Below are 1,153,433 nucleotides of genomic sequence, written 5' to 3' on the forward strand. Positions count from 1 at the left end.
CACCTGTTGGGAATATTTACAGATCATTTCTTGGATTACATTTAGTCTTTAGAAAATATGTGATTCAATCAAACAGCATTACTTGGTATGGTGTAGAGAAAACAAAAATGTCATAACAATTTCAGTTTTCAGTCTGTCTTATAAGATTTAACCCAAACCACAGTGGGAAAACTACATAATTAGTCAATAAATTATGAGCCCAAAGTCTGTCTTCAACCAATGTAATCATGCACATATGAAACAATATCAAAGACTAGAGAAACAATTTATGACATGAGATCAAAGGTGATTCTGAATCAACAGAATTTTATTTTTCTTTTACCATGGCCCAAGTAATGTTTGAAGTAAACTTGCTTGGGAAGCTTTGTTGAATTGACACAAACAAGCACAGAAATACACCAATAAGCACATACCAAAGTCAATTCTGAAATGAGTTACAAAACTGTTCAGTGGTGGTCTTCCCATTGTAAAAGCTGATTTCATGGCTATGTGGAATCATTGGTTGGACAGGTAAAATGAGAGAATGTAGATGCGAGCCCTTTGCTGCTGGCAAAGCTTTAAAAATATGTTATTATTTTGTCATTATCTGTATTTCCTCATAGCTGCTCCTCTTAAAGATGGTAAGTCAGAATTCACTTGTTTATAAAAGAGGTAGTAATAACATACTACCTGGGCTAGGAGCAGGAAGTTGAAGCATGTTTATGTTTAATTTTTATTTTATTTTTTCATCTGTAAATAAAGTCATATTATTTGTGAAAGACCAAGGCCAAGGATCTTGCACCTCATTCTATAATGAGGTCATCTCATATTATTTGTTGTAAAAATCCCATAAATTAATTATATTTGGGTATCATTGAAGGGCATGGGCCAGAGATATGCATACAGAAATTGTCCCTCTAGCCTTCCTTTCATGACATGCATGAACTCTAGCAGTGGCTAGAAGGAAATTAATCGTTTGGGAGGTTGAGCAACAGACTTTGAGAGTTAATTCTAAGTATCCTACATATATCTGTTAGCTGTGAAGGAAGACAAAAATTGACCTTTATTCTAGTATCCTTCTTCTAACTATGGCTGAAGATAGCTCTGTTATGTCAAATAAAACCACAGATTTTCTTTTACTGTAGAGCTGAATAAGAAAGAAAAAAGAAAGAAAGAAGGAAAGAAAGAAAAATATCTATCAATCCTGAAAAGAGTGAATCTAGACAGATCACACGGTAAAAATACAAACTGAAATCCATCAGCTAAGGGTATAATTGGTCAGGGGAGTATAGGTGGTGCATGCCTTTAATAATAGTTTAAGATATTAAATAATTAAATGGATAATAGGAACCACTATTATTTATTGGCTTTTGTTGCTTTTTCTCCAAGCAAATTTGGAATGTTTTCACCTGACATAAATTATTTTACTTAGGTTATCTTTATTTGAGTGAGAGACTTGTCATTAATGTGCAGCAAAATTTACAAGTCACCATTCTTCCAAATACAAGACTGAATTTTTTAGAGTTTTTTTTTAAGTGTTGTGTGTGTGTGTGTGTGTGTTGGTTTGTTTGTTTTCATTTTGAGACAGAGCCTTGCTCTGTTTTCCAGGCTGGAGTGCAGTGGCATAATCTCTGCTTACCGAAACCTCTGACTCCCAGATTCAAGCGATTCATCTGCCTCAGTCTCCTGAGTAGATAGAACCACAGGCGTGCCCTACCACACTCAGATAATTTTTTGTATTCTTAGTAGAAATGGGGTTTCACCATGTTGGTCAGGCTGGTCTTGAGCTCCTGATCTCAGGAGTTCTTGGCCTCCCAAAGTGCTGGGATTACAGGCATTAGCCACAGCGCCCGGCCGGTTTTTAAAGTGTTTCATACAGTGTAACTCTAAGCTGTCAGAAAAACCTGTATCTCAAATTCATTTAACTTTTCTATGAAGCAATCTTCTTATTTTCTCAGACATAAAAATTATCATAATACTTTACATTGAGTCTCTACAGTTGACTATATCCTGTGAAGGACATAAATACCTGTGAGAAACAATTAATTGATATTTTTTATACTAACTAGAAAGCACCAAGTTATTTAACTGATAAATAAACAAAGTTAATTTTATATACCTGTTTGGTGAGTGTTGGCAAGTATGAATTCATCTTCAAAAAATTCACTTACAACTAGCAATTTTAAGGACTTAAAGGTTAATTTTATTATTAAAAGGGTATGATTATTTTTACTAAAATTAATAAAAAAGATTAACTGTTATCATTAAATTAAAGCTCCTTCAAAAACTGATAAGTGTATTCTTTAGAGAGTTAAAAAGTAGTAGCAATACATTTTTATTTTAGTTAAGCTTACTTAACTAATGATCAAATAGATTAAGTTATATAAAATTGTACAAACTTTATATTTTTGCATATACTTATCTTCCTGGCATTTTTGAAATAAGAAAAGTACAAGTGTGTGGGGCAGAGGAGGCGATTCAGTTACTTCTGCTATGTTATTAAATCTCTGGTAACCATTTAATACAATACAATACAATACAATACAATACAATACAATACAATACAATACAATACAATACACTACACTACAATACAATACCTGTAGACTCAGCATCCAAACTATATTTTACCTTCGAGTTCTACCTGATAAAGTGTTGGAATAAAGATGGTATTTTCCGTAACTGTTTAATAATAATCACATGTTTTATACCCTTTACTTTGAAGAAGAAACCTTGAGCAACTAGAAATGTCAATCTAAAAGGCAGAAAAGCTGGAAAAAACTCATGAAGACTAAAAGATTTATGCTCATAAGATCATTTAAATTTAGTTGGATATGCTAAAAAAATAGGGGGTATAAAATCTAAAGTTTGGTAAATCTTTGCTTTATGGGACTTCAAGTAATAGAATTTCGTTTCCCTTTCTCTTCCCCTTTCTCTCTCTCTCTTTTTTATTTTTGCCATTTCTTCTCAGGAGCCCTGCAATTTCAAACCTTGGAATTGAATTGGATTTGAGGAGGAAAATCCATATTCAGCTTTAATCCAAATGAATTTTACTACTTTAGACAAAGGTACAATACTCTATTCAAAAAAGTTATTGAAATCACATCTTTAAATCTGACACAGTCACTTGAATAAATAAGTTGTGTTGTAGTTTCTCAGAGCAACTTCCGTTCATCGTTCACTCACCTTAACAATTTCTCACTGTTTTCTGCTCTTTTTTTTTTTTTTTTTTCTATTTTCTGCTTGCTGAAATTCAGATCAATATTCATTGCTTTCTTCTGGGTTAACTCTTTCTTATGTTAACTGAATCAATTTTGACTTTGTTTCTTTATGAAATTACTTTTAAATAAAGTATTGATATTGTCATTTATCAATTTTATTATAAGTCTTTTGCTTATTAAAGGATTAAAATCCACATCTAAACTTATTTAGATCAAGGTCAGTTTTTTTACTCTTCTGTAGAATTGTAAATATAATATCCTATTCTCCTTTTCTTACAGTTTTATTGTGAAGATCTGTGCAAATTGCTATATAAGATGCAATTTGGTATTAAAGAAAATTGTTGCACTGACTACATTGATTAGAGTCTAATTTTTGGAAAATATACTTTGCTTTTTCAGTAATTTTATTATTCTGTCTGTGGCGGCTGCAGTGTATCACTAGCCAGCCCTGTGCAGACTTACAAAGGACTACCCACTAAGAACAAAAACCTGATACAACTTGAAGAAATTTCCATCAAACGTCTTTGTCTTATCCCCTTCTTATACAGACAAAGATGACAAGGGCCAAAAAGGAAGTGATTTTCTCGTTGAATAAGAGAATCTGAACAGCATCGAGGATATCTAATGTTGGGGAGAAAATTGAGAGAAGATAGAATTTCAAGTCTGAATTATGACTTCACTACTGTGTCATCACTGGTAGAATAAGGATAACAATACTTATCACACAGATTTGTGGTCTGAATCATGTGAGAGACATATATGAAAAATGTAAAACAAGAATTAGCATGTGATATACTCTCAGCAAATCAATTAATCCTTCATTCCTTTTCTCTCCCCTTACTCCTTTGATTTTTAAACTAATTTAGATCATGATTATAGGCTTGTGTGCCACCCATTATTCATATGTAGAATGGGTTGCATTATCCCCTCCTTGGAAATATCTTTCCAAGTGGGTAACGGGAAAACTACTTTGAAGACTGTGCTGAAGGAATTGATAGCAGGAACAACTCTAGATATTTTTTGTTTATTTGGATATGACATGAATGGGTCCATACCATAAACTCCTATTAAGCTGAATCACCAAAAAAATTTGATATGAAAGTTATACATTGAAAAAATTCACTCTTACCACTGATTTGATTGATACTGAGCCTGTAAATATTCATTTATATGATGTTTGGCACTTTATTTTATGAAAGTACCCTTTACTTAAAATAAATCATTTTATTCACATAACTTTCCAGGACACTATACATTTTTAAACAAGACAATCAATGTACTATTTAAAAAACAAAGTCATAGTCACCTCAATGACTTTCTGACTATAAATTAGAAAACAATATTCTCCTTGTAATATATGTGCCACCAGGGCAAGAATTACAAATTGAGAGCAGGTAAGAAAATGGTTGTTGACTCTCATTAGTATTCTAATGCTCCTTCAGTCAGATTTATAAAGTATGACCTATAGCATCCAACTCCATCATTTTCCAATCATTCTTGAGACTGTCAACTCTATGGGCATTGTTTAGCAGCCTCAAAACACTGAACTTTTTACAGTCTTATTAGAGAGAAAAACACATTAAATGATCAATCTTTTATGAGCTCAGAAAAAAAATGCCTAACATGAACATTTAAGTATCTTCTGTTTCTGTGATTTCCATTTTTGGAGAGCAAAAATGTAAGAAACAAAGGGAATGTGTCTGGGGATGGTACTAATAATACTGGGATTTTACAATTTAGGTTATAATCAAGATAATTATATATATAAACTATATAATTATATATGGTATAGTTTCAATTTCTAATCTTTTATCATCATCTACCACATAACTCCTCCTATATTCTCTTTTTCTGACTGTGGCCTAGTACCTCAAGAATATTGTATATGCTTGTCACTATATAAACTTCACCCTAAGGAAATTTCTATGTCAGGTACAATAAGGGCAACAGAAGAAAATGTATCAAACCACATTTCCAATTTATTTGAATATTTTTGGCCTAACCTTGTTTGCAAGACAGTTCCCACTTTGTATTATAATAGGCAAATGGATATACACTTTTCATTTCTTCTAAATAATAGATTATTATAGTCAGGAGGTTTGGATTGGCAGCTATTAAATATAATTTGAAAACATGGGATTTTATTAGGATTCTAAGGTTATTCTGTGATGATGGAACTCATGACATAAGAGTCGATTACTCATTGTCAAAAATCATTGCCCATCATATCAAAGCAGTGAGACCGTGTGCTGTCTCCAGTTTTATTCATTTCTTTGGTGTATATGAGTGGAAAGTGTAGTAAACACAACAGTAGAATATACCTACAGTCCCCTTAGAAACTCTTAAATCTTCAATTTATAAAAGTCATCCTAAAACATTAAAAATAACTTAGGAAAGGATAAATTCCAATGTCAATGAGTGAGATGTGCTCTAGCTAGTGTGTACAGAAGAGAATGTGGAGTTAGAATAATTATTGTAGGACTGTAGATTGTCATCTCAAGATCAATGTCAAATACATTCATTCATGTAGTATTTTCACATGCATTCTGGTCTAAATATCCCACCATATCTTTCGTTTTGAGATCTGCAGAACAAAGTCAATGTCTGAATTTAGAGACTACTTTGACCATTTTGTTCAAATGTGTGAAGGCTAAACCAGAACAATTTACAACATCCAATGAAGTAAAATTATATAATTAATTAGACAATAAAATATTAACAATAATTGAACATTGTTTACTTTTTTATCCTCACAAAAACTCAATATGATATGTATGGTTATTACTAAATGTATTATACAAATCACATTTGTCAAATAAGGAATGGCTGAATTAAATGATTGAATGAAAGAGTGAAAGATGTAGATTGTTTAAATACATTCAACTTGTAATGAACTGTAAACTTCACCCATAACATTATTAATATATCAGTGCTATCAACTACATTTTACATAGGATGAAAAAATCATTATTTTTATTAATCCCAAGATATTTTATTTTATTATATAAATGAAATAATTTATCTATTATAAAGACTTTTATTTTTGTTCCACTCATTAAAGAACATGGTAAGACTGTTGTGTAATTGACTGGATAGGTAAGTCCAAATGGGTAAATAGCTGTTTATGTTAGTATCGCAGAATAGCTATTTGATAATGAAATATATTTTTCTTACCTACTTTCAAAAAGATTACATAAACAAGTATTTCATAGAATTCAAACACTGATTTTTTTAGTAGCAAATTGTCCAAAATAATTTAATTAATATAAACTTAATAAATTCACTTAAACAACTATTTACATGCAAAAGTAATATTTTTATTGCCCATTTGGAAAATAGTTTTGCTTTCTGGTTTATAAGGAACTTTTACTAGTTTAATTATTCGGGTGCTTTCAAATGTTTTTTGGAGGCTATTACAAAATCACATCCTTAAATTTTAAATTGGAAACATTGTAAGAATTGAATTTTTAACTCCTCATAAATAGTTTAAAAGTACACATTGTTCCATGGCTTTTGCATTTAGAATAAATACAACATTTTTATGTAGAAAAATATTCTTGTAATATAACTAGCACATAGTCAGTGTTTCTTAACCATTTTGAGGCCCTGAAAATTTTTGATAGTGATGAAAGCACAGACATGCTATCAAGAAAATTTAACCACATAGCAACACACACACATACACATAGACACACACAGAGTTTGCTTATAAGCTCAGGAAGTTTAAAGATCTGCTGAAGATTATTCTTGGGTTTGCCATGAATAATAAATACCAAGTCAAATACCTTTGAATTTGATTCTTAACAAATCTTTGTGGCTGAGAAACCATGAGACCTTGGGATGTCCCCAGAATGTAATTATCAATGAACAATAGTCATTGAAAAAATCTGAACAGATATTACTGAGTCTCAAGATTGTTTAATGGCACAGATAATGTAATTCAAATCATGATCCCAGGGCCGATGAAGCCTTGTTTTAACATGTAAGTGGGATGGGGCATGGGAGAGAGAAAATAAAATAATTATTTATGTTAAATCATACATAAACAGTAAAGCCAACGCAGTAAGTAAAATAAGAGAAAGTAGAATGCTGGGGAGGTCATATGTTTCAAACGAATGCATACACAAAAGAGTACGCAACAGGATACATTAAGAATAAAATGGGAAAAAATCATATTGGGTAAGTAGTATCACCCCAAAGTGATAGCCAAAAGTACCTATGTTTGCCTAGTTCTCAGATTATAACTATGATGATAATTAGATAAATCAAACAAGCAGAAAAAAAAAACTATAGAAAAAATGTCAAAGTGACATAAAATAATTACTGGTGTTTCAATGGAAAGAAAAGCAATATCAGGAGTTATCAAATATATGAAAAATTATGAAAGATTATATAATGCCAATGATTAGATTACGTTATTATAAAGATGCTATGAAGATATACTAAATGATATTCTTTTCATCTGTGGGTACTGCTAAAAAATTCTTTCACAGAAACTATTGGATTTTGAAATAGTTTAATTCCAAAATATTTTCTCTATTTTGCAAAATTGTAAAATAAATGTATGGGATATTTTTCTCTGTAGTTACATAAGGATTTATTATCACATTGGCCAAAGAATACACAGAATGCTAGTTTTGAAGAAAATTTTAGAGATTTTAATACCAGGATGAAATAATAGTATCATTCTATTTCAGGTTCTTAAGCAACATTTCTAAGACTAGAACCTTATCTTGAAAAATTATGCTTTTAAACATAAGGGAATTCAAGTAAAGGAAACTGACTAGATTAAGGCAAATATATCATGTTTACTGATGAAGTTAACATTATTTAAGGAAGGTAAGATATTCTTATTCTATATATACGCCAGAAAAATTTCTTCTCCTCTGAAAATTACAATTATATTTGCCCAATATTGTAGCTTAGTTTTAAGTTTTTCTGTACTGTTTCTTCTGACAGTTCTGTGGTAAGGAAGAAATATTATAGGCAGCATTTTCTTTTTTCCTACAGAGTCTGCCATATGGAGAAGTAGAATGAGAGGCCACCTAGGTAACGTGATTTATTAAAACTTCTCCATCCCAAAATAGATATCCCATCTGTGGGCTAATGTCTGAAATTCCTATTATTAAACTCATTTTTATGTAAGATAGTGAGGCCCCAGAGAGTCCTTGAGAAACGTAAATAAACTATCACTGATCTCTCTTGGATTATGATGAAAACCATGGAGTCTTTCTATTCTCTGTCAAATGTGGAGGTCATGGATCCTTCTTGGCACCTAAGGTTAAAACTCATAGAACATGCTTCAACTTCTGAGACGTTGAATCTTAAGAGGACACTATTTATAAAATTTATTGCTTGTAAGATTTGTTTGTTGCACTCTTACTGTTATGAAAATCATGAACTTGGAAATAAGGACACTGAACAATTGAACAAGACTACACTGAAAGGCAGAGAAGAAGTAATTATGAACAAATTGTGCCTTTCATGAAGTGATCAATTGAATTTGAAACAGAAATTTTCCTAGCTTCTAAATGATTGGAAATTTCAGCTTTGGCTTAACTTAAAAACTTAACATTGTCAATTCTGTCCAAGTCTCTGAGTCATGTACAGAATTCAAATTATTACATCATTTGTTCACTTATCTGTATTATTTCTTCATTTAAAAGTGGACAAATTTTTATACTATATCCTAATAATGATACGAAGTGACTTGTAGGACTCTGGATAGAAAGAGATGGGCTAGGATACAGAGGACATTCCTTAAACAGTTGCCAAATAAATGACATTAAAAATGTATAAAAAGGTATGTTAAGTAATTAAAAGTGTCAGACATTATTTTCCTATTATGAGACATTTTATATTATGGTTATTCATTGTAATTACATCCAAAAAAATTCATAAAACATTTATTTTTGTATTATTAAAAATCTAAACAATAATAACAAGATGGAGGGAAATGATACTATCTGACTTAATTATTAACTTGAAGGCCAGTTTCTACAACTTATTCTCATTTACCTTTATCTGATTTGGCCACAGTTTCTTATTTTCTCACATTTCGCTAAGCTTGTGGATGAAGCTGCAGGTCTCTTTTTTTTTTAAGCTGGAATATAACTTTGTCACTCTATTTAATTATTTCTCATTATCTACCTACTTTGAAACTTTGGAGATTTTATAAAAATAATGAGTATTTAATCAAAGTTGCCTCTTCATCATTTGTCAGTGAAAATATCAAACCTGACTGTTTTATTCTATTGTGCACTCTAATTACATAACCAAAATCTTTTTAAAAATTCTTAGTTCTTTGAAAATATAGTTTTTTTGAATTCACAAACTTGCAGAATGATGAAAAAAGTTATTAGATCCTGAAGAAATAACATTGATTTGTCTTTTCTTATTTTATATCAGTTAGTAGTAAAATTGTGACCAAATCTGGTAAATCTTTTGGTGTTGCAGGTTCATAATCTGTTAATTGAGAGTATTCAACTATAAATTGCTTTAATTAAGCAATGTTTGCCTAAGAACAAGTTTCATTTCATCTCATGAAAAAGTGTTATTTTTTATATTAATCAGTGGAATGTTTAAAGAAAAAAACTGGTTATCTTGAAGCTATCAAATAATTATAAGAAATCTCTATACGTTATGCTTTAAAATATATAAAACCCATAAATTCAAGCTTATTAGTTTCCATTTTCAGCAAGGTTTGTATGAGAAAATAAGTAATACAAATGAGCTTTCCAGAAAATCTAATTTTATGCAGATCAAATCTGAAAATCATGAGTCCAAGATGAAACTGATCTCAAATTATTATTTTGATGTGTTTCCATTTGTTAAAAAAAATGCCTCATTTTAGCTAGCAACAATGTGTAGAATATTATTTTAAATAAGACAGGGCATTAAAATAATGTATTTGTTGATCTCAAAAAGAATAGATGATCAGATTTTTAAGAAGTGATTTTAATTAAATGGACATGTTTCTCTTTAGCCAGATACGACTGAGGAATTTTGAGTTGGAATTGATATAGGGGAATCCTTGGAATTATGTGTGAATATGTGTGTGTGAATTATGTGTGTGTATTTACATAATTTACACTATTCGCGGTCTTTGCTTTTCTTGACTCTTAAGTTTCTCTTAAGTTTCGTACACATTTTTAGATATCTGTGTAATTATGTTATTTCCTTGGTGGAAATATATTGAGGCCTATATCAATAACCTCAAACCTTTTAAACACTTAAAGTAAGTCAATGTGCTTGTTCTGTTTCAGCTATCTGAAATTTAAAAATTTGGCAAATACATTTTTAAAGTACCCAGTTATTGGAAGAAGAAAAACAAATAAATTGGTGATTTGGATCATATGGACTATGACTAAATGAGACAAGGCATACGTGCTGACTTTTGAAGGATTTATGAAAAAAAGCCCACTAAGGAAAACTGATAGTTTTTCTCCTTCTTTCTTGAATTCATTTACTTAATTTTATGGAAAGAGGAAGGTAGTTCAGCTTATGAACACCAGTGGGTTGAAGGCAATGCTGTTTATATTCTTGAATATAGATATCTACAAATATGTCATCATTAGATTTTATGTGTTAAAAAGTGGATTTATAGTCTCTAATTAATAAGGTACAAATGTCAAGACTCAGGAAAACAGATCACTTATGTAGTTCTCTAAAAATAAGAGTCCCAGATTCAGTAGGAAGGCATGCAGAGTTTCTCTATAAACCCAACAAAGCCATAAAAATTGACTGGAATTTTTATTTTTCAGTACAGCAATAGTAGTATTGAAATACCTAAAAAGGGCAGGAAGCAACACAGAATAATCTACACTTGTCATCATATTTTCTCAATCTATAATCTTTTCAAACTGGGTAAATGAGAAGTTTTGCAATTTTACTGTGGTACAGTCTTTCTTAGTTCCTCTGTGGTTATCAAATCTGTCTGCACATTAGAATCACTTAGGAAGAATTTTAAAAGTATGCTGATGCCTGAAAACTCCAGAACAATTATGATAACTCTGAGCATAGAGCTCAGGAATGGGTGAAATTCTTCCCCAGAGATGTTAATGAACAGCCAGACTTAAAAACTAGTAATTTAGACAAATGTGAGCAGAGGTTAATAATGTTGAGATGAACTGGGCTTAAGATTTTACTAACAAGGTCAGAGTTTTGATGCATCACTTAACTCAAACTTTGAGATTCTTCATCATTGAAGTAGCAATAATAGTAGTCATTTCTATTTTAATACTTCACAGACTTGGAAGGATTTAATGCGGTGTTTCTAAAAGGAGTGAATGCACAATCTGCATCAGTATTATCTAAAATACATTAAAAGTGCCAATTCCTAGATCTATCCTAGATTTACAGGGAAGAATTCAGTAGTCTGAAACACACATTTTAAATACATTGAATAGGTGATTCTTTTGCATAATGACTTGTTATAATCATTACTTTAATAGGTAATGGAAATACCGATTAGGAGAGTACCAAATACATATTAAACACTCAGTACATGTAAACTACAGGCCAATAAATACAACTCTGGGGTTTGCTGATGTTTTCCAACATCGGAAATAATAGCTGAAATTTAGAAACATAGTTAATCACACAAAAAATGTTGCAAACATGTTGTCTAACTACCAATTTGTCATGCTTGGGGCTGGTGTTATGAAAGACTATTATGTGATTAACACAAAGTTATAATTTTTGGAATCTTTTAGTGTACCCAGAGCCCATGAGTTTTAATTTTATTTTTGGAATAACAGAAATTAGGTTGTGTTTCGGTGAAATTACAGAAGCAAGTTTTTTAGATGTTCAAGTTTAAAAAATGAGAAAAAAATGTTTTATATGAAGAAACTACCAATTATTTAAATTCATTTTTCAGCTATTTAATGTTATTTTAATATAGTCATATCTTCCATAAAATCCTATCTTAGACAAATGAGTTTTCAATAAATTATTATTATAGTTATGAGGCAATGTATAATAGTGATAAGCAGCATAGATTTTGAATTACACAAACCTGAAATCCAATCCTCTCTGTTTCATTTATCGGTTATGTGACCTTGGACAAGTTAGTAAAACCCTGTTTTTCATACTCTCTTTAGCTTTGTTAATAGCTCTTACCTTATATGGTTGTTTATTAAATAAGATAGTGAAATGAACACAAAATCTTCACATAGTGTATCATAATGTCTCCGAACATATTTATGTAGTAAGCATTGTTCTTGGCGCTGAGCCTACATTAAGTGATCAGTAAATTAGAAGGAATTTGTTATATTTGTTTCCTTTCCTTGTTGCCCTAGATGCCTCTTCTCTGCACCTAGATAATTTAGTCTCACTCTGTGGCCTTTACCCTTCAATCAATATGGATTATTAATAAATTTAATTATGTAATTCCAAAGGAAATATTAATTCATAAAGATTAATCGTCAAATGGAACTGAGTATCTTTGCCAAGTCACACAAATTGATTAAATTAGATTCATTTTTCCATTGATTTTGTTTATATAAATAGTAGCAAATTATTTATATTCTTATTTATTCTAGTAGATTGACAGGCAGTTTTATTAAGAAATGCATCAAATGGTAAATTTTGAATCATCTGGTAAAAATTGACAAAATTTAGTTTTATCTTGTGGTCTGGAAATATACCCTAAATTATTGTGTCGACTTAGTGAAGGCTGTTAAATTGATTATGAACATAAGCACATTACTTATAGATCCCCTTACGCTCCCTTAAAATCTGTGAATGTTTAGTGTTATCCAACTATAACTCTTCTAAATATGTCTTGTAATTTTTAAGTTTGCATGAAAATAACTACCATCCTGAGTATACTCATTTCAATAAATTATTTGTCTTGAGCCTATTGTAAGAAATTTAGTAAGGTATTAATTGAATTTACTGTGATTAGACTGTTACAAATTCACTTTACCATTCAGATATTATTTTGCTTTGAAGTCAAATAGAGGAACCTTAAAGAATTTAAATAAAAATAATTAATGTTTTTATTAAAGTTTATACAGCAAGATAATAAATTCACTAATCTGAAATGTTGACAAGGTATGTACAACTTGTTTCTTAAGGTACTAAAAATGTGTTTTCCTACCTACATAATGTCTATCTCTAATTGCTTCTAACATGTGAGTAGCTAAAATTGCAAACTTAATCACATAAATAGTGAGATTAAAGTTAAAATGAAAAAGTGGCATGAGGACTATTGTTTGTGTTAAGTGAAATTGTACCTTGTAAAATTTCATATTATGAGAGCAATATGTAAATTTCATTGCAACAATAGTTATTCAATTTACTGATGAAAATCAGAAGAATGTTGGAAAATTAGTGTATTTGTAAGCTTACTTATTTGTAATAAAATTGAACATTTATATAATATAATACATATATTCACAGGAATAAAATAGATATCAAAATAATTAAACAAATTTCACTTTCTTCTTATAAAATAAAATAATTTTTAAGGTAACTAATTTTAGTAGTGCATCAGATCGACACTATTGAGCACCCACTTATTTGGTGGTATACCGAGTGATAATACGTAGCTTTATCTACATTACATTGGTTTGGACAACCGAAAAATTTGCTAGGAAACAATTTTATTACAAACTATGTTGTTAACTTTTCAAAGATGATCAGTTTAGATTGCTTTAACTTGAAGGACACTTATATTTTGTATCACTTTTATAGCAAACACATGACTCATCATTGCCCAAATCAATTGCCCAAATCAATTCAAACATCTCATTGTAGTTCATCCCATGGCAGAAAATGTATTTATCCATTTAGTAAAATGGGTAACACAAGAGCTTCAGGTTTAATTTGAAATATTAACTTCATTAAGAATAAACTTGACCTGTTTGTTCAAGTAAGTAAAAACACTAAATATGTACCGAAATTGTCTTTTGACTCTCACAGGGAGTCAAATTTTGATTTGCTTGAATACAAGCAAGTCGAGCCATCTTAATTTGCAGTGCTGACAGGAAAGAAGAATTTGCTTGAGGCAAAATCGTGAAGTACAACTTTTCCTTTGCATCCTTTTACCTCATGTTTGTAACATTTCCCCTGTTGTTATTTTTACACATCTGGATGCTCAGCAAGGCCTACTTACCATAGTAATTGAAAGAAGTACTCTGTCAATAGTCAGAATTAAATGAGAGACAGGTTGTTGGGAATATTCTGGGTGAATGTGTCTTTTCTACTTTGACTCTATTTACGACTGACTACAGTAACTCAGCAGAAAGTTAGAGGGTAGAATACATACATTGGTTTATGGGTTTAACTGAAAGTATCCCCAACCATTACATTACAGACAATTCATATACATGTCTTGAAAATCTTCTTGACAATTTGTGACAAATTTTCTGAATGTGTTTCCAAAAATAGTTGGTTCTTGTAAGTGATGTTGGTCATGACTGATTACCAAATTATGGTGGGTAAAGATGCCACATGCAATAAAAAAAGTGTCTAATTATGTTTTTTTCAGAGTTTAAGAAATGTTAAGAAGACAAGTTACAACTGCATTAATAGGATTTTAATTTTTATTCAAAATGGAAAACTTATGTACTTCTGCACAGAGTTAAGCTTATAGATATTTTCATTTAGAGAAAAACTGTTCATTTTATTAGCAGATATCAAGTGCCCTTTTGAAAATTGAGACTGATTTCTAAATCAAAAGAATGACTTTTTTGGAGGTTTAATTATTTTTAACATATTGCTTCTTTACTAAAAAGAAAGATATAATCCTTCAAGGTCATTCAATAGTATTAATTGTTAAAGTGTGCAATATAGTTTACATTACCGAGTTTATTTTCTAAGGGTAGTGAATAACTCCTGACAACTACTGATATCATGTCAAGTGGTCCTTTAGTGACCAAAAATGCACAGTTGTAAGATTGCAAGTGTTACTTGTATTGAAAACCAGATTGCATTAAAGGATGGACAATTATGATAAAGGATCTGAGATAATTATTCTAACTTTTGGAACTATACTTTCACTCATTGACAAAGCAAGTAAACAATGTGGAATAACAAAGTTTAAGTGTGTCAGAAAATACATACATATGTTTAAAAGTAGGGAAAATTGTATCAATTATTAAAGATGGAAAAAATAGGACTACGTCAAATAGTTAAACAAATGTGGGGTACTTTATGGGAAAAAAGAAGTATGTACTACTTTAAACATTTTCCAATTGAGAACATTTTCCAATTGAGAACAAGAGGCATGTACTACTTTAAACATTTTCCAATTGACAGATTGTTATTCAATGAGAAACCCAACACAGATGAAATTACAATAAAAGTACTTTTTAAATATCTAGTTTCTAATACAGTTAGAGCTTTATTGATTGAGATGTATGGAACTGCCACATATCTCTGTGTTATACTTTAGGTACCTTCATAATAAATGGTAAAGTGAGGGAAAGGGTGGGAGAGACAAATCTCTACATCTCTTCCAGAACTTTGAGTGCACTATAAATTAAATATTTAAAATATTTTTGCAATAGTTAGCTTTCAATTATGAACACTCTCACCTCTATTGCTTTATATATGCATTGATTTTGGGAATTTTTGTGCATCAAAACTATAATTACCTGTATTTGGGCAGAATGATTTAGATTATGCCAGCTATTGTGGTTGAAGCTGTAGTAACTTACAGTACATTGAAATTATAGACTAAGCTTCTGAATATTGGTAATTCACTATTGTTGTGCACCCTTAAACAACTCTTAAGGTAATGTAAAGTAAATTAAATTCTACATATTAAATTTAACGTATGTGTGCCTCATGGAAACTTTTATTTTATAGAAAAATATTGAATATCTTATTATTTCTTTGGCTCACCTACTTTAAGGAGATGGCTACTTAGGGTACTTTTAAATCCAATACTATGTGAAAATGTGATCATGCTATATTCTTAATGTAATGGTACCTCTCTGGTCATATACAATTTACCTATCACTTTATCACATGATCAATTTAACTTTTGGGTAAATCTTCCAAGAGAGCATCTAGACAGAGTGAAATGAAAGCTGAAGCAACAGTCAAATCAAAAACTGCTTTCATCTCAAATCCATGTTTTTCAGAAAGGATATTCAGATCCAGTTATCTGGCAAATGATCTCAAACACACATTTCAATTTCAGTGTTAAAAGTAGGATATTAAACATCTCAGAAAATATTGGGATTATTGAAGTAAATTCTACCCTGGACTTGGAGTAAGCATGATGAACAGATTAATGAGGTGGAAGGGACTGGAACTTTGGGAAAGTGCAACCTTGTTATCTTAATATTTTTGTAGCTTAGAAAGAGAATGCTTTGCAGCTCATATTTTGATCTTTAAATGTTAAGGAATTCAAATAAAAACTATAAACCTGAAACTCTAAAAGACAAATTCTGTTTTGAGAGAGATGGCCTCCTCTAGTAAACTTTTAAGAAATTTAAAGTATCTAAAAGGATGCACAAAGATCTCTAATGTGCTATGCTTTTCAGAGGATGTTATGTATAAAATATGTGAGTGAGAACATGAAAGCAAAAGTAAGTTCAGAAGAGGAACACAACCAGGAGGACAGTGTGTCTGAAAAATCCAAGAATAAGTGGAGGTGCAAAGGCTAAAAAATAATGGAAATGGTGCCTATCTTTCTGTCTCTCTCTCTCACACACACGGACACACTTATACAACACATATACAAATATATACATGTATACATGCATATATATTATATATACACACATATTCACATAATATTCAAGTATGTATACATATATACACACATATACATACACATACGTATACATACGTATATATACATACAGATTGAGAGATTAACTATATGTAGATACACACATGCACATATGCAATAATGAAATCGTTTCATAACATGCCAAAAATATAATAAAAGATATATCCTCTGGGATTAAAAAAAGTTTAAAAGCAAACAAAAAATAAATGGCAATAACTAATCACATTGAATTTTGTTTTGGTCTTTTTCTTCCTAAAAAGAATAACCCCAATCTGAACAAAGAAATTCAAAGCAATGGAAAACTCAACAATTAAACTCAAAGTAGACTAGGAGATAAGACATCTGTTTTAAACATCACTGCCAAGGTAATTTATAGGTCAGTGCATTGATAACTTTTGCCAATGATAGAAAAGATGCCAGAGAGCCGGACCCTGACATTAAAAAAACAAAAATAAAAAAAGTAAAATGATTCTGAAGACTGCATCTCTGAGCTTAAGGTAAATTCTAAACGAAATCTTGGAAATTAGAAAATGACTTTATGTTTCTTTGTTTTTCAATGTAAATGGATTGAGGTTTCTTAAAACAGAAATGAATATTATTATTTGTAATGAGAGCACTAGGAGCAATTTTGATATTTTTGAAAAGGTTTCTAGAGTGATAAATTAGAATGACAGGAATATATGTTGATTTTAGAAAAGTGTTTATATAATTCCACATGACATTCTCCGGACAAAATATAAAAAGGAAGGCTGAGTAACATTTTTAAAGGGCAGTAAATCTTATAATTGTTATTGATTAGGATGAAGGCCTTTGGTAATGTTTTCCAGGGTCATATTCTGTTACATATACATGACATGGATAAAAAAGAAACCAATATTTACTGTGTGTTTAGTTTATGTTATCTCGATTCCACCTCTACAAGGAGCTACAATGTAAAATTGCTACCTTTAAAAACCTACGAGGTAAAATTATTCCTATTCACAGATGTAGAAACTGAGTTTCCAGAAAGTTAAGTAAATTTTCTCATATCTGGAGGCTAGTAATGCAGAACTGGGTGTCAAAATCACGTCTGCATGAACCTTCTGTTTTGTCTCCCATGAAGACAAAAAGCATGAATATAAAATTTGTTGAAACACAAAGCTAGGAAGGTGTAATAAGACATGGAATGACAGAAGCAAGATCTAGAAAGTTTGGGATCATGAATCAAAAGAAACAGGATAAAATTATCCTAAAATTAATATTAAATCCTACAAGAAACTCATCCAAATCAGCTGAATTTGTACAAAACGGTAAATCATTTTATCAGCAGATCCAATAATAAATATTATAAAGTTTAAGTGTGAGCTCTGTTACTCAGTAGTATGGTACCATTACTATACTGATGGATGTATTGCCAAGGAAAAGGAAGAGAATTACACACTGTCTCCTTCAATTGTTATATGACACTGGATGTACTGTTTTCAGTGTTAATCGTGGTATCATGTTCTTTGCCATAAACTTGTTGACAAATTGGCAAATATTGACAGGAAGTATGCTATTAGAGCATCTAAAAATATAGGTGCTTTCCCTACTGCATCATATATTATAATTTGCAAACGTTTGTTTCATTTATATACCATTATTATACAGAAAGGGTTTTCTATGATAGCATTATAAAAATTCCCAGAGAATACTGGCCCAGTAAGAAATGGAATGTTCAAAACTCATAGTATAGCTATATGAAAGAAATACATCTAAATGACACGTTGGTTTCCAAATTATATTTTCATACCTGGAAAATATCTACTTTATAAATAGCACAAGGTTACAGTTTTCAAAGAGTAGGAAAAAGTTCTTGCATTAACATATTTTATGTATGTTTTTGTATCCACATTTGTGATTTCCACTAAAATGTGTATTTTTAAAAAATGTGTATTTTCTGAATTTCATTGTGCTTTTACAAGACACGTTTTTCTTTGATGTTCATAAATGCTGAAAAGGCTCCCCTAAGGAGAATTTTAAGTGTAAGTAAGGTTTTTGGTCAGTTTAAATTATACAATTCTGAGGCATTATTTAAGGTACATACTGTATTTTTTGTTTGAAATCTGTCAGCATTTTATTTGTATGGCAATTAAATGACTCAACCACTCATGTCTCAAATGCCGGTCTTTGTCAATTGCTATTTTTAACAAAGAAAATTATATACATATATGTGTTATATATGTATATAAATATATAAACTTACAGCAAAAATGTTTAAAAATAGCAAATAGATTGAGTATAGTTAAACCTAATAATTGTATTTTTGTTTCTATGACTCTGAGACAAGATTACTAGACCCTTATTCAAAGTTTCTAAATATAGGAAATAGAACATCGGACCATGCTAAAAAAAAATGGTTCAGATTTTCTTTTGAAAGAGAAGAGTTATTTTTCCTCTTGACCCCTAATGAAGAAGCTTTATTTGTCAAGGGGTTTTCCTTAGAAAATTGACCCAATGTCAACTGTAAAGAAAGCACAGAAGATCCTTGGATGATTGACCAACTTATCCAAACACAGGTTTAGTAAAGAGAGGATATTAAGATAAAATGTGAAATGACCTCTCTGAGTCACATTTGTTTTCATAATTTCCTAGCAAACATCCAACTTCACTGCTACCCTCAGCAATCTTTCCTGAAATATTTTTAAGACTTTGATAGACACCAACAGCTGATCTTCAGAAAGTCATCCCCAGAAGAATATGTAAAATGTTACAACTCATTTCAGGGAGTCTGCCTAGCTCTTGATATTATGTATCTTTGGCATACAGTTGTGTATCTTTTATCATTGACAGTGAAGAAAATAATGCCATTTATAACTTCTGAGATATACACACAATGCTATCAACTAGCCAGTTAAAAAAGATAAGAAAAATAAAGAAAATAGAACATTTTTAGGTGTCTGGCAAGTATCCTCTAAATCAAGGTAAAGGCAATAGTTTAGTGGCAGTGTTCACATTTTCCTATGACTGTTAAGATTTAGATGCCTTACAAAATATTAATATTTAGACTTCTATGAAAGGTTCATTTTTCTTCTAACACTTTAGTAGCTGGATACAAAGAAAATATACAACAGCTGTTTATAAATGAAGAAAAAATTTCCATTTTTTATCCGAGTTTCTCATTTATTTGTAGAGAATGAATAAAATAAAAATATTCTAGTGTTGTTTGGGCCACAGCATACCAGTAAATCTCAAGGACTGTGTTTCAGTATGAAAAGGAAGAGCAGGAAGATTTTCTCATTCCTTCTTACTAGCAAAAGTCTAGCCTTCACACACACACCAACACACACACACTCAAAAACACACAGAGTCATCTATATAAACATGTACTTGAGTTTCTTGAACATATATGAAGCACCTTCCATTTCCTTTTATAATAAATCCCTGTTTTTGCTGTTCATTACAAAACAAAAAGGATGAAACAAGCTCAGGACATTCTGAAAACCAATGTCTTTAGGACACACTAAGGTGTCCTGAATTACTTTAATGGACACATTATAAAGACACACTCTCCAATCCCTATTAGGAAAAGTTTAGTCAAGTTTGCTTACTATTTGGGTACATATACCAAAAAAGTATCATTTAGGACATTATTTAGGATAATATTATTTATGCAAGAATTGTACCACCTATTTCCAGATGGTATAACTTATTATCTGAGAGTCACATAGCAAATACAACACAGAAAGCATAAACTGTGTCAGGAGAAATCATACGAGAAAAAGAGCATTGTCTGGTTATCAGAATATCAGATCTCTCATTCTGGCCTTGCTAGGAAATAGATCTTTGATTCCAGAAAAGTCAATTACTTTCTATGGTCCTTTATAATATACCCATTTAAATTCCAAAAAAAGTATATGATAAATCGCAATAATTTCAATCACATGGATTTTAATACAAAATGTATAAAATCAATTTCCCAAAATTTTCTGCATATACTGAAAATGTCTGTACGAATGAGCTAACTACTATAGGCCTTCCCTAATTTATTCTATTAAATGTGGGTACTTAATGTAACCTGAAAATATTGAGCTTAACTATTCTTTTCTCTTTTTTTGCAAAAGGGAAACTAGAAAAAGACAGCTTCCCCCAGAAAATTTATCAACAATAGGTGCTCAATTAAATATTTTTAAACAATGAACAATGTCCCCTTTCATATAAATAATCAGGGGAGATATATTTTTAAGTCTTTTTTTTTCTTTTTCCATAGCCTCACTTAACACAAAAAATATGTTGTAAAGACACCACTTCTATGAGGAGGTATTCATTGTAGATGTACAGAAGTCAATGGAAACCTAAGTTTACACACACACAAAAAAATTATCATTCCACCCAACTGTATATTCCCACAGATGCTTAATAAAAGCTATCTGATGATATAATGAATTATCGATTCTTGAGGAAGTATATACAGTTGATGACTAATTTTCAAAAACCATCAACCAACAAGCTAATTTGTTGATTTAAAATTTTTCATATTACCCTTTTGACAATCAGTTGAAATTTAAAAACTAAGAGCATTTAAATATATAAAGGAAAATAGCATTAGCTATAGACTTATATTCAACTTCAGACGTTAAAATAAATACAAGTGTGTATTAAGAGTAAAATTATGTCAACAGTGTATAAATGAAAACTACCAATGTAATTAATGTTTCTTTTAACATATCCCATCCATTGCTTTCCCTCCAAATGACAACGGTAGCAAAAGAGGAAACAGGAAGACCTGTTTCAGAAACTGAACATACTGATTTAATTGGCTAAGAAGTCCAAATGCTAATACTCCTAATAATTAGCCATTCCTTTTGTGTTTTGGTGACATATATCCTCATACAATGTATATCAAATGGAATTTTTTGATTCACACCTGACATTTCAAAGTTTCCATTTTTGAATTCTCCTAGTCTTAAGTAGGTAGAACATTGTCTCCTTCGTTTGCTAGGCATAACGTTTTCCCCAACATCTAGTGCTCCATGATGCAAAATATCATTTTGTCGATCTTCTGTTCCAGTATTTACTTTAATTTTTTTAATTATAATTGGATTTTCAAATACAATCACAAAAACATCTCCTGTTGAAGGTGGTTTCCCCCAAAAGTACTCGTCAACACTACTGTAAGCCTTGCTTGCTTCATAATTTTCAAACACATTCATGTTGGTGTACAGACTTGCAGGGGGGTTATCAGGAATGTCAAATGACTCCTCTTCAAAATCATCATCCTTTAGCTTATTCTCTGTCCCTTTGTATGATGAATAATAGCCCATGTGCTGAAAGAGAGATGGTTTAAAACGGATCACATTTTTCTGAGCCAAGAGACCCCGGAAATGAGTCAATAGCCAATCACAAGGCATTTCTTGATAAAACATTAATAAAAAATGTGCCAAACGTGGGAGATCATGAGAATGATACAGTTTACCAATGTAGCCAAGCTTAGAGAATTCAAGAGTTACCCAGTAAGTTCCTTCTAGGGATGCAATGACTTTCTTGATGGCAGTTAAGAAATTTTTTGAACACCGAACATCATCTTCAAGCATTACATAATAGTCAGAAGTATTGGCACAAAAATTAAGCAGAAAAGCATAATCTACGTTTTGCTTTGAACGAAATTTGACTCTATCTTCTGGATCATTGTAATTTCTTTTAAGGCCATCCAGGATTGGGTAATACTCCTCTGGGGCATGTATAACCATTAATCTTCCTGCAATAATATGGTGCGCAAATTTCTGTGTAATATCCTGGACCATGGCATCACGCCAGGAAGAATTAAAGTCTGCTAGATGAACCACCACTGAAATTTCTTTCAGTTCTTCGTAACTGGACTGCTCAAAAATTGACTTAATTGTCTCAAGTAAGTAGTTTCCTTTTTTTCGCTTTACTGAAGAAAGTCCAATTGTAAGATACCCTGCAAAAAAGATTTCAGAAAGAATACAAATGTGAACTAGAAATGCAGAAAAAGAAAAAGAGAGAAGATATTTATTCCTTAGACTTGCTACTTATTATGTATTAAGTAAATATAGTAAATGACTATGCACAGAACATTTTATGATGAAAGTAATAAGCTAAATATATAAAGGCTGTAAGTGCTTGGTACATAATTTATATTTTCTATGAAAAATAAATAGCATCTTAAGCATAATAATGTATGAGTCCTATTACTGTGAACATTTATTGATGAAATTGTAAAATGAAATGGTTTTAAGCGTTCTGCAGCTTAATATCCTCATATACGCCCACTAGAGAAGGTAGACAGGTATTTAGATAGCATGCAAGTTCCTTTTAAAAATAAAGTAAATAAAATGCTTTTTCTCTTTTGCAAAAAGAGAAGAGTATTCACAGTTAAGTCTGACAAATTAGTTTCAAATGATACAAAATAAAAATAAGGGTAAGTCTTTCAATCATCTTTAAATTTTTTATAGAACACCTCACATATTTTCAGTTTTCTTTTTTTTTTTTTTGCTCTCATTATCTTGTACTACACTTCATAATTGGACTTCACAATTTTATCCCGAAATGCACTTATTATATTAATTAGAAAGCAAACAATATTATAAGACACATTCAAAAAACTTTAATGCTACATTGTTCCAAGACACACAAGCATCACGTAAAAAAATTTTTGAAACGCATTTTATAGTAATTTTGCTTGAATAAATTTTTATTCAGACATTTAAAATCTAAAATTAGGAATTAGATATATTTAGAGAATAAAATAAAACCCTGAGAAAAGACAGCTTGCCTCTGAGAAGGGTTAGAAGTCTTTCTATTAAAATATTTTTTAAAGCTCATTCTCATATGAATCAGAATTGAATAACATTTCTAAGCCACTATTTAGAAAATGGGGAAATCTATATACAACAAGATCATTGTTTTAATACAGGCACCTGTATAATGTGGTTTGTATGATACTGAAAAAAGTCCCATTCAAAAAAAGAATTCTTACTAGTTCATCAGAGAGGTTGTGATTTACACATTTCATTTAAATACCTTGGCTTACAACTCAGACTTCTATTGAAACACAATATGTTATCTAGTACCATTAAACTTGAAGCCACCAAACTTCATTAATAATAATAGTCAACGCTTATGAAATACTGTCTACATAAGAGGCAGGAGTTTGGGCATTTTATCTGTAATATGCATCTTAAATGTTCAAAACGGTCTTTTGGGGTAGGTTTGCTATTACCATCATTCTGCTTTACAGATGAGGACACTAGGTCATGGTGAGATGATGTGACTCATGCAAAGTGGTACACTTAGTAGGTGATGTTGTGTCAGGATTCAAAGTGTCCCACTCTTTTATCCTCTGTGTTACATTGCCTCTGGTAGAAAGCAGTTGGCATGTGTGCCAATAAACGTTGGTAAATTTAGCACGGGAAAGGGAAATCAGTAATGTTCAAGCCAAGGTGGTGTAACAGAGATGAAAAATGAATGGCAGTCTTAGACAATTAGAAAGAAGCCTAAGAACAGTAGACATTTCAAATGGTAGAATGAAAGGAAATGAGATCTAAAGAAATCTAAATTAATTTAACAATTTCCTCAACCTAGTGATAATAAATACGCTCACATAAACAAGTCTTACACGAGAGGCCAATTTTTGTGGTCTCCACATAATTTATTAAGATCATGATAGCACTGTATTTTATTCTAAGATTCATGGTTTTTGTTTTTGTTTTTTTGAAATGGAGTCTTGCTCTGTCGCCCAGGCTGGAACGCAGTTCCACCTCCCAGGTTCAGGCGATTCTGCTGTTTCGGCCTCCTCAGCCTCCCGAGTAGCTGGAATTACAGGTGTACACGATCATGCCCAGCTAATTTTTGTATTTTTAGTAAAGAAGGGATTTCACTATGTTGGCCAGGCTGGTCTTGAACTCCTGGCCTCAAGTGATTCACTCTCCTTGGCCTCCCAAAGTGCTGGGATTATAGGCATGAGCCACCAAACCCAGCCTAAGATGTATATTTTACGCATTGAAACATTTAAAAATCAGGCTGCATACTGCAATCAATAGCGTTATAATTAAAATTGGTAATGCTTATATTTTCTTAGTGGTATGCTAATTAGATAATGGTACTTTTTGTAAGCTATGGTGTCTTAGAAATGTAGTATGTCATTTCTTGGCTCCAATTTTTTTTTTTTTTTTTTTTTTACCAGATTGTAGTGTGTTCAACAGTTTCCTCCAAAAATTCATGTCTACTTGGAACCTCAGAATGTAATTTTATTAGTAAATTTGATCTTTGCAGATATAATTAGTTAAGGATCTTGAGATGCAATAATTCTGGATTTAGATGTGGACTCTAAATTCAGTAACTTGTGTCTTTATAAAAAGAGGACAAGACACAGAAAGACAAGGAGAAGGCCACTGATGATGGAGGCAGGAATTGGAGTGATGCTGCAAAGCCAAAGAGTACCAGAAGCGAAGCCACCGGAAGCTGAAAGAGGCGAGGATTCTCCCTTAGAACTTTTGGAGGGAGGAAGTGGGGCCCTGCCAGCACCTTGATTTCAACCTCTGGCTTCCAGAACCATGAGAGAATAAATTGCTCTTTTTTTAAAGCCAGTTACTTTGTGGTAATTCGTTATGGCAGACCTAGGAAACTAAAACACTGAGTTTCATTAATTAAAAAGTTGTGGCAAGTCATAAAACCAAACTGTTAGAGGTTAAAAAACGTAGCAATATGAACATAGAAATTTTTTAAAAGTTACCTTCTAAATTTTAAAGTAAATTGATTTTTTTCTAGTCACTCTACAACATCCTACAACAAAATCTCAAAAGACTCACGATTAGGCATTTTATTTAATTTTTTTGTTATTAAAGGTACTGGGTCAATGAGTATAGTAGTTGGCAATTTGTGAAGAAACATTGAAGTTTTCTCCAAATAATTTATTATATGAGTAAAGCCCTTAAGCCTTTTTACTATACATGTGAAACAAATTATCATTATTTTAATGCAAAATATTTTTTGTATTCCTTATTTAAATGCTTAAGGATACTTACGCTTTCTTTGTAAAGGTGTGGCAGCTAGGTAGCGATAGGTGACATTTATGGCTCCTGAGAAATTAGACAAATCCTTAAAAGTATGAACATAGCGTTCTGAATTCAGTTGATGTGTGGATGTTTCCCTTATAAGTTGTTTGTCTCCTTCCTAAATGCCAAGAAAGAGGCAAGAAAAATACATAAATAATAGATGGTCATGGATTAAATAAAGTTTCTTTTTTACACAATAAATGTATGACTACAATATATAGTATGCAGGGTTATATAAACCTCAATTACTGACATCATAAGCTATAGCTCATCATCACTCACCTCATTTTTTACCTGGAGGTTCTGCTCCAGTAGCTCGCTGGCCTATTTTACTGTATATACAATTACACTTGTTTTTCTACAGGACCCATTAATAAAGGCAATCTATTAAAAAAAGAATTGCTACATGAAAACTCCCACTGCCATTATGCTACTTTTCAAATTTTTGACAATTATTTAGGGATCTCAAAATTGACAGTAACCTATTTTATAGTTTAATTTAAGGCTAGTTCCTACCATATTGCCTGATTTACTCTTCTTCAAGCACTCTCAGATAAAAAGATCACAGTGTCTCCATGATTATGAAACTACAGGAATGATTAGGAAGATGCAGTAGTGGACATAATATTTGCATTTTGGATACTTTATTAAATAAGTCACTTATGTGGCTACTATCTATCTGTTGAGAAGAGCTAGTTACGGGTGATATGGCAGTAATTTTTTTCATATATCCTAAAGTAACCTCAAATAGGACACATTTGCACCAAATTAAGGTAATGTGTAGAGATCTAGAACTAATACTTCTCATGATAGTTTCTGTGTGTGTGAGAGAGAGAGAGATTCTATTGGATGTAATGCCCAATCCTTTCATATTTTAGATCCATTTTATTTATTTGGTGTTGGATTTTGCATGTCATTAAATCTTCAGGAAGGTTAATAGTCAAGAAAACATATTCATATTCAGATTAAAATATGTCCTTTACCCATTAATTGTCCTTCTTTGATATAATCTAAATGGTAAATTTTGATTATCTAATCATCATTTGATCAAGCCTTTATTGGTCATACACTATTAGGAAAATGACTATTTGTTTGACTCAGACGTGATTTACTAGAATTGGTAGAATACGTTTGAGAACAACCTAATTAGAAAGAAATGTTTGTCTCTCTCTCTTTTTTTTCAAAATGTGCACTCTACTATGTGGTTTTATTCATTTATTTTAATTAATTTTTTTTGAGATGGAGTCTGGATCTGTTGCCCAGGCTGGAGTGCAGTGGCATGATCTCAACTCACTGCAGCCTCCGCCTCCTGGGTTCAAGCCATTCTCTTGCCTCAGTCTCCCAAGTAGCTGGGATTACAGGCACACACCACCAGGCCCAGCTAATTTTAGTATTTTTTAGTAGAGACTACATTTCGCCATGTTGGCCAGGCTGGTCTCAACCTCCTGACCTCAAGTGATCCACTCAGCTTGGCCTCCCAAAGTGCTGGGATTATAGGTGTGAGCCAGTGCACCTGGCCTTATGTGGATTTATTTTATTCAGTATAGAAAGTCAAGCTAGGCATGTGCTAGCTATTAAGACTATAGAGAAAGTAAATGGATTAAATAACTTTGGTCCTGCTATTTTTTTCTGTGGTCAAAATGTTAATTAAAGCCTTGTTCTAAAAAATTAGACAAAGCTCAGATACAAGTTTGACAACGAAAACATTCAATACTTCGCATCAATCTCAAGTGCCAGTGAAAAAGATGACTAACTCAAACTTTCAAATCTATGGCCAGACGTGACTATTCTTAGAATGAAAACTGAAAGTAGGGATCTTAACTAGAGGCTTCCAATATGGTCCTTACTAAATCAAGATTCATTCTGAATATCTTTTCTGTATATCCAATTATGTTTATAAATCTAAATTTGGTATTTAATAGTGTATTTCTCTATTTTATACTGCCTCTGATAATTTGGACCAAGAAATACTTTAGTCCTTTATAAGGTTCACAATGTGTAAAAGTGTGACTTTGTGTGGCTTTTACACAATGCCGTGGGTAAAAACCATAAACTTTCAAAGTACTTGAGATTAAACCTTAGATTCTAAATTACTTAGAAATATACTAATTGACTATCCACTGAATTCTGATTATTTCAAGTTCTTTATACATAAATATTTTCATTGGTGTCTATCTGCAAACCTATAAAACATCATTAAAGTTTAAAATAAACAAATTTAGAACTGCCAAAAAGTAACTAGTGACTCAATTTAGTATCAATTATTTTAATAGTAATGTAATGGTGTACATAATTAATAATGCCTGGAAGAAATTTCTATAAAAAGTACAGTACTTACAGCACTAAATTCATTTTACCATTCTGTTCTTAGTTGATGTTACATTCTAAAGTAGGTGCAGGATATTGAATATCTCTTTAAAAATTCTATCCTGAACACATAAAATCTAGAAATTTTGTGTTATAAGATGGAGTGCATTCAGCCTGATTTAAGGACATAACAGAATATAAAAAGAAATGGAACTTATATGAAATCACTTTATTACATTCTCAAGAACAAGCTTTTTTACACTTTTCAGCATAAATAAATAATGCAACTTTCACCTGAGTCAGCCTTGTTGGCTGCTTTCCAGAGGCATCTACCTGAACAGTCAGGATCTCCCTGGATACCTTCTTTCTGTAGCTACTATGCTGTAGTATATTTCTCAGTAATAAGACAAGGCTTTACGACAATCATTTTCTGGAAAGGAATGCAATTCAATGAACTAGCTACAGACTAAATATATACCCTTGTGGCTACTTTGAAGATGTTCACAGCCAAGAGGCTAAGTTGATTGGGCATGCAGTGTCTCTTCTACTTAGTTTGCCTTGTAACAGTGTTTGTCTCTTACACTAAGCACAGCTTCCTTTTTCACTTAAAGGCACATATATCTCTAATACATAAGCAAATATGCTAAACTGCTAATATGCCTAGGGTTTCAGGCCACAAATGGATTTTCTAACAAAAAGAGGAGAATAGAATGTGTTAACTAACTCCAGAGACCTTACTAGTTCTAACTATCCACCTGATATCTCCAAGGTAGAAGTATTATTTCCCAGTATTTAAAAAGGAAGACGAAAAAGAAAGACCTACTAATGTCTGTGCTTAGCAAATTGCATACATTGTGATAATCGGGAAGAAAGAAGAAAAAATGAGTTCAGATAATTTTATAAAAAAATGAAATAAACACAGCTAAAAAGATCAAAAGGGAGATGTGTTAAAAAGAAATTGCTTTATATTCTTGGAAGAGGCCAGTTTCCCATGGATATTATTCAATTTTGGAAGAATAATTATAATGCAATTTAATATTAATCACTGAAAAAGTTTTCAATTTATAGCCATGAAGCAAAATTCAGCTAAAATGCAATTTGGTTAAAAAACATCAGTCAGTAAATAGTAAATTGTTAAATAATAATAATACTATCATCAAACATAGAACAAGGGATGAGTGCTGGAATTTAGCAATCATTTTAACTCATTTTTTCCAACTTTTGTAAGTATTTTAAAATAATAACTTTTAAAAGCTAAGAAGCAATCTGTTTTCTGCACCTGGACTGATTTGTAAATTTAAGTAGATATATTCCTAATACAATCAGAGAAATTTCATTGAGAAAGTAGCTTTAGTAGAAGAGCTACTTCATTAAATCATACTATCTACATTTGATGGCTAGGACCAATGTTTAAATAGCACTGTAAAAATTTGCAAAACAGGAAAATAGCATTTTAGTTTCTAATTGACATAAACTCTACTACTTCTTACTCATTTTACAGTGAATTTAAACAGGTTCTATTTCAAGACACAAGGGCGTTTGGCACATTCAATGGTCCTTTGGGTTTGTTGAAAGTGAAAGATTAAAATTGCACTGGAAACTGCCTTTTAAATTCAATGAGTCATTGAACATAGCAAGCCTCCAAACAATAACATGTGTTTGATTTACAAGATTTTATTTACTTCTACCAGTAGACACAGAATCAACAAATATATTTTTATTATAAAATTGAATCATTAATCAAGAGAATCTCTAGTTAACTTGTGATGTTTCATTATCTTAAGAAAAAAATAGCAAGAACACATGGGCCTTGTTCTGTTGTCCTTATTATATCTCACATAACTAATAGGTTTTAAAAATATTCAAAAAAGCATAACGTTAGTATGTTTCTCCTATTTGCTAAGTTTGCCTAAATGATGCCTACTCAAATCCTGTTTAATCTTTGGTGATTTCAACCATTGTGCATCGAATGTGTACAGAAACACGAAGGGTCCACAACATCAGAACTGCTATTTGAAGACAAAAAGCCTAGGCAAAGTCAAAATCTAGGATTCTGGCACAATTTCACCATCAAAGAACAGAGCTAAAGGATGCAAGATGTTTTACAGAGGACTTCTTAGGAATATATGTACCAACCAACAAATATGGTTGGATCATAGGATATAGCATAGTATCTGGCAAACAATAGTTAATAAATCATCTAAAGTGTTTTTTTTTTTTTTTGAAATACTCTGTCTCTTTTAAGACACTAATTTAAACTCTCAGCATTTTTGCATGTGAAAATCACTTTTTAGTTCCTGTTAGTTGTAAAGGTTTTGATTTCTGAAATATGTAAACTGTAATCAGGTTTTGATTTTCTGAAATCTATAAATATTAATAATAACATACAAATTAGGACAGATATTTTAGGCTCCATTAAGATAGAAAAAGTGAATAGCAATAATGTCTATATTAATCTTATCAGATATGAAATGATGTGACAATAACAATAAGAAAAAAAGTCAAAACTAGCACATTAATTTTCATAATTAGTCAGAATAAGCCCTTTTGCATATTGTCATATTTTCCCTAAAAAAAACCTATTCATATGTAATCACCTACCAATATTTGGCATCTCATTTTAACTACTGAATAATTTACACATCAATATCTTTATCTCTTGAGATCTTTTCAGTGGGTATAAATATAAAACAGAGTGGCCATCTAGGTCTATTCAAAATCCAAATAAGATATTACACATTGTAATAAAATATTACTTATACAAATAGCACAATTAAAAAGCATTGTTAATTAGACAATGGAATTTTGAAAATTTCAGTGATAATATAGAAAAGTAGAGGAAGCAAGGAGTAATACTTTCTAATCAGATTTCGTTCATTCTATACATTTCAAATGGAAAACCCAAAATCTTAATGGTTCCACATAATATTAATTCTGCATAGTGATGATAGCTAACTTATTTGTAATTATATGTACACACTTGGAGCACAAACTAAACAGCATTAAAAATATTGGAAAATAATTCAATACAAGTGTAATGTTGATGTATGGTTAATATAAAAAATAGACAATATACATGTTATAATTTTGCTCAAACTAAGTCTTCTCCAATAGCTTGAGACTGAAGTTAGATTACAGTGGGACTATTTCTTGTTTGACTTATGCCTTATTTTGAAGAAAAGACAATTAACCACCAAAACTTACCAGAACATAGCTATCTTCAATGTACAAGTTCATAAAAAGGAGAAAAATGACAAGAACTCCCAAGAATGACACTGTGGAACGTTTTCGCAGGCATCTCATTTTATCAAGTATTTCAAAAATATGTTTCATTTGATGAAATTTAAACATTCTCTTCTGTGGAAAAGAGGCACAGAATTACTAGCAGTTGGTTTTGGATGAAAATATTTCTTTATCAGATATATAGAAGTCAGGTCCTTGTAAAATCTTATCTTTCAAATGTTTGAATTAAAATTCTGTTCCCAATTTCAAACATAAGTTTGGCACAGATCATTAATTAATATATAAACATAAGATCAATGCAGTGGTTTATATTGATGTGAGTAAATAAAAATAAAAAGCAAGCCTCATAGTTACTGATGAAAAAAAGACGAACTTTGGTCATAATAATGTAAAAAAACAGGCCTCTGATGAGAAACAGTACAAAAGCCCAACAGAAAAACAGTCAAGTCCACTGTCATCAGTGAGGTATAACTGTAAGGTAATATTTACCTCTCATATTGTAGCATAATGAAAATGAAAAAAAGCAGAATTATGGACCTAATATTAATCTCAGAGTAGATGTCAACTGAAAATATTTAACTGGGAATCTGGGTGGAGTAAAGAAAAGTGACAAAGAAGTTAAGGCTGTGGGGTAAATCCAAACACATGTTTGAAAGCTTCTGGGTTACAATTGTTTTGCTTATTTTTCCAATGATTCTTGTTAAATCAGGGCGAATCCTGTAGTATTATATTAACATTTCCTTGATATCTACTAATTAGTAGTTCAGCTGTTTGAAATAATTCATGTACTACACAAAGGCAAAATGAGAGTCAGAATGATTTGTGAAAACCTAATTTAAAAAATTTTACTCTTTTCTATTTTGTATTATTTTCCAACCAAAGATTCCTTTACATTATTCACTGTTTTATAAAAAAGTATAAACATATCTGAAGTGCTCAACGAACTAGAAAAGTCACAATTTGTCTAAAATCAACACATTGATAACCTGAAAATAGAGCCATTTAGAGTTGTGTAATGAATCTCCTTGGGTTTATCTTTATGATGAAGTATTTATGTGTAAGGAAGACTTTAGAAAGTGAAAAATGTTTGTCCCCTATAATCTTAGAACTATGCCTACAACATAGCTGGCAAATCTTCTCTTCAATGAATTAATGTAAGGGAGAATTCATGGGTCCTTATAAATTATAGTAAAAATATTAAAAATTAGAAGACAGTCTTAATATATGTGAAGAACAAAATAATTCTAAAAAATAAAGAATTATGAAAATGTTATACCTATTACTGTCCATTTTCTTTGATCATATTTTTCTTAAAGGTTATTTTTCTTATTAATTTGTAGAAATTGTAAAGATGTATATAAATATGCAAACATAGATGCACATAAATGTATATCCTGAGGATTTGGGTGATATATAACATTTCAAATAGTATGAGAACTGGTAAATAATGCTTTGGAGGCAATACTGTAGTTCTGTTATGGGATCTTTGGAATGTTGCTTTTCTGATCAGAAACCGCTGTGGCTGGTGGCATCTTGCCAAAGTCCTTGTCCTGCATCCAGGAAGAATGAGGTATCCAGACAAGTGGAGGTTGAGCAAGATGAAGAGGAGCTTTATTGAGTGTTAGAACCACTCAGACAAGACCCGCAGTGGGTAGGTCCTCTCTGTCAACAGGTCGACCTGTCAAGTGTTCAGCACTTAGTAGAGAGGGTAGTTCCTCTCTGTTTCTGGTTGATCCATCCTCTTCTCAGCAGACGGGGTAGCCTTTCTCTGCAGGTGACCACCCCATCATCTCTCTATCCTCTCTGCTCTGGCTGAACATGGGGCTTTTATGGGCCTCAGAGGGGAGGAAGCACATGTCAACTGATCCATGGACAACCATGGGCAGGTCCAGAAAAGGTACCACAAGTTCCCAGTCTGGTCTGCAGGACTGGCAGTTTGGCCCCCAGGCTTCAGGCCTTTACTGGCCTGAAGGTGGGGCTTCACTGGGGACCCACCCTGTTTCCCCTCCAGAAGTCTGTCTGCCTCCCAGTACTGTCCATAACCTCCAGGTTGCTCACACCAATGGGCACCTGCAGGTCAGTGACAAGACACCCTCAGCACCCTCCTTGGTTATCCTATCCACACTCATGGGTGCCCAAAGCCTGGAGGGTGCTGAGATGACAAGCGGCTGGCATGTCAACACTGCCCAGAGCTGACATTACAGGCGTGAGTCTGAGATGTTGTGCCTTGGGGGAACTCAGTTTCTAGGCATGGTGGCTCATGCCTCAAATCCCAGCTTTTAGGGGGGCAGAGGTAAGAAGATAGCTTGAGCCCAGGAGTATGAGACCTGCTTGGGCAATATAGTGAGACCCCATTCTCCACAAAAAGGAAAAAGTTTACTTCACAGTTTCTAGGTGAGATTTCATCAGAGCAGGTCCTGGAAGTTTCCACCATCCTGATGACAATATGGCAGGGATGGTGACCACCAAGACATCTTCAGAAGTGGCCCTACCTTTTCAAAGAGCAGACAAAGGCACCACCAGTCACATACGTTTCTGGCCAGAAAAGCAACACCCCAAAGATCCTGTAACATTTTGGGGGCTCATCCAGGGTCTGCGGAAAGGTAAATAAAAGTGGATCTGCTTTTACTGTCCTTTTTTTGGAGTCTCTAAATTCCACAGCAGTCAAAATGAAAGAAAAATACTGGACCTTTGTCAGTCAGTTAAAAGCGACTAGCACAGCTACCAGGACTCAAGACATGGAGAACAGACTTTCTGGGGAGGACATTGTCAATCCTCCATCACCCTCAGGTGTTGAGAATGTTGGCTTTGTTTCAATCCAGTTTCTTTTCATGAATATCTAGCTGTCACATAGGACTGAAAGAAAATCTTGGCGCAACTGAGGTTATCTGGCCAAGGCTACACCTTGTGTTATCCAAAGGCCTCTGGACTAACTCCAGTCTCCGAGTGCCCATTAGGGTGTTGGCACTTGGACCTCAGTTTTACCTATCATTCTTTCTTTCTTTCTTTTGTGGTTGTCAAGGTTCCCATCTCTTCTTTATATACAATGTTAAATGTTAAACATGTTGTTGCAAACCAGAGATATTACTGGGTAGAATGTGGAATTGGCTTAGTCATCAAAAGTATAAAATGGAAAGTTAAGAACACCACAGACAAAGCAAACTGTGCATTGGCATCTGCACATACATTTGTGGCAAACATGTTTTTGTCATTTCCTTTGTTGCCAACTTAGTGTCAAGCACCTTGCAGTATCAAACAGAAACATGGCCTCAGGAAGAAATCTGTTCTGTGAATGTGAGGGCAAATGGTCCAAGGTCCCATATGTGCAGGCCTTCTTTGCCTTGCAGGGCAATTCGGACCTTTGTCAAGATTGTAGGATTAATTAAGCCCTCCTAGTGGACATCTCAGGAGAGGCTGCAAGAGAAAGTCCCAGGGAAATAGGGAAGCAAACCCCAGAGGTGCCTCCAGCAGGGGAATCAACCTCCTTTGCTCTTTCCTATGTGGGTTCTCTCTTAAGCTTGCCCCAGCCTAAAAATCTTCGTTTTAGGCAGATCCCAGTCTCAACTGCTCCAATAACAGATGCCTGGTGAATATGGCACCATTAAGGTCCAGGTTCCCTTTTCAAATTAAAGGGGGTCTTGGCAAGTTTCCAGATGGTCCTGACAGATATATAGAGGCTTTCTAGAACTTAACCTAAGTGTTTGAGCTCTCCTGGAAGGATTCATATTACTTTTGAGTCAAACCCTGACCACCACTGAAAAGCAGGGAATCCTGCAAGTGGCAGAGAATTTTGGAAATGAGCTTTATATCTTATATAGGGCCATGGATGGGGAGGAGTTGGAAGAATGGCAGTACCACTGGCAGACCAGTTGGAAGAATGGCAGTATCACTGGAGGACTCAAAATGAGCCCCCAATGATAAAATGAGAGAAAGGAGGAGGAAACACTTTTAAGTTTGCACACTAGAAGGCTCACAAGGGACTGGGTCCAGCCTCTTAATAGAACTGAGCTATCCATGGTAGACCAGGGATTTGATGGGAGTCACACATTTGATGGGAGTTCATCAAGGGGCTGGAGGGGCATTGGTGAAGTGTGATTCTCCATCTCCTGATTTGGTTAAGGGACAGCTGGTTCTAGGGGATGAGTTAATCGCACAGGTGGCCCCTGATGTCAGGAGGGCCTGCAGAAATGGGCTGTGTGACCAGATAGTACTTTGGAGGGCCTGCTGGGAGTGGCCACTTCAGTATTTCACAGTGGGAACCATGAGGAAATCCAGAAAAGAGAGGGGAGATACAGTAAAAAGGCAGAGGCTTCCAGTAACCACCTTGTGGACTCGTGGACCCCAGAGTCCCCAAGATGCATTTGTTGATTGCTGCAAATGTGGTAGGAGGGACTGTCTAGACAGCAGGAGGAGGCCAGGTAGTGGGGGCAGGCATCCCTGAGCCTGTGTAGATGGTGGCATGGGGTCCTTTCTGGGTCCCCAAAGGTGCAGACTGCAGAGAAGTCTGGATTCTGCACCTGGGAGGGCAGCTGCAGTGGCTCCTAGGGAAGGCGAGGCTTCTGCCCAAGCAGTGGCATGGGAGGTCTGGGCCAGCCTCCCTGCTGCAGCTGGCATCTTGGCAGCAGTCACTCTTGATGGGCCATTGCTACCATTAGTTCTTTCTGCAATAATGTGAAATAGAATAAAACAACAACAAAACCCTAGGATATAATTCCCAAGAGTTGACAAAGAAATACAGAAGTCCTTAGAGAATAATGATGGTCTTCTAAATTCTAACATCCAAATCCTGCAAATTGTAATCCTCCCAAATCCATTCACAATACAGAATAGAAATTCACTTTCCATGGTGTATACCCCCAGAGTAACTATGATACAGACAATTAGCACAAACTTTAACTTTCATTTAATTGAGAACATTTACACCCAGGGTCATCAGACTAGGCGGAGAAGCCCAAACCAGAGCAAACAAAAGATCAAAAGACATAACAAAATAAATGTCATTTATTAAGCAAATTATGCTAGACTGCAGACCATTAAAAGTTAAAGAAGCTAATAAAGTCTTTCACAATCCTCCCCCACCTCAAACATAATTATATTCTACACCTTGGTTCAGGAAAGGTTTTTTAAAAAGTTCCCTCCCCACCCCCCCAAAAAAAACACTCAGACACCCAAAATCAGACTGACAAAATTACTATGAAAAGGAAAACAAAATAGCTGATTTCAAGTAGGGAGAAGGGACTCTGGGATTAGGCCATCTTTTCGTTGTGACATGAAGCAAGAAAGCTCTCAAGATTAGTGGAGACGTATCTAAAGGACATAGAAAATGGCTTGAAAAGGCTTCCATTAAGGAATTTTGGGAAAACTGAAGATAAAAAAATAATGGGCTATGATTGATAGCAAAATATTGAATAAATATAAATTAATGATGAGATGGCAATTATAAATGGAAAAGAAAGAAAAAGTAAGACACCTCATTTACTACTACTGACGGTGAAAACTTTACCATCTTCAGTCACTAGAAATTGGTAATTGAAAGTATTAACATTTTTACCTAGCATTTCTAGAAGAAACTATGTTTTATCCACAGTTGATAATTTTTTTTCTAATATTGGACAACAGACAGCACAGGGCAATATCGCCAAGTAAAGAAACCAGATAGGTAAGCCCTGTGATTTTTTCTGCTTGCTGTCAAGAGGCAGTTTCCAAAAGGCAGTACAGGGAGAGTGAATCCAAACAGAACGTAGAGATCCTGCCAATTAGGAGACAGAAATAATAATTTGGGGGAGATAAAGGTACCTAGAATTTGAGGGGCAGAATATTTAAGAGAACAAGTGACAGAAGAGAGACTCAGAATTCTGCAGAGGGCCTCTTCGAATCTTTGAGTTGATACTGATATGTCATGTGTGTCATGAAACTCCATAAGACTAGAGAAAGAACCATAAAAAAGTAGTAGGCCAAAGAGTTCCTGAAGCTTATACAGTGTTGGAGACAGTTTGTGTGTCCATAAGCCAAGTTTGTGTGTCCATCACCCAGCAGGATAGACCTGAACATTAAAAAGAATACTCAGAGGCCAGTTGCGGTGCCTCATGCCTGTAACCTCAAAACTTTGGAAGGCTGAGGCAGAAGGAGAGCTTGAGCCCAGGACATTGAAACCATCCTGGGCAACATAGTGAGACCCCGTCTTTACAAAATATAAGAAAACTAGCCAGCTCCAGTGGTGCACACCTGTAGTCCCAGCTACTTGGGAGACTGAGGCAGGAGCATTGCTTGAGCCTGGGAGGTCAAGCCTGCATGCAGTGAGCTGTAATTGTGCCACTGCACTCCAGCCTATGCAACAGAGTAATACCCTGTTTCAAAACAAACAACAACAAAAAGAATACTCAGAAGCATATTACCTTAGTATTTGGGCCAATAATCTAAGCCTGTCCTAAAGAAAGCTTAACAATAAGCATCAATAGCATCAAATAATTTTACATAACTTAACTCCATACTAGTACAAAGTACAGCACTCTTTAAACACATAAGACAATGTCTAGAATTTAAGAACATAACAATTACAATATCCACGATCCAGCAAAAATTACCATTTAAATCAAGGACAATATAGTCTATAACTAGGCTGAAACTAAACAGAGAGAAAAAAAAATCAAGAAATAATTGAGATGATAGAATTAAAAGAAAAAGGATAGAATTAAAAAGAAAAAGGATAGAATTAAAAGAAAAAGACTATCATAAATATGTCCCATAGGTGCAAAGTAGAAGAACAATGATAATTTTAAGGACAGAAATGAAATATTTCAATAAAAACAAAAACAGAATTTCTAGAGATGAAAAATATGTGCGAAATGCAAATATACTGGCTAGTAGATAAGGAATAGCAGGAGAAAAGATGAGCCACTGAAGATACAACAGTAGAAATAATACAAATTAAGCACAGAGAGGGACAAACATCCAGCCAAACTGCTGTCTAAATTATGAGTCACAGGAAAAGTGAGATCAAAAATGTTTTAAGGCATTAAATTTCAGAGTGTTTTCTTTGGCAACATTAGATAACTGATACAGCTATCTACAGGAAACTCATTTTAATGATAAAGACAAAAATGAGTTAATAATAAAGGGAAGAATAGGGATAAATATTAATCAAAGGAAAGCTGGACCAGATATATTAATATCATACAAAGTAAACATTTAGTAATTGATGAATATTAATTTTTTGAAGGAAGCATAAATGTGCATGCGCTACATAAGAGTTTCAAAATACCTGAAGCAAATCTGACATAAGGGAAAGGAGAATAAAGGGAATAAATAAAGGAGGAAGAAAGGAAAGAAAGAGAATAAATAAATTCATTCATTTTCAATAAATGAATATTGAAGTCCTCTATTTCAATATTCATCCCTCAGTAATTGACTGAATATGCAAACACAAAACCAGTAAATATCAAAGATATTTAAAACACTATCAAATAAATTAATCTACTTGGGATTTATGAAACACTCCACCAAACAATAGCAGTCTATAAATCTGTTTTCATGCTGCTGATAAAGATATACACAAGAGAGTGCAATTTACAAAAGAAAGAGGTTTAATGGACTTACAGTTCCACATGGCTGGGAGGCCTCACAATCATGGTGGAAGGCAAGAAGGAGCAAGTCACATATTACACGGATGGCAAAGAGAGAGATTTTGCAGGGGAACTCCTCTTTATAAAACCATCATATATTGTGAGACTTATTCACTATTATGAGAACAGCACAAGAAAGACCTGCCCTCGTGATTCAATTACCTTCCCCTTGGCCCTTGCCTTGATATGCAGGAATTGTGGGAGTTACAATTCAAGATGAGATTTGGGTGGGGAACCAGCCAAACCATATCATTCCACCTCCCAAATCTCATGTCCTCACATTCCAAAAAAGCTCGCCTTCCCAACAGTCCCTCAAAGTATAAACTCATTTCAGCATTACCTCAAAAGTCCATGAAAGTCTCATCTGAGACAAGGCAAGTACTTTCAGCCTATGAGACTGTAAAATCAAACCAAGTTAATTACTGCCTAGATACAATGGAGGTACAGGCATTGGGTAAATACAGCCATTCCAAATGGAAGAAATTGGCCAAAACAAAGGGGGTACAGGCCCCATGCATGTCCAAAATCCAGCAAGACAGTCAAATCTTAAGGCTCTGAAATTATCTCCTTTGACTCAAGGTCTCACATCCAGGTCATGCTGATGCAAAAGGTTGGTTCTCATGGTCTTGGATGGCCTTGGGTAGCTCTGCCCCAATGGCTTTGCAAGGTACAGCCTCCCTCCTGGCTGCCATCATGGGTTGGCATAAAGTGTCTGTGGCTTTTCCAGGTGCGCAGTGCAAGCTGTCAGTGGATCTACCATTCTGGGGTCTGGAGGATCGTGGCCCTCTTCTCACAGCACCACTACATGGTGCCCCAGTAAGGACTCAGTGTGTGGGCTCTGACCCCACATTTCACTTCTGCACTGCCCTAGTGGAGGTTCTCTATGAGGGCCCCACTGCTGCAGCAAACTTCTGCCTGGACATCCAGGCATTTCCATACATCCTCTGAAATCTGTGCAGAGGTTCCCAAACCCCGATTATTTACTACTGTGCACTGTCAGGCTCAATACCACATGGAAGCTGCCAAGGATTGGGGCTTGCACTCTCTGAAGCCATGGCCCAAACTCTATGTTGGTCCCTTTCAGCCACGGCTGGAGCAACAGGGATTCAGGGCACCTAGTTCCTAGACTGCACACAGCTCTGGGAATCTGGGTTTCACCTATGAAACCTTTTTTTTTCCTCCTGGGCCTCCAGGCCTGTGATGGAAGGGGCTGCCATGAAGACCTCTGACTTGACCTGGAGACATTTTCCCCATTGTCTTGGTGATTAAATTCAGCTCCTCATTACTTATGCAAATTTCTGCAGCCAGCTTGAATTTCTCTCTAGAAAATGGGATTTTGTTTCCTATCGCATTGTCAGGCTGCAAATTTTCTGAACTTTTATGCTTTGCTTCCCTTATAAAACTGAATGCCTTTAACAGCACACAAGTCACCTCTTGAATGCCTCGCTTCTTAGAAATTTCTTCTACTAGATACACACTAAATCATCTCTCTCAAGTTCAAAGTTCCATAAATCTCTAGGGCAGGGACAAAATACTGCTGGTTGCTTTCCTAAAACATAACAAGAGTCACTTTTGCTCCAGTTCCCAACAAGTTCTTCTTTTCAAATGCACATAGAAAATTTATACACACACATACACACACACACACACAATGGAATACTATTTAGCCATAAAATAGAAGGAAATCCTGTCATTTGCAGCAACACGGATGAACCTAGAGTACATTATGTTAAGTGAAATAAGCCAGGCACACAAAAACAAAGACTGCATGATCTAACTTATTTGTGAAATCTAAAAAAGTTGAACTCGTAAAAGCAGAAAGTAGAATAGTGATTACCAGAGGCTGGGAGGGGAGATGCAAGCTGAGCTGGTAAGAGGCACAGTTAGAATTAGACAGTAAGTATAAGTTATTGCAGTCTATTACACATTAGGGTGACTACAGATAATAACAATGCAGTGTATATATCAAGATATCCTGAAGCGAAGATTTAGAATGTTATCATCAAAAAAACTGTTTAAGGTGACAGATATGCTAATTACCTTAATGTGATCATTGTACAAGGTATACACAATCATTGAAATATCACACTGTACCACAGAAATATGTAAAATTGTGTCAATTATAAATACAAATAATTGTAAAAGAGATTAGAAAAAAAAGGGCAAACTATCTCCAAAGTAAGCTACAGAAGAGCAAATTAGGCAAAAAGTAAACAGACAAAAACAACAAAAGTAAGAGTAAAAATCAATGAATAACAAAAAAATAGAAACAAATGCTGGTCCTTCAAAAAGATCAATAAAATATATATTCCTCTAGCCATATTGATCAAGAAAAAAGAAAAGACATTATTAATATCATGAATGAGACACGTGTCATATCACTAAAGATTCTACAGGATAATTGTATGTTTTGAAAAAATATGCTAATAAGTTTGACAACTTAAATGAAATGGATAAATTCCTTGCAACACAGAATAATTATTTATGTATTAATAAAATTGAATAAGCAGTTAAAACATCCCTCTCAAAACACTCCTTGTCCATATGGCTTCACTAGTGAATTCTACCAAATATTTTAAGGAAAAAGTACACCTACTCTACACAAGCTACTCCAGAAAATAGAAGAGAAGTAAATAATTTGTATTGTCTAGATCTAATAAAGCATTTTTATCAAATTTTATTTGATAATATTTTAAGAAATTTTATGAATAGTAGGAATAAAAATGATTATGTTGAAACAACTTTATTAGAAATATTGTTAAGCATCTAAACATAGCTAAATAAGATTTTCTTTCTAATTTTTCCAATTTTAAAAGTATATGCCTACCAAATCTACAATGCCTTATCAACTGCTCCCCAATCATCATGCCAGAACCTGCAACATACCCTTCTTGTAAGCTGTGATTTCATATTTCTAGTATATTTCTAACAGGCTCATGCTTATCACTACTTTGGATTCTTCTTGCGTTTGCACCATGAAGACACTATACCCTTGGGAATTTCAATGGCTCATAATTTTGTTGAAGAGAGGACAATTTGCTTATCCTGTCAAATCAGTTTAGCCAGAATCCCCTATCTTCCATATCCGATCCCTCAATATCTGATCAAATTGCTCACCCACCACTATCCCCTAGGTAATATATGATCTCCCTGCCCTGCCATCAGTAAAAATCCTTTTAAGTCAGTTTCGCAAAAAATGATCTATCTTCTTCATGATTTTCAATACACTAACTTGCATTCTTCTCCTTGGCTATAAATTCCCAATTTGTCTTTGATGTATTCAGCATTGAGAACAATCTCTTTCTCCTACTTCAATACCTCATGGCAGCAGACCCTTGAAATCCCTTGAATAAAGTCTAAACTGCCATCTTTAACAAGTGTTATTATTTTTCCTTTAACAGTTTTTGTTGCTGTGACTTGTATAGTATAGGATCAAATTCATTATTAGATTCCCAATCTTCTGACCCAGAATCCCAAGCACCTACCTTTGAAGCTATTGTCTTCACTTCTGGTTGATTGATGGATGAGCCCTTGGCGATTTAGACTGCTGAGCCAGTGCTCCAAATGATAGTCTGTTGAAGTACAGTTAATGTAGAGACAGTCTGAGTACACTATACAAAGGCTGAGTTAGTCCTGTTTCTTTTTTTAAGAAGTTGGTTTAGTCACAGGTTTCTTTGTTAGGAAGGTACTGGCTGGATTGTTAAGTCTTACTTCCTGTTTCTGTCTTTGAGTGGGAATTTACTTCTTGAATCCCTGAGCTGAAATATTTTCCTTGATTATTTGTGAGGCCACTCTGTTCTATTTGATCCTATTTCTCCCATGGTAACTTTTTAGTCAACAGAAACCCCCTTCTTAAACCCTTACTGATCGTATACTCCACTTCCTTACTTGTGGTCATGGTTTTGCTAAGGATAATTTGAGACTTCAGGATCTCTTTGGGAAACTGAAGATTTTCCCGAAGTGAGTCTTCTGAGATCTCTTCCTTCCCATTGTTTCTGCTCCCCATTCATCCTTTTACTACCTTCAATCTACCCTTCAACTTTCTTGAATCTTTTGACACGTGCCTTTTCAGACCTCTTCCCTCTGCCTACCTGTCCTCCCAGACGTTTTTCCTTCCTGCTTCAGCCATTCAATCACCTGAACTTTAGGTCTCCTATTTCCATCATAACTTTCAAGGGACTCTAGGACCCCAAAAGCAATTGTCTGAGGTTGAAAAAGGGGGAAAAAAAAGACTGATTGAAAAATAGTTTGGATATTTTATCCAGATGAGGCTTTGAAGACATCCAGATAGGTGCTTGATGTTCTTTCAGTCTCTTGCCTAAAATGTAGTCACAGCCTCCATAATATTGCATATATGGGCAAAAGAAAATCTTAAATGTGTCTTCTATTGAGAAGGTAACCTTAACTTGTTGCATCTGTCAGAAACGCAATGGATAAAACTATAAAGTAGAGGACATAAGAGAGTATTACTGTGTTGTCTAACTCCTGGCTAAAGTTTTAGAATAAAACCTTTACGATCTCTTATAATATATGTATACATTACATTATATATATGCAATATATATTCATATATAATACCTATATGTATAGAATATATATATCCCATTCTGTAAATCGAGAGAATATATATTATATATGTATATGTAGTATACATGATAATATATATCATAATATATATGAGATTTCTCTATGGATGGTATTATCAAATTACTTAGTACTTTCTTTTTGTTTTTTAGAGACAGATTCTCACTCTGTCACTCAGACTAGAGTGCAGTGGTGCAATCACAACTCACTGTAGACTCAGATTCCTGCGTTCAAGGGATACTCCTGCCTCAGCGTCCCAAGTAGCTGGGACTACAGGCATGTGCAACCATGCCAAGTTAATTTTCAATTTTTTTTCTAGAGGTGGGGTCTCACCATGCTGTCCAGGCAGGTCTAGAACTCCTGGGCTCAAGCAATCCTCCTACCTTTGTCTCCCAAAGTGTCAGGATTACAGGTGTGAGCCACCACACCTGGCCTAAATTTTCTTAAGTTCTATTCCAATTTTCAGAGATAAATTTGTGCTTATATAAGGCAAATATTTCTAAAACTCTCAGTAACTAATTCAAATACTTTTCAAATTCACATGAAATGGATGTATATTTGACAATTAATACTAGCTTCATATTGTTTGTTTCGTAAAAACAACTACATTTTCTGGTATATCAGCATTCAGTATAATATGAACATACATTTTTATTCTACTTGGGCTTACTAGTTGAATCAGGTAATATGTCTTCTAGATATTTAGGAATATAAACAATTATCAGTTTGACCTTAGAATAAATATACAAGTAAAGGAACAGTAAAGAAGAGTTGTTTGATGCCCATTACTTCATATTTCTCAAGACAGCCATAAAACCCAAAACTGCGTGTTTAACTTCGTTGGTTTTTGCTTTTGTGATGCTTGCCTACCATGATGATGTTAACTGTAAAAACAGTTAACAGGGAAGTAAGTTGAGATTGCGGCTAGCTTTGCCTTGTATTACAATATCGTTGCCAAAAACAGTTTCCAAATTATTTTTGTTAACTTGAAGCTTTAAAGTTTTTCTAAGCTGTATTAAGTAATAAATATCCATTAAATATCTAGGTCATTTCTAAGTAATATGAACTACTGAAACACTAATTGTTAAGCATTAGGTTTAATTTTATAGATTTTTTAGCATTTTATTTTTAAAATGAGACTAAAGATATTTGGACCTGTTAATAAACATGTTATTTTGTCACATAAAAATTGTGCTATGAGGAGGCATGAACCTATAAGAAATTTTGAGATGATGCATTCATAAAATTTGCTAGTCTGCTACATAATGCAAGACAGACAACTTACAGTCATCTTCTTCCTAGTTTTCTCAGTCAAAAGAAATATTACTAATGGTCAAAAGCGATCATCAATATATGTAATTAAAACTACTAGAAATAACAACCATGAAGAGAAACATCTTTGTATGTAGAGTATGCAAGGATATTACGATATGTTTTCAAGAAAAATAATTCGATGTATGAAGAATGTATTTTTTGTCAAGGGAACAGGAGGGTAATTTTGTCCTAAAGTAAAATGATTAGTTGTGCCAAATCAGAAAAAAAAGAGAGAGAAGGACAAAAGCTAAACAGATATAGAAAGTTGTAAAAAGTTCATGGAAGAAAGAATTTTATATGTTTAAGCTGGTAAGATTGAACAGATTTATTTACAAAGTTTTGTAAAAGAAGAAGAAGAAGAAGCAGCAGCAGAAGGAGGAGGAGGAGGAGAAGGAGAAGGAGAAGAAGAAAAAGAAGAGAGCCCAATGCTATAATAATGCAAAACTAGTTTGTTTTTTTTTTTTTTCTGTTGAAAATGCCCGTTTTCTTGGATTACAGTAAAAGGTCTTTTTGTTTGTTTTACCTTTTAAGTAATCTTCCTAGGAAGCCAAGATTTTGTGTCTTATCAAGATAGTTTTCTGTGTTTATGTTAACCTTTACCATTGGCCTTGATTATTTAAGAGAACTGAGAGCTTGCAATTTAAAAGCACTAAAACATTTTACCTGTTTTACAGTGTTGCCTTTTCAAAACAAATCTTAAGCAAAATCTTGTTCTCGAACTGGTCTTGAAATTTCTCGAAGGGACCCTGAATAATTTCAAAAAAATTGTTTTTTCACCTTGTAAAGAGAAATGCTAAAAATAGTTTGGTTTATTTAATTGATACATTGCATTGCATGAAAAAACACTTTCAAATAAGATACTTTAACCTTCCCTAAATTATATTTTTTTATGGGCAAACATTAGGCATTTTAGAAATTACATAAAATTCCTAGAAATTTGTCAACATCCCTTCTGTCCACAATATATCTTGGTATAATATCATTAGGGGTGGCTCTAATTTTTATTTAAAATATTATATGCCTCAAAAATAGCCAAATTATCTTGTCCTTTGGGTCATTTTTATATTGAACTCTCATTACATGTTAATTTCCATTTTAAATTTTTTGTCATTCACTCATATTCTGATTCTTTCCAAAAATATTTGCAATCAGCTACAAGTCATAATGCTTCACGATGGTGTTGATTAATTTAGAGACCATAGTATAGTACTGAATTAAGGATTTTCAGAACTAGAGTAGAGAAGGCAATGGGTTTATGAAATTCCTAACCCAAGAGCAAGGAGAACAAAAATTATTTGTTCTGATGGATGATAATGAACTGAAGAAAAGTGATTATGGTTTTGTTTGAAAGTTTGTTGGTTCTTTAATGCTCTACTTTCTGGATATAAGCACTCTTTTCATTTTTCTCATATTTATGGAACCACAGAACAAGCCCAATCTGGTTCAACTTTGAATAATAAAATGGTGAGTTATTTTTCAGTTGCCATGGATTCTGGGTTGCAATTATGTAAACTGCTTATGTTCAGATAAACCACGTGTAACTGTAGTCAGAAACTAAATTCTAGGATCACAAATCAGGGACTTAATTAAGAAGGGGATATCTCATGACATAATCCAATCAGATCAAGTCCTGACACTACCCCATGGCACAATCCAGTCAGATCATGCCTCATGGCATCATCTCATTGTAAGATCCAATCAGCTCACACCTTGTTACCCTCTGCTTATAAAACCTGCCCCAGTCCCCAGTCTTCAGAGGCAGATTTGATCACTGGCTTATGTCTCCTTGCCAATTAACTCACAATAAAACCTTTATTTTCTCAAATACTTGTGCCACATTGGGCAGAGAAGCCATTGCTTACTCAGTAACATTTACACTTGTAAAAATCAGTAGATTATACTTTTGTAAATATAATATTTTCTCCCCGATCCTTCTAGAATTTGTAAACTATTGAGTATTCTTATTTTCCTGGCAATACAGTTATTTACCTGAATTTAATAAGAATCTGTTCTCTTTGTAACAGAACACAATTGGAAACATTGGTTATATTTATAATGCTTTGCCTTCAATGTCATATTTGAGAATGATGTGTATAGAATCCAAGTTATGGAATTGAAGTTAGTTTTATAGAACCAATTTTTACAAAGCTATCTTGAAAAAGCTGGCCCAATAATAATTGGCTTCTAGGGTTCCTAGCCTTACAGATGAGTAAGGAAGATCACTTCCTAGCAGGCCCAGGGAAGATGGGCTATCTTGGGAACCTCAAGAAGAGAGGAATTCATTCAAATCTATAAGTACCAGAAGTGAAGTCTGATGGCCAGTTCTTGGCTTGATTTATTAGCTTCAAAAGGTTTTTGAAATTATAACCTGAGTTTCCTTATGAAAAGTTCCAGCAAAGATAAGCAACTTCAGCAAAGTCTCAGGATACAAAATTAATGTGCAAAAATCACAAGCATTCTTATATACCAGTAACAGACAAACAGCCAAATCATGAATGAACTTCCATTCACAATTGCTTCAAAGAGAATAAAATACCTAGGAATACAACTTACAAGGGATGTAAAGGACCTCTTCAAGGAGAACTACAAACCACTGCTCAGTGAAATAAAAGAGGACACAAACAAATGGAAGAACATACCATGCTCATGGATAGGAAGAATCAATATCGTGAAAATGGCCATACTGCCCAAGGTAATTTATAGATTCAATGCCATTCCCATCAAGCTACCAATGAGTTTCTTCACAGAATTGGAAAAAAATGCTTTAAAGTTCATATGGAACCAAAAAAGAGCCTGCATCTCCAAGACAATCCTAAGTCAAAAGAACAAAGCTGGAGGCATCACGCTACCTGACTTCAAACTATACTACAAGGCTACAGTAACCAAAACAGCATGGTACTGGTACCAAAACAGAGATATAGACCAATGGAACAGAAGAGAGTCCTCACAAATAATACCACACATCTACAGCCATCTGATCTTTGACAAACCTGAGAGAAACAAGAAATGGGGAAAGGATTCCCTATTTAATAAATGGTGCTGGGAAAATTGGCTAGCCATAAGTAGAAAGTAGAAACTGGATCCTTTCCTTACTCCTTATATGAAAATTAATTCAAGATGGATTAGAGACTTAAATGTTAGACCTAATACCATAAAAATCCTAGAGGAAAACCTAGGTAGTACCATTCAGGACATAGGCATGGGCAAAGACTTCATGTCTAAAACACCAAAAGCAATGACAGCAAAAGTCAAAATTGACAAATGGGATCTAATTAAACTAAAGAGCTTCTGCACAGCAAAAGAAACTACCATCAGAGTGAACAGGCAACCTACAGAATGGGAGAAAATTTTTGCAATCTACTCATCTGACAAAGGGCTAATATCCAGAACCTACAAAGAACTCAAACAAATTTATAAGAAAAAAACAAACAACCCCATCAAAAAGTGGGCAAAGGATATGAAAAGACACTTCTCAAAAGAAGACATTCATACAGCCAACAGACACATGAAAAAATGCTCATCATCACTGGCCATCAGAGAAATGCAAATCAAAACCACAATGAGATACCATCTCACACCAGTTAGAATGGCAATCATTAAAAAGTCAGGAAACAACAGGTGCTGGAGAGGATGTGGAGAAATAGGAACACTTTTACACTGTTGGTGGGACCGTAAACTAGTTCAACCATTATGGAAAACAGTATGGCGATTCCTCAAGGATCTAGAACTAGATGTACTATATGACCCAGCCATCCCATTACTGGGTATATACCCAAAGGATTATAAATCATGCTGCTATAAAGACACATGCACATGTATGTTTATTGTGGCACTATTCACAATAGCAAAGACTTGGAATCAACCCAAATGTCCATCAGTGACAGACTGGATTAAGAAAATGTGGCACATATACACCATGGAATACTATGCAGCCATAAAAAAGGATGAGTTTGTGTCCTTTGTAGGGACATGGATGCAGCTGGAAACCATCATTCTCAGCAAACTATCACAAGAACAGAAAACCAAACACTGCATGTTCTCACTCATAGGTGGGAACTGAACAATGAGATCACTTGGACTCGGGAAGGGGAACATCACCTACCGGGGCCTATCATGGGGAGGGGGGAGGGGGGAGGGATGGCATTGGGAGTTATACCTGATGTAAATGACGAGTTGATGGATGCTGATGAGTTGATGGGTGCAGCACACCAACATGGCACAAGTATACATATGTAACAAACCTGCACGTTATGCACATGTACCCTAGAACTTAAAGTATAATAATAATAATAATTAAAAAAAAAAAGTTCCAGCAAAGAAAACTCAAAAAGACCTATGTGGTAAGTTACCATTCTTCCTTTCCTTATGTAAATAATCAGGTCAAATCTAATGAGACCAGATTTATTTTGTCTTTTAAAATAGAATAACCTCACTTTAGTTATCTTTGATAAAAAATGAGCGTGACTAGAAAGATGCATTTTATGTTTCAGTGGAAAAATACAGTGCACCTTTGTGAGTTCTCGATTATTCTAGCTTTTTTCCAGTATCCATCTACAACTTCCAATTTTCTCTCACCCTCCTGACTTGGAGTCAATGAGATGTAAAACCATCCTTTTTTCAAAACTTTGCAAGCTGAAGCTCGACTATGTGATATAAACTTCATGGAAATCACTGTAACAGATTATGAATAGACAGCCTTTTTGCTTGTTGCTGTGTGGGCCATGCAGAATGTTCATGGAAACACTTCATGCTATCATTGAAAACATTCAACCTGCAAACCCAGAAACTTTGTCAGTTTGCCACTGCCATCCCCACTTCACTACCTAAAGATGCTTCAAACTCAAATCAAGATGTCTTCTTGAATGGCAGCCCTGTGGAATCAGAAACTGGATTTCTAACCATTAATTTTTTACAAAATTTTCACAGAAATTCCCCTCATTAAATTCCTGACTGCTAACCCATCCAGCAAATATACTATACTACCATCTCCCAACAGGTGCTTCAGCTTGTCCTCAATGAGCAAAAGATAACTCAAAAAGAAATGGACTTGTTTTGTTCAATGGAAAAACAATATTTCTTTTCTTGAACAAGAGGAGGGACTGACAAAGAATCTTTTCTTGACCAAACTTTAATCAGTCTCCTCTGAGCCAAACTAGGCCCCATGTTGGGCATATCCTCCAAGAGCCTAGTTTTAGCACTTATCCTGTAGAGTCAGCTTAATCCCTTGCTCTCCACATTTCATCCCTCTCAATATCTGATCAAATTTTTTATCCACCACCATCCCTCAAGTAATGACTGATAAATCTATCTTGCATTAAGCAAGAAACTTGCTGGGTCATTCTTGCAAATAATTACTCTACTCTCTTAGTGATTTTTTCCATCCACTGACTCACATCCTACTCCTTGGCTATAACCTTCTACTTTTTGTATTCAGAGTTTAGCCCAATCTATCTCCCCTACTACAAAACCCATTGCATTAGTCCCCATGTAGTTACTTGAATAAAATCTACTTTATGTTTAATAAGGGTCATCATGAATAATTTTCTTTCTTTAACAGCATCTAAGAATCTGATTCATCTAATAATTGTGAATTATATAATTCTCTAATAATTATGACTAATATAAAGAGTATCTTCCTCTATTTATATTTTTCTCTTTATCATTATCATAGGAAAATTAAAAATTCTGCATTGTCAACTGTGTTCAATGAATGGTTGAATACACAGATTAAAGGATAATGTCTTTAGAATTTTACTTACCTACTTGAAAGACTGCAGTACTTTGGGCAGCACAATACCAATAGTGAAGAATACTATCCTGAAATGGTTCATTATTTCAATACCGCATCTTCTACTTAGATGAGTCCATTATTCTTCCGTTTTTCTAATTATTTCAATCTGTGCTTTAGCATGGTTAGAATAATTTATGTGTGATGAAATACTCTCTATTAACATGAAATAGTAAAATATTTCAAGATATAAAAAATATAAGATCACCATGATCTGGTAGTATATCATAAGATTTACAAAAAGGTCTAATGGGCTCATATGCTAATTATAATTTATAATGAATGTGCCATTTAAACAAGAATAAGTATTCCCTTTTTTTGTCTGGTAGAATTCCAATGAAGTATAAATATCATCATACATCAAACTTTAAAACAAAAAATGTGTTTAAACAAACAGACGAAAAAACCAATAAAAACAAAAAACTAATTGGTTTCAACAGACTCTGATGATTTATCAAAGGTGAACAGTATTTTTTGATGAGCAGCCATTTTTAATGTTGATGATAAAGTCAAGTTCATTAACTTTTTTGGTATCGCTTTTGTGTATTCTAACCATTGCTTAATTAGTATAATGGAAATATTCTCATATGCTTTCTTCCAGGGGCTTTATAATTTTAGTTTTTAGGGTAGGTATAATAACTATCTTAAATTAAGTGTATGGTGTGAAGAAGAGGATGAAGTCCCTTTTCTACCCTATTTATTCAGTCATATTGGGTGCCTACATAAAATCAATTGTGTATATATGTGTGGTTATATATTTGAAGTCTCTATTAGGTATATGTCTCTATTTTTCCTTATATCAATATCATACTCTCTGGATTACTATCTGAAATATGATGATGTCAGTCATTTGCATTATTATGGAAGTTTTATCATCAATTGTCAATTTTGACAAAAACAAACCAGAATTTTAATTAAAAATTTGTTGGGTCTGTAAATTATACAATCCACTTACCAATTTCTACTAAAAAACTATTTAGAATTTGAGAATTTGCTGGAAGCACAAATAAATTATTTGAATCTAAAAATATATTTTTCTCAACATGGTATTTATTTATATTTATTCAAGTCATCTTTAATTTGAGCAATGGTTTTATTTTTTCAGTGATTCTGACATCTTTCATGGCTTGTAAAATTTATTCCTAATAATTTTGTCTTTTTTCTATTATTACAAGTGATTTTTGCACATATGTTTGCTGCTACTACATAAAAATACAATTTATTTTTGTATATTGATGCCTTGGATCCTGTGACCTTGTTAAATTTAACTATCATGATATTGACAAGCAATAAACAGATTTAATACTTCTTTTCCAATCTCTAAGACTTTAACATTTTGTTGCTGTTATTGCTGCCTTATTTCCATGGCAATAAATAAATGGGCTTCCAGTCACATGTTAAATAGAAGTTATTAAAACAAACTTCTGTGCTTTGTTATGATGTTAGGAAGAAAGCATTAAGTATTTCAATATAAGGTAAGAAGACAGCGGTAGTTTTCTTACAGATGCACCTTATCACACTGAGGACATTTCCTTCTATTCCTGGATTGATGAAGTTTGATATTGAGAATAACTGTGGGGTGAATTTTGTCAAATATTTTTTCTCCATCTGTTGAATTTAGGGAGCTTTTTTTCTCCTTTATTGTGCTATATGATGGATTATACTTGCTGGTTTTGTAATTTAAACCAAATAGAAGTATACATTAAGTAATTATACAATTATTTTTATATACTGTTGATTTGCTAAGATTCTCTTTCTGCATTTATGTTCTTCAGAAATATTGATACGTAATTTTTTTTTTTTTTATTTTCCAAAATCTTTGTCAGCTTTTGCTATTGGAGTGCCAATCTCAGAGAAACCTTCAGTCTAGGGCTAATTTTGCCTTATAGCCAAGGCATACCCTTCTGAGTACTCTAATGACCCACATATTACAAACTTTTTCATTTCAGTTAACAGAAATAAGAATTAGTCTTCTTTTCTGTGTGTGTTGCAGAAGACATTGCAACTGTTCCTTTCCAGTGATTCTTTAGCAACCTTGAATAGTTTGTTCACACACATGCCATGATAAATGTTCAGACGTAAAATAATCCCTTTCTCTCTCTCCCTCTCTGCAGTTGTGTTTTCCATGCAGCTTTCTCCTCTCCAGTATCTGCTTGACAATTATAATTGTCAAGCAAGAATCCAAGTATCTTAGCTATGTCTCTTCAACTCAGAGAGATCAGTTGTCTCTTTGACTTCACTCTGCTTGTATTGCAACCCAGAAACTGTAGCCAGTAAGATATAAAAATAACCTCATTTCCACCCTCCACCCGTCAGGAATCATTGTCTTGTTCTGCCTATTTTATGTCTAAATTTTGTTTTACATATATTAATTCTACTTCTTTTTTTAGTTGTTTAAGGATAGAAGTAAATCTGATCCCTATTTCTCCATCATGGTAAGAAGCATCTTTCTGGTTATAAGATTATTTGCCTACACATTCTTTCCTTTATTTTCTTGAAAACATTGCTCCATTATTGTCTTGCTTTCTGTGTTACTGCTGAAAAGTCTAATCTTGCCTGCTTTTCTTTCCATTATAAATGACTTGTCAAACATGAATGAGTTGGTTGTGTAGCTTAGAGGCTTGCTGAATATTTTATCTTTAAAGTGGAATCATATATGTTTTGGGGTTGTCAATTCTTGGTTAAGTACTCAAGAATTACTGAAGAAAATCAGAAAAATCACTCTTGATCACTTGATATTTAATTGTGTGTTTTATTCTAAACAGAACATAGGGAATATAGTGTAAGAAGAATGCATAAATATTATACATTCTGATAATGCCAGAAAATACCCAACTAAAAATACAAGGAGATAGAAAGGGGGAAGTAGTATAAACTAATACATCTACACTGTATAGATAATAGGTGTAAGTCATAAACTATTATTTAAAGCAAAACAGACATTAGAAGCAAAGTTAGAAAACGAGACTAATGAAATAAAGATAATTGTAAAAGCTAACTACTTAAACAAAACTGCAAGAGTTCCTAAATACCAAAAGGAATACAAGAAAAATATCTGCAAAACTACTAGTGCTATGGCTTGAATGTCTGTCTCTTTTAAAACCCATGTTGAGGATGGGAGCAGTGGCTCATGCCTATAATCCCAGCACTTTGAAAGGCCGAGGCGGGCAGATCACGGGGTCAGGAGTTCGAGACCAGCCTGGCCAACGTGGCGAAATCCCGCCTCTACTTAAAATACAAAAAGTAGTCAGGGGTGGTTGTAGGTGCCTATAGTCCCAGCTACTCAGGAGGCTGAGACAGGAGAATTGCTTGAACCCCTGAGGCAGAAGTTGCAGTAAGCCAAGGTTGTGCCATTGCACACCAGCCTGAGCAACAGAGCAAGACTCTGTCTCAAACAAACAAAACCCATGTTGAAAGATAATCCCCAGTGTAACAGTATTAAGAGGTGAGGCCCTTAAGAGGTGATTGGATCATGAGGCTTCTGCCTTTGTGAATGGATTAATCTATTCATGGATCAATGGGCTAATGGATTAATGGGTTATCACAGGAGGGGTTAGTTATCACAAGAGTGGGTCTATTATAAAAGTTAGCTTGACTCTCTTGTGCCCTTTTAGCCTTGTGATGCCTTTTGCCATGTTGTGATGTAGCATGAGGCCCTCACCGGAAGCCAACCAGATACTGCTACCTGATATTGGATTTCCCAGACTCCAGAACTGTAAAAAATACATTTCTGTCTGTATAAATTACCCAGTCTCTGTATTCTGAGATGGCAACAGAAAACACACCAACACAATCACAAAGGGAAATATAATACAATGAGCAACTTTCTAAATCAGAAACACAGAAGGTGCAAGAAGTCAAAATTCCTAATAATAGGGGCCTTTAATTTTCACAGTTCAATATAGGTCAAGAGGCCAAAAATTGCCAAATATCACCACAGTAAATTGCATGAGCCAAGAACTTTTAGAGACATAAGCACAAGTTTATGGGTTCAAAAACACAGTGAAGGAAATTAATATTCTTCTCTCAGAATTTCCTAGTTTGAATAGTTTAAACATTAACAAAGACAGAGAATATAAAAAATCCAAAGTTATCTTTTAGAATTTTAATTTTGTGTGAGTTTTGGTCAACAAAGTACATATGATAGGTAGAGATTAAAAAAATATTTCATACCTGACCATAAACCAGTATAATTCAGAATATTACAACAGAGGAGAGAACCACATTACATGAGAGAGATGTTGTTGGCTTATAATAGTATAGTAGAAAATGAGATGAGAGAATTGAAGATATTTGGAAGCAAGTTAATTCCTAGGTAGTAGGATAGGACTAATAGGCAGACATTTAAATTTATATTTTACATCCATAGATGCAGTAAAAACATTAGTAACTTAGGGTACCAGTGTAAAAAATGTATGTTAATATAATTTGTGAATAATACTGATTACTAGGAATAAACACTACATTGAACGTGGCAGACACAAACTCAAGATTCTTTACTAGCTCCAAGTGTTAAAAGAAAGTAAAATTTTGGTCTCAAATTTGTAACCAGGTGAGCATACCCTGATAATATAAACTTCCATGTCACAAGCTACTGCCTGAAAATATCATTCATGCAAATGAAGATGACTTACTTGAGCAGTAGATTTTGGTTCCATGTTCAAATAACATTTTATCTGCTAGAATTTTTTTGTTTTGTTTTGGAATTATATTACAAAGGACAAGTATGTTTTTCTTTTAAGGCCATGAGTTGATTGTTACAGATTAGGTTCATTTGAAAAGTGGTAACTCATATTATCTTGATTTGAGTGAACTGTTTCTCAGGATGATACATCATCTTTATATATCCTGAATGTCATAGACATTTGTGTGCTAACAGCATATCCCACAATACCTTTTATTTCTTTCACACCCAATGGGAAATCATGAGGGTATTTTGTTTACTAATTATGTTGCGTTTTCAAAAACAGCTTCATCACAACTTTCTGATCCAAGGCTATTGATTACAGGACACAGTTATGGAAGCAAGGCTGTAACAATATCCTTACTTCTCTGTACCAAATATATGCAGCATTGGCATGCCTACTTCAATAAGACTTAATCAGTTTTTGTTTGAATTACATGCGTTTTCAGAGAACTGGGTGAGGCCAGGAGCAATACTCAAGCCTGTAATCCTAGCAATTTGGGAGGCTGAGGCATGTGGATCACCTGTGGTCAAGAGCTTGAGACCAGCCTGGCCAACATGGAAAAACCCCATCTCTACTAAAAATACCAAAAAAAAAAAAAAAAAAAAAAAAAAAAAAATTAGCCAGGAATGGTGGCGGGCACCTGTAATCCCAGCTACTCGGGTGGGGGCTGAGGCAGGAGAATCGCTTGAACCCGGGAGGCGGAGGTGACAGTGAGCTGAGATCACACCATTGCACTGCAGCCTGGGCAATAAGAGAGAAACTCCATCTCAAACAACAACAACAACAACAACAAAAACAAAAACAAAAAAACCTGGGTAGTGGGCCTGCTGCAGTGGCTCATGCTAATAATCCCAGCACTTTGGGAGGGCTGAGTTGGGAGGATTGCTTCAGGACAGGTGTTTGCAACCAGCTTAGGCAACATAGTGAGGCATCATCTCCACAAAAATTAAAAAAAAAATAGCCAGGCTTGGTGGCACATGCCTGTGGTACTAGCTACTTGGAAGACTGAAAGACTGAGGTGGGAGGATTGCTTGAACCCAGGCAAACAAGGCTGCAAAGAACTATTATCACACTACTGCACACCTGGGTAATGAAGAATTAAGACCTTGTCTCTTCCGGAAAAAAAAAGTAAAAAGATACAGATGAGTGATGAATGTTCATTTACATCAAAGTAATATTTCAAAATATAAACATTAAAATTATTTTGAAGTGATACTGTACCAAGTAATTCATTTTTAAAATAGAAATAAATCATTTTGCTCTGTAGTTCCCCTCATAAAAGACTATTATATGTGGATATATGGATAAATATACTAACATAAAAATACATATTATATATTCATGCATTTACACTTAATTTTGAAATTATACATAATGTGGCATATATTCCTATACATATAAATGCACAATTATACATATATAAATAGAGCTATATTCACTTATAAATCTGTGAGCATGTACTATTCTTCTGCACCATTTAGTACCAGTCCTACCTGAATTTTACCTACTGTTTACAAACTACTAACAAAAAGAATATACGGCTTTTCTAGTGTCATGACGGTCCACAGAATCTTGGTTAAAAAACAAACAAAAAAATACTTTCTTAGTAAACTCTTTTCTCTCCTACTCCCATAAATATTATCATTTTCCATCATTCTATCCAAGCTTTTCTTCTTTTTCTTCGTTGCAATATTTTTGGTATTACAGAACTTCTCCTACAGCCATATTTAGAGCTTCAGCTAGGACTCCTTCCTGAATCCCAGTATCAGCTTTTGAATGACTATTCTCTTTACCTATTTTTTCTGCTGACCAATAAAACACAATGCATCTAAAACTGTAATTTTCCTTTCCTGCCAGCTTCTCCTTCCAGATTCTTATTTTTGGTAGGCTCAGTTTTCTCAGGGCTAATTTTATACCTTTTATTCTCTCATAATTAGAGACATGCCAAGTCCTCTCGTCCTCAATATCTCACCTGCTACAATGTTTCCTATTTAGTTATCACTGCCATAATCAAAGTTCCCGTTAATACTTCCTTTAACTTTGGCAACAGCATTACATTATTGATGGTTTTCCCTACCTGTTCATTACAATTTTGAAGCATCAACCCCTAAACCGGAAGTGGGAAACTAGTTTTGGACGTTCCATCCCTAAACCAGAAGAGGGATGATCCGCCCTTGAGAAGAGATCTTGATGCACTCCCAGCCTACAAGCTTTAAGCAGATGCCTGCTTGACGATATTAATGGGAGAAACGTAACAATCCTGCCTTGCTGTGCTGCGATGTGAATCAAGAAGGCTGCCTGCAAATGATCTCAGTTAACTCAGTAAGAAACAGTTATGGCAACATCATGTGTTAGCGTGCACCTCAGCCAGCCCTGTTCGGAGCTCCAGGGGGAGGTCCTTTCAGGTCAGGGTTTCCCCGGACCTCATAATTTATGCTCTGAAAATTGTGCAGAAGTCGGTCTGCTTTCGCCCTGCTCTTGGCAAGAACTGGGGGAAGAAACCTAATGCCCCTTCGAAAGTATGTATTAATTTTTCAGGGCCTGGAATTTGCTGAGCTTGTATTTGTATTCTGCATTTTATGAAAAAAATGACAATGAGGAGCACTAAGGAGTACTTGGGAACGTGGAGGGCTTGAACAATTTATTATTATTATTATTATCATCATCATCATCATTATTATTTATTTTGAGACAGGATCTCTCGCCAGGTTGGAGGGTTCAAATGATCCTCCCACTTCAGCCTCCTGAGTAGCTGGGACTACTGGCATGTGCCACCATGCCAAGCTAATTTTTCTTTATTTTTCACTTTCTTTTTCTTTTTCTTTTTTTTGGAGAGGCGGGGTTTTGCCATGTTGTCCAGGCTGGTCTTGAACTTCTGAGCGCCAGTGATCAGCCTCAGCTTCCTGAAGTGCTGGGAGTACAGGTGTGAGCCACCACACCCGGCCTCTGTGTCCTACTTCTGTTTTTTTCACTTCTGATGTGAAATAAACAAAGTTTATTCTGTTTTGTAATAATAAGAGTAGTTATATTAAATAATAGTAAGGCTGGTGCAAAAGTAATTGTGAAAAAAGCGCAATTACTTTTGCACCAACGTGTGTGTGTGCGTGCGGGTGGTGTGCAATTTTTTTTTTCTTCTGGGAAATAAAAAAAAGGAACTGGGGCCCAGTGTCCTGGAAACTGGAGTACTTCTAGCACTGTCTCCCTTTGCTGCCTCCCAACAAGCTGTTTGTGCTGTGGTCATGCCAATCAGCTGGGCTTTGAGGAGGAACTGGAGGACCAGGTATGAATGCACTGTGAGCGAGCATCTCCCATCTTGACTGTATGGAAGGCAGAGGTCTGGCATCCTTTGTGTCAGGACACTGAAATTTATCCAGATTAAGTATAACCTTTGCCCAAATCCACCTGGCTGGAAGAAGCACATTGCACAGTTGCCACCACAGTAAGTCTTGGATTGCTTGAGACAGGAGTTTTAGCAATTGCTGCTATAAATGGAGGAAGAAATAAAAATCCTTAGCAGCTTCATATAGAGAGTTTCAAGATGGTGACTCAGGATCTGAGCTGTCAACTCCAACAGTTCCCTCTGATTTTTAATGACCTTAAAGTGCTTTCATTTAGTGCCTTTCTTGTATATAATCTCACATATTTTGTAAATGCAAAGCAAGTAAGCACTTTCAAGGGCTATTGATCAATTACTTTTATTTCTTTGAGGTTCTGCACAATTGAACATCCCTGTGTTTTGGACACTTGAAGCTGGTAGGTGAGTGGTAGTAAGTATACAATTCCAAATAAATGGGCTACATTCCTTTCTCATGCACAGCACCTAACCTACTATTATTTCACATTGAACGCCAGTGGAATTATTCATAATTTCCAGGTGGGCTCACATAGAATAGGCAAGGATTGAGATTTGCTTGTAGGATCAACAGGAAAAAAAGAAATCAAGCATAACTTAAAAGTAATTACCCTTTTTAGGGAATGGAGCCCCAAATCTTTGATGAATTGTCATCACATATCAACTAAATGTACTCAACTGGGCCAATTCTTTTTCTAGAAGGAAACACTAATGTAGTTTATTAGGACACTACTCTAAAAGACAAATGCGATGTTCCTGTGTCATCAAGTTTTGTCACAGGGTTGAAATGACCTATCCCAGTGAAATTTCAGAGCCAGAAGATTTTCAAGTACCTATATGGAACCAGAGGAAGATAGAATGACCTTGCCAGGACTTGGACTTGTTTGGCAGAAGCCCTGGTTAAAGCCAGACCCAAGCTGTGGAAACTAATATTTTGTGCAGACAGGATAGTTCCAAGGAAGCTGTGCATTTTCCTGATACCAATGTTATCATCCCTGTGCCTGTGCCTGAATGTGTCTCCTGGGAAAATGCAGCAGATATCTAGGAAAGTTCTGTTGGACTAACCTTTGCAATTCAGAATTGAGTGGTAGCAGTCCTGTATTCAAGGTAAGGAGACACTTAACACAGAAGTAAAAAGCCAATCTGTATGTTAGTTCTAGATTCCCCACTCCTAATTAGAAAAATTTAGGGATTCAACTACTTAGAAGCACGTAAAGCTGAGAAGGATGTTATTGGTGCAACACAGTGTATATTCATTCTCAAAGGCCTACGTGTACATTTTTTTTTTTTTTTTGGTATGCAGACAGGTTTTTCTACACAATTTCTTTCCACCTTAGGTGTGCTACATTTCTGTGCATTAGCTTAAGAACACTAATGTTCTCCACATTTGTCTCTCATTTTAATATCCAGGGATTTGCTCTCTTCTTTTATCAATTCTCTCATTTTAAAAGTTAATATTTAAGTCAGCAAAATGTTACCTTATTACTGAAGATGCCTCTGAAGCCTATTTTCAGTCAGAAGTTGTTGTTCATTTTTTTGAACTCATACCATTTTATCTGTACATCTCTTAGTTTCCTTAATACTTTCTACTTCTTAGAATTGTCATCTGTATGTCTTATTTCCCCTTGGATTCTGATCTTCTTAAATTTGAAAATACTTAAAAAAAAACTTTTATTATATCACTTGAGTACATAGAGGAGTGTTTAAAAAGATTACAGCTACCACTCTGGTTTGAGTGTGTGTGTGTGTGTGTGTATTTACATTGCAGGAATCTTGAACGTGGAGCTATATGACAAACTATCAGCCATGAAGATTTGTATTTATTATTTATAGCACAGCACCCCTTGAAAACTTGCTTAAGTCTTTCCCTGATATGACCCAGATCTGTAAAGTTATTTTGGGACTCTTTAATTGAAAAATCACAAATGAGCATATCAAACTTAACTTTGTCTACTAAGAAGGTACCATACATTTCTCTTTATTTGTTTATAACTTATTTAAGTGAGAAGTGAGGATAATGTCGCTTGTTAAATTACATAATAAATATAAACATCTTTTAACTGCTATAAATAAAAATATTGTAAGATATTAAAAATGTAGCAGAAAAAAATATTGACACTGTGTACAGTTAGAAGATTAACAGCAAAACTGAGTACTGGGGGAAACTCAGACATGTAATCTAATCTGTCTAATATCAAAATTCATATATGATACAAAGTTTGAGGAGTCTCACAATTTAGGGACAGATATTTTTGGAATCTGCTGGGCCATCTACTTGTCTTCACTGCCTCATAAATATATATATATATATATGTAGAGAAATAATATTTTTAACTATTCTATTTGTCATTGGGACACAATGAATGTCTATTATTTACCTCTAATCATTGTTCATGAAGGCAGATAAAGTATTAGTTATACAAATGTTATTACATTTCTTCTTGGGAAGATAATGTGTGGGAACTTGTTAGTTTTCATCAACTCAAGAAAAATGCTCACTTATTAAGGAATTGATTCTGATATGCAATGACAAGTGAATTATTACACTGTAGAGTGCTTTGCTTAGAATGCATATGACTGTGCATGTAATCACAAATTCCTCAGGTTTCTGGAGTGTTACTTGGACTACATGCAACAAACCACCAAACATCAATGAGCTCAATTCTTTTCCTTCAGCTCTTCAAGGTTGCACTTCCTCAGTGCAAACTGTTCTGTGGCCCTATGTAAAAGTGGGAAAGAAGAAAAACAAAATTCTACCCATCTAAATGAAAGTGGCAACGTTAATCTACCCCAAGGCACTAAACTGTAGTATTTTATTTAATCATTTATTTTAAAATCAACAGAATGCAACAGTAAATTACATTCCCCAAATCATAAGGGCTGGTATTCAACACTTAACCTCAAGTCAGGGAAAACATAAGTGTTGCAGTCAACTCTTCATCTGTCTGACATGGTCCACTGTATGTATCGGACTTGCTTTGCTTGCTTTTTTAAATGCTTGCCCAATTTGTTTTTCGACTTTGCTTTGTGGAAGGCTGCGTATGCCCTCAGGGCAGTATTCAGTACTTTCTGACAAACAGAAAGAATGTTGCTGACATAGCAAAATCTTCAGAAAGCCAGAAAAATGAAAAGTTTTTTCCGAAACATAGTTATAATTACATTGTGTACAAAAATCTCAGATATTGATAGGAGCACATGTAATTGTTTCACTGTTTCGTATTGTTTTTACAGTCCCAAGTTGTATGTTCATCTATAGTATAGGTGGTAATGAAATAGAAAACATATATATATAAGGGGAGAGAGACAGAGAGAGAGAGAGAGAGAGAGAGAGAGAGAGAGAGAGAGAGAGAGGCTAGAGTATCCCACAATGATGTCCAGCAAGATTTATATTAAGTTTCAGTTTAAGCTTCAACATAAATAGAAAACGTGTGGCATTGACAGGATCGAGATTTCCTGCCACTGATTACAGAAATAATAAAAGTTGAGATGAGAGTTGAGAAGAGACAGTAAGCTCTTCCAATAATAAAGTTAATTGAGACAAGTTATGTTGTAACTTATTTACCAACTTCTCTTTTACACTATCATTCTCTTAAATATTTCCTTTTTTTTTTTTTTTTTCCCTGTGAGCTAAAAAAAGGCCTGGTTAGAATAGAATCAGTAGTAGCAAACATTGAACTAACTACATCAGCAAGAGAACAGGAATTAACTCATTCTGAGAAAAGTTATGACTGTGAACACTGTTTTGATTTGTGGTGGGGAAGAGAAGAGTGACAATGATGATGAAAATAACTTAAGTCTTTCAAAGGGCTATAAAACATGCTTTGTTAAATCCTCCATAAAACTCATGAGGTAGGTAAAAATATATTCATGAATATTCTTACACTACAAATACAAACTGAACTAAGATAGTTTTAGTGGTGTGCCCCAGTATAATACATAGTAAGTATGCTGTCATACCTATGTGTGATAAATGGCAATTCGGTTTCAACACAGGTCTTTGTAAATAAATCTCTGATGTTTTACACATCTTAGTCTACACAGAGTTTATCAGAGAGATAACAATTAGGTGCTTCAAAGTCAAGTTAAAAATTGGTTAAGCAAATAATATTCAAGAACACTAGCAATCATGTTTCCACCATTAATGTTAAGACATGATACTTAAGATTATTATCTTTCCTTAAAGGATGGTATAAGCATTTATGTACAACCACTAGTATAGTATAAAAGTCAATAATATATTGTCTCAATAATATTGTCCCACATTTTCATTGTACATTTTCATATAATAATAGATCAGGTAAACTTATTTGAATTCGGTAGTACCAAATAACAAATTTGGGTAGATTTAATGCATGCATTAATATACTTTTACATTTAAGTAATATGCTCAGATTACAAATTATTTTCCTGTTTAAGTGTTGTTTTTCCTAAGCTTATTATTAAATTCTAAAAATAATAAGAATTTTGTTACTGATAAATCATTACCATTCATTTATTATTTCACTCAAACATTTAATGAGCTTATACTAGGTACCAGATACTTGTGCTATGCACAATGACTGCAATTTAATATGCAGCTTAACTAGAACAGAAAAATATTACAGAGGAAGTGCAGTATAAACACATGTGGCTAGAAATGCTTTTAATACTTTCCTTATAGCTGTTATGAAGAATTTTTAAAAACATTTTAAATGGCTACTCAGTCTGTATTGCCCAAGACATTAAGTATTGCCTTAATTCTTTCTGCACTTACTGAAGCCCTACTACGCACATGGCATTGTGCTAAAAAGAAAAGTAAATATTAATTTAAAGTCCATGTTCTTTCTGGTCCTGGTGGCTCACCGTCTGTAATTTCAGTGTTTTGGGAGGCTGAGGTGGGAGGATGACTTGAGGCCAGGAGCTTGACACCAGCCTGGGCAACATAGTGAGAACTTATCTCTATGAAAAATGATAAAAAATAATTGCTGCTCATAGTGGTGCACACCTGTAGTCCCAGATACTTGACAGGCTAAGATAGAGGATCACTTGAGCACAAGAGTTCAAGGTTGAGCCATGATTGTGCCATGTACTTCAGCCTGAGTGACAGACTGAGACCCTGTCTCTAAAATAAAATAAGTCTCTGTTCTTGCACTAATGTCTAGTGCAAGGCAAAAGGAAGGTAAATGTGCCCAAAAGTAGATCCACAAATTGTTAGAGACATGATGTTACAAAAACGCACAGGTTATAATAGAAACATAAAATAGGGAAATAAGGTACTTTTCTACTGGGGACTTAGCTGTTTTCAGAGAATATTACATAGAAGAGATGAAAGCAGACAGGGAGTAAGACAAGAGTGGGAAAGACCCCAAGGTAAGAGTTTGGCAAAAAAAAAAAAAAAAAAAAAAAAAGTGACTTAAGGAGTGTAACATTTCTATATTATAAAGTTGTTGATATTTCCTGTTTTCTTAAAATCTCACCACCATCTAAGTGGAAATCGTATAAATTAATGCATTATAGAGCTCATGATAAACAAAATGAACAGCCTGGTTTCAGATTTATATTCTGTAATAATTTTATTAAATGAGAAGATAATAAGAAAATACCTTGAAATTTTTGAAGGGAAATGTTATGTTATTGTTCCATAATTGTAATTCACAAAAGTTCTCTTTATTTTGCGGAGGCAAAGTAAATTTTTTTTCTGATAGGTAAGGTCTTCAGAAATAAAGTCTTGATTGATCTTCCTCTTTAGAAAATAATTAAAATTTCCACCAAGTCATTTTAGAGATGAATTAAGAACCAAGAATGGAGAGACTATGGTGAAAAGTGACTGCAGTTTTTTCTTACTTAATTTTGATTCCAAATTCAAGAAACCAGTAGGATTTAGGTATCCTCACGTTGCTTTTAAAGCTAAGCAGTGAAGCTAGATTTTTATATTAAGTACTATTTAAGACTTTATATTAAGCTTGGTTCCTGTTTTGTAACTTTAAATTTTGTAGAATCACAAAATATATTATATATATTATATAAATACTTATGCAATTGTATATGTTTATATTATACAAATATTTATTATTATATATGTATAATAAAAAACTGCATCCAAGCTTCAAATAGAACACATAATATTGTTGTTTGTAGCCACTTTGAAGCAGTAACTAGCTTTTTTTCCATTCATGAACTTACTGAAAATGACTATAATATTTGCATAGTTTGTAGTTTATAAGAATAATTACAAAGTGTTTGTTCTTGTTTATCCCATTTAGAAAGTTAGAGCTGAGCTGGGCAATTTAAAGGTCAATTCCATGTTGAGAAACTTGAGAAAAGATTTTTTTATTTATCTTTAAAATTCTTCCTGAATGAACAAGTATCATATGTATCAAAAAAACTCCACGTATTATCTTGCATCTAAGACCTCTAAATGTTCTTATATGTTTAATATGTAAAACTTTAACTATGAAAAGATGTATACAGAGGAAGACTAAAGAACTACAATGACATATCAATAGTGATAGTATGCATTTTGTACAATTCGGGATGTTTGTTACTTTTTTCTTTATATCTTTCTATATTTTCTAATTTTTAAAATGTTTATGTACCCATTAACCATCCCTTCTTTCCAGCTTCAGGTAATCATCATTCTACTCTGTATATGGGTAAATAATGTTAAACAGGGATACAGAATAGAATAATGGTTTTACTTTTGACACTTCCTTTTGTCTTTTCTCAATTAATTTTTTCTATTCAAAAAATACATATATAGCTTATATTTAGAAAAATGTATTTGAAAAAGCCCTAAAATTCTGTATATATTATCAAAATTATGCAAAAAATACAGAGCAAAAATTCTAGAAGGGACTAGATCTAAAGTTAAAAATGGTCTTCCAAGCCTAACAGGGTTTTACTTCTTTCCCTTTGTACTCTGTAAAATTACTGCTCTTATATTGATTTTATAGAAGATATAATTTTCATTTATATAAAGACTCTTAAAGCTGCACTCTAACATCTGAATTGACAAATCAGGCCACAGAATTGTACATCATAGTACATGAATGACAAGTAATTTCAGATTGACTCAAGTTGGTAATTCAGGTTTAAGAAGAAAGATGTCATTGGCGATAATTCAGATAAAAGAAGAAAAATGTCATTAACTATCCTACAGCCTACTCCCAATGAGATTGAAGGAGTAATTTCCATAGTCAAATGGTCAAATGTGAAGAATAAGCATCTGTGTTCTAAGGACATTTATAGTAATGGTATAATTAACATTTAAAAAATGCATTTTAAAGTGTCAATTCCCGTTTTTTGAGTTATCAAATCTTAAACATTTCAAATACTCGAACTAGTTTTTTTTTTTTTCTATTTTCAGACTCAAGTTTAGGATTAAACCTTGTTATATTAACAACTGTATGACAATCTTGATTCATTTGGCTTACTTAAGATGAAACCGGAATTCAAATGTTGTCTTTTCCTGTTGGTCACAGATTCCTTAAAGTAAATTATCAAGTGATTTTTATAAAGAAATAACTGAATTTTAAAATAGACATAACCTAGATTTATTACCAGGTCCCTAAACATAATTTTTATACCAACATTTCAGTATATCTTTTTTTTTTTTTTTAATTTCCCCCATGGTATAAATTACTTTATCGATTAGGAAAGAAGTCCTGGTTTGAGAGCACAATAAAAATCTGCAATGAAAAACTCTTTCTAGAAAGAAATTAATAATTTCAACAGTGAAAATCAATTTTCCTATGTTCAATCTTATAATCTATTTTGCATTATTTCCCTTGTGTAATCGAAACATCATTGATTCATGGCATTATGTAGATAATCAACTAAAATGAAAGAATGACATAAGATATATTTCTCTATGACTATCCCCTAGCTGTCTCATACTAAAATACTTAAATTTCTATATTCAATAACTAAAGATGTCATGAGAGAATTAAACAGTTTTAAAAATTTATCCATTGTTGAAAAACCCATAAAACAATATTTTTATATGTTGTTTCAAATATTTATAACTGATAAAGATAAGAAGAATAGGCTATTAATAAGAACTATGAAGAAACACTAAAATTCTAAATTCTAAGGGAACTCATTTTATGATAGGCTGTGGGACTCTCTACATGCATTATCTATTTTAATCCTCCTAGGACTCCAATTACTAGATATTATCATATCTATTTACTTATCAAGGAAAAAATGAGGCTTTAGGGGATGTTTAATGAACTCTTCCAGGATTTCATAACTATTGGGACGAGGTGTATCTGACTCCCCAGACTGTGGTGTTGGACATCATGCTATGTTGTCTCTCTTCAAATAATGAAAATAATTAATCATCAACTCAATCTTAATGCTTACGGCTCTTGATATATACATACATATATGTTTTTAATCTGATAAATGGTTCAATATTAGTGAATATACAATGATACATTATAATACTTGTAATACTGTAGATACATCCTGCAGTTATGATGATGTATTTATGTCATCCGTCCTGAAATTTCATGTTCTTGCTAACACCAAAATTTTTAAAAATACTATGGTAACAAAGTAAGTGTCCAAGTCCTATTCATAAGAAGTGGGGATATAAAATAAGAATAATTTTACTTTTATTTTTAATTACAAAAGCAATGCAAGAATGTAGAAAAAATAGAAGCAGTTGAATATTCTCCTCTACTCCCATCACTGTAATTCCTACTACTGATTACCTTTACTGCTACAATTTGTTTTTTAGGACCTTTTCTGTGCATTTGTGTGCACATACACACACAGATGCACACACAAATACTAAACACACACACACACGTTTAAAAATAACACATAAGTTGAACCATATCATGTTTTTGTTTATTTCACTATATCTTGAAAATCTTTCCATATCAGCAAAAATAGGTTCACTTTACTCTTTCAAATTGCTGAAGAGTCTAGTTGAAACATGTATTTATTTAACCCACTCCCTTAGTTCCAAATATTACCTTACAAAAATGATACAATTAAAATTTGTATAAGATATCTTTGTGCCTAATTTTTTGATATAAACATATTAGTAAAATTTATGGGTCAAAAGGTAGTCTCATTTATGAGAGCTACTTCCAGCTCCCCTTAGTCTTGTAATATATTCTTGTGCATTGACTGTAACATTACAAGTGGTTCAGTGTTTATTTTTTGCATTTCAAATAGATCTTCCCCCAGTAAATTTAAGCAGATCTGAGATATTGCTGTTGACAGCTTAGTTAAATAAGATTTCTCAGCTCTTCCAATTTGTGTGTGTATAATTTCTCTAGAGTCCAGAGGATTACTAAAAGGGATCCTTTTCAATTAAAGTAGCAACAGTGAAGCATTTGTGTATGATACCATTTATTAAGTGGAAGGTAATCCTTATGAAAAGTACACTTGTTGCAATCTATTTGGATTTAATTTCCAAAGTCATTATTAACCAGTTCTCAGTATGCTATAAGTAGGTCCATATTCTAAAAGGAAAAATAGTGACAACATATAACTGCAATGAATTATTATTAGGAAATCTTCAGGAAATAATGAATTTTTCACTGTCACAGTGTACCTCACTTCATAAGCAAACCAAACGTAATAGTATCGTAATAGAAGAGGAAAGGGCTACCTGGAGACCTCTGGGAAGCGTATTCATGGGGATTTTCCTGGTTGTTGGCTCTTCTGATAACTAAACTTTTGCTGTATTCCATGTTTTCTCAAAGACAATGGTTGTCACTAAGTTAAAATATCCTAGCATAAAGCATTATTTAAACCTAATTAAAAATTTTTATATTTTAAGTAATTTCATTACATTTTCATTTTGAAAATTATAATTTTCTGTTTTATTGGCTACTCTAATATTGAATGTTTAATTATTTAGATCAAATATTATAATATGATGTACTATATTTCTGGCCCAGAGAACAGAATAGAAAAAATTTATTTTAAAATATACATGGTTTTTCATGAAATTAATATGATGAAAAACATTAACATAAAGTATAGGTCATTATATACTGCACATTATAACTGTATTTTATCTGATTAAGAATTGTGGTCCAGTTAAAATAGTTTGGTTAACAGGAAATTATCCATTTTAAAGACACATTTTGGAGTTTATGTGAATACATGTAATGCTGAAATATGTTAAGCATAATTTAATATTTCACGGTTTATCAAATAGTTCAAAAGCTTTCAATGCCCCATGGCCCTCATTATAGCTTTTACTATAATTTTCCAGAGATCTGACTAATTTCTAAAGTTCACTTCACTTTGCTAAATTCATCGTTGAACTAACAGTGATGATCCATAATCATTTCATTTTTCCTAGAAAAAATATTTTATATATACAGTAATTATTTATCATCAGTATAAAATATTATAGATCATAATAGCTTACCACCAACATCATATTGTATTTTATACATTTTCCATTGACCTACGCTGTATACATTCTCCAGCCTTTGAAAATCAAGGGCATCAAGTCAAAAAATTATCAAACACATGCTGTTAAATCTTCCATCAACTACCTTTTCTAAATAATACCTTGCATCTTCTGGATCCCTTTGCCACACTCCTCTGCACAGTCTTTCTTAAAACAAATCTGACCATGTCCTTCCCAAGCATGAGACATTCCAAGATTCCATCTGCTCATGGCAAAAAGTGCAAAATCTTTTTCATTGTTATTAAAAGCTCCTATTACCTTCTCTTGCCCTAGTAATTGGCAGCATTCCATTGCAACACCATGCCCTTTGTCTGCTGACATACCCTGAACTCCTCATCGTGGCAGGGCAAGCGATGCTCTCACTATGAAGTATTGCCGATTTCTCTCCTATAGGTAAGAAGTGATCAGTACTTCTTTGTGGTCTGGTATCTAACTTGCAGCTTGTCCATCACATCACCTTTAACACTTTCTTACCCTTATTTCTGTACACAACTTTTTTTTCCCTGGTAAACTCTGGGATCACTGAAGGCAAGAAATTAGGCCCAGGTATGCCTCAGAAATGTTCCCTAACAGTTTTGATTAGAATTTTAATTGGTAAATTTTACCATTTGAGAACACAGAGTCATCTCTTTAATTAAAATTTGAGAAACCTTTAGTAGAACGTCAAGGAAATTGTTTCTGTTAGTAAGACACTATGTTGCCATTCTGTCAGCTATGTTGTGTGGAAAAATACAGGTTAGGTTTTGATCCTGGTTCCTAGAGATTATAAATATTGGGGGTAGGGTTACCTTATTAAAACAAAAGCACTGAGAAAGAAAATAAGTGGGGGAATCCATATTATAACTAAGAAATGATATAAGATCTCACATTACATATTCCAATTATCTATATTTTCACTGTACATGTAATTATTGTGCTTACTATTTTATTGCTTTATCATTCAAACTGGGGTAGTATGCACTATCTTTTATATTTTCTAATTATTGTTTGCAGTATTTATTATCGAGATGGTCTTATGGCTGATATTTATAAAAGACTGAAATGATTAAAGACAAAACATAGTAAATGCCTGATGCTATTTAATGGACAATAGTATAAGCACTAAAGCCTGATGATCTCCAGTATTATATATATAACCAGCATATTTAACTTTTAGTATGTGTCAGGCTCTATGTAAGATGTTTACATGCTTCTAATTTTCATTAAAACTTGTTATATGTCAATATCGGATCAAAAAGGACAGTCGAAATCTAGAACGAGTCATGGGAAAGAAAGAAGTACTAAACATCAGTATGCAGCCAATTTGAGCGTAGGGCTGGATCTGCTCTCACTTATGAGAAAAACTATAACAGAAAGGTTGCTAATGCCCTACTGACCTTACTATGCTTTTTAAATAGTATATTTAAATACATATAAACTTATTTAAACTGGTTGGACAGAGATCTAACTTGCTAAAAACCAGCAGAGTAAAATCTTTTCACAGTGTGAGAATGAGAATACAAACTTCCCTTTCAGCTTCTTTCCTTAATCACAATTTCCTGCCTTAAAGAAAATGTCAGGAGGCTAGATCTACCCAAAAAAGTAGAGAGGAGAACCCGCTTAAATATTTCTTGACCATTATAAATTAATTTATTATTTTCTCTATTTTCATTTTCTTCAGCGAGGAGGGAGCCACTCTTCTAATTTAATACCGTTGCCCATGATATGAGTGATGACACTTTATTTATACCTAATGAGGAACTTTACAGGATAGATATATTGCAATTAGATCCTGTCTCAGGGTTTTCTCTTTATTCATTGATGAATGTGTGTAATTCAAGAACATTAAAAACAACTGTGAAAGTATAATTATTACAGATGAGAAAGTGTCTGGGGATTAATTTTATTACATAAAACCGTATTTGGAGGGACAGTATAGAAACAGTCATTTATACCGCTGGGCGCGGTGGCTCAAGCCTGTAATCCCAGCACTTTGGGAGGCCAAGACGGGCGGATCACGAGGTCAGAATACCGAGACCATCCTGGCTAACACGGTGAAACCCCGTCTCTACTAAAAAATACAAAAAACTAGCCAGGCGAGGTGGCGGGCGCCTGTAGTCCCAGCTACTCGGGAGGCTGAGACAGGAGAATGGCGTAAACCTGGGAGGCGGAGCTTGCAGTGAGCTGAGATCTGGCCACTGCACTCCAGCCTGGGCGCCAGAGCGAGACACCGTCTCAAAAAAAAAAAAAAAAAGAAACAGTCATTTAGTAATAAACATTAAGTTTCTTAACAAGAAGTAGCAATTGACTTGGTCAAATGTCTGTTGTGCTTATTAAAAAGAGCACATTAAAAATCAGGTAAAAATTACATCAAGCACATTTTTTCCCTGTAGTGGAAATACCATATTTCATGACAAAGACTTATAAATGAAGGAAGAAAAGAGATGGCAATACGTGTGAGTTGTGCCATTTTACAAGAGAGACACAGGCGTCTCAGAGATTGAAATAATCTTCCCACGTAGATACAACTGTTAAGTCACAGAGTAAAATTTGTACTTAGGTTTGTACATCTTGGAATCTCATGCCAACTGGTTAAAAAAATTCATGTGAACAATTTGTATGAGGCTTATGTGTATAGAATGACACTGGGGTTGAAATCAGTATAATTGTGGAATTGAAAAGATGACAGTCTATGCCAGAATTCTTCACTTTATAGACTAAATATGAGATGATGTCTATTCTATGACTTAATATTAGTGAGTATGACTACATTTACGGACTGTTACATGAGATAAATGAAAAGGTTCATTGGTACACTTGTATCAAAGACTAACAATAATAAACAGTGAAAAGGTTTACTGGTATCAAGCACTTGTTGAGAAATCTATTAGTTGTAAAACATTGGATTGGGAGTTTTTAAAACAAGGTTAAAGAGGCAAGATTGAAATTTCATTAGATGTTATAAATATTTATGCATTGTTTCCCAATGGGATATTACTTATATTCTAATCCAGAAGGAAATGTTTGTCATTTACTCAATAGTTCAAAGCATATTTTATTAAATTATGAGAAATGGGCTAAAACTGATAATCACAGAATAATGAAGCCAGAAAAAAAGTAAAGATTATTAGTTCAATTACAACTTTATGCAGAAGAAAAGTTCAATGCCAAAATAATCCAAGTGACCAATTTAATTTGTTATTGATAGGACAAAAACTAGCCAGAGGTTTCTTGAAGTTTGATGTAGTATATTTGAAAGAATGCAAAATTGTACTTAGAGTCTACGGTAATAGTGTTTCTTGTAACCATTACATTTAGTCACCAACAAAAGCATAAAACATGTATAATCAAATATGGGAGTAATAGCATGTTGGTGCCACACTTAATATTGACATTCTTTCTCAAATCTATCATAGTTAGTCGTTCTCTTCACATTATGAATAATTGTGTTTTTTCCTAAAAAAATCAACTCGGGTTGCAACATCATGTATGAAATACATGCATCTTAAGCACTAGAATCACAGTGTGGTAAGAGGTTAAGTAGGAACCAATAATAACTGAGTGAATAGTAGATTCACATCCAACATTTAATTTTCAGGGTCACAGTGGGATAAACCAAGTGAAACGACGGCCAAAATGGTGTGCATAGAAATTTATATAAAACATTATTTCTGTCTCTGCTGCATTCTTTTTATCTGGTTTCGCTGACCTTTTATAGTGGTATTTATTTCAGTTAAATTTGCTTACGTTGTTCTTACACTTTAATGCATGAGAGCAAAATATTACATAAATATTTAAAGAGACTAGATTATGAATATGCATGAATATATTAACATCAATAACAAAGCAATATATCAGTTGGAAAAAGACCTGAAAAATAGGAATTTTATTGCAACACCTGCAATGTTCAATGATGTAAGGTTCACAAAAATAGCAACCAGAAGGGAAATCAACATTCTAGCAGCATTAATGTGGTCTACACAATATGCAAAAATGGAGCAATTTCAGATAAGTATCTGGAGTTCTCTTGTGTTTTTACTTTATTCCATTTTATTTATTTATATACTTACTTGTTAACTTTTATCTTAGGTTCGGGGTACATGTGCAAGTTTGTCTCATAGGTTAATTGTGTGTCACTGGAGTTTAGTGTAGAGATTATTTCATTACCCAGGTAATACGCATAGCACCTGATAGGTAGTTTTTTGATCCTCACCCTTCTCTTATCGTACACCTCAAGTGGGCCCTAGTTTCTGTTGTTCTCTTATCTGTGTCCATATGAGCTAAATGTTTAGTTCCCACTTACAAGTGAGAACAGGTGGTATTTGGTTTTCTGTTCTTGTGTTGGTTCACTTAGTATAATGGCCTCCATCTCCATCTGTGTTGCTGCAAAGGACATAAACTCATTCTTTATGGCTGTGTAAGGTTCTTTATATATTCTACCATTGATGGACATTTAGATTTATTCCATGTCTTTCCTTTTGAGAACAGTGCCACAATGAATATATCTGTGTTTTTATGGTAGAATGATTTATTTTCCTTTGAGTATGTACCGAATAATAGGATTGCTGGGTTGAACAGCAGAATTACCATTTTGAGATATTTGAGAAATCGCCACACTGCTTTCCACAGTGACTGAACTAATTTACATTTACCAACAGTGTACAAGCGTTACCTTTTCTCTGCAACCTTGCCAGCATCTGTCATTTTTTGACTTTTTAATAATAGCCATTATGACTGGCGTGAGTTGGTATCTCATTGTGAGGTTGATTTGCATTTCTCTAATTATTAGTAATTTTGAGCAGTTTTTCGTATGTTTTTTGGCCACATGTATGTCTTCTTTTGAAAAGTGTCTGTGTTCTTTGCCCACTAAATAATGGAGTTGCTTGTTTTTGCTTATTAATTTGTTTAAGTTCCTTACAGATTCTGGATATTAGACATTTGCTAGATGCATAGTATGCAAATATTTTCTACTATTTTTGGTTGGTTGTTTAACTTTGTTGATAGTTTCTTTCACTGTGCAGAAGCTTTTCAGTATAATTAGGTCCAATTTGTCAATTTTTGTTTTTGTTGCAATTGTTTTTAGCATCTTTGTCATGAAATCTTTGCCAAGTCCTATGTCCAGAATGGTATTTCCTAGGTTATTTTCTACAGTTATATCGTTTAGGTTTAACATTTAAGTCTTTAAATCATCTTGAGTTGATTTTTGTATATGGTGTCTATATTTAGTTTTTAGCATATGGCTAGCTAGTTATCCCAGAACCATTTGTTGAATAGGGAGTCCTTTCTCCATAGCTTGTTTTTGTAGACTTTGTTCAAGGTCAGATGGTTTTAGCTATGCAGCATTATTTCTGGGATCTCTATTCTGTTCCTTGGTCTATGTGTCTGTTTTTGTACCAGAACCATGCTGTTTTGGTTGCTGTATCCCTGTAGTGTAGTTTAAGTTGGGTAATGTGATGCCTCCACCTTTGTTCTTTTTGCTTAGGATTGCCTGGGCTATGCAGGCTCTTTTTTATTTCATATGGCTTTTCAAATAGTTTTTTCCTCTAGTTTTGTAAAGAATGCCATTGGTAATTAGATAGTTGAATCTTTAGATTGCTTTGGGCAGTATGACTATTTTAAAATATCAATTCTTTCTATTTATGAGCATGGAATGTTTTTCCATTTGTTTATATTGTCTTTGATTTCTTAGAGCAGTATTTTATCTCTCACTGTGAAAGTCTTTCACTTCCCTAGTTAGCTGTATTTCTGGGTATTTTTTTTCTTTTGGTGGCTGTTGTAAATGGGATTGCATTCGTGATTTGGCTCTCAGCTTGGATGTTGTTATTGTATAGAAATGCTACTGATTTTGCTACATTTGTTTCATATCCTGAAACTTTGCTGAAGTTGTTTATCAGATCAAAGAGTTTTGGGGAAGAGACGATGGGGTTTTCTAAGAATAAAATCATATTCTCTGTAAAAAGGGATAGTTTGACTTCCTCTCTTTCAATTCCTATGCCTTTTATTTCTTTCTTTTGCCTGATTACTCTGGCTAATACTTGTAGTACCATGTTGAATAGGAGTGGTGAAAGAGGGTATCCTTTTCTTGTTCCAGTTCCCAAAAGCTTCCAACTCTTGCCCTTTCATTATGATGTTGGCTGTGGGCTTTTATTTTAATTTTTGATGGCTCTTATTTTTTTAATATATTCCTTCAATACATAGTATTTTTAACATGAAGGGATACTGAATTTTATTGAATGCTTTTTTCTGTATCTGATGAGATGATCATGTATTTTTGTTTTTAGTTCTGTTTATATGACAAATCACATTTATTGATTTGCATATGTTGAACCAACCTTGCATCTCAGGGATGAATCCTGATTGATAATGATGGATTAGCTTTAGACGTGCTGCTGGATTCAGTTTGCTAGTATTTTGATGTGGATTTTTGCATCTGTGTTTACCAAGGATATTGTCATGAAGTTTTCTGTTTTTGTTGCGTCTCTACCAGGTTTCAGTGTCAGGATGATGCTAGCCTCCTAGAATGAGTTAGGAAGGAGTCCCTTCTCTTCAAATTTTTGGAGCAGTTTCAGAAGGAATAGTAACCATTCTTCTTTATACATTGGTAGAATTTGGCTGTGAATCCATCTAGTCATGGACTTTCTGATTTACAGACTTTTTATTACTTATCCCATATTGGAAGTCATTATTGGTCTCCAGGTATTCATTTTCTTTCTGGTTCAATTTGTGAGGTTATGTCTCTCAGAACTGACCTATATTTTTTTCCAGATTTTCTACCTTGTGTGCATAGAAATGTGCATAGTAGTCTCTGAGGGGTTTTTGTTGTTGTTGTTTTAAATTTTTTTTTATTATACTTTAAGTTCTGGAGTACATGTGCAGAAAATGCAGGTCCATTACAGTAGTATACACATGCCATAGGGGTTTGCTACACCCATCAACCTGTCATCTACATTAGGTATTTCTCCTAATGCTATCCCTACCCTAGCCCCTGACACCCCAACAGGCCCCAGTGTGTGATGCTCCCCATCCTGTGTCCATGTGTTCTCATTGTTCAACTCCCACTTTCGTGTGAAACATACGGTGCATGGTTTTCTGTTTTTGCATTAGTTTGCTGAGAATGATGGTTTCCAGCTTCATCCATGTACCTACAAAGAACATGAACTCATCCTTTTTTATGACTGCATAGTATTCTATAGTGTATATGTGACACATTTCCTTCATCTAGTCTATCATTGATGGGCATTTGGGTTGGTTCCAAGTCCTTGCTATTGTGAACAATGCCACAGTAAACATACGAATGCATGTGTCTTTATAGTACAATGATTTATAAGCTTTTGGGTATATACCCAGTAATGGGATTGCTGGGTTGTATGGTATTTCTAGTTCTAGATCCTTCAGAAATTTCCACCCTGTCTTCCACAATAGTTGAACTAATTTACACTCCTACCAACAGTGTACCAACATTTCCATTTCTCCACATCCTCTTCAGCATCTGTTGCTTCCTGACTTTTTAATGATCACCCTTCTAACTAGCATGAAACGGCATCTTGGTATCTCATTGTGGTTTTGCTTTGCGTTTCTCTAATGACCAGTGATGATGAGCATTTTTTCACGTGTCTGTTGGCTGCATAAATGTCTTCTTTTGAGAAGTATCTGTTCATATCCTTTGCGCACTTCTGTTGGGGTTGTTTTTTTTCTTGTAAATTTGTTTGCGTTCTTTGTAGGTTCTGGATATTAGCCCTTTGTCAGATGAGTAGATTGCAAACATTTTCTCCCATTCTGTAGGTTGTCTGTTCACTCTGATGGTAGTTTCTTTTGCTGTGCAGAAGCTCTTTAGTTTAATTAGATCCCATCTGTCAATTTTGGCTTTTGTTGCCGTTGCTTTTGGTGTTTTAGAAATGAAGTCCTTGCCCATGCCTATGTCCTGAATGATATTACCTAGGTTTTCTTCTAGGGTTTTTATGGTTTTAGGTCTAACATTTAAGTCTCTAATCCATCTTGAATTAACTTTCATATAAGGAGTAAGGAAAGGATCCAGTTTTCGCTTTCTACTTATGATTAGCCAATTTACCCAGCACCATTTATTAAATAGGGAATCCTTTCCCCATTTCTTGTTTTTCTCAGGTTTGTCAAAGATCAGATGGCTGTAGATGTATAGTATTATTTCTGAGGGCTCTGTTCTGTTCCATTGGTCTATATCTCTGTTTTGGTACCAGTACCATGCTGTTTTGGTTACTGTAGCCTTGTAGTATAGTTTGAAGTCAGGTAGCATGATGTCTCCAGCTCTTTTGGCTTAGGATTGTCTTGGCAATGTAGGCTCTTTTTTGGTTCCATATGAATTTTAAAGCAGGTTTTTCCCAATTCTGTGAAGAAAGTCATTGGTAGCTTAATGAGGATGGCATTGAATCTACAAATTACCTTGGGCAGTGTGGCCATTTTCACAATATTAATTCTTCCTATCCATGAGCATGGTATCTTCTTCCATGTGTTTGTGTCCTCTTTTATTTCACTGAGCAGTGGTTTGTAGTTCTCCTTGAAGAGGTCTTTCACATCCCTTGTAAGTTGGATTCCTAGTTATTTTATTCTCTTTGAAGCAATTGTGAATGGGAGTTCATTCATGATTTGGCTCCACATCCCTTTTAAGTTGTGTTCCTAGGTATTTTATTCTCTTCATAGCAATTGTGAATGGGAGTTCACTCATGATTTGGCTCACTGTTTGTCTGTTATTGGTGTACAGGAATGCTTGTAATTTTTGCATATTGATTTTATATCCTGAGACTTCACTGAAGTTGCTTAACAGCTTAAGGAGATTTTAGGTTGAGACAATGGGGTTTCTAAATATATAACCATGTCATCTGCAAACAGAGATAATTTGACTTCCTCTTTTCCTAATTGAATACCCTTTATTTCTTTCTCTTGCCTGATTGTCCTAGCCAGAACTTCTAATACTAGGTTGAATAGGGGTGGTGAGAGAGGGCGTCCGTGTCTTGTGCCGGTTTTCAAAGGGAATGCTTCCAGTTTTTGCCCATTCAGTATGATATTGGCTGTGGGTTTGTCACAAATAGCTCTTACTATTTTGAGATACATTCAATAAATACCTAGTTTATTGAGAATTTTCAGCATGACTATTGAGTTTTGACAAAGGCCTTTCCTCATCTATTGATATAATCTTGCGTTTTTTGTCATTGGTTCTGTTTATGTGATAGATTATGTTTATTGATTTGCATATTTTGAAACAGCCTTGCATCCCCAGGATGAAACCAACTTGATTGTGGTGGATAAGCTTTTTGATGTGCTGCTGGATTTGGTTTCCAGTATTTTATTGATTTTCACATCAATGTTCATCAGGGATACTGGCCTGAAATTTTCTTTATTTGTTTTGTCTCTGCCAGGTTTTGGTATTAGGATGACCCTGGCCTTATAAAATGAGTTAGGGAGGAGTCCCTCTTTTTCTGTTGTTTGGAATAGTTTCCGAAGGAATGGTACAAGCTTCTCTTTGTGACTCTGGTAGAATTTGGCTGTGAATCTGTCTGGTCCTGGACTTTTTTTGGTTGGTAGGCTATTAATTACTGCTTCAATTTCAGAACTTGTTATTGGTCTATTCAGGGATTCAACTTCTTCCCGGTTTAGTATTGGGAGGGTGTATGTGTCCAGGAACTTATCCATTTATTCTGTTTTTCTGGTTTATTTTTCTATAGGTGTTTATCGTATTTTCTAATGGTAGTTTGTATTTCTGTGAGATCGGTGGTGATATTCTCTTGATCATTTTTTATTGCATCTATTTGATTCTTGTCTCTTTTCTTCTATATTAGTCTGGCTAGCAGTTTATCTATTTTGCTGATCTTTTAAAAAATCCAGCTCCTGGATTCATTGATTTTTTTTGAAGAGTTATCTGTGTTTCTATCTCCTTCAGTTCTGCTCTAGTCTTAGTTTTTTTTTTGCCTTATGCTAGCTTTTGAATTTGTTTTCTCCTGCTCCTCTAGTTCTTTTAAAGGTGATGTTAGGGTATCAATTTTAGATCTTTCTTGCTTTCTCTTGTTGGCATCTACTGCTATAAATTTCCCTCTATACATTGCTTTAAATGTGTCCCAGAGATTCTAGTATGTTTTGTCTTTGTTCTCATTGGTTTCAAAGAACATCTTTATTTCTGCCTGCATTTCATTATTTACCCAGTAGTCATTCAAGAGCAGGTTGTTCAGTTTCTATGTAGTTGTGAGGTTTTGAGTGAGTTTCTTAATCCTGAGTTGTAATTTGATTGCACTGTGGTCTGAGAGAGTGCTTGTTATTATTTCCGTTCTTTTGTATTTGCTTAGGAGTGTTTTACTTCCAATTATTTGGTAAATTTTAGAATATGTGGGATGTGGTGCTGAGAAGAATGTATATTCTGTTGATTTGGGGTGGAGAGTTCTGTAGACGTATATTAGATCTGCTTGGTCCAGAGAAGCTTTCAAGTCCTGGATATCTTGTTAATTTTGTTTTGTTGATCTGTCTAATATTGACAGTGGGGTATTAAAGTCTTCCACTATTATTATGTGGGAGTCTAAGTGTTGGGGTGATCAGACTCAACCCCAGGTCGTGAGGGTGATAAAGTCTGGTGGAGTCAAAGGAATTTGAAGTGACAGTTTGAGAGAGAAAGTGGGTCCAGGGGGCCAATGCGAGTATGCAGGCTGCGAAGGCCCTGAGTTCTGGAAGTCCACACTTTTTATTGGTGATCAAACAAAGAAATAGGTAGTGAGAATGTGGGGGTCAAAAGGGCAAGCGTGTGATCTACAGCTGTGATGGTTTAGCATTTCCTTTGAAGCATATGGAACATATTCTGCTACTTGAGATAATGGGGAGCATGTTCTTCTAGTTTAAGCTAGAAACAAGGAGTCAGCAAGTCTAGACTCATTCCAGAGGTCACAAGGGGTTTTATGTCCTGAGCCCTGGACATTATATCAGACATGCAAGCCCTGCCTCAGCCTTTTTCTCAACACTATGTCTCTTTGTAGGTCTCTAAAAACTTGTTTTATGAATCTCTGTGCTCCTGTGTTGGGTGCATATATATTTAGGATACTTAGCTCTTCTTGTTGCATCGATTCCCTTTACCATTATGTAATGCCCTTCTTTGCCTCTTTTGATCTCTGTTGGCTTAAAGTCTGTTTTATCAGAGACTATGATTTCAACTCTTCTTTTTTTTTTCTTTCCATTTGCTTGGTAAATATTCCTCCATCCCTTTATTTTGAGCCTATGTGTGTCCCTGCATGTGAGATGGTCTCTTGAGTACAGCACACCAATGGGTCTTGACTCTATCCATTTTGCAAGTCTTTGTCTTTTAATTGTGGTATTTAGCCAATTTAGATTTAAGGTTAATATTGCTATGTGAGTTTGTTCCTGCCATTATAATGCTAGCTGGTTATTTTGCCCATTAGTTGATGCATTTTCTTCATAATGTTGATGGTCTTTACAATTTGGTATGTTTTTGCAGTGGCTGGTACCAGTTGATCCTTTCCATATTTAATGCTTCCTTCAGGAGCTCTTGTAAGGCAGGCCTGGTGGTGAGAAAATCTCTCAGCATTTGCTTGTCTGTAAAAGATTTTCTTTTCTCCTTCGCTTAGTTTGGGTGGATATAAAATTCTGGGTTGAAAATTCTTTTCTTTAAGAATATTGAATATTGGCCCCACTTTCTTCTACGTTGTAGGGTTTCTGCAGAGAGATCCACTGTTAGTCTGATGGGCTTCCCTTTATGGGTAACCCAACCTTTCTCTCTGGCTTCCTTAATATTTTTTCCTTCATTTCAACCTTGGTGAATCTGATGATTATGTGTTTTGGGGTTGCTCTTCTCGAGGAATATCTTTATGATGTTCTCTGTATTTCCCAAATTTGAATTTTGGCCTGCCTTGCTAAGTTGGAGAAGTTCTCCTGGATAATATCCTGAAGAACGTTTTCCAACTTGATTCCATTCTCCCCGTGACTTTCAGGTACATCAATCAAATGTAGATTTGGTATTTTCACATAGTCCCATATTTCTCGGAGGCTTTGTTTGTTTCTTTTCACTCTTTTTTCTCTGATCTTGTCTTCTCACTTTATTTTATTGAGTTGATCTTCAATCTCTGATATCCTTTCTTCTACTTGATCTATTCAGCTATTGATAATTTTGTATGCTTCATGAAGTTCTCGTGCTGTGTTTTTCAGCTCCATTAGGTCTTTTATGTTCTTCTCTAAACTGGATATTCTAGTTAACAATTCATCTAACCTTTTTTTAAGGAACTTAGCTTCCTTGCAGTTGGTTAGAACATGTTCCTTTAGCTCAGAGGAGTTTGTTATTACTCACCTTCTGAAGTCTACTTCTGTTAATTCATCAAACTCATTCTCCATCCAGTTTTGTTCCCTTGCTAGCAAGGAGTTGTTATCCTTTGAAAGAAAAGAGGAGTCCTGGTTTTTGGAATTTTCAGCCTTTTTGCACTGGTTTTTCCCCTTTGTTGTGGATTTATCTACCTTTGGTCTTTGAGATCGGTGACCTTCAGTTGGGGTCTCTGAGTGGATGTCTTTTTTGTTGATGTTGATACTATTCCTTTCTGTTTGTTAATTTTCCTTCTAGCAGTCAGGACCTTCTGCTGCAGGTCTGATGGAGTTTGCTGGAAGTCCACTGCAGACCCCGTTTGCCTGAGCACCACTGGTGCACACTGCAGAACAGTCAAGATTGCTGCCTCTTCCTTCCTTTGGAAAACTCATCCCAGTGGGGCACTTGCCAGATGCCAGTCAGAGCTCTCCTCTATGAAGTGTCTGTCGGCCCCTACTGGGAAGAGTCTCCCAGTCAGGATTCACAGGGGTCAAGGACCCACTTGAGGAGGCAGTGTATCCCTTATCAGAGCTTGAATGCTGTCTTGGGAGATCTGCTGCTCTCTTCAGAGCTGACAGGCAGGGAAGTTTAAGTCTGCTGAAGTTGTGCCCCCAACCACCTTTTCCCCTAGATGTTCTGTCCCAGGGAGGTGGGGCTTTTATCTGTAAGTTTCTGACTGGGGCTGCTCCCTTTTTTTCAGAGATGCCCTGCCCAACGAGGAAGGAATCTGGCGAGGCAGTCTGGCCTCAGTGACCTTGCTGACCTGTGGTGGGCTCTGCCCAGTTCGAACCTCCCGATAGCTCTGTTTGCACTGTGAGTGTAAAACCACTTAAACCTCAGCAGTGGTGAATGCCCCTCTCCCCACCAAGCTTGAGTGTCCCAGGTAGAGTTCAGACTGCTGTGCTAGCAGCAAGAATTTCAAGCCAGTGAGTCTTAGCTTGCTGGGCTTCATGGGGGTGGGAACTGCCAAGCCAGACCACTTGGCTCCCTGGCTTCAGCCCCCTTTCCAGGGGAGTGAACAATTCTGCCTTGCTGGCATTCTGGGCACCACTGGGGTATAAACAAACAAACAACAAAAAGAAACCTCCTGTGGCTAGCTCAGTGTCTGCCCAAACTGCTGCAGAGTTTTGTGCTGGAAACCCAGGACCCTGGTGATGTGGGCACTGGAGTAAATCTCCTGGTCTGTGGTTTGTGGAGACCATGGGAAAAGCACAGTATCTGGGCTGGAGTGCATGGTACAGTCCTAATGGCTTCCCTTGACTGGGAGAGGGAGTTCCCTGACCCCTTGTGCTTCCCAGGTGAGGCGATGACCCATCCTGCTTCAGCTCACCCTCCTTGGGCTGCACCCACTGTCCAACCAGTCCCAGTGAGATGAACTGGGTACCTTAGTTGGAAATGCTGACATCACCCGCCTTCTGCATTAATCTAGCTGGTTGCTGCAGACCAGAGCTTTTCCTATGCAGCCATCTTGCCTTTTTTTTTTTTTTTTTTTTTCCTATTAGCTCAGTGGTAATGTCCCATTTGCCATTGTTAATTGTGTTCATTTGGATCATCTTTCTTTTTTATTAGTATAGCTACTTGTCTGTCAATCTTATTTACTCTCTCAAAAAATAAATTCCTAATTTGATACTTTGCTGTTGTTTCTGCAGTCCCCCTAGGTCTGATGTTATGTTATTAATTTTAAATCTTTCTAATTTTTGATGTGGGTGTTTAGCACCATAAGTTTCCCTCTTAACATTATTTCTGCTTTGTCCCAGAGATTCTGGTATGTTGTATCTTTGTTCTCATAAGTTTCAAATAATTTATTGATTTCTGCCTTAATCTCACTGTTTACCCACAAGTCATTCAGGAGTAGGTTGTTTAATTTCCATGTAATTATATAGCTTTGAGTTATTTTCTTAGTATTGACTTAAATTCTTATAGTGCTGTGGTCTGATTCTGTGGTTAGCATGATTTTGCTTTTTAGACTTTCCTGAGGATTGCTTTATGGCCAATTATGCAGTCAATTTCAGAGTATATGCCAGTGCACATGAAAAGAATGTATATTCTGTTGTTTTTGGATGGAGATTTCTGTAGGTGTCTATTAGGTCCATTTGGTTGAGCTCAGGTCCTGAATGTCTTCGTTAGTTTTCTGCTCCGATAATCTCTCTAATGTGCTCAGTGGGGTGTTGAAACCTCCCACTGTTATTGTGTGGCTATCTCACTCTCTTCATAGGTCTCTAAGCACTTGCTTTATGAATCTGAGTGCTCCTGTGTTGGGTGTATATATTTTCGGAATAATTAGGTCTTCTTGTTGAATTAATTCCTCTACCATTATGTAATACACTTCTTTGCCTTTTTGAACTTTTTTAGTTTAAGGTCTGTTTTGTCTGGAATTAGAATAGCAACGTCTGCTTTTTTGTTTACATTTTCTTGGCAGATTTTTCTCCATCCGTTAACTTTAAGCCTATGGATGACATTGTATGTGAGATGGGTTTCTTGAAGACAGCATATCATTGGGTCTCGCCTCTTTATCCAACCTGCCACTTTGTGCCTTTTAATTCAGGCCTTTAGCCTGGTTACATTCAAGGTTAATACTGATATGTGCAGATTTGATCCTGTCATTGTGTTGTTAGCTTGTTTTTATGCAAACTTGTTTGTGTAGTTGCTTTATAGTGTCAATGGTTTCTGTAGTTAAATATGTTTTTGTTGTATCTGGTTGCAGTCTTTCCTATCCATATTTGGCACTACCTTCAGGACCTCTTGTAAGACAGGTCCAATGCAAGGAATTCCCCTAGCATTTGCTTATCTGGAAAGAATCTTACATGTCCTTTGCTTATGAAGCTAAGTTTGGCTAGATACGAAATTCTTTGTTGGAATTTCATTAAGCATGCTGAATGGGAGGCTGAGGTGGGCAGATCACAGGGTTAGGAAATCGAAACCATCCTGGCTAATATGGTGAAACCCCGTCTCTACTAAAAAAAAATACAAAGAATTAGCCAGGCATGGTGGCAGGTGTCTGTAGTCACAGCTACTTGGGAGGCTGAGGCAGGAGAATGGTGTGAACTCAGAAGGCAGAGCTTGTAGTGAGCCGAGATCATACCACTGCACTCCAGCCTGGGATACAGAGAAAGACTCCATCATATATATATAAATAAATAATAATGCTAAATATAGGCCCCTGACATTTTCTGGCTTATAGGGTTTCTGTCAAAAAGTCTACTGTTAGCCTTATGGTGTTCCCATTGCAAGTGACCTTCTCTCTAGCTGCATTTCACCTTTTTTTCTTTCATTTCAATCTTAGAGAATCTAATGACTATGAGTCTTGGGGATGGTCATCTTATGTAGTATGTCACAGGGTTCTCTGCATTTTCTGAATTTGAATATTGTGTCCTCTCTAGTGAAGTTGGGGAAATTTTCATGGTTATATAATCTGTATTAGTCAGGGTTCCTTAGAGAGAAAGTACTAATACGATAGATGTATATATAAAAGGGAGTTTATTAAGGAATTTTGACTTACATAATCACAAGGTGAAGTCTCACGATAAGTCATCTGCAAACTGAGGAGCAAGTCAGTCCAAGTTCAAAACCTCAAAAATAGGAAAACAGTGTAGCCTTCAGTCTGTGTTTGAAGGCCTGAGAGCCCCTGGCAAACCATTGGTGTAGGCCCAAGAGTTTAAAAGCTGAAGAACTTGGAGTCTAATGTTCAAGGGCAGGAAGCATCCAGCAGAGGTAAAAGAAGGATGTCAGAAGACTCAGTCAGTCTAGTCCTTCCACATTCTTCTACTTGCTTTTATTCTAGCCATGTTGGCAACTGATTAGATTGTGCCCACCCAGATTGAGAATGGGTCTGCCTTTCTCTGTCCATTGACTCAAATATTAATCTCCTTTGGCATCACCCTCACAGACACACACAGGAATACTATTTTACATCCTTCAATCAAATCTAGTAGACACTTGATATTAACCATCACATCCTCCAATATGGTTTTCGAGTTGTTTGCTTTCTCTCCCTCTCTTTCAGGGATGTCAATGAGTCAATAAATTTGGTCTCTTTACATTTTTGCATCTCTTAGAATACTTGAATTGGGTTTTGACTTTCTCCTGAATCTTCTTTCCTGTCCATGATCTGAATTCTATTTTTGTCATTTCAGCCATTTCAGCCTTGTTAAGAACCATTGCTAGGGAACCAGTGTAGGTCATTTTGAGGTGAGAGGACACTTTAGTTTTTTGAGTTGCTAGAGTTCTTTCTCTGTTTTTTTTCTCATCTGTGCAGGCTGATATTCCTCCAATCTTAGAAGTTGCTATCCTTTGAAAGGGTTTTGTTTTTATCTTGTTTGATGCCCTTGAGGGTTTGATTGTGGTCTAAGGTGGTTTCAGTTGACTGGATTTCTTTCTGGAAGATTTTAGGGGTCTAAGGCTTAGTTCAGCACTCTTGAGCTGTGTGCTCTAACTTTGAGGGAATGATACCAGGCTCCCAGCTTTGTTCTCTGGCCCGTCAAGCTTAGGGATCTGCGGTGCTGGAGGGACTGAGCTGTTTCCAGACAGCAGTCTGTAACAATCCAATGGATGGTGAAAGTGCTTTGTCTGAGTGGTGATAGAAGAATTCATGTTTGTTTGCACATGCCAGCAGCAGTGGCAGCATGGTGGGTTACATGTTCATTGGTCTGGCTGGGATGCTGGTGGGTTTGTGGCTGCCAGCCTCTGTGTGCATGTTTGCTCTGTGGGCAGTGGTGTGAGGGGATGCATGCATACACATATTCTGGCAGAGGAGGGGAGACAAGTTCCACTTGCATGCATGCACACTGGAAGGACAGTGGGGTGAGTGACAGTGGGCAAGTGAGTGCTGGCAAAGCAGCATGGGGGAGGCTGTGGTAGGGGTAAGGGGCAGGTGAGCTGGTGTGTGTTAGCAGGGGCTGCTCTGCCAGAGCTCTCTGATGGTCAGGCACAGTCAGCTGATGAAGGAGCTATAATGTGGGCCCCTGGGAAGCACTTGGTTGACTCTCCATCATTGCACTGCAAGTGAGCTCTGCCAGGCTGGGGCCCTGGAACAGACCTAGCTGTGTTTTACTGCAGATGTTCCCACACCATACTCCCTGAGTTCAGCACAGGATAGAGTCCTGCTCCTATCAACTCTCTACACAGCTTTCCCTGCCAGCTCAAGTGTCCATGGGTGTTGTGGTATCTCTGGTTGCCAGGATTCCAGAAAGGTTCATGGTGAGGGCAGGTTGCTCCTCACCTGTTCAATTCACTCATTCCCCAAGAGTTGTTAGGAGCCAGGAATAAGTTGTGGTGCAAGGTAGCCCTGTTCAGGGTTCCCAGTCTCCTCCTCCTTCAGCCCAGGGTCTGTGTCCTCCCTCTGTCCACCTTCAATGCCTTCCCTCTGAAGATATGCTCATAGTGTACCAGTTTGCCCTATGTCCCAGTCACTTGGTGGCAGATGTTCCTCCTGGGTGTGTCTAGTCAGGCATCTTTCTGAGACAACCTTCTTTTGTTTTTAAAATCAAAATATGTAGTAATAATGGATTTTCATTCCTACATAGCAGCGATTGACAGGACCTAAGTAAAAGCTAATACTATTTATATCAGGAAGGCTTATCCTAGTTGCCTACACTCCTCTCTCTCCACAAGTACTTGACATTTTACTGCTGAACTATGTCACTGATTTACATTACTTGCATTACTCTAGACATTTGAGGAATATGTAACATCTGATCCAGAGGAAAGGGAGCCAAGCTATAAAATTTTGATATTTCTCCTCTTAATGGTGTGATTATCTTTGAGGTGGAGAGAAATGTTGTATACATGCTTTAAACATTTTCCATTCTGTTAGAAAAAGGAAACGCAAAACCAAAACCCCCAAATTGTTATCATTAAATACAGCTTTCTTAGCTTGATGTTGTTAAAGTTTTACTTATCTGATCTTCTATGTCTATTTTGATAATCAGAGAACAACAGTCTGATTTCTATATTTGTCTATGTGTAAGGAGGAAATATGCTCAAATATGTATTTTGTTTATTTCTTGTCTTTGTAAAAGTGCATTAATGACAGCAGCATATTCATAACATTCTTGGTGTTACTTGACTATAGTGAGAGATTTTGCTGATTATTTCCGCAGAAAATTCCATCTCAAGTAATATCTATATTTTTTATTGTGAGTTAAAAAATTAGTAATATTAATATTGTCATCAGTATCAATTTATCATGTATTTTATTAGTGTGATCCTGTCTCTCAGGGCCTGGTTATATCCAAGGTTATGGTTTTACCTGAGCACTTGCAGTATAGAGCCCAAACTAATGAATTTTAGGTGACAGCAGTATTATTTCTTAACATGTCCTTACAGATTTCTATAGTATCCATGGTGAAGTTAAATCATTTGAAGATGAGGAAAGAAAACGGTTTACCTTGTTTCTGTGTTGAGAATATAAGATGCTGTGGAAGACTGATTGACAAAATGTCTTGTATTGTTCATGCTCTGTATGTACCCCATTTCTGGTATGACTTTGTAACTTCTCCCATCAAGAAGTGAAATCTGTTCCCCACACATGAGTTCAAGCTGACTTTTTAATATGTTTGCACCAAAAGAATGCAGTAGAACTGACAGCCTAAAATTTTAAGCCTAGGACTTAAGAATGATTTTATACTTCAACTCTCCCTTGTGAAACCCTTCCCCGACTGCCACAGAAACAGAGCAAGGCATGCTTGGTAGAGGTACAGAGTTCATATGGAGTGAGGTGCTAATCATCTTAGCCAAGATCATTCTAGAGCAGCCAGCCTTTAGACAACCCAATAGCTGACTAGAAACATATTAGTAAGCTGTGTGAGATGAGTCAAGTCCAGCCCAGACTGAATTACCAGGTTCAGTAGAATTACCCACGGAACCTATAGACTCATGGGGCAAATTGTTGTAAGCTATTAAGTCAGTAGTTTTCAAAGTGTGATTTAGGGTCTCCTGTGGATCCCCAGCAACTTTTGAAAACAACTACAATATCAAACCTATTTCCACAATGATGCTAAGATATTATTTGTCTTAATTCTAATTCTGTCACAATACACAGGGAAGTTTTTCAAAGACTACATGATGTTTGGTATCAAAACAGAGTGGATACAGAAGTAGGTACAACACTCCAGCAGTCTTCTATTGAGTTTTCTCTTGAATCGCACATGAAAGAGATTAGCAAAAATACAAAGCAGTGCTAAACTTCTGATTAATTTTTGTTTTGTTTAAAAAATGCAGTTATTTTTCATAAAAAATACACTATTTCTGTTACAGGTAATGGGTTTATTCTTAGTGGTAGAGGAAATAAATATTTTAAAATTTCTATTTTAGTTTACAATACAGCAAATATTAATGGATGAAAATCCTCAAAACAAAGCTGTTTGGAGTCCTTAATAATTCTCAAGAAACTGATATTCTGAAAGCGAAATGTTTAAGAACTGATGCACTTTTTTTCTGCAACATTTCTTTATTCTGAGTATAGCAGTTGTTTATAGAGAAATCACTATAAGTTTTTCTTCATGACTGTCTCCAAAATGTAAAGAATCAAATATTAGCATCTTTAGAAATCAAAAACATTTACTTTTCTGCTTCAAGCCTGCATATTGGATCTATCTAACCAGAGTAAAGTTACTGATGAAAAAACAATTAAAATAAAATTACATATACACACATGTGTATGTACATTATAAGAATCTTTGATTTTGCATGAAGGAAAAAAATGTACAAATACTAAGATAACAATAAAAGCAGAAACCCTGAGAGGTGAAGTAATCACCAAAGCTAGCTTCCTGTGTGAAAAGTCCTACCAAACCTTAGAATGTTTGAGATTACATTTTGATGGCTTCACAATGAACGGAATGCAGGAGATAAACCTTGTGGCCCATCCAAAGTGGAAAGTATAATAGAAAACGCTATCCCTCATAAAATGAGAAACAAATCTCATGGAGAAAAAGGGTCTGAAAAGAAATATTCATTCCTGAGTGCTGCCTGGAGAAAATAAAACCAAAACAAAGAACTTACGAAAACACATTAATCCTCATTAAAGATCTGAGATCTGAATGAATTCATGCTATTTGTTTGCTCAAAAATCGAAAGCAAAGAAGTTAGTATAAAATTGGTCTTGGGTTGATATTGCTCCTTAGTGACTGGCAGAAGCAAAAAATTTAAGAGTAGAACTTCAAGTCTCACCTCAAAGAATTTTCATAGTCACATTTTATGTGTGTGCAATCATAGTTAAAACAACAGTGAAAACACACATGGAAAATAATATTCCATGAGTGTAACTGATCATGAACAACACAGAGTGTAAATAGAATCGCAAGTAAAATAGAAACTTGGATTGAACATAAGAACAAGAAAAAACAGATGAATGAATTTTTAAAAGACTCAAACAGAATTTCTTAACACAAATGGAATACTCTGTCACCATAAAAAACAAAAGCACGTCCTTTGCAGCAACATGGATGCTGCTGGAGACCATCATCCTAAGTGAATTAACAAAGGAACAGAAAACAATATACTCTATGTTTTCAGTTATAAGTGGGGACTAAACATTGAGTACACATGGACATAAAGATATCAGCAACAGACACCAGAGACTACTAGAGCAGAGAGTGTGGGAGGGAGGGAGTGAGGGTTAAAAAACTACTACATCAGGTACTATGCTTACTACCTGAGTGAATGTGGTCATTCCTATACCAAACCACAGTGACACACAGTTCACCCATGTAACAGACCTGCACATGTACCTCATGAACCTAAAGTAATATTTCAAAATATACTAATACAAATTAGAATATTAAAAAAGATTAAATGAAAATGTATCACCAACGCAGATAAAATCAGTGAACTGGATATAGATTCAAAGTAATAAATAATGAAATGATGTGAAAAAAGGAAGAGGTATGGAAAATAAAGAAATGGAAGAGGTTACATTAAAGGACATGCTGACAGAGGAGTTCCAGAATTGCTGGAAACATCTACTGACAGTTTCAAGAAGGCTAACACATCTAAAGTGGGATGCATAACATATCCAGTCATATCACAACCAGTTTCAGATCACTAAAGATTAAGAGAAGACTTTAAAAGCAACAAGAAGAAATGCCAATTACCCAGACAGGTGTAACAACTGTCTGAGTTCTTACAATGAAAACAATTGAGTTTTCATTAATAAATGGAATCCAGGAAGCAACATAATAAACTATTCAGTGGTGCAAGCAAAATTACTGACAATCTAGATTCACAATGGGGGAAATTATTTTTCAAGAGTAAGAGTAAAATAAAAACACTTTCAGACAAAGAAAACTTGACAATTCTTTACTAATGGAAATGATAAAGTATATACTTTTAGCAGATAGATAAAGTGTAAAGTCTGATAAGAAGTGGTAAAAAAAGGAGTAAATGTGTGAGTAAATCTCATATGACTATCTTATAATACAATAATAAAAATTGCTAACTCTTGGAATAATAAAGAAGATAGAGCAAAACTACTCATTAACACAACAATCTGGAGGGCTTTTGAGAATTGTAAGATTCTAATGGACTTGTATTTTAGGAGAAAGTTACAAATATTAATCACCATCCTCTGTGTGTGTGTGTCTGTGTGTGTGTGTGTACCTGCACAAGTGCATGCACTCTCTGAGAGATGCCTTAATTGTATTAGTTGTATTAGAATGTTTTGCTGTTGTTCTCTAACTTGATTTTCTTATATGGTTAACATATTTCCAAGTTTTAATCAAAGTATCAAGTTACACGGTTTGTACTCAGAAATGTCCAAGAAATGTTTAGAGTTTATCATGAAAACAGTACTATTGAAGAAATAGATTTATGTACATAAAATTGATGAGAAAATATTTTCAATTTAGGAATGTGTAGCTACTCCAGGATAATTTTACTTATGAAATATTGTTGATAATACATTAAAAAAATGTGTAGTCGCTTAGAAAACTACCATGAATGACATCCAATCTCACCTTAAGGAAGAAGCTGTCATAATCTGTGCTGTACAGAAACCGTTGATACCCTGGAAAAAAGAAAGTCTAATATTACTAACACGACCCACTGGTTTCTTGCTGATAAAAGTAAAATAAAAAGTATTCCCTGTAATAATTTGCTATTTTCCATCTAACTGCATTATGATCGTATTTATAAAATCTTTCTAACTTGACAGAAAAATATAGACCAAACATTTTAACGTAATTTATCCGTGTATGCATATTATGGAATAGACATACCTTTGTATTATGTTAAATTTTTCATTAAAAGTATCAAATTAATTATTTGAATTATATATAGCATAATATAAAGATACATACATATAAGTCTCTTTTAATATTACCATTGATGTCTGTGTTAGTAAATAAATATATTTTATAATATTCCACTTAAGCATAAAGTTATTTTACTTAAGAATGTATTTCAGTCCATATCACTAAACTTCACTTCACCAAAAAGGTGCACAGGCTAGTTTGTTACACATTTATCCATGTTATTGATTTTTCCATCATATATAAAGGGTTACAACATTCAAGAGATTGTTCCTGTTACAACAGTATAAATTCATTGCCTGGAACACAGTTTGCTATTGAATGTCTGCCAGACTGTGTTAACAAGGGTATTCAGAAGAAAACTGTGCAGGTATGAGACAATAAGTAAGTGAATAAAATTCTCTAAAGACAACATGCCTCTAAAATTATGTGCATTTTCTTTAAGCAAAGGTAGTCTGAGAAAATAAATATATTCTTATTTTGCATTGCCTTTTTCCACTATACATAAACTTATATTTATATTTTTAAAAATTCAGTGCTACTCTGAGGCTATTTAAGTACCTCTGAGTAGAACCAATTATGCTGTTTTTCAAAGTTTGGTGTTATGCAAACATTATTCTTTCAGACAAGAGTCAATTTTGAACATTTATATGCTCTTGAGGCACAGTTTCCTCCAGCTCTCCTGATATCTCGCCATCAGCATTTCTCCCTCTACTTAAATGTGCTGTGGTCAACTTAAACACATTTTGTCTTCTTCCATAGCCTTCACAGACACCAAGAATAGTTACAATTGGAGACTGACATTTTGAAACAGTAGTAGGTATTTTGGGATTCTCATGTCACATAAACTCATTTTGTAACATGAAGTTATCTTCACAGCCAATTAGTTATATCACAGAACACAGAGGTTAGGACCTAAAACCAGATCTCAGTCATTGGCATGGAGCAGAAAGAAAGCAGGACTTAAGGAGACCCAATGATAGATCCCAAGAAATTTGCTATTCAGAAGGCTATAGCAACAATTGGTTGAATCCCATGCAAGCATTGGGTATTTGGTCACAGCAAGGTGTTTGGTTTATGGAGTTTATGTTTTCAATATTATACATTTGGCACATTGATGAAGAGAATCTAAACATTAGAGATGATCATCAGATGATCAGGCAATCAGGAAAAATGGCATTGATTTTGAAAATATTATAACAATATTCATGACCAGAAGTGTTGTAATGGGTCTTTTGACTCTATTTACTAGTGATGAGACTTTAAATATAATTCTGAATACGTTTTAACAGCGGCTGATTTTTTACAAAGATTTCATGAATTTTGTGAAAGACTGATGGACAAAATGGAATTGCTGATTTATCTTTGTATGGCTATCATCAACTAGAAACTTTAACACACTGTAGGCACAGGACCTTAAAATCTCGTTAGTGGTTTATGAAGTTTATATTTGGCTGATAATTTCTCATAGACACTGATGAAAAATATCATGTACCTGAGAAGAGATAGTTAGTAAGCCAGATATTCAGTTAAATAAAAAGCAATTCAATTAAATAAAAAGTAATTAAGGAAAGATAATTTCATCTGGTTAAATTATATATTTTTTTATAAATATTTTGTTATCAAATCAAAATAGTTATTAGAATGTGTTCTATTTAGGTAGAAAAAAGTATGAATGAAAAATAATATTTTATTTTTCTAATTATTAATATTTAACAAATTAGGTAGTATCTTCAATGTGAATAAAATTATAATAGATATAATTTAGTTGATTTTGGATCCATTCTTGTGTGACTATCTCCTTTCTGAAGCATTGTTGTTAAAATGGTTAGTTTTTTGTACTATCACTCTGTAGCATAATGAAAAATATTTTGAGTCATGTTGCAAATAATTGTGCTAGCATAAAATATTTCAAAGAGTTTTTAAAACAATTGGAGATATATTTCATTTAGAATTTTCTATAAATTGGCTAATGGAAGTATTTTATTATTTTCAAGAAATTTCTAATATTCAAATATCTCATAAATACCTACATATGTGTTCCTAAATATATGTAACATAATACAATGAATCAGGTTGCCATAATAAGATAATTATACATTTTTATCATCTTTAGATTTTATAAATGTAAACTTTGTTTCTGTGTAAAAGGAAAATACATGTTTAAAAAATTTCAGATTAATGGTAATTGATTTGCTGCCTCAAAAAGAGGGCCCAGAATTTTTTCCTCAACAAAAAAAGGTAAGTGACCAAGCCTTCTACAGAGAGAGTAACCTAAAAATTATTGTTGATTTGTAATGGTTATAAAAAAGTTTTCAAGATAATAAAACCGACAAGTGAAAGTGAAATTCTTCATTAATATATATTTTTGAATACATATTCAATAAATTTCCAATTTTGAGATAAACGAACTGTTTCACTCATATAAATGTCAGGTATTGCTAAATTATATGTTCAATTAAAAAATAAGAAATGCATACTTCCTGTATTATTCACATAAAAGCAATTTCCTACATGAGCACATGAACAGCTTCAAGAATCAAATCGACCACACTACATCACTCAGCAAAATGTATTGCAGATTGGGAACACAAAACATGAAAGAAAATGAAAGACAGAAAGATAACCTTTCCCTTAAATCTATGCTCATCTGAATCTTAAATCATGTATTATTTTCCCTTTATATAATTCTTGAAGGGAGTCTTACAGAAAAAAAAAAAATGAGTTAAACTGACAGTTCTTCACTGTCAAGAGAAACCTATGGTCAGGGATATATATAATTCCCAGAGCTTTCATCATTAATATTTTATGAGTCTTGCTGATCTGTCCCATCTGGAAGAAAAATTTATCTTTCATTTGTGCAAGCGGTGCCTGCCGAGTAATAGATTTCATCTCTATAAGCTGAGTGGTGAAATGCAAACGGCAGTAAAGGTACTAGGAGGCAACGTGTTCACTTTATTTCTTTTACTGGAGTCTGGATGCACTTTACTGGAGTTGCAGAGACAGCCAAGCAAAGCGAAAGATCTTTGGGGAACTACAAATGTCAATTCCTTGCCAATATACCTCAGCTTACACATGTGAATGCCCACGTGTTCAATCTGACTTTTAAATGAGGTGATTAGCCACAGTGATTTTTTTTTTTTTTAACATAAACATATACAAGAAGATTTGGTGACTGGCGCATTGGAAAACCATTAGCTGAGTATTTGACTGTGTGTGTGTGTGTGTGTGTGTGTACACATTAGATGACTAAGAGACAAATTAGTAATTTTTGGACACTTCTAACTTAAAAGGCAGGATGTTCTGTCCCTTGGTTGAGCATGACTTGCCTTAGCTGAGCTAAGAATTTTGTGTAGGTTCATCTGTGACACTGGAGCTGAGTATCCTCTGGGCAGTATTCCAACACAGAAAAGCAAGCAGAGAAAGTGTTATAGGACCCCCTTTCAAAGACATAAACACTGGGACAATCTCTATAGCATTGGTCTGGACAATGACTTTTTTGGGGGGATTAAGACCCCAAAAGCATAGAAAACAAAAGCAAAAAATAGACAAATGGGATTATATCAAATTAGAAAGCTCTAAACAGCAGGAGAAACAATGAACAAAACAAAAACATAGCCTACAAAATGGCAAAAAAATTGTAACCATGTATCTCATAAGTTAATATTCTAAATGTATAAGGAAGTCAAACAAACTATTAGCAAGAAAACAAATGGCCCAGTTAAAAATGGGCCAAGGACAGGAATAAACATTTCTCAAAAGAAGACATAAAATGACCAACAGGTATATATAAAAAAATGCTCAGCATAACTCATTAGCAGAGAAATGCAAATAAAATTCACAATGAGTTATCACCTGGCCCCTGTTAGAATGGCTATTATAAAAAAGATGAAAAATAAGTGTTGAGGAGGATATGGAGAAAAAGTGAATGATGGTGGGAATGTAAATTAGTACGGCCACTATGGAAAACAGTGCGGTAGTTTCTCAAAAATCAGAAAAAAAAAAAAAAGAAGTACCTTATGATCTAGCCATCCCACTACTAGATATATAATGAAATGAAATGAAATCAGTATGTCAAAGAGATACCTGCACTCCCATGTTTATTGCAGCACTATTCATAATAGCCAAGATATGGAGTCGACCCAAGTCTCCAGCAATGGATAAATGGATAAAGAAAAACTATTCAGTCTTGAAGAAAAGGGAATCCTGTAATTTGCCATATCATGGATGAACCCAAGGATATTGTGCTAAGTGAATTAAGCCCAGCACAGAGACAGATATCACATGTTCTCACTAGTATATGGGAGTTATAAAAAAGCTGAACTCATAAAAGTAAAGGAGAGTAGAATAGTAGTTACCAGGGGCTGGAGTGGAGGTGTGGAGATAGAGAGATGTTCTTTGAAGGTTATACAATTTCAATTAGACAGGAGAAATAAGTTCAAGAGCTCTATTGTACAACACAGTGACTATAGTTAATAACAGCATATTGTATACTTGAAAATTGCTAAGACTGTAAAATGATAAGCATGTGACGTAATGCATATGTTAATTAGCTCAATTTAGTCATTCCACAATGTATATATTTTATTTTATTATTATTATTTTTTTTGAGACGGAGTCTTGCTCTGTCGTCCAGGCTGGAGTGCAGTGGCCACATCTCAGCTCACTGCAAGCTCCGCCTCCCGGGTTCTCGCCATTCTCCTGCCTCAGCCTCCAGAGTAGCTGGGACTACAGGCGCCCGCCACTGCGCCCGGCTAGTTTTTTTTTTGTATTTTTAGTAGAGACGGGGTTTCACCGTGTTAGCCAGGATGGTCTCGATCTCCTGACCTCGTGATCCGCCCATCTCGGCCTCCCAAAGTGCTGGGATTACAGGCTTGAGCCACCGCGCCCGGCCAGTGTATATATTTTAAAACATCATGTTGTACAACATAAATATATCCATTTTTATTTATCAGTTAAAAAATAATGATACATTAGCTTAAAAAATAAAACAATAACAACAAAAGCCAGAAACACAGTGAGTTTATCTAGTTCATAGGTCAACCATGAGTGAAGTGTGGGTCCCTCATTCGGATGAAAAGAAATTTCTGGAGAAATGTATTTAGTGCATAATCAGAAAAAAACATACTGGTTTTAGAGGAGAATTTTCCTTCATTAAAGAATCTAGAATTTAAAACTCCTTGAAACAGTTTCTCTTTTCTTCAACAACCTTATTTTAATTTTTAATGAAATATTAAGGAGTGTGATTATTTAACATCTTTCTGATCTTTTAGAGCATAAGACCCTTTCTATTTTCTGCAAAATTGTATCCCCAGAGTCTTGCACACTGTTGACAAGAAGTAAATATTCAGTAAGTTTTTGTTGAAAGATTTGCATATTTTTCATTTTTATCAGTAGCTTCCAACATGTTCTAACATAATAAGCCTCAACAAGGCTTGGGGTAAGAGTGATGATTTACTCAAACTACAGCTACTAATCATAAATTTACATAAAGCTCTGTGGTAGAAATCGAGTGATACTAAAATGCCTAAGATTAATTTCTGGGCTTCAGAGAGTTAACCGTCTAGTTGAGGGAATAAGATGTGTGTGTAAAAATAATGCCAAATGTGAAGTATTAAGTGACTAGAGAATATATGAGCTGAAATTGTACATTAGACAAAAGAAATAAAAGGACATTCCTGATAAGGAGAACCACATGAGTAAATACATTAATATCAAAAGTCTCTAAACCATAAATCATATAAGTGATGTTGAGGATGATGGAGATTAGAATGACTGACAAGAGAACACTATCCCTGTCTATAAGAACTATCTACTTCCCATTCTTTAATTGATTTGTCTATTTACTCTTTGTCATAGAAAAGCATGCGATTTCCATGTATGGAAAGGATCAACACTGAATACTCATGTTAATATAATATTACCACAAATGTATAAGGACTTTTTTTTTTCTGACATTCAACTGGCAGCTGGGTGCTTCAAACTTTTTGAATCTTTACCATCCTAAAATGGGTGAAAGTAAAGGGAGAATGGTATCTTGTTTTCATTTGAGCTTTACTTATGATTTAAGTATGTTTTCATGTCTTCATTCTCTCTTTCAGCCTCAGCTCTTTTTCCATTCCCCTGTTATCCAATTCATTTGCCTGACTCCTTGGCATCATTCCAGGCTATGCAATCACAAGTGGAGCAGATAGTCATTTTCAGAGAAAAGTAGTCATTCATTGATACTCTCTAACTAAGTAAAATGGTTACTAGTTGTTACTCTTAAATGGCTTGGCTATACCACTAGTTTTAACAAGTTAGAAAAAATTATTCCAGGCATTCTTCTGGATAATTTTAATGAGTTCTGTGCTCACTAAAGCCTTTATTTTGCCATTAACTTGTTAGCTCTATTATTAGCTAAATTTTATGTCACTTTGAGAAAACTATTATTTGAACTTAAAAAGCAGGCCATATGTGAAATGAACGATCTACTTATTTATTTTATTTTGTAAATTATACTTTAAGTTCTAGGGTACATGTGCACAATGTACAGGTTGGTTACATATGTATACATGTGCCACGTTGGTGTGCTGCACCACCAACTCTTCATTTACGTTAGATATTTCTCCTAATGCTATCCCTTCCCCTGCTCCCCACCCCAGGACAGGTCCCAGAGTGTGATGTTCCCCACTCTGTGTCCAAGTTGTTCTCATTGTTCATTTCCCACCTATGAGTGAGAACATGCAGTGTTTGGTTTTCTTCCCTTGTGGTAGTTTGCTCAGAATGATGGTTTCCAGCTGCATCCATGTCCCTGCAAAGCACATAAACTCATCCTTTTTTTATGGTTGCATAGTATTCCATGGTGCATACATGCCACATTTTCTTAATCCAGTCTATCATTGATGGGCATATGGGTTAGTTCCAAGTCTTTGCTATTGTGAATAGTGCTGCAATAAACATATGTGTGCATGTGTCTTTATGGCAGCATGATTTATAATCCTTTGGGTACACACCCAGTAATGGGATCCCTGGATCAAATGGTATTTCAGTTCTCGATCCTTGAGGAATTGCCACACTGTCTTCCACAATGGTTGAACTAGTTTACACTCCTACCAACAGTGTAAAAGTGTTCCTATTTCTCCACATCCTCTCTGGCATCTGTTGTTTCCTAACTTTTCAATGAATGAATGATCTATTTAAAGTGATAATATAAAAATTTAAAGTTACGTAGGAAAATAAACATGCTAATATTGGAGAAAATATTTCTGTATTTCCTTGATTTTAAAATCAAAGTAGTTTTCTTTAAAGCTAATATCAAATTAGTTGAACTTACATTATTTTCATTTAAAACGATCTTTTATATCCTTTAGATCTCAAAAAATTTTGAAATTTGCAGATTCCATAATAATGTATGTCTAAAATTATGTAAACTCTTTTACTAATTATTATGATTTACTTTTTTAGAGACAGGGTCTTGCTCTGTGGTTCAGGCTGGAGCACAGTGGTGCAATCATGGCTCACAGTATCCTCAAATTCCTGGGCTGTCATAGTATCTATGCTTTTGGTCTTTTCAGTACATTTCTTTCCAATTATGTAAGTGAATGAAACTCTGCTGCCAAAAGGAACTTCTGGTCAGATCCCTCTTGTTTCTGATCCCTTTATTGGTTTCTTATTGTTTGAATAAATACATTTCTTAGCCATATATTTTACTCCCACCAATAACTCTATCCTGAAACTACACTGAACTACCTGCCATTTTCCAAACATATTTCATGTGAGCTTTCATGCTTCAGTGACTTTGAACATATATTCCATTTTTCTAGACAATACTTTGATTAACTGTCACCTCTGCAGGAATGGCTGTGACCCCTATAGCGATCTTGGTCTCTCTGTCTTCTTGGGACTACAATTAGAGAACTAAGTCCATCTTACTGCAATCTTTGTGTGAATGCCAGTATCTACCCAATGCTATAACCTCAAGGGCAGAAATCATAGCATGCCATTTTTGTGTTTGGAATACAGTAGATCTTCAACAATTGTTTGCTAAATGACTAGTATAATAAATTCATAAAACATTTTCCCACTAATTGGAGATTTTAAGGGAACTACTTTAATTCAACAAGATTTCTATAGCAGACAGATCTTTGACTTCTATACACTGCTATTTAAGAAACTAATTTTGATTTGACAGTTGTTTCTGGATGTCTCAAATAATGTATTATTATAGATTTACTTAAATGTAAAGGCTTTTTAAATGTAGATTTTAACCTACATTACCACACTTCTTTGCTTAATGATTAAATGCACTGTTGCTTAGATTTTTATAAGAGAAAAGAGGCAGTAAATAAAATGCACATTTAATTAACACAGTGAATATTTTTTGTATCTACATATTTTAGTTGTTAATGGGATTTCATGACCTAAATTGGCCAGAAAACTGTAATATTATTTTATAACACTCATGCATATAAATGCTATAATAAATCTGCTAGAAAGAGAGATAATGCAATCAAATTTAAAAGCCTCACCAGAAAGATGACAGTTTTCTTTCTGGTCATTTCTTTGAGTAGTTTGTATAAGTGGTATAAATCTCCACAAATCTATAAAATATTTTACAGTCTGCCAAATAAAATGTTCAAATTCCTCTCATGACTTCTTTCTGCAAGAAAAATGAACTCAATATTATGCTAATAGTAAAAAATATTTTCCCTAGTAGTTTATATAATATTCAAAAAAGTTTACAATTAATTATGCCTACAATTTACAGTTCTTTAAAACTGGGAAATGCTTTAAGCATATTATTTTAATCGACTCGTACAATAGTTTTATGAAGCAAGTATAACAATTTGTGATATTAACTTTATCTTTCTTACTGAGAAGTGAAGCCCTAAAAGATTTGATAACTTATCCAAAGTAACATATATATGTCTTCTAGGTTTGCAATGAAATTAACTCGTGGTATATAGTGTAGAAAAACATCTTTCTTTTATTGACATGGTGTTTCTATGATTTTAATAAAAAAGTAAAAGTTAATTCAACTCCAACAAAACAGGCTTGAACATCTAATTTAACATTTTATTTATCTTTTAGATGTAAAAATGTCTCATTTTTTTCAAGTTTCACCCTCAAATTCTCCCCAATTCCAATCTTACTAATCAATGGTCTTACATGTATACAAAGCATTTACAAAGATATGCACATTATTTTTTTAGGAATATAAGTAGATTTAAAGAATATAACATTTTACACCAACATCTTACTCAATTCATATGCCACAACATTCCATTTCCCTGGAAGATCGAACATGTTTTTTGTTTTTATTTGTTTAGTTTTGTTTTTTGAAACAGAGTTTCACTTTGTCTCCCAGGCTGGACTTCAGTGGCATGATTTTGGCTTATCGCAACCTTCACCTCCCAGGTTCAGGCAATTCTTGTATGCCTCGGCCAACCGAGTAGCTGGGATTACAGGTGCCTGCCACCACATCTGGCTAATTTTTGCATTTTTAGTAGAGATGGGGTTTCTCCATGTTGGCCAGTCTTGAATTCCTGACTTCAAGTGATCCGCCTGCCTCTGCCTCCCAAAGTGCTGGGATTACAGGCATGAGCCACCACACCCAGCCTTAACATGTCTTCTTAATGTTCACACCAGCCCTTTCTTCATCATTTATTCATCTCTTTGTTTTAATCTTTGATTATCCCTTTGTTGTTTTCAGAAGAAACCATAGTTCTCTGGAGGAGCTGGGCTCAGACCAGTGTTTCCAGTTTCCTTTCTGCTGGTTGGAAACTGACCTGTCTTCTGTGTTCTTTGTAAGATACAGATAGCGCATGCTACCCCTTTTCTCCCTTTTGGAAGATACATCTCCTGCTGTCAGGGAAGACTAAGGATATTTAAAGCCTCAATCTGAAGTGGCCTGTATAGTTGACAGAGGCTACGTAGGTTGTAGTAGACAGATCTTTTTGCACAACCACAGTGGGAAACTTCAATGTAGCTGATTACAAGGAGCTAAAGTGAGAAGGGTTCTGTCCCTTTGGTTCTTGCTCCTTTCACTAGACCATCTCTCTGTATCAAGAACACCAGAGCAGCAACCCCTAACACAGGACTCTAACACTGTGTAAGATAAGTTTTCAACCCAACACTGTCTACCTTATAATATAAGTCAGCACACTGAAACTAACGAGAGGAATAAGAGACAAAGATCTGATACAGAATGAGAACAGGAATAAGGCAGAAAGATAAAGAAAAGACAGAAAGCATTTTCTTTCAAGACTTGTTTTCTTTTGCTATTTCTTGGAGGGAGAAAAGGAAACATGCAAATATGGCTATCTACTAGGATTAATTTAGTTAGATATAATATCAAATGAGGACTAGAACTTCAGTTTTTTTAAAAATTTTATTATTTTATTTTTATTATACTTTAAGTTCTAGGGTACATGTGGATAACATGCAGATTTGTTACACATGTATACTTGTGCCATGTTGGTGTGCTGCACCCATCAACTCGTCAGCACCCACCAACTCGTCATTTACATCAGGTATAACTCTCAATGCAATCCCTCCCCCCTCCCCCCTCCCCATGATAGGCCCCGGTGTGTAATGTTCCCCTTCCCGAGTGCAAGTGATCTCATTGTTCAGTTCCCACCTATGAGTGAGAACATGCGGTGTTTGGTTTTCTGTTCTTGCGATAGTTTGCTGAGAATGATGGTTTCCAGCTGCATCCGTGTCCCTACAAAGGACACAAACTCATCCTTTTTTATGGCTGCATAGTATTCCATGGTGTATATGTGCCACATTTTCTTAATCCAGTCTGTCACTGATGGACATTTGGGTTGATTCCAAGTCTTTGCTATTGTGAATAGTGCCGCAATAAACATATGTGTGCATGTGTCTTTATAGCAGCATGATTTATAATCCTTTGGGTATATACCCAGTAATGGGATGGCTGGGTCATATGGTACATCTAGTTCTAGATCCTTGAGGAATCGCCATATTGTTTTCCATAATGGTTGAACTAGTTTACAATCCCACCAACAGTGTAAAAGTGTTCCTATTTCTCCACATCCTCTCCAGCACCTGTTGTTTCCTGACTTTTGAATGATTGCCATTCTAACTGGTGTGAGATGGTATCTCATTGTGGTTTTAATTTGCATTTCTCTGATGGCCAGTGATGATGAGCATTTTTTCATGTGTCTGTTGGCTGTATGAATATCTTCTTTTGAAATCTGTCTGTTCATATCCTTTGCCCACTTTTCGATGGGGTTGTTTGTTTTTTTCTTGTAAATTTGTTTGAGTTCTTTGTAGGTTCTGGATATTAGCCCTTTGTCAGATGAGTAGATTGCAAAAATTTTCTCCCATTCTGTAGGTTGCCTGTTCACTCTGATGGTAGTTTCTTTTGCTGTGCAGAAGCTCTTTAGTTTAATTAGATCCCATTTGTCAATTTTGGCTTTTGTTGCCATTGCTTTTGGTGTTTTAGACATGAAGTCCTTGCCCATGCCTATGTCTTGAATGGTATTACCTAGGTTTTCTTCTAGGGTTTTTATGGTATTAGGTCTAACATTTACGTCTCTAATCCATCTCGAATTAATTTTCGTATAAGGAGTAAAGAAAGCATCCAGTTTCAGCTTTCTACTTATGGCTAGCCAATTTTCCCAGCACCATGTATTAAATAGGGAATCCTTTCCCCATTTCTTGTTTTAGCAGAACTGAAGGAGATAGAGACACAAAAATCCCTCCAAAAAATCAATGAATCCAGGAGTTGGTTTTTTGAAAAGATCCACAAAATTGATAGACCGCTAGCAAGACTAATAAAGAAGAAAAGAGAGAAGAATCAAATAGATGCAATAAAAAATGATAAAGGGGATATCACCACTGACCCCACAGAAATACAAACTACCATCAGAGAATACTATAAATGCAAATAAACTAGAAAATCTAGAAGAAATGGATAATTTCCTGGACTCTTACACTCTCCCAAGACTAAACCAGGAAGAAGCTGAATTCCTGAACAGATCAATAGCAGACTCTGAAATTGAGGCAATAATTAATAGCCTATCAACGAAAAAAAGTCCAGGACCAGATGGATTCACAGCTGAATTCTACCAGAGGTACAAGGAGGAGCTGGTACCATTCCTTCTGAAACTATTCCAATCAATAGTAAAAGAGGGAATCCTCCCTAACTCATTTTATGAAGCCAACATCATCCTGATACCAAAGCCTGGCAGAGACACAACAAAAAAAGACAATTTTAGACCAATATCCCTGATGAACATCGATGCAAAAATCCTCAATAAAATACTGGCAAACCAGATCCAGCAGCATATCAAAAAGCTTATCCACCATGATCAAGTGGGCTTCATCCCTGGGATGCAAGGCTGGTTCAACATACACAAGTCAATAAATGTAATCCAGCATATAAACAGAACCAAAGACAAAAACCACATGATTACCTCAATAGATGCAGAAAAGGCTTTTGACAAAATTCAACAGCCCTTCATGCTAAAAACTCTCAATAAATTCGGTATTGATGGAACGTATCTCAAAATCATAAGAGCTATTTATGACAAACCCACAGCCAATATCATACTGAATGGGCAAAAACTGGAAAAATTCCCTTTGAAAACTGGCACAAGACAGGGATGCCCTCTCTTACCACTCCTGTTCAACATAGTGTTGGAAGTTCTGGCTAGGGCAATCAGGCAAGAGAAAGAAATCAAGGGGATTCAGTTAGGAAAAGAAGAAGTCAAATTGTCCCTCTTTGCAGATGACATGATTGTATATTTAGAAAACCCCATTGTCTCAGCCCAAAATCTCCTTAAGCTGATAAGCAACTTCAGCAAAGTCTCAGGATACAAAATTAATGTGCAAAAATCACAAGCATTCTTATACACCAGTAACAGACAAACAGAGAGCCAAATCATGAATGAACTTCCATTCACAATTGCTTCAAAGAGAATGAAATACCTAGGAATCCAACTTACTAGGGATGTAAAGGACCTCTTCAAGGAGAACTACAAACCACTGCTCAGTGAAATAAAAGAGGACACAAACAAATGGAAGAACATACCATGCTCATGGATAGGAAGAATGAATATCGTGAAAATGGCCATACTGCCCAAGGTAATTTATAGATTCAATGCCATCCCCATCGAGCTACCAAAGAGTTTCTTCACAGAATTGGAAAAAACTGCTTTAAAGTTCATATGGAACCAAAAAAGAGCCCGCATTGCCAAGACAATCCTAAGTCAAAAGAACAAAGCTGGAGGCATCACACTACCTGACTTCAAACTATACTACAAGGCTACAGTAACCAAAACAGCATGGTACTGGTACCAAAACAGAGATATAGACCAATGGAACAGAACAGAGTCCTCACAAATAATACCACACATCTACAGCCATCTGATCTTTGACAAACCTCAGTAGAACTTCAGTTTTTCAAAAAAAAAAAAAAAAAAAAAATGGAGAACTTGGGGTATGCCAGATCTATTTGTAGGTCAAGGACTCTACTAAGCTTTCTCACACACAAAGGTAGGCCTCTAGGTAGACTGACCTCTTCTAAATTGTCATTTCATTGAAAGGATAAAGAATTGTTTTTCAATTATAGCATTTTCTGAGGCCTGCACGTCTTTTTTGTTTGTTTATTTAAACAATAAATGTATTTAGGAAAAGTTCAAGCAACTTTTACAATTGTTTTATAAAGAGTTAGGAAAAGAATGGCTTCCACAGTTTAAAAAATTATCTAGTTGTTTAATTATGCAAATTACCTATTATAGCTTATGTTTATGGTTGGCTATTTCATCACATCATGATATAATACTTGCAATAAAATACAATCTAAGGGGTCTAATAAAGTGGAAATAGTTCATTCATACAACCCTAATTAATCAATAATCTTTAATTAGAAAATTATATGCTAGGAATTAACATTTTTTTCAACCCTCGCATTGAGCAAATGTGTATAATCTTTTAATTTATAGTTGTTACAATCAAAGAGAGATAACAAAATGACTGAAGAAAAGAAATAGAAACATTTATTGCTTAGATTCTGTATCTTCAGAGGAAAATTTATCTATAGAATTCTGCCCAAAAGTGGACTCATTTCTCTTTTCAGGAAGTAGTTGCAAGGAGTGAAATCCTTGGTTTAAAGAAGGATCTTAAGAAAACCCCATGGTGGCCAGACATTTCTGGTGCTACTGGGGGACTGAACTGGCCAGGAAAATTCCATTCTGGAAACTAATAGGGGAAATTTCATATGCTTCTTGGGGGAAGATGTAGGGAGGAAGGAAATCCTGCTCCCATCAACTCAGCCAATTTTTTCATTACCAATATGGGCTTTCAAATTGGTAATAGGGTAGAGGAAGGAAGCCTTGGTCAGGGGCTTCACTTTCAAGAAAAGAGACAGATACCATCTTTGGTGGCTGAGTGGGAACAGCTCTGGTCTGCAGCTCCCAGCGAGATCAACCCAGAAGGGGGGTAATTTCTGCATTTCCAACTGATGTACCTGGTTCATCTTATTGGGCTGGTTGGACAGTGGGTGCAGCTCAAGGAGGGCAAGCTGAAGCAGGGTGGGGCATCGCCTAACCCAGGAAGTGCAAGGAGTTGGGAAATTCTCTCCCCTACCCAAAGGAAGCCGTGAGGTACTGTGCCTTGAGGAACGGTGCACTCCAGCCCAGATACTGCACTTTTCCCACGATTTTCACAACTCGCAGACCAGGAGATTCCCTCAGTGCCTATGCCACCAGGGCCCTGGGTTTCAAGCACAAAACTCGGTAGCAGTTTGGGCAGACACCGAGCTAACTACAGGGGTCTTTTTTTTTTTTTTTTTTTTTTTAAATTTTTCCATGCCCCAGTGGTGCCTGGAACACCAGCTAGAAAGAACTGTTCCCTCCTCTGGAAAGAGGGCTGAAGTCTGGGAGCTAAGTGGATTGGCTTGGCAGGTCACACCCCCATGGAGCCCAGCAAGCTAAGATCCACTGGCTTGAAATTCTCACTGCCAGCACAGCAATCTGAGGTCGACCTGGGATGCTCAAGCTTGGTGGGGGGAGGGGTGTCCACCATTGCTGAGGCTTGAGTAGGCAGTTTTACCTTCACTGTGTAAACAAAGTTGCTAGGAAGTTTGAACTGGGTGGAGCCCACCACAGCTCAGCAAAGCCACTGTATTCAGACTGCCTCTCTAGATTTCTCCTCTCTGGGTTGGCCATCTCTGAAAAAAAGGCAGCAGCCTCAGTCAGGGACCTATAGATAAAATCCCCACCTCCCTGTGACAGAGCATCTGGGGGAAGGGGCAGCTGTAGGTATAGCTTCAGCACACTTAAACTTCCCTGCCTGACAGCTCTGAAGACAGCAGTGGATCTCCCAGCACAGCACTCTAGCTCTGCTAAGGAACAGAGGGCCTCGTCAAGGGGGTCCCTGACCCCCATGTATCCTGATTGGGAGACACCACCCAGTAGGTGCCAACAGACACCTCATTTAGTAGAGCTCTGGCTGGCACCTGGCAGGTGCCCCATCAAAATTAAAAAGAACTAGAGAAGCAGGAGCAAACACATTCAAAACCTAGCAGAAGGCAAAAAATACCTGAGATCAGAGCAAAACTGAAGGAGACAGAGACATGAAATCCCTTCAAAAAATAAATGAATCCAGGAGCTGGTTTTTTGAAAAGATCAACAAAATAGACCACTAACCAGACTAATAAAGAAGAAGAGAGAGAAGAATAAATAGACGCAATACAAAATGATTAAGGGGATATCATCACTGATCTCACAGAAATACAAACTGACATCAGAGAATACTATAAACACCTCTATGCAAATAAACTAGAAAATCTAGAAGAAATGGATAAATTTCTGGACACATACACCCTCCCAAGGCTATACTAGGAACAAATTGAATCCCTGAATAGACCAATAACAAGTTCTGAAATTGAGACAGTAATTAATAGCCTACCAACCAGAAAAAGTCCAGGACTAGACAGATTCACAGCCACATTCTACCAGAGGTACAAGGGGGAGCTAGTACCATTCCTTCTGAAACTATTCCAAACAATAGAAAAAGAGGGACTCCTCCCTAACACATTTTATGAGCTCAGCATTATCCTAATACCAAAACATGGCAGAGACACAACACATAAAGAAAATTTCAGGCTAACATTCCTGATGAGCATAGATGAAAAAATCCTCAATAAAATACTGGCAAACTGAATCCAGGAGCACGTCAAAGCTTATCCACCACCATCAAGTCAGCTTAATACCTGGGATGCAAGGCTGGTTCAACATACACAAATCAATAATCATAATACATCACATAAACAGAACCAATGACAAAAACCACATGATTATCTCAGTAGATGCAGGAAAGGCCTTTGACAACATTCCACACCCCTTCATGCTAAAAACTCTCAATAAACTACATATTGATGGAACGTATATCAAAACAATAAGAGCTATTTATGACAAACTGCCAGCCAATATTATATTGAGTGGGCAAAAACTGGAAGCATTCCCTTTGAAAAACGGGAGAAGACAAGGGTGCCCTCTCTCACCACTCCTATTCAACATTGTAATTGGAAATTCTTGTCAGGGCAATCAGGCAAAAGAAAGAAATAAAGGGTATTCAATTAGGAAAAGAGGAAGTAAAATTATTTCTGTTTGCAGATGACATGATTGTATATTTGGAAAACCCCATCATCTCAGCCCAAAATCTCCTTAAGTTGCTGAAAAGCAACTTCAGCAATGTCTCAGGATACAAAATCAATGTGCAAAAATTACAAGCATTTCTATACACCAGTAACAGACAAAGAGCCAAATCATGAGTGAACTCCCATTCACAACTGCTACAAAGAGAATAAAATACCTACAAATCCAACTTACAAGGGATATGAAGGACCTCTTCAAGGAGAACTACAAAGCAGTGCCCAAGGAAATAAGAGATGACACAAACAAACGATAAAACATTCCTTGCTCAGGAAGAAGAAGAATCAATATCATGAAAATGGCCATACTGCCCAGAGTAATTTATAGATTCAATGCTATCCTCATCAAGGTACCATTGACTTTCTTCACAGAATTAGACAAAACTACTTTAAATTTCATATGGAACCAAAAAAGAGCCCACATAGCCAAGATAATCCTAAGCAAAAAGAACAAAGCTGGATACATCACGCTACCTGACCTCAAACTGTACTACAAGGCTACAGTAACAAAAACAATGTTGTACTGGTACCAAAACAGATATATAGACCAATGGAACAGAACAGAGGCCTTAGAAATAACACCATACATCTTCAAAAGAATAATTATTGAACACCTTCAGTGTTTTGGGCACTAATTCTTAGTATTAGGAAATGGCGAGAAACATAAAAGCCCATCTCTTACTCTCATTAGCTTTTATTTCTGTGAAGATAATCAGACCATAAGTAACAGTTAATGCATAGGGTGTGTCTGTGTGTGTGTGTGTGTGTGTGTGTGTGTGTTCCAACCACTGTTCAAATCGCTTTAAAAATATTAACACATTCAGTCCTCACAACAGCCATTTGAGATAGTTGCCATGATTATTCCTCTTTTACAGGTGATAAAACTGAGGGCAAAAGGGTTAAATGATATGCCCTGAGGTCACAGAACTAGCAAAACACATTTTCCCTACTCTCAAATAGAGGACTGTCACTAAACTAATTACACAGAAAAGTCTTTCTGAAGAAAGTGAAGTAAGAGCTCCTTTAGAATTTCCTAATTTTTTTAGCTTCTTTTTTTTCCCCAAAACACTTTAAAATCCCAGGACAACCCATGCTTTTTTATTGCCATCCACATGAAAGAAGAGAAGAAAAAATTACAAGTAATTAATGAAAAATAAAGAGCCAAGTGTGTCTACAAGTATACAACATGCATCTGTATCTATATTTATATCTGTAAGGCTCTTTCTGGATAGAAAGACACAGACAAGCCAAATACATGCATTTTTTCCCCTTTTTGTACAATTCATATATTTTACACAATGAAGCAAAGGATGGATGAAAGGATGTTTGGATAGATGAATAGATGGATTGATTAGATGAGTAAGCAGGTAGATGGAGAGGAAAACAGAGTGGGGGAGGATGGAATGAAGAAAGTTGCGGGGGAGAGAGATTTACAGCTTGAACAAAAGAAATATACAACAGAATATAATTGAAAAGTAACTACACCAATATTTTTTACACCCCTTTTATACTGTGATAATAGATTTATGAGAATTATCTAGTTTCTTAGATCCTTATTCAGGTAGCTTTCTTGTTTGGAGAAGAAAAATGTTTGAGATTCATTAATCTTTACCTGATATCTCACATCATTAACAGTATTGTGATTCTGGAACACATGAGAGGACTAGGAGTTACATTTCTTTCCTTTATGCAATGCATACTCCAAAACAAGTGATGTGCTTTGGCTGTGCCCTCACACAAATCTCATCTTGAATTTTAACTCCCTTAGTTTCCACATGTTGTGAGAGGGACCTGGTGGGAGACAACTGAATCATGGGAGCACTTTTCTTCATACTGTTCATGTGGTAGTGAATAAGTCTCACGAGATATGATGGTTTTATAAGGGGAAACCCTTTTCACTTGGCTCTCAATTCTCTCTTGTCTGCCGCCATGTAAGACAGCTTTCACCTTCTGCCATGACTGTGAGGCCTTCTCAGCCATGTGGAACTGTGAGTCCATTAAACATCTTTTTCTTTATAAATTACCCAGTCTTGAGTATGTCTGTATCACCAGCACAAGAACAGACTAATACAGTAAATTGGTACCATAGATTGGGGTGCTGCTCTAAAAATATCTGAAAATGTGGAAGCGACTTTGGAACTGGGTAACAGGTAGAGGTTGGAACAGTTTGAAGAACCTGGAAGAAGACAGGAAAATGTGGGAAAGTTTGGAGCTTCCTGAAGACTTGTTGAATGGCTTTGAACAAAATGCTGATAGTGATATGGAAAATAAAGTTCAGGCTGAGGTAGTCTCAGATGGAGATCAGAAATTTAGGAACCGGAGTTAAGGTGACTCTCTAAAAATCTGGCTATTCCACTGGATTTTGGACTTTCATGGACCCTGTAACTTCTTTGTTTTGGCCAATTTCTCCCGTTTGGAATGGTTGTATTTACCTGATACCCATAACCCACATTGTACCTAGGAAGAAACTAACTTACTTTTGATATTACAGGCTCTTAGGTGGAAGGGAATTGCCTTTTCTCAGATAGCACTATGGACTGTGGATTTTTGGGCTAATGCTGAAATGTGTTAAGACGTTGGGGGACTGTTGGGAAGTCACAGTTGGTTTTGAAATGTGTGAGGACATGAGATTTGGAGGGGCCAGGGGTGAAATGATATTGTTTGGCTATGTCCTCACCCAAATCTCAGTTTGAATTGTTATCTCCCAGAATTTTCATGTGTCATGGGAGGGATCGGGGGAGGTTATTGAATGATGGGGACCTGTCTTTCCCATGCTATTCTCGTGATAGTGAATAAGTCTCACAAGATCTGATGGGTTTATCAGGAGTTTCCGCTTTTGCATTTTCCTCATTTTACTCTTGCCACTGCCATGTAAGAAGTGCCTTTCACCTCCCACCATGATTCTGAGGCCTCCCTAGCCATATAGAACCGTAAGTCCAATTACATCTCTTTTTGTTCCCAGTTTCAGGTATGTCTTTATCAGCAGTGTGAAAACGAACTAATACATGGGACCTTGTAATCGTGTGAGTTAACACTTAATAAATATATATATATTCCATTACTTCTGTCCCTCTAGAGAACCCTGACTAATACAATCTCCATTACTGAATAGTATATCTTAATAAACATTTGGAGTTTGCACGTTGTAGAATAATCCATATTTTTATAGAAGTGAGTGCAAGTATAATGACACTCTATGTAAATCTCTTCTATGTCTCTTACAGTACTTTGGAGCCCTCAAAAATGGAATCACTGGCTGTTTTTCTTAATTCTTTCATATGGACCTGTATTAGTTTGTTTTCATGTTGTTGATAAAGACATACCCAAGACTGGGTAATTTATAAAGAAAAAGAGGTTTAATGCACTCACAGTTCCACGTGGCTGGGAAGGCCTCACGATCATTACAGAAGGTGAAAGTCACATCCTACATGGTTGCAAATAAGAGACAATTGAGAGCCAAGGAAAAGAAATTTTCCCTTATAAAAGCATCAGATCTCATGAGACTTATTCACTACCATGAAAACAGTATGAGGAAAACTGTCCCCATGATTCAATTATCTCCTACCAGATCCCTCCCACAACATGGAATTATGGAAGCTACAATTCAAAATGAGATTTGGGTGGGGACACAGCCAAATCATATCGTTGTACCCCTGGCCCCACCCAGATCTCATGTCCTCACATTTCAATACCAATCATGCTTTCTCAACAGTCCCCCAGTCTTAACTCATTTCATCATTAAACCAAAAGTCCACAGTCCAAAGTCTCATCTGAAATAAGGAAAGTTGCTTCCACATATGAGCCTGTAATATCAAAAGCAAGCTTGTTACCTGCTAGATACAATGGGGGATACAGGTATCGGGTAAATAAGGCCATTCCAAAGAGAGAAATTGGCCAAAGCAAAGGGGTTACAGGACCCATGCAAGTCTGAAATCCAGTGGTGCAGTCAAATTTTAAAGCCCCAAAATGATCTCTCTTGACTCCAGGTCTCACATCCAGATCATACTGATACAAGAGATGGGTTCCCATGGTCTTGGGCAGCTCTGCTCCTGTGTCTTTTCAGGGTACAGCCTCCCTCCCCAGCTGCTTTCCCACGCTGGCATTGACTGCCTGCTGCTTTTCCAAGTACATGGATAAAGTTCTCGGTGGATCTACCATTCTGGGGTCTGGAGGACAGTGACCCTCTTCTCACAGCTCCACCAGGCTGTGCCTCAGTAGGTACTCCATGTGAGGGCTCTGATCCCACACTTCCCTTCTGCACTGCCCTAGCAGAGTTTCTCCATGAGGGCCCCACCCCTGCAGCAAACTTTTGCCTGGGAATCCAGGTGTTTCCATTCATCTTCTGAAATCTAGGCGGAGGTTCCCAAAACTCAAGTCTTGACTTCTGTGCATCTGCAGGCTCAGCACCACGTGGAAGCTGCAGGCCTGGGGCTTCCATTCTCTGAAGCCACAGCCCAAGCTCTAAGTTGACCCCTTTCAGCCACAGCTGGAGCAGCTGGGACACAGGGCCCTGCCCACAAAACCACCTTTTCCTCCTGGGCCTCTGGACCTGTGATGGGAGGGACTGCCGACCTCTGACATGCTCTGGAGACATTTTCCCTATGGTCTTGGTGATTAACATTGGGCTCCTTGCTAAGTATGCAAATTTCTGCAGCCAGCTGAATTTCTCCCTGTAAAATGAATTTTTCTTTTCTACCATATAGTCAGAAAAGTTTGTGAACTTTTATGCTCTGTTTCCTTTTAAAACTGAATGCCTTTAACAGCACCCAAGTCACCACTTGAATGTTTTGCTGCTTAGAAATTTATTTTGCCAGATAATCTAAGTCATCTCTCTGAAGTTCAAAGTTTCACAAATCTCTAGTACAGGGGCAAAATGACACAAGTATCTCTACTAAAACATAAGAAGAGTCACCTTTGCTTCAGTTCCCAACAAGTTCCTCATCTCCACCTGAAACCACCTCAGTCTGAATCTTATTGTTCTTTTTGCAATCAGTATTTTGGGCAAAGTCATTCAACAAATCTCTAGGAAGTTTCAAACTTTTCCACATTTTCCTGTTTTCTTCTGAGCTCTCCAAACTGTTCTAAGCTCTGCCTGTTACCCAATTCCAAAGACGCTTCCACATTTTCAGGTATCTTTTCAGTAATGCCCCACTCTGGTGGTACCAATTTCTGTATTAGTTTGTTTCATGCTGCTGATAAAGACATACCTGAAACTGGGAAAAAAAAGAAGTTTAGTTGTACTTACAGTTCCACATGGCTGGGGAGGCCTCATAATCATGGCAGGAGGCAAAACACACTTCTTACAGGGCAGTGGAAAGAGAAAAATGAGGAAGAGGCAAAAGTGGAAACCCCTGACAAACCCATCAGATATTGTGGGTCTCATTCACCATCATGAGAATAGCATGGGAAAGACCGACCTCCATAATTCAATTACCTCCCCCTGCGTCACAACTACAACATGTGGGAATTCTGGGAGATACAATTCAAGTTGAGATTTGGGTGGAGATATAGCTTAACCATATCATCACACAATAAGCCATCTGCAGGCTGAGGAGCAAGGAGAGCCAGTCCGAGTTCCCAAACTGAAGAACATGGAGTCCGATTTTCTAAGGCAGGAAGCATCCAGCACAGGAGAAAGATATAGGCTGGGAGGCTAGGCCAGTCTCTCTTTTCACCTTTTTTCTGCTATCTTACATTCTAGCCCTGCTGGCAACTGATTAGACTGTGCCCACCTAGATTAAGAATGGGTCTGCCTTTCACAACTCACTGACTCAAACGTTAATCTCTTTTGGTAACACTCTCATAGACAAACACAGGATTAGAACTTTGTATCCTTCTATCCAATCAAATTGACACTCAGTATTAACCATCACAAGTCCACCATACACATCTCCTGAGATTATACATAATCTTCAAATAAAGAAAATAATAAGTTCATAATTATAGCTGACATAATACAACTATCCTTCATTCAATCAGAAATGCACCATTCCTGAACCCAATTACTATTACAGGAAGTCAAAAATACTTAAATGCTGATGTGAAGTTAATACATCTTATATTACATGATAAAAAAGGAAATAAAATGAAGATACTTTCTTAGATACATGGTACAAAGATAGTTTTAACAAAAGGAGTAGGAAATACTCATGACAATTACAGTCCTCATTTCTGGAGTTGCTCCTTGTTTCTGCAGCTGGTCACACGGTCATAGCTGGTATTGATGACTATTTTTTTCTACTCCCCATTTTGAATACCCTTTACCTTCAGCAAGCACCTCAGCAGGTCATGGATTTTTCCTGGTGGAGTGACCCAAACCTTCACTTCTGAAGGGTCCAAGCCATTTGTAGTCCTACCTGGATTGGGCTGTTGTAGTTTCCCACTGACCTTAATCACAGGGCATGGTAATAATACGAAATTCCCAAATGGATCTCCTGTATTCCATACATACTCTTCCTTATCTCTGTTATGGAGTAGTAGACTGATTTCTTCTTATAAGTCCAGGTCAATCACTCCAGCCAACACTGTATCTCCCATCTTAGCCTGTTGACTTAAATGTAGAAGAAGTCCAAAGTGTCCAGGTGGTAATCTTAACTTCCAGTTTAATGGAATCATTGTTGTGTCTCCTGGTGGTAGCATTCCTCCCTCTGGAACTAAGACCTCTAGGCCAGCAAAACATAAAATTATGGGAACAGGAAGCAAAAATTTTGCTGGTGCATCACTGGGGGTGATGGTGAGTGCTGCCACATACACTTCCACCCCTTGATTCCTGGGCCCATAAATCCTGGCTACGGGAGAAACAGTATTATATATTTGATGTTGATTCAGAGCATCAGCCTTCTAGAGAACTTTGCCTCAGCCCTGCTAAGTATTGTCACCTAGCTGGCATTGTAATTGTGACTTCTATCAATCAAGCTGCTTCAGGATGAAGAGGAACATGGTAAGACCAGTGAATTCCATGAGCAATGTCCCACTGCTGCACTTCTTTAGGGAGCGCCTTGATCAGAGGCAATGCTGTGTGGAATACCATGATGGTGGATAAGGTATTCTGTGAGTCCACAGATGATAGTCTTGGCAGAAGCATTGCATGCAGGACAGGCAAACCTATATCTAGAATAAGTGTTTATTCTAATGAGGACACACTGCTTCCTTTTCCAGGATGGAAGAGGTCCAATATAATTAACCTGCCACCAGGTGGTTGGCTTATCACTCCAAGGAATGGTGCAATATTGAAGGCTCAGTGTTGGTCTCTGCTGCTGGCAAATTGGGCACTCAGTAGTGGATGTAGCCAGGTCAGCCTTGGTGAGTGGAAGTTCATGTTGCTGAGCTCATGCATAACCTCTATCCCTGCCACCATGGCCACTTTGTTCATGGCCCACTGGGTGATGATAGGGGTGGCTGGGGAAAGAGGCTGATTGGTGTCCAGAGAATAGGTCATTCTATCTACTTGATTATTAAAATCCTCCTCTGCTGAGGTCACCCATTGGTGAGCACTCTCATGGGATACAAATATTTTCACATCTGACATGCATGTTCTTAGTGTATTACTTCTTTTATGTATACAAGCTATTTTGTAATACAAGCAAACACTTAAACTCATTGTATTAATATCTTAGTTGAATTCCTTTTTAAAATTAGACCTAGATGAGAACAGAGCTTAGAAGGAAGACCACACAAAGTAGAAAAGGCTTAGTAATAAAAATATGGTGTGGGATGAAAAGGCACTGATTATTTGAGAAAAAAAAATAATGTTGGTATAGTGGTCAGAGCAGGTGGAATGTCCTGGTTGAAAGGAGTAGCATTTGTATGTTGGGTATGTAGTCAAATCCTGGCATAGATGTAGTACTTAGTTAATATGGGTTTTTAATAAATCAGAATAGAGGGATTTACTCCATGGAATTAAAAAGCACAGAAAACAACCTTAGTATGTCCTAGAGTTTTAAAGGGCCCAGGAGACCTTTCTCCTTTTAATTCATTTAAGAGTGGTACCTGGATATAGCCAACCTCGAGGCAAAGTGAGGAAACCCTGGTTAACTTGCTGAAGGGTTAGGAAACAGCCTTAAATTCTGGACTATGAGATCAAAAGAGCAAGGTCAAACTGTGAGTCCAGAATGGCACATTTGGAAGTCTCCTTAAAATATCTAAGGACACCCAATGGTCATCATTAAGTATCACTAGATAGTATGGTCTTGTCTGATGAGAACATAAGGGTTGGAATGAGGGTGGATTCTATGTTCAGCAAGGAAAATAGGAATTTCCATGGAAAATTACCCCAAAAACATTCCTACTTACTCAAAAACTGCATACTATAAATGATTTATGTATATAAGTTTAAACAATAATGTGTATGGGTAAATGGATTATTTGTATAAGTGTGTAAAAATAATATATATTATATATATATAAAATACAAACATATTTCTGAATCTTTAAACACTAGAAATATTCAAACATTAAGAATAAAGTGAAACGGAGACTACTGAGAGCAAATTTACAGCTCTTAACTCACTATCATTCCAGGTCGTGCTCACTGAAAGAAATGATTAACTCATTTTGCTAGGCCTCTCTCTCTCTTTTTCTCTGTCACCTTCTTTCCATTTTTCTTTTTTTCTTTATACTTGATCCCCTACTCTACTCCTGCCTAGACAGGTCTGAAGTTCTCCCTGCTGTGTTCTGTTACACTAGGGGGGCCGCAGCTAAGATTCCCTCACCAAGCACGACTCATAGTGCCAGTGCTATGCTTCCATGCCACCTGTTTATCTCATTTTCTGTTTTGTTTCTGCCTATTATTTTTCCTTCTCCCTTCCTCTGCATTTTGCCTCCTGTTGTATCTATTAATAAATATTCTGGCTTTAGCTACAGAGATTGCTTTGTCTTACCAAATAAAACATATTTCTTGTGTCTGGGCAAGCAGTTATACTCACTATTCTGGGTAACTTATTTGTGTTATTTTAACCCCTAGTAACTAACTCCAGCTTTTATCACACACTTTTAAAAAATGTTTTCTTTATATTTTTAGCTTTTCTATTCTATCTTGATTACTATAGAAAATAGGCAACATGTATTTTCACACTGGAAATTATCAAATAGAGCATTTACCAAACACCTGAAAATATGTGAAGTGCTACAACAGCAACAATAAAAATAACATAAAGTGTCCCCCCAACTGTTTGTGCTTCAATCTGGTTATAAAAACATGTCAGAGCACGTGCACGCGTGTACCAAGACATTGCAACCAGAGTTTAATGTCTAGTGCTGTAACAATGGCTGATGATTACAGCTATGTATTTTACTCAAAATTAATAGGCATGAAAGAAAAGAAAGAAAGACGGACTTATTAGCTGAAGGGAGGATATATCCAAGTCAATGTGCTACCCCATGAAGCTATTGTCCCAGCGTGAGCATAATTAAAAACACAATTATGGTTTTACATTATAAAGTATTTTTGGATAACAAAAGTAAACAATTTAATTTTTAAAATAGAAATTATGTGTTCAGCATGAAAATACACTTTCAAAAGAAATTATACATTTAATCAAGTCTATAAATAATGCATATGTTTTCTAAGCATTCAACTTAAAGGAAAAAGGTAAAAAGAGAATGGCATTTAGTTGATGTGAATAGGTTACCATTTGTTTCTCTATGATCCAAGGGGAAATAACCAGAGGAAGTATGCACTTGAACACAGTTTTAGCATTATGTGTCTGAGGAAACAAACATGGTTATTGTGGGTAAGAAAACAATAATAGTGAAATATTTAAAAAAAAGATACTTGAACAGTTCCTGAATAATGAATTTTACTCCCAAGATGCATCCTGGCACACTATAGATGGTAAGGAACAATAATGAATTGACTTTTATTGTTATTGATTTGTTGCTATGGTGACTTTTTGGGACAACGGGAGTCAGCATAGTCAAAGTGATTCTAATTTGGGAGTCTGTGATCCAAATCAGAGACAAATGAATTTGTACAGAAATTAGGGACCTCATTTTAGTCTCCTATAGATGCTGTTTGTTATAGTATTACATTTGTTTTGATAGCTTTTGTTTGTTTGTTTTTTGTTTTGTTTTGTTCACAGAAATTTACAAATTCACCATTAATCCATTTTGGAATATTCAAGAGCTAGTGTTCATCTAGCACAACTGATAACACTAGGAAACAACACCTAAAATAGCTTTTGGAACATAGAATGCAGAATATTTATTACAAGAATTGAATGAAGTCTGGGGGGTGACAACTTAGTGACAATTTGCCCTATTGCTATGCATGAAGCTTGTACATTGAGGCCTTGTTCAGTTGCTCAGCTACAGAAAGGACTGAAAAGAACATGCTGATATATAAAAGAAAAAAGGAAAAAAACAAAAAAAAAAAGTGCTCTAAACAAATAAAGCCAACTATCTGGAACTATCCCCCTGCTGTCCTAAGATATAACGTTGCTGAATGTGACAGGCTGCGGTTCCTATCTCATGGGATGTGGTGCAAAGAGTAGACAACTGAAATGCTTGCTTAAAATCTTCATTTAAAAAAGTCCACATTATAAAGCCTCCATGTCACTAGAGAATGGAGACATTAAGTAGCTCATTATAGTTTGTGCAGCATACTGTCTAGGGACCCCTTGCCCAGTGGGAGCTCTTAGTAGCAGAATCCTTGGCAGGCATTTTTCTTCAGGGAAAGTATTTCTGTTGGAAACATTGTGAATCATGCATAAACACTTTATAAGAACCCCCTTTCAGAAATGTCACAAAATGGACAATGGCACAGTATAAGCAAAAACACACTAGACTGAGAACCAGAAGACAGTATTTCTAAGTCTGGCAATGCCATTCATTAAACAATCTAGCTGACCTTAGGTGACCTTCGGTTGGCCTCACTTTCCTCAGTTGCAAAGTGAAGGCTTTGGATTAAATCATCTCTAAGCTCTTTCACCTCAAAAATCTTAACGATTCTTTTCAGCATTGCTGTGTGTATTTCTTTCCCCAGAGAGTGTCTCCTTGGACTAATTGGAAATAAGGTAAAGGTTTATACTGAAAAAGGAATTGGTAGGTGACAATTCATTTGTATTACTATGTTTCTTCAGAGACAATCTGGAACATATCTTTTTTGTCAAATGTGAGATTTACCTTTAAAAGAGATTTAGTGCAACAGAGATCAACCACAATTTAGCCATCTTCAGGGAAAAGAGAAAATAAACACAGTTGTGAGTAGTAAATGGCATATTGTAAGTTTCAGCACAAAATGATCCAACAGAAAGTCTAATATAGGTATCAAACTATTACATATGATATGATATTTATTTACAACTTTTCTCTCCATAAAATACATTTCTATTGGGGTTTATTCATTATAAAAAGTAGTGGTATGGGAAAAAATGGAAGGGTTTTTACAAATCCAAAGTTAATTTGGATTTTTCAACAGTAAAATAATTCTAACATGCTTTATTGATATATACTTTTTTTTTTTTTTTGCTTTTTACTCTTTGTCAAGAGGAATACCTTTTATTTAAGTTATCAGTGCCAATGGAAAAAGACAAGAAAATTATTTTCAAAGAGTATATCATATCTTCATGTATCTATAATCACATAAAAACTACAATTGTTTCTTTCAAAGATGACTCAGTCTCAATCTACCCACAAATGAACTCAAATTCTCCTTCCCAACCATCCTCCTCCTTATGTATCCTTTAATGGTGTCATTACCTACCTGTCATCTAGTCAGAAGCTTCATTTCATCATAAACCTCTACTTTTGCTCCATTGCCATCTAAATAATTTGACAGCCTAAGGTCAATTTTAACCCTTTTACAAATTTTAAAGATATCATCTCCTCTTCATTCATAGGCACATTGACTTACTCTAGACATTCATACTTTCTCATCTGAAATAATTAAGGCCTTTACCTAGCTGATGTCTCTGCCCCTGGACTCAACTTTCTCTCATTGATTCTCAATACTGCTACCAGACTGTTTCAAAATAAGAATGATCATGCCACTATTTGGCTTAACAGTGTCTGATGACTTACTATTTCCTTCAGGATAAGATTCAGTTTTATAGTACTGTCCGCAGGGTTCTTTATGATCAGAATATTGTCTGCCCCTCTTCACTGTCCTTTCCTCACTTCCTGTCATTTCCTCACAAGTATCTGCACTCTAGTTAAAATAATTCAGAAATCCTCATCAGCTTGTGAGTACAAATAAAATCACAGAAACACGATTGAGGATGGGCCGTACTAGATAACAATAATCATTGATGGTTAAAACAGAATGGACTCATACACAGAGTGAATTATATCCGAGCTATATCCTAAATCAACATATCCTGGCTTATCACCATAATGTTCCTTGCCAAGTCTTCCTGCTCAGCTACATAGCTGTCTCATTATCTGATTATTAGCTTTCATTCATCTTCAGAAGATTTATTTCTCTGGTAGCTTATGAGCAATATGAATCTCTAGAATCTAAGGTTGGCAAGTTGCAAAAAGAGAAGGAATGTTCAACACCTGTCCAGGATCTATGTCTTCCCAGAATAATTGAGAGAAGAGATGTTTACCACAGTTAGTAAAAATTCTACTAATGTTGAACAGAGGTGTAGCTCTCCCATGGACCCCAAAAAAGAAGAATGTGAGAGAAAGCTCCCAAGCACATGGCTTAGCCTTGGAAGTTTAGTACTGAGGTGATTTTTCATTCAACAACTATTTCTGAACATCAACTACTTATAAAATTTTGTCCCAGGAACTGAGAATAGAAGAAATCCCTGCTCTCTAAAAACTAACATTTCATTTTTGGTGACTAACAGGATAAAAATAAAGCAATAACTATAATGCAGGTAGTGGTGAGCATTACATAGAAAAATAATTTTGGGCAAGGGGTTAGAACCGGATAGGGTAAAAAGGCATTTATTTTGGGGAAGGTGGTTAGAAAATGAAGCGTGAAATTAATTTTCCTGCAGTATATGAGGTATTGTACCAGAGTATTAAAAGATATGTAATATTTTATTGGTAAATCTATCCTTTAAAAGGAATACATTTTAGGATGTCATTTTGATGTGAATCGTGTAAACGTTTATAATAGGCTGTGTATTATACATTCAGTGTTTCAAGAGATTCACTTAATTGCCTTTTTGACATGTATATTATGTGTTCTATTTGCAACTGTTTTTTAAAAAAATGACATTAGAAGAATAGTTATGTAGAGAAACATTAGTGGATATTAATTGTCTCCCCACCTATATTTATGGGTGTTAGTGCAACTGCTTTTCTAGTAGCAAAGCTGTATTATCAGAGTAAAAGTGTATTTGTATACTATATGGCAACTAAAAATTAAGATTAAAACATTTTCTTATTTTAAAAAAGCAAAAGAAAAAGAAGTCTGAGCAAATGAAGTTTGAGCAGATGCCTGAATGAAGTAAGGAAGTCCTATGAGACTATTTGGGGTGGCTAGATTTTGCTTGGAATGAAAAGTAAGTACATGTTTCTGAAACAGAAATTATCTTTGAGTGTTTGAAGGATGGTTGTAAAGTCAGTGTAACCTGAGTAGAACAGGTCACAGTAAGGGAAATAGTAAGAGAGGCAGTGAGGAACTACAAGATACTGGGTCTGATAGACATTGGTTAAGATTTTGTGTTTTGTTCTAAGTTATGAGGATGTGTGTGTAATACTTTTTAATATCTGAAAAGCCATGCACTCTCACAATTTCTATTTCAAAATATCTATACATTCTCTCATATAGTTTATTTTTTATTTATTTTTAAATGTTTTCTGTTTTGTTCTTTCTTAAAAAGTTATGGATAGTTTCTTTTACTATACAGAAGCTCTTTAGTTTAATTAGATCCCATTTGTCAATTTTGGCTTTTGTTGCAATTGCTTTTGGTGTTTTAGTCATGAAGTCTTTGCCTATGCCTATGTCCTGAATGGTATTGCCTAGATTTTCTTCTAGGGTTTTTATGGTTTTAGGTCTTACATTTAAATCTGTAATCCACCTTAAGTTAATTTTTGTATAAGGTGTAAGGAAGGAGTTCAATTTCAGTTTTCTGCATATGGCAAGTCAATTTTTCCAACACCGTTTATTAAATAGGGAATCCTTTCCCCATTGTTTGTTTCTGTCAGGTTTGTCAAAGATCAGATGATTGTAGATGTGTGGTGTTATTTCTGAGGCCTCTTTTCTGTTCCTATATATCTGTTTTGATACCAGTACCATGCTATCATCAGAGTGAACAGGCAACCTACAGAATGGGAGAAAATTTTTTCAATCTATCTATTTCACAAATGGGTAATATCCAGAATCTGCAAGGAACTTAAACAAATTTTCAAGAAAAACAAAACAAAACAAAACAACAACAACAACAAAAAAAACTCCATCAAAAAGTGGGCAAAGTATATGAACAGACACTTTTCAAAAGAAGATATTTATGCAGCCAACAAGCATATGAGAAAAAGCCATAATCACTGGTCATTAGAGAAATCCAAATCAAAACCACAATGAGATACCATCTCACACCAGTTAGAATGGTGATCATTAAAAAGTTAGGAAACAACAGATGCTGGAGAGGACATGGAGAAATAGGAATGCTTTTACACGGTTGGTGGGAGCTTAAATTAGTTCAACCATTATGGAAGATGGTGTGGCAATTCCTCAAGGATATAGAACTAGGAATACCATTTGACCCAGCAATTCCATTACTGGGTATATACCCAAAATATTATAAATCATTCTACTATAAAGACACATGCACAAATATGTTTATTGCAGCACTATTCACAATAAAAAGACTTGGACCCAACCCAAATGCCCATCAATGTTAGACTGCATAAAGAAAATGTGGCAGATATACACCATGGAATACTATGCAATCATAAAAATGAATGAGTTCACGTCTTTTGCAAGGACATGGATGAAGCTGGAAACCATCATTGTCAGCAAACTAACACAAGAACAGAAAACCAAACACCACATGTTCTCAGTCATTAGTGGGAGTTGAACAATGAGAATATATGGGCACAGGGAGAGGAACATCACACACCAGGGCTTGTTGGGGGTAGGGAGGAAGGGAAGAAACAGCATTAGGAGAAAAACCTAATGTAGATGACAGGTTGAAGGGTGCAGCAAACCCCTGTGGCAGATGTATACCTACATAACAAACCTGCATGTCTGCACATGTATCCCAGAATTTAAAGTATAATAATAAAAAAGTTATGGATATGTAATAGTTATACATATTTACGGGGTACATGTGAGATTTTGGTACAAGCAGTATATAATAATCCAATTAGTGTAACTGAAGTATCCATTTCCTCAAGCATTTATCATTTCTTTATGTTAGGAACATTCTAATTCCACTCTTTTAGTTTTGTGAAATATACGATAAAATATTTTTAACTATAGTCACTTTAATGTGTTACTGTACATGAGATATTATGTCTATCTAGAAGTATTTTTGTATTCGTTTGTCATACCCTCTTTATCCTCCTCTCCCATTATATTTCCAAGTTTCTGGTAACCATCACTCTACTCTCTATTTCCCTGAATTCAGTTTTTCTTTTAGCTCCCACATATGAGTGAGAATATGAGATACTTGCTTTCCTATGTCTGGTTTAATTCACTTTACATAAGGTCCTCCAGTTTCATCCATGTCATTGTTAACGACAGGACCTTATTCTTTCTTATGGATAAATAATATTTTATTGTGTATATATGCCACATTTTCTTTATCCATTGAACCACTGATGGGCACTTAGGTTGATTCTATATCTTGACTATTGTGAATAGTGCTGCAGGAAACATGAGAGTGCAGATATCTCTTCCATATACTGATTTCCTTTCTATTGGATATATACCCAGCAATGGGATTCCTGGGTACTTCTATCTTCAGTGTTTTGAAGAATCTCAATACTGTTCTCCATAGTGGCTGTAACTTCATTTTCCAGTTATTTTATATTTCTGTTAAAGTTGTATCTTTTTGTATCTTTTAATTTTTTTCTCATTTAAGTTATTTGGTTGCTTCTGTAAAATATTCTTTGATTTATTTATCTTATGTTCAGTACATTCTAATGCTTATACTATTTCTAGTATTTAATTAACTTATTTTACAACACCACCATATAGTCTATAAGTAATGGTAAATTAGTCTCTTCTTGATTAGAATTTATCACTTATTTTGACTTGGCTCTCAGCCTGGACATTGCTGGTGTATAGAAATGCTTCTGATTTTTGTACATTTATTTTGTATCCTGAAACTTTGCTGAAGTTGTTTATCAGATCTAGGAGCTTTTAGGCTGAGACTATGGGGAAACACAGTGGAGTTCACAGCAGGCACAAAAATAATAAAATACCTCGGAATACAGCTAAACAGGGAGGTGAAAGATCTCTACAATGAAAATTACAAAACACTGCTCAAAGAAATCAGAGATTTCACAGACAAATGGGAAAACATTCCATGCTTGTGGATAGGAAGAATCAATAATACTGCCCAAAGCAATTTACAGATTTATTGCTATTTCTGTCAAACTAACAATGATACTCTTCACAAAAATAGAAAAAAAACAACAACAACACTATTTTAAAATTCATACGGAACCAAAAAAGAGCTTGAATAGCCAAGGCAACACTAAGCAAAAAGAACAAAGTTGGAGTCATTACATTACCCAACCTCAAAGTATATTATGAGTGTACGGTAATTAAAACATGGTACTGGCACAAAATCAGTCACATAGACCAAAAGAACAGAACAGAACCAAGAAATAAGCCTGAATACCACAAATATTTGTACTTCTATAAAGTCAACAAAAACAAGCAATGGGGAAAGGTGCTTCAATAAATGGTGCTGGGATAACTGGCTAGCCATATGCAGAAGACTGAAACTAGACCCCTTTCTTATACCACATACAAAAATCAACTCAAGATGAATTAAAGACTTAAATGTAAAACCTAAAACTATAAAAACTCTGGATGATAACCTAGGAATTACCATTCTGGACACAGGCCCTGGCAGATATTTCATAACAAAGATGCCAAAAGCAATTGCAACAAAAACAAAAATTGACAAGTGGGACCTAACTAAAGAGCTTCTGCACAGCAAAAGAAACTATCAACAGAGTAACCAGATAACCTACAGAATAGTGGAAAATATTATATTTGCAAACTATCTAGCAAAAGTCTAATATCCAGAATCTATAAGGAACCTAAATTTACAAGCAGAAAACAAGAAACTCTATTAAAAAGTGGGCAAAGGACACAAACAGACACTTTTCAAGAGAAGACATATACACAGAGCCAACAAGCCTATAGGAAAATGCTCAACATCCCTAATCATTAGAGAAATGAAAATCAAAACCGCAATGGGATACCATCTCATATTAAAAGGGCCAACTATGTTAATAGGGCTACTATTAAAAGGGCCAACAATAACAGATGCTGGAGATGTTGCAGAGAAAAAGAAACACTTATACACTGCTAGTGGGAGTGTAAACGAGTTCAGCCATTGTGGAAAGCAGTGTAGTGATTCCTCAAGGACCTAAAAGTAGAACTTATTTTGCTGTCTTTTCCTTTTATGGCTTAAAGTCTTCAGCTTATAGTTTATATTATAGCAATTGTATGTATCGTTGTCTTGTTCTTATTTCATTGAGGGGCACTTTAGATTTAAGCCATTTCATATGTTTCATAAGGTTTGCTGATGGTTTCTAATGCATACTCTTCTTTATGTCAAATATTATAGTAAAAGAGATTTAATACTAACATAGATGAATCACAGTTTAGGCATCTTCAGGTAAAAGAAAACCTCAGCAAAATTATAAATGGTATATTTTAAGTTCAATGCAAAGTTATCAAACAGAAAGCCTAATATAAGTATAAAGCTATTAACATATGAAATACACGTAAACGCTTCCTTTTCCCTTTTGTTTATAACTTGTTTAAGTAATTGTTGAAGAATATTTTGAAAAGCATTTCTATTTTATTGTGTTTTTATTAAAAGATGTATCCTCTACCTGTTAATACAGTGAAAATGTGTTAAAGTTTTATTTGTGTGCAATTATATATTCAGATTTTGTATCTGTTTTTTAAACATAGTACAATAACTCACACACGCAGTTATAGATTGAGCTTGTTGAGTTTTTCTATAAAAATTGTTCATGTCTTTCTCCTCCTCTATCCCACTGGTTGAATTGTCAGTTCTCAGGAAAACATCTTACAATTTTCTATTATGTTTATTGATTTAGCAATTTCTCTGTTTATTTCTAAAGTGTTTTGGTTTGTTTATGTCTTGTCCTGATGATCATCTTGATGGGTTGCCCTATTATTAAAATTATTCTTCTTTTTACTATTTAAGCTTTTGTCCTCAAATGACATTATATCAAATTGAAAATTAATAACCACATTTTTGTCTATCATTTATTTTCAAGTCACGTTTTGCCATTTTGCTTTAGGTATGTTTCTCCTTGGCAGATTTTACAGTTTGTATTTGTTTAGTCAAAACTGAATCTTTATCTTTGAATAGCATATTATTTATCAACTCTTTTTCATGGGTGATGTAGTTGATTTCATTTCTTTGATAACATGTATTTGTTCCCATATTTTAAAATGCACTATAAACATATTATTTATTTTTTCTTCTTTCCTGGAAAAATATTGACTGATTGATTGGGTTTTCTAAAGTTCTATTTATCTCTACAAATATTGCTGCTCACAAACACAGTATTCTCTTCTATTTGGGATTAACCAAAATTTTGAATATACAATTATAATATAGAATTGCAAGTGTCATTGTCTTGTTCTTAATTTCATTCAGGGGCACTTTAGATTTTAGCCATTTCATAGAATGTTTGCTAATAGTTTCTAAGGAATTATCTGTTTATGTCAAATATTATGTTAAAAGAGATTTAGTACTAACATATATGATGGTACTAAACATATTTCTCATGCCATATTCATAAAGTTTATGCATATATTAATTTATAAACTTCATAAATTTATATTTCTCCTAAACACTATTTCTTATACTCAGTGTATTCCACCTTGAGATATTTCAATTTATTTTATTTTCATTTGGGTGGAGCTGGTCTTCTAGTAATTATCACCCAGAAAACTCAGGAGCAATATACTTTCTGAATAATTTTACATTATATTGTACCTACTTTTAGCCCTTAAATATGTATCATACATTGGCTGAGTGTAAATATTAATGTTGCAGTACTTTTCTCTCATGTTTCTGCAAATATTCTTTACTTTTTTCTAGATTCTAACACTGCAGTGAGAATTCTAATACCAGTCTATGTATTTTTTCCAGAGTGCCAGGTTTAGTTCAAGGCTAGCAATTCTTTTGTGATCATACATACCTCTAAACAACGACAACTTACTCACACTGTTTCTTGAAAACCCAAAGTCACAATGAGCTTGGACTTATTCTCCATATTAGTTAAATCACAGTTTAACTACTTTCTTTATACATTTTGTTTGTTTGTTTGTTTGTTTAGAAGGTAGAAGGATAAGGAATAAGGAGCACATGCTTGGGCTACCTTCCTAGATTCTTTCTAAAGTATGTTTTTAAAAATCCTGACAGCCAAAACCAATTGTTTAATTTATCATTTAAGAAGAATAATTTAGAAGGAAACAAAAGTCAATTTATTTACTTGTAATGATTTACATAAAAAATTAAACACGTGGTTTTATCTTCCCTTTTCCTGTAAAATGTCACATAATGGACCAAGTGAAAGGAGAAAACAATAAAAACGTTAAAAAACTGAAAGGAAAGAATCTGAAATACGTTGAACTACCCACACAAGAAATATTCTAATTTTTTTTTTTTTTTTTTTTTTTTTTTTTTTTGAGACAGAGTCTCTCTCTGTCGCCCAGGCTGGAGTGCAGTGTCCGGATCTCATCTCACTGCAAGCTCCGCCTCCCAGGTTCACGCCATTGTCCTGCCTCAGCCTCCCAAGTAGCTGCAACTACAGGCGCCCGCCACCTCGCCCGGCTAGTTTTTTGTATTTTTAGTAGAGACGGGGTTTCACCATGTTAGCCAGGATGGTCTCGATCTCCTGACCTTGTGATCCGCCCATCTCGGCCTCCCAAAGTGCTGGGATTACAGGCTTGAGCCACCGTGCCCGGCCAAGAAATATTCTAATTCTTAGTGCTTCAGTAGAAATATTTTAAAATAAAAACATGTTACCTTGGACATTTCCTTAAAAAATGGATTTATTAGGAAGGAAAGCATAAAAGCAGTATGCTTGAACAATAACTTCCTAAGATTTGAGTAAATGAGGCAGAAACACACAACCTCAATGTATAATTGTCAAAATTTCATAACATGAATATTGTGATGGGCTGTTAACCATTTCCCCCCCACTGGTCTCAGATATTAACATTACCATGAGAATACATATGATATTTTTTGTTGTTTATGAAGCATGAATGCATTTTGATATCACTAGCCAAATACAAAAGAAAGCAGAGCATAAAGTGGCTAATCAGGCAGGAGGAATTTAAATACCAATGTCAGCATCTAGAGAATATTCGATTTTTGTTCTGAAATGGCTTAAAGTCTTAGGCAAATAATAAACAGCAAACTCAGAGAAATGCTGAGGGATTGAAAGTCATAGCTTTATAATACCTCTTTTATTTTATGCTATTCTATTGAAAAGTGACTTAAATATAGAATTGCAGAAGAAAATAAGATGATGTTCCTTGACACAAAGGTATGTTTCTGTATATCTCCTAACTCGATGGAGAGCCCTTGAAGTATATCATAACATCTCTGTACTAACACAGGAGCTTCACATAACCTGCAAGTTCCTGCCTCTGGCATTCACCAGAGACACAAAGACATTATGAGAGGAAAGCTAGCCTTCCCTTTATCTAATAACAGTTCCCTTGAGAGAATCCCAAAGGTACTAAGGCATGCTCTCTAATATCACAGGAAGAACCAGAAATTGCCTTTCCTTTTCTTTTTTAACTCCATTCTCTGCAGCAAGAACTAAGTATAGTTTTTCTCTTGTCGCCCTAAAGTAACCTTTGGCCCTTCAGTCTTCTCTGATATATGACAGGATAAAAATACCTACAAAAATGTCAAGTGACCTTTTTTTTATTATTGCAGATCAGAATTCTCTCAAATAACACACAACTACCTCATGCTCGAACTGAAATTAGTGATGGTTAGCTGCAAGCAAAAGTTTTTAAATTGCCAGCTGACATGCAGAAGCAATCATTGCACATAGCATACTTCACTTTCAACATGTTTGATTAAGTAGTAATATCTATATATCTTGGAAAGAGCTGGAAGAAAGATGGAGATAAATTACTATTATCCTATTGTTTTAATTATCCTATTTATTTATATAAATTACTATTATCCTATTGTTTTAAATTACTATTATCCTATTGCTATCCGAGGCCCAGAGGGTTTAAGTCATTTATTTCACAAGAACACAGTTATAATTAGTGATCCAAAACACTAAAAAAGGATGCTAAAATATTATATTATTAACATTGGAACTATGAATATGCAAAATATGTGTGCCCCAGGGAAATTTAGCACTTAGATTTAGTGCTAAAATTTCAACTAAGTTCTCAATTAACTCTGTTTTTCATTTATTTTAGAGTTCCAAGAGGATGCTGCATCTTAACTTTAACTTTAACCATTATTCTCAAGCGTCTAGATTCATCTTCTTTTTATCATTATATTTAGTTTAACTGACTCTTAAGTGCCTGCAGGGCATTGGCATCTAAAGAGTTATGACAAGAGCACAGTATCTAGAAGGTATATGATGGTTCCTTTAACTCATCATTTAAAGCTATCCCTCCAATCACCCTCTTTTTTTTTTTTTTAATTATACTTTAAGTTCTAAGGTGCGTGTGCAGAATTTGCAGGTTTGTTATACAGGTATACATGTGCCATGGTGGTTTGCTTCTCCCATCAACCCGTCATCTACATTAGGTATTTCTCCTAATGCCATCCTTCCCCTAGCCCCTCACCCCTTGACAGACCCCTGTGTGTGATATTCTCCTCTCTGTGTTCATGTGCCAATCACCCTCTTAATCTCATTGAAACTTTGTCTCTATTCATGCTTTTATCTATCTACTGTATAATATCAGAAAGAAATGAATATGTCCTTCTTTCAAAGCTGACCCTAAGCTTTCATCTGTTCCCCTTCAAAACATCACTTCCCTTATTATTAAATCTTCTTTTGAATTTTATCACTATGTTCCTTTCTACTGACTCTTTCCACTCTGACATCATATAGCTAAAGTTCTCATATTTTTTCAAATTATTTTACTTCATTGATTCTGCATAAGCAACTTTCTCTCTTAACCCAGGATTCTGTTTAATACTTTGACAGTATGCCTTCACTAAGCATTCCTAAATGCTTATGTAAGTTATTCACAGCCCTTAAAAGGTCCTTTTAAGGCCAGGTGCAGTGGCTCACGCCTGTAATCCCAAAACTTTGGGAGGCCGAGGCAGGTGGATCACCTGAGCTCAGGAGTGAGAGATCAGTTTGGCCAACATGGTGAAACCCTGTCTCTACTAAAAATACAAAATTAGCTGGGTGTGGTGGTACTCGACTGTAGTTCCAGTTACTTGGGAGGCTGAGACAGGAGAATCGCTTGAACCCGGTGGGCGGAGGCTGCAGTGAGCTGTGATCGCACCACTGCACTCTAGCCTTGGCAAGGCAGAGCGAGACTCTGTCTAAAAACAGCAACAACAACAAGGTCCTTTTAAATTGCTCTTATTTACCTGGGAAACATTTCATGTTTTCTCATTCTACAAATAGGTCACCTCCTTAAACGTAGTCTTAAATTCCTTGGGCAAAGTTAGTTGCTACTATTTCTGTGCTTCTTCAATATGCTATATATTTGCTATATATTTTCTATATATTTTACATTTCTTGCATATTCTTGTAATTATTAGTTTACTTTATGTCTTACTCATAGACATTGAAGTTTCTTCAAATGTATTCAACATATTTATTTCAAATTGCAAGGTGAATAGGATACTACCAGCTTTAGAGATTGTGTAAAATATGTTTAATGAAGGAAACAAAAAAGGGGAAAACGGGTAATGTGTTGATGCAAGTGAGAGTTCGATGAAATAATGTGTGAATCATGGAAGGACAGAAGAATTGAGCAATGTTATATGTACAAAACGAAAGGAGAGAGAAAAAAAGGTTGTAAAATTACACTGAAAAAGAGGATCTTGAAGATATTGGCCAACAAAAGGAACTGTAATGTTGGCATGCCACGATTTTTGTTCCAAAAAATTGATAGAAAAGACCAGTAAATAAATAATTTTTAAATATTCTCAAATGGGTGGAAAGGAAGGTGTCATGCATAAGTTATCCCCAATTGAAAGTAAGCTTGATGAAAACTCTGTTGTATCTTTGTAAATGTCATCTATATCTTATAATATTGATAGATGTGAATATGTATACATAGGCCTTCTACACTGCTAAACATTTTATATACTATTTTTAAAAGACAAAAGTATATCCCAGAATTAAGCTATTCACCTAATGCATTGGCAGATATTCTCATCTTTTTAAATCTCTTTTATTAAAAAAATAGGATTACACAAAGCCTTCTGCTCACATGAATTTTACGAAGATATCTTTTTATTAAAACTATTTTTTAATAAGTATCTTTCTTTCATTTCTCCTGAGTATGAGGCCTGGAAATTTGTGGTTGCTGTTTTTTTTTTTGCTTGGTATCATCTTATGCCCTTTGTCCCTGTGAGGAATGATGTGGATTTATTCTTCTTACAAAGACTCAATTAGCACACTGTCTAACTTTCCTTGAACACTGAGTTATAGATTAAAGGATTACAGAGCCAATTCTTCCTTTAGAAAGAGACAAGAGTAGAGGCCAAGATACCTGCTCACTGTCACAGAATTCACTCAGCAAAAGCTGTGGTGGCGGAGAATGTGAGCTATGTTCCCAATATCCATTCTCCCCTTCTTCCTTAGTTTCAGAAATCCAAGATGAGGAGGTAGTGGCATTGTACTCAGATTTAAGAGTAATACATTTTCTAGATTTACATACCGATATAAATGACGTATGTTTAAGTTTCGACTAATGAGATATAAGTTGTTGGTTGCACTTTGGGGAAAAACTTTATAAGGAGACTTGATGACTAGTGCATGCTCTTCATAGGAACGATGCTTGGAGATCCAGCAGTTATCTTGAAAGAATGAGGAAAAATGCCCTACTTTAAAGTATATATACTCTGAGGGATGAATACAGTCAAATTAAAATTTTTTAAATTAATTAAAATATTTTTGTCTGGTATGGTTCTGAATGCATATTAAGTATATTTTGTTATCTTATTTTTTTATTTGAAAGGATACTTTTTAATTGCTTTTAACAATTATGAACAATATTTACCTGGTTTTAGAATCTTAGCTGATGTTCTTTGAACATATTTCCTTTTACTGGCAACCACTTTAAAATGTTTTAAATGAGTTTTTCATGCATTATTTAGGCATGATTGCATTTTATTCTAGGGGCTACCTATCTACTCATGCTTTATGCATGCTTTTAGCTTTCCTTTCTTTTTGAGTAGCGAGGACTATTTTCTTTGTTCTTCTTTTCCTTCTTGTAAGGAATACAGGAATTCGTGGGTAACTTCTTTTTACTACTTCTCTCCCTCTCCATGTCATCTAATTTGAAGTAATGTCCTACTCCTATTCAATTCCCGTAAGTCAAACGTTAAGCTTATTCTACTTTTCTTATATTCATCTCCTGTGATTTTTGTTATTTGTGTTCATTGTGTCAGAATATACAATCATTCCATTTTATGTTGACTATCACTTAGTCTTAAAATATAGACAAATACATATTTAATTATTACCAACACTGTTTACATTGATATTTCTCCAATCATTTGGTTGCCTAAAGGGTAGAGCTCATTAGAACAATATTTCTGAAATTTTCCATGTTTATAGCAGTTTGCCTGTCACCTCTATATGTGAATCAACTTTGGCTAGTTATAAAATTCTTGGCTTACATTTTATATCCCTAGTTATCTAAAATATATTACTCCATTGTTCCTGGCAAAAAGAAAAGTTTGCTCTCAAAGATTTAGTAGCAGTATCTGTTTTCCTTATAAGTAGTCTTATCATTTTTGCCTTAATGCCTTTCTAAAAAATTTTCTTAAGTTCAGTAGTTTTACTAGAACTGGTGTTATTTCTGGCCATTAGAGGTCACATACATGGCATGACCTGTCAATATGTAGTTTCTTATTTCAATTTTTAAACTTTTTAAAAAATTTTATATTTGTTTTGCTCCTTTACTTTGGTATTCTTCTATTACTCGCCTATCTTCCATATTTTTTACTTCTTCTTGAATTAACTTCCACCTTCTCTTCCCTCCCACCCTCCCCTCCCCTCTCCTCCCATTCCCTTCCTTTCCTTTTTTTTCTTTCTTTCATATTAAAAAAATCCCTATTCCATCTTCTAATTTTAAGTCATTCTTGTGTTTCTTCAAGTTTTACCTTCACTTGTGAAATATTTTTCTAAAATAAATTTTTTGAATTACTTTTTTTCTTCAAATCTTTTTTTATGATCAATTTATCATTGAGTTTTTCTAATTCGGATTTATGTTGTTCTTTTATATCCTCTATCTCTTTTTACATTTAGTTACTTGAAAAGCAGAGGTATTTTTTTTTTTTCCTGCTGTTGGGATGCTATTCTGTTCCTTATTCTCTTTTCTTTATAATAATGTCATAGAGAATATGACTAAGATCCTTGCAAAGTTCTATTACCCTAGTTTATCTGTGGAGGGGATTCTTCCACCTAAATCCCATATAATATGTTTGTGGTTGTCTCAATCATCTGTTTGAAATGCCAATTTACCTGTCTTCTTAGAGTCTTTGTCTTTTTGTAATATCTCGGACTTAGTTCATTTATTTTGCTACTTTTCCAATTTATATACTATATGTATGTTGTAGATTCTTATTTCTTCAGAACTGTATATCCATGAAGCATACATTCATCTACCAGTCCTTATATAACCAAACTCTGAGCTTTCTTTCAAGTTCAAGTATATTATAATATATTATCTTCAGCTGGCATGTTTGCATACAATCTTGGTCTCAAAATTTCATCACTTGAAATTGTTTTGTCAAGTACTGACTCAACAGTCTGTTGCTATAAAGAGTGTTGCACTTACTGGGGCTATTTAAGTGTTGTATTGCAAAAGCCATTGATAAGAGGAAAGTTATAAGGAGAAAAATAACATATATTAACTTTTGTAGGAAATAATTTGGCTTGAATTGACCACTTGTTTGCCAGAAAGGCACCACACTGACTTTAGAATAACAAAAAAATTGGCATCCTTGCTATAATCGTGGATACTAAGATAACATGTTGATTAATTACAGGTATCAACATTTCTTCTAGACATTACTCTTTTCAATATAATATTTTTAGTTTGCTTAATATAAATGGTTATGACATAAAAATACTCCATTTGCAAAGTCTTTGGAAGATTTCCATAGAAATATATACTGGAAATTACCATAAGACTAGAGAGTATATATCTTTGATAACTTGTCATGGATTTAGAAATTTCATTATATTTCAGCATTTGTAATTCATTTAAAATTAGCCTATTATTTGCATTATTACAAGTAATTTTATGAGAAATTTTATTCAACCTAATTTCTGCAACAATGGAAAGCCCCAGGTACCTATTAAGTAAGAAATATTCTCTACCTTGAAATGCTTGTGTTGTATATTCTATTACTGCATCTTCCCTTGGAAAAATCTTTTAACTTTTCAACCAGCTAGTGTCTCATTTCCAAGATAATTCTAATGAGAATTTTAGTAAAATAGAGGGCAGCAACCTGTTATTTGACACTTATCCTGAAGGAAGGAACTCCTGTCTGAATTACATTTAGTATCAGTTAATAGACTCTTTCTCTACACTTTTCAAATGGCTCGGTGTTTAGAAAAACACTTCCTAAGAGAAGCATTTCCTGTACTCAAGTCATATTATATGTAATACGTAAATTATAATTTACAGTGTTTACTAAAAGATGACAATATTCCTATGAAAAAGTTAAAGTCATTACAGTTTATTGTCCTTCTTCCTCCTGTTATGTGGCCCCTCATCAGTTTTTCCTATTTTAACCTTTAATACTGGAATATGTGTTTTCAAGGTAATTTGTTATTTTGTTTCTTTTTGCTATCAGTTATGAATCTGTCTGAAATGATTTGGCCACATATTATGAAAAAAGTTTTGATGCAACTACCTGTAAATTTACATTATGTTGGAACCATTGAGGCATGTGTGATTGAGTGCCAATGAGACGTTCTGGCACCATCATATATTGGCTTCTTTTTGTGTATTGTTTCATTTTGGTTCATCTTGTTTCCACAGTGTATGAATGGCTAGAAGATAGAGACTATATATTAGATGCTTTTTGCAATCCTGTATTTCTGCTACAGCTTTAGGTGACATATTAAGTAGTCCTCCTTCACTTCCTGTCCTTCATCACTAATTTCTCCACAACTAACACAGATCTTTTTAAAATATAAATGGAATTTACTATGTATATGTGTATGTGTGTACATAAATAAAACATTTTGGTGCTTCCAAACTTATATATTCCATGTATTCCTCTGAATAACTTAAAACTATTGCACATAATGTTTGTGAGAGATGTATGTATATACCACTTTCTCAAGTGAATAGCAATTTTCTATAAGTTATTTATCTTTTCATAGACAATGTCATGCCAACCTAAGAAAACTCAAATCGTAAAATATTCCATTCAGTTATAGATAACTTTTCTTCTTACTTAAAACTACTTAGAATAGTTAGAAGAGAATAGTTAGGCATTTATAGAAACTCTATCTTTTTAAAATAAATTATATTATAATTCATTTATAATTTATATGAGTTTATATCAGAATGCTCTAATTATTTTTTTAAATGTTTTATATATCTGTGCCAGTAAGTCTTTTATTCATTACATGTTGTGTGTCATATTTTTATGGTTTGTGCTTAGAGAAAATTTACATAGCTTTCCAAATTCCACCAGAAAGTGTTTGCTCACCATTTTAAGACTTTTTAATGTCTGTCAGTGTGGATTGGCATTTTCATTTTTATTTTATTTTTCATATAGGACTTCCATCTTTTCTTTTGAGAATTGTTCCTCGCTGTTTTTTGGTTTGGCTGGATTCCATTGTTATTTGTATTCAAAACTTTTTTGAATACAAAAACTTTTTGGTTATTAATTTCTTTTTTTTCTTTTTGGATGAAAGAAGTTCTTCCTTCTACTTCCTTCCTTCATTCCTTCGTTCCTTCCCTCCCACCCTCCCTCCCTTCCCCTCTCTCTCTCTCTTTCTTTCTTTCTTTCTTTCTTTCTTTCTTTCTTTCTTTCTTTCTTTCTTTCTTTCTTTCTTTCTTTCTTTCTTTCTTTCTTTCTTTCTTTCTTTCTTTCTTTCTTTCTTTCTTTCTTTCTTTCTTTCTCTTTCTTTCTCTCTCTCTCTCTCTTTCTTTTCTTTTCTTTTCTTTTCTTTCTTTCTTTCTTTCTTTCTTTCTTTCTTTCTTTCTTTCTTTCTTTCTTTCTTTCTTTCCTTTTTTTTCTTTCCTTTCTTTCTTTCTCTCTCTTTCTTTTTCTTTCTTTCTTTCATTACATTTTAAGTTCCTGGATACATATGCAGAACGTGAAGGTTCTACAAAGAACTTAAACAAATTTACAAGAAAAAAAAAAAAAAACATCGAAAAGTGGGCAAAGGATATGAACAGAAACTTCTCAAAAGAAGACATTTATGCAGCCAACAGACATATGGCTATTAATTTCTGAAGAAGCTGTTGTCTTGACTTTTTTCTTTTCTTAAAGTAAGAAATCAGTTAAAAGGAAATTTCCCTTTGAATTTTTATAGTGTGTACATTTATTGGTTATTTTTTTCATAGACTCTAATTCCAATTTTTAGTTATGTTTTTGCCACAAGACCTGAAAAGTGTGGTTTCTTCAGGATATGTTGCATTTTTTTGTGGCATGAAACATGGCCAATTTTCATGAATATTTTAGGATTTATTTTTAAAATTGACACTGTTAGTTAATTTTTTAGGTGTGTTCTTAATCTGATTTAGGGGAAATGTAAGTTTTTCTATTAAACATGAATTATCATTTACCATTTTCTCATTTCATTTATATTAGTGTTTGCTCTCTGCATTATGAAACTACATTAAAAGTGCACAAAACTTTTTACTGCCTTAGTTTTTTGAATCTTTTATTCTATTAAATTTGAATAGCATTTCTATTTATTATCTTTATGTTTAATCTGTATTCCACTTTATTTCATGCATGTCTCCAGAAAATAATGTATGCCAGAAATTTTTTATCCTAATGTAAATTTTCTTATTCAGAGAATTCATTCATATTCAGGTTTATTACTATTACAATGCATTGGACTCAGCAATGAAATCCTGTTTCGTATCACTTATTCACTCTTTCCTGTTTGTGCTTTCTTGTTTCATTTTGTTTGATTGACCAAGGATTTTGAAGTAGTAACTTATTTTTATTTGAATAATTTATAATTTCTACAACTAATTTCTGCTGTTCTTAAAGTTACCGTTAAATCATTAAACATAAAATTTTAAAATAGATTTTACATCAACATTCAAAGTTAATGATTATTTACAGGCTAATTCCAAAAAAGACAAGATTTTCCCCTTTTCCCTGCTCCCAATGCCCACCACCAATTCCATGTTGACATCAGCTATAACTTTTGTTAATTTAAAATATATAATGTTATAGAAATTACTTTGACATATACGGTGGTTTGCTACTTTCATTATTCTCCACTATTCATTGTGTAGAGTGTATATATTCATAATTGGTAAATTTAAATGTGTATAAATTTAAAATTTTTTTGTAACTATTCTTATTTTCTATCTCCAGGGTCCAGTTCTAGTTACTGTAAGGAACAATATTGTCACTTCCAGACAAACATGGTCAAATAAAATTTTGGATTTTTTTCCACCTGTGTCTTTACTGACAAATATTCGTAACTGGGGCTAGCACAATAATTGAATGTTATTAGAGAAAAGGGAGGAAAAAGATAGACTATATACTTCTAGACACTTGTGGAATACATAATTGCAAGATTATCTTCATAATTTATGCATCAAATCTAAACTACTGCATAAAATTTAAGCCACTCACATTGATTAAGTGGTAACTAATAAGATGCAAGTGTATTTTTCCTGTTGTTTTTTTTTTTCTATTCACTCTCAACTGTAATGTAGAAATAGATTTCATATTCTTTTTCATTCTTTGCTAAAGAGACACTATTTTTTTTCAGAGATTCATTAAAAATAAATATTTACTGAGGATCTGCAGCATTCATTTTTACTTTGTAAGACATAGTTGCTGCCTTCAAGATACTTAGATTTTGGTCAGTAAGATAAGGGATAAGACTGAAAAACTGAAAAGTTAATGAACAAGGGCTTAAGTAATACTTTGGAACGTCAATGAAAGAATTCATGTAAACATTCAAAATTTACTGTGACACTGTTGATTACACAGAGGGTGTCTGTTAGTGGAGTTCAAAAGAGGGCAAGACCATTGACCTTCACAAAGAATAAGTATTAAAGCAAAAACCTTAACTGTTGCTTGAAATACATCAAGGATGGCTAGAGATCTTTTTAGATGAGGGAGTTGAGATAGTAAAGATAAAATAATTCAAGAGATTAAAAAAAATCCAAATTCTCAGTGTAAAATTATCTTTTAAACACGTCTTTCTAAACTTAGAGATTGCTAATTATGCATAGTCCTCCTTAGAGACACATAGTATCAACTTGACTGCTCCTGTCTGATTAAAGCACAGTGGATAATTCACAATCATCTATGTAGGTAGCCAAAATGGTAGTACAGTAAAAGCTGCATTTAGTTTAGGGTGGTGCTGGTGTGAGAGAAGTGTAGCAGAGACATGATTTAGTCTAAATACTCAGAAAATTAATGCACCCCTGCTACCCCGCCAACTGACTTGGAATTCAATGAAAATGTGTATGCATACAGATTTAAAGGCTATGCATTATGAATTTTTGTCTTTATGAACGAAAATTCATAGAATCAAAGTCTTAAATTCCCAAGTTGAAAACCTCCTACTGAATTTCAGATAACAAACAATATTTTTCCCAATCCTTTTTCTGATGAAAACTTCTCTTTGGAAAGAATAATGTTTGCTATCCAAAATGTAGGCTGACAGCTGGCCTAATTAATCACAAATGACAGAGAAGAGAAACAAAATAAATTATAAATGTTTAAAACCTTTTATATCTCATTTGAAAGATTTAACCATCGCACTTCATTAGAATATAAACAGTGGGAGAGGAACCAAATGCTGATGTAAACTTGAATAACTAAAATATAGGATATCAAAAAATACCTGCATGTTGATGTAGAAATGGAATGAACACTTTTTGTAATGACAATTCAAACTTCATTAAAGCTGAAGATAAATTAAAGAGCCAAAGCTTTCCAAAAAATGTAGCATTAGCTGTTCTCCTAGTGATCTTAAATATTTATTTTTACTTAAGAAAAATTACTTTAACTGCAGTAATATATGTTATCTAAAGTCATATCATTAATCTAGTAAAAACAAAACAAAACAAACAAAAAGCTCAGAAAGTATATTTACCTTTATGAGAAATTTTCAAAGCAACTCAAAAGTAACACCTATTGAAGTAAAAATTAATGAATGGAATATGGCATTAAGCTAATAAGTTCATATTAGGACATCAAAGTAATTTAGAAATGAAGTATTTTTAGTTCTCTAATCCATTAGTTTGACAAACGGTTTAACAGCTGAAAAGAGAAATCTCCTGGACAGTATCAACTAACCCAAAAATCAAATGTAAGATCCTCATAAAGGAGAAAGAGGTGAAAGATATCATTCTAATACAATTATTCTTAGTAGTCTTACCCAACACTAATCAATCTTTAAAAAATAGTATTTTTTATGTTGAAGACTGCATTATAATTCTCATACATCTAATGTTTACCATTTTAACATGTACCAGTTTTTATAGACTTGATTGTTTTTAGAATAGCCCTTCAAATTTAATAATTCTTAATTTATTTTTGCAACATGCAATAGAGAAATAGGAAAGTTAGCACAAATGTATCCGATATTTTGCATTTGCTTATATTGGTTGAAATGGCAAATATAATAAAGTATTTATAAAAAGAAACAAGTTCCTAATATTATGTATTTTTATTTTAAGAAGAAGAGCTGCATTTCAAGTATTTTTAGCATTTTGACGCAGTGAATGTTGCCTGCATTGGCTCCATATTCTGATTGGAGATACAGCTGGTACCTTGACTGACTTAGGTAATAAAGGTTAGCTGAGGAGTTAAATCCCGGTGGGGGCTAAATGGTAGTCAAAAAAATCTATGTTCTAAACCCTGGAAACTAGGAATCTTACCTTATAAGGCAAAAGAATGAATAATATTTTACATAGCAAAAAATATATATAATTAAATACAATAAAGCAGATTGAGACAAGGGAATTATCCAGTGGCCCTAAGTATACTCATGGATTTCTTTCTAAGAGAGAGGCTAAGCAAGCTTTGAGACAAATACACAGAAAAGAACACACACAGAAAAGGAAGAGACAATGTGACTACAGAGCCAGAGACTGGAGTGCAACAAGTCAAGAAATGCCAACTACCAGAAACTGGAAGAGGCAAAGAACAGATGATTCTTCAGAGACTCTGTAGGGAGTGCCACTTTGCTGATGTCTTGATCTTAGACTTCTGATCTTATGCCACCTGGTTTGCACCAATTTGTTATGGCAGCCACAGGAAGCTGACTGATACACATCCTTTTTGTTTTTTTCTTTTGTCTGTCTAAACTAATACCCTCTTGTGTCCTATGGTTTGAACTCGAGCTGCCATCTTCTCAAGATGGGGGAGGGAGAGGACATCTGACCCAAGCTATACCAATAATAAGATTCTTTCCTCGCTCATGAAGCCATAGTCAATTAGGCGATCTGCTTAAATTTGAGATCCTCTAGTATAAGATTCTCACATTATTCATCTTTCATTTATTGTTGCATCTCTAGAACTTAGTTATGCCAGCCATATAGTAGGCATTTAATAAAAATTTGATGAACAAATTATTTGTCTAAATCAGTTTTTCTTCAGTGTGAATTCTGGCTTTGACAAATTATTGGAAGGTCTTTTAAAAGACCTCAAAAAGTAAACATAGACATTTAAGGAGATCCCAAGTCCAGAGATTTGAATTTCCTCTGTCTGGGCTCTTTATTTTTTATCAGCTTTATTGGACAAAACAGGAGACACTAATCCAAATTTGGAAGTTGGGATAGATCATGTTTTGAAAACATTGTCTCTAAAGCCTGTAATCTCAGCACTTTGGGAGGCTGAGGTGGGCATGAATTGCTTGAGCCCAGGAGATACAGACATGCCTGGGCAACATGGCAAAACTCTGTCTCTACTTAAAAAAAAAAAAAATACAAAAAGTTAGGCAGGCATGGTGAGTCAACGCCTGTAGTCCCAGCTCCTCGGGTGGTGGAGGTGTGAGAGTCGACTGAGCCCAGGAGACAGAGGTTACAGTGAGCCGAGATTGTGCCACTGCACTCCAGCCTGGGTGACAGAGCAAGACCCTGTCTCAAGAACAAACAAACAAATAACAACAACAAAAATTGTCTCATAATATTTAATATTATTTTTCTAAAACTCTTGAGTAAGTTGATTTCTGGGGAGCAGGAGATGGACTAAAAGAGGTAACATATAACAAGCAGGAAGAAAAAGATAACTTTTGTTTTCAGTCTTAGTATCTTCAGAGTTCAGTTTCACAATGCTCTCAATATTAAACATTCATACTTACCCTTTGCAATTGAAATTGCAATTTTACAGAAAATAAAAATGAGTCATAGGCATTTGTTGAGTAGTTCATATATAAGTGAAGTATGTTTTCTGAATTGAAAATAACCTTGCCATTAATGCAGATTATATATCACCTTCTAATTTTATACACATTAGTTATCAGAACACTTAGGTAACATTAAATTCAAAATTACATGACAAACATGATTTTTTTTTTTTTTTACAGACTGTGTTCCTGAGTTGATGCATAGTTAATAGACTCCAATACTTTTAACAGGGTTCAGAGTTAGACACTGTGTTTTGTTCCATCTATCCTCACCTCACCTATCTGTGGTACTAAATTTAGAACAGAGATGGACTTAATTACAAAGGCCGTTACATCTTATTTAAATTTACATTCCTTTTTCATGAAAAATTCATATGTAAAGGTAGGTAAAATGTGATACATTAAATCAATCATATCAAGGCAAATAGTAAAATTACATTATCCACATTTTTCACAACTATTTCATCTTGGACCTAAAAATACATTGTTTAAATATCTGAGGAGTGATCGTTTTGAAATTTAGGGAATCTATTTTCTTCCTCCAGTAAGATTTGGGTTTATAAACTCTGGGGTAAAGGGCAGGGGAGTCTGATTCAATATCAGACAATGTCTTAAAAACAAAACATTATGAAACAAGAAAACCAAAAACCACATAATCTTCCAAAATCACATTAAGTATATCATCTTATAGGAAAAATATTGTATGTATGATTTTCTAATTTCTCACACAGGCCTCATTAGCATACATGTTATCAAAAACAATAAATTAATAGCAGTTAAATTCTTATCTCAAATAACTTATATTGATTGAGTTACATATATTGTGCAGCATCTATCTCACTTCCTATAAAAGAGAGGGAAGAACAGAATTGTGAGAAATACCAGCAAGCTACATATCAGAAAATGAATTCCATACTGTACTTTTTATTAATGCAAGTACAAATTAAGGAAAAATTATTAGCCACACACAACTCATGCTTTTATCTTCCATGTTAATAACTATTCCTTTATCATTCAATTCAGTAAGTAAATTTTTATAGATTATTTGCCATATAAAGTAATATATTTCTATTCCATTAGGATAATGGTTGGCAAAGAAAGTAAAATATGGTGGAATATTCTATCAACATAAGGGTTCTGCCCCAAATAGTTAAAGGCAATAATTATTTTGTGCACTTACTTTACAAATGTCCTCTGTCACTTATTTTACACATATTGAGTAAACTACACTGCAGTGGGTCTGGGGAGTGGAAGACAACAAAATACTTTTAAAGTCTGAACCTAAATGGTAAATGACAGCTATAATCTGCAACATCATCTTCAGAAAAAAAAAGTAATAATGTTATATTCTTTCTAGTTTGAACTCCAAACCTTTCACAAATTCCTTTATGCATGGAATATTTACTAATAGTGCTTCCTCAATTGTTTTACTTTCATGCATTATTTTTCTTGTTCTCACAATTACTGAACTCTGGATGATTCTAATAGGTGAGTTTTTATCTTTTTTTGACTGATTTGCCATCTGATCTGGTGCTTGAAATATTTCTCTTTTTTTTTTTTTTTTTTTTTTTTTTCATGTAAAGCAGCACTCTTCTTTAGTTTAGTTTTGTTTAGTTTGGTTTTCGAGATCCAGTGTCTGTTGCTCTGGCTAGAGTGCAGTGGCACAATCCTGGCTTACTGCAAACTCCGTTTCTCAGGCTCAAGCAGTCCTTTCACATCAGCCTCTCTAGTCACTGAGACTGCATACCCCTGCCAGGATGGCTGGCTAATTTTTTGTATTATTTGGTAAAGACAGGGTTTCCTCATGTTACCTAGGCTGTTCTTGAACTTCTGGGCTCAAGCAATCCTCTCACCTCAGCCTCCTAAACTGTTGGGATTACAGGCGTGAGCCATCACACCTGCCTTTTCTCTTAAAGAGTATTCTCTTGCTTTGAATGTGTCAATGTTGTTTCATTTTTTTTTTTCCTTTGAGTGACTTAATTTTTGCCCTAATCCTTTAGTTATGTGTTTGTTTCTTTCCATATGTGAGGTGTTGACTTAGAAAAATTTACTCTCATTTTAATGTCTACTAAATTCAATTTCTTCTATTGGTCATGAGAATACATCTTCTGCTAAGTAGGACCTTGCTTGATTTTGTATTTGAAGTAGATTGAGAAGAATAAGTTTTTCATATTTTCCAAATCCACATTTTCCTTAGAGAAAAAGCAAGAAGAATCAATATTCTGCAGAGTTTTTGTGAAGTGGAGCAGTCCTTGGTTTCCCCAGACAGTGGCCTGAGTCTCCGTGAATGAAAAGCACTCTTTTGTTAGGACTACTAAGCCCTCAAGATTCACTTTTGTGGACCTGAAACCTAAGTATTTTCCTTAGTAAAATAAAAAAAGTTTTTAAAAAAGCTTTTATACTTACAGATTTTGCTTCAGTAAATGTGTATCTTGAAATTGAGAATTTAACGGGGCTGGATAATCTAGCTCGCATCTTCAGGTTAATCTCAAATTAGAAGTTTTAGTTGTATGAGCCTTGTACTTTAAAAATTGTTGTTTCAAATATATTTTAAAATCAAATGCATTGGTAACTGGGGTCAAAGGCTGAGTAATAACAGTTTATGAATTCAAAGCCAGTGCTCTTTTCTGAAGTAGAATCCTGAAAATCATTGTGTGTGTGTGTGTGTTTAATTTTTAAGGAATAAGATGATAATCCAGATGTAATGTTGACACACACTTAACACTACAGAATAAGTGTAAATCAGTTATATTATTTTGAGCAAACCAAATATAACAGAATAAAATATGAAACGTATATGCTCTGTTTTTCAGTATTCATATTTTCAGCACAGTTGAAACAAAAGATGTCAATATAACAAGGTTTTTCTTAGGCTTGGTAGCAAGTCCCTCCATTAATTAGAGAACAAAATGTTGTACAACATCTCATGTGTTTTTGGCTTGGTAGTTGTTACTAATATGCTATATTTTCTGAATTTTACGTAAAATTGTTCTTAGTACATGGATTACCTTTTCTGGTTACTGGCAGAACCAACCGAAGTTGACGACAGATTTTCTTAATGAAGTCATGATGCAAATTGCATTATAGGAAATTTCCAAAAAATATATTAAAAGTGCTTATTTTAAATGACTAAAAATGTTATATATTTTAAAAAATGTCTTAAGTGTCTTTGGATTTTGGAATTATCACAAATGCTATTGTGGAAATGTTATTCTGATTGGATTATATTAAATAAATTTATTCTAGGGCAAATCAACATGAAGTTGAATAAAGCAGAGGCAGAATTAATCAACTGATGATGTTTTTTCCCTGTATGGAAAAGTTGAAAAACTTAACCCTCTAGAGTAGCTTTCACATCTCAGGTGGAGAACTGGAAAAATTAACTAAAAATAAAATCTAAGCCCTCCCATTCACCGAAAACTTCTTGTGGCCAAGGGGACCACAGAAAAGGCTTAAAACTGAATTATCAGTCATGATGAGATGGGAGGTCAGAAAAGCCCCCTAATACCCTGTTCCTTTGGCATCTAGACACAATGACTGGTCCTCATTAATCTTAAAATAGCGATTATAAGACTGAGGGAAAACACTCTTTGTAGCAATAAGATACCAAATTATAAACAGGGTGTAAGGCCATGCCAGGCAACGGTTAAGTCACATACTCCTACATTTAAAGAACAAACTATATTCTAACTCCTCAAGGCTTTTCTTTTTTTTCTAGAAGCTAAATAACACTGACCTCAAGATAAACAATATTAAAATGATTACAACTCATTCAGCTTACAAAGGCTGACTAACTGACCCCCTGTTCTGCCAGCCATAATTACAGACAAGAAACTGATGTTGGTAACTCTCTCCAGATAGGAAGAATACCCACCATGGATTGGTTCTGGCCAGGTTTACAGAGGCTGACACTTGAGTGACTTTGTGTCTTGAAAAGACTTTTTGACATATAGGGCCTAATTGTAGTATAGGTAAATGTTAAGCCTCCACTCTACTTAACATGGATGTATGTTGCATGGCTGTTTCACTCAAAATGCATGCCTCGGGACCACCATCATGAATATTTATAGCTTCCCTTATAACCTGTTCAGCATAAAGCTTCTACCCCAACTCTTCCTCCTTCAAAGTATCTGTCTTCGGTCTTTACCAGAGACACACTTCCCAGCCTACAAGATGGCCACCTGTAGGCTGTAACCCTTCACAACAAAGAAAAATTCCATTCTCAATTTATAAATTATTATTTTCTTAAAGTTAACAAGAATCACACAGATGACTATATAGAATATATATATTCTTTCTCTCTCTATATATAGACTATATATATATATATATATATGGGAGCAGAGATCCTGTATGGTCAGTAAATCTACAACATGAGATTTAAATCAGCACTATTGATCATCTGTAGATCAGCAGCAGTCATAAATTTGTCAGGTACTCTTCCTATCAAATATCCTTCAAAAATATATGTAATTAATTAGACACTAGCACCAAAGTTTTTCTATTTGTGTCTTCCAAGGCAATTTGTAATAACAACAACAACAGCAACAACAACAACAAAAAATAATAGGTCACCTCTTTTTGTGGAGAGTTTCCAGAGAAACTGATATATAGCATGTATTGTAAATTAATATAGCCTTTTTAGGAAGTTATTTGGGGCAATACAAAAATGTCATATTCTTATACTAGCTATTGTTTCTGAGTTTTCTTAAAGAGTTAAACAGAAGAAAACAGAAATCTACATGAATATATTCTTATCAATGCATCTATAAGGTCAGATATTAATGTTTAATTCAAAATTAATGTTTTGAATATCTATATAGATTAGCTTTGTAAACGATGTTATATCAGTATTATTATTATCATCATAGTTATCATTATTATTCTGATTAATTCATTTGAAGTGATAACTGTTTACAAACATGGAAAAATATTTATGGTATAATACTAGGTAGAAAAAGGAGAATGCAAATTATATTGACTCATTATTTTGACAAATATTTATTATGTCTACCATGTGGCTAGTCACACACTTTTTTTAAAAAAAGTGGTAGGCAAAATGTATGAAATCCCTAACTTTATGGAGCTTTTACTTGTGGTGGGTGCATATGAAAAAAAATGACCACATTGAGTTAATCCATTTCAACAGTACTGAGTGGTACTGAGGAAAGAGACAGGACCTCTGAGTGGATGTAACAGGAGAATCTAAATGAGCCTAAGATGAAAAAAAGCTTTTGTGGGAAAGGTGACTGGAGACTGAATAGGCGTTATTCAGATGAAGAAGTGTGGAAAGTGTTCCAAGTAGAAGAAAAGTCATGGTCAAAGGTCCTGTAAAAGTTATAACTTCAGGAATTTTGAGGGTCAGAAGAAGGCCGAAATGATTGTATAATAGAGAGTCAGGGAGGACTGCTGTTACCCCAGGGTAGCACTAGATCAAGCAAGATATTTTAGGTAACGTGTTAGGAGTTTAGTATCCAAATAATAGTAGCAATGGAAGTATTTTAAATTAAGCAAGTATATGCATTATGATTCTATCTCTGTAAAACAATAAATGAATATATATATATTCATTTGAATATATATAATATGACCATATATATGATTATATATGCCTATATATATAGATAGATATAGTGAAGGGGTTGAAATGAAATTAGCAATGATTCTAAAGGCAAAGGCAGAATTTGGGGGAATTTCTTTTTATAAGAGAAAACTAAACTATTATATATGATGCCACATCAAGTCTTCAATTACATTTAAATTTGAGTGAAAAAATATGGTTTTCTAAATGCAAATTAAGTGCTTTTAAAGTTCTTTAATGTCATTTTTAGGACATTAAACATTATGAGAAATTCTAACAATGCATTATACAAAATAATTCCTAAGCCTCATAATCGATTTCTTCAGTTTTAATAAAACATTTCTCTAAAAAGTGTATATTTATGTTTTTAATATAAAGTATAATCATGAAATATTTGAAAAGTCTAAAGGAACTTTGAGATCAAAGCTTTGTTTATAGGATTTATAATACCCAGTTGAGGATAAGAATCACAGTTATATTACTATGTTACTATTGCATAGTTGTATATACAAATACTAATTTATGTGATTATATATAACTATGAAAATGTATAACTATTATGCAGTTATATATACTACTGTGAAATTGAGATATGCAGACTGCAGTGAGACTATTTTTTGTTACAATGAATTCTCTTAAAAATTTAAAGATGCTAATGATACTTATTTTTCATGTATTTGAAATGAATTATTTTTATCTCATATTAAAATATAAGCAGTAGAACACTTTGCTTTAACAAATGCTAATTTATTTTATGAATTTAATAAAATGTTAAGGTAACTTTTATAGTTTTTAAACCATAGACAGTTTCTGGCATTTTAGGGAGACTAATTTTCTCTATATATTTAAAGCAATGATGTTGTCACATTGCACAAGAAACTTTATTATGCAGGTATAAAAATATAAATACATCAGTAAACTAACCTAAAAGTTAATGGCATAAGAAAATGAAGATGGGAATATGTGTAGTGTCTATCAAGCATTTGTCAGTATTTCACAATCAAATAAGAAATGTTGCTATTTGTGGCTGTGTGGATAACATCATGTCTCACTATCCTGTTGTATTTGCAAAATGATATCAGTGTTTTATATATATATACATAATACAATACTATGGCACAAGAATTTGGCTCATTACATTTAAAGTGATATAAATTCAGATTTCATTTCTCAGTTTTCCAGAGAGATGACAAATATGCCTATCAATCCTCTATTTTAGAGAAACAGATTTTAAAAATATTTTAAACAAAAGAACTAAAAATTACTTTTCCTGCACTGTATATATGTGTTTGACTCCCTTTAGGATTAGTGAGAGTCATTTGTGCATGTTAAAGGAAGTCTACAACGTAAGCCTCAATTCCAAAAGCACTTTTTGAAAGCTTAACTAGAGTGGCTACATGCTTTTAACCCACACTTATGTTCAAACACTTTCAAGGGGACCACACTTACTTTAAAAACCTAAAATCATATCCTTTGCCCACTTTTTGATGGGGTTGTTTGTTTTTTTCTTGTAAATTTGTTTGAGTTCTTTGTAGGTTCTGGATATTAGCCCTTTGTCAGATGAGTAGATTGCAAAAATTTTCTCCCATTCTGTAGGTTGCCTGTTCACTCTGATGGTAGTTTCTTTTGCTGTGCAGAAGCTCTTTAGTTTAATGAGATCCCATTTGTCAATTTTGACTTTTGCTGCCGTTGCTTTTGGTGTTTTAGACATGAAGTCTTTGCCCATGCCTATGTCCTGAATGGCAAAGGATATGAACAGACATTTCTCAAAAGAAGACATTCATACAGCCAACAGACACATGAAAAAATGCTCATCATCACTGGCCATCAGAGAAATGCAAATCAAAACCACAATGAGATACCATCTCACACCAGTTAGAATGGCGATCATTCAAAAGTCAGGAAACAACAGGTGCTGGAGAGGATGTGGAGAAATAGGAACACTTTTACACTGTTGGTGGGATTGTAAACTAGTTCAACCATTATGGAAAACAGTATGGCGATTCCTCAAGGATCTAGAACTAGATGTACCATATGACCCAGCCATCCCATTACTGGGTATATACCCAAAGGATTATAAATTATGCTGCTATAAAGACACATGCACACATATGTTTATTGCAGCACTATTCACAATAGCAAAGACTTGGAATCAACCCAAATGTCCATCAGTGACAGATTGGATTAAGAAAATGTGGCACATATACACCATGGAATACTATGCAGCCATAAAAAAGGATGAGTTTGTGTCCTTTGTAGGGACATGGATGCAGCTGGAAACCATCATTCTTAGCAAACTATCACAAGAACAGAAAACCAAACACCGCATGTTCTCACTCATAGGCGGGAACTGAACAATGAGATCACCTGGACTCGGGAAGGGGAACATCACACACCGGGGCCTATCATGGGGAGGGGGGAGGGGGGAGGGATTGCATTGGGAGTTATACCTGATGTAAATGACGAGTTGATGGGTGCAGCACACCAACATGGCACAAGTATACATATGTAGCAAACCTGCACGTTGCGCACATGTACCCTACAACTTAAAGTTTAATAATAATAAATAAATTTAAAAAAAAAAAAACCTAAAATCACTGAATCATGTCACATTAGCCAAGTTAAATAAAAGATAACCACAAATGGAATGCAAAATATCTTTTCAATCTTTCTGTAATCACTTTTGAATGGTAAGACAGCCTTCTGAGGGTTAATGTGTATCACCAGTCATTTTAGTAATGCAATTATTTGAAAAATGTAACTACTGGAAAATGCTGTTGGCATAAAATGCCAAATATGTATGCACATGTGTATATTGTACAAGTATACAAATGTATATCAGTAGAATCCACAATCTCACTACCTGTGAGTATAGGCTAAATACAGTGGACAAGATGAAGACTGAAGTGCATATCATCTATGTATTTTTCATGCTTGAAAAATCTTATAATCAGGGATAATAGTTATTGAAGTGAGATTCAGGTTTATGGCAACGTTTAGTTCTCTGTAGATAAAATCTCTATCACCTTGAAAGGGTGGATGACATTTCAATATCCCCTAAGTGGTGCTATGTAATCTCGCATCTCTTACTTATTTCTAGTCGTTTCCCTCCCCACCCACCTTTTTTGGTTGTTGTTGTTACATTGAATGCGATAGACGCACTTAATGTCGTTGTAGAGCTCATCTTTCTCTACAGAGACAGTTGGAAAATGCCATGAGTATCTTGGGAAACATCAACAGTGGTAGAGAGCATTACCCCATTCCTTATTCACATTTGCAGGGAAGCTTGATACTGATTAGCCAGATGTTATATATTAAAGCACCTATTATATGCCTCTTATTGTGCTAACCACTGAGAACAACAGAAATAAGAAAAATGGTTTCCACTATATACTATTTATTTTTAGCAAATGAATGTGCATAAAATAATGACCAACGAAGTATTAGCTGGGTAATAAACAGGATAAATACAATACAAGTTTGACAATTAGGGAGATGATTGTGGGTTGTAGTAGCCATGAAATAATTAATGAACTAGACATGTCCTCTAAAACAGCTAGGAGGAAACAGAGTGAGTAAAGGAATGAAGATAGCATTGATGAGTGACAATGGAGTGATAAGTCTTTTGAAACAAAGCTTATATTGGGGAGTGCCATATTATAGGAAACAAAAAGAAAGGTAGGGGCTTGAAATGCAAAGGTGTTTGGGGGAAAATAGGAAGCCAGTGAAATTCTAGTGGGGTAGTGATACACATTACTAAGTGTTTTCCTATCATTCATCTAGGAGTGTTAGAGAAAATACAACTGAAGCTGGAAACAAAAAATAAATAAATAAAGAGACCACCATAACAATCTTGGCATGAAACATTGAGATCCTGACTTCAGGTGGAATTAATGGAAATTGCCAAAATAAGAGAAAAACATAACCTTGATTAGCAGTAACAAAATTGTTTGCCTATATGTTCAGGTCTTATTAAGCAAAATAAACTTGTTCCTTATTTTATTTTTAAACTCTCATTTTGATTCAGAAACCTGAGGCTATAAATCCATAGCATTTTATCCGAAAAAAAATGTCAAGAACAAATGCTTAAGAATTATGAAGAGTGACTTAAGCAGTATTGATGTAGAGAAAATATTGTCACAAAATCCAAGTGTTGTGCAATGTCTGCTTTTCTGCCTGAGCTGATTATTAGGCATAAAAAATCAAGAGCAAGTTATTTTTTACTTGGCTAAAGGTGATTTTGGGGGATTTTTTGTATGGATTCTAAAAAGTTTATATTCAAGGATGGGAATTCTTTAGGTAAGATAGAATAAATATTACAGAATTTAAAAATTAAAGCATGAAAAAGAATACAAACATGAAAAAGAAAAGGAGAAGTAGAACATTAAAGCCAGTAAAACTATGCAGTTTTTACTAAAATTTGGAGATTTAGGGTTTTGTGAGAATCTAGAACAGAAAGAAAAGTGAACTAGTAGAAAAACTAGATGCATCCTTGTCTGTATTTGAGAAACTTGGGTGAACAAGGGTAAAAGCAACCACTCCTTAGTAAATTAAGATGCCTGCGCTAGTTGATTTCTCATTGTCTCATTTTAATTAAGATTTCACACTGCAAGAAACCAAGATGCATCCAGGTTAGTTCAGATAATAGATTGAAAATAACAAAACAAAACAGAAACATTTCCAGGAAAGTAAGAGAGACAGGAAAAGTCTCAAAAGACCTAGAGTAGGTCTCATGAGGAAAGGAAAAATCACTCATTCATCTTTTACAATACAACAGGAATCTTAGCAGTCCAAAGCATGCTGTCGCCTCTAAAACCTTTTATTGGGTTGATAAGATTGTGAGTTCTCTATATCTGCTTCTTTGTCTACATTTTGCACCTGATTATCAACTAACTTCTCTAAGTATTTTTTCTAGGTGAGGAACTCTGCCTAATCATACATCTCCTCTTATAGCTTCAATTTCCTCATGATTGATTTTTGTTTATTTTTATTAATATCCTGGTGTGTCGTCCCTTCTCTGGCCTCACGTTCTGGGCTGGCTTCTTCTTTTGGTATTCCTTAAATAGTTTTGTCATTCATCAAAAAGGACACCTGTTGAAATCTGGTATACCTCAGAAGTCAATAGGTGGTTTATGGGTATGAATTCTTATTACTGTGACCTGAGTAGAGGGACTATGTTCTCCAGAGCATGGCAACCAATCTGTGTTAGCTCTTCAATAGAGGTTTGCACGCATGACATGCAACATGACATTTATTTAAAAAATAAAAATAAAAAATTATAGTTACAACGAACAAGGTCATGATAGGATCTGTTTCCTATGGGCTCGCTTGATTTTTTTCCAAAATGAAAAGCAATAGAAATCATCATTAATTAGGCATTTATAATTTTTCTCAGACAGTATGTTAAATGCTTCAATGTATACTATCTGCAATTTTAATAGCAACGCATGCCAATTTAGTTTACTCATGCTGTATTAGAAATGCAGAAATAGTTTCAGAGTTGTTCTCTGAGGTGCCCCAAGGCAAAATAATTGATATTAGACAGCTGAGATATGACAAACCATGTCTCTGACTCTAAAGGTCTACTGTTTCATTTCTCTTCCATTCCCCTCCTTCATCTTTCCTTTTTTTATTGTGGTTTTAAAGATGTTAAAATCTATCACCTACCCTCAGGAAATAATGTGATATTTGGTGACAAGAAAGCTACTGAGATTTATGGAGGTAGTTTGGGGTAACCAGGCATTATAAATCATCTTTGAACCCACACCTGGAAATAGCAGATAGCCTAACAGAATTAATCTGTTTTACTGTTTACTGACACCCTTATTTTATGGAGAACATGATACAATCAGAAGATCTCGTATGGGTAATCTCAAAGATTTGGGTTGTAGGTGGCATTTCGGTACCATTTCTTTGGGTACCAGTTGACAAAGGAAGAGTGGTACATACATTTAGCACATATCTCATTCTTTTAAGATAAAGATAAGGTTGTTAATGAAGATATTAAAAATAATATAAAGACAGGAGAAAAAGCTGAGTATGACAGTGTGGAGATAATGATATTTTATGGATAAGAAAGGTTCACTGAGATTAAGAACAAACTGATTCAGGAGTGGAAAACGGAGGAAAAATTCAGGAAGACTTGTTAATTCAATTAGGTCAAATACTTAAGATATGGGGTACAACTAAAGATAGTTTAATGATACAATATTAATTTAAATGACAATATCTTATATTCACATATTAAAAAAACAATATTAATACAATAGACTAAAAGAATAGTATTCATTTGTGTGAAAGTAAGATGGTAAGGTTTCAATTGATTATAGAGAACATTAACTGTTGTTTTAAGGTAAATACAACTCTAAGTAGTGTTAATTAATCTAGGTCACTATAAATAATGGTCCCAATCTTCTCAGTGACAAAGTCATCTTAGAATAATTCATTACAAGTTTCTTATTTCAAAGGGGGATATAAATGAGATGTCAAGAGTTCTGAAATAATACATTAGAAGGAAGATAGAAGAAATTCAAGATGTCCGTTCTGGGGAAGAAGACAAGTAAGTGATATGGTAGGAAGACAGAGCACTGATCTTTTAACACTTATTTATTGAACATCTATCTACCTTGTGATAGGATTTAATGAACAAGGCAGCCAACATCCTGAATTGATTAAGGTCCACCATGATCTCATTTTAACTTAATTGCTTCTTTAAACTTTCTCTCTCTAAGAGCAGCCACATTCTGAGAACCGAGGGTTAGGATTTCAATATATGAATTTTGGGGTGACACAATTCAGTCCATAGCAGTAGCCATGTGAAGAATTTGCAATAATATTCCAGAAAGAAAGAACATCCCCAAGAAAGGCATATATGCTTGATATGTCAAAGAATAGCATAAAGGCTGCTCTGGTCCGAGTATAGCAGTAAAAATGACAGATAGTGCAGTTTAATTGATAGTCAGGGACCAGATCACATTGGGCCTTAGAGGAAGGAGCCAGTATTTCACTTTCTTCTCAATGGGAAGCAAGCATAGGGGTAGAAGTCGGGCATAATCTGAATTATGCATTAATGGGCACTCTGACTTCTCTATGAACAATAAAATACAGGAGCAAGTATTATCAGTCAGGAGTTGCTGCAGTAAGTAATCCAGATAGAAAAAGATAAAATGATACTGGCTTGGACTAAGCAGCTGTAAATTTGGTGAGAAGTGGCCAGATTAGAGATTTTTTTAAGGTGAAACCAACAAGACATATTAGATTAGATGTTAAATAGAAGGCTAATGGAAGAAGTAAGAGTAATTATTCACTTTTGCCTCAGCTCTTAAATTGGAAAACAGAAGAAAATCCTAGATTACTGTGGAAAATTTAATAAGGACTGGTATGAAACTCATTTACAAGTAGATCTAATCAGAGTTTAGGAAATCTTTTTTTAACTCAAATTGTCCAGTATTGGAATGAATTACAGCATGGGAAAATAAGCATTTGTCAGTCAAGGTGAGCAAGATGGGGGTAGGGGGGATGAAATCCAACTGTTTTTAATGTTAAGATGTATGGTTGAAAGAAATATCTCCAGATATAATACTCATGATAACATACATGAGCTATTGACATCAATACTTTAGAGACCATTTTGAATGGATAAATATCAATGCAATCGAACATCAGAAGATCAAAATTTTAATTTGTATATAACAGGAAAATGTTTCAATTAAAACATTGTTAGGTAAATTTGTATTTTCTATCAGTGTAAGGAGAGAAAGTTTATTTGTTTGAGTAATATTAATGACAAATTATTTATTGAGGATTCTGAGAGTCTATATATGATAGTATCTTATACTTTAATCATTGCTAAAAAAAGTTGCACTATGCAACTGCATAGGTTCTATTAATTTCACAAGGGAATGTTTGCTCTACTCAAAGGTATACCTCACTTCTCATTTCCTTCAGACCAAAAAGTAAACCAGGCCATACGTTATCTTGAGTACAAAATTATATCATGGGCTAAAGAAGAAAACCATATTCATACTGAAAAAATTGCATAACCTTACTAATACATACTGAAGTGAACTAGAAAAACATATGTGAGAGTGTATCAGGGATTTTGAGCAGGAAGGAGAATATAAGACAGGACAAGTGAAAATGTATTATTTGAAAAAGCACCTTTCCATTTCTTATGCCATAAGGATATCTGGAGCTCGTCTTATTACACCACTGGAATGTTTTTTTGAAGCTTACACCTGATGATGGACTATGGCACATTAGAGAAGATGCATAAAATACCTTGACAAAATGTTAAGGATAGGATCAGAAAATGCAGAGATACAGGAACGTTAGAATGAATTTATTATGTGAATGGAGAACCATCACTCTACCAAATTTCTCAAGGGCATAAATAAAACTCCTTTCACGAAAACATTAAGGACTGCACTGGTAATGAGACTACTGGCATCATTGAGAAGGAGAGAGTGACTGATTTCTAGAAACTGAGGTTAAGAATAGGAGAAGCTGACAAGCTTATCATCATTAGGGCTAGTAGGACTCCAGAATGTTCATGGTCAAGTGGTACTAATTCATCCATCAGAGATAAAGTAGACTTAATCAACATAATGAGCTTCATGGCCAGAATGGTAGTCAAACTGCCTGGAAATAAAGGAATTTGTGGTGATGACTAATGGGTCATGATGTTCCTAGTGGTAAGAGAGATGAACAGCTGCCTAAATTGATTTTGACTTTCATAACTAGAAAAAAATCACAAACTAGAAAAAAGGCAGACTAGTCATCAAAAAAGAAAATTGCAATTTTTCACTCAAGTTGTAGATCAAAGTAAGTTCGACTAACTATATTCAAATAACTAGAAGAAAAGGTTGCAAAATTATTTCTAAAATACATGAATAACATTTTCTGATTATTTCCCAAGGGGATTGAATGCCATTTCCTAGTGTAGCTGGACACTGGGCAAGGGAAAAACAAAACAAAACAAAACAAACAAAAAAAAACTATTTTATGAGCCTTTGAAGGAGAAGTAGCCTGAAGAATGGGTACTCAAGACTTCCAGGAAGTTTGCAATGGCTTATCCTATTGTTCAGGGTCCTGCAAGGAACAAGATCCAAATGTTATAGATGACAAAAAAATTCTGGGAGGGAGGCATTTTGGTAGGCACAGAGCACATGGATCTTTGTATTTTATGTTAGTGCCCATTGAAGAGCATCTATCTCAGAAGAGCTGCTTAGTAATAATGTGGGCAACATGAAACATTCTGTGAATGTCAGCCAATCCTTATCCTTGACTATGCAGTACTGTTGCAATGGGGCCATGAAAAGATTAGCCATGGGAACAGAGACATGTGAGAGAGAGGAAGGCCAATACCAGGGATTTCTTATCAAGCCATGGCCAATGCTGAATGCCAAAACTGAGCCATTTTTTATTAGTGAAAAATTATATGTTTATAAACCAAGGGCTTGTGACATTAAATTTGATATGTTGCTATATTAGATTTTTAAAAATGATGGTTTATACCAACTTTAAAAATAAATAGAGATCACTATGAGCTATTGTAGGTAATAAAAATGGAATTATAACAAATAAAATGCATTTCTTTTGTATTGATAAAATTACTAAAACATTAGATGACCAGAAAGCAATATAATTATGTTATAGTCTCTGGGAAGAGTATTTTCATGCTTTTCCTAATATTTTATGTAGATCAAAAATGATAATTTATTAGTCTAAAATGTATGTATAATTTCAATAGATGAGCCATTTTCAGTAACAAAATTGAATTCATCATATTCTAAGAGTTGACTATGAAAAATGTGGTGATTATCACATTAAGAAATCACATTAACAGTAGAACTCAAGAGAGCCTAATTTATACAATGAAAGAATGTTATACAGTTTTACTTTAAGTGATATGATAAAACTTGAGATAAAACAAGGTTTAAAGTATTAAATACAAATTAAGATATCATTTTTAATGAAATGAGCCTAAAATTATCTTCATATTTTAATTTTTATATCAGTATATATTTATATAACAGTAGGAGATGGGGCCTAGGCATCCAGAGGAAAAGACCCACTTCCGGAGCAAAATTCCTAAGAAGATAGGATTATAGGTATATTTTATTTACTAACATCCATTACTAAATTTCATAGATAGCATTTATTCTAAACTACATATTCTGTGAGGAGTGACAAACTCCCATTTTCATTAAGTATTTTTCTTCCTCTTTTTTTTTTTTTGAAACGGAGTCTTGTTGCAGTGCAGTGGCATGATCTGCAACCTCCACCTCCTGGGTTTAAGTGATTCTTCTGCCTCAGCTTCCAGAGTAGCTGGGATTACAGATGTCCACCTCCATGCCTGGCTAATTTTTTGTATTTTTAGTAGAGATGGGATTTCACCATGTTGTCCAGGCTAGTCTCAAACTTCTGACCTCAGATGATCCACCAGCCTTGGCCTCCCAAAGTGCTGGAATTACAGGTGTGAGCCACCATGCCTGGCCCCCTCCCCCCATCCTTTTTTTTTTTTTTTAATAGAAATAGGAGTCTTGCTATATTGCCCAGGCTGAACTCAAACTCCTGTGCTTAAGCAATCCTCCCATCTCAGTCTCCCAAGCAGCTGGGACTTCAGGCATGATCCACTGCATCTGACTTTGCCTTTTAATAATATAGTAAAGTGAATAAAACTGGGTTCCAGGAAAGTGTCAAAAGGAAATGCCATTTGAATAACGTCACTGTAGTAATATTTCCTTTATTTGGTGTTATATCATGAATTAAACTACTCACATTATTCAAACCTTATATAAAAAAATGCCTTGGACATTGTTTTGCTTATGTTTTACAATGCTAACAATTCATACAAGTTCAGCTTTTCTGGGTCTCAGTCTTGTGATTAAATATATGTTATCTTTAAAGAAAAAAGTAGGTAAGAAACATAGGCCATATGTTTGTAACAAGAGAAAATATATACATTAAAAGTAGATCACTTTTTTAATTATGATTTTTATTTATTTATTTTTTTATTATACTTTAAGTTCTAGGGTACACATGCACAGCATGCAGGTTTTGCCTGCCTCCGTAGACTCCACCTCTAGGGGCAGGGCATAGCTGAACAAAAGGCAGCAGAAACTTCTGCAGACTTAAATGTCCCTGTCTTTACAGCTTTGAAGAGAGTAGTAGTTCTCCCAGCACCGAGTCTGAGATCTGAGAACAGACAGACTGCCTCCTCAAGTGGGTCCCTGACTCCCGAGTAGCCTAACTGGGAGACATCTCCCAGTAGAGGCCAACTGACATCTCATACTGCTGAGTTCCCCTCTGAGATGAAGCTTCCAGAGGAAGGATCAGGCAGCAACATTTGTCATTCTGCAATCTGTTCTGCAGCCTCCACTGGTGATACCCAGGTAAACAGGGTCTGGAGTGGACCTCCAGAAAACTCCAACAGACCTGCAGCTGAGGGTCCTGACTGTTAGAAGGAAAACTAACAAACAGAAAGGACATCCACACCAAAACCCCATCTGTATGTCACCATCATCGAAGACCAAAGGTAGATAAAACCACAAAGATGGGGAGAAACCAGAGCAGAAAAGCTGAAAATTCTAAAAACCAGAGAGGAAACATGTGAAAAGGTTTTATAAGAGTAGTGACATTAGAGATAGTCCTCGAGAAATGAATATGATTTTCACATGTATGTATTAATTCATTCACTTCTCTAGTTCTTTGTTTATTTAGTATGTAATTGTTGAAACTATATGGTGTACCCACACTACACTAGCCATTGAGGATGGGATGGTGAGCATGATGGAACTTGCAGTCTAGGTAAGGACATAGACATTAATCCAATGATCACATATATGTGTCATTACCAATGACTATAACTATTACATATTAAGAAATGTTTAACCTTTGTGGAAAGCAGTGTGGCAATTTCTCAAATAACTTAAAACATAATTACCATTGAACCCAGCAATCCCATTATTGGGTATATAGCCAAAAGAATATAATTTGTTCTACCATAAAGATATATACACATGCATGTTTTTTGCAGGACCATTCACAACAGCAAAGACATGGAAATACCCTAAATGCCCATTATTAGTAGACTGAATAAAGAAAATTTGGTACCTATACACAATGGAGTACTATGCAACCATAAAAAAGAACAAGATTATAACCTTTGCAGCAAAATGGAAGGCAATGGAAACCATTATCCTAAGTAAACTAACAAAGGAAAAAAAAACTAAATACTGTATGTTCTCAGTTGTAAATGGGAGCTAAACAGAAAGAATGCATGGATACAAAGAGGAGAAAACAGATACCAGGTCTGCTTGAGGGTGGAGGGGGGGAGGGAGAGGATAAAAAGATACCTTTTGGGTATTATGGTTTTTACTTGGGTGACAATAATCTGTATAACAAACCCCTGTGACATGTAGTTTACCTATATGACAATCCTCCACATGTACCCCCAAACCTAAAATAAAAGCTAAAAGACAAAAAAAAAAAAAAAAAAAAAAAAATTCAGAGCACCTCTTCTCCTCCAAAGGAATGCAGCTCCTTGCCAGCAATGGAACAAAACTGGATAGAGAATGTCTTTGGTGAGTTGAAAGAAGAAGACTTCAGACAATCAGTAATAGCAAACTTCTCCGAGCTAAAGGAGGATGTTCGAACCCATTGCAAAGAAGCTAAAAACCTTGAAAAAAGATTAGAAAAATGGCTAACTAGAATAAACAGCATAGAGAATACCTTAAATGACCTGATGGAGCTGAAAACCATGGCACGAGAACTACGTGATGCATGCACAAGCTTCTGTAGCCGATTCGATCAAGTGGAAGAAAGGGTATCAGTGATTGAAGATCAAATGAATGAAATGAAGTGAGAAGAGAAGTTTAGAGAAAAAAGAGTAAGAAGAAACAAACAAAGCCTCTAAGAAATATGGGACTATGTGAAAAGACCAAATGTATGTTTGACTGGTGTACCTGAAAGTGATGGGGAGAATGGAACCATGTTGAAAAACATTCTTCAGGACATTATCCAGGAGAACTTCCCCAACCAAGCAAGGCAGGCCAACATTCAAATTCAGGAAATATAGAGAATGCCACAAAGATACTCCTCAAGAAGAGCAACTCCAAGACACATAATTGTCAGATTCACCAAAGTTGAGATGAAGAAAAAAATGTTAAGAGCAGTCAGAGGGAAAGGTTGGGTTACCCACTAAGGGAAGTCCATCAGAATAACAGTGGATCTCTTAGCAGAAACCCGATAAGCCAGAAAAGAGTGGGGGCCAATATTCAACATTCTTAAAGAAAAGAATTTTCAACCCAGAATTTCATATTCAGCCATACTAAGTTTCATAAGCAAAAGAGAAATAAAATCCTTTACAGACAAGCAAATGTTGAGAGATTTTGTCACCACCAGGCCTGCCTTACAAGAGCTCCTGAAGGAAGCAGTAAACATGGAAAGGAACAACTGGTACCAGCCACTGCAAAAACATACCAATAGCAGATCACTTTTTAACCTCCTGTGTACATGTAATGAATTGTTCCCATTTAATTAAAGAAAGCTTCCATAGCTTTGGAATAGATTTTCCCCCAAGGGTCATACAAATTATTAATTTTAACAATATTTCACAATTGTGATCATAATAGCTCAAAAGAAAACAAATAATGCATGTAAAACATTAACACAAGTATATTCTCTTTTAATTATTTGTTGTTTAGTTTTATTGAAATTGCTCAGAAATAACTAAAATTTGAAAAATAACTGTAGTCTTCAAACTCGAGGTACTATAATTATAAACTGTTGACATACTATGTCATTGTTAATCATTGGAAAATCAATACCATGTTTCTGAAAAGCCAATATATTTGTAATAATTTAGAAACTCCATTGCATATAAGTTATGATACAAATAATTAAATGTACTCATTTTTAAAATGTATGCTTTTTTGTTAGTAAAAACACACATTATACCCTTCAGGCACCATAAAAGAATGTGCTCTTTCTTGGTTATTACTTACTTTCAACAGCCTAACATGTAAAATCTAATACATTTGTGCCACTGTTATTATTACTGTCTTCTGTATTCTAAAGTATTTTTATGTGTCAACTTCACATTTTCCTTATACACTTTTACTATAATTACAGCTATGCAAAAAGTTATTATAATTGTAGTATTTAAAATTTATATGACACTTTTCATCTTATCTAAGTTATAACTAATTAAATAGGTAATTCATCTATAACATCTCTAAAGTGGTGTGCAAGCATTTCATCTACATTAATTATACAAACGATGAAAGTAAACATTATACTACATATATATAAACACTGCAAGATGATCTAGTCAGATGGAAATGGTTCTATTAAGCTTCCAATTAATCTGCTAGGAAATGCTATAAAGTGCATAGAAGAGGAATCAACAAAACAATAAACAGAAACATATGAAAATACTTGAAAGTTCTTTTAATGTGTGTGTATGTGTATATATTCATGTGTGTGTATATATATATGTATAAGTATGCACAAAATGATAGTATTCTTAATACATCAAAGGTGATACAAATTGTGTCAACACAGATAAATTTGTATTTTTACCTATTTCTAAGTAATTAATTTTAAAAAGAAAGGGAGATGCGTAATGCATTGATAATTGAATTAAAATATATATTGGGGAAAGATGGCCAGTAGGATATCACTGCTTTTGGTTGTATCTAGACAAGCCAATATTAGTCATGATTAAGTCATTCATTCTACAAATATTTAATGAACTTCTACTCTGTGCTAGGCTCTGCTGTATGTGCTGAATGCAAAGTGCCCACTCTCACAGAAATTACTTTCTAGTGGCCACTCAAGATTTCTTTGTGAATGATGTTTCTCCTTAAGCCATCTCATAAAAATAACAGATGAAAAAGAAAAGTTGTGGAATCCATAAACGACTGTCAAAGTTTGGTCCTAGATGACTGCAGGGTCCTGAGAGATTTGACAGTATAAGTTCTAGGAGTGATTTGAAACAAAAAGTATATTATTACTGTTATTAAGAGTATTTTTCGTGGGAGATTATGTCAGATGCATGATGGTAGGCTCAACTGTGGAAAAAAATATTATCCTTAGTTGTTGGGCTTCAGATATATTCATAAACATCTGAATGTAGCTTGAGCACAGAGAATCTATGACTTCAGCCTTTTTTATCTTACACACATAATACCAAATCTACAACTGTATTTGCTATACTGGAGGATTGTTAGAATTAATAATAATGACAAGAATATCTAACATTTATTACTGAGTGCTTGTTATTTACTAGCTACTGTTTTAAGTACATTTCATGAATTATCTAATTGGATGTTCACATTTCTTTGAAATTCAAGTGTGAGATTTTTCTTTATCTGTAAATGTCTTTATAGTAAAAACCATTTGAGTCCTAGACATGGCATGCTTGGTTCAGTTTTCATTCAATTATTCCAGCAATTCATTACCTTGTTACATATTTGATGCACTTAGGCCGGGCGCGGTGGCTCACGCCTGTAATCCCAGCACTTTGGGAGGCCGAGACGGGCGGATCACGAGGTCAGGAGATCGAGACCATCCTGGCTAACACAGTGAAACCCCGTCTCTACTAAAAAATACAAAAAACTAGCCGGGTGAGGTGGCGGGCGCCTGTAGTCCCAGCTACTCGGGAGGCTGAGGCAGGAGAATGGCGTGAACCCGGGAGGCGGAGCTTGCAGTGAGCTGAGATTGCGCCACTGCACTCCAGCCTGGGCGGCAGAGCGAGACTCCGTCTCAAAAAAAAAAAAAAAAAAAAAAAAAAAGAATTTTGAAATGCCTCGATAAGGTTATTTTATAAAACACAGAGGAAGGATAGGCTTTAATTTCTATTATGAAATTACTAGGAAATACTTGTATGTGTATTTCACTTATTTAATTCAACTATGAAATGAGATGTAGGAAAAAAATAGTCCCATTGTTATCCTTAAATTCCACTTTTAGTCATTCCCCAAATGATTCTACCCCTCTACTGATAGGACAAAATCAAAGTAAAATAAGCCAAAAGAAATAGATGGTGAACCTTTTTTCACTTCCTGAAGATATTGAGAGTGATTTAAGAATTTTTCAAAGATAACATGGACTGTACACACTTTTCAAAATTATGAGCTAATTTAAAAATACAACTTCTGAATTACATAAAATATTACTACACTACTTGTGTCATTAGCATCTGCTGCTCTCAAAAACAGATTTGTATTCTCCAAACTCACCAGTCTATCATGTACACTTAAAGCTAAAGTTACAAGAAGTAAAAATATTAATGATAATTTACTAGTAGGATAGACTACTTAAAACATGCCAAGTGTTATGCTAAGTGCAGAACAGAACAAGAAAACACAAAATAATGGAAAGCTATAACAATACTGTAAGTTAGTGAAAGATACATTTCACATTCTAAGAATTTTAAGGAATCTTTGATAGAAGTATAAATATAAAAGTTGGTTGGTTTGGGAAGTCCCATCCTGGTAAAACTCACAAAACATCCTAATTTGTAGGGCAAGTACTAATGATCAGTGGAGCAGATGTGGCTCATAAAATGTGGGCTGAATATGACTATAATCATCAGTCTTAGAAAACAGTAGCATTCAGAGGTCTCTGTGGTCTTATACCAGATAGGCTATTCAGAGAGGTGGAAGAGGTTGCTTCAGGCACTAGGATGGAGTTTTGGGAGACTTACAGTTTCTATCTGGCACAGAGGGTCATACAGTAAATCTGGTGCATTCCTTTAGTGCTATAATGTTACCAGGCATGGAGAAGACATAATGCTGAAATAAATTTCCCTGTAGAGGTGAGGGCATATTTCTGGGTCTATCCTCAGTCTGTTGTTGTTGATAATATTTGTATCAGTCCTAAAAACCAGGAAAAGATGATATCCACATTCTATATACTTGAAGAAAAATAAGACGCTGTACAAGAGTGAGTGGAAATGTGACCAGAATGAAGAAAGAGCTTACACAGCCTGTAACTCACCTGTTTGTATCTGACAACTGCTCTTATTAGGAAAGTTGTCCAGATTCTGACTAAACCTCAATAATTATCTTATTTGGAAGGATGAAGGCTGGATCTGACAGTGTTCCAGTGTGTGTATAGAGAAGAGTTGTGGGAACAATGTGTTTGGTTATAAATCTGAATCTCACCAACACCTCTGGAACACACATCAGCTATTGGAGATCATATCAAGCAGGGATTACTCCATATACACTAGACATATATACTGTAGCTATCAAAGAGAACTAGCATTTTACTTATAGTAGTTCTAGGCTGCTACATCCCACACAGGGAAAAAAGGTATAACAAAAAGTAAATGCTCACTGTTTATGGTACCTTTGGGTCTCATTCATTTTTATATTACTGCATCTGTGAACTGATGTGGTTCAGCCAGGTGAAATAACTATTCCCATTTTTTCCCTTCTTGACTCATATAATGTTACAGATCATCTCAAGACATCAGATGACCCCATAAACAAAGATGAAGATAAACAGCAAATAAAAATGGCAAACAGTAAAATTACTAGGCATATGAAAACAAAGAGACTACATTACAGAAAAAGAATAGTTTCCTTTCAATGAAATAGAATTATTACAAGAAACAGGAGGGCATTTTAGAAAATGTCTAATTTTTCTGAAAATATAATTGGAGAGGACAGAATACCAAGAAATCTCGAGCAAGTTATATGTGATAAACTAAAATCTTGAAATGTGAAAGGCTTAATAGAGACAGAAAAAGTAATATCAAATTTTAAAATAATAATCCCAAACGGAAGCAATGAGTGACAGCTGCATAAATTAAAAAAGAAGTTTAATATGAGTCTGAAAATTTCTATTGGAAATCAAATTTTTCTTATTTATTCACTAAAAGAAAATATATTGCACATAAAAATAAAAGAAAAAAAGCGAGAAAATCAAGTTAAAAATCAGAAAACATTAAATTACACAGAAGATTGAATCTACTAGTTATTAGTATACAGGAATCAGTTAAAATTACCTATGGAAAGGCAAAGATTTCCAGATTTGGTTGCTAAACAAAATTAACTATACATCATTTATTAAAAGTAGAATAAAATGTTTAAAAATTAACTTCAAACAAAGCCTACTGAAAATGCTATATGTAACTGCAGTATTAATATTTAATATTGAATAAAGTTGACTTTAAAAGTAAATGAAAGTGTCTCATATTACTAATAAAGAAAAAAGAGGAAACTATAATGAATTAAAAGCCATTAGAGCACAGCAGATAATATTAAAAATAAAAAGAGAATTTAACAAAAGTAAGTATAGTGAATGACTCTAGTGCATAACTTATTAGTCCTTAAGACATCAACAAAGAAGACAGACTACCTTAATTACACAATTAAAAAAAAACTATTTAACTGTTGTGCTAAATTTAGCACGGAACACACCAGGAATAAACATATATTCCAAAAACTATTGCACCAAGTCAAATATAGAAATAAGATAACTCAGTTTTTCACATTGTGATAAAGCTGGATAATACAAGTTTTAACAAACCAAAACTTCAAATACTGATAAATGCATATCAAAAATCACTATCTTAAATAATTCAATTTAAAGATAAACTCAAAACTATGATATGCAGACTAGTTAGAAATAATAGTAGACATATACAGTCATGTACAGCTTAACAACGGGAATATGTTCTGAGAAAAGGCATTGTTAGGCAATTTTGTCATTATGTGAATGTCATATTGTGTACTAATATGAATCTAGATGGTATAGCCCAGTGGTCCCCAAAATTTATGGCTCCTGGGACCAGTTTTGAGGAAGACAATTTTTCCATGGATGGATGGGGTGGGCAGTGGTGGGGTAGATAGCGGGGATGGTTTCAGGATGAAACTGTTTCACCTCAGATTATCAGGCATAATAGATTCTTACAAGGAACACACAACCTAGATCCCTCACATGTGCAGTTCACAGTAGGGTTCACGCTCCTGTGAGAATCTAATGCTGCAGGTGATCTTACAGGAGGTGGAGCAGTAAGGCTCACTAGGTGGCGGCTCACCACCTGCTGTATGACCCAGTTCTGAACAGGCCACTGACTGGTACAGACCAGCAGCACAGGGGTTAGGGACTCTGGGCTAGCCCACTACATAACTAGGCTATACAGTATAGCCTATTGCTCCTAGGCTACAAACCTGTATAGTATATTACTGTAGTAAATAGTATAGGCAGTTGTAACACAGTGGTAAGTATTTGTGTATCCAAACATATCTAAACACAGAAAAGGTACAATAAAAGTATGATATAAAAAATTAAAAAAATGGCTCAGCTGTTTGGGCAATTATTATAAATTAACTTTGTAGGACTGGAAGTTGGTCTAGGTGACTAGTGAGTAAATGTGAAGGCCTAGGACATTACTGTCCACCACTGCAGACTTCATAAGCGCTATATGCTTAAGCTATGCTATATTTATAAAAAATAATTTTCTTCCTTCAATAATAGCTAATTACTTCAACTTACTTTATAAACATTTTAATTGTTTTTAATTTTTTTGCCTCTTTTATAATGACAGCTCAAAACACAACCACATTATGCAGCTTTACAAAAATATTTTCTTTATATTCTTATTCTATAAGCTTTTTTATATTTTTTAAATTTTTTACTCTGTAAACATTGTGTTAAAAACTAAGACAAATACACACAGATTAGCCTAGTATGAAACAGGGTCAGGATCGTCTATGCAGTGTTTTCCAGCTCCACATCTTGTCCCACCGGAAGGTCTTTGGGGCAGTAACACAAATGGAGCTGTCATCTCCTACGGGAACAATTCCTTCTCTTCTTTTCTAATACCTCCTGAAGGACATGCCAGAGACTATTTTACAGTTAGCTTTAAAAAAATAGTACACTCTAAAATCATGCTTAAAAGTATAATAAATACATAAACCAGTACAATAATTGTTCTTTAGCAGTATCAAGTATTCTGCACTGTACATAATTTTATGTGCTATATTTTCAAACGACAGGCAGTGCAATATATTTGTTTACACCAGTATCATTGCTGACACGTGAGGAATGCTTGTCGTTCTGACAGCTAAGGCTTTATTAGGCGACAGGAATTTTTTAGCTCCATTATAATCTTATGGGATCACTTTCATACATGCCATCCTTTGCTGACTGAAATATTATGCAACACATGATAATATGGTTTGGCTCTGTGTCCCCACCCAAATATCACCTTGAATTGTACTCCCATAATTCCTATGTGCTGTGGGAGGGACCCGGTGAGAAATAATTTGAATTATGGGAGTGGTTTTCCTCATACTGTTCTCATGGTAGTGAATAAGTCTCATGAGATCTGATGGGTTCATCAGGGGTTTCTGCTTTTGCATCTTCCTCATTTTTTCTTGTTGCCACGATGTAAGAAGTGCCTTTTGCCTTTCGCCTCCTGCCATGATTCTGAGGTCTCCCCAGCCTTGTGGAACTGTAAGTCCCATTAAATATCTTTTTCTTCCCAGTCTCAGGTATGTCTTTATCGCCAGTGAGAAAACAAACAGACTAATACACATGACTATATATATCCAAATACATGGATCTGTGTTCAAAGAATGATAAAGAAGGAAAATGCAGCTCTATAAACTACAGAAGGCCAAAATAACACATTATTTTCTTCAAAATATGAGCCAGAGTTTAGTACTTCTGCTGCATTTAATAAAGTATTATGGGTTTTTTCCAAAGTTATATTTTCAGAATTTTTATAGATTCAGGTCTTAGGTGTAAGCCCTTAATCCCTATTGAGTTGATTTTTGTATAAGGTGAGAGATGAGGAACCAGTTTCATTCTCCTACATTTGGGTAGCCAATTACCCAACACCATTTGTTGAAAAGGGTGTCCTTTCCTCACTTTAGGTTTTGTGTTTGCTTTGTCGAAGACCAGTTGGCTGTAAGTATTTGGGTTTATTTCTAGGTTCTCTATTCTGTTCCATTGGTCTATGTGCCTACATTCACCTCTGAGCAACAGGTGAATGGGATATGCTGACTAACTTTGCTGCAGAATAATTAAGGAATCAGAGAGACTGAGGGGTTGAGGAGGAATTATTTAATTATTTGGGTGAACTGACCCAGTTGGATTAACATTCAAAGGACTGAGCCCCAAACAGCAAAGTTACCTTTTAAGCATTTCGTGGGGTGGGGGGAGTTCTGTGCAGGGGGAAGCGTATTACAGAAGTGAGAAACGAAGACAGTTATTCAATTAAGACATGCATTACATTATTTCTTACTTTTCAAGGAACAACATGTTTTGCTACTTGAGATTATCTGTCTAGTGACCTTGCAGCTGCACAGCTAGAGAAACAGAGTCTTCACAATGCCTGGGAAAGGGAGAGATAAGGCTCACTAGCCACAGAGAGAAAAACAGGCAGTTAATTTTAAAGGACTCCAGTCCTTTTCTTTTCCTCAAGGGGAATTGGGTTTTCTTACATACAATTGAGTTTTTGCTTACACAGTCTTTAATTTCTTTTAATTCCTGTTCCAACTTAAGCAAGTCAGTCTACCCCTACAACAGAAAGCACATGCACTGTGTGAAAAATGCCTGAGACACTCTGGAATTGGGATACTTTTACTAAGAGACAGAGGGCAGTAAATCCGAGGAGTGATGAAAGTTGGTTATGTAGGATGTAATTAAGTTAAAGTTTTTAAACAAGTATCTACGATTGCCTATAGTGATGGAACTATATTCCCTGAAAAACAGATAAACCATTTTATTTTATTTTTACGGCCCAAACAATAGCTGACACCTGAACCTGTGGGTTTTTTAACAAATAATTTTCATCAAAAATGTAAACACTTAAATTTAGTCTTATAAAGTATTCATTTCTTTGACAATGTTGGTTAGTACTGACTAATAAACATTAAAGAGTGTTATCACAAAAATAAAGAAAGTACCCTACATAAATCCATACTGAATATGAAATATAAGAAATGTGAGAATGATTGTTTCCATGCCAAATGTAATAAAATGGCTCACAATACAATTTTAGAAGGATAAGTAACATGTGTTTTGGAATTCTGATTTCTTAGGGTAACTATAAGAAAAATAATATCTGTATTTTATAAAAAGTAGATAATATAAGGCAATGCTTTCCTAATTCAATACACATGGCTGCCTTGAACATGATATCTGAATAAGAAAATTATCTAGTGTTGCTTTTCTTCTTTATTAAGAAAAATAAAAAATAAAAAATGGGTTATGCTACTATCAGGCACAAGAAACCCATGATTAAATTAAAAATTGGAGGATGAAAGATGGTCCTTAAATGTATAAAACCCTAATTACAACAAAAACCACACCATATCAAAAAAATATTTCTTTTTCCAAACAAACCTTTTTATAGTGGGGTTAGGGTGGGAGATCCTGCAAGAAAAAATAACTTTAAAACTATAATAGCTAAAATTTAAAGTGAATATAGACAGTAAGAAATTTATGTAGTCTTATAATATTCTTGACATTTAAAATAAATATTGAATCCAGATATCAATATAAATTTTTAAGATTATGTAATGGATGTATTATTATAACTCATACCTATTTCAAAAAAAAATCACTGAAAACATTACTTCTACTGGAGTCTAAATTACTATATTAATCTTATATTTACTTTTTGTACATATGAATTTGTATCTACCAGTCTGAGCAAGTTTGTACACTTTTATTTTCATGCTGAAATTAAAAACGAAAACCTCTTTGTCTTGAAATTAACGTGAATGTATTCAATGGGTACTCAACAAATACTTTCTGATTTTCTGTCTGAAACATTTGAAATATTTTCTTTATTTGGAAGCAAATATAAGATGTGACTTATAACAGAATGGAATGAGCAGTTACGTACCAAGGAGAATACGAACTTTGCTTTTTCAATATAAATTGATTCTAAAATTCAACAGCATTTAGATGTTTTTTTTTTGCGTGAATTTTTCTATTGAGCTTATGAGTTAGAATAATTCTTCCTTTCATCACTTCTTCCACAATCTTATGAAATTATAAAACAATTACACTATTTGTAGAAACATTCTTGTAATTAAAACACAAGTGAAAAATTGACAGTAGTGTTAAATGTTATTATTTCTCAAAAAGATCCCAAATTGGTATATCAAATTAAATCAAAGTACACATTTACTTCTAAACATGGCACCACTCATTTTTTCGTTATACTGATGGATTCAGTTTCTTTACTGAGTCTATATATTTTCTTAGTTCATAAACAAAGTGACTTGTTCTTTACATTACTCTCCTTGGGAGAAACATCTGCTAACTATTTGAGACTTAAGTATTTTTCTGTGTCTAGAAGAAGTATCTTTGTTATTGCTTTGCTTCATACCTATATTTGCATAATTTTGTTTAACAGAAGTATACTTTCTTTTCCAGTTATTACCTATTAGAAAAATTATTAGAAAAATGAGCAGATAATATGTACTTAGAAAGTACATGTTGAGTAATTTCCTCATTTATATTTGATTAGATTGCTCCTTAATTGTATCTGGGAAGGTTTAGAGTGTAGAGTGGGAAACAAATACGTAGCATTGCAGTAGCCTGCCACCCATCAAAATCAAGTCACTTCTTAAATGTCTAGTATCCTTATTTGTAAATGAGGACTTTGTTACTTTTCTTGCCTTATAAGCTTTTGGAAGCATTTTAGAGTAAATGAGTTTATTGATAAAGCACTGCAAATTTAAGATCAGTTTGATAATTTTCTCTAATTTAAATGTACAATAAAAGATGGACAGCTTATCTTCTATAAAGATTCCTTAAAAGCTCTAAATACAATCAGGGTTACTTCGTTGGATTAATAGACAGAATTAAGTCAGTGTTTATTACACTAACTTCCTACATTTATTATAATGCAGATTATTACCTATGGTAACTTCTTTGATTTAAAATCCATATGTGTAAAGATCCAAGGAGCTGCAATTTACAATGAAAAACCATTTTGTGCTTAATAAATCTCCTTTAATAAGCATTCAGTTAAGTATTAAAATTTTGGTAAAAATATCTGTAAGAAGTTATTCATGACGTTGCTGTACACCTTTTGGATGACACATATTAAATTAGGGAAAAACAAGATAAAACAGAAACAAAGTAAACATCTTATTCTGTGGAGAACTTAGAAATAGGAAATTTAGTTGCTAAATTTAGGTTTTATTTCAAACTTAGAAGATTTTATTCCTAATTTTAAGTCACTATAACAATAACTAAAAAATACTAAAAAGTTCAAATGCTACATTTGCATTTTTTATTTTTTCTTGAATTCAAGAACAGAAAGCAGTATATAATTAATCACAGTAATCCTAGTTATGTGTTTTACAATTCTTTATTACTCATAAATCGTGACCATTTTTGTTTTCAGTTAGGATAGCCTCTTAGTTAGATTCAAATGTTTTCTAATATTCCTGTCTAAATAATTCACAAACAGGATCCACAGGTTCCAAAATGCAATATTTTATTTGATTAACCGGTAATTTTTAGTCCTTATTTTTGTCTGGACATAACTTTTGTCAAGGACATTATAGGAGTATATAAATTTCTTACTGTCTATATTCACTTCAAAATTTTAGCTAATATAGATTTAAAGTTATTTTTTCTTGCAGAATCTCCCGCCCTAACCCCACTATAAAATGGTTTGTTTGGAAAAAGAAATATTTTTTTGATATGCTGTGTTTTTTGTTGTAATTAGGGTTTATACATTTAAGTACCATTCTTCATCCTCCAATTTTTAATTTAATCATGGATTTCTTGTTCCTGATAGAAGCATAACCCATTTTTAAATTTTTCTCTTCCTTTGTCACCCTCACGAATGAAACTGGTAATAGTCCTGAACCCCATGCCGTTTTGTCATGTAGTTACAGCTTGTCCTTTTATAAAAGAAAATTATAAAACTGCTGAGTGTTATAGATATTAATGGTTGTTAGAAAAGCATAATAAAAGCCTCTCTTTCTGGAGCATTGCTAAGCTTTTATGTCATTATTCATGAGTGACTAATGCATTCAAAGAAGAGTGCTGATCTCAAAGGCTGGGATGATGAACAGTGGAGAGGGACAGAATGGCTAAGAGAAAGTCGTTTGTCATATGTGAAGATTTAATAACAGGCTTGCCTACAATGAGATATTTCAGCTGAACTTAGAAAAAGAAATTTTTTTACATATGAGGTTATTATTCATGGTATTTCAAATCACCAAAGACAAATCTATAGGATACCTTTGTTTAAATGGATATTTTTCAGGAACACACACAACCTCAAAATCCAGAAAGTAATAGCGTCTTATGAAATGCCATTAAACTATACCTGTTTTATTTCTTTTATCATACCATATCACTTACATATTGCTCAATTTGTGGGTAGTTAAAATAATCATAAATAGAGCATCTGAATTTGTTGGTGTTCTTTGACTGTAAGCAATGAAAACAAACTCAGGGTTTATATAAAACATGAGGTTATTAGAAGGATATAAAGTAGCTTTTGGAATCCTAGGAAAGTCTGAAAATCAAGAAGGACAGGATCAAAGATGTTTCTAGAAGCATGGTAGGAGGAATTAATGGGCAGTCTCATCAGGGTACTGCCATTAGTAAAAATCACCTCCCAACATTTTTGTTTTAAATGCTTTTCAGTTCAAATTTCAAATTCCAAAGACAGACAGCCATATGACTATCAGGGGAGAGTATGTGCATGATCTTATTTGTAAGGTTTCAGGCAAAGGCTGGATGGTGTAATTACACAAGAAAATATTGAGATAGTATTACTTAAAAAAGGAAAGGGGCGGACAAGATAAACACTGGGAAGATAAAAGGATAGTTATGAACTATACCTGCCTTCTGAATATCTCTCAAGTCTATTTATTTTCTTTTTCTGCAACAAACACAAAATCATACTGACCATTTACACAGTGCCCTAAACTACATGCTTTCCTATGACACTGATTAGAATCTAGCCCTTAGAGAATGTCAGCATCATCTTTCATTTAGCAGCATCTAAATATAGAAGTGTAACAACTTACCAACTGCAGGATAAAATATGTTTTTCAGATTAAGGTGATCAACAATCTCTAATTCCAAACACATTATTGCTAAATTAAGATGCATGTGAAATCTGGATACAGGTTAACTACTGATTAATTTATTGTGACTCGCTTAGCTTAGGGATACAGTTTAACCATGGAAAGATAATAGAAGAAAACTATTTTGTTCATTTGGACTAAAAGTTTTGGTTTCTTTAGAATAATTCAAGAATGTATATTATTATTGGAGAACTAGTTTTTGCTTCATTTTCTCATAGATCAGGAATACATAAAGGGAATTTGATTTTGCAAACATTATTGTTTAAAATGTCAATAAATAGATCTATAAAATAATCACCCTATTAGTCTGCTAGATATATCAGTTATCCATTAATTCAATTAAGCATTATTGAGTCTTTTATGTTCTAAGAAGTGTTCTAAAAACAGAAGTTCTATTTGGTGGGAAAAACAAAATAAAACTCTGTCTTTATGTAGCTTACATTCTACTGGAAATATATAAGATAAATATACCCACAAATATATAATAAAATGCCAGCTAGTTGCATGTGCTGTGAAGAAAAAAAGAAAGCATGGAGATGGAGAATAATGGATGTGGGGGTGGTGACATGGAGGACAAATATTTTAGATAGAGTGGTTAGTAAGGGTCTCTATAAGTGTGTCCTTTGAATAGAGATGACTAAGAAGATTAGACAAGCAATTACATCACAAAGATATTATGAAATGTGAAAGAGTTGGTCAATTCATATCTGATAGAGTTTCATTATTCTTTAAGTGTTATATTACTCAAGTTTCCATCAGTTATTTTGTTTCCTACCCTGCAAACATTTCCTACATTCTCTTATCCACTCATATCTTTTTTTGTTTGTTTGTTTTGTTTTTAGGTGGAGTTTTGCTCTTGTCATCCAGTGAGGAGTACAATGGTGTGATCTTAGCTCACTGCAACCTCTGCCTCCCAGGTTCAAGTGATTTCCTGCCTCAGCCTACCAAGCAGCTGGAGTTACAGGTGCACGCTACCATGCCTGGCGAATTTTTGCAATTTTAGTAGAGATGAGGTTTCACCATGTTGGCCAGGCTGGTCTTGAACTCCTGACCTTGTGATCCATCCACCTCAGCCTTCCAAAGTGCTGGGATTACAGGCATGAGTTTCTACACCCGGCTCACTCATATTTTTGACTATAAAAATATGATAAGATTATTATATGCAAAATCCTATCTGGTGTCCTGAACTCCATTACAAACTTCAGAATTCAACTGTTTAGTGTCTATCAGGATACCAGAATGTCCCAGAGTCACCTTATATACATTCTTTCCAAGTTGAAATGAATTATTTTCAGCATCCCATTCATATTCCTCTCTTAACTCAGTAATCACATACAGAAACCTATAGCCATTTTTGACTACTTTTTCCTCATGGAAACATAAGACTCAATTTATTTTGTATCTTAAATATTTCATAAATAAAAAATGCTATGTCTGTTCATTCTGACTACCCTCATCCTTTATCATCGATTACTTGCACTTTTGCAACAGCTTCCCATATATTTTCCTAGGCTTCAATTAAATAGCCTCATCTGTCCTTCTACTGACCTTATTGAGATAATTGTGTATATGACTTTGTCAGGCTCCTTCTTAAAACTATTCAGTGACTCTTATTGCCTAAAGTCCAAGCTCCTTATAAAACATTACTTCTTATATAATCAGTCCGAAGTTTAAACAAGCCCTTTGATTAAATCTAATAAAGTCTTATCAGTTCTTTACTCACCTTATACTCTCAAGAAAAGTATTTAGCAAAATTGACCACGTCTAGGAACTCTCTTTGGATTCTGTGATGCCATATTTTGCAGACATTTGTGGGTGACATGGCCAGATTCCTTCTGATTACTTTGATCATATCTGCATACCTATACTCCCCTTCCATGAAACTTTCTTCTAACTTCCTGCATTTGCAATTAAATTTTAAGGACTACCTACAGACAACTGTGACCCTTTTTCAGAGAACAGACAGTACATGGGAGCCAATAACCACATGGAGCTGACTTCGGCAAATACCCTATGAGAGTATAAAAGTTCAGCTCATTTGCATGAAGTTGGGAAAAATTCTGAGGAGCATTTTACCCTTCAGTTCTTGCCTAAGGAAGCAGGCTACAGTTGGGATTTTTTGAACAATCACACACTTACATGATTTCTTCCTCTTCCCAACTCCCTTACCAATTTCTCCAGGAATACTTTTCTAATAAATCACCAGAACGTGAATCACGATCTGAAAGGCCTGCTTCTGAAGACATGACCTAATACCCCACTCTATCCTATTTCCTTTATTCTGCCTGGCTCCTCTTCCTTGCTCTCCACTACCAGCTTTTCCTTCTTCATCCAACATATAAATTCCTGAGTTCCTCAGCACTCAACCTCAGACTCATTTCTCATTGCACTTTATACCCCCTCCTTAGGCAATTTTGCCCATACCTATGACTAATGTTACAATCACTTTTTTTTCACTACCCTAGACTTTTCTTCTCAGGGTTAAACAATATACCTAACTGCCTCCTCAGGATTCCCACTTGGATATCAGGCAACTCAAACTCAATGAATCTCAATGATCTGGCTCAACTCCCCTTGTGTGTGTGTGTGTGTGTGTGTGTGTGTGTTTATATATATAACAAATTATCTCTATAGTAGGTACTCACACTATGGAGGAAAATTAACAAGAGAACTGCTGGCATAAGCAGGTATTCAGACTTGGAGGAGGAAGGTAGAAAGTTGTTTTGGACTGGTGTCAGGAAGAGAGGTACTTTCCTTATAAATTAGCAGCCACAGACAGCCTGCCTTGTATCAAGAGGGGTGGAAAGGAACAGTTAGACAATAATATTCCATGTAAGAGGATGTGGGGAGGAACAGCAGGAAGATCATGTGTGAAAGGCTACAGTGGAAAATGCTGAGTCCTTTAGAGTCTCTGGCAACATCATCTTCCCTGGTCCTCTTAACTTCCCTCCATCTTATTTGCCTCACCCTAGAGTAATTAATTATATTTCTACTGAATTGTTCTGATAATTTGCAAAACATTTTCTGTGCATCTAATCGTATCCTTCTATGATGTGTTTTACAGTGGTTTTATTAAGTATTTAGAAATTATAAAAACATTAAAAGTTATAAAAGATAAGGCTAACATGCCAAATGACTGCTTTATCCAGCAGCTTAAGAAACCTCCTGGGTACTTCTCTCTTTCCTCAAGCATGACCATTTTTGTGATTTTTAGTTTCATCAGCCATTCCCTTGATTTCCTTAAAATTTTATCATTTCTGTCTGTATCCCTAAAATATACTGTTTATTTTTCCTGTATGTTTAAAATACTTAACTATAAAATAATAATGTATGTATTCTTCTATGACAACTTTTTCACTCAAAATGACGTTCCTTATCTTCATATATGTTATATAAATCTTCTGTTTTTTAAAATTTTCACTGGGTTATAATATTTCATTACATATGTAAAATATAACTTGTTTACGCATTCCAATGTTGATGGGTATTTGGGAACTTTTTGATTTCTAAAGATTAATTTAATAACTAACACGAATCATTAACTAATTTACATTTATAGAAAGGCAATTTCAATGAAAATTTGTATATATGCTTTCTGATATAAAAATGTAAGAGTTTCTTCAAACACTTAAGAACAGAAAAAAAACGGTTCTTTGAGGATATGACTTAAACTTTACTAGACAATGCCAAATAATTTTCCACAGCATTTGTACCAACTGTATATTCATAATCCTACCTGCAGTGCATGAGAATTTTAGCTGCTCTGCATTTGCAATAAGACTAATCCATTCCTCATCCAGCAGTTACTATGACCTTTTACAAATACAAATCTGATTAAGTCACCTAAACCTTGCCTAAAAGCCTTTAATGGTTTCTCAATGATCCTAAAATAAATTCTAAAAGTTTAACATTGTTGAAGGATTCTTTTTGCCCTGACCTCTCCCTCATTTAGTATTTTATATCATTCTTCTTGCCTTCTATCTCTGTACTGGCTTTAAGTTTCTTTTTTTCTGCCCTAAGGCCTTAATATGATAAACTTCTTCCTGGAACTCTTTAATTCTACCTGTTCCTCTGATTAACTTTTCTCCTTTAGTCATATATTAAATGTCATTACAGCAAGGAAGCTTTTCTGGACTCTTCAGAATTGATTAACTCCCCTCATATTGCTGTAATTGTACATTTTCTAAATATAACATTTATCTCAAAAATAATGAAGAAACAATTGTGGTTTAAACTGTGCCCCTATGTCCTTTACAGGGACATGAATGAAGCTGGAAACCATCATTCTCAGCAAACTAACAAAGGAACAGAAAACCAAACACCGCTTGTTCTCACCGCATTATCTCCTATAAGTGAGAGGTGAACAATGAGAACATGTGGACACAGGGAGGAGAACATCACACACCGGGGCCTGTTGGGAGGTGGGGTCTAGAGAAGGGATTGCTTTAGGAGAAATACCTAATGTAGATGACGGGTTGATGGGTGCAGCAAACTGCAATGGCACGTGTATACCTATGTAACTTGCACTTTCTGCACATGTATCCAAGAACTTAAAGTATAATAAAAATAAAATAAAATAAAATAAAACAAAATAAGATGTGCCCCCTACTAACCTTTACATTCAATGGGTCCAATCATAGTTTCTTGTTCTGTGTTGTTCACAGATTTATTTAGAGCAACTAGAAAGTACTTGACAAATAGTCAATGTTCATTATACATGTTGAATGAGAATGACTAATCTCAACACATACACATTATACTTTATATTAATTTTCATTCTAGAAGAGATACATTTCTATTCAACTCATAGTTATGTTATTTTTTTCTTTGAATACTCCCAACTTCCAAGTGAGTGGTATGCTTTTCTGTGCCATTGATGCCATGATCTTCTTTGGCCAATGAAACATGCAGGGTATCATGAAATCAGAAAGGTGAAATGTGCTCGTTCTTCTAGGTGTGCCTTATTTCCTTCCACTGGCACCATGAGAGAGGAATATGATTGAGCTAGCTTGCTGGTCTCTGAAAAATAAGTGTCACGTGAGACAAGTGTAGATAAGCCAAATACCATCTGACTGACAAATTCAGAGATAAATACTTCTTTTTGAATGCCTCTGAGATTTGGTGGTTATTTGTAGACAGGAAAAGTTAACACACAGAGTAGATAAATTTTTACAAGGGATACAATTCTTAGAAGGACACAAGCTTAACAGAGACGAGTTTCTCAAGGAATTATCAATAAAATAAAGTTAATTCAATTTAAGTTGAAATATAAATAGCTGCTCAAATCAATTTTTTCAAAATAACTTAGATGAAAATGAAATACAAAGTTAAACATTGGAAAATTTGAGTGAAAAACTTGATTTTAAATTGATTATAAGCCTTTTATCACATAAATCTTTTCATGTGTCTGGTCATAAAACAGTAAGGATCATGGCTGTCATCAGCTATGAATGACAATTTCCCTTAATGTTGTACGGGCCAGCTTTAAACTGAACAGTTTCTATTCGCTGTACAGAAAGGGTTTTGTAATCTTTTCTGGAATGACCCCTATTTTTCAAAGCTGAAATATAAAATGCTGTTAACCAATTACCAGCTATACCTAATGTTCAAGTTTAGCTTTTTAGTCATAAAGAAAAATAGCCTTTTAAGTTTCAGAGGCAGTGAATATATAATAACTAAAAGCATATAATTTAACTCATGTAGATTATGCAATTCAAGTGCAATTTATACCCACTAAGACTATTCCTGGTGGCTTTAACGACTGGAAATACCTCTAATCTCATAGGCCAAGAAGAGACCCGACACCTGTCAGTGTAAGCTTGATGTCAGAATGTTCTTCCTTTATTAGGAGAGTTAGTGTCCTTTTCTTACAGGGGAGTGGTCTTACGTTAGGATCCAAACAACACTAACATGTGGAAACAGGGATTCTAAGGAAGCCTCATAAACTTTATTACTGATTCCCCTGGCTTTAGTCAGTCCTACTAAGGACAAACCTCTGACTTCAGTTAAGCAAGTCTGATTCTTTCTTGAAAACTGAGCATGGAAATTCAGGTTTAGCTAATTAGGTCCATGGTTTATGCCCAGAATTTAAGTGATGTAAGCAGGAAGGTGGTCACGTGGATGTAAAGAGAGAAGTGAGGCCGTGCACAGAGAGAGACGAAAATCAAGCCAATATAGCACACATGTGTAGGTTAAAGATGGAGCCTCCTGCCTAGGCTCTGAACAGCTGTCAATCCAATTTTCTCCCTTGTCAAGAGGTCAGTGTACCCATGTTTATTTTAATGTAATTAAAGTGAGGTAAGAACTCAGATCTCTGGGTTGCTCATTTTCCTGTCAAACTTTGCGATGATCAAATGAGATATTTCACATCAGAATCTAATATCTGTAATCTCAGCAATTAACTACTAGGAAATGTCTCAGTATATATCAATCCTGCTTTCTCTCATTTTCATAGCTGTAGTTCTGTGCAAAATCTAATTCTTTACAGCTGAATATGTAGTAGGGGACTGTTTATATATTTCTATTACGTATTTAGATATTGGTGGTTACAATAACTACATAGGTAGGGATGGTGAGAGGCATTGTGGTCGATTCTTTTTGTTGTTGTTGTTGTGGAGGGTTGGGGGTTGTTGAGACTTAAGTTGGGATTTTCTTTTTTATAACCAAAATATATTACTGTGGATTGAATTGTGTCCCTCTCAAAATTCATACGTTAAGGCACTAACCACCAATGCAACTATATTTGGTGATAGGTCTTATAAGGAGGTAATTAAGTGAGGTCAGAAATGTGAGGACCTCGTTCAAAAGGATTAATGTCCCCTTGTAAGAAGAGACTCCAGAGAACCCGCTTATTGTCTTCACACTTCCACAAATGAACGCTGTGTAAGAACACTGCCAAAGAGCGATTGTCTATGAGCCAGAAACAGAACCTTTACCAGAAACTAAATTTGTTGGCACCTTAATCATGGCCTTTCAACCTCCAGAACTGTAAGAAAGAAATTTGTGTTGGTTAAGCCACCCAGCTTATGGTATTTTTATATAACAGTGAATCCCATGCCTGAGGGGGACCAATAGTTAGCTGGGATCCTCCGAATTTCTACATAGTGAAGGCAGATGACACAGCAACTTGTAAGTTGTCTTAGTTTCAGAATCATCTCCACTGAGATACAGATCTATCATAAAAAGCACACCTGCTTTCATAGCATGGCTTAAGGGTGAAATTTTCCCTGGACAAAACCAATTTACGTTTAATTTATTACTACCCAGAAGTATGTCTTACTTTCTGATTTAGAGGAGGTTGTCATGCAGAAAAAGAGGGAAACTCATAAATAACAGTCTATGACAATGTAATAGAGGTATAGATAGCTTGTTATAGGAGAACAAAAGAGTGACTCATTGGCAATAAAGGGGAAATTTACACTTAGGATACTTTTGGGAAAAGTGTAACCTTTCTCACTTGAACAACAGGACTTCAGGTATTTAAGGTTCTTTGCTATTATGAGATTTTTACTTTGGTTTACCTAATCAGCCTTAGTGTGTTAAAGAGAGGGATTAAAAAAAACAATGCAGGATATTCCGATAAAACACAGATACTTGAAAGCTTGAGTGGCAGAAGTTAGAAGTAAGAAGAAAAGAAAGAAGTGAAAAGTGTTTTTAATCAGAAACCCTGAATACTAAACATACTATTTTAGCAGGCTGTAGATATTGTTGAACCCAGCACATGAAGGCAATAGAAACTAATATGTGGAGGGCAGAGAAATAAAAAGAACATAGGCTAGTAAGTGATTTAGGTGCTTCACTTTTATGGCATTCTTTTCCAGGATGGGAATAATGTTGATTTATCCTTTGTGATGTCAGCCCCTAGCACAGTGCCTAGCACATAATATGTGTTAAGTAAATTCCAGTCATAGGGATGATGTGCACAAGGAAGTCCAAGTATGTGGTTTGCTGAAGAGGGACCCACTAGGTGACTGGGCATCCAGGAGAGACCACTAGGACAAATGCAAAAAGAGAGGACAGAAAACACCTTTCATGTACTTTACATTTTTTATATAAGCCTAGATATAATTCTTTTATATATCCTGGTACCATATCAAGCCTTAAAATTAATATTTTTTATTTCGCTTTAATATGCAGTCACTGTAGGCCATGTTAATAAATATCCTTTATTTTAATAAGTAAAATATGTCTTTTACTAGGAAAGCTATAAGCAGTGAAAATGCTGATAGATTCTCCTAATTGAAATTACATAGCTAGTTATACCCTCAAGTATAGTTCTTTTATCTACTTAGTATAGGATGCTAAGAATCATGACACTATTATTAAAATAGAGACACATTATTCTTCAGGTCAGAAAAAAATTGGTGTGACCAAGGGGATTATACATTACATTTCATCGCAACATTGTCACTCTTATGATACAGTGCAGAACACTAAAAGCTATTGTTTCCATGAATTATAACCCCAAATACTTTCACTCTGCAGATTCATTTTATCAGGACCTCAGTATTATACATCGCCACTGTAATGTGTAACATATTTTCAGTACATATCTTTATTGTACATTATAGGCTAAAATAGCATAATTATCATTATAGTAAGGTTTTACAAGAGATTTTATGTTTTAATTTTTATGTTCAAAGTTATTTAAGTAGTCACTGCAAGAAGAATGTTAAAAAAATACTCATAAGTTATACTATAAAATCAGTCCTTGGAGATTTTAAATTATTTTCAATTTTTAGGAGGTCTTTTATGAGAAGAAATATTTTATCAATAAGGGAGTAAACATTTTCAATGCATGCTCTTCATTTCACATTGCTTCAGCTTGCACCAAATGGCTATTTTTCAGGAAAGCAAAACAAAACAAAAAAAATATTAAAGCCTCAACTCTACTGCACTAAAGTAAATCAAAAGCAACTGCAGAAACAAAAACCTGCTTAAATGCAAAACCTTGCTAAGTTTTCTGTCAGGCTATACACCTTTAAATGGTGTCTAAATATTTTAAACATAATAAGAAATGGATCTCTAAAACTTATATCGCTATTCACCTCTAGCTTCTGAGATAAATTCTGGCCTGGCTAACCATTAGTAGATAATTATAAATGAAACAGGAGATTCAACATTCAACACAGACTTTCTTTTTTCTTTTTTTTTTTTTTTTGGCTTAGGAGCCTCCTTTATGCAAATTGGTAGGAGACCATTTTCATGCATTTCTGGCAATCAGTACTTAATTTGTTGATAACCTTAACAGTTGTGGCCAGAGTATAATTGGTATGCGCCCTTGTGCAAAAAAATAAATTGGGTTGTGCACAAAACTAAACAACATAATTACCAACAATTAGAAGTTAATTACAAAGTAGCAGATTCTCAAACCTTTCTCCTGAATTTGGCCAAAGCTGCTAGACCTAATTATATTTTAATGTTGTGAAAACATCCATGTGCCTGAGATAATCAAGTGTTCTGAAGATGCCTTCTGTAGATATGGGGTATGTTATGGATTCTCATGTCAAGAAATTAAATATGTTTATATTTGGGCTGATCTAATAATCACGGAAAAGTTGGTGAGGTGGGATTTGTGCTAATTTGGTAGTCATTTATCTACTTTACCTATTTAATTTGATCACTTCTGAAAAGAAAGAACAGAAAGATTTTGCTCAGGCAAAAATAGAGCTTCTCCAAGTATCTTTCACTATAACAAAGAAACCTTTTCCAATATTAGACCCTAGGGGAACACAGCTACAGCCACAGTCTGCATAACAGGTTTTTACTACTAGATGTGACATGAAAAGTATTTATACCAAAAAATTAGCAGATCAAATATTATAACTAATAACAAAAAAAGTCTAAGACTTTTTGGGGATCACTAAAAATATTTTGCAGACATTCCTTGTGATCAGAAACATAGAATAATATTATCAAATTTTAACAGCATAGCAATATCTAAATAAACATTTTCTTACTTCGTTTTCTCGGATCTGAAGACCTGAAACCAAGGTCTAAGGGTTGTCCTACCAGGGAGTAGTGCTAAAATCCACTTATTTTCTTACACTTATATTCTAATTATGGCTGACAGGTTATTCTGTGCTAAGCTCACAGGTAAAATTAACTTTTTTGCATTCTTGACGGAATCCACATGTCCCATTGTGTTTTCACTTCAACACGTATTTGTTTATTCAATTAGTTAGGAGATGCACACACCATTCTCTGAGGAAAATGAAATACAGTTTTCTTATTTTCTTTTTTATATTAATCTTCCTGCTTTTTCATCTTCCATTCACTCCCTTGGATTGATAATTGGAAGTTAATTTTGAAAGTAATTTTAATAAAAGGTTATCTACTGGTTTCTGTTCCATATTCTGTTATTCTATTTCAATCTCTCTAAGAACTTGCAAGTTATCCGATCTAATGGCCTCTTTAAGGTCTTCATGCTAGACACTGCAGCACTGGATATTTTTGAGATTTTCCTATTTCTTGAAAGCTCCTCTTCCCATGAATTTTATAATATTATTTTATTTATTAATTAAAAATTTGATGTCTTCCCAATAGTAATCAGCAAAATGTGAAGGTTACCATCATAGAGATTCAAATCTTTACAACTGCACAACAATCTACCTTATTTGGTACTTGCTTTATACATTCTAATCCTCTCCTTTTTTTTTTTCCAGATTATAACATGTACTTTCATATTCATTTACCTGTATCCTTGCATTTTCCACGCCTGGTAATGTCCTACATATATTAAACTGGACCTACTCTGTAAAGTTTGGAAGTAATTCTACTGCACAACACTCATCAAACAGACTAAATTATCAGACCATCTAAACAACACTGGATGGATTTTTTCTTATCTTTAGAATGTCTAGAAAAATATATGGAACACATACAATTATGAAATGTGTGTGTGTGTGTTTATGATTTGTACTTATTTGTTTTCAGCTAGAAGGGCATGCATGTGTTGGACCTATATATGTCTTAGAAAAGTGGGTTGAGTTTTCTAAGACTAGATGAGGTGAGGGTAAAGAGAAGAAATAAGACAGCAGAAATCTATTATTATTATTATTATTATTATTTGAGATGGAGTCTCACTGTGTCACTCAGGATGGAGTGCAGTGTCACGATATCAGGTCACTGCAAGCTCCACCTCCTGAGTTCATGCCATTCTCCTGCTTCAGTCTCCCAAGTACGTGGGACTACAGGCGCCTGCCTCCACGCCCGGCTAATTTTTTGTATTTCTGGTAGAGACGGGGTTTCACCATATTAGCCAGGATGGTCTTGATCTCCTGACCTCGTGATCTGCCCGTCTCGGCCTCCCAAAGTGCTGGGATTACAGGCATGAGCCACCGTGTCCGGCCTATTAAATGTTTTAACAGTACATTTTTATCTATTACTTAGGATAGTTTTTCCTCCTAAATAATATATGTCTGGATGAAATATAATCCTAATTTGAGTGGAGCATTGGAGATATTTACAGAAGGAAAGTTGGTTCTCCTTTAAAGTTGGACAAATTGCTATAGTCTGATGAACTACTAGAGAGGAGGAAAAAATGGAAATCACATTGACTGACAGTTTTTCTATTTAAGGAAATAAATCAGTAGTATAATTACTTATGTTTACACTAATATTAGTAACTTATAAAGAAGACACTGTAGATTATGATATACAGGTAAGGGATCCATTATTTGGACAGCATAGAAGCACATACAGAAAAATAAAGTGGTCTCTCTAAGACAATCTTTGAGAGACAAATCTAAGGCTAAATTTAAAGTCTCTTGATTTCAGAACAAAATATTTACTGGGTTCCAGTGAGAGCAAAACAAAGAAGAGAAAAATTTGAAGAACCAAAACAAAATAATATAAACAAAAACTACACCCATATTGAAGAATTTCATAAAGAACTACTAATTTTGATAATAATAAAGTGAATGACTAATTAAACGGTGCATTTTTAAAAGACTTCTTGCAAACACTCTTTTTGCTGTCACTTAAAATTGGTGCTCCTTGGAAAGTGGAAGGAGAGAATGAGGAATCATTAAGCCTAGTACCATAATGAAATGCCTGGGTGATGAAATAATCTGTACAACAAGTCTCCATGATGCAGGTTTACCTGTGTAACAAGCCTGCTCTTGTACCCCTGAACTTACAATATCAGTTAAAATATTGTGTGCTTATCATAATTTCTTGAAACTAATTGCATATGCAAAACTGTGCCTCTGCATCTGTTACAATTACCCTGATTGGCCACTCACATTCTTAGAGAGAAGGGCATAGAGCTAACTGACCTTGCCAGAGACCAAGTGTACCTACTGTGTTTTAATTTGGTGTGCAATTCTGTGTGCAAATTTCTCATGCCAATTATTGCACTTCAAAAAATCTGCATCCTACCAACATCTTTGCAACTGAACAGAAAGAGGAGAGAACATTCTCTAAACAATGCAATTAAAGCAGTATAGGCAATTAACTTTGCTATTTAGTCTAAAGTAGAGAGCACTAGAGACAAAGTAATAAATGTTCACAAACACTTTACCATTATATGGAATTGCAGAATAGACACACATTTTTAATACACAATACAGGCAGTCATATTATTAAACTTAATGACATCTGAGAAATGATGAAACGCTAAGAGCCTTGAGCTTGTAATGAGATAAACTTGTAGCCTGATCAGCTTGCATACAAATCATCTCATCTAAATAAAATTAATGTTGGATTTTTATATCTCTCCTCAAGCACTGCTGTGCCCCCCTATTCATTTTATGAACAATTATTGAAAAGAAAATAAAAGTTTAGCCGTGATATGATGTATCAGTGGGAGGATCTACAAAACATGACATTTTAAGTTCTTATTTCTGTTGTTGAATGTAAAATTTCTTATAGGTTAAAAATTGAAGAATGAATTACTGATGCTAAATACAATGTGAGAAATATTTTAAAGCTTTTAAATGAATACAGAAACTGTTTAGTTTTTTTTCATAAAAATGTTTACTTTAAAAATTTTTTTCATACTCCTAATAACAGCATGCCAGTATTTAATGTTAAATTTTTTTAAATTTTAATTGTGTTTCCATCTAAAAAGTATACAATTGTGTTTACATCTAAAAAAAAGCTATTCCCTCTAAATCCTCATTTTAAAATTATAATATTAAAGGAGATAAATGTGACATGGCTATGTCATTTCAATATCAGTCAAAATAGAAAAATTGTGTACTTCATTTTAACTTACGTAACTAAAGTTTACATTTTAAGATAAATTGCAAGCATCTCAGGGCAGGATATTGCCCTCTTCTCTCACATTTTGTACAGCGTCTAGTAACATTTAGCATTCCATGGCTATGAAAGAGTAAAAAGCACAAAATCTAAATTTTCACTACAAATCTTAACTGACAAAGAAAGTTGTAAAGGAATTATCTAAACTAGATGCTCCTTGTGGGTTGATATCTTAGAAGATAATTCTTCAACAGGGGTCTCATATTATATTCATCCAAAACATGACTTACAGTTATTTGAAATATCAGTATGAAAATGTATCTTCAAAGACAACATTATGAAGAACTACCATGGCTCTCAATAAAGAGAAAATTTAAGCCATTCATAAATTAAAGAGAGTATTTTAGGAAAAGTAGATAAAAAGGTAAATTAAAAACTCGAATTTCTTTCTTGAAGTATCCTAGTTTACTTTTCGATATTCATTTCACTGTATTTGTGCAGACATCTAAGTCAGTGGTCCCCAACTTTTTGTCACCAGGGACGGGTTCCACGGGAGACAATTTTTCCATGAATCGGGTGGTGGATGGGTGGAAGATGGTTTCAGGATGAAACTGTTCCACCTCAGATCATCAGGCATTAGTTAGATTCTCATAAGAAGTCCACAACCTAAATCCCTCTTACGGGCAGTTCACAATAGTGTTCTTGCTTCTGTGAGAATCTAACGCCCCTGCTGATCTTACAAGACATGAACAGACAGTAAAGCTCACTCACTCTCCACTCACCTCTGGCTGTGTGGCCTCGCTCCTAACAGGCCAGGGTACCAGTCTGTGGAGCAGGGGTTAGGGACCCTTGATCTAAATAACATAATTGAGTATTAAATAGGTTGAAACATTTCAAGGCATACAATACTGCCTGGCGAATAGTACACGTTCAATAAGTGTTAGTTATTACTCAAGAAGTGTCCCTGCACGTCCACTCCCTTTAGTACTTTTATGCCCACCAAAAACCACTTGTGCTAGTTTGCATACATAGTTTTTGCAAGGTGAACTTTTCCCTTAATTCAAAAATTATAAAATTTGGAAAGAATCTGCAGTCAGATTCCAGGTTCTATTAAGTGTTCCTTCTTCAAAGAAACAAAACCTGGAAATAATGGATGGTGTGGTATGTGGTGGTTTATATAGAAAATTGTGTTGGAGGTCCTGAAGATAACTTCAGGCCCAATAATTTGCTTGAAAATCTCACAGGATTCAGAAATCTCCTATGTTTATGGTTTATCACAGAGAAAATACAGATTAAAAGCAACAAAGGGAAAAGGTGCAAGGAAGGAATTCCAAGAGAAACCTGTAGAAGCCACCTCAGGGGTCCTCTCCCAGTGGAGTCTCATGGTGATGCATTTAATCCTCTCAGCAATGATGTGTTATAATGCATGATAAGTGCTGCTAATTAGAGAAGCTCACTCAAGCTTTGGCATCCAGGGTTTTTACTGGGGGTCAGTAATGCAAGCATGCAATGCCAGTGAAATTGAACTCAGCTACTCTCCCCTCCCTCAGAGCAAAAACAGGCATTCACCATAAATCACATTCTTAGCATAACCTTTACTGCTCAAACTGGTGAAGTGTGTCCCAAGACCCCAGGTATATAAAAATATTCTTATCAGGTAGTATATTTCAAGTTTTCAGAGATTATTTCCTAAGATTCAGCCAAAAGTCAATACTAAAGACAGACCCTTCTTTGGAATGTGCAGTCTGTGAGCAACCAAGACTGCTGCGTTAACCTTTTTCTGCCTGAAATTATAAAACAGAATTGAAATCAGTGCCCCAGAACACACAGCAGAAAAAAAAATCTTGACGCTATGTGTAAAGATTAGTCAATGAACACATCCATATGTTTTATTAAAATAAAATCTTGTTACCTAATTATAATCTTTTAAAATATCATGTTTTTATTACTTTTCTGACTAATGAACAATTTCAGGAACCCAGGTGGTTCTTTCAAGATTGAGTATGGCTCACAGTCGTAGTTTATGCCCTGGTTTATGCTTTAATGCCCTGGTTCCTAAGGCAGAGCCTTACGTTGTTCCTATCACTAAGGCTATTCTATAACCTTGTTTTCTTCAAATTCCTGTATGAAAATTTAAGGCTGTGGGCCAGATGTCCCAGCTTGGTACACTAACTAATGCGATCCAGTCTGCCTTCCTGGTCCCACACCTGACACCATGCTCACGTCTATCAAGTTCAGCAGTCCTGTTGGTACAACGACTTGTTGCTGGAACTCCCTGAGACTGCCTTCCTGAGTTGCCACTCTCACTCCAACACATCAGTCCCTGCTGCATCACTTGACATATGGGGCTCCTTCCAAATCCCTGTAATTTTTCCTCAAGCTTTACCCTACCATGGTAAGTAAGCTTACTGTCTTAGTCTGTTTGTGCTGCTATAACAAAACGTCTGAGACTGAGTAGTGTATAAAACCAGAAATTTACTTCTCACAATTCTAGAGGCTGGAAGTCCAAGATCAAGGTGCTGGCAGGTTCAGTGACTGGTGAGAACCTGACCTCTGCTTCCAAGATGGCACCTCATTGTGTGTCCACTAGAGAGGCAAATGCTGTGTCCTCACATGGCAGAACAGTGGAGGAAAGCAAAGCCACTCCCTCTAGCCTTTCTACAAGGGCCATAATTCCATCCCTGAGGATTCTGCCCTCATGACTTAATCACCTTCTAAAGGTCTCACCTCTTAATACTATTGTACTGGTGATTCAGTTTCAACATTTCAATTTTGGGGAGCACATTCAAGCCACAGCACCTACTTGCTGTTTCCATGTCCTCACATGGATCTCTCTTTTCCCATCGTATATCACATAGGGCTACTCTGTTCATAGAGAAATCTATCTTTTATTCACGTGACATGCATTCAACATGTATTTAGTGATTTAGTGAGTGGCCATTACATACCAGGTACTGTTCTACTATTAGGAAATATGAGAATATGTAGTTCTATCCAAGTAATGTCCTTGTTAACATATATGCATTTTTATAAAACACACAAATCCAAATATAAAGTCCAAGTCTTTCCCTTAATAAACAAAAAAGGGTCAGAATATAAAAATGACTTCCAAAGTATCCTCTCTCGCTCTTTTTTTTCCTTTCAGACATCTGTGGGTCTATCTGTCTATCTATAATGTGTCCAGTCCAGTTCAGATCACTTTTTAGTCCTCCTAATAATATTACACTCTGATCCTGTAAGTACAAACTTACATTTTCCACTTCACAGATCCCAATCTGCACCACTGATTGTGAAACAAATATTCTTTGTTCCTGAATAACTGTAGATGTGGTGGAGAGTACCAAAGGGCCATAGCCTCTCTCACACTAAAAACAAGAATGAAGCAGTGAGTTGCCTTCTCTCAATTCAAACAGCTATAAACCCAACAAGTACATGACCTTTAATTCTCCTACTCCTGGAGGAAATCTCTTGACTGCACTTACATTTAGGCCATTAAGGGGAAAAAAGCTACCCTCATATTAATATATCAGCACACAATAGAAATATACAACAAAGTAAAATATTTAATAAATTGTTTGAGGTAAATCATGAAAGTATAACCCTAAAAATCCCAAAATAGACATAGCATTGAACCTTTTGAAGACTCAATTTATAGTCCATCTCATGTGTTCAGTTATAAATTACAAAAACAGTTACGTCTAAAATATTGTTAAAGAATCAAAAGGGTCCATGATATGGTTTGGCTGTGTGTCCCCACCCAAATCTCATCTCACATTGTAATCACCATATGTCCAGGGAGGGACCTGTAACCTCTATGTGTCAAGGGAGGGAAGTGATTGTATTATAAGGAGGTTCCCCCATGTTCTTCTTGTGATAATGAGTGAGTTCTCATGAGATCCAATAGTTTTATAAATAACACTTTTTCCTGTGCTCTCACTTCTCTCTCCTGCTGCCTTGTGAAGAAGGTGCTTGCTTCTCCCTTTGTCTTCTGCCATGATTGTAAGTTTCCTGAGGCCTCCTCAGCCATGTGGAGCTGTGAGTCAATTAAACCTCTTTCTTTTATAGATTTCCCAGTTTGGTTATGTCTTTACAGTAGTGTGAAAACTAACTAATACACTCCCCATGCTCCATTCTTATTGTGAGCATTTTTTTCTTTATAGCAAAAAAATAGATTATGATGCTATAAACACATTTCAGGGATGTAGAACATTATCAATCAAAAGTCGCTGAAAAGAGAAAAGGCAAGTTATAGGGATTCATATTGAGACAAAACACACTTATCATCATAAAGTAGTACTTGCTTGATATTGAGTACTTTTTGAGTACATTCCAAAGTTCATTATCATGAATCGTATTTGAGAAAGTGCAAGGCAGTTCTCTGGGTGACCTTGGACTGACTCAGTTCTCCCCCCACCATTTCTTGCTTGTAGTTCTCATGAATAAGTATAAAATAGGCTAGGAATTCAACACCCTGAGATAAGGGGGAATTGGCCAGAACAGCCTGGGCTTTGTTTCAGTCTATCCTGGAAAAGAGATGTTCATCAATGCTGTAGCCTCTGACGGTGAGGCATTGTCCCTTAGGTACATAATTGGGAGTGGGCTGCCTTTCAGGACCCCTCAGCTCCAGTGTAAGTCAGGCAAGTGCAGGCAAAATGCCATTCACTGTGGTGAATGAGCCTTGGTGAATTCTATGCTTCTGTTGGCCCTCACTGCCTATCTATAAATAATAAACTTGCTTATTGTAACTTCTTTTGTGTGTGGATGTTCTCTCTCACCAGGCTGAGATCAGTTGGTAAGCTGTGCACACTGAATCTGCCCAACTGAAATGGATATATTGGTTCTCACATTATACTTTAATTGCAATTTGAGTCACATCTAGAGCAAAAAAAAAAAAAAAAAAAAAAAAAAAAAGGATAAATAAGTGAATTTCGTTATTGGCACACCAACCATTTTCTGCACCAAGAACCTTACTTTTATGTAGGACTAAGCAATATCTAGTACTTCATCTGTATCAATTATTCATTTTATCTATCTATCATTATGTGTTGAGAGCTTCCCACATGCCTGACCCTGTCCCAGATATTGAGGAGACTGTGCTGAATCAGACAGATAAGACAGCTATGCCCATGGAGCTCATATTACAGTGGAAATAAGACCAACAAATTAAAAAGTAAGCTATAAATGTGTGTGTTCTGAAGAAAATAAAGTGGGATGGCATGATAGAGAGTAATGAGAGAGTGATAATTTAAATTAAGTGGTCAGGGAAGGCCTCTATTAAGACGTGATACTTAAACAAAGGTACAAACAGAAGATGATCCTGGATGTGAGAAATACAGCAAGAGGGAATTAACTATTTATCAGGTGGGGAAGAGCTTGGAGAATTTAGAAATCAAAAATATCAATGTGGCTGTAGTACAGTGAGTATGTAGTAGGAATAATACAAGATGAACTTGGCAAGTTAGTTCAGAGACATTTCATAGAACCTTGTAGGCAAGGGTAATAATATGGTATCAAAGTATAATGAATAGCCATTAGGTGGTTTAGATATGTGTGTGGAAAATGGACGGGAAGAAATGAAGTTTGGAAGCTATGGTGCAGCAGTAATATGCGTGAAAGATGATGGCACCATGGAATAGAAGGTATAGTAACAGAAAAAACACAAAATAGATACATTTGTAATGTGGTCTGGGTGCTCTCAACAGGACATGATTATGGTAGTCTGTGGGTTTAAAGGAAAATAAATTATTAAAGGATCAAAGATGATCTTAGATTTGGGGCTTCAGTACATGGAGAGGTGGTGGCATTATTTACTGATATGCAGAGCTATGAAGGAATGGGTTGAGTGCATTTGTGTGTTTCAGAAATGTTACAACAGATGACACTGCTAGATTGCCAATTGGAAATATCAAATAGGTGAAAACATTTATATATTCTATACAATTTTGTATTTGTGTGCGCCTCTAAACTTATGTGTGTATGTATATATACACACAAAATATGATGAAAGAAAGGTAACAAAAAATATTCTAAAGTTGGAAATGGGGAAAAGAGACATTTGGTGTCCTTTTAATCCAGTGCTGGCCTTGACTTTCTACTGACTAGGCCATTTTCCAACTCTGTAGGGATGGAGGCTAACCTACACATTTGCTGTTGCTATTGTGTAATTATGAATATAATTTTAGTTTAGTGAAATAAAAAAAGTTACAGCTTATTGCCCTGGAAAATATTGATCACTTTTGTCCTCAACCTGGAAATCTTAAAATTTCTTTATTAAATTGCATATTGTATTAATACATGCATACATGTACACATACATAAACACACATATATAGTTATCTTCTCATATGCTCTTTGGGTCAGTTTCAATATCTTGTTATTAATTAATGAGTTAAATGGAATCTTTGGCATGTGTTTATTTCATATTTGCCAGAGATTATTGTTTATCTTTTTGAAAATTATAATTAAATAGATATGAAGGTTAACATATTAATCTGAGAGTTACTGACATGTGGATGATAGCTATGAAACTGATGAAATCACTTTTTTTTTCTTTGAGATGGAGTTCTGCTCTTGTTGTCCAGGCTGGAGTGCAATGGCACAATCTTGGCTCACTGCAACCTCCACATCCCAGGTTCAAGTGATTCTCCTGCCTCAGCCTCCCGAGTAGCTGGGTTACAGGCATGTGCCACCACGCCTGTCTAATTTTGTATTTTTAGTAGAGATGGGGTTTCTCTGTGTTGGTCAGGCTGGTCTCAAATTCCCGACCTCAGGTGATCCGCCCACCTTGGCCTCCCAAAGTGCTGGGAATACAGGTGTGAGCCACCGCATCTCGCTGAGATTACATTTTTTAAAAATACATAAAAACATGATTCGTTTTGGTTCCAGAGAATAGAGAACATAAATATGATGTCACTATTTGTTTAGAAAAACTCTGTAAGGTTTTGATATGTTCATTTTTCTACTGAGTAAATTATGGCTCAGAAAACTTGAGTAGCTCTCTCAGGGCTTCACATCTAAAAAATGTTAGCAAATGTAGCCCTGGTCAGTCTAACTCAAAAATTTATTTTTTTTCCACAAAAGCAAGATAATTCTCCAGAAGAAAATAGCTTAATTTTTTTTATAAAGCTAATGGGCAATTTAGGCAATTTCCCTTTCTTTATTCCCATCCCCCTCCTGGTGTGTGTGATTACTATAATTTAGGCCCTGGATACTGCAGAAATATTTCTTAACCTGTATAATCTCACCCAAAAGAGACATTTCAAAATGGTAAGTATAGATCATGTCAGAAATGCAAGTACTATCATGATATAAGGCATTTTGCTTTAGGCAAAATATGAAAAAAACAATTTTCACATATTGTAATATTTTAAATATACACATTTTTAATTTTTTTAACTGAAAGTGCATTCATGAACAAAGTAGATGATTATGTTTTCCTCTTTTTAGCTTAGGACTTTCCATTATGTAATTATAAGTAAATGCATTAATGATCATTGGTTGATCCTGAATCTTAAAGTATAATCAATTATATCCACATGGAATTTAAAATATAATAATTTAAAAATATTATTTAAGTGAAATAATTCATAATGAGATTAAAGGCAATGCACAAAGAACATATTATGTAATGCAAATTAAATGTGTCATTATTACCCTATTATTCACCACATTTTTAGTATGCATGTTCTTGTTATGTAGGTAGATAAAAATCATGTTAAAGGGCATATAAAAATAATAAATCCCCTGTTATTAATAAATTTTTACACTACTATTAACAACTACCTGAGACTGGGTCATTTATAAAGAAAAGAAAAGAAGAAAAAAAGAAAAGATATTTAATTGATGTACAATTCCACATGGTTTGGGATTCCTCAGGAAACTTACAATCATGGAGCAAGGAGAAGGAGAGGAAAGGCACATCTTACATGGTGGCAGGAGAGAGACAGTGGGTGAAGAAGGACGTGCCACAGTTTTAAACCACCAGATATCCTGAGAATTTACTATCATGAGAACAGCATGGGGGAAACCGCCCCAATAATCCTATAACTTCCCATCAGGCTCCTCCTCTGACATGTGGGGATTATAATTCCAGATGAGATTTGGGTGGGGACACAGAACCAACCATATCATCCCTCTATGATTTCTATAATTCAGTAATAAAGATATTAAACAACTGAAAAATATATTTTATTCAAGAAGCAGCAATGATTGAAAGTGATTGAAAATAATAAATCATATTGCCCAAATAAAAGTTTTAAAATATAATATCAATTATATTGAAAATGATACATTTAGCTAGATGTTGGATCATTATTTTACATATACATCTCCTTCAAATAAACTACAACCCTTTGAGGGCAGGCAAGGATCATAATCATATTGAACTGTGAGTTTCCAAAGCACATAAGGAGACTCTCATAAAAATACATGAATGTAGTCTATGTCTTACACATCATAAATCCATAGCCTAAATCTTACTAGAACTCTAAAAATATAACATTTATAACAGAATAAAATTCAAATTTTGACCTTTTTTTACCTTTTAGAGATGTTTATTAATTATTTGTTAACCATTATGCATTTTTAAATTAAAGCAAATCAAGGTTGGAATTTGGCTGCTCTAAACTAGGAATAAAATACTGAAATATAACTGTTAAAGTTATGGAATATGTAAATGTTCAATACAACAAATAAGTAAAAATTTAAGAATTGTAACTTTATTTCTTTCTCTTATTTCATGTCTTTTGTTTTAAAATAATCAACAACACAGAACTAGATGCTGAGGGTCTATAACGTTTTATTCCCATTTAAATGAACTGTAAACTATTGCATATAATGTGAAAAATTCAGATTAGGAAATTTTATAAAAACAATGAAGGCCATATGTAAGTTATACCATTAGAGAAAATTAAATATCCAAAATTTACTGTAATTATTCACAAATTATAATTAGATTATATCTCCTTGGTTAGCTATATTCCTAGATATCTCATCTGCTTTATGGCTATTGTAAGGATTCCTTTCTTGATTTCACTATCAGTCTAGACAGTGTTAGTGTATGGAAATGTTAATGACTTTTGTACCCCTATTTTGTATCCTAAAACTTTACTAAAATTGTTTATCAATTCTAGGAGTCTTTAGATAGAATATAGGATTTTCTAGGTATAGGATCATATCCTCAGCAAAGAGAGACAGTTTGACTTATTTTCCTATTTTGGTGGATTTTATTTATTTTTCTTGCCTGACTGCTCTGGCCTGGACTTCTAGTACTATGTAGAATAGGAGTGGTGAGAGTAGGCATCCTTGTCTTTTTCCAGTTCTCAAGGGAAATGGTTTGAGCTTTTACTCATTTAGTATGTTGTAGTCCGTGGGTTTGTCATGCATAGCTCTTATCATTTTGAGATATGTTCCTTTGATGCCTAGTGTCTTGAGAGTTTTTATCATGACGGGATGCTGAATTTTATCACATCATTTTCTGAGTATTGAGACTATATGGTTTGATTTTGATTTTTTTACACAGTGAATCACATTTATTGATTTGCATATGTTGAACCTGCCTCACATCTCAGGAATAAAGTCCAGTTGATCATGCTGAATTAACATCTTGGTATGCTGCTGGATTCAATTTGTTAGTTGTTTATTATTATTATTATTATTATTATTATTATTATTATTGAGGATTTTTGTGTCTATGTTCATGAGGGATTTTGGTCTGCACTTTTCTTTTTTCACTGTGTCTCTGCCAGATTTTAGTGTCAAGGTGATGCTGCCTTCATAGAAAGGATTAGGGAGGAGCTCCTCCTCCTCAACTTTTTGGAATGGTTTTAGTAGAACTGGTATGATTTTTTTTTTTTCTTTTTATACATCTGGTAGAATTTGGCTGTAAATTCACCTCAAGAGGGCTTTCGTTTTGGTTGGCAGGTTCTTTATTACTGATTCAATTTCAGAAGTTGATATTGGTTTATTCAAGGTTTCATTCTCTTCCTTATTCAATCTTGGGAGATTGTGTGCTTCCAGGTGTTTACTAATTTCCTCTAGATATTCTAATTTATGTGCATAGTTGTCCACAGTCATCTCTGAGTATATTTGGGTTCTGAGCATATATTTGTGGGATCAATTGTAGTATCACCTTTGTCATTTCTGATTGGGCTTTATTTGGGTCTTCTTTTTCTTTCTCTTTGTTCATATAGCCAGGAGGCATATCAATCTTATTTATTTGTTTGAAAAACCAATTCTTGGTTACATTGATCTTTTTATAGATTTTTACATCTCAATTTCTTTAAGTTATTTTTTAATTTTAGTTATTTATTTTCTTCTGCTAGCTTTGGAGTTTATTTGCTCTTTTTTTCTAGTTCCTTTAGGTACAAAGTTACATTGTTAATTTGAGACCTTTCTATTTTCCTGATAAAGGCAGTTGGGACTATGAACTTTCCTCTTAACACTGCTTTTGCTGCATCCAAGAGATTTTCGTGAGTTTTTTCCCCTGTTTTCATAAATTTCAAAGAAGTTTTTTATTTCTCCCTTAATTTCAATGTTTTCTCAACAGTTATTTAGGAATAAGCTGTTTAATTTTCATGTATTTGTGTAGTATTGGGAGATTTGTGTAGTATTGGGAGTATTATGTAGTATTAAGAAATCAATAGGTATTGATTTCTATTTTCATTGCACTAAAATTGTACTTGGTCTAAGAGTGGTCTAAGAGTGTACTTGGCATGATTTCAATTTGTTTTGAGTGGATTGGTGCTTGCTTTATGAGCGAGCATGTGATCAATATTAGAATACGTTCTGTGTGCAGATGAGAAGACTGAGTATTTTGTGGTCATTGGGTGGTGTGTTCTGTAGATGTTTGTTAGGTCTAACTGGTCAAGTGCCAAGATGAAGTCTAGAGTTTCTTTGTTAGTTTTCTGTCTCAATGATCTATTTAACACAGTCAGTGGGGTGTTAAAGTCTCCTACAATTATCGTGTGGTTTCTAAGTCTTTATAGGCCAAGAAGAAGTTGTTTTATGAATCTAGGCACTCCAATGTTGGGTGCATATGTATTTAGGAGACTTAAGGCTTCTTACTGAATTGTACTCTTTATCATCAATGTCCTTCACTGTCCTTTTTAATTTTTACTGGTTTAAAGTCTGATATATCTGATATAACATTACCAACTCCTGCTTTTTTGTGTGTTTTCTGTATGCATAGTGGATCTTACTCTACTCTTACTTTTAGCCTGTGGGTGTCATTACATGTGAGATGAGTCTCTTGAATACAACAGATGCCAGGGTTAAGAAAAATAAATGGGAAAACATTCCATGCTCATGGATTGGAAGAATCATTATTGTAAAAATGGCCATGCTGCCCAAAGCAATTGAAAGCTACAATGCTCTTTCTTTCAAACTACCGATATAATTATTCACAGAATTAGAAAAAATGATTCCAAAATTCACATGTCAATAAAAAAGAGCCCAAAAGCCAGAACAATCCTAAACAAAAAGAACAAAACTGGAGCTATCATAGTACTTGATTTCAAACTGCACTGTAAAGCCACAACAACCCTAACAGATTGGTACTGGTACCAAAAACAGACACATAAACCAACAGATCAGAATTTTAAGAACTCAGAAAGTCACATACCTACAACCATTCTTTGACCAAGCTTACAAAAAAAGGCAGTAAGAAAAGGAATCTCTATTCAATAGATGGTACTGGGATAACTGGCTAGTCATATGCAGAAGATTGAAGCCAGACCCTGCCTTTCATCATATACAAAAATTAACTCAAAACGGATTAAAGATTTAAATGTTAAAATGTGAAACTATAAAAATCCTGGAAGACAACATAAGATATACTCTTCTTGACACTGGCCTTGGTAAATAATTTTTTGGCTAAGTTCACAAAATCAATTGCAATTAAAAAAAATGACAAGTGGGACCTAACTAAACTAAAGAGCTTCTGCATAGCAAAATAAACTGTTACCAGAGCAAACAGACAACTTACTGAATGGGAGAAGATATTTGCAAAATAGGCATTCAACAAAGGCCTAATACTCAGAATCTATAGGGGACTTAAATCAACAAGCAAAGAATAATCTCATTAAAAAATGGACAAAGGACATGAACTGACATTTTGCAGAAGAAGGTACACAGGTTGCCAAGAAACACATGAAAAATTGTTCAGCATCTCTAATCATCAGAGAAATGTAAATCAAAACTACAGTGAGATACCATCTCACACCAGTCAGAATGGCTATTAATAAGACATCAAAAAACAAGAGATGCTGGTGAGGTTTCAGAGACAAGGGAATACTTACACACCGTTTATAGTAATATAAATTGGTCCTGCCACTAGAAAGCAGTCTGGAGATTTCACAAATAACTTAAAACAGAGCTACCTTTTGACTGAGCAATCCTATTACTGGGTGTATACTCAATGGGAAATAAATCATTCTACCAAAAAGACACGCACTCACGTGCTTATTGCTGTACTATTCAAAATAGCAAAGACATGAAATCAACCCAGGTGCCCATCAATAATAGATTGGATAAAGAAAATGTGGTATGGTACACCATGGAACACTATGTAGCCATAATATAGAATGAAATCATGTCTTTGCAGCATCATGGATGGAGCTGGAGGCCATAATCTTAAGCAAATTAATGAAGAAGAGAAATCCAAATACCACATATCCTCACTTATGAGTGGGAGCTAAACATTGGATACACATGGACATAAATATTGGAATAATAGAGAGTAGTGACAACTAGAGGGTGGAGGGGGAGTGGGTTAAAAAACCACCTATTGGGTATTATGCTCACTATTTGGATGATGGGATTCATACTGCAAACCTCAGTATCATACAATATTCCCATGTAACAAATCTATACATGTACTACCTGTATCTAAAATGAAGCTTGAAGTAAAAATTATAATATTAATAATAGATTATAAAGCCTTTAATATGTCAGGTCAGCATATAGCTATTGACAGCCAATGCATCTTTAGCAAATGTTGTTAACTAGGAAAGCAATTACTCATTAAAATAAATTAAATTAGCATAGAGACTAAATGACTTGTTTGTTTTAATGGTTTTATCTACAGCCAAAAATAATTGGAAGTTTCTCCTATCACTGATACTTTGTGGGACATTCTACTCAGATTTTCCACAAATGTAGAAAGCAAACTTTATTTCTTATTTCCAAATACTATATACACTTAGTTCTTAGGATAAAAGTTGTATAGCTGTATTAAATTAATGCATGTCTGTTATACACTCATGGAGCTTCTGATATCAGTAAGTCTGGGATGGGGTCTAGAAATTTGCATTTCAGATCTCATGAAAATCTGATTCTAGTACTCTGTGGAGCCTTCTGTGAGCAAAATCACTACAGTCAGTACCTAAATTCTGCTTTTACCAGACAGCTTCTGCACACTAACTTTCCTCATGATACTGACATTACAGAACAACAATTAGTAATCATCCCCTCCTCACGTTTTTTTTTCTTTTTTTTTTTTTTAATTTATTTATTATTATTAAACTTCAAGTTGTAGGGTACATGTGCACAATGTGCAGGTTTGCTACATATGTATACTTGTGCCATGTTGGTGTGCTGCACCCATCAACCCGTCATTTACATAAGGTATAACTCCCAATGCAATCCCTCCCCCCTCCCCCCTCCCCATGATAGGCCCCGGTGTGTGATGTTCCCCTTCCCGAGTCCAAGTGATCTCATTGTTCAGTTCCCGCCTATGAGTGAGAACATGCGGTGTTTGGTTTTCTGTTCTTGTGATAGTTTGCTAAGAATGATGGTTTCCAGCTGCATCCATGTCCCTACAAAGGACACAAACTCATCCTTTTTTATGGCTGCATAGTATTCCATGGTGTATATGTGCCACATTTTCTTAATCCAATCTGTCACTGATGGACATTTGGGTTGATTCCAAGTCTTTGCTATTGTGAATAGTGCTGCAATAAACATACGTGTGCATGTGTCTTTATAGCAGCATAATTTATAATCCTTTGGGTATATACCTAGTAATGGGATGGCTGGGTCATATGGTACATCTAGTTCTAGATCCTTGAGGAATCGCCATACTGTTTTCCATAATGGTTGAACTAGTTTACAATCCCACCAACAGTGTAAAAGTGTTCCTATTTCTCCACATCCTCTCCAGCACCTGTTGTTTCCTGACTTTTGAATGATCGCCATTCTAACTGGTGTGAGATGGTATCTCATTGTGGTTTTGATTTGCATTTCTCTGATGGCCAGTGATGATGAGCATTTTTTCATGTGTCTGTTGGCTGTATGAATGTCTTCTTTTGAGAAATGTCTGTTCATATCCTTTGCCCACTTTTGGATGGGGTTGTTTGTTTTTTTCTTGTAAATTTGTTTGAGTTCTTTGTAGGTTCTGGATATTAGCCCTTTGTCAGATGAGTAGATTGCAAAAATTTTCTCCCATTCTGTAGGTTGCCTGTTCACTCTGATGGTAGTTTCTTTTGCTGTGCAGAAGCTCTTTAGTTTAATGAGATCCCATTTGTCAATTTTGGCTTTTGCTGCTGTTGCTTTTGGTGTTTTAGACATGAAGTCTTTGCCCATGCCTATGTCCTGAATGGTACTACCTAGGTTTTCCTCTAGGATTTTTATGGTATTAGGTCTAACATTTAAGTCTCTAATCCATCTTGAATTAATTTTCGTATAAGGAGTAAGGAAAGGATCCAGTTTCAGCTTTCTACTTTTGGCTAGCCAATTTTCCCAGCACCATTTATTAAATAGGGAATCCTTTCCCCATTTCTTGTTTCTCTCAGGTTTGTCAAAGATCAGATGGCTGTAGATGTGTGGTATTATTTCTGAGGACTCTATTCTGTTCCATTGGTCTATATCTCTGTTTTGGTACCAGTACCATGCTGTTTTGGTTACTGTAGCCTTGTAGTATAGTTTGAAGTCAGGTAGCGTGATGCCTCCAGCTTTGTTCTTTTGACTTAGGATTGTCTTGGAGATGCGGGCTCTTTTTTGGTTCCATATGAACTTTAAAGCAGTTTTTTCCAATTCTGTGAAGAAGCTCATTGGTAGCTTGATGGGGATGGCATTGAATCTATAAATTACCTTGGGCAGTATGGCCATTTTCACGATATTGATTCTTCCTATCCATGAGCATGGTATGTTCTTCCATTTGTTTGTGTCCTCTTTGATTTCACTGAGCAGTGGTTTGTAGTTCTCCTTGAAGAGGTCCTTTACATCCCTTGTAAGTTGGATTCCTAGGTATTTTATTCTCTTTGAAGCAATTGTGAATGGAAGTTCATTCCTGATTTGGCTCTCTGTTTGTCTGTTACTGGTGTATAAGAATGCTTGTGATTTTTGCACATTAATTTTGTATCCTGAGACTTTGCTGAAGTTGCTTATCAGCTTAAGGAGATTTGGGGCTGAGACAATGGGGTTTTCTAAATATACAATCATGTCATCTGCAAACAGGGACAATTTGACTTCTTCTTTTCCTAACTGAATACCCTTGATTTCTTTCTCTTGCCTGATTGCCCTAGCCAGAACTTCCAACACTATGTTGAATAGGAGTGGTGAGAGAGGGCATCCCTGTCTTGTGCCAGTTTTCAAAGGGAATTTTTCCAGTTTTTGCCCATTCAGTATGATATTGGCTGTGGGTTTGTCATAAATAGCTCTTATTATTTTGAGGTACGTTCCATCAATACCGAATTTATTGAGCGTTTTTAGCATGAAGGGTTGTTGAATTTTGTCAAAAGCCTTTTCTGCATCTATTGAGATAATGATGTGGTTCTTGTCTTTGGTTCTGTTTATATGCTGGATTATGTTTATTGATTTGCGAATGTTGAACCAGCCTTGCATCCCAGGGATGAAGCCCACTTGATCATGGTGGATAAGCTTTTTGATGTGCTGCTGAATCCGGTTTGCCAGTATTTTATTGAGGATTTTTGCATCGATGTTCATCAGGGATATTGGTCTAAAATTCTCTTTTTTTGTTGTGTCTCTGCCAGGCTTTGGTATCAGGATGATGTTGGCCTCATAAAATGAGTTAGGGAGGATTCCCTCTTTTTCTATTGATTGGAATAGTTTCAGAAGGAATGGTACCAGCTCCTCCTTGTACCTCTGGTAGAATTCAGCTGTGAATCCATCTGGTCCTGGACTTTTTTTGGTTGGTAGGCTATTAATTATTGCCTCAATTTCAGAGCCTACTATTGGTCTATTCAGGGATTCAACTTCTTCCTGGTTTAGTCTTGGAAGAGTGTAAGTGTCCAGGAAATTATCCATTTCTTCTAGATTTTCCAGTTTATTTGTGTAGAGGTGTTTATAGTATTCTCTGATGGTAGTTTGTATTTCTGTGGGGTTGGTGGTGATATCCCCTTTATCATTTTTAATTGCGTCGATTTGATTCTTCTCTCTTTTCTTCTTTATTAGTCTTGCTAGTGGTCTGTCAATTTTGTTGATCTTTTCAAAAAACCAACTCCTGGATTCATTGATTTTTTGGAGGGTTTTTTGTATCTCTATCTCCTTCAGTTCTGCTCTGATCTTAGTCATTTCTTGCCTTCTGCTAGCTTTCGAATGTGTTTGCTCTTGCTTCTCTAGTTCTTTTAATTGCGATGTTAGAGTGTCAATTTTAGATCTTTCCTGCTTTCTCTTGTGGGCATTTAGTGCTATAAATTTCCCTCACACACTGCTTTAAATGTGTCCCAGAGATTCTGGTATGTTGTATCTTTGTTCTCATTGGTTTCAAAGAACATCTTTATTTCTGCCTTCATTTCGTTACGTACCCAGTAGTCATTCAGGAGCAGGTTGTTCAGTTTCCATGTAGTTGAGCGGTTTTGATTGAGTTTCTTAGTCCTGAGTTCTAATTTGATTGCACTGTGGTCTGAGAGACAGTTTGTTATAATTTCTGTTCTTGTACATTTGCTGAGGAGTGCTTTACTTCCAATTACGTGGTCAATTTTGGAGTAAGTACGATGTGGTGCTGAGAAGAATGTATATTCTGTTGATTTGGGGTGGAGAGTTCTATAGATGTCTATTAGGTCTGCTTGCTGCAGAGATGAGTTCAATTCCTGGATATCCTTGTTAACTTTCTGTCTCGTTGATCTGTCTAATGTTGACAGGGGAGTGTTGAAGTCTCCCATTATTATTGTATGGGAGTCTAAATCTCTTTGTAAGTCTCTAAGGACTTGCTTTATGAATCTGGGTGCTCCTGTATTGGGTGCATATATATTTAGGATAGTTAGCTCTTCCTGTTGTATTGATCCCTTTACCATTATGTAATGGCCTTCTTTGTCTCTTTTGATCTTTGATGGTTTAAAGTCTGTTTTATCAGAGACTAGTATTGCAACCCCCGCTTTTTTTTGTTCTCCATTTGCTTGGTAAATCTTCCTCCATCCCTTTATTTTGAGCCTATGTATGTCTCTGCGTGTGAGATGGGTCTCCTGAATACAGCAGACTGATGGATCTTGACTCTTTATCCAGTTTGCCAGTCTGTGTCTTTTAATTGGAGCATTTAGTCCATTTACATTTAAGGTTAAGATTGTTATGTGTGAACTTGATCCTGCCATTATGATATTAACTGGTTATTTTGCTCGTTAGTTGATGCAGTTTCTTCCTAGCCTTGATGGTCTTTACATTTTGGCATGTTTTTGCAATGGCTGGTACCGGTTGTTCCTTTCCATGTTTAGTGCTTCCTTCAGGGTCTCTTGTAAGGCAGGCCTAGTGGTGACAAAATCTCTAAGCATTTGCTTATCTGTAAAGGATTTTATTTCTCCTTCACTTATGAAACTTAGTTTGGCTGGATATAAAATTCTGGGTTTAAAATTCTTTTCTTTAAGAATGTTGAATATTGGCCCCCACTCTCTTCTGGCTTGAAGAGTTTCTGCCGAGAGATCTGCTGTTAGTCTGATGGGCTTCCCTTTGTGGGTAACCCGACCTTTCTCTCTGGCTGCCCTTAAGATTTTTTCCTTCATTTCAACTTTGGTGAATCTGGCAATTATGTGTCTTGGAGTTGCTCTTCTCGAGGAGTATCTTTGTGGCGTTCTCTGTATTTCCTGGATTTGAATGTTGGCCTGCCCTACTAGGTTGGGGAAGTTCTCCTGGATGATATCCTGAAGAGTGTTTTCCAACTTGGTTCCATTTTCCCCCTCACTTTCAGGCACCCCAATCAGACGTAGATTTGGTCTTTTTACATAATCCCATACTTCTTGCAGGCTTTGTTCATTTCTTTTTCTTCTTTTTTCTTTTGGTTTCTCTTCTCGCTTCATTTCATTCATTTGATCCTCCATCGCTGACATTCTTTCTTCCAGTTGATCGAGTCGGTTACTGAAGCTTGTGCATTTGTCACGTATTTCTCGTGCCATGGTTTTCATCTCTTTCATTTCGTTTGTGAGCTTGTCTGCATTAATTACTCTAGCCATCAATTCTTCCACTTTTTTTTCAAGATTTTTAGTTTCTTTGCACTGGGTACGTAATTCCTCCTTTAGCTCTGAGAAATTTGATGGACTGAAGCCTTCTTCTCTCATGTCGTCAAAGTCATTCTCCGTCCAGCTTTGATCCGTTGCTGGCGATGAGCTGCGCTCCTTTGCCAGGGGAGATGCGCTCTTATTTTTTGAATTTCCAGCTTTTCTGCCCTGCTTTTTCCCCATCTTTGTGGTTTTATCTGCCTCTGGTCTTTGATGATGGTGATGTACTGATGGGGTTTTGGTGTAGGTGTCCTTCCTGTTTGATAGCTTTCCTTCTAACAGTCAGGATCCTCAGCTGTAGGTTGTAGCTGTAGGAGATTGCTTGAGGTCCACTCCAGACCCTGTTTGCCTGGGTATCAGCAGCAGAGGCTCAGTTGAAAATGCAGAAATCACCGGTCTTCTGTGTCGCTCGCGCTGGGAGTTGGAGACTGGAGCTGTTCCTATTCCTTTTTTTTTTCTTTTTGTGACAGGGTCTCACTCTGCCACCAAGGCTGGAGTACAGTGAGCAAACCTACCGCAGGCTTCCTGGGCTCAAGCAATCCTTCTGCCTCTCGAGTAGCTAGGACCATAGGCACACACCACCATGTCAGGTTAATTTTAAAAACATTTTGTAGAGGCATGTCTTGCTATGTTGCCCAGGCAGGTCTTGAACGACTGTCCTGAAGCAATGTTCCCACCTCAGCCTCCAAAACTGCTGGGATGGTAGGAGTGAGCCACTGTGCCTGGACAATAACCAAAATTTCTTAGGAAAACAGACCTTCTCCGTTTCACAAACTTTTATACCTTTTACAGTGATCCCTTGCCTAAAACACAAAAATCCATGTTATCATTAGATCAGTCTTTTAAATAAAATTACTGCTTTAAACAGATCGTTCTCTGTATAAGAATGCTTAATAAAAAAAAAACTTTATGAAATTCTAACTTGATAACGTGAAACGTTTTTGAACTAGATGGAATAAGACATCACATGAACCACTCAACCCTTATTTGTACCAAGGTTATGTTTCATAATTCCATAATTTCCATCTATCAATCAACTTATATTCTGCAAATCCTTATTAGGAAACTTAACTCGTCATAACCCTTACTCATATGACACTTAAAAATCTAATTGTAAAATACATATAGGCACATCAAGATATGAAAGTACGCAATACAGTAGATAGCAAATTTGCAGTTCTATGTATTTATATATGTGCAGTAGAGGGCAATTAGCATACCTGAGTAGGTTTTAAATGATAGTTAGAATTAAATAAGCAAAGAGGGAAGAAGAGTTTCATAGACATGGTGAAATATAAGACTGTCAGATGCCTTCGAAAGAGAGTAAATCAGCTTAACAAAAACAGAAGGTTTATAGAGAGTTAATGTGTGAAATAAGTTTTAAAGGACAGCTTTTAAAAGGTAGCTGTGTTTTAAGAGACTTATGAGTACCAGGCTGAAAGATCTGAAGTTTAACCGATAGGCTCTGTGCTTCCTTGATGATTTTAGTAAAGGTAAGTTGCCAGCAAAGTGATGTGAATTAGGTGATGTCCAATATCTTTAAAATCGAAAATGAAATACTTTGCAAAGCTGAAATGCATGTATTTTACTATTTAATCATACATATTTAATCAATAACTGTTTACTGCATTCTGAGTTTATCCTGTGCACTCTGCCAAGCAATGGGGGTGCAAAGTTGAGCAATAACATGTACATAAGATTTAAAGTCTAATGGGAGAGATAGACATTAATCAACTAGTCACTAAATAGTCAAACCATTCTAACTGGTAGTTTTTCTATGGAAAAGTGAGTGATGTTTTAAGAGCGTATGTTAGGGATGGTTTCTCTGAATAAGTGGCTTTGAGTTCAGTTCTGAATAAAGAATTAGGACACAGATAATTATGGGCAGATGAAGGAGCATGTGCAATTGCTTGATGGGCCACAGAGCATGGTACCCTTTGGGATTTGAAAAAATGTTAGTGTTGCAGAATGTGAGGGTGAGACAAGTTATGTGGCTAGAGAGGAAGGCAGCAGCCCAATTAGTAGGGCCATTTAGGCCATTTTAATGAGATTGGTCATGAAAAGACCACTGGTGGTGAGGATTTATTAAAATCTCTCAGTTCCTGCTAGTAATTAAAGGATTTTAATAAAATGTTGACATTGAACTAAAAAATTCATTTAAGGCTAAAATGTAGGAAGGGAATATTGAATATCTGGGACATACAGTTGTTAAAATGAGTAGTCCATTCAGGTTTAAAATTACATTAAACTTTGAATATAATAATTTGGTAGAAACAAGGAGGCAGATTTAAAGGATGTTTAAAATAAACTTTAGTCGTCACATACTGACTATTGGAAGTTAGATAAAAAGGAGATTTCAATGATAACAACTAGGTTTTAAGCTAGGATAATTAGATTGATTATGGGCTAATTCATTAAGACAACTAAATACATGTATAAAATAATTAATGTAGATATAAATAATGCATTTGTTGACAACATCATAAATATACATAGTTAATATACTCTTTAAAAACTAAACATTCCACAGGCATATAAATTATGGGTTCTCTTTTTTAATATCACATGCAATCTAAGCATAATTTTAGAATAGTTTATTATTATTTTACATGTATTTTGATAACACATTATCCTACAGTATATTCTTATGAATATCAAAGTCTATCTATGAGCTAAACATTTTGTTTCTTCCAAAGCATTTCCATTTGTTCATACATTCACAAAGGAAACTGTTTAGGTGAAGCTTCACAATATATTCAAGTATGTGGTAGGACAATTCTCTCTTCATTATTCTCAAATTACTTTTTGCCTTTATAGGCTGATCTATTATTTAAATCACTTTGAAAATTTTATTGTCAAGTGCTACTAAAATTGCCAATGGAACTTAACTGAAATCAATTTAAAACTATGATATAAATGAGAGATATCTGATATTTTTATAATATTATATTTCTGAAACTTATTTTGACACGAAAAACACTATAATTGGAAAATGTAATGGTAAACAACTCATATTTGTTATTTAATTAATAAAATAGGTAGCTTCATTTGTTTTCCTAAGTGCATAAAATTGTGATACAGACAGAAATTTAGTGGACATAGTAGAGCTGATCCTGGCTTCATCAATGTCAGGATCTGAAACAGCTAAATGCTTATAAATTATTACATATGTCAAAATCACTAAATTTAAAACTTAAGCGGCATCTAAATCACACTCTTAATTTTGAAAGTGTACTATACATGCAAGAAAATAAATGTGCTTTAAGAATCTATATACTACTTTGCTGTCTGCAACTTGTTACTTTTATTATCTTTGAGTCAGAGCAAAAATTATCTACATGTATTGAAAATTGAGGAATAAGTAGACTACATATATATAGAATTATAGTCAACTGTAATGGATTTACAATCTTTTCTGACAGGTTGCAAACCATTTACAAAATTATTAAGGTAATAAAATGCATCTTAAATTTTAAACTATTACTGATTCCAAACATGATGTAGCATTTCCAAGGTTGAATTTTACTTCCAAAAGGGAAACAAACAAACAAACAAACAAAAACCAACAACTATGTACTACAATAAAATCTGACTACTAAGCCGGGTGTGGTGGCTCACTCCTGTAATCCCAGTACCTTGGAAGGCCAAGGTGGGCAGATTGCTTGATGCCGGGAATTCGAGACCAGCCTGGCCAGTATGGCAAAACCCCATCTCTATTAAAATTACAAAAATTAGTTGGCTGTGGTGGCGCAGGCTTGTAATCTCAGCTACTCAGGAGACTGAGGCACGAGAATAATTTGAACCCAGGAGGCAGAGGTTGCAGTGAGATGGGATCATGTCACCGCACTTTAGCCTGAGAGACAGTGAGATGGTCTCAAAAAAAAAAAAAAAGTATATTAAATAGCTATTGTTAGACATTTCTTAATATGGATGTTGTAACAATACGTGAAAATCTATATAATCCTTACCTTCCTATCCTTCTATAAGTATAGCTGCAGCAGATTATACAATGTACATAAAAAATTAAATAAAGCAAAACAAATCAAACGTAAAAAGAATAACTCATGAAAATGATGACCAATATTCATATTAATTAACACTATAAAATAAAAGACAGCCAACTTGAAATATTAAACTTATATTTGGCAAGTATGCATAATTATGAAATAATATATTTAACTTCATTTGCTGACTTGTAATTAAAATTATATATCTCACACTTTGGTAAATTATCTCATATACTTTAGTTCTCTCAACAACTCTGCTTATGAAGAAATGAAGACTATTGAGTTTATGCGAAGTGCTTAAAGTGACACTTCTAGAAAGACACAAATACAAGACATAAAACTAAGTTTATTATTCTATCAACAAAACTCATTTACTCAATAATTACTCTATGGCAAGTTTGGTGTTGAAAAATACATTTCCACTAAGAAATGTTAAATTGGAATTATAAAATGTGACAAATGAGAAAATAACTGAATAATCATGATAGCTATAGTCATATAAAATTGTACATTTTTCAGGGCAGAAATCATTTCTTCTTTTTCATTTCACAGTTTTTATTACAAATGTTTTGAGAAGCACTGATGTAGATGGTGGGTAATAATTGTTTACTGAATTAGGCAACACAGTGAAACCTCATTAGTTTAAACTAAATAGAGAAAGCTTAATCTGAATCAGTGAATATTTTAGTCTGTTTCGTGCTGCTATAACAGAATACCACAAACTGGACAATTTATAATGAACACAAATTTATTTGGCTCACAGTTCTTGAGGCTGATAAGTCGAAGATCTATTGAGAGGCTGCATCTGGTGAGGACCATCCCATAGTAGAAGGTATAAAGTCAAGAGAGCAAACACAGTTATATATGAGGGAGAAAGAGAGCGGCAAACTCACTTTTATAACAGGTCCACTCTCTGGAGCCCATTCCTGAGATAATAATATTAATCGATTCATAAAGGCAGAGTCCTCATGACCCAAACACCTGTTGAAGCTCCCTCCTATCAACACTGATGCATTGAAGATTAAATTTCGACACATGAACTTTGGAGGATCCATTCAAACCACAGCAGTGTTCATTTTCAATTTAAGACTATCTTCTTAAAAGCATAACTAAGTTCTACTAAAACATTTATTTCAAAAAATCTATGATCTACCTTTTGAGTCAAATAGTGAATAAGGTATGCTGTCTTCTGTCAGTGAGCTCACAACCTAACTCAAGTATGTTATGTCTTATGATAAAAGTTTTCATAAGAAGGTAGAACAACTAGGATGCCTTTTAATGATAAAACTAATTGGATTTCAATATTCAAAACTCAGCATTCTCTTTATCAAATACCATTTGTGATAAATTTAGAATTTATTCAAGAAATATTCAAAATATTCAAAATACCACTGCTTTATAGTTATAAATCCCTTTTGTTCAAGTAAAAATCCATATAAATTGTCTCTTTTCATGTGCACATATAGTACAAGTCAAATTAACCCTAGTTTAGTCTCCTTAACTGGGAAACTTAAACTCCCCAACTAAAAGTTATCATGTTAAATTATTGAATTACTTCTTGAGAAATTATCACCAGTAATGAAACAAATCAAGACATGTGCCTTCCAATATGATGTACAGCATCACTTATTCAGTATTTTTTCTGTTACCATAATTAGAAAATTGATATGAGGTAACATTACCCAAGTTCATATTGAGGGATATTGTATAAAGCAGCTATGAACTCTTCAAAAATGTCAGAGCCAGAGATAGAAAACCAAAAACAAACAAACAAACAAACAAAAAACCCAGAAAGATTCAGGAAGTATGTGAGACTGAAATAAATTACAATAGGATAACTGGCTGCAATGCATCATTCTGAATTTTCCTGTTCAATAAAGGACATTATGGAGACAAATGGAGAAATAAATAAAATCTGTAGATTAGATGATCATGTTGTAAAGGTGTTAATTTTCTAATTCTAATAGTTGTACTGTGATTATGTGCTTTCCACTGTTCCTGTTGCCTAGAAAAAAAGAGTGGATGAAACCATGTGAGAATTTAGTAAATACAGATGACCTGACATACAGTGTCTCAAGTAATATTTTTATAATTACTTCAGAAAAAAAAGAATCTTTTATTTTGCTGTAGTCCAGTTCCCATGCCATTACAGCTTCGTTTCCTTCTTGGCTGAGTACAACCTTATGAAATCTAAGTAGCATCGATAACTATGTTATTGATTATTCATTTGTATTGTTTTGTGTAATTTTTAAAATGAGTTTCATGTTGGAGATAATATTGTAAAAAAATATGGGGGAAAACTGCCCCCAAAGCATGTCAACGTCTCTTGATAAATTCAGGTACGAGAAGTTGTCACTGTCTCTTATTATCTGAGTATCTTACTCATTAATAAATAGTGATATTAGCAAAGATAATGCATAACTTCCTTCTGTGGTTTCCACTCCTGGACTATTAAGTTTTGATACCATGAAAGAATGAGGAGACAAGCAGAGTAAAGATAAAGGTAAAAAAAACATACAAGGGTTTCCTCATGTCTTGGGTCTTCATAAGTCTGCCCTTGCCAGACTTCTAGCTCAATTTCTTATTGAGTCTTACCTTTCTTCTTCTCCTATGCTATATCCGTCCTAAGTTACTTGCATTTGTCTGAACCATCAGAATGTCTTATAGCCACCATCTAGTTATCTCTCAGTAGAAATAATCATTTATACTCTTCAAATTTCTTGTAACTGAAGGACAGTTATTCATTTTGCAACTCAAGTTCAAACTTCATCTCAATTTAATCATTTTGTTTTATTTTTCTTGCACAGGCAGATACATATCCAACAATTTATTCTATATTCTTTTACGTTTTGGTACTCCATTGGTGTAGTTTCATTATTAATTCATCTCTCTACTCCCTACAACCTAACAGAGAGCCAAGCATATAGCAGATGCTTCACGGGTGACTGAATAAATCAGGAGGAGAGGCACAGAACACACAGCGATAAAATACACATCAACAATTCAGACCAACCTCTTCTGATAGACTTTCCTTTTACCTTTGAGGGGAAAACTGGAGTATATTTCACCCTCAAAGTCTACCAAAGCCCAGAAAGAGAAAAGATATGGAGAAACCAGGATTTTTAAAAGTTCATGGAATGAAAAGTATATCAAAAAGGAGTTGCCTATTTAATGGTATCCTCATTTTACAAATATTTCCCCTATCAAAATTTAGCAAAGGAAATGTAGACAGCAAAACAAACAAACAAAAAGCATGCTATTTCTTACCAGGCCAGAGGCATTCCGATGTAAATTTAGTTCTTCCAAAAACCAGTATATGATTTAGAAAGGAGGAACTGATTGGGAACTTTTTACTCTCAGATGTGTTGCAGAAAGCAGAAGAGCCAGTATTATTAGTTGTTTGGCTAAAGGTTTCTTAAATGAATAGAGTTTTTGAACATTCGTGACCCAGTTTCAATGCTGAGACTGGGACTGTCCTGAGCAAAAAGGGTAGTTGGTCATGCTATGAGAATCCTCATGAAAACAGCTGGACTTAGGAATTCGAAGTGTTTTTTATAACAGCTCAAAAATGTTCCTCTCACCTCCTAGATCATGTCATTTGAAACTTGATACTTTCAGAAAGTCTTCTGTCAGAGTTCCTGTTCTATGTTAAAGGGCAGATTCCCTGGAAATTCTGTGTTTTGATGTCATTAACACATTGTTAATAAGTTAATTCTTTTAGTGAATATTTATTGTTTAAATTATCTATGTAGAATATTATGTATTAGTACTGTGTGCCAACTGGTTTGCAAACATTGTTTCATGTCATGTAAAAAGCTAATGAAGTAGTCACTAATATTATTTTTGACATGAGCAATGCAAAGTTAAAGAAACTAATTTTCCAAAGATAACAGACCTAAAAAATGATTATTCCTATGTTTAATAATGGTTATATAGGTCGGGCATGGTAGCTCACACCTGTAATCCCAGCACTTTGGGAAGCCGAGGCAGGTGGATTCCTTGAGCTCAGAAGGTCGAGACCAGCCTGGGCAGGCAGCAAGGCAAAACCCTGTCTCTATAAAAAATGGAAAAAATAGCTGGGCATGTTGGTGTACACCTGGAGTCCGAGCCACTAGAGAGGCTGAGGTTGGAGGATTGCTTGAGCCCAGACTGGGCGATAGAGTGGGACCCTGTTTCAAAAGAAAAGAAAAGAAAAGAAAAGAAAAGAAAAGAAAAGAAAAGAAAAGAAAAAAAAATGGAAGGAAGGAAGGAAGGAAGGGGATAATGGTTATATATTTTAATCATAAAATATCTGAATTTGAATACCTGAACATTCTGTTCTCTGAGGTATATTGTAAGTACGAAGCATCTTGCTGGATACACTGAGACTTTCCAAGATGCATGATGCACTGTTCTTAAGATGTTTACTATCTTACGGCCGGGCACGGTGACTCACACCTGTAATCCCAGCACTTTGGGAGGCTGAGGCGGGTGGATCACAAGGCCAGGAGTTCAAGACCAGCCTGACCAACATGGAGTAACTCCATCTATACTAAAAATACAAAATAAACTGGGAGTGGTGGTACTCGCCAGTAATCCCAGCTACTTGGGAGGCTGAGGCAGGAGAATTGCTTGAACCCAGGAGGCGGAGGTTGCGGTGAGCCGGGATCATGCCATTGCACTCCAGCCTGGGCAACAAGAGTGAAACCTCATCTCAAAATAATAATAATAATAATAAATAAATGAAAAGATGTTTACTATCTTACATGGGGATCCAACATGCAAATAAATAGCTAAGATATTACTGAAAATTTGCATAGCACTTTGATGTACACAACCCCTTCACAAACAGTAAGTCAATTGACCGTTCTAACAGCTCATTAAAACAAGCATAACAGGAGTTTATAACTTCCATTTAGCAGATCAAGAAGCTGAGGTTCAGATAAACTAAATGACTGTTCAATGGCTATTGATACTGTAGCAGGGGTTTAAAATCCAGACGTTTTCCTTAAAGACTGATGTTCATTTTACTTTATTATGTGGCTTCAAATACACATTACCAAGTCATAATTACATTATAGAAATTTCCCTTTGGCTCATGAATTTCAGCAACCTTTGTGATCTGCAACCCTAGTCACATCATACTTTTGAAACGTCATATATGTTTTTTGGATGAATGAATCTGTATTTCCAGATAGTCTCACCCTTAGAATGTATTTTATCCACAATCAGTAACAATTTAGAGAACCACAAAGCAATCACCTTATTCATAAACAGAAATGAACATCTTGAAAAGCTGTAAAGTTGAGCGGCTAAAAAATCTTGAGCGAGACTGGCTTTATAATTGAGCTCTTCAGCTCTCTGCTGTGGTGAGTATGAGGAGGTTACTTACCATAACATTTCTTTTGAACCTTTCCTCAATATCTCCTCTGGTACAATTAGAGAAATATTCTAGCTATCTCAGGAGGTTGTTATATGAATTAAATGAAGTAATATGAGTACAAATCTGAGAACAGGATCTGGCACTTAGTATTATATATATCAGCTACTATTATCATGGACATAATAATTATTATTTTACTCAGAAACCAGAAAAAATAATATAGGTCCAGACACTTGTTTTATCTGGGGAATATTATTTTCACCAAGATAAATTTCTTCATCTACATAATTGGACAATATTCAAATTAATATGCCAAAAACATTTGTTCAGTGTTAACACAATATAATTGTCCAATAACATTTCTATATTTTTATTTCATTTTAGCAAATATTGAGTAAATACAGTATGCCAGGTCTTTTGTTAATCACTTGGGATGGAACAGATTTTAAAACAGATAAAATTCATTTTTTTCTTTTATTTTAATGGGGGATACGGACATAACACAGAAATAAACTAGTTTCACAAATAAATTACATATACTGAATCTATACTCAGCCAGAACACTTAGAGCTAAAATATGCCACATACAATTTATCATTCATTTAACTTTTGAATTATGGTGTTTATTCAGTTGTCTGTACATCCTATAAGTTTGCTAAGAGTATAAATTAGAGTTTCAACTCAGAGCAGAGACCACTTTACAGATAATATGTTTTTTAATGATTAGCACTTAATTTTTTTAGATTAGTGATGGTAAAACAAAAATGAGATCACTTTTAATGTTGCTGACAGAGTCCCAAACCCAAGTGTTCTGAGTCAATGTATTCTATAAATCCTTTTAATAATTAATATTAATGATGAACTTTATTAAAGTTATTAGAGCCATTGATGACTTTTCCAGGTTTAAAATTATAGAGTCATTACATTTTAAAATACAATCATAAAATTATATGCATACAGGGCCATGCATATACAATTTTGAACATGAAACTGTCATAGGGATAAATGTTAGCTAGCAAAATCTACATTAATGCAAGCATTAACGTTCTGCAAGAGACTTCCAGTTCAGGCTGGGATAAATTGTGATCATAGTGCTAAATCACTTGGCAAGAGACAGAATAACCTAACCGGGATTCATATATTTCTTAGAAGAGCTTCCTGTTATCCCTCAACTAATAGTGATTTTTATTACTAAGAACACTTAATTTAACTCTGTATCAGCAACTTTCATACTGGGCAACTATATTTATTATAATTGAACATTTATCTATTCTGCAGATTGCTAAAACAATGACTTTCTTGTCAATTACTACATGAAGAGATATATATTTTTAGAAATGCTGATTTAAATGTTGTAATTATTATCATACCTCAAGCAGGAATGCCCATAATAGAACAATTATTAAAGGATATTTCAATTAACTACTTTATTTTTATTAAAAATGTTGTTTATTTTAAAAATGATATGCAGCAGATCAGCAGGAATTAATCGTAATGAGCCACAGTATTTTTCACAATTATAAATATATCACATTTATTTGCATTTCCAAAAATATACTTTTGCTCAAAAATAGTAATCCAATATTTTATTCGACTTTCTCCAGTGTTGTTTTCAAACAGTAGAACACTTTGCTATTCATTTGATAGGGTAATATTATATAACTTAACAAAGCTCTACATAAATGTATGTGTGGGATATGTTATGCTGGGATACATTTTTTGTATATATAGTCTTGAACTGAAAAAAAAGGGATGGGGATTTCATTTATATTTCTTGTATGTGTCTTTTTCCCATTCATGACTTTACATTTCATTTTTGAGAGCTACATAGTTATATGATCTCCAGAATTGCATTGGGTTTTTCCTTCCTTCTCTCTTTTTTATGTCCAAGCTTGCTTGTCCTGTGATGTAACTGTGTTGTCTTAAACACCTAATATTGTCATTCTGTGTCCAGTTAACGCAATATTGTCACATTCACATACAGAAAGGAAAATAGCCAGTAGCACAGTATTTAGTAAATGCCCCAAATGCCATGATCTGTGTTTTTTACAGTAAAATTAAAAGTAGGTTATTCTTACCAAAAAAAGATACACACACACACACACACACACACATAGAGAGAGAAAGAATAAAAAACTGAATTAAATGCATCTTCGTTTTTTGATATTTCTATTTTCCTTGATTTTATTATTGCACGGAATTTACCTTAGTCTGTATGTACTTCCCTAGTCACTTCTTTTTCATTTTTTTTTTTTTTTTTGGCAAGATAATAACAAATGGTTGCTAAGGACTCAGAAGCAGAAACATTTGTATACAAACTCCAGTTGTTTTTATCTTTCCAGTTGTGTGAATTGCGTAAGTGATGGAAGTCTTAATTTTGTTATGTGCAAAATTTAGATAATAAATATTGCCCCGTAATTAGTGGTTTACTGAAACGTTAAATGTGACAATGCATATGACATTTTCAACAGTTGGTGAGCATCACTAGTACATGTATTATCATTGACTTGTGCCCCTCTTCCTGTTGTTGAAATCCAAGCATTATTTAAGGTTCTACCATTTATTGCTCTCTTCTATTTTTATGGCTCCAGTATGTAGCTCCACTCATTGTCAAAACATTAGTAATTCCAATAATCAAAACATTCTCAATGAAGTGATATTAAAACAAACTTTATAAAACTCCACCTTAGGATTAAAGTGGTATCACTGATTTTAAAAGTTTGAGAGGTAAAAATAAATTTGTTATTTTGGAAACAAAAGATAAAGAAGAAAATGCATTGGTACTCACTCATATTTATATTTTATTCAGTAAGCTTAGGACTCACATTAGTTCAGTGACTTTGAAAGAATGTTAATTTAGCATTTAGCCTGCTTGGTATTTGGAATTAATGAATATAAAAATTAATAATCACTTTCATTTGTCTACAAAAATGATTTCAAGATATATCTGCTGATAAATAGAATTGCCATGTAGAGTGTAAATTTCTATAAATGAGAAACTCAGTAATCATCTAAATTATTGTAGATACATTTGCCTTAAATCAAAGAATGTATAGAAATTTATGGTATAATCAAGTTTTTGCAGTCCTTGTAAAAAAGAATATGTAAATTGATAATACATACTAATAGTACTTGAGAGTATATATATTAAATAATTGCCTGAATAATATGACTGGTTTACTTTATTTGCAAGGCTAGAACACTAGAAATCAATTAAAATTCCTTCCTTTACCTTATCCTTCTATGTCTGTCTGTTCAAACATAGATTTTACATCCTAAATTCCTCTTAAATCCACTCAATCCTCTATATAAATGTATTTAGTACATTATTTCAGAAACTCATCAGTTCTCACCTGGACTAATGAAATATTATTAAATTCATTCTTTTGTTTTTATTTATGTCTTCTGGTGAATCTGCCAAAGGATTATTCTAGAGTTTACATATTCAGGCTTCTCTCTCAGCTTTGTAAGTACGTGGCTTTGTAATGACAGACGTATATCAAACATTTTAGTGTGGTAGTTCTCAAACTTTAACATGTATCAGGGTCACCTGGAGGGCTTCTTAAAAACAAATAATTTTGGCTGGGCGTGGTGGCTCACACCTGTAATCCCAGCACTTTGGGAGGCCAAGGCGGGCAGATCACGAGGTCAGGAGATCGAGACCATCCTGGCTAATACGGTGAAACTCCGTCTCTACTAAAAATACAAAAATTAGCCGGGTGTGGTGGCGGACACCTGTAGTCCCAGCTGTTTGGGAGGCTGAGGAAAGAGAATGGCGTGAACCCGGGAGGCGGAGCTTGCAGTGAGGCGAGATCGTGCCACTGCACTCCAGCCTGGGAGACAGAGCAAGACTCAAAACAAACAAACAAACAAACAAACAAACAAACAAACGAATAATTTCCTGGGATTTTTTTCCAGAGTCTCTTATGCAGTAGTTTTGGGTGAATCTTGGAAAGGTGCAATTCTAACAAGTTTCCTGGTGATGCCAATATAGCTAATCCTGTAATCAAACTTTGAAAATCACTGCTTTAGTCTGACTTAACACGTTCTCCATGACTTCTCTTGCTTGTTTCTCAAACCTAATTTCTCATCACTTTCTCAAACTTATTCACATTTCATAAGCAGGCCTAGTGTGAGCTCTTGTACATTTCCTTACAGGATCATATGTTCATTCTTTCTAGAACATCCTTTATTTCACTACTCCATTGCTTTGCAAACATGTTTACCTGGGTTACTGATAATCAAATTCAAGATTCAGCACAAACATAGTTTCAGCTTGGACACCTTCCCAAACTCTTATTTTGTGTAACCTTCTCATATGTAAGGGAGTCCCTGTGCATACATATATCCCAATACTTACCAAAATGCAATTGGCTATTTTTTTCTGTTTCTCGTATAATTTTTGTGAGCTCCTCATCTTATTTATTCCTATATATTCAGAAACGTATCTGGCAATTGGACTCTATAGATATTTATCATAAAGTAAAATATGTATATGTCAATCACTGGAAGGAATATTAAAAATAATAAGTAAAAATATATCCATTACAGTAATGATGTGCTTGTGTGTTTTCTCCTTTAATAGTTTAAGGATATTCTGATTTTTTATAAATAAAGATAATTTCTTATATGTTGTGAATTTTAACAATGACATTAAAATATTGATGATATTATATAGTGTGTTCTGTATAATCCTTTTTTAGGGTAAGGCCAAATTATACTTGCTGTTTTATTTTTCTTATCTAGTATGTGTTGAAGTGGTAAGAAGAGATAATATTTCTTATGTATTAAGTGACTGTTCATTAATTTACTAAATTAAGGAATACGTATCAAAAGCTTACTATGTAGCAAGCACCGTTTAAAGTTATGTAATTTCCCCAAACTCAAAGAGATAACAGTAAACAGTGAAGCAGCAGGTCAGTATATCTGACCCATTGCCATTTCACTGTCTGTTCTTCTCCCTATGTACTCTGGTTGGTAAAATTTGTATCAGAATACCAGCTTACTAATCAATGAAATTGACCTGCAACTCTCTCAAGAAATATTTGTGCTAAGTGTAGGTCCTAGCAGAAGAATACGGCTACTGGGAAATTCTCAGCAATAGAGCAGAGGATGCAAGTGAAATGTAAGACAATTGGGCAGCCTAATTGAGAAAGTAATAATGATACTCAGTATGAAAATAGATATGATGATGGGATTACCTTCCCTAGGATATTCTCACACTAATCCATGATATTTCTAAAGATGTATGAAGTGTTTTCACTATCTTTTACCATAATTGATGTAGAAAACATTTAATAGAATAAGAAAAATTTTCAATGTGTACATAAACAAAAAATTTTGAAAACAAACTCAAAACATTCACAGAAATTTTTTCAAGTAAGCTTGCAAACTAGAACAGAATTATCTTAATAATTATTAGATTTCACCCAATATCTAAGAAATAGAGATGGGGCATAATCTTTTTATACATATAGAAATCATAAAATCAGTGATTTATTATCCATGTCACCAACACCCTATATTTAATATAATACATATGCCAAAAGGATTTCTTGAGAAAAAGTAAAGTATTACTCATAAAATAATTACTATGCTGAAAGGGGATTTGCAAAAACAAATCCTATGATTACAGTGTCTAATATAATATATTTTGGATTATATCTCTACTAATCATTTCCATATGAATCTTAGCTTTACATTTCCTGCTTATAAGGACAGATTCTTATATTGTGATTAGCCCACAAGACTGGATTTATAATTTAATATTAAATAAAAATCCTAGCCTATTAGGGATAGGCATTCAAATATATATATTCATTTACTACTAATACTGTAGAAGTTAGTTTTACTTATTATTGAAAAATAATTTCACATTTTTATGATGATGCGAGAATATGAAAATAAAATGAAATTATAGTAAATACTTTGATAGAAGATTAATTTGATAATTTGCATAGAGCATGTTGGCTGGGTGGAGCATTTGTAATCTCTATAGTCCTTGATTGAGGGCATGGATGTTCACATTTATGCTGAGAATTTAATTATAAGCAGAATGTTGACTTTTTTATCCTCCCTGCTTTTACTATTTTCAGAAGATTAAAATGACATTTCTTGCCCTACCACATTCTGTTTATTCATCACATTTTTATTGTTACTGGATTTATTTGTAGTTAAGTAAGTCTGCAGAAATCTTCCTCCCAAACTCTTCTCCCTTAATCAGAGATGCCTGCTGATCCCGTTGTGGTGATTAGTTAAGCTAATGACTGCTTGTCTTTAGATTTGGGTGCAGGGAGAAACACATTTAAAACTCTTGTTATGAAATCATTAAATTAATCTTAAGATACTCATATTAAAATAAAAATTAGCTTGTCATTTCATTACCAGTCATGTCCTCAGCTTTTTAATTTTTGGGCCAGTATGTTTCTCAATAATGCCTAGCTTATTTTACTCATAGATCCCTATCTTCTTGACCAATGCCCCCTAACTCTGCTGTGATCTTTATGATTTCACCTTTATAAGATTCTGCTTTCTGATTTTTCTCCTGAATCTTTAGATTCAACCTATTTGCCTGCTATTTGCTTTTTTCAATACGACACTATTCACATTTTCGGATTATACCTGTAATATGGTTTGGCTGTGTCCCTAACCAAATCTCAACTTGAATTGTATCTCCCAGAATTCCCACATGTTGTGGGAGGGACCCAGGGGAGGTAATTAAATCATGGTGGCCGGTCTTTCTTGTGCTATTCTACTGATACTGAATACATCTCATGAGTTCTGATGGGTTTATCAGGGGTTCCTGCTTTTGCTTCTTCCTCAATTTTCTCTTGCTACTGCCAGGTAAGAAGTGCCTTTTGCCTCCCACCATGATTCTGAGGCCTCCCCAGCCATGTGGAACTGTTAAGTCCAATTAAATCTCTTTTGGCTCCCAGTTTTGGGTATGGCTTCATCAGCAGTGTGAAAACAAACTAATACAGTAAGTTGGTACGAGGGTGGGATGTTACTGAAAAGATAACTGAAAATGTGGAAGCAACTTTGGAACTGGGTAATAGGCAGAAGTTGGAACAGTTTGGAGGGCTCAGAAGAAGACAGGAAAATGTGGGAAAGTTTGGAACCTCCTAGAGACTTGTTGAATGGCTTTGACAAAAATAGTGATATAAACAATTACAGGCTGAGATGGTTTCAGATGCAGATGAGGAACTTGTTGGGAACTGGAGCAGAGGTAACTCGTTATGTTTTAGCAAAGAGACTGGTGGCATTTTGTCCCTGCCCTAGAGATTTGTGGAACTTCGAACTTGACAGAGATGATTTAGGGTATCTGGCAGAAGAAATTTCTAAGGAGCAAAGCCTTCAAAAGTGACTTGGGTGCTGTTAAAAGCATTCCATTTTAAAAGAGAAACAGAGAATAAAATTTCAGAAAATTTGCAGCCTGGCAATGCAATAGAAAAGAAACACCCATTTTTTGAGGAGAAATTCAAGCCATCTGCAGAAATTTGCATAAGTAGCAAAGAGACTAATGTTAATCCTCAAGAGAATGGGGAAAATGTCTCCAGGCCATGTCAGCAACCTTCATGACAGCCCCATCACAGGCCCAGAGGCCCAGGAGGAAAAGGTGGTTTTGTGGGCCAGGCCAGGGTCCCTGTGATGTGTGCACCCTAGGGACTTGGTGCCCTGTGTCCCTGCTGCTCCAGCCATGGCTGAATGGGGCCAATGTAGAGCTTGGGCTCTGGCTTTAGAGGGTGGAAGCCCCAAGCCTTGGCAGCTTTCACTTGGTGTTGAGCCTGTGGGTTCACAGAAGTGAAAAATTGAAGTTTGGGAACCTCTGCCTAGATTTCAGAAGATGTATGCAAATGCCTAGATGCTCAGGCAAATGTTTGCTGCAGAGGTGGGGCCCTCATGGACAACCTCTGCTAGGGCAGTGCAGAGGGAAATATGGAGTTGAATCTCCACACAGAGTCCCTCCTGGGGCACTGCCTAAAGGAGCTGTGAGAAGAAGAGGCAAACGTCCTCCAGACCCCAGAGTGGTAGATACACAGGCAGCTTGCACTGTGCACCTGGAAAAGCCTCAGACACTCATTGCCAGCCCATGAAAGCAGCCAGGAGTGAGGCTGTACCCTGTAAGGACACAGGGGCAGAGCTGCCCAAGACTATGGGAACCCACCTCTTACATCAACATGACCTGAATGTGAGATCTGAAGTCAAAGGAGATCATTTTGGAGCTCTAAGATTCGACTGCCCTGCTGAATTTCAGCCTAGCATAGGCCCTGTTACCCCTATGTTTTGGCCAATTTCTCCCATTTGGAATGGCTGTATTTACTTAATACCTGTACCCCCATTGTATCTAGGAAATAACTAGCTTGCTTTTGATTTTCAGGCAGAAGGAACTTGCCTTGTCTCAGATGAGACTTTGGACTGTGGACTTTTTAGTTAATGCTTAAATGAGTTAAACCTTTGGGGGACTGTTGAGAAGGCATGATTGGTTTTCAAATGTGAGGACATGAGATTTGGAAGGGCTGGGATGGAATGATATGGTTTGGCCGTGTCCCCACCCAAGTCTCAACTTGGATTATTTCTCTCAGAATTCCCACGTGTTGTGGGAGGGACCAAGGGGGAGGTAATTGAATCATGGGGGCTAGTTTTTCCCATGCTATTCTCATGACAGTGAATAAGTCTCGAGATCTAATTGGCTAATAGAGGTTTCTGCTTTTGCTTCTTCCTCATTTTTCTCTTGCCACTGCCATGTAAGAAGTGCCTTTTGCCTCCTGCCATGATTCTGAGGCCTCCCCACCCATGTGGAACTATAAGTCCAATTAAACCTCTTTTTGTTCCCAGTTTTGGGTATGTCTTTTTTAGCAGTGTGAAAACAAACTAATACAACCTGTTTCTATATTAAAGTCTATTTTGATGGTAACTTAACATTTAGCCCAGAGTTGATACTGATGTTGGTATAAAATCTGAAGGAGACATAGAATTTTGGTACAATTTGGGGTAAGAAGTGGAAGTACTTGGGCAAAATTCAACAGATAAGCAGTCAATTAGCACATTAAGCTATATAGTATATAAAATTATTCATTACAGTAATCAATATTACAAACAACTTTTCTAGGGGATCTTTGAAATGATGAATGATCAAGGATCCTAAGCATATGAACCTATACAATGCAAATTTTAACAACTTATGTAAGCAATTCTACATCTATTTATCATGAATTTCCATTATAAGAAAACATCATTTTTAATATGAATATCAGAGTCATCTAAACTTTTACAGGCAAAGAAATAGATTGTGGAATAAATTTTTTCAACAAAACCAAATGTTTATAATTTTGCTCATTTTTTTTTTTTTTTGTTTCAGCAAATAAAAGCAATAGGTCTCTTTTCTTTTCAGCATTCAATTTTTCAATTAATTTTGATTGATGTGTTATGGATTGTTTTTCTATTAAAATACATAGTTTTAAACCCTTCTGAACTTTCCAGTATACTTTAATATTATTTTATATCAATTATAGTCTCATAATTGAGTTAGATCATTTCCTCTATTGTTTAACCAACCACAGTTTGAATATTTTTTAAATGTTAACACCACTCTATCTACTGCATTGTACTGCATTTTGCATAATAATTATATATTAAAACACTTTTCTAATATTGATTTTCTAAGTTGATTTTTTAATATCTAATTTCCTAAGTTGAAATTTGTCTTCCCCATCCTCTTGGACATTGAATAAAATGATGACTTAGACGATCAACATTTTATATTCCTTAAATATTTGAAGATAGCCTTCATTTCTCTCTTCTGTCTTTGTTTCCCTGGGCTAACCATTCTCATTTTTTTCTCTTCTGTCTTTTGACTCTCATCATCATTGTCTCCCTTGTGTTGGGGCCTATTTTCAAATAAAGCAGGTTATGTGCAATATTAAATATACTGTAGTTAACAACTTTCTTAATTTGAACTCTATATTTCAACAAATGCAACTGAATTTTTATTAGATTCATGGTAACAAGTTTACATTTGTTTTTAACTAAAATTTCCTGAAGCTTGTTCACACATGCTAATGGTAAATCCCACCTTTCCCATTCTGTCTTGCCTATTATATCCCTATCCATTTGTCTTCTTTCCTCTCCTTTCCTACTTGCTTTCCTCTCTCTTCCTCCCTTCCTTTCTTCTTCTTCTCTTTCTTCATGTTCTTCCTATTCTCCCTTCCTATTTAGTTATTTTCTTTATTTCTTTCCCCATTTTGTTTATCCTTTCTTTCTGCATGACCACCCTGTTGACAAAAGTCAATAATAGCTTAAATTGACCTAAAGACAGCCACAAACAGCAATAGAGTATATCAAACAGTGCATTTTTATAAAATATGAAGAAGGAAGTTAGTATGGTCATGATATATAACAGTGAGAGCTACAGGATTATCTAAATCCTCACCATCATGTAGACAGTTACTGATTTTATCTGAGTTAGGGATACATAGATCTCCTGGAAAATTATCTCCACAACTTCAGGACCCGGCACTATATATCTGTACATTAGAATGGAACAGTTTTTTAAATGGGGGTGGTTTAGATTTGTGCCAGGGTTATCTCTGGGGTCTATTCTGATTATACAGTACTATAAAAAACTGTACTCTCAGCCATTTTTCTTCATCATGTTCAGTTTTGCCAGGCTATACTACTTGGTAAAAGTAGATTTCTGATTTTCCTTCTGTGGAACTCATGCTTTATATGTTTTCACATATATTTTCTTTATACACTTTGAATTTCTCTCTTATGCTTTTCACATTATTGTGTTTGATTTTGATATTTTGCTTGTTCTGGAAAGGATCTGTATCTTTCAATGTATTCAGCATCTGTTTCCATCTTCGGAAGAAACTATTTAGAAAAAATACAGATCTCAAAATGCAAGAACTGAGGACTGGCTCTGTTACATATTAGTCCTGTAACTTGAGCTAGTTATTTAATCTCTCCTATGCTTCAGTTTCTTAATCTGAGAAAAGGATAAAGATAATACTAATCTCATGTATTTTTATGATAATTAAAATACATAGTTTATTTCCAGTATCCAGCAAACTATCTGATACAGATACAAAACTTAATAAAAATAGCAATTAGTTTGATCAATTTGCCATTGTTTTAATCAGCTCAGGCTACTATAACAAGAATATCATAAACTGGGTTGCATAAACAACAGAAATTTATTTCCCCAAGTTCTGGAGGCTGCGAATTCCATAATCAAAGGACTGGCCAATTTGGTTCCTGGTGAAGTCTCTTTTCCTGGCTTACAGGCGGTGGCCTTCTAACTTACATGCTGGCTTGACCTCATCATGGTGTATGCATGCAAAAAGACAGAAAAATCTCTCTCTCTCTCTCTTGTTCTTCTTATAAAGCCATAAATTCTATCAACTTAAGATCCCCCACTCTATGACCTCATTTAAACCTAATTATCTGCTAAGAGCTCTGTCTTCTAATAAAATCACATTGAGAGTTTGGGCTTCAACATATTCTTTGGAGGGACAAAATTCTGCCTGTATCAGTTAACAAACCATTGCATCAAGCCATTTTAAAAATGTAAAGAGAACAAGGATTTGGTGGTCTGTGTGTATTTCACATGGATATACATACATAGATCACACTTTCAGACCAACAAATGTGAATTCTCCTCTTTTCACAATTTGCCAATCACTAGTCAATTTTTATGAGGTATTTTGTTGTAGCATTGATTTTTTTGACATTTAGAAAATGATATTCCATTTCTTTTTCTTACTATAATTACTAATCAATTAAAACAAGTTTTTGGTCTCTACTAAAAATAAAAATTAGCTGGTCGTGGTGGCAGGTATGCCTATAATGCCAGGTACTTGGGAGGCTGAGGCAGGAGAATTGCTTGCACCTGGGAGGCAGAGGTTGCAGTGAGCTGAGATTGTGCACTGCACTCCAGCCTGGGAGACAAAGAGAGACTGTTTTTTTTTTTTTTTTTTTTTTTTTTAAAAAAAAAAGGTTTTGCTTTTATTTACCATGTGCCAGGACATTATTCTAAGAATTTTCACAGGAAACAATTAAATTTTACAGGTTTTATACTCCTTTGTCTTTTTTTCTTGAAATTTTAATAATTTCTGTGTATCATTCTTGGGTCACCTCTTGCTGTGAGGCCATATAGAGGGGTGGAAAGAGTTATTAGTTTTGAAGTCAACTGGATATACATTGCTTAGTTTGTTGAATAAATTATTACTTTTTTTTCCTCTTCCTTCCATTCTCCTTTCCTTTCTCTTTTTGTTGGTTTCTTTTGTTTTCTTCTTTCCTACACTATTCCTTCCTTATTTCTTTTTCTCCTGTTAAAAAAATTAAAAAAAGAAAACCATGGGAGGCCATTGTTTTGGACCAGCCTCCTGCACTAGGCTCCTGAAGACCAGACAAAACAGAAAGCAGTCATTTGTGCTAAGTGCATATAATAAAGCTGAACTTTGAAATGGGCCAGTTTTCAAAAAAAAAATCTAGATAGTCCCATCAACCTATGTCAACGTAACAAAATAGCTCCCACTCTGTCTTAACTCTGTAAGGAAAGTCACTTTGAAATTACCAATCTACTTTTCATTTCCTGTTTCTGTCTCTTCAGCCCTTTTCTGCCCATAAAGCCAACTTCCCCTGCTCAGCTCATGAGAACACTCATTCTAATTTATAGAATGTGGTTTTGCCCAACTCTGGAATACGCAATAAAAGCCAATTAGATCTTTAAACACAATTTGTTATAATTTTGTCTTTTGACACTCCTTTCCTCCTTTTGTGTGACTATATTCATTGTTATTTCCTTACTTGCTTGTCTTTACTCTCTGTAGGTAGTACAGCTTTATTTCTTGTATTTACTATCTTCATTTTGGTAAGTAATTTAATCTTTTCATCATTTTTAAAAATGGGGATAATATATACAGTATACACAAAATATGTCCGATGCATTGTAGGCAATTCTTAAAGTTTATTGAGAAAAGTTTAACGCTTGTATTTGAAAATTATCTCAGTATTTTGAATGAGACTTTTGTGAGTAATCAGCATTTAGCAATTCTTGAGAGCATAAGTCTTTCAGGTTCTCTGTAGATATACACATAAGCATATGTTCTTAAAAACAAACAATGAGAACAAACAAAAAAAGAGCACAGTTTCAAACATGATCTAATTCTGCCCCACTCTAATTGTGGATACTCACTGATGACCAAATATCACTTAAACGCATATGTGACATCTTTACTATGACTTGAAATCAGCAATTAATTGCAGATTGAAAAATTTGAATCCATATGCCAACTTAATTTACATAACTAAATTATCTTAAGGATTCTCTCTAATATTTCTCTATTTTGTTTTATCTTTCTCCATCAAACAACTTTTATTGTAAGAGCACAAGTATTTTACAAAATTCAGGACCAAATCAGCAAACACATTTCTTAGGCAAAGAAATGAGAGTTGCTCAGGAAAATTTAACAGGAGGCATGTTAAATACAATTTGTCCTCCCCACCCTGCAAAAAAAAAAGAAAAAAAAGGCATTAAGGAGACTTAGCAGATAATCACTCAGACTTGATATCTATTTTCAACATCATATAAAATTAGTAAGACAAAGCCTGATTGGCTCAACCTAGATGATTTGAAGAGAATGAAATCATTTAGCTATGGCCGGATGGCCAGAGGACTCAGACTTATAGGAGAGAGAAGGATACAGAAAGCTCTCAAATAAGAGGTACCTGTTGGACAGACCAATCAACCTGACACTACTGCCTTCCAACCATAAGACAACAATACCATACCTACTGTGACATATTTGACATGTCACCATATGTGAAATTTCAAGATCCTTTGTTTAAGCAAAAATGCAGGTATTATAAACAATGAACCCAAGTCCAAGCTAACACCAATCCCAAAGCCACATCCCCAAAAGGCAAATCTGCTCATATCAATAAATAACTGACATGCTGAGGTCACTCACTGAGTTTAAATCATCCACATAGTGTTTGTGGCTTTCACAGAATTGTTGTGACTCTTTCAGATTCAGAAACCTATGGGCTAAATATTGTATGTAAATGCTGCAAATACAAAACTTTACATACTAATTGAAGAATCAAGCACACCAATTTACCAAGCTGTAAAACACATTGCTCATTACCCCTAATACAGAAATTATTCCCCTTGAGCTCTAAAATCTAAAAACATTTGAGTGAGGAGTGCTCATCTTTAATCATGGGAGGTTCAATGCTCAACCATGACCCCTAGTTGCACAGGAGAAGCATAGGTGCTTAGGTCTTGCCTAAAACCATATTCCACATTCTTTGGGCCAACAACTTGACTGTATAATCTATAGTTTCAAGCTCATCATGAGTAGAGTTTGCAATAGGCTTTTCCAGTATTCTGTAAGACTAGTTACATCTAACTGAAGGGAAGAATAAGAAAGAGCCCACTGTTGTTCTTTCCTCAAATTAATAAACGGGAGTACAGTAGGTCTTCATGTGAATAAGAAGATGCAAGGGAAGCTTGGCAAACCAACTCAAAGCTATAGTGTTATCTGGCCGGCTTGGCAGCCATCAATAATCTATATATTGTATTACTGGAGTCAGAACAATGGGCAAAATCCAGACGAATCTAAGGAGATAATTCTAAGTGTATAGGCATGCATACATTCTGCATATTGTTTTCATGCTTTATATGAGGCTTTTACACTAAATTTTTAAAACACAGGATGTGATTCCTGACATTCTATCAACCATTTTATTAGGTGATATGTATCATAAATCATAAAGATCAAATCTCTACTATAACCCTACCACCCTGAATGCACCCAATCTAGTCTAGTATTTCTCTATTTTAATTCCACACAGGTGGAGCCCTCCATTATTATGAGTTTAAAGTTTTGTAAATCTTCCCTTTTTGTTTATTTAGGTAATATTTATATATAGTGAAATTCAGTCCTTTTAAAGTATATGATTTACTGAATCTTGATGAACTTACATAATAGTGTAACCACCACCAAAATCAAAATGAAAAATATTTCCATTGTCCGAACCAGGGTCTTCATTACCATCTGCAGTCTCTCCTTTTTTCCTACATCACTCCAAGAATGTGGCAACTACTGGTATAATTACCTTCCTTTTAGATTTACCTTTTCTAGAATGTCATGTAATAATAAGTCTTTCCTTTCTATAGTGACTAGTTCATTGTTACTAAAAAAGGGCCTAAAATGGGCAAATAAGCAGAAGAAAAATGTTCTAATCAGACCTAGTACTACTACTTGGCTGTTGGCTGTTAGGCATTATGTCTTCCGGCCTTCAAACTGTAAAAAAAAAAAAAAAAGTCATTTTTTAGGGCTCTAGGCTTGAACATATTAAACATTGGTTGTTTATCTAAGGTGCACTTCACTAAAAAATATTTCATACAACTCAAGAATTAGTTATCTCAAGATATTCAAAGATATTCTTGAATTAGGAGGAAATTATCTCGACAAATGGCCACCAAAAGACCATTTTACCTGATGGTTCCTAGATGAGGTGACCAAAGCATTCACATCCAAAATGTACTGAGAGTGAGAATGAGATATGTGTCCTGCTGAGATAAGAACCTGATACCTGATGGGCCTTTGCCTGTATTAAAGTAAATTCCTTTTAGTAGAGATTGGCTTTCTCTTTTCTGCTATGATTTTTCTGCTCAAGTTATACTAGAAAAGTATTTTTCAAATAGTAGTATAAAACAACTAGCCAGAATGATGATGAGAAATGATTAAGAATTCTAGTGATTTTAAGGGAATAGAGTTTATATTACCCACTCAAGCATAGTGATGGTTTTCTAGTGGGGAAAATAGAACTGGAACTGCATATGTTGTGATAGTTTGGTGGCAGGATACAAAAGAAATTCTTTGAAACGGCATTTAAAATTCCCTCAGGAGTATAAACATTATTTCTTCCTTGCCTGTGGGCAGCAGGGTGTAACATATGGGACATACATACAATATGAGAGAAAACTGACAAACAGGAGGGACATGCTCATTCCCTCTCTGTGGTGCCAGTTTGGTCTTTAGATTCTTAGGCACTATTCCCACTCTAGACAAGCTGGAAATAGATTTAGAATACAGAAACATATGTGTTAGAGGAATATCCACAGAACTTTAAGTTCAAAAGAAATAAGAAATTATGTAGCTTCCAATTATTCTGAGAAAAAAAAAAACTTTCTATACATGTTGTATTATGTGATACAAAATATGTGATATTACGGAAGTTTGAACAATTGATTTATGCATTTTACTTTATATTTATGACCTTAAGGAAAATTCATTAACTAATAAATTTTGTTAACTCTCTAAACTGCTGATAAAGAGCAAGGGACACTGTGAACTTTTGATTCATTTGAGTTTATTGGAATGGAAAAAAAGTCACTAAAAATCCATGATAATGAAATTGCTAAAAGAATATTGAATAACCTATGATAAGTTATGGGTATAAATTTAGTAAATGCTACATTTTAAGTAAATAACATAAATAAGTTTATAAATAATGCCTTTGAGTAAATCATAAAGCATATGCTTTAAAATAAGAGTGGTTAGGGTAACTAGAGAGGTTTTTCTATGTTTTACACGGAGATAGACCGGTGCATTTTAGAAATTAACGACTTTCTCTATAAAGTTAAGTCAAGAGATTATTTTAATTTTTTCCCTTTATGGTTAAGACTCATAAAATATTGTTTTATTTCTAGAAATAGGGTTGATTTTTATTGTCTTTTCCTTTTGAAAAATAACACTCCAAAGAGAACACTAGATTTTCTGCATCACTTTTCAACTTCTCAACCCATTTTAGAGGATAATTCTGCCAAAACACCTTAAATTTCTCATAAAATTATTTTTACATTTTGTTGCTAGTCAAATGTCACCTAAAACATTTTCATATAAATTATTTATTAAGGTAACTGGATTCTCAAGGATGTAATATATTCATGTCTAACCTATAGCCCTTCATATTACAGTAGCAGCCTCACTTTGTAAAAAAAATCACAATAAGCTGAAAAAAATACAAAAATAAATTAGCATTGTGACAGCAAAAACAAGGAGCACTAGGAAAATTAGGAAATAAAATGACACTGAAAAACACTGTATCTTTTTAAATTTTTCTATTGTAGCCCTTCTTAGTAGAAGTTGCAATTAAAGCTACTGATTTCCCAATAGCAAATAAGGGAAACAGTCTAAGAGCACCTGAAAACTGGAAAATCTTTTATTTCTTAAAATTTCTTTACCTTTGAAAACATCTTCATATGCAAACTTATAAACCCATTTTAAATGACTAATCCAATTATCTTCGTTGAAAGCAAAACAAAAAACAAAAACCAAAGAGAATACTGAAGTTGTGGAAAAACATGGGTAGTCTTGTAGTTCACTCTCTAAGTCCTTTCGTATTCCCTCCAAAGCCATTATTTGTGGTTTCAGATAGAAAATACATTCAGGCAGCCAATCATGCATTCCTTTTGATTGTATAATGTGATAATCCTCAAAAGGATCTCAGCTCCCCCTTGTTCATATTTATACAATTAACTCATCCTTTAAATGCTTAATATATCTCAAAATAAAGGCTAAATATTTCATTTTCATAGGATTTCATTTGATTGGAATTTTGATTGTGAAGGACATTTGGTGACAACTTTTCTTTTCATGTCTAAATTGCAGCTTATCAGTGGGAATTTCCACTTAGCTCTCAACAAATTTGGGGAATAAAGGCCAAAATAAGAAAACATTAAGGAAATGGAAAAGTCCTAACAATATTATAGGGTTGATAGCACCTTTTTAAAATTACACCAGGGATTACTGAGAGGCAATGCAGTTTTCACCTTTTTCTAAGTCTTTATTTGCTATTACAGTTTAAAAAATCAATTAGAAAGATTATGTCATTCAATAATTATGATCAAAAGTAAAGAGGATAATTCAACTTTTCCAGGTTTGCTTTGATAATCAAATTGGCATAATTAAAGTGTGTTTCTCCTGTTAATTACAATATTCAAGTAATAATAATAACCAATAATGAACAAATTTTCACATTTATGGATGGTATAATTTCATCAGATCATACATCATTCCTTCAACCATCTCTGGAGTTGTTATCAGCCTTTGCTGACCATTGCTGCGCTGCCCTCTCAGTTGCTTTCCTCACAACAAATATACTATTTCTATGGGAATTTTGACTTGAGCTTGCAATAGCACATGTGACACCTATTTGAATATATGGCCATTTTTGAGCTCCCAATTTTACTTCTAAGTAAATACTCTGTGATGATGAATATTACACATCAATTTGGCTAGAATAAGACAAATAACGTGTCTTTTTGGTCACACCCTAGTTTAGATGTGAAGATATTTTGTAGATAGGACTAATATTTACTTTAAACAACTCTACCTTAACACTTATTTTAAGTTGATTTAAAGCAAAGATATAATCCTCAGTAATTTGGATAGGCCTCATCTAGTCAGTTAAATGTTTTACCAGCAAAAACTGAGGTTTTCCAGATAAGAAGGAATTCTGCCCCAAGACTGTAATTTAGAAATCATTTCCCAGTTTCCAGACTGCCAGTCTGAGCTAAACGTCAACTCTTAGCTGAGTTTCCAGCTTGCTGGCCTGCCTCACAAATGTTGGATTTTCCAGGCCCTACAATCAAGAGCCAATTTCTTAAAATCTCTCTCTCTCTCTACACACCACACACACACACACACACACACACACACACACACACCCCTAGAGGTTCTGTTTCTCTAAAGAATGCTGAGTGATACAAATTTTGGTACTGGGAATGGTTCTAGAAGAACAGACTCTTCAGAAAAAATGTTCTGAATTGATTCTGGGATTTTCTAGAATTGGTGCTCAATCTGGTTAGATACAAAGGTACCAATTGCTCTATTTCTAGTAGTAAAGAGAACACTGATGTTTTGTGGTGTGATGTGGCAAGAAAACTATGCAAAATGTCTCCATTGATTACAATGGAAATATTAAAAAAAATTGAAAATATCTCCTAATCAAATACAAGAGGAAAGGTTCTGGATGATCATGTATTTGATATTTTAGGACATTCTATCAAACTAACAAGTAAAAAAAGATTAGCTGATTGCTCCTAATTGTTCTGGACAAAGTGGGCACAGAAAAGGATGAGCTCAGGGTTTCAAATTCTCAGCTCAAGTACCACATACATGATCTGAAAATTTCTCTATCTACCCTGAAACACACACACACACACACACACAAATACACACACACACCCTTATCTCCTGTAGCAAACTTAACCCATATTCTCATCCTGTAAGTAGCTGAATTTCAACAAAAATATAATTTCCAAAATCAAAGGGTGTCTGCTTTAATACGAGGGCACTGATGAGGAAGAAATGGAATCCTCAAAATTAGAGTGGGATATATGAGCAGTTTTAATGAAGCCGAGGACACTGAATTCCAAAATACTGCAGTCATCTTTGGCAGCAGCCCTTCCACACCTGTTTGAGGACATTAAACCTGCTTTAACTGAGGCAATTAAATGGACTTTGAGTTGCCTTGCAAGACTTTGCTAATTCTACTCATAATCCACTCCCATCACCCACCTTGCTTCTAGATCTCTATCTAGACTCAAATCCTAGATGACCCAAAAAGGTGAAGTGCAAAGTGTAGCCCATGAAGAGTTGCACTATATTGCAAAAGAACCACATGGTTTTTCTAACTCATACAGAGAAATTTGAGGAATGTGTTTATTATTTAACATGTTTAACATTTTGGGTGATTTTTTTGTTGTTGATATTGAGGTATCTTCTACATACTTATGGTTTTTGTTGTTTTTCCCTCAACAAGAACATGATATGTGTTAAAATCTCCCATTATTATGGTAAGTTTGTCTATTTTCATTTTTAGTTATTTTCTTTAGGTACATTCAAACTTAGCATTCTAATCTTTCCCTTGGATAAGTTATTGTAGCACTATGAAATGTGTCATCATCTGATATTATTACTCTATCAAATCTTTGTTGGGGTTGTGGAGCTTATCTTCTATTATTATTTCACTTTTCACTTTTGTATATATTTATTTTCAATTGTATCTCCTGTAAACAGCATCAGTCTGGTTTATTTCTATTAATTATTTTAAACTTCAACTTTTATATGGAGTGCTTAATCTATTCAGATTGAATAAAAATCAGATATATTTGACATTAAATTTAACACTTTATTTTTTCATTATTTCCAGTTTTTGCTCATTTGATTATCTTTCTTAGAACCCATGAAATTCTTTTTTTATTTTCCCCTTTATTAGCGTACTTTTACTATATTTTACTTTTACTTTTAGCCTAAAAATTATAGCATACTTCCTTGTTTTAATATATTTATATAAATTAGTACATTTTTCACTTTAAACAACAAAAGGACCATAGAATTCCTCTCTCCACTTGCCCCACTATCTATTTTTACTTTTTCCTAAGTTCCTAGCTTCAGTGTTATATTGTCATGCATTTTAATTTTATATTTATCTACCATTATCATTGGTTTTTATTCTTCCCGGTATTTCTGTGTTTTCAGTTGTAATTATTTTCCTTTGCAGGAAAAAAACTCACTTGACTTGAAACAGCTGAAATAAATTATCTCAATTTTTGTTTTGACATAAATTATTTTCTTTTTATTTGGAGGATGTTTCTTTTAGGTGCAGTATTCTAGTTTGGCAGTTTTATTTTTTAGCTCTCTAGTAACAGCGTCATATTATCTTCTAGTTTCCACTGCTTATGTTATAAAGTCAGCTATCGATGACATTGTTGCTCTTTCAGAGATAATGTGCCTTTTGTTTAAATCAAAATATTCCCTATATATTTGACTTTCAGCAAATTGAGGTTTCATTTGTATATATTCTGCTTTAAGTACATAGTTCCTTTGAACTTTGAGCTTTCTTGTCTCATTTTTTTGGGAAAATTTCTAGCCACTGTTTTCACTTAATGCTTTTGCTTCATTATTCTCTTACCTCACATCGTATCATCTTACCTAACCTCACTTTCTCTTATTTCTCTCTCTCCTTTTATTTGGGGTATTTAGAAGAGATGCTAAACCTTTTGAAAATGTCTAATAAATCTTGTATGCTTTGTAATGTATTTTCAAGGCTTTTTTTCTGTTATCTACTCCATTTTCTGATGACTCATCTTCCTGTTCACTAACTCTTACTCTATGTTATTAATGTTATTTCTAGAATTACCATGTGATTCATACTATCAATGCAAGAAATCTGCTGACATTATTTATCATAAACCTTGTTGCATACATTAATCATAGTTATTTAAAAATATACTTCTAGAAAGTCCAATAACCCTTGTTCTTGTTTGTTTGTTTGTTTGTTTGTTTTTAATCACTGGGTTTCAGTGACATAGTCCTGCATCCTTTTACATCTGCTAGGTTTTGAGAAAATGTTGAATACTGTGTATGAAAAGTTAGAAAGGTAATCTGAGATTTTTAAATGTAGGTATTTTCAGCCATAAGTGATTCTCTTTTGTTTTTAGGAGGTAGGAGAGTAGGAGCAAATCATTTTGTTTGTTTGTTTGTTTGCTTGCTTGTTTTTTGAGACAGAGTTTCGCTCTTGTCACCCAGGCTGGAGTGAAATGGCACGATCTTGGCTCACTGCTACCTCCACCTCCTGGGGTTAAGCAATTCTCCTACCTTAGTCTCCCTAGTAGCTGGGATTACAGGCACCTGCCACCATGCCCAGCTAATTGTTGTTGTTGTTGTTGCATTTTTAATAGAGATTGGGTTTCACCATGTTGGCCATGATGATCTCGAACTCCTGACTTTAGGTAATCTCTCTGCCTTGGTCTCCCAAAGTGTTGGGATTACAGGCATGAGTCACCACACCCGGTTGAAGCAAATCAATTTTTATGAGCCTGTAATAAGATTGATTCAAAGCTGGATTTCTGCCTTTGCAAATGGGCTTATTTGGGTTTGCTCTAATGCCAGTTGAAAGCCTGAAGTGTTTACTGAAGCCCATCTTCTTTGGCAGGTCTTGAACTAAATGTTTGTTTCTGCTACCCATGAAATTGGCAAACCTCCATTCAGCTTCTTAGCATTTTGGCTAAAATTAAAATATCAGCAAATGTTTAGAAAAGTGCCAAGTGTGAGGCTCCCCTCTTAGCATTCCTCTTGCTTTTTGGGATCTTGGTGATGCAAGTTCTGGCTATGCTGGTAAACATCAATCATTATTTTCACTTTTCTTATCCCAAGGTACTGTCCAAGGCTCTGATTGACTTCTTAGTACCTAGACCCTTTACACAAATAAGCAAGGGAAAGGTGGCACAGACATTTGGGCACTGCTTAGTATAATTCTTCTCTGCAAGTTCTTGGTTCCTCAAAGACCAGTTGCTTAAGTAGTTCTTTAATATTTGATAATAATTAAAATCATGTTTTAAGTTTTTATAATTGTTCTTCATGATCTGTTTTGTCTTCTGTAGGCTAGTGTTTCCTTATTGGATTATAGTGATTTTATTAAGCTATCAGTAAAGAAAACAAGGTATTTTTTAAAGGAAACATTGAATCACTCTATAAAATACCAAATAAACTCTTTTTTGATTAAAGTCTATGTTTACAAGCATTCAATTATTTGCAAAATCATTATTGTAAAATATAATAATACATACTTGAAAATGAAAAGGCTAAAATATAAAGATTTATTGGTTCTATCCCCTGAAAAGACAGCACCAATTTTATCACACACAGATACAGGTATCTATCTTCCTATAGATCATACTTAATATTCTCAGAGTTGATAATATATTAGAGAATTATAATGCATATCATATATGTATCTCTCGGCTTACAGAAATTTCAAATGGTGTAGTAAAATTAATTTTTTGAGGTCCAGAAGATTATCAGATTAACTGAATCATAAGGTGACTCACAAAATATATGAGATTAAACAATTAATATAGTAGAAAAAAATCTGCTTTTATTTTTGAATCATGCATTTACTCTACCTAGATGCAAATCTTTTCCCCAGTCTACCTGTTTCCCATCTCTTCCTCTGTCTCTCCATATATATGTAAATGTTTCTATATAGACATGTATATAGAAATATATAAACACACACATGCATTAGTCTGTATTTATGTATGTGTGTTAGTCTGCCTGAGGCTGTTATAACAAAACCTCACAGACTGTGTAGCTTAAACAACAGAAATTTAGTTTCTCACAACTCTGGAGTTTAGAAGTCCAAGATTAAGGTGCCAGCAGGGTTGGTTTCTGGTGAGGCCTCTCTCTCCTTGATTTGTAGAAAGCACCTTCTTGCTGTGTCCTCACATGGTCATTCTCTGTAAGAGAGAGCTCTTGTCTCTTTACCAACTTAAAAGGACAGCAGCCCTATTGAATCAGGCCTCACCCTAATGATCGCATTTAACTTTAATTACCTCTTTAAAGTTTCTAACTCCAAATACAGCCTTATTGGGAGTTAAGGCTTTAATATACAAATTTTGGGTGGATAAATTTCAATTCATAACATTCTGTCCTCTGCCCCCACCCAAAGCTTATGTCTTTCTTGCATGCAAAATGCTTTCACCCTCATCCCAACATCCCCCAAAGTCTTAACTCATTTCAGCGTCATTTCCAAGTCTCAAATCTCATCGAAACATCATCAAAATCAGGTAACGGTGAGAATCAATGTATAATTCATCCTGAGGCAAAATTCCTCCTCAGTTATGAACCTGTGAAACTGGAAAAGTTATATGCTTTCAAAATGCAATGCTAAGATAAGTACAGGGTAGGCATTCTGATTCCAAAAATGGAGAAATGTGAAAGAACAAAGGAGTTAGACATCCCAAACAAGTCCAAAATCTAACAAGGGTAAATTCCGTTAGATCTTAAGGCTCACGAATAATCCTCTTTGGTCTGATGCTCTGCCCTTTGGGTCCACCGGGGTGATAGCTTCACCTCTCCTACTTTGCACAGAAGCCCCGTCCCTGTGGCCTGGGCAGCCCTGCCTCTGAGGTACCGGGCGATGGCATTCTGGTCTGCTGAAACCTAGGAGGAGGCCCTCTCCCTCTGAGACCAAAGAGAAAACATCTTTGCCTTGTTGGGTATGTGATGGGAGTAGCAACCTTGGTGCTCTCTGAATCACTTTCAGGGCTATTCTTCCTGTTTCTTGAAGGATAATGCATGTTTGAAGCCAGTAAATTCTATTGTCTTGTTCTGCAGAGTCCCAGAAGTCTGACAGCCTTCCTTTATTACATCCAATTCTCTCTGTTTTGTTTATTCCAGCTGTCAGTGCTTCTGCTGATGTAATTCCATCTCTGTTTCTGTCCTCAGCTGAGATGGCTGATTAAATCCATAGGTAATCTCTTTAAGGAGCAAATTTCCAGCCACATACTTGGTCTCTCTAGAACACACTTTCCATTTTTTGCAATATAGTTAGTCTGATAATTTTCCAAACCTTCACATCCTGGTTTCATCTTGCTTAAGCATTTCTTCAATTTGTTTATCTTCTCTCACATTTTACTATAAGCAATAAGGAAAAATCCAGCCTCACCTTCAATATTGTGCTTATACATCTATTCTGCTAAATATCCGAGGACATCACTCACATATTTTACCTTCCACAAAAGATTAGAACACAATTCAGATAAGTTGCCACTTTATGACAAGACTGCCTTTCCTCCAATTTCCAATAACATTTATTCATATATCTACCAATATTCTGTTTAGGATAATATAAGTATTCTCTAAGATGAGACATTTTCTCTAAAGAGCTTCTTATTTATCTGTATGTATGTACATGTGTGTACATATATACATATACATTTATACACATAAACACACACACACACAAATTCTCACCTTCAGTCTGACATATTAGATGGGATCTTTGGGATGAAATTAGGTCGCAGGGTGGAGCCCTCATAATTGAAATTAGCACCCTTATAAAAGGAACTCAGAATTCTTTTGCCCTCTTTCTGCCACGTGAAGGTACAAGAAAATGGTGGTCCGCAGAGAGCACTCACCAAAACCTGATTACGTTGGCACCCTTATCCCAGACTTCCAGGCTCCAAAACTGTGAGGAAATAAATTTCTGTTTTTATAAGCCACCCTACTCTATGAAACATTGTTATAGCAGTTGAAACTAAGATAGACAGACAGATAGATACGTGGACACATAGATAGATGATAGCACATTTTTAACTGGAAACATCATCATCTTTTTAACTCAAAAAAGTAAAAGATACATTCTTAGTAGTACTGTAGTGGTAATGCTACTAGTAATTCTATACAGGGGAGACACCTGCCTCTATCCCTTCAAATGTATAGTCTAACTTCAGCAAGAATATCTCTGTAGGAGTAATTGTAACATCTGGTAAATAGTAAACATAGTTTATTGCTTAAGAGAGATTTACATTAATGCATACTTGAACAGAAATTAAAAAATATATCAATGAAAATATTGTTACAATAAACAACTCAGGAAATGGGAATTGTAAAGCTCATGGCTCCCTATGTTTCATTTAAGTAAGATCAAAATTTTTAGAATACTTCATTTTAAATGATGCATATTCAGAACACTGGCTAATGGAATAAGGTTTAGTAATATATTTTTAATATGCAGTTTCAAAAATGTTATCACTATGAAACATATAAAAACAACCAGCAGTATTTAATTTGAAAACACAGTCTAAGTGGATGTACATATACATAGCCCATTACAAAGTCCTAAAACAGAAATTATTTCATTTTATCATTAGAGTCTGAAGGCTATTCAGCCATTTGTTTTTCCCCTGGGACATTAGCACTATTGCAAAACCCAAAATGAATATTTTTTCCACAATCTAATTTTTTGTTGACTAATCTGTTTGACTTGCTGACACTACCTTTCCATTTTTTAGTAACCTTCTCTACAGTTATAAAACATTGTTTCTTTTAGATGAATTTATAATAAAAATTATTTTGATAAATTTTATGATATATTTGTCTCACATTTTCATTGTTCACATGCATAGAAATTGCTTCCTATTCCATCAGACCTTCTCATTTTACTGGGGTATTTTTAAGTCAGTTTGAATAGTTGTTCATAAACTTTTAGTTTTATAAATTGTGACACTCTTGTGGGTAAAATTTACACTTTAATTAGGAATGATGGTTCACTATAGAATGATGCTTTTGTGACAGTTGTGATTTGAGAGCATGTCTCTGTTAACTTTAATTCCATCTCTTTTTTTTTCTTTCCCTGTAATGCTCAAAATGCCAATACATCTTCATTTGCCAGTTGAAAATTTCTGTTCCCAAGGCACCAAGGGTCTACTAAAGAGTATGTCACTAAGAATGTTGCATTTTTGCAAGCTTGGGCATCACATGTGGCTCACACTAGACTGAGATAGCTGTGTGGAGCAAATGCTCAAATCTGTGCCAGAATTTGTTCATTTTAACATCACTGGGACTTTCGAAGAACAAATACCATGTATGTGAAATAAAACACTATTAAAGGATTTGATAGTGTTACTCATAATGGTTATCTTAATGATCATGCTGAATTCATCTATTCTGAAATTTATTCCAGATTAAAACATCTTGATAGACTGTTGCTGCTACTGCTGCTGTTGCTGCATCCCTAGATTTTTCTTCATATAGCTATTACTTTTGATATGCCAATAGGAACCATATCAGTGACAGAAGAATAATGCTTGTGGAATCCTCAGGGGTAGAAGCAGCAGTATGTAGCAGCTGGAGTATGAAGGCTTATGGCAGAGGCAGCAGTGAGTGGAGGCAGAGACACAAAGAAAGGATCCAGGGAAGTGCAGGATTAGCAGGAGAGATGACAACGTTAAGGGACAGTTTAAGGGAAAAAGGTAGAATTTTGTTCTAAATAAGCTGCATATTCTGATTTCAGTGCTTAGTCCATTGCATTTTTTTAAGTTAAAAAAAAATTCCAAGTTATGTTTTATTTCACCATTCATAATATAACAATAAGCACATATTAATATTTAATGTGTGTTTATTTTATGCCCTAGCTCTGTTGTATATATTGGAGATATACTGTAAATTAATGAAATATTTTTAAAATGTCTTCCTAATTGAAGTTGGCATTCTGGTCTATGAAATCATATACTATAAAACATGCATATATATTGTCATAATTAATACAATAAATGTAAAATACTTAGTGAAATACATAATGTAAATATTAATCTCTAAATAAACGTAACATTGTTATTTTTGAAAAATGTATATCACTAATGTCATATCAAAGAGCTAAAAACTCAAATACGTAAACCACCTGCTAAAACTTACCACTGAATATTTTATGTTTATGAATTAATGTTAATATTTACATATAATGAAATGCGAAACTCGTAAGTATGTATTAAGATGAGCTTTGACACATGAATGCACAGTGCAAGTAATAACCAAATCAGAATATAGAACATTTCCATCACCAGAGAATTTCCTTATGACCCCTCCCTGTGAAGCTCTTCTCTACCCAAGCCCTCTATGTTTATATTTCTTTCCCATAAATAAATCTAGCTTGCTCTGTAACTTCATCACAATGGCACAAATAGTATGCTTTTGTTGTTGTTGTTTTGAGACAGAGTCTTGATCTATCACCCAGGCTAGAGTGCCATGGTGGGATCTTGGCTCACTGAAACCTCCTCCTCTTGAGTTCAAGTGATTCTCCTCCCTCAGCCTCCAGAGCAGCTGGGATTACAGGAGCATGCCATCACAACAGGCTAATTTTTGTATTTTTAGTAGAGATGGGGTTTTGCCATGTTGGCCAGACTGGCCTCAAACTCCTGACCTCAGGTGATATCCCTGCCTTGGCCTCCCAAAGTGCTGCAATTATAGGCATGAGCCACCACACCCGACTGGCTCCTTATGCTCACCATAATAGTATTAAGATATATCCATGTTGTTGATTTTATTACGGAATGTATTATTTCATTCCATTTTTTGAATATACTATAATTTTTAAATCCATTATTCTATTAAGGAACATTTGGTAGTTTCTAGTCTTTGACTCTTATCTATAAAGCTTTCTAAATGTCCTTGTACAAGTAGTTTTATAAACATGTATTTTCACTCTTTAGTAAATACCTAGCTGCATCATGGTGCTTTTTAGGAAACTACCAGATACTTTTCCAAAATGTTTGAAAATTGTATACACTACCAGTATATTAAAAGAGTTTATGTTGCTGCACTTCCTCCACAAATTGATTTATCAGTTGTTTTAATTTCAAGCCTTCCAGTAGATAAAAGGCCATAGTCACAGCTCATTGTGGTTTCAATTATTTATTTCCCTGCTGCCCTATGAAATAGCACCCTTTGATATTCTTACTGGGCGTTTGTGTAGATTTTGCTCATTTTTTCATCAGGTTTGATTTTTCTATGCATTTTACATACAATTTGTCAGAGAGATGGTGTTACAGGCTGAACTGTGTCCTCCAATATCCATATGCTGAAACCTAAAATCACCAATGTGACTGTATTTAGAAATATGTATAAGGAGGTAATAAAGGTTAAATGAGGTCACGAAAGTCTTAATCTAATAAAACTGGTTTCCTCATAAAAAGAACAAACACCAGACTTTTCTTTCCCTTTCTGAACAGGCACAGAGAAAAGGCCATATGAGGATGCCATGAGAAGGCAGCCATCTACAAGCCAAGAAGAGAGGCTTAATCAGAAACCGATCCTGGTGGCACTTTGATGTTTGACTTTTAACCTCCAGAAATATAAGAAAATAAATTTCTGTTGTTTGAAATACCCACTCTGTGATATTTTATTATGAAAGCTCTAGCAGACTAATACAGATTTTTAGCAAATACTTTTCTTCTAGGCTGTGGCTTATGTTTTCAAGGGTGCAAAGTTATTTCCCTTATTTTTTCTTCTAGAAACTATTATTTTAATCACTCTGCATGTATGCATGACCCATGCCAAAATATTTTTTATATGATGTGAGATTTTACCATTAAATGATCACAACAACTTTGTTGAAAGCCAATTAGATTGTGCATCTCTACAGAGTAAGTGTAGACTTCCTACTCTGATCTGTTGTTTTACTTGTTCATCATTGTGTCAATAACACCCTGTCTTGATTAATAAAGATATATTATAAGTCTTATACTATTATTTTATATTTTTATTTTAAAATTTATATTTAGATATCTAATACATTTTTATATTATTATATTTATATAACATATACTATTTTATTGCATTTTTATATTAAATTTAAAATTTATATTTTATGTAGTTTTATATATTAAATACATAAATATAATTCTTATTATAAGAAATCAGGCAATATATGTCCTCCAAATTTATGGTTGCTTTTAGTGTTGTTTTGACTATTCTAGGTCCTTTGAATTTCCAGAATAATTGGTTAGTCTACTTGTAACAAATTGGTTGTTGGGATTTTTTATTGTGGTTTCTTTGAATCTATAGAATAATTCGATAACAAACATTCTAACAGTATTGAATCCTCCAATCTGTGAAAGTGATTTATCTTGCCCTAGACCTTCTTTACTTTCTCCCAGAAATGGTTTTAATGTTTAGCGCAGACACATTGCATGCTGTCCACTGAATTCATTGCTAGGATTTTATTGTTTTTATACCATGGCAAATGGTATTGTGCTTCAATTAAATTTTCCACTTGTTTATCGCTATTACATACAATTGTTCCTTTATATATTGACCATGTATCTAGTGACTTTGAAAAAAATTAAATGTTTATTACATTTATTAAATATATTTCTCATGATTTTTCACAAATCCAATCATTTCATGTGTGTGTAAAGAGAGGTTTACTTCCTTTTCAGTCATGATTTTGCTGGATAGCACTGGGAAGACTTCTAATAAAATGTTAAATAAAGCAATGAGAACTCACATCCTTGCCTTATTTGAAATCTTAGTAAGAATGCATCAATATTTTGCTATTACATATGATGTTAGCTCTAGGTTTTTCAGAAAAAATACTTCATCAGATAGAGGACATTTTCATTTATTCTCATTTTACTCTGAGCTATTAACATGACTAGGTATTAAAGATTGTTTAATGATGTACTCATAATATTTCTCTTTTATTAGAGCTGCATTTTGGATTAATTGCTCTTCAAAAGTTAAACCAATCCTGCATTCAATAGATATGTTCCACACGGTAATGGATTATACTTTATAGTTATTATTGGATTCAATTTGCCAATATTTTCTTTAAAATATTTTTATATTTGTGTGTTTCACTGAATTTCTAGATGTATAGGTTGATATTTGTCACCAGTTTGACAAGTTTTAAGACATTATTACTTTCAATATTTTTCTCTATTTTTCTGTCTTCTAGAACCACACTCATTGCTATATTACTTGATATTTTCCTATATATTACTAAATCTTCATTTAATTATTTTATTATTTTGGAATCTTCACTTTAGATTTCTATTGATCTGTCATCGACTTCACTTATTCTTTTTTCTCTACTGTCTAATAAGCCGTTTAACCCATTCAATGAATTTTCTTTCATTTATTGTACTTTTTTAGTATTTTCATTTTCTTTTTATAGTTTTCATTCTTTTGCAATTTCAAAATTATTCCTTCAAATGTCCAAATTTTTATTTACTTTCCTTAAATATATTTTGACAATTATATTACATCCTTTTGCTAACTCAAAATCGGTCTCATCTGGTAATCCACTTTTACTGACTGCTTTTGCTGCTAAGTATATGTCACATTTTCCTGTTTTGTTTTTTTTTTTTTTACATAGCTGGTCCATTTTTTGAAATTCTGCATATTGTCAATGTTCAATGTTACCTTAAAAGGAGAGATAATTTATTTCTTTATATGGTACTGATTTGTTCTGACAATAAAACCCTAACAGATCTTCTGTATTTTATTAAGCTTTATTTATGATTAGTTAGGATGACTTTATTTTTGTTGTCTTCTTAATTCAAGGGCTATATTCTGATTCAAAGGTGGTGTCCTTATCTTTATAAAACTTTCTGGGTTCTTACATAAATTTCCAAGGGTAGGCTAGAACTCTAATGGCTCTAGTACTGTATGACCTCTTATATTTTCCAGTCAGATGCGAGCTGAACAGGAGCTACTGTCTACAAGGTAACAAGCAAAGTGCTCAGCATGAACATATGAAGCTCAGTTATTAGGTGAGTGCTCTCAAACATTTCCAGGAAGAACTTTGGAATCCTTCTTTTGCAGAATTATGTATCTTCTGTCTCCCTGATCAAATTCTAGGTGTTTTGGTAGCTCCAAACTAATTTTTTTCTCTATATCAATGTGCACCAGATAAAATGCCAGATTGAATGTGGAGCTTGTCTGTATGTAGTTTCCTTCTTTCAAGGACATTTCAAGAAATATATATAGCCAGGCGTGGTGGCTCATGCCTGTAATCCCAGCACTTTGGGAGGCTGAGGCGGGTGGATCACCTGAGGTCGGGAGTTCGAGATCAAACTGACCAACGTGGTGAAACCCCATCTGCACTACAAATACAAAATTAGCCGTGCATGGTGGTGCATGCCTGTAATCCCAGCTACTCGGGATGCTGAGGCACGAGAATCACTTGAACCCGGGAAGTGGAGGTTGCAGTGAGCTGAGATTGTGCCATTGTACTCCAGACTGGGCAACAAGAGCAAAAATCCCTCTCAAAAAAAAAAAAAAATAAATAAATTAATTAATTAATGCCTTATAGCTAACTTCTAGAGTAACAATGATAAAAAAAAATTAGAAGCAGAGGGACAAAGATAAATTTACTTCAAAGAGCCAACAGATGGTAGCAAACTTCTTCACAAAAATATGTTACAAGGAACAGTCAGATAAAAAGTGTTCAGACAACCAAAAATTGAGAAATGTTTCCACAAGCAGACACCTCACTCTAAAAAACTTTGAAGATGGGATATTTAATTAGAAGAAAAATTTTTCCTGATGAAATTATTGAGATATAAGAAAAAAAATTTTAAAGAACACCAAAAGGTTAAGGTATGTGAGTGAATTTACACCAATATTGATGATATAAAATAATTCTCATTGTATATTTTGGAGTTCAAGAGAAAGAATAAAAGCAAAGTAGAATTAAGATAAAAATAACTACTGCAAAGAAGCTTATAGAGAAAAATGATGTTAAAATGTTCTAAGATCTTAGATCATGTAAGAGGAGGAAAAACACTGATAGGTATATTATAAAATTAAGCACATATATTTCAATGACTAGAGTAACATCAAAACCATTGGAAACAGCATACAACTTTCAAATAGATAGGAGTTTCCTGTGGATGCTCTTTTGGCTGAAATTTATGCTACTTTCTGTTCAAAGTATCTTATTTTCTATATTCTGAGTTACTTTAACTTCAGGCTGATCATTTTCCTTATGATTTTATTTGTATAAACATTTAAGATCCAAGATGATGGTGGGTCCCTACAGGAAAGGTGTGTAAATGTTTCTACCATTTACTTTGGAATTACAAGATATGTCAACACATGTAAAGTGTCAACAAAGTAAATAAATGCCAGATGTGAAAACTTTTAAGTAAAAACATTATTAAAAACTCCAAAGCATACGGATACACACATTTTTTTACAAAGAAAACAATGATAATTCAGATCATAGACTTTTTAAAAATAGTTGTTACATTTGTAAAGTAAGTTATATGTTAAGAATCACATACAATATAAAATAATTGAAAAAAAATTGCATAATGGCACAGACAAAAATGTTGATCCTTGTACACATTACTAGTACAGTAACTCTATTCTACATGTATATAAAAATAAAAATGTAAAAATTTGGATTCTAGATATTTACTGGAGCAAAAATATTAATGCTCAGAGCAGAAAGTTAGAAAACTCAGCAGTTTTATAACTCATGAAACATTTTTAATTAAATTGAAATGTAACATTATGAAATCTTGAGATAGTAGAAATGAAGTGTGATTAAACAATTTTAAATTTAGCCAAGATTCATATTCACATAGGCATTGAAAAATTATACCTTTTTCTACATTTGATTCTAGAAAATTATAATTAGTTTTAAATATTTATTTTTTCAGTGATTTTGTCACATTTAAAATTCCCCCTTGAAAAATTGCTTTCCTAAAGTACAATATTTGAATATGGAGTTTGAAGAGTAACAAATAATTTGTCTTATAATCAGTTGTAAAACATACATAATTTTCAACATTAGTTTAGTATCTACATGTATTTTAATCCTCTAAAAGCAATATTTTTATCGTAACCAGAAATTAGATATTCATAATGCTAACAGATTTTTAAATAATATAGCTATTAGTGTATATAACTTAAATAATATTTCTAATGTTTGAAATTTTCTATAAAACTGGTTCTTAAACCCTTCAACTACTAGAAGACTTTAATGCAGATTGATAAATGTGTACTTTACTTAATTTATAATAAATATGGCATACTTAGTACATTTTCTTGCTTGAGATGGTATTTCCAGAATTTTAATTCAGATTTTCATATGAATCAGAGAATTATTTATTTGACCTAAAATTAATTTGAAACTCCCTACAATGGTACTTTGTGAACTTCATGTTTTTAGTTATTTCAGTTTCTGACATTTGTGTATCAATATTTTTAAAGTTAGTTTATGTTCTTACATGTGTTCTATTCAGCACACTTCTATCAAAAAAAAGAAAAAAATAAGCAATTATGGCTTTCTTCCATTTAGAAAATGTCGGCAGGTCTGTGGGATAGTACAGAAGGTATATGTCATCTCAAACATAAACAGGAAGCCAATGTGTTACGGAATGAATGTTTGACCTCTGTGAAACTCATGTTGAAACTTAATCCCCAATGTGGCAGTATTGAGAGGTGGGGTCTGAATTAATTAATGTAAATTCCAGTAGACTCAAAACACTGGCATCAACAAAATGGCAACAATTTTTACAAACCACTTATATTTTCAATACCTGTTATCCTTTTTGAAATAACAAGGACAGAGAATGTAAAAGGAAGTGGAAAAGCACAGTGTGGTTAAGAGATTCATAAAATTGTGTTTGGATTATAAAACACTTTAAAATACCTTCAGACATTTTTGAACCAAAGTTTGTCAGAAATATCTGTACGCATGCAGATAATGACAACTGTAAGTAAGCTAAGACAGGCTGGGCAGAGAAGGTGGTAGCAGGCATTAGGTTTTGGGGGCAGAAGTCTTTGCAGAATGTAGAGTATAATAGGATAGACGGTGTTTCAGTGGAAACCTACTGATTTTTTGTTTTGTTTTCCTGCATTCCTTTCACTTTCCTGTCTGTCACTCTTATTTCTTTCAATCCTCTTTGGACTTTTTTGCTCTTTTCCTTTTATTTCTCCTCTCTTGTTCTCCTACCCTCTCTCTCACACACTCTTCTTCCCACAGTACCTTCATCCCTCTTTCTTCTTTACCCCATCCCTTTCAGAAACCTTTATTGAAGATATATTATGTGAAAAGTATGAGGTATTCACATTGAAGATTATCTTTTAAGTTTCATTTTGGCATATGCCATATTCATGTTCAGCCTCTGGCAGCACACTCGTAAAATATATGGTCAAAGCACAAATTGAAGAATAAACAAAACGTTCACTTCACCTCGGTTTCTTTTTCTTTATTTTTAATAAACATTTGCCAAATAACTGCCATATACCAGGTACTTTTCCACGGTACTGAATGTAAAAAGAGAATTACAAATTGAATTTTGAGTATTTAGTAGTAGGGCTAAAGAGTAATGTAAAATCTAAAAAATCTTTACAGTTATAGAAAAAAAGAGGGAAAGAAGAAACCAGCATTTAAATAGAACCTATGTTGGATTATTATTATTATTATTTTTTTTGTAGCTCACTTAATCCTTGCAACTTAATGAAATAGTTATTATTATCTTCACTTTAGATGTGAAGAGAGGCTCACATAGATTAATTACCTTTACAGTGAGATTTCGCATGCATCAAATGCCAAAGACTATTTCCTTATACTCTGCTTTTTCTTTTTCTTTTTTTAAATTTTACTTGAAGTTCTGGGATACATCTGCTGAACGTGCAGGCTTGTTACATAGGTATAATGTGCCATGGTGGTTTGCTGCACCTATCAACCCGTCATCTAGGTTTTAAGTCCTGCATGCATTCAGTATTTGTCCTAATGCTCTCCCTCCCTTTTCCCTCAACCCCCCAACAGGTCCTGGTGTGTGATGTTCCCCTCCCTCTGTCCATGTGTTCTACACTATGCATTTTGAAGAATGAATACAAGTTTGTCAAGCATAAAATATGACGATGATGATGATGATTCCAACAACAAAAATACAATAACATTCTAATGAAGAAGGAGAAAGGAAAAAAAAAACAGCATGAACAAGAATTAAAAAAAAAAATTTGCTAACATTTATACAGCATATACTATATCTAATTATGAGTACTATAAATACAGCAAATAATTTCATTATCCCAATCCTTCAATAACTTATGTAGGTAATATATAGGATTCAAAGTGGCAGAAATAGATTATGTCTAACTTTTTAAAAAAAGCAATGCTAAGAATTTTGATCCTTGTTTTCCTGAAAATGAAGAATTAATAAACATTTGCAATTCATTCAAATCACCAGAAAATATTTTAAAATAATATATATGGGATATAAAAATACATATTTAGTAAGAATCATATTATTCAAGTTAATAAAGTATTATGGTCTTAATTGATATTTTCAAAAATAGTAAACTACCTAAGATCAGATCAATGATGAAGTCCATTTTGGATTTTTTACAAAGCTTATAATTTATCAAGACAGCCTTAATGTTTTCCTAAGCTTGAGTAAACTTTAGATAAGCTTCTTCCTGCCTCTAGGTCTCTGACCTCCTTCTCATCCCAACCCTTATAGAATCCAGATGGCTTAATCACAGAGGTCTCTTTCCTCTCTTAGACCCTTTACTTTAGAAAACCTGTAAATCCAAGCTGGGTGCAGTGGCTTATGCCTGTGATCCCGGCACTTTGGGAGGCCGAGGCGGGCAGATCACTTGAGGTCAGGAGTTCAAGATCAGCCTGGGCAACATGGTAAAACCCTATCTTTACTAAAATATAAAACAATTAGCAGGGTGTGGTGGCGTGCACCTGTAATCCCAGCTACTCAGGCAACTGAGGCAGGAGAATCACTTGAACTCAGGAGACGGAGGTTGCAGTGAACTGAGATGGTACCATTGCACCCTAGCCTGGGTGACAGAATGAGAGTGTCTCAACAACAACGACAATGAAACGTGTAAATTCTTTGTCCCTTTAAGATGCTTTTTTTTTTTTTTTTTTTTTTTTTTTTTTTTTTTTTTTTAAAAGCTTCTTGCCAGGTGTACAAATCAGGAATGCCTTAATGCCTTTACCAAGAACCTGGGAGATCTCCTTTAGAAACACTCAGCAGGGCTGGGTTGAGACTGCTTTCTGATCTCTTTTCTCTACTGTAGTACAGTTTTTTTGTTTTGTTTTGTTTTGTTTTGTTTTTGTTTTTGTTTTTTTTTTAATTTTTTCCCTTTTTAAGTTTGCACCATGCAATTTTGGCTTTGATATAATTACAATCCTCCAAACTCTGAGGACAGTGACATTTTGAAGAGTAGATATCTAGTTTCAACATAATCCCCAAATTCCAAATTCTAACAGTGTATATTATGTTCTTAAATAATAGACTGATTACTCCCAAATTAGATTTACTTAAGTAACTAATAAGAAGCCATGTAAGTACAAAATAAACTCAAAAAGGACCTATACACTCGCTATTTGCTTCTCTAATAACTTTGTCTTAGTTTCAAAAATGATTCTCAATTTTTCATTTGTATGGACCTTTTTGATCCAAATATTGCATTCAAAAATGACTCTACACTTCTCTGATGATAATGTTAGTATCAGTATGCATAAGAACCCTGCATTAATAGATTTTTCTTAGATCCTGTCCACAAATGAAGAAAATATGGCTTAACAAAACCGGATGATATTCTGCATATACAGTTTTTAGAAGAAGTCACATTTCATATCCGCCAATATTATACAATATTAAGAGTTTTTCCATTATTTTTCTCTGAATGTAGATAGCACTTAACGGTATTTGCAAGAATTATGTAATTAAACAATTACATTGTGTTAAAGTCAGATACCACCCTTCTGAAAAAAAAAAAAAAAACTCTACAATAAAATAAAGGTAATTCTATTTTGTGAGTTCTCATAAGTAAGACCTTCAAATCCATAATCTTGTCAGTATTCATTAGCCTAAGGAATTATTTTCCATTTGGAAAAATATGAATGAAAAAAGTCACAACTTTTGACACAGTTATCTTTCAATTTGATTTTTTTTTTTTTTTTTTTTTTGAGACGGAGTCTCGCTCTGTCGCCCAGGCTGGAGTGCAGTGGCGCAATCTCGGCTCACTGCAAGCTCCGCCTCCCAGGTTCACGCCATTCTCCTGCTTCAGCCTCCCGAGTAGCTGGGACTACAGGCGCCCGCCACTGTGCCCGGCTAATTTTTTTCTATTTTTTAGTAGAGACGGGGTTTCACCATGGTCTTGATCTCCTGACCTTGTGATCCGCCCGCCTCGGCCTCCCAAAGTGCTGGTCAATTTGATTCTTATATTGTCAATCATGTTGTCCAAGCTACAATATGTTTAGCAATTTCCAAAATTCTTAATATCTTTAGCATCAGGTTTTGGGACACATGAAATTCTTTTCATCCTCATATTTAATCAAACTAAAGTTAAGCAGATCAATCTACATTTCTCAACATGATTTTGATAAAGGATTCTATATTTTCTATTCATCAGTGGACAGAAGATTCAAAGGCAGGCCTAGTCATTAAAGAGGAAGTGAATGAAGCAAGAGCATCAAAGATCTAGCTTGGCACAAATAAAAAGGTAATTGTTTTCTTCTTCACTGTACCATATATTTCCTAGAGTTCTCAGTTCTCTATTCTACAATTATCCAAAAAGAAGGTGAGGAAGAGTTTTAATTATTATTCTGTAAACAAAAACAACCTCTTAGGTAAAAGTTTTGGAATACCATTTCTATGATTTAAAAATAGAAATTATAATTCCCTCACTCAATTGCCTTTCATTTTTGCCTCTTAATAATTATACAGATTATGTTTCTATTATTCTCTCCAAGATAAGGGCTGCAAATTCAGGCTCAACTGTTTCATTTACCTGTTTCTTGAAACTACTTTTGCTCTCCAATTTATCTTCCTAGCCAATTGATCACCATGACCTATCAATTTCAGAACATGATTTTTGAATCGTGGTCTTATTACACACAGATAAATATGCTTAAGATACATATAGTAGTTTTTTTTCAGGGGATATTCCCTAATCAAGTTGTGGTGTTAGTCACTACCTTAACTATAAATAAAGCCATTTAAAATAAGTGGATTCATCTTGGGGCAGTCACTGGCTTGCAGGTGCAATGTTCAGCAAATTTTTGTTTCAGACAGTAATGTCTAGAAATGCAGTAAACAAAAGTGCACATAATACATTATTTCACTATTAAAAAAAAAAAAAAAACTGTGATATGAGATGTAAGCCCTTGCCTTGTTTTTCATTGTTGACAGCTTTTACATCCTGTGATTGGCATCATCTGACATTCATTCATAAGCTCAGCATTAGTCCAGAGTCAGAAACACTCTAGACCTTGATCCTCAATGATTTCTTGAGTTCTAGGTTAACGGCTTCCAATTAGAAACAGTAAAGTTATCTGGAAGCACTTATGAAAGCGTTTCAATATTTCAAAATACCTCATACACAATCATCACTTACACTTACCTATAAGGCTTCATTTATCTGTAGCTAATTAAAGTGCCAAGCTTTTTTACATTTAATTGGAATTAATATTAACTCCATGTACTTCCATATTACCTCAGGTTTTACTCAAGAGTAACACATATTATTTTGGTTTTGGATGTTTAGCTGATTACCTTATCTCTCTCAGGATAATAGTGTTAAACCTGGCTCATTTATTTGACATATAGTTGATAATAGATTTCAGATCTTTGCTAGGCACTGGGGCTAAAGAAATAATAGACTTCACCTTGCTATCAGTCTGTTTCTAATCTGATTGGAGACGGAAGTAAACCAACAGCTACGATAGAAAGTGATAAGTATATTAGCACAGTGCTAATCAAACATAGAGGATAGACATCTAACTCAGAATATGCAGAAACTGAAAGCAGCACATGTCAGTATACCTCTTTGCTTCCATTTGTCTATCAAGGAAAAATAGCTTCAAACTGCTTCTGTGGGTCTTTGCCTTTTAACTTTGGTTTTGACGGGCAAAACTCCTTGTAAGCGTACACCATGCAGTCCAATACACACACATTGGAATATATACATATTGGACTGCATGGCATATGCTAACAAGAGCTTTTGCCTGTTAAAACCAAAGTTATGGCCAGGTGTGGTGACTCATGCCTGTAATCCCAGCACTTTGGGAGGCCGAGATGGGCGGATCACGAGGTCAGGAGATCGAGACCACCCTGGCTAACACAGTGAAACTCCTTTTCTACTAAAAATACAAAAATAAATAAATAAATAAATAAATAAATAAATAAATAAAATAAAATAAATGAATAAACCAGGCAAGGTGGCAGGCGCCTGTAGTCCCAGCTACTCAGGAGACTGAGGCAGGAGAATGAGGAGAATAGCATGACCCTGGGAGGCGGAGCTTGCAGTGAGATGAGATCGCACTACTACACTCCAGCCTGGGTGACAGAGTGAGACTCTGTCTCAAAAATAAAAAATAAAATAAAATAAAAAATAAACAAAACAAAACTTACATAGCTTATAGCTATTTCCAATTTCAACATTGTCTTCTTAAGTTGGTTGTCTCTGCCAGTGCTTTTCAAGTTCCAACCATTTCCCTTGCTGTTAGTACCCTTCCTCCAGAGAAGCTGATCCATACAGGAGTTGTTGTTGTTGTTGTTGTCTGTTGTTTGTTTTTTTCCTACATGACTTTGTTCTCTCTTTGGAGCTGTTGGAAAGTAAACCCTGCTAATGCGATCTCAGCCATTTTCTTTGTCTACCAAGATAGAATCCTTTCAGATATTATCTTTTACACCATATTTATTCCTTTAACTTTGGAGCTGCTGGACATCTTAGGAGTTGATATTCCAGATGCCTTTTTAGAGATTTGATCTTCTCAGAAAAGAAAAATATCTTATGCTACCTTGTAATGTTTCTATCAAAGAAATACTAACTGACTTTCTAAATCCCAACAGTATAGCCCTAGAATCATCATTACTTTATGGCTAGTGTAGAGATAAGACAAAAGAAAGAATACCCATCTCCTTTACATATCCACTAATCCATTCTTTTCAAGTCAATATAGGTTTTCCTCTAACCAAATAGCATCCCGCCAAATTACCTATGAAGCAACCCTGCTAATATGCTAATCTACTCCACCCAAGGGCAGAGGGTATTATATTGAACTTCTTATAAAATACTTTTATCACAGGTTTCGAACATAGAGAATATATGTATCTTTAAAATACATTATCATTTAAAATAAGTATAGTAATTTTGCATGAAGAGAAGGAAAACATAAGAATGTCACGAAAGTATGCCAGAACCCAAATGTTTTCAAAAATGGAGACAGCAGAAATTTTAATTGTTTTTGTTTATTGGGTTATATTATCATTACATAATTGATATTTCAATGTCCATTCTTATTGGAGTCAGTTATATGAAAGCTTTAAATAGTTACCTAAAAAGAAAAACAAAGGTAACAAAGAACACTTATTAACTGTTAGTGAGATTATTGTCTTTATAAATGGCAGCCAAAGTTACTTTCATGAACAGTGTCTTTAAAAGTAAGCTCTAAATTTTGTGTTTTGTAGATTCAGCTTGCCATATTTCCCAACGGAATTCAGGATGTGACATTTCCTTTACCAACTCAATAGCTACACTCCTGGAATATTAGCTTTGTCTACTGAAGGATAAGAGAATTTGTGGCTGGAGGATATGGTTCTAATTTACTTGAGATTTCCTGATAACTTTGCTTTTCTGGCTTTTGGCATCGGTGATCTAAATTGACAGATCAATTTGGGATAGAAACATGCACTTGTCAAGTTGTTTCCAAAAGTGAATCTGAGACCTAATGCTGCTTCTCAAGAACTGCTGCTGCTCTTCCTATTCCAGGCCACCCCTACTGAGAATCACTGTAATAGATTGATCGGTTCACAGATACAGGGCAAAATAATTGTACAGGGACAAAGTCATGGTGGTATCATCTGGTAAGTCAAGGAAATAAATACCTCTTTAGGCATTGAATAAAATAGTTTTAAACCTCATGGGGAATAGAAATCATGTACAATATCATATTTTTTCACTAATGTATGTAATAGTTATTTTATTATTCTCCACATTTAAAAATAACAACCACAATCATAATTGTTTATGTTTAATGGTTCCTTAACAGCAATTATTTTTTAAAAAGTATATCAATCTGAAAATGCATCAGGATGCTAGTCATTTTTATTTAAAACTTATGCAAGACTATTTATATATTCTATACACATGTTGGACAGTATGGCATATGCTAATAAAGATGTCTGCCTGTCAAAACAGAAGTTAAAAGGGGATAGACCCATAGAAGCAGTTTGAAATGAGCGTATGGTTATATGGAGACAGAGAAAGAAAATTTCTAGAGCAAGTTTCAATTTTCTGTATCTTTATATGACTGCCTGAAATCAAATCCCATCACGCCTTTACTTTAAACTGCTTCCTGCATCTATTGTATGCCCATATGATTTATTCCACACATGGGGGTCTAAGTGATCTTGTAAAGATACAACAGGTCTTACTACATCCCTCTTTAAGTTATCACTGCATTCTTTAAAGTATACCATTTTCTATGGACTCCCAGGCTCTATATCATCTTTTCTTGCATCCAATTCTGTGATATTAGCTGTGACTACACTTCCAATTACACTCCACATTCCAAATGCTATAAATTGAATTTCTCTGTGTTTCTGTACTTCTCCAGGTTTGTCCTCATTTCTGTGTCTTTGTACATCTTGTATCCTCTGCATAGACCCCTTTTCTTCTGGACTATGTGTGTCATTCTCTGCTCAGATCAAAGCATCAGAGATACCTTCCCGTAGTGATACTCAGTTAGGTTACCTATGCTAACCAGTCTCTGTGCCAATACCCAATTTCATTTTCTTCAGAATATTTGTCATTATCTGATTTTTACCTATAGACTATAAATACCTCTTGAAGGTTTTATGAGAACAGAGATTTTGTCTGTCTTTGTCTTATTCCATGTGGGCTACTATAACAAAATGCCATAGACAGGGTGGCATAAACAATAAATGTTAATTTCTCACAGTTCTGGATGCTGAGAAGTCCAAGATCAAAGTGCTATCTTATTTGCTTTGTGAGAGCCCTCCTCGGGGTTTGCAGGTGGCCAGCCTCTTGCTGTGTCCTCACATGGCAGAAAGAGAGATCCTCTCTATTCTCTTCCTAAGAGCTCACTAATTTCGTTATTTCTAATTTCACCATCATTACCTGATAACTTCCTAAAGAACACACCTCCAAATACCATCACATTGAGGATTAAGGCTTCCACATATGAATTTTAGAAGACAAAAATATTTAGTCCATATCAGTCTTATTCACTGCTCTTTTTGTCAGTGTCCACAGCAGTACTTGAAACACAATAAACATATACACAATGGACATTTGTTGAACGATGAATGTAAGTAACTTTCATTTGGTACCAATGAGCTGATACTAAAGTTACATTGCATTATATCAGTTGCTTGTAGAATCAATTTTCCAACCTATTTTCAGATTCTATTTTTCTATAACCTTCACAGGGTCTTCTTGACTTATCTCTATTTCTTAATCCTGGAAAAACCCCACACTAGATTTTCAGTTATGGAGTAGCGATTATTTCCATAAGAATGTTGTAATTAACAAGACCCTCTTACAGTGTTTTCTGGAGCAAGCTAGATTATACATATATTTTAAATTAAAACCCATCCATAGACATATGGAGCCACCTCATCATCTATTTTTCTGTAAGTTGTACATTTTGTATATATAAGTTGTGTGACTTAATTTCTAGGGTTTAAAATAATAATAATCTCTTGCTCATTTCCATGGCTGCATCCATAATCCAAAGCAAGATCCTTGAATAAGAAATGGGGTATCTTTGCAATTTTCATGTTATTTTAAAGTGTTAAATTTTATTTGGCTTATAGCTGTCCCCGCATATAGCAAACTGCAACTTAATTTAGTATGTAAATGAACTGCAATCTAAATTAAGAGTATACTCTTTTAATAAGTAGCAGAATTTTAGCCAATGATAATAGCCATGTTTTAGCCAATCGCAGGTTGCCAACTGATCATACCATGTTCAAATAAAGACAATGATGAGCTGTAACCAATCAAGCTGTTTCTGCATATTTCTTCCTTTTTTCTGTCTCCAAACACTGCCTGTTCACTTTGCTGTGTGTAGCTCTCTGAACTCATTCTAGTTCTGACGTTTTTAGCAACTCGTGACTTGCTCTTTTCTCAGATAAACTCTGCTAAATTTAATTTATCTAGTTTTTTCTTTTAACAGTTTGTATCAAAAGTGGGATCTAAAGTAGACCTCTAGTGACTCCCAGGAACACTGAGAGATCAAGCAAAGGTACCTGTCAGGCCCATTATGCCCCTTGTTATCTTGCAATAACTGGGGTCATGGGTGAGTTCTCCCTCAGATTTGAGCTCCACAGATTTGCTTTTTGTTCTTCAAATTTATTTGAGCAATTTTTACTTAACTGGAATCTAGGATTGAATTGGATTCCATAATTAACTGGATTGAATCCAGCAAGAGGTCTCAGATACCTTAATGAAAATGGGGTTTTTAAATCTAAGGAGTCTGAGACTCCAGGAGTCTAGGACTCCATTTTCTGGGATAGTGGCTAACTTAATGTGCAAAAATTATGAGCCCAGAATTAGTATATTTTTGGAGAAATGGGTTAACCTTATTAATGAAAACACAGAATTATGGTAACAAGTGGGGGGAAGTTTTAACTTAAATGTGTTGGCTTGTGAGGCGAGGTGCCTTAGAAAAGATAGAATCAAAAACACCAAAAAAGCAATAGGGTGCATTCTTTAATTGGTACATAGAGCAATCTAAAAGAATAAAGACTAAAATAATACCACATGAAAAGCTTCCTTACAGAAGGCAAGAAGAAAATCTTAAGTCTGTTTTACAAATATTATTCAAAAGATGTAGCCCTCTGGGCAGAAAATCTTGTTCCATTTGCCAGTAAAACAGGTTGGATCTAGATATTTTTAAAGAAATTAGTGGGTTTTATAGTATTGACTGTGGTACATAACTAACATTTTTAAATTAAAATGATAAGAGCTATTTATGTTTATACATTTATGTATGTCACTATGTATGATATATGTGTAATATTTTTCTATCTTTTTATAATATTGCCAAATTAAATTGTAAAAGAGCTCTATCTAATCTTAAAAATAAGTGCTTATGTAAATCAGGTATTCTTTGAGAAAAACTAACCCAAATGCTTTTCAAATTTACATGACTTGGCTAATCCTTGGTAAAAAAAAAAAAATATTTTGTGTTGATTAAATATGGTATATCTTCAAAGTTGTCAGCATTAAATATACTGCAGACATACAACTTTCCTATCTCAGTTTACTGGTGAAATCAGCTCATGTTATCTTTGTATTACACATTTTTTCAGCAAGAAAAATAACTTAAGATGATGACTAGCTGCTTTGTCTCATCTTTATAAGCAATCCAAGCTCAATAGCTAAATATAAGTAAGTTAAATAGCTATAAGATAAAATTCCTATGTGAAAGTTTCCTCCCTATAGTACAAGGTCTTAACATTCTTATCACCAAAAATTGAAAATTGTGGCTGAGAAAAATCTTTACAAATAATTTAAGTCTCAAGCCTAGCGAAGAAACCAAAAAGACAGTGATAAAATGTTTTCCCTCTACAGTTTCTTTCTTTCTTGTTTTTTTTTTTTGTTTGTTTTTTGTTTTTTGTGAGACAGAGTCTTATTCTGCCACCTAGATTGGAGTGCAGTGGCGCAATCTCAGCTTACTGCAACTTCAGCCTCCCAGGCTCAAGCGGTTCTCCGGCCTCAGCCTCCTGAGTAGTTGGGATTACAGGTGTGTGCCACTACTGCCTGGGTAATGTTTGTATTGTTAGTAGAGACCGGGTTTCACCATGTTGGCCAGGCTGGTCTTGAACTCCTGACCTCAAATGATCCACCTGTCTCGGCCTCCCAAAGTATCCCCTCTACATAAAGATGTCTGTGACTGTTAGTAAACATGTTTTTGCCCACATTGATACATTGTACTATGAGAAAGCACATGCTTCTAGACATCATGATTCATAAATTTGCCAATCTACATATTGTTCTCTGACAGACAGTTTACAATTGCTTGCTTCCCAGTGTTCACTGGAAATGAAGGTTACTACAGTTAAGAATTCTAATTTACAGATGTTGCTTAATTTTTTAAAAAATAACGAGGAAAACAACTCTATATGCAAATATGTAAGGAGGGTAAAATGTGCTTTCGGTAAGAAAAAGCTATCAAGTATGAAGAAATTTTGTTTTAGTCAAGGAAAAAGAAAGTATTTTTAGTCCCAAAGAAGAATGCCTATTGTTTCAAATAAAAGAATATAGAGAAAATAATTGAAGTGATATACGAAAGTTGTAGAAGTCTGGTGGGAGAAGAATCTTGTGAGAGGAATTTAAAATGCAGTCAAGCTGACTAAGATTATAAGAAGATTATCTAGGCTGGGCGCGGTGGCTCAAGCCTGTAATCCCAGCACTTTGGGAGGCCGAGACGGGCGGATCACGAGGTCAGGAGATCGAGACCATCCTGGCTAACATGGTGAAACCCCGTCTCTACTAAAAAATACAAAAAACCAGCCGGGCGTGGTGGCGGCGCCTGTAGTCCCAGCTACTCGGGAGGCTGAGGCAGGAGAATGGCGTAAACCCGGGAGGCGGAGCTTACAGTGAGCTGAGATCCGGCCACTGCACTCCAGCCTGGGCGACAGAGCTAGACTCCGTCTCAAAAAAAAAAAGAAGATTATCTAGAATTTTTTTCTAAAATTTAGTATTAATATCAAAATTAAACAGGTGAAAACTAGAATTTGACCTCTCTACTAAAACAAGAAAGATTTTTTGGAGCATTAGTCTGCTTTTTATAGGAAATTGTGAAAGGTTTTCTTTACCTTTTAGGTAATTGGAAAAAATAAAAAAAGATTTTGCATTTTACCAAGATAACTTTCTATGTTTTATATTATTAGTTTCTGTATCACTTAAGAAAACTGAATCCTAATAAAAGAGTTAAGTTTTTTCCACTACCATGTAACTTTCTGTATTTCCTTTGAAGTCTTTGATTTTCACTGTGGTTAAATGATTTACTATTTTTTCACAGTGACCTGCAATGCTATTTTGATGAACCCTTGATATTTTTGACAAACTTCCCAAAATCAAATTCTGAAATATTTTTTATTGTCCTCAGATTAACTTTGAGATTTTCCAGATGGGTCCTTACAACACCTCAAAAGGCTCTCTCCCCTTAGATAGAGAAGAGTATTAAACTAATTGAGCTTATTTGATATATTACACTATAAGGAAAACACTGTGAAATAATAAGTAATGCTAAAACTTTTTTGAGTTATTTTGGTATGGAGTGTTATTAATGTGTGTTTGAGAAATTGTATGATGTTCGTAGAAATCTTATCATAACATTTAACTGAGTAAGAATTCCCAGAACTCTAATAAAACAACCAAATGTTTTCATGCTAACCCAATTTCAAGCAGAACAAGAATTATTTGATTACCATGCAACTGCTGCGCCTGGTTTTCATGCTAAGTCAGACTATGCTGAAATTGTTAAGATATACAATTGAAATGAACTCTGTAAGATTGATCCAAGTCAAAACAATCTATGTTAAACTATTTAATGAACAGTGTTACGCACTTGAGTTAGAGAAACAAAACTGGTATTTAAAAGTATGTAAATTCAGGCCAGGCGCGGTGGCTCACACCTGTAATCCCAGCACTTTGGGAGGCCTAGGCGGGTGGATCACGAGGTCAAGAGATGGAGACCATCCTGGCAACATGGTGAAACCCCGTCTCTATTAAAAAAATAAAAAATTAGCCGGTGTGGTGGCAGGTAGCTACTCAGGAGGCTGAGGGAGGAGAATCACTAGAACCCGGGGGGTGGAGGTTGCAGTGTGCCGAGATTGCGCCACTGCACTCCAGTCCGGCGACCGAGTGAGACTCCATCTCAAAAAGAAAAGAAAAAGTACGTAAATTCAGTGTTGAGTATGGACTCATGGAGAGCCTTAATGGCTGCCTAATCCTTCCTGAGTATTTAAAGGTTCTGTTCTTCAAAGGTCTGCATTACATGACTCATCATAAAAGACAGAAAATAATATGTTATGAAAAAAATGATGAAGTGACTGTTCTAAAATTGCTAAAATGGTTCATAGCCTATGTTTGATTTGTTAACACATAATTCTGATAAGACAATAAAAACTTCAGGTGGTACATTTCCTGCACCTGTTACATCATTTGAACACTTACAGAAACATTTCATTCAGTTGCCACCTTCAATGCATGTTTTCTGTTTGTATGGAAGATTTCTCTTACAGGAAGGCCAATATTATAACAGTAGCTAAAAGCTTATTAGTATCCCCTTATAGGGCATTTCTGGAAAAATATCCAGTGATAGAGGTCTTCATTTCACTGGACAAGTTGTAAAACAGTCAAATAAAGTATTACAAACACGATGGCATTAGGTGAAGCAAACTGAATCAATTAGATTTCTTTGGTCAAAGGTATTACCAAATGATGGAAGTCAGATTCACTCCTACTGGAAAACGTAAATTGTCCACTTATGAAATAGTTACCAGAAGGTCTATCCCCCTAATAATAATAACTTCATGTGACTTATGCTCTTATGAACTCTGACATGGCTCAATATTTTGAGACCTTAATCCAATATGCCAGTGTATATTTTTTGCAAGATAAAATAAGGTTTACATGCCCCACCAACCGATGACAATCAGACCCTTCATGATCGAGAATCCAGAGATTGGGTTTTTGGAATTAGCACCAGAGAAAGACTGCCCTATAATTTAATTAAAAGGGACTGTAGCAAGTTCTTACCACCTACACATCAGAGCCTCAAGGATTGGCTTCACATTGTCTTAAATGAAGAGAATCTAACTGAAGAGAACCTTAACTCCAGAATCTTGGGACTGTACATTCATTGGGGACCTCAAGGAATAATTAACCAAGGATGTTTCTCCTCAGAAGAAGATGACATCCTAGATGTGGGCAGCTTTCCCAAGATCATGCAATAGGAATTATCTCCTCTATTACCATGAAATCATTGTCCCCTTTCCTTTTTCTCCTGTGTGTTTTCACATGTACATGGCAAGATAATATGATCATTAAGATTTCATGATCAATAGCTTTTGCAGAGAACTTAACTGAATGTTAGATATGACATGTTACTAACAGTAGGCAAAACTTATGGTGAGAGTTTTACAGTTAAATTATTCCAGAAATTTAATAAGAAAGATAATTCAGTGGTTTGTAAACAAATTTACCACCCTAATCCCTTAATTGTCAATAGCCTTCAACCATGCAACGATTTAATAATTGAGCCTTAGACAAATATCACTAGTGCTTCCCTTCTGTGATTCCTAATGCACAAAGCATCCTATCATCTGTTTTGCCTCTCTAATATATGTTTTTGTCTATGTAGGATTTAACAACCAACCCTATGTATGGGCAACTCCATGTCTCAATAAGTGGAAAATAAGGGGCTACTGTGGACTAAATATTCTGACAGTACCATTATCACTCCATAACCAATTGGAAACTGGTCTACACCTTTTAACTTGCACTCTCGAATAAAGAGGAAGTAGATAGCAGGTAATAAATAACTCTGTTGGTAGGATGCTTCTTCCCTGGCTTAGCATAATGTAAGTGAAGTTATGATTAAAAATCTGTCTCAAATATTAGCTACTATAGCTGACTGTACTACAAAGGCTATATTTGCCCAACAAATCTATTTAAATTCTCTTGCTAAAATTGTCTTAGGTAACAGGATTGCTTTGGACTACCTGTTGACTGAATCGGGGGAATGTGTGTGGCAGTTAACACCTTGTGCTAGACTTGGATAAATAAATCTGCTATAGGAGAAACTCAGTTGAACAGAATCAACAGAGAAGCTACTTGGTTAAAACAAGTAGCGTCCTCTTCTGGCTCATTGTTGTTATATTTAATTCTGTTTTACTCATGGGGGCTTCTGTTATGGAGTATATTTCAGTCTCTTGGTATTATCTCCCTGATGACTATCATAATAGTTTTCCTGGTGTGCCATATCCTCTTAAGAGTCTTAAATACTTGTATGTAGCTACCTGTTGCACATCAAGTGGCCTCACAATGGTTAAATGACACAAAAAATGAAGAGAATATGAAGAATCATTCTTTATGTCATCAGTTGTGAATTCCATACTGAGGACCAAACAAGCTCATTTAGTGATTGAGAGTAGCATCATGCCCAAGGATTCAGTCAATCTCTCAAAACTGAGAGACTGACCAAAAGAAGGGAATTGTTAAATTAGTTATGTCCTAAAGCTCTCTCTGTATATAGTGACCTGCAATCTAAGTTAGTGTATATAAACAAGCAGCAACCTGACTTAAGAGTATATTCTTATAACAAGTAGCTGATAGCAGCCAAGCTTCAGCCAATTACAGGCTGTCACTGATCAGACCATGTCCATATAAAATAAATACCTAGCTGTAACCAATCAAGCTGTTTATCTATGCCACATCCTTTTTCTATCTACAAATACTACCTGCCCACATTGCCATGTGAAGCTGTCTGAATCTCTTCTGGTTCTGAGGGCTGCAGGATTCACGGCTTGTTCTTTGTTCAAATAAACTCTGCTAAATTTAATTTGTCTAAAGTTTTGTTTTCTTTAACAACAGTATATAAATACACATATACAAACATACACATATATAAGAACAGTATTTGTAATAAACTTTTTTCATTAGAGAATTATTCAGGATCTTAAATAATTGTTGACTGTATTGATATTGTGATAAACAATGTGAAAGTCAGAAATAGACATTTGCAAAGAAACTCTGTTCTAGTACATATCATACAGACATAATCCACAGTATAAAAACTGAAAATATAAGCTCTTGCTCTCTCTCTGAAAAAGAAAAATATAAGGTCAAAATGCACATTTTTCTTTTAAATCAGAATCATCTTGAAATAAAGGAAAACTACAATACAGATCACAAAGAATTGAAAATGCATTTAAAAATCTGGTGTGGTGCTTTAATGTGTCTCTTTGGGCAGATAGGAAACCAAATTTACAAACTTTTGAACTAAACAATGAGCTTTAGTTAACTGAAAATCGAATTGAAACAAAGGTCTCAAGAAAGACTAAATTTAATTATACTCTGCTCTCCATCAAAAGTGACAGATTTTTCTATTATATTTTCCTGACACTGAATGAAATAAGAAAAAAGTCTCTATTGGCACATTGTTTTATTGAAAAGTCTTTCTATCAACCTAAATTATACCTTTATATTTATATGGAAGTCAAAATTTGAATAACATGTTTGAGTTAATTATGGAACACCATAAAAAAAATCTCAGCTAGCTCAAAGATGAACTATTTGTAATTTTAATCTCTTTAGAAATGATCAAATTCAAAATGAACTTTTAAGATTTTGAAATTCCGTTATAATGCTATTCCTTTTTAACCTCCTAGTTTTTGTTTCTTTTCTAAAATCTATACATATCACAGAAAGATTTTACTTTTGATCTGGTTATTTTAACTTGTGCTCTTTGTAGAGAAGGTTAATGTCAAGAATAACTAAGCAAGAGAGAGAAGAGAAGCAACTCAATTGGCAGGGATTGTCTGGGAGCTGGAAGAAGCTTCTGGATGTGGGGTAATGGCAAAAGAGACACCCACAACTCCACACTCCTGCCGTACCATTTTACAATCCTAACTATGGGAGAATTCCTCGACTTCTGTGGGCTTCAAGACTAACATAGGGCGCTGCCTAGAGATTGCAGAGAGGCATTCTTCAAGAGAGGGAACACATATGGAGTCCCACAGGCATCCAAACCCTGAGCAGGTGCAGTTTGCTACTATTCTGAGATCCAAGTCCCCAAAGGAAGCCAACGCTGCTGCTGTGACTGGGTCAAAAAGATAGAGGAGAAACTGGGAACTTCCATGAACAAATCCCAGCATTGCTGCTGAGGGTTGCTGAGGAACCAAGACATGAGCGAACTGCAATTCCCACAGCTATCTGCCTGTGCTGCTCCAGCTGAAAGGATCGCCATCCTCCCCAGTGGCAAGTCCACGGGCAGCTCCATTCTGAGTTCAGTTGCCAAAAGTCTATGTCCTGCCCTCGGGCTAGTGCAGATGCTGCCACTGCTACCCCAAGGACAAAGAAGGGTAGGGGAGGCCAGGCACTTTCACACACTTCAAGAACAAATTCTACCACAGTAGAATTTGCAGGCTACTGTGATACCGAGGCACCAGGAAACCACAAGACCCACAGCTACCTCGCTAGCCTGCTTCCACTGTGAGTGCCTTACCCTCCCTGGAGGCAGGCCCACTGTACCCACACCTGATTACTCACCCAGTAGCCTGAGAACCAGGCTGCCCTTGCCTAAGATAGCCAGTCCCTGAATTCACTACTGGGAGCCCGAGGACAAGACTGTGGCCTAGTCCTGTTCACTTTGTAATGATGTTCTCACCATCCAGGGGCCTAGAAGTTGTCCAGCCCATTCTAGCCCTGTCAGTGCCTGAACACTCCTTCTAACGTTCCTTCTAAGGTCTGAGGAATGGCAGACCCAACTTGCCCAGACTACTATAGCTTGCACTGACCTGTACATACCACCAGTGAAATGGGGCCTTGGCCTACCCATGCTATTGCAGTCACTACTATCACCAGCACTACCACTTGTGTTCCAGTGAATTGCCCCACCACTACTACAGTCATTGACCACATCACACCAGATGCCCAAGGTGCTGAGAATCTGCCCAAAACCTGGCCAACAACTGCCACTACGACCAGCATCTAAGCAAGACAACTGGATGCCCAAGAATTGGCCCATGTGTACCCACTAACACTACGGCCAGCAAAGCCACCCACTAACACTACAGATCCCAAGACAGGCACACTTATCCCACCTCTGCCACCAGGAGGGCCTAAAGACTGCCCACCTGGCATCCCAACAGATTATAAGTCGAAAACTGAAAAAAAGACAAAGAAGGTCACTATATAATGATAAAGGGATCAATCAGTCAAGAGGATATATCAAATTCTAAATACATATGCACCCAACACTGAAGTACCCAGATTTATAAAGCAAATATTACTAGATCTAAATAAAAAAGATAGACTCCATAAAATAACAGTAGGGGACTTCAACACCCCACCTGCATTAGATGGATCATCTAGACAGGAAAATCAATGGGAAAAAAAAGGATTTAAACTAGGCTCTAGACATTTAGAAAACATCCTATTCCAAAACTGCAGAATATACAGTCATTAATCAGCACATGCAGTATTATTCAGAGTAAACCATATGTTAGACCATAAAACAAGCCTAAATAAATTTTAAGGAATCAAAATGAAGTCAAATACCTTCTCAGACCACAGTGGAGTAAAACTAGAAATCAACAACAGGAAGTACTTTGGAAAGTATACAAATATGTGGAAACTAAACATCGTGCTCTTGAACAATCCCTGGGTTAATAAAGAAATTAAGCAGAAAATTTAAAAATGCTTGAAACCAATGATAATGAAAACACAACATACTGAAACCTATGGGATACAACAAAAGCAGTACTAAGAGGAAAGTGTATAGCAATATATTCCTGCATCAAAAATGTAGAAATATATCAAATAACAATCTTACTTTGTACATTAAGGAACTCGAAAAGCAGGAACAAAGCAAGCTCAAAACTATCAGAAGGAAAGAAATAGTAAAGATCAGAGCATAAAGAAACCAAAATACAGAATTAAAAAATAATACAAAAGATCAGTAAAATGAAAAATTGTTTCTTCAAAAGATAAAATGGATAAATTACTAGCTAGACTAACCAAGAAAGGAAGATCCAAAAGAAAAGAAAATCAGAAATGAAAAAAAGAGATTTTATAACTGACATGAAATAAATACAAAAGATCATCAGAGAGTATTAGGAACAACTGTTATGTGCTAACAAACTGGAAAACCTAGAGAAATTGGGTAAATTACTAAAAACACACCACTTATCAAGACTGAATCAGGAAGCAATAGAAAACCTAAATAGATTAACAACAAGCATGGAAATTTAATCAGTAATAAAAAAGTCTCCAAACAAAGAAAAGCCCAGGACTGGATGAATTCACAGTGAAATTTGACCAAACAAAGACAAACTAATACCAATCTTCCTGAAACTATTTTAAAAAATTGAAAGAGAAGGAATTCTTCCTCACTCATTCTATGAGGCCAACATCACCCCATGACTAACCATCAGACAAGGACACAACATAAAAAGAAAACTGCAGCATGATATCCCTGAACATAGATGCAAAACTCCTCCACAAAACATTACCACACCAAATCCATCAGCACATGAAAAAGACAATGCACCATGATAAAGTGGGATATATTTCACAGATACAAGGGTGGTTCAACATGCAAATCAATCAATGTGATACAGCACATCAATAGATTGAAGGACAAAAATCATATAATTATCTCAGTAGATGCAGAAAAATCATTTGATAAAATTTAATATATTTTTATGATAAAACCCCTCAACAAACTAGGCATTGAAGGAACATACCTTTAAATAATAAAGGCCATATATGACACACCTACAGCTCACATAATATTGAATGGGGAAAAGTTGAACGCATTTCCTCTGGATATTAGAACAAGACAAGGATGCTATTTGTGACATTTGTATCAAACATAGTAGTGGAAGTCCTAGACAAAGCAAACAGGCAAGACAAAGAAATAAAAAGCATCCAAATTGGAAAAGAAGTCAATTTTACCTCTTTGCTGGGAGGAAGCACAAAACAAGGCACTTGCATGTAATAACAGATCTATATAATGTCATAATGTGCAATATTTTACCTATAGCTACTGGACATGTAATATCATCATTAAAAAAAAAAAAACATGTGCGGCTGCTGATATAAAGAAAAGTATATGCACTATAATATAATAAGTGATAGGATTGTGGTGATTTTGATTTTGGGGTTTGCACAGGGAAGACTTCTTGGAATTTAAATTGAGGTGGGAAGAATGGTTAAAAGTTACATAGCTCCCCTATCAGAACCATAGAATTTGCAAAGTCTTAAAATGTGATGTATATTTAAAAAGTATGAAAAAATCAATATGGCTGGAATACAGTGAATGAAATGGAATTCTTTGGAATCTGTATTTACTGGCAAGAAATTCTGTATCAACTCATTTCTCATTTCCCTTCCTGCTTAACACCTAGAAATAACCCCCCGCTGGTAAAACTTGTATCTTCATCTTCTTAAACTTCAAACATTTCCTCTCTCTACTCTCTGTCTTATCTGATATTTTTGTTCTTTGTTTTACTGAGAAAACAGGATAAATTAGATAAGGACTTTTAGATTACTGCCCTCATCGCAACCCAAATGACGAAATCTACTAACCTACATTCACAGTCAGCTACATATTTTGTCATTTCTCGAATTAAAGTAGAGGAATCATGTTCCTAATACCAACTCTCCCACTTTATGATCTGATTTCATCTACTTACACACACTCCCAGACATCTCTTTTACAGTTGGACTCCTCCTTTCTTTTCAGTATTGTCAAAAGTTTTAAAATTCTCTCCTCTCTACTATAATGTCCATATCAGAATATAGTATTGTATACTGTTTCTCAAAAAAGAACTTCTTTGGACCCCCCAACCTACTCCCACTAGTGCTCTCTTTCTGTGTTCCTCTTTATAGAAACACATGTCCACTCCTCTAAAGTGTAGTTTATATTTATCACTTCACTTTGTCTTTATCTACTCTTTAAACTCCTTTCAGTGAACTTTAAACTTCATTGCAAATTTTCCTGTCAAAGCCATTACTAGAATCCAGGCTGACATGTCCAGGGGTCTTTTAATTTTTTTTCCAGACTTTATCTAAATCAGCTCCTCAGCTTTTGACACATTTCATCACTACATGCTTTTTGTTTTCTTTACTTGGCATCAAAGATGTCATTTTTTTTCTTCTCTTTCTCAATAAATGCTATTTTTAGTTTACTTTTTTGACTTTTCTTCATTTTAAAAACTTCCAAATAATGTGGTGGCCCGGCATCAAATCCTAAATTAGAATCAGTATCTAAACACTACATGTAGAATTCAAGCACTTTCCATTAGCTGTTGCTAAGGTCCTAGTTAAGTCACCATCATCTGTCACCTGACTTACTATTTCTCTCTGTATTTGTTTCACTACATATCCAATGACCTCCTTCAGTCCAGCACTTCAAGGCATTTGTTCTCTGTGCCTAAAATATTCTTACCTGGGTGTTTGGATATCACTTCTTTCAAAAGTCACCATGTTAGAGATATCTTCATTTAACATACTATCTAAAATTAGTCATTTTCCTTCTTTATCCTAATTTATTCTCTTCTTAGGACCTGTCATGACCTGATGAAATTATTTGTTCATTGTTTTCCATATAGAGTCACTAGAACATAAAGCACCATAAGAGTGTCTTTGTTTTGCTTTCTGATATATCCACAGACTTCAGAACAGTGCTTAGCACAGGGTTGCCACTCAAAAATTTGAATGTAACTAATCATAATCTAGGTCTCACACAATGGGATAGAAAGGAAGAGAAGATAATTTGGTTCTCTAAAAGGGCTGGGAAAGGGAAAACTAAATAACTGAAAATGAAACAGCCCTTTGCTTCCAACTGAGTTTAGTGTAATCGGATTCTAATGAAACATTCAAACATTCAAAGCTCTTTCTAAGAAAGGTATTGAGTTTACTTATTTCTTTCGTTAACATCAGTTTTCTTCAAACATGACAAGAATGGCTAATGGGACCTTTCTGTGTCTGAAAATAAACAGATTCCTGATAGTAAAGTGTTTCAGACACAAAATAACCTCTTGACTACCCATTACCCCAAATACTACCACTTGCCTACACCATCCCAAACCTCTGACATACACACAATATAAATCCCAAACCTCTGACATACACACAATATAAATGTCTGAGAATGTTTTGAATCACTTGATGACAAGGTTCATGCACTCATGTTAAATTTTTTGCATCATTAACGTCACCAGATGGCCACTGTTTTAAGGAAAGGCCAGCTGCTTAACTCCCTGGGATTTCCAACAGATCAAATTATTTTAGAACTTACATTTAAAAATTTTAAAAGGAATGAATAAAGCCAGTTTAAATATTGTACAATGAATCCTTTTTTTTTTTTTTTTTTTTTTGTAGCTCAAATACATTTGCTATTAACATGCAACGAGGGTAGGAGTTCAAGAAGGCATCTAAGAAAGAGTTCCTGTGGGACCTCATGGCGTATTTGGTTGTAGGGTATGAATTTGACCGTCTAATTGTAGTCATTTTGAATGAAATTGTGCTGCATATGTCAAAGTTATTCCAAATGTTTCTAATTAGCATTTGAAAGCCATCGTGAGTCCAGAAATCACCCTTTAAGACTTGGGATAATTGACCGGGTTCAGTGGCTCATGCCTGTAATCCCAGGACTTTGGGAGGCCAAGATGGGAGGATCACATGGTCAGGAGATGGAGACCATCCTGGCTAACCACTGCGAAACCCCGTTTCTACTAAAAATACAAAAAATTAGCCAGGCATGGTGGCACGTGCCTGTAGTCCCAGCTACTTGGGAGGCTGAGGCAAGAGAATCACTTGAACCCAGCAAGCGGAGGTTGCAGTGTGGAGAGATCACGCCATTGCACTCCAGTCTGGCCGACAGGGACAGACTCCACCTCAAAAAAAAAAAAAAAAAAAAAAAAAAAAGACTTGGGATAATGAGATGGAGTGACACATAAATACAAGTGAGATGCAGAGGTAGTCAGAGCATAAGTTATTTGAATTATGGTAGTTTTGACTAGCTTGATTTGTTTCTTTTAAAAGTATATTATAAGTAGGCAGAAGCCTTTTTTTTTTTTTTTTTGAGACGGGGTCTCGCTCTATCGCCCAGGCTGGAGGACAGTGGTGCGGTCTTGGCTCCCTGCAAGCTCCGCCTCCCGGGTTCACACCATTCTACAGCTTCAGCCTCCCGAGTAGCTGGGACTACAGGCTCCCGCCAAAATGCCTGGCTAATTTTTTTGTATTTTTAGTAGAGACAGGGTTTCATCGTGTTAGCCAGGATGGTCTCGATCTCCTGACTTCGTGATCCACTCACCTCGGCCTCCCAAAGTGCTGGGATTATGGGCGTGAGTCACCGCGCCCTACCGGCAGAAGCATTTTTTAAATGAGAAAATAAATTTAACTGTAGTATAGACAATTTTCAAAATAAAAAATATATACATTTGGCACCATAATGTAAACAATGCTATTTATTAATTTTGGGTAAATAATTCCAAATTCTATTTTTTTCCTATGTATGTTTAAACATATACAATTTATGTTTCCTTTTATCATGTTACTGTGGAAGTAATATATCAAAATGGCTTTCTCTGGATTACCACAATCTACTCATTTTAATATCTCTAGTCTCCTCGAATCCCTTCCCATCTTGTTTTGCTTTTTCCCAGGAAGTGTCTCTCCTATTCACAAAATAATCTCCTTGGTTACCATGTGACTTTTATGATTTTCTTCCTCTCCAGGACAGGCTCATAATTTTCTCTTCTGAGACTCCCTGTGCCACTGATCTTTCCATTTCTTTGGATTCTGAAGCCTGTCTAAGGATGTAATAAAGCTGAGATGCCCACTGAGTACATGTCCCCCAGGAACACTTTTCTCTCAGTGCTTAGAAAATGTCCACTTCATATTCCAATGAATATGGGCGGAGATTGTCATGTCTTGTTCAGCAGCACTGCTGTAATGTTCTTCTTCTTCTTCTTTTTTTTTTTTTTTGAGATGAAGTTTCACTCTTGTCGCCCAGGCTGGAGTGCAGTGGCGCGATCTCAGCTCACTGCAACTTCCACCTCCTGGGTTCAAGAGAGTCTCCTGACTCAGCCTCCTGAGTAGCTGGGATTACAGGCACCTGCCACCACGCCCGGCTAATTTTTTGTATTTTTAGTAGAGACGGGGTTTTGCCATGTTGGGCAGGCTGGTCTAGAGCTCCTAACCTCAAGTGATCTGTCCTCCTCCGCCTCCCAAAGTGCTGGGATTACAGGCGTGAACCACCGCGACTGGCCGCCGTCATATGCTTCTAAAGGTTGACATGTGTTCCCAATTACTCACAGGTGATTTTCTACATACGACTGCTTTATAATCACACCCATTCATTTAAAACAGCAGTAAGTTTCTTGAGGATGGAGTAGCTATACTCCAAGTGACTTGGCTCCCATGTAAGTGAATTCTTGACAGGTCCACGGTGGCAATTCTACTATTGTGAATCAAATTTCAGTATTTTAGCACATGTATAAAATATATTTTCATATTTTGGTTTTTGCTAAATATAGTTATAATATATTGCCCTAATTGCCTTTACTTAACATTACATTATTAGCAACTATCATAAGTCCACATTTGAATGTAATTCCAAAATTTTAATATTTCCATAAATATATTTGAGAGGATACAGTGCAAAAATAGAAATATCTGATACCAAGGATTCTCTATCCTGATGTGGAAACATCATTTTGTGTCTATGACGGCAGAAGTGAAGAATATAATAAATATTTTGACACCAGTGTTTCCTAATGGAATTAAGTGATGTAGTAGTACAGATAGAAATATAAACCAGATTCTTTCCCCATTTTAATATCAGGTTAGAGTTTGCTGTTCCAAGTTTCTGCATCATAGCTTTTGAATATCCCTCATGTACCCCTTTTTCCAAGTATAATAACATATTGTTTCATTAGATGTTGCCTATGATCTCCTTGTATAGCTTATTCAGTTCAATATTTATTGAACTACATTATGCATCAAGTACTGTATCAGATGTTAGGGGTACAAAGGATGAATAAGACATTGTTGCTGCTCTGAGCCACATGGCTACAGTTTTCCTTGGAAACTACATGTCCACATTCATCACTTCTATCTCTTGACTTTTCTGTAGACCAAGAAAAAGAAAATAAAAGAGAGAGAGAGAGAGAAAAAAAAAAAAAAACCACTAATATCTATAGAAAGAGAGGATAAAACAGAAGGGAATCAGTATTCCTCAGGGAAGATTAGCAGTCTAAAATATTACCTGAGTGCAGCTCTATTTTATCTAAAGATTATTTTAATTCAATATGTCTTATATATATATATATCTTATAAACAAATCTAAAATGCATACAATAAATGTGTTTGTAGAAACATTTATCTAAGCCAGTGGAATAAATATATTTGGATTGAACTAAGAAAATACCCTTCAAACACACAAAGAGAGTTTCTGCAGCTTTCAGTGAATCAGAGGAACCTCTTTTGGGGAGGAGGAGGAATCAAGAGAATTCTCACATACGCAGGATTTTTCTGCAGTCTCATAGAATGAACACTGTATTAGTCTCCCAATATTTTCTATGTAAGAGAAATAAGGATTTGCCTTTGTGGAAAAAACATTTTTTATGCTGATAAATCCTGTTTTCTTTTTATGTATGTAAAACTCTAATTTCAAACTAAAAAGACATTTAGTCAGCAAGGAACAGTTAGATATATGTCATTATAGTACTTAGATATTCACTACAGCCAAGAGAATTAATTCTTGTTAAGATCAGCAAAGTGAAACTAAACAAATACAGCTTGTCAACTGACTAACTCTTCAGGGAACAAATATCTACTAGCTGGTAAATGTTATCTGGGATTATCAAAGTCATTGTCAAGAAAATATGAACTTGTGGCTTCTTATGTGTGGAGGGAGCATGAAATGTGTGCAGATTTGGAAAGAAAAAATAATTAGCTTGATGCTTTTTCTAATTTGGCTTCAGATACTATAACTATTATAATGTATAAATTAATGATCAATCTGAATATTAATGACCATGAGGAAGTTCAAATAATTAGAAGGCAAATGAATAACAAAGTTAAAATAATGAATAATTAATTTTACTATAGCCGTTCTCTCTCAAATAATGATATAAGTACTTGCATTCACAAAAATACAGCAATCTAAGTAGATTTATAAATGCTTAATGTCTTAAAACATTGAGTTGCAAGAACAATGTTTAAATATATTTCTATTAATACAATAAATAGCATATTTCAATCTAATGTTTTTTCTTTGTTCTCATGAAAAATTGTTCAGTTACAGAAATCAGAACCTGTAGTTGTCTGTCTACTATATTGGGAGAATATAGGAAGTATAAGATATTTACGTGGACAAAGGCATGTGATCCAAAATTATGCTAAAATTCAAACTGGAAATTGGAGACAAAGAATGAGGAATATTGTGTGTGCATGTGTGTATTCTTGTTGTAATTCCTTGTTTACCTTGGTTATATTCCAACTTAACACAGCAAATATCCATTCAGTATAAGCCACGCCCTGTGTTAGGCTCTATACATAATAGAATAATGACTACAACATAGTTTCTTGCCCATAAGTAGCTTACAATCTAGTAACGGTATAAGGAAGTACATAATTATATACAAGCGAAAAACAAGATGAGCATCTTAAAATGGAGTAAACTTCTGTCAGGGACAGTTAGGAAAAGCTTCATGGTGAATGTGACAAAGAAGAACTTGGATTATATGGTAGGTACCATTATTTTACTTATATAAACTTATATATAACTTTCAGCAAAACACAGTGTTAAGAAACACGATATGGAAATGTAGATGTCCTTTCAGTATGAGCAACGTGAAATGTCTTTATTGCAGGGAGGAGAGAATGCTTCTGTTCTTCCACCACCCTCAAAGTCTGCCGACATATGCCCTTGCAAATTCCCACGGAAAGAGACATTGTCAATGTAACTAATCAGAATCTGAAATATTGCAATTGCTCTCCAATGGAATGCAAGGTACACAGAAGGCAAGAATTTAGTTGGCTTGATGTATGTGTCTACATCCTATGATAGTGTCTAGTATATAATAGGTACTTTACAAATGTGTGTTGAATGAATAAAAAAGCACTAAAAATGGCGGTTATTACTTGTTACTAAGTAGTTGTTTTCCTCTATCAGAATGTGTGTTTTTTGAAGGTAGGGACTACCTCTTACTTAACTATCAGAAATGCATGGTTATTCTGGGCACTGTTTAATGTTTTAGAATGAATGGATGCCAGAAAAAATATTAATGAACAGCCCAACACTCTACATGAAAAGGGCAAATGTCTTGGCATTTCAGATAACATAAATATAAGTAAACAAGCTATCAAACATTTAAAGGAAGTCAAATAGGTTTTGACCTTTTCAATTACATCCATCCTTTAACTCAAAGGCATTATTAGCACTTAAATTACAATGTTGTGTAAACAAATTTCAGTTCAACTAGTCATCTTCTGGAGGAAACAAAATGTGTCCAGTGTAAGTTGATTTAATTATGAAGTAGAAAATTAGAATTTGTCACAAAGGAGAAGCTGATGATGTCAACATATCATTTGCCAGTCTGATCAGGGAAAGGAACACAAAACACAGAAATACATTGCACTTTCATGTGTTTATATGGGAAAGGAAAAACTCCAAAGGGAAAATCCCTGAGCAACACAAAAGGAATTTCACCTCTGCCACTTGCAGGGTAAAACAAAAGATTTTGAATAATGTGTTTCCCCCGATTTGTAGCAAAAATGACTCTGGAAATCTGACCTTTAACAGATGACTACTTCAAACACTCCCCCCTTTTTTTACTTTCTTCCTAATTTATGTGACAAATGGGAAAAGTGATTTCCATTATATTATGAACAGGTCATCCCCTCCCTTACTGCATTTTCTCAGGGTCAACAAAATCATGAGCAGTAATGGATGTCTACTAAAGTTGAGGTGGTAGAAAAGCCGAGTCAAATTGAAATAAAACCCTGACGAAAAATTTATGCCTCGAGTTTTAATATCATCGATGGTCTGGTAATCAGATCTAATGTGTTAGAAATCTGTGGAGATTATAAATCAGATCTTTCTCACTAATAGAAGCTTTCTAAAACATTCCCTTTAGCAAATTATTTTCTTAAGAAGTGGCAGAGATGATATTTTGCACGTATTTGAAAGGAGAACTTATCTGGTGCAAAGCAATTTTTAAGCTAAAAGAGATAACATATGCTTAGGCAAGATCCATTAAAAATGTTTTGATTCTTTTTATGAATTCTCAATATCCCTGGAGTAGAGCAAAACTCCTACTTATTATATTTGTGTACTTAACCAGTGGGTTACATTCTGCCTTTCTAATCATCTGCCTATCTAACTACCCATGTAACACGAACAAAGGATTGGCTTTTTGTAAAGCAGAGGGTTTAATTAATCAAAGAATAATCTAGTTCTGGAAATCAAGTATGTACAACAATCATCACAATCTAAGTGTTAATAAATAATGTCTTTATATTGCTAAGTAGAACTGAGGAACCTCAGAACCTATGTATTTGAATTCCTCTGAACATAGATGTGATATACAGGGTATGTATTCCTCTTTCATTTAAAATTATCTTAGATTCACCCAGTTAACATAGAGTGTAAAATTCTAACATTCATTTTGGTAATATAATAATAGTTCACTGCATTTATATAGAAATGTATTGTTGACAATGAATATGTTCATAATTATATTATTTAATACCAAGTAACAGCCTTCTAAGAAAGACAAATGTCATTAGACATTATAAAATCAAAGCTTAAAGGGGTTAAGTGTGGCTCACGCCTGTCGTTCCAGCATTTTGGTAGGCCGAGGCGGGGTGATCACTTGAGGTCAGGAGTTTGAGATCAGCCTGGCCAAAATGGTGAAACCCTGTTTCTACTAAAAATACAAAAAAAAGTATCTGGGCATGGTGGCATGTGCCTGGAATCCCAGCTACTCAGAAGGCTGAGGCAAGAAAATCACTTGAACCCAGGAGGCCGAGTGAGCTGAGATAGCACCACTGTACTCCAGCCTGGGTGACAGAGCGAGACTCTGTCCCAAAAACGAAAAAAAAAGGCGGGGGGGTGGGGTGGCAGTTAAATAACTTGCTAAAGATTGCCAGTTTCAGCAAGATGATCCCATTTTGATTATTTATGTATATGGAAAAATTTTAAAGTTAAAAATCCTACGCTTGTTTAACAAATATTAGCTTGTTATCTATTATTTTGGTGATTGGTTAAGATAACATTCACAAAAGAGTTTAAGAAATTTTTTTCTCAAATAAATTAACATAAGATATATTACCAACTACTTCAAATGTGGTCAGATTTGGAAAGAAAAACAGTGTAACAGAGTACTTGAGAACACAAGATCTGAGGCCAGTGTGTTTGGGTTTAAACCCTAACTTGGTCATTCACTCTCTGTTCTTAGACTATTTATTCTCTCTTACCTTCAGTAATTTTTCAGATGAATATGGGGAAAATGAACCTAACTCGGAGGGTTATGCTGTGGTTGAATGAAATAAAACATGAATAGATTTAGAAGAGAGCCGAATACAAGTGTTCCACCTACACATTGCCTATGTGTTTATTCATACATCAACAAGGAATGCCAAATAGTTTCCCTCAGCCACTCTCGTATTGAATCAGTGAGTATGTGTGTACATGTTAATGTGTGTGTCAAGGAGAAAAATAATTGGCAGCTGGATAAGAGGAGAAAATCAGTTTCACAAGTTTGAAGTTGAAGATTTGACTGGGAATGTCACCAATTCCTAACACAGAACACAGAACACCTATATCTGGACTCTGGGAGATGCTCTTTGATGTTCTGTGGAGAGAAAAACACTCCCTGATCCCATACAGCAGTCAGTACATGGCATTTCCTATAACATTATAAGTAAAATTTTAATAATTTGTAGAATCAACAGCCGTAATCTGCCAGCAGTGGTGAAAAGACTCATTGAGGCAGGTAATCGCGGAGGCGGTCTCTAGGTCATTCTGTTTTAGATATTTTTTAAGTTAGATTTATTCTGTTGTATCATATGTAGTGTTAGGAATTTTGCATGACTACTGCCCTTGTGGTGCAATGTGAATTAAATGGGTTTTAGAAAAGAAAGTGGTATTTTGCAGGAAACAGTTTTCTTCATAAGCAGCTCATATGCAAGTCTGTTTTCAAAGAAGTAAATTTATATGATGAAGTTTTGGTGCTTACTTGGTAAGCTACTAGGAATTTGGAAGCAAGCCAAGGGGCCAGTACTTAACACATTTAAATCAAAACCAATATTATAGGCTAGCAGACACTTTGATGCTAATGACACATTACATTAGTCTTCAGAACTTTATTTCAAGGACTCCTTGAAGGTGCAGCCTTTGATAGGTGACAGGCTTGCTGGGTTTCAAGGAGTGAAAACTTTGATTCCTCAGAGTTACTAGGTTTCACAGTTGTAGCACCTTGGACTTGATATTTTGTTGGTGAATTCCAGGACAATTTCTTCCTGCTACAAGTACAAAGAAGGGTGAATTAAGCGCCCTTATCAATAGCAAAGCAGAGGAACACAATTTCACTTATATATATATATATTTTTTTCTTTTGAATTTGATTACGAATTCCCTTTCTAAATAGGTATGATGTGAGTATCTAAAAATAGTCATAATTTAAAGAAAAACTCATGAAAATAACTATTTTTGAGCTGAATTATCCTTTGTAATGTTCCCTTGTGAAATAAAATTGCAGTAAGTATATGTATATATTCATTTTATAACAGTTCTTGCTATCAAAATCAGTTAAAGAGCTCAGCTCTGTTTGTTTATTCTATTCTGACTTCAAAAGTTTGTGAATTATTTTCTACTATATACAAGTTTAAAATATGTATTATGTAATGGATTAAATATTTTTATACAGAACTGGATATTTTATTCTCAAGTAATATTTGACATTATTTTAAGTTTTTCAAATAATGTATGCTATCAGAGTAGCAATAGTAATAACAATAAAAAGGCATGAAAATGGGTCAGGATGAACATTTCTTGTTTAGTATATACAGTTCAGATTGAAAAAGCCATCTGGTTTAGTTTTTTGTAAAAACTATATATGTTTCCCTAAAGATGAATTCCAGAGAACATCTGATAATAAGATATTTAAATTGAATTATTTGAAATAGTGATATAACATTATCTTAGACTAATGGAGAGCCAGCATTTGGGGAAAAAATTACAAGTAAAGAAAACAAAGGATTTGAATTGATTTTTCTAAAATGAGAGGTAACTGGAGATTAAGATACTCAGCCTTTTATGTCATGTGGATGTTTATTGAAGAATGACTGTATGCCTAACATTGCACTTTGTATGCACACTTGAGAGAAACTCTCCATCAAGTATGAATCTCTGTGCTGAGTCAGCATGCTGCTGTGGTTTGAGTATCATTCTAAATGCAAAATAGGTACCAATCTGTGTCTGGTAAACAGTGTATGCAAGCATAAGTCCTGGTTTGCACTGACAGTTCTTGGGTACGTAGTCAGAAATCTTGACAACTCATACATCAGTGCAAAGCTCTTGGCCGACACTAGTTGTCCCCTCTACTTAATAACCTCTATTTTCCCCTTCACATTAGTTGCTTGAGTTTTGTCTCCCCTAATTTACTCTAATTCATTCCTAAACCCTTTCTAATTTGTATTCTTCCCACACTACCCCACTGCAACCGCTATTCCCAAGGTCACCAATGACCTCCTTTTTGCTAAAAGCAATCAACATTTCTCAGTTTTTGTTTTTGTTTTTTTCCCACACATGAACTGGTACTTCATCTGACACCATTTCCTCCTTCCATCTTCCTGAAATACATTTTTAAATTCTTGTTACATCTCTTTTAGTGTTTTGTCTACTTATTTGAGCTGTCTTGCTTCATTCTGCCTCTTCTTAAATGTTGATATTTTTAAAAGACCTGTGCTTAGCCTTTTATTTTTTTCTTTTGCTTATAAAACAAACAAAACCTCTCTTATTCCATTGCTGGGTTAGTTCATCCATCTTCATAGGTTTATTTATATTCGTATGGTTCCCAGGGCAGCTTTTTCCCATGAACTCCGGGTCTATAGATTCGGCTCCATAATGCATATTCTTTTGACTCCACTTGCTCAGATTCATCTACTCTTCTTCTTCCCCCTGCTCTCACCTCCTTTAGGTCACATCTTCTCTTTCCTCAATAAATTTTTAATGTACACTTGACCAATCTATCTGTTTTAATATTGTCTAGCTTTAGTCCATCAATAATCAAAAGGGATTTTTTATAAAATATAAATGTATTCATGTCATTTTTCTAATAAAACTAAAACTCTCCAGTGATTTCCTCCTTCAAACAGGTTACAACACAAACTACATACTAAGGTGTTACAAGATTTATTTTGTAATAGTTCCTCTCCTTCCTCTCCTCCCCCTTGTTTCTAACCTCTGTCACCTAACTCAATGCTATTGTCATACTGACTTTTTTCAGGTTGACATGGACTATAAATTGTTTTCTCTGTCTCTGAGTGTTTGTATATGCTGTCTGAAATGCTGCACCATTGTATTTGGCTAATCCTGTTCATTGTTTCAGATTTAATCTTAGAAAGTGCTCTTCTTGGACTACTTGCTCCACACACTGAAGACTAGTTTAAGCACCATTTCTGTGAATCTCAGTACCTAGCTCCTGAGTAGATACTTGCTTCCTTCATGAAAGCGTGATTTCAGAAGGCCAGTACTGAGTCTTACTTATTGTTATTATCCTTAGAGTTTAGCATAGTGACTGGAATAAAGTTGGTGTTAAATAAATATCTACGATGTGATTTCAAAACCACTACTATCAACTACTCCAAAAACCTAAGAAGCAAGTCTACATAACAGAAGGTCAGCATATTTTAAGATATACTCTTGGATTAACATAGCATTTTGTCACAGCTGTATATAAAGATCTAAATCATCTTACAGCATACTGAAAGGTCTAATTTATGGCCACTCAAAACGTGAGCACAGATATCCTACCGACATCACTGAAATACATTGTTCATGTGTCACTGAAAGTGCGTATGTTTTCAATGAAAGCATAAGAAAATAATGAAAAGTACAGTCTAACGTAACAATTTAAAGGCGCAGTGTTTTCAGGGTTGGTTGATGTAGCATCTCTACAAAACTATCAAAGGCCTGGATTCTTTTCAGCACTCATCCCTCCCATACTAATTGTCTTGGTTCTCTGGCTACTTAGAGTTGGTAAGATATTTGTAGTGGTCCCACTAAAGATATTTCATTTATGTGTCTTTATTTTAGGAGAAATAATTATCATTTCCACCCTATCCCAGCAGGTTTCTGCCTATACATTACAAGCAAAAATTAGGTCTCAGTTTTATTTCTAGCAAGGAAGATGGGCTTATAACTATTATCCTAAATTAATAAAGGGAGAAGTATAAATGGATGCCAAGAAGTTAAACATCATTGCTAATACAAAACCAAAGGTCCAAAATGTTGTCACTGTTTAGGGTCTGAATCCAATACCAACACATAGGATGCTTCTTTATTAAGCATATATGTGAACATAATGAATGGAAACAGTCAACAGGGAGTTCTTATATGGTCAGTTAAAATAGTATAATTGCAAGCAGATATGTAACTTACTAAATAATTAAAGGACCATCTCCAGTTCAATTAGAAAAAACACAAAAGTTGATTCTAGAAGTGACAGAAATAATTTAACATAAGCAAAATATTCTGAAGCCATGAGATTACAAAGCAGAGTTATTTAATGTGATTATCTTGGTAAACAGGTCCTGAAGATGATTTCAAAAAATATTAGCCAAATTTGCATACCTGGTAAAGGCTTTATCTTAAACAAGAAAAATATATTATATGTCCCGTTAGCTCAGTCTTTAATATATGATATATAAATATATCGATGTATAAATAAATATTTATAAAATATATTTATATATCTATATATTTATAGATATTTATATATATATTATATATTTATAGATATTTATATATAAATATTTATAAATAAAAATATTTATTATAAATAATATATATAAATATCTATAAATATATTTTATAAATATCTATAAATATATAGATATATAAATATATTTTATAAATATATATTTATACATCAATATATTTATATATCATATATTAAAGTATATAATTTAAAGTATATTAAACTACATATATACATATATTTACATATGTATTCCAGCTCTAAATACATATTTTTAGAGAGGGAAGGTGGTGGAGAGAGAGAAGAAAGAATGTGGATAAACAGTTTAATATAAACATGATAAGGATATAGAAAACACACACACACCACACATATAAATAAACACACACATACAAATGAACAAAATGGCAATCTACTTAATAAAACAGTGTGAATAAAAGTTCTGGATATAGATAACCTACTTATAAGTTGTTTCCCAGCTCTATTATTCACTAGCAGTGTGACTTTCCTAAATAATCCTAGGTTTTCTTATCAATAAAATTGTGATACTTTGCAGTTTAGGATTGTTGGGCAATTAAATGGGAAAATGTGTAAGTGTTCAACACAGTGACTAGCATGCTTTAAATCTCACTTGAAAATTAGCTATTATAAAAAAAATTACAATATTAGACATGCAATATAGCCATCATAAAATTATAAGCTAAATTTTATTCATAAAAATTTTAAAATTGTCTATTAAAACCTTTTATTTAATCAGGTTCAATGAGCCAACTAAAACCATTGCTGCTATAGGTTTAATTTCTTTCCTTTATTCATATCTCTGTGGAAATTAAGCAGACAGATAATGTCATACGGATCAATATCAGAAGAGAAACTTGTGTTGCTTTAAGTTCTTTGAAGCTCACAGTCTACTTACAATAAAGATTTCTGAAAATATGAATCACAGATATGACATTAGGGAAGATAGAAAACAAGAGACCTACAAGAAAACATGAAAAAGTGACATAGTATACTTAACTGTAACAATTAATTAGTAGATAATTTTATCTTTCAATATTGAGGGTAAATAATAACTAAAGTCTACCCAAATTTTCTTCCTTTAAAATCTGTGGTCTTGGCATCTTGCACAAATAAGCTTAAAATATCCACACTGGGGTTGTAGAGTCACTTGAAATATATGGAATTATTTTTGCCAAATTTGAATAGATTTTAGTTATCATTTACTGTGAAGTAAATATATTGCCATCAATAAGTATAATGAGTTTGTTGAGTCATTTCTCTTTACTTTTTGATAAGCTGTATGAACCTAAAATAAAATTAGGAGGTAAAAAAACAAACAAACAAAAAAAAAACAAAACATGCATTAGTGGTTTTTGTTCTCCAATGGAGTCACTGTTAAGGGGTATGCAATCCTGCAGTTAGAGTTAACAAAGCTCATCTTCTGCCAGTACATTGCATAGTCAAGTAATACAAAAGACTGAACACATGGAAGATGCTTTGAGCTGTTTGCAAAGAATGACCCATGATAAAAATAATTTACTTGTCTTGGATGTTACCGTATTTTATTTTAATCATTTTCATAATGTTCTTATTATGCTATCTGATGTTTCCTAATACAATCATCAAGTTTGCAAAATCATTAAAAAAAGTCATTACGGTATAATTGTGGGCACATGCATTCTCAGTCATAGGGTTTATCTGAATTCAGCTTACATGGTTTCAGGGTTAGCAGTTACAAAGCTGTTAGCTGAAGGGGAAGCTCGAACGTACTGGAAAACTTGGACAGCACAGATATAGCTTCATAGTAGATCTAAATTTGTATTGTATGCCATCTTCAAATTGTTGAGCCTTTTTACTCAATAATCGATATTTCATCCAGCACAATAATAAAATATAGAATTATCTATGGTTATAATTAAGGTGTACTTTTTTAGTCACAAGAGGAATGAAAAAGTGACTGGAGAGGTGATGTGATTTAATGAAAAGGCCATTGAATAAGCAGCTAAGGCTCTCAAATGAGATAATGAATGTGAAAGGCTTTGAAAAAAAGATAAAGTATTATGCAAGCTCATAGTATTAATATTAAAAGCCTAAAATGTTCATTTCTAGTAGACCTCATGGGTTTTTTGGCTGTCTATCAGAATCACATTAAAAAGTATTCTATAAAAACAGTAATATTTGGTACCATATGAAAATCTAAGACTCATGTTTTAACGTCAAACTTGGAATTTACTGCTTTTATGATATGAAAGGGTGACCCTTAATATCCGTTTGTATGTATCATAGCAACTGCATTATTAAAACTAGGTAGGTTCCAAAAAGGCTGTCAGAGACCATGACACACTTTGATTCAATCTCATTGGAGTAACTGCATCTAATTGTCCCAAAGTCATCACTTTTGGATGTCTCAATAAATCTGACTTTGATAACATGAAAATTTTTATTTAGGAAAGCTCGTGGAGGAAGGAACATGACACTTTTGCTGTAAAATGCCAAATTACACAGAAACTTCTGAGGGTCAGTGAAAGCCTTAAATTAAGAAGCCAGAAGCGGTCTCTCTCCCTCTCTCTGTTTCTCTCTCTCTCTCTCTCTCTCTCCCTCTCTCTGTTTCTCTCTCTCTCTCTCTCTCTATCTCTCCCTCTCTCTCTGTTTCTACTTCAGCTGAAACGTAAATGTGTTTCAAAGAAGCATGTTTTACAATTAAAATTAATACCGATTACAATTAATATGTATTTCATATCCTTTCAGATATCCTTTCCAAGTGAAGTTCAAAAATCTTCATAAAATAATCCCATTAATCCTTAAAGCATGCTTATGTGGAAAGTAGAAAGAGCAATGTTATTCATCCTTTTATAAAGTGAGAAAAATAAAGTATAAAAGATTTTAGATAAGCTATAACAATTAAGTCAGTGGGAAATCCAGACATACAACAAAGGTTTTATAATTCTTTTTCTTTTATTTTTCTCCAGTAATGGCATTTTTAATTATTTTACTTTTCTTTATTTATTGAAAGATCTTATCCCTCTCTTCTCTAGTAGAACATGTACTCCTGGAAGGCAGGAGATATAAAATATAATTTTAAAATTATATCTCTAATGCATATTCTAATATGCAGAAAGCCATTAATAAATATATTTTAAATTGCATTAAATCAAGTGTGCTTTGTTTTTCATTTCAAGAGTACACACACACACACATACACATATATATAATATATATTATACATATATGTGTTTTGTTTTTATTCAAACATCACAAGAGTCACACAGTGAAAAGCAGATATCTCTCCTATCTAGACATATACGCCCTGACCCAGAGGCAAATGTCTATCACTTTTTTACTTGTCTTGGATGTTACCATATTTTATTTTAATCATTTTCATAATGTTCTTATTATGCTATCTGATGTTTCCTAATACAATCATCAAGTTTGCAAAATCATAAAAAAATTCATTATGGTACAAATGTGGGCACATGCATTCTCAGTCACAGGGTTTATCTGAATTCAGCTTACATGGTTTCAGGGTTAGCAGTTACAAAGCTGTTAGCTGAATCTATCTATCTATATAATTTAATGTAAATTAATGAACATGTGTGTCTTTGTGTTTCTATTTATTTTTGAACAATTGGGAGCAAAATGAATATACTGTTCTACATTTGTGGGTTTTTAACAACAATATTTATCGGGTAACTTTTTAAATAAACTCTTCATTTGGAAATAATTTTAAATTTACCACAAAGTAGCAAAAATTTAAAAAAATGAGGAACATTCATCTACTTTTAACCAACATTCAGATTCTGCTCTTATAAATATTTTACCTTATTGTTTAATCATTTGTTTAATCTTTTTCTTTCTCCCTCCAGCCCCTCCCCTGGCTCTCTTTCTGAAATCATTTGAGGGAGGTTATATACATCATGGTCTATTACTTCTAAATATTTATATTTTTATTGCCTAGAATAACACTTTTATTGTATATTACCACATTAAAATTATCAATATTATATTTAATATTGATATGATAATTTCAACCAATACATGTTTGCATTTCAACTTTTCCAATTGAAATGTTTGCATTTTCACCCCCTCAGTATGGGACCAAGTCTAGAATAAGGTGTTACATTTAGTTATTTCTTTTTAGCTTTCTTTAACCTGAATTATATCAGAGCCTTTCTTTGTCTTTAATGTCATGGATAGGTTTGAAGAATACAAATTCCCCACTCTCTTTTCAATAGATATTCCTCACTTTTAGTTTGTCTGATGTTCATGATTAGTTTTAAATTATGCACTCCTGGCAAAAAATAATACACAGGTGATTTTGTTGTCTGGGAAAAGAATCTGGGGGTACATAATATCCATCTGTACCTCACTGATAATTTTTTTTTATTATACTTTAATTTCTAGGGTACATGTGCAAAACGTGCAGGTTTGTTACATATGTTTACATGTGCCATGTTGGTGTGCTGCACCCATTAACTTGTCATTTACACCAGGTATATCTCCTAATGCTATCCTTCCCCCCTCCTACCTCCCCACAATAGGCCCTGATGTGTGATGATCCCCTTCCTGTGTCCAAGTGATCTCATTGTTCAATTCCCACCTATGAGTGAGAACATGTGGTGTTTGGTTTTCTGTTCTTGCAATAGTTTGCTGAGAATGATGGTTTCCAGCTGCATCCCTGACCCTACAAAGGACACAAACTCATCCTTTTTCATGGCTGCATAGTATTCCATGGTGTATATGTGCCACATTTTCTTAATCCAGTCTGTCACTGATAGACATTTGGGTTGATTCCAAGTCTTTGCTATTGTGAATAGTGCTGCAATAAACATGCGTGTGCATGTGACTTTATAGCAGCATGATTCATAATCCTTTGGGTATATACTCAGTAATGGGATGGCTGGGTCAAATGGTATTTCTAGTTCTAGATCCTTGAGGAATCACCACACTGTTTTCCACAATGGTTGAACTAGTTTACAGTCCCACCAACAGTGTAAAAGTGTTCCTGTTTCTCCAGATCCTCTCCAGCACCTGTTTCCTGACTTTTTAATGATTGTCATTCTAACTGGTGTGAGATGGTATCTCATTATGGTTTTGATTTGCATTTCTCTGATGGCCAGTGATGATGAGCATTTTTTCATGTGTCTGTTGAAAAAAAATGTCTTCTTTTGAGAAGTGTCTGTTCATATCCTTTGCCCACATTTTGATGGGGTTGTTTGTTTTTTTCTTGTAAATTTGTTTAAGTTCTTTGTAGGTTCTGGATATTAGCCCTTTGTCAGATGAGTGGATTGCAAAAAATTTCTCCCATTCTGTAGGTTGCCTGTTCACTCTGATGGTAGTTTCTTTTGCTGTGCAGAAGCTCTTTAGTTTAATTAGATCCCATTTGTCAATTTTGGCTTTTGTTGCCATTGCTTTTGGTGTTTTAGACATGAAGTCCTTGCCCATGCCTATGTCCTGAATGGTATTACCTAGGTTTTGTTCCAGGGTTTTTATGCTTTTAGGTCTAACATTTAAGTCTCTAATCCATCTTGAATTAATTTTCATATAAGGAGTAAGGAAAAGATTCAGTTTCAGCTTTCTACTTATGGCTAGCCAATTTTCCCAGCACCATTTATTAAATAGGGAATTCTTTTCCCATTTCTTGTTTTTGTCAGGTTTGTCAAAGGTCAGATGGCTATAGATGTGTGATATTATTTCTGAGGGCTCTGCTCTGTTCCATTGATCTATATCTCTGTTTTAGTACCAGTACCATGCTGTTTGGGTTACTGCAGCCTTGCAGTATAGTTTGAAGTCAGGTAGCATGATGCCTCCAGATTTGTGCTTTTGACTTAGGATTGTCTTGCCAATGCAGCCTCTTTTTTGGTTCCATATGAACTTTAAAGCACTGATAATATTAATTTTAAAAATGCAATTAACTATTTTCTGGTTTTCCACAGTAATGATTATTTTTATTCTTTCTTGCAACTAATAGGAAGTCCTTGGGAAGTCACTTTATGACTATACATGTATCATGCCCCACAATATAATTAGTCCCTTGATTCAGCGTCCATTGGTGACTCTTTTCTGATCCGATCTTTACTACTATGGAAGCAAAACGACAATTTTCCAAGTGTCTCTCCCTCTGCATTTCTAATTGGCTATGTGAATTCTAATGTTAAAAAAGATTATCTCGTACCCCCTAATTACTATCTCTTTATTATTATTATGGGCTGACAAATTTTATTTTGTTTGACAGCTTGTAATTCATTACTGTTCCAAATTGTTTGGGTTCTGACATTTTTGTAGATTGGGTCATGACCCCATTCTTGAAAGTCTAGAAGGAGCAGAGTGGTCCTCCCTAAGAGGAAAAAAATAGCTGAGCTCAGTAGAGAGTGCATCAGCAGCAGTTGATTTCAGGCTGGCCTCAGATACCAGACCTGTTTGACTGCTTTATGTGGGAAAGCAGTTCATAAAGTGCTTCCTAAAATGCCACGTAACCTCTTCCAACCTTCACTTCAGGTGGTTAACCACATGTCAAAAGGCCTGGTTTCATAATGCTGGCAAGCCTTTTGCTTCATACTCACCACCTGTCTGACTTGGCCCAACAAACCACTCTTCCTGAGCCTTGCCTGAGCCTGCTTTGCCAATCCAGCTCTCAAATCATCTGAGACTAGGGGAGGGGAGGACATTGAGAAAATATCACTGTGTTTACCTTTGGTAGCCTCCCAGTGTCTCAGAAGTTATCCCCACTCTACTGGCAATCTCCATCTTTTCACTATACCATCACACTGCCCAGTTGCCTCCCTTTGCTTGGGTCTTTTCATGACTGAGGCTCTGGGAACATATTTAAGGACTTTGGAGTGATATTTAAATTCTGCCTAGGGCCTCAACCTCAAGTAGAACAAGTTCCCTTTTATGCAATTATGCAGACATTGGTTATAGAGCTGCATCCATTCAATCTAACTCCAGAGAACATGTTAGAAAAACTCCCCAGTTGCAGGATCCTGCAATGCAAAGACATGTAAAACATTCCCCTTCAGCTCACTGGCTGCAAAGCTGGATTTGGTAAACATAGATACTGCCTCAGCTTCAATCTATCTTTCCCTTGAATCTGCATCATTTCTTTTATTTAAGTGGCCTCTCATATTCCTTTATGTTGATACTTTGTCCGTGTGAATAGGCATGGACCCTTTAAACAAGTATCTTTTTTGCTATTTCTTCTATAGAATATTTCACATGTAATGACTTCTTTTTAACTCCTGTACTTTCTGTTTATCGGGACACATTGACTTTGGACTAAAGTTTCAAGAGCCTTTATCAATTTTATTTGATTGTCTGGGGAAGTACTTTAGAGTAGAAAAAAAAAAAATAGGGTATTTCAAGGCAAATAGAAAGAATACAAGAGAAGGAAAAATGGAGGAAGGGGGTTGCTGAAAACCTAGCTCTCCCATCTGAACTTACCTTTATACAATGGCATGAGTAAGGCACTAATCCCCCACTCCCCACCACACATATAATCACACACATGTACACATACAACACACACCTCCCAGTTCCTTATGGGCTCTAATGGCTCCTCAGAACTTTCAGCGATGAAAGTTAAGGGAACTGACTCTAGCTACTAACAGAGCCCAGGAGCAAGAGATCTTTTAGATATTTTGCATTTTTAAGCACATTAACATTAAGGTGGTCCCAAGTGATAAAATCTGCAATGAGACTCTTGACTTTCCTCCTCTTTGACAATGGGTTGAAAATAGGGGTTTCTAACCGAAAATGTACTCTTTCCAAATAGTCTAATTAGTGGCAAACCCTGCAGTCATTTCTCCAGGTCTCCAAACTCAAAATGAGTGCACGAGGGTACAATTTCTTGTTGAGCTCACAGGGTAGGCAGCTGGCCATCTCACCTGGCTCCAATCATCAATTTCTCTTGGTTACTGACAAATTTTTCTCAAGCAAAATTACTCTTGTTGTGTGAGCTCTGCTACTTGCAAGTTTAGGGAAATTAATAGAATATCTCTAACAAATGATTTGGCAGTGGCAGTTGACAATCACTTATAGGTCTCTGAGAATGTTCTGTGATTGTTCCATGTGGTAGACACACCCTGAGGTGACCCTCAATGATTCACATTCTTGTCTTATTCCCTCCCCTTGAGTGTGGGCAGAACCTGTGATTTACAGCCAATAGAACAAGGCAAATGTGATGGGTCACTCCCATGATTTTATTAGACTATGTAAGATTCCATTTTAGCAGACTTAAGCAAGAGATTCTCCTGCTGGCTTTGAAGAAGTAAGCTTCACTGTTATGAAAAGGCCTGTGAAAGAGCCTCCTGGCAAGGAACTAAGGTGGCCTATAGATTCTGAGGGTGGTACCCTACTGAGCCATCAGGAAAAGAGGGACTTCCATTCTACAGCTGCAAGAAACACAATTCTGCCAAAAACTTAATCTGAAAATGAACCCTGAATTCCAGAGATAAAAAAAGATTAGTAGACACCTCTATTCAGCCTCTTGGGACCCATGAATAAAAGACTTATCCAAGCTGTGTCTATATTGCTGGCCCGTAGAAACTGTGAGATAATAAACGTCTATTGTTTTCAGCATCTAAATTTGTAGTAATTTGTTACATGGCAATATAAAACAAATACATTTTTTTATGCAGTGAGAAGAGTCCAGGAGGAGAAAAGACTGTCCACATTAAGCCTGCCCCTGTGACTTTTAAGGCTACGGTGCTGCTGGTGGCGTTTGCCATTTTTCTTACTAAGATAAAAAAGTGAATTAAGATGAAAGAAATGCAAGAGAAATGCTTATAAATATTAAGAACAGCAGCATCTTGCCTAAGTCATACCTACGCCTACATACACACAAGCAGCGTACATCCTATACTTTCTAGAATGCTTTGCACTGTTTAATGTTCCTGGGCAGACATTTGCTAACTACCCTCCAGGCATATTTTTACCAACAAGATTGGGAAAGAGGGTGACTGCCACAGCAGCTCAGGGGTTGTGTCAGAAACTCTCAGGATGTAAGTTGTTTCTACCAACACTGTTGGGGCAGGAGACAGACGGGGATTAGTGAAGGGATGGATTTCATTGCCACCTTCTAAAAGCAGCTTTTTCTCTCACCTCAGACCTTCTAGTTCTGGCTCTACAACTAAGTTCTAATAGAGCACCCCAAATTAAACTCTAATAGAGAAATCCTTTCAGATTATGGCTCCCTAAAGGGATCTAAGCCTGGGGTTTCTCATCATACATTCATTTAATCAACATTTAATGAGCTTCTACTCTGCGTTAGCACTGCTGATATAGCAATGGATAAAACTTATAAAATCCCAAAAGACATAGAGCCTACAGGCTAATGGGGGATACAGAAAAGGCAATGGTCAATTTGAATACATTATAGGGAAAGTAAAAATGCTCTCTGAGCACAAAAGAGGGACACTTCACCCATCAAAGAGGTTCTAGAAAGAAACCCCAAACACCGTAAGTAAAGATGAAAAGGAATTGACATAGCAGACTTCTTCAAACAGAAAGAATATGTGCCAATGCCCAGAGGTGAGTTTCAGGGAGCAGCAGAACTGAAGCATGGGGTTTATGGGTGAGTAATAATAATCATAAGGTACAGCATTTATCCAGCATATACTGGGTCAGTGCAGTATTAAATGGATGGTATGCATTATCTCATTTGATCCTCACTTAATCCCTCTGATGAGGCAACTGAGGCACAGAGAAGTTAAATTCTTTGCTCATAGTCACGACACTGGTTAAGTGGGAAGCCAGGAATTAATTCCTAGCCAACTGACTCCTAAACCCACACTATAATGGCCCAATCTAAACTCAAAAAAATACACCAAATGGTGGGATCAGCCCTCTACCCTTCATCAATAGAAACACCAGCTAAACCTATGGGTACAAATCCACCAAGGTTCTACAACTCCCTGATCTCAGACACTCTGACCAGTCCTCGAGTTCTCTTGCCAAAAACAGAGAGGAATAATTAGGTCTCCTGCAGTTACTGGGTCCCAGGTTAGCATGCCAGGTTTCCAGATTAAGTCTCTGCCCTTCCTAGGCTTCCTGGAAATTATAATCTTGTCTCTGAGTTCAGTCTTCTTGCCTAGATTCTCCTGTCAGACCTCAGACACCATGTTCTGCCTCCTTTTTTGAACTTCTTTATATTTTGGCCCCATGGGCATCCTCAAATTGTTTTTGGGTGTCTATGCTTCTGTCTGGTTTCTAGGGTCTAGTCATCTGCAGTTTAGCCTGAATACAAGAGATTTCTGAATGAATATCTTTGTCACATAGAGGTGACTGTGATCTTTCCTAGGCATAGTATTGTGGCTAACTGTTCTGGTTTCAAAACCCCCTTTTGATCTCAATTTCTTGGAAACCATGGTGCATCCCAGTGCTCCTTCCATGTTAGCTCCTAGGGTTAGTACTCAAATCCTGTTACTTTGTTTTTCAAACTATTTTGGAAAGAGGTAGAATATAATTTTTCACCTCTCTAGATTATTCAAAAATATCTTGTCCTCTTCTACAACAAGAACAAATTAAAGTGATTTCTTTCTAAGTAAATCAGAAATTTCTTGAGAATAAATCTATAATCATCATAGAGCTACCAGAACAAATAGCTCAATGTGTAGCCAAATTTTAAAACAAGTTTCCATCATTATATAGTTTTACATATTTAAACTAAAATAATTTGTATATACATACACATTAATTGTACATTCATATTTATATATTAGAAAGTAGTAGTATTTTCCAATCCAACAGATTTTTAAGCTGTATCTAAAGCATACCTTTCTCCCTTTTGGTTTCCGTTAATTTCGTCAATGTCTTACAGTTTAGGAGCTCTTCTATTTAGCAGGCCATGAATATCTTCTAGTGCATCATTGCTTCTTAGAGTATCCTGCAACCTTTTAGAGGGTCTAGGTCTTCATGCCAGAAGGTTTCTTTGTTTATTTGCCTACACACTCATGAACAGTTTACCATCTGTAAGCATGCTTATAAATGGCTACTGAAAGAGTCATTTTAAAAGAATAAATTAACTGCTGAGTAAATGACTCCCAAAATTTTCTGTATTTTGGGATATATTGCTATCTTTTGTTCTAACTATGCTTGAAATTTTTAAATATAGCTATATGTTCTATAAACATATAGCTTTATTTATTATAAATATGTTTTGTACAAGTTATGAAGACCAATTTACAAAGGTAAATGTTACTTAATAATTCATATATCTGCCCACCAAATAATTTTTTTTCCATTCCTGAAAGAGTTATTATTTGACAGTTCTGACCAGCAAGTCTTTATTCCTTTTCAGTTGGAATGACTTCAACGCCTAAGTATCAATTTCCTCCTGGACTCCTTGCTATCTAATATCTCAAACTACTTTCTTTAAGGCCACCAGTGACCTTCCCTGCAATTTAAAGTGCAGTTTTCTTTGTTCTATATTTTGAGATTTTCTGCAGCCTTTCATATGATGGGACATCACATTCTCAATTACATTCTTTCTAGATTTAGTAGCATCAGTTATACCCTGGTACAACTTTTGTACAAACACACTCACATACACACTCAGTTTCTATGATGAGTCTGTATCTCTTCATATCGTTCAAGTATCTGTGTGTTACAAATGACCATTTGGGTACCATATTTTTTATTATTCTGTGCATAACTCAAAGGGCACAATCTGTTATCTTACTTAAATACTTATATAATTTAGTTATAGGGTTACACACATATTAGAGGGAAGGAGGCTGCAGAGATGGGCACGCATTTTATTTATGCTCTAAGAAAGTCCACTCAAATTTTATTTCTATGATTAACATTTGGTAGCATCTCAGTACTTTGTTGTTGCCAAGTGTAAGTACACTTTTTGCAATCTTCTGTTTACTCACACCATTTATTTACTTGACCATATTTATCTAGCTGATCTCCTTACTCCAGACACTGGAGGTTCAGTGGTGATTTAGAATAGACTCTGGTCATTACTTTCATAAAGATTACAGTCACAAGGGAATGGAAGGGAGGTTATGGGGAAGAGAGGGGAAAGGAGTGTCGTGTTCAGATTTGTATCTCCAGAATAGAAGTTTCAGAGGATTTTCTACCCTCAGCACCATCTTTTCCTTCCTAATCTGAAGTTTTAATAGTCTAGATTTAGTTACCATCCTTATTCAACGGCTCTTTGATTCTGAGTCTCCTTTGTTTGTTCTTCCTCCTCTTCACCAGTTTTAAATAGTGGAATTCCCTAAGGCTTCTTGATAACCAATACCTACGTGTCTTATTTGCTCTTTAGTGGATATCTCAAGCATAGCATGCCTAAAGTACACAAAGAAAAAGAACCTATTTTCCTTCCTTCCTTCCTTTCTTCCTTCCTTCCTTCCTTCCTTCCTTCCTTCCTTCCTTCCTTCCTTCCTTCCTTCCTTCCTTCCTTCTTTCCTTCCTTCCTTCTCTCAGGCAACCAGACATTCATTCAGCAAACTTCTGCTGAACACTTTCCTAGGCCATAGGTATTCAGAAAATAATTAGGGAGAATCTTTGACCTCAAGAGTGTAAAATACCCTCTATGATTTGTTACTACAACCCTGTCTGTGATTTTTTTTTGTACTTTCCCCCAAATATTTACCTTTCTATATCTCCACCTCCCTAATGCCTCACAGTTTATACTATTTTCTACACTCAGGACCATGTTTTCTTTCTCATGCTAAAATTATCACTTGCACACTCTTATGCAAGATTGCTCTGAAAGTTAATATTAAAGATACAGGCAAATGGGAAGCGGTTCCCTTCCAAGTAGATGGGCAACTGTCTTGCCTCTTCTGTCTTGCCTTTTCTGTCCTATTGCCTGTTGTGCTCTGCTATGACACACATTTTCTTGATGCACCACCACCACCATCATTATGTAACTTCACCACCTATCAGAATGCCTATAACACTGTAGATGGGAGAGGTCATACATAAAGCCTAATTCGTTTTGCCCTATTTGAATACCACCTAAATATACTGGAATTTCACTATGATGAAATAAGTGAATAAACTTAGAATAAATTTCTGAGAGACAGCCTAAGAGACAGCTGTGAAACTGGCTAGTGTTAATGCTCTGTTCCCATGCTGAGGACCTCTTTCCATCTTCCCCCATTTATTTGTGTTCACTATAAATCACATGCCACTTGAGAAAATTTTATACCAAGAAAAGAATGACACAATGCTTACTGTTTTCTTTTAAAATAATTATTTAATATATAACCTTTATATAATGTTGTTCAGATAATTTAAAAATAAGTGCAATGAATTGAGTTATTCTATAAGAAGATCCTTTCCCTGGATCTTCCCACTGACCTCAGCCCAATAGTAAAGCATTTGGTCATTCAGCATCATACAGTTCCTATCCTTAGTTCATGTTTGCTTAAGTTCATAAATAGTCAATAAATACTGATTTCAGAAACTCTTTCCCAAACTCTGGTATTCCTCTCAATTATGTCACGTGTGACCCACTTTTATATTCTTGAGTAATTAATCACCCCATCCAATATTATCCATTATTTAAAATAAATTAATAGATTGATATACCTAGTAAAGTTAGTGGAAACTAATGAAGTGGAATGTCTTGACTATTCCTGTTCCTTTGATGTGTCAGACTGCTTTAAATTGTTCCAAATAATCCTGCTTCTTATCTCGTTTAGGAAGCATTCTTCATTTTCTCAAAACCACAGTGATCCATCCCATCACAACCCTTCTAGAGTATTTAAAATTTGAATAACCTAATTTAAACATCCAGCCAAGGTTTAAAGTTATGCAGTCATGACAATTGTCCTTACTGGTTATTTACAACTAGAATCTGTTCTGATACTTTGGTGCAAATTTTTAGCTCTCCCTCACTCCTGCCTTTGCTTATGATAAGCAACTTGACCTTAACCGAACACACTGTGCTTTCTCTTCTCATTTTGACTTTGTTCTTAATGAGGTCCCTCTCTCTGAAATATACTTTGCCCAACTGTACTTGAAAAGGTCTCTAATTTTCCAAAACTTAGCTAAGTGACCGCTTATTTTTAAACATTTTCCAGATTTTTACACATAGAATAAATCACTCCTCGCGTGTGTTCCCTGAGCACTCTGTGCATATCTCTAATGTAAAACTTATCACAATGGATTGTGATTATTTATTTCCAACTTTGTGTTGACCACTAGACCATGAACCCTTGGAGAGCAGCGGTGGTGCTCTGTTCACTGCTGGCATGCCATAAGTGCTCGGTAATTGAGTGGCTGAACTTTAAATAATTTGTAGAATGAGTCAGAGCACTTAAAAGGGAAGGGAAAATACCTTAGGGGAATGAATAGATTTTAAAAAAAATTTTACACATTCATTAATGCCTTGATTCTACAAGATTATAAACCATGGATAAGAATAACCTAACTTAAACATTACATTTTTTATCCTTTTCTATTTGTATCTCTCTTGAAGTAATATTAGGTACATGTTAGATGCTTCATTAAAACAAAACAAACAAGCGACCTACACACACACACACACACACACACACACACACACACACAAATACAGGGTGAGAGAGAGAGAGAGAGAGAAAGAAAGAGACAAAGAGATTTTTAAAATAAAGACATACTTTGCCTCTAATGAGTAGGTTAAGAATACAGAATGTCATAAGTAAAGAAGAATTGAAAAACTTTAACTCAATTCTATACCACTTCATCACCAATATGAGACAATGGACTGTTGAAAAGCAGACTGTTGATCTCTACATATATCAGACAAATAAAACTTTTATAACTCCAGGTTTGAAACTCTCATTGACATCCGAATAATCATAGAATAAAAAGTAGCAAAGTAACAGAGTAAAAGATAAAAGGTAAAGCTATAAGACTTTCTATTTTATTATGTACTTACACTTGTATATATATATGATATCCCATATTATATCATTTAGAATTGGGAAAAGTTCCTAAAATTTATTTAATTCATTTTTTACATCTTACAATAGTTAAAATTAAAACATCAGAAATTTTATATGCAGTAAATGATTAACCCGTGTCTACCGATAAAATCTACAATCAGCATCTAGTTTCAAAAGTAATTAGCATGATTTGTTCCCAACATTGTGTGTTTGTACTATACCAGAGTTTTCATGTTAGTGAATAGCAATTTTTAATGAAACTCCTGAATGAATTGAAAGAAACACCCACACAATACTAAGCAAGTCAGTAACAATGAAAATACTAAAGAGTGGCAATACTAATTGAACATTTACTATAGGCAAGGCATCGTTCTCCATGCTTATAAGATCAGTTCATGAAATTTTCATAACAACCTTATGAGGTAGGTACTTTTATTTCCCCCTCCCTCCTACTTTTTTTTTTTATTATGAAGGCATGAAGCCTGAAAAGGGTGGAACAAGAAGGGGGGACCAGACTACCTGAATATAATTTGCACACAATTATTGCATATTCTTACATGCAACAAGTGCATGCAAACAAACAAGAAAGTGTCTTTAAAAGCATCTGCTCTTTTCTTGCTCTGCTGAGCAAAACTGTTTTCTAGCCTGATCATAGCCTCTTCTGTACTTTGAATTGAGAAAAGTTGCTGGAACTTAACTTTACACCTTGCCTCTCATCACAGTAAATTGTGTCTTTTTTCCCCCCATATTGTTGATTTTACTCAGCTCAATATTTTACCTGACTGACTGCAGTAGCAATATGTATACTCAGTTTTAGGAAAAACACATTTTCCACATTGACCCAAATGTTAGGGTATACCCTTGAGAGTTTTATGGTATGCTATGGCACACAGGTAGAGAGTCACTTACTTGTGAAAATTTACCTAGACAACCTTTATGTTATGCTCAGTTCCATGCCCCTGAGACCAGTATCAAACACCGAGCAATTAATTCTCTGCTTTTGGCAGAATTTAGCATTAAAAAGTACTGTTGTCAGTTTATATTTTCTCATCAAAAATACTATTAAAATTAATTTGTGGATATAAGTAGTTACAAATAGCTAAATCCAAGGCCCAGTGCCTTGTAAAACTTCTTGGAAAAACATCTAGTGCTTAATAGCTCTAGATTATATTTTCATTTTATGCAGTTCTAATGTGAACAAGCTTCTCTGTCTCTAACTCTGAAAGAAGCAGAAAAGTCTTTATAATTTATTAACCCCTGAAAAGGGCACATTCCTTTGTCATAGCTTCAGAGGCAGAGAGAGAAAGCAGATAAAAAAATCACATTCATACTTTCAATTATTGGATTCTAATTTTATTCTCTCATTCTGCATACTTAAAATGGGCATTACTAAAGGGACTAAGTTCAGGGGTATTGTTTTATTATTATGCAATAGTACAAGAGTAAAATATTTTGAGCCAAATCAAGTGTTTTCAGCTAACTTTTGTTGTACAATTTATATGTATGTTCACTAGATAGATTCTTCAGTGGCTAATTAAATGATACTATCTAAAAATGGTTTATCTTCAACTGATAGGTTCTATGTACAGATTGATTTTCTCTGATGAGGTTGTATTTTAGGCTTTTTATTTCTTTTAAGTCACTGAGTATGTGTAAATAAGTTCAGTAGCGAATAAATATCACTTTTAGTGCCATTGTCCTAGGAACTACCATTACCGTCTACCAAGATACTGAAAAAATTGGCCTTAAAAGGTAGATTGTCTCTAGTTTGCTTGTTCAAACACAAACTACTATCATTTGTGAGATATTAAGGTTTTTAATTAAAATAAAAAATTTCTTCACTTTTTTATTCTTTTGCTTAAACTTTAAAGAACCTTATCCAAAGTCAAATAACTGTAAACTTGGCCTACTCTTACCAGCAAATAATTGATTGTAAAATAGACAATAAAAATAAAGCTAGCTTGCTTGAACATACATTATAAATACAAGATAACTTTGTCCAAAAATGCTTAATACTGTTTTTGGGATCCACCACAAACTATTTTATTCTTATAATATTTCAGTGACCACATTTAGAATCAAGTATGAGTTATAAAATATTTGACAGACTTTTCACAAAACCCAAATACAATGTAAAAATCTATTTTAGATTAAAACATACCTGAGAACTTAGAGACACACAGAAACACAAGAAATGCAAACGAGTTTGTCCTTTAAAACATGTTTCCTACTTCCCATAAAGCTTTTGGTTTTAATTAGCCACACCTTAAAATACATTCTACATTTGTAGTAATTTAAAGATGAGAACTTTTCAGGTAGAAAAAAATAATATATGCAAGAACAAGAATTGTTTTTCATTGTTCAGTTATAAATGCCAAGTACCTAGAAGAGTGTCTGGCACGGAGTAGATACTCAAGAAAAGTGACTGATTAGATAATCAGCTGTATTAAGGGAGGGAGGGAGAGAGAAAGAGAAAGAAAATAAGAAGGAGAAATTGATTGATTTGGGGCACCAAAATTTGTAAACTTGTTTCTGGATCCTAGCTCTTGCATTTACTGACTTACTGACTGGGTGATCTTTGGAAACAAGTTACAAATTATCAGTTTCTGTTTCCTTAGTTGCATAATATCAATTATTTTATCGCATATCAATTGTTAAGAATTAAATATATATGTACACAATGTTGATAAAAAGACCTTTTAAACTTTAAAATACATAAAATATTACATTTATGTACCTAAAATATATACCTAAATATCCAGACATTCACGCAGTAAGTCCAAGCTGTCCAAGATGACATCATAGTTACTATATTTTTTGTCTTAAGCCAAAAGTTGGCCTGGAATGCCCAGAATTTCACACTGTCAAGGCAAGCATAGAATTCATGATCATTCAAGTGCTTGAACTGAGAAACCAAAAAAACAAGCAGTATTGTGCATTCAATCACTACAAGAAACTAACAAAGGGGCTTACATTAAACTAAAATCTAGAAAAGTATTAAAACATACAAAAAGAGTATTATTTTGCAATAGGTAAAAACATAATTTGAAGAATAATTTTCAAAAGAAAAAATATATCACCCCCAGTGTATGGAGTATGCGGAGAACTTCAGAAGAGTTAATAAGAATCTTTCCATGGCTATTTTTTTCCATCTCTTCTTAATATTGGTTACATAAATCAGACAAAGATCATATGTATTTAAAAGGAAGGAGATAACACAGTAGTACATGTAACATCACATATCATTTGTTTATGTCACTCTGTACTGAGAAGCCTTCCTAGGAACTTTGTGACATAGGAAATTGCTATGATCCCATTGATGTCCTCTCTTACATTAAAAATAATAACAAAAAAACTTCCTGTGAAATGAATTAAGTCCATTAGCCAGGTAGTTCATATCCTGTGTACTTGCATTGTATAAAGTTGTCCAAAGGAAAAGGAGGAGATAAGCACTTAAACATACTGCAATCACCATCAACATAGTGCATTTGTGACTAGCAAGGCTAATACTGAAAGAATGAATTATACACAGAAAAAAATACATTTAAATGTCTAGATCATTCACAAGCTGAATAAGATTTTCTTCATTGTTGACAGAATGATATAAATAGATTTTTAGAGAATTAATTATTGGGAGACAAATGCTTTTCCCTTAGTTAAGTTTAATCACCTGTGAAAATGACACAGTCAATACCACTGGGTTTTTCAACTCCTCTTTAGAGTACTTAGGGAAAGAAAAAAAAAATCATTTCAAAGCAGTGACTCATTACGCTTTCAAGCTCATATTATCAAAACTTTTAGATTTCAATTTAAATTTTGAAATTCACAGAATATACCAACTTAAATTTTCCTGAGTAAAAAATTAACTCTAGATGTGTATCGGAAGCTTTTTGAGGTTTTGTTGATTATATATGGTTGTGGCTGAGACATTAAGTTCACTTGTTTAGATTTCATTAATACACATCTGACACTTTCTATAAACTTAGTTTTGTTCAGACCTGAATTGACTAAAGGAGACAATTCGAACAACAGTAATGTCTAGAGCTGCCAAACAGGACTGGGCTAGCAGAAGATACAGAGTGTGACATAGCTGAGAAAATCCTGCTGTCTTACAGCTCAACTCGAGAATCTCCAAATCCTGATTTTTAATTATCAAAATTACTAGTTTGCAAAGGCAGAAATATTCTATGTTAAAGGCAGAGTAAAAATAAATCTAAAAAGCATAAGCACATCAACGCTGGATGAACAAGCCATTATTCAAAAGTTTTATTACCCTAGGAGGAATGGAGATGCTATTAAAATAAAAGAGCGTGTTAAATAAAATAACAGCTAATTACACTTTTCTGTGGCTTTATTTCATAAATAACTGCATTCAACTTTAAAATAACAACCGTGTGCTACTTTCTACCATAATAATAGACAACACTTGAAGGGATACGAATATTTTTGAATTCTTCATTCGTTAGCATGTGAACATTCTCAGTCAATTGAAAGCTTTTAGTGTAGTGACTTTTCAGGTTCTCTGTCACATTCAATCACCTATCCATAGCAATTCAACAGCTCTAAATATATTCATTTTGCTACAATATAACAAGATCCTCAGGCATAAATGTTACTACTGACAAATGATTAAATAATATAAAGTACTCTTTTAGGATTTAAATATTTTCTGGCTACGTGAAAGACAGTATTTTATTTTGCACTAAAAAGCATAACAAAATGCAATAAAAGATTTTAATATCTCTTAATTCCAGAAAGAAACCCTTACACACATTCTTAAAATTTTTCGTTATTATTATTTCCTTAGATTTAAATGGTAAATATGAATGTAAAGTCTTACAACTTTATTTCAGAAGCCAGAGCCTTTGCTCACTTGGTAAATTTTGTTTTCCCTATATAAATGCAACTTTGCAAAACTGTCCCAAAGAACTACCATTTAACAATTAGAAACTTTGACTCATTTTAAGTCTACAGCAACACTACTTGGTTGACCATTTCTACCACTATTCTTTAATACTAATAGAAAAATACAGAGAAATGATGCAGAATGATACACATGCACATGTACAGTTTTAAAAACACATCCAAAATTGTGGTCTTGTAATAGCAGTTACTTTCTTTTTTCTAAAGCGAAGCTGAATTTACCTGCCATTCATTTTCTGCTGCAAATTAGTTTGTCAGGTACACGTTAGCAAGCTCTTTCTTCAATTCATTTTGCTAACTCCATAGTCCTTTAAATAATGATAAACATTCCTGAATAAAAGCTTACCAGATAGTAATCCTCTTTGACCCTTATACTACTTCGTCTGTAAGACACATCTACCTTTATTTTAAAAGAGAAGGTAAAACGGAAGAAGCCCTTACCAGAGACAGAGAAAACAATTCGTTCAGCTAGATCCAACAGTGCTCTGTGCAGCCTGGCAGCATGAGTGATCTTTGGGCCTCACACAAAAGCGAGATAATTGGCTCTCAATGAAGAGATGTAAACATCCATCATAATGGCACTGTGCTGAAACTGAACGCCACCTCAGCTGTTCTATGTACTCCGACTGGAAGATGATGTCACAAACATCAACTGGGTGTACTCTCATTGGCTTCTGTTACCTGGAATCATATCTTAACCCTAAACTGTCAGCTGCAAATTAAAATGCTCATTTCTGACTATAATTTCTGCCTTTAAAAGGAGAGTGAAAGTAATGTTGAGCTCCTGGGGGATCACAAACTGAAAATACTGCCCTATAAATATGCTAAGACTGATTTACCTAATTAATTTATCAGAATTAGTGAAAATGTTATTTTTCAAATGTGTTTTGTTAAGTAACAGTGTTTACAAAAGGTATTTGACAGAATGGATATTAAAGGACAAGATGTATGTAATCATAGCATCTGGAATTTTAAATTTTGTAATTACTTTGCATTGATTTTACAGTACTAGCCCCTGAGATTTAAGAAACTCAAATTGAGAAAAATTATAATATAGTCAATTGTACAGTGAAGTTTTTAGTCAATTTTTTCAGAGCAGCCATTTGTGTTTTTAAATCTTCTAATAAAAACACAAAAATGTAAATACATTTTATTCTCTGAGTATTAAGCGCTATCTGCAAAGTTTTGTGTAATAAACCTTAAAGTATGAGATATTAAAAGCACATCATCACTAACATAATAATGTTAACTATTGGTTTTTACAAAGAGTAATTTATAAGTCACTGGAACTTCAGACAATTCCATTTCAGTAATTGAAAGCTACTCTATGATATAGTGCTTTTCTCTTTGAGCACACACGGGGTATAATTATCCATCTCTTACCTTCTACCTGACAAAAGCCCCAGATTTCTCCCTAGGCTTAAATCCAGTGGGAGAGGAGGATAATGGGCTAAGCCGGTTGCAGCAGCGTACTGCCAGAGGGACAAAACTACAATCACCTTGAAATATACCCAAGCTTTCCCCACTGAAAAGAGCTGTCAACCGCATAACTGTGAGATGCAAGAATTACCAGAGCTATTCAGTGACCAGTTCCTTCTAAATCTAGCCCAGCCATATCCCAGGGCAAGCCCTTTGAAAGCTGTGCAGCTCAGCATGCAAACAGAACAAGCACCTGGAGAAAGAGAAAGGAAATTCACTTCAACCACCCCAACTTTAGGGAAAGGAAAGCCACCAACAGTGCGCTTGCCTGCCTTTATGTTATTTCATTTATTTCTGAATAATGGATTCAGGGCAAATACTTGTTGCATTCCCTCTGCATTTCCAATGACAGAAAATTATTTTTACTCAATGGCCTCAATGAGAGTTCAAAAAGTTGATAATATATGAAAATACACTTTCATATGTTCATATTTCCTCCCAAGTTCCGACTTTTATGATAGTCAGTTTATTTGATTACTTTGAGTAGCAAGCTAGCACGTGACATGGGAGCAAGAGTTCTAGACTAGGGTTGAAATGATTTAGGCTCCAGTTCTTGCTCCACCACTTACTATCTGTAAAAACTCTGGTAACTTAACATCTTTTATGTATGGACTGAGAATGGTAATGCTACATACAGCAAAATAATAATAATAGATATAGGGATCAGATGAAACAATGCATAGAAATTTGCTATATAAAATAAAACGTATTACATAAACATAAGATACAATAAATATTATTGTTATAAAAGCAATTAAATGTGTTCATTTTAAAGACACATGGAAGACTTAAAATTTAAAGTTACTTTAGTGCCCTCAAAATAATGTTATAAATATCTTAAATCCTTAAAATTTCAACTCGAAAATAATGTTGCACATTAACTTGATTTATAACACTGACACTGACTCAATGTGGTTTTTTGTTTGTTTGTTTGTTTGTTTTAAGTTTTTAACCCTCCCAGAATAATTTGGAATTTAATCATATTAGTCAAGTGCAAGATTCTAGACTCAAGAAGACTATTTGTCAAAATGTACTTTGGGCCAACGTGAAAGATACTGTTCATTTAATTCTGCCTAAAAACATGGAAGTTTAGATAAAAATGTGTATTAAAAAAGATTCAATGCCAGGCAAAGTGATATAACATTGAATTACAGATCAGAAAGATGAATTTGGACAATGTGAATGTCAACTGTATTTCTGGTAGACGAATGATAAAGCTGAGGTATTACAATTGCTAAGAGGATATGGCAAGCAGAAAAAAAAAGTTTACACATTAAAATATAATCCTATATTGCATACATAATATAAAATTTTAATGGTATAAATATTGGCAGAGATAGAAAGGTAGCAAATTAGATCATATCCTGTTGCATGTAGAAAACATGCTGATATATAGATATATACATTCAGTTAATTTTTAAAGACAAATGTATTTTCTGGTAATTTTAGTGCACACAAATCATAACCTCTCTTATTTGTTTTGCATTTGTTTGGGTGACAGAATGCCACATATAATGTGCCTAGAGAAATACAGCAATATAAAGATTGGGAAACTTAAATACTCCTAGTGCTCTGCAGGCATTTTTGTTTATTTATTTATTTATCTGTCAATTTCCACAGGTATCAATGTATAGGCATTTTGTATCAATAACCCACATCTTACACAAAATTTGTTTATAAGTGAATAAGGTACTTAGTAAAGAATGCTGGTTATTGCCGGGCGCGGTGGCTCACACCTGTAATCCCAGCACTTTGGGAGGCCGAGGCGGGCAGATCATGAAGTTAGGAGATCGAGACCATCCTGCCTAACATGGTGAAACCCCGTCTTTACTAAACATACAAAAAAAAAAAAAAAAAAGAATGCTGGTTATTGTTTTTAAAATATGCCAATGAGATTTTTTAAGAATATAGATTTCAATGCTTAATTTTTTTTTTTTTTTTTTTTGAGACGGAGTCTGGCTCTGTTGCCCAGGCTGGAGTGCAGTGGCACGATCTCGGCTCACTGCAAGCTCCGCCTCCCGGGTTCACGCCATTCTCCTGCCTCAGCCTCCTGAGTAGCTGGGACTACAGGCGCCCGCCACCACGCCCGGCTAATTTTTTGTATTTTTGGTAGAGACGGGGTTTCACCGTGGTCTCGATCTCCTCACCTTGTGATCCGCCCGCCTCGGCCTCCCAAAGTGCTGGGATTACAGGCGTGAGCCACCGCGCCCGGCCTCGATGCTTAAATATTATACAAGATGGAGTCTCTAATCAATTATTTAGTAAAATTTTAAGGAAATACACTTATTACATATGAGAATAATTTTATATTTAAAATTTGAATTGTTTAAAAATTAATAAAATTATTGGTTTACACTTTAATTCCTAGGAAAATTGATAGGGAGAAAAGATAATGTACTAGAAATACTTCATATTAATGTTGGACTAGAATAATTAATGAATCTTTATCGCATATATTAATAAGTAAATCTCAAGTTTTGTTTTTATTTATTAGGACAGAATTTATATTGTAGTTTCAAATAATTACATCTATACACCTAGGAATGTTTCAGATAAATATAGGATATAATAGTTCATATATGAATATCAATTTTATTACTCCAAAGTATGCTTATACATAAGGACAGAAAACATTTATATACATATATTCTCTTACAGTAGGGAGAAATCATTAGAAAGTAATAATTAGTGGAATTTATAAAACTTTTTTGTGATTCTTTAGTGGTATTTCTTTTGGAAGAGTAGAGATACTAAATTTCAAGACTTTTCAGTAATTTTCAGAATGTCCTTTGGAAAAAAGTCTGATGACAGTTGAACATCAGTTTGCACACATATCTGGGTTAAGTTCAAAAATAAGATAGTGTGTATGTGATGTGAACGTTGATAATAAGACATGTAACTATTTTGTACTATACTAAAATAATATTATTAAGAAATGCAACCTGATTACAAAATGTAAAAAATAAACTTCTAAATATAAAAATGTGAAAACATTAGGAAACTACAAGAAAAAATAAAAGGATGGTGTCATTTCTTGAATATTCTATTTAATATACACATGTAGAAAAGTAAAATGCTGCATATAGCTCTAATTTCATAAAGGAATAGTAACAAACACTGCATTTGAGAATGAATTTCCCAACATTGTCTCATTATTTATTACATTCCCCCAACTAAAATGGCCAGCTAGCATTTATGAGTTCAGAGAATATAAAATATTTTAACTTTAATAGTGTGTAAAAGTTTAATATGTGGGGAAAAACACTCTATAGACATCAATTTAGGCTTCATTCTCAGTAAATGTATATTAGTAAATTTTTTTTTTTTTTTTTTTTGAGACGAAGTTTCGTTGTGTTGCCCAGGCTGGAGTGCAGTTGTGTGATCTCGGCTCACTGCAAGCTCCGCCTCCTGGGTTCACGCCATTCTCCTGCCTCAGCCTCCTGAGTAGCTGGGACTACAGGCACCCGCCACTACACCCGGCTAATTTTTTGTATTTTTAGTAGAGACGGGGTTTCACCGTGTTAGCCAGGATGGTCTCGATCTCCTGACCTCATGATCCACCCGCCTCGGCCTCCCAAAGTGCTGGGATCACAGGAGTGAACCACCGTGCCCGGTGTAGTAAGTGTTTTCTAATAGGAAGAAAACTGAATCAATAAAATTATTTTGACAAATCAAGTTGAAGATGTTTTGTAGTTTAAGCCAAGTACATCACAATTTTATTGTGGTACTTACATACTATATATTTCCCAGGAGCTGAAATCATTGCAATATTTAATTGCCTGACAATTATTTCTGTTACATCAATTTTGTGGTTAAACTAATTATTTATATTATCAAAACAAATCAGCACTAGAGGCTAATTAAACTGGAGAAACCATCCTCCAATGTTTCCCAACCTACATATTAATATGGTTTAGTTTATTACTAATTTCAGAAGGAATGAACATGTCCTACAGGTGATAATTTGATAGGCAGAACTTAAGAATTTAAAGAAGTTTAAAACTGTTGTGAACATTATTATCTCCTCTTGAGCAGTTGGGCATATATAGGATTTTGCTACATCTTGCAAGATTGACTGACCCACTACCTAGTTATCCACAAGACGGCAGCTTGATTTATATGGCCACCAACAGGTAATACACTGGTTTATCCTTTTACATTTAACAAAACATAACATGTAAAGTATATAGGTAACTGTTGTGTATGAATGATCACAATTAGGTAATTTTTCAGTTTATAAAGAATAAGCCATGAAAGATGGATATCTATTAAAATCTATTGAAAAGCAGGAGATTTAAAAAGTTCCTGCAGCAATTATTGAAAAAGGCAGAACTTTAAAACACTGAATTTTTACTAACACAAATTCCAACGTTTCATCCCAAATTTATTTCAGAGGTTAGTCTATTTATAATAAATTGCTTTTATTTTGTTTCTACAAAGTCTTATGTTGCTTTTAAAAAATGCAAAGTTAGTCTTCAAAATAACTGTGACTACGTAGCAATGATAACTCACTGTTACAGTAAGAGAGATCCAGGAATTGTATTTTCCATCTAGCAAATTCTAGATATAACTAAACCTCATAAGAATATCTATTTATTGACTTCACTTGAATTGCTTTTCTATACTTAGTCATCTGCACTCTCATTTTTTTTCTCTATGTCTACCTTAAATCTATCATGTGGCAGCTTCAGTATATTACCTTTATTTCTGTTTTCTGTGCAGATAAAAATTCTGAAAATACTTAGAATTATTAGGCCATATCACCTTTCTTTTCTGAGATTGGATAGCCCCAAGACATTTAACTATGTTTATGTGTCAGTAAATTTCACTCTGGAGAAAGAGAAAATGATTTAGTAAGGATGGAGAAAAGTTTTCCTGCTTCTACATTAAAGAAATACCAATTCTTAGACATGAAAGTAAGAAGCTATTGCTGATTTAGTGATTCAGCTTCTTGTTTTTAAATGCAAAGCAAAAACATTATCTTATTAAAAAGACCCCAATTTAACATCAACTTGAGTTTATTTGACTAGGTTTCCTTTGAATGTCATGGTTAACCTTTGTAAAAAATCTAGAGATCGATGAATAGAAAGATTTATTTTTTACCCTGTTCTCTGAACGACGGTGTCTTGTGTTTTCATATTGTTCCTTAACTAAGGACACTTTACTTGCTTTCTTATAAATATATTTTGCTTCATTCTTAATATAAAATCTTACAACTCCACTTGGCACTTTTTTTCATTCACCTCACTACTCTTGCCTTTTGTCTTATGTAACCCAAATTAGATCAAATCAAGAATGACTGACTCCATCTTGGCAAGTTTGGAGCAACATTAGTCTCATAGAAACTTAAAATTGAATTCAGATCTTGATGAGGAGCATATGAACGCAACCACTTTGTGTTATACCAAAACAGGGGTTATTCATATAAAATCTGCTGTGCTCAAACCATTGCTTCAGACATGTGAATGTTTACACATGAGAGTGAAAACCAACTGAAATACTAATGATTGTGTGTTATTTCACCTTTGCAGTAGAAGAGTCTTCAAATCCTTCAAATATATGTTACCATATGGAGAAATGGTATTATTATAATTGTAAAGGAAAAGAAAAAACATCATCATCATCATCATCATCATCATTACCACCAGTTGTTTGCTGATTTGGTGCTAGGCACTGTGCTCAACATTTTTCACTGGTTTCTTAATTCATTTTGTTTTATTTAGTTTGCAACAAATCTATAAGATAGGTCAATGTTAAGATTTTCAAAAGAGTTCTTAAGTACTACAAGCCAGTATTTTCCAACCATGTCCGCTTATTTGAATCTCAACTTGAAATGCCAAAATACAGGGCCCTATCCAACTACCTGAAACAAAATCTTTGAGAATGGGATGTAGGTGAGACTCTTCTATGTTACTCTCCACATGACTTTCTCTGTGGCCAGGTTTAAAAATCACTTCCCAAATCCTCAGGTATGTGAGCCACATGTTTTGATGTGCAACACCAGATTTCACTAAAATAAGTAAATGTGTTCTAAAAAATCTGAAATGAAAACTGTAAAGAAAGTAAAGCACAGTTTTTATGTAAAATAATAGGTCGTAAGGTATATGGAGAAAAATCCAGATTACTCCATCTCACTCAAGTAAAGAGATGGGTGTCAGTGGCATGGTAAGTTTTAGCAAAAACATTAGATGGAGTCTAATCTTGCAGGAAGTCAGTAGGGACAGAGAAAAATAACATGACTAGTAGGAGGGAAACTATATGAACAGGAGCTGATTCAATATGCAGACTGCCCAGTAACATTAGGTTCTAGTACTAGGGAGTCCTATGAAAGCCAGGATATCTACAGTTAGAGTTCATCAGCCCCCATGTGAGTGAAGACTCCTCCTGCACACAATCTAGCACAAGTAATGCTTTTTCTTAACGCAAAACATTATTGAGACTCACCCTAAATATTCTATACTCTTCTTTTCAAAGACCTAGGATGCATACAAATCCACTGACTCAGAAGATGGTACCTAAATGAATGGTGGTTATGTGGAATGAAAAGGTCATAGCATCTGTATTTGGGTAGGGATGGACCCTGTGAAAACCAACTCTATGACAGGAATAACAGATGAATGTTTCTAAAGGACTCTATGATTCCATAGAATTTTATTCATAAACCAAGCTTTGTGTCTGCCATCTGCATTCGCTTTATGTTTCAATTGTACTTGTTCAAATATATACCAGCACTGATATTTCCAGAATTAGTCATTAAGCATCATCTGTAATAAAATATAATGCATTTCTGAAGATGTAAATGAGAATACTGTCCTTGTTATACTCTTGATAATCAAGTACATGTGTCTATTAATCTGTAGATATAATTAAATAAATCTTATAAAAAGTTTTTAAAGAATCGACAATTAGTCAAAAACCAGTTATAGAAATCCTAAAGAATTCTAAGAGTTGTTTTCAATGTCTGGTGCTATATGTGTAACAGGTAGAGTAAGTTTATTTCTCCTTACATTTGAGGATGTTGCAATATATTTATTTTAAAATCAATTGTTTTATTTTTGTTTCATGAGAATCTGTCAACAGCAGCTGTAATTCAACTGTTCATTTAAATCTTACATTATTTCAGCCTTTTTTTCAGGACTTCCTTGTTTTCAGCAATATAAGGCTATGATAACTTTCTGTAAATTTGTTATTTTGTCAAACTTTGTTAAATAATCCTCCTTTTGATTTTGTGTAACTTTTTGCTAATTTTGTTATTAGCTGATATTAGGTAATGCATCTTCCACTACACTTCGCCTGCAACAATTCAGTAAAAGTGTACTCCTACAACCATAGGTCACCAAAACAGAAAATGCCTGGATGCTCCTTTAGCCATTTTTTAAGTGGTTAAATTACAGTCACCCTTTCTGAACACTGTAGCCAGGCAACATAAATTAATGATCTTAGACCAGATCTTGATTGACTGTTGTCCAGGAACACATTATTCACCTTAATACATGAATTCAGCAAAAGTAAATGATTACTCTAATGGCTATGGGAACCTTATGAATTGCCAAGACAAATAACAAGTAGGTACGACTGAAGCCTCTGTGAAATCACTGGCATATTTATCTTTCATCTCTGTCACTCCATGTTTGAAACTGTAGACTTGGAAAATACACTAGCTCTTTCCAGGCTAGATCAGAAAAAAAAAAAAAAAATCACTAGGTGGACACTGTGAAAATGCAGGCGATAACAAGAAATTGCTTTCTTCTGCCAGAGGCTATCTGCTCCTTGTATATCTGAAGGTCAAAGCCTCTTGTAGGCTAGACGGAAGATATTCCTATCTTTTCACCACTCTTGCATTCAAAATCAATTAATAAAATGCTGGTTGAAAACAAATGGCCACACATACATAATGCTTCTTTTAACTACAGACCTTACTGGAATACACAGTCTGACCTATAGGTACTGTATAACCTTCAGGTGCCTGGCCAGGCTCCCAAATGTTCCCCAAATTCCATATCTCAGGATGAGCCAATTGTGGCTCTTGGGACTTTCTGATGTAGAGAGTGGAAGTGGGCTTAGAGTTCATCCTCTTTGTGAAAGGAACTACCCACTTCACCAGGCCTGCTAAATTCTTCTCATGCTCAAACAACTTACTCCTTCCTAAATACTGTCCCTAATATAGAGGTGTCTTTCACTGATTTTAAATTACTCTATTTAAAACCTATATGATCCTCTGTTTAGTCTTGCTCTGTATAAAAACTGCCTCATGTTGCATTTCATACAAAATATGCTTACAGACCTTAAAATTAAAATCATGATATTGGACCAAAAAAAAAAAAAAAAAAAAAAAAAATCCTTCTTGAGATTCCAGGGACCTCTCTCATAGGATGCTTAGGTTATTGCTTCACCAGTCAAAAACCTCTGTGGCTGGCGACAGTTTCTGCCTGAGTATTGCCTGTGCCTGCTGGATTCATTCTGCCCACTTGACTTGGCAGGCTGCACTCAGCTCATACTAACAGCCTGAATCTCGCACCTGCCAAGGGCAAGCCAGGTGCAGAGCGGCAAGGCATGTATGTGCAAGTGATGCGGGGTCTGGCCACTGCATATAGCCAGGCACATCAGCTACTGTGGCAGGTTGAGCAGCTCCACACACCAGCACATGTGCCAGTTCCATGAAAGGCTGTGGCTGGACCAGACGTATTTACTGCGTGAAACTTCGGCTACAGGCACTCACATCTGGATGAGGGGAGCACGGTGGTGCCCAGAAGCCTGGAGATGCAAGGAACCACAGAGCCACAAAGAGGGTGTCACAGGCCTGACTAGGAGAGCTCCCAGGTCTGGACTCTGAGAAGGGCCGCAGCTCTTCTCTCCTTCTCGTCGCCTGTAATGTGGTGAGTGGGAGGGTGCATTTTAGCACTGTTTGTGTCACAGCTCTTTCAGTTCCCCATTTGGTGGGTCCTGAGTTCTTGTCCTGTGTCCAGAAAGAATGAGATACAAAGACAACTGGAGAGCGAGCAAGGCAGAGAGGAGTTTCATTGAACGACAGAACAGCTCTCAGGAGACCCACAGTGGGTACCTCCTTTCTGTGGGCAGATCAGTCCAACGAGTTGAGGAGACCTGAAGTGGGTACCTCCTTCCTGCAGCTGGTAGTCCCCACATCTGTCTGGGGCTGGCTAAGTCTGGGTTTTTCATGAGTTCAGAAAGGAGGAAGTGCATGCTGATTGGTTCATGGGCAGCCATGGGTTGGGCCCAGTAAAATCACAAGTTCTCACTCTGAGCCACAACTCGCCTTGGAATTAGCAGCCTGCTCCCAGGCTTCTGGCTGTCCCTGGCTCGAAGGTGGGGTTTCACTGGGGACCCACCCCTTTCATCCCAGGAGCCTGTCTACTTCCTGTTGCAATCAACATGCCATCTATAGCACCCAGGTTGTTTGTGTGGAGGGTTGCAAATAGGCCCACACTGAGCCACCTATGGCATCCACTGGTATCTCTCCCTAAGCTAGTTGCTGCATAATGTCCGGAGGGGGCCAAGGCAGCAGGGGGCTGGCATGTCCGGAGGGGGCCAAGGCAGCAGGGGACTGGCATGTCAGCGCCTTGCCGAGCATGCTCACACCCAGCTGGGTTGCAGCAGCACTGGGAATCTGCCTCAACTTTGCTCCGAAATGGGAGCAATTGCCAGGAGCAAGGAGGAGCAGAAACAGGCACTTTCCACCCTGTGGGGACAGGGGGGCTTCCCAGGCCCCAAGAGCACAGGGATGTCCCGATTCGGAGCTAGGGCTGGGCCTGGGAGCGTGGGGCTCCCACCCTACCAACTCAGTAGGGGGCAGGGCTCCCACCCTTTTAGGCTGCCCCAGTCATTCCTCCTCCGCTGCAGCTGGTGTCCCCTCATTGGCTGCCCCAAATTGGCCACCACCACCATCACCTCTACCATGATTCTTTCCACAATGGAAACAGAGTCATTTTATGCTATGTGTAATTACTAGAGTTAATCTATTACTGGAAGGACACATATTTCTACATTGATGAAACCTGTGGAGGCCCTAGCAGAATGAAATAAAAAGACTTGAGATTAAAGGGCATTGTTAAAAAATTTTAAATTACTGGGGATAAAGAGAAGATCCTGCAAGTCTAATGTGAAAAAACAAAACAAAACAAAAACGAATCATAAAAATGTTCAGCAGTCAGACCATCACCATTTGCATGTCAGTAAATGGAGGGTGAAGGTATATAGTTTTGTTACTATGTTGAAAGGGTAGGAGAGACCATGGGCAAAAATACAACATTTGGGATTTTTAAAGATAACTGAGGAATTAAATGTATGGTTTCATATGCTTTTCATATATTCAACAGATACTACATAGAATGCTTGAGGTTAAACCTTGATCCTCCATTTGCTGAGAAATTACTTAACATTTAAGTGAGTGAATAGTTCCGTTCTCTTCTTCAACAAAATATAGAAATTCTATGACATGCAACGTACAAGGCACCTAGCATGTAGTAAATGGTCAAGAGATATTAGCTGTAATTTATATTTATATCTATTTCCGTATAAATCAGTTATGCAACTCAGGGTAATTCACTTAGCAACTTAGAGAAACAGATTTGCCTCTAGTATCATGATTATTCTAAAACTCAAATTTATTATTGGATTTCTGAATTATAAATGAGTGAATTTAGGTAGAGCAGCTTCAGTATAACAAGATCCTTTCCATGGTTTTCATAACTCAGCACTCTGACTAGTAACATCATAGCCCCATGTCATAAAATATGCAACACTAGATATGGAATGTCTTATTTTGTTGAAGGTTCTGAATAAAGCCCAGATTATCTACTATAAAACCTTCTTTTTTTTTCCTTTTTTTGAACAACACTGTTACAATTACAACACCTGTAATTCAAGAAAAAACTTTGTTGAATGTGTTGAGAAAAAGCTAACCAATTCCAATGTAGGCATTTTACTATTCATTAGCATTATTTTACTACATAGATACATAATTAACAGATAAATAGGCTTTATTGCATTAGGGTACATTAAAGTTAAATCTGCTCAAAAAATGGAAGGACAAGTTGGAGTACCAAATAAAAATTTATATCAAATCCTTATTAATAGGTTTGCAGAGAATTAGGTGGTAAGAGAATTAAAAACACAAAGACAAAAGACAAACATACCCTTGTAAAAATGCTTGTTGTCCACAGCTGACTCCCACCCGCCTTTTATTGTTTCAACCCCTTGCTCCCACTGAAAGTAAGCATGTATGTGTCCCTTAAAGTACTGTCTTAATTCTTAACTAGTTTCTCAGTTTACCCTGTTTAATGGCTATGTGGTTACTTAGGACCTTTTAAAATTAGAATATGATGCAGACACAGCTATACCCTGATAGCCAGAAATGGCCAGAAGCCTACTACCTTTTATTTTTGAATTTATCAAAGTTAACATTGAATAATTTACAATGTGCTAAACTCCTAATAGAAAGAAACCTCCAAATCAAATTATTTGCATAGTAAGGTGTGTTTCCATAGGAAATGAAACAGAGTTAGGTATTATCTGCATTTACTTTCTCTAGAATCGCTCCACTATTAGAACTGGATCAGAGAATAGAGTGTAAGTCAGAGATTCTTCTGTTCAATTATTGACTCTGTATTTTATGCACCATGACAAAGAGCAAGTTATTTACATTCCCTGAACAATGTTGCCTAACTTGTGATCTTTCTCAAAGGCTTATTGAAGTTATTAAAAAGAGAAATATATTATATGAATTATTTAGATTATTATTTAGTACTTGTTAATTGGTAATTGCTCAAGGGATGAATTTTTCCCTTATCACATTATATTTTTATGTAATAAAAATATTTTTGAAACAGAAACAAAGCTATACATGTTTTTTTTTCCATTAAAGAGAAAGGTGTATATAACTACAACATATATAACTACTCAAATGAAGGTTTTGTTCATTAAACATCATATATAGCTACTCAAAAGTATTAAACAGAACCATGAAGAAGAATGGAGCACATGATAAAGTAAAACTGTGAGAGAAGCAGCATCTGAAAACATTTGTGGGGCAGTTATCAGTACTTGTCTAGCACTATCTTGTTCAGAGTAGTAGCTCATTAAACATGTGTTGAATTGATTTGACATTTTAAGAATTGGTGAACCTCTGCAGCAGAACATATTTAAAAACCAATATTGCATCAACTTCACTTCTATTCATTCAATTGAAGACCTTATATAATGCCAGTCATTGCATTAATTGCTATGATACAAATACGAATACAACTCAAACAACTCATACTTTACTTTCAAGGAATTCTTAGGCAAGGGAGAGCTTGAAACCTTAAATAAAATACACCAGACCAAATTTCTTACTGGTCTGTTAACATAAACGTAAGTTTACCTAGAAGGCTGAAATGTCAAATATTTCTGTTCCTCACTTGAATAAGCAAAAAAAAAAAAAAAATCAGCAAGCTATTAGAAGCAATTTCCTGAGAAAAGTAACTTTTAAGATATATAATAATGTCATGACTGATTCAGACCAATATTTTGCAACCCGTGTATCCATAGTACTCTATTGATTTTCAATATGCACAACCAAGACCAAGAGGCATATCAAGGCACTCAAGTACCTTCTGAATCATCTTGAATTGATTAGGTGTAATAGAGTTCATGATTAATTGAGAGCATACCAGAAGTCTGTTGTACCTTAGGGTTTCACTCTGCCTTGCAAGGAAGTAAGAATCACAGTGAAGGGGAAGTAAGAATCACATTACAGAATGTAAATGAAGGAAACTCTTAACATCCCTCCCCCACCACATTCAGCCTTGCTTAAAATCCTTCAGAAGTTCTTGTTTTTATAAGGAGGAAGGCAATCCCTTTAACCCATTTATGCCTGAGGTTGCAATTTTTTGAATGTGTGCAATCAGACCTTGGCGATGGCATTGAGCAGTAGGATATAAATAACTCCCACATGCTTAGCGTTCCAATATTAGAACAATAGGGATAAATTTAATATAGTTTACAATGTCCTGTATGATGACCACAATCTCTCTAGCCTTACCTTCCACCATCCTTTTCATCTCACTGTTGTTTTTTCTGTTCTCCATCACAAATGACAAGTTTCAGTCCCATTTCTTCCATAATTTATTTTGCTACAGAGCATGTTTATATATCCAGACAGTTGTTTCTACCTGGAATGCTTTCTACCCATTCTTCCTTTCATATTACTCCTTATTCTCACATGTCAAACCATTTGAATCTATAAATCACTTACAGTCATATTGCATCTTTCAGCCACAGGTTCTTTGCATATGCTTTCTATTCTAAATAATCTTCTATGCATGCCATCTTTCTCTTTATCTAGGTGTCTCTACTCATCCCAGATCAGCTATCCATTTTCAAAAAAAATCATTCTTGCCTAACTTATTAAATCAAATCTCTCTTAAGTGACCTTATATCCTGAGAGCTCTCTTTTGTTGCACTTACCATTGCAATAGATTTACTTCTGTGACTTTAAAATGTTTGTATCTTCCACTAGGTTCTTGAAAGCAGACATTCTGTCTGCTTTTGCCTACTCTCTTAGGCATATGATTCATTTTGTAGGCTAAATTCATATATAGATATTCTAGTATACTACACAAAATATGCACATAAGCTTAAAAACTTTGGCATGAAATTAGTATTTATTTTTAATTTTCTAATTTTAAACATCCTTTGTATTTTATAAGCCCTTTAAAAGTAACTTCTACCTGAGGTCAGAATCAGAGAAAAGATAAACCATTTTAATATATTTTCTAGCACTTACTAAAATATTTTACTTATTATTTGTACTTTCAAAATTTTTGACTGACTGGACTTCCATATGGAATATTTTTCAACTTTCACCCTAGATATAGTAATGTTGACTGTAAAAACTTTGTTATTTGTTTGAAAGGTTCTATGTTCTATATTTTCTACTAAAATAGTGATTTTTACCCTACTATATAAAGGTGAAAACTTGATTTTTCAAATGTAACTTAAGGTAGTAACCCCATAAATTGGTAGATGAAACCAAAGATCAGTGATATGGGTCTAGACTGGGAGAGCCAAACAAATATTCTACATTTTTATTTGTGTAAATTTATGGGATATAAGTGCAGTGTTGTTACATGCATCCATCACATAGTGGTCAGTTTAGGGCTTTTAGGGTATCTATCACCCAAATACTTTACATTATACCCATTCAGTAATCTCTCCTCACCCACTCCATCCCATCCTGTCACCCTTCCGAGTCACTATTAGCTATCATTACACTATGTCCATGTCTCTACATTTTTTAGTGCCTATTTATGAGTGAGAATATACAATATTTATCTTTCTGTGTCTGACTTATTTGAGGTAATGTCATCCAGTTTTGTCCATGTTGCTGCAAATGTCATGATTTCATACTTTTTATGGCTGAGTAGTATTCCATTGTGTATGTATACATCAAAGTTTCTTTATCCAATCATCTATTGATGACACTTAAGTTGATTCAACGTGTTTGCTACTGTAAATAGTGCTGCAATAAGCCTATCAGTGTAGATATCTTTTTTATTCATTGATCTTTTTTCTTTTGGGGAGATACCCAGTAGTGTGACTGCTGTATGAAATTATAGTTATACTTTTAGTTCTTTGAGAAATCTCCATACCGTTGTCCATAAAGCTTGTACTAATTTACATTCCCACCAACAGTATATGAGAGTTCCCTTTTCTCTGAATTCTCACTAAAATCTGGTATTTTTATTGTCTTTCTAATAATAGCCATTCTGACTGGAATAATGTTATATTTCATTGTGCTTTCAATTTGCATTTTTCAGATGCTTGTAATAAAATTTGAAATGCTCAACTACTGATATTGAGCATTTTCTTCATATACCTATTGGTCATCTGTATGTCTTCTTTTAATAAGTGTCTATTAATGTCTTTTGCCCACTTTTTAATTGGATTATTTGTTTTGGGGGGGTTGTTGTTGTTGGGTTATTTGAGTTCTTTCTACATACTGGATATCAGTCCCCTGTCAAATGCATGGTTCGCAAATATTTTCTCCCATTCAACAGGTTATCAGTTCTCTCTGTTGATTTTTTTTTGCTGCGCAGAAGCTTTTTAGTTTAAGTTCCATTTGTCTATTTTTGTTGCCTGTACTTTTTGAGGTCTTAGTCATAAATTATTTGTCTAGACCAATATTCAAATGAGTTGTCCTAGGTTTCCTTCTAGTATTTTTATAGTTTCAAGTTTTATGTTTATGTCTTTGATGCATTTTAAATTTATTTTTGTACATGATGAGAGATAGAGGATAGGGGCTCTGTTTTGTTCGTGTGTTTTTATTGTTTGTTTGTTTGTTTTTGAGACGGAGTCTCTCTCTGTTGCCCAGCCTGGAGTGCAATGGTATGATCTCCGCTCATTGCAACCTCTGCCTCCCAGGTTCAAGTGATTCTCTTGCTTCAGCCTCCCAAGTAGCTGGGATTACTGGCATGAGCCACCACACCTGGCTAATTGTTGTATTTTTACTAGAGACGGGTTTTGCCGCGTTGGCCAGGCTGGTCTCGAATTCCCGACCTCGGGTGATCCACCGACCTCGGCCTCCCAGAGTGCTGAGATTACAGGCGTGAGCCACCGGGCCTGGCACAGCGGTCCGGTTTTGATTGCAGCAGAGGCCTGTCTGGAGATGCCACTGCGAAGACGCCGGCTGCAGCGAGTGAGGCAGGGCTAGCGCTGCGCACTCCAGAGCCAAGGGAAGCAAGGAACAGGTGGAAGTCCCGCCCCCTTCGGAGTTAGCTGGGCAGGAGCCTCCTGCTCCCAAGTGAAGCTGCAGCCACCCAGCTGCATGTGCGGACCTGGGCATTTCTGTGCGCTGGGGGGCCAGGAACAGGTGCCCCGCCCCCCGGGGTGCAGCTGCAGCCACCCGAGCCATGGCTACGGACCCGGGCATCTCTGCACTCTCCGGGGCCCGGGAAGCAGCCCCCTGCCCCAGCAGGCTCAGAAGTGCCTGCTGTCACTGCCTGGCCTCTCCCGGCGCCCTCACAGATCTCCGAGCAAAGCTGAAGCCGAGCCCAAGTGCTGTCACAAACCCAGTCGACTTTGCCCACTCTTGGGGCAGTGCTACCACATCAGGCCCCTGCCGCCTCAGCCCCCTCTGGACTTTGGGCACTGAAAGGCACGGGCTGTGACACCCTCTCTGGGGCTCTGCGCTTCCAGGCATCTACAATCTTCTGGGCGCTACTGCGTTCCCTTGTGCCAGCCATCGAAGCTGCTTGCAGTAAGCCTGATCTAACCGCAGCCTCGCAGGGAGCCGGCAACCGTGCGGGCACCTGGAGCAGCCCATCGCCCTACCCGCAGCCGGCATGCCTGGTTGTGCGCAGTGGCCAGACTCCACCTCGCTCCCTCACACATCCCTCACTGCTCCACGCCTGGCTCACCCATGTCAGGTGTGACACCGAGGCCAGTAGCGCGAGCCAAGCCCAGCCCGCCAGGCCAAAACAGGCAGAACGAGCCCAGCAGGCCCCAGCAAAACTCAGGCAAAGGCGTCACCAGCCACAGACGTTCCCAGCTGGCGAAGCAATACCCCAGGGATCCTTTGCCTGAGTTTTCTCAGGCAAGTTTCATTTTTCTGCATGTGGCCATTCAATCTTTCCACCATCGTTTATTGAAAAGAGTGTCCTTTTCCCAATGCGTATTTTTGTTTACTTCGTCAAATATCAGTTGGCTATAAGTATGTGGCTTTATTTCTGGGTTCTCTATTCTGTTCCATTGATTTATATGCCTATTTTTTATACCAGTACCGCGTTGTTCTGGTTACCATAGCCTTGTAATAAAATTGGAAGTCAGGCAAAGTGATGCCTCCAGCTTTTTTCCTTTTGCTTATAATCACTTTGGCCATTCAGGCTCTTTTTGGCTTCATATACATATTAGGTTTGCTTTATCTAATTCTGTGAAAAATGACATTGGTATTTTGATATAGATTTCACTGAATCTGCAGATTCAATGAAAGTATGGTCATTTTAATGATATTTATGTTTCCAGTTCATAAGCATGGGATATTTTTTATTTGTGTCATCTACAATTTCATCAGTGTTTCACCAAAGTAAAGATGTTTTACTTCCTTGGTTACATATATTCTTAGGTATTTATATTTATTTTTGTAGCTATTGTAAATGAGATTGCCTTCTTGATTTGGTTCTAAGCTAAGTTGTTGTTGGTGTATAGAAACACTACCGATTTTTGTATGCTTTTTTGTATCCTTCGAGCTTACTGAATTCATTTATTAAATTTAAGAGCTTTTTCTAAAATTTTTAGGTTTTTCTACCTGTAAGATTATATCTTAAACAGGCAAAGATAACTTGACTTGCTCTTTTCCAGTTTGTATACATTTTATTTCTTTCTCTTGCCTTGTTACTCTGGCTAGGACTTCTAATACTGTGTTGAATAGGAGTCGTGAAAGTGGGCACTCTTGTCTTGCTCCAGTTCTTAGAGGAAGTGCTTTCAACTTTTCCCCATTCAGTATGATATTGGCTATGGGTTTGTCATATATGACCTTTATTATTTTGAGGTATGTTCCTTCAATACCTAGTAAAATGAGGGTTTTATTATGAAAAGATGTTGAATTTTATCAAGTGCTTTATTTGCATCTATTGAGATGATCACAGGATTTTTGTCCTTAATTCTGTTTATGTACTGTATCATATTTACTGGTCAGCATATGTTTAATCGTATTTGCATCCCTGGTGTAAAACCCACTTGATTGTAGTGTATTATCTTTTTGATATGCTGTTGTATTTGGTTTGCTAGTATTCTGTTGAGAATTTTGTGTCTATGATTATAAGGGATATTGTTCTGGAGTGTTGTTGTTATTGTGTCCTTGTCTGGTTTTGTTATCAGGCTGATAATGGCCTCCTAGAATGAGTTAGAAAAAATTTCCCTCTTCCTCAATTTTTGAACAGTTTCAGAAGGATTGTTATTAGTTCTTCATACCTTTGGTAGAATTTGGCTGTAAATCTATCAGGCCCTGGGATTTTCTTTGTTGAAAGATTTCTTTTTTTATTACTGACTCAATCTTGCTGCTCTTTATTGGCCTGCTCAGGCTTTTAAATTTCTTCTTGGTTCAATCTTGGGAATTTGCATGTTTCCAGGAATTTATCTATTTCCTTTAGCCTTTTTTAGTTTGTGAGTATATAGTTGTTCATAATATTCTCTAATGGTCTTTTGTATTTCATATCTCCCTTTTCTCTTTTGATTCTACTTTTATTGTCTCCTGTCTTTTATTGGTTAGTTTTTCAATTTTGTTTGTCTACTCAAATAATCTAGTTTTGTTTTATTTTTTGTAATTTTTTGTTGGTCTTTTTTCATTTAGATCTTCTCTGATTTGTTATTTCTTTTCTTCTGCAGTTTTGGTTTGTTTTTGCTTTTCTAGTCCCTTCAAGTGTATTATTAGATTGTTAATTTGTAATCTTTCTACTTTTTTAATATATGCATTTAAGCTATAAATTTCTCTCTTAGCACTGCTTTGCTGTATCTCACAGGTTTTGGTAGGCTGTGTTTCCATGCTGAGGGAATTCATCATCACTAGACGGGACCTACAAGCAACATTTAAAGGTGTCTTAAACTTGGAAGTGAAAGGTAGATGTTCACCATCATGAAGACACATGAAAGTATACAGATCACTAGTAAAGCAGTTACACAAAGGAAGAGGAGAAAGGGATCAAGTGGCACCACTACAAAATTCTACCAAGACACAAAAACAGACAAAAAGAAACAAAGAATTTATAAATTTTAAATAACATTTAGATTTATTAAATCTATATAGTTCAGAGCTGTCTTTTTAATTCACAGCTGTTCTTTCAAATATTTTTCTATGCACTAGACTGTAGTAATTCAATAAAGGGGGGAATAAATAAACCATAAAGAGAATGGAAACATATAATAATATCTAAAGTCATTACAAGCTAGTAAGTAGGCCTAGACTGGAAAACCATTGATAAAATGCAGAGCAAAGATGAACATATTTTTAAAGTAAAAATTTAGACTTCTCTTGGTTTGGAAAGAAGTATTGTTAAGATCTTAGAACCAGATTTTCACTTATAATATGGAATTCATAGAATTATGTAGACATATTGATTGCAAACAAACAATGCAGTTCCTGAATAACTCTAATGTAATTTTTCTTACCAAAATATGACTAACATAGTGGCAGTAGGACAGAAATAGGTTTTGGTGGCATTAGAATATATTGAAACACACAGCGACATCCCCAGATTACTGGGGTGAAGTTGGCTTTGAATTAACAAGGGATCTCATTAGAGAAGATGCTTAGAAAGATGGTTGTGTACGTCAGCCTTGAATTGTAAGTTCTTTTAAGCCATAAGGAGAATGCTTTCATTAGTCTTACAGACTTATGGAGTTGTACAGCTACTGATGGCCTTAGAAATTATTGATCTCACCATCTCATTCAGCCTACAAATTTTACAGATGTGAAAAATGAAATTTTTAGTCAACTAGCCCAAGGTCTTTCAGCTAAAGACATCCTTAATTGAAAGCCAGACTTTGGACTCTGGCTGTCAGCTCCCCATCTCTTTGTTACATACTTCTCATTGTATTAATATATTCAACTGTCCTGTCACAAAAGACTTACTATGTCGAAATTTTGCTCATATAGATTAGAAAACATTGAAAAATACATGATACATAAAGCAGTTTTTTTTTCCTTCATCTTCTTCACTTCAGTAAATGTATATTGAGATATTTTAGTTTTTCCCTTTTAAACCTACTCTCTACCACACTTTTAGGGATTCATGGATTTTCGAATGGTCCATTAAAAACATTAGTAAAGAGAAGATACAACCTTAATAAAATAATTTGTTGTACTTATTTAGTTGGCTTATTGCTGAAACAAAAGGATATTAATCATATATATACACACATATATACACACCCATATATATACACATATATATGTACACACACATATATATACATACATATATATGTACACATACACATATATTTTTGGGCTCTACCAACAAAAATTTCATTTTTATTGTTTATTTCAGTTTTTATCAATAAATATTATTATTCTGAAAGAAAGTAAAGTGGCACTTTTTTTCTTCTTAGCAATATGCATATACATTTAAAATAAAAAAGAAAGGGGTTTTTTTGTGTGTGTGCCTGAAAAACGAGTAGAGAAGATATTACAGTATCCCTCTCAAACACCATCAACCCACGCTCACACACATATGCATCTCATTTGCCTTTTGTATATATTCTTTCATACCTACATATATATATATGTATGTATATAATTTTCTTTTAATTCTCACACTATGTGGAGTTTTCACTAACCTCATGATATTTTATTTAATTGTTGTGAGCTCCTCATATGCCTTCAACAGATTATGGCAATTTTTGTCTTTTAATTAGAGTGTTTAATCCATTTAGCAGTAATGTTATTATTGACATGGTTATGTCCATCATCTTGTTATTTATTCTTTGCTTGTCTTGTAAATTTTGTGTTTATTTGTTTTCTATTATCCTATCTTCTTTTTGGTTGCATACATTTTTGTTATTTCCTTTTCTGTTGTTTATTGGCTCTTTTTCACTGTGCCCCTCCATTCTTTTGGTAGTTTTTATGACTTACAGTATACGTCTTCTGTTTATCAGAATAGTCTCTCTTGAAATCGATTTTATTAAAAATTTAAGAAACTTACATTGGTATACTTTCATTTTCCTTGCTAAGCCTCTGTGCAATCGTTGTCACACATATGTTTTCTCTATTTTCCACTTCCTATCCCCCATTTCCTTCCCCTTTCCTTCCTCTCTCCATCCCTCTTAATATAAAACACATATCCATTTTGTTTCCTTACATACATAGATATGGATGTAGATCGAAATAGAGATATATCTATCTGTATCTCTGTATATATATCTTCAAAATGTATCATTATTTTTATTAATTATATTTTGTAGAAGTTTTATAAATAATTATTGGGAGACTTCTATATTTAATTTTTAATTTTTCTATTTTTTTAGAGGCAGAGGTCACACTATGTTGCCCAGGCTGGTCTCGAACTCCTTGCTTTTAGTCATCCTCCTGCCTCAGTCTTCTGAATTGCTGTGATACAGGCATAAGCCATGATGTCTGAGGTTTTTTTTTTTTTTTTTTTTTTTGTATAAATTCCAACTTCTATAATGTATCATTGTATTTTAACCCAGCAAACCTGATTCCACATTCTTATCATGCAGTACTGTTTGTGGTAGGTTTTCTGAGATTTTGTTCATAAGAAAATGCTTTTATTTTGCCTTTTTTTGTGAATGCTATTTGAAGGACACTTATTTCTCGAGTATAAATTACATTTCAACAATTATATTTTCCCTTTCTTTAGCCTTTAGTTACATCATTCTATTGTTGTTTTTGTTTAAAGTATGAGACCACAGTCATTATTCTTCCCTATGTAAGTAGAATGTTATTCCCTTCTGCCTGCTCTTAAAATTTTCTTTGTATTTCAACTATCGCATTTTGACTATGTTGTGTACATGGGTGGCTTTTTAAATTTTACTTTGCTCAGTATTTGATGTGATTCTTTCATCACCAGACTAGTGTTTTCTTTCAAATTGCAAAAAGATGTTTTGCCATGAAGTACTTTTCAGCCTCATACAATTTCTCTTTCCACCTGGAATCCCAATGACACATAAATTAGATTGCTTAATATTTCCCACAGTTCCCTGTGGCATTCTTATTTTATTTAACACTCTTTTTCTCTGTGGATTACTTTCAATGATTTACATTTTTCTATCTTCAATCTGACCAATAATTTCTTATACAATATTCTATCTGTTGTTAAACCTAATCCAATGCCTTCTTTTTGGTTTTCAATATTGGAGTTTTCAGTTCTAGAATTTTCATTTAGTTCTTTTTTGTAATAGTTACCATTTTTTTCTACTGAGATTTCTTTTTGTTAATTTATTGTGTTTATGTTTTTCTCTAAATACTCATTTATAATAACAAAATAAAATATTGAAACAGCTAATCCTGATATACTAGTCGTAAGTATTTGTTTCTAATGATGATACTTTTTCCTTGCTTCTTCGGATATCTAGTAAATATTTATTACATATTGTGGATATTATATTGTTGAAATTCTAATTAAGTGTGCTCCTTTAAAGTATTAAATTTGTTCTGGCAATACTTAATCTCCTGATATACAACCTTGATTATTTCCAGTCCTGTTTTTCAACTTTTTGTTCTGTTTTGTTTTTAGTGTGATTCTAGAGTAAAGTTTATTCTAGGACTATTGCAGCCCAAGTACAAAGGCTTTTCTATATTGCATATCTTTTCTGGCCTGTTGATTAAATGATTCAGGTGTTTAGCAAAGCATTTTGTTATATTATACCCAGTGTGTCTTCTAGCACTATGAAACTTTAGATCAAAGCTACTCAGTATTTTTTCTAGGCAAAAACTTTCAATTTTTCATCTTGGGCATGTGCCACTCAGTGCCTGGTGAAAGACACCAAAGCAACATCATGCAAAGTCCTGGAGCCTTTTGTCTTCACACTTTCCATTTCACCATTGTTGAACTCTCATTTCTGCCTCCTCAGCACAATAAGAGCACTATGCTTTTCTTGTCTACCATTCTGTCTTATACCACAATAATAAAAAAAAATTATTCCAAATAGAAAAGTGGTGTAACTGTGAGGTTCACCTCTTGTACTTCTCACATCCCTATTCTGTTTGTTATTCAGATTCTAAACACTGATGCTTCACCTATTTTGTCTGTTCTTACAGTGTTCTATAGTGGTAGAGCTAGCCTGTCATGGACATAAGTGGAAATTATATATTTATATCAAGTTATATTATATATAAACAATTTCCACTGTTCTCTTTAGAAATTCTTCTTCTTCTCTCTTTAACGCTGTACATATTTAGAACTTTTAATCTGATCATTTATTCTAAAAAAAAGACAGGAACTGAGAGAAGAAAAAGATATTTTTAAAAATCTCCAAAATGGAACAAGTTTGGTTTCTTCTTAACTATTCTAGTTTTTATTAATATGATTAAATATGAAATCAAAATATAATAACTTAGCATTTCACATGCTTAGGCTAATTCTGATACAGTGACTATGGGTAACATACTGTTTGTTGATTATTTTTAGATTTTCAAAACTCTGAGATGTAAATGTATTCTGTTTTCAACTATCTGCCAAGAGCATAAATAGTTGAGCTTTAAAATGACACCCGGCTACATCTCTATTTGTCTAAATAAATGTCTGTATGTGATATGTTTACAGCTGTTGGAACACTGCTTTTCTTCACCCTGACGGTTCTGTAGAGACACACTATATCACTATATGGAATTCAAAGCATGTTCAACACTTTGTGCTAAGGCATTGCTGCCTCAAAATGTTTACAATTTGATCCTCTGCTGCATCTATTGAATCTACTACAACCAACATTAAATGTTGCACAGGACTTTATATAGCTGAATAAAAGATAAGCATAACATTTTCTAAGACTTAAGTGTGTTCAAACAAAAATGTATTTGTATCGTCTAAGCTAAATGCACTGGCTAAAATACCTCCAAACTGTTTTTGTGAATAAAGCATAACATACAAATACACTATCCAGGGTTGGGAAATATAAATCAATAATTCTATAGCAGGTTGTTTCATTTAAAAACAAAAATCAAATATACAATACACAAACAGACTTAATAGTAGGTAAAAATAAAGATGTCCTTTAGTCCTCTGAGATGAATGTTTACATATACGAATATATATTAAATGCACATTTGTTCCTCTATCTCTTTACTTTGAGAAAATAAAAAGTAACAATGTGGTCCTTGCAAGGCTTCTCTGGAGACCCTCTTCTAGAAGTAGTGATTTCACCTATTTCTAAGATTTAGCCCAGGATATATATATACACACATATATATACACACACACATATATATATAATTTATTTATTTATTTATTAGATGCTTATACCGAAGTTTAAACTAGTCAGAAAAAATCTGCCAAAAATATACCCACAAAACAAATCATATATCCCTTGTGAAAATATTTTCTAATTCCACCCTTATCCCTTATGTTTATTATGACTTAATAATAGTAGAAGCTGTCTTATTATCAAATACTTTGAATAATTGAAAAGAAACAGTGGAATCAAATAGGAAACCATGAAAAATCATATGTCTGCATTAAACATTTGTTTTGACATAAACCACATAAGTGTACACTTTTTCTAGTTTACATTTAAAACTTCTCCTTGTGGCAATAGTCTGCTGATTAGAGTTCCATGCAGTCTTCTCCCATTTGCAAACAACCATCATGAATATACCATAATCTCCAATTTCTGTTAATTTTAGATGGAAGGAAAATGTAATTCAGAAAATCCTGAGTGCATATGTCATCTGGACAGTCAATTATTTTTTCAGTAATTTTCACCCTTATGTAATAGTATTAATTTTAGCAACTAAACTTTGTTTCTCTAAACATTAGACAACATTTCATAGAAACAAAGTCATATTTCATTTGTGCTCATATTTTTAGTGTATATAATATTCACGAAAGTTCAAAAAAACATAACAGGAATATGTTGGGCAAACACATTTGAGGTCAAACACATTTAAATCTTAATTGAGAAAACAAGTGGAAGGAGCAGAAATGTACATGCTCTCCAGGTACTAGCCTTCCAGTCACAATTGTTGGGCTTCCTATAGATATTAGCCACCATGTTTTGCTGTAGGAATGAAAGGTGTTGATTAAATGAGAGTCAATTATGTAAGGGCCTGTTAAGAGAGCTTAAAGTACCACATTCAATGTTCCTTTTATCGTGTGGAATGTTAAGCTTTGTAAGAGCAGGGAACTTGACTGTTGTGTTCACCACCGTGTCTCCAGTGTGTAGCATTGTGCTTTGCTCGTAATAAAAATCAATATAATTTAATATAGAAAATTCATTTATACAACACACAACATACACACAAAATGCAAATAGCATACAAGAATATTTAACAATACAGTACGTCAAATAATGATTCTGGGAACTATCCAACTATCTAATTTTAACAAAAGTTAGAAAATGATTATTATTGAAATAGAAATGAGGGAGCAACACATTTGTATATTACTGATGGAAGTGTGAATTGATACATTGATTCTGAAAAATGAAATTTTAGAATAATAGATGTGCTCAAAAGCCTCAAAAATATAAACACCCTGATGTCTTTAGAGATGTATGTAAAGATGTGTGTAAGATACTTTTTACAGTTATACTCATGTCCATAAAACATTCCAAATTGCCTAAATATCTAACAGAGGATTTATTAAATAACTTATGTATGGAATAAAATATTATAATGAAATATTATGCATATATTTCAATCATGTATTAATAGATTCTTTAATGACATAAAAATGCTTACCAAACATGAGAAACAGAACTCCATATTTATAAAATCACATTGATTATAAGAAATACCCACACATTCACAAAAGAAATACAACAAACCAGAAATTATTATTTATTTTAAGGGTGATAAAGTATTTGCAAATGTTTATTGTTTCTCTTTATTTTTCTTTTTTCTATAATAAATATACTGCGTAGAAATCAGGGCAATGCCTTTTAAGTCATTAAAAGGCAATTTTTATTTCTTGTATCTTTTTCTTGTCCTTTGAAATATCACCAGGAAACTAGTCTTGATTATTATATTTAGTGAGTTGGAGAGAGGATATGACGTTTTATACTCATTAAAATGCTAGTCTAGCATGACTTTGGCTTAAATTTGAGTGTGTCACATGTGATAAAATGTTAGCAGTAAAAAGAACATTAGAGAGGCCCTAATTAAAATTCCGTCTTTAGCAGTAAGTGGCCATGCACTATGTCCACATTAAGCTTTCCATCAAAATGTGTTTCAAAATTGGTAGTGCTTATACTTGTGTGAGAAAGAGAAATTGCAATACAGAAAATAATACAACTAACCAGCCAATATTTTTCAGACTAATAAGCATGTGCGTTTTAAAATGTGGCAGTAAATGAATATTCATTAGGCATGAAACCTTTACAATTGAATATTCATGACAGTTTGTAGTTTCTAAGTGAAAAGTAAATTTTTCTTTTTAAATTTTATTTTAGGTGCAGGGGTACATGTGCAGGTTTGCTATACTGGTAAGTTGTGTGCTGCAGGGGTTTGATGTACAGATTCTTTTGTCATCCAGGTAATAAGCACAGCTCACAATAGGTCATTTTTCTATTCTCATCCCCTTCACACCCCTGCCCTCAAGTAGGTCCTGGTGTCTGTGGTTTTCTATTGTGTGTCCATATGTACTCAATGTTTAGCTCCAACGTATATGTCAGAACATGTGGTATTTCGTATTCTGTTCCCCTGTAAGTTCTCTTAGGATGATGGCCTCCAGCTCCATCCATGTTTCTGCAAAGGACAAGAACTCATTCTTTTCTGTGGATGCATAGTATTCCATGAGGTATATGTAATACATTTGCTTTATCCAGTCTACCACTGGTGGACATGTAAGGGTGATTCCATGTCTTTACTATTGTGAATAGTGCTGTGATGAACATATGCATGCATGTGGCTTTACAGTAGAGTGAGTTATATTCCTTTGGGTATTCAATAATGAGATTGCAGAGTCAAATGGTAGTTCCTCTTTGAGATCTTTGAGAAATCCCCAAACTGTTTCCCAAAGTGGTGAACTAATTTGCATCCCCACCATACACACACCAGGGAAGTGTATAATTATTCCCCATTTTCCCCAATCTCTCCAGATTCTGTTATTTTTTTACTTTTTTAATAATAGCCATTCTGACTGGTGTGAGATGGTATCTCATTCTGGTTTTGATTTCCATTTCTATTTTTTTTTCTTTCTTCATTCTTTTTTCTTTTTAATTATACTTTAAGTTCTAGGATACATGTGCAGAACATACAGGTTTGTTACATAGATATAAACGTGCCATGGTGGTTTGCTGCACCCATCAACCCATCATCTACATTAGGTATTTCTCCTAATGCTATCCCTCCATTAGCCCCTCCACCCCACCACAGGTCTTGATGTGTAATGTTCCCCTCCCTGTGTCCATGCGTTCTCATTGTTCCACTCCTACTTATGAATGAGAACATGCAGTGTTTGATTTTCTGTTCCTGTGTTAGTTTTCTCAGAATGATGGTTTCCAGCTTCATCCACATCCCTGCAAAGGACATGAACTCATATTTTTTTTTATGGCTGCTTAGTATTCCATGGTTTATATGTGTCACGTTTTCTTTATCCATTATAACATCGATGGGAATTTGGGTTGGTTCTAAGTCTTTGCTATCATGAACAGTGCTGCAGTAAACATATGTGTGCATGTGTCTTTATAGTAGAATGATTTATAATCCTTTGGGTATATATCCAGTAATGGGATTGCTGAGTCAGATGATATTTCTAGTTCTATATCCTTGAGGAATTGCCACACTGTCTTCCACAATGGTTGAACCAAGTTACACTCCCACCAACAGTGTAAAAGTGTTCCTATTTCTCCACATCCTCTCCAGCATCTGTTGTTTCCTGACTTTTTAATGATCACCATTCTAACTGGTGTGAGATGGTATCTCATTGTGGTTTTGATTTGGATTTCTCTAATGACCAGTGATGAAGAGTTTCTTTTCATATGCTTGTTGGTTGTATAAATGTCTTCTTTTGAGAAGTGTCTGTTCATAACCGTCACCCACTTTTTGATGGGGTTGTTTGTTTTTTTCTTGTCAATTTGTTTAAGTTCCTTATAGATTCTGGATATTAGCCTTTTGTCAGATAAATAGATTGCAAAAATTTTCTCTCATTCTGTGGGTTGCCTGCTCACTTTGATGAGAGTTTCTTTTGCTGTGCAGAAGCTCTTTCGTTTAATTAGGTCTCATTTTTCAATTATTTTTTTTCGTCACAGTTGCTTCTGATGTCTTTGTCATGAAATCTTTGTCAGGGCTTATGTTCAGAATGGTATTGCCTAGGTTGTCTCCCAGAGTTTTTATAGTTTTGGTTTTGTATTGAAATCATTAATCCATCTTGATTTTTGTATATGGTGTAAAGAAAGGATCCAGTTTCAATCTTCTGCCTAGAGCTAGCCAGTTATATCAGCACCATTTATTGAATAGGAAGTCTTCTCTCCATTTCTTGTTTTTGTCAACTTTGTTGAAGATTAGATGAGGTGTGTGTCATTATTTCTGGGCTCTCTATTCTGTTTCACTAGTCTATGTGTTTGTTTTTGTACCAATACCAGTTTGTTTTGGTTACTGTTGCCTTGTAGTATAGTTTAAAGTTTGGTAAATGGATGCCTTGGGCTGTGTTCTTTTTGCTTAAGATTACCTTGGCTATTCGGGCTCTTTTTTGTTCCATATGAATTGTAAATGTTTTTTTTCAAGTTATCTGAAAAATGTCCTTGGTAGTTCGATAGGAATAGTAATGAATCTGTAAATTACTTTGGGCCGTATGACCATTTAACAATCTTGATTATTTCTATCCATGAACATGGAATGTGTTTCCATTTGTTTGTGTCTCTTCTGATGTCTTTCAGCAGTGTTTGGTAGTTCTCCTTATAGAGATCATTCACCTCCCTGGCTAGCTGTATTCCTAGGTATTTTATTCTTTTTGTGGCTATTGTGAGTGTGATTGCATTCTAGACTAGGATCTCAGCTTGGATGTTGTTGGTATGTACAAATGCTACTAATTTTTGTACACTGGCTTTGTATCCTGAGACTTTGCTAAAGTGTTATTTTGCTTTACTATTTTTTTAAAATTTTAGGTATTTACTGTTGAGGTAACTGTATTCCCAAATTCATAGTTAACTCATATATCACAGTTTCCTTTGCATTTGCTTTGAAAATGTATAAAATGTTAATAAAATGTGAACTTACAGGCCCACCCATCAACACTCTTTAGGTTAGCATACATGCTTTATATTTTCCTTAAAAAGAGACATCATAGGTCATACTTAAAAGACAATGGAATTACTAGCTAGAAAGATGCTGAATATCTAAATCACTTTTTTTTTTTTTTTTTTTTTTTGAGATGGAGTCTTGCTCTGTCACCCATGCTGGAGTGCAGTGCTGTGCAATCTCTGCTTACGGCAACCTTTGCCTCCCAGGTTCAAGCGATTCTCCTGCCTCAGCCTCTCAAGTAGCTGGGATTACAGGCGTGCACCACTGCGCCCAGCTAATTTTTATATTTTCAGTAGAGACGGGTTTTGCCACATTGGCCAGGCTGGTATTCAACTCCTGGCCTCAGGTGATCTGACTGCCTCGGCCTACCAAGGTGCTGGGATTACAGGTTTGAGCCACCGCACCCAGCCTCTAAAGCACTTTTTAGATAGAAGCTGCCCAGGAGAGCAGCAGCACAATCAATAATATCCCAATTCAAATTTGCATGACAAATATCACAGAGGTTTTAAGATTTGCAGTAGCCAGCATTGAGTATACAGACTAACACAAAAACTGGATCCTTAAAGTGAGATATTGACATAACAAAATTGGAACACATATTATTAACTTAGTAGGGGACAACAGATTGCAAGAAAATAGGTAAAGTAGGTTGGTCACTTGGTGATTGCAATGAAAACACATTTGAAACCATAACCTGACAAAATCATTTGTACATCAAACCCCAATGACATGCAAATTACCCATGTAGCAAACCTGTATATGTAGCCTCTGAAGCTAAAAGTTGAGGAAAAAAAAACAAAAACAAAAAACAAAAAACATAAGAATAAGTTAAGGTAAGCAACAACCACAAGAAAGCATAACCTGTGGTAACTTGGAAGGCAGACCAAGGCTGACTCAGTTTATAGCTCTAAAAGTGTTTGAAAAATACATTCTTGTAAGTATGTATTATTATTATTGATGATTTTAGCAAAGTATTACAAGAAAGAGATGAGCCCAGAAAATAATTAGCAGATTTAAAGAGAAGCGGAAGGGAATAAGGAAGCTTGGAAAAAAGGCTGAAATTTTAAATGCTTTGAACCAAGACCCAGAGAAATTGCTCAGCTGAGCAGTATCTCATATTTGTGCCAAAGATCAGAAAAAGGGCATGCTCTGCCCACTCAAGCTTGATGGCCATAAGCTTATCTGACTTTAAGTTGAGATAGAAATAGGCATGACAGCAAGATAGCGAAGAAATGAAACAGTTGAGAATAATGTCTGGTGGTTTGAGCTACTTGTACCTGAAACTGACTGGAAGCAAATAGTTTGCCAAGTTCTTAAAAGATTTATATTGCCAAATAGCCACAAGTCCAGGTGAAAAAGTATTTGACTCTGCAATCCTAGAAAGAACTCTTGGACATGAGCATGAACATGAGATGACTTCTGTAAGCTGGACAGCCAAGAAATAGATATTTTTCATGTCTAATTGAGATAAGGCATGGAGGATGAGAAAAAATAGCGCTCATTAAATTGTGTTTTCTTAACAAGGTAGTTCCTTCCAGGGAAGATGATCAGATCTAATTGAGAAGCCTTCTTTTTTCACCAGGAAGTGGGTCCTCACAATATGTTCTTAGCTGGATTCCATAAATGCCACGGATCAATGACTTCTGTGTGCCTTCTATTCTCGTGTTTTCCAAATAAGGGTTGTTATTGGTATTACTGTGTCTTTATCTGTCATTATGTATACATGAAGGATCCAGGGGCAGAATAAATGGATTTTTAATTTGCAGATTACAGAAACATGAACATGCTACTACATGTGGACCTAACATAGGTATTAGGTTGGTGCAAAAGTAATGGCAAAACCACAGTTTCTTTTGCACCAACCTAATCACTGCAATTAGTCAAAGATTCCAGAAATAAACTGAATACTGTGATTGAATAAGATTTGGGGGTAAGTGGAAGATAAGAAAAATAGCACTAATGAAATATTGGGTGGCCAAAGGGTAGGCTATAACAAAGATATTGCTCTATGTTTATCAAAGCATATCTATCTCCTTTTGGACTCACAGCTAAAGCTATGATTTCAGGCCCCATTTCAATTAGCTTGGGATCATATGACTAACTTGGGTCCATACAATTTTATGCTTGATTCTCCACATTCATCTCTTTAAGGTAAATACAGAGGCATTAGAAGATGGTAGGAGCCTGTTGTTACTGCTTGGAAGCAAACCACTCAGGAAGGAATTAGTAACAGATGAAGTTTATTAAGCCACTGAGATTTCTGGATGTTTGGTGGTGGGGGTGGGACAGCAATTAGTGTTAATAACTCTGAATAATATAAATACATTTTAGCAAAAATATTGATAATGAAAAATTATAATTTTATAATTAACTATTAAAATATTTTTATTTTAAAAATATATTTTAGATATGTAGACATAACTACTCTTTTAACTTACCACAAAGAGGTTTAAACTTTTGCTATTTCTTTGCAAAGACATCAAAATTCATAATTTTTCACAGTCTATTATTTAAAGAATAAGAAGAAAAATTCTACTACTTTTTTTTAGTGAAGAGATCAGGAGAGCTATTCCATTTGGCAAACATTGATTTTCAGCAGGGCCTATTTTTCCTCAAATTCAAGGAACACAAAACAAGTTAATTCAGAAATGTGGGTATAGATGACTGTCTAGAAATAATTAATGATAACTTCTGAAGAGCTGTCATAGGTAATATGATGTGTTTAAATTAATAACTGTTTACACCACCCATATTGTTTTCCACGAAAGCTGCTGTTCCATTCTATTTGACCTTAATTGGTATAATTGATAACAGCTACAGCTTGGAGTGTCATTTTAATCATGTCGGTAGAGGTCTCCTGACAAAAGAAAATAAAATCGCTGTTGTGAGGTATTTATTATTAGTCGGGAAACAGAAAGGTAAAAGAAATGACTGTTTTATTTTTAACCTGCAACTTTGGGACTTTTAAATTATAACAGGCAATTTACTAATGGGATTAAAGGGTTTGTGCTAATTGCTAAAAAATTAATGAAAAATAGTTCGCATGTAATTTGACATAATAGAAAAAATGAGAAAATTAGTTGGCTGCAGGTTAGAGATATCAATAAACAATTCAAGATGAAGAGAATATTCTAAAATGTTCTAAACGTTAGTATGACCCCTGGTGAATAAGATTTCCATGACAGATATGCTGTTTAGCGCTGATTATTTAAAAGTTTAATTTTTAAATTTGAAGTATAAATTGAAAATTATGCTAGTTATAAATGTGACTATTTCTTGCTGATTTTAATGGGTTATTCAGCGTGTGCATGGTTGCTGTGTGTAACTGTGGTTAAATGTTGAAAAAAATGGATATTGCTAGTTTAATAGTCTTGTTGTGATAAAACACAGAGTCAATAGTGAGTCTCCTAAGTCCTTTTTCTACCAAATATTGCTGAATTATTGCAAGATAATGAGCTGGTCTTTCCAATAAAATATTTTGTCTTTCACCTTTATCACTACTTTCAGAAATTCGTTTCTGTTTTTTAAAAAATAATAGGAAGGCAAAATTTATTTTAACAATAGGAACTCAGGATTTTAATTTTTTGGGCAATTGAAAAATGTGTACTATATCTACCTATTGAAGAAATCTGAATTCTGAGCCATTTCTTCTTTCTTGTTTTGTTCTTGTTTTTTAAATTTGAGTAACATTCATACTCTCCTTTATGACTTGTAACAATTGAGTCATTATGATATGTTTGTATTTTAGTGTGTGATATGGTTTGGCTCTGTGTCCCTATCCAAATCTCATCTTGAATTGTAATCCCCACATGTCAAGGGAGCGCCCAGGTGGAGGTAATTAGATCATGCTGTTCTCGTGATAATGAGTGAGTTCTCACAAGATCTGATGGTTTTATAAGTGTTTGGAAGCTCCACTTGCATTCACTCACTCTATCTTCCTGACCTGTGAAGAAAGCATCTGCTTGTCCTTTGCCTCCTGCCGTGATTAAAGGTTTCTTGAGGCCTCCCCAGCAATGCAGAACTGTGAGTGAACTAAACCTCTTTCCTTTATGAATTAATCCATAACTCAATATTATCTCACTTTTCTTCTTTGATTCTTCTGCTCTAACTCCTAGCAACAAAATTTCCCATGATGCAGTGTTAACTCCACCAGTGCACACAAAGATCATGACAAATATTACAGGACATAGAATGGTGCCTGGCTCATGGCAGTTCAGAAATTTAAAAACAATATAAAAAAAAAAGAAACTATGCAATTCAACTGTAACTTAGACTTCTTTAGAAGCTATTTTACTTAGCTAACTCATAGCTAGTGAAATCACTACAGCAGTGGACATGTTTGGGGGCCTCCTTTCCCATCCCTCTCCTGGATTGTCTCTAATTCAATTCTTACACGTCTTTATCTGTATCTTCTTAGCTTTCGTCTATCATGGGGGAAAAAGCGTTATTCACACTCACTAAAGTTCTTTTTTTTTTTTTTTTTTCTAAATCCTTGCTTTTATCACTTTTCTTATTCCAGAACTTTGCTTCCAAATTTATTATCTTCCTGTCTAGCACCACATGCCTCTTCAATTGCACTTGTTCTCCTCTGCATGCAAATACATGCAGGGCTTGACTTTTCTGAAAATCAAAGCAAAAAGAGAACAAAGTACTTCATTTTATTCAACTGCACTTTCTCCCAGACAATCTGGTTTTCTCCTTTCTGCAATTGTACAAAATTGTAAAACAAGTAATGGGAAATATTCAGTAAAGATTTTATCTCTGGTTTGTAGTCAACACATGTTGGGCAAAAAAAAAAAAAAAAAAAAAAGTTAAATACTTTTAGTTTCCCAGTTGTCTCAAACCTGTGACCCTTATTTCTTGCCCCAGTGTCAGCAGACTATTTGGTTCCTATTTTGCAAATAATAGTATTTATTTATCAGAACTCCCTCAACTCATTACCTCCAAGATTGCAAATTCACCTACATTTGCTCCCACCGTTTTCCCTTCCTTCTCTGTTACAGTGTTAACTATATTTCCTCTTGCCTAAGGTAAAATTTTCACTGGCTACCAGAGTTTTTATCTCCTCCTACTCTCCCAATTCATCCCTGGCAAAATTTTAATTAACTCAAACCTGTACAGTATTTAAAACAAAACAAACAAAATAAGTTAAAAAATAAAACTTTCCCCAGATGCCACATTTGCCTGTCATTTTCCTTTACATGATCAGTTTTTAAAAGAATAATATACACCTTTCAATGATTTCAACTTAGACTTTTATTTTCCTGTTCGTGGGTTTTCTTCTACATTTAAAGTTCTTTTTAGTCTTTTGCAGGCTTTTCTGTTGTCTTTTTTACCAAGAAACAGTGTTATCCATGCTTGTTTCACAGACCCTGTTCTTTCCTCTCTCAATACTTCCTAATTAATCTTGTCCATTTCTTCATCCAGATATAGATTCCTTCATTCAAAAAATGTGTATTAAGTCTAGGCACTACCCTAATTACTGGTGACATGAAATAAGGAAACTATAGTATATATGAGTGATGAAAAGTATGTATATGAAGGATGCCAGATATAATCTTCTATAAAGATCAATAATGAAGTAGCAGCTAGGGTAAAAAATCTAAGATATAAGCATTCTATATTCTAAGCCAGAAAGAAACTTCATGTAGTTTGGCTGCAGTGATGGAAGGTAAGAATAATATGAAGTGATGTTGGAAATATAGGCAGCTCTCAGATCATAGAGGAGGTTTTTCTAGAACTCTGGGTAAGAAACAATTGTGGTTTTACTTCCAAATACATCTAGCTTTCTGCCAGACTTACTTCCTGACTCATATACCCAACTATTTAGTGAGTATCTCATTTGGGTAATATTTAAATAGACCTTGTCACTCTGAAGCCAAACTCATCATCCTTATCCCTAAACATGCCGCTTTCTCTCTTCCCTATCTTAGAATGTGAAACCCCAAAGTTCTGCTGCCTTATCCACAAACCTATGAGTCTTCCATCGTATCTCCTCCTCCTTCTTGCTCACTTGGCCTCCAAAACCAAATTTACCATGAGTGCTACCAATGGCACCTCATAAAGTCTTTGTTCACTTCTGTCCCTCCTAATTTCCACTTTAACAATATTTGTCACAAAAATCTTCTTCAATAATTCCAAAATTTCTCAGTTCGTTTGCTGACTTCCAATCAAGTCACCACAATTGCAAGGAGAATGGTTCTTTAAAGCACAGAATGGTCCTATAATAATAATGCCTTTGCTTAAAATCCCTTAACTACTTATTATTTTATTCAGGCTTTTAATCTCAATATATTTTAGTTCCCTGAAGAAATAGCTGTAAATAATTTATTTAAATAGTATACATATTTCAGTATTAAACATGGGCATTTTGTTCTAGCCTTAGTATTCTCTTAAAATTCAATTTTCAAATCTATAAAATTATTTGTGATAACTTTTATTTTGCATGATTTTGTGAAAGTAACAGCCAAAGGTTAAAATATTTTCTTGTAAAAAAGGCAGATAAAGACAAGTTTTAGTTGTAGATATCTAATTTTCCCTGGAAAAGAAAACATTTCCCGAGTGAAGTAAAAAATTTTAAATCTACAGTAAAATAACTTTACAGAAGATATGACTCCAGTGAAGGAAATAGAAAAGATAAACATGGACGTTTAAGTAAACTTAAACTTAACTTAATATTTAAGTTATTCACTAAAAGTTATTTAATATTCACCATTGACAAGGTGACTTAGACTTTTGAATCCTACAAAAAGCTCTGAATATTTAAGAACAATAACATTAGCTTGTGAATATTTAAGAATCATAGTAATTATATCCTGGAGAGTTTATTCTTGTACAACAGTGGCAGGCAAGATTTTATGTAGTTTAATCTTTGAAGCACAGTAATAGTATGATTTTGCATGTGACATGCAAATGTATATATACTTATATGTTTATACAAAATGTTATTAAAAGAAAAAATACATTTTATATAGAATTTTACCCTACATATTATCTTATTTAAACTACATTTGAGTCTGTGCACATTATTTAAAGGAGAAAATTGTAGAAGCAAGTTAGTTGCAGAATGATTAAGAAACAAAATCTGAGTGTAGACTCTCCAGATCCCTTGTGGATTGATAATGCTATGTATGTGTGAGAGACTAAAGAGATTTCCATTGAAAAACTCTAAGAAACCAAGAGGAGAGTCTGTTCCTAAAAGACAGAGTTGGTGCTGATAAGATTTAAAACTTTGTTGCACCTTTGACTACTATCAACTCATACACAGCTCAGGTTTATGAAAACCTAATTCAGTTTTAACAAAAGAAAAACAAAAAGGGAAGATTGCTCATCCTATCTATTCAGACATACTATAAAGCCATATTAATACAAACATGTTACCAACACACATAAATAAAACAGAATAGAAAGGTCATCATTTAAATATGAGAGCTTGATATTTGATTAAACGTGACGTCAAAAATCAGTGCAGAAATAATGGATTTTAAAGTCAGTGATGGCAGAAAAAAATATTTACTATGTGAAAACATATATATATATAAAGATATGTGGATGTAATTGATAGGTTGATAGTTATGTAAATACATACATGCATAAATACATGCACACAACTAGTAGAAGAGGGTGTAGGGCAATATATCGGTGGTCATGCTTTGGAGAAAAACTTAATAAAAGCCCTAAAGGGAAAAAGCAAAAGTTAAAAAAAAAATCAATGGGTTTAACTGTATCAAAATAATGATTTCTATTCAATGAAGTACAAAATTATGCAAAGACATATTTACAACACAAAAACTGGTAATTATTTACAATCTAGAACGTTAGACTATTTCCAGTAAATGAAAGAGAAAAAAAGAAGAAACGAATAAAAAATGAGCAAAGGCTATAAATTAAAAAATCACAGAATAAGTGATTTAGAAAGCACACTCACTGGTAATCAGAAAACTTTAAAAACTTCTACAGAACCAAACATTGTAAGGATGTGAAGAAATGAAAATTTTCATGCATTGCTACTGGTTTTATATAACCTGGTGAGATTAGGTCTTAAAGTGCAAACTCTAAAACTACTCTGTTATAGATGACATTCAGTAAGAGACAATTCATAGAAGTAAAAATCTAAATGGTTAATAAACATATAAAATATTTGACTTAATCATGAAGAACAAAAATACGATAAAAATGATTTTTTCGTGTTTAAATCATCAAATATTACAAAATAGGATAATATTTATTTCTCACAGGTTTGAAATGAGATGGCAACCTGCATATAGCATTGGAAATCAGGTAAATTTGCTGTCTTTCTGAAAACCGATTTAACATTATACATCAGCAACATTTAAATGTTCAAAATTTATGACCTAGGAATTCTATTTCTAGAATTCTGTCATAAAGGAAGAATCAAAACATGTATAAACAAGTTTCTCATGGCATTATCTTTTATAATAAACACTGGAACAAATCTAAAACCTCAAAAATATGACAAAGCTTAAATAATTAATGATGGTCTTTCAGATAAAGCTGTGAAAAATATTTTTGGATAAATTTTAATGAATTTTTAAAATTCTTATATTAAGTTGGAAAAAATATACTGAGAAACCCTGTTGTGTTGAAAAGAAATAAAATAGTAATAGTGGTAATCTATTTGTTCTGGAAGTCAACTAGTAGACTGTAAGCAAGAAATGAGAATATTGTATTTTACCTCTAAATGATCAACTGTTAGTCCAGCAGTTGGTATAATCTATATCAATCACTTAATAAACAGTTATTAAGATAAAAAATTGTATTTAAATTTATTTATATTTTCTATACTTTTATGTAATCTGGAAATTATCACTAATGAGTGCATATTCTTTTTATAATCATAACGCATAGTACTATTTAAAACAAGTGTTTGTTACAAATCTCGGTAAGGGTTGGGAATAAATATGCTTTTTGCTTTTCTTTGCTGGAGTATAGTTAAAGAATCAGAAAATTTATAGAATACTCTGATCTTTTCAGTAAATTTATTTGTTTGTTTGTTTGTTTGTTTGTTTGTTTTGAGATGGAGTCTGGCTCTGTCACCCAGGCTTGAGTGCAGTGGTTCCATCTCTGCTCACTGCAAACTCCACCTCCCGGGTTCATGCCATTCTCCTGTCTCAGCCTCCCGAGTAGCTGGGACTGCAGGTGCCCGCCACCACACCCGGCAAATTTTTTTTGTATTTTTAGTAGAGACAGGGTTTCACCGTGTTAGCCAGGATGGTCTCAATCTCCTGACCTCGTGATCTGCCTGCCTTGACCTCCCAAAGTGCTAGGATTACAGGAGTGAGCCACTGTGCCCAGCCTCTTTTCAGTAAATTTCTACCTGAAAATGTCTCTTTTATATACTGGTAAATAAATATGTCAATGAGAATTTAGAAATGAAGAGAGCTATGTTTGTCCTTTAGTTTGGGTCAATAGAGACAAACAATTTTTAATACATTAATTCAGCTTTCTCTTTTGGGTTTGTTAGGAATTTTTAATACAATACACTTTTATATTCATGAACTTGATACAGCTCAAATAATGAAATTATATAATATTTAATGTAAAAACTTTCTAATTTACAACTAAACTGTTTTTTTATTCAACATATTACACAACAATATAAAAGGTATTTGCTTTGGGACAATATGCCAAATTATATCTTCTATATCGTGCTATAATTACATAAAGGAGTACATTTTACTTGTGTGTGCAAACTGAGATAAAATTGTTTAAATATTTAACACTCTGTTTTTATTCCCATTTACCTAAGTAATAAGCACTATGTCAGAAAATCAAGTGGAAGAGGAGACTGGAAATAGGCAAGGAATCTGTAACACAAAATCAATATTTAATAAACTTTGCATTTTAAGAAAAGAATGAGTAAAGGATGAAATATGTCCTATGCAGTAGATTTAACTAAAACTTATCAATTTCAGACCTGAATTTCAATTTGCTGAGCAAATTTTCTCTATTTGGACATGTTTTCTTCTTTTCTGGCTCAGCTTTATCTCTACTGATGCCTAAAGGATTTGTGTGAGTTGGTTTACATTTACAAAGCACCCAGTGTGAAATGGCATTTTATTCTCTGTGCATCCAATTTTTTCTATTCTCTTTCTTTGTTGTTAGTTGGAAATTGACAGGAGTTTCACACTGCAATGCAGATCATCAAAAATACCTATCATGGAATAAATACATACTTTCTTTGATTAAAAAGTAAATTGTACCAGAAACTGGTTGTCAGCTGTTGTCACAAAATTTAAAAAATGAAAAGGACTTAGGAAACTCCATCATCACTTAAAGTAAAATAATAAAATTGAACATGGCTATTTAAATCAGTTAATCTGAAATTGATCAAAACCTATCTAGGTATATATAGAGTACGTATTTTAAAATGGAGTGGGAAAGACAGGAAAAAAAAAAGAAAGAGAAGAGTGGTTCCTTCATGACAAGAAGAAATTTGAAGTAATTGTTTTAACTAAGAAGTAATAGCACTACTAAGCAACTTCAAGTTACATATATAATCAGTTTGTCAACATTCTGTTGTTAAAAAGCATTAGCTTGCATTGTAGTTTTTAAAAAAATATATAACCTGCCATGTAGCCAAAGATCCCCCATACTCATCCCCCTCCTCTAAATTTTTATGAAATCTGTTTCACTTGCATTTCATAGACTGAGTATAAAATAAAGTTGTACTGCAAAAAAATAACAAATGAAGTCAAATGGGAGCTACTGAGAGATACAAAGTTATGTTAGATATGATCCTTGATTAGGAATATTTATAAGTCATTTGTTTCAGTCTAAGGAGGGATATCTAAGAACAAGTAAATCAATTCAAAACAGTGGGGAACTTGTTCTAAATCAGTTATTTATTATGTGCTATAGGGTCACAGAAGAGAGACTCAAATTCAATCTTGCAGGAGCAGAAGGGAGCAGTAAGAGATGTTAACTCTTTTTAATTCTACTTTTCAATCCTTTACAATTTATCAAGTGGTAGTGCAATGTGTTGATCCTCTTAACTCATTCACACTCAGGGGCTCACTAACAATGAGAAGTGTGACATACAGACAATCTCAAAGGGTTGCTAGAGGAAAGAGATAACATTAAGCTGGTCTTTGTAACTGAAAGAGTCTTGCAATTACTTTCATAGATAAGAACCATTTATCATGAGCTCATTTATTTTTTATCAGTGATGTTTTCAAGCCTTTAAAAGTTTGCTAAACTTGATTCTTAAATATGATAAATAATTTCCTTGTTTGCATGATCAATTTGCTTGGAAAATGGTTTCTGTTTTATACAACATAGAAAGTCAATTCCAATTCATCATACTATGATTATCATGAGCTACAAATCAGTACTACTCTAAAATACATTGTACTTAATGAGTGATATGTTCCTTGGTATAGAAATATTTCTGCTTTTACATTTGTGTGCTTCTCACCAAATTGATGAAACAGTATTTGTGTGGATGTATCGTCTAGTTGATTTTGTTGTTGTTTTGTTTTGAAAGACAAATTATCCTCTATTTTCATCTGACCTCTGTATATTGATGTGTGATATATCTCAGGATGACTGTACAATTCTGTAATAAAGTGTTTCCACTGTAATAAATAAAAAAAACAATGAAACATACTCTAAAATATCACACTGTATTTCTTCACATATTAAAATGTTTCTCATTTTAATATTTCTCAAATCAAGATCCATCTTAAATTGCTACATGCACTGATGCAGTTTTGCAGACAAAATGTACAATCAAGGTTTATGATGTGTCTTATATTGATGGAATCTTAGAATTGATAACATACAGTATTCACAAGAATATTTGCCTATAGGTGAAAAGTCAACATCAACTCCTGTGACTTCCTAAAGAGAAATTTATGTATGTCCTGCATTGCTGTAATATTTCATTAATCTATTTCAATCACTCATGAAACTCTAGAATAAATCTATTTTTAAATAAATTTTTTTGAATCTTAGCCTCAAAGTAGCTTTAATATTCAGTCATGAGAATTATTCTTTTTCAGAATCAGTGTTTTGCTCCAGTGTGTAAGCACACAAGAATTCAAACTTTATGGCAATAGAAATAGGTTAGATATAAAGACTCTGTAGCATAATTCAAATAAATATAATCCTTGAAACATCTAATTAAATTAAAACAGCTGAAAATTTTTTAAAAATCATCAAATTATAAATAAACCTTAGGAGAATTTGATTGCCTCTATTGTACAAGAATCCATAATTTGTAGGAAATTGACAAGGAGACAGAATAGACAGTTGCAGGGGTCTTTTTGTTTGTTTGTTTGGTTGGTTTGGTTTGGTTTGGTTTTCGAGATAAAGAGTCTCACTCTCTCGCCCACACTGGAGTGCAATGGCGCAACCTCGGCTCACTGCAACCTCTGCCTCCCGGGCTAAAGCGATTCTCCTGCCCCGGCCTGCTGAGTAGGTGGGATTACGGGCACACGCCACCGTGCCCGACTAATTTTTGTATTTTTAGTAGAGACGGGGTTTCACCATGTTCCCCAGGTTGGTCTCAATCTCCTGACCTCAGGTGATCCACCTGCCTTGGCCTCCCAAAGTGCTGGGATTACAGACGTGAGCCACGGCACCAGGCCAGCAGCCTCTTTTATTTGTTGTTGCTATTTACTTACTGATCTCACCCGATTCATTTTCTACCTTAGGAAGATTACAGAATCTGAGACTACCAGTCAACCAGTGATTTCAACAGTTGACACACTTCTGTTAGATCTATTTGAATTGAGGAACGGTGGTATGAGGGATGAAAGCTAAGGGATCAAGGTTCCAAGAAGCAATGACAAGTTTTACCTTGAGGAAAGGAATTCAGGGTTTAACTCTTCCCGCACATTTTGTGAAGATGCAAGTTTCTGCCCCAAGCTCAGAGTAGAACTTCAGCTATTTTCTCCCTTTGTTTTCTGATATTAATTTTACTTCTCTGTTTTTCTCCTTTTTTTACAGTATTCTCACTGTAACGTAACTCAACATTTTAACCTCCATCCTTTGTGGAACTAATTTTAGTTACATTGCTATAATAAAAATGAAGAAATGAGAATTTAGAATTTGATATAAACTGATATACCTATTATTTTAAGGTGAATTAATCTAAGATGTTATTATTTATTGTGTCTGTATTCCTTTCTCCAGAGCTCTGAAACCATGCCAGTCTCTCTGAATTTTCAAATTAAAATGCAAAACATAGAATCTAACAGCATTACTTGGATATATTTATAAACTATTAAATCTTTAAAGGAGACCATTAGCTGCATTGTCCCTATAGAAATAGATGAAATCAGAATCTTATATTAGAGTTCCATTTGAAAACTCTGTTAATATCTCTTCCTACCTTGAGTCAGATCTTATATAGCTGGGATTTTAAACTAAAATTTTATAGGTATACCTTGGGGAATGATTAAAGGAAGACACTTAAAAAAAAAAAGAGTAAAACTACTGCAATCCAGAGTTTAAAAAAAAAATCAAATTCTTTTCTCTGGCCTCATCAAGCTATGTAACCTTAAATAATTCTGGCCCTCGGTTTCTACATATAGTAACGAAGGCTATTATATTGTTACCTTCTGTATACAAGAACATAAAAATTAATCTCTTAAAATTACATTACTTATGATTAATACACTAATTAATTTCATTTTACTTTTGCTAGAACATACTGGTTTTCAATGGATTAAATATCTAAGAATGTGGTAATTTTTACTTTGTTATATTGTGAAAGCCAATGTCTTTCTCTCTCCATCCCTCTCTCTGTCTTCCTCTGTGTGTCTCTTTCTCTTTCTCTCTCTCTCCTTTTTCTCTCTCAACTTCTATATGTCTGTGTCATATTTATTTACGGGAATAGAGAGTAGGCATTCCAAGTAAAGCTTGAGTTGATAATAGGTAAATGTCTCACGAATACACAAGACAAATAAGTTATATTTCCTCATAGAATTTCAGTACTTGGTTAGCAGTTTTTATTCCTTCTTGATGTTACATTTCCATTAGTTTGAAATGAGAAAGTGGATTTTCTAGAATTATAACTAATAATCAAAATATTTGAGGGTGTATTATATCAGTGTTGAAAAACAGAAATTGTTTTCAGCTTTCCAAAATGATTTTTGCTGGCAAATAAGCTTTTTTGTTGCAAACTTGTGTAAGTTCACTCTTTAAGCTGATTTTTTCAATCAATAATGTTCTGCTGATTTTCTGAAACAAGTTGTTATTGCTTTTGGCATTTTTTGAGAGAGCTTGAAAGAAACAATCATTTGCATACTCTACTTTCTATCTGATGGTTTCTAAAGCTATTAGATTAAGAGAAGAAGAAAAAATAGCAAAATCAAAAATGTATACTTATTCCAACTGTCAAAACTTATCTGCATTATCAAATATCCTAATATATTTAAGAAGAAATGACCAAACTTTTAATCATGCCATTGTTTCTTACCTATTCAAAATGGGAAATATATCAAATGTCATGCATCCTATACTATGAGTTTAATTGTGATCTTCCAAAAAACTATGTTTAAATTTTGACCCTATGTACCTGTGAAGATGACCTTGCCTGAAAATAAGTCTTTGTAGATTTAATAAGGTTAAGATGAGATCATTACGGTAATCCTTAATCCAATATGACAGGTGTCCTTATAAAAAGAGAAGAGATGCAGACACATATGGCAATAGAGCCAGAGATTAGAATGCTGAAGATGCAAGTCAAGTGATATTACCAAATGGCAGCAAACCACCAGTAGCTGGGAAGAAGGAAGGAAGAGTTCTCCTCTACAGGTTTCAGGAGCATGGTCCTGCCATCACCTTGATTTCAGACTTGTAGACTTCAAAACTGTGAGACAATAACTTTCTGTTATTTTAAATCACCTAATTTGTGGTACTTGTTATGGTAGCCATTAGGAAATTGATAGATATCATATGGTCTTTATCAAAAATAAATGTAGTTTTAATTTTGATTTAAATTAGGTTTGGTTTAAAACTGAATATAATAATGTCCAACACTTCACTTGAATTAAGAAATGCTGTTAGGCTGGGTATGGTGGCCCATGCCTGTAATCCCAGAACTTTGGGAGACTGAAGTGGGCAGATGACCTGAGGTCGGGAGTTCAAGATAATCCTGACCAACATGGAGAAACCCCATCTCTACTAAAAATACAAGATTAGCTGGGCGTGGTGGTGCATGCCTGTAATCCCAGCTACTCGGGAGAACGAGGCAGGAAAATCGCTTGAACCAAGGAGGCGGATGTTGTAGTAAGCCGAGATTGCACTATTGCACTCCAGCCTGGGCAACAAGAGCAAAACTCCATCTCAAAAAAGAATAAAAAAAGAAAAGAAAAAAAGGAAACGCTGTTATGTTTTGATTATGGGAATAAAGGCTATATTATTTTTAACAAATGTTTTCAGTGTTCTATGAAGCAATTTTAAATTAAATACCTAAAATAGTATATATACTCGTTCCTTGGTGTCTATGTGATATTGGTTCAAAGACTCCCCATGAACACCAAAATCTGCAAATGTTCAAGTCTTTTATGTTAAGTGGTGTAGTATTTGCATATAATCTATGCATATCCTCCTCTATACTTACGTTCATCACTAGATTATTTAGAATACCTAATACAATACAAATTATATGTAAATAGTTTCTATGATGTATTATTACATTTGTAATTTTTATTGTTGTATTGTTATCTTTTATTTATTTATTTATTTTCAATCTGTGATTTGTTGAATCCAGGGAGGTGATATCTGTGGATATGGATGGGTGACTGCACTTACTTACTTTTATATAAAGTTGTTCACATTCAGCCTTTATACATCTTTAAAGGAAATTGTTTTACTTTCAGATGTACATTACATCTTTAATGTATATCTCTCCTTTACCAAGGAAGAAGGAAAGATATATATTGCAAGAAAGGTTGAATTCATATTGATTAGGTAGGAAAGTCTAATTTCCAAATTAGAACTTGATAAAAGAATACAATTAGTGATTATAATCACTTTGAGAAAAAGATCTGGCAGTGTCCTATAAACCCCAAGATACACCTTTCTTATGACCCTACAGTTCCACTCCTAGGAAATTACTCAAGAGAAACAGAAACATAGGTCTACACACACTTATCAAGAAAGTTAATAGCAGATTTAAGCAAAATAGACAAAAACTGAAATCTTCCTAAATTGTTATCATCAGAATGGATAAACAGTGTGTATATAATAAAAAACTGCTTAGCAATAAGAATGAAGTAATTATTGATATACACAATAACATGAATTAATCTCATATAAACCATGCTAAATGAAGGAAATCTCATGCAAGAGAATACATGTAGTACACTTTCATTGATAGGAATTTCTAAAAGAGACAAAATTAATAAAAATCTTGGTTACCTCTGGGGTTGGGTGGTGAAGTGTTTGAAAGTAAAAAAGTATGAAGGTTTTTCCTTTGTGATGATAAAGCATGTTTTGTACCTTGATGGGTATTGGATTGAATAGGTATATGCAATTGTCAAAATTAATGTAATAATATGCCTAGGATTTGTGCATTTTATTCTGTGGAAGTTTTATTGTAAAGTGAATTGTAAACAAATATTGACCTTTACATATATACATGTATACATGCTAAGGTATGTAGGGGAATAGTGCAGTGATTCTACACGTATTTTTTGAAATGTAGAAAATAAGATGATTGAACGATAGATAGGTAAAGGGATACGTGATAAAGAAAGTATAGTACAATGTAGCAAAATATTAATTAGGTATATTATAATATTAGTGAGTGTAAGGGCACTATGAAATTCTATTTTTCAATATGTTCGAAAATTTTCATAACAAAATGTTGAAAAATTTTAATAAGAAAAACTTACACAAATATATGCACAAATCATTTTTAGAGTGATGTTTCTAGTAGATACAATGAAAAATGTCACTTCTATGTCCAAAATTCTTCAATCATATTGATCCAGAGTCATTCATGATAATTATTTAAAATAGAGATATTCCTTGAATTCAAAACAGGTAACTGTCACTTAAGATAGTTTGGTTACTAAAAGGTTCTACTAACGTCTGTATTTATTGTAATAACTATATTAGATTTGTCTCAATAATTATGAGAAATCATTTTTATAGTGTGTGGTAAATGTATAGTTATTAACTAGCAGAATTAGCATGAATTACATAAAATAAATTATTTCTACATCGCTACACTGTTTATAATCTTATTTTAATCTTAATACATGTTTTATATAGTGGATTTTAAATAAATGTTTGTGGAAGAAAAGGATAGAGAGATGCATTCCATTTAAAGTGATAACAAGAATTATCACTATCTAGCCATGAACTAGAAATAATCAAAAGCATCTACTCGGATGCAAAAGCGATGGAGAAATGCTGTTTATGCCTGGGCAGCTGCTTTTCCACAACAATTTTATATTAAATAGAGGAAGATCACGGTTTTCTGTAGAAAATTAGACATCTCGCTCACATTTATTTTGTTTTGAAATATTTTAAAGGCAGTCTTTTTCAGGGGCTTGTTTGGGTACTTTTTTTTGTATTATTTTTGTATAATTTTTATATTTGCATTATCTGTATATTTTTGTATTATGTGTATTATTTAGATGTACAATGTTTGACATCTAAATAAGTATTTGGAAACATAAGTATATTTATGTACATACATTTGCACAGACACACAGACATGTATAATGTATATACAGGACCTTTGAACATCTTTCCTAATGTAATATCTTACTTAAAAAATTTGATGCATTTATTGAATATTTTATTCATTTAGAAAAGAATTTCCAAATGCCTCTTTTGTTCCAAGTGCCTATTAGAGAGAAAAATACAAATAAAACAGTAACCCTATTCCTGCTGTGCTGAGAGTTTTTATCAGTTTCTTTACAAACATAGATTTCTGAAAAGTTTGAATTTATACAATCTCTTAATGCTTATGACCAATAACAAATCCAAATTCTCTTTCACTTAAAAGAGATCTGAGGGAAAGAAAAATAAAAGGACGTTTTCTTCTGCAAAGGAAAAAAAAATAGGGATTTAGGCATTTATTTGATTGTTTGTTGTTTTAAGAAATGCTTGATTGGTTGCTTGGTCATGTTACAGCCTAACAGTGATGGTAATAATTTCAGTAAATAGCTTTTTTTAAAATGGCAAAATACACAAAAACTGAGAAAGAAAGTTAATACAAAGAAAGACATTCTTTCTTCAATCATATACAGGAGTCCCCAGTAGATAATCATATTTTTTTCCATAGTAATATTTAGTATGATCCCACTGTTGTTGACACACTGTGTTAAGTATTTTAGATAGACACATTATTTCACTAGATGTTTACAACAATTTTTGATGTTAGATTGTGATCTCTGTTTTATAGATTTTTTTTTTTTTTTTTTAAAGAAGACTTTGGGGGAAGGGACTTGTCTGGAGTCACCTGTGAAAGTTTGAATTGATTATCTGTAAACAGAGAGCTATATTTATTGAAGAGACTATTTAGTGTTAATATTTAACTTAATAAAAAGAAAAGTAAAATCTAACCTTTATTAATACCCATTCTGCTTCCATAATAATGATAAGGTCTGATTCTATCAAAAAATTCTTACTTTTTGGTTGCTAACATTCAGATGATTACCACTATCCCAGTCTTCTGGTCTTTAAGTGGCTTGTTGATTCAGAAAATAATCAAATAAGTATTTTGGCCTTTCTTTATAAAGTGCTAAATATTGTAGATCTTCTGATGCATGCATAATTGAGCAAAAACGTGGACTCAAGGCAAGTGTATGCAGCTTACCACCACGAAAAACTTAGTTGCCAGATACAAGTGTCCTAGTCCATTTTGTGTTGCTATAAAAGAACACCATAGACTGGGTAATATATTGTAAAGAAAATAAGTTCATTTTTCGTAGTCCAGAGACTATGTGCAGTCCACTATCAAAGTGCAGGCATCTGGCTTGGGCTTTCTTGCTGCATCATAACACACTGGAGGGAAAGAAGGTGAGGATGGGGGGCAAATTCATCCTTTAATCAGGAACCCACTCTGGGAATACCTAACCCACTCCAATGTAACAGCCTAAATTCATGAGGGTTTTGCCCTTATGACTTAATCATTTTCTAAAGATTTCATCTCTCTATGCTATTTCATTGAGAATTAAGTGTCCAAACATGAATTTTTTGGGATACATGCAAACCATTGCAACAGGTTAGTAAAAGCAAACTATAGATTGTTCTAAATTGGCGGTTGCAATATTATAAACTTCCTCTGAAACAATATAACCTAGGGGAAAGCATATTAATAAATGGCTGTGTTGCTTATCTTATTTCTCTGATGACCTCCTTATTCATCAATATATTGTCCAGACTCCAACAGATTTTATCTCAAAAGAGTCCAAAATTTTAAAAATAATTTCTCTCTCTCATGCCTTCTCTTGCATAGTGTGCACAAAAAAATAATTTATAAAATAGGGAAGTGTATAATCTGTATTGGTAGGAGAAGGAGAAGGAAGGAAGATAGGATAAAGCAACAAAAAGAGGACTTTATAATAGAGTACTAGAAGACCCTATTAAAAAAATAAATATAATAGAAAAAGAAGAGGAAGAATTAAAGGGACAGTATGAAATAGAGAAACCAGTGAGCTAAGGGCAAGATGAGGGAGGAGTCAAAGTGTTAAGCTAGGATCTCAAACTCAATTTTTATTTTATTTTTTCCTGAGGTCAGACAGATAATGCGAATGAGTAAATTGGGCTGATTGTAAGAAGAATGTGACCAGCGTTTCATTTATTTTTCTTTTGTTTTTAAATGAGCTTTCTTTCCTTGCATTTGATAGGGAAATAAACATTTCTTTTTGAAATAAACAATAGTAAAAGTGAAATGATTAAAGGTAATGTTCTCGGTCTCTGGAAAACAACAAAGAATGGTGTGGCAAACCAGCATTCATACTGGCCCTGGTAGAGAACCGGTGGTAGGCACCATTCAGCTCTGTCCAGTATTGAAACTATTTTTTAATGAGAAGCTGAAATCCAAATTTTAAGATAAATCTGAAATACTGACAACTCATTAAAAAAAAAATATTTAAGTTAATGTGAGTACTCTCAAAGCCGTTATTGACTCCACCCCTACAGGTTGGGGATTGTGGCCTATAGCTACCAGACTGCATGCTTACTATTAAAAAGTTAACGGGCCGGGCACAGTGGCTCACAGCTGTAATCCCAGCACTTTCAGGGGCTGAGGCGGACGGATTGCCTGAGGTCAGGAGTTTGAGACCAGCCTGGCCAACATGGTGAAAGCCCGTCTTGGCTAAAAATACAAAAAAAATTAGCCAGGTATGGTGGCATGAGCCTGTAATCCCAGCTACTCTGGAGGCTGAGGCAGGGGAATTGCTTGAACCAGGGAGGAGGAGGTTGCAGTGAGATGAGATCGCACCACCACACTCCAGCCTGTGCAACAGAGTGGACTTTATCTCAAAAACAAAACAAAACAAACAAACAAACAAGTTAAGCAGAGGGGAATAAAATGATACTGTAACTTAACCTCTAGCTATTCTCAAGGCCCGATGGGACCTGCTGCTTACTCTGCTCTTCTCCAGATAACTTTTCTATAGGTGAGACTAGCACAAAGCTCTCCATCAGTTACAGTCATGCGTCACGTAACAATAGTGATGTGTTCTGAGAAATGTGTCCTTAGGTGGCTTCGTCACTGTGCAAACATCCCACAGTGTACCTACACAAACCTAAATGGTGTAGCCTACTACACACCTAGGCTATATGGGATAGTCTATTGATCCTTGGCTACAAACCTGTATGGCATGTTACCGTACTAACTCTATAGGCAATTATAACACCGTGTTAAGTATTTGTGTACCTAAATACATCTAAACATAGAAAAGGTACAGTAAAAATAAAGTATTATAATCTTATAGGGTCTCTGTTGTATATGCGGTCTGTCACTGACTGAAACATAATGTGCGTAACAGTACTTGATTTTCAAAAGGGTTTTAGGATTTTGCTTTGGTCTAAACTAATTTTTTTTTTTTTTTTTGAGACGGAGTCTGGCTCTGTCACCCGGGCTGGAGTGCAGTGGCCGAATGTCAGCTCACTGCAAGCTCCGCCTCCCGGGTTTACGCCATTCTCTTGCCTCAGCCTCCCGAGTAGCTGGGACTACAGGCGCCCGCCACCTCGCCCGGCTAATTTTTTGTATTTTTAGTAGAGACGGGGTTTCACCGTGTTAGCCAGGATGGTCTCGATCTCCTGACCTTGTGATCCGCCCATCTTGGCCTCCCAAAGTGCTGGGATTACAGGCTTGAGCCACCCGCGCCCGGCCTGGTCTAAACTAATTTTTTAATGAGAGCCACACAGTGTTCAATTCTGGCTTATTTGTTGTCATCTATTTTCTAAGATCAAGCCTATTCCAAGGAATAAGTCCTACAAACAGAGCTGGCTTCGTGGGTATGGCATCACTGCAGTTGCAAAGGGTTCTGCACTCAGAAAGAATCCCTGTGTTTAGGGTTTAATAAAACTCTGTGAATGTTGTCTTAAAATTATTAATAATTTTATGTTTGTATGTGTTTTAGAAGGTTTGATGGGACATGGATCATGAGCTGGGGCTTAGAGTCTTTGCTCACAGGTTGTCCTGCCTCCTTCTGACCTCCACCATCTCCCCACTTCCCCAGCTTGGGTTCTTGGTTGGCAATGCCCCACTCCCACAAAGATATCACTGGCACTCTCCACTCCAGCACGGGCCTGGACACAGGTATTAGGAGAGTTAGGGTGTGCATATAGATTACACGGACCAACTCATGGGGCTTTGCCCAAGGCACCTGTAAGGCCCGATGATTGAGGGGTCCCAATATTAAATAGGAAATAAAAAATACCACAGCAATTCAAGAAAGACCACTGGAGAAAAAAAAAAGTGAGTTTTGTTTTGTTTTGTCATTTTGCTTTTTGAACAATGTGTCCCATATTTTCATTTTATACTGGACTCTCAAAATAACATAGCCAGCCTTGCTTCTCAGGGTATTTTATTAGTGCTTACCTACTCTTCCCTTTGCACTCCACAAACCTCTTCTTCTTTGCCTAAAACATGCAACATCAAAATAAATGGTCCAGCAAAACCTGACGGTCCTTTAAAACGTAGTTAAAAGAAACAGGAGGCAATTCTATTTAGAAGCAGCCTTATACTCTACCCCAAATCTGGAAAGTGTGAAGAGCAAATGCCAGCATAATAGCTATCATTCTTTGTTGTTAGCACACCTGCTTGTTCACTTTAGTTTTCTCACATATAGTGCATATAAGGCAGAGCTGTGATGTACTCAGACAGATCACATTCAAATTCTCATTCTGCCACTTGCTAAGAGATGACCTTGGGCAAGTTGCTTAACCTTCCTTAGCCAGCTTCACTCTTACAAAACAGTTTTAATAATGAATGTTCTCGCAGTGTTGTTCAAGTTGAATCGTGTAAGATGAAACAAATATGTAGCATAATGCCTAGCATATAATACAAGCACATTCTTATGAAAACCTATATATATATACAATGTTAATAATAATTTATGTTTTTAGTATTTTAATGCACACAGGGTTAACTCCTTTTTGTGTCAGAGAAAAACAAACCTTTAATTTTAGCTGAAATGATTAGAAGTCATTATATAGCATTTCTAAGGTTGTGACTACTGAGTCTGCATTGGCCCATCAACTGTCATTGTGGGGAAGAGATGAGTGGGCTGAGTGCCTTGCAGTAGCAAGCTTAAAGTTAATTTATGGCCTTTGGAAGAAGTGAGCCCCAAGCACAATATTCAAGGTCTTTAATATATCAAAAGGCTTTTTTCATAGATAACAAAAATCTCCTCCAGTTTTTTGATATGTACAATGTTAATGTGCATGAAATGGAACTCTATATTAGCCAACACTGCATGTTTTAATAGTGTTACAGAGGTGGCTAATGTCTATGATAATCAACAGTTAGCAAAACATGAATTTGGATATTTCCACATTTATTATACACACATACAAAAACAGTATTTATGTAATCACAGAAGTTTAAAACACAATAAAATCAAATTCCAAATAAGCCATAATTTTTATCAGGGCACTTTTAAGTAATGTGTGTGAAAACATTGAGGGTACTCACAGATGATGCAACTGATTTCTTCAGTCTTAAAATGAAAACTCACAATTCAGGTAAGAGATATGGATAAACAATTTTTGCAGAGACAAATTTAACTTGTATTAAAATTTTACTATCCTCTTTTCAAAAACATGAAATCAACATATTTAGCGGTAAGTAACTCATATGCTGCTTACTAAAAAATTGTGTCGAAGTCAGTTGGTCAGTGAAGTCTAATGGATCCATTAAAAACACAGATAGCTATTGATTAACAGAAATCAGCAAAGACCTATAAGGTAGTTAACGAAAAGCAGAACAAAACACATTCTTAAAGTGAGAAAAACCAGGAGAAGAATTTTAATTACTCTCTCACGAACTCATAAAAACAAACAAATATGTAATCAGTAGAAAACAGATGTCTGGCCAGGCGCAGTGCCTCGCAACAGTTATCCCAGCACTTTGGGAGGCCGAGGCGGGCGGATCATGAAGTCAGGAAATTGAGACCATCCTGGCTAATGCAGTGAAACCCTGTCTCTACTAAAAAGTACCAAAAAAAAAAAAAAATTAGCGAGGCGTGATGGTGGGCACCTGTAGTCCCAGCTACTCGGGAGACTGAGGCAGGAAAATAGCATGAACCTGGGAGGTGGAGCTTGCAGTGAGCTGATATAGCGCCACTGCACTCCAGCCTGGGCAACAGAGCGATACTCTGTCAAAAAAAAGACATATAAAACAAACAAAACAAAAACAAACAAACAAAAAAACACCAGATGTTTGTCTGTGACTAGGTTAACTAAATTACATCTTAGCAAAGGAGCGAATATGATAAAATTCCTAAGGTCTAAATACCAAGATATTTAGAAATAATTGTGTGCCTGGTGACAAATATTAGAATTAAATAGGAAAAACTTATGAATATCTTAAAAAAAATTCCAAATGATCTACAATGTCTATGGAAAGAGAACTAGTATCATGAAATGAGATGCACAAATGTGAAACAATTTTAAATCATTGCTGAAACTGTAGGGACCTAAGTAGTAGTTGGAATTAATTCCCATCAAAGTAACTAAATGAATTACCTCTGCTTCAATGAATTAAACTGAAATATATTTGCTCTAATTTAGGTTTGTGTCATTTCGTTCTGTATCAATGGAAATGGATAAGTGTTTCCTATATTTACTATTTCAGGAACACAATAAATTCCCTGTCAACTTTCTCAAATGTTGTTTTTCATCTTTTGGCCCCATTCACTCTCCATCTTCTTATAGAGGTTACTTAAAAGCTTAGCACAATGTAATGAAGTTTGTAGGATGTTTTAATATCATATAAATGATTTGATAAAAATAGAGAGATGGAGGAGAGAGAAGGGTAAGAGATAGCCTGAGCGCGGTGGCTCACGCCTGTAATCCCAGCATTTTGGGAGGCCCAGGCGGGCAGATCACGAGGTCAAGGAATCGAGACCATCCTAGCCAACAGAGTGAACTGGAAAAAGCAAGTATGCTCACTCTGAACTCTCCTATTCAACATACCACTGGAAGTCCTAGCCCAGGCAATCAGGCAAGAGAAAAAAGTAAAAGTCATCCAAATAAGAAAAGAAGAAGTCAAACTATCTCTCTTTGCTGACAATGTGATTCTATACCTAGAAAACACTAATGACTCTATCACAAGACTTTTAGAACTGATGAAGGACTTCAGTGAAGTTTTAGGATACAAAGTCAATGTACAAAAATCAGTAGCATTTCTGCCAATAATCAGTAGCATTTCTGGCAAAACCCAGTAGCACTGCTGCCAATAGCATTTCACCAATAACGTTCAAGTTGAAAGCCAAACTAAGAACACAATCCAATTTACAACAACCCCCAACATTAAAATACCTAAGAATACATTTAACTAAGGAGGTGAAAGATCTCTACATGGAGTACTACAAAACACTGCTGAAAGAAATCAGAGATCACTCAAACAAATGGAAAAACATTCCATGCTCATAAATTGGAAGAATCAGTATTGTTAAAATGGCCATACTGCCCAAAGGAATCTACAGATACAACACTATTCCCATCAAACTGCCAATGTCATTTTTCACAGAATTAGAAAAAGTTATTCTCAAATTCATATAGAACTGAAAAAAACAAGTCTGAATAGCCAAACAAACCTTAAAAAAATAAAAATAAAAAACAGAACAAAGCTAGAGGACTCATATTATACTATTTCAAACTATACTATAATGCCTCAGTATCAAAAACAGCATGAGCCTAGGCGACAGAGCAAGACTTGTCTCAAAAAACAACAAGAAAAACAACAACAGCAACAACGACAACAACAACAAACCTAGGAAACAACATTTTGGACATCAGTCTTGGGAAATAATTTTTGATAAAATCCTCAAAAGCAATGTAGCAAAAACAAAAATTGACAAGTGGTACCTCATTAAACTAAAGAGACTGCATAGCAAAAGAAACTATTAACAGAGTATATAGTTTATACTATATATAAATAATGTAAAGAATGAGAGAAAATATTTGCAAACTATGCATCCAACAAAGGTCTAATATCCAGGTCTCTGAGTAACTTAAACAATTCAACAAGCAGAAAGCAATTAATTCCATTAAAAGGTGGCTGACAGACATGAATAGAAATTTTTCAAAAGAATAAATACAAGCAGCCAAAAAACATATGGAAAAGTGATCCACATCACTAATCATCACAGAAATGCAAATGAATACCACAATGAGAGACACCATCTCACCAGTCAGAATGGCTATTACTAAAATGTCAAAAAAACAGCAATGCTGGTGAGGCTGCAGATAAAAGGGAATGCTTATACACTGTTGGTGGGGATGCAAATTAATTTAGTCACTATGGAAAGCAGTTTAAAGATTTCTCAAAGATCGTAAAACAGAACTACCATTCAGCACAGTAATCCAATTACTGGGTATATATCCAAAAGAAAATAAATCGTTTAACTAAAAGGAAACATGCACTCATATGTTCATCACAGCACTCTTCACAATAGCAAAGGCATGGAATCAATCTAGGTGCCCATCAATGGTGAACTGGATAAAGAAAATGTGGTACACATACACCATGGGATACTACGCAACCATAAGAAAGAATGAGATCATGTTCTTTGTAGCAACATAGATGCAGCTGAAGGCCATTATCTTAAGTTAATTAATGCAGGTACAAAACAACAACAAAAAACCCACGTTATAAGTGAAGGATAAACATTGAGTACCAATGGAATTAAAGATGGCAAAAGAGACACTGGGGTCTACTGGTGTGGAGGGATGAAGAAAGCGGGGAAGGATGGAAAACTAACCATTGCGTACTATGCTCACTACTTGGGTGATGGAATCAATCACACCAAAAACCTCAACATCACACAATTTACCCATGTAACAAGCCTGCCTACATACCACCAAATCTAAAATAAACATTGAAATTATGTTATAAAAAGTGAGAAGCCCTAAGTCAAAAAAGTAATGAAATGAAGCAAAAAGTTGTAACTGAAAGATTTAAAAATTAGTGCAATGTTTAAATCAAAATCAAAAAGGAATCAAGGAAAGAAGAAAGGACAGAAAAAAGAAAGGACAAAAGAGGAAGGAAGGAAGGAAAGAAAGAAGGAAGGAAGGTCGGTTTAGAAAAACATAAGTATACAAGAAGAAAAATAAAATAATAATTGGCTCTATTTGAACAAATTTACATAAGGCTAATATTACATACTTTCAACTTTTATAGTCAATCTATTCACAAAAGTTGGAAGACAGTATAGTTTCAGAAGAATATCTGAATATTATTAACAAAAAAAGAGCAAAAAACGTTACTACAGATGACAGAGGTTGTGTGTTAGAAGGGAAGAGAGAGGTGAAGGAAGATACGAGACATAATTTTAAAGAGGAAAGCCAAAAAATAATATCATTAGTTGAAGAAATAAGAAATGCAGGTTTGGATTAAAAATAGGGATATACAGGTCTGGGATGTGTATAAATTTCTGGTAAGAGAAAGGCAGGTATTCTCTAAAAACTGGTAAATAAATTAGATTCAACAATATTTATACATTATTGAGACATTTAAACATGTCAGAAAAAATATAAAAATACACAGGTTTAAAGAAGTAGTGTGTTCTTTTGAATGAGAGATTGAGAATGGGAAGGATGTGTGACTGGGATGGTAGTTCTGACTTTGGGCATACTGTATGTAGATAACAAAGCAAACCTCTACTCTTTTGATAAGTTAGGATGTTTAGTCTGAGAAGTTTGAGTGTGGAGTATGAAGCAACTTTGGCTAAAAATACGGAAGGTTTTCTAATGAATAACACTGGAATAAACCACTTTGTAAAAAAGTGAATTAATAAGATATTTAAGGAAAATTTAATGCATATAAGAGACATTATATTTGAGGTTCTATGGTCTAACATGACTTTAGCAGAAGGATTTTCAAAGAAATGCTACTAGATGGCAAACTCAAGTTATTTTTTAAATATAATATTTTAACTGAGTTTTGGCAATAAGAAATCTCATAGTTATCCTTTTCTTTCTCCATGTTTATCTTGTGTTAAAATAATTCAGCTTTTAGAAATAAAGCAACAAATTTAACTTAAGGCAAAATAAGGCCTCATATTAAATTTTCATGGAAAATAATTTTGATGAAAACCTCTCAGATAAATCAAAGGAAAAAGAAGCTAGAAGTACATAAACAAATTATAAAGTAGAAATTGGTCCTGTGAGGAGAGATTTATTTGGTTTAATTTTCTTTGGGTAATATAAAATATGTAATCTCTTTTATGAAGTTTTTTTGTCATTTTTCATATTCAGTTTGAATTCACACCTGAAAGAACCAGATGAATGTTACTATTTCTTTTGAGCCTGAAATTTCTTTCCAACAGTCCTCACAGAACTGAAACATTAATACTAAGCAGTACTGTCTATGCCTGAAGGAGCAGCCATCATGGAGTTGGGTGACACATCACTGCTCCCTGATGTCTGGCAATGTCTAAAATGCAAGCCAGCCCTCTGGAAGTGCTGGTGCTGGCACCTGTCAGCCCACTTCACTCTTCACAACAATTGTTGGAATTGGAACAGCCTTTCTCATATTGAGCCCAATTCTAGACCACATAAATAAAGTATATGGCTTTTCCTTAAAATATTATGTCTTTTTTTGTAGGGTGAATATTTTTTGTACCTTAAACTTACTGTATAGTTGGCTTCCAGATCTAAGTCACCAACAAAAAAGTCCTGACTGTATTATACTATGTTGTATGATGTTGTTTTAATTATATTATATTATATTATATTATATTATATTAATTATATGTAAAGTAAAATACATCCCCTCTCAGTATTCACCCAACCATACTAATGGCACATCTTTAAGTGGCACAAACTTTCACTGTTTAATTATTTAGGATCATCCCAGGTTTGTTATTAATGGTTTTTAGGCTGCTGTTCTTTATCACTTTCAAAAGGGGAGCCTTCCAGTTTTATCTCTGACTTTTACCTATATGGTCGTATACCTCAGTCATTAAGTGTTAGTGATCAAGACATGTTTTTAAAGTCTATGCTTTTTCCCACTCTTCTTATTTTGCCAGGGATTTCAACGTCTATCACCCAAGCTCTATTTCTCAAGATGTGACAAACACCTTACTACCCTCCTACAAGACTCAGGTAAAACATTTCCTGTGAGAACACGTTTTCTGACAAACCACAGATAACTACTTACTCCTTTCTACTCCTACTGAAGCCCATAATCATGTCTATGAAGGAATAACTTATTACAAGAGGCTCCTAGATGACTTCCTATTTCCTCTATACACCAAATCATGCATAATTTAATAATCTCTTCTCATTGCTTTTAGGATAAAACTCTAAAGATTTAACACATTTAGCGAAATATAAGGCTCTTCATGATGTGATCCCAGACTGCTTCTTTAGATGTATTGATATCCCACATACATGCATAAGAAATCTCTCTCATGTCACCCCAGCAACCCATCCCATTTCCACGTAGTCCATCAAAGAGGCAGTGAATAATTCCTTCAGGTAATTCAGATCTAAGTTTAAATACTTTACTATATTTATTGGTGCATTTATTGACTCCTGTATAAAATGATCTACCCAATCACTCATATCCCAGTTTTATATCACTTAGCATTTATTTCTGTCAAGAACAGTAATGCTTGTTTGCATTTCTCTCTTCCATTAAAAAGCAAGTGGAATGACACTAGGGATGTTGTCTCATTTTCTGCTGAATTCCTAACACTTAAAATGTTGGTTATTTTTTTTTTAAGTGAGGAATGAATGAATGCTGGCTTCATGAAAAATGAAAAGTTTCTTTTCAAGTTACCTAGGAAACATTGTATTAGCATCTTGCATTTCCCCCTTTTCACATCAAGTATCTGAAAGTTGAAACAGGCTGCATTATTACCTCTCCCAAAGTGCCCAATATTTTAGGATTCAATAAATGATAAATTTTTAAAAAATTCACTATAATTGGAAAAGAATAAATGATATTTTAATTGTCATAAATTAGTAAGAAAATAAATTCATGATGTACTGAGTGAATTCAGTTTTACAGAGAAACTGTTCCGTGGTTCTTATTGTTTTTCCTTTGGAATACTGTAAACTTCAAGGAAGGACAGACTGGTATCTGCAGTTCTGCCTTGGGAACCTCTGACCCAGCCCATACCTCCTGATACTACAAGATCTCCTTCATCACATCTACCTCTAAATCCACTTCTCTTGTATTTCTTTTTTCACTCTCAGTTTGGTGAAGGAAACTAATCTGATAATCCTGTCTGAGAAAAAAAAAAAATATTGATATCTGATAATGGCATAATTCATCTTTTACAAAGGTTTGTATGTTTAAACCCAACAGCCAGTAGCCCAAAGGAATGATGAAATAATTTAATCTTTTGATTGTAATTCGCAGTAGGGAAATTGTTATCTTTCTTTCAGCTCCTTGAGTGAAACTATATAAAAAGATGTTCTGCGCAAAGGTGATCTAGATTACCAAAGAGAGGCATTTTCTTTTAATATTATTAGTTTATTAAGAAAATATTTTTCATGGTAAAAATAGTAATAGTAGTAATAATAATAATAATGAGAATTAAAATTTATTGAGAATTTGCCATGTACCAAACATTGTGCCAAATGCTTTTCAAACAGCATCTCATTTCACCATCATAAATGTACTATAGAAAATCACTTTTATCCCAAATTTACAGGTGAAAATGAGACTTCAATAGGTTAAGTAGCATGGTGAAAGTCTCACTGCTGATCAGTGGCGGGTTGGGATTTACATTATGATCTGTATAATTCCAAAAATCATGATTTTCTATAGCCTCTCAAGAAAACCCACACGGTTTTAAAATTGGGTTATGTCTTATCTGTCATTAAACCCTAGGCATGAATCCCTTACTAATAACCTTGAGTGGTGACAAAGCCTTTTCTTTCTGAAAATGAAAAACTAAATGACATCATAAAGTAGCAACTTACTTTTTTATCCAGCTCTAATTGTTACCACATCATTTTTCTTAATGGATCAAAATCTACCAACTATATAATTTGTACTATTTAATCCCATTCTTGATCCTAAACAATTAAGCTAGGAAAAAATTAAAAAAGTACCCTTAAAAAGCTTCTAATTTCATATTTTAAAGATGTATGGAAATATTTTAATAGATAGAAAAAACTAGATAAATCTTAAAACCATCTTTATACATTTTTAAAGTCACTATACTTTTTAAAATTAAAGATGTTAACGTATCAATTTTTCAAACTTTCAAATTTATTACCCAACATTCTCTAAAATCTACGTGTGAAAAATTATTTTAAAAATTTGACAATTAAGAGAAAAAAGACATGATATGAGAATTCTTTAGATAAAAGACCACTTCAGTTACATTAGCAAATATTTTGATTTAACATGTCTGCTAAAGTGTAGCATTCACATCCTTGTATTTCTATCTCTTTATTGTGATTTAATTTGAGATATGTTATGACATAAAATAGATCATTTACACTTGGATGAAGATATAAGAAACCTCTTTTATTTTCCAGAGTAAATGAAACTTTTCAGTTGATTTCTACTGAGTTTCAAGAAGTATTTTGATAGTTTGGGATTTATTTATTGTTTTAATTTTAAGAGCTAATGAGAAAACTAAGACATGCCATTGAAAACAATACAAGCTGAATGCTTTTAAAATGCTGAAAATGGCCATTAGAAAATATATTTATTCAAATACCACTATGTTCTTTTTTAAAAATGTCATCAAGTTTTACTTTTTTAAAAATCAGAGAGCTGCTTACATGTTTCATTCTAAACCATTGGTTTAGCTATTGAACTAACTTTGGTTACTATTACTTTTTTAGACTTATAATCTTAACAGCTTTGTTTCTTTCCTTATTTTTCTAAAAGAATGAAGCCAATATTATATTAATTTATTGTTTAGAAAAAAATGAATATAGAGGTTTCTGAATTTTTTTTTAATTTAAGGCATCTGCTGGTAGAGCTGTCATTGTTCTTAATTCATTGAAAATGGTCAACGGGAAGGCCAATTTAGTTGCTTTGACTTGAAAACACAAACTATTTTCCCTAAATATTACCTTCTAGCATTTTTACAAGTCCAATAATGTGTTTATATATGAGTCATAAAGCATACATTTTTAGATTGCAAAATTATACTAGCATGAGACAAGGTACTTTAGATTTGGATTGTGAAAATATCAGTTTTAAATTTATAGTAATACTTCAGTTTCTGTATATATTGTCAAGTTTATTGCAGGAAATGGGGAGGAGTTAATTTTATATTTTATTCATTATTCAAATAATTATTAAGATGTTTATAAACTCATCACAAGCATTGCTCATTTTTATTGGCTTTCAATCCGTGTTTAAAATCCTATTGTAAAACTCTGCAACACATGAGGTTTGATAGAGAATGTAAGTTTAGAGGAATTTGAAAGATTTCACAAAGCCCACAGAAATACTCTCTTGGAAGTTTTTTTTTTTTTAATGTTAACTATATAATGCTCTTTAGTGATACACTGCTGCTGGCAAAAATTATATATATATAATTTTTATATTTCTCATTGCAAATCTAAATAAATACATATATTATTCAATTTTCTATACAAATTTAGTGTGTAGTTAATATCACATGAATCTCTCTAAAGTTACAAGAAATCAGAGTAAATTATTATAATCATCCATATTTTAATATTCAACTTGCTTTTTGTAGCAGTGGTTAATATAGTAAAGTTTTAATATATTTCATCTTTCTTTCCTAAAATAATATTAAAGGGATGGTAATATGAAAAGAACCACAATAGTTATTTAGGATCGTAAAATAAGATATTTTTCAATATGCAGAAGGCAAAGAAAAACACTAAGTATGTAAAAAGATGATAATACAGTTATATAATTTAAGGAAAATACAATATCCAAATGTCATAGGTGTTCTGTTTCAAATAATTACTTAACGGAAATTCGGAGGAGTAAAACAACATAACTACCTTAGTAAATACATACATATACAAAAATAGACTAAATATAAAATATATCTTATTTTTGTATATTTACTAATACAAATTGTTTTAAAATAGCATTATAGATTTATGCATACCTTCTCATTGAAACATTTTCCAATAAAATTGTTGATGTTTCCAACAATTCCTGTCATAGTAATTTGATATTTAAAATCAAGAACTCTCTAAAGCTACTAAATCTTTGCCACTAGCCTAAATGAGGCAATATTCTTCTATTCCCATGAATTATTCAAGTTTATAAAATGGTGAAATCAGATGACAAAATACTGTATTTTAATATGGACTATGTATTCTTATATAAGCCATTACAAATCAAAAGAAAACTGGAAGTAAAAATGAAGCTTCAATTAGTTGTTTTATTTTTTTTAAATTGATTACCAGAAGCAGAATTTCTTTATTTTTAATTAAATTCAGCAATGTTAATTAAGTATACCATCACAAACTAATTTATCTTAACTAGTAAGTAAAATCTCCATAGTTAAAAACAATAGTAGTTTTTTCTTCTATGGTTATATATTGCCCCTTTGTTTTAGTTATCCATTTTACAAATTTAGGCAGATTCTCATGGGTGGCAAAAGAGTGGTAGATAGCACTGTTTAATGCATCCTCATAAAAAGCAAATACGTATTATGTTGTATTAGGGACCACAAATGAGCTTGGTTTTATTTCATGTTTTGTGTGCATAACTTCCATAATCTTATATTCTTTTAATTATTTTTGTGCATTTTGGTTACTTATTGATTAAATATATTCTACATTAATTTTATTTTATTTTGTTTGATTTTGATATATTTATTATTGCTTTTAATTGAATTTAATAGTAGATTTTATTGCTAAACATGTGATTTAAATCCAGGAGTAATTAGAGCGTATTTCATACGTGCCACTTTTTAAAGTGTAAATTCTAGAGGGAAAATATAACAGTAATTGGTAATTGTACCATTTAGAATATTATAATTTTGTATTAGCAGGCAAAGCAATGAGGATATAGATGCTTTGACAATCTGCAGAGAAATAAGAGGTTTTTTTTTTTCTTCTGCTTGTGCAAAGCAAATTAGAAAAACAATCAATATTTCTTTTCCTGAAGCATTTGCTCTCTGCCCCAGATTTATGTTGGAATGTTTATTTGGTTTGTATCATTCTCAAGAGATGTGGCTTAATAGAATTACTTGGATAACAGTCTTAGAAACCTAATGACAATTGTTTGATTTTCCCAAATAACCACTTCCCAATGATTATTATTGAACCTTTCAGTGTTAAAATGACATGTTCAGTTTTAGATGAGCATTTACAAATTATTTCAGCTATTCTGTTACTTGCTATAAAATAAATGTCAATTTTCTGACCTATGTTAGATGTTCAGAAGCGGTCAATTGTTTTAATATAAATGTTGCATTGTTCACCTATGCTTCACACAGGGATGAACAACAATTTGAAGCTACTAGATCAATTCCATGCATGTTATTTGCAGTAAGTAGACATTAAAGTACAGACCTTTTTTTTTAGATTGGATTGTCTCTTGATATAATTTAATTCACAGTAACTACTAATACTGAGGATTATAAAAAGTTTTGTCCTCCATGTAAACATGTATTGATACTTTTCCAGATTTTTCCACATTAAGTTCTCATTAATCATTGTATATTCCAGCAGCATATCAAAAAATTAATAATTTATTTAGAACTTAGTAGATCTACACTATGTAGAGTGGAAAACAAAATAAAACCTTACCCCAATTCACAAATAAGTATACAATATTATATTGGCACATTTCTAATTTTGCAATAAAAAAGGATTACAGTTCAATTCTGACTTGACTACTTTGTTCTGTGCATGAGCAAATCCAAAGATCTCTATAGCTTATTATCCGTAAGGTGGGCAAAAGAGATGTAGCATTAAAACAATAAAAATAGTGCCGAGGCTGGGCACAGTGGCTCACTCCTGTAATCTCTGCACTTTGGGAGGCTGAAGTAGGTGGATTACTTAAGCTCAGGAGTTCGAGACCAGCCTGGGCAACATGGCAAAGCCCTATCTCTACAAAAAATACAAAAATTAGCCTGGTCTGCTAGTGCAGCCTGTCTCAGCTACCCGAGAGGCTGAAGAGGGAGGATCACTTGAGCCTAGGAGGTCAAGGCTACAAAGAGCAGTGATCATGCCATTGCACTCTTGCCTGGGCAACAGACTGAGACCCTGTCTCCAAAAAGTAAAAAGTAGTAATAATGCTTGACACAGGGCTCCCTATACAGTCATTTTCATTTTATTACTGTTACATTCTTCATGTCAAAATGGCGTGGTTAATATTGCATGGGCTTTAAAGTTAGAAAGACCATCTTGACTCTGCTAGCTATGTAATCGTGAGCAAATTATATTACTGATCTGAGCTTGCCTATTATTTAGCATAAGAATACTATTTTATTTTACATAATATTGTTGGAGGATTACGTGAGATAAAATATATTTTTATATTAAGCAGTCAACAAATATTTGCTTTATTTTTTACCCCATCACTCAACTGAAGAAAAAAATGAGAGATCTAATGTACAGCTTGGTGACTATAGTTAATAATGTAGTGTACACTTAAAATTTGCTAAGAGGGTAGATCTGCAGTATTCTCAACACACACACACACACACACGGTAATTATGTAAGGTGATTTATATGTTAACTAGCTTGATTGTGTTGTTCATTTCACAATGTATACCTATATCAGAACATCACAGTGTACACCATTAATGTGTACAATTTTATTTATCGATTATACTTCAGTAAAGGTGAAAAAAGAAAAAAAAATGAATTACAAAGTGAAATAAAGGATTATAAGCACTTACATCTACTAAGCTTTTTAATAAAATGGTAACATTTTTATTCCAGAAAAGGTAGATGAAATTATTGAAGAGTAAATAACTAGTTTAGATTCTAAATACATGTGGATCATATTTTATGTCACAAAAGGGAAATTTTGTGTTTGTAAAACAAATGTATCTAATCACTTATAAAATCAAGAAAACCACGTAAGCCTTTACATTTGTCAAAGTGTGCATTGTACCATGTTCTATTTCATACGAAAAAAAAATGTGAACAATCAGAAATGAAAGCAGTTAATAAATAACTAAAGGCAAAATATTTTAACTAACAAAAGTCACTTTAAAGGAGCCTTACTCCACTCTTTAAACAATAATAGCAAAAATAAGACACTAAGCTAGTTAAGAAGGATGATTCAGACAATTGGCAATTTGTATTTTGAAGTCAGGAAGCCTTTTATATGACTGCTTGAAATAGCAGAACACTGGTCAGATGGCTCATCCACCCTTTCTAAAACTTTTTGCTAAAATGACTAGAACCATATCTTTATAATTATGTATGTACTCAAGATAATAGACATGTAAGCACGAATGCAAAAAAAAAAAAAAAAATGTAAAATAGGCTTTTACCATTATCTTACTATCCTATTTTTCATTTATCTGTCTTTTTACTTTATTTCCCAGGAATTGCCCTCATTTATCCCCCAGCACTATATTATAGTCCTGTGATAAGCCATATTGGAGCTGAGGCAAAAGGAAAAATCAGTAACATTTATCTTGTGTTTGTTTTAAAATTTATTTTGTTAATTTTGGATTTTTTAATTTTTTATTTTCATTGCATTATATTAAAATATTATTTATTTGGATTGCTGAGTTGATTGATGCATACTCAAACTTTCACTCAAAGTGAGTATCTCACTTGCTTCAGTCTAGTCACTACCCTCCTAACTATTGTTTGGTGTGTACACTTTCTTAAAGTTGGATAAACCTGGTGTTGTTTGAAAACTTGTGATTTATGAGTTTGCTTGTTAATGCAAACCAAGAACATGACATCTACTGTAGTGGAATTGAAATTATATAAATCGAATTTGTTTAAGTGGAAACAAATTGGAGAAAATTGAGATAAAAAGAAAATAAAATTTCAAAACTAAAACTCTGATTAATATATTTAAAGATACAAAATGATATTGTTACCAAGAAGGAAATTCCACCTACCAAAAAAAAAAAAAAATTGAATATGCAGAGAATTGACAGGAGTTCTTGGTTTTCAGTGAATCTGTTTGTTTTCTCCACCCTACTCCATCTTTTATAACCTGCACAAAAGGTATCTTTGCTGCAAGTTCCTGAGACTTTGAGGAATTCCATAGCATGGGATCAATGATACTATTTCTTATCTTTCCTCACTGACAGCTTAAGGTTTACTTTTTTCCAAACATTTATTGTTTACCTCTAGTCCAGAAACTTCCCAGCTAGCAAAATGTTGTTGCATTTTTCTTGACCTCCAACTACCCATTTTGACAGTTTGTGTCTTGAAATGAAAACAAAATACTCTCCAGGGTCATTTTATTGGAGTTCAAGGATGGAAAGTAGATGTAAGTGTTCATTGTGCCACGTTTACCTTAAATTTAACTTTTTAAATGTTTAATGTATTGATAAGATCCTATGACTTTTTCAGTCAAAGAAATACAATGAAATGTAATGAGTCAAAATTGCTACAGTGAGATTCAAGATATTCAAGATATATAAATGTATTCATTTTATTCATTTTTAACAGAAGTTTAAAAGCATCTACTATGTGCCAAGTTCTAATTATACTCTTTATTGAACATATAATCTTTTGCAAAAAATAGACATATAAACTGCATATAAACTGGCATTTTCTATAGATTAATTTTTTTATGTTGGAGAAAAATTTAAAGTTGTTACAGTTAAAAGTAGGGGAGTTTGAATATGGCTCTGTAGTTCAGAGAAGTCTTTCAGAAAAGACCAATACCTAATACCTAAGCTGACTCATTACAGAAATAGGAACTAAGTAGTAAAAGAGGGATGGAGAATGTGAAGATACTATTTCAGCTAAATATAATAGCAATTAATGTGAAATTCTGTGCGAGTGAGAGAACGACAATGAGAGAAGCCTCAAAGTGTTCATTTAGTGTATTTAAGGCTCAGAATAAAAGTCAAGAAGAAATAAAAATTGTGATGATACTTCCTTGAAAGGATAAGTCACCTGTTCCTGACTTTATAAAGTTAAAAGTATCTTTGCCTGGGCGCGGTGGCTCAAGCCTGTAATCCCAGCACTTTGGGAGGCCGAGACGAGCGGATCACAAGGTCAGGAGATCGAGACCATCCTGGCTAACACGGTGAAACCCTGTCTCTACTAAAAATACAAAAAAAAAAAAAAACAAAAAACACTAGCCGGGCAAGGTGGCGGGCGCCTGTAGTCCCAGCTACTCGGGAGGCTGAGGCAGGAGAATGGTGTAAACCCGGGAGGCGGAGCTTGCAGTGAGCTGAGATCCAGCCACTGCACTCCAGCCTGGGCGACAGAGCGAGACTCCGTCTCAAAAAAAAAAAAAAAAAAAAAAAAGTATCTTTACTGAATAGCACTACAAATTGACAATAGAAGGATAAACAAGATTTAAATGGAGGAATTTACTACTTGACTTCCAAACAGTATGACAAATCTATAAATTGTAGGTTTATTTAAGAAGAGTATGTCATATATACTACTAGTATATATTAGTATAGTATTATTAGCAAAGTATACTAATATTCATTTACTATTAGTATAGTATATATTATATACTCTATTCTTAAATATTAGTATAGTATATATACTGTTAGTATATATAACATGTACTCTACAAATATTAGTATAGTATATATTATATATTATACTCTTCTTAAATAAATGTATAATATTAGTATATATTAAGTTTGTATAATATATATTATACAATTATTGTATTATATATCATATATTAATATATATTAGTATTATATATTAGTATAGTATATATTATGTATTATGTTCTTCTCAAATAACTATTTATATAGTATATATTATATACATTACATATAATATATACTATACTAATATATGCTATACTGTATACTATACAAATATATATTATATACTATACTACTCATACATTTTTAAAAATATTCTTATTGATAATATATGTACTCAATATGCAAGAAACCTAAAATTATGCAACTCATGAAATAAACATGAAAAACCAATGTCAAAAATATTCTGTTTTATCTTCTGTGGACTTGATATTAAGATACAATATTGTGTTAGAAAAAACACAGGGGGCATGAGTCAGCTCTTGACTTTTCATTAAGATACTCAGGTTAAGATTTTGTCAAAGCTTTTTAATAAAGTCATATGACCTTCTATACCAGTGGGCATATTTCAGTTCCTTAAACGTATTATTATGGAAAAAACAATCAACCAAAGGAATTCGTAGCAAGCAGAATTATTTTAAACGTCTTGGTTTTCAGAAAGTAAAAGTATATTTCCACCTAGGTGCTAAGTGTTTTGCTTCTGTGATTTATTTATAAAATCAAACAAAACAAAATGGCTAAGAGTTCATATTTCTAAAGGTATTAATAGTGTTTTAATTGCCACCTTCCTGGTGCACTGCTAAGAATAGAATTTGAACATAATTGTTTTCTTCCAATAAATTGTCATGGGTATTTCATTATCTATGTATTCATGATTAACCCTTCATTGGTCCCATTTAAACAATTAATAGAATAGAGATTTTGGCATGTACTTTTAAAATAACTAAATGGTACAAGAATCATACTGTAAGGCACTCAAAATAATTACATTGGGAGTACACATGCAAGGACATGGACAAATAGTTGTATTTTCTTCTGTCTATATAACCATAGAAGTAAGTCTATTCTCTCAAAAAGATATTTTGGTATTAGTTTTAGCATGAATTATATTTACTCAAGCTATTTTCTTCTCACTTGTCCATTATACAAGTAAACAGTCATTTACTCTTGAAAATATCCTATTCATAGAACAGTGCCACTCAAATTGAAATCATACCTTTTTTTCCAAGCTAGAAGAAAACACAAAGAAAGATTTCATTTCCCATTGTGAATATGAGCATTTTTATAGTTGAGAAAAATAATAGAGCTTTTTCTCCATTAAAAATCTTGGTTAAGGATATTATGATGATGATCGTTTCTCTTTTTCCATCATCATTACATTTTTAATACTTCCAGTTACTTAAGTTGTAGATATATTCACAGGACCTTATTCATGAGTATCAGTAGTTTGTTGAGCAAAGAACCTTGATATTCTAGACCTTAACAATATTTATGTTTTGGGACAGTCAGATTTTCACATAATTTTTTCATGTATAAAACGGCCCATTGAACGCCAATGTGCTTATTAGCTGTAAATTCCTATCCATAGATTTTAATTATTTACTCAAGTCTTAAACTCTCTCATTTAAATGTGTATCATTTTTTTATCTTGTAAAACGGAACATTCCATCCAATAGCAACAGAATACACATTCTTCTCAAGCACACGTAGAACATTTCCCATGATAGATCAAAGGCTAGGTCACAAAGAAAGGCTTAAAAAAATTAAGAAGATTGAAAATATTTCAAGTATCTACTCCAACCACAATAAAATGAAACTAGAAATCAATAACAGAAAGAAAATAGTAAAACTCATATACATGGAAATTAAATAACACATTATTGAACAATCACTAGGTCAAATAAGAAATCAAAAAAGAAAAAAAAAATTCTGAGACAAATGAAAATGAAAATATAACATACCAAATCTTATGAGAGGCAGTAAAGTGGTACTCAGGAGGAAATTTTTAGTGATACAGATCTACATTAAGAAAAAAAGAGGCTGGGCGCGGTGGCTCAAGCCTGTAATCCCAGCACTTTGGGAGGCCGAGACGGGCGGATCACGAGGTCAGGAGATCGAGACCATCCTGGCTAACACAGTGAAACCCCGTCTCTACTAAAAAATACAAAAAACTAGTCGGGCGTGGTGGCGGCGCCTGTAGTCCCAGCTACTCGGGAGGCTGAGGCAGGAGAATGGCGTAAACCCGGGAGGCGGAGCTTGCAGTGAGCTGAGATCCGGCCACTGCACTCCAGCCTGGGCGACAGAGCCAGACTCCGTCTCAAAAAAAAAAAAGAAAGATCTCAAATGAACAGCCTAATATTACATGTCAAGAAACTTAAAAAGGACATACTAAGCCCAAATTTGGCAGAAGGAAAGAAATAATAAATATTAGGACATAATAAAAAAGAAAATAGAAAAACAATAGAAAAAACTTGAAACTAGAGTTACCAGTTTAGAGAGGTTGACAAAACTCACAAACCATTACCTTAACTAAGAAAAAAGAGAGAAGACTCAAGTAAATAAAGTCAGAAATGAAAAATGAGGTATTATAACTGCTGACAAATTTTTAAAATAATCACAAGGAACTATTATGAATATTTATGTGCCAATAAGTTGGACAACAAAGAATGGATGAATTCCTAGAAACATACAACCTACCAAGATAGAATCAGAAAGAATGAGGAAGCCTGAACAGATGGATAACAAATAAGGAGACTTAATCTTTAATTAAAAGTCTCCCAATAACAACAACAACAACAACAACAACAAAAGCCTGGGACTAGATGGCTTCACAAGTTAATTCTTCTAAAAATGTAAAGAAAAATTAATAACAATAATTCTTCATCTCTTTCAAAAAATAGAAAAAGAGGGAAGACTTCCTAAATGATTTTATGAAGCCAGCATCAGCCTGATACCAGGGCTATAAAAAGACACTTAAATAAAAATATAGGGCAGTATACCTGATTAAATGAATGCAAAAATTCAATTCAATATACAGATGAAATAGATGAAAAATTTCAATTAACATTTCTGATGAATCGGATGCCAAAATCCTAAGCAACATATTAGCAAGCTGAATTTAAGAGCATATTAAAAGGATCACATCCCAAGCCCAAGGGGGCTTTATATCTGGGACACAAGGATGGTTCAACGTAAGAAAATCAATTAACCTTACCACACAAAGAAAAGTTAAATTAAAATCAGATGATCACCTCAATAGCTACCAAGATAGCATTTGATAATATTCAACACCCTTTCATGCTAAAAACTCTCAACAAATTAGGCATAAAAGAACTTACCTCCGAAAGTAAAGGTCGTATGTGAAAAGCACACAATTACCTTTGTACTCAGTGGTAAAAGGCAAAAACAAATTTTCTAATATTTGTAACAAGGTAAGGATGCCTAGTCTTATCACTTCTATTTATGGTAGTACTAGAAGTCCTACCCAGAGCCAATTAGAAAAGATGAAGAAATAAGAAACAGCAAGATTGTAAGGAAACCATAAAATTTATTTTTGTAGATGACAATTATTTGCAGAAAACATCTAAACATGTTAAAATTAATAAACAAATTCAGTAAAACTGAATTAATATTGCTTCATCATTAATAAACAAATTCAGTAAAGCTGTTATTTGTCTATAGCCATGAAATTAAATTAAAACATTTTTAATGTTTTTAAACATTAAAAATTAATTTCATGGCTATAGACAAATATCAAACCACCCAAAAGTAAATCAAGAAAATAATCACATTTATTACAGCAACAAAAAGAGTAAAACACTTAGGAATACCTTTAACCATGGAGGTGAAAGACTTAAACATTGAAAACTGTCAAACATTGGTGAAGGAAGCAGCTGATTACACAAATAAATGGAATGGTATCTCATGTTCTTGGATGGAAATAATTAATAGTGTGAAAATGTCCGTAGTACCTAAAATAATCTGCAGATCCAATGTAATCCCTATCAAGATCTCTGTGATAATTTTAATTGAAATATAAAAATAATTTTAAAATGTGTATGGAACCACAAATACACCAAATAGCCAAGGCCATTTTGAGCAAGAACAATGTTGGAAGCATCAAAATTTCTGATTTCAAAACATTACTAAACTAAATTATTTAAAACAACATATCACTGGCATAAAAACAGACATACAGACAAACAGAATAAAATAGAGAGCTTAAAAATAAACTCATGCATGTATAGTCAATCATTTGGCAACAATGTCAAGAATACATAATGGTGAAAAAACAGTCTTTTCAATAAATAATTCTGGGAAAATTGAATATCCACATTAAAAGAAATAAAATAGACTTGTCATTTTATAAAATCCACAGAAGCCAACTCCAAATGAATTAAAGACTTAAATGTAAAAGCTACAATTGTAAATCTCCTAAAAGAAAACATAGGGAAAAGCTTCTTGACATTAGCCCTGGCAATGATTTCATGGATAAAACCTCCACAATCACAGGTAACACAAACAAAAATAGAAAAATGGGATTACATCAAAATTTGTGAGATTCACATTATGAAGACTACAAATTGCTTCAACGAGAAATAATATAAGACAAATTAAAGAAGAGGCATATCATCTTCACAAATGAGAAGACTTGATGTTTCTTAACATCTTACTTTGATTTGTTAGCTTTAATGCAATTTTAATCAAAATGTTATAAGAACTTAAAGCAACTCATAAGCTGACTTTAAAATAAAATAGAAAGGGCCAGGCATAGTGGCTCACACCTGTAATCTCAGCAGTTTGGGAAGCCAAGGTGGGCATATGATGAGGTCAGGAGTTCAAGACCCAGCCTGGCCAACATGGTGAAACTCTCTCTCTAATAAAAATACAAAAATTAGCTGAGGGTGGTTGTGGATGTCTGTAATCTCAGCTGCTTGGGAGGCTGAGGCAGGAGAATCACTTGAACCCAGGAGGCAGAGGTTGCAGTGAGCTGAGATCATGTCATTGCACTCCAGCCTGGGCAACAGAGCAAGTTTCTATCTCAGTAAGTAAATAAATAAATAAATAAAGTTAAATAAAATAGAACAAGATTTAGAATAGTAAAAATCATCTTGAAAATGAACACAATTGTTAGAGTTACATAACCTCATTCCAAAACTTGCTCTAATGCAACAAAAATAATGGAAAAATTTGGCCAGGCTTGGTGGCTCATGCCTGTAATCCCAGCACTTTAGGATTTACTTTCTATGCTTCAAAAATGAGAGATGGTTCAGTGGACATAGTTACATTATAGCAGAATCCAAATGCCTTAAGCTAGTATTAATCTTCCACAATCTTGTCCTAATCTACTTTAATATGTAACTTTTATCCATAGCAGCTGTCAAACATAATATTTTCTATCCTTCTACGTTTAGTTGACATGGCTGCCAAAATAGGGAACTAATTCTTACTAAACACTTTCTTCATACCTTTCCTGATTCCATTTCCTATGCCGAGAATCCCTCAGTTTTCTTCAAAACTTAGGTTCAAATCAACATCAGCAATGTACTTTTGCTGCTTCCCTCAGCTGAAAATGAAGTCTCATTCTTTGTATTACTATAAACTTTATAATATACTCTCACATTAAGTAATGCTTAATACCTCTTAATGCATATTGACATTTTAAACTTTCACTTTATAGTTAAAGCTCTACTGCATTTTTAAGTGTATATTAAATTTCCCTACTATGTATCATTTCCATGGTGTTAGAGTTAAAAATTTACAATGGTAAATCCCCTGCAGATCTCTGCACAGTTTCATACATAGTTAATCCTCAACAAATACTTGTAAAATAAATGAATGGATGCTTTTAATAATAATAGGTGTTTGTGTGTTTCTTTAAACTATTTCAAAAGATATCCACAGAAATTTTCATAATTTATCCTAGACAATACTAGTTATGTATTCCATGTGATAGGACACAGGAAATGCTACCTCCAAATATAGAATTATTGAAGACTGAGTATTTTAAGCTGAAGGAAATTAAGAAAACCATAGAAGCTGAAAGATCTCTCTGACTTTCTCCTGTCCCCTCTTTTGAGGACCCTAATGTGATATGCACTTACTCATATCTATACGGTAGGAATCTTACACAGAGAGGTCAAAAAGAATCTGAACAAACAGGCCTTGCCAAGTTACTCCCCAGTTTATTGCCACTAGTATATACCATTTTTATCAAATTATTCTTTTACATAAACTGTCCATTCTTCATTCCAACCCATGGATAAAAATACATTTTTCACCATTTCCCTGGGTCTTTATTGCTGAAGCTTCCTATGTCATGTAAAACTCTGGAAAAATAAATTTGTTATACTTTTCTCTTGTTAATCTGTCAAGCAGTGCCAGCCAGAAATCTTGAGACCAATGAGAAAAATATATTGGCATATATATGGCATTTAATATCTAATAAGTTTTTAGTAGCTTTTGTTGTCTACTGAGGTATGATGCTTACTAAATTCTCTATTTACAAAGTCTATCTGTAAATATTTTGTTAAATAAACCTGTGATTATATAACTTTTGGATCTGTGTGATAGTCTTATTTACAGAATTATCTGGTTTTCATTATCTGATTTCATTCAGTCAACAAAATGTTTTGATTACTTATTATATTCCAGGCACTATGCTAGGCACTGTATATAACATTTAAGTTTTACGGGAGAGATATACAAATAAATGATAAATAATTATATATTTTTATATACTTAATAATTATGGCAAGTGTCATGAAGTGAAAGAATTCTATGAGAGATAATGGCTAGATTGAAATGTTAGAAAAGGCCTTTCCAAAGAGATCTTCAAATTACTTCAGCAGAGTCTGAGAAATAGGGAGCTATCATATAGCAATTAATATCCCTATATATGTATATATATGTTAGCAGTGGTGAATCCATGTGGGTCTGGGGCAACCTCAACTCTGGTCTTCTTAGAAGAAAGAATTCGACCAAGGAGCAAAAGGCAGAGTGAGAGGCCAAGGCAAGTTTTAGAGCAGGGGTGAAAGTTCATTAAAAGTTATAGAGAAGGAAGGTAAGGAATGAAAGGAAGTAAAGTACACTTAGAAGAGGACCAAGCAGGCAACTTGAGAGATTCAAGCGCGTGGCTTGAGCTTTGACTTGGCGTTTTGTACATTGGCATGCATCCAAGCGGTTGCATCCCTTCTCCCTTGATTCTTCCCTTGGGGTGGGCTGTCTGCATGCACAGTGGCTTGCCAGCACTTGGGAGGGGTTGCATGAGCAATGTGTTTACTGAAGTTATATGCATGTACAATTGTGACATTTTCCCCTTACTAGTTGAATGTTTAAACTCCACCATTTTGCTCCTTAGTGACTTGAGGCATTTTTCCCTTCCCAGTTGAGTATTCCTAGAGGAAGCTCATATACCTGTTAAACTATACCATTCTGCCTCTTAGTGTGCATGCTTGAGCACATTTACGCAACTTCTGAGATCTTATTGGGAAGCTGCTGATCACCAGTTTCTGGTGTTTCTATCTATTGGGAGACTGCTTTTCCCTGGCATGGACTGCGACCAATAATTCTTTTAGAGAGACAGTTTAACAACTGCCTGATCATAACCTGATCATCGCCTGGCATTGCTGGTGGTTGGTGGGGAGGGGCCTCTCCTGCCTTGCTCATGTCTGCCTGACTACCTAATGTAACATGTAGAGCAGAGGAAAATTTACGAAAGATAGAGAGAACTATTTAAAAGTACCACTACAATCGGAGCAGCAAAATGTTTGTGAAATCTTTTAAATGTCTCTAACAAATACAACCTAATAGATTGTATATTTATAATGGTATTTATAAAAAGACATAAAAAATAAAGTGTATGGATTTTTTATGTTCTATAGAAAACAAAATTTTAGGATGGAAAGAGCAGGGCAGAAATATGCCTAAGTATATGTACCTTGCAGATGGTATAATAGTATTTTTTTTCATATTTTATGAACTAGTTTTCTTTCTTTACCTTTTTTTCCTTCAGAGAGATGTTTACCAGAAGATTTTGAAGTTCTAAAAAAATTTTATTAAAAATATTGATTTCACCCTCCTGTTTATTAGAAAGCCTTGCAAGACTTTAAGGTCATAGTCTTAATTTAAGAATTGAGAGATGTGAAGAATATCTCATTTAATTATGGTGAATTATGCATGAAAGGTCTAATAGGTTCCCTACAGTAATGCCCTAATTATGCTTTAATTCATCAATAAGAAAATTCTTGTTTATGTTGAATGTTCCACATTTAAACAACTGGGACAAAATTAAAAGATTATACCATGTAAATGCAGCATAAAGTCATCATTTGTATCTACTTGAAAGAGTCTTCTTTGCTACTTCATGAAATGATCGCATTTGTTTTGGATTGCAATACAGAATATAATGAACAATTTTAAACTTAAAAAATAGAAAAAAAAAATCAGTTTATGTTGCTCATTTACCCACAGTAAAGACTTTTGTCATAGCATGCTAAAAATACTTTAGAAAGATTTTACTGATTGCTTTAATTTAACTGCCACTTTGCCATTTATTGGCTTAATTTTGCACAGAATGAAGCACACTTAAAACTCAAGGAAAGATATTAGGTTTTAGTTTTACACAGTCCATCATGAAAATAATAAAATGAAGAAAGGATTTTTTTTTCTTTTTTTAGTATTTGCCAAGTATTTCTCAAAAAAAAAAAAAAAAAAAGCCCTAAATCTCTCAAGTCACTCAAGACAATCTAAACACACAAAAAAAGCATATTTTCCTTTTATATTCCTCCCAAATTCAAACCAATATCTAACTCATTTTACAAGGCATGCCATTGTCTTTCAAAATATATGAAGTAATCAAGTAAAATTTCCACAGTAAAAAGCCATATGGTAATTGGGAAAAATCTTTATTTTTTAAAGGTTTTTGTTTGTTAGTTGGTTTGGTGAGACTTGCTTCAAAGCAGCTCTGCATTTTTTCAGCATAAATTAATGAGCTTAAGTAAATATCCTTTTGTTTAAATAAATAAAGGAGCCATGAAAGTGCATTCATCAAGATCTAGGTCATTAAATTGAAACATATCTATAACTACTTAATTATCAGAATAAATGACTGTGCTAAAAGAGGACAGGTTGATTAACATTTTTTTGTTACAAACACTTGCATATTAAGTGATAGTCAAGTTTTTGTGAATCCTTTTGCTATTCAAATGTTTCAAGGGATCGTCTAACATATGTTCAAGTTACCAGCAGTAAAAGGCTATATGAATCAAGCATACATCATCCAATAGCATGAGTCTTACGACCCCTGAATGTGACCTGCTCCCAGAGGAAACCAATTTAATGCTCTATCGCACACAGAGTAGTATGTATGAATCACAAAGCCTCCTGATAAATTAATGACAGGTACACCTGAACAGGATTCCTTCTAAGTCACTTATCTGCAGCCAGGAAAGCTTGTTTCACCCTCACTTTCAAAGATAAAGCCACATGGCATGTTTCCTTGGCAGATTCTCACAAAGCAAACAGCCCCCATTTGCATTATTGGGGAAAAACATTCCCCTTATTATTTCAGGTACTGTGACAGCAAATGGTATAAAGCGAAAACTATCTTCCAGTTGAAAATTCATCATTTACCCATCTCTCTCAATTATCAGGCCTTATGTCTTCTCTAACCTTCAAGGCTCTGTGCCTCTTGCTCTTTTACTTTTATTTTTGACAGTTCTGCTATCCCAGAGTCGTAGCCATGGCAGGGTTCAAGAACAGAACATCAGGCTATCAAAGACAACTTATCAGAGACCAAACAGTGAGAAGAGATGGCCACCATTAGCAAGTAGCTGAAAGACAGATCGATGACAGATCAAAGAAAAGTGCACTAAGCTTCATCATTAACTGATAGCTTATTCCATTTGGAAAATCCAAGAGAAAAACTGAGATAATAAATATATGTCCTAAGTATTTAGGCATATTAGTCACAGAGATTTTAAAATTATGTTTAAAAAAAAGGCATGGAAAATGTTTATTTGTGAGGGATCTTATTTACACACTTTATCAACCATAAATACATTGGAATATCAAAACCTTGGAAAACCATATGCCTTAAACTGAATATCAGCTAATATCACAAATACATTATCTTCTTCAGAGTTAAGTATCTACTATTCTTTTAAACTAAACAATAAAACAAACATAACAATTCTCACTTTCTGTATTCCTTATAAAAATGCAGAAATTGCACTTAATCAAGACTATCTCATTATATATCTTAAAAATGCCATATCATATCACCAGGGTAGTTATATAGCATAGTAAAATTCAGTAACACAAATCAACAGGACTCACGTTTTAGTTTCTATAGAGATAGCCTTTCTCACGCAGAATCAGGGCTGTGCTTCCAGGGTGAGTCTGTGTTAAATTAAAATGACAAAAATCTTAGTTTCTCATTCCAGGGTCACTTAGAATGCATGCAAATAAACTCCCAGTTAGTCAAGGGGAAAAAAATTGCATTAAAGAGTACTGATTTGTAAATTTGGTCTTTTCAAATGTAGATGATGTTTACCCCTCTCTCTCCCCCAATATCTTTGCAAAATTTCAGCCCAATGAACTCATTACTGTAAAAACTTAACTAAGGCTATGGTCAGTTAACGAAATTCAAGTCTGGGATTAAGCTCCATAAACACACAAAATGGCTGGGCATCTGGAATTGGGAGAGACATGGATGATGCTGGAAAGAAAAAGAAATAAGCCATATAATTTAGAGAATGTACAATATGATCAATTTAGCTAAATTATCTGTTGTCCTATACATGAGGTGGTTCACAGTACCCTAAATGTGTAAGAAATAAAAGCAAAATGCTTTGAAAATATTACCAATACCATATCCAATGATACTTTGTGGGATGTAAATATAGCTACTAAATTTACCTTCTTTGAAATTACACAGGTTTAATTAGATTGGATATATTTTCTTTATAGCCACAATAATTTAAACAAGATTAAACACCATTCAAAATATGAAGGAACTTCAGTTAGTAGGCAATAAAAATTATTATTTCTGGTCTATCTAGCTACTATGTTATAGTGTTACTTGATTTGTGGTGTACTTCAAAGTCATCAGTAATTTCTTAGAAGTTTTAGCAAATGCAGAACTAAGATGTTCAATTAAAACATTAAACTCTACCTGTGAGCCTCCATATTATAATAATGTTATTTTATTTTTTATGAGTTAGAAAAATATAAAAATGTATTCAGAAAAATTCATTTGAATATTTAAAATTTTAAATCCTATGCATTATTCCCCAGTTTATTTAAATTATATAAATGCATAGTCATAATAGTTTTTCCATTATTATATGTCAAGAGTTTTATACTGTATTATGGAATGTTTTTGAATTTTCTGGTTAACTATCCATTAACTCAACAAATATAGATCTAGAACAGGAGGCCCTTAACATTCCCTCTGCTTGACTGAACTATAGATAAGTTTCTTTCTGACTCTAGGCCCCTAACCTCTTTTTTCTTAGAGCATTTATTTTACAACACTTGTTATTGTATTATTTTTCTACCCCTTTGAGATGTAACTCTTCTCTCTGCACTTTGCTAGTTTTACAACCTAGTAAAGTATTTCTCTAGGATCTGGGGAGACATCCCTTTGAAGTGTAAACATAAAGAAAAATAATGACCTGATCTCCCAGTCTCTATGGGAGAGTATAAGCCTAACTTAGACGAGCAATATTAGCAAACACAGATGGCCTAATAACATTGGCAAATCTCCTCACTAATATCCTCTGGTAGAGTGGTTTCTTGGGGTTGGTTCCAGGAACCTCATAGATACCAAAATTTGTAGATGCTCAAGTCCCTTAAAAATCATCTCTAGATTGAGGAGAGTCAAAATTACCTGGTGATCATCCAAAGGCAAAAACTCTTTATCTGAGGAATTCAGAAGTAATTATACTATTATTTAAAGCCCACATCTTGTTCCAGGTTTCTTTGCAAAAAAACATATAGTAACTAGAATTTCTGTACATCTCTGGAATACATGCCTATCAAAACGCATTGTGCAGCCCTTGCTGGCATTAAGGCACCAAAATGTCTACAAATGTAATCATTTATCATGACCTACATGGCTAATATGGTCCAAAATACCCTTAACCTCCCGCTTTAAGGTCCATAAATACCTCTGAAGAAAAATCCGCTGTGGAGTGCTCACTCCTCTCTTGCTGAAGCTTCCCACTGCACTCTTCTGCAGTGTTCTTTCTTTCTAATAAAACCTTCTTTTTGTAAACCTATACTGATGTTGATAAATTCTTACCAACTCTTGAGTCAACCACTTTCCGATGCCTGGACTTTACCACCTCCCTGGCATAGATTGCTTAATACAATGTAAGTGTTATGTAAATAGTTGCTATCTTGTATTGTCTTTTTTTTAATTTGTATTATTTTTATTGTTGTATTGTTACTGTTTTTTGTTTCCCAAGTATTTTTGATTCGCAGTTGTTTGAATCCCATGGATGAGGAACCTGCAGATACAGAGAGACAATTATACTTTCCACTAGTTCATCTAAGCTCTGAACAATTCTACCACCTTGTGTTTCAGTAGAGTTCAGTTCAATATTTCTCCTTTGCAATAAATCTTGAATACGCTATGAATCTTATAAATCTTCCTTGCCTGTTTAACTCTAAGTGCAATTTTTCTTTCACATTCTCAGGTGTCTATTATGTGCCAGCAGGCACTCTGGTAATTCAGTGCTTACAAGTTAAACACTGTATGCCTTGATAATACCTACAGTCCAGTGGAAGACTGAGACAAATAATTTGATATTTAAAGGAGAGTGTCTGGGAAAACAGAAGGGAGGTGCCTGATAAAAGAGGAACAGAGAATAAAAACTATAATAGAAGAAATATCATCAAAGCTAGTCTCTTCATGGTATTATCCAGGCAATTTGCAGTAGGGCAAACACTCCAGGAGGACATCCAGCACATGTGAAAACCTAGAAAGAAGATGAACATTGCAGTATGAAGACAAGAAAAATCAGAATGGCTACAGTGTATTCAGTGAAATGGGAGGGGTGTCAGGAAATGAGGCTAAAACAAAATAAGAGAAAGATAGGGAAGGCACTTATTTTTTAATATTTAATATTTGTATACGAGTTCAGTTTTATTTTAATCAATAGATTAATTAGCAAGACAATATAACTTAATATTCACTGGCAAGGGCTTTGGTGTCAGACTAACAGGTTTTGAAATTTGACTCTATCTCTCATAAGTTGTGTAGCATTAGGCAAGTTGTCTAACCTCTCTAAATGTCAGCTTTTTCATTTCATACATAAGGATAATGCTTGAAGTTTTATGTGGATTAAAGGGAATTGTACCTAAAATATTAACGTAAGTCTTGGTACACAGAAAATGATCCATGATGATGATGATGTGGTGATGACAATAGAAACCAATCTGTGATACTGATAATGAAGTACACATACTATATACCAGGTCCTGGGAGTTATGAGGTGTCTGAAGAAAACAGAAATTGCTGGAGTGTTTTTAAAATGGAAATGTACTATCTAATTTACATTTTTGAAATAAAATTCTGATGTTTTTAAAGTTGGGAAGTGGCTGGGCATGGTGGCTCATGTCTTTAATCTTAGCACTTTGAGAGTCCGAGGAAGGTGGATTGCTTGAGTCTAGGAGTTCAAGACCATCCTGGGCAACATGGTGAAACCCTGCCTCCACAAAAATGTAAAAATTAGCCAGCTGTGGTAGTCCCAGGTACTTGAGAGGCTAAGGCAGGAGAATCATTTGAGTCCAGGAGACAGTGGAGCTTGCAGTGAGCTGAGATAGTGCCATTGTGCTCCAGTCTGCAGGACAGGAATGAAATCCTGCCTTAAAAAAAAAAAAAAAAAAAAAATTGGGAAGTGAATGCTGTAATTCAGACAAGATACAATAGGGGTATGAGAACAGGTAGTAGAAGCTAAAACTTTGAGTAAATATTTGCAGATACATTAACTAAAAGTCGATATGTACTGAAATGATGGGTTTATAATAGAATGGCCTAATAATAGGATCAATGTACTTCTGCTTTTTAACTGTTGTCTCAATGTAATTATTAATAGCAGAGCCTTCTACTTATAAAAGTATCTTTGTTTGGATGATGAACTATATTGTAGAAGTCTTTGTAGGAATCAGTTCATATGTTTTATAAGAGAGTTGTTTAATCGAGCCAATCAATCGAGTGGATGACATCTTCAAAATATAATATAGCAACAATCATAAGACAAAGAGCTTTCAGGACCATGTTATAACCGCCCAATGGATTCACCTTGCCTGCAGCCTAGACAGAGCTGATTTACCAAGACAGGGGAATTGCAATAAAGAAAGAGTAATTCATGCAGAGCCCACTGTGAGGGATACTAGAGTTTTATTATTACTCAAATCAGTCCACCCGAACATTCAGGGAGCAGAGTTTTTAAGGACAACTTAGTGGGTGAGGATAAGCCAGCAAACTGGGAGTGCTGATTGGTCAGAGATGAAATCATAGGGAGTCAAAGCAATCCCTTCATGCTGAGTCAGTTCCTGGGTGGGGGCTACAAGATCACATGGGCCTGTTTATCAATCTGGGTAGTCCCAGTTGATCCATTAAGTGCAGGGTCTGCCAAATATCTCAAGCACTGATCTTGGGAGCAGTTTAGGGAGGGTCAGAATCTTTTAGCTGCCTGACTCCTAAACCATAATTTCTAATCTTCTGGCTAATTTCTTAGTCTTACAAAAGCCGTCGAGTTCCGCAGTAAGGAGGAGGTTTATTTTGGGAAAGAGTTGTTATTGTCTTTGTTTTAAATTATAAACTATAAACTAAATGCCTCCCAAAGTTAGTTCAGCCTATGCACAGTAATGAACAAGGACAGCCTGGAGGTTAGTAGAAAGCTGGAGTCGGTTTGGTTAGATCCCCTTCACTTTGTCAGTCATAATTTTGCAAAGGCAGTTTCAGTGGCTGACACCTTTAATCCCACCACTTTGGGAGGTCCAGGTAGCTGGATCACTTGAGTTCAGGAGTTTGAGACCAGCCTGGCCCACATGGTGAAACCCCACCTCTACAAAAATACAAAAATTAGCCAGGCTTGGTGGCACACACCTGTAGTCCCAGCTACTCAGGAAGCTGAGGCATGAGAATCACCTGAACCCAGGTGGCAGAGGTTGCAGTGAGCTGAGATAGCACCACTGCACTCCAGGCTGGTTGACAGAGCGAGAGTCCATCTCAAAAAAAAAAAAAAAAAAAAAAAAAGAGAGAGAGAGAAAGAGCTATTTTTTATTTGAGCACATTTATCTGTCAGATGATGCTTTTTGCTGATAACATGCATTATATAATTTAATGCTGAAAAAATCCTATTAAGCACATGTTATTGTTATCCCTATTGTACAGACGAGAAAATTGGAGCACAAAGAGGTTAAACAATCTGTTCAAGTTACATAGCAAATGAAGGGACATGTATCCAAACCAGAGCATCTGCCTCCAGAGCCTGTGCATTTAACTCCTATGCAAAAAGTGCCAGAATAGAGTAGTTTTAAGACCAGGCAATGCTCAGATAGGTCTACTATTATCTAAGAAGATAGTAAAGAATCAGAGGAAGAGCTGTGGGCAATAATAGAATAAACTATTTCAGCAAGGTAGAAAGCACAAAGACAATGATATCAGAGTAACTTCAACTAGGAAATGATATTTCAGATAGATTTTAAAGAATGAAAAGAATATTTGTCTCCTTAAAAGGTCTACTTCAAATGAAAATTTATAAAGATACATGTTTTTCCTTTATTATTCCAAGGAAATGTGATCACTCAGTCTTCAAAATGTCTTCGTATTAAACATATATAAAAATATGTTTTCTTACCACAGACAGATCTGAGATCAGCAACATTCTGAGAGACTTCTGTACACTTACATTATTTATATGAAAATTTACAATTCAAACTATTTATCTTAGCCTTTCTGATTAATATTCTATCCTATAGCATATACCCACACACCTACACATGCACACACACACAAAGACACACAGAGCAAAATTTTAGTATCCAAGATACTCTTGCCACAATAGTTTTTCTTTTCCTCAAACACGCCAAACTTTGGCCTTTTTCCTTTCTCTGTTTAATCTTTTTCAAATCTTAGATTGTCAGCTCTTTTCTGATGTTTCTTCTAGGCTATGGTACATGGAACAGCACTTTGGTTTTATTTTTTAAAATCTTCTGGGACAAAGCCTTTCTCTACATATTGCAACTTCTCCTCTGCTCTATTTCCTGTAAAGACTATTGTCCCCATTTGAACACTGAATATATTAATAACTGAGTAGATAAATTTGGTTTAATTCTGAAGTTCTTGTCAACTAATATAAGTTACAATCTCCAGATTAGCCTTTATAAATAACAGAAGTGTTCATTTTGCTTCATGTGCTTTTATTCTTTATCTCAGTCAGATATTAAGTAAACCATCTTAAAGAACATAATTTTTATCTTCAAATTACTTCCATAATTTTTATACACAATGTCTGACACTCAGAAATAATCAAGTAAAAGGGAAGTCAAGGCTTGATTAAATACCAAGAGAAAAATAAAATAACCAGGGAAATTAGAAAATGTTTTGTATCAAATGAATGAAAATAAAGCCGAGTTTTAAAAATGTTTAGCTTGAAAGCCTACATTCGACAAAAAGAATGATTTAAAATAACCAAAGCAGACACATTAAGAAACTAACAAAGAAAGGCTGATCTAATTTCGAAGCAAGAAAATACAAGGAAACCATAGAAATTCTATAGAAAAATAATAAAATAGAAACAGAAAAATAAAAATGTAGGAAAATCAATTAAAGCAAAAGTTGACTCGCTTTTCAGATAAAAACGTTGATAAATTTTGGTTAAACTGGCAAACAGAGAAGACAGAAGACACACATTTTAAGAATCCAAAATGAAAGGATATCATTATTGATGACTCTTTGGAAATAATACAGGTTATAAAGACACTGTGGCTTGGAATTAGAAGACCTACACAGTGGAATAACCAAATAGAAGAATCCTGGGTTCCTCATACAGTGAACATGATAGTGTGTATATACTGGAGAGACATAAAAGAGTTCAGAAGAGGCTTCACAAGAAAACTTTGAGGTTAATCTCTCACCTTATGGCCCAAGTTTAACCTGGTTGATTTTAAGTTCTTTAACAAGAAGTTTCCAAAATATTTAAAAGGACTTATAAAAGTAAATATTGGGGAATGGCCAAGATCGCTGACTGTAAGCAGCTAGTGCTTGTGGCTCTCACGGAGAGGAGCAAAAGGGGCAAGTAAATGCAGCACTTTCAACTGAAACACCCATGTACTCACATTGACATTAATCATAGAAACAACTTGATGCACAGAGAATGAAGCAGAGCAAGACAAGACAATGGCCCACTTGGCAGCAACATGGAATCAGAGGATCCTCCCTAGCCCAGGGAAGCCATGAGTGAATGAACAACCCCAGGAAACTACACTTCTCCCACAGATATGTGCTACCCTAGGGTCAAAAGACCTCCTTGTGAACCCACTCCACCAGGGCCTTCAATCTTCAGTCTGTCAGACAGAGCTACATGAAGTCTCAGCAAAGGAGCTGCGTAGGTGTGCATGGAGACCCTGGAGCCTTAGATACTTTGACTTTCTGGCAAAAGTAGCTGCTGCTCTAGCAAAGTGGGAGGTTAAACTCCTGTACATACCCCCAGGCAAGAGGCTGAATCCAGGGGGCTGAGCAGCAACAGCCCATAGACTGCATTTCCAGAGCACTTCACAAGATTAGACCCACTTGCTTAAAATTACAGTCAGCTACCAGTAGCAGCATTGCACTCACCTAAGAAGGAGCTCCCAGAAGGAGGGTCAGGCTCCCATCTTTGCTGTTCAGGCGACTTTGCCATTCCAGCCTTCAGGCTTTGGAGAGTCTGAGCTGACCCAGGGCAGATGGGATTCCCCCAGACAGCACAGCTGCTCTACCAAAATGTGGCCAGAATGCTGCTTCAAGCAAGCACCCAATCCTGGGCAGGACCTCCCAGTCAAGGCCTTCACACCCACCTGAGCTCTCTAGCCATCAGAGATCTGAATTCTCCTAGGACAGCACTCCTAGAGGAGAAGGTAGGTCGCCGTCTTTGCTGTCTGGGTGACAACCATTCGAGCTTTTGAGCATTGGAGTGTCTGAGGTGACAAAGGACTGAAGTGGATCCCCAGTGCAGCAGAGCAAATCTACCAAAATATGGCCAGACTGCTTTTTTTAGTGAGTCCCTATCTCGTTCCTTCTCTCTGGGTGGGACTTCTCAACTGGGGTCTCCAACAGATGCCTATAGGCACTATTCACAATAGCAAAGACTTGGAATCAACCCAAATGTCCAATAGTGACAGACTGGATTAAGAAAATGTGGCACATATACACCATGGAATACTATGCAGCCATAAAAAAGGTTTTTTTATGTCCTTTGTAGGGACATGGATGTTTGTGTCCTTTGTAGGGACATGGATGCAGCTGGAAACCATCATTCTCAGCAAACTATCGCAAGAACAGAAAACCAAACACTGCATGTTCTCGTTCATAGGTGGGAACTGAACAACGAGATCACCTGGACTCGGGAAGGGGAACATCATACACCGGGGCCTATCATGGGGAGGGGGGAGGGGGGAGGGATTGCATTGGGAGTTATACCTGATGTAAATGACGAGTTGATGGGTGCTGACGAGTTGATGGGTGCAGCACACCAACATGGCACAAGTATACATATGTAACAAACCTGCACGTTATGCGCATGTACCCTAGAATTTAAAGTATAATAATAAAAAAATTAAAAAATAAAATAGGGAAAGCCACAGAGTCCCTGACTGGAAGATACAGGGATGCTCTCGAGTGGCTTGGGGGTGGGATTCAAGGGCTTGTCAGTTATGAAGCCTTCCCTATTACAAACAGGAACGAACAAACCATAAACCAATCAACAAATGAAAAAGGCACTTCTATGTGTTTGCGAGGAATCACACACACACCCAGGGACTCCAGCTTTGGGGGTTGATGCATGCTCCAGCCAAGGTAAAGCAATAGCTGCTACTGAGGATCCGTGGATAATTATTAATGGATGGGGGCTTCCTGTGGCGGAGCTAGAGGCTGGGCTCGGGATCTCTCCACCTCCCCTCACCTGCTTGAGCCAGCTTTGCTTCCTGGAATCCTAACTGCTGTCAACCACTTTCCTCTCTGCCCTCCCCAACCCTGCCTTCCATTCCAGTCACGTTTTCCAGTCCTAGGAATTCACTTTTCTGTCTTCTGGGCCAGGCCCCTCTGATACCAACGAACGAACTGTAGTTGCTTTGCCCTGAGCTCACCTGCCTGATCTGCCTCCCTCCCCCAACCTACCTTGCTATTCCTGTTTCTTTTCAAACCCAGCTCCTGCTCAATCCCTACACCTGTGCTAGTAAGGGCTTACATAGGTGAACTAGAATCCTGCTCTCAGCTCCCTTCTTCTCATTAAAAGAAGGTGGGGAAGAAGACAGACTTGATTCAGTAACTGTAATTTTTATATATATATATATATATATATATATAAAATAAATGATCATAACATGCAGTATTATTATAAATTTCAAAATAAAACCAGCGTTGAAGTTTTTCTGTGCATTGATAAACACAATTAGTATTTTGGTAAGCAATCTTCCGGATATCTTTATCCCCTGCCCTCTTCACCCTACTTCTTCTCCACCCACAAAAACACTCATGCCTTTCTGTATCTCAAATGGGATTATACTATATACCATGTTCTTTGTTTTTTTAAATTTAGAAACTTCAATTATCTCCTCCTTAATGTATGTTTTCTTTTATGTTCAACAACGTGCCTTGTTTTCCTTTCATATTAGTAAATTTAGAATCACATCAGTATTTTATAATTGCATGGGATGACACCTTAACTTATTTAAACATATTCCATTTACAGATATTTTATTCACTTTCAATTCATTTTGTTAGTACTGCTCTACTATTTTACATTATTACTAGTAATATAATAAAAATATGAGAAACAAACAAAAAAAGAAAATGTACCTACACCCCATGGAATATTATGCTACCATAAAAAAGAATGAGATCCTAACTTTTGTGGGAACATTGAGGGAGCTGGGGCTATCATCCTTACCAAACTAACACAAGAACAGGAAACCAAATACTGCATGTTCTCACTTGTAAGTGCAAGCTAAATGATAAGAACTTATGGACACAAAGAAGGAAACAACAGACACTGGGGCCTACTTGAGGAAGGAGGGTGGGAGGAGGGAGAGAAGCAAAAATGATAACTATTGGGTATTGAGCTTAATACCTGGGTGATATGATAATATATACAACAAACTCTGGTGGCAGGTGTTTATCCATGTAACAAAAACTTCACTTGTACTTTCAAACCTAAAATAAAAATTAAAAACAGAAAAAAGATACTATGAACTGTTTTGATCAATACATATAAATATATATAAAGACCAATAAATATAAAGACACACCTTACCAAAACTGACTTAAGCAGAAATGGAAAATATGAATACCTCAATAGTAAGTAAAGAAATTGAATTAATAATATGAAATTATTTTAAATTATTCCACAAAGAAAAGTTCAGACTAAGATGGCTTAAGAATAAATTCTAGCACATACTTAAAGTAGAAATAATACTAAGAATATCAATTCTTCACAAATTTACCAAGAAAATAATAAAAACATAAACATTTCCCAATTCGTTCTATCAGGCCAGTATCAACAAATACCAAAGCCAGAAAAAGATATGATAAAAGAAAACAACAGGGCAATATTTCAATGACTACATATGCAACCTCTTTTCTATTAATTATTTAGTAAATCAAAATCCAGCAACATATATAGAGGATTATACATCAATATCAAATGGGATTTGTCCCTGGAATGAAAGGTTGTTTTAACATTTGAGATTCAATTAATGTACTTCACATAGCAATGCAATAAAGAAGAAAAATCACACCATCAATTAAATAGGCACATAAACACACACACACACTCACACACAAAACAAAAACAAAAACAAAAACAAAAAACTTAAAAAAAAACTAACGTTATGGAAAAAAACTCTCAATAAACTAGGAATAGAAAGTAAATTCCTCCACCTATTAAGGATATTCACAAAAACCTTATTTTAGCATAATCCTTAATAAAGAATCATAGAATGGTATGCCCCATTAGATTGGGCACAAGACAAGGGTGCACTCTACTCACCATTGAAAAAAAAGGCTGAGAGAATTTAAAGAATATCTAAATGAATTGGGATATAGTCTATTTTCATGGATCGGAAATGTCAATAATGTTAACTGGTGATTCTCTTTATAGTTATATATACATATAGTGTAATCTGTATGAAAATGCCAACATACTATTTTTTAATCAATGTCAATGTAAAATATCTACCCAGAAACAGAAAAAGCAAAAATAGCTAAAAAGCTATGAAAAACAACAAAGTTGAAGGACTTGCATTTTACATTTTCAAAACTAACTATAAAGTTATGGTAATCTTGACAGTGGGTTCCTGGCACAAGGATAGATATATTAATCAATGGCACCAATTTGAGAGTCCAAAAATAAATAATTTCATTTATATCCAATCGATGTTTCAGAAACATTTCAACACTACTCAGTGGAAAAATGGTATTTTTTAAAAAGATGCTGCTGGGCCAGTTGGATTTCTCCATGCAAAAAGGTGAATGTAGATTTTTTACTCGTCACCATAAGCAAAAATTAACTCAAATAATAGGCCCAAAAATAATACTCTAAATGATCAGTCTTTTAGAAGAAAATACAGGAGAAAATCTTCAAACTTTATGTTATATAATGTGTTCTTACCTGTAACATAAAAAGCAAAATCCATTTAAGAAATATTAGTTAAATTGGACAGACTTAAAATTATTTTTTTTCTTATATTAAATATAATAGTTTATATATTTACAGGATACACTTGAGTATTTGTTACTTGAATAGAATGTGTAATGATCTGGTCCGGCTATGTGGGGTGTCTTATCACCTTGAGTATTTATCATTTCTATGTATTGGTAACGTTTCAAGTCCTCCCTTCTAGCTACTTTGAAATATAAAATATTATTGCTGCTAACTATACCCCATTCTGCTATAGGACATTAGCACTTATTTCTTCTAACTGTATGTTTGTACTCATGAACCTTTTTTCCATCCACACACCATTCTCAGCCTCTGGTATCCATCATTTGATTCTCTATCTCTATAAAGTCAATTTTTTTAGCTCCCATGTATGAATGAGAACATACAATATTCGTCTTTCGGTGCCCGGCTTATGTAACTTAATATGATGACCTCCAATTCCATGTTATTGCAAAGGAAAATATTTTATTTTTAAAGGCCGAATAGTGTTCCATTGTAAATATATACTACATTTTCTCTATTCATTCTTACATTGATGGACACAAGTTGATTCCATATCTTTTCTACTGTCAATAGTGTTGCAATAAATATGTGAGTGTAGGTATCATTTTGATAAATATATATATATATATATGTTTAGATAAATAACTAATAATGGGAGTGCTGGATTGAATGGTAGTTCTATTTTTAACTTTTTAAGAAATTTTTATGTTGTTTTCTACAGTGGTTTTACTAATTTACATCCTCACCCAAAGTGCCTAAGAGTTCCCTTTTCTCTGCATCCTCATGACCATGTGTGATTGTCTTTTTAATAAGAGCCTTCTAACATGGATAAGATAATATCTCTTTGTGCTTTTGATTTGCTTTTCTCTGATGATTAGTGATGTTGAGTATTTTTTTTTTTTTTTGGTATATCTGTGGGCTATGTGTATGAATTCCTTTGAGAAATCTCTATTCATGTCCTTTAACCATAATTTCATGGGCTTATTAGTTTTTCTTTTTTTAATTGTTGAGTTGTTTGAGTTCCTTTTATTTTTACTCCACTGTCAAAAGAAATAATTGCAAATATTTCCTCCCATTCAACAAATTGTCTCTTTACTCTGTTGATTGTTTCTTTTGCTGTGCAGAAGCTTCGTCTATTTGTCTATTTTGTTATCACTACCTGTGTTTCTGAGGTCTTAGTCATAAAATATCTACCTAAACAAATATTCTGAAGTGTTTTTCTTATGTTTTTTTTTCCTCATAGTTTTATAGTTTCAGGTCTTATGTTTAAGGTTTTTTTGTTTTGTTTTTTTTTCCTAAATATTTTATGTTCTGGTATACATGTGCAGAATGTGCAGGTTTGTTACATAGGTATATACATGCCATGATGGTTTGCTGCACCCATCAACCTGACATCCACATTATGCATCTCTCCTAAAGTTATCCCTCCCCTATCCTCCACCCCCCAACAGGCCCTGGTGTGTAATGTTTCCCTCCCTGTGTCCATGTGTTCTCATTGTTCAATTTCCACTTATGAGTGAGAATATGCGGTGTTTGGTTTTCTGTTCCCTTTAGTTTGCTGAGAATGATGGTTTCCAGCTTCATCCATGTCCCTGCAAAGGACGTGAATTCCTCCATTTTTACGGCAGAATAGTATTCCATGGTATATATGTGCCACATTTTCTTTATCCAGTCTATCATTGATGGGCATTTGGGTTGGTTCCAAGTCTTTACTATTGTGAACAGTGCTGCAATGTTTAGGTTTTTAATTCATCATAGTTGATATCTGTATATGATGAGAGATAATGATCTAGTTTCATTCAGGTATATGGTAATCCAGTTTTCTCAGTACCATTTACTGAGAGTGTATCTATGTTATTGATGACCTTGTGGAAGATCAGTTCATTGTAAATACGTGGATTTATTTTGGGGTTCTCGATTCTGTTCAATTGGACCGTGTGTCTATTTTTATATCAACACCATGCTACTTTAGTTATAATAGCCTTGTAATACAGATTGAAATTAGGCAGTGTGATGCCTGCAACTTTGTTCCTTTTGCTCAGGAGTGCTTTGACTGCTTTGATTCTTTTTTGGTTCTATATGAATTTTAGGACTTTTTTTTTAATCCCTTGGAAAATTACATTGATATTTTGATAGATATTTGAGTCTGTAGATTGCTTTTGTTCATATGGTTATGTTAGCTCTATTAATTTTTCTGATCCATGAGCATGGGATGTATTTGCATTTATTTGTGTCTTTTTACACTTCTTCCTTCAGTGATTTGTAGTTTTCCTTGCAGAGACTGATTACCTCTTTGGTTTAATTTATTCCTTGGTATTATTTGTAGCTATTTTAATGGGGTTGCCCTCTTGATTTCTTTTTTGTCTGTTTCCTTATCCATTATTGGTGTTTAGAAACACTAATGATTTTTGCATGTTGATTTTGTATCTTACAGCCTTACTGGATTTGGTTATCATTTCTAAGAGGCGTTTTGGAGGGTTTTTCTAAATAGAAGCTAATATTGTCTGCAAAGAGGGACAATTTGGCTCCCTCTTTTCCAGTTACAATGCCTTTAATTATTTTCACTAGCCTGGCTAGCACTTTCAGTACTATGTTAAATAGGAGTGGTGAAAGTGGGCATCCTTTTCTTGTTCCAGATCTCGGAAAAAAGGCTATCAACTTTTCCTCATTTGGGATGATATTAACTGTGGATTTGTCCAATATGGACTTTATTATTTTGAGGTATATTCCTTCTTTTCCTACTTTGTTGAGAGTTTTTATCAATAGGAAATGTTGACTATTTTCAAGTGCTTCTTCTGTGTCTATTGAGATGGTCATAGAAATTTTGTTCTTCATTCTGTTGATGTGCTGTGTCACATTTATTGATTTCATTTTGAGCCATCCTTGCATCTCTGGGCTAAATCTCATTTGATCAAACCAACTGTTGAATTTGATTTGCTAGTATTTTGTTGGAGATTTTTGCATCTATATTCTTCAGGGATGGCCTGTAGTTTTCCTCGGTTGTGCCCTTTTCTGGTTTTGGTATCAGGGTAATGCCGATCTCATAGAATGAGTTAGAGAAATTTTCTCCCGTTTTAAATTGTTTGACCAGTTTCAGGAGGATTTGTGTTAGTTCTTCTTTTCTTCATTGACCCTGTAGTCATTCAGGAGCATGTTGCTTAATTTCTGTGTATTTGTATACTTTCCAAAGTTCTTGTTGGTATTAATTTCCAGTTTTATTCCATTTTCATCTGAGAAGATAATTGATATTATTTTAATTTTTAAAAATATATTGAGACTTGCTTTATGGTCTAACATATGGTTTACCCTGGAGAATGTTCTATGTGCTGATAAGAAGGTGTATTCTGCAGTTATTGAATAAAGTGTTTTGTAAATGTCTGGTAGGTTCATTTGACCTAAAGTCCTGTTTAAATCTAATGTTTCTTTGTTAATTTTGTGTCTAGATAATCTGTTGAATGCTGTGAATAGGGTGGTGAAGTTTGCCACTATTATTGTATTGGAATTTATCTCTCTACTTAGATCTAGTACAATTTGTTTTATTAATCTAACGTCTTTAGTGTTGGGTGCATATATATTGAGAGTTGTTATATCCTCTTTCTGGATTGATGCTTTATCATTGTATAATGACTCCCCCCTTTTTATTACTGTTTTTGATTTAGAATCTGATTTTTTTTTCTGATAAATATATAGCTACTCCTGATTGTTTTTGGTTTTTATTTGTGTGGAGTATGTTTATTATAGTGTTCCTTTGAAGGCATTACATTTTCCTGCTTTTTCATGTTTCCTGTGTCCTTATATTGATATCTGTGCATCCAGCATAATTGTCATTTCTTCTACTTTTTTTTTTTTTTTCATTTGTTTTTGTAGGAGAGGACATTTTCCTAAAGTTGTATCTATAGTGTTGGTTGGGTAGGGCACATCAGCTTTGATTCTAGGTACACGTAGTAGGGTAGTATCTGCATGATTTCTTTAGCCGTAAACAGCATCTGTGGTGACTGCAATTTCCTTAGTGGCTTTGGTGCAGTTTTTAGTGGAGGCTGTCCTGAAGTTTTACTAGGGACTGAGATGCTAGATGGGCCAATGTTTGAGCCCCAGTGGTGGCAGCAGTGGGCAAGACTGCATGTGCTGGCACCAGTGCCAGTGGGTCTAGGTAGGCCTGGGCCTTCAGGTAACTTGCTCAGATGCCAGTAGTGTCAAGGGTAGATTGGGTTATTGGGCAGGCTCTTGGACCCCTGGGTGGACGACATGAACTATGGCAGTGCCAGTGGCTGGATAACACTCTGGGTCCTAAACAGTGCTTGCTGGTAGTAGTGAGGGCTGTGATTGTTGGTTGGGATAGTCTCCATGCCTGCATATGGTACATGTAAATAGGCACCAGCTGTAGCGGTAGCTGCAGGGTGGATGGGATTAACCTCAGGCCCCCAGGAAGAGTGCTTAGATGCCAATGGTGGTGGACTTTGCTGGGCAGTCCCTAGGCTTTAGGGCTGTGCACTCTGACATGGAGAGAGTAGCAAAGAAGCTTGGTAGGCTTGTCCTCAGAGCCCTCTGTGGTGTGTGCACGCACCAGCTATGGTATACAGAGGCAGTACAATTCCCAGGCTTCTGGAAAGTTGCTTTGGTGGGAGGTGGTAGGAGCTGCACAGCGGCCCTGCCACTGAGAAGGTTGGGGTTGCCTTCATTGCCTGCAAACTTGGCTGGCTGGTTGGAAATAGGTGCCATGCTTACATTTTAGCTTCAGAGTTGCTTACTAGCTAGATTCAGTGGTTTTAACCTGTGCCTTGCTCACTTGCACCTCAGGTCCATCTGTGGCAGCCCATGACTGACTCTTGCTTCAGCCCCAGAAACAAGAGCTCATACTTTGCTCCCATCTCAGCCCCAGTGCTGTTGAGCACCAGGGCAGGGCATAATCTGTTGTGGGTTGGGTTCAAAAATGGTGCCTTGCTGTAGGCATCTTAGGTCTCAGGATGTGCAAGTGACCCAGCACAAGCTCTCTCTACGAAACAGCAGCCTTGCAGAGTCTCCTGGCAGTCCCACTTCCTGCAAGGGAGAAACTAGAATCTTCATGCATTGCTGATGGCAATGTAAAAGGGTACTGCCATTAAAAAAAACATTTTGGCAGTTACAAAAATATTAAACACAAATTTAGCACATGACTGTCAAATTCACTCCTTGATATCTACTCAAGAGAAATAAAACCTAGGTCATCTAAAGATTCCTATGTGAATGTTCATAGCGGCACTATTTCTAATAGCTACATACTGGGAAAAATCCAAATGTTCATTCCTTGTTAAATGAATGAAAAAAAAGTGCTATAGTCATACAATAAAATAATGTTCAGCAGTAAAGAGCAACAAACTGCTAATACATGTTACAATATGGATGTACCTCAAAAACATTATGCTAAATGTATTAATCCAGATGGAATTGACTACATATTTTTGATTCAATTTACATAAAATATCTAGGAATGTCAAATGTTTTAAGACAGGAGGCAGCTTAGGGCTGAGAGTGAGAGTGAGGATTTGCAGCAGAAAATGACCATGAGAGATCCGTTTAACGCAGTGGAAATATTTTAAACCTCAGTTGTGCTGATGACTACACAAGTCTACAAATTTATTACAAATCAAAACAAACATATTCACTCTCTTTACACTTATTTAACATTGTAATGAATATCCAATGCCATGGTTTGACTCTGTGTCTTCTCTCAAATCTCATCTCAAGTTGTAATCCCTACGTGTCTAGGGAGGGACCTATAATCCTGTATAATGTGAATTAATATAACAACATTAGCAAACTTTTGGACAATACATTAAAATTTGTATACACATGTCTATGTTCCATTTCTAGGAATATACTCTCGAAATGCATTCATATATGTGACAAAAGCATCACTATTTTTAGTAAACCCTAAACTGAGGTGAAACCAAATATCCACTAATAACTAAACAAATAAATAATTGCATATTTACACAATGGAATATCGTACAGCAGTGGAGCAAACCAACTAGGGCTGTGAGCAACAACATGGAGGAATCTCATAAATATAATGTTGATCAAAAATTAGTTTGATTAGTCAGATAGAGCATCCAGAGAAATTTATTTATAGCAACTTGATAAACAAGCAAAAATAATCCTTGCTGTTAAAAGTCAAATTAGTCATTAACTGGGGAGAGTGGTAATGGGGTAATTATTTGGAAGTTTGCTCTGAAGTGTTAGCAATGTTTTATTTATTGGCCATGGTTGTTATTATATGTGGATGGTCATTTTGTTATAATTTGCTGACTCCAATATTTGTAAACTTTTCTGAATATACATTACATGTCAATAAGACATATTTTTAAGAGTGTTTGAGGTGTTGGTCAGGGATCAGTAAGTCACCTATGTTACTTTTGTTATTGTGTTTGTTTTGTTATTCTCATCTCACACTAATAATTTTTTTGAACTCCAATAATCTTTGCCACTTGTTAGTCTTTACACATATTTTTGTCCTGCCTATCTTCTCTTCACCATAAATTCTACTCATCATTCATGCCTACATAATCAACATTTCCCCAGGGCAACATTCTGTGGCCTCCCATACAAGGCCCATGCCTGCCTCCTTTAACAAATCTTAGTCTGTTTGTGCTGTGCATAACATAAAACCTGGGTCATTTATAAAGAACAGGAATTTATTTTCTCATAGTTTTGGAGGCTGGGGAGTTCAAGAACAAGTTGCTAGTAGGTTAGGATATCAAATGAGAGCTACACTCTGCTTCTAAGATGATGGCTTATTGCTGCATCCTCTGTCAGGGAAGGATGCTGTGTCCTCATATGATGAAAGGCAGAAGGGCAAGAGATCCCAACACTGCATGAAGCCTCTTGTATAATCCCATTCATCAGGGAGGAGCCCTCATGGCTTAAGCATGTTATAAAGGCCCCACCTCTTAATACCATTACACTGGGAATCTGAATTTTGGAGGGGGCACATTTAAACCATAGCAACATGGATCTGATAGTGCAGCATCTCTCTCCTTCCTAGCTGGTGTCAAAGTTACCATTTTACATTTGTTTCTATGATTACTGATAAAATTATTACTAGGTACAAGTCCCACAAGGGCAGAGGCCTGCTTTTTTTTTTTTTTTTGAGACGAAGTCTTGTTCTGTCACCCAGGCTGGAGTGCAGTGGCGCAGTCTCTCAGCTCACTGCAAGTTCCGCTTCCTGTGTTCATGTCATTCTCCTGCCTCAGCCTCCCAACTAGCTGGGACTACAGGTGCCCACCATCACGCCTGGCTAATTTTTTGTATTTTTCGTAGAGACAGGGTTTCACCTTGTTAGCCAGGATGATCTCGATCTCCAGACCTGGTGATCCACCCACCTTGGCCTCCCAAAGTTCTGGGATTACAGGCATGAGTCACCGTGCCCAGCCACGGTTATTTTTTATATTGTAATGTATTTCCAGTATCTAATGCAATGTCAGCCTCAATAAATATTTGATGAATGTGACTTGGCAGTTAGCCATGCATTTGCAGTGAATGATTCATAGGAAACACCCAATGCAAACGATTGATTGTAATTACCAAAGAAAGACTGCTGCAAAGAGAATGTATTACATATTATGTTTTCTTCATCATGATGACTGTCTTTACTAGATAGGGTAGAAACATAAGTAATTCAGAAAAACTACAGTGTAGTAAAATGACTCAAATGAGATTGAGATAGAAAGCTCAGGGCTGTTTTGGAAGTTTGTGGTCACTAAGGACTCAGGATTCTTTTTGCTTTGCCACTCTTAGTCAATGGTTTCTACCTTTAAAGTACAGCATTGCTACTTCAGTTCCAGGTAAACTATATAGGTTCCAGAAAGCAGAAGAGAGGAAGAGATGAGGGCAAAAGAAACATACATATACTGGTTGAGCATGTCCAATAAAAAGAACTTTTCTTGACACTGACCCAGTAACTTCAGCTTTACATCTTATTGAAAGCACCTTTCAGAAAGGAAATCGAAATGTAGATGTTTTGATAAGTCTATCGTCACCTCAAACAATATACTGATCTGTTAGTAAGGTAGATAGGAGAAATACAAAGCATTTTTCTCCTCCCTTATGAAATGTGTCCATTTTTAGTTATTTGAGCATATTGCATCCTAAAACTGTTTTTTTTTTTCAAAACCTATTGGAAATATGTCTTGGCAAAATAAATTTTTATTGTATATTTTCCTTTAAGCCTTTTTCCCAAAAACTTTGAACAAGGGAAGTTCAGTATTAGAAATGGATTTATGGTTCAAAATATTTAAAAATTGAGAAATACATTGTGTAAAACCCAAAGTCAAACCTCACCTGGATTCCAGACACAAACATGAAGATGCAACACTATGTATTACACTGTATACATTTTGAAATATATCCTCATCAAAAATCGGATGAGCCATCAACATCTTATCTATCCATCTTCCCCAACCACCCTCTTCTCAACTCTTATGAAGCCTCATTCAGTTAATTTTTTATGTAAAAAACTATTGAAGTTAAGCCATAGCAGCAGGAAAGGTTTTTTTTTTTTTTTTTTCCTTTTCATTTTTGAATGTGTTTTTTATAGGTCTGTGTGCTTACATATGAGTGCATGCCTGCTGTTTGGCCGTTCTTTCACACCAAACAATGAAACCACACAGAGATGACCTGAATTGGGAGTTTAGCCGTGCTGCCATTTCTTCATTCTACCTCTTTGTTTAACTTTTCTGTCACTAGTTCTAAGCTAAAAACAGAATAAATTGCCAGAATAAAGTAAGAATGGCAGATTCTCAAAATTCATACCCTCCCCCATCCAGAAAGATAGTCTGATATTTGAATTTCAAGGGAAATTTCTTCAGAAACATTGAATAAATGGGGTTGAAAAACTGAAGGATGCAAACACTTAAGAAAAGTATAGATGACTCATTAATTTAAAAGAAAAACATTCTAAGGATTCAAGAATGAGTTACATTTTGAAATGAAATCATTTTTATATTTGTGCTTACTTTTAACTTTAGGGACTATTCTATCAAAAGGGACTTTGCTTTTAATTGATTAGGTAAGGCGCTGAAGTACTAAATAGACGCCTCTTTTTATTCCTTGACAGTTTTCTTCAAGAAAGAAAAGCATTCCTGGGCCAAAAGAAAAATGAACTGACTTCTGAAAAATAGCACTTTTAAAATTTTGTCAAACATTGTTAATACAGTTATATGAAATTAAGTTATCTCTCTCTGTTTCTTCCTAGTGTGTCAGAAATACTAAGGTTCCAATAGGTTGTACCATACACACATTGCATAGAGACTATACAAAGTGTTTAAAGATTTGTAAGATATAAAAGACTCATTTAAGAAAACTGTCATTTCCTTTAAGTGTTAAATAGACAGCAATATAGTTCTATCTCTTCTCTCTCTCTGTGTGTGTGTGTGTGTGTGTGTGTGTGTGTGTGTGTGTGGAGAGACAAGAGGGGCATATTGAGAGGAAGCACAAGATTTCTCCAGAGGAAGCCGTTGCCCATTACATTAATACATGTGACATATTGACATACTTGGTACATCAAACATAAGGCTTGCTTCCATTTAGTTTGTGACAATTCGAACAACTATATACGGATAAACACATTCCTGTTAGCTTTGTGTTTTCCACAAACATTCCTAAGGAGAATTAAGATAAAATCACTGAAGAAATATTCCACTATTTATGCATTATGTTTTAATGTGTTCATTTTTTATTTAAAAAATTTAACACAAAATATTTTGAACAGACAAATATGCCACACATTTGATACCCAAGATAATGTAATATACTATAGTTTTAGGAAAATGTTAAGAACATCATACATAAAGTTGTAATTGACCTTACGTTTCTAAAGAGGAATCATACTTGCACTCTCATTACTTGTTTGCTTACTTTTTGTGCTCACTTTCTAAGAATAATATTTCTTACAGAAATAGCAAAAAGGGATTTTAGTGGTTAATTTTATTTCCAAATTTCAACCAAATTTAAATTCTATTTATATAAATTATGCCCACTATTTTAAGTCCTGGCTTGCATTATAATATGCAGCATCAGAAGAAGGCCACCTATCATTTGCTATACAAACATGAGCTATAATACTGGCTAGTTTTTTTTTTTTTTTTTTTTTTTGACAGAGTCTCACTCTGTTGCCCTGTCTGGAGCACAGTGGCGCAACCTCAGCTCACTGCAACCTCTGCCTCTCAGGTTCAAGTGATTCTTCTGCCTCAACCTCCCAAGTAGCTGGAACTACAGACACGCACCACCATCCCTGGCTAATTTTTGTATTTTTAGTAGAGATAGGGTGTCACTATGTTGACCAGGCTGGTCTCGAACTCCTGACCTCAAGTGATCTGCCCACCTCGGTCTCCCAAAGTGCTGGGATTACAGGTGTAAGCCACAGTGCCTCACCAGTAGTTTGTTCTTTGAAGGTAACAAACCACAATTTGTTTAACTATTCATCTGTTGAATGACATTATTATAAATAATTAATCGAAATGAATTTAAAAAAATGCCACTTAAGTAAAATGCTTTTAATTATCACATTGGAGGATAACTGCAAGTTTGTATTACGCCTGGTACGATGGTTAATATTGAGTGTCAACTTGATTAGATTGAAGGATAAGAAGTATTGTTCCTGGGTGTATCTGTGAGGGTGTTGCCAAAGGAGATTAACATTTGAGTTAGTGGACAGAGATAGGAGGCTGATCCTCAATCTGGGTGGGCACCATCCAACCAGCTGCCAGTAGGGCTAGAAAATGTATGTAGAAAAAGGTGGAATAAGCAGACTTGCTGTGTGTTCCGGCCTTCATCTTTCTCCCACACTGGATGCTTACTGCCCTTGAATATTAGACTCCAAGTTCTTTGACTTTTGTACTCTTAGATTTACATCAGTAATTTGCCCGGGGCTCTCGGACCTTTGGCCACAGACTGAAGACTGCACTTTCGGCTTCCCTAGTTTCGAAGTGTTGGTACTTAGACTCATCCACCACTGGCTTATTTGCTCCTCAAATTGCAGACAGCCTATCATGGGACTTTACCTGTAACCATCTGAGTCAATTCTCCATAATAAACTTCCTTTCATATATACATAGATCCTATTAGTTTTATCCCTCTAGAGAACCTGGACTAATACACATGGCATATTTTAAAAACACGGCCACATTAAGACTAATTATGAAATATATAGTATTTGATCACCGAATTCATGACTTGCAGAGAAATATTAAGTATTTAAAATCACACGGCATATTTTTAAAACATGGCCACATTAAGACTAATTACAAAATGTGTAGGTTTTGATCACTGAATTAGTGACTTACAGAGAAATATTAAGTACAAAAAATTACTGATACCTGTCAGTTCTTTGCTTAATTAGGAGAGCCAGTCTCTGTGCACCTTTGGAACAAGCCCCATTTATTTGAGTTCTAAGAGTATACATTGTCAATTACTCATATCCCTAGGAACTTTACTTGCCAATGCTACCTTAGTTGTCAATAAAATTATAAGACGTTTTCATTCTTAAGTACTTGTCACCTCGTATAGAGACATATTTAATTCTAGTTCTGGTGGAAAAGTAGCATGACTAACATTTAAATTATGGTTCATTCACTGGGATAGGCCATTTTACAAAGAGTCAGGAAAATCGGACCATAAGCATAGTCCCCATGTTTCCTAACCCAAAATTCCTGACATTTTTATTACAAAAGCATTAAAGTAAAATTGCTATTTTATTTTAACTCTACCTCTCCTTATTTTCTTTGAACTTTCATGTTCTGTCCTTCTAATTTTAGTTCACATCATGTTGATAATAATCATATTTTATTCTGTAACAATGTGCCTTCCTACCTTTTTCTTTAGGCTTATTCTAAGTGTGCATAACCAAACTAATAAACATTTGCATTATTTGGAAGATACACACACACACTGTGCAAGTGTTTAGAATGATGTGTGTAAATTATACTTCTTCAAATTTAGTCCACTGTTAAACCCTGAACCAATAAAATATTCCTGATATCGAGATGAATTAAGTGATTTTTATTTACACTTACTGTTTGAAATCATTCCACATTTTACTTTACCTCACACTTCAGCAATAAATGTGCTACTTCTAAAAGTTTCCTTGCTTGTTCATAGAGGACTGAAATATTTTTCTTACTTATTACTAATATTATTCACTCCTTAGTCTTTTTCTTCATTTAAAAAAAAGAATTCATTTTTCTATTTAAGATAGTCTTCTTAGATTCCACTGATGTTTTAACTTAAATTCAACTAGCTGATTTCTAGGCCTGTTACCTAGTTGGGATTTTTTTTTTTCCAAATAAATCTTCAGAATGTTTATCATTTCTTGTTGCTATGCATTTCTCTTCCTTGGATTTTGCTGAATTATATTCTTAAGTAATTTCCTCACAAAAGGATGTATTTCAAAGTAAATTGCTTACATTATTGCTACCTAAAACTACATTTATGTGGCCCTGGCTCTTGAATGATAGCTTGTCTGGGGATAGAATTTCAGAATTTCGAAGGCCTTGGATCACCATCTTTCGAAGATTTTACCCAGTGTTTTAGCTATCTGTGTGAATCTCATTCAATAGTACATGGTCTTTTAGTTGTTTAATTTTTTTTTAAACATATTTTTCTCTGTGTAAACTTCTGACTCTTTCAATCATTCATGATGTTTGGTATATTACAATGATGTGTATTTATATGAGCCTTTTATCATTTTTTTGGTACTTGGAAACTTTTCAAAATCTTGTGACAATTTCCTCAATCTGGGAAATTAAAATTGCTCTATTCATAGATTTTATTTTAAATAATTATTATCAACTTCATGGATGTTTCTGTCTTATCACTTTTATTATACTATCACTCAGTTTAAAAAGATGAACCACATCCACTGACTAAAATGAAGCATTTTGTTAGAATTATTCTGTTCGAACTCAATAGCAATAAACAGCTCAATTTAGTTTTCTTGAAACTAAAGTTCTTATTGCTTGGGTTTATTTCCACTGTATTTTATAGATATGTGGTAACCATATCCTTGAAATCTTATTATAAATTAACTTATAAAGAACTGGGATATATTTTCACACATAATGCCAAACAATGGGTGTGGGAAATTAGAACAACACTGTGAATTTATGTTGCTCAGAGAAGCTACTTCCTACCCTTTCTTGGTCAGTAAACTAAGGCAGATCATTTTAATCCAATAGAGCTTGGAGATAATTTAAGGCTAGGTTTTGATCTTTAAGGGGTTCACTATACATCTGGCTCATTTTCACTCCTAGTCGACAGTGTATTGGTATTCCCAACTACGAGCCTGCGCTGTTTACAGAGTCCTCTTCCTTGTAGGTTCCTGAGCTTAAAATATATCTTCCTCACTGTAGCAATGCCAAATCCTCTGCTCTGCTTTCTAGCCACATTCTGCAGAGTCTCTCGTAAACCCTCTGTTTTTGTTTTCTTTCTTTTTTTTTTAATTATTATTATACTTTAAGTTCTAGGGTACATGTGCATAACGTGCAGGTTTGTTACATATGTATACTTGTGCCATGTTGGTGTACTGCATCCATCAACTCGTCAGCACCCATCAACTCGTCATTTACATCAGGTATAACACCCAATGCAACCCCTCCCCGCTCCCCCCTCCCCATGATAGGCCCCGGTGTGTGATGTTCCCCTTCCCGAGTCCAAGTGATCTCATTGTTCAGTTCCCACCTATAGGTGAGAACCTGCGGTGTTTGGTTTTCTGTTCTTGTGATAGTTTGCTGAGAACCATCTAGGAACCGACTAGTGCTTCAATCAGCTAGGAACTCGGCTCATTCTACACTTTAGCAGCGCATTTAGAAAGTACACTTGGCCACGGAAAATTACCAGCTACAAAAATTTCAAGTTAATTACTCTGGATTACATAGCCAGTAAGAAGCAGATTTCATACATTACTCAGTTTTGTTTTGTTTTAACTCCAACTTCCAGTCCATTTTTACTAAGGATTTACTACATAGCTACTGTGACAAATTTCATTTGTTATGAGTTATCTGTTGTCAGTCAATACTATCTGTAATTGTTAAATTTATCAATAAATTCTTTCTAATCTAAAATGTAAATATAATTTATTCCATAAATTCTTTCTAAAGTAAAATGTAAATACAATTCATTCCAATATAAATATAATATATTCCAAAGTTATGTAAATGTTTTAGGAAGTAAGACGATATAACCAAAAACTTTACCTATGTGGTTTTTTTGACCTCTTGTGCTACGTAGTTCTAAGAATTTGGCAAATTCTTTGGGGAGGAAACTCAAAGTTTAGGGCTTGCTTCTCTTATCCTTTCTTTTCCTAGGGATTATTGCCTTTCTATCTTGGATAATTCAGGAACCTTAGACTTTAACATATTTTTCAAGCTCTATATCATTGCTAAAAGCTCTGCAGCCCTTAACTGGTCACCCTCTCTTGCTGCCTGGTATAGCAAATATCCCAAGGAAAAAGAAAGTGGGCTGAATGTTGAACTCACATTAATGGGTTTCTTTTGTTACCAGATTTGGTCACAAGTTCTGTTTTATTCACTATTGTATTCTTACTATGTAGCAGGTCCATAGTACAAGGCAAATATGCAGTAAATGCTTAATAAATAACTAAATGAATGATGAATACCTTCAAATTTATTGTACAGAGCAAGTGTAAGCCTAAAGACAAAGCAAGAAAAATGAAACTATTGACCAATGCTCCTTTCTGCTGCAACTATAGTCTAGATGTTATTTAAGATGATATCAAATGGAATTCAGTTATGCATAAAAGAAAAAAGAACATATGATCATTAGGTTTGTTCCAGAAATGCAAGATTGCTACCTATAAGAATATATATGCAAACATATAGTAAACTGTGCTTTACATATTCAGAAATCAATTTGCATTAACAAAAATCTCTTCAAATATTTGTAATAGCAACAATTAGCAATTTTAAATATATTTTACAATAGACTGAAATGTTTGATATATAATTCTCATAAGATTATGGTGAAACTCACAAAATTAGGCATTTCTGGTGGGAATACAAATTGACACAATCTCTCTTTTTAGGACAACTGTATTTTGTTTATATACTTTGGTAGTTTTTTATTTATCTTTATAGATATGTTGTTTATTTTAATTTTCTTTTTTTCCCACCGTGTGTGTGTACATATATATATATATATGTAAACTCAGTTTAAATATATGATATTGAATATCAAATACATTGATTGATATTAAATATGTGAATATATGATATGATTTGTAAATCCTTCTCTAGTACACAGCAGTAAATAACATGTACTTCAAGTACAATACTTTCATTTCCAAGCAGATCTCTGACCTGGAAAAATGAAGGTTTCTCTAGAAATGTACTAGAAATTGTTTAGTTCCAAACATAGACCAAATTTGCCTCACACATTTCCTTCTTGTGAGACTGTATTATAAGAAACTTGGTTTAATCATGACACACAGCAATAACTGTACTCTTGTCACTCACCGATTTCTGTTACAAAAATAAGTAGAGATGGCAGTAGATATATACATGTATTTTATAAATATTTCTGCAGATACAGAGATAATGTACAGGAATAATCAAGAACAATGAAACTTGCCTAAAGTAGAACCAAATAAGGGAGAGAATGTCAAATACATTTATAAATTATAACAAAATAAATGGAAGTCAAAATTAAAATTAAATCACACGTAATCCTACTATCATATCATAATTATTGCCAGTAAGATAATTTTGAAAAGCAGTTGATGAAAAATTATTAGGAACTATAAATAGAAATATATTTTTTTTTATAATTTCATTTCTGGTAATTAACCCTGAGGAATAAAATCAAATGAAGAATGCTGCTTTGTACATTGACATGTTCAGTTTAACCTTAATTTTAATGGCAAATTGTTAAACAATCTAAATATCTGACTGGGGAAATGGTAAATGATTGCATACCATCTTAATCAGTCCTTAAAATTAAGATCCTAACCATAATAGTTACATGGAAAATGTATTTGATATAATGTAGAAAAAGTCTGTAAAGGCCATCACAGTTAAAAGTAAAATTATTCATTATATGGTTGATAAATGAAAGAGGCTTAACACAGTTTAATGTATGAAAGAGTTACATTAGGATAGTTGGATTGCTGAGTTTCTTGTAATTTTGTCTCCCTCTTCTCATAATAAATGTGCAAAAAATTACGTGAAAAACATAGAAAATTGCATATAAATAAGAAGTGAATTTACTTAAGTAACAACAATTGAATACAGAGCCTATTGGCACTTATTAATTGATACTTATTTGAAATCACTTCTAATGCATATGAAGTTAAATAGATTTTATTTTTACTCTCTAGTGCAAAGTCTGTTATAACAAAAACAATGAAAACAGTTGCCTGGCATACTAATAATGTCTTATTTAACTTGACATGCTTTAAAGTCTAAAACAATGGCTTAAACATGGCAAGTTATTGATAAATACTTATTGATTAAATTTTGAAAAATTTCTTTAAAGTCTAAAACAATGGCTTAAACAGGGCAAATTCTTGATAGATACTTATTGATTAAATTTTGAGACTCTTCAAGAACTACAAACCACTGCTCAATGAAATAAAAGAGGACACAAACAAATGGAAGAACATTCCATGATCATGGATAGGAAGAATCAATATCATGAAAATGGCCATACTGCCCAAGGTAATTTATAGATTCAATGCCATCCCCATCAAGCTACCAATGAATTTCTTCACAGAATTGGAAAAAACTGCTTTAAAGTTCACATGGAACCAAAAAAGAGCCCGCATTGCCAAGACAATCCTAAGTCAAAAGAACAAAGCTGGAGGCATCACACTACCTGACTTCAAACTATACTACAAAGCTACAGTAACCAAAACAGCATGGTACTGGTACCAAAACAGACATATAGACCAATGGAATAGAACAGAGCACTCAGAAATAATACCACACATCTACAACCATCTGTTCTTTGACAAACCTGACAAACCTGACAAAAACAAGAAATGAGGAAAGGATTCCCTATTTAATAAATGGTGCTGGGAACACTGGCTAGCCATATGTAGAGAGCTGAAACTGGATCCCTTTCTTACACCTTATACAAAAATTAATTCAAGGTGGGTTAAAGACTTAAATGTTAGACCAAGAACAATAAAAACCCTAGAAAAAAATCTAGGTAATACCACTCAGGACATAGGCATGGACAAGGACTTCATGACTAAAACACCAAAAGCAATGGCAACAAAAGCTAAAATTGACAAATGGGATCTAATTAAACTAATGAGCTTCTGCACAGCAAAAGAAACTACCATCAGAGTGAACAAGCAACCTACAGAATGGGAGAAAATTTTTACAATCTACCCATCTGACAAAGGGCTAATATCCAGTATCTACAAAGAATTTAAACAAATTGACAAGAAAAAATCACACAACTGTATCAAAAAGTGGACAAAGGATATGAACAGACATTTCTCAAAGGAAGACATTTATGCAGCCATCAGACACATGAAAAAATGCTTCATCACTGATCATCAGAGAAATGCAAAACCACAATGAGATACCATTTCACACCAGTTAGAATGGTAATCATTAAAAAGTCAGGAAACAACAGGTGCTGCAGAGGATGTGGGGAAATAGGAAGACTTTTACACTGTTTGTGGGACTGTAGACTAGTTCAACAATTGTGGAAGACAGTGTGGTGATTCCTCAAGGATCTAGAACTAGAAATACCATTTGACCCAGCCATCCCATTCCTGGGAATATACCCAAAGGATTACAAATCATGCTGCTAAAAAGACGTATGCACACATATGTTTATTGCGGCACTATTCACAATAGCAAAGACTTGGAACCAACCCAAATGTCCATCAATGATAGACTGGATTAAAAAAAATGTGGCACATAAACACCATGGAATACTATGCAGCCCTTAAAAAGGATGAGTTTCATGTCCTTTGTAGGCACATGGATTAAGCTGGAAACCATCATTCTGAGCAAACTATCACAAGGACAGAAAAACAAACACTGCATGTTCTCACTCATAGGTGGGAACTGAACAATGAGAACACTTGACACAGGGTGGGGAAGATCACACATTGGGGCCTGTCGTGGTGTGGCAGGAGGGGGAAGGGATAGCATTAGGAGATATACCTAATATAAATGATGAGTTAATGGGTGCAGCACACCAACATGGCACATATATACAGATGTAACACACCTGCACATTGTGCACACATAATCTAGAACTTAAAGTATAATAAAAAAAAAATAGGCACACCAATTCAAAAGACAGATATTGTCAGATTGGATTAAAACAAGAATAACAAAAAGATACAGTCATACATTCTATAAGAAAAATACTTTAAATATAATAGTGCAAAGAAGTCATACTGGTAACAGCAATTAAAAGAATGTGAGTGTGTGAGGTCAGGAGATCGAGACCATCCTGGCTAACATGGTGAAACCCTATCTCTACTAAAAATACAAAAAAAAAAAAAAAAAAAAAAAAAAAAAAATTAACAATTAGCCAGGCGTGGTGGCGGGCGCCTGTAGTCCCAGCTACTTAGGAGGCTGAGGCAGGAGTTACTTCTTTGAAAAGTTTGATAATTTGATAATACTGAAAAACCTTTTTCCAGATCAACCAAAGAAAGAAACAGAGGGAAAGCCAGAAAGAGAGAAATAGTGAACAAAAATTATTAATATCAGTAGGAAAGAGGGATATTATTAAAAATCCACAGCTATTCAATATGTAATAAAATATAAGAGGATAATAAGAAATATGGACAATTTTATGCCTATAAGTTCAACAACTTAGAGTGAATAAACCAATTCATTAAGAAAAAAAATTACCAATTCTCTCTCTCATTTTCTATCTCTCTCTCTCTCTCTCTCACACACACACACACACACACACACACACAAAATAGATATCTTCAATGGTACTCTATTTGTAAAACCAATTGAGTTAGTAGTTAAGTATCCTCCAAGAAAATTACAGGCCCGGGTAATTTTGTTGGTCCTCTAATTCTAAGAATAATTTATGGAGGAAATTATAGTAATCCTACAGAATTTCTTCCAGAAAATTAAAAAAAAAGAAACATTCCTCAGTTTATTCTTTGAGGCCACCACTGCTTCAATATCAAAATCAGACAAAGCCACTACAACAAATAAAAAGCACAGAACAATATCCCTCATGAACATAGATACCAATATTTAAAAAAAAAATAACATATTGTTGCAATTGCTTCAGCGGCTAAGCATAATTTATTTGCCAATGCAAGTGCCAAGAATGCTATTTCCTAAGTTTTCTTCTAGGATTTTTAGAGTTTGAGGTCTTACATTTAAATCTTTAATCAATGTTAACTTTTTTATATGGTGAGAGATAGGGATCCATCATTTTCATTCTTCTGCATATGGCTAGTCAATTATCCCAGAACCATTTATCGAATAGGGAATCCTTTCATCCTTTCCCCACTGCTTTTTTTACTTTTTATTTATTTATTTATTTTTTCCTGAAGATCAAATGGTTGTAGGTGTGTGGTTTTATTTCTGGGTCCTCTATTATGTTCCATTGGTCTTGTTTCTGTTTTTGCACCAGTACCACACTGTTTTGGTTACTGTCACTGGTAATGTGATACCTTGGGCTTTGCTCTTTTTGCTTAGGATTGCTTTGGTTATTCCAGTGCTGTTTCAGTTCCAAATAAATTTTAGAATAGGTTTTTCTAGTTCTGTGGAAAATGACATTGGTATTTTGATAGGGATAACATTGAATCTGTACATTGCTTTGGACAGTATGGCCACTTTAACAAGATTGATTCTTCCAATCCATGAGCATGAAATGTTTTTCCACTTACTTTTCTCATCTATGATTTCTTTCAGCAGTGTTTTGTACTTGTCCTCGTAGAGCTGTTTCACATCCTTGGTTAGATGAATTCCTAGGTATTTCATTTTGTGTGTGTGCGGCTATTGTAAATGGGATTGTGTTCTTGATTTGGCTGTCAGCTAGAATGTTACTGGTGTGTAGAAATGTTACTGATTTTGTACATTGATTTTGCATCCTGAAACTTTACTCAATTAGTTTTTCAGTTCCAGGAGCAGAGTCTTTAAGGTTTCTATCTAGAGAATCATATCATCATTAAAGAGAGAAATTTTGACTTCTTCTTTTCCTATTTGTATGCCTTTTATTTCTTTCTATTGCCTGATTGCTCCCGCTAGGACTTTTGGTACTATGTTGAAAGAAATGGTTCTGTACGTCATTATCCTAAGCAAATAAATGCAAGAAGAGAAAACCAAAAACCTATGTTCTCACTTGTAAGTGGGAGCTAAACATTGGGTACTCATGGTCATAAAGATGGCAACAATAGACACTGGGGACTACTAGAAGGAGGAGAGTGGAAGGTGGCAAGGATTGAAAAAGTATTTGTTGCATACTGTGCTCACTACCTGGATGGTATCATTTACACCCCAAAACTGAGTGTCACATAATATACACACCTAACAAATCTGAACATGTATCCTTTAATGTATAATAAAGTTGAAATTTTTGTTTAAAAATTAGCACATTAGATCCAGCAATAATCTAGTCATGCAAAGATAATTCATTATTTGAAAATAATTTAATGAAACTTTCCTATTAGCAGACTAAAGGAGAAACAACACATTATCTTAATAATAGATGCAGACAAAGTATTTGAAACAATTAAAAATGTATTCATAAAAATTAACTTCTCAGCAATTTAGGAATATAAATGAACCACTTTAATATGACAAGTAGCATCTACAAAAGTCCTACAGCTGGCGTCATATTTGAAAATGTTAAAAGTAACACCACAAAACTACTTTAAAAAATATAGTGAAATTATATTTTTATAACCTTGGTTATAGAGTAACTGACAGAGCAGGAGCACTGTCATCTCAGACAAACACCACAACTTCAAGTTTCAGCTCCCTTTCTAGCCTCATGCATTTCAAGGAAATCACTTCTGTTCTAACTATAAGCCACCAGAAGGGGCAGATAATAAAACACAGGTAAGATAGTTTGAGCACAAAAGGAAGTGGGGGTAAAGTTTCTTGGGTAACTGCCAAACTTCACCCTCATACAATGGGTCCCAGAAAACAGTGGGCCTTTATAAGCACATTCCTTACCTTTGAGGTCCACCAAGATAGGAAAGTTAAAAGCAGAATCTGATGTTGGGGGGTATGCCAGCAGCTGCAGGAAGATGTTTGGGAACGGACACACAACTTTCCTTCCCAGATAAGCACAACAAACAGAAAGAGAAGCAGTCCAAGCTTCTGATAAACTCTTCAACCATTAATCCTTAAAAACTCTTAGTCTGTAAGAGAGTGGACTCTGACATAACATGGCCAGAAGCCCCTCTCATGTTTGTTTTCTCTAAAATAACCTGTCCTTCATTGTTGAACCACCTTTCAAGTTTCTTTCCCCTTTCTTTAATTCTTACAGTAATTTTAAAAATAATTATTAACTCAGATTATAACATTAAAACACTGAAATTTGCTAACATAAAAATAAAGTTTTGTTTTCTTAGTTGTGTCTTGTGTCTTAGAAGACAGAATTAATATGTGATAAATTAGGAAAATACTTAAAATGTCTGGAATTGTCAAGAATATGATATCTAAAATATGTGATAATATGCATATCAACAATAAAAAGGAAAACAAAAACTAGGCTTACTATTAATTACTATTCACAGAAAGAAATGCCTGTCTAGCTAGGAAGTGGAAGATGAGTCCCCAGTTCACCACTAATCTAAAATACTCAAATTTAAACAAATAAACACTACATTAATCAGATTGGCAATATTAGAATGTCACTTTATACCAAGCATTGTGAACAGATTGAGGGCAAAGCCCATGCAATCAACCTAGAGAGCAATAGGAAATACCTAAGCAAATAATGCGTGCATGCACAACCTAAGACCCAGAAATCCCACTTCATGGCATATGACTCAGGGAAAGAAAATTCTCATGCACGTTTATAAGAGGATTAATTATTATTATTAAATCTTAAATGAGTGTATAATCTATTATTTAGTGAGATCTTCTTACATTTGCAGATTAAAATTTTTAAATCTATTTACAGTGAGTTTAAACCATTTATATTTGATTACTGTTGAGTTTATCTATACATAAATATATTTATTTGATTTTTGTTTTCTATACAGTATGGTTTCATTTCTTATTTATTTTTAATACTTTCTATTTAAATAAATTATTCTTTATTGAAATAGCTATTGGAATAATGTCTCTTTTCATTTGCTCTTTATTGATTTGGATCTTCTTTATTATCTTTCTGTTATTTTAGTGCTTATTCCTAAGTTATAATTTGCACACTGGATTCAACTAAGACTAAAGCTAATTCAGTAGCATATTTCAAGAACTAGAGTCCAAAGAGCCATATCTCTCATATTGATTGGTATGAGAGTCACTATATAATGATAATGTCACTAAATAATGTCACTAAAGTGACACATTGTTCATTAACTTCCTATTAAACAAAATGATTGTTTCGGTTGTTTTTGCTCTTATTCTGCAAGCAAAATGCTTACCAGTTTATTTGCTCAACATTGCTTTTGATTTCAACTTCATTTTTTCTAGGTTCATTCTCTTTCCAATTGAAGTACAAATTTATCTTCAAGTGAGAGTCAGGACATATTTTTTTAGTTCTCTTTTTGAAAATGTATTAATGTTCAAAATAAATTTATTTATTAAATTTATTGAATATATTTGAAAATATATTTGTTTTCCAAAAACTATATATTTGCTCTCACTCTCTTCTCTTCTTCACTTCTCTCATTCCTTCTTCTCTGCAATACTTATTTCCAAGCAGCTACTATGTAGAAGGCATATTCTAGTTCCAGGGGGAGCAGAGGATACAATGGTACACAAACTAAATATACACATAATTTCTTCAAATAGCTTACAGTGTGAGTCCCTGCCCCTTGCAAAGAGCTTTTCTGTCACTTAATAAATCCAGCTTTGCCTTACTCACTCTCACATGTCTGTGTGTCTTATTCTTTTTGATCATGGGATAAGAACCCAGGGCTTGCCAATGGTGGAGTCAAAGAGCTGTAACATTCCCTCCCTCTCACCAAACAATAGGAGTTGTTGTAATACTTGCTTCTTACCTACAGAGGCACTTAGAAGGTCCTGTCTGTCACAATTCCATTTCCCCATTCCCTATGTAAACTTAAAAAAAAACAAAAACAAAAACAAAAAAAAAACACTACATTATTGGGGTATGACTGACATTCAAGAAGGTGTACATATTTAATTTCTTCACTTCCATGTTTATTTCCAAGAAACTACTATGTATAAGGCACATTCTAGTTCCAGGGGAAGCAGATGATACAATGGTACACAAAATAAATAAATAAATACATACATATATACATACATACATATATATATATCCCTGTCTTCACCTAGCTTTGAGTTTAGTTGGGAAGAGTTTTATATGCTTTTACTCAATTTCCTCCCACTAGGTAGTAAACTGCTATTGGAAAGGAAATTATCTCCTCTCCCTGCTCTCCTGAATACAGAATTCCAGGTTTATAGCCATTTCCCTTCAGATATTTGAAGACACTTTATTTATTATTATTATTATTATTATTATTGTTGTTGTTGAGTCACTGCTCTGTTGGCCAGGCTGGAGTACAGTGGCATGATCTCAGCTAACTGCAACCTCTGCCTCCATGGTTCAAGTGATTCTCCTGCCTCAGCATCCCGAGTTGCTGGGATTACAGGTATGTGCCACCACACATGGCTAATTTTTAAATTTTTAATAGAGATGGGGTTTCACCATGTTGGCCAGGCTGATCTCAAACTCCTGACCTCAGGTGGAGGCCTGCCTCGACCTCCCAAAGTGCTAGGATTACAGGCATGAGCCACCATACCTGCCTAAGACACTCTATCTTAAGGACTTTGTTTCATGTGAGAAGTCAGCTCTTGTTAAAATTCTAATATTGTTGTAAAATAAATACCATTTCTGCCCAATTTTTATGTTTTGTGTATTTTTTAGTTTTACTATAAGAAGTTTAAATGTGGCTTTACTATATTTGTTTTCCAGTGAATGCAATATCTGATTCTTCAACCTGAGAATTTATGGCTTACACGTATTCCGGGAAATTGCCATTACAACTTTAAATATTGCATCTCACATATTGTCTGTTTTTAGAAATTCTCTTAGTCATATGTTGGCATTTATAAGCCAATTTTCCATATTTTCTAAACTTTCTTTCATAAATTTCATTTTTAAATTTCTCTATGCTGAATCTTTTGAATTTTCTAAAATTTTTATTATACTTATTTTTTTTTCTATTTAAATATGGCTAATCTGCTATTTAACTTATCAATTAATGTTTTATTTTATTGACAATATATGACATTGCTAAAAGTTCTATTTGGTTGTTTTTCAAATGTGCTCTCCCTCTCTTCCAACAAAAATGCTCTGTCTTTTCATGTGGTCTCTAGTTCTTCCTTTATTTCTTTACACATTTCATTCATTCTTATTTTATAGTCTCTTTCAGACCACTCAGATTTTAGACAGCACAGACTTTATCTATGTTTTTATCTTCTAATTCTCTATTTTCATTTAAAATCTTTTGTTATAAATGTATATTTCATTGGGTTGTGGGAGCTGCATGTACCTTCATGTACCACATAAGTGGCTCTTCAGATTCATTTTGTATTTGCTTCTTTCCTAGATTCCAGGGGTTTTATTAAATGAGGACCAGTTTGTTGTTGTTATTGCTGTAATTAGTGTTATTGTTTGTGATTGTTGTTGACCCCTTGACTTCAAATGCCACATCATACATGTAATGTAAACTTGAATTATGTACCCTAATATGCTATGAACTCATGTTTTCAGAACATTTGTTTTTCCAATAAAGATCACAGAAAAGGGTTCAACTTTCTTGTGAGAGAGGAGAAAGGAAGAAACCAGTGAGGCAGGCAGTTAGGGTGGGTCCTCAGCAAAACTCCTTCAAACCAAGAACAACATGAAAATCAAGCTGCTGGCACCAGATAAGAAAGAACCAGCATCCTTGAATGAAAATCCTACTCTATAAACTCAGATGAACAAATTCCACTCCTTATTTGGACACATTTCTCTCTCCATGGCATGCCTTTATCTCGTTTTACGCGATTCCTCCTGACAGGCCCTTACCTTTCACCTATTTTACATATACCTATCTTTCTGTTATTGGCCGTGGGCCAAATCTTTGTTTGCATAAAGTGTAACATCACTCCAGCCCATGATTGGTTGAAAGTCAAGCCTTCCTCTCTGCCTCCAGTTGGTTCTATTCACTATCATGTCTCTTTCCAAGTGGTGCTTTCTGCAAGATGGACTGCAGAACAGGCAGTGTACTCCTCCACCTTCCTAGTCTATAAAAACTTTGAACTTAGGCCCACAGCTGGCAACCCTCTTTTGGGTCCTCACTCCTTTCTGAGAGCTTTTCTCTCACTTAATAAATCCAGGTCTGCCTTACTCACTCTCTGTTGTCCGTGTGCCTTATTCTTTTTGGTTATGAGACAAGAACCCAGAACTCTCTGACAGCGGGAGTAAAACAGCTGTAACATTCCCTCCTGCTCACTGAATAACGGGGGTGAAAAAGGTGCAACATTTGCTTCTTACCTGCAGAGGCACTTGAAGGTCCTGTCTATCACAATTCCGTTTCCCTATTTCCTATGTGGACTTTAAATAAACTACTTTATTGTGGTATGATTGACATACGAGAAGGTGTACATATTTAATGTATAAACTTGATGAATTTGGAGATAGCTATATACCAGTGAAACCATCCCCAAAGTCTATACCATAAACATATCCATCACCTTCAAAATTTCCTGCAGATCTCTTTATTATTATTGAAAAAAATATTTAATGTAAGATATACCCTTTTAGCAAATTTTTAAATATACAATACAGTGTTGTTAACTAAAGACATTAGGCTATACAGTAGATCTCTAGGACTTATTCATCTTGAATAACTGAAATGTTGTACTCCTTGAAAAATACCTCCCCACTTCCTCCTCCTCACTCCAGTCCTGGGCAACCACCATTCCCCCTTTCTGCTTCTACGGGCCTGACTCTTTTATGTTAGTTATGTAAGTAGTATCATGTAATACTTGCCCTTCTTTGTCGGGCTTATTGCACTTAATATCTTCCACATTCATCCATGTCAAAAATGGCAAGATTTCCTTCATTTTAAAGTTGAAATATATATATATTTGTTCTTGTTCAAAATTGCTTTGACTATTTGGAGCCATAGTTCCATATACATTTAATTTTCTTTCTATTTTAATTAAAAGTGCCATGAGGATGGAATCTATAGATTGCCTTGGGTCATATGGATATTTTAACAACAGTAGTTAATTTTTCCAATTTATGAAAAAAGCTTCCTTTGCCATTTATTTGTGTATGCTTCAATTTCTTTTGTCAACATTTTATGGTTTTCTGTTTTCAAGTCTTTCAACTCCTTTATTAAATATATTTCTAAAGATTTTATTATTTTTAATGTTGGTTTAAATAGAGTTGCTTTCTTAACTTCTTTTTCAGATAGTTCCTTTTTACTATAGAGATTAACAATTCAATTTTGTATGTTTATTTTGTATCCTGCAGTTTTATAGAATTGGTTGATTCCAATAATTTATGTGTGTTTGTGTGTGTAATCTTTAGAGTTTTCTATATATAAGGTCATGATATCTGCAGATAGCGATAGTTTTACTTCTTCCTTTCTGATTTGAGCGCCTTTTATTTATTTTTTTCTTAATTAGTATTTTTGACTGGCACTTCTAGTACTATGTTGAATAGAAGAGGATAAGGCCAGCATCCTGCCTTTTTCAGGATCTTAGAAGAGAAACTTCACATTTTCATCATTGTTATAAAGATATGGGCTTTTCATATATATATTTTTTATTGTGTTGAGGTAAGTTCTTTCTATGCCTAATTTGTTGAGGATATTTATCACAGAAGGGTGTTGAATTTTTTTTTCAAATTATTTTCTGCATCATTAAAATGATCAGGTGATATTTTATCCTTCATTCTGTGACTGGTGTGTATCAACTGTGACTTATTTGCATATGTTGAATCATCCTTGCATCCAACTTGGTTATGACATATAATTTTTTTAATGTTCTGTTAAATTGGGTTTACTAGTAATTTATTGAGGAGTCATGCATCTATTGTTCTTCAGGGATATTGGTATATAATTTTCTTTCCTTGTGGTGTCCTAGTCTGGCTTTGATTTCAGGATGATGCTGACTTCATAAGAAGAGTTGAAAAGTGTTCCATTTTCTACATTTTAGAAGTGTCTAAGAAGTATTGCCATTAATTCTTCTTAAATATTTGGCATAATTTGCCTGTAAAATAGTCTAGCCTGTTTTTTTTTCTTTCTTGGGACATTTTTGATTATTATTGATTTAATATTCTTATTTATTATTGGTCTGTTCAGGTTATTTCTTCTTGCTTCAGTCAAGGTAGGGCATATGTTTTTATAAATTTATCAATTTATTCTAGGTTGTCAATTTGTAGGCAAATAATGCACATAATAATTCTTTATGATATTTTCAAATTTCTGGAGCATCAGTCATGGTGTATCTTCTCACTTTTCTGATTTTATTTACTTGAGTTTTATCTTTTTTTTTCTAGTTTAGTCATGTTAAACGTTTGTTGGTTTTATCTTTCAGCATACTAACTCAGTTTCATTAATTTTTTTCTATTAATTTTCTTTTCTCTATTTATTTTATTTCTGCTTTGATCTTTGCTATTTTCTCACTTCTGTCACATTTAGGCTTGATGTATGTGTGTGTGTGTGTGTGTGTGTGTGTGTGTGTTTCTTTGTGCTATAATTTTAGGTTGTTTATTTGAGGTCTTTTGTCTTTTTTAATGTAGGTGATTATCATTATAAACCTCCATCTTAGCGCTGCTTTTGCAACATCTCATAAGATTCAGTGTGTTGTGTTTTTTTGATTGTTTATTTCTAGACATTTTCTAGTTTCCATTATGATTCCTTTTTTGAGCCAATGGTTGTTCAAAGATATGTTATTGCTGTAAATTTGTAAATTAAAAACTTCTTTCTCTTCTAATGATTTCTAGTTTCATTCCACTGTGCTCAGAAAATGTACTTGGAATGATTTCAATATTCTTAAATTTATTAAAAGTTATTTTGTGGCTTAGCATGTAATCTATACTAAAGAATATTTCATGTGCTCTTGAAAAGAAAATAGATTCTGCTACTATTGGGTGGAATTTCTATATATGCTCATTTCCTCTATAGTGTTGTTCAAGTATGCTGTTTCCTTATTGATTTTCTGCCTGATATGTCCATTGTTGTAAGTGGGCTATTGAAGTTTCCTACTAGTATAGTATTGTTTATTTATCAATTCAGATGTCAATATTTGCTTTATCTATTGACATACTTTGATGTTGGATGCATACATATTTAGAATATTATATCTTTCTTTTGAATTGCCATTTTTATTATTACATAATATCTTTCACCAATGTTTTTTACTTAATGTCTATTTTGTCTGATATAAGTTTAGCCACCCCTTCTCTCATTTGATTTTCTTTTGCATGGAATATCCTTTTCCATCCTTTCCTTTTAAGCCTATATATTTACTTAAATCTAATGTGAGTCTCTTACAGACAGCATATAGTTGGATCTTTTTAAAAATTATATCTTTAATTTGTTAGTTTATTTACATTTATGGTAATTATGGAACTGTAAGAACTTACTATTGCCATTTTGTTGTTTTTGTGTCTTTTTGTAATTTTTTCCTCTCTTTTTCTCTTGCTGTCTTCTTTTGTGTTTTGATAATTTTCTGTAGTGATATTATTTGATTTTTCTTCCTTTATATCATTTTTTGCATCTGATATAGGTTTTTCTAGCGTGGTTAGCATGGGGCTTGTATAACATTTTTTATAGTTGTAACAGTCTTATCAGCTAATAACAACTTCAACACATGCAATAATTTTGCACTTTTACTTTTTCCACATACACTTTATGCTATTGAGGTCAGAATTTACTTTTTTAATTGTGCAGCCATTAATCATTTTTATGGTTATTGTTATTATCGTGTTTCAACAACATTGACAAACTACAAAATAGAATTACATAATGCATTGCTTTATTTTCTTGTTGATTTAAAAAGGTAAAAATGTCTGCCTTTGAATTTCAAGTGCCACCTCTTTTAAATCTGCAATAGACTATTTATATGTATAGTATTTTATGCTGTTTAATTCATTTTGTAAATGCAGATTTAGTACTATTTTCTCTGATTCCAGCTGACTAGATTGTGATTAGGTATTCTAGATTTTACTGAATAGCTTCTTCCTTTTCTATTTTTTTAGCATTAACATATATTTTTTGTTCATTATTATTTTGCTTTTCTTATTTTTCATTTAGAAAATAAAAGAGGCATATGCCATATATAAATAACTATTTTATCAGAAAGGAGGTGAATTGGGACATCAACAAGAAAATTTTCTGTTTATTCAAAAGTGATTATTGAGTGCCAACTTTGTAACATTTACCTCACTAGAAATGTGGTGCAGCTCATAGTCAAAAGTGAAGGACTCATAATATAGATGTTAGAATAAATATACATTATGAAATGGAAAAATAGAGTATTTTATTCAGACAGGGAGTGAAAGGGAAGTTTCCCACCAGGAAGTGATATTTCCATTGAAACTGGAAAGACAAATAGATATCTTCAGCATGAGAAAATAACATGTGCGAAATATCAAGAAGTGAGTAAATATGATGTATGAGAAAAATACAAACATGTTGATATAGCACATGGTATGGAAAAACTTGCCTGGTGATGAGAGTGAATGAGCTTTCAGATGTAAGAAGCTACCAGAGCTTGAATATCTTTTTTATTCTACTAAGGAAGTTGAATATCCTTTGGAAAACAGTAGAAAAGTATAGATAAGTGCTAACAAAGGACATAGCCTGAGTAGATTTACAGATATAAAAGATTGTTATGAAAGCAGAACTGAATAATGAAGGCAAAATGCTATGAATTATTCTTATCACACAATGAAGTAGATCTACTGCTCCCTAATAACCCATTTTCCTACTTTTTTTTTGTTTTCTACTTAATCCCCAAAAGTTATCTGGGTCAATATGTATGCATAATTTCCCAATTAAAGTAATTTTAATAGTATTGACTGTGTCCTACGACAAGCATTGAAATACTAAGTTAAGCACTATAAATACTACCACAAATAAGACCACATCCCAGCCCTTTAAAAGTTTGCTCCTTTAGTGGGATGGCAGAGGGGTGAGGGGTAGCCCTTTCAATACCATATCAAGATGATTTTATACCATTATGCATAGGTTGTTATATGTATGGGAGCAGAGACACTGTGAGCTTAGATCAGTTGATTGAGAAAATATTTCTTTCAGAAAATAAAATTTATACTAAGTCTTATAAGATTAATAAAATTAGAAAAGGTGCTCACATGCCTTGGGTCAGTATTAGTTATTGCTCCAACTAAAGAGGACTAAATATTCGAAAATTCCTCTTCCTTTCCTTCTTGCCCTTCATTCCCAGCATCCTATATCTTATTAGTCACCAAGACTTTTTGTCTATTGGTGTGTATTGTGAAGGGAGAAAGCTTTAACTCAGTCATTTCTTTCAAGTTCTGCTCTTCATTTCCTTCCCACTCTTTAGTTCCTCGCCATCTCTCACTTAAACTTTTGTAATTACTTCACCCTAGAACAATCAATCTTCCATACTGCTGCTAGAGGGATCTTTCCAAAAGATAAATTTGCTCTTATGATTCCCTTGATTAAAAAAATAAAACACCAATGAAAGTGTTCAGCAATCTTCCATTGCCTTCAGGGAGAATCTCAAAACCCTACGCCAGTGGTAGAACACCCTTTACCAGGTGATAGTGACTGGTCTCATCTGTTTTCATGCTGTCTTTTCTTTCACACTCACATACTTTAATTTTTTAAAAAACGTGTTCTTGTTTATAAAGATTCCCTCCCTATCCCATAGGCAGAAGTAGCTAGGACCCTGACTTAGAGCACTTTTCTCTTTGAATGAAATTACTTTTATAAATTCTATACTGTTTCACTTCTAGACTGTGAACATCTGAAGTTGGGAAATGCATGTTATTCATCTTTGATTCCTCAATACTTGGCCAAATTCCTGGGTCAGTTCTTATCATATTGAAAGTATGAAATACATTTTAAAGTAATTTAAATAAAAATAAATCAACTCAGAGTTGAGAAAAAGATCTGGAAGTTAGATAATAAATATGAATAAACACTTTCCTGAAAATCGAAAATATGAAGAATTTTCCTGGAGGATACTTCTACACTTAAGTATTCAACATTTGCCTTTGGGTACTTCAAAGTTAACCAAGATTTTTTTTTTTTCAAGTCCATTAGATGAATTTTAGAAAACAAATTTCAAAAAATATACTATATCAAATAAAATTTTATGTATAGTAATCATATTATTAGGCTTTTAAAAGTGTTGGTTTAATTCAAATCAGAGTATTGGATGTTTGGATAGCTAACCATTTATTTGAATTCAGAATATAGCAGTTCATGTGTTTTACTATTTTTAATATGACATCAAGACACTCCAGGGCACATTTTATTATTCCATTTATTCATGCCTAGGGTATATTATGAGCTGCAAACCTAAAGGCTAAGTACTTTAACCACCCAAATCATGTATTAGTGGATCAATAAAACATACCCTGGAGTATCTTAATTCTATAATATGTCTCCTATTTCTTATTAAAAAGGAAAAAAGCAATTAATCTAGAACAAAACTAATACTTTAAAATCACATCATTCTATTGTTACATATTTTATACAAGGTACAAAGGAAAAACAATGGCAGTTATTTGTTAGGATATTGCTAGGGAAATGATGAATTATGCAGTTCATCTTCTGAAATAATAAAAAGTATTTCTGCTTTAAAAGCTTTTATGGGTATACTGTCTAAGTCTATGTGAAGTATTATATATTCAGAACTGGTAATTCCTTATGGTAGTGGCAATCTAAAAACAAAGGAACTAGACAATGGAATGTTGCATTTAATTAAATGTATCTGGTAAACTGCAACTTGCCATGTATTTAATACAATTTTATATTCAATTGTAATAGCTTGTATCAGCTACAATTTCTTAGTATAGCTTTTTCATTTGCTCTGTGTCTAGTATTTTGTCTAAACACTTTTGTCACTAGATTTGTCGCACCCAAACTATCAATTGGCACATTGTAGATGCTCAACAAGTATACAGTTTAAATAAAAGTATAATTATATTGCTAAACAATCTCAAATTCCATTTTGAAAGTAATTGAATTATAAATAAAATTAATTATAAATACTTACATGTATTATATGAATAATTGATTATAATAAAATTATAATAAAAGGCAAAAGAAGGCAACAATTATTTATATAATTTGATATTAACAGTATTTTGATATATTAACTCATTTAATTTTTATAGGTGCACTATAAACAAAACCTTACTATACTGTCACAAGTGAGAAGTCTGAAGCTAAGAGATATTAAGTGCGTTGCTCATCTTGGTAACTGATAGGGTTAAGATTTAAGAGGAAACAGATCCAGAATCTGTTTGATAACAAATCCTATTTTATTTTTACTGTAACATTTCAAAACTAAATATGCTCAGCCCTTTAATCTTTGTTTAGCAAAACTGATCCATCTTGTATCATTCAGAGATCAGTCTTGGGACTGACCCCATTGTAAACATTTATCATGATTGCACAGTCCTGTAGACAATGAAAGTATAGCAAAGTGAAACTGTCCAGACAGAATTTATATCATCCTTACAATATATACCTCACATTGTATTTTTCTTGACTTTATTTTTCCGTAAATATATACAGCAAAAATCATTTCTTTAAACTTCAGATAAGCAGATCAACAGTATCCCAGAGCAGATTAAAGAAGAAATGTTTAATACTTCTGTATATATTTTTTCAGTCTAAATATTGATTGTAGGGAAATGGGAACTGCCATCACAAAACAGTGGTTTTGTTTGTTTGTTTGTTTGTTTTGATGTAGCATAGTTCTCTGTTACTACTAGTTAACAAACTATAGCAGAGCAGATATGAATATCTGCAAAACATAGTGAAGGGGTCAATAGACAAAAAGCTTGAACTAAGGTTGTTTAGTGGGCAACATCCATTGAACAACACCACCAAAATTATTAAACTTTCTCATTCTACTTCCTTCTGCCCCACAATCCATTCATCTTCTTTTAACATCTTGCTCTTAATTTATTCAGTGAAGTGCTCACATTAACAACCACTGCTATATATAGCTGTAACTTTCATTCTTACATTTACCAAATATACTTTGAATGTGTACTAGGTTTCAAGCATTGTGTTAGGTCCTCATGACACAGAAAGTCCCGAGCCTACCTTGAGAACTTATCTCAAAGTCTAGAGAATTGACATGATTGTAGATTATTTAGCCTATCTAATGGCTTCTCTGTGGAAAATGGTAGAAAAGTCATCATCAAAAACAGACATGAAAAAAATGAGAAATGTTTTAGCTGTAGTGCACCTATCATCAGTGTGAGCTGAGAATAAACAATATATTGAAGCCAGATTACAGATTATTTAAATTTCAAGCAAGGGATTTCAACAAATGATACTGAAACACTGAAGGAAGTTGATTTCTGAAAAAAAAGTGATTGGTTAGAAAGAATAACTTTGTGACTGCACCCAATGCAAAATATCCAGTACTCAAGTTACTTTTATTTTTTGTATATCTAATAGGTGTCTCGCACAGTGCTGCAAAGAGAACAGAGACTTCGCAATCACTGAAGAATCTATTATATTCTTTGTTGAGTTCACATGGTAACACCAACAAGAGCTACAATTTATTAAATACTTACTATGGCAATCAATATATTAAATTTGGCATTGTAAGCATTATATTCCTTATAGGCATCTTACAAGATGTTTACTATTTATTCCATTTTTAAAAAGGAGAAAATTAGGTTCAGTTAAACAATTTGCCAAGCTGAGATCAGAAATGAGGCATTTCTGGATCCATAGTTTGTGCTTCACCATGCCCTTGGCCTTCAAGAAGAAAATGAAGCATTCCTTCAGATTTTGTGGAGGAGTTTCTGCTTAGCAGAATATTTATTGAAGGATTACTGCAATTACTGGAAACATCAATTATTAAGGCTACTAAAGACAAAACTAATTTAGTAGCTTAGGCAAGAACCGGTAAGGCCTGCTTTGCTGGTGTAGTAACATTTCTATTTCAGTCTTTCAGAAAGATGCACTAGATCTAATGAACAAATAATCTCCAGGACATGATAACTCAGCAGGAAATGATCATATTTTTTAATGCTAGGAATGATAATCCACTTCCCTTGACCACACTTTGTTATGTTTAGCACTCCCTACTGTCAGCACATTCCCTCTTACAGTTAAAGTAAATTCGTTTAAGTGTTACTCTTTGTCATTCAATTATGATTTCTCATGAATAGGATTTTTAAAAAGAGCGACTGTTGGCCTATTTAAGAGAAAAAACTCAGTATTCCTATGCCCCCTTTTTCAAGCAACTTTGCATCTTGAAAGAGATATAGAAATAGGAAATACAAAAGAATAGTTCACTCAAGGTTTTGTATTCACCACTGGAAATAATAGTAGAGAGAGAATGGAGAAATTACATGGAGATTCTATGCAAAAAATTCTCTGTTGTGTTGTTACTGAACTGTAGGGAAAATCATTTTCAGATCATCTCAAAAATAAAAAAATGTGAAAAGAAAATAAGTTATGGTTAGACATGCTGTCTACTGATATTAGGTTTATTGCAATTGGTGCTAATAGCTCAAGGTTTATTATTCTTTTTTCTTTATAGTTAACCTAATCAAATCTGTTTCTTAAAGTTCTGGAATGTTCAGAGAAGGAAAAAGAGGAATTTGTATAAGCATAAATAAATATTTGGCAGATTCTTCCAAATTAGGGTACATCATTTTAGGTACTTTACAGAGCCAGATTATTTGTATACCTGCATATAGTTATTTATTTTTCTACTTTCAAATATTAATTTTTAGAAGTTAAACAAAATCATAAAATTAGAAGTTTACAACAATAAATAAACTCTGAAGCAAAAGGAAACTCAAGATTGTCATTAACAATGAGAACTATGCATATCAAAATCTTTGGAATATGTTTTACTAGCAAAATAATAAATACACCTCTAGCAATGCTACTTAAAAATGGAGAGATTATGCAATGCATAATATTTTAAAGTGGGAGAGATAAATATAGATTAATGGAAAATATGGATAGTCAATGATCATAACCATCTATTATAATGTTTGCATTTAAATCTTTGCAAATAGATTGAAAGTTAAGGCAAATTGTTTGGAGAGCACTATAGAACTGTTTTGGAAATAATTATAAGTCTACACTACACTCTAATTTGCGAACGGATAGTTAAATTGAAAAAATAAGGCTGAAGGGTAGCTCATGTCTGTAATCCCAGCAATTTGGGAGACCAAGGAGGGCAGATGGCTTGAGTCCAGGAGTTCAAGCCAGCCCGGGAAACATGGAGAAACCACATGTCTATTAAAAAAAAAAAAAAAAAAAAAAAAAAAAAAAAAAAATTTGTTTGAGTTCTTTGTAGGTTCTGGATATTAGCCCTTTGTCAGATGAGTAGACTGCAAAAATTTTCCCCCATTCTGTAGGTTGCCTGTTCACTCTGATGGTAGTTTCTTTTGCTGTGTAGAAGCTCTTTAGTTTAATGAGATCCCATTTGTCAATTTTGGCTTTTGTTGCCATTGCTTTTGGTGTTTTAGACATGAAGTCCTTGCCCATGCCTATGTCCTGAATGCTATTACCTAGGTTTTCTTCTAGGATTTTTATGGTATTAGGTATAACATTTAAGTCTCCAATCCGTCTTGAACTAATTTTCATATAAGGAGTAAGGAAAGGATCCAGTTTCAGCTTTCTACTTATGGCTAGCCAATTTTCCCAGCACCATTTATTAAATAGGGAATTCTTTCCCCATTTCTAGTTTTTCTCAGGTTTGTCAAAGATCAGATGGCTGTAGATGTGTAGGTGTTATTTCTGAGGGCTCTGTTCTGTTCCACTGGTCTATATCTCTGTTTTGGTACCAGTACCATACTGTTTTGGTTACTGTAGCCTTGTAGTATAGTTTGAAGTCAGGCAGTATGATGCCTCCAGCTTTGTTCTTTTGACTTAGGATTGTCTTGGAGATGCAGGCTCTTTTGTGGTTCCATATGAACATTAAAGCAGTTTTTTCCAATTCTGTGAAGAAACTCACTGGTAGCTTGATGGGGATGGCATTAAATCTATAAATTACCTTGGGCAGTATGGCCATTTTCACAATATTGATTCTACAAAGAACTCAAACAAATTTACAAGGAAAAAACAAACAACCCCATCAAAAAGTGGGCAAAGGATATGAACAGACATTTCTCAAAAGAAGACAGTCATACAGCCAACAGACACATGAAAAAATGCTCGTCATCACTGGCTATCAGAGAAATGCAAATCAAAACCACAATGAGATACCATCTCACACCAGTTAGAATGGCAATCATTAAAAAGTCAGGAAACAACAGGTGCTGGAGAGGATGTGGAGAAATAGGAACACTTTTACACTGTTGGTGGGATTGTAAACTAGTTCAACCATTGTGGAAAACAGTATGGCAATTCCTTAAGGACCTAGAACTAGAAATACTATATGACCCAGCCATCCCATTACTGGGTGTATACCCAAAGGATTATAAATCATGCTGCTATAAAGACACATGCACACGTATGTTTATTGCAGCACTATTCACAATAGCAAAGACTTGGAATCAACCCAAATGTCCATCAGTGACAGACTGGATTAAGAAAATGTGGTACATATATACCATCGAATACTATGCAGCCATAAAAAGGATGAGTTTGTGTCCTTTGTAGGGACATGGATGCAGCTGGAAACTATCATTCTCAGCAAACTATCTCAAGAACAGAAAACCAAACACCACATGTTCTCACTCATAGGTGGGAACTGAACAATGAGAACACTTGCACTCGGAAAGGAGAACATCACACACCGGGGCCTATTATGGGAAGTGGGGAGAGGGAAGGGATGGCATTGGGAGTTATACCTGATGTAAATGACAAGTTGATGGGTGCTGACGAGTTGATGCGTGCAGCACACCAACATGGCACAAGTATACATTTGTAATAAACCTGCCCATTGTGCACATGTCCCCTAGAACTTAAATAATTAAAAAAAAAGGGGGCCGGATGTTGTGGTGCATGCCTGTAGTACCAGCAGCTACCGAGCAGGCTGAGGTGGGAGGATGGCCTGAGCCTACAGGCAAAGGTTGCAGTAAGTGTGAGTTGAGATCCATCCAGTGCACTCCAGCCTGGGTGACAGAGTGAGACCCTGTCTCAGAAAACCAAAAATAAATAAATTTGAAAAATGAAACAAAAGGATTTTTGTGTATATGTATATAATACTATTTTTTTAGTCAGAATGTAAAGACATCTATTTCTGTACATAGCTATGTTTTCCTGTGCCTAGAACAACATATTAGAATCCCAATAAATATGTATTGAATGACTAAATGGGAGAGGCTTTTTTATTTATGGTAAATACAAACAAAAATTAGGTCACATGACAAGACAAAAATAGGAGGAATAAACATAAATTTAGAACCACGAGAAAACGTATTTAACAAAATCATCATGAACTCAATAGGAAAAATATAAATAAGCAGGACTTAAGAGGTAAAAGTGATGACACTCCCTTCCCCATGTATGTACCTACATCAGAGAGAGAGAGAGAGAGAGAGAGAGAAAGAGAGAGAGAGAGAAACAGGAAAAAAGAGAAAGAGAACGGTTGAGATTAAGATTGAGGGAGAGACACATCTTTAAGTTGTTGACACTAGTGGAATTAATGTACTTTATTCTTCTCTTCAACCTTCATTTTCATATTTTTCTACATTTGATTATATAATTCTTTTTGTTAGAAGAAACAAAGGTATTATTTGCTGAGGTTAGGCACTTACTTTTTTTTTTGACATGGAGTTTCACTCTTGTTTCCCGGGCTGGAGTGCAATGGCGCGATCTAAGCTCACCGCAACCTCCGCCTCCTAGGTTCAAGCGATTCTCCTGCCTCAGACTCTGAGTCGCTGGGATTACAGGCATTTGCTGCCACGCTCGGCTAATTTTGTATTTTTAATAGAGATGAAGTTTCTCCATCGTGGTCAGGCTGGTCTCAAACTCACGACCTCAGGTTATCTGCCTGCCTTCCACATCCCAAAGTTCTGGGATTACAGGCTTGAGCCACCGCGCCTGGCCGGCATTTACATAATTAACCCCCAAAAAACTTACTGCTTTTTTCCTATTATTTTAAGATGAAATGGTAATCAACAGTGATAGCAAGTGGCCTTTAACTCAAAAGCAACATGTTTGTGAGAGCATTTAGTATTACAAACAGAATAGCAGCATATATGTTGTGTTCAATGCTTTAATCCCAGCAATGAACTGTTAAATAATGACTTGAACTCTTAACAATGTTTTAATTTTAACAGTGACACACTTAAAAATATAATTAGACTTTTTCATCCCTTTGAATTTTTTCACCAAAGATCAATAATAATTTAATATTTTACTTTTCTACATATTTTTATTGTTGTACAATATAACAACATAAAATCTGCCATCTTAACAGTTTTTAAGTATGCGATTCAGTGATATGACTACAATCACACTGTTGTGCAAGCATCATCACTACCCATCTTCAGAACTTTTCTCAGTTTTTTCCAAACTGAAATCCTGTGCTCATCAAACAGTAACTCTCCATTCTCCCCTTCCCTGGCCCCAAGTCCTTGGCAACCACCATTCTACTTGCTGTCCCTATGAACTTGATTAATACAGATACTTTATATAAGTTGAATCAAATAATATTTGCCCCTTTGTGGCTGGTTTATTTCACATTGCATAATGTCATCAATGTTCAACCATGTCGTCGTATGTGTCAGAATTTCCTTCCTTTTTAAAGTTGAATGATATTCCACTGTGTGTATATACTACATTTATGCACTCATCTGTTGATAGATATTTTGCTTGCTTCCACCTTTCAACTATTGTGAATAATGTTGTTATGAAAATAGGTGTACAAATAGCTCTTCAAGGTCCCATTTTCAATGATTTAGGATATATACCCAGAGTGAAATTGTTGGACTATATGGTAATTCTATTTTTAATTTTTTGAGAAACTACTAAAGAAATATTATTATTGTTATCTGGTTATACAAATGACCACAGTGTGTTGGTATTTACATGGCACTTGAATTTGGAGTCAAAAAAATAAGGGTGTGATTTTTTGTTCTGCTTTAGCTAATTCACAAGAATCTCTAGACATTTGACTTGTATAATAAGGTAGAACAATATAAGCAATATGACGTCAAGTTTGTAAATTCATGTCTGTGAGTTTTAGATTTGGTGGAGGAAATAAAATAAGAGTAAATACAATGACTTCATTTTAACAACATTCTTTTATCTAAGAACTGTGAGCTTAAAGGATTGGGCATAAGCAGTACTCTTAATGTTAATGAGGAAGACATAGAAATAATGACCTACAGAAAGTTTGAATTATAGAGATCCAAATTCGATATGATTTATCCCTGGAAGACAATGTGACATACAAGATTAGCAAGAAGACGAGTAATTCGATCTCACAATATTAATTTAGGAATAATATGCAGTTACTTGGAACTCAAAGTCACGTTGGCTGATGAAGTCACAAGGTAACAGTCTTAAAATGAAGTCCCAAGAAGTATCTAAGGATTCAGACTAGAAAAGTTTACAAAAGTTACGGTGAGGCCAGAAGGGGTTCTGTATCTTTTGCCTGGTGGCTGTATAGATTTAGAACCAATATTGGCGCTCTTAGAATCAACCTGTTTGATTTGAATCTGAGCTCTGTCTTTTGCCAAAAATATATATCAAAACATAATACTGTATTCCATAAATACATACAATAATTATTTGTCCATTAAACATATAATTAAAACTATCTTAAGCAAGTAGTATAACCTTACGATTCTCAGTTTATTTATTTTTAAAACATTGCTAATACTCGTATTTACCTTATAAATTTGTGGAAAAGTTAAATGAATAAATATATGTAAAGTGTTTAGAATAATGCCTAGTTGAGAGTGTTGCATAAATATAAGCTATCATCATTACCTGACTAAAATATAGTCATAGTTGTCCTCTCTCCCATGTGGGCCAAAATGCTACTTTATTACTTTAATCATCTTTTTGCTGCTGTGGAATACATTGGCTAAAAATTGAAATTAGGCATTTTATATAATAGAGCCTAAGAATATTTATTCCACATTCTGCCTTGGTAGGTGAACAAGTTTGTCTCTGAAAATAGCATCCTGCAGTAAGGTTTATATCATTTGCACTAAACAATGTTGCCACCTCTTTCTGGCAAAGGTTATTTGGGAGCAGGGAATATGTCTGACTGATTCATAATTGTATATCTACTGCTTAGAATGGTACATGGCACACAGCATTAGATAAATATTCGACCAGTGAATGAGCAAAGGAAAAAAATCTATTTACTCTCAGTATTCTAATTACAATCTATGTAAAATAATACTTTTTTAGAAAAAGTTTAATACAGGTAACAGTTAATTAAAATTATACTTTCAGTCATTATAATCTAAGGCTTGGCCCTTTCTATTACAAATTTCAATAATCTTATATCTCCTCTTTTATCTTTTTCCTATTTTGTCATTCTTCGATCCAAAATTCTGTTTTATTCGGAGTTAGAGTAAGGTGTTCTTGTTAAAGGTATTCATCTAACATCTCAAAGTAAACTCATAATCAAATAAGTGATTCACAGCATAAAAAAATTTGTGGGGATTCATAAGTGGGTGTTGCATAGGAGGGGCTAATTCAGCCATGCATTATTGTAACCTTTCACTCTATGGCTTTTAAGTGGTATTGTTTTATGGGCCAAAGACTAGAAATGAGTAGGACTAGTACAACTCTGTCTTACATGAGTCATTTTTTATGGTAACATTGACTAATGTGCTGTAACACTGAATACGTTTAAATTGGTTCTGCTTAATAATACTTGATCTACATCACAATACACATTCTTTCTATAGAGTGAAAAGAAATGCTAAGAATCAGAGTCACTACAAAAGGCTTCACTGACATTAAAAATAACACTATAAAGTTGAGAAAATTCACCAAATTTCTGAAAGACTATTTTATCCAGCTTATCTTTCTTTTGGTTAAATAAACTTACTCTGTTAACAATCCTTAACAGAAAAAAACTGAATTTGCCACTGTGGCATTAAATATTGACTGTAACCATGCCATATTGTTTGTATGCCAGAAATAAAAAAAAATAATGCTGGAATAAATTAATGATTATGATGACTTCATTTGGTAGAAAGTAAACTAGACAAGGACATAGATTGTTTCTATTTTAATCAGTGCTGTCTCTTCCATGCCTAAAAGAGTGAAAAAATCATGAAATAAATGTGAAAAATCATGATTAGATCAAACATAAACACTACACAACATACCTACTAAGACCTTTGTGTGTATCATTTCATTTAGTCTTCACGAGAACACAATAAGGAGGAAGCCAATCATAATCCAGAGAGACATAATCTATAAAGCCTTCATTTTATTTAAAAATATGAAGTTTTTGAAGATGCTTTAACCGGGAGATTGGCTAACAATCCCAAGCCCATAATCCCAAATGTTGAAATCCCAAAATATCAAAATGCCTAAAGTCTAAAATCTTGAAAATATAATTCAGGAAAAAATAATGTAAATGTTCTTTAAAGACATGTATTTCCTCTTTTGAAAGGGAATTTATTTGAGAAATATATGAAAATATGAGAAAACACTTCATAGGACAATTTATACAATAAAATAGGCAATAATAACATACCTGTTTTTGCAAGCATAAACACTCAGACATAAACACTGACAGTTTAACAGGTACAACAGTTATGAGCAGGTGAACCATACTCATAAAGAGAAAGCTCAAAAAGTGAAATATAAAAATACACACCACTATAGTTGGAATCATGTGCACCCAGCTTTATAATGGTGTTCATTTGTCATGTGGCTGTCAACCTGAGATTTTTGACAGGATAGATTTAAAAAACCACGAGGGGTTACCACAGTATATGCAGTTACCCAAAGAGCTGAGATCTCAAGATCAAAGATTCAGATTTAGAGAAAAACAAAACAAAACAAAACAAAACCAAAAACATATCTTCATTTATTGTGAAAGTTCCAATGTTTTCACATTGAGAATCCGGGAAGCTGATGGTGTAACTTTCAGTTTGAGGCTGAAAGCCTTATGACCCAGGGGGGGTCTCTGATGTAAGTCCTGGAGTCAAAAGTCCTGTGAGCCTGGGGTTCTGATGTCTAAGGAAGCAGAGGAAAAATCTGTCCGAACTCTCAGAGACAGACCAATTCACTTTCTGTAGAGACTGTGCCTGCCAACAGTGAGGGCAGATCTTTCCCACCTAATACATTCAGACTCACACACTAATCTCTGGAAACATCTTCACAGACACACACGAAAAAATGTTTTTAGGTATTCCTTAATCCAGTCAAACTGACACAAAAAATTGTTCATAAATCCATTCCTTATCAATTAGGCATCTGATGTGGTTTGGCTGTGTCCCCACCCAAATCTCATCTTGAATTCCCATGTGTTATGGGAGGGACCTGGTGGGAGGTAATTGAATAATGGGGGCAGGTCTTTCCTGTGCTGTTCTCGTAATAGTGAATAAGTCTCATGAGATCTGATGGTTTTAAAAATGGGAGTCTCCCTGAACAAGCCATTTTCTCTTGTCTACCACCATGTGTGACATGCCTTTCACCTTCTGCCATGATTGTGATGCCTCCCCAGCCACGTGGAACTTTAACTCCATTAAATCTCCTTCTTTTGTAAATTGCACAATCTTGGGTATGTCTTTATCCCAAAAATGTGGAAGCAACTTTGGAACAGGGTAACAGGCAGAGGTTGGAACAGTTTGGAGGGGTCAGAAGAATACAAGAAAATGTGAGAACGTTTGGAATTCCCCAGAGATTTGTTGAATGGCATTGACCAAAATGCTGATAAAGATTCGGACAATGAAATCCAGGCTGAGGTGCTCTCAGACGGAGATGAAGAACTTGTTGGGAACTAGAGCAAAGATGATTCTTACTATATTTTAGCAAAGAGATTGGTGGCATTTTGCCCCTGCACTAGAGATTTTTGGAATGTTGAACTAGAGAAAGATGATTTAGGGTAACTGGCAGAAGAAATTTCTAAGCAACAAAGCATTCAAGAGGTGACTTGGGTGCTGTTAAATGCATTCAGTTTTAAAAGGGAAGCAGAGCATAAAAGTTCAAAAAATTTGCAGCCTGACAATGCAATAGAAAAGAAAATCAGATTTTCTGAGGAAAAATACAAGCTGGCTGTAGAAATTTGCCTAAGTGATGAGGATGTTAATCATAAAGACAATGGGAAAATGTCTCCAGGGCATGTCAGAGACTTCAACAGCAGCCCCTCCCATTACAGACTCAGGGGTTTAGGAAGAAAAAAAATGGTTTCATGGGCTGGGCCCAGGGTCCCCGTGCTGTGTGCAGTCTAGGGACTTGATGCCCTGCATCCTAGCTGCTCCAGCCAAGTCTGAAAGGGGCAGACATAGAGCTTGGGCCGTGGCTTCAGAAGGTATAATCCCCAAGCTTTGGAAGTTTCCATGAGATGTTAAGCCTGTGAGTGTACAGAAGTCATCAATTGGGGTTTGGGAGCCTTTGACTAGATTTCAAATTTATGAAAATGCCTGGATGGCCAGGCAGGAGTTTGTTCTGCAGGAGCAGAGCTCTCATGGAGAATCTCTGCTAGGGCAGCGCAAAAGAGAAATGTGGGGTCACAACCCCCACACAGAGGGCCTACTGGGGCACCACCTCCTGGAGCTGTGAGAAGAGGGCCACCATCCTTTAAACCTCAGAATGGTAGATACACTGACAGCTTGCACTGTGTTTCTGGAAAAGCCACACACACTCAACACCAGCTCATGGAGCAGCCAGGAGAGGGGCTATACTCTGCAAAGTCACAGAAGGGGAGCTTCCCAAGGCAGTGGGAGCCCATCCCTTGCATCAGAATGACTTGGAATTGAGACATGAAGTCAAAGATCATTTTGGAGATTGAAGATTTGACTACCCTTGCCTGGCTGGGCACAGTGGCTCATGCCTGTAATTACAGCACTTTGGGAGGCCAAGGCAGGCGGATCACCTGAGGTCAAGAGATCGAGACTATCCTGGCCAACATGGTGAAACCCCGTCTCTACTAAAAATACAAAAATTAGCTGGGCATGGTGGCACGCACCTGTAGTCCTAGCTACTCAGAGGGCTAAGGCAGGAGAATCACTTAAACCTACGGGCAGAGGTTGCAGCGAGCCAAGATCACACCACTGCACTCCAGCCTGGTGACAGAGTGACACTCAGTCTCAAAAAAAGAAAAAAAGAAAAGAAAAGAAAAGAAAGAAAGAAAGATTTGACTGCCACGCTGAATTTTGGATCGCAGGAGGCCTGTAGCCCCTTAGTTTTGGCCAATTTCTCTCATTTGGAACAACTGTATTTACCTAATGCCTGTACCTTCAGTGTATCTAGAAAGTAACTAACTTCGTTTTGATTTTACAAGCTGATAGGCAGAATGGACTTGCCTTGTCTCAGATGAAACTTTGGACTGTGGACTTTTAAGTTAATGCTGAAATGAGTTAAGACTTTGGGGGGACTGTTGGAAAGGCATGATTGGTTTTGAAATGTGAGGACATGAGATTTGAGAGGGGCCAGGGGCTCAATGATATTGTTTGGCTGTGTCCCCACCCAAAAATTACCTTGAATTCTCACGTGTTGTGGGAGGGACCTGGTGGGAGGTAATTAAATCGTAGGGGCAGGCCTTTCTCATGCTGTTCTCATGATAGTGAATAAGTCTCATGAGATCCGATGGTTTTAAAAACAGAAGTCTCCCTCACAAGCTCTCTTTTCTTGTCAGCTGCCATGTGAGATATGTCTTTCACCTTCTGCCATTATTGTGAGGTCTCCCCAGCCACGTGGAACTGTAAGTCCATTAAAGCTATTTCTTTTGTAAATTGTCCAGTCTCAGGTATGTTTTTAACAGCAGTGTGTAAACTGATTAATATAGTACACACATGCATCTCCTAAAACCACACTTAATTTCCAAATGAAGGCAGTAACAAGGTAATATTTCTGCCTAAGATGAGACAACTATTCTGTGATTGTAGTCCAAAGGATTTTATACATTAGGGATTTTAGACAGTGGAAATTTAAACTTTAGAGATTTTCATCTTTAGGGATATTGATTGTTCAGGATTTCAATATTTGGGATAAAGTGTTCAGGATTGTGACTTTGGGATTATGATCCCAACCCCAGTAATGCAGGGCTTATCATTATTAATTTAATGTGAGGCTTAAATAAGATAAAATATCTTGCCCAAACTCGTTAGTATTTGATACAGCAAGAAAAAAAAATCTAAATTGTGAAAATATTCATTCTTCCTTTGGGAGAATAACCTTTATTTGTTTTCCTTTATTCAATGTTTGTTAAAAAATAACAAAATATTTATGTATTCTCATTTCCCTTCTGTATCAGAAACATCAAGGTGTTAGCCACATTAACTGAGTGATATAGAATTAGTTTTGTGTTTAGGGCCCAGTAATCTGGGCAGGACAGAGTTTAACACTCTGTGTAAGTTCGTATCTTCTGCTCCCTCTTCAAATGGCCTCTTTTTTGCCGTTTGTCACCAGCTACTCCTCTGCTTCCTTGCCACTATGGATACTTGAGCTGTTAATTGTTTTACTTAGGTAGCTGTTCTTTTTAAGATGGTTAAATTCTACTAATTTCTGACCTACTTAATTTCTCCTAACCCCCATCTTTGCCTAGATTCATTCAAATAGCAGTTTTTCCCATACTAAGAAAAATACTTTGAAAGTTAATGTTACCATTTAAAATACAACTAACAAAAGAATGATTGAACTCAGTATAGTTTCCTACAGTATTCCCCAGCATGACATAGTATTCCTTACACAGTAACTGCTCAATAAACACTTGCTGAAACAATAAATCTGATTGAGTCACATAATTTTTAAATCAGCAACTGACATGCTCTCACAAACCAATTAAAACAAGAATAAGATAAAATAATTTATAATAGTAAGAATCATATATGTGTATCATTTCATCTGGGTCTTTTTCATACTAGAATATTTTCCATGAGGATAAATCCTATTCCTCTTACCTCTTAAATTTTAGCTTTCAAAACTATGTATATATTTTATTATTAAATGTCCTTTATATCAGGCTCTGTTCATATCATGCCATAATTAGTACAACTCCTCCCCTCCAACTGGATGTCAGAGAAAGAAAAGAAAATATTAGCCTGAAATTTTGTTGCTTAACGTCTTTCAATGCCTCCTCAGCTGTCTGTAAGATAAAATCAAATGGCTTATGCACAGCATGTATGACCTTTTGTGGTCTAAGTCTGTCTTGTCAGCCTCATCTCTTGCTACCTACCTCAAAGTGAACTACACTTCAGCCACAGAAAATTACTTAAAATGTGCCATGGGATTGATGAAGTTGAGCCTGTTCAACTGTGGCTCTTCCTGCCAGTCTACCAACACCTGTCTCACTGGGTCTTTTCATTCATTTCACTGTTTCCTCCACACTGTTCAAATTACATTCAGATACTACCTCCTCATGGTATCCTTTCTGTCTTCCAGCCGTGACTAAGATGTGCATCTTCTGTGCTCCCTCTCAATCTTATACAAATGTCACCATTATTCTTATTCATCAACAATTATTTTTGAGACTCAACTAAGTTCAAGGCACTGTGATAGTTCCAGGGAATGCAGAGGATACAGTGCCAAACAAAACAGATGCCTACATTACCAGTCTTCACAGGGCTCAGAGTCCAGCCGGGAAGAGTAACGTGTTTGCTTACCTCCTCCCACTAGGCAATGAATACCTAAAAATTGGGGCCTGCCTCTGATTTCTATGTTCCTAATCACTGGTACATCATAGATAGGAAGTGCTCACTGATGAATAAACTTCCCTTGTCTTATATGGAGGAGTCTCAGACTGTTAATGTTCAGGACTTCACAATCACAGTTGAAACATATTTTATTTTGAAAGATTACCCCAGTGGCACATTGGAAAACAGAATTGTATACATAGCTTATTTGCCTTCATTTCAATTACATTATTTCTGCCTATTTCAATGTTTGTTTCACGTTGTGATCGAAAGTAAAATAAGAAATTGTTTACATTCAAACAAGTTAATATTTTGGACTACTACTCTCAATAGAAAAAAAATATTATGGAATAAAGTCGAGAATAATTACAGGATCTCAGTGGACTTCAGTAAAATATTACTGAAAGTTGAATTTCATTTTTATGTATACAATGTCTTGATAGAAATTGTCTCTTCTTCTATTTGACTTGTTAACTACATGGCACAAATATATTGACGCAAAGTTCAATTTAGCTATTGTGTTTGCATAGCTGACTAATAACACATATCACTTTAAATAAATTTCCTCTCAGAAGTCTAAGCTACCAATTGAATAAAATTTGAAGCAAGTTGCATAGTTGGAATTTGCCATATTTATTCCTCATTTTCTATAAATTGGCTTAAGTATTGTCATAATCTTATGAATATTACAGATCTAATGTCAACATTTCAGACATTGTAATAAGTCTTTCTTCTAACAGACTCCTCTAAATACAAAATGTACATAGTTGTCTGAATTAATTCCTTTATGTCTTCATGAATTTCCCAGTGATCTTGAGCCCACAGCAATGAAAATTTTACTGCATACTTACTTACTAGTCCTAATCTCTCAGAGACAATGATTATGTCACTTCGGACTTCTAGATTCACATATAATATTCGATATTGTAAATAATGTCAATATTCATCCTCTGTTTTCTATTATTGCTATATAAATATGTATATGTTTATATGTATGTATTTCACAGATGTGTAATATTGGTGTTATTATTATCAATCTAGAATTGAAAACAGAATTTTTACAAAACATTCATTTCTTCTGTACAAAATATTATGGAAATATATACGCTTGGATTATATGTTTGCAATATTTACTTATAATAAATTGATAAGCTAAACATGAAGAACTGCTGAAGGAGGAAGCATAGTAAAACTGTATTTAACCAGTGTTCAATGGCATTATTTATAAATGTTGTCAATCAGTTATTTTGTCTAGAATGTGCAATAAAATGGGAAAATATTAACTTAATGGATTCAATAACAAGCTCATTATTACTGAAGCTGTAGTGTGACTTCTGCAGTCCTAAAGATTATAGCTGAGCAGCAGAAGGGGAAAAAAGTAGATCATCCATTACATTGAGCAGTTAATGATATTTTATTGCATTATTTATCAAATACTGTGGATGTTATTTGTAGCTGCAAGCTTGACCTTAGCTAATCATAATTTGATGAATGTATATATCTGAAAGGCACTATGACAAAATACTCTATTGTTTTATGAAGCAGGAACATGAGTTATTATTATGAAATTCAGTAAGTGTGTAGTTTCAAGATATTAATGCTCAGACACTTATGCACAAGACAGAATAGATGCTTGTAATTCAGACATGGCTGCTGAAATTTCTTTCTCTTTTAATAATATAAATATTCAAGCTATCTATCTTAAGTGATTCCTGCAAAGCCATTTTATAAATGCAGTAAGAAGACTATAATGATAATATATTATTAATAGAATAGAGTTGTCATTCTATCAGGAAGATGTGAAGAAAATTAGAAGCTTTTCACAATGTTATTTAGGAGTTTGCATTTAGTTGGATTTGAAATATACATATTTTAGAGAGAAAATATAAAAGTGATAAACAAGTACCAACTGCATAATTTTTAACTTTATCATTCTTCTAGGAAAGGTAATGTATTATAATTTCCAAGATGAGAACAATATTTTATGTTGTACAATTTTCTTAAGGTTGGAATGAGAAGCTAGCTCATTAGAACTTCTTTTCATATGTAAAGAAGCATTGATAACAATGAAGAAATATTTTGAACCAATAATATAACTTGTAAAGCATTTCTTGGATATTGAATCATGCAATTTAATTTACACATAGGCCAATTAAATTTTTCACAGAAAGAGATAAATAAAACTAAATAAGAACAGCCTCTAAACTAAGAGATTTTCCCACTGAACCAAACTGCCTATCAATAACACTTGATCAATAAAGGGTTTTTTTTTTTTGTTTTTTGTTTTTTTTTTTTTTTTTTTTTTTTTTGGCAGAATCTTTCTCTTGTTGCCCAAACTGGAGTGCAGTGGTATGATCTTGGTTCACTGCAACCTCTGCCTCCTGGGGTCAAGCTATTCTCCTGCCTCAGCCTCCTGGGTAGCTGGGATTCCAGGCACCAGCCACCATGCCTGGCTAATTTTTTTTGTATTTTTAGCAGAGACATGGTTTCACCATGTTGGCCAGGCTGGTCTTGAACTCCTGACCTCAGGTGATCTGCCCACCTTGGGCTCCCAAAGTGCTTAGATTACAGGCCTGATCCACCACTCCTGGCTGGTTTCATTCTTGAGCATAGTTTTTTTTTTTCTTCTAGTGTATGGAAAGTACTTACAAATTTTATTTTATTTTTTAACTTTTAAGTTCACAGGTGTAAGTGCAGATTTGTTAGATGGGTAAACTTGTCATGGGGGTTTGTTGTACAGATTATTTCATCACCCAGGTATTAAGACTAGTACCCATTAGTTATTTTTCCTGATCTTCTCCATCCTCCCATTCTGCACCCTCTGGAAGGCCCCATTGTTCATTGTTTTCCTCTACGTGTCCATGTGTTGTCATCATTTAGTTCACACTTATAAGTGAGAACATGCAGTATTTGGTTTTCTGTTCCTGTGTTGTTTGCTAAGGAAAATGGCCTCTAGCTCCTTCCATGTCCCTGGAAAGGACATGATGTCATTCTTTTTAATGGCTGCACAGTATTCCATGGTCTATATGTACCACATTTTCTTTATTCATTCTATCATTGATGGGGTATTTAGGTTGATTCCATGTTTTTGCTGTTGTGAATTGTGCTAAGTGAACATACATGTGCATGAGTCTTTATGACAGAATGATTTATATTCCTTTGGGTATGTGCCCATAATGGAATTGTTGGGTCGAAGGGTATTTCTGTCTTTAGGTTTTTGAGGAATTGCCACAGTCTTCCACAATAACTGAACTAATTTACCTTAACAGTGTATAACCAGAACTTGTAAATTATAAGGTGAATCTCACTGAAACTACTGGGTGTAACAATCAACTTATTATATTTTACAATGTGTTATGTCTAATGCTGAGTGTTCTTTTCCAAATGTGGAAGTCAACATTTTATATTATTTCAAAATTATTCTATGTGATAAATTGAATTATTGTTTCACGAATGTTCATGTTTTCTTTTCTCTCTCTTGGGAGTGCAACATATTTCACCATAACAATGTCTTTGCATGCGATTATGATACTTGTTTTGTCTAGATGAAAGAACATAAAAGTATAGACGTCTTAAGTGTACTTGTGTAATTTGATGTCGGTTATGTGATCCTGGGATCCTTTCTTAAGAGAGCATGCACTTTTTAACAACATTACATTCAGCCAGGCTCCAGAGTGAAACTCATGATTCAGCTGACTTTGACTCAATTGAGGATTCCAGAAACAAGTCCAGTTGACTCACAGCTTATAGTGGAAACACTAAACTGATTCCAAAAGAGCTCAGAAGGGACACTGTTGACTCACAGCCCTGTGAGTTTTGTTGTAAGTCACAGACTTTGAGGTGGTTTGTTTTACAACGTTACTGTTGTATAAATCATAAATACACATACGGGTTTCTGGAGTACTGTTGTTAAGAAACTCTCTTATTTTGTTACATACCATAGTTAAGAAACAAATTTTATTATCATATTAAATTCATATGTTTTCAGACTAATATTTTGTAAATTACTGTTGGATACAGAGTTAGTAACTGAAATCTAGTCTGGGAAAATATTTATGGAAAATGAATAAGTCATAGCAGAAATACTTCATATATTTAAAATTCATTCAACATTTTAAAGAAAATAATATAAGTAAATTCTGTGTACTTATCAATTCACTTTGCAAAAGATAATACATTTGAAAAGAAACTTAAAATCATACTACTCAGACATATAAATCACATCAATGGAGAAATAGCAAACATTCAGAATGCCAGTTTCAACCCAAAATTTGAATCACAAACAAGTAAAGGCTTTTGAAAAAAATTTGGTGACCAGTAGTCACAACCTTTTCTTTATCATGTTTATAAGCTGATAAAGAAAAAACGAACCCCATTCTGCACCTTTCAAATTTTAGTTACCAGGAACAATAATTAGTAATAGAACAAAGAACTAGAGCTTCATATAAGAAATTGAGGCTCAAGAAGATTGATATTAGGCCACAAAATACAGAAATTTACAAGGTGGACCAAGAGTTGACCTAAATTCTTCTAATTCTACAACCCATATTCTACTCATGCATTAATCTCATGGAAATATTTCCTATGAATAAACATACCTGATTTCCAGAAAGAACTTACAGGGTTACAGAATATGGGGTTTCTGAGTCATTTAATTTTTTTTCTTTCTCATTTTGTGGGATGAGGCATTCAAAATCTGTTTTCTCTATAAAATCTCTTGCAATTTTGCAACTGTCAGCAAAGGTAGTCTTGAGTTTTCAAATTTTTATTTAAGGAGCTTTTGGATGATATGAAAAGCAGTTAACGAGTGTGAAATAACTACAGTCTAAAAACACATGAATTCACGGAAAAAAATTTCAATGTATGAGGGAGTATATTTGAGCACTTCGATTTTTAGAGTAAAGGATTTTCTGCTTATCTGACTGGTACTGAGCTCAAAACACAGGACAGTCGTGCAAGGGTTTGTTGCTGTTTTAACAGCATAGGGTTAATCAGAATGTGAAAAGGTAGTGAATTGACATGTAATAATAAACAAATATACATATAAATATATCAGTCTAATTAGAGAAGAAGAAATGTCATTGATTTCTAGATAAAATAGAGGTGTATGTGCTTCCACTTTGTGGATAAGGTCCAGTTGTAATATTTACCGAGCAACTTGGTAACTTTATTCAATCAAAAAGTTGTCATTTATAAGGAGGCTGGCTGGGAAGCAAAGTTAATTTGAGTTCTACTCTAAGTTCTGTTACATGTTAGCAGAACAATAATGAGTAATTTATTATCTTTTAAAATTCTAGTTTATTTACTGATAAATTGAGGATAATAATACCCTGCCTTACAGGATTGTGATGATTTTATATATCTAAATAGTAATTGAATTGTTATGATTATTGGCTAAACTTTACAATGTAACAGTTACAATGTTTGGTACTAGGGATACCAAGATAAAAGTTATGGTCTTCTAGAAGAAGAGCAAGAATTAGGTAATGTCGGCCAGGCACGGTGGTTCAGTCTTATAATCCCAGCACTTTGGGAGGCCAAGGCAGGCGGATCACCTGAGGTCAGGAGTTCGAGACCAGCCAGGTCAACATGAATAAACTCCATCTCTACTAAAAAATACAAAAGATAGCCGGGTGTGGTGGCACGCACCTGTAATCTCAGCTACTTGGGAGGCTGAGGCAAGAGAATCACTTGAACCTGGGAGATGGAGGTTGCAGTGAGCTGAGATTGCACCATTGCACTCCAGCCTGGGCTACAAGAATGAGACTCTGTCAAAAAAAAAAAAAAAAAAAAAAAAGAAAGAAAAGAAAAAGAAGAAAAAAAAGAAAAACAATCAGAAGAATTAGGTACTGTCAATGAGTAATCAGTGTTACAAAAGCCTAAGCAGCACAGGGTGCAATAAAACCAAAAAGGAGGATATTAAATCCAGACAAAGTGGTGAGGGATGACTTTTAGAGCAAGTGATATTTAACTGAGTTTTGAAGGATGTACAGGAATTAAATCTGCAAAACACTGGGTGTTGGGAAATCAAATTCTTCACAATCTGACATATGCATTGCATATTCAGTAAATATTTGACTGATAAATACATAAGTGAACAGATGTGTAAATACATGTTTGAATTAATTAGTTACCTGCTGACAAAATTTATTTTGCCTATGATAATGGTTGAAAGAAATTCATCATCAATTTGTACACTACAATCATATTATTATTGATCCAAATATTAACAGAATATGATACATAAATTATTGAAATGTATACAGTTTCACTGTTATTGTGAAGTATTTTAACCTATAATAAACTAAGAAAACAATTTGCATCTTTAAAAGATGTTAAAGTGTACATACATACAAACATGTAAATTAAAACAAAGCTTAGAAGGTCAATTTTTTTTTCCAGGGAAAATAATATTATCTTTCCGGGTTTTTGAAAATTTACTCTAAAAATACTTATTTAACTTTAGATTTCTTATAATTACAATTATGTAGAGTTTTCTAAATGTATTTGGCATACATGAATAAATAAATGTTATTATTTACTCCTCAGAGATCACTTTGCCCAATACGCTTTGGTGAAAAAGTACAGAAATATGCACAGAAAAACTATTTTACTACAGTATTTGATTTGTATCACTTTCTTAATTACAACATGTCTAATCCACATGATGTAAAAAAAAATGATGTAAAAATGATTTATACACCTGAAGTTTTTTATTTCTAGCTTGGAAGGAATACAAGGAATCATACAATCCAGTATTACTGTTTTAGATATAAGAAAACTGAAGTTTGGAGAGACAAATTTTTTTCCAATAAAACACATTTAGAAAACTAATTGAGATTAAAGCACTTTCTTCTATATTTTCTTTTAAAGAGTGAATATATAAGAAACATAACAAAAATCCGTAACTCAATTGTTTTTAGAGATGTGGCAGACTCCGCTATTCACTTACCCAAGGTAAATCCCATCTGTTCCCTGATAAGTAAAAAAATGAATTCATTCTCTTGGCAAAATATCCAGCATTGGAGAGTATAGTAATCACTGATTCTCAATGGGTGGCAGTGCTGCTCCCCTCCATCATGTATGGAGAATGATGTCTTTCACGGTGATTAGCTATAGGCATTTAATGCCTAGGAATTACGAGACAGTCCTGCACTATAGAGATCAGTATCATCCAAAATGTCAGTGCTGCTAGTTGGAAACACTGGCTTCACTCATCATGCCAATCGTGTCCCTCACTTTGTCAGGATTTAGTGGAGGGATGGGCATGTTAACCAGTTCAGGCCAATGAAACATAAAATGAAGTCTGTGATAGATTCCAATGATTTTTCTTCCTAGTATAAAAGAGGTCAGTGAAGAAAGCTCATCTTTGCTCCTAAACACTTCCTTATGGTTTGTGCCCTCTCCTCCCAGAATAACAATAGCAGATGCTGAGCAGCCACCATGAGACAATGAGGCCTCTAGCATAATAAGGTAAGCAAAGGGATGGCAGAGAAGAGGGAAGGATTACTGAATCAACTTGGGGAACGTATGCCTTCTTAATTCTCAATTGATAAACAACATATAGCCATATGGGCTAAATGCTGTCCATCAGAGTATCCGTTATTTGCTCTTCAAGACATACTAATGGACGAAATAGATACTTTGGGTAAAATTGCTTGTTAAAAATAAGTTAAGTTATATTTTTTGGCTGTTATTAAGTCATTCTAAAGTTAATGCTTGTTCTAAAGAGGCCATATGCTCCACTGAAATTAGTCCACTGAATATTATCATTGTTCTGAAATATTATTAGAAATTAGGTTTATATATATGTACTTTTGTTTTTTGGAGACAGAGTCTCTGTCTGTTGCAGTGGTGTGATCTCGGCTCACTGCAACATTTGCCTCTCGGGTTCAAGCAATTCTCCTGCCTCAGCCTCCTGAGTAGCCGGGATTACAGAATCACACACCACCATGCCCAGCTAATTTTTGTAGTTTTAGTAGAGATGGGCTTTCACCATGTTGGCCAGGCTGGTCTTGAACTCCTGACCTCAGGTGATCTGCCCACCTCAGCCTCCCAAAGTGCTGGGAATACAGGCGTGAGACACCACATCTGGCTTAATTATGGTTATTTGAGGAATATTACATGTAACTTGTTTCACTATTTAAATAATATATCAGAAGTACATTTATGAGTCCCCTTTCTCACTTTTGTTCATATCTTCTTGTTAAGAAACTATATGTCTAAGAGCTTTAGAAAAAAAAAAAAAGAAAAAAATATGGTCTTCAATGATAAGTAGGGATATTACATAATTTAGTAAAGTAATCTAAGGTTAAAAAGATGGAACATAATAAATGACTGTAAGAAAGCAGGCAATCTAGCTAATTCAGGTAACAAAAATTTGAGATCTCAGATCTAATCAGTTTCTTTTGCACATATTAGACAATTTTACTGAATTTTAGGACTGGAAGATATCATCCTTTGCATCATACATAGGTTCTGACTTATTTTAAAAGAATACTTTTATTACTATAATATTATTCATGGTTTACTTATCTTACCATATTAGAGCATTCATAGGGAAAAAAGATTGTAATAGCTAAACCAATATACATTCAGGACATTTTTAAATTCTGCTTTTAAGAAAAGCACAGAAAATGGAAAATGCACTAAGCACCTCAGAACTGTGTATCATCCAACAAGTAAGAGAGAAATGAGGTGAGTTATTAAAGCTTGGATTACACATTTCAAAATTGTATTCAAGGAAAGCTCCTTCAGTAAAAATTTGTTCTTTGTTATACACGTTCAACCAATGTAATTTTTTGATGTGTGGTACTGAGCTCTTGTATTTTAAAAGTGCAGTGGCCTTTTGAATTTACAATTCAGTGCACAGTAGCTATAATACTGTAATAAGTCCTTGATTTTCTTTCCCTTGAAATCTATAACATAGCTTTAAAGTGAATGTCTTCCCAATACAACTTCATCTGGTTTTTTGTGTGTGCTTGTTTGCAGTGATATATTGTATGGATGTAGAATGGGCTAACATATGCCTCAGAGTTTCACAAAAGTAATTTAATTAGTACTAGGAGTTAACAATAAATGCTGCAGAATAACAATATGTGGAAATATAACGACAATTTTACATTTTCTAAGCTGGATATTTTTATTTAGTATAATTTCCTTTATCCTGATCTTCTTATGTCCACGATTTAAATGTACAGTAAATATCACTGTGTTGTGTTTTTTTCTCTTTCACTATAGAATTTTTTCTCAAGGTAATAGCTATGATTCAACAACAATACTTTGGATTCTATAAAAAATCTAAAAGTAAAATTAAGAAGTTTAAACTTTTATGTTCAACTGATGGATCTCAAACCTAGATGCATTAACCTCATTTGGAGTATATTTTAAAATATCAATCCCCAGGCTCCAGTTAAAAAATTCTAAGTTAATGTGAGTTTACTTATTCTGGAGTGAAGCATGTCTCTTAATATTTTTTAAAAACATTCCAGGTGATTCTTATGTATTGCCCAATGTGAGCCTTTTAAAAAATATATTTGTTTTTAATAAATACATGCTTAGAATCAAGGAATTTTTGGCACAAAAGGCTTGGAGATTATCAAGCTGTATACATCTTAAAAGATTACTATGCTAACACATCTCTAGGCAAAAATACACTGCTGCATTTGACCTACAGAAGGAAATTAATGCTATTGACAATTATTTGGATGTCCATCCATCATTTGACTACTCATACTTGTAATGGAAAATTTTATTCATGTTTCAAGTATTATTTTCTAAAAAACAAAACAAAAACACAAACGTGGGGGAGCAGGGAGTGAGATAGGATGCAGAAAAGCAGGAAGTGGCAGATAAGATATGGGGCAGGGAGTGACAAAGATACAATGCATTATGTATTTTACTTTTATATACTTAACGTTTTAGAGTTAATAAAATTAGAAGTAATTGACTCCATTCATGAGAAAAGCACATTTGTAGCTATTATGGTAGCCATAGCTGTTACAATAAAAATACTTTCAGACACTGTATTCAGGGGATTTTCCAACAATATCTTTGCCTACCTATTTTGTATCATATCTGCTAGTCTTCCTTCTTTTTTCTTAATACAAATGTTCCTCAGCATGTACTTATCTAGCTTTTCTACAGAAGCTTCTTTCAATCTACAATTTGAAGATCACTTGTACCCAAACTACTAAAACCTACACATTTCATGACCTCATTGTGACACAGTAAATATAAATTCTCAAAAATGGAGGCCTGTATTTTATTATTATATTGATTATTATACCCGTAGTATTTGGAACATTTGCCTTTACATCACTTGCCGTATTCTATTGAAAATATTCACATTTGAGCAAAATAATTTTATAGAGAGCAGAAAATGAGGTTTTTTTTTCCTGATGTTCCCAGCAACCCTCATAGTATTTAGTACTTTGTACATATTAATATATATGTGTGAAGTAAAAGAATGGCTTAGCCAAGCAACCATCATCATGCTCATTTAGACAGATAACTCAATGCGTCCAAAACCTCCCAAACCCTCTTTTGAATCAACTTGATTTTTTTTGCCTCCAAAACCTTGTTTTAAACCAATTTGATCTTCACTGGTTTCTCCAAGTATGCTTTTGCCTTATAGCCACACCTTTCTTGGATTTTTTTCCCTTGGGTGTTGGATTATTGAATAAAAGGTTAAAAAGCAGTCTATGAATCACGCCAAGCACACCCCTATATCTAGTGTAGATATCTTATGTTTATTAGGCCTACTTCCGCTGTTTACCCCTGCTTTATGTATATTAGCTCCTCATTAAATATTTTTAAAAAATATATTTTGGGTTTTATTAGACTTATATAATAATCAGTCCAGGCACTTTGGCTCACACCTGTAATCCCAGCATTTTGGGAATCCAAGGTGGGAGAAGCGCTTGAGGCCAGGTATTTGAGACTAGCCTGGGCAAAATAGAGAAAGTCATCTCTACAAGAAAAATTTAAAAATTAGCTGGGTATGGTGGAGCGTGCCCGTAGTCCTAGCTATCTGGGAGGCTGAGGTGAGAGGATGGCATGAACCCAGGAGTTTGAAGCTGCAGTGAGCTATGATCACACCACTGCACTCCAGCCTGACTGACAGAGATGCCATCTCTTAATTTTTTTAATTGTGTAATAATTTGTTTGTAAGTTTTAGCATCAGAATATTTGGAAGTTTGTATTCTGAGAAACAATTAGCATTATTTAGTTGAGAACAAAAACAAACAGTATTCGGTGTGTATTTGTTTCCTGATGCCACTATAACAAATGACTGTGAACTTGGTGTTTAAAACCATATACATTTATTTTCTCACAGTGCTGGAAGCCAGAACTTTAAAGTCAGTATCACCAAGCCAGAATGAATGTTTTAGCAGAAGTTTTAGAGAAGAATCAATTTCATGCTTATTCCAGCTTCTGCTGGCTGTTGCTGTTCCTTGATTTGTAGCAACATCACTTCAATCTCTGCCTCCATGGTCACAACGCATATAGAACCTACCTGGATAATCCAAGATAATCTGTCCATCTCAAAATGCTAAATTTTATCACAAAAGTCTGTTCCAATTTAATCTGCAAAGACTGTTCCTTCATCTAAGGTAACATTTACAAGTTACAGAGATAAGAACTTGATTATATACTATCATAGTATATTAACATACATGTGTACCGTATATACTGTAATATAAACCATATATATATGTATATATGTTCTTGTCCACGGTTCCTGACTCATAACTCCCATAGCCCTTTTGATGGTCTTTTGTTATGATGTTTGGGTGCTTTAGGTCTCAGAAGCAGGTCTCAGGAAACAGAATCTCTCTGATATTCTCCTGCCCATCTTTTACTTGCTCCTTTTCCTTCCCAAGGCAGGTCTTAGAAACTAAAAAAATATTCTAATCTTCCACCACCTTTCTGTCTTGGAGTTGGACATAAAAAAAATTATCTCCCCTACTTCGTTTGATTGTAAGTCACAGACTCCCATTTTAGAAGGAGTCCTGCCCCATACCAGAGGGAAAGAATGTCTCACAGGGAGGTTAAGAAGAATCTGAATAGGCAGGCCTGGGATTTCAGCTGTCCAGGCCAGGTATTGGATCACACGTTTTTTGTCCAATTAAATTTCTTTTTATTTATTTATTTATTTATCGGAGTCTCCCTCTGTCATCAGGCTGAAGTGCAGTGGTGCGATCCTGGCTCACTGCAACCTCCTGGATTCAAGCGATTCTGCTGCCTCAGCCTCCTGAGTAGCTGGGACTACAGGCACGTGCCACCACGCTCAACTAATTTTTTTGTATTTTCAGTAGAGACAGGGTTTCACCATATTGGCCAGGATAGTTTCCATCTCTTGACCTCGTGATCTGCCTGCCTTGGCCTCCCAAAGTGCTGGGATTATAGGCGTGAGCCACTGCGCAAGGCCTTTGTCCAATTACATTTCTTTTTTTTCTTTTCTTTCTATTTATTTATTTATTTATTTATTTATTTATTTATTTATTTTGAGACGGAGTCATTCTCTGTCACCCAGGCTGGAGTGCAGTGGCGCGACCTCGGCTCACTGCAAGCTCCGCCCCCCGGGTTTCTGCCATTTTCCTGCCTCAGCCTCCCGAGTAGCTGGGACTACAGGTGCCCGCCACCAGGCCTGGCTAATTTTTTTTTGTATTTTTAGTAGAGATGGGGTTTCACCGTGTTAGTAAGGATGGTCTCGATCTTCTGGCCTGGTAATCCGCCCGCCTTGGCCTCCCAAAGTGCTGGGATTACAGGCATGAGCCACTGCGCCCGGCCTGTCCAATTACATTTCTACACGGTTGTCCTTACTTCAATCATGTCTATCTAATGAAAGGCCCAAGAGGAGAAGGTAAGGTGAGCTTTCTCCATGAAAGGTCAAAGAGGAGAAGGTAAGGTGAGCTTGTAGACAGCTGAACTAGTGGGAGCTTACAGGAAGGTGAACAGGAAGTCATCCACATGCAGGGAGGGTGTTGCACCCAAACTCCACAGCAACAAAAGTTTCTACACACTCAGGACTCTTTCAGACCTTGCCCTATATATAACTTCACCAGGCTGATTGTTTGTGTCCTTTAAAATATCTTTATAATTAACTGGTAACCCTGTTTCTTTGTGTTCTGTGACCCATACAAACAGATTAATCAAATCCAAGGATACGATTATGTTGTGAGATCCCTGATTTATAGCTGGTAGGTCAAAAGCACAAGTAAAGCAATGGGGTTTGTGATTGACACTGGAAGTTCAGGGGAGGCAGTCTTGTGGGACTGAGTCCTGAATCTGTAGGATCTGAGGTTATCTCCAGGTAGATAGTGTCAGAATAAACTGGAGGACACCCAGCTGGTATCTGCTGCAGAATTGATTGCATGCTTGGTAGGTGAGGGCAAAACTCCCCAACCTTTTTGGTCACAGAAGTCTTCTATACTGATGGTTGTGGTGTGAGAACAGAGGGGAACTAATTTGTCTTTTTTCCCGTATGAGTATTATTCACGCTATTACAATGTGGCATGAATAACCTTCCAGTTGTCCCCAACAATTACTTTTCTTTTTATTTCATAGTACTAAGATTCTTACTAAATACTGTATTACCCAACTTCCCTTACTTACAGGTAAAAACATAACAAAGCTTTGACTAATTTTGATGTAGGTAACTTTTGGATCATTCTCTTAAAAGAAAGAAGTAGATGATTTTCTTTTCCTATTCTTCCTGCTTATTGGTTGGAATGCAGATTAGGTGGTGAGCCATTTTAGACTAAGCAAATCACACAAGCCTCCAGGAATAGAAAAGGAAAAACAGAGAAGCATTTGTTCCTGGTGCCATCTTTGAAATGAGCTTTCATACAAACTTGAATGTAAACCTGAGAAAGTAACATCATGTTTAAATTATACTTTTTTGCATTTTCTGTATATTTTCATTAATGAATATTTCAATTAATATGAAGATGTTTTCAGATGTAGCAGGGAATTTTGTAAAGTTAGTGATGGAGCCTAGGTATACTTTTATAGTCAGCAGGTTAATATAGAGGTAGTCATAATGATAAAAACAGTCAAAGCAGGATTTTTTTTAAACTGCATACTGCTGCATGACTTGTAAGTAATTTAGCTTCTCTAGGATTCAGGTATTTATCTACATCTAAAGAGTGGTTAAGTGAGTCTCTAGCATATGTGTCTTGGAGCCTGTGTAGAATGATCTTACAGCAAATTTTAGTGTTTCCTTTTTCCTCCTTGAATAAACAAACTAGAAGGAGAGACTTTACTAAGGAAAAATTGAACCCCCCTATTTATGAAGAAATGGCTGTTTTTAAAAAAACAATTTTTGAATTTATCTCAGTATTTTAAATTAATTTGGTTAATAATAATGTTTATATAGGTAACTTAAATATTTTTGAAATCATGGATTTTTTCTTCATTTTTAGGTGTGAAATTCAGTTTATATAAACTTTCAAAGGTCCCATATTTATGATATTTATTCCTACTAAAGTTATAGATAACATACATATATATATGAGTGTATGTGTGTGCGTGTGTGTGTGTGTTTATATATATATATATTTCTCTTGTGGTTGCTCACAAATATTTATGGGGCCCCTATTAAGTTAATAGCAGAGTAAAAAGCCATAGAATAACAACAGTACATATAATTTTAACAATAACAACAAAAAAAACCACTGGATTTTTCAATGTTACCATGTTATATAACTTAAAAAAAAGTCAGGTAAGGCAAATGGCAATAATTCATTTTAAATTTTACTTATCTCTTCAAAATTTTGTCAAACTAGACAAAAAAGATAATCTATCCCTAAAACCAGCTGATGTTTATTCATTTTTATGCCTATAAGTTCTAAGAGAAGTTTTTAGTTTTTGGTTCTGATTGATGAGACAAAAGTAGAAAGAATTCTTCACATCACATCTTATGACATATTTCTAGCTTCCAGCACATTATAACATTAGGAACATCTCCTTGAGAAATAAAGTTTTTGCATGATAAAATATTATTGCACTTAGTTTTACTAGTTTCAAATATTTGCAACAAAAAAAACCATTTTGTTATTTAAGTACAAGAAACATGAAAATAGTTAACAGTCAAAATTTAGGCTAAAAATGAACCTATACATGGAAAAGTGACATGGAAGAGTTCTAAGAAACAATTTGATAATTTAGCACTCATAGAAGAACTTATAAACATGTTAATGACTGCTGACTTCTTGAAAATATCATTTTTGTAAAACTGCATGTCCTGTATTAATAGTTAATGTCATATTCTATATTGTTAGCAATATTATTGTATTATTATTGTTGAAAAATCTTTGCCCTTTAAAGGTATACTTTAATTTGGTGTAGTCTATTTAAAACACAGTGCAAGCAGAATAATGCTCTTTTCAGTTGAAAAAAATAGGCCAGGCACAGTGGCTCACACATGTAATCCCAGCACTTTGAGAGGCTGAGGCAGGCTGATCACTTGAGGTCAGGAGTTCAAGACCAGCCTGGCTAACATGGTGAAACCCCGGTCTCTACTAAAAATACAAAAACGAAGAAGGCATGGTGGTGTTTGCCTATAATCCCAGCTACTCGGGAGGCTGAGGCAGAAGAATTGCTTGAACCCAGGAGGCAGAGGTTGCAGTGAACCAAGATTGTGCCACTGCACTCCATCCAGCCTGGGCAACAGAACGGGACTCCATCTTAAAATAAATAAATAAAACTATGAGGTTGGAGACAAATTGTTCCCTCCTCCATATTCTCAAACACACTATTTATATTTGTAGTAGAAAAATTATGAGGTTTCATTGTATACAATTTAGTATTCTTGGAAGATAGATAGATAGATAGATAGATAGATAGATAGATAGATAGATATCAGTAGATATATTCTTTTTTGTCTTTGTTCTTCTTGACAATAAACAATGTCTGTTATTTACCATGATTTTTTCTATATTTCCAATACTTTTCAACTTATCCTAGACTCTAACATGTAGTAAGCACTTGATTTATATACTGACTTTAAAAATTAATTTTATCTGGTTATAAAGACAAATCTAAAAGACTATTTCCTCAAGTATTTTGAGCAATTGCAGCATTACTGATGGAATTTCTTTCTTTTAATGTGATTTTAAATTGCAAACTTTAATGAAGTAAGAAAAAGTGGAATTATTATTTATTGAGCATCTTCTCCCAGCTGACTCTGAACTAGGAACTACACATATAATCTTATTTTATAGTCTCACACTAAACTTTTGGGTTTAGGTAATATTAACTAACATGTTTTATGACAAAGTTGAAGCTCTGACATGTTAAATACCTTGCCTAAATTTATATTGGCCATGACTATCAAATTTGAATTCAACATTTCTTGATTCAATGCCCATCTTATTTCTGCTATAGCATTACTGTTATGGCATCTTTGTTTAAAACAGCAATATGTTTTGCTGAGTTATCAGTAACACTTTCTTACATAAATGGTAAAGCTTACCTTCCACCATTGACATTGATTATTATTATTTCCCATAACCTGCCCTAGGGAAAGCTTTATTACAGGGAATGATGCTTTAATACATTTAGACAATGGTCTGTAACCACGTAATGCTGATGGAGATCTCTGGAACCATTCCTATAACACATTTTACTAAGGGAAAATATATGCAAACACCCAGTTGGCAGCTTCTTTTCTTTATAGAAAGCAAATAATCTAATAGAATTTTTGTTAGGGCAGAAGTGATGTACTCACTAGGATTACGGAAATCTCAACCACAAAGAAGGCATAATTCCATGATAGAAAATCTCATTCATTTTAGAAAGTAGGGGTCCCATCTGATGGGTTTTTTTTCTTCTGAATTTTAAAATTTAAATTACGTGCTTCTTTTGGAAATTAGGACCATTTTATGTTTTTGAAATTTTCACTCTTTTAGGAAGAGAGGTAACAGCTACCAACACATGTAATATCTATCCATTACTTAGGCATACATTTTGGAGGGAAGCAGAGGAAGACTAAAATCTCTCAAGCCATATTTTGCCACTGTTATTCTGAAATACTTTTTATTGTCCTGGAAGAATGAAGATAGTTTGACTCCCAATGGGGAGACACTTTTATGATTGGTTAATCTGAAAGCATTCATATAGCAAGGACAGAATCTTAAATAACTTTTATTAAAAATATTAAGTTAGGCAGGATAATTTTTGGTAACAAAATACTTAAGCAATTGAAATCTGTAAAATTGTATATACTAGAAGAACTTGGATTGTGTATATGTGATAATGAGATAATCAGATATTACCAGAAATAATAATGAAGACTATACATTAAAACATTTCACTGGACATGGTGGTGTGCACCTGTAGTCTTTGCTACTTGAGAGGCTGAGGCAGGAGGATTGCTTGAGCCCAGAAATTTGAGATTGCAGTGAGCTATGATTGTACCACCGCACTCCAGCCTAGGCAACAGAGTGAGATCCTGTCTCAAAAAAAAAAAAAAAATCATAATCATAGTTTAACGGACTTGGTGCAAGAACATTTAATAGTATCTCAAAATGACAATAAAAATTACAAGACACTAAATTAATAAAGGCAAGTTTGCTGTATCAGGCTGAACAGTGATTTCCAAGTATATCATATCCTAGTCCTAGGCCTGGTATATTTTACTTATATATGTCTTGTAAAGAAAAAGTGTTTTTGAATATGTGACTAAGGATCTTAAGATGGCGAGATTATCCTGGATTATACAAGAAAATTCTAAAGATGATTCTTTTAAGAGTCCTAAATACATTCTTACAAGAGGGAGGAGAGGGAGACTTCACACACAGAAAAAGAGTAAGCAATGTGACCATGGAGGCAGAAATTAGAATTTCAAAGGCATAAGAGCTCTTTATAGCCCAGTGGTACTAATTTTAAACTTCTGACCTCCAGAACTGTGATAGAAGGAATTTATATTGTTTCACACACTGAGTTGGTGGTAATTTATAACAGTAGACCCAGAAAACTAATACACCCACATTTTAATAAAAAGAAAAGAAAAGTCTGATGTAAAAAACAATTATTGAAAGGAAGATTACCTAATGAATATGAAAGATGATTGATCATCTATGAAAGGCCTTTGAAAGTAAAAATAGATATTTTCTCTTAGGATCATATGCAAACATCAAACTTAATTCAGTCACAAATATAATGTGTAACTAAATGAGACAGGAAAGTAATAATTTATTTTATGTGATTTGACTTCTTTGGATCTTCCTGGTAGAAAGATAGTAGGTTTAATTTTCCTTTAAAATTATGCATTCCATCTCTCTATCTTTAAAGGGGTGAAATTACATAAAATAAACAAGAAAAAAATGTTTTCAAAAGCTATGAAAGATTCCCCAGTATGCTTTTTATCAATAAAATTAAAGTATTTTAAATGTTAATAGTAACATTTGTACTCCTATTCCAAATGGTGATGGAAGTTCTAGCCAGTACAATAAGGCAAGAAATTAAGGGAGAAATAAAACTGTTCCTACTTGAAGATGGAATGTTTATGTAAAATAATCCCAAGGAATCTAAAAAATGTTCCCAGAACTAAGACGTGAGTCCAGAACAGCCAATAAACAGCAGAAGTCAATTATATTTTTATATGCCAGCAATGAACTAGTGGACACCAAAACTAAAAATAAAATACCACTTAGAAACAGTCATAAAAAATACTTAGGAGTACGTATAAGAAGGCTTGCACCAAACTTGTATGCTGAAAACTATACAATACTGATAAAAGAAATAACCAAAGATCTAAAAAATGAAGGAGTATATTGGGTTTATGGATTGATTGACTAAACGTAGTAAAGATGTCAACTCTCTGAACTTGAAATATAGTTGTAAAGAAATTCTTATCACAATTTCTGAATTGTTTTTATATAAAATCAATACAGAAAGACAAATAACCAAATGAGCTAAAATAATCTTGAAAAAGAATAAACAAATAGGTAGAATCAGTCTAACTGATTTACAGATGCAATATATAGCTGCAGTAATCAAAGTGTGCGTTATTGCTGTAGGGACAGAAAATAGTTTGATAGAACAGAATAGAGAGCCCAGAAATTAATTTACACGGATATATCCAATTGATTTTTAATAGAGTTGCAAAGCAATTCAATGAGGGAAAGACTGTCCTTCAACAAATGGTGCTGAAACAACTGGATGTACATAGGGAATATATCTACTTTATATATATATACACACACGCACACAAATATATAATATATATAAATATATACAAATACATATTATATATACTATATTTTATTATATATATGCTAATTTATATTTATATATATATATATAAAACTTTGACTTAAGTTTCACCTGGCAAACAAAAATTAACCCTAAATGGATCATAGAATTAAATGTAAAATATAAAGTGTAAGTAAAAATATTTAGCATCTAGAGCTAGTCAGAAAGTGCTTAGATGACAACAAAAGTATGACACAAATTAAAAAATTGATAAAATGGACTTCTGCCAAGTTAAAACCTTTTGTCCTGTGAATTTCCTTATTAAGAGGGTGAAAAGACAAGTTTCAAAGTGTAGAAAAATGCTTGTAAACTGTATATGTAACAAAAAGCTAGTATCTAAAATATATGAAGAATTCTCAAAACTCAACAAAAAAAGACAATCTGATAAAACAGTTAAAGATATGAAGAGACATTTCACCAAAGATTATATGCAAATGGAAAGTAAGGACATGAAAAGTTGTTCAACATCATTAGCAATTTGGAAAATGCAAATTATATCACTATATACCTATATGCATGTTTGTTTTAGCCATTTAGTAGAATGACTAAAAGAAACAAAGGGAAAAACAGTGATAATAGCAAATGTTGGTGAGAATTCAGAAAAACTGATCCATTCATACATTGTTAGTGGTAATGTAAAATGGTACAGCCACTCTAGAAATCAGTTTGTCAGTTTCCTTAAAAAAAAGAAATGTGCAACTACCATATAATTCAGCACCTGTACTCTGTAAAGAATGAGATAAACTTTTATCTCTCTACTCACACTCAACACGAACACTTCTGTGACCAGACGTGTGAGGGTATTTTACACATGTCAAGTAATTCTCCAGCAGACACCAACCAGGTATCTTCCAATTCAATTCAATTCTAATGCTATCTACCTGGAGATATGTCAGATCCATAGGTTGGGAGTTCAGTCCCATATGATTGTCCCCATTTTAGATGCCAGTTGCAAGTAGTAGGTTGTCATCTATACTTCTGACTGAGTGGTTACAAACTCGGCTTTCCATGATCTCCCCTATGGATTGAATTAATTTGCCATGATGTCTCACAGAACTCAGGGACACATTTATTGGCATGATATAAAATATTATATAAATAATATAGGTGAATAGCCAGGTGAAAAGGTACATAGGGTGAGATCCGCACGGGTCCAAAATGCGGAAACTTTTGTCCCCATGGTTAATATTTATCATTTCTCAACATTGTGCTTTAAAACATATAGTAGAATTTAATATATTTATCAACACTGTTTTCATAGAATATATAATCAAGCATCTTTGCTCAGTATTATAATTTCTGACATTATATATTAAATTATAATGGAGAATGCAATAGAAGATTATACATGTTGTTAACCTGTAACTGAAGCGTGTAGAGAGGAAAAGATTATATTAGAATAAGCATTCTTATTCTAAAGTCAATGTTATAAGAATATTAAGTATGCAGACCTCACTATTTATGGGGAAAAAAAGAAAGTTTGGGTGAAGTTTTTATTTCCTTAAAAATGCATACTCTATTGTGGTTTAGTAGGATTAATGTCATTCTAAAGTGGAGGTTACTAGAGTAGGATATTACTTTTTTTAAGTTTAATCAGTTTGCTGTGTGATTCAACAATCCCCTCAGGTACAATTTGATTCAGTTTCATAAAACTGTTTATTCTGTATGAATTCGTGAATAAATCATACTCCTTGCTTCTCTGTAAGGTTCATTTACTACACATTTGGTAGAAAGACAACGTTTTTTCAAGAAGATGAAGACATATTGTAGCCTTATGTCAGCCATAAGGTTTAAACTCGACACAGGAATTTATAGCTGCTTTTTCTTTTTAGAAGCACAGTCTAGTCAAGCATTAAATGTATAGTTAACAGATATCCAATAGTCACAAGAGAGTTGACAACTTAAATCACTTAGTGATAATGAAGATAAATAGCAATCTAAACATGGGTATATATTGCACCCTGCAATGCAATTGACTCTAATGTTGTTGCCAGGCAACTTCCTTGGATAGATTAAACATTCTTCCTATAATTTGATGGTATCAGGACACACACAAACACACAATTGCAGAAATGACCAAAGCTCTTGTGTTTTAAAAAATAGTGTCTCCATAAAATGTGTCTGAATGCATACATGGGTGACATCAAAATAAAATTCTGTTTTGCAGTATGCTTCATTTTGTAACTCTTTAATAAAAATACGAGCCATCATAGATTTTCAATAACTCACAGTACATTTAAGGATTGAAATCAGTTATTTTCTGAGACGAATTGAGTGTTCTTAAGAGATTTATATGTATGTTTAAGGAGATTTTTTCTGAAGCAAAAATTAATTAGAATGAAGTAACTTTTTTATCATTTATATAACTGGAATAAATTGTTATTACACAGTAAACTCTCTCTATATATATATATGTATATATGTATATATGTGTGTGTATATATATACTCTCTGTGTGTGTGTGTGTGTGTATATATATATTCTTGTATATTGGGCTCTTTTTAACTTTTCTAATTTCATTTTATATTTTTGAAAGTTTATTTTTTGCTTCCCCAACTGGTTTCCTAGAGTCCCTGTCTCTGAAATTCACATACATACATAAGTACTATTGAAAGATTTATAATAATTTTTGGTAGGAAGGGACATTATTAAAAATTCTGCAACATTTGTGACTCAGCAAAACAAGCTTGCCAGCCTATTTTTTTCTCTTTGAAGAAACAGATTGATCTCATTATTTGTTATCAAAAAGGAGAGATAGAACTTCAGTCCCCATTTTTCCAGAATAATATGTCTAGCTATTCCCTTGTTCATTTTTAATGTCTTCTAAATCATATATAACATTTTATTTAAGTTTTAGAAACGGTTCAAGTCTGTGTAGGTTCAGTCATTCAATGACTTTTTGTGAAGATCAGAAAAAGTTTCTAGACATTTTCTTTCTGATTTGCTTTCTTAGGATGCCCCCAGAGTGTGTGTTGGTTGAGTTGTGGTAGTGTAGTAAGGAAACTAAATATCTAAGGCAGAAAGTAATTTTGGGAGAGCAAATTAATCTACTTTATTACACTTCTCTGTGAAGAACTATAAATTCAATGTTACTCATCCTATTAAGCTACTTTATATCTAGAAATTATTTAATGAAAATACTAATAAAAAAATAACTACAGGTTTATTCATTGGGCCAACCAAATTTTATCAAATAAATGATATGTTTTAGGAATGGTAATAGGTGCTGAGAGTAGTAATAATAACAAAAATAATAGTATTCCATAATTAAAGTACTTAAAGAATTCAATGCCAAGAGAGTAATGATAATATATTGGCATTTATAGAAGGTATGAAAGTTTTCAGATTCAAAATGTTGTCACTAATATTAAACACAACCAAAAACCTGTGGCAAATGGAGACAGAGAAGGCCATGAAGTGAGCATTCTCATCTTTGAATATTTGTTAACAAAAACTATTACAAAGGGCTGCCAAAAAAAAAAAAAAAAAAAAAAAAAAAAAGGTTGCACAAAGGACATCACAACCTTACAGAAAAATTACTTCTACAAGGACTTCAACCCAACAACTACCTTTTCAACCTCAAACAGGAATTACCCTGATTATTGATCTTTGTAGCCAAGAATAATTATTTCTGATATGGTTTAGAATTGTGCCTACACCCAAATCTCATGTCTGAATTGTAATCCCCAGTGTTGGAGGAGGGGCCTAGTGACAGGTGATTGGATCATGGAGGTGGACTTCTCCCTTGCTATTCTCGTGATATTGAGTTATCACAAGGCCTGGTTGTTTAAAAGTGTGTAGCACGTCCCACTTTGCTCTCCTCCTCCTGCTCTGGCCACGTAAGACATGTCAGCATCCACTTTACCTTCTGCCATAATTGTAAGTTTCCTGAGGCTTCCCCAGCCATGCTTTCTGTGTAGCCTGTGGAACTGTTAGCCAATTAAATTTCTTTTATTTATAAATTACATAGTATGAAGTAGTTCTTTATATTATGTTGGTGAAAAAAATAGCAATGTGAGAATGGACTAATACAGAAAAAGGTAGTGAGAGTGGAGATTTGCTATAAAGATACCTTAACACATGTAAGCAACTTTGGAACTGGGTAACGGACAGACAGTTTGGAGGACTAAGAAGAAGACAAGAAGATAAGGGAAAGTTTGGAAATTCCTAGAGACTTATTAAATAATTGTGACCAAAATGCTGATAGTGATATGGACAGTGAAGCATTCTGAGGGGGTCTCAGATGACTCAGATGAAAATGAGAAACTTATTAGAAACTGGAGTAAAGACACTCTTACTACGATTTTGAAAAGAGCTTGGCAGCATTGTGCCTCTGAGCTAGGGATTTGTGGAATTTTGAAATTTGGAGAGATGATTTAGGGTATCTGGTGGAAGAAATTTCTAAGCAACAAAACATTCAAGATATATCCTGGTTACTTGTAGCAGCCTATGTTTATATTTTTTAGCAAAGAAATGAACTGGACCTAGAAATTATATTTAAAAGGGAAGCAGACTATAAAAGTGTGGAAAAATTGCAGCCTGGCCATGTAGTAGAAAAGAAAACTCCATTTTCTGGAAAGGAATTAAAACTGGCTACAGACATTTATATAAGTAAAGAGGAGCTAAATGTTAATAGCCAAGACAATGGGTAAAGAGCCTCAGAGGCGTTCACAGCAGCCCCTCCCATCATAGGCCTGGGGGCCTAGGATGGAAGGATGGTTTTTCAGGCCAGACCTAGAGCCCCACTACTCTGTACAACCTTGGGACACTGCTCCCTGCATACCAGCTGCTCCAGCTTCAGCCATGGCTAAAAGGGGTCCTGAAATTTCTCAGACCACTGCTCCAAAGAGTGCCAGCCATAAGGCTTGGTGGCTTCCACATGGTGTTAAGCCTGCAGGTGCACAGAGGTCAAGAATTAAGACTTGGGAGCCTCCAGCTAGATGTCAGAAGATGTATGGAAACACCTGGATGTCTAGTTAGAAGCCTGTAGCAGGGTTGGAGCCCTCATAGAGAACCTCTACTAGGGCAGTGCAGAGGGAAAATGTGGGGTTGGAGCCCCCCCACAGATTTCCCACTGGAGCACTTCCTAGTGGAGCTGTGAGAAGAGGGCCACAATCCTTCAGACACCAGAATAGTATTTCCACCAGCAACTTGCACCATGCACCTGGAAAAGCTGCAAGCACTCAATGTTAGCCCTTGAGAGCAGCCATAGGGGCTGAGCCATGTAGAACGAAAGAGGCAGAGATGCCCAAAGTTTTGGGAGCCTAACCCTTCCTTCAATGTGGCCCGGATGTCAGATGTGGAGTCAAAGGAGATTATTTTGGAGCTTTGAGATTTAATAATTGCCCTATTGAGTTTTGGATTTGCACAGGGCCCTATAGCCCCTTTGTTTTGGCAGATTTTTCTTTTTTGGAATGGAAGTATTTAACCAATGCCTGTACCCACGTTGTATCTTGGAAGTAACTAAATGATTTTGATTTTACAAGGTAGTAGGTGGAAGGGACATGTTTTGTCTCAGGTAGACTTTGGATTGTGGACTTCTGAGTTAATGCTGAAAGAAATTAAGACTTTAGGGGACTACTAAGGAAGGACGATAGTATTTTGCAATTTGAGAAGAACATGAGATTTGAGAGGGACCATGGATCAAATTATGTAGTTTGTATTTTTGTCCCTACCCAAATCTCATGTCTGAATTGTAATCCTCAGTCTTGGAGGAGGGGCCTGGTGGAAGGTGATTGGATCATCAGGGTGGACTTCCTCCTTGCTGTTCTCATGATAGTGAGTGAGTTATCACAAGTTATAAGAGTGAGTTATCTAGTTGTTTAAAAGTTTATAGTACCTCCCCGTTCACTCTCTTCCTCCTGCTTTGGCCACGTAAGGCTGTATTTTTTATATTTATTCCAAGGTATTTGGGTTTTGTGATTGCAAGAAAACAGTGCTTTTTAACTTATTTGTTCTGATTAAATAAAATTTTATGTTAAATTGTGTGTTTGATAAATAATAACAAAATTGACTTTTGTATACTGAAAAAAAAAGTACTTGGAATAAGAATGGAGGGAAAACAGACCAGCTGTAGACATTTCATAGATAGAACTATAATTAATGTGGGAAGTACTATCGAGAAAGAGAAGAGTGAAAGATGACTTCACTCTTCTGAGTTTCAGCTAAAAATCGAAGTGAATAGCTAATAAGAGACAAAGAAGCTTGCTCAGAGGAAAATGAATGAAACAAGATGTTGAGCCTCAAGGTAAAATGCCTAATAAACTGAATACAGGACTTTGAAACTCAGGAGAGTATACAGAGTTAGAATCATAAGTTTGCCAATGAGAAATTGACAGTCATGTTACTAAATTAGGTGAGAAGGGACAAGATCTGTTGTTCAAGATATGCGAATTGTAGATTGGGCCTGTGTGGAAGTTTTCTTCTGAGAGATTTTATTGCTGAAACAGAAAAGGAAGAGGCAACTGAGAATCAGAAGACATGGGAAGTGTTGGAAATTAGAGCAGAGCAGAGATGTTATAAAGTCGAAGATTTGTTAGAGTAATTTTTTCAAGGGGAATAAAGTAGAATGGTAGTGTTACACTAAAGGGGTCTACCTAAATTATTGCTTATGAGTTGAACTTAAACCTGGTCAGCAAGTGTGTGCAGTTTTATTTTGCCATCTTTAGCTTCCCAATTATTGGCATACTTAAATCCAGGGCTGGATTTAACCTGGTGGGAGTTTGGACACGTTAGTGTAATGACAAGGGGTTCGAGGGAGAGTAGAAGTAGGGATAGGGAAAGAGAAGCAGGAGGAGAAGAGAGAATTGTTTTGTTCAGTAACTATTTTTTTAGTAACCAGAATTGTCAGCACATAACATATAGTTAAAACCAAGTTTTTACTGCCTAGAACAAAAAGCATTTCAAGGAAGAAATTGCTCCAGCAAAATGCTACAGCAAGTTTTTTTGTTTTTTTTTTTTTTTTTTTTTTTTTTTTCCCTGAAAGTATATGAAGAGCAACTTGAATAAAGAGTTAAGAAGAGAGATAGGAAAAGGTAAAATTAAAATTCATTTTGATAGTTTTTATTTATCTAAATTCATATTAAGAATGAAAATCTTGAATTAAATTGACTATTGTGGGAAATAAACCTGAAGAAAAAATAAAGAAACATAAAGTTCTAAGAATGGATTTTAATTAGTGTTAAACAAGTTCTCAAACCAGAAAGTCATATGCATTTATCAATATAGTGTAAAGAAAAATTGATTTTTGTTTTTTAATTATTCTCCTCACGGACATAGTGTTTACAATATTATGTGTGATCAGCAAAATGTAGCAAGTTAATCCTATTCTCATAAGAACAATTTCAAACTCAAGAGTCTCCTTTATAAAATGCAGGGCACGTAATGGTTACTTTTTTATTGATTTAGACAATATATGAGTTGTCAGAAAAAATCCCATTTTTAAAATCTACAACATGATTTCCTAACTGTAGGTGTTTTAAAACAATCATTAGTTACTTTTTAGAGCCAAAATAAATTCACTTCATGTTGAAGATCTATAATCCTAATCATTGTGTCTTTTCTTGTTTTTCTAACTAGTGTACCTTAATGGCTGACTGCTCAAAAGGAGATTAGATGTTTTGCTACAAGTGTACTTGTTACAGGGCTGTTTCATTTTGAACCAGATGGGGAAGAACTGCTTATTAATTCAAGCCACTTTTTTTGGACTGACATTTCCCTAATTTCATCAGTAGAAGTAGCAGCTATTTTATGCTGCTGCATTCCGTGTAATTAATGATAGTTCATTTTATAGACCAATGTGCCTTCTCCCTGCAAAACAAGTTTAACTCAATGTGTGACTGAGCACTATTTGTACTACAGCAATAAGCATCTGTAACAATGATTTATGTCAAGATGCATCTTGAGTTTCAACTGGTGATACCAGACAAATCTCTCCTTTTTAAACTTTCCCCCCGCCATTCCAGCAGCAGCAGATAATCCATGGGAAAATTACGGGAGTAGAAAGGAATGAATGAGAGGCAAGGTGACACCTGGACCTCAAGTCTCTCCTGGACTTGTTTATTCTGAATGTCTATAAAAAGAGAATTACCGGCCAGGCGCGGTGGCTCACACCTATAAGCCCAGCACTTTGGGAGGCTGAGGCGGGCAGATCACGAGGTCAGAAAATTGAGACCATCCTGGCTCACATGGTGAAACCCCGTCTCTACTAAAAATATAAAAAAATTAGCCAGGCATGGTGGTGGGTACCTGTAGTCCCAGCTACTTGGGAGGCTGAGGCAGGAGAATGGCATGAACCTGGGAGGTGGAGTTGGCAGTGAGCCGAGATCATGCCACTGCACTCCAGCCTGGGCGACAGAGCGAGACTCTGTCTCAAAAAAAAAGAGAGAATTACCTCTGTACATCAGCAAACATGAATTACAGAGAAGAATTTAGTCAATTCCAGGTGTTGTAATTGTAGTAAAATTGCAATAAGGCCTGGAATGACATGGATATAAGACTTCCTTTCCTGAACTCTCATGCATTCTACATTTATTTATACTAATGGTATGCTAGACCCTACGTTAATAACTAACATACAAAGATAATTACAACATGGTGCCTGTAAGAGGAGGGAATAATAACTGAGAGAAGAGATAATCAGTCAGTGGGCATAAAAACACACAGGAGTATCATGGATATACGAAGAAGTGACTGAACAAGAGCTTAGTGCAGTAGATGAAGCCTGTATCGTTAGGACTTTGAAGCTAATTTAAGTTTGAGGATTTATTTTTTCCTATACACAATGGATTCATCATAAACGATTAAAGATTTTTAAAGCCAGAGAATGATAGCTCAGTATTTGAATTTTAGAAAAATCATCCTGGCAAAACTGTGGAAAGGATCAATGAAGATACAAAACCTTGAAATAGGGAACCTATCAAGAAGAATTCAGAGAGGACTTCACAGGACTCTAAGAAAGAATATTTGGAGCGGTTAAAAGGAAACTAACAATGTATCAGAATAATGGGTATGTCCGTATAACAAATAAAAAACCTATTTTAATTTGTGTTCAACTGTAAGCAAATGTTGATCATTAGCAATCTTTGATATGGCAGTTTCAATAGATTACTGGAGGAAAATCTCTAATTACACAAAAAAGATTTCAGGAAATATAACCAGGTGAGGATGACTCTAAAAGGAATAATAAGCCTAGAAAGAGAATGTCATGAAATGCTATTTAGAGGGGAAAATAGGCTTATATAAAATGCATTTTGAACATTTTTGTATAGAGGGATATGTGAACACATTTGTATATAATAGACCAAAAATCTAATAGAGACAGAGATTGAAAATTGATCAAAAGAAGAAATATTAGTTAACTAAGTTAAGATAACTAAGAAAGAGTAGACAATATGCTAAATCTGTTGGAAATATTTCTTATTCAAGTGAAGGATCATGTTTTCTGGCTGAGATGGAAAAAAATGTGATAAGCTTTTCAGAATAAATTAACTGTGGGATAGAAAAATTTACATTCTGAGATAAAAATTTTTCTTTATAAATCAGTATTTGATTTAATTATGAATCAGGTTTATATTAAAGTTGTAAGGGACTTTTAGACAGAATGCTAGAGATTTGTAAATGACTGTCATACAAAACAGAAGACAGAATAGCTGTGATATTAAGAAATATTGATGAGAGGCACTGGTAATCCAGTTCAGGATTGACACTACACCTGGATATTGGCAGCAATCTTATTCGTTTCAAAAATGTTTCGAGACTATATGGTCGCATTTGGCTAGATTAAAGTGCAAGAGAGTAACTAGATTAGATACTGCAGAATAACAGGAACAAATAAGTAGGAGTATAATGGAAATGGCACTCGATATAGAACTTGTGGGTTTTGGATGAGCACACAAGGAAGTGTAGCCAGGAAGAAGTTGTGAAAAATTAGGAAAAGGACCAAACAAGAAACAGCATGCTCAATGTTATGGGTTGAATCATGTCACTCAAAAGATATGTTGGTGTCTTAACCTTTGGTATCTATGGCTATAACCTTATTTGGCATTAGGGTCTTCATTGCAGATGTAATCAAGGTAAGATGATGTCACTGGGCTGGGCCTTAATTTAATATGAATTCAGAAGCCAGAAAAGGCAAAGAAAGATTATTTCCTACAGGTTTCAAAAGAAACATGGTCCTGCCACCACTTTGATTTCAGACTTTTTTTGCCTCCAGAACCATGAGACAATAAATTTCTATTTTTTTAAGCCATCTTGTTGCGGGAAGTCAGGGATCCCAAATGGGGGGACCTGCTGAAGCCATGACAGAATAACATAAATTGTGAAGATTTCATGGACATTTTTTAGTTCTCCAAATTAATACTTTTATAATTTCCTATGCCTGTCTTTAATCTCTTAATCCCATCATCTTGGTAAACTGAGGATGTATGTCGCCCCATGACCCTGTGATGATTGCGTTAACTGCACAAATTGTTCGTAAAGCATGTGTGTTTGAACAATATGAAATCTGGGCACCTTAAGAACAGGATAACAGCGATTTTCAGGGAACAAGGGAGATAACCTTAAAGTCTGGCTGCCTGTGGGCTGGGTGGGCAGAGCCATATTTCTCTTATTACCAAAAATGGGTAAAAGAAATATTGCTGAACTCTTTCCCCAGTAAGGAATATTAATAATAAACAGCCCTGAGAAATGAATGCATTCCCGGGGGGCCTCTAAAATGGCTGCTCTGGGGGTGTCTGCCTTATGTAGTTGCAGATAAGGGATGAAATACGCCCTGGCCTCCTGCAGCGCCCCCAGGCTTGCTGGGATTAGGACATTCCAGCCTGACGAATTCTAGTCGGACCAGTTCTCTGCTCTTGAACCTTGTTAAGATGTTTATCAATGACGATGTGTGCACAGTGGGACATGGAACTTCATTAGTAATTCTAGTTTCACCCTGACCTTGTGATCTCGCCCTGACCTTCTGCCTTTTGATCTTTTGTCGCCCTTGAAGCATGTGATCTCTGTGACCCACACCCTATTCACAGACTCCCTCCCCTTTGAAAATTGCTTCTAACAACTTGCTGGTTTTACGGCTCAGGGGGCATCACAGAACCTGCTGACATGTGATGTCTCACCCAGACTCCCAGCTTTAAAATTTCTCTCTTTTGTACTCATTCCCTTTATTTCTCAGACTAGCTGACACTTAGGCAAAATAGAAAAGAACCTACATTGAAATATTGGGGGCTGGCTTCCCCCAATATATCTAATGTTACAACAGCACTAGGAAACTAATACAGCCAATAAAAATTATCACCAACAGTCTGCATTGGTCAACTGGTTTTTAGAATGCAGAGACAACTAACTAGTTTAATATTTTATTTCATTTTTCAAAATTGGTTGGTTTATGAGATATATGATAAGAATATAGATAAATGGATTGAGCAATCATTTGCACACTGAAATCTTAAAATATTTTAATGTTTTATATTAAATAAAATGACCACAAGGACCAATAGAATGACCACAGTGTTCTTCAGTGTTGAGTTTAAATTTTCAATACTCTTTTAGGCTAAAGTATACCTTATTAAAATAAAGTAAAAACATAAGTAATCATGTTATATGCTTAAATGTTGAAAAATCTATTGATGGAAATTTAATTGCATTTTCTATCCCAAACAAAGCACATACAACTAATAATTCTATTTATCTGCTGTAGTATAATAGTAATTTAATAAAATTAGAATTTATATACATTAAACAAAATATATTAGAATTAAACATTCACCCTGACTGTGAATGTGGGTACCTGTATATATTTTTGACTTATAAATGCTTGACATAAATGGTTGGCTTAATATTTAAATTTTTATACACTTAAATTAATTAAATGAGATGTATTTATAGGCAGTATTTACAACAGGAAATTTTATTGCAACCATACATTATGTATATTGCAGGGACGAAGAAAAGATAAATACTTTATTTTAATAAGAATATTAATGGTGATGATGATGATAATAACAAGACCTTGGATTTAATTAGTGCTTATTTTCAGATGCTTTACGTGCACTAATTTAATTATAAAAAGCCAAAAAATAAGCAAAACTACAAAGTAGCTACAATTATTATGCTCATTTGCCAATGAAAAAATTGTTGCTTATAAACTGAGTTTCTTGCCTAACATTAGACAACTAAGAAATGGTGGAGACAAGACTGGAGTCCTATCGCATTCCAAAACCTTTATGGTTAGTAAGTATATTATTTGAATACATTTTGTAAATACGTATTCAAAGAGTATACATTATTTGCACAAACTTTTTTCAGCTATTGAAAAATAAAAGCCATTTAAAAGGGCTATTGATAAAATACTCTACAATCTTAATTTTCTCATTTCAAATGCTACCCGTAACTAACTGGAGGTAGACAGAATGATTAGAGCATATGATTTGTGAATCATTCATATAAACAGAAGTCTGGGTTATGCTAGAGTGGTTGATGGATGGCCTGAGTTTTTAACACATAAGAGGTAATAGGGGCTGGGCGCAGTGGCTCATGCCTGTAATCCCAACACTTTGAGAGGGCAAATCACCTGAGGTCAGGAGTTTGAAATCAACCTGACTAACATGGTGAAACTCTGTCTCTACTAAAAATACAGGCATGATAGAGCATGCTTGTAATCTCAGCTACTCAGGAGGCTGGGGCAGGAGAATCTTTTGAACCAGGAAGTGGAGTTTGCAGTGGACCAAGATCCTGCCACTGCAGTCTAGCCTGGGCAACAGAGTGAGACTCCATCTAAATAAATAAATAAATAAATAAATAAATAAATAAATAAAAAGAGGTAATGAATAAGTATTCATTTTTGTTGAAAAAGTGAATAAGTGAAAGTATAAATTAGTATTTAGAGAATATTGCAAAGAACTGAGCTCATCAGCAACTAATCGCAAGGAGGACCAATAAGGAGAAACAAAGTTTAAAAAGAGTAAAGCATCATGTGAGTAGACGGAAGAAAGAGTATTAAAGAAATTGCAAATATAACTAGCTAGGGAAGGAAAGAAAACTGAAGAAAGTTGATTGGATTTTGCCAAGAAATCACTTATGTCATTGTAAAAATAATGGTGGAAAGTTGAGGTCAAATATTCTGCTGAAATTATTTCCTAGAAAAAATGCTCATATTTTTGTTTCACTCACAACTTTCAGACCTTTCTCTAGTTTAAAGAGTTATTATGGTTATTGCAAAACATTTCTGCTACAGAACAGCAAAACAAAATCTTTTCCAAAATTTCATCTATATAGTGTGTTTCAATCAAATGCATTCATGAGGGAAAAATATAACATTATTTCTCCCTCCAACTTTTAAAAGTTCATGATCTGTTATATAATTATTACCTAAATATGAGGTTATTAATATAGAATTTAATAAAATTTTAGGATTTCTCATACTTAAGATAATTTCTTCAACCTTACAGATCTGTTAAAACTTTCTGCTGAAAGTCCTTTATCCAAAACACTAATTCCAAGGACTTTAACCAGTAATATTAAAAATGAACAAAGAAACTTAGTTTTATTTCAGCCTCTTTGAGATATATATACATATATATGTACATATAGCTATACATATATAAATTTTAAATTATATATAAATATATATCACATAGATAATTTAAATTTGAATAATATACAAATTAATATTACCAATTTGGCAACTCAGTGAGTTTTCCAGCTTCCTAAATCAAGGAATAAATTAAGAGGCCTATTCTGAATTCTGAAAGGGGACCAGAAGAATAAAAACATGACATTTTAGTCTTACACAAATTTTCTGAAGGGAGTAAAAAAGAAGTAAAAATAGAGCAATAGATAGTAATATTTTGGTACTCAAGTGGAGATGAATGGACAAGGCCATTTTACTTCCTGAAATTTTCTTGTAGGGGATGGTAATAAAAGAAAAATGAGACCTAAACACTCAAGGAATCAATGTGCTTGTGATATTATGAAGGGTGTGTTTCATAGTACTACAGAAGGTAGGCTAATATTGACCCTATGTATTAAGGGAGTTGTATCAGGGCATAGAAAAAAGCATGGGTAGAGGTTATTTTGTATGCTATGTGTTAAGTGCATCAGCAAATGTGAGGAAAAAAGAGATAGGAAAAAACACTACTTACACATAGCTTAACTATGACTGTCTTTCCCATAGTTTATGCATTGCAATAAAGCCCATATATATATATATATATTTGTTTAAAGTTAACCAGTTTAAGTAGGATTATGAAACTCTGAGTTATTCATGTAGACTTTGAAAAAAAGAAATGCTTTTTACAGGCCTGGTGTGGTGGCTTATACTCATAATCCCAGCACTTTGGGAGGGTGGAGTGAGGGAATTGTTTGACCCCAGGAGTTTGAGACCACCCTGGGCAACACGGCAAAAACTTTTGTCTCTAAGAAAGATTTTTAAAAATTAGCGAAGCATGTTGGCATGTGCCTGCAGCCCCAGTTACTCTTGAGGCGGAAGTGAGCCCAGGAGTTAAAGGCTGCAGTGAACTATGATTGTGCCACTACACTGCAGTCTGGGCTACAAAGCAAGATCCTGTTTCAAAAAGAAAATTAAAAAAAAAATATTAAAAATACATTTTGCAAGTGTTTACTGTTTAAGCTAATGCATAGGTAGCAAGACTATTCATTGGTTCTCTAAATTTGCAATATTTATAGTACCACAAAATAGGCTGGGCCACGTCTTAGCAGCTCATGATATGAAGTCATTGCTGAGATGAATTGCAAATACTACCAGTTCATCTCCATAAGAAATAAACCGTATAAAAATTCATAGTACTTTAAAAACCACATTTTGCTTTGAGATGTATAACAACTTTCATTCCAAGATTCCTAATATTATAGTTTAAAACAGCTTTAGTTTAGAAATATATCCAGTTCCATACAGCTGCTACTTGCACAGTTTGGCCATAAAAAACAAGAATACATATTCTTTCTCTCTCTCTCTCTCTCTCTCTCGTTCTCTCTCTCTCTCTCTCTATATATATATATAATATATATAATTTTTCTTGTAAAATCTGAATTATAGAAGTTATGCTGCATTCCTTTCAAATTGGTTCACATTTCAAAATTCCTTTTAGAGTAATAAAATATAATGAGACATTGTGAACCGATCAAACTTTAATGTGAGGTAGAATTTGAGTAGCTTCTTTGGAAAGTAGAATACACACCTTTAAACTTGGATCTTCTTTGTCCTGGCTTTTGCTGACTTTTGAATGTCTCTACAGGATAGAAGTAAAATTGAGCATTTCTATGTAATAGTATTAATGATCAGATAATAAATTACACACAAAAAAATTGTTTAGGCTATACTTATGGTTCAGATAATTGTTCTACCCCTTGCTGGTAAAGTGACATTTAGATTTGCAGAAGTTAGGCGCATAGTACATTCATCAAATTCATTGTTCTTTACATATTGATTGATTAAACTGAGGCTCATACCTTTTGTTCTCAAAAATCTGTCTTTTTCCAGAGGTATATTTTTTCCCAAATAACCCTATTTAATGATTTGCCAAGCAGCCTATGTTTTTTAAAAGACCTTGGATTCTCTGGGTGCCATGACTCACACTTGTAGTCCCAGGATTTTGGGAGGCCGAGGCAGGCGGATCACTTGAGGTCAGGAGTTCAAGATCAGCCTTGTCAACATGGTGAAACCCCCTCTCTACTAAAAATACAAAAATTTGCCAGGCATGGTGGCAGGTGCGTATAATAAAAGCCACTCAGGGAGACTGAGGAAGAAGAATCGCTTAAACCCAGGAGGCAGAAGTTCCAGTGAGCCAAGATCGCCCCACTGCACTCCAGCTTGGGCGACAGAGAGAGACTCTGTCTCAAACAAACAAACAAACAAACAAAACTTTGGATTAAAAACCAAACATAAAATGTAAAGAGAAAAATGTAAGTCCCACATATCGTGTATCTAGTATACAGTCAAGAAAATAAAAAGTATATAAATTTGAAGCATAAGCAGAAACTGTAAGTCTTCATTTGTAAGTCATTCTGAAGAGTCATACTCAACTTCTTAAATGTATGATAAAATCAGTTTAGGCAGAGAAACTAGGTTACTTACTAGTGGTTTGTTACAAAATATGTTTTCCTTGAATCTAGGCTTAGAAATGGGGTTTTATTCAAAGATAAGACAGAATGATACAAATTGACAGAATGATGAAAATCAAGGAAGACACAACTCTAAAAAAAAATGGAGATAGCATTAATATTAAATATTCAACCATCCCAAAACCTTTTTACTCAAATCTACCCTTTAACCACTCCTATACTTCTTTACTCCTTCTCTCACCCTAGCTTAAACACAAGGTTAACTGAAGTACAAAATTCTGTCAGCAAGTATATAGCCACTGTTCAAAACCTTGGAACTATAAGAAGTCCTGGATTGTTGCCTTAATTATTAAAAATACACTCACGAGAAACTAATTTATTTTCAAAATTTACTCACAGATCAGTTAAAATAACTTCAATAACGATGAAACAGTCATGCATTTGGAAAACTATCATTTTTCAACCCTTGACATCTTAAAATTTGCTATAGCTTATAAAAACAAAAGCAAACCAGTATCTCTGGTTGTAAGAATGTGCTGTAGACTAAATCTTATGGCCAACACGCAACTTCTGTGTCAAAGAAATGACATTTTAAAATCAATTCTCATGCCTATGCGATTTAAATTCAAAAAGAATCTCAAATTAAATTTACAAAGAATTTTAAAAGAATTTAAATTACAATTTAAATTTTAATTTAAAAAGAATCACAACATTTAAAAAGAATCTCCTCTCGCTTCAAGCTCCACCTCCCGGGTTTACGCCATTCTCCCGCCTTAGCCTCCCAAGTAGCTGAGACTACGGACGGCGCCCGTAATTTTGTTTTCGTAATTTTTTGTATTTTTAGTAGAGAGGGGGTTTCACCGTGTTAGCCAGGATGGTCTCGATCTCCTGACTTCGTGATCCGCCCTCCTCGATCTCCCAAAGTGCTGGGATTACAGGCGTGAGCCACTGTGCCCGGCCTCTATTTCCTTTTCATAAAATAACATGGGTCAATATTCTGGCTAATGTGACACAATTCAATAAAGATATTGTAGAATAATTTAAAATGTAATTGTACTGGTAATTAGTTTCCATTTCAATATAATCTTCTGAAATTGCTGTATCTTATTCTGGAAAAAAAAACAGAGTATCTTGGTTACTATGACAAACCAGTTTTTCTGCACTGCATCTCTCCAGCAAGGGCTTAACATATCTGATATGTCATAGTCAACATTCCTGCTAATCTTTCCCACCAGTGTCAAGTGCAGAGAGCTATCGCCTATTCATTTTGTTGTATAGTGGAGGAAGAAAGATGTAGAATGGGCAGAAAGTAATCTGCACAAACATCAGAATAAAATGGGCTTTTTGAGCACAGACACAAAAGAGATGCAAGTAGAATTAGAAAATCAGCTGTTTTCTGAGATTTCTTTTGCAACTCTTTCTTTGCCTGTACTGTTTGCTTGAATGTAAATTACTCTTAATTTTATTATATTACTTAGTTATTGAATGTTGTAACACTAAAAAAAATTTCTATTTGTATCAAAACTTTATATATTTCACTGCATCATAGAGTCAGGGTGCATTAAATAAAACACTATTAAATATTAAATACTTTGATATCTATGAAGCAATACTATTATTGTCATCTAACATATAATTATGGAATATATTAGCATGTGAGTACTCTATTTAAAGAAAAAACTAAGAAGTCTCAGAAAACATAAGGTAACAATAGTGTTTACAATTTTACCAACAGTAATGGAATTTTCTATGATAGAACAACTAAAACTTTGACTATCTACTATACAGTTTCTTCTATTGAGTGTTTTTGTGCAAATGTTTGCATGTATAGCACATGTACATGTATAAATGTATGTGTGTGTGTACAGGGCATATAGTGTAATAATTGAATTATATTTTAACATAATTTTAGTTTAATGATACTGGAAATGACTCATAGTAGAAAGAATTGAAAATAAAAACCAAAAAAGTCCAAAACTTGATGTGTAAAATATCCATTCATAATGTATTGAACATTACATTACATTATTATCCATTCATAATGTCTTACATGTAAGGAACTATTAGTGTGATTCTTCATATTAGAATTGGCACTCTCTTGGTCAATAATGAGAAAGCAAAAATGAAGATCTTTTTTAAAAATGCATCTATTTAGAGCCATACACATACAAGATAGATATTTTTAAAAGGAGCCTCAAAGGGGTAGGACATAGGGAAAATAGGTGTGACTATGCTTTCGAGAGATACAAAATCTTCCACTTGGAAATATTTGCAAAACTAAGTTTTGTTAGTATAGGTTAGCAAATCACACACAGAAAAGGCCTGATTATTTGTGTAAGGATGTAAGAATGCAAATTAAAGAGAGATCTCTCTTCATAGTTTAAACTTCGTTAACCAACATATATAATAAAACCTTTGATAGAAGGAAATAAAAATTAGAAGCATTGTGTTTAAAATTAGAAGAACCTAGGTTACAGAATCATTGCAACCACCTATTAACATCTTTAAACCTCCATTTTGTCATCTGTAAAAGAAGAATCTTAATAGTGCTGATTGTTGCATTGTTGCTGTTAAAAGGTTTAGCCTTTCTCTTTAGATTTTTGTACCCTACTCTTCCAGTCATCACAGGAAGTGCACTATGCCTCCTCCATTTGGTTAGAACCTCTCTTATGTTTTATTCAGTGTTCTTTTTTTAGCCTGAAATAAAATTTCTTACCTTTCTTTTGATATGAAAAAATGTTGGCTGTATACTTTTTCTCTTTCTTTTTCTTTTTTCTTTTTTTTTTTTTTTTTTTTGAGACAGAGTCTCGTTCTGTCGCCCAGGCTGGAGTGCAGTGGCCGGATCTCAGCTCACTGCAAGCTCCGCCTCCCGGGTTTACGCCATTCTCCTGCCTCAGCCTCCCGAGTAGCTGGGACTACAGGCGCCCGCCACCTCGCCTGGCTAGTTTTTTGTATTTTTTTAATAGATACGGGGTTTCACCGTGTGAGCCAGGATGGTCTCGATCTCCTGACCTCGTGATCCGCCGTCTCCGCCTCTTAAAGTGCTGGGATTACAGGCTTGAGCCACTGCGTCCGGCTGGCTATATACTTCTTAAAAATTATATTTAACTGTTAGGATTCAAGGGTACCATTCCACCAATTCACTCACCAAACTAGTTTCAGAGTCAGATCTGAGCAATGGGTGACTGTTCTAAATAATACCTCCCCAGGCTCTGAAGTAATGAAATCCATTGATTCCTAAGTGGGGATGACTGGGCAGCATGAATAGCATCTGCATTATAAATACTTATATAGAGCTTAATCTCTTATGCCAAACACTATTCTAAGAACATATTGATTAAATCAATTAATTCTTATAACAACCCAATAAAGGAGGTACTATTATATATATATGTGTGTGTGTGTATGTGTATACATATGTGTGTGTGTATATATATACTTTAGACAGAGTCTCGCTCTGACACCCAGGCTGGAGTGCAGTGGTGGGATATCTCAGTTCACTGCAACCTCCGCCTCCAGGGTTCAAGCGATTCTCCTGCCTCGCCCTCCCATGTAGCTGGGACTACAGGTGCGTGCCAAACACCCGTATAATTTTTTGTATTTTTAGTAGAGACAGGGTTTCACTATGTTATCCAGGATGATCTTGATCTTCTGACCTCATGATCCACCTGCCTCAGCCTCCCAAACTGCTGGGCTAACAGGCATGAGTCACCGTGCCTGACCCTACATTTTAAAATAAGTCTAGCGTGAGATAAAGTACCTTACTCAAATTCCCATACCCATTAAGTGATAGAATCTGAGTTCAAGCCTAGGCAGCAACGTGGTGGCTCCAGATTTCTTGCTCTGAACATTACACTATGCAGTCTTTCATCATAATTTAAGGAGAATGAGAAATACACTGAGTTGATATTTTCAAAACTGTTTAATATGGTTTGGCTCTGTGTCCCCACCCAAACCTCATCTCTAATTGTGATCTCCACGTATTGAGGGAGAGACCTGGTGGGAAGTGATTGGATCATGGGAGGTGTTTACCCCGTGATGTTCCCATGATAGTGAGTGAGTTCTCACGAGATCTGATAGTTTAAAAGTGTAGCACTTCCTCGCTCTTGCTCTCTTGCTCTCTCTCTCCTGCCAACACGTAAGACGTACCTTGCTACTCCTTCACTTTCTGCCATAACTGTAAGTTTCCTGAGGCCTCTGCAGCCATCCAGAACTGTGAGTCAATTAAACTTGTTTTATTAATAAATTACGCAGTCTCCAGTAGTATCTTTATATTAATGAAAAAACAAATTACCATACTGTTATACATATCATACCTCCATTTGACTACTTGCATCCTAGCACTGTTAAGCTTCAGATAGTATTGAGAACATTTTCTCATGCCTTTGGCTCCAAAATCTTGCACCAGTCAAAATCTTGCACCAGCCAGCAAAGCAAATTACATGATGATCCCTTTCCAATGAGAAGACTGAAATATTGCATGCATATAACTTTATCAATATCTTGGGTATTTCCAAGATGAATGAATGGATATTAACTTATATTTGTATAACTAAAAACTCATTCTGATTATTTCTTCTAATTTGCAAATGACTTACTGTCTTTTAATATTTAAATAGTGTTTTAATAAAATTAATAATTAAAATAATCTATGCCAATATTAATAATCACATACTCCAGAGTATGCTCATATATATTTTATCTCAATAAACTAAAAATTAAAAAGTTTTCCTCTTTTTATGATAGAAGCAAACTATGTTAATGCAATATACATATTTAAATATCTGAGTATATTTCACTTAAGAACTATGTTAGAAGGATACAATTTATTTTGCAGTCATCCAAATAGGTAGTATACTATGGCATCTGCCCCTTAACAAGTCTCCTCTGAATGTGTAGTCCATCAGTCATTGACTCTCTGGGTAAAATTTATTTCAGCAATGTCCTTAGAGTATTAGTGTGTACTTTTAACTCAAGAAAATGGAAAACCTTACACTGCCATTCGTTTACCGATTGGCTCACAAGTTTTCTGCCTTATTACTAGACATTGAGAAGAGTAGACGGTGAACTATAAGAGTAAAATTATAATTATCATATACTGATCATTTATAAGGCACAAGACACTATAATAAACACATTTACCTTCTCAGTTATTTTCACATATAAAAAATAACAATCATATATATAATAAATTATCATTCACCTTATACAAATAAGGAAACAAAGGCTTAGGGACGTGAGGCAATTGCTCAGGCTAATTCAGCTAATCTGTGGCAGAAATGTTTCTGGAAACCAGGTAGACTGATTCAAAGCCTCTGCTCCAAATGCATACTCCATTCAGTGCTATATAAAGGCATGACTACAAGTTCAAGATAAAAAGAGAAATCACATCTAAGTATCCTGCTCAGACCCTCTTACACCATTGTCCTATTTAAGTGTCCATGCCTTATTGATGTCAGTTAACAAGGGAAGGAGGTATTGGTGAAAGAAAGGCCATCACAGGTTCGGGATACTATTGTTATAGGTTTGCTCTATATGCTTCTTGGAGGGAAAAGTGTGTGTTTCCCGAAAGGCCTTCTACCTTTAGTGGGCAGCTTTGATGCTTCCATTCTACATTTACACAAAAATGGACATGTATTTCATAGTACTGTTGCTCTGACTTTGACCATCTAATTACTGGAGAGGTAGAGAGCATTATGCATTATATTATAATGCTACATTAATAGAGTTTGAAATGTGCTAACAATTTTAATTAATTATACATATTATAATTATAATATATATTTTCTTTTCACTTTTCATTTTTTCAAAAGGAAAAGTTAATAATATCATGCTTCTGTACTTAATGAATCATAATTTTGATTAAATTATAGAATTATTTCATTCTCCCATCCACCTTACACACACAGACACAAACACTCTCGCACACACATGCACATATGCACACACCCTCTTATCCATTCAGGAAGATAAGCTTTCACATCCTTAGTAGTCACATTCTTAGTTTTCCCAAAAAAGAAACTCCATTCCATTTATACTTGTGGAAATGAAGTATATCATTGCCATATGTTCTCTAAAATGTCATAAAAGGTGAGCATTTTCATTCACATGGAATATTTAAAAGCTAATATAGGCTGGGCGCGGTGGCTCATGCCTGTTATCCCAGCACTTTGGGAGGCTGAGGCGGGCGGATCACGAGGTCAGGAGATCGAGACCATCCTGGCTAACACAGTGAAACCCCTTCTCTACTAAAAATACACAAAATTAGCCGGGCGTGGTGTCAGGTGCCTGTAGTCCCAGCTACTCAGGAAGCTGAGGCAGGAGAATCGCTTGAACCCAGGAGGCAGAGGTTACTGTGAGCTGAGATCGCGCCCCTGCACTCCAGCCTGAGCCACTCCAGAGACACAGCGAGACTCCATTTCAAAAACAACAACAACAAAACCACAACAACAATCAAAAAAAAAAAAAAAAACGCTAATATAGTATAAAATCATTGTCTCAAAATATCAGATTACAGGAATAAATAATGCAGATATTACATACATTTTAAGATCGAATTATTTATTTAGATTATTTCATTTAATTATATAAAATAGATGTTATTATCTCCATGCTAAAGATGAGGAAATGCAGAGCGTACAGTCTAATTGCTCAAGTTCCTAACAACTGGCAAGTAATATAAGTAGGGTTTGAACTAAGCCTCTCTGATCCTAATGTACTCATTCTTAACCATGTATCTACAGAGAACAAGATTGCAGAGCATAACAGAAAAGAATCTCTGTAAAGCGGGGCTCAGTACCTGACACTACAGGCATGTGCCACCATGCCAGGCTAATTTTTGTGTAATGGTTTTTTCTTTTTTTTTTTTTTTTTTTAGAAAAGGCTTTTTGTCATGGTGCCCAGGCTGATCTTGAACTCCTGGCTTGAGTGATCTGCTTACCTCGGCCTCCAAAAGTGTTGGGATTACAGACATGAGCTACCACTCCCAGTCTCTCCTCTTTGACTTTTTGAAAGAGTTTGAGGACTGGTATCTGCTTTCTTTAAATGTTTGATAGAATTCAGCTGTTAGGGCATAAGGTCCTGGTCTTTTCTTGCTGGGAGACTTTTTCTTACTTATTATATTCCCTTGTTAATAGTTTGTTCAGATTTTCTGTTTACTAATGATTCAGTCCTGGTAGGTTGTATGTGTCTAGGAATTTATCCATTTCTTATACAATATCCAATTTTTTGGCATACAATTGTCAATAGTATTTTCTTATATCCTTTTTATTTCTGTGGTACCTGTTATAATGTCTACTTTTTCATTTCTGATTTTATTTGAATGTTGTCTTTTTTAGTTATTCTAGCTAAAGTTTGACAATTTTGTTTCTTTTCAAAAAATGAGTTACTTTTTTTTTTTTTTTTTTATCTCTTATGCTGTTTTTCTAGTCTTTATTTCATTTTCTTTTCCAATTCACTCTTTATTATTTTTTCCCATGTGCTAACTTTGGGCCTAGTTTGTTCTTTTTCTATTAATAGTTCCTTAAGGTATAATATTACTTGGTTTATTTGAGATCTCTTTCTTCTTTTTTTTGTTGTAGGTACCTATTGCAAGAACTTTGCTATTAGAACTGCTTTTGCTGTATCACATAGATTTAATGTGTTGTGTTTCCATTTGTGCTTGTCTCAAGACTTTTAAAAATTTTTCATTTTAATTGCTTCAGTGACCTTTTGGTTGTTCAGGATCACGTTGCTTAATTTCCATATATTTGTGAATTTTCTAAAATTACTTCTGTTATGAATTTAGTTTCAAACAATTGTGTTTAGAAAATATATTTGATATAATTTACATTTTTTAAAATTTGCTGAGACTTGCTTTGCACCTTAGCATGTGATCTATTCTGAAAAATGTTTTTTTGTGTGTGCTTGAGTAGAATGTATATACTGTTGTGGTTGGATGAAATATTTTGTTTATCTCTGTTAGGTCCATTAAATATAAAATGTTGTTCAAGTCCAATGTTTCCTTACTGATTTTCCGTCTGGATGAATAAAATATTTATGGTTGGCATGCTTTTGTTTTTGTTTTTCTCTTTCAGAACTCTGACTACATGATTCCACTCTCTCCTGGCCTGAAGACTTTCCGTTGAGATATTATTCTGATAGTATCTGATAGTAATATTCATACTCTTTCATATATGATGTGTTTCTTATCGGTTGTCCTCAGAATTTTTTCTTGTCTTTGATTTTTGATTTTTTCATTATTATATGCCTAGTTGTGCTTCTCTTTGGGTTGAATTTGATTGAAGACCTTCATTCTTTCTGTATCTGGTTATTGGCATCTATCCCAGACAAGAAAAGTTTTTAACCATTATTTCTTTAAATATGTTTTATTGCCTTTATTATCATTTATCTCTTTCTGGAACTCCTATTATGTGAAAGTTTAATCTCTTGATGGTGTCCCATAATTACTGTAAACTATATTCCTTTATCTTTCTGCTCCACTTTTCTATTGAATTTTTCATTTCAGTCACTGTATTCTTCATCTCTAAGATTTTTGTCTGGTTCTTTCCTATTGTTTCTATTTGTCTAACTTCTTGCAATTTTGTATATTTTTTCAAATTTTACTAAATTTTATATTCATATTTTCTGGTACTTCATGGAACATCTTTTTTAGTATTATTTTGATTTATCTGCTACCAATTTCTAGATCTCTATTTCTTTAAGGTTCATTATTGAAGCTTTATTAGCTTCTTTTGGAGGTATCATGATTCTTTGATTCTTCATAATCCCGTGTCCTTATGTTGTCTGCGCATTTGAGGGAATAGCCCCTTTCTTGGCCTTTACAGGTGTTCTCTGGCAGGGATACACATGCATTATTTAATCTAGCCTCTGATTTTGGAAAAGCTAGCTGGTGACCTCCTTGGGGAGGCAGAGCTTTCCATGAGATCTCTAGTTAGTGCGCCATTGACTTTGTTTGGGTAGGGTTGCTCTTTGGACTCTGATGTCCTATGGGAACACTGGCTTTGTTTGACTATAAAGTGGAGTTGCTGGGTGAGCACTGTGATGGATTTTGAGGTCAGTCACAAGATATGTACTCTGGTCAGTCAATTATGTTATTGGTGACCTGAAGTTGGGCAGGGCTGGAGGCTGGACTCCAAGGTTAAGTGGAGTCACTACTCTGGACATGTGGATCCAGAGGCTATGGTCCTTAGAAATACACAATTAAGGATGTCCTCCCTGTGAATGTGGAGCCATGAAGTGGTTTTTTTGGCTATGTTGAGAGGATTTGGGAACTCCCAACATCATCACTAGCAGATCTAGACCCTATAATTCTCTGAGATGCATGAAGATGGAAGTCTTCTTATTCGGATGGACTCCTCGGGAGGGCTTATATGTGGAATGAAGATACTACATGATTTTCTGGGTTAAGTAGGTTTAGCCCATTTGCTTCTTTAAAATTCACAGAATTGGGAAGTTCCTTGCCTGGGCAAAGTCACTAGGAGTGTTTCTTGGCTAAGTAAAACTGCTGCTTGTTAAGTTGCCAAGTTTAACTGGTCTAGCCCCTTCTTTTCTTCAAAAAGGGAAGAGATGGGCATGTCCTTGCTTAGGCAGAATTGTTGGGGTCGTCCCCGAGGTGAGGTGAGTTAAAAAGCATATAGGGACTCAAACTAGGTGAAACTTTTCATCATGCTTTTGAAGACACCTTACTCTGTACTGCATGTTGGCTATGAGGTTGACTGGTATCTGCAATTGGGCACCACAGCTAGCAGAAACACAGAGGTCCCACCATGATCCACTCTTGTCACTATGGTCTCTGCCTCTTTTCTTTGGTTCTATTTGGATCTGAGTGGTTTAGCCATATCATTTTCCTTAGAGTTCCCTGTGAGGTAAGGACAGAGCGGGCTTCCTGGAAAGCATCTTAGAGCGCTAGGGACACATCAAAATAAAAACATGGTAAAACCTAATCAAATATATTTCCAGGAGAGAGGGTGTTTTCACTGCTTGACCCCAAATCTCCCTTGACAAGTATACTGATGGTCCTCCATTTGCAATGGTGTTGTTTTCCAATAAACCCATTATAAGTTAAAAATGTTATAAGTCAAAAATGCACTTAACATACTGAACCAACTGAACATCATAGCTTAGCCTCACCTATCATAAATGTTCTCAGAATGCCTCTGTTAGCCTACAGTTGGGCAAACTTGTCTGGCAACACAGTATACTGTAGAGTATCGATTATTTCCCATCATGATTGAGTGACTGACTGGGAGCTGCAGCTTGCTGATGCTACCCTGCACTTCAAGAGGGTATCATACCACTTTCTATTGAATACATATTACCTTTGCACCATTGTACACTGAAAAGTTTCATCTGTATCCATATAGAATCAAGGAATGCATCCAACAATTGATACATGCTATAGGGTTATGCTGTAGACTGCTGATATTTTAAATAACTATAGAAATAAAGACTATAGAGAGAAGAGGAAAGAGCAAGACAGAGAGAGAGAGAGAGAGAGAGAGGAAGTATTAGGTTCATTATTGTGTCCTGAGGAACGCTTAAAAGTATACTCTACTAGAAGAAAAAGCTACCAAAGAAACAGAAAGAGAAAAGAAAAAAAAAATAGGACAGTGTTAAGGAGATAAATGGAAAACTATCTCAAAAGGAATTGAATAGTCACCTCTTAATTACCGGTAGGAAACCAAGAAAACTGAGTGGACTTAGCGACAAGAAGATAATGTAACTACCTCAGAAAATTTGGAAGAATCATGAGGATTGTGCAAATTTAAAGAAAAATGAAGGCAAAACTATGGAAATGGTATCTGGGAAAAAACCAAAACAACAACAACAAAAAACCATTTTAGATGTTTTTGTGAAGTAGCAGATACATGGATGGTATTTAGAGAGGGAGTGTAGTCCCAGCCAAATATTGGTAGAGATGTGTAGTAAATATCAAGCGGTGTTTAATGGGAACAACTTCATGGAGAAAATAGAGGTAAATATTTGGAATAAAAATATTTATCAGGCAGAGGAGTATACCTGAGAAGTCACAAGTAGAAGAGATGGAAGTTGGGGTCATGCAAGTTGGGATACTTCTTCCCATTATAAATAAACGAAAGAGCAGTATGAGGGCAGATTGAGAGGTAAGCTTTGTAGATTTGGAGGCAAAAGAACACAGGGGAACCCATTAAATGACCTGTATCTTCTCAGTGAAATGGAAAGCAACGTTATCAACTATAAGAAAAGGAGAATGAATAAAGCAAAGAAAATTTGAAGAGTAATAAAATTTTTTCTACAAAATATGTCTCTAAAAACCAGATTTCTTAAAATATATCTAAAAGGAAAGAAAGTACAACAAAACTGTCTCATTTTGTTTATAATTAGAAAGCAATGAATTTGCATCCTATTTGTAAACTTTTTGTTTCATAAAATCGAAGTTATAAGAAAATTCCCAAATGAAATAAATCATTTTCCCTGCAGTGGGTATGAGGCTTGATAGGAAGATATCTTCATGTAAAGCAGCCTCTAGTCTGAGCCATATAGTTCAGGTAGAACGTAGACAAGAGACAGTAGAAAAAGCAGCGTTCTCAAGATGAATAGCAAAAGCAAAGGCATGAAAGTAGAAAATGGTAGGATATCCTGCTGTGCCAAACTCATCAGGGGAGTAGAGATGCTATACTCGCTTCTCTTTCCTATCTTCCAAACTAAAGCATGTGTGTGTATGTTAACAATTGTAGTTCCTAAATGTGAAGATAACAATGAAAAGAAAAAAACAACACACACATATATTTATAACTATATATATATAATGATATAACTATATATGTGTGTGCATACATACACACACACACATATGTATATATATTATTAAATGTGGTTCTTACCCTAGAAGGATTTTTTTTTTCTGTCTGAGATTCACTTAAAAGTTGGAAAGATATACACTAAGGGAATTGATACTTTATGTTGTTGTTGCTTGCTGCATGTGCCTATAGCAACAAAAGTCTTTAAGAGTGCAGAAACCACAGAAATTTAAAGCAAATACTATTTTTTTTTTTTTTTTTTTTTTTTTTTACTACATGGATTCATGGTAACATAGTTACTGACTTATTTCCCTTAGCTCTCCTTTAAACTAGAATCTCTTTCGGAGGCAAGACTGTATTTCTTTCAGTGCAAGGTAAACAGGTAAAGATTTCAAATGGATTGGATTGAATGCATGCATAATTTAAATGAGGGCAGAACAAGGGGAAAATGGCATTGCTAAAGTTTTGTAAGCTTGTGCATTAAAGCATAGAATTATATTTTACATCTGAAAAAATAAGTCTCATTGTATTCATTGTCATTACTGACTCCTCCTGACTCTACTATTTGTCCTTAGCCAAACCTTCACTATGAATTTGTTATTTTTATGCATATATGTTAAATCCTCATTAAATCTATACAGATGTTATGTTTCATTTAGTTAAGCTACTTATTTCCTCTCCTCAAAGCTTTTAGCAATGTACATAATCAATAAATACCTATTGAAGTTATCAGATAAGCATGAATTTTTATTGGCAACCTATTAGACAGACATGGCAAGCTGCTTGTAACTTTGAAGGCTGGAAGGCTATCCTGGTGTAAACTCCTGAAAATGATCGTATTTAAATTTCATAGATGTATAAATTAAATCATGGATGTAACTGAGCAACTTAAAAAGAATAAAATCTGAATCATACAAGTTTATTTAAAAAGTAATGTATCTTCAAATGTAGCTGTTTGGTTATAAAGTCTTTTTAATATTTATGTTATTGTTTTCTGAACTAAAGTTTACCAAGAAAATGAAAAGGAAGGGTCATATAAATGAAAATTAAAAGCTATAAATTTCCATAGGGATTACATTGCTTTAATATGCAAATGTTTAATTATCTAAAATTAATTTTCCTCATGTCAAATGTTACTTATATACATGTACATGTTTATATACATGTATATGCTCTCAATATTTATTGTCATTTTAGACTGATATGAATTCAGATAGTTTATAATACATAGAGATTCTCATACAAATGTTGAAGCACATTACAGGCTGAAGAAATTACATGAAAAACAAAATTTTGTACTTTGTATATATGTGCACAGTCTTTAGAGCTAAAGTGAGAAAACTATTCAAATAAACTCATCCAGAATAATCCCCAGCTTTTCCAATTTTAAATATAGAAAGAGATTAGAGTGGTCAAAAATATATGCAAGTGAATCCAAAGGCCGAGTTTGGTGGTGGTGAGCTCCTGGGAATTAATAACACCATTGGTCAGGGGAAAACTTAAACACAAGATTCACTCTCAGCCATGGTATTAGAATACCAATCTTTCTTCACTTCGTGCTGTCCAGGAGATCTACAGTATAAACATAAAATGACCTCACATTTCACTCAACAGAAGAGTAGTTTAAGACTCCCCTATGTCCAATACAAATTTAACATGTGCAATATGACTTAGTGTTTCAGTTTTATCTTGCTATAACATAAAGGCAGAAAGCATAGTGAAAAAAATATTTCAAAGAAAAAACATTTTCTGACTTATATAACAGAGTCTCCTCTCCCTGACCACATTACGGTTTAAAAGGATTTCTTATCAAACTCTCACCATAGCAAAGAAAAAGAAAGCTTCTCTTACCAGAGTGGATAAAGCTTCAATCTTGCTATAGCGTTTTCTGCAGCTCTTGTTTGAAAGACAGATCCACAGCAGCTTTGTGCATACAAGTGATCTGGCTGATCTCCAGTTCCTGCACACACAAAAAAACAGTATAATTGGCTCTCAAAAAGGTGTTATAAACATTCATCATGATGGCACTTGCATGTTGAATCTAGTGACTGTTACTCTAGTAGACTTTCTCCAAACAGGCCAATTACATTTCTACTTTCAATACAAGCTGTTTGGTTTGTCTGCTCGATACTGAGATTAATAGTTTTAAAGAAAGCATGCATTTGTGAGTATCTGTTCTATTACTATGTCTGAAAGTGTACTCTAAGATTAAAAAATATACACACAATTATAAATCAAGATGATATTGTCTGGTACATAAATTTACTTAGCACCTATATGTCTTTATTTTTAAATTTAACAATAATCAGGCCAGTATTAATGTACTAATGAGATATCAGTGTTATTAAGTCTCTTTCATTTACTATTTGATAAAACTCAAATGAACATTCTATATCTCTGCTTTGCAAAACACCCACATCAATAATGCCTCCAACATACCCCAGAGTCTGAGACCAACTGTGCTGCATTTCTAAGTCCATTAAATATTCCACGGTTTCTTTGCCTAAACCTTCAAAGTGGCCCAGACACAATCACATCCTTAAATTTTATGGGCGCAATAAAGAGGTCACAAAGCATTGACTTTTTAAAATTTTTACACATTCAATGTTTCTGGAAGCATTAACTCATTATAACTACAAGTGGTATATTCTTCTTATCAAATGAATATGAACACTAGATCAAAAATTAATTCTCAATAAAAACAGTCTCAATTTGTGCCACTCTTTATAATGATCTAAGCAATACATTGATCTTACAACTATGTGATTATATAATCTTTGCCTTGCTTCCCATGGGTTTAAAGCCTGGTTAAGTGTTATCAGCAGTACCACAATGAAAAATATGAATTAACTGGATAGAGAGATTTTTTCTTTTTGCATTTTTATATCTGGCATCTTATTTTCCATCATGTAAACAAATTAAGCAAGTGCAACAAACAATTTTGTGCAACAATTTATGATTGTAGAAATCTCAAAAAAATGATAACTTATGACAATATAATTCAGAGGATTATAGGTTGATATATACTAGTCTTTCAAGACAACAGATTTCATTAACCTAATTATGTTACTTAGGGAGTCAGAATGTGGGGGGAGAAGACCTATACTGTTTTTTAAAATAGTGTGTATCAGTCAACTATTATCCTTTATTATTATGTAACAATTGTCTTTATAAAATTTTCCACTAACATTTTCATGTTTAGTTATTTTATTAGAACAGTGAAAACAGCATTATTATTCTCCATTATACACATGATATAACTAGGACTCAAAGGATAAGGACTTGAAATTCTTAACTAGAGAATCTTCTGATGTTCAGCTACATCCAAACAACTTTTTTTTAAAAAAACAATATATCTAATATTTTTCTTTAAAAGAGGTTTGTGTGATTTAGTTTGGTGATTTCAATTGGAGAATAGGCATTTAGTGAATTATTATAACATATCCGGAGCTGTGATACATTGAGACCTTTTCCTATGCCTAATTATTTTGGAAATGATCTGCAAATACAGTTCAAAAAGACAATTATATATGATGTTATGTTAAAAATGTTTAAAATTTAAGAATTACCTATTGAATATCTGCTAAGTGACAGGTTCTTTGTTAAGTTCTAATGTTATGGTACTGAATAACATAAATATCTCCACTTTATATAATTTTCAATGTAGAAATGAAGATAATTAGCCCAAGATACAAATTTGTTTGGAACATTTTAGTGGCAGTGAGTTAATTTATAAATTCATTAATAGAAAAAATATCCCTAAGATATCAGAATTTTTATGTCTTCATTACAAAAAATTCTAATCATTATTAAAAACAGTATTGCTGAAACATTGAGCTAATCATTTAAAAATGATTCTGAAATTCTTAATGCTTATATTTTAGAAGAAGATTGTAGACATTTTTACTAGTTATTTTCCAATGTATACAATTTGTATTTATAATATATATGTATATCTACATATACAAATAGTCATATTAAGGTATTGATTAGATAATGAGGTTTGGAACAGTTCAACTATTACATAATATGGTTGTAGGAGTAAATCAAGTTTTCCACTAAAAGTTGTTGATGTCCCCCTCTCCAAATGAATACATTAAAAATAAAATGATGAAGGCAAAATAAAATTATCATAAGGTATCATATTAGTTAAATGACTTATAGCATTTATGTGTTCTAGTTATTTTCAATCTCTTTACAAATATAGGAACACATTGTTTTATTGTGATTTGCTTTATTGCATTTTGTAGATACTGCAGTTTTACAAATTGAACGTTTGTGGTAACTCTGCATTGAATAAATCTATCAGCACCATTTTTCTAATACAAAGTGCTCACTTTGTTCTCTTTGTCGCACTTTGGTCATTCACACAATATATTAAGCTTTTCCATTATTATTCTATACTTTATCTGTTTTGTTATATCTACGATCATTGATGTTACTCCTGTAATTGTTATGGGGCACCACACACCACAACCATATAAGACAGTGAAATGTTGTGTGTGTTCAGACTACCCCACTGACCAGCTGTTATTCATCTTTCTTCTTCTACTGGAGACTCCCTGTTCCCTGAGACACAAAAATATTGAAATTTAGCTGATTGATAGTCCTACAATGGCCTCTAAGTGTTCAACTGAAAGGAAGAGTCATAATCTTTTACTTGAAGTCAAATGGTAGAAATGATTAACTTTAGTGAGGAAGGCATAGAAAGCCAAGATAGGCTAAAAGCTAGGCCTCTTACGCCAAACAGTTAGGCAAGTTGTGAATGCACACGAAAATTCTTAAAAGTGCTAGTCCAGTGAAAACATGAATGATAAGAAATCAAAACAACTGTATTACAGATATGGAGATAGGGTTAGTGGTCTGGATAGAATATCAAACCAGCCACAATATCCACTTAAGATAAAGCCTAATCCAGAGCAAGGCGCTAATTATATTTAATTCTATGAAAGTTGAGAGAGTTGAGGAAGCTGCAGAAGAAAAGTTTGAAGCCAGCAGAGGTTGGTTTATGATATTTAAGATATGATGCCCTTAATGCAAAAGATGATGCAGAAGCTGAAGCAAGTTATCCAGAAGATCAAGCTAAGACAACTGATGAAAGTGGTTATGCTAAACAACAAATTTTGGATGTCGATCAAACAGCCTTCTAATAGAAGATGATATCCCTATAAAACAATAAAACAATGAAGAAAACAAAGTAACTAGGTAACAATCAATATGATGACTGGAACAATATGTCACATCTCATAGTAACTTTGAATGTCAATTATATAAACGCTCCACTTAAATGATACAGATTGTCAGAATGGATACCATAAACACAAACCAAATACTGCTGTCTTCAAGAGACACACCTAACCATGTAAGGATTCTTATAGACTCAAGCTAAAGGGATAGAAAAACATATTCCACACAAATGGAAACCAAGGGCAAGCAGGAGTAGCTATTCCCATATCAGATGAAACAGACACTAAAACAATAAAAGTAAAAAAACAAAAAGATGAAGAAGGTCATTATATAATGATAAAAGGATAATCCAACAAGAAGATGTTATAATCCTAAATATATATGCACTGGAGCTCCCAGATTCACAAAATTATTACTACTAAACCTATGAAAAGAGGCAAACACCAATACAATGATAGAAGCGATTTCAACACTCCACTGACAGCATTAGACAGATCATTGAAGCAGAAATTCAACAAAGAAATGCTGGACTTAAACTGCACTCTAGAGCAAATGAACCTAACAGATATTTATAGCACATTCTAACCAATAACTGCAAAATATACATTATTCTCATCACCCTACAAATCATTCTCCAAGATAGAACACATAACAGACCACAAAGCAAGTCTCAATAAATTTTAAAACTTGAAACAATATCAAGTATCTTCTCAGACTATAGCAGAATGAAATTAGAAATTAATTCCTAAAGGCACCCTCAAGAATATACAAATACATGGAAATTAACCTACTTCTGAACTATGTTTGGGTTAACAATAAAACCAAGGTGAAAATCTAAAAAGTATTAAAAATGAATGATAATAGTGACACAGGTTATCAAAACCTCTGTGATACTGCAAAAGCAATGCTAAGAGGAAAGTCTATATCACTAAATACCTACATCAAAAAGTCCGAAAGATGACAGATTGACAACCTAACATCACACCTCAAGAAACTAGATAAACAAGAAAAAAACAAACCCAAAATTAGCAGAAGATAAACAACAACAACAACAAAGATCAGAGCAGAACTAAGTGAATCTGAAATCAAAAATCAATACAAAAGGTAAATGAAGCAAAAAGTTTTTTCTTTGAAAAGATGAACAAAATTGATAGACCACAAGCCAGATTAACCGAGAGAAGGTTCAAAAATAAACTCAATTAGAAATTAAAATGGAGATATTACAACTGACACCACAAAAATAGAAAAGATCCTTCAAGACCATTATAAACACCTCTATACATACAAACTAGAAAGTCTAGAGAAAGTGGGTAAATTCCTGAAAACATACAACCCTCTTAGCCTGAATTAGGAAGAAATAGAAATCCTGAACAGACCAATAACAAGCAGTGTGATTGAATCAGTGACAAAAACTTTGTCAGCCAACAAAAGTTCAGGGTCAGATGGCTTCACAGCCAATTTCTACCAGACATTCGAAGAGGAATTGATACCTATACTACAGGAATGATTTCAAATGATTGAGAAAGAGGGAATATTCCTAACTCATTCTACAAAGCAAGTATATTCTAATAACAAAGACAGGGAATAATATAACAAAAAAGAAAACTATAGACCAATATTCCTGATGAACATAGATGTAAAAGTCCTCAAAAAAATATTAGCAAACCAAATTCAACAGCACATCAAAATGATAATTCACTATGATTATGTGGGTTTCATTCCAGGGATACAGGGATGATTAAACACACACAAGTTGACAAATGTGATTCACCACAAAAACAGAATTAAAAACAAAAACCACATGATAATCTCAATAGACATAGAAAATCATTCAGTAAAACCCAGCATCGCTTTATGATCAAAACTCTCAGTAACCTAGGCATAGAAGGAACGTACCTCAAAATAATAAAAACCATGTATTACAAACGCACAGCCAACTCATACTGAATGAGGAAAAGAAGAAAACATTCCCTTTAAGAACTGGAAGAATACAGGGATGCCCATTTTCATCACTTCTATTCAACTAGCACTGAAAGTCCTAGCCAGAGCAATCAGGGAAAAGAAATAAATAAGTACATCCAAATTGGAAAATAGGAACTCAACTTATCCATTTACAGTTGATATGATCATATACCTAGGAAACCCTAAAGACTCCTTCAGAAGGCTTCTAGATTTGATAAATAAATTTGATAAAGTCTTGGGTTACAATATCAATGTACACAAATCAGTTGTACTTCTATACACCAATAACAACCAATTTGAAAACAAATCAACAACTCAATCCCTTTTACAATAACTAAAAAAATTCTGGGAATATGCTTAACCAAAGAGGTAAAAGATCTCTAAACCTAGAACTACAAAACACTGCTGAAATAAATAATAGGCAACACAAACACATGGAAATACATCTGATGCTCATGGACTGGAAGGATTAATATCATGAAAATGACTACACTGCCCAAAGCAATCTACAGATCAATGCAATTCCTACCAAAATACCAACATCATTTTCACATAAATAGAAAAAATAATTCAAAAATTTCTTTGGAACCAAGAAAGAGCCTAAATAGTGAAAGCAATTCTAAGCAAAAAGAACAAATCTGGAGCCATGGCATTATCTGACTTCAAAGTATACTACTAGGATATAGTAACCAGGATAGTATGGTACTGATATAAAAGTAAATGCATAGACCAATGAAAAAGAATAGAGAATTCACAGATAAAGACAAATCGACCAACTGATTTTCAACAAAGCATACAAAAACATAAACTGGGGAAATGACTTTATGTTCAATAAATGGTACTGGGAAAACTGGATAGCCATATGTAGAAGAGTTAAACTAGATCCCTATCTCTCACTATATACAAAACTCAACTTAAGTTGGATCAAAAACCTAAATTTAAAATCTGAAAACATAAAAATTCTAGAAGAAAACCTAGGGAAAACTCTTCTGGATATTGGTCTAGGCAAATAGTTCATGATTTACCCCAAAAGCAAAAGCAACAAAAATAAAAATAAACAAATGGAATCTAATTAAACTAACAATCTTCTGTACAGCAAAAGAAATAGTCATCAAAGTCAACACACAAAATATGACCCACAAAAAAGACAATTCACGAAATGGTAAAAACTATTTGCAAACTATGAATCTGACAAATAACTAATATCTAGTATCTACAAGGAACTCAAATCAGCACAAAAAAAAAATCACATCAAAAAGTAAGTAAATAATGTAAGCAGACATTTCTTAAAAGAATATACAAATAGTTAACAAACATATGAAAACGTGCTCAACATCACTAATCATCAAGGAAATGAAAATTAAAACCACAGTGGGAAACCACCTTACCTTGTCCAGAATGACCATTATTAAAAAGTGAAAAAACAATAAATGTTGGAGTTAATGTAGTAAAAAGGGAAATCTTATATACTGCTTGTGGGAATGTAAGTTAGCATAACCTCTATGGAAAACAATATGGAGATTTCTTTAAAAATACTATTCAACCCAGCAATTCAACTGCAGGGCATCTACCCAAATGAAAATTAGTAATTATATAAAAAAGACACCTACATGTGTTTGTTTATTGCGGCACAATTCACAATTGCAAAGATGTGGAACCAACATAAGTGCCCATCAATTGATGAGTGGACAAAGAAAATGTGATACATATACATCATAGAATACTTTTCATCCATAAAAAAGAATGAAAAAAAATGTCTTTGGCAGCAACTTGGATGGAGCTGGAAGTTGTTATTTTAGGTGAAATAATTCAGGAAAACTTTCTACTGATAAGTGAGAGCTAAGCTATGGGTATACAAAGATATACAGAAGGGTGTAATGGACATGAGAGACTTTGAGGAGGAAACAACATATTGGGAACAATGTACACTACTCAAGTGACAAGTACACTAAAATCTCAGACTTCATCACTATACAATTTGTTTATGTAACCAAAAACCACTTGTACCTCTAAAGTTATTGATTTTTTTTTTTTTTTTGAGACGGAGTCTCGCTTTGTCGCCCAGGCTGGAGTGCAGTGGCCGGATCTCAGCTCACTGCAAGCTCCGCCTCCCGGGTTTACGCCATTCTCCTGCCTCGGCCTCCCGAGTAGCTGGGACTACAGGCGCCCACCACCTCGCCCTGCTAGTTTTTTGTATTTTTTTTTTTAGTAGAGACGGGGTTTCACCATATTAGCCAGGATGGTCTCGATCTCCTGACCTCGTGATCCGCCCGTCTCGGCCTCCCAAAGTGCTGGGATTACAGGCTTGAGCCACCGCGCCCGGCCAGGTTATTGATTTTTTTTAAAGATATATTTGTTGACTACCATGTAAAAAGTTGCTATTATATTTTATTAAATCTCCCATCATCCATTGATCTGGATGCTGAAAAAGGAAAGTGAAAATATTCAGTCACCTGGAAAATAAGATACAATTACGTTATTGAAATACAGTGACATACATATTAAATGAAATATGAATAATTTTGTCAAATTTTTAAAGTGAATTTTGCGTCATTAATTGGCCTTATGCAAATAGTACCTTGTGGAGGCCTATAAATGCAGTTTGTCAAAAAATGGTATCATTTACACACCCAGATAGACAGCAATGAGATACTGATGATTTCATTATGATTGACATTAAATGCAAAGCTGAAAGAAAACAAAATAAAAATTTTTCAAGTTCCAACACAAACCAGAAGAAATGCAAAGAAATTATTTCCCTGAAAGAATTTATAAAAAATGAGACCAGAAATAGAAAAATCACTAGACATCTGGGAAGCTTAAGGTGTTGACTGAGCCATCGTGTACACCTCACCTCTCTGGCTTCTCTAAATACCACTGAAATGAAAGAAGAAAAAGGAAAAAAAAAAAAAAAAAAACAAAAAAACAAGGTCCACCATTAACATATCATTTTTTTAAGTGGAAGACAGATTTTTTGAAAAATGGAAGACAGAAATCAGACATGATTGTAATGATATATAAGTAATACAGAGTAAAGCTCAACCAATAACAAACACAGAAGAGGAATGATTCAAATAAGAACCTCTTAAAGGAAATCCCAGATAAACTTTACAGTTGGAATCTACAGGTACAAAAAGTTTCTTTGGGCCTTGGACCGATAACCAGGAAAGCCAGAAATGAAGCTGCTAAGCTCGCTGTCCTCAGGACTAAGCACCCAGAATTGCTCTCTTTTGAATAGCCGAGAGTTTATTCTGGGAGGGTTTCTAATTTGGCTGCTGAGGATAAAGAGAAGCAAAGCATAACTTGAATTTACTTGATCTTCGAGGTGGGTAAAGAGAAGAAAGGATTAAAAAAAATAAGCTTCACTCACTGGTGATATCCAAAAAGCACAGACCACAGAAGAAAATGAAGATGCCATCTAGAACTTTCATAGCCAGAGAGGAAAACTCAATGTCTTGGGTTCAAAGCTTCAAAGGACAGGCTGATGTTCTTGTAGCATCTAATGCAGCTGGTGACCTGAAGGCAACATCCATTTACTATTTTGAAAATAGTAGGGCCCATAAGAATCCTCTGAATCTATTTTACTTGTGTTTTATAAATTGAACAACAAAGCCTTGATGATCACAATGCTTTGCAAATAAACTTCTAAAAGAGAATTTTTGTGATTTTAAAAAATTTAATAATTATCTATTGAGTATTTACTAGGTGACAGGCTCCTTATTAAGTTCTGAGATTACAGTGGTGAATAAAAGAAATATCCTCAGTAACTTTATGTAATTTTCAATGTAGAAATACAATAATGATTCCAAAATACAAGTTTATTTGGAGAATATTAGTGGCCATGCATTATAGTATAAGTTAACTGATAGAAGAAAAGATGCAAAAATTATTAGAATTTTTGTGTCTTTATTACAAAAAATATAGGATGGTTTACTGAATATTTTAAGCCCAATGTTGATACTTACTGCTTAGAAAAAAAGATTTCTTTCTAAATATTACTGCTCTTTGGCAAGGCAGCTGGTTACCTAAAGTTCTGATGGAGATGTTGTTTTACATCTACAATGGAGATCAATGTTGTTTTTTTGCCTAATCATACAACATCCAGTCTGCAGTCCATGGATCAAGGAATAATTTTGACTTTCAAGTCTTATAATTTATAAAATATAATTTGAAAAGGTATAGCAGCTGTAGATTTTGATTTCTCTGATGAATCTAGACAAAGTACATTGAAAACCTTGTGGAAAGAATTTACCATTCTAGATACCATTGAGAATACTTGTGAGTCACAGTAAGAGGTTAAAAAATAAGATTAACAGAAGTTTGGGAGAATTTGATACAAATCCTCATTGATGACCTTGAGAGAGCCAAGACTCGAGTAATTGCAGATGTGGTGGAAATAGCAAAGTAAGTAAAATTAGAAGTGGAGCCTGAAGATGTGACTGAAATGCTACAATTTCATGATGAAACTTGAATGGATAAGAAATTGCTTCATATGCATAAGCAAGGTGTGTTTGTAGATAGGAAAGAAAGAAAGAAAGAAAGAAAGAAAGAAAGAAAGAAAGAAAGAAAGAAAGAAAGAAAGAAAGAAAGAAAGAAAGAAAGAAAGAAAGAAAGAAAGAGAAAGAAAGAAAGAAAGAAAGAGAAAGAAAGAAAGAAAGAAAGAAAGAAAGAAGAAACAGAAAGAAAGAAAGAAAGAAAGAAAGAAAGAAAGAAAGAAAGAAAGAAAGAAAGAAAGAAAGAAAGAAAGAAAGAAAGAAAGAAAGAAGAAACAAAGAAGGTAGGGAGGGAAGGAGGGAGGGAGGGAAGGAAGGAAGGAAGGAAGGAAGGAAGGAAGGAAGGAAGGAAGGAAGGAAGGAAGGAAGGAAGGAAGGAAGGATCTTATCCTAGGGAAGATGCTATGAAATTATTGAAATGACAACAAATAATTTAGAATACTACATAAACTTAGGTAACAAAGCAGCAGCAGAGTTTGAGAAGAATGACTCCAATTTTGAAGGATGTTATAGTGTGGGTAAAATGCTCTCAAACAGTAGCACATGCTGCAGAGAAGTATTTTGTGAAATAAAGAATCAGTGGCCAGGAGCGGTGACTCCCGCCTGTAATCCCAGCACTTTGGGAGGCCGAGGCGGGAGGATCATCTGAGGTCAGGAGTTCAAGACCAGCCTGGCCAACATGGTGGAACCCCATCTCTACTAAAAATACAAAAATTAGTCAGGCATGGTGGCAGGCACCTGTAATCTCAGCTACTTGGGAGGGTGAGACAGGAGAATCGTTTGAACCCAGGAGGCAGAGGTTGCAGTGAGCTGAGATCGTGCCACTGAGCTCCAGATTGGTCAACAAAGAGCAAAACTCTGTCTCAAAAAAAAAAAAAAAAAAAAAAGTAATCAGTCAATGCAACAAACTTAATTGTCGTCTTATTTTCACAAATTGCCATGGTTACCCCAGTCTTCAGCAACCACCACCCTGATCAGTCAACAATCATTGACATTGAGGTAAGATCCACCTCCAGCAGAGAGGATTACAATTGTTAGAGACTCAGATAATACTTAACAGTTTTTAGCAATAAGGTATTTTTAAATTAAGGTGTGTACATTTTTCTTTAGATATAATTCTATTCCAAGGTTAATATACTACAGTATAGCATAAACATAACTATAATACGCACTGGGAAACAACAATTTTGTGGGACTTGCATTACTGCAATATTCATTTTGCAGGTGTCTGGAACCAAACTTGCAATATATATTAAGTATATTTATATTTCCACTGACATTATATATATATATATGTATATACATATATACACATGTACATTTCTGTTAACTCAATACCGTAATTATAGTTTCATGTTATTACATAGGTTTCTCAAACATAATTATCCATTAATGTGGATGTTTTCTATTACAGTGATTAAACTGAAAGTTCAACCACTCATTTTGTCATAGAAGCATGCTGAATAGACCTGGAGAAAAATTTAAAATCCTGAGAATTTTATTACTTTAAATTACTGACCATGAAAAACAAATGAACATTTACTACTGCAAAAAATCTTAATTACAACTGATGGAATAGCCGTAAATTTCAGTGAGAAAACAATAGCCCCTGTGTAGGAGAGCCCAAATGTCAACCCATCCCAACTATCTACCAAACTCTTTTTGTTGTTGTTGTTGTTGTTTGTTTGTTTTTTTGAGACGGAGTCTGGCTCTGTCGCCCAGGCTGGAGTGCAGTGGCGTGATCTTGGCTCACTGCAAGCTCTGCCTCCTGGGTTCACACCATTCTCCTGCCTCAGCCTCCTGAGTAGCTGGGACTACAGGCACCCACCACCACGCCTGGCTAATTTTTTGTATTTTTTAGTGGAGACTGGGTTTCATCGTGTTAGCCAGGGTGGTCTCCATCTCCTGACCTCGTGATCTGCCCGCCTCGGCCTCCCAAAGTGCTGGGATTACAGGAGTGAGCCACCATGCCCGGCCTGTCTACCAAACTCTTTTAACGAAGTTTTACCAAATTTTCTCATGCTAATTCTTCTCATTCATATAAGTTACTCCCTCTGCATTAGTTCATGCTCATCAGTGTTTAATCCTGTCTTAATATTTTCATGCTTCCAAAAATAAACTCCCCTACTACTTTGTCTCTCTAGTAACCATATTTCTACCTTGGAAAATATCTCAAAAATATTTATTTTCTCATTTTACAATATCTTCTCAGCTCACTTTTATAGTACATCCATCCCCCAAGGCACTAAAATAGTCCTCATTTTACCTGGTGTTCTAACAATTAACTGATTCCTTCTTGAACCATCTTCTTCTCTTGTCTCTAGTGATACCATATTCTCCTTATTTCTTTCATACCATGCAAAGTCTTTCTATCCCAGGCTCATTTGCTGGCTCCTTTTCCTCTGTCTGCATAATAGGTTTGGAGAATTTCTTGACTGATCATGGACCCCTTTTTCTTCTCAACCTACAGTTTCCCTGCAGATAATTTTATCTGGTTCCATGGCTTTACATATAATCTTTCTTGTTGACTACCAAATTTAGATCTGCAACCTGACCTTTTTCCACTGCGCTTTAAATATGATTCTCCATCTGCATACTGATCTCAATTCCTGGCTCTCTAACAAGGATTTTAAAATTCAAACATGGCAAAATAGAACAATTGACTCTACCATATCGTTGCAAACCTGCCCTTACTCCAGTCTTCCATATTTTAATATGGAATTCTTTCAGTTAAAATTATTTGAGTTAAAATCAAAGTCTTAAATTTTTATCTTAATGTTTTATTCTAACAAAAATGCATAACATAAAGTTTACCATATTAACTATTTCTGACGTACAGTTCTGTAGTATTAATTATATATTCACTTTGTTGCACAACTAATCTCCAGAACATTTTCATCTTTCAGAACTGAAACTCTATACCCCTTAACTCCCCGACAGGAAAGATTTATTGACATATGCAACAATACAGATAAATTTCTAAATTATACTGAGTGATAGAAGCTAAACAAAAAAATACATACTATATGACTTCTTTTATATAAAGTTCTAAAAATGCAAACTTATCCATAGTGACAGAAAGCAGATCAGCTGTTGCCTGGGAACAAGAAAGGTGGGGGTGGAAGAATTGGTGTGAGGGATTGCAAAGGATCACAAAATTTTTGTGGGTAACAGATGTGTTCATTATTTTGATTGTCATGACGGTTTCAGTAGTATATACACATGTCTACACTTATCACATCACATACTTTAAATATGTGTAGTCTAATTTATGCCAATTATATTGCAAATATGACATTTATAATAAGTTCACAAATAAAACTTCTAAAAATTAGAAAGAAAATAATCCAATATGTAAAGGCAAAATACATGTTCAAAATCTTCACAAAATAAGATATCCAAATGACCAATACTATGTAAGAGAATATTCAATATTATTTCTCATAAAAAATATTCATTCACCATATTGAGTAAAATTTATAAAAATAAACATTTCAAGATTTGAGGGAATGTGAAACTCATATACAACCGAAAGAATTGGAAATTAGCAAAAGCAGTTTGAGAAACTGGCAATACATACTAAAGCTGAAAATATACTCATCTTATGACCCAAGAATTCCACTCCTAGTTTCATATTCAAGAAGTATATGCATATGGCATCAAAAGATACACATTAGATTGCTCATGACAGCTCTCTTTGCAACAGACAAAAACTGGAAATTATCCAAATGTCCACCTGCAGTAAAACTGACGAATATCTTTTAAAGTATTTACATAATAGAATAAAATATATCAATGAGAATGAGCAAACTTTTGCTATACATGACAACATGGGTGAGTCTTAAACCTAATGTTGAGAAATGATGTAATAAACAAATATTATGTCTCATATAATTTTATTTATATAGGCTGCAAAAATGGTTAATTTTATTTTGGTAAAAGTAGTCAATCTACTGATTATCTTTGGGGTAGACTGGGTTTAATAACTAGGAAAAAGTACAAAATAATCTTTCAAATATTGGTAGTATTTTATTTCCTGTTAGAGTTATACTTCATTATAGAGATGTATTCACTGTGCAAATATACTGGGTTGTTCATTTAAGGGTTTGCAATTTCTGGCTATGTGTTATGCTTCAGTAAAACTTTATATGCATATGTGTGTGTGTGTGTAGGTATATATATGAACACATATAGCTACACATAAAATATATCACAAAAATATAGAATAAAATGTATTGTGATTTATGTTCTTTAGAACATATTATTTTTTATAAATATATAACTTGAAATACTTTGTGAAAATTTATTGCTAAGACAAGGACACATTTTTCTCCTGATAATGAAAACAAAACACTTGGATAAGGTGAAAAAGTTCCAGTAAATAAAAAGTCATTTGAATAATTACTCATCCCAGGAAAGCTGCTCCAAATGGCCTTGGTAAAGTACATAATGCATTTATTTTTCTCAAAAGAATACACCATTATAGCACAGATATTTATTTGTATTCATTTCACATTATTTATGAAACTTCTTGAGGCTCTGACTTAGAGAAAGCAACCAGCTGTTTTTGTGATTTGCAAAATCAATGTGTAAAAGAAAAAAAGGCAAAAAGTAGCATTTTATCATTTATATTGTCTTATTGCTTTTTTACTCACTTTCTTAATATGAATACCATGCATTATTTCCTATATTGTCTACTGTTCATATACAATGAAAACTACTATCAGGACTTAAAGTTACATCATGTAACTCATTCTTAAATATATATGGATGTGATTAGCCATGGTGGAAACCGTGTGGATTTCACAACTGTAATGAACAGTTTGAATGTATGTAAATTTGGACAAGCTGCATACTATTGCCATGCCTCTGTTTAATTATCTATGAGAGGGAGATGGTAATACTAAACTTACTGGTATGCAAATGTAAGCATTATATGTAAATATATAAAAATTGTTCTAATCTACATGCTTACCATTACTATGTTATGCACTACTAAGAAGTTTCATTGGGCTATGCATTCCTAGTGTTTTACATCAAAAGATAAGTTTGGAACACATTGATTTAAACATTGATAAAAAGATGAACAATACAAAAGCTAAGGGATTGTAGAACAGTGACCCTTCAACAGGAACAGTATCCCAAAGGAGTGCCCTTTCTAAATGAGCAGCAGAATTCTGTTTTTTGTTTGTTTGTTTGTTTTGAGATGGAATTTCACTCTTGTTTCCCAGGCTGGAGTGCAATGGTGCGATCTTGGCTCACCACAGCCTCTGCCTTCCAGGTGCAAGCAATTATCCTGCCTTAGCCTCCCCAGTAGCTGGGATTACAGACATGCGCCACCACTCCCGGCTAATTTTGTATTTTTAGTAGAGACAGGGTTTCTCCATGTTAGTCAGGCTAGCCTTGAACTCCTGACTTCAGGTGAAGCATCCACCTTGGCCTCCCAAAGTATCATTCTGTTTCTATAACTGCGACTGAGCACTTTGGCCTGAGTAAAAAAGAATGACTGGAAATAACTTGGCTATCAAAGTAACAACAATTGTGTCAATAAACTTAGTTTAAAGATATTTACCAGTGAATAAAATATTTACACTTCATGAGTACCAGTTTTGTTTGTTTATTTTTAAAAGAAGAAGTTTAACAGACTTGTTTACAATGAAAAGCCCACATGTTGACTAGAGTCTGATCTCATTGTAAATTGTACTGATGTTTTAAAAAGATCCTTTTTTTCTACGTAAATATGAAGCAGACTATAAATCAAATCGACTTACATCATAGTCTGCTTCATATTTACGTAGAAAAAAAGGATCTTTTTAAATAATGAGAAGATCCTTATTTAAAAAGAGTAAAAGGGGGATGAGAGGAAAAGAGACAGTTCAGAGAGAAGACGTAAGAAAGATAATTAGAGCAAGAGAGAGCAATAAATAAAATGAACCAAATAATCAATAGGTAAATCTGACTGAGGTTCGTTTTTATTTTTTCTATGACACGCATATGCCATAACATGTTATTATCTCAACTAATTTAGTATTTTCAGAATTTGACTGTATGTGTATAACTAATCATCTCAAACATAATATTCATTTAAAATTGTTTTGTTTCTTTCTAAGAGCAAAACAATTTTTGGACTTTTTTCAGTATGGTTTATTTTTGAATGGCTATATTGTGCCAGAAAGCAGATCAATGATTTGCTGGAGATGGGGCTGGAGTAGAAGTGTTGACTGAAAAAGACACTGTTTAATGTGAGAAAACCATTCCATATTATGATTTGATGGTGGTAACATACTGGCATAAATATATCAATCTGATCAAATTGTACACTTAAAATGGATGCATTTTTTAGTTGTGAATTTTATTTAAATAAAACAAATTAATACTAGAAAATAAATTTACATGGCTAAATCAAGTTATCAATGTAAGTACTTTGTATCTCATATTTTGAATAATTCAGAATCTTCCCTTCTGGTGTCACAGTTTTCAAGTCAATCGCTCTTCATATTAAACTGATTCTGATTAATACTGTGTTCTTACTACTATTAGGAAGACATTGTGCAGATAACTGTTATTAACAGCTACGTAAATAAAACATAAATTCTGTTCTCAACAACTGGCAATCTAGTTTTAAAAAGTAGAGTATGCATAGTAACAAGGAAATGAAAACTATGATGATCTTCGTACTATTATAGTTGGTAAAATGTCTCCCCCATACAGCATTTGGTGTCATTTAGCATAACCATAATGGCAGACTTCAGATAAACGTGTGTTGTTGTTGTTGTTGTTGTTGTTGTTGTTGTTTTCTTTTCAGGAACTCCAGATAAATATGTATTAAGCTTGCATTTAATTTTCAATTAATTGATTTGTTATGTTTTTACTCTCTACATAGAGAGTAAAATAAGTTAGAGAGTAAAATAAATAATAAGAATATATTTAGCTTCTCCTGTACAATAAGAATTGTTCTAACATTTGTATTGGTGAATGAGTATTCCAAAATGATTATGTCAACCATCCAATATATAGACCAAATACAAGTTGAATAATATTATAGCTATAGATGCAAATATAGATATTGAGGTAGATAGAATGAAGCCATTTTTTAACAAGCAATGTTTGCCTACTTAGGTGTTTTGTACTTGCTGATCTCTGCAAGTATACTCCTCCTCCCTATACTGCATAACATTCCCTCTTACCTTTTCCAGGCTTTTGCAAATGTCAGTATGGCAAAGCTTCCCATGCCCTGCCCATTTTCCTTCAGCAATTCTGATTCCCCTACATGTTTGAGACCTTTTGCTGCATGCATCTGAAATGTTGCTTTCATTGGCCAATGGCACGTGATTGACATGCATACAGGTCAGGCCAGAAGGTAAAATATATTCCCCAAAGCAGCCTTCAGTTAATGAGAGAAGGGAATTAGTGGCCAAGTGCCTCCCATTTCCCTCAATCTTTGTATGATAAGATATGAGACATGGTTCACACAATCTCCCAGAATTCCGTAGAAGAATGGAGCCTGGGTTGCCTGTGGCAGTTTCCCGATCATTTGTACACTTTTTATTGGAATCCTTTCCTTCTCAGCACTTCCCTATTTCCTGCCTTGGTTCTTGAGAATCACCACACACAACTTACTTGTACCTAATTTCTTGCTTCAGAGTTAGTTTCCTAGAAATCCTACCTAAGATAGTCACATTCTTAAATGCAAAATTTACTTTCACCACCTTCGGGCGTGGTGGTGGGCGCCTGTAGTCCCAGCTACTCGGGAGGCTGAGGCAGGAGAATGGTGTGAACCCTCGAGGCAGAGCTTCCAGTGAGCCGAGATCGCGCCACTGCTCTCCTGTCTGGGAGACACAGCGAGACTCTGTCTCAAAAAAAAAAAAAAAAAAAAAAAAAAAAAATTGCGACTCCAGCCTAACCCAAGCATAGTCATCTCCTTACCCTATCTTAATATGCTTCACTGCATTGTTATGAAAAGAAAAATTATATCATTTACTCTTTACTTACTACCTGAATCCCTCACTGGAAAGCAAAGCTATGAGAGGAGGAACTTTTGTTTGTTTGGTGTGTCTCTAGTACCTATAATTATACCTGCTGAATGGAAGGTGCTCAGTGAATTATTTTTGAAGAAATAAATTATTAAAATTAATCAGAAAAAAACTAAGCTAACATCAATATTTTCTTCTAAGATTGACCAGGTAGCCTTTGAAACTGGCAAGGAGATAGTGTTTAACTCAACTTTATGTGTCTTCCCCAGACAAATCAAAGAAATATGAGTCTAATATAATGAATGCTAAAACATAGATTTCATTAAAGCTTTGACTATTGCTTAAATGTAATTTTAAACTGTCAAGGAAAGCCAAGAACTGGAACTTTTTATTTTACAACTCAAATAGCTAGGCTTCAGATCTTTATCATTGAGGAGTATATGATTCAAGCAATTATTAAATCTACAGATGTTCAGCTATAAGCTTTACAAGGTCTCTTGTCACTGAAAAGAGAGTAGAGGTATATTGTAGATATAGCAAGAAAAAGTTATTTGGGCTAAGACAAAATGTAACTTAATTTCCATTGTTGGGGGTTACAAAACGTTTAGGTGGTATGTAACAATGTGCTGAATAAGAAAAATAATAATTGAGAATATACAATTAATAATTTTCAGTTATAATATTTATGGCAATGCCTGTTTTCTTATATACTGGAGTTTTTTAAGAAAACATAGTGAGCTTTCAGGTATTACTGTGAAAAAAGAATAGTATGATATTACAGTGTTTGAAGAAGTTTTAGTTATATAGGTTTTGGTTCAAATTCCAACTCTGCAATTTACTAAAGGTACCCTCCTGTATGATTTCAGATTTACCTAATTTTGTTCCTTTTTTTAGTGGGGTAAAATACATAAGGTAATGTGCATAACTCTTAATTGCATAGTTTGATGTATCTTCAAGAAGCTGACACATTCATTGAGATAGCCATTTAGCAAATCAAATTATAGAATATTTCAAAGATCTCAAAAGCCTGCCTTGTGGGCCCTACCAATTATCACTCTAGCCAACCACTCTCTGATAACGACTCTTCTCACTTCTGTCACCATAAAATAACTAAGTCTGTTTTTGAAATTTTTATAGATGTAATAGCACAGTATGTTTTATGTCTAATTTCATTTGCAGAATATTCTATTTATAAGATTTAGTACCATTGTTCCATGTAGTAGCCATTTGATCATTTTCATTTTATGCACTCCCACACTGCATGACCACTTCTAATGGTTTTATGACCACATCTAATTTACCCATTCCAAATTTGATGGAGATGTGAGATATTTTTGTTCATTAATATTTATTTTGCTTTGTTGAATGGGTGCAGAGTTTTCTTTTGTGGTAATGAAATGCTTTTGAACTAGATGGAAATGGTGGTCACACAACATTAAGAATGTGTTGGGTATCACTGAATTGCAACCTTTAAAATAGTTAATTATATGTCATGTGATTTTGTCCTGAATAAAAAGTATTGTGTTGCTTTGAACATTGTATCTCATTTTTGCCCTATTCATACTGTGAAGTATTCATATGTTCAGCTTTAGTATATACTGCCAAGTTTTCTCTGTGGCAGTGCCAGTTTCCACATTCATCGAGAGTAAATGAGATTTCTAGTCCTCCACATCATTGTCAACAGGATTTGTTTTTTCCCATACTCATTGGTTTTAATCTGTATATCACTGGTGATGAATGATGTTGAGCACCTCTACATAAGTTGATTATCTTTTTGGATAGTTTGTTAGCGAAGTGCTTAGTTTTTTTATTAGGTTGTCTTTTCTTACTAATCTGTATAAATTTATGTGTTCTAAATCATTTTCCTCAGATTAACACATTCCTGACAATTATTCAAATTGTCAAAATATTCTCTCATTCTGTGGTTTTGAATTTTACAGTTTTACTCTCCTAAGAGTGAATAGAAGTTCTTACTTTCACCATAGTTCAATTTTCCAGTTTTCCCTTTATACTTAGTGCTTCTTGAGTTTTGTTAACATATATTTAACTATATCAAAGTAACAACCATATCTTGTTATTTTCTGGAGTTTTCATTGTATTACTTTTTACATTTGAGTTTAAGATCCTTGGAATTAATTACCTGGTAGTATGTAACCTGGTAATCAAGTTTCTTTCTTTTTCTATTTTTCCTTCCTTCTTTCCTTCTTACATACACACACACACGTTTATCTATATGTATGAATATATAAATGTGACTATACACATATGTACATATGATTGTTTACATACACGTTTGTATGTACATATGTATGTTTTTATCCATGTATGTGCACATGTATATACATTTATGTATTCATACTTATGTATATGGGTAGATATATTGCAATAGATTTGTATAAATCATCTTCTACATTATGTATTTTGTTATTTTTGTCATATATCTGGTAATTATATAAATATGAGTCAGTTATATCAGTCTTATTTGGTTCCTTTGAAGGTGATGTGGTTTGGATGTATGTCTCACACAAATCTCATATAGAAATGTAATCGCCATTGTTGGAGGTGGGGCCTAGTAGGAGGGGATTAGCTCATGGTGCAGATTTCTCACAAATGGTTTAGCATCATTCCTCTTGGTACTGTCATCATGATAGTGAGGGAGTTCTTGTGAGATCTGGTTGTATAAAAGTATGTAGCACCTCCCCTCTTGCTCTCTCACTCCTGCTTTCGCCATGCAATATACAAGCTCCTGCTTCACCTTCCTCCATGATAAAAAACTGGGAGAGGCCTTCCCAGAAGGAGAGGCACTGTTTCCTGTACACCTGCAGAATCGCGTGCCAACTAAACGTCTTTTCTTATAAATTAGCCAGTCTCAGGTATTTCTTTATAGCAATGTGAGAACAAACTAACACACAAAGCATTATGCCCTTCCTTTATCCTCCTTTTGAAGATATTTTCTCTTTGTTTTGATTTTCAACAGGTTTACTATGAAGTGGTTAGATTTTTGTTGTACTTGGGATTCTTGTAGCTTCTTCAATTTTTGGTACTATGTCTTTTGTCATATTTGAAAAATTATTCACAAGTGGCTCTTTGATTTTATGTTTGCCTATTATTTTCTCTCTTTCCAAAACACTGATTATATATAGATCCCATTTTATGGTCTCTGTTCTTCAAGATGGATAGTCTTTGATTAATTCATTCTTTTAAAATAAGACTATACGTTAATCCTCTCTTCTTCAAAGGCAATCTTCTTTTACACCCACCTACTGAATTATTTATTATGGTTATCAAAAATTTCAGTGCTAGGATTTTCACATTACACACACACACACACACACACACACACACATTTAATTATAGTTCTCTGTTGAATTTTTCAATATTCTATTTTTCAGCATGTATTAATCATAATTGTTTAAAAGTCTGAATTTCATTTCAGTAAACCTGAATAACTATTCTATTACTTAATTTTTATCTTGGTTTTCAATCATTCGACCCCTGTATTCTAGTAGAATCAGTTATTTTTATTTAATTACTGCCAGATAGAAACTCATGGGCAAATCACCTGATTCAGCTGAGGCTGACTTGTTTCTTGCTTGGTTTTCTACAAGGTAGAGCTCTTCTGGCATCCCCACTGAAAGTGTGCAGTACTAACTAGGGCCATTCTTGCTTATTAGTACCTGAACTTCAACTGTTGACTTCCTTGTCTTGTGTGACTGCCAGATTCTCTGCTCTGTTTGTAGCGGCTATTTTCTTCTTGATTTCTATGTATTTAGTCTATGCATTTGTATTTTAGGGGGTGAAAAATGGCTTAATGTATATTACACATAAAATACTAGGCTCAAATTTCTACATTTTATTTTTCTTCTAGAATATTGATTTCCTGAATATAGGGCCAAATTATTGAAAACCAAGAGAAAAATTAAGTAATAGCATCGTCACTCAGGCTTAGTAGATTTTGAAATTATCAAACACAGACTCATAAATAATTATGATTAATACATGCAAAGGTACTGCTTAGTAACTTTGACTCCAGTGTTTGTCTCCCTAGCCCAGTGAGTTTATGGTCAACTGTAGACTGTATTTGTCTATTCAGACTTTATGTCCAAGCCATGGATTAGCAAAAACCATACAGAAGGGAGTGGAAGAGAATGGAGGTAAATGATGGGCTTGCTACAAAGGATATTTTCTCTCTGATCTTGTTCTTCCAATCTTTAATTGCATTGAAATCTTCAGTCACATGAGTTTTGCATGTAAGACTCTTATTGTTGCTCTTAGTGAAGGAGTAAGTCTAATATCTGTTACTACATTATAGACAGAAATGAAAGTCTGAGGAAGTTATTTAAACTCTCCTGGTTTTTCTTTCTTTAAATGAAAATGAATATACCACTCAAAGTGTATATTTAAATTGTAGTTAAGAAGATTTCTTACGTAGAGTTCACTGCAGAGTACATTGTGATTAATAAAGAATAGAGGTTATTATTGTTAGTTTGGTTCATTAATAAACAATAATACTAACTACCATAATAACATTAGAAAGTATACAATACTCAAATATAAAATATATGAAATCATAATACCAAGAAGAGGGTTTCAGTTTTCAGTAGAAACACAATCATATTTCTATAAATATTGCTTATTAAGTTGTTCTGTTCCTGAAACATTCTATTTATGTAAATCTTCTGGACTAATAAGGGAAAACGAACTCATTCAGCTATGAGTCAAATAAACTTAAGAGTAGGAAGCATGATTTTTTTCATGCTGCAATATGTCCAGTAGCAGGTAACCTAGACCAGCATGGTGACTCAAAATGACACTTGGAACTTGACTCTCTCAATCTTGCAGCTCCAGTATTTACACTCTGGCTTTTGTCTGCTTTTCATGTTTGCCTCTTGTTGATAGGAGGGACAAGTCTCCTCCAGCATCATGTATGCAGTATAGGCAAGAATGGGAAGTTGACAGCAAAAATAAGACAATTATTCTTATGTCGGGAAAACACATTTCCCCAGAAATTATGAGGACTTTTGCTTACTGGATTCTTGCAAGAACTTCAACTATAACTGTAAGGACTGTGGAGATATGTAGCTTTTTAGCTATGTGTATCAACTCTCCATATCAAATTTATCCCACAAATGTACTCACATTTGCCATGCACCAGGATTAGATTCTTATTATCTACTTTACTGTTTCACAAATTACCATGAGCCACAAAAAGAAGATGGCATGACCAAACACATTAGGGCATTACTTACATGACTTATATGATAATGTTTTCAAAGAGCCAATAAAAGGCTCAGAAAACTATAGTAGGAAAAAAATAAAAACCTGTTATTTTCCTACAATTTTTTCCGGAAAAGAAACTAAGTTTTGGTAAAATGCCTACAATTATAGCACAGAGCTACTATTCTTTAGAAAAAACTCAGAAAACTATTGATATGTCATAATTTATGTGCAATTATTACATCCTTTTTTATTATTATTATACTTTAAGTTCTAGGGTACATGTGCACAACATGCAGGTTTGTTACATATGTATACATGTGCCATGTTGGTGTGCTGCACCCATTAACTTACATTAGGTATATCTCCTAATGCTATCCCTCATCCCTTCCCCCTCCCCACAATAGGACCCGGTGTGCGATGTCCCCCTTCCTGTGTCCAAGTGATCTCATTGTTCAATTCCCACCTATGAGTGAGAACATGTGGTATTTGGTTTTCTGTTCTTGCGATAGTTTGCTGAGAATGATGGTTTCCAGCTGCATCCATGTCCCTACAAAGGACACAAACTCATCCTTTTTTATGGCTGCATAGTATTCCATGGTGTATATGTGCCATATTTTCTTAATCCAGTCTGTCACCGATGGACATTTGGGTTGATTCCAAGTCTTTGCTATTGTGAATAGTGTTGCAATAAACATACATGTGCATGTGTCTTTATAGCAGCATGACTTATAATCCTTTGGATATATCCCCAGTAATGGGATGGCTGGGTCAAATGGTATTTCTAGTTCTAGATCCTCGAGGAATCGCCATACTGTTTTCCATAATGGTTGAACTAGTTTACAGTTCCACCAACAGTGTAAAAGTGTTCCTATTTCTCCACATCCTCTCCAGCATCTGTTGTTTCCTGATTTTTTAATGATTGCCATTCTAACTGGTGTGAGATGGTATCCCATTGTGGTTTTGATTTGTATTTCTCTGATAGTGAGTGATGATGAACATTTTTTCACGTGTCTGTTGGCTGTATGAATGTCATCTTTTGAGAAGTGTCTGTTCATACCCTTTGCCCACTTTTTGATGGGGTTGTTTTTTTCTTGTAAATTTGATTGAGTTCATTATAGGTTCTAGATATTAGCCCTTTGTCAGATGAGTAGATTGCAAAAATTTTCTCCCATTCTGTAGGTTGCCTGTTCACTCTGATGGTAGTTTCTTTTGCTGTGCAGAAGCTCTTTAGTTTAATTAGATCCTATTTGTCAATTATGGCTTTTGTTGCCATTGCTTTTGGTGTTTTAGACATGAAGTCCTTGCCCATGCCTATGTCCTGAATGGTATTACCTAGGTTTTCTTCTAGGGTTTTTATGGTTTTAGGTCTAACATTTAAATCTCTAACTCATCTTGAATTAATTTTCATATAAGGAGTAAGGAAAGGATCCAGTTTCAGCTTTCTACTTATGGCTAGCCAATTTTCCCAGCACCATTTATTAAATAGGGAGTCCTTTCCTCATTTCTTGTTTTTCTCAGGTTTGTAAAACATCAGATGGCTGTAGATGTGTGGTATTATTTCTGAGGACTCTGTTCTGTTCCATTGGTCTATATCTCTGTTTTGGTACCAGTACCATGCTGTTTTGGTTACTGTAGCCTTGCAGTATAGTTTGAAGTAAGGTAGCGTGATGTCTCCAGCTTTGTTCTTTTGGCTTAGGATTGTCTTGGCAATGCAGGGTCTTTTTTGGTTCCATATGAACTTTAAAGCAGTTTTTTCCCCCCAGTTCTGTGAAGAAAGTCATTGGTAGCTTAATGGGGATGGCATTGAATCTATAAATAACCTTGGGCAGTATGGTCATTTTCACAATATTGATTCTTCCTATCCATGAGCATAGTATGTTCTTCCATTTGTTTGTGTCCTCTTTTATTTCACTGAGCAGTGGTTTGTAGTTCTCTTTGAAGAGGTCCTTCACATCACTTGTAAGTTGGATTCCTAGGTATTTTATTCTCTTTGAAGCTATTGTGAATGGGAGTTCATTCATGATTTGGCTCTCTGTTTGTCTGTTACTGGTGTATAAGAATGCTTGTGATTTTTGCACATTGATTTTGTATCCTGAGACTTTGCTGAAGTTGCTTAAGCAGGGTCTCACCCTCTTGTCCAGGCTGGAATGCAGTGGCACGATCACCACTCACTGCAGCCTTGGCTTTCTGGGCTCAAGCAATTCTCCCACCTCAGCCTCTCAAGTAGCTAGAACTACAGGTTTAAATGGCTACACCTGATTAATTTTTGTATTTTTCGTAGAGATGGGTTTTGCCGCGTTCCCCACACTAGTCTTGAACTCGTGATCAAGAAATGCACCTGCCTCAGCCTCCCAAAATGCTGAGATTACAAGCATGAGTCGCTGTGCCTGGCCTCATACTCATATATACAACTATATAGAAACATAAAGATTGATAGGTAGATAGACAGACAGACACATTGCTACACAAAAACCAGAAAGATTGTATTTACACATCAGTTCAAATGTAGATTTTATATGTCAGCAATGAAATTAATAAAATATTTATTGAATACCTACTGGTTTGGGCACTGGAGAAGTAAGCAAAAAGCAAATTCAATGACATGGGGAAAATTTAATAACAGCAATAGCAGTTTGTTTTTCTCAAATCACAGATTCAGAAAAGCATAAACTTTCTGAAGTTTGAAGACATTCATATGAAATATATGTAAATTCAAAGTCTGAAATAGAGATATTTAATCCAAAAATTTTTATGTTGTTTCTGTCTCTTAACATTATTTTGTCTATTCCTTCTTTTCTCCTAATACATTTTTTTCTTATATACTATTAGATGAATTAATAATGCAAAGAGGCTGGTGCTGCTTTTAAGTTTATCACTAAGTGATTTTATTATACTAATTTTGGTACATTTTCAAGTTACCTGCTTGCATTGATTGTGAATTCTTTTATTCATTATTTAATTTAGGATGCCCTTGTATCATTTTGAAACCTCTATAACTTTAGGAAAAAATATGGGTAGTGGTGTTAGTAAATATGTTTGAATGAAAAGGAATTAGTTTTTGTTCTATTCTAGTATCAAATAATTCAGCAATATATGCAGGACTTCCTTCAAAGGTATGTTACAAGTATTCAACACAATTCTCTGTCATTCCAAAAGGCAGTGGGTGTATATACTAATGAATTAATTAAATCACTCCTTGTGTGGGGAACATCTGTTTGAGGAAAGTTTTTGCTCCTCTGGATGAGGGTAACCCTAGTTCAGTTGCTATTGCCAAATATATGTCCTTGTTAACTAACAGGAAGTTTTAATTCTTTTATGTTATAGAAAAGTGATACTTTTTAAACTTCTTACTATTTCTGAAAATACAGACATTAAAAATGATATAGAAAGGAAATTCCTTCTTCACAGAGCTAATGAAGCCTTTCTAAGCATAATTCTCTGCAAGTAAAACTTGAAGAAAAGAACTTGGTGATAAGCAAAACATAGAAGTCCTACACTTACATCTCAATGGACTCTCTTAATATGTGTTCAAATAAAGTTACAGAAACAATAATGTTGTTAAAATAGAAAATATGCAAGTAAAGTCAAATATTCATTTTGCAGGCAAAAATGTGGGATAACTTTGCAAATTATTTCACAAATGGTATTTTTAATGTCTAAAATTATTAATATCTAGTTTCTAAACATCCAGGTGTATTCCTACCATTATTCGCAAGGTCAGGTGTGGTTCTTTCATTCAGAACCCTGTCAAAAAAGAAAATTTTCAAGACCAGATTTATAACAAAATGGATTCTAATGCTCTGAAAAAAATAGATATTACTTGAACTGCTAAATCATCTTAAATATTAAAGAAAAAGATACATCTACTATTAAACACTAGGAGAATTTAATGCAAGAAAAATATGCTTAAATTATGATTAGCATGAGAAAGTGATTCAATATATCCTTCCTATTCCTCATTCTTCTCATTAAGGCAGTTACAAATAAACGTTTGTTTTATTTAATTTATTGAGGATTTTATTGAGGATATATTTCACTAGGCTGGAAGACAAATGCTGAAGCCAAATTAGCCAAGCTGCCAGAATGTTGGAGGCCAATATCTATCGTTTTTAACATCGTCATCATCATCATCACCATCATGTTACAGAGAAATAAGGATAAAATCTGATTAAAAAATATTTGGGGGGGGGGAAGAGCCACATAATCAATGTTAGTTATCGCATAATCTTTATTAAAATGAGTAATAGAGAACTTAAATAAACTATAGTCATGTGGATAGTAAACGGCAGCCTGGCATTCAGATCTATGTGTTTCAAAAACCATCCTTGTAAACATGATCATATTCTTACTCCCTGGAGCTAAATGATTCAGTTTATCTAAAGGAGGACTTATCAAAATCTGAGTTGGAGAGATCTCCCTTTGGCATTGAGTTCTGGTATTTTAAGAGGGTTTTCAGTATAGAATATAATCTGATAAAGTAAGAGATCATAAACCAGAGGCAGATTTTAATCTATCTTTTTAAAATTTTGGCTCAGGATATGTGTACTTTAGCTACTTCTCTTTAACCCTTTTAGCAAAGAAAGCCTGAAAAGGGGGTAAATTTATCTATATAACCAGGAGATACTTGAGAAAATTAGGAAACTTGAGAAAAGTAGGTTGTCCCAGCTAAAAATGTACATTTTAAAAGATGCATGACATAAAACTTACAGAAATCTTGCATTGTGAACTCTCTATCTTACATCCTGCCAAGAAGGTCTATTAGAACCTTCATCACTACCTGGTAGAATAATGGTTTCCAAAATCAATCTAATGATATGCACTCAAGTAGCTTTGAAAGACAACCCCAGGGAGCATTTTCAAAATCCAGACTCCTGCATCTTCTTCCTGAATAATTGATCTGAAATCTCAGATGGTCCAGGATATCCCTATTTCAAGCAGCTTAAGTGATTGTGACAGTTACCCAGTTGAGAATCCACTGTTCTTGAATGTATAAATACTTTTTCTACTATATTATGAATTCAGACAAGATTTATTTTACTTTTTTTCCTTTGTGTCATTAAATTTAATATATCATCCTTTTTATTTTAATAGAATTAATTTAATAACTAGTAAACTACTTAACCTGCTATAGTGCTTTCTTACCACATTCAGGCATATTATTTTTCATTATTTAATTTTCATTACTTGCTTTTCCAAAGCACATAACATACAGAATCAGTGGGAGGCAGAATGAAAATTATTACCCAATCTTATTCACCTAGTACATATAAAGGAGGATTAAAACAAAATTTTTAAAATAATATACTTTTAAATTATCTCAATGTAAATGCTTGATTTTATTTATGAATAGATTTATTCAGCTTAGCCATACCATAATCTAGGTGAAAAGATAATGCTATTTCTGGTTTACTGTTGTCTCTTTGCTTTCAGGTAATGACAAAAAAAGTATACATGCTGGAGATTTTTTCATGTGGGAAGTTATTTTCAATATAGTTTAGCTGAAATGTCATCTTAGTTTTAAAGGGAAAGAAAACAGCATGTTAATTTATTGAGCAAGAGAGACTTCTGGTCACAGACTTTAGACTCTAGAGACTGTGGCTTGTAATGAAGCTGTCAGCAGTTGCTACTATGCCTACCCACTAAAGAAATGATGGCATTTCTAGGAAAATCAAAACATATTGCTTTAGTAGAATCTTGTTAAGAAAAACAAAATAATAATAAATAAAATCATAAGTTTTTTTTCTTTCACCTCTAACTTCATGTGCTTCAGTACGGAATAATCCATGTAAATAAATGGGATTTTTTATTTTTATAAAATACTTTTAAAGGTAGTATTTTTTTAATTTGATAAATTTTAAAAACTCAAGATTACAAGTCAGAGAATCATAAATTAAAAATTTTTTATCAATACAAAACAAAAAGTAAAACTAAAAGACAAATCACTACTAACAGCAAATAATACAAAATAACTCATAAATCTCTGAACCAACTATTACCTTTGAAGGTGACAATATGCCTTTAGCCACCTAAAGTATTTTAGCAGCTACTTTAAATTTATTTTAGAAGAAAATAAAAAAGTACTTTAAATCATTACAGACGATGAAACTAAGCCATGCCTGATTTTTAAAAATTTTTATGTTGTTCTACATCTCCATCAAGTTGTCTAGTCTTCGCTGCCTCAGATGCCTAAGTTGTCTGCATAAGGATTTCCACACCTTCTCTAAAGTTTTCAAAAGTGCAATCAGCCTTTGGTAATGTCAGATTTCTACCTGGTTTCTCAGTTCTCAGTATGGTATTATCCTGAATCTACCTCAACAATGTTCCTTTGGACTGTATTTGCATTTAATATTTATTCGCAGGGATGGTCATAATTCTCTTTATTTGCAGGGATGGTCATTTGGAAGAATGGAACAAGAATGTAGAAAACAATTATATGTTGGGTGCACTATGTGTGCTGGCCACTATATTACATATTTTCACATGAACTCAGTTTACCCCTCACAATTCTGAAAGACCATATTAAAAGAATGAAGAAACATAAGGAGTTATAACCTATGCAGATGGAATGAATATCACAGTTTGCTTTTAAATTGAGTAAATCATTTTTAAATGAGTAAATTGTAATTATCTCACAAAATTATTAATTTCAGGAAGGCATTTTTTTCTGTTTTTGAAAAAGGTATTTATATGAACATTTATTATAATGTGTAGTATACTTTTGGGATTATGAACACCAATGCCAGGCTAATCACATTTGACTCCAATTTTAGAGATAGTAATGCAAGAAAGGGTGAGGTAAGTTTTTAGATGCCATTTCCAATTTATTTTTTTACTTTTCTAAAAGTAATTTTTCATCATTTCCATAGGCTCATCACTACACTCACTTCATAGAGAAGTCTAATGAAAGGGCATTTTGAGAATTTATGCCAATTCTCTTATATGTATATGCGTATGAATCATATAGGTATAACTGTAGTAACAGAACATGTATAATACATATACAAAATATAAGTTTTCAAAAGACGAGATAAAGTTTAATGAAAAAACATTAATAAACATAGCTTTATGCTATCTTTATTAGTATAACATGTTTCTAAAATGGACTCCAAAATTCCCGCTTCTGGTGTGACACACTGTATAACTCTCTTGAGTGTGGGCAGAATCTGTGAATAGAATGGCAATATCACTCCTGTGATAAGGTTCAAATCAGTTGACTTGGATTTAACAAAGAGGGAGCCTATATTGGGTGGGTGTCAGGGAAATTCCCATCGTTCTAAGGAGGAAGGAGGCATTTGCACTTTACAACCTCGTTGTAAACTGCCTATGGGCCACATAGGAAGGGACTGCAGGTGGCCACTAGTAGCTGAGAATCCTCTCTCACCAACAGCTAGCAAGAAAATTAGAACCTCACTCACGCAGTCAAGGAAATGAAATCTTCCAACAACCAGTTATCTTAGAAGAGAACCCTAAGTTTCAGATGAGAATTATAAATTATTTATGATCATGGTAATATGCTGAGAAAAGGAGCCCCCCCTCAACCTTCCCCAACCCCCCAACCCACAACTTTCCCCGCCCGCCCCCACGACATCCACACCCACACATATGAAAGCTACAGGGTTCCTGGATCTGAGCAACATGAGTTAAGGGGAAGTATCCACAATCTTACCTACAGAAACAAACCCCTTTCTTCTTGTCCTCTTTGCTCTACTCTCACCCTAGGACAGCAAGGAAGTTGATGCTTAAAGGGATTAATAATTTCATCTGAATATGAACTACATGACACTAACTCTTATTTGAATAACAACTTATTATTCAATGTCTCCCAATGCTAACATTTTTATTTCTTTTATAGCATTCAGACATCTTTAGTAAAATATTGATGCTGTACTAACTTTGTAGATTTGTAACGCAAGTTCTTCAAACCTAAAAACATTTTGAGGGGTTGGTGTGATAGTGCCCACCCACGCAGACACTTAAAAGGCTGAGGTGGGAGGACTGCTTGAGCCCATGAGTTTGAATACAGTCTGAGCAACATACTGAGACCCCAGCTCTAATGAAAACCTCAAAAAGTACAAAAAAAAGTTGTGAGTGGTAAAACAGCTGAGTTTGTGTGAAACACACCTGGGCTCCAACTACTTAATCCTCCTGGGGAGAAGTCACAGCAGATGATTAGGCAAACTCTGTGCTATGTTAGGATGAGGTAAACACGTTCCTGTGTTAAGAGTATACTGCCTAATTCAATATCTCAACATTTTGTGGTTGTGATTATGAAACTTAGGAAAACAAAGTTGGATCCACATGTAGTAGTTAGGTAAATCGTTATAAGTCAAACAAAAATAAAAGAGTACTTTATGAAGATCACATTAAAACTCATTATTAATAAATGGCAGTTCTTCTGGTTGAATTTCCATGGCCTTTTTCTGAAAGACTTCATATTATTTTAAAGTATTTGCATCAAATTGCAGGAGAGCATGTGTGTGTCTGTCTGTGTATGCATGTGTGTGTTTATGTGTGTGTCCCTTATCTTTAATAATAAATAATACTATCTTAAAGATTATATCTATATATAGAGAGAGAGCTGATTCAAAAGTAAGAATTTACTCTGTTAGCTTTTTTCTTCCCTGAGAAATGTGTCATAAATACAGTTTGAGAGTCACTAGTCTAATTCACAACAGTTAAATTTAAATTTATTTTCCTTGCCATTTTAAAAAACTTAATACTAAATGTCAATAGTGAACAAGGTTATAGCAGGAATAGCCTACTTTTTAAATTACACTCCTATGGCAATTATGTCTTATTTTATTCAGGAGGTGAAGGAAACATGTTACCTTAACACAATGCAAGAGTTTAAAGTCTTGTCATATTTTTTATGTCAATTCTTGTTTCCTATACTCCTTAAAATACAAATATTTATTATGCTTCATGTCCTTTTCATGTTACAACTCTCTGAAAAATTATAGGTCTCAGAGCCATTCAAGTGTTTATCATGGGAAGAGGTATAGATTTGACAAACACCACAAAATTCCTACTTTATATATTTATAATTATTTTTGCAGTAAATTCCAACGTAGGGAAGCCAAGTAAAGCAGATTTTTGAAAAATTTTTATCTTCTTACCAATAGTTGTATAGACACTATAACTGGTCTCAGTCAACAATTCTTTTGGTGGGCTTTTACATTTCAATACAAAAAAAATCCACAGCAATATTAATAAAGGCTCATAAAGTGCACTAAGAATTCTATAATAGAGACACAAATATTCATTATTTGGGAACTCTACAGAATGTAATAAATTTCTAAAAAAAATTAAAATATTAACAGACAGTTTAACAAAATGGGGGTGGTCAGAATTTTAGTTTATAAATGAAATTTATACTGGGAAAGTCAGTTTTGTGCTGTGGTGAATATTTGACCTTCCACTGTCCTTAGAATAAGGTGATATAGCATGAAACTCTATGTCAGAGATTAGCAGGCTTTCTCCTTTATTTCTTTTTGTAACATAAGGGAGCCCCGTACTAGCTGCATGCAGCATTACTTCAGGAGTGTATAACTGTATTTAAATCATTTATATATTACATTTTACAAATGTAATAGGGAAATGTGTTCTTTTGTATTCATGGTTAAAAGTTGGAACAGATGGCGAAAAGCTCAGTTTAAACAAATATGGGCATTAAAATAACTGATATTGCATGCATTCCTTGATATAACAGAAGTTTAGTTCACTATAAAATGGGCTTATAACTTTCTAGAATATATTAAACATAATGTTTCTTTAGCAACAGTTTTTTCCACATTAGGAATTTTGCTATTAGGATGTATCCAGAATAAATTTTCAAAGTTAAAGAATGTAGTAATTCCTTTAACAAATATTTACTGAGCACTTCCTATTTTCAGGTACTGTGCTTAATATTGAGTTGCTTAAAAAGATTAATAAGGCACGGTTCCTGCTTCAAGATAAGAATATCATCCGATGAAGGAGATGGAGACATTACAAAACACTGACAACACATGGAACATTTGAAACACCTTTGTATTAGTCATGGTTTTCTAGACGGGCAGAACTAACAGGATAGATGTGTAGATAAAGGGGAGTTTATTAAGGAGTATTGACTCACACAATCACAAGGTGAAGTCCCACAATAATTGGATATCTGCAAGTTGAGGAGCAAGGAAGCCAGTCTGAGTCCCAAAACCCCAAAAGTAGGGAAGCCAACAGTGCAGCCTTCAGTCTATAGCTGAAAGCCTGAGAGCCCTTGGCAAGCCACTAGTGTAAGTCCAATAATCCAAAAGCTGAAGAACTTAGACTATGATGTTTGAGTGCGGGAAGCAGCCATTACAGGAGAAAGATGAGACTGGAAGACTCAGCAAGTATGTTCTTTCCATCTTCTTCTGCCTGCTTTATTCCAACTGTGCTGGAAGCTGATTAGACAGTGTCGACCCAGATGGAGAGTGGCTCTGCCTCTCCCGGTCCACTGACTCAAATGTGAATCTCCTTTTTGGTGACACCCTCAAAGACGCAACCAAGAACAGTACTTTCCATCCTTCAATCCAATGAAGTTGACACTCAATATTAAGCATCACAACCTCTATTTGTAGTGACTGTGTCTGTGGTATTTCCATACCACCCAGAATCTGAGCCTTCGATTCTGGCAATTACAGATTGTCAATGGAGCCTACATCTGGAGCCCAGCCCGGACACTCTGTCCTTTTGTGTAGGGATGGATAGCTGAGAATAAATTAATTTATGACTCATACATTTGCTATATCCTTTCCATCAAATAACAGAAGAGTTAAAGAATTTTTTTTTTAAATCACCATTGAGCAATCATTTGAAAATACAAAGAGACCTTTTCACATGATGAACTATTCCACCAGCCACAGTATTTTTCTTGGGATCTTATCTTGCATGTAATCATGCCCCAAGAAGACTATTTTAGTCATATCTTTGAAAAAATTCTTGCAAGGTCCAAATTCTATTAAATTTCTATAGTTCTTACATGCATCTCAAATTTCCCATTCCTCTAGGCTTTTCTAATGTGTTAATTGCCCTGGCCAAGGACACCTGCAAAGAATCATTCCTAATATCTTTCTGTGTCCTTTCTCTTTGTAAACTCTTATTCATGCATCAGAACTTGACTTAAAGGTCACTTTTTCAGGGTATATCTTCCCTGATGTACAAATTAGGTTAGATTCACCTGAAATATCTTTATTTAAAATTCGTCATTTTAAGAGCATTCATTTTTATTTGTTTTAATTCATTGCTTAACACCCATTATGTGCAGCAAGAAAACAAACACAATAATTAGTACATAATTACAGTAGAGAAAACTCTAATATAATCTTCCTCTTATATTAATAAAACACTTTCTTACTTTGCTATATTTTTCTTATATCCGTTTCTATTGGGGATATTGTCTAAAACAGTGATAGGTGAAAAAGAATGCAAAACTTAAGATTTAAAATGCATACTAAAAATTCTTTATTTAAATGAGTACGTTATAGTCTTTCTTGTGATTCACTAGTTATATCTACTTCCTTTTGCTATTTCAGAGATGTTGTTAAAAAAGCAGCACCACAGAGTTAATGTGTTTTTAATTTAGCCAGATTTCTTTCTGAGTGCTTTTTAAGTTTGGTTGATAAACCAATCTAGTTTCTTCACAGGTGCTGCCATACTGTAAGATAGTACTTCGTGACGAGTAGTTTTACATTATTTTTTTCCTTGATGCCTCACTGATGATTCCAAATAAAGTTTACTAGGTAATCTGGAGAATATAGGGCAGTTTAACCACACAGAATGTCATACAGGCTGCTGCTGAGTCTTTCGCTAATCTAATGAAGCTCTCTAAAGTTAGAGGCAAATTGTTTACTTAAAACATTAAAGAATCGTTTTGCAGCATTTAAGTAAAAAGGAGTAAGCAGTGAGAATAGAGAAAATTGCATCTGCAGTTCTTAAAAAGATTTTATATCAAAATCACTGGATATGAAAGTCATGATCATTCAAACGTGCACACCTGCTTACATTTGATGGTAACATCAGTCTTTCAAATAATCATCTATATTCTCCACATACACTAATTCACCTGCACTAAAGTTTTGTTTTGATGACTGCACATTCAAATTTCTGCAGATGTTCTTAGAGCATATATTTATGAAAATAACATCCTAAACAGCCTATCATTTAAAATTTACTTGGATGCAATAACTGTATGTAGGCAAATATATTCATTTCTTTACAAATAAGAATTTATTTTGCTAATTCAATTAGATCTTTTACAAAGGGAGTCTAGTCTATAAAATATGAACACTGACTTAATATTCATGAAAACTATATTAATATTTCTATATTAATGATGAAAGATACATTACATTATGTATTGAACACTAATATCATTACACTTACTTTTGACAAACAAGTGTATGACTTCCATGTAAGAGTTCATTGTTCATAGTCTCCAACTCCCAGCGCGAGCGACACAGAAGACCGGTGATTTCTGCATTTTCAACTGAGGTACTGGGTTCATCTCACTAGGGAGTGCCAGACAATCAGTGCTGGTCAGCTGCTGCAGCCCGACCAGCGAGAGCTGAAGCAGGGCGAGGCATCGCCTCACCTGGGAAGTGCAAGGGGAAAAGGAATCCCTTTTCCTAGCCAGGGGAACTGAGACACACAACACCTGGAAAATCAGGTAACTCCCACCCCAATACTGTGCTTTAAGCAAACAGGCACACCAGGAGACTATATCCCACACCTGGCCGGGAGGGTCCCACACCCACGGAGCCTCCTTCATTGCTAGCACAGCAGTCTGCAATCTGGCGGCAAGGCAGCAGCGAGGCTGGGGGAGGGGCGCCCACCATTGCTGAGGCTTAAGTAGGTAAACAAAGCCACTGGGAAGCTCGAACTGGGTGGAGCTCACAGCAGCTCAAGGAAACCTGCCTGTCTCTGTAGACTCCACCTCTGGGGACAGGGCACAGTAAACAACAACGAAAGCAACAGAAAGCTCTGCAGGCAAACGACTCTGTGTGACAGCTTTGAAGAGAACAGTGGATCTCCGAACACGGAGGTTGAGATCTGAGAAGGGACAGACTGCCTGCTCAAGTGAGTCCCTGACCCCTGTGTAGCCTAACTGGGAGACATCCCCCACGAGGGGCAGTCTGACAACCCACACCTCACAGGGTGGAGTACACCCCTGAGAGGAAGCCTCCAAAGCAAGAATCAGACAGGTACACTCGCTGTTCAGCAATATTCTATCTTCTGCAGCCTCTGCTGCTGACACCCAGGCAAACAGGGTCTGGAGTGTACCTCAAGCAATCTCCAACAGACCTACAGCTGAGGGCCCTGACTGTTAGAAAGAAAACTATCAAACAGGAAGGACACCTACACTAAAACCCCATCAGTACGTCACCATCATCATCAAAGACCAGAGGCAGATAAAACCACAAAGATGGGGAAAAAGCAGGGCAGAAAAGCTGGAAATTCAAAAAATAAGAGCGCATCTCCCCCGGCAAAGGAGCGCAGCTCATCGCCAGCAACAGATCAAAGCTGGACAGAGAATGACTTTGACGAGATGAGAGAAGAAGGCTTCAGTCCATCAAACTTCTCAGAGTTAAAGGAGGAATTACGTACCCAGCGCAAAGAAACTAAAAATCTTGAAAAAAAAGTGGAAGAATTGATGGCTAGAGTAATTAATGCAGAGAAGGTCATAAACGAAATGAAAGAGATGAAAACCATGACACGAGAAATACGTGACAAATGCACAAGCTTCAGTAACCGACTTGATCAACTGGAAGAAAGAGTATCAGTGATTGAGGATCAAATGAACGAAATGAAGCGAGAAGAGAAACCAAAAGAAAAAAGAAGAAAAAGAAATGAACAAAGCCTGCAAGAAGTATGGGATTATGTAAAAAGACCAAATCTACGTCTGACTGGGGTGCCTGAAAGTGAGGGGGAAAATGGAATCAAGTTGGAAAACACTCTTCAGGATATCATCCAGGAGAACTTCCCCAACCTAGTAGGGCAGGCCAACATTCAAATCCAGGAAATACAGAGAACGCCACAAAGATACTCCTCGAGAAGGGCAACTCCAAGACACATAATTGCCAGATTCACCAAAGTTGAAATGAAGGAAAAAATCTTAAGGTCAGCCAGAGAGAAAGGTCGAGTTACCCACAAAGGGAAGCCCATCAGACTAACAGCAGATCTCTCGGCAGAAACTCTACAAGCCAGAAACATTCTTAAAGAAAAGAATTTTAAACCCAGAATTTCATATCCAGCCAAACTAAGTTTCATAAATGAAGGAGAAATAAAATCCTTTACAGATAAGCAAATGCTTAGAGATTTTGTCACCACTAGGCCTGCCTTACAAGAGACCCTGAAGGAAGCACTAAACATGGAAAGGAACAACCGGTACCAGCCATTGCAAAAACATGCCAAAATGTAAAGACCATTTAGGTTAGGAAGAAACTGCATCAACTAACGAGCAAAATAACCAGTTAATATCATAATGGCAGGATCAAGTTCACACATAACAATATTAACCTTAAATGTAAATGGACTAAATGCTCCAATTAAAAGACACAGACTGGCAAACTGGATAAAGAGTCAAGACCCATCAGTCTGCTGTATTCAGGAGACACATCTCACACGCAGAGACATACATAGGCTCAAAATAAAGGGATGGAGGAAGATTTACCAAGCAAATGGAGAACAAAAAAAAGCAGGGGTTGCAATACTAGTCCCTGATAAAACAGACTTTAAACCATCAAAGATCAAAAGAGACAAAGAAGGCCATTACATAATGGTAAAAGGATCAATTCAACAGGAAGAGCTAACTATCCTAAATATATATGCACCCAATACAGGAGCAGCCAGATTCATAAAGCAAGTCCTTAGAGACTTACAAAGAGACTTAGACTCCCATACAATAATAATGGGAGACTTCAACACTCCACTGTCAACATTAGACAGATCAACGAGACAGAAAGTTAACAAGGATATCCAGGAATTGAACTCATCTCTGCAGCAAGCAGACCTAATAGACATCTAGAGAACTCTCCACCCCAAATCAACAGAATATACATTCTTCTCAGCACCACATCGCACTTACTCCAAAATTGACCACATAATTGGAAGTAAAGCACTCCTCAGCAAATGTACAAGAACAGAAATTATAACAAACTGTCTCTCAGACCACAGTGCAATCAAACTAGAACTCAGGACTTAGAAACTCAATCAAAACTGCTCAACTACATGGAAACTGAACAACCTGCTCCTGAATGACTACTGGGTACATAACGAAATGAAGGCAGAAATAAAGATGTTCTTTGAAACCAATGAGAACAAAGATACAACATACCAGAATCTCTGGGACACATTTAAAGCAGTGTGTAGAGGGAAATTTATAGCACTAAATGCCCACAAGAGAAAGCAGGAAAGATCTAAAATTGACACTCTAACATCACAATTGAAAGAACTAGAGAAGCAAGAGCAAACGCATTCAAAAGCTAGCAGAAGGCAAGAAATAACTAAGATCAGAGCAGAACTGAAGGAGATAGAGACACAAAAAACCCTCCAAAAAATCCATGAATCCAGGAGTTGGTTTTTTGAAAAGATCAACAAAATTGAAAGACTGCTAGCAAGACTAATAAAGAAGAAAAGAGAGAAGAATCAAATAGATGCAATAAAAAATGATAAAGGGGATATCACCACCGACCCCACAGAAATACAAACTACCATCAGAAAATACTATAAACACCTCTACGCAAATAAAGTAGAAAATCTAGAAGAAATGGATATTTTCCTGGACACTTACACTCTTCCAAGACTAAACCAGGAAGAAGTTGAATCCCTGAATAGACCAATAGCAGGCTCTGAAATTGAGGCAATAATTAATAGCCTACCAACCAAAAAAAGTCCAGGACCAGATGGATTCACAGCTGAATTCTACCAGAGGTACAAGGAGGAGCTGGTACCATTCCTTCTGAAACTATTCCAATCAATAGAAAAAGAGGGAATCCTCCCTAACTCATTTTATGAGGCCAACATCATCCTGATACCAAAGCCTGGCAGAGACACAACAAAAAAAGAGAATTTTAGACCAACATCCCTGATGAACATCGATGCAAAAATCCTCAATAAAATACTGGCAAACCGGATTCAGCAGCACATCAAAAAGCTTATCCACCATGATCAAGTGGGCTTCATCCCTGGGATGCAAGGCTGGTTCAACATTCGCAAATCAATAAACATAATCCAGCATATAAACAGAACCAAAGACAAGAACCACATCATTATCTCAATAGATGCAGAAAAGGCTTTTGACAAAATTCAACAGCCCTTCATGCTAAAAACGCTCAATAAATTCGGTATTGATGGAACGTACCTCAAAATAATAAGAGCTATTTATGACAAACCCACAGCCAATATCATACTGAATGGGCAAAAACTGGAAAAATTCCCTTTGAAAACTGGCACAGGACAGGGATGCCCTCTCTCACCACTCCTATTCAACATAGTGTTGGAAGTTCTGGCTAGGGCAATCAGGCAAGAGAAAGAAATCAAGGGTATTCAGTTAGGAAAAGAAGTCAAATTGTCCCTCTTTGCAGATGACATGATTGTATATTTAGAAAACTCCATTGTCTCAGCCCAAAATCTCCTTAAGCTGATAAGCAACTTCAGCAAAGTCTCAGGATACAAAATTAATGTGCAAAAGTCACAAGCATTCTTATACACCAGTAACAAACAGAGAGCCAAATCATGAATGAACTTCCATTCACAATTGCTTTGAAGAGAATAAAATACCTAGGAATCCAACTTACAAGGGATGTAAAGGACCTCTTCAAGGAGAACTACAAACCACTGCTCAGTGAAATAAAAGAGGACACAAACAAATGGAAGAACATACCATGCTCATGGATAGGAAGAATCAATATCATGAAAATGGCCATACTGCCCAAGGTTATTTATAGATCCAATGCCATCCCCATTAAGCTACCAATGAGTTTCTTCACAGAATTGGAAAAAACTGCTTTAAAGTTCATAAGGAACCAAAAAAGAGCCCGCATCTCCAAGACAATCCTAAGTCAAAAGAACAAAGCTGGAGGCATCACTCTACCTGACTTCAAACTATACTACAAGGCTACAGTAACCAAAACAGCATGGAACTGGTACCAAAACAGAGATATAGACCAATGGAACAGAACAGAGTCCTCAGAAATAATACCACACATCTACAGCCATCTGATCTTTGACAAACCTGAGAGAAACAAGAAATGGGGAAAGGATTCCCTATTTAATAAATGGTACTGGGAAAATTGGCTAGCTATAAGTAGAAAGCTGAAACTGGATCCTTTCCTTACTCCTTATATGAAAATTAATTCAAGATGGATTAGAGACTTAAATGTTAGACCTAATACCATAAAAACCCTAGAGGAAAACCTAGGTAGTACCATTCAGGACATAGGCATGGGCAAAGACTTCATGTCTAAAACACCAAAAGCAATAGCAACAAAAGCCAAAATTGACAAATGGGATCTCATTAAACTAAAGAGCTTCTGCACAGCAAAAAAAAAACTACCATCAGAGTGAACAGGCAACCTACAGAATAGGAGAAAATTTTTGCAATCTACTCATCTGACAAAGGGCTAATATCCAGAACCTACAAAGAACTCAAACAAATTTATGAGAAAAAAACAAACAACCCCATCAAAAAGTGGGCAAAGGATATGAACAGACATTTCTCAAAAGAAGACATTCATACAGCCAACAGACACATGAAAAAATGCTCATCATCACTGGCCATCAGAGAAATGCAAATCAAAACCACAATGAGATACCATCTCATACCAGTTAGAATGGCGATCATTAAAAAGTCAGGAAACAACAGGTGCTGGAGAGGATGTGGAGAAATAGGAACACTTTTACACTGTTGGTGGGATTGTAAACTAGTTCAACCATTATGGAAAACAGTATGGCGATTCCTCAAGGATCTAGAACTAGATGTCCCATATGACCCAGCCATCCCATTACTGGGTATATACCCAAAGGATTATAAATCATGCTGCTATAAAGACACATGCACATGTATGTTTATTGCAGCACTATTCACAATAGCAAAGACTTGGAATCAACCCAAATGTCCATCAGTGACAGACTGGATTAAGAAAATGTGGCACATATACACCATGGAATACTATGCAGCCATAAAAAAGGATGAGTTTGTGTCCTTTGTAGGGACATGGATGCAGCTGGAAACCATCATTCTTAGCAAACTATCACAAGAACAGAAAACCAAACACCGCATGTTCTCACTCATAGGTGGGAACTGAACAATGAGATCACTTGGACTCGGGAAGGGGAACATCACACACTGGGGCCTATCATGGGGAGGGGGGAGGGGGGAGGGATGGTATTGGGAGTTATACCTGATGTAAATGACGAGTTGATGGGTGCTGACGAGTTGATGGGTGCAGCACACCAACATGGCACAAATATACATATGTAACAAACCTGCAGGTTATGCACATGTACCCTAAAACTTAAAGTATAATAATAATAAAAAATAAATTTAAAAAAAAGTTCATTGTTCATATATGAATAATGCATTATATTTATATGATATACTATAAAACACTTTGATATTCACACTATTTTGTTGGGTTCTAGAAATACTGAACATTTGTAAAAGTACTACTAACTCTATATTGCAAGTAAGGAAACTGAGGCTCAGATCAGTTAGATAATTTATCAGAAGACAAGTAGCTAGTAAATGATTGGGTCATAGATTAACTCTGGTCTTTCTGTTTTCATGGCCTGTACTCTCTCTCCACTGAAAAATATGATTATTCAACAAATGATGCTAAAACAAATGGACATTACATTTAAAAAAAGACTTGAGACATAAGCCATATACCCTTCACAAAATTAACACAAAATGGATAACAGACCTAAATATAAAGTGCAAAACTGTAAAACTCCTAGAACACAGCATAGGTAAAAACTAATATGACCTTAGATATGGTGATGACTTTTTAGATACAATACCAAAGGGAACAATCTATGAAAGAAAGAATAGATATGTTGAACTTCGCTAAAATTAAAACTCCTGCTCTGCAAATAATTCTGCCAAGAAAATGAAATGACAAACCACAGACTGAGAGAAAAATATTTGCAAAAGCCATGTATAATAAAAGACCATTATCCAAAATATTCAATGAAGTCTTAAAACTCAACAATAAAAAGCAAAAAAACTTGAGTTAAAAAAAAAAAATAGTATTTGGCCTGAACACACACCTCATTAAAAAGAATACACAGATGACAAAGAGCATATGAAAAGATGCTCCACAATATATGTCTTTTGGAAACTGCAAAATTAAAACAACAATCAGATAACCTGCAAGCCTATTAGATGGTCAAAAATTCACAGCACTGGCAACATCAAATGCTGGCAAGGATGTGGAGCAACGGGAACTCTCTTTCATTGGTGGTGGGAATGCAAAATTGTACAGCATTTTGGAAGAGAGTTTGGTAATTTTTGGTAAAACTAAAAATTCTCTTACCATATAATCCAATAATAATGCTCCTTGATATCTACCAAAGGAGTTGAAAATATGTCCCATCAAAAACCCAAATGTAGGCCAGGAGCAGTGGCTCATGCCTGTAATCCCAGCTCTTTGGGAGGCCAAGGCGGGCGGATTGCCTGAGGTCGGAAGTTCGAGACCAGCCTGGCCAGCATGATGAAATCCCATCTCTACGAAAAATACAAAAATCAGTCGGGCATGGTGGCAGGCATCTGTAACCTGAGCTACTCGGGAGGCTGAGGCAGGAGAATTGCTTGAACCCAAGAGGCGGAGATTGCAGCGAGCCGAGATAGTGCCATTGCACTCCAGCCTGTGTAACAGATCGATACTCCGTCTCGAAATGTGTGGATATCAAAAAATTTGGATTTTTACAGCAGTTTTATTTGTAATTGCCAAAATTTGAAAACCACCAAGATGACCTTCAGTAGGTTTATGGATAGCTATACTGTGGTACATCCAGTCAACGGAATATTATTCAGCAGTAAAAATAAATGAGCTATCAAGTTATGAAAAAATTTAGAGGAAACTTGAATGTATATTATTAAGTCAGAGTGAATCTGAAAAGGCTAAATACTGACTGTGTAAGTCCCACTATTTGACATTCTGATAAAGGACAGTCTGTGGTGACAGTAAAAATCAGGTGATTGCCAGAGTGTTGTGTGGGAGAGGGATGAATAGGCAGAACACAGAGGAGTTTTAAGGTAGTGAAATTGTTCTATAGAATACTACAATGGTTGACAGATGTCATCATATATTTGTCCAACCCTAGAATATACAACACAAAGACAGAACTCTAATGTAAACTATGGAGTTTGAGTTACTATGATGCATTAATGTAGTAGGCTTGTTAGTTTTAACAAATGAAACACTGACTGGGGATGCAGATAATAAAGGAGTCTATGCATGTTTGGGGCAGGGAGAATATGGGAAATTTCCATATTTTCCCTTCAATTTTTCTGTGAATCTAAAACATTTTCTTAAAAATTACTTTTATTTCTACATGATGCTTAATATTTGGAAAGTCACATAATTTCTACAAATTTCTAGGTTGTATAATTTTTACTAATCTGCTGGCATTTATGTGAATCTGCTATATAAAATATGACATTGATTATTTTATATGTTTTATTCAAAATAAATAAAATGAGGTTTTGCTATAGTTAATGCATCTCAAGATGACATGCAATATAGAAACTAGTAGTTTTCTCTAAAATAATTGATGCAGCTACAGACTATATTACCTATAGTCCCTGAAGCTCAATATGATCAAAGACTAGTTTAAGGCCAGGGAAACGTGAATGGAAGCAACATGTTCTACTTCCTGGCCATGTCCTTAAAAGAACCTTATTCTTTCTCTCTCCTCTGCAAATTATTAGTATGTACATGTTTTTGAGAGTCAGAGAAGCCATTTTGGACCCAGAGAAATAAATTTTTCTCATGAGGATGGCAAAATGACAACAAATTAAACAAAAAATGAAAAACCAAAGTTAAAGAGGCAAAGACCAAGACACCATGGAGTAGGTCCATGTTAGCATTTGGGAATACCTTTGCACTGTAATATGAAAGGGAAAATTCTATCATTTATAACCAATGTTATAATTGGGCCTTTGTAATAGCATCCAGAGCCTATATTCTAATTATATATACACACACATACACAAAATAACGAGGGTTACAACTAATTCAGGAGTTTTTTTTTATGTGTTATAAATGTTATTATACATATATATAATTTAGATACATATTTATTGCAAAAATAAATGCAAATTTTTCAGATGGACAATTTAATGAACTGATAACAGCTTTCTCTTTGAGAAATGTTTATCTTTTTTACTTTGTTTAAATGAGCTTTCTCTGAAAGCAGCTTTCTCTTCAACTGAGAAATGTTTATCTTTTTTACTCTCTTTAGATAATGTTTCCAAGATTCTTGACATAAAGGGTAATAGTTTCTACTGATTCCGAGAAATCTAAATCTACCATGCCTCTCAAGCCAAAACAAGTTACATGGTAGATTGACAAATATCAAATTAACTTGAATTAAATGAAAAAATAAGTGGTTATTTAATCTGAATTAGCTGGTATCTTTTTATACATCATTAATAATGTTGGAATAATCAATGCTTCTATCCTCTACCTCTTCTATTCCCTAGTTACACTTCTATTTTCCAGCTGTACAGTAGCATGTCTCAAATGAATATCCACAGCCAAAAATTATTTCCTTAACTCAAAATTCATATGCCCTACTGTCTACTTGGCTCTTCCACTAAATATATCTAAGATAAAACTCTTCATTCTTTCCACCTAAAACTAAAGCCTACTACAAACACAACCATCCCAATGTTCATTGACAATAACTCCATCCTTCTAGTTTTTATGTCCAATAACCTTGCAGGCAAAACCTTTTGAAATCATGGGGGTTTTTTGTTTTGTTTTGTTTTTCCTTTTCTTTTCATCTTACTACATGTCCAGGCTACCATAAAATATTTTTGATCCTAGTTTAAAGGTTGTCCAGAACACACCCTGTTCTTCATATCTTCATTGCTAGTACTGTGCCCCTATGTCATCTTATCTTCCCAGAGTTATTTCCGTAGCTTTTCAACTGATCTTTCCGCTCCACACCATATCCACCCATAGTATATCTAAATGCAGAAGTCTGAGGTTTTTCTTTTTAAATATAAGTTGGATTACATAAATCCTCTATTCAAAATCCTGTTACTGCCTATCCCTTTACCTAAAATAAAAGTCTAAAGCTTTTAAATAACCCATAAAGCCTTACATGAACATAACCCTTGTTATTTCTCCAACTTTCTCTTCTACAACATTTCCCCTTCCTCGGTTCTAACCACACTGAGTTTCTGGCTGTTTCAGATATAGCAAGCATATTCCCATTTTACTGCCTTTATCCCATCTTTTTCTCTGCCTAGTGTGCTTTTCTTCTAGATATCTATTTCACTAACTGCTTCAGGTCCCTTAAGACTTTGCTTGAATCTTATATTCTCAATGAACACTGTTGTAAATTACATTTTTAATGCCACAACTCATCTCCAGCTTACCATCTGCTCTTTAGATTCTTTCAATTTCCTCTAGTCTTTTTTGCTTATCTCTGTATTCATAACATATATCACCTTTTTACATATTATCTAATTTAATTATTTTGTTTGTCATTCATAGTCTCTCACCTTTCCCCTCATATAAGCAGGGGATTAATGAGGCTTGCTCTTTGATGTATTCTACAGCCTAAAGCACATGATACTTACCGAAAAGTATTTGTTGAAATATACACACTTGCTGTATTTAGTCATACTACTGTATATTTTTAAATATATAATATCAGTTAATCCTGTGGTAGGCAAATTCTAGATGGTTTCAACAATCCCTGCTTTCTGATATTTACCCTGTTGTATAATGCTTCTTGTTGTGTGTGAGCTGTACCTAGAGAATTGCTTTTAATGAATAGAATATGGCAAAAGTGATAGGTTATCACTTCTATGATTGAGTTATGAAAGACTACGACTTCTGTCTTGCTAGCCTCATGTCTTTTGCCAGCACTCTCTCATCTGCTTCCTTTCTCTCATAAATCAAGCTGTCATGTTGTACTCTCTGGAGAGGCACACACAGCAAGGAACTGAAGAAGTCTTCTGGCCCACAGGTCATCAGCAACTGAGGCCTCAGTACAGCCAGCAAGGAAGTGAATCTTGTTAACGGTCATGTGAATCAGGTAGGAGACTGTTAGATTGGTACCAAAGAAATTGCATCTTTTTCCTCCCCTGAAAGTAATGGCAAAGATGGCAATTAACTTTTGTACCAACCTAAATTATCTATCTATCTATCTATCTATCTATCTATCTATCTATCTATCTATCTATCTATCTATTTTTTTCCGGTTGGGACTTCAGATGACTGTGGCCTTGCAAGAGCCCAAGTACCCAAGGAATTAGTACCTAGATTCTTAACCCATAGAAACTGTGAGATAACTGCTATGGTTTTCAGCCACAAATCTTTTGGATTCTTTAGTATGCACCAGTAGATTACCAAAATAATGATCAATATGAAACCATATATTTGCATGAAGACCAAATCCTGCTATAGAAACTGAGGGAACTAATAGTGTTTTAGTTTAGTTTAGTTTAGTTTAGTTTTTTCTCAGTATTTTTATTTCACTTAGCATAATATCCTTTATGGTCATCCATGTTGTTGCAAAAGGTAGAATTTTCTTTTAAAAGCCTAAATAGTATTCCACTGTACGTATAAACCACATTTTGTTTATTTATCTGTTGTTGGAATTTGAGGTTTTTAAAAATATTTTGGCTACTGCAAAACATCTAAATTATCTAATTTAAGGTTTAAATACTGCTGCTTACAAGCAGAACTCTAATTTTATTTTCTCCAAAAAGTAATGTTGCTACCTAAAGAACTATAATTTACAGTCTTGCTTACTTCTAGAGGTGAAGAAGAGAAGTCTTCCAGGAAAGATACTTATGTATAGCTAAGTCATATGGAAATCGTATCCTTTGGTTCTCTGTCTTCCCCCTCCCATTTTTTTTTTTTTACCTATCTGAAATGAAAATATGAGGACTGAACTTTGCCTCTATCTTGGGTGACAAGGAGAACTGAAGTAGGAAGCAATCGTATGCTAAGGGTAAGAGAGAAATAAGACAGCCCACGCTCCACTGCCTTCCCCCACCACCAAATGTGAACCTATCATTCAACCCACAGCAGACTTTATAAATGAGAGACAAATGAATCTCTAATGTGTTCTTGCAGCTTATTTGCTTTTTTATTTTAGGAACTGAATCTTAATTGTAAACCGATACAGTGTCTCTATTTACTTTGCTTTGGTGTCCTAAGTAGAAACTATAAATACTATTTAGACTTATTGCAATAGGCAAAGGGCATATTTTAAATCATATTATGGATATCTGCAACTTTGTATCTTTTAGTTTTACAGCATGTATTGTCATAGTTATTATTGTAATCACAATGCACTAAAACTTTACATAATTTTCAACCATATATTAATACCAAAATAACATAAATACATTATTTTCTCTTTCTCAGCTCCTCTAACTATCTATGTATGTACTTCCTTTATATTATTCTTAACTTCTTAGGTGAGGAACAATGGTTTAAATGACCATGGATTTCTTATCAGACATTTATGACAGTCAGAAGACCATGGAACAGCATCTGGAAAGTACTAAAGGAGAACCACTGAGCCAGAATTCTATATCTAGCAAAAATATATTTCAGAAATGAAGACAAAATAAGAAAATTATCAGGTGAAGGTAAACCAGGAGTATTTATTGTTGACATATCTAAAAGAAATGTTAAAATAAGTTTCTTAGGCTAGAGGGACATAATGCCAAGGGGAAATATGAATCTTCAGAAATAAAGAAAGAAAAACAAAAATGGTAAATATCTAAATTAACATTTTCATTTAACATTTAACATTACATTTAACAAAAGTAGAAAAGACAATTTTTCTACTGTTAGTTTTTTAAAAATATGTATAACTCTTGAAATAAAACATTCTTATCTGGTGGAGTTTTCAATGTACATTCGTGTAATATACATGACAACTATAACATGGAAGCCACTAGGGGATAGTAAAATGATGTATGGAACTATAAGTCTTTCACATCTTACTTGAAATATTACATTTTTAACTCAAGAAAGTGTGATAATTTAGAAACATATATTGTAATCCCTAGAAAAAATACAAAAATATAAAAAAGCCTACAGATTAATTAAACAGTATACTAAATACTTACAAAAAAAGGAGAAAATGAGAAGTAGAGGGACAAAATAAGAATATGTACTATATAGAATATAGTATTTGAATTACTAGACCATAAGTTCTAGCCCATAAAATTAAGTCCGTGATGTTAGAAAATTTTCGCTTAAGAGAAAATGGAGTAAGCCACAGAGTAGAAGATTCAGGGCAGATGAGTGAACCCTTAAAATGATGTAGAGGAGAGAAGCTGAATTGGGTAGACAGTAAATTACAATGAACAAATAGAATATTGCTTTTTGTTTACTATCATTTAAAGTATTATGTTGTATAGTATTACTTGAAAATGCTATGAACCATAGGAGTGGATTTTTCCAAATCATAAAATTCACTAATCTAACTTAATTATGGTGTTTATAAATACTATTGATAATATTAGTAAACACATTTAATACAATTTTTTATCATATAAACATTTTGGTACATGTTATTTATCTTAAGTGCCAATAGTTTTTTGTATTTTAACTGCATCTAGCAAAGTATTTTCCTAAAATATTAGAACATTTATCAATGGTGCATACTTTACCTCTCTGTAAAGTTAAGCTAATGTTCTAATTTTTTAAGTTGTTCCCATTAGGGCACCAATTGTAGGATGTAGTGGAATAAAATGATAATCTCAGAAACTTTAGCCTCTATACTTTGTCTCCTTCCTATGTGTCTGCCTCCAGTAATTGTAGGCCATTTGAAAATTATTGTTGCTGGTATTCTGGTTTCCTAGAAAATGAGACAGATTATAAGGCCTGTGAAAAGACTTTATTTATGTAGAATTTTCATTAAATTTGCTAAAGAGAAGTGCCTTAAGGAGGTTTTCTGTCTTTAGCAAATATATTTATTGGTAACCAGATTCTTTTTTGCCTTACTTTCACAGTTATTTCTCTAACATCTGAGGTTTTGGTAGTCTGATTTTTAGCTAAGTATGGTATTTAATTCAACTCAAAGTCTATATTCATTAAAGAAGGCTTACATTAAGAAAAATGAAGTTCTAATTTATTTTCATCTATCTCTCTATATATTATTTTTGTGTTATATAACTAAAAATCTTATAGTATAGATTTTTTTTCTTCTAGCTTAAAAGTTCTAAGTGTTCTATCTTAGTAATATGATTTATTCTGGAGGAGAGGGATGTTGTAACAAATACTTTCCAGTACAAACTAAGATATTTGTACTTTCAAGTTTTATATTAGAAGCAGTTTTGAGTCTTAGTAGTCTTATGAAATTATGATTAAATGACCAACAGTTATAAATTTTGAGTCACAAATATTTAATTATAGTCAGATGAAAAGAAGAAAGAAAAATAATTGGAAAAAGATCTTTCACAGGAAGCATGTCTTATTGTTAGTACAAAAGAGAAATAAAGGAGAAAGAGAGGAAGAGAGGGAGAAGCTAGGTATTTATTTATTTGTTTATTTATTTAGAGATGGAGTCTCGCTCTGTTACCCAGGCGGGAGTGCAATGCTGCAGTCTCGGCTCATTGTATCTTCTGCCTCCCAGGTTGAAGTGATTCTCCTGCCTCAGCCTTCTAAGTACCTGGTATTGTAAGCATACGCCACCATGTCCGGCTAATTTTTTGTGTTTTTAGAAGCGGCAGCGTTTCACCATGTTGGCCAGGCTAGTCTCGAACTCCTGACGTCAAGTGATCCACCTGCCTCAGCCTCCCAAAGTGTTGAAATTACAAGCGTGAGTCACTGCACTGAGCCTGATTTTTTTTTTTTTTTAATGTAAGTAGGAATGGAGGGCAATAACCAAGAAATCTGAAATGACATCCAGACAGCAAGTAATGCCAACTCTGACAAACCACTGCTGTGATCAGAGTTTGCACCTCTTTAAGATTTCAGGTATTTATTTTTTCTTCAGACATACTCCCATTAGAACATTTATCACTGATAGATATTTCTTTATAGCTAAAAGTTTACTCATTCCCAGAGATTGATGGAGAAAATAATGTTACAATTAAAAAAAAGATCTTGTACCTGTCATAAGAAAAGAGACACCATTTGGAATAAGAAGACCAAGGATCTGCCGTTTACTGCCTTCAAGAGCCTTGAGAAACTGCATAAAGCAGTCTTAAGAGGATGAATTCAAATCATGGCAATATTGTATAATAATGTTATTTTTAAAAGATTAAAAGAAATTCTGCCTGCTGCATCATTATTAAACTGTATATTAAGACTTTCTAAATTTGCTTCCCTAAGATAGAATGATGTTCAATCATTTTTGCTTTAATGAATAAAGTCTATCTTTAACAAGTAATTGCAAGTGGGACAGAATTGGGCCTTTTCATGTCAAATATACTTGAGACATGAGGGTTCACAAAATCTGACTATGGAGAATTTGCATAATAGGATTCACTGTGCAACAGAAAGCAGAAATTTCCATCAATGGATAAATTGAAAAGCAAGATTGTGTCACAGGTTTTTTGTTTCTTTGCTGCTATATAATGCCATACTCCCTTCTGACCCTTGTCCAAAGTCTCCCCAGGGTAGACTATACTAATGAGATCCTTTTTCAGCAAAAGAAAGTCAGGAACAGAAATGTTAAAACCTCCCCCTTGACTAGAAGTAATTAAGTACCTAAACTACAAATACACACCCTTACGTCTGAGGAGGTTAAATTGATTTTATGAATTGTATAAATGACAAGGATTCATACTCTGACTTTTCATGTTTCTTTTTTTATATAAGAAAGCCCATCATTTAACAGTAAATAGAGGTTTTCTAGTGTGTCAAATGGGGATATAGTCATATTAATGGAGAATTCAATGCTACGCATGCTTTGACCCTATCTCTTTGTACTTTTGCAAGATGTGGACACTTTTAAATGCATTAGTTTCTTCCTGCATTGTACAAAGCGAATAAATAGATAAGTTCTTTGCATTCCAACCAGTCAATCATTGAAATATATGCACAAAAAGTAGATGTATAAAAACACATGTAAACTGATCAAGTGTCCTAAAAACACATTTAAAATAAAAATACAAAGTTAAAATTTTAGCACTTAACTGAATATATGTTAACATGCATTATAAAAATAGTAAACTCATATAACAGAGAAAGTATAGCTTGAAAATTAAGGACTAACGTCAGAATGCCTGTTTTCAGCTCCCCAATACTCCTACGTATTTGCAATGTAACATTTGACAAACTTCTCAAACTCGTTAAAACTTAGCTTCCTCAGTTGCAAAATGGAAAGAAATTTATCACTAACTCAAACATTGGTTTTAGTGATTAAATAAAATAGAGTAAAAAGTTTTTAGTAGAATACTCAGGATACAAAATTCTATAAATAATTACCAAATAGAATTCGGTTGCAAAATGGTCACAAAGATAATTGCAGAGAATACTGGAAAAATAATTGACAAAAATTTATATATTATTTAAAAGATTCAAGTTTATAATGCAAGCAGAAAAATGCATAAAGTCATTATAAAATTTAGGTGTTAATGTGATTTTTACTACACAATTTGGAATAACTGCATAATTTCAAATATAATAAATTGTTAGTTATCAATTTGAAAAGATTTATGAAAAAAGCCATGATTTTATGATACAGAATCAATATATTGTTTAGAAAGTATGCATTATATTTCATTTTATTTATGGTCTCTCTTTTCTTGATATACTTAACATTTAAAATATGTTTTCAAGGGTATATTTTTCAATGTCCCTATAAATAATTTATGTTAATAGAAAAGCAGAAACTAAAAATGTGATAGCCAGTATTTTGGGTACAGCAACTTTCATGACAATCATTTATTTTGAATATATCTGTCATAAATAAAAATTGGCACAAAGTAACAATGATAGTGTCATGAATTTTAAACTATTTAATTATCATCATAATTGCCAAGAATTACTGTACAGTCGTTATTTACCAAGCATTTTTGTGTTACTTTTTACTTTGTGTGTTAATTAATGTCAATTTTATAGAACTATTTTATTGTGCATATTTAAGGTGTACAGCATGATGTTTTGATATGCAAGTAGATAATGAAATGATTACTATAGGTAAACACATTCACACATCCATCACCTTCCATAATAATGTCTCATTGTACATGTGTGCATGTGTGTCTGTGTGTTAACAGTAACTAAAAATCTACATTTTATCAAATTTTCAATATAAAATATAATATTATGCAATATTCTTTAAACATTATGTAAAAATGTAGACCAAGGGTAGATTCTCAAGTTATGCATCTGACAAAGGTTTAATATCTAGAATCTAGAAGGAGCTTAAACAATTGAACAAGCAAAATACAAATAACCCCATTAAAAATGGACACCTCTCAAAAGACACTTCCAAAAAGAAGACACACAAGTGGCCAAGAAACATATGAAACAATGCTCCACATCACTAACCATCAGAGAAACGCAAATGAAAACCACAATGAAACACCATCCCACACCAGCCAAAATGGCTATTACTAGAAAATAAAAAATAACAGATGTTTGTGAGGCTTTGGATAAAAGGGAAAGCTTATATACTATTGTTGGGAATATAAATTAGTTCAGTGCCTGTGGAAAGTAGTTTGGAGATTTCTCAAAGAACTTAAAACAGAACTACCATTTGACCCAGCCATCCTACTCCTGGGTTTATATACCTAAAGCCGGGGACAGGGAGAAACATTTTATCAAAAAGACACATGTATTTGTATGTTAAATGCAGAGTTATTCACAATAATAAAGACATGAGATCAACCAAGGTGTCCATCAATGGTGAACTGGACAAAGAAAATATGATACATATATACCATGGAATACTACACAGCCATAAAAAGGAAAAAAAATTATGTCATTTGCGGCAGCATAGATGGAACTGGAGGACATTGTCCTAAGCAAATTAATGCAGGAACAAGAAACAAATATAGCATGTTCTCACATGTAAGTGGGAGCTAAGCCTTGGGCACACATGAACATAAAGATCTTAGCAGCATACACTGGGTAATACTAGACAGAGAAATGATGAAGTGGGGTATGGACTGAAAAACTACCTATTGGGTACTATGCTGACCACCTGGCTGATGGAACCATCCATATCACAAACCTCAGCATCATGCATTATACTCATGCAACAACTCTGCACATTTAACCCCAGAATCCAAAATGAAAAATAAATAAATAAATATTTGTACTTATTTTAAGTGAAAATATACTTAATATTTTCAGATCCTTTATTGATGGTATTTATAAATACAATTGACTTTTGCATATTGAAAAAAATGTTGTCTATATACAACATGGTATACTATGCAGCCATTAAAAAACAAAACAAAACAAAACAGAAAAATCTTGTTCTTTGCAGTGACATGAATGAAACTAGAGGCCATTATCATAAGATAATTAATGCATAAATAGAAAACCAAACACCACATATTCTCACTTATATGTGGGAGCTAAACATTGAGTTCTCATGGACAAAAAGAGGACCACAATAGAAACTGGGGACTACTAGAGGAGGAAGAGAGAAAGGGGTACAAGTGATGAAAAGCTACGTACTGGGTGATAAGATCATTGGTACCCAAGCCTCAGCATCATTAAGTATATCCAGCTAACAAACGTGCACATGTACCCCCCTGAAGCTGAAATAAAAGTTGAAAGAAAAACGCAGATAAAAGGAAATATTTTCTTAAAGCATATTAGTGTATAAAACAGTCTTCAAACTAACTTGGAATTACAAATTTACACATTTTCTTTTAAGAGCATTTCACATTTTCTACTTTACTTCCGAATTTTCAAGTGAGAAATTTTGTTTATAATTTAATTTTCTGTGGATTTTATAAGGCACTATAAGATCATTGTAGATTAAAAATTAAATATTAAATATTCCCTAACTTCAAGTTGTTCATAATTTATCACAGGCACTAAGGTGGATGCCTAAATGGCATACTCATATATAGGAGAGAAGTCAGAGGCCAGTCTAGCAACTGAATTTTGTGGATTGGTCAGTAAGAATTAGAAAAGTAGTTGTGATGTTTATGACAATAGGGTGAAAGAGAGATGTAAAAGATGTCATGTGGGCCGGGCGCAGTGGCTTACGCCCGTAATCCCAGCACTTTGGGAGGCCGAGGTGGGCGGATCACAAGGTCAGGAGATCGAGACCATCCTGGTTAACACAGTGAAACCCCGTCTCCACTAAAAATACAACAAATTAGCCGGGTGCGGTGGTGGGCGCCTGTAGTCCCAGTTACTCGGGAGGCTGAGGCAGGAGAATGGCGTGAACCTGGGAGGCGGAGCTTGCAGTGAGTCGAGATTACTCCACTGCACTCCAGCCTGGGCGACAGAGCGAGACTCCGTCTCAAAAAAAAAAAAAAAAAAAAGAGATGTCATGTGGAGACTGAAAGTTATTTTCCTTTTTGAGTTAGATATAATAGTATGTATTATTTTTCAGTCTGTTTTAAAGCCCTTAGCCATGAACAGCAATGTATTCAGGATCTGTGGAACAGGTAGCAGAACTGCCAGAGCGAGAAGAACCAAGAAGTGGAAAAGAGCAGTGAACTAAGTAAATCCTTAGATCCATGTCATCTCAAATTGGAAAATTTGTTCATATTGTGATTACGTATCAATAATATCAACAAAAATATTGGTAATTCATCTAAATTTGAAAAATTGAGGTTTTCTGTTTTGTTTTGTTTTTTTTTAAAAAAAATCAAAGTCAGTTCCCCACTTACTGCCCGTGGCAATTCAAATTCCCTGATTAACACTGGAATTTTTTGCAAGATTTGAAAATCTTTCTCAAGATCATAATTTATCCAACCTTTGTTTTTAATTTTTCAACTAATTCAAACCTTACAACATTATTGTGCTATTATTAATACCCATTTTAAGGAAACTGAGGAACGGGGATTGAAATCGCTTCTCAAATCTATCCAACTATTAATATTAAGTAATGTGAAAAAGAATAAAACCCAGAATGTCTAAATTATTTAATATCGATTTTTAAAATAAACTATTGAATTATTCCAGAATAAATTATTCTTTAACATAGTCCTAAGATTAAAATTTTTGTTTTGAAATCTCACATACTTGAAGGACATGTGACTTTTTTATACCACATCTTCATACTCTTAGTTTGAGCAGTGGAATTTTGTCTGAATTAATTAGCAAAGGTATTGCAAGCCAAGTCAATAGCATAATAGTGAACACTTCTTCATATCTTAAAAAATCAAATTCTATAGACCTACTAAACTATGAAAAATTTAGATTTGGCATTCAACAAACTTACTCTGTGTCAGTACCTGTTTCATCCATTTAGATACAACAGTGTATGAAAACAGACAAAGATTTCTGTTCTTAAAAGTTCACAAAGAGGAAAGCCTGCCAATATAAAAAATGAATATATAAATTTTGAGGTATGCAAGAAATTAATAAATACTATAAACAAACAGTAGAGCAAGGCAAGTCTTTTTAATATTATCTAGAATTTTCAAATCTTCTTACGGTTTAAAGTATAGTCACGACACTCTGTTGGGTAAAGTGAGTAGGACTGGTGCGTGCCTGCATGTATGTATGTGTGTGTGTGAATAACTGTGTTTTGCTATTTAGAAGAGTTAGGGTGGTCAAACTCTAAATAGATTCACATTGAAATAGTCGTCTTCTAAAAGGTCACATGATATATTACCTTAGCTATTTTTTTATACTTGAAATACCTTGGGCAATAACAACTCTCCCCCAATTTGATTTAAATGATAAAAAGACAGATGAGTGAATGACTATAGTTATAAAAAATGTCTATAACAACTGTCAGCAATCTCTAGCAATTTATGGTACTCTTTGTAAGCGAAATGACTTTATTATAGAGCAAGAGTGGAGCCTTTTCACTTTAAAAGTTACCTACATCTAGCTGCAATTGTTGGTAGGATTAAGCCTCATCAAAAATGAAATTGGGAGTAAGGAAAAATCCTAGAAATCAAAGTTGCAAAACAGAATAGAATAGAAAACTGATCACACTTTGGAGGTTACTCTGACTAAACACTGAAAAACAAAATGCCTTTTTAATACTTATTATTATCATTAACTTTGGAAAGAGAAAGGATCCTAAGTTAATTTAACTGTTAGTCAATTGTACATGAATACATAATACCCTAAATAAATATCTTGTTCATTAGATAAGCATGTAGTTTTATGATAAAATTTAAAATCTATGCTTCTATTATGATTCAAATTTACAGACATTTATTTGGAAGACATAGTCATATTATTTTTTATTTTCTATAAAAGTTTTGGAAAAAAATCACTAAAGAAATACTGCATTATAAAAACCACTCTTGCCATTAGAGAACATGTAAGTGTTCTTTCATGTATAAGTAATAAAGAATCAACATTTGCTGCTTTTGAAAGCAAAATAAAACACAAGAAGAAATATGTCTAGCTTATAGGGCAATTTGGTAATATTTGAGAAACACAGCCTGACAACTTAAGGGGTATTTTCTAATGTTTATGTATACGTATACATATGCATATATATGTACATATAAGTATATATACCCAACATATAAACATTTATGTATGTATATATAGATATGTACACCTATACGTATGTATGTATACATATATAGATATGTACACATATATGTATGTGGATAAGTAGTTAATGTATAAACATATGCATGTATGTGTGTGTATATATATATACAAATTTGATAGTTACATGCTACTTATAGTATTTATAAAAACACATATTGCTGTAAGTCTTTATTTCTCCAACTTCAACGCAGCAATTAATACAAAATAGGTGCTAAATGATTTTTATTCCTATTGATGCTCTCTTCCCTTCTCTACAAAAAAACCACCATTTGGATTGTTTGTGTTTCTTTTTTTTTCTTCTTCCTGAATTTGAATATATGTTCTCTACTTCCTTAATCAAATCAGGACATTTTACACACTCTGAAATATCCACTTTGAAGTAAAACTAACCATATATTATTGTGAAAATGTTAGAATGTGAGAAATAAAATCTGTCAATGTAAAACAAAACATTCCAAAATAAAACATGCCTATAATCCCAGCATTGATCCTAACAAACATCAAGGAGACAATGAGGAATATCTAAATGTCTAAAAAGTTAAACTTAATAAGCATCTATTGGCTTATAATGTTATAAATTCTAATGTTTTGTATAGGAAATATGTATATTTCATTTTCTTTTTAAAATTTTCTTGGTAAAAAATGTACAGCTTTCTTTTATAGCTCAGTCTAGAGCATTATAAAGAAGCCTGAAATAATTGTCTTCTAGACTTAATACCAAGGATCAATGGAATTGGCAAAAATTTTTTTAAAGTTACAAAACTTAGTGTGAGGGAAATGATTGCTCTCATATGCTTTTGTTAGCAGTGTGCATTGACACAGCCTTCTGGAGTTCAGTCTAACAACATACATTAAGAGACATAAATGTGTGTATTACCCTCTGATGTAGCATTTCCGTTTCTAGAATTCATATTTTTTAAAAAGTCAAAGAGATACACAATATTTAGAGGCAAGAATCTTCATAGCAGTATTATTTGCATACACATACCTATAATATACATAAAGAATTAGAAGCATCTACATGTCCAGCAATATGTATATGATTATCATTATACACATACACGCAGACACACACACACATAATAGAATTCTAGTTAACTATCCAAAATGATTTTGGAGAAAATAAATCATATTGAAAAATATTTAAAGTTTCTTTTTAAGTAAAATGGTAACAACGTGATATGTATAAATGATATATTTTATCTATTTTTTACTTTTTTTTTTAAGAGATGGGGTCTTGCTATGTTTCACAGGCTGGTCTTGAATTCCTGGCCTCAAGCAATCCTCCCACCTCAGCAATTCCAAACTGCTGGAATTATAGGCATGAGCCACCACCTGTATTTAACAATTTGTTCTAAATACAATAATGTATGTTTTAAATGTATAATATGTATTTATTAGGAGATCATATATTAAAATATTACTGATGGTGAAAATTTCTAGGTTGTAAAATATACTCTTTTTTCTTATTTGAATTTTCTAAATATGTCACTACACACACACACACATACACAAGCAAGTCTTCTCTTTCAAAGAACAGAATAAATTGATATAAGTTGTATTTTCACACCAAAGTATTCTTAGACCATTTTCAAATTTGATAAGGATATTTCCACTTCTACATACAAGCATTAGAACAACACTACTCTATTTTTACACAACTTTTTAATCTGCTAAAATTTAAAAAAATCTGTGTAAATACACTTGAGAGACAAAATTTATAAATGTTATCATATTTCAGTAAAGTTATTCTTGAGCATCCAAATACTGCTATCAATTCAGCAGATTGACATAGTTATAATGTCTTCTGTAATAATTAACTTGAAAAAGTTGGTGCATTTTTATTTCTAATTATATATATATACTCTTGGGATAAGGATAATCCCTTTAAAAAATGAAAAATTCAAAGGAATGAAGTTTACATGAGTATGATCTTAGTAATTTACATTTTCTACCTTCTAAATTTATATGTTGTTGAAGAGAATTCCAACCTTATTTATTCTTGAGAAAGTATTAAAAAATATACCGTTTTCAAATATCTTATAGAATTTTTACAAGTGTTTTCTTACTTAAAAGTTTTCAACTTGTTGGACCAAATTTTCTCTAACTTATAAAGTCTATTTCATGGGTGAAGTTGCAAAGATTGTCAGAGATTAATGAAAAGGTCCAGTGAAGTTATAGTCATATATGATACAATTCATATTTTTGTTTATATCACAGAACTTACAATTTTATATTTATTTACCAGAGTAAATGTAAATTTTGTAATTTGTTTTATGTGACCAATTCTACTTGTTTATACATTCAAAGGAGAATAGCTGGGTCTAATGCTAACATTCCATTCATGTATTTATTTACAAATGTATAGTGATACATAAAAGTTTAAGGCATTTGTTTGTCTTAGTCGCTTCTGACTGTTACAACAAAATATGAGAGACTGGGTGATTGTAAACAACAGAAATTCATTTCTCACAGTTCTGAAGTCTGAGAAGTTCAATATCAAGGATGGTTAGAGCCTTCTTGTTGTGTCCTCACATGGCAGAAGCGGTGAAGGAGCTATCTGGGTTTCCTTTATGAAAACACCAGTCCTGTTCATGAGGTCAGCACCCTCATAAACTAACCACAACCCAGAAGTCCCAGCTCCAGATATCATCACATTGCACATTAGGTGTCAACAAATGAATTTCAGGGAGGCATAAACATTCAGTCTACAGCACTGTTTGCTATGAGTGAGCAGGAATAAAAACAAGAGATAATTTCTCCTTAATAGTGGCTACTATTTAATAAATACCATTTTACCCCCCAAAATTATGAGTCTGAAATATTCTATAAAACATGTAATTAGATGAGTGTGTATTGTTTCTATTCTAAATAGAAAAGTCAAGATTCTTGAAAGAAAATAAAAAGGTTTTATGGAATATAAATAATTAGAAGTACAATTTATCTAGAAAGGTATGTTGGGTGCAAAAAATGAAAGTTTTGAGGGTAAAGACAGTGAAAATATATCTATTCATTAGACAAAAGGGGCTCCTTTGCAACATGGAGAGTGATTCTATTATTTTTTGAATCAATTCACTCCAACATATTCTTATGGCACTTACTTATTTTCAGAACTTTAGACTTTAGTAGAGACTGTAAGTCTCCTACTCGGTTTCATTTCTGCCTCACTCATCCATGCCTTTCCAGTCATTCTCCATGTGTCATTAGAGTGATCTTGATGTTAAGACAAGATGGCCTACTAGATGCAGTCAGGAAGTTCCACTTGCACAGAGAGAGACCAAAATATCAAATACACCAACATATTTTAAACAAATATTTAAAGAGAAAACAACAAGAGTTATTAGAGATGCAAGGTAAACACTGTGGCTAAAGAGCAAAAAAGCATGAAACCTTGTGCAGGGTTGCTGAATGCCAGGGCTAGTTTCCAGTCCTGATCAGCTTCTAGGGAAGGTGTGGGAAAGGGATGGTGAGGTGGACCACTCTCACCGCAGACCGCTGGGATCCCAGCTACAAGAGATGCCATGACACCGAAGACATTTGAACTGACAGAGGGATCAGCCCAGAGAGTAAACAGAGACAGAGACCCATCCTGCAGAACCCAGGGGCTTCTGTGTTCTTAGGGAGCTGCAGTGGAACACGACCACAGTCACCCTTCTCTAGAGGCTTTCTGTCTTTCTCTGAAAAGCTTTATCTAACACCAGCTGGTCACCAGGCCAAGAGAGAGCAGGACCAACTTTCCCGCAGGACTGGGTACATCTTTTCTGTACGTTCCCCTGCCTGCTAGCCTGGCTCAAGATCCCTCCCTGGCTACTTTCACAGAAGCATGTGCACAGTACAGCCTCTGCTGTCCAACCTGGTGCTTTGCCTGTAGTTCCACCTGAGTACTTTTCCAGTGGGCTGAGAGTAGTTCGAATCCCCCAACACAGTCAGTGTCTGATCCCGAAGGGCAAAAGGATGTAACTGATTGTTGATCCCAATCCTTCAGGGTTGCAGCATGCAGCCTGGGAGGATACCCCACACTCAGAAAACTAAGAGGATTGAGACATGTGGGTTTGTGGAACGGTGTGGGAGTAGGCTGTGCCTCCAACCACAGGGCTGGTCCAGGAAGAGTGAGACCTGTCACTCAACCTGACAGCCTTTCCTGAGAGAGCTCAAATGCCAGAACATCTGCCAAAGGAAATGTGGACATGGCACCAGTGACCAGAGGAGGTCACCCCAATGCCCAATAGCAGTCCTGGTAAGTGGGGTCGGGTGTCTCCCCAATCCACCAAAAAGCACCACTGTGAATTCAACGAAATACAATATAGCCACACAGCTGATCTGGAGGCTATCTCCTGGCCACTACTCTTAAGTACCATCTACTAGATTACAGTCCAAATTACAACACCAAAAATATTCTGCCAGTATATACCACCTGTGACACGCAGGGCAAGAATTCAGCCACAAATAAAAATCCTGTATAAAGCCTTTTCCTTCTAAAGGACTCAGAAACAAAGCTTACTGACTATACTAAACTCACACCACAGTTAAAAGAACAAAAGCTTCTGATGAGAAAGAATTAGCGTAAGAACTCTTACAATTCAAAAAGTCAGAGTGTCCTCTTACTTCCAAATGAGTATGCTAGTTCTCCAGCAACGTTTCTTAACCAGACTGAAATGACAGACAGATAATTCAGAATCTGGATGACAAATAAGTTTATCGAGATTCAGGAGCAAGTTGAAACCCAGTCCAAGAAATCCAAGGAATCCCATAAAATGTTCTAAGAACTGAGAGGAAAAAAAAAAAAAAAATAGCCATTCTAAGAAAGAACCAAACCAGACTTCTGGAATTGAAAAAATCACTACAGGAATTTCATAATACAGCCTGTAGCATAAATAGCGGAATAGACTAAAGTGAGGAATGCCAGAAACTGAACATTAGTTCTTCAAGTCAACTCAGAAATTAATAAAGAAAGGAAATTTAATGAACAAAATCTTCAAGAAATATGGGACTATGTAAAGAAATACAACATTTTACTCATTGGTATTCTTGAGAAAGGAGAGAGTAAGCAACTTGGAAAATATACTGGAGGATACAATCTATGAAAATGTCCCCAATCTTTCTAGAGAGGTTGGCACGCAAATTTGAGAAATACAGAGAACCCCTATGAAGTACTATCTAAGACAACAACCTCCAAGACATATAATCATCATATTCACCAAGATCAGTGAAAGAAAATAACAGCAGCTAGAGAGAAAAGTTGGGTTACTTACAAAGGGAATCACACCAGGCTAGCAGTGAAAATCTCAGCAGAAACTTTACAAATCAGAAGAGATTGGGGCCTATTTTTAGTATCCTTAAAGAGAAGAAATTCCAACCATGAATTTTATATCCCACCAAACTAAACTTCATAAAGGAAAGAGAAATAACATCCTTCTCAGACAAGCAAACACTAAGGGAATCCATTATCACTAGACAAGCCTTATAAAAGGTCCTTAAACATGGAAGCAAAAGAACTATACCCACAACCACAAAAACACAAATAAGCACATAGTCCATCTATAAAGCAATTATGAAATCAAGTCTACAAAACAACTGCCAAACAACGTGATGGCAGGATTGAAATATCACATATCAATATTACCCTGGAATGTAAATGGGCTAATTGCCCCCACTTAAAGAGGATAGAGTAGCAAGCTCTATAAAAATACAAGACCTAACTGTCTGCTCTTTTCAAGAACACCATGTCACATGTAATGACACGTACAGGTTCAACATAAAAGAATGGAGAAAGATCTATCATGCACATACAAAAAAAAAAAAAAAAAGAGCATGAGCTACTATTCATATATAAAACAGACCCACTAACAATCAATAAGGAAAAAGAAGGGCATTATATAGTGATAAAGTTTCAATTTAATAAGAAGACTTAACTACCCTAAATATATATGCACCCAGCACTGGTGTACCCAGATTCATAAAACGAGTTCTTCTTGACCTATGAAAAGTTTTAGAGAACCACACAATAATAGTGGGAGACTTCAATACTTCATTGATGGCATTACAAAGATTACTGAGGCAAACAACTAACAAAGAAATTCTGGACTTAAGCTGAACACTCACCAAATTGGACCTAATAGACATCTAGAGAATACTCCACACAACAATCACAGTTTATATATTCTTCTCATGTGCCCACAAAATATTCTTATTTTATAAGTTTAAGAGTGTTTTAACATCAGTCTGTTGATAGTTAAGCCCAATGAGTAAACACTGGGAGTCTTTGCCTAGAGATCTGGATTCTGCTGAATTAATCAATCATGAAATTTTCAGGCTCAGCAAAGCAGTTTTATATGAATGCTTAAAATGGATATACTGATCAAGGGAAAAACTGATATTGATTGAATGTTTGCAAGAGACTGGTGTATAAACTGAAGTTCCAATTATTTTAATTTATGACAAGAACTATGACAGAAAAATCAGAATAATTATGCTATAATGGCCACACCTTTCTCTCCCTGTAAAATAATCAAATGATGATTTCTTAAATAGAAATGGAGTCATTTGGTAACAGTGTTTAAAGAGATCATTCCGTGTGAAAGAGATCTATTAATACAAGAGCCAGAACATTCCGACTCCTAACTAGTGCATAGTGCATATTTAGATACTGATATATAATGCCTTAGAGCTAGTTTTCCAACTTTCCACTTTGATACATGTATTCTTTCCTTGAATTTATCCAGTTAGGAAAAGCCCTGGAAATTGTTTTGCTCCGAAAGGCGACTTTGCAGACCAGATTTATTCTCTGCATTGCTTGAACTCCTGAAGGGGATCTTCATTTCTTATTCATAAGTTTTGGACTGGCTATTGACTTTTGTTGTCATAAACTTACCACTTTAGAAAACAAGTATTTCTGAATATTGATGTTTATAATTGTGCTCTTTTAGGGGTTCTTGATTTTCTTAGAGCTGAAGAAGTTAGTAAGTATTTGACAAATGTCTGAAGATTTTCTATTTCTAACTACCAATGGTTAAGTTTAAATATATTTACTTAACCATTTACATTTTATAACATTTACATAATATAGCATTTTAAGGCAATTAGACCTTTATGCCATTTGAATTTTCAAATACAATCACAAATAAAGCAACAAAGAAAATTAAGTTTCCAATTTTATTCCAAATACTATTCTTTCCTGAAAGTTTCCCATGAGACTTACTTTACTCATCAAATTTCTGTAATTTTACTAGCTTTACATAAATTTTAAAACATTGTTTTTATATAAATAAACATTAAGTGTCTAAAATAAACCTTACTTGCTTAACATCATGTTTATAGCAAAATAAAAACAAATACATTGTGAATGTGGAGTGTTATTTGTAAGCTAATGAAATCATTTAGGAATAAATTCAAGATTGAACCTATAAGAATGTTTTAATTCACAACTCACAAGATATAGATTAAGAAAGGTAGCATTGGTTGCCTGAAATCAGTGGTAACTTCAGAGTAATAAAAACACAGTATTCAAAATATTGGCTGGACATAGTGGCTCATGCCTGTTATCTCAATACCTTTGGGAGGCTGAGGTGATAGGATAGTGTGGACCTACAACATAGTGAATTCTTACTATGTTGCCCAGGAGTTTGAGACCAGCCTGGGCAACATAGTGGAACCTTGTTCTCTACAACAAAATACTAAAATTAGCTGGGCATGGTGGCACATGCCTATAGTTACTCCAAGAGGCTGAGGCAAGAGGATCACCTGAGCCCAGGAGATTGAGGCTGCAGTGAGCAGTGATCATGGCATTGTACTCCAGCCTGGGTGACAGAGTGAGACCCTATCTCAAAAAAAAAAAAAAAAAAAAAAAAAGGCAAACAAACTCAAAATGAAACAAAACAACATTGAACAATTTATCTAAGGCGGACGCCTACAATTTGCCAGATTTTGTTTTCTCTCTGAACTATCCAGTAAGTAAGCAAATTAGATTTATTCTGTCTTTTATATATTTCACTTCCAATGAATGGCTTGAAGAGTCTCAGTGGCCTTCAGTTCTCTGATTTTTTCCTAATGAGAATCTTAATTCCAAAATCTATGAGGAACCATATTATTTCTCAGTTGTACATTATACTTCTCAACATTGCACCCAAGTGCTTTCAAGCATAACAGTCCTTCTTAACATTAAGAAATATCAGCTGCATCCATGTCCCTACAAAGGACACAAACTCATCCTTTTTTATGGCTGCATAGTATTCCATGGTATATATGTGCCACATTTTCTTAATCTAGTCTGTCACTGATGGACATTTGGGTTGATTCCAAGTCTTTTCTATTGTGAATAGTGCCACAATAAACATACGTGTGCATGTGTCTTTAGAGCAGCATGATTTATAATCCTTTGGGTATATACCCAGTAACGGGATGGCTGGGTCATATGGTACATCTAGTTCTAGATCCTTGAGGAATCGCCATACTGTTTTCCATAATGGTTGAACTAGTTTACAATCCCACCAACAGTGTAAAAGTGTTCCTATTTCTCCGCATCCTCTCCAGCACCTGTTGTTTCCTGACTTTTTAATGATCACCATTCTAACTGGTGTGAGATGGCAGCTGGAAACCATCATTCTTAGCAAACTATCACAAGAACAGAAAACCAAACACCGCATATTCTCACTCATAGGTGGGAACTGAACAATGAGATTGCTCAGACTCCGGAAGGGGAACATCACACACCGGGGCCTATCATGGGCGGGGGGAGGGGGGAGGGATTGCATTGGGAGTTATACCTGATGTAAATGATGAGTTGATGGGTGCTGACGAGTTGATGGGTGCAGCACAGCAACATGGCACAAGTATACATATGTAACAAACCTGCACATTATGCACATGTACCCTAGAACTTAAAGTATAATAATAATAAAAATAAATAAATAAAAATAAAAGAAAATAAAAGAAATATCAGAGTACATTATATCACATGAATGAAGTTCTATTAGCTGCTGTAAATGGTAGAATAAAATAAATAATACTTTAAAATAAATTTCTATTTGATCAACAAAATAATATATGCAGTTATTTAAAAAAGAGTGGCAACAACAGGAGGCAGAGAAATTCTGGGCAGACAGGGGTGGGTCCCTGGCAAAACCCCACTTTCAAGCAAAAAGCTTGAAATCTATGGCCCAAAGTGAAAACTTCCATCTCTGTGTGACCATTCTATTCCAACTGGTTCTTTCTGAATAATGCCTTTTTACCAATCAAATGTTACCTTTTCCAAAACTACCTAGAGCTTGACTAGTGCCTATCTTGTGCCTATAAAGACCCCAGACTCAGCCAGCAGAGGACGGAATCAGTTGGACATCAGGGAGAAGTGACTTAACTTCAGAGACAGTGGCTGGTTGAGGCAACTTAACTTCAGAAAAGAGAGGCAGAGAGGTGGCTTGACTTCAGGGAAGAGTAACTTACCCTTCCCGTCCCCTTTCCAGCTCCCCTCTCCACTGAGAGCTGCTTTCATCACCCAATAAAATTCTCTATATTCATCATCTTTCAATTCATCTGTGTGACCTCTGGACATGTGAGCTCTGCGTGACCTCTGGGCACTGGACAAGAATTCAGGACACACCAAGTGTGGGTACCCTAAAAGGCTATCATGCTGGCCCTTTCCGGTTGCTACCAGAGGGCAGCTGCCCCAAACTACAAGGCAAAGGGCCTGTTGAGCTGATAACACACTGCTGGCTGCAGACAGCAGAGCCAAAAGAGCATTGTAACACACCCTCTGGCGCCCTGGGGCTGCAGGCACCCTGACCTGGATGCTACTGCGGGACCTGCATGAAGTTTACTCCTGCTGGCACTGAAGCTGCTGTCCAGTTCCCGTACTGTTTGTTCATACACTCCCTCCTATGAGGGGCTGAACCATGTGAGCTGAGTAAATGAAGCACCCCTATCACGAATCCTGCAAAAGCATCAAGAAATATCCTGCATCAATAGCAGCACCTGTGCATACAGAAAACAGTATGTTTAGGCTACAGATGTTTGTGCACATACTGAGAATGTATATTCTTGCAACATCTCTGAAAATGTTCAGATTTTTTTCTCTGTACTACTTTATTGAGTTACATGTGACATACAATAAAATATCCTATTATAAGTGTACAGTTGAAACATTTTGGTGATTTTGTATAGCCATGTAATCACCACGACAATCAAGACATAAAACCTTTCATTCACCTTAAAAAGTTCCTTTGTGCCCCTTTATAGTCATTCTCCTCCCCTTTTCAGAGTATAGTTTTACAATATATTCTCTCAGAAAGCTTGCAGTTTTTCATTCTTGAATATGTCTTTGAAAGATAAAAATTGTAATTTTGATGAAGTGAAGTTTATCCAACTTTTTATTTATTGTTACTGTTTATATCACGTTACTTTAAAAAAAGAAAACATTGCCTAGCCCTCTAAAATTGTTCGCCCATATATTTGGAGGCAGTGATCTACAAGATAAAATTCAAATACTTAGTATAGAAAAGATAAACTTTTAGATTTTGTTTCAATTTTTTTTTAGTCCCATGTCTTTCTCTCTCTGATACATAGACAACTTCCAGTTTTATCAAACTAAGCGTATTATACAAACAGTAAATCAAAATAATAAAATAGTGATTTTAAAAATTAGACTATTAAAGAAATATATTTTAGTTAGTTATGTGATTTCATGATAGAAAGCATTGTATAAATGATGCAAGAAACCCCACAAACTATAGCAATGGTTAAAAAAATATCAGTGCTTTAAAATCTTCTATAGGAAGAAATTAAATGTAGAGATAGAGAAAAAATATTTTAACATAAAATTTTAGTTTCAGAAAACACAAAGTATTTTGACATTTGACTTTCAAAAAGACAATTTGAATAGAGAAATAGAGAAAACAATAAAAATAGGTAATTAGTTCATAGAAGAAAAAGGGATTGAATTATAAGTAAAACATAAAGTATTCTTAGCTTTATGATAACTAGGGAAATTTAAATGGAAATAGTAATAAGTTATGTTTGAATAATGATCAGATGATAACCAATAGTGAGAAAGAATGAAGTTGGGAATATATTTCTAAAAAAATTAAAAATAAACACATCTAGTAATCTAGTGATTCTACTTCTAAGAATATGCACATCTTATGATCTAGCAATTCCACTTCTAAGAATATACCCAAATTTACTATTAACCACCGCTCACTCTAAACAGTAGAAATACCCAAATATCTTTATAAACTATGTATTTACATATCAATAGTTATAGAACACAGAAATATTCTCTTGAGAGAATAAATAGGCAGCAGGCCACACCCAACACTTATATATACCCAACACTTATATATACCCAACAGTATACCCAACAGTATATAGTAAAATTGGGTATATACTATATACCCAACAGTATATAGTAAAATTATGGAAATTACTTTTGAAGGCCCCCGTTATCTGCATTCAAATGCTTATTCGAGGAAGAGGAGGAAAGAAGTGGAACCTAAAGGAAGAACAAAGGGAGTTTGACATTATCTGTAATATTTGCTTTTATATAAATATAGGAATTATACCTATTAGCAATTGTATGTAATAAACAATTACAACAGCTCAGTGGCAAATGAAAACAAGGATTCATTTCTCACATCTATAGTGCATAGGATGGCCCTGCCATTCACACCTGCAGTATGCCTGTATTTGAAGACTGGCTGGTGTTCTGTGCGTCCAGGCTGGGCTCAGCTAGGCACTGCCACTTCAAGCTGCAGATCTGCTTGGTTCAATTGTACTGTAAGCGTTTTTAATCTGGATCCTAGATGGAAAGAGTAGCAGATACCTACAGGAAGTTTTCGTGGGGATGGTGAAACTGGCCTAATTTTCCCATGAAACTGATGTTTACAGTTGTTTGAATAAACAGAAATTGACCCTCCATGTCTTGAAACTTACTTTTGTATTATGAGCTCCTTCCTCAGTAACTCATAATAGTTTCTTCCTCAAACAAGAAACTAAAACTCACCAGATGACTACATCCAGACAATGAGATGCCAGACCCCTCACCCATCATGATTTTCTAAGCCCTCCCTAATTACTTTATACCAATTCCTCTTCCTTACCCTTCCCTAATTCCTGTTTTCCTACATGTAACTACATTCCTGCCCCACTATATAAACTTCTGAGTGTAGTTGGTTGGGGACAGGGAGATGGATTTAAGACTCAACTCCCACCTCCTTCACTACAGCACCCAAACAAGGCCTTCTGCCCTAGCAAGACTGATTGTCCTTCTATGCGGTGAGCAACAGGACCTAGACAATTGTTCCCTCCTCTAGTGGATGCATTTTTTGATGAGACCTATAGAATGATAAAGACAGAAGTGGGACAGAGCCTGGGTTTTGAGTGACTCTCTTGGGGACAACCACATGAGCAAGAAAAGAATTTTGATTGGTTTCCTCTCTCAGATATTTAAGCCTATTTGCTATGCTACTTATTCTATCTAACTAATAGTTGTAGCCTGGTAATTATCTTGTAGAAGCCATTTAAAAAGTGACTGAGTATAATAATTATTAGAATGATTTCAGACATGCTAGCTGAAAGAAAGAAATAAGCTCTCACAGGAAAATATTGAGATTCACTTTCTCAATCTTTTTAGAGAAGGTACATGATACAGAGTCATGAATGTCAATACCTAAAATTATGTGGTAATAAATTTAATAAATTTTCAGAAATGCTTAAAATATCTGTAAAAATGAGATAAACGTGTTTCATTGTTCTTTCAAAACGCGTTGTTTTCAAGAAAGAGAAGCTATATGTTTGAAAAATTGTTAACAAATGTGAGTGCATGGAAAATCATACAATAAATATTTATATATACATAATGTTCTATTAAAAGGTAAACACTGACTATGAAAAACACTTCTCTAATTAGCTCAGTGTAATTGAGCTCACCATTCAGCCTTTTATAAAACGTTCATCACTAAATGCTTTTAAATAATGTATGAGTCATGTAATTGCTCTGAGTATTTTTATAATGACTGCAGTTCATGCTAGAAAATGTACCTACTACCATATGGGTCTCCCATAAAACCATATTGATGAAGCTTTTAAAATAACCCTAATAGATATGAATTTGAAAGTAGATATCAGCAGATTTATTCTAAGAAGGAAAATATAATTAAACTTTATCACCTCTATTTACAGTTTCAAATTAAAGGTAAAAAGACATTAAAAATTTAAACACATAATACATAGCTTTTCCAACTTTAGATATTACAAAAATGCAAATTTTTTCAATAAAATCCAGATGGCTACAATTCCTAAGGACTTAGTTAATTAAAATTATTTTTAATTCAAAATGTGTACTTCCTTGTAATTGATTTTAAATTACTTAATTCCTTTCTGCATGATTTATGTCATTAACAAAACCAAGTTGCCACTAAGAAAATAATTCAAAGAATTAACCAGTGATAAGTTAGCCTCTTTGGAGTATATACCTATGAACCATGTCATTTCAAAGTTAAAGCAGAATTTTTGATGCTTTAACAAGAAGAAATTAAATACAGAAATTGCCTTTATCAATATTTTACAGCATAGTACTTGAATAATAATGTTAAAAAGAAGGAAATTGTTACTTTTAACAAAGTTAAAATATAAATATTGATACACCCATTGTAACAAGCAACAAGCATATGACATATTATTAGTTGTTGGCACAGGGAAAGTAGTATTTGGAGGGTGAAGTGTATATATATATATGTGTGTGTGTGTGTGTGTGTATAGATATATATATATATACAGATATATATATCTATACACATATATATACAGATATATATATATACAGATATATATATGTATAGATATATATACACACACACACACACACATCAGAGTTCTGATCAATTTTCTGCTCAATTTTGCTATAAACTTAAAGCTTCTCTAAAAAATAAATTTCATTATAAAAATCCACAGTTGGAAAAGACTTTTGAAATTTATATATTCAACAAACAACTTAAGTTTAAAACCTTCCTACAAAATAAGAAAAGTAAAGACAATTGATACAAAAGAAATGTGAAAAGGCACTTAAAATGTGAAAAGGCACTTAAAATGTAGGCTACCAAATGGCCAACAAACCTAAGAAAAAGGTGCTCAAATTCAATAGTCATCAAATTAATGCACATTACCTTCATGAAGAGATGCCACTGCATATCTTCAGAATGGCAAAAATTAAAAACTTGATAATATCTAGTGAGGATGTAGAACAATTTTCAGTTTCATATATTATTGGTATATTTGAACGCTGTCATTATCTGCTGGAGCTGAAAATGCACTATCCTATGACTCAGAAATTCTACACCTGGGCATGTAACCAAAAAAATTGGTACATATGTATGTGAAAAGTCATCTGCAAGAATATTCATAGCAGCAATTATTTATAGTAAAGAAAAACGAGAATCATCCCAAATGTCCATCTACAGTAGAATGTATACATTTGAGTATTAACATGTGATAGAATACTTTATAGAGTAAAAATAAATAAATAAGCTACTGCATGTACACACACACTTCATAAAATGTTTACTTAAAAACAAAACTAATTCAGATTAGATTGTTCTTCTGCTCAAAACCTTTAAATGAAACTCTAAGCCAATATAAAAGTCCAGTCAATCTAAATTCAGAATCCAGTCTCTTAATCATTGGGATACATTGCCCTTCTTTCCAGTAAGGTATGTTAGTTAGTAGGAGGACAACATACACACAGGAAAATAATGTTTTGTTTTTTTTGAGACAGAATCTCACACTGTCACCTAGGCTGGAGTGCAGTGGTGCGATCTCAGCTCACTGCAACCTCTGCCTCCCAGTTCAAGCAATTCTCCTGCCTCAGCCTCCTGAGTAGCTGGTACTACAGGTGCACACGACCACGACTAGCTAATTTTTGTATTTTTAGTAGAGACGGGGTTTCACAATGTTGGTCACAATGGTCTTGATCTCTTAAACTAGTGATCTGCCCGCCTTGGCCTCACAAAGTACTGGGATTACAGGCTGAGCCACCGGTGCCCGGCCAATCTATTTTTTATTAATTAGTTGAAGGATACAATATCTTATTCATACATATGTAATTGCACAGAAGACCTAGCAAGTGGCTCACACTCATTTCAATACGTGGTTTCCTTAGCATCACTGTGGGTCCTCACTATGGGTCAAGTATCTGCCAGTGATAACGCCTGGTTAAAAATGAGATTTAAAGTATAATTCTTAGAGAAGCTAATTCGGAACCTTTCTCAGAGGACATTTATGGCTTCATGACTACTCTCAATTGTTTTGGAAAAAAAAAAACCTGGCCAAATGTTTGCTTTCTGGTCTGATGCAAGCAGGTACAAGCCAAAATAAACTACATAAGATAGAATTCAGGTAATAGTCTTCCACTTCCATTTTCCTTCTCAATGCAGGAGATGACAAATAAGACTCCAGCACATGATCAAGAAAATTCCATAGATCAAGTTGAATTTAACATCCGATTTCCAAATGTAATTAGGATATGTCAGTTTAGGTGATGCCAGAAGTCAGGCCCACCTAAAATTCTATACCAGAGACAGCACAAATGCCATCTTTCAAAGATTAGCACTTCCTAAATATTTTTTTATCTGTTTATTTTTCCATGTGGAATACCTATAACAACAAAGAGTATAATAGAAGATGTGAAATGGTTAAGCATACCTTGTAAGTTTTGTAGCTAAGGAAGTTATTTAACATATTTAATAATTTTAAGGAAAATGAGTAAAGGTCGTTGTCTTTATTATGACTTAGGTTCATTTACATGTACTGGAGATAACCTTGGATTATGCAAGATAGAAATGTATTTCTCTCTCATACTAAAATTTACATATATGTAAATTAGTCCTGGTCAGATATCTCCAACACCTTTACAGACTCTTTACAACTTTCTCATTCATTATTCTTAGGGAGAAACAAATGACCCAAAATAGGGCCCTTGAAATAAATCTAGATTTTAAACAGAAGAAGATAGAAAAAGGCAAAACAACAGGTCATACCACATCCTATCAATGACACATCCAAGATGTTTGACAAATCACTTACCCCTAGACACAAGCCAGAAGTAAGTCAAATTGCCACATTGAACTTTAAGGAAATCTGGTAGGTGCTATCTTTAAGTCAGTGGATCATGTATCCAGCAGGAGTTTTGATAGGAAGAGACGAGAAAACTGTTTCTGTGGGAAATCTAGCAGTCTCTGTCACAGTTGCTATGATGTGATTCAATGAAAATTTATGTTCGAGTCCTACTCCAAATGGAATAACTCTTCCTATCTAGAGGAGTCTACTGTCAGGTGCTATCCGCAGCTGATACAAATAGAAAGATAACCATTCAAAACAATAGGTAAATGAAAGTTTTTTTTGCCTTGTCTGTAAATATATAAACAACTATAACTTTTAAAGACTTGGAAATCAAAGAAAACAAGAAATTATTGGCAGATATTGGGAATTTCTGAAAGAGAATCTGATTGAAGTAAAGAATGTCTTGGGACCCACAGACCAAAATCAGTAGATACTGAATGATTCAAAATGTAGAGTATTTCACAAAATTTATTTAGAAAAGACAAAGTAGATACTTCTACAAAATCCCTTACACTGTTATTCATTGAAGATAATTACACATTAATAACAAAAACCCTTTTTTACTTGTGGTTTATTACATATAAATACATTAGATCACAATAATAAAAAGCCCAACTTCCAATAGCTTAACCACATAGATATACCTGATTTTTGTGTATGAAGAAATGCAGAATTAGTCTAGTAGCTCCAAGATATCATCAAAATCCAGAGTCCTTTTATTCTAGCTTTGAGCATCTTTGGCATGCAGCTTTCAACTTTAGGGTTGAAAGATGGCTGTACGACATTTAAGTTACATGAAGGCAGAAAGAGGGGTAGGTCTAAGGAAAAAGGTTAAAACCTTCTTCTTAAGTTTTATTTAACAGCTGTTTCAAGCTGAAAGTCCTACTTAGAGATTTTAGCCAAAACGTTATTGATCAGAATTGTATAATGTGGCCATCTTAAAAGAATGCTTGGGAGACTGAGAATTAGAAGAAGACAAAGAAAAATGAGGCTGTCTTGATGTTAGGTGGTCAACATACAATATCTGTTACAAGAACTATTTTTAAAGTTATTATGACAACATATTTGCACTAATTTTTAACACAACTTTTAGAAAATACTGAGATAAAAATATCTCTCTGAGTTTTTGTAAGAAAACTATCTGATCCAGTAAATCTCATCTGGAAAATACAGAAAAGATTTTACTCCTGAGAGTGGATGTAGTCTATTATTACTCATCTAATATTCACTTCTTAGCCCCATAATACACAGATACATGCACCTGCATGGGAAGAGTATGTTTTACCTTCCACTAATATTGATCTTTGTTATGTAACCTTTATTTGGCTTCATGCAAGGAAAATGGGCATGTGCTTTGACTTGAGGTTTGAATATTTGATTTGGTTTGCCCACTGGGATGCTTATGAATAAGAGGTGACCTAAGCTTTAAATAAGATGAGTGTTCGGGTTTGTTCTCTAGCTTCCTGTCAACCCTGTGAAGAATATGCTTTTGCTTGCCACTTGTCCAAAGCAGATTAGAGACACAGAAAGTAAAATGCATTTAACCCCTCATTTGGTGCCAAGACCAGCTGAACAGAATGCTGGTGAGCAAGAAATCAGCTCACTTTCAAATGAGTAAGAAAGATATAAATGTTTTTGAAAGTCATATAAGTTTTGGGATTTCCCTCTTATGCAATATTATTGTGGCAATAGTTTACTGAATCTTTGAGCAAAACAACTAAAACAGTACTTCTTTAATATTGAGTTTTAATTACTCTAGCTTTAAAATATATTTGGAAATCAGGAAGTGTGATGCCTCAGCCTTATTTTTCTTTTTTAAGATTGTTTTGGCTATTTAGGTTTCTTTGTGGTTCCATAAAAATTTCAGGATTGATTTGTCTATTTCTGTAGAAAATGTCATTGACATTGTGATAGAGATTACAATGGATTTGTAGATTGTTTTTGTTAGTATGGACATTTTAACAATATTAAAATGTCTTACCATTTATGTGTGTCTTTTATATTTATTTCCATTCATGTGAGTCTTTTATATTTCTTTCATCAATGTTTTATTGTTTTCAGTGTATAAGTCTCTCAGCTCATTAGTTTGATTTATTCTTAAGTATTTTATTATTTTGATGCCATTATAAATTGAACTGTCTTCTTAATTTTCTTCCAGAGTGTCCATTGTTAGTATATAAAAATGTAAATGATATATTTTAAATCTACAGTAATTCAAACAGCATTGTACTAAAATAAAGACAGACATTTACACCAATGGAACAGAATAGAAATCCCAGAAATAAATCCACAAATATACAGTCAACTGATCTTTGATCAGGGGGCTAAGAATATACAATGGGGAAAGAATAGTCTCTTCAACAAATGGCACTGAGAAAACTGGATATCCACATGGAAAAAAAAAATGGAATTGTTTCTTGCGCCACACACAAAAGTCAATGAAAGACGGATTATATTTAAATAAACGCCTAAAATAACAAAATCCTAGAAAGAGACAGAAGTGGAAAGCTTCATGACATTGGTCATAGCAATAGTTTCTTGGATATAACACTAACAACATTGGCAACAAAAGCAAAAATAAGCCAGTGGGGTTACATCAAACTAAAAATCTTTTGCACAGCAAAGGAAACAATTAATAAAGAGGCAATTTATGAATTTGGAGAAAATATTTTCAATCCATATATCTGATAAAGGATTTATATTCAAAATATATAAAAATACCTACAATGCAATTGCAGAAACAAGAAAAAAAGGACAAACAAACAAACAAACAAAAAACACTATCAAAGAAAGAAGAAAAGAATCCCATAAACATTTATCCAAAGAAGACATACAAATGTCAAATAGGTATATAAAAAGATACTTCATTAATTCTCAGGGAAATCCAAATGAAACTCACAATGATATATCACTTTACACCTGTTAGGATTACCATTATTAAATAACGGGTTTGGGTAAGAATTTGAAGACATTGAAAGCATTGTACACTATTGGTGGGAAAGTAAACTTGTGCAACTGCTATGGAGAAGAGTATGGAGGTCCCTTAAACATTTGAAAATATAACTGCCATATGATCCAACATTCTATTTCCCTTCTATGCACTTCTATCTATGAATGATACTTGGAGTATCATTCATAATAGCCAAAGTATGGAAAATTTTAATTATCCATTGATGTATAAACAGATAAAGCAAATGTGATATACATATAATAGAGTATTATTTAGCTATTAATAAAACAAGAAAATTCTGTAATATGCCAAAACATGGATGAACCTGGAAGACATTATGTTAAGTGAAATTAGCCAGTCACAGGATAAATACTGCATGATCCCATTTACATGAGCTATCTAAAGGAGTCAAACTCACAGAAGCAGAGGGTAGAATGGTGGTTGCCAGAAGATAAGAGGGAGAGGAATATAGGCAGTTTCTGTTCAATGGATAGAAACTTTCAGTTATGCAATATGGTAAGTTCTAAAGATTTGCTGTAGTTCATGCCTACAGTTAAGGATACTGTATTGTATACTTAAAATTATTTTTAAAGGGTAGATCTTATGTTAAATGTTCCTACTCTAATAAAAAATAATAAAATAAAAACAGAATTGAGTTAGCTGACTGGGGATGGTAAACCTGTGACAATATTTGCCACATAATGCTACGCACTATTTAGATTTATTTTTATTTTCTCAGCAGAATATTAACTTGAGAAAGCTAATTAAAGTTGCGATGTGTATGTATGTATCCCCACAATTCTTATAATACTTTGCATTTTAATAGTTATGAAATAAGATTAACTACAAAACCAAGAAGTAAAATAGCAACTATTACACTTAAAAATCATGAGATACTCATTTGCAAATTCTTGGATTTTAAATACATTTACAGGAAAATATGGCAAGTAGCAACAAATAGTTACTATCCATTCAATACCACATGACTCAAATTCATGTTAAATATAAGGTTAATGGTAGAGTTCATCCAAAGGACGACAACCAGATGATGTACCTAAAATGATTTCTTCATTTCAGAATGGTTCCAGATGGTCTCCATTTCAGACTTTTCCTGAATGATCTGAAATTTTCTCTTCTTGCATGCTAGCCTGCTGTAGTTTTATGGATGCTGGCAGAATAGAGAGTTCAAACATAAAGCCATACATATATAATCAATTCATTTCAATCAATGAACTGAGGAAAGCAATAAAGAAAGGATAGTTTTTTGAACATATTGTGCTAGAACAACTGAATGTTTATATGGGAAAAAAATGAACCTAGAGTGGTATCAATGGGAATGGTAGAGACTTTCAAGTATCTGTACCTTCACAACAGCAATGATAACACTAGCAAAAATGGCCAAAATCAACTTGTTCGGAACTCTGGAAATGAGCCAAAGTCTTGGAATATTTACTCAAGGAAGACAATAACAGAATCTTTGTAAGAAAAGTGAGTTCTATGGCATTTTACCTTGACTTTATCTCCTCTCTTCAGCTCCACATTAGATTTAGAAAACAACAGTTCCACAATCAAGGTGGCTGTGAAAATCAGCAGCCTAGCAGTTACTAAAGGGGGCACAAAGGATTTGAAGCCCTCAAAAGCCAAATCCCTAGTGAATTGTCATCATCTGACAAGCAGGAAGTACAAGCAAAAAGTGAAAGCAGAGTTGTCAGTTGCCTAAGTGTTGAATGAAGGCATGCACCAACACACACACGCATGCACGTGCGCGCACACACACACATATCACCTTAGTAGAGATTTGGATAATTACTGTATAAAAGCATTTTAAGAAATCTCTGCCCAATTAGTAGTTTACAATTTAGTTAATTGAGCAGAAATTTCTGTAGACACACAGTACAACAAATACAGAGTTAACAGAATTAGTTCAATAAAGTCACTAAGGAAACAAGCAACAACAACAAACCTTGGGGGAGGGGGATCTGTATCATTCTTCTACTGCTATAATTTTACAAAATGCCACGAACTACGTGGCTTAAAATGATGCAAGTTTATTTTATGTCTAAAGGTCAGAGATCTAAAATTGGTCTCATTGGCTAAAATCAAGGTGTCAGTAGACCTGTATTCCTTCCAGAAACTCTATGGGATAATCTGCATGTTTTCCCTTTTCAGCTTTTAGAGGCCCCCTGCATTGCTTCACTCATAGCCTCATTCTTCCATTACTAAAGCCCAGCAAAATATGGTTCAGTTTTTCTCATGCTGCTAAATCTCTCTGACTCTCTATCTTCCGCCTTTCTCTTCCAGATAAAAGAACCCTGTGATTACATTGGACACACTCTGATAATGCTGGATAATCTCTCCATTTCAAGGTCAGCTGATGAGCATTCTTAATTCTATCTGTACCTTTAACTGTCCTTTCTCATGTAACTTAATGTAATCATTGGTTCCAGAGATTACAATGTGAACATTGTTGGAGATCCATTATCGTGCCTATCACATCTAAGAAAATTAACACCTAATACCTCATCATAAGCTCTAGTAGTCAGAAGGCAGTGAGATGACATTCAGTACTGAAAGATTATTAACCAAAAATTCTACTTTCAGCAAAATTATTTTGAAAACATGAAGGAGAAATTAAAACATGCATTAAACAAGAACAGAGAGAATATATTATTATAACTTGTGCTAAAAGACATACAAAGGAGGTTCTTCGGGCAGAAATGAAATGAAATGAAGCATATTCACAAGTTCTGGGAACCAGGATGTGGATATTTGGGGACAATTATTCAGCCTCCCACAGAATTATCTTCAACCTCATAAAGGCTATCTACACACATCTGGCAGCTAGCATGATACTTAATGGTAAAAGACTGAAAACTTTCCTCCTGAGATTAGCAATAGGACAAAATAATTCATTTCTCCCTCAATTTACTGAACATCATAAAAGAAATTCTAGCCAGAGCCACTTGCAAGAAAATGAAATGAAAAATTGAAAAGGAAGAAGTAAAACTATTTATATTCCCAGAAGACACAATCTGGTATACAAAAAATTCTACAGAATTAAAAAATATATATACATATATAAGAATTTATAAACAAATTCAGCAAGGTTGCACAGTACAAAATAAACTTATAGAAATTAATTGTATTTTTATACACTAGCAAAGAACAATTTAAAAATGAAATTAAGAAAACAATCAATTTAAATAGAATAAAAAATAAAATACTTAGAAATAACTAACGCAAAATTTGTACACTGAAAGCTACAAGACATTGAAAAAGTTAAAGAAGACATAAATAAAGGAAAAAGCATTTTGTGTTCATGGATAAGAAGATTTAAAAGTGGCAATACTCCTAAATTGTCATAAACACTGAAAGCAGTTTATTTATGTATGTATTTTCTTATTTATTTATTTATTTATTTATTTATTTATTTATTTATTTTGAGACGGAGTCTCACTCTGTCGCCCAGGCTGGAGTGCAGTGTCATGATCTCCTCTCACTGCAAGTTCTGTCTCCTGGGTTCAAGCCATTCTGCTTCAGCCTCCTGAGTAGCTGGGACTACAGGTGCCCGCTACCACGCCTGGCTAGTTTTTTGTGTGTTTTTAGTAGAGACGGGGTTTCACTGTGTTAGCCAGGATGGTCTCGATCTCCTGACCTTGTGATCCACCCGCCTCGACCTCCCAAAGTGCTGGGATTACAGGCGTGAGCCACCGTGCCCGGCCGACTTTGTGTTTTTTTATGGTGGTGAGACAGTAGGGCAAAGGGTAGGGCTCCCTTTCATGCCTACTTTGAACTTCCCCATGTTAAAGAAGAAAACATGCAAGCTTTCTTATCAACTTGCAGAGATACGGGGCAAAATGAGAAGAAGTGAATCCTAAAAACTGTCAAATAAGCCATTAAAATAATGAGTTGGACTGCTCATTACATTTGGAATACTTGAAGATTTCTTAGGTAGATCACCAACCGCATGAACAACAACAACAAAAAAATGAATAAATTTGACTTCATAAAACTTAACCACTTTTGTTCTCCAAAAGAAACTACTAAGAAAATACAAAGTCAAGTCGCAGGCTAGGATTCTGTATATTTGACCTTTGTACAAAGTATACATATATAATTTGAAAGTAAATAATAAGACAAAGTAAAGAAGCAGGAAAATATTTAAAGTCTCTTTGCAAAATAAACTATATAAATGATCACTAATCACATGAAAATATGTTCAACCTTATTTCTCACAGATGAAATGCAAATTAGCACATCAGTGAGATACCTCTACCCATTACAATAGCTGAAATCATAAAACTCAATAGCAACTATTGAAGAGGATAGAAAGAAACCAGAATACTTAAATATTGCTGACAGAAATACAAAATGATACAGCCACTCTGGCAAATAGTTTGGGAGTTTTTATAAAATTTAACATATGCTTATAGTATGACTCACCCTACTCATTCCTAGGCCTTTCCATATGAAAAACGAAAGTATAATTGCTCAAAAAGACTTGCAGACTACTATTCCTATCAGGCATATTCAGTAAAGTCGCCTCTGGAAGCAAACATCTGTCAAACATCTGTCAGGATGAAAATTCCCAACTCATTGTAGCTTATGTGTTCGAAGAAATCCTACTCAGCAATAAAAATTAAAAAAAAAAAATCTATTGACACACACAAAATGGATGAGTCAATAAAATAGTGTGCCACTAAAAAGAAATCAAGCATGAAGGAATACACATTGCATTATTCTACCTTGTGTGCCATTCTAGAAAAGACAAATTTAATTCAGAAAAACACCAGGTGAGTAGTGCCTAGTCCTAAGTCTAGAGGGAGGGCAGAGATTGTCTGAAAGGAAATACAAGGAAATTTTTGGTGAGATCAAAATTTTTTATGACCTAGATTGTGGTAATTGCTCAAGTGCATAAAATTTATCAGCCATTATCAAAATGTTTACTGAAAATGTGTTTATTTTCACCTAACATAATTACCTCCAGTTTTATCTATGTTGCTGCAAATGACAGGATTTCTTTCTTTTCTATGATTGAATGACATTCCATTGTGTATACATAATACATTTTCTTTTTCCATGTATATATTGATGGGAACTTTGGTTGATTCTCTATTTTGGCTATTGTGAATAGTGCTGCAATAAATATGGGAGTGCAGATATCTCTTTGATATATTGATTTCATTTATTTTGGATATATATCCATTAGTGAGATTGCTAGATCATGTGGCAGTTCTAGCTTTAGTTTTTGAGGACCTCCATACTGTTCACCACGATGGTTGTACTAATTTACGTTTCCACCAACTGTGTATGAGAGTTCCCTTTTCTCTACATCCTTCCCAGCATCTGTTATTGCCTGTCTTTTTAAATACAAGCCATTTTAACTGGGTTGTAATGATATCTCATTTTGGTTTTGATTTGTGATTCTTTGATGATTAGTGATGTTGAGTATTTTTTAACATACCTGTTGGCCATTTGTATATCTTCTTTTGAGAAACATATGTTCAAATACTTTACCCTATTTTTAAATCAGACTATCTGTTATTTTTTCTTTTGCTATTAAGTTGTCTGAGCTCTTTATATTTTCTGGTTATTAATCCCATATCCAATAGATAGTTTGTAAATATTGTCTCCCATTCTGTGGGTTATTACTTTACTTTGATTTTCTTTTTTGTGCATAAGACTTTTTAGCTTGATGTAATCCCAATCGTCTAATTTTGCTTATGCTGTCTGTGTTTTTGAAGTCTTACACAAAAAAAATTTGTCCAGATCAATGTCCTGGGATTTTCCCCCAATGTTTTTCTCTAGTAGTTTTGTAGTTTTTGATCTTATGTTTAAGTATTTAATGTATTTCTTTTTAATTTAATATTTATTTTAAGTGCAGAGTACATGTGCAGGTTTGTTTTATAGGTAAACTTGTGTCATGGGGGTATGTTGTACAGATTATTTCATCACTCATGTATTAAGCCTAGTTAGTAATCATTAGCTATTTTTTCCTGATCCTCTCCCTCCTCCTGTCATCCACCCTCCAACAGGTCCCAGTGTGCTTCATTCTTTTCTATGTGTCTGTGTGTTCTCATCAGTTAGTTCCCACTTATATGTGAGAATATGTGGTGTTCAGATTTATGTTCCTGCATTAGTTTGCTAAGGATGATGGCCTCCAGCTCCATCCATGTTCGTGCAAAGGACATGATCTCATTCTTTTATATGGCTGCATAATATCTGTCTCATGATGCGTATCTACCACATTTTCTTTTTCCAGTCTACCTTTGATGGGCATTTAGGTTGACTCCTTATCATTGCTATTGTGAATAGTGCTGCAATGAACATATGTGTGCATGTATGTTTATGATAGAATAATTTATATTTCTTTGGGCATATACCCAGTAATTGGATTGCTAAGTGGAATGGTAGTTCTGTTTTTAGGTCTTTGAGGAATTACCACACTGTCTTCCACAATGGTTGAACCAATTTATGTTACCATCAACAGTGTATAAGCATTCCTTTTTATCTGGAACCTCACAAGCACCTGTTATTTTTTTGACTTTTTGGTAATAGCCATTCTGACTGGTGTGAGATGGTATCTCATTGTGGTTTACATTTGCATTTCTAGAATGATCACTGACATTTAACTTTTTTCACATGCTTGTTTGATTAATGTATGTCTTTTGAAAAGTGTCTGTTCATGTCCTTTGTCCACTTTTTAAACAAGTTGTTTTTTATCAAAATTTAAGTTCCTTATAGATGCTAGATATTAGACATTTGTCAGATATATAGTTTGAAAATATTTTCTCCCATTCTGTAGGTTGTGTGTTCACTCTGTAGTTTCTTTTGCTGTGCAGAAGCTCTTTAGTTTTATTAGATCCCACTTGTCAAGTTTTGCTTTTGTTGCAATTGTTTTTGGAGACTTTGTCATAAAATACATGCTTGTTCCTATGCCCAAAATGGTGTTGCCTAGGTTGTCTTCAAGGGTTTTTATAGCTTTGGATTTTACATTTAAGTCTTTAATCCATCTTGAGTTGAGTTTTGTATACGGTGTAAGAAAGGAGCTGACTTTCAATCTTCTTCATGTTGCTAACCAGTTATTCTAGCACAATTTATTGAATAGGGTGTCCTTTACCCATTGCTTATTTTTGTCAGCCTTATCAAGGATCAGATAGTTCTAGGTATGTGATCTTATTTCTGGGCTCTCTATTGTGTTCCATTGGTCTATATGTCTGTTTTTGCAGCAGTACTATGCTGTTCTGTTTACTGTAACCCTGTAGTATAGTCTGAAGTTGGGTAATGTGATACCTCCAGCTTTGTTCTTTTTGCCTAGGATTGCCTTGGCTATTCAGGTTTGGTATTTTTTGTTTGTTTGTCTGTCTTTTTGGTTCCATATGAATTTAAATTTTTTTTTCTAGTTGGTGAAGAGCATCATTGGTAGTTTAATAAGAATAATATTTAATCTATAAATTGCTTTGGGCAGTATGGCCATTTTAACAATATTGATTCTTCCTATTCATGAGCATGGAATGTTTTCCTATTTGCTTGTCATTCCTTTTTTTCCTTTGGGCAGTGTTTTATAGCTCTCCATAAAGATTTTAGAGATCTTTCACCTCCCTGGTTAGCTGTATTCCTAATCATTTCATTCTTTTTGTGGTGAATGTGAATGGGATTGCCTTCCTGATTTGGCTATTGGCTAGATTGTTGTTGTAGTGTAGGAAGGCTAGTGATTTTGTACATTGATTTTGTATCCTGAGAGTTTGCTAAAGTTATTTATTGGCTGAAGGAGATTTGGGACAGACTATGGGGTTTTCTATCATGTCATCTGCAAACCAGGGATAGTTCCACTTCCTCTCTTCCCATTTGGATGTCTTTTATCTCTTTCTGTTGCCTAATTGCTCTGCTCTGGACTTCTAATACTATGTGGAATAGGAGTGGTGAGAGAGGATTTCTTTGTCCTGTGACAGCTTTCAAGTGGAAAGATTGCAGGTCTTGTCCAGTCATTATGATGTTGGCTGTGGGCTTATCACATATGGCTCTTATTATTTTGGGGTATGTTCCTTCAGTACCCAGTTTGTTGAGAGTTTTTAACATAGAGTGTTAGAGTGTTGAAATGCATTAAAAGCCTTCCCCATCTGTTGAGATAATCATGTGATTTTGTCTTTAGTTCTGTTTATGTAATGAATTACATTTATTGATTTGCATAGGTTGAACCAACTTTGCATCCCAGAGATAAAGCCTACTTGATCATGGTAGATAAGACTTTTGAAGTGCAGCTGGATTAGGTTTGCCAGAATTTTTCTGAGGATGTTTGCATCAATTCTTTTTCTGTTGTATCTCGGCCAGGTTTTGGTATTAGGAAGATGCTAGCTTCATAGAATGAGTTAAGGAAGTGTTTCTCCTCCTCAAATTTTTGGAATATTTTCAGCAGGAATGGTACCAGCTCCTCTTTGTACATATGGTAAAATGCAGTAGTGAATCCATCTAGTCCTGGACTTTTATTGATTGGTAGGCTATTTTTTACTGATTCAATTTTGGAGTTTATTATTGGTCTGTTCAAGATTCAACTTCTGCCTGGCTCAGTCTTAGGAGACTGGAGATGTCTGTGTCCAGGAATTTATCCATTTATTCTAGATTTTCAAGTTTATGTTCATAGAGGCATTCATAATATTCTTTGAGGGTTATTTGTATTTCAGTTAGGTCACTGGTAATATTCTCTTTTACATTACTGATTGTATTTATTTGGATCTTCCTTCTTTTCTTCTTTATTAGTCTAGCTAGTAGTGTTCTGTTTCATTAATTTAAAAAAAAAATCCTGGATTACTTGATCTTTTGAATCATTTTCTGTGTCTCAATCTCCTTCAGTTCAGCTCTTATTTCAGGTATTTATTGTCTTCTTGTAGTTTTGTGTGTGATGTTGTGTGTTGTGCTTTGTGTTGTGTGTGATGTTAGGTTGCCAAATTGAGATATTTCTAACTTTTTGATGTGTGTATTCAGTGCTATAAATTTCCCTCTTAATACTGCCTTTGCTGTTTCTCAGAGAATCTGGTATCTTGTATCTTTGTTCTCATTAGTTTCAAATAACTTCTTGATTTCTGCCTTAATTTCATTATGTGCCCAAAAGTAATTCAGGAGCAGTTTTTCAATTTCCATGTAAATGTATGGTTTTGAGTGGGCTCATTAGTCTTGATTTCTAATTTAATCACACTGTGATCTGAAAGATTGGTTGTTCTAATTTCAGTTCTTTTGCATTTGCTGAAGGTTTTACTTCCAACCATGTGGTGAACTTTATATTATGTTACATGTGGCAATGAAAAGAATGTATATTTTTTGGGGGGTGGAGAGTTCTACATATGTCAATCAGGTCCATTTGATGCAGTGCTGAGATCAGGTTCTGAATATCTTTGTTAATTTTTTGCCTCAATGATCTAATACTGTCAGTGGGGTTATAAAGTATCTCACTATTATTGTACGGGAGTTTAAGTCTCTTTGAAGATTTCTAAGAAGTTGCTTTATGAATATAGGTGCTACTGTGTTGGGTGCGCATATATTTATTATAGTTAGGTGTTCCTGTTGAATTTGACCCTTTAGCATTATTTAATACCCTTTTTTGTCTTTTTTCATCTTTGTTGGTTTAAAGTCACTTTTGTCTGAAACTAGGAAGGCAACCCCTGCTTTCTTCTGTTTTCCATTTGCTTGGTAGATTTTTCTTCATCCCTTTATTTTGAGACTATGTGTGTTATTGTATGTGACATAAGTCTCTTGAAGACAGCATACGGAGAGATCTTGGTTCTTTATCCAGCTTGCCATTCTGTGCCTTTTAACTGCATCATATAGCTCATTTACATTCCAGGTTAGTATGGATATGTGTGAATTTGATCCAGTCATCATGATGTTGGCTGGCCTGACTTGTTTATGTGGTTGTTTTATAGTGTCACATGTCTATGTACTTTAGCCTGTTTTTCTGGTGACTGATAATGTTTCTTTCTCGTATTTATGTGCTCCCTTCAGGAACTCTAAAAAGGCAGGCCTGGTGCTAAAAATATCCTCAGCATTTACTTGTTTGAGAAGGATCTTATTTTTCCTTCACTTTTGAAGTTTAGTTTGGCCAGATATGAATTTCTGGATTTTAATTGCTTTCCTCTAAAAATGTTGAATATTGGCCCCCAATCTCTTCTGGCTACTGTTAGTCTGATGAGCTTCCCTTTGTAGGTAGCCTGACCTTTCTATCTAGTTGCCTTGAACACTTTTTCTTTCATTTTGACCTTGGAGAATCTGAAGATTATGTGTCTTGGGGTTAGTCTTCTCATGGAGTATCTTACTGGGGTTCTCTGGATTTTCTGAATTTGAATATTTGTGTCTCTAGCTTTGTTTGGGAATTTCTCATGGATGATAGCCTGAAGTATGTTATCCAAATTGCTTATACTCTTCCCATCTCTTTTCCTTCTGTGGATACTGTAGGAAACATAATACACTCTTGACAACTAATTATTTGTCTATTTAAGCCACAGACCCAGACACTCAGACTTGCTCCAATGGCAGGCAATTTTTTTTCTTTAAGGGAAGATTTAAGGAACTATGAATAAATGGTTTATCATCTCTTATTAGCTGCACTGCTAAACTTATTTTAAATATCTCTATTATAAATCCCATCGCTGATTTTTATTGCCTGCAATCATTTCACCAACTTGCCTCCCAAGTCTAGTAATTTGTTTTGGTTTTTCATTTCCTTTTTTTATGCTTCCATAGCAGAAGTTTCCAAAGTAAAGGCTACAGATGATTATTATTATTATTTAGTTTTTTATTTTATACACAATGTCTAGCATTTTCCATGAGGGATTCATTCCAGGAGTCCTTCATGGACATCAAAAATCTGCACATGTTCAAGTCTCATATAAAATGGCATAGTATTTGCATATTTTCTACACACATCCTCTCACATACCTTAAATTATCTCCAGACTACTAAAATGCCAAATAAGATGTAAATGCTATGTAGATGGTTGTTGTAATGTATTTAAAATTTTATATTATTTCACATTTTCATGTCATTATTTTCTATTTATTTAGTTTTACAAATAGTGTCAATCTTCAGTTGGGTGAATATGCAGATGCAGAATCGTGGATATAAATAACTGAATGTATTAACTTATATAGCTGTCTATTAAAATTTATTGTTTACTTAGGACTGGTCATTGTTGTGCAATCTCCTTTGTTTCTTATAACTAGAGTCCTACCTTGAAACCTAAACCCCTTATAATCCCTGGCATTAGCAACTAGTTCTCACTTTTACCTAATTCTCCAGACTTCTATATATTTTATTTTTTTGTTTATTTTCTCTCAAACATCTAAACTGAATAAATATTTCATCTATCCCCTAGGAAGATAGCCTCTGAATCTTATTTCTATCCTTCTTTTCTAGTAGATGCTGCTAACCATTCTCCTTTCCTTAAAGATGAAGCAAAGACATATTATGTACTTCTTAGACATAAATAAAATGAATATATTCCCTACAAATAAATAGTATGCTTTTAAAAGCAACACTAACTCTTGCAGGTAACTTAGCAAACTAAATCATACCTTATTTGCTGTACTCTTTAATTTTCTGAGGTCTCCTACTTTTCTAGAAGATTTACATGTTTGATATTTATGTTAGTACTTAATGTAGACACACATTAGTTCAACAAAGTACTCATGTTTCAAAAAGCAATATAGTAGCCTGAATAATTCCATATAACATAAGCAGTTTGTTCACTATTTCTCAATCAAGAATGCCATCCTAGGAACCCAATGAAAGAAGAAACTGCCCTAAAGGCTTCAGTATAGTTTCTTTTCCAATCCATTTGAAGAAATAATATATACTCCATTAGGAATAAGATCATGTCTATTAGGTACCATGTATATACTATGTACAGTAAATGTTATATACATATATTTTACATAGATAGAAATAGCCAGGTTCAATACATAATTAATACATGAGAATCTGTAAATTTGCAGTCTTTCAAAATAATACACATGCTTAATTGAGGGTAAGAATAGCAGTCCCTTCTATTATTCTAAAAAAGAAAGGGGCACTAGCTAACTACTCATGGATGATGTAAATTTGTTTTTAGAAAAAAAGAGTAGAGCATTGATAACAAATTTTGTCTTTGTACCATATCAAATAGCTTATGCAACACTCATTTTTAAAAAATGCGTCATAAACTATTTCAGATATGGCAGTCTTTGTGTTGAAATTTATGGAACGGTGCCAGTTAGCATGTGATCTGTCCATCATTTCTACTTTTGAAAATCCAAATTAGATGATTCAAATGTGCACTCAAAGAGCTTACCCCCGGAAACCACTTATAGACTTCGTGGGGTACAGAATGGCTTGGTTGCTGATTGGTTTTAGCCTCAAGGAATATCACATCAATGCACAGCAGTCGCCTATGACTACCAATTTGCCTCCCTGTGTGATGCTAGGTATTGCCTGTGGTCATTAAAGCCATGTTTGGTAAAGGGCTTCACTTGTTCACTGATTGCCCTTTCCTTCATTAGCAGTCAAAACAATGAAGACAACAAATTGCAAATTTAAAATTTAACTCTCAAACTTCTCAAGATTACAAGGTTATATTGAAGCCAAGTTTTCTTTCAGACTTTATATTCGTTCAGTTATGAAATCACTCTCCACAACACTTGATTTGTAGACTCAAGTGAGATTCAATTTATTTTATTTTATTATTTTATTTTATTTTATGTTTTCAGATATATTTTAGGTAGCATTATAAACAAAATGCTATATTTACTTTTCATCATTTAATATTTTATTTTAATTACATTGGAACTTAACTGTTAATATTTTATTTTGAGTTTGCTCTATAGGTTTTGGTAACAATTTGAACTTTAAAATAAAAAAAAAATTTTTAATAAATGTGAAATCCATAGTATATTGACATGCTAATTAATGAAACTTAAACAACTGACTTTACAAACTGGCTAATGGATTAGTCAACTCTATGGAATCACCTAATTGGTAAATTGCAAATTTACACTAATTTTCTAAATACTCAAACTTCTATTTTAAAATAATATATCAGTCAAGCTATCATAGTTCTTTTTATAGATACTTTAAGAATAGGATAATTTTGGGGGCATTAAAGTAATTGACTGAAATTCCTATACTTTAGATGAGGTTAAGTGGGATAATAAGCTATAAGCTGTATTTCAGTGAACAGAAGTGTAATTACTTATAGTGATAATTGTACTATTATTAGACAATCTGTGGATTCATACATATAACACTTATTCAGTTATAAATATCTAATAAGGTTCATCTTTTGATAGGTAACTCAAAATTATTGTTAGATCTAGGAAAAATAAACTCAAATAAATTTAGTTATCTATAGCATAAATCTTCCAGAATAAAATGCTCTAAGAAATTTTTAATTAAAGACAAAGTAGGTTTTTCTTAATACAGAATAGAAATGGATTTTAACAATGTAGAAAATTTGAAAGCCACAGTAATTTTGCTGGGAGCATAAATTAAAGCAGGTCAAAAGGCCAAAGACAATATTGGTGAATTAAAAGGCAAAAAGGCATTCAAATAATAATTTTGAATAGTCTAATTGTATTTGCCAAGCTGTTAACTGCCTCGTGTATTAAATTTTGTTTAATTAGCTGTAAATTCAGGTAATAGTATGGATTTAGAAACAACTTATTAAATATGGTTCTGATAAGATTACATCATAAAGGCTGGCAATTTGGGGACAACTACATTTTAATATGAATGACATTTTATGTATTTATTTTTTGATAGGTAACTTATTGCTCAATCTTTTATCATTTTTAGTCATGATATTTTTACACTTTGCTTTCTCATGTTTACTCACATCGAGATTTGGATAGGGTTAGATTTGGTCTGTCAGGTATACCAAGCTGATAGATTAATAATAATAAAACCCTGACAATACAGAGACCATTTATTATGTTGTAGGCACTCTGCTAAGTCTTTAACATGCACTATTTTACTTTATCTTCACATTAACCATTTGAAAAAAAAATAGTTATTTTCCACATATCAGATAAGAAAACTAAACCTCAGATAGGTTATATAAATTCTACAGAATCATATAATCATAAAATGGCCATGTCAGAATGTAAACAGAGTCAATTTGGATTCCAGAACCCCAACTTTTAGCGATACAGCAATATTTTGTATAGTAGAATAAATGTTTAACCGCAAAGTACTCAGCCACAAACCGTTCAGAAACCATCAAATCTAGGAATGGAGGGACCTTGATGAGCTACTCTTACAGTCCAATAGTTCATCTAATGGTTTCCTTTCCATAATCTCAGAAACATTGTCACCCGTTTTTCAAACAAATTTCTACTGAAACTCTCAGTAGCTTAAAGGTATTTCTCATAAGGTTGTTTTGGGCCTGCTTGTGCCTTTTTCCCAAGAATTCTAGTTTGGCTCTTCTACTCTGACACTGAAATTTTCCACTATCTCAGATCCTTTTACCAGTCATATTGAATATCTAAAATGTACTAGATAGGTATTTATATGTGTGGGTGTGGGTGTATGTATACACATAATTAATTAAATTATAATTATATATGCATACTATATACTACGAAATACACACATTATTATATATAGACACATTATTGTATATACACACATTAATTAAATTATGTAATTATAACTTTACGTGTATATATATATAAACAAAAATAAAATTCTAAGCCACACAATTGACTGATGGACTCCCCTTTAGGCCAAGGATATTCCAAAGTACACCTGAGAAACTAGTTCAGGTCATGATGGGAAGCACCCCCACCACCCACCCCCAACATGACTCATTATACATTCTTCCTTTGGAATTCAGGCACAACTGACCAGCATAAATGTTAAAACAGAGATCTTAAGACTGACAAAGCAGATTCTTTGTAGCAACGAGATACCAAATTCCAAATTCATTCTAGTATAGTATCTCATGACAGATAGTAGGCCCTGAAGGAAGCTGAAGTATTTTATTTCAAAATATATTTCATTGATATATACATTGAAATGGCCTCACAAAGCTGTCACTTGTGGGTAAAATCTACATTCTGTAGAGAATCTCCTTTCCTTCTCAGGTCCATTCCTGATCCTGGAGACAATTCAGCAAGAGAGTTTGCCACCTTCTTAGGTCTGATAAGAGTTCTGAAGCTTGCTACCTGGAAGCTTCATCTGCATAATCAAAACCTTGGTCTTTACAACCTCTTCTTTTAACCCACACACTTCTTTCTACTGATTTCAGGTCTTTAGATAATAACTTAACTCTTTCAATCACTTGCCAATCAGAAAAGTCCTTCAATCTACCCATGACCTATAAGCTTTGAGTTGTTCTGCCTTTCTGAACTGAACTAATGTATACCTTACATGTATTGATTGACGTCTGCCTATAACTTCTGTCCTCATAAAATGTATGAAATCAAACTGTACACCAACCACCTTAGGAACATGTTCTCAGTACTTCCTGGTGTTCATGGTTTACACAGTTAGCTCAGAATAAATCTCTTTAAGTATTTTACAATATGTTACCTCATTTAACTCTCACCATATATTTATGAAGTAGATTTTTGTTATTACCTTTAAATAGGTCAAGAGAAATTAAATAATTTGTCCATAGTTAAAGAACAAATAACCATGGATAGCAACTATGTCTTTTGACTTCAAATTCATTTTGCCCTAGAGAATCAATCTTACAAATTTACAATTCAATGGTTTTTGCTTCATAATAGATGTAATTATAACTCACTTATTTTTCATTTCTGTTTATTCTGCCCCTGTTTTGTTATGAAGTGTAAGAGCTCTGGGTTTTGTATGCTGCTTTATGTTTGCAAATAACTAAAGCAAGGCTTCTCCGACTCCTAGACTGAAATATGCCTATTTAAATAATGGTTCCAATCCAATTGATTCCCTTTCTTCTTATCTTCAAAAATAAAATACAGAGGTAATATCTAGGAAAAAGGTTTATGCAAAATACTCTAAATATAAGCTCATCTTTAACTAGAAGTTCGTTTGGGAAGACAAAGTAAACATTAAATGAAATAGTGTGAATACATAATTGAGAGTGAAAGCATTTTCAGTCTAATTATTGATATCATAGTAATTATGCTGCTTGAAAAGCATCTTAGTTAACTATTATTATTTGCCAATGACCCTTGTATTTCGTGCATAAAATGGGATGACCTAATTTAATTCAATTAAAGCAACATGCAACATTACACGTTTTATTAACATTAATTTTCACACATCATAATTTTTATTTTATAATTCTTAACTAACAATTAAGATAAACAGATTATATTTGTCTACAATTTTTTAAATGAAATTATTTCTTCAGAATAATTTCAGAATAGAGTCATGCAATACCATGTCTGATTTTCAGTATAATCTTAACAATATATTATGTATTAAAGTTTTTTAAACCCTGTGTTCACTGTCTGTAAGTATAGATAAATCTCATTTAAACAGAGTTAACAGCTGATTCACTCAGCTTCCCCTTCTAATTGTTAGGTTTGAGTCCTGTAATTAGACAGCATAACAGCTAACATACTTTTTTATCAACTTGTCAAAGAGGGAGTTTTAGTAAGTGATACATTATATCATGAAAATCCTCCTTCAACAGGACTTTTAAAAAGAACTTACACAAATCCAAACAATTAGTCCTCCTGGAGCATTCTAATGAAATCACTAATAAGACATCCGGAAATGCAAATACATACATAAATTGTTCCTATGTGAATATAGACTTTGGAATTATCACACTTGTTTTTGCCCTATCCTGGAGAACAGCTAGTATTTTTAGTAATTATTCTCTTTAAGCCTTTATTTGTATAAAGTTTGAATTCAAAAGAGATGTGTAACCAAAACATATATAAAATTATTGTAGATATTTTCATTATGTGTTTTCTTAATCTTGCCAGTATTTTGTTGGTGAAACACCTATAAGATTATCTACTTAATAAAATGTAATTCATTTGTATATAACTATAATGAAACATTAGAAATTTAAAAGATAATAATGAGTACAATGCACATAAAGTGCAAAAGTTCTATGACTACTTTAAAGAACCATCCATGTTAATACACAGTCTTGTGGAAATGGCAGCATACACCCCCAGCTAACCTTTAATTTTTTCATTATTATAGCCTCATCACTGTCTTCCACTAAAGAGACTTTGTTAGACAAAGGAAAAAGAAAACACATATCTGGATACTATAACAGTCAACTATAATCATTATTTACATAATATGAATTCCACAGTTCATAAGGGACATAGATTTGCAGTCTAACCTTTGGAATTATAAGTGTCATGTATTCCTATTAAGACATGGATCCTTGGTGGAAGCATAGCCATTTGCTATAGGTAGGTTCTTAATAAAAATTTTGAAAAAATGAAATAAAATCATATTTTAAGAGGTATGATAATATAAAACTTTACTAAACTTAAAATGAGTCTTCAGTCAAGGGGATTCATTGTATAATCAAACAAAATCTAGAAGTCATGAATAATTTATGCTGAAAATTATAAATAAAATAAAACCTCTTTAAGCATTTCAGGCAGCAAAAATTGGTTAACAATAGAGAAACAAAAATCTAGTTGAGGACAATAGGACACTTTCTAGAGACTTTTAAGAAGAAAAGATTGCGATTCAATAATTTTCTATCCAGCAGAGAGCTGCCATTCACAGACAAATTTGTAGAAAATATACTGCCCATGTGTTCTTTCTTGAGAATAAAATTAAAATTTTAAAATCAACAGTTAAGGCTTTTTCATATTTGTTAACTTAGTTATAAAAGTAAATGTCTCTTTAACAGTAAATGATACACAGTACTGATAGTAACTCAGTAGATCACCATACATAATTATATGTATTTTCAAATAAAGAGGAAAAAAATGTGAAGAAATAAATACTAATAATGGAGCTTAATTTCAATTTTGCATGCCCTATGAGGACATGAGTCATTTCTCACTTGATTGTCCTTATATTTCTCCTGCCCAGAACAATTCCTGGCACACAGTAGAACTTTAATTAATATTTGTTAAGTGAACACCTCTAATATGGGGATAAGGAATAAATTCCATTTTATTCTAGACATTGATAATTCTAGAGATATGTATATGAATATACATGCATACTTAAAGATGAACATTGGTTGATAAAAATGATTTTTTGGGGCCAGGTGTGGTGGCTCATGTCTGTAATCCCAACACTTTGGGAGGTCAAGGGGGGTGGATCACCTGAGCTCAGGAGTTCAAGACCAGTCTGGCTAACGTGGCAAAACCCTGTCTCTACTAAAAATACAAAAATTAGCCAGGTGTGGTGGCGGGCACCTGTAATCCCAGCTACTCGATAGGCTGAGGTAGGAGAATCCCTTGACACCTGGGAGGTGGAGGTTGCAGTGAGCCAAGATCATGTCACTGCACTCCAGCCTGGGCAACAGAGCAAGACTCCATCTCAATAAATAAATAAGTAAATAAATAATAATTTTAAAAAAGTCTTTGTATTTGAAAGTCTAACTTTTAAAGTCTTAAATCAGAGTCTGAGACGAGAAGGCACATGAGGTGATATGATTAGGGAAATTGCTAATGTACTGTATAGACAGCCAGGATGGCGTTGATTTTTCAGAATTAAGAATAAGAGAGGAATTAGATATTCAATAGGAGAAATCCATAAGCATTTTGAAAGACATTATTCTGAAGTTGGCAGGGATCCAAGGAAAGAATAGCTCATGAGAGTCTGTGAAGACTGCAATGACTAGACACCAAGCACTACAGTCCAGAGGACCTCACGATGGAGTTTACATGGAGGGACTGGATCTTTCAGTAATGCCTGATGAGTTTAAACATACCTGTTTTGGAACAGGAAAGGAATTATCAGCTGTGGTCACCAGAGGCTGAAATCTAGGGCTTAACTCATATTCTTTTACTGATAAAATGTTTCATATCAACGTTATGGTGTCTGTACTCAAAGTGAAATACATTTATATAAGGAAATAAATGTTTTGTTTCTTATAATTACTGTGTATGCATAATATAATAGATTATTTCATTTTATTTATATTTTCACATATTCTAAAAACATATTATTACATTACTATAAAATAGTTTTACTTTCTTGTTTAATTCACTTAAAATTTAAAATAACAAAAATATAAAAGTATTTATGCTTCTATAACAAAATAGAAGGAAAGAACTTTAAAATATTTATTAAAATACTTAGTACTTTGTGAAAATTATCTTGCTAAAGGTCTCTTTGTCTCCATTCTTTGATTTTCCTCTCTTCCTTTTCTTCTTCTTTCTCATTAACATGAGATAACTTCCTCAATCTCATCATATCCATTTTCTTATGAATTAAAGATACAAGAAAATCTCTAACACCAAGTATAGCACAACTCTCTCACCAGCTGGATACCGACTTTGATATAAATATAAATGACTTGCTATTTAAAAGAAATCAAACTCCAATAATTGAGAGTTATAACTTTTATTAGAATGTTTTCTTCTATACATGTGCAATCTCATTATCTAAACATTTAATCAATTAACTTAATTAATCTAAATTTAGAATTTTATTCTGTATATAATTGGATGCACCACAAACAGCTTCCCTGGTAGGCACCAGGAAATGCAGTGGCACCCAGAAGCTTGGAGATGCCAGGAACTACAGGACCACCAAGGAGTCACAGCCCTGGTTCAGGGATCTCTCAAGTCTGGGCTCTCTGAAGGGCCACAGTTCCTCTCTCCTTCTCTTCACCTGCAGTGTGGCTCCAGCCCTGTTTGTGTTACACCTCTTTAAACCTCACCATTCAGTGGGTCCCGAGTTCTTGTCCTGCAACCAGGAAGAATGAGGCCGGAAGACATGTGAAGGCTGAGCAAGACAAAGAGGAGCTTTATTAAGCAATAGAACAGCTCAGTCTCCCAGAGGGCACAGCTCCTTTCCACAGCCAGAGTGTCCTGACAAGTGTTTAGCACCTAACAGAGAGGAGACCCTGGAGTTGGAAGCTCCTCTCTGCAGACAGATCATCCTATGGTCTCTGAATCTCTCGGCAGAGAGGAGGCCCTGAATTGGATTGCTCCTCTCGGCAGGTGGGTCATCCTGTTGTCTCTTCAGCCCTCAGCAGAGAGGAGGCCCTGGAGTGAGTTGCTCCTCTCTGTAACTGGTCATCCTGATGTCTGCTGCTCTCAGTAGAAAGGAGGCCCTGGAGTGGGTAGTTCCTCTCTGCAGCCAGTTGTCCACCTGTTCAGTTCTGGCTGAGTCCAAGACTTTTACAGGCCTCAGAGGAGAGGAAGTGTGCCCCAATTGGTTCATGGGAAGCCATGGGCAGTCCTAGAAAAGGCACCACAAGTTTCCACTGTGGTCTATGGGACTGGCAGCCTGGACCCCAGCCATCAGGCCCTCCCTGGCCAGAAGGTGGAGCCTCACTGTGGACTTGTCCCCTTCTGCCAAGGAACCTGTCTGAGTCCTGCTCTTGTTCATGGTGCCCAGGCTGTACGTGCCAAGGGGTGCCTTCAGGACAGTGCTTAGGGGCCCTCAGCATCCCCTCAGCTTCCCTCCTATGCTCGTTGGCACTCAAACTCTGGAGGTGACTGAGGTGGCAGGGGCTAGCACGTCAGCATTGCACCAAGTGTGTGCACACCAGGCCAGGCCACAACAGTGCCTGGGCTCAGCCCTGACTTTGCTCCAAGAACAGAGCCGGTTCCAACAGCAGGGAGAAGCCAGGCAGCAGGAGCAAGCACTTCCAAGCCTGTCAGGGAATGGGGGACTTACTGGGCCCCCAGGAGTGCAGGGATGCCCAGGTCAGCAGCCACGGTTTGGGTGACTGCAACTGTGCCTGGGGGATTAGGGCTCCTGCCTGCTCTGTGGAGTGGGAGGTCCAGGTCTGCAGCCATTACTTGGGCAGCTGCAGCTGCTCCCAATGGGGGCGGGGCTCCCTACTGCTCTGTGGAATGAGATGCTTGGCCGCCCTCCCAGCTGCAGCAGGAGCGATGGCAGCAGCCATTCCAGACAACCCACCACCGTGTCACAACTACCAAACACAAAACCTAGAGAGTCAATACAATGAAGATTAGAACTACCAAAAATATGAGAAAACTGAAGTTTTAAAACTGATGTTTTACAAAAATCTACATACACATTTGATGGGAACTATAAATGATGATTTACTGTTTGTATAGTGAATTTATCAATTTCACTAAATTAATCTTGGACATTGTGTTGAAAACATAGATTCACATTAAATACAATTGTTTTTAATTATACAGTTAACTTGATTTTCTAGTCCAGAAGACTACAGATAGTTTCATTCATTGAATGTTTGTTAATTGCCTTCCATGTATAAGGTACTGTACTAGATGCTTATGTACATCATTTAATCTGGGCACTATGACGCTTTAGGCCCAGTAAATTTTGTTGTTTGTATTAGGATGCTAAGAGAAACAGAACTAATCAGATGTTTATCATAAGGAATTGGCTCATATAATTATGGAGGCTTGACAAGTCCCAAGATGTGGAAGGTGAGTCAGTAAGCTCAAGACTCAAGGACAGCTGTTGTTTCAGTTGAAGTCTGAAGGCAAGAAATCCGAAGGCCCTGGTTCGAGGGTAGTCAGGTAGGAAAAATTCTTTCTTACTCAGGGGATAGTCAGCTTTCTGCCCTGTTTATGCCTTTACCTGATTGAATGGGGTCCACTCACATTAAGGAGGACAATCTGCTTTACTAAGTCTACTGAATCAAATAATAGTCTCATCCAAAAACACCCTCAAAAAAACGCACTCAAGCTGTTTCACCTATCTGGGCACTGTGTGGCTCAGTCAACTATATACATAAAATTAACCCTCACAATGTGGAAGGCTGTCCTATGAATTGAAGAATGTTTAATAGCATTCCTACACACTATTAGTTACATACTAGTAGTGTCACACACTACTAGTGTCTCTAAATGCTACACACTAGTAGTGTCTCTCTGCTCCAGTTGTGACAACAACCGCAAAATGTTTTCAGATCTTGCCAAATGTCCCACGGGTGACAAAATCACTTCTGGTTGATAACTGCTGTCATCCATAATATCTTTAATCCTCATAACAGATTTACTATGGAACTACTATGATTATCATTATACAAATGAAAAACTGAGGCTCAGAGTTATTAGCAATGTGCCGAATACCACATAGTTAACACAAATGTAGAGCTAGTAGTTAGGTTCATGTGTGCCTGACTCTAAACTGCATTCCATTTTCAGTACATCGTAGTGTGTCCAGTTGGCAGTTGAACATTGAATAGGCAGCTCAGAAGACAAGTTGGCACAAGATGTGGAGTCAACATGATATACCTAACATAGTTAAAGCCCTTGTTATTAATAAAATTGACTTAGGATAAGCAATATAATTATTAGTCTCAAGGGGAAGAAACACTTCTGAGGGAAAATATGAAATCTTAAAGTTCCCCATGGATTAGTTGGCCCATATAAACCCACCCAATTGAGCAGAATTTAAACAACATTGTGATAATATTCATGGATCATTGAATCTATACTGATCACCAGAATATCTCCCTTCTTTCCCTTTCATAAATTTGAAATAGTCATAATAAAAATCACAGCCTCCGGAGGGATCTTTTGTGTGTGTGTTAGAACTGGTAAGATATGAACACAAATTACTATATTAGCCTAATAAAATATTTCCTAACAAAAACAGAGGGTAGAGGAAAAAAGGACATGAAATAAATTTAAGAGTATTTAGCAGTCATATGATAAGCTTTTGTGGGATAAAAAAAGGTAAGCCTAAAAAAGCTATCTTCTTTCTAAACAAAATTAAGTATAATTGATGGGAAAATATGAATTAGTAATATCCCAGTCTTGACCACAAAATTAAGATAAATAAAATACCTTCCTAGGTTTTTCATTTGTTTGTTTATTTGTTTGTTTACTTTATAGACAGAGTCTTGCTCTGTCTCCCAGGCTGGAGTGCAGCGGCGTGATCTCAGCTCACTGAAACCTCCCCCTCCTGGGTTCAGGCGACTCTCCTGCCTCAGCCTCCCAAGTAGCTGGGATTATAGGCGCGGCTATATAACCAAGCCCGGCTAATTTTTGGATTTTTAGTAGAGATAGGGTTTCATCATATTGACCAGGCTGTTCTTGAACTCCTGACCTCAAGTGACTCACCCATCTCGGCCCAAAGTCCTAGGATTACAGACTTGAGCCACCACACCTGGCCCTGCCTAGACTTTGTTTATAATATTTTGTATCTATTCTTCAAGAGGGTATCCACTTTTTTTTATTATTATTATTTTTTAAAATTTCAATAGGTTTTTGTAAAACAGGTGGTATTTGGTTACATGAATAAATTCTTTAGTGGTGATTTCTGAGATTTTGGTGCACCCATCACTGGAACAGTGCAGCTCCTTCCACACTGAATAGAATTGACCTGGCAATAAATAGGTACTTTTTTGATTATTATATTTTAAGTTCTAGGGTACATGTGCACAACATGCAGGTTTGTTACATATGTATACATATGCCATGTTGGTGTACTGCAGCCATTAACTCGTCATTTACATAGGTAGATCTCCTAATGCTATCCCTTCCCCCTCCCCCAACCCCAAATAGACCCCAGTGTGTTCCCCACGCCATGTCCAAGTGTTCTCATTGTTAAATTCCCAACTATGAGTGAGAACATGCAGTGTTTGGTTTTCTGTCCTTGCGATAGTTTGCTCAGAATGATGGTTTCCAGCTTTATCCATGTCCCTACAAAGGACATTAACTCATCCTTTTTCATGGCTGCATAGTATTCCATGGTGCATATGTACAGCATTTTCTTAATCCAGTCTATCATTGATGGACATGTGGGTTGGTTTCAAGTCTTTGCTATTGTGAATAGCAGCTTGATTTATAATCCTTTGGGTATATACCAAGTAATGGGATGGCTGGGTCAAATGGTATTTCTAGTTCTAGATCCTTGAGGAATCACCACACTGTCTTCCACAATGGTTGAACTAGTTTACAGTCCCACCAACAGTGTAAAAGTGTTCCTATTTTTCCACATTCTTTCCAGCACCTGTTGTTTCCTGACTTTTTAATGATTGCCATTCTAACTGGTGTGAGGTGGTATATCATTGTGGTTTTGATTTGCATTTATCTGATGGCCAGTGATGATGAGCATTTTTTTCATGTGTCTGTTGGCTGCATAAATGTCTTCTTTTGAGAAGTATCTGGTCATATCCTTTGCCCACTTTTTGATGCAGTTGATTTTTTCTTGTAAATTTGTTTAAGTTCTTTGTAGATACTGGATATTAGCCCTTTGTCAGATGGGTAGATTATAAAAATTTTCTCCCATTCTGTAGGTTGCCTGTTCACTCTGATGGTAGTTTCTTTTGCTGCACAGAAGCTCTTTAGTTTAATTAGATCCCATTTGTCAATCTTCGCTTTTGTTGCCATTGCTTTTGGTGTTTTAGTCATGAAGTCCTTGCCCATGCCTATGTCGTGAATGGTATGACCTAGGTTTTCTTCCAGGGTTTCTATGGTTTTAGGCCTAATATTTAAGTCTTTAATCCATCTTGATTAAGTGTGACTACTGAGGCTAGGTCTTTAAAGACATGGTGGCTTCCACCATAGCTTCTGCTGATCTGCTAGATGGCTCATGCTGGAGAAAGCCAGCAACCCTAAAAACAGCTCAAAATGTTGAGAGACTGAGGATTCCTGAAAGCAACTAACAATAATTTCTTAGGCAATTAAATTTGAGCCATGTTGAAAGCAGGTATACCAGTCCAAGTTAAGCCTTAATGTGACTGTATCAGGGTTAACATCTTGGATGAAACCTCATGAGAAATTCTAAGCTTGGCTGGGTTGGTGGCTCATGCCTGTAGTTCCAGCACTTTGTGAGGCCAAGACATGTAGATCACGACGTCAGGAGTTTGAGACCAGCCTGGATAATATGGTGAAACCCTGTCTCTACTAAAAATACAAAAATTAGCTGTGTGTGGTGGCACAAGCCTGTAGTCCCAGCTACTCAGGAGATTGAGGCAGAAGAATCTCTTGAACACAGGAGACGGAGGTTGCAATAAGTCAAGATCATACACTGCACCCCAGCCTGGGTGACAGAGCGAGACTCCATCTCCAAAAAAAAAAAAAAAAAAAAACAGGAGAGAGAGAAATTCTAAGCTGAAACCACCACAGTTTGAATTTGGGAATTCATATTTTTAAATTCTGAATGATTTTGAGATAATAAATGTTTGTTTTCCTTTTAAGCTACTGAATTTGAGGCAACTTATTAGGCAGCAATAGATAATGAATAAAACATCCATCTAGAGGTACACAAGTGGGGGTGAGGTATCTTAAATATTTAAGCAGTCATATTTTTACTTGGCCTATCCTTACCATACTTACTCAAAGCAAGATTTTCAGATTAAAACAGCAAGGTTGTTTCAAAGAGTCGATTTCAAAGACATTGTTCATTGAAGTTACCTATGGTAACACTAAAGGTCTAAGTTAAAGGAGCCCATACATAAGATTTTGTAAAGTAAGATAAATATACAACACCTTTCCTATCCTTCATGTTGTTCTCTATAGAAGACATAATCCAATATAGTCTAAGAAGAAAAAATGCTTCCAACAAAGTCTTCAATTGTAACATTATTGCATTTTAGCTAGTGCAAATATATTTTGGATATCAAAATCACTCTGTATAAAATCAGACTAAATCTATGAAAGTCAACCCGAAGACAGAGCAACATATAATTTGTGTACTATGATCTATTGAAACCCTATCGATGACTGGTAAATACTAGATGGTAGATTATGCAAAAGTTCAAAAAATTGATTTAAAAGTTCAAAATGATTTCACCCAAAATGGCATTGACTTCTTATTGATTTAACCCAAAGCAGTCCAAATTTACACACTACCACATTTAAAACTTACAAAATAAGCAGCGGAAAATGGCAAATTAAAGTGCATAAATCAATTGCTTGACAAGTCTAGATTTTATAACTAGAGAATTATGAAAAACTCAGACACATTATACAAGTAGGTAATTTTAGAAGTGAAATTATATTTTAAGTTAAATGTTACTTAGTCTAAAGCTATTACAAATGATAGGAACTTAGTCACTTTTATTCATTTTTAATGATTTATAAAAATGTTTCAACCATGGATGTCAACATTGATTCATCTCCAACCAGATTTTCACTCCCACCTTAACCTTAATATCATCTTTAGCTTTGTATAAGCAAATCAGTACAGGCATGCCAAATAAATGCTATTTCTGTATTCACTTCTGGTTTAGGCTTACGTCAGGTATCCTTTCCTTGTAGTTCATCCAAGTATTTATTAAAATGTTCCCAATGTTGTTGATAAAGAAAAGAAAAATTAATATTCTTTAACAAAAACATGATATTTGAGCCTTTATAAGTGTCTGAGAGGACTTGTCACTAACCGGAACAGTGGTTCTCAACTGTGGACTCCAAATCAGCAGCACCAGTAACACCTGAAAACATGTTACACATGAAAACTTGTAGGGTCCTACCTTAGACATGCTGAATCTGAAAAACTGGGGAAACAGGGCTCAGTGATCTTCTAACAAACCCTTTGTGATTCTAAGACACGCTAAAGATTGAGGAACAATTAGAATGTAGAAGAAATTGGACTGATATTAATGATGTGGACTATGCACAACTATTTGCAAAAACAAAATATTTCATATTCAGGAAATAAGTAGGAAGAGGTTCTACTCAGCTCCACCAACAATTTCTAGTTCAAAAATACAGAATCTGTTACTCAACCAAAATAAAAACCAAACCAAAGGAAGTAGCCACTTTTTTACTGTGTACACAACACCATCTAAGGAACTGTGGGAGAGCTGTTTTTCTCTCACCTTAACTTTCAACCATTATGTTGTGGGGCATTTAATTTTTCCTATTTCTTTCATTGCATTTTTATTATTTAATATGTATCTTTTCCTCTCCTAGTTCCTTGAGAGTAGTGGCCATGCCTTTTCTTTTTTTGCCATTGAATGTCCAGAAACTATATCAGTACCTGATATGCTGTAGAAACTTAAGAAATATGCCAAATAAGCATGGAATTAATAGATTAATGAATAAAGTGAATGAATGCTGCACTATAAACTGTCATGTCTATATCAGTTTTCACTGGATTCTTCTGAACTATTATTGTAACTGGCACAGGGGAAGCACATAATAAATATTTGGTCAATTAATAAATTTACTAATGCATTGAAACTGTTTTCCCAACTTGTGCTTTGCCTTTAAACTTAAAAACATTTTAAACTTACAAACATTTTTTGATTTTATATATTCAAATATAGTTTTTGCCTTCTTTGGGGATTTCCCTCCATAATTCTAATCATTAAAGCTTCTCATTAATATGTTCCTAAGTCTAACTAGATTTATGTTTCTTTTATTTTGCTAATCCCTACTTCTGTTTAAAGAAATTTTATTTTGTTTACTTAAGATTAGTCAATGAAATAACCAAATTGAGTGCGTTCTGTTTTATATGATTAAGAGAGTTGATGAGTAAATTTTTCACACACATATACAGAAGAGTTCAAAAGGGATAAAATGATAAAGAAAAATTACATGGCATTATTAGTTTTATAGTCCTACCTTATTAATAGTACGGTAATTTTTATATTTATGTTAATAGTATAATAATCATAAATTATTAATTTTATATATCTTATTGGAAAATTCACTAACAAATTTCACATTTCTGTCTTTTTTTTAAACCTTGAAACATTCCAGATTAACACCCAGAAAGGACTGTCTCTGACAGTAAAAATGTATAAAGTATAAACATTTAAAAAAATTCCTTAGATTATTCTGTTTCTCTTTTTTAAGACATGGTATTTAGCTATGTTTGAAGGGTTTTTTTTTTTTTTTAAATAGAAGTGTTGGAATTATATATCTACTATGTTCCAGGTGTAGTACAAAGTACTTTTTCCATGATTTCATTAATTTATATAGAAAACTTCTAACGTAATTTTTTGTCTCTTTATTTTTTAGAATAGAAAACTTTCAGATAATGCCAGTATTTCTGTAGGGAAACATTAGTAGTATTTTACCCTATAATTATACTTAAGTCTATTTGATTCCAATAATATATCAGTCAACTCTTGCTGTGCAAAACATAATCCAAAATCTAGTGACTTAAAACAATGAATCTTTATTATTTTCTACAATTCTATGGATGGCTAATGGTTCTTTTGGTCTATGCTGGTTTAGCTGATCCCTCTGGTCAGGTGGTGACTTTACTGGGGCCTTACAGTCTGGGAGGTCCTTACTTACATACCAGGCAGTTGGCCCACTCTCAGCCACAGTGCCACATGTTGTTTTCTACATGGACTCCTCACCAGGGGAGCTCAGGCTGTTCACATGATGATATCAGGATTCTACAGTCAGCTAGAGAGCGAGCCCCATTTAAGAAGCTGTTTTACACTTCAGAATCATTAGTTGATTCTACTTGCATATCAATTAATGTCTCAGTGGCCAAACAAGTCACATAGCCAAGCCTAGATTCAAAGAGAGGAGAAGCTTTCAACAATGCAATTTTTAGAATAAGGTCTGAATTGTGTGTTTTCCAAATAATCAAAATTGCGCATACTTTAGATAAAATCATATTCCTGCACACAAATTTGGGAAGGCATTTAATATTCTCATGGAAGGTGAATAAAAGTCATGATTATTATTTTTTGGAAAACATATACAATTGCTCAGAAATATGTTTAATTGATTCAATTATATTTTAATAGTAATTTGCAAAGCAATATATGTGTTCTTGGTGGATTTATTTATATCCTCGGTTTATTTGTGTGTAATATTTTGATGTTTATTTCTATAATTATCTAATGTTGCTGAAAGTTAATTTTAGTTGGATAGTGATCAAGAAGTAGAAGCCACTCCAACCTCAAAGGAATTTGTTGATTAAAACTCACGGCCTATACAAACATTTTGGTTACTGATCCTCCATTAACATGCTTTATCTCAAGTGTACACAATGTGCTTTTGCTACAATTAATAACAGCATACATACAGTTAGAATGTTGTCTATTAAATATAGCATTGCTTGGCCAATCAAATCATTGTACTGTGGAACAGGGAATGGCTTGCTATAAGTAAGAAAGAAAGGCATAGCATAGCATTAAAGAAAAGCAGAGACAAACACATATTTCCTGGAACTTAGAAATATAGTAACTTATTAGTGAATTGTAGCATGTAGTCAGAAAACTAAACTGTTATACTCAATAGATACATTACTCTCAGAGATATTAAATGAAAAAAAGATAACTGAGCCTGCTTTTATATTCAGCATGCAAATCTTTTTAAATTTAATAGTGATTGTTTTATAATCACTGTTAACTTACTTGTTAACATTTTTAGTCTTTTATTTTTTATAAGTGAACCTCCAAAAATTCTATGTCCAAAGTGTGCCTTGAACTCAGAAATATTAACAAATATTTCTCTCTATGGATCTAAAGGGATAAATTGGGTGATGATCATTCAACTTACAAGTCAATTTGTTACAGTATTCCTTCCAACAGCCACCCTCTGGCATATTAAAGTGTGAATCAATTTGTAAATGATGACTTATACACTTGCCGAGAGAGTAATGCAACTTACATGAAGATTGCTTGTAAAACTTATTACATGTGAATCATTTTTCTAAAATAGATGCAATAGCAATTAGATAATTTAGTATACTTTTTTCTAAAATGCTTAATATAAAATGGTAGTTTTGATAACCTCAAGTAGATACTATGTCACCAAATATTTATTTCAAATAGAGCAAACTCAGTCTATAGTTCAACATAGGTTGAATAATGTTACATAACCACAGGCTGTGTCTCTTCTAAAGATAGCACATATTTGATATTACATCTTGTTGCCAGATTAGATGACAAGCAATATTCAAATCACAAAATCCTCTTGTATAAACAGGCTGTAACTATAGTGCCAGATTATGATTTTCAATTACCATATGTTTCTAAATGTTTGTTTAGGATTTTAGAAACAGTGTGCTTTTTTGTCCCAAGCAATAAAATAAAATAAGCCTTTATTTTGATAATATTTGAAAGTATAAATAGTGGAAAGAGAAGACAAATTATCTTTAAATCTCGGCTTGATAGAAGGGAATTATGGTATTTTGGCCTAGGGGAAAAAAAAAAAAAAAAAGAAAACTGAAATTAACTCAAAAAATCACTCAGGCTCACAACACCAAAAAATAAAGGTAGTAAGACTATTGTCATAGAAGCAGAGTTCTATTTTTTTATGAATGTGTCAGTGAACAACAACAATACTTGAAGCTTTAAACTGCTATTGTAAAACATTTTCAGAAGATTCTATTTTTTCTCATCATGATATAAAATTACCAGAGACACTTTATTTATTTATTTACTATTATACGTTAAGTTCTAGGGTACATGTGCACAACGTGCAGGTTTGTTACATATGTATACATGTGCCATGTTGGTGTGCTACACCCATTAATTCGTCATTTACATAAGGTATATCTTCTAATGCTATCCCTCCCCCATGACCCCACCCCATGACAGGCCCTGGTGTGTGATGTTCCCTTTCCTGTGTCCAAGTGATCTCATTGTTCAATTCCCACCTGTAAGTGAGAACATGCGGTGTTTGGTTTTTTGTCCTTGTGATAGCTTGCTGAGAATGATGGTTTCCAGCTGCACCCATGTCCCTACAAAGGACATGAACTCATCCTTTTTTATGGCTGCATAGTATTCCATGGTGTATATGTGCCACATTTTCTTAATCAAGTCTATCATTGATGGACATTTGGGTTGGTTCCAAGCCTTTGTCATTGTGAATAGTGCCGCAATAAACATATGTGTGCATGTGTCTTTATAGCAGCATGATTTATAATCCTTTGGGTATATACCAAATAATGGGATGGCTGAGTTAAATGGTATTTCTAGTTCTAGATCCTTGAAGAATCACCACACTGTCTTCCATAATGGTTGAACTAGTTTACAGCCACCAACAGTGTAAAAGCGTTCCGATTTCTCCACATCTTCTCTGGCACCTGTTGTTTCCTGACTTTTTAATGATTGCCATTCTAACTGGTATGAGATAGTATCTCACTGTGGTTTTGATTTGCATTTCTCTGATGGCCAGTGATGATGGGCATTTTTTCATGTGTCTGTTGGCTGCATAAATGTCTTCTTTTGAGAAGTATCTGTTCATATCCTTTGCCCAATTTTTGATGGGGTTGTTTTCTTTGTAAGTTTGTTTGAGTTCTTTGTAGATTCTGGATGTTAGCCCTTTCTCAGATAAGTAGATTGCAAAAATTTTCTCCCATTCTGTAGGCTGCCTGTTCACTCTGATGGCAGCTTCTTTTTTTTTGCTCTGCAGAAGCTCTTTAGTTTAATTAGATCCCATTTGTCAATTTTGGCTTTTGTTGCCATTGCTTTTGGTGTTTTATACACAAATTCCTTGCCCATGCCTATGTCCTGAACGGTATTACCTAGGTTTTCTTCCAGGGTTTTTATGGTTTTAGGTCTAACATTTAACTCTTTAATTCACTTTGAATTAATTTTTGTATAAGGTGTAAGGAAGGGATCCAGTTTCAGCTTTCTACATATGGCTAGCCAGCAGAAACACTTTTTAAAGGTTATTTGCTATGTTTCCTACAATGAAACTAATAAAATAAATAAATCTCAATGCTCAAAACATTGACGTTTTTTAATTATGGTCATAGCCTTTTTTTGATCACATCTGAACTAGATAATTCTGGAAGTGTATAAATCTGTATAACTTAATTATAGACAGTAAGGCCTTAAGCTTGTTTGCGTGTGTTGCTTTTTTCTTTCATATTGTAGTATCAAACATTCAGAAAACAATTTTCATCATTGATCTTAAAAATCTCTTTACTTTTTCTAGGATTACAAAGTTCTATCTCTATTTATTACTGCATCCAACATTGAAATTTATAAAACGATTAAATAATTATATATTATTCTATATACTAAATAGCTGTCAACATGGGATATGGAAGAAAAAGAAGCTCAGTCTTTCTATTACATCTCTGTATGGACACTTCTGAAACTTGGTAGGTGAAAAACTTTGTCGGTAAAATATTTTCTACTGATTACTAAGGATAAAATGAAACCATATATCTCCAAACATATTTACATTCACCAAAGCCTTCCTTTATAGGTTTCAAGTAAAACTAAACTTTGACTTAAAGGTCATAAAGTTAAGCAGAGGCAAATTTTTAAAATGCCTTTGTTGGAATAGTTTATAGAATTAAATTTTACCGGCTGTGAAAGTGTATTTACTCAAACACTTTAAAAATTGTATGTTTTTTCTGAGCTGTAAGTACATGGACACAAATAGAAGTACCTTTATCTGAAAATATACTGAATTGGGAAGCTGAAATGTCATAAAACCCTTCTAAAATAGTGTGTGGAGATAGTCATAACTGAGAAGGCATCCCCCAAAAAACACCACTGTCTACATGCCAGCTAAAAGTGACATGGTAAAAACAGAAATGCTAGAGAAAAATGTAGAAGGAAAACAGGGTGGGTTGAACCTATGTTGTTATTTCTAAAATTTTGACTTCAAGGACATTTTAAATATATTTTAATACATAAAAAGCATTTATTTATTATTATGTCAGCATAGATACATTAGGTAAAAATTTTTTTTCCAGGGTAAATCAAATAAGATAGTAAAATTTCTTGATTAGTGTCCTATATATTGAAGTTGCTTTTAATTTCCCACGTGTTTTATTTTTATTTTGCTATAAGAATTTTCCCCAGGGTTAATGTTTGTTTGTAAATTTTAGAATAAAGCTTGACATATTAATACTTTCTTTTTTGCTTATGTAAAGTATTAGTATTTGTGACCTTTGCCAAAATGAAGCTTGTTTTTCTTCTTTTTCTCCTTCTCCCTCTCCTTCCTCATCCCCTTCTTCCCCCCTTGTTTTCTTTTCCTACCCCTCTTCCTCTTCCTGCTCTTCCTTTTGTTCCTCCTTCTCTTCTTTCTTTATCCTCTTATCTTCCTTTGTTCTTATTAAGTTCAATATTTATAGTCATTTTTAGCAAATCTAAATGTTTTTAAAAATTATAATATTCATATAGGCAGGAATTTTTGTCTGTTTATCTCATTGATATCTTACCTGTGCATCTAAAAATGCCTGGCTCATAGCATGTACTCAAAGATACCAAGAGAAATTTTAGTTAACACATATGGTGGTATACAATTTAAACTTGTATCTATTGGATATTATTTGTTCAGAAAATTAAATAAATATTTGGTAAATTTTGTTTATTACTTGGAAGAAAAAGAAAACTAATTTAGAGCAGAGTTAAATGATCTGAATATATGATGCAGTCAAAACACCATACACAAAGTGGTGGAATTAAATCATTGGGGTAAAAACATCAAGAATTTTGCTAAGTCTTGTCTGATTAGGCAAACCCATCACAAAAAGAGACAGACAAACAGATTCCCTATTTGTGAAGATGCAAAACTTCTGGAAGTTTTCAGAACACATGAATGCACTTTACAGGGTAGGCATATTTTTCTGCCCTAAGAGCTCCTAGTCAACACTTTGATTGGCTTTTTCTTGTATTTCAGATCTCAGTTCAAATGTCAACTTTGTGAGAATTGTATTCCCATTAGGTTATCTGAAGAAGTTTTCCCACCTCCGGTAATTCTCCAGCTTTTAGGATCTTCAGATCATGATACATACATATACACATGAATAAATATGACTGTATATGTATTTTATAGTTATCTGTCTCCCACATTAGAAGTTACATTTTTGGAAGGTGGAGAACAGGATAATCTTCTGTCTATTCCAGTTGTATACTCAGGATCAACAGGAATATGCATGGCAAAAATAAGTCAAGGTAAGAAACTGAAGATTTTTCCTTGTGTTAAAAGATGATCCACACTGGGAGGGAATTTTTCTTGATTTTTCTAATACCAGGGAAACATGAGGTGCTCATTTAATATTTGAGAACTTAAGATGTCCACAATAGAATAACCTCTCAAGGGTAATTTATTTAATATATTTCCCTTAAGTGAAAATAAGACAGTTAACATACTTCTTAAAAGATGGTCTTTCTCTTTCTCACAGCTCCCTTTAGTTAATCCTCAATTCCCAATTTGCTTTAGCAAATTCCCATTTATGCAAGTTTGGATCCACAGAATGAATTGTGAACTATCTTAATGGTCTATTATGTAGTGTACAAAACAAAGGGACATTAGCCAGATGAACATTTTAGGCAAAATCTAAGATAAAGAATATACTAGTGATTAAGAGCACAAAGTCTGCAGACACACTTTGAGTTTGTCTCAAATCCCAGCTCTTTTCATTACTGAGTGTGTGATTTTTGAGAAATGTGCATGATTACTAGCCGATCCATCATCTCTTTATCTGTAAAATGTAATAAAAACTACTCGTACATATTTTGTGAAGATTAGATAACTCACTGTATGTGAAGACTTTAGAACTGTGTATAGAATGCTATAATCAATCTGTTTTATCTATTATTTTTAAATATATAAGAAGGAAACTTCTTAAAAAGAATGGAAGAAGCCAATTCCAAAGGAGAAGATTGATTTTGTAACCTGACTTTATCGCTTACTGGCTTTATTATTTCCTTCATCTGTGAAGGTAATACTTCCTGCCTACTTCACAGGGATTTTTTGAGTTACAATATGGAAAGTTCTTAAAACCAGGTCAGGTATATGGTAGCTCTCTATAAAAAGTGAACTATTTTATTTTGTTAATTATTTTAACATTGATTGTGATGATCCTACAAAGATATCCAAGATATATGTGAAAATATTAAGAGCACTATCATAAGATTTCTGGCAGCTTTTAAAAAAATTGTATACATACTTAAAATATATTGTATATAATTTTTAAATAAATAAATACAAGAAATGTTAGTGCTTTTTGAACATGAAGTTCATCTGACTGCCGATGTTTCATCAGAAAGGACTCTATAAAGTAGCTCACTAATGTATATTACTGTATTTCTGTCAAAAGCCTTTAATTATTAAGTCATTTGAAGAGTTTAATTGCCCATTATACCTGTTGACTTACAGTTGGAAATATAGTGTGATTTTCTTTTTAATTTGATGATGATAATTTACAGACTAGGTTTTTTTCATTTTAGGTTTAATGATGCTTTATTTCCTATTGGAGAGACTGTTGTTTCTCATCCCCAAACATTTTAATAATGCTTCTAGTTAAGAGTGTTAAATGAGGAATGACAAGTTTAATATTATTTTGTGGGTAGCTGAGTAACGTCAGCAAGATGCCTCAGAAGAGATGCTTGATGCTCACTCCCACCACAAAATGAACCACGACAACCTATAAACAGTTAAAATTTGACTGGCGGGAGAGTGCTGAAAACAATGGGAAAGTGGAGATGCACCTGTGGTGATTGGAAGCACAGGAGGACATATGGAGACACTCTCCCCAACTTAGATTGACCCAGAGTCAGGAGCGAGTTCCTGTTGTGGGGCAAGGTAAGCAGAGTGATACCATTTGGCTCTGTGTCCCCATGCAAATCTCATCTTGAAATGTAATCCCCACGTGTCGAGGGAGGAACCTGTAATCCCCACCTGTCCAGGAAGCAAGGTGATTGGATCATAGAGCAGTTTCCCCAAGCTGTTTTGGTGATAGTGAATGACTTCTCATGAGACCTGATGGTTTTATACGGGGCTCTTCCCCCTTCACTTTCCCTCTCTTTCCTGCTGCCTTGTGAAGAAATAGGTACTTGCTTCTTCTTCACCTTCTGCCATGATTGTAAGTTTCCTGAGGTTTTTCCAGCCATGTGGAACTGTGAGTCAATTAAACCTCTTTCCTTTATAAACTACCCAGTCTCAGGTATTCTTTATAGCAGTGTAAGAACGGACTAATATACAGAGAAACCTTACCAGTTCTCATTGCCACTCCAAACACCTACAGTCTGTACTATAGGGAAATCCCGCAGTCCTTGAAAGCCCTGAGGCCACTTTGAATAGCTGCTGGGAATTCACACAGCTGCACTGTCATGCAATAGAAGCACAAGGTGGACAATTTCCACCCTTCACTTACTGTGACCAAACTGTTTCAGCACCGTGTCATCTGGAAATGAGCGCCACCTCTGGACTGTGCCCTGCTTTGAGGCCAGTAGGCACTGCACCTCTCCAGCACTGGGGCTTCGTTTGCATTCCACTAAGTCCACAAAGGTGGCTTAACACCACAATATCACTGTGCTAAGCGTTGGCCTAGCATCTGCTATGACGGTGGTCCTGCAGAGCAGGGAAACTAACACCCACGATCGATACTCCCATCTGGAGAAATAGTCTGGCACTCTCACTCAGTGCAAGCCTGCCGGTAAGCTAGCCAACCCACTGTACACCCCTCCCTGGTGGGAAAAGTCTCTCAGTTACCAAGCAGTTGACACGTACCCTGGCTGGCAGCATAAATACATGCCTATGGCTGGGGCCTGACAAATAGCCCTACAGCCCTACATCGCTTCCCTGCTCTCCATGGACATTTCTCTGCCAGGTGCAATGGTGGGTGCTTATAAAGGGACGGGGAAACAGCCGTGCCTGTGGGCCACCCCTGGCAGACATGCCCCCTGGCCAGTTGATCAGTCATGTGTCCACATCTCAAGCCCAAGACAGAGCACCAATGGACACTCTTTAGTGGAACACACCCAGGCCTGCTGAGCAGCTTTGTGCCTATATCCAGACTTGAGATCACTTTGGTGAGCATGCCCCCAGGCCAGCCAAGCAGCTATATGCCTATGTTATTGGCCCGAGAAACAACCCTTTAAGGTTCCCCTGGTGGTCAAGCCCCAAGGCTGGCCAAGCAGACTTATAACCATATCTCAGGCCTGATAAACAATCTTTGGGGCCCAACCTGGCAGGCACATAGCCAAGGCAGTCAAGCAGCCTTGCAAATGTGTCCCCGGCCTTAGAAACAGCCCTGTGGAGCATTCCCAGCTGACTTATCTCCAGGCCAGACTAGCAGAAACAGCCTCATGGGACGCCTCTGGCAGACATTCCTCCAGGCCAAACAGCTGTGTGCCCATGTTCCAGGTCTCAGAAACAGTTCCATGGGCTGCCCCTCACAGAAACACTCCCACATTGGCCAAGTAGCCTTGTGCCTACATCCAAAGCCTGACAAGCAGCCCTGTGGCTCACTGCCAGCACACATGCACGCAGGCCAGCTGAGTAACTAGGTGGCTGTTCCCCTACCCAGAGTAACAGCCTTATGGCTGTAACCCCAGTGAAACAGACCTTGTGGCAAACCTCCCACTGTGTGTACACATGTACAACCTGAGAAACAGCCTAATAAGGCAACACCAGGCAAAGCTGCACCACCACTGCCATAAACTCTTTCAACTTAGGTCACTGAGATACTTGCAAATGTCACTGGCATGGATTACACCTGAAGAAACTACACAGAGATTACACTGTTGTGTCCAACTAGAACCAAAGCCAATGTACCCCACCTAATGGATACACCAAGCTCCACCTATACCAATAAGCCTTCCCCTAGAAAACTCTCTTCATAAAATTGGAAGAGGTAACTGTTTTACCAGATGTGTAGGAACACATCAAACATTTAAAAAGGCAAAAAAAAAAAAAAAGACACCTCTAAAAGAACAAAAAATTATCCAGTAATAGACCTCAATCATAAAGAAAAATACAAAATGCAAGGAAAATAAGTTATTGTAATAATCTAAAGAACACTGAGACAGAAGAAAATATAGACAGAAAATTCAACAAAATTATGGAAAGAATTCACTATTATTTTTATTATTCACTTAATATAGGACATTATGTTAAGTGAAGTTAGTGAGAAATTGAAAGTTAATCAGTGCATGTTCTCACATGTGAAGCAAAAAAAGTTGATTTTCTAGAAGTAAAAAGGAGAACAGAGGATAATAGAGGTTAGGAAGGGCAAGGGGAAGAGGAAGATAGAGAGTTTTCAAAGAGTATAAAAATATAACTACATAGAAAAAAAAAGTTCTAGTGTTCTATGCCATTGTAGATTGACTATAGTTAACAATAATGTATCATATAATTTCAAATAGCAAAAGGGAATATATTAAATTTTCTGAACACAAAGAAATAATAAATGTTTGAGATGATAGTTATTCTAATTACCTTGATCTGATCACTGTACATTATATGTATCAAATATCACTATGTTCTTCATAAATAAGTAAAATTATTATGTGCCAATTTAAAAATACACAAAAAATCAATACAAACAAATAAATAAAATTAGATAGGTAGAGAATATGAAAAAATATAAAGAGAGTTATAAATTAATGACTGTGAAATAAGCTATTAATTTTCTGAGGGTAGCTCAGTAACTCTTGTGAAGTAAATTGCATAAATATATCTCTCAATTTTAACGACTTGCATCAAAAATATGTATTAGGCTGATATAAAAGTAATTGTTGTTTTTCCATTACTTTTAATGCCATTATTTCTTAATTTGCCATTACTTTTAATGGCAAAATCACATTTACTTTTGCACCAAGCTGATATAAGTACAAGTCACATTCTAGTTTGATATTGGCCATAATATTTTTTCTTAGTGATAAAGAATACAGAAATAATAATCATTTTTTTTTAGATATCATACTACCTAGGTAAGTATTTCTTAAAGTAATTTGAGAGCTTGTGTGCCAGTACATAATTATCAAGCAGATTACTTAAGGTCAATTTTATATCTAATACATGGCAATAAAATTGCAGTCCAGTCAGCAAAACCTTGGCATAATCTTTATTCTGTTCAGAAAATTCTATTAATTCCAATTGTTGCTGACTTAATGAAAGTGTGATTCAATATTCTACACTGACCTTGGGTCATTTCTTTTTAGGGGTGGTCATGTCACTAGTAAAGGTATAAGAGTTACTTTTGACCTTAAATATTTTAACTCCCACATACTCTAAATTCTAAGCAAAAGAAAACTGAATAAACAAAATTATCCTGAATCAATAAAGTTTCACAATAAGTTTAACATAGACTTTTAAAGTGTATATAATTAAGCAAATTCAATCTTGTTCATAACTACTTCCTGTCACCTTCCTCACTATTATGTTATCACTCCCATTGAATCAGCTTCATACTGCCCTAGAAACTTGTTCTGTAATCCTTTATCTTTAAATTGCACCCTCCGATCATTTGTTTTACCTGAAAACATGCTTCTTCCTGATGACACTAGTTTACCTGTAGCTTGTTTGAACAGATGACAACATGTTTTATCTCTTCCCATATAGCACAAAGACTTTAAGAATACAGGGGCATAAAGCTAGCTTTCTCAAATGCTAAATCATTGCTATTAGGCCCATTTTTAGAAATTCTAATTGGAAGCTTGACTTTTGGTTGTGCCATCCTTTACCACTTCACTCATCTAAGCATAAATATATGGATACTTGCCTCTGAGTTTACAAATTAATTAAGAAAGTCAGAAATTTCCAGAACTTCTTGGTCTTCCACCCATTTGTAAATGCTTTCAATTTATAACCATGCTTTATCTCTTCTTTCCATTTCATCACAGAAATAGTCCTCGTATTTAATGAAACTCACATCTCAGGGAACTTATGTTTGTTTCTTCCTTTTTCTTTTCCATAGTTTTCAACCTCTCTTTACCTTCAATATGCCCAAAGTTCTCCTATATTAAAAACACACAACACGTAAACATATACTCTCTCTCTCTCTTTCTCTCTCTCTCTGTCTCTGTCTCTCTCTCACACATACACACACGTGCAGGCATTCTCATGTCCCTTCCTGTTAAATATTTACATTTCTCATATTTCTTAAAAGTGAAAAACACTTGGTCTTCACTACTGATCTTTAGTTCACCACTTGATCCACTGCTGCATGCTCTCTATCCCTGACATGCCACTGAAATTTCTCTGAATGCGGTCACTAGTGATCTATTATTAAATAAAATAAACCATCTTCAAACCCTGATTTACTTTTAGGTACACTTGTCATTATTTGCTACTTCCTTCTATTTGAAATTATCTCATTTTTTGTCTGCCACGTTGCCCGTCTTTGCAGCTTGTCACTACCATACTAGTCTGTCTGTGTACCCTTTTCACAAAATCCTCTTCTGTTTCCTCAAGATCCTTCTTCTGTTAATTGTGGATACTTCCAGGACTTCCAGGTGATCCTATTTTGTCTTCAACTTACATATTATTCATAGCAAAGATCTCATCAATACATGTAGTTTCAACAATCACTATGTTATAGTAACCACCAAATCATATCATTAGACACATTTTCTCTTTCTTACTGCCAGATATCTCTATTAGGCCTCCAACTGAAACTCACCATTTCTATATTAGCTTTCTATTGCTGCTATAACAAATTGCCAGAAACTCTGGTTTAAAACAACACAAATTTGTTATCTTACATTTTGGAGATCAGGAATCCGAAATGAGTCTTACTATGTTGAAAATCTAGGTGTTCACAGGGCTGTATTCCTTCTGGAAGTTCTAGGGAAGAATCCATTTCTTTGCTTTTTCCTGCTTCTAAAGGTAGCCTGAATTCCTTAGCTTATGGGCCCCTCCTCTGTCTTCAAAGCCAGCAGCATAACAACTTGAAATCTTTTATTTTTTTTCTTCCTCCTTCTGACCTGTACTCAGATAGTCATATTTTCATCTGACACTCTGGACTCCTTTTCCTTTTAAGGGGCCTGGTGACTTCATTGGGCCCATATGGATAATACTAGATAAACACCCCCATTTCAGGATCTTTTAATTTTATAATCTCTGCAAAGTACCTGTTGGGTATTTAAAGTAACATATTCACAGTTCAGGAGACTAGAATGGGGGCATATTTGGTGTAACATTTTTCTGCATATCACAATGTCTAAAAAAAATAGTAATTGTCCTAAAATGATAATATACTAATTTTCAAGATTGTCATATCAATCACTTAGAATTAAATACAAATGAGACATTTTATATAAATATAAATGGGATATTTGAATTATTGGAAGATACATTTTGGCTGAGATATACACAATGTCTATGCATGTAATATGTAGAACTGACATTTTCTCAAGTCTATAATTCTTTTTGTTACATATAAAGACAACAAATTTGATCCTCAAGAAATTATTATTGCATTTTTATTATTGCATTTTTAAATGTGGACATTGCTCTGCTAACCACTTAATGAGACTTGAGTGACCATTGTTAAATTATTAGACTTTAAAAATACTTAAAGATGAGAGGTAAATCTAAGTAATGTATAGTATTTTTTTAATGAAGGAAAAGTATGATATAAAACTGCAAGAATAAAACTTGATATTGGTTTAAGTTAAACATTTATTTATAAAAACTATAGTCTTGCTTCCAAGAATCTTTTCAACATGGAGACCTATAACTTATTTCACATATACTTAACTAAAATATGTTAAAAGGTGATTTTATCCGTTACTTGATCTTTCACATTTTTGTTCTACCAAAAGAGCTGCAGCAAAGAGCAGTATTCAAAAGACTGGAAAGATATTTAGTATTTAGGACTTTTGTGTAAAGACTTTTCCAGCATTCCATTGACATTACTAGATGGCAGTTTTACTGTTTTTATTTCATCTGTACCCAAAATGGTGCTCACATTTCTGAATTTTAAAAAGCTATAATGTGTGCATTAGTTATTGCTATTTTTTCCTTCAATACACATTAAGTATGGCATTTTAGTTTGTCATAATTTTAAAATGTTAAATAAGTCCATTGTTTTTCTTTTAAGTCACTGCATGTACTAGAAACAATATTTATACTCTTAATGAAGATAATGTTTTCTGAAGTACCTGGCCATTTCCTAATGAATGAACACTGTAGAAAAATAAGTAAAGCTCAACTATTCAGTTACAAATGTTGCACAGTACATTAATATCATAAGACCATTACATTTCCAAATTTTCAGTTTATTTTATTTGACTATTTTTTAAAAATAAAACTATTGTATTGCTAGACAAAGAGAAAACTGAAGAAAGACTCATGAAAATATAAGAAGAGTGAGAGGAGGAAAAAAATGTAAAAACATCAGTTTTGAGAGATTAAGTAAGAATATTTCCATTAATTTTTAGGCAATTTTCTTCAAATCAAAGTTTTCATAGAAATAAGTTATAAACTTTTGATATGTATCTATTTTTATTCTCTAGATATTTCTCAGTAAATTATTTCATGTTAAAAATTCGGAAGTTAGAGTATCTTGCTATAAATATTTTGTAACTAAAAGCAGCAGAACTTTCCTCAGGATAAATAAATAAATAATAGTTTTGATCCAAGAATTTCTGTTGAACACAATAATAAAACATTTTTAGGAAAGGCCTGCCTCACCCACCAGGTCGCTTGGCGTCCTGGGGTTCAACCAACCCTGCCAGTCACCAGTGATGCCTGCACATATCCTCTAGTGGCCTGAGGACAAGCCTGCTATTTCCAGGACTTCTGACACCCACACACATTATCTGGGACCTCTGGATAAGTATGCTGCAACGAATACAACCACCACTGGTGCCTGAGGACTGGCCCACCTGATGCTTTATCCCTAGAAAAGCTTCACCAATCCTTCACTAACAACCACAACCTACGTCATGAGGAAGTCATGGACACCACTGATGCTGATTACCAACAAATAATTATATGGAGACTACATAACAGTGCTTGCTCAGAATCAAAGTCAAAGCACTGTACTCAACAAACACTATAAATATATCTGTATGAAAAAGTGTTTCTCCAAGAAGTCCAATCCATTAAATTGTGAAACAGTGACTATTTCACCATAGACATCAACATAAGAACACAGGAAACATGAAAAAGTAAGGAAACATGACAACTCCAAAGAAACATAGTAGTGCTTCAATAACAGACCCTAATAAAAAGGAAATATATAAATTACCTGAAAAATAATAATTGTATTAAGGAAACTCAGTGAGTTACAAAAGAACACAGATAAACCATACAAAGAAATCAGGAAAAAATGCATAAGCTTAATAAAAAATTAAATAAAGACACAGTTGTAATAAAAAGCAACCAAATAGAAATCCTGGAAATGAAGAATTTAAAAAATGAAACTGTAAATATACAATGAAGTGCTACAACAATAAACTAGATCAATCATAAAAATTTCTGAACTTGAAAACAGTTTTTTTTAATAACACAGTCAGACACAAGAAAATACAAAAAGATGAAGCCTGCTTATATGACATATATGACATCATAAAGTGATAAAATATTTGAATCCTGGGAGTTTCAGAAAGAGGAGATAGGCAAAAACATGAAAAGTTCATTTAACAGAATAATAGCTGAAAAACATTTCAAGTCTACAAGCAATATTGATATCTAGATATACGAAGCTCGAAGATTCCCAAATAGATTTAACCCAAAAAGTTCATCTCTAAAGCACATTATAGTCAAATTGGCAAAAGTCAAGGACAAAGGAAAAATTCTAATAACAACAAGACAAAAACATAAAGTCACATATAAACAATATAAATGAATCCCCAACACATTAATAGTGGATTGCTCAACAAAATCCTTACAGGCCAGGAGAGAATGGAATGATATATTCAAGACAGTTTAAGCAAAACACAAACAAACAAGACTAAATTAAATGTCAGCCAAGTATATTTTACATAGCAAAGCAAAGACATCCTTCAAAAATCAAGAGGAAATAAAGTTTTTCCCAGACAAACAAAAACAGAAAAGTCATCATCACTAAACCAATCCTATAGGAAATGCATAAGTGCATCCTATATCTGGAAGTTAAATGACAATATCTACAATTATGAAAACACGTGGAAGTGTAAAACTCACTCATACAGCAGATATACAAATGAGAAATTGAAAGGAGTCAAACATTACCACTACAGAAAAATATCAAACCATAATGATAATTAGAAAGTAACAAAAGCTACACAAAACAATGAGAAAACAATTAACAAAAAAATATAAATAATTCCATATATTAGTAATAATGTAGACTGTAAACAAATTCAATTTTCCACTAAAAATATAAACAGAATGGATAAAAAACAATAAGCCAACTATATGCGAACTACAGGAAACTCACTTCACTTCACTAAAAATAAAAGACTACAGATAGTCTATGAAGTTGGAAACAAAATGTGAGCAAACATACCTATATTTGTGTCAGACAAAACAGACTTTAAGTCAAAAACTGTAGGAAAAAACACAAAGATTATCATATAGTAATAATGGAATCAATTCAAGAATAGAATATAATACAGGAGCACCCAGATATACAAAACAAATATTGTTAAATCTAAAGGGAGAGAGAGAGACTCTAATACTATAATACTCAGAACTTCAACACCCTTCTCTCAGCATTGAACAGATTATGTATGCAAAATATTAATGAAGAAACCTCAGCTTTAAACTGTATTTTACAACAAATGGATCTAACAGACATTTATAGAAGATTTAATTAAACAGCCATAGAAGACACATTCTTCTTATTAGCACATGGAACATTCTCTAGGATAGACCACATATTAGTTGACAAAACAAACATAAACATACCAAAATCATATCAAGTATCTTCCAAGATCACAATGGAATAAAACTAGAAATCAATAACAAGAGAAAGTTTAAAAACTGTAGAAATACATAGAAATTCAACAGCATGCTCCCAAACAAGCAATGGATCAATGAAGAAATTAAGATGAAAAACCAAAACTAAAACAAATAAAAAATGAAAACATAGCATACCAAAAACCTATGGCATATAGCAAAAGCAGTGCTCAAAGGGACTTTTATAAGAATAAATGCCTACATCAAAAAGGATAAATTTTAAATAAACAACCTAGTGATGTATCTCAAAAAACAAGAAAAGCAAGAATAAAACAAAACCAAAATTATTAGAAGGAAAGACATAAGAAATATCCTAGTAAAACTAAATTAAATGGAGACTAAAGAAACATACAAAGAATCGGTGAAATAAATAGTTGCTGTGTTTTGTTTTTTTTAAGATAAATGAAACCAAGAAACTTCTAGCTAGACTAAACAAGAAAATAAAGAAGGCCCAAGTAAATAAAATCAGAAATAAAGAAAAAGACTTTAAATCATAGGAATCCAGAGGATCAATAGAAATGTTATTAACAACTATGCAGTAACAAATGGGAATACCAAAAGAGAAGATGGACAAGTTGCTGGACACATAAAACCTACCAAGGTTAAATCAGGGAAAAATAAAAAAAATTGAACAGATAAATAATAAATGGTAAGATTGACACAGTAATAAAAACATCTCCCAAAAAACAAAAAACAGTGCTAAATAGCTTGATAAATTGTACCAAGCTTATAAAGGAGAGATAACATCATTTTTTTCAGACTTTGCCAACAAATTGAAGATGAGAGAATTCTTTCTATCTCATCTATGAGGCTGGCATTTACCATGATACCAAAACCAAAGATACAGTAACAAAAATGAAAACTACAAGCCAATGACCCTCATGAACATAGATGCCAAAATCCTCAACAAAATACTAGCAAGTTTAATCCAGTAACACATTGAAAAAAAAAAAAAATACACCATGATCAAGTAAGGCTGATTCCAGTACTGCAAGGATGGTTCAATATACACAAATCAACAAACGTAATACATCACATTAATAAAGGACAAAACCACAAAACCATATGACCATCTCAATAGATGTAGAGAAAACATTTGATGAAACTCAACATTCTTTCATGATAAAGTTTCTGGACAAATTCAGCATAGAAGATGCATGCCTCACACATCCAAAAAACCATATATGACATACAGCTAATACACTCAACTGGGAAAAGCTGAGCACATTTTTTATAATAACTGGAACAAGAAAAGGATGTCCAATTTAACCCGCTTTTTTTTTTTTTTTTTTTTTTTTTTTAACATAGTACTTACTGGAAGTACTATTGAGACCAATTAGGTCAGAGAAAGAAATAAAAAGTAATAAAACTGAAATAAAGGAAGTCAAATTGTACTTCTTTGCAGAAAACAAAATCGTATATAAAGATAAATCTAAAAACTCTACTAAAACACACACACACACACACACACACACACACTATTAGAACTGATCAATGAATACAGTAAAGTTTCAGGATACAAAAACAACATACAAAAAAACATACAAAAATCAGTAGCATTTCTATACACCAATAAGAAAAGTTGCTGAAAAAGAAACTAAAAAAGCACTTTCATTTAAAATAGCTCAAAAATATGCTTATGAATAAATTTAACCAAGGTGAAAGAAATCAGAGACACTTCCATGAATTGGAAGAATATATATTGTTAAAAAATGTACTACACAAAACAATCTACAGAGTAAATGAGATTTCTATCAAAATACTAACAATCTTTTTTTCAGAAATAAAAAAAATTATCCTAAAACTCATATGGAACCACAAAAGACCCTGTGATGGTTAATATTGAGTGTTAACTTGATTGAATTGAAGGATGCAAAGTATTGTTCCTGGGTGTGTCTGTGAGGTTGTTGCCAAAGGAGATTAAAATTGAGTCAACGAACTGGGAGAGGCAGACCCACCCTCAGTCTAATCAGCTGCCAGCATGGGTAAAATAAAGCAGGCAGAAGAAGGTGGAAAGAGCAGACATGCTGAGTTTTCCAGGCTTCATCTTTCTCCCATGCTGGATGTTTCCTGCCCTCGAACATCAGACTCCAAGTTATTTACCTTTTGGACTTTTGAACTTATACCAGTGGTTTGCCAGGGGCTCTCAGGTCTTCAGGCCCAGACTGAAGGCTATACTCTTAGTTTTCCTAATTTTGATATTTTGAGACTGAGGCGGGCTTCCTTGCTCCTCAGATTATAGATGGCCTATTGTGGGACTTCACCTTGTGATCCTGTAAGTCGATGGACCACTAGAAATTTTATTGAGGTAGAAGTTCCCTGAATTTTAGACGGATTTATTTCCCATCCAATGGCATGCAAATGTATCACCAATAAGTCCAGTGCCGGTGAAGGGTATGTCTTCTGGACCATTCCAGTTGGGATGAGTAGGTTTAAAGTGACTAATCCTCTCCAGCACCCCAATCTCTCTAAGCCTTTGGATCCCTCCCTCTACCGTAAACTAAGGGATCTCAGGCATTTCTAACTCACTCATAATGGGCCATCTTGTTATCGATGTTTCAGCCAACCAAGTATATAAACTATTAGGATCTTTTTAAACTGCCCTAGCTCCAACATTAAATGCAGAATCCTTGGTTAGGCCCATATCAATAAATTCAGTCTGATCCAACTTTATGTTCTTTCTGCCATTATCCCACACCCTTAACATCCATCCCCATGCATGCTCTCCAGATTTCTGCTTATATAAATTAGAAAACTCAAGCAGTTGTTTTGGAGTGTAGCACACCTTCAGAATGGGTCACACTCTGAACCTCACCTCTAGGGGCCTGTCAGGACTTTAGTCTAGTTATAGGTCTAGAAGCAAGCAGAGGTGTTGTGGGTGAGTTCTGAGGAGAATCAGTATTGTCTTGCCTGGAAACTGCCTCTGAGGAGGTCATTTGCCTCAGACAGTGCAGGGTTGATCTCCTCAGACAAAGGTGTAAAGGCTGGTGGTAGCATGGGTTGGGGAGGGGATGATGCCACTACTAAGAGTGAGGAGGTTGTTTCCTCTGGCAAAAAAAAAAGGCTTATCAAAATTTAGGAGCTCAGTGCCCCCATCATCATCAAAGTCTTTCCACATGTCCCAATTCCAAGTGGCAGGGCCCCATTCTTTTCCAGCCAATGCCCTCACTTTAACAGGAGACACCTGGCAAGGCTGAGAGTGCACCTTTCGTTGCAGAACAGCCACTCGCATAAGAGCTTGTGTCTGATTTTCTGCAATTTCAATCCTTTGTTTACAGGAGCTAAAATTCTCAGAACAATCTTACAAGATTTGAGGTTCAATGTGTGCTTCTGGAACTGAGAGTTAGAATCTCTGAGAGTTTTGTTTTCTTTTATCACTTTGTCCAGTGAACTTAGAGCAACGAACTAATGTCATTATATTCTTTGGTTCTCCACATGTGGTGAAAGGTATTATGCATAGAGTCACTAAACTCCTTGCCTCTCAAGAGCAGTGAATCAGGAGTATCAAATGTGTGTTTATTTTGCATACCTCTCTAAACAGTTCATGCCCAGGACTATCAGTGTTCTCTATACTATTAGAAGTAGAGTCCTTAGCATTTTGGGGTCTAATAAGATTAAACAGCCACCTCCAGAAATGCCAAAGCAACTAAAGAAATCCACACTTAAAAGTTGTTCCTCTAGAAACACTCCAGGTACGAAAATCTGTATTAGTCAGGGTTTTCTAGAGGGACAGATCTAATAGGATAGATGTATATATGAAGGAGAGTCCTTTCACGATCTGCTGAGGTGCTTACTGAAGGCAATGGGAATACAGAATGGGTAGAAAAAGGTGGTCATCAATACTAGCTACAACCACGTGACCAGTTGTAGAAAGGAGGACTGTGATTGTCATAAGTATTTCCTCCTTATTTTGTTAAGAACATGTTTGTGCATATATACACTTGTACAAGGAAAATATCTTCATTTTATTTCCTTTCTTCTTTCTGATTTATTGACTTCATATCAGCATTTCAGTGTTGTTAACTTTATGTAACAGCACTTAGGTTAAGGACTAGTGCGCTTCTGGTTGTATGAAGGATAGCTGTATTACGTTAGGTGTAATTAAGACCTTATTATTGTCTTTATTTGAAGATTATGCATGATGTCAGGAGATGCGTATGGGTTCATATTGACAAGGGGTGGACTTGTAATGATGAATACCGATTGTCAATTTGATTGGATTGAAGAATGCAAAGTATTGTTCCTGGGTTTGTCTGTTAGGGTGTTGCCAAAGGAAACTAATATTTGAGTCAGTGGACTGGGAGAAGCAGACTCTCTCTCAATCTGAGTGAGCACCATCTACTCAGCTGCCAGCACGATTAGAATAAAGCTGGGAGAGGAAGGTGGAAAGAGCAGATTTGCTGAGTTTTCTGGCCTTCATCTTTCTCCTATGCTGGATGCTTCTGCCCTTGAACATTAGACTCCAAGTTATTCCCCTTCTGGGCTCTTGGACTTACACTAGTGGTTTGCCTGTGGTTCTCGGGCCTTCAAGTCACAGAGTGAAGGCTGCCCTGTTGGCTTCCCTACTTTTGAGGTTTTGAGACACAGACTGGCTTCCTTGCTCTTCAGCTTTCAGATGGCCTATTGTGAGACTTTACTTTGTGATCATGTGAGTCAATATTCTTTAATAAAAAAACACTCCTTCAAATATAAATATATCCTGTTAGTTCTCTCCCCACTAGAGAACTCTAATACAGACCCTAAATAGCCAAAGCAATCCTGAATAGAAAGAACAAAGCTCAAAGTATCACAATACTTGACTTCAGAAGATACTACAAAGCTATAGTAACCAAAACAGCATGGTATTGGTATAAAAACAGAAACATAAACCAATGGAAAAGAATAGAGAAACTGCAAATAAATTTACATATATACAGACAACTGATTTTTGACAAAGGCACCAAGAACATTATTGAGAAAAAGACACCCTTTTCAATAAATTGTGCTGGGAAAACTGGAAATCCGTATGTGGAAGAATGAACATAGACTCCCAACTCCTCATCTTATACAAAAATCAGATCAAAATGAATTAAAAACTAGCTGAAAAATTAAACTAAAAAGGTGCTTCCATTTAAAATACTTGAAAAATATGTACATGAATAAATGTAACCAAGGAGGTGAAAAAAATGGTGGTGGCGGGGGGAATAAAACAAATGGAAAGACACCCATTTTTGTGAATTAGAAGAATATATATATTCTTTGGGAGAATAGTCTAGGCAAAGGTTTTATGAGTAAGACATCAGATTCACAAGGTAAAAGCCTTCAAATAGAAAAATGACATTATATTATATTGAAAACCTTTGCACAGCAAAAGAAAACATTAAACATATTAAAGAAACAATCTGTTGAATGGGAGAAAATATTTGCAAAGTATTCACCTGGCAAAGAACTAATATCCAAAATTTACAGGGAACTTTAACATCTCCACAGCAGAACACCAAATAATCCCATTAAAAAGTTAGCAAAGGATACCCGTAGAGCTTTCTCAATACAAATTGCCAGTGTGTATATTTAAAAAGTTCGACATAACTTATCATCAGCGACATGGAAATCAAAACCTTGATGTGATATCATCTCTCCCCAGTTAGAATGGCTATTATCAAAAAGACAAAGACATTCCAAATTAAATGTTGGTGAAGATGTAAAGGAAACTCTTAGACTCTGTTGGTATAAATGCAAATTATCATAGCCATTATGGAAAAACAGTACTGATATTTCTCAAATACTAAAAGTAGAAGTACCATAAAATTGGGCAATTCTACTTCTGGGTATTTACCCAAAGAAAAGAAAACCAGTATATCAAAGAGATATGTGAAGCTCCATTTTTATTGCAGGACTATTTATAATATCCTAAATAGAAAATAAACTTACATGACTGGCAATCGATGAAGGGATTACAAAAAAGTGGTGTAAACATACACAATGGAATGCTATTCAACTTTAAGAAAGATGGAGCTTCTACTAAGACTATCTAAGACAACATGGATAAACCTGGAGGACATTATGTTAAGTAAAATAAAGGAAGCATAAAAAGATAAATACATTATCTCACTTAAATATGGAATCTAAAAAAATTGAACTCATTGTAGCAGAGAGTATGATGGTGATTATTGGAAGTTGAGGGTGCAAAGACAGGGGAAATGCTGATCAAAAGATATAAAATTTCAATGAAACAGGATGAATACATTCAAGAGACCTATTGTAACTAACAATGACAATAATTAATATATTGTACAATTGAAAATAGCTAAGAGAGTAGATTTTATGTGTTCTCACCACAAAAAAGACAAGTAGTGAGGCAGTGCATATGTAATTAGCCTTAGTCCATTTGACAATGTATACATATATTTAAACATCATGCTGCACACTACAAATATATAATATTCCTTTGTCAATTAAAAATAAATTTTAAAAATTTCACACATTTTAGACATTCAGAAAGGTATGAAGAGCTTCAAATCTTTTTATATCCAAATTTTTGTCTAATAAGACTTGTTCAAATATACTATTTAAAATGTACTAAGAATGAACATAGACCCTGACTCCTTACCTTATATAAAAATCAGCTCAAAATTAATTAAAAACTAACTGAAAAAATAAACTTAAAAGGTGCTTCCAGTTAAAATAGCTCAAAAAAATGTACACGAATAAATTTAACCAAGGAGGTGAAAAAATGGGGGGAATAAAACAAATGGAAAGACACCTATGTTGGTGAATTAGAAGAAAATATATATATTCTTCAGGACAATGGTCTAGGCAAAAGGGTTTTATGACTAAGACATCAGATTCACAAGGTAAAAGCCCCCAAATACTTAATTCATATACAACTTCTTTAATTACAGCCATATCAATCTATTACCCCCATGTTATTTACTTAACTTTTTTTTTTTTTTTTTTTTTTTGAGACGAAGTCCCGCTGGGCACCCCGACTGGGGTGCAGTGACTGGATCTCAGCTCACTGCAAGCTCCACCTTCTGGGTTTACGCCATTCTCCTGCCTCACCCTCCCGAGTAGCTGGGACTACAGGCGACCGCCACCTCGCCCGGCTAGTTTTTTGTATTTTTTAGTAGAGACAGGGTTTCACCGTGTTAGCCAGGATGATCTCGATCTCCTGACCTCGTGATCCGCCCGTCTTGGCCTCCCAAAGTGCTGGGATTACAGGCTTGAGCCACCGCGCCCGGCCAACATTTTCTTTTAAATTTATTTATTTATTATTTATTCAGAGAATCTCATTCTGTCACCCAGGTTGGAATGCAGTGGCATGACCTAGCTCACTGCAACCTCCGACTCCTGGGTTTAAGCGATTCTCATGCCTCAGCCTCCCAAGTACCTGGAATTACAGGCGCATGCCATCATGCCCGGCTAATTCTTGTATTTTTAGTAGAGATGGGGTTTCACCATATTGGCCAGGCTGCTTTCAAACTCCTGACCTCAAGTGATCCACCCACCTTGGCCTCCCAAAGAGCTGGGATTACAGGTGTGAGCTACTGCGCCTAGCCTCTTTTAACTTTAATCACCCTTTTTTAGATTTATTTTAACAATAATGCCCATTTATCCCTGAGTTTTAATGCTCATTGTTTTTTAATAAATTTCTTCTAAAATACTTTTAAGGTAGAAATACATTTTATAGTAGCAATATTTTCTACACTGTTATATCGAGGAAACCTGTTTTGGTGTAAACAATTAATTTACTCTACTAGGCACAAGATAATTTTAAAGACTAATATGAAACATGAAAGCTCTTTTGTCATCAGTATACTATATATAGGAAGAAAGATGTATATATGTGTGTGTGTATATATATCTGAATATATACACACACACACTAAAATACGCATTAAAGAAAACCTTGTTATAGGTGGCAAAACTGAAATTCAAAGTAATGCAATTGTTTCAGCAGCATTGCTTATACAGTCTCTAAGAAAAATCCCTAATAGAGTGGAAATAAGGGGTATACTCTTTATGAATACAGTATGAGTGTGTGTGTGTATTTATACATGTACATGTAGACATGTGCATTGTATAGATTATAAGCTTTAATCCTACCTTAGCATGGATAATGGAGAGTTAACTGTAAAATATTTTAATTTTATCTGAATGGGAAAACTCAAAGACAATGCCCACATTGCTGAATGCTAAATGTTCTTCTATGAGTTTAAGGTCAAAGACATGAAATATAGATTAGGCACTGAGATTTCTACCTAAATTTTCAGAAGCCCTTTTAAGAAGGCAGTTCACATTAAATGCATGGTTATAAATCCTGTTTAAAATAACTCACTTCATGTTTTATTTTAGGTCTAGAATTTATTTTATCAATAAAATTATGCCCCTTTCAACAATTTAAAGTGATAACTTGTGGTAGCTTATGATGGCATTTGAATCATATCTTGCCTTTACTCACTTGAACTTAGATATGCATCAGACAAGGATGGGTAATTTGCCATCTTGCTCACGTGAAAATGGAGAGAATTTCTTAACTTGAAGAATTTTTTTTTTAATATTAGCTTTGTGCACTGGAAGAGTGTGTGACATTAAACTAAAAATTGGAATAAACTTCAAAATAGTATATACATTCTTAGTTTACAAATAAAATGTATAAATCAACACAACAAGGCAGTGTCTGTTCAGAAAATACTTCTACAAAATTCTGGGAATAACCTTCATCCCCTTCCTTTCCCTCACATCCTATTCTTTTGTACTGAATCAATCATACAATCCTGTGGTTTCTATAACCAGTATATCTCTCAAATTCTGCTTTACTCCCTTACAATTTTTATTAATATACATAACTCCAATTTTATCACTCCATTGCTCAAAATCTTTTAAGGATGCCATTGAAGGGCACACTCTTTACTATCATGTCTGCCTACCTTGGTATCTGCATCACCCACATCTAGCTCACATGGATCCTATGGCTGTGTAAACATACTGAACTACTTACTCTTCTCTAAATGTGTCCTGCTCTTTCATATGACCTTTGTATTTTTATGCACGGTCCTCTTAATCTATAATAATCTTTTTCTAACTGGTTTGCCTCAATTACGCACAATTAAACAAACCAGCTCAAAAATCTGCCCACTCTGTCACATCAACACTGGCTCTCCCAACCTTAATCAGGCAGTGTTCTGTCCTCTTTTTCATGGAGACTAAAGCATATCATCAATTATCAAATCATCTCTCTCTCTCTCTCTCTCTCTCTGTCTCACTCTGCCATTCTCTCCTTTCTTCCCTTCCTTCCTCTTTTTCCTAAGAATAATGGACACCTTGAGGGCAAGGCGCTTTTGTATTTCTTAATTTAACCAATCAAAGCATGATTTTTCAAAATCATAGATACTTGTAACTGCATCCAATCTAGAATGTTAGTTTTGTAAATTTTGTGTAGGTAAAACATGTCTGTTTTCTTCCTCCAGTGTACTTTCAAACCCTATTAAAGCAAAGGCATTCACCTGTTACTTTGACACCTGTTTCCTTTTTTGTGCCTAATAATATCTCACTTTTCAGATTGTTGAAATGTATAAAGAAAAAAACATAAATCCTGTTTCATGATAAGTATACAAGAGATTTTAGTCATTTTGCTATTTTTAAAATAATTATTTAAAGTTTTACTTGTAATCCCAATAACACATGCATTTTAAAACACAGAATACAATTAGAAAATATGAGAGGCAGTTGAACTAAAGGGGTTATCTGAAAGCTGTGTATTCCTCTAATTTTATCTATAAGAAAATTAAGACAGAGAAGTAAATGATCCTACAGTTCAGTTCAGTGTTATAAAAGAGAAAGAAATCAAGTCCATTTTATCGACTAATCTTTTCATTTTATAAACTCGTATACATTCAAAACATGCTTACTGTTTGATTTTACTTAGTGACATAATTTTGATGCTGACATGTAACTCATTTTTTTATTGTACTTGTAGAACTTCCCTACCACCACGACCACCACCACTACCACCACCACCACCACCATTACCATTCTAGAATATGGCTCCATGAGGGCAACAATGATGTGAACTTTGTTGACTATTCTGTAAAGAGCTCCTTGGCAATTAGTATGTGTTCACTAAATCTGGTAGAAGCAACATCTGCATTAATTTAGGTGTTCTGGAAAAGAGTTCCTCAAGTGCATGTTTAAACTGGCTTGTTAGAATTTTATTATATAACTTTCTAATAGCTTGACTTTGACATAATTTGTCTCTCAGAATATTAGCTATCATTCTCAAATTCCGGAACTCATTGATTGCATATTCTTCTAAAGTTAATCACATTTCATAAGATACATTTCCTTAAATCTGTAACTTGGACATATATCTTCAAACCAACAAATCTGTCTTAGATAACACTCTTAAGAAACCACACTGACACTAGAATTTATATACGCTTACATAAGGTACTTTGAATCATCTTGGAATAGAAACTATGCTTTAGAAATACTTTATTTTTTTCATTTCATAAAAACGTATGAAAATTAGCATATTTTCTATTCCCCTACCCCCCTAAATGTCCCCATTTTCTTTCTTTCTTTTCTCAGCCATAATTATGATATGGATATCTATGCATTAGGATATTGAGAGACAAAGAGAGAGTATGAGTTGGGATCCACCTCCTCAGAAAACTTCTATCAAAGAGCCTTCAGTTCTATATTCAAGTAGGGATGATATTTTCTTCTGCTTACAGTGTCCAGTGAAAACTTCAAGTTCATCACTTTCCATATTAAGATGAAATATTTATATTTGCAGTGTCAACACCTGACATAGGACTCCAGATATCACAGATATTCGGTAGTTATTTCTTCACCTGAATATTAGAATGCATTTTCTATCCTAGCACCAATTTCCTAATTTATTTTAAAATTAAGTAATCCTCTCGATCTTATAATAATATTGTTTTTAGTCATTATATTTGGAACCAGCTGGATACTTCTCTTGAGCATGTTAAAATGTTTAAGATTAGTGATGTGCATATATGGATGCATGATTAAATATTGTATAATATTTAGTATTCTATTTATTTGATTCATAAACAGCAAAGTGAATACAATTAGCAATGTATGCTGCTTACTTGATTAAAAATTATTCCTCATTTAAGCTAGTAATAACTGCCTTCTTTGATTGAGCAATTTAGTGTGTGCCAGGCAAGTATATTTATAAATTCTTTGAATCCCTACTATAATATTTTTATTATCCTATTTATATTGGTGATGAATTTGAGCATTAAATAAATTAGATAATATGCATGATATTAACCTCCTGATTTTTATCCTAAAGCTCATATTTGATTAATGCTCTTTTACCAAGTTGATAAATTGAGTATCTACATCTATCACTGACTGAAATATACCAGTATGCTAAATCAGTAAGATCACTTTCTATTTCACTTCAAAATCAAAACCTTAAGTTTTCCAGGTCTATGTTATATTCCCTGTAGGAACACACACACACACAAACCACATGTACACACTGTAAACATAAACACAAATAATTTCTCTAGACTCTTCTCTTCTTATTTATGCCCTCATTCATTCATGTCACCAAGGAAATTAGCTTCCTGCCTTTCTCCAAAATTATTTTTCTTAATCCATCCCTTCAAGCATTTATCCTTTGAGTTACAAACAATCCAATTGCATTCTTTAACTTATTTTAAAATACACAATTAAGTTATTAATAATTGTAGTCATATTGTTGTGCTATCAAATAGTCAGTATGATTCATTCTTTTTAATTTTTGGTACCCATTAACCATCCCTACTTCCCATCTCCAAACCCCAATACCCTTCACAGCCTCTGATAACCATCCTTTTAATTTCTATGTTAATGAGTTCAATTGTTTTGATTTTTAGATCCCACAAATACATGAGAACATGTGATATTTGTCATTCTGTGCCAGGCTTATTGCAACATAATGAGCTCCAGTTCTATCCATGTTGTTGCAAATGATTGGATCTCATTTTTATAGCTAAATAGTACTCCACTGTGTATATGTATTACATTTTTCTCATTTATTCATCTGTTAATGGACACTTAGGCTACTTCTAAATCTTAGCTATTGTAAACAGTGCTACAACAAACGCAAGAGTCCAGATATCTCTTCGATATGCTGATTTCCTTTCTTTTGAATATAGACCCAGCAGTAGAATTGCTGGATAATATAGTAGCTCAATTTTTAGTTAATTGAGAAACCTCTCAACTATTCTCCCCAGTGATTGTACTAATTTACATTCCCACCAACAATTACAATGTCCCCATTTCTCCACATCCTTGTCATTTGTTATTGACTGCTCAATTTTTATTTAATTGAGAAACCTCTAAACTGTTCTCCATGGTGATTTCACTAATTTACATTCCCACCAAAAACGTACAGTGTCCCCATTTACCCACATCCTTGTAATCATTTGTTATTGCCTGTTTTTGTATGTAAACCATTTTAATTGAGGTGATATGATATCTCATTGTAGCTTTGATTAGCATTTCTCTGATGACCACTGATGTTGAGCATCTTTTTATATACCTGTCTGCCCCTTTTACGTCTCCTTTTGAGAAATGTCTACTCAAATCTTTTGTCTATTTTTTGATTGGATTATTAGATCTTTTTCCTCTAAAGTTGTTTGAGCTTCTTATATATTATCATTATTAATCCCTTGTCAGAGAGGTAGTTTGCAATATTTTTCTCCCATTTTTTGGGTTGTCTCTTCACTTTATTGATTATATCCTTTGCTGTGCAGAAGGCTTTTAAGCTGGTGTGATCCCATTTGTTCATGTTTGCTTTGGTTTTCTTGTGGGGTACTGCTCAAGAAATCTTTGCCCAGACCAAGGTCCTAGAGACTTCCCCCAGTGTTTTCTTGCAGTTGTCAGATAGTTTGAGGTCTTAGATTTTAGCCTTTACTCCACTTTAATTTAATTTTTGTACATGGTGAGAGAAAGAAGTCTAGTTTCATTCTTTTGCATATGGCTATCAAGTTTTTCCAGCACCACTTACTGAAGAGACTGTCATTTCCCCAGTGTATGTTCTTGCCAGCTTTTTCAAAAATGAGTTTACTGTAGGTGTGTGGATTTGTGTTTGAGTTCTCTATTCTGTTCCATTGGTCTATGTGTCTGTTTTTCTGCCAGTACCATGCTGTTTTGGTTACTATAGCTCTGTAGTATAATTTGAAGTAAGTTAATGTGATTCTTCCAGTTTTGTTCTTTTTTGCATAGAATAGCTTTGATTATTCTGAGTTTTCTTTACATCCATATACATTTTAGGATTTTTTTTCTATTTCTATAAAGAATATAATTGATATTTTCATAGGGATTGCATTGAATCTATAGATTGCTTTGGGTAGTATGGACATTTTAATGATATTGATTCTTCCAATTCATGCACATGGAATATTTTTTCTATTTTTTGTTGTTCTCTTTAATTTGTTTCATCAGTGTTTTATGATTTTCATTATACAGCTCTTTAACTTCTTTTGTTATGTTAATTCCTAGTTATTTAATTTTGTGTGTGACTATTGTGAATAGGATTGCCTTTTTATTTCTTTTTCACATTTTCACTGTTGGCATATAGAAATGCTACTAATTTTTGTACAATGATTTTGTATCCTAAATATGGTAGAAGCAATATCTGCATTAATTCAGGCATTCTGGAAAAGAGTTCCTCAAGTGCATGTTTAAACTGGCTTGTTAGAATTTTATTATAACTTTCCAATAGCTTAACTTTGACATAATTTGTCTCTTAGAATATTAGCTATCATTTTCAAATTCCAGAACTCATTGATTGCATATTCTTCTAAAGTTCTCTAAACTTTACTGAATTTATCAGTTCTAATAGTTTTCCTGTGTAGTCTTCAGTTTTTTTCCAAATATAAGATCATATTATCAGCAAATAAGAATAATTTAACTTATGCCTTTCCAATATGTGCATCCTTTGAATATTTATCTTGTCTGATTGTTCTAGCTAGGACTTCTAGTACTATGTTGAATAACAGCGATTAGAGTGGGCATCCTTGTCATGTTCCAGAACTTAGAGGAAAAGTTTTCAGTTGTTCCCCTTTCAGTATAATACTAGTTTTGAGTCTGTCATATATGGCTTTTATTATGTTAAGGTATGTTTTCTTCTATATCCAGTTTTCTGAGAATTTTTACCATAAAGGGACATTCTGCAGTATCAACTGAAATGATCATATAGTTTTTATCCTTTATTCTGTTGATACAATGTTTCATGTATTTTTTAGCATATGTTGACACAACCTTGCGTTCCACAGATAAATCTCACTTGGTCATGATTAATGATCTTTCCAATTTTGAATTTTCTAATGTTTGAATTTTGTTTGCTACTACTTTATTGAGGATTTTTGCATAAATATTCACAGATATATTGACCTGCCATTTTCTTTCTGTTTGGGGAGAGTGTTTTAATTTTTATTAAGTTCTCAAAACCACTAATACAATAAATCTCCAACTTATCTCTTTGAATATTTTTTTTATTCAGTGTTTAAGCCCAATATATCATATTTTAAATATTCCTTCATTAACATTATTTCATTATTGGTGGGGTCATAAGATAGCTCATATAATGGTCACAGTTCTCTTACTGTTCTAAACATGTCTGTGTTTGGCGTATTGAGTACCTTTTGCAGGTCAGTCAGGAAACCTGATTACCTGGCTGTAATTCAGCCAGGAAACCTGAAACCTGATTACCTATCTTATAACAATTTATAAGATTGTTATTTCTGTGGCCAGTATGTTTCATTATATCCTCTAAATGACAAGAATAGGATGAGGAGGAGCTATCTGTGTGGTAAGGAAGGAAAAGAGAGTTTGGGTCCAAGATAGTCGATAGAAGGGTGAATGCTAATGCATAGGCAGAATTGCTCTCGCAGGCCCTGGCCCTTGTGCCTCCCTCTCTCCCTCCTCTTCCTTTCTCAGAAAGATATGTGGTGACATCAGAAATATAGACTTCACCTACCTTCTGTATTACTTATCTGTAGCTATGTAACAATCATGTGTCTTTCTCTGGCTTTGGTATCAGGGTAAAACTGGCCTCATAGAATGAATTTGGAAGTACTCCCTTCTCTATTTTTGGAAATTATTTAAGTAGGATTGGTAGTAGTTCTTTACATGTTTGGTAGAATTCAGAAGTGAAGGCATCAGATCCTGGACTTTTCTTTGCAGGGAAACTTTTTATTACACCTTTGACCTTGTTACTTGTTATTGGTCTGTTCAGGTTTTAGATTTATTCCTGATTTAATTTTAGTAGGTTGTATGTATTTAGTAACATTTATTCTAGATTTTTCAATTTATTGGCAAATTATTGCTCATAGTAGCCACGAATGATACTTTGAATTTCTGCAGTATCAGTTGTAATGTTTCCTTTTTCATATCTCATTTTATTATTTGGACCCTCCCTCGCTTTTTCTTAATCTGGGTAAAGGTTTGTCAATTTTGTTTAAATTTTCAGAAAATTTTTTGTTTCATTGATCTTTTGTATTCTTTAATTTCAATTTTATTTATTTCTGCTCAGATCTTTAATTTTTCTTCTAATATTTTTGGTTTTGGTTTGCTCTTGCTTTTCTAGTTATATAGTGATGTTGTCTCTTATTATAGTTTTTGTTTTGAAATTTATTTTTTCTGATATAAGTATAGTGATTCCTGCTCTTTACTGGTTTTCATTGGCATTGAATACATTTTTCATATTTTATTTTCAGTCTATGTGTGTCTTTACAGGTGAAGTGTGTTTCTTGTAGGTTACAGATCAATTGTTTATAAAACTATTCAGATAGTCTATGTTTATTGATTGGAGAGTCTATTTACATTCAATGTTATTATTGATAAGTAGGGACTCTGGCCATTTGTTATTGGTTTTCTGATTGCTTTGTGGTCTTCTCGTCCTCCATTTTTTTTCTTCCTGTCTTCTTCTAATGAAGGTGATTTTCTCTGGTGGTTTTAGCTTTTTATTTTTTATGTATCTATTGTATGTTTCTTGGTTTGTGGTTACTATAAGGCTTGCAAATACTATCTTATAAGCCATCATTTTAACCTGATAAAAATACTATTTGCATAAACAAGCAAAAACAAAACTAATAAAAACTCTACACCCTAATTTTATCCCCCTGCTTTTTAAATTCTCATTGTTTCTATTTATTGTACAGACTATGTCTTGAAAAGTTGTTGTGGTAATTATTTTTATTGACTTATCATTTAGTCTTTTTACTTAGTATAAGAGTTGTTTACATACCACAGTTACAGTGTTATAATAGTCTGTGTTTTTCTGTGTACTTACTATTAGCTGTGAGTCTTTTACCTTTAGGACTCATTATTGCTCATTAATGTCCCTTTCTTTCTGATTGGAGTCCTTCCTTTAGCACTTCTTATAGGACAAGTCTGGTATTGATGAAATCTAGCAGCTTTTGTCTGTCTGGGAAAGTATTTCTCCTTCGTGTTTGAAGAATATTTTTGCCAGGTGTACAATTATAGGTTAAAATATTTTTCCTTCAGCATTTTAAATGTGTCGTGCCACTCTTTTCTGGCCTGTAAGGTTTCCACTGAAAAGACTGCTGTCAGACGTACTGAAGCCCCATTATCTGTTATTTGTTTTCTTTTGCTGCTTTTAGGATCTTTTTTTAATCCTTGACATTTGGGAGTTTGATTATTAAATGCCTTGAGGTAGTCTTCTTTGGGCCAAATTGCTTGGTGGTCTATAATCTTCTTGTACTTGGATATTGATATCTTTCTCTAGGTTTGGGATTAAAACTTATTTCTACTCATGGTTCACACTTTCTGTTTTTCCTCTTAAGTGCTCTTAAAGATAACTTGACCTGTGTAATATCTCCAGTGTAATTTCTATTAATCAGGGACTGCTTAAATTTAAATAGCAACTCTCACCTACATCTCTACCTATCATACCTACATGCTGTATTTTCTCTAGGCACTTTTTAAAAATCATTTAACACATTTTGTCTCTCTTATTTTTATTTGTAATATATGCCGTCTCTCTAGAGTGCTAACTTGACAGGGATAAGAATTTTCTCTCTTTGGTCTAACACTATATCTATCCCTAAGGTATAGATTATAGTCTGGTTCATAGTAGGTACTCAATTAACGGTTGTGGAATATGTTGATGAATGAAAGAATAACACATGAAAAAATGCCTGAAGTCCATAATAAATTTGACAGCAACACTTATCAGCTCAGAATTGATTATAGTTATGAGCTACATAATTAACTACAATTATGTCCTTGATAGTCACACAGGCTTAAATTTAAATTCATCCTTGCTCTCTTATTTACTGTGTGATGGGTGTAATTAGCACTTTCCTCAAACCTTGCATCTTTTAATGTAAAATGTTAATAATTTCTTCATAGCCTTATTTTGAGTATTGAATAAGAAGACATATACCAGTTAATAACATTTTCTTTCTTTTGTTTTCTTCTCTATATCATGTAGGGTAAGATAAACATACATGAAGATAAAGTGAATGTGTAATTTATTGTTCAAATCAGAACTCATTTAAGAGCAAAAGAGGGTAATATTTATAATTATATTGGGACAACAGATGCACATCAGGTCTGTCACAAGTAAACCAGAATGTATGGTTAGCCTACCTAATAAGCACACATACATTCAGACATTGAAAAGAATTAAAAGCACACCAGTGTGCTGGAATACTGGATAGGCACTTAGTATCATTTGCATCATTTTCAGAGGTTGGGTATCTAAAAACAACATTTCTCAAGATGCCCTTGCACAAGTTTTTTTTAGTATGAATTAGGTTTTTCCAGGGTAATACTTAATGTGAGATTCAGAGTGTGTAAGTATAGGAAAGGGCACACTTCCTTTGCTTTAGCTGTTGCTGCAGACAAGTACAGTGATGCTGAGATTTTCTGTAATGGAGACTAACGCCTAGCTACTACCTTAGTGGTTGTTGAGAGACAGTTTCGATAGCGGTGGCTTCCTGATGCCTAGATCATAGCCATAGTGGTATTTTCTTGAAGTCTGAAAAAGACAGCAGCTCACTGGCAAGCCATTTCTTCAGGGAGTGATTCTGAGTGTTAGTCCAAAAGACCTTAAGTGATTTTTAAGCATCTGTATTCTCATATTAAGTACTTGCTGCTAGTGATGGTACTGTTTCCTGCAACTGAGAGTTAACAAACATACAAGATATACTAACAGAGCCTCCTAATTCACAGCACTGCTTCTCCACTTAGTGCTAATATAATCTTTTCATAAGTGAATGAGTAGTCTTGGCCAGTCTGCTTAAACAGCATACTAACAAATTTTGAAATGCATCTTCTCTTCAGTCAAGAATATAGAAGAATTATCACTCTTTCTAAGTGGTTGCTTCTCTGGAAGTTTTATCTCAAATATGTCTGGTATGAATCAATATTTCTGGGATGAATTTTCTTGAATTGCATGGAAAAGCCACACATGTTCACTAATACTCTTTCTAATCTCAGTTCTTCTGATACTGAAAATACATAACTACAAATTAAATCAAGTTGTTAACAATCAATGTGCTGGCTGTCTAGATAAAACTATGCTCACCTTTTACGATTAATCTTTAATTAATAATTAACTTAGGTTGATAAATGTTGGCTCACTCTTCTATTAATAAGAAAAGATACTGTTAGTGTCTTATAGATTTTCTGGGATATTGTGATGTAAGTATCTATGACAAGCATGAGTTTTTGACTACATTCACAAGTTTGTAGGTTGGCATAATGCACATGAGTTAAGGCATTCTTGTAAAAGAGTATAAATGTATTAGTATTTATTTTTCTGAGGCTTCCTAGAAAGCCTTATTATTAATGATAGTACAAGATGATCATGTATATACAAAGATCAATGCAATCTTTTCAGATGTTTGTGTTGAGACAACTGTTGCATCTGCTGATAACAACAACAGAGTCTTCAGGAGACTGTTTATAATATTTTTTTAGAATGTTATAACTTTGAATGTGAAATGATGAGTAGTTCCTTTCAATAACTCAATATTAGAGTAAAATGTTTTAGCCTTACATGAAGCTGAGTCAATGAGAACTTATATGGAGTATATTTAGACCTCATAATTAGAAGAACAAAGCTGTTTAGAGTCAATTTGCTTGAAATTGAATGAAATACAATTGTGTCTACACTGTGATAATAAATATGTAAAATTTATGAATGTAAATGGTTAACAGTTGGAAGGGAACAGAAGTGTTACTGTAGTTGATTTGATAGTTTAGTAGGATTTGGAATATTTTAACTTTACTTTCAGGTTATTGGTATGACAAACACATAGAAATATAATGAATTAAATTTCTGTCTAGCATTTTATCCCACAATTTATTATGGTGATATCTGAATCTGATGTACAGTCTGGTAAAGTATCCTGGTAATATCAAATAGGCTGATTCAATTGTGCTTAAATTAGAAATGGAGAAGTAGAGTCCCAAGGACATTGGGGCTTATGTCGACCAAGTGACTCCCCAACTGTATCTGGTAATGGCAATAAAGGGATGAATCTAACCCTGTCAACATTCAAACTCCTTCAGGTTAACCAAACACATCTAACAAGATGAGGTATTTAAGAATATAATTTTCTTACAGTAAAGACTACATAAATAAATAAAACATCACTACTTTACCTGGCATATAGACACAGAAAAGAAAATGGCACAAACTGGGAAATACTATAAAAGAGAAAATAAGGATAGTAAAATTATATTATATTGCCTCTGGCTTACACAAACTATTTCAAGGATGCAATGACCTCTTTCATATAAAATCTTAAAAAATTAAAATCAAAATATTTTCTCTGTAAGAAGTTTTCAGAAAGTTTGTGTGTTAAATAGCTTTATGCCTTCAGGACTACATATTTCACATAAAATACTAAGAAAGCAGAAAACAAAGTAAAAGACCCCTAGGGATTTCAAATCTCATAGATATACTTTAAAATGTTTTTTAGAGGAAATGAGTTTCCTATAAAGGGACACTCAGGCTATCAAAACATCTACTGAAAAGAAAGTGAATGAAATATTCAATGACTTTTCTCAAAATAACAAAAGTAATAAAGAAAATCATTGGCAACAGTAACCTATTTTAAAGACAAAAGTCCTTTCAGGCTTAGTGCTTTACTTTTCCTCTCTCTATATTTCAGTGGCATTATCTGCCAACACATAACTGAACTCTATTTATCAGGGTCAATACATCTGCTAATAAATACCAACATTAGCTTTCAAGTCTTGCATTTCCAAGTATAATACTGTACTTAAACGGTACTAAAAAGTATAACTATTACTTTATTCCATTTTGAAAATATAAACTATATGTATCACTTCTGTTACAGCTTATTTAAACAGTCTTCTTGTGAAAATATATTCTATATATAATGAGTGCAATAATCCTTCATTAATAGTTTAAAATGTCAAAATGAAAATTAAATTATTTGTATAACATTGCAAACTGTCCTTCAGTGTGGGAAATATATTTTAAAGTATTTATTGTATCCCTAGATAAAGAACCTATCTTTCTTAACGTTTTCCGATCTTGAATATTGGGAAATCTTTTTAAAATTATTTGGCAACTAAATTTTAGACTGTCTCTTCCTTTACCTTATACTACTAATAAAATAAGCTACTATAATAGGTTTAATGTGTATTATTTTGACATATCTAAAAATACGAGTCAGACATTATCAGAAGATAACTGGCTCATAGATAAGGAATAACAAGGATGATATATAAAAGTCAAATATTTTATAATTTTTTTCAGTGAGTTTTAAAACTCACTGATAATTCAGTGAATATTCACATATACATTAAGTGTTATGTATATTTCAAACACTGTGAAACACAAATGAGAGATACAGGAATAAAGTTTTGCCTATTAGACAGAAAAATAGTTTTTAAAAAAGATAACATTACATTGATGAGTTCATAATTTACAGTCTCAAACAAAATTAATTTATAAAATAACAGAATATTTTTAATGAAATTTGATCATATTATCAAACATTAAAATTATGTCCTCATTGACTCAACAGTCTCTAAGGAATTCTTCCTGTGAAGTTAATTACAAGCTTTGCTAAGAAAACAATAATATATGAATATATTATTCTGTAATTTGCTCTTTTAACTTAACAATATATTTTGCTCAACCTAAATATTTATGTTTGATCCCAGAGTACTGACTTACCACAACTTACTTAATATTTATTTTACCTTTTATTTGTGTTTCAAATAAAGTATAATAAAAATCCTTTTAGCACAATATTTCTGTGTAATGAAACTCAATTTCTATTGGATCAAGGCCTAGAAAAAAAGTTGCTCATTCAATGGGTATGTATACTTTAATGTTTAAAAATGCTGCTAAACGAATTTCACAAAGTTTTGAGTGAAGTCCAATTTTATTGGAAAGGTTATGATTGCAACACTGAATATCATCAATCTCAGATTTCTGTCAGCTTGATTGTTTAAATAGATCTCATTATTTCAATCATGCTCATGATGGCTTGTGAAGTGGAGCTATTTTCATTGATGGTCATTTGCATTTTCTCTTCATTTTATAACATATATAACTTTTTATGTAAAGCAGAAATATTAACTTTTTATCTGTTAAATATCTCATATAGCAGGTTGAGCCATGTGTATTTGTCAAGTAGTGAAAATTGTTGTCTACACAAATGACATTAGAGTATGGTTCAACCATATATTTTATCTCAGTCTATTATTTGTTATTTAACTTTGCTTATCATTTCTTTAAAAACCAAAATTTTAATTTAATGTAATTTGTACTGTACCTATATTCCTTTATGCTATACTTTAATATTATAGTTTTATAGTTTTGTACATAGCATAAAATGGGACTCTCTTTCCTTTCCAAGTAATAGCTGCTTTTAGTACTTCAAAATTAATTCATTATTAATACATTTCCATTTATTTGTAGAACTGGAAAAATGATTCCCAATGAAAATTCTTACAGGCTTTCAAATATAACAGTTTAATTATTGTTTAAATACGTATAATGCATTGAACTAGACATTCTTATTTTTCGTCTATGACTCCTAAATAACATGAAATATAAAATGATCAGATTGAATTTAAATTTTACAAAACGATACTATAAAAACATATTACATTAATTAAATATGACAAATTTGGCCTAAAGGTAAAATGCTATTTGCAATGGGAAAATGTTACTGATGGCTATAATTTCTTATATGAGATTGACTTATTAATAATTTAATGAACCATGTGATGACTTGAAATTCTCAGCCTTTTTGGTTTCTGAAAACTTTGCTGTCTACAGGATATTGTAACATCATTTGTCTTCATTTTTCTTTAAGGCATCATGAAGACTATCTCCATACTTTCCCAAATAGGCTGCATGTTTTAAAGCAATATCACTTGGAAGTAAAATGTTCCCAAGCACAAACAAAAGCACAAGGCCTAAATCAGATAGCTATCCAGTGACTTAAAATATGCTTCTGCATTTCATTATTCAAATTAAAACAATACAAAATACAAAACGTAAAAATTATTGTAGAGAACTTCTAGAAGCATAAAATTAAGTCCAAGGAACACTTTGTAGGATGCTGATGGATGCGCCTCTCTCTGTTTCCCTTTAACAAAGGGAGAGGAGTACAGCTGTGCAGATTAAAACGAAACAAAACAAAACAGTAAAAACAGAATACATGCATTTCACACCAGTAAAATACAGACACTTCCCTAGGTGCTCTACAGCCGTGATTCTCGAATAAACATTATGAATAATGTTCATAAATGTATGAACATTAATCATGACCATTTACCAAGGATGAAATTGAAGCTCAGAGAAAGTTTAAGAATTTCCCTGAACCACATAATTATTAGGCATGAGACTCAGTTTTCATACCTGTGTCTTTTCCAAAGCCCCTGTCTTTCTGCTTTCAACCCTGAAGCAATAACTTTCAGCTGAGTATCTGCTATTTAACTGGTTCCTGCTCACTACATATGGTTTCATTTCACTGCTCTCATATTTGCTGAAAAATGTTAGAAAAGGCAAACAACTTATTGACAAAAAGAGCCTATGGCAGTCAATTTAATTCAAAAGTGCTTTCAAAATCCTACCAATAATCTTAGCTGCTTTTTCTTATATACATATGGCTCCATATTTTCAAAAAATATATTAAAAACATATTTTGTCATAATTAACAGCAATGTGATTATGCAGATGGCCTAAGCTTACACAGGCACACAACAAAATCCCATAAATACAGAAACAAAAAAAATTGAGAGATCAGACTGGAATGTTTAATTCCCTGAATTTTAACCTAGATTGAATTCAGTGGTACTTTCAGCAGAACTCCCTCCTGCTTTACACCTGAAAGCAGATGGAGGCAGATTGCATCATGATTTCAGTCTTTCAAATTACAATAGTTTATGATGCTCATCTGCATTTTAATCAGATACAAAGGATTTATTCCTGAAAGGCATCAAGAAGGCCTATTTTCAGCACTTGGAAATGCATCAGAGAGTTTATGGCCAATCAAGTAAAATATGGTGCACATTTTTACTTTGTATCTATTTCTTGTGAGTATATAATATTACATGGACAGGGGTGTCAGCCATTTTATTAGTAGCTGTGCATAATCCTTTCAAAATAGGGATTGAGAGGTGGTTTCATACTGAAAAATTATTTTTATTAGAATTAACTCATTTTAAAAGGAGTTGGGTTTTGTCATTCAATTTAATAATAATTTACCTAAAATGTTAGACTTAATAACAAATAATGTAGTTAGCAAATAGTAGCTTCCATCTACTATAGCCCCCTTAAGATCAAATAGGACTTGATCAGCATACATCCAGTCCCTGGAAATTAAGTAGGGCATAAGATCTATGATATTAATAGAATAAGTGAGGAGATTTTAATTTTACTGTTTAGAGGATACTATTTATTCACTTTTACAATTTATAGCAATTATGAAATTAAATCATTTTCAATATAATACCTCTGCCATGTTGAATAAAATAAATTTTAGTTTTCTACATAGTATTTGAATGATTACAAATTTTGCAATCTGCATTGATTTTTTTCAATTGATTTTTGCATACTAACTAAAAGGGATGAAAAATGTAATAAATTACTAAGGTCCCCAAACAAATATCAAAAATAAAGAAAATACATAAGAACTCATTATGTTGAAAAGTATGCTTTTATGGAGATGATGTATTTAAACTAACACACATAAACTTGTAATATTTATACCTTTAGTTCAATACATTTTAAGAAATAGATACACAACTATTCCAGAATTTAAATCATCACGTTATTAATATATTATCATTTTGCAAATTTAATTATATAAAAACATTAATTATTCAAATGAAATTCAAAGAATCATCTCTTTTTTTTGTGGTAATCCAAATTGTTTGCTTATCTATAGTTTCTGAAATGGTAATTTACTATATTACCTTTTTACCTGTTTAGATGTTTACTGATCTATTGTTAAAAACCAGCAAAGACAGAATGTTGTCAACAAATTAACAGTATCTTATTTCTGGAAAAAATTATGAAGTCTTTGTTATTTAAGTCTTTCATTAAATAAGTGTACATATTTTTAAAATGAAATTGTATTCATCAATCTATAGTAGCATGGAAAAGACATGGCAGAAATTCAGTTCTTTAGAGAAGGAATCTTAAGTTAGGAAGCAAATTAATACAATTCCATTTTGTAACTAAAGGTCTAACATTTATTTTATCAGTAGAAGCTGATCGAAGCAAATCAAGTATACACTTTGCTCTTTGTAGAAAATAGAACATAGAAGATATCATTAGTGTGATGGGAGCAGCTGTGCTAGAACACAATCCATATATTTTCATTAGAATACCTGAATTTCCTTCCAGTTTATCTACTTACTGCGTGATTTTGAACATGTCATTTAGCCCCATTGAGACTCAGTACTAGAATGAGTATTATATTTTTCTTCAAAAAGCCTGTGAACATTTACTTATATAATTTATATAAAAGTGTTATCAAACTGTATAATTGGTAAACATGTTAAGTTTCATATATTTTCTTTTTAAAAATTATCATCAAATTCCAAAGTCTCTGCACATCTTCCAGAATCCACTTTCTATAGGTTTCTAATCAGATTTGTCAAGGTGAGGCACATGCCCAATTTTAGGCAGCTGAAAGGGATATACCATTAAATGTGTAGGCAGAGGCGGCTATAGCTAGATGTGTGTGCAGAGGTGAAATTCCCAGATAGTGAACCACTCTAGTGAATCACTGCCCTCTGTTCTTTAGACTGGGGGGGGGGGGGGGGGGTCTTTGTTCATGATCCCTCCAAGTTTAACTAATATCTCCATATTTTTTCCTTCTCTAAATTTTCCAATTATTGTGTAGTCTCTTTTTACCTAATATTAAATATTTCCACCTAAATATGTATTGAATGACTTCTGTTTTCCTAGCCAAACCCTTAATGATATATCAACATTTACCTTTATTGTCTATATCAATTGTTGGATTGAAGAGTTGCATAGCAGTCATTTGTGATCACAAAGTAATCGGTAATATCAAGAGGTTTTTAGTTATATAATACCTACTTAAGTAAATATTGGCATTGTTTATAAACTTTTCACTTTGAAGTTACCGTTTACCTTGTCGTCCTTTAATTCCCAACATTTGTGCTTTTTTTTTTTCTTTCTAGATTGTGTTTCTCTAGTTTCCTTGATTTTTTTATAGGAAGTTGTCCATTTCACCAAAGTTGTATAATTTATTGACTTACAACTGTTCATAATATTTCTTTATAAAATAATCTCACTTATTTCAGGAAGTTCAGAGCAATGTCCCTTCCTTCTTTTATTTATGATTCTAGGAATTTAAGTCTTTTTATTTTCTTGGTCAATGTAGCTAAATATTGATTTTGTTCATTGTTTCAAAGAATTGGCTTTTGGTTTCATTGATTTTCTGTGCTGTTTTTCCATTGTCTATTTCATTAATTTCTGCTCTAATTTTCAATATTTTCTACTCTCTGCTAGCTTTAGGATTAATCTGCTTTTTTTTTTTTCCAGTGCCAAGGGTTGAAATTTAGGTTATGGATTTGAGATCCTTCTTTTTCAATATATGCATCTGCAGCTATAAATTTCCCTCGAAGCACTGCTCTAGCTTCATTCCATAAATTTTGGTATATGTGACTTCATTTTCATTAATTTCAAAACATTTTCTAATTCCTCTGGTGATTTCTTCTTTGAATCACTCCTTACTTAGCAGGATGTTTAGCTTCCATATACTTGTAAATTTCCTATATTGATTTCTAATTTCATTTTATGATGATTGGAAAATGCACTTTTTATTATTTCTATTCTTTTAAATAGAGAATTTTTTTTTTGGCTGCATATTTGTCTACCCTAGTGTTCAGTGAGGTACTTCATAGATTTCCATTAAATGTAGTTGGTGGGGATTTGGAGTCTCTCTTCTACATCATGCTTCTTCTCCAGGCAAAATTTTTGAACCATGCCTCTGGTGTTGGGAGTAGGGATAATGTTGTGCTTCTCTCATTGTGACACCTCCACTTTAGGAACTGAAAACCTGATAGATAATGAAGGCAGCAGCCCCAAGGTGCCTTGGCTTGCTTCTCCTAGCATGGAAGCTCTGCCATGAAAGCCATGACAATGGCTGTTAGGGTTCCAGTATACTCAGCAGTACTGTGTCCAAAGTAGATCCTCTGTCTCTTAAGTAGGGAGTGAGCAGAACAAAGGTGCCTCCACTATTGAGCTGTCCTCACCAGGAACTCAGCTTCAGCAATATGTAGCTAGGAGTAATGTCAGAATTGCTGATATCTTACCCTTCTGAAAGAATACTTCTCTGACTGGGAACTGGAGGGAAAGGGAACCCCATGTAGTGTCTATATCAGTCTGGAGTGCAGTTTCCATTTCATTAAGCTAGCAGGAGTTGTTTATCAATTTTAGTATGTTAAAAAAATATAAGTCTTTCTTCATTTACTGTGTGTACTCAGGGCCATTGACTTGAAATGGTGGTTATTTTATAATACCAGTTTCACTGGGAGTGAATCCCTAGAGCTCCTCAGGCTATCATGCCAAAAGTGGAAATCTCCTTTCTTGACTTTTAAAATCCACTCGTTACAAAATACATTATGTTTTTATATTAGGTAATTTCTATGAAAAACTGCTGAGAAGAACAGAACATTCCCATTATTTTGCTACCGTTCAAGGAGAGAAATTATTTCACCAATTAAATTCAATGGAGTTTATTTGAGCAATTAAAAGCAAAATCGAACAAAATAAAAATGATTCATGAAGCAGACCACTCTCAGAACCAAATCGGGTTCAGAGAACTCCAGCTAACTCTGTGACCTGACAGCATTTATAGAAAACAGAACTGAGATATAGAGACAACTAAATTGGTTACAGCAAAATTGGTTATTTGGTTACAGAGCTTCCTGCAATTACCTAAAGCTCAGCTACTGTGATTAAACTTTATATTGGTTTGGTCTGTTGGGTCCAGTGCAGGAGCCCAGTCTAAATCTGTGGCCTCCTGCAAATTTTATTTAATTCCACTGTCTGTCTTTGTCTTTATTTAATTTACTGTCTGTCAGAGCCCCATATTATTGGGTCATCATTCAGGTTATTTCCTTATGATTTAGTACATTCTATTCCAGTGCTTATCAAAGATTAGGTATGCACAACAAACTTGAAGATCTTGTTAAAATAGTTTCTAATTTAGGGAGTCATGCTGGGCCTAAGATTGTTATATTTTTACTAATCTCCATGTGACACTGATGCTGCTGGTCTGTGGATTACTCTCCTAAGTAGCAAGGTTTGAGTCATCCTAAAAAATCTAAATAACCATTCTCTAAAAACTGATCATCTATTGGCCGGGTGCGGTGGCTCACGCCTGTAATCCCAGCACTTTGGGAGTTCGAGACCAGCCTGGCCAACATGCTGAAACCCTGTCTCTACTAAAAATACAAAAATTAGTAGGATGTGGTGGCACATGCCTGTAGTCCCAGTTACTCGGGAGGCTGAAGCAGGAGAGTTGCTTGAACCCGTGAGACGGAGGTTGCAGTGAGCCGAGATTGCACCATTACACTCCAGCCTGGGTGACAGAGTCTTTTTGACTCTATCTCAAAAAAAAAAAAAAAAATCATCTATTACATAAACTCATTCTAAAGTATATGTCATCACTCTTTGACCAAACATCAATCTATGATAGACTGCATATTAAGAATTTTACATCCATGTAACTTCCTGTATTGCCATCAAATATTTTGATTATCACTCTTGGTTCAATGAATAACAAGTATTTTAACATAGACTGTGATTCTGCTTTGATTAAATTTTTTGAACCTTTTAACATTTTTGGCAGACATCCTCAAAATCAAATCCTAAATTAAGTTTCTGACTTAGACTTATTGGTGGGCCTTATTAAAGCTATACAATTATTCAACACAAAGTTATAAAATATTTTTACAGCTTCTGGTCAGACCATGACCTCCAATATCACCACTTCCAGTCTAACAGTTACATACACCAGGAGAGGCATCAGTAAAAGGACTCTCTGCATCCCCTTCCCCCTTGAAAAGGTCCTTTATCAGACGTTATTAACTAACTCTTGTACTATTAATTTACAACGCTTTGACTCCTGGATACATATATTTCATCTAAAACAAGTACCAACTCTTGCTCAATCATGAATATTGACACCAGTATCTGACATCAAGCTCAAGTTAACCAAAGTCTCATCTTCAGACCCAGAAAAAGATGACAATCAAAATAAACTGATTTTGTGAGACACAGGGCCAGAAATTAAAACTATGCAATCCCTTTAGGCCCAGAGACTATCGTTAAAGAGATGACCACGTGAAATTGTAAGGGCCAGGTTTGAGGGATAAAATTAGTTCAGATCCTCCAAAAAAGATGGGCTCACAGATGCCTAAACAGCTGATGGCCCAACACATAGAACGTATAAACTGATTTTGTAACCTTACTTTTTGGCTTGGTTTGTGGCTCTTTAATTGCTCAAAAGGTTTTTAAGGAATAATGAATGCCTTCCCACCTCCATTCCCATTTGTTCTAGAATGTTTAATTGGCTATAAGTCTTTTGGCTATAAGTCCTTTGGCCATATGGGTCCCATTGAAGAACAGAATATATCTTAGGTACATAGCCACACCACCTGGCAATAATATGGAATGAAATAAAAGCTTGGCCATTGATGCTATTTTTGGCATATTTTGACCAAAAACGGGGAATGAATTAAAGATAAATCCTAAGTCCTCTACTGAACTGACTGAACAGATCCCCTTGTGGCTTAGGAGACCGCAGAAAAGCTTAAAACTAAATTCCTGGCCATAACAGCATGGAAAGTCATACAAACTTCTTCCTTTTGGGTCTAGACACAACTGAGCACCATTAATGTTAAAACAGATATCATAAGATTGACAGGACAGACTCTTTGTGGCAATAAGACCTTACAAATTCCATAAACTTTTCAGTTTATTTTAACAGTACTCTTAAAATTTGGGCTCATGATTCTGACAACAGGAATTCTAATCTACACAGTGGACAACAGCCCTGATATATTCATGCTAACATGCCTGAAATCCTGGACCAGGAACTGGTAATTACTTGTAGGTTACTGCCAGGCAGCTTCATTCCTCTAATTCTGACTCTTACCTTGACTCTTGCCCTTGACAATAAGAAAAAGCTAGAGTATTCTTCACCAAATTGCCACCATATTAGCTCTCGCCTCCAGACTGACATATGATAAAGCCCAGGTGGAACAGAAACCATCCCTTTAAACTTTATAAAATTAATCAGGGAAAAAGGAAGAGGGAGAAAAGAAAATAAACCAAGCTTGCAACTCATGCAGCACTAATTATTAGATCAGCTTGTTGTCTGACTGGCTTTCCCACAGTTGTGTTGTTGCTATTGCCTCAGAATCATGTAGACCCTGTTAAAAGATTATAGTTCTCTTTAACTTTTGCATAGATAATAACTTGAACATTATATAATGTTAAGTTTTTCCTTTTTGATGTTCTTTCAGGTCCTGCATACTGATGAAACTACTGACTCAGCTGGTTTCAATGATCCCCACAGATGCCAGCTGATCTGAAGGACCCCAGAGGAGCTGACTTACCATAGTGCAATCTCTATATCCTGATGATTTCATTCCCTATTCCCCTACCAATCAATAACCCCAATTTCCCAGCCCCCTTCCATCCACAATCCCTTTAAAAAGTCCTGTGGGAGATGGATTTGAGGGACTTCTCCCACCTCCTCCCCTGGCACTCTGTGATAACTAAACTCTTTCTCTGCTGCAAACCCTGCCGCCTTGTTGTAATGGGGCTGTTACCGTTACTGTGGGCATTCGAACTTGTTGGTCCTATAACATTGACTCACCTAGAGCAACTTCAGGTCCTGCAAGCGTCATTCATGGCAAGTGCCTTATACAAGTGTACCATTTTTATCCTTTATGCCATACTTTTACTTTTCTATGTTTATATATGTTTAGATACACAAACACTATTGTGTTACAATTGCCAATTTATACATGTTTATAGGAAATTATTTTCTTTAAAGATTTTTACTTATTTGTATGCAAGTTATTTGAAGTATTATATAACTTTATTGTGATTCACAGTGTATAATTTATATATAATTCTAAAACAATCATAAAATAAACTCAAAGTATATATATTTCTTTGAAAAATAAAGAAAACATTAGAACCTTCATATATATGTAAGTTTATGTATAGAGATATGTGTATTCATATATCACATTTAAGTATATAATAATACTTCTTCCACCTATTTAGAAGCAGAGTACAGAAACAAATAGTATATTTGGTATAAATTTACTATGAGTTGTGGTTTCTTATAAGATTAGGAAAAGCTAGTCTTTAAAACTTCAAAGAAAAGCTAGTCTTCTTTCTAATTGTGTTGATAAAAGTTAGAAAAAATTCCCTTAATTACAAAACCAAAACATGTAGTGTAATTATTTACACATCTGTTTCAACAAACATCATATAAGCTCATCAGGGAAATCCATTGTCTTCAGCTCTCTCTAAACTATCCTAAAAGGTGTTATTATAGTAATTTTTCTAAAACTTAAATCTACTTATATTATTCACAAAACTAAAACACTTCAGTGCCTTCACAGTACCTAATGGAAAAGGTTTAAACTTCTTGGAGGCAAAAATCTTTTGCTTACTTCTTTTGCTTTATTTGGTGATATTCACATATATTCACATAGTCAAATAAATAGTAGACATTTTGTCTATACCATTTTGTTTAGCAAGGGAGGACTTTACACACTGAAATAAGTAAATAAATACTGAAGCTGCCAGAACTAAGGGATTTATGGGTGGAGAAGAAAGCAGAGATGTTTCCTTTGAGGAATACACAATATACAAAAATAGTATAAGTACACCATTCCTTCTTCACTGCATATAAACTGCTAAAGGTAGAGTGGGGTAGAGTGTTATTTCTCCATTTCTGTCTATATGTCTAGCCTTGAAATCCAATTATTATATTTATCAACCCTAGAAGCTTAGACAAAACCCATAGATATTGTAAGCCTATCTCTTCATGTGTCAGATATGAATAATAAATGTATATAGCACAATCTGGTTGATTAGATTAAAAAAGTAAGACATACATATTTATTCACATTTTCCTGGCACATTAGATGCATTAAAAATTCCAATCATTATTATCATTTTCATTATGTTATCTGTAAATATTACAATTTAACTTCTAGCTTATTGATGAAAAAATAGCCATTGGCAGAAATAAATACCTGTCTACAAATGCAAGATAACACAACCCAAATAAGATCAACATTTTAAAATATTTTAAACCATTATGAATGTACTTCAGTTGATTTAGACTGCAAAACAATTTAATAGTGCTAAGTGAGAAATAAGTATCGTTGCTACTTGTTGCCAAATAATGGAGACTTACATTGTTATCGTGCTTTACAGTCTAAAGTATCTCATATCTGAGCTCACAGCAGGGTGATGGGGTGAACATGTTCCCATTTTACAGCTGGAAAAAAATGGAGCAAAGGGGTGTTAAATTCCTTTCTAAATTCACAGAGGTAGAATATAGTTGTTTATATTGCATAACATTGTGAAACATTCTTCGAAATAAATAATTAAAGGCGTTAAAAGGTAACTTTTGGGAGAAATGAAAAGTGTATAGTTTTACATACTGTCTACTATAGTTGTTTATGCAAAAGTATTTATCAAACCTGGACCATGTTCTATGGACTCAGGTACCTTCATGAAGTACACAGACAGTATTTTCTTTCGTTTTGTGTTCTTTCTTAAGCTTACAGTCTAGGGAAGGATACTGAAAGTAAACAACAACAACAAAAAAAAACAGAAACAAATTAAATAATTTCACAGGTGATGAGTTCCATGAAAGTAGCAAACAGGGTGCTAAAAGGAAACACTTTTGGGGTACTTACTCTAAATCTAGAAAGAATGCTAAGGGAACGTCACCCTCTAGAGGTTATATTTACAGTCTAGAAGATATGAAGACTAAAAGTGACAAGCAGGGAAAACATTTCAGACAAAGGACAGTTATGACAAGTGCTTTGTGGTGGGATATAAGTTGGTCAGTTGTGAAAAACTGAAAGCCTATTAGTGTGACTGGAATACAATGAAATAAGAGAGAAAGGCCCAGGTTAAGTCTGTGGGTATAGGTGGGACGTGCATCGGTAGCTGTTCATAAGAACTTAGATTTTGTTTTAAATTAGACGGAGGCTCGTTAATGGTTTAAACAAGGACATGGTGCGATCTCATGATCTCATTTACAGTATATTTGGAAGAGAACATATTTGAGTTGTGGAAGAATGTCAGCAAGGATATTAATTAGGATGTCACAAATCTCGTGAGGCATTCACTGGGCTGTGATCTTCAGCAGCCTATCTCTGGAGACTGGGCTCTTAGCCAGTACAAAGTATGGCCCGTTTAAGGAAGCATTTTCATCACAATGATGGCAGCAGTGGCCCGGTTGGAGCAGCCGCTGTGAAGACACCAGCTCCCATGGGGAAGACGCGGCCAGTGCTGCGCACTCTGCGGAGCCAGAGGGTGCTACAAACAGGTGATCCCAGCTGGAGCCCTGTGCCCTACTGAGTTGGTGGTACCAGAGCTTGCGCTCCCGCTGCAGCCGCCAAGCCACAGCTCTGGACCTGGGCATCCCTGTACTCTCGGGGCCGGGAAAGCCCCTGCCTCCACAGGCTCAGAAGTTCCTGTTCCCACTCCCCGGCCTCTCCCTGCTGCCAGTGCCTGCTCTGCAGTGGAGCAAAGTTGCGGCTGTGTCCGGATAGCCGAGCCCAGGCGCTATCGCGACCCAGCCAGGTATGTGCACACTCGCGGTAGTGCTGACACGCCAGTTCCCCGCTGCCTCGTCCCCCTCCAGAAACTGCTTCTGAGGCTGAAATGTAGGGTGCTGATGAGCATGGAATGGAGGCTGGGAACTGACGGTGGCTTGGTGCGGGCCTACAGGCACCCCTTGGAGCAGTCAGCCTGGTCGCCATGAACCGCATGTTGATGGCAGCGGCAGCAGACAGGTTCCTAGGTGGGAAGGGATGTGTACCTGGCAAGGCCTGAGCTTCTAGCCTGGCGGCGGGACTGCCAGTTCCGGATGGAGGCCGCAACCGGAAGTGAGATTTTTAAAATAATTTTTGGCCAATGGAATGGTGCTTTTTCCAAGCCCGCCCATGGCAGCCCATGGCCCAATCAGCACTCACTTCATCCTACCCATGAACCAATTAGCATGAACTGCTTCCATTCTGAGCCCATAAAAATCCTGGACTCAAGCAGTTGGGGACTACTGCCTGTGCTTAGGAGTTGCCCGCCTCTCCTCTCTTCTCCTTTGAGAGCTGTATGCTCACCTAATAAAACTCTTCCCCACATTGCTCACCCTCCAAATGTCTGAGTAACCTCATTCTTCCTGAAGCGGGACAGGAACTCAGGACCCCCACACTACGGGAGCGAAAGAAGCTGTAACATTTCCCTGCTGGCTCACTGAGCTGTGGGCTGGAGTTAAAAGGCCTGTACCACCAATAACCCTCCCACTGTCTGCCAGCAGCCACCCCACCGAACCGGGAAGAAGTGGTGGGGCCGGAGTGGGGCAGAGGTACTGAAAGAGCTGTAACACAAACAGGCTAAACACACACACCCCACGCCCACCCACGTGCTGTGCAGGAAAGGTCTGCAGCCTTTCTGGGAGTCCATGCCTTCAGGCTCTCTGACCCAGGGCTGTCACATCTGTAACACTCTGGGGCTCTGTGATTCCTGGTGTCTCCGAGCTTTGGGGTGCCACTGCGTTCCCCTCTTCCAGAAGCTGGTGCCCGCAGCGGAAGCCGTGATACGTCTGGTCCAGTAGCAGCCTCGCATGAAGCCGGAGCCTGTGCGGGCACCTGGAGCTGCCCACCCCAAGGCAGCAGCCAGCACGCCTGGCTGTGCACAGTGGCTGGACCTGTGTTCATTTTCTCCCTTGCTGTTCCTCACCTGGTTCACTCTTGGCAGGTGTGGGATCTGAGCTGGTAGCATGAGCCGAGCACAACCTGCCGGGCCAAGTGAGTGAAACAACCCCAGCAGGTATGGACAAAACTCAAGCAGTGGTGCCAGTGACCACAGAGGTTTGTGACTGACGAAGCCACACCCTAAGTATCCTGTGACAGTAAGGTGATACTTCTTGTTAAAGAATGAAAATCGACTTCCTAAAGTGATCATGTATATGCCCGAGGAATGTGGGCTGCACATTTTGAGATGTGCCTCTAAGCACTGGAAATAATATCAAAGAGCACAATGTCATCCTTTCAAAATTTCCTTGTTCTGCATCCATGGATAGAAACCTGGCTTGGAGAGACCGAAATCTAACATAAGAAAATTGTTAATAGACCAGTAATGTTATTTTAATATTGATATACCAGTATGTTATATTTACAAATCTGAAAAGCAACTTCCAACCCAAAAGTTATTTAAACTCTGCAGAAATTACTTTTTTAAATGTTTTCTGAACCTCTGATTCGAGGTCTCCCTTACAAATTTTTATTCAAGAGATGTAATTATTTGGTATTATTTTTACCACCTGTAATGATTTTAATTAAGATTACTGAATGGAGGATCCCCAAGAACTTAGAAGTAGAATTACCATATAATGCAACAATCTCGCCACTGGGTATATGTGTAAAGCAGATGATATCAGTATCTCAAACACCTACCTATCTGCGTGTGTGCGTGTGTGAGTGTGTAAAATGTATCATTTAGCCTTAAAAAGAAGGAAATCATGTCATTTGAGACAACACTGATGAACATGAAGCACATTATGCTAAGTGAAAGAAGCCAGACATGAAAAACAACATCTGGTACAATGTCACTTATTGGTGGAATCTAAAACAGTGAAATTCATAGAAGCAGACAGTAGGATGGAGGTTTCCAGGATATGAGAGAAATTGGGAGATGTTGGCAAAAAGATACAAAGTTTTAGTCAGGGAGAATAAATAATGTATAGCATGATGACTATACTTAATAATACTATATTCTATACTTGAAATTTGTGAATTAGGTCTTGAGTACTTATGAGACACAGAAAAGATAACTGTTTGAGGTGTTGATAATTAACCTGATATAGTTACATTTAACAGTGTACACATATATCAGAACATGATATTATACATTATAAATATTATAAACATATATAATTTTTTGTCAGTTAAACTTCAATAAAGCTGAAGGAAAGAAGATTTGCTGTAGTTGTGAACAGAAGGGGCTTCTGCCTAACTAAATTTCAAAGAGACTTTAACCAACAGATAGCCTGGTTGTTCACAGGATGCCAAGAACAGCTAAGAAAATATGCTGCACCTGGGAGAATGGAAATGATGACAGCTAAAGAAACTACAGAAGTTGGGCTTGGGAGAACTTCTTTTGAAATGACTTTATCAAAGTTCAGTGCTAGTGATTTTTATTTTCTAACTCTCTCTATTCTAGGCTAAAATTCCCAGGAAGGACAATCTGATGACCCAGCTTTGATTTACCTCTGGATCAATCAGCTGGAGATGCAGATGTAAGACCCCCAAAAGGACTCAGTTTTGTTCAACTGAAGACTTTCCAGGGAACAGAAAATTTCTGTATGTCAGAAGCTAAACCAAAATGGCATATTTTAGATTCTACCTTATGGCTGTTTTCAGGCACACACACGCAGAGACATATAGATACACATAAAGTTATTTCCCTCTATCCAAATGTACCTAACATGAACCACATATACTAGACACTCATTCTTTTTTCACAAAAGAAAAAATTGGAAGTCACTTTCAGATATTTTAGTCCGTGTTCTTTAGAGTGTTCAATACTGACAATTGTTTTATAATTCCATCTCAATATTCAAATACTTTAGAAACAAATGGAAATTTAATTCCTTGTCTATATTATATAGTGAAGAAAAAAAGAAACACATAAAATATATACTTAAAAATAGAATAAAAATAGAAAATTATTCCATGCAGCAAACAAGAAAAAAGCTTTGGTTCTCATATTTGAAGGTCATAAGACTCTAGGAAGCATGTACCATGTCTCTTCTCAACTTCTTTGCCTTCACCTTTTATTCTAGCTGACTGGGGCAGAAGAATTCTCCTTTGGGAATTCCTTTCAAAGACCACAGAGTACAGGAAGTGAATATTCATGGACTATTAAGTGGGGTACAGAGAAATGTTACTACATAATTCTCATCTATTTGTTGTGATTGAGGGACATTGCTTCAGAGAATATTTTGAATTCTGAAAAATGCCTGCCAATCCTCATGTGGTGTGGTCTCATTATAACTGACCATATAACTGAATATTTAATATGACAGTATTTTGTTTTATGTGGCTAGGTGCTTTGGGATATAAAGGTACTTTTCAAGAAGGGTAAATTCTTGTATAATTGATTCCTCATTATTTTTGGCAGGGGTGTGTGTGTGTGTGTGTGTGTGTGTGTATCTTGGTCAGTTTCAGGGATGGAAGTTTCATGCTGTTCCATGAATTTCCTTCATCTTTGGAATTATGATCATTGTTCGTTTACGTGTTTAATGGGCAGATTTTTTGATGAGTAAACATGACCGTTGGCATATGTAGATCAACTCGGCAGCCTGTTAAGAATAGCAATGATAGTAGTGCTGATAGTAATGATAATTTTCTGGTAATCAAAAATATTTCTAGCCTCCATATTTTTCTGAGAGGTCCATTTTCATAGCTGACTCCCAATTTTCTATCTGAATAACCTCATTATCTAAGTCATTTACTATTTTAACAATCATTACTTTGGAAGTGGTATCGATCTTTCATTAAGGCTATCCATTCAGGAAAGCTATGCAACGTTGAATATTTCTGGAAGCTCTGACAACTTGGGAGATTTCCATTTTAAGTGAAACTCGATAGCATTCTATTCCCAGAAAGTTCTGGTATTAACATAGGGAATCATTGTCAATCTCAAGCAAGCAAGTTATTTTTTTCACCTTTGTTGGCCAGATAGTATCCCCTGAGATCACAGTCAATAGGCTAAGAGAAAGTGAAAATGTAGCAGGCATAGGTAAGTGTATTAGTCAGTTACCATACTGTTATAAAGAACTGCCTGACACTGGGTAATTTGTAAAGGAAACAGGTTTAATTGACTCACTGTTCAGCATGGCTGGGGAGGCCTCAGAAAACTTACAATCATGTCAGAAGGAGAAGGGTAAGCAAGACACCTTCTTTACAAGGCTGCAGAAAGGAGAAGTGCTAAGTGAAGAGCCTCTTATAAAACCATTAGATCTCGTGAAAACTCACTATCATGAGACCAGCATGGGGGAAACTGCCCCACGATTCAGTTACCTTCACCTGGTCTATTCCTGGACACATGGAGATTATGGGAATTACAATTCATGATGAGATTTGGATGCAAAGCTTAACCATATCAGCAACTATATACTAAATGTAGACACTAGTGAAATATGAACTCTGACAAAGGTTATGTAACCTATTTCATATATTTCTACACCACCAAAATGTTATTGCGATGTGGACGTGGAGAAATTTTTTTAACGTAAGTAATTATTTCGCTTTCATATCCTCTTAAATGCCATCTGGCATACAAATATGTAAAATAACAAAAATACAGATCGCCATATTCTTCTATCACTACTCTGTAATTAGCAATGAACTACACAAAGTACCAGACATTTGGGATGTCATTTAGCTTGTGTGACTCCCTTCGTGAGCTAGAGCAGAGAATAAGCAGCTTGCTCTGCTAATTGAGAATTTCATAGTCCTAGTTCCTGTTAACTCACTCAGAAAACACAGCTGTGCATATTACCTCTGAATGTCCACCTCAAAAAGATGCATTTTTAACAGTCATTGTCCTCATTCAAATTCAGTGTTATGTGATAAAAGCAAACAACTACCGAGACTGCTGGATAGAAAAAAGGCCTCATTATTACAGATAAAACAAATATTTTGTCCCTAAATCTCTACTCTCTTGGAGACCACTTGAATGTTTGGTTTTTGTTCAGATTATCTCAACATTAAATGGCAGAGTGACACATTAGGTTTAGGATATTTCTTAATTTGAAATTTACCTATTAGTATTTAGATGGTTAAATAATTCATAAAATGATTCAACAGTAAACACAACAAATATGTTAACATTATTCCTGTGCATAAAATGTATCTTCTATTTTTTGGAAAGTATATGATGAACTATAACTGAAAATGTGCTAAATTTTTCCAGAAGAATGATTTAAAAAGAGTAAATAATACTTGAGAAAAAGAGAAATTCTCATACTTTTTTTTCTCTTTTCATTAGAAACACATGCTCTTTAGCTCTTCTAGAAAGTAAAAAACACTGAAATTAAAATTCCTACCACTCATAATGTATATATTGGTTTTTGAAAAATGGAAGAAGCTAATATTTTAAAACTACATTTATTATTAACTTGTTAAAACTAATAGACCCAAAAGAGTTAGTCAATGATTGTAAAAATAAGCATAAAAATAGTGCTCAATGTTAGTACTTGTATTTTCTTATCTCATCATTAAAAGTTCTTTCCAATATACATACAACATAATGGAATTAAAGATACTCCTGTATACAAATATATAGTAATTATGTCTTGTGTCCCTTTGGTGTTTGTATCCATTTCCGTTTTGTCAATAACAAAATTTTTACTAACGTGTGACATTATTCTCCATCCCAGGGCTGTTTATTTGCATAATTTTATTTTAAATTCACAGAAAACAATGTGAACAGTGGTCTCTTGTGTTGTGCTACATGGGTTATCATCATCTATACTCTCTGTTATACAAACAATACATTTTAAAAAGGTGAAATCGTAGATAGGTTTATCCTTTAAAAATCTTAAGTCAATTTTTAAAAAATAATTTGCCATGATCTATCATTTGCACTTTGTTTGAATGCTCCTTCTCAACCCATGAGGTTTGCCTGATTTGTAAAATTTAGTAAAACAAATTAAGAGTCATGGCACCTGGCGGGGGCGGGGGGAAAACACACATTACCTGTTGCATGTCTTTATGCCATCATTATTTGGTTGATTGATTGAGACAGGATTTCACTATCTTTATGCCAGCATTATCTGATTGATTGATTGACTGGTTGAATGATTGAGACAGGATTTCACTGTGTTGCCAGGTCTTGTCTCAAATTCCTGAGCTCAAGCGATACTTCTCCCTCAGACTTCTAAAAAGCTGAGAACCATCAATATTTTAATGTACACTCTACACTCACTTTAATAAATATTAATTTGAGGTTAATATGCTCCCATAATTTACTATGACAAAAACTGAAATATATAATACAAAATAATACACAGTTCCTGCCTTCAAGAAGTTAGTAATCTGATAAGAAAGACAAATATATCAACCAAATTATCATACCATATGATAAAGTCCATAATGGAAAGAGCTCAAAATAGATGTATCACATAGAGCATAAAAGAATTCTCCACAAAATATCTTATATCACAGGAAAAATGATAAGATGTGGCCAGCATGGTGACTCATACCTATAATCCCAGAATTTTGAGAGGCTTAGGAAGGGAGACTACTTAAAGCCAGAAGTTGGAGACCAGCCTGGGCAACATAGCAAGACTCCGTCTCTTCAAAAAAATTAAGAAAAAAAATAACAAATAACAAGGCATGGTGGTGCACATCTGTAGTCACCTCTCAGGAGGCTGATTTGGAAGAATCGCTTGAGCCCAGGAGTTCATGGTGAGCCATGATTGTGGGACTGCACTCTAGCTTGGGTGCCAGAGTGAGATGCTGTCTCTAATAACGACCTATTTCAATGTGCTAGTACTGTATAATACATACATATTGCTCAAAACCCTTGACTGAATTTCATGTAGAAAAAAATTGACTTATTTTCATAAAATGTACTGCAATATTTTAAATAAACCAGTATGTAAAAAAAAAGGCAACAACTTGATCTACATCTCCCATTATAAATGGAAGATTTTTGTACATGGAAACCACTTGAAATGTGCATAAGGTGTCTATGTATGATGTTGACAGAAAGAAGAAAGGCATCACAATATTATACATGGTGTTAGACTTTATTGGTCTTTCTAATCTTGTCTCAAACACTTTTTCCCAGTGTATTTTATATTTGCCTCCTGCTTTTGCATACTGTTCTATGAGTCAAGAAACTGTTGAAAATCTTTTAAAGAAAATGTAGAGATGAAAGCACAGAAAAAAATAATAATAGAGTAAAACTAAGATATTTTGACCAAAAAAAAGAGCACGCCAAAGAAATTGTAGGCATGCTAAACATGCATTATTAGGGTATACCTTGCAATTATAAATAGTAAAATAAATAAATTTATAAATTAGCATTCCTATGCACTATGTGACAATAATATAGCATTATTTGCTAAAAACACATGCAAAATTATTGGGAAAATAAATGGACATACAGGATAATCAAAGACTCAGATTATCTACCAAATTGACTCAGAATAAGGAAATGACAGTGTTTGCAAAGTTAAACGTGAAGACCAGGAGAGAGGGAAAGGAGTTGTCAATGAAGTTGTCTTTCAAAGCGAGCCTTAGAAATTCAATGGAATCAATATTTTTTATGTTTATATCATCAAAATAACTGTAGGAGCTGCATTAACTCTTCATGAGAAGACTGTTACTTTTCTGTCCTAAGTATTAAAAAAAAAAGGTAAAAGAAAAAAGACTATACTGAGAAACAAAATTGATTGTAGATAAGATAGGGTTGAGAAGCAGATATTGTACTGTGGGTTTATTCCTCAAAAGAATGAAGTGTCTGGTTATGAAGTTAACAGGTTAATTTTACTGATCTTTGTACTTGGGCTAAAAATATTATGTTAAAATCCAAACTAATCTATCATTCTGAAAACTCTATTTACTTAAAGGAATGTCCAAAGGAAATTACTAGCTGCGTGGAGGCCCTCAAAGCCTACTTAAAAGTAAGATTTTTTTTTTTTTTTTGAGAAATATGTACAGTTTTACCTCCTACTCTAAATAAGGCAGTACCAGGAAAACAACAACAACAACAACAACTTGCAAACAAGGCCCTAGACATTTTTGATCCCTTGACATTTAACCGGGGATGTAGAATACAGCCCTAGGGATGTAGAATATAAGAATATACCCCTAACATCCAGGTGATTGTCTTCCCTCCAACTTTGACATTGCTTTTGCAATCCATGAACCATGATTTTATAGTTCATGAGGTTATCACAGTTGTCATGACTTATTATTCTCAATTACTTATTCAAAACCTGGTCATGGTCTAGGTTTGTCAAACAAGAAGCTTTACTAAAATTTTTTTGAACTATTTGACATTTAGAAAGGCTTTGGAATTCACTGACCATGCATGGCAATTTTTTTTTCTCCATCAACATCAAGGGATATATGATAAAGAACAAATGTCACAATTTGTGATTGATTTAAAAGGTTTTGTAAAGGTAGTCGAGGATAGAGTAAAAATTTTTCTTGAGAGGGATGTTAACTTTGAAGAGGTTAATTTAAAAATGCTGAAGAGTTCTTGAACTCCCTTGCTGATAAATTAACTACTATGCTTGCTCAGGAGGATATGTAACCCTGGCTTGAAGAAGATGGAGATAGCTATAAGAGATGCGCAGTCAAATCACAGGTGCCATCTACTTTGAAGGAATGTTTGGACCATGCAAATATAAATCTAAACATTATTCTCCCATGTGCCAGCCATCTTATGAAAAGCCCTCATTTTAATATTGCCTGATGAATCTCATTGTGACATTCTCCTGGAAGCAGACACCAAGGAAAACATAAAAGGGCAACAGTTTTATTGAGAAAAACACCTGTAAAAGTAAATGAGAGAACAGAAAGTAGTACTTAGGGTCCACCCTCAGACCGCAATGCAGGTCTGATATCAGTGAATGAAGAGAGGAGAAAGAAGAAAGAATGCAGAGCCTCAGGCTATGAGAAAACCTTGGAAATTCAGAGCAGAGATTTCCCATTAAAGGAATTACATGTGGGTCAGAAATGGCTGACTCTGGTAAGTTCTCTTGCTGTGCTCAGTCATAGGCTGGAGACAACCAGAAGGTGTATAGATCCTCTGTGTGAACATAGATCCTGAATGTATAGCACTTGGAGGCTGTCAGCTAACTTCTCCTTGGAAGTATTCTCTGATGAAGGGAGGTCTGAGGGATACATTTCCATGGCTGCCAAATTTAAAGAACCATACAAAAATTTTTAAGGATAGAAATGGTGTTAATTGAAACAAATTGAAATATTTTGAAATAATTGTTATTTCAAAATTTTGTGCATCTTCCCTGAAGCCTGCTGTTCTGGAATCTCTATAGCAGATACACAAAGACGTGCAGACACACACACACACAAACACACACACACACACGTATGACAGATAAGCAGACAGACAGATAGAGGTCCCATAGATAGGTACGTAAGTAGGTAGGTAGGTAGGTAGGTAGGTAGATAGATAGATAGATAGATAGATAGATAGATATGTTTATATGACAGTTTCTCTGGATATTTTACCTGAAGTTATCCTTCATCACTGAACAACTCCTCTGCATGTCACCTTCAGTAATTTGTGATACTGCTTTTGCACTCCTTACCTCCTCGCCTCTCAGTTTTCTTCAACGTCAATTTAATTATACTTGGTGAAATAGTAATAGTTCAATATAGAAAACTGCTTTGTTTTTAATTGCATTTTTTCTAAATATTTTATAACAAATTTATTTATTGTTATACTTTATTTATGGTGCTTATATTCAATGTGAAATTTATGTCACAGCAGGCAATGTGTATATTTTACCATTTGGAATGCAACTGTTTCTTAGCCACCATGTTAACTGTTTAGTGATCAGGAAGTAATATTTTAAGTACTCTATATTTTATTGTAATAGTTTTATACATATAAATATGTTTTAATATTTTAAATACAATTTAAGAATTTAATTTGAGAATTGAATTTATGTGGAAACATCAGGAAAAAACAAAAGCGACTATTTGTTTGAAGGTTTATCACAACTTGGAGGATCTCTAAGTTTAATCAATCTCTAGGTTTAGAATATAATTCAAACTTTTGAGCATCTCATCCCGGGACCTCTACCTATTTGTCCAACCAGCCTCATCTTCCAGTATTCCACACCTCACACTTTATACTCTAATGACAATGAAGAACTTGTATGCATTATACTTGAATGCATTATGCTACTTGAGATTTGCATTTATTTTAATATTTTCTATATGTGAATGATCCTCATATACTTATCTTTCTCAACCTACTAAAATCATATGCATGCTTAAAGTCTTGGCCTATCATTTCTGCTAGCTGACTGTACATCTTCCTCTGTTCTTCATCCTCCATAGATGCCTGTTATACATTCATCTTATCACATAGATTTTCAGGTCAAGAATGAGGGTTTACTCATCTTTTAAAGAAGAACAAGACAATTTAAAAAGTAGATGTGGGCCAGGCGCGGTGGCTCAAGCCTGTAATTCCAGCACATTGGGAGGCCAAGACAGGCGGATCATCTGAGGTCAGGAGTTTGAGACCAGCCTGGCCAACATGGTGAAAGCCTGTCTTTACTAAAAAAACAAAAACAAAAACAAAACAAAACAAAATTAGCCGGGAGTGGTGGTGGGCATCTTTAGTACCAGCTCTTTGGAGGCTGAGGCAAGAGAATCACTTGAATCTGGGATGCGGAGGCTGCAGTGAGCGGAGATCATGGATTGTGCTCCTGCACTCTAGCCTGGGCAACAGAGTAAGACTCCATCTCAGAAAAAAAAAAAAAGAAGAAAAGAAAAGAAAAGTAGATGTTACATAGCCCCCCACACACCAAATTAAGCTGTTTTTCAGAAATAAAACTTTCATTGTAAAATAAATTCTTCCTACATCATTTGCTGTCTTATCATTCTGAAAAGCTCTCATGTAACTACAAAACTGCTGCAATTAATGTTCTACTTTCTAATCTAAAGTGTTCATCAGAAGAATTAGAAAATGTGAATCAATGGCATTTGTATTCTTTTGATGATAACATGTCCAAACTTATTACTGAATAATTGTATCTAAAATTCATTTTTCTCTAAAAGGATTAATTACATCATCTATTTTCCTGTAAATTATATGTAAGTTAATTATTTAAACTTCTACAATTATACATCTAAAGTAAAAGACCAATTTAAGGCTAACTGAAAACTTTTAAATTAATATATGAGGATGAGTGTACCAATTTTTATGAAATCCCTGTTGTCTACCACAACTGTCAATAAAGAAATTTTTTTAAAAAATAGCAAAGTGTCTTATGAGCTTAAAATTACTTAACATTAATTTTCTCTATATAGGTCTCTCAACATGTAATTACAAGAAAAAATACACTTGTATTATTCAAAATACCTGCTTTTGTTTTATGTATTTAATCTGTTTATCTCAACTTTTTTTTTTTATTTTTTTTTATTTTTTTTTTTTTTTGAGACGGAGTCTCGCTCTGTCACCCAGGCTGGAGTGCAGTGGCGCAATCTCGGCTCACTGCAAGCTCCGCCTCCCGGGTTCACGCCATTCTCCTGCCTCAGCCTCCCGAGTAGCCGGGACTACAGGCGCCCGCCACTGCGCCCGGCTAATTTTTTTCTATTTTTTAGTAGAGACGGGGTTTCACCATGGTCTCGATCTCCTGACCTTGTGATCCGCCCGCCTCGGCCTCCCAAAGTGCTGGGATTACAGGCGTGAGCCACCGCGCCCGGCTATCTCAACTTTTAGATAAAGTGGCTATCAATCTGACAAAGCAAGTATTGGGACTTAATTAGTCAGGAAGCATGGGATGCCCTGAGGCTGTTGTATACATGTCAGAATTGGCAAAATATCCACTTTCTACAAGCAAGAGGAAGACATATTTCACAGTTATGATGCAATTACATTGTTATTTCACAGCTGTCAAAAAGCATAGTCTTGAAATATGACTTTTTAAAGTATGTACTTAAAAATTTTCTCAACATTTTAACTAATAATATTTTAGGATCCTAGGAATATTATAACTGCAAGCACCCTAAATAGAAGACAATAAACCAAAATATATTTTATATTATTTTTGACATAATAAAAATTATATATTTTAGGTTCAATGTATACCATACAGCTTTTCATATATGTCAAATGGAACACAGAAAGTAAGATTACAAAATTATAACAAAGACAAACCTAAGGGTTGAACAAAACAGGAAATACATTTAAAACACATTTTATTTATTTTTCTTTTCTAGCTGTCACATATAGTTTATACATAAATTGAAGGACATAGAATCACACTATCAAAATATACATGAGGAGATGGGGACAAAGAGATACATGAGTAGAGCAATCAATGGGAATCAAGCTGAATTTAGTACAAAAAATTTGTGCCACAACATCCTCTATAATTGCTAAAAATGGAAGGTATATTGGACTTTGGACTTCTTAATGAGGAGTATAAAAAAAAGTAACTAGATAATATATTTACTGTGTCCATGATATAAAATGTAGACCAGATTATTGGAAGTCAGGCAATAACTTCTGGTTCCATCCAGTGTGTTATTATGATAGGCTGCCCTGTAACAAGCAGATTATATCCTCCAGAGAATACCTAAAATAAATATCATATGAGTTTCAGAAGAGTATAGAATCATCGAAGGCTGTGCAACATGACATTTGGTTCAATAGAAGAACATAGCACTTTGAGAGGTGAAAGCAGGGCATTTTCAAACTGTGTCCTCTGACAATGTAGTAAGTGTGGGGAAGAAACCAGAATAATTAAAGAGATTATGGATAATTATGCTTTAGGTAATCTCTGCAAATGATAATATTTAAAAATCATTCTTAGTTATATATCATTTAGTTTAAAATTGTGTGGTAACGTGTCAATTTTATAAATATAATATTAAGTGGGGAGAGGGAAGCAAATAACAGAAAACTGTATAAATTTTAAAACCATTTTTAAGCATTGACTACCTGAAAACAAGTCAAGTTAAACAATGTATTTGCAAAATGTTTCAATTATAAAGTTAATTAGGAAAACGTAAACAAAAACTTTCACTGTAAAGAAAAACCCTGGGGCTCAGTAAACAGTATTGATACAGTCCATTTGTCCATAGGTAGATTCACTGTGGAGTTTATGAACTTCCTCACTTGGATCATTTTCTTCAAGTTCCTTCTATGTAATTTAATTTTGGAAATTGTGTACACATTTCCTTAGAAAATTTCCCCTAAGTTGTATAAGAGTTAGACCCATCAAAACTTGTAATCTTATGAAGTAATATTCTATTTATTTTGGTATTAGGATTATGGGTATTTTTATTACTTAGATTCATAAGGTGTATTAGATTAGAGTATATCATCTTGTTTACATAAAATGCATCTAAAAAGAAAAAAACAATTGGCAGTATTATTGAAATTGTTGTATCTAGAATATAGGTATTATATATGGTTAATTGAGGGCAGATCCATTATTTTGACAGTCCAGTGAGCAAAAAGAAAGGTTTACTTTCTCTCATTACAGTGAACAATATACTAGGGCAATACACTGAAAAAGATAATCAAGTCACTTCCAATTGATATATCACTCAAAAAAATTGATTGGGATTCTGAAGCAGCAACATATCCCAGAACTCTGTACTAAAAGGCTATGAAAACACTTGACTGAAAAAATATTAAAGCAGGTTACCGTAGTTTGAGGGGTTGGAGGGTGCTTAAGAAAACAGGTACGTTAGTGATTTGTTGTTGTGTAATAAATTGTCCCAAAACTTAGCACCTGGAAACAGCAAATATCTCTGAAGTGATAAAAAGTAACTAACAATGGAAGCCCACTATCAAACTCAATTGCTCATTTTCTACCAAATTTTCCAAGAAGTGTAGCCTCATTTTTTTTAATTTATTTTTATTTTTTCAATGTCATCACTTTTTTTTTTTTTTTTATACTTTAAGTTCCAGGGTACATGTGCGTAACGTGCAGGTTTTTGTTACATATGTATACTTGTGCTATGTTGGTGTGCTGCACCCATCAACTCGTCATTTACATCAGGAATAACCCCCAATGCAATCCCTCCCCCCTCCCCCCTCCCCCCTTCCCCCTCCCCATGATAGGCCCCGGTAGGTGATGTTCCCCTTCCCGAGTCCAAGTGATCTCATCGTTCAGTTCCCACCTATGAGTGAGAATGTGCGGTGTTTGGTTTTCTGTTCTTGTGAAAGTTTGCTGAGAATGATGGTTTCCCGCTGCATCCATGTCCCTACAAAGGACACGAACTCATCCTTTTTTTTGGCTGCATAGTATTCCATGGAGTATATGTGCCACATTTTCTTAATCCAGTCTGTCACTGATGGACATTTGGGTTGATTCCAAGTCTTTGCTATTGTGAATAGTGCCGCAATAAACATACGTGTGCATGTGTCTTTATAGCAGCATGATTTATAATCCTTTGGGTATATACCCAGTAATGGGATGGCTGGGTTAAGAAAAAAATAGTTTGATATGCCTGAGTATGGGAGGAATGGCTAATAAACTAGTATTTGGGAGAAATAAGGTTAATTATTTTAAACAGAGCTGGAGCATCATTGACCAAAATGCATTCCAAAGAACACTAATCCTGTGAGATATTCTGCAATCTGGGAACATGAAAAAAACTGGAGAATAACAAGTCACATCAAATCCATGGCTCTGTGAAATCCTGGAGAGATGACATTTTAGTATTTTCCCAAACTTATTTAATCTCAACATTTTCTCTATAAATTTATGGATACACTCTAGTCAAAACTAGAATAGATCAGGCTCAGTCTGGTCAGATACCATAGCAAGAAAATTAATGAACGATGAAGCCCACTATTATGAGAGACTCTTGCAAAACTGGAGAAGCATTTACTACCAATAGAGTATTTAACTGAACTTGACTTTTCAGCAAGACTCCAGTAAGAAAGTTATAGAATGTCTACAAAATTCTATTCAGTTGTAGTATTCAAGCTCATAAACTTTATTTACTTCCAGGATAGAGCTATGTACACAATGCCTTGAGTGGTGGTTATTTAGTTCTGCAACCAGTATTCATTGAGAACATAAGTAATGATCTGATATTATTTAGAGTATAGCATCCGTATTTGTTGTTAGCAGCTTTGGAAACTTAAGAAGCTTACAATTTCTACATCTAGTTACAAAACCCCTGCTGTACTTGCAACAATGGCTTCTTTCCCTTTATACTTGTGATTGCTGAGTAGATATCTGTGCTTTGCAAAAAGAATACTTCTAGATTAGACAAATTCATAATTAACTAGAACAACCCTTAAATTAATCTTTTGTTAAAAGTAATAGTAGAATAAGCATAAGTAAAGATAGGTAACCATAAATAACATTAAATTAAAACCCTTGTAAGAATGAGAGCGAGAAGAATGGGCAATAGTGAGCGTTGACATTTGTGAGGATATTTCACAACTGTAGTTCATGTAAGAGTTGCTATTTCATGACCAGAAAATGTATCATGTCAGTTTTGATTTTCTTGAAATACTGAAAACAATCTTCTTCAAAAACATTAAGATTTTACACAGCACATGCTACTCATTTATTTCTGTATGCTGTATGCTGTTTGAATAAACTGACTTTCATCAGCGTTAACAGGGGTTCTTTTTTTTTTCCTCTCCAAGTTCAATGAAAACAGTTTTCTCTCAAAATGTTTGTCACAACCTTTGGAAAAACAAAAGCCCAGAGAGAGAAAAGTAAACATATGTACCCACATATCTATCAAACTTTAGGGAATAAATGTTTAGAAGAGTAACAGAGGGACAGAAGCCTTTCACTTTTAGGTCACCTACACAAACCGTACTTCTCAAAAACCTGTTATTTGTTGTGTTTGACTAATAAGGACATGACATTGGAGAAAACAGTATCTAGCAAAAAATAATAATAATAATTTTAGCAATTAAAATGCATTGATTACATAACTACAGCAATGGACTGTATTTTTAAAACATTTACTATTCTCTTAAGTTACTCTTCCCATGGACTGAAACAGGTTGGTTAGTTGGATAAAAATTAAACTGAGGTCAAAGCAAACTCTGAGAGCAAGTTAGTAGTCATTTTTTCTCTACAAACTGACCTAATTTTGACTAATTTTGCAATAGTTTCACGTAATTGTTTAGATAGATTTAGTATTTGCACAATTTTAACAATCTAACGTTGTCTTCATAGTAGCTATATATTTGAGTAACTTGCTTTATCATTGCAATCTGCATTCACAGATTCAACCAACTCCAGATTGAAAGTGCTCATTGATTTATATGCAGAAGAATGAAACTGGGCATCTCGACTCTCACCCTAAAAAAACACAAAATTGATAAACTACTTAAAAATAAGACCTAAAACATCAGGAGATCGAGACCATCCTGGCTAAAACGGTGAAAACTCTGTCTCTACTAAAAACACAAAAAATTAGCTGGGCGTGGTGGCGGGCGCCTATAGTCCCAGCTATGCTGGAGGCTGAGGCAGGAGAATGGCGTGAACCTGGGAGGCGGAGCTTGCAGTGAAATCCCACCGAGGCACTCCAGCCTGGGAGACAGAGCGAGACTCTGTCTCAAAAAAACAAAACAAACAAACAAAAAAAAAACAAAACAAAAAAACCCGGGGGAAATGCTCCAGTACTTTGCTCTAGAGAAGATTTTATGGCCAACACTCAAAGCGCAAGCAACAAAACCGCAATTAGACAAACGGAACTATATTAAAGTAAAAACTTTCTGCACGGCAAATGAAACAGTCAACAAAGTGAAGAGAAAACTTGGTGAATGAAAGGAAATACCTGCAAACTATTCATTTGGCAAAGAACTAATACCCAGAATATGTAAGGAACTCAAATAATAGCAAAAAACAAATAATCCCATTAAAAAGTGGGCAAAGGATCTGAATAGACATTTCTCAAACGAATATATACAAGTGGTCAACAGGTATATTTAAAACTATTCAGTATCACTAACTTGAGGGAAATGCAAATCAAAATCACGATGAGATATCATCTTATCCAAGTTAGAATTGCTACTATCAAAATGACAAAAAATAACTAATGGTGGCAAACATGAGAAGAAAAGAGGGCTCTTATACACTGCTAGTAGGAATGAAAATTAGTATAGCCATTCTGGAAAATAGTACGGAGATTTTCCCCAAAATTAAAAATTAAACTAGCATAAGATAGAACAATCTCACTACTGGGTATTTTATCCAAAGGAAAGAAAACAGTACATCAAAAGGATACTTGCACCTCCATGCTTATTGCCACACCATTCAAAATAGCAAAAATAAAGAACAATCTGTTCATCAACAAATTAACGGGTAAAGAAAATGCAGTGTATATATACACAACTAAATACTATTTGGTCATAACAATGAATGAAATTCTGTCATTTCAAGCAACATATATGGAACTGGAGGTGATTATGTTAAGTGAATTAAGCCAGGAACAGAAAGATAAATATATCATGTTCTAACTCATACATGAGAGTTAAAAAATTGATCTCATAGAAATAGTGAGTAGAATGGTGGTTACCAGAGGCTGGGAATGGTGTGTCTCTGTGGTGGAGGATAAAAAGAGGTAGATTAATGGGCACAAACATATAGTTAGATAGAATAAATTTTAACATTCAATAGCACCATAGAGTGACTATAGTTGGCAATGTATTGTATATTTGAAAATAGCTACATGAGAAGATTTGAAATGTTCCCAACACAAAGAAATGGAAAATGTTTGCAATGATAGATAACCTAAATACCCTGACTTAATCATTACACATTCTATGCATGCACCAAAATATCACATGTACCACATAAATATGTACAAATATTACATATAACAAAATCATTACAAAAATAATAAAAATGACAATAAAATATAATACGAATTAAAATAATACATCTAACAGCTATTCACATGCATTATATTAGGTATTATAAATAATCTAGAGATCATTTAAAGTACATGAGAGGATATGCATAGCTTGTATGCAAATACTACATCATCTCATATAAGGAACTTGAATATTTATGGATTTTGGTATCCACAGGAATCTTGGAACCAATCTTCTGTGGATATACTGGAACAGCTATATTCCTTTATCTAGAGATATATATCTTGTTTTCACTATAACTAAACTAATTTTTCCCTTCTAAACTGTCTTCAACTCCTAACTCTTTTAGTCTAACGATAATGTCATTCTCTAATAGAACCTCAGGATGAGATATTCGAGAAATCTTAGTTACATTACTTGTCAGTTGGTCTCCCTACTGTGGGTATATCTCATACTACACCAGCTTGACAAAATACTTGCACTTCAGCATAATTCTGATTCTCTCCCTCTTTTCATGGCCTTCAATGTTCACAAATGCAGTCTCAATACCAAAGAGGGATATTATGCTTCTCCATATTATTTTCCTTTCTTCTGAAGCTTTACTTTCTTATACTGTTCTTCAAATATTCTATACAACAGTAACATAAGATTGTTTTTCATACTGCCTCACTCTGCCTCTTGTGCCCATATATGCTCTTTTCTTTTTTGGCCTCTTTTTATACAGCTTACTTTATTGTTTTGAAAGATACTCTTAGTATAATATATTTCATCTGTTAGAAAGTACTACCAGCCAGTAAAAGGGAAAATAAAACATCAAGAGTATAGCATATACTTATTCTGTTTCCCCTGACAGGAATAACCTAAAAATAATTGTTGATATACTTGTCTGGTTTTTCTACTAGTTTTCAAACTTATTAAAGGAAAAAAAGCTTGTAAAAATCCTCTGATAGTTACTTTAGTATAAACCTAAATTTAGAAAAGTGATATGTAATTATTGAAGAAATACATGAATTAAAATGGGTTTCCAAGAAACATGAAAAAAATGCTCAACATCACTAATCATCACTAATCATACACAAGTCAGAATGACTAATATTAAAAATTCAACAGATGGTGATGAGGATGCAGAGAAAAAGGAACACTTATACACTGTTAGTGAGAATGTAAATTAGTACAACCTCTATGGAAAACAATATGGAGATAACTTAAATACTAAAAGTAGAACTACCCTTTGATCTGGCAATCCCACTGCTGAGTATTTACTCATAGGAAAATAAATCATTGTATTAAAAATACACCTGTGCTATTATGTTTCTGGCAACACAATTTACAATAGGAAAGTTATGGAATCAGCCTAAATGTCATCAGTTGATAATTAGATAAAATATCGTGCGCATGCACACACACCCCCACACACATTCTGGAATACTATTCAGCCATAAAAATAATGAAACCATGTCTTTTGCAACAAGATGAATGGAATTGGAGGCCATTATCTTAGAAGAAATAATTCAGAAACTGATGACCAAATACTGCATGTTCTTACTTATTAGATGGAAATAAACAATGTGTACACATGGACATGGAAAATGGAATAAGAGACATTGGAGATTCTATAAGGTGAGAGGGGGATTGTGGTTAAAAATCATCTATTGGGTACAATATTCACTAGTTGTATGATGGATAACACTAAAAGCCCATACTTCACCACTACATAGTACATCCATTGATATGATTTGGCTATGTGTTCCCACCAGAATCTGAAGCTGAATTCTAATCCCTGGTGTTGAAGGAGGAGTCTTGTGGGAGATGATTGAATCGTGGAGGCTGACTTTTCCCTTACTCTTCTTGTGATAATGAATGAGTCTTCATGAGATCTGATTGTATAAAAGTGTACAGAAACTCCCCCTTCTGTCTCTCTTCTTCCTGCTCCCACCATGTAAGACATGCTTGCTTCCGCTTCGGCTTCTACCATGACTGTAAGTTTCCAGAGGCTTCCCCAGAAGCAAAAGCCTGTACAGACTGCAGAATCATGAGGCAATTAAATACAGTTTCTTTATAAATTACCCAGTCTCAGGTATGGTATATCTTTATATCAGTGTGAGAATGAATTAATACATCCATGTAACAATACTACACTATACTTCTAAATCCACAAAAATAAAATTTAAAAAATTATATTTTTATATAGTACCCAATACTTTTTCAATGATATCAATTCGTGAAATAAAAATATTATTAGATGGGTAGTACACATTCAAATTTTTCAAATTAAAAATAGATAGAAATAGAAATACAATGAAGAGATGTTTGCTTCTGGACAAAGTGGTATAACACAGAGTGAATTTATCCTCCTACTTGAAACAAATAGAAATCTGGACAAAATATTTGAAATAATTATTTTTGCATATTGAAACAATAGGCTGCACAGGATACTGATTCCTGAGAGAGTGGAAATAAAAGAGATGAACTCTATGTGTGACCACAACTTACTATATTGAGAGTATAGATGGTTCCTGAATTATAATGTTTGCTTTTTGTTTGTTTGATTGGTTGGTTGGTTGATTGGTTTTGAGATAGAGTCTCACTCCGTTGCCCAGGCTGGAGTGCAGTGACATGATCAAAGTTCATTGCATCCTTGACTTCTTGGACTCATTTGATCCTCCCACTTCAGCATACTGAGTAGCTGGGACTACAAGTGCACACCACCATGCCTGGCTAATTTTTTATAATTTTGTACAGACAAGGTCTCACTATGTTACCCAGGCTGCTCTTGAACTCCTTGGCTCAAGTGACCCTCCCACCTCAGCCTCCAAACATGTGAGGATTCCAGGCACGAGCCACTGTGCCCAGCTGCAACTTATGATAAGTTGACTTAACAGTTTTTGTATTGATGGAAAAGCAATATGTATATTAGAAACCACATTTTAAATTGTGAATTTTTTTTATTATACTTTAAGTTCTAGGGTACATGTGCACAGCGTGCAGGTTTGTTACGTATGTATACAAGTGCCATGTTGATGTGTTGCACCCATTAACTCGTCATTTACATTAGGTATATCTCCTAATGTTATTCATCCCCACTACCCTCTCCCCACAATAGGACCCATTGTGTGATGTTCCCCTTCTTGTGTCCATGTGATCTCATTGTTCAATTCCCACCTATGAGTGAGAACATGCAGTATTTGGTTTTCTGTTCTTACGATAGTTTGTTGAGAATGATGGTTTCCAGCTGCATCCATGTCCCTACAAAGGACACAAACTCATCCTTTTTATGGCTGCATAGTATTCCATGGTGTATATGTGCCACATTTTCTTAATCCAGTCTATCACTGATGGGCATTTGGGTTGATTCCAGGTCTTTGCTATTGTGAATAGTGACACAATAAATATACATGTGCATGTGTCTTTATAGCAGCATGACTTATAATCCTTTGGGTATATCCCCAGTAATGGGATAGCTGGGTCAAATGGTATTTCTAGTTCTAGATCCTTGAGGAATCACCACACTGTCTTCCACAATGGTTGAACTAGTTTACAGTCACACCAACAGTGTAAAAGTGTTCCTATTTCTCCACACTCTCTCCAGCACCTGTTGTTTCCTAATTTTTTTAATGATTGCCATTCTAACTGGTGTGAGATGATATCTCATTGTGGTTTTGATTTGCATTTCTCTGATGGCAAGTGATGATGAGCATGTTTTCATGTGTCTGTTGACTGTATGACTGTCTTCTTTTGAGAAGTGTCTGTTCATATCCTTTGCCCACTTTTTGATGGGGTTGTTTGTTTATTTTTCTTGTAAATTTGATTGAGTTCTTTATAGGTGCTGGATATTAGCCCTTTGTCAGGTGAGTAGATTGCAAAAATTTTCTCCCATTCTGTAGGTTGTCTGTTCACTCTGATGGTAGTTTCTTTTGCTGTGCAGAAGCTCTTTAGTTTAATTAGATCCCATTTGTCAATTTTGGCTTTTGTTGCCATTGCTTTCGGTGTTTTAGACATGAAGTCCTTGCCCATGCCTATGTCCTGAATGGTATTACCTAGGTTTTCTTCTAGGATTTTTTATGGTTTTAGGTCTAGCATTTAAGTCTCTAATTCATCTTGAATTAATTTTCATATAAGGAGTAAGGAAAGGATCCAGTTTCAGCTTTCTATAAATTTTGAATTTTGATTTTTTTCTCAGGCTGGTGATATGCAGTGTGATAGTTTCTTGCAATGTTTGGCAGTGGTAGCAGGATGCAGCTCACAGTCAGCCATGTGATCACAAAGGTAAACTACTAATACTCTACAGATTCTAAAGTGTACTGTGTTGCCATGTGATTTTACTCAACTGTAGGCTAATGTAAGTGTTCCGTATGCTTTTAAGGTAGGATAGGTTTAGCTGCAATGTTTGACAGTTTAGGTGTATTAAATACATTTTGATTTTATGTTTCCAGCTTATGAGTGGTTTATTGTGATGTAATATACACATCAAAATTCAGAGAAAATGAAATAAGGCCAAGACATGGACTAAGGTTAAGAGATCAATACAGGAATCCAAGGAGTATGGGAAGCAAAAGTCTTCAGTAAAGAGTACTAGTGATGATAAGCCTCTATAGAGAGCTCTGAATTCAAGCAGAGGGTTTCCTCAAGTCACTACTGATTTCAGAGTAACCCATCTATTTGAGGTAACTATACTAGGTCATAGAAAGTCTCACGTGAAATATTTAGAGTGAAAAAAACCTAAGAGTTCACACAGGTCTGGAAATAATTTATTTGCCATCAATAATAATTTTTTAAAAATTATAACTGAGGGGACACCAGGTAAAACACTAAGAAATATTTTGCCTCAGTAGTGTGACAAAATTAGTCCATGACTAAAAGCTGTACCACTGCCATGTAACAAGCCTTAAAAACAAAACTCACAATAATAAAAGTGTTTAAAATAATTTAACAATATCCCAGGGCAAAGCTCAAGAATAATAATGAGAATACAAAACATGTAACATAAACAAATTTAAAAAATTACAATATCTTGCACCCAATAAAAAGTTTCTAAAAATCTAAGAAACAATAAAATACAACTACAATGATAAGAAGAATTAATAGAAACATATCTAAAAATGACAGGAGTGAGAGAATTAGTAGACAAGTATATTAAACCAGCTATTATTATTATATTTCACTTCATCAAAAACTGACAGAAAAGAGTGAGAAAATTAAACATAAACAAGAAAGGTATAAAAAACAATACTCCCAGAGTCAAAATTACAATGTCCCAAGTAAAAACTAATTTTGATAGAATTAACAACAAATTAGACACTTCAGAACAAAAGATTAGTGAACCTGGTTCATAGCAATAAAAGCTATGAAACAGAGCATAAGTGAACTCCACGGAACAGCTTCAATTGGCCTAATAATTGTGTAGAGTCTCTGAAGAAAGGGCAAACACAAAAATATATATATTTGAGAAAATAACCAAATCTGTTCAAAATTCATAATAATATGAATATAAACATTATAGATCAAGACCAAGAGCATGGCTGCTATGCAATGTCTTTGTTTAGGAAAATTACTAGAATTTCCTACTTTTTCTGAGATCCAATATAAACTCAAGCATAGGTTACATAAAGAATAGTAAACTAACAACATGATCATCTGACTTAAAACTGGTTATATTTACAGTAAACATTAAAAGTTACCAGTTTTTTAAAAAAACATATCAATGAACACAGGTAAAATTGACAGTAGACTTCTTAATGGAAACAATGCAAGTCAAAAAGACAATGGACCAATATTTTAAAGTACTGACAGAAAACTAGTAGTATTAATTTTCTAAAGAATGTCATCTAGAATTCTATATCAATTCAAAAATATCTTTCAAACATAAATATGGACAGAAATGTTCACACAATGACAGACTATGATCATCTGAAAATGTGTTTTCTCTATAAAGCAAGAAGAACATTGGCAAAATTGTTGCAAGTCAGCTATTTCAGAACTCTAGAAGTTAACACCACTCTGAGAACAAGGTATGAAATATTTATCAAACAAAATTAGATTAATACATTTAGGAATATTGAGCTTTGCGGTATTTTAATTTAGCCTATATCCATCCATGTCTCCCCAGCTATGTGAAACCTTGAACACCAGCAGTCTTTCAATCATTGCAGCTTTGAATACAAGTAATCTAGCAGAAAATGGAGGCATCCAAGTAAGATTCAAGTTCTACTAAAATTCTTGTCACCAGAGAATTTTCAGTATTTGAACTGTCAGCTCCCTAGAAATGTCCCATTTATGGGACTTCACTCAAAGCTCACTCAGGGTAAAAACCACCACACGTATGTTGGTGTTTGGACATATGTCAGATATATATTGAAAAGAATTAGTAGTAATTGTTTAAAATGGCAATTATCTGGAGGCAGTGATACCAACTGAGGCAAGTGCCTAGCCACAAATTTTAAATGACATTTTACAAAATGAGATGTCCACAGGGAACTCTGAGTATGCCAACATATACCAGGGAATCTAAGTTTACACACACAGGCAGCATTGTGTGTACCCAGAAAAATAACCTGAGAAACCCTATTCTTTCAATTCTGGTTGATCCTGGGGTTTTTCACAAGTAGGAAGTCAATGGTTAAGGCAGAATTGTAAACTGTCCAAGTGTTGAAAACTTACCCCAACATACAAACAGAGAACGAGAGACTTATTGGCTTAAAGCATTTAAGAGAATCTTTGTTGAATCATTAGCTGACCACTAACCTAATGAAGTGGAAACTTCAAACTTCAATGGCTACACACAACACAAAACAGTGAATTTAAGAAATCAGGCCATGAAAGTTCCTACACAATCAAATAGCAGCAGCAACAGAAAAGATAACAGCAAAATAAATCCTGGACAGTGGAGGAAGAAGGGGAAGGGAGGAATCTTGAGTTTCCCCACATAGAGGTACCACATTATCTTATTTTAAATATGCAGTTTTCAGCAGCAACAAGTGTAAGAAAAGCAAAGACAGAGAAAGGTATGGTCCATGTATGGGAAAAGAAAGCACTTAATAAAAGCTGTCCATTAATAAAGACAAATGTTGTGTTAATTTTTAGAATAATGTAAAGCAGCTATTATAAATATTTTCAAGGAACTAAAGAAAATCAAGGGATGTGACCTGGTTCCATGTTTTCACACCCTAATCTAATCTAAAATTGTAATCCCAATAATCCTCACATGTCGAGGGAGGAATCTGGTGGGAGGTGATTGGATCATGAGGGCAGTTTTCCCCATGCTGGTCTCGTGATAGTGAATGAGTTCTTATGCAATCTAATTATAAAGGGTTCTTCATAAGGGGCCCTTTATAAGGGGCTTTTAAGGGGCCTGTTCACAAGTGGCTCTTTTTAAAGGACTTTTTATAAGGGACTTTTCCATCTTTTCTCTCTCTGCTCTCTCTCCTGCTACCTTGGGAAGAAGGTGCTGGTTCCTTTTCCACCATGATTGTAAGTTTCCTGAAGCATCCCCAGACATACAGAACTGTAAGTCAATTAAACTTCATTTGCTTATAAATTACCCAGACTTGAGTAGTATATTTATTGCAGTGTGACAGTGGACTAATACATTAAGTATAAATAATTACAGGAATATATGAGAACAATATTGTGCCCATTGGAAAATATCAATAGAGATACAGAAGTTGTTAAAAACAATGAAGTAAAAATGCTGTATTTGAAAAGGAACATAACAGAAATTAAAAATTCACTAGAGGGGATCAACAATAGCTATGAGCTGGTAGAAGAAAGAATCAGCAAACCCTAAGATAGGTCAGTTGAGATGATTTAATCAAAGGAACATAAGAAAATGAATAAAGAAAATGAACACATCCTCAGAGACCTCTGGGGCACTGAGAAGCATATTAACAGATATATTTGGAGTCCTATAAGAAGACTAGTAAGAATTACTCTAAGTTGACTATACTAAGATAAATATGTATTTTATAAGACCTAAAACAAACCCTAAAAATAAAACAATGAATTATATCTACTGAGAAATAGGAAAAGTAGAATGAAATTATATAAAAAATCCTCAATCTAAAAATGGATAAAAATAGAAAAGAAATGAGAAATGCAGGAAACTAATGGAAAGTATTTATTATTATTATTATTACAGTAAATATATCCATAAAATAATGACATTAAATGTAAATAGATCAAATGCCTCAATTAAGAGACAGAAAGTTAGACTGAATAAAAAACCAAGACCTATCTATATGCTGCCTTCAAGAAACATACTTTAAATTTAAAAATATGAATAATTAAAAACAAAAGAATAAAAAGGATGCAAATGTGAATTAAAATAATGGGGGAGTGGCTATATTAATGCAAAACAGACTCTATGCTAGATAAAGTTTTGAATTAAAATTTTTACACAATTCTTGTGAAGAAGAATTTTTTTCCAGCTACGGATATAAAAATTGAATAAGTACACAAGAATCACACACAAAAGAGAAGACTGTATTCAATCTGTGCATATAAAACAAATTACCTAATTCTCTTCTTGAACTGTATGAAATTTAAAACAAACAGTAGAATCTTATTTTAAAGTATTTTTGTTGATAAAAATAATTATAACCTACTAGATGAAATGAAATTGAACAAAGTACTTTTTATTCTCTCCAAATCAGACAACCTTAATATGTTCTGGTTTTATTAAACAACTTGTGCTATTGTGGTTATGGTTGTTTTTAACCTATCAAAGAGAAAGTTACTCTATAAGGCAGTACAGATTATGATAAAAGAGAATGGATCTGAAGTAATTCAAACCAGATTATGAATTTCTGCTATAAAATGTATTTATTTAGGAAATAACTTTCTAATATTTTCTAGTATTATTATAAAGATTATGGAGACTAAATAACTAGCAAAGTACTTGAGAAATATTACTAAATAAATGGCAATAGAATTATGCCCTAAAACATTGGAAATTGTTCTGTTCCAAGAAGGTCGAATAGGAACACCTGTCTTCAATGCTGAAGACAGGTGATTTCTGCATTTCCAACTGAGGCACCTGGTTCATCTCATTAGGACTGGTCAGACAGGAGGTGCAGCCCATGGAGGACGAGCCAAAGCAGGGTGGGGCATTACCTCACCCGGGAAGCACAAGGGTTTGGGGGATTTCCCTTTCCTAGCCAAGGGAAGCTGTGACAGACTGTACTGGGAATATTGGGACACTGCCACCTAAATACTGCACTTTTCCAATGGTCTTAGCAAATGACACACCAGGAGATTGTATCCCGCACCTGGCTTAGTGGGTCCCACATGCACAGAGCCTTGCTGATTGCTAGCTCAGCAGTCCGAGATCCAACTATGAGGCAGCAAGCCTGACTGGGGAATGGGTGTCCACCACTGCTGAGGCTTGAATAGGTAAACAAAGCGGCCAGGAATCTTGAACAGGATGGAGCCCACTACAGTTCAATGAGGCCCACCTGCCTCTGTAGACTCCACCTCTAGGGGCAGAGCATAGCTGAACAAAGGGCAGCAAAACTTCTGCAGACTTAAATGTCCCTGTCTGACAGCTCTGAAGAGAGCAGTGGTTCTCCCAGCATGGTGTTTGAGCTCTGAGCACAGACAGACTGCCTCCTCAAATGGGTCCCTGACCCTGTGTAGCCTAATTTGGAGACACCTCCAAGTAGTGACCAACTGACATCTCATAAAGCTGGGTGCTCCTCTAAGATGAAGCTACCAGAGGAAGGATCAGCCAGCAATGTTTGCTGTTCTGCAGCCTCTGCTGGTGATGCCCAAGCAAACAGGGTCTGGAGCGAACCTCCAGCAAACTCCAACAGACCTGCAGCTGAGAGTCCTAACTGTTAGAAGGAAAACAAACAGAAAGGAATACCATCAATATCAACAAAAAGGACATCTACACCAAAACCCTATCTGTAGGTAACCATCATCAAATACCAAAAGTAGATAAACCCACAAAGATGGGGAGAAACTAGAGAAGAAAAGCTGAAAATTCTAAAAACCAAAGCATCCCTTCTACTCCAAAGGATCACAACTCCTTGTCAGCAATGGAACAAAGCTGGATGGAGAATGACTGTGATGGGTTGACAGAAGTAGGCTTCAGAAAGTCGGTAATAACAAACTTCTCCGAGCTAAAGGAGGATGTTTGAATCCATTGCAACGAAGCTAAAATCCTTGAAAAAAAGACTAGATGAATGACTAACTAGAATAAACAGTGTAGAGAAGACTTTAAATGACCTGATGAAGCTGAAAACCATGGCACAAGAACTACGTGCCTCATGCACAAGCGTCAGTAGCCGATTTGATCAAGTGGAAGAAAGAGTATCAGTGATTGAAGATGAAATGAATGAAATGAAGTGAGAAGAAAAGTTTAGAGAAAAAAAGAGTAAAAAGAAACAAACAAAGCCTCCAAGAAATAAGGGACTATGTGAAAAGGCCAAGTCTATGTCTGATTGGTGTACCTGAATGTGAGGGGGAGAGTAGAACCAAGCTGGAAAACACTCTTCAGGATATTATCCAGGAGAACTTCCCCAACCTAGCAAGGCAGGCAAACATTCAAATACAGGAAATAGAGAGAATATCACAAAGATACTCCTCGAGAATAGCAAACCCAAGATGCATAATTGTCAGGTTAACCAAGGTGGAAATGAAGGAAAAATATTAAGGACAAAGAGAAAGGCCGGGTTACCCACAAAGGGAAGCCCATTAGACTAATGACAGATCTCTCAGCAGAAACTCTACAAGTCAGAAAAGAGTGGGGGCCAGTATTCAACAGTCTTAAAGAAAAGAATTTTCAACCCAGAATTTCATATCCAGCCAAACTAAGCTTCATAAGTGAAGGAGAAATAAAATCCTTTACAGACAAGCAAATGTTGAGAGATTTTGTCACCAACAGACCTGCCTTACAAGAGCTCCTGAAGGAAGCACTAAATACAGAAAAGAAAAACCGGTACAAGCCACTGCAATAACCTGCCAAATTGTAAAGACCATTGATGTTAGGAAGAAACTGCATCAACTAACAGACAAAATAACCAGCTAACATCATAATGACAGGATCAAATTCACACATAACAATACTAACCTTACATGTAAATGGGCTAATTGCCACAATTAAAAGACACAGACTGGCAAACTGGATAAAGAGTCAAGACCCATCAGTTTGCTGTATTCAGGAGACCCATCTCATGTGCAGAGATATACACAGGCTCAAAATTAAGGAATGGAGGAAGACCTACCAAACAAATGGAAAGAAATAAAAAAAAGAAGAAGCAGGGGCTGCAATCCTAGGCTCTGATAAAACAGATTAAACCAACAAAGATCAAAAGAGACAAAGAAGGGCATTACAAAGAGCTAACTATCCTAAATATATATACCCCCAATACAGGAGCACCCAGATTCATAAAGCAAGTCCTTAGAGACCTACAAAGAGACTTAGACTCCCACACCATAATAATGGGAGACTTTAATACCTCACTGTCAATATTAGACAGATCAAGACAGAAGGTTAACAAGGATATCCAGGACTTGAACTCAGCTCTTCAACAAGCAGACCTAATAGACATTCTCAGAACTCTCCACTCCAAATCAACAGAATATACATTCTTCTCAGCACCATATTGCACTTATTCTAAAATTGACCACATAGTTGGAAGTAAAGCACTCCTCAGCAAATGTAAAATAATAGAAATCACAATGAACTGTCACTCAGACCACATTGCAATCAAATTAGAACTCAGGATAAAGAAACTCACTCAAAACTGCACAACTAAGTGGAAACTGAACAACCTGCTCCTGAATGACTACTGGTTATGTAACAAAATGAAGGCAGAAATAAAGATGTTCATTTAAACCAATGAGAACAAATACACAACATACCAGAAGCCCTGGGACACATTTAAAGCAGTGTGTAGAGGGAAATTTATAGCACTAAATGCCCACAAGAGAAAGCAGGAAAGATCTAAAATCAACACCCTAACATCACAATTAAAAGAACTAGAGAAGCAAGAGCAAACACATTCAAAGGTTACCAGAAGGCAAGAAATAACTAAGATTAGAGTAGAACTGAAGGAGATAGAGACACAAAAAACCCTCCAAAAAATCAATGAATCCAGGAGCCAGTTTTCTGAAAATATCAACAGTATTGATAGACTGCTAGCAATATAATAAAGAAGAAAAGAGAAGAATCAAATAGATGAAATAAAAAATGATAAAGGGGATATCACCACTGATCCCACAGAAGTACAAACTACCATCAGAGAATACTATAAAAACCTCTATGCAAATAAACTAGAAAATTTGGAAGAAATTGATAAGTTCTTGGACACGTACACCCTCCCAAGACTAAACCAGGAAGAAGCTGTATCCCTGAATAGACTAATAACAGACTCTGAAATCGAGGCAATAATTAATAACCCCAAAAAGTCCAGGACCAGAAGGATTCACAAGTGAATTCTACCAGTGGTACAAAGAGGAGTTGGTACCATTCCTTCCGAAACTATTCCAGTCAATAGAAAAAGATGGAATCCTCCCTAACTCATTTTATGAGGTCAGCATTATCCTGATAGCAAAGCCTGGCAGAGACACAACAAAAAAAGAGAATTTTAGATCAATATCCCTGATGAACATCTATGTGGAAATCCTCAATAAAATACTGGCAAACAGAATGTAGCAGCACATCAAAAATCTTATCCACCAAGATCAAGTTGGCTTCATCCCTGGGATGCAAGGCTGGTTCAGCATACGCAAATCAGTAAAGGTAATCCATCACATGAACAGAACCAAAGACGAAAACCACATAATTATCTCAATAGATGCAGAGAATGCCTTCAACAAAATTCAACAGTCCTTCATGCTAAAAACTCTCAATAAACTAGGTATTGATGGTATATATCTCAAAATAATAAGAGCTATTTATGACAAACCCACAGTCAGTATCATACTGAATGGGAAAAAACTGGAAACATTCCCTTTGAAAACTGTCACAAAACAGGGATGCCCTCTCTCACCATTCCTATTCAACATAGTGTTGGAAGTTCTGGCCAGGAAAATCAGACAAGAGAAAGAAATAAAGGTAGGATATTCAATTAGGAAAAGAGGATATCAAATTGTCCCTGTTTGCAAATGACATGATAGTATATTTAGAAAACCCCATCGTCTCAGCCCAAAATCTCCTTAAACTGACAAGCAACTTCAGCGAAGACTCAGGATTCAAAATCAATGTGCAAAAATCACAAACATTCTTATATATCCATAACAGACAAATATAGAGAAAATAATGAGTGAACTCCCATTCATGATTGCTACAAAGAGAATAAAATACCTAGGAATCCAACTTACAGGGGATGTGATGGACCTCTTCAAGGAGAACTACAATCCACTGCTTGATGAAATAAAAGAGGACACAAACAAATGGAAGAACATTCCATGATCATGGATAGGAAGAAGCAATATCGTGAAAATGGCAATACTGCCCAAGCTTATTTATAGACCAGACCAAACCGGACCAAATCGGACCAAACCAGACCAGACCGGACCAACCGGATCAAATCGGATGAAAACGGACCGAACCGGACCAAACCGGATCAGACCACACCAAACTTGACGAGACCAGACCAGACCAACCGGACCAGACCAGACGAGATCAAACCGGATCAAACCAGTTCAGACAGGATAAACCAGATCAAACCGGTTCAGACCAGTTCAGACCGGTTCAAACCTGATCAAACCGGATGAAACCGGTTCAGACCAGTTCAGACTGGTTCAAACCGGATCAAACCAGATCAAACCGGTTCAGACCAGTTCAGACCGGTTCAGACTGGATCAAACCGGATCAAACCGCATCAAACTGGCTCAGAAAAAAGAGTGAAATAATGCTCAGTACCTGGGTAATGGGATTCATTGTACTCTAAAACTCAGCATCACACAATATACCAATTAACGAAGCTACACATGTACCTCCTGAGTCTAGAATAAAAGTTGAAACTTTGGATCAAACCGGTTCAGACTGGCTCCGGATCAAACCGGTTCAAACCGGCCCCGACTGGAAAAACCGGATCAAACCGGATCTAACCGGTTCAGACTGGTTCAGACTGGATCAAACCGGATCAAACCGGCCCAGACCAAATCAAACCCGAACAAACCGGTTCAGACCAGATCAAACCGGTTCAGACCGGTTCAGACCGGAATAAACCCGTTCAGACCGGTTCAGACCGGAATAAACCAGTTCAGACCGGTTCTGACCGGATCAAACCGGATCAGAACGGAATAAACCGGTTCAGACCGGTGCAAACCGGTTCAGACCGGAATAAACCGGATCAAACTGGTGTGGGCCGGTTCAGACGGGTTCAAACCGGATCAAACCGGTTCAGACCAGAATAAACCGGATCAAACCAGCTCAGACCGGTTCAGACCGGATCAAACCGGATCAAACCGGATCAAACCGGTTCAGACCGGTTCAGACCGGTTCAGACCGGATCAAACCGGATCAAACCGGTTCAGACCGGAATAAACCAGATCAAACCGGTTGGGGCCAGTTCAGACCGGTTCAGACCAGATCAAACCGGTTCAGACCGGAATAAACTGGATCAAACCGGTTCAGACCGGTTCAGACCGGATCAAACCGGATCAAACCCGCCCAGACCGGATCAAACTGGAACAAACCGGTTCAGACCAGATCACACCGGTTCAGACCGGTTCAGACCGGAATAAACCGGTTCAGACCAGTTCAGACCGGAATAAACCGGTTCAGACCGGTTCAGACCGGAATAAACCGGTTCAGACGGGTTCAGACCGGAATAAACCGGTTCAGACTGGTTCAGACCGGATCAAACCGGTTCAGACCGGAATAAACCAGTTCAGACCGGTTCAGACCGGTTCAGACCGGATCAAACCGGATAAAACCGGATCAAACCGGTTCAGACCGGTTCAGACCGGTTCAGACCAGATCAAACCGGATCAAACCGGCCCAGACCGGATCAAACTGGAACAAACCGGTTCAGACCAGATCAAACCGGTTCAGACCGGTTCAGACCGGAATAAACCGGTTCAGACCGGTTCAGACCGGAATAAACCGGTTCAGACCGGTTCAGACCGGAATTAACTGGTTCAGACCGGTTCAGACCGGATCAAACCGGTTCAGACTGGAATAAACCAGTTCAGACCGGTTCAGACCGGTTCAGACCGGATCAAACCGGCCCAGACCGGATCAAACCGGTTCAGACCGCTTCAGACCAGATCAAACCGGTTCAGACCGGATCAAACCGGATAAAACTGGCCCAGAAAAAAGAATGAAATAATGCTCAGTACCTGGGTAATGGGATTCATTGTACTCGAAACCTCAGCATCACACAATATACCAATTAACGAAGCTACACATGTACCTCCTGAGTCTAGAATAAAAGTTGAAATTTTGGATCAAACCGGTTCAGACAGGCTCCGGATCAAACCGGTTCAAACTGGCCCCGACTGGATCAAACCGGATCAAACCAGATCTAACCGGTTCAGACTGGTTCAGACCGGATCAAACTGGATCAAACCGGCCCAGACCACATCAAACTGGAACAAACCGGTTCAGACCAGATCAAACCGGTTCAGACCGGTTCAGACCGGAATAAACCCGTTCAGACCGGTTCAGACCGGAATAAACCAGTTCAGACCGGTTCTGACCGGATCAAACCGGCTCAGACCGGAATAAACCGGTTCAGACCGGAATAAACCGGATCAAACTGGTTTGGGCCGGTTCAGACCGGTTCAAACCGGATCAAACCGGTTCAGACCGGAATAAACCGGATCAAACCGGCTCAGACCGGTTCAGACCGGATCAAACCAGATCAAACCGGTTCAGACCGGTTCAGACCGGTTCAGACCGGATCAAACCAGATCAAACCGGCCCAGACCGGATCAAACTGGAACAAACCGGTTCAGACCAGATCAAACCGGTTCAGACCGGTTCAGACCGGAATAAACCGGTTCAGACAGGTTCAGACCGGAATAAACCGGTACAGACCGGTTCAGACCGGAATAAAGCGGTTCAGACTGGTTCAGACCGGAATAAACCGGTACAGACTGGTTCAGACCGGATCAAACTGGTTCAGACCAGAATAAACCAGTTCAGACCGGTTCAGACCGGTTCAGACCGGATCAAACCGGTTCAGACCAGAATAAACCAGTTCAGACCGGTTCAGACCGGTTCAGACCGGATCAAACCGGTTCAGACTGGAATAAACCAGTTCAGACCGGTTCAGACCGGTTCAGACCGGATCAAACCGGCCCAGACCGGATCAAACCGGTTCAGACCGGTTCAGACCGGATCAAACCAGATCAAACCGGCCCAGACCGGATCAAACCGGAACAAACCGGTTCAGACCAGATCAAACCGGTTCAGACCGGTTCAGACCGGAATAAACCGGTTCAGACCGGTTCAGACCGGATCAAACCGGTTCAGACCGGTTCAGACCGGATCAAACCGGATAAAACCGGTTCAGACCGGATCAAACCCGTTCAGACTGGTTCAGACCAGATCAAACCGGTTCAGACCGGATCAAACCGGATAAAACTGGCCCAGAAAAAAGAATGAAATAATGCTCAGTACCTGGGTAATGGGATTCATTGTACTCGAAACCTCAGCATCACACAATATACCAATTAACGACCCTACACATGTACCTCCTGAGTCTAGAATAAAAGTTGAAATTTTGGATCAAACCGGTTCAGACAGGCTCCGGATCAAACCGGTTCAAACTGGCCCCGACTGGATCAAACCGGATCAAACCGGATCTAACCGGTTCAGACTGGTTCAGACCGGATCAAACTGGATCAAACCGGCGCAGACCAGATCAAACTGGAACAAAAAGGTTCAGACCTGATCAAACCGGTTCAGACCGGTTCAGACCGGAATAAACCGGTTCAGACCGGTTCAGACTGGAATTAACTGGTTCAGACCGGTTCAGACCAGATCAAACCGGTTCAGACTGGAATAAACCAGTTCAGACCGGTTCAGACCGGTTCAGACCGGATCAAACCGGCCCAGACCGGATCAAACCAGTTCAGACCGGTTCAGACCGGATCAAACCAGATCAAACCGGCCCAGATCGGATCAAACCGGAACAAACCGGTTCAGACCAGATCAAACCGGTTCAGACCGGTTCAGACCGGAATAAACCGGTTCAGACCGGTTCAGACCGGATCAAACCGGATAAAACCGGTTCAAACCAGTTCAGACCGGTTCAGACCGGTTCAGACCGGATCAAACCGGATCAAACCGGCCCAGACCGGATCAAACTGGAACAAACCGGTTCAGACCAGATCAAACCGGTTCAGACCGGTTCAGACCGGAATAAACCGGTTCAGACCGGTTCAGACCGGAATAAACCGGTTCAGACTGGTTCAGACCGGATCAAACCGGTTCAGACCGGAATTAACTGGTTCAGACCGGTTCAGACCAGATCAAACCGGTTCAGACTGGAATAAACCAGTTCAGACCGGTTCAGACCGGTTCAGACCGGATCAAACCGGCCCAGACCGGATCAAACTGGTTCAGACCGGTTCAGACCGGATCAAACCAGATCAAACCGGCCCAGACCGGATCAAACCGGAACAAACCGGTTCAGACCAGATCAAACCGGTTCAGACCGGAATAAACCGGTTCAGACCGTTTCAGACCGGATCAAACCGGTTCAGACCGGTTCAGACCGGATCAAACCGGATAAAACCAGTTCAAACCAGTTCAGACCGGTTCAGACCGGATCAAACCGGATAAAACCGGATCAAACCGGTTCAGACCGGTTCAGACCGGTTCAGACCGGATCAAACCGGATCAAACTGGCCCAGACCAGATCAAACCGGAACAAACCGGTTCAGACCAGATCAAACCGGTTCAGACCAGTTCAGACCGGAATAAACCGGTTCAGACCGGTTCAGACTGGAATAAACCAGTTCAGACCGGTTCAGACCGGTTCAGACCGGATCAAACCGGCCCAGACCGGATCAAACTGGTTCAGACCGGTTCAGACCGGATCAAACCAGATCAAACCGGCCCAGACCGGATCAAACCGGAACAAACCGGTTCAGACCAGATCAAACCGGTTCAGACCGGTTCAGACCGGAATAAACCGGTTCAGACCGTTTCAGACCGGATCAAACCGGTTCAGACCGGTTCAGACCGGATCAAACCGGATAAAACCAGTTCAAACCAGTTCAGACCGGTTCAGACCGGATCAAACCGGATAAAACCGGATCAAACCGGTTCAGACCGGTTCAGACCGGTTCAGACCGGATCAAACAGGATCAAACTGGCCCAGACCAGATCAAACCGGAACAAACCGGTTCAGACCAGATCAAAACGGTTCAGACCGGTTCAGACCGGAATAAACCGGTTCAGACCGGTTCAGACCGGAATAAACCGGTTCAGACCGGTTCAGACCGGATCATACCGGCCCAGACCGGATCAAACCGGTTCAGACCGGTTCAGACCAGATCAAACCGGTTCAGACCGGATCAAAACGGATAAAACTTGCCCAGAAAAAAGAATGAAATAATGCTCAGTACCTGGTTAATGGGATTCATTGTACTCAAAACCTCAGCATCACACAATATACCAATTAAGGAACCTACACATGTACCTCCTGAGTCTAGAATAAAAGTTGAAATTTTGGATCAAACCGGTTCAGACAGGCTCCGGATCAAACCGGTTCAAACTGGCCCCGACTGGATCAAACCGGATCTAACCGGTTCAGACTGGTTCAGACCGGATCAAACTGGATCAAACCGGCCCAGACCAGATCAAACCGGAACAAACCGGTTCAGATCGGAATAAAACGGTTCAGACCGGTTCAGACCGGATCAAACCGGATCAAACCGGATCAAACCAGTTCAGACCAGATCAAACCAGATCAAACCGGTTCAGACCAGTTCAGACCGGTTCAGACTGGATCAAACCGGATCAAACCGCATCAAACTGGCCCAGAAAAAAGAGTGAAATAATGCTCAGTACCTGGGTAATGGGATTCATTGTACTGGAAACCTCAGCATCACACAATATACCAATTAACGAACCTACACATGTACCTCCTGAGTCTAGAATAAAAGTTGAAATTTTGGATCAAACTGGTTCAGACAGGCTCCGGATCAAACCGGTTCAAACTGGCCCCGACTGGATCAAACCGGATCAAACCGGATCTAACCGGTTCAGACTGGTTCAGACCGGATCAAACTGGATCATACCGGCCCAGACCAGATCAAACCGGAACAAACCGGTTCAGACCAGATCAAACCGGTTCAGACCGGTTCAGACCGGAATAAACCGGATCAGACTGGTTCAGACCGGAATAAACCGGTTCAGACCGGTTCAGACTGGAATAAACCGGATCAAACCGGATCAGACCGGTTCAAACCGGATCAAACCGGATCAAACCGGTTCAGACCGGATCAAACCGGTTCAGTCCGGAATAAACCGGTTCAGACCGGTTCAAACCGGATCCAACCGGATCAATCCGGTTCAGACAGGAAAAAACCAGATCAAACCGGTTCAGACCAGTTCGACCGGTTCAAACCGGATCAAACCGGATGAAACCGGCTCAGACCGGGTCAAACCGGTTCAGACCGGTTCAAACCGGATCAAACCGGCCCAGACCAGATCAAACCGGAACAAACCGGTTCAGACCAGATCAAACCAGTTCAGACCGCTTCAGACCGGAATAAACTGGTTCAGATCGGTTCAGACCGGATCAAACCGGTTCAGACCGGTTCAGACCGGATCAAACCCGTTCAGACTGGTTCAGACCGGATTAAACCGGTTCAGACCGGATCAAACTGGAACAAACTGGCCCAGAAAAAAGAATGAAATAATGCTCAGTACCTGGGTAATGGGATTCATTGTACTCTAAACCTCAGCATCACACAATATACCAATTAACGAACCTACACATGTACCTCCTGAGTCTAGAATAAAAGTTGAAATTTTGGATCAAACTGGTTCAGACCGGCTCCGGATCAAACCGGTTCAAACCGGCCCAGACTGGATCAAACCGGATCAAACCGGATCAAACCTGTTCAGACTGGTTCAAACCGGATCAAACCGGTTCAGACCGGTTCAGACCGGATCAAACCGGATAAAACCGTATCAAACCGGTTCAGACCAGATCAAAGCGGATTAAACCGGTTCAGACCGCTTCAGACCGGTTCAGACCGGATCAAACCGGATCAAACTGGCCCAGACCGGATCAAACTGGATCAAACCGGTTCAGACCAGAATAAACCGGATCAAACTGGCCCAGAAAAAAGAATGAAATAATGCTCAGTACCTGGGTAATGGGAATCATTGTACTCTAAACCTCAGCATCACATAATATACCAATTAACGAAGCTACACATGTACCTCCTGAGTCTAGAATAAAAGTTGAAATTTTTGATCAAACTGGTTCAGACTGGCTCCGGATCAAACCAGTTCAAACCGGATCAAACCGGATCAAACAGGATCTAACCGGTTCAGACCGGTTCAGACTGGATCAAACTGGTTCAAACCGGCCCAGACCGGATTAAACCGGTTCCAGCCGGATCAAACGGGATCAAACCGGATCAAACCGGATCAAACCAGTTCAGACTGGTTCAAAACGGTTGAGACCGGCTCAGACCAGATCAAACTGGATCAAACTGGTTCAGACCGGCATATCAGACTGGACTAGAGTAGACCATATCAGACTAGACTAGATCATATCAGACTAGACTAGACCATCAGTCTAGACTAGATCATATCAGACTAGACCGGACCAGACCAGACGAGACCAGAAAAGCCTAGAACAAACGGGACCTCAGCAGACGAAACCGGACCAGACCGGATCAAACTGGACCAGAGAGGATCAGACCGGATCAAACCGGTTTTGACTGGATCAAACCGGATTAGACCAGATTAAACCGGATTAGACCAGTTCAAACCGGTTTTGACCGGATCAAACTGGATTAGACCGGATCAAACCGGATTAGACCGGTTCAAACCGGTTTTGACTGGATCAAGCTGGTTTTGACCGGATCAAACCGGATGTAGACTAGATCATATCAGACTAGACTAGACTAGACCATCAGAATAGACTAGACCATATCAGACTAGACTAGACTATACCATCAGACTAGAGTAGATCATATCAGATTACCGGACCACACCAGATGAGATCAGATAAGGCTAGAACAAACCGGACCACGACAGACGAAACCAGATCAGACCGGATCAAACTGGAATAGACCGGATTAAACCAGTTTTGACCGGATCAAACCGGATAAGACCAGATCAAACCGGTTTTGACCGGATCAAACCGGATCAGACCGGTTCAAACCGGATCAAACCGGATCAAACCGGATCAATCCGTTTTTGACCGGGTCGAGCCGGTCTTGACTGGATCAAACCGGTTTTGACCGGATCAAACCGGACCAGAATGGATCAAAATGGTTTAGACCGGATCAAACCGGTTCAGACTGGATTAAACCGGACCAGACCGGATCAAACTGGTTTAGACCGGATCAAACTGGTTTTGAGCGGATCAGACCGGATCAAACCGGTTTTGACCGGATCAAACCGGACCAGACCGGATCAAACCAGTTTTGACCGGCTCAAACCGGACCAGACCGGATCAAACCGGTTTTGACCGGATCAAACCGGACCAGACTGGATAAAACTGGACCAGACCAGACCAGACTAAACCGGACAAGATCAGACGTGACCAAAACGGACCAGACTATAGTAGACCATATCAGACTAGACTAGATCATATCAGACTAGACTATATCAGACTAGACTAGAGTAGACCATATCAGACTAGACTATATCATATCAGACTAGACTAGAGTAGACCATATCAGACGAGACTAGATCATATCAGACTAGACTAGACTAGACCATCAGACTAGACTAGATCATATCAGACTAGACCGGACCAGACCAGACGAGACCAGATAAGGCTAGGACAAACGGGACCTCAACAGATGAAACCGGACCAGCCCGGATCAAACTGGACCAGAGAGGATCAGACCGGATCAAACCGATTTTGACTGGATCAAACTGGATTAGACCGGATCAAACTGGATTAGACCGGTTCAAACCGGTTTTGACCGGATCAAACCAGATTAGACCGGTTCGAGCCAGATCAAACCAGACCAGACCGGATCAAACCGGTTTTGACCAGACCGAACTGGATCAAACCGGTTTTCACCGGAGCGAACCGGTTTTGACTGGATCAAACCGGATGTAGACTAGATCATATCAGACTAGACTAGACTAGACCATCAGAATAGACTAGACCATATCAGACTAGACTAGACTAGACCATCAGACTAGACTAGATCATATCAGACTACCGGACCACACCAGACGAGACCAGATAAGGCTAGAACAAACCGGACCACAACAGACAAAACCGGATCAGACCGGATCAAACCGGATTAGACCGGATCCAACCAGTTTTGACCGAATCAAACCGAATTAGACCGGACCAAACCGGATCAGATCGGTTTTGACCGGATCGAGCCGGTCTTGACCGGTTCAAACCGGATCAAACCGGTTTTGATCAGATCAAACCAGTTCAAACCGGATCAAACCGGATCAGACCGGATCAAACCGGTTTCGACCGGATCAAACCGGACCAGACCGGATCAAACTAGTTTAGACCGGATCAAACCGGTTTTGACGGGATCAAACCGTTTAGAGCGGATCAAACCGGTTTTGACCGGATCAAACCAGACCAGACCGGATCAAACCAGTTTTGACCGGGTCAAGCCTGTTCTTACCGGTTGAAACCGGATCTGACCAGATCAGACTGGATCAAACCAGATTTGACCGGATAGAGCTGGTTCTGGCTGGATCAAACCGGATCAGACCAGATCAAACCGGTTTTGACCGAATCACACTGGATCAGACCGGTCCAGACCGGATCAAACCGGACCAGACCGGATCAAACTGGTTTAGACCGGATCAAACCGGTTTTGACTGGATCAGACCGGATCAAACCGGTTTAGACCAGATCAAACTGGTTTTGACTGGATCAAACAGGATCAGACCGGATCAGACCGGTTCAAACCGGATCGGACCGGATCAAACCGGTTTTGACCGCATCAAGGCGATTCTGACCGGTTCAAACCGGTTCAAACCGGTTTTGACTGGATCAAGCAGGTTCTGACCGTATCGAGCCGGTTCTGACCGGATCAGACCGGATCAAACCGGTTTTGAGCGGATCAAACCAGACCAGACCAGATCAAACCAGATAAAACTGGACCAGACTGCATCAAACCGGACCGAACCAGAGTGAACCGGATCAGACCGGATCAAACCAGATCTGACCGGATCAAACCGGATCCAACCGGATCAAACCGGATCAGACTGGATTTGACTGCATCAGACTGGATCAAACCAGATCAGACCGGATCAAACCAGATAAAACCGGACCAGAGCAGACCAGACTAAACCGGACCAGATCAGACTTAACCAAACCGGACCAGACTAGACTAGACCATATCGACTAGACTACATCATATCAGACTAGACTAGACTAGACCATCAGACTAGACTAGATTATATCAGACGAGACTTGACCAGACCAGATGACACCAGATAAGGCTAGACCAAACCGGAGCAATAAAACAAGAGATTGGTAGAACACCAACAAATAAGAGGTCAGAACCCCTAGTCCAAAGCCACAAATGGATTCCCCCCATAATGTGTTCCATTTGGCCCACATAATGTTGTCATCATCATCATCATCATTATTGAACTATTGCTAATATTTACAAATTAGATTTTACCCCCAAATCTAATTTTCTAATTTCTCTAGAAACAGGAAGCCCTGGAAAAACTGAGCCCACATTTCCCCATGACAAGCATCAGCCTCAGCTGGGCAGCTGCTGCCCCTTGGCGGGCCACACTCTCCATTTCAGCCTAGCCCCCGCTGTTCCCTGCTGTCTGGAGCCAGCTTGCTTCACTGGTCCCCACCAGCCCCTGGGGGCATGTGATGTGGGGCTTCCTGATGAAGTCAAAAGATGGATGAGAGACCCAGTAGTTCTGCTACTTCCCACTCATCATTTCAACTGCCTCTGGAAACACTCACATGTGGACCAATCCAGGTGGAACATGAGGTACCTGTGAAAATGCGAGTTGCAGGAGAAGGTGTGAACCCAGAATCCAGCCTCAAAGGCATCGGGAAAAAGCCCAGGAGCCAGGGATGCCCCAGGGTCTCCATTCCACTTGCCTCTGCTTGGGCGCATCTCTTGTGGACACATTCACCTGCCTCAAAGGCCCAAAGCCAGGTCATCTCCCTGCAGGGAACCCCTTCCTCTCCTGTCACTGTCCAGAGTCATCCTTTCTCCACCTCTGGCTGAGCAGGGCTGGGAGGTAGGAGTGCATGGGGTGACATGGGGCTTTCTCCACCCAGTGCACTCTGTGCAGAAGGCCCACAGACAACTGTCGTTTCATCAAAAGCCTCACACCTCTCCTTCCATGGACCCAGCCCCATTTTCTCCCAAAAACAGCCTTTGCTCACCTGAGACCCTAGGCAGGCAGTGGCACAGGACCCTCCCCTCCTGGAAGGTGGAGGCTGCTGTTATTAGTGTGCCAGGGACTCTTCTGCTGGAAAGGGTGCCAGGTCCAGTTGGCTCGAGCCCAAGCCTCCTGACCCCAGACCCCTCCCAACTGAAGTCCCCTCACTCACCAGCTGACAGCCTGTGGGTCAACAGAAGGTTTGAAAATTATCCCCTGACAGCACTTCAGCTTCATAGTCACCATTAAAGAGCAATGGGGGGAGCCTCCCTGTGCACGGATTTCATAACCAGTCATTGGGTTAGAGCAAATCAGTGGTTTAAATATTTGGCTCTGCTGGCACTGGGAAGTGTGTGTGTCCACGGAAAGCTCCACAGTAAACCCACAAAGGCTGTGGGGACTATGCAGAGAATGCTTTGCCACTGAGGGCTGCTAACTGGGGAGCAGAAAAGCCTGACCTACCTGAGGAGGGGCCTAGCATTTTCTGACCTGCACCTGAACCCACAAATTACCACCCAGCATGGGTGAGAGGCCACCTGGCACAGTACCCTCACGTGTGGCCAGTGTCTGAGGGTTCAGGGCAAAGTGGGCACAGGACTGTGGGTGGGATGGCTGGGCAGCAGCCACCTACATAAGAAAAAAAGCGAAAGAAAATTCATCATTTCCATCAGGCAGTGGTCAGGCCAGTTGAGTTTAGTGAATAAAAGAAGGTTTTTACCTTAAGCATCAATGTTTGTGTTTCTTTCAACACTCTTCTATATTGTGGTTTAAATTACATTGCTTTTTCAAAAGCTGTAATGATTGAATTAGTCAGTGTCATTTTGTTTGCATGTGACAGAATCCCCACTTGAACTTGCTCAGGAAAGAGGATGGCTGTTAGACTGAGGACATTATGCTGAGTGCAATGATGCAGCCTCCAAAGGACAAACAATGCCCAGCTCCACCGTACGAAGCACTAGCGTAGCCAAACTCACAGGGACACACAGTGGAAGAGTGGGTGCCAGGGGCTGGGAAGAGGGCATGGGGAGTTTAATGGGGACAGAATTTCAGGTTTGCAAGATGAAAAGAGTTATGGAGCTAAACGGTGGTGATGTTTGCACAACAGCGTGAATGCACTGAGTGCCACTGAACTGCGCACTTAAAAATTAAGATGGTGAATTTTATGTTATATGTATTTTGTGACACAATTTTTTTTTTTTTTTTGAGATGAAGTCTTGCTCTGTCACCCAAGCTGAAATGCAATGATGCATTCTCGGCTCACTGCAAACTCCGCCTAGTGAGTTCAAGCGATTCTCCTGCCTCAGCCTCCCGAGTGGCTGGGATTACAGGTACCCACAACTATACCCAGCTAATTTTTATATTTTTAGTAGAGACAGAGTTTCACCATGTTGGCCAGGCTGGTCTCAAACTCCTGACCTCAGGTAATCCACCTGCCTTGGCCTCCCAAAGTGCTGGGATTACAGGTGTGCACCACCACGCCCAGCCTATCACAATTTTAAAAAATTAAAAAATAAATAAGGCCAGGTTCAGTGGCTCACACCTATAATTCCAGCACTTTGGGAGACCAAGGAGGGACAATCACTTGAGCCCAGGAATTCAAGACCAGCCTGGGCAACATAGCGAGACTCCATCTCTTCAAAAAATTAACTGGGCATGATGGTGCATGCCTGTAGTCCCAGCTAGTCGACAGGCTGAGATGGGAGGATGACTTGAGCCTGGGAGGTCAAGGCTGCAGTAAGCTATGATAATACCACTGCACTTCAGCCTGGGTGACAAAGTGAGACCCTGTCTCAAAAAAACAAAAACTAAAAGTAAATCGGTTTAAAAACTAATGAAAGAAGGCAGTTCTAAGAAAGATCCAGGTATCTCATTAGAAGAGGAGTCACAGGACTGTGGGAACCAGGACTACAACTGTGATACCGCTAGGACGCTCCCCACCTAGTCCCATCCCGGCTCCTTTCTGATCAGTGGTTTATCCTCTCTGGCTGAGGCCGGCTTCTCCCCTGCTGGGAGAAGCGTGGCTGCTGAAGGCTTCTGCCATTCTTGTTTAGTTCCAGTTCAAAAAGCTCCCAGGAAAGCCATGCAATCAGCCAGCTCAGCCGACTGCCCCTCCCCACACCCACCATGAACAATATAGTGGTGTTGTATGAAAACCTGGTACCTGCCTCGGGGCCTCAGAGAGGGGAGTGAGAGGCAGATAGACAAGAGACACCAGCAACAAGATCGGTCAGGCTTCCCGGAGACAGTTACACGAAGGGACATAGGTATTTGCATTTCTTTCCATCTTGCTTCATAGTATAAGTCGACCAAAGTTTCCAGAATGCAGGACCATGAGACCTGGGCCTTCAGGACTGCTCAGTCTTACTCATCTGCTCTGAGGCTCTGGCTGGGGGTGCTGGTGCAGAAGCAGGAGAGGCTTCCAGGGCACCACCCACTCCCCCTTCCAGTTTTCTGTCTGCAGAGGCCCCAGGGAGCCCATCTGCAGGTAAGTGGCTCTTCACCCTCTCCGATGGGGCAGTCATTTGAGTATGAAAGTCCTGAATTCAGGCAGCATGTACTCGAAGCACTGTGTGTGTGTGTGTGTGTGTGTGTGTGTCTCTGTGTGTGTGTGTGTGTGTGTGAAGCAACCACACATCAAGCTGTTACCACTGAGCCCTGGCCTAACTGAATTTGCAATTTCATTTTCCACCCTGGCACTTACCAGAGCCAACATCTGAGGGGGCGGGCATGTTGGTGGGTGAGAAGTCAAGTCTGGGGCAGGAGCAGCTGGTATGAGTCGGGAGCTTGTTTTGGCAGGTGGCATTTGGCGAAGGTGACCTTAAAGAAGATGTAGAATCTTCACCAACCTCTCCTCCCCGCCCTGGCATCCAGCATGTGCCCCCACGCTGCTGAGTGGCAAAGGCCCTGCTGTCGGCTCCTGCGGGGACATCTTCTTCCTTTCCACCTCCCCGGTGCCCAACTACCGGCTCCCAGCCACTCGCTCCCCCTTCCCAGTCCTCAGTTTCCCCCTATATAAAATAACAAGAGCGGCCCAGCTGGTTCCTGGGGTAAGCCATCCATCTCAAAAACATCTCTAGGAATCGCAATGACTTTGGGGGAGAAACGATTAAATAAGCACATTTAGAATCTGCCGCACTGGAGAGCCGGGCAGGAGCAGATGGCTCAGCAGCAGCGATTCTCGCCCCGGCCCCAGGACTCCCCGCCCTGGGTTCTGACACACCAGGGGGCCTCCAATTATCTCCAGAGAGTTTGCAAAATTGGAAGAGGAGAATTCCCATACAATATTATTTCTGATTCACTCTGATTATTAAAATTAAGTTCATGCCCTTCTTCTGTGGCTGCGCAGGGTCTCAGCTGTGGCAGGCACCCTGGGGCCCTGGCTGTGGGAAGCATGGAGTCTGCCAGCCCTGCATTCCCAGCCTGGACTGGCCCAACCCTGGAGGGCTGGAGTCTTCCGCTAACACCTCACCTGCCCCCATCCCCTGGGGCCCTCAAAGGGCATCTCGGATCCTGTGGGACTGCAAGGTGGTTTGCTCAGCCTGCCCTGTCCCTGTTGCCTCTCAATCTTCTTCTCAGGAGTCCCGTTCTCCAAGGAGCCCTGAGCTGGCTTGCCTGATTATCCGTCTTCCTCTGGCATGGTGGAACCCCTGGAGGTGTCTGGGTGTTTCTACCTCTCTGACCCCAGGGTCCAACAGAGAGTCTCTTAAATGGCCCCAAATCCCCCCCTAGAGCTGGCCCTGGGCTCCCTTCAGGGTCTCTACAGGCCCTCATCTCCTCCAGCTGGCAGCAAGGATCTTGGCCACTCAGCTATCTACCTCCTGTTTTGGCCACACGTGGCCCTGCACTCACCCCCTCCTGCCAGGTCACACCAACCCCGAACCTGCTCAGGCCGTCCCATCAGCCCAGCTTGCCAGCCCCGCCTCTTCCATAGCCTGGGGCCTCCTCTGAGTCCCCAGATCCTGACAGCAGCCACAGGAGCCCCTCAGGAAATTAACGTGAGCAGAGGCAGGTATAGAGGTCATAAGCACAAGTCACTGTGTGCTCAGGACCAGGATGGGGCCCCACACGCAGCAAAGGCTACATGGCAAAGCGAGGCCCAGAAGAGCAGGGAGGGCAGCACCAGGGCTGCCGCCAGCAGTGGGCCAGGGATGGGGCTGGCCTGCAGAGGATGCCTGCTCCAGTGCCAGTGTGTTTCTGCCCCACTCCCATCTACTAACAGAAGGGCATCCTTGGGGGAGCCTCCCACCTCTACTCTCTGTGCTTGTGAACAGGTGGAATGGACCCAGCCCCAGGTCCTGACCCAAGCCTGGGCAGCCAGACTGATCCAAGCCCCAACCACAGTGAGCAGTGGATGGTGTCAGTACTTAGCCCCAGAGCTCCTTCTAAGGACTTTGACAGAAGCTACTGGGGTAAGACACTGTCTGGTGGAAGGCTTCAGCCTTCAGTCATTGGTGGACTTCTTGGCTAACCACATAGCAAAAGTCTGCCTGAGAATGAAGTCAATGCAGAGGAAACCAGAGCCAAAGGGTGTAGAGACAGCTTTTCAGCACCTGGATCCAGCCATGCCTGAAGCCAAAAATAATTGGGGACTTTGGGTTATATGAGCCTGTAAGTTTCTGTTTTTGCCAGAGCTTGTTTGAATTGGAATTGTCATTTACAATCCAAATAGTCCTGAAAAAGTGGTTATTCCAGAAGCTGATCCCAAGCCATCTATTTCCAACTGTGCCCTGCCCTCAATGACCCATCAGGACCATCAAGTCACAGTGAGAAAACATCTGAAAAGAAGGCGTGAGGACATGGGAACGGGACAATCCTGACAGTTGCCCTGCATGCAGGATGGTTTGCATGTTCCTAAAGGACTCTGGAGGGATACAATACTTTCAAGGTCCAAAGTTTGAATGACAGGTCTAGGCCTGAAGACAAAGACAGACCAGGAGTTGGAAAGCTTTATCTGCAAAGTAAGTATCTTTGACTTGGGGGCCATGCAGTCTCTGTCAAACTGCTTTACTCTACGGCCATAGTTTGAAAGCAACCATGAAACTTTAGAGAATAGGTGTGGCTGTGTTCTGATAAATCTTGATTCACTAAAATAGGTGGCAGGTTCAATTTGGCCTGTGGGCTGCAGTTGGGAGAAGAAGCCTTCCCTCCTGTTGGTTGCTGGCTGGGAGGTCAGGGTGCGGGAGCCCCTTCCTTCACCCCAGCCTCCAGACTGAGAACAGGATCCGGGAAGCCAAGGCAGAACATGCAGTGGCTCCTCCCCAGGTTTCCCCTGTCCTTTGATGGCTCCAACTACACAGCTGAGCTTCTGTGGCAGTCACGCCCCAGGCACCCACCAGAGCTTGGGTTTGCAGATGGACAGACTGGAATCCGAGCCTCTGCTCGGCCTCGCAGTGGCTGTGTGACCTTGGGCAAATGACTTCCTCTCACCATGCCTTACTTGTCAGACAAGAATCATAACTTCTTCCTTTGCATCCCCTAGACATCATCGACAATGAGGTGGACACCTGTCACTCATGGCTGCCCCAAATTCTTGGAATGCTTGAGGTTCACTATCACCATTCGTTCACTATCATTTATTCATTTATTTGCTATTAGTTTCCTGGAGTGGAAATCTGGCTCCCTAAATGAGAATTGCAAACATCCACTTTCCAGCTTCCCTGGCTGCAGGGCACAGACCATGGTGAAGACTCCACCATTAGCTCTACGAGGTGCTTCAGACTCCAACACTGAGAAGGGGGAGCCTTATAGGAAACACCAAGGAAACAGAGTCCCAGCCCAGGGAACAGGCCAAGCATGTGCATGGGGAACAGCTCAAGGAGACAAAAGTCACAGGAGAAGAGCATCAGGCCTAGGCCCAGGCACGGAGGGGAGGCCAGGGACAGGCTCCCTGCAGCATCAGCAGCTGAGACTGACAGCACCATGGCAAGCAAAGCGAAGCAAGGGTTTCCATAAAAGATAGCTAAGGCAACCGCGTCTCTGCTATCGAAGAGAAAACCCTGAATGTTTCGCTGTTGGAAGGCAGTTACATACACCATGGTGCATGCCTACAAAGATCAAAAATGGAACTTAGGAAGAAGTTTTGGTGACCTAGGAAAGTATTCAAAGTAGAATGTTAAGTTAAAAAAGTAGAACATATGACCACAATATGGTTTTTAAAAAAAGACTTGAAGAAAATATGTTGCAGTCTTAAATAAGGAAGGTCGAATGATATGTGGGTGATTTTTTTGTGTGTGACACAGTCTTTGCTCTTCCTGCCATTAGAGCTAGAGCTTGACTCCACTCTGAATCCAGGCTGGCCCCGAGGCCTGCTGGGCCCACAGAAGAGGCCAGTGCTGAGCCCAGCCTCGAGACAGACTGCAAGCCACTGCCTGCCCTCCAGGAACCCTGAGGGCCAGGTAAGAGTTGACCATCCTGGGCAGCCACGCAACTTAGCTTCAGTGTTTGCAGAGGTATCACGGCTCATACTGCTACACCAGGAAGCCCAAGTAACACAGAGGAGCCCCACTGAGACTGAGGATGCAAGTGAGATCAGCTGTCCTGCCATCTCTGCCAAGTGCCACAGAGGAGGGAGCTGCCCTTAGCCCTCTAGACCACTCAGCTGGCAACTGCAGACCAGTGAGGCACCTCACCCTGTGCCACATGGAACAGGAGAATTTCTCAACTGTACCTATCCCAATTCCTAGCCTGGCATATTGTTGTTTTAAGACTGAGTTTTCAGGGAATATGTTACTCAGCAATAACCAGCTTGTGTCTTTTCCTCTTTTATATATCATATGATGAGCCAGACATAGAGAAAGAAATGCACCCAGGGAAGTTACCCTGAGCTGCAGTGAGATTCTACAGTGACGGGAGAGTGGTTTAACCTGTGCTGCACTTGTCCTTGATCCGGTGTCTGTTTGGACAGCCTGGCCCCTTTGAACAGGCAAAGACAGGCACACCCAAGCCAGCCTCTTGTGGGGCTAAAGGCAGGCAGCTCACACTCCCATGAAGATGCCACTCTCGGAGCCACCAAGGTGTCTAACGCAGCCTCCGCCTGGGCCAGCTACCCTGGTGCTGAGGGCACTAGGGCCAAGGGGAGGCCACAGCCCACCTGCAGGTCCCCACCCTGGCTGTGCAGGTGAGGCTCCACCTCAGTATGGCTCTCGCTCTGATGGAATTCCCTGAGAACCGGGAAGACAGATGGCACTATGAAGACCTATCACAAGGCCATTTCTCACCCTCCGCCTGGTTCCAGCCACGCCAGGGTCTTCCTTGGTCCCCCTCCTCCAGGTGCAGCAGCAAACGACAGGACTGCTTGCCTGTAGTTAGGAACCCACCACTGTGCCGTCTGGCCCAGTGTCGTGCTGGAGGACTGGGGCTGCAGGGGCTGACACCAGGCTGATCTCGCCTTTGCCATCTGTGTAAGTAACAGACTGAATCATGTGGGCTCGCTGTGTCCTTGCTGGCTGAGCCTATGGAAGTGGACAGGCTCCCCTTGCAGCTGCCGCTGCTGAGCTCAGGAACTGCATGACTGCTTAGTGCTCACACTGCTGCCACAATCCGACCTTGCAGGGCTGGCCCTGCTGCTCCAGGGGCATCTGGTCTGTGCCTCTGCACATGCTGAGCCCCTTGCTTGGAGTACTCATCTTCTGATTGCATTTGCAGGTCAAGTGCATACATTCTTGGCTACCCTGGGAGCCCTCCCACAGCCACCGGCTGGTCAGGGATTCCCTTCCACACACACCCCATTTGTGACCTCTCACTCTGATGTGGAGAAGTGTGTGTACCAAATCCATCTGGAGTTGTCAGCTGTGAAAAGGGAACAGTAGCCCATCCAGCTAGCATAGAAGGAGCCTACTGGGGGAGGCTTGGAGCAGCAAATGTGGACCCCATCTATCTACCTTCTGCTTATGGAGAATGTTGAGCCCAGACCAGGGCTGGGTCCTGCGGGTGGGAGACAGGGAGTGATGGGCAAGGCTGGAACAGCAGTGTGTTCAGGGTTGGGGGATGACAGCTTCTGCTGCTGACAGTCACAGTAGAGAGCATGGTTCTTTGAGCTTCTGAGCCTTCCCCAAACCCTGCTTGCCTGCAGAGAGGGCATGCCTGGTGCCCATGTCTAGCTGGGCCTGCAGTGTCCCCCTCTGAGAAAGACGGGTCACCTCTTGCAGATGCAGCAGTGCCTTGAGGGTAGGCACATGATCCAGTTCCTGATGTGTCCAGAAGTGCTAAGCAGCCTTCGCAAGAGCTCCATGGGTTCTGGTGCAGGGCAGGAATGAGACCAGACCTGGGATCAGACAGTCCCAGTGCAGTCCCAGCTCAGCCATTTCCAGCCATGACCGTGGGCTGGCACTCAACCTCCACAAGCCCCTCTCTTCTCTCTGATCAGGCACAGATTATAACAGGGATCTTTTAGAGTAATTGTGACGAATAAAGAATGTAAAATGTGTGGAAGTAGCTAATTGGAGGCCTTAGAAATGCCAGATTCTTAAAAATATCCATGATTACTATCGTAAAGAAACAAATTAAAAAACATTTCTTGGGCCAGGGTGGCTGACACTTGTAATCCCAGCACTTTGAGAGGCTAAGGCAGGAGGATCACTTGAGTCCAGGAGGTCAAAATCAGCCTGGGCAACACAGTGAGCAAGGACTTGGGTGTAGGTGGTTTTTTTGAGAAACGAAACAATCCAGGAAACATAAGTAAGGGAGGGGGAATGAAATGCAGTGGAAAGCAGGCAGCACAGAGTTTGATCTGAGCAAGCAACCACTGTGGGCGGCCAAGGGCCATCCCGCTGGGGCCTTTACGAGCCTTGGAGCACATGCCCAGATCCCCTGCCATGGCAACAGACCCTCACATATACAGTCCAGTGCTCCTCGGCAAGGTTGCCCAGACTACTCAATGGGGAAAGGACAACCTCTTCAACAGATGATGCTGGGAAAACTGGATCTCCACATGCAAAAGAATATATTTGGACCTTTACCTCACACCATATATAAAAATTAACTGAAAATAGATGAGAGACATAAACATAAGAGCTAAAATTGTAAAACTCTTAGAAGAAAACACAGGGGAAAAACTTCATGACATTGGCTTTGGCAATGATTTATTAGATATGACACCAAAAGTACAGGCTACAATAGCAAAAATTGATAAATTGGACTACATTAAGCTTTAAAAATTCTGTGAATCGAAGGACACAATAAATAGAGTGAGAAGGAAACCAGCAGAATGGAGGAAAATATTTGCAAATCATATATCTGACAAGGGGTTAATACCTAGAATATATAAAGTACTCCTACAGCTCAACAGCAACAACAACAACAACACACACACACACACGCAATTCAAAAATGGGTAAGGGATTCAAATAGACGTTTCCCAAAGAAGATATATAAATGACCAAAAAGCACATGAAGATGTGCTCAACATCACTAATCATTGAGGAACTACAAATCAAAACCACAATAAAACACCACTTCATACCCATTAGGATAGTTGCTATCAAAAAAGCAGAAAATAACAGGTGTTGGGGAGAATATGGAGACATAGGAACCCCTGTGCACTGTTGGTGGGAATGTCAAATGGTGCAACCACTACAGAAACAGTACAATGGTTCCTCAAAAAATAGAACTACTATTTGACCCAGAAACTCCATTCAGAGTGTGTGATCAAAAGAATTGAAAACAGGGATTCAGGCCGGGCATGGTGGCTCATGCCTGTAATCCCACCAATTTGGGAGGCCGAGGTGGCTGCATTATTTGAAGTCAGGAGTTTGAGACCAGCCTGGCAAACATGGTGAAGCCCCTTCTCTACTAAAAATACAAAAATTAGCCGGACTGTAGTGGCGCGCACCTCTAATTCCAGTTACTTGGGAAGCTGAGGCAGGAGAAACACTTGAGCCTGGGAGGTGGAGGTTGCCGTCAGCTGAGATCATGCCACTGAACTCCAGCCTGGGCAACAGAGTGAGACCCTGTCTCAAAAAAGAAAGAAAGAAAGAAAGAAGAAAGAGAGAGAGAGAGAGAGAAAGGAAGGAAGGAAGGAAGGAAGGAAGGAAGGAAGGAAGGAAGGAAGGAAGGAAGGAAGGAAGGAAGGAAGGAAGGAAGGAGGGAAGGGAGGGAGGGGGGAAGGGAGGGAGGGAGGGAGGGAGGGAGGAAGAAAGGAGGGAGGGAGGGAGGGAAAGAAAGAAAGAGAAAGAAAGAGAAAGAAAAGAAAACAGGGATTCAATTGCATATTTGTTCACAATCCAAAAGCAGTATTTTTCATAATCATATTTTCACAATGGCCAAAAATGTTGATGGATGACTGAACTAAGTGTTGATGGAAGACTGAATTTATTTTTCCAAATGTGGTCTATACATACAATAAACTGATTCAGCCTTATAAAGAAAGGAAAACCTGACCCCTGCTACGGCATGGGTGAACCTTGAGGACATTATGCTGGGTGAAATTAGACAGCCACAGGAAGACCAACACTGTATGATGTCACTTATACGGGATACTAGAGTGGTCAAATTCATAGAGACACAAAGTAGATTGGGGATGTCAGGGGCTAGGGCAGGGGGATGGAAAATTGTTTAATGGGCACAGAGGTTCAGTTTTATAAGATAAAAAGAATTATGGGCCAGGTACAGTGGCTCGCACCTGTAATCCCAACACTTTGGGAGGCCGGGGTGGGCAGATCACTTGAGGCCAGGAGTTCAAGCCTGACCAACATGGTGAAACCCTGTCTCTACCAAAAACCACAAAAATTAGCCAAGCGTGATGGTGCACGCCTGTAATTCCAGCTTCTTGGGAGGCTGAGGTGGGAGAATTGCTTGAACTGGGGAGGCAGAGGCTGTAATGAGCAGAGATCATGCCACTGCACTTTGGCCTGGGTGTCACAGAGTAAGATTCTGTCTCAAAAGAAAAGAATTCTGGAGTTTGGTTGCACAACAATGTTTATGTACTTAACGCTACCAAATATAACAATGGTTAAGATGAAAAATATTACATGTATTTTGCCACAATCAAATTTTTAAAATAGTCATTAGATATTATATACTTAATGACATATAACTTAAGAATAAAAAGAACTCTGCAAAATAAAATAAAAACAATACAAACACTTATAAAAAAAAAAAAGAAGTGCTCCCTGTGAGGCTACAGGACAGAGATACTGGAGTCTTTATCCACCAGCTCTGTTCTTCATGGGCCGAGGACTGTTCCCAGGGCATTCCATCCATGAACTTCCAGGCTGCCCTGTCCCCCCGCTGCTGAGCCCCTCTGGCAGGCACTCGAAGAGGTGAGCAGTCTGTGTGCACGTGTACAGGACAGGTACCCCAGCCTGGGGCCTCGCAGAGGTGGCTGAGGACCCACAGTGGGCATTCACAGGGCCTACCCACCCCCTTGGCACTCTGCCCACTCATTCAGTCCTCACAAGAGATGACTATGGATCTCTCCAATGTACAGATGAAGAATCTCACTCAGAGAGGTTGAGTGACTTGCCCAAGGTTGCACAGTTAGGAAGTCACAGATGCGCAACCAGGTGGTGGCTCCAAGTCTGTTCTCTTAGCTTCCATGCTGTGCTGCTCCCACGGATGAAGACCGAAGGGTGTCCCCACCAATGCTGGCTTCTGGCATCATTTGGCCACAGTCTCATTGCACAGCTGACTTACACCCGACCCATGTGGCTCACAGACATCCCAGAGATGAAAAGGAAGCAGAGTACCCCCAGGAAGGCCGGTTTTCTACAAAGGGCAACTCCAGGGCTTGTGTCTTACTGTCTGTGGTCGATGGATCAGAGAACAGCCCAGCAACTCTGGCCCCCACCAGCCCGAGTGCGGCCCACTGCCCTATTGATTCTGCAACGCCACAGACCCCTCGCCCCTGCAGAGGGTCAGCTGGTAATCACGTGGCAGCCGCACCAGGCAGCAGGAGGCAGACAGCAGGGCCTCCTCTTGGCAGCTCTTGGTCTTTAATTAAAGCATGCCTGGCCTGGGGTGTGGCCGGCAGGAGGCAGGAGGTCAGTGCAGAGGAGGCTATGGGCCAGGCTGCAATTAAATCTCTCTCCTGCTGTCCCTCCAGGCAGGCCACAGAGCAGCCTTCCCATCTCTGCTGCATTGGGCAGTGGCGTGAGGGACAGGGAGGGGCTGCTCCGTGTCACCCACTCCCACCCATGGGGGCTGAGCTACTGTGCCCCAGCCCCTAGGGGCTGTCCATGGAACTGGACAGGGTATTTCTTGAGGGTAGGGCAGGTGAAGGTCTGGGGGTCTGCGGGGAGGCCTTCAGAGATGGGGTCTCCCCCCTCCCTGTGCAACCAGAGCCCAAACTAAGGCGGGGATGGACTTCACCCTCAGACTTGGGAGTCGGTCACAGTTAAGGAGGCGAGAGGCCATCCCAGAGGAAGGTCAGCTCAGGAGGCTAGGGTCTCTAGGTTAGGGGGCAGGGGATCTCAGTCCTCGGCCTCACCTGGGGTGTTCAGGGTAGGGTTGCCATAGTGCCTGCAGGCTCCTCAGATGAGAGGCCTCTCTCAGCTGCAGCCTCCACTCTTACCCCCTTAACTGGAAGGGAACAGGTCAGTGTGGCCTCCTTAGCTGCTCCCCACACGAGGCTGGCTGACCTACTTTAGGCCCCAGCCACAGCAAAATCATGGTCTGGTAGCCCCTCTCCAGATGACACAAAACTTCATTTCTTCATTTAGTCCTGAGAAAACCAGCCTTGGAACCCAGATTTCTGTTCAGTTCATTCTGCTCTTTCTCTCCCTGTGTCTCTCTCACACCCTGCCAGCCTCAGGGCCTTTGCATGTGCTGTGCCTCTGCCTGGAGTCTGTTCCCCGACACTCTGCCTTTGATTGCTGCTGAAATGGCCCCTCCTTAGGTCAATCTTCCTTGACAGTCCCTCCCCAAGATGAGGTGACAGCTCCCTTACTAAGCTCCCACAGTACCAGGGACCACTCCTTCCAGCTGTCTCTCATAATCATGATAGTAAACATAATAGACAGTTACTGCATGTGAGGCACTGGTTTAAGTCCATTATGAGGCTCATCTAACCGATTAATGCCTCATAACGACCCTATGAGGAAGGTAACCTTGTGGTGGCAGATGGCAGTAGAGCCCCTCCGGAGTCCACCTTACACCCAACACCCACAGGGAACTGCCTGGAGCAGCGAACAGTAGGAGGCTCAGAAGGACACTGAGCATCACCCAAACCCAGGTCCTAAAAGGAGGGTGTGGCACCCTCCTGCCTCCTGTGGTGCCCTCCTGCCTCACTGTCTTCCTCACTCCCTGGGGACCTTCACCCTGGGAACCCAGCCACCCTATTACAAGGGGGCCCAGGCCATGAAGACTCCACATGCAGGTGTTCCAGCTAAAAGCCCCCTGTGACCCAACACAGCTACCAGTCATGTGTGCATGTAAGCCTTCACATGGCTCTGCCCCTCGGCCCCCAAACCCCTGCCTTCAGGTCTCCCAGCTGAGGTCCCAGAGATGACAGAGCAGAGACAAGTCATCCTCGACTTGCCCTGTCTGAATTCCCAACCACGGGAAAAAGGAGAAATGTTTGGAGGTGAATTTCACACAACCGTCTGTCACGGCTGGTTAATGTCCCCACTTAATACGAGAGGAAACAGAGACATGGACAGGGTGGGCAGCTGGCCGAGGTGACACAAACAGTGGGGTGGATTAGCCTTTGTTCATCATTTTCATTCCCCCTCCATGAGTGGAGTGTCCTCCCCACCGCAGTGATGCGGAGATCACCAGTGTGACCTGCATTGGCCATTGGAACATGGTCAGAGGTGGAAGGTGTGAGTTCTAAGCTGAGGCTTTAAGAGGCACCTTCAGGGAACATCCAAAATCTGCCACGAGGATTGCCCAGAAGAGCTGTCAGTCCAAGAAGCAGGAAGGATGGGCCACCCAGCCAGGGCCAGGGGTAAGGGTAAATGCCAACTATGAGGCCCGGTGCTTGGGGCAGCTGTGACGCAGCATTACTGCATACCTGATGCTACAACTGGCCTGTGCTGTGGCTGTGCATATAGCCAGGGTCAGCTGGCCTCAGAGCCTGTCTCGGAACCATTAACCCACATCTCGGGTTTGCAGGTATGCTCCCTGTCCCCTGTCATAACACAGGGATGAGCTGTCCCCAAGCACCCTTCCGGATTCCTAGAACCAGAACATCCGGGAGCAAGATGATCTGGGTTTACACCGTGAAGTTTGCTATATGGTAATAGTGACCCAAGCGGACTGGGTATGGCCTTCAGTCAGATTCAAGGGCCCCTTGAGAAGGTGGCCCCCAGCCCTGGGCACTCACCCAGCCCCCCACCGTGCCCTGTGACCTGGTTCCTGTGGGAGCAGCCCTCCCTGGGGGCCCAGTGCAGGGACAGAGCTTGGCTGGCCCTGGGTGGACAGAGGAGAGGGCAGCTATTTGCATCTCCCTTCTTTCTCCCTGGGGGGAGCCCAGGGTGGCAGACCTGCCAGGGCCTCTGCAGGCAATACCCCCGAAAAATACACAGAACTCCCCAACCAGGGGACAGGGCCAAACTCAGCTCCTTGTGGCATTTGACACAGTCTCCCAAGAGGGAGGAGGGCACCAACGGGGACCACCTTCAGGGTTCAGCTGGGGGACAGAGGAGAGACCCCCTCCTGCAGCCATCCCTGTGTGGACAGCCCCCACCTGAAACTCTCATAGATTCCATTTCACGGATGAGGACACTGCAGCCCAGAGAGGTTTGTGATGTGCCAGGGTCACTTGGCTGGAAATGAGGAGCTGGAATCATGGCCCTGGTCTGACAGAGCCCTGAGCCGGGCTCTCTGTCCCACCCCTCCTGACCTTGGCCTCTAGTAACACCATAAATGCACTTGAAAAAGGAGCTGGCCATCTGTGCGACTGGACCCAGCCTCAGCCCTCCTCCACACCCTCGCCTCCCAGCCCCTTCCTCCCTGCCCCCATTCATTATCTTCGCAGCTGCTATGCCCACTGCACGGCTCTCTCCCTGTAGCCTGCAAAACATGTCTTTCAACACCCAGCCCAAGTGTCCCCTCCTCCAGGGAGCCTTCTTGGCTCTGTTGCCCGAGCCAGGTGCTTCCTCCAGGGTCCCCCAGACCTGGGCTTCTTTCTTTTACAGCAAGGACCCGATCCCCCTCTGAATTCTAATTATTTGTATACACATGTGTCTCCCCCAACCCTACCACCCTGGGAGTTCCTTGAGGGCAGGCATAGAACTTTGTGTTCACCTCTGTGTCCTCAGCCCAGCCTGGAGCTTGGTACAGAGCAGACAACAGAAAGAATGAGTCAGAGGTCCCAGTGGACCACTGGCCAGATGCTGCCTGCAGGCCTTAGCAGAAATGAAGCCCCATCGCAGATGTAGATTGTGGGACCTCCAGAGGCGTAATTAAGATTTTAGAGTGAGACAGAAACACAGGGACTTCTCTGGTGTCATTAATCAATGTAAATGATGCCACTAACACGCAAAGGATGGTGACAGAATGTCAAGGTCAGGTATTGGTCAAGGGAGCTGTGGGCAGAGGGTGGGGCAGGCAGGAGCTGGGGACCTGGGTTCCAGGGGGATGCAGGGAAGAACCTAGATGGTCCCCTCCAGGCCAGGGAGGGGTGGCCTGCCAGTTGCCTGCCAGCCTGGGATCCCAAGCGCAAGCTCATGTCCCCCAGGTCCATGCCTTGCTCCCCAACCCTCCCTTCACCGCAGGATCAGTGAGAGCAGGCTGTCAGGCTCCGGGACACTCAGAGCGGTGGCCTGGGAATATCTGCTCCTCTTCGCACACAGGCAACACACTGGGCCTGCCTGTGGCAGGGAATGAGTTCAGAGGCCACCCTCACTGCCCTTCTAAGAAGTGTGTCTTTCATCTCATGAGATCACCCCCAGGTCAGTTTCAGCCTAGGCATTGGATGTGGGGTCAGGAAAGAGGAGAAGCCTGTGAGGTATTTGTCCCCACCTCATCCAGAAGCCAGTCCTCTCCATTCAGGAGAAGTGCTATCGGGTGAGGGCCCAGAGGCCCCAGGGGCCAGACGGGAGGCCAGTCTGCAGGTCCCTCACCCACAAGGAGGTGGCCCTCCCTAACCTAGCGAGCGTCCCGGGAGCCAAGTCCTGCCAGGTGGCTCTGACAGTTTAGGAGAAACCAGAAATCAGGATTCTTATGTGAAATACACAGATGTTCAAATGTTACCCCAGAAATGAGAGACAAAACGTGTGGGAGGGGACAGCAATGCCGGGCCTACAGTGGCGGCTCGGGAAAATGGGATGCGCAGGAGTGGGGGGCTCCCAGGGCACACACAGCAGCAGTGACCCCTCCCAGGAGAGGTGGACTCCAGGCCGGGAGGGCACAGGCCCAGGCGGCTGCATGGCAGGGTGCCGAACAACCTCTAATCCGAACAACCTCTCTCTGGGGTGAATGCACCAGGTCCCTTTTCACAGTGAGGAACTAAGGCACAAGGAGGTGAAGTCACTGGCACAGAGGCACACAGTGGCCTTGGTGAAGCCAGGCTTGAACCCCAGATCCCAGGGACAGGACGCCTAGCAAATTTTCCTAAATACAGTAGTTCCCCCTCATCTGGCTAGCACCAAACCCCACATCCACTACGCATACATTTCGTTTCTGAATTAGGCACAGTAAGAGATGAATAACAACAGCCAATAATAAAACAGATCGATCCTGACAGTATTGCATAATCATGTCAATGTGGCCTCTCTCTCTCCAAATATCTTCTTGAACTACCCTCACCTATTTTTGGATGGTGGTTGGCCATGGGTAACTGCAACTGTGGATAAGGAGGAACCACCCCCGTTATGTGGCTCGGCATAACAGAAAAACAGTGTTTTGTGGGTTTTGTGGTGGATTTTTTTGCACTATGGAATTGCTATCTTCCAAGTCCCCGTCAGAGACTTCTCGTTTAAAAGGACTCATCGGCGCAGGCAAGGAGAAGTCCCAGAAAACTCCTGGCAGACTCTTGGGTCACTGTGAGACCCTCAGCCTCTCTTCCTTGGGATTCATGTGACACTAGGGAGGGAGACCCCAAAAATGCCTGAAATGGGATTTTCCTTCCTCCTCTGGCCAAGCCTGATTACATTTGGTTTGTTGAACTGTGCCATGTGTCTGTCCAGTCCTATGGCACGGCCCACGCACTGCGCTTCACTGTCACAGCACCGCAGGAGGAGAGGCTTTGTCATCGTTCCCTCTGCAGCTGAGGGAATCCCGGCCCAGAGGCTCGCTCCAGGCCCAGGGTGCTCGCAGGGGCTGAGCCAGGGCGGAAGGAGTGGCCCCCGCGGTCACATGCACACCAAAAGGGGAGAGATGGGGCCAGGACCACAGTCAGGGCAGGCGAGGGTGCAGTGGTCGGAAGGACACAGAAACACAGACCTTACACCAGGAAGGCTGTGGAAGGCCCAGGCCAGCCGCAAGGGTGATGCGACCTGCCAGGATTGTGGTGGATACAATTTGCCTAGCCTCAGCCCTTGTACCAAAACATAGAATTTTGCAGGGCAATGGATACAAAAGTAACTCATAGTCAACACAGGAAATCGGAAAAGTGCAGGAAAAAATGCAAAAGAAAATTTAAATTGTTCATAACAATACTAACCAGAAACACACTGTATATGGTTTGGAATATTTCCCACCAACGTGTTTGGGGGGTTTTTTGTGCAATCAAGATAATACTGTGTATACAACTATCTAATAGGCTTTATTGCAGTAAACTCAGTAGCAGCTTCCCCATTATGATAATAATTGTGAACACCCACTTGTAATAAGCCCATGGTGTCCCAGCCTGGAGCCACCGTGCGGGATTTACTCAGCCTTCCCTTTTACACGGACAGCTATGTTGTCTCATTTTTCACATTCACAAACAACTCACAACAAGAAGAACATAATTGTGAAAAAATATTTTTCTTTTTTACTGTCTTTTGCATTTAAAAAATTTGGAACATGGAAACAATTCAAAGACTACAAAAGGATATGTAGAAAAAGTGAGTTTCTCTCGTTCATTCCCACTGCCTTTGCATCCTGAGGCAGCAGCTGGTCCTGGGCACTGTGTCTCCTCTAAGAGGCTTTCCACACACATCTAAACACACATACTTCAACACTCGCTCCATTTTCTCCACAATCCATAGCATGCAGCCTGCTGTGTCCATCTCACATACACACTGGACCTTGTCTTCACTGGGATGTCCAAAGGAGTGAGTGGCTACAGAATAGCATGGTGGGTGACTGTCTCGTGAGCTGACAAACCAGCTTTCCAGAAAAATGCAGAGCTCTGAGTTGTAGCCATTGCCGATGCCCATGGTGTAAATATTGCACCGTGTCGGGGCCAAGCTACCAACAGTCTAACAACTGGCTGGTGAATTGTCCAGAATACTTAACACTCATCTCTCAAGAGCTAGAATGAGCTGGCTCTAGCCCAGAAGGTTAATAGCCTTTTGTATGGAGGAGTGGGATAAGAAAATGATTGCCTAAATAAATAAATAAAAAGAAAATGATTGCCTTAGGATTAATCCCCAGATGTGGAATTTCTAGATTCAAGGATATAAACATTTTTATTTTTATTTTTATTTTATTTTATTTGAGACAGGGTCTCACCTGTCACTGGGACTGGAGTTAAGTGGCTTGATCATGGCTCACTGCAGCCTTGACCTCCTAGGCTCAAGCAATCCTCCCGCCTCAGCCTCCTGAAGCTGGGACTACAAATGTGCACCACCATACCCAGCCTTAACGTTTTTAAGGCATTGGTAGATTAACCAAATTACCACCAGAAAGGCTGGGCCAATTCACATGCCCACCTGCCAAGGCCAAGCATGCCCATCTGAATACACCTTCACTCATGTTGGGTGCTCTCAGGTTTTTAATCTTTACTAAAGAATGGGAAATATCAGTGTCATCTCGTGACTTTAATTTGCCTGGTGGGGGGGTGGCGGTGGTTGGGTTGGCAGTCACACCACTGCTGCTTAGCTAAGAAAAGCCAGCTGCAGGTGGACCCTACTAGCAGCCCCGTCTCTCCAGCCTGGGCGGTGGCTCCTGGTGCAGCAGCGTGCAAGGGGGGGTGCAGCAGCATGCAAGGGGGGGTGCAGCAGCGTGCAAGGGTGGGATGCCAAAGTCCAAACGACTTTGACAGCCAGTCCTCTCCTAGAGCCACACACAGGAAAATCAGGGCCCTTGAAGGGTCTCTAGTGGACATTCCAATGCCTGGCCTGCCAGCCCCCAGCACTGCTGGGTTTGCAAAGTCTAGTCTACATCCCCGCCCACACTCGAGGGAAGTGCACGTAGGTGCGTGTGCATGTATGTGTTTAAGGTGGGCCCAGGGAGGCAGCAGGAAGAGTCCTTTCCAGTGTCCCCCGTCTCCAGACTCCTTCTCCCTGCACAGTCCCCATGGGTTTATAAGCTCTGAGAGGAGACCGTACTGGGAACAGCTATGCATGAAGAAAAGCTATGCATTTCACATGACCATACTGAAATACACTTCTTGGCTTGTCATAATTCATGAGCTTTTTTAAAAATTATAAACCTTCCACAGTAATGATTATATCCCCAATAGCATCCCTCAAATATTTTAGTACTATATTAATAGTACTCTTGAATGTTTGTGCTCTATTCAAATTCATGTTCTGAAGTTCTATCTACCTATATGATAGTATTTGGAGATTGGGCTTTGGGGATGTAGTTAGGATAAGATGAGGTAATAAAGTCAGGACCATCACTATGGGATTAGTACCTTTATAACAAAGAAACCAGAGCTTGCTTTTCCTCTCTATGCTTTTCATATATTATTGTCAACAAATAATTTAAATATACAAAGGGTTAACTGGATTGAGAAAGATATTATCAAGCAAGTAAATGATAGTTTTCCATATTCCAGAGAGAAAGTTTCAAGTTGTTTAACAACTGAATAACCTTTATAAAAGAATATATTACTTTTAGCAAGTAGACTGAATTGTTAATTTGTGACTTTATTGTCAATCTTGTGTAAATTGGGCAGTTGTTTTATGTATTTTAAAGAGTACTAGAGATTGTCCTTTTAAGTTATCAATGTAAATCATTTACATGGTCAATATTATAAAAATATTTATTCCATATTTATTTGCTGTGCCTTATAATAATTCCATAGTTACACCTTTATCAGCATAATTCAGTATAGTAATTTGTTTGTACTAAATGTTGGTCGTTATTAAGGATATTTCCTTCCCAGACATATCCCGTTTCTTGACCCCTGTAGTAGGTAGAAAGAAGATTATACATCAGCTTTAGTGCTTATATTCCAAATTTTTCTGGGGTCATAGCCATTGACTGATTATAAAAGGACAATTCTGTACAGAAATGAGTTCCAAAGTAGCATTCATTGATTACAGTTTATTGACTGCCCATGGGCAATAGCCTCTAATCTTCTACTATCTGGATCATTCCTACTGATTATATATTGAATATAAATATTTATTCATGGTAATAAGCAGCTAGGAAGCTGTGCTATAAGCTACATTTTCATTTTATATATTCAGGTACTCTGAGTCGCATATCTTTTTCACAATTTTTTAAAATCTTAGCTTGGTATTCTAGGATTGCAGACTACACAATTCTGATTCCATTTCCTTTAATGTAACAAAATTATCTCCCTGAGTGAATACCCAAGATTATTTTAATGTTTGAGTTTTAGATTAGTAGCCAAATATGTTAAGGTTATAATAAGGCCAGATTTATAAAGCTTCTCCTCCAGTTTATGGAATTCCTGTCCGTAACTTTATTTCTGAAGTAAAAACTCTTCCAGTGCTTCTCTTGGACTTAGGAGGATATTCTCACTTCCCACTACTTCTTTTCAAATATAGTAGGTATAACTTGTTAAAGGTTCTCAGGCCAGTTAAAATGGCACCAAGATTTCATTTCCTATGATTATCTGGTCAATGCATTTTAAATCTCATTTTTTTCCCATAAATCATATTAACTCAGAATCTTTTCAAAATATTTCAATCAGTAGCACTACTTTCTTTAGGAGCAGACAGCTCATACCCAAGTTATCTACATACATCTTAGTTTGACAGGACTATACAATTTTTCATAATTCCTCTATCTATATCATGGGGCTTTATATAATGCATTCTTTTTATGTACAGCTATTTTTGCTGAAACCAAATTATTCAGACATTGTGTACTATTTGTGCATGATTATTTTAATATCAGAGAACATGGCCAAGCAGCATGTAGTTAGACTCTGTATGCAGACTTCCTCCTTGTTAAATTATTTTGTGCCCTCTTTGTCTTTAAAAATTATTGTATTAATGTTATCCACAAAAAATTTACCCTTTAATTTTAATCTAACAAAAAAATCAAATGCTGGACTTACTACATATACTATGGCAGAAATTAAATCTCTAACGGAGCTAGAACTGTGTTCTTAGTACACGTAGTAGACTTATTCTTTGCCCCCTAATATCTTCCTGAAGATACCAGTTCAATTTAATTGCTTTTGAGGAGATTTGTTGAGCAGGGACTTTCCTATGAGAAAGCCTTTTAGACATTACCTGGACAGCTGACCACAAAGTGATAAATCAGCACATCTAGAAGCCCTGTTATGGACTGAATGTCTGTGCTCTATTCAAATTCACATTTTGAAGTTTTATCTACCTATATGATAGTATTTGGAAATAAGGCTTTGGGGATGTAATTAGGATAAGATGAGGTAATAAATATGGGACCTTCATGATGGGATTAGTACCTTTATAAGAAAAGAAACCAGAGCTTGCTTTTACTCTCTATGCTTTTTATATATTATTATAATCAATAGGCACAATTCTCTGAGTTAAGTAAAATTTGGGTCTCCATATTCCAGATAAAAGTATTGCCAAGTTTAACTACTTGTACCAGGTAACAGCTCTGTAAGACTAGTGACTAATATACAAGAAATGTGATCATAGAAGCCAAAGGTGAACATGAACAGTATTTTACTATGAATAAATAATCTGACCATATTAATTTTTCCTCAAACAGCTGTGTACTATGAAACTCTGCTTTCTTCTCAGGCCTGAAACCCATTATCCACTTTATTTCTGCACTGCTGTGAAACCTTTATAATAGCATTCATTACATGGAATTCAATTATTGGTTTCTATTTCAAGTTCTTCATAGTAAACTTGAGAGTCCTAATATCTTTCCATTACAGTGCAATATGATGCAAAAAGTCATTTTTTAAAATAATATTTCTATCTTATTGGTTTTAGAGATATAAATATTATCTTGAAAAATAACAATTTGAAAATCTCAATAATCACTTTGGCCCTTTTTATACTCAGTTTAAATTCCAGTCTCTTCACCTTTTGGGACACTCTGCTCTCTCTTGCACAATGTAATTCACCAAAATTATTTTGCTTTACCCTGGACACAATGATATTTTTGTTTCTTATAAAAATCCATCTGATAATGAAGATACATTTCAAAACAAAGTAGACTTATTTGTCTCTATGTATTGATTTACATTTTACGTCAAGCAATCTATTCTTCAGTTTAATACTAATGTTATTTCATCACAAATTCTCAGTCATCTGAAGTAGTCTATCGATAAGAGAACTTTGTATAAGTATTTTCTATTATTGGTTTTCAGGACATTCTTGATGAACAGAAAAGATATATATTTTGCCTGAATTACAAGGTAAATGTAGGTGAAACAAAAAGTGAAGAAATGCAAAGTTAACCTATCAAATATTTAGAAGAATATGAATGGAGGCAGCCAGAACCATATGAAAAAAATACATTTATTTGATTTTATAAAATAAAATATTAAAAAGAATCTAAGTTCTTTGATCCTCAAGAATAGGTTATGCCTATATTAGTTGAGCAAAATTATCATTTTACAATTATCTGGCATATTGGTTGCTCATAATGTATCTTATATGTCAAATAAAAACTCCCAATATGAATAGAGAAAATCATTTAAATGCTGTATAACAGATATCCAACAGCTCTTGATATTTTCAACTGTTTAATTTTAGTTTTGACTGGAATCAACAACTCAAACCTCCCAAATCTGAAACAGAAAATTTAACAACATCAAGATTATAAGGTTTCTTTGATTACTTTTCTCCTCTGATTGGCTTCCTGTGCTGGCTACTTGATCAGCTAGTGACAGGACGAATCAGATAGAAATTTTCTAAAATTCTAAATTATGAACTATCAGATAGTTATACTTATTTTTTCAAATAAATGTGATTTTAAACTAATCTCTCATATCTGCTCAATTTTGTCTTATTTTCTAATTATTCAAAAAGATGACTTTTAACAAATTAATATAAACATAAACCTCACATTGTACCCCATAAATATATTTGAGAAGAAATATTTTAGAATAAAAACAAGTTAACATATTAATTTAAAAGATAGCTTTACCCACCATATATAAGTATTTTACATTCTAGGAGGACTGTTTTGAATAACCACTACTGTGTTTACTATTTATTCTTAAGTTAAATGCTATAATAGTATATTTAGCTATGGTCATAAATACTTGAGTTATTTTGATTGAATAAAGTTTAGATAGAAATATGTCAAATTTTTAAAAGTAGAACTCCTAACACAAATGGAAAGTTATTTCAACCTGTCCATAAATTTTAAGAATTCTAAGGAGAGGTACTGATCCCTGATAAGAATGAATGAGGAGAGAAGGTGACAGTGCCGATTTTGATTGCTTTTCTCCAGCTTACTGAACAAACAGAATAAAGAATTACTTTAGAGATATATAAGCAACTATGTTTAGCTGAAATAGGATTGCTGTGATAACAGCAAGTTAACAGAGAACATCTGATGAAATCAAAGGAAAACATAATCTCCACAAAAAAGGAGAATAATATACAGTTCAAATATAGTCCTGATTGGGAAGGAACATTAGTATTTAACTAAAGATAAATCATTAAGTTAAATAATGTATGGAGAAACATGTCAATTTTTCTATAAATGCTCATGTTTGCTTGGAAATATATTACCTGTTTTTCCTGAGAAATAATTTTGATGAAGTGTTATGTATTCAATGAGTAAAATATTTTGTCAACAGGACCATGTTTGAGTCAAGAAGACCATATCTTATTTTACATGCTACTTAAAAATGCAAGAATGAAATAGGAAAGACAAATAGAAAGAGAGTGTGTAGCTGTGGCATTATTGTGACAACAAATTGGATGAGTGATATGGAGACAAGAAGGAATTAATGCTGTGAGCAGAGACTGAGATTATATAGACAAGAATTTGAGATACGGATAAAAACACATTTGTTCAACCTATTAGCTAAAGAATATCTTGGAAGTTTCTCTCTCTTGCCATTTATCCTGCTAGTATGTTCCTGATCAGTTTAAATGACCAAGTGTGAATGAATCTATATGACTTTTCATTCTTTTCCATTGGCAACACTTCATGGAAAGAAACTATACAGGAGAGGGTTAGAACAAGTTATGAACAAGTTAGGAGAATTCATGATCCATCAATATTGAAATGTTTTTGGTTAGTATAACATAATAGAATACCGTTTGTTATGTTATATATGATAGAGTACTATTATTAATGTTGCTGAGTACGGGACTTCAAGCTCCAGCATTTGCCAAAAAACTGAGAGGATTTTGCAAATTACATTTGAATTAATAGTGTCCTGGCAGGAGCATGTAAAGCAGTCACAAGACTTGGTTATGCCAGATACTAAAAATTTGACATTAGGGAAGTCATTCAAACTCATTGGACATTCACCTGTATGGTTTTGTCTTTATTTCTTTCATTTTCCTGATTAGATTACATTGCTCATTATATTAACATGTTTTGAGAATATTAATTATTTTAATGTTTTTTGATATATTTTATATGTATTCTGTGTGATACCACATATACATTAGGAAACCTAAAATAAAAAAGACAGGAGATAAGTCTTGATGAGGTTATGGCAAAAATGAAACCTTCATAGATGATTTTGGGGATGTAAAATGATGCAACTGCTTAGAAAAATGCCTTAACAGTCTTCAAGAAATTAACCTTAGAGTTACCATACTACTTCCACTGTTAGGTATATACCTTCCTGAGTCTGTACTGTGTTGTTATAGCAGAATACTATATACTAGGTAATTTATAAAGAAAATAAAATCATCTCACAGTGGAAGACAGAAGGGCAAAAGAGCTTGAAAAAGAGCAAGGGAGAAAGACAGGGTCAAACTCACTTTTATAACAAGCCCACTCTTGTGATAATGAACCCACAATAACAACACAATAATTTATTCATGAGGGCAGAGCCTCCATGACCTCTACACCTGCCATTAGGTCCCACTTCTCAACACTATTGCATTGGCGAATAAGATTCCAACAAATGAACTTTGGGGGACACATTAAAATCACAACAGTACTCAAGATAATTGAAAACATGCAAACACAAAACATTTTCATGAATAGTCATAACCACATTGTTCATAATAGCCATAAGTGGAAATAGACTAAATATTCATTAATTGATACACAATAAACAAAATGTGACATACTCACTCAAAGGAGTAATATTGATCTGTAAAAATGAATGAAATACTGATACATGCTACAACATAGGTGAATCTTGAAATCATTATACTAAATGAAAGAAGCTACACACAAAAGGCTAATCATTTTATGATTATATTTTTATGAAATGTCCAAAATTGACAAATTCATAGAAACAGAAAGTAGGTTTACAAGGAGGGCTGGAGGGGAAAATGAGGTGTGACTGCTAATGGGTATCTGGTTTCTTTTGGGTTAATGAAGACATTCTGAAATTAGAGTGATTATTGTAAAACTTTATGAATATACTATAATACACTAAATTGTGTACTTTAAAAGGTGACTTTGTGGTTTTGTGAATTAATCTCAATAGGAATAGAGTGATTATTGTAAAACTTTATGAATATAGTAAAACACACTAAATTGTATACTTTAAAAGGTGAATTTGTTGTTTTGTGAATTAATCTCAATAATAATGAAATTTAATATATTATAGGTGGAATTTAAGGTTCACTGTATAACATAATTCAGATTCTATGTTTTTAAAGTTTTATTTATAACTTTTGACTAGAAAGTTAACTTAGAACAACAAATTTACTATTTCTTAAGCTTTTTATAATCACTTTATGTTAGAGTTATAATGCTTTATTAATTAAAATAGACTGGGTGTGAATGGAAAATAATTTCAAATGTGGAAAAACATACAACTGACAAAGAGTTTATATTCAGAATACACTAAAGCTCACTTAATAAGAATAAACTAAGAATCTTATTTAAAATTGATAAACATACTTGAACAGGAATTCTCAAAGAGGATATTCAAATGTCAGATATATTTTAAAATGGTCAGTCACCTTAGAAAATGCTCATTTATCCTTAGCAAGTTAAGATGAAAACTATGTATTATTGCATAAAATCAGAATAAATAGAATATTAAGAATAGTAATAACAAGTGTTGGCAACAATGTAAGGTATTAGTATATCCACCAAATTGCTGATAGAAGTTCAAATTTGTATTGTTGTATTGGAAAACTCCTAGCTACTATCTACTAAAAATAGACATATACATACCCTGTAACCTAGCAATTCCACTCCTAAGGTATCAACCAGCAATGCAAAATGCCTGCATTGCTCTTTTAGCCCAAAGTCCATCAATTGTAGATTGATGACTAGATCAATGAATAGATTATATTAGATTTTCATTAACAATGGAAATATAAGAATAGCATATAAAAATAAAATTTAATTTTATCTATATGATAGAACCAGACACACTATTAATTAAAAATACATGCAAACCTAATACATGGTATAAAAATTCATGATTTTGATTAAGTTTAGGAAGACAAGAGCATTTATTTATTAGAAGAGAACATAGGAACTTCTAACATGCTGGTAATGTTCTATATTTTGAGTTAGATGTGTTTACACAATCACTGAGCAGACCCACTGTGATTTCTGTGTTCTTTTGTATATTGTGCTTCCATGCAAATATTATTTAAAATTCAAGTTCACAACTAATATACATATGTGATCTCATATATATGAATACTTCTGTATAAAATCATATCTATACATTATTTATAAAATACATTATATTTAAAATAGTCTGTGTTCATAGCTGATAAATGCATTACATGTATGGGATATAACAAATATAACAAATATAGCATTTATAAATACAAAGGAAAAGTTCTAATTGAATGAAACACAACCTTAGCATTGCATATTTCTGGATATTGGCCTGGGATGGAAGAGGCTAGCAGGGACACTCAGTACTTACTTCTGAAAAATTAAAATTTTATTCTACTGAGATCACTCATGTATTACATATATGAATTTTAATGCAAAATGATAAGCAACATTAAATACATGTTTTCTCATTAATGTTTTAAGAATTATAAAATTTAAATCATCTCAGTGTAGCGTGGGACCATTATTGAAGAAATGCTCGGTGGTAAAAATCAGTCACCTGTGTCAAGGCATTTTCAGACATGGAACAATATTCAGCAGGCAATAAAGTAAAATCTTGGCAATAATTACTATTCCTATACTCTACAGTTTCTTAAATCTGCAAAGTTTAAAATCTCAGCAAATGTTTAAGGTATTCAGGGCAGTGGAATTATGTGGAAGCATTTATCTCATAAATCTGTTTTAAAATTTTACAATTCAATATTTTATGATCCTATGCCAAATCTATGTGGCAGATACTGTCTACATTTCATTCTTCCTGACAGTGTGGCCTTTTACACTTGTTTTCAAAAATAAAATGTAACTACACCAGGAAGTTAAAAACAGCATTATTTAGTGAGATTCTAGTTATTATTTTTCTACTCAATATAGGTAATGCCTATGCTTAACATGCTCCTTGACACTATTCTGTAATTACTGAAGTTTCCCACCCCCCATAAAAAAGGAATACTTTTATTTAATCTATATATTTAGTCATGTTCCAATCAGTTTTATTTAAAGCAACATGAAAAAAATAATGTTTTGAAGTCTCAAGTGATAAATTTAGAAGCAAGATTGAAGGAGGAAAGAAGTATTTCTTTTGATTAAGTGCAGCATATTTCTAAGAGTTGCCTGTAAAATAATTGGAATAATAGAAAAAATCCATCAAGTCTGTCAAAATGACTGCTAATTTTGAAAAAAGTGAGGATGGGCAACATTTATATAAAATCTATTAGTTAAGTAGCATTGGTTAGCAAGGTGGTAAAACGGCTATATTTAAAGATCAGGTAAGTGGCTTGTCTTATAAACAAATTATTGTTTTCGAGTTCTTGCATATTGCCAAGCATAAAAATTCACCTAATTTATTCAATAAATATTCATTGAACATATTACTGTATTCTAGATACAAAATAGTTGTGAAAATAAGATGTATAATGTATGTCTGCTTGGACTATGAGAACATTGTTGTGAAACTTAGTTTCTAGGAGAGTTCAAAAATCCAGAAACACTATTATAATTCAATCTGAGTATAGACTACAAGTTCTCTTGAGTAAAGAATGGCCATTTTATTTTCTACTTTATTTTTCTCTCTGTAAATATTTTCTTCTGTTCACTTCTGTTAAAAGTTCACTTCTGTCACAAGTTCACTTCTGTCTAAAGCCTCATTTTAGTATATGGCCAAAATGATTACATGTTTCTCTCATCCCAGTGTGTACACTCTTCACAATATGACTCCTGCAATCAAGAGGTGGAATTTATATCTCTACGTCTCAAATTTATTTATGTATTGTTTTATTTTATTTTTAACCGACATATAATAATTGCATATACATGTGGAGTAGAATGTGATGTTTTGATACATGTATGTATAGTGGAATGATCGAGCCACGCTAAATTTAATCTGTACTATGCAAATTGTTCTGGCCAAAGTGACATTAGCCAGGGTGACACAGCAGAGGCATTCAAAGTGGTTGCTCATTAGTGCTTGGCCAGTCTTGCTGTTGACAACGTCAGACTACCATGTAATGAAGCCCCAAACAGCCTCATGGAAGATGAGAGACATGGAAACACCAGCCCGGCTGAGCTAAGCTTCCCACCTATTCCAAGAGAGACTGGTCCCCTGTTGACCTATAAGCTGACTGCAGTCCCATGAGTTATCCCACATGAGAGCGGAGAGGAAATACATAGCCACTCAAAGAATCATGAGAAATTATGTATTGTTCTTGTTTTGAGCCATTAAATTTGGCATGGATTTTACGCAGAAAAAAATAATACAATTACATTGATTATTGCATGTATCATCAATTAGGATTTTTCTTTTGCATTCAAAGTAACTCAAAGCTAAGCCAAACTTGCTCAAGAAGTGAGAAAATATTTTGCTTCACCTAAGTCTGAAATCTAGAGACACAGTTTCAGGTGTTTATGTAAATTGATCAAGATTTCAAATGATACTAATGAAGAGAACCTGATTTTTCTCTTTTCTCAGTTCTGCACTCTGTCACTATATATTGCTTTTGAATCAAATCATTGCCTGTCTTAAAATGGGTGTATTTTCATGATTCCTAGGAAATTCTTCTTGGGTTTTATTGACCTGAAATACACTAATTATCTTTAGTCTAGATCATGTGTTATAATTCTTAGCTGACTTACTGCCTGCATCTGATATATACGATTACTCAGAATGATAAAAAGTATTTTGTGGAATGAAGGGTGACTAAATTCTAGGTGTCAAGAACACCATATATTCACTATATGATGTTAGTTGACTCCCTAATGAACATTTATCAGCATTATGATAAACTGCATGAATATCTGAATTTTAGTGTCATTTTCTCCCAGAAGTCTTCCTAATTCCCTGTACCAGGTTTAGGGCCTTAAGTTATATATTCCTGTTTCTTTTAATGTTTGTTTGTTTAAATAAACTTAGTCAATTTTTTTTTTTTTTTTTTTTGGTCCATTGACAGTAAGATCCATGAGGACAAAGGACATATTTTTCTTTCTTACTATTGTGACTTCAGGATCCAGCAATGTGATTGCCAAATAAATCCTTATTCAATGAATAAAGGGTAAATTTAACTGTTTCCAAATTTCAGGCTCTATTGAACACAAGAAGGTTCAATTTAGGCTTATGTTTTGGGTTATTTATTCAATTATTTTTATTATATTAAAAGATGTAAATTTAGTCTAGAAATATAAAGGTCATAAGTTATTGTGGAGAACAAAATATTGTTTTGAATCCAACATTGTCGTTGAGTATTCATTTGAATACTCCAATTTCCTATCAACTTCACTTGACTATGTTAATATTTTAACGTTATAATTCACATAATTTTGATGTGGTTTTGTGGTCTGAAAATATGGTGAGCTTATTCATTTGTTGAAACCTAGTCTACAATCTAATATTATTTGGTGATGGGGCCTTTGGGAGGTTACCAGAGTAAGATTAGGTCATGAGGGTGGGACTTTCTTGGTGAAATTAATACCCTTGTAAAAAAGAGGAGGAGTCACAAGATCTGTATCTCTCATTCCCAGTGTAGACACCAAGGAAAGGCTATGTGAGAAAATAATGAGAAGATAACTAACTACAAACCAAGAAGAGGACCCTCACCAAAAATTGAAACTCACTGAGGGAGTTGAATAGATAGGCACCTTGATCTTGAACGTCCCGTACTCCAGAACTGTGATAAATAAGTGCTTGCTGTTTAAGCCACCCAGTTTATGGTATTTTGTCATAGTGGCTAGAACTGGCTAAGACAGCATTTTAATCTAATCATGATCATATTGTAGTGTACAAGGTAAATTGCTTATATAATTGTTAAACTAGCTTTGGTAGTAATGAATGTCACTCCTCAAAATTCGTATGTAATGCAAGTAATACTAATTTCTTGTGTTTTAAAATTGTTCTCTCTGCAAATTTTTTTCCTATGTATACTCTGAAATTTGGAGTTCTTAATTTCACTGCATTTCTTGTTGTTTGTTTATTTTAATCCATTATAACAATTTTATTTAGGGGCTTCAGATAGTAAGTCCTGCTTTATTTATTCAGGAATTTAAACATGTAATTTTTTTCAATGACTATAATAATAACAATAGGTGACTTTTTCCAGGTATCTGTTTGCCCTCATATATTAATATTTACACCTAAGCATTTTTTGAGAACCTACAAAAATGTTACTTCTTCCAAAAACCTCTGCACTTCAGACCACTCTGAATGTCCTTCCCTGAATCTATAAGCTTCAGGGTATTTCATTATTATAATAGTTTTATACTCATTGAAATGATCTATATACAGGTTCTCTTCACTCAGTAGGCTATAAGCTCCTTCATGAGTGAGGCAAAATATTGTTGAACTTTTTTATATCTAGTTATTAACCCAGGATCTTTAATGTAATAGATGTTTAAGGAATACTTTAAACTCGATCAGCTTTAGATATTTGACAATAATTTCTAATTTATAATATAAGAAATAATTTAAAATCTCAATAGGATAAGGACTATACAGAGATACAGGTATACATTCTTTATGTAGATATAAAAACCAAATATTATTCTATTATAAGAAGAGAGTAAAGCAGGTCAATGCTGTTGTGAACCCACTTGACAACATGTACTTTTTATATAAAACTAAGTTGGGTGGTTTTAAACTGACATGGCCTTCAATTAAATCTAAGGGCCATTATTTTATGTATTCTTTTCAAACTTTGAACCAAAAATCCTGTAAAATATCAAGACCTTAATAATTTATCTGTAAGGTATTGATAATTTGCACCATCAAAACTTCTGCCGAGTAGATTTTGAATCATATATTTAAAATACCTATACTATTTTATAAATTAGAACATTTCAAACATTTGAAAATATTAAAAATGTTAAAAAGATTTTCAAAGTTAGTAGAACAATCCTTGCTAGACTTTCCCTCCTGCAATGCACCATCAGTCTGTAAAATTGAAAAAAGTCAAGGTTTGCTGAATAGCTGCTGCAGATCACAATTCTTAATTAAGTCATGCTTTTGGAGTTATAAACTGTAATATACTTTTTCACAGCATTCTATATTTTACAATAGCTGCTCCTCTCAGAATATATATCCTCTGACAACATTGGGTATACTAGTCACTGATACATAGCTTTGTATTTGGAAAAAGAAAAAATATTCCAAGGAAAATCTCCACATATCCTACAACAAAGGGTTATATCAGAGAGCAGGTTCATACTCATAATAAGCTTAGAGTTCTACCAAGTATATTTCTTATGTGCTTTCAAATATAGTTGTGCTTCTGCATCAGTAGAATTGTATGCTAGAAACACTGTTACAGACTCAAAGAGAAACCCCATTATTACAAAAGGAGTTTTATAGGTAAAGCTAGCATATTGCAAGGTAACCCTGTCTACAGCGCCAGAAATGTGTCTTGAGAGCTCCATTAAGTGCACCGGAACACAACAGTGACACATTTAAATACTAAGTGCTGCAGAAAAGTGCCACTAGCTTTTCCAAGGGACTGAAATTGGGTGGCCCAGATTTAAACTGTGGTTTTAGTTTGACTTATGATTATTTTGCCCTATAGTGGGTCTAGAAGTTGAAAATGCATGTATTATTATATATTATCTGTGATTCTTGTAGAGATTGAACGGAAGAACAAAAATCCTTAGACTTCAGTCCCTGTAAAGCCCTCATTGACTTAAGAGGAATTTATCAATGTAAAGGGATCCGTTTATTACTGCTTTAAACCCCTCATGCATCACAAAGGGATTTACTAAATACTTTCACAGGGACTGCCCGTGTGTTGCCAAGAGGTTTCAGAAATGCACTGAACCTTTTGGTGATTGAAATGTACAGTCCTGCGGCAATGAATTAACATAATTGGAATCAGGACTAGATGTTTTTATAGGAACTGATTATGTGCAGTTCCAAAAGTATCATTACTTTAGCCTGTCTTATCCTTGAGGGCATAAGAACACTTAAAAAGGGGCTTTAAATATGATGGCTGCTCAGTAGGTGAGCAAGTCTTTGGTGAGAGGTGCATTAGCTGTAATTTATAAAGTGTGGTTGGTGGCATTTAACATTCTAATTATATGTAATATTAAGATTAGTTAAGTGGTAATATATTGCGTGTGCTATCCACCTTTTTAAAAAGTTCTAATCCATTTATACTACTGTGATCTATTGGAGAAGCACAAATTCTTCTTCATGGTATATTGACCATGTGAAATATTAGGGTAATTGAAGCCTGAATCCATGTAACTGTAAATCTATTCATTGAAAAAAAATCATTAATATGCCTGGCCTGAACAAACAGCTAAATAACTCAGGTAGCCACAGAGCATCAAGTTATATAAATTTTAAAATGCAACAATTTAAGTTTCAAATTAGAAGTTTTGTCATTAATGCTCTCAAAGAATTATTTTGTGTTAAAGATACATGTAATACCTAACTCCATTCATATTTTATCATTTTTTAATTGGCAATCTAGAATTCATCTTAAATATGAGTTTGCTTATTAATTACAAGTAGATACAATAACTAAAATACACAATTCTGCTATGACCTAATGATCACTTTTCTTCCCCACAAGATGCCTAACATTATAAACTTTTGAAAATAGCCCATAAATATATCTTTCTATCCTAGCTTCCAACAATTGTATTTTCTAATAATATTACTTTTTTAAAAAAGGTGGATGGGTGATTAAAATAAATGAAATCACTAACACTATATGAATAGATGAATGTTTGTTTATGAAACAGGATGTTAAAACAGGTTAATAATTTAGATTCATAGACAACTACGATAATTACAGAAATATGTTAAGGATTTTTAAAAATTAGAAACAATAAATCAAGTCAAAGTTTACAAGATATTGTCTGCTTGAGACTGTGACTTAATGACTGGGTGAAAACAGCTGAGGATATGCTTTTTACAGACACCAAACCAGACTAGTCTCTGGTTTGAAGACATACATGATTACTTCTGAAATATTTTTAGATAGTCATAACTTCATAATGAGTAGTTTTCTTGCAACTTACTTGCATTGTTTATGTTTATAGCAACCACTATGTCCTCCTCCAGAACATTATCTTTCAAACTTGAAATAATCGTAATCATAATTAATATAATGACAATGGATGTAGGAGAAATACAAACCTAATTTTTATTCTCAATGATGATTATGGATAGAATAATTAAACTCACATGTGTGCTACCTTGTCCCATAGACATATTTAACACATTGGACACCTAAAGTCCAACTAAAAAAAGTAATTGCCTACATCTCCGATGATGGAAATCCAAAATATATAACAAATGCACAATTTTTAAATTTCTGTTTAATTTGTTGCTGGGTATCTCAGTTACTCTCTTTCTTGTTAACATATCCACACCCAACCTCCAATACAGCTGTTTACATGAAGCAAGAGATTGGGAAGCCTGAGAATGAATACCTGAGTATAGCTGGGCAAATAATTTTGTGTTTCTTTGAGGAGTTTGGAATGTTGACAGACTGAACTAGGTAGATGTAGACAAGAGTTTTAAGCATCCATATGTTTGGCACTATTATTGCTGACAATGACAGCTAAAACAATGATCAAATAAAAATTCTGAAAAACAAAAAAATGAAATACCATGCCTAAGTAGCCACTCTTCAGAGAGGAAGATTTAAATGTAGAGAGAGATGAGAAATCTTGCAGCCCTGCAAATAAATGAAGATACTCTGCAAATGTACATTCTAATGTGGCCACATTATATTTCTTGCAATTAATTCCTTCATACTTTTTATTCCAATTTCACTTAAACCCATTTGAATGGGCATTATTTTATAATAAAAACATCCTTGATTAAGATTCTGTATTAACAAAGATAATCATACTGACGTTTGTCATTTTTAGTACGCACAACAGAATTATTATTTTCTAGAGAAATTAAAGCTATAGGGGCTTTTTACTTTCAACATTAGCAAACCAATATATATTTTTTAATTTCAAATGAGAAGTTAATTGATATTTTGCTTGTGTAGTATACTGTAAAATTATATTGGTACAATAAACTATTATGATGTTTAATTTTGTCATTTGCATATAATTATATTCATTTGTATCATTGAGTTTTCAGTCTAGTCAGATTAAGTAATATAGAAGTTTATTTCTCTCACATACAATTTTCCAAGTAGACAAGTGGTCCAGGGCAGCTCTACTTTATGTCTTTATCCAGATACTTAGGTTGGCAATAACTTCCACTCGCTTCAAAAAGCTTTTTTCTACTCTTTGTCCAATGTAGTAGTTACAAAACTGTCCATTCCACAACCAGTAGAAAGGAATAAAAGGGAAATTAATGACAGAGCTTTATTTTATGTAAATATCATGAAGTTGCATACATCCCTTCTGCTCATATTGCTATAATAGGGATTTATCCCAATGGTCACACTTAGCTGTATAAGAAGTTTTTTTGGTTTAGCCATCAGACCTGGTAAAATTTGGATGTGGAGGGTTTATTACTAAAAGGAAGAAAGACATAACTATTGGTGAGAAGTTAGAATCTCTGCCAATGAACAATCCTCTCTTTCACTTATTTTGTATGTATCTTTCCTATATAACAATAATACTTAGAAATCATAGGTTGATGGAGGCAAAGACTTTGTCAATTATCAATGGAATGAGTTTTCACTCATTTAAATATTCTATTCCTGATGTGTGTGTGTGTGTGTATATATATATATGCATAAAACTTATGTAGAAGAACAAATATATTTTAATACAAGATATGTAGTATTAAAATTAAATGTGCATTAAATTAAATATCATTAATTTTAAAGGACATCTTTCTCATTACACAGTTTTTCTTATTAGAAATAACTTATTAGAAATATTGCAAGTGCTAATAAGAAATTGATTAAGAAATGTGGTTTCAGAGGGGAAAAATAAAAACAAACAAATGTTACACAAAGGAGAATGCGCTGTCTTTTTTGCCATAATGTTCTAAGAAAAATTGTGATGAGTTGAGAAAGCACTAAAAATGTCTATATTTTTAAAATCACTACAATTCCACAATTTTAACCACTGATGAACAAGCCTTGTGGCTTAGGAGAAACTGGCGAAAGTAAAAATGACATGGTATTTCCTGGATTAGGAAGGTATTGACCTTTTGATTCTCCATTTAATTTACACTGATTGCATCAGACAAGGAGGGTAAAGTCTACAAATTGTAGCTAATGTGAGAAAGTTAGAAATAACTTAATATAGAAGTTAGAAACTAATGGATAATAAGTTTGTGAGTTTTTTTTTTTTTTCCTGACACAATCAAAATCAGCTTTCTTATCAAAGTGGTAGAGAAACAGAATGATATAAAAGGCATTAACATAGGAAAATATGCACAATCAGCAACCACGTCTTCTTTCATTCCAAGGAAAAATTTTACCTCAAAACATCAGAGGTTTAAAAGAAAAATAAATTTTTCCACTGGATTTTCAGGACAATATCCAAGCAGAATTACCTCTTCAAAGTATTGTGGTTAATATCCATTCAACCTGGCCTCTTTATGGGATTTTCTTTAGGTTAGCTATAAGAATATAGGATTAGAATCAAAAGTCCCAGAATCTTAACCAGCAATGTCATAATTATTTGATTTATGGCAAGGCCTACTTTTCCCTGTGTCTTTTTTTTTCTCTTTAAGTTATATTATGAAAACTCTGAATTTTTCTCTAGGACACTTATTAAAGAAACTGCTTCATATTGGTCTTGAATATTGCGGTGAAGATAGGAAAATGCCAGGGATAAACAGGAAGCATCTTTCAAGATCAAATACTAGAACTTTTTGTGGAAGAAAGGACTATTATTGATATATGAAAACATAAAAATTATAGAATATGATTAAAAATTTGCATTAAGGTGAGGTAATAAATATGTGATTGTGTTCATTTTTGAATATTTTGTTCTTGACTTATACATGTCTTGAATACCATGCAGTTCTTTTTTTATATACTTTTAAGTTCTAGGGTACATGTGCACAAAAGTGCAGGTTTGTTGCATAGGTGTATATGTGCCATGTTAGTTTGCTGCACCCATCAACTGTATTTCTCCTAATGCTATGCCTCCCCTAGTCCCCCAGCCCCCGACCGGCCATAGTGTGTGATGTTCCCTGTCCTGCTGTGGAAGACAGTGTGGCAATTCCTCAAGGATCTAGAACTAGAAAGATTATACAGTTCTTAATTGTTTCTTTTCCCTATTCCCCTCAACTCCATTCAACTCTGAAAACTTTGTCGAATAATATGTGTTTCACTGTACATTTCGTGCAGAGAGAAAAATCACTGGACACTACAAGTATTTTGATATCTCTTTTTGCCTTCTAATTTTCTCCCTCATCAATGTATTTCACCAGCACTCAGTCCTGGGCTTTTTTGTCATTCTTCCCCTCACACAAATACTGTACAACACAATTTAGCTTTATTTCCACAACTTGAATGTCATATTCAATGAAACAACATTTTATTTGTCCAGCCAAATGTATTTTTTGTCTATTATTCCTCAAGCATGCTGCCATTGAAGTAAAAGAATGTATGGCTCAGTTCATCCTAACACAAGTAAAATATTACATAACCTGTTTTTAATAAACTATGTATGCTTACATTCTCCCTCTGCATTTAAAAATTTTGGCTATTAGAACAAATCGTAGAACCATGCTTCTTCTTTTCAAATCCTGTCTGTCACTGATCATTACACAGTGGAGTAAAATAAGTGTCCCCTGTTATTACTGGTACTTGAATTAAAAAGTTTTAGAAGTGGAGAACAGCAGAAAAGCTCACACAAGGAGAGACGAATTTGAATTCTGGCTCTGATTCTCATTAGTTGTGTGAGTTGGTTGAGTTTGTCTGATAAGTTTATCTAGAATCCATACTGATGGGACAGGCAAATCATTAATTTGCTTGATAAGTTTATCAAATTAATTGACTATCAAATTAATTAATTATCAAATTAATTGAGTTTCTCACAAGTAGAACCTCAGTATAGGTTTAGGACCACATTTGAAATTATGTTTTTTAATTTTAGCCACCTAAAAATATGTTAGAAAAATTTAGTACCATAATAAAAAGTAATAATTAATCTTTCTGTGGTAAATCATAGCATATTATGTTACTGATAAGTTTATTTGTGTATATACTTTTTATTTGTGTTACTGATAAGTATATATGTATATATACTTTTGGAAAGAAGTTGAAAGAATATTTCAACATGAAGAAAAAGAGTATATTTAAAAATAAAAGCATTTGGGAAAAACAAACAAACAAACAAACAAACAAAACAAGCGTATGCTTAATTTGTGTATTTTAGAGAGTTTAGGCTCAATACCAGAAAATGACAAATCAGCTTGTCAACAAAGAAGAGATACTGGAGGCATGAGATGCTAACAAGTATGACTCCACTTCTCAAACCCCTATGCTTTATTTCTGAATCTATATTCTTGGCTGACTCAGAAAAGGTACTAAAACAATCCATACGAGGACCAGGTTTCTGAACTTTCTGAACTGGAATATTTCAAATGTGTGCTGGAACTTTTCACAGTATTTACCATTTCCTTGATTTACTCTCCAAAATTGATATAACAGTTGCAGAAAACATCTTGGGGAGTACGCTGAGTGTGAAAAATGCTTCGTGAGCTGGAAATATTCTGAAACCTTATGTATTTTTGTGGAGTAATAGAACACAAACATCTTTTGGTACTCAGATAAATATGCTCTGAGCCAAGTGTGTCTTTGCTTTTGAAATCTGATACCTGATCATTTAACTAACACGTTTCTAATTAATTGACTTCCTCATAAATAGAGCTTCAGTAGAGGTTTAGGATTACATTTGAAATTATGTATTTTTTAAATTATTGTTTAAATTTAGCTGCTTGAAATATGTTCAAACATTTTGATTCTAACCATTCTGAAAGCCCATAATACCAGAAATGTCACTTACATGGGTATCCTAGAATTATGTATACATTTTGTTTATATGTGAATTGACTTCTAAGAAGAATCACATCAACCAACTTTTGCATCCTAAAAGTGAGAAGCAGAAAGTTAGAATTCACTTGCCACATCTTCCATTATATTCTTATTTCAAAAAATTGCCAGAAAAGGGGTAAGCAAAGATTAAATACAAGCAAAATCTGGCATACAGTAAGTGAAAAGTCTAAAAGGAATCTGTAAGAAACAAAAATATAAAGCTTTGAGTAAAAACAATGTAAGTGTGACAGAAAGTAATGGGCTCTTTCTTGTATCATAATTCTAATTGAAATCCTTGATTATAGGGTATCCTCACGATCATAGGGAGAAACGCTCTTTCTTCAGTAGGATATATTTAAAAAGAGGAAGTAAAGAAGGGAATGAAAGAAGTAAGAAATGCCTTAAGAGTCTTAGATAACACTCTCAAGAATTTAACTTCAGAATATAGAAAAAAAGAGAAAACCAAGAAAACTAGAAAAGTAAAAGCAGAAATTGGGTGGTAAGAAAACTGGATAACTATGACATTGAAAAGTAACACTGTTTTATTTCATTAAAATATATTGAATTCATAAATTTTTGGCAAGTCTAATCAACAGAGAAAAAAAAGAAATTTAGAATGTAAACAATTATAACTAGCATGGGAGCAATTAAAAACATGAGAATGTTATGAACAATGCTATACTAGTAAAGATGCTGGATGATTTTATTAAAAATGTGGCTGAAAAGCATAAATCTTAGAAGCATTCTAAGGCTTAAACTAGCAAAGCAAATTAAAATACAGTGAAATATTTTCACTGAAAAGGCACCATACTCAAGACGCTTTTTGAAAATTAAGGCACACAATAACTAAAAAACAGTGGTTCCCCAGACTTACAGATTACTGTGATTGCAGAATTTTATAAATTATTCAGTACTTTTTAAATATTCTATAAAGAACATAGTCTACTTTAATAATCATGAAGAAAGCTTATTAAGAATTATTTCTGCCTTTAAAAGTTGGAAAGTAGCATACTTAGGTAAATTAATGATCACAGCTATTAATGCAACCAAAGTTAAATACTATTAGGTCAAATACGAGATATATGTATGCAGGTAGATATAGCTAACTTTTATAAAGGCATTTATACGAAATGTACTGTTAGCATCAGGTGTCAAATCAATTATAACTTGTACCAATTCATAAATTCAGTCTCTACATGCTCAGAAAAAAATTATTTTATAAAGCAATCAATTGAATAACAGAGGTTTAAGTAACAATTTCTCAATGGCAACATGAGATGGATCTGACAAAGTGTTTCGCAAAAGGTATCTTTGAAGATACTTTGTTTAAAACACAAAACTTCCATTAAGTTTCAAGAGAGACAAGCATTTAAGGACATTCTTATCCTCTTGTCTATTTGAATCATTATTTACTAGAATAATCATTACTAGGAAATATGCCTGATTCATTTTATTCACATGCTAACTATATGAGGCCTGTCATATCACAGTAACTACTGTCAAGAAAATTACTACTAAAACAATTATTTTCTCTGTAAAGTGTTTTTACTTAAAACAAGGGGAACAAAAGTAGTCATTAAGTGCCTATTATGGAATGATCTGTTCTTAAATAGCCTCACAAACTCTCTCTTCTACTTTGTGGTCTTCAGATTTCGCTGATCAAATGTCATTTTTTCAAAAACTATTTTTTTTTTTTTTTTTTACCACTTGTGTTAAATTGTATTGTTCCAGGAAAATTATGCTCCCTTTACTTTAGATTTATGCTCCTTTACTTTAGATTTGGCCATGTGACTTGCTTTTTCCAATAGCATGTGAAGCAAAGACACTGGAGTTCTTCTATGCATAAGCCTTAAGCGTCTTCACATTGTTGCTGAGTTCACCTTTTCCCTCTGCCAGGATGCCTTCTAATATTCTGAGTAAAAGCTGTCCTGCCAACCTGAATCCCAGAGGGAAGACAACATGGAAAAGTGCCATGCTTGACCTATGATTAACATGTAATATTAGCCATAATTAAATATTTATTGTCTTAAACCTCTGAGATTTGGGGTTTGATTGTTATAGTATAACTTACCTTATTTTCAGGGATTATTACCTCATATAAAACAGCAGACACACTTCCTCTAATTTGCTTCATTTTTATAGCACTTTTTTCACTTAACATGTATATTTATATATTTATTATCTTCATCCATGGGAATCTAAGCTCCATATTTTCATTTGTGAATCCCCAGTGTCGAATACAGTTATTCTAGTAATTATCATTCAGATGGAAGTTGCATGAGAGGAGGAAGAGCATCTCAAACTAAGGTAGAAATTCTCCCAAAATGCCAGAGAAGAGATACAAGCTGGTGAATTAGATCAACTTCAATTAATTTTTTTAGCTGGAGGGAAAAAAATGAACCAAAATGAGAAGGACAGGAAATTGGAGGACTAGCTTAGTGCACTTATCTGTGTAGTCTTGATCCAATCAGGACAGAGAAACTATATAGTAATTCTAACAGGGCAAGTTTAATATATAGACACATTAAATATTACATAGGGTTGGAGTAATGAGGGGTAGGATAGTAAGAAGAAAACTAAATAACCAATGTAAGAAGTGGGCAGAAGTATAAAACAATGACAAAAATAACTAGGGCTGAGACAGAAAGATCTCTTTGAAGTGACTTAAGAAGAGACTTTAAGAGACTTAACTCCTCTTTTTCCCCATCCATGGCTGACATTCAGAATTCGTTGGAGGTTATGGTTCTGAGTTCCTTCATGGCAGAGAAGTCACTGTGGTCTGCACCTGTGGAACTTTCTGAAAATATGTCCTTTAACAGAAATATGTTGACTAAATAGTGTCTTTCTATGATATTCTACTACAAAACCATCCAAGAAAGTTTGCTGGGGGAATTAAATGCTGGTCTCTATAAACTGCAAGAGCAGGGTGATTAAAAAAAAAAAAAAGCTACCCACATTAGCATGCGAGAATAAGGAAGCAAAAACTCCTTCCTCTTGCAATGTCTGTCCAGTACCCTCTATTTACAAAGCTTAAAGTCATGCTAACAAAATAAAATAACTTGCAGATCTTAGATTTACTTTAACAGATCAGACAATGCACTATGAAGTTGGAGCCAAAAGGCACTAAATTGATAACTGACATGCCAGACAAGAGACCTTGATGGTCATTCCAAAGATGTAAAAAGGGAGTGTAATACTTTTGATAGATGTAGAGCCATTAACAAAGTAGATTGACAGGATTTGATAACAGATTGTGTATGGGATCGAAGAAGAAGGAGAAGTCAAGAACCCCTAGATTGCACTGTGGATGATTGATGTCTTGGAATGTGGAATTCAGAAAGAAAGTAATCTCCTTCTTTGATACTACAAAAAAAGAAAAAAAGATTCAAAGAGATTTTCAGGGAATGAAGTTAGTGAGTTACATTTAATTAAATACACCAAATTAAAGATATGCATTAAATATCTATATGGAAGTGTCCTCTGAGTAATTGAATATAAAGATCTGGAGTTCAGGAAAGAGATCTAACCTGGGATATAGATTTTTACATTTTCTACAAAATAATTGTTAAATATTTCATATAGATAATAGCAGAGAAATGCTAGGTAACACAATAGAAACGAGATGATATTAGTAAAAGGGAAAAGAGAAGGCTGCTAAGATCAGGTTCCCTGGAGGACACTAATATTTAACAGTACCCTTTTATTCCCTTGGCGTCTGTCAGTTAGAATGCTTAATATCACTTGTACTCTTAGCAGGGTCAGCCCTTATGTAGCACAGGGAGGGTTTATTCCTAGTTGGGACATTCTATCTACCATCTTTTTCTGATTTATAGCAAACCATAACATGCGTACCTTATCCGTATGTAGACCATGAATTTTAAAAGCAATTTCTCATACAATGAGTGAATGATGTAAGCTGGCAGGAAGCAACATCATCTCAATAAATCAAGAGTGACATCTGCATGGTGATTTATAGCCCTGAGTAGAATAAACTGGCTCTCCAAGGGTGAAGTTTCTTGGGTAAACATTCTTAAATGGGTTAGCATACCCTCTGGGGAAGTCAGAGAGCTGTGGTTAAAAAGTTAATGGGTAGAAAGACCCACACAGTGTCCCCTTGATGGCTTGGGTTCTTTCCATATTACCATCATTGTATTCACAGTTGTGTTGATAATTATAAAGGCAAAAAATGTAGAGTAAAGAAAATAAAAAGAAAGGAAAAGGAAAAAGACCAATTTTAGAAAATGAGTATAAAGAAGATTAGATTAAAAAAATCATAATTTTCAAAGTAAAATAAAAAAAGAAATATTAAGGCAAATAATTTTGTAAGAGTAAGCAAATAGAAATAAAAATATATAATCCAGGATAAAAGTTAAAGCAATGAGATTTAAAGTAAATATTACAATAAATAAGATGCATATTTAAAATATAAAAATATCTTAATATCCTAAGGTAAAATATAAATATGAACCCATCAAATTAATAACCAAATAACTACAAAATATAAAACTATGTTTTTTAAAACTAGTAAAGCATAAAATTTATTTTTTAGTGAGAATAGAAAACATTAGTTGATAAAATAAATACTAAGGACATAGAAGTTAGTCCAAGGTGAGTTAATAAAGTATCTTTGAATGGGAGGTTGTCTGGGTACAACTGAAGCAATCAAACATAAGCAAGGACTGGGCATGGTGCTCATGCCTGTAATCCCAGCATTTTGAGAGGCCGAGGTTGGTGAATCAGTTGAGTTTGAGACCAGCCAACATAGTGAAACCTCATCTCTACTAAAAATACAAAAATTAGCCAGGCGTGGTGGCGTGTGCCAGTAGTTTCAGCTACTCGAAAGGCTGAGGCACAAGAACTGCTTGAACCTGGGAGGTGAAGGTTATAGTGAGCCGAGATCATGCCACTGAACTCCAACCTGGGCAACAGAGCAAGACTCCATCTCAAAAAATATTAATAATAAATACATAAACCAAAAACAGAAGCAGGGCAGAGATATGTATTCTTCTGTATATTTAGTTTCTCATGTTCAGTCTACCACCTTGCACTAACCTAGCCTAATTACACTGAATTAGGCATCTAATCTACTTTTAATTCTAGCCTTCATTTTGAGTCAGGAAGACATGAAGACCCCTACTCCCAGTGACCTATTAATACTTAGGCATTAATGAGCCCAAGGCTCTCAGAAACCTCAGCATGCTCAGAAAATCAGAGCAACAAGAGATTAACTCATGTATCCCATAAGTTATTGTTTCATATGGAATATAGTCACAAAATTATATTTGGAGGAAAAAAAGTTAAAACTTGAATTTAAAATCCAAAATCTTAGCACATAGTCTTGATATAGCCTGTGGTAAAAAATTCATTTATGTTTACAATAAATTTATCTCAGAATAACTTGAAGAATAATCTCCCTATGAAGATTATAGACACAGAAGTTTAGTCAATGACCTGTGTGTGTTATCAACCCTTGGTTCATGTTTCTGCCATTACTTAGTAAATCCTAGGAGTATTTGTAATACAGAGCAAAACAAATAATTTTGTAATTACAAAGTTGCGTGTTTGAACCTCAGTTTTATTCCTTACTTATTGTGATTTTTTTCATGTCTCAGATCCTCAAACCTCTAATAGGTAAATGACAACAGGCTGCAACTTGTACGGCTATTCTGAAGATTAAAAATGGATACAAAATATCTGGCATAGTGTATGACAGAGTGGATGGTAGCTCTCGTTTGTGTTGTTATACTTGGAGCTGCTGTGTTTTCACTGCTCTAAACCAGCATTAATCTTTAATCATAAACTAATTTGATCACTAGCAAAGTTTTGAAAGTCCACAAGTAAGCCAATTAACTTCATTAATTCGTGTCAAAAAATGAACACTACTACTCTTTCCAGAAATTTCAGTTACTTTTCCTTCAAATCATGTGATCATTAGTTAATAAAATATATATATTTTTTATTGCAGTTAAAGTAATTTCCATGCTGACTAACCTATTAATCCAGGTGTCTTTGACATTAGTAAATTCTTACTCAGTAGCTAGTTTTATCAGAATTAATTGATTAGATGACTATTCACATAAAAATAAGGGCCAGGAACTGTGGCTTAGTGTTGCAATCTCAGCACTTTGGAAGAAAGTGGAAGGTGGATTGCTTGAGCCCAGGAGTGACCAGCCTAGACAACATGGCAAAACTCTTGTCTCTACAGAAAATACAAAAAAGTAGCTGGACACAGTGGTGCATTCCTGTAGTCCCAGATACTTGGGAGGGTGAGGCGGGAGGATTACCTGAGCCCTGGAGTTACAGGCTGCAGTGAGCGGTGATCTTGCCACTGCACACTAGCCTGAGTGAAAAAGTGATACTTAATCTGTCTCAAAAAAAAAAAAGAAAGAAAGAAAGAAAGAAGTAAAGGGGAGATGGTAACTCAAACATGACAGTGTCAGAGTATGTGTGAAACTTAGTCATTTACCACAATAGAATTTGTCTCTAAGGTAAGAAAAGTTGTTTTAAGTGCTTTTTTTTTTTTTTTTTTTTTTTTTTGAGACGGAGTCTGGCTCTGTGGCCCGGGCTGGAGTGCAGTGGCCAGATCTCAGCTCACTGCAAGCTCCGCCTCCCGGGTTCACGCCATTCTCCTGCCTCAGCCTCCCGAGTAGCTGGAACTACAGGCGCCCGCCACATCGCCTGGCTAGCTTTTGTATTTTTTTTTTTTTTTAGTAGAGACGGGGTTTCAACGTGTTGGCCAGGATGGTCTCGATCTCCTAACCTCGTGATCCGCCCATCTTGGCCTCCCAAAGTGCTGGGATTATAGGCTTGAGCCACCGCGCCCGGCCGTGTTATTGATTTTTACCTGAAAAAGGTGTCCTATTGATTTTTGCCGTCTAGACCCTTAACTATGGCTTTTAGTAAACTATTCTTGTCTATAATGACAACCATGGAAAACTCACGAACAGAAATGGAATGGTCACTGGTGGAGAAAGGGGAAAGTGAGGTTTCAAAAAATACTACCTAATGGCCCCCTCCCCTATGCACCATATGTGAATTATTTCAGTTCTGCTTACTTCTGATGGGAAAATACAAGGTTCTTAGTTTTTTGAGTGAAGCTGTGTGGTGAGCTAAAACAACAACAACAACAACAACAACAAAACTATGCAAGTAAATTTGCTATTTCAAAGCTCCTATGCTTGCGGGCAAAGAATTATTGGATTTCTGCCAACAGTGAAGTTCACATTATTTGGAGGGGTTAGTTGTTTGAGTTTCTGGATTTCTTTTAATCAGGCTTTGTTTTTCACAGCTGTCATTAGTCAGTTCTACTTTATTACCTATTGGGACTTGGCATTCAAACATTTGGAAATGCATTTATTCAGTCAGTATAAAAACCAAACAATAACAACAAACTCTTGGGATTCTGAACACTGTTAATCATCTGGCATTGCAGTCAATTTTTTTTTTTTTTTTTTTTGTACTCCAGTGAACTACTCCTACACTGCTACCGAGGTATTACATCTGGAAATAATGCCTTTATTTCCCTTTCTCATTTTTTCTTTCCACACATCTTTCCTACTTTTCTCTTTTGTACTACTTTCTCTCTCACTCTGTTCTCCCCTTCCTTTCTTCTTCCTTGCTCTCTCCTTTCTTCTCCTTTCCTTCTTCCTCTTTGCAGGATTCCTTCTGTCTCTTTTCATTTAAATTTGAAAGCTCAAAAATGATTTAGTTTGAAATTTCAATATTTGTACAAAAGAGATTTGTCAGAAAATAGAATTTATTATTTTATTTGTGTCAGATCTTGAGCCAAACAAAGTGAAATTGCAAAGACAATTCTGTAAACGTGTGATATATACTATATCAATTATTTATGATTTTAGTTTGTGTGGAAGCATCGTAAGTCAGGGACCATCTGTAGTTAAGAATGCTACATTGATATTTTTTTCAGCTCCATATAAAAATTTGATTTCCAGACATTGTTTACTGCCTGAAAGAAGAAAAGGTTAAAGAGACCAAAAAAAGTGTCTATTAGCTAGACAAGTTATTATTAACCTAAAGAAGATTAAAATTTTTTATTATTCAAATTACTAAAAATCTGTAGTTACGTGTTCTAAGGAATCCCATTAAATATATTTAGTATAGAAAAAAAAAATTCCAGTTTCTGCTTTGACATTTTAGTTAACTGTAAATTCCAACATTAATATAAACTAACTTTTTTGGATAGAATCAGACACATTATTCAACTATCATAGGTCATCTAATTAGTTGTGTTCTAATATCCGAATAAGGTTATTACATCCTTTCATTTATCAATATCCCTCATTTTATGCTTGATGATCATTGAAGCTATGTAAGTTTCCTTCAGTCACGTAGAGTAGAATAATCTAGCCCCCTCACCCCTCCACCTTGTTCTATCTGGTCCATGTTGTACTTTAACTTTATTAAAGTTAGAAAAACTGTCTTTATGAAGATGATATTTCAATTAACACCCAAGCAGTGAAGTTAACAATAGGATCAGTCCACAGCATAAGTAGTATAATCGACTTAGGGGATACAGTATTCAGTGGAAAGCCAGCCCCAAGTGAGGTGGCAAAACATTAATGGGTTTGAAAAGCAGCCCTCTTCTCTACAATTTTCTTCTGACTGATTCTGGGAAAACGATGAGACAATTGAAACCCATTATAAACAAATGATTGTGTTGGAAAAGTTATACAATTTTTTTTTTTTAATTTTTAAAAAATTTTTCTTATGACAGAGTCTTGCTCTCCTGCCCAGGCTACAGTGCAGTGATGTGATCTCGGCTCACTGCAAGCTCTGCCTCCTGGGTTCACGCCATTCTCCTGCCTCAGCCTCCCCAGCAGCTGGGACTACAGGCGCCCACCACAACGCCCGGCTAATTTTTTTGTATTTTTAGTAGAGATGGGGTTCCACTGTGTTAACCAGGATGGTCTCGATCTCCTGACCTGGTGATCTGCCCGCCTCGGCCTCCCAAAGTGTTGAGATTACAGGCGTGAACCACCACTCCCAGCTGGAAAAGTTATACAACTTTTATACAAAATTCACAATATTTTAAAATTATACAATTTTCTGCAATTTCAATTTTTCTTGTTTGGAATCATAATGAGGAGAGGATTTAAGAGTGTCAAAAAGAGTGATGTTAAAGAAACTGATTGTTTTCCTCAGGCAGAATTGGAGATGACTAATCATACTGCTGAAGGTTGAGCCTATTTTTGCTTGCATCTTTAAAAGAAAACAATTGGAAATAGTTTCAAGAAGCACAAAAATAACAGAAAAATAAAACATTATATATGTGGGACTTTTTAAGCTTTCCATAATATTTCGATTCAAGAAAACAACTACATTTTTAAAGGCATATTGTTCAAAATGGTCTTCCTTTTTCAATTGGCCAATGAAACTGCAAAAGTGGTAATCAAAACTGCAATTCTTAAAACAAGCGTGACACACTCTTGATTAAAGCACTTAAAAACTTACAAGGCTTGCTTCCTCACATTGTCCTCTATTTTTTCAGACAATGTCACAAAATAGATTCATAGCTGGTTACGAACCTCTAATTTTTAGCTATTCGACTTAAGACCTGCACTCTGGCACCATTACCCTAATGCTTTTCTATAGCTCTAAGATCACCATTGTCATTTAAATTAACATAACACACTTGAATACAATATAATAAGATTTCTCTTGTGAAAGCCTCATAACTACGAATGGACCTTTGTTTAATCCTCAACCACATAATTCCTCTTCTAATGTAATCCAGTCCTCCATTCAGCCTTAAAATATTGTTGATGTATCATTAACAAAAAAATGTTCACATTAAAAAAAAAAAAATCTATGTGTCCACAACACTCTCTCTTTAACATCTTCTGGCATTCCATCACTTACTCTTTTGGAAAAAAAAAAAAAAAAGCAGAAAAATAGTATCTAACTTTGCTGAGAATTATTACTTTATTAATCTTTATTTTACACAAAATATCTGCTGTGATGTGATTCACAAAAAAATTATTTCATGAAAACAACAAGAATCATAACAAAGAATTCCCTTGTTTCACCACAAATGTGTTGGCAATTAGAAACATGAAGATAACTTTGTGCTTTAAGAATACCTTTGAGAAAAATATGTCAAGTATTTTCTTTTTTTTTTTTTTTTCTTCCCGAGGTGTTATGAGTTTAGCACACCAACCAATCTTTCTGACATACTTCAAATCAGGTGTCCTTAAGAAGTGAAGTAGCAGTTTTTCCCTGAAACTGATATTTAGTAAACATTTATCAATCTAATAAATGATAAACAGAGCATATTACTAAGTACATAATTCGTGAAAAACATGTTTATTCAAATTTACTTTTACAGTACTGAAGGTCAACATCATTTCTCCCAGAAGACACAGCTGTCATCAGAATCAATAGGAACTTGTGCTGAATGATTGGTTACTTAGTTGGAAGGGATATGCAAGGCATGTATTTTACAAGCACTTTGACCATGTGACGTGCACAAATTGCTTTATACCACTGCTGCTGTCTGTTCCTTATATGAAACTTTCATGGTACAAAACAGTTCAGGGCATTTACATATAGTCTATAAAATATTCACAGAATAATTTTTGTTGCAAAATGTAAGGTAAAACATTAAGAGGAGAGGAAGTATGAAAACTGAGAATAAAATCAGGTAGATTAGCTAAGAATGAAATCACCGTGAAGACACAGAAAAGTCTTGTAGTAGGAGAAGAGGATTTGGAACATGCTTGTCATCTAGCAGACGCATGCTAGATTAGGCAGAATTCACACATTAGCCCTGTACAAATCCAGGCTAACATGTAAACCTTTTAGTTTTAATTTCGAGAAGCTAGGACAAATGGTCAGAAATACAGACCTAGATGGAAAATCCTGCAAATCGCTAGAATTCATACTCTTATTATCTGAACAAGCAGCAAATCAGATTGTGACTTAAGCTAAGGAAAGATTTCACTAAGGAAAGATTTCAATGTGTAAATAGCGTCAGTTTCATAAGCCATTCAGTCTCTGTTACTATTAAACATAATGGCAAAACTGAACTTACTTTCACACTGACTTAATACTACTCAAATATTTTCTTGCAATGCGAATGAAACCATAGACTATATGTAAACAAATGAGTATGGTTATATTCCAATACAAATGTATTTATGAATGCTAAAATTTGAATTTTTACATGATCCAAAATATGGTTTTCTTATGACTATATTTCCAATATTTAAAAACTATGCAAAATCTTTCTTCGTTTGCAGGTTGGACAAAAAAGTATATGAGTTGACTTTGACCTGTGGATTGTAGTTTAGTGACACACAGTCTAAAATATAAAATATGTGTAATAAGTGAGACTGCTTCTCTGATGCTAGAAATATGTGGAAGCAAGGTTGATTGCTTGCACAGGGATTTTCTGGTCTGAAATTTGTTTCTAAGAATAAATAGCATCAGCATCTTGCAATATTCTAATCTAATTCTTTTGACACAATAGTCTATGCCTTAATTTAGTGACAAATAAAAGAGCTTAAATTACATTGATTGATAAATGGTGCATAATATTACTTCTATTTCTTTGTATCATGATCCAAGTACTACTATAATGCTATCTTAATTTTGTTCATAAGATGGCAGATTGAGGGCTTTTAACATGCCTCAGCCACTTGGAAATAGCAAGATAGTGCACAAAGATCAACTCTGCGAGCTTTAATTCCAGAAGGAAATCAGGAATCTACCAGAATCATGGTGGACACCCCAGATCTCAGGAAGGAAGATGCTGGCAAACAGCCCTTGTGATGGTGTCTGGCAGATAAAAGGTAGTGAAGTCCCAGTACATGAGAGAGGAAGAGAGCATTCCTCTGTGACTTACCTTTCCACCTGGGAGTCGGGTAATCCACAAGGGGGGAGAATTCTTTGTTTCTCCCAAGCCCTGAAGGTAACTTGGGGAGAGGTATGGAGACGTTATAAGGGAAAGACACTGGGAACAGCTGCAGACATTTTCCCAGACCCGGGACCAACAGCAGCACACCATTTTTAATCTGTGCACATCCACTGTCAGTCATTATTTTGTGTGACCCGGAAGAGTGACTGCACAGGCATTTTAGTTTCAAGCCAGAGATTAGAGTGCCTGCTCTGGAGCAGGGTAGGGGCCTCCACAGCCAGAACTGTGGAAAGTGCCTCAGCAGTAGATGGTGGAATTGTACTCTCCCCCGTCACAAGCCTGGAGCAGGAGAAAAGCTGCTAAAGCTGCAGTTTCTCCTGGGTGATGGACTTGCAGCCAGATCCAGCTTGGCGAATTAGAACTAGTCTGTGTATGCTATTGCTTGGTGTGGGAAGCTGCTCCCCTTAAATTGTGTTTAAGCAGGGCCCTCTCTGCTCCACCCCCAGACAGAAATCCAAGCATTTGGAGCACCTACTTTTCTGAACCAGCAGCCTAAGCTACCTCACCATTTCTAACATAGATCATGGTACAGAAGGACTGTCACCACTTCACACACAGGCAGAACTCCAGGTATTTGGAGCATCTGCTTGCCTGGACCAGCAACCCAAGTCACACCACCTTTCCTGTGCAGAGATTGTGGTGCAGGAGGACACTTTCTGCTCTATGCCCAGGTAGATCTCCAGGCATTCAGAAAACCCATTCATCTGGTTCAGCCACTTGAGCTGCCCCACCCTTCCTGGACCCAGATCTTAGTGCAACACGGCCTTCTCTGCTCTATGCCCAGGAACATTCTCAGGCATTTGAAGCACTTGCTCACCTGGAACAGCAGAATGAGCAGTCCCACCTTTCCTGTGCAGAGATCCGGGTGCAGGGGGCCCTCTCTGCCATAAGCCCAGTCATATCTCCAGGCATTCAGAGCACCTGCTTGCCTCGTTCAGCAGCCTGAGTTGCCATCCATCTCCTGTGCAGAAGTGTTGGTGCAGGGGGCCCCTCCCTGCTCCATGTCCAGGCCGATCTCCAGGCATTTGGAGGACCCACTCTCCTGGAAGGGTTTTAGGCTGTCCCCCATCCTCATGCAGAGAATTGGGCCAGGGAGTTTTCCCAGCTCCATGACTAAGCACAGCTCTGGGCACTTAGTGGCTACCCACTGGATTATTGGAGCTGGTGCTCATGTCTGCCACTGGGGGACCTGTAGGCAGACCTGGCCTGTTTGACCCTGTCTATCTTTGTCCTAGCACCTGCTTCCTGGGTTGAGGGAAGGGGAGGGGGCAAGCAGGGAGATAAGACCACTATGCACTCTACAGAGTAGCCCATTGCCTAGGCAGCAAAGAACTGCTTCCAGTAAACAAAGATCCAGAATATACCCAGCCATGTTGGCCGCAGCTGGTTCTTACCTGTAAGTTTCATCTATTGGTTTGTAGGTTGAACTACACAGCCTAATACAAAATTTGGTGTCAGATGTGCATGAAGACATGAAATCAAAGCCAGAAAGCCCTGCCCAGCATTATCCAGGGTGACAACCCCTAAGGAGGGGAGTGGATAAGGGAAAAGGAAAGAAAAAAGAAAATCAATAAAATTATTGGGAAAAAAAGAAAAAGAAAAAGAACCTACCAGAAAGAAAATAAACACAAAAACTATAAGTGCTAGTGTTTCCAAATGAGAATGAACCAGCACAAGAATTGTCACCATTAAAAACCTGAGTATAGTGACATCACCAAAGGATGGCCCTAGCTCTCCAGTAATGGTCCCTAACCAAAATGAGAAATCAGAAATGAAAGATGAAAAATTAAATGAATAGATTTCAAGGAAGCTCAATGAATTCCAACACAAGTTTGAAAACCAACACACAGAAAGTTTTACAGCAATCCAGGAAATGAAGGAAGAGATACACATCCTAAGAAGAAAACAATCAGAACTTCTGGAATTTAAAACAAACAAACAACAACAACAACAACAACTCATTTGAGTAATTTCAAAATAAAATTGAAAGTTTTATCAATAGACTAAACCAAGCAAAAAAAAAGAATTTCAGAGCTTGAGGCCCTGTGTCTCAAACCAGTCAGACAAAAATAAAGAAAAACATAATTAAAAAAAATGAACAAGTCTTTGAGAAATATGGGACTACATATGCCACCAATCCTATAAGTTATTCACATTTGTGAGAGAGAACCTAGAAAACTATTTGAGGGAATAATTCAACAAAATGTATCTAATCTTGCTAGAGACTTAAGTATCCAGACGAAAGAAATCCAGAGAACACCTGCAAGACACTATACAAAATGAGCATCACCAAAGCATATAGTCACTAGACTGTCTAAGGCCAATGCTAAAGAAAAAATCTTAACCCTTTCCCATTTGCCCAAAGAGTGCTCGCTGGCAGCACTTGGAACTTCAGCATTTGCCCCTAGATAACTTTGCCACAAAATATCTTGCTTTTATGATTATTTTTGCATCACTCTAGTGTATCAACTTCAGAAACAAAATACTTCATTCTATTTATACCATTCTTGTTTTAGTAGTGGTATTTACATTTACAAAATACAGTAATTCTCAATTGCTGAAAATGTCAAATGCTAGAAAATGTAGCATTTCTACACATGATATTAACATCGTTCTTGAACAGTTCTTGGACAAAGATTTATTTGATGGGTTTTCTGAAATAGACGATTCTGATGATTCAGTCAATTCTGACGTTAGTTCTGTTTAGAAATAAACTGTTCTCCAAGAACAGTTTTTATATTCTATGTTCACATTTAAAATCAGTCAGATTTGCTTCAGCCTGAGTTTGTTTATATAAAATTAAATGAGTGCTGGCAGCGAGCTGCACTTTTTTTCTAAATGGGAAAAGGGTTAAAGGCAGTTGGAGAAAAAGGTCAAATAACATACAAAGGGAACCCCATGAAGCTTATAATGAATTTCTCAGCAGAAATCGTATATGCCAGGAGAGATTGGGGGCTTATTTTCAGCATTCTTAATGAACGAATATTTCAACCAAGAATTTCAAGATAACACAGAGAAGAAAAATGAGGCCCAATTATCTGTTGCCTATAAGAAACACATTTCATCTATAAAGATACCTATAGACTGAAAACAATGGGATGAAAAAAGATAGCCTATACTAAGGGAGACCAAAAAAGAGCAGGAGTAGCTATATTTATATCAGACAAAACACATTTCATAAAAAAACTGTGAGAATCAAAGAAGGTCATTATAAAATTATGAATTGGTGAACTCAGCAAGAGGATGTGACAATTGCAAATACATATGCACTCAAAAATGGAGCACCAAGACATATGAAATAAATATTATTGGAGATAAAGAAAGAGCTAAATCTCAATACAATAAAAGCTGGAGACTTCAACACCCTACTTTCGGTATTGGACAGATCATGTAGACAGAAAATCAACAAAAAAAATGGAAATTCATTTGTATAATAAATAATAAATATTTCAAGAACATTTCATCCAATGGCTGCAGAATACACATTTTTCTAGTGAGCACATGGCTCATTTTCCAGAATAGATCATATGTTAGGTGGCAAAAGAAGTGTTAAAACATTCAGAACCTTGAAATAATATCAAGAAACTTCTCTGACCACAATGGAACAAAACTAGAAATTAAAAATACAAAGAATTTTGAAAACTACACAAGTATATGGAAATTAAATAATATGCTCTTGAATGACCAGTGGGTCAATAAAGAAATTAGGAAGAAAACTGAGAACTTTTTTGAAATAAATCATAATGGAAACACAGCATGCCAAAACCAATAGGATACAGAGAAAGCAGTACTAACAGGGAAATTTAGGGCTATAGGTGTCTACAACAAAAAAGAAGGAAAAACTTCTACTAAAAAACCTAACAATGCATCATCTTGAAGAATGAGAAAATCAAATCCCAAATTAGTAGAGTAAACAAATTAATTGAACATCAGAGCACCAAAAAAATGAAACTGAAGTGAAGAAAATAATGCAAAATACCAACAAAATGAAATGAGTTTTTTTGAAAAGGTAAAGGAAATTGACAAACCTTTACTCATACTATGAAAAAACGAGAGGATCCAAATAAACAAAATCAGAGATGAAAAAGGAGATATTACTTCTTATACCATAGAAATTCAAAGGACCATTAGTGGGTACTATGAGCAACTATATACCAATAAATTGGAAAATCTAGAGGAAATGAATAACTTCCTAGACACATAATACATACCAATATGGAATCATAAAGGAATTCAAAACCTGAGCATGCCAATAAGCAACAAGATTGAAGCCGTAATAAGAAGTCTCCCATTAAAGAAAAGTCCAGGACCCAATGGCTTCACTGCTGAATTCTACCTTTTAAGGAGCTCATACTAATCCTACTTTAAGTATTCCAAAAAATAAAGAAGAAGGGAATGCTTCCAAAGTCATTTTCTGAGGTCAATATTATCCTGATCCAAAAGTAGACAAAGACACATCAAGAAAGTAATAAACAGGCTAATATCTCTGATTAATACTGTTGCAAAAATCCTCAACAAAATAATACAAACTAAATTCTTCAATACAGTGAAAAGATCATTCATTGTGACCAAGTTGGATTTATTCCAGGGATGCAAGGATGACTCAATATATGCAAATCAATGACTGTGATACATTATATCAACAAAATGAAGCATTAAAAACCATACAATTATTTTAACTATGCTGAAAAAGCATTTGATAAATGTCAGCATCCCTTAATGATAATAACGTTGAAAATACTGGATTCAGAAGGAATATACCTCAACATAATAAAGGGCATATATGACAGACTCACAGCTAGTATTATACTGAAAGAGGAAAAACTGAAAGCCTTTTCTCTAAGATCTAGAGCAAGACAAAGGTGTCTACTTCACCACTGTTATCAACCTAGGACTAGAGGTCCTAGCTTGGGTAATCAGTCAAGAGATAGACATAAAGGGCATCCAAATCGGAAAGGAAGAAGTCAAGTTATTCTTGTTTGCAGTTGATAATGCTTTTATATTTATAAAAACCTAAATACTCCACCAAAAGATTCTCAGAACTGATAAATAATTACAATAAAGTTGCAGGATACAAAATCAATATACAAAAATTAGTAGCATTTCTGTATGCAAACAGTGAATGCTCTGAAAAATAAAAAGTAATCTATTTGCAATGATCACAAATAATATCTATGAACTAATGTAGCCAAATAATTGATAGATCTCTACAATGAAAATTATAAAACTGAATAGAGAATTTGAAGAGGACACTAAAAAAAAAAGAAAAAGTGGAAAGATAGTCCATGTTCATGGGTTGGAAGAATCAATATTGTTAAAATTTCCATACTGCCCGAAGCAATCTACAGACTCAGTACAATTTCTATCGAAATACCAATAACATTCTTCACAGAAATAGAAAAAAACAACCTAAAACTTATATGAAACCACAAAAGACCCAGAATAGCCAAAGCTATTCTGGACAAAAAGAAGAAAACTCAAGGAATAATTTTTCCTGACTTCAAATTAAACTACAGTGCTATAGTAACCAAGAGCGTACGATACTGGCATAAAAAACATGCACACACACCAGTGGAACATAATAGGGAACACAAAGACAAATCCACAAGTGTACAGTAAACTCATTTTCGACGTACATTGGGGAAAGCATAATCTCTTCATTAAATGGTTCTGGGAAAACTGGATATCTATATAAAGAAGAGTAAAACTAGATCCTTGTTTCTTGCTATATACAAAAATAAATTCAAAATGGATTAAAGACCGAAATAATAATACCTCAAACTATGAAACTACCACAAAAAATATTAAGGCTGCTCTCTAGCTCATTAATCTGAGCAGAGATTTCTTTAGTAATACCCTACAAACAAAGACGACCAAAGCAAAATTAGTCAAATGGGATTATATCAATTTAAAAGCTTCTAAGCTGCAAAGGAAACAATCAAGAAAGTGAAGAGACAACTCACAGAATGGGAAAAAATTTGCAATCTACCCATCTGACAAGGGATTAATAACCAGAATATATAAGCAGCTCAAACAACTCCATTAGAAAAAATATAAAAATCCAATTTAAAAAATGGGCAAAATATTTGCATAGACATTTCTCAAAAAATATACAAATTGCAAACTGGCATATAAAAAGGTGCTGATTGATTATCAGAGAAATGCAAATAAAAACTGCAATGAGATAGCCTCTCACTTCAGTTCAAATGTCTTTTATCCAAAAAACAGGCAATAATAAATGCTGGAGGGAATGTAGAGAAGAAAGGAAATACCCACCCACTTTTGGGGAAAATGTAAATTAGTACAAACACTGTGGAGAACATTTTGGAAGTTCCTCAAGAAACCAAAAATAGAGCCACCATATGATCTAGCAATCCCACTGCTAGGAATATTCCCAAAAGAAAAAAATCTGGATATGGAAGTGATGTCTGCACTCCCATCTTTATTGCAGCACTATTCACGATAACCAAGATTTGGAAGCAATTTAAGTGTTGAATAACTTAGCTTATCTAATAGAAAAAGAAAAGGTGGTACATGTATACAATGGAGTACTACACAGCCATACAAAAGAATGTCATCTTGTTATTTGCAACATGGATAGAACTGGAGATCCTATGTTAAGTGAAATAAGCAGGCGTAGAAAGACAAACTTCGTATGTTCTCACTTATTTGTGGGAGCTAAAAATAAAACATTTGAACTAATGGAGATAGACAATAGAAGAATGGCTACCAGAGGTGGTTACCGGAGGCTGGGGAGGGTGCCAGAATGGGTGAGTAGAAGTTGGATGGTTATGGGGCAAAGTAAAGTAGTTAGAAAGAATGAATACAACCTAGTCTCTGATAGTATAACAGGGTGACTATAGTCAATAATAAATTATTTATTTTTAAATACATAAAAGAGTATAACTGAATTGCTTTTACCTTAAATGATAAATTCCTTAGGGGTAGATACCACATTTACCATGATGTGATCGTTAGACACTGCATGCCTGTATCAAATACATATATACACCTGTGTACCCACAAAAATATGTTTTTTAAAATGTCAAGAAGTAATGGATGCTGGTGAGGCTGTAGAGAAAAGGATATGTTATGCACTGTTGGTGGGAATGTAAATTAGCTCAGCCACTATCAAAAGCAGTTTAAAGATTTCTCATATAACTTAGAACTACCATTCAATCCAACAATCCCATTACTGGGTATATATCCAAAAGAAAATAAATAATTCTACCAGAAGACACTTGCACTCACATGTTCATTGCAGCACGATTCACAATAGAAAAGAATAAACTTAGGTGTCCATCAGTGGTGGATTTGATATAGAAAATGTGGTACATATACACCGTGAAATACTACGCAACCATAAGAAAGAATGAAATCATGTCCTTTGTAGCAATATGAATGTAGTTGGAGACCATTATCGGATAACTAAGTGAATTAATGCAGGGACAGAAAACCAAATACTGCTTGTTCTCATGTGTAAGTGTAAACTAAACATTGGGTACTCGGGGACATAAAAATGGCAACAATAGAAACTAGAAAGTAAGAGATGGGGGAGGTTGGCAGGCAGGGAAAATGTTGAAAAACTGTTAAATACTATGCTCACTACCTAGGTGATGGAGCCATTTTTACCCCAAACTTCAGCATCATGCAATATACCTGGTAACAAACCTATACATGTACCCTCTGAATCTAAAAGTTGAAAAATATTAAAAATAAAAAAATATTATTTAGATTTAAAAAGAAAGAAAAATAAAGCAATCTTAGATACTCGAGGGATATATTAAAATAATTAGTTTTTTTAATCTAAAAGACATAGATGTAACATATATCTAAATATAGCAACATGTCTAATTTATCTTATAACAGTTACTTAAATTTCAGGATTCAGTGTCAAAGTGATAACTATAATATCTAATTTTAAAAATTACGTTCACATTTTCAAGGTACTATTGACAGGGCTTACGGAACCATTCTACAAAAAAACGCTGTCTGGAGACAAATCAGAGTGTTGGTACTTATTATTGTATAATTTTGGGCAAGTTACCTAAACCCTCAGTTTATTCATCTTTAAAATGGAGATATTCCATAGGGTAACTCTGAGTTAAGCTATGTAAATGAAATACTTAGAATATATACTAACACAAAGTAAGCCTTTTAGAGTTGTTTTGTTTATTACTGTTGTGAGAAAGCACCCATATCATTTATCATTCCCCTATTCTCACAAACTCCCTGAGTAAGCATAACACACGTGCACAAGCGCGCACACACACACATGCACACATACATACAACCACACACACAACCACATAATTGAAGAAATAATAAGAAAATGCATGGTAATATGCATTTTAATATACTCATAACTAATGTAATAATATTTTATTATAATAACCAATCACATAATTTTGCTACTCATGATATTAGGTGATTAATATAAACTTGCTTTAGATAAACTTTAACACGTCTTGATCAACTTTCAATATATTCAATATGTTCAATAACTTATTTCCTAGTTTTCCTCATATCAAACATAAAATATATCTTATTTCAAAATACACAATAATATTTAATCATTAACAAGTACAAGAAGAGGTAAAGTTATGTCTTACACTAAATAGATAACTTAAATGACTACTTGATGTGTATGGATTTGAGAAAAAAGAACATTATCAATTAGCTACCTTTAATTATATGAAACTTTTTTCTGAAGGGAATAAAATAATGGTATTCAATTGAAAAGTTACTTTTCATCTTATTTAAATCACTCTATACCTCTAAATGAACATCACATGTGCACTTCTAATTACAGTGCAATGTTTGTGTTCACTCTACATGGTAATTCAATAAGATAGGTTATTTAAGCATCTGCAACTGCTACCCAAATCTCATATTTGTAAATTAGTCTTAGATTCATGTATTTTAATGATTTGTTTACAGTTTGTAACTTAAAATATTTATATATTATAAATGATAGCATTGCACTAAAGTGTAATGTATTCTATCTCCTTGCCTTTCTTACATTTAAAAAATAAATTATGAAATAAACATTTACAAGTTTGGCATCATAAAAACCCAAATTTTCAGACAATTAAGCAACCGCAAAATCAAAACTACCGTCAAATATCCAGATAGATTATGTATAAAATGCTAAATATTCAAATACAAATATTGGTGAGCTATTAACTTTTTAATTTTTCACTTTTAGATCAAAATATGTACTTTTTCAATGGTCTAGATTATATTTTTTAATATTATCAAATCATGCATGGCTTATGATTTTCAAAACTTTTTATAACATTTTTCTACCAGAAATTATTGGGCAAAGATAAAATATGTTTCAAATTTTTACTATGCATTTTCTTCTTATTTACATATGCACCAGAAGATAGTTTTTCGGTAAATCAGTATAGAGTTTTTCAGGGATGACATCATGCCTATAATCCCAGCACTTTGGGAGGTCAAGATGGGAGGATCACCAGAGGTGGACAGTTCAAGACCAGCCTAGCCAGTATGGTGAAATCCCGTCTCTAGTAAAACTACAAAAAACTAGCCAGGTGTGGTGGTGGGCGCCTGTAATCCCAGCCACTTGTGAGGCTGGGGCAAGAGAAACACTTGAACCCAGGAGGCAGAGTTGCAGTGAGCTGAGATCGTGCCATTGCACTCCAGCCTGGACAACAAGAGTTCAACTCTGTCTCAAAAATAATAATAATAATAATAATAATAATTTTAAAGCTAAATATAATTCTGGTCTAATCATCTAATGCAAGTAGTATATACATGTTTATTTTATATATTATAATAAAGAGTAATTAAGACTAGTAAATAGTAACCACTTTTATTTGAACATAAAATATACACTGAATATTACTAAATCTCTTGTTTATTTAATTCTTATAAGTTGAAGTATTTGCTCTGCACATGTGTTGGTCCAGGCTCTTTGCATTCTTTTTAAGACAAGGATATATATATATAAATATTTGCCCAAACACAATTAACTTCATTTTATCTTCACTATAACATATACTTCATTAGTTTTTTTGTCTTTAAGTGAGAGAACTTACAACACTCAGACAAATTATATCACGTCTTCAAGATTGTGCTGCAAATACATGTAATTGTCAAAATTTAAATGCAGGTTTTTAATGCTAGTCCAGTTCTCTTCCTAGTACCCAGGAGATGACCCCTAGTAAAGGGGAATGCACTTACTGATTGTTCCAAAAGTGGAAACTGATTTTTGGTCCCATGGAAACATTTATTTTAATCATATGTTGATAGAAATCTTCCAGAAGACTACTCTCTCTTTGTAAAAAGAGGTCACTACAGGGAATTGACTCTTATCTTGATGACTCACGGCCTTCATTGTGAACATCCATTTTCACAGCCTGTGGTGATGCAGTGCCTGTCAAGCTGTCAGCTGTCATGTCTGTGATCATCCTGCTTGCCTCTAACAGCCTTCTGCTCTGATTCCTCTCAATCACTCAGGGTCAGGGAACCAGATGACCAAGGCTTTTAAAGATTGTATGTAAAGATTCTCTGTTTTCTCAACTGTAAAATGAGGTTGCTATACCAGACCAGTGGTTGCATATTTGAAGCACTGTGCTCACACACCATTCTAGGATATAATTGGTCTGAAATGGAGCTTTGCCATTGATCTTTTTTTAAATGATCCTGAAGTGTTTTGCTTTTTATTTTCATTGATACAAAATATATGTACATATTTTGGGGATGCGTGTAATGTTTTTATACATTCATATAATATGTCATAATGAGATGAAAATAATGGAAATATCCATCACCTTAACCATGTATCTTTTGTGTATACTGGGAAAATTTGAATTATTTGAATCTAGCTAATGTGAAATATACAATAGACTATTTTAAAATATAGTCACCCGAACCAATCTATCAAACTAGGTCTTAGTTCTTCTATCTACCTTTATTTTTCCACTCAATCACAAAGATGAAAAAAGCAAGAAAATAACATTCATTTTAATGAAGTTTATAGACAAATATGAAAAAATTAACAACTGAACAGACAGTTGTAACCCATATGATAGAGACATAAGTAAATTCATTCTTACAGCAGCACAGATAGGGGCAACAAAACCAACCTGTGGGTGAAGGTGATTTGATTTCTAGAGGAAGCGAGGATTGAGTTTTGTCTTAAAAACTCTTCTAGGTGAAAGAGGAAAGAATATCAATCAGGAGAAAATATATACAAAGTTAAAAAGATGTAACAATGTAGGATATATAGGGAAATTTCAACTATGCAGTTCAATATGAGTGTCCTGTAGAGAACATGGTGGAAAGCTTAATTTTAAATAATTAGCATCGAGCAAATTCATGGGAGAACCTTTATTTCCTGCCAAGGATTTTACATTTTTTCTCCAAAGGCAATAGGTAGGAATTAAATAATCTGAATGAGCAAAACAAAAACATGCACATAATCTACATTCCATACTCAGGATAGAAACATTAGAACATAATTGTCCTTTAGCAATACAGATATTTGTGGATTTTAAGGAGATACTGATGCTATATCTTGTTTGGAGATGAGCAGTCAGTCGAGAAGTCACTGCAATAATTAAGAGTAATCAGTAATTAGCTATCTTTTTAGGTAACCTGTGTAGATGAGTTTGTCATTCACAAACCCTAATGCATGTAGTTAGGAGGATTAAAAAAGTAACTATCATTTTTACTTGTCAGTGCTATGGTAACCAGGAGACAGTTAACTGAGCATACTCCATATGTACATAAGAAAGATCTGAGCCCAGAAGAGAACAAGGCAGAGCATATAAGTGTGGTGAAATAAGTTTATAAGATATTTAAAACTAGGATTCATAAAATGATGATAGAAACTGAGGTTCAAGAACAGAACTCTCAGAAACAAATATTTAAGAGGTAGATGGAAAAACAGCCATTAGCCTTTTAAATATTTCTAGACATCCTCCTATTGAAGGACCTGTGTAGTCAGCAGTGTACAGTGTGGTAGAACTGTGAAGGGACTGTTCACATTTAAGTGGCGGAGGTTAGAAGCCAGATCGCAGAGTGTTGAGATGTGAGGAGGTATTTTTCTTCTTTAAAAAAAAAAATCCCTACATGCACCTAGTTGCAAGTTTTTTAAGCAATACTTAATTACCTAATTTATTATTTTAGAAACCTTGTGGGAAATCATAAAGACCTTCCTGAATTAAGTGAAATGTTACCTTATTTCGTATGAATTAACTCCATCCCTCCTCAGTTACAGAAATTTAAACCATATTTCATGTTCTTTCACCAATCTCCTGATGGTTATTGGACTGCAAATTCCCAAATTAGGAGTTAGTACTAACTTCATCTTTCACTTTGCTAACATTTCAACCAGTGGCTATAGAGCTATGTACATAATGGCTATTCAAAAATGTGCTTGCTAGATTTACTCTTCTGCTTAGTTAAGCAATCAAGGAATGAGGTCACATCTTAATTTCATATCATTCAGAATCACTATTTTAAACATCATTGATAATATAAACATTTGGAAACAGAAACTTTTAAAACATCAATATTTTTCTTTATAGAGAATTTACTGAGGAATGTTGAAGGTTAATACAAATCTCAGTATTCAAAGGGAAGAGAAAAATAAATATTATTTAATTAATTATTCTTAAATAATAAATCTTCTATAAATATACCATGGTAAAACAAGTTAATAGGTTTCACAAAAAATCCATTTGAGACTAAATAGCTGAGATAAATGTTGGTCGAATGTAAAATTACAAAATAGAATAGGTGCAATATAAATATAGTTATTAATTTAGCCATGTTAACTTTCAATTAACGTTTCTTCATACTTCTAAAGCAAATGACTAAAACTGTTCAACGAAAGATCATTGGTCTTCTTTTTCCTAACCTCTAAAGATAGTCGTTCTCTAGTGTTCAGCTCTTGGATCTATTTCTTCTATCTTTACACTCATTTCCTAGAAAATAACATACAGTCCCATGGCTTTAAACACCAAATATATGCTGATGAGTCCCAAATTTACATTGCCAGTTTTGAACGCACCCTGATTTCCAGATTTGCTGATACGACCGCCAATTTCATTTCTTTATTTGGATATCTCTGATGAGAATCTCAAATATCCAAAGCTGAACCCCTAATTTTCACCCCTCAACGAAGTGGGGAGCAAAGTAAAACAACAAAAAAGCTGTTCCTCCATTTAGTTTAGCCATTTCAGTTAATGGCCCCACTATCCTACGTGAGCCTAAGACTCATCCTTTATTCCTCAGCTTACCTTATTCCACCCCTACTTGTGATGGCTCAGTAGGCCTTTTGATTTATCATTTCTACCTTCATTGCCTATTTTGGTTGCACTATTCATAACGTACCTACTGTAAGAACTTCCAGACCACTCTGGTTCCTCTTTTGTTTTTCTTAAGGTTTTTCTTAACACACTAACCATCAAGATCTTCTTTAAGATACAGACCAGATCACAGATCATGTCTTCTTGTTCAAAATCCCATAGTGGTTTTCTGTCACACTTAGCATCAAAGGCAAACTCTTAACTATGACCTACAGTGTACTATTTTATGGCCTTTTCATGGTTCTTGAAATATGACAAGATTGTTCTTTCTTTAGGGACTGCAATAGTTTGAATGTTTGTGCACCCCAAAATTTATATGTTAAAATCCTATCCCCCAAGATGATAATGTTAGGAGGTGGGGCCATTGGGAGGTGATTAAGTCATGAGCAGAGCCTTCAGGAATGTGATCAGTGCCCTTATAAAATAGATCTCAGAGAGCTATCTAGCTCCTTCTACCATGTTAGGACACAGCAAAAAACCACTTTTCTGTTATATAAACCAAGAAGTGGAACCTCTGAAAATGTCAAATTAGCTGGAATCTTCATCTTGATCTTCCCAGTCTCCACAACTGTAAGGAATACATTTCTGCTGTTTATAAGCTACTGGTTTAGAGTACTTTGTTATCATAGCCAGAAAGGTCCAAGACTAGTTTGGCTCTGCCACATAAAGACAAGTCAGTACCTATTCTCTAGGATGGTCATTGGCAATTAATGTTTCCTTGCCTTAGAGTATCCTCACCTCATTCACAGCCTTGATAAAATGTCACTGATCACACAGGTCTTCCCTCTTGCTACCTCTTTCTATCCCCTTTTCTGGTTGTGTAATTTCCTTGTGTATGTTTATTTCTCCTCCTATTAGGACTCCTCCATAGTCTCCAATAAGCAGAGAATTTGGCCAAATCTCCACTATGTTAAAGGTTATTTGACACACAGTAGATGATCTATTCATATTATGAGATGAATGAACCCATAATTTTAAATGCACGCAGACACTGTATTTGAAGATTGCTAATCTACTTTTAGGAACATCTAGGTGATTGAATTATAGTATGTAAACTAACTGAAAATTTTACAATTTATTGTTTTTTCATTCACAGGTTATCTCATAAGATTATCATAATCTAGGCAGATTTAAGTATCCTCACTTTACAAATGAGGAGAATGGGGCTAAGACAGAAAAAAAAAAAGACTTTTTCCACATCCCACATGTACTGAATTGTTCGAGTGTGAGGGGAATCCCAGATCTGATAGACTTCTTTCTACATAGCTAAGCTTCAGGACTAATATGTAGTTGTTTTGTTTAATGTGGTCTAAAAGATACATAGAGCATACATTCTGGCCATAGGGTTACACAGTTTCACAGACATGACTGCATTTTAAAAAAGTAAATTCTTCAAATAAATTATCTTCTAAGTAAACAAGGGCTTAGACATAAAATAGCAATTAACCTATCTAATCTTCCTTGTGTGGAAGAAATTGCATTTTTTGTTACAGTGCTCCTAAGGTAAATCCATAACAATGCACTTGAGCCAAAATAAGATTGATATTACTGAATGTGATAGGAAAATCATTATATATAATTTATAAATTTTAGGCTTCTATATTGTGGTTCTTCTCATTTCTTTTTTCTACAGTTGTGAATTTAGAGCTGTTTGAATCCAATAATCAGGAAGAAACAAAAGAAAACAATCTTATTTATTATAAATGTGCAAGCATTTTTTTCTGGTATGTGATACATCATGCTCATGGGACAATTGTGCATTCTGTTTCCAAGATGATGGTAATTTATTTCAAAGCCTCCTTAGCATACTTACTTAAATAAAAATTATGAGAAAGGATCTCTTACTCATGGAAAATGAAATATATATTACTTAGTAATTTCTGTTATATATGTGATTCTTTCTATGTACAGATACTATATTTACTATCCATGTAATCCTCTAGCATCATATATTTAAGAATTTAGATTTTGTTATGAATTCAATAGAAATAGCCTCTGAAGTAACCCTGTTAGGACTAACCAATTTGCCGATGAGGTGACTTTTAAAAATACACACTATATATAAGAAATTATAAAACTTTATTTAAAGGAGGCTGGTCTCTTATGACAATTACTGTATAGGCTATGACATTTGCAATCATGGTGGACTACGAGATTTTCCCTCTTCATGGTATATTTGTATTGAAAGCTGACCTACATTATGCCTTCACAACTCAATTAATCTGATTTTCTTTTAATTATAAGTGATGGTTAAAGATAATGTCAATAAATTTCATCCACCCACTCATTCACTTATTCATCAAGCAGTTTTATAGTTATTGAGTACTATGCTAGTTGCTCAGAAAAAAAAAAAAAAAAGAATAGGAAATTTTCAATCTTCTAAAGAAATCTATGTCCTAATGACACAAGCAAACAAATTAGCAATTATCATGTAGTTTTCCATACACCTAACAGCTACTGGTATTCGAGTTATATTCCAGTTCATTTTTATTTGAATTTTTATTATAAATTAATACATTGCAGTTCTGATATAATAGAAAATGTTTACAAGGTTAACATAAGCTCAAACAAGAAATATTTATTCCCCATTAGATAGAAAGTAAAAGCCAGTTTCTGAGCTTTCAGAGAGATTTCTAGAACCTGGAAAGTAGAAATTTACTGAACAAAAATGACTTGAAACCCAGGCAGCTTTCTCTGCTAACACTGGTATTCCAATTCACCTTCTCTTAGTGCACAATTAGCCTATGAAGACAATATAGCTTTGAAAGACAGCATTTGAAAGGACAAACATTTAGTAAATATATTTTATGACAAAGTAAGCTCCAGTTAACAACTTTGATTTGGACTCACTCTTCTCTCTAACTACAATTTTAGGAGATATAAAGAATGATGTGCTTGTCTGAACACCATTATCACCACCTCCTGTATTTAAAACATTTTTAAAATCTATTTCCCTTTATTATGTAGGTATGTCAACTTAGACTGTTCCAGTTTTCTCCTGAAACTTTGTAAAGTGACAAATATTTCACTGGATTGAAATAACACCTGAGCATGACGTCTTTGGGTATGAAGCCTGACTCTGGCACTGCTAGCTTTGTGACTTAGGATAAACATATGATATCCCCATGCCTCAGTTTCTCTATGAAATTGACATAATATACCTCATAGGGTGATTATAGGTATTACGTGACTAAAAATATGAAGAAACGGAACTCTGTTTGGCACAAAGGAAAGATTCAGTAAAAGGAAATTTATTTAACTATCTATCATCTATCTACCTATGTATAATCTATCTTTTTATCTATCATCTATTTACTTTTGTTTTTTAAATCATAAAACAGATTCCAAGAAATAAGTCAAAAATTCTGAACTTTACATAGTTAATGAGCATCCTCATATCTTCATCTCTGGGTTTGCTTAGTTTAAATTTTATTGTCTATCCTTTCAACTACTTCTTCCCACCTTACCTAAAATACTGCCCTGCCATTCGACAAACACTTGATAAATCCAAACTAAATTATGTTTGGAATGAATGAGTCTGGAAAAAAACTCACTATTATGAAAAAAACACAAAACAATCCTCACCATGACTCCCCACTATGCTAATTTGTCTCATGTTAAAAACAGACATAGAGCGAACCTACAGCCCTGATAAAATCTTCCTGTCATATTTCTTTAGCTAAGTCATTCTCCCAATCCCTTGAGAATTTCTCCACACGTTTTTTCTCCTAAAGCTTAAAATCATTTTCCTTTTCTTCTCATGATAAATATTTCCTTAACAGATCACAAGAACACAGCACCAATAACCTCTGCATCTGCACTCATATGCTGCCTTCCTTCTTGTTGCAGCTGATGAGCTGTCCGCTGTCTTATCTAATTTCAACCTCCACTTGTGCCCTGTATTGGAAATCCTCTCCTTAGTTGTGAATAACTTCATGCAATGATTCCACTTTCTTTCTCATATGATCTGCTTTTTACTTTGAGTAGAACTATTTTTAAACAATTTCCCAATTTCCTTCTAGCCACACCCAATTATTCATTACCCTTTTCAGGAAATTACTGAACAATGTCTGGGCCAGGCTGGGTGGCTCACGCCTGTAACCCCAGCACTTTGGGAGGTCAAGACGGGTGGATCACTTGAGGTCAGATGCTCCTTTCCCTTGCTCCCCATCCCCTGACTGGCCCTGGCGTGTGATTTTCCCCTCCCTGTGTCCTTGTGTCGTCACTGTTCAACCCCACTTATGAGTGAACACATGTGGTGTTTGGTTTTCTTTTCCTGTGTTAGTTTGCTGAGAATGATGGTTTCCATCTTCACCCATGTCCCTGCAAAAGACATAAACTCATTATTTTTTATAGCAGCATAGTATTCCATGGTGTATATGTGCCACATTTTCTTTATCCCGTCTACCATTGATGGGCATTTGGGTTGGTTTCTTTGTTCTGGTAAATAGTGCTGCAATAAACATATGTGTGTAGGTGGCTTTACACTAGAATGATTTATAATCGTTTGGGTATATACCCAGTAATGGGATTGCTAGGTCAAATGGTATTTATTTCATGTTCTAGATCCTTGAGGAATTGCCACACTGTCTTCCACAATGGTTGAACTAATTTACACTTCCACCAACAGTATAAAAGCATTCATATTTCTCCACATCCTCTCCAGCATCTGTTGTTTCCTGACTTTTTAATGATCACCATTCTAACTGGCGTGAGATGGTATCTCATTGTGGTTCTAATTTGCATTTCTCAAATGATCAGTGATGATCTGTTTGTTTGTTTTTTTTCCATATGTTTGTTTGGCCACATAAATGGCTTCTTTTGAGAAGTGTCTATTCATATCATTCACCCACTTTTTGATTTTTTTTTTTCATGTGAATTTGTTTAAGTTCCTTGTAGTTCTGGATATGAGCTCTTTGTTAGATGGATACGTTGCAAAAATTTTCTTCCATTCTATATGTTGCCTGTTCACCCTGATGATAGTATATTTTGCTGTGCAGAAGCTTTTTAGTTTAATAATATCCTATTTGTCAATTTCAGGTTTTGTTGCAATTGCTTTTGGTGTTTTAGTCCTGAAGTCTTTGCACATATCTCTGTCCTGAATGGAATTGCCTAGGTTTTCTTCTAGGGATTTTATGGTTTTAGATCTTATGCTTAAGTCTTTAATCCATCTTTAGTTAATTTTTGTATGAGGCACAAAGAAGGGGTCCAGGTTCATATTTCTGCATATGGCTAGCCAGTTTACCCAACATCATTTATTAAATAGGGAATCTTTCCCCATTGGTTGTTTTTGTCAGGTTTGTCAAAGTTCAGATGGTTGTAGATGTGTGATATTATTTCTGGGGCCTCCGTTCTGTTCCATTGGTCTATATATCTGTTTTGGTACCAATGCCATGCTATTTTGATTACTGTAGCCTTGTAGTATAGTTTGAAGTCAGGTAATGCCTCCAAATTTGTTCCCTTTGCTTAGGATTGCCTTGACTATATAGGCTCTTTTTTGGTTCCATATGAAGTTTAAGGTAGTTTTTTCTAATTCTGTGAAGAAAGTCAATGATAGCTTGAATTTATAAATGACTTTGGGCAGCATGGCCATTTTCACAATATTGATTCTTTCTCTCCATGAGCATGAAAGGTTTTTCCATTTGTTTGTGCTCTCTCTTATTTCCTTGAGCAGTGGTTTGTAATTCTCTTTGAAGAGGTTCTTCACATTCCTTGTAAGTTGTATTCCTAGGTAGTTTATTCTCTTTGAAGCATTTGTGGGAATGGGAGTTAACTCATGATTTGGCTCTCTGTTTTTCTATCATTGTTGTATAGGAATGCTTGTGAATTTTGCACATTGATTTTGTATCCTGAGACTTTGCTGAAGTTGCTTATCAGCTTAAGGAGTTTTTGGGCTGAGACATTGGGGTTTTCTGCAAAGAGAGACAATTTAACTTCCTCTTGTCTTATTTGAATGTCTTTTATTTCTTTCTCTTACCTGATTGCCCTGGTCAGAACTTCCAATACTATGTTGAATAGGAGCGGGGAGAGAGGGCATCCTTGTCTTGTGCCAGTTTTCAAAGGGAATGCTTCCAGGTTTTGCCCATTCAGTATGAAGGGGTGTTGAATTTTGTCAAAGACCTTTTATGCATTTATTGAGATAATCATGTGTTTTTTTGTCATTGGTTCTGTTTACATGATGGATTATGTTTATTGATTTTCATATGTTGAACCAACCTTGCATCCCAGGGATGAAGCTAACTTGATCGTGGTGGATAAGCTTTGTGATGTGCTGTTGGATTTGGTTTGCCAGTATTTTATTGAGAATTTTCACATCTATATTCATGAGAGATGTTGGCCTGAAGTTTTCTTTTTTTGTTGTGTCTCTGCCAGGTTTTGGTATCAGGATGATACTGTCATCATACAATGAGTTAGGGAAGAGTCCCTCTTTTTCTATTGTTAGGAATACTTTCAGAAGGATGGTACCAGCTCCTCTTTGTACCTCTGGTAGATTTCGGCTGTGAATCCATCTGGTCCTGGGCCTTTTTTTTTTTTTTTTTTTTTTTTTTTTTGGTTGGGAAGCTACTAACTACTGCCTCAATGTCAGAACTTGGTATTGGTCTATTTAGGGATTCAACTTCTTCCTGGTTTAGTCTTAGGAGGGTGTATGTGTCCAGGAATTTATCCATTTCTTCTAGATTTTATAGTTTATTTGTGTAGAGGTGTTTACAGTATTCTTTGATGGTCTTTTGCATTTCTGTGGGATCAGTGGTGATATTCCCTTTTTCAGTTTTTATTGTGTCTATTCGATTCTTCTCCCTTTTCTTCTTTATTAGTCTGACTAGTGGTCTGTCTATTCTGTTAATTTTTTCAAAAACCCAGTTCCTGTATTCATTTATTTTTTGAAGGTTTTTTTGTGTCTCTATCTCCTTCAGTTCTGTTCCAATCTTAGTTATTTCTTGTCTTCTGCTAGCTTTTGAATGTGTTACCACTTGCTTCTCTAGTTCTTTTAATTGTGATGTTAGGGTGTCAATTTTCTATCTGTCCCACTTTCTCATGTGGGCATTTAGTGCTATAAATTTCCCTGTTAACACTGCTTTAGCTGTGTCCCAGAGATTCTGGTATGTTGTACCTTCGTTCTCATTCAAACAACTTATTTATTTCTGCCTTAATTTTGTTATTTATGCAGTAGTCATTCAGGAGCAGGTTGTTCAGTTTCCATGTAGTTGTGTAGTTTTGAGTGAGTTTCTTAATTCTGAGTTTTCATTTGACTGCACTGTGGTCTGAGAGACTGTTATGATTTCTGTTCTTTTGCATTTGCTGAGGGGTGTTTTACTGAGAAGTGTATTCAGGAGGGTCTCCTGAATACAGCACACCAATGGGTCTTGACTCTTTATCCAATTTGCTGATCTGTATCTTTTAATTGGGGCATTTAGCCCATTTACATTTAAGGTCAATATTGTTATGTGTGAATTTGATCCTGTCATTATGATGCTAGCTGGTTATTTTGCACAATAGTTGATGTAGTTTCTTCATAGTGTTGATAGTCTTTACAATTTGGTATGTTTTATGTTTTTGCAGTGGCTGGTACCAGTTTTTCCATTCTGTATTTAGTGCTTCCTTCAGGAACTCTTGTAAGGCAGGCCTAGTGTTGACAAAAATCCCTCAACATTTGCTTTTTTGTAAAGGATTTTATTTCTCCTTCACTTATGAAGCTTAGTTTGGCTGGATATGAAATTCTGGGTTGAAAATTATTTTCTTTAAGAATGTTGTATATTGGCCCCCACTCTCTTCTGGCTTCTAGGGTTTCTGCAGAGAGATCCACTATTAGTCTATTGGGCTTCACTTTGTGGGCAACCTGACCTTTCTCTCTGGCTGCACTTACCATTTTTTCCTTCAGTTCAACCTTGGTGAATCTGACAATAATGTGTCTTGTGATTATTCTTCTCGAGGGTATCTTAGTAGTGTTCTCTATATTTCCTGAATTTGAATGTTGGTCTGTCTTGCTAGGTTGGGGAAGTTCTTCTGGATAATATCCTGAAGTGTGTTTTCCAACTTGGTTCCATTCTCCCTGTCATTTTCAGGTACACCAATCAAACATAGGTTTGGTCTTTTCACATAATTCCATGTTTTTTTGGTGACTTTGTTCGCTCGTTTTCATTTTTCTCTAATCTTGTCTTCTCACTTTATTTCATTAAGTTGATCTTCAATCTCTGATATCCTTTATTTTGCTTGATTGATTCAGCTATTGTATGTATGCTTCAAGAAGTTCTTGTGCTGTGTTTTTCAGCTCCATCAGATCATTTATGTTCTTCTCTCAATTGGTTATTCTAGTGAGCAGTTCCTGTAACCTTTTGTTAAGGTCTTTAGCTTCCTTGCCCTGTGTTAGAACATGCTCCTTTAGCTCAGAGGAGTTTGTTATTACCCATCTTCTGAACCCTACTCTGTCAATTCATCAAACTCATTCTCCATCCAATTTTGTTGCCTTGCTGGTGAAGAGTTGTTACCCTTTGGAGAAGAGGCATTCTTGCTTTTGGAATTTTCAGCATTTTTGCACTGGTTTTTCCTTATCTATGTGTATTTATCTACCTTTGATATTTGAGGATGATGACCTTAGGATTGGATTTTTATATGGGCGTCCTTTTTGTTGATGTTGATATTATTGCTTTCTGTTTGTTAGTTTTCCTTCTAACAGTCAGGCTTCTCTTCTGCAAGTCTGCTGGAGTTTGCTGGATGTCCATTCCAGACCCTGTTTGCTTAGGTATCACCAACAGGGGCTGCAGAACAGCAAAGATTGCTGCTTGCTTCTTCCTCTGGTAGCTTTGTCCTGGAGAGGAAGATGCCAGCTGGAGCTCTCCTGTAGGAGGTGCCTGTTGATACCAGCTGGGATGTGTCTCCCAGTCAGGAGGCACAGGGGTCAGGGACCCACTTGAGGGGGCATTCTGTCCCATAGCAGAGCTTGACCACTGTGCTGGGAGATCTACTGCTCTCTTCAGAGATGGTAGGCAGGAAAGTTTAAGTCCGCTGAATCTTAACTCAAAACCACACCTTGCCCCAGGTGCTCTGTCCCAGGGAGATGAGAATTTTATCTACAAGCCCCTGATTGGGGCTGCTGTCTTTCTTTCAGAGACACCATGCTAAGAGAAGAGGACTCTAGAGAGGCAGTCTGGCTACAGCATCTTTGCCTTGCTGTGGTAGGTTACACCCACTTCGAACTTTCCAGTAGCTTTGTTTACACTGTTAGGGGAAAACCACCTATTCAAGCCTCAGTAATGGCTGACGCCCCTCCCCCTACCAAGCTCCAGAGTCCCAGGATGACTTCAGACTGCTGTGCTGGCAGCCAGGCTTCAGCCCTCCTTCCAGGGCAGTGAATGGTTCTGTATCACTGGCATTCCCGGTGCCATTGGGAAAATAAAAAATAAAAAAAATAACTCCTGCAGCTAGCTGGATGTCTGACCAAAAAGCTGCCCAGTTTTGTACTTGAAACCCAGGGCCCTGGTGGTGTAAGCACCTGAGAGAATCTCCTAGTCTGCTGGTTGCGAAAACCATGGGGAAAGTGTAGTGTCTGGGTCAGATAGTACCGTCCTTCAAGGCACAGTCCCTCAAGTTTTCCCTTTGCTAGGGAAGGGAGTTCCCCTACCCCTTGCAATTCCTGGGTGAGGCGACACCCCACCCTGCTTCTGCTCCCCCTCTGTGGGCTGCAGAAGTCCCAGTGAGATGAACTAGGTACCTTATTTGGAAATGCAGAAATCACTCGCCTTCTGTGTTGGTCTTACTGGGAGCTGCAGACCAGAGCTGTTCCTATTTGGCCATCTTGCCCTGAAAAGATCAATCTCAACTTCTAATGTTGATGTTCTTTGGACTCAGTATTTTCATCATTTTCCTTTCTGTCTTTAATGGTCCGTCATCTTATCTAGTGCAATAGCTTTATATTACAGTTTAGACTAATGACATTGAAATTCATATTTTTTAACCTAGTTTGCATAAGTTTTAGACTTGCATATTTCTGTCCACATTATATTTCAAATTCGACACTCTTTACCATAAACTTTGATCTCATCAACTTCTGCACCTGCTCTTTGTTTACTATTTTCACTGTAATAAATGGCAAGACATTTTACTCAGTTTTTGAGCCTTCCTTGATATTTCTCCTATAATCTGTCTATATTCAATCCATCTTATTTATTTATTTATTTATTTATTTATTTATTTAAACAGTCTCGCTCTGTAGCTCAGACTGGAGTGTGTGGCATGATTTTGGCTCACTGTAAGCTCCGTCTCCTGGGTTCAAGCCAGGCTCCTGCCTCAGCCTCCCGAGTAGCTGGGACTACAGACACCTGCCACCATGCCTGGCTAAGTTTTTGTATTTTTGGTAAAGACGGGGTTTCACCATGTTAGCCAGGATGGTCTCGATCTCCTGACCTTGTGATATGCCCGCCTCGGTATTCAATCCATCTTTAAGTCTTACTAGGTCCATTTACTGTCAATAAAGGACTAGCATGTTTTGGAACAATTATCTTGAGAACAGTTTGAATATTTGATAAAATAATATATGTTTAAGGCATAGTGGAGCTACTATGGCAGTAAGAATTCGTAGAGTCAAGATTAGGTAGAGGAGAGAAGCCAAAAGCAATATCTCAAGAGAAATAATTTCAGAGTATAAAAGTTCTTTTCCCTTTGAGTTGTGGATTCCAAAAGCACTAGGTGATATTTTGATATGTATGAACAGAGCTTGAGCAATGTCACTAAGCTGAAGACACAAAAATTGCGGATGAGATAGAGAGAAGAAAAAGACACCCTGGTAAATATCTTAAACTTTGAGTTGGAACCCCAAAGGGCTATACTCTACAAATGTGAGTGAAATGGAATAGCCAGTTCACACTGAGACTGAAGCCCAGTTACCAATCAGCTCGATTATAAATTGAATTAAGACAGACATTTTATATACTAGCCATCACCCAGATGCAAAATAAGTCATCTCTTAGGAAATATAATATTATACACATTTTTAAATTATTTCCACTTTTCGTATATTTTTATCTGGCATTCAGTATAATATATAAGAAATACAACATATCCAAACACACACCCATGTATAAATATATATTTATAGGAAATCTAAATGATAGAAATATATTTATAGGAAATCCAGATAATAGAGTTATTATACATATATTTAAATATCTGCATTAAAGTATTTAAAAGACAAAATGAAATTTCAATTGATAGTTCTACTTCTGAGTATATACAGATAATTATGTGACAATTAAGAGCTGATAAATATAATTACTTAAATTAAGATATTGGTGAACTGGTTTAATACCATGTTAGTCACAGTTGAGGAGGGAATTGTTATACTGAGTGATGAGTCAGATCAAAAGATTTTAACAAAAGCATGAAAAGAAAATTTTTAAAAAACGAAAATGCAGAAAAGATTATTAAAGGTATGTGGTCATGGTAGCAAGGTGAACCATATTTGCAAGTGCAGTTTCCAAGAAAAAAGGAACAGGAGAATGGGACATAAGCAATACTTAAAGACAGACTATTTGAGAATCTTTAAATGTGAAAAACACATTAAGCCAATGATGCAAACAGTATAATTACAAAAAATATTGCAGTACATACATAATATAATTACACGTTATCTCTCTCTCACACACACACACACATATATATATAATTACATTTGAAATTATCAAAACCACCAACTACTTAGAAAGAAATCTAATACAAAATGTGCAAGGTCTCTACTCAAAAAACAATCATTATTGATAAATATTAAACACATAAACAAATGGAAAAATATAGACTCAAAGACCCAATTTTGTAGTTTATTTCTCTCCAATTTGTTTAAAATTCAACACACTGCTAATAAAACTCAAGCTCAGCTTGCGGGGAAATTTAATACTTACGGAGATGAAAATAGTCAGAGAGGCATATGACCATCCTGAAGAAGAATAAAATGATATTACCATTCTGTATACCAAGATTTACTACTAAGCCACAATAATAAAGAGAATAATAGTGGTGCAAGGATTTTTAAAAGTAGAATAGAGTATACAGAATCAGATCCACCTATATAGTCTTGATTTATGAAAAGGTAGCCCTACTTGACACTGAGAAGAGGATATTCTTTTTGATAAAAAGTGCTGGATTGGCTGTCTGCCTGAGACGAGTGTACCACACAAAGTGTTTGTTATGGAGTGTGCTTGGGATCAACACGTATGGCACAGAAGAACATCAAGCAGAGGGAAGTATGAAGTTGTGATTCAGGCCCAACAACAGTTTTGAATGATCCCATGGACCTTCTGTAACTAGAGTGGCCTGACGAAGTGGTCCTTCACTGGGCTAAGGTAGCCAAACCTCTTCACTACTGATTGGATCAGCCGTCAGATATGAGTCACCCTTGGGAGAGAGAGACAATTTAGGGTGAGTTGGCACTCTTCAGCTGAGTTAATATCTGAAGGGATTGATAGCTGAAGGCCATATTCAGATAACACTCTCAGCAGGTGCAGCAGTTTCTGAAGGCAGACCTGGAAGGTGCATCAGAGTATCTACTTCACTCTGTTTTATTTTTAAAATACGATTTATTATTATCTGTCATGTATACACTGATTAATTCATTCATTGACCAGTAAACTTAATAGTGGCAAGGAATTAATCTCTTGGTTATTTTTTCTCTTATAATATATTTTACAAAAACTAGTGTTCCATAAACAGTTTTAAATGAACGAGGGTGGAAAATTAGAGGCCAAACTATGAAGTGTATTGTAATTATTGTAAAAAATATGTCAGTATCTGGTTAATTCTGATATTTTTGATATCAGGCCTATTTAAATTTAATATCCAGCTCTGATCAGTATTAGCTAATTAGCTTTGGGCTCATAAGTTATTCTTTTTTGGCGAAAATACTTCGTTTGGTATACAGATAGACAATAAATGAGTTATTCTTGAAAAATAATTAGATGATAGTTGTAAATTTTAGAAGCAAAGAAAATGTAACAAGATTAAAGAAATATAATCAGTTTTATTTTACTGTCATTTTCTAGCTGGTCATATTTAACTAAAAATTCTAAGTAATGAAGAGAAATTTTCAATTTTGGATTGTTTCAATCATAAAATATTTTTATTTATGTCTCATTAGGAGATATAATTGTACACCTCATGTCTGGCATAAAATCCCTAGAGGTCTTCTTCATTCTGTTTTGAAATCTCATCAGTTAGTTTTTGTTTTGCCAATAAATACTAATATCTAAATGTCTGAGAGCTTTAGACAATAATGACATTCATTACCCGTCAGTTTCTTTCCAGCTCTTTTTTAGTGAATCTTAACTCAAATTTCAGATCTTCTTTTCTCTGCCCTGTTTACCACCTCTACACCAATTACCCTTGGTAAGCTAGTCATTTTTCTTTTTCTACTGTACTTTTTATAAATGGCTTTTTTTATAGTCCAAAATAAATTCTAAACATGACAAAACATGGAGGCTCTCATTAAATCTGTTTCCCTTAATATAACTTTTAAAATAATTTTGTAATTATTATGTCTATCATGACATTAGAAAACCAGAGCTGCAAAAATATTTAGAGTGTGCTATTAGAGAATAGGAATTGAATTTTCTTGTAACAATTGCAGAATTAGTACATTACTAGTATTTGCATAATTTGATGTATTTTTTCCTTGATTGATGTAATTCAAATGAGATATATCTTTCAAAATTATTTGAAAATGCTAAAAATATGTCACGTCAGGGTCACGTTAGAAGTGTTTGTAATCTTCTCATTCCAATAGTATTTGAATAATCAAAGTCATTTACACATAAGAAAGGAATTGTGGTATATAAGCAGAATAATGAAAAAAGACTCTTGTCTTTCACCATATACAAAAATCAAATAGAAATGGATTAAAGATTAAAGACTGAAATCTAAGACCTCAGACTTTGAAACTACCACAAGAAAACCTCTGGGCAGCTCCCTGGAACGTTGGTCTGGTCAAAACATTTCCTGAGTGATGCCTCCAAATCACAGGCAATCAAGGCAAAAATGAACAAATGGGATCGCATCAAATTAAAAGGCTTCTAAGCAGCAAAGGAGACAATTAACAAAATGAAGAGGCAACTCACAGAATGGGGGGGAAATATTTGCAATCTGACAAAGGATTAATAAACAGAATATATAAGCAGCTCAAACAACTCTATAGGAAAAAATCTAGTAGCCTGATTATAAACTAGACAGAAGATTTGAACAGACATTTCTCAAAAGAAGACATGCAAATGGCAAACATACATATGAAAATGTGTTTAACATCATTGATTGTCAGCAAAATGAGAACCAAAACCACAATATCATCTCATCCCGGTTAAAATGCCTTTTGTCCAAAAGACAGGAAATAAAAATGCTAGCGAGGAAGTAAATAAAAAGGAACCCTTGTACACTGTTGGTAAAAAGGTAAATTATTACAACTATAGAGAACTGTTTGGAGATTCCTCAAAATCTAAAAGTAGAGCTACTCATATGATCCAGCAATCCCACTGCTGAGTATATACTCCAAATAAGGGAAGTTAGAATATGGAGAGATATCTGTACCCCAATATTTGTTGTTGTGCTGTTCACAATAGCAAAAATTTCAACGTATCCTAAATGTCCATCAATGTATGAATAAATAAAGAAGATGTGGTGCATATACGCAATGGAGTACTATCCATCCACAAGAAAGAATGAGATTGCGTCATTTGCAACAACATGGATGAAACTGAGAATCATTATGTTAAGCGAAAAGGCCAGGCACAGAAAGACAAACATCACACATTCTCACTTATTTGTGGGATCTAAAAATCAAAACAATCAAACTCATCAACACAGAGAGTGGAATGATGGTTACCAGAGGCTAGGACGGGTAGTTAGGGGGTGGGAGAGTGAAGGTGGGTATAGTTAATAGGTACAAAAAAAGAGAAAAAAATGAATAAAATCTAGTATTTGAATAGAACAACAGGGTGACTATCATCAACAGGAATTTAATTGTACATTTTAAAATAGCTGAAAGAGTACAGGCCGGGCGTGGGGGCTTACACTTGTAATCCCAGCACTTTAGGAGGCTGAAGTGGGCAGATCACGAGGTCAGGAGATCGAGATCATCGTAGCCAACATGGTGAAACCTCGTCTCTATTAAAAATGCAAAAAAATTAGCTAGACATGGTGGTGCGCACCTGTAGTCCTAACTACTCAGGAGGCTGAGGCAGGAGAATTGCTTGAAATCAGAAGGCAGAAGTTGCAGTGAGCCAAGATCATACCACTGCACTCCTGCCTTCCAGCCTGGCAACAGTGAGACTCAAAAAAAAAAAAAAAAAAAAAAAAAAAAAAAGTGTAATTGGATTGTTTGTAGCACAAAGAATAAATACCTGAGGTAATGGATACCCCATTTTACCTAATATAATTATTACACGTTGCATGCTTATATCAAAATATCTCATGAACACCTACCACATACCCACAAAAATTAAAAACTAAAAAAAATTGGTTAGTCAAAAGATGAGAATAGCTAACCAATTTCTTTATAATAAATAAATAATTAAGTAAAAGCCAGAACAGTTATCTCAAGCACTATTTCACCGTAAGTAAGCTTTAAGCAAAGGCCTTTGAGAAATATGATTCTGTTGGCATGTCCATCCCTTTTTGGAGGTGGATGCAAAATATTCATTGAACGAATTCTGCAAATGCCAGTGCCATTTTTTATGACCATCTCATTTGAAGGAAAGGAATGAAACAGGTTATTTTAGTTTCTGCATTAATCTTAAATTTACTTTCTATATTCCAAAGCTGTGATATTCGTACAAGCTTCGGATTTTGATTTAGCTTCCCTCGTGTGTCTGTCTAGATCAAAATAGCACTGTCATGTGGCATTATGATTAGTTAGCATCATTCTCATGAGTTTTTTTTTTTTTTTTTTTATGAGCCCACTAAACAAAATAAATCTGCTTTTAGTGTGAAGACAAAATCAAATTTCAAATCTATAAGTAAGAAAGCTGTATTCTGAACTATGGAAAATCACCAGACAAATAAATATTAGAAGACAACCTGTTCCTAACAAGTGCTCTCCCTCTGTCTTTCGCTCTCTGATTCGTTATCTAACTTCCTCAAATTTTACAGTGTGTAGTTGATAAACCCTTATTTTACGGAATTGAAATTATGCAGAGATAAATGTAGTCAATCCTATATCTGAGAAGGAATATTTCCTTTGGTTGTCAATTCAACCAGTCCTTTCAGATGCTTCATGAGTTCTACATAGGTGATTGGTAACCTAAATATCATGACTTTATGTATAATATAGGTTAAAATTTCCTAAATGTATTTGCTAAAGTAGAGCAAATATTATATTACATGCAATATTTCTCCCTGTTTGTAGTCTCATAAACTCATGCAGTTTTGCTTTTTGATCTGGCCGTTTTACCATTTGTACATGCTGAGTGTTTCTGCAATCTTCACTAATTGATGATATTAAAGTGGAACAGCCAGGAAATCATAGATAGCTGAATACAGTGGTAACCTAAATTTTTCTAAGTCTAAATTTTTCATTTTATATGTACAGTATGATTGGGACTCTTGAAAATAAAACATTTCCATGACAAAAGAAAAAGTCACACCCAGAAAAATCAGAATATAAATTTATCCAAGGTGTTATACAAAATGTAATCACCCAAAGTGTCTCTCACTCACTCTTCCCCTTTAGAACTTATTGCTATTTCAGATCTTTACCTTTGCAAGAACTAAAACTAGAAAAGTTACATGATAAATTATATTTAAATATAAATTTGTTACTAAAAGCTAAATAAGAATAATTCTGTACTTGGATAATGATGACCACAATGACAACTGCAATAATTATGTTGATAATGTTGATGATAATGATGATGACAGTGACGAAGGTAATGCAAGTAGATTGTAATAAATTTTTAAAAATACTGAAGGTTATGTAATAAAACATAAAACTCTCATTCCTGCCCCTAATGTCTACTTATCACCTAAAATCTCTTTTCAGAATTGTCTGTCTCCTATAATGTATCTTGTATATCACAAATAGATCTGCTTCATTCTTTGTAATAACCTCATATTCTCTTAAATAGATATATTATATTTAACCAATCAGTACTCTGTTCACCCTATTTGTGTGAATTATAGTTCCTAGCATGTGGCAATAATGCAACAAAACATAGTTTTATAAACATGAGTATTTGTTATATCATTTTTTTTTGGAGTAGTATGTCTGTGTCATAGCTAAATCTTGAGAAATATTTGCAACACGTATGACAAGAGACTCAATACTTTAAATGGGGATAAAGTGCTACAAAGAACAAAGAAAATGAAAAAAAAAAAAAACTCAACTGAGTTTACAACTGAAAGATTGTAAAGGAGTATGAATAGATTCACCAATAAATCCTAAATAAATTACCAATATACAAGTAAAAATACTTAGCCTTTCTCATCCTTAAATAAGTACAAATTTCTAAAAAAATTGTCTGTGTGTGTGTGTGTGTGTGTGTGTATGTGTGTGAACTTAACAGATTGGCAAATACAAAAACATTTGTTGCCAACCAGAATTAGTAAAGTTTTGTTACAGCAGCTCTGTTACATCTCTAATGTTGGAGGGCAGGCAATGTAATGCAATCTCTTTACATGACAGCAATATCTATATGAAATTACAATTAGTACATTTATATTAAACTTTACTGGGATTTTAAATATGCTTTTTGGAGGATTAGGACAAAAAACTGTCAAAAATTGCTAGAATATGAAACTCATATCATAAGTACGTACAGCTGAGCTGTGTGGGGGGTTATTCTGTTGATTTATGTATGAGTGCCACATAAGTTCATTTCAATCACATTTAGTTTATTCACTTGGTTTCATTCTGAAGGAATGAATTCATTCTGATCATTTTGTCTGTGGTTGAGAAAATTGAACTCTAACAGATTGCAGTCCCAGAAGAAATTGCCTAGTGTTAGAGCTGCAAGTAATTGCTAAAGTCCCACGTGCCTCAGGGGAGAAAGTATGTCCTTGATTAGAAAAACATGCAAGGGAAAAGAGGCAGTAAGCTCATAGTTAATGGGCAAGATAGCGTTCTGTGTTAAGTGCTTTAGAGCAACAAGGCATATTCGTCTCCATTTTTTACTAACTAGAGAATTAATTTATATTCCAAAAGAAATGTTAAAATTCTAATCATTCCTCATCATTAAATAGGAATTCTGTATCTTCTCATTACCATACAGAAGGACAGTTTAATTCAAATGAGGTAGATAAATAAATAAATCCAAGGGACTTATTTAAATTCATTTAATATATAATTCTAAATTACATACTTCTGACAACACTGCTGCAAATTAAACAGGATACTTTACTATCCAATTATGATGAATCCTACAGTCAGAAAATCAATATGCTTTAGCAATATAAGCACTTAGATTGTTTCTGCTGTGCAAGAGACAATTAGTTCCATTTCTTCCAAGAAGAATATATATATATATGTATATATAGATTTATTCACATACTTTTAGATTAGATTTTGATGATAAACCGATACATAACTTTGGTCAGTTTAGGTCATCAGAGTGTATATATTAATTTGAAGTCACTTAATATATGACCAGAACAGAGTTAAGATTGTGTGTGTGTGTGTGTGTGTGTGTGCACGCACGTGCAATTGACCTTGAACAACATGGGGGTAGGAGCTCTTAATCCCAGCGCAGCCAAAAAATCTGCACCTAACTTTTGATACCCCCATAAACTTAATTATTAATAGCCTACTGTTGATTGGATGCCTGATATCATAGAAAATGGATTAACTCATATTTTATGTTATGTTATATACCATATTCTTACAATAAAGTAAGGCAGAGGAAAAAGTGACATTAAGGAAATAAAAAAAATTATTTACCATGTGGAAGTGGATCATCATAAAGGTATTCATCCTCATTGTCTTCACATTGAGTAGACTGAAGAGGATGAGAAAAAAGAGGTCTTGATGTGTCACGGGTGGCAGAGGCTAAAGAGGTGGAGGAGGTGGAATGGGAGGCAAGAGAGGCAGGCACACTTGATGTAATTGTTATTGAAAAAAGATGTGTGTAATTGGGCCTATGTAGTTCAAATCTATGTTGTTCAAGGGTCAAATGTAGATAGATATATAGATAGACAGATAGATAGATAGATAATGATCATGATAGATGGATAGACACATAGATATTTATATTAGGCTTTAGCATAAACTGATGCATAATTTTTATGGCAGTTTAGGTCATCAAAGCATACATATTGGTTGGAAGTCACTTAATATATTGACTAGAACAGAGTTAATTTTAGAGATAGAGACTGTGTGTGTGTGTATGTGTGTGTGTTTGAGCTCAGACATAAGCATACAGAAGTGAAATTGTTCACAAAATTACTACCTGCCCCTTGATACACTAAAATGTAAGGTACATATACAGTTAGACTTCATGTAAAGGAAATTAAGCTTTTCACAGCCTTGTGATTGTGCCTTAACCTAATACCTCTCAAAGGAACTAGTGGATATAATTTAAATGAAGTACCCTTCTAACAGTATTATTTTTCAGTAAAGTCAAGAAAAGGTTACATATGAATAATAATGGGTGCCTGCAGAGTTACATCTATATCTACTGAAGCAGAAATAAAATAGATGTTTTGATTAAATTGGAGACTAAATGACCATAACTTTCCTGTGGAATACCTCAATAATTAAAACTAAGACTTCTTTGTTATTCTAAGTATTGATCCTTGCAAATATTTTTATTAAAAAGACTAATATTGCTTAGTACATTGTATATAATGCTTCATGTGATTCGTTCCAAAAACAAATACACCAGGAAGAAAATAGTATTATATTTCTTTTTCACAGTAAGAAAATTAAGCTTTATTGATAGTAGAGAGTTTCCTCAATCTTGTAGAACTGGCAAATGAGAAAGTGAATTTTATCAAAATATAAGCAAAGTTTTCCAAGAAATATAAATGCAATAAGAAAAAATACATTAAAAAGTTAGCAACAGGAAATAAGACTACTCCATTGTTTCAAGATCTTAAATAAAAACCTAGCCTTGTGATAGTATTCTTTCATGTCTGCTATCCACTTTGAGAATCATAGAAATATTAAATGCTTTAAAATATAAAATTGACACATTCAACTAATGATTAAATAAACCCAAGGCTTTCTAGTATAGGCATACATAATTTTGCCATACTTCACTTCATTGCATTTTGTAGATGTTAGATTATTTTACAAATCGAAGGGCTTGTTGCAGCCCTGCATTGAACAACTCCATGATGCCATTTTTCCAATAGCATGTGCTCACTTTATGTCCCTGTCACATTTTGGTAATTCTCATAATCTTTCCAACTTTTTTATTATTATTATATCTGTTATAGTGATCTCTGATCAAGGATCTTTGATCTTCGATGTTATTATCGTAATCGTTTTAGGGTGCCATGAGCCATACCCATATAAGACAGTCAACTTTGAGAACAAGTAAAACTTTATTAATATTTGTTCTCACTGCTCCACCAACCAGCTATTTCCTAATCTCTCTTTCTCTTGGGCTTCCCTAGTACTTGACATACAGCAATATTGAAATTAGGCCATTTAGTAACCCTACAATGATCTCTGAGGGTTGAAGTAAAAGAAAGATTTTCACATCTCTCACTTTAAGTCAAAGCTAGACATGAGTAAGCTTAGAAGGAAAACATGTCAAAACCCCAAACAGGAGGAAATGTAGGCCTCTTGTGCCAAATAGCCAATATGTGAATACAAGGGAAAACTTTTTGAAGGAAATGAAAAGGGCTACTCCAATGAATACATGAATAATAAGAATGTTAAACAGCCTTATTGGTGATATGGAGAAAGTTTTAGTGGTCTGGGTTAGAGGTTGGTTCATGAAGTTTAAGAAAAAGTCATCTCTATAACATAAAATTGAAAGTTAAATCAGCAAGTTCTGATGTAGAAGCTGCAGCTAGTTATCTGGAAGATCTAGCTAAGATCATTGATGAAGATAGCTACACTAAACAACGTATTTTTTTTCTCTCAAATAAGGTATTTCTCTGTTGTCCAGGGAAGAGTACAGTGGCATGACCACAGTTCATATGGCCTCAACTCCCTGGGCTTAAGAGATTCTCCCACCTCAGTCTCTCAGTCGCTCAAGTAGCTAGCTGAGTCTTGCAAGTGCATGCCACCACACACACACACACACACACACACATCTATCTATATATAGATAGATAGATATTCTTTTGAGATGTGGTCTTACTATGTTGCCCAGGCTGGTCTTTGTTCAAGCAATCCTCCCACTTTGGCCTCCCAAAATGCTGGGATTATGGGTGTGCACCACCAGGCCTGGCCCAGATTTTCAATGCAGAAGAAATAGCCTTATCTTAAAAGAAGATGCCATCTAGTGCTGTCATATCTATGAAGGAAAAATCAATTCCTGAATTCAAAGCTTCAAAGGATAGGCTGGGCTGACTCTCTTGTTAAAGGCTAATGATTTTAAGTTTAAGCTAATGCTCATTTACCATTCTGGAAATCCTATAACTCTTAAAAATAATGCTAAATCTACTCTGCATGTGCTGTATAAATGGAAAACAAAACCTGGATAATGACACACATGTTTAGAGTGTGGTTTATTGAATATTTAAAGTCCACTATTGAGACCTACTGCTCATAAAAAGAGATTCTTTTCAAAATATTACCACTCATTGACAGTGTTCCTGGTCACCCAGGAGCTCTGATGGTGATGTACAAAGAGATTAATGTTTTTTAATCTCAAAGAGATTGTGATGTACAAAGAGATTAATGTTTTTAATCTCAGCATGCTTGCTGACACATTCACTCTGCAGCTCATAGATGAAGACTTTCAAGTCTTATTATTTAAGAAATATATTTTTAAGGTTATATCTTCCATAGAGAGATAATCCTCTGATAGATCAAGGCAAAGCATATTGAAAACCTTCTAGAAAGAATTCACTTTTATAAATGGCAGTAAGAACATTTATGATTTGTGGATGGAGGTCAACATATCAGTATTAATAGGAATTTGAAATAAGTTGAGTCCAACCCTCATAGACAATTTTTAGAAGTTCAAGTCTGCAGTGGAGGAAGTAATTGCGGATGTGGTAAAATGGCAAGAGAACTAGAGCTAGAAGAATATGTGACTGAATTGTTGAAATCTCATGATTACACAAAAATAGGCAAGGAGGTGCTTCTTATGGATGAACAAAGAAAGTGCTTTTTTGAGATGGAACAAACTGCTGGAAAAAATACTATGAACAGTTTCGAATTGGCAACAAAAAATTTAGAACAAACATAATTAATAAAGCTGTGGCAGGATTGGAGAGGATTGGTTCCAATTTTGAAAGTTCTATTGTGGGTAAAATGCTATATAACACAATCACATGCTATAGAGAAATCTTCTGTAAAAGGAAGAGTAAATAGATGTGGCAAACTTAATTGTTTTTTTGGTTTTAAGAAATTACTATAGCCACTCCAGCTTTCAGCAACCACCACCCTGATCAGTCAGCAGACATCATCATTGAGGCAAGCCCTTCCAAAAACAAAAAAAATTCAACTCACTGAAGGCCCAAATGATTGCTAGCATTTTTTAGCAATAAAGTATTTTTTAATTAAAGTAGGTATATTGGTTTTTTAAATGTAATGCTATTGCACACATAATAGACAACAGTATAGTAGAAAATATAACTTTTATATACACTGGGAAATTAAAAAATGTGTGATTATCTTTATTTTGATATTCACTTTATTGCTGTTGTCTGGAGCCTAACCCACATTATCTCCTATGTATGCCTCTACTTAAAATCTCAAAGACAAACTTATTTCACATTTTTAATCACTTAGAGATTTTGGTATGTAAGCAATAGGTTCTAACTCTGGCTAACTTCATCAAAAGGGCTTAAATATTGGGAATCTATCATAAGTTCTCAAAATTTATAAGAGACAGAACAAACAGGTACCAAGGAAGCTCCAGAAGCCACTGTCTTACTTTTATTGTTACTTTCTTTCCATATAAACACAACTGTTTTAGACCACAATTTGCTTAAAGTAACCAAGGGCAGTATGACTTTTACAGTAATTATGTAATAGTAATAATTAGGACAAGGAAATAATCAAATTTATAAGAGCTAATTATAATTATATTTTACTATATTCAAGACTCTAAGTACTCTCTGTGAATTATTTCATTTACTTTTTAAAGAATGTATGAAAAAGTTATTATCCCATTGAATAAGTTATCTGTATTCTTGGGTATCAAGTTTTACCACCTTGGAAGAAAAACGTTACTCCTAATTCAAGCTATGGGTCAGCCTTCGTCTATGCTTGGATAGAGAATGATAGACACAGTCCTCTCTGGCTTCTGTTATGTGACACAGCCCTTACCTTTGACCAAAACACAAAATGGGATGAGTAAATACTATTGGAAAGGGGTTTTTGTATGATGGAAAAAAAAAATACATGTTTACTATAACTAACTTTCAAGTTATTTTATAATTTTTATTAATAAATCTATTGATCAGAAAGTAGAGGAAATATCTCGGTTAACTTTATGTGCTCATCATTGTATTAATAAATATCGATAGAAAAACATATGAGGGAGAAAGGAGGACAAAAATTCAAGGTCTTGAAGCACCTACTATTTACACAGGGCGCTTAAGCTATTTCCTTCAGTTATAACAATCACCTTATATGGCAAAGTTTATTATCCAACATTTGTTGAGGGTAAACATGATTGGCAACATGTAGTAAAATTAATTTTCTTGCCTCAAGTCACTATGGAGCAGAATTTTGAATCCAGCATGTCTGTATGAAAGAGTGTAACACATGATATATTACCACTAGACTTAAATGCTTCTTGGGATAACAAGATAGACACACCAGCAATGCCAGCCATGTCACTGTCACAAATATTTTTCATATCTTGTTCTTCATTAACATTAAGCAGTAGCTTGTTTTTGTTAACTTTCCATATTTGTGTCCCACCTTTTCAAATTATAAAGAATTCATCTTTGTAACCTTTTCTTGGAAAAAGGTGGAGGCATGTTATCCAGGCCACACCTATCATATTCAAATAAGTGAGACCGTTGTTTTGATTCTGGGATTTGTTCAGGGCAAGTAAGTATTGCCTTTTCCAGAATAGCCTCAATATTTTTAAAACATTGTCCCTGTCAGCATAGACTTCAAAACAGACACTTTGGTCTTCCAAGGTTTTCTAAACTCCCTAATTACCTATCTATCTGTCTATTATCTATCTATCTATCTATCTATCTATCTATCTATCTATCTATCTATCTATCTATCTAATTTATCCACCTATCCATTTCCCCCAAATACTTAAATGAAATACAATTGGTTGTGATATTTGCCACTAAGAGGCTGGGTTAGTAAAGGGAAAACACATAATTGAATGCTAAACTTCATGATACACACTACAAAGAATTGTTAAACCTGAAGGGAAAGTGAAACGTTAGGGGAGATTTCACAATAGAATTGAAAATCTACTGGATCTCTGAAAAACTGGTGGAGTTTAGGATGGATTTAGGAGAATAAAAAATGGATCCCAGGTAAAGAAAATATTATGAAAGGCAAAAATGTAAAATTTTTATAAGTAATGTATGAACAAATGTGCCTAAATAAAAATTATAAGGATCAGGGTAAAGTATAATCTAGAATTAAGCTTAATAAATGAAATACAAACAAATTTGGGAGACTCTAGGAAAGAAAATTTAGCGTTGATGTTTAAGAAGCACAAAATTACTTTAGAGAGCTTGACAAAATATAAGAGGAGATACAATGTAGTGTAACAAATAATTAATGGAGATCGGGAGCTTTTAAGACAACGCTAACTATTAGAGAAGTCATAAGACAGTAGTTCCACTTATGTGAGCTACTATATCCTTATCTGAGAAAAGAGGATGTCATGTAACACAATCTAGAATTCCTTTTCAATGTATGATGCTTTGATTGAAGTTCTCTTAAAGGTAGATTAGTCCAGTAGAATAAATGGATATAAGTAGAGGCAAGAATCATTCAATTCATCTCTTTGTTTGTTGTAATGATCCTACAACAAGGTACATAAAATAGGCCTTACTTCCATCAATACACAAAATGGGAAGACTAAATACTCTTAGAAAGAGGTTTTGTATGATGAAAAACAAAACAAATATGTTCTTGCTGTGATGATCTTAGACAAGGATAGATGCAGAAGGATTAAGAAGGTAATGTAAGGAGAAACCTACTTTTTTTGTCTTACTGGATAAATTAAAATGTGACTTTTATTGCAAGACAGGGAATGTGAGGGAGAGAATTAATTTGCGTGAAGATGGTAAGTTTTAACATAAGAATATCAAGTTGGATTTTGTAGGACTATTTTAATTGTAATGTTCAACAAATAATAAGAAAATAACTTTTCATTCATTTCATGCTTGGTTTTAATTTTTTTTTTTATTCTTTAGTTTTTAAATGGAGACAGGGTCTCTCTATTTTGCCCATGCTGGTTGCAAACTCCAGGGTTCAAGAAATCCTCCTGCCTTAGCCTCCCAAAGGGCTAGGTTTACAGGCGTGAGCCACCACATCTGGCCTTATACCAGTTTTTATAATAAAATATTAATTTCCCATTTATAATACATTATTTAGCCACCATAGAAGCAAGACAGAGACCTCAATGGAGTCTCTTATTTCAAGGAATGACATTATTATTCCCTAAATAATAAATTGCCCTGGAATCTCCAAATGGCAAAAGGGAAAAACAAAAACAAAAACAAAAACCACCAGACTATGTCATCCTTTTAAAGTCTTTCATTTGACTGAAATACTCATAATATGATTTGGCTGTGCCCCTGCCCAAATCTCATCTCGAATTCCCACATGTTGTGGGAGGAACATGGTGGGAGGTAATTGAATCATGGGGGCAGGTCTTTCCCATGCTGTTCTCTTGATAGTGAATAAGTCTCATTAGATGGAATGGTTTTATAAGAGGAAGTTTCCCTGCACAAGCTCTCTCTCTTTGCCTGCTGCCATCCATGTAAGAGGTGACTTGCTCCTCCTTGCCTTCTGCCATGATGGTGGGGCTTCCTCAGCCATGTAAAACTGTAAGTCCTTTAAACCTCTTTTGTTTGTAAATTGCCCAGTCTTGGGTATGTCTTTATCAGCAGTGTGAAAACTGACTAATACAGTAAATTGGTACCAGTAAAGTGGGAACCACTGAAAAGATATCCAAAATTTTAGAAGTGACTTTGGAACTGCGTAACAGGCAGAGGTTGAAACAGTTTGGAGGGCTCAGAAGAAGACAGGAAAATGTGGAAAAGTTTGGAACTTCCTAGAGACTGTTGAATGGCTTTGCCCAAAATGCTGATAGTAATATGGAAAATAAAGTATAGGCTGAGGTGGTCTCAAATGGAAAAGAGGAACTTGTTAAGAACTGGAGCAAAGGTGATTCTAGTTATATTTTAGAAAAGAGACTGACAGCATTTTGCCCCTGTCCTGGAGACTTGTGAAACTTTGAACTTGAGAGAGATGATTTAGGGTATCTGGAGGAGGAATTTTTCTTTTTCTTTTTCTTTCTTTTTTTTTTTTTCTTTTGAGATGGAGTCTCGCTCTGTCACACATGCTGGAGTGCAGTGGCACAATCTTGGCTCATTGCAACCTCCGCCTCCCAGGTTCACAAGTGTTTCTCCTGCTTTGGCATCCCAAGTAGCTGGGGTTATAGGCACACACTGCCATGCCATGCTTATTTTCTGTATTTTAGTTGAGATGGGGTTTCACTGTGTTGTCCAGGCTGGTCCTAAACTCCTGAACTCAGGCAATCCACATACCTCAGCCTCCCAAAATTCTGGGATTACAGTCATGAGCCTCAATGCCTGACCTGGCAGGAGAAGTTTTTAAGCAGCAAAACATTCAAGATGTGACTTGGGTGTTGATGAATGCTTTCATTTTTATAAGGGAAGCAGAGCATAAAAGTTCAGAAAATCTGCAGCCTGACAATGTGATAGAAAAGAAAATCCCATTTTTAGAGGAGAAATTCAAGTCAGCTGCAGAAATTTGCATAAGTAACAAGGAGCCGCATGTTAATCCCCAAGACAATGGGAAAAACATCTCCAGGACATCTCAGAGGTCTTCATGGAAGCCACTTCCATCACAGGCCCAGAGGCCTAGGAGGCAAAAGTGGTTTCATAGGCCAGGCACAGGGTCCCCCTGCCCTGCTGTGTGCAGTTTAGGGACTTGGTGCCCTGCATCCCAGTTGTTTTAGCCATGACTAAAAGAGGCTAAAATACAGCTTGGGCCATGACTTCAGAGAGTGCAAGCCTCAAATGTTGGCAGTTTCCAAGTGGTGTAGAGCCTGCAGGAGCACAGAAGTCAAGAACTGGGGTTTAGGAACCTCTGCTTAGATTTCAGAGGATATATGGAAATGCTTGGAGGTCCAGGCAGAAGTTTGCTGCAAGGGTAGGTCCCTCATGGAGAATGTCTGCTACGGCAGTGCAGAACGGAAATGTGGAGTTGGAGCTCCCACACAGAATTCCTCTGGGGCACCGCCTAGTGAAGCTGTGAGAAGACAGCCACTGTCCTTCAGACCCCATGATGGTAGATCCACTGACAGCTTGCATGGTGCACCTGGAAAAGCCACAGACCCTAAATGCTAGCCCTTGAAAGCAGCCAGGAGGAAGGCTGAACCCTGCATAACCACAGGGGTGAAGCTGCCGAAGACCATGGGAACTAACCTCTTGCATCAGCATAACCTGGATATGAGAAAAAAAGTCAAAGGAGATAATTGTGGAGCCTAAAAATGTGATGGCCCCACCAGATTTTGGACTTTCATGGGGCCTGTAGCCTCTTTGTTTTGGCCAATTTCTCACATTTAGAATGGCTGCATTTACCCAACACCTGCACCCCATTGTATCTATGAAGTAACTAACTTGCTTTTAATTTTACTGGCTCATAGGCAGAAGGGACTTGCCTTATCTCAGATGAAATGTTGGACTATGGACTTTTGAGTTAATGCTGAAATGAGTTAAGATTTGGGGGATGGTTTGTTGGGAAGGCATGATTAGTTTTGAAATGTGAGGACATGAGATTTGGGAGGGACCAGGGGCAGAATAATATGGATTGGCTGTGTCCCCACCCAAATCTCATCTTGAATTCCAAGGTGCTGTGAGAGGGACCCAGTGGGAGGTAATTGAATTATGGGTACAGGTCTTTCTCATTCTGTTCTTGTGATAGTGAATAAGTCTCATGAGATCTGATGGTTTTATAAGAGGAATTTTCCCTGCACAAGCTCTCTCTTGCCTGAGGCCATCCGTGTAAGACGTGACTTGCTCCTCCTTGCCTTTCACCATGATTGTGAGGCTTCCCCATCACGTGGAACTGTAACTCCATTAAGCCTCTTTCTTTTTTAAATTGCCCAGTCTCAGGTATGTCTTTGTCAGCAGTATGAAAATGTACTAATACAAATCTTTATCATTTATTTTGTATTTCTAGCATTTATGCATATTGGTAATAAAATTATAACAATCAGGTCATTTTTGTACTTAGAATCAGAAGTATTAGAAAAAAAATCTTGAAATTTATATACCTAAGAAACATTATTTTTACCATAAGCAGATATAGAAAATTTGTGATTATGTTTTGAACACTTTTATTTTGCATATGTATGTATGCATGTATGTATGTATTATAGAGATTAGATCTTTTATGTTGCCCAGGCTGGTCTCAAACTCCTGGCTTCAAGTGATCCTCCCACCTTGTCCTCTCAAAGTGTAGGAATTACAAGCAGGAACCTTCCCTCCCTGCTTGAACATTTTAAAATAAGTATTCCTAACTATAGATTCTGAATCACTAAAGGGACCTTGAGAGTCCCAAAGACCTCATTATAATCACCTGAAAAGATCGTTTTCTTGTTTTTTAGATTTGCAGGAAAAAAGGTAGAAATTGACTTTATTTGTGTTAATACACTTGGATGGCATAAAACTCTTGTATACACACAAAAGTGTCTTTGTTCTTTAAGTTGAAACCAGTTACTTTTTTCTGATATCAGTGATAACTAAGAGTTATTAATTACTAACCTTGGTAAAATTATCCTTCAAATAAAGGTGATTATGAGACCATTATTTTTATTATGGGATAAATAATACTAATTTCTACTTCTATCCTCATAAAAATCTGAAGAACTCATAAGAATTGTCAATAGACGTATTAGAAATATTCCAACTTCACTAGTCGTTGAAGTATAGTAAATTACATTGAAAGTGAGATGCCTATTTTCACTATCAAAATGGCCACCCCTCTTCTTTTTTTTTTGTACATTCACAGTCAATGCTAATAAAGATGTAATAAATACTCTTGAGCCTCTGAGGTGGGCAGTATGATACTCTTGTGCAACCTTTCTATTAAGCAATTTCTTTAAAGTTAGTCATAATTGTCTCTGGTTCCACTGCTAGGGATATGAGCTGTCTTACATCAGCTTCCATAACACTTAAATTTTCTTAAGTGCATGTTTGACTTAAATCAGAAATCAAGCCTGAGAAGGGATTTGGATGTAATAATATATTGACTCTTTTGACTTTTTAATTATGACCATTCTTGCAAGAGTAAGGTGGTATCTCATTGTGGTTTTAATTTTCATCTGGATGTGGTGAAACGGGAACAATTTACACTGCTGGTGGGAATGTGTAAACTAATGCAACCACTATGGAATAGAGTATGGAGATTCCTTAAAGAACTAAAAGTAGAAGTGCCACTCGATCCAGCAATACTACTACTGGGTATCTACCCAAAGGAAAAAGAAGTCATTATACGAAAAAGACACATTCACACAGATGTTTATAGCAACACAATTCGTAATTGCAAATATATGGAAGCAGCTTAAATGCCCATCAACCAATGGGTGGATAAAGAAAATGTGGTATATATACACCATGCAATACTACTCAGCCATAAAAAGGAATAAAATAATGTCTTTTGTAGCAACTTTGATGGAGCTGGAAACCATTATTCTAACTGAAGTAATTCAGGAATGGAAAACTAAATATCGTATGTTCTCACAAATGGGAGCAAAGCTATGAGGATGCAAGTGCATAAGAATGATATAATGGACTTTGAGGACTCAGATGGGGAGGATGGGAGGGGACTGAGAGATAAAAGACTACATATTGGATACAGTGTACACTGCTCGGGCAACAAGTACAACAAAATCTTAGAAATCACCACTAAAGAAGGTCCATGTATCCAAAACCCGCGTGTACCCCAAAAAATTTTAAGTAAAAATATAAATTAATTATAAAATAATACTAGTAATTTATTGACTCAATGTAGGAAGAGAAACGGTATGGGAATAGAAAAAGAGCCAAAAGGCAGTAAAGATTCATCTACGATAAAGTCTACACCTGGCTCTCTTGAGTTGCCATCTTGGCTGCCAGTACCAGGAGCTGGGGAAGGGCTAAACTTGAACATTAGCAACCAACACTCATATTTACTGGGAGATGGGCACATTGGTCCAAGAAAGAGGATTCAGTCAGTATACTAAAACAGATCTACCACATAGTTTTGGAAATAATCACAAAGGTGTAGTCAAGATTTTGTGTATAGATGGTCACTACACTGTTAACACTAATTAAAAATTGGTTCTTGGCTCTCACATTTTTTTTTTTTCTTTAAAGTAGTACAACATTTTTAGTTCAGTAGCATAAAATCTCTAGTAATTTGGAATAAAGAATAAATGGAAGAAAAATATGAAAACAATACAGACTTTCATCTCACAAATTTAGTTATTAAGCCAATATTTTTAAATTAAATTGCTAATATATGAAATTACACAAAAGCAGAGAGTTTGGTATGTTTCATAGTTTTGAGTAACACACAATTTGAGTAACCCAGCACAAAATGAAAATGTGAAACCCCTTGTTAACAATTATTAAGAATCTCAAAACAACAATAGCAGAGCCATAAACTATGATAACCTTTTAACTGTGGGGACTGTTTAACTGCACAGATCATATTCCCACAAAATCTGTCCTGCCCTGGGAGCAGACACTACAATTTTAAATGGAGAATAATTCAATTTTGATATATTGCCATGTGCTGGTGATAATTTCTTATGTTACGTAAGTACTACATATACAATAAACTCTTTAGATTCTAAATTTGTGGCAGCTTCGTATTTCATTTATTTATTAAATGAGAAGATAATTAGTTTAATATTATAATAAAATATATATTTGGAGAATAAATAACTTATAAACATATATTTAAAATATATCCAAAATTTTTAAAAGTTGAAATATTTTTGCAATGTATACATATAGAATTTACTCTTCTTTACACTGCAACAATAAAATAGAACATTCTAACTCAAAAATAAATAAATAAAAGGATGGCATAGGGATGAAAAAATTGTTTTCCAAAATTAAGATGTTTATCAGTTCTCTAACCATGAAGAATATAATCAATGCCTAACCATAAAAAATAAGAAAATCTTCAGACAGTTTGTATAAGTCAACAGGAGAAACTCAAAAAACCTGAGGAAATAAATATGCTGGGCTGTGTTTTATCAGCACAGGAGCAATGAGTCATTTAGGGGATGCTGGAATCTCTTGAGTAAGATCCACTTGACAAAGCTTTTGTGCCATCTGATGTCACTGTGACTCATGACAAAACTATTATTTTGGAAAACTGGCTTTTTTTAAAGCATGAATCACTAACTTGAGTTTTTAAAATATATTCATCTTCTAGCCACAGCAGAAACAAAATTAATTTTGAAGAAGGGGAGAATTGAGTAGTCAGGGTGCTTGTAGTCTCAAGTCAGGTACCAGGAAGGAAAAGCTCCATTGAGTTCACACAAAAAACGTAGCTGCCAATTGTAGACAATTTTGCTGTTTCTGGCTCCATTCCCTAACAGAGTCTTTATTTTTCCATCACCTAATACGTATCAATCTATAGACATTAAGCCAGAAAACAAAAAGCCATCCTTCCCCTATGAGACTAATAATAAGCATTGATAAAATCATTTCATGGATAGAAATTTTGTTAAAAGTTTACTATTGTGACATTTTAGTCCATCTGTAATTGTCTACTATTTATTCTGAAAGTGTCTGGAGACCCAGTTTTGATTCTACTTAATCTTTATGGAATTGTTCCACTCAAATACATAAGGTTGCACACATGCACGTGCGCGCGCGCACACACACACACCATGCTATTGACACGATTACATTAAGTAATTCTATTTACATTGAAAATAACAGTGTTACTGTTAACTTGTATCTCTTATGTACAACAGATGGTTTAAATGTTGCTTTTTTAAGAGTAGATTTGATACTAAGGTAGCTGTGAGACTATACAACTCCCTCTATGAGTATTGTTGATTTTGATGAATTGGTTATTTTTTCTCCCAAATGACAATATGTTCAAACAGCTGTTGAACATTCAGCCAACAACTATTAGGGTGACCCTACCCTCTGAAGATGTATCATCTTATCCTGAAAATATTCATTCATCTTTTTGGGTTCTCACATCATGATGTATGCATCTGTTACAAATTAATATTATAAAATTAATATTTGTGGAATTATAAGGGCTTGTATCTCTGTAGTAAAGATGTGTATTTTTTTTTTAACTTTTGTAAGACCATATGCTACAAGAAAGGGTAGTTTTATGAAAATATTGAGTAAAGTTATGAAATGAATAGTTATGAAATGCAAAAATATTAGCTAAACTATTTTCTGAGCTTTTACAATTTATTAGTAGTTTTATATGTATGAGTTCATTTTATTTTCTTAAAAAGTTCTGTGAAGTCAGTACCACTGATATCTGTATTTTAAGGATGAGGAATCTGAGGCTTGAATAATTTTAGTAACTTTTCCAAAGTCACATAGCTTGAAAGTGAAGGAGCATAGATTTGACTTTAGGCTCTAGTGCCTACAGACTTATGTATTACACTATTATGTATTTTAGAGGCCCCTTTAGTTATAAATTCACATTTTAAACATTTATTAAATTATTGATCTGTGATGTAGACAGGTATGCTAGAAGCATATTAGAAAATGGTTTACACATAGTATGTTTTATTGCATCATGTGAGTCCTCATGAGCATTGCAGAAATTTCATATAGTATGCAACAGCACTAAATTTTATTATTGTGTTAACAAAAATTTAACTCTAAATTTTTGTTAGAAAGTTAAATCTGACAGGCATCCATTGGATGGATAAAGGACATCTATTCCAGTTATGGAAATCAAGGGACAAAATAAAGACAGAGAGAAAACACTTCAGTATTTTTACCAAAATGCAGGTTAGCATTTCACTTTTCTGTTGGCTTAAGTCTCTTCTACCTCTTTATATGGGTTGCACTTTGAGGACAAGTATACTAATGTTCTCGTGTTATGTTCTCAGTGTCTACCTCAGTATTTGATATGTGGTTAATTCACGGTAAATATATACAAAGCAGGGAGGCAGACAGTGATATTGTTTGGCTGTGTCCCCACCCAAATCTCATCTTGAATTGTAGCTCCCCTAATTCCCATGTGTTGTAGGAGGGACCCAGTGGGAGATAAATGAATCGTGGGGGTGGTTTTCTCCATACCGTTCCTATGGTAGTGAATAAGTTTCACAAAATGTGATGATTTTGTAAGGGGGAACTCCTTTCACTTGGCTCTTCATTTGCTCTTTGCCTGCCGCCATGTAAGACATGCCTGTCACCTTCCACCATGATTGTGAGGCCTTCCCAGCCACATAGAACTGTGAGTTCATTAAACCTCTTTTTCTTTATAAATTACCCAGTCTTCGGTATGTCTTTATCAGTAGTGTGAAAATGGAGTAATACAGAGAATGAGTGAGGAAAGAGGTGAAAGGGAAAAAGGAAGGAAGGAAGGAAGGAAGGAAGGAAGGAAGGAAGGAAGGAAAGAAGAAAGGAAGGGAGAGAGGGAGGGAGGGAGGGAGGGAGGGTAGAAGAAAGATGTAAAGAGAATAAGAGAGAAATTATCAAGAAGATATTAAAAAAAAATAGCTATTATATGAGGAGTTAGGAAAAGAGGGCTTTAACCATGAATGAACAGAAACTTTTCTTAAGTTCACTTCATAACATATAGCATATTTGAGAAATAATTAGAAGTTGTGATAATTTCACCATGCCACATGGAAACTTATTTCATTATGTTTAAATCAAACTTTGTATAATTATATATGATAATTCCTAAATAGTCCTTTACTTTTAAAAGCAGGTAATGATATAACAATAACACTAATTTATTCAGACATGTTTACTCCCACACACAATCTTTTAAACAAGGTTTCAAGAATCTGAATTTCAGTTACAACAGCTGTCTTTTCTATTATATAAACACACTTTATTCTATAATTTTTTTTCTTAAATTGCCATACCAAGAAAACAAAAAAAGAAAAAAAGCAAGCATGCTAATTTGTCCACTTAGAAATTAAAGTAGAGGCTATTCTTGGAGAGGGAGTGGCAGTAGCTGATGGGTGAGGAGCATAAGGGAAGATTCCGGCTGTTGGTTATGCTCTGTTTCTTCATCTTGGTGCTGATTACATTATTGTTTGGTGTTTGTGCAAACCACCAAGCTGTATGTTTTTCTGTGTGTATATTATACTGGAATAAAAAGTTTAAACTTTTACAGAGTCCATCTTGCTCCATGTTGTGGTTTGTGCAAACATCAAGGCATAATTACAGAACAAACATATTTCAGACCCAAGCTTCAATCTCAAATCTGACAGATTTCTACACTTAGGCTATTAAGCATTATTCTTGTGCTCTTTTATTTTCCTAAACAATATTTACTTTACACATATCTAAGGAAGTCTACTCCTTTTACTCTGTCACTACAATATACTTTAGCTAGACTTATTTGATGTCTTAGATCAGCATCAGTTTTAGATTATTATTCCGTGTATGAATGGTAAAAGTTTAGTAATCATGTTAACTAAATTTCAAAAGGGAAAATATTGGTCTTTTACAAAAATGTACTTTTAAATCAAGTAGTTTTGTTGTGTTTCTGAAAAGGAAAGAACAAACAAAACTATAAATTGTGTTATTATTTGCTTCAATTTATCTACTTGAAATTAGTTAATCTACTTACAATATAAGATCTGTTGTTTCAGGTAGATAACTATATAATATGTTGGTATGCCATAATTTGTTTGTTACTATTGTGAAAAATAGTCCCACTGGTTTTCCAAAAGATACAGTAAACTGCCCACTAATTGCCAGAGGTGTTTATAAACCATCAGTCATCCCATAAAGGAGGCACGTATAAACATTAAACAGGATAAACTATTAATTTACTATTAATTAAAACTCTTGAATTTGTGCCAAATTAATTCAAATAAACATAAAAATTAAGAAATAAACCATTTTGTTGGACAACAGTGTAATTTTACTTTATATATTAACTACTGCCTCTGCTTCATAAGTTGACTCTACTTCATATTATATTTTTTAAACTCATTTTGGTGGTGTTCATTAATCTTTGAAACCTAACATGGCAAAATATAAATCATGTCATCTTATTTAGTATCTTGCCCTTGCAAAAAAGATAGTAATATTAAAATGAAAAGCAGTAAAAGGGTAAATGTACTGGCATGCTGTCTCTATTCAGCTCTTTGATTCCTTTCCCTTCTGAAAAATAAAGGGGATAAACTCAACTAGAAGTTATTAATAGTTTACCAATTGATTCATATGTCATTGCACTATACAAAGTTTGTAGAAAGGAGAAAAATGGATTTAATCTATTTGAATGCTCTATGCAACAAATGTCCTATTGCTCCGATAAGTGTTAGCCGTCAATTGATGACAGATACATGCCTTATAATAGGGAGATGTCAGTTACCAAGTGAAAGATAAAGTTTCATATATTTGAAAGTTAAGTTGAGACTAGGATAAGACACTAGTTTACCTGGACTTCCACTGTAAACAAAAGTATGCTAGTTTGGGGAGGGTTCCGGTATTTCCTGCCCTTTAAATATGCAGTTGATTCTGCTCTCCTCCTAGCACTATATGCTACACTCTAAGCTGTTGTCATTGTAGTAGTGATAGATTTGCTCTAATAATGAAAATGAATTTGCTTTGACACAATCATGGTTTCTCATGGTTTGTGACAACCAGCAATTGAAAGTGACCTCAGAATGGGAAAAAATAATCAAATGTTGCTCTCTCTTTTTGGCCAACGGACTTCCCTTAGAATTGTCTTACAGCACAATTTTTTTATAAAAAAGAGACATAAGAAGAAAACTTGTAATTATAATTATTACAAAAATTGCTCAGAAAGACAAATTTGAAGCAAATATGACAAATTACAACAAACTGCATACAGTTCATTCTTAAACATCTTACGTAAGAATATAAATTCAGTAAAATTTGAAAAAACAGAATAATCATGTCAATAATTTAAAACATTGATACTACAAGAGAAAGTATGAATTTTGTATTAAAACTTAGTGTTCCTTCACCTTTAATCCTAACCTCTTTGTTCCTTTTCCATGACTAACAATTCTAATATTATTTCCTTTCTGAATTGTAGGTGACCTTGCAATTATCTTCAAAATTTTGAAGAAGTAGATTATGCTGTCAGAAATACATAGCATATTTTCTTAGTCTCAATTAGTGATTGTTTCCTGGTAAGTATTTCAAAAGCCTAAAATGCTAAGTTGTGAGGTTTTCTGAGAGAAAATAAAATCTCATCTCTTGGAAAGTCATTTATAAAATTGTTTTTATCGAAACAATGGAAGATAACATAAAAAATCAGCTGAAACATGATATAAGAGGAAAAAAGTTCAAGAAATAAACACTCAAGGTGAGCCTCAACAAATCCATAACTTAATGGAGACCTAATTTTGCATACTTATATATGTACGAGTAGCGTGAATATTTGATGATTTTGCAAATAGCATCTAATTCTAGAACATTCTTGCTTCAACACTGTTTCTACTTCACAGTTTATTATTAGGCGATTTGATATAAATTTTTGGCTAGTTAGGTTAGAAGGTTTTATACTCTTCCAGGTTTCTTTTTCTTTACTATCCTTTCTGCAAATTTATGTTAACCAGTTATTTTAATCAGGAGGAATTTCATCCCCAGAAGACATTTGGCAGTGTCTGTAGACATTTTTCTTGGTCGTAATTGGGGATGGGAAGGTTGTATTCTCTTTTGATACAAGCCAATGATGTTGTTAAACTGCCTACAATGCACAGGCAAGTCCCCCACAACAAAATTGCCTGGCTTTAAATGCCAATACACCATTGTTGAGAAACCCTGATCTAAACCATGATGGTAAAATAAACTCTGTAACTCACACATTTTTTATGTTTTTTCTAAACAATGAAACAAACAAATGTTCTCAATATTTCAATAGTTCTTGTGTTGGTTACCTATTGCGATATAAAGGCCCCAAACAGTAGCTTAAAATGGTAGCCATCAATTATTTTGTTTATGAACTCAGCAGTTGAGTTGGCTCAGCAAGTCAATGTTTGTCTCACCTGTGTCTCTCATGCAGCAGCAGTCACACAATGTCTGGGGATGGGGTTATCTTAAAAGCCCTATCACTTGCATAGCCTGGGCCTGTGCTAGAAAGAATTAAACAACTAGTGCTTAATCAGTACGGGCTGCATGGACATCTCCTATCTGTATATGGTTTCTTTACCTGATCTCTCCACATCAGGGGTCCCCATCCCCTGACCATGGACCAGTACTGGTCTGTGGTCTGCTAGGAACCAGGCTGCACAGCAGCAGGTGAGCGGCAGGCAAGGGAGCGTTACCACCTAAGCTTCACCTCCTGTCAGATCAGCGGGGACATTAGATTCTTATAGGAGCAAGAACCAGAACCCTATTGTGAACTGTGCAGGTAAGGGACCTAGGTTGCATGCTCCTTATGAGTGTCTAACTAATACTGTTTATCTGACATGGGACAGTTTCATCCCCAAACCGTCCCACCCCCTCCATTGAAAATTTTTTTCTATGGAACTAGTCCCTGGTGTTAGAAAGTTTGAGGACCACTGCTCTACGTTGGTGGCCTCGGGTAGCTGGGTTTCTTTACATGATGGTTACTTTCTTAAAGACACAATGTCCTCAGAAAGACTGGCACAAGCTGAATAAATGCTTCTCTACAGTTACACAGTATTTTTTCTAGCATATTCTGTTTTTCAAGTTAGTCACAATGTCCTGTCCTGGTCCAGGGAAAGTTAACATAGCCCCTACCTCTCAAATGAATGAAGATTGTCAAAGGACTTGAGGGCACATTCCACCTTAGTATCACAAGTACTTATACTTTTACCACATGCAAAACACACTCACTCCCTCTCAAGACTTTCAAATGTCTCATATATTGCAATATCACACTTAGGTTTGAGGTTTTAGTATCCTGTTATCTAAATTAGATCCATGCACATAAGAAGCTCTGTGCTTGTGGTTGTTTCAGTACAGCTCCTTCAGTGCTGTTCCTCTCAACCTGTAGATATATGATCTAAAGAGACAAGTTATCTACCTACCATATAGCTAACATACGATGATGGCTCACATGTAGAAGAATTGATACAATTCCATTCAAAATAGGTAAAATGGGAGGCAATCAGAGTCACTGATTCATAGCAATTCTGAAATCCAGCTGAGTACATGTTGCCAGTTTCTTGATGACGGCTCAGTCTTATTGCCTGAGAATGATTTATCATACCCCTTTGGTCTGCTTTCTGGATCTTGGTTCTGTGGTCTGAATCATCCTTCTTTTTACATAATAAATGATTGGTGTTTGCAGCGGAGTGTTCTCAGCTAGCTTTCTGCTCACAGATATCCTGACATCTAACTTCCTTTTAAATGTTATACTGTCCCTATTCTTGCATTCCCACCTGACAAAATTTCTTTAAAACTATGTGGGTTTTTAATGAATTAATGTGTACTTCCTTCTATTAGAAAAAATACACACTCACAGATCTCAAGGATGTTATGGGGAAAGTCTTTGAAGTTATTAGATCTCCTGTTATTTTACAGAGATTATCTGTGAGGGAAAACCTTGGCCTCACTAAAAGACTTCTTGACTCTTTGAGAGAGTCTACAAAACTTAACCTCAGTTCTTTTGGGATCCTTAACAGAGGGCCATCTTGAATTTGATCTTTCATTATAAAATATGTCTTCATTTAAAAATATTTTGCAAATGAGAGAGCCTTGGACTGAGAAATATTATGCAGGTGGACAGGTGGGGGAAAAGAACAAAGAAATTCCTGATTTCTTTCCATTTTCTCTAAATATGACTTAGGATTAAATATAAACTTTTCCAACTTTCTTGCTTTATTATCCTTCTACATGGCATTCTTGGGGTTGCTGGATTTCTTGATAACTAAAGTCTCCTAAATTAAGTGTTCCAAGAGAGACCTACAGAAGCTGCATGACCTTTTATAATCTAGCCTCAAAGTTATGCAATATCTATTGTTCTGCAATGTATTTATTGAGACACTCCCACAAAGCCCTGAGGTTCAAGGTGGTGGAAACAGACTTGGCTTCCTGATGGGAAGGAGAGTCAAAGAACTGGTGACATTTAAAACTATCACAATGTTCTATATGGTATGTTTATTTTAAAGTACTACCCCAATTAGGTCCTATTAATATTAACATCTATGTCGTCTGTTCATGATTCAAGTTTTTCCCATAAAGATCTAGCTCCTTACTCCCCTATATCTCTTTTTAAAGTCTGACTCAATCATCCATCCAAAATTATTAATGATGGCTTACCTGTGTCAGGAGCAATAAGAAAAAAAATTAAATACAGGACATGATTTATGACCTTAAGGCACTCATAAGTTAGTTGAGGAAAATTCTAAAATATGAAACACAATTCTAGAATATCAACTGATATAATAGCATGTTAAAAATGAAATTTGGATTTAGTCATTATAAAATAGAGGGATTGTTTATAGAAATTCAATAAGGTGATTAAAATGAATCCTCTCACTCACATCAAAGATACATGGTGGTTGAGAGTTGGAAAATAATGAGCTGTAATATTTAAGGAAGATGTCTTTGGAAAGAGCTGAGCAATAAGTTGTATACGTTGCCCTTCCTCATACTCCCATTTATATACTAACGTCAAAAAATTGAGTGTAAAATTAATCCCAAGTTGGTGAGAGAAACTTTGACCAATCAAGAATCTGATACGTATTTGCTGATGGGTATGGGGCCAGTGTAGAACGGTTATTGACTCATGCTTGAAAAACTAAAGGGGAAACAGAGAAGGTGGCAAGTGCAAAGTAATCAGTTTGTGTCAAACGTGCAAGAATGTGATGCACCATGTGTGGAGCTAGCAGGAAGCACACTGGCCTGTAATCATTTATAAAAGAATCTTGTCACAAACAATGACCTTGCAGGACCTTGCAGGACCTGAAGATTTTAGCTAAGACTGTAGGTGCATTATGTCAACATTGAGGATTAATTAGAAGAAACATAATTAAGAGAGGCCCTGCTTACACCAAGGGAGAGGGAATCTGAGAAATTTGAAACAGCCATAGAAATGCACCATAAGGGAGAAAAAAAAAAAAAGTAGACTAGAGCAATTCATCTGGCTCAGAAGGCTTGTATTCACCTTTAAAATGTTCTTATCCACTTTCCCCTCTTCTCTCCCCTACCTTGACCATAGATTTAGAAGAATCTTGGCTAGCAAGTTTAGTTTGGATTGGGGAACTAGCAAAGAGTGAAGAATCATTTAAGAGTGAGGAATCATTGTAATGTCTTACATTACAAAGTCCCTTATTGAGGAAGAGGGAAACACTTCAAATCAGGTTCAGAATTTGATTATTCTATGGGGTGATTTATTCAAATTTTACTGAATTGGGAATTCCTTTGCCTTAAAGTGACCATAAGGCTTTATATAACATAAGATTGAACGAAAGAACACATGAGGTTTGCCAGAGGGTTCAAACTGGGTCCCTGATTGTTTAAGTCTCTTTATGTAGCACACCATGCTTCAATGAAATCTAATACTGTATATTTTAAAGGAATATATTCAAATCTGTGATTGTGATATTTGATGTGGGTAGAATGGTTAGCTCAGGTATTATTAATCTCATGTCATTCAATGATAGAACTGTGGATAATATTTATTTCCCTGGTGTTGCTAAATCACCCCATATGTCAAACTCTTACATCCTAGATTAAGCAAATATCAACATAAATAACAAGGACAGTAAATAGAAGAATGCTATGGCTGGGTGAGCACTTTAGCACTTTACAGTCATCTTTTAGTAATGGTTCTGTTCTCCCACCAGTGAGCTCAAGAACTAGAGAAATGAGGATGACAGCAGGAGGGAAGGCATTGTTAACTGTGCATGACAGGAAGAAAGCAGGGAGCAAACTGAAAGAGGGAACTGTAGCATTGCTACAGGCCGGAGAAGACTCTGAGCATGCATCTTTTTCCAAAGATCCTAAAGGACAGAGTAAAACAGAGCCAGTGTCCTTATAGCAGTTAAGCATCCAAAGTTGAGTAGATGCCAACAAAAGACTGAAGATTTATAATTCTGTTGTGGGACCTTTTCTTGATAATGAACCAACTTGCTGAAAAAGTAAACATGCAAACATTGTAAATACATATATATATATGTATATATATAAATGCTTTATTTTCCCCTAGCTCAATACATTTTGTGAACACATAGCACACTATCAAAACCACCTCAACGAATGACCTGGAGATCCCAAAGTAACACATCCTGCCAAGTCAATAGTTTTTAAGAGATTTATCAAGAGTCAATCATAAAATAATAACAGAACTTTTGTTAAAGCAGAATATATTGGTTGTTGTTACTAAAAGCCTCTACATCTCTATTCATATCTCAGCATTGCTTTACTCTGCTCCCTCGGAGTAGCAAATAAAAACAAAAGACCTAATTTGGTTTATTCACACACTTCAAAAATTAACTCTAGGTCAAATGTCCATTCCTCATTCTGGTTTTGGAGGTTATAAAGGGGTGGAAACTGGGTCATTACTAACTGGTATATATAAAATTATCTGAGATATTTTAGTAGGGAGCATATGGTATTCATATGGAAAATATAGGTCCACCACATTCTGATGCTAAACCCAAGTGTTGTCCTGCTAATTATTTGTGTTTCCTGAGAAGAATATAGAGACATATGTGCAATACTGGGGTTGAATTCATGTTCAAATCTGTACAACTGTTTTATACTCGGATAGCCATATCACACAACATTAATTCAGTAATTTTATATCAATTGACTACCAACGTTGTCTCTTACTACTCTGAATTTTAAGAATATCAAACAACTAGGAAACCAAACACAGCATGTTCTCAATCACAGGTGGAAATCGAACAATGAGAACACTTGAACACAGGGTGGGGAACATCACACACCGGGACCTGTCGTGGGGTGGGGGGAAGGGGGAGGGATAGCATTAGGAGATATACCTAATGTAAATGACGAGTTAACAGGTGCAGCACACCAACATGGCGCATTGTATACATATGTAACAAACCTGCATGTTGTGTACATGTACCCTATAACTTAAAGTATAATAATAATAATAATAAAGAATATCAAACAACTAATGCTGCTAGTTTCATCACTGTTCCTCAGAAATTTATCAGTAAATAATTACAGTGTATGACTTCCTACATAAACTCCCTAAGCCACTGTGGATGTTATGGAAATGAAACGTCTATCTTAGACAATAAACCTTTGTTAAGGTAATGCATTAGTTTTCTAGGGCTGCCAAAACATAGTGCCACAAACGGATTGGCTAAAAACATCCGAAATTTCTTGTCTCACAATTCTGGAGGACAGAAGTTTGAAATCAAGATGTCCCTTTGAAGCCTGCAGGAAAGGATCTGTTTCAGGCCTGTCTTCTGGTTTTGGTAGACTCAGGGGCTCTTTGGCTATAGTTGGCCATCTTCTTGCTGTGTTTCTTCACATTGTCTTCCCTCTGTGTGAGTCTGTATCTCCGAATTTCCCCTTTTAATAAGTACCTATTATATTGAACAAGGGATCATTCTAGTGACCTCATTTTAATTCAAATACCTCTATAAAGACACTGTTTCCCAATAAGGTTACATTCTACGGCATTGGGGAACTAAATACATGAGTTTGGGGGGACACAAGTCAACCCCTGAAAGACAGTCTCCTTTTCTTTACCATTTTTTCTAAAAGTTTAATTTTTAAAATATTTCAATTAAAACGTTAAAATGCTATTGTAACGTTTTTCGGTTATCTGGAGGTTGTAATACAAATAAAATGTAACGACTGCCTTACATTTCATTGGTAAATATGCAAAAAGCATGTAATTAAATTGTTCCTCTCTGAAAAGGTTTCTGAAATTGTGTGTTTGCAAATTGTACATGTGTAAGTCTTTTCTTGTTTAGATAACAATTAAAACAGGAAAACAAAGTTTTTCCTTAATTTGAACATGTATTTGTTCGATACAAGGTTCAAAATAGTTTATGGCAAATGAGCACTCCAACGCTCATTCTTTTAAATTCTTGACTTCAGGATGCATACACCTATTTAGTGACCTCCTCAGCACTGTTGTTTCTCCCCAAATGGTAATGCTTTAATGATATCATTGGTCTTTGATAAAATTATGGGCATCTCTAATAATTTTCTGAAACTGATTTTTGCTCAATAACAAGTGCTTCAAAAACCGGGTCATCCAATGCTTTAAATTTGTTGTTATTACTTGCAGAGCCACCTTTTGGGACCCCTACCTCCTCTGGCCTACCATAATATATGGGGTATTTAAACAGCAGCATTATGTATAGCTTGATTATGATATTTTCTCCACTAAAAATAACTATTAATAACTACCTGAGCTTCTACATAATACATGCAGTAGCTAGAGTGACATATTAGTTCATTCATGTGATGTTCAAAATGAAAATAAGATGTGCTATGTATGAAAGACAGCCTTTGATATTGGTGAAAAGTCATGTCATAATGTCAACATAAGTTGTTAATTTACTGAAAGCTTAAAAATCAACATTGTCTCTTGAACTTATCTTTCCTATCTAACTCTAACTTTTCATCCTTTGACCAACATTTTCCCAACATCACTGCACCCCAACCAGGCCAGCCTTTAGTAACCACCATACTACTCTGTACTTCTGTGCTGAAGGTAGATGTTAAGTGTTCTTACGACAAAAATGATAATTATATGAGGTAACGCTTTTTTTAACTAGCTAGATTCAACCATTTCACAATGTATAAGTACTTTGAAACATCATGTTTTACACAATACATAAAACTTTATCTGTCTGTTTAAAATAAATAATCAACATCACTCGAATTTAATAAGATCTTTCACAGTGATTAATAGCTTAATAAATAGTGTTTTAAAAGTCGAAATTTCTGAATATCATGGAATTGCCTAGCACTTTATTTGCTTTATTATATGCTGTAAAATAAAAGACTTAAACTGAGGAATTGACTTCCTTAGAAGCTATAGTACACCAGATTTTCCTCCTTTTCCCCAATTTTTAATGACCAAGGAGCCGTGTGACAATTGTTACTTAATTGGTTCTCTGTTAGTTAGGTGCCAGTTCTCCGAATCTCAGTGAAGAATATCACATCCTTATCCTTAAACAACTTGGGTGTAAGTGACAATGATTTTGAGTCAGACCAGACAAGATTAAAGACTCCACAAAAACTGGATAAATACGGAGGCTAAAATCATCAGCGCACCCTGCCATTTTTTTTTCTTTTTTCTTTCTTTTCTTTTCTTTTTTTTTTTTTTTCCTTTGTAGAGACGGAGACCTCTTCTGTCACCCAGGCGGGAGTATAGTGGGCGATCTCAGCTCACTGAAACCTCCGCCTCCTGGGTTCAAGCAATTCTCCTGCCTCACCCTCCTGAGTATCTGGGATTACAGGCACACGCTGCCTCACCTGGCTAATTTCTTTTGTATTTCAGTAGAGACGGGGTTTCACCGTGTTGTCTAGGCTGGTCTCGAACTCCTGAGCTCAGGCAATCTGCCCGCCTTGGCCTCTCAAAGTGCTAGGATTACAGGCGTGAGACACCGCACCTAGCCCAGCGCCCCCTTTTTATTCTGTATAGGACCATGCTGTTGTCACATTTGTAGTTGAAATGCGGCAGACGCAAATTACGACTTTATAGTAAGATGCTGAAGAATTCTGGCTTTTCAAACAACCTTTCCAAATGTGGAAAAGATTCAAAGTTGCATTACGGTTGCATTTTTCCTAGACTTTTAGGAATTAACTGCTTTATCTCTAAAATAAATATAATAGAATACTTATGAATATTAGAGAAAATATATAACCACACTTCAAATCCTTCACAGAAGAAAGTTCAGTGTCTAAAGATTATGGATCATTTCCAATTGAAACCGGAGCTCCTTCAAATGCTCATCTCAAAAATTCAGATAATTACAACAGAAACATCCTCTATCATTTGACAAAAGACAGTTTAAAACATTGGAAATTTGAGCAAGATAATGCCCAAAATATAGCTATATCTTCCTCTTAACATTTAAGAAAACAATTTTTAAAGTAAGTCATAAAGAAGTCACATGAATCCACATTATCTTTATTTCCTACAACAAACGTTTCTGTAACTTAAGGCATAAATTTATAGAGTTGGAATGTCAATATGCAGGTGACAGATCCGAGAGAGATCCAAAAACGTAAATTGCCCATTTGAAAAACATTGCTGTGTAAATCTGTGGTTGACAATACAATATTACTTAATGTATTTTATATGCCTAAACTCCTTCTTATTCACTGGCATGAAGAAATGTGTCTATTCACATTAAGCAAAAATGGTTGATTTGTTTTACTGGACACAGGGAACTGTACAATCTAAATGTTTCTCCTTTTTTTGTCATACAGTCTAGCAACACAACATTGTTTAGAGTACAACTGTAGTGAATTATTGATTGGGCGTTTGTTAATATGTGCATACTCCTTTCTAATATTTTTTTGCCCTGTTCTTATTGTTTGTGTTTAATATGCATGCAACATCAAATCAAACTTTACTGTAATTCAATAAAATGTAGTAGTTACATATAAAGATAAATAAGCATCACCTGTATTGGTGATTATAGCTAATTATTGACAATTTAAAATTAATTTGAAAATGTAGAGGTGTTATTCGCAAAAGTGTAAATGTTTAAATATTATAGCAAAAAGATTTCTTCTGTACAGAAGTATTTGGATATACCTAAGAGTCTGCAGAGGACTTAAAAGTGTATTTTCCATTTTAAGTAAAATCCTATGGCCTTTAAAAACTAAGATGTGAGTTATATTTTAACCCACCCTAAGTTAAATATATTGAAAGGCTCTATTGTAATCACATCTTCAAATGTATGTTATCTTCATTTTCATCTATGTTGAGCCCTTAACAATAATTTTTATCTTTTATATTGTTAAATCCAAATTATTCCACCTTAGTGGACACTAAGTGTTTAAAGCAAATACAGTCTCGACATATAAAACTTGATGTGCAGTTTTAAAATCATATATAGTACTTACTTACCCATCCAAGTAGAATGTAACAGCAGCTGAGAGGCTGTCAAGGAGAAAAATGCCAGAAGGATTAATAAATCATATTGCTATAACATGATGATGAGAATTATAAACAGCCATGTAAAAATTAGGTCACTAGCAGTCAGATGACTTGGCTTCTTTTAGTGGTGGTAGTAGAGGAGTGTATATTTATCTTTTGTTATGCCCTGGTAAGTAGCTGGCAAGCTTGCAATATATAAATATTATTTAAAGATGTTATGATTGGCTTGAATCCAGGAAATGTTCTCAGATTTACCATTAGCTATCAGAGATCTTAAATATTGCTAGAGAGGATTGAAGAGGCAAAGAAAAGCTACAAGTTTAAAAATATATATATTAATAGTAAAAATCTTGAGAGGATTATTAGGAAATAAAGTATGCATACTTAATGATACAAAAACTTAAAAACAATAACATCTACATGTTCACATAGTTCATAAGAAAGAGTGATTATTAAAGCATGTTATTGAAACAAAGGAATAAGTGATCTAAAACAAGGGCTTACAGAATATTTTTTAAAACTTTTTAATATTTTCATTATTTCATATATATGGAAATTATCATTCATAATGTACTTCTATAATATTATATATGAAAAGATCTATGTTGTTATTCACTGCCATTACTTACAACTTTACACAAAAGTAGTAATATGACCACCAGAACAAAAAAAAGAAACAAAAACTCACTTAATTCTCAATCCTCATGCAATTTAACTGAAGAAGCTTTTGAGAAGGCCAAGTAATAACTTAATTGTGATGTACCAGATTTACTTTGGTGATCTAACAATGCTCATGCAATTAAGGTTGTTTATTGATAAATAAATTTTATTCAGATAAAAGTTAACTATATTTATAAAATCGTATTTCCACAGAAAAAGTCTATGAGGAGATGTGTTTATGCAATAAATGAGAAAAGTTTTTTAATATCAATCCACTAAAATGATTCTACCTTGTATTACATAAATTAATAACCCTTGTTATGAACATAGATTTTAAAATATAGTCAAGAAGTAAGAAAATCAAGGTCGTTTATAATTCTACCTTGTGGAGTTATTCATTATTAATATTTGAGTCTACATGCCTGTCTTATTGTAGAAATTTTGGCTATTGAAGAAAAACACAAAGATATGTAAAATACAAAGATGTAAAAAATGAATATTTGGCTGGTCGCGGTGGCACACGCCTGTAATCCCAGCACTTTGGGAGTCCGAGGATGGTGAATTACCTGAAGTCAGGGGTTTGAGACCAGTCTGACCAAGATGGCAAAACCTCATCTCTACTGAAAATACAAAAATTAGCCTGGAATGATGGTGAGCACCTGTAGTCCCAGCTGCTTGGGAAGTTGAGGCAGGAGAATCGCTTGAATCCAGGAGGCGGAGGTTGCAGTGAGTCAAGATCTCATCACTGCCTTCCAGCCTGGGTGACAGAGTGAAACTCTGTCTCAAAAGAAATGAATATTTATTATACTCCCACTCACTACTATTGAGTTTGCTGCATATTATGCCACACTTTTTTCTATTTACATACCAATGTGTTTTAATATTATCGTCTAGCGTACAGATATATGTATAGATACCACTACATAATTATGAAAATACAGTGTTTTCTAACTTATTTTTTGTCTTAGCATTATATACTAGACGCCTTTCAATATCAATTCAAATGCATCTACTTATTTAATGATTATATGCTTATAATAAAAGACTAAGAATAATTAATTCACATGTAGCTTTCTAGTAATAGAATAATTCTGCACTTAACTATAACTCTTGATTATTAAATAAGGTTTTATAGTTAAAACATAACAAGGCTAAAGTAATTTTGCAAGAAAACACATAAAAGATGGTAAGAAGAATTGATGTTCCATGAGAATTTCAATGATAGATGCTATTACATTTGCCAGCAAAACAGGGTAAGTATAGTCAAAAATCATTTAATTGTACATTTAAAATAAGTAGAAGAGTATCATTGAATTGTTTGTAACACAAAGGATAAATGCTTGAGGTGATGGATACCCCAGTTACCCTGGTGTGTTTATTACGCATTGCCTGCCTGTATAAAAATATCTCATGTAACTCACAAAGATATACACCTCCTATGCATCCACAAAAAATTTGAAAAAATAAAAATTAAAAGAAAAGGAAATAAACTTTTATAACTAATAAAGTCAAGCACTTCCTTCACTGAAGGCAGGTGTAAAAGATTTGATTCTGAATAGAATAATGAATAATAATGAATAATGAATGAATTACTGGGAGATTAATTCTGAAGATTTTCCTAGGTTGATGCTAAGAACTGCTATAAGTTATTTCCCAAAATTGAGAGGGCATTTGAAATTTAGGAGCTATTTAAATGTTGTTTAATTTTTATTTCAACTAACTTATTTTTGTCAAATTTATATGCATATATATTAAATGTAAAAACAAACAAACAAAAAAACTGTGGAAACAATCATGTGTTAAAAGGATGATATGTATTTGAAGAATGGACACATTCTCATAACAAAAGTCCTGATAAAATGTTGTACAACACTTCAGCTAATAGCTATGAAATCATTCCCCAAGATGGGAGTAGAGTATCTGTTCCAGTTTTTTCTAAGGTGTTGACTTTTTAATGGGAGATTTAAAATGTTTATACAAACTTCGATTGCTATTGTTCCTAATAGGCACCATCAGAAATAACATGCTTTATATTGTTCAAGACACATTTGTAAAAATAAATCACTTCTCACTTTTTTGATATTAATCATGGTGTAGTTTCTTTTCAAAATCTTAGGTGATGGAAGAATAAATCATGTGCTGTAAATACCCTTTGAACCACAAGCATTGCAAATTGACATTACAGCAGAGATTTTTCTTCTTGACAGCTTATCGTAGGAGCCAAATAGCCCTAGATTTTCATTAAAGAAGAACCGAATAAATCTGGTCAAACATAAATAAAACAAAGTATTTGTTTATCACTGTAAAGAAATCAGCTTATAGATTGGATTCTATATAATATTTATGCCAACTGCTACTTGATAGATTAAAGTTAGCAGTAATTTTGCTGTTTTCAAAGGGCCAGAGAAAGGGGAATTTATTAAATGAAGAAACTGCACCTCGATTTGTTCTAAGGGTAGGAAATAAAAAGTAAACACAGGGATAAAGTCATATCATCTTTTTCAAGGCACAGATGAAAAAACATGTACAAACATGCTACAGAGTTATTTGATTAACAGCAAATGCTTCTGCCAATACAAATCTCAATGCTATAAGCTGTTGTTTTGTCAGTGTATTTGTAGGATAAAAGGAATCAGCTTGAACGTATTCTAAAATACACCAGAAATAGTGTCTCTGTCTAAACATGTGATATATTGACATAAAAAGATCAGATGAGCAATTTTTAATACCATAAATTCATACAAAGAGCCAGAAAAAGAGCCAAGGATCTCCTGCTATTGCATAATTCATAGATATCATTAAATGTAAATTTCCAGTAAAATACTGTTGTGTTTTTGGCGTAGGAATTAAGTTCTGCACATGACTGTGGGTTAAAGAGGATATCAAAGTAAATATACTACAATTTAAGGCAGAATCTAAATTAAGGATTATGATCTTCCTCTTCCATTTTAAAAATATTTTTATTATAACAGCTATTAACAAACTATTGTTATATAATAGATGTTGTGCTTACTCTTCAGATGTGTTCACTTTATTTAATCCTCCACAGTACTTCTATGAAGCAGCTATCGTTAATGCCACTCTAGACATGAAAAAACTAGTCACAGAGAGACAGTAATTTGCTTTTGGTCAACTAGTTAGTGAGTGTCAAAGGCAGCAGTGAAGTAAGATTATCTGATTCCCGTGGCTGTTCTTTTGATTCTTGTGTAGATGTCAAAATAACCCATTTGCATAGAACTTTTAGAATTCTTAAAGAAATTTTAAGCCTGTTATCTCATTTTTCCCTTGTAACTATTATATTCAGTCTGTGGGGCGGTAGCTGTTCTGTATAATAGAGACACTAAAAATATGTCTGGTTTTTAGTAGTAGTTTTAGGAGTGATTAACTTCAGAGCGTATGATATTATCAACTGAAGATTCTATTGCAATTGCATCTCCCTTGCCTTCTGCCCAATCCAGCTTTTCTTACTCCCTTCACAGTGGTTTTCTCTGATAATATACCCAAATAAATTTCTTGCATGTTAATCCATATTTAAGAGTCTATTTCCAGGGACACTAACCTAAAATAGTAATTTTCAATATCAAGCCATTCTCTTGAGTCTTTTGTTGAATCATCTTAGTCTCTTTAAAATTCTTTTGCTCTTTTCTTATATTTTTTTAGTACCTTTGTTTATTATTGTAACCTGCGAAGTATATTTGCTTCTTAGTTATGTCATTCTGTTCCCATATTTGGAGGCTCCAGCTTGTGGCACTTTGTTTCCTTAGGTATTTTGTGATTTTTCTTTAGTATAAATTTACATTTCCAAATTTTTACTTGTGATAATTGCTTGTGGTGACTGAAGACAAGTTCTTCTGGGAAAAATAATTGTAATTGTTTCTGCTAGGTGCCTGGGGGCTATACCAACCTAGATGCACTTTAAACTGTAGTATTGCATTAAAGTTTTCACATCACACAATTTGAGGAAATTCAGGCTGCCATCCAACATAAAGGCTGTTTTTTTTAGCTAGAAGCATTTTTTTTCCCCTTCATTTAGGACTAGAAGTCAAGATAGGTATAGCTCCTTATAAAACCCTGAATGAGTGGACATTTATTCCTGTTTTACACTTACATGGAGGGGCTAGGCCATTTAGAGAGCCCAGGTTTAGGCTGGGATTATGTTTTTGATTTTCTGTTTTCAGTCACCACTGGACACTTTCTCCCTTTACCCTGTGCTTTGAAAATCTATGAAAACAAAAACTCAAGTTTACTAGAATGTGCAATGGATTTCAAGGTGGAAACCAGTATCAGCAATCTGCTTGTCACTTTCATTTTATCCTTTAATTTATTTATGTCTTGGAATACTCTTTACTTTCTATTTAGTTCATCATTGCATTTGAATATTTTACTACGACAGTACCCAATCTTTTTGGCACCAGGGAATGGTTTCATGGAAAACAATTTTTTCACAGACCAGGATGGAGGCATATGGTTTCAGGATGTTTCAAGTGCGTTGCATTTGCTGCACACTTTCTTTCTATTATTATTACATTGTAATACATAATGAAATAATTATGTAACTCACCATAATGTAGAATCAGTGGGAGCCCTGAGCTTCTTTTCCTGCAACTAGATAGTCCCATCTGGGGGTGATGGGAGACAGTGACAGATCATCAGGCATTAGATTCTCATAAGGCTTGTGCAACCTATATCGCTTGCATGTGCAGTTCACAAGAGTTCAGACTCCTAAAAGAATCTCATGCCAAGGCTGATCTCACCGGAGGAGGGGCTCAGGCGGTAATACACTGATGGGGAGCAGCTGTAAATACAGATAAAGTTTCTCTTGCTCTCTGGCTGCTCAGGTCTTGTTGCGTGGCTTGGTTCCTAACAGGCCATGGACCAGTATTGATCTGTGGCCCAGGGTTTGGAGACCCCTGTTTTAACATATTCAGCATTTATATTTTGTTTATTTTCTCTAGGAAAAAAAAAAAAAAAAGATGAAGAGATTAACCATTCTGCCGTACTGCAGAAAGGTAAGTTTCTCCCACTAATTGTCATCAAATAGTTTAATTTTTAATATATGGTCCTTTTCCCCCAGCGCAGCCAGCTGTAATTAAGTGAAAGTAGAGAGCAGAGATGTGAACACTCTTGTTTTTTTTTATTTTATTTTATTTTAGTAAAAACTCTATTACTGACATAATAGGCAAAAATTTGGAAGAATGAAAAATTAAATCACTCTTCCCTCTCATCATAACTAAAGGATAATTACACTATCCAGTATAGAGAAAGGTTGAAAAATGCATTAGAGAGCAATATTTAAAAGGTGATGAGATCTAAGAAGAGGCCATTTTCATTGTATTTTCTGCTATCATTGAGAAGTACATGAGATTTTGACAGAACCCACAGAATAGTTTGGCAATCTAAAAATAATGCATTTGCCCTTAATTATTTTTGGAACAGTGTAAAGAATTATGCTTTTAGAATTCCCCTATAACCCAATGAAAAGAGTTAAGATGTATTTTTGTTGCTAAAGAAGGGGAAGGCACAAGGCAGCCATAGCAAGTATCCTATGATCCCAGAGTAACAAGAGAGAAAGGAAAAAAAATATGGCTGAGAGAAAACAAGCAGATGTTGAAATGATCTGTGGTTGTGATAAGAAGACATTATAACAAAGAGTAGTGTAAAACATATGTCAAGAAACCAGATGGAAATACAGAAACCTCAACAGATGCCAATGTGGTGGGTATGTGAGACATGATTGTACATCGCAATAGATGTCAGTATAGGACAATGGAAGGCTGATTCTCAGATGCCACACCATCTAATATAATTGTACCGTATGAACTTTCCAGAAGTTAAACCAATACAAAAAGCAAGGAAGAAAGGAGGGAGACAATTTTGATTTTACTGAATTAAAACCCGAAATACCTGAGAATCCTTTAAAGCCTCTGAATTTACTTGGAATTGATTCAGTTAACTTTTTCTGCCTCCAGGTAAAATGGGAATGCAGTTAGAAGACAATTCTGATTATGAAAAATTGAATGAAATTAAAATAAAGAGAATTACATATTGTGTTCACTTGACTTTTACGAAATATGTGTCCACTACACGTGGAGATCAAGAGGCTAGTCTCTCAAGAAAAATGTTGTAGTCAATTCTGTAAAATACTGCTGACAGCTAAGGTAGGATGGGAATATGTAGGATCTGGCAACAAATTAATAATTGGTGACATAGAATCAGAACTCTAGTGTGGCAAAATTAAATGAAAGTTGAGAAAGTTTAAGTTGCATTTATAAAAAAGAAAATAAAACCTATTGTTAAAAGCTGGTTATGAAGGGAGATTGAAATAAAAAGACAAATTAAAAATAATAGCTAATAAGAGATATGAGGTCAAGACAAAGCATGCTATGTTTTATTTAAGATTAGGGATACGAGGTCATATTTGATCAGAAGGAGACAGTGACAGAAATTAAGATGTTGAAGACTCAGGAATAAAAACAGCTAAAAACAATGGGAGTAGAGGGGAATGTATGTGCAGGGGCTGAACTTGAATTGGAGCAGTGTATTCCTTCATTGTAATGGAAAGGGGCACAGTATGAGCTAAATATTTGTGCCTCCTCTCAAAATTCATGTATACAAATCCTAAGCCCCAGTGCAATGGCAGTAGGAGATAGAGCCTTTGATAAGTAATTATGTCATCAGGTAGTGCCCACTAGAGTAAGATTAATAACTCCCACACAAAGAGACCCAAGAGAGTTTGCTTCCCCTCTCTCTGCCCTGTACCATATGAAGATACAAAAGAAGACTGCCATCTGCGAATCAGGAAGAGTGTCCTCACCATAAACCAGATCTGTCAGAGCCTTGATCTTGGACTTTCCAGTCCCTGGAATTGTGAGAAATAAATGATTGTTGTTGAAGTCACCAAATATGTAGTATATTATTAAACAGTAGCCTGACCTGATGAGACAGAGAGGCAGCAGGTCAGTTCTTACATATGTTAGCAAAAAGATTATGTGGTTACCATCTGCTGTATTTGTTCTGGTAAGAAGTGAAATAATCTACTGAGATTAATAGAGGGAGGAAAGAAGTAGGAAAACACTTAAATAGAGTATATAAGATGTTATTTTATTGTGGAACTTGGTCGAATAAACTTGCTGAAGAAACATGATTTCTTGTATGTATTGTGGAAAACCCGATTGAGATTGAGATTGGTGAACATGAACTATAGAGAATCCAATCTACTGGAGGATGCTTTGCTATTCAGGGATTTTATCCAGGGTTTCCATCTTGCCTGATGAATGTGAGATTAGAACACCCTTATAAAGAATATTTTAAACACAGTAATAGTAAATATTATGCAAAAATGAAGAGAAGCTGTGTGTGAAGAAAGAGTGTGAAAGTGTTAGGGATATGACTAATCCTGAGAGAAGTTCAGTGAGTTGGGCCTCTCCTTGTAGAAATTGTTTGTGATGATGGTAGCTGTTAAGGTGATGATTTCAGTGGATGAAACCATCAATGAGTTGAAAGAAGTAACTGGAAAATTTGTAAACACTCCACATCAGAAAGGAAGCGGGGAGGTAGGCACAAAAGCCAGACAGTTCAAATCTGATGGTTAAAGCTGAGCAGAAATAATTGCCTGGGAGGAGTGCAAGCAAGCAAGGGAGAATCATAATCATGAAGAATCTGTGATGGACAGATTTCTGTTTCAATTTGGGGTCAAGGGAATTACTTGTAAACATGGAAAAACGTGTCATTTCTTTGAATGGACTGCCTTGTAAGAAGGCAGTCACAGGAAATATATTCAAATAAAGACAAAATATTAGTTATATCGCAAAGAAGTTATTTTGTATCTTGAGATACAAAAGATTAGATCATATAATCTTTGAAATCTCATCCTACTCCAAGATCTCTTCTGAAACTGACTGTTCATCCTCCTACCACCTACATGTTTTTCTCTTAAGTTCATTTATTAGCAAAATCAACTACATCCTTAATCTCTCCCCTGAATGTCTGTCACACTGACTTGCTCTAACTTACACCTGGCTGTTTTCCAATGATAACCTTTCTTCTGCATACTTTATATGTTTTTACCCAAAGTGGAGTAAGTGTCTTTTTGTATTCATCACCCTGAAGAGATATTCATACGATTATCTTTACTTTTTCTATAAAAAAGCCTCTCTCTGTTGCTGTCATCAAAAGGCTCCTTGCTTTGTTCTTTGATAATCTTAGCTCTTGACTTATTGTAACTCTCTCCAAAACTACTTTTATGGTAATGAATTCAAAGTTCAAGACCTAACTTCTCCATTCTTCTTCTCAATCGTCTTGGTCCCCATTTTAACTCCAAAACTAACTTCTGTCATCACACCCATGACTTTACAGTAAGCCACACGGTTGGCTTACTAACAATTACTATTATCCTAACACCCAATTTCAAACATGTCTTATCATTTTCTATTTTTTCAGCTCAGTCCCTCTTAGAACCAAACTCCAAGAATCTTTTGAAGCCACTGAAACCGTACCACTTTTCTTTACGTCTCCTTCCTCGCCTAACATTCATACTTCCCTTATTATCCGGCTTAAATTTTATTGCTAATCACTATAAAATCACTTCCTTAATGCAACATTGTTTCCTATCATGTTTGTATAGTGTATTAACTAAATAACACCAACCATGATTGAAAACAGTACTCCACATACTATTCATCCGCACCTCCACCAGTGAACAACCCTGCAGGGAAAACCAAACAACCACAACCGGGACTGACTCTAAGATCACGAGCACTAACTCACATTGTATTATTCTAGTTCATTCACTTTTTTACTGTACCTATTAGAACTCTTTTGTACTATGGCCTCTTGCCTCAAAATTATCCACTCTCTGCTGTGACCACTCTACTTCACAGAAGAGAGAAAATCATTTAAAAGACAAATTCTACAAATTGTCCCTTCACATCCACTTTCCCACATTTATACTTGAATATTCTAATTTATTTTATTAGCATGGACTGGACCCTAAGTAAATACAGTCCTTCTATTGTGTACATAACCTTGTCCCTTTCCTTCACATGGGCATTGCTCTAGTAATTTTCCCATCTCTCTCTTGAACCATGAAATATTGCCCATCAACTGGACCATACCCATCAACATCAGGCTAGCTTCCAATTTTAGAGAAAAAAAAAAAACTGCCAATTTTATAAAGACAAATTATCTTGTCTACTTTCTCTTGCAGCTATTATCTCATTTCTCTTCTATTTACAAAGTAAAACTCATTGAAATGGCTGCTAAGCTTGATTCCTTAAATATTTATCTTCCTATTTTCTTTTGGGCCAACTATCATCAAATTTTTATCCCCACAGCTCCAGCACAACTGCTCATTTTGTTGTTAAGATTAGTTTCTACAGTATTAAGTCCAATGGTCAATTTTCAGTGATCACCTTTTTTGGCCTATCGAAAGCAATTGGCACCATTGATGAGTCTAGCCAACTAAAATACCTTTTTTTTTTTTTTTTTTTTTTAACTTGGCCTCTTTCCTAATAACACACAGGCCTGATTTTCCTTCTATTTTGCTGACTACTTTTACTCAATCTACTTTTTTCTTAAATTATCTAGAAAACTCCTAAATTGTAAGCTACCTCAAGATTTAATCTTTGAACCGTATCTCTATATTGATTCCCCTAAGTGATTTCATCCAGTTTCGAAGACAAATTCCATGCCAGTGCTGTTGCCTTTCAAATTTATGTCTCCAGCTCCTAATCCTTTCTAAACTCCAAACTTACTTGTACAAGTATATGAGTTAGTTATATAAAATTTAATAAGTCAAAAACAGAGAACTTCACATCCACCCCTAAAATTTCCTGTTTTGTCTTCACCAACACAGTCGATAACAATTGTTTCCTTCCAGTTGCCCAGTTGAAAAAAAATGAGCCTTCCTTTTGTCTTTTATTTTTCTCTCACATACACTTCAGTAAATACTACTAACACTTCTTTCAAAATATATCTCACCTATTCTTGCTTGTACACTAGTCCAAGTCATTACTGACTCTTACCTAATTTTTAGAATAAACTTCTACCTATCTCTCTGTTTTTTCCTTGCTTTTTCTTTTGCTTTTTAGTCTATTTTATAAAGAAGTCACATTGACCCTAATTAAACTTAGGACAGATCACAATACCACTCTACTGAAAAGGCTTTAATTGATCACTATTTTCCTTTTCAAAGTGAATGCTAGAGTATTCTATTTGTTCTGTTAACTTACTTATAATCTGACTTTCTGCTCCTCATGGACCTCATCTACCACAACATTTGTCCTCAGTCATTGCCTACTCTGCCCTTATAATTTCATAACTGCATTAAGGTCACACACCACCTGAAGGTCTTTGCTCTGATTGTTCCCTTTTTCTGAATTCTCTTCTCACACATATTTGTATTTCCTTCATATCTTAATTTTTTTAACTTTAAGTTCCAGGGTACATGTGCACAATGTGCAGGTTTGTTAATATGTATACATGTGCCATGTTGGTGTGCTGCACCCGTTAGCTCGTCATTTAAATTAGGTATTTCTCCTAATGCTATCCCTCCCCCTTCCCCCTGCCCCAAAACAGGCCCTGGTGTGTGATGTTCCCCATCCTGTGTCCAAGCATTCTCATTGTTCAATTCCCACCTATGAGTGAGAACATGCAGTGTTTGGTTTTCTGTCCTTGCGAGAGTTTGCTCAGAATGATGGTTTCCAGCTGCATCCATGTCCCTATAAAGGATATAAACTCATCCTTTATAGGGACATACTATGACTGCATAGTATTCCATGGTGTATATGTGCCACATTTTCCTAATTCAGTCTATCATTGATGGACATTTGGATTGGTTCCAAGTGTTTGCTATTTTGAATAGTGCCACAATAAACATATGTGTGTGTGTCTTTATAACAGCATGATTTATAATCCTTTGGGTATATACCCAGTAATGAAATTGCTAGGTCAAATGGTATTTCTAGTTCTAGATCCTTGAGGAATCAAGACACTGTCTTCCACAGTGGTTGAACTAGTTTACAGTCCCATCAACAGTGTAAAACTGTTCCTATTTCTCCACATCCATTCCAGCACCTGTTGTTTCCTGACTTTTCAATGACTGTTATTCTAATTGGTGTGAGATGGTATCTCATTGTGTTTTTGATTTGCATTTCTGTGATGGCCAGTGATGATGAGCTTTTTTTTTTTCATGTGTCTGTTGGCTGCATGAATGTCTTCTTTTGAGAAGCATCTGTTCATGTCTTTTGCCCACTTTTTGATGGGATTGTTTGATTTTTTCTTGCAAATTTGTTTAAGTTTTTTGTAGATTCTGGCTATTAGCCCTTTGTCAGATGAGTAGATTGTAAACATTTTATCCCATCCCGTAGGTTTCCTGTTCACTCCGATGGTAGTTCCTTTTGCTGTTCAGAGGCTCTTTAGTTTAATTAGATACCATTTGTCAATTTTGCCCCAAATCTCCTTCAGCTGATAAGCAACTTCAGCAAAGTCTCAGGATACAAAATAAATGTGCAAATATCGCAAGCATTCCTATACACCAATAACAAACAAACAGAGAACCAAATCATGGGTGAACTCCCATTCACAATTGCTTCAAAGAGAATAAAATACCTAGGAATCCAACTTATAAGGGATGTGAAAGACCTCTTCAAGGAGAACTACAAACCACTGCTCAACGAAATAAAAGAGGACTCAAATAAATAGAAGAACATTCCATGCTAATGGATAGGAAGAATCAATATCATGAAAATAGCCATATTGCCCAAGGTAATTTATAGATCCAATGCCATTCCCATCAAGCTATCAATGACTTTCTTCACAGAATTGGAAAAAACTACTTTAAAGTTCATATGGAACCAAAAAAAAGAGCTCGCAATGCCAGGACAATCCTAAGCAAAACAACAAAGCTGGAAGCATCACACTACCTGACTTCAAACTGTATTATAAGGCTACAATAACCAAAACTGCATGGTACTGGTACCAAAACAGAGATATAGACCAATGGAACAGAACAGAACCCTCAGAAATAATACCACACATCTACAACCATCTGATCTTTGACAAACCTGACAAAAACAAGAAATGGGGAAAGGATTCCCTATTTAATACTTGTTGCTGGCAAGACTGGCTAGCCATATGTAGAAAGCCAAAACTGGATCCCTTCCTTACACCTTACACAAAAATTAATTCAATATAGATTAAAGACTTAAATGTTAGACCTAAAACCATAAAAACCCTAGAAGAAAACTTAGACAATACCATTCAGGACATAGACATGGGCAAGGACTTCATGACTAAAACAGCAAAAGCAATGGCAACAAAAGCCATATCTTCATGTTTTAAATAATGTTTTTAGAGAAGTATTCCAGCCTAACTATCCCAATTAAAAATTTTATTTTAATTCTTAGACTTAACATTTCCTTAACTTTTTAAAAAATGTTATCACTTGCTGCTATTCAATATATTGCATATTTTATATAGCTCCTTGGTTAATTTGTTTTCCTTCTTGAATAAATATCTTCAAAAAGGTGAGGATTTTTGCCTGCTTTGTTCAATAATGGATCCACAAAGCCAATACACAGAGCAGGTACTCAATTAATATTTGTTAAATGAATCATGCCATTCATTCCATTTTATAGTCAGTTTCAAGTATGAAATTCAATTTACATTCATCCAACTCTTATGAGGAGTATGTTACATATTGTTCAATTTTATTACTGTTTTTAGAAGTCGGCCTCTGTATCAATACAATTTCAGGACTAATTATTAATAGAAAATGTTAAGAATATGACACATATGTCTACGCATTTCAATTGTAAAAATAAAGTCCAAGACTGGGCTTATTAATTAGGACCTTGGAGTTGAATTTCCAAACTTGCCACAAAATTAGCTGGTCCTATGAATCTCTAAAACTGAAGAGGCTGACAAAAAGGCCCTTTTATCTTTTTTTATGGTGTCCATGCTATTACTGGGAAAAAGCTCTTTTATCTTAAAATTTTATTAAATACCTATTCATAGCTATAGCAGAAAGGGACAAAAGGAAGATTTTTAGTGTAGTAAGCATTGAATAAATGCCATCAAATCATTGTCTTTAGGGTGTCCACTTTTATTTATTGTTGTCATTCTAATTTTTGTCTTATTACTCTCCTTAAGATGTGTAAAGCAGATTTTTAATTCAGTTGATTCCCTGTGCAAAAAAATAATAAAGAAAATCTATGTTGTAATTGAGACAAAAGCCTTTTGGAAAGTAAACAAATAAGCTGCAAATCATAAAAACTTAAGTGTAAAGCAAACATTTTTCAATGTTTGTAGTGCCTGCCTTAAGGATATGCTATTGTAATTACAAGTCTGTATTTTATTTCCAGTTAAAGAGTAAACTTCCAAATTCAAATACATTTTTATTCAATTTTAAATTAAAATTTATATATTCAGATATAAATTAATTTTATTCATTTACTCTTTTAATAACATTCAAATTAAATAAGGCTTGTATTTTCACTTAGGAAGAATATGTATGTACAGCTAGCCCTCCATATACATGGGTTCTACAATCGTGGGTTCAACCAACTGCTGATGTAACATATTTGGGGGAAAAAAATGATGGTTGCATTTGTACTGAACATGCAAAGGCTTTTCTTATCATTATTCTCCAAACAATGCAGAATAATAACAATTTACACAGTATTTACATTGGATTAGATATTGTGAGTAATCTAGAGATTATTTAAACTATAAATGAGGATATGCACAGGTTATATACAAATACTACACTATTTTATATAAGGAACTTGAGCATCTATGGATTTTGGTATCTGCCTGGTTGTCCTGGAACAAATCCCCCTTGGATACTGAGGAACAACTATTTGTGTGTGTGTGCATGTGTATGTATATATATTTATTTATGTATGCACACACACACACACATAAGTCCTAAGGCATATATATATACACAGAATATATATATGCATATATATACACAAAATATATATATATGCATATATATACACATAATATATATACACATATATATATGTTTCTGTAAATTGAGAGAGTCTATTTATAATATATTTCTTATGAGCTATTCATAGCTAAAAAGCTTCTCTAAGGATGCTGAGTACTCCATTTTTATCCCCAAGTCCGTAGCTGTTGCTGATTCACAATCATTAGTTTTGAAATTACAAAGATACTTGAAGCAAAATGTTCATTTTCATTTTAGCAAGAACACTTCATTATTTCAATCCTTTTCCAAATTCTTTGCAGACAATGTTGAAGGCTATGTTCTCTTTTTATGAGGACAATAGAATTAATTTTATTTCAGATTATTATGAGAAAGTGTGGAGTTTTAGAATCTTTTTTCTTTGAAAAAATACTACTTTTGTGATACTTCAAAGGTTGTAAAAATAATCATGGTCATAAAGATAGGATTCATTATATTTTTATAATTATTTTGCTTTCTTTTGCAGATTTTGCTCAGTAGAAAATTTTAAAGCCAAATTCAAGAAAAGAATTTTGTAGAAGTGTGTTTATAACACTGAAAAAAAATTGAAAGACTAAATGGAAGCTTTTATTAACCAAGAAGATAATTGATGATGCATTTAATTAGAATATTAAATTAGAACAAATAAAAATAAGTATTTTTGAAATTTATTGCCACTTCTGATTTTGTTGTTTTTATGCATAAAACCATTTCTGCACAGTGCATCTTTTAGAGTTGTTTGTACAGTAGAATGTCAATGTATGTTTTAATAACACTTCTATATTAGGTTTCTCAGAGTTCATAGGATTTCAGAAAAGCCTCAAAGTCCCCATGGCCTTCAAAAGAGCAATTCTCCTTGTAAAAGAAATATCAATCTGGTCTTATTCTTAATGACATTAAGTCTAAACAAGTAATTTAGACACAAATACTAGAGATTTGTTATTTGAATGCACACAGTTTTTTAGTAAAAATTATTACATCCAATTTTTAAAAAGTAATTTTAACTTTTATATACAGAGAGTACATTTTCAGGTTTGTCACATGGGTATATGGTGTGATGTTGAGGTTTGGAATACAAATTCTGTCACCCAGGTAATGAACATAGTATCTCATAGGTAGTTTTTGAACACACAGCCACCTCTCTTCCTCCCCTATCTAGGAGTCTGCACTATCTACTGCTCTCATTGTTATGTTCACGTGTACTCAGTGTTTAGCTCCTGCTTATAAGTGAGAACATGCAGTACTTGGTTTTCTGTTCCTGGTTTATTCGCTTAGGATTGTGTTCTCCATACCCAAAAGAAAATAAATTGTTTTACCAAAAAGACACATACATTCGTATGTTCATCACAGTACTATTCACAATAGCAAAGACCTAAGTGTCCATCATTGGTGGATGGGATAAAAACAATTTAAAATAAAAGACACTTAAAATGGTTTTAGATTATGTTTTAAATTATTTGATTTTATTTTAGGTTGTTCCAAGTTATCAAACATAGAAATTGTTGTATAATGTTTTTTATATGATCCTCTTTTGTCTTTTGAAGCTATAATGCATATTATTATGTTAAAATAACACACTGAATGTAGTAATTTGTCACTTTTTGCACAACAGTAACTAAACAAAAAAGTGGCTTAGAAATATTAATTTAAAAATTGGAAAACTAACATGTTTTGTTTGGTGGCATCTTATTTATCTGAAGTGTAAGTAATGCTTGAAAATTGTTTTGTATATTTGGCAAGAGGCAAAATAAAATTTACTTTTAACTCAGAATACAAAATGACTACCCAGAATTAGTCTCTGACACTACACATAGAAAGCCCCCCTAAAGATTTCAGAAATGTAGTGCAAGAATAGTTTTGATTGTGCACAATGATTCATCTTCCTCTTATCCCTTCCCAACTGCCTGAGATTTTCATGTCATCCAAGGACTCTTCCAATCCTGAGATGCTACTTTTGAATAGGATCTCCCTTTAGAATACTAAATATAATAAAGAACTATCATGAACAGTGGAGTTTAATTCTTCCATAGTTTTAGACTATATATTTAAAAGGAAGCAAGTAAAACAACTTACAAAATTGTTTTCTGTATTGTATTTAAACAACATTATTTTCACATATTTGATTATTTACCTTTAATTTATAAGGTTTATTTATTTAGACATTGAAAATTAATAAGGTGGAGTTAGTCTATGGTTCTTTGTAGTCAATTTATATATTTATTCTTATTTCTGTGGTTTCTCGGGTCACCTTCTGGGCTTAGGGTTATCAAGGATTCCTGTTTCATATATTTTTTACCTCACACTGTACACTCCCTGATACAACTTTCTGAAGACTACAAAAGCATAGTGAATATTTGCTAATTAACTAAAACTAACTGAGAATAAGTGTCTCTTTGCACTCCCTATTTGGTATATTGCATTGTTTGTAAAAATTCTTCCTTTTTCTCCAGTGCATGCTGCATGTTCCGTATTTGTAGAGTATACTTCCTTAATTGATTAATATTAAGCATGGTTCTTTGACTTGCTTTAATCATTAAAGAAAGGGCAGATGAAACTTCAGAATTAACAAAAAGTTGCATTTATGTGTTTCTGCTTAATAGTGCCCTAAGAAATGTTGCACTTATGTGTTTCTGCTTCCACCTTGCTCCATGAGTATGACATGACTCACTTTGCCATTTTTGCTGTAGTCAGATTACCAGAATGAATACACATGAACCAAACGCTGTGATCCAGTTTAGTCTGTTTAGCCTAAATGAGATTAGTGGACCTGAAGACTACTGAGATTAAATGAATAATTATTGAGCCATTGAGTTTCTGGAGGTTTGTTATGCAGCATTATCCTGGTAGAAAAATGGCAAACACTCCTTAGCATAGTAAATTAGTATATATTCAGAGTCTTTTAATAGAATTGTAAATAAATATGAAAAGATAGAAACAACCTTAACATGTTATCAATAATAACAAAAGAATACTAACATATCTTAAATCTTCCATCTTGATTAGTGTTCACAGGTGATTTGTTATTCCCAAACTAAAGCTATTACACAGTATAGACATTTGCATAATATTTCAAAGAGCGAAATATGTAACACTTTCATTAGTCCAAGAAAAACTTGTGTATGTATATATATGTGTGTGTATGTGTGTGTTAACGTGTATGTGTGTGTGTATGTGTGTGTACGCGTGTATGTATGTATATGTGTATAGGCATGTGTGTATGTGTATGTGTATGTGTATGTGTGTAGGTATGTGTATGTGTGTATGTGTGTATGCATGTGTATATGTGTATGTGTGTGTCTGTGTGTGTGTGTGTGTGTGTATAGAAGTGTCATTTTGGAGTCAGTCTCAGGTCACTCTTTGGCTTCCATTCAAACACAATAAGTACTGTAGAGTTAATATAAGCATTTCTTCACAAAGAACTAGGGAAATAGTTATACTGCATAACTTAAAAATTTTTTAACATTAGAGATAGGTTATAGACAAAGAAAATATATTCTCAATTATATATTGTTGAAAATAGCAATGCATACTTCAGTGATTTAATAACTTATGGTACATATACATTTTATATTTTAAGAGATGATGTATCCCAGGGGAAAATCAGCTTTTTCTTGAAGAGATTATTTTACACTTGATGTAAACATTTAGAAAGTATTGGCACAAAATAAGACATTTCAGCTTTCACATACGTTTTCTGGCTATGATAGATTTCTGGGTCCTTTAAGTTCCTGCTTTGCTAATTAGCCGGATAGTATGAAATAAAGACTCACAGGGATGAAAGCACAGAGAAAATAATGAATACATTTCCTTAATTTTACAGATTGTTAAATGAAGCCCAGAGTTTTCCAGGTTCATGAATTTTATTAAACTGCAAATCAATATCCATCCCAGATACCTCACTAGTCTTCCATCTCTGTAGGATTACTGCTCAGATAGCTGACTCCTGAAATACTAGTCAGGCATTTGGAATTTGACAGGTGTAAAATTAAATTTACTTTTATTTTTCACAGTTAAATGTGGCTATCTTTTGTTCCTACTCAATTAAATTATTATTAAGTATTAAGTAGTATGAATGTTATCAGCAGGAAAAAGTAGCACACTCAAAATGTAGTGATTTAGGGGACTTTAATGCAAGGGCAGTTTCAAAGTGTGAGGGCAAGTTCAAAGAAACCAACAAGGCGTATGGAAGCACCCTGAGCTGAGTGACAGCAGTAGATAGGAATATTACTTGGCTTGAGGCAGTGGGAAGGAACACGTACTGAAATTTACAGCGGGTTGAAGCTGGTGCTGTTGCTACAACTACAGTAGAGTACTGCTCCACAAGGGCTTTAACATTTGGTAGAGAAACTCAGCAAGGGCTAATTTATGGCCAGTCAGGGAGACAACCACGGAACTAAGTAACTCAACTTCTTTCTACTCTACCGTATTCTCTCCTGAGGATAGCTTCCATTACCCAGACTCAATAAGATGTTAAGGAAAAAAAAATATATATGATTCATAAAGACGGTAAAGGTTGGTCTTCTGTTGCCAAAGCAGGGTAGGGAAGAATAAACGGGAAACCTGGAAAGGTAAACAGAGTATATATAGTACACTTGTACAGTGTTTCAAGAAAGAAACAGAAGAATCTTTCAAAATCTCTCCTCTTTCACTCCATCCAAGTTCATGGCACATTTTGGTTCATCTAAAACTCCAGTGGAACTCTGCCTCTCCGTGGATTGGTTTAATGGATTGAAGCAACCACTGGTGATAAATGCCAGCTCTCAGCACTTCTCATAATGAGGTAAAAAAAAACAAAAAAAAATCACAAGTGATTTAGATTCTCTATTATTCATTATTCACTATTTCAAGGTGCTTTATTATGAAACCCAGGACATTCTTAGCATAAAAAATCCAGAGTTAGGAGTCTTTGAGTATGGATGTGGGTGTGTCTTTGTGGAACACACTCTGAGATTCTGTGTGATAAAACTCTCTTTCGTGTGTGTCACTTTAAAAATAGCTACATCACATCTGAGGCCCCTCCACCACAGTATGAACAATTTTATGACAATGATCCAAACTCAACAATTAAAAAGACTGAAACATAATAAGCTTAAAATGTGTATCGGTTCTGGGGAAGAAGTTGAAGTGGCTTGTGGAAGAAGAACCATGATGCAAATCCATTCTGCATGCATCAGCCTGCAATTTCCTTAAGTACTCCTGGACAGTGAAGAGAATGTGCCTGAAGATAAGTACTGAGCTGGAGAAATAGTAAGGCTGTTCACCCAACCTTCTCTTCCCTAGAGGGTAGTTAGAGCTACACCCTATGGGGCAGAGAGGAAAGGGTGTACCACCTGTGTTACACCTGTGTAAAATAAAGTTTTTTTTTTTTTTTTTTAAATTAGACTCTTCACCATCTATTGAAAGACATTTCATCTTTTAAAATTATATGGAAGGTCTGGAATAACTAAATGATACCAAGAAAGGAATATATATTTAGATTCAAAATGGTCATGTAAATGAAGGAGTTTGCATCTGGAGAATGAACAAATTTCTGTGTAATCAAAGTATTTTTTACTTTGAAGAACTAAAGACACATTTGGTATAAATGAAGTACCAATTTCAGAAGATATTCACATACTTCTATGAATATAATTTTGACTTTGCATTTCTACTTCTTATTTTGGAGTCCAAACTTTACAATATAGTAGGCATGGGTTTTTACAGTGTGGTTAAGTTTCAAAGGAAGTTAAACAGCAACATAATAGTAACCCTTGGAAATAAAGGGAAAAATACATGAATGCTGGAAACATTGGCCTAGAAAACCAAACTTTTAACATGATTTGTATCTGTTGAATGCTTAACTCAATGCCTATAATAATTATATTTAGATTAATGGTGCATGAGTGAATGAATGAGTAAATTTGACTCCGTTAAAGTATCTTCTTTTTCATAAAACTACAAAAACTTAAACTGAGCGTCCCTGTCTCTGGTAAGAATTTGTGTCAGAATCAAGATATGGAATGACTAAATACCCCCATATGAATCAATAAAGATTTCTTTCAGCTGTAGAAATAGAAATTCAGCTTCAGGAACTTAAACTAAACAAAGATTTGAGGCATTTGTTTTAATAAGGCAGAATTATAGAGCTGTCTATTTCTAAAAAAGGGAACATCACCATTCTCTGAAGTGGTTTTTGCTCCTGCCTCGGTGAGGATTATTGCTGGAGTTGGTTCTTCTAGCACATTTCATCCCCTCTCATTCACTCTGCTCACAGAAAGCTGGCATCCACATTTTCCAGTGGGCAGTCAAGGGAATGAAATTCTCTTAGTGCTGGCCAAATCTCTCTTGCTTTCTTAGACTTTCCTATTCAAGGCAGAACAAGCCCTTGTGGTATTGTCTGTTGATTTTCATTTCTTCTAACCCATTCTCCACAAGGCAGCTAGAAGGATCCTTTTAAAGCAGAAATGTTGTTGCGTTAAATCTCTGTTTAAAACCCTTTAGGGGCCTTTAAATATCCCTGAAGACAGCTCAAATGTCCTGATTTATCCTCCAAGACTTTTGGCGATCTGTTATTTATGTTGCTCAGGAGCAACATAAATTATAATTTATGCTATTTATGTTGCTCAGAATATCACAATTATAATTGAAGGGTGGGAAAATTACCTACTGTACTGGACTACCCCTGTAATGAAATCCTCACACTCACTAAATCTTGGTTATACTGCTTCTGTGTCATTCTGACATAAAAACATCTCCAGAAACCCCCAAATGTTCCTGAGAAGGCTGGAGAACCTGTTCAGTTAGGACTATTTCTCAATGAAATACTGAACTTCAAATACAGTGAATTACTCACAGTTCACTTAACAAACAGCAATAATCATTTTCTCTTACCTCTGATCCTTCTACATGCTCCTCACTCTTTTCTTCTGGAACAGTCCTTCATCTCCATAGACCTGACTAATTACAGGAAGATCAACAAATATCATCTTAGGTATCTTCTCTGTGCCCCCTCCAAATATAGGTAATGACTCCTTCTGAGTTGCTGTAGAGACACCTTATACTCACCCGGGAGGTGATAATTTAACAAAATACCATGATCTAATTACTGGTTTGTTTCACTTGCCACATTTAAAGCCATTTGAAAGCAAAAATATTGTCCTATTCAGAATTGTGTTCTCAGTTTCCATCCTCTGATGTACTTACCAGGTAATGACTCATACTAGGTGCTTAAATATAAATGAAGTGATGGGGGTGGCACTAAACTTGGAACCTGATGAACGGAGTTTGAATCTGTACTTCAATACTGCTTGTGTAATCTTGGACAAATCTCTGATAAACTCAGAGCATCCTCCGGTACTCCTTATCCTGAAGGATTTCAGTAAGGATTAAATGAGTTAATGTCTGTAAAATCTCTTTAAACACTGATTTACACTTAAAATCATTTCCAATTCAAACTATAATTTTCTAAATGTTAGTAGAAATGCCATTGAGCCATAAGTTGCATTTTCCTAAATGGCTTACAAACTTTCTGGACTGTGCAACTTGTTAGAGAATTTAAATGGCCATCCAACTAGGTGTGTATTTCAAAACAGTTACTCAATTCAACTATTTATATGAGCCTGTACTTGTGTGGAGGTTGTTTTAATTCATATTAAACTAGCTACTCACGAATAATTTCACAATTATTTCTCTTTAAAATTGTATTTTCTCTAAGTCCTGTAAAATTTTGTCATAAATTAGATGAAACATAGCTAAATTATGAAAAACACAATAAGTTATGGACGGCTATATGCTAACAAAGGCTTTAGGGCAATGCTCTTTTCCTTTTTCAGAGCAAATTTCACTATAATTTTCTCTTAATATAATTGATAACAGCTATAGAGATATCTGGCATTCTAAACATGCAGATATGTCTTTTGCTGTCTAAAGTAAAATTAAAAATTGCCAGTAGTCTTTTATGTTCATTGGTAGCTGGAAGGAAATAAAAAAAGAAAAAGCTAGTAATAACTTGCTGATATGTTCAATTTGAAAGACTGTAGACCTGAGTTGCGCATATGAGGAAGGAATGACACAAAGTACTGTGACAAATGCAGAAGAGAAACTATCCACACAATGAATGTGGGATGCTAAAGTCTTTAACAGTTAGCTCTGTAGCACATAAGTTACCCATCACAATTAATGCCAAGAGAGTTAATTTGATTAGCATCAATACTAAATTTATAAGCAAATAGGAACCAAGCCCTGTATTACTCACTGCATTATTATTTATCAATTTATCAGTGGATATTTCATTAGAGAGATGTAAATATGTGCAAAATTCCTTTGACCAAACCATGTGTAGCTCAAAGAAAAGGTGCTAAGCTTTGACCTATTAATAGGCTAAAGAGTCATACTAAGTAATTGACTACTAGGCACACTAATCTAGTCATTAGGACAGTGTCATCAACTCATTTTCATATAATATCGACAATTAGAACTGTAACAAAGAGTCTAATTGTATAATTACTTTAAATTCTGCCTCTGGCCTCTGAATAATATCAAGAATTTATGATTATAGGAACTGGAAGCCTGTCAAAGAGACAGAAATTAAACATTTTATTTCCAAGTCTACTCCTCAATGAAAGTTGAATCTCTAAGAGTTTTGGCTCATGTACCTAACACATCAACCTATTCAAGGATAATTGACTTTAACATTTAGGAATTACGTGATAAAAATACTACATGAGATCAAGAGCTATGTATAAAAAGAGGAGGGGGAGCCCCAAGAACAAAACTGGAGGCCATGCTGAATTTTGGAAATTAGAGTAGGAGAATGAGTAGTAAGGGTCAGAAATACAGAGTGTGTAATATCATGTAAAGCAAAGAAACATATCAGAGGGAGATGGTAATCAATAATGACTATCTATAGAGACTTTAACTGGTATAAGACGTGAATTTGACTATCTTGCTAGAGTTGGATATTTTTAAAACATTTATAAAGTCATATCTTAACAAAATTATCAAGAAATAAAGAAAATTTTTAAATGTAGTATGTTAGTAGATAATTCAGCCAAAGAAGCTAGTAAGTGTTCACAATAGTTATTAATATTTAAAAGTGTTGAGTGTTTAATTTTAAATTTAAACTGAAAGGAATATAGTTTCCTTTAATCCTTTTTTTTTTTCAATTACATCCAAGCTTATTTAAAAATTAGCTGACACATTTTTTTCTTTTTTTCTACCTACTCATTCTGGTACTCACCCCATCTCGTTTACATATCGCAAACCTGCCTAAACTACTCTTATTTCAGCAATAATCTTCTAGTCAGCAAAAATAGCTGCAAACAAACATGTTTAATGTAATGTTAAGAGTAATCAGACATATTTGAATAGTGGTTTTTCTCAGTAGTCAAATATTTATTTGCTAATTTCCCATTCTTCTAAATAATATATGCACTTTAAATATTTTATTTAATATTTAGTATTATATAGAAATAAATTAAGATAATACTCAACCTCTAGAGTACTTTAACAGATGACCAGTCCTGTGTCTTGTTAATTGTACTATATTGAATTAATTTACATAAAATACATAGAAACTTTTGCTTCTGTAGGATTTCTAATGTAAACCCTATACCTTCATTCAATTATTTTATAAAGAAATAAAATAATTTATTATTTATTTATAAATAAATAGGAAATAGAGTATATTGCAAAATTAGGCTTATAAAATCTCAAAAGTTTTCTTAGGATTTAAATCATTTCTTAGGATTTAAATCATTACATCAGCATTTAACTGATGTAAACCATATATTCAATACATGTTTTAAGATATGAAGAATAAATGTTATTTATTTTATTTTCATATGTCTTGGAGCAAAATGAGACACAGAGACTTATAAAAGCATATCAAATATAATAATGATGTATCACCAGATTGAATGAGATAATTAAATTATAATGATCGCCAAGTAAAAGCCATTATGTATTTTATATAGAAAAGTTACTTTGTACTCTAAAGAGATATTTTTGGCCTGTTGGACTTATAATTTGCCTCTGTGAGATAAAGCTTATATTGTTGAGTTAATTCAATCCTGTGTCTAGTGTTCAATCATTCAGTTAGTGACATTTAGTCTCATGAATGTTTCACAGTTTATTAGATTAGGAATTTTAAACATAAAATTTCATAAAAAGTGAATACATCCACAAATGCCACACTCTCTTGATTATTTCAGTTTTAAAATGGCTTAAAATAAGATAGCACTAATCCTCTAGTGTTGTCTAGAGTAGTCAAAGCAAGCAAGTTGCCACTAATAACTGCCTTGGCTATTCTAGGTCTTTTAGATTTTCATTAATAGTTCTAGAATTAGCTTGTCAATTTCCATAAAATTCCTTTGTGAGAACTGTGATTAGAACACATGAATGAATTTATAGATTCATTTAGTGAATATCAATATTTTAACAATATTTAATCTTCCAACACATCAACATAGGCTATCTCTCAATTTATTTAGTTTTTCCTTAATTTCTTTCAGCATTCAAGATAGACAAATAGTTAAGATAGAATGACCATTAAAGATAACAGAATAGAAAGTCCAGAAGTAGACCCACGCATATCTAGACAACAGATTTTTGACAAAGGTATGAAGGCACTTCATTGAACAAATATACCCTTTTTAAATATCTTGCTGGAAAAATTAATTGCCCATCCATATGCAAAAAGTAAAACTTCATTTCATACTTCTCACCATACACAAAAATTTATTTCAAATGGATCCTAGAACTAAATGTCAAACCTGAAACAATAAAACTTCTGGAGGAAACATGGGAAAGAACTTCTATAACCTTGGGTTAGACAAAGATTTCATAAATACATTGCCAGAAGCATGATTTACAAAGACTAAATTTATAAACTAGACTTCTTTAATATTAAAATTTTTGACTTACAAAAGACAATGTTGAGAGACTGAAAAGTCACAGAATGGGAGACTATTTCGAAGAATATATCTGATAAAGGACTTGTGAAATACATAGATATAAAAGACTTTCAAACTTCAATATTAAAAGAAAACCTCAATTTAAAAGGTAGGCAAAGGTTTGAATACTTTAGAAAAAGTTATGAATAGAAAATAGGTGGATGAAAACATACTTGATATCATTAGTCATTAAGAAAATGCAAATTAAACCACAGAGAGAAAGTACTATAAACTTAGACTGCCTAAGATTTAAAAAGATTGACCATTTTAAGTGTTGGAAAGAATGTGAAGCAACTGGACCATCGTATACTGTTAGTGTGGATGTAAAAATCACACAACTTTGGAGAATAATTTGACAGTTTAAAAATGTAAACAAATAATTACTACTCCTATTTTACTCGAGGGCATTGAAAGCGTAATAATATAGAGAGACTTGTATGTAAGCATTCATAGTAGCTCTTCTCATAGTAGCCCTAAACCAAAACAACCAAAACATGCATTAGCAGATGAATGAATAAAGAATTTGTGGTATTTCCATGCAATGGAATTTGACTCCTCAGTAAAATATAATGTATTCTTATTTTATGCGATAGCATAAATAAATCTCAAAATAATTGTATTCAGTAAAAGAAGATGGATCAAAAGAGCATGTACTCGATAATGTCATATAAAAATTCTAGAAAAGGCAAATTGATCTTTAGACAAACAGCAGATAAGTGGTTGCTAGCAAGCAGGAGTGAAGGGAGAGAAGGATTGCATAGGGGCATTACAAATAGGGGTGAGATACATATTCATTATCTTGATTGTGATGTTAGTTTTATGGGTGTATACATATGGCAAAACTAATCAAATTGTAAACTTTAAATACGTGTAGTAATATTATAGCTCAATTATACCTCAATAAAGCTGTTTAAAAGATGAATGCACACAATCAGAATGGCAATTTTGTAAAGGGAAATGAAAAATAAAACTGCCACATGGATTGCAGTCTGAGAAGCAGATATTTTTTCCCTGAAAATAGTCTATTTAGGAAACCAAATAACTATATTTATTGTAGAGTAAGAAGTTAGAACAAGAAAAGATAGACAAATTGACTGTACAATGGAATTAGGCTATGTATTATCAATATATCTATCTCGGTTTTAGGGTAGACTTTCACAGATATTAAAAAAATAGTGATGTTTTGATCAAACTTTCTGTCCCCTGGACAGTGCTGAAAAGAGTTTCATCAATATTTTCCTCTGTGACTCACCTTCTTTGCTTCCATGATGGTCTGAAAAATAATGGTCATTTTTTTCCTTTACCTATGTTAATGGATCCAATAAGACTTTAGTTTTTCATTCATGGTGAGTCTCTCAAATAATTTCTATACAACACAGTGATGACTAGTTATATGTATATATACATCGACCTGGTTATGCTATAGTAGTCAATAATTTAATAAAATACTAATCTGCAAGTTGCTGTGAAGGCATTGTGCAGATGTGGCGAAAACCTACAATCAGTTGACTTTAAAATTGGTTTAGTAAAGCAGATTACTTTCAATAATGTGGATGGCCTCATGCAATCCCTGAAAGCCGGAAGAGTAAATATGGGTTTCCCAGATAATTAATTCTGCCTCAAATCTATAATGTCATTCCTGCATGAGGTTTCTACTGAATGGCTTGCCTCACAAATTTTAGAGTTGTTAGCCCCACAACCGTATGAGCCACCTCCTTACAATCAATATTGTAATATGTCTATGTCTACATCAACATTTCTATATATCTGTATTATTTTGATTATGGTTTTCTGGAGAATCCTGACTGATAACATTAGTAATATAATATGCACTGATTTCACAGATTTACTATGCAGAGAAATATCATTCCTGATTTCCTGAACTGTGACACTCTAATTTTCTCACCCCAAAGCTAATAACATCTTAATTAACACTTAGTGAACTATTTTCTTTGCCTGTCTTTCCTTCCTTCCTTCCTTCCTTCCTTCCTTCCTTCCTTCCTTCCTTCCTTCCTTCTTTCTTTTCTTTTCTTTCTTTCTTCTTTCTTTCTTTCTTTCTTTCTTTCTTTCTTTCTTTCTTTCTTTCTTTCTTTCTTTCTTTCTTTCTTTCTTTCTTTTCTTTCTTTCTTTCTTTCTTTCTTTCTTTCTTTCTTCCTTTTCTTCCTTTCTTCCTTTCTTTTTCTTTCTTTCTTTCCTTTCTTTCTTTCCTTTCTTCTTTCTTTCTCTCTCTCTTTCTTCCTCCCTCCCTCCCTCCCTTCCTTCCTTCCTTCCTTCCTTCCTTCCTTCCTTCCTTCCTTCCTTCCTTCCTTCCTTCCTTCCTTCCTTCCTTCCTTTTGTTTTCAGGGTCTCACTCTGGTTACCCAGGCTGGAGTGCAGTGGTGCCATCACTGGTCACAACAGCCTCAACCTCCTTGGCCCAGGTGACTCTCTGACCACCGCCTCTGAGTAGTTGAGAATAAGGGCATGTGCCACCATGCCCTGCTAGGTTTTTTGTAGTTTTTGTAGAGATGGGGTTTCATCATGTTGCCCAGTTTGGTCACAAACGCCTGGACTCAAGCAATTAGCCAGCTGTGGGCTCCCAAAGTGTTGGAGTTACATACGTGAGCCACTGTGCCAGGTCTAGTAAACTATTTTCGCGATTATTTTAAGATAATCATAATCAGTAATATTTTAAAATATGTTTATGATTTTAATTGTTTTTAATGTTTTATTTCAGCTTATCTTAAAATATATGTATTAGTCAGTTTGGGTTGCCATAATACAATACCATAGTCTGGGCAGTTTAAACACAGAAATTTATTTCTCACAGTTCCAGGAGCCAGAAGTCAAAGATCAAGGCTGGCCATTTTAAACACAGAAATTTATTTCTCACAGTTCCAGGAGCCAGAAGTCAAAGATCAAGGCTGGCCATTGTTTCAAAGTGTTCTCGTTGGAGCTTATGAATAGCCACCTTCTTTCTGTGTGTTCACAAGGTTTTTCCTTGGTGAGTTCACACAGAGAGAGACAGCAGGATCAAGCTCTCTGGTATCCCTTCTTATAAAGGAACTGATCCCATCATGTGAGTCCCGCCTACATGACCTCATCTAACCATAGTTACCAACCAAAGGCCTCTGTCTTCTAATATCATTACATGGTGAATTAGACCTGCAACATACGATTTTCTTTTTGAGTTGGGGGCATAATTCAATCCACAGCGATATGCTCCCCTCTAAATAACACTAATAATTGATTTTCCTTGGAATTCTACATTTCTTAAAATAGTCTTGCATATTTTGTCTCATTTAATTTTGACAGCCGCTATATCAAGTATAAACTGAATAGCATATCACTATATTTCATAGGAGGGAAATAAACTAAAACTAAAAAGTTAAATGACTTCCAGCACAACTGTCATAGCAGAAACAGGAACTATTTCTTTCTAAGTTGTTGCACTATTCTTATTTTGCCACACCATATTCCCTAACAACATCTTCAAATTCATAAAACGATGATGTATCTGTATGGAGTACAGAGTATAAGGGCAGGTGCAACATAAGGTCCTTGGTTCTGGCATGTCTACTGACTTTGCCCTCAAAACCCTGAAAGATAACTTCCTAAATCTAAGCAGCAGCTGGGTTTCCAATGGGAGAAAAAGTTACTTTACTTCAAATGTATAACATAATCATAATAAGCCTTTCTCAAATCAAATTAAATTATATTAAAATTATTACTGTTTATTTAAAAGTTATAATTAGAATATATCTTTAAAATTCTATATAAATTACAGCCATAAAAAAACGATGAGTCCATGTCCTTTGCAGGGACATGGATGAAGCTGGAAACCATCATTCTCAGCAAACTATCACAAGAACAGAAAACCAAACACCGCATGTTCTCACGCATAAGTGGGAGTAGAACAATGAGAACACATGGACAGAGGGAGGGGAACATCACACACTGGGGCCTATTGGGAGTTGGGGGACTAGGGGAGGGATAACATTAGGAGAAAGACCTAATGTAGGTGACAGGTTGATGGGTACAGCAAACCATCATGCCACGTGTATACCTATGTAACAAAACTGCACGTTCTGCACATATACCCCAGAACTGAAAGTATAATACAAAAAATTCTATATCAATTACAATATTAAAAATAGCTGAAAACATACTTTGGGCATTGCATTAAGTAGCATATATTTTTTTCACCTGAAGTAAAGACAATACTGTAAAGCAGAGATGTGTGTGTGTAAATGCTGGGGTCTGGATTTGTATTCACTTCATCCATTTCTCCCTGAGACATCCCCATGGAAAGCTTAGTTTTTTCATGCTACCTGAGTGATTTGAAAATGTTTGTTCCAGGTGATACCTGCATAGAATTTAATATTTTCAATATGTGGAGTTTTGTTTTTCTTAGAATAGATATTTATGCTTAAAAATGTAAAGGGTTGTCACAATGGGACTGTATGCCTACCACGGTAGAGACAGCTCCCAACAATACAGAACCCTAGATTCGTGCCTTCCCACTGACTTTAACCTCAAGTCACTGAAATATAACCATTTTATCTAACAGTAAGTAGTAATTCAGTTTCCAGTTCAGCTAAAACCATAGCCTCACCTCAATTTTAACAGTTGAACCAATGGATATCACATATAGTATCCCGAGGGTGAGCTGAAAAAGTAAGTCAGAAAATGTCTTTCTCTAACAGATTCTTTTCAAAATTGTCCAAAGAACATATTATATTGAGCACAATCCATGGGACGCTTTACAGAGCTGTTGATTGAGATCTTATATCATGAGCTTCTACTGAAACTCAACAAACTGCATTTCAATTACCCAAAGTTCCTTTGGCCTTACACTGGTGTCACAAAAATAAATTGCTATAAAACTTTGCAATCATATACCACTAAAGGTTTTACTAGACCAAGCTGGCAGGTTACCACAGAAGCATGTATTTGGATAAAGATGAATCAAAAGAATTTTGATAAGCTGCAAAATGTTAGAAAATAAAGCTGGGGAGCATATTTTTATTTCTGAATCCTTAAAAAAAAAAAAAACCCTGACATTGTTTAGTTTTTACTTAGCACAATTCTTAGGTACAATTCTTATTACTGTATGTTTTTATTAACTCATTAAGTCCTTGCCTAACTTTTTGAGAAAAATACATTTATGACCTTTCTCTTCCTTTTATAGATAAGAACACTAAGGCACAAAACACTTAGTAAATTTCTTATATTATTCAGATAAGTGCCAAAATCAAAATTCAAACACAGTCACTCTGGCTTCATAGGTTTCTGCATGTAACTATATTCATATTGAAATGAATATAGTGAGTCATGAACGAAAAAGTTGAATTATATTAAAATTTATATATGGTGGTCATTTTATTATGCAAAATTGGTAACTCTAAGGAACACCTCACAAACGTCCACAAACACATATATGGAGTAAAACATGCTGTTTTGATACATGGATGCATTGTGTAATGATCGAATTGCATCAATTAGAGTATTCATCACCTTGAACATTTGTCATTTATTTATACTAGAACATTAAAAACCTCTCTTCTGCCTATTTTGAAATATATACTGCATTATTGTTAAGTCTACTCATCCTACTATTCAACAGAACATCACAGGCTATTCTTCCTATCTAACTGTAGCTTTGCTCCTGTTGACAATCTCTCATCATCCTCCCTCCCCACTCCCTTCCCTACCTCTGGTACCTACTATTCTTTTGTCTACTTCGATGAGAACAACTTTTAGATTCTACATGTGAGTAAGATCATGTGGTATTTGTCTTTCTGTGCCTAGCTTATTTAATTTAACATAAATGGCCTTAAGCTTCATTCATGATGCTGTAACTGTCATAATTTCATTATTTTTATGGCTGAATAGTATTCCATTGTGTACATATACCATGGTGTTTTTTATCCACTCATTTGTGGAGGAACATTCAGGTAGTTTCCGCTTTGGTTATTATAAATAGTGCTGCAGTAAAGACAGGAGTGCAGCTATCTCTTCAACACACTGATTTTATTTCCTTTGGATACATATCAAATTGTATGACTGCTGGATCACACTGTAGTTTTACTTTTAATTATCTGAGGAACCTCCTTACTGTTTTACAGAATAGTTGTACTAATTTAGATTCCCACCAGAAGTACATAAAGTTCCCTTTTCTCCACATCTTTACTAACAGTTGTTATCTTTCATTTTTGAATAGTAGCTATTATTACTGGAGTAAGGTTATATCTCATTTTAGTTTGATTTGCATTCCCCTGATGATTAGTGATCATGTTTTCTTATATTCATGTGTATTTCTTCTTCAGAGAAATGTCTATTCAGGTATTTTGCTCATTAAAAAACTGTTTTTTTTGTATGTGTCTTGCTGTTGAATTATTTAACTTCCTTATATATTGAATGTTAATATTTTATCTAATGTAGAGTTTGCAAATATATTCTCTCATTCTGTAGGTTGTCTCTTTTCTCTGTTGATTGCTTTGATTTGTAAAATGTTTTAGTTTTATGGAATCTCATATGTGAATATATACTTTTGTTTGCTGGAATTCAATGGAAACACAAAGACCCCAAATAGCCAAAATAATTTTGACCAAAAATAACAAAACTGATGGCACTACACCACCTATCTTCATGGTACTGGAATAAAAACAGATACATACACTAGGAGTAATATAAAGACCACAAATAAACACACATCTATAGTCAATCAATTTTGACAAACGTACCCAAATATTCACAATGGGGAAAAGACAGCCTCTTCAAAAAACGGTGCGAGGAAAGCTATATATACTCATGCAGAAGAATGAAAGTAGACCCTTATGTCTCACCATATGCAAAAATTAACTCAGAATGTATTAAAGATCTCAATGTAAGTCTTAACAGTATCAAATCACTAGAAAAAACTGGAAGAAAGCTTCATGATATTAACTTAAGCATGGATTTATTGTTGTTGTTGTTGTTGTTGTTTTTGGGTTTTTTTGGATAAGTAGCTTTTCCAAGTAGCAAATACCAAATGTAAAATGAGTGATTCAAATTCTATGAGAATGCAGAACTGTTTGAGGTTTCCACTTACACTCAAGATGGAGTAATAAATGATTTTATTGCCTGAAACAACTGAAGAAAAGAACAAAAAACCAAAAAATATATACACAATATGTAATGAAACAACTTTAAGGGCACCGGGCAAGAAAGGATAGGGATCCTAGAGAAATAAGAAACAATATGGTGGCTGGGCGCGGTGGCTCACGCCTGTAATCCCAGCACTTTGGGAGGCCGAGACGGGCGGATCACAAGGCCAGGAGATAGAGACCATCCTGGCTAACACGGTGAAGCCCCGTCTCTACTGAAAAAACACACAAAAAAATTAGCCAAGCGTGGTGGCGGGTGCCTGTAGTCCCAGCTACTCGGGAGGCTGAGGCAGGAGAATGGCGTGAACCCGGGAGGCGGAGCTTGCAGTGAGCCGAGATCGCACCACTGCACTCCAGCCTGGGTGACACAGCAAAGACTCCGTCTCAAAAAAAAAAAAAAAAAAAAAAGAAACAATATGGTGAGTCCCACAATATCCCAGCTCACTGCCTTGGTAGAATGTCCAGGGCATAGAAAAGAAAAGGGGTATTCAATAGAAGTTCTAAAAATGTCCTTAGTTAAAAAAAACTTTGCTGAGAGTAATCTCAGGTCAGGGGAGAGAACTGCACCTCCAACAACACAAATGAGTCTCAAAGTAATTATGTGGAATGAAAGAAGCCAGATAAAAAGTGTATATAATGTATAATTTCACTTATGTAAAACTAGAAAATGCAAATTCATTTATATTGATAACATATCAGTGATCACATTGTGGGAAGGATTTGTAGGAAGAGATAACTCAAAGATACAAGGTAACTTTTGGAGGTGATGGGTATGTTCACTATCTTAATTTTGTTCAGTTTCACAGGTGTATAAATGTGCCAAAACATATAATGTATACTTGAAATATGTATATTTTATAGAATTCAATTATACCTCAATAAAACCAAGAAATTGCTGATTTAGGCATAACGTTTTGGAAAGTTGAGTTTTGTGATTGTCCTCCATGGAATGGTAGCATTTAGTAAAAGAAAATGAAATAAAAGGCCAGCCTTTCTTTGATGAATACTCCAAATAACAGGCAAGTAAGCTAAGGGTTTTGCGAGGACTGTAAGTTGATGCCTTTGGCTTGAATATTGGTTGATTTGGGTCATTGTGAGAGTACTGAGGTAGTTTGAAGCTAAATACTTTTATGGGTTGAGTGTAATTATTGACAAGACATTGTATTTTTTTCATATTGCCACAAAAGAAGTGGAATAATACAATGCAAATTTATTATTTTGTGGTTTCCATAGATCAGGAGTCCAGGTATGGGGGTATTAATTTCCTATTATGACTGTAACAAATAACTACAAACTTAGTTGCTTAAAACAACACAAATCTATCCTCGTATTTCTGGAGATTAGAGGTCTAAAATTAGTTTTATTAAGTTGAATTAAATATATCAGTAGGCAGGCTGGTCAGGAGAAGGCTGGTTCCTTTCGGATGCTCTCACAGGAAAATTCATTTTCTTGCCTCTTTAGTGGCAACTTTCAGTGGCCACCTGTATTCCTTGGCTTGTGGCTACTTCCTCCATCCTTAGAGTGCATCCCTGGAACCTCTGCTTCCATCTTCATGCTGATGGCTATTCTCTTGAACTTTTTGCTTCTCTTTCTTAAGGACCTTTATGATAGAATCTAGTGTCCCACAAAATAATTCAAAATAATATATCTTATTAAAATTCTTAAAACACCTCTGCAAAGTCTCTTTGGCATATAGAATAATATTCATAGTTTTTCGGGATTAGGACATGATATCTTTGTTGGGGGGGCATTATTTAGCCTACAACAACTGGTTAGCTGAGTCCTCTGCTCAGGATCTTAGCAGGCAGAAATAATGCTGAGGGCTAGGACTGCATTTTTTGTGTTGTTTTTCTTAGATAGGGTCTTTCTTTGTTGCCCAGGCTGGAGTGCAGTGGCATGATCATGGCTCACTGCAGCTTTAACCCACGGAGCTTAAGCATTCCTCCCAGTTCAGTCTCCTGAGTAGCTGGGACTACAGGCATGAGCCACCACACCTGCTAATTTTTTTTTATTTTTTGTAGACATCGGGTTTCACTATGTTTCCCAGGCTTGTATCATACTCCTGGACTCAAGCAATCTGCTTGCCTCAGCCTCCCAAAGCTCTGGGATTACAGGAGTGAGCCACCTTGCCTGGCCCTAAGGCTACACTCTTATATGGGGCTTAAGGTCCTTTCCCAAACTTATTCAGGTAGTTGATAGAATTAAGACTATGCAACTGAGGTCTCATTTCTTATTGGCTGTCGGGTGAGAGAGCCACTGTTTATTGTTAAAAGCTGCCTCCAGGACCGAGTAATACGGCTCTCTCATATAGCCACTTAAACTTTCTTTCTTTTTCTTTTTTTTGAGATGGAGTCTTGCTCTGTCGCCCAGGCTGGAGTGCAGTGGCGCGATCTCCGGCTCACTGCAAGCTCCGCCTCCCGGGTTCAAGCCATTCTCCTGCCTCAGCCTCCCGAATAGCTGGGACTGCAGGCACCCGCCACCGCGCCCAGCTAATTTTTTTGTATGTTTAGTAGAGACGGGGTTTCACCGTGGTCTCAACCTCCTGACCTTTTGATCTGACCGCCTTGGCCTCCCAAAGTGCTGGGATTACAGGCGTGAGCCACCATGCCCGGCCCGCTGCTTAAACTTTCAAACCAACAAGGGACAATTTCTTGCATCACTGTGCTGGTATCTTAAAAAACCTTAGTTCTGTGTAACCTCAGCATTTTCCCCTGGTTAAGTAAGTAATGAAAAACACATTGAATATTTTCTTTACATGTTTTAAGAAAAAGCCGAAGCCCTTTGAATATATTTTTGACATTTAAAAACATTTTGTCCTATTTTAAAGGCTCTACTTAATCACTTGTTAACAAATAAGCAATAAACACATTTTCAAAGTAGAGAAACATGTCATCATAAAGCAGTAGCAGGTTCAAAACAGACAAATAAAAGAGCCACGTTGATGATGCTCAATGCTCCTTTCTGCCGTTTTCAAATGAAAAGCAAATACAAGAAACTCTAGTCTGCAGGTGTTCCATATAAATCAGATACCACGTTATGACCTATGTTTCTGTTCTCCATGGGATTTATGCTTCTTCAAGACATTTTGTTACAAAATGTACCTTATTGATTTTCTGATATTTTGAGAAGGAACAAAATCTAACACAATAAGCATATCTTAGGGCTTTGTCATTGGTGTAGAAAGAACATAATGAAGCAAAACTTCATGTTCCTGTTTTATTTTACTTGAAATCATAAAGATAAATTATCAACAGAAAAAATGTTAAGTGTGACTCAAAACAAATTGTATGTAAGTGACAAGCGGAATGGCAAAAGTGTGAATTATCTTTCTGGCTTATAAACAAAATTATGAATCTATTCTGCTATTCTTAATTCACTTTGCCTTTACAAAAGTATATTGAAAACTAGATAGGGTAAAACTTCCCCACTTTACCCCTTTCAGATCTGCATTCATATGCAGTATTTTTTTTTTCATGTTACTGCAGCCGTACCTAAACCTATGTATACTGTGGAATACAGTGCTTATTTGATATCATATTAATATGTTTCACTGGATTTTAATTAGTTTTCTTCACTTATATTATGTACTCAATTTATAAACAACTAGAAAGCAGAAATCATTTTATACATATTTGTATCACCAATGTCCATATCTATGCTTTGAATACTATCCAAAAATAATTCATAATGATTCTGTAGACAATTTCAATAAAACCAATCACAATATTGCACATTATTTTGAGCATTTTGTAATCTTTGGATTAATTTTTTATTGGTATAGGGACCAACATACACAACTGAACTCAATAACACATACATAAATGTGTGTGTGTGGGGGGTGTATGTGTGTATCATGTATGGTGTAACTGCAGAATTCCTGACACATAATAGTTGTTGTATAATTGGTAGTCAAAATTACACTTATAGATCATTTCACCTAGGATTTAGCTGAGCTCTCTATATCTAGAATACAGTTAAGAATGACATTATTAGCTTTATTCTATTAAAAATTTTGTAATCTAAAGCTTAGTGTTTGATGTCAATTCTTATGATCTGATGAGGATGATTTAGCCTATATTTGGAAACAGAGACTATTTTTTTTTTTTTCTTAGAAGGTTAGTATTCTATGAACAGTTAGGCAGAAACAGCAGTTTTAATAAAAATATCAATTTATAGTGACAGCAATAGTGTAGATATGGTGCAGTAACTGTAATTATATACCTGGTATATCAAATTTCTATGAATGCAGACTTTAAACTGTTTGAAAATATATGTATTATTTATATGAATTAATCTTTTTATTTCCCAGTACTAGAACAATACTAGAGAGTAGTGACTATTAAATAATATCTAATCAATACCATTCTGTTGTTTGTATTTTGTTAAATAATCAAATGTTTCAAGAAACATTGTACAATGGTTTCCCATTATTTCTGCTTTATTTATATTTTAGGCCTCTCAAAACGTACCAAAAATTACACATGATCCATAGAACTGGAATTGCAGAAGGAAGCTAAAAGACAATTTAAAAATAATTGTTGGCTGTGTTTTTACATAGATAATGTAGTAATCATAGAAAATGGTAATGAATTTCAGATGATTCTGGAATATATGTTAAACACCATAAGGATTAATTTATGTATGAATTATTTCAACAGGAGGACCAAAGTTTTATTCTCAAATATAGTTAATAATCTTAATCTTCCCTATTTGAAATTTAGGTGTCAAATTAGAGAAAGGGAAAAAATAATAATTTTGGAATTGAGTGTATAAATTTTAAGTTATTTTTCTAGAAATCTTTAGTTATGAGATATATGATTATAAATATGACATGAGCTTGAAGGAAGGTGTTGTAGGTTGACTTGTGTCTCCTTCCCCAAACTCATATGTTGAATTCACAGCTGTCAATACTTCAGAATGTAATTGTATTTTTGAGATAGTGTCTTTACAGAGATTATTAATTTAATATGAGGTCATTAGGGTGAGTCTTAATTCAATATGACTGGTATCCTTATAAGAAGAGGTAATTTAGGTACAGTTCTATAGAGAGATGATATGAAGACCTGGAGATAAGACAGCCATCTTCAAGCTAAGGAAAGAGGCCTGGACCATGTCCTTTCCTCATGGGTCTCTGAATAAACCATTCCTGTCACCACCATGATCTCAGACTCCTAGCCTACAGAATTGTACACAAATTTCTGATGTTTAAGCCACTCATTCTGAGGCACTTTGTCAAAGCAACCCTAGACAAAATAATATAGATTTTGGTACTGAGAAGTGGGGTGCTACTATAACACACATTGAAAAATATGAAAGTGGCTTTGGAATTAGGTTTTGTGTGGAGGCTGGAAGAGTTGTAAAATGTATGTTAGAAAGAGTCTAGATTTCCTTGGAAAGATTCATGGTAGAAATATGGTCATTGAAGGAATCTCTGGTAAGGACTCAGAAAAACAAGAGTGCTGTAGAAAAAGTTTGTATCCTCTTAGAAAATACAAATATCATTGTGTACAGGATGTAAGTAAAGATGGGCATGGTGGTTGATGCCTGTAATCCCAGACTTTGGGAGGCCAAGGTGGGAGGATTACTTGAAGCCAGGAGTTTGAGACTAACTTGTTTATGTAAAAACAAAACTAAACAAAAAGTGTGTGTGTGTGTGTGTGTGTGTATGTGTGTGTGTATATATATGTGTGTATATATGTGTGTGTATATATGTATGTGTATATATGTGTGTGTATACATATATTATATATATATGTATGAATGTTGGTAGAATGATAAAGATGCTTTGGTAAGATACTAGAGAGAAAACAGAAACATTACTGAAACTGGAGGGAAAATGACCTTTGTTATACAGTAATGCAAAGTTTAGCCAAATTGTGTTCTAGTGTTTTGTGGAAAATAGAACTTTTATAAATTTGGATATTTAGCCGAGAAGATTTGTATTTTTTATAAAAAGTATTGATAGTATTCCTTCTCCTTGTTGCTTATGGCAAAATACTAAAGGAGAGAGATAAATGGAAGAAAGAATTGCTAAACAAAAAGGAACCAGTATTTGAAGATATGGAAAATCCTCAGCCTATCCATATTGCAAAAAATCAGAAAGCTTGTTCTGGAGGAAACATCAAGGTTGTTTCTGAATGACCATTTGCTAAAGAGACTATGTGTGGCTCATGGGTCTATTCAACCATCTCACCAGAAGTTGGGAGTGAAGATGTGGTTATCCAGGAAAGACCTGTGAAGGATCCTCTTGGACTGTCCTTATGTTTGACGGCTTGGACCGCTGTGAATTGCATGGTAGGCCAGAAAAGTTTTTTGAGAATTTGATACATGCTGAAACACACCCAGCTTGTACTGAAAAAAATAGAGGTGGAACAAAATAACTGGATGGAACAAAATTCTACAGGATGGAAAAATAGATTAATTGGCTGTAAATGTGCATTATAGATTAATTGGCTGTAAATGTGCATTGTCCTTTAATAAAAAAGATTGAATGACCTTGCAGGCAGTGCGGATGTTGGCATTTCTGCCACTACAACAGGCCTACGAGTAAGTCTATCTCCTCCTGGGTTCTAAATGGCAAGGCCTCCTCTAAAGTTTCAAAGGAAGAGGCCACTGCCACCTAAGGCTGAGGAGATGAGGCTGCCATCCTGGGAGGCTCCAAAGAATAGGACTGCTACCATGATAGGCCCAGAGTATATAATATTTGGCTACAAAGGAGTCAAAGAGGATAACTTTTAAGATTTAAAATCTGATAGAATTTTCCCTACTAGGTTTTGGACTTGCTTGAGATGCATAACCCTTTTGTTTCTGTTTTCTTCCTTTTGAAATTGGAATGTACATCCAATTACTATTCCACCATTGTATTTTGAAAGAAGATAACTTGTCTGGTTTCACAAGTTCATAGCTGGAGAGGAATTTTGCCTCAGGATGAATCATACCTGGAGTCTCACCCACACCTGGCATTTAAATGAGATTTTGACTTAGAGTTGATTCTGGAATGAGTTAAGACTAGGGGCTGCTGTGATGGGGTGAAAGTATTTTGCATGTGAGAAAGGCATACATTTATGGGGGGCAGAGCACAACGTGCTGTGGACTGAATTATTGCCCCTTCCAATTCATATGTTGCAGCCTTAATCCCTATTACCCCAGAACGTGACTATATTTGATATCACTGTACAGATATAATTAAGTTAAAATGAATTATTTGAGGTAGGTCCTAATCCAACATGACCGATGTCTTAAAATAAGCTCATTAAGGTAGGACCTAGTCCGCTATGACTGGTGTCCTCATTAAAAGAGTAAATATAGACATAACAACATCTACAGAGGGAAGATGATACGAAAACACAGAGAGAAGACAGCCATCTGTAAGCCAGGGAAAAAGTCTTCCCTTTTGGCCCTCAGAAAGAACTTACCCTGTTGACACTTGATCTTGAACTTACAACCCTCAAAATGTGAGAAAATAAATTTATACTTTTTAAGCCACTGGTCTGTAGTACTTTGTTATGGCAACCCTAGGAAACTAATATAGAAGGCAACTGACACAAAGAAAGAAAAAGCTTCTTAATATTTTCCTACTGAGGAATTAATATTTTCCTATCTTCCTATTGTCCTACTGCTGACTAGGAAGGAAATAGAAAATTTGACATTTATAGGCACCACAGGGCATATAATTCCACTGTATAATAAATCTAATAATTTATATTCATATATCTTAACCAATTATTTGTAAAGTAACTGGTATATGCATGTGTGTGTGCATGTGTGTGTGTATATTTGTGTACTTTTAATTTTGAGCTCTTCCATGGATAGGGTATTTTTAAACTCTTCCTTGTACTTATATATAATGTTGTGTATTATGTAAAGTTTCCACATTGTATAAGTTTATATAAAATACTTACATATAGATTATTTTACATTAATTCTATTTAGCCAAAACAAACATGTCAGTTTTACAGGTTCACATTTTTTAAAAGTATCTTTTTTTTGTTTTTTTTGAGTGGGAGTCTCACTTTGTTACCCAGGCTGAAATGCAGTGGCATGACCTGGGCTTACTGCAATCTCTGCCTTTTGGGTTTAAGCAATCCTCTTGCCTCAGAGTCCCAAGCAACTGGGACTATGGGTGTACACCATCATGCTCTGTTAATTTTTGTATTTTTAGTAGACATCAGATTTCACTATGTTGGCCAGGCTGGTCTTGAACTCCTGACCTCGAGTGATCTGTCCACCTCGGCCTCCTAAAGTGCTGGGATTACAGGTGTGAGCCACCACGCCCAGTCAGCCTTAAAAAGTAACTTCTAAGGTTATTTCTTTCTCTCTCTCCCCACTCTCCCTTCCTTCCTTCCTTCATTCCCTCCTTCCCTCCCTCCCACTCTCCCTCCTTTCTTTCTTTCTTTCTTTCTTTCTTTCTTTCTTTCTTTCTTTCTTTCTTTCTTTCTTTCTTTCTTTCTTTCTTTCTTTCTTTCTTTCTTTTCTTTCTTTCTTTCTTTCTCTCACTTTCTCTCTTTCTCTCTTTCTCTCTTTCTCTCTTTCTCTCTTTCTTTCTTTCTTTTCTTTCTTTCTTTCTTTCTTTCTTTCTTTCTTTCTTTCTTTCTTTCTTTCTTTCTTTCTTTCTTTCTTTCCTTCCTTCCTTCCTTCCTTCCTTCCTTCCTTCCTTCCTTCCTTCCTTCCTTCCTTCCTTCCTTCCTTCCTTCCTCTTTCTCTCTTTCTCTCTTTTATTTCTTTCTTTCTTGTTAACCATCCATCTAAACATAGGTGAAAGGAAATCAGTTAATATGGGTATATTTGATACATTTATTTGAAAAGTTATCTGTCTCACTGTTTGGCTTGGCTGCATTCTCAAATGACTATAATTATCCTATTCTCATATTTTTCTCCTGTAGAAAAGAAACCATGTTTGCATCAGTGCAGTTTGTATATAAAATAATTCACTGAATTTATCCATTTAATTACAATTAGCTTTCCTTAACCTGTAAATATGATTTTTTATTACTATAAAAGATTTTAATTTACCATTCAAAAGGATTTTAAATATTTTAAAAAGCATTTTGAAGAAAGCAGCAATTCAGGCAGTTTCATACTTCATCTTAATAAGAGCACTAATTTAATGATTGAAAATAGAGTTGGTTCTATAATGAGGTCTCATGAGTACTTCATTATGTGACAAAGTAACACACAAAGGCAACCAATTCTTGGAAATTTAGAAGAGAACTATTTGAGAGAAAAGAATCAATGTAATAGATTATCTGTAGGTCAAGTATTATTAAGCAGAAATAATTATTTAGTGGCTAATTTTGTAAATATACCAAAGTCTTGTCTTTTAAAAACATATACATTGCGTGATAAAAAAGCAGCAGGCCTTTAGTAAATGGATTTTCCTATTTAGTAAAAAGAGCCCTGAAATGGACATTGCAACTGATTCTTTAAAATGCTTTGCACACAAGCACAGACACGATCTCTCAGTCTCCTGTGGATTAGCAAACTGGTGAGTCACTTCTCGGTGTCTTTAATTTGGACATGTTTACAAAGTATTTACCATCCTGCTGAACATAGTATAAAACTCTAAAACTTAACATAAAGCCATGTGGATAAACATAAGCACATCCATCCATTTTTAAAATCATATATATATATATTTAACATAGATAACAATGTTATGTATTATACAAGCATGAATATATGATGTATAATGATATAATATATACTTAAAATATTTATAAATAAATGCATATATAATTATTTAACTATTTAAAAATTATGTTTGCTAAGTATCTAGTACAAAGGCATTGTCCTGACTTGCCAGGAGGTGAAGGTCTCATGCAGATGTCAGACATATGAGCAAATAAATAAACTAAAGTTTTATAAATGCTATCAAAATGGTATGTGAAAGTGCTACAGGAAGGAGGAAGGGGAAGTTAACATTTTTGAAGGGGGTTAAGAGAAAGGTCTCACAGAATCACTGGTATTTATTCACCACATGGATAGTAACCTTTGAAAGAAAAAGGATATTGGTGCTCGAATGCACAATCTTATCATTTGCTAGACCAAATAATTTACTATTTCTGAATCTTCACTTATTTCTATTTTCTAAACTTCACTTATTTCTTTTTTCTTTATTATGCTGAAATTTATATATATTTGTAATTACTTGAGTCATTATCAACCATGAGATTTTATTTTTTTTCCTTTATATTGCACAATAGATTTGTTTGCAAAACATTTCAAGAGAATAATCTGGAAAAATTTGACTGAATGAGTAACTTAGGACTCTTAAAAGTTCAGAACTTTGCATATAAAACAATGGCACTTTTGTTTATTTGTTCAAGTGTTTATTTTATAAATACCTGAACTAAAGTGGTGAGAGTGAGAATCTGGGACTAATATAAAGACATTAATAGAATAAAATCTATAGAGCTTGATGATTGGGTAGATGTAGGAGTTGGCTAAAATAAGCCAATATAAGATTAAATGTGTTTTGGCTCAGGGACCATTGACAATGGAAATACTCGCCATGGTAGGACATTTTGAAAGAGTCTGTTTCAGAGAGCAGAAATGGGAATGATAAAAAAATAGTTTTGAATATATTGCATTTGAGTATTTATCTATAAAACATTGTATTAATTTAATGTTACTAAAAGTTAAAGGTGAATTAGAACACTTATAACAGTTTTTATTTTTCTTTTTGGCTTAAATTTGTATAAACATTTCCATGTATGAGGTTCATTGTAAGTTGATGTGAAGAATAAATTTAAGATATCATGTTACCCTTCAACTTTTTTATCACTTAACAGGGGAAGTAAAACTTATGCAAATACAACTAAATAGCCTTTGAGAGGATGAATACCCTGTTTTATAAGTGATCATTTAAAGCAATATCTTTCTCAAAGTTTTGTATGGGCTGGTGGAGAATTCAAATTACTGTACTAAATAGAATTATACTTACCTTCTGATTTATGACTTTGTATGTTAAAAATCCTCAGTTTTACTATCTATAAAATATGCATAATATTTTGCAAAATAATCATGAGTACTAACTGGCTAAAATGTATGAAACTATCTAGTATATCATTTTATATATGTTAAATTACTTCCTGCTCACACTTTGAATACATTCAAATCAAATGAGACATATAAATATCAGAATTTTTAAAAGATGATTACTACAATATATCTACAAACAAATTATTAAACAATTCAATTTTTTTGCCTGGCTTTTATCAATACAACATAAAAGTATATTTAAAAATCACCTATTTGACTAATTTAAAAATATAGCCAATTAAAACTATACCTAGTAGCCATCGAGGAGCTACCTACTTCTTCATGAAATAAATTTAGAGGCTTAACTTATCTAATTTGGCAAGACTAATATATAAAATTCAATGGCAAATTGCCAAATCACAACAGCGTATTGTATTTAGTGATATAGCCCACTCTTTTAATTTTTTTAAATTTATTTTTTTTAATCACCAGATAAAACTGTAGGTATATTTCACAACATGATGTTTTGAAGTATATATTCATTGTGGAATGACTATTAAATCCAAATACAAGCTTAACAAAATGCTGGAAGAATGATTTAATATATTTACCATGGTTACAAAATAATTTTTCTGATATATTCTGCTGAAACATGTTATGAATTCTGTCACCTCTGCTTGGTTACACTATTGACACTTCCTTGCTGTAAGAATATCTAATTTGTTTGCAGATAATTTATCAGAATTGGACTGGTTTACCTCCTTCACAAGTTCCTTTGGCAAATTAAAAAGTGTCCTGGCCTGGTCTCTGTTTGGCTTGAGTCATCCATGGGTATGTTGGCAATACTAAATTAGAGGCAGGCAGACCCTCTGAATCTTGTGGTTGGAAATATCCCAAGTAGTCTTTGGCACAGATTTTCTCTTATTCAAGGGTGTTAGTTTTGGAAAACTAGAGAGCTGAGATAGAGGAACATGAGAACTGAAATACATAGTGAAGGAAATATGCATTTCAGCCCAGGATGAAATACAAGGATTTAAGTTGCTTGGCTACTATGGCTGTCTTCAGAGATTCTTTGAAATATGTGTTCAAATGCTTTCTGCATATTTGGAATAGAAGGACTACCTTAAGTCTTAAAAGAAACTGATAAAATCAGGAAAAAGTAGCTCTACAGGGATGTCTGTCTCCTATATATGTGTAAACTGATTATCTATATAGAACTCAAAACTTTGAATTTTGAATACTACTGCTCAATTAGTCTCTACTATAATAATAAATATATTTTTAAATCATTGAATTAACATATTTTCCTTATTCCTTTTTCTCTAGAAAGGAGATAAATACAGCCTAGAGATACAGATGAACTGTGATTAAAATCTCACCTCCATAGCTTAGTAATTGCTTGGCCTGCATCAAGGCCTTTTCCTTTCAAAGCAGCTTTCTATCATATAAAAATGAGGATAATACTCTCGTAAGAGAGATGAAAGATAAGGATAATGTATTTAGAACATCAAGATCAATTTCAGAGGTCCTACTACTGAAGAGAGTTTGTAGTTTTTAATCTTCATTCAAGTCTGTGGAGCAGGGAGAGAGAGAAAACTGAGACTACAAAAAAGGAAGAATAAGCTGCATAAATAAAGAGAAGATGTATAATTTTAGACAACTTGTATAGAGACATTGTACAAAAGACACACAAGTACACACTTCTTGAGCATTTTTGTTTCCTTTCTTACAAAAATCTATCTGTACATAATTTAAAACAGTAGACCTGGCAACCTGAAAAGAGTTAATTTGACAATCGTATAAGGAAAGAGGCATCTACTATATTCAAAATGAGCAAAGATGGCCTAGTTTCTTACATTTGTCTCCAACATCCTCACCTCTGCTAAGCTTGCTAGTGAGAAATAACAATGAAAAGGTCACAGTCATATGTGATTTGACTCACCCCTGTTTTGAAATTGCATATATACCAATATTAAGAACAGGATCTCTAGGACGTAGCTTTTCTACCAACATATAACTTTGATTTTTATGTTTTCAAAACCTTTCAAATTCCCCTGCATAGAATGCAATGAGTTCTATTACTTACAGAGACTTACATTAGTTACTCTAGTTTTCCTGTCAAGAAATTCTAAATTGCTTTTAATATAATACAAAGACAAATACTTAAATTTCTAAATATCCAGTTCGATATAAAACAACACAAAACTACTGCAAAACAAAACAAACAAAACCTCTACTAAAAGAATACAATGAGAGCCATTTTATTGTGCCTCGTATTTTAAATTATATAATATAAATATATACATATTATACATATAATTTCACTAAAAAAAATCACTGTTATTTTTCTGGAAGGGAAAACAAAGGATATATAAATTGCCAGAAAATGCACAGCTGGTAAGCAGCTTAGCTGTCAGGAATTACAATGTAGATGTAGATGTGTTTAATTCTAAACTTAGGACTCTTCCCTTGACATCATTCTCATTCTAATTACTCCATGTAAAAGACAAAATATAAATTGGTAAAAGGCAGAGCAAAAAAATCCTAAACAATTCAGGTATGGCCCAGGTTTTTCTTGAGAATTTTGTGAAAACTATTTATTATCTGTCAATAGAGATCATCAAGGAAGGGCATAGTGGCTCACATCCCTAAACCCAGCATTTTGGGAGGCCAGCGTGGGAGGATCACTTGAGCCCGGGAGTTTGAGACCAGCCTGAGCAGCACAGTGAGACTCTACCTCTACAAAAAATAATTGGAAAAAAAAAAAAAAAAAAAAATTAGCCAGGCTTGGTAGTGCACGCCTATAGTCCCAGATACTTGGGAGGTGGAGGTGAGAGGGTTGCCTGAGCCCAGAAGTTTGAGGCTGCAGTGAGCCATGATGGCGGCATTGCACTACAGCCTGGGCACCAGAACAAGAACTTGTCTCAAAATAATAATAATATAAGGCCGGGCTCAGTGGTCACGCCTGTAATCCCAACACTTTGGGAGGCCGAGGGGGGCGGATCACGAGGTCAGGAAATCGAGACCATCCTAACATAACACGGTGAAACCCAGTCTCTACTAAAAATGCCAAAAATTAGCCGGGCGTGGTGGCGGATGCCTGTAGTCCCATCTACTCAGGAAGCTGAGGCAGGAGAATAGCGTGAACCCGGGAGGCGGAGCTTTCAGTGAGCAGAGATTGCTCCTCTGCACTCCAGCCTGGCTGACAGTGTGACATTCCATCTCAAAAATAAAATAATAATAATAATATGAAATTAAAAAGATACACCTGTAATAAATAGTAATATCTACTTTTGAAGGTTGGCCAAAATTAATGCAATACAGCTTTCCTATAAAATGAAATAAATAATTGCAAATTCCCCATTTATTTTTTAATTGTAGACATATATTCAACCTCAAAACTTGAAAGAATGTTTATAATAACATATATATATATATATATATATATATATATATATATATATATATTTGTTGTTTAACACTTTAACCTTAACTTTAACATTGAATTTAGGCTGCATTAATTATATAATTTGAATTCTCTAACTTGAAAGTCATGAGTCTTAGATCTTTGGTCAACATTAGAAGTTTTATTTATTTGTATAAATTTAAGGGGTACAAGTGTGGTCTCATTCCATGAGTAATATAAATCCCGTGTTTGTTATATATTGCATGGCAGTGAAGTTTGGGCTGAGATGGTTTGGCTCTGTGTTCCCACGCAAATCTCATGTGGAATTTGTCTTCAGTGTTAGAGGAGGGGCCGGGTGGGAGGTGATTGGATCATGGGGGCAGATTTCTCCCTTGTTCTCATGATAGTGAGTGAGTTCTCATGAGATCAGATTGCTTAAAAGTGAGTAGCACTTCCCCTTTACTCTCTTTCTCCTGCTTCACCTGTAAGATCTGCATGGATTCCCTTTGCCTTCCGCCATGATTGTTAAGTTTCCTGAGTCTCTCAGCTATGCTTCTTGTACAGCCTACAGTTCCGTGAGTCAGTTAAAACGGTTTTCTTCATACATTACCCAGTATCAGATAGTTCATTATAGCAGTGTGAGAAAGAACTAATACATGGGTTTTTAGTGTAAACATCACCCGAATAATGCACATTGTAACCACCACATAATTTCTCATCCCTCACTCCCCTCTCACTCTCCTACCTTTCTGAGTCTCCAGTGTCTATTATTCCACACTCTATATATCCGTACATTGTTTAGCTTCCACTGATAAGTGAGAACATGCGCTATTTGACTTTCTGTTTCTGAATTATTACACTTAAGGTAATGGCCTCCAATTCCATTCATGTTGCCGCAAAAGATACGATTTCATTCCTTTTTATGGCTGAGTATTGTGTGTGTGTGTGTGTGTGTGTGTGTGTGTGTCACAGTTCCTTTTTCCTGTCATCTGTTAATAGACACTTAGTTTTATGCCATATAATAGCGCTGCAATAAACATAAAAGCACAAGGCTTTCATATATATATATATATAAAAAATAATTTATTTCACATTGGGTAGATTCCCAGTAATGGGATTGCTGGATCAAATGGTAGTTCTATTTTTAGCTTTTTGAGAACTCTTCATGCTGTTTTCCCTAGAGCTTATAATAATTTACATTCCCACTAACAGTCTGTACATTCTTTTTTCTCCTCACCCTCATCAACAACTTTTTTTTTTTTGACTTTCATAATAGCCATTTTGACTGGTATAACTGTAGATGTAAGTATTGAGATCACTCAGCACTCTTGACTTAGAACAAAAAAAAAATGATAGTATAAAAGATTCTACGAAAAACTGTATAGATTCTCAAAACCACATCTCTCTTTACGTTATGATATTATAGTTAAGATTCAGGTGAATTGTGAAGTGCCGTAAGAAATGAAGCTAATTTGAGTAAATGATATTAAAATCTATTCACTGAGAAACATTTTTAAAATACTTATTTTGGACAAGGCACTTTTCTAGTCACTCATGGTGGCCAGAAAAAAAAAAAAAAAAAAAAAGACAACATCCCTGTCCTCATAGTAATTCCGTTCAGTGATATCATTTTAGACAATAATCTCAATATTCAGCATTTTCCATCATAAATCTCTTACTTCCTGTATATAAAAAATCTAGAATTTGACATAAATTATCCAAAAATTAATTTTAAAGCTGGATAATTTCCATAGTTGTGGATGCTTTAACATAAACTTGTGTGTGTTTGTATAGAATTGTTTGCTTGCTGTCTAGCACTCTTAAAATGTTTTTATACAAAAATTAAAAACGGAATTGTTTTTCTATTTTATCTAACTTAATTTTGAAAAAAAAACTCCACATTTTTTATTAAAGTTTAGTCATAGGTTATTATTATTATTATTATTTTTTGAAGTAGAGTCTCACTATGTCACCCATGCTGGAGTGCAGTGGCACAATCTCGGCTCATCGCAAACTCCGCCTCCCGGGTTCACACCATTCTCCTGCCTCAGCCTCCCAAGTAGCTGGGACTACAGGCGCCAACCACCACGCCCGGCTAAATGTTTTTTGTGTTTTTAGTAGAGACGGGGTTTCACTGTATTAGCCAGGATGATCTCCATGTCTGGACTTCGTGATCCTCCCTCCTCAGACTCCCAAAGTGCTGGGATTACAGGCGTGAGCCACTGAGCCTGGTCCTAGTCATAGACAATTTTAAAATTAGAATTTATTAGGAATAGGGTTAATATAAATAGCTCACGAATGTTGTTATTAGTAGTGTAAATGAGTTTTTTAAAATATTGCAAGATTTCTATTTTGAACTGAATCGTATTCCCTCAAAGTTTATTTGTTAAGGCCCTAACCCCCAATGTGACTGTTTTTGGACATAGGGCCTTTAAGGAGATAATTATGCTTAATGAGATCATAAGAATGGGAACTTAATCCAATAGAATAGGTATCATTTAAAAACAGAAAGAGATACCAATGATCTCTTGCCCGGAGGAAAAGCTATGTGAAGACACAGTCAGAAATTGGATATCTGCATATGTACAAGCCAGAAGAAGGTTTCAGAAACCAACCCCGCCAGCATCTTATCTTGGAGACTTCCAACCTCTAGAACTGAGAAAAAATACATTTCTGTTGTTTAATCCAAACCAGTCTGTAGTATTTTGTTATAGCAGCTCCAGCAGACTAATATCATTTATAACAGACCTAGTAAGGACTGTGTTTTTTATGTTATTTCCTTCTAAATTATCTCATAGCTTAATTACACCCTGTAAAGACATCAGTTATAATTTTAAGAAAAATGATAATATATTAATAATTCAGATAGCCAAAAAATGTGTGATTCCATGATCGTCTTCACTTTTTCTACAAAACTGAGAACACTGGTTTGAGGATTCTGATGTCATAGTCATAATATATACAAATTAAATGCATAAAGACTGAAAGGCCATAAGAATTAAATGAAAAATTAAACCCAGAAGGGGTTACATAATTAAAGAAAGTTTGATTGACAAAGGGAAATACTTATTAGTATGAATGTCATATATTTACATAGTTCAATGTAATTAAAAAGTTATTTCACATGCATCATTTCAATTATCTCTCACAACCCAGAAGAAGATCAGGAGGACAGAAAAATATTATGTACTCATAGAGCTTCTTATCTATCTTCCCTTCAAGAAAATGACCACAATCACAATTTTATTTTTATTTGTGTAATTCTTTGGTTATTGTTTGTCTCTCACAATAGACTATAAGATCCACATTTATTTTCTCTTTTCATTATATGTACAGTGCCTGATGTAATTGTTTTGAACTTTTAAAAATTGAAATTAGATGCAAATCTCCAAGATGACTAAAAGCACTTTCTACCTTGATCTTGAAGTTTTGTATTTTCGAGAACCAACTAAAAAGCCTCACTCATTTTCTTTTTATTAAAATGAAAGTAGGATCAAATTTGATATACCCTAATCATTTCCATGAAAAAAATTTTTGATACACTTACAATCTCAAACAATATGTAATATAAAGGAAATCAATTTAGTCTTCAAACTGGCAAGGAATAAATTCGTAGTACTGGCCGACTATTTCTTTTGGGCATCAAAGACTGCTTACTAAGGGTGGAAGATGTTATCAATCTTCCTTATAATACAGCAAGAAAAATTCACATGCCCTAAAACATTCATTGAGGTGATTCTACAACTTAAATTTGAGGGCATTGTGGTGATAAGGTGACCAGAGTTAAGTACATGTATATTAAGGTCTTGAACTTTTGGTCTGCCATGACTCCACCTCCACCTCCATTACCATATTCATCTACAATATTCCTGAGGTGCCTAACTGATTATCCAGTATATTATTTGTTGCAATTAAATAATGCTATCATTCCCCTAGTATGTAATTAGGAAGGGAAATATGCTGCACCAGTTCTTCCAACCAAGGACTACCAAGCCTGTCTTTAGAGAATTTTCAACAGGAGATGGAAAAAGAGATGTGGAGCGTTGCATAATTTCTGTGACTACATTAGAAAGCCTTCTCTCATAACCAGTAAACTTAGCATGCAGACAACCAAAACATTCATTCTTTCCTTCATTATTCTTTTAAACATATTTGTAAATTTTTTCCTATGAATTGACTATTGGGCTTAGCATAGAGAATACAAAATTGGCAAGCAAAAAAAGAATGTAATGTATTATTTCATAAAGTTTACAATCAAACCAGAAAAACAAAAACTGATCACATATTTGAAAAAGGTAATTAGAGGATTAGGGCTCCATCCCTGTGATTTCATTAACACTAATTACCTCTCTCAGATAAGTGAAGTTAAAATCATGACAAGAGATACAATAGAGGTAGAACATAGGCAAAAACTTTCATTAAATGAATTAATGAATGAATGAGTATCACAGTAGGAAAAAGAAAAAAAAAATGGAGGCTAGATTAGCTGGAGCAAAGAGTAGCCCCTGCAGGAAGCAAAGACTGATCACATAACATAGAGCCTAGCTAATTTTAATCTTAGAGAAAGAAAAAGACATTGAAGGTCAATGTCTTTGCCCATACCCGTTACTTAAAGGATAAGGATTATTAGAGGAAGGAAAATATCACATGTAGTTCTGAAAAAATAACTCAAGCAATACAGAGAAAGGGAAATGATTGTAGGGAGCCTTGGATTGATATGGGAAACTAGTAATTATGCTCTTGGAATTAGACAGATTTGGACCTTCTGATCAATGCATGATATAAACTTGGACGAATGGACATTTGTTAACTGCTAAAAAAAATCCTTCTTTGTATTATCTTCACATGGTTGCATCAAATGAAAGGCAGCATTAGCTGCCAGGAATAACTCTATAAATACAGTTGCTAAATTATAGAGCTATTTCATGCACTATTTATCATTCAAATATGAGAAAACTAAGCTATCACAAATGTCTTTCTCTATTTGCTGGAAAAATGAGTTCAGTATATTGATTCCAAGATAATGAACAGCAATATTCCCTTGCTCTGACACTGAAATATCTATTCTTCATTTTGTCCATTTTTTTCTTAACTTCTAAGTTGAACAAATATTTCAGTATTTCAAAAAGGAAAACATGAAAAATATTAATACAATTAAAGTATAAGCACAATTTAGTAAATTCTTCCTGAAAATTAAATACTTTTGGAAATTAAATTCCTATCTTGAAGGAAAAGTGAAATTCCATGCAGAAATGTGCAAATGTTATGAAAATTATATCTGGGTTAGATAAACCTCACAAAGCACAATTTTCCGGAATATGGAGTAACAAATTAAAACCAATTTATTTTATTTTTATGTTTTAATAAAAATTTTTTATAATCAATAAAAAATAACAGAAGTCAATAAAATACACTTTCAGTATGATAATGTTAACTAAAAGGTATTATTTCAGTGTTTTAACGTTAAAGTTAGCTATTAAAGCAGGAAGAATATAATTTTGTATAACATTGATTTAGTGTTACACTATTATATACGTACTGTACATATGTGTATATGTGTAATATAACGTAATATAATATAATGTAAGATAATAATCTTTGGAAAAAAGCTCAGAAATTTTTAGGTACCCCAAATTTTCCTGTTTTCTCTGTTGATTTAGAGTTTATTACAAAATGTCCAAAGAGACATTCCAAATAAAAAAACAGTATGTAACTTAAATTTCCATTTATTAATTCTTCTTGGGTCGTTAAGCAAAACTTCCCCAAATGTGACACAACTTTGTTTCCTTGCTTTGTCTACAACACTATAATTCCCCCTTACAGCAATTCTATGTTTACAATCATTCAACATCCCCTCCTGCTATATGGCAGATAAGTGTTACATGTTAGGAGAACAAAGAGAACTAAAACATTATTATTGAATATTAAAAACTAAAAAAAGCAGCAGGTGAAGTCTGACAGATAAACAGCTGACAAAAATGCAATATGGCAAATACTATGAACATTTATGCATAAAATGCTTTGTGAACACAGATAACGAAGTGGCTGAATCTGTAGGTTTCTAACAAAAGAAATAGTGGAAATTGGGCTTTGAAAGATAAGTATATATTAACCAATGATGTCAGTAAAATATGTTTTTTTCTTTTCTTTTGTTTTTTGCTTGAGAAAAAAGCAAGAACAAAGCAAAGATGTCCGGAAATTAAATATGTTGGTGAGATTCTAACAATCTGTCTCAGTTGGTCAGGGGTTTCATTTTTCACAGAATATCCTAGGTTTGCTTTTAACTTCAAACCTCTGCTCAAACTTCTTTTTTCTGGGATACTATTTATTATCTTTGATAAATATCTGTGTCAAGGAAAACTACAATGGCTGAAAATATATCTTGGCCTGGCCTGATGCCCTTTTGAAGACATCTCTTCTTGTCTGAACTCAATTGCTCTATCTTTGAAGTTTTAAAGGAATAATCTTCTGTATTACTTATATCAATCCTGTTCACATACTGCTGAGCTTATTCTCTGTATTCCCTCCTTAATTAGGTAGTAAACATTTTAACAGGAAATTTTCTACAACAATGTTTTAATTTTGTTTATAATATTTTGCACAACTTTCAAAATAAATATTTATTGTATTGAACTGAATTAAATCTTCTTTGGTAATCAATAAGTTCACCCTTTAATTATGCCCCTCAATCGTAAGCTTCAGACTCATCAAACAATGTGTGTTTTGTATTTTTTACTTGTATAGGTTTATTGCGCACAAGCAAAGTTTGGTTACATGGATATACTATGTAGTGGTAAAGTTTGGGCTTTCAGTGCAAGCATCACCAAAATAATGCACATTGTTTTGTGCATTATTATGCACAAAATACATTATGAAATACATTACATAATTTCTCATCCCTTACCCCGCTCCCACCCTCCCACTAGTCTGAGTCTTCACTCTCTATGTTCACGTGTACACATTATTTAGCTTTCACTTATAAGTGAGAACATACAGTATTTGACATTCTGTTTCTGACTTATTTCACTTAAGATAATGACCTCAAGTTCCATCCATGTTGCCTAAAAAGACATGATTTCATTATTTTTGTGACTGAGTAGTATTCAATTTTATGTATGTGTATGTATAGTCTGTAATTAAGTCGATTCCATATTTTTTTATTGTGAATAGTGCTGCAATAAACATACAAGCATGGTTATTTTTTATATGAGAATTCATTTTCTTTTGGCTAGATACCCAGTAGTGAGATTGCTGGATTCATGAAAAAAAAAGTCCGACATCACTAGTCATCAGGGACATGCAAATTAAAACCACAATGAGATACCATCTCATACCAGTCAGAATGACTATTATTAAAAAGTCAAAAAACAACAGCTATTGACAAGGATGTGAAGAAAAAGGATTGCTCATACACTGTTGGTGGGAAGGCAAATTAGTACAACCTCTTTGGGAAAGAGTATGGAGATTTCTATAAAGAAGTCGTAGTAGAATGAGGTACTTTGTACATTGTTTTTCAGTACAGGATGTCACTCTATTGCCCAGGCTGGAGTGCAATGGCATAATCACAGCTCACTGCAGCCTCCACCTCCTGGGCTCAAGCCATCCTCCCACCTCAGCCTCCTGAGTAGCTTTAGTAAAGAGAGAGGAATACCCTTGGCCAAGGAAGAGTAAAAGACACTGTAGTCAGGAAAGTGTGGACTGTGTTTAGATTTAAAAAAACTTTGAAGTTTGACTAGAGAATAGGTCATGGATAGATAACAGAAGGAGAGACATGACAAAATGATCAGATTCATGAGATAGATTTTCATGTATATGTGTGTGTGTGTATATATATAAATTTATGGGTGCCATATATACACATATATACACACACACACACATACACATGCACACACACACATGAAATAGGGAGGGAGATTTGGATATTTGGATATCACATTAAGGGGTTTAGATTAGGGATTATAGTGGGTATCTGTTTTTAGTCAGCCTGCATCTTTTACATGCTTTTATTTTATTCATTATTGGGTGTTTTTTTTTTTTTTTTTTTTTTTTTTTGTAAAACATCCTGAATTATCTTTGAAATACCCCTTGACACTGCAAATCATGTTGATCTTGTTTCTCAGAAATTTGAACCTTAATCACTGACCCAAGGAGAAAAAAATGGAAGGAGCTGAAGCACCAGTTACAATGACATCGACAGATTTCTTTCTCATTTCTACAAACTTCTCCACTTCCTGTCCTATACAAGGACTGATTGTTTTTCGTTTCCTTTAAATCTAGGAGTTGCCATGGATCCTTTCAAAAGATTCCTTTTGTGTCCCATAATTTGGCCAGAGTCAATTTATGTTGCTTAAAACCAAAGTACTTTATTCATAAACCAACAGAATTACATTCTATGACATTTTCACATAGGTGTTAGGAGTCAGAATAAAGCAAGATTCTATTTCTCACATGTAGTTTTCAAAGATGGAATAAAAATTCAAAAGATCTGTCCAATGGAAAATGTTATTATAGAACAGATGTTATTTCAAAACATCATTCTGTAGAAAATGCTGTGCTATCTTTTGAAGGAAATCTTGTCAATGTACAAAGTAACTGTGCTTGGAAAGGATTCTTGGAAAGAATAAGTTTCTCATACTTTTGTAGCCAATGTATAAAATAAACAATTTACATTGAGAAAACAAGGATTAGATTATTTTTGGAGAGCATGAAGAAGATACTCTCAATTACTTGAAAATGTGTAGCTGGCAAGATGTGTATTCATATTCAAGTAATTTTCATGCAATAGTATAAAAGGTTAAGAGTAAATTAAAAGTAGGAAGGACTCAGAATACAAACAATATCAAGCAAAGAACTTATTTTTATGATTTAAAATGTCAACTGACTTATATGTTAGGTATTCACCACACTTCTTGCTAACATTAGATATTAACTTTGCAACTAATAATTATAGTTGAAATATATTTAGAACTAAGTGCCAAACCCTGTGCTGAACACTGTGTAGATTACCTCATTCGATCTTTACTAGACTACTATATGAACAGGCCGTGTAATTCTTAGGACTCTTTTATCACACAAGAACAGCAAACCTGATCTATATTTGCTTCAGCAAATAGGAAATTTATGGGCTCACATAAATAAAACTTCTTGGAAGAGGGTTGTCTTAAAGGGCAGTTTAATGCATGGGCTTAAAACATGTGAACAATATTTACAGTTTCAAGTCCCTACCTTGAATCCCCTTTCTTTAATGAATCGTCAATACCTAACTCCTCACAATCACAGGATGGCTATTTCAGCCCAGCTGAACACTCAACTAACTCTAGATACAGAGGAAAGAGCAATAAATATTTTAGCTGTGAACATGGTAAAGTCTTGGCTTCATTCTCCTTGACTGAATTGAATGGTACTCATTCCTATAATAATCGAGATTTGCACTATTTATAACAATATAATTGTGTGCATAGTAGTCATAAAGATGATAAGCATAATGAGAGCAGTGAACACTTGCAGCACTTACTTCCATAATTCTAAAAACTTTGAATAGATTAACTTATAACTTTACAATAACTGCAACACATAATATACTATTAGTATCTACATTATATTGATGAGAAAACGTACACACAAACAGGTTAATTCACTTGACCTTGTTCAACCATCTGTGAAGTTGCAGAATTTGGGTTCCATCAGAAATTATCTGGCCCTAAAGGGTACAAATTAACCATTACAATGTGCTGTGCTTTTCCCCAGAAAATAAAGAAACCGAGGCACAAGAATTAAGTAGCTACTCTGAACCAATAAACTAGTGAATGGCTAAGGTAGAATACTACCTGTTTGATAGTAGAACTGGAAGTCCTAACTACTAGAATATATGAATGCATATAATGACTGTTATTGGATATATTTGAAAACAAACATGGTAGCCAAAATTGCATTTGGCTCTGAACCTAAGGAGAAGAGGGAGGGCAAATGTTACATGGAATAAAATAAACTCGACTTAAGTTTCAATGAGTAGTTTTATTTTGGGTTTTGCTTCTTTTTTAAATGCATACCAAAAAGAAATCATCTTAAAACTCAGACTTAGCATGAAATAGATATGAGAATCTATTTCCTATTAGCTTCCATTCACATATCTGGAGCCAATCCTGGTTGACGAAATCACAGATAATATCCCCTAGTTTTAAAGGTATATCTCTGAAACCATTATTGCTGAGCTACAGAAAGAAAGAAGTTGCATACAATACTGAGAAACCTAAGCCACAGAGAAATAGAAATTGGCAAGCTCAAGACTGTCAGTACAAAGGCCCCATTATAGACTAATAAAATTGAATGTCCGCATTCAGAGAGTCAATGTTAATGTTCAAATTTTCTGACCCTAACCCTAACACTAGGTTCAGTTATAAAGAAATGGAATCTAGGGCCTGGGCATCCCTATTTTTAAACAACTATCCAGTGCTTTTAATGTTCAGACAATGTTGAAAAATACTGCTCTAGGGGAAAAAAAAAAAAAAAAAAAAAAAAAAAAAAAGCACTGTGTAACTAATTCTCCCATTGTGTAGGCAACAGCATCACTGTGTTATTGGGAACTTGCCAGAAAAATAAGCCTGAAGAAGCTCTTCTGACTCTCCTAACCCTAAACATAAATAACAATGAATTCAGAAATTACTGTGTGCTCTAGTAAGGGGACATGTAGGTGCTGAGAGGTTCAAGGGTGATGGTTAAGACCAAGAGACCTTTATATTTTGGGGTTTTATACATGAGAAATATGACCAAGACCACATATGCCAAAAACAGGAGCCAAAAATTCTCTCTGAAAAGTCAGAAAGAACAAGTATCCAGTCACCAATGCAGGCTCAAAAACAAAGGAGCTACTCGACAACAACTAGAATATCATATGTATTTGAGGTTCCCATGATATATCCAAACACCATCTGGAAAGGACCAGATGTCTTACAGGTTTGGAATTTGAGAGTTCACACGGAAGAAAAATATTTTTTAACTGAAAGAAATTATGCTACTTTAAACTTTTTTTTTTTAATCCTCTTAACCCACGCCAGGATAAAGAGTGAGGGCAGGTTGTGGGACTTAAGAGAAAAAGTACATAAATTATACAGAATAAAAAAGCTTTATTTCCTTTGCATATTTAGGTGGCAGTATGCCCATTTTTGACATACAAATTCTAATTTCACAGATACTATTTTATTCTCCCTACATTTTTTGACCTTTTTCTTCTCTCATTCTAACAGCAATTACTCTGCGTCTTTGCTTCCGGACAGGTTTGTGACTGGAAAGAAGGCATTTGCCTAGAACCATCCCTTTATCAGCATTAGTTCCAGAAATCTAAACTCATTGAGGATATTTTACAGAGTGCTCTGAGGAAACTATAAGCAAAGAGAAAGACCTCTGAAAAGAAACATCCAGATGGAATTTGCCTAACGGCAAGAGAAGAACCCAACTTCATGGCTGGGAAAAGTGCAGTGATTGTGAGCCTGGAAGCAGGAGAGACACAGGCATGGTGGGTCCTCAGCAGCAGGCGGCGAGGGGGCAAAACTCCCAAATGAAATCACCGTATGTGCAACTAACTTTTTCTTTATTAACAATAACAGTTGATAACAATTTGTACTTACAGGTGTACAACGTTGACAGAAAAATAGCATAATGCTTTCAAACCTAATGAAGGCACTACAAACAACTAAGGCAATATTTTCTTACAGTCAGGTAAAATCAAGAATCCAGTCAAAAATTAGGTCAATTTAAAGAAAAATAACGTCAAATTTATTGTACTCCTGAATACACTATTCATACTTACTACCCAAAAGATAGTTTTGAATTGATATACTAAATTTACAAACATTCAATAATTAAGACACTCAATAACCAATAATTTTTTTTTTTTTTTTTTTTTTTTTTTTTTTGAGATGGAGTCTCGCTCTGTCGCCCAGGCTGGAGTGCAGTGGCTCGGTCTTGGCTCACTCCAAGCTCTGCCTCCCGGGTTCACGCCATTCTCCTGCCTCAGCCTCCGTTGTAGCTGGGACTACAGGCGCCTGCCACCATGCCCGGCTAATTTTTTGTATTTTTAGTGGAGATGGGGTTTCACCGTGTTAGCCAAGATGGTCTCGATCTCCTGACCTCGTGATCCACCCACCTAGGCCTCCCAAAGTGTTGGGATTACAGGCGTGAGCCACCGCGCCCGGCCCAATAACCAGTACTTTTTAAAAACATTAAATATAGAAGAAAATGTTTCCTTGAGCCAAAATTTGAGGCTGAAGGAAATGTGACACTTGCCTAGAAAGATGAGCCAATACACCTTAGCCTTTACACAGGTAAAGAAAGCACTGCTATCATGGATTTTATCAGAAAAGAGAAAATCTTCTGGTATATCCAGCTAATATACACTCCTAGTATATCCATATAAACACATATTACCCCAAAAATATCAATATCTGGAATTCAAGTCATTGATAGAATGCTAAGGCCCCAATTTAAAAAAAAAAAAAAAAAAAAAAAAAAAAAAAAAAAAAGACTATTGAGTAAATATATGGACGCACACACAGTAGTGCAGGCTTGTGCATTTTAAAAACTGGTTGTGGTTGGGCACAGTGGCTCACACCTGTAATCCTAACACTTTGGGAGGCTGAGGCGGGTGGATCACCTGAGGTCATGAGTTCGAGACTAGCCCGACCAACATGGTGAACCCCATTTCCATTAAAAATACAAAAATTAGCTGGACTTGGTGGCAGGCGCCTGTAATCCCAACTACTAGGGAGGCTGAGGCAGGAGAATCGCTTGAATCTGGAGGGCTGAGGTTGCAGTGAGCTGAGATCGTACCATTGCACTCCAGCCTGGACAACAGAGTGAAAAACAAAAAACAAAACAAAAAACGGGTTGAAATAACCTTTTTATGGCTAAAATTTAATCACCCAGGAAATCTAATTAATAGGTACATTTTGAGAATATTCTATTCCTCAAATAGTGCAGTTTCTTCACGCCTTACAATACACTATAGCTTATTTGCTAGAAAATACTATTGTCTCACATTTTGTCTTTACATTTTGAACCATTTATATCTGGCATTTAATTGGATAGTGATTTTTTTATTTGATTAGCACTTATTTTAAAGATAATTATGCAGGGATTCTTTTTTTTTTTTTTTTTTTTAGTTTATTCTTGCTTAGTGCTATCTAAAGATGCAACTTTTGTTCACAGGAGGGCATCATTACTCAGAAAAGAAGTGATTTATGGAGTAATTAAAGCAAACTAAATCTTCAGTAACTAAACGTAAATTATAAGTGAATGCTCACTTGGTCTGACCTCTCTACTCTTTTTAAACATAAAATATTTATATTGTTGCCATTAGTATGTTAATAATCCTGGGTTTTAGAAATAGTTTTATTTAATTTTCACTTTGATTATTTGTTTTTTCTAAGTCAGAGATACTAAAATGAATGGGCATTTTTACTAAAACTAGGAATAGTGCTAGATGAAAGCTAGATGATTTTAAAACTATGAATAAAATAGAGTTACAATTACACACATATACTCACACACTCATTTGTTTTCAGTTAAACATTTCTGAGTACACATATATGTACCTGTCAATATTTCTTATGTAAGAGTGTATTTGTTTTTATATAGCACGTAAGAATTCTCTCAAAATTATTAATGTATTCATTAAATTTACTTATTGTTCAAACATTATTCATTAAATTGTGAACAATAAATGATTAGAGATTCCCCTGCCACCAGCCACAATCTGTAACTCTTAGTTGTTGACAATTATATTTTTTAGATTAACCTGAATTAAAAAACTAAAACACTGATATTGGTAAATGTTGCAAAAATTTGAAGAACTCTTCCACGTATTACTATTTAAAAATGTGAACAAATAAATAAATAGGCCAAGAATTTGAAAAGCAAGTAAGAGATGAATGAATGTTTGGGTTAATATTTTTATATAAATACAGCACTCTAAATTCAAACTTATATAAAGGAGTACATATATGTTTTTACAGATAAGTAGCTAGAAATTATGACTATATGCTGCATAATACAATGATGAATTAATATATGTACATCACCAATGATTTATTCAATATTTAGAGTTATATTGATTGTATGTTATTGTATGTTATTTATTTTATTTATTGTATAAATAAATATACAAATTGATTTTATAAAAATCAAATTGATTTTATAAAAATATATTCAGACATCATAACATTTTTATTAAAATGTTTATATTGTGAGTGACTGTATGTTCTTTTTGACACTTTATTAAAAATGAATGCTTTAAAATATGCTTAATAATCTTGCTCAAATCAACTAGAAATTAGTTTATGCATTCGTGGATATCATCAGAAATTTTAATAAAACTAACTTCTAGTAATATTTTATTTTATTTATGTTTCTTTTCTATGAAAAAGTAAAAGTGATGAGATTAACTCATTTCCACAACAGATTTCATGGTTGAGTTACAATCTGTTTTCTAAAAATGGGAAGTCGACTCAATATGAATGTTTAGCATGCAGTTAATATCTAGAATATATTACTATGATACTGATCATTTTTACTCCCCTTAAAATACTGCTGTTAAGAAAAGAAATCAAGAAAGAAAAATGTTCTTAATATAACACAGCACAAAGAGGAATCATATTGTTATCTGAGAAATTCCTCATAAATGCATATTTAGAAGTATTCTCGGAGGGAACTTGGTATACTTCTTTCACTTTCCTAGACCATAATGTGATTTGTTCAGAAGTTAAACCACAATTAACTGTGTTGCATTCAGAAATCAAGTTTTTTGTTTGATGCAATAAAATACAACTTATTGATATAATAAAATATGACTCAGATTTATAAAGTTTCATTGTTATAGTTGTAGCTATGTTTTAGCCACCAAAAGCCAATACCATTGTGAAAATCAGCAGTATTCCATAAAAGTGGAACCACTGCACCCCATTCTACTTGAATACTTGGTTCAAAAAGATATTTGACCTTATAATTACTTTACAATAAATTATAGAAACAGTATTTAAAATGTTATAATGTTCAATTTAAAAACTAATTATAACAATTTTCATGGTTAACAGCATTTAATATATTGGTTTTAAAACTACATAAACCATTTAATTTTTAAGTCTGTGTTTTCTTTTATTACTAAAGACAAAATTATTTTCTCCTAGAAAGTCTGCATTTATTATATTCTAATTACAATCTTATTGTTCTGGTTCTTGTGTAATAATAACGGAGAAATAACAAATTTGTCCCATGTCATACAAAGAGTGGAGAAAAATAACCTGTGTGCTTTTGATGAGTTAAACTGCTGTACTTACACTCGTGAAATTTCAAGACAGTAGCTCTCAGTGACATTCCAGTTATTTCCACCTATATTGCCATTCCCAAATACCCTAGTGATATCTACAATATTAGGCATATTGTAGCAAAACTTCTTTCATTTGTCTTTAGCATCTCATTGTCTTTAACCCCCACAAGTGACATCAGGTTTTTAAATTCAACTTTGTTCATTTATTTAAATGTACTTAAGCTTAAAAATGGCATTTAAATCAATGTATTTGGGAATATAGAATATGAGAGACAGAGACGGGTTTGGGGGTGGAGAGAGAGAGAGAGAGAAATATGGAGGGAGAATTACAGAAAGAAGAAGAGAGATGAATATATCTAAGCTGTTTCTGATTATTTTCAATTATTTCTTGATTTAAACCTGCTTCTTTCCATCTACTTCCCCACAAACCTGTTTCAGAAATTATTTGTCTAAAAAAAACTTGATGTCTACTTGCTCTGAAATTTTTGACTCTCCAGGATGGCACAGTTGTTAATGTATTAGTAGATTTTAAATCCTACTGCTTTCTGCAGATCTTTTTATGAATGCTTGTAAGGCATGTCAGAATTAGGTTTGAAAGCAAAATCATATGCTGCCATATGGAAAATTAGAAAGAGAGCAGTTTAAGACTGGTGATTTTTAAGAGAATGGAAATACGTATTTTCACATGAACTTCAAAAAATTTACATGCTATCTTAAATATCCTTCTCTGAGCTGAACCTGAGCATTAAAAAAAAAACAAAACAAACAAACAAACAAAAAACAAAGGAAGGTTCAAGTTGAATTGATATTAGGTAACCAGTACAATAATTCTGATACAGAAAAAAGTTTCTAGCACCTGAACTTGACCTAAGCTGACTTGTATTTTTTTTCATGTCTGCTGTCTCACACTTAATGTGTCACCAGTCACACTATACTACTTTTGCACATGCCAGGTTGTGTGTTGCTGCTTGCTTTAATTATGTTCTTTACTCCTTCCTTTTCCATTTCTTTACTAATGCTTCTTGAGCACCTACTAAGTGTCAGACTTTGTGCTACATATAGTGAGAAATAACATACAACATGCCCTCACAGTGTTTGCCAAAGCAAGATTCATATTCTAAAGAAGACAGTCTTGTCATTTTTGCCAAAGTGGATGAACCTGTAGGACATTATGTTAAGTGAAATAAGTCAGAAATGGAAAGACATATACACATCACTTCACTCCTTTGTGAAGTCTCATAGAAGTAGAGAGTAGACTGATGACTTCCAGGGGCTGGAAAGATATTAGTCAAAGGATACAAAATTTCAGTTATGCAGGGGGAAGAATTTCAAGAGAGCTATTGTATAACATGCTGACTATAGTTAACAATATATAACATTCTTGAAAAATGCTACGAGAATGGATGTACCAGTTCTTACCACAAAAATGGTAACAATGTGAGGAAATGCATATGTTAATTACCTAGATTTAGTCATTCCACAATGTATATATACTTCAAAACATCATGGATGTAAATGCTCTCACCACAAAAAGGGTAACTATTTGAGGAAATGCATATGTTAATTACTTAGATTTAGTCATTCCACAATGTAAATATGCTTCGAAACATCATGTCCTACTTAGTACAACACATACAATTGTATCTGTCCATTAAAAATTTTTAAATTTTTAAAAAGAACATGATAAGGAAATGAAAAAGTGCTCTGCTTCCAGGTGGTAGAGATGGATGGCTTAACTTTTTGACTAATACACTGAGTGAATATCTCATCCAGAATGAGTATGATTATTTAATTTCCATCTTCCCAATACAAGGGGAATTAAGAGCAGCTGGAGAAAAATTACAGCCATTGAAACTGCTGCTTTCCTTTCTCCATCATTCATACAAATTCTGCTGTACCTTTATCTCCTCTGTTCTATAATTTTTATCCCTTTTATTTATTGGCTTCTCTCCAGAAGTCATAAGCAATTTCAAGCGCCTTCCTATTATAAAAAAATAAATAACAATAAAAGCCATCCCCATGATCCTACAACCCCTGGAGATATTATTCAATGTTATTCTTCTATTTTTCTTTCAAGTTTTTTTTTTTTTTTTTTTTTTTTTTTTTTTTTTTTTTTTTTTTTTTACTTTTTATTGCTATTTCTACTTCCTTGCATTCAACTGAACTATCATTTCAATACCACTGGTTTCCATATCCACCACATGACCATATATACACATGTGAAAGTCAATAATTGCCAAATGTAACAGATAAGTTTTTTCAATTCAACTATTAAAAATACCCCAGAAGGATTTGCCATGTTTTTACTATCTGTTTGTAGACCCATTGCAACCATGGAGACCACAGGCTGCTGTTATTTGTTGCTCTATCTACTTCTCTTTAATTATGTTTTATCTTCATTTCCTTGGCATTATGTCCTTTATGTAGCCATCTTCTAATTATTTGGGTAATTTAAACAGTTCTCCTGATTTCAGCCAATGAAAATAAATCCTGTAACTTGTCCTGAAATAGCAGAGGGTGCTTTATTGATAATATGTTCAAGTCTAAACTCTTTGATATTTGAACTTCTCTTCTGATATTCTTTATTGTAGTTACTAACACGATACCAGCATCTTAGAAATCACTGTTAAAGTCTGCCTTTCTTTAATCTTACAATTCATTGATTGATTGTTAAATTCATATGAATTTCTGTTTGTATCCTCCTGAGTTGATTTCCTAATCTTTATGTTTATAATCATGTCAGTAACTTAACTTGTGTTCACTTTATATCCTAACTGTGTACACCTACTTATGTATCTTACCTATAACTATCCATAACCATCTTTCCAGTTGTTGTCAAAGTGTATATCACCTAATATATTTTCCCTACATACAACCATTTATTGACTTCCCCTGTGTGTGAGATTAACTGACCAGATCCTTTCCATGACACTTAAAGCCATCACAGATTGTATGCCCATGAAGCCAGCCTTGTCACGTTACGATCAAACAACATATACTGCTTACATTCACCATAGTTTACACATTTTGTTTAGTATTTTAAAATTTTATTTATAATTCACATTGCAGTTCATCATTTTCTTAGTTTGTTTTGTCTCCTCTGCCAGGAATGTTCTTTCCATCTTCCTCTTTAATGAACCTACTTTCAACTTAATATTCTAGATTAATTTCTGGATGAGTGTTATTACCTCAGGAATAATTTCATGTCCCCGCCCTGCACATGCACACTGTATAAACCTGGATATCCACAAGCTTCATTATGTGCATCTCTCTTTCTAATTCACTTCACAATTTTATAACAATCAGATTATAGGAGAGTCTTCTGTAATATACTCCAAACTCCTTTGGGGGCAGTAATTCCATATTATTTATCAGTCTTTGTATACAATTTTACAGGTACTCAATACATATAGACTTCTAATTCCAAACAATATATGTAAAAAATGAATGAAATATGCCATTGTAATAAAGCTTGAATGCTGGGAGTTTAGAATACTAGCTGTTTATTGTTGTTTAAAAAATGGAATAACTGTTTTCCACTTCAATTGGTTATCATGAAAAAAGTGTATGTAAGGTCTTGAAGAAATATCAACATGAATAAAATAAAATACATTGCAAAAATCAAGGTAACTATAACATCTTTTGTTAATCTATAAGAAGCAAATGATGCAAGAGTTGCCATGTCTTAAAAAATAAGTTTCATTCAGGAACAAAAGCTACTAAACCAAGGCCACTTTACAGAAGGGACCTTTGCTTAAATAATTTAATTTGCCTTGTATCATCTGGCCACCAGTTAAAAGAACGAGTTATAAATTAGCAAAGTCTGTTATATGTTAAGGTGAAATTCAGCATACAAAAATAAATATGAACAGAAGGATCTGATTTTCATAAATTTAACCTAATTATTTGAGATAATTATTCTTCCCAACATTTTCTTACCTTCTTTTGCCCTCATCAGCAAAATCACCAAGACTCTTACTCTTTACATATTTTTCTAGTGGTTTCTGCTTGTTACAAACTATACTGACGTTGTGAGCTCTCAAAATATTTCTTAATTAGGTAAGGCATAATTTTCTATTTTTTATAGGTTTTCATGTTGAAAACTGCTTTGAACATTAATAGAAAAAAATATCAGGGTTAAATAGTGCTTTAAAACCTCAGTTTTAGGAATAATATTCTCTGGAAAGCATTATTTCCTATGTGGATACTGCAAAGGTTTAAGTTACAAATATTGTCGATCTCACAGCTGTTCTCCTTTAAGCTATCATTATGTCAGTTTTCCTTTAAACCGTTATTTATGATGCACAAATAGCTTTTATATTTCAAAAGAGGAATTTTTCAGAAGAGAGAACAATACTACAAGCTACTTAATAGTAAATCATATCTCATATTTTGTTCTATGTGACCTTTTTTATGGCCTTCAATGTTTGACCCTAATGTAGATATGTGATTGTCAATGATTTATTTTCCTATTCTTTTCTCTTACTATTTTTTTTGTGGATTGCTGTTAGTGTTAATCTTTGTAGTTTATGTTACAGGTCATCAGACTATTAAGAACCATATCTGTACCTAATGGAGAGGACTATATATTGCCTGTAGATAGTGACATGAGGTAGACACTGTGACCTAATGGATTTTGTGTCTCTTTTGATTTGAGAGTGAGAGCATCTTCCTTTGTGTTATATATAATTGTTTTATGTTAGGCAGATGCATTGAGTTGTTTAAATATGAGTCAAAACGTGAAAATGTGTGCTGAGTGACAAAAATGTGAAATCTTTACTTCAGTACGTATTTGCCCTCAGATGCAGCCATTGACTTTTCCATCCTTCCTACTATTTACTTCAGGGTAATTAACCTTGGAAGATGTGTTCCTTAGACTCCCATTTCAGCTGACTTATGGTTTGGTTCAGCCAGTCACTGATAAAGGAAGAAAGCAGTGTATTTCTCTTTTTCCTGAGCCTCTGGAAGCATTTTTGACAGTGTTAGTTTGCATATATGGCTCCAATTCTCACTAGAGAAACCCCCTCATGAAACCAGGTTCCACTGAGTGATTCTGGCTCCTGATGTCTTTCATCACAAAAGTAAGGCAGCTTCTTTCTTTTGTGCCTCCATCTGGTCATAGCCTCCAGCTCTTGGTAATCTCTGGGTTGATTTGTGATCTGATTGCCTTCTCCATCACTTTATAATCAATACTTGAATTAAATAACATCTACTTTAAGTACCCAGAATGGCTTCTGTTTTCCTATTGAACTCTGGTACGTATAGGAAAAGACAACAAATACCAGGATCAGTGGATATACATCCTGCTGGTGCAGATGAATTGTTGGATTTAGGGAGCAGAGGGAGTAAACCAGAGGAGAAGAACTGATCAGACAATAGGATATTTGAAACGGCTGTTGCATTTGCAATTATTAATAATAACTAAGTCTAAACATAGAAATTAACGTCTGAGATACTTGGAGGAAAGTGCCATTGTAAGAGAAAACAAATTGGAACTGAGAGGTCAGAGGATTGAAAAGAACCTGAAAAAGACTTTCTCCATGACCAAAATTTCATCAGGCTCTTCTGAGTAATTTTCTCCACTAGGTCTCAACCTCTGGATTTCTGTATCTGTATTTGCCTTACCCAATTTTAGGAAGAAATTCTGCTGAGTCAGTTTTAGCCAGAATCCCCACGTTCTGTATCTAATTGTCCACAATATCTGAGTAAAATCCTCATCACCTACCATCCTTCAGGTGATATCTCATCACCTTGGCCTGCCTTCAGCAAAAATCCTCTTAGGTCTGTTTAACTAGAACCTTGACCCCTAGTCTTGATGTTTTCTGTTTCTCATTCACTGACTTTATGGCTGCGACATAAGTGTGTGGTGTAAAGGCATTTGATTTAAAATTAGGGAGAACATTGTTTAGGAAAGAGGAGAATGGTCTAGAAAAGGCAATGGAGAGGACGGAAGACAGCTCTCCTTGTCTAAATTTCTTAGACTTGCAGGAAAGAAAACAATCCCAACTTAAGAGAGCTTCAAGAAAAGCAGTGTCCTTAAGGGAGAACACTTTTTAAGTAATAAAAAAGGGAGGAAAATACCAGAGAGCATATTGAGAATGTGTGGGATTTTACCAACATACGAACTGAATCCCCAAGGACTGAATGGAAGGGATTCAAAATTTAGAAACAGTAATAAATGTGAGTGAGAAAAGCAGATATATAGATATATAGAAAATATAATCCAGGGAATAGGAGATCAACAGCAAGTTCTGAGTTTGTTGAAGGCAGGTAGGGATTTTTGTCTGTTGGTTACAAAGCAGATGATGGTATTGTGTCTTGGAGTGATAATGAGGGATAAGGTGAAGGGGAGTACACATAGGCAGTTGATGACTAAGAACTCCTGGACTGCTACTCCTGTTTATAAAGTTGGAAAGAATCATTCTTTTCCTCTCAATTTCCGAGTATTTCACTGGTTGTGATCTGACATGTATTACCTTTTGAATGGAATTATTTTCCCATTCCCAAAAAGGATCAATTTCTTCATACTTACAAGTTATCCAGAAAAGCCAGAAATGTCCATCATACCTAACCTTTATTCTTCCAGAAATAGGTGATACAAAATGTTAAGGGAAATATTTGTGTTTTATCACCTGATGGAGTGTCAGAGATTTTAGTGATTTGCCACTGGAATTTTTAAAAAATCTTATGTGAATATCAAACTGGCCCATTGTTTTCTACCAGCCACTAACCACAATAGTTTTCCTTATTTCTTTGCATTCCTAAATGTTGCCAGCCACTCTTAGGGACTTATCATCCTGAAATTCAGTACTGGCACTGGATCTTGGTCCATAGTCATTATCTAAAGTATAATTGACATCTCTGTAAACCTATAATTAGCTTTATACAACACAAGATGCCACATATTTAGAATTGTTGAAAGATTAGTTAAGAGTATTTTAATAACCTTAAATTTGCCAGACTTTTGTCAGTACCTGGGTTAAATAGAATATCTGCAGATTTGCTACTCAGGTATGATTTTGTTTGATTCATTTAATTCAGTCTGTGATTATTGAATGCATACTGTGCTAGATACTCAAAATCCAAAAAAGATAACTAAATATTCTATTCGTTTTGAGGTGCTTTAGTTATGGTTTTTAAAGCTTTTAAAATTCTTTACATAGTATTGTATTAGGCTGACAGTTTGAAAAAGATCATTCATTAATTTATTAACTAATTATTTCAAGCATTCTGTGTCCTTAGCAAGGTAGCAGAATACATAATACATCAAAAATGATAATGTTACTCTATATCTTAAAAAATATTTTTCTTTTATGATTTTAGTTACATCATTTTATTTTATTTGGCTATTTCTCATTATAAGTGCTATATTGTAATTGAAATAAGTCTTGGTCAGTGACAAAATATAGTATCTCATATCCACACATATATGTGTCAGTTATATGTATAACATTTCATAAGTATTTTTCATTGACAAGACAATGCTGATTTCAACTAAATTTATTTAGAGTAATTTCTAAGTCAAATACTTAAGTGACAGATTCCTACATTATCTAAGCCATCAAAGAAATTTGCAATTTTTCAACAGTTCAACTGTTTCACCTGTATAAAAAGGCAAATTTACGGCACATTTTTAAAGAGAAATTGTGAGAATAAATTCAAAATGTTTACTTCCTTTAGAAAACCTATGCCTGACGAAATTTGGTAAGTAATGCAGGAGCTGGCATACTAAGTTTTGGATGTGGTTAAAATTTTGGTTAAGCATTTAACTGATAGATGTATAAACTTCACTTTTGCAGAAGTAAGATTACTGGAATTTATGATACACACATTTCAACACTCATAGGAGTTGCCAAATTTCTCTACAAAGTGATTGTTGCCAATTATATTATTACCAGAAATTTGTATTTGTCCTTTGTGTATCCATATTAATATTGTTTATGAATACTAGTTTTTAATGACTGTGATATGAAATGATATTATGTTTATTTAATTTTAATTGTCTTGATTACTAGTGGGATTGAACAACTATTTCTTTCTTTTTGTTGTTGTTGTTTTTTACTCTTATTTTAGATTCAGCAGTTATGTGTGCAGATTTGTTACCTGGGTATCATGTGTGATGCTTAGGTTTGGAATATGAGTGATCATATCACCCAGGTACTGAGCATAGTACACGATAGGTATTCAACCCTAGCCCCCTACCCTCCTTAATCCCTCTAGTAGTCTCTAGTTTGTATTCTTGCCACCTTTATGTTCATGAGTACCCAGTGTTTAGCTCCCATTTACGAGTGAAAACACATGGTATTTCGTTTTCTATTTCTGCATAAGTTTCCTTAAGCTAAAGGTTCTCTGGCATCATTCATGTCGCTGCAAAGGGCATGATTTTGTCCATTTTTATGGCTGCATAGAATTCCATGGTGTATATGCGCTACATTTTCTTTATCTAATCAACTATTGATAGGCACCTAGGTTGATTTCATGTCTCTGTTTTTGTGAATAGTGTTTTGCCTCAATGAACATGTGAGTACATATATGTTTTTGATAGAATGATTTATTTTCTTTTGGATAGATACCAAGTAATGGGATTACCAGATCAAGTGGTAGTTATGGTTTAAATTATTTAAGAAATCTCTGAACTGATTTCCACAGTGGCTTAACTAATTTACCTTCCCACCAACAGTGTATAAGCATTCCCTTTTCCCTGCAGCCTTACCAGCATTTTTTATTTTTACTTTTTAATAATAGCCATTATGACTGATGTGAGATTGTATCTCATTATGGTTTTAATTTGCCTTCTCTGATGATTTAGTGATGTTCAACATTTTTCCATAAGTTTATTGGCTGCTTGTATCTCTTCTTTTAAGAAGTGTCTTGAACAACTTTTGCTTTATCCGTCGAGAATCCTGGTTTCTACCACTTGAGTTGTCCTTAAAATTATTTTTGTAAAAAAAAAGCTTTTTATTCATTTTTAATTTTTATTTATCAATGTATAGAACATATATATATTCTCTATATTAATGCTTTGTTGCAAATATATGGGTTGCAAATATGTTTTATTGCATTTCATTATGTATACTTTTATTAGAATTTTAATCAAGAACATTGTAGTTTCAAATGCTACTATAAGAAATAATAGAGAGAAGACCTGTGTACACTTTATCCAGTTTCTTACAATGGTCAAATTTTGCAAACCATATTATAAAACAACTAACATATTGGTGTTTGTACAATTCATGGATCTTACTCAGATTTATCCAGCTTTACTTACATCTGTGTGTGTGTGTGTGCACGTGTGTGTGTGTATGAAAGAGAGTATATGTGTGTTTAGTTCTAGATAACTGTACCACATGTGTAAGTTCACATATACACCACCACACTCAAGATATACTGAACAGCTCCATTACCAAAAGGATCCCTCCTGTCGCCTTTATATTACCACGCCCATCTCTTCCCAACAATTCTCTGCCATTGATCACCTCCTCTTCAGTCCCTGTCCCTAACCACTAGCATGCACTAACCTGTTTTCATTTCTAAAATGTTGTCATTTGAAAACAATACAGTTGCTCACCTTTTGAATGTGGATATTATTTAGTTTTTAATTTTTATTTTAATTCTGGTGTACATGTGCAGGATGTGCAGGTCTGTTACATAGGTAAACATGTGTCATGGTGGTTTGCTGCACCTATCAAAACATTGCCTAAGAATTAAGCTCACGATGCATTAGCTATTTTTCCTAATGCTCTCTTTTCCCCAACTCCACCCTCTGACAGGCCCCAGTGTGTGTTGCGCCCCAGTGTGTGTCCATGTGTTCTCATTGTTTAGCTCCCACTTATAAGTGAGAACATGTGGTGTTTGGTTTTCTATTCCTACATTGGTTTGCTGAGGATAATGGCTCCATCTCCATCTATGTCCCTGCAAGGACATGATTTTATTCCTTTTTTTTTGTGACTGCATAGTATTCCATAGTGTATACGTACCACATTTTTTTTTTAATCCAGTCTATCATTGATGGACATTTGAATGGATTCCATGTATTTGCTACTGTGAATAGTGCTGCAATGAAAGTACGTGTGCATGTATCTTTGTAAAGAATGATTTACATTCCTTTGGGTATATACCCACTAATGGGATTTCTTGGTCAAATGATATTTCTGGTTCTAGATCTTTGGGGAATCCCCACACTGTCATCCACAATGGTTGAACTAATTTACATCCTCACCAACAGTATTAAACCATTTTCCTATTTCTCTGCAACCTTCCCAGCATCGCTGTTGTTTCTTGACTTTTTAATAATTGCCATTCTGACTGGCATGATATGGTACCTCATTGTGATTTTGATTTGCATTTCTCTAATGATCAGTGATGTTGAGCTTTTTTTCCATATGTTTGCTGGCCGCATGAATTCTTCTTCTGAGAAGTGTCTGTTAATGTCCCTAGTCCATTTTTAATGGTTTTTTAAATATATAAATTTGTTTAATTTCCCTGTAGATTCTGGATATTAGACCTTTTCTGATGAATGGCTAAATTCCTGGACACATACACCCTCCCAAGACTGAACTAAGAATAAGTTAAAACTCTGAATAGACCAATAACAAGTTTTGAAATTGAGGCAGTAATAGCCTACCAACCAAATAAAAGACCAGAATCAGATGGACTTACAGCTGAATTCTACTGGAAAAACAAAGAGGAGTAGACACCCTTCCTTCTGAAACTATTCCAAGCAACTGAAAGGAGAGACTCCTGCCTGACTCATTCTATGAGGCCAGCATCATCCTAATACCAAAATATGGCAGAGATACAACAAAAAAGGAAAACTTCAGGCCAATATCCCTGACAAACATTAGTGTAGAAATTCTCAATAAAATTCTGGAAAGCCAAATCCAGCAGCCCATCAAAAAGCTTACCCACCACAATCCAGTTGGCTTCATCCCCAGGATGCAAGGCTAGTTCAACATACACAAATCAATAAATATAATTCATTACAGAAACAGAACTAAAGACAAGAAACACATGATTATTTAATTAGATGCAGAAAAGGACTTCAATAGAATTCAACATTTCTTCATGTTGAACTCTCATAACTTCATGAACTCTCATAAACTAGGTATTTAAGAAACATACCTCGATATAATAGCCATTTATGACAAACCCACAGCCAATACAATACTTAATAGGCAAAAACTGGAAGCATTCCTCTTGAAAACTAGCACAAGACAAGAATGCCCTCTCTCACCACTCCTACTCAACATAGCATTGGAAGTTTTGTCCAGCAGAATCAAGCAATAGAAAGAAATAAAAATTCCTCTCTTCAAATAGGAAAAGAGGAAGTCAAATTCTCTTTGTTTACAGATATCCTGATCCTATATCTAGGAAACCTTATTGCCTCAGTCCAGAAGCTTCTTAAGCTGGTAAGCAACTTCACCAGAGTCTCAGGATACAAAATCAAAATGCAAAAGTCACAAGCATTCCAATACATCAACAACCAGCAAGCTGAGAGCCAAATAATGACTCAGCTGCCATTCACAATTGCTACAAAAAGAATAAAATACCTAGGAACACAGCTAAAAAGGGATGTGAAGGACCTCTTCAAAGAGAACTACAAACCACTGCTCAAGGAAATCAAAGAAGACACAAAGAAATGGAAAATCGTCCCATGTTCATGGATAGGATGAATGTGGATTTTTAATTAGCCTAATCCTTTCAAGATTCATCTGAGTTATTGAATGTGTATACAGTTTTTTCTTTTCCATTCAGAATAGTATTCCATTCTGTGTATACATACAGTTTAGTCGTTCACCTGTTGGATAGCTGAGCTATTTCCAGTTTGAGCTCCAATGATTAAAACTACCATGAATATTTTTGTTCAAGTTTTTTTGAGAAGATAAGTTTTCAAATGATAGTTTAGTTTGTATAGTAATTATATGTTTACTTTTACAAGAAACTGACAATTTTTTTCCGAGAGTATATGTACCATTTACCTTCCCATCAGCAATATATGATTGACCCAGTTTCTTTGCATCTTCATCTGCATTTGGTGTCCTATTTTTTTTTAAAAAAAACATTTATTTCAGTCATTCTGATGTAGTGATATTGTGGTTTTGATTTATATTTTCTTGCTGCATAATAATGTTGAATAGCTTTTCATGTGCTTATTTGCCATTTTTATGTCCTCTTCATAACTTTGGCCATTTTATAATTAGACTTTTTGTTTGTATGGCTGTTGAATTTTGATTTTTCTTTTTGTGTATTCTAGACACAAGACTTTGTAGGATAAGAGTTTGACAAATCTTTTTGCCTTGTCTGGCGTTGATCTTTTTATTTTCTTTATAGGTCTTTGGCAGAGCCCATATATTTCTATTTAAATTGTGGAATGATCTTGTCTATGTCTATGAAAATTATTTCTGGCACCTTTACTAAAATTGCATTAAATAGCTTTAGATAATTCTGCAGACAAATGTCATCCCTACTATATTGATTCTTCCAATTCATGAAAAAAGTTATGTATCTTCATTAATTTAAGCCTACTTGATTTTCTTCATCAGCATTTAGTAACTTTAATTGTACAAATCCATACAGAGTCTTTTAAGTGTTTACCTAAGTATTGCAAATTATTTGGAGTGATTGTACATAGTATTGTGTTTTCATTAAATTTCTGCATTTTCATTTTTTTATATTGAAATGTATGTGTGTTTTTTTTTAAATTGATCCTGAGTCTTAAAACATTTAGGCATTTTGGGGGTCTGAATTGTTGGAATTTCTTATGTAATAAGAAATAATCATGTAGTCTACAATTGGTGGGTTTTGTCTTTTTCAATCTTTATGTCTCTATCTTGCCTTATTACATTGAATAGAATTTTCAGTACTATGTTGAATAAGAGTGGAGTGAACAGATGTGTTGTCCTTATTTCCACTCTCATATAGGAGAGAATTCAGTCTTTCACCATAAAGAATTATATCAGCTATAAGCTTAGAGTGATGTTAATTTTCAAGTTGACGTAATTCCCCTCTATTTCTAACTTTTTAAGAGCTTCTATCATGAATGGATAATGGATTTTGTTAAATGCTCTTGTATCAATGGATATGATCAACTGATTTTTCTTCATTAGTTAGTGGATATGGTAGATTACATTATTGATTTTTGAGTGTTGAACCAGCTTTGAACCAAGAAATAAATCCTACTTGATCACGGTCTACAATTATTTTCATATATATTATAGTTGATCTTCTAATATTTTGAGATTCCTTATATATCAACTTTTTTACATGCAAAATTGTGAGAGATATATGTCTATAGTTTTCTTTGATTTTGTACTATCTTTGTCAATTTTGGTATTAGGGTAATACTAGCCTAGTGAAATGATTTAATGAATATTCCCTCTTCTAAAATTGCTAATTCTTTGAATGTTGTGATTCTCTAGTGAAACAATCTTAGATTGGTGATTTCTTTTCTGGGAACTTTTGTATTAATAATTTCATTTTAAAATGATTGATTATAAGGCATCATGTTTGAGTTTCACTCATTTGTGCTTTCTGAAGAACTGTTCCTTTTTTTTTTTTTTAAATTAATGTTCCCCAAGGCACTTACAGTATTCTTCTTCTTTTTTTTCCTTGAGATAGTCTCACTCTGTCACCCAAGCTGGAGTGTAGTGGCATGATCTCGGCTCACTGCAATCACCTCCTAGGTTAAGCAGCTTTCCTGCCTCAGTCTCCAGAGTAACTGGGATTACAGGCACCTGACACCACACCCAGCTAATTGTTGTATTTTTAGTAGAGACTGGGTTTCACCACGTTGGCCAGGCTGGTCTTGAACTCTTGTCCTCCAGTGATCTGTCTGTCTCAGCCTCCCGAAGTGCTGAGATTACAGGCATGACCCACCATGCCCAGTCAGTATTCTATTATTAATGGCTGTAAAATTTATATTATATCCCCGATTTCATTTCTCATATTGACAATTTGTGTTTTCTCTTTCATTTCTGCTAGTCTTACTAATTAATTTTATTTTGAAGAACCAGTGTTCATCGGTGTTTCTATCATTTTCCAATTTTCAATTTTATTGACTTTTACTCTGAATATTTCCTTCCTGCTTTTTGCTCTGAGTTTAATTTGCTCTTCTATTTTCCAGTTTCTTGATGTAGAAACTTTGAGTTTTGATCTGAGACTAGTCCTTGTTTGTAATGTAAGCACTTCATGCTATAAATTTTTCTCTCAGCATTGCTTTAGCTGCATCTCTTGCATTTTTGTATATTCCATATGTACTTTCATTTTGGCCTACGTTTTTTTAAGATTTTATATTTGACTTACAAACTATTTAAAAATGTGTTGTTTAATTTTTATGTGTTTAGAGATTTTCCTGTGGTCATTCTATTATTGATTTCTACTTCAATGTCATTGTTGGCAGAGAACACATTCTGTCTGATTTCATTTATTTTAAATTTATTGAGATTTATTTTATGAATTAGCATACAGACTATTTCAATTAATATTCTGTTGATTTTTGAAAAATGTGTATTCTGCTGTTGTTTGGTGAGGGGTTCTGTAAATATCAGTTAGATCCTGCTGGTGGATTGTGCTGTTCAGATTTTCTATATCCTTTGTGATTTCCTATCTAGTAATTCTCTCAGTTGCTAAGTGGGAGATACAGTTTCCAGTTATATTTTTGGATTTGTTTTTTACTTTTTCAGTTCTAGATATTTTTGCTTCATGAATTTTGAAGGATTCTTGTTTACTCAGGACACAGTTGGGATTGTTAGGTATCTTGTTAAATGGATCTTCTGCTATTACTAAATTTCTTTCTGTCTCTAATAGCTTTCTTGGATTTGATGTCTAGTTTATTAGGCCATATATATTATATATGAATAAAGTCACACATGCTTCTGTTTTATCCTAAATGTTTTAAACAGCATTTCCCTTTCTGTCCTTTAACTATCAGCCTACCTATGTTGTTGAATATGAAGTATATGTCTTCACTTTGCTTAGTCTTAGGGGAAGACTCTCAGGTCCACTAAGAAGGACTCTGTGGCTGGGTCTCTCTTGTTGGTTCTGCCCATCTTTATTGGGCTATCCCAGTGGAGTAAGGAAATATCAGGCCTAAATGGGATGGCCAGAAGAATGGCCACTAACTGATGCCAGAATTTCTGATCATTCATTTGCCATTGGTGTTTCACTCACCTGATATTAGAGGGTATTCATTTCAACATGGTGAAAAAATTGGCCTACATAGGATGCCTTGTTTTACTAGGTTTCAGGTTAAGAAATGCCTGCAAGGCTTCTTCTGTTGTGTGGGCATATGTAAGACGCATACTGCTGATGCAATGTTCTCAAATCCAGGGTTCCAAACCAGTTATCAGCATTGTCTTTTGCTTGCCTCTTGAGTAATTTATAGAGTTTATAGTTGTGCTTAGCAGGGAGAAGCAAGAAGAAATAGTTCTACATCATATCCAGATTGGAAATGATGCTGGTTTTGGACATTTTGAATATAGCAACTTTAGAGCTATCAATTTTATCATTATTTTTCCTTATGATTTATACATTTTAAGTCTTGTTCAAGTATTTTTCCCTACACTGATGTCACATGATATTACATATTTTCTATCAAAATACCTGTGTTTTTACCTTTAAACGTTAAGATCTTTAATCCACTTGATTTAATCTACTTTAAAGAAATAATCTAATTTTGAAATTTTCTCATAGTCTAGTGAATTTTCCTGGTAACATATGCTAAAAAGTTTCCTGCTTTTAAAACACATTTTTTTCATATATGTTTCAATGTATATTCAATGTATATGTGTTTCTAGGCTATAATTTTATGGCGATATATTTATATTTCACCCTGTTAATATGACTTAATGTGACAATATTTTTATAACCATAATATTCATTTTTAATTGATACAGTGAGTCACTACATATTTCTGAAAAATTGTCTTAGGTTTTAACACTTTCCACTTTTATAAAATCACCTTGTTCAGTTTCATCAAAAACTATGTTGTGTATTTGAATGAAATTACATTTACTTTACAGGTTAATTTGGGCAGATTTTCCAAGTTTTCAAATCTTCTCTTCCATAAAATTTGTTTCTCCATTTATTTAAACATCCTATTCCTACAGAATGTTAAAATTTTATCTGTAAATGTTTTGCATAATTTTTATATGTGTATTTCTTTTTCTTTCTTTTTTTGGGGGGGAGGGTGAGGAACAGAGTCTAGCTGTGTCACCTAAGCTGGAGTGCAGCTCTGTCACCTAAGCTGGAGTGCAGTGGCGCAATCTTGGCTCACTGTAACCTCCACCTCCCAAGTTCAAGCAATTCTCCTGCCTCAGCCTCCCAATTAGCTGGGACTACAGGTGTATGCTGCCATGCCTGGCTAATTTTTTTGTATTTTAGTAGAGACAGGGTTTCACTGTGTTGCCCAGGCTAGTCACAAACTCCTGACCTCAGGCTGATAGATATATTTCTAGGCACTGTTATCTCACATGGCTTTTGCAAATTATTTATTCTTTAAGCTTTTATTATCAAATTATTTGATATATATGATTATATATCATATATATGATATTATATATGGTATATCATTATATATATTATATCATATATGATATATATATATGAAAGGGATGTTCTTTCATCAAATAAAGTTACTGAATTCTCTTATAATTATATTAATTCCAATTCTCTTATAATTATATTAATTCCAAAGAAGATTACTTAGATATTTTCTTTAATCATTTTTATGGTCTGAATGTTTGTGTTACCCTGAAATTCATGTGTTGAAATCTAATCACAATGTGATGATATTCCAAGGTCGAGCCTTTGGGAAGTGATTAAGCAATGAGGAAGAAACCCTCTTGAATGGAATGAGTGCCCTTATAAAAGAGGCCCAAGAGAGCCACCTTACCTATTCCACCATTTGGAGAACAGGGAAAAGGTGCCCACTATGAACCAGGAAATAAGCCCTCACTAGGCACTGAATCTGCTGCTTATCTTGAACTAATTCTTGGACTTTCCAGCTCACAGAATTGTGAGAAATAAACTTTTATTGTTTATAAAGTACATACTCTGAGGTATTTTGTTATAGCATCCTGAGTAGGTTAAGAAATCTATTATAAAATGAAAAAATGAGACTTTAAAATTTTTGTCAGATGTACATTTCTAGGAACTTTCTGAAGAAGACCTTAGGGTTTTCAAGGTAACAATCATATTGTCAGCAAATAGTTACAGTTTGACTTCCTCCAGAATCTATAATGAACTCAAACAAATCAGTAAGACAAAAACAAACCATCCCATCAAAAAGTGTGCTAAAGACATAAAAAGACAATTCTCAAAAGAAGATATACAAATTGCCAACAAACATATGAAAAAATGCTCAACATCACTAATGATCAGGAAAATGCAAATCAAAACCACAATGCAATACTGCCTTGCTCCTGTAAGAATGACCATAATGAAAAAATAAAAAAACTAGACAGTGGCATGGATGTGTGAACAGGGAACACTTCTACACTGCTGGTGGGAATATAAAATAATACAAGCCACTATGGAAAACAGTGTGGCGATTCCTTAAAGAACCATTTGATCCAGCAATCCCGCTACTGGATATCTACGCAGAAGACAATAAGTCATTATTCCAAAAAAAAAAAAAAAAAAAAGAAAGAAAAAGAAAAGAAAGAATAAATGTACACACATGCTTATAGTTACACAATTGACAATAGCAAAATCGTGGAACCAACTCAATCACCAAGTGGATAAAGAAACTGTGGTATTATATGGTATATAATTTATATTATATGATGGAATACTACGCAGCCATAAAAAGGAATGAATTAATAGCATTTGCAGTGACCTCGATGGGATTGGAGACTATTATTCTAAGTTAAGTAACTCAGGAATGGAAAACCAAACATCATATGTTCTCACTGATTTGTGAGAGCTCAGCCAGGAGGACACAAAGGCATAAGAATGATACAATGGACTTGGGGGGAAGAGCCGGTGGGGGCAGGGAAAAAAGACTACAAATATGGTGCAGAATATGCTGCTCAGGTGATGGGTGCAGCAAAATCTCACTAATCACCACTTAAGAACTTACTCATGTAACCAAACACCACCTGTATGCTAATAACTTATTTAAAAAAACGTAAGGGTGAGAAAAACGAAACAAAATAAAAATCTAAATCCAATGTTATTGTTTCTCTGATCTTTATTCTTTATTTTGTTTTCCTGAACATGTCCCCCAATACAATTTTGAATAGAAAATTTGTTGATCTTAATTTTAAAGGGCCTGCTTCTAAGATTGTATGATGAAACATGATATATTTTTGCAGGTTTTTGTTAGATATTCTTATCAGGTAAATGAAGTTGTCTTTCATATCTCTTCTATTTGTAGGTTACAAAGAATTGATTTCTATGTTTTTATTTTCTTTTTATAGTTGTGTGTCAAAATTGACCAAATAAACTTTGCGCATCTACTTATAACTTTCTAAAAATATGTTACAAGCTTGTTTAAATTAGTAGATGATAAGCTATATCTTAATTTCTGAGAAAACACATATTTTATCACGATGTTTTATTTTTGTGTATACATTGGTGGCATAGGTTTCAAATTTTTTTAATTTTTTTAATGTTTGAAAATGTCATTAACCTTCAATCTTTCTCACATTGACCTAAACAAGTTTTGATATGAAGGTTATATACCAGCAAAATTAAGTGTTCTAGAAATTTGTCGTTTTTAATACATTCTGGTTAAAAAATTTTGTAGATAAGATAAAAATTATCTTTTATGTGAGAGTTTGCTAACATGTGCCACTAAAAATTTTTCTAGAACAGTAGTGGGTTTTGTATTTTTGTGTGTGTGTTAATGTGTGTGTATCGAGTGGATGTGTCCCTGCAGTATCTGTTGTTAGCAATCATTTTTCACTTTTATTTTAGTACCAAACATTTTGTCTTGGTCCAACTAATCAGGGGTTATCATTTATTTTGCTTATTTTTATTTTTAATTCTTTTATTATTTCTCATCGTGTTATTATTGTATAATCATATATCACCAATAATTTGATACAACTTTATTTCTTATTTTGTTACAATTATTTTAATGCATAATATATTGCTTTCATTTTTGATTTCTTGATTTTTCTTTTACATTCTTATGCCCCTTTTTTTCATTCTTTCAGTATACTCAGTTGCCTTCCTATTATTAATCCATTGAATTATACATGTTACATTAATTTTCAAGCATTCTTATTTTCAAACATTCTTTTTTCATCAGATATCAAATATATAATATATATTTCAATTTATACACTATTCATACAGCACAATTGTTGAATTTAATACTTTTGTCATTCAGTTCTACATATTTTTAATTTATGTTTACTTCACTTTTGATAGATATATTTAAATTGTTAATTATTTTAACATAATCCAACAATTTTAAAAAATTGTGTTTTTTCATTGTTTCTTTTTGTATTTTCATTGTTTCTTTTTACATTTTATTTTATTTATTTTGATATCTTTAGTAATTTGGAGACTTGCTTTGCTTCCTCCTATTTGGATGAATGTTCCATGTGTATTCTTCTACATCTGTTGGGTACAGACAAAAGTCCATTAAATCAAGCTCATACATCAATTTATTTCACTTACTATTTTTCTATGGTTTTAAAAATTGTTCTTTCTGGTTAATCTAGCATTTATTGAGAAATAGGCATACTAGTTTGGTCAGTATTTTGAAGCTTTTTGTTATAAATTTTAAAATTCAGAATCATTTTATATTCACAGTGAATTTCTCCTTCCATAATTTATAAATGTCCATTTTTATCCTTTACAATGATTTCTTCTCCAAAGTTTGCCTTCTCAGAAAATGAATAGAAATATTCCTGTGGCAGAGATAAAGCCCAAACTGAAAATCACAGTAGTACCCTTCGCAAAGATTTTGAGAGAGGAAATATGTCTTAATATGTCATTGTCTTTGATTTTAGTCTGTATAGTAGGATACAGTGTGGCCCTTTTAAACTGCCTAAAGCAGGAATTTGAACTGGCTCCTCCCAGAAGTGGCCCTGCCATAATTCTTCTTTTAAAAAACAAGCAAGACAATAAATAAATATAACTTACCTGAAGAATTATAAACCTAGTACCCTACCCGCACAAGGTGAGAAATGAATATTAACGACAAAAGGACTATTACATAAATTAATGTAAAACTACTTTGACCAGATATTGCCACAACTGCAACTGAATGAAATTTATGAAGGGGAGAAATGTGCCAATCAAGATGCACTCTTTAAATTATGCAACATAAGACATAATTTCCATCACGAATTCAAAAAGCACGAGAATTAGCATTTTCAAGACCAATAACAGAATATTACTCATCAAGAACATAAAAAATATATCTTAAAAATAAACAAATTTATAAAATAACAAATCAGAACAAATATAACACAAATTTAGATAACATGAAGAAATTAAAAAGACATTAAAAATCAGTGAACGGGTGAAACCATTCTTTTGCACAGATTAAAAGATAATTTATGAATTAGTCAATAATTATAAAGAAGCAGAGAAGAATAAGGTAATAGAAAATCAGAGTGAATTGTTAGAGGCATGGAAACTGTAGTAACATGTCTAACAATAAAGAATTAGACAAAGTGGAGAGAGTTGACTTTAAATAGATAATGAAGGTGATTCTACAATTGATAGCACTCTTGTCTATTCAAGTTCAAGAAGCACAACAGCTCCAGTGTGGAATAAATCCACAGGTAGACATTCAATAGGGAAAAAATAAACTCAAATAAAACGTTTTGAAGCTTCTAAAGAAAAAATGACAATAGTACTTTCTTCATATATATATGTGTGTGTGTATATATATATGTGTGTATATATATGTGTATATATATATAAAGCAAGGAACCAGAAACTGTGAGTAATAGTACTTGCTTAAGAGCAAGGACAATTGGATTTCCTTTGTTGTCTCAAGTGCTAGAACAGAAACACATATGATAAAGAACTTCAGTAATGCACTCTTAGAACTCAAGAATAACGTGAAGTCAAGCAACATTCTTAATGAATGGACAACATATTTAAATAGTCACTTCACTAAAATAGTTATATGAATGGTAAATAAGCAAATGAATAAATGCTGACTACCAGAATGCAAATTAAAATCCCAACTATATACCCACTAGCAGGGTGACAACTTAAAAATCTTAAAGTCAGAGATGGGTATATAATCTCACACATTCCTGGTGCAAATGGAAAATTGTATAAACACTGTGAAAAACAAAAATGTAAGATTTATAGTAAGTTTCTTTTTTCTAAATAGATGATGAAATTGCATATTTTTATTTAGCACTTTCCACATGGCAGTCATTGAAATAAGAGATTTACATTAAAGAAGTCAATTATTGTATCTCAGTTTCTTAAATATCATCATCATCAACTATTTAAAATGAGAAATTAAAAAAAAGAAGCTAAAATAACTTGTCTAAGCCCTCACAGCTAGTAAGTGGTTCGTATATGATATGAATCTTACTTTTTCTCTCAACTCTGTTGTAGTATAGTTTGCTATATTTAATCAAATTCCTGCCAGCTGCATAGACTTTCAGTCTTCTAAGGACCCAAATGCAAAAAAGAAAAATCTATACTGCAAATTGTACATAATTTATTCTTTCTCTAGAAACTTATAATAATAGATTTTTCCTAAATTATCCGACACAAAATAGTAGTTTCAGAGGCAGTCAATAAGCGATGTGTGAAAAATATTATACTGTGGTCAAATACATTTGGGAAAAGTTAAGATAAAAAGCATAAAAATTATTTCTTTATTGGAAATTTTTTATGATACCTACAAAAACAATAAATATTTAAGCAAAAATTTAATATGTATTATATTAGTGTCAATATTTATAATATTAATTCCTTTATACACAAATTTAATGAATTTATTTCATTAAGAAGATGAAAGACTTGCATACTGAAAATTGCAACGCATTGATGACAGAATCTATAACAAGTGCAAACAAATGAAAAGACAACCATGTTCATTAATTGGCAGACAATATTTTTTGAATGTACCACCCTAAAGTGATATACAGATTTAATGCAATCCCTATTAAAATCCCAATGGCACTTTTTACAGATATAAAAAGATAGTATACAAATTATATGGAACCACACAATTATGAATAGCCAAATCAATCTTGAATACAAGAGCAAAGCTGGAGGCATTCTATTTCCTGATTCAAAATATTTTAAAAAGCTATGGTAATCAAAACAGTATATTACTGGCATAAAGACAGGCCCATACATCAATGAAATAGAATTGAGAGTGCAAAAATAAATCTACACGTATACTATCAACAGGTCATTTGCAGGGTTGCCAAGAATATACAATGAGAGAAGGACAGTCTCTCCAACAAATGGTATTGGAACAATTGGATATTCACATGCAATATAATAAAATTTGGCCAGTATTATACAGTATTAAAGATTTAAATGTGAGGCATGAAACAATAAAACTCTTAAATAAAATGTACAGGATGGTTTTATAACTTTAGTCTTGGCAATTATTTTATGGATATGACACTGAAAGCACAGGCAGAAAAACAAATATAAACAAGTGGGACTACATTTTTAAAAAGTCTCCATATAGCAAAGGAAACAATCAACAAAGCGAAAAAGCAACCTACACAATGGGAGAAAATATTTTTAAATCACATATTTGATAAGGGATTAATCTCCAACATATATAGAAATGCCTAGAACTCAGTAGCAAAAAATTTAAAACCCAAATAGAAAAGGAGCTAAGCACTTAAATAGACATTGCTCCAAATGCAACATAGAAATGTCCAGTGTCACTCAATATTATGGCCAAAGACTCAAGGTCACTAATCATCAGGCAACTACAAATAAAGACCCCAATGAGACATCACTTCACACATTTAAGGATGACTATTATTTAAAAAAAAAAAAAAAAAAAAGATAAGTGTTGATGAGGATGTGTAGTTGGAACCCTTCAAAACTCTTAGTGAAAATGCAAATGGCACACTGCTATGAAAAAATAGTACAGAGGTTACCCCCAAAATTAAAAATATGACTATTACATGATCCAGCAATCCCACTTTGGGGAAGTTATTGAAAAAAATTGAAATAAGGATCTGAAAGAGATATTAGGACTCACATGTTAATTGAAGCATTATTCACAGTAGCCAAGATGTGAAAAATAAATATTCATCAACAGATAAGTGGAGAAGATGTGATGTAGGCAGACCAAAATATTATTCAGCCTTAAAAAGGAAGTTATACAGTATGTGGCAACATGGATGACTCTTCAGTACACTATGCTAAGTGCAGTAAGCCAATCACATCAAGACAAGTGCTGCATGATTGTACTTACATGCTGTATCTAAAAGTGTCAAATTCATAAAATTAAGGGTCAAATGGTGATTATCAGGGACTATTGGGAGGGGGGAAATGGAGAGTTACTAATCAATGGATTAAGAAAGATGTATCAGTTCCGTATATCAGATGCACAACATTGTACTTACAGTCGATAATACTGTGTTTGATGCTTAAAAAAATACTGTGTTGGATGCTTAAAAATCTAAAATTTAATAAAAATGTTAAAATAAGATTTAAAATGTAAAAATAGATATTTCTTAGTGAAAAAGTACCTTATATTAAACTTAACCTATGATATATAAATTTTAAACTATATTTTAGTAAGAGATGTCAATGTTTTGAACATAAGTCATATTTTTAGTTTACATTGTCTTAAATGTTCCTTGATGAAAAATTTAATTCAAGTTTCTTGGTAGCATTTACCATAAAGCAAATTTCAAGACATTTTAATATTAGTTATTTGAACACTAATGGAGAAATTTTAAAAATACTGTAATATGCAATGATATGTTCATTATTCACTTTTATGATATGTTCATTTGCATGAAATTTTCACAGCTGCAAAATAATGTGTAAGAAAATTATAAAACAAATATAATATTCCTGTCTTACAAATGAATTAAGTAAAATAAGAAATAAATAAGAAAATTAGATTACTTATTCGTTTATAGTAAAAAGATTAGAATTTGACTCTCTTTAAGTGTGCAATTTTTTAGATCACTTTGGCAGGATTGAAATCCTTTTCTCATAGTGTTGGCAATAGAATTCAGCATTTCTAGAAAATTATTATAATTATTTTAGATCTGCCTTATTAATAAGTTTTAATTAAGTTATAAAATAAAAGTCTCTATTTATATAAATCTACCTGTAATTATTAGCAAAGATTTCAATGTAGTTTAACATACTGCTTCTAGTTACTTGGATGAGTGTTGCAGAATTCTTTGTGTATTTTAAAGGATTATTCTTAAGCATTTGGCAACTGTTTTGGATTTGAGCCAATCAATGAAACCTGAACAATGTCACTACAACAAAAGAGAATTTAAAAATAATCAGAAACTACAGGACATAGAGGGGCAGCATTTTATTGTTAGTCCACTTTACATAATTGGTGTCTCACATACTATATTATGCGATCTTCTGTTTTCTCCCAACAAAATAATGGAAAATATTGTCTTTTAATAAATATAGGCTTAAATCATCAGCTTTCACTACTGTATGTTATTCAAGATGTATTAAGTACATAATGTATTTAACTTCCATTATACTAGTAAAAATGTGGTTGATTACAAAGCTTTTGTTAAAATGTATCAATAAAGTTACTTAGACATATATCTTTTTATATCTGTGTATCTTCTTAGATTGAAACTTTAGAAGTGAGGTTGCTATTTCAAAGAAATATGGCATAAGCTCACCATTATCTATACTAGGAAATTTCCCTTAAATCACTCTCCTAAAGACTGAGTTGTTTTCCTGACCGTGTGTTCCATTTGTGCTGATGCTTATTTATATCTCTGTACTACTAAATATTTTTCAATTATCTTCTTATATGTCTAGCTCCTTCCAGAAAGGCTGAGATTATCCTATTTTATATGTTTAAAGGCTTAGTATGTATCAAATATTTGTTGATTTGAATGAGTTTTACTAAAAGCATAAAGAAATAATTTAGATCCATAAACACTGGAATCGTTACAAATACTCTTGAATTATAGAATGGTTGTGAGATATCCCAAGGTTCCAGAGGTTCTCTGGAGTGCCTGAGATGAAGCTGCCTCATACTGACAAGATTTTAACTGCTATGTCTAACAGACATGAATAATTAATTAAGTAAATAACTAGTATCATCAACAATTAAGTAGTATAAGTAATGTAACTAAATTATCTCTATATTTATGATTTATACATAATTTCTAGTATGACATTGTACTCTACAGATAGAAACACAGATGCAATTGAGCCTCTTATAATATATGCGTATATTTAGTATTCAATAGCTTTTGATTGCCTTTCTTGAAATCCTTGTATCCAGTTCAAATTTGGGAAAATAATTTATTGAGATAAATCTTCACATTCACCCTTGTACCTAAGAAAACACAATATATGTCTTTTAGTGGATGTTTAATAATTAAAAATAAAGGTAAGCTCTTAGGATATAGAATCTCTATTTTATGAGAAGGTGGGTTCGATTCATAAATTATAAATATATATCTGAAGTTATAAAGTATAAGTTTATAACTTATAAATATGTAAGTCCATATTTATGGAGAAACAATAGATGCCAAATACTAGATAAGTTACAAAGCGGTACCTATAAAACACACTTCTCTGAAATGAAGAGATTTAAATACAATAAGGTAATGTAATAAATTTTATTAATTGAATGAATAAACATATTTATTAAGCACTTATTACCATTAGGCTGTTTGCTAAACATACAACCCAGCCAATTATAACTTACAATTTAATGGGAAGACAGACATAATTACAAAATAAACCCATAACTGTAATTTATATATGATGAGGTAAAAGGATAACAGACAGATTGGGTGTAATCTAAAGTGGAGCATCAGGAGAACTCTTTCTGAGGAAGATATAATGAATACCGTTAGCATAATACACAGTTAAATGACGTAAGTAACATAAAAGAGGTACAAAAAGTGTGATAAAATTGTAAGGGATGAAAAATAATGTTTATGTAAATTTGATGAACGCTGTAATATTTCACAAGAATCTTGAGTTATGCATACAACTTTAGTAAGATGGAAGGAAGAATATTCTAAAAGAATGGATCTTTATAAACAAAAATACTTCACTGGAAAAAGGTAGAATATATGTAAAAGACATCATGCTGTTGTAACATCATTCCTGCAAACCAGTAATGGGATGGTTGGCAAGTCCAGACCAGATTGCTAAGAACCTGGTACATCATGATGCAACTTTGGAAATACAATTTAGAAGATCAGTGTCAACCACAACTGACTTCTCCCTTCAGCCCCTCATACCAATAGGTCCTAGTTGAGTTGGTCCACTTGTCTTTCACACTTACCCACCCCCCTGATAAGTCTGACTTCTAACCATAGAAGGCTCAAACCACAACCCAGGCTCAAACTAGAATCCCTTTGCGTCAACATAGCTTTCACTTGGCATTTCTCCCTCTCACTCGCTTGTTTTTTTTTGTTTTTTGTTTTTTTTTCCAAATAAATTATCCAAAACCATTAATTAAGAAAAGAAATCAAGAACAAAATTATATTTGTATTAAAACTAAGTTAAGCATAGCTCACTTCAGTCTTGAACTCCTGGGCTCAAGTGGTTCACCTGCTTCAGCCTCCAGAGTAGCTAGAATTACAGGTGTGTGCTACCAGTGTGGGTTTTTTTTTTCTTTTTTCTCTTAACATTTTTTGAAGAGACAGGGTCTCACTCTCTTGCTCATGCTGGTCTCGAACTTCTGACCTCAAGCGATCCTCCTGCCTCAGCCTCCTGAGTTGCTGGAATTGGAGGCATAAGCCACCTCTCCAGGCCCCTCAAAAGTAAATTTCTGCCTAGCCTGGGACACAGCCCTGGACACTCACCTACAGGACTTACTTGCAAATTAATAATTTAGGATATCTAAATGTCTATAAAATAAGTAAAAAATCAACACAAACACAAACGCAATCTATAATTTTTAAAAAGAGAAGGGAAACTATAGAAAAAGAATAACTAAAGAAAATAGGTAAACCACACTACGTAATTTTTGCCTCAGAGTGGGTAACCAACCAATTTCCATTAATTTCATGTAATTATCTGTTAATTTTTACTGAAAATTTTAATTTTACAGAAAAAAAAACAGACAATTACATCTACAGGGCATAAACACAAATCAGAACTTCACCATCTCCTGGAACACATAAAAAGACAATGAGGATAATTGTCATATTGTCTGGTAAAGCTCAGGGAAAGAGTAAAATACAATCATAAAAGTATCAAAAAAAGATATCCAGGATAGAAAATCGGCAAAAATAAAAAATACAATTTTTAAAGAGAGTTAAAAGGGATTAAGGAGAAAATGATAGACATAAAAAAAAAGAGAGAAGCAAAAAAGTAATCAAAAGGAACACAGAAAATAAAATACAGGTTAAAGAAAGAAAACATTTCATCTATTTTTTTTAAAAAAGGTTAATAAGTGATACGGAGAAAACAGTAGAAGTGAAACATAGATAAGGAGAGCTAACATTTGTGTAAGTGTATTCCCATGAAATAAAATGTAAATAATAAAACAAAACTAATAGTTTTAAAAAGTTTATATACTAATCCTCACTTACGCAGGGTTTCAGTGGCTCATGGTCAACCACGGTTTGAAAACATTAAATAGAAATTTCCAGAAATAAACAATGTGTAAGTTTTAAATTGCCTGTGTTTTAAGTAGCATGATGAAATCTTCCACTGTCCTGCTCCATCCTACCCAGAACATGAATCATCCCTTAGTTCAAGGTACCCATGCTCACCTGCCCATTAGTTCCTGAGTGGCTGTCTCAGATCATCTCAGTGGCAGTCAAATCTTATCAGATTGACCCTGGCATATTTGCAGTGCATGTGTTCAAGTAAATCTCACTTGGTTTAAAAATAGCCCCAAAGCACAAGAGTAGAGATGCTGGTAATTGGACTATGCCAAAAGGAAGCTGTAAAGTGATTTTTAAAGGGAAAAAGTCAAAGTTTTCTACTTTATAAGAAAAAAGTAAATTGCATGTTTAGATTGCTAAGATCTAGGTTAAGAATGAATCTTCCATTTGTAGATTGTGAATAAGGAAAAATAAATTTGTACTAGTTTTCTTAAACTGCAAAAGTTATGGCTACAGTACATGATAGTTAAGATGGAAAAGGTGTGTATATAGATGGGAAACTATCTGCAGTTTGAGCATCTACTGGGGGTCTTGGAAAAGAAAGTAACCCCTGCAGATGAGATGCAACTACTGTAATCCAAAAAAATAAAAATAAAAAGGCTTGAATCTGCACCTTGAAAAGAAGTGTCATGTCCCAGAGAGAAAAAAAAAAAAAAAATGGTCCGAAGCTGTCAACACTGAACGTATATCAGTAAGTTTGCTTGATATCAAACATGAATTCTTATTCAGAAAATGCTTTAGACAGCCAGGCAAAAAAAAAAAAAAAAAAAAAAAGAAGAGCGAGAGAGAAGAAAATAAAAAATACAAGTTTTTTAATACTGAAATTAACAAGAGGGAAAAAATCCAATCTTGGAATTCTTTTGTAGAGCCTTTACTGCTAGATTAAAATGGGAAAATGCCTTCAAAATGCTCAAGGGAATGAACTATGACCCAAGGAATTTATATTGAGTTAAATAATCTTTTAAGAATAAAAGCAATAAAAGATTTTGAATACACAAGAAATATTTTCATGAACTGTTTCTGATCTAAGTAGAAAAGATCAACACGAGTCAATCAAAAATGACTAGAAAAATCTCTAGAGTAGGAAAGAATTTATACATTTATCTATAGATGTAAGATTAACACTAATATGAGGTTTTGGGTGAAGTAATAGAAGGTATGTACTTAATGCCTAAATATAGAAGTGATGTAAACACCAAGGTTTGAGAAAAGAGGGTAAGAAATCAGGAAGTATGTGGAATACTGACTTCTCTAATTATTACCAATATCCAAAATAGATGGAGCTCATGAACATTTCTCAAATTGATAAATGTGAGTCAGTAAGATAATTTTAAAAGAAAACATTTTTCAGATATCACAAAATCATCCTAAATCTTTCCTATATATAAGATAAACCTGATGCAAAGTGATTCATATAATTTTTTAATGTGCAGAGATATAGATAATTTAAATGTAAAGAAGCAGAGTTCACTGTATCAATAACAAACAAGTATATATTTAGGCCAAAACTATTAACTGAGACAAATCAGAGCTCTTTATAACATTAACGGGTACCAGCAACATTGAAGATAAAACAGTGATGACTATATATCACATAAGAGCTTCAATATACACAGACACATTTGTAGGAAATACACGGAAAAATGGAAACACCATCATGAAGAATATTTAATTTTACTTATCTGGGTCATTGACAGAATATTTAAAGACATAAAATACATTGTTCTAGTAAATGATGGAGCTCGATTTAACTGAGCTCTAGAAACTGAGCTTTTTACACTGGCTCTAGAAACTGAGCTTTTTACAAGCATACAACAGTGTGATACTACAGTGCCCCTTGGCTGATGCAAGCGAACAAAAGTTTATGTATTCCGAGGTGAAATAAAAAATGTCTCCTCTAACTAAAACAAAAAAAAAGCATGAAAATAAGGGGTCTTGGAGATTAAAAAGCAAAGAAAATAAAATAATTTTCTCCAAAAGAGACTGTAGTATGAGGACAGTTACTGTGATTGGCAATAGTGCTAAGAGCCTATTTCAGATCAGTTGAGGTGACACCAGAGTACTAGATGTCTCCCAGAATCCAGCAGAAAGCGAGTGTATCCAGGACCCCACAAGCTCCTCACACTGTTACTGCATCTCCCTTACAGCTTCATAATTATGGGATACTTCATCAACCTCTTTCTTGAGCTTCCCTCTACTCTATTGCTCCCTTTAAACTGTTTTGCCCTGCCTCATTTGCACATCAGCCATTAATGGCACCGACTTCCTGCATTACATGACTCCCCAATATAGGCATCCAAATAAAACTGATTAGAGTTTTCACGATGCTACTCCAGATTCCAGGGCTTAGTTTAAGTCATGAGGTCACATTTATTTCATGCTGATCTGGTGAGAGACAGAGCAGGATTAGGTTATAAAAGCTGGCTGCAATTGATGACTCTCAAAAGTCTAGTGTAGGTGTTGACCCCATTTTACAAATATGGTAATTTAAATCATTATTAAAGTTAATTAAAAAATTCTACCCAAAGTATTATTGATACGTCTGTGTTTCAATGATGCTGTCATAATCTTTCTATTTAAAGGCACCTTGCAAAACAAAAACTAAGAGCAAATGTCTTTTTACTCAAAACAGTTCATTGAAATTTTTATCCATGAGAATGTAACAGTTATAATTTTAAAAATCCAGCAGAAATCATGGTTCGTTGAGGGTAGGCATGACTGGGAATGAGAGAGTTCATGTACGTGAGTGCATATGATTCTCCTTAGGCCGATATATTACAGCACTCTTCTACTCCTCCTGGGAATTAGCGATCCAGTTAAACTGAAACAAAAGGGAAATGGGAGGAGGTTCCACTAAATCTTCTGAAGTATAATGTTATACTTGTGCTTTTATAATTTTAGTCTATGTATATTTGTCTAAAATACAAAGAAAAATAAACTTTTTTTGTTCAAAAAGAATGATTGTAAAGCCAATTAAAGAAGCTTTCTAGACATCTCTGCTACTAATCCCCCATTCTTCTAACATAACAGAAATAATATGGTACTTAATTTTCCTTAGGAAAATCAATTCATATATTAATAGACACACAGAAAAATTGAATGATATCACTTATAAGATCACAACAAAAACATTTCAGACACGAGATATTTATTTCTATTTATTGCAAAACTAGTATGAGGTCTCCTACCTAAAATCATTTTAATTGAACCGAGTAAAACCTGGCCACATTAGCAGCAGGGAGAGACCATGTTGATTTTATGGCATCCATGAGAACAAAGATAGGAGATGGAGCATTTAATTAGAACGCAAAATCTTTTTGTTTCTGGTGCAACAATGCACATGGTCAAAAACCTTATAAAATGGACAAATACTAGTATTCTCTCAACAAACAAAGGAGACACTACTTTTTCTTTACACTTTCCTGAGTATTTCCTACTGAGTTTTTCTCAGTAGTATTTTCCTGTAAACAAAATATCTGCTGGATACTGAACAATAACTACCAGGTCAGAATCAAAGGGAAAAAGTCATGAGTATAGTTGTAGATTTAGATGAAGTCGAAAATGTGACAATGAATGAAACTGTCCTGATAGAGCAAATATAGAAAAATAAAAACGAACAATGACACTTAGAGAAATGTATTCTTAAGAGTTCAGCAAAAGAAAAATGCCTTGGAAAGACATGCATTTATCATACTTAAACGAATAGAAAGAAAGTGTTGTAGTAAATCATATGTTTGATTGTCTGATACAGATAAAAAATGTGGCAGAAAAAAATTCATTTAAAAGTCAAATAAGTTTTGCTTTATACACAAGTTGACAATTTCAAAGTCAAATATGTATAAAGGCATCATACCATGTTAATTAATCACAAGTAAATAAATAAGTAGAAAAATTATCATGAAATATAAACTTAAAAAAATGTATGCTTTCTGGGAAACCAGTAACTTAAAACATGATAGAAACCCTATCAATAAGTAGGCTAACTTATAATTAGCCTCAGTTGTCTATATGATTTGGAAATATATACCCATTTTTTTTCCCATTAGATTAGGAATCTCTAAAGATAAAAATTTGGAAGACTAACTTGAGCTTTCACTTAGTAATTAATGGTAGTAGGAAAAATTAAATGTAGAAAATTTGTAGAAATAGAATCAAATGCATTTAAAATGGAAAATCTGTTATGAATAAAATATTACGGTAAAGCTCATTATCTGTATATTTTTATATGTCTATAATAGCTTATTCAATCAGAAAGCATCACATTTTTAAGAGAAAATAACTTTTTCATTTTAAACAGGAAAAAACAAGCAAAATAATAAATAATTTTTTTTTTTTTTTTTTTTTTTTTTTTTTTTTTGAGACGGAGTCTCGCTGTGTTGCCCAGGCTGGAGTGCAGTGGCCGGATCTCGGCTCGCTGCAAGCTCCGCCTCCCGGGTTCACGCCATTCTCCTGCCTCAGCCTCCCGAGTAGCTGGGACTACAGGCACCCGCCACCTCGCCCGGCTAGTTTTTTGTATTTTTTTAGTAGAGACGGGGTTTCACCGGGTTAGCCAGAATGGTCTCGATCTCCTGACTTCGTGATCCGCCCGTCTCGGCCTCCCAAAGTGCTGGGATTACAGGCTTGAGCCACCGCGCCCGACCAATAATAAATAATTTTAACTAGATTTTATGTTTATCATTTATATTTTTACTCCGAGATATGTTAAACAAGTAAGGTAATTTATATCTAAAATAGGCAATCTAATCTTATCAGGCTAGAATATAACATTATGCATAATCTTAATATATTTTCCTAACAAACTTTTAAAAATTTGTTTTGTGTGCTTTATTCTTAGCTTTTAAAAATGACTTTTACAAATATCGACATACAGTAAATTAATCTGAACATTAGTTGATTTTCAAACACACATTCAGGTTAATAGAAATTCTAGGAAAATAAGTACCATCTTCACTCCTTGAGAGTGCACAATCACAGAAAGTAGCCCCCCAAAAACAAACCATATGTACATGAACTAGTTAATGGATGAAGAAAATTTGGCATGTACAAAGAATGGGATGCTATTGGGAGATGAAATGATGCTACAGTATGATGATCCTAAAAACATTATGCTAAGCAAAAGAAGCAAGACACAGAAGAATACATGTTATATGATTCTATTTATGTAAAATATCCAAAAAAGCAAAGATAGAGAGACAAAAAGTAGACTGGCAGTTGCCTTGGGTGAGAAATGAGAGGACTATAAGTGGACATGTGGATTCTTTCTGGGATTATGAAAATATTCTAAACCTGGATTGTGGTGATAGCTGTACACAATATAAATTTGCCAAAAGTTGTTGACTTATATGTTTAAAGACTTCTGTGGTATGTAAATTATACCTCAACAGAGCTATTTAAAGGGAGGTATTTTATATACACATTTATACTTTTCAGATATTGATAAAAAATGGAAAATTTTGTCTGTTGCCTCACCCAAGAGTAACTTCATAGCAAAACACAAATCCCAATTCTTAGTTTCCCTTAATTTCAAGTATCATATATAATACACAACAGTAGATTTTACATAATACGAGAAATTGTTTTATACTGGCTGATTATGTTCACCTGTCATTGAAAGGAAAGGATGGTTACAAATTCCATGTAGTTACTACCAGCAATATATTTTATTACTACCAGCAATATATATTACCTGCAGTATATTTTCTAATGATATTATTTAACATATGCATTTAATTACATAGTCTATATATCCTTCCAAACCTCTAAAAGTAGCTCCTAAACAACCACTAGGCTTTATCATCCTATAAATATTCTTATAATTGTAAAACATTTGAAAGACTGAGTAACTATTTCAAGTAAATCCAAAGTTAAATATAATGCGATAGTTAAAACTTTCTACAAAATTTAAGGACCAATATATATTCATTCAAGCTTTAAAATTTCATGCAATCTTAAGAGTATTCTATATTTCTTTGTTTTCCTCATCTTATTTCAAACAAAAAATATCAAGTGTATTCATAACTTAGAAATGATTTCAGTGACCTATAGCAAAAAGACTAAGAACTGCAATAATGGTTTTGACATTAATAATGTTTTTGAGGCACAAGTGTTTTGTTCTTTTGTTTGTTTTATAATTGTCGTTGCTTATACTGGAGAAAGAAAATTGATCAATTTCTTTTCTGACTTGTCTCTTACATTACAGAGCTTGAAAAGACCTTATGGTAACATTTCAACAGCAACTTCACAATAACTTGACTATTTTATTTTTCTTACCCAAAGACAGCAGTACTAGATAAAATGAAGGGAAATTATAAGACATGTTTACATACATATAGATTTTTTTTACATTTATATAATAAAAAATGCATTGCTGGATATACTTTAGAAATATCCTTAATAAACAAAAGAAAATGGCTTATTACTGAATTTTACCTCATGAACATATAGGGTAAAATTCCTGTGTAAGAATAATGCAAGTATATATACATATGCCCATGTCTATATCTATGTTGGGTTGCCTATTAATTACTGGATCTATCTGCCCATGTTTGAACTTGAGTCTGAGTCTCACTGTCCCTCTTGTCAGTCCATCCATCTCTTTCTGCTCCTGTATGCCCATTTGTGCTTGTCTACCTGTCTATCCATCCAACTCTCTCTGTGGTATGTTTCACACTGTCTTTTAGTTTGCTTGCCCCTGTCATGGGGTCTGACTATTCCTATCCTATTTTTAATTTCTATCTGTTATTCTGTCACCACATGTGTTTATCAGCCTGTTTCTGTTTGGGTACTCGTAAGGCTGTATGTATTGGTCTCTAAGTATGTATGTATCTAAGTGTCTGTCTATCCATGACTCTATCTATGTGTACATATGTGCAAATTTTTCCTTTAATGCAGATTTGGTGAATACTATCTTTAAAAATAATCATTGTTTCTTAAGAGATTAGTGTGTATAGTATTGTTTGTGTCTGTATGTATCTCCCAAGTCCCTGCCAACTCTATAGGCCCAAACTACTTAATGGTTAGACCTAGAGATTACTCATGTTTTATGAAAGCCAGCTTCTGTTAGCCTATTTAAGACCATGCTCTATTGCATTCTGCCTCTATATTACAAGATGGCTCCTAATGAAACAAACAAACAAACTTGTGACAGGTAGACGCGGATATCTACACCTCAGGCCTCTGCTTTCTAGTTACCCTCCTCCTAAAGAGGAGCTGTGAAGGTTTTGTGTGCAATTGCAGCCCCACTCTACATTTCCATAGAACCTCTACCTGATGGCCTATGTGGGTATTTACTAAAGGTTTAAAGATAATTAGAAGGAGTTTTAAAATAAAAACAAGACTTGAAACTAATGCTAAATACAACTGATCTCAAGGTCAAAGGAGACTATATAATAACTCAAATGCTCAGAAAGTTTTTTTATGGGCATTTCTCCCATTCCAACTTGATTTTCAAGATCCAGCTCCCCCCGACCCCTGCCGACCCTCATTGGCAACCCATGGAGAGTATACCTTTTTCAATAATTTGCCATGTTAATCTTCATTTCTACATGTAAATTCTACCTGTTTTCATAAAGATATCCACTTTCCTTCAGTATTCCCAACCTTGAAGCCACAATGATAATTGAAAAGAAGAAAGAAAAATCCATGGTAGATAATTTTCTAAAGCTCGAATCATTCTGTGAAGAACAATACTATGTAGAGGGAGGATGTCAGAGATAAATCACAGGGCGTCTAATGTTCCAAATCCTGTACACTTCAGGGTCTATTTGTGATGGGATAACTTCCCCGTATTCTTCCTGTAGACTAAAAATCTGCTTTTCAATCTCCTATGAGTAAGGCTTGGAAAAAATACAAACACGCATGACACCAATGTGTATATAAACACCCTCACACATACACATTTACATTCCTACTCACATGAACACAAAATCGTTCTAGAGATAGTAAATCTAAATTCATATTAAATAAAAATAATTTCATTGCAATTTAATGTATATAGTTATCCATGTGTCCAAATAAAAATAGCTATTAGAAATATTGCTTTGGTATTGTTCTCCTGTGTCCAGGAGCCTACTAAGGACTAATATAACAAGGTCTATTAAAACAGTTTTCTAAACAATAACAGAGTTTTATTAAGTTTCTACATATGCACAGGCATATATTTTAATGGCATGATAGATATTACAATTAAAATCTGGAATTATTAAGCCTGTTTATTTACATTGCTTGATTTGGGCAGGTGATTGACAATCTTTCTCTTTATGATGATTATATTTCTTGTATTGGATATGGGAATCTGACAATATCACAAAGATTCTATTGTGAAAATGAGGTGACAGAAAAATAATTTATGAAGTAGATCAACTGTACTTATATCGCATGGGGGCCTACTTTTCAAAGATGTTCTAACAAATTCAAATTTGGCAATAAAATAAAACTCAGTTCTACAAAAAATACTGTAGGCACATCAGATGCATCACTGAACTTAAAAAGGAAAACCCAGGAATTTACACAACATCATATGCTTCTTCGAATCAAAGCAGAATTACCACCTGGCAAAGATTTCCCTCAAACATGTCTCTCCACAAAACCATTCAAGTCTACTCCCTGTATATTCGAATAGTTATAACTACTTGTCCGTTTGGCTTATTCACTATTTCTCTACATAACATGAATTATTAAACTATGTATGAATTTATTTACTTGCAAAATTAAATACAAAATTTTTGTAACTTTCAAAGTATACCATTTTATTCTTTCGATATTCTGTAAGTCTGACTTATTTATCTACACTCATTCACCAAAATATTTTGAAGAAAAAAAGTACTAAAAAGATAAATCACATACTCTATGAGAAAAGACAAACAGAAATCATATAATTAACTAGAGTGGCATCATTCCTGTGATTTACCTAAACATGTAAATGAGATTAAAATAAGCACCATATTATCTCCCCTGTTTTTCACTGACAGTGCTATGTGATACATATTTTTCTACATTTTTATAGCTTTTCTTACAGTAAACATAAAACTCTGCCATGGTTTGAGAGCCATTATAGTATATTGGTTAAATGTGAGATTGTGGGACAAAGATTCTGACCCAAACCTTAGCTAACCACATAATCTACTTATGCGAAGTAATCATGGACAGTTGCTTCATCTTTCTTGATTTCCACATCAGTAAAATGATTATAATAGGAAGTACTCTGGAAGGTTGCTAGTAGAATAAACATGAGAAAACACATGTTTAGTAACAGTATTTACTCCACAGAATGTATTCAACATAAAAATACGTTATGATGTTTTTTTTTTCCATCTATCGTTTTAACACTGAAACTTTTAAGTGCACATTAACAGTGAACTTAAAAACCTGAGGTACATATTTACATCAAATTGAGATTGTTGGAGGTACATTGGTATAAGAAATAGGTCTAGTTACATTTTTTAGGCTAAAAATAATTGCTGCCATTTGTATTTAGACTATCTTGTGCCATAATATGGAAGTTTAGAAAATTTAGAAAACACCTTACCAAAGTAGGAAATTTGATCAAACTTTGAAAGGCTTGGAAAGTCCCTGAATATCCTAGGAGAGGATAACTTATGCTCCTTGGCCGAATTTGGTCTAAGAATAACTTTTACATTTTTAAGAGTGAAAGAGAGGGAGGAGAAAGAGAACACAGAATAATATGCAACAGAATCTTATGTGTCCTACAAAGTCAAAACATTTATTGTATTGCTTTGCTAGAACCGCCATAACAAAGTACTACAGACTGGGTGGTTTAAATAACAGAAGTTTATTTCTTACAATTGAAAGGTTACAAGTCTAAAATCAAGGTGTCAGCAGGGTTGTAATCTTCTGAGGCCTCGTTTCTTGGCTTGTAGATGTCCATCTTCTTCCTGTGTCTTCACAATTTCTTTCCTCTGTGTAAGTCTGTGTCCAAATTCCCTCTTCTTAGGATACCAGTCCTATTGGATGAGGGTCTATTCCAATGACTTCGTTTCAATTTAATTCCCTCATTAATGAACCTATCTGCAAATATAGTCACATTCTGAGATACTGGAGGTTAAGTCTTCAATATATGAAATTTAGGGAGACACAATTCAAACCACCTTTTCTGCCTGTTTTGTTTTGTTTGTTTGTTTGTTTTTACAAAAAGTAGTTAGCAGCCTGTGTTCTGGAAGCCTGAGGAGGGTACACCTGATAAGTGAACCAGTATTTTTCTAGCGCCTCCTTTACCATTTGTTTGATACTATATATAAATTGAGAGAATCACTCAATTTAGAGATTTGCTTTCCCATTACAAATTTGTTTGGCTTATTTTACTTAGCATAATGTCCTCAGGTTCATCCATATTATCACAAATGACCAAATTTCTTTCTTTTTTAATGCTGAATAGTATTTCATTGTGTATAGATAACACATTTTCTTTATCCATTCATCCAACGATGGATACCTCGGTTGCTTCCAGATTTTAAAATTTAAATATATCTATATCTATCTATGTACTTATAGATATATCTATAGAGATAGATAGATACAGATATAGATATGTCGATAGATAGATAGATAGATAGATAGATAGATAGATAGATAGATAATTTCCTGAGGGAAAAATGGCTCAAGGGATTAGTGGCCAAGCCAAAGCATTTAATTCTAACTTTGGGTCAAAGGGGCAGGGTTTAACATTACGGAAATATTTGCCTGCAGTTAGCCATGGACAGAAGAAGAAAGTCGGTGAGCACAAATCTGTGACCACAAGCAAAGTCTGAAAATCAAACTAAATAACAGCAAACTCAACATGAGGGTGGACCTGGATCTGGTGATGTTATGATAGAAACAATAACCATTACTATTTTTTACTGCTTTACAAGGCCATATAATAGTATTTTGTGACATTTTGTCATTTGATCCATATCACCACATGAATATGATGATTATCTACTGTCTGCTTCCCCCAGCCACCACACACACACACACACACACACACACACACACACACCCCTTTACAGATTAGGAAACACAGCTGAAATTATAACATAGGCTTTAATCTCCTTAAGCATTGGGTCAAAATATCCAAAAATAATACAAGATCTTCAAGAATCTTTTTATAAACGAAGTCAGATGCCTAAAATGTCTCTTTATTGGTGTGTAGGTGGGTATTTGTAGGTTTAAGGCAGGATTGGCACTGTCAACAGACACTGACTCTAGAGAAAATAAAAACAAACTCAAATTGTTCATCAGCAGGTACTTGCTTTTGTGTCCACATCTTGCCCTAGCTAGGATATGCTAGATACTTTCCTGTAATGCACTTTCAAAACAATTAGTTGGTGGTTCCCTTTTGTACAGAGATAAATTCAACACAACACACATCTGTCTTTACTTTTTGTATTGATATTTGGAAACATGTACAAAATTTTGTTTCCAAAATTGTCCAAATATCAATGTGTTTCCAAATATCAATACAAAAATTAAAGACAGACATGTGTTGTGTTTAATTTATCTTCCCATATAACTCAGAATCTTAAGGAATTTTTCTGTATATTTTTAACTTAATATGAGATGCATCTGAGAAATTCAGATGTAGAATTTTTCAATAGTCTCCAGACCCAATAAAAACAGTTTCTAGCATGGATACTATTTTGGTAAAGATTTAAATTCACAGTTAAGGTCAACATCTGGCTGAATTGAACATTCACATTTGACAGTTTTACTCTCATTAAAAAATGTTTAGCATTTTTTCAAAGCAGAAACTGTCTCTTATTTTAATAAGGGTCTTCATATATTTGCTTTGTTCCTTGAGGGATGGATTGGTATGCTTGAACTACTCTGTGCAGTTAGAATTTAAGGCCATATCACTAGATAAGCCACTGTATCAAAATAAAATGCAAATGAAAAGGGCAAATGGCACAGCATAATGAGCAAGAGGATTTTTTGTCTTGAATTCTATTTCCATATCCTTTGGGGAAATGTAAAAGTGGGAAATGAGGAATAGTTCTCTCTGCTTTCTCTGACAAATTATGGTTGATAATTTAGCTATTAGATAACCATATAGAACATGCCAAGTGATTTCCCAAACTAGTCACTTTTCAATTTTATCTGTGTGTAACTATCCATAGGTTCTTTAATTGCAAACAGTACCCACATGCTCAATGCATTATTTTTATTACTGAAACAGCTAAATAGACATGTGATAATACACATGTACACAGCCAAAACCCCCCTCCACACACACACACAAACACACACACACATCATTAAAGAGTCAAATTAATTTCAACTAGAACATCCTTATGGGAAAATATGTGAAAAAATATATTCAAAAATATGTACCATTTATTGAGCATATGCTATGCACAAACTATGTATTTGTTATTTAATGTATATGATCCCCACTACCCACAAGCATGTAAAAGGAAGATACCACTAGTGGCATTATACACACAATGAGACAGATGTGTATAGAGATCAATTAAACAAACTAGCTTAACAGATTTAAACTTAGTTTGTCTTATCATCAATCCTATTTTCTGTCGACTGTATCACTTTGATATATGAAATATAGTTAAAGGAGAATTTGAAAACAACTTGATCAGTCTGGAATCCTCTGTAAAGATGAATGCAAGTCATTGACTGAATATAGGACATTTCATGCCTCACATGCACATAAGCAGCAACTAAAGAGTCAGGCTTCATTTCCTCCCTCTGTGTGTACCAATTAGAGGTCCTGAAATATTAATAAACTTGCTGATTTAGGAGAGAATACCATTACATATTTTTTTCCTACATGTTGCTTGGAAGCAACAAACATATCATGGGCACTCAATAAATGTTATTTAACAACAACTAATAAAATGAAATTATGGTAATATATTTTGTAATAAACTCACCATAAGATGAGGCAAAGTAAGTTTTAGTACTAAACCTGGAAGGTGAGCAGATTTCAATAGCTGGGTAGGTGAATGAATCCTATGGGGAGGCAAGAGACACTAACACAATTGTGGTAGAAAATGTTAATAAGAGGTCAGATATATAAAATTTTTTATTGCACTTTGACAACTGGAGCTGCCCCTCCTGATTTTCATCTTTGTTATATTCATCTAACATTCAAAAGGCAAATTAAACAATATATTGCTAAACTTCTATTCTAACTCCTCCATACCCATGAAGTGACTCTATTTCATTATCCATTGGTATCATCATTGGTATGATTTTGAAAGAACATGAAATATGTTCCCTGAAATGCTTTCTTTTATTCCTACTTGTGCCTCTTTTAGTACATTGGTTGAGATTTTCAGAGGAGTCAGTTGTAATTTTTAAAAAAAGAAAAGAGAGAGAGAGGATGTGAAGTCACTGTATCCTCTGAAAGTCATAAGCCATGGAATTGTAAAACTCTAAGACATTCAGGAGTGTATGTAGTTTCAGAGAGTGCACTTCTGTAGATTTAAATTAGAGCTGCAAGTTATTGGGGGAGAAACCAGACTGGGAGCAATCTCACTTTTTTTATGTTTTAAAGTGAGTGGAGGGAAAAGGTTCCACAAAGGAGAGAAAGCTTGCCAAATGGAGGAATCCGTAGGGAAACTTTAATTTAAGGCTTTGTTCCTCAATTCCTATAAAGTTCACGAAAAAAGAAGCACTTAAAAGTACTCTTTGAGGACTCTATACTCTTTTCTCTTTTCCATTTTTTGCCTTTTACAATCCCTGTGAGGAAAGAGAAAATGCACTTAAAGTTACGATTTGGGTGACTCAATCCTTCTCTCTTTCCTTATTCTTCTAATAGTCTTTCTAATGCTCCAAAGAAATTAGAACAGACTTAACAAGGGCTCTTGTGAAGCTCACCACCACTTCCTCTCTTAATCCTGTTATTAACCCACTGAAGGGATCACAAACTTTGTGTTCCAGTCCAAATACAGCAGCAGGTACACCAAGCTCCAGGTCAAATATACCTGCTATTCTAACCATTTTCATAGTCATTTTTAACACGGAAAAACAGCAACAATATGATAGAATTCACTGAGACTATTCACACAATAATAAAACATTAAAAAAGCTCAAAAGCCCTAATACTACATGTTTATAAGCTAACTGTGGTTAATAGATGCTTCTTTTCTATTCTACACTCCCATTCTGTCTCTGATACAGAACATACACACACACCTTTAACTTTTCAGAAACAGACACGGAGTCACCTTTGCTGTTCTAAGATATCATAAGTATAATAGGATAAATTTCAGTTTAGAATAAGGCTTTCTACCATTTTTTTTTGCTCTGTTGATATTTAGAAGTTTTTCAGCTTTTAACATTTTGCTTTGCTAAACAGTTCTTATACTTCTATGAAAGGTATTGAGGTTTTCACTAACAGAACAAAGTTAAATAATGATTTTGTAGCATAAATAACAAACTGTAGCAATCAATTTTAGTAAAATCCTTTCAAACTCAAAAATAAACGTCTGTAAGGCAACAAAGTATATCTACATAATATTATCAAAAATACTTCTACTGAAGTTTCTTTAAATTAAATACTTTCATCATTCAAATATTTATATATCATACACATCCATGGTACCAAAATAAATACAAGCATTTGAGACAAAGTTTGTATTTGGGAAAATATAGAGAAAATACTATGATTGCTTTAAAAGATTTAAAAATACATATGGGTAAGTGAGTTTCCAAAGTACATATTTTTCTTCACTATATGTTGCAGCTACAAAAGGAAAATCCTCAAGAGAATTAATGTGAACTTATGATAATGCAGCCTGCAGCACGGTTTTGTTGTGATTTTTTCTGTTTTTGCTGACAATGCAATTCAAACTATATTCTACTAATCTTTAGTAAAGGAAGCTGATTATTTCACCTATAAACATGCAGCAATAAAGTGTCATTCTTCAGTCAATACTGACTACTTAACATCTTTCTCTTTTTACAGGTTTGGATCCCTAGCTCATTAGATTATTACCTGATAAAGAAGAGAGGGTAATGAATTGAGAAAATAACTACGTACCTTCAGAGAAAACCTGCCCGATAACAATAATCCATTAGAAAACTGGCAATATCCTCTGATCTATTGCCCGCAAAGCCATGACTTGATGGAGAGTTTCATTCCCTGGGCTCAGTTCTCCAGAAGAAAATCAGCACAATTTAAATATTTCTTGGAATGTGACAGCTCTCTAGATCCCGGGTTGCATTCTGTTCCCCAGGGATGGCAATCTGGTGTTCCTGTGTGCATAGAGCGGTGAAGATGAATTGAAAACGCTTGAGATAAATTAGGAATGGCTAAGTTAAAATTGTCTCTGCTCCAGACTCTCTCATCTGCAGTCTGCAAGCCTGTTTTTCTGTGAAAAAGCTAGATGGCAGGCTGCCTCAGTAAGTTCTTCTTAAGCGACAGAGAGCATTTTCAATGAAGAAAAATTCTCCCATTATCTAAGCTAATGTGACTGCTGCTAAATCTAGTTTTTAAAGTGTCTGCTGGCATGAAATTCATTTTCACTATTGCTTTCTTTCAAAGTAGTCTAGAATTCACACTATCAGGCTATATACACTTCTATCTGACAGAAATATTTGAAGTTTTCTCTTTACAAATTAAATCGTATCTCTTTTGTTCAGTTTATCAATCATTTATGTATAGGAAATTTTCTCTTTGGGTCCAAAAGACAGTTTATTGTATTTTATACTATGCAGAAGGTTTTAAGTTGCAGTAACCTCAATATGAATACTTGCATTTTTGTTAACAATCACTTATTTTAAGGCAGATTCACAGAGAAGTGTTATCATTTTTAGATGTCATTCAAAATGCAGAAGTTATATAGAAATAGAAAAGAGGAATTTCTAATTATAATATGTGACCACAGAAGTGAATATTGACTCTTTGAATATCCTCCTCAAGAAAATAAGATATTCCAAATACAACCAAGGTTCATAAATCATTTCTCTTCTAAATAAAAATGAGCCATTTTGAAATCTGTTGATTTCATTTCAGTGACATGTTGTGATATGATAGTTTTTTCTCTAAGTTAGAAAACTCTTTTAGCATTTTCATAATATTCTGGATTTGAGATACAACACAAATACTGTACTAGGTGTATTGGCAATACACAAACACTGAAAGTTTATCAAAATGTTGTGTTCTACTTCTTTACTTGTATTTGTTATACAAAACAATTTCTACATAATCAAAAAGCACACTTAAAAGCATCATAGTCCATGAGAATATGTACATTAAAAAATCCCTGCTGACTATAAAAACAATCTCATGCTTGCCATAGCTTTCAACATGATGATCTGTAATGCTCTATGGCTATTTGACTTTAAGCAAATTGTTGCTTCCATGACAAAAATGGGGTTTCCACACTGTGAGAGAAACAAAAACAATATAATCACCTGACAGTCAACATAAAAGTAAATAAAAATTTTCCTTTTTTCTCTACCCACCCTAAAACTGTAGCTGACCACTTCATTTAGGGAGGTAGAGAGGAAAAGAAAATGGAGAAACAAAATGAAACGCCACAGCAAGATGCCTCCAACCCTTTTACCTCTTGAGAAGTAGCATCACTGTAGCTATTTTTGAATAAACACAAGGAGATTGGAAAGAAGCAGCTTCAGTATTTCAGTTGGAAACTAAAATTATCCAGCATATTTTAAAAGACTATTAAATAAAGAAAGGAAGCAAGCAAGAAAACTATTTATTGGCCTCGATTGCTGTTTCTAAAATGACCATGCTGTTCAGTGCCTATGATATTAAAAACACAAATGTAAAAAGATAAAAGTCTATTTAATAATTGACAGTTGACTGAATATCTAACTGCATTGCACTAATGTGCACTGAGTATCTCAAGTTACAGCAGTAAGTGAGTTTCGTTTTCTTTTTTGTTGTTTGAATCTCAGATGTCTATCTCCACCTAGAATCTACCAATTGTGCTAACGCTATATTGCAAAGATGACTATCCATTGGTGAATTCAGGACCACATGCAATTACATTACAGTGATAGGTAAACTACTATGGGAGCATTGAAAATTGTTTTTGTAGGAAGTAACTTTTTAAAATAGACCAAGTAAGACTAGTTAAAATAAAGAGAAATATTTCTAGGCAGTGGGAACAACATCCCCAGGGAAATATACATATTACATTTGCATAAGTGAAAGTAGCTCGGTATGGCTTGGTTGCAGAATGAGGTATGAAAGACATGGAAAGAGATGAGTCTGGGGAGAAAATGAGTCTTTTATACTTTATTAATGAGACTGGGCTTTATCTTTGAATTGGAGATCATTGAGAGCTCTTAAATAGAGAAGTAATCAGATTTGCATTTTCGAAAGATCAATTTTTATGCCACGCTCTCCAGTTAAAAAGCATCACCACATATCCAGTTAGCCAAGCCAGATGCCTAGTAGATATACTATTTCTCTCATTATTTCTAGCTTTCATCATTTCTTAGCTATATGATGGCCAGAATTTTTTATTTCATCTTTCTATTTTGAGTCATTTTCTCCATCAATTCTTACATAACTGCCAGTTTTCTCTCTAAAATATGCATAATCATGCTCTTGCTCACAACAGTTTATTTAGTCATTATCACCTGGAGATTAATGCCCCTTAAATATATCCTTAAAATGATCTGCAAGATCTGACTGTATTACTTTTAAAATTGATATTTCATAAGAAAACAAAACTAATAAGTCACATTATTCAATTTTACCATAAATTTATAGAACATTTTTTCATTCTGCTTCCTTTTTTTGTACTCCACCTATGTACTATCTTTCCCCAAAAGATCATAAAACTATCTTACTAACTTTTAGAAAAACACTTCAAAATTTCATCAATTAATGTACGTTCCCATTTCATATTCTCTTCAATTAACCTGATGCGAGGTCTAAGTTGTAAAAAGGGATTGCATTTCATTTTCGTTGTGTAGTTGTGATATAGATCCATATATATATATATATGTGTATATATATTTTCTGTTATTGTTAAACTTACAGATCTCTGTAAGTTCTGTAAAATAATTTTTCAAATTGCAGTTTCCACTAAAATATTGAAAGTCTTAATAGTACAACACAATTTCATCACTCAATTTAAAAAAGCAATAATAAGAAATAAAATTTCCTTATTTAGATATTATATATAATTTTAGAAAATTATTTACTCTTGGGGTGATTTTATAGTAGCTGTGGCAGCACGAAAATTTGGCTTACTTTGTAACAAAAACACTTTATCACGTATAATTTTTTTTTGTTTTTAATAACATTGTCTTTAAAAATTATTGGGGAGACTAATTTTACTACATAAGGAGTAATTGCAATGTTGCCAAGTTAAGAAATAATAAGACAAACCAGCATGGCATCGTGCTCATAAATAAACTGATGTAAGTCTAGAATATATGAAATATTTATGACAGTTTTAATAAAAGGTAGTTTGTGTAGAACATCTTTGTAAACTGAAAGCATTGTATGAAGAGAGTATAGACTTACATTAAATTTAAGAATATACTTAATCAAGGAGTTGAAAGACTTATATGTTGAAAACTACAAAATGTTACCGAAATAATTTTTAAAAGACACAATACATGGAAAGATGCCCCATGTACATGGATTCCAAAACTTGATGTTGCTAAGATATTAGTACTAAACAAAGCAATCCACAGATTCAATGCAACCACTATCAAAATCCCACTGGTGTTTTTTGCAGAAATAAAAAAATAATTCATACAGATTCTTAAGGGATCTCAAATAGCTGAAACAATCTTGAAAAACATATTCAAAGTTAGCGACCTCACACTTCCTCGTTTAAAACATTAATACAATTCTACAGCAATCAAAATTGTGTGATACTGGCATAAATATTGACATGTAAACCAATGGGACAGAATAGAGAGACCCCCCAAAAAACCCTTGCATACAGATACTCCTCCACTTATGACGGGGTTACATCTCAATAAATCTATTGTTAAGTTGAAAATACTGAAAGTCAAAAATGCACCCTACTGAACATCATAGCTTAGTCTACCATAACATGCTCAGAACACTTATCAAAATCCCAATGCTTGAGACACTTACATTAGCATAGAGTTAAACAAAATCATCTAACTCAAAACCTATTTTATAATAAAGTGTTTAGTATCTCATGTAATTTATTGAACACTATACTGAAATTGAAAAACCAATAGTTGGGAACTCAAAGTACAGTTTCTCTTGAATGTATATTGATTTTGTACCTTCACAGAGTCACAAAATTGTAAGTCTGAACGTTGTAAGTCAGGGGTAATTTGTATATGGTCAAATGATTTCCAACAAGAATACCAAGACTTCAACCAAGAAAGGGCAGTCTTTTCAAAAATTGTGCTGGGAGAACTGGATATTCGCATCCAAAAGAATGAAGTTGGACATCATATCATATATAAAAGTTTACTCAAAATGCATCAAAGACCACAACATAAGAGCTACAACTATAAAACTCTTAGAGGAAAACAGGAAAAAAATTTCCTGAAATTTGATTTGACAATGATTTCTTGGATATGACACCAAAATTATATTCAAGAAAAAAAGATAAATTGAATTATATCAAACTAAACAACTTCTTTGCATAGAAGGACACAATCAACAGAGTAAAAAAGGCAACTCAGAATAGGAGAAAACATTTGCAATCATGCCTCTGATAAGAGGTTAATATTCAGAATATATGAACTCAACGCCAAAAACAAAACAACCAGATTAAGAAATGAGCAAACCGGGGCCTATCATGGGGAGGGGGAGGGGGGGAGGGATTGCATTGAGAGTTATACCTGATGTAAATGACGAGTTGATGGGTGCTGCTGAGTTGATGGGTGCCAACATGGCACAAGTATACATATGTAACAAACCTGCACATTATGTACATGTACCCTAGAACTTAAAGTATAATAATAAAAAAAAAAAAAAAAAGAAAAAAAAGAAATGAGCAAAGGACTTTGGGTATTTCTCCAGATACACAAATGGCTAAAAAGCACATTAAAATATGATCTCTATTACTAATTATTAGGGAAATGAAAATCAAAACTACCATGAGATGTTGTTGCATATACATTAGGATGAGTACAATGAGATTAGCAAAACATAGCAAGTGTTGGCAAAAATGTAGAGAGTTTTGAATCCTTGTGCAGTGTTGGTGGGAATGCTAAATATTACATGTGCTATGAAAAAATGTTATGGCAGTTCCTCAAAATATTAAAAATAAAGTCAACATATGATTCAGAAATTCCACTTTTGGGTATATACCCCAAGGAATGGAATGCAATGGAATGAGAATCAAACAGATATTTGTGCACCCATTTTCATAGCTGGATTATTCACAATAGCTAAAAGGTGGAAACAACACAAATGCCCATCAAATAACAAATGGTGACATATATGTACGATGGAATGTTATTCATCATTAAAAAAGAAAGAAATTCCCGACATGTCCTACAACACAGATGGTCCTTGAAGACCGTTATGCTAAGTGAAATAGGCCAGTCACAAAAAGACAAATATGGCATCATGATGCTTAAATGAGGGACCTAAAATAATCGTATTTACAGAGAAAGGAAGTAGAGTGGTGGCTTCCAGGGATTTACAGAGGAAAGAATGTGCTATTGTTTAACGGGTATGAAGTTTCAGTTGGGAAGCTGAAAAACAGTTCTAAAGATGAATGGTGGTGATGATTGCCCAACAATATTGGGCAATCATACTTAATGCCACTGAAGTGTACACTTAGCATGATTAAAATGGTAATTTCTATATTATGTATATTTTACTAAAATAAAAAATTATCTCCAAAAGTAAATATTAAATCATTACTAATCTTTGCTGAAAGAAAATAAAGAGGTAAAACATTCTAAGTATTTTCTTAAGTGTAAAGCAAATTATTGTTAAAATCAAAGCACTGAACATACATGTTGTTATTCTATATGACATAGTAAATGCTCTGTAAAATGTGTTTTTTTAATGAGATACCTGCTGTTGTTTCTTATCCTTTCATCTAAAAATAATGACATTAAAAAGTAAGCTCTTTGAGTTATGAATGCAGATGTCTAAACAAAGAAAATAAGTGTATTGTTTCTTTTAACAAAAAGGATTATAAATTATTATAGAGTAATCTGAAAACAAAGGTTAAAGAGAAGGATAAAAGGCATAAATTTCACCGGCATCAACACTGTTAGGAATATATCCCTCCCTTGAGTTGATGTTCTTTGTAGGAACATAGATGAAGCTGGAAACCATCATTCTGAGCAAACTGTCACAAGGACAGAAAACCAAACACCACATGTTCTCGCTCATAGGTGGGAATTGAATAATGAGAATACTTGGACACAGGGCGGGGAACATCACACACAGGGGCCTGTCATGGGGTGAGAGGAGGGGGTGAGGGATAGCATTAGGAGAAATACCTAATGTAAATGATGAGTTAATGGGTGCAGCACACCAACATGGCACATGTATACATATGTAGCAAACCTGCACGTTGTGCACATGTACCCTAGAACTTAATGGATAATAAAAAATATATATCTAAAATAAATACAATAAAAAAGAATATATCCCTCCTTCTCTTCTCTCTCTGTCTATTCTTCTCTGTATATGTGTGTTTATATGTATCTCATAAATACACCTTTTATGTAACCACAAAAAAAACCAAAATATATATGTTCACATTTGTACCTATATATCATATGCATAAACACAAAGAATTTCATATATATGTGTGTGTGTATATATACGTGTGTGTGTGTGTATATATGTGTGTGTGTGTATATATATATCTGTGTGTATATATATATAGAGAGAATCAATCTTGCAAGATGAAAAGAGTTCTGGCTGGGCGCAGTGGCTCCTATCTGTAATTCCAGCACTTTGGGAGGCCAAGGTAGATGGATCACTTGAGGTCAGGAGTTCCAGTCCAGACTGACCAACATGGTGAAGCCCTGTCTCCACTCAAAAAAAAAAAAAAAAAAAAAAAAAAGAAAATTAGCTAGGCGTGCTGGTGTGCGCCTGAAGTCCCAGCTCCTTGGGAGGCTGAGACAGGAGAATCTGTTGAACCCAGGAGGCGGAGGCTGCAGTGAGCAGAGACTGTACCACTGCACTCCAGCCTAGGCAACAGAGTGAGACTCCCTTTAAAAAAAAAAAAAAAAAAAAAAGGCCAGGTGCAGTGGCTCATGCCTGTAATACCAGCACTTTGGCAGGACAAGGCAGGAGGATCACCTGAGGTCGCGAGTTCGAGACCAGCGTGACCAACATGGAGAAACCACATCTCCACTAAACACACACACACACACACACACAGAGCCGGGTGTGGTGGCGCATGTCTGTAATCCCAGCTACTCAGGAGGCTGAGGCAGGAGAATAGCTTGAATCTAGGAGGTGGAGGTTGCGGTGAGCCGAGATCGCACCATTGCACTCCAGGCTGGGCAACAAGAGCGAAATTCTGTCTCAAAAAAGAAAAGAAAAGAGTTCTGGTGATTGGTTGCATAGCAGTGTAAATGTATTTGACACTACTGAAGGGTACACTTAACAACTGTTAAGATAGTAAATTTTATATTACACGTATTTTATCACAATTTAAAATTTCAAAAAGCATATAATAAATATTTTTAAAAGATGCCATCAACAGAAGATCAGTTTCAAAAATTATTGAGAAAAGTATTTGTGAGTATATTACAAAAACAAAAATCAATGATAAAACTTGGAATTCCTACTAATATTACAAATTTCAGTGTAGAAATTAGAAACAGTTATTTCCTAAAGATAAATTTTATTATTTATTTGTAAAGCCTAAGTAATTATACCAAATAAAAATAGTTATATAAAAGTTTTTCATTAGTTTCAAGATCATTTTTGATAATATACTATAAATTAGCAATATTTCACATTATACATCACAGCATAAAGAGCATAAACACGAATTCAAGAAAGCTGAATTATTAATACTTAAAAGATCCCATTAATAGATCCAACTATAGAAACCTCACAAGTAGCTTATGGCATAAAAGCATGTGAGGTATCTTTTTTCTTTAAAGATGTGAACCCTGATATTTAAGAAGTGCAATATGATTAGCAAACTATGTTAGGCTCTTCTAAAGTAAATAAACTTCTTATTTATCCTTAATAGTCAAACCCAAAAGATTAGAGCTCCAGACCAGTTATCTATTCTTGAGTGATTGCTAATTTCCATGAAAATAGAGTACTTATAAATGACTTGGGAAAATGTAATGTTAATCCTATTAGAACTAACATCTTTGATTAAAGAAAGTGGTATTTATAAACAACAAAATATTCTCTCAGCATGTATTATTTTTAAAAATTATTAAACCACTTAAATGTATTTCCTAATTAATGTTAAGTCATTTATGAGGTAGGTAAACACAATTTAATAGATCACTTGAACTGTATCACTAAAAAGATATTCCTTTTGCAGGTAAAACAGGCTATGGAAGCGCCACTTTAAAAAAATTATACACACACACATGCATACCATATATTTTATAATTTTATATATTATATTATATATATATATTATAAAAAGATACCAAGATCATGATCAAGGCCAAAAGACACACTTGAAATAATTTCCCATAATTATACAGAGGGCAGGAAGTCTTAGGAATATGCAGAGGTTTTTGTTCATTACACAGAGTAGGAAAAAATCATTTAAATTATATGTCACTAGTAATACTAATTTTATACTCGTGAGAAAGACAAATATGATTATCACGAAAACAATATGTTCCACAGTTTGATAGAAAAAATAAGACCTAGTGTTCAATAGATCAGTAGGGTTACTATAGTTTACTATAATTTATTTATCATACGTTTCATAAAGCTAGAAGAGAGTAACTTGAATATTTCTAGCATAAAAAAAGACAAATATTTAAGATAATGAATATCCCAATTATGCTGATCTGATCTTTACAAATTATAGGAAAGTGTTAAATTATCACATATACCCTGAAAATATGTACATCTCTTATGTATCAATAAAAACTGAAATTAATTTGAAAAGGAAACAATATATTCTTCCCTACTGCTAAATTGTTGAGTGGAGAGCTTGTGGGAAACAATTTCAAAGTATTTTCCTCCTTTTTTCTTGCATATCTTTAGGCTTCAGTAGAATACAGAACATATATCTTTGAGCGGATGTTCGAAAATCATATGCATTAAAATTTGTGAAAGAAACTTGAAGATTATAAACATCAACCCCTATTTTTTTAATTGCCTGGTTTGCTGTCTTGCCCAAAGTCAGTGCCAGAAGATTTAGAACCAATATTTTTAATTTACTAGTCATTTAATCATAGTGTATTATGCCTTTATTTTCAGAAAAACCTGGGAATATTAATGTCTTCATAATCTTATTCAGCCACACACAAATTTTAATAATTATATTAAAGCACTATATTAGTCATGCCAGGTAATAAAATAATGAAGAAAAATAGTAACTATTCCTATGTTTTAAAAATTCAGTAGAAAACATACAGTCAAATGTGAAAGAAATTGAATATAAGGCAAAATATGATGTGACATTCAGAGTTATAAACAAAGTGCAAGTGAGAATGCAAAGCAGGTATTTGGTAGTCACTAAATATATTATGGAGCAGAAAATTTGATAAGAAAATAAAATTACTTCATAAAGATAACTGGTCATACATATCCTACTTAAAAGAGCAAGGAAGGTCAAATCTATTCTTCATCGTCAGTGAAGTAAAGATGCATTGTGTATTAGAGAAAGTCTCATTCAATTCCTTGAAAATAGACATGTAAAACACACGAGGGACACAGAAACTATTAAAATGCTCCTATTTCTTTGTCATCTTTTCAAAATTCAGCCAGCTATGAATAATATAAAGCCTTTAGAAAGTCATCTAAAATTACCCAAATGTGAAATGCTAATTTACAAGTTGCACAAATAAATACACCGATGATACCAGAAAACTTAGTGGAGTTTACAGATTATTCACTTTAAAGCATGTATTTGGTTTAATGAAATATGTCAAATCTCAAATCACCAAATCAATTTCAAAAGGTATGGAGAAAAACAGGGTAATTATTATACACATAGTTTATCCTCTTCGGTCAGGCTTTACACACCATCAGTCCTTCAGGACTATGCGTTTTGACTATGAATACACTACTACCAAGTCATGAATGAATCTCAATGTTGTAGTATGTTTATAGAAAGTTTTAACTGTTACCCCAATTATTTAAAACTAAAATTTACTGGCAAACACACAAACCCTATGAATTAGTTGAAATTTTCCAAAAGATTCTATTTAGTAATACGATCTCAGGAACAAATAACATGATTAAGTAAATAAATAAATAAATGTTGTAGCTACAGTTACAACAAGAAAAAAGAAAATATTAACTCCATCAGGTAAGCAGACCACTGCTCCTCTGAAAACTTCAGCTTCAATTACATTAAACCTGTCTCCCACCATCATCTATCCTTTTATATAAACATTTAAATATCTTACATAGGTATAGTGGTGGCAGAATTGTAAACAAATATCTCCTATAGAAAAAACCTTATTGAAAAGCCACCTTGTAGAAATGTACAGCATATGTACATTGTTTAATTAATCTCAAACACCAAAAAATGGTATTAGAACTACCAAATTGTTTTCGTAATTTTATTGAAACAGATGGCAAATTATTGTCTTTCAAAAATAAACATTATATTTTAAAAGTTTTAGATTAACAAATTAAAAAAAAATTACAGCGCTCCTGTACACCCCCCAACAAATTTCCCTATTATTAAAATCTTACATCAGTATGGTATACTTACCACAATTAGGGAACTAATATTGATATGTTATTATTAACTGTGTTTTGTAATCTATTAAGATTTTATTAGTTGTTATCTAATGTTTTTTGTTGTTGTTCTAGGATTCCAACAAGGATACTACATTCCATATATTATTCATTTTTCCTTAGGCTCTTCTTGGTTGTTAAAAGTTTCTCAGAATTTCTGTTTTTAATAAACTTGATGATTTTGAGAAGTACTGATTAGATATTTTGTAGGAGATGCCTTAACTGTGATATGTCTAACATTTTTCTCATTCCTCATTAGCCTGAGGTTTTGCAAGAAAGGTCATAAGGTAAAGTACTATTTTCATCCCAGCATATCAAGAGTACATAAGATAAACATGGCTTGTCACAGTTGATCTCCCGGCAAAAATAGTGTTAGTCAGATTTCTCCCCTATAAACTGACTTTTTTTTTTTTTTTTTTTTTTTGCACTTCATGTTTATTTATTTATTTTTTTAATTTATTTATTATTATTAAACTTCAAGTTGTAGGGTACATGTGCACAACGTGCAGGTTTGCTACATATGTATACTTGTGCCATGTTGGTGTGCTGCACCCATCAACTCGTCATTTACATCAGGTATAACTCCCAATGCAATCCCTCCCCCCTCCCCCCTCCCCATGATAGGCCCCGGTGTGTGATGTTCCCCTTCCCGAGTCCAAGTGATCTCATTGTTCAGTTCCCACCTACGAGTGAGAACATGCGGTGTTTGGTTTTCTGTTCTTGTGATAGTTTGCTAAGAATGATGGTTTCCAGCTGCATCCATGTCCCTACAAAGGACACAAACTCATCCTTTTTTATGGCTGCATAGTATTCCATGGTGTATATGTGCCACATTTTCTTAATCCAATCTGTCACTGATGGACATTTGGGTTGATTCCAAGTCTTTGCTATTGTGAATAGTGCTGCAATAAACATACGTGTGCATGTGTCCTTATAGCAGCATAATTTATAATCCTTTGGGTATATACCCAGTAATGGGATGGCTGGGTCATATGGTACATCTAGTTCTAGATCCTTGAGGAATCGCCATACTGTTTTCCATAATGGTTGAACTAGTTTACAATCCCACCAACAGTGTAAAAGTGTTCCTATTTCTCCACATCCTCTCCAGCACCTGTCTTTTAAAAATATCCCTTGCCATACTATACTCCTTGGAACAAAGTCACTAAGCACAGTGTCTATTCTTCTCCTCCTTAAAGATAGAGTATCTTCATTGTTTATTGGAAACCTTCTACATAGAAGATTTGTCTCTTCTTCTAGTTTTGCTTCTTTATTAATTTATGTCAGTATGAACTCATTAATATTTATTTTAAACATTGAGTTATAATACAATATCACTTTATTTATTTTGCTTCTCAAATCATTTTAGCTTCAGCCGTTGGGAACATTTTCAGTTGGCTCTTGTATCTCTTTGATGTAACCCAACATTATTGTGAGTTTTTTCTTTTCTTTTCTTTTTTGTTCTTGCATTCTGTGACTAAAAAATGCCCCAGACTAATCTTGTATATTTCCTACCTATTACAAAATCAGCCATTTCTCCAAGGAGTCCCGTTTCCTTTTAACTGGAGAATGGTATTAAGAAACAAATTTACAAGAAAAAAACAAAAACCCCATCACAAAAAGTGGGCGAAGGATATGAACAGACATTTCTCAAAAGAAGACATTCATGCAGCCAACTGACACATGAAAAAATGCTCATCATCACTGGCCATCAGAGAAATGCAAATCAAAAACACAATGAGATACCATATCACACCAATTAGAATAACAGTCATTGAAAAGTCAGGAAACAACAGGTGCTGGAATGGATGTGGAGAAATAGGAACAATTTTACACTGTTGGTGGTAGTATAAACTAGTTCAACCATTGTGGAAGACAGTGTGGCGATTCTTCAAGGATCTAGAACTAGAAGTACCATTTGACCCAGCCATCCCATTACTGGGTATGTACCCAAAGGATTATAAATCATGCTGCTATAAAGACACATGCACACATATGTTTATTGTGGCACTATTCACAATAGCAAAGACTTGGAACCAACACAAATATCCATTGGTGATAGAGTGGATTAAGAAAATGTGGCACATATACACCATGGAATACTATGCAGCCATGAAAAAGGATGAGTTCATGTCCTTTGTAGGGACAGGGATGAAGCTGGAAACCATCACTCTCAGCAAACTATCACAATGACAAAAAACCAAACACCACATGTTCTCACTCATAGGTGGGAATGGAACAATGAGATCACTTGGACACAGGAAGGGGAACATCACACACCAGGGCCTGTCGTTGGGTGGGAGGAGTGGGGAGGGATAGCATTAGAAGATATATCTAATGTAAATGACGAGTTAATGGGTGCAGTACACCAACATGGCACATGTATACATACGTAACAAACCTGCACTTTGTGCACATGTACCCTAGAACTTAAAGCTAAAAAAAAAAAGAAAGAAAGAAACTGCGATCTTGGTGCTAGGGGCATTCATTGATACTGGAAAGTTTTTGCTTCCTAAATGCTCTTAACTGACCTAACAAGAACATATTTGTGTGTATACTAACCCATGTACATACATATAGTTATTAATAAACTTACATATGCAAACCAGTGTCTACATTAAGCTGTACGTGAGCTTACACTGATTCCTCCAATTCTATTCCATTACCACATGGCTTACTCTACTCTCTCTCCCTTCTACTTCAGGTAAGCAGATCTCAGCTGATCTGTAAACTCCAACTCCAATCATGATAATCCTGTCTCCCACCATCAGCCATCCGTCTACTTAATTATCTAAATCTGTTATATTGGTATAGTGGTGTCAGAATTAAGAAGTATCGCCTATAGAATAAACTTTATCAAGTAAACAACAGTGCTTATATGTAGACGAGTCTACAAAATACATGATTTCCAAAGTTTCCTCAACTAGCACCTTTTCCTTCCATCCCATTTGTTGTGTGATTGTTTCATGCATATACAACATAGTTAGATTATTTGTCACTTTTTCATTATATCCTGGGATTGACCTCCTTTTTGTAATTTGTAGCATTGGGTTCCTTCTATGTTATACATTTTTATGTATTTTGACAAATGCATAGTGACATATGTTCACCATTACAGATTATAAAGTATAGTTTCCCTACTCTAAGAATATTTCCCATGTTTCATACATTTAACTATCTTTCCTTCTCCCTGACATCAAAGAAAACTTTGATTATTCCACAATTTATATCATTTTGGTTTTTTTCAGGATTTCATATAATTGCAATCATACATCATATATCCTTTTCATGCCCTTTTCATACCCTTTTCTTCTTTTACTTACTTAGCAATGTATACTTAGGACTCATGTATTTCTTATGATCATTGGATAGCTCATTTCTTTTCATCACTGAATAATCTATTGTATGGATATGGCCAGTTGATCCATTTACCAATGAAGAATATATTGATAGTCCTGGTTTGTGCCAATTGTAAACACAGTTTCCATAAACATTCATATGCTGGTTTTGGTGGGAACATAATTTTTCAAATCAGTTGGATAAATACCTAGAACTATGATCATTGGGTTCTATATTAAGATTATGTTTACCTTTATTAGAAACCGCCAAGCAGTCTTCCAGAGTAGCTGTCCCATTTTACCTTCCCAACAGCAACGAATGAGAATTTCTGGTGTTTGGATCCTTACAAGCAATTGGTATGGTGAGATTTTTAGGTTCTCTTATGGTGAATTTTTAAAGATTTCTTTGCATATTTTGGATATAACTGCTTTATTACATATGTGTTTTAGAAATCTTTTTTCCAGTGTGTGGCTGATGTTTTTGTTCTCTGAATATAGTAGTCTTCTTTTATTCATAGAAGATAAATTCCAAGACCCCCAGTGAATGCGTGAAACCACTGATAGTACCTATGTATAGGAAAATCCTAGTATATTATGCTATGAGTGTGCGGGACAAAGGGATGACTTACATCCTAGTGAGACAGACTGCTACAGCGCAAGATTTCATTACACTATGAATAATGGTATGCAATTAAAAACTTATGAATTGTTTATTTCTGGAATATTTTATTTAATATTTTTAAACAGTGGTTTGATCATGGGTAACTGAAACAGTAGAAATTAAAACTGATAATTGGAGCTACTGCACTGTATTTCTTAGATTAGACTTAAACATTTTTAATGAAGACCAACTGTCAATTTTTTCTTTCATAAATTGTGCTTTTGATATTGTAGCTGAAAACTCATGAATGATTCAAAGGTCTTGTAATTTTTTTTGTTTTTTATTTATTATTTCAATTTTCCTGTATATCCTTTGTCTTTCATATTTATTTTTCTTTTATCATGCCTTGTAATATTTTGGTAAAAAAATAGACATGAAGTACAGGGTAATATAGATTGAAATAATTAGACTTTTAGTTTGATATTTTATATTTCTCTAGTCGAGCCAATCCACAAGGGGATCTTTCTTGGTTCTTTACTGTGAGAAATTGGTGGGATTCCTGGAGGTAAAACCCACAAAAGCTGTTATTCCCTTCAAGAGTTTGCCTCTTCCACCCCTCAGGGGTTTCTCACTGTCAAGTTAGTCCTCACTCAGCCTCCAACTGTTCATAACAATTACCATATAAATATTTTTACCTCATAGCCCCAGATGCTTCCAGGTAAGCAGATCTTCTGTGATTCTCGGCATTCCCTTCCTTCCAGGTTTCAGGATGGCAATTTTCTTTGAAACTCAGTTATCCAATGGGTCAAATAAAATTTCCTTATTTTCAGGTTTTTTTTTTAGTTATTGTTATTTTTGTTGTAAGGACAGGAGTGACAATTATTAAGCTCTTTGTGTATGTTAGAGCTGAAACCAAAAGTCCTTTCCATTTTCTTTAAATTATGAGTGATTAAGTTTCACATTTCAAATTTTAGAATGGTTGCTAGAATTCAGTATCAGAATAAAATCTCTCTACTAAGATTTTGAAGAGCATGACAGACTATAAACAAGTGGATCATAAAAGGTTAAATGATAATGAAAAATAAGTGACAACAGACAAATTTTAGAATGTGATTTAAATTTATACAAAAACTTACATTTGATGATTTTTCTACACATTGTACTTTTGATTTCTTAATGATAAACTCTTATTTCTGCTGTTTTATTTCTTCATATTAAGATAAGTAATAGCCTATAGAAAAAGATGAATGTTAGTCTGTTAAATGATTTCGGGTAATTTCCTTCATTTTTATACCAATCTTATTAAACTCTGCATTTGTATGTAATCCTACATATATACGGTAAATATCTGCTAAACAAATTACATCAGATGCAAAAAAAAATCATGATTATTTTAAAAAATACAAATAGAACTTCTAGATACGCATGTTCTCCACACTTAATTTCTAATCAAAGCTTGAGGCAAAAGCACATACAGTATCAGACAACAACACCAGCATAATACACTGTACATGGTAGGTACACAGTATCTTAATATACAGTTCTCTAAGATCCTAATTTTAGTTACTACCATTATTACCAACTGTAAGAAGAATGGTACGCCAAAGGGGTTCAAGAAATAAGATATCACTAAAATAAATTTCTTATGTCACCAATTTCCATTTAATATAATAGATGATAATATGTCATGTGGCAAATGTTAAAATACATTTTGAGTGACAACAACTATATTCCATGTATTGGTTTATGCAGACATTGAAAGATGAAATAAGACAGAAATGGTGCCTGTTTATTCAAAGCTTACCGTCCAGTGTATACAAATGCTCTCATAAAATATTGCCCTGTTCTAATTACATTTTTTTTTCTTTTTGATGTATTTATGGAATTGAGTCACTCTGGAGAAGAAATGCAAGGATGAAAATGTATCAACACTGACTGTAGTCCACCTTTCTGTGAATGTGCATAAAGATTTTGGAGCAAGATACTTCATTCTTGAATGGCAAGGCAGAATGTAACAGATCGTTATAGATGTAAATAACCAAGCAATTTTGTTTCACACTTAAAAAGATAATGTACTAGTTAATAAGGATTCCCCATGCCTAGTCCCCCCAAATAAAAAAGAAAATTCACTATAACCTCAAAAGCAAGTGAAAATCAATAATTGAACTCAAATAGCATTCTATTCTCTTTTTTTTTTTAATTGTTTTTATCTTATTGCATTCTACACATTAAATAAATTTTGGGCGAATGGTCTGCTGGTGGCCCCTCGAGACTTAAGTGGAATGTGGGGCCTAGTGCCTTGAAATAGCCATATTTTTGGAGAATGAAACTAAGAAGTAATTGTCAATGACAGCACTTAGTGGAATAATGGATTTGCACTAAAGAAAAAGAGAATTTCAGCAGAACAAAATGAGAAGACTGGATTAAGATGTAAAGAGGAGCTTCCAAGTGGAGAGAAATGCTAGCCTGCAGCAATTTCTTCTTATACTCTTGCCTGCCACCTCCACCTTGAATGTATATAAGTTTTAAAGGAATTGAAAAGGAGTAAACATAAACTAATCCTTACTCATTTTTCCACACTCATTCTGAAGCAGTTGCATAATAATCTTTAAATCCTTGACATTACTTGATTACGCAGTTTAATTAGCACACCACTCATCACTGAATATTAGAGGTTTTTCATCTCACATCTGATACCACTTTTAAAAATCACATCTCTGAAGGCCAAAACTTTTAATGACAATTAATTAAGCATAATGTTCACTTATATTGAGAAATATCATGTCTTTATTTTTAAAAGTGTATTAAGTTTTATGAAATATATTTTCACTGGAATCCTTGTTCAAAATTTGACACTGTGATGTTCATAAAAAAGACATTTGTTCAAAGTAAAAATAAAACTACCATATAATCCAGCAATCCCACTACTAACTATATATCCAAAGGTAAGGAAATTAGTATGTTGAAGGTATATCTGCCCTCCCATGTTTATCACAGCACTATTCACAATAGCCAAGATAGGGAATCAACCAATGTGTCCATCATCAGACAAATGGATAAAGTAAACTTGCTGTATGTGCATAATGGAATATCATTTAGCCTTAATCATGGGGAAATGATGTTAAGTGAAATAAGTCAGGCACAGAAAGATGCATATCATATGTTCTCATTCATATGTGGAGGCTTAAAATGTTGATCTCATAGAAGTAGAGAGCAGAATAGCAATTACTAGAGGCTAAGAAGGGTAGGGGGATAGGGAGATGTTGGTTAAAGTATACAGTATTACAGCTAGATAGGAGGAATGAGCTCTAGTGTTCTATAGCGCTGTTGGGTAACTATAGTAAACACTAATTTATTTTAATTTTTTGAACAGTTAGAAGAGTGGTTTTTCAATGTTACCCAACAAAAGAGTTGAAGATGATGGGTATGCTAGTAGCTCTGATTGGAACACATGATTTCTAATCATGTTTTTTACTATCATGCTTATAGCCACATTGAAGGGCTTTACTTACACATGTGAATAAAGCTAATTCTGAGTGTGTTACTTCAGAGATGCATTGTGAGCTGCTTTATTACAGTGAATTGAACTGTTTACCAATCAGCGAATTTTCCAGGCAAGTTTTTAGGATGTGTTTTGAAGGATGATACTTAGCATTGTGTTCATAGCCTTTTTGTGAGGGGTTTACATACATACTTTGTAAAGCTAAATCTCAGCATGTTACTTCAGAGATGTATTATGAGGTGCTTTATTACAGTGAAGTGAAATGTTTAACCACAGTCGACTCTGTAATCAACTGTTTAGGATTACTTTTTAACAAAGTTCCTTTCATTACACATTGTATATATGTCTCAAAATATCACACTGTACTCCATAAATATGTAAAATTACTATGTGTCATTTAAATATGCATATTTAAAAATATTTTTGATAAAATACATGTGAGCATATCAAGTTTAGTTTTATAGGATTATAACTTTATATGAAAATTTTCACAGCTCACAGGATTATGAAATTGTTAAGATTTAAGGTTACATTCTAGATAATTATAATTGTAATAAGTAATATATTATACTTATAAAAAGGTTGTGTTATATAGAATTGTATATTACTTGCATGAACGGTAGTAACTATAAATATGTGTATACAGATGGGTATACACATACCCCTCACATGTGTATGTGTGGACTATCAAATACACATACATATACATCTGTGTAGACATGTATATATACACATACATAATTATGTAATCAATTGAAATTGGCCACTGACTTCAGTATTCACCCCTGACTATGTTTTTAATGAATTCAAAAGAAATTCTGTGTTTTAAGTGGGTAAATATTCTGTTTTTTAAGTGGGTAAATGTTTTCAAGTGTTTTTATGTTCTCATAAACATCAGATTAACACCAAAAATTATTTTTATCTTGCATACTCCAGGTTTCTTAAAGGAGCTTTCCTCAGAGACTGTGTTACTTTTTCATCATTAATTTGAACCTGTTTTTAATCACTATACTCATGCCAAATCAATTGTTACTATGATGTGTATGTATGTTTACTCTGCATTTTACCAAGTATATCTCTGTTGCTAAACTACGTGTGTGTGTAACTTATATACGTTTTTACGATCCATTTCATTAATGTTTAAAGGATAGGTGCATCTAATACACCCTGTACTGCCACACTTTATAAATTATACAGCTTTCTCCCTTAGAGCAGCTCTTAGTAAAACCATTATAAAATACAAAAGTGTGTATGCTGGCGGGTAGGGGGAAGGTCCATTTTTTTGTTTGTTTGTTTGTTTTTTGTTTTTTAATTATTTTGTGCTTAATTCTGAGTTTTGGTGACATTAACGAGCCAAGGCAGATTTGACAACTTCTCCACTTGGTCTGTATATACCGAGTGCAATGAGTACTTTTCGCTAGTAGGGCTACTAATGGCTTAGAGGCACATTAAGGAGCAAGAGATGGAAAGTGTGGTACTTTAAATTAGGATTCACAGAGTAGCAGAATATGCTTCTACATGATGTTAAAAGCTTCTTTAAACAAGTTGCACCCACTGAAAATACTTACTTATTAAACGTGGCTTACATAGCAATTATATAAATTTTCACAAACAAAAGCACTGGCAATGATAGCAAAATGGTAAATTTAGTCACCCAAATCCTATTACTATACTGTACATGCTTATTGTAAGCACAATTCTGCTATTGACATGTGAAGAAACAGCTACACAGATGGAAGCCAGGATAGAATGATATAGCTTTATTTTTAACGTTTTGAAAGTTTTCTCATATGGCACTGCAGATATAGAGCATATATGTTTTCGGAAATTCTAATTCATGCATCTTTCTAAGGAAATAACACTGAAGGAAGGACTGTGTGAGTGTGTGTGCATGTGCTGCTATGCTCAATAATTTTTTATAGTCAAGTCACATTAACATACCCAGAAGGATTCCTTAACACTTGCAGAACAATTTTATTGGTAGAATATGTAATATTTTGAAAATTGTTTCCTCTCTCCACCCACCACAACTGTCATCCACAAAGCCCAGCTTACTTCTTTAGAGAAAGTCAGCGTGACATATTTTTTGTGGGAGTTCACATAGCAGCTTCCTCAAATAATGTGTTGGTCCATCTGATTTATCCTGTTTCCATTTCTAGTAATTTCTTTACAGCCCACATCAGACTTCTAGCCCCAAATCTATTCATTTTTTATAGAGCATTTTCAGCCAAGCCTACATCTCTCAGGCTACCGAACTAAAAAATAAAAAAGTGAATATTAGGAGATTTTCTACTAGATATCTATAATCAACATATATGAATGAGAAAAAATCACATGTTTCAAAAATACAATGAGTAATTGTGTACAATTAAAACTCTAGTATCTCTTGAGGTTAAAATATATTTCCTTGTCTAAAGGAAAATTATGGCTAAAAATCTCAATTTAATAGTAATATGATTACATGATAATTATTAGTGTTAAAAATGCTTTTCATTCAGATGCTCTTATAAACTAAATGTATCTATTTATTTACAACTTTGAATTTTGAGGCAAACATTTTACATTTGCAGTTGTATCTTACACTGCATGTTATGTGCCTATATATTAATATATAACAATATTCTATGTGCTCATAGGCAAGTAATAGCTAGAACTATAGATGTAAAAATGGTGTTTATATGAATTTTTATATTTATATTAATTTTATTTATAACTACTTATTTGATGTTATTTAAGTATATATCAAACTTTATGTGAAATTACATATTAATATATAAATTAATATGCTAAGTGCTAATACATATTTATATGCAAATATTCCACAGTATGTATATGCAAGTAGGTAAAATATGTCCTTTTGCATCTTTGAAAAAAATGTATTTCTATTATGTTTCAGAAAAATCGCACAGATGAGTAAAATTTTTAAAGAGAAAATGAGACTATAATATTTACATAAGGGACTTAAAATTATAAGACAGTGCGATAAACATACTACCTCTACAGATTTGAGAATTTCTACAAATTAAATAACAATATAATTTATCTTGACATCTGCAGCAAGGAAATTATGGCTTATTGCAATACTAGAAATGTGTGCTGCTATGATTTTTATAGTACTATATTACTGTACTTTGAGTTTGCTTAAAAATAGTCTATAAGTTTTTATCTACAGGTGCGCACAGAATAATCATTTGTGAGGATCTTATGTGTATCTCCGGTACCTCAAAATATATTTTTCTCAGTGATATGAAAATTAAAATTTAAAATGTTTTCCTTTATATGAACCACCCGATTTACCAGTGCAGAACCTTATTTGTTGCGTGATGAGCAGAAAAGTACACTAAAAAGTTATAGATATAAGAATATCAATTTGTTTTCTGAAATATAATTGGAATTATTAATTTCTATAGACAAATCAAATGCATCCTAACTATATAGTTATTTTTATGATGCATTTTTATTCCCCCTTATCAGCTATAAGTCATACTGAATGATTACTCTCAAAATATATAATATCATAGCATTTTTCTTAACTTATAAAATCTTGCACTAACTCCAAAAACACCCCTGAAATACAACTTATCAATTATATAGCTAAAATAATACATATGAGGTTAACTGATAAATATTAAGACTTAAAATAAATTCATTACAAATGTATTGATCTAGTGATAATAAATTATAATTATCTGAATACAATAGTCTTCCCTTATCCACAGGATATATATTGTAAGACCTCCCAGTGGATGCCTAAAACCTCAGGTAGTACTGAACCCTGTATTTATTAATGCTATGTTTTTCCCTATACATACACACCTACAAAAAAAAGCTTAATTTATAAATTAAGCACAGTATGAGATTGACAACAAATAATCCTAAAATAGAGCAATTATAACAATTCTCAGAACAAGGTGCAACTTAAAACTTATAAATTGTTTATTTCTGGTATTTATTTAATATTTTCAGGTTACGGTTGACCAAAGATAACTGAAATCATGGAAATTGCAGGTAAGGGGGGAGTACTGTAATACTGTCTCCTCAGGCTCCATCCATTTCTACAACCAGTCTATTCCATTCTTTCCTAAAATTAATAAGAGGGAAAAAACACACTTTCATCATATGCATCCCAATAACAAAAAAGTAAATTTAGCATGTTATGTATTTAGTACCACATTATGAAACTTTATAATGATTAAGTAATTCATTATACTCTTCCTTACACTTGTCAACGCTGGCAGATAGACGTATGCTTTGAGCAAACAGAAAAATCTTGAACAGAAAAAACCCTACAGGAAGCTTTGAGTCACAAAATTTAGTCATAGAAGCAACTTTAGTGATGAATAAGCTAGATTCCCATATTTTATAAGAAGAATCTGAGGCAAAAACAAATAAAACTATGCCCCAGAAAAGACGTTGAAAAGTTTGCAGATCACAAGACAAACTGCTGACAGAATTAAATAAGTAAAAAAAGACGACAAGGAAGATAAAGAAGAAAGAGAAACAGGAAGAGAAGGAGAAGAAAAATGAAACCTGGATCTACAACTGAGACTGCCTGGTTACCAAACTCTTAATAATGCCATGGGAGTGAAATGTCAAACTCTATTCTTCTGAGTCTTAGGGCTCTTTGCGGTTATCAAAAGGCCACATGGACACAAATTCCACTTAACCAGAACCACTTGCTTCATTTATTGTAAATATCAGAATTCTACCCAATACGTCATTTCATTGGTAGGTTTTTGTCTTGGAACCATTATGGGTAGAGAATGGAACGCACACATTGCACATAACTATTTGCTCCTGAAAGCTTAAAACTTCCAGGTAAAAATGACTGCATACACACACACACACACACACACGCACACACGCACCAGAAATATGTACTTTATTGCTATATTTTATTTGTTTATTTATTTATTTATTTGTTTGTTTGTTTATTTTTTGAGACAGAATCTTACTGTGTCGCCCAGGTTGGAGTGCAGTGGCACGATCTCAGCTCACTGCAATCTCCACCTCTTGGGTTCAAGCGATTCTTCTGCCACAGTCTCCCAAGTAGCTAGGACTATAGGTGCCCATCTAATTTGTTTTATATTTTTAGTAGAGATGGGGTTTCATTATGTTGGTCAGGCTGGTCTTGAACTCCTGACCTCGTGATACCCCCGCCTCGGCCCCCCAAAGTGCTGGGATTGCAGGCGTGAAACACTGCGCCTGGCCTACAATTTTTATATTACTGTATTACCATAAAGTACTATGAAATATATATGTTTATATGTATATAATGCACATATATTTATAGGTATATATATACCTATAAGGTGTATATATATACACCATATATATAACATATATATGGTGTAAGGAGATATATATGTGTATATATGCATATACACATACACATATATATCCATTTACAGACTATATATATACACACACATATAATGGATATAAATGGATATAGATGTGGATATATATACACACATATATATACATACACATATATATGTGCATTTATATTACAGAAATATATACATATACATATCCACTTACAGACATATACACATATATATCCATTTACAGACAATCTCCAACTTCTGATTTTTCAACTTTATGATGAGTTTATTGGGTTATTAAATGCATTTCAACTTCAGACATTTTTGCCTTGTGAAAGGTTTATCAAAACATTTAAGTATATCTTAAGTTGAGGAACATGTGTGTTTGAAACCATCTTCAAACTGGAGAAAATGTAAAAATTCAACGGTTTCTTTTAATAAGAGCTAGGCCCCTAAATTCTCATTCATAAAATTAGTACTTAAATGAAAAAGTATTTAAGCATTTGCTTTCATTGTCTTATTTTATAAACCTAGCTGATTCCTTACAGAGCAACTTAAGTGAATAAATGTAGAAAAGAATAGAATAGAATAGCCATTTTGCCATCCCAAATAAAGTGATTTATCCAGTCTATAAAAATCAATGAATATGAAGATAATGAGAAACTTTTAAATGGTATTATCATGTCATCTCTTGAGACCACAGTTGACTCCTAACTTGGCCATGATTGAGATGCTATGCAGCCTGCTGATGTGATACAGTATAAAGCAAAAGGTACTTCCTTTGCAGTACTCTTGAGGGTAAGTCAAGACAAAATCTAATCGAGACTTTAGATTTAACTTGCCATTTGCAGTGAGTCCAGGAGACAGGTGAATATGCTGACACCACAAGGAAAAACATTAAACAAATCAGAGTATAAGGCAATCTACTAGATGAAAGAAAATTTCTTCAAGTAAAAAACACGTAGAAGAGAAAATGACAGGGATAGAAAGAGAGGACAGTTTGTTGTTGTTGTTGTTGCTGCTTCTTTTTTATTATACTTTAAGTTCTAGGGTACATGTGCATAACGTGCAGGTTTGTTACATATGTATACTTGTGCCATGTTGGCATGCTGCACCCATCAACTCGTCAGCACCCATCAACTCGTCATTTACATCAGGTATAACTCCCAATGCAATCCCTCCCCCCTCTCTCCTCCCCGTGATAGGCCCCGGTGTGTGATATTCCCCCTCCCGAGTCCAAGTGATCTCATTGTTCAGTTTCCACCTATGAGTGAGAACATGCGGTGTTTGGTTTTCTGTTCTTGCGATACTTTGCTGAGAATGATGGTTTCCAGCTGCATCCATGTCCCTACAAAGGACACAAACTCATCCTTTTTTATGGCTGCATAGTATTCCATGGTGTATATGTGCCACATTTTCTTAATCCAATCTGTCACCGATGGACATTTGGGTTGATTCCAAGTCTTTGCTATTGTGAATAGTGCCGCAATAAACATGCGTGTGCATGTGTCTTTATAGCAGCATGATTCATAATCCTTTGGGTATATACCCAGTAATGGGATGGCTGGGTCATATGGTACTTCTAGTTCTAGATCCTTGAGGAATCGCCATACTGTTTTCCATAATAGTTGAACTAGTTTACAATCCCACCAACAGTGTAAAAGCGTTCCTATTTCTCCACATCCATTCCAGCACCTGTTGTTTCCTGACTTTTTCCTTACTCCTTATACCAAAATTAATTCAAGATGGATTAGAGACTTAAATGTTAGACCTAATACCATAAAAATCCTAGAAGAAAACCTAGGTAATACCATTCAGGACATAGGCATGGGCAAGGACTTCATGTCTAAAACACCAAAAGCAATAGCAACAAAAGCCAAAATTGACAAATGGGATCTCATTAAACTAAAGAGCTTCTGCACAGCAAAAGAAACTACCATCAGAGTGAACAGGCAACCTACAGAATGGGAGAAAAATTTTGCAATCTACTCATCTGACAAAGGGCTAATATCCAGAACCTACAAAGAACTCACAGAAATTTACAAGAAAAAAACAAACAACCCCATCAAAAAGTGGGCAAAGGATATGAACAGACATTTCTCAAAAGAAGACATTCATACAGCCAACAGACACATGAAAAAAATGCTCATCATCACTGGCCATCAGAGAAATGCAAATCAAAACCACAATGAGATACCATCTCACACCAGTTAGAATGGCAATCATTAAAAAGTCAGGAAACAACAGGTGTTGCTGCTTTTGAGACAGAGTCTCACTCCATCTCCCAGGAGTTGGAGTGCAGTGGCGCGATATTGGCTCACTGCAAGCTCTGCCTCCAGGGTTCACGCCCTTCTCCCGCCTCAGCCTCCTGAGTCGCTGGGACTGCTGGTGCCCACCACCACGCCCGGCTAATTTTGTTTTTTTATTTTTAGTAGAGACGGGGTTTCATCATCTTAGCCAGGATGGTCTCCAACTCCTGACCTCGTGGTCTGCCCGCCTTGGCCTCCTAAAGTGCTGGGATTACAGACTTGAGAAAGAGAGGACAGTCTTAACTTAAAAAAAAAATAACAAAATTAATGGCACGTATATCACTGACAAATCATCGAACTGAACCAAAATTAAGTTTTCATTAAATTCTCTATTTGTAGGTTTTTAGCGTGATTCAGTTACCGCGTTATCTGTTTTACTCTTTTGAAAGACACCATATAATGGCTACACAGCTCATTTGTATAATGTTCTAGAAAGTCATATTTCAGGGTAAATGATCCTACACAATTAGCATGCCTCCTGACACTGTAGATATCTGGGTCTTTTATATGAGGCTATTTAAATTCATAAAAATCTTAAAGGAATTTAAAAGTTAATCCATGTGTATATGCTAGTCAATAAAAGAAAAACAAAAAATTTGAATTACTATAGATTTAGCTAACCTCTACCACTGAGAAAGCTTTAAAGTATTTATTCCTGAAGCATCTTATCCCTGTTATTTCTGTCATGTATTATTGTGTTAGCAATACAAGATCTTCTACTAATATCTTCTGCAGCCCAATTTATGTGTCCAGTACTTAATCGTCATAAACACAGTGTCTCATCATTGCCGGTACCTGACAATATCTAAAAGTCCTATCTTGATTCTAATTTTTCTTTTAATATTATCTGACACTATTAACCAATTCTATGTAAAACTCTTTTTTTTTTTTTTTTTTTCCTAGACCAACACTTTCTTGCTTGTTTTCCATTTGTCCTGTTTCTTAAATAATACATTTTTCTCAACCTCCTCTAGGTGTCTTCATCCAGGGCTCAAGTTGAGATTTTCATCTTTTCCTTTTTTAGGCTTGACTTGCCAGCTGTTTATGTTCAAATTTATTTGCCAACTACTGAACTCAGTGCACATGATTCAGATTTAAGTGATAGTATTAAATTTAATCCTTTAATCTTTAGTAGTTTGTTCATAGTAGAAACTCAGCAGCTTCTCACTAACAATTATGAAGCTATTAATATTAATCCTTTAATCTTTAGTAGTTTGTTCATAGTAGAAACTCAGCAGCTTCTCACTAACAATTATGAAGCTATTAATATCAGTGTTACAAAGTTAGTATAAATTAAAATGCATCAAGTCTTTTATTACTTTAAAAATTGTATTATTTTCCCCTATTTTAAAACCAAGACATCACATCTCAAAATTTACTTAAAGCATCCAGCTTCAATTTATACACAAGTTTAACATTACCAACTCCCTTTAGCTAATATCATCTTTACTAGTATATGAAATAGAGGTATAAAACTTTATACAGTGACAAAAATGGCATATAAAACATGTTCCTTTAGATATTAGTTTAAACTGTCACATTTTAAGAAAGCAGTCTCATGTAAAACATAACTGGGACAGATATAACATAAACTAGGGGAGAGTTAAGATTTAAATGGAAAAAATGCTATGTCTATTTGTAAATGACTATTATACATATACTAAAATTTGATTTGAATACTTAGGAATTAAAATCAAGTATTCACATTCTGCATTCATATAAGCTTTCAAAGGGTAATTATCTGTACTATTATCTAATTAGAAATTTAAAGATATTTCACTTCATAATATAGTTGAATATATTATAGCCAAATGAGCTCTCATTAAACCTAAGAATGATCAAAGTCTTTTAAATTCTGGACATAGTTAAATGAATATTGAATTAATTATTTCTTCAAATAAAATGCCAAGACTCTAAATATCTTTTTGTTCTCCATTATCCACTCAAAACTTGGAAAATGTTTCACATTTAGTCACACACTACCAAATTATAAGCTACTCTTTAGAATTCAACATGATAAGAAGTTGTAACTTGGAAGGATTTTGTTAATTTATAAAGGTATTTATTAATTACTAAGCCATAGTACTATGATATTTGACTTCCTAAAGTTCCAAAGAAGGTCATGTTTAAGTCTACATTTTTGTCCTTTAACAATATTCTTAATAATAATAGCAGCCGCAAAACCAACAGTAACAATTATGGCAAAAATGGATCAACTGCTGCACTATGAGAGACATTTATAAAATCTACATGTATTATCTAACATATAATCATTCCCCTTTTACAGATTATAATCCAAGGCATGCAGTATTTCATCCAAGGTTACAAAGCTTGTTGGTGCTAATGCAGCATTCAAACTCAGGCAGTCTGATTGTAGAAACTTCTTTATTGACCAATGCATTCTATGCATTTGAATTCATTGCATTCAGTTTTTGAAATAGGAGCTCAGACATAGTATAAACTAAGAACTAAGAAACAATAATGCTTTCATGCAGTTCAGAATGACTTATAATTAAGGTGGGCCATTCTTATGGCAATATAAGTAACTTTCATCTGTCATTATTATTCACTGCCTGCCTATTTCTAGATGAGAAGAAAAATGCCTTTTGAACTTTGTTGTGACTATTTAATAGAAAAATCACTTTTCCATTTTTATATACTTGAACTTTAACACCCTCTATGACTTCCCATATTCTTGATTACCACATTCTCTTCACCATTATATTGTGGGGGTCAATATCCATTGTGACTTGCCCAAAGTCATAAAGCTAACAAATGAGAAAGTAGGACCAAACGTGAGATCCTATGATAAATCCCATGCTCCTTCCACTCAACCACACCAACTCTTTCAAGTGTGTAAATTAGTCATGTCTATGGTTCCTTTCAGGCCCAGAAACTTAAGTTAATGATTTTTAAAAGTGAGAAAATTTCACAGAAGATAATGTAAAATTAGTAACATAATAAAGCCAAGTCACAAAACATTTAAATCAAAAGGGGGCAGAGAAGAAAAGCGTAATCTAAATAACTTCAAAGCATTGGAAGATAGCGACTTTTAGATACAATGATTATGTCTAAACTAATACAAAAATCCAAATTGGTGACTCTAACAACAACTCTCTAAATAATTCAACATAATGGTCGACATAATTTCAACTGTATTCAAGCATATTGTATTTTTGTGTGTGTCTGTGTGTGCAACTAGAATGTAAATGTATGTCATATTAATTAGAAAAATATTCACCTATCAAACCCTCTAAGATACAGTGCAGAGGTGCATTTTTATGTTTTAAAACATAAAAATTACAATCTTCCAGACATTCATACACCATCTAGCAATTGAACTCTCAACAGACTTTATTTGTCAGATTTGTAAAGGTCTTCTGAGGCTATTTTGGTCCAGATCCAACACATATATGATACATACTCTTTTTTGGTATGTTAAACTGTGGCTTAGGTTTATAAGGATTTTAGCAAACATGATATGCCTTTGTATAAAAGAAGAATATCCTCATATGGCAATAAAAATCCCATATTAGTATATGGATGAGGTCAGGCTTCAAGAATTTTAAATGCAAAGCCATGTTTATTTGGACACCACTTTCTTTTGAATGAAAAAAAATCCAATAAAAGTATAGAACTTACGAACTTTTCCCAGTTTTATTTTTTTGTTGTTGTTGCTATCTAACTGCAAGAGGAGATTTTTTTTTTTTTTCTCCTGCTCTACATCAATTTGAACCTTTATATGACTACATAATTAGTAAGTGTCGCCGATTCTGTCACCTTACTTACCACCTTGCTATTTTCAATTCCATCCCAGTCTTGTATCCTTTATGGAATAACTCATATTAAAATTTTCAAACACTATACGTTATGTATTTTAATATGTTTCCCCAAGTAGAAAAGAGAAAGGTAGTACTCATTTACACGTTAATATGCTTGGTGTAGGATACATATTTCCATACATATTTTGAAAGAATAAATAAATTCAGTTTAATATTTCCCTTTACCTGTAAAATATTATTTAGGAGGGAAGCAAACTCTACCACATGGTTACGCATTGACAGAAGCTCATGATGCTTTAGAACAATGTGAATAAAGGAACCAAAGCAACTGGGAAGATCTTGGCTTTGCCTTCACCTAAGACAGGACCCCACAGACAGCAAAACATTTTCTCCACACACATTTAGGAAAGTCACCCTTGTTATGTTAATGAGGATGGCTAAGATACACAAGACACATAATAGTTTGTCAGCCTAGAAACTTGAGTCCCCTATATTCTAGTGGGAAGGTATTCAAGTCTTCAAAACAAACTCAATTCATTTCACTGGATTTGTTCCAATAACACTTAAAATCAATTTGAAAAACAGACGGCTGATAGATTGACATCTAGAAGCATAATCTTTAAAAAGAATTAATAATTTTAATATAGTTAGGCTGCCTTCATTCTTAAAACCAAGCTTCACTGTTTTTCTTCTTTAAAAGATTGAAATATTCAATAAAAACCTAATCACCATTAAAATGAATTTAAATTGTTCTTATAATGACTTAAAAAATATATAGTATTCAATTAGAATTCAATCAATTCTGTGTGTGTTACCAGTTTGAATCCATTCTATTTTTCAAGCAAGAGTGAACAGAATTATATAGGTATTGAGGAACAAGAATCTTTCCATAAACTTCTGTGGAAATTGAGCCGCTGCCTTCAGCTAAAATAGTTTCAGAAGGACAGCTTGAGACTAGCCTAATATTAGATATTTTGTATATAACATGTTTTCTGCTTAAATACCCTTAATAACATTTTCTCTAATTTCTACATAAAACAGTTAAAGACAATTGTGTGTATAGGCATTAATCTTATTTTCATTAATTTTTGTCTGTAAAATAAAACATATTAAATGGATGATAATTTAATGACTGTAACTTAGCTATGTTAATTGAATTGTAAAAAAATGCAAGTGATACAGAAGAGTGCTCTGTTAGCCAATTTTCACAGTGCTATGAAGAAAACGTAAGACTGGATAATTTATAAAGAAAAAGAGGTTTAATGGACTCACAGTTCCACATGGCTGGGGAGGCCTCACAATCATGGCAGAAGGCAAGGAGGAGCAAAAGCGTGTCTTACACAGCGGCAGGCAAGAGAGATTGCGCAGAGGAACCCCCATTATAAGACCATCGGATCTTGTGAGCTTTATTCACTACCATGAGAACAGTATGGGGGAAAGCACTCCCATGATTTGGTTATCTCCACCTGACCCCACCTTTGACATGTGGGGATTATTACAATTCAAGGTGAGATTTGGGAGGGGACACAGCTACATCATATCAAGTACTACAATGGGACTTATATTTTAATTTTCTATCAATATAAACTTACATATGTCAACTACAAAATAAATTCCATCTATGGGGTAGTGAGGAAAAAAAAATCATTTGACTCTCTTAGTGCTTCTATCTGAAATGAGTATCTTCAAAAATGTGCAATACTTTTACATATTTGTTTTGCAAGGAAGAACTCGGGAGAGGAAAAATAAGAAATACTTTTCTGATCTTTTTCCCTTGGGCTACATTATTTTTTATTTTTCTCTTTATGAGAGAAATTGGAGTTTTAAAAGGAGCACATATTAGCCATCATAAGTGTGACCAAAAGGTGATTTAAGAGAAGATGCTTCACGGCCGGGCGCGGTGGCTCAAGCCTGTAATCCCAGCACTTTGGGAGGCCGAGACGGGCGGATCACGAGGTCAGGAGATCGAGACCATCCTGGCTAACACGGTGAAACCCCGTCTCTACTAGAAAATACAAAAAACTAGCCGGGGAGGTGGCGGGCGCCTGTAGTCCCAGCTACTCGGGAGGCTGAGGCAGGAGAATGGCGTAAACCCGGGAGGCGGAGCTTGCAGTGAGCTGAGATCCAGCCACTGCACTCCAGCCTGGGCGACAGAGCGAGACTCCGTCTCAAAAAAAAAAAAAAAAAAAAAAAAAAAAAAAAAAGAGAAGATGCTTCACTATCTCTCTGGAGGGATGCTATGGTATCTCTATTTCCTCTTCCTCTCATTACCAGTCCTCTATCACCTTCTTTCTTCACCCTCATCCTACTCCATCTCAGTCGATGAATTATTGTATTTATTGCAACAGAAATTTTCTGGAAGCATAATCCGAGAGTAAAGTCAAATTGAGACTCTAAAATCTATGTGCTTTTCTTTCTTTAAAGTTGGCCATCCAGCATTACTTTTTTTTTTTTTTTTTTTTTGCCTATTTTAATACCTCACAGAGGAATACCTTTGTAGTTTGCTGATGAACTTTTCACTGAATTCCAAGATAGCCTACAAAATTCATTAAGGCTTAATTTAAGAGAGAAAAAAATACTTTGGCCATCACACACAAATAAAAATATTGATTTATTTATAGCACTATATATATCTGCTCAGCGATAAAAGTCCAGCTGTTGTGATTCATTATTCATTGATAGTAGAATTCTTTCTCTTTAGAGATGTAAATGAGAACAAATGAGTTACAGTTCTGGAGCAAGTTTTATGCACCTGAATTACTAAAGTCAGTAAAAATGAACACACATATTAACCCCTAAGTGGATTTTAAAGAAATAGTTTGTTTTTTGTTCTCAGTTTACTCTAATTTGCATAATCAGAGAACATGATTAATTAAGGCAGTGTACTGTAGTAAAAACAGATTGGGACCTGAACCCCATAATGCTGCCCTTGTCATCACATTCAATATGTTCACTCTGTTGAATGAAATTAGCAGGAGGCCACTGGCTTGAGGCTGTCTCTGTCTCTGTACTTGTAATTCCCATGTAACAAACTGCAGTGTAACCTAGTACGTAAATACAGGAAACCTAATATGGAGTCTAATTTTTGTAACACATAGCCTAGTCACAGCCAATCAAAAGCAGATGAGCTTCAGCCAATCGCCCTCTGTCAACCAATCAGACCATGTTCAAATGAGGAGAACAGCTTAACAGTAAACAATCAAGCTATTTCTGTAGTTTATTTCTATATTCTGTCTATAAATACTGCTCATGGTGCTGAGTGTAGCTCTCCGAACCTCTTCTAATTCTGAGTGCTACTGATTCATGATATTTTTTTTCATTTTGCTCAAACTCTGTTAAATTTGTCAAAATATTTTCTTTAAAACAACTCCCTTCTCACTCACTTGTTTAAATATTTATTCAACAAATATTTGTACCAATTACTTATCGATGCTGTTCTTGCCAAGGAGGAAAAAGGATCATAAGGAAGCAAGAAGACTCAAGGCTTTGTAGAGCTTACAAATTCTGAGAAATAAAATAGACAATTTATAAAGCATTTTTATAACTAGATATAAGAACACGGCAAAATAAAATGGTAGAACGGGGGAAAGTAATGATCTAAGGATTCTGGAAATTTTTCAGGAAGAAGTAATATCTAATACATGTTAAAATCAGTTAGTACTAAATAAGAAGGATAAAATGCCTACAGAAATAAAAAGACAACAAATGCTGAACTCTGCAAGTGAATAGAAGTATGTTCCACGCATGAAATTAAAATAAGTGCTGTTAGCTCCACAAGGTAGAAACCCTCACTATGAGCTTATCCAAAAATCTGACTTTTACTCTGTTATGCCTACTCTACTAAACACATTTAAATGGTCTTCTGAGTTCAGTGTTTTACATTTTGGTTGAAGAAGATTATATGGACAATTTAATATGCTTTTGTGTTTTTAGGATTAAGATATGCGTCCTAAAATGAATGGAGTAGTAGAGTACTCAAATAGTAAATGGAAAAAAATCCTTGACTTATTAAAAAATATAATTGCCAATAATTGTGAATGAGTAGGCATTCCTTTATCCTTAATTTTTTTCTGTTTTCTGAAGATTATCTATTCAGAAGCTATAATCTCGTTGCCGGTTAGTAAATCCTTTCTGAGCAATGGACCTTTGAAGTATTTCTTTGTTTCTCATAAGTAAGGGTGGCAAACTCCCAAATGTGTAGCTTAACTTTTATTTTCTATGACAGTGACACATAGATTGTGAGGAGCTTTGAAGCGTTTTAATAATTAAGAACAGAGCCAACAATTCAAAAAAAGAGAAAGATACAGAATTTCAAGAAGAGCTGTTTAAGAACAGGGAAGAGTGAAGACCATCTGAAATATTCTGACTCAATTTAGAAAAAAATATTTAGCATGTATATCACTGATTTTCAGTGAAGACTGGACATATGAAGAAGAGAAATAGAAAAAGATCCTATTAAATACTTATTTCCAGCCCAGCAACACAGTGGAAAATGAGATACACAGATAGAAATAAGTTGTTAGTAAAAGTGGATTGTAATCTATATGGCACCAAAGTGTTTAAGCTGATTAAATCAACTGAATATCTTCGCATAAAGTATAAGTTGCTGAAGCTAATTTTAATAGTAACTACATTAACGGCTATCATATTAGAACACTCATCAGACATTCTACATAGTCAATGCAATTTGAAGTATGTTAGTTACAAGAGAAAAAAATAAAACTGCTTACTCAAATTTAGCCAAAACAGGTACAACTACTATTGCCTTTTTTTAATTTTTAATTTTTAGAGGAGTGTACATTTATGGGGTACCTGATGTATTTTGAAATGGTCATATAACCCATAATTATCACATCAGGGTAAATGAAATATCTATCCCCTCAAGCATTTATTTCCTTGTATTATAGACATTCCAGATATGCTCTTTAGTTATTTTTAAATGTATAACAAATTTTTATTATGCTATCAAATACTAGATCTTATTCATTATTCATTTTATATAAATATATTTTTGTATCCATTAACCATCCTCACATCCCCCATCCACTATTCATCACAGCCTCTGATAACCATCATTCTACCCTCTGTCTCCATGAATCCAACTGTTTTAATTTTTAGTTCCCACAAATGAGTAAAAATTTGTGAAGTTTGTCTGTCTGTACTTCGCTTATTTAACTTAACATGATGTCCTCCAGTTTCATCTAATGTTGTTGACAGGGTCTTACTCTTTTTGATAGATGAAGAGTACTCCATTGTATTTATATACTGTGTTTCCATTCATCTGTTCATGAACATTATGTTGCTTCTGAATCCTCCCTATTGTAAGCAATGCTGCAATAAACATGGGAGTGCATATATCTCTTTGATATATTGGTTTATGTTCTTGGTGTATACCTAACATTGGGATTGCAGAGTCATATGGTAGTTCTATTTTCAGTTTTTTGAGAATATCCATACTCTTCTCCATAATGATCGTACTAATTTACATCCCCACCAACAGTTTAAAATGGTTTCCTTTACTCCATATCCTTGCCGACATTTGTTATCACCTGTCTTTTGCATAAAGGTCATTTTAACTGGAGTAAGATGATATCTCATTATAGCTTTAATTTGCATTTCTCTGATGATTAATGATGTTGAGCACCTTTTCATATGCCTGTTTGCAATCTATCATTTGAGAAATGTCTATTTAGATCTTTTGCTCATTTTTAAGGGATTATTATATTTTTTCCTACAGACTTGTTTGAGATACTTATATATTCTGATTATTAATCTCCTGGGAGATTGACAGTTTGCAAATATTTTTCCTATTCTGTGGATTGTCTCTTAACTGTGTTGATTGTATCATTAGCTGTGCATAAGCTTTTTAACTTGATGTGATCCTATTGTCCATTTCTGCTTCGGATATCTATACTTCGGGGATATAACTCAAGAAATATTTGTCCAAAATAGTATCCTGGAGACTTAATCCAATGTTTTCCCTTAGTATCTTCATAGTTTGAAGTTTTAGATTTAAGTATTTAATAAATTTTGATTGATTTTTGTATATGGCAAGAGGTAAGGGTCTAGTTTCATTCTTCTGCATATGAATGTTTAGTCTAACACCATTTATTGAAGAGACTGTGCTGTCCCCAATGTATATTCTTGACAACTTTGTCAAAAATAAGTTCACTGTAGATGTATAGCTTTCTTTCTGCATTATATATTCTGTTTCCTTATTTTATGTGTATGTTTACCACTACTATGCTATATATCTTTGTGGTATAATTTGAAGTCTAGTTATGTCAGCCTTCCTGTTTTGTAATTTTGGCTCAGGATGGCTTTGGCTATTCTGGATCTTTTGTGGTTCTATATAAATTTTAGGATTATTTTTTCTATTTTTGTGAAGAATATGACTGATATTTTTATAGGGGTTACAGTGAATCTCTAAATTGCTTTGGGTAATATGAACATTTTAACAATATTGATTCTTCCAACTCATGAACATGGAACGCCTTTCCATCTTTTGTGTGTGCCCTGTAAAATGATTTGCATCAATGCTTTATAGTTTTCACTGTAGAAATCTTTAACTTCTTTGGTTAAGTTTATTCCCAGGCAAGTTATGTGTAAATGGGATTATTTTATTGATTTCTTTAAAAAATGTTTCACTATTGCCATATAGAAATGCTACTGAATTTTATATGTTGATTTTGTGTCCTGCAACTTTACTGAATTTTTTTATCAGTTCACATAGTTTTTTTTTTTTTTATTGAGTTGTAGGCTTTTATATTATACCTTTATTTATTTATTTATTTATTTATTTTGTATTATACTTTATGTTCTAGGGTACATGTGCTCAACGTGCAGGTTTGTTACATATGTTTACATGTGACATGTTAGTGTGCTGCACCCATTAACTCATCATTTACATTAGGTATATCTGCCTATGCCATCCCTCCCTCCTTCCCCCACTCCACAACAGGCCCCAGTGTGTGATGTTCCCCCTTCCTGTATCCACATGATCTCATTGTTCAATTCCCACCTATGAGGGAGAACACGCAGTGTTTGGTTTTCTGTTCTTGCGATAGTTTGCTAAGAATGATGGTTTCCAGCTTCATCCATGTCCCAGAAAAGGACATGAACTCATCCTTTTTTATGGCTGCATAGTATTCCATGGTGTATATGTGCCACATTTTCTTAATCCACTCTATCACCAATGGACATTTGGGTTGATTCCAAGTCTTTGCTATTGTGAATAGTGCCGCAATAAACATACCTGTGCATGTGCCTTTATAGTAGCATGATTTATAATCCTTTGGGTATATACCCAGTAATGAGATGGCTGGGTCAAATGGTATTTCTAGTTCTAGATCCTTGAGGAGTCACCACACTGTCTTGCACAATGTTTGAACTAGTTTATACTACCACCAACAGTGCAAAAGTGTTCCTATTTCTCCACATCCTCTCCAGCATCTGTTGTTTCCTGACTTTTTAATGATCGCCATTCTAACTGGTGTGAGATGGTATCTCATTGTGCTTTTGATTTGCATTTCTCTGATGGCCAGTGATGATGAGCATTTTTTCATGTGTCTGTGTTGGCTGCATAAATGTCTTCTTTTGAGAAGTGTCTGTTCATATCCTTTGCCCACTTTCTGATGGGGTTGCTTTTTTCTTGTAAAGTTGTTTAAGTTCTTTGTAGATTCTGGATATTAGCCCTTTGTCAGATGAGTAGATTGCAAAAATTTTCTCCCATTCTGTAGTTTGCCTGTTCACTCTCGTGGTAGTTGCTTTTGCTGTGCAGGAGCTCTTTAGTTTAATGAGATCCCATTTGTCAATTTTGGCTTTTGTTGCCATTGCTTTTGGTGTTGTAGACATGAAGTCCTTGCCCATGCCTACGTCCTGAATGGTGTTGTCTAGGATTCCTTCTAGGGTTTTTATGGTTTTAGGTCTAACATTTAAGTCTCTAATCAATCTTGAATTAATTTTTGTATAAGGAGTAAGGAAGGGATCCTGTTTCAGCTTTCTACTTATGGCTGGCCAGCTTTCCCAGCACCATTTATTAAATAGGGAATCCTTTCCCCATTTCTTGTTTTTGTCAGCTTTGTCAAAGATCAGTTGGTTGTGATGTGTGGTATTATTTCTGAGGGCTCTGTTCTGTTCCATTGGTCTATATCTCTGTTTTGGTACCAGTACCATGTTATTTTGTTTACTGTGGCCTTGTAGTATAGTTTGAAGTCAGGTTGCATGATGCCTCCAGCTTTGTTCATTTGACTTAGGATTGTCTTGGCAATGCGGGCTCTTTTTTGGTTCCATATGAACTTTAAAGTAGGTTTTTTTTGTTTTTTTTTTCCAATTCTATGAAGAAAGTAATTGGTAGTTTAATGGGGATGGCATTGAATCTATAAATTACCTTGGGCAGTATGGCCATTTTCACGATGTTGATTCTTCCTATCCATGAACATGGAATTTTCTTCCATTAGTTTGTGTCTTCTTTTATTTCATTGAACAGTGGTTTGTAGTTCTCCTTGAAGAGGTCCTTCACATCCCTTTAAGTTGGATTCCTAAGTATTTTATCCTCTTTGAAGCAATTGTGAATGGGAGTTCATTCGTGATTTGACTCTCTGTTTGTCTGTTATTGGTATATAAGAATCCTTGTGATTTTTGCACATTGACATTGTATCCTGAGACTTTGCTGAAGTTGCTTATCAGCTTAAGGAGATTTTGGGCTGAGATGATGGGTTTTTCTAAATATACAATCATGTCATCTGCAAACAGGGACAATTTGACTTCTTCTTTTGCTAATTGAATATCCTTTATTTCTTTCTCTTGCTTGATTGCCATGTCCAGAACTTCCAAGACTATGTTGAATAGGAGTGGTGAAAGAGAGGGCATCCCTGTCTTGTGCTACTTTTTAAGGGGAATGCTTCCAGTTTTTGTCCATTCAGTATGATATTGGCTGTGGGTTTGTCATAAATAGTTTTTATTATTTTGAGATACGTTCCATCAATACTGAATTTATTGAGAGTTTTTAGCATGAAGGCTGCTGAATTTTTTCAAAGGTCTTTTCGGCATCTATTGAGATAATCATTTGATTTTTGTCTTTGGTTCTGTTTATATGCTGGATTACATTTATTGATTTGCATATGTTGAACCAGCCTTGCATCACAGGGATGAATCCCACTTGATCATGGTGGATAAGCTTTTTGATGTGCTGCTGGGTTCACTTTGCCAGTATTTTATTGAGGATTTTTGCATCAATGTTCATCAGAGATATTGGTTTAAAATTCTCTTTTTTTTGTTGTATCTCTGCCAGGCTTTGGTATCAGGGTGTTGTTGTCCTCATAAAATGAATTAGGGAGGATTCCCTCTTTTTCTATTGATTGGAATAGTTTCAGAAGGAATGGTACCAGCTCCTCCTTGCTCTAGTAGAATTCAGCTGTGAATCCTTCCGGTCCTGGACTTTTTTTGTTGGTAGGCTATTAATTATTGCATCAATTTCAGAACCTGCTATTGGTCTATTCAGGGATTCAACTTCTTCCTGGTTTAGCCTTGGGAAAGTGTATGTGTCCAGGAATTTGTGCATTTCTTCTAGCTTTTCTAGTTTATTTGTGTAGAGGTGTTTATAGTATTCTCTGATGGTAGTTTGTATTTCTGTGGGGTTGGTGGTAATATCTCCTTTATCATTTTTATTGCATCTATTTGATTTTTCTCTATTTTCTTCTTTATTAGTCTTGCTAGCAGTCTATCAATTTTGTTAATCTTTTCCAACAACCAGCTCCTGGATTCGTTGATTTTTGAAGGGTCTTTTGTGTCTCTATCTCCTTCAGTTCTGCTCTGATCTTACTTATTTCTTGCCTTCTGCTAGCTTTGATATGATATTAAAACAAGGTACTGTGATTCCTCATCTTTTTTTTTTTTGTTCTTGTGAATATACTTTCTTGTTTGGATAGTTATTCAATTTGCTGTTCCTGCAGGAGGACAATTGCTAGAGATTTCCACTTGACCATCTTGCTCCATTTCCTCCACTAAGTAACATGAAATTACTTAGACTTAAGAAGCGTGTATCCTGCTTCCTAAACATAAGAAATCGTACCTGAATCTATAACTGTGGTCAGTACTTTTGCCATGTGATCTCTCAAACATTGGCTTTTCATAGATTTTACATTTTAAGAGTAAAATAGCAGGTATTTGTTCTAAATAGTTTTACTACAATCAAGAAATAATTCCCAAGTACTATCTTTCTTTGCATTCTCCTGATACTATTAGAAAATATTCATTGATTGCACAACACTTAAACATGCTTCTTAAATTAGTCTACTTAAATTGTTTGTTAAATTGAGAGCATCATCTGGTACCATCATTCCTTTTCATTTCCCATTACTTTTTGACCCCAATACTTGAATTACCGTATTTTCTCTAAATTCAGTCTTACAAGCTCCCTATAGTGAGAGATATTACATCAATGAGTATTGTGTTTGTCCAAAGAATTGACTATTAAAGAAAATTTTGTTCATTGTAAACCTCTATTTTAGCATATGATGGAATGTGAAGAAGTAACAGTCTACCTGAGAGCAGGTGATAAGGACATGCAAAGGCAGGAGATAATGTATAAATATAATAAAATTAGGTAAAAGTTCTATATTTTTATTATCTCCATGATCCAAAAACATTTAAACAATGTCAGTAATAAAAATGCTCTCACCTAAGAAACGTTTACCTATTGTAAAGTTCAAAAAATTTGTTTTTAGAGTTAAATTTTAAAAATATATGTATGTATGCATTCAATTTACATTTTCTTGATATGTGTCCCTTATTAGATATTGTATACCACATGGAAGTTAATTCAGAGAATTCCCAGTTATATCGTAGGCCCCTAAAACAAGCAGCCTCAGTTGTAGTCATTGTTTCCTAAAAAGGTTTGTAATGGCTTGTAATCATTTGAATTCCCTTCAGGTACAATGTTTGTCTTAGCCAATATGATATGGTAGGACGTATTACTTTTTTTCAATGGTAAATACAAAATAAACAATGGTAGTATAATTGTATAGATGAAAAAATGGAACTTAAATTATTTCCATTATGTCATTCTATGTGATCACTGAAAATTGTGCTTGTATTTTAAAACTTAATACAGTAAAGTAATATGTGAACTCTCAAGGGTACAGTTCCTATTTGATAAGTTAAAATTAATTAACCTATCATTGATTTGAACTTACATGTAAAATTAGATTTTTTATTTCATTTTATTGTTTTTTCTGTTTAAAAACAGAAAATATTTCCTTTGTCATTTCTAATAGGGCTGGGAAAACTGGCTAGCCATAATGCAGAAGATAAAAACTGGAGCCCTTTCTTACATCATATATAAAACTCAACTCAAGATGGGTTAAAGACTTAAATGTAAAACACAAAACTATAAAACAAAACTTCTACACGATAACCTAGTCAATACAATTCCAGACATAAGAATGGGCAAAGATTTCATGACAAAGACATTAAAAGCAATTGCAACAAAAGCAAAAATTGACAAATGGGATTTAATTAACCTAAAGAGCTTCTGTACAGCAAAAGAAATTATCCACAGAATAAAAATCTACAGAATGGTTTTTACTCTTGGTTTGCAAAATATGCATCTGAAAAAGATCTAATATCCAGCATCTATATGGAAATTAAACAAATTTACAAGAAAAAACAAACAACACTATTTAACAGTGGGAAAGGGATGTCAAGAGACATTTCTAAATAAGACATATGTGCCATCAGGAAGCTTATGGGAAAAAAAAAAAAAGCTCAACCACACTCATCATCAGAGAAATTTAAATCAAAACCACAATTAGATACTGTCTCACACTAGCCAGAATGGCTATTATTAAAAAGTAAAAACAAACAAACAAACAAACAAACAAATACAATGCTGGTGATTTTGCAAAGGAAAAGGAATACTTATACACTGTTGGTGGGAGTGTAAATTAGTTCAGTCATTGTGGAAAGCAGTGTGATTCCTCAAAGATATAAAAACAAAACTATCGTTCGACCCTGCAATCCTATTAATAGGTATATACTCACATAAATATTATATATATATATAGTTCTATCATAAAGGCACATAAACATGTGTGTTCATCGCCCTACTATTCACAATAGCAAAGACATAGAGTCAACCAAAATGCCCATCAATGATAGACTGGATAAAGAAAATGTGGTGCATATACACCATCGAATACTATGCAGTCATAACAAAGAAGAAGATCATGTCCTTCACAGAAACATGGATGAAGCTGGATGCCATTATCCTTAGCAAACTAATGCAGGAACAGAAAACCAAATAGCACATGTTCTCACTTATAATGGAAGCTATATGGTGATAACACATGGTAACATAGATAACACATGGACACATAGAGGAGAGCAACAGACACTGGGGCCTACCAGATGGTGATGAGTGAGAGGAGAAAGAGGACCAGGAAAAATAACCAATCAGTACTAGGCGTATTACCTGCATGACGAAATAATCTGTATAACAAACCCCCACAACACGAGTTTACCTATATGATGTATTCCTAAACATAAAATAAAAGTTTTAAAAAATTATAAAATTAAATGTCACATCAGTGGAGCAATTCAGTACTGTAGTTACCCAAATTGAGCACTTTATGTTTTGGCTTTAATACAATGCACCCAATTAATTTACAAAAATAATTTAAATAATATATTTTTATATCACACTATAATCAAAGAGTAAAAGTTCACAATATTCACTAAACATAAAACTAATGATTACATAGTTGTGCTTTTGTTGTTTTCTTTCTGAAAGTATCCGAAGAAGCCTGGATTATTAACTAGTTCATAATTATTGTAGGTTTTATAAAGAATTATCAGTGAGATATCCACATCAATTTTAAAATGCTATTATTTCAAATGAAGAATGAAATCAATCCATTGCACTCCAATAAAGGGAAAAAGAAGTAAAAAAATGAGAGTATTTGAATTATTACCTCAGTGTATTTTGGAAGGTGTAATATTTTCCAAATGAAATAATGTTTATAGTTCATAAAAATTGGAACCTTGCACATTCAAAGTATCCATACAAAAAAACTAGGATGATACTTAATGATACAACTAAAAGATGACAATAAATTATTTTCTCTAATTTCTGATAATGTTGAAGAGAAAATGAGTGTTATCAAGAACAAATAAATATTAATAGTAATAATAATGATAATAGAAGAAAGTGATGATTGCAACTGCCAACAGCAAGACGTAAATGAAGACACAACAAGTGAGATTATAATAATTTTAATGCCACTAATTGATCAATAAGCGTTCTAGGTAATTGTAAGTTAATCTCCTTAAAAGGAGTCAACTACTTCGTAATGGACATTGTTATGTAGTTGAGTGAGAATAAGAAAAATACAAAAAAGTCAACTTTTTTCAACTTTACAGTTTTATATTTATCATACAGTGGAAAAGTGTGGGAAATTTACATTTTTATTAGAGAATTATTTATTTTATCTGTTTGCAGATAATTATACAAAAGCTAGAATATTCAACTTTACAAATATGACTGTACACCTGGCAAAAAAAAAAAAAAAAAAAATTCCCTGAACTTGAATATCTAAATTGATAACTCATACAACAGAAGATTTTGGCAACAGAACTAAAAATCATTTCTGTTTTTAAACTGAAAAATCAGCATTTTATTTTTCATTTTATGTATATATATATGCAAAAAGATGGATTAGAGACTTAAATGTTAGACCTAATACCATAAAAATCCTAGAGGAAAACCTAGGTAGTACCATTCAGGACATAGGCATGGGCAAAGACTTCATGTCTAAAACACCAAAAGCAACGGCAGCAAAAGCCAAAATTGACAAATGGGATCTCATTAAACTAAAGAGCTTCTGCACAGTAAAAGAAACTACCATCAGAGTGAACAGGCAACCTACAGAATGGGAGAAAATTTTTGCAATCTACTCATCTGACAAAGGGCTAATATCCAGAACCTACAAAGAACTCAAACAAATTTACAAGAGAAAAACAAACAACTCCATCAAAAAGTGGGCAAAGGATATGAACAGACATTTCTCAAAAGAAGACATTCATACAGCCAACAGACACATGAAAAAATACTCATCATCACTGGCCATCAGAGAAATGCAAATCAAAACCACAATGAGATACCATCTCACACCAGTTAGAATGGCGATCATTAAAAAGTCAGGAAACAATGGGTGCTGGAGAGGATGTGGAGAAATAGGAACACTTTTACACTGTTGGTGGGATTGTAAACTAGTTCAACCATTATGGAAAACAGTATGGCGATTCCTCAAGGATGTAGAACTAGATGTCCCATATGACCCAGCCATCCCATTACTGGGTATATACCCAAAGGATTATAAATCATGCTGCTATAAAGACACATGGACACGTATGTTTATTGCAGCACTATTCACAATAGCAAAGACTTGGAATCAACCCAAATGTCCATCAGTGACAGACTGGATTAAGAAAATGTGGCACATATACACCATGGAATACTATGCAGCCATAAAAAAGGATGAGTTTGTATCCTTTGTAGGGACACGGATGCAGCTGGAAACCATCATTCTTAGCAAACTATCACAAGAACAGAAAACCAAACACCGCATGTTCTCACTCATAGGTGGGAACTGAACAATGAGATCACTTGGACTCGGGAAGGGGGACATCACACACCGGGGCCTATCATGGGGAGGGGGGAGGGGGCAGGGATTGCATTGGGAATTATACCTGATGTAAATGACGAGTTGATGGGTGCTGACGAGTTGATGGGTGCAGCACAGCAACATGGCACAAGTATACATATGTAACAAACCTGCACATTATGCACATGTACCCTAGAACTTAAAGTATAATAATAATAAAAAATAAAAAAAGAAAAAAGAAAAAAAAGAAAATCAAGTATTATGTAAGTAATAATTACATCTTTAGCTTTCTTTTTTTGTGTGTGTTTAATTGCATTTGTTAGAACCTTAAGCACAATATTGACACGTGGCATGATTGATAGTGGGCATTCTTGTCTTCTTTCTTCAAGTGAATGTTTTCAATATTTTATAATTAATTATAATATTTGCTATAAAAAATAATAATAATTTTTTTACCGTCTTACCTCATCAATGGAAAATGCTACTAAAATAAGCATAGCCATATAAAGACTATCTAAATAGGTGGAATACTCATTATGAGTCTCTAGGCAGAGGAATGACAATTTTTGGACGTTAATTCCAAACTATGAAGTACTGGGTCATCCAAAGGAAAATGTGTATATAGGAGTATCAGCTCAAATGTTGCTGCTCTCTGTTGCATGTTGCTTTTCTGTGTTACCTTTTGTTTAAAGGTAAAATTACAATGTAAATATTAACCAAACAGAAAAACATTTGCCAACAGCCAGAATAAGACTTGAATAAGTTATAGTGAAACATCAAGCTCTTAAATTAATCCATGAATATTAAAAAAGAAATAATAAAGTTATTAATTTTACAAAAAAAATTGTATAGGAAGGACAAAATTTAGAATAAAAAATTAAAAATAAATTATAAAGTATGGCGATGCTCCATTGTCAGAAGAAATCAAATAGACAATGTTTGAAGGTCTCAACTGATTTTACTAACAGCTGAACAACCATTCTAAATCAATAGATCAAATGAAGTCAATATATACAAACATTTAGTAATTTTTCTTTGAAGAAAACATCAAACGTATTTTTATCAAATGTGATAGAAATGCATAATGAATTGTTTGTTGAAGATATTTTTTGACTTTAGAAATATTGAAAATCTGTTAGAACAAAGTCTGAATAAAATCATAAATGAAATGAGATTTTTATTACAAAATTTATTTCTATGACTCTCTCTCAAAGAACTTATTATATTTAAGAACTTTCCTTTAAGATAACTTGTGTCAGTTAAGTAGAGTAAAAAAAAATTATTTGAAATTAAAAATTTATTTTAAAAGTTTTTTACCAATCACTTATGAAGATAAATTGAACAATTAGGCTATACCATTTATTGAACACTAATATATAAAATAAAACAAGATTTTAAAAATATTTTTCAAGTTTATAGACACTAAAATTCAAAACCAAATTGTACTGTTATCACTCATTACTGAAATAAACCAGAATTTAGGTATAAAATTTTTATGTTTACCTTTTATCGAAATATAAATTTGTATTTGTGCTTTAATTATCACCTTTTTTTCCCTTTATATACTGTAATATTTATTTTATAGTATTTTACTGCCAAAATTATAAATACCAAATTCTATAAAAAAATTCACTATCTGCTTTTCTTTTTTGGCCATTATCATTATAAATTAAATTTCATTATTATTCTTAAACATAATTTTATTATGTAAAGGATAAGGGTCTTTAAAAGCAATTGGTTTTTGGAATCAAATATACTACTATGCCACTGTTTTAGAAACATTAAAATAATTAAATCTCCCTCTATAATTGTCTATGAGACAACATCTAAGCCCTACCTAGATTCAATATATTATTATTATTCCTGCTAACTACTCTTTGTCTTGAGCACACCTTGTAAACTACTTAAAAATCCCCTGGTCACAGTAACCCAATTCATGCAAACTTCCACCAGCTTTTAAAAATGTAATCTTATAGCACTTTGCCTCAGGTTGGGGATCTTATGGTGTGATTCCTGTCCTGGAGCTTCTCTGAGACCCATATAAAGAATGTTAGCCAACCGGACTTCTTTGGAAATCTGGAAGTACAAGAGATTTATGTCAACAGGGCCACCCTCGGCCAATGAGGACAGATGGATGTTTGATAAATATTTTTGTTTTGTCTTGGAGTGAACAACTGTACACTGTATAAGGCTCCTCTGGAAGTCCAAGTGGAAACAACTCAATTGCTTAGAGGACATCCAGCTTAATAATACATTCTTACATTGAGTTTTTTCTCCTTCCCTGTTGCACTCTCTTTGTCCTGGATTCCACCTCTTATCTGAGGTCACATTCTGAAAGAGACTAGCCTCACAGGAGCTTTGACTAAGATTTTACTTTCAGGGTGGACCCTGGGCTGAGGAACATTTAATGCGTAATCTTGGTTGTGCCTTCCCTTAGAAGTTAAATTGCATTTTTGTCAGACATATTTCATGAAGAAACATGAAAAATACCCATGTTTCTACCTAGAGTAAGTGTTCATCTTAAAAGTCACACAATAGTTTTTAAGGTTTTTACATTGATCTGTCCAGTTTTCCACTTTAAATTCTGCTCAAATTTTCTGTGACAGGCCGGGCGCGGAGGCTCAAGCCTGTAATCCCAGCACTTTGGGAGGCCGAGACGGGCGGATCACGAGGTCAGGAGATCGAGACCATCCTGGCGAACCCGGTGAAACTCTGTCTCTACTAAAAATACATAAAAAACTAGCCGAGCGAGGTGGCGGGCGCCTGTAGTCCCAGCTACTCGAGAGGCCGAGGCAGGAGAATGGCGTAAACCCGGGAGGCGGAGCTTGCAGTGAGCTGAGATCCGGCCACTGCACTCCAGCCTGGGCGACAGAGCGAGACTCTGTCTCAAAAAAAAAAAAAAAAAAAAAATTTCTGTGACAATTCAATTCAGTCATCACAGTATCTAAGTGATTAGTCCTCAATTGCTGTTGTGACTGGCTCTCAATCTACTGCTTTAAAAGGTCATATCTTAATTTTCCACTGGATCTTAGCTCCTTGTGAAGAAGTTATTACATTTTTCTTTCCGATCTCATGTGTCCTCACCATTAGATACCATTGCACTATTTACCATATCCAAATTGGAAACAATTTTGATGGACAAAAGAATCTGAATGATGAATATTAAATATTGTCTTCATTATGCATATGGGTGAGTCTGGAGGATGGAGGGATGATGTGTTATAATAATGAGTTTCCTACTAATGCACCCAGTGAAAATATTCAGTGGAAAAACTGATATAAACAAGAATGCAAGAAAAAAGCAGCTCAACAAACAGTATGAACAGACATCAATTCTGTTTGAAGAAAATGAAAAGTAAATATTTTAAATTTATACATATTATTGCCACTTTTTTCTCATTTTGAATAATTATTCCTGGGAAATGGAAGTTCATTGTTTATAGAGATCTAATTTTGTCGTATGCAACAAAATGGTTTATAAATCTGAAAGTGTATTTCAATAAGAAGTTTTATTTTCCAGACAAACCTTTGAGAATGACAGGCTTTGGCAAATCTTATTGGAAAATAAGACTTTTGTTTTCTCAAGTGGTTTCTTTCTTATTCCTTCTCTTGAACTTCATCCTAATCTTGATGACCCTTTTTGCTTATAAATCAACACTTGTCTATGAAGAATTAGGCTTTCTTTTTTTTTTTTTTTTAATTGAGACGGAGTTTCGCTCTTGTGGCCCGGGCTGGAATGCAAAGGCATGATCTTGGCTCACTGCAGTCTCCGCCTCCCAGATTCAGACATTTCTCCTGCTGCAGTCTCTAGAATAGCTGAGATTACTGGCGCCTGCCATCATGCCCTGCTAATTTTTTGTATTTTTAGTAGAGACATAATTTTGCCATCTTGGCCAGGTTGGTCTCAAAATCCTGGCTTCAGGTGATCCACCTGCCTTGGCCTCCCAAAGTGCTGGGATTACAGAACGTGAGCCACCATGCCCAGCCTTATGCAACTTTTGATTTTTAAAAAATTAGATATATACAGAAAGAAAATAGGGAAGGAAATAAAAGTAATACTTGAAGTCACAAATGAATTTTCAGCCAGCTGCAAATTGTGAATTATGGTAGTTGCCTTTAAAATACCACCCAACTGAGTATTTTTTAAGAAGAATAAACATCTATATATACTTACAAGAACAGTTTTATGTTAGGAATTTTTTCCCCATTGTCCTAAACTCAAGAGAGAGATATTCCATTTTCATATAAAGATGACTTCACCTTTTTATCCATTCCTAGTGTTCTGCAAACAGTTTTTCCTGTGTGTTCAACATTTTTTGGTTTATTTTTCTCTACATGTATTTTTATCTTAAATAAGTCATTTCCTTGCAAAGTATGGTCAATGTTTTGTTTCCTCATTAGGTATATTTTACTCTTCTTCTCATCCTTGATTCAAGATATAAATCTAGTCTACTAAAAACGAGTGCACCCCTCCCATTCTCATCACGAGTTTAGTTTCATATACAAGTAATGGAAGGCATTGGCTAAAGGTCATTTGTTTTGAGAACCAACATAATTTATACCCACACAGCTAAAAGTCCATATTAGCATGACTTCACTAATCTTAAACTTATCTTTGCTGCTCCAGAAAACCCTTTCTCAGGAAGATAAAAGATGCAAATAACATTATTTCTTCTTTCAGGAACTACTGAAAACCTCTTTTAGGTGAACATCACACTGCTGCACTTATAGCACTCACTGAGAATCTTTTCCTCAAAACCTTAGCCTTGCCCTGCCCAAACTTTCTAAACTATTATGTCATTAACTAGTCCTCATTGAGCCGTCACATTGAAATGCAGGTTTTAATTATACCTCCAAAACCTCATAAATATTCCAACTTTTCCCTCCTCTCTCTAAAACACTATTAAGACATTCTCAGTAAGTGGTATTTTTACCATGCCTAATGAATATGTTATTTTGGTGAAATTCAGTACCCTGAATCCTTTAAAATGACCATAAATCCAATAATCAATTTTATGTTATATTAGAAGAGTCAAAGTTTTCATCATTCTACTTTTGGAAGACAATTCTCTACAATTTTTTTGCCTATTTCTATGAGATATACATACACACACACACACACAATGTTTTTTATTTATATATATAAAATACAGATATTATATATATATATAAAAAATATATTTCAAAGATGCTTATAAACAACCTTGAAATTAGAATGCCTTTTTCTAGAGCAGAGAGCATATTGGTTTGCTGTGTATGTCACCAGTGACAATGTCTCTCTTTAGTCCAAATGTTGGGCAGGTTTGCTAGCAGCCTTCTTATGAAAGATTGGGGATTTCCTAAGCTTGGAGTTTTCCCGTCTAACACAATTCATTGGGTGAATGATCATCACTTGGACTTTATCGTATCACCCTGTAGGAATTAGGACTTAGGAAAGGTGCAAGTGATGTAATGTTGACTATTGTTGCTGTAAGTAATAAGCTACCTTTTGTCTCTCATGCAGGAATCTGGTTTCTTTTCTCAATATCCATATATTTGTGGCAGGTTATCTTTTTTGCTTACATGTAGTGTAAACTCTCAGACCTTTCATAGTTCTTGACATCTGCATGAAGGATGGCAGATATAAAATTAAATTCTTTGTACTAGCGTGCTTAAAAGTAAAATCTATTTTAGAAGCTTCATTTAATATTAGTCATGAACCACACCATCCTTCCATGAAAATTATTTTGATAGATTAACTAATTGCAACTACAATTAAATAACAATTATCTATGGGTCTGGCACTTTAAAATGTACTTCAGAGATCTGAGGTAATTTTATTTTCACAGCAAATAAGTGTAGTATGTTTAGTTATTCCAGATATAAATATTTGGAAACAGATATCTGAAAATTAAGTAACAAGTTCCAAGTCACACAGGTGGTAATTGACAGAGCCAGATTAGTAATCAATCTGGTACTAGGACTAACAGTAAAACCCAAATTCCTCCCAGTATTCTATACTGTAACTCAAGGTCTCAGTTGAAATTTGGCATGGATATTGCCTAAAGAATCAAAGAATAACTGATATTTATAGTTTCCTACATGAATAACATGTTCAACTTGCTATTATTTACTAAGAAAAGGAACCGAAAACCAACTTCACTGGGTTGGAAAGAAGCAGTCTATAATTGAGCAAAATTAAACAAATACCAGTTATTTTTATGCTACTCATAAATATCCTTCCTTTATTATTTCTAAAATGTCATCAGCCTGACATTAGAGTTACAGCTATTGAAGACAAATATATGTAAACACGTGAAGAATTTTAAAATCCAACGGAAGACATGAAAACATCTTTAGAATCGTGGCCAAGCCAGAGGAGAAGAAAATGTCTTTAGAACTGTAGCCAAAGAGGATTATAGGAACAAAGAATAATTCAATTAGGCAGTAAGTATGAGTGGGGAATTCTACTTACCAATTCAGGCAGTTTTAAAAAATAGTTCTGCTGTCCAATAAGTACCTGGGCAGACCCTAGGACACAGAACAAGTTCCTGTAAAGTGGCTTCAAATTTATGAATGATAAATAAACATCAATAATTACAGCAAATTACTACAGCAAACAGCACAATGGTTTTTGATTTTCTACCAAGTTACCCTAGCATACCCCTTAGAAAGTAAGCTGAGATAATGAAGTTAAGACATAATAAGAGGAATCAGGTATAGATGACGAATACTTCAGTATAAGTTTAGAATAATCAGTATTCTTTTTTATTGAGAATTCTTACTACATTTAGAAGAATGTGGCATATTTGAGACTTTATTTTGAGCTAAAATGTCTAACATGATTTGATTTTTCTGTTACCAGTATTAGACAATACAATTTATTTTATACATTTGTTTGTATTTATAAAAATTATTTTAAAAGTTTTGAGAGAATTTTTTTACAGTTGTGAGTTTTCTCTGTTATGCTTGTGAAATGCCTAAATGCATTTAATTTGTATATGCAAATTTTTATATATTTAATTTGTGTATATATACACAAATTATATATATTCAATTTGTAAATGCAGGAAAAACAATTTTTAAACAATTTATTAATTAAAATTATATGCAGAGTGTTTATTTTAGGATTTTTTTCCAATTTGATTTAATTTATATTATTCAAAGGGCTTGTTAGAAATATTTATCTACTACATATAAAAACAGTAAAGCCAATTTAAAGAGTTTACCTTAAAGATTTAAGTAATACTATATTTATAAATTAATGAACTGTGTATAAATTTCAAACACAGTTATTATAGTTTCCCATAAATATTTAAAAAATATGTTGTTATTAAAATACTAGTAAGTAATTTTATAAACATTTTGATATACATAATTAATTTTATGCCTTTTTGATAAAATATTTGAAGATATAAAGCCATGTCTATGTTATTGAATGCATATACTTTAACATTAGCATACTTCTCTAGAGACTTTTTATAAAGTAATTGGTGGCCCTCTTTATTTGTGTTAATCTTATGCCTCAAAATCCTTCTGATAATTAATGAGAACTTTTAGATCATCTATTACATTTAGTTAGTTTACATTTATTAATAACTGATATATTTATTTTACTAACTTATTTTTGGTTTTTCATTTATATTAATTTTTATGCTGTTTTCCTCTTCTATTTTTCTTTTTTTTTTTTGATGGTTCCATCAATGAAATATTTTATAGTGTTATTTTTCCATTGCACTTTATTTACAATTTTTAAAATTTATTTTTTGGCACACAAAAAGCAGTACATAAATATTGTAAGCAACTTGATGAGCTTGGAGATAAGTATACATTAGTGAAACCATCACTACAATGCCATACACTTATCCATCACCTCCAAAACTTTTCTTCTGCTCTCTTATTTATAGCCACTATTATTATTTTTGTGATAAGAACACTTACTGTAAGATCTGCCTTCTTAGCAAGTTTTTAAGTATATATTATTATTAGCTATAAGCACTATACTGTACAGTAGATCTCTAGAACTTATTTATTGCTAATAGCCAGAACATTATATTATGATTAATACCTCCAGTTTTGCCCTCCTTATTAACTACCATTTTACTCTCTGCTTCTATGAATATGATGACTTTAAACTTAACATATAAGTGCACTTATGTAGTCTCATGCAGTATTATATAGTATTAGTCTTTTTGTGTCTTTTTTTTTTTCTTTTTCACTTAGCATTATGATCTCCAGGTTTATCCATGTTGATGGCAAATGGCAGGATTTCCATCTTTTTAAGGCTGAATAGTACTTCATTGTGTATATATGCCAAATTTCCTTTATCCACTTATTAAACAATTGACATTTAGCATGCTTCCAGATCTTGGCTATTGTGAATAATGCTGTAATGAACACGGGAGTGCAGATATCTCCTTAACAACTTGATTATAATTCCTTTGGATATATACCAATAAGTGAGGAGTCTGGATCATATGTTAGATCTATTTTTAATTTTCTGATGAATCTCCATTCTGTTTTCCATACTGGCTATACCAATTTTTCAAATTTTGTACCTTGACCTACAATGTACAAGTGTTTCCTTTTCTCCACATTTGTTATCTTTAATCTTTCTGGAAACACAAAATAGCTGTACATATTTATGAAATACCTGTGATAATTTGATAAAAGCATACAATGTGTAATGGTCAAATCTGAGTAATCAGCATATCCATCACGTCAAACTTAATCATTCCTTTGTGTTGGTAACGTTCAAAATTCTCTTTTAATTATTTGAAAAAAGTCAAGAGATTATTGTTTATTATAGTTATCTAACAATGTTATAGAAGACTAGAATTTATTTCTCCTATCTACCTGTAATTTTGTAATCATTTTCTAATCTTTTCATATCTCCTCTGCCCCATTACCCTTCCTAACCTCTGGTAACCACTATTCTATTCACTATCTCTGTGAGATCAGTTTTTAAGATCCTAAATATTAGAGAGAACATGTAATTTTTATCCTTCTGTGTCTGGCTTATTTCACTTATTATAATGTCCTCCAGTTTCACACATGTTTTTGCAAATGACAAGTTGTTTTTTTATAGCTGAATATACAAAAAACTGTGATACATAATATACATTTTCGTTATCCATTCATCTGTTGATGGACACTCAGGTTGCTTCTGAATCTTGGCTATTGTGAATAGTGCTACAATAAACATGGGAGCACGGATATCTCTTTGATATACTGGTTTACCTTCTTCTTGATATATCCCTAGCAGAGGGCTTGCTGGATCATGTAGTAGTTCTATTTTTAGTTTTTGGAGGAACCTTTCTACTCTTCTCCATGGTGGTTGTATTAACTTGCATTCCCACCAACAGTGTACGAGGATTCTCTTTTCTCCACATTCTTATCAACATTTGTTATTACTTGTCTAAAAGCAATCTTAACTGGGGTAAGATGATATCATAGAGGTTAACTATGAGGCACAGTTAACCTCAACATTGCTTCGATGGAAGGGAAGTGTGAGTGTGCCACATGGTCCACAGCTGTCAATCTCCATTGCCCAGTAGATTTAATTTGCATTTCTCCTACGATTAATGATGTTTAGCACCTTTCCATATGCCTGTTTTCCATTTGTATATCTTTTGAGAAATGTCTATTAAAATACTTTGTCTATTTAAAAAATTAGATTATTAGATTTTTCCCTGTATAGTTGTTTGAGATCCTTATATATTTTAGTTAGTAATCTCTTATCAGATGGATAGTTTGCAAATATTTTCTCCAATCCTATGGGTTATCTCTTCACTTTGTTGATTGTTTCCTTTGTTGTGCAGAAGTTTTTAGCTTGATGCCGCCCTATTTACTTATTTATGTATTTATTTATTGAGACGGAGTTTCTCTTTTGTCACCCAGACCAGGGTGCAATGGCACGATCTTAGCTCACTGCAACCTTTACCTCCCTCCTGGGTTCAAACGATTTTCCTGCCTCAGCCTCCTGAGTAGCTGGGATTACAGGCATGCACCACCATACCCCGCTAATTTGGTATTTTTAGTAGAGACGTAGTTTTACCATGTTGGACAGGCTGGTTTCAAACCCCTGACCTCAGGTGATCCACCCTCCTCAGCCACCCAAAATGCTGGGATTACAGGCATGAGCCACCACAACCGGCTGCAACCCCATTTATTAATTTGTGTTTTGGGTGCCTTGCTTTCTTACTTAGGAAATCTTGGCCTAGACCAAGGTCTGAAACATTTTCTTGATATTTTCTTCTAGTAGTTTTATAGTTTCAGGTATTTCATTTCCTAATCTGTCTTTATTTGATTTGTATGGTAAGAGATAGGAATAGAGTTTTATTCTTCACATAGATATTCTGTTTTTCCAGGACAATTTATTAATGAGACTGTGCTTTTCTCAATGTATATTCTCAGTACCTATGTTAAAAACGATTTGGTTGAAAATGCATGGATTTATTTCTGGGTTCTTTATTCTGTTCCATTGCTCTATTTGTCAGTTTTTATGTCCATACTATATTTCTTTGGTTACTATAACTTTGTAGTGTATTTTGAAGTCATGCAATGTGCTCCAGCTATGTCCTTTCTTTTGCCCTTAGGATTGTTTTGGCTATTTTGGGTCTTCTATAGTTCCAAACAAATTTTATGATTGTGTTTTTATTTCTGTAAATAAGTCGTTTGTATTTTGATGAATTATATTAAATTTATAGATCAGTTTGGGTAATATGGACATTTTGACAATATTAATTTCTCCAATTCATGAACATAGAATATCTTTCTTTTTTGTTTCTTTTTCAATTTATTTCATCAGTGTTTTATGGTTTCCATTGTACAGATGTCTTATAACTAATCTCTGTTACTGGACTTTTGAGGCTATCTATTTCTCCTTGATTGATTCTTGGTAAGTTGTACATTTCTAAGTATTTATGAATTTTTTCTATGTTGTCTAGTTTTTTGCTGTATATTTGAGCTGCTCATAATAGTTATTTGTGTATGTGCGTATTTCAATTTGTGGGCCAGTGATTTTAATGTTTTCTCTTCTATTTCTGATTTTATTTGCATCTTTTTTCTTAGCTAATGGTCTATCAATTTTAGTTTTTCAAAGAACCATATTTTATTTTACTGATTTTTCTATTCTTTATTTCATTTATTTCTGCTCTTTCATTTCCTTTCTTCTGCTAACTTAGTTTAGTTTGTTCTTTTGTTCTAGTTCCTCATGTTGTTATATTAGGTTATTAATTTAACGTTCTTTATTTTTAATGTAGTAATTAAATTCTAGAATCAAGAAGATAGGTTCAAGATGGCTGACTAACAGCAGCTAGTGTTTACCATTCTCATGGAGAGGAAACGAAGTGGCAAGTAAATACTGGCTCTTCAACTGGATCTTCTAAAAGACCATGTCAGGATTCACTAAGGAAGTAAGGAGATGCACAGAGAACAGAGAGGTGTGAAGCCAGGAAACCACCTCTCTGGAACTGACGTGGAGCCAAGTGATGTTCCCTAACATGGGAAAAGGGTGAGTAATTGAGAGTCCCCAGAGGATTTATATTTTCCACACAGACCTTTGCTATTCTAGGCAGGAGAGAACACCCATAACTCCCCCAGACCTCTAGAGATGCCTGGAGTTTTTACAGAGGCACTACTCAAACCCACATGGAACCCTGCAGGCCCTGGATCCCTTTGTAGACTGGCACCAGCTGTTGTAGCCCTGATAGAGGAAGCAGTCATGGTGAAGAGGAGTGATCAGACTGCCCCACTCTTCTTCACCATGTGAGGCTCAACTCTGGCATCTAGTGCAGTGACCCTGCCCCCACCTGGGCTCTGTGGGAAGGTATAGCTCTATACTCCCTAAGGAACCTTCTGGATGTCAGATCATGTGACCTTTTTCTCCCACTGCTCCTAGCCAAGCAAGGCTTGCCAACTTGGGTTTCCAATGCAGCAATCCAGTCCCTGCCTGAACTCTGTGTGCAGGTGTAATTCTGTATTTCCCTGGGAATCACACAGGATGAAGACCGTGAAATCCCCTGCCCCTGCTGCTTCTAGTTAGGTAAGGCTCATTGGTTTGGGCTTCTGGTGCAACAATCTTACCCCGACCTGACCACTATGGTTGGGTGTGCTGCTGTGTTTCTCTGGAGTAAAACTCCCAGAGGTAACAATGTTTGGCACCTCTGCATGCTCCCAACAGTTAACCTCAACATTGCTTCAATGGAAGGGAAGTGTGAGTGTGCCACATGGTCCACAGCTGTCCATCTCCATCGCCCAGTTGAGGAGACCTGTATTTCCCAGTAAAAGCCCCACAGCACAGCTGTCCTGCCCCCAACAAATCATTCCACTTGTGGTTCAGAGTTCCTCTGAAAATTCAACCCCAACAGATCTGTGACATTCCCTCAGGTTCCCATCACCTAAGTGTACTGTCTGCCCCTGCCTGAGAATCTGGCCAGTGTCCTGGGGACCAGCCTGCCCATCCCACTCAAAGCCAGCACCTGGACTAGCTCGACTGAAATGCAGCCCTGCTAGGACTTATGCAAGCGGCCCAGTGTGCCATTTAGGGGCCTGGGAACTGGAAAACAACCTGCCCCATTCCAGCTCTATTGGCACCTGATCACTTCCTCTAGGGCCTGAGGTTGGGCTAACCCAATCAACTGATACCACCACAACCAACACACATGAGCATGGGATCAAATGTGGAGACCTTTTACAAGAGGCAGTAGTACTGCCACATCAGAGAATAGGCAAGTATTAAAGCTATCTGCATCAGGTTGTAGGACGAGGTTACGCCTTGCAACCACTTCCATGGAGAGTAGCAAAACAGATGTTCCCTGTGGCTCTCAATCCCACTGTGGTCTGGAGATAGACTATAGACTGCCTCTGAACTAGGAGTCATGAGCCATGGAACAGGGTGTGACAGGTAAAAATAAAAAATCACATTCCTGGCTATCTAGGACAGGGAGCAGCACAGGTCCCTTACCAACCACTGGCCTAACAAACACCTCAGTGCTCTACACCAGGAGCTCCTCCCAGCCAGTCTCATTAGGGCTGGTGTCTGCACTTGCCATTAGGATATGCGTGAGTAATCCAGGGGCTCCAGCTCTGCCCAACTGTATCCCGCCCCTCTCATAGGAAAGGAAGCTCGGGGAACTAGACATCCCACTAGCCCATCACCGAAAACAACAGGACAGTGCCTCACAGTAACAGAGATCAGGTCCAAACCCAGCTGTTTGTGTGGCAGCTGGCTCTCACCTGCAAACGCCATCCACTGGCCTGCAGGTCAAACTGCACAGCCTAATATGAAACCTTCCATCAAAAGTTCATAGGACTATAGAAGCCAAGACAAAAGATACTACCCAAAACAACCTCCGGATGAGAAAGAACCAGCATAATAATTCTGCCATCATGAAAAATCTGAATGTTGTGATACCACCAAAGGCTCACTCTAGGTCTCTAGCAATCTAAGTCTCTAGTTGAAATGGAGGCAAAGAGATGACTGATGGATTGCAGAAAATTCCAACAAGACCCAAGATGAGGCTGAAAATCAATACAAAAGAACCTCTAAAGCAATCCAGGAAATAAAGAAAGAGGTAAACGTCTTAAAAAGAAACGAATCAGAGCTACTAGAACTGAAAACCTCACTTAAGGAACTTTAAAATACAACTGAAAGATTTATCCATAGTCTAGACCAAGCAGGAGAAAGAATTGTAGAGCTTAAAGACCAGTCTTTTTACCTAACCCAGTCAGACAAAAAAAAAAAAAAAAAAAAAAAAAGAAAAAAAAATTTAAACGAACAAAGTCTCTGAGAAATGTAAGATTATGTAAAGCAACCAAAACTATGAATTGTTGACATTCCTGAGAGAGAAGGAGACAAAGTAAACAACCCGAGAAATGTATTTAAGGAAATAATCCAAGCACATTTTCCTAACCTTGCTAGAGAAGTAGACATTCAAAATAGCAATTCCAGAGAATGCTTGCCAGATGCTATACAAAATGAACATCACCAAGGCGTGTGATCACCAGAATGTCTAAGGCGAACACTAAAGGAAAAAAAAAGTCTTAAAGGCAGCTAGAGAAAAAGGCCAGATTGCACACAAAGGAAACCTGCCAGGTTAACAGCAGACATCTCAATAGAACTCCTATAACCCAGAAGAGACTGGGGGCCTATTTTCAGCATTCTCAGAGAAAGGGAACGACAGCCAAGAATTTCATACCTTGCCAAACAAAGCTTTATAAATGAAGGAGAAGTAAAACATTTTTCAGATAAGTAAGTTCTAAGGAAATTCATTACCACTAGGCCAGCTTTACAAAAGTTTGTAAAGGAAGTTCTAATCACAGAAACAAAAGAATGATACCCTTTACCACAAAACTACACCGGGTACATAACCCATAGACCCTTGAAAGGAACTACACAGTAGAAGCAATCAAACGAACAGCTAACAACTTTACAATCAAATCGAAACCTCAGATAACAAAATTAACACTGAATGAAAATAATTCTCATGCACCATCGCCCCCACCCCTGACCTTTTTTACTTTTTTGAGCCAGAGCCTCACTCTGTCGCCCAGGCTGGAGTGCAGTGATGCAACCTCAACTCACTGCAATCTCTGCCTCCCGGGTTCAAAGGATTCTCAAGCCTCAGCCTCCTGAGTAGCTGAGAATACTGGCACCCAACACCAAACCTGGCAATTTTTTGTGTTTTTAGCAGAGATAGGGTTTCACTGTGTTGGTCAGACTGGTGTCAAACTCCCAAACTCAGATGATCCGCCTGCCTTGGCCTCCCAAAGTGCTGGGATTACAGGTGTGAGCCACCGCACCTGGCCCTAATGCCCCACTTAAAAGGCACCAAGTGGCATGTTGGGGGAAAAAAAAAAAAAAAAAAAAGACCAGGCCAGGTGCAGTGGCTCACGTCTATAATCCCAGCACTTTGGGAGGCCAAGACAGGTGTATCACTTGAGGTCAGCGAATTCCAGGGCAACCTGGCCAACATGGTGAAACCCCATCTCCACTAAAAATAAAAAAATTAGCTGGGTGTGGTGGCGCATGCCTGTAATCCCAGCTACTTGGGAGACTGAGGTGGGAGAATCGCTTGAACCTGGAAGGCTGAGGTTGCAGTGAGCTGAAATTGTGCCACTGCACTTCAGCCTAGGTGACAGAGTGAGATTCCATCTCAAAAAACAAAAACAAAAACAAAACAAGACCAGTGGGGTGAGATGGCTCAGGCCTGTAGTCCCAGAACTTCGGGAGCCTGAGGCAGGCAGATCATTTGAGATCAGGAGTTTGAGACCAGCCTGACCAACATGGTGAAACTCTGTCTCTACCAGAAATACAAAAAATTAGCCAGGCGTGGTGGTGCATGCCTGTAATCTCAGCTACTGGGAAGGGTGAGACAGGAGAATCGCTTGAACCTGGGAGGCGAAGATCGTAGTTAGCTGAGATCATGCCACTGCATTCCAGCCTGGGCGATAGAGCAAGACTCTGTCTCAAACAACGACGACGATGACGACGACGAAATACACATTCATCTGCTGAATTCAAGAGACCTATCTCAACCATAACACTCGTAGACTTAAGGTAAGGAGTTGGAGAAAGATCTATTATACAAACGGAAAACAAAAAAGAACAGAGTTGCTATTTTTATATTTTATATCAGCTATTTCATATCAGCTCTAACCAATTACAGTAAAAAAGGACAAAGAAGGCCATTACATAATGATAAAGGGTTCAATCCAATAAGATGACTTAACTATCCTAAATATATATGCACCTAACGTTGGAGCAGTCAGATCCATAAAACACATACTTTTGAACCTACAAACAGACTTAACCACACAATAATAAGGAGGGACCTCGACACACCACTGACAGTGATAGAGAGATCATCAAGGCAGAAAACTAACAAAGAAATTATGTACTTAAATTTGACCCTTGACCAATTGGACCTACTAGACATCTACAGAGCAGTCCACCCATCATAAAATCATACCAGTCATACTCTCAGGTCACTTTAAAATAAAAATATAAATCAATATCAAGAATATCTCTCAAAAGCACACAATTGCATGGAATTAAAACAACTTGCTCTCGAATGATCCTTGGGTAAACTATGAAATTAAGGCAAAAGTTAAAAAAAAAATAGAAGTAAACTAAAACAGAGACACAACATACCAAAATCTCTGGCATGCAGTGAACGTAATGTTAAGTGAAAAGTTTATAGCACTAAATGCCTACATTAAGAAATTAGAAACATCTGAAACTAAAAATCTAACATCACATCTGAAGGAAGTTGAAAAACAAGAACAAATTAACCCCAAAGATGGTAGAAGAAAAGAAATAACTAAAATCAGAGCCAACTGAATAAAGTTGAGACCCAAAAATCCATATAAAGGATGAACAAAACCAAATGTTTTTCTTTGAAAGGCTAAACAAGATGGATAGATCACTAGCTAGATTAATGAAGGAAAAAAGATAGAGGATCCAAACAAGTGCAATCAGAAACGACAAGGGTTACATTACAGCTGATCCCAGAGTGAATACCTCTATGCACAGAAACTAGAAAATCTAGAGACAATGGATACTTTTCTGGAAACACACAAACTCCAAAGACTGAGTAGAGTCAGTCAAAGGAAGAAATAGAAACTTCAAATAGACACATATCCATTTCCAAAATTGAATCAGTAATAAAAAATATCTGTCAACCAAAAAGAGCCCTGGAACAGATGGATTCACAGCTGACTTCTACCAGACATACAAAGAAGAGCGAGTAACAATCCTATGGAAACAGTTCCAAAAAATTGAGGAGGAGGGATTCCTCCCTAACTCATACTACAAAGTCAGTGTCACTCTGATACCAAAATCTGGCAAAGACACAACAGAAAAAACTACAGGCCAATATCTCTGATGAGCACAGACACAAAAAATTCTCAACAAAATACTAGCATATCGAATCTCATAACACATCAAAAAGTTAACTTACCATGATCAAGTAGTCTTTATTCCAGGGATGTGGGGCTGGTTCAACATATGGAAATCAATAAATGCAATTCAACACACACACACACACACACACACACACACATACACAAACAGAATTAAAAACAAAAGTCATATAAGTCATATGATCATCTCAATAGATGCAGAGGAATCTTTTCATACAATCCAGTGTCCAGTGTCCCTTTGTGATAGAAATTCTCAACAAATTAACCATCAAAGGAACATACTTCAAAATAACCGAAGCCATCTATGACAGATGTATAGCCAGCATAATACTTAATAGCCAAAACTAGAAGCATTCCCCTTCAGAACTACAGCAGGACACTTACCACTCCTGTCTAATGTGGTATTGGGGGTCCTTGCCAGAAAATCACACAAGTAGAAGAAAAAAAAAAGTCATCCATATAGGAAAATAATAAGTCAAGTTGTCCCTGTTTGCTGATAATATGAATATATACCTAGAGAACCCTGGGGATTCTGCTGAAAGGCTCCTAGAACTGATAAACTACTTCAGTGAGGTTTCAGGATGTGGAATAAATGCATAACAATTGGTAATATTTCTATACACTAATATTATATTTTGTTAGTGATGTATACCAATGTTGGTGACTTTTGTATGTTGATTTGGTATCTAGTAAGTCTGCTGAATTTATTAGTTCTAGCAGTATTTTGTTGGCATTTTTAGGGTTTTCTATATGTAAGATTACATCATCTGCAAACAAAGACAGTTTGACTTCCTCCTTTCCAATCTAGATGCCTTTGATTTTGTTCTTTAATTGCTCTGGCTTCACCATTCAGTGCTGTGTTGTGTGGGAGTTATGGGGCTGGGCATCTTTGTTTTGTTCCAGCTCTTAGAGAAAAGTCCTACATTGTTTTTCTGGTTTAACGTGATATTGGCTGTACATTTGTCATGCAGGGCCTTTGTTGGGTTGAGGTGCATTTGTTCTACCTAGTTTGTTGAGAGTGTCATGAAGAAATACTGAATTTTGTCATGTCCTTTTTCTGCATCTATTTAAATGTTATAGTGGTCCTTGAGTCTGTCATCCTAGTCAAAATTTGGGAGGATGCCTCCTTACCTAGAGGAGGCTGTGAGGGCATCACATCTCACATTCTGTAGACATGACCTGCTTATGGTGTGTATTGCGAGTATCTGACTCCCCAAACAGAACTGAGGTCCAGGGATTGTCATTTGGTTTGTTCAATAAATTATGTCAATTGTCTGGAAAAGTGACTGTAAAAATTAACTACTTAATATATGTGTGGTAATTAAATTAACCTCAACCAGAAAAAAAGTGCAGATTCCCCTCTTTGTACTGCTTTTGGTACATACTAGAAATTGTTTTAATATTATGTTTTTATTTCTCTCTCTCTCTCTCTCTCTCTCTCTCTAAACATATATATATATATATATGTCTCTGTGTGTGTGTGTGTGTGTATAAATTATATACACATACACATAAATTTTTACTTTGGATTTCTTCTTTGACTCAATAGTTGTCCAAGAATACATAGTTTAAATTCCACATATTTTTAATTTTTTTAAGTTCACTCTTCCTAGTTTATTCCATTGTTGTTGAAAATGTTACTTGAGATGACTTTAATCTTAAATTTGTTAAGACTTGTTTTGTGACCTACCATGTGACCTATTCTAGCGAATGTTCCATGTACATTTGAAAAGCATGTGATAACCCAGATGCTGTTGGGTAGAATTTTCTGTATGTATCTGTCAGTTTCATTTGGTCTATAGTGTAGTTCGAGTGTGCTATTTTCTTATTGATAAATGCAGTATGAAGAATTTGACAATCACTACATTGCTGTCTACTTTTCTCTTCACATTTTATCAATATTTGCTTTGCACATTTTGGGTACACTGATGTTGAGTGTATGTACATCAATTATTGTTATATATGCCTGTTGAATTTATCCTTTTATTATTATGTAATGGCCTTATTCATCTGGCACTTGGGTGGGTCTGGAGTCTCAATCTGCAGGGACTGATGCCCCTGTTTATCTTTTTTCCCATGTATTCACTTGATTGAGATTTCTAGATATTACAATTTCCCTCTTTTCTTTGCTTATTTATTCTAAAATACTAATTAATAAATACTAAAATAATCATACTATTAATCATTATCTTTAGTATTTCTAAACAAATGCTTAACATAAAATCCAAAACAAACTGAGGCCTTTCTCCATACTCATGAACAATTCAAAAAACTTACAGGTTTTAAAACTCTACTGGACCTTTTCAGGCTGCAGGTTGTTGTCTCTTAAGTTTTCTGTCTTGTTCCTGTAGATCAGTTCTACATCTTGTTCCTGTAGACAGTTTAGATGGGAATATGTTTTAGGTTGACTATTATTTTCTCTCAGCCTTATAAATTTCATTGTATTGTCACTGTTGCTATTAAGAAATATGCTATAAATTAAATTATTATTCTCTTCTACCTGAATGATTTTACAAACTTCATATTTGACATTATTCTTCTTCAGTCTCATTCAATTTTCCAATCTCATAACTAGATATGGATTTATACACAATCTCACCAATACTTGTCACTGACAGATTTGATCATTCTCCCAAATTTTTTAATAGATAACAATATCTTGTTATGTTTTGTATTTGCATTTTCCTGATAATTAAAATCAAAAACTTTTCATATGTTTATAAATGCCATTTGGTTATCCTTTCTTGTGAAGTGTTTGTGCATATTTCTTTGCCGTTTTGCAAATGGGTTGTCATTACTTTTTCCAATTAAATTTTCAATAGCCCAGTAAAATTTATTTAAATGGATATTCTTGCACTTTGCCTTTGCCGTAAGTCCAGTAAATATATAAATGTGAGCTTGTTCCTGAACTTGTTACCTTTCAGTTCTTCTCAAAGTGTTATATCCAGACCAGTAGCAATAGCTTTACCAAAGAATTTAGTGTAAATGGGACCTCCTCCCCTATTTCTACTGCATCTTTCTTCAGATGGTTATAATCTACAATAAAGTCTGGGAACCACTGTCCTATTCTGTTTCATTGGTCTACTAGCGTATATTTGCATAATACCAACTATGTTAATTATCGTAGCCCTATATCAGCTTTTCATTTGTCATTTTAGACACACACACACATCTGTTGGGATATAAATCTGCTTCATTTTTTTCTCAATAATGTTTTGTAGCTTTCTGTTTAGTGGTCTTGCACATCATTTATTAGATACATTCTAAAAGACATTACATTGTTAGAAATAGTATTCAATTATACTTCAATTTGTTTATTGGTGAGGTAAAAAAAATGCATTTTATCTTGTATTCTGCTATCTTCTAATTTACTTTTTAATTTTAATAATATAAATGTAGACTCCACGATTGTCTAAGAAACTAATTAGACAGTCTTATAGCAACAGTTTAACTTCCTCTGTTCCAATCTTTAATTTTTTCTTAGTCTATTAGCTTGAAATTTCAGTATACTTTTTAATGTTACAGTTCTTGGCTGGTGCCACCATCTTTTCTTCACCTCAGGGATAGAGCTTTTAATATTTTGCTATTATCCACATTTTGCTGTGCAATTTTAAACTGAGGTATTTTCTGGTCTTTTATTCCCTTTGAAAATGCTGAACTGAAGTTTTATCTTTTCAGCTCCATGAAAATTGTAAAAACTTGCCTCTGCTTTTAAGAGACTCCCTTTGTGGTTTTTGAGGCTACTGCCCTGGTCAACTTAATCACTTGGTAAATACATAGTTGCTGATTGTCCTGGTCATTTCTCTGAACTCTTCTTTTCTTCCAAATATTGACCTCAAATTCTACTTCCTTTGAAAATCAGAATTCTAAACTGCATATCCTATATCCTTTGAAATTTATATTATCTTTACTGACTCTTCTGCAACTAAATGAATATTATTTTCATGGGCTTCACTTCACAATTTTTGAACATGCTTATCTTATACTCTCTATTTCATAATTTTATCATTTGAAGTTTTTGTGGATCAGATACTCCTTTCTATTTTTTTTCCTGAGATCACTGCTTAATGGTTGAACTTGCAATCGTGTGGCTTTTAAATTCGGATTCTGAGCATAATTCTAATGATGTTTTTATTTAATCTCTGCAAATAACTGCTTAATGTTGGATTAAAGTGCATATATCCAACTAAATTTTAATTTTGCCTTTACCGGACACCCAGTAGATCACTCACTAGGGAAGGTTATGTTAATATTTCAGTTTTCAATTTTAAACACTCAATATGTTATGTAACTGAAGTAGCTAAACCTGCTTGACAGTGGAACATTGTAATAAGTGGACTCTTTTTTTGTTTTGTCAAAGCACAGGCCAATTTCTAAACTTTTCCTGACATACTCTCACCTTCTTTTATTGGTGATTAAGTTTTATTTCTAGTTCTTCTTTTTACAAATTCTGTTCTTCAGGTTATAGCCTTTTTAGAAACCTGACTATATGGAGAGTCCTCTCTCCAATTTTTTTTTTTTAAATATACAAACTCTTTGTCAAGGCACTGTTTTTCATCTATGCATGAACAACGACATAGAAATCTTAATCTCATCTACCCTTCAATATATACCTAACCTGGGACTTCTGCAAAATTGTTTTATTTAATAATGTTCTTTTTTCTTTCGTTAACTGCTGCTCAATAATTTACTAACTGGCTATTTATTTTTGGTTCTCTACTTTCTGATACTTGAAGTGCAGATATTCATTAAAATTTTATTTTTGATATTTTATTCTTTAGGTGTTTGAAGCAGGAGAGTATCCCGGTGCCTACAAAATACCAGGAATGGATGTTCTAAGGTGATGCTTATTCACACATTAAATTAATGGTTGATAGAATAACTAATCCATTCATTTATCATGCTAAAAATACTTGCAGATGTAGAGTACTGTGCCATCACATAGACTGAAATAATTGTTGTCAATCTTATAGAATTTGAAATGAATGAATCAACACATTACAAGTCAGACTACCTGCATAATAACTTGGGAACTAAAAATATCTACATTTAAATGATATATGCTCAGTTAAATCAAGTATATAAATAGTAATTTATCCCTTACAAAACTGCAACAGTCAGCAACTTTCTTTGCTGCTTAAATTAGAATTAAATATCTAGTTCATATTAAACAAGTACAATAAGTTAAAATATTGAAGTGACAACCATTAGGATGGCAAGTACAATTTTAGAAGAATGTCAAGCATCAGGAAAAGCAGTTTTCAAACGAATATTGCAGTAAGAGGGAGTTCTTTCTATAGCAGAGTAGAGTCAGCAAGCCTGCCCATAACTGAACTTTATCACAGAACACAGACTTGCATGGCTGAAAAAGATAGTGTTTCCATGCCAAATAGAAAGTGTGTAGTGAGCTTGGCAGCACAAGCAAGCACTTTCAGCAAGAAAGCAGACGAGGAGTGTGGCAGACCATTCACTTTCATAGGGAATGGATAAATAGCTAGGAGAATAAAAATAGACAACACCATGTTTTCTATTAATTGAGAATAAAATGATGCTTCTCTTCCCACTTCCTTTTGATGAATATTAATCACTTCATGCTATTTTAAAATTGTGAGCTGCACTAAAATATCTGTGGTACACTAGGAAACAAGGCCATAATTTTCCCCATTTGCATTACTTAAAACATGAGTTGCAAAATATTTTCATGTTTTTATATACCTTGTGTCGTTCTAAATCAGTTTGTCTAAGTACATATATGTCAATGCACCATGAAGTAATTATTTTGTTTATATTTCAGTTGTTAAAATTATGACATAGTCTAAAATCTGCAATTTTAAAATATAATTATATCAAGATAGTTATTTAGACATATATGCCGTTGGAAAAAATCTAAATGGATTTTACTAAGAAAGCAATTCTATTGTAAATATTGCCAATTATTTGTTTTTAATAAGTTTATTCACATCTTCTGATGAAATATCACATAAAAATAATAATTAGCATAGTAATAATATTAGATGCACATGACTTATTTCAGCATTGTGCTTCAAGTTCTTACATAAGAAGAAATACATTTCCAGGAACTTTAATAGGTTGTAAAGAAGGTGATTTTAAAAAGAATCATTTTAGTATCTTTAAAGTGTTTATGATTGTTTCAATAATATTTTTCTATAAGCATAGAGTGAAAGAATAGTGACTAAAATAAATTATAACAAATCATATTATAATGCTAGAAATTTTATTTAGTACATCCTGAAAAGATTATATGAATTGAAATGATTATCTTTTCATGGTACAAGTTTCTCCAACGTATTTCCAAAACACTCTAATTTATAAGGACCATAAAACAAAATCTCAGGACAAGGAATATTAGATTTTATTTTACTAGCATTGAAAAGTTGATTGTGACATTTTAGCTCCATATTTATCAGTATTAAATTTTCTACCCAGAGACACACGGTTATAAGCTAAAAAATTAAAATATGAGCTTGAATCATGTAATGTTTTTACTGCCCCACAACAAAATAATAAACATCTAGAATCTGATTTGTGTTAAACAGAAACTTATCATAATTGTAGCTTCGTTCCCTATTTCCAAAGTTCTTAGTTACTTGATTAAACCTCTGAGTTGTTTTGACTATTATTTGGCCAGAAACGGCTCATATTAAAATGGTTTGCTCAGAGTCTCTCCAAAGAGAATCGTTTAGTTTCACTGTGACTTTGCTGAGGGAAAGTTCTGCTTCAATATCTAGTGGTCTGAGTAACAAATGTACTCAATTTCTGTTCTTGCTATGATATTGTTTACTTGTATCCTCTTATCTACAACTGACCATTTACCTGAACTAGAGCTGCATAGGATTAAGTGGCCAAGACATAAGAGAAAAGATACTAGAAAGCAAAGAGGCAAATATATCTTTATAATTTGTAAGCCATTTCATTAATATCTGATTTGCCTTTCAGGTCAAAGAGACACTTTCTTCTCCTGCTAAACATGTTTATCAAGGGTGGATTTTGGGGTGTCATATAACTATGATAGTTTGTGATTGATCTCTGTCTCTGCATAGAGAATGGACAGATTGACGATGATGATAATAAATACACAAACTTGACTGAGAACCAAAATGTAAAAGATCAAAGCAAATAATCAAAATAGGTAGAACATGGGCTAGTTACATCATTGTATTAATATTTAAATATAATAATTACTACCTACATTCTTACATTTTCAAGTTGAAGAAACTGAGAATTTGAGCTTTTCATTACACTGCCCGGTGTCATACAGCGGTAGAGCTACAACTGAAATTTAGATATCCTGAGCTAGTTGGCAATTTTTACTCTACGTCGTACTGGTGGTTGGATGGCTGGCTATTTAGTGCAGTTTTAGAGAAATACATAATTTAACAAGGGCTGGGTCATGCTACTCAGAGGTGATAAAATGCTCGTCATAGGTATAAGTAGTGGATCTGACAACTCATAAAGAATAAGGCCTCCCACAACACAAGCCATAGCATTATAAAGCAATTAAGCAATAGACATGAGCGTGATTAAGTTGAGGGATTTTGGTTGAGATCTCTAAAAATTAGAAAGAAATCCATGATTTAAAGAGCTTACCAGGGCTGAATAAAAGCAGGTACAACCGAATTGCTCTCATAAGATTAGTGAGGCCAACAGAAGCTCAAAAAATGAAGGCTCTTTAAACATACAAGACCACCTTCTTAGGTGTTAAGAATAATGTATATAAAAAATTATCAACATCATAATCACTAGCTTATATTTATACTGTTTAAGGTCTTTGCATTCTTCAGTTACATTCAATGCCTTATATTTAAACATAATCCGTAGGTTTATTTAGAGAGTAACAATATCATCTATCTGAATTTATAAGAAAAAAGTTGAAGAAGAAACAATTTTATCTTATAAATATTGCAATTATCTTCTAAATCATTGTTGTTGTTTTTTAATAAGGCAAATGAGCTAAAATTGCTAATAGTGCAATTTAATTATCCTTAATTAAGATGTGGCATGTTACCAAATGTAATTACAGTGTTTTTTTTTTTTTTTTTCTGTGAGGTTACATTTCATAACGCATAAATATTATTATTGGTTGTGGGCATTTTATCCTTAGTAAGTAAGCTGATACTTATTTATGGTTATTTTCTGGGATAAATTAAACAACTACTAAATTTTTCTCTAATATAATTCATTTGGATAGGTTTAAAATTTTTTTATGTGATACAGTATTTCCAATGGTGAAAATATGATATGAAAATAAATGTTATTAGAGGGAATCACATTTGTTTCTGGAATAATTGCATCATCTAAACACTTGAGAATCTTGTAGTTTTTCCAAATCTAATCTAAACTTACAAATATTAGTTATTTTATAACTTGTCACCACCACCACTCCCCAAGGAATACTTAAGTGTGTATAGTAGGCCAGAAGAGACTGAACAATTCTTAGAAATTTTAGAATTCCCTGAACTAAATTACTGTTGTATTTTTGGATCAAACAATATTTTATTTTATTTTACAATGTTGTTACACTGTTATAAATTCCTCACAAAGTTTGACAATAGGCTTAACTGTCACTTGTTTGCAATCTATGTGATAAGAAGTGTTGTTTTATAGCTAAGAAAGCCAAGAATAATTCAAATTTTAGATAAGGAGGGAAAATATTACTTTGACAAAATCATTGTACCTAATGACCAATTATTCTACTTTATATGATCATTCATTTAAGCTAAGCCATTGACATTTCTAGTTAAAATGCAAATGTCTTTTGGATAAAAGACTTAATAATAGTAATAACAACACTCTTTGACTGGTTCAATATTAGCAATTTGCTAGTGCAGGTATCACTATTTACTCATAGTAGACTAGAAAACTAATGCTAAATTTTATATAGCACGTAAGAAATGAAACCTCTTGCAATGTGGACATGCTGCACAAGTAAGATATGTGTATATTATGCTGTCCTGCACAATTTAATGACGTTAATAAGCACTGTGTATTAGCAATAGTTGTAAATAGATTCAAATACAGAGATTCAGTTCAATTCAGTACAGATCTACAGATGCACATTAAGTATCTTCTCTTAACCTGTGATTTCATTTTAGGCGTCTAGAAGAATCTGGCCTTCAGTGGGACAATGTTTAATAGGAGTGATAAAAATAAAACCAAAGCTTACCACAGACATTTAAAAATGTAATAAAAGGAATATGCAATAAGTAAAGTGGACGCATAGAGAAGGGAGTAATTAACTTATCTTAAGGGTGGGGTCAAGAAAGTCTTTAAAGTTCAATTTTAGAGAGTAAATAAAATTCAAATAAAGGACGGTAAACTATGCACAAATAGGAAACATTTATGATCAGAAGGGAATAGTACACAGTATTGATTGATAGAAATGAGTAAAGGATAGGCAAGAATCTATTAGAGCGTAACATGCTGCCAAGAGGGCAGCCTCATGTATTATGATATGGGCAAATGATGGTCCGTAGTCCAATTTCAGTTTGTAACCTGTTTTTGAATTGGCACATCAACTAAGAATAATTGTTATATTTTTAAAGGCTGTCAAAAAATTAAATAACAAATATTTACAAAACCATAATTATGTTATCCACCATTGACTCCAAAACCATAATCATCCTCCAGTGTCTGTGGCCTATAATGTCTAAAATATTTATTCTCTGACCTTTACAGAAAAAGTTTGCCAACCCAACATTACTATAAGCAAAAAGGCACCAAAGGAATCAGTGAGAAAATTTAAAAGATTAAAACGTCAAGGAAGAAAACAGTAAATGCAGTAAAAGTGTCCCAGTGATGCTAAGGACAACTTTATTTCAAAATTGTGTCCTATATAGAATGGATGAAAAGAATCAAAAAGAGATTTAAATATTATCACACTAAAAGAGAGATTCTAAAGAGGCTAAAATAAATTCTAAAGCCTAAAATAAATGATGTTATGTATTTTTGAATCAAAGCTTTACTTATCAATTATGCCAATAATTCTTAAAATATTATATCCATTTCTCACCTGAGCTCCAGAAATATATAGTCAATAGTGCATTTCACATTTCCACTAAGAATATCTATTCCATATATATAAAACCATAATTTTGCTATCCATCATTCACTCCAAAACCATAATCATCCTCCAGCATTACACTCAGTGGCTGGTGCAACCTTTCAAATAGTTAAATTAAAAATACTCTTAACAATTATTTTTCCCCCTTTCTCACATTCTCAGTCACCAAATTTTATTGAGTTTTACCTATTAAAATTTTTCAAACCAATTCCTGTCTCTTAACCTCCCCAACTATTTATTTTAGACTAGCAGGAGATACTTTTCTTATCTTGACCACTCTATTCATTTCTTAATTGGATTTCCATTTCCGCTTGTGCATCCTCCGCTCCATCCTAAATGGAGTATAAACGACATCCAAAGTAATATTTTCAAAGGCATATAATAGCATACAATAGTTAATCTGTCTTGTGAAAATTCCTCAACCACTTGAAGAACATCTATGGAAAACTTAATGTTATGCTTAATGATGAAAGACAATGTTTTCCTCTCTAAAAAAAAAAAAGGAAAAGGTGCCTGCTCTCACCATTTTTATTGAACATTTTATTGGATGTCCAATGTAATAACATGAAGAAAAGAGGTAATGGTGATAATTATTAGAAATTAAGAATTAATTTGGTTTTATTTAAAGATGGCCACAGAAACTGATAAGTAAATTTAGGAAGTTTACAGGTTACAAGGTCAATACACAAGAGTTAATTTTATACATAACGACAGTGAACATTAGCAAACAAAATAAGCCAGCAGGCAAGCAAACAATAAATCCACTTACAATAGTATAAAAATAACCTAATAAATAAATTTAACCAAAATTTTCCAAAAAAAAAAACTACAAAACCTCACAAAGACATTTTTAATAAAGCCAAAATCAATTGAATAATATACCACGTTCATCAATTGAAACACTCACTATTGTTAGGATCACAATTTTGCTCAGATCGTTCTGTAGGTTCTATGCACTCCAAATCAAAATTCTAGCAAGATTTTTGGAGTAAATTGGGGAGCTGACTTTAAAATCTATAGGCAAAGGCAAAGGATTCTGAAGAAGAAAAATAATTTTTTAAAGAAAAGCAATTTTGGAATACTAACACCATCTAATTTCGTGTCTTACTTTAAAGGTACATTGATATTAGAAAGAATATAGATTCAAGGAACACAATAGAGAATACACATATAGACCCACACTTCATTGGTTAGTTGATGTGACAAACTGCCATGATAATTCAGTTAGATAACAACTCTCTATTAACAACTTCGTATATCTGGAAAAACAAATCTCAATACCTATTTTATGTCATAAGAAATTCAAAGTAGACATTGACCTAAGTGTATGAATTAAAATTACGGCACTTAAAGAAGAACATATAGAAGAAACTCATTGTGAATTTGGGTTAGGCAAAGATTTTCAAACACTATATAAAAAAGAACAATCCTGCAAAGAAAAAAAAATTCTTGATTTTAATCAAGATTAAAAACTTTTACTCTTTGAAAACAATGAAGAGCAAGCTAGACTGCAAAGATATTTGAAAAACACTAATCTGATAACCGACATATCAGGAATACATAAATATATCTCAAAAATCAATAATAAGGACAAAATCTAATTTTAAATGGATAAATTTTAAATAAGCACTTTAAAAGTTACAAGTCTGGCAAATAAGCACATGAAATGATGGTCAATATCACTAGTCATTAATGATATTCAAATTAAAATTACAATTACAAATGACAATATATCCAATACAGTAAAGATAAAATTCCTGATATGACTTAATGTTTGCAAGAATAAGGTTCAGCTGTAAATATCTGAAGGTATTGCTTCAGCTGTAGGTATTGCTGTAGAAATTTAAAACAATATGTGACACCAACTTCTGAAAAGTTGGTATGGCAGTATTGTATAAGGTTAAAAATTACTTTTTACAGAACCTAGTAATCTCACTTCTAGGTGTTTTTCTACGTGAAGTACATTCACACATGAATATACATGTGCATGTAAATAGTGGTATTATTTTATGTTAACCATAATATGGACGACTACCTAAATGTTTATCCAGTTGAAAACAGTTATAAAACATGTGTTATATTTATCCTATAGAAAATTCCTCAGCCTTAAAAGAAAATGAATAAAATGCAAATACATGCAATAAGATAGATGAGTTTCAAAACACTATAAGTGAAAACAGTTAAATGCAAAATGTTACATACTGTGTGATAAAATTTATATAAAATTTGGAAAAGTCACAATTATGACACCTGGTGGATGACTGATTACTTGATCTTGAGGGTGAGGATAGATGTATTAGTTTGCTAGGGCTGTTATAACAAAGTACCACAGACTGAATGGCTTAAATAACAGAAACGTATATTCTCATCATTGTTGTACCTAGAAGTCCAAGATCAAGGCGTTGGCAGGGTGGATTTCTTCTCAGGCTTCTCTCCTTGGCTCGTAGATAACTATCTTCTTCCTCTGCCTTTATATGGTCATTCCTCTGGTGTGTGTCTGTGTCTTGATGTCTTTTGATAAGGATACCAGTTAAAAATTAGAACCCACATGTGTGACCACAGTCCATCTTAATTACCTCTTTAAAGACCAAATCTCCAATACAGTCACACTGGAAGGTACTCAGGGATAGGAATTCAACATATGTGTTTTGAGTAGCACAGTTTGGCCCATAACAGTGGGCCATGAATTTTACAGGGAAGCAAGGAAACCTTTTAGAATGATGTCATGTCTATAACATGTTTGCAGTGGAGATACATGATTGAATACAATTATCAGCACCAAATTGTATCGTTAGAAAGAGTGAATTTTATTTTATGTAATGTTTACATCTGAAAGTTAGAAAAAGTAAGAAATCAACTTCCAAAGTTATTGTAGTTTGGGTTAGCTTTACTCTTTATTAAAATAAAGGTGCTTCTGAAAAAATTTGCAAATTAAATGAAAATAAAATTATGGTATTTTAACTAACATATACTATATACTATTTTCACTCCCCATTCTACAAAGTTTATTATAGCAACTTTCATTCAGATAATAGTGATGCACTCTATAGCTATGTATTGACAGGTTATATGAACCTCTTTGTTAAGCTGACACTCACTGATATGTGACTACCTAGGACTCTACGTGGCAGGTCACTGGATTGAAAGAGTCATCAGTTTGTTTAGAAAACTCTGATAATTCTCTCATTTACCTCCAGATATTTCTGTCATTGTAAAAAAAAATGTATCATATAGAAATTTTTTTAAAAGAATAAAAGTGTTAATAAAATCTAACTTAAAAAATTACATGAAAGTCAAGGAAGTCAAAGGAGATGATCCCCACTCTTACCATATTTGGTAAAATAATTAAAAATAAATAAAGTATTCTAAAAGTTCAATGAGTAGCTTTTTAAAAAGGTGTAAAGGGTTTTGTTTGGTTTTTGCTAACAAGAATGTGATTATATTTAAACAGAAACTACATTTTGTTTTAATTCTCCTTTAAAAATATTACCTTTTCCTGTCTATCTTTTTTAAAAAAAGAAAAATGGGAGAAACAAAGACAAAAAAGTGATATGGTTTGGCTCTATGTTCGTTCCCACTCAAATCTCATCTTGAATTGTAATCCCCACATGTCGAGGGAGGGACTTGTAATACCAATGTGTTGAGGGAAAGAGGTGATTGGATCATGGGAACATTTTCCCACCTGCTGTTCTTGTGACACTAAGTGAGTTCTCATGTGAGCTGATTGTTTTTAGAAGGGACTCTTCTCCTTTTGCTCACACTCTCTCTCTCCTGCCGCCGTGTGAAGAAGGTGCCTACATCCCCTTCACCTTCCACCATGACAGTAAATTTCTTCAGGCCTCCCCAGCCATGTGGAATTATGAGTCAGTTCAACCTCTTTTCATTATACATTACCCAGTCTCAGGTATTTACAACAGCTTGAAAACAGACTAATACACTAAAGTGATACCATGGACAATAGGGTACAGCTATAAAGATAACCTGAAAATGTGAAAGCGACATTGGAACTGGCTAACAGGCAGAGGCTAGAATAGGTGGTGATAGGTTCAGAAGAAGACAGGAAGATGTGGGAAAATTTGTAACTTCCTAGAGGCTTGTCAAATGGTTTTCATCAAAATGTTGCTAGTGATGTAAACAATTAAGTCCAGGCTGAGTTGGTCTCACATAGAGAGGAGAAACTTAGTGGGAATTGGAGCAAAGATCACTCTTTCTATGCTTTAACAAAGAGACTGGCAGAATTATGCTGCTGCCCTAGAGATCTGTGGAATTTTGACCCTGAGAGAGATGATTTAGGGTATCTGGTGGAAGAAATTTCTAAGTAGTAAAGCATTCAAGAGGTGACAGAGCATAAAAGTTTGGAAAATTTGCAGCCTAACCATGTGGTAGAAAAGAAAAATTTATTTTCCAGGGCTAAATTCAAGCCAGCTGCAGAAATTTGTATATGTAATGAAGAGTCTAATGTTAATCACCAAGATAATGGCAAAATATCTCCAGGGCATGTCAGAGACCTTCACAACAGCCCATCCCATCACAGGACTGGAGGTATAGGAGGGAAAAATGGTTTCATGGATCAGGCCCAGGGTCCTGCTACTGCTGTGTGCAGCCTCAGGACTTGGTGCTCTGTGTCCCAGTGACTCTAGCTCCAGTCATGGCTAAAAGAGGCCAAGGACCAGCTCAGGCTGTTGTTTCAGAGGGTTTATGCCCCAAGCCTTTGTGACTTCCACATGATGTTGGGCCTGTGGGTGCACAGAAGTCAAAAATTGAGGTTTGAAAACCTCTGCCTAGATTTCAGAGGATTTGTGGAAATGCCTAGATGTTCAGGCAACAGTCTGCTGCAGGAGCAGAGCCCTCATGGAGAACCTCTGTTAAGGCAATGTGGGAGGGAAATGTGGGGTTGTAGCCCCCACACAGAGCCCCCACTGAGACACTGCCTAGTGGAGCTGTGGGAAGAGGGCCACCATCCTCCAGACCCCAGAATTTTACATCCACCAACAGTTTGTACTGTGTTCCTGGTAAAGCTGCAGGTACTCAATGCCAGCCCATGAGGGAACTGCCCAAGGCTGTGAGAGCCATCCCTTGCATCAGTGTGCCCTAGGTATGAAACATGCCGTCAAAGAAGATTTGGGGGCTTTAAGATTTAACAACTGCCGCACTGGATTTCAGACTTGCAAGGGGCCTGTAGCACCTTTGCTTTGGCCAATTTATCCCATCTGGAATGGGAGAATTTACCCAATGCCTGTACCCCCACTGTATTTAGGAAGTAACTAACTTGCTTTTGATTTTACAGGTTTATAGGTGGAAAGGACTTACCTTGTCTCAGATGAGACTTTGCACTGTGGACTTTTGAGTTAGTGCTGAAATGAGTTAAGACTTTGTGGGACTGTTGGGAAGGTATAATTGGTTTTGAAATGTGAAAACACATGAGATTTTGGAGCAGTTGGGGGTGGAATGATATACCTTGGCTCTGTGTCCCGCCCAAATTTCATCTCAAATTGCAATACCTACATGTTAAGGGAGGGACCTGTAAACCCTGTGTGTCAAGGCAGGAAGGTGATTGGATTATGGGGGCAGTTTCCCCCATGCTGTTCTCATGATAGTGGGTGAGTTCTCAGGATATCTGATGGTTTCATAAATGGTTCTTCTTCCCCCTTCACTCACACTCTCTTTCTCCGGCTGCCTTGTAAAGAAGGTGCTTGCTTCCCTTTCATCTTCCACCATGATCATATGTTTCCTCAGGCCTCCCCAGTCATGCAGAACTGTGAGTCAATTAAACCTCTTTCCTTTATAAATTACCCAGTCCCAGCTATTTCTTTATAGCAGTGCAAAAATAAACTAATACAAGAAGGGAGGAAAAAGTATTTGTTTTGTTAAATATTTTTATTTCAACAGTACAGAAATAAATACTAATTTGAATATGAATGAGGCCTTCTTAAGTCATATTTTGCAAGTATCTGCAACTTTTGGGCAAAGATTTCTTATTAAAAGAGATAAATCAATTAAAAATAAATGGAACTGACTTTTATCAGAAAGCTCTAGACTTCCTTCCATTTTGCTTCACCACCCAGTCCTCTTTGTATTTAATTCCAGTTAACATAAATAAAAGAAAGACACTTAGAAATGCTTAGTATAGGTTGGGTGTGGTGGCTTATACCTGTAATCCCAGCACTTTGGGAAGCAGAGGCAGGCAGATCACTTGAGGTCAGGAGTTCAAGACCAGGCTGGCCAACATGGTGAAGCCCCGTCTCTACTAAAAATACAAAAATTAGCTGTACATGGTGGCACATGCCTGTAGTCCCAGCTACTCAGGAGGCTGAGGCAGGAGAAACACTTGAACTTGGGAGGCAGAGGTTGCAGTGAGCTGAGATAGTGCCACTGTACTCCAGCATGGATGACAGAGTGAGACTCCATCTCAAAATAAATAAATAAATACATAAATAAGAAAGAAATGCTTAGTACACACAGGCCGAATGATCAAATAAAATTAGCCACTTGAAACAGGTGCTTCTGGGAGTACCAGTTTGGGGTATAATTTGGTAACAAAACAAATCAAAAATTAATTTCTCTACACTTTTTTAGATCATCATTCACTTTCATAAAATTAGGAACTACATATCCAACCAAATTCTGGAATTTCAGAGCAAGGTGAGAATGGCTGGCATGTTTCTCAAGCCCATCTCCTGTACGTTCCTAAATACTGTCAGCCTTCTAGGTCATGAGACTCAGGTCATTCAAACACTGGCTATGAATTAAGGAAAATCCTCAGGACACTCATCTATCAGTCCATGTCTAATCATGATGGAAATCTTTGAGTCAAAATTCCACTATTAATGTTTCCCTGGCTTTTTCAATTTTGAGACACAATTACTATAATTCCTCTAGTGTTCTATTTAGTGGAGGATCATACTTTGATTTTTAATTTTGGTAGAGATTGAATTTTCATCTGCACCATGAGTGGAGTATAGTGATAGTATTTTGCTCAGCTTTACGAGGTATACAAATCTCTATTTCCTGGTAACACGTCCTACATTCCTAGAAGCATGGATTATGTTATTTTTTCAATTATTTGTAAATTCTGAATCAACAAATAAAAATTATATATATTTAGCATGCACACCATGTTATTGTGAAATATGTATACATTGTAGAATGGCTAAATTGAGCTAATTAACAGGTGCATTTCTTAGATTCTCTTTTTTAGCATTGGAGCTGTTCTTCCACTATCTTCCTCTCTCTCTATGACATAGCACCCCCTACTGCATGGTCCCTCAACTAGGTACATTTCTTCACATTTTGGTAATAATCTGCTTATGGGTTTCTTGCAAAATTCAAGGAGTGGGGCTGTCACAACAGAAGTTTACAGCTTAGTAAACATTAGGATGGGTCAGGTAGTAATTAGATCTGTTAATAAGCCCGAGGCAGGTACTTATACACAATATATGACCACATTTCAAGAGAAAGTTTATACATAAGGTAGAGCCCAGCATGTAGTCAGTATACTTACATATAATTAAGAGACATCAAAGCAGGTGTTTATGTCTTAAAGAAATATGAATTTATAATGAAGAAGATTATAATAACTGGGAATGAAGATGGTGGACTATTAAAGAGAAACTAGAATAAAATGCCATACAGAAATCCAGACTGATACAGCATCAGAGTCCTGTCTTCAGGAGGGACATGTAACCGGATAGGATGTAAGAAAAAAACTCTGCCTGCAAATATTACTGAAAGGAAAGCAAAACCCCTCATCTCATAGAAGCTGGGAAGCTAGGAAGATTAATTTAACCTCCTCAGTTACCCTCACCTACACATTCTAAGATAGATAATTTAAACTGTTTTAATAGAATAGGAGTGTACTGTAATAGTTTCTTAAACTATATGGAACACCTTTATTCAGATAATTTTAAAGTATGTTTTTTCAAATATCCTAATAAAATTTCCACTATGGGAGTCATACATTTATGTTAAGTAAGTTTCCAAGGGGTTTCTATTTAGATAACATCTTGAAATACAATTACACACTGAACTTAATGCAGCTAAATAACTCAACATTTAAACTCTTCAAAGTTATATTCCCCACATCCTCCTACAAAAGGTTTAAAAAGATAGAAAAATAGTCATTGTCAATGGAAAAATTACTACTCAGGATTATAATGTGCATATGTACGTGTGTTTCTGTGCACTTCTGTATGTGTTTATGATTCATTTTGTTAAATGTTTTTCTATGAATAGACAATGTTAAGATGTGTCAAATCTCCTTGCTCTTAAAGTCATTTTTTTCTCATCTAAAATAAAAGCTTTTTCTAAAATAAAACCTAATAATGTTTATAAGAGAAATATATTAAGGAAATAATGAAAATACACATGTGCAGATATTTTCTATTTCCTAGTCCCTGGAAAGAAAAATTAAAGGAACAATTTGTGTATGTGAAAGTGTGTATTACTTTGTTGTTTGTGCAACTATGTTTTTGCACAGTTTGTAGGTATACATGTAGCATTCCTCCCCCCAAAAAAATTTCCACTTTTAAGGATAGCTTTCCAAATAATACAAAATCAAAAATTTCTAGGTTTTAGTTTCTTTACCTAAAAACTACAGGAAGCTGAATTCAAATTATCCAGGAATGTAAAATTTTGACTCTTTATAGTTACTTTTTAGTTATTTGAATCAAACATGTTAAAATCTGAGTAAATTATTTGCAAATATTTTTAAAATGTTACTCTGAAATATGAAAGTTACCTAGAACTTTACACAAATATGGCTTATTCTCTTAAAAAGTGCTCGAATTAAAATATTCTCAGGCCAAAAACAATGTCAGCACATTAATTATAGATTATTATTTATACAATTGTTAAAAGACAGAATATCATTCAGGTAACTTTATACTATAGCTACAATTTACATTTTTTTAAATTTTAAATTATATTTTATATAAAATATAATCAGGTTTAATTTTTACTATTTATATGTACCTTATTTAGAAGGACTACAATTTTAGATGAGGTGACTTTATGTAATTTTGTTAACACAAAATTTTTATACACTGTGTCAATCCCTTATTGTTCTTTTTATTTATTTATTTATTTATTTATTATTATTAAACTTCAAGTTGTAGGGTACATGTGCACAACGTGCAGGTTTGCTACATATGTATACTTGTGCCATGTTGGTGTGCTGCACCCATCAACTCATCATTTACATCAGGTATAACTCCCAATGCAATCCCTCCCCCCTCCCCCCTCCCCATGATAGGCCCCGGTGTGTGATGTTCCCCTTCCCGAGTCCAAGTGATCTCATTGTTCAGTTCCCACCTACGAGTGAGAACATGCGGTGTTTGGTTTTCTGTTCTTGTGATAGTTTGCTAAGAATGATGGTTTCCAGCTGCATCCATGTCCCTACAAAGGACACAAACTCATCCTTTTTTATGGCTGCATAGTATTCCATGGTGTATATGTGCCACATTTTCTTAATCCAATCTGTCACTGATGGACATTTGGGTTGATTCCAAGTCTTTGCTATTGTGAATAGTGCTGCAATAAACATACGTGTGCATGTGTCCTTATAGCAGCATAATTTATAATCCTTTGGGTATATACCCAGTAATGGGATGGCTGGGTCATATGGTACATCTAGTTCTAGATCCTTGAGGAATCGCCATACTGTTTTCCATAATGGTTGAACTAGTTTACACTCCCACCAACAGTGTAAAAGTGTTCCTATTTCTCCACATCCTCTCCAGCACCTGTTGTTTCCTGACTTTTGAATGATCGCCATTCTAACTGGTGTGAGATGGTATCTCATTGTGGTTTTGATTTGCATTTCTCTGATGGCCAGTGATGATGAGCATTTTTTCATGTGTCTGTTGGCTGTATGAATGTCTTCTTTTGAGAAATGTCTGTTCATATCCTTTGCCCACTTTTGGATGGGGTTGTTTGTTTTTTTCTTGTAAATTTGTTGGAGTTCTTTGTAGGTTCTGGATATTAGCCCTTTGTCAGATGAGTAGATTGCAAAAATTTTCTCCCATTCTGTAGGTTGCCTGCTCACTCTGATGGTAGTTTCTTTTGCTGTGCAGAAGCTCTTTAGTTTGATGAGATCCCATTTGTCAATTTTGGCTTTTGCTGCTGTTGCTTTTGGTGTTTTAGACATGAAGTCTTTGCCCATGCCTATGTCCTGAATGGTACTACCTAGGTTTTCCTCTAGGATTTGTATGGTATTAGGTCTAACATTTAAGTCTCTAATCCATCTTGAATTAATTTTCGTATAAGGAGTAAGGAAAGGATCCAGTTTCAGCTTTCTACTTATGGCTAGCCAGTTTTCCCAGCACCATTTATTAAATAGGGAATCCTTTCCCCATTTCTTGTTTCTCTCAGGTTTGTCAAAGATCAGATGGCTGTAGATGTGTGGTATTATTTCTGAGGACTCTGTTCTGTTCCATTGGTCTATATCTCTGTTTTGGTACCAGTACCATGCTGTTTTGGTTACTGTAGCCTTGTAGTATAGTTTGAAGTCAGGTAGCGTGATGCCTCCAGCTTTGTTCTTTTGACTTAGGATTGTCTTGGAGATGCGGGCTCTTTTTTGGTTCCATATGAACTTTAAAGCAGTTTTTTCCAATTCTGTGAAAAAGCTCATTGGTAGCTTGATGGGGATGGCATTGAATCTATAAATTACCTTGGGCAGTACGGCCATTTTCACGATATTGATTCTTCCTATCCATGAGCATGGTATGTTCTTCCATTTGTTTGTGTCCTCTTTGATTTCACTGAGCAGTGGTTTGTAGTTCTCCTTGAAGAGGTCCTTTACATCACTTGTAAGTTGGATTCCTAGGTATTTTATTCTCTTTGAAGCAATTGTGAATGGAAGTTCATTCCTGATTTGGCTCTCTGTTTGACTGTCACTGGTGTATAAGAATGCTTGTGATTTTCGCACATTAATTTTGTATCCTGAGACTTTGCTGAAGTTGCTGATCAGCTTAAGGAGATTTTGGGCTGAGACAATGGGGTTTTCTAAATATACAATCATGTCGTCTGCAAACAGGGACAATTTGACTTCTTCTTTTCCTAACTGAATCCCCCTGATTTCTTTCTCTTGCCTGATTGCCCTAGCCAGAACTTCCAACACTATGTTGAATAGGAGTGGTGAGAGAGGGCATCCCTGTCTTGTGCCAGTTTTCAAAGGGAATTTTTCCAGTTTTTGCCCATTCAGTATGATATTGGCTGTGGGTTTGTCATAAATAGCTCTGATTATTTTGAGGTACGTTCCATCAATACCGAATTTATTGAGCGTTTTTAGCATGAAGAGCTGTTGAATTTTGTCAAAAGCCTTTTCTGCATCTATTGAGATAATGATGTGGTTCTTGTCTTTGGTTCTGTTTATATGCTGGATTATGTTTATTGATTTGCGAATGTTGAACCAGCCTTGCATCCCAGGGATGAAGCCCACTTGATCATGGTGGATAAGCTTTTTGATGTGCTGCTGAATCCAATACAGGAGCACCCAGATTCATAAAGCAAGTCCTTAGAGACTTACAAAGAGACTTAGACTCCCATACAATAATAATGGGAGACTTCAACACTCCACTGTCAACATTAGACAGATCAACGAGACAGAAAGTTAACAAGGTTATCCAGGAATTGAACTCATCTCTGCAGCAAGCAGACCTAATAGACATCTATAGAACTCTCCACCCCAAATCAACAGAATATACATTCTTCTCAGCACCACATCGTACTTACTCCAAAATTGACCACGTAATCGGAAGTAAAGCACTCCTCAGCAAATGTACAAGAACAGAAATTATAACAAACTGTCTCTCAGACCACAGTGCAATCAAATTAGAACTCAGGACTAAGAAACTCAATCAAAACCGCTCAACTACATGGAAACTGAACAACCTGCTCCTGAATGACTACTGGGTACATAACGAAATGAAGGCAGAAATAAAGATGTTCTTTGAAACCAATAAGAACAAAGATACAACATACCAGAATCTCTGGGACACATTTAAAGCAGTGTGTAGAGGGAAATTTATAGCACTAAATGCCCATAAGAGAAAGCAGGAAAGATCTAAAATTGACACTCTAACATCGCAATTAAAAGAACTAGAGAAGCAAGAGCAAACACATTCGAAAGCTAGCAGAAGGCAAGAAATAACTAAGATCAGAGCAGAACTGAAGGAGATAGAGACACAAAAAACCCTCCAAAAAATCAATGAATCCAGGAGTTGGTTTTTTGAAACGATCAACAAAATTGACAGACCACTAGCAAGACTAATAAAGAAGAAAAGAGAGAAGAATCAAATCGACGCAATTAAAAATGATAAAGGGGATATCACCACCGACCCCACAGAAATACAAACTACCATCAGAGAATACTATAAACACCTCTACGCAAATAAACTGGAAAATCTAGAAGAAATGGATAATTTCCTGGACACTTACACTCTTCCAAGACTAAACCAGGAAGAAGTTGAATCCCTGAATAGACCAATAGTAGGCTCTGAAATTGAGGCAATAATTAATAGCCTACCAACCAAAAAAAGTCCAGGACCAGATGGATTCACAGCTGAATTCTACCAGAGGTACAAGGAGGAGCTGGTACCATTCCTTCTGAAACTATTCCAATCAATAGAAAAAGAGGGAATCCTCCCTAACTCATTTTATGAGGCCAACATCATCCTGATACCAAAGCCTGGCAGAGACACAACAAAAAAAGAGAATTTTAGACCAATATCCCTGATGAACATCGATGCAAAAATCCTCAATAAAATACTGGCAAACCGGATTCAGCAGCCCTTATTGTTCTTAAAGCTTAGTAACAAATACTTGCTATATTCTCCAGCTACACAAAGGGAACAGAGTTTGTAAGAGCTGGAGTGGGAACCACAGGTAATTTACATTTGCCAATTAACTTTACCCCCAAAAAAGTCAATTTTCCACTATCTTCTTGACCGGATATAGTTTTACAAGGCACCTGGTGAAGTTAGACTCCTAGTTTCCCACAGAAACTGAGAGATAGGGGTGCTTTCTTCCTTGATGATTACATTTCAGAGGTGATTCCCAGGTCCTTAAGAAACGCATTTCTAGGTTATTACAGGGGTAAGAGGCTTTTATAATAATTTACATCTCAAAGGGGCATGGGAAGTACTTACAATTACACATTTTCTAATGTAAATTCACCGAGAAAAATAAAGTCAGGTACCTATGGTCAGGAATAAGACTTCTTGAGTCCAGGCCAGGCTCTGTGGCTCACGCCTGTAATCCCAGCCCTTTGGGAGGCTGAGACAGACAGATCACCAGGTCAGGAGATCAAGAGCATCATGGCTAACACGTTGAAACCCCTTCTCTACTAAAAATACAAGCCAAATTAGCTGGGCGTGGTGGCACGTGCCTGTAGTCCCAGTTACTTGGGAGGCTGAGGCAGAAGAATTGCCTGAACCCTGGAGGTGGAGGTTGCAGTGAGCTGAGATCGCATCACTGCACTCCAGCCTGGGCGACACAGTGAGACTCCTTATAAAAAAAAAAAAAATTTTGAGTTCAATCAAATTGAAGTGGAACTTCAAAGCTTTCTTGGTCATCTCTGAAAATAAAGTTTGTGCTTCATCATGGCTCATTACAATTTGTGTGGAACTTTTGTTTAGAAATTATTTTTTAGTACGATCGAAAGTTAGTTTAATTGAATTGCTTCAAGACATAAACAAAATTTTAATTTCTGACATACACTTGCTTAATTTAAAACAAATAACGTAAATCAAAGTATAAACTGGAAACCATTACTAAAAGTTTTTATTTTTAAAATTATTCTAAACTCCATAAAATATTTTTGTGAGAGCAACATTGATAAAAGTATTACTTTACTAACACTGGAGAGGTATAATGAGACATGTTAGACAGCCACTTCCCATTATGGCCTGAACCAGCCCTAAATGAGGAGAAAGTCCATTCAGATGGTTGGGGGCCCTTGGAATTTTATTTTTGGTTTACAAAGATAACCAAACCCAGATTTGGCTTCTCACCAATCAAAAACCAAACTCAAAAGACAAGAGTTAGTGGGAAGAAAAGCAAGTTTATTCAGAGAACCAACCAAAAAGATTGTGAAAGTACCATAATAAGTTAGTACAAAGTTAATACAAATATCAGGCACTTTTTATGTTAAGGGCAGGAGGAAGAAAGGTTGCAATCAAGTGACCCATGTCCTCAAACACCTGAGTGCCAGGGAGGATCCTGGGACACAGGGAATGTATATGTCTTTGGTCAGGCCACAGTGCTCCTGTACATCTTTAACAAAACATAGTTAGTCATTTACATACTTCCCCTTCAATCCCAGAGTTAATTTCAAAAGCTAGAAGATTGCTGGTTTTGCATTTTATCTAAGTGCTCTAAAATTATCCTACTCTACAAATAGGAGTGGATAAAGGCCCCTTAAACCAAAATGGAGTGAGTTACATTCATTTTTTCACTGTTTGTTTCACTGTCACATTGGTCAGGTGCGATGGCTCTTACCTATAATCCCAGCACTTCATAAGGCCAAACTAAGAGGATGGTTTGAAGCCAGAGGATTGAGACCAGCCTGGGAAACAGAGTGAGACCCGATCTCTACAAAAACTTTTAAAAATTAGTGGGGTGTGGTGGTGTGTGCTCATAATTCTATCTACTCAGGAGGCTGAGGCAGGAGGATAACTTGAGCCCAGGAGTTCTAGACTTCAGTGAACTATGATCACACCATTGCACTCCAGCCTGAGCAATGGAGATAAAGACCCTGCCTCTAAACAAACAAACAAACAAACAAAAAAGAAATTAGACATGATATAAATGATCATTAAAGATAAGCAAAAATCCCTGATGAACATCCATGCAAAAATCCTCAACAAAATACTGGCAAAGTGAATCCAGCAGCACATCAAAAGCTTATCCACCATGATCAAGTGGGCTTCATCCCTGGGATGCAAGGCTGGTTCAACATATGCAGATCAATAAATGTAATCCAGCATATAAACAGAACCAAAGACAAAAAAAAACACATGATTGTCTCAATAGATGCAGAAAAGGCCTTTGACAAATTCAACAGCCCTTCATGCTAAAAACTCACAATAAATTCGGTACTCATGGAACGTATCTCAGAATAAAAAGAGCTATTTATGACAAACCCACAGCCAATATCATACTGAATGGACAAAAACTGGAAGCATTCCCTTTGAAAACTGGCACAAGAGAGGGATGACCTCTCTCACCACTCCTATTCAACATAGTGTTAGAAGTTCTGGCTAGGGCAATCAGGCAAGAGAAAGAAATCAAGGGTATTCAGTTAGGAAAAGAAGAAGTCAAATTGTCCTGGTTTGCAGATGACGTGATTGTATATATAGAAAACCCCATTGTCTCAGCCCAAAATCTCCTTAAGCTGATAAGCAACTTCAGCAAAGTCTCAGGATACAAAAATCAATGTGCAAAAATCACAAGCATTCTTATACACTAGTAACAGACAAACAGAGAGCCAAATTACGAATGAACTCCCATTCACAATAGTTTCAAAAAGAATAAAATACCTAGGAATCCAAATTACAAGGGATGTAAAGGACCTCTTCCAGGAGAACTACAAACCACTGCTCAGTGAAATAAAAGAGGACATAAACAAATGGAAGAACATATCATGCTCATGGATAGGAAGAATCAATATTGTGAAAATGGCCATACTGCCCAAGGTAATTTATAGATTCAATGCCATCCCCATTAAGCTACCAATGACTTTCTTCACAGAATTGGAAAAAACTGCTTTAAAGTTCATATTCAAAAAAGACCCCACATTACCAAGACAATCCTAAGCCAAAAGAACAAAGCTGGAGGCATCACGCTACCTGACTTCAAACTATACTACAAGGCTGCAGTAACCAAAACAGCATGGTACTGGTACCAAAACTGAGATCTAGACCAATGGAACAGAACAGAGTCCTCAGAAATAATACCACACATCTACAGCCATCTGATCTTTGACAAGCCTGACAAAAACAAGAAATGGGGAAAGGATTCCCTATTTAATAAATGGTGCTGGGAAAATTGGCTAGCCATAATTAGAAAGCTGAAACTGGATCCTTTTGTTACTCGTTATACTAAAATTAATTCAAGATGGATTAGAGACTTAAATGTTAGACTTAAAACCATAAAAACCCTAGAAGAAAACCTAGGTAATACCATTCAGGACATAGGCATGGGCAAGCACTTCATGTCTAAAACACCAAAAGCAATGGCAACAAAAGCCAAAACTGAAAAATGGGATCTAATTAAACTAAAGAGCTTCTGCACAGCAAAAGAAACTACCATCAGAAGGAACAGGCAACTTACAGAATGGGAGAAAATTTTTGCAATCTACTCATCTGACAAAGGGCTAATATCCAGAACCTACAAAGAACTCCAACAAATTTACAAGAAAAAAACAAACAACCCCATCAAAAAGTGGGCAAAGGATATGAACAGACACTTCTCAAAAGAAGACATTCATGCAGTCAACAGACACATGAAAAAATGCTCATCATCACTGGCCATCAGAGAAATGCAAATCAAAACCACAATGAGATACCATCTCACACCAGTTAGAAAGGCAATCATTAAAAAATCTGGAAACTACAGGTGCTGGAGAGGATGTGGAGAAATAGGAACACTTTTACACTGTTGGTGGGACTGTAAACTAGTTCAACCATTATGGAAAACAGTATGGCGATTCCTCAAGGATCTAGAACTAGAAATACCATTTGACCCAGCCATCCCATTACTGGGGATATACCCAAAGGATTATAAGTCATGCTGCTATAAAGACACATGCACATGTATGTTTATTGTGGCACTATTCACAATAGCAAAGACTTGGAATCAACCCAAATGTCCATCAGTGACAGACTGGATTAAGAAAATGTGGCATATATACACCATGGAATACTATGCAGCCACGAAAAAGGATGAGTTTGCATCCTTTGTAGGGACGTGGATGCAGCTGGAAACCATCATTCTCAGCATACTATCGCAAGAACAGAAAATCAAACACCATATGTTCTCACTCACAGGTGGGAACTGCACAATGAGATCACGTGGACACAGAAAGGGGAACATCACACACCAAGTCCTATTGTAGGAAGGGGGTGGGGGGAGGGATAGCATTAGGAGATATACCTAATGTAAATGCCGAGTTAATAGGTGCAGCACACCAACATGGCACATGTATACATACGTAACAAACCTGTACGCTGTGCACACATATACCCTAGAACTTAAAGTATAAAAAAAAAAAGATAAGAGAAAAAGAGATAACAAGTATTGGCAAGGGTGAAAAGGAAACCTTTGCATACTGTTAGTGGGAGCGTAGAGTGGCACAAGTATTATGGAAAATAGTATAGAGATTTCTAAAAAAATTAAAAATAGAATTCTCACATGACACAGCAATCTCTCCTCTAGGTATATACCCAAAGGAAATGAAATTATCATTTTGTAAAGATATTTGTAACTTCATATTCATGGCCATACTATTCACAATGGCCAAGATATGGAAATAGCCTGTGTTTGTTAATGGATGAATGGATTTAAAAAACTAGGGTATTTGTGTGTGTGTATGTGTGTGTGTGTGTGTGTGTACCATAGTTTCAAAAATCAATTCATGTAGTATGTGTATATACAGACACACACACAGACACACATACACAATGGATTATTCTGCTTCTAAATATAAGGATATCTGTCATTTACCAAAACATGGATGAATCTGGAGGACATTTTGCTAACTAATATAAGCCAGACACAGAAAGAAATACATTGTATGATCTCACTTATACATGGAATCTAACGAAGTGGAAATTAAATGAACAGTGATAGAGAATAAAACAGTGGTTACCACCGGCACAGTGGGGAAGAAAGAATTAGGGAGATTTAAGTCAAATGATTCAAAGTAGCAGAAGAAAAGGTCTAAAGATGTAATTTACACCATGAAGACTAAAGTTAACAATAATGCATTGTATTTAGGATTTCTGCTTAATGAGTAGATTACAGGTGCCCTTACCCAGTGTAGGGGAGGGGTGGAATGAGTAACTATATGAGATGATGTGTTGACTTGTTTCACTATAGTAATCATTAAAAAATATATATATATATAATTTTTATATATATACTTTATATATACACATATATAGTAAAACATGTTGTGTACCTTAAATATTCACAATAAAATTTATTAAAAAAATAAATATGTATCAAAAGGTAAATTACTAATGAAAGATGATATATTGAAATGCTGATGTGATACAGTCATCAGCATTATTAAAGATGTGTGTGGTTTTAGATATTATGAGTATGTGCATATGTTTGTGTATGTGTGGAGAGAGAAAAAGAGATATAAAAATTGCAGAAAATATCTATTATATATATTTGTTACCAGTTGTCAAATTCTGTATGTAGCATGTAAGAAAACTGGGCTATCTCTGGAGATTATCTCTGGAGGTAACAGCTAATATTTTTAAAAGCACAAAGTCTTGTGTAGAAACGCAAAATTATTCTCCTAGTTCTCCTGTCAGTGACTGCAGTTCTTTCTTATTCAGAATACAGTGACAACTCCTATGCCCCAAAAGAAATTCAAATATTAAAAATTTTACAGAAATGTATTGTTGTCTGAGCCACTCCAAACATTGTCAGATATGTTGAATACTATTAACAGCTCTCTTCTCCAGCTCTCTACCACACAGATTGACTTACTAATAATCACAACCACGTTTTGATTTCTGCATTGTCTTATCTATGTGTCTTTCTTAGCATCATTTCACTGAGTTTTCCTATTTTTGTCTTTTATTTAAATTTCTCCAGTGTTCTTAGCATCATTTCACTGAGTTTTCTTATTTGTCTCTTTTATTTAAATTTCTCCAGGGAAAGTATCTGATGGAGTTGAGAATCACCATCTAGCCTATTGCTTTCATATTATATCCCATCATGATGTAATGATTAGACACAGAATCCCTGACTTCCATTAAAGTTTTGAGTTTCTATTAAAACTTTGTCCCTAAGAGTTGTTTACAAACAGTAAGGCCCCTCCCAGGAAGTATTCAGAGCAGATACTTTGTATTTCTTCTATTTTCTTTCTTTAAAAATATTCTGTAGGTGTTTCCTCTGCTCTTGAATAAATTTTTTTTCCAGAATCTTAATAGAGAATTCTAAATTACTTAAATCAAAAAGTGCTTCCTTGAGTTATAAATATTCTTATATGCATTCTGATACATTACTCAAAACAGTAAACCTTTTTTCTTTATCTCCCCTTACCTTGTGCTGGTTAAAGAAGAAGAAATCATTGGAGTCTTTATTGTTTCTTCCTCTCCTCATTTACCACTCATTAGCAGCTGTTTCCAACCCCTCCAGAATCAGAGCAAAAGAAAAGAAAGATGAAGGATACAGAAAATTTCCTACTTGATGGTTACTCTCTTCAAAGAGCTTAGCAGATTCTGGATTTTGCAAATATTTAAAGCTTACTGTTGCTCTCACGGATCCATTTTGGGCCCATCAGCTAAAACTCCCCTGACGGTGTTTATTTTGATGCTCTTTCAGCCAACAATTATTTTTTTTTGCAGAGTTTGACTTTGTGGCAGTCCACTCCACACAAATACTATGTACTTCCTGAAGATAATCCTCTAAGCCTGGACAGAACATAACTCCATCCTGGCTCTCGCCAGATGGAGTTGATCTTATAGAAATGAATGTGCCGCTGTTCCAGCACAATTGGTTATAAAGAGTAGTCTGTCTCATTAAATTACTAAGACACATTTGTTTGGTATTAACTTACTGTAAGTGTGTATCCATTTATCTTTTCTGTTCCATTGAATTCTTATGTCTATCTTTATATCAATACCATGTTTTCTTAATTACTGTAGTTTTATAGTATTCCAGTGAAATAGATAGTGTTAGTTCTCTAAATTTGTTATTTGTTTTCAACATGGCTTTGACTATACTATGTTCTTAGAATGTCCATATACATTTTGGAGTAATCTTGTCTATTTCGACACAAGTTTGCTGGAATTTTGATTGGCATTGAAAGTAATCTGTAGATTGACTTGACGAGAAAGTTGACTATACTATTTTCTTAGAATTTCCATATACATTTTGGAATACTCTTGTCTATTTCTAAAGAAGTTTGCTGGGATTTTGATTGGCATTGAAAGTAACCTATAGATTGACTCGAGGAGAAAGTATGTGTTAACCACATCAAATCTTCCAATTCAATAACAAGGCATATCTCTTGGTTTATTTTGGTATTTGTTACTTTCTCACAGCAATATTTTGTGGTTTTTCATTTCACAGATCTTGCACAAATATAGTAAAATATATTTATAAATATTTCATATTATTTAAATTTTAGACTTAAAAATATATTTTCAATTGCTTATACTACATGCAATTGATTTTTGTACACTGACCTAGCATCTTAGAACTTGCTAAGATTATACTAGATTTGAGCTTAGCAAATCTACTATTTTGTAGGTTCCTTAGGATTTTCGGCATACTCAATGATATCCTCAAATCAAATAAAGGAGGTTTATTGTTTTGTTTCAATCTGCATGCTCTCTCTCTTTCTCTGACTCTGTCTCTCATTGCATTGTCTAGGATCATAGTATAACATTAAGTAGAAATTAGAAGAAATTAAGATGTTTACCCTTGCCTTGTTCTTGATTTTCAGAGAAAAGCATTTTATATTGATTGTTAAACATAATATTAGCTCTAGATTCTTTGCTTGTTTTATTTAAGCTCCTTTTTAGGGGGTTAAGGGAATTCTTTTCTTGCCCTAATTTGAAGAAAACTTTTATCTAGATAACGTTGGATTTTATTAGGTGATTTATTTTCATTTAGAGAAATGATAACTTTTTCTCACTTATTTGGTTAATATGATGGATTGAATTGATTGATTTTCAAAGTTAAATTGCTATTGAATTTATGGGATAAAGTCTACTTGGTCATGGTGTGCTGTCATTTTTATACATTGGTGAATCCTAACTGTATATTTAAAAATGTTTATACATGCAGTGTGTACATATATAGATACATATAAATATACACACATATGAAAAATTCATATTAGACTGTAGTTTTCTTGTAATATAGTAATCTGGTTTTGTTATTTTTCGTTAATAAAGACAGTACTATTAAATCCCCAAATGTGATTATTATTTTCTGTTTCTTCTTTGAGTTTTGTCAGTTTTTGTCTTACTTATTTTGAAACACTTTTTTTCTAAAAATACTAAATACTTTAAAAAGGCATTTATAAATTTATTATACGATATTGCTACATATATCACAAGCTAGCCTACACACTTTTAAGTTTAATATTTATAATTAATAGGTTTTTAGTTACATAGTTGTGAGAAACTAGAAAAATCACTTCATAATACCCTTCCATTAAACATAAAATATGTTTATTAAAGTTATACTGAAGTAAAAGACATAGTTAGTCACCACAATTCTTTAGGGTATTTTCTATAAAAATAAATAAGCCATTTGGTAGGTGAAAGTCACAGATATCCTGGTATGGAAGTAATAGAAAAACAGCATGGGGTTGAGTTTAGGTGAAATTGAAATTAATTTTCACAGTTTAGTTGCCGGGTGGTCTCAGATGACATGGCTATTTAATCTTAGCTTGTAAAGGTGTGAAAGTCATAATATAAAAACTGACACATTCAAATAGAAAAAGAGACAATATTATAATTAGGCTTCATGTCCATAGTAAAGTGTGAAAGCAAAAGATTTTTTTTTTACAAAACTCTCTGAATTGTAAGAAAAATCTATTTTTTTGGAAGATAAATAAGGATATTATATAGTTTTTATTCTCTGTATTACTTGTGGCAGAAGGTTTTCTTGGCTGATGTTTATGTTCAAGAATGATCATTTTACCAGTGCCTGAGATCAATTTTTAGAACCATTCTACTGATGGAAATATGCCTAATTGCATGGTGCAAGATCCAGTTTTTTTTTTTTTTTTTCCCTATGGAGAGTTGTTTTTAAATTAGACCACAGTATCTGTTTCCCTTCCTAATTAAGACACAATCCCATTTGCCCTGATTGCCACAAAATTGGCTGTGAAATATATCTGACAAGAACTTTGGATGTCTTTACAAATAAATTTCAATGTATCATATTTATAATTTATAACATATATAAGGCAATATTTTATATGTTAGACAAAACAAATATGACTGAGTAGATTATACTGCCTTTAGTGAACCAACATTTATACGATTATGGCCTGGAGTAGATTTACATCTATATTGGTATTTTATTTTTGAGCAAAGTAACATTATAAAATTGGAAATGTCTTTTATGCCATATATGACAATTACAATTACAGAATCATGATGACTAAAAATTACTTTTATAAACCTTCTGGAAAAGAGAAACCCTACTGAAATGACTAGTGCTTTACTACCATTAAAACCATTTTCTCATCTATATATGATTAATCTACACATACAATATATCACAATCTTATTATTTTTCATGGCAAAGACCTATATTTTATTATATATAACAAATTTTAAAATTTCTTAAATTTAGTCTCTGTAAATGGTATTTTAAGAATAAATGATACTTGATTTGGTAATGAGACTCATCTATAGCATGTATAGCAATTTTGTAGGCTAAATCTCTTTTTGTAGGCTAAATCTATAATACTATAGACTCACATATAGTACTTTGTAGGCTAAAGATAACATTCATGTGAATAAAATAATTATAATTACTTATTACTGAACATGTTAAATTTTAAAAATGCACCAAAAGTGTTTCCAAGGCTATATCTTATACTTTAATTAAATTATTTAAAATTATGTAAGAGTAAGTTTTGTATTTCCTCTTTATTTTACATAATCCTCAAAATGACTTCTCTGTTAGCTAAGATATAAGCAGAAGAGCAAACTCAATATGTGTTTACCTATGAGTTATCATACTTACGGAGAGTGGTCGATCAAAGTAAAATTTCTGCATAACATGTCTGTAAAACAAGTACCGACAGCACTGATTGTAAGCTAACATGTTTTTGGGGGTTATAGTATTAAATAAAATATATTAACAAAAACTAAATGTTTTTGCTCTCACTTAACTTTTCTTAAAATATTAAATTATTAAAGTTCAATTTCAATCACGTCTCTTAAACACACAGAATCACATTCTATTACACTGTATATAATATCTTAGGTAAATTAAACAAGATTATAGGCTTCGGGTGTAAAAGGCTAGCTACTGGATCAAGAAATAAATAAGATTTTAACACTGGAGGTTGATTAGTCCCTCATATCACAATCCAATAATCTTCTGTAGCTCATCTCCTTCGCATGTGGCCCAAGAGGTTGTAGCCCATGAGGGAAAAAGGGGAAATGAAGGATGGCATGAGGAAGATATCACAATCCAAATTTGGTTTTACCGTATATCCATTCTTCTCATATTTTATTACGCAGAAAATTGTCAGACATCTCCACCTAACTGCATGAAAAGAAAGAATAGATGCTGGAAAATATAATGTTTCTGTGTGCCTGGGAAAGAAAAATAGATTTAGGAAAAATCTGTTATTTCTTTTTTCCATAAATACCAAAAAAAAAGGAAAAAAGAAGAAAAAGAGAGCTCAAAACCATATGCATAAAATATGCATTACATTTTTTCTGGGATTTCTAAGGCAGGAGTGCTGTGACAAATACTGGATGAAGTTGCCAAAAACAACAGAGTAATGTAATTGATAAACCACAAATGCACTATTCATTTATACTTTTCTAATTTCAGAAGACCAAAATTAGATTCTCAAAGAGTAGACTGTGAGAGCTTCTTCTGCATTTAAAAATGATGTTAAATATTCATTATTACTATAAAGTGACATGCGTTGGTGGAATACTTTTTTCTTTTTTACTAAATTGGTTTGATTTTTCTTCAATGAACAAATTATATTTGTAAATTAAAAATGTATTTGTCTCTTACTGCGGAGAAAAATCAGAAAAAAAAAGGTTTGCAATAAAAAGGTAGTGTTCTAACAAATTATCACTAAACAGTATCAGTTACAGACACTATGTTAAGCAGTTTGCCTATGTATTGTTTAATTTTTATGAGATTTTACACTAAAATAGATTTTTATTATTAAAGAACCCAAATGGTTAATTTGAACTTAATGGCATCTCACTGTATGAGCTGATTCTGTGTCATGGACTACAAAAATAAAATAATACTTATTTGTTATTATAAGCATATATCCTACTCTGTAGTTAATATGCTATCTCATCCTGGTGACATTGCTTCCTTGGCTCAGGGTAGCTGGGTCTTGCTTCATTGTTATTGTTTAATTTTCCATTCAACATTCTACAGTAAGACAATATTTTTAACATTATTATTTCATTTACCGTTTCAATTTTATAAAATCTTGAAACAAAAAGTTACTAAAATTTGGTGAGTTCACTCATACTATGTATTGCTATCATTGGGAATATTTACACAAAGTGATTTATGAGATACTTATCTGAATGATACATATTCTTATATTTCCTAGCATCAAAGTAGAAATATCATCTCCCAAAACCAAACGTAAGCTAGAATTTCAAAGAGACGGAGTTGAATATTTTTGAAATGTACTTTCAACCTACTGAAAATAGAAAGTAAAATAGAATACTTATTTGTTAAAGTTCTCTTCCATATTCATTTTTTGGTTACCAAAAACTTGAAATTTTCTGGATATTTTATGGGAAAGATTACCTTGGATTTCAAGTTGTATCAGAATATAAAAACCATACATGTTTTTGAAAAAAAAAATTATCTGACAATTTTCAGTCCACTTCTGTAATTCTTAGGTTTATAGATAAAACAAGAAATTTTTCCAATGATTTGTCTGCAAAATATAGCTTAAACAACAACAACAACAACAACAAACTATCAGATTCTAAGAAAAATGAAAATGGATACAAAAGTGATTATTTTATAGAGTAAGGAGCTTTCACTGCTATGAATAGCTACTAACTTGTGACCATATTCTGCATTTCCTTTTCTCAGTTATCTTGAAAAATATGTTCATGCTCTGATTTAAAAAAAAAAAATTAGAAAAACTCAGAAATGTCTGAGAATCACACCTAACTTTATTTCACTGCAAGTACATTTTATGCATTCAGTACTGAATTTTAAAGGTGATAACTGATTTTAAATTCATCACTTCGTTACACATCACTAAAAATAAATTCTATAAATAAGCTTATTAGAGATATTTTTCCTATTTTATTAAAGATTATATTTCTTTATGGAAAGAAATAATCAAAGCAATACTTTGAGGTAAGGCAATGAAACTTGGATGCATTAAATGCTCTTACTAGTGAACCAAGAGAAAAAAATATCATTTAAAAAAACTTAAATCATACTTATACATTCCATAGTATTAAGAAATAAGGTGGTTTGTAGATGTTTGATGTTGCTGGATAGAGTGGTGAGATGACTAAGATAATTTAAAAGTGTATCATCATGTTAGTACATAGTCAAGTTTTTAAGTACTGAGACAAGTTGTTAAGCTACTCAAATCCTTAGAGACTCCCAAAGGGAGATATATATATATATATCCAATATACTTCTCACTTCTTCATAATCATGTTAGTTCAACATGATAATAGCAAAGTATTTGGGGATTATAGCTTATGCATAAATAAAATGAAAGACATCAATTTTGTAAAAGATGCAAGGGAGGAACTGGAAATATTTCTATAAGTAACTGTGCTACCAGTGAAATATGATAGTGCTATTTGAACCTAGATTTATTAGTTGTAATCCATCTTTTATGCTCTAGGGCTAGCATTAAATGTGTATTTTTAAAATAAGTATAATGATATGCTAAGAAAGGAGAATAAATAGAATCCTGTAGAAAGAAAGAAAGTGGAAGAAGAAAAATAGAAAAGAGTGAATGATCAGAAATAGTTAAAAGAAGGTATGACAATCCAACTATGCCTGTTAGTAATCTTATAAACTGTGAATGGTTTAAGTATTCTGAATAAAAGACAAAGACTATAATAATGAATTTTTTAAAATAACAAAATGGTGTGTATATATACACAGTGAGATACTATTTATTTTCAAAAAATAAGGAAATTCTGTGATTTGTGACGATGTGGATGAACCTAGAGGACATTATGTTAAGTGAAATAAGTCAAGCACAAAAACACAAATACTTCATGATCTCACTTACTCGTGGAATCTAAGAAAGTTGAACTCACAGAAGTAGAGAGTAGAATGATAGTTACCAAAATATGTTAATTAGCTTGATTTAATCATTGTGTTATGTATACATATATCAAAATAGCACATTATACTGCGTAATATATGTAGTTATTATTTCTTAATTAAAAATAAAAAAATCAAGACCCAACTAGTCCTTCTCTTTTTATTTTCTTTCAACGGGGTCTCACTTTGGGTCTCACAATGTCACCCAGGCTGGAGTGCAGTGGCACAATCACTGCTCACTGCACCCTGGATCTCTCAGGCTTAAGAGATCTTCCTCAGCTAAAACCACAGGCACAAAAGGTTCACCACGCAAGTTAATTTTTGCACTTTTTGTAGAGATGACGTTTCACCCTGTTGCCCAGCCCGGTCTCAAACTGCTGAACTAAAGCAATCCACCTGACTCAGCCTCCCAAAGTGCTAGGATTACAGGTGTGAGCTACCATGTCTGGCTGAAGAAACATACTTTAAATATAAGGACACACAGATTGAAAGTAAAGAAAAATACAGTATGCTAAGATTGGCCAGTAGAAAATTGGATTAGTTAAATTCATTTCAGACAAAAGCTAGACTACAGCAAAAGAAATGATCAGAGATGGAAAGGAGCATTACATATTGATAAAGGAGTCAAATCTAGAGGAAGACATAATGATCCTTAATGTATATGTACCTAAGAAGAGAGCCTCAAAATATGTGAGGTAAACATTGTGTAAGTTTAAGGAAAAATCCACTATGATAGTGGGAAATTTCAACACGAACCTATCAGTAACTCAGCAGTCAGTAGATCAGGAGGGATGTAAATGAAATGGACAACACTATCATCAATTGGGTCTAATTACCATTTCTTGATCACTTCATCCAACAACAGCAAGTTACACTTTCATCTCAAGATCACATGAAACTTTCACAAAGATAGTTTAAATTTGGGGCCATAAAACACACCTAACAAATGTTTAAAAATTAAAATCATACAAAGTTTAACCTTGGATCACAATAAAATAAACTAGATTGGAAAAAAGACCAAAATTAAGTATAAGATAAAATTGCATTTTTTTTTTTTTTAATTTTGCAGAGACAGAGGAGTCTTGCTTTGTCACCCAGGCTGGAGTGCAGAGGCACAATTACAGCTCAGTACAATCTGGAACTCCTTGGCTGAGACAATCTTCCTGCTTCAGGTTCTCCAGTAGCCAGGACTAGAGGCATATGTCACTATGCACAGCTAATTTTTTAAAATTATTTTTTGGAAATATGATGTCTCACTATGTTGCCCAGGCTGGTCTTGAATTCCTGGCCCCAAGCAATCCTCTTTCCTTGACCTCCCAAAGTTTTGCAATTATATGCATCATCCACTGTGCCCAGCCTAAAATCTGCACTTCTAAATAATGTATGGTTAAAATAGTTTGAACTAAATGAAAATAAAATAAAAATGTTAACATTTGTGGGATGCAGTAAAAACAGTACTTAGAGGGAATTTTACAGCATTGAATGTGTTTATTTGAAAAGAAGAAAAACTTGTTTTTATCTTACAAAACTAGAAAGAAAGAAAATTAAATCCAAAGTAAGCAGAAGAAAATAATTTATAAATTAGACTAGAAATCAATTAAATTAAAAACAGATAACCAATAGAAACAGATTAAACCTGTGTCTTTGAAAAAATAATAAAGTTGATAATCCTTTAGTCAGGCTATCCCTCCAAAAAAAGAGAGAATATATAAATTTTTATCAGAAATGAAATTGGGGCCATCACCACTATGATTTCATGGACATTTCAAGAATAATAAAGGAATATTAAGAAACACTCTATGATCACAGTTAGATGAAATGGACAATTCCTCGAAAGATACAATCTGCCAAAACTCACACGAAAACAAATAGATAATAGCGGAAGTTGAGCCAATGTTTAATAACTAAATCAGAAAAAGCCAGGTCTTGATGGCTTCGCTGGTACATTTTAGGCAAGAAATAATACTGATTCTCCACAATCTCTCGCAGAAAATAGAAGCAAATGAAATACCTCCTAACTCATACTATGAAGCCAATGTTACCTTAATATCAAAACCAGACAAGAACCTTGTAAGAAATGTGTATTACAGACCAATATTTCTAATACACATAGATGTACATATTCTTAACAAAATGTAAGCATTATGAATTCAGCAATGTGTAAAAGCATTATGCACTATGAACAATTGAGATTTGTGTCAGTATGCAAGACTGGTTCAGTTTTCCAAAAATCCATTTATGTAATTCACGATATCAACAGGCTAAAGGAAAAAAACACATGCAATCCCATGCTATTGTATTAATAGATGTAGAAAAAGGATCTGACAACATCGAATAGCCGTTTATGATAAACTCTTAACGAACAAGGAGCAGAGCGGAGATTCTTTGGCATGAAATGCTTTCACACAGATCAGAATAAAGCATGAATGTCCTCTCTCATTACTACTATTCAACATTCTACTGGAAGACCTAGACAATGCAGAAGATCATGAAAAGAAAATATAAAATATATCAATTAAAAGGAGGGATAAACATCTTTGTTCACATATGATATAATTATTTATGTAAGAATTGCCAAAGAATTAAAAAAAAAAAAACTACTGAAACTAATAAGTAATTTTGGCAAAGTTTCAAGGTGCAAGGTTAATATACACAAGTCAATTGCCTTCCTGTTTATCAGTAAGAAAAAAATGAACTTTGAAATTAAAAACATATCATTAAAATTAGTACCCAAAATACAAACACTGAGGTATTAATCTGACAAAATATGTATACGATCTATACAAGGAAAACTACATAACTCTGATGAAAGAAATAAAAGAAGATTTCAATGAATGAAGATGTTTCAAGCTCATGAACAAAAAGACTCAATGTTGTTAATATGTCAGGTTTTCCCAACTTAGCCTAAAGATACAATGCAACATCAAGAAAGATCTTAACAAATTATTTTATGGATATTGACAATGTGATTCTAAAGTTTATATTAAAGGGAAATGATTCAGAAGAGCCAACACAACAGCAAAGGACAGAGAACTGATGCTAAGCAACTTTAAGACTCATATGAGACTATGATAATAAAGATATACTGTTAATGGTGAAATAATCAATCAATCAATCAGTGGAACAGAATAAAATGCCCAAAAATCAACCCTCACATACACAGTCAAATGATTTTTTATTAATAAAGTGAGACAAACCAATGGAAAAATGATGCTGAAAGGAAAAATAATGCTGGAACAACTAGACATGCACATGATTTTTTTTTTTTAAAGGAAACTAGAAACAGACCTTACACATATCAAATTATCTCAAAATGAACCATATGCCTAAGTTTAAAATGCAAAATGATAAAATTTCTAGATGATAGCATAGATAAAAGCTAGGTAATCTTGAGTTCAGAGATGACATTTTATGTATATAACACCAAAACACTATACATGAAAAAAATCAGGTAATTTGGACGTTATCAGAATAAAATCTTCCACTCTCCTAATGACAGTGTTTAGGGAATGCAAAGTCAAGCAACAGGCTGGGAGAAAATAATTGCAAAACACATATCTAATAAACAGCTTTTATCCAAATATACAAATAACTCTTAAAACTCAACAGTAAGAAAAACATTTTAATTAAAAAAATGGGCAAAATTCAGGCTCAGGCATTTTATCAAAGAAGATCTATAAATGGCAAATCAGTATATGATAAGGGAAATGAATTGCAAATTAAAACCACAAAAAGATACCACTACACACCTATTAGAATGGCTAAAATCCAAAATGCTGACACCACCAATTGCCGTCCAGGTTGTGGAGCAACAGGAACTCTCATTCATTGCTTGTGCAAATACAAAATGGTACAGCTACTTTTAAAGACAGTCTAGCAGTTTCTTATGAAGCTAAAGAGTCTTACCATATGTTCCAGTAATCACACTCTTTGGTATTTTCTCAAACGAGTTGAAAACTTGTGTCCACACAAAAAAACTGCACCCAAATGTTTAAAGCAGCTTTATTCCTAATTGCTAAAACTTAGAAGCAACCAAAATGTCCTTCAAAAGGTGAATGAATAAACAAATTGTGGTGCATCCATAGGATAGAATATTATTTAGCGAAAGAAAGAAATCTATCCCATGAAATAAATTAAGGAAACTTTAAATGAATATTGCTATGTGAAAAAGTCCTATTTGAAAAGGCTATATAGTATGTAATTCCAACTATATGACATTCTGGAAAGGGCAAAACTAAAGAGACAGTAAAAACATTAGTAGTTGCCAGTATCTTGAGCAGAGAAAGGAAAGAACAGGCAGAACACAGAGGATTTTGGGGGCAGTGAAATCATTTGTATGACAGCGTAATGACAGATAAAGGTCATTATGTATTGGGGAAAACCCAGAGAACTCTACAAATGAAGGTGCAAACCACAAAATAAACTCTACATTTTCCTTATTAATAATGTATCAATATTGCTTGATCAATTACAATGAATGTTCCACAGTAACGGAAGATGTTAATAATCAGGAAAATCAGAGGGGGCATTTGGGAACCTTTTACTCTTTGTTAATTTTTTTCTGTAAACTTAAAACTGCTCTAAAATTGAATTATATTAATTTAAAAAACAAGATGAGTTTTTTTTAGTTGTTGTTTTCCAATAATTATTTTATAAATAATAAAATAGCCTAATAATATAGATGAATATTAATCCAAAATAAAAATGCAAGGGGTTTATAAGCAGAAAAGTTATGTAAGAAATTATAAAGAAAAATAGCAAAAACTTTGACATAAAAATTAACTCTATAAAAAAGAAAATAGTAAATATTCAACTAAAATTAGAAAAAGACAAATGAGAATAAGTATTTGTGAGATATTAGAAAATAAAGGTCAATATCTTAAAGCAGCATAATTTAGTCCTTTCTGTAACAGAAATTAGTACTTATGACTGGGGTACTGCCTCAAAAACTAAAATCAAATATTTATAGCATTGTTTTAGGGTTCAGCAGTAGGTAGTGAGAAAAATATATATATTATCAGGGTATGAGACAGTATCCAAATTTTATAGTGCAAAATATTTAGTGCAACGCACCAGCAAATAATTGGAAAACACATAATACACCTAATTTACCTAGGATTGGTGGGTAATGGGAGGTTAAAAACAGCTTATTGGTAGCACATGATTTTTGCTCTTTGCTGTGTTTGACAAGGCATTATAAGAAGCTTATAGCTAAGCAAAGCATTAGCCATTTTGCGAGCAAGAATAAAAGGGAATAGAAAAGAGTAAATAAATTTAGGCATCAGGATGGAAAAAACAAACTGATAAGTTTGTCAATATTAAATGATAAGAATGAATGTATTTTAGAAAAGAAGACCTTGAAATATAACTAATCCTGCTACAAGAACTAAAACAACGCCATCATGAGACTCAGTGTTCATAACTAGAAATGAATTAAGGTAGTGCCTGAGAATTCCTCTTTATTATACCCTTGTTTGGCTCTGTTCTTACATAAAGATCATATTAAGAAAGCATTGTTCAAAAATGAGTACACATTATAGGAAATTACTCAAAAACCCAGTACTTGCAATATATAAATGCTGGTTTAGAAGAAGTAAAAATGTACTGCTGATATGCGAATATGCTATATTTCATTTATCCTAATAGATGTGGTAAAAAGCTGTACAGATCTATACAGCTAATCTACTTAATATAATTTTTCAGTTTTGAGAAACACAAATTGTTTTGCTGTTCAGTTCAATTTCTAATCTATGTTTAAGTTCATTACATAAAATTCATGAATTTATACCAGAATTCTAAGCAAATAGAATTTGTGGCATTGGAAAAATAGGAATCTGTTATTGTCTAAGTGAATTATGACTACAGAGAAGATAAAATATTTAAAAAACATATTTTCTAAAATATATATATATTTTAGATATACATATATATATATATTCCCCCCCCCCCTTATTTTCTGAACCTTTTTTTGGCTGAACCTTTCCATAGTACAGAAATATCATGCAAAAAAGTTCGTTCTCAGTCAAGGTTTAAAATAATTTTCTTAAACAGAAAATCCACCTAATATTCATCTAAATTTCTTTCCATATAGAAGATTTTTGGATATACAGAGTATAATTACAATATATCATTCAAAGTTACACTGTAAATGAATGAGATATGTAGCAAAAGAAAATGTGCTTTGGATCCTTTACATATTATCATTGAAGCAAAGTAATAAGATCATATTTTCTGTTAGGAATATTATCCAGATGGTGCCTTCTCTCCTATATTATTATTATTATTAGTCTGTTCCAATATTAGGTTACTTTAATAATATAGTGGAGGAGATTTAGCCATATCAGTGTAAAATAACATTATACAGTATAGACAAAAATAAAAACTTTGAATTTAAGAATTTTATACTAAAATTAAAATGATTTAACACAAAATTCTTCAAAAATCCTACAAGTCATTTCCATTTTTTGATTTAGAGGTCATTTTTATTTGAAATAGCAATGCGTTCACTCTATTGCTGAAATGATAGTTTATTCTAGGCAAAAATAAATTAATTTAAGAGGTTTTTAACTTTTTCCTCTCCAGGATCTTTATACTTTACTTCTTATTTCTTTTTTTAACTGATACCCTTGCTTGTTGATATCACAGCCTCACAACCTTATTCACCTCAGCAGGGAGCATCACATAAAAGAGATGCTTGAAAGGGTAATGGCATTCACTGCATTGCTAATCTATTCTTTCAACCACTGATTAGCATTGAAATTGATTTTGAACTCCTTGTGACTAAAATGACATTAATTTAGCATTTGCTGTTAGAAACATAGCACTTATTTCATGTTAGCAGGTGATGACACATGATTAATTTGATAACTTGATGGTTCCAACTCTTTACAAGCATCAAAAATGTTAGCCGAAAAGAACTCTGAAAGAGAAAGTAATTGTAAATGTCTTTGAATACTAAAGACCGAAAAGTCCTCCTTCTGTGGGAAGTATTTGGACTAGATAGTTTCTGTGTATGCTGTGTATGCATTCAACACTGGAATTCACATCAGTATCTTCTTTGTGATAACTCAGAGGTTCTCAATTCTAGCTGAGTGTTAGAATCACCTAAAGAACTTTAAAAATATTGGCACCTTGATCCCAACCCCAGAGGTCCTGATTTATTTGGTGAGGTATAGTGTCAAGTCACATCAACACATGCCTTGACACCAAAACTCACCAAATAAATATATATAGTGGTATACCATATATAATATACAGTGTACAACATGATGTTTTGAAATATACCTACACTGTGAAATGACTCAATCAAGCTAATTAACATACACATTACCTCATGTACTTATTATTTGTCGTTAGAAAACAAAAATCTCTCAGCAATTTTCAGGTTAAAATACATTATTACTAACTATAGTCACCATGTTGTACCATAGACGTGTAGAATTTATTTCTCCCATCTAACTGAAATTTTGTATATTTTAACCAACATCTTCCCAACTTCTCATCCTCTAAGCCCATGGAAACCATTCTACTCTCTTCCTCTATGAGTTCAACATTTTCTACCTAGAAGTCACTGATGAGAAGCAGTGATTAAATATTTTGTTTAAATTTCAACTATTATTGTAGATACAATGGGTACATATGTAGGTTTGTTACATAAAAACACTTTGTAATACTGGTGTTTGGGGGTACACAGCCATAACAAATGAAATAGTGTCTTTGGCATCAACATGGTTGGAACTGGAGGCCATAATCCTTAATGAGAACCAATTTTAACTCAGTCTTTAAGTACCCACACTGATGTATGCCTCTTGTCATGGAATTACCCATGTATGTTCCAAAACTGTAAATAGTAAGTATAAATATTAAATATTTTTTTCTGATTCTCATATAGGAATTTGTGCAAGTGAAAAGGACAGTAATATTTCCCTCATAATATATGTAAAACAAATCGTGCTTCATTTTAATGTCAAACATTTTCAACACTTTTCAGTAAAATAATTTTTAATCACAAAGGTAAAATATTAGTATAATTTATTTTTAAATCTCCAAAATATTATTAGAGGATAGAACCATATTAAAAATAAAATTTAAAATATAAACTCTCTTAGTCGATGTATTAGAATGAAATATTCATTCCCACTATTTCATCCGATTGCTCTTTACAATTATTCATTTTTTGTTAGAAATAATAAAATATTCAACAGAAAAAAAAATCAATCCAAAAACAAATAAACAAACAAAGACAGAGGATCAGGATTCTAGGCATGACTCTGCAGCTCACTTGCTGTAAGATTTAGGTAAACTTTTAATCCTGCTTCTCTTCACTTTCATAAAACATTAGGCTTGCAGTAAGTTAATTCTAATATTCTTTTGAGGCATTTACTCCCCCCAAATTAATTCCTCATACTACAGGAAAATTAAACTACTCACTTTGGATCTATTTCCAAACCACATTTAGTTTGATTGGCACTACAAAGGCACTGAAAAAATACTTGTGAAATAAATGAATGACTGTTTCCTTCATTTTACTGAATATTTTACTTTAAATCCTACATATTTTTCAAAAAATAAGGTTTTATCTTTAGCTTCTGCAATATTGCTTTGCAGGATCCTTAATCAAACCTTATCTCACAAATATTATTTCATTAATACCACTCTCAAACTACTTTTTATTTATATTACTAATTAATAACAACAATGTTGATTTTTCCTTACACAGGACCTGATACTTTTAACATGCATTCACGTGTATATATCTTGCCACGATTCTTACATGGTGTGGTGTTCAAGGGCAGTGTCGTGATCTCATGTAACAGATGAGGAAACAGCATTTTTCTTTGGAAGCTGAAAAGTGATAGAACATCTCATTTAAAGCTGTATTTCTCTTAATTATATTGCCAGCATTTGAATGCAGATATTGTGCACAAATTCTAAAATGGATCCCAACGATAGGCCTTTGTGTAAACCACTTCACTTCTGTGTACACCAGATCTATCGATTTGCTTCTAATAAGCAGAATACCACAAATGTGATGAAATGTCACTTCGGAAATTGGGTGATAAACAACTGTGACCTACCTCACTTTCTTTCTATTTTGTTTTTTTCTTTCTCTCACTTCTCTCAGGATTTGCTCTGATAAAGCAAGCCATCGTGCCGTGAGCTACCTTACGAAGAGGATCACCTGGCAAGAAATGAAAGGCGATCATTGGCCAAAAGCCAGCACGGAATTGAAGCCCTCCTTGCTAAACCACCTGAGCTGAATCCTGCCAACAATCAGGTGAATGAGTTTGGAAGCAGATCCTTCCTCAGCCAAGACTCTAGATGATGCAGCCCCAGCTGACAGCTGGATTGAAGCCTGTGAGAACATGAAGAAGACTAAGCCATGCCCAGATACGTGAAAAAAAGGAACTGAGATAACCCATATTACTGTTTTATGGCACTGAGTTTTGAAATAATTTTTGACACTTTCAACACTGTTTCTAAGTAGTAGAAACTAGGAATAATTAAGAGAGTTAAGTGATTGTACAAAGAATCCCTAGCAAAGTCCAAATACACCACTTATCTGTTTGTTAGACAAGTCCTAACTCCTTAATTTTCTCACATGCAAAACTCACTGACATATCTGCTTTTGTAATATCAAAGAGATATTTTGATGACTAAGTAAAAGAATAATGCATGTGAATTGCTATACTAAAATAGTTGTAAGCTGGACCAGGTAAAACAAATAATAAATACGAATGAATACATAGCATCTGTGCATTATTTTAAAACAAATTAAATTCATAACTCCCAAACGGAAATAAAAATACATCTACATCTATCTCACTTCAAGAACACCACTCTGTATTCATTCCTACAAGGCTTCTTTCTATACTACAAACAACTGCCCTCATTACTACCTCAGGGTTTTGTTCTTTTTCTTCCTTCTGCTAAAATGCTCTTCGATCTGACTGGATGCAGCTCTTTGCATGAACATTTACCCTTTGTCCATCTGGAGCTAGCTCCTCTTTAAAGAGGACTTTCTTGACTATTCTTAATACAGCATGAGCTTATCCTCACTCCCATCACTCTCTGTCCCTTTATCCTACCTTACGTTATTATATAGCACTTAACTCTATTGTTTACTATGTTACTTGTTGTTTACTTTATTCTTTTTCCGCCACAAAGGAAAAGTTAACCTTAAGGGAATAATGACTTTGTCTATTATGCTTAATGAGCATTGGACCAAAAAATACAGAGACCACCATATGCATAATGATGCTGAAAGAATACATAGTAATGAAATGAACAACCACATGTATCCGAAGATAAATGGTTGGTAAAGTATATGCTATCTCTAACTATCAAGTTTCTCTGAACTTCGAAAGTCAAAAGCTTAGAGTAAAATTTGTGTAGCAATTAGTAGCTAAAAACGGAGAACAAAAAATCAAAATAATCTTTTCAATTTTATGTTGAAATAATCTGATAAATTTTAAATAAAGAAAATCAGAAGTTAAGATAATGTTATCAATCAACAGATAAACTGTCAGGAAGAATATAGATCCACTGTAGTTAACATAAGACAGAATTTAAAGGAGCATAATACATAGGTGAGCAAGAGGGTACAGAAGGCAACAGGACCCAACAGCTGTCTAAAGAAACAAAAGGGACTTCATCAAGCAACTGTCAAAAGACAAAAGCAAAAGTGAAGGACAAATTGCAAGAGAAGAAAAGCCATTGTTATCAGGTTAAATGTATTTACCTTTGGCAGCTACTGAAATAAATAAATTCCTATCTCACAGTAACTCACTACATCTGGTATGTTTTGACACCCCGAATAGCATGTTAATTGATTTTGATGCTATTTTATTTAAACCAATCAATTTTTTCCATCTAATACTTGTCTGATCAAAGGCACTTTTGGCCCTTCCTTATCTCCAGTTATTGACAATGTCTGGCATATTGTATATGTTTAATAAATGTGGGTTTCCTGATGGATAAACACAACCTATTTTTCACTTCTAATGCTAAAGAAATTTCATTTTTCTTCAACAAATCTATGTAAGTATTGTTAAAAATGTAAAATAGATGAATACCGTTAATAGAATAAAAATGTACAACAGATTTACCTCTTTTTAGAAATAGAAGAATTCAAGACATTTTTTTCCTAATAACTGTCAGAATAGTTTGATATTATTTGATAAAATGGCACATTTTATGTTTTTAAATCTTCTACTGTAATATGGAAAATGAAGATCAATAGGTGTTGATCTTGAAAATAAAATTAAGAAGACTGAAATGTTACCTTACCATAAAATGATTATTCTGACAATGCTTTTGCCACATTCGAGGTGAAAATCATGACAAGAGTCTATGGTACTGCCATTTTAAAATAAGTAAACCAGTAAAAAAAAAAAAAAAAAAAAAAAAAAAAAAAAATGAATGAATCTCACAGAACAACTTGCGGATAACAAAAATTAAAATGTGACGATTAAAGTCTCAGGAAGATAAACACGTAAGATATGTTTCACTGAAGTCGAAGAAAAATAAAATTCAAGAAAAATCTCTAAGGTATGGCATGACTTTTAAAAGCTGCTATAAATGAAAGAAAATAAACAAAACAAGTGCATGTGCCATTAAATATTTGGTTCGTCTTCAAAAAGTCTGTGTGTGTGTGCGTGTGTGTGTGTGTAAATAAACATATACCAGAAAATAGCCTTCCACTTGCCCACAGTGCGGTGCAGTACACAGTACACTACAGCAGGAGTTTGTCATGGTACTTCTATGATTTGAAACTTTATCATAAAAACACATGACTGATGTACAACTTACAGTTAAATATGCCATTCTATAAATAGCAATAAACATTGCTTCCTGGTGAAGAGTTTATACACTAAGGCCAAATGACATGTTTGGGATACTGAGAGCCTTGTTTAGTATACGGAACATAAAGTATATAAACACGTTAGTTGAATGAAAGAAAAAATAATTTCTCCAATAGCAGATGCACTGATATGTATCTTGATCATGTCACAGAGCTTGGCCCTAAAGAGCTGCGATCTTAACCTTCTTATCTATAATGACTCAATATATGTTCCTGCGTTACTGTCTTTTTAAAACATCAAAAACATCATGCGAAAAATTTGAAACTAAGAGAAAAAGATGGAAGAGAGGAAATTATAGTCATTAAAACATATATTTTCTTGATATGGGGTGAGATTAATGAAACTGTAGAAATATTTCCAAAATACTTGGGGTGAAATGGGGATGAGCTTAATGGAATATTTCAAAAATATTAGAAGAAATAAATATTGAAAGATGAATACATGAAAGTTGTGTGAATGCTGAACTTAAAGACTATTAATCAATAAAACTATAAATACAAATAAAACAATTCAATGTTAGATTATGAAAGCAAAAGGTATCTATGAAAACAAGGATAACTGGTGAACACTGAGACTAGAGAACCTGGGAGGTCCCTAAGCTTTGATTTCTAAGCAAACACTCCCTTAAGAGCTTAACTTTGTTCAAGTGTTATCATTTCATTAAAATCTTGAATAATCTTTCCATTTGATTTGAGATTCTGGAAAATAAAATTTTAATGTTATTTTTTTCCTGTGGTATTTTTGCCAAGTATTTTTTAACATAAAACTGAACTTACATATTTCCTATTTTTGTTGGACTTTTAGTCCTGATAGAGAAGTTTCCTTACTCCCTAGAGAGAAATTCACCCACATCTTCTTTTAATAGCTTTTTATGTTTGTTTGCTTTGCTTGGCATATTTACATAATTAATCCAAAAAAGATAAATTTGGAAGTTAACTCATTGCATATGGCAGGATAAATCTTCTCTTTTATGTTTCTTCTTAACTGTTTAGTTTTCTGTTTGTCTCAATGAATGTTATTTTAGTGTGTTGATTGTGAAATCAGCCACTTTCTTGTTTGGACTGTGAAAGTGATTTTTGGGAAGATTCCCAGATGTATATTCAGGTTATATGTAAATAAAGTTTATGTTATGTTTTTCTTTCCAATTTCAATGATTTTGTCTCACTTAATTGATGTGGCTAATATTTCCAAATTGTTGTGGTTAAAATGACAAAGGGTCTGATATTTTACCTACTTGCCAACTAATAAATTAGAATGCCACAGTTCCAACTTTGCTAACAGACAGCATGAGACTTCTGGGTCAAATACAAAGGATTTTATTATTTACACCAAAGCAAACAGAAGGGGCTTCATATTTCTATTGGTTCTTGTTCTCCAAGTTCCACACGGGTGATTTGGAGCAACCTACAATGTTCCACATGGGTGATTTGGAGCAGACACAATGGTTTGTGTCACAAATGATGAACTCCCAACTTAGGACATCTCTAATCTTACAGGGAGAAAACAAACAAACCTGTCCAATTTTTATTCAAGGATAAAATAGATATATATATTATCTTCATTATCCTGGTCAGTGAACATGTCTACCCTCTGCTCTGTAGGGTGATATTATTCCTGCTTCCAAACTGTTTATCATAAAAACACACTTGAGAATATATTCTGGAAAAAAATTGATACAGACCTTTAGAGATACCATGAAGAATTTTCTCCCAACATAATGTTAAGTAGTAATGAAGATAAGATAAATCCCTTTTTGTTTGTTGGTTTCTCATCAGGTGGAAAAGCTCTTAGCATTTATGCATTAAGTTAGTGTCTGGCTTTAGTGCTGAGATATAATAATTCTAACATGCTAAGAATATATTAATTGATACTAAATTATTGACTGTCTTTTTAACAGAATTGAGGTAATATTTTGTCAAACGTCTTTTAAGAATCTACAGAAATAATCATATGCTAATTTTATCTGCCTATATTAATGTATAATAATGGATAAATTAGTGGCTAAATGAAGATAATAATAGACTTATTAATGTATCTCTATTATGATAAATTAGAGAAATAATTCTAAGATAATCCCTAAAGACCTGTATCCATGTTTAATATCCTCAATTTGAGTGTAAGAATGACCTGTAACTTCGTTTTTGAATATAGCAAAGGGAAGGTAACATTATTCCCATGATTACATTAAGTATCATAATATGACAAGAATAAAGAGATACCGAAGATGCATTTAAGGTTCCTAGTCAGTTTACTTTTAAGTTAATCAAAAAATAAATTGTACTGGATGAGTTTGATGTAATCAGGTTAGCCATTTAGAAGAGGGTCTAGGGATCAGACAGTAGAAATCTGAGACTAGAAGCAGCAGAAATGTTCTTCTGGACATGAATAAGCAAACAGCCGGGTTTGAACTCTCAGTGGACAGAGGCAACTTCGTGGAACTGGGAACCTCAAGTCTACAACTAAAGGAAGTGAATAATGCCAACAATCCTGTGATCTTGGGAGGGCACCCAAGACCTCAGATGAGACACCTTGATTGCTGCGTTGGAAGACCCTGCCCGAAGAATCGGTTAAGGTATGCTTGAACTTCTGAGCTGTAAAACTGTGAGATAAAGAAATAAATTGTTTCAAGATGCTAAGCTTGAGATAATTTGTTATGCAGCAATATAAATCAATACATTTTGTAGTAAATGCACTAGATTTATCAATGCACATAATTCATTTCAATGAATTCTGAGATAAACCTTATTTTAAAGTATTTTTAAAGGTGATATTGCCTTTGGTTTGGTAATATTTTATTTAAGGCTTTTATATTCATAAGGGAATTTGGGATGTAGTGCTTTTTAGTCATGTAGCATTCTTGTATTTTAGACGACTACAGTTCACAATAAATTTGATAAGCATTTTATGTTAAAAATATATTCATTCTACCCTGACACTTGAATGTTCATTTAGTCATTGACATTTAGGGTTCAAAATTAATAAGAAGGTAGGTGGAGGTATTTTTTCTGTTTTCTTTATGAATGCATTTGAAGCAACTGGGACCATGATTTTAAAATTATGGTTGGTCCATTACATTTCTTGATGAATGAAAAAGTAATTATTTTGTCATTGCTTTTTATAAGTCAGTATTGTGCATGAGTTGGCTATAGCTAACTTTATTCCCATACTTTCATAGATTCTCCACTTACCATGTATGCATGTATATACATATTTGCTCATTCATTTGTTCATTTTTATTATTATTTGTTGCTGTTGGCATTGAAATGTTTAGAATTGTATACCTGGGTCTTTATATTCATCCTGCTCATTACTTGGATGGTACAATCTAGATATCTTATTTACTTATATCTGTTTTCACCTCTAGAAAAAGAGTTTTTATTGTATCTTGGGTAACATTTTTTCTTTTGTTCTTGTTGCAGCTAATCTTTATATCTTCTATTTTAACCTTCCTTTCTTATTTTTCTCTTTCACTGTCTTGCATTTACTACTTTTTAGGAAAAAAAGAGACAACAAAATTTAGGTTTCTAGCTCATTATTTCTAACGTATTAATTCTGCTATTCAGCCTTTCTATTTAGCTTTGTTACTATAATTGTTAGACATATTTCAAGGAATTCTAATTGCCTCATTTTATCTTTGGTTTTAACCATTTTAGTTTTTAAGATGAGTTGTCCACCATATACACAAATGCCATCTGTAAATATTAATTCAACAATATATTTCAGTACATTGCATTTTAGACTTTTCTATACCTTGAAGCTACTGCATTTCACTAGAAAAAAGACCTAATCATTGCATTATGCAGTTTAGTTCTGTGTGAGAAGTTTTTTAAAAAATGAAAGAAATTGTGTGTGTGTGTGTGTGTGTGTGAGAGAGAGAGAGAGAGAGAGAGAGAGAGAGAGAGAGAGATGTTTGAAAGGGGATGTTAAATTACTAAATGGTAATGAAAAAAATAGAGCAGGTTAAGGAGATAGCGACTACAGTGGGCAGTAGGGGGTGCAACTTTATATAGAATGGTTAGAAAAGTCTTTGATTAGGTGACCCTTAAACAGAGACGAGAGGAAGTGAAAGGGTGAAAGAGCAAGTCATGCAGAAACTAAAGAAGAAATTTTGGGGGAGGAAAAATGACTCTTTTATGAAAATGTTCTTTCAGTGTATACAAGCATTAATGTTTACAAAAACGTACTCCTATATCTTCTACAGAAAATGTTATAGATTTTTGTGTGTGTGTGTTTATCAGTTAGCTATTTCTGAGTAACAATTTACCCTAATATAAAATGGTTTAAAATATCAGGTGTTTATTATTCTCACGAGTCTGTGTGTTAGCCAGGTTGGTCTACTGAAGTGGATGAAGTTCAGCTTATCTCTCCTAGACTTACATGTTTGAAATGAGCAGGTGGGTTAGCTGGAGGCCTGTTACCCTAAGAGAGCTGCAATTGGGATGCTCCACCATGTAATTTATTGTCCTCCTCCAGTTTATCCTGTCTGGTTCTCAGGGCAGTGGAAGGTTCTGAAAATAGAGAGTGAAAATGTGCAAATAATTTTCAAGATTTTGCTTGTATTAAAATTGCTACAGTCTCATTGTGCAAAGCAGGTTATACAGTTTAACAAAAAGAGTGAAATCTGACTACAAAGTTATAAAAGAAAGGACATATACAGTGGGAACACTTAAATGGGGTCATTAGTGCAATCAATCAATATTGATTTAACATAAATCAATATAAATCAATAATTACTCTGAGAATTTGAATTATGTTCAATTACCATTTATTTGATGGTTGTAGGCTTTGTATCTCAAAGCATCTGTTCACTCATATGTAGCTGCTATTTCTGTATATCATAGTCAAACTCAGCTAATTGTAGAGAAAGCATGCTGCCTTGTAATATAAATCAATTACATATCTTAAATGTTTAAATTTCTTATTTTTGTGGGTACATAGTAGTTGTATATATTCATGAAGTACATGAGATATTTTGATGCAGACATGCAATACATAATAATTACATCATGGAAAATGAGATGCCTGTCACCTCAAGAATTTATCCTTTCTGTTACAAACAATCCAATTATACTCTTTTACTTTAAATGGTACAATTAAATTATTATTGACTATAGTCACCGTGTAGTGCTGTCAAATACTAAATCTTATTTACTCCTTCTATTTTTTGTACCCAGTAACTATCCTCAGCTCCTCCCACTCCGCACACTCACCCATCCCAGCCTCTCCTAACCATCCTTCTACTGTCTATCTCCATGAGTTCAATTGTTTTGAATTTTAGATCCCACAAATAAGTGAGAACATGTTATGTTTGTTGCTTTCTTCTTGGCTTATTTTACTTAACATAATAACCTCCAGTTCCATCCATGTTGTTGCAAATGAAAGGATCTCATTCTTTTTATGGCTGAATAGTACTCCATTGTTTATACGTACCACATTTTCTTTATCCACTCATCTGTTGATGGACACTTAGGCTGGTTACTTACAAGTCTTCACTATTGCGAAGAGTGCTGCAATAAACACAGGAGTGCAGATATTTCTTTGATATACTGATTTCCTTTCTTTTGGGTATATACCCAGCAGTGGGATTGCTGGATCATATGGTACCTCTATTTTTAGTTTTATGAGAACCTCCAGATTGCTATTCATAGTGGTCGTACTAATGCACATTCACATCAACAATATAGGACGTTTCTCTTTTCTCCATATCCTCGCCAGCATTTGTTATTGCCTGTTGTTTGCGTATAAACGATTTTGACTGGGGTGAGATGGTATCTCGTGGTAGTTTTGATTTGCATTTCTCTGATGGCCAGTGATACAGAGCACCTTTCATATACCTGTTTGTCACTTGTATGTCTTCTTTTGAGAAATCTCTACTCAGACCTTTTGCCTATTTTTAATCAGATTATGATATTTCTTTCCTGTAGAGTTGTTAGAGCTCTTTATATATTCTGGTTATTAATTCTTTCTCAGATGAGTAGTTTGCAAATATTTTCTCTCATTCTGTGAGCTGTCTCTTCACTTTATTTACTGTTTCCTTTACTGTGCAGAAGCTTTTGACTTGATCTGATTCCATTTGTCCATTTTTGCTTCAGTTGCCTTGTGCTTGTGGCATATTACTCAAGAAATCTCCGCCCAGTCCAATGTTCTGGAGAGTTTCCCCCAATGTTTTCCTGTAGTAGTTTCATAATTTGAGGTCTTAGATTTAAGCCTTTAATTCATTCTGACTTGATTTTTTATATGGCTAGAGATAGGAGTTTAGTTTCATTCTTCTGCATATGGCTATTCAGTTTTCCCAGTACCATTTGTTGATGATACTATATTTTCCCCAATGTATGTTCTTGACACCTTGTTGAAAATGAGTTCACTATAGGTGTGTGAATTTGTTTATGGGTTCTCTATTCTGTTTCCTTGGTCTATGTGTCTGTTTTTATGCCAGTACTATGCTGTTTTTGGTTATTATACCTTTGTAGCATAATTTGAAGTAAGGTAATGCGATTCTTCCAGTTTTGTACACATTGCTTAGAAGAGCTTTGGCTATTCTGGGTCTTTTTTGGTTCCATATAAATTTTAGGAACTTTTTTCTATGTATGTTAAGAATGTCATTGGTATTTTGATAGGAATTACATTAAATATGTAGATTGCCTTGGCTAGCATGGACATTTTAACAATATTGATTCTTCCAACACATGAACATGAAATATTTTTCATTTTTTTGTTTCTTCTTCAATTTATCTCTTCAGTGTTTTATAGTTTTCATTGTAGAGATCCTTCACTTCTTTGGTTAAGTTGATTCCTAGGTACTTAGTTTTTTTGTGACTATTGAAAATGAGATTACTTTTTTATCTTCAACTTTTATTTTTAAGTTCAGTGGTCCATACATGTGCACGATGTGCAGGTTTGTTATATAGGTAAAATGTGCCATGGTGGTTTGCTGTACAGATCATCCCACCACCTATGTATTAAGCCTTGTATTCATTAGCTATTCTTCCTGATGCCCTCCTTCCTCACATCACCCATGCCAACAGGATCCAGTGTGTGTTGTTCTCCCCCATAATGTTATTCCTTTTTAAATTTCATTTTCAGATTGTTCACTGTTGGCATATAGAAATGCAATTGATTTTTGTATGTTGATTTTGTATCCTGCCACTGAATTTGCTATCACTTCTAATTGTTTTCTTTGGTGGTCTTTAGGTTTTCCCCAAAAGAATATCGTATCATCTGCAAACATGTAATTTGACTCCTTCTTTTTCAATTTCGATGACTTTGTAAAATGTATTTCGTCTGATTGACCTAGCTAGGACTTCCAATTGTTGAAAGTGGGCATTCTTATTGCATTCCAGATCTAGAGGAAAGGCTTTCAGAATTTTCCTATTTAGTATGATACTAGCTGTGGGTCTTTTATTATGGTGAGGTATGTTCCTTTGATACCAAGATTTTTTGAAGGCTTTTTTCACAAAGAGATGTTGAATTTTACCAAATGCTTTTTTAGCACCAATTGAAATGGTCCTATGGTTTTTGTTCTTTACTCTGGTGGTATGAGGTATCACATTGATTGATTTGTGTATGTCCAACCATCTTTGTGTCCCTAGGATAAACCCCAGGGTTATTTATTTGAACACCATTTGGCCAAGATGAATAATCTTTTTAATGCATTGTTGAATTTCATTTGCTAGTATTTTGCTGAGAAATTTTATATCAATATTCATCAGAGATAATGGTTTGTAGTTTTCTTTGGTTTACGTGCCTTTGGTTTTAGTATCAGGCTAATACTAACCTCATAGAATGAGACTGGAAATATTGTGAACTTCTATTTTTGGAATAGTTTGAGTAGGATTGATACTAATTCTTCTGTAAATGTTTGATAGAATTCAGCAGTGAAGCCACTGGGTCCCAAAATATTGTTTACTGGGACAGCTTTCATTACAGCTTCAATCTCATTACTCTTTACTGGTCTGTTCATGTTTTGGATTTCTTATTGGTTCATCTTGGTAGGTTATATGTTTATAGGAATTTATCGATTTCATCTGGATTTACCAATTTATAGGCATATAATTGCTCAGAGTAGTCATTAATGATCATTTTAATATCTGAAGTATCAGTTTTAAGATCTTCTTTTTCATTTCTGATTTTAATTACTTGAGTCTTCTCTTTTTTTCATTGTTAGTCTGGATAGAGTTTTGTCAGTTCTGTTTGTCTTTTCAAAAAAGCATCTTATAATTCTCTTTGTATGGTGTTTTTCATTTCAGTTTCATGTATTTTGCTCTGATCTTCATTATTTATTTTCTTCTGCTAATATTGGGTTGAGTTTGCTCTTGCTTTTTCAGTTTTTAAGATGCATCATTAGATTATTTATTTGAAAATTTTCTTCTTTTGATGTAGGCACTTATAGCTATAAAATTCCAGTTAGTACTGCTTTCACTATATCCCATATGTTTTGTTATGTTGTGTGTTCATTAATGCTTATCTCAAGTCATTTTTCAACTTTCTTCTTAATTTTTTCATTGTCCCACTAGTCATTCAGGAGCATATTGGTTAATTTCTATGTGTTCATATAGCTTCCAAAATTCCTTTTGTTATTGATTTTGAGTTTTCTTTCATTGTGGTCAGATAATATGTTTGATATTATTTTAGTTTTTTAATGTTTTAGGACTTATTTTGTAAACTAACATATGGTATATCCTTAAGAATGATTTATGGTCTGAGGAGAAAAACATGTATTGTGCAGCCATTAGATGAAATGTTATATAAATATCTATTAGTTCCATTTGTTCTATAATGCAGATTAAGTTCATTTTTTTCCTTTATTGATTTTCTATCTGGGAGATCTGTCCAGTGATGACAATGAGGTGTTGAAGTCTTCAGCAATTATTGTATTGAGGTATTGAGGTGAGTCTCTCTCTTTATTTCTAATAATATTTGCTTTATATGCTCCAGTGCTGAATATATATATATATATATATATATATATATATATTTACAATCATTATATCCTCTCACTGAATTGACTGTTTTATCATTATATAATGACCGTTTTTGTTTCTTCTTACATTTTTTGTCTTGTCTTGAAACATCTTTTGTCTGACATAAGTATAACACTTCTACTCTTTTTTTGTTTCCATTTGAATGGTATATCTTTTTCCAATCCTTTAATTTCAGCATTCATGAATCTTACAGATGAAGTGTTTCTTATAAGTAATGGATCATTGGGTCTTGTTTTTTCATCCATTCAGCCATTCTCTATCTTTTTATTGGATAGGTTACTTCAGTTACATTCAATGGTATTATTAATAAGCAGGACTTCCTCCTACCATTTTATTATTTGTTTTCTGGTTGTTTTGAGGTCTTCTTTTCCTTGTTTCCTTCTTTCATTTTTTCCTGTCTTCCTTTTAGTGGAGGTGATTTTCCCTAGTGGTATGATTTATTGTCTTTAATAATTTTTTGCTTTTTATTTTTTGTATATCTATTGTATTTTTTCAATTTCAGAATAATGTCTTGTAACCCATTATTTTATACTGATGACAACTTGACACTGATGGTATAAACAAAAAACTAATAAACAGGCAAAAAGAAAACTAATAAAATCTCTACACTTTAACTTTCTGTCCCTGCTTTTTAATTTATTGTTGTTTCTCTTTTTGTCTTATTGTACTGTCTATGCCTTGAAAAGTTGTTTTAATTATTATTTTGTATTAGTTAATCATTTAGTCTTTCTACTTAAGATATGAGTACCTTACACAACACAATTACAGTGTTATAATAACCTGTTTATCTTTGTGCTTACTATTAGCAGTGAGTTTTGTATCTTCGGATGATTTCCTCTTGCCTATTAATATTGTTTTCTTTCAGATTGAAGAATCTTTTTAGTATGTCTTGTAGGACAGGTCTGATGACAATGAAGTCTCTCAACCTTTGTTTGTCTGGGAAGGTCTTTATTTTTATTCCATCTATGAAGCTTATTTTTGCTGGATATATTATTCTAGGGTAAGAACCTTTTTTTTTTCCTTCAACACTTTAAATATATTATGCTACTCCTGGCCTGTAAGGTTTCCACTTGAAAGTCTGCTGTTAGATGTATAGGAGCTCCATTGTGGTGTTATTGTTTCACTGCTCTTGCTGCTTTTAGAATCCTTTGTCCTTGACCATTGGGAGTTTTATTACTAAATGCCTTGAGATAGTCTTCTTTTGGTTAAATCTGCTTATTGTTTTATAACCTTCTTGTGCTTGAATGTTGATATCTTTATCTAAGTTTGGGAAATTATCTGATATTATTCATTTAATACATTTTATACCCCGGTCTCTTTCTCTACTTCCTCTTTAAGACCAATAACTATTATATTTGTTGTCTTAAGGTTATTTTCTAGATCTTGTATGTGTGCTTTTTTTGGTCTCCTCTCACAGTATATTTTCAAATAGCCTGTCTTCAAGTTCACTAATTCTTACTTCTGCTTGATGAATTCTGCTATTAAGAGACTCTGATGCATTCCTCAGTATATCAGTTGCATTTTTCATGTCTAGACTTTGTGTTTGATCTTTTTTATTTATTACAATGTATTTGTTAAATTTATCTGATAAAATTCTGAATTACTATTCTGTATTATCTTGAATCTCTTTGAGTTTCCTCAAAATGACCATTTTAAATTCTCTCTCTGAAAGGATACATCTCTCTGTTTCTCCAGGATTGGTCTTTGGAGTCTTATTTAGTTCACTTGGTAAGGTCATATTTTTCTGGATGGTGCTGATACTTGCAGATGTGTGCCTGTGTCTGGACTTTGAAGAGTTGGGTATTTATTACAGTCCTCTTAGTCTAGGCTTGTTTGTGCCTGTACTTATTGGGAAGGCTTACAAGTGTTTGAGGGAACTTGGGCCCTAAGCCCAATAATGTTGTGGTTTTTGCAGACTTGTAGAGGTACCACTTTGGTGGTCTTGGATAAAATCTGGAAAAATTCTCTGGATTATGAGGTAGAGATTCTTGTTATTTTCCCTTACTTTCTTCCAAACAAGAGGAGTCTCTCTGTCTGTGCTGAGTCACCTAGAACTGGGGATGTGGTGATACAAGCACCCCTGCGGCCACTGCCACGGGACTCTGCTGAGACAGATATGAAGCCAGTACTGCACTGAGTCTCACACGAGGCTCTCAGTAATCATTACCGGCTACCACCTATATTCACCCAAGGTTGTAGGGTTCTAAGACCAGCAGTTGGTGAAGCCAGTAAGGTTTGTATCCTTCCCTTTAGGGTGCCAAGTTATCATGGGCTCCAGGCAGATCCAGAGATACTGTCTAGGAGCCAGGGATTGGAGTCAAACATGATACATATTTACCTGATGTTCTATTCTATTGCAGCTAAGTTGGCACTCAAATCACAATACGAAGTCCTCCCCACTTCTCCCTCTCCTTTCTACAGGCAAAGGAGCCTCTCCTTGTGCTTACATCACTGCCAGTCCATGGGGGTTTGTTCTAGGCCACCGCCAGTGTGCACTTAAAGCCCGAGGGCTCTTGAGTCAGGTTGTGGTAAATGATGGGAGGCCTGGGACTCACCCTTCATGGCAGTAGGCTCCTTTCTAGCCCAGGGTAATTCTAGAAATGCTGTCCAAGAACCTGGGCCTCTTTGATCTCCTTTCCTTAAGCAAAATGAAGGAGTCACTTTCATTTCTGTGAGCTGATCTGCCTAAGGAGGGGTGACACAAATTCTCCCTTAGCCATTCTGGAGGTGTCTCCCTAGGTCACAAGATGAAGTCCACTGGCTCTAAGCCCAGCCGAACACTAGGACTTGCCTAAGACTTGCGGTCCTTGTGTCCTAGAATATCTTTCAAGTGTACCTAAGACCACAGAGAACTTTGGCTCAGGGTAGCAAGGTTTGCTTAGACAATCAAATTCTAACCTCTGGGACAGGCAGTTCCCTTTTCTAGGGCTGGTCCAAATGCTCCCTCCATGTGTGGGCACTGACTGGGCCCAGCATGGCTTTTCTCTCCTCTCTGCTGTGACAGAACAGCACTGAGTTCAGTGTAAAGTCCCCCAATTGCTGTGTTCTCCTTCCCTCAAGTGCACAGACTCTCTTTGTTTTATGGCGGAAGATGGAGGAGGGGTGAGATTAGCAATTCAAGACTAACTCTTCTACTCTCTTCAATGCCTTTTCGGTGATATAAAGTTAAAAACAGGTACAGTGATTGCTCACCTGATTTTTGGTTCTTGTGGTGGTGCTCTTCTGTGTGCAGATAGATGTTAAAATTTGACATTCTCATGGCAGGAGAGACAAATGGTGTAGGCTTCTATTCTGCCATCTTGCTCTGCCTCCCTCGAGTTAATTTTTAAAATTAATTTTCTTTTCTAAGACTTTCAGTTTCAGCAAAGATAGATTAGTTTATTTTGGACTGACTTTTTTGCTGCAAACAACTATAAATATGAGACTATATATTTGAAATTTTGGAGAATAACCAATAGAGGAAGGATATGAGCATAGACAACCATTGAGAATTATTAAGCCTATAAGATAAGCTATATATGCATTTTATTTTTTCTCAGAGGATTTTTTCTTAATTTTTTATAGAAAGAGAGTACAAGCTGAAAGCAGTAGTATTACTGGCTTGAGGAAACAGATGTTGGAGCTTGACGTAGTTTAAACAACTTTGTAGAATGCAGGATCATTTCTAAAAAGTAAGAGTCACAGCACAGAAGCTATAGCTATACCATGTAAGTGTAAGCAAAACTAAAATAAACTAGACCCAGCCAACCCTTGAGAATGAAAATGTTTCCCATAAATTTAAGCAAAACCTGATTATTCTGTAGCCATGGTTATAAGTAGCCATCAAAACCTGAGTTTCATTGATCAGTGGCAACTCAGTGAACACATTTTTACAAGTCAATAAATCAATGCAAATCTCTCATTTATGATAGTCATCTAATCATAAACAGATTATTCCAAAAAATATACATCTATATGCTTGATAACTGATAAACAGCCTATTTTCAAATAACAACCTATGTGGTTGATATCAGCTCACTCATGCTTCTGAAAGTCTACCAATCCATGAATTCTGCCCTCACCAAAGTCCCTCTGGAAGATGAGTTCTCAGCTCTATTTGGAAATTACACGTCCAATAGAAACAATTCTCCCTTAATATAGTAAGAAATAGTTTCAATTTTTAAAACATTGTAGACCTCAATTTTGGTTTCATCATCCAATGATAATCTAAAACCAGCCCAATATAGTATCAAAGAGATCCACTGGTACTCTATTTACCTGGCAAGAGAAAAATAAATCCTATGTAAAACGTCATATCACCTAGCCCTTCTAAAATGTTTTCATCCACAATAATATGGGTTCTATTGAAAATTCAGAAACTTGAAATAAAATATGACCAGATGATCAAAAAGGAATAAAAACCGACTGTGAAAACAGACCTACAGATGATTCCTGTAAGAGTTGCCAAAGTTACTTTAAAATACTGAGAATATGTTCAAGAAAATATGAATTATGATAAATTAAGAAAGGACACTGCACAGCAACAAAAAAGATTGAGCTACTGCTAGGTATGACAAAATGGATAAATATCACAAATATCTGAAAGAAAACAGAAGCTGAGTACATGTAGTATAATTTTATTTATATATGATTCAAAACAGGCAGAATTAATCTATGGTAGAAAAAATGTGTACTTAAAAAGGAAAAAAATTGAGTCACATCACTGCTGCTAAATCCTTCACATCTTCAGTTCGGATAGAACACACATCTATTCTTTCTTGTACAAAAGAAGGAGGCAAAAAAAGTTATAAAAAAAAAAAAAGAAAAAGAAAAATATAGGTACAAATGAGAAACTAATCTTTTCACTTCACTTTAATTTTGTTAGTGCTTGACCTCTCCCAATACCTAGAATCCAACCAACTAAGTAAGGATTTAAAGATACAACCGAAGTATAATATTTTGGCTAGGAAAAAAAAATCTACTTTTGAATTTCATTTTGCATGCTTCAGAATATAATACATTAATGTTTGAGTAGTGTTAGGTTTTATTCCTTGAAATGAATTTTCTGCAAATAGTGTTTAAGAAATCTGATAACAGACTGTGACCTAATTCTGAATACCTGAGAAAGAGGTGATATCTCAGGTGGCCATCTCAAAGGCACAGAAAATGAATCAGCTGTTTCTCATTATCACCCACCTTTGAGGTACAGCAGCAACATTTCTTCACTTTTACAAAGGTCTAAGGTGGTAATTATGTCTGCATTCTACTTTTATGATAGACATTGCAGTCTACAAAAAGCATTAATTCAACCTTGTTGATTACATTACTTCTAGTTACAAAGTGGCAAATTGTTTATTTTCTGAAATGACTTATTACACATCTGGCTTTAGTAGATTAACAAAAATATAAGCTCATTTGAATTTGCATGCATAAGCTGGAACTATTGATAGATGAGACTATAGCATTAAAATGTTTTATGTTAATTTTTTTCTATGACAACAATTTTATAAAACCACATACTTTAAATGAATGCCAACCCCAACTGGCATTAGAATCATTGGCATTCCAGTGCAATCACTCTGAATATAATAATATTTAAATGAAAATATTTGAGGTTTTACATTTTACATAAAGTAATTTCAGTGAGAATGCAGTGAAACAACAGGTGAAGTATTACAAAATTTTACGTACAGTGTACTAAAAATTAAGAAAATAAATATTTCTTTTATCTCATCACTTTTATATATAAAAAGAGTACAAAATCAAACATTTTTAAAAACTGAAAAATAATTATAAATTTTTCCCTCTATATATGATAATATTTTACTCAAATATTTTGAACCAATAGAATGACATTCGGGGGTATTTTGATTGTGCTCCTGTGACTGTGTGTGGATGTGCATTCTACTTTAATTTTAATTTTTATAGTTACAAAATAGTTGTACATATTTATATATTATATGAACAAACAATGTACTTATTGGATGATTAATAAAGAGGTTGTCATTATAGATTTATATGAATTTAAAAAATGCAGCATCAAAACAACTAATGTTTTTCTAAAGAATCACTTCCAGTGAGAAGATAACCTCTTGCTTTATGAATCTGTTAAAGGAAATGTATATTAATTGGTGACGGTACCCTTCCTTTATTTGCAAAGATTTTTCTGGTGTGTGTGTGTGTGTGTGTGTGTGTGTGTGTGTGTGTGTGTTTAAATTTCCACTTAATAGCTTTTTGTGCTTAATATTTTTTTAATTTTTTTATTTTTATTATTTTTTTAAGACAGTCTCACTGTCACTCAGGCTTGAGTGCAGTGGTGTGATCAGGGCTTACTGCAACCTCTGCCACCCAGGTTCAAGCAATTCTCCTGCCTCAGCCTCCCAGGTAGCTGAGATTACAGGCACCTGCCACTGCGCTTGGCTAATTTTTGTATTTGTAGTAGAGATGAGGTTTCACCATATTGGTCAGGTTGGTCTTGAACTCCTGACCTCATGATCCACCCACCTCGGCCTCCCAAAGTGCTGGGATTACAGGCATGAGCCACTGCACCCGGCTGTGCTCAATAGAATTTAAATGTTATGTTTGGTTTGGTAGATATACTGTAACCCCAAGCTTGAAAAAGAAATATTTTCAAGAGAAAAATCTCTCTATCCATAGATCAAATTTATAGGTAAAATTTCAAGTAAGCTCACAGTTTACTGAATATTCAATACTCAAATGTATTATAAGTAATTTTCAAACAAAGATATTGAAGTGTAAGAGGTAATAGCCTAAGACTGATCATCTGCCAAATGACCTGCTCGCTCTCTCTATATATACATATATATGTATATGTTATATATAATACATGCATTTAATATATATGTGTGTGTATATATGAAAAGTATTTTCTCTTTCTCAAAATGTTACAGAAACTGGCTTAGGTTAGGTTTAGAAAACTCTACCTCATCAGTTGCAATGTCTGGATACTAAGACTCTGTCATTAAAGGAAAGATTGTCATTAAAGGAAAGATTGATACTTCACTAAACACAAAGGCTGATGTGGTAAAGTCTGTCATTGAATTGCTCAGCCATGTAGTTGCAACCATAAGGATTAAATTCCAGCCCTATAATAATACCATAAAAATGCTGGTTCTTCCACTAACCATCAATGCTGAACCATCAGGATGGAGCTGTAGCCAAGATTTTGACAACTCACATTACTGTCATATCCTGGCTCCTGATCACATTAATCAGGCAGCTCAAAGCTCCTCAGTTCACAGGTTAGATCTTGTACTTCAAAACTTCGGAGTACAATAATCAACCTTGATTGTTACTGTCCCCTCTCCATGATATATCACATATATGGACACTAAAATGCATTAGAAATTCCTTATGTAAGTAGGTTTGCAAAAATAATATCGTGACCTCCTAAACCTGAAGGGATACATTCAAGGAAAAATAATGAGGTTAAGCAATAACATGTCAAATGGTAACTATATTTAAAACTGGTTTATCAATTTTAATTAATTTGAATATAATTTTAATGATAAACCTGTGCTACTTAAATGTCCTATTGTTCTGTCAATCGATCTTAAAAAGAGATATGTATGTATATGTAATATAGATTTCTGTTTATATTTACATATAATACATACTATTTTACAATGATTCTTCTTTCTATTTATAAACAAAGTAAACAGTTTCTGCTGGGCTCAGTCAGATATTTCCCGATCACCTAACTAAGAGAAGAAAAATAAAATAGATTTTTCCAGCCCAGGGTTGTTTCATTATTCCAGACAACACTTTATATTGATCTTTCTCTATTTATTTCTAATTTTGTTGCCACTGATTGAGTTGAGCTCTAAATCTTGTGATGGCTTACATGCTGTTAGGATGCTGCATTGCTACCAGAAGCACCAGGTAGCAATGTTCTCATTTTAAACTCTAATTTGGTCTTATTTGCAGCAAATTAAGTTGTCTGATGTAGCACCTTAGCACCCAAAATGCATTATTTTACGTCTTTCATAACCCACCCTCGAGAAAATATGTTGTATGTGGTCATTACGAGTTTGTATATTAGATATCCAGAGTAAGAACTGTGAATCAGATAAACATAGAAATTGCCCCACAATCCACCAAAAATGTAGCAAAGCTTGAGTCTCTAAATCGTTATATTTCCAATTTCTTTGTTTAAAACTTGCCAGAGAAGCAAAATGTTACATGAAAAGGGTTTGAAAGTATACCTATTTTAAGGATTCTTCCCTATTACAGAGCCTGAATCCTGACATTTGGATAAGGTTTTGTTTTGAAGAGCTGTCTCAATGAAGGATTATATATGTAGTACATTTACTCATGGACATACGATGAGAACTACTGATTACTCACATCAACAATTTTTTGAAATATGAAAATTAAGGCAGTGTAATTTATGAAAAGAATAAATGAATGAGAAGGATGACGAGTCTGGAAAAATGGCCCAAATTCGGGCGACTGCCATTTCTATTTAGGTAAGGCTCCATCCTGAAACACAGTATAGGTATTTGTAAGGAGAAGAACACACAATAAGAAGAGAAAAATTAATGTAAACTTTTAGAATTATAGAAAATATAGCTAAATGTATATTTTGAAATACAGGTATTCATTTTACATTTTGTCATTTTTATTTACATTTTACACATTGTGGAAAAAAGGTTGCACTGATTGCTTTTTAACATCACTTCTTTCTTTCATTTTGGATGGATTTATTTGTCTTTTTTATGGTCTTTTCACACTTTATTTTTTTCACTGAGGCCATGGGTCATATCTCATTCATTTTATCCTTAAAACTGGACAAATCATTAGTTCCAGCTACGCAGGAGGCTGAGGCAAGAGAATCACTTGAACCCCGGAGGTTGCAGTGAGCTGAGATTGCGCCATTGCACTCCAGCCTGGGCGACAGAGACAGACTCTGTCTCAAAAATCAATCAATCAATCAATCAATCAATAATAATTATTATTTCATATGTGGTCATGGGGTGTTTGAATATTTGTTATTATTCATTAATCCCCCTCTCCCTATATCTTTAATTTATTATTTTATTCTAGATCCTTTCTCTAATATTTTAATATGCCCAATTTTCTTGAAAATTTTTTCTCACTCCACCTCACATTGCACACTAACATTCATTCTCGTATTAAAACACACAGTCAAAACCTACAAGATAAATCACCTGTTAATAAAAATCAGTATTTTTCAATCTTTATCCTATAAATGTGACATTTTTGACATAATACCAGAACTTTCCCCACCTTCTGGTCTTCTTCTCAATCTGCTTTTCAGAATCTCTTTCCTATGTTTATCCATTAAACATTCCTCAGGAAACTTTATTGACTCTCGCCTCCTCACATCCTTAGCCATCTCCCTGAGCTTCAAATAATGATTTCCAACTCGTGGCAGACAGATGCACTGTACAAATTTCTTTCCACAGACAGGCTTATGCCCCACCTTTGGGGAAGGAACTTGTGGGTTAGCTTTCAGCACTCAGCACCTTCAGGGTCTATATCAGTTGCAGAGAACTAGCTCCCCTGATGTTATGTCATGGGCAATATTTGCTGCAGCACTCCATACCGAGTAGGCTGAAGCCTCCTTAGGCCCATGTAACAGTTCAGCTGTTTTTTCTGTCCAGTTCTACTTTTTCCACATACACAAATATAGGTGGGTGCAAAAGTAGCTGCGATTTTTGCAATGCCTTTTTTTTTTTTTTTTTTTTTTTTTTTTTGAGACGGAGTCTCGCTCTGTCACCCAGGCTAGAGTGCAATGGCATGATCTCGGGTCAGTGCAAGCTTCGCCTCCCAGGTTCACACCATTCTCCTGCCTCAGCCTCCTGAGTAGCTGGGACTACAGGTACCTGCCACCATGCCCAGCTGTTTTATTTTATTTTATATTTTATTTTATTTTATTTTAATTTTATTTTATTTTATTTGTATTTTTAGTAAGACGGGGTTTCACCGCGTTAGACAGGATGGTCTCGACCTCCTGACCTTGTGATCCGCCCGCCTCGGCCTCCTAAACTTCTGGGATGACAGGCATGAGCCACCACACCTGGCCTGAAATTACTTTTAATGGGGAAACCGCAATTACTTTTGCCGAATAGATACAAGATGTAATGGAAGAGAAAAACAATTTAAAATAGTAAGAAAAATATAAAATTCTAGGGAATTGATTTTTTTAACTCAACATCTGTATGAAAAGAAAAGAAAACTACTTAAAGGAATGCAAGTATATTTGAACAAATGGAAATCCATTTTTTGTTCATGGATAACTTACACGATAGCATGAAGGTGTAAAGATGCCTAGCTAATCTGCTTTTCTGATACACAGACACACACACATATGTATGTGTATGTGTTTATATGTATATATATCCATCCTAATAAAATAAAATACAGTATATTTAAGGAACTATGATAAGAACCTATCAAAATTAACACGATCTCAATGCACAAGTCTCTTGCTTTACTAACGTACTTTTATACATGATGCAACCCAAATACAATTAATAAGCTATTATTCATTTTTATCTGAAACAATATTAATAATGAATTTCCTATTGAAAGTTAAAACTAAGAAAGAACTTTTAAAAATCTCTTGAAAAGTGGAGTCATAGGAGATACCAGACAAGCTAGACATTAAAATATATTGTTAATGTCTGCATAGCAACATGGCTAAACTGTTGACTTGAATATTAACTTTGCATTCTTGCTTAACATATTTAAACACATTGACTCTTTGTCAAGTCTTTGAGATTTTCTTTTTTTTTTTTCCACTTCAGTTTTTTTTGTTTTCTTTTTTTTTTTTTTTTAATTATTATACTTTGAGTTCTAGGGTACATGTGCATAACGTGCAGGTTTGTTACATATGTATACTTGTGCCATGTTGGTGTGCTGCACCCATCAACTCCTCAGCACCCATCAACTCGTCATTTACATCAGGTATAACTCCCAATGCAATCCCTCCCCCCTCCCCCCTCCCCATGATAGGCCCCGGTGTGTGATGTTCCCCTTCCCGAGTCCAAGTGATCTCATTGTTCAGTTCCCACCTATGAGTGAGAACATGCGGTGTTTGGTTTTCTGTTCTTGTGATAGTTTGCTAAGAATGATGGTTTCCAGCTGCATCCATGTCCCTACAAAGGACACAAACTCATCGTTTTTTATGGCTGCATAGTAGTCCATGCTGTATATGTGCCACATTTTCTTAATCCAGTCTGTCACTGATGGACATTTGGGTTGATTCCAAGTCTTTGCTATTGTGAATAGTGCCGCAATAAACATACGTGTGCATGTGTCTTTATAGCAGCATGATTTATAATCCTTTGAGTATATACCCAGTAATGGGATGGCTGGGTCATATGGGACATCTAGTTCTAGATCCTTGAGGAATCGCCATACTGTTTTCCATAATGGTTGAACTAGTTTACAATCCCACCAACAGTGTAAAAGTGTTCCTATTTCTCCACATCCTCTCCAGCACCTGTTGTTTCCTGACTTTTGAATGATCACCATTCTAACTGGTGTGAGATGGTATCTCATTGTGGTTTTGATTTGCATTTCTCTGATGGCCAGTGATGATGAGCATTTTTTCATGTAAAAACAAGTATGGGGTAAGTAGATTCATTTTTATTTTTCTCCTTTAAAATTCATATGCATTTTATTTTTTTTTCTTTTATTGCATTGGCTGGAAATTCCACTGTGATGCTGAACAGCACTAGTGAGAGTGGACTTTCTTGGCCTCTTCCTGAACTTAGAGAGAAAGAAGGCACTTTATTAAGGTGGGATCATTAATATAGTTTCGCTCTGTGTCCCCACCTAAATCTCATCTCAAATTGTAATCTCCTGTGTCAAGGGAAGGACCTGGTGGGAGGTGGTTAGATTATGGAGACGATTTCCCCCACGCTGTTCTAGTGAAAGTAAGATCTCAAGAGATCTGATCATTTAAAAGTGTGGCACTTCCCCTTTGCTTACCCTCTCTCTCTCTTTCCTGCTGCCTTGTAACGTGTGCTTTGCTTCCCCTTCACCTTCTGCCATGATTGTAAGTTTTCTGAGGCCTCCTCAGCCAGACAAAGCTGTCAGTTGATTAAAGCTCTTTTGCTTATAAATTACCCAGTGTTAGGGACGATCTTTATAGCAGTGTGAAAGCAGAGTAATACAGTGATCATCTTCTATTCATTATTTGCTAAGAATATTTATCATGAATTGATGTTGAATTTTATCAAATGCTCTTTCTGTGTCAATTGAGAAGATTGTTGTATTTTTCCTTTAGTATATTAATCTGGTGATTTACATTGTGTTTTGTTTATTTATTTTCTGTTTGAAGCAGCTTGTGCATTCCTAGGATGAACCAAACTTAGTGGTGAGATATTACCTCTTATATATATTGCTGAATTTAATATGCTAATGTTTTGTTGGGGAGCTTTCCATCTACTTTAACAAGGTATATTGGCCTCTAGTTTCCTTCTTTTAATTACTTTGTTTTCTTAATTAAAGTAATATCATCTTTATATGATGTGAGAAGTGTTTACTTCCCTTCTATTTTAAAAATATCTCGTTTATAATTGTATAATTTCTTTCCTTCTATCATCTGCAATGGCTTTCCAGTGGTGCCTTAAGGAGGCAATTTTTATTTTGCTTTATCTTGACTGCTTAAACATTTTATTCTGAGTGAAAGATAGAGGAGGTGTGATCTAGGTACAGTTTCAGGAGTGAATGGCATTCCATTTTCCCAGCCAGCAGCAGGATTGAGCTTTCTTGGACAGTTCAGACTTTTTTCTGTGATCTCCTGATTGGGTTCAAACAGGGAAAGTCTGCAGACAGAAAGTCTGCAGAAGGTTGTGATGTCCTCATGTCTACAGCACCTAAGGGTTTCCCACACTCATCTAGTCTATTCTTGGTCTTTAGCCATGTGTTCAAAACTTTTACCCGTATTTCTTATCTAGTCCAGAAATAAGTCAAAAAAAAAAAAAAAAAAAAGGTTCTTGTTTCTTGCAGGTCTTCTCTAATTCAGGTTATTTAATTGCACTGTAACCTCACTTTTAGTGATGGGTTCAGGAAAAAATAATTAATGTGCAGTTTGTGCAGGTTTATGAATGTTGTATGAATGAGAGTGATCCTCTTTTCAGCTCTCTACATCTCAAAGCTGAAATCAAACTCCTTTTAAAGAGCAGAAATCTGGCCTTTAAAATTATCTTCACAATTTAAGGAAGTGTGTTAAGAACCTGTCAAAATCATCAACACAATTTTCATGCAAAAATATTTTGCTTATCTGATTAGTCTTTTACAACATCGCAGAAACAAAATTTCTCCCAACATTAAAATATGCTTATTTAAACTATTAATTTTCCAGTTAGCTGAAAAAATGAAGTTTTAAGACATGGTTTTAAAAATTATTTTTGATTATATTTAACGCTTGCGTTTAATACAAGACACATGTATAGCATACAACTCAAATTCAAAAATCCTGAATATTAAAACCTGATTATGAATATTAGAACACGTTTAGTTTTGTAGAAACAGGAAGCCTCCACTAAATATGTCCTTTGTGACTTTTACACATTTACTTTCTTAAATGTTCTCGAAAGTTCATTTAATTATAAAAATTGAGAATAACTAATAAGACATGTAATAGAATGTTTTAATTCATGTATCTTCATCTAGTGGGAGCAATATTTTGAGTCATTAATTAATTATTCATTTTTATCCATATCCTATCCTATTGCATTATAGTATATTAGCATTTTTCTTCCCTCAATTTGAGAATGTAGATGATATGATAAAAAGCAGAAACTACTTGTGACTTTCCCTAGATTTTGTTTCCAAAAGCCAAAATTTATGTCTAGGAAAATGAGCTTGAGTAGGAAATAATATCTGTAGCTGTATCCATATCTACACCTATCTGTCAGTCAGCCTTTCTGTCTATCACCAGGAACATGCATAGCAGGTGTAGGTTCAACCCTGGATGGGAAAAAGATTCCCTCGTGCGAGTTTGGGAAAGGCAAGGAAGTTCTGAAGCTAGTAAACACTCATATGGGTTAGAAAGAAGAGTGAAAAGAAAGTGAATAATGCTTCCCAGATGTGCTAAGTCGATACAGCAAGACTCTACAGTCATCTGATAAGATGGATTCTCGCAATGCCAATGTATCAACACAGCGCAAACAGAAATGTTGCATACTATATAACTAGACAGAATTACAGGTGGTCTGTGACATTTCCCCTATTCCCACTTAAAACAGAGGTCTCAGACAGGTGCTGGATCAGAGAGTTCATGGTGACTGTGCTGATGGTCTTAAATGACAACCTCTATGGACAAATGATCTCTGCCATTGTCTTAGGTTTTGAAGTGTTTCTCTGACTTTGATGACAGCCTGCCAGAGAAACCTCAAAGCCTTGGGGTTATGCAGCAGGGTAGGTTTTCAAAAATATATATTACAAGCCTGTAATCCCAGCACTTTGGGAGGCCGAGACGGGCGGATCACGAGGTCAGGAGATCGAGACCATCCTGGCTAACACAGTGAAACCCCGTCTCTACTAAAAATACAAGAAAATTAGCCGGGCGTGGTGGCAGGCGCCTGTGGTCCCAGCTACTCGGGAGGCTGAGGCAGGAGAATGGCGTAAACCCGGGAGGCGGAGCTTGCAGTGAGCAGTGAGCCGAGATCGCGCCACTGCACTCCAGCCTGGGGCACAGAGCAAGACTCCGTCTCAAAAAAAAAAAAAAAAAAAAAAAAAAAAAAAAAATATATATATATATATATATATATATATATATATATATATTAATTGGCATTTTATAAAATACAGGTTTACATGAAGATTCACTCTGGCCCACATGAGATGGCTCATTCTGGACCATGTTCCAAATGATTTTTTATTGACTCCAGCCTATAAACAGTGTGAGAAATCTTCACCAATGACTAAGGTCATACTTCTTGCAAGCTTGGAAAGATGGGACCCCAAATTAAAATTAATTTGTTTTAGAAAATTAAGCTGTAGTTCCTGCTCCTCTAAAAAATATTGCTTACTAAAATAAAACATTATTATTTGGTTTATATTTTCCAGTTAATTCACTCTTCTATTTTGTTCTGTAGGCTTTCTGTTTTCTATGTTTACTCCATAATATCACTTTTAAGAGAACTTGGACGGAATGCAAGAAAAATTGAATGTCTGTCATATTTTCAATGGTATCGTCAAGTTTCTCATTATTCATATTACTCTACTGAAAAATTTAAACATTTTCTAAACTACTTTCAGTGACAGAAATATTTTTTATGGCTGCCATTACTTATCCTAATACAGATTGATAGCAATATTTGTATTAATTTTCATGTTTTTTTATGAGCATTTTATTTTCTATACTTTGCAGTGTATGAACCTTAACTGGCAGCTTGAAAATATTAATGTTAATTAATGGTGGCTGATTTGCACTTTCTAGCGCTCAGCTGAATGTCAGACAGATATACGTTAGGAAATTATGTAACTTAAGCATACATTTAAAATAATGTTTAAAATTTTGATTTCAAACAAAATAATATAAACCGAGGCTATTGGTTGAAGAGGCATTTTCATTTATGTGAAATATTTTGTTTTCATATATTAAAAAATCCTGAAGCAAACAGGATAAAATGCTAAAAGTTATTAATTATGGTGTTGGGAACATAAAGCTTTAGTTATTTTTCTTTGAAATGTTCTGCATTTTTAAAAATATCTCAAAATTGAAGAGGGCACAATAAACTAACGAGGAAACATATTTGGCTGTTGTGTGGCATGTATTTTCTAAAGGATACAACTATTTCTTCTACTATCAGGTCATGCACCCCCAGTTAGTTTTTTTGTTTGGTCTTTTCCCCCAGTTAGTTTGTTTGTTTGTTTGTTTGTTTGTTTTGGTTTTGGTTTTTTGGTTTTATTTATTTATTTTTTTGAGACAGAGTTTGGCTCTTGTTGCCCAGGCTTGAGTGTAATAGCATGATCTCAGCTCACTGCAACCTCTGCCTCCCGAGTTCAAGCAATTCTCCAGCCTCAAATTCCCGACTAGCCAGGATTACAGGCATGCACTACCATGCCTGATTAATTTTGTATTTTTAGTAGAGATGGGGATTCACCATGTTGGCCAGGCTGGTCTCGAACTCCTGACCTTGTAATCCACCCTCCTCAGCCTCCCAAAGTGCTGGGATTACAGACGTGAGCCACTGCACCTGGCCTCTTTCTCCCAGTTTTTAATAATGACTTTTTTGGAGATATAATTTATATACTCTAAAATTCACCCTTTTAAATCCAGTGGTTTAAAAATATATATTCACAGAGTTATGCAAACATCACCTCCATTTAATTTTGAAAGTTTTAAAAATTACTCCCTTCTCCAGGGAACCACTAATTTACTTGTGGTCTACATACAATTTGTGGCCTTCTGTGATTGGTTTTTTTAAAATTGGCATAATGTTTTCCAGATAATTCATGTTATAGCAGGTACCAATACTTCGCCCTACTTCCTGTTGATTTAGGATTATGGCCCGAGTGTAGGCACTCAAATTAGGCACAGTCAATTGTATTGAGCACGTTTATATTCAGCATCTGAAGCAAAGGACCATGAAAATGTAGTCATAAGGACCACTATTTACTTAGATGTGGTTATTCCTCCCACAGATTGACACTCGTTTTTACTTTAGTCTTCTCATTTTTGGGAAACTGTTGTGGTTTCTTGAATTTCCTTCATTTATATTATGTTAATAGTATTCATCTGTTAACCCTATCTCTTCTCTGGATATTATGGAATGTGTATTCAAATGTGTACAAATCCATGTTCTCTAGTCTACCAACGTTATAGTTTCATTAATCACTTGCTCATCTTCACTTTAGTCTTCTCTATTTGTAGTATTACTTTGTATAATGAATCTACTCATATCAGACCTTGCTCTTATTCCAAAATAAAATGGAGTTTGCATTCATTCTTTAAACTTGTACAATAAGTCCTCACTTAATGTCACATACAGATTCTTGTAAACTTCAACTTTAAATATAAGGTTGTATAATAAACTGATTTTACTACAGGTGGATTGATATAAACAAGATTTCAGTTCTAATGACCTATTTCTGGTCACAAAACTATCACCAAACTTCTAAATAAAAATCCAATATTAAACATCGAAATAAATTTTAACTATACATACATTTAAGACAGATTAATAAAAATAAGTAAGATTATTATTTATCTAATATTTGGTAATCAAAGAGTGACAGTGGTCCTAGTAGTGATGAGTTAATAAATTTTTACAGAGGGGCGGAGCAAGATGGCCGAATAGGAACAGCTCCAGTCTCCAGCTACCAGCGCTAGTGACACAGAAGACAGGTGATTTCTGCATTTTCAACTGAGGTACTGGGTTCTTCTCACTAGGGAGTGCCGGACAATCGGTGCTGGTCAGCTGCTGCAGCCCAACCAGCGAGAGCTGAAGCAGGGCGAGGCATTGCCTCACCTGGGAAGCGCAAGGGGGAAGGGAATCCCTTTTCCTAGCCAGGGGAACTGAGACACACAACACCTGGAAAATCAGGTAACTCCCACCCCAATACTGCGCTCTACCAAGGGTCTTAGCAAATGGGCACAACAGGAGATTATATCCCACACCAGGCCAGGAGGGTCTCATACCCACGGAGGCTCCCTCATTGCTAGCACAGCAGTCTGTGATCTAGGCAAGGCAGCAGGGAGGCTGGGGGAGGGGTGCCCACCATTGCTGAGGCTTAAGTAGGTAAACAAAGCCACTGGGAAGCTTGAACTGGGTGGAGCTCACAGCAGCTCAAGGAGGCCTGCCTGTCTCTGTAGACTCCATCTCTGGGGACAGGGCACAGCTAAACAGCAACAACAACAACAATAACAAAAGCAGCAGAAACCTCTGCAGACGGAAATGACTCTGTCTGACAGCTTTGAAGAGAGCAGTGGATCTCCCAACACGGAGGTTGAGATCTGAGAACGGACAGACTGCCTGCTCAAGTGGGTCCCTGACCCCTGAGTAGCCTAACTGGGAGACATCCCCAACTACGGGCAGACCAACACCCCACACCTCACAGGGTGGAGTACACCCCTGAGAGGAAGCTTCCAAAGCAATAATCAGACAGGTACACTCGCTGTTCAGCAATATTCTATCTTCTGCAGCCTCTGCAGCTGACACCCAGGCAAACAGGGTCTGGAGTGGACCTCAAGCAATCTCCAACAGACCTACAGCTGAGTGTCCTAACTGTTAGAAGGAAAACTAACAAACAGAAAGGACACCCACACCAAAACCCCATCAGTACATCACCATCACCAAAGATCAGAGGCAGATAAAACCACAAAGATGGGGAAAAAGCAGGGCAGAAAAGCTGGAAATTCAAAAAATAAGAGTTCATCTCCCCCTGCAAAGGAACGCAGCTCATCGCCAGCAACATATCAAAGCTGAACGGAGAATGACTTTGACGAGATGAGAGAAGGCTTCAGTCCATCAAAATTCTCAGAGCTAAAGAAGGAATTACGTACCCAGCGCAAAGAAACTAAAAATCTTGAAAAAAGAGTAGAATTGATAACTAGAATATTAATGCAGAGAAGGTCATAAATGAACTGATAGAGATGAAAACCATGACATGAGAAATACGTGACAAATCCACAAGCTTCAGTAACTGGCTCGATCAACTGGAAGAAAGAGTATCGGCGATTGAGGATCAAATGAATGCAATGAAGCGAGAAGAGAAATCTAAAGAAAAAAGAAGAAAAAGAAATGAACAAAGCCTGCAATAAGTATGGGATTATGTAAAACGACCAAATCTACGTCTGATTGGGGTGCTTGAAAGTGACGGGGAAAATGGAACCAAGTTGGAAAACACTCTTCAGGATATCATCCAGGAGAACTTCTCCAACCTAATAGGACAGGCCAACATTCAAATTCAGGAAATACAGAGAATGCCACAAAGATACTCCTTGAGAAGAGCAACTCCAAGACACATAATTGCCAGATTCACCAAAGTTGAAATGAAGGAAAAAATCTTGAGGGCAGCCAGAGAGAAAGGTTGGGTTACCCACAAAGGGAAGCCCATCAGACTAACAGCAGATCTCTCGGCAGAAACTCTACAAGCCAGAAGAGAGTGGCGGCCAATATTCAACATTCCTAAAGAATCATATCCGGCCAAACTAAGTTTCATAAGTGAAGGAGAAATAAAATCCTTTACAGATAAGCAAATGCTTAGAGATTTTGTCACTACCAGGCCTGCCTTACAAGAGACCCTGAAGGAAGCACTAAACATAGAAAGGAACAACCGGTACCAGCCATTGCAAAAACATGCCAAAATGTAAAGACCATGGAGACTAGGAAGAAACTGCATCAACTAACGAGTAAAATAACCAGTTAATATCATAATAGCAGGATCAAGTTCACACATAACAATATCAACCTTAAATGTAAATGGACTAAATGCTCCAATTAAAAGACACAGACTGGAAAACTGGATAAAGAGTCAAGAGCCATCAGTCTGCTGTATTCAGGAGACCCATCTCACATGCAGAGACATACATAGGCTAAAAATAAAGGGATGGAGGAAGATCTACCAAGGAAATGGAGAACAAAAAAAGCAGGGGTTGCAATACTAGTCTCTGATAAAACAGACTTTAAACCATCAAAGATCAAAAGAGACAAAGAAGGCCATTACATAATGATAAAGGGATCAATTCAACAGAAAGAGCTAATGATCCTAAATGTATATGCACCCAATACAGGAGCACCCAGATTCATAAAGCAAGTCCTTAGAGACTTACAAAGAGACTTAGACTCCCATACAATAATAATGAGAGACTTCAACACCCCACTGTCAACATTAGACAGATCAATGAGAGAGAAAGTTAACAAGGATATCCAGGAATTGAACTCATCTCTGCAGCAAGCAGACCTAATAGACATCTACAGAACTCTCCACCCCAAATCAACAGAATATACATTCTTCTCAGCACCACATCGCACTTATTCCAAAATTGACCACATAATTGGAAATAAAGCACTCCTCAGCAAATGTACAAGAACAGAAATTATAACAAACTGTCTCTCAGACCACAGTGCAATCAAACTAGAACTCAGGACTAAGAAACTCAATAAAAACTGCTCAACTACATGGAAACTGAATAACCTGTTCCTGGATGACTACTGGGTACATAACGAAATGAAGGCAGAAATAAAGATGTTCTTTGAAACCAATGAGAACAAAGATACAACATACCAGAATCTCTGGGACACATTTAAAGCAGTGTGTAGAGGGAAATTTATAGCACTAAATGCCCATAAGAGAAAGCTGGAAAGATCTAAAATTGATACTCTAACATCACAATTAAAAGAACCAGAGAAGCAAGAGCAAACACATTCAAAAGCTAGCAGAAGGCAAGAAATAACTCAGATCAGAGCAGAACTGAAGGAAATAGAGATACAAAAAACCCTCCAGAAAATCAATGAATCCAGGAGCTGGTTTTTCGAAAAGATCAACAAAATTGATAGACCACTAGCAAGACTAATAAAGAAGAAAAGAGAGAAGAATCAAATAGATGCAATAAAAAATGGCAAAGGGGATATCACCACCAACCCCACAGAAACACAAACTACCATCAGAGACTACTATAAACACCTCTACACAAATAAAGTAGAAAATCTAGAAGAAATGGATAATTTCCTGGACACTTACACTTTCTCAAGACTAAACCAGGAAGAAGTTGAATCCCTGAATAGACCAATAGCAGGCTCTGAAATTGAGGCAATGTTTAATAGCCTACCAACCAAAAAAGTCCAGGACTAGATGGATTCACAGCTGAATTCTACCAGGTATACAAGGAGGAGCTTGTACCATTCCTTCTGAATCTATTCCAATCAATAGAAAAAGAGGGAATCCTCCCTAATTCATTTTATGAGGCCAACATCATCCTGATGCCAAAGCCTGGCAGAGACAAAACAAAAAAAAGAGAATTTTAGACCAATATCCCTGATGAACAATGATGCAGAAATCTTCAATAAAATACTGGCAAACCGGATCCAGCAGCACATCAAAAAGCTTATCCACCATGATCAAGTGGGCTTCATCCATGGGATGCAAGGCTGGTTCAACATACACAAATCAATAAACGTAATCCAGCATATAAACAGAACCAAAGACAAAAACCACATGATTATCTCAATAGATGCAGAAAAGGCCTTTGAAAAAATTCAACAGCCCTTCATGCTAAAAACGCTCAATCAATTTGGTATTGATGGAACGTATCTCAAAATAATAAGAGCTATTTATGACAAACCCACAGCCAATAGCATGCTGAATGAGCAAAAACTGGAAAAATTCCCTTTGAAAACTGTCACAAGACAGGAATGACCTCTCTCACCACTCCTATTCAACATAGTGTTGGAAGTTCTGGCTAGGGCAATCAGGCAAGAGAAAGAAATCAAGAGTATTTAGTCAGGAAAAGAAGAAGTCAAATTGTCCCTGTTTGCAGATGACATGATCGTATATTTAGAAAACCCCATTGTCTCAGCCCAAAATCTCCTTAAGCTGATAAGCAACTTCAGCAAAGTCTCAGGATACAAAATTAATGTGCAAAAATCACAAGCATTCTTATACACCAGTAACAGACAAACAGAGCCAAATCATGAATGAACTTCCATTCACAATTCCTTCAAAGAGAATAAAATACCTAGGAATCCAACTTAAGGGATGTAAAGGACCTCTTCAAGAAGAACTACAAACCCACTGCTCAGTGAAATAAAAGAGGACACAAACAAATGGAAGAACATACCATGCTCATGGATAGGAAGAATCAATATCGTGAAAACGGCCATACTACCCAAGGTAATTTATAGATTCAATGCCATCCCCATCAAGCTATCAATGAGTTTCTTCACAGAACTGGAAAAAATTGCTTTAAAGTTCATATGGAACCAAAAAAGAGCCCGCATTGCCAAGACAATCCTAAGTCAAAAGAACAAAGCTGGAGGCATCATGCTACCTGACTTCAAACTATACTACAAGGCTACAGTAACCAAAACAGCATGGTACTGGTACCAAAACAGATATATAGAGCAATGGAACAGAACAGAGTCCTCAGAAATAATACCACACATCTACAGCCATATGATCTTTGACAAACCTGACAAAAACAAGAAATGAGGAAAGGATTTCCTATTTAATAAATGGTGCTGGAAAAATTGGCTAGCCATAATTTTCCAGTAGAAAGTTGAAACTGGATCCTTTCCTTACTCCTTATAAGAAAATTAATTCAAGATGGATTAGAGACTTAAATGTTAGACCTAATACCATAAAAACCCTAGAAGAAAACCTAGGTAATACCATTCAGGACATAGGCACGGGCAAGGACTTCATGTCTAAAACACCAAAAGCAACGGCAACAAAAGCCAAAATTGACAAATGGGATCTCATTAAACTAAAGAGTTTCTGCACAGCAAAAGAAACTACCATCAGAGTGAACAGGCAACCTACAGAATGGGAGAAAACTTTTGCAATCATCTGACAAAGGGCTAATATCTAGAACGTACAAAGAACTCAAACAAATTTACAAGGAAAAAATAACCCCATCAAAAAGTGGGCAAAGGATATGAACAGACATTTCTCAAAAGAAGACATTCATACAGCCAACAGACACATGAAAAAATGCTCATCATCACTGGCCATCAGAGAAATGCAAATCAAAACCACAATGAGATACTATCTCACACCAGTTAGAATGGCAATCATTAAAAAGTCAGGAAACAATAGGTGCTGGAGAGGATGTGGAGAAATAGGAACACTTTTACACTGTTGGTGGGATTGTAAACTAGTTCAACCATTATGGAAAACAGTATGGTGATTCCTCAAGGATGTAGAACTAGAAGTACCATATGACCCAGCCATCCCATTACTGGGTATATACTCAAAGGATTATAAATCATGCTGCTATAAAGACACATGCACACGTATGTTTATTGCGGCACTATTCACAATAGCAAAGACTTGGAATCAACCCAAATGTCCATCAGTGACAGACTGGATTAAGAAAATGTGGCACATATACAACATGGAATACTGTGCAGCCATAAAAAAGGATGAGTTTGTGTCCTTTGTAGGGACATGGATGCAGCTGGAAACCATCATTCTCAGCAAACTATCACAAGAACAGAAAACCAAACACCGCATGTTCTCACTCATAGGTGGGAACTGAACAATGAGATCACTTGGACTCGGGAAGGGGGACATCACACACTAGGGCCTATCATGGGGAGGGGGGAGGGAGGAGGGATTGCATTGGGAGTTATACCTGATGTAAATGATGAATTGATGGGTGCTGACGAGTTGATGGGTGCAGCACACCAACATGGCACAAGTATACATATGTAACAAACCTGCACGTTATGCACATGTACCCTAGAACTTAAAGTATAATAAAAAATAAAATAAAATAAAATAAATGTTTACAAAGCAAATATTTTTAAGGAGCACTTCCTACCATCACATGGTGCAAAACCAAACAATCACAAATACAGCCTGCTTGCTGACCACTTTGATACCACATTATTTAATTTTATGCATTGTAATGGTTACTCTAGATTTTATGAGTTTTTCTTTGACAATGTTTTGTATTCATTTCTTTATTCATTTTCTAACTGGCTTTCTCCAGTTCAGGGTCATGAGTGACTGAAACTTATTCCCTGCAGCTCAGCGCACAGGGCAGGAACCCACTCTATACAGGATGTCATTCCCTCCCAAGGCACACTCATACATACACTTGTACTCACTCATTAGACCTGGGACTATTTAGACACATCACCAATTCACCTAATGTGCACAGCTTTGGGACGTGGGAGGAAAAATTGATTACCTGCAGAAAACCCCACTGACATTGGGAGAACATGCAAAATGCACACAGAGAGTCGCTCTGGACAAAAATTTGTTTTGTGTTGTTTTCATCACATTGTAAGAAAACAGTCATTAAACAAAACGACATTATTCAAAGGCCTGCTTTATTATATGTCCACTATGTGACAAATACTGAGGGAAATTCTGGAGATAGCATGGTGAGTGAAACATAGTGTGTGATCTTCTCAAAACCATAGTTTGCTGAAGGAGATGGATATGTTAACTAATCATTTTTACATTGAGATTCCCATAATAAATGATTGACCATGACATTATTGGAGATCATTGTCAAGGAATATATTGAATTGCATCTTGAAGCATATGTATTATTTTACTAAACAAATCCGTGCGATAGGAATAAAGTCAATTTTTAGAGAAAGAAGAAAGCACCTAGATGCAATGAGAAAATGTATTCTAAGAACTTGAATTCTCTATGTCCAAATTACGACCCAAACTCCTAGCAGAGAGACACTGTACTCGGGAGAGAATGTTGGAGAAAGAAGACAATCCTATTAAATTTGTGCTAAAACACACTCAGGGTCATATTCATTAAATTGGCTCCTTTGCTTTTTCAGCCTTGATTAAAGTAGAAGCAACTATAGTTCTTTTCTTCTAGCATCCCTGGCCCCCTAACATAGTCATTTGTGAACTTTTTCTTTACATCTGTCTTTGGCATTTTTTACAGGCTGCTCTCCACTGTTTCAACATGTTTCTTTTGTTAAGTACTAAATGCACACTGTGCCTGGCACTATAATAATTATTTTACAGTCATTATTTTAGTCACCTCTTGGTCTGTTGCTGACCTGACTACATCAGATCAGTATGAAATTAGGAAAACAGAACTGGTTTTTTTTTTCCTTCATTGCATAGATTCTTTCATCGATGTTCTTAATTCAATTCACTCTTTTGGAATTTTCTACTCATACTTCAGGTGTGAGTAGTCTAAAACCTTGAAGTATATTATCATCAACCCTCAGTAACACTGGGCTGAAATTAAAGGTGTCAATGGGGCCACTACCTCTGGATGCTGCAGAGAATAATCAATTCCCTGACTCTTTCAGCTTCTGGTAGCTGTGGTCATTCCTTGAGTTTTGGTTACATCACTCCAATCTTCAAGGCCAACATTTTACAATCTCTTTCTGCTCCATCTTAACATTTTTTTCCTCCTCTGTTTATGTAAATATCCCCTTGACTTTCTATTACAAGGATACATCTGATTGTGATTGCATTTAGGGACCATTTGGATATCTCTCCATCTCAGGATCCTGAATATAATCACATCTACAAATACATGTTTTTGTTTTGTTTTGTTTTGTTTTGTTTGCCATGTAAGGTAACTCACAGCTCCCCTCAAATCAGGATACAGTATCTTTTGCGGTTGCTTTTCAGTCTACCACACATGACATTGATATCTTTTAATGTGATGTGTAATGTATAAACTATTTCTAATTATGTGATGCACAAAACGTTTCATTTATTAAACATGTTCAAAGCATGAGATTTTATATTGAGAAATATTTGAAGCTACAAATAACCTACAGAGTCCTATATATTGACTTAATTTTACAATAACTAAATACAGAATCCTATACAGAGTCCTATATATTGACTTAGTTTTACAATAAGCACTTATTGCATTGTGTCTCATTAAAATACAATTTAAAATGGCTAATATTTCCCTCTATACCTTTCAATCTCAATACTTTCTTACAGTCCTCTCTTGAAAAGGTAGTGAAACTATTAGCTTGCAGTAAAGATTAAATAATGCAATAACCATATCTGATACCTGGCATGTCATTTCAATATATAGTACCTCTTATTAATAATTATTCAATTATCATATAATTACTACAATATAATTATTGTTATGATGGTGGTAGTTTACATCCTAAGTCCAGTGTTCTTCAAGAACAAATTTCTCCATTATTGTTATTTTCTAGGGCATCTCTATCAGTCTTCATCCTAATAATTACTGACAGACAGCCTAAGATGACAGAATTGACAAAAAAATGAGAAAAATAAAATAGTTTACAATATTGATACATGTTCTTATACAAGAGGAGACATTTGTTACTGTGAGTGACTGAAAAAGTAATTGAAAGTTGTCACTTCCTGTTATTGGTGGCTCTGCTTCTTTTTTTCCTTTCCAAAACATCCAAAGATGAAAACACTTGACATTGGAATCTGCAGACTATAACATAGACACTGATCACATGTTCCTTTCACTTCTGTTAGAAGCTCTGTACCAGTATATCCTGATAAAAAAAATTATTGAAAACTACACTATGGGATATGTAAAGATAGGTGAGAAAAAATTGTAAATATTTAAGAACTTCATAAACAAGGGCATGTGAGTCTCTGTGTATAAGTCTCTTTTCTAATATATTGTCCATACTGGAGTCAGCATGATCAAATATTAGTAAAGCTGGAACACAGTGAGTAGCTTAAACTGAAGGACCTCATTCATTTGCTGCTCTTTAAAAACGAGCATGTTTTTGGTATACGTTAAGTGATATTTAAGATTACAGTTTTTCTCCTACTGCCTTTGTTATTCTTTCCTCGTTGGCTCATGTCATTATGGTCATCCTAGCCACTCCATTAATTACAAATGTTTTATATAGATATAGCCAACTTAATTATGAGGAACTACTTTTGTCTTAGCCAGTTCATGTATTCAGCACCTAGTATAATGTCATATTGTACTGACATTCAATAAAAGATTTGTCATTTTGGCATCTCAGAAAATAAATAAGTAACCATGAGAACAGGAAACATTATATTTCTGGAATACTTTTTATTATATCCATGTCCACAACAAAAGTTAATTTAAAATATCCAACTCAATAACGGCAGCACTATTGACACCCAGACCTTTGGAAATGTGGGTTTGAGCAAGCTAGTCAGCTAAAGACTTCTAAAAAGAAAAAGCGCAAGTTGAGAAAAAGGAGACACGAAATGGGTAATGGAAGAAAGCAGTGATAACTTAATCTACTCCTTTTGGAAAGCTGTATTAGACCATTATTTGTTTTTACCTTCTACACTTGTCCTAACATTTTATTTACAGAACAGTGATCGTTAACTTTTAAACTTACTTTAAGTTTACAGAATTTCCAGATATGAATGTGACTACAACAGATGAGGAATTAAGATTTCTGTGTGATTTTAATATTTACTGTGTTTCTACTTTCTGTAAACTTGATGCTTTAACATCTGTACTACAAGCAGATGCCAGACACACCTTCTTCTGAACAACCTGATAATATGCCTATATCACTGTGCCTTGGCCTCTGGTGTCCTTCATACCTTTCTCTCCTTTCCTCAGGAAGTGTGCTCCACCTGGGGCATACTTTTCAAATACAGACCAACAAATCTGAAGTCCACACTCTCACCCATCTGCCTTACTGGGATTTTACTCTGTCAGCCACTGCACATCTCTCCTAGTCACCCTAGAGTCAGGTACCAGACAACTAGTGACAGCTACTATGCTGCAGAGCCTGAAACTAGCCAATTGTAACCTTGCTTACAATGTGTCACCCTTTGCCTCCTATGAAAATCATGATAAAGGCTCTGTCCCACAGTTTCCTTCTCTCTAACTGCTTTGTGATCAGCCCTTGTGCTTCCTTGTCTGATGCCAGTGGCACAGCATGCCCTTCGTTTGGAACTGTGAGTAATAAGCTATGAGTTCAATGGCAATTGTCTCCTTAGCTCTTGGGCTTGATATACCTCACATTTTCTATTAATACACTATACTTGAAAACATATATGTTGGAGGATAGTCAAATATCTGTAGGATATATCATATGATGAAGAAGATGATGCTATTGTCATTAATGTTTAAATATGGGAATACAAGAGAGAAGGGATACTGAGAAGCCAAAGCAGTAACCCATCATTTTTCTGTTTGTTTTTGGATTACACTTGTATTCTTCTAGGCTAATTTGTTTGTAGACTATCCTTATAAATTAAGAAAAAAAAAGAAAAGAAAAGTACAAGTTGAAAAAAACATAGTTGTTTATGATCTATTTGGCGTCTTTTGGAGCGCTGGAGATAACAGATAAAAGTATAATTTATGTTTTGGATTACTTCCTTTTTAAATCAAAAGTTGAAGCAACATGACAATTAAAGTCACACAAACTGCAAATATTAAAATATAGTTTTCAAAACTGATAGCAAAAATTGGCTGCATAAAATAAAACTTTCTTTTTTTTGTAAATTATTCATTTCTTTCATGATGATATAGAGGAACGATCTTCAAACCATTACAAATATTTCATAAATAATTCCTTTTCAACAGCACCCATATCCTTGGTGTCTACAATATCATCTTTCTTATAGATTCGCATATACATGAACAAAGGAGCAATTCCATGTTTACTAAAAGGCCTAGGGAACATATATCACATGCCTTTTCTCTTTCCCTTTGTGGTGGTCATTTTGGTGAATTACTGGAAGATGGTGATTCCAGCCAAAAGTTAAATAAAAATTTCTTAAAATACTTTTAGATAGTTAACATGAAAGTAATATAAATATTAACTAATTTACAAATATTAACTCAGTAATTCTCATAATAAACCTATTATTCCTGTAGCGAGGAAGCCAAGGCAGAGAGATGTTAAATAATTTGCCCTAAATTAATGGTCTACAATATGTTACATCTTACATCCTTTAAAAGGTATTTATTTCCTAAAATATTTATGAAAAATATCTAATTGCATTATTTTTCATCAGGTCATCACTCCATTTAATGGTAATTGTGAAAACTGCCAAAGGTACGGTGTATTAGTCTGTTCTCAAACTGCTATAGAGACATACCTGAAACTGGATAATTTATAAAGAAAAGAGGTTTAATCAGCTCACGGTTCTGTGGCTATACAGACTTCTGCTTCTGGAAAGATCTCAGGAAATTTACAATCATGGCAGAAGGCAAAGGAGAAGCAGGCACATTTTCACATGGTTGACAGGAAAGAGAAAGATTAGGGGGAGGTGTTGCACACTTTCAAACAACTAGATCTCCTGAGAACTCCCTGTTATGAGAACAGCAAGGGGGAAGCCCACTCCTACGATTCAGTCACCTCCTACCAACCTCCTCCTCCAACACTGAGAATTACAATTCGACATGAGATTTGGGTGGGGTACAGAACCAAAGCATATCCTACAATACAAAGCACAATTTCACATATTATAACATCAACATTGTCTTCTTGTATCCTAATAATTTATGTGGCACTACTGTTTTTTTCCACAAATTAACAAGATTTTATTATTTAATGGTCCTAATGGTTTCATTAATGATATGGTAACTATTTAAATTTTTTTGACCCTTTCATGGAATACAGTATTTGTATCATTTCTATCATAAAAATACTGTATTCATTGTAACTACTCATATCCCTTTAATATAATTTAAGTAATTCTTTTTTAGTCATTTCCCCCCTTAATATGGACCTGATAGGCTAGTTTACATTTTTGATACTAGAATGTACCTGCTATGCATGACTTTTACTCCCTATATGAAAATGTTCTTACAATTGTTGCAATAAATCATCAAATATTTAAAGTAATATTTTTGAATCACCCTGTTAGAAAGGTTGTAGCTGCATCCAAATATACACATTTTCTGAAATATAAAACAAATTGCTTGAATGTATACAGGTGTTTTAAAATAAGAAATTATTGACTCAAGACAGATTGATTTAAAGGAAAATTACATGCTTTTTTGAGTCTATGAGTATAGATATTTCTTTTTCTTTTTCTCTGATTTTTTTTTTTTTTCTTGAGATAAGGTCTCATTCTGTTGCCCAGACTGGAGTGCTGTGGTGCAATCATTGCGGCTTCAACTTCCCAAGCTCAGGTGATACTCCCATCTCAATCTCCCAGGTAGCTAGCTGGGACTACAGGCACATGCCACCTTGCCCAGATAATTTTTTGCACTTTTAGTAGAGATGGGTTCTCCCTATGTTGCCCAGTCTGGTCTCAAATTCCTGGGCTCAAGCAAGTCCATCTGCCTCATCCTCCTAAACTGCTGGAATTGCAGGCATGAGCTACCAAACCTGGCCTTTCTCTGATTTTCACTAGAAGAAGAATCCCAGAAAAAAAATAACAACAGGAAAACAGGTCAACAGGGAAATAGAATACCATGCATGTGTCATAAACATACAGGAATTTTTGTTACAATCAGATTATATCAGACTGAAAGGCATTTCAGAATAACATGTATTCAGGATTTAGGAAAAGTATTACTTCTGAAAAAATGACATAGATCCAGAAAAAAAGTCTCCATCAACAACTTTTTATTCAGAGACCGGAAGATAGACTAGAAGCATGTAAGTAAAGATAAATTGTTTCCCTGATATGGGACTTCCCTCTGGAATGAGCAGTGAAATTGTCTGAAGCTAATGTAGCAAGGATTTCTCTAGGGCTACTTTAGTAGGAAAAGTCCAGAGGCAGAGTTTCAAAAGGGATGAAAGAAGCCTGGAACACCAGGTTACAAGACTTGCCTCTGACAGAAATTAGAGGCAATGGCATAGCTGGGAAAACATACTCGGGTCACAAGAGAAGAACTATCCTGAAAATATCAATGCAAAGCTTCTTTTTTCTGATATATATTTATTGTAATTTATCTTTCCTGACCTTCTGAATTTTAGGCTCTCTCTTTTCTTTTTCTTCAAATACTGTGTTATTCCTTGAAACTAACCTGTGTATTCTTAACTGCAGGCATACCATAAAATGAATATGGAAACTAGAAAAAGCATTTTCAAATGTTTAAAGCAAATGGACACTTCTATGACATTATTGTAATGATTGTTATGAGTAGAATTGTGTGTCCATAAACTCATAAGTCTTAACCCCCAGTAACTCATAATGTGACCTTATCTGGAAATTGTTTTTTTTTTTTTTTTTTTTTTGCAGATGTAATTAGTTAAGGTAAGGTTATTAGGGTGAGCCTCTCAAACCTACATGACTGGTGTCCTTATTCAAAAGGGGAAATTTGGGCAGAGAGGCAAACACACAGGGAGAATGCCATGTGAAGAGGAAGGCAGATACCTGGCTGTGCTTCTCTACACCAAGAAACACGAAAGACTGCCAGGAAGCTACATAAAGCTAGGGGAGAGATATGGAACAGATTCTTCCTCACAGCCCTCATAGAAGGAACCAACCGTGTTGACACTTTCCTCTTGGATTTCTAGAATTTCAGAAATGTGAAACAATAAATTTATGCTGTTTAAGCTACTCAATGCATGGTACCTTGTTATGACAGACCTAGAAAACAAATTCACTTATGTAAGTGTCAAGCCTCATCGTGTTGTTTTAAATATACATATTTTAATTATTATATGTTTTATTATATACAATAGATCACATATTACTTATACATATATTTTATTTGCATATATATTTATTTAATATACATTAATTTATATATAGTTTATTATATGCAATATGTTACATATTATTTATTTATTTAAATATATATTTACTTAAATGTATATTTAAATCAACACTTTGAGAGATATATATATATATAAAACAAAATAAACAAAATATATATATATAACAAATCCATAACCAAAATATATATCTATATATATAAAACAGAAAATAAAGCCTGGTCCTTCACCACAAATATTTTGATACGGATTATTGTAAAGTGTACTGAATTCACAAATCAAATGAATTTGAGTTCCCCAAAGCCAAATCCTAAGCTTACCTATTGTTTTGGATCTTTTATGAGGGTTGAAAGCTGAAATGACTTCAGGAGACATGCAGGTAATATAATTGAGTGAGGGCACTAGTGATAAAATACAGTAAGTAGGGTGAAACCTGCCTAAATGGGGAATATACATCTTATCTAAAATCACACATGCTGATTTTTAAAATACTACTTTGGCCAAATAAAATACTGCTCCTACTTTTGAGGTCACTACTCTCTCTCTCTTTTTATGTGTGTGTGTGTGTGTGTTTTGTTTTTGAGACAGTCTCACTATGTTGCCAGGCTGGGTGCCATGGCATGATCTTAGCTCACTGGAACTTCCACGTCCCAGGTTCAAGCGATTCTCCTGCCTCAGCTTCCCGAGTAGCTGGGACAACAGGCATGCGCCAGCTACCACCCCTGGCTAATTTTTGTACTTTTAGTAGAGACGAAGTTTCACCATGTTGGCCAGGATGGTCTCGATCACTCGACCCTGTGATCTACCTGCCTTGGCCTCCCAAAGTGCTGGGATTACAGGCGTGAGCCACCGCGTCCAACCACTCTCTCTTTTTATTCGGTTACCTCAACCAAAGCCATTGTTTAATTTACTTTCTATTGTTCTCAAATATTTACCAAAGTAGAGTTATTTTCTGAATTACAGTCCTACATCTCCACTAGTGTATTCAACATGACCCAAAGGAAATTGTTGTTCAACTTCATAAATTCAATTGATTCTTACTTCTACCAGTGACTAATACTCAATGTGGAAGCCATGAAGTTAATCATCATATTTGATAACCCTCTTTCTCTTGGTAGGTAATATCAAATTTAGTATTAATACTAATACTAATGTGTTTGATATACATATATGTGTATATATATGTATATAGAGTAGGTCATTGGTTAAGAGTAGTGTTTATTTCATTGGTTAAGAGTAGTATTTATTTCTGTGTGAAAGATGAATACCAATTTTGTTCTGTCTAATCTTTCTAACTTAAAAGACATCCGATTTATGTAGTTATAGATTACTTATTGCGTTCAGGCTATTAGATATTTATAGTTAATTCTATCTTTAGTAAATATGAAATTACCTTATTTTTGCATGTAATGCTTACTGCCATAGTGTCATATTTTCTCCTGTTTAACATTCCTACTCCTCATTTTATTGTGTGAATGTGTTTAATACAGCTTTGCTGATTACTTTGCTTATAGAATTTCCCTGGTATGTTACTTTATGGTACATTATAAAGAAGCAGTGCAGTATAATTTAGTGATAAAAGTTCCCAGTCTCTGGAGCTAGAGTTGTTGCATCCCTGCAGAAAGTTGCAACAAAAATAACAAAATAACCAAAGATTGTTAAATAATAAATACATATTTAAGAAATGTAGAACATAAATTGCAATCAATGTTACAACATTTAATATAATTCAAATCCTGACATATTAAGTTACAAATGGAAAAAAAAAAAGGCCCCTGGTGCTCATAAGAATTATTTTAAAAATTTGCCCTTGTAATTACTAGGGCAAGTATTAAACTTTTCTTGATGCTGATTTATCAACATATGTCAACTTCTCATATGCTTTGACAGATAATTATTTTGACATTTTCTCTACTTTGAAAATAATTAGGAATTCCCAGGAAGGCTTAGATTCTAATATTCTTATTGTGATTTTATTTATAAAACAAGATACATAAAATATTTTAGTCATTAAATTATCCCATATTATGGAAAAACAGTGCTTACTTTAAATATTTTACTTAGCCTATTAAATGCTTTAAAAACTTATGAGACATTGTGTTTCCTATATCAAAATCACAATTCTAAGTCCCCAACCTATGTTTTTATAGAATTCCCTATTTTCCTGGAGGGTTTCCTTTAGCAAATGCTTATAAGAATCCTGAGGGAATGATTTAGTCTTGGTTATTCTTGGCCATGCCAGTACTAGGGGCAAGAAAAGAAATACCAATATGATAATGCGTATTTTCGGTGGGTTTTAAATTTACTGGAGCTTATTATTTAGCTTATATTATTTTGCATATTTCATAATCACTTAAATTGACTATAATTTCTAATATCAGAATTAAACTCATGCTATTAAAAAGTATGATTAAATATATGTACCAGACAAATTTCATTTTTGTATATGCATCTATTTCATAAAACTGGTTATATTTACATAGATGTTTGTCAATTTATTGTTTTGTGCAACTTTTCCCTTTACATTCTATTAGATGACCTGAAATTAATGGTGCAAGAAAGGACAATCATTGTGTGACAGATACTTGGTTTCTGCAAGATTCTTGTTTGAATGGATCTGCCCTTATTATAAGGAAAAAGCTTAACTCTGACATTAATGAGAACTAATCACATTAAATTTTTCAGCCTACTGAAGCTTAACACTGACTTGTTTTATCAAAGGGATGGCTGTAAACAGACATCAAAGCATGAATAACATACTGGAATTCCATGCACTATTATCTCCCATTGAATGAGAAACTGGAAGATACTTATGTAGGTTTTTAATCTTAACAAAAAATCATTTAAAACAACAGATATGAAATGTGTTTGCTTATTTAATAAGACTATAATAATAGTTCAATGATCAATAACCACTTGTATTCAGGGGAAGGTCTATTTATTTATAGAATTATAATTTAACAAAATAACATCAGAAGTTTTATAATACATTGTGCTTGTGAATATGTGTTTTCTTTCATGGACAGAATAATACAACTTTTGACCTTGACAAGTGCCAAAATTATTGAAGATGTGTATGGCAAAAATAAAGTGAAAATGAGCATAGTGACTGTCACAACATATATTTTATGATAATACCATATTGATTTGTTAATTTAACTCAACAAAAATGTATTCAGTGATTACTGTGTATGTGGCTATGCTAGGGGTTATGGGACATATCCAGAGGAGAAAGACAAAAATTGTCCTAGCTCTATAGAAGCTACTATTCTGGGGAGGAACATTGCAAGATAAAATGAATTCAGAATATATACATTACCTATACACTCTTATAAGTTATTAGAAATGAACAGAGTGCATAAGCAGGAAATGAAGTGTGGCCTACTCCCAATAATCTGACCAGTCACAGCTTGTTTGAACAGGTAATAAGTGAGCTAAAAATCCTAGAGAAGGACAGAAACAAGTGGGGGAAAGAACACACTAGGTCAAGTGAACACTGGATATTGCAAATCTGATGGAGAAAATAGCTTTGTCTTCACATAAACCAGAGATTTGAGTCTATGGCTCACATGTATTTCTAACAGTCGTCAAAGGAGATGCAAGGTGACAGCTTTAGCAACACATGCTCTCCACAAGTCAGTTTCATAATTACTGGAAAATATTTCAAGACCATTCAAAGTCTATTTTCATTATTGCTAGAAATATTAGCATGATATATTTGCCCATAAAAAAGCAATAGCTCTGAAGTTTTAAAAATAAAGCATCAAGCTCTGCCCTTTAGAACTTCCTAGCCAAGCTTCACACTCTCTCTGTCCTGAAAGTTCAAAGACAAATATGAAGAGACACAAACCATGTGCCTGAATTCAGCCACTTCCGTTCAGCAGGACTTTGTTTCTTAAGCCTAGTGGATTGCAGAGCATTTCAGTCTGCATTTCAGAACATTTTTCTTAACTCCTCAGATTCCCACATAGTCCCAGAGCTTGGAAAGCACCCTTTAGAGAGAATTGGTCAAGCATTTAAGGCCTCACAGCTTTCTGTCTTGTTATTCTAGCATTGCATGTCAACTAAAAGCTTTACGGGTTCTCTTTCTGCCAGCAGAATCTCTCCGCTTGAGCTAAACCAGATCCACAGCCTGTGCCCAGAGGCAGCAAATGTCCTCAGGGGTCTAAAAAAAGACTACAGTTTATCAGCTCACTCAGGAAAAGTTATCCTCTCACTGTAATTTTTGTTTATCTAAATTTCATTTCTTCCATAGTATCCCATGCCTTTGAAAATATGTTTTTCGTAGTTTATACAAATTTCCCTGATTTTTTTGCAGTAGGAATATTGGCCTGCTTCTACCTACTAGAACCTACCTGAAAGCAGTCTTTAGTACTGTTTTAATTTACTATTTTGGTATGGGAGGGTGACATTCCATTGTCTGGCTCTTGATCATCCTTCAATACCTCCTAAAATCGTTTGATAGCCAATGTAGGTACTTTGTTTTTGTCACATATTTCTGTTCCAACTAATCTCCTTAGAACTGGGAAAAGAACCAAAGTGTGTGTTTTGAAACATTCTCTTAGATTGAAATAGACCAGAAGAACTATACTACCTTTTTGACTTAACAGGGATTTCTGATAGATCAGGCCTAGCATTCTATAATCCATGAATGACTAGGCATTTTCCTTTCTCTACTGCACCATTATTCTGTTTAATGTGTATGAGCTCCTTTTGGGGTGATAAAGAGAAAAATATACACTGTATTTCTGCATGTTATGATAGATCTCCCTGAATGTATTAGCCCTATACTCAATGAAGAGACTTAAGCTCTTTTAACTGACCCATGTCTGGGAATTTATCAAAGATCTATAACTGCAGGTGACTCAGTTTTGCCTCTATTGGGCATATTGGATATGTTGTATTTGTAATTATTGTTGATCATGATAATGTTGTTTCAGGGGTATAGTCCAAGCAAAGCCTTAGTTTGTGATCTGTTGTGAAATGGTTGTTTCTGTTCCCCCCTCAAGTTCATATGCTGAATCTCTAACTCCCAATGTGATGTTTTTGGGAGATGAGGTCTTTAGGAGGCGGTTAGATTTAGATGAGGTTATCAGGGTAGAACTCTCATGAAGGGATTAGTTACTTTACAGAAAGTAGAAGAGACACCAGAGCTTTCTCTCTTTGCCATGTGAGGACACAGTGAGAAGGGGACTATCTGCCAGCCAAGAAGAGGGCCATCACCAGAATCCAACCATGATCGTACCTTGATTTCAGATTTTGAGCCAAAAAGCGTAGAAATACACTTCTATTGTTTAAGCCACACAGGCTATAGTGTTTTGTATAGCAGTCCAGGTTGACTAAGGCATGTCCTGTTCATTTTATTCCTGGAGACCTCACAATTAATTAGATACAGTTATAAGCAAGATCTGTGCTGGGCAAACCATTTAGATTACCAGGATTGACAGAATGTTGCTGTAAAAGGGCGATCAGCGTGTTGTGTCAGTAGAAGAGAAAGATCAAGAGCAATGGTCATTAAACAGAGTGAATGCTGTGCCAGCTACAGATGTGGGGGTGTAAACACATACGGAGAAAGAACAATCTGTATACTTTTCTAACTTGTAAGTGGGAAGATAATTTAAAATTTTATTGTCTGTGGGAATTGTAAGATCAGTTACATTTCATGAGTACTCCCAGACTCTGTCATCTACCCTTGGAAAGGCAAGAGGGTCTAACCCAAAGGTAATATAGAAGACCAAGGTCAGGTCTATTTCAGATTATCTCTATTATGCTTTCCAGAATCTGGGTACCAGTCTGTCTTTGGAAATTTAGAGAAGGAAGATGGATAAAGACAATTTGCCCTGACTCTGCCTTTAAGGGAAAGTAGAATGATTTGTTGAGGTAAGTGGTAGAAGATTAAAGAAATAATTAAGCAAGAGTAAGCAAATAATTATAAAAAATGTGAATGGGAAAGAGACTATTAGCAAAAATGAGACAATCTATGTCATCACTGACCTTCCTCAAAAGAGTGCCCAAGGGAAAAACTGGTTCTAAACTAAGGTTTATAACTGTGAGTAAATCTGGTTTAAAATCTGTGCTGTATTTTGTCTCTTTGCAGGCAGAATTAACCTTGAGGTTCCTCTATTTGTGTATATGTATTAAGAACACATTGCATTAAAATTAGTGTTCAAAGGTTAAAGAGTTTATGGAAGTGATAACAGAATATTTCCATTGGTGAATTGGTAAGCAATTTATTCATACTTCAAATTATAACAGGTTTATAAGTTTGAAGCCTGGCTTATATATTTTTTTAAAAGGTAAGTTTGATTATTATGAAAACTTTATACTTTTTTAGTGAACTAAATTAAAATCAATTTATGGCAATTCATGTAAAAAATTACTAGAAATTTAGTGATATTATTGTGATAGAATGCAATATGGTTCCCACTATTTTATGCCTCTGTGCATTCATGTTCTTTATCACATGAATTATTGTTCTGAAGGGGATTTTATGAGAAGTGATAGAAAAGGAGAATCTGAGTGTGTCTGAGTAGACAGACTTGCCTCCTAGCATTTCTGTCTGAGCCCAATTCATAGTGAAGAGCTAAGCCCCTCCAGATCCACAGTTTGAAATACAGCCTCCAACCAAGTTCAGCCTAGATTTGTTGATTCACAACAGAGCTGGAGACCTATGAAAATGAAAATAAATAATTATTGTTACTTTGTGTTACTAAGGTTTGGAGTATATAGTTACTAAGCATTATTGAGTTAATAGCTAACAAATCAAGATATTGGCACCTAGAAGTGGAGTGCTGACATAACAATAATGTAAAATACGTGGCATGGGCTTTCAGATTGTGTATTAGGAGTTGAGAAAACCATTATAGGGATTTAGGGTGAAAAAAAAGACAGGCAAAATTAAAAAAGAATTATGGAGAGCTTAGAAATGCTGGGACATGCTAGATTTGAAAATACAATTGATCCTTAAATGATGCAGAGATTAAGGGAACCAATCTGAAGCCTTACCAATAACAAACAGTCAATTAACAAACACTTTGTATGTTATGTGTATTATATGCTGTATTTTTTTTTTTTTTCCAATGGAGTTTTACTCTTGTTGCCTAGGCTGGAGTGCAGTGGCGTGATCTCTGCTCACTGGAACCTCCTCCTCCCGGGTTCAAGCAATTCTCCCACCTCAGCCTCCCAAGTAGCTGGGATTACAGACACCCATCGCCATGCCTGGTTTATCGGGGGAAACCCTGCCCCCGATATTTATCGTGGGTTTTCTATTTCCTAGGTGTCTGGGCTGATATGAGAAGTAAAGGGAAAGAGCACAAGAGAGAGAAATTTAAAGCTGGGTGTCCAGGGGAGACATCACATGTCGGCAGGTTCTGTGATGTTCCCTGAGCCATAAAACCAGCAAGTTCTTATTAGGGATTTTCAAAAGGGGAGGGAGTGCCCGAATAGGGTGTGAGTCACAGAGGTCACATACTTCACAAGGTAATAAAATATCACAAAACAAATGGAGGCCGGGTGAGATCACAGGACCACCGGATGGGGCAAAATTAAAATTGCTAATGAAGTACCGGGCACCCATTGTCATTGATAACATCTTACCAGAAAATAGGGTTTGAGAGCAGAAAACCTGTCTGACCAAAATTTATTAGGTAGGAATTTCCTCATCCTAATAAGCCTGGGAGCACTACAGGAGACCAAGGCTTATTTCATCCCTTCAGCTTCGACCCTAAAAGGCGGCTGCCTTAAGGGGGCCATCTATAGACCTACCCTCAGGGCGCATTCTCTTTCTCAGGAATGTTCCTTGCTGAGAAAAAGAATTCAGTGATATTTCTCCTATTTGCATTTGAAAAAACAGAAATATGGCTCTGTTCTGCCTGGCTCACCGGCAGTCAGGCTCCAAGTCTTATCTCCCTTGTTCCCTGAAGATTGCTATTATCCTGTTCTTTTTTCAAGGTGCCCAGATTTCATATTGTTCAAACACATATGCTCTACAAACAATTTGTGCAGTTAATGTAATCATCATAGGGTCCTGAGGTGACATTCATCCTCTTCAGTTTATGAAGATGACGGGATTAAGAGATTAAAGTAAAGACAGGCATAGGAAATCACAAAGGTATTGATTGGGGAAGTGTAAGTGTCCATGAAATCTTCACGATTTATGTTCTTCTGCCATGGCTTCAGCTGGTCCCTCTGTTCGGGGTCCCTGACTTCCCTCAACACTGGTTAATATTTTTTTTCTTTTTTTTTTTTCTTGATTCTTTCCCACACAAAATTCATCTGCCTCTTCCCAATGATTTACCAACTGGTACCCAGGATCTGATGATCTACATTGGGTCGGGAATCAGTTATTTTTATATATGGACCTAGTAGCCAAAAATACAAATTATTCTCTATCCATATGCCTACACATGATTGTAGAATAGGAGTAGAATAAGTGCAATAAACACTCTGATTTGAAAACAGAAACAATGGGAAATATACTGAAGCCACTGATCCCCAGGAGTTCCTAACTTGCTCTGCCATGCAGGCTGGAGTGCAGTGGCACCATCTCGGCTCACTGCAAACTCTGCCTCCTGGGTTCACGCCATTCTCCCGCTGCAGCCTCCCAAGTAGCTAGGACTACAGGCACCTGCCACCACGCCCGGCTAATTTTTTGTATTTTTAGTAGAGACGGGATTTCGACATGTTGGCCAGGCTGGTCTGGAATGCCTGACCTCTGGTGATCCACCCTCCTTGGCCTCCCAAAGTGCTATGATTACAGAAGTGAGCTGTTGCACCTGGGCTATATACTATACTCTTACAATAAAGTAAGCTAGAGAAAAAATGTTATTAAGAAAATCATAAGGAAGAGAAAACATATTTAGGATTCATTAGATGGAAGTGAATCATCATAAAGGTCTTCATCTTCATCATCTTCGTATTGAGTAGGCTGAGGAGAAAGCAGAAGAGGAGCGGTTGATATTGATGTCTCAAGGCGTGACAGAAGCAGAAGAAAGTTCAAGTGTAAGTGGACCCACACAGATCCAACCTATGTTGTTCAAGGGTCAACTGCAATATTGTCTTTAATCTTCATCCTCTCCAATCAGTAAACATTCCCAAGCCAAAAACAAAAATGAAGCAAAAAATCCTTGGGGCAAAGCTCAAAAAAACTACCAGACCCTTAAAATATTTTCTTATAGATAAAAATAAACAAAACCAAGGTCTTGACAGCTATGCCATTTTTAAGTCTTCTGAGATAAGTAAAGTGACACTTACTAGATTCTTGTACCTCAATAAACAGACTCCTAATATGATGAAGTAATTGGTCTCTCAAAAGCTTGATAAGAATAATGTCTCCAAAAGATTTAATGAGGCTACAGGTACCTGTAGTTGACTGTAATTGAATACATTAAAACAAAAATTGAGAGTTCTGTATTTGTAAGAATGTTGCTAGTTTTTCAAGATGTTAAAAAAGACTTTAAGTCCACCACTTACTATAGGCAGGGAACAAATTAAATGTGCCAATGAGGCAAATGAAAAGGTCTGTAGAGTAGAACCTCTCTCAGAAAGTCGAAACCAGTGTCTGGCTAAGAAAATTTTCTACCTTAAGATAAGGAGGATATGATGTTTGCCCAGAAGGAGTTAAGAACTCCTGGGGATCAGTGGCTTCAGTATATTTCCCATTTTTTCTGTTTTCAAATCAAAGTGTTTATTGCACTTATTCTACTCCTATTCTACAATCATGTGTAGGCATATGGATAGAGAATAATTTGTATTTTTGGCTACTAGGTCCGTATATAAAAATAACTGATTCTCGACCCAATGTAGATCATCAGATCCTGGGTACCAGTTGGTAAATCTTTGGGAAGAGGCAGATGAATTTTGTGTGGGAAAGAATCATGTATAACTGTAACTAAGAGAGTGGACAAGTGATATATTTAATTACATTTTTGTAATTCTTAACCTCTACCTGAATAGATATCCTGTGCCATGTGACTTGCTTTGGCCAAATAGATATTAACAGGCATGATAGAATGAGGGGTTAAAATATGCTTATGTGAGTGGCCTTTCTTTCTTGCTTTACTGGTTCTTCTTCAGCTGATATCAACACATGCAAAGTAGATTTAATTAAACGTGTAGTAAAAGCCAAGCACCATTGATCTGTGTCTGTAGAGGAGATTCACAACTGACCCTTGCCTAAATGTGATGACTTATAACTCCATTTAGAACTATAAACATGCAACTATATGAATGTTGATGTATTATTCTGAGTTTTGGAGTGTATTTTATGCAACATTGTTACGGCAGTAGCTGACTGATACAATTATAAGCCATAAATTTTGTACTGGAGGGAATAACTGCTTTTAGAGAAAGATAAACTTTCTTGGCTTAAACTAATAAAGGAGGATACTTCTTCCTGTTAATAAAACCAACCATGGTAATCAAAAGGTTTTCCATCAAAAATCATCATTTAAAAAAAAAAAGTTATTCGTCTTATTTCAGAAAAATAGCTTTAGGCTATGAAAGAGAAGGAGAGCTCAGAGAATCTATCTTTCCATTAAAACTTCATAAAGTAAAGTTTAACTATGGAACTGCATGCTATTTATAAAATTGAAGACCTTAACAATAACTTAGTTCTTTGATTTTTCTTACCGGACACTAATTTGAAATGAAGAAAAACAAATTTATATAACAGGATATTATGATAATTTCAAATTTTTTAAGTTGGCTTAGTATTCTAAATTTCATGTATTTGAAATTACCTCAGAAAGGAAAACTCATCATAATCATCATATCATTATCATCGTATATTCCTCTTAAAACTCTGTATTTTTTCTGTATTCATGTCGTCCATACAAAAGACATAAGACTATTAATTTTTTGTACTTTGAGGAGGTGTTATCTAAATGCAATGTGGAATGAGAGTGGAAATGTTATATGTTGTAATCCAATTGTGCTCTTCTGTTTCAAGGGTTTGATATTTTAAACACTATCAATATTGTATATGTTTTATTAAATTATTCTCTAAATGCTCTCTTGTTATAATTTTTAAGTTTGGATTATCCCATATATTTCTCTCATAATTTTATATATGATTTTGGTGTAATTTCCTGGTATCTCTGATTGGTTTAATAGACTTAAAAGTATATAAGCCAGGTGTAGTGGCTCACACCTGTAATTTGAGCACTCTGGAAGGCCAAGTTGGGCCAACAGCTTGAGCTCAGGAGTTCCAGACCAACCAGGGCAACATGGTGAAACCCTGCCTCTGCAAAAAAAAAAATAAAAAAATAAAAAATAAAAAATAAAAAAATTAGCTGGTTTTGGTGTTGCACACCTATAGTCTTAACTACTCAGGAGACTGTGGTGAAAAGATTGCTTGAGTCCAGGAGGACTCAAGGCTGAGTCAAGGCTGCAGTGAGTAATGATCTCACCACTGCACTCCAGCCTGGGCAACAAAGTGAAACCCTGTCTAAAAGAGAAAGAAAGAAAAAAAAAACTATACAACATATACAACATACATTTTTATAGACATATTAATAGGGCTTCAAAATTGCCTAAAAAATTATAAACAATGATATTAGCAAAGATAAAACATAAACCTTAAAATATATTGTATATTTAGGTCTAGAAAAAGAATGCTCAAAAATGATCTTTTAACAGTCTCTCATTTTTTAAATGTATTTTTAAAGCATACTATAATTTTATTCATTGCATTTTTCATAATTATTGTTGTTGAAGAAACTGGGTTAAATTTAATATTGTTTTCAATAGTCTGACTTTTCCATATTACATTCTCACAATGTATAGTAACATGTTTTTATGTCCTCTGTATTTTCTATAAATTGGTAGTAGCATATACAGAATATTAGATTCAGGTTATATAATATATTTTTTAAAAGAGTACTTTATAGGGGGACTTATGAGCTTATATTCGGAGGGACATAATGGCTGATTCTGTTTTTTATTTTGTAATATTAGACACTGATTGATGATGCCTAAATTCATTCATATATGAGTGGTTTCAAAATGGTGGTATTTTTGATCACACAGATTCTTTGTATCTTAAACCAAAATATTACTCCAAAATGAAAATTTATCTTATTAAATATTTAGTAATAACTATTAAGAAACAAAGGATAAATGGTTAAGACTTTTATTCCTCACTTTTTTACTTCTTTGTTTTTATTTATTTATTTTTTATTTCAAAAGGTTTTTGAAGAACAGGTGGTGTTTGGTTACATGAATAACTTTTTTTTTTTTTTTTTTTTTTTTTTTTTTTGCTATGTCACCCAGGCTGGAGTGCAGTGGCATGATCTTGGCTCACTGCAAGCTCCGCCTCCTGGGTTCACGCCATTCTCCCTTCCTAGCCTCCTGAGTAGCTGGGACTACAGGCTCCCACCACCATGCCCGGCTTTGTTTTGTATTTTTAGTAGAGACAGGGTTTCACTGTGTTAGCCAGGATGGTCTCGATCTCCTGACCTTGTGATCCACCCACCTCAGCCTCCCAAAGTGCTAGGATTACAGGCATGAGCCACTGCACTCGGCTCATGAATAATTTCTTTACTATTGATTTCTGAGATTTTGGCGCACCTATCACCAAAGCACTATTCACTGTACCCAATGTCTAGTGTTTTATCCCTCACCAACCCTGCACCCTTTCCCTTGAATCCCTAAAGTCCATTGTACCATTCTTGTGCATTTGCATCCTCATAGCTTAGCTCCGACTTATGAGTGAGAAGACATGATGTTTGGTTTTCCATTCCTGAGTTACATCACTTAGAATAATGTTCTCCAATTCCATCCAGGTTGCTATGAGTGTCATTATTTCATTCCTCTTTATGATTGAGTATTCCATGTTTTATGTATATATACTACAATTTCTTTATCCACTTGTTGATTGATGGGTATTTGCGCTGGTTCCATATTTTTGCAATTTCAAATTGTGGTACTATAAATATGCATGTGCAAGTATCTTTTTCATATAATGATTTATTTTCCTCTGGGTAGATACCCAGAAGTGGGATTGCTGGATCAAATGGTAGTTCTACTTTTAGTTCTTTAACAAATCTCCACACTGTTTTCTATCATGGTTGTACTAGTTTACATACCCCCAACCGTGTAAAAGTATTCCCTTTGTACCACATCTATGCCAACATCTATTATTTTTCAATTTTTTGATTATGGTCATTCTTGCAGGAGTAAGGTGGTATCGCACTGTGGTTTTGATTTTTCATTTCTCTGATCATTAGTGATATTGAGTATCTTTTCATATATTTGTTGGCCTTTTGTATATCTTCTTTTGAGAATTGTCTATTCATGTTCTTAGCCCACTTTTTAATGGTCTTGTTTTTTCTTGCAGATTTGTTTGACCTCCTTATAGATTCTGGATGCCATTTGTCGAATGTATACATTGCAAACATTTTCTCCTATACTATGGGTTGTCTGTTTGCTCTGCTGATGGTTTCTTTTGCTGTGCAGAAGGTTTTTAGTTTAATTAAGTACCATCTATTTATCTTTGTCTTTGTTGCATTTGCTTTTGGGTTCTTGGTCATGAAGTCTTTGCCTAAGTCAATGTCTAGAAGGGTTTTATTCTAATACTGTCTTCTAGAATTTTTATGGTTTTGGGGCTTAGATTTATTTCCTTGATCCAACTTGAGTTGATTTTTGTATAAGGTGAGAAGTGAGGATCCAATTTCATTCTTCTACATGTGGCTTTCCAATTATTACAGCACCATATGTTGAATAGGGTGTACTTTCCCCAAATAATGAATTCATTCACTGTGAGTAGTTTTTATATATTTTATCTTTAGAAATTCATAAATGTAAATGAGTTTTAAATGTGCTAATCAAGTGCAATAATAATTCTTACTAACACTCATTTAACTTATCTTTTATTTGTGATAGACTCTTCAAGTTGGATTCTTAAGTGTTTACTCATATCCTAGTAGTATGATTAGTTTACTCTCTATCTCATATGAAAATATATCATTGATTTTTCTTCAAAATTTTTAAATAAATAAATCATAAATCTTCATAATTTTTAAGACTATTGATGATTTTAGGGAATTATGGTACAATTCTATTTGCATATTTTTAATTAATGAAATGCTAAAAGGAATTGAACATGAAGTGAAAACTGGATAGAATATCAGGAGACAGCTATGAGAAGAGGTTTGACTTTTAAAAGTAATAGAGAAACTTTTGGTTTAAGATCCAACATGTGAAGAGTTTAGAAGTTGGCCCTCCCTTCTGTAGGAGCAAGAAAAAGATGAACAGGCCAGGTGCAGTGGCTCATGCCTGTAATCCCAGCACTTCGAGAGATGGAGGAGGGCAGATCACTTGAGCCCAGGAGTTTGAGACCAGCCTGCACAATATGGTGAAACTTGATCTCTATAAAAAATACAATAATATGCTGGGAGTGGTGGTGTGTGCTTGTAGTCCCTATGGCTTGGGAGGCTGAGCTGGGGATTGATCATAGCACTGCAGTCCAGCCTGGTCAACAGAGCCAGACCCTGTCTCAAAAGAAAAGAAAAAGGTAAATGAGGTGGATTGGCTCTGTGTCCCCACCCAAATCTCATCTCAAATAGTAATCCCCACATGTTGAGGGAGGGACCTGGTGGGAGGTAATTGGATCATGGGGGCAGTTTCCCTCATGCTGTTCTCATGATTGTGAGGGAGTTCTCATGAGATCTGAGGGTTTAAAAGTGGCAGTTTTCCTGCTTTCCTTTCTCTTTCCTGCCACTTTGTGAAGAAGATGCTTGCTTCCCCTTCACCTTTCATTACAATAGCAAGATTCCTGAGGCCTTTGCAACCATGCAGAACTGAGTCAACTAAACCTCTTTCCTTTGCAAATTACCCAGTATCAGGTAGTATCTTTATGGCAGTGTGAAAATGGGAAATGGTACCAGCAGAGTCTGCTGCTGCTTATAAATATAACCTGAAAAACTGGAAACAACTTTGGAATTGGGTAATAGGCAGAGGTTGGAACAGTTTGGAGGGTTCAGAGGAAGAGAGGAAGATGTTGGAAAGTTTGGGACTTCCCAGAGACTTGTTGAATGGTTTAAACTAAAATGTTGATAGTGATATGGACAATGAAGTCCAGGCTGGGTGGTCTCAGATGGAGATGTGGAACTTACTGGGGACTGAAGCAAAGGTCATTCTTTCTATGTTTAGCAAAGAGATTGACAACATTCTGCTCCTGCCCTAGACATCTTCGAAGCTGTGAGAGATAATTTAGAGTATCTGACAGAAGAAATTTCAAAGCAGCAAAGCATTTGAGATGTGACCTCGCTTGTTCTTAAAGCATTCAGTTACATGTGTTCACAAAGAGATGGTTTAAAATCGGAACTTATATTTAAAAGGGAAGACAAATGTAAATGTTTGGAAAATGTGCAATGTGATCATGTGGTAGAAATACCCATTTTTCTAGGGAGAAATTCAAGCTGCAGAAATTTGCATGAATAATGAGAAACTGCATGTTAATAGCCAAGACAATGGGGAAATGTCTCCAGGGCATGTCAGGGCAAGAGACCTTCAGGGCAGCTCCTCCCATCACAAGCCCTGAGGCCTAGGAGAGAAAAATTATTTCATGGGCTGAGCCCAGGCTCTGCTGCTCTGTGCAGCCTCAGAACAATAGTGCCCTCCACCCCAGCCACTCCAGCTCCAGTTGTGGCTAAAATGGGCCAAGCTATAGCTCAAACCATTGCTTCAGATGGCTCAAGCCCTAAGCCTTGGCAGTTTTCATATGGTGTTGGGCCTGCATGTGCACAGAAGTTAGGAGTTGAGCTTTGGGAATCTCCACCTAGATTTCAGATGATGTATGGAAACATCTGGATGTCCAGGCAGAAGTCTGCTAGAGGAGTGGAGCCCTCATGGAGAGCCTCTGTGAGAGCAGTACAAAAGGGAAATGTGAGGTTGGAGCTCCCACATAGAGTCCGCAAGGGGACACTGCCTAGTGGAGCTGTGAGAAGAAGACCACAGTCCCCCAGAACCCGGAAAAGTATATTCACCAACAGCTTACACCATGCACCTGGAAAAGTCATAGGCACTCAATGCCTCCCTGTGAAAGCAACCACAGTAGCTGTACCCTGCAGAGCCACAGGGATGGAGATGCTCAAGGCTGTAGGGGCCCGTTCCTTGCATCAGCATGCCCTGGATGTGAGATGCAGTGTTAAAAAAAGATTTGGGAGCTTAAAGATTTAATAACTGTCTGGCAAAGTTTCAGACTTGCATAGGGCCTGTGACCCCGTGTTTTGGCCAATTCCTTTCATTTGGAGTGGAAACATTAATGCAATGTTTGTACCCCTATGTATCTTGGAAGTAACTAACTTGCTTTTGATATTACAGGCTCATAGGCAGAAAGGACTTGTCTCAGATGAGACTTTGGACTTGAACTTGTAAGTTAGTGCTGAAATTAATTAATGCTTTGGGGGACTGTTGGGAAGACATGATTGGTTTTGAAATGTGAAACGGATATGAGATTTGAGAGGGGCCTGCGGTAGAATGATATGGTTAGGCTTTGTGTCTCCACACAAATCTTATCTCGAATTATGATCAATCCCCACATCTTAAGGGAGGAACCTGGTGGGAGGTAACTGGATTATGGGGATGGTTTCCTCCATGCTGTTCTCCTGATAGTGAAAGAGTTCTCAGGAGATTTGACGGTTTTATAAGGGGCTCTTCCCCATTCACTCTCTCTCCTGCTACCTTGTGAAGAAGCTTTCTGCTTCCCCCTCACCTTCTGCCATGATTGTAAGTTTCTTGAGGCCTCCCCAGCCATGTGGTGCTGAGTCAATTAAACCTCTTTTAAAAATAAAATTACCCAATCTCAGCAAGTATCTATATAGCATTGTGAAAACAGAGTAATACAGTGAACAATCTGAAAACTAATGACATCTGATTACCTGAAGCAAACCCACTGGAGCCATAAACTTGTAGGTACTTTTAAATGGTCATTTTGATGAACTTTTAGAGATGAGTGTACGTACACTAGCTTGAGAGTGAGAAATTCCTGAGGGCCACAGTCTTAGAAGAGGGTAGCTTTCATGGGTGTTACCTCCAGAAACCCATCCAAGTTCACATAGTGAAAAACAAAGAAAGATCCCATTAAGGGTTTGACAAGAGTAGAGAAAGAAAACAAAAAACACTTTGAAATAAACACAGAGTGTTCTTCTAATTAAAAGCATACTCTACAGGGGAAAAGACTACCAGAATCTTAGCCTACTAAACAAAAGCACATTTCTCTTACTCCAGATCCCATTAGACTTTCTATATCACTTACGGAGTACAAAAAAAAAAAAAAAATTGCTTAAGACACACTCATGAAGATTTGAAGATTAAAGCCCAAAGGCAAAGGCCTACTGAAAAAAAAATCAAGAATTAATTGCAAGATAAGGAAACTGTTTTCTTTCTCCACACCAAATGATCACACCAGTAGGACTCTAGTATAACAATAATGATTACAACTGAAACAGCATTAAGACTCACACTCTATCTGATGTGGCACTTATGAACCCCAAAGACAACAGGGGAAACAGAAACATGGACACAAGAGGAATGGAACTCCTCTGGCATCTTTCACTACAACATTAATGGCAGTCCATCCCCTAGCCAGATTAACACAAAACTTCACATAAAAGGTCTGATTAACTCAGTTGGTATTACCTGACACATCAAGTCCTGTTTTCAAAAAAAGTCAAGCTATGCTCAAAGAAAAGAAATAATAATTTGAAGGGAAATAGTTAGACCCAGATATCTAGGTGCACCATATCTAAACACATATATGGTAGGAATATTGGAATTATCAGGCTGGTAATTTAAAACAACTATAATGAATATGCCATTGACTCAAAAGAAAAAATAAGATAACATGCAAGAACAGTCTTAGATCATTCTGTCCTTCTAAAACAGAATACATAAGACTGGGTTATTTATAAATGAAAGATGTTTATTCTATTATGGTTCTGGAAACTAAAAACATCCAAGATCAGGGTGCCAGCATCTGGTATTGACCTTCTTTCTGGGTCCACACATGACAGAAGAGAAGTGAAACCACACTTATAAGCCTTTTTTTTTTTTTTTTTTGAAAAGGAGTTTCGTTCTTGTCTCCCCATCTGAAGTGCAATGGCCTGATCTCAGCTCACAGCAACCTCCACTTCCTAGATTTAAGCAATTCTTCTGTGTCAGCCTCACAAGTAGCTGAGATTACAGGTGCCTGCCACCACACCTGGCTAATTTTTGTATTTTTTAGTAGAGATGGTGTTTCACCACATTGCCCAGGCTGGTCCTGAACTCCTGACCTCAGGTAATCTACCCATCTCAGCCTCCCAAAGTGCTAGGATTACAGGTGTGAGCCACCACGCCTGGCCACAAGCCTTTTTTTAAATAGTGGCATTAATCCAACAATGAGGGAGGATCCCTCATGAGTTAAATACCTGTCATTAGGTCCCAACTCTCAACACTGTCGCACTGGTAATTAAGTTTCCAACACATGGATTTTGGTGGGTGCAAAGACATTTAAACCATAGGAAACACATAGGTAATTTAAGGAGAAAGATGGCAGTTCAAAGGAAGAATTAAAAGGAAATGGTAGAAATAAAAAACATATAACAGAAATGAAAATTTCTAATGGCGTCATACTGGGTATGGACAAACAAATAATCAATGAGTTTAAATATGGGTTGGTACTAACTTTTAACACTGAAGGACAAAAAGTATAATAAAAACATCCAAAGTTGAAAGGACAATATCAAAGGATATAATACACACATAATTATTAGAATATAAAAAGAATAAGACAGAGAGAAGAAAGAACTGAAGTTATAATGGCTCAGAACTTTCAAAAATTACTGAAATACATCAAGTCAGGGATCCAGGAACCCCAGAGAACAAAATACTAATTAGAGAGCAAAAAAGTAAAACTGAAAAATCTGTAAAAACCTATACCAAAATATGTCATATACAAACTGCAGAAAACCAAACACAATGAGATGTTCTTGAAATAAGTCAAAATGAAAACTAACAAACTTTACTTCTAATGGAATGAAGATAAAAATTAGAAGAAGCTGCTTGATAGAAATTGTAAAAACAGAAAAAGTATAGAGTAAAATATTTCAAGTGCTAAAATTTTTACAGAATTTTAAATACTCACCAATGTAAAATTCTTTATCCAAGAAAATTATACTTCAAAAGAAAAAGATAAAGACTATTTCAAACAAATAAAAAAAAGACATAATTTATTACCAACAGAATGACCTTGAAAAAATGTTCAAACTACAAAGTTTGTCAGTCAAGAAGGAACATAATGTTGGCCAGTAGAATGAGTTGAGTAGTTGCTCCAAATATTAACCCCTAGTACCTGTCAATGTGACCTTATTGGGAAATGTGATCTTTGCTGATATAATTAAGAATGTCCCCGATTAAAGATGAGGAGTATAGCCAATGATCCCTGTACTTAAATGGAAAAGGAGAAGAAAACTTGAAATACAGAGACACAGTGGAGAGTCATGTAAAGGCAGAGTCAGAGATTGGATTGATGTATCGACAAGGCAAGGTACACCAAGACATGATATCAGCCACTGGAATGTGAGAGAGACAGACACGGGAAAGATGGTCCCTCAGAATCTCCAGAAGGGACCAGCCCTCCTGACACCTTGATTTGGGATTTCTGATCTCCAAAATTGTTAGAGAATATTTTTTTTTCCACCAAGCTTGTGTTAATTCATTACAGCTTCGCTAGGAAACTAAGACAGATTCTGGCACTATTAAGTAAGGTAACAAATATATACTTCTAAATTTGGAAATTGTGTTAGAATTGAATAATGGGGAGAGACTGTAAGAACTTAGATGCACATGATAGCATGACAGAAAAGCCTAAATTAACTTGAAGAGATTGTTGGTAGATATATGAATGTTAAAAGTCACTCTCATGAGAATTCAGGACAAAATCAGAAAGCTGTTATTGGAGACTGGAGGAATGGTAGTCCTTGTCATAACGTGGCATAAACTGGACTGAATTTTTTTTTTTTTTTTAACCGTTGGCTGTAAAGCAGAATTTGTAAGAGACTAAGCTGGATATTTAGTTGAGGATATTTCTAAGCGGTTGTTGAAGCTGCAGCTTGTTTTTCTTTTTCTGCTGCTTTTAATGAAACTTGAGGGGAAATAAACAAATTACAAGATGAATTCCTAAGCAAAAAGGAGCAAACATTCAATAATTTGGGAAGTTCCTGGTCGAACCAGATTGCAAAGGAATCTAAAATTTTAAAACTTTACTTTTGGAAAAGCATGTTCTGGAGAGTAGGCTAAGGGTTCGGCTAGAACAATTTTGACTGATGAGAATAAGTCTGAAATGCAGCAATTTAATTAACCATCTTAGCAAGTGCCAGGAATACAGATGAATGTAACCAGGAAGGATTTCTGGAGAACTTTATTCTAAAATCCTTATGAATTGCACAAGAGACCAACATGTTTTCTTGGAATGTTATACCAGCAGAAACACTGCCAGAAAGGGACATAGGCTGTAAAACAAAGCAGGTGGTCAGGCAAAACTATGGAGACATAAAGTTACAGTGATCCTTTTACCATTATAAGTCAGTTTCAATCATTTTCCTGCTCAAAATCATCAAATACTATAACTTTATAACACTTGGCTTCTGATAGTATAATTACATCTTTTTCTTCTTCGATATTTCCCTATTTTTATCTATTTGCTTTTCAATATTAATTTTAGAAAGATCACGTCAATTTTTACTATATACAAATGTGTATATGATTATCAGAAGGATGGCACTTTCAGCAACTTTGAAAAAATTGTTTAGGAGAATTTTATGAAAATTGGGAAGATTTTATATACTTCAGACTTGGTTTTAAAGAAAATCATTATGCAGTTCCATTCTGTATGACTGAGAAAATATGTGATAGACTGAGTAAGTTTACTGGTCACAATAAATAAGTAATATGACTTTTCCATATACTTTCTATTCTCTATAGAAGATAATTTATATCAAATATAAATTAAAATAATCAGGATAAGTGTTCATTTTACATACCTGTTCATTTTCCATCATTATAGTACAAGTAAGGGATTATATGAAGATTCATTTTTATTTTAATTTAAATGGGTTTTACTTGTAAAGTGAATTTTGTTATGGTTCATGGGATATATTTCATAGCAAACTGAATTGTCTACCTTCACAAATTGATGTGGATCAGGAGGGAAACTTTATTTCCTGCAAAAATTCTAATATCTAGAAAGAAATATGAAATTTACTCTTGTAATCATCTGTGGTTTTACTGCATTAAGAATTCTATTTATTTAAGGAAATGAAATAGCTTGCATTTAGGAATATCCCTCTGTGCTTCTCTACAGTATTACATGTTAATATGTTTAATATATTCAATATCTTCAGATGTTTTATACATAATCACAAGCATTTATGCTAGGATTTGGGTTTAATAACTGTAATGAATTTGATCTATCAGCAAAGACTCTATGAGCTTTCACCTAGTAACACACACAGAATCAAAACCATAAACATTGTAATCTTGGGAAATTTTCATTTTCAGCTCTAAATAATTAATATATTTTCTTCATGTTAAATGCATACCACATTTTAAGAACTTTTAATTTTTTTGAATTTTAAGTTACTATTCTGTTGTAAAATCTCTAGCCCTTTTTTCATTCAAAATGATATTTCGCTGTTAGAAATTACACTTCCACATTGATTAAAATTAATATGACATTAACATTAGCTAGATTTAAAAGAATACAAATGATAATATACAAACACAAATTACATTTACTCAAAATATTTTTGAGTGAATGTTGATACTACATTTACTCAGAAATTAGCAGTCAACTCTTCTGCAGTAATTTATATTACTATCTGCTCATTACAAAAACGCAAATTATTTCTTTCCCTACTCCCTGACAAAGTGCTAGTTAATTGAAAGCAGTCTGAGGCACTATTTGTTGGCTAACAATTTGTCTTCCTCAGTTTATTAAACCAAATTTTGTTCAAGCAGCAATATGCTTAATTAACATAAGCCTCTTCACCACCCCCCAGGGATGGATTATTATTTGTCTAAAACAATCTTAGTCATGTTATATCCTCTATAAGTTCCTACTACGGAGTGAAAGTGTGACCTGATTCTGATCTGTGAGTCAAAAATATCTGATAGGTGGGATATTGAGAAGGCTTCTCACTCCTGATTAAAAATAAATAAAGTAAACATTCCCTTTTCTTCTTCTTGCTTAAATGCAGTTTTTGTGAAGACGTGATAATTGAAGTTTTAGCAGCCATCTTTAGGCTATGAAATGACAAACCTAAAAACAAAAAGCTAGCATCATTTATTAGAAGCACAGTAAAAGCCTGATTACTAACCAAAGAGTTATCGCATACTCATTGGAAATATTTATATCTAGATTACTTGTTACATAAAGTAACAAAATGTTTCTATTTAAGGTTTTGTTCCAGGGCTATGCAGTCATCTTAATTGATATAGGTTCTTCTATTATTTCAAAGTTTAAATTCCAAATAAATAAACATAGTTAACAATGACAACAACAACAACAACGACGACGACTATTCTGGGTAATAAACATAACAACTAACATTAATTATACAGCAAGTAGTACAAGATACAGTGGGAACTTTACACTTTGTTATAAATTTATATTACTGTCATCACTTACAATGTATATACTAGATATTTCACTTCAATGAAAGTAGTGCTGGCATGGACTTATAAAAAATATTTATTTTTCTTTTTTCTTTCTTTTTTTTTTTTTTTTTGAGATGCAGTCTCGCTCTGTCCCCAGGCTGGAGTGTAATGGCAACTTCTCAGCTTACTGCAACCTCTGCCTCCTGGGTTCTAACCAGTCTCCTGCCTCAGCCTCCCAAGTAGCTGGACTACAGGCGTGCGCCCCCATGCTCTGCTAATTTTTGTATTTTTAGTAGAGATGGGATTTCACCATGTTGACCAGGATAGTCTCGATCTCCTGACCTCATGATCTGCCCATCTCAGCCTCCCAAAGTGCTGGGATTACAGGCGTGAGTCACCATGCCTGGCCTTCTTTTGTGTGTGTGTGTGTGTGTGTGTGTGTGTGTGTGTGTGTGTTCATGTAACTTTTGTTTTTAATCCAGTATTACTTTTCCAAACAGGTGATACATCATCTTTACTCTTTATTCTTTTTATAACATATATTAACAGGTATTATAAAAATATTAGAATAGCTACTCATCAAACTACTTAAATAACGTTGAACCTGTGGTTCAACACAACTCCAGACCCCAGTTTTCCAAGAGTCATGCCATAGTAATAACAAATTTTATTCACATTTTGGAATCATAAGAAATATTGGTCATGGTTTAGGTTCCATAGCCTACATCCCAAACCACATTTCATATTAAACTTCACAATGGTTGGGTGAGATTAGAATTTATTTATTTTTCTTAACATCCTATTTCTCAGGATATCATATCATAGAAAAAAATATGTGAGTCATGTTCCTTATCCTTCAGAATGTACAGAGGTATCAAAGACAGCTCATTCTTAAAACCCTGGAATTATTTTTTGTATAATCTCCCTAGATCATTCTGCTGTGATATATAACCCTGAAATTTTGATTTGGGGATCTTATATCTATAATATCATAAACAACCCTCATCCCCTTTTTTTCAAATCCCTTAATTTGGGCATCTTACTTTTTTTTTTTTTTTAGAGTTCTGTCCCCTGATCCGTTGGGTAATTACACATTGATATGATCATTCCATATAGACAGAAGTCATGAAATGTAATAAATTATGAAACATACAAAATACTATAACTTAAGTCCATTTTACTTAGTAATATGCAGTATCTTCTAATTTTTGAACAAATTAAAGAATAGTATAATTCCTACATTATCCTTGTCATGTGACTGAGTTTTCTCATGAATATTTCTGATTGTTTTCCACATATATTAAAAATAAGTGTTTTTACCACCTCCATCAAAATTAATTACATATTTTTATTTTTAACTATAATTGTGTGGCCACAATAGTTTTGATTTGAAAGAAGTTTTAAATTATCTGTGTTTGCATATAATACATAGAATTTTCATTTATACAGAACATTGTTATTTTAAGAGCATTGTTTGCATAATGTGATAAGATAGCTCAAAAATGATGGGGTAAATGCCTATGCTTTTTAGACTGCACAGCATTGTATCTATGGTCAACATAAACATTTCAGGCCTGTTGCTTAGCAACCAGCATGCAAGAAAACATATTTGCATCAGTCCTTGCAGAAGAAGGACTTATGATGTTTGTTATTCGGTATTACATGTATTAGTCTTCAGCAAGTTAACCAACAATATTGACTTGATTGACTTTCCAATTTCCTTCGTCACTTTAAGTTTACTTAAGAGCTTTTACATGAAAGCACAATGAGAAAAAATACGCCTAAAACCTGAGAGAGAGAAGAAAGAAGGAAGGAATGAAAAAGGAAGGAAGGAAGGGAGGAAGGGAGGGAGGAAGGGAGGAAGGGAGGGAGGGAAAAAGACAAAGAATTTTATATTCAGATGTAAACAGCCATTTATTACCCTTTAGGGAAAACAAACTCTGGTCCTAATAACTGTGAAGATACTATTTCTCCCTCATATTCTGGGACAAATATTACTATACTTTTGTAAATTTTGTCTTTAGTGAGTTTGATATAGGATAATTCAAATGAAAAAGACAAAAATAGAAACCTACAACCACATTTTGTGAATATTGGTTCTTTTATCACACACATTATATTAAAATACCTTTGACAAGTGTTTTAGTCCGTTCTCACACTTCTATGTAGAAACACCTGAGATTGGGTAATTTACAAGGAAAAGAGATTTAATTGACTCACAGTTCCACATGGGTGTGAGGCCTCAGGAAACTTACAATGATGGCTGAAGGGGAAGGGGTTCAGAAAGGCACCTTCTTCACAGGGTGGAAGGAAGGAGAAGTGCTGAGCAAAGGGAGAAAAGTCCCTTATAAAATCATCAGATCACATGAGAACTCACTCACTGTCATGAAAACAGCATGGAGGTAACTGCACCCATGATTCAGTTACCTCACAGTGGGTCCCTCCCATGTCATGTGGGGATTATGGGAACTACAATTCAAGATGCAATTTCAGTGGGGATATAGTCAAACTATATCAACAAGTTATACATTTCTACTTAAATTTCATGATGACATCAGTAGCATTCTTAGACTCTCACAATGAATTATTTTCATTTTTATTTTATCTGTAAAGGCTTAAAAAATCATGGGAGCCTAACAAGCTACAACGATCAATATTAAGCAACATTATGAAATTATGATGATTGTTGCTTATTCATTACTACTAACAGATAACTTCTTTACATAAAGTTAAGATTTGTATATTCTACTTTGTTTTGTTTTGTCTTTTGCTGATAACGGCAGAATTGTGATGTTGACTGTCTAGACTAGAAATAGGTTGTTATCCATAATTATATGTTATTGTTCCCCATATGTAATAGGCAATTATGTCTGGCCTAATTCAATTACCTATTTTTTCTCAGATTGAAACTATTTTCATATTCACTGCATTTACTTCAGTTAATTCCACCTTCATCCTTAGAATTCCTTCTAAATTGTTCTTTCTATTCTAGTCTTTGCTCGCCAAAGTGTAGAAATTTTTTATAGAGTGCTCTTTCTGCATCATTGATTATATCACTCCCTTACTTAAAATTTAGGAAAGATCTTCTATGATCTGCACAGAAAAGTCAGAAACTCTTAGTATAACATAACACATGATTCCAAGGGTATCCTCTGCTTGCCTTATCTTCACATTCATTCCCAAATTTCTCCTCCATTACATGCTATACTCAAACAGTGTTGAGAGACACATAATGTTCTAAATGTGCTGAGGTTTTTTTCTCTCCATTAATTTAAACATATGCTCCCCATGCACATAATCTCTTTCTTTTACCTCTTTGAAAACAATTAATTCTTAACTATCAAATTCACCATTGCTCCCTATCAAAACTTCTGTTTAACTCTCCTTCCCAGTAGAGTTGATTATTCCTTCATCCATATTAACACTGGAGCCAATATAAACTTCTGTTACTATATCATATTATATTCATTTACTACTCAGCATCATTTATGTGAATAGCAAGTTTTTATATATAACTTTCTTTTGCCTTAGGGCTATACTAGTATCTTTCAGGCTTCAGAATCCATGTTTAATATATATTCAGTTGCTTAATAATGTAATATTGAAAAAATAACCCATCTATTAAAATAACGATTAAAACAGTAACATGAATTTTAAAAGGTAAGATTTATGGAGAAATTTGATTTCTTAAACACTTGACAGTTGTTTTTCAGTGAAAAGAACAGTTAAATGAGATTCCTTGAATTAGAGCCAAGATTTGTCAATTACCTTCTTTACTCAACAAATATTTATTGGCCACAAATTATATATCCTACACAAAATTAAAATGACTTCTACCACTAACATATTTATAGTACCTTAGATAATGGCTTATGATAGAAGTTGGGTTGATATTAGCCATTATAAATCTGTTTATAAGATTGCAAAGAGAGATGCTTAACCTAGTCTTGCAGAATCTAAGCATGAATCAAGGAAAAGTTGTAACCTAAACTATGTTTAAAGAATAAACGAGATTGAATTAAATAAGAAAGGAGAGGAAGAACATTTCATGGAGAGGAAACATTAGGAGCAAATGCTTGGAGGTAAAAAATAATAATAATATTTGTTGGGAATTGCAAATATCTAATATGTAGTTAGGTTTTTCCCTATTGCAAGGAAGTCACAGATGCGGGTTAATTTAGGTGACAAGAGTTGTTGTAAGAACATATACAGAAGCTAAAATTTATTAACTCATTCATTAAATGTTTACTGAGAACTGTGCTAAGTTTTAGAAATATAATGTTGATCACAACAGCAATTAACCTCTATGTATGGGCTTATATTCTAGTGGTTATATATTTTATAGTCCCACAAATAGCTAACACTGTTGTGACAGAACAGAACAGGGTAGGATTAACATATAAATGAAGGAAACTGATGCCTGAGAAACTCTTCTAGAAGTTAAAAAGTGAGACTTCTTGGAGACCTGAAATTCATAGAATTTAACAATACATTATGTTGAAATTCTAGAATATGAGGAAAGACAAAGAATAAGTAACTGAGTTTAGAGCCAAAGATAATGAATTCAAATTGCTTATAGGGTCATCCAAGATGACAATCTAATGTGAGAATTTAGCTGACGTTATTTTTTCACCAAGATTTTGATGGCACAAGAGAATGTAGGTATGGATGAAGAAAGAAGTAAAACACCTTAAATATATTTTAGCAAATAATATCCAATGACTGGCTTCCATTGCTTCTGTTGAGAATCATTTATCAGTATTTTTGTTATTCTTGTTAAGATAAATATTCTCTTCCCTTATTTTGTTACTTTTAGAATTGTCTCATTCCAATGTCCCTCTTCACAGGTTTACTATAATGCGCTACTGTATGTGGTTCTTTATAATTTCCATTGCCAGAGGTCAAAATCTTCCTTGAATCTATAGATTTATATTTTTAATAATTTTTAACAATATGGCTACTAACTTTTTTAACATTACTATTGCCACACTTTTATAGGACTTTACATTTTATGGAGCATCAATTATACATGGGGAAGACCTTTCATTTATATTTATTCTGTATGTTTCTCTTTTCTTCTCTGTGTACCTCTATTTGAATATTGTCTATTAACATAACTTATAATTTTATAACCTTATCTTACTTTGTTTTTTCTCCTCTTAAAACCAAATATTAATTTCTTATTTTTAGTTTTTATGGTTTTCAGATGTAGAATATCCATTTTTCTCTTATGTATTTTGTCCATTTTCCCCTATTTTTTTCAACAGTTAATAACTCTTATTTTAAATTTTTTGGCAGGAGGCTTCAATGAATAGATACTGGGGTATCTATTGCTGTTGTATATCTGTCTTCAAGTTGTGTCACTTTCAGTAATGTTTAAAACTGGTTTATACCCATTTGAAAGACAGTAATGATCATCTCTTCCTAATTTTGCATTAAGTGAACTCATGTTCATAACATTAAATCAGATAAAGTAAAATTACTTACACTACAGAATTTAGCAAACTTCACAAATCAGGACTCTCTGTCTCTCAAAACCATTGTATATGGTGCAGTATTTTAGCAAGGCTAGTAATTTTTTTCTTTTTTATTGAATGCAAAACATGGTCTATAAGATAATTACAGAAACTCCAGATAACGTTACTGTTATTTTCCTTCAGAGCACCTCAGTCTTTCCTCTGCTAGGCCAGTAGAATGTTGGCTGGTAACTTTAGTATAACTGGGCTCCCAGCTGAGCGGTGGGTGCATTCAACTTTTTAGCAATCTATCTACTCAACGACCAACACTTCGAACTCACAGTTACTCCCCTGAACTCTCAGCCTTCTTGCCTCAGCAAACTCAGAGAGACAAAACTCCTTTCTGCTTTATAATGGCTGTTTAAGCTCACCCCTTTTAGCCTCTGACTCCTGGCAGCTTCACACTTCATACATGTTGATGGGAGAATTGTCTGTATGTCAGTCCAAGTTCTGTGCCCTTCACTTCTCACTGGAATCTTGACCCTCAATTTTCCAACTCTGTTTTCTTCTATTCCATGATACTTGTTTTGGCTCCATGGTTTCTCTCCTCCAGTAGTGTCCATCTGCCTAAATAACATACAGAATTTTCTTTTTTTCACATGTTTCTTCTGTGCCTCAAAGTGACAAGGATCGTAAAAAAAATTATAGCAGAAATTGTGAGCTCACATCTCTGTAGTTTTCTCTCCCCTTCAAAATCTAGATGCCTTCACTCTTTGTTGATTCAGCATCTCTCTAATAACCTTAGATTTTAAAAATATTTATATTTTGTTGTTAATCAAGATTTTCTAATTGTCTTTTATAGGTACATGGGTCTATCATAAGTCACTTCCTCTTATGCAGAAGACCTGCCCTACTAGGCTAAGAATTGCTTTAAATTAATTTAATGTTTCAGTCTCTTCGTATCTTTGAGATTTAAAATGTGTCTGACACATAAAAAGTGACAGACAATTAAGATATTTTGCATTTGTGTACAAAATACTCTTTCACAGTGATGCAAATTATATTACCTAATGTCTTCTAATCTTCCTGGTGTTCCTTTTCTCATGTATGCATCTATAGTACATACCCAGATCTTTCACTTTTATTTATTTTAACAATTGTTAATTTCTGTTCTTGACTTAATAAAAATTTATTTATGTTATATTTATTCTTGACATTACTGTAATATATGTATAGATAGATATCTATCATAACTTTAAAAAATAGAATTCAATATTTTAAATAAATATATGTATGCTATTTTAAAAATAAAACAATGTGGAGTAAACAAGAAAAATAAGAAAATAAAAATTAGTCCTATGCCACAAGATTATTAAATTAAATAAATTAAAATTTTGGAACTGAAATTAAAATTTAATTTAAAAAATTAATTGAAAATTTATTTTAATTTTAAATTTTAGTGCTATACCACAGAATGAGGTGGGGGCAGCTTGTTATGCTTTTCAGAAAGGGGTCCTGATGCAGCCTCTAACAGAGGTTTCTTGGATCTCGCACAAGAAAGAATTTGCAGCAAGTTCATACAGTAAAGTGAAAACAAGTTTATTAAAAAGGTAAAGGAATAAAAGAATTTCTATTCCATAGGTAGAGCAGCCTCTAGGGCTGCTGCTTGCCCATTTTTATAGTTATTTCTTGATGATATGCTAAACAAGGGGTAAACTATTCATATATCCCCTTTTTAGAACATACAGGGTAACTTTCTGATGTTGCCATGACATTTGTAAACTGTCATGGTACTGGTGGGAGTGTAGTAGTGAGGATGACCAGCGGTCACTCTCGTCGCCGTCTTAGTTTCTGTGGGTTTGGACCTGCTTCTTTACTATAATGTGTTTTATCACAAAGTGTTTCTGAACTGTATCTTGTGCCAACCTCCCCTCTTATTCTATGACTTACAATGTCTAATCTTTTAGGAATGCCACCCAGCATGTCTCAGCCTTATTTTACCAAGCCCATATTCAAGATGGAATTGCTCTGGGTCAAAAACCTCTGACATTATCACTCAGTAAATTCTATATATAATATCTTCCTACTCATTATTTTGTTTTTCTAAAAACAATTCACTCTATATAATTATTAAATTAAAATATTTATTTAATTTTATGTAAAATTTATGGAGGAAAAAGCATTATGAAATGGAAGGAATAACTGAATTTAGAATCTATCTTCTTTAATAAATATTAACATGTGAATGAATCCTGTAATTTTAGGAATATATAAAACATTAATAGTTAAAACAATTTTTAAAACTTTATCCTTTAATTTTAGACAGAGTATACAGACATTTTCTAATGACACATTATTCCATTTACTCTTTTTTCTAATTTTGTTCTAATTCCCTCCTCATTCCTGTTATATATGTACATATATATGTATACTATATATTTAAATTTCTGCATTTATGACAACTAAATATACATTTACTTAGTAAAGACTAAAAGCATGTCTTTCATTTACAGGAAATGATATCTGTTCATTTATTCTCAAACAATTTTAAACCAAATGCAATTAATAATAAAATTTTATTTTTAATTTTTTTCACCAGGACATAATTGGGGTAGATTTCAGGCAGAAATAAACCTTAATGTATCATGACATTTGATATGGTTTGGCTCTGTGTCACCATCCAAATCTCATCTTGAATTGTAATCTCCACGTGTCAAGGGAGAGACCTGGAGGGAGGTGATTAAATCATGAGGGCAGTTGTCCCCACGCTATTCTCGAGATAGTGAGGGATTTCTCATGATTTCTGATGATTTAAAAGTGACAGTTTCCCCTGTGCTCCCTCTCTCTCTTTCTCTTGCGACCACAAGAGGTACTTGTTTCTTCTTTACCTTCCACCATGTGTGTAAGTTTCCTGAGACCTCCCGGCCGTAAGGAACTGTGAGTCAACTAAACCTCTTTCCTTTGTAAATTACCCAGCCTCAGTTTTTTGATAGCAGTGTGAAAACAAACTCATAGAGTATTTATACAGTAATTTTATTACTAAGACCTTAACATGTTTGGTGAAAGAGATGTGCTTACATTTCAATCATTTACTAATCTTTTCAGTGCAATTTTAAAGGAGTTTCAATGAAGCAGAATCTGTATCTCATTATTAGATACTAGTTATTAATACTTTTTGACAAAATTCTCTGAAATATTCCAAATTTGCTGCTTAGGACATTATGCCATAATTACATAATAATATATTATAAATTTCAGATTTCTGAGAGAAAGTGTTAGAATTTCTCCCTCACTGTTATATTATCAAAGATAAACAACCCATCACATATGTCATTATTAATCAACATTTAAATGCACATATTACAAATGTCCTTAAAATATTTTGATCTTATGTACTCATGTAATTTTAATAAAATCAGTATTTACAGAGAGCCTTTAGAATATATTTTAGTCAGTCTGAGAGTAACATATTTTCTCTGTGCTTAGTAGACTTCTTATGTTAATACAAAAATAGCAGATAAAACTAGTTCACATAAATGACAATTGGAATGTAAAATGACTCATTAAACATGAGAGTTGCTTTTTCCTTGAAGAACACAATGTCAACTTAATAATGGATCAAATACTTTCTTCCCTTTAGCTGATCACAAAGCAAAAATATATTTAGTTACAAAGAAGCAGAGCTGCATATTTCTAAACATATAATTTGCCCGTTGTAGAAAATAATCAGTTTTAAATTTATAACCAAACATTGCAAATGGATTAAGAAATTCATCAAGATACTGAAATAAAAATAAACTGCTCCTCTCTTTAAGAACAAAGTGTGACTTATTTATGTGTATAACCTTTTAAATGCCTACTTACCTGTGTTCCTTGCACATAGTAGGTGATGGCTATTGATGTGATAATAATCGTTTCTAGGATTTGTATACAAAAAAAAATTGTAACACTTTGTTTTGGGAGAGACATTATTCTCATAATGTTATTTTATTATTTTAAATAAATAATTTTATTATTTTTATTAACTAGTCTTGTAAAACAGTGTTAGATCAGTTATAATGAACCATAATGAGTATACAGAAAAGACAGAACAGTTATAATAATTCAACTTTTGTAGATATAAATTGACTCCATAAATTAATGTATTCATCATTGCTCTTTACAAACTTGTATTTCAACAGTTTTGTATGATTGTATGTGACAAATGCCTATTATGTGTTCTTGACTTAGAATACCTTATAGTTAATGAAGTACTTATTATTCTCCAGACGAAGCTAAGTATTATACTTTTCAAAATTTTTTTAAAACTTCGACTTTCAAAATAACTGAAAGAACGACACATTAAATTTTGAGTAATCTTCATCTAGATTCAATAGTTACTAACTTTTGCCATATTTATTTCCTCTCTCTCTCTATATATATATACACACACACACACACATATGTATATATGTACATATATTGTAGATATACATTTATTTTTCTTTGTTAGGATTATTTGAAGTGAGTTCCACAGATCATATTTACTTCTATTTATTTTAGTTAGTATTTAATAACAACAAAGCCAGTCTTCTGCATAACTAACAAATGATTTAATATACAGGAAAATTCAAATTGATATAATACACAATAAAAATATCTACACGTAAATTTCCTTAGTTAACCCTATAATTCATACAGAACTGGATTTTTTAAAAGACAATCTTGCATAATCATATATTATGCAAGGATATAATGGGTGCATCTCTGTGGAAACCTACAATCATTGCAGGAAAGGCAGAACATTATCTCCCTTTCAAGATGAACCACAAATATAAGGTAATATATTCTTTTCATAGTACGAGAAGCAGAAATGCTGAGAAAGATCAACTTTTAAGGCTCAGGGGCACAGACTTTATTCCACATGAAGTTGGGACCAATGTAACCAAAAAACCTTCCTATGTGCATCAAGAGATTGATGCCAAATAACAAACAACAGCAACCTTCTGCAGGAGGAGCAAGAGCACAGACACTTCTCACCTGGGGACTCACCTGGGGAAGGTTTGTAGGTTCTGCTGAAAGCTGAAGATGGAACAGAAACCCTGGGGAAAAAAAAAAAAAAAAAGCCTTTTGATGTTCCTTGAATCACTTTACACTCAAGATAACAGGAGCCTCCCACCCAAGAAATTTAAAACTATGTATTCCGATATAGGTAATAATAAAATGCTATACAATTCCATCTATGGAATAGATTGATATAAACCCTATCACTATCACTACATGCCAGAAATAAATACATACATACATACATACATACATAAATAAAGTGGCATACTTATTTCTTAGCTCAAATCCTATTTACCTTATTTTCTGTGATTCTTTTTCACACTCAGCATAAAACATTATAAAAATACCAAAGAAAAAAAATAACAAGAAGGAAAAGTAAATGAATAAACAATCTAAGAAATAAACAGCTATGAGAAAACAAAACCTAGAATGATAGAGACATCAGAACTCTAAATTAGGAATGAAAATAACAACAAATAACATCTTGGAAAATCTAGTAGGAAATGTGGAGAATGTGCCTGAACAAATGAGGAATTTAGTAAACATTTAAAAGTATAAAAATAAAAGCGTTAGGAAATGATACAAGTGAAAACACACATCAGGGGTTAAAAATTCCTTTGACGGGTCAGCACAAGATAAGACATAGCAGTTAAATTAAATGTAAATTATTTCAAATTATTCCAATTGATATGTAAAGAGCAGAAAAGGAGGGAAAAATAGGAGAGAATTTGAGCTTTTGGCCAAGATTCATAACATGTACTATATTTACCAACCTTTCTGATGCAACTAAAAAAAAATATATGGAACAAGGGTTTTCAGATATCAAAGTCAGTCCATGACAATATGGCTGAAAAAGGGAAAACAAATGAGCTTAGCCCCATAATGTACCCACTGTACTCCCTGAAAAATCCCCATGCCACAGAGCAGTGGTCCCCAACCTTTTTGGCACCAGGAACTGGTTTCATGAAAGACAATTTTTCCATGGACAAGGCTGTGATGGGGGATGGTTTCAGGATGAAACTCTTCCACCTTAGATCATCAGGCATTAATTTCATTCTCATAAGGAGCACTGCAACCTAGATCCCTCGCATGTGCAGTTCACAGTAGGGTTCCTGCTCCTATGAGAAACTAATGACACAGCTGATCTGACAGGAGGCAGAGTTTAAGCAGTAATGCTCACTTGCCCACCGCTCGCCTCCTGTTGTGAAGCCAGTTCCCAACAGGCCGCAGGTAGGTATTGTGTCCGCAGCCTGGAGTTTAGGGACTCCTGCATCGAAGCATGAAGGTGTGAACAAAGCAGAGCCCAGTGGTTTTCCTGAGTGGGGAGACAGAACTCAGATTCTAGCGAAGTTAAGGCAGCTAGAGAGTGCAAGACAGAGTACCAAAGAGGAGAGAATTGCAAGGAAAGAGAGCTCTCTCCAATTGCACAAGCTTTCTCATGTATCTTCAGTTGAGCAAAACCACAGCAATGTGTATAAAGAATTACCCAAGGCTTGGGGGAAAAAAAAGGAGGCAGAAGGAACTATCGGTTGAACTTTCAAAATGCCAGGAATGGTTTGTGTTTTTATATGCCACAATGAAAAAAAATCTCTTAATTTATAGGGCATGAGGTATTGTATTCAGAAGATGTTAAATAATAGGACAAAAGTAGTTTTAAAATAGAGAATACTCTGGTTCTGTCTGAAACAGTTTAAAGGAAAACTCGAATAGGCAAAACTGATTTGATTCCAAATAACAATAAAAATTAGTGCACAGATCAAGGCTATTTAAAAGAATAAAAAATACACAAGATAAAACTTGTCATGTTTAGCATATGATCAAAAATTGGCACATATACAAGTTAGGGAAAAAAGCAATATGTAGGAGATGATTGAAACAGATCACAAAATGATGTTGTTACCAGCAGCAAATTTATATGGGAATCTGCAACAACCTCAATTCTTGCTTCCTCAGACGAAAAAAATGCGACCAAGGGGGCATAAGGCAGAGTAAGAGACTCAGACAAGTTTTAGAACAGAATTGAATATTTATTAACAAGTTTTAGACAAAGAACCAAAGGAAGTAAAGTACACTTGGAAGAAGGCCAAGTCAGTAATTTGAAAGACTCACATGTGTGGTTTGACTTTTGAATGAGGGTTGTATGTGTTGGCATGCTCCAGAGGGTTGCATCTCTTCTCCCCTGATTCTTCTGTTGGGGTGGGCTGTCTGTCTGCACAGTGGCCTGCCAGCACTTGGGAGGGGCAGCATGTACAGTGTGTTTACTGAAGTTGTATGTGTTCTCACTTGAGGCGTTTTTCCCTTACCAGTTGAGTGTTCCTAGAGGAAGCTCATATAGCAGTTAAACTCCACCATTTAGCCTGATAGTGCTCATGCTTAAGCCCACTCGCCCAACTCCTGAGATCTTATTGGGAAACTGCTGATCACTAGGTTCTGGTGTGTCTTTCTATTGGGAGGCTGCTTTTTCATAGCAAGAGTTGCAACCAATTATTGTTCTAGAAAGGCAGTTTAACAACCAGCTGACCATCACCTGATAGTCTCCTGACTTTCCCGATGGGGGAGCCCTTGCCTGCCCTGCTCATGTCTTGTTACTGCTTATTAGTGTAACAATATCAATGATAAACTTAATAGACAAGGACAATATCACAGTCATTGTAACCATATCCTATACATCAAAAAAACTAAAGAACAGCTTGGGCATATTAACTACAGAATAGGGAGTTCTAAAAAAGTCCCCCGTTGAATTTCTAGAGGAGAAAAATAAACAACTTCTAAGATGGAACATGCATTGAATGGGATTAATAGCAGAGCAGATACTATAGAAGAGAAAATTTCTGAACTTGATTAAAATTATAGATAGCCCACGACATGCAATTTACCCATGTAACAAACCTGAACATGTACCCCTTGAACCAAAAGAAAAACTGGAAAAAATTATAAATGAATATATCCAAAGAGCTCAACTCCAAGCACTATGAACACACAGAAATCTACCCTATGACTCATCATCATAATAATCTACTTTACATAGTGTGCTGATTCAAATATTAATCTCACCCAGAAACACACTCACAGATATTCAGAATACTGCTTAACCAAATAGTTGGGTACCTCCGGACTGAAAGAAGAAAAAAAAATAAAACCAAAACCTAAAATTCATTAGCCCAAAAATGTCTTTTAAAATGAAGAAAAAATCAGAACTCTCTTAGATATATCAAACCTCTAAAAAAACTATTACCTATATATATGCACTGCAAAATATGTTAAAAGAGGTATTTCAAGAATATGGAAAATGAAACTAGATGGAAATCTATACAAAGAAATGAAGAACACCAGAAATGGTAAATATATGTATTTATACATATATTTATAAAGTCTCTGTAAATAACAATTGAATAGCTAAAAGAAAAATGATAATAATGTCATATAGAGTTTAAACCATATAGAAGTAAGTTGTATGAATAATAAAAAAGGGTGAGAGGGAAAATGGTACTGTACTGCAGTAAATGTCTTATAGGTAAAATAGCAAAATGCTGAACTCAGAAATGGAAAATAGAGAAATAGAAATACAACATTTGAAAGCTAAGAACTGGACTGGGATTCACAGTCAGGCCTGAAAACACACACAATAAACATAAACATTGTCCAAACAACAAAAATGATTTAACATCTTAGTCTAGTTAATATAAATAACTACTGTTTCTTTAATAATTTACATCTTTAAACTTAATTTCTTATTCCTTAAATATGAAGTTAAGATACCCAAGCATAGAATTCCCCCATATTGATTTTGGGAAGGATTTACTAAAGCTGGGATTTGCTATGGATTGAAGCTTTCATAGCTTTATGGAATTGCAATCCATAGCAAATCCCAGCTTTAGTAAATCCTTCCCAAAATCAATTAATACAAGCTCAAATTATGTGATGAATTCTTTCTAATACCCTCTTGGGATGCTCCATTGTTCCCCATGATGTGTTTTGTTTGTTTGTTTGCTTGTTTGTTTTTCCATTGGTGAGATAAGGAGTTCCACTATGTTGGTTAGTGTTCTCCAGAGAAACATTTACTCACACAATTATGAAGGCTAAGAACCCACAGTCTGATATCTTTAAGAGCCAGTAGTGTAGTTACAGTCTAAGACTTAAGGTCTCAGAACCAGGACAGCTGATGGTATATGTCAATCCAAGTTCAGAGAAGACTAATATTTCAGCTCAAAGACATTCAGCAGAAAGCAAATTCTTCTTTCCTTACTCTTCTTCTCTTCAGACCTTCAAAAGATTGGATGAGGCTTATCTATATTGGTGAGGGGTATCTGCTTCACTCAGTCTGCCAATTCAAATGTTAGTATCACCCAGAAGCACTAGGTGATATTACTGGTTGAATCACAGAAGAAAAATATTGTTTCTTTCTCTATACCTTGTGTCCCAGTCAAGTTGACATATAAAATTAACCATCACAGGTGTGTTTCTGGTGGTCTTTAGCTGGAGAACATTAATATAAATGTGAGTCACAAACACACACAATAATAAAGCAATATGTTATACTAATACAAATGATAACATGGAATCATAAAATTGCCTAAATAATCCAAAGTGAGGCAGCAAAAGATTTAAAAAAGAAAACAAATAAGAGACAAATAGAAAACTAGTAGCAAGATAGTAGGTTTAAAAATAGTTAAAACATACCAATAATATATATTTTCAGATTGGGGGACAAAAAGGCAAGGTTCAAACACATGTTATCTACACAGGACCAATTTAAATATAAAGACAATTAGGTTAAAATAAAAGTTTATGCATAGATAAGCCATATTTATACTAATCAAAATAAATTCATATTGACTGTATTAATAACAGAAGAAGAATATTTCCAATCAAAAATATTATCAGGGTTAAAGAAGATAAATTTATGCTGATAAATGTGACAATCACCAAAAAGACATTACAATTTTAAACTTTTATGCACATAATAAACACTTCAAAAACCAGGAAACCTGAGAAGGGAAATAGAAAAATTCACAGTTATACTCAGAGATATCAATAACACCTTCTCAATAATTGGCAGAGTAAGTAGAAAGAAACAGTGTAAGATATGGAAGACATAATCAACATCGTCAACCAACTTGACCTGGTTGATATCTATAAAACACTACCTGACAGCAGCAGAATATGCATCTTTTTTTCTGGTACACATGGAACATTTACAAATGTAAGTGTTACTCTAGGACTTATAACTAGTATAAATAAATTTTAAAAGTTTTAAATCATATAAAAGAAGGAAGCATGGTTTCAGATAACAAGTGAATTATATGATAATCAGTAACAAATATATTTTTAGAAATTCCCCAAATATTTGGAAATTACATAATTTCTTAATAATTCCTTTGTCTAAAAGGAAATCAAGAAAGGGATAGAAACTGTATTTAATTTAGTGAAAATAAAAACAATGCATCAAATTTTGTAGCAAACAGATAAAGTAGTGCTTTGAAAAATACAGATGGCACTATACATTTACTTAAGAAAAAACGAGAGGTCTCAAATAAATGAGCTTATCTTCCCTTTAAAAAACATGAAAAAGATCAGATGGCTGTAGATGTGTGGTATCATTTCTGAGGACTCTGTTCTGTTCCATTGGTCTACATCTCTGTTTTGGTACCAGTACCATGCTGTTTTGGTTATTGTAGCCTTGTAGTATAGTTTGAAGTCAGGTAGCGTGATGCCTCCAGCTTTGTTCTTTTGACTTAGGATTCTATTGGAGATGCGGGCTCTTTTTTGGTTCCATATGAACTTTAAAGCAGTTTTTTCCAATTCTGTGACGAAACTCATTAGTAGCTTGATGGAGATGGCATTGAATCTATAAATAACCTTGGGCAGTATGGCCATTTTCACGATATTGATTCTTCCTATCCATGAGCATGGTATGTTCTTCCATTTGTTTGTGTCCTCTTTTATTTCACTGAGCAGTGGGTTTGCAGTTCTCCTTAAATAGGTCCTTTACATCCCTAGTAAGTTGGATTCCTAGGTATTTTATTCTCTTTGAAGCAATTGTGAATGGAAGTTCATTCATGATTTGGCTCTCTGTTTGTCTGTTACTGGTGTATAAGAATGCTTGTGATTTTTGCACATTAATTTTGTATCCTGAGACTTTGCTGAAGTTGCTTATCAGCTTAAGGAGATTTTAGGCTGAGACAATGGGGTTTTCTAAATATACAATCATGTCATCTGCAAACAGGGACAATTTGACTTCTTCTTTTCCTAACTGAATCCCCCTGATTTCTTTCTCTTGCCTGATTGCCCTAGCCAGAACTTCCAACACTATGTTGAATAGGAGTGGTGAGAGAGGGCATCCCTCTCTTGTGCCAGTTTTCAAAGGGAATTTTTCCAGTTTTTGCCCATTCAGTATGATATTGGCTGTGGGTTTGTCATAAATAGCTCTTATTATTTTGAGGTATGTTCCATCAATACCGAATTTATTGAGCGTTTTTAGCATGAAGGGCTGTTGAATTTTGTCAAAAGCCTTTTCTGCATCTATTGAGATAATCATGTGGTTCTTGTCTTTGGTTCTGTTTATATGCTGGATTATGTTTATTATTTGCCAATGTTGAACCAGCCTTGCATCCCAGGGATGAAGCCCACTTGATCATGGTGGATAAGCTTTTTGATGTGCTGCTGAATCCGGTTTGCCAGTATTTTATTGAGGATTTTTGCATCGATGTTCATCAGGGATATTGGTCTAAAATTCTCTTTTTTTGTTGTGTCTCTGCCAGACTTTGGTATCAGGATGATGTTGGCCTCATAAAATGAGTTAGGGAGGATTCCCTCTTTTTCTATTGATTGGAATAGTTTCAGAAGGAATGGTACCAGCTCCTCCTTGTACCTCTGGTAGAATTCAGCTGTGAATCCATCTGGTCCTGGACTTTTTTTGGTTGGTAGGGTATTAATTATTGCCTCAATTTCAGAGCCTGCTATTGGTCTATTCAGGGATTCAACTTCTTCCTGGTTTAGTCTTGGGAGAGTGTAAGTGTCCAGGAAATTATCCACTTCTTCTAGATTTTCTAGTTTATTTGCGTAGAGGTGTTTATAGTATTATCTCATGGTCGTTTGTATTTCTGTGGGGTTGGTGGTGATATCCCCTTTATCATTTTTTATTGCATCTATTTGATTCTTCCCTCTTTTCTTCTTTATTAGTCTTGCTAGCAGTCTGTCAATTTTGTTGATATTTTCAAAAAACCAACTCCTGAATTCATTGATTTTTTGGAGGGTTTTTGTGTCTCTACTCCTTCAGTTCTGCTCTGATCTTAGTTATTTCTTGCCTTCTGCTAGCTTTTGAATGCGTTTGCTCTTGCTTCTCTAGTTCTTTTAATTGTGATGTTAGAGTGTCAATTTTAGATCTTTCCAGCTTTCTCTTGTGGGCATTTAGTGCTATAAATTTCCCTCTACACACTGCTTTAAATGTGTCCCAGAGATTCTGGTATGTTGTATCTTTGTTCTCATTGGTTTCAAAGAACATCTTTATTTCTGCCTTCATTTCGTTATGTACCCAGTAGTCATTCAGGAGCAGGTTGTTCAGTTTCCATGTAGTTGAGTGGTTTTGATTGAGTTTCTTAGTCCTGAGTTCTAGTTTGATTGCACTGGGGTCTGAGAGACAGTGACAGTTTGTTACAATTTATGTTCTTGTACATTTGCTGAGGAGTACTTTACTTCCAATTATGTGTTCAATTTTGGAATAAGTGCAATGTGGTGCTGAGAAGAATGTATATTCTGTTGATTTGGGGTGGAGAGTTCTGTAGATGTCTATTAGGTCTGCTTGCTGCAGAGATGAGTTCAATTCCTGGATATCCTTGTTAACTTTCTGTCTCATTGATCTGTCTAATGTTGACAGTGGAGTGCTGAAGTCTCCCATTATTATTGTATGGGAGTCTAAGTCTCTTTGTAAGTCTCTAAGGACTTGCTTTATGAATCTGGGTGCTCCTGTATTGGGTGCATATATATTTAGGATAGTTAGCTCTTCCTGTTGAATTGATCCTTTTACCATTATGTAATGGCCTTCTTTGTCTCTTTTGATCTTTGATGGTTTAAAGTCTGTTTTATCAGAGACTAGTATTGCAACCCCTGCTTTTTTTTGTTCTCCATTTGCTTGGTAAATCTTCCTCCTTCCCTTTATTTTGAGCCTATATATGTCTCTGCGTGTGAGATGGGTCTCCTGAATGCAGCAGACTGATGGGTCTTAACTCTTTATCCAGTTTGCCAGTCTGTGTCTTTTAATTGGAGCATTTAGTCCATTTACATTTAAGGTTAATATTGTTATGTGTGAACTTGATCCTGCCATTATGATATTAACTGGTTATTTTGCTCGTTAGTTGATGCAGTTTCTTCCTAGCCTAAATGGTCTTTACATTTTGGCATGTTTTTGCAATGGCTGGTACCGGTTGTTCCTTTCCATGTTTAGTGCTTCCTTCAGGGTCTCTTGTAAGGCAGGCCTAGTGGTGACAAAATCTCTAAGCATTTGCATATCTGTAAAGGATTTTATTTCTCCTTCACTTATGAAACTTAGTTTGGCTGGATATGAAATTCTGGGTTTAAAATTCTTTTCTTTAGGAATGTTGAATATCGGCCCCCACTCTCTTCTGGCTTGTAGAGTTTCTGCCGAGAGATGTGCTGTTAGTCTGATGGGCTTCCCTTTGTGGGTAACCCGACCTTTCTCTCTGGCTGCCCTTAAGATTTTTTCCTTCATTTCAACTTTGGTGAATCTGGCAATTATGTGTCTTGGAGTTGCTCTTCTCGAGGAGTATCTTTGTGGCGTTTTCTGTATTTCCTGAATTTGAATGCTGGCCTGCCCTACTAGGTTGGGGAAGTTCTCCTGGATGATATCCTGAAGAGTGTTTTCCAACTTCGTCCCATTTTCCCCCTCACTTTCAGGCACCCCAATCAGACGTAGATTTGGTCTTTTTACATAATCCCATACTTCTTGCAGGCTTTGTTCATTTCTTTTTCTTCTTTTTTCTTTTGGTTTCTCTTCTCGCTTCATTTCATTCATTTGATCCTCAATCGCTGATACTCTTTCTTCCAGTTGATCGAGTCGGTTACTGAAGCTTGTGCATTTGTCATGTATTTCTCGTGTCATGGTTTTAATCTCTTTCATTTCGTTTATGACCTTCTCTGCATTAATTACTCTAGCCATCAATTCTTCCACTTTTTTTTTAAGATTTTTAATTTCTTTGCGCTGGGTACGTAATTCCTCCTTTAGCTCTGAGAAGTTTGATGGACTGAAGCCTTCTTCTCTCATCTCGTCAAAGTCATTTTCTGTCAAGCTTTGATCCGTTGCTGGCGATGAGCTGCGCTCCTTTGCCGGGGGAGATGCGCTCTTATTTTTTGAATTTCCAGCTTTTCTGCCATGCTTTTTCCCCATCTTTGTGGTTTTATCTGCCTCTGGTCTTTGATGATGATGGTGACGTACTGATGGTGTTTTGGTGTAGGTGTCCTTCCTGTTTGATGGTTTTCCTTCTAACAGTCACGACCCTCAGCTGTAGGTCTGTTGGAGATTGCTTGAGGTCCACTCCAGACCCTGTTTGCCTGGGTGTCAGCAGCAGAGACTGCAGAAGATAGAATATTGCTGAACCGCGAGTGTACCTGTCTGATTCTTGCTTTGGAGGCTTCCTCTCAGGGATGTACTCCACCCTGTGAGGTGTGGGGTGTCAGACTGCACCTAGTGGGGGATGTCTCCCAGTTAGGCTACTCAGGGGTCAGGGACCCACTTGAGCAGGCAGTCTGTCCATTCTCAGATCTCAACCTCCGTGTTGGGAGATCCACCGCCCTCTTCAAAGCTGTCAGACAGAGTCATTTGCATCTGCAGAGGTTTCTGCTCCTTTTGTTTACTGTGCCCTGTCCCCAGAGGTGGAGTCTACAGAGACAGGCAGGTTTCCTTGAGCTGCTGTGATCTCCACCCAGTTCAAGCTTCCCAGTGGCTTTGTTTACCTATGTAAGCCTCAGCAATGGCAGGCACCCCTCCCCCAGCCTCGCCGCTGCCTCGCCTAGATCACAGACTGCTGTGCTAGCAATGAGGGAGGCTCCGTGGGCGTGGGACCCTCCCGGCCAGGTGTGGGATATAATCTCCTGGTGTGCCCATTTGCTTAAAGCGCAGTATTGGGGTGGGAGTTACCCGATTTTCCAGGTGTTGTGTGTCTCAGTTCCCCTGGCTAGGAAAAGGGATTCCCTTTCCCCTTGCGCTTCCCAGGTGATGCGATGCCTTGCCCTGCTTCAGCTCTAGCTGGCCCGGCTGCAGCAGCTGATCAGCACAGATTGTCCGGCACTCCCTAGTGAGATTAACCCAGTACCTCAGTTGAAAATGCGGAAATCACCTGTCTTCTGTGTCGCTCGCGCTGGGAGTTGGAGACTGGAGCTGTTCCTATTCGGCCATCTTGCTACAAGAAATGGGGAAAGGATTCCCTATTTAATAATTGGTGCTGGGAAAATTGGCTAGTCATAAGTAGAAAGCTGAAACTGGATCCTTTCCTTACTCCTTATATGAAAATTAATTCAAGATGGATTAGAGACTTAAATGTTAGACCTAATACCATAAAAACCCTAGAGGAAAACCTAGGTAGTATTATTCAGGACATAGGCATGGGCAAAGACTTCATGTCTAAAACACCAAAAGCAACGGCAGCAAAAGCCAAAATTGACAAATGGGATCTCATTAAACTAAAGAGCTTCTGCACAGCAAAAGAAACTACCATCAGAGTGAACAGGCAACCTACAGAATGGGAGAAAATTTTTGCAATCTACTCATCTGACAAAGGGCTAATATCCAGAACCTACAAAGAACTCAAAGAAATTTACAAGAAAAAAACAAACAACCCCATCAAAAAGTGGGCAAAGGATATGAACAGACATTTCTCAAAAGAAGACATTCATACAGCCAACAGACACATGAAAAAATGCTCATCATCACTGGCCATCAGAGAAATGCAAATCAAAACCACAATGAGATACCATCTCACACCAGTTAGAATGGCGATCATTAAAAAGTCAGGAAACAACAGGTGCTGGAGAGGATGTGGAGAAATAGGAACACTTTTACACTGTTGGTAGGATTGTAAACTAGTTCAACCATTATGTAAAACAGTATGACGATTCCTCAAGGATCTAGAACTAGATGTACCATATGACCCAGCCATCCCATTACTGGGTATATACTCAAAGGATTATAAATCATGCTGCTATAAAGACACATGCACACGTATGTTTATTGCGGCACTATTCACAATAGCAAAGACTTGGAATCAACCCAAATGTCCATCAGTGACAGACTAGATTAAGAAAATGTGGCACATATACACCATGGAATACTATGCAGCCATAAACAAGGATGAGTTTGTGTCCTTTGTAGGGACATGGATGCAGCTGGAAACCATCATTCTTAGCAAACTATCACAAGAACAGAAAACCAAACACCGCATGTTCTCACTCATAGGTGGGAACTGAACAATGAGATACTTGGACTCTGGAAGGGGGACATCACACACCGGGGCCTATCATGGGGAGGGGGTAGGGGGCAGGGATTGCATTGGGAGTTATACCTGATGTAAATGACGAGTTGATGGGTGCAGCACAGCAACATGGCACAAGTATACATATGTAACAAGCCTGCACGTTATGCACATGTACCCTAGAACTTAAAGTATAATAATAATAATAATAAAACATGAAAAAGAGCAAATTAATCTTTAAGACAACAAAAAGGTAATTTTATAACAACAAAAATTACTGAAATAAAAACAATAAATGAATAGAGAAAATCAATGAACCCCAAAATGTATTATTTTAAATCATCAGTAAAGTTGATAACTATCTAGCTAGAGTAATCAGGAAAAATACTCAGTATCAGAAAAGAGATCAGAAATAATTATTTATGTTACACATAATAAAAATGTTATAAAGGCTACTATTGAAAAAATTGTACCAATACATTATACAACTTACATGAAATTGACAAACTCCATGAAAGAAATACCTATTGGTGACCACTCAGGAAGATATAGATGACCATAATACTAATTACCAAATACTTTTTATGAGAATAGCATTGTCTTGATACCAAAAACACTCACATTACAAGAAAAGGAAGAACAAAATACATTAAGAAATAGGTGTAAAAACTCTACTTACATTTTAAATAATTGGATGCAACAATGTATAAAAGGGATACTTTATAACAAGGTGATATATCAATTCAACATCTGAAAAATATCAATGTTAATCACCATAATTTTGGAGTTTAAAAGAATTTTATCATTTTATCAACTAGTGCATTTTTTTGTTTTGTTTGCTAGTTTGCTTTACAAAACCCAGAATCTGTAGTAATCTCAGTAAACAAATATAAAAATATTTTCTTAAACTGGTAAAGGGCATCCATGAAAAATCTACATATATAATTGTACTAATAGTGAAAGACTATCTGCTTTCCTTTTAAGATTAGGGAAAACGAAAGCATATCAATTGTTACAATTTTTATTCAACAATTTATTGCAGATTATGTCCAAGGAAAAATTAAAATAAATAAGCTTCAAACAAATTAAAAAGAAAAAAACTAAAACTTTTTTATTTGAAAATAATATCATCATCTATGTAAAAACCCCTTAAAACTTATAAAAAGCTACTATGTAAGTAATAAAATAATTCAGAAAATTTGCAGAATACATTGCCAATATACAAATATCAATTAAATGTCTATATAGTAGCAATATAAAATCAGAACTAGACATTTTTAAAATAACATGTTCAAGACCATAAAAAATATAACACTAACAAAATACGTACAATATTTGGACAGTTAACAGTTCAAAACATGACTGGAAAAAGTAAATATTATAAATAAAGAAGAATACTATCTTCATTGATTAGAAGACAATATTTTATTCAAATACTAATTCATATATTGAATGCATCCAAACAAATATCTCAAGAGCCTTATTTTTACAGAAATAGACAAGCTTATTCTAAAATTTATATGAAAATATAAATTAGAATTACTAAAATAATATTGCAAAAGTAATTAGAGCAGTGTTTTATTGAAATAAAGGCATACAGATCAATGAAACAGAGCAGAAAAACAAAAAAAAAATAGATGCAGACATACATCATCAATTTATTTTTTCAAAATTACAAGTAGGCAATTTAATAGTGAAAGAATGATTTTTTTCTACAAATGGTGCTGAAAAAAATGGGTATACACAAAAAAGGAAAGGAAGGATGGAAGGAGACAGGGAGAGAGGGAGGAAAAGAAGAAAACAAATACCAAACAAAATTTATCTCACAACAAAATTAACTTGCAATGGATCATTCCTAAAAATGTAAATGTTAACAATCTTAGTTACCTTAACTGTGCAAATATTTCTTGGTGAAAACACAAAAAGAAGACCCTTTTACATAATCAGTAAATTGGACATTATAAAATTTTAAAACTTGCTTTTTAATGACACTGCTATGAAAGTGAAAATGTAGACAACAGGTTTGGAAAAATATCATGAGTAGACAACCAACTCAATAAAAATTGAGAAAATATTTTGAACAAATGACTTACGAAGAGTATGTGGGTGGCAAATGGGCATTTTAAAGAATGTTCAACGTTGCTGATCAAGGTGGGATGCAAAAGCTCTCTAGAATGGCTATTTTTTGAAAAAGTTGAAAATACAAAATGTTGGTTATTATGTGGATCAAGTGAAACTTTCCTACACCAAAGGATGGCAAATCTTCCAAACAGAAACAGATTGGCATTATTTTAAGCAAAACTTACCATAAAAACAGGCATTCCAATCCTTGAGATTTAACTAAGAAACCTAAAATGTGTGTTTACAAAATGACATGCATATAAATATTCATAGCAGCTTTATTAGTAATAGCTCTAAATTTGAAACAACCCTAATGACCATCAACATTAATAATGAAACAAATTAACAACTAAACAAATTATACTGTATCTATATAATGGAATGATATATAGCACTAAATATACACAGCCATATGGATAAATAGTAAAATAATTACAGAGTGAAAGAGAGCTAGAAAAGATAATATTGTGCATGAATCCATTTATATAACATTCTAGAAAATACAAACTAATCTATAGTGAACAAAAGCAGATAAGTTGTTGCTTGGAAAGGGAGAATGATGAATTCGCAGAGGAGGAAGAGGAATTAAATAGCAGCATGGTAAAAGTCTTGGGAGTGACAGATGTTTATTATCTTGATTTTAGTGATGTTTCCATGAGTTCATACATATGTCAAAATCACCAATTGTACATTTTAAATATATACATATATTTAAATACATATTTAATACATTACATATACATTATTGGTCATATATATTTACATATAAGACATACATGGAAAAATTGTATGTATGATCAAGTATAAAAATACCTGGAAACTGGAGTGGCTATATTCATATTAGACACTTCAGAATTTAGAGCAAGTAAGTACCTCAGGGATAAAAAGGAACCTTGAATAAGAAAATGGAGCAATTAAGCAAGAAGATATAGCCATCCTAATTTTATATGGACTTAAAGACAGTCTGTCAAAATACATAAAGCAAAAGCTGGTAGAACTGAATCAGATATTTCAACACCACTGTCTCAGAAAATGAAATAACTTACATACAGACCAGAAAACTTTACATATAATAAAAGAAACAGATACACACTTTCTAACTACTTCCTTAATTGATATAGAACACTCCAATAAACAAGATAAAATTGAACTTTCTTTTCAAATGCATGAGGAATATTTATGAAGATGTATAATGTACCAGACCACAAAAAAAATGTTGATTCATTTAAGGAAATTGAAATATTACAAGGTATTTTCTCTGCACATTCATGTTTATAGCAGCACAATTTCCAATTGCAAAAATGTGAAATCAGCCTAAATGCCCATTGATCAACTAGAACACAGTATTATACACACACACACACACACACACACACACACACACACTATGGAATACTACTCAGCCATAAAAAGAAACCAAATAATGACATTTGCCGCAACCTGAATGGAATTGGAGAATATTATCCTGTTAAGTGATGTAAGTCCAGAATGGAAATTCTGTTAAGTGATGTAAGCCAGGAATGGAAAACCAAACATCATGTGTTCTCACACATTAGTGGGAGCTAAGTTATGAGGACATAAAGGTGTAAGAATGATACAAAGGGCTTTGGGGACTTGGGGGAAAGGGTGGGAGTTGGGTGAGGGATAAAAGTACAGTGTACACTGCTGGGGTGATGGATGCACCAGACTCTTAGAAATCACCACTTAAGAACTTGTTTACATACAAAAATAAATACATACATACATGTATATTAAAAAAGGAAACAACCTGAAATACCTGGAAGTAAATTAAGCACAACAGTAAACTCTCCAAAAGTTGATCCTCATTATTTGCAGATTTCGTACTTGCAAATTTGCCTTCTTGCTAAAATTTATTTGCACATCTCAAATCAATACTGCCAGCATTTGACCAGGCATCTGTTAACACAGAGCTCTGAAAATTTGAGTCCCTGATGCACACATTCCTAGCTGAGACTGATGAGGTAATATTCTGTCTTTTTGTTTGGGCTCTTTGAAGAAATGCTAGATTTGTCTCTGGGGCCATTTGGACAAGGTTTGAATCCCAGCTCTAGCACCTGTCTCAACCTGATTGACTCTTTGAAAAAAAAAAAAAAAAATACAGAAGCAAGCATTTGGATGCTCTCCAAGATGGCCGAATAGGAACAGCTGCAGTCTGCAGCTCCCAACGCGAGTGATGCAGAAGATGGGTGATTTCTGCATTTCCAGCTGAGGTACTGGGTTCATCTCACAGGGGCTTGTCAGACAGTGGGTGCAACCCGAGGAGCAGGGTCGGGTATCGCCTCACCTAGGAAGCGCAAGGGATCGGGAATTCCCTTTCCTAGCAAACGGAAGCCTTGACAGAGGGTACCTGGAAAATTGGGACACTCCCACCCTAATACTATGCCTTTCCAATGGCCTTAGCAAAGGGCACACCAGGAGATTATATCCCATGCCTGGCTTGGGGGTCTGACTCCCAGGGAACCTCCCTCATTGCTAGCACAGCCGTCTGAGATCAAACTGTGAGGCGGCAGCGAGGCTGGGGGAGGAGTGTCCGCATTTGTGGAGACTGGAGTAGGTAAACAAAGCTGCCTGAAAGCTCTAACTGGGTGGAGCCCACCACAGCTCAAGGTGGCCTGCCTGCCTCTATAGACTCCACTTCTGGGGACAGGACATAGCTGAACAAAAGGAAGGAGAAACTTCTGCAGACTTAAACATCCCTGTCTGACAGCTTTGAAGAGAGTAATGGTTCTTCCAGCATGGAGTTTGAGATCTGAAAACGGATGGACTGCCTCCTCAAGTGGGTCCCTGACCCTGGAGTAGCTGAACTGGGAGACAACTCCCAGTAGGGGGCGACTGACATCTCATAGGGCCAGGTGCCCCTCTGAGATGAAGCTTCCAGAGAAAGGATCAGGCAGCAACATCTGCCGTTCTGCAGCCTCAGCTGGTGATACCCAGGCAAACAGAGTCTGGAGTGAAACACCAGCAAACTCCAACAGACTTGCAGCTGAGGGTCCTGACTGTTAGAAGGAAAACTAACAAACGGAAAAGACATCTACACCCAAACCCCATCGTCATCAAAGACCAAAGGTAGATAAAACCACAAAGATGGGGAGAAGCCAGAGCAGAAAAGCTGAAAATTCTACAAAGCAGAGCACCTCTTCTCCTCTGAAGGAATGCAGCTCCTCACCAGCAACAAAACAAAGCTGGATGGAGAATGACTCTGACAGTTGAGAGAAGAAGGTTTTAGACGATCAGTAATAACAAACGTCTCCCAGCTAAAGGAGGACGTTCAAACCCATCGCAAATAAGCTAAAAACCTTGAAAAAATGATTAGACAAATGGCTAACTAGAATACCAGTGTAGAGAAGTCCTTAAATGACCTGATGGAGCTGAAAACCATGGCACGAGAACTATGTGATCCATGCACAAGCTTCAGTAGCTGATTTGACCAAGTGGAAGAAAGGGTGTCAGTGACTGAAGATCAAATGAATGAAATGAAGTGAGAAGAGAAGTTTAGAGAAAAAGGAGTAAAAATAAATGAACAAAGCCTCCAAGAAATATGGGACTATGTGAAAAGACCAAATTGAAGTCTGATTGGTGTACCTGAAAGTAACAGGGAGAATGGAACCAAATTGGAAAACACTCTGCAGGATATTACCCAGGAGAACTTCCCCAACCTAGCAAGGCAGACCAACATTCAAATTCAGGAAATACAGAGAATGCCACAAAGATACTCCTCGAGAAGAGCACCTCCAAGACACGTAATTGTCAGATTTACCAAAGTTGAAATGAAGGAAAAAATGTTAAGGGCAGCCACAGAGAAAGGTCGGGTTATCCAGGAAGGGAAATCCATCAGACTAACAGTGGGTCTCTCGGCAGAAACTCTACAAGCCAGAAGAGAGTGGAGGCCAATACTCAACGTTATTAAAGAAAATAATTTTCAACCCAGAATTTCATATCCAGCCAAAGTAAGCTTCATAAGGGAAGGAGAAATAAAATCCTTCACAGACAAACAAATGCTGAGAGATTTTGTCACCACCAAGTCTGCCTTACAACAGCTTCTGAAGGAAGCACTAAGCATGGAAAGGGACAACTGGTACCAGCCACTGCAAAAACATCCCAAATTGTAAAGACTACCGATGCTAGGAAGAAACTGCATCAACTAATGAGCAAAATAAGCAGCTAACATTATAATAACAGGATCAAATTCACACATAACAATATTCCCACTAGTACTCTTAAACATTGCCCTAGCCAATACAAGAAGACAATAAAGGAAATAAAAGTTCTTCAAATTGAAAAGAAACAAAACTCTCTTTATTTGCAGAAAGGATGAAAATCTACATAGAATGTACCAAATTACCAACAATGGGAAAAGCTACTAGCACTAAATAAGTGAGTTTAGCAATGTGGCAGGATACTTGGTTAATATGCCTGGGCAAAAGATTTGAAGAGATGTTCACCAAAAGAAATATGGCAAATGATCACATTAAGGTATGCTCAAATCATAGTCAATAAGGTAACCTAAATTAGAATCATAGTGAGATACTACCAGATTCTTAACACAGTGGTTCAAGTTTAAAATGTATAGTACTATTGGTGATAATGTGGGACAACTGAAACTGTTGTGAATGCTCGGTAATATATTAAAATATTTTGAAAATGAGTTTTCCCTTTTCTTATGTATTCAACATGCTTTTTGCTATATAACCCAATACTCGAATTGCTAGTTATCAGTTAAGAGAAATGGAAACATGTACGCAAGAAACTGTGAATGTGTATAGTAACATTATTAATAATATTTCAAATATAGGAATAATATCAACTTTAAGTTTGGATGGATACATAGGAACACAAGGATGAGTAAAATAGAATACTCTACTCTGTACTAAAAAAAGAATGAATATTGCTACCTGCAAACTCCTGGTTAAATTTCAAAAACATTTTATTATGTGAGAAAAACCAGGCACCAAAAGCTAGGTACTATATTATTCTATTTATATGATATCATGAAAAAGGTTTAACTATAGGGTCAAATATCAAATCAGTCATGGCCAGAGGCTTTTGCCTGGGATGAGGGAAGTGATAGTAAAGGGCATGAGGGGACTTTATTATGACAATGGAATTGTTTTGTATTTTCATTTTGATGATGGTTATATGACTTCATACATTTGCCATAAGTCATTGAGCAATATAGTTTTAAATACTGTTATTTTATTCAGTTTATACCTCAATAAGCCTGATTTTATTGTTTTGGGAAATTAAAAAATTACACTCTGTTTCTCCAAGACAAGCAACTAGCCTGCACGGGACATATATTATCTAAAGATAGTCTCCCATTTTTATTAAGTAAATGACTTTACATTTATATTGTTTTTCTGTAATTTATTTTCCTTTTAATATTTCTTTTATAGAAGTTTATTTCTTTCTCACATTTATAGTTATTTCCAAATCATTTGCGTGTTCCTGTCAATCAAAAATAAATGGGTTAATTTATAAATTATACAGTTACTAAGATTTAGTCAAAAGTGATTTCTGTGCAGTCACAAAAACTAAAACATTAGTTTAAGAGTATGAAATTGAAAATATCTTGATTCTTAATTGCACAAAATATTTTATACACACACATCTCTTGTTCAGAAATAATTTACTATTATATTAAAAGATTCATTAGAGCAGCATAAAGTACATTAAATTATACAAGAAAATTTAAATAAAAATATAAAGACTTAGGGAATAAGGTTAGTATATCCTTAAATTCTAGTTTTTTATGTAGAGGCCAAACACTTCCCTCCAAACTTTGTAGCAAAGACAAAATTCACACTGTGAATGAGGTGAATAGAAATCTGATGTTCTAGAAAAGCACAAATAATATAAGTAAAGAGACAACAAGTGTTATTTGCTTTTGCTGCCATAAAGAATATATTCTGAGCAATATTTTAACCACAAGCTAAGAATAAACATAGATTGTTATATCCCTCAACAGAGATTAAGGTACTCACATCAAAGAACTTTTTTTTAAGTAATTACATGAAAAGGAGTGATTCAAATACCTGATTCTCAGGTAGCCTATCTTAATCTAAGGGACGTTTGATATTATGCAGAGAAATGAATAAGTCTATACCCATTTGATAATTTTAATAAATATATTTTATCTCTGAACACTTATTTTTAACTACTAAATCTTCTGCCCCAAACCCTAGGAATAAAAATGTTCTTTTTCCTCTTGAGGAGGCTTCTTTCTTCATCTTCCTTTGTCTTTAAAATTGTAAGATCTAGAGGTCCAAATTGGGGTGAAGACCTACAGGAAATGGGTCAAAGAAGCCACTCAACTTGATTTTATTTTCTGCCAGGGATTGGAGATCCAAATTAGACTCTGTGATTCACATACAGTCACCATTTCAGGCAACTAAATGGAGTTTGGGCCAGAGCTCAGCTTGTGATAAAGTTAATACATTTGACAGGTGCAGATGCATCTGCCTTCCTCAGGGACATAAAAGAGTGCCTACTGGAAGCAGATGAGTTTTATTTTACTTTGTATCCATTATTCTTTTTCTAGCAGACATGGCTGGAAAAAAAATTTTAGCCGCATTAAACTATAGTTTAATTTCTGGCCAATACTTTGTTTTACCTGAAAACTAATAGCTTAGGTTCTCACCTCTTTTACTCACAGTTTCACTCATGACTCTTCCACAGGAGTGGCATAGTTATTTTACTGTTGCTAACATTCAAGGGTTTTTCTTAAAATGAAAGTGAGCTTTTATAAAGCAATTAGCTCATTTCAAAATAAGCCATCTGAGTTATTTGATCCTTTCTATCAGGACACTAAAATGAAAGATTCAAACTCAGAAGTTTTACCCTGAATGCATTTTGATCATTGCTATTTCCTGAACAATATTCTAAAGCCATACTCATTTCAGTGAGGATATCATGTAACTAAGTCCAGAGAAGATGACTTTCTTTCAAAGCAATCTACTTCAAAATTACATCATCATAACTGTACTCTAAATGGCCCTACTAGTCTTTGAAATGTTTTAAAAATAAAGTTTTCCAACACCAGTTCTAATTTTACATACAAGTCTTTTAAAATAGGGTGAAAAACATGCTACCTATTTTTTACAGTGAGAAAAGGAGGTGACATAAAAACTAAATAAATTGCACATTTCTTTGTGGTGCAACATTTATCCATGTTCCATCTTAACCTCGAGCAGGCAAATTTACTTTCCTTCTCCACTTTAACCTCGAGACCAAGAACATCAAATTGAATTATCTTATTATTCAATAAGATTGTTTATGAAACTGAGCAATTATGGTAAGTTGGTTCATCCCTATTCTTCTCAGTTCTGCATATATAACACTGATTGAGTTAAAAACTCCAATTTACATATTACAATTAGTAGTTGACTAAATTGTCATATTTTTCAATTTTGAGGTAACAATAATTAAGAGAAATGAAAAATTCATCTAAGAGATGAGCCTAGAAAAGCCTTACTTTTTAATATATTTATATGCAGAAAAAGTAAATATAATTGTACTCTTCTTAGGAGTAGTTGAGTTGTTAAAGTAATGACGAGAACACTTGTGCTTTACCCATGCTGGATTTGGAAGGGTTTGAAGTACACCACTGGTGAATACTTGCAATCAGCAAATCTTATACAACAAAATACAAATTAGCTATCTATATTTTAATCTTGATAGTTGCTCTTACCTCTAAAACAATAATCCTCCTCCCAAAATGAAAAATGTTGTAGTTCTGATTATAATATTAATACATCTGAGACAATAGTATCCTTTGGAATACATCTGTAACAATTTTCTGAACAAGTTTCTCCTTGTTTTGAGTCACAACATTTTTTTCCAGCTTTTAATATATTTTTATAAACAAACAATTTCCTATGTTTTGCTATTAAAAACATTGACCACAAGATATTATAAATAATTTAGCTTAAATTGGAAATATTTTATGTTCTATGCACCATGGCACATACTGGGGACTTAGAGAGGAATCAGGCATAGTCTCTGTACTAGGAGAACTTGTCATTCAGTAAGGGAGTCAGAGACATAAGTAAACATCGAGAGTTCAGCATGATAAATGCAAAGCAGGAAAAGCATACAGATATTGTACAGAGAGTGAGTGATTATTGCAACTTAAGGGAGTCAGGGAAGACTTCTCAAAGAAAGTGATATGTGATTTGGGACTTGAGAATGAATAAAATATTCATCAGGTGGATAAAAAGGCATTTTCAATAATGAAACTTAGATGTCCAAAGAAATAAAAATAGGAATTTATTATTCTTTTATAAACAAAATTCAACCACTTTTCATAACAGAATCCATGCTAATGTCACTAGTGAGATATTCACATCCTCATTCAGGTTTATTTTACCACTATTCAAAGCTCCCATATCAGCCATGTTTTATGGTACTTCTTAGGTATTTCATTAAGCACTCAGATTCTCCTTCTGGTTACATAGTAGGATTGTATTTTCCCTCCTAATTTAATGGTAGTTCTGAAGAAGTGACTTTATTTGATCAATGAAATAAGGGTGGAAGTAGTGTCTGCTATATCTAGGTAAATGGTTTAAGATCTGATGTATTATTTGACACATTTTATTCCATCTATCATGGTGACCACGAATACTCACATTGAGAATGAGCCTTTATGAGCCTGCATTCCTGAGTGACAATAAGGAGATTCCAACCTGCTCCTTGATGGACACTTAATGTGAAGAAATAGTAAATATTTAGTCTCATATATCAATAAGATATTGATTTGTTTACTACCATAGCATAGTATAGCTCATTCTGACTGCTGATGGTTTTAAACATTTGAATATTAATCCTTTGGTACCAAAAGGGAGTGGTTAAATGAAAGAGATGTTGCCTCTATACATAAAATGTATATTATTTTATAGTATATCTAAGTATTATAGTGATTTTCCTTAGAACTGGCACTGCACAGCTTATAGAGTGGACATACATAGCCATAATTATTCCTCCAGCTTTAAAGTGCTCTTCTAACACTAAACTTTGTTCTCATAGCATTTATTAACTTACGATTGTGAAATTACTGCTGTGATTATTTCATTACTGTTGCCACCTCCATATATTGTGATTTCCAAGTAGAGAGTTTCATCTCCATATACCCCAGTGAATAGCAAAGATACTGAATCAGAGTGAATATTTAATAAGTAAGTGAAGATTAAAAAATAAGTGAACGGATATGTGAGCATATAAATGTATGGTAAATTGAGAGCACTAAATGCATATTCATTAATTTGACTATTCCTTAAAGACTTAGATAAGGAGAAAAGATAACTAATACAAGTTGTTGTAAGTAGGTTTTACTAATCAGGATTTAAAATGATAAACAAAATCTAAAATCATTGACATAAGAGTTAAGGGATTATTTACAATGATTTAATGCCTTTTGGTTTTGTTTTGTTTGGGTTTTTTTTTTTTTTTTTTTTTTTTTGGCATTTTATAGCTTAGAAAACTGAAATCTAGACAGATTTGTGATTTACCAGTAGTGACACTGTGGGTCAATAGCATTGCTTTCAATTTCATGATAATAATGACGCTTTTCCTTCTTAGAATGATGTTTCCACAAATTAATAAAGGCTCAAAACTAATAACTGCCATTTGACAGCTGCATTATCTTGAACAAATATTTCAACCTTTGGGACTTCAGTGTTCTCATCTCTAAAACATGAATATCAATGTTATCTACCACAATGGTTTGTTATGAGGACTAAAAAAGTTAATGCATTCTTAATACATAAGATGAATTTCTGCATACTATATATGTATGTATATATATGTACAGATATATACATAAGCTATAACACTTTACACACATACGCTTGGTATGACGATGACGATGATGGTGATAAGCATATGTCACAAATTGTGGAATCTTTAAAACTTTCAGAACTTTAATTTTTCTTACCACATACTTTAAGTCTTTGAAAATAGCCATGAAATTTGATAAAATTTCTAACTCTAAGGAATTTTATCATATAGGGTGAGAAAATTACAAGCGTGTTTAAAAGGAAAGTAAGACTACATGAAGATCAACAAGTTGTCAAAATAGTAAGCCAGATAACTGCTAAGTTTAGAAGGAAAGTAGATTAACAAAATTTAAATGCTAAAAGAAAATTAGGCTTCATAACCAATGCAATTAAAACTTTTTAGAACAGATTAACTACAATATCCAGTTGTACAGAGATCAACTGTTTAACTATTTTGTTTGTGATGTGGACTTCAATCTCAAGGTTTCCAAGGGGCTTGCCTAAGTTGGCATAGTGTCTCAGTGGTGATAATAATTCTGAATCTGCACTCTCCAATCCTTGGTCTAATTACAAGATATTTATATTAGTATGTATTTTACAGTATTTGTAATACAGGCTTATTAATTCAGACTTCCACGAGAAAATGAATGTGTGGTATTCTCGCAGATGATCATCTACCCCCACTAGGTGAGAGTATGCTAGATTTTTCCCATTTATTTTAGAGTCCATTTTTATTCCATACTTTCACCTTTCTCAGAGTAGTGTTTATGCCACAGTCAATCTAAGATATAATTAAAATCTATCATAAGATTCTAAAAAACTTTAAGGTTACTGTTAGAAAGGTTGCAGATAACTTGAAAAAATGTAGATACTAAAGATGGTTTATGCCCCAGTGAGATAAATTATTGCATCCATGCAGATGAGTGAATATGCATGTTAATATCTAACGCACCTAGGCAGAACAAAATTAGTTAAAGTAGAATCCTGTAAAGGAAACCAGTTTCTGATAATTTTATATAAAAATGAAAATTGAGAATCTTTTAAGTCAGGACTTTATGAAAGTTTGTAAAGGAATTGTTGAGAATTATTAAATACATATTCTTCAATAAACGCATTATGTATAATATATATGTATATGTACACACATGCACACATTTATACTTCTATGTATCTCTATGCATATGTACTACATATATATGCTATGCAACTTTCTATTTTTGTGTGTAAGTATGTGTATATATGTGTATGTATATCCTATTGTAGTTAATTTTGACATACTATATAAAACTATAGTGTTGAAATTGTGAAAACATAGAATTCTAATATGTAAATGTAATATTCTTTATAAAGAAGGCACTGGTAAAACAAAGCTAGGTTACAAAAATAAACCAACCCTTAACATTGTCTTAAAGTATAGTCTCTGTTCTTAGTACTTTCTGTTTCCTTGTAGTCCTTTATGATTATTCTTGCAAGACTGTTTTTTACCATAGGATTCTTAGAAATCATAATCCTTGTGTGAGGAAAATTATTTATTTTGCAGAAAAGTTTAAGCCTTTGTACATGACCTTAACTTTCACTTGAAGCAGACGTTTGTCAATATTTTGACTGAAGATTCTTTATGTCTCTCTAAAAGTATTGCACAAGGAGTCCTGAATCCAATTACTGTTACATAGAAAGAGCAATTCTACTTGCATCCTAGTTCTGAAGAGTCCCTAGTGTCTCAAAAATTTAAGACAATATATGGCAAATGTTCTTATAACTAGACCCTTGTGATAACCACAGATTAGAGGTGGGATGTCAGCATTCATTTTTCAAACCTGAAAGTATTGAACCAAGCGATGTTATCTTTGTGTAATTTGATATTGTCTCTTTCCCAGCTAACTTTTAGAGGGAAATGTTCAATGCTTGAGAAAACATAAAATCTGTTTTCAATTTAAAAGTTTCTAATTATCAGAATTTTTATTTAAAAATATATTCACTATGGTTTGATTTATAAACCTTGATTAGCATTTTTAACATCTGTATCTTTAAACACAGCATTTTAATTTTCCAAAAATAACACTTAATAAAATAAAGTTAGAATGCTCATTACATGTTTTAAAATTGGCATAATTCAAGATTAATGCATCCAAAGGAATGAAAATAAATTTAGGGTAATGCATTTTTAGAGATTATAAATCTATAATGAATGCAGTTGACTTTATTCTATAATACTGTTCTTTAACTTTTCATCATCATTAATAGTATTTTATTGAAAGGCCCTTTGTAAATAATCTATATACCTTATGGTAGTTATGAGGTTTTTTAATAAGTTATGTTCACATATTTTTTTTGCCTTTTAGGTGCATTATTTTCCTTTATCTCTAGCAGCAGTGGCACCATCATCACATAATGAGTGCTTGGATAATATTCATTTTCCTCTGCCTTGGTTTCCTTGTTTTCCTATCCTATTTTTTGTATGCTAATAATAGAATCTGCTGAAATAATGAGGTGACATCTCCTTTGAAAATATATATGTGTATATATAGCATTGTTACCTTATTCCATTTTGTGCTGCTATAACAAAATATCAAAAGCTGGGAAATTCATAAAGAACAGAAATGTATTCTCTCACAGTCTTGGAAGCTTAGAGTTCCAAGATAAAGGCTATTGAACATTTGTTGTCTGGTGAGGGCTGTTCACTGATTCCAAGATGTTTATTTGTCCATTTTCACGCTACTGATAACCTTATCGAGACTGGGCAATTTACAAAAGAAAGAGGTTTAATGGACTTACAGTTTCACGTAGCTGGAGAGACCTCACAATCATGGCAGAAGACAATGAGGAACAAGTCTATAGAAAGCTTCTGTTGACGTGAACCCCATTAAATAATTTTAATGGCACAAAGGTGCCACTCACTCCTTTTGGGGTGTTCTGTTTTCTTGTGGAGTTTCAAGAGTCATAGGCAAATTCCTCTTAGGTCTAAAGCTCTGTTTTCCTGTTTTGCATGACCTGACCTTTTTGGCTGTGGAGGTACCAGAGATTACCTCATACTGTGACAGGATTTGACCTTGGTATGTGTAATGGCAGATAAGAGCTACAAACTAGGGGTGACTGGACACAGTTTACAAGAAGAAGTCTTGGCTGTTTTATTATTAGTAGTAGTAGTAGTAGTAGCAGCAGCAGTAGTCCTCTCCTAGGAAGTTGTTTAAGGATCCTAATTCTAATTCAGAGATGCATTCTAAGGGGTATTCAGTATTGCTTTTTCTCCCAAAATTAATCTCAATTTGGGTTGTCTGTGAACATTTGCATTTCAAACGGAATGAACTGTTGTTTTCATAGGTAAAAGACTGAGTTTTCTCAGCTCCAGAGAGAAAGGACATTTGTTCCTCCCAGCTGAAAGGTGCCTCTGGGTGACTGGGGGCCTCATGGGAGTGTCTGCAAGGTTGATCCCCCAAAACGAGTGTGGCCGCACAGGGAAATTTCCAAAAAAAATTATTTTTAAAAAAAGACTCATCCAGGAAATGCATATAAGGGCTGATCACCCAGCGTTTTGAGCCCTTTCAGAGGTTATAGACCTTTGAAGAGATAAACTGAGACACATAAGAGGACGGATACAACACAGTGGTGACACACTGTGGAGTCATGCCCACAAGCAGCACACATCAATCCACCACACAAAAACCCTAGGCAACAGCTCTGTTTCTCCTTAAAAAAAAAAAAGGGGGGGAGGGGAACAAGTAATATAGGTATGAGGAGAAAACAATGAGAATTACCTTTATCAAGCACCTGTTAGATTATATGACACCTCTACTTACCAGAGTTTATGTAAAATGGAAGTAATGTGGTCTTTGTGTACATTTACATTAAGGAAAAAGAGCCCTAAGGTCGACCTGCAAACTATAGAGTTCTAAGTTTTCTTTCTTTCTCTTGTTCTTTTTTGTCTGCTTTAAATCTGCTGTTAGTTTTCTATTAAGATAAAAAACACTGTTTGGATCCAACAGGTTCTTTTTACAAGCCAGTGAATTTGTGTATATCTCATGGTTAAGGTTCTGAAATAAAAGCTATAGGATCTTTGTGTGTGTGTGTGCATTTAAAAGGCCAAGGTCTTTATAATTTCTATAATTTAATGTTTAATTGGTAATTAAGTCCATTTTAATTCCTTTCTAGCACACTAGATATACTTTTTTTTCTCTGTACCTTATGATGTAGATTTTGCTATTTGATTTTCACCTGAGTTGTTTCCTTTAATATGCAAATTTAAGGCTATTTAGCTGACAATTGCGTAGGGTAGCAAAACAGGTTATCAAAAATTTTAAAGTGTAAGGTAGGAAAAAATGGTTTTTATGAATCTATAAGATGTATTTTTATCATCATACTTAATATGTCTATGTATGTATGTGTTGTGTACAGAATGTTTCACTATTGAAAATATATAAAAGAGCTCCAATTAATTGACTTAAGAAAATAAAAGTACTGGAGTCAAATACTTCATCAGGAAGAAAGAAGACTAGTCAAATGCTCTTTCAAGTTTATGTAAATTAAGTAAAATCTTTAATAAATAAGCTACCTTTAAAATTACTGGTTAACTAATTTTAGAAATGTCTTAAAACTGTCAGCATTCATTTTAGTTTCCATTTATTAATCAAGCAATTTCATACTTGTCCCTGCCAAATACTATAAGGTATCAAAATGTGGCATAGGGGTTACAAAATCATAAGCCCAGCCGAAAACAGAATGATCTTTGCTTATGTAATCTTTAGTAAATAAGACATTGATATTGGTTTAATAAAAATGCTACATCTTTAAATTAGTAAGGTTACCATAACTTCCAATCTTGTAGCTTTAGATAGTCTAGTCCACAGGCTATAAGATTTGTTTTGGAAAGGGACTCATCATCTTTGATTTAAAGGTAAACTCTAAACTAAGTTCCTCCCAATTAGTTCAGAATATGCCCAGAACTGAACAAGGACAGCTTGGAGGTTAGAAGAGAGATGAAATCATTTAGGTCAGATCTTTTTCACTGTCTGTTATAATTTTGCCATGATGGTTCCATAACTTTAAATGACAACTGTATTAGTCTGTTTTCATGCTGCTGATAAAGACATACCCAACACTGGGCAATTTACAAAAGAAAAGAGGTTTAATTGGACTTACAGTTCCATGTGGCTGGGGAAGCCTCACAATCATGGTGGAAGGCAAGGAGAAGCAAGTCATGTATTACATGGATGGCAGTAGGCAAAGAGAGAGCCTGTGCAGAAACCCCGCCACCCTTATAATAACCATCAGATCTCATGAGACTTACTATCACGAGAACGGCACAGAAAGGTCCACCCCCATGATTCCATGATTCAATTACCTTCCACTGGGTCCCTCCCACAACACATGAGAGTTTAAGATGAGTATGGATGAGGACACAGCCAAACCACATCATTCCACCCCTGGCCTCTCCCAAATCTCATGTCCTCACATTTAAAAACCAATCATGCCTTCCAATCAGTCACCCAAAGTCTTAACTCATTTCAGCATTAACTCAAAATTCCACAGTCCCAAGTCTCATCTGAGACAAGGCCAGTCCTGCCTATGAACCTGTAAAATCAAAAGCAAGATAGTTACTTCCTAAATACAACGGGGGTACAGGCATTAGGCAAATACAGTCATTCCAAATGGGAGAAATTGTACAAAACAAAGGAGCTACAGGCCCCATGCAAGTCTGAAATCTAGGAGGTCAAACCTTAAAGCTCCAAAATAATCTCCTTGGACTCTTTGTTTGACATGCAGGTCGTTCTGATGCAAAAGGTTGGGTTCACATGGTCTTGGGCAGCTCTGCCCCTCTGGCTTTGCAGGGTACAGCCTCCTTCCCAGCTGCTTTCATAGGCTTGATTGTGTGTCTGTGGCTTTTCCAGGAACAGGGTGCAAGCTGTTGGTGGATCTATCATTCTGGGGTCTGGAGACCAGTGGCCCTCTTCTCATATCTCCACTAGGCGATACCCCAGTAGGGACTCTGTGTGAGGGCTTTCACCCCACATTTCCCTTTTGCATGCCCTAGCAGAGGTTTTCCATGAGTTCCCCATTGCTAGAGAAAACTTCTGCCTGGGCATCCAGTCATTTCCATACATCTTCTGAAATCTCAGCAAAGGTTCCCAAACCACGATTCTAGACTTCTGTGCACTCGTAGGCTCATCAACACATGGAGGCTGCCAAGGCTTGAAGCTTGCACTGTCTCAAGCTACAGACCAAAATCTACATTGGCCTCTTTCAAAAAGGGCTGGGGTGGCTGGGATGCATGTTCCAAGTCCCTAGACTGCACATAGCACAGGGACCTGCACCTAGCCGAGGAAACCACTTTTTTCTTCTAAGCCTCTGGGTCTGTGATGAGAGGGGCTGCCATAAAGACCTGTGACATGCCCTGGAGACATTTTCCCCATTGTCTTGGGAATTAACATTTGGCTCCCCATTACTTATGCAAATTTAGGCAGTTGGCTTGAATTTCTCCTCAGAAAAATTGGATTTTCTTTTCTGTCACATTGTCAGGCTGTAAATTTTCCAAACGTGTATGCTCTGTTTCCCTTTTAAAACTGAATGCCTTTAACAGTGCCCAAGTTAACTCTTGAATGCTTTGCTGCTTAGAAATTTATTCTGCCAAACACCCTAAGTCATCTCTCTCAAGTTCAAAATTCCACAAATTTCTAGGGCAGGGGCAAAATGCCACCAGTCTCATCACTGAAACGTGACAAGACTCACCTTACTCCAGTTCCCAATAAGTTCATCATTTCCATCTGAGACCACTTCTGACCAGATTTCATTGTCCATATCATTATCAGAATTTTGGTCAAAGTCATTCAGCAAATCTCTAGGGAGTTCCAGATTCTCCCACATTTGAGGGGTTCTTCTGAGCCTTCAAAATTGTTCCAACCTTTGCCTGTTACCCAGTTACAAAGGAGCTTCCACATTTTCACATATCTTTTCAGCAGCTTTCCATTCCACTGGTGTCAATTAACTGTATTAGTCTGTTTTCATACTGCTGATAAAGACATACCCAAGACTGGGCACTTTACAAAAGAATGAGGTTTAATAGTAGTTACAGTTCCACATGGCTGGGGAAGCATCACAATCATGGCGGAAGGCAAGGAGGAGCAAGTTACATCTTACATGGATGGCAGCAGGCAGTAAGAGATCTTGTGCAGGAAAATTTCCCCTTGTAACAATCATCACCTCTCATGAGATTTACTCATTATCATGAGAAGCACATGGAAAAGACCCACCCACATGTCTCAATTACCTTCTTCTTGGTCCCTCCCACAACAAGTGGGAATTCAAGATGAAATCTGGATAGGGACACAGACAAATCATATCAATGTCTCTTGCAGTTTTCATAAATCATCTACATAAACAATTAAATAAAATAATTAGGTAAACATAATGGGATTAATACATATAGACAATCATCATAATTTAGAATCTATTGTTAAATAATAAATATTTCCTTATTAGTTTTTTCCAGTAAGAAGATATTTATAGGAAAACATCTTTTCTATTAAAAAACACTGTGCCTTTTTTAAAAAGGTGAATAATTTCTGTCTAATTTAAAGTTTATATAAAGGTTATGCGTAAAACAAGGTAAAAAGAACCAGGAAATAAGAGAGATGTAAAGAAAGTTATAAAAATAAAGAGGTTCCTTTATTTGGAAAGAGAGCTTAAAGATAACTAATTTTATATGAGAAAGAATATTGTATGGTAGATTTAGTCCTAGAATAAAATGACTGATTGTTTAAGAAAGACTGATGTTCAGGATGAAGCAGAGAGTCCAAGCATGTCATAAATGGTCTCTCTAAGTCACAACAAAAGGATTTATTAAAACAAATCTTTTATATGATCGAGTTGTCTATTACTTAAAGAGAAATTGTAATGGTCTTTCTAGAGATTGGGCTTGATGTAAAACAAAAACAAATCAAAACACTTATACATTAAATATTTGGTTAAAATGATGAAATTTTTAAGGGATTGATTTATTATTTAAAAATTATAAAATATTTTAAAATTTTTAACCCAAAATTCAACTTTTATTGCTTCTGGCCATTTTCAATTTTCTCTCTCCTTTTAAAAGGGCATGAAACAGTAATGCTCTCTTTTAACTCATTTTCACGTCAAATAAGTTTTTCTTCCTTGAGTTTCTTTGTTGTCGCTTGATGCTAACAATTATTTTTTTAAATGTTTAAAGGAAACATTTTATTCAAACACAATATTCTGTGCAGCGCAAAGCATCTTTTCTTTTGCCTTTTAGTAACCAGCCTAACAGATTTTATGTTTTATTGAAGCAATTCCTATGCCATTATCAGTAAGTTTTCATTTGCTTAGGAAAAATACTGTGATTTAAAAAAAAATAAATTAAGGATATTACATGCACTTATCTTTCTGCATGTGCTCTTAAACTAATTGTGACATTGAGTTACAGGGCTCTGACTCAGGCCTAAGAAGGACACCAAGTCCTGCTAAATCTCAAACACTGACAGCAATTAAATCCTCATCTTCAGGCCTGGTAGATGTCAATCAAACTAAACTGCACTCTTGAGACATACACAGGACCAGAAATTAAAACTATACAACTACTCAAGGCCCACGTACTATTGTGGGAGAGGTGTGCATATGAGATTGTAAGGGCCAATTTTGGGAGATAAAATTTCAGTTTCTCTATAAATTAATCTTCAATGTTAAAGGCACACTAATGCAAGACCAGCATATGCCACATCATTATTAGAGAGAAGCTTCAGGTCAATAGTCAAAAGAGCCAGAATTATAGCACAGAAAGAAGAGAATCCAGCATTGAGCTACTAATTTAGTATAGCCCAATAGCATCTTATCTTTGGATATCTTGTAATATGAGGTAACAAATATCCTCTTTTACTTACAATATTTTATCTTACACATTGAATCAATCTATACTTATACGTTTCCAAAATGATATATAGACATTTTTAACAAAGGCAGATAATTTTAACATGAATATGAACATGCAAAATAGTTGATAAAAGTCTCAAAATTAAGGTTAATTAGGTAGAATTGAATGCCAATACAGGATTTTTTAAAAGTTTGTAAGATGCTAACACAACATTTTTCTTTTAAACTTTCATTTTAAATACAGGGAATACATAAACATATATTTTATATATATATATAGACTGGCACCTTTACCACCTCCCTTGCTACTGTAGTAGTCCATGTTGTCTATTATCATTATCTTAATGTTCACACTCACCATTGATGAGCACCTAGGTTGATTCCATGTCTTTGCTATTGTGAATATCACTAAAATGAACATACACGTGCACGTGTCTTTTTGGTATAACAATTTATTTCCTTTGGGTACATACCCAGTAATATGATTTGCTGTGTTGAACTGTAGTTCTGTTTCAATTTCTTTGAGAAATCTCCAAACTACTTTTCACAGTGGCCGAAATGATTTACATTTCCACCAACCCAATGCTGTATAAGCATTCCCTTTTCTCTACAGCCTTACCAGCATCTGTTATTATTTAACTTTTTTATAACAACCACTCTGACTGGTGTGAGATGGTATTTCATTTGGTTTTGATTTGCATTTCTCTCATAATTAGTGATAATGAGAATACTTTTATATCTTTGTTAGCTGATTGTATGTCTTCTTTTGAGAAGTGTCTGTTCATGTCCTTTGTCCACTTTTTATGGGGTAAAGTTTTCAAATGTTTAAGTTTCTCAGAGATTCTGGATATTATACCCTTTTTGGATACATAGTTTACAGGTATTTTCTCCCATTGGGTAGACTGTCTATTTATTCTGTTGATAGTTTCTTTTTCTATGCAGAAGTACTTTAGTTTAATGAAGTCTACTTATCAATTTTTCTTTCTGCTGTGATTGCTTTTGGAGTCCAGGCCAAAAATTCACTGCCAAAGCCAGTATCAGGAAGGCTGCTTTTGTAAATTTTCTTTCAGAATGTTTATAGTGTTAGGTTTTACATTTAAATCTTCAATGCACCTTGAGCTAATTTTTGTATATGATGAAACACAGGAGCCTAGTTTCATTCTTTTGCATATTCCAGTTTTCCCAGCAGCAATTATTGAATAAATAGTCCTTTCTCCACTGCTTATTTTTGTCAGCTTTGTTAATGATCAGATGGGTATATGTGTGTGGCTTTATTTCTGGGTTATCTCTTCTGTACCACTGGCCTGTGTTTCTGTTCTTGTACCCGTTCCATGCTACCATGATCTTTTGTTTACTGCAGACTTGCAATATAGTTTGAAGTCAGGTAACATGGCTCTTTTGGTTTTATTTGGTTTGCTTATGATTGTTTTGGATATTCAGGATCTTTTTTGATTCTATATGAATTTAAAAATAGTTTTTCTAGTTCTGTGGAAAAATATTGGTAGTTGGATAGGGAAAACATTGAATCAGCAAATTACTTTCTGAAGCATAGCCATTTTAATGATATTGGTTTATCCAATTTAGGAGCTTGGAATGTTTTTCCATTTATTTGTATCACTTCTACTTTATTTCAGCAGTGTTTTATAGTTATCATGATAGAATGATAGGAAAAGCACTGTATCAGCAAATTACTTTGTGCAGTATAGCCATTTTAATGATACTGGTTGATCCAATGTATTAGCTTGGAATGTTTTACCATTTATTTGTACCACTTCTACTTTATTTCAGAGTGTTTTATGGTTTCATAGCAGAGATCTTTCACTTCCTTAGCTGTAGTCCTAGATATTCCTCTTTTTTTTGTGACTAATGTAAATGATAGTGTGCTCTTAATTTGACTCTCAGCTTGTACATTACTGATGTACAGAAATGCTTTTTTTTTTTTACATTGATTTTGAATACTGAAAATTTACTAAAGTCATTTATCAGTTCTAGGAGCCATTTGGTAGAATCTTTAGGCTTTTCTAGACATATAATTATATTATCAGTGAAGAGAGATAATTTGACATCTCCTATTTGGATGCTTTATATTTTTTTCTCTTGCCTTATTGCTCGAGCTAGGACTTTCAGTACTATGCTAAACAGGAGTGGTGAATGGGCATTCTTGTCTTGTTCCAGTTCTCAAGCAGCATGTTTGCTGTTTTTGTACTTTGAGTATGATATTGGCTGTATTTTTGTCTTACACGGATTTTATTATTTTCAGTATATTGCTTCAATGTCTGGTCTGTTGAGGGTTTTTATCATAAAGCGATGTTGGATCTTACCCAAAGCATTTTCTGTATTCATTGATATAATTTTGGATTTTGCTTTTAATTCTGTTTATGTGGTGCATCACATTTATTGATTTGCATATGTTGAACAAAGTTTGCCTCCAAAGAATAAAGCCTACAAGATCATGGTGTATTAACTTTTTGATGTGCTGCTGGTTTCCGTTTGCTGGCATTTTCTTGAGGATTTTTCTGTCTTGCTCATCAAGGATATTGACCTGTAGTGCCTGTTTTGTTGATGTGTCTCTGCCAGATTTTGGTATTATGCTGATGCTGTCTTTGTGAAATGAGTTTGGGAGGATTCCCTCTCCCTCAAGTTTTTGGAATAGTTTCAGTAAAATTGGTACCAATTCTTGGCTTTTTGTTACTCATTCAATTTCAGACCCTGTTGTTTGTTTGTTCTAGTTTTCATTTCCTTCCTAGTTCATTATTGGGAACTGTGTATTTCCAGGAAATTATCAATTTCATCCAGTTTTTCTAATTTGTGTGCATAAAGTTGTTCATAATAGTCTCTGAAGAATTTGTCTATTTTGGGGGCTTAGTTGTAATGTCATCTTTGTCATTTCTGATTGTATTTCTTAGATCTTTTTTTGTTTTTAATCTAACTAGCGGTTTATTAACCCTATTTATTATTTTAAATAACTAATTTTTGGTTTATTGATCTTTTGTATAGATATGTTACAACTTAATTTCATTCATTTTTTCTAAGGTTAGTTATTTCCTTTATTCCTGCTAGTGTTACAACTGTTTTGCTCTTCTCCCTCTCTTTCATTTTCTCTAAGTGCAACATTATATTGCTAATTGATCTAAATAATCACTCTAACTTATTTATGAAGGAGCACTATAAACTACTTTTGCTGCATCTCAAAAGTTTTGGTAGGTTTTGTCCCAATTTTCATTAATTTCAATTTTTTTTTTTTTTTTTTTTTTGAGACAGAGTCTCACTCTGTCATCCAGGCTGGAATGCACTAGTGTGATCTTGCTCACTGCCACCTCCACCTCCCAAGTTCAAGTGATTCTCATGCCCAGCTTCCTGAGTAGTTGGATTACAGGCACAGGTTATTCAGGAGCAAGATATGTATTTTCATATATCTGTGTAGTTTTGAGAGATCTTCTTGATACGGATTTCTATTTTTAATGCACTGTGGTCCAAGAGTGTGGTGGGTAGTATTTCAGTTTTTTTTTAATTTATTGAGACTTACCTTATTATTGAGCCTATAGTCCATCTTAGATTATGTTCCATGCGCAGATAATAAGATTGTATATTCTGTAGATGTCTGTAGATTGAATATGCTGTAGATGTCAATTAAATTTGTCAAGTGTCAAGTTTATCTGCAAAATTTCTTTGTTAGTTTTCTATGTCAATGGTCTATCTAATGGCGGGGGAGGTTAAAATCTCCCGCTATTGGGTGCCTGTAATCCCAGCTGCAGGGGAAGCTGAGGGAGGAGAATCGCTGGAACCGAGGATGTGGAGGTTGCAGTGAGCCAAGATCAAGCCACTGCACTCCAGCCTGGGCGACAGAGGAACACTCAAAAAACAAACAAACAAACAAACAAAAAACTCCCACTACTATTGTGTGGCTAAGTGTGTTTTGGAGGTAAACAAGGACTTGTTTTATAAATTTGGGTACTCCAATGATGGGTATGTATATATTTAGCATAGCTAATTTTTCTTGTTGAATTGAATCCTTTATTATAATGTGGTTCCCATCTTTGCAGTTCTTGATTTTAAAGTCTTTTACCTGACATAAGAAAACAAGTTCTGATTTCTTTTTTTTTTTTTTTTTCCTGCTTACATGGTAGACCTTTCTCCATCCGTTAACTCTGAGCCTGTGGGTGTCATTACATATGAGATGGGTTTCTTGAAGATAGCAGACAGTTTGACTTTTTTTTTTTTTTTTTCCAAATTGTCACTCTGTGCCTTTTAAAGATGTGTTTAGAACATTTATATTCAGTGTTAGTGTTGATATATGAAATTGTGATGCTGTCATTGTGTTGTTAGCTGATTGTTTTTTATACCTGATCATGTAGTTGCTTTATCGGGTTGGTGGGGTAACTGTTTTATTTCTCTGGTAGCAGGTGTCATTCATTCTTTTCCACGTTTACTACTCCCTTAAGAACCTCTTGTAAAGCTTGTCTAGTTGTAACAAATACTATCAGCATTTGGTGTCTGAACAGGATCTTATTTCTCCTTCACTTACGAAGCTTAGTGATATGGTTTGTCCCCACCCAAATCTCATCTTGAACTGTAGTTCCCATAATCCCCATGTGTTGTGTAAGGGACCCAGTGGGAGGTAACTGAATCATGGGGGCAGTTACCCCCACAGTGCTGTTCTTATTATACTGTGTTTCTATGAGATCTGATGGTTTTATAAGGATTATAAGGGACATTTATGTCTTTGATGGGCATTTCTCTTCCTGCCACCATGTCAAGAAGGATGTGTTTGCTTCCCCTTCTGCCATGACTGTAAGTTTCCTGAGGTCTTCCCAGCCATGTTGCACTGTAGGTCAATTAAACCTCTTTTCTCTATAAATTAGTCAGTCTCAGATATGCCTTTATTAGCAGCGTGAGAATGGGCTAATACACGTAGTTTGAAAGGAAATGAAATTCTTGATTGGAATTTCTTTTCTTAAATTATGCTGAAAATAGGCCCCCAATCTCTCCCAGCTTGTAATATTTCTGCTGAGAGGTGCACTGCCAGCCTGATCAGGGTCCCTTTTGAATGTGGTCTGATGGTTCTCTCTAGTTGAATTTAATATTTTTTTCTTTCACATTGGCCTTGGTGAATATGATGACTATGTGCCTTGGTGATTATCATCTTGAAGAGTATCTAGACAGGGTTCTCTGTATTTCTTAAATTTGCATGTCAACCTCTAAAGAGATTAGGGAAATTTTATGGAGTATATCATGATATATAATTTCCAAGTTGTTTATTTTGTCTGCTTCTCTCAGGAATACCAGTGAAATGTAAGTGTGGCCTCTTTACATAATCCTATATTTCCAGAAGTTTGTTCATTTCATAATTGTTTTTTATCTGACTGAGTTGATTCAAAGAACCAGTCTTTGAACTCTTATATTCTTTCCTCAGCTTGGTCTCTTCTGTTAGAATTAACATAATCTTTAAGTGTGAGACTGATGAATGAGTATACACGTCTTAAAACCAGAATACATATTTTAGAAATGAACTCAATACATATGAAAATTTAGTATATAATAAACATGGCATAACAAATTTTGGAGAAAACATATTATTTGTTCAAGGGTGATGAGAACAATTTCTATAAAAATAAATTTTATATAGTCAATGATTAAAAGTAAAATAAGTAAATATAAAAAGTAAAATATAAACATAAGAAAACAAAACTTTTAATAAGTTATATGGGAAGGAACAGAATAAGTAGAATGTTACATGCTATTTGAACAAACTAGTAAAACAATTACTGGGTAAAATATCTTAAAGATTAAAATAATACATGGAATATTGCAAAGTAACATGTAGTTGTTAAACGGAGATTAAAAACATCCTGTCTTTTGTTACTGTAAATGTAATTAGTACAATTTGGAATGTCATTTGGCCACATCTGTCAAAACTTTAAATGTCTATACCTGTTCAATCAGCTCTGACTTCCAGGAATTTTTCTTTCAAATACATTTGCAAGTGTGCTCAATGACAAACTGAATAAATAATGTTGTGTTGAGATGTCACTACATATTATATAACCTAAAAGATGTTTTGTTGTATTAGAGAAACAAGACCTAGCTAATAGTAGGGGGATATTGGTGGCCATAGTCAACAAGAGGCCATCAAATTTGTGTCAGACAAAAAAGAGAAAAAATAAATAGAACTTTATGTTAAAATAATAGAAAAAAATTACAAAGTCTTACTAATAATCCCATGAGTTTGAAGGGCATATCAAGACAAACATAGGAAAGATTTTTTCTTACTACCTTTGATTTCCATACCTTTTAATTTTTAGGCTGAAATCTGTAGACCGAAAAGCTACTGAAAGTGACTACTTATATTTAGGGAAGAAAATTTAGTTTTAACTTTAATTTGATGTAATGTGTGTGTGCATGTATGTGTGTGTGGGGGGCGGGGGGGTCAAAGAACTATAGATTGAGATTCTCGCAAGAAGTCAGAAGTCTATTACAAATAAAATAAAGGCACTGGTATGGAAAAAAAAAAAAGAATGGAAAAATGTTTATGCTTCTCTGTGCCAAAAAGAAAAAAATTAGAAGAAAATATTTAAGTTTTTCCTTGTCCTCACATTCTACTTTCATTTGTCTTTTTTACAAAAAGTCTAAGGAAGGGAATCTTTTAAAATTCCGTTATCTAGCCTCAGTCCCCAGATGAGAATTTTTGACTGAATATCTATTGAACATTGGTATAGCAATCTTGTTTGAAAACTTCAGAGCAAAAGGCACTTTATTTACCAGGCATCAAGAATAAACACTTTGAACTCTTTAGCAATATAATACTTATCTGCAAAAGTCAAAGTCTTATTTCCAAACTCTCTTTGCTCCTAAAATGATGAGAAGTTACAATATGCACAAATGACCTTCTCCCTGAGTCACATTAGTAGCTTATTCAGCATAGTGACCTTCCTCTCCACAGATGTTACTGTAAATCAGTGATGAAGATGTCAGATCCCAATTCAGGGTGCAGTATCATCATTTTCTTTTTTTAATGAAAGAGCCTAAACACTGTGTTATGAAGCTTTCCATCAAATTGAGTATCCCTGCTATCTTCTGCAATAAAACGTATTTTTGTTCCTTTCTAAATTTATTGTTACAGCTGATACTTGCCCTCTCTTAAACACTGAGAAAGGACTGTGATTCTCTTTCCTTTCCATGTCTCTCTACTTCACATTAACACATGTTTTAAAACATAGATTGTATTTTAAATTAATACATCCTGGATAGGGGGAGGAGGTGAAAAAAGATGAGGGCTTCTGAGTATATTAAGATATTTGAGAATAAGGTAACTTAGTCATGGTGGATTTAATTTAATGTAGTCACTTTTTATCCATCACTGACTAATAAATGCTGAAATTTAGGGATGACTTTTACCTTTGTAAGGAAGAACTTGACCCTCAAGGCAAATAAAAGGTCTTAATAATTAATAGATGAGGGAAAAATTTCACGTTTGCATCTGATCCTCTTACAATGATTATAAAATGGGATCCAATAAATGATTAGCTCATTAATGACTTTCTAAATATTTCCCGTCTTTGTAAGGAGGAAGGTGTGCTAGTGTAATTCAACAGCCTTAATTTGCATGGGATTAGAAGTTGGCAGGCAAAGTGCTCAAACATATATAGTTCCTGCAAAATTATTGTTTGAATTTTTTAGCTCCTTAATTATTTCAAAGCCTTCTAGTGTTATACTGTAAATGTAAAATAATGTTATTTTTAATATTTTGATGGTCACTAGATAAGACTAAATGAATAAACAGTAGATAAGTAGAGGAAGGATGTTATATGAAAGATGCACTTACAGACACTGTGATGAATAGATACGTATAACTATCAATGGAACAAACATTTTCTTAAATATTTTCCCTAAATGTCATTATCCTCATGCGATTTATTACCATGCAGTCATGTACTGTAAAATACCCTTTCAGCCAACAATGGACTGCATATAAGACAGTGGTCCCATAGGATTATAGTGAAGCTAAAAATGTAATATTGCCAGTGACTTCATAGCTATTGATTGACTTAGTCATTGTAGTGCAACACTATCCACTATCTTTTCTATGTTTACATATATTTAGATATGTAAATATTTACCACTGCCTATAGTATTCAATGCAATAACATGTTGTACAGATTTGAAGCTTTGGAGAGCAATAGGCTACACCATATATTTTATGTGTGTAGTTGGGTATACTACCTACGTATATTCATGTACATTCTGATATTAATATTTGCACAACAGAATTGGCTATGAGAGTTTCAGAAGGTATCATCATTGTTAAGTGATGAATAATTGTACTTTATTATTGTCAGTTTTAAAAGCTATTATCTTCTGGTATAATAATTATCCTTTTATTTTTAATTTCTTTAAATTTTCTATATCTCTTAAAATATAATTTATTTTCTCTTTTTAAACTTTGAAAGTAATATATCATCATTATAAACAGTTTTTAAAATATAGAGTGGTGCATATGAAAAAAATGCACTCATAATCCCAATGCCTTGAGGAAATGACTATCCACATGATAAATATCTCTTTCTAATATTTGTTACTACACAAATATCCATACACTTACCTTTTGCAATGAAATGGGATCTAACAATTTTTTAACATTAACATCTTACATGATCATTTTACTGAAATATATAGTCTAATGTTATAAATCAATATGTCAATCAATTATGACTCTAGTAAAACCTTAAAAGACAAAACTATTAAATCAACTATGGCCATAATAGTTTGCTAATGGATATAAATTATAAAAGATGCATATAATATATTATATAAAGATGTATGTGAGGAATACATATAGTCTGAAAGTGAAGGAATAAAAAGGTATTCTATGTAAATGATAGCCAAAGAAAGCACAAGTGATTATGATTCCACAAAATGGATTTAAATCGAAAACTATCTTTAGGGATGAAGTTCATTATCCAATGATGAGACAGTCAATTTAACTAGAAGATATAATAATTATAAATAAAATATAATTATATAAAATATATATATATATATATATATTCGAGAGAGCAAAGACTTATAAAGATGGGGCTGACAGTCAGAATGATGTGGAACAAAGCACTGGGCTGAGCCAAGATGGAATTTATATTGTAAGAAGTGAACTTTTAATTTTCTTAGCCATTGAAATTTTAAGGTGTTATGCTATTGTAGCATAAGCAAGGCAATCTTGACTTACATAAATATTATATTTTGCTATGCTGAAAATCAGTTAATATTGCATGAAGGGTATTTATATCACAGATTAATAATGATAATTACTTAGCATGCATGGAAAGTTGCATTACCCATCATTTATACTTAAAATTTTAATGGTCCTATTTTATTAGTACATAATATAGGCTACTGCATGGTTTTTGTTTTTTTCTTACAAAAAATATTGAGAGCCTTGACAAGTTATTACAAAGAATATAAAGTAAATCAAAATATTCAATAACTTATGAGAAAATATTTTCATAAACTTTTCTGAGAGTTGATTATATGTGTAAGAATCATCATTTGAGAATATTTTTGAAATTAGGGGTTGGTAGATATTAAAAATCAGTTACTGAATAAAAAGATGATGTGATTAAAATGGCATGAGTGGATGGCCTTTCCCTCCACTTTTTATTAACATTGGACTATGTGTTGATTACATACTACAGGACACGACTTATTGCTAAGCTTAGCAACAGAAGTGTCAGAACAAACCTGAAGTTGGATGCAGCTCGACATGACAAGCTAATATCATTTACTCAAAGTAATAAAAATATCCAAGAAATTAAAGAAATATTCAAATGTCTCAAAAATGTACTTTATTGCAGAGGAAATTTATGGATCCAAGTTAACTGTATCTTTTTTCTTAGAGATTTTCAATTGGAATGTGGATATCTTTGCTGTTATGGTCATAGAACAAAAATGAGAGATAAATATCTTAATAATTTTTATTTTCTAATCTTTTTTAAAAATATTTTCCCTTAAAATCTTAAGATATTATGATAAAGCTTAATTTTGCAGTGAAATCTTAGAAAGTCAAGGCCTAAATATTGAAGCTATTTCCTGATATTATAGCTATTATGAATTTTAAAAAATACAATAAGCTGAAATATGCTGTATAAATTTTCTTTTGGTTTTGCCAATGACTAAACCTATTTTCTACCACTAATTTTTACCACTAATTTATATTCTGTTTTAAAGTGTAATAAATAAAATAAAAACTATTTATATAAATATTTTCAAATTTTTATATTAATGCTGGTTCCTAGGATATGTTTGAATATGATTGTATAGTTGATAAACACAGCCTTTCCTAATTGCTACTTATGTGACTTGCTGTTTTTATGTTTTCTGATTTGGTGGGAAAATCTGTTGAATGTCAGGGTCTTTGCATTCTATAGTTTCCTATATAGGCTTAATTTAAAATTAACATAATTAACTATAATACCTTCTTTCTATTTTGTATCTTAGCTAGATCATAGTTTTGTTAATGCTAGAGTTATAGGGAAATGTATTTAATGAACTTAGTATTTTCAAAATAAATTTTATTTTAGAACCTAAGTTTTAGATTTACAGAAAATTGTTGAAGATAGAATAGAAAGAATGCTGCCTATATACATCCAATTTCCTCTATTACTGACATCTAACATTAGCATGGTACATTTGGTATAATTAATGAACTGATATTAATACATTATTATTAACTAAAATGTCTACAATATATTCAATTTTCTTAATTTTTATCTAATATTCTTCTTCTGTGCCCGGATCCCATTAAAGGTATCATATCACTTTTTTTAGTCTCAGGATTCTTAAGCAGTGACAGTAGCTCTGAATTTCTTTATGTAAATGACCTTTACAGTCTAGAGGACTTTCTGGTCAGGTGTTTCATAAAATGTCAGTAAATCTTTAATGAGTTTTACATTATTAGACTGGGTTTATATTTTGTTTAGTTTTGTAATTTACGGAGTGGGTGGAGAAGACCATAAAGGTAAAGTATCATTTTCATCACATATATGGGCATATATATGAACATAACTTAACATTGCTGATGTTAACAGTTGGCTAAGGTTGTGTTTCATCAGGTTTCTCTACTGGAAAGTTATGCCTTTTATCCCTATGCCTACTCTATCTACCCTTTAGAATGACATCACAGGGTAGCCACACTTGAGTGTGGATATATGCTTCACTTTCTTGATGTCAGAATAACTGCACAAACGATTAAATGATGTTTTAGGTGCTCTATAGTACTTCTGAAAAAGTGCCTTGGAAAACATTGTTTGTAGCCATCACATACTGAAATGATTTCTGTAAATAAATCATGAAAGTAAGAGTCTGCGAGTAACTGTACACATTCTTATTGTTGAAAATGTTTTTCCACTAACTGAAATCAAACCCAGAGTTTACTATACCAGATCTTATAAAATTTATGTACATAAAAATCATGAGTTCAGATGTGGTCTCCTAAATATGATAAAATATTTTGATGCATCATACATTTAGAAACAATGTACAAGATACCACATATCCAACTATGTATCTACTGCCTTATGTATTTCATGCTAATCAGATTCCCAAATTTTATAGATTAAATATTTTTCTTATATAATTCTCACAGGAAGAGGAGTATGCTATAAAACCTATGTTCCCTCATTCCCCAAGCAGTTATTTCTTTAGTGTCTCATATGAAAACTTGTTTTGCTTTGTTGAGTATCAACTTGATTATGAAATATGGTAATTAATTCAAAACCTCCCGGTATTAGTTAGCGTTCTCCAGAGGAACATAACCAATAGGATGGAGCTACACACACACACACACACAGGCATATATATATATATTCTTCTACACATATATGTTTGCATTCTTGAGTCTCCCTAGATCAAAGAAAGTAAAGAGGTAGAAATATAACAAGCCTACTTCCAGCAGCTGTCTCCTCATGATCACAGGGTGCAGTATGAATGAAAGTACACTCATTTGTCTCAGGGTTTCTCTTAGTCTTAGTGCAGAGAGTGTGAAAGTTGAACATCCACTCACAGCTTCAACATGAGTATAGAAAGACCTGGAATAAATATCTGACAACTGACCTTTCCAGCAACATCTAAAGGATATGTATTCTACCTTACCTATTTTGGGGAACCAGCACAGTGTAGTACATTCTAATCTGGGACCAACAAAAATAGAAGTAGGGGTTTAAACATTCACAAATATTTGAGGAGTATGTCAAACTCTCTGACTGGACAAATTGGTGAGATCCTTCTCCCACATGAGGCCAGTCTGACAAACCTGGGAGAGGCTATTGTCTTCCATAATGTGCAGGAAGCAACAGACATTCACGAGAAATGAAGAAGCAGGAAATACATTAGAAATAAAAGAATAAGATGAATTATCAGAAATTGACCCTAGTGAAATAAAGATATGTGATTCACCCAGCAGAGGATTAAAAATAATGGTCATAAGGATATCTATCAAGATCAAGAGAGAAATACAAGAGCAAATTGAAAATTTCAATAAAAAAAGAAGGTATAAAAAAGCACCAAACATAAACCATAGAGCTAAAGAATTATAACTGAGCTAAAATTAAACAGAAGATATCAGCAGTGAACTAGATAAGAAGAAAAAGAATCTGTGAATTCAAATACAGGTCACTGGAAACAATCGAATCTGAGGAGAAAATGAAATTAAAAAGGAACAAAAGTAGTTTAAGGGATTTATAGAATACTATCAATCACAACAATATGCATTATCAGAATTGAAGGAAGCAAAGAGAGAAAGAAAGAAAATGTAAACATATTTATGCAAATAAAAGCACAAAACTTTCTAAGGCTGGGGAAGAAAACAGAAATCTAGAATCACGAATCTCAGAACAGCAGATAAGATATCCAGAGAGACACAACATAATTAAGTGGTCAGAAGTAAAGACAAAGAAAGAATTTTGGAAAACAGCAAGGGAAATGCTACTTGTCATATACAAGAAGAATCCATAAAACTATCAGCAAAGAAACCTTGCACATTAGAATGGAGATAATATATTCGATATCCTGAAATAAGAAAACTGCCAACAAAAATAGGATGTCGGCAATCCTGTTTTCCAAATATAAATGGGAAATAAAGACTTTCTCAGACAAAAGTTGAAGAAGTTTATCACGACGAGACCTGCCTTTCAAAACAGTCTAATGTTATAAATCAATATGTAAATCAATTATGACTCTAGTAAAACCTTAAAAGACAAAACTATTAAATCAACTATGGCTATAATAGTTTGCTAATGGATATAAATTATAAAAGATGCATATAATATATTATATAAAGATGTATGTGAGGAATACATATAGTCTGAAAGTGAAGGAATAAAAAGGTATTCTATGTAAATGATAGCCAAAGAAAGCACAAGTGATTATGATTCCACAAAATGAATTTAAATCAAAAACTATCTTTAGGGATGAAGTTCATTATCCAATGATGAGACAGTCAATTTAACTAGAAGATATAATAATTATAAGCATATATGTACCCAGTATCAAAGCACCTGAATATATAAACAAATATTAGCAGATATAAAGAGAGAAATTGATAGCAGTATATTAATAGTAGGATACTACAATATTCCACCTTCAATAATCAATGGAATATTCATACAGCTGACTTGAACACTGTTACAGATCAAAAGGAACTAATAGATATATTTATACCTTTCCAGCCAACAGCAGATTACACATTCTTTTCAAGAACACACAGACAATTCACCTGAACAGATTACATGTTAACTACAAAACAAGTCTTGAGAAACTGAAGAAGATAAAAATCATTCCAAGTACCTTTTCAGAACACAGTGAAATGAAACTAGAAATCAGTAACAGTGAGAAAATTGGAAAATTAACACGTTCGTAAAAACTAAAGCACACATCTTTGGGTAATCATTGGATCAATGAATAAAATCAAAAGGTAATTTTAAAAATATATTCAGACAAAACTAAATGAAAATACAACATAATGAAACTTATTTTGTGCATGAAAAGCAGTACTAAGACAAAAGTTTATAGTAATAAATGCCTACATTAAAAATTCAAATAAAGAACCAAACTTTAAACCTCAAGGAACAATATACAGTACAAATTAAGCAAAAAGTTATCAGTAGGAAGAAAATAATAAAAATTAGAAGTAAAATAAAGCAAATAGAGAACAGAAAAAAGTTTTTAAAAAACTGACAGTTGTGTAGTTTTTGGAAAAGAAGCTCTTATCTAAACTAAGAAAAAAAGAGAACACTCAAACAAAATTAAAAATGAAAAAGGAGACATTACAGTGAACATCTCAGAAAAAAAAAAGGATCATTAGGGACTTTAATAACTAATTATATGCCAACAAATGGATGTTTGGGAAAAATGGATATCCACCTGCAAAAAAATAAAAAAGAAAGAAAAAAGAAAGAAAATTGGACACCCAAAGGATACATAAAAATCAACTCAAAATTCATTAAACACTAAAATGTAAGCCATGAAACTATAAAACTAGTAGAAGCAAAAATAAACAAATGAGACTATATTAAACTAAAATGTTAATGCAATACAAAAGAAACAGTCAACCAAATAAAATGGCCACAAAAAATTGGGGATACAACATGTGAAAATTATATATTTTATAAGAGGCTAATATCTAAAATATGTGGGGAACTTCTCCAACAACTTAAAAGCAAAAACACTACAAATAACCTGAATATAAAATGGGCAAATGACCTGAGTAGACATTTTTCCAAAGAAAACATACAAATTCCCAGCAGATATAAAGGAACAAATGTTATAGATATAGATACATGTATCTATATCTACATTCAGATATAGATATATACATATAATGGGATATTATATGTATATATCTCTCCTTAAAGAGAAAGGAAATCTTTCCATTTATGAAAACATGGATGAACCTAGAGGACAATATGCTAAATGAAATAAGTCAGACACAGGAAGATGAATACTCTGTGGTCTCGCTTATATGTGCCATCTAAAAAACTCAAGTTAACTGAAACAGGTAATAAAATGATGGTTACCAGGGGCAAGGTAAAGGAGAGGTGTTGGTTAAAGGTGCAAAGTTTCAATTATGTAGAAAGAATAAGTTATAGTGATCTAATATATAGCACGGTGATTATAGTTAATAATACTGTATTGTATACCTGAAATTTGCTAATAGTGTACGTTTTTAGTGTTCTCACCATGCATGCACAAAAAGATAAAAATGTGAGGTTATGAATATGCTAATTAGCTTGATTTGGGTAACTTTTTCACAATGTCTGTGTGTATATATCTGTGCATATACATGTTATGTACCTTAAATATATACAATTTTTATTTTAAAAATAAAGAACAATAGAGCTTTAAAGATAGACAGGAAATATAAAATATAAAACAAGCTTCTTTTTTTATTCCAAGATGCTTTTAGCATACCTCAGCCATTTGGAAAGAGCAACATAGTCCATAAGATTAACTCTGTGAGCTTTAATTCAAGAAGGTAAACGAGAATCAACCAGAATCATGAAGGACATCTCAGATCTCAGGAAGAACACAGGCAAACAGCTCCCCTGACAGCATCCAGCTGATAAAAGTGAGTGAACCCTGAATATGTGAGAGAGGCAGATCTTCTTTCTGTGACTCATCTTTCCACTGGGGATCCAGGTAGCCAAGTCCAAGGGAGGGTACTTTGTTGCTCCCAAGCCCTGGAGCTAACTTGGGGAGAGGTTTGAGATACTGTGAGGAAAAGACACCAGGAAAAACTGCAAGCATTTTCCCAGAAGTGGGACACCATTTTTAATCCGGGCACATACAAAGTTAACCAATCTTTGGCAACCCAAATGTGTGCCCATTCAGGCATTTCAGTCTTGGGCCAAAGAATGGAGTGCTTGCTCTGAAGTTGGGTAGGAGCCTCCACAGTCAGAACTATGGAAAGCATTTCAGCAGTAGGCACTGGAATTGTGCTCTTCCCCATTGCAGGCCTGGAGCAGGAGTAGAGCTGCTACAGCTTTAGTTTATCCTGGACAATGAGACTTACAGCCAGGGCCTGCTTGGAAACATGCAATCAGTCTGCATGTATCATTCCTGGGTGCCCCAGACTTCTCCCTCAGATTGTGGTGCAGCAGGGCCCTCTTTGCTCTATCTAGGCATTTGGAACACCTGCTTACCTGAACCAACAGCCTGAGCCATCACACATTCATGAATATAGATCATTGTGCAATGTATCCACACTCAGGCAAATGTCCAGGTATTCAGAACACTCCCTCACCTGGATCAGCAGCCTGAATTGCATCACTCTTTCTGTGCAGAGATTCGGTGCAACAAAGACCTCTTAACTCCATACTCAGGCGGATCTCTAGGTATTCAAAACACCTGCTTGCCTGGATTGGCAGGCTTGAGCTGCCCCACTCTTTCTGTACACAGATCCATGTACAAGGGCCCCTCCCCATTTCACGTTCAGGCAGATCTGCAGGCATTCAGAGGACCTGTCTGTATGGTCCAGCAGCCTGAGTCTTTCATCATTCCTGTGCAGTGGTTCTGATGTAGGGAACTCTCTTCTCTTCATGCCCAGGCAAATCTTCAGGCATCTGGATCACCTACTCTTCTAGGTAAGGAATTTAGGCCACCCACCACCCACACTATCCCCATGCATAGAACTTGGGGCTGAGAAAGATTCCAAGCTCCATGCCTAGGCACACCTCTGTGCACTTGTTAGCAACTCAGTGGGTTCTCCATTGGCATTGATGCCTGTGCCTGCCATCAAGGGACTTGTAGGTGAGCTTGCCTGGTCTGACCCTGCCCATGTTGCCCCCTAACCATCCTGGGGCTGAGAAAGGAGCTCAGACGACTGTGTATGGCATGCATCAACCCATTGGCAGAGAAAACAAAGATTTTTTTTCCCACTAAATAGGTATCAAGTATATACTCAGTTGTGTTGACCATAGCTGGCTTTTACATATAAGTGCCATCTACTGGCTTCTAGGTCAGACTGAATAGTTTATTATAAAGCTAGCCTCAGCAGTGCATAGGGCTATAAAAGCAAAGCCAAAAGACCCTACCTATAATTTTTTGCAGACGCAGTATCTAGAGAGGGTGGAAAAAAAGAAAGGGAAATGAGAAGAAAATCCAATAATATTACAGAGAAAGAAAGTAAAAGAAAAAATTCTACCTGGATAAAAATACTTACAAAAATTAGAAGCACCAGTATCTCCAGATAAGAAAGAATACGTGCAAGAGTTCTGACACCATGAAAAATTTGAATTTAATGACACCACCAAAGGATGACACCAGCTCTCCAGCAATAGTCCCTAACCAAAATAGACACTCAGAAATGACAGAAAATGTATTTAAAGCATGGAGTCAAGGAAGCTCAATGAGATGCATGCAAAGTTAAAAATCAACACAAAGAAACTTCTAAAGCAATCCAGGAAAGATGAAAGAGATAAATATTTTATTTTATTTTATTTTATTTATTTTTTTATTTTATTTTATTTTATTTTATTTTTTGAGACGGAGTCTCGCTCTGTCGCCCGGGCTGGAGTGCAATGGCCGGATCTCAGCTCACTGCAAGCTCCGCCTCCCGGGTTTACGCCATTCTCCTGCCTCAGCCTCCTGAGTAGCTGGGACTACAGGCGCCCACCACCTCGCCAGGCTAGTTTTTGTGTGTGTGTGTGTGTGTGTTGTTTTTTTTTTTTTTTTTTTTTTAGTAGAGACGGGGTTTCACCGTGTTAGCCAGGATGGTCTCGATCTCCTGACCTCGTGATCCGCCCGTCTCGGCCTCCCGAACTGCTGGGATTACAGGCTTGAGCCACAGCGCCTGGCCGAGATAAACATTTTCAAAAAAAAAAAAAAAAAAATGATTAGAGTTAAAAGAATTGAAGAACTCAGTTAAGCATTTGAAAGCACAATTAAAAACTTTACCAATACACTGGTCCAATCAGAAAAAAAGAATTTTAGATCCTGAAGAACAGTATCTCCAATTAACCAAGTAAAACAAAAATAAAGAAAAAAAAATTGTAAAAAATGACCATTCTTCAAGAACTGTAGGATTATATAAAGCGACCAAATCTACAAAATGTTGGCATTTCTAAGAGAGACAATAAAAGTAAACAACCTGGAAAACATACTTGAGGAAATAATTGAAGAAAATTTTCCTAATCTTGATAAAGAGGTAGACATCCAGGTGGAAGAAACACAGAGAACACCTGTAAGATACTATAGAAAATGAACATAACAACAGTGTATAGTCACCAGACTTCCCAAGGTCAATGCTAAAGAAAAAATCTTAAATGAAGCTAGAGAAAAAAGATCAGATTATATACAAAGTGAACCTCATCATACTAACAGACTTTTCAGCAGAATACTTATAAGACAAGAGACATTAGTGGCCTATTCTCAGCATTCTTAAAGAAAATAGTTTCCACCCTGGAATTTATATCTCATCAAGATGAACTACATAAAGGAGAAATAAAAGTTTTTCAGGCAAACAAGTGTTAAGAGAATTTTTTACCCCTTGACTAACCTTACAAGAGACACTTAAGAGATTTCTAAATATGGAAATGAAAGACCAGTACCTGCTGCAACAGAAACACACTTAAAATCATGGATCACAGGCCCTACAAAGTAACCACTACATATAAACTACAAAACTAATCAGCTAACAACTTCATGATAACATCAAAACCTCACATATCAATATTAACCTGAAATGTAAATAGTCTAAGCATCCATTTAAAAGTCACAGAGTGGCAACTTGGATTAAAAAACAACAACAACAACAACAACAACAACAACAAGGCCCACCTATCTGCCATCTTGAAGAGACCCATCTTACATGTAATGAAACCCATAGACTCAAAGTAAAGTGCTGGAGATAAATCTGCCATGCAAATGGAAAATGAAGAAGAGCATGAGTTATTATTCTTACATTAGATAAAACAGACTTTGAACCAACAACCGTTAAAAGGACAAAGGATAGCCATAAGCAGAAAGCTGAAACTGGATCCTTTCCTTACTCCTTATACGAAAATTAATTCAAGATGGATTAGAGACTTAAATGTTAGACCTAATACCATAAAAATCCTAGAGGAAAACCTAGGTAGTACCATTCAGGACATAGGCATGGGCAAAGACTTCATGTCTAAAACACCAAAAGCAATGGCAGCAAAAGCCAAAATTGACAAATGGGATCTCATTAAACTAAAGAGCTTCTGCACAGCAAAAGAAACTACCATCAGAGTGAACAGGCAACCTACAGAATGGGAGAAAATTTTTGCAATCTACTCATCTGACAAAGGGCTAATATCCAGAATCTACAAAGAACTCAAACAAATTTACAAGAAAAAAACAAACAACCCCATCCAAAAGTGGGCAAAGGATATGAACAGACATTTCTCAAAAGAAGACATTCATACAGCCAACAGACACATGAAAAAATGCTCATCATCACTGGCCATCAGAGAAATGCAAATCAAAACCACAATGAGATACCATCTCACACCAGTTAGAATGGCGATCATTCAAAAGTCAGGAAACAACAGGTGCTGGAGAGGATGTGGAGAAATAGGAACACTTTTACACTGTTGGTGGGATTGTAAACTAGTTCAACCATTATGGAAAACAGTATGGCGATTCCTCAAGGATCTAGAACTAGATGTACCATATGACCCAGCCATCCCATTACTGGGTATATACCCAAAGGATTATAAATTATGCTGCTATAAAGACACATGCACACGTATGTTTATTGCAGCACTATTCACAATAGCAAAGACTTGGAATCAACCCAAATGTCCATCAGTGACAGATTGGATTAAGAAAATGTGGCACATATACACCATGGAATACTATGCATCCATAAAAAAGGATGAGTTTGTGTCCTTTGTAGGGACATGGATGCAGCTGGAAACCATCATTCTTAGCAAACTATCACAAGAACAGAAAACCAAACACCGCATGTTCTCACTCATAGGCGGGAACTGAACAATGAGATCACTTGGACTCGGGAAGGGGAACATCACACACCGGGGCCTATCATGGGGAGGGGGGAGGGGGGAGGGATTGCATTGGGAGTTATACCTGATGTAAATGACGAGTTGATGGGTGCAGCACACCAACATGGCACAAGTATACATATGTAGCAAACCTGCACGGTGTGCACATGTACCCTACAACTTGAAGTTTAATAATAATAAATAAATTTTTTTTAAAAAAAAAAAAGGACAAAGGAGGGTGTAGCATAATGACAGAGGGTTCAGTTCAACAAGACTTAAGTGTGCTAGATATATATGCACGTAACATTGGAGCACTCCAGTTCATAAAACAAATACTTCTAAATCTATAAAAAGACATAGGCAGTCACACAATAACAGTGGGAGAACTTCAACACCCCACTGACAGTGTTAGACAGATTGCCTAGGTAGAAAATTAAGAAGGAAATTTTTGACTTAAATTTGGCACTTAACCATTTGGACCTGATACACATCTACAGAATACTACACCCATCTACCGCAGAATATACATTCTTCTCATCTGCACATGAAACACACTTTGAGATTGACCATATGCTTGGCCATACAAGTCTCAATAAATTTTAAAAAATCAAAATCATACCAGTTATCTCTTGTACCAAATTAGAAAAAAAATAGAAATTTCTACCAAGAAGATCTCGCAAAACCATAAAAATAAAAGGAAAATAAACAACTTTCTCCTGAATGACTTTGGGGCAAATAATGAAATTAAGCCAAAAATCAAAACAACACTTGAAATAAATGAAAACAGAGACACAACATGCCAAAATTTCTGGGATGAAGGAAAATCAATGCTAAGAGGAAAGTTTATAGCCCTAAATGCCTACTTCAAAAAATTGGAATGATCTCAAATTAATGACCTAACATTACGTCTACAGGAGCTAGAAAAACAGTAACACTTGGGGTTAGAAAAACGAACCCCAAAGCTGGAAGAAAAAAAATAAATAACTAAACCAAAGCAGAACTGAATGAAATTGAGACCCCCAAATTCATACAAAGTGTCAACAAAACCAAAATTTGCTATTTTAATAAATAGGATAGACCACTAGATAGACTAACAAAGAAAAAAGAGAGAAGGTTGAAAGATGCATAATCAGAAATGGCAAAGGTAGCATTAAAACTGATCCCATAGATACACAAAAGATACTTATGGATCATTATAAACAACTCTATGCACAAAAATTAGAAAATGTAGAGGAAATGGTGAGATTCCGGGTAACATAATCTCCTAAAATTGAGTAATAAAGAAATTTAAACCTTGAACAGACCAATATCAAGTTCTGAAATTGAATCAGAAATTTAAAAAAAAAATCTATCAGCCAAAAAATAAGCCCTGGACCAAATGAATTCACATCTAAATTCTCTCAGATGTACAAAGAAAAGTTGGTACTGATTCTAAAGAAACTATTCCAAAAAATTGAGGCGGAGAGAATCCTCCCTAATTCACTCTACAAATCCCACGTCACTGTGATACCAAAATCTGTCAAAAACACACCACCACCACCAACAAAGAAAATTTCAAGCCAATATTTCTAATAAACATAGATGTAAAAATCCCCAACAAAATGCTATCAAACTGAATGTAGCAGCACCTCAAAAAGTTAATTCATCATGATCAACTAGACTTCATTCCTGGGATACAAGGCTTGTTCAACACATGCAAATCAATAAAGGTGATTTACTACATGAAGATAATTAGAAACCAAAACCATATGATCATCTCAATAGATGCAGAAAAAGCTTTGGATAAAAATCCAACATTCATGCATAGTAAAGTAAAACTTTCAAGCATTCCCCTTGAGAACTGAAATAAAACAAGGATGCCTACTTTCACAACTACTATGCAACACAGTAATGGAAGTTCTTGCCAGTGTAATCAGGCAAGACAAAGAAATAAAAGACATCCAAATAGGAAAAAATGTTGAACTGTTTCTCTTTTTTTGACAATATGCTTCTGTACCTGGAAAACTCAACACTCCACCAAAAGGCTCCTGGAACTGATTAACAATGGTAGTAAGGTAGTAAGGTTTTAGGGTAGAAAATCAATGTACAAAATCAGTACCATTTCTATTAATCAATAATACTCAAATAAAAACTGAAAGCCAAATAAAAACTGCAATACTATTATAATAGCTAGACCATTGTATACTATTTACAATAGCCAGACCAAAATAAAATACCTAAGCAAAACCTAAGCAAACGTGTAACCAAGGAGTTGTTTAAAATACCTAAGCAAACGTTTAACCAAGGAGTTGAAAATCTCTACAAGAAGAACTATAAAACACTGCTGAAAGAAATCACAGATGACACAAACAAATAGGAAAATATTTCATGTTCATGGATTAAAAGAATCAATATCACTAAAATGGCCATAGTGCCCAAAGCAATCTGTGAATTCAATGCTATTTCTAGCAAGCTACCCATATCATTTTTCACATAACTGGAAAAAACTATTCTGAAATTTATATGGAACTAAAAAAAGCTCAAATAACCAAAGTAATTCTAAGTGGAAAGAACAAAGCCATCACATTACCTAACTGCAAATTATACTATCAGGCTGTAGTAACCAAAACAGCATGGTACTTGAACAAAAACAAACAAATAGACCACTGGAACAAAATAGAAAAAAAAAAAAAAAAACTTAAAATAAAGCCACACATGTACAGCTATCTGATCTTAAGCAAAGTTCACAAACATAAGCAATGGAGAAAGGACTCTCTATTCAGTAAGTGGTGCTGGGATAGCTGGCTAGCTATATGCAGAAGAATGAAACTGGATGCCTACCTTTCACCATATACAAAAATTAACTCAAGATGGATTAAAAACTTAAACGTAAAACCTGAAAATACAAGAATAATAGAAGAAAAGCTAGGAAACACCATTCTGGACATCAGCCTTGGAAAGGAATTTCTGACTAAAGTCCTCAAAAGCAAGAGAAAGAAAAATAATAACTGACACATAAGGTCTAATTAAACCAAAGAGGCCTAATTAAACCAAAGAGCTTCTGTACAACACAGGAAACTATAAACAGAGTAAAGAGAAAACTTACAGAGTCAGAGAAAAAATTCATAAACTATGCATCTGACAAAGGTCTAATATCCAGAATGTATGAGGACCTTAATTGAACAAGAAGAAAAAAATAACCTTATTAAAAATGGGCAAAAGATATAAACAACCATTTCTAAAAAGAAGACATACTGGCCTTCAACAAATGTTTCAAGAAAAATGCTTATCATCACTAATCATCGAGAAATGCAAATGCAAATCGAAACCACAATGAGATAACATCTCACAACTGCAGGAATGACTATTAGCATCTCACAACAGTAGGAACAGCTATTAGTAAAATATCGAGGCTGTAGAGAAAAGGGAACACTTATACACTCTTGGTGGGAATTTAAATTAGTTCAGCCGCTGTGGAAGGCGATCTGGAGATTTCCCAAAGAGCTTAAAATAGAAATAACATTTGACCCAGCAATCTCATTACTGAACATATATTCAAAATATATAAATTATTCTACCCAAAAGACAGACACATGCACTCATATATCCATCACAGCACTATCCACAATAACAAATGGAATCCAAAAGAATGAGATCGTGTTCTTTGCAGCAACATAGATGTATCAGGGGGTCATTATCCTAAGTGAACTAACGCAGGAACAGAAAACCAAATACCACAAAAGTTCTCACTTCTAAGTGGGAGCTGAACATTGGGTACACGTGGAAATAAAAAAGGGAAAAAAAGTCACTAGGGACTCTAGAAGGGAGTTAAAAGGGGAAAGGCTTGAAAAGCAAACTATTGGATACTATGCTCAGTACTTGAGTGATGAGATCAATTATACCCCAAACCTCACCATCATGCAAGATACTCATCTAACAAAAGTGCACCTGTACCCCTGAATCTAACATAAAGGTTGAAATTATTAAAATAAATAGAAGAAAAACAAAAGCACAGAAAAATAGATTCCTGTCCCATCATGCAAGATACTCATCTAACAAAAGTGCACCTGTACCCCTGAATCTAACATAAAGGTTGAAATTATTAAAATAAATAGAAGAAAAACAAAAGCACAGAAAAATAGATTCCTGTCCCTCAGAAAAGACCTAATAAATCAGAAACTCTGAGGACAAGGCCTAAGAATCTATATTTTGGCTAGGTCCCTGAAGTCATTTTTAGATACCCTAATATTTGACTTACAAATATACATCAATATGGCAAGTGTAATTTGCTTTGTGACCATGGTGGTTGCCTTCTTAATACTTATTTTCCATATACATAAAATAAATATGTGAAAGTCAATTTACAAAAGTAAGCAAACAAATCAATCAATACATGAACAAGCAAGGAAATTGTGCATGCCTGCATGTGTGTGTGTGTACCTATCCAGTCACTATCATCTCCTCCTAAAAGTTACTATCTCTATAAAATGGTTTCAGCTGTTTCAGTTAATGAACATATCATATAGCATAAAGTATTTGTGTCTCATTTCTTTCATAGTAATGTGCTTGTAATATTTGCATTGTATTATTTCTTTAACAAGGTGGTGTTACATGAGTATGCTTAATTCCAGATATTTTCCAAACTGTACAACTAGGATTACACATTTTTTAAATTTAGAAAATACTTCCACAATATATTTCTGTCCTAAACAATAACAAACTGTTTGTAACACAGAGTTACAACAGTAACTGTATTACATGGAAGACTGAAAATAAATCTAGAATCATAGAGTATATTCATATTATCGGATGTCTAAATGTCAAAGCAAGGAGGGTTTGCTTAGGCAGTCAAAAGGCACTAATTACATTTGATAAGGAAGTACTCAACAAAAATCACCACATGAATTATAAATATGTGTAAGTTTCAGCAACTTATATGAATAGTAAATGTCTACAGAATAAATGAATGAAAATATAAAAATAAATAAATAATAGTGCAATGTTATAGAAATCCTATATTAAGGAAAAAATGTTTTCAGAAAAAATAGTACAAAACCTTAACAGCATATATCAGACATAAGGTAGATAAATATAATTTTTTATAAAAGTGAGACTGTTTTCTATTGCATTTGTGCATGTGACAAACATCACTTTGTAAAAGGGGTGTAGTACTCCGTTATCATACTGCTATGATGAAATGCTCAAGACTGGGTAATTTATAAAGAGAAAGATGTTTAATGGACTCACAGTTCCACATGGCTGGGGAGACTTCACAATCATGGCAGAAAACAAAAGAGGAGCAGAGGCATGTCTTAGATGGTGGCAAGCACGAGGGCATGTCCAGGGAACTGCTTTTTTAAAACCATCAGATCTCATGAGACTTATTAACTGTCAGAACAGCACAGGAAATACCGCTCCCATGATTCAATTACCTCCCACTGGGCCCCTCCCATGGAGGATGAGATGAGATTTGGGTGGGGACAGAGCCAAACCATATCAAGGGGAGACAGCTTTTATTGCAAGTGGAAAATTTTAGTTTTTATTACTTGAATCTATGATCTATTCAGAATGAAGAGCCTAGAGACATTCATAGAAAAAAGGCCCATAATTGAAAATTTATTTCCTTTTTTTTAAAAAAAGCACCACAAAATTAAGTAAATTTCCTTGTGATCAAAATTATAGAAAGCAGAATGGCATGACCACTTTTACTTCTCTATTAATTCTTATAATTTATTGATTTATGCAATAGAAATTAGGACCCAACTTTCAAGAGTAATAAAAAAAGTAAAAACATTATGGAATTCTATATTAAAAGTTTAAAATATAGGCATTTCTCACTAGGAGGAGTTATCAGTATTTAAGTGAGTAGTGATTGGGAGCTGTGATAGAGTGCAAAAATAAAACACAATTGCTTCCAATACCATCCATCATCATGTGAAATTGTTTTAACTCCTTGAATAACATGTACATCTGATAAAACTAAACTGCCAATGTAAAAATAAAATGATATTTTACTTATTTTTAAGAGACAAGTTGTCTATTACATATTTTTACTGAGTAATATGACCTAAAAGCAAAGCTCTCAATGATACAGAAGAAAAAAGTCACGCTTGGATTGATTTTATTGGTCTGGTAGCATAATGAAATATTGACTCTAAATCAGCTTTCAACTGATTCTCTTTGCATCTCTGTATTAGTTTGTTTTCATGCTGCTGATAAAGACATACACAAGACTGGGCAATTTAAGTCCATTAAACCTCTTTAAAGAGGCTCCACATGGCTGGGGAGGCCTTAAAATTATGGTGGAAGGCAAGGAGGAGTAAGTCACATCTTATGTGGATGATGGAAGGCAAAGAGAAAGATCTTATGCAGGGAAGTTCCTTTTAATAAAACTATCAGATCTCATGAGATTTATCCCCTATCACAAGAACAGTATGATTGAATTCAATTACCCCCCACTGGGTCGCTTCCATGACATATGAGAATTGTGGGAGTTACAATTCAAAATGAGATTTTGGTGGGGACACAGCCAAACCATAACATTCCATCCCTGGCCCATCCCAAATTTCATGTCCTCACATTTCAAAACTAATCCCAACAGTCCCCCAAAGTCTTAACTCACTTCAGCATTAACTCAAAAGACCACAGTCCAAAGTCTTACCTGAGACAAGGCAAGTCCCTTCCACTTATGAGCCTGTAAAATCACAAGCAAGCTAGTTACTTCCTAGATACAACAGAGGTACAAGTATTGGGTAAATACAGCCATTCGAAATGGGAGACATTGGCCAAAATAAAGAGTTTACAGGGCCTATGCAAGTCCGAAATCCAAGAGTCACTTGTGGCACTTGTGATTTGTGGCAGTCAAATCTTAAAGACCAAAAATGATCTCCTTTGACTCCATGTTTCACATCCAGGTCACATTAAGGCAAAATGTGGGTTCCCATCATCTTGGGCAGCTCCACCCCTGTGGCTTTGCATTTCATGGGCTGGCATTGAGTGTCCTCAGCTTTTCCAGGTGCATGGTGCAACCTGTCCATGAATCTACCATTCTGGGGTCTGAATGACAGCTGTCCTCTTCTCACAGCTCCACCAGGCAGTGCCCCTGTAGAGACTCTGTGTGGGGGCTCCGACCCCACATTTCCATTTTACACTGCCCTAGCAGAAGTTCTCCATGAGGGCCTCTCTCCTGCAGCAAACATCTGCCTGGGCATCCAGGCATTTCCATACATCCTTTGAAATCTAGGAGGAAGTTCCCAAACCCAAATACATGACTACTGTGCACATGCAGGCTCAACACCACATGGAAGCTGCCAAGGCTTGGGGCTTGCAACCTCTGAAGCCATGACCTGAGTTCTATGTTGGTCCCTTTCAGCCACAGTTAGAGAGGATGGGATGCAGGGCACAAAGTCCCTAGGGTGCACAGAGCAGGGGAGCCCTGGACAAGACCCATGAAACCACCTTTTCCTCCTAGGCCTCCTGGCCGATAATGAGAGAGGCTGCCGGGAAGACCTCTCACATGCCCTGGAGACATTTTCCCCATGCTGTTGGGGATTAACATTAGGCTCCTTTCTACTTATGCAAATCTCTGCAGTCAGGTTGAATTTCTCCTCAGAAAATGGGATTTTTTTTTTCTGTTGCACTGTCAAGCTGCAAATTTTTCAAACTTTTAAGTTCTGCTTCCCTTATACAGCTGAATGCCATTAGCAGCACCCGAGTCACACCTTGAATGCTTTGCTCCTTAGAAATTACTTCTGCCAGATACCCTAAATAATCTCTCTCAAGTTTGAAGTTCCACAAATCTCTAGGGCAGGGTCAAAATGCCCCCAGTCTCTTTGCTAAAACATCACAAGAGTCACTTTTGCTCCAGTTTCAAACAAGTTCCTCATTTCCACCTGAGACCACCTCAGCCTGGATTTTTTTGTCCATATCCCTATAAGCATTTTGGGCAAAGCCATTCAACAAGACTCTAAGAAGTTCCAAATTTTTCCACATCTTCATATCTTCTTCTGAGCCCTCCAAACTGTTCCAATCTCTGCCTGTTACCCAGTTCCAAAGTCGCTTCCACACTTTCAGGTATCTTTTCAGCAATGCCCCTCTCTACTAGTACAAATATACTATATTAGTCCCTTTTCACGTTGCTGATAAAGACATGCCCAAAACTGGGCAATTTACAAGAGAAAGAGGTTTAATGGACTTACAGTTCCCCATGGCTGGAGAGGCCTTACAATCATGGCAGAAAGCAAGGAAGAGCAAGTCACAGCTTACGTGGATGATGGCAGGCAAAGAGAGACAGCTTGTGCAAGGAAACTCCTGTTTTTAAAACCATCAGATCTCAGTAGACTTATCCACTATCATGAGAATAGCATGAGAAAGATCCACACTCATGATTTAATTATCTCCCACTAGGTCCCTCCCACAACACCTGGAAATTGTGGTAGTTATAATTCAAGATGAGATTTGGGTGGGGACATAGCCAAACCATATCAATCTCCATTTCTCAAAAGTCTTACTATGTATGTTGAGCGAACATTTTTTTTTGTTGTTTCCATATCAAGCTTAAAATAGTTACAGTTAACTAGAATTAACTGTTAGCTTAACTTTATCTCAACATTAAGCTTTTGTGAATGGCTAAATTTCTTCTTCTCCTGCATCTGTTTGGATCTTACAAGCAGCAGAAACCAAGACAGAACAAGATGCCAAAAGAGGACATGATTTGGAGAAGGGAGGGTGGAAGTGACTGTAAATTAAAAAAGGGAAAAACAAAACAAAAAAACAAAAGTAGTCAAGTAGACCTTTCAGTCTGTGAAAGGAGATAAAGAAATAACTCAGATTGGAAGCACCTCAAGACAAAAGTATAGTTCAAAGTTTTTTTTCAGGCAGATGGGGAATCCTCATGCAAAATTTTCATATGGGAATCTGTTTTAGCCAGGAACAGACTGGTCTACGTAATCTACCAAGCTCAGTCGTTAATAGGGAGCAATTCAGGGAAACATTTCCTTGGCTGGAAATTGGTAGTAGAACCAAAAGGGAATTAGCGGGGGCTATTATTCATTTCTACTCCCCATAGAAAGAACTCTTGATGAGATCTGAGGAACACATCTACAATACTGCCAAAGTCCACTGTTTACCCCACACAAATCCACTTCTTTATGCAAGTTCTTTATGCAGATTCAGGGAGCAGCTCCTCCATGGTTCCTGTGGGACTCACTTGTTATGGAAAAAGGTAAAAATGGGAGGTTAGTGGAAAAAAGTACACCCCCACATTGCTACAGGTGGACTTCAGTCCTGAGTATATCCATCGTGGGTATCATTTTTGAGTGTAAGTATCCAATTGATACTCATCTTCTCTCTTTCACTATCCTTTTAAAATAGCCCTCACCCTTTGCTATCACCTCAGCACCCAGTGATGTGATGCAAATCTTCAGTTCTGAGGGGACTGAGCTCTTTTCGACCTGGGGTTGCTGCACATATACTTCACAGTTATGGTTAATCAAGGGATTACACCAAAAGGTACCCACATAGATTACGTAGGTTTTATACATATTTCTGCATGCCTTTCTGCTGTTCAGGCTTAATTTCTCTTGCAAAGATGGTTATTCTCCTTTTGTCTGTTGGTCCCTCTGCACAAGGAGGTCAAACTGCCTTGGCAGCAGCCATAGTTTTAGTTTCACGTCAGGCTGTATCTTTTGACAATAATGGGCCTCTTATGAGGGGCAGTAGTTGTAGGGACAGGTAGCAAAATTTCCTCCAATAGACCATTGAAAGTGACAGTAATTGGGGTAATACTTGATTCTAATGGTTGGTTCTTGGACCTACACTTTTTTCTTATTAGGAAGACATGTTTGATTAAATGTATACACCATATCCAAAAAAAGTCAACTCACTCATTCACAGTATTTGCTCTGAACTGTTGCTTCAGCTTTTCTTTCCATAGGTTTTTCCAGTGACCTATGATGTAGGGTGTTTCTGGATAGTGCAGTGTGTGATATAATGAAGGGATTTTATCATGGGTCTCATACCCATAATTATTTGCTATAAGGCTGGCCCTCTGGCCAGATGCCATGCTGCACAGTATCACATGGCTGTGAATCAGATATGCCATAAGTCCCTAGATAAGAGTGTTGACTGATGCTCTGCAGGAAGAAAATGTAAACCCATATCCAGAATAAGCATATATCTCAGTGAAGATAAACTACTATTTTAGGATTAAAGGAGCTCAATTAGTCAACTTGCTAACAAGTGGAATTTGTCCTCGAGGGTAGTGTCATATGAGTGTTTCAAGATTGTTCTATATTAATGGCAGGTTGGACATACAGAGGTAAAAAAAAAGATAGAACTACTTTGATAAGTAGAAGTCAAAGCTGATGGACCTATGCATAACAACTGTGCCCAAATGTAGTCTACTCAATTCATGTGCCACCATCAAATGCACAAGTAATTTTGTTTACTCTGTTTTTCATTGCCACTTCTGCAGTTGAATCTTTCTAGTTGGTGTTAATGTGATAGGCCTAGTTTTTCAACAGTACCTCAGATATCCCTGTCCCCAGACTTCAAATTTCCCATTTCAGAATTCTAACTAAAAACCCCACCCATTTTTAACTTTCATGGATGTAAATATTCTAACCTAAAATCACATTTCCTTCCACATGAGGTAAGTGATCAGCTCCACCCACTGGGAAGATTTTCTCTTCCTATGTGCTTTTCCTGTTAACCCTGGATGGGTGTGTAATACAATCACTAGCAATTTTAAAAATTGCACTTATATATTGAGCTGGCCCATCCCCAAATCAAGTTCTTGCATTTTCTTCCTTCTGATCACATGGGACCCCTAGGGTCAGAGGTAGGATCTGGAAGACAGATGTTGATGCAGACCTTAGTAAGTGATGCAGAGTTCTGGGCTACCTGCTCATGTAGCTTATTCATGCCCTCTAGTCCTCTTGGACCAAATTCTAAATCTACTATTTTCATCTGATGGTGGAGTACTGCTGGGTCCATCTGACTTTATGATTTGGAAGTTCCCAAGAAGCCATGCTCCTAATGAACAATTCTACCATGGTATGGTTTGGATATGGTTTGTTGGTCCCCATCAAAACTTATGTTGAAACTTTATCCTCAATATGGTGACTTTGGGAGGTGGGAACTAGTGGGAGGTGTTTTGGTCACGGAGATAGATCCCTCATGAATGGCTGGGTAGTAAGGGAGTTGTCACTCTCACAGATTAGATTAGTTCTCTGGGAATAGATTAGTTCCCATGAGAGCAGGCTGTTATAAGACAAGTTTTCTCCTCATATTTGGTCCCCATTTGCATGTGTCTGCTTCTGCTTTGACTTTCTCCACAATGTCACGACACACTACTAAAGCCCTTCTATGTCTCAGCCTGCAAAAGAATGAACTAAATAAATCTTTTTCTTTATAAAAATTACACTGTTTCAGGTATTATTTTACAGCAATACAAAACAGACTAAGACACAGAGTTATGGTTGCTTATTGCCTAGTGGTCAAACATTTCATTTCAGTATCACATTAGGACCTGCTTCTCAAAAAGTATAGAATTCTCTACCACACATGGCGTGGCCACGTTTTAAAATTTCAAGGGCCTTTATTCTGATTCTCATATGATGGCTTGCCATAAACTCCATACTGCATCCTTTCCAGCCCTTTCACCTCCAATACAATAGAATCAGTCAGATTATGTGGTTCAGGTCGCAGAACTGCTTCCACAACAGCCTGAACCTGCTGCAAAACACTTTCGTGCTCTAGGCCCCAATCAAAACAAGCAGCTTTTCGTTTCCCCAGTATATGGGGCAAATCGGTATATTCACAGGTGTGAAACATGTTAGTAATATAACCACAAAAATCCTACTAGCATAGGGGATAACATTTGTCTTTCTTTGAAACAAATATCCTATCATACCCTGACCATAGAAACCCTAAAAACACTTCAATTATGGGAAATGTTTCTGAATCTTCATGGAGTATCTGGCACCCCCTGAATTGTACTTGTTTATCCAAGTCTCCAGTGTCCTTACGCCTTCTTACTGCCATTATGTTCTGTCTAATCAGCATGATACCACCGATTTGATGAGACAACATGTTGTTCTGTGGTATGTCTAGGCAACACAGATACCTTTGGACTATGTTACACAGTATAGGAAATTAGCTCTGAGGTCAAGCTGTAAATTAAAATTGTTGTCTACTCTACATGAATGCAAACTCCTTATTATCCTCTCTTCTAATCAAAATAGAAAACAAATCACTTTCCATATCAATGACTCCACAACATGCACATAATCCCTTATTAATCTGTTCTTGTAATGATTCCATGAATACCACAGCATCTGCAGGTTGGGCTATTCGCTTCAGTTTAATAAAACTGCTCAGCTGCAAACTTTTCATGAAAAAGGAAGGATCACTCAGAGAACAGAGTCAAGATCCCAGAGGGGAACCACTGCTATGAAAATAAATGAAATATTTTTTGTCAAAGTTTCCAGACCAAAATAAAGAAAACTTATAGCTATAACTACTTAAAATTGCTTAAATATGTATTAATATCTTGATAGGGGAAATAAAGGGATTGGGGAGGGTGATAGATCATAATTATGTATCCATATGTAATTTTCAAGAAAAATAATTGTCAAAGATCAATCAAAGAGGGACCAGAAGAGAAGATGGTAAAAACATGAATTAAGTGGTTGCTCTGTGGGCTGTTATCAGGATCTCTATCCTACAGACTTTTGTTACACGTTGTTTGTTAATACTCAATACCTTCTCACTCATTTGAAGCACTTTTTAACAGCATAAAGGATCAAAAAACTTGAAAACTACATTTCTCATACTTCCTTTCCAGCAGAGTGCTGGATAGTGTCATATAATTAGAACAAGTGTCTTTGGACATGAAGACATGAAAGTGAAGTTTTTCTAAACCTTCTGGGTACCCTCCTATGAATCAGAATTTTAGATTGGTAGGAACAGATTCTAGCCCTTCCAATGTGTATGAAGGCCTCATTTACTGTACTCAATGTCCTTTATTTAAAACATTTACACCAGTGTTTGCTTTCTTAAATTGATAACTGATACAATATTTTGTTAAGAAATGGGACTCTTGATAGAAATCTGAGATTATTTATTTGGTTAAAATTAAAAACATAAAAAAGTTGCCAATGGACAACAAGATGCTGGTAATTCATGACAGGTAGTTTCAGTTATAAAACCAATTATTTGACTCGTCATCTTTCCAATAAACATTTTTAGAGACAAACTGGATTTTGTATTAGAATATTATGAAGAAAATAATTATTATAAATACAGTTAGGATAGCCCAGTCTTACTGCACTAGGGAGCTTATGAAAAGAAAATGACAGACTCAAGATGTGAAATTCACAAGTCAGAGATCAGACAATTTCTTTACTGCCTGGGTAAGATTTCTTATCTATTGCAACCACAGGATCAGTGATCTGAAAACTGACCTGAAGTTTGATCTTAGAGTTTGCAGAATTATAGCCCATGAATTCAAAGTATCCCTAGGTCTCTTACTGAAAATTAGAACCTCTTATTTTCAGAGAAAGTGGGAGCCTTAAAATTGGATTGAATGTAGTTGGGAAGATTCTAATAATTATATAACACTTAAACTCTTAACAAACGTGATCTTTCCTCCTGTTTGTGGTGCTTTGCCTCTCTGTTCTTGAACACCCTGAAAAGACTTGACTTGTGAAAGTTACATTGGAGGAGGGTGATAAATCCTGGGGATTATGTACGAGAATGGACACTAAAAGTGTTAGAAGAGGGGGAAATAGCACAACACTTGATCAAGCTGAATTTATAATGATGGCTTAAATTAAATTAAGATACAAGGCCATAAGATAAAAGAATTTACTGAATCTTAGGTGGGTAGGAATTTGAGTGTTTGTCACATGTGACAGGCTCAACTGTAGCCCAACAATATAAATTTGAGCACTTGTAATACGGCCTTATCAAGCATATATATATATATATATATATATATAGAGAGAGAGAGAGAGAGAGAGAGAGAGAGAGAGAGAGTCCTTGCATTTGTAGAAAATGCAAAAAAAAAAACCCTGCTATATTATAAAAACCAAACATTATGGTGGAGATGTCAGCATTGAAGTGAATTTTCTGGGTTTTAGGGTTTGGGGTGATGAGATCCTGGAATCATAGAGTACAAGTGACAATACTCAAAAAAATAATAGGGAACAGGGCAAATTATGTTATTCAATGATATGATCTATTGACACTATTATCAGTAGATCATCTAGTAAAATATTGCCCAATCTGTATACTAAAAAAAAAAACCTAGATCTGGTGGAAGATTTCTAACGTAAGTCATCATAACAGAGAAGCAATGTCCCACGTTAAATTTCCAGACTTGAGCTTGCTCATACAAGCAGTCTCTTGAATGATATAAAGGTTGAATCACTTTTAGGAAGAATCTTGATGTCCTGAAACAAATATGTACTTTATTTCTCCTCAACTTTCCTAAAGTATTCTGCAGCATTTAAGGTGACAACTGTGCTGGGAAAAATCCCAGACAAAACAGGATTCCTGGTCACAGCTAAGAATTTACAATAATCCGTGGATACCTCAACTGCCATTTTGATCTACAGTCACAGATCAAATGTATGAAGGCCAAGTGATTGACAAAGTCATGGGATGAACTTGTTTTATGATGGATATGGTTAATTTATAAATATGCCCTTTGATTTTCTCCTAGTTCCTGAATACATAGTTGAAGGTAGCCTTACTCAGCAACTGGTTAAATGGATAACTGGTCCTGAGACACACAGAATAAGGGCTATGTGGTAGGATGATTTAAGTGGAAACCACTGGATCTGCCACTGCAGAGCAAAATAGTAAACTAAAAGTGAATATTGCATTCCTGGGGTAATTGTTGAGAATAATACAATCATGGTGGAATTACAAAATGCCAATCATAAAATCAAATTTTTAAAACAGCGCAAGAAAAAAATCCCGATTACGTACAAAGCAATGACAATTAGATCTATATAGACTTCTCATTAGCAATATGCCGAAGACTATCTAATAATACCTTTAAAATGCTTAATTGAAATAAATGTCTATCTAGAATGAGGTATGTGGCTAAACATTCATGAATGGAAATGAAATACAGATGTTTTAAGCAAAAAAAAGTAAGTAAATGAGTTTATTACCTAAATGCCTTAACAAATAATACTTCTAAACAACGCCATTTAGGCAGAAAGAAAACATAATACAAGAAAGGTTTAGAAACAGAAGGGAATTTTGAACAACTTATTTTGTGGAGGGCAATTTTATGTGATCTCCTAAAGCTGAGAACTGAGACTACTTTTCCTAGAATGCTAAAAGCTCTTCTCTTTTAATGTGAGCAATTGATGTGAAATGAGCACATAAATGTAAAGAGGAGGAGACAGTCTCTCTTTTCCAACGGAATATCCAAAACACGGAAATCTGTTTTGCAATTTAATTTTACACAGTTTAATTTTCTATACTTTTCTTCACTTACCATGGAACCCTGTGGTTTTCATTTCTATGTGTTATCATTAATGACAGATTACTTCTTAGCATTTTCACCTCATCTTAAGTTTTATAAATCTGTATGTGGCACCTTGCTTCACAGTGGTGCTAGTTGTAATACTTCCTTTGGCAAGTGTTTGGGTTAGAATCACTGTATCTGAATCACTTAGTTTTCACTGTGTATATCTCTAAACCACAGTAACACAAGAAAGCCAGCATGCAAATAGCCAGTGTTTTCCCCAAAAATTTGTCTTTTCATAGGTTTTGGCTTATTCATGTTCATGTTAATTTTTTTGCCTCAAATGACTAGCAAACATCATTTTTGACAGTTCTTTCCTAGATGATTATGGTCTAATTTTTGTTCCCTTTCTTTTGATTATTTCAGGCATGTTATATATAATAACTTTCACCTAAGTATAGAAAAATGGAACTTACAATAGGTGAATATAAGGGAAACAGTATATCATGTTGCATTATAAGCTAATACTTTTTTTTTTATTTCTTCAAACAAAAGAAAACATACAGTCCTGTAAAACACTTCGTACATTTAAACACATATTTTACAACACGCATTTCAAGTTGACCGTAATTATGTTTTTCCAAGTCTAACTCTATTTGCAAGCTATTCATTTCTTGGCCAGGACTGGTATTCAGATGAAAACAAAATATGCACATTTTTGTCCCAGGGCAGTGTGAAATATATCATCGTCTGACAGAATACCCACTAATTGTTAGGATAGCTTGGGTTAGAGATAATGGCAAAGTGAATATTTTTTTAAAAGGCTATCTGACCTGGGACATATTATCTTCGAAAAAATGTTAGCTCTGTCATTCCAAAGATTACAAATAAGCAGTGCAAATT

The 1,153,433-nt window shown here is 34.7% G+C and overlaps 1 protein-coding gene and 1 long non-coding RNA gene across 4 annotated transcripts; both read right to left on the reverse strand.

The window, feature by feature from the left end:
* Positions 1–20,416: 20,416 nt before the first annotated feature.
* On the reverse strand, positions 20,417–303,702 carry MGAT4C (MGAT4 family member C). Of its 3 annotated transcripts, XM_073020982.1 has the most exons (7): positions 303,451–303,702; positions 91,558–91,607; positions 50,815–50,999; positions 42,643–42,729; positions 31,497–31,649; positions 25,956–26,103; positions 20,417–22,870 (listed from the first exon to the last, which is right to left on the reverse strand). In XM_073020982.1, exons 5-7 carry the CDS (start codon positions 31,641–31,643, stop codon positions 21,729–21,731), a joined length of 1,437 nt encoding a protein of 478 aa, XP_072877083.1. In that variant the 5' UTR covers positions 31,644–31,649; positions 42,643–42,729; positions 50,815–50,999; positions 91,558–91,607; positions 303,451–303,702; the 3' UTR covers positions 20,417–21,728. The 3 variants fall into 3 exon arrangements, with proteins under 3 accessions (XP_072877083.1, XP_008002373.1, XP_008002375.1); XM_008004182.3 differs by lacking the exon at positions 50,815–50,999; XM_008004184.3 differs by lacking the exons at positions 42,643–42,729; positions 50,815–50,999; positions 91,558–91,607; positions 303,451–303,702 and adding an exon at positions 69,408–69,533.
* Positions 303,703–382,035: 78,333 nt separating this feature from the next.
* On the reverse strand, positions 382,036–902,267 carry LOC140712868 (uncharacterized). The gene is made up of 4 exons (XR_012094676.1): positions 901,976–902,267; positions 796,789–796,821; positions 489,725–489,833; positions 382,036–382,101 (listed from the first exon to the last, which is right to left on the reverse strand). It is a non-coding gene; the product is annotated as an uncharacterized lncRNA (long non-coding RNA).
* Positions 902,268–1,153,433: the final 251,166 nt, after the last annotated feature.

Source organism: Chlorocebus sabaeus, chromosome 11 (assembly GCF_047675955.1).
Source record: "Chlorocebus sabaeus isolate Y175 chromosome 11, mChlSab1.0.hap1, whole genome shotgun sequence".
NCBI classification, from domain to species: Eukaryota; Metazoa; Chordata; class Mammalia; order Primates; family Cercopithecidae; genus Chlorocebus; species Chlorocebus sabaeus.

Coding starts and splice junctions, on each gene's coding strand:
- MGAT4C (XM_008004184.3), bottom strand. CDS start 69,488: ATGCTTGGGAAGGACATGGTCAGATTTGTTTTAAGAAAGACTGTGCAG. Junction 26,104..31,496: donor TTGAAGATAGCTATGTTCTG/GTAAGTTTTGGT, acceptor CTTGGCATTTAG/GAAGGAGACAAACAACTTAT. Junction 22,871..25,955: donor CACACCTTTACAAAGAAAGC/GTAAGTATCCTT, acceptor TCTTTTTTGCAG/GGTATCTTACAATTGGACTT.